The sequence below is a fragment of the Scyliorhinus torazame genome, chromosome 13 (genome assembly GCF_047496885.1).
Source record: "Scyliorhinus torazame isolate Kashiwa2021f chromosome 13, sScyTor2.1, whole genome shotgun sequence".
Lineage (NCBI taxonomy): Eukaryota > Metazoa > Chordata > Chondrichthyes > Carcharhiniformes > Scyliorhinidae > Scyliorhinus > Scyliorhinus torazame.
This window is the reverse complement of record NC_092719.1, coordinates 50,556,974-51,710,406: the sequence shown is the minus strand read 5'-3', so window position 1 is coordinate 51,710,406 and position 1,153,433 is coordinate 50,556,974. Positions and strand designations below refer to the sequence as shown.

Sequence of the window (1,153,433 nt, the reverse complement as noted above, 5' to 3'; positions counted from 1 at the left end):
GGCACCTGCCTCTTTATTGGCCAAAATCGAAGGCAGTGATCGAAGCCTGTCGAATTATGGGTCCAAGTTAAGGACCACCCCAAAGAGCGCAAAATCCCAGACGGATAAGAAGAGACACAGCCATGTATCATAGAAGTATCATAGAATTTACAGTGCAGAAGGAGGCCATTCGGCCCATCGAGTCTGCACCGGCTCTTGGAAAGAGCACCCTACCCAAGGTCAACACATCCACCCTATCCCCATAACCCAGTAACCCCACCCAACACTAAGGGCAATTTTGGACACTAAGGGCAATTTATCACGGCCAATCCACCTAACCTGCACATCTTTTGGGCTGTGGGAGGAAACCGGAGCACCCGGAGGAAACCCACGCACACACGGGGAGGATGTGCAGACTCCGCACAGACAGTGACCCAAGCCGGAATCGAACCTGGGACCCTGGAGCTGTGAAGCAATTGCGCTATCCACAATGCTACCGTGCTGCCCCTGTGTTCGGTCTCTCTTGGATCCGGCCTATGCCAAATCAAGTGCAGCATAACGACCAGACAGACAAGTTCAAGACCAACAATCGCTACCAGATGGATGAGCCCAGCAGAAACAGAGCCACTTCTTCCACCCAGCCACGCAAGATCCAGACAAAGGCCTTATCCATCTGCATAGAGCCAGTTGCCCTGAAGTTAAGTATAGGTTTTGTGGCTCTTGAATGTTATAATGATGCCGGCGATGGAAAGGGAGGCGGAGATAGTGGCGGCGATGGATGCGGAGAAGGCCTTTGATAGGGTGGAGTGGGGGTACCTGTGGGAGATGTTGAAAAGGTTCGGGTTCGGGGAGGGGTTCGTCAGGTGGGTGAGGCTGCTGTATGAGGCCCCGGTGGCGAGTGTGGCCACGAATAGAAGGAGGTCAGAGTAATTCCGGCTACCCCGGGGGATGAGGCAGGGCTGTCCCCTGTCACCCCTGCTCTTTGCATTGGCAATTGAACCCCTGGCCATGGCGTTGAGGGAGTCGAAGAACTGGAGGGGGCTGGTGCGGGGTGAGGAAGAGCATCGGGTGTCGCTCTATGCGGATGATTTGCTGTTATATGTGGCGGACCCGGTGGGGGGAATGCTGGAGGTGATGAGGATCCTTAGGGAGTTTGGAGATTTCTCCGGGTACAAGCTTAATATGGGGAAGGACGAGTTGTTCGTAGTGCACCCAGGAGAGGGGGATTGGTGAGCTCCCGCTAAAAAGGGCGGAGAGGAGTTTCAGATACCTGGGGGTCCAGGTGGCTAGGAGCTGGGGGGGGCGCTACATAAGCTTAACTTCACGAGGCTGGTGGAGCAGATGGAGGAGGAGTTTAAGAGGTGGGACGTGCTGCCACTCTCCCTGGCGGGTAGAGTGCAGTCAGTTAAAATGACGGTGCTCCCGAGGTTTTTGTTCCTGTTCCAATGCCTCCCCATCCTGATCCCTAGGGCCTTCTTCAGGTGGGTTAACAGGAACGTTATGGGGTTTGTATGGGCGCAGAAGACCCCGAGGGTGAGAAGGGTGTTCCTGGAGCGGTGCAGGGATGGGGGGGGGGGGGGGGGGGTGGCGCTGCCTAACCTCTGTGGGTAATATTAGGCCGCCAACGTGGCAATGGTGCGTAAATGGGTGATGGAGGAGGATGAGGTGGCATGGAAGAGGCTGGAGATGGCGCCGCTGCCACTTCCCCCAACGAGGTACACCACAAGCCCGGTGGGGGCAATGGAGACATCACAGGGGGGAGGTGGGGGCCTCGGTGTCGTCCACGATTCGGGGGAACCACCGGTTTGTCCCGGGGAGGATGGACGGAGGGTTTCTGAGCTGGCACAGGGTAGGTATTAGAAGGATGGGGGACCTGTTTGTGGACGGGAAGTTCGCGAGCCTGGGTGAGCTGGAGGAGAAGTTTGTGCTCCCCCCGGGGAACACCTTCAGATATATGCAGGTAAGGGCGTTTGTTCAGCGGCAGGTGGTGGAGTTCCCACTGTTGCCGCCACGCACGGTCCAGGACAGGGTGCTGTCGGGGGGGTGGGTTGGAGAGGGAAGGATCTCGGCAACGTATCAGGTGATGCAGGAGGAGGAGGCCTCGGTGAAGGAGCTAAAGGGTAAGTGGGAGGAGGAGTTGGGTGAGGAGATTGACGAGGGGATGTGGGCGGATGCCCTGGGGAGGGTGAACTCTTCCTCCTCTTGCGCGACACTTAGCCTCATACAATTTAAGGTGCTGCATAGGGCTCACATGACCGGGGCAAGGATAAGCCGGTTCTTTGGGGGTGAGGACAGGTGTGTTAGGTGCTCAGGGAGCCCAGCAAACCACACCCACATTTTCTGGGCTTGCCCAGCGCTGGAAGACTTTTGGAAGGGTGTAGCGAGGACAGTGTCGAGGGTGGTAGGTTCCAGGGTCAAGCCGGGCTGGGGGCTCACAATATTTGGGGTGGCAGAGGAGCCGTGAGTGCAGGAGGCGAAAGAGTCCAGTATTCTGGCCTTTGCGTCCCTGGTAGCCCAGCGAAGGATTCTTCTTCAGTGGAAGGATGCGAGGCCCCAAGCGTGGAATCCAGGATCACCGATATGGCGGGGTTTATTAAATTGGAGAGAGTGAAATTTGCCTTAAGGGGATCGGTACAAGGGTTCTTCAGGCGGTGGCAACCGTTCCTAGTCTTCCTGGCAGAATGTTAGAAGATGGTCAGCAGCAGCAGCAACACGGGGGGGCGGGGGGGGGGGGCTGGTTTGTTTTTCTTGAGGGGCGTGCATATTTGCCTGTGTGTTGATGAAGGCTGTTAATTTATTATTTATGTATATGGGGGGGGTTTGTTCTTTTCTTTCTGTATTTTGTTGTTGATATTTTGTGAAAATTTGGATTAAAATTATTATTTTTTTAAAGTATAGGTTATTGTAGTTTAACTTGTAGTGTTTTGTGTTGCATGTCGAAGTAATCCTTGTGTGTAAATAAACCACCTTTGAACTTGAACTGACTAACTGGTTGTGTGGTCCTTTGATCGATATCCGGTAAAGCCGGATCATTTGGTATCATTTGATACCTGGACACTCTAAAGAGCATCATTATTAATTGGCAACATTATTGGCGACTCCGGTGCCGATTGGCAACAATATTAACATGAATGGTGGAGAATTTACGAAGGGTGGCATTGAATGGTTTGATAGTCATAGCTTATAACATAAGGGTATTGAACTACCTATCCAACACCATAAGTCTGAAACTGCATGGAATCCTAACTGTGCCTCCTTTTGAATACTATGTTCAGACCTGGTTACGGAGCACAAGGGAAACATTCATGCCCGGAACATGGTACAAGATTCTGATGCCCAGTTGTAGATGGTTGCAGAATAATTAATTGTACAGAAAAGGTGGACCAGGAACATGTTTCAAATGAAACCAATCAAACCACATTGTTAAGGTCTTTTGTTACGATGCTAGCTGATGCTACTACTGGCCAAGCCAAATCCCAGGGTGGAACCCGGCTTGATATGTCCTAACTTTGATTTCTTTTTGCTTAGATATGTGGAAGGCGGCTACTAAATAGAGTCACAAGAGTCAGCTGATGAACTTCAAACAAAAGAATAAAATATTGATCAAATAAGAAAAGATGAACTATATATAATACGCTATTCCTTCATCCCACTGTACCTTTACAGATGTATATAGGTTTGAAAGGATAACACAAGTTTCAAGATATATCTTATACTCTAATGTTCTCAGTCAGTACACAGATGATGTAAACCAATAATGAAAATGTGGTCAGACACCCAGTGAAACCGAGTGACAGATGTTACACAAAACAACTTCTATGAATTTCTCAGCAATTCTCCCCTGACACTGGAGCTCTGTTTTTCACATGAAGGTTTCTGATCGCTGCTCTTGAAGAACACGCCTTGGAATTTTCTCCAAAACAGCGCTTTCCCTCAGATGTCTTCACCACGGATCCACCTCCAGGGTTTCGACCCCTCCTTTTGATGTTCCTCCCTTGGATCATCAGGTGCATTCAAGCTTCCTTTCCATACAATCTCTCAGATACCCAGATGTGCCAACAGAACACCACTGCTTCACAGGCCGTATTAAGGTGTCACTAACCTTGGGGTCACCTTGGACCCCTGACTTCTCCCAAGCCCACTTCACTTTCCATCTTCTTTCTACAACTTTGTCTTTTTAACTTGGAGCCTCTCTCTTAACCTCACTGAACAGGGCCGGTTATTGATACCTACCATTGTTCCGTGGACATAGTCTTCCTGGAAACTTCCTTCTCTCCCATTCCTGGTTTGTGGGAATTTTTTATACCCAGTGTTTGCTTTGTGACCATAAGCTTCATTAGAATGCAGACGTTTAAAGAAACCCACAGACTTACAGCAACTTTCAAAAATGAAACTAAAATTTAGAGTTTAAGCTACACCTTATTCCGAACATGCATAACCACAAATAGAAAATACTTTAAACTATGTTCATTTCCTAACAGTGCATGTGTTGGTAATTTTATCTTGCCTTAAGTAACTCCCAGAGCAATAAAGTGAAATAAATTAACATTTTTTTTAAAGTAAAAAGGCTTTGCTGCTGGGGTTTAAAAATTTTTATTTTGCACTCTACAGGTAATAAATACACACACATAGGGCGTGATTGAATGGAAAAGATTCAAAGTCTGGTAGCGAGCGGGAACTGTTGCAAGCTTCCTGATGCTCGACCCGGCGGGCGTCACCAGTATCAAACATTAATTGGTTCACTTTACAAGGCCCCACGGGCTTCACCCAGCTCCAAGCTAACAAGGAGGAACAGCATTTAAACCGATCCTGCAGAGCAAACCCCACACAGTTTACAGCCATGCCACCGAGAAGACAAGCCCCACGATTCAGCCTGGCCAGATTGTTGGGCACGGTCTAGACCAGACGGGATGCACTGTTCCCCCCGAGGGGCTTGGAGGGTGAGCCACAGGGCAGCCAGTGCCGCCTAGGAGGAAGAGGCAGCGACCGTCAGGTCAGGGAGCTTTACCAGGAGGACCGGCACAAAGTGGCATGAGGAGATCAACTACCTCCACCGGGTCGCACGGGTGAGTTGACACCGGCCCCCTGGCACCTCTGGACCAGGTTACCCGGAGCTGATGCAGCTGATAGGATGCGGCAGTGATATTCAGAGGGGGATATCAGTGACACTCCAGCAGGTCCATAGCCGATTGGAGGAGTCCCAGAGGCTATAGCCGCAGGAGATATCGCCGGCTATGCGTGGGACCGAGGCCAACACGGCTCGGGTGGCGACCGCAGTGACGAGCCTGGTGCACAACGTCAGCAGCATGAGTGCAGTGCTCACTGCGTGACCCAGTCAGTGATGGCCATGGCTGAGCGCCATGACAGCATGTCCAGTCGCTGGGGAACATGTCCCAGTCCCACATGGACCTTTCTGAGGCACCGCGGAGCATGACCTAGCCTCAGATGAGTTTGCTGAGGCACTCCAGAGCACGTCGCAGCCGCTGAAGGAGGTGTGCCAGTCACAGGTGGGCATTGCTGGGGCGCTCCAGAGCTTGTCCCAGTCACAGAGCAGCATCATCGAGGGCGTCAGCACCATGCTACAGACATGCTCTATCCAGCTGCCCCTCCATCCCGTGGTGAACCCCAGGGCCCTATGGGTACCAACCGGGAGGACGGGGCGCTAGTTTCCAACCCGGAGCCACCCAACGGTGGCGACAGTAGTCACCAGATCCCCCGAGATCCATCCCCCTCAAAACAGTGTGTTTCGGAGTCAGCCTCAAGAACAGGGTAGCGCGGTGACCTCCAGGGTCCCCAAAGGACACCCGCCAGGGGCATCTAAGGCCACGGGACGTGCTAGACAGCAGGCTGCCTCCACATCTGATGTGCATCATGGGGACACACCTAGACGCAACAGTAGAGCTCGGAAAGCTAAGCAGATTGAGGATCACCGAGAGGGAACTCCGGAGTGTGGGTGGGGGGATGGGGGAGGTGTCTTGAGGGGTGGGGAAGGTGGGGCTGCACCGTTGGGGGTTAGGGGCTGGGGAGGGGGAAGGGAGACGGACGGGGTGGGGGAAGAAGGGGTGAGATGGCTGGGGGGAAAGAGAGGGGAGGGGGAATGGAGAGGAATTCGATGGGGTGAGGGGTTGCGATAACGATCAAGGCCACGTCCTATGTGAAATGGGAAAGGATGAGGGCCTCCCTGACTCTCTGGGCTTGCCGGACCCTCGTCATTGCCGCCTGTCCTCCAGCCTCCTGCTGGTCCCCAGGCACGTCCTCCAGTCCCTCCTGGTCCAGCGCATCCTCAGAAGTTGTCATAGTATACATCAGTACATTATCGTGCAATCACATACACACACTGATGGACATGCAATAGGACCAACCAGCATACATAACACCGCAGCCAATCACCAGTGAGAGCACAAGTACTATAAAGACAGGGGACAGGAGAGTTCCCGTTCATTCTAGCAGCAGCCAGCTCAGAGCACAGAGCTCACAGCCTGCATCACAGACATTCACCATGTGCTGAGTGCCTCACCAAAGCTAATGATAGGAAAGGGTCCACAGTTAAGCTGGTATTGTTATACCCATGTTTACAGTATGTTAGCATAGTTGAACAGTTAATAAAATAGCGTTACACCACTTCCAGCATTGTTGGCTTGTTTGTGAACCAGAACATCCAACACGACATGGTACAAGGAGTGGCTGCAATCTAGCACTTGTGAGACCTACCTGCAACTTCTCAGCATTCCGGCATCCTACAGCATGGAAAACATCAACCCTCCGGCGCGGCTCCGCATCGCTGGCAATCTAGGGATAAATTGGAAGGTATTTAATCAGCGCTTCCAGCTCTTCCTCGAGGCCACGGACAGGGAGAATGCATCGGACACCAGTAAGATAGCCCTTCTTCTCTCCACGGCTGGGCAACATGCCATCCACATCTTTAACTCCCTAACATTCGCGGACGACGAGGACAAGACCAAGTACAAGATGGTGCTCCTCAAATTCGACACACACTTCAGTGTTGAAGTCAACGAAAGCTTCAAAAGGTACCTGTTCCAGCAGCGCTTGCAGGGTAAGGACGAGCCTTTCCAATCCCATTTAACACACCTCCGCATCCTCGCACAATCCTGCGGCTACGGGCCCACCTCCGACTCCATGATATGCGACCAGATTGTTTTTGGGGTCATGGCGGACCACTGCGTCAGCAGCTCCTTAAAGTTAAGCAACTAACCCGAGCGACTGCCATCGAGACCCGTGTCCTGCATGAGAATGCCACCAGCTGGTACTCCTACATACAGGCAGCTGAAACGGCGCGGCAAGGGCCCATGAGGGGGAACGGGTCCAAATGATCCAACACCTCCCGGGCCGCAGTCTGGAGGAGGGCGGCCATTTTGCGCGCTTTCCGAGGCCTCCCGCGCTTGTACGCAGCAAACGAGGGGACGGTGACGTGGAGGAACGCGATGCGCAGGCCCGCACCACGCAAGACCATACCGCGCATGCACGGTGGCGCAACGAACGCAGTGACGTCACGACGTGCGGCAACTGTCGCTCTGCCCACTTAAAGCGGCAATGTCCTGCAAAATCGCGACTGTGCCTACACTGTGGCAGGCTTGGCCACTATGCTGCCTGCTGTTGAGCAGCCCAGCCTGCCAACTCGCAACGATTTAACCAGCCTCGCAGGAATGTTCGGGCAATCCAACCCACCTTCACCGAGTCCGATCCTGACTTCATGGAGACCAGTAACACTGAGGACAGGGAGCCTTTTCGAGTCGCTGTCATAACCAAGAACAGGCTGTTTCCGAATCAAAAGCACCAGCCGCTGTTGGTACACAGCATTGGTCCGGACGACGAGTGGTGTGCCACCCTGATGGTCAACCCGAATTTGTCGCCCACCTCAGAGACTTGATATATGAGCCTTACAATGTTGGACTCAATGCTTTGTTCTTTCATCCTGTTTCAGCATTTCACTAGTTTGTTTATAGCATTCATTATTAGTTTTGTTGTTGGTGTAACACCTTGTTTTTCTTTTCTCTGCACCAGGCACCTTCCTGTGTATATAGACTAGCCTCATGGACATAGTTATGTAAATACTGCACACACATGGTCAGATACACTCATTACACGTTATTTATTCTCACATAGGCACATGTTCTTTGTAAAAAAGGGGGATGTCATAATATACACCAGTATATTATGGTGCAATCACATACACACACTGATGGACATGCAGTAGGACCAACCAGCATACATAACACGCAGCCAATCACCAGTGAGAGCACAAGCACTATAAAGACAGGGGACAGGAGAGTTCCCGCTCATTCTAGCAGCAGCCAGCTCACATTCACCATGTGCTGAGTGGCTCACCATAGCTAGTGATAGGAAAGGGTCCACAGTTATGCTGGTATTGTTTATACCCATGTTTACAGTATGTTAGCATAGTTGAACAGTTAATAAAATAGCGTTACACCACTTCCAGCATTGTTGGCTTGTTTGTGAACCAGAACACCCAACACGACAGAGGTGGCCACATGTTCCTCCCATTCCACCTCCAGCACATCGCCCCACTGCTGTGCTAGGTTGTGGAGGGCACAGCAGACCACCACAAAACGGGCGACCTTCTGGGAGACATCGGAACCTCATTTTGCGTAGTCCGATTCTCTTCCTGTATGTCGTGGCAAGTCGGTGAGGACATGACATAGCTGCTACACCATCTCCTTGTTGAGGCGGAGCCTCCTGCAGCACACGCTGTCCATCATCTGTTCGAAAGACCAGCGATGCATGTACACCTTAGGCCAATTAGCCTAACCTCGGTTGTTGGCAAGATTCTAGAATCCATTGTTAAGGATGAGATTTCTAAATTCTTGGAAGTGCAGGGTCGGATTAGGACAAGTCAGCATGGATTTAGTAAGGGGAGGTCATGCCTGACAAACCTGTTAGAGTTCTTTGAAGAGATAACAAATAGGTTAGACCAAGGAGAGCCAATGGATGGTCTCTATCTTGACTTCCAAAAGGCCTTTGATAAGGTGCCTCACGGGAGACTGCTGAGTAAAATAAGGGCCCATGGTAGTCAAGGCAAGGTACTAACATGGATTGACGATTGGCTGGCAGGCAGAAGGCAGAGAGTTGGGATAAAAGGTTCTTTTTCGGAATGGCAACCGGTGACGAGTGGTGTCCCGCAGGGTTCAGTGTTGGGACCACAGCTGTTCTCTTTATATATTAACGATCTAGATGATGGGACTGGGGGCATTCTGGCTAAGTTTGCCGATGATACGAAGATAGGTGGAGGGGCAGGTAGTATGGAGGAGGTGGGGAGGCTGCAGAAAGATTTAGACAGTTTAGGAGAGTGGTCCAAGAAATGGCTGATGAAATTCAACGTGGGCAAGTGCGAGGTCTTGCACTTAGGAAAAAAGAATAGAGGCGTGGACTATTTTCTAAACGGTGACAAAATTCATAATGCTGAAGTGCAAAGGGACTTGGGAGTCCTAGTCCAGGATTCTCTAAAGGTAAACTTGCAGGTTGAGTCCGTAATTAAGAAAGCAAATGCAATGTTGTCATTCATCTCAAGAGGCTTGGAATATAAAAGCAGGGATGTACTTCTGAAGCTTTATAAAGCATTAGTTAGGCCCCATTTAGAATACTGTGAGCAATTTTGGGCCCCACACCTCAGGAAGGACATACTGGCACTGGAGCGGGTCCAGCGGAGATTCACACGGATGATCCCAGGAATGGTAGGCCTAACATACGATGAACGTCTGAGGATCCTGGGATTATATTCATTGGAGTTTAGGAGGTTGAGGGGAGATTTAATAGAAACTTACAAGATAATGAATGGCTTAGATAGGGTGGATGTAGGGAAGTTGTTTCCATTAGCAGGGGAGACTAGGACCCGGGGGCACAGCCTTAGAATAAAAGGGAGTCACTTTAGAACAGAGATGAGGAGAAATTTCTTCAGCCAGAGAGTGGTGGGTCTGTGGAATTCATTGCCACAGAGGGCGGTGGAGGCCGGGACGTTGAGTGTCTTTAAGACAGAAGTTGATAAATTCTTGATTTCTCGAGGAATTAAGGGCTATGGAGAGAGCGGGTAAATGGAGTTGAAATCAGCCATGATTGAATGGTGGAGTGGACTCGATGGGCCGAATGGCCTTACTTCCACTCCTATGTCTTATGGTCTTATGGGTGCTCTTTCAAAGGGTTGGTGCAGACTCAATGGGCCGAACGGCCTCTGTCATAACCTCTACCGTTATGAGATTGATGCTGCTGGGGATCTCGTATTCCCAGAATCTTTGGGGAAATACGCGCTTCCCTGCTAAGGGGGCGGGGACTTGAGCACTTCCAGTATAAAGCTGCCCAGTCAGTCGGTCGGAGAGCGCCAAGTGCCGTGAAACCAGGGCTCATGAAATAAACCGTTATTATTTCACTCATCTCGGTGTGCTAGCTCCCCTGCTAGCAAATACAAAAGCCTCCTTCTGCACAATAGGGACTCTAAGGTTCTAACCATAGAAATTATTTCCTGTAAGTGTACCAAAATTGAGGAAGAGGAAGGATTAGGCACATTCCTTGTGTTTGGAAGATGAGGGGACAGTATTATTACAACTTACCTGCAACATTTTGACAGATTGCTCTATCTTACCCAACTCAATTCAATCAGATGAAGAAACATTTTACTGCAGTATTACAGAATGTCATAGCCGACATTAGGTTGTCGGTCTTGTGCGATGACCTCATTAAAGAAAATTGTATGAGGTTGGCGAGTAAATGTCTGTGAAGCTGGCCTGACAATGCTGAAATATATGGATAGATATCCTCCCCTGATTATAAATCCCCACTGTTTCAGAATTATGTACCTTCAACGGCAACGTTATAAATGATTTAATTTAATATTGGAAGCCAGGCGATCGCAACAGGAAGATTTTGCAGTCATGTGCCTGTCGTGCATTTTTACAAGCTACACAAATGATTGGATATGCCCCTGTCCAAGTGAATGATGTACTGTACTTAAATTAAAAACAAGTACAATTTGAGGCAGTGGCAGCTCTTGGCAAATTTTAAAAAAACCGTCTCCAGGGAATTAGTTTTAATTTTCTACCATTTCTTGAAGCTTCTCCATGGGAGGTTTTTTTCCTCCGTTGTAGATAATTCTCTGGTTTATCAAAAAAAAGCTGACAAGTGTCTGGAGGGGGTAGTGTTTTGTGAATACCTCAAACTTTGTTGAACATCATTCAATATAATCAGTCTCAGACATCAACCTCGTGAGAAAGCTCCAAGAACAGCAGTCCCCCAGAAGTTCCTTTCAATTATTATCATAATTACTAGAGATCTCCAGAATCTCAATCGGGTTCAATCATAATTGTATCCAAATGTAGGAACTGATACCTTGAAGTAATGTGGAGTGCGCACTGTTTGATCCAAAAAGTGTTAAGATTCAGGTGCCAAAATGTGCTGACAGTGTGAAAATTACTGCGGTAATAAACTGCTGATGCAACTTAAAAATTCAAAAGAAAATGCAAAAGCAAATTTAATCAAACATTGGTCTTTATTAATGAATGCAGTCAAAAGTGCCAAGGCATCACAACGCACTTAAATTGCCAACTGCTGTGTTCTTTTGGTGGAAACTGGGATTTCACAGAATATTTAGTCTTATACTGTCACTTGTTATGTTGCAAACATTGTAGGTTGGAAACTTACGCTCATGAATGCTGAGTATATTTGGATGAATAATTGATATAAATCTGATTAGAAATGCGTAATCAAGGAGTGTAATGAAGACTGAATGCAGGGGGATAGACTTTGTTCAGCAAAATTATACTCATTCAAAGCAGAAAACTACAGAGCAATTAGCTTAGCATCTGTCAGCGGAAAAATGTTAGAATAACACAGCAGGGCGCTGAGAAAAAGCCAGGGTAATCAGGCAGAGTCAACATGGTATTGTGAAAGGGGAGTCATATTTCACCAATTCATTGGAGTTCTTTGAAAAGGTAACATCTGCTGTGGGCGGCACGGTAGCATGGTGGTTAGCACTGTTGCTTCACAGCGCCATGGACCTGGGTTTGATTCCTGGCTTGGGTCACTGTCTGTGCGGAGTCTACATGTAAAATTCTATGACTCAATGATAAAGGGGAACTGGTAGATGTACTGCATTTAGATTTCCACAAAAATCTTTGTGGAAAATAAAAGCTCATGGTACAGGGGTAACATATTGGCATGGATTGAACATTAGCTAACTAACGGGAAACTGAGAGTAGGCAGAAATGGGTCTTTTTCTGGTTGGCAAAATGTAACGAGTGGTGTGCCACAAGGATCAGTACTGGGCCTCAACGTTTACAACATATATAAATTACTTGGATGAAGGGACCGAAGGTATGGTTTTCAAATTTGCTGTGATACAAAGATTGGTAGGATAGTGAGACATGAAGAGGACTTGTGGAGGGTATCAAGGTAGAAAGATCAGTTAAATGCATGTGCAAAGACCCGACAAATAGAGTATACCTTGTAAAAGTGTAAAATTGTTCATTTTATCAGGAAAAATTAAAAAAAGAAGCATATTTTTTAAATGGTGAGAGTTTGCAATGAGATCTACGGGATCCAAGTGCATGATTTTCAAAAGGCGAGTATGCAGACACAGCAAGTAATTAGGAAAGCTAATTGTGGTAAACCACTGTTGTACTTATATTAGAGGATGTACGGTAGAACCTGCACTACAGGTTCGCCTGTGGCCCCTGCCTGCTGGCTCCGCCCAGGAGGCGGGGTATAAATATTCGTGTCCTCCAGTTCTCAGCCATTTCGCCAGCTGCTGTGGGAGGCCACACATCTGATACCAATAAAGCCTCGGTTTGGATTCAACTTTCGTCTTTAGTCAAATTAATCGTGCCTCAATTTATTGGCATCAGATGTGTGGCCTCCCACAGCAGCTGGCGAAATGGATCCCAAACTATGCGGACAAGGCCCGCCCACTCATACCATCCACCCAGTTTCCCCTGATGGCCGAGGCCCAACAGGCCTTCGCCCGGATCAGAGCTGATATTGCCAAGGCCACAATGCACGCTGTAGATAAAATGCCGCCCTTCCAAGTAGAAAGCGACGCATCAGATGTCGCCCTTGCAGCCACCCTCAATCAGGCAGGCAGGCCCGTGGCATTCTTTTCCCTCTGAAATTCGGCACTCATCCATCGAAAAAGAGGCCCATGCTATCGTTGAAGTTGTGCGGCATTGGAGGCATTACCTGGCCGGCAGGAGATTCACTCTCCTCACTGACCAACGGTCGGTAGCCTTTATGTTCAGCAACACACAGCGGGGCAAGATCAAAAATGATAAAATCTTGCGGTGGAGAATCGAGCTCTCCACCTATAATTACGAGATTAGATATCGCCCTGGCAAACTCAACAAGCCCCCAGATGCCTTATCCCGAGGTACATGTGCTCTTTCCAAGGGCCGGACTTGATGGGCCGAATGGCCTCCTTCTGCACTGTAAATTCTATGTGCTAGTGCACAGGTAGACCGACTCCGGACCCTGCACGACAGTCTTTTGTCACCCAGGGGTCACACGGTTGTACCACTTCATCAAGGCACAAAATTTGCCCTACTCCATCGAGGAAGTAAGGACAATCACCAGGGACTGCCAGGTCTGTGTGGAGTGCAAGCCGCACTTCTACCGGCCGGACCGCGCACGCCTGGTGACGGCCTCCCACCCATTTGAACGCCTCAGCATGGACTTCAAAGGCCCCCCTCCCCTCCACCGATCGTCACACATATTTCCTCAGTGTGATCGACGAATACTCCCGGTTCCCCTTCGCCATCTCTTGCCCCGTCATGGCGTCTGCCACCGTCTTTAAAGCCCTCAATTCGATCTTCACTCTGTTCGGTTTCCCTGCCTACATCCACAGTGACAGGGGATCCTCATTCATGAGCGATGAGCTGCGTCAGTTCCTGCTCAGCAGGGGTATCGCCTCCAGCAGAACGACAAGCTACAACTCCCGGGGAAACGGACAGGTAGAAAGGAAGAATGGGACGGTATGGAGGGCCGTCCAGCTGACCCTACGGTCCAGAGATCTCCCGGCCTCCCACTGGCAAGAGGTCCTCCCTGATGCATTACATTCCATTTGCTCGTTACTCTGCACTGCCACTAACAATACACCGCATGAACGTCTTTTTGCCTTCCCCAGGAAGTCCTCATCTGGGGTGTCGCTCCCGACTTGGCTCTGGGAACCGTGCTTTCCGTAAACATGTGCGACTCCACAAGGCGGACCCGTTGGTGGAGAGGGTACACTTGCTCCACGCAAACCCCCAGTGCGCCGGCGTGGCGTTCCCCGACGGCCGCCAGGATACTGTCTCCCTCAGGGACCTGGCACCAGCAGGTTCCACCCTCACACCACCCCCGGCGCCTCCCTCCCCTCCCCGTCGCTCACAACACCCCCCCCCGCCCCCCCCCCCCCCAGGACCGTCAGTCCTCCCCCTGCCCACGCCCATCGATGAAGAGGATTTTGGCACGCTCCCGGAGTCACCTTCGACCAGGTCAGCACCAACATCGCCGTCACCACTTCATCGCTCTCAAAGAACCATCAAGGCCCCGGACAGGCTGAACCTCTGACCAGTCCACCGGATGACAAGAGACATTTGCTTGGCTCTGTAAATATTAAAATCATGATTGTATATAGTTATCCACCACTCCCGCCGGACTCAACTTTAACAGGGGGTGAATGTGGTAAACCACTGTTGTATTAGAGGATGTACGGTAGAACCTGCACTACAGGTTCGCCTGTGGCCCCTGCCTGCTGGCTCTGCCCAGGAGGCGGGGTATAAATATGCGTGTCCTCCAGCTCGCAGCCATTTCGCCAGCTGCTGTGGGAGGCCACACATCTGATACCAATAAAGCCTCAGTTTGGATTCAATTTTCATCTTTAGTCAAATTGATCGTGCCACACTCATTATCATTTATTGCGAGGGGAGCTGAACACACAAGTAGGGAGGGTAGGTTTCAGTTATACAGGACATTGGAGCACAGACCACATCTGGAGCACTGTGTACAGTGCTAGTCTCCTTATTTCAGGAAGTGTATAATGCATTGGGAGCAGTTCGGATAGGTTTTACTCGTCTAATAACTGGAATAGACAAGTTGTCTTACGATAAAAGGTTGGACAGGTTAGGCTTGTATCTGCTGGAGGTTGGAAGAGTAAGGGGCAGCTTGATTGAAACACAAGATCCTGAGGAGTCTTAACAGGGTGGATGTGGAGAGGACGTTTCCTCTTGCGAGAGAATCTAGAACTCAGGCCCACTGTTTAAAATAAGCAGTCACCCATTTAAGGCAGAGATGAGGAGTAATGTTTTCTTTCAGAGAGTTTTGACTTTTTGGAACATTCTTTCAGATGGAAGAATCTGAAAATATTTTAAGGCAGAGATTTTTGATAAACAAGGGGGTGAAAGGTTATCAGGGGTAGGCGGGAAAGTAGAGTTAACGTTACAATTGGATGTATCTTTCATAAAACTTGTTTCTGTTGGTCGTGGATTAAAAGTTTGTCATGTTAAATGGTTAACTGCAATCCTGAGAATAAGAATGCACACTCAATAATCCTTCAGCGGGGCGTTCCTCGCCGAGGCCTAGAAATAAAACAGAGCCCTGTTTAATCGCGGGGTCGTTCTTGGCACTGCCAAATGAAACTCTCGTTAAATCACGTCCCATTTTTCTGCAGTCTCTCTCCATTTAGATGGCATACTGATTTTTTATTCTTACTGCCAAGTGGACAACCTCACATTTTCCCACATTATATTGCACCTGCCAAAGTTTCACTTAACGCGTCTATATCCCTTGGTAGACTCTCTACCTCCTCTTTACAAGTTAACTTCCTACCTATCTTGGTGTCACGGTAGCTCAGTGGTTAGCATTGTTGCTTCACAGCGCCAGGGACCCAGGTTCAATTCCTGGCTTGGGTCACTGTCTGTGTGTATCTGCACGTTCTCCTCGTGTCTGCGTGGGTTTGCTCCGGGTGCTCCGGTTTCCTGCCACGGTCCAAAGATGTGCGGGTTAGGTGGTGGATTGGTCACGTTAAGTTCCCCATAGTGTCCAAAAGTTAGGTGGGGTTGCTGGGTTACAGGGATAGGGTGGAGGTGTGGGCTTAAGTAAGGTGTTCTTTCAGGGTCCGGTGTAGACGTGATGGGCTGAATGGCCTCCTTCTGCACTGTAAATTCTATGATTCATTGGCAAATTTAGCTACTATACATTCAGTCCCTACATCCAAATCATTAATGTTAATTATAAATAGTTGCGGCCCCACTACTGATTCATGTGGCACTCCAATTGTTACAGATTGCCAACCCCAAAAAAAACATTTGTCCCTCCACTCTGCTTCCTGTGAGCTAACCAATCCTTTATCCATACCCCCCTACACCATGTCATCTTAACTTGTGCAGTAAGGAAATCCAAGTACATCATATCCACAGGTTCCCCTTTGTCCACCTTGCTTGTTACTTCTTCAAAAACTCTAATAAATTTGTTAAACACAATTTCCCTTTCACAAAATCACATTGAACCGGCCTCATCAAATTAGGATTTTCTAAGAATCCTTCCATAATCTCCTCAATAATGGATTCCTGCAATTTCCGTATGGCAGATGTCAGGCTAACTGGCCTGCAGTTCCTGCTTTCTGTCTCCCTCCTTTCCTGAATAAAGATGCTCCAATTTTGAGACTAAATGCTGATGCCGGTGTGGAAACAATGGTGTTTTACGACAGCAAAAACGGCGCAACAGGTGCACCGATCCAGCAACTCTAAATGGGCGAGCACCATCACCACGTGGAACGTAACCGGTTCCAAGCGAAATGGCGCCGGATTTGCCGGGTCCGTGATTGGCGCACATGAGACTCACACGCCGCAGCCTCACTTAAATGATTCGTCCCCCCACACACACCGTCCCAGCCAACAAGATGGCTGCAAGGAGAGCAGCGCCGCGGTTCAGGGACGCTGAGCTGGAGACCCTCCTGGATGCCGTGGAGGAGAGGCGGATGACCCTGCACCCCAGCCTGGGTGGAAGGCCACCAGGCACCGCCGTTCGCTGTGCCAGGGGGCAGTTGGCAGACACGGTCAGTGCCGTTGGCGAAGTCGTCCAGACTTGCATCCAGTGCAGGAAGAAATTGCACAACCTCCTCAGGGCGGCCAGGGCGAGTAGGCAGTGCCATGCCCCTGGCACCAAATCCTCCCCCCCCCCCCCCACACACATGTAACCCATACCCGCCCCTCCCCCAAACCCCCGGAGGCACGGCCGAACCCCCACCCTGCCCCACATGCTTGCACCCATGGCAGCCGCAATTGCCGGGTGCTCTGGCCACTGAGGCCATCACCTGTCCGACCCCTGGACTGCATGCGCCGGACTGTCTAACAGTGTCGTTGTTTGTGTTTGCGCCCCCCCCCTCCCCCACTCCAACCCCCAGGAGAAGGCCACGCACAAACGCCGAGTGGGAGAAGACTGGAGGGAGACCACCAGATGTGCAACCGCTCACCCTGCCCGTGCAGAGGATACTGGATGAGGTCGGTGGTCCAGAGGAAAGGGAGGTCACCGATGTGGAGATCGGCACGGGTGAACAAGTGAGACCCCCTGCTTCATTGCGGATCTCCCCCCCGTTCGGCTATCTAACCATACATGTCGTCTTGTGTCTTACAGGACCTGCCGGAGAAGGGCCCAGTCCATCCGGGGCCCCACGTCCCCAGCAGGTGCCCCCTAGCTGGCCGAGCACTGATGGGGAGAACAACTGGAACACCAGCTCTCTTCCCGAGACACAGGATACCCCGAAGTTTGGGTCAGAGGAGGACACGGACTTTGTCACATCTGTCTCCAACACCCTCCACCATCTCAGAGACTATCACGTCGGTTGGGCACACTAGTGAGGAGGCTCCTGGGACAATATCTGATGCGCACCACACAGTTGGTCCGGTACAGCAGGTGGAGGTATGAGCAGCCGAGGGGCTGGATGGTCAGAGGGTAGCCTAGCCCCAGGAACCAGCTGCCGCCCAGACGGGTCCCAGACTCCTGGAACATCCAGTCCCACCCACAGTGGAGATGCAGGCAGAGACACAGGAACTACAGGAGGAGATGACAGCCGGCTACCAGCACCTGTGAGCACAGGTGGAGGAGTCCATCCGCGTGCAAGAGCAGGGTGTGGTGCCAGCCATGCGTGCCACCCAGGCTGACACCGCACAGGTGGTGTCTGCCGTGGAAGCAATGGGGGCGCCGGTGTCGGATATGGGTCAGCGTGTGCAATGCCTGGGGCGTTCTGTGCATGCGGGGGTCGAGGCTCAGGTCAGGGCTGCCTTCTCACACACAGCCATGTGCCAGAGCCACCTGGACATTGCAGCGTCGCTCCTCAGCGTGGCCCAGTCACAGCAGGTCATGGCTGAGAGCGGCGGCGGCATTGCCCAGCTGCTGGCCGGCATGGCGCACACGCTGAGGGACGTCGCCCACACCCAGAGGGACGTGGCCCCGTCACTGGCTGATGTGGCACAGACCCTCAGTGTGGTGGCACAGTCGCAGCGTGATATGGTGCAGTCCCAGTCGGAGAGGTCCACTCCCTGTGCTCCATGGCCGCGAGCACACAAGTCCTTGTCGAGACCAGAGCGGGTCTCCAGGACTTGCAGGTGGCGCGGGGGGGGAGGGGGGGGGCATCGCGGGATGGCTCCGCTCACACCCCCATACTATGGAGTAGCTCGGGGCCATCGGGCACCCCGAGAGGGGATGAGGTGCTGGGGCCCGCGCCAGTGACTCCCGCAGGGGAGGTGCCGGAACATCGCAGCACCTCGGACTCCCCCCTCCTGTCCCTGGTGCATCTGGTGGGCAGCGGACAGAACAGGGCGGCACCACACCCAGGACACCCGAGCAGTGGCCGGGCCCATCCAGGCCGGGACGCCCCAGGATACGTGTGCCAACGGGGACCCTTGTCGCAGGGCAGGAGTCACAGCAGCTGCCTCCACTCCTGCACCATCTAGGGAACCACCTAGACATAGTGTCAGGGCCCGTAAGGCCAGAAAGTTAGACACCAGTTAAGTTCGCACGAGTGCCGAGCACAGTTTAGTTATAGGGGCTAGGCCAGTGTTTTTCAAACTTTTTTTCCGGGGACCCATTTTTACCAACCGGCCAACCTTCTGGCCCCAACCTGGCCAACCTTCGCGACCCACGCCGACCGACCTTCGCGACCCACGCCGGCTGCCCTTCGCGACCCACGCCGGCCGCCCTTCGCGACCCACGCTGGCCGACCTGCGCGACCCACGCCTGCCGACCTGCGTGACCCACCATTTTCTCTTACCTTGTTTGTTGCTGACAGAAATGGAGGAAATGGTTTTGGGTCCCTTTGGCCCCAATGGTCCCTTTGGTCCCTTTGGCCCCCAGAACTTGGAAAAAAAAAGGCTGCAACCATATTAAAAAAATGCGGCTGCACTGCGCATGTGTGCCCGATCATCGGTGTGCATGCACATATTTTTCACGTGCGCACCGATGATCGGGCACACATGCGCAGTGCGGTTTTTTGATCTGCTCCTGGCCATTTTGAAGGCCGCTCGCAGCCGGCATTATTAAAAGCCGGCTGCTGCGGCTGTTGGGCGTGGATTTGCGCGATCGGGAGCGCTGCGACGGATGGCACCGCAACCCACCCGACACCCGCCTGCGATCCACCCGTGGGTCGCGCCCCCGAGTTTGACAATGCCTGGGCTAGGGCACAGACTGTATGTGGTAGTCACCACTGATGTATATATTGTATATATAAGATGTTGATATGGGTGCTTTACGGTAAGGCCCCTGTACTACATGTACGGGGGTAGATCTCTGCCTGCTGGTTCCGCCCAGTAGGCGGAGTATAAATAGGTGTGCTCCCAGTACAGCAGCCATTTTGTCAGCTGCTGTAGGAGGCCACACATCTCGGTGTAATAAAGCCTCGATTACATCCTACTCTTGTCTTTGTGTAATTGATCGTGCATCAATTTATTACACTGAGTTTTTCAGAAGATGGAGCTCCGCATCAAGCCAGATCGCCTGCAGCTGCATCCGCAAGCAGACAACGGCAAAAAGGACTTTGAACATTGGCTAGCCTGTTTTGAAGCGTACATTGGGTCTGCGCCAGACGAAATTCCAGAAACACAGAAGCTCCAGATCCTTTACACGTGGCTGAGCTCCAACGTCTTTCCACTTGTCCAGGACGCGCCGGCCTACGCAGAGGCCATGGCGCTACTGAAGGAAAACTATGCTCAGCGGACTAACACACTCTACACCAGGCACCTCCTCTCCACGCGACATCAACTTCCCGGTGAGTCGGTGGAAGATTTCTGGCGGCCCTGCTCCCCCTAGTTAGAGACAGTGACCGTCAGGCTGTTTCGGCCACAGAACACTCGAATTTGCTAATGAGAGACACACTTGTTACGGGCATAGGGTCTGATTACATCTGCCAGCACCTCTTAGAGGGGGCCACGCTCGACCTCGCGGCGACCAAAAAACTAGCGCTTTCACTTACGGTCACATCACGCAATATCCAGGCCTATGCCCCCGACCGCGCGGCCCACCCCCCTGTGCATCGTGGACTCCGCAGACGGCCGCCCCATCGTGGACCCCATCAGCGACCGCCCTCAGCCAATCACACGCCTGTGCCGCGCGACAGCCAACCAACCCCGGGGGGGCCCAAATGCTACTCCTGTGGGCAGTCAAAACACCCCTGACAGCACTGCCCAGCGCGGAGTGCCCTCTGCAAGGCCTGTGGCAAGAAGGGACATTTCGCTGCATTGTGCCAGGCCTGCTCAATCGCCGCTATTGTCCCGGCACCCCCGACGTGCAGCCAGTGGGCGCCGCCATCTTGCTCGACTCGCAGCACACACGGCCCGTGGGCGCCGCCATCTTGTTCCCCCAGGACCAACAGGCGCCGCCATCTTGCATTCCCCACGACATGTGCGGCCCGTGGGCGCCACCATCTTACCCGACTCAGGACCCATGCCCGTCGGGCACCTCATCCGGCTGCTCTACACCTGCAACCGCCAACGACCAGTCGCGTCTCGCCTCAGTCACGATTGACCAGTCTCGACCACACAACCTCGCCACTGCTTCAACGAAAGTGAAGGGGCACGTGATCTCCTGCCTGCTGGACTCCGGGAGCACTGAGAGCTTCATTCACCCCGATACGGTAAGGCGCTGCTCCCTCGTGGTACACCCCGCTAACCAGAGAATTTCCCTGGCCTCCGGGGGCACTGCATCGCCACTCTCACTGTCCAGGGTGTGGAGTTCAGCGGGTTCCGCCTCTACGTCCTCCCCAACTCTGTGCTGCCTTGCTACTTGGCCTGGACTTGCAGTGCAACCTCCAGAGCCTAACCCTGAAATTCGGCGGGCCCGTACCACCCCTTACTGTGTGCGGCCTCGCGACCCTTAAGGTCGACCCACCTTCCCTTTTTGCAAACCTAACCCCGGATTGCAAACCCGTCACCACCAGGAGCAGACGGTACAGCGCCCAGGACAGGACCTTCATCAAGTCTGAAGTCCAGCGGCTGCTGCGGGAAGGTATCATCGAGGCCAGCAACAGCCCCTGGAGAGCCCAAGTGGTAGTGGTCAAAACTGGGGAGAAAAACAGGATGGTCGTTGACTACAGTCAGACCATCAATCGGTACACGCAGCTCGACGCGTACCCCCTTCCACGCATATCTGATATGGTCAATCAGATTGCACAGTACCGGGTCTTCTCGACAGTAGACCTGAAATCTGCCTACCACCAGCTCCCCATCCACAAGGCGGACCGCTCATACACTGCATTCGAGGCAGACGGCCGCCTTTACCAGTTCCTTAGGGTTCCCTTCGACGTCACCAACGGGGTCTCGGTCTTCCAATGGGAGATGGACCGAATGGTTGACCGGTACGGGCTGCGGGCCACTTTCCCGTACCTGGACAATGTCACCATCTGTGGCCACGATCAGCAGGACCATGACGCCAACCGTGCCAAATCTCTCCACACCGCCACTCTCCTCAACCTCACGTATAACAAGGAGAAGTGCGTGTTCAGCATGAACCGCTTAGCCATCCTCGGCTATGTGGTCAAGAATGGAGTTCTGGGGCCCGATCCCGATCGCATGCACCCCCTCATGGAACTCCCCCTCCCCCACTGCCCCAAGGCTCTCAAATATTGCCTGGGGTTCTTTTCGTATTACGTCCAGTGGGTCCCAAACTATGCGGACAAGGCCCGCCCACTCACTCAATCCACTGTTTTTCCTCCGACGGCCGAGGCTCACCAGGCCTTTAACCGTATCAAGGCCGACATCGCCAAGGCCGCGATGCACGTGGTCGACGAGATGCTCCCCTTCCAAGTCGAGAGCGATGCATCAACGATGGGCAGGCAGGCCCATGGCATTTTTTTCCCTCACCCTCCATGCCTCCAAAATTCGGCACTCCTCCGTCGAAAAAGAGGCCCAAGCCATCATTGAAGCGGTGCGTCATTGGAGGCATTACCTGGCCGGCAGAAGATTCACTCTCCTCACTGACCAATGGTCGGTTGCCTTCATGTTTAATAACACACAGCGGGGCAAGATCAAAAACGATAAAATCTTGAGGTGGAGGATCGAGCTCTCCACCTACAATTACGAGATTTTGTATCACCCCGGTAAACTCAACGAGCCCCCCGATGCCCTATCCCGAGGTACATGTGCCAGCGCACAGGTGGACCGACTCTGGACCCTGCACGACAAGCTCTGTCATCCAGGGGTCACACATTTTTACCATTTCATCAAGGCCCTCAACCTGCCCTACTCCATCGAGGAAGTCAGTGCGATCACCAGACTGCCAGGTCAGTGCGGAGTGTAAACCGCACTCCTACCGTCCTGACCGTGCATGCCTGGTGAAGGCCTCCCGCCCCTTTGAACGCCTCAGCGTGGACTTCAAAGGGCCCCTCCCCTCCACCGACCGCAACACGTACTTTCTCAGTATAGTCGATGAATATTCCCGATTCTCCTTTGCCGTCTTATGCCCCGACATGACGTCTGCCACCGTCACCAAAGCCCTCAACACCATCTTCGCTCTGTTCGGCTTCCCCGCCTACGTCCACAGCGACCGGGGATCATCATTCATGAGCGATGAGCTGCGCCAGTACCTGCTCAACAGGGGCATTGCCTCGAGCAGGACGACCAGCTACAACCCCAGGGGAAATGGGCAGGTGGAGAGGGAGAATGGGACGGTCCGGAGGGCCGTGCAGCTGGCCCTACGGTCCAGAAATCTCCCGCCTCCCGCTGGCAGGAGGTCCTGCCCAACGCACTTCACTCCATTCGGTCGCTCCTGTGCACCGCGACTAATGAAACCTCCCATGAATGTCTCTTTGCCTTCCCAGGGAAGTCCACCTCCGGGGTTTCGCTCCCGTCCTGGCTGGCAGTCCCAGGTCCTGTCCTCCTCCGGAAGCATGCGAGGAGCCATAAATCAGACCCCCTCGTCGAGAAGGTCCTGCTCCTCCATGCCAATCCACAATATGCCTACGTGGCACAACATAACGGGCGACAGGACAGTCTCCCTCCAGGATTTGGCACCTGCAGGTTCCCCAGCGTCCATCACCACCACCCCCGATCCTACACCGTCTCCCTCCACCACTACCCAGCTACTTCAAGGTCTGGCACCTGCAGGCCCACCGGCAGCCATCACCACAACCCCCGCCCACACACTGCCCCCCCTCTCCACCGACTCAACTACTGGGTGAAGAAGAGGACGACATGCTCCCAGACGCGCAGGTCTCGACACCGGTGCCCACACCACAGCCGGGACTGAGGCGATCACGGCGGAAGGTCAAGGACCCCAACAGACTTGATCTTTAAGTCCACTTCACCCCCGCTGGACTCTTTTTTTAAACAGTGGGTGAATGTGATAAACCACTGTATTGTATTGTATTGTTGTACTATTACATGCCTGGGCTTGTTCCTGCTGGGTCCGAACCACTGTAGTATATATGTTGTGGTGAATGTATTATGCCAATAATCCAACATTGTATTTGTATCTGTGCTGTTGCCCTTGTATTTATACCTGTGCTATGCTGTTGCATGTTAGGGCATGTATGGGCTCCGTCCATGGCTCCTCCCCTTGAAGGGAGGTATAAAGAGCAGTCGACCAGTAGGCAGTTCTCAGTATTGGATAAGTCGCAGGCAGGCACTGTTCTAAGTTGTTTAAAGCCACGGTTTACTTTACTCTTGTCTCGAGTGAATAGATGGTTGCAATATGTGTATTGTGGTAAACTGCCACTGTATTATATGTAATGTGGTAAACTACTGCCTGCTGGCTCCACCTCCCTCAGGCTCGGTATAAAGGCGGCTAGTCTCCGCCGCTGCCTCAGTCTGGAATTAGAGGCCAGGAGGCTTTCCGTTTAGTTTATTAAAGCCTCAGTTACGTTCACCACTCGTCGTGTGTTCATTGATGGCATATCAATAATCGGGCGGAGAATCATAGCTGTGCTTCAGAAAAGCTTATGCAGATAAAATGGTGGTGATTTAAGAGCTATGATACCAAACATGGAGAATAACATGTAAAATTAAGAGTTTAATTAAAGAATAGGCCAAATCCAGAGCTGGCAATTATCCATGTCCTTGAAGTACACCAAATGAATTTAAAAGTGCCTAGATTTTCAAAAATGGATCACAATTGTATTGATCTACAAGTTTGTTTCTACCATTAGTCAAATCAGAGGATTTGAGGTCTTTATTTCAGCAAGCACACTGAAACTAGGCAGAATACATTGTTCATATATTTTAGAAATTAATTACAAAACAACCCTTCTGCTGACAATTAATTTTCCGCGAAGAAGTCGACGAACGGTTGCCACCTCCGGGCGAACCCTAACAGTGACCATCTCAAGGCAAACTTGATTTTCTCCAAACAGAGACAGCTAGCCATGTCTGACAGCCAGGTCTCCGACTTCGGGGGCTTTGAGTCCCTCCAAGCTAATACTATCCGTCTCCGGGCTACCAGGGAAGCAAAGGGCAGAACGTCTGCCTCTTTCTCCTCCTGGATTCCCGGGTCTTCCGACACCCCGAAAATCGCCACCTCTGGACTCAGTGCCATCCTTGTTTTTAACACCGTGGACATGACATCTGCAAACCCCTGCCAAAATCCCCTAAGCTTCAGACATGTCCAGAACATGTGGACATGGTTCGCTGGTCCTCCCGCACACTTTGCACACCTGTCTTCCACCCCAAAGAATCTGCTCACCTGGGCCATTATCATGCGAGCCCGATGAACGACCTTGAATCATATCAGGCTGAGCCTGGCACATGTTGCGGATGCGTTGACTCTACTCAACGCGTCCGCCCATAGACCATCCTCTATCTCTCCTCCCAGCTCCTCCTCCCACTAGCGCTTCAGCTCCTCTGACCCTATAAGTTCCTTGTAAATGTCAGAGACGCTCCCTTCTCCTACCCACCCTCTGGAAACTACCCTGTCCTGAATCCCCCTTAGCGGTAGGAGCGGAAAGGTTGACACTTGTTTACGTAGGAAGTCCCGCACCTGCAGATACCTGAATTTGTTTCCCTTCGCCAACCCAAACTTTTCCTCCAGCGCCCTCGTACTTAGAAAGCTCCCCTCTCAATCCCTGCTCTCCGTCATATCCGGAACCTCCCATCCATACTTCCTGGGGCAAACTGGTGATTATTACAGATTGGGGACCAGACCGATGCTCCCACATGTCTCCTCCACTGCCCCCAGATTCTCAGGGCCGCCACCACCACGGGGCTGGTGGAGTACCGTGCCAGCGGGAACAGCAGAGGCGCCGTTACCAACGCCCACTGACTGGTGCCCTTGCATGAAGCTGCCTCCATACGCTCCCATGCCGACCCCTCCCCCACCATCCACTTCCGGATCATGGCTATATTCGCCGCCCAGTAATAATTACTAAAATTTGGCAGCGCCAGCCCGCCCTCTCCCCGACTCCGCTCAAGCATTACTTTCCTTACTCGCGGGGTCTTGCCCGCCCAAACAAAGCCAGTGATCACTTTGTTGACCCGTTTAAAAAAGGGCCACAGAATAAAGATGGGCAGACATTGAAACACGAACAGGAATCTCGGGAGGACCGTCATCTTCACTGTCTGCACCCTCCCAGCCAGTGACAACGGACGAGCGTCCCACCTCCGAAAATCGTCCTTCATTTGGTCTACTAGTCGGGCCAGATTTAATTTATGCAGCGGGTCCCTTTCCCGCGCCACTTGAATGCCTAGATACCTAAAGCTTCCCCTACTAATCTAAACGGCAACTCCCCCAATCGCCTCTCCTGTCCCCACAGCTGGACCGCAAACATCTCACTTTTCCCCATATTTGGCTTATACCCCGAAAACCGGCCAAATTCCCCTAGAATCCTCATGATTTCTTCCATCCCCTCTATTGGGTCCGATACATACAGAAGCAGGTCGTCTGCATAGAGCGAGACTCGGTGCGAGACTCGGTGCTCCACCCCCCCCCCCCCCCCCCAGACCAGCCCCTTGAGACTCTCAGAGCAATTGCCAATGGCTCTATAGCTAGCGCGAACAGTGGGGAGAGGGGGCATCCCTGTCTCGTCCCCGGGTGCAATCTAAAATTGTCCGATGTCCTATTCGTCCGTATGCTTGCCAAAGGAGCCTGATACAGCAACCTGACCCAGTCAATAAAGCCCCGTCCAAAACCGTACCATCCCACAGATAATCCCATTCTACCCGATCAAAAGCCTTTTCTGCATCCATTGCGATCACTACCTTCCGGGGGCATCATGACCATGTTTAACAACCTTCTTACATTGGCCACCAACTGCCGACCATTAACAAACCCAGTCGGGTCCTCCCCAATAACGTCCAGAACACAATCCTCAATCCTGGAGGACAAAAGTTTGGCCAGCAATTTGGCATCCACATTCAACAGGGATATCGGCCTGTAGGACCCACACAGCTCCGGGTTCTTGTCCCGCTTCAGAATCAGCAAAATCGTGGCCTGTGACATCGTCAGGGGCAGCACCCCTCTTTCCCTTGCCTCTTTGAACATCCTCATCAACACTGGCCCCAATATCCCAGAGAACTTTTTATAGAACTCCGCTGGGTACCCATCCGGCCCCGGGGCTTTACCCGACTGCATGGCTTTCAGACCCTCCACTATCTCTTCCAACCCGATCGGGGCCCCCAGCCCTTCTACCAGCACCCCGTCCACCTTTGGGAAATTCAGCCCCTCCAAGAAGAGCCTCATCCCCTCCGGCCCCATAGGGAGGTTCCGACCTATACAACCTACTGTAGAAATCCCTAAACGCCTTATTCACCCCTACTGAATCTCCAACCAGGTTCCCATCTCCGTCATTTACTTTCCCTATCTCCCTCGCTGCCTCCCTCTTTCTAAGCTGCTGTGCAAGCATTCTGCTGGCCTTCTCCCCTTACTCATAAATCGCCCCACTCAGCTGTTCCACTGCCCTCCCTGTGGTCAACAAGCCGAACTCCGCCTGTAGCTTCCGTCGTTCCCTTAAGGCCTGCCTCTGGGGTCCCCCATACCTCCTATCGATCTGTAGTATCTCCTTTACCAGTCGGTCCATCTCTGCCCTGTCCACCTTCTCCCTTTGGGCCCGTATCGAGATCAGCTCCCCTCTGACCACCGCCTTCAGTGGTTCCCAGACCACCGCTGCAGAAATGTCCCCCGTGTAGTTGACCTGCAGGTAGTTCCGAATACATTTCCTCAGCTGCTCGCACACCCCTTCGTCAGCCAAAAGTCCCACATCTAACCTCCAGTGCGGGCGCTGGTTACTGTCTTTACTAACCTGCAGGTCAACCCAGTGCAGAGCATGGTCTGAGATTGTGATCGCCGAGTATGCCGTGTACACCACCCATGCCAGTAAGGCCCTGCTCAAAATAAAGAAATAAATCCGGGAGTACACTTTATGCACGTGTGAGTAGAAGGAGAACCCCTTCGCCCTCGGCTGCCCAAGCCTCCATGGACCCATCCCCCCATCTGCTCCATGAACGCTTTTAGTTCCTTTGCCATTGCTGGCACCCTGCCCGTTTTCGAGCTTGACCGGTCCAAGCCAGGGTCAATAACTGTGTTGAAGTCCCCTCCCATGACGTATCTGTGCGAGTCCAGGTCCGGTATTTTCCCCAGCATCCTCTTTATAAACTCCACATCATCCCAATTTGGTGCGTACACATTTACTAATACCCCCTGCACCCCCTCCAGTTTCCCACTGACCATAATGTACCAACCTCCCACATCCGAGACTATTCTACCCATCTCAAACACCACCCGCTTATTGATCAGGATTGCGACCCCTCTAGTCTTTTAGTCTAGTCCCGAGTCCACCGGCCCGCCCCCAGGCAGCCTCTGCCCCCAACCTCCTCTCTGTCCCATAGCCCAAATCCCTCCCTCGTCAGCAGAACATTTACCTAATAACAACACTCTGTAACACAACCCCTTTAATAAACCGAACACATGCACACCCCCACTGCGCTTCCGTGAGCTAGCCCGCCCAACCATCTTGGTGGCCCCCATCCCTGGCGCTGGATAGTCTCCCACCTATTGTTCCCGCCCCCTCGCTCATACAAACATACTCCAACATCAAACAATCCCCACACAATTGCCCGACAGAAAAACAGCAAGATCTAAACAAGCACACCTCCATCCCCCAACAGTGCAAATGAAAACCTTAACTCACTCAGCTCTGCCACTGGTCCCAAATCAATGCAAAAGGCATTCCAATCAGCTTCCACAAAACAAAAAACGAGAAACTTTTTTTAAAAGAACAGAAAAACAAAACAAAAAAACCCAAAACATGAACGTTGCAGGAAAGTTCAAAAGCTCTCAGTCCACCACCAGTCCTTTCCTTTTCGCCAAGTCCAGTGCGTCCTCAGGCGACTCAAAATAAAAGTGATGTTCCTCGTGCGTGACCCAAGACGGGCCGGATACAACAGTCCGAACTTCACCTTTTTCTTAAAAAGGATTGACCTAATCTGGTTGAAGCCTGCTCTTCTCCTGGCCACCTCCACACTCAGGTCTTGGTAGACCCGCAGGATACTATTGTCCCACTTACAGCTCCGTGTCTGCTTGGCCCACTGTAGAATGCGCTCCTTATCCAAGTACCTGTGGAATCTCACCACCATTGCCCTCGGGGATTCTCCCATTTGCGGCTTCCTCGCGAGTGCTCTGTGAGCCTTGTCCACCTCCATGGGCCGGGAGAATGTCCATCCCCCAGCAGTTTCTCAAACATGTCGGCGATGTATGCCCCAGCGTCTGCTCCTTCGGACCCCTCCAGGAACCCAACGATTCTCAAGTTCTGTCGGCGGGACCTATTCTCTAGGTCTTCCACCTTCTCCAGGAGCTTCTTCTGCTGGTCTCTCAGCATCCCCACCTCCAACTCCACCACAGTTTGATGTTCCTCCTGCTCAGCCAGCGCCTTCTCTACCTTCTGGATCGCCTGATCTTGGGCACCCAATCGAAGCTCCAGCTGCTCAATTGACTCTTTTATCGGGTATAAGCAGTCCCGTTTCTGCTTAGCAAAGCCTTCCTGAATAACTTGCATCAGCTGCTCCGTTGACCGCTGGGTCGACAAACCAGAGGTCCGGTCCTCCGCCATGCTGTCTCCTGATGCAGCTTCAGCCCAGCTTCTCGGTCTTTCTGTTTCTGCCTTTACGAGCACTTCTAGTCCTTCTCTCCATGCACCGATGTGGGAATTCAGTACGCGATTGCCTCGGTCATCAGTTTTACAATTCAAGTCCGGTAGAAAATAGAGGGAAAAGGTCCAAAAGTCCGACCTGAGCGGGAGCCACCAAATGTGCAACTTACTCCTTCATAGCCGCCACCGGAAGTCATCTTTATTTTCTTTTAATGTACTAAATGATCTGTTTGAGATGCTCGCAGAAAAATACTTTTCACTGTACCACGGTGCATGTGACAATAAAGAAATCCAATCCAATATCTGAGAGTTAACTGAGAAATGTTAGAAATCTGTTTTAATGAGCAAAATACAAAAACCTCGAGTGACTTAAAGGAATTACTTCATCAAGCTTGTATTTAAGATATTTATTTGATTCACTATTCAGGTGTAAAGCTGCTCCAATAAACTAACAGGAAATAGTACAGTTCTTTGTCTAGAAGTCAAATGAAACACACTTTCAACAATAAATATGCCCATTCTTGAAAATAACAAGTGTTTAATGACTGAGAAAATACACATAAAATTGGTTTAAAAATAATTTAGTAGCAACTATTTTGCAAGATTAACTAATGTACATCATCATCTGCTCAAGGTTTTTGCAACATTCTGTTTGAATTCAATTGCTGAAGTATTAATTAATGGGGTTCTGATACGATGATTTTTTAAATCTGGAGTTTCCACAATCTCTAATAGGAAAACCTGATCTATTAATTTCTTGATCGTTTGGATACCTATTTATTTTGGAAGAAGTAATCCAAGTATAGTAAATATGGTAAAACAATTGAAATACCAATGTGTGAAAGTTTAACTCTTTTTACTGAGAATATGTTCCGATAGTTCCACTTCCTGCTCTAGAAGGGTGGGAGTGGGGCTTCATCTTGACGCTCAGCCAGTCTTTTCTCATGAATACTGGGTGGCTTCTCTTCCTGCAAACATAGATTTTGCACTGCAAGAATTCTGTCAGCAGTGCAGTAGGGTTGCTGCAACTGTACCAGAGGAGGTGAGGAACACTTTATAAAAAAAAAAGGACAGAATAAACCTAAAGATTAGAATTCAAATCGATGCCAATACTTTAGCCAAGGTCAAGGTCCTAAACAGGTTAAGTAAAGGCAGAAACTATGCATTCCCCTTCCAGCTAGCAACCTCAAGGCCATTCATATCCCAAAGGCTATCAAATAAGTTTTTCCCGGTGGTCCCAGGGTGTGACAGCAAAAGCAAACTTGGGGCAAATGGTTTGAATCTAGGTGCTGTTTCTTACTCGCATTTGCAGGCTGATGCGAGAGGAAGATAGCTGCAATCGCAACAGAAGGGGAAAATTAAGGTCAGGCAGGGAGATGGTAGCAATCAACTTGATTTTCCTGATTTTTCATCTAACTGAGAAAGTGAAACACATAGCATAATGTTCTAAAGCATTTCATTAACTAATTATTTTTTAAATATTATGTAGGGAAATACAGCAGCTAAGTTGCATTCAGCAAGGTTCCAAATTTGGCATTAAGATGGATGACGTGGCTAAGTGTCTGGAGGTGGGGGGACATGTGAAAGAAGAAGGTGAGACAAAAGAGTATCGCAAATAAAATCAGACTATTGGTTTCACTTTAGTATTTTTCATCCAAGGTATTTTGCCTCACCAATTTCTCACTAACAACTAACACTCCCAACACAAGTTACAATTTTACCAAAGGTATTTGGTTTAGAAGCCAAGCAGATTATCAGAAATGGCCTGCTGAACAAATTACTGGAAAAATAGCTTCAACATGAAACATTTTTGAACTGTTTATATCAACAAATCAGGGAATGCTATGTGGGACAAGCATGGAAAACAAATCACACTTTACAAAGACAGTGTGGATGACATCCAAGCCAGTTATTTACATGAGCTCTGTACAATTTAAAAGGATGCCAAAGAAAATACAATGAATTACATATTCATAGGCATGCCAAAATCAACCTCGACAAATATCGTTGAAATAAACAGAAATAAAATAAAATAAAACAAAACATTAATACTTGGTTCAAGGAACAAAGATCTGCACTGCAGAAACCAACTCCACGCAGCTGTACAGAGGACTGACATTCTTACAAGAGGAAAGCAAAATACCGCAGAAAAATGGTGAGTGCTTCCTTCTGTAGTTCAGTTAGATATAATCTATTAGTGCATTAACACTACTACCTACATACAATTCACATAGTGAACACATACTAAGCTAAGCAAAGGTTAGCTTCATGTACTACAACAATAAATATATATTTCTATTTGTTATGTACAAACTCAAATACTTAACAATTCAGTATTATATATATTTTCTCTATTAATAGTTACTAAAATAAAGAATTGTTCTCAAACTATAGCCTGTTTGTATAATTGCTTAGAAAGTACAATCAGATTGCATTGATAAGTTGCAAGGTGCAGTAAATGAAGAAAAAATCTTGTTCAGTTCAAAGAATGCAGTTCCAAGAGCAATTTGGATCCTGTCAGAAAAACAAATTACGAAATCTGCAGTCTAAGTTTTAATAGCAGTCAGTAAATCAGTACTGACACGTACTCCAATTTAAAATGAGGCAAATGGTTACAAGTGGCTTGCTTTTAAACTCTGTTCCATTTTCTAGTTATGCATTTCAAAAAATTATTCTGCTAATTTTCAAAACACAGTTCCTTGCCACAGAGCAATGGTGTTGTTAATCTACCTTTTTTAACCTGAAATACTGCAACTTAAACTCTCCCCTTGTAATGCAAGCCTTAGGTTAAAAATTGACAATTTGAAACCTTGAAACTACACTTTAAATTTGTTTGTTTTTTTGGTTGCTTGTAATGCTTACACTGTGTGTAATAAATATTACTGGCTACAACTAGTAATGTAAATTAATTTAGAATCACAAGATTACAGTAAATTTCAAACTTTAAAATTCCCCATTTTAAACGTTTGACGTAAATGGTTTAAGGAGTCCTGAGATAGCTTGGAAACTGTTTAAACGACATATGAATTTGTAACATCTTTCTGCACAGTAAGTTCTTCGATTCCTCTGACAAAAAGCCTCAACAGCTGGCAGTGAACCCTACAAAGAGAAATCAAATCAAATTAGTTAATAATTTAATATTAAAATATTTATCTTTCAGCACAAATATTTAAGGAACCGGAAAGCAAAAGTGAGAAGAAGTCCATGTGTAGGAGATGTTGGGCTGCAACTTCCTTGGAATGGCAATCAGCTTTGGATTGCCGTTCCATGACCAATTATTTAGGTGATCTTTCTTCAGATCCTGTCTTGCCCAACCTTCTGACTCAGGCCTGGTGAGAGCCAGACAGCACATCGCATCCAAGGGGCCTAGAGCCGAATCCAGCTTTGAAGTGAAGGAGGGCACGCCCGACCACCCCCTTTTTTATGACACTAGCTGCTGAAAACGTGCCAAGTTAAAAGGTCCCACTGAAACTTGGTCCATTAGAGCCCAGCGAGAAGGCAAGTGTCTGACGTACGTGCACAGTATTTGTGAGGAGCAGGGGAGGTGGACTTTGCTGTGGAGGGGTGAGTGGGTGGGGGATAATCCCATGGGGGTGGTTATTTGGGAATGTCCCAAGGGAAGGCAAAGCTCAGGTGGGAGGGATTGTCCCATTGGGGAGAGGAGAGGGGTGTACCCAGAAGTTAGAAGAAATTTTAATTCTTCTAACTTTTTCTGAGTAACTACTGGAACCATCCAAAGTTTGCTATTTAAAATTGTGTTTTTCAGATGGTTCTCAGCGCAGGACAATTACCCAGAAGATGTTTGCATTTCTGAGCAATTGCTGTGCAAACCCTTACCTGTGAAGTTCTGAGCGGGTTCCCCAGCACACCTTGGGGTACCCCCCACAATCCGACGTTGGGGAGCTTGAAAGTTACAGCCCATTGTGACATGGTATTTTAGCCTTCTATATATTACTGAATAAGAGTGAAAATTTATTGAAAGAAATGTTGAAACCAATGTTGGTTTAAATGCATTAGTAAACTTGCTCGATTGACTCAAGATCTATGTCCCAAAACTGTGATACTGCTCCATAAAAGTGTGGTCTCCTGAGAACTGAGTACAAAGTTGCAAATGTGAACAGAGGGACAATGCCAACAAATTATTTGAGGGAAAACACTGATCAAAGCGGTAGAGGCAGATAGATACAACATTGCACTGAAGACTCCCTTCTATGATTTTATTTTTCATTAGTGTTGACTTAACTGTTACTATAACATGGTTGTTATAACGCGACTAATAATACAGCCTTTGATGTGATCTCACTTACTGTTCAGCAATTCATTGTGAAAGCAAACACACAAATCAATTATATCCTCAAAGTGCATTAGCTTCTCATTTCCAAAGATCAATAATGGTGATGTGAGAGATCAAATGTAAGAATATAAATGGGGTCTAATTAAATTACACATTCTATTGAAAGAATGCCAATTTGAAAATGTTTTCTGCTTGAACAGATTTGAACATTGCATTTCCAAAGATGATTTATATTGATAAAGACAACTGGAGTATGTGGAAAGGTTGATTGTGTATATTTGACTTAGGACAGCTTCAATATTAACTGAACATCTTTTAGCAAAGGGAACAATCGCCCAGACCTTCCTCAGAGTGGCAATCTCCTGCGCAATGCCAATTTAAAGGAAGAAAATAAGTTTCAATGCTCTGTGGTTCAGACAATCAGAGGTTCACTGGAAGGGGCAAGGGGAGAAACCAAGAGGGAGAGCTAGGGTTGTGTGTGGTGTTCTGTGAGAGGCTTGGTCTGGGTATTTAGTTACTCTGGAGCTAGAACTGATTTTTATCCTTCTAACTCTTTTGGATAACTATTAGGGTTTTAAAAGTGGCAGAACCATCCAAAGTTAGGGATTTAAATCGCTTCTGTTGGACGGTTCCCAGTCCATCCAGCCCAATTGTCCAGGGGAACTTAGCACTTCTGGGCAATTGCCGGGTAAACCCTTACGTGGGAACTTCCTAGAGGAATTCCCAGCACATCCTTGGGGTACCTGCTCAATGCATTGTTGGGGAACTCAGCGTTATGGACAATATTATTTACTACATATATTTTTGTCTAAATATAGTTTTAACTCTTTATCATGAGAAAACCTACAGTATATCTGTACAAATTGCACATGAAACATTGCGACCTACGTATATAGAACGAACAAACCTCCAAATTTAAAACAGCACTGTAAAATACACAGGTACCGACGGTTACCGTAGTAACATGTATTCTTTGTAATATAGACCCTCACCCACCCTCCCAAAAATCTACAAACAGGACAGCTACCTGGTAGACCTTTTGTTTCAGCCTAGTCATGCCCATCAAACTGATTTTTTCCAAGCTCAAATCGACTTCTTCTCCCCTTATCAGTCTCTTCCTACCTATATCTGCGACTCTTCCAAAGCCCTCCATCACTCTAATGGTTTCCAATTTGCTGGACCTGACTGGCTTTACAACATGGACATTCAAACTCACTACACCTCCAACTCCCACTAGGGCAGTCTGAGGATTCTCTGCTTCTATCTGGAACAGAAATCCAACCAGTTTCCATCCACCATTACCCTCTGACTGCCTGAACTGGTTGAACAACTTTTCCTTTAACTTTTCTCAGTTCCTCTAAATAAAAGAAGCTGATAGGAGTACCTGCATGAGTCCTAGCTATGCTCGGCTTCTGTGGGATATGTGGAACATTCCTGGCTCTTTTTCGTTGATGATTGTGTTGGTGCAGTTCCCTGCTCGCACCCTGAACAAGAATATTGCATCAAGTTTGCTTCCAATTTCCACATTCTCTCACTTTCACATGGCCCATCCCAATCTCTTCCCTTCCCTGACTTCTCGGTCTCCATTTCTGGGGATGGATCATCAACAAATATTTATTATAAACTCATCGAATCCCACAGCAACTGTGACTATCTAGTTCCTGGGAGGATTCCATCACATTCTCCCAGTTTCTCGGTCTCCAATGCACCCACCTTCCACGCCAGCACTTTTGATAGGTCTTCCCAGATGCAGTCTTCCAGACTCAATAATTTCAAGCAAAAATAGCTGCACCTCGCCCTACCACCCCCCTCCCCTCCCGTTTATCCCCTCACTTTTGCTTCCACAAGGCAGCTGTTCATCATTCTGCCATTCAACATCTTCTCTACACATAATACTTCACTTGTCCCATTACCATTCCATTTGGCCCTGCACCACAAACTCTTTGTTTTTTAATTTCTTTCACCTTTTACTCCATCAAACACTCCCTTTCATTCTTTTACCAGCCATTCTTGCCATACTTGCTTAAAACTGATTATATTTCTAACTTTTCCCAGTCCCGATGAAAGGTCAGCGACCTGAAACATTAACACTGTTTCCCCACCCATACATGCACACGGACCTGCTCGGTATTTCTGGCATTTTCTGTTTTTATTATCTCGAACAGTAACAGCTAGATAGTAAGCCAGAAATTGTGGTACACATTGGCACCAATGAAATTGGAATTGTTTATTATCACATGTACCGAAGTACAGTGAAAAGTATATATTTTTTGCGTGCAGCTCAAACAGATCGTTTCGTACATGAAAAGAAAAGAAAATACATAATAGGGCAATACAATGCAAATATATAGACACCGGTATCGGGGAAGCAGACAGGAGTGTAGTATTAATCAGATCAGTCCATAAGAGGGTTGTTTAGGAGTCTGGTAACAGCGGGGAAGAAGCTGTTTTTGAATCTGTTCGTGCTTGTTCTCAGATTTTTGTATCTCCTGCCCAATGGAAGAAGTTGGAAGAGTGAGTAAGCCGGGTGTGAGGGATCGTTGATTATGCTGCTCACTTTCCCAAGGCAGTGGGAGGTGTAGAGTTAATGGATGGGAGGCAGGTTGGTGCGATGGACTGGGCGGTGTTCACGACTCTCTGAAGTTTTTTGCGGTCTTGGGCCGAGCAGTTGTCATACCAGGCTGTGATGCAGCCAGATAGAGTGCTTTCTATGGTGCACCTGTAAAAGTTGGTAAGAGTCAATGTGGACATGCTGAATTTCCTTACTTTCCTGAGGAAGAATAGGCGCTGTTGTGCTTTTTTGGTGGTAGCGTAGACGTGGGTGGACCAGGATAGATTTTCGTCTATCAGTGCATACCTAGGAATTTGAAACTGCTAACCATCTCCACCCCGGCTCCGTTGATGCAGACAGGGGTGTATATAGTACTTTGCTTCCTGAAGTCAATGACCAGCTCTTTAGTTTTGCTGGTATTGAGGGATAGATTGCTGTTGTCACACCACTCCACTAGGTTCTCTATCTCCCTCCTGACTCAGCGTTGTTCGAGATCTGACCCACTACGGCCGTGTCATCAGCAAGCTTGTAGATGGAGTTGGAGTCAAATTGTGCCACGCAGTTGTGTGTTTAGGGAGTATAGTTGAGGGCTAAGTACGCAGCCTTGTGGGGCCCCGATATTGAGGACAATCGTGGAGGAGGCGTTGTTGTTTATTCTCACTGATTGTGGTCTATGGAACAGAAAGTCGAAGATCCAGTTGCAGAGTGAGGAGCTAAGTCCTAGGTTTTGGAACTTTGATACGAGTTTGGGTGGGATTATGGTGTTGAAGGCGGAGCTGCAGTCGATAAATAGGAGTCTGATGTCAGAGTCCTTGGTGTCTAGATGCTCTAGGGATGAGTGTAGGGCCAGGGAGATGGCGTCTGCTGTGGACCGGTTGCGTTGGTATGCGAATTGCAGTGGATCTAGGCATCCTGGGAGTATGGAGTTGATGTGCCTCGTGACTAACCTCTCGATGCACTTCATTACGATCGATGTCAGGGCCACCGGACGGTAGTCATTGAGGTATGTTGCCTGGTTCTTCTTTGGCACCGGAATGATGGTGGTCTTCTTGAAGCAGGTGGGGACCTCGGAACAGAGTAGGGAGAGGTTGAAGATATCTGCGAACACATCTGCCAGCTGGTCCGTGCAGGTTCTGAGTGCACGATCAGGGACTCTGTCCGGCCCAACGCCTTCAGAGGGTTCACTTTCAGGAAGAGTGATCTACGTTGGAAGTTGTGACAGCGGGTTTGGATGTGTTGGGGGCTGCTGGGGCAGTTGACAGCAAATTGATGGTTTCCTGCTTGAACCGAGCATAGAATGCATTGAGTTCATTGGGGAGGGGTGGCTGCTGCCAGAGATACTGCTCGGGTTCGCTTTGTAGCGCGTTATGTTGTTTAGGCCTTGCCACAACCAACGAGAGTCTGTAATGTTAGTCTGTAACTCTAGCTTGGTCTGATATTGTCTCTTGACATCCAGGATGGCCTGTCGTTCTCTGGCTTATCCCTTCAACCTTTCTTAAACAGTGAAATGAAAAGAAAATTGCTTATTGTCACAAGTAGGCTTCAAATGAAGTTATTGTGAAAAGCCCCTAGTGGAACCACATTTGTGGTTCTCCAGTCCTCTGCCACCTCTCCCGTGATCAGAGAAGAATTCAAAATTTGTATCAAGCCGTTGCAATTTCCTCCCTCGCCTCCCACAGCAACCTGGGACACAATTCATCCAGACCTGGAGATATGTCCACTTTTAAACCCGCCAACACCTCGTCTCTCCCTATGACAACTTGCTCAATAACATCACAGTCTCTCTCCTCGATTTCCATATCAGCCTCCTCATTCTCTTGGGTGAAGACAGATATGAAATATTCATTTAACACCCTACCAATGTCCTCTGGCTCCATTCACAGATTCCCCCTTGGTTCCTAATGGGCCCTACTTTTTCCTTAGTTATCCTCTTCCCATTGATACACTTAGAATATCTTGGGATTTTCCCTAATTTCACCACCTAGAGATTTCTCATGTCCCCTCTTTGCTCCCCCAATTGCTTTCTTGAGCTCCATCCTGCACTTTGTGCTCCACTGATGCCTCTGTTGATTTTCTCCCATTGTACTTATTAAAAACCCCTCTCTTCCTTCTCATTGTATCCTGAATATCTCTGGTCATCCATGGTTCTCTGGGCTTGTTACTCCATCCTATTACCCTAGAGGGAACATGTTGGGCCTGTACCCTCCCCATTTCCTCTTTGAAACCCCCAACTGCTCTTCTGTAGATCCTCCCACCAGTAACTTGTTCCAATCTACCTTCAGGGATACAAAGTGTTCACAAATGATATGAAAGGAAATAAACTCAGGTGGGGTGACAATATTGATTAGAGAAGACATTGTGGTGTTAGAAAGAGTGGATTGCCCTGGAAAAGGAAAAGACAGAATCCATTTGGTTAGAGTTGTGAACCAAGAAAGGTATGATCATACTACTTCAAATATTCTATTGCCTCCAAATAGTGAGAAAGAGGAATAGATGAGACATTCGCCAGGGAAATCACAAATGTGCAAGAACCATTGAGTAGCGATATTAGGGGTCTTTAGTTTCCCAAATATTCATTGGGGTAATATTAAGAGTAAATGCAAAGGAGGGGGAGGAATTCCAGAAACAGGCTCAGGACAACTTCCTTGACTAGTATGCTCTTGGTCCAACTTAGGTGGCGGCTTTGTTAGATCTGGTTTTGGGAAATGAGGTGAGCCAAGTGGACCGTGTCTATAATGGAACACTTTTTAAAGAAAATATTTTATTGAAGCATTTATAATTTTCACAGTTTACAGTTTAACACTTTAACATTTCTTAAACCGCACGGGCCGACACACGCAAAAAAACTAAAAACTTTGTCCCCCACTACCCCCGCCCTATTTCCTAATAGGAACTCGCTACCGGAGGAGGTAGTGGAAGCAGGGACGATAGGGACATTTAAGGGGCATCTTGACAAATATATGAATAGGATGGGAATAGAAGGATACGGACCCAGGAAGTGTAGAAGATTGTAGTTTAGTCGGGCAGTATGGTCGGCACGGGCTTAGAGGGCCGAAGGGCCTGTTCCTGTGCTGTACATTTCTTTGTTCTTTGTTCTTTGTACCCGAGTACTAAGTTCCCTGTCCTTGTCTTACACTACCATGCCTCCATTTTCCTCCCGCCCTTACTGCTAACGTTCAATTTTCCTTGAAGAAGTCGATGAACGGCTGCCACCTCTGGGCAAACCCCTGGATTAATCCTCTCAAGGCGAACTTACTCTTTTCCAGCCTGAGAAACCCCGCCATGTCACTGACCCACACTCCTGACTTTGGGGGTTCAGAGTCACTCCATCCCAGCAAAATCCATCTCCGGGCCACTAGGGAGGATAAGGCCAGAACATTGGCCTCCCTCCCCCCACCCCGGCCCCCGGATCTTCCGATACCCCAAATATTGCCAATTCTGGACTCGGAGTTACCCTCCCTTCCAGGGCCTCTGACATAACGTCCACAAAACCCTGACAGAATCCCTTCAACTTGGGACACGCCTAGAACATGTGTACGTGGTTCGTCGGCTTCCCCACAGCGTCCTCACCTATCCTCCACTTCCTCAAAAAACCTGTTCATCCGGGCTACCATCATGTGGGCCCTATGAACCACTTTGAACTGGATCAGGCTAAGTCTGGCACAAGACGAGGATGAATTAACTCTCTTCAGAGCCTTTTCCCATAATTCGATTTCCAACTCTCCTCCCAGCTCCTCTTCCCACTTTCTCTTCACCTCCCCGATAGGGACTCCTTCCCACTCCATCAACTCCTTATATATCTCTGAGACCCTCCCCTCCCCAACCCCCATTTTGACATTACCTTATCCTGTAGTCCCCTCAGGGGAGGTGAGGAAAGCTTGGAACCTGCCTCCGGACAAAGTCTCGTACCTGTAAGTACCTAAACCCATTCCGATCCGGCAACTCAAACTCCTCCTCTAATGCCGCCAGGCTCGGGAAACCCTCCTGAATGAAGAGATCCCAAATTTCTCAATCCCTGCCCGCTGCCACCTCCTAAAGCCCCCATGCAGCCCCCGGAACAAAACGGTGATTGTCACAGATCGGTGCCCACACTCCAATCTCATGTGCTGTCTCCATTTTCCCCAGACCCTCAGGGCTGCCATTACCACTGGGCTTATGGAGTACCGAACCGGCGAGAACGGCAAGAGCGCCGTCAATAAAGCCTCCAAACTCGTACCCTTACAGGATGCCACCTCTACTCACTCCCAAACTGACCCCTCCCCCACTACCTGACCATCGATATGTTGGCCGGCCAGTAATAATTAATAAAACTCGGGAGGGTAAAGCCCCCCTCCCCGCGGCCCCGTTCCAGGAGTGCCTTCTTCGCCCTTGGGGTTTTACCAGCCCACACAAAACCCGAGATCGCTGCATTCATTTTCCTTAAAAAAGGCCTTCGGGACAAAAATCGGGAGACATTGAAAAAAAAAAACAGCAGTCTCGGGAGGAATGTCATCATCACCGTCTGCACCCTCCCCGCCAGTGTCAGCGGGAGCATGTCCCACCTGCGGAAATCCCTTTTCATCTGATCGACCGCTTAATCCAGATTTAACTTGTGGAGCTGTCCCCAATCCTTAGCCACCTGGATCCCCAGATACCTAAAGCTCCTCCCCACTACCTTAAAAGGTAACTTCCTCAGTCTCCTTTCCTGCCCCCGTGCCTGAATCGCAAACACCTCGCTCTTTCCCATGTTTAACGTAGCCTGAGAACCACCCAAATTCTTCCAGTGTCCCCATAATTCCAACCATCCCCCCCAATGGGTGTGATATAAAGCAGTAAATCGTCCGCGTAGAGAGAGACCCTGTGCTCCACCCCCCTCTCTCACTATCCCCTGCCAAACATTCAATGACCTAAGGGCCATTGCCAAGAGCTCTATGACCAGGGCAAATAGTAATGGGGAGAGCAGGCAACCATGTTTTGTCCCCCTACAGAGACTAAAATATTCTGACCGGACCTGGTTGGTTCTTATATTCGCCACCGGAGCCTGGTATAGCAACCGGACCCAATCCACAAATTCCTGCCCAAACCCGAACCTGCCTAAAATGTCCCATAGATACTTCCACTCCACCCAGTCAAAGGCCTGTTTTGCATCAATAGCTACTACCACCTCAACCTTGAGCCCCTCCGCTAGCATCATTATAACATTCAGGAGCCGTCTAATGTTGGACGTCAGGTGCCTGTCCTTCACAAATCCCGTCTGATCCTCCCCGATTACCTCCGGGACATAATCTTCTATACGTGTGGCCAAGATCTTTGCCAGCAATTTAGCGTCTATATTCAAAAGGGAAACCGGCCTGTACAATCCACAGCTCTCCGGTTCTTTGTCCCGCTTCAAGATGAGAGAGATTATAGTGGAACACTTGATCATTATAATCATACGGTTTAGATTAGTGGAGAAGAGCAAGAAATAATCTGAAGTAAATTTTTAAATTGGAAGACAGCAAACTTCAATGGGATAAGTAGTAATCTTTCCAGAGTAAAATTGAATCAAAGACTGACAGGAAAAACAGTAATGGAATAATGGAGGATACGAACATACAAAATAGGCTATTTGGTTCTTTGAGCCTGTTTTGTCATTCAATATCATGGCTGATTTGTTTGTGTGGAGTTCCACATTCCCGTCCACCAATGATAACCTTCGATTCTCTTGCCCAATAAGAACCTATCCACCTCAGTCTCAAAAATATTCAATGACCCCACCTTCTCCACTGCCTTCTGAGGCAGAGCGTTACAAAGTCACACAATCCTCAGAGAAAAAAACTCTGTCCTACAAGGGCGATCCTTAATTTTGAAACACTGCCCTCTAGTCCTGGACTCATCCACAAGAGGAAACATAATTTCCACATCTACCTTGTCAGCACCATTCAGGATCTCATACACTTCAATCAAATTCTTCTAAACACATGGAAACAAACCCAGCCTTTCCAATTCTATCCTCATAAGGCAATTCGCACACCAGGTATCAATCTAGTAAACCTCCTCTGAATTGCCTCCGAAGCATTTACATCCTTCCTTAAATAAGGAGACCAGGACTGCCGATAGTATTCGAGGTGTGGTCTCACCATTGTCCTGTTTAACTGAAGCATAATATCCTTACTTTGTGCATGATTTAAGCCTTTTAACCTCCTTTAGTAACCCTTTATTTTTCATAGCACTCCTCTCTTTCCAATCTTTGCTTACATTTTTCAGGGTTTAGATAAGAGGATGTAGATAAATAGAGTGTGTCCCCGAGGAAAGTATGTCAGAATTTAGAGTGCATAAGGAGGCCATTTGGCCCATTGAGTCTAAACCGGCCCCCGAAAGAGTACCCTACTTAAGCCCACACTTCCACCCCATCCCCGCAACCCCACCTAACCTTTGGACACTAAGAGGCAATTTAGCAAGGCCAATCCATCTAACCTGCACATCTTTGGAATATGGGAGGAAACTGGAGCACCTGGAGGAAACCCATGCAGACACGGCGAGAAAGTGCAAACTCCACACAAGTCACCCGAGACCGGAATTGAACCCGGGTCCCTGGAGCCGTGAGGCTGCAGTGCTAACCACTGTGCCTCCCCAGAAAATATACATTCAATAGCAGGTAAATGCAAACAACTTGTGTGAATTTATCAATGATTTAGCTTGGAAATTAAAAATTTGAGGACAAATGGGTTTCTGCCTGTGTTAGTCAGCATTCATCTAAGAAATGATGCGTCTCTCCATCCCAGGTGCTTTTAAGTTTATATCGCAAAGTCTATGATGAGCGATAGGTCTATGTTGCAAAGTGATTGTACTATTTCACTGGATCGCAGAGCCAATTATATTGAATACACATCAGGCACAAGAGTAAATTAGCTATTTAAACTTCAAAAGGCACATCATTTTTAACCATATGATATGTATGAAAATGTGAAATATCCATTTCATTGCGATTTGTCACTGCATCACACATCAGTGAACAGTGGTAAATTAATTTTTCATGAAGTCAGTGACCCCATAGTCTTGCTGTGTAACTGGTTGACAGACTTGGACAACCTACCAGACAATAAACACCTACCTCACTTCAATGGCTGCATGCTTAATTATCTCTCCATCACAATTCCAACTGCTCTGAAACTGTGCACAGCTGCAGCTGGGATGATCCCGACAGATCTGGCCAAATAGATTTTTACTAACATCCTGGATATCACTATCCTCCTCGTCACAATACTTTGGTGTAAATTTGAATTTCGTCACTCGGTAAACTTCAACAAATGCGAGGTCAAACTGAAAGATATAAAGGACGATGTTGTGAATGTTAACACTTTTGAATACATAGATTTCTCAAAAAGTACTTGAATAAATACTGAATTTGAACACTTATTAAGAAGTTCAATACAGAAGTGTTTCTGCAGTGAGTTTTCTCACACACCATGACTGTACCTTAGCACCATATCAAATTAAAGATGTTACATATTTGATGACTTTTCCCAGTTGTGCGTAATAAGGTTTCATTCTGTTCAGCCACTTTAACAATGAAACATCCTGGTGTTACATTGCTGAGACTAACATGCATCTTCAAGCTATTATTTGATACTACTTTGTGAATAACTTGTTATGCATTCCATTTTTTCCTAAGCCAAAGCCTAAACTAAAACAATTCCATTTTATCCATGCCATTAAACATGATTTCAGATTAGTTCTCTTGGAATTTTAACAGTCATTAGCAGTACAGTGAAGATATTGCAGAAATATGCAGTTTTGGAAGAATACCCAAATATTTTTTTCCAATTTAGCGTGTCCAATCCACCTAACCTGCACATCTTTGGGTTGTGGGGGTGAAACCCACGCAGACACGGGGTGAATGTGCAAACTCCACAGAGACAGTGACCCGGGGCCGGGATCGAACCTGGGTCCTCAGTGGCGTAGGGAGCAGTGCTAACCACTGTGCCACCGGGCCGCCCTGCGGTTTTGCAAGCCTGACCATTTAAAGGCCTAGCAATTGACTATAAATGTGGTCAAACCAAATATCCTCCCAGTTTTGGAGCAACAGCAAACAGAGGGTATTAATTACGCATTGTATTAAATACAAATCCTTTTTAAAAAATTCATTCACATGATGTGGGCATCGTTGGCTAGACCAGCAATTTTTACCCTGAATTGCCCTCGAGATGGTGGAGGTGAGCCAATATCTTGAACCGCTGTAGTCCATGTGTTGTAGGAACACCCACAGTGCGGATAGGGAAGGAAGTTCCAGGGTTTGACCTACTGACAGCAAAGGCACAGTGATATAGTTCCAAGTCAAGATGGTGTGTGGCTTGGAGGGGAGCTTGTAGGTGGTGGTTGGTGATGTTCCATGACATCTGCTGCCTTTGTCCTTCTTGGTGGTAGAGGTCATGGATTAAGAAGGTGCCGTCGATGGGGCCTTGGTGCTTTGCTACAGTGCATCTTGTGGATAGTACACACTGTTGACCCTGTGCATTGGTGGAGGAGGGAGTGGATGTTGGAGGTGGTGGATGTGATGCTAATCTATATACTCAACGTTAGAATGTGTGTATGGTCCCAAAGACAAAAGTAAGTACTCAGTAAACCCGTTTTCTATACACTGCTTCTTTAAACATTTTAAATACAAAATTTGAATCTTTTCACATTTGTGATTTTAATTAAACTCAACTAAATTTCATTTTGCATGTTTACATCAGTGCCGTAGCTTAGTTGGTTAAAGCGCTTGTCTAGTAAACAGGAGGCCCTGAGTTCAAATCTCAGCCCGTTTGGTCAATGATGGGCTTAAATCCAAACCATCCAACATTATCAAAGAGAAGCAAACTGCCTCACAAAAGGATAACAATTGGTTTGACTCATGTTATGGATTACATGATAGCACTGCAAACCAAACAGCTGAATGCTATGTCTACATTGATTTTAAAGAGATGGGCAATGCTGGAAACGCTAAATATCATTAAACATCTGTAAACACACAACTGAGTGCAAAATGCTTCCTCAGAACCCTGATATCTGAAAGATTAACCAATCTTTTCTCTTGATTGTATAGCCTGCTGCATGCTTTTGGTTTTAGGTTCCAGCATTTGCAAGGTTTTAATTTTAGTATCCACTCATCTTGATTTTTTTCCCATAGAATTTACAGTGCAGAAGGAGGCCATTCGGCCCATCGAGTCTGCACTGGCTCTTTGAAAGAGCACCCTACCCAAGCCCACACCTCCACCCTATCCCCATAACCCAACCCAACACTAAGGGCAATTTTGGACACTAAGGGCAATTTATCCTGGCCAATCCACCTAACCTGCACATCTTTGGACTGTGGGAGGAAACCGGAGCACCCGGAGGAAACCCACGCACACACGGGGAGAACGTGCAGACTCCGCACAGACAGCGACCCAAGCCGGGAATCGAACCTGGGACCCTGGAGCTGTGAAGCAATTGTGCTAACCACCATGCTACCGTGCTGCCCTAGTCTCAACTTGCTAATTTTGTCAAATCGTCAACATCTTCCCAATAAGACAACATGAAAGAAAATGCTTTTCCTCAAGTAGAAGATGGACCATTATACAATAATATACATTGCACAGATTGAAAAATTTGTGAAGATATAAGGCTGTTGCTATTTTATATTGCTATGCACATAACATTAAATGAAAAGTCCAATAGATCTATACCTGGTCATCACTGTTTGTATGTCTGATAAGATGCCTCAGGAAACCGAGTCTTGAACATTTGCGGACTAAAATAAGGTCAATGGTTCCATCAGCCAAGTGTGCTGCCGGTGAAAGACCCTTGGGTGACTTTGGACATGCACAACTCATATTTGCTGAATTAATGGCCAGGAACTTTCCTTTAATCACTTTCCACTGTTGTTGCTCTTCTAAAATAAAGAGAAACAAATGTTCACATAATCCAGTGAGGCCCAGATGACAAAATCTTCTATCTGTACCAATATATTAATTTATCATTTTACAGCCTAGACACTAAGGGGAAAGGGGAATAGAAATGGGGAATATCACAGATGGAAATGATGATGCTCTCAATGAATAATTTCAGTCAGTGTCACTGATTCAAATTGGGAGAGCAATAACTATCAATTCTTCTCATATGCTGCACAGTAGTTCTCAAACTGGGTCCAGAGATGTTTCAGGGAATCCGCAAAGTAAGTGAATGAGCAGTAATTAGAGATGTCATGTGATTGGCTGACAATCGCACTGGTCGTTAGCTGTAGGTGCATGAGCCTGTGGGTAATTGCTGGGAATCATGAGCAAACTTGAGAGTTCCCATTGCTCGTAATAGCACTTCCTCAAAGCCATCACTGTACTTGCACAGGACTAATTCAAGTGCTCATGAACGTACTACCAAAAAAAAATCCATTCTTACCTTGCCCATAGGCTGCAGTGGGAATATGCTGTAGCCACCTGGGTTGGTCACTTCCCGACTTAAAATGGAGAACCGCAAAGACTAAAGGGAAATTCAACCAACACAGGCAAAAACGAGCAAGTGCAGAAATCCTGTGTATTGGAACTTGCAAAAACCAGACAGCACTGAAACCAGTAGCCATCTGCATAGTAATGAGCGATTCCCAGGCACAATTGATACACTTCAGGTGAATAAGGCCAAGCCAGACTCCTCGGCGCCAGCAGGAGCCAAGACAAAGGAAGGCCAACGGACACTCAGGGACCACCCAGCGATCAGGGAACGGCTCCAGTAGTGGAGAAATAGATCCAAGTGATAAGAACGTAGTCCAATCACTTGGAACCAGGTACGGGGTCCGCCCCGAAGGGCGGGAAGCCCCTGGGGACTATAAAGTAGAGCCCCAAGTTCAAATCTGTCATCTTGGCAGGGTCACTCAACAACGCAAATCAACCCCTGAGAGTGAACTGCCCAGCTGCTGCACCAACCAAGTAAGTCTCCAGTCAACGCTCGCTACGAGATAGGCGCTCCTAGCTACAAGTCCATACCAGCTTTTGAATCCTGCAGACTCAGGACCTGAATGAAAGGCCATTTGTTCCCCTGGCCTGGTGGGCCAATTCCAAAGTTAAGAATAGGCCTTTTAGTGATAGAAATAGTCTAGAAAGTAGAGTTATATGCATAAGTAGTGACTTACTGTATACAATAAATGTGTTTTGATTTGAATCTTACTAATTGATGTGTTGAGTTATTGATCAGTACTTGAACTTGAACCTCGTGGCGGTATCATAAAGATACCTGGCGACTCTTGAGCAAAGGTTAAACAAACAGAGCAAATTACGAATTAAGAGCCAACTAAAAGTTAGCAACAATGCTATTCCAGCTGCAGCGTGGCTCCAGCAGCGAACTCGTGTCTGAGGCCTAGCAGCGAGATGTATTCTCAAAGGAATGGCCCCATTACCTATTAATATACATCCAGAGAAGCAACTGACCAGATGAGTATCCACAGCTTCCTCGAACATTAAAATGATTACTGAATAGCTACAGTGGCTCTTCCAACTCATATTCCCACTCCGTTCTAGTTCCCCTTCCCCACTCCCCTTCCAATTCCACCCACTCTGACGCCTTCTCCCCTCTCAAATCAGCACATCCGCCACCCCATCAGTTCTGGTGTTCGCAATATTGACAGGATCGAGGAGTCAGGATTGTTGGGAGGCAGCAGGACAGCCAGAGATGGGTAGGAAAAGGAGCACAGGGCCAGTGGAAAGAGCTGCTTGGGAAATCAAGAACATTTATATTGTTAATTTTAACAGTTCACAGGAACATGGCCTTCATCTACCCTACCAGTTTGTTGACTTGCATGTGTGCTTATAACCTTTGCCCAACCTTTTGCATGCAGAAATCTGTGCATGTTAATATCCACATAAATCCTACAGTGCAGGTCATTCAGCCCATCAAATCTGCATCAACCCTCTGAAAGAGCACCCTCCCCAAGCCCACTCCTCCACCCGAATCTGCGCATCTTTGGACACTAAGGTATAATTTAGCATGGCCAATCCATTTAACCTGCACATCATTGGACTGTGGGAGGAAATCGGAGCATCCGGAGGAACCCACACAGATACGGGGTGATAGGGTGGGTTGTGGGCCTAGGTAGGGTGTTCTTGGACTTCGAGTGATGGCAGCCATGGTGTGTGGGCGCACACAGGGCAGCTCCTGCTTGAAGATGTAGAAAAGAGCTACCTTTACCCAAAATCGGGAGTAACCTCGACAGAAAAGCGTAACTGAAGGTCGGAGGTGGTATGTCTGCTGGTTACCAAATCCGGTAGAAGGTGAAGGACGTAGCCAAAGATTTGGAAGGGACCTGACGTGCAGCACCCAGTGGAAGGATGGCGGCGGGGGAAGGGTCAGTGCAAGTAGCAAAGCCCCAGATGGAACTGTTGGTGGCCTTCATCAAGGAAGAGTTCCGCCAGCAGAGGAAGGAGATGCAGGAGGATCGTTCGAAGACCATCGAAGGGGCTGTGGCACCTCTGAACAGATCAATGGAGAGGGTGGAGAAATGCTTGGACGCACAGGGGTCACTGATCTGAGAGATTGAGAGGGTGAATGTGGGACCACAGCAATCGGATGGTGGCACTGGAGGCGGAGGTGGGGCTCTTAGGTGACCTTTACAAGGCATTGAGAGCAAAGGTGGAGGAGCAGGAAAATAGGTTGAGAAGGCAGAATCTGCTAATAGTTGGCCTGTCTAAAGGAGTGAAAGGTGCGAGTGCCACGAGGTACGTTTTGAGGATGCTGGCTGGGTGGTGGTAGAGGGGGTGTTAGACAAGACCCCCAAGGTGAACAGAGAACACAGGTCTCTGAGGCAGAAGTATAGAGCTGGGGAGCCACCGCGGACGGTGATCATGAGGCTCCACAAATTCATGGAGAAAGAGAAGGTTGTGCAGTGGGCCAAGGAGAAACGCAACTGTGAATGGGAGGGGAACAAGGTCTGAATATTGGAGCTGTGATAGTGAGTGGAGTATTAGAAGAGACGCCGATGGTACTGGTGAATGTGTATAAGAACATAAGAACTAGGAGCAGGAGTAGGCCATCTGGCCCCTCGAGCCTGCTCCGCCATTCAATGAGATCATGGCTGATCTTTTGTGGACTCAGCTCCACTTTCCGGCCCGAACACCATAACCCTTAATCCTTTTATTCTTCAAAACATTTAATGAAGGAGCTTCTACTGCTTCACTGGGCAAGGAATTCCATAGATTCACAACCCTTTGGGTGAAGAAGTTCCTCCTAAACTCAGTCCTAAATCTACTTCCCCTTATTTTGAGGCTATGCCCCTTTAGTTCTGCTTTCACCCGCCAGTGGAAACAACCTGCCCTGTACCGAATTGGGCCATGTAGGTTTTACGAGGGGTTGCTGGCAGTGATCCCGGACTTGGCCACGCACCAGTTGGTCATGGGAGGAGATTTTAATTGTCGCCTAGAGTAGATAGGTCGAGCCCCAGGTCAAAGGATAGAATATGAATGGCAAAGGAACTGAACGGGTTTTTGGAAAAGATGGGTATGGTGGACCCGTGGAACTTCAAGACCTCAGGGGGAAGGAAGTATTTGTTTATCTCACCTGTGCATAGAGTGTATTCAGGAATCAACTTTTTTGTGGTGAGCTGGGAGGTTTTGGTTGGGGTGGAGGGGGCAAAATACGTGGGGATAGTATCATAGATCATCATAGAATTTACAGTGCAGAAGGTGGCCATTCGGCCCATCGAGATTGCACCGGCTCTTGGAAAGAGCACCCTACCCAAGGTCAACACCGCCACCCTATCCCCATAACCCAGCAACCCCACCCAACACGAAGGACAATTTTGGACACTAAGGGCAATTTATCATGGCCAATCCACCTAACCTGCACATCTTTGGACTGTGGGAGGAAACCGGAGCACCCGGAGGAAACCCACGCACACACTGGGAGGATGTGCAGACTCCGCACAGACAGTGACCCAAGCCGGAATCGAACCTGGGATCCTGGAGCTGTGAAGCAATTGTGCTATCCACAATGCTACTGTGCTGCCCAATGATAGTAATCTCGGACCGCGCCTCACTGGCTGGAGATTCGGCTTAGATCGGGACGGGAGCAGAGACTGGGGTGGAGGCTCAATTCGGGGTTGTTGGCAGAAAGAGGGTTTTGTGGTAAAGTGCAGGCTGTGATTAAAGATTATGTAGAATTGAACCAAAACGGGGAGGTGTTGGTGGCCACATTTTGGGAAGCACTAAAAGTGGTGATCCGAGGGGAGATTATCTTATTCAAGGCACATGTGGACAGGGAAAGGAGGGAGGAATATGAACTGCGAATGAATAAGGTAGTGGAGATACATAGGGAGGACTCAAGGGCGCCCACCATGGAGGGATTGGTAACGAGGAAAAAATTGCAGGGGCAATTTGAAAGGTTGACGATGGGGAGGGCGGTAGGACAGTTATGTCGGGAAAGAGGGGCGCAGTATGAATACGGGGAGAAGGTGAGTCAAATGTTAGCACATCAGCTACGGAGGCAGGCTGCGTCCAGGGAAATATTGAAGCTACGGACTGGTGTCAGAGACGGGGAAGATAAACGAGGTATTTAGGGATTACCACAAGGAGCTGTACAGGGCGGACCCGGGGGTGAAGAGGAGGGCATGGGACGGTTCTTAGACAAACTGGTGTTTCCACAGTTGGAGGAAGAGAAGAGGCAGACACGAGAGGAGCCCCTGGGTCTGAGGGAGGTATTGGACAGTATAAGGGGTATGAAGTGGGGGAAGGCTCCGGGGCCCAGTCGTTACCCGGCAGAATTCTATAAGGAGTTTGCGACAAACCTGCACCGCATCTCGAGGGCGTTTAATGAGGCGTTGGAGAAGGGGGAGCTGCCGGAGACTATGACGCGGGCAACGATCACATTAATACGAAAGAAGGGGAAGGATCCATTGGAATGTGGGTCGTATAGGCCCATATTGCTGTTAATATAATAATAATCTTTATTAGTGTCACAAGTAAGCTTACATTAACGCTGCAATGTAGTTACTGTGAAAAGCCCCTAGTCGCCACATTCCAGCACCTGTTCGGGTACACAGAGGGAAAATTCAGAATGCCCAAATTACCTAACAGCACGTCTTTCGGGACTTGTGGGAGGAAACCGGAGCACCCAGAGGAAACCCACGCTGACACGGGGAGAACGTGCAGACTCCGCACAGACAGTGACCCAAGCTGGAAATCAAACCTGGGACCCTGGCGCCGTGAAGCGACAGTGCTAACCACCTTGCTACTGAAAGTGCTGGCTAAATTGCTGGCGGGAAGGATGGAACGTTGTGTCCCGGGATGGTTGCGGACGGCCAAGTAGGTTTCGTAAAGGGCAGGCAACGTTCTAGTAATATAAGGTGGCTGTTAAACGTGATCATGATCCCGTCGAGAGCCCAGGTACTGGAGGTAGTGGCGTCCATGGACGCGGAGAAGGCATTGACCAGCTGGAGTGGCGGTACCTGTTTGAGGTCCTGGGAAGGTTTGGGTTGGGTTGAAGTTTGAGACATGAGTGTGCCTGTTATATGATGGCGAGTGTGCGGACCAATGACATGGGTTCATGGAACTTTGAACTGCTTAGGGGAACAAGGCCGGGGTGCCTGCTTTCACTACTGTTGTTTGCGGTAGCTATAGAGCCTCTGGCAATGGCTCTTAGGAGATCGGCAGAGTGGCGAGGGGACGAAGGGAGCATCACGTGTTGCTATATGAAGACAACCTACTATTTTGGACCTGCTGGAGATCATGGAAAGGGCCATGGGCCTGTTAGGGAAGTTTGGGCGTTCTCGGGATACAAGTTAAAAGTAGGAAAGTGTTCCCGGTGAATGAGTCGGGGCAGCAAACCAACCTGGGGAGTGGGGGTGGGTTGCCATTTAAGGTGGCCAGAGACAGGTTTAGATTCTTGGGGATTCAGGTAGTGAGGGAATGGGCGATGCAGTATAAATAGAATCTATCAAAGCTGGTGGAGGAGGTTAGGGAGGATCTGAAGAGGTGGGACACGCTGCACCTGACTCTGGCAGGGAGGGTCCAAGTGGTGAAGATGAATATTCCAGGCACTCCCGATCATTTTACCGAAGGCCTACTTTCGAAAACTGTATCATCTCGGACTTTGTATGGGCAGGGAATGTGCCGGGGTTAAGAGGACCCTGTTACAGAGACAGAGGCAGAAGGGAGGGTTGGTTTTGCCAAACCTGCTACATTATTATTGGGTGACGAACGTGGAGAAGGTGAGGGGGCAGAATGGGTTCATATGGAGGAAGAATCCTGTTGGGGGTCCAGCTTGAGAGCCACGGTGACAGTGGCATTGTCAATGGCGCCAAGGAAATACACGGAGAGCCCGGTGGTGCAGTCCACAGTAAAGGTCTGGAACCAGCTGAGGAGGCATTTCAGGATAGAAGGGATGTCGGTGCTGGCGCCACTGTGTGAAAACCATGGTTTCGAGCTGGGGGGGGTGGAAATAGATGGCATGTATAGGACGTGGAGAGAAGTGGGCTGGTTAAGGTGAGGGATCTGTACCTGGAAGAGGGGTTTGCTCGTATGGAGGAACTGAAAGAGAGGGTAGAGCTCCCAAGAGGAAGTGAGTTTCAGTACCTGCAGGTAAGGGACTTCGCGCTGAACAGGTTCCCCAGGTTGCCGAGGTACACCCAGTTGGAGCAACTGCTGCTTCCGGATGTGGAAGGGGAGGCAGGATCGGTGACATAGATGGGTGGCTGAGAGAACAGGGAGGTGAGCAGGTGGTGAAGATTAAGGAGAAATGGGTGGGGGAGCTGGGAGGGGAGATAAACCGGGGAGTATGGAGTGAGGCGCTACGAAGACTAAATGTGACCTTGTGCGCAAGGATGAGCCTGATACAGTTCAAGATGGTACACAGGGTACATATGACTCGGGCAAGAATGAGTGGGTTCATCCAAGATTTGGCAGGCAAGTGTGAGAAGAGTGGGTGGGGACCAGCGAATCGCACTCATATGTTCTGGGGCTGCGAAAAATTGGAGATTTGCGGGGGGATGAGAGAGAGAGAGAGAGAGAGAGAAAAAGAGAGAGAGAGAGAGAGAGAGAAAGAGAGAAAGAGAGAGAGAGAGAGAGAGAGAGAGAGAGAGAGAGAGAGCGCGCGCATCTGTGGCGCTAACAAGGATATTGGGAGAGGTTGAGCCAGACCCTTTGGTGGCGATATCTGGGGTATCATGAGGTCCGAGCTGATGGAGGGGAGGAAGGCCAACATTGTGGCCTTTGCCTCTCTGATTGCTCAGCGAAGAATTCTGTTGTATTGGAGTGGCGGTCAGCAATGCCACCGGGGGTAGCGGCCTGGCTGGGTGACCTTTATGGCTTTCTTTGTCTGGAAAAGATCAAATACGAATTAAGGGGTTCAGCGGAGGGCTTCAAGGCAATGTGAGGGATGTTCATGGCCATGTTTGAAGAGCTGTTTGTTACGTGGGGGGTGAGGGAGCAGGGAGGAGGGGGTGAAAAAGTGAGAAATTTGTACAAATTGTATAGTTGGAAAGTTTGTTCCCAGAATTGTTTATGTTTTGTAACCTTTTGTATAAGTTTGGAATTAAATACATTTTTTTCCTTCTCACTGTAGTGATTCTGTGATTCAAAACAGAAACCTCTGGCAGCAAAGCATGTGCAAAAAATTACCCATTGACTCAAAATTGCTGGCACAAATGGGGATTCACACCAACAGAGACCAGCACTTCAAAAATAAAAAAAGTCACCCGCTCTCATTAAACACTTGCACTCAGCACACTCAACAAGTTTGACAATAACAATTGGCATAACATTTTCCTCATACATTACATACACTAGACACAAGATTTTTAAACTACATTTTAAATTATTAATCTGACCACAAACATTTCAGATCTCACCATCAATAAATTTGAATTTCCTTTCTCTTTGTGATAGTCTCAACTGTTGTCCACTGCATCTGCAGACATGACACCTGAAACAAGGAATACCCAATATTTGATCAAACAATAACTAAAGGTTTTTCACCAAGTCTGAAGAAAACGCATCACTGGCAAGTTCTGCTGAATACAGACAATCTGAATTTCTGTGGAAGACATATTGAGGTGATCAGTAAGTGAACTGGACAGTAATGAGTGGCTTTCACACATGCATAGTTGTTTGGAAGTCAGAAATTGCTGTCCAGCCTTTAATAACCTGTATCTTGCCAAAAGACATGGCATCATATACACAGAATGGTCTGAAGTTACCCACGAAATAAACTTGGAAAGTTAGGACTTGACAATTCAGGGGCAAATTAACTTTGAAATGGAGATACAAGTCTGACTCCTCCCAAACACCTTCTCTGGCATCAAAAAGTTACTTCTAAAAGTGTGCGGTCACATCCCTTTCAATTTTAATTATTGGAAAGTTACAACAAGAAAAACATTTTTTTAATTTGTCCTTCTTCATCCTGTCTTTCTTTCTCTTATTTTGCTTTCTGTGCATTGTTTGGGATTACTCAAACTGACATTGCCTGGGTTAGACTGTGTCTGCATATGTAGTGCCTGTGGTGTTCGTATCAGGGAGGAATCTTCAACCCGATTGCTTAGCAATACAGTTGTTTCCCTGTTCACACAGGTCCCAGGTCTTCTGTGGAGAGCGTTGCACTGTTTTGACACTCTTAATATCTGCACGTCGCAGCGCAAAAGCGTACAAAGTTAAAGGAGGAATGCATTAACTGAGCGCCGTTTGCCAATTGCAAAATCTGGGACAGTAATATGTACTTACTACTGGCATCAGAAAGCTTTGCTATTAGAACCAGTGAACATGTACAGAATAGCTTGGTTTGATTATTTTTTAAATCGTTAATGCATATTCATGATTTTATAAAGTATATATATTTGTTTTAATGATGGTAAATCATTGTTTTTGATTACACGTATTAATATTTTTGTGCAACTATTAGAATCTCCTGGCAAGTTTGTTAATTAATACAATTTGAATCATGAAAAGAAACAGAGAAAACTGATCAAACTTCGTCAAAATAAATGTGCAATATCCACATTGGTTCAGGAAGGGTTACAATATGCAATGCCAGGGCGTTTACCCAGCTGTACATGGGCTTGTATCTCTTGGACTGCCAGTTGTTTCAGTTGCTGGTAAATAAGAAATTGTTCCCTCATAGCAGTGGTGTGAAAGAAAGGTCTTGAAACCTAAATATAAACAAGGAGACACCAGTGTAAGATAGGACTTTGAGTTGAATACAAGTCAAATTTCATTTTGCTGCACAGATGCTGGGCTTTAACAGTGATGGCAAAAGTGACAATAACTTCCTTTTTAATATAATGCCTCTATTGTAGCAAAGCAATTTATCGAACAAAATTTGACATGGAGCCAAATGAAAGATGGGTGATTAAAGCTTGGCAAAAGAGATAGATTTTAACGGTGTGTCTTAATTGAGGGGAGAGATGCAGAGAGGCAAAGAAGCTTATAGTGTGGGAAATCTAGAACTTAGGGTCTAGGTCGCTAGATGGTGGAGTGAAGAGAATTAGCATGGTGGAAGAGGCAAGTACTGGAGAACCGGAGAAACCAGGCAGGACCCAAGGCCTGGAGGTTATAAAGGCAGGAAAACAAGAAACCATGGAAGGATTTGAAAAATGTTGAAGAGAATTTTTTTTAAAAGACATGGTTCGACCAGGAGCCAATATAGGCCAGAAAGCAGAGGGATGGTGGGTGAACAGGACTTGGTGCGAGTTAGAATATAGGCACCAGTGTTTTGGATGAATTTATGTTTACAGAGAGTGCAAGGCGTTAGGGTAGCCAGGAGAGGATTTGTAATAATAATAATAATCTTTATTATTGTCACAAGTAGGCTTACATTAACACTGCAATGAAGTTACTGTGAAAAGCCCCTAGTCGCCCCAGCGCCTGGTCAGGTACACTGAGGGAGAATTAAGATGTCCAATTCAGCTGCCAAGCCCGTCTTTCGGGACTTTGTGGGAGGAAACCGGAGCACCCGGAGGAATCCCACGCAAACACGGGGAAGAATGTGCAGACTCCTCACAGGCAGTGACCTAAGCCGGGAATTGAACCCGGGTCCCTGGCGCTGTGAAGCAACAGTGCTAACCACTGTGCTACCATGCCACCCATTTGAATAGTTGAATTTAAGAGGTATGGATGAGCTTTTCACCTACAGATGAGGTGAGACAGCAGACCGGGTGATGTTAACTCTCTAATAAATAATAATATGGAGATCCATTTTGTTGTCAGAGTATGTGTTATTCTGGAGACAAACAACTGGACAAAGGCCACTTTCAGTCACAAGGGGAATTATAAGAACAGGAGGACACATATATGCCATTCCTTTCAGAGCTGCACAATTACACAATTTCCATAACTGGGCAAGATCTTATGTCACATCTTAAATGTACAATAATAGATTAAAATTACCTGAAAAATCATATCTCGATGGACCCATCCAACGGTTCTTTTCACTGTCAATCAGTGTATCACCATAAAATCCATACCCTAATAGAGATACTGAATACTTCAAAAACATGTTTTTATGATGAACTGAACTGACGTCAATGGGTTGAGAGTCACCTGAAAAAAAGGGAAAATGACGTTAATGCAACAATTATCTCTTGAAAGAAATGTTACATAATGCTCACCTTCAAAAGAGTAGCGAAGGAATAATTATGTCCATGTTAAATTTTGACATGTCTATATTATTAATATGGTTTAATTTCCTGATAGATCGGGAAATTAAACTTCTTTTTCAAAGATCCTTAGATAGAAACTTTTGATTGGGTGTTAATGGATGATGTGGGACTGCAGGGGTGGAGAGGTGTCATGGGGAGGGGAGGGAAAGAGACAGGTTAAGCTGGAGTCCTTCCGCCAGTCGAGGTCTAATTGCAACCTCCTGTTCATTAATTGCCAGAAACAACATCAGTAGGCATATGGGCAACGTGAAAACAGTAAATGAAGAAAGGCTCTGTAGTCAAATGCATGCAGTATGAATTTATTTTTAAAAAATAGCAAGAGGCACAAATCAATTTAAAGGGTCTGTTGCAGAGAACTGGCTACTGTGTTCAGTTTGGGGCACCAAACCTCAAAGGGTATCTCGGCATTGGAAGTGGTTCAGCACCACTTTAGAATGATTCTGCAGGTCCTGAGGTCAATTAAAGGTTAATCTGTTCTCAGAAATTTGAAGATCAGCAGGTGTTTGTAAATTTTCAATTCCAGGCCTGATGAAACCAGTAAGAGATGACAAGCTGTCTTTTTAAAAGGATGGTTGCTATGTTAGATAATATTCAGTTTTTAATTACTATTGGGAGAATTCTGATAACCACTGATTGAACATTATCATTATAACACAGTCATCAGCCAATTTGCTTTAAAGCTGTATACCGATGTGAAATAGGGTGCACAGGAGGCTCTCTGCAGTGGGGTGCAGGGCTCACTCGTGCCTGACACGGTGTCGACATTCACCCCCTTTGGGGTGCTCTTTTGTTTTTCTGCCTCCGTGGATAGGTCAGGCAGCGTCCTATTAGGCCCTCCCCACCACCCTCCTTTCCCCTCTCTCCCCACCACACTCAGTTCCTTTCCCTTCTGTTGGTACAGAGGCGAGGGTATCTGGTCTCTCCAGTGCAAAGTTTAGTGCTTGTACCGTATGCTTTTCGTACAACTGTGCTGTGAACTGTTTTAATAATCAGAGTATCCTACCCCACCTCCCTGTACGTTGGTACTAAGGGGAGGGTATCCTGTTTCTCCAACACAAAATTAGTGTTTGACCTTGTATAGATTTTTTAACTGTTTTAATAAAAAGAGATGGCCAATCCAAAAAAAACAACAATAATTTTTGAATAAACAAGACCAATGACTCACTTAAGGAGCTTTTAAAGTGCAAATATTTTAAACGATAACCATCTGGCAATTTATTTGCAGTTCAAAGCCCAATAAAACTTTTTAAAATTAGAACTACAATTCCAGATGGGTTGCAACATCTTAGGATAAATAATAATGCTTAAATTGAGATTGCACTATCCATGGTGCGTACACAGGAAAAGGTAGCTGTTGGTGCAAAAACTTACAATTTTTGATCATTCCTCACAATAGTCCAGAAAGGAGACAAAACACAAATAGGGAGACCCAGGGCAAATAGCACTCAAGTGTTGCAGCCAAAGGGTCATTGATGAAAATGAACTGTTCAGATAAGGCAGATTAAAAGTTTCCCCATGTTTAATGGATATAAGTATTTTCAGATTACATTAAATAGTCAAGATACCAACCTACAATAATGTGCAAGGCAGATGTCATTGGATCATTTGCTCCAACTGTTGCATAGCATATACAGTCTGTTGAACCTAGAAGAGATAATTTTTGCTTACAGGATTATTTTCTATTTCTTATATTTTCTTGCAAGAGCAAAGTTCCTATTGATGACAGCAGATTAAATGTGTTAGGCATCTTATATGTTCACTTCCAGTAAAGAAATTGATTACTCCAAGATTACAGTAAAGGGTTGCGAACCTTGCCAGTCATCCATGCAATAATTATGGTTGCACTTCCATCAATTTTCCAGCCATTAAAATTAAAAGGCAGAAAATCATGGGTAACGGTGCACAATGTCTTAAATTGCACAATGGAAAATATTCTTTTGCCAGTGGTAAAAATAAAGTGGAAACATTGGGCTTTCAATGTTTGTAAAAATAATTATTTTTTATACACATGTTTGGACAGACATGTTGCTTACTAGGTGACGATGAATGATGACAATTGTCTTGTTAAATTTATCAATTGACCAGGCCATCAGCCTTGACAAATCTAAGTCGGGTGAGGAGGAGGAAGGCGGTTGTAAGTGAAGAGATACACAAGAGTGCAAAAGATTGCTTGCAATGCCTTTACAAAGGAAAATACATTGCTATTTTACTGAGAAGTTGCTTAGAAATTGAGTTTGGCACTTCTCAGTCAACATACAACATCTGCAGTGCTTCACCTAATTTGCAAGGCAAAATGAAAATGCACATCTTAAAAAAAAACATTTTCCACAATGCTCACAAACATTACCAAAAGTTATACAGTGTCTAATATGTTCTCGAGACATCCTAGGCCTACTCAGAATTATATTCTTGGAAATGCTTAGCCAGTTTTTATTAAAAACAAAGATCTTTAATATTTCCACAGGTGTTTTAAAAAAATTAATTTACGGGATGTGGGTGCCGCTGGTTAGTCCAGCATTTATTGCCCACCCCAGATGCCCTTCAGAAGGTGATGGTGAAGGGCAGCACGGTGGCGCCGTGGGTTAGCCCGGCAGCCTCTCGGCGCCGAGGTTCCAGGTTCGAACCCAACTCTGGGTCACTGTCCATGTGGAGTTTCCACATTCTCCCCGTGTTTGCGTGGGTTTTGGCCCCATAATCCAAAGATGTGCAGGCTAGGTGGATTGGCCACGCTAAATTCCCCCTTAATTGGAAAAAATTAATTGGGTAATCTAAAATTTATTTTAAAAAAAGGTGATGGTGAGCTGCCTTCTTGAACTGCTGTCATCCTCGAGATGTAGGTACACCCACAGTGCTGTTAGGGTGGAAGTTCCAGGACTTTGGCCCAGCGACAATTTAGGAAAGGTGATATATTTCCAAGTCGGGTGGTGAGTGATTTGGAGGGAAACATCCAGGTGGTGGGGTTCCCAGTATATGCTGCTCTTGTCATTCTAGATGTTAGTGGTCTTGGGTTTGGAAGGTGCTGCCAAAGGAACCTTGGTGAGTTACTGCAGTGCATCTTGTAGATGGTACACACAGTTGCTACTGTTCGCCGGTGGTGGAGGGATTGAATGTTTGTGGAAAGGGTAGCAATCAAATGGGCTGTTTTGTCCTGGATGGTGTCGAGCTTCTTGAGCATTTTTGGAGCTGCACTCATCCAGGCAAGTGGAGGGTATTCCATTACACTCCTGACTTGTGCTTTGGGGGCTTTGTTTAGAGCAAACATGATCCTACAAATGTGTAACTTTGTTACTCAATTTGCAATGCAAAGTGGCTTGCTTGGTTAGCTGCATTATTTGAATCTTCAGACTGACTCAAGGTGAATCACAATGCATAACACAGGAAAATGAAATGAAATGAAAATCACTGTCACAAGTAGGCTTCAAATGAAGTTACTGTGAAAAGCCCCTAGTCGCCACATTCAGGCGCCTGTTTAGGGAGGCTGGTACGGGAATTGAACCGTGCTGCTGGCTTGCCTTGGTCTGCTTTCAAAGCCAGTGATTTAGCCCTGTGCTAAACATTTCCCTGATAGAAAAAAAACTTGTCAAAGGTGCAGTATCAAGGAAGTGACACAACAGCAATTTTGGCATTATGCCGTATACAGAGACTCTCTCTACTGTCTTGCAATCTTCTTCAATTTGTAATTATTCTTATGTTAAGATTCATACAATTGGCTCCATTCTATTCCGCAATAGCTGAACTGGCTGGTGGCCAGTTGAAATTTGATAGGTTATTTCTCAGGACTATGCAAATAAAATATACATATTTTTTGTTCTCAGTTGAAAAGGATTTTCAGATTGTGGTAATAAACTATGTTTTATTTTAGCACAGAAACCGTGAATTCTCGCCTGGATTTTACTTTTCTAAAAGTGGCAACAGATAAAATAAGTTTTCTGTAGGTTGAGGTTGATACATAGAAGCACAAAACTGACAAAAGTTGTTTCTTTAATGCAACTTTGTGAAAAATTAGTTTAGAAAGCTTATATAAGCAGTCAGAAACATGTTGGTTGCTGCGTACTTGAGTATTTAAAAATCCATTACAAAGGAGTAGAAAAAGGAACAATGGGGCCTCAGCGACTTCTCAGAGTGTAATCTGAAAAAGGGATTTGCATTAAAGTGTAAATTATCACGCGAGAAATAACACAGCAACTTTTCATGCAATCTACATGTCATTTCATACGTTTAGAATCCCAGTACTCAAATTTAATTAAGCCTATGATATTTTTGAAAATGCCATGATAATTTGTAGGGGTTAACTCTCACGTTAATGAGTGTGTGGCAATACTCCAGCAGGATTGATGAGTTGATAGGAGAACATATTGCAGACATACTAGAATAGGAACCTAATTTTACTTCCAGCATCAGATATAATAAAAGCAGTCCCACTTTATTCATAGAGTTTTCTGGGTCTTCCCAAAATATACAGTGAATATGACTGACCACTTCTCCTAAAATATACAGTGAATATGACTGACCACTTCCAAGAGAACAAATTATCTTATCACTTAGGTATTTTATGACAGCAATTAGGTATATTTAAAGAGCAGCAAACCTCCCCAAGACTTTGGCTAAGAGAGTTTAGAATTGTTTAATCATGATGTGTCAAATTGAATCTTTAAACAAAATATTGTTCCCTGAGGGTTTATTACATTTAAAATTTAAAAGATGCAAATTATACACCAAAGTTTCAATAAACAGTTCAATAACAAGAAACCACCATTGTAGGTAAAGAATCAAAATAAAACAAAATAGGAAAACAGCAGTTGCTGAATGCTAACCTAGAAAAAACACAGACAAGAGGTTCACTTCAACTGAACAGAGAATTTACAAAAATCGGATTCACATAAAATTTCTTGATGCTAGCTTAAAAGTTCCAAAGTACATGCACGGTAGGTGAATTGGCCACGCTAAATTGCCCCTTAATTGGAAAAAAATAATTGGGTGATCTGATTTTTTTTTTTTTTTTTTAAAGTTCCAAAGCAGTGACCATTCACTTTCTGGAATTTTGATCAGAAAATATCTCAGCCAATTTAAGCTGATACTAATTTCCCCGACAATGTATTCACAAATGATGTTTACATTGATGCAATAACATTTTAGACTGATGCTAAACTTCCCGAGTATAAGCTTGTCAAATATACATGGGGCGCAATTCTCCCATCGGGAGACTAAGTCCCGACGCCGGAGTGAAAACCGGAGTGTTTCACTCCGGCGTCGGAGGCTGCTCCCAGCCCCCTATTCTCCCGCCACTGGGGAGCTAGGAGCAGCGCCGCGTCATCTATGCGCGCCGGGCCTTGGCACCGTGTAAAAGCAGCACCGCGTAAATGACGCGGCCGGCGTCACCTGCGCATGCGCGGTTGCCGTCCTCCGGCAGGCCGCCCCACAAGAAGATGTCGGATGGATCTTGCGGGGCGGCGGAGGAAAGGAGGTCCTCCTTCAGAGAGGCCGGCCCGCCGATCAGTGGGCACCGATCGCGGGCCAGACCCCTTTTGAGGCCCCCCTCCTCCCCCCCACAGGCCACCCCCCCAGCGTTCTCACGCTGTTCCCGCCGGCAGCCACCAGGTGTGGACTGCGCCGGCGGGAACCTGTCGTGTTGGGCAGGACGCTCAGCCCATCCGGCTGGAGAATCACTGCTCGCCCATTACAAACGGCGATTCTCCCAACGGCCGTGATTTTCGCCGCGCCAGTTTGGGGGGGGGGGGGGGAGAGAATCACGTGCGAGCGCCGGGGTGGCGTGGCGGGAGGAGAATTCCGCCCATGGAGTGTCACGGTCTGAACAGACACCATTGCAGAGTGGAATAAAGCTACATTTTCTCCCGAAAGCCACACTATACTTCATTTTGGCATCAGGTCAGTCTATGACTACAGATTTAGGCTCTATTAATATGAAAGAGCACCATTAATGAAAAACTGACTGTTTTGCATGAATTCAGCATCATAGCTGCAGTGCGAATGTACCTCGAAACAATGCAAATACACCATTTCTGGAAGCATTCTTTCACCTTCCACATTGGTGCAATCTAAAATGAGTGATTTTCCTTATCGCCTGCAATTCACTTTTCCAGCACTAATTGACTTGCCCATTTCTACCTGAAACACTAAAGGAGCTATTACTGTAAAATAAGAATGACAGGCAGCCTTTTCAGTTTATGAAAAAAGATGCTGAATAGAATGAAATAAAGAAGATTTGTTTTAACCCATTCCCAACTTGAGTTATCCTGATATTGCAATTAATTTTAGAAAACATTTCTTCAAAACAAAGTCAGTTACTATGCACACCTCTAATTTGCAAAATCCAAGAAACCCTACTGCTGCTGAGAAAACCGGAGCGGCCACCCTGAAGTGGGGTTATATTTGTGCAGAATGGGCAGGTTATATGACACAAATATTTTGAAAGGCACATAGTTCCATAAGACGTAGAAGCAGAAACGGTCCATTCGGCCCATCGCGTCTGCTCCGCCATTCAATGAGATCATGACTGATCTGATGTGAGAATCCTCAGATCCACTTTCTCGCCTTATCTTCATAACCCTTGATTCCCTTACTGATTAAAAATCTGTATGTCAATCTTGAACATACTTAAAAACACAGCCTCTATAGCCCTCTGCAGTAAAGAATTCCACAGATTCACTACCCTCAGAAGAAATTCCTCTTCATCTCAGTCTTAAATAGACAACCTTTTATTCTGAGATTATGCCCTCTGGGTCCTTGTCTCTCCTACATTTCCTTATTTTCTACAGTTTATGGCTTGCATTACAGAGCAGTAAATGAAGGTGACAAATAAGGAAGTTAAAATGTCATCTTCAAATTTAACCAACGCAGGTTTAGCAATTACATTCAGCAAGTAGATTTTATAAGTGGAAACATCCGATGTATTTTGTATTTAACTTTTAAAGAACATTTTGACCTTTTCCACTTGCTTTACTTTTGAAGAAATATGCTTCTCACCTGCTGGGATAATTCCAATCCTCAAATCACATGGCACTAGTTCAGCTCTGGGATCATTTTCATCAACACCCAAATTAATTTGTGTCCGGCTAATCAGACCATGCATTACCTCACTGAACATTCCATCTCCACCAACAGAAACAATCCTACCAACAAGAAAATATATAAAAACATGTCAATACTTGGATCAAAATATGGTCAATATAGCAAATAAGTGTTAAATTTATCACACTTTATAACCTCCACCATATAATGCTGTAATACTTAATCCAAACACTGGATGAGATCTACCGGCCACGTCATGGGAGCACAATGTGGCCAGTAGATGCCAGGTGAAGCCTCCAGTGGGCTTCATGGCAGACACTACGCCTCGCGGGATCTACGCAAGTCCCACGAGGCGTCGAGATCAGGAGCTCGCCCACAATGGGAGTGACCAAGCTGCACTCGCAAACCATTAAGGCCTATTCACATGGTATTTACTGACCTCCCGGCTTCTAACAGCCTTCCCAGCCGGGCGCCGTTCAGTACTGATCCCTACAAACGTGGACCGGGTGAAACAGCACACTGGGAGGGGGAGGCCATTGGAGGCCCCTGGGTGGTCAGGGACAGGGCAGGGAGCCCTTCAGCCCTCTTCCTGGAATGTGGGCACCTTGGCACTGCCCTTCTGGCACCTAGGCAATGCTATTCTAGCATTGCCAAGCGCACTGCCAAGTCAGCAGGAGCACTGCCAGGGTGCCAATGCAAGGGTGCCCAGGTGCCACTAAGGATCAGGGCCCGAGGGAGCCATGCCCAGAAAAGGAGAGTAGGAGCCCTGGAAGGGAGGGGTGTGCTGTAAGGGTGCGGGGGCCTCAGGAACCCCATAGCAGAGTGGCTTCACTTGGGGGGGGGGGGGGGGGGGGGGAAAGAGAGAGAGTAGTGCCCATTTGTGTGTGTGGGGAGTGACACATTGCCCATGGGTGGGGGGGACCCACAAGCTCACCGAGAGATCAGGGCACACTTTCAAAATGCTGGCCCAATCTCCGTGTTCAGCACTCCAGTGATGAAATTGTGGGCAAAACGGTGAGAAAATCGCCAGGGTCCATAAAAGTGGCTAAGTGTCATTAAATAGCAGTGGGGAACTCGCCGGCAGAAAAACCCCCAGCAAAACCCGGCACAAATTACACTTCGAAACCTTCTCGTTAGAACCCGCCCACTATTTTCAAAAATCCCATAAACTTGAGCTTCACGACAAGCCATTAAAAGTAGAATACCCAAGGTTCTCAAAAATTGTGCTTTTTTGTTGATAAGCTAGTGCACGTTAAATGTAAGTATTTGGAAATAGAATAAATGAAAAAAAAAATCAACAGGAAATTTTGAACATTAAATTTAGATAAATTCGGTATACATATCAGTTTGCATTACACCAGATTCCAACATGTCATTTGTCAAAAGAGTTTGGTTCATAATAATAAATGAATATATAAAATGTGGTTATTATGCAGGTGCTCGAATAGCAGTTTTCCGAATGCAAAGTAAAGGGATTAAGAAAGAAGAGAAAAAAAACAAACCGCCACAAAAAACACCACACAAGATGGGGCAGAAGTTATGATCTGCTGTTATAGTGTTATTATACATCTTCTTATTTAAATCTATTGCTGAAGTCATCAGCAAGTGCTGTGATGTCATTAGTTGTTGCTGCGGGTGTATATTCGTATTTAACTGCCGTTAGTTCCAATTCTATTCCATCATTGTTATTTTGATGTTTAACTAGTTGCTTCTGTTCTGGAGTCCATACTGTATTTCAAACTTCATTATTTTTATATATTAAAGATTTAACTTTCACAACATGTTTCGACCAACTTTTTGTGGCCAAGTCACCACACCAGCCATTCACAACTGATCTAGACACATCTTTTATTTCTTTACTGCACGCATGACCACTTCTTTTATCCCAGTGAGCCAGAGAAGACACAGCCAGAGTGAGACAGCAAAGAGTGAGTTTGGGAATTTGAAGCTAGGTGGGAATTGAATCCAATCGGTAAGACTGTTCCTTTTTAAATTTCAGGAGTTTAAATTAATCTAGAATTGTGCAGTGAAGGTTAACAAGGGCTGCCCCACCCACTCACATAACTGGTTGGCAGTTAAGTGTCAGTCACCTTGATCTAAAAGCAGGGGGGTGGGGAAGAGAGTCAACTCAGGCCAATTTAAAAGAGCAACTTGTAACTCACTCCCAGTGAGTTCTCCCAGTGAGACAAAGAAGACACAGCCAGAGTGAGACAGCAAAGAGTGAGTTTGGGAATGTGAAGCTAGATGGGAATTTCTTAGCTGGGTGGGGAGGAGGTGTTTTTTAACCCTGGTAAGTGACTGGTAAGTAGTTTTTCTTTTCATTGTCTAATTTATTTATTTATTTTTTCTTTCCTTTTTTGGAATTGTAGCTGTACAAGTTAACCCAAGGTTTAAGACATGGCAGGAGATCCCAGACCCGTGTCATGCTCCACGTATGCGATGTGGGAGCTCAGGGACACGTCCACTGTCCCTGGCTCCTTCACGTGCAAGAAGTGTGTCCAGTTGCAGCTCCTGTTAGACCGCTTGACGTCTCTGGAGCCGCGGATGGACTCACTTTGGAGCATCCGCGATGCTGAGGACGTCGTGGATAACACGTTTATCGAGTTGGTCACACCGCAGGTGAAAGTTACTGAGAGAGATAGAAAATGGGTGACCAAAAGACAGAGCAAGAGTAGGAAGGCAGTGCAGGTGTCCCCAGCGGTCATCTCCCTGCAAAACAGATATACCGCGTTGGATACTGTTGAGGGAGATGGCTCACCAGGGGAAGGCAGCAGCAGCCAGGTTCATGGCACCGTGGCTGGCTCTGCTGCGCAGCAGGGCAGGAAGAATGGCAGGGCTATAGTGATAGGGGACTCAATCGTAAGGTGAATAGACAGGTGGTTCTGCGGACGCAATCGAGACTCCAGGATGGTATGTTGCCTCCCTGGTGCAAGGTCAAGGATGTCTCGGAGCAGCTGCAATACATTCTTGGGAGGGGGCGGGGTGAACAGCCAGCTATCGTGGTGCACATAGGCACCAACGATATAGGTAAAAAACAGGATGAGGTGCTACAAGCTGAATTCGGGGAGTTAGGAGTTAAACTAAAAAGTAGGACCTCAAAAGGTAGTAATCTCAGGATTGCTACCAGTGCCACGAGCTAGTCAGAGTAGGAATGTCAGGGTAGATAGGATGAATGCGTGGCTCGAGAGATGGTGCAAGAGGGAGGGATTCAAATTCCTGGAGCATTGGAACCGGTTCTGGGGGAGATGGGACCAGTACAAACCGGAAGGTCTGCACCTGGGCAGGACTAGAACCAATGTCCTAGAGGGGGTGTTTGCTAGAGCTGTTGGGGAGGGTTTAAACTAATGTGGCAGGGGGATGGGAACCGATGCAGGAGGTCCAAAGGTTGTAAAACAGGGACAGAAACAAAAGGCAGGAAGGGGGAAAGTGTAAGGCAGAGAAGCCATTGTCAAAAATCAAAAAGGGCGACAGTACAAGGTACAGTGACTGAGGGGAGCTCAGTGAATAGGCCCTGTAATACTAAAAGGAATAAAACGGGAAGTAAAAACATAAATGATAAGCGGCATGGCAGGTTGTTACATGGAGATATGGGTTGAACGACAAGGAAAATTAGAAGAAAGGTTAAGAGGAAATATAACTTAGGAGAGGTTACTGATCGAGCTGTTAAGATTCAAAACAGAGGTATAAAAGCCAACATAAGTGTACTTTACCTGAATGCTATGCTCGTAGTATTTGGAATAAGGTAAATGAGTTGATGGCGCAAATCATCGTGAATGACTATGATTTAGTGGCCATTACTGAAACATGGTTAAAGGATGGTCACGACCGGGAGTTAAATATCCGAGGGTATCAAACTATTCGGAAGGACAGAGTGGATGGTAAGGGAGGTGGTGTAGCTCTGTTATTTAAGGATGACATCCAGGCAATAGTAAGGGATGACATCGGTGCTATGGAGGATAAGGTGAATCCATTTGTGTGGAAATCGGTCTTCACAGTGGAAGACACAAATAACATGCCAGTGACTGATAGAAATGAGGCTATGACAGGAGAGGACCTGGAGATGATTGTTATCACTAAGGAGGCAGTGATGGGCAAGCTAATGGGGCTAAAGGTAGACAAGTCTCCTGGCCCTGATGGATTGCATCCCAGAGTGTTAAAAGAGATGGCTAGGGAAATTGCAAATGCACTAGTGATAATTTACCAAAATTCACTAGACTCTGGGGTGGTCCCGGCGGATTGGAAATTAGCAAACGTGACACCACTGTTTAAAAAAGGAGGTAGGCAGAAAGAGGCTCATTATAGGCCAGTGAGCTTAACTTCGGTAGTAGGGAAGATGCTGAAATCTATCATCAAGGAAGAAATAGCAAGGCATCTGGATGGAAATTGTCCCCATTGGGCAGACGCAGCATGGGTTCATAAAGGGCAGGTCTTGCCTAACTAATTTAGTGGAATTTTTTGAGGACATTACCAGTGCGGTAGATAATGGGGAGCCAATGGATGTGGTATATCTGGATTTCCAGAAAGCCTTTGACAAGGTGCCACACAAAAGGTTGCTGCATAAGATAAAGATGCATGGCATTAAGGGGAAAGTAGTAGCATGGACAGAGGATTGGTTAATTAATAGAAAGCAAAGAGTGGGGATTAATGGGTGTTTCTCTGGTTGGCAATCAGTAGCTAGTGGTATCCCTCAGGGATCAGTGTTGGGCCCACAATTGTTCACAATTTACATAGATGATTTGGAGTTGGGGACCAAGGGCAGTGTGTCCAAGTTTGCAGACGACACGAAGATGAGTGGTAAAGCAAAAAGCACAGAGGATACTGGAAGTCTGCAGAGGGATTTGGACAGGTTAAGTGAATGGGCTAGGGTCTGGCAGATGGAATACAATGTTGACAAATGTGAGGTTATCCATTTTGGTAGGAATAACAGCAAAAGGGATTATTATTTAAATGATAAAATATTAAAACATGCTGCTGTGCAGAGAGACCTGGGTGTGCGAGTGCATGAGTCGCAAAAAGTTGGTTTACAAGTGCAACAGGTGATTAAGAAGGCAAATGGAATGTTGTCCTTCATTGCTAGAGGGACGGAGTTTAAGACTAGGGAGTTTATGCTGCAATTGTAGAAGGGGTTAGTGAGGCCACAACTGGAGTATTGTGTTCAGTTTTGGTCTCCTTACCTGAGAAAGAACAGACTGGCGCTGGAGGGTGTGCAGAGGAGATTCACTAGGTTAATCCCAGAGCTGAAGGGGTTGGATTACGAGGAGAGGTTGAGTAGACTGGGACTGTACTCGTTGGAGTTTAGAAGGATGAGGGGGGGGGGGGGGGGAGATCTTATAGAAACATATAAGATTATGAAAGGAATAGATAGGGGCAGGTTGTTTCCACTGGCGGGTGAAAGCAGAACTAGGGGGCATAGCCTCAAAATAAGGGGAAGTAGATTTAAGACTGAGTTTAGGAGGCACTTCTTCACCCAAAGGATTGTGAATCTATGGAATTCCTTGCCCAGCGAAGCAGTTGAGGCTCCTTCATTAAATGCTTTTAAGATAAAGATAGATAGTTTTTTTGAAGAATAAAGGGATTAAGGTTTATGGTGTTTGGGCCACAAAGTGGAGCTGAGTCCACAAAAGATCAGCCATGATCTCATTGAATGGCGGAGCAGGTTCGAGGGGCCAGATGGCCTACTCCTGCTCCTAGTTCTTATGCTCTTATGTTCTTTTGTTTTCTGAATCATTAAAACTTTTGTTATTTAGTCTCTCCTGCCTCCACCCTATTACAGACATTCCCTTCGGTTTCCCCCCACCCCACTCCAGCGCCCAGTCCTTTCACTTCCTCAAAACCTATTACATTTCTCCTTAGTTTTGAAGAAAGGTCATCAACTTGAAATGTTCCCATCTTCACAGATGCAACCTGACCTGCTGAGTATTTCTCGCATTTCCTGTTTTTATTTGAGATTTCCAACAACTGCAGCATTTTACTTTTGCTGAAAGCATTCTTGTCCTTCTCTACCTATTTTCTTAAAAATATAATTTGTCTTTCTTATTTCATCATCTATATTTATATATAAAAATTAACTCAGCTGTTCTAGTTATGAAATAGATGCCATCAGGATATTTCCATTCTTCTCATACAAGAATTTTCAGTGGCTCGGTTCCCTCAGTTCGCCAGCCACTTTATCAAGTTGTCAATACTGAACTTGAGTTCACTCACCTCTGTTGCTCTTATTAGCCTTAGTTTTATTAGCTCTAATTCTGTCACCTTTGCTCACGAGTAACCAGGTATCTTTCTGATACCGCCACGTGGTTCAAGCTCAAGTAATGATTAATAATACAGTACACTGCTTAGTAAATGTTAAATCGACGATCATTTATTATATACAGCAATAAATACTTATACAATAATACTACCTCTAGACTATTACCTCCCACTAAAGGCCAATACTTAACTTTGGTGATGGCCCACCAGGTCAGGGAAACAAATGGCTTATCGAATTGGGTCTGGCCTGCGGGATTCAAAAAGGCTGGTACGGGCCGATAGTCTGGAACACCTATCTGGTAGCGATCGCTGGAGTAAGACTTACTTGTTCCTTCGCCAAAGGGTCTCGAAGGTTGCGAGTACGAGAAGAAGGGTCGATCTGAACTTGGCCCCTATCTTTATAGTTCCCAGGGGCCTCCCGCCTCTCGGGGCGGACCTTGACCCTGGTCCCAAGTGATTGGACTTGGTCCCAATCACTAGGTTCGATATGCTCCAATAATGGGGCGCTTCCTTGATCGGGGGGTGGTCGTTCACCTTTCTTTGTCTCGGCCACTGCTGGCGCCAAGGGGTCTGGATCGGCTTTCAATTGCTAATTTGTAGCAATTGTTCCCGATTAAAATGCAGATGGCTGGGTTGATGTGCTGTTAATGGTTGCAGGTATCAGTCTGGGCCGGCTTCCCCAGAGCCGAATACACTGTTCTGCCTGCAGCTGTCCGTTTGAGTCCTGTTGGCTGATTTTCCCATCAGCCTTTTTAGTTCGCCATTTTACATCGGGGTTTGGCCAAATTAATCGGGAATCAGCTATTTTAGGTGGCTACATTCCCTCCTTGTGATCCTAACGCGAAGCGTGAAGGATCACATAAATTTGTCCTTTCCGTTCCCTGACCCGGGGGGGGGGGGGGGGGGGGCACCTCCTACGTGGCCACTGTTCTGACCCTAGCTATGCACAATTTTTTTTTTTTTTTACCTAAACAACTCTAAGGGCGCTATGTCAGGCAGGGGCATGGATTTACAAAAATAAAAAACTTGGAACCTCTAATTTTACCTAAATATACTATACTCCCTAAACATTGCATTATCCTAGCTTCCTAAAACATACAACAACAATCACAACATTTAATATACTCTTTCCTGGCTTGGCAGTCAAGCTCAGGATCATACATTTTTTGTTCATGAAAAGTTTTGACATCTTTTATTTACAAAAAAAACGCAAGTGCACGTTCTTTATTATTGTGTTATAGGTCACGGGGGTCGAGGGTCTGGTCATAACCGAATATAGGGGATCGGATCCGATATACCGGGGTTCGAGCGCGGTACGCTCTCCTTCTCCATTTGCGGAAGCGCATAGTCTGCACTACACAGCAGAGTATCGCCAACGCTAACAGTGCTCCAATTACGTAGGACAGGGAGTACCAGGTTATGAATCTGGCACACCACGAAGATGCAGTGTCGCTGGTGACTGGGCTTTGGGTACTGCAGGGCAGTGAAACATTAACGGCATGGAGGTTTGGAGTAATGGGGTCCGCGTTCCCGTGCAACCAAATGTTCATAAAAAATATGTTGAGCACAATGAAAGAAGTCCTCATGGCTGTCCTGGCTGTCCGCTTTCCTTTTCCTTCTGGTGTTCTTTTGTTTTCTCCGGTCCTGGAGCCTCTGGAGTTCTGTGAAAACAAGCATAGTATCTGTAACTACCTTGGTTTAATATCCGGTGTGTTAGTGTGTCTGTCCTTTTTGGGGCCAATTATACCCTTATTGATTAATCTAGGACAAAGGTTCGGCACAACATCGTGGGCCGAAGGGCCTGTTCTGTGCTGTATTTTCTATGTTCTATGTGTGACTCCCTCATTTTTTTTCCAAAAACAAATGTTAGGACACGGCCCACTTCCCAATGACGGACCAGTGCTGATTTACCATCCAAATGTTCCAGGATGTAAATAGCATATGGCAGCAACCTAAAGGTCGCCTAAACAAAATAAAACTTTTTGAAATGAAAATGTCAAATGAAGTGCGTATGGGCCGTGACGGGTAGGATTTGGATGGAGTCCCCAGGTAGGACAGCTACCAATGCCGTATCTCCCCCACCCAAGCGTGTTTGACCAGCAGGGGGGGGGGGGAGGGGGGGGGGTCCCAGGCAGTGCGGGTCTCACGCCGTTTCTCCACTGCCTGAGCAACCGACAAGAACGGGCAAAAATGTAGTCATCGGGGTGGGGCTGCTATAGTGATTCTACCCTTGAATCAGAAGAGCAGTTACAATCGGGCGTCTGGTGAGCAGGTATCTGCTGAAGTGTCTGCAGACAAGCAAGTTCCACTGAACAAGCGTCTGGTCTGTTGACCAGGTATCTGTAGACAAGTTGGTACCGCTGAACAAGCGTCTGGCCGCGGTGGGTCTCTGAGGGTAAGAGCTCAGAAGTTTCAGGTGAATGGGTGTGTGTGAGAAACATTCTCCTGTCGGACAAACAACATAAAACAAACGTACGAACAACGTACAACATCCTGCAGGTTCCATCAGGAAGGACAACACTTCTCCCAAGTGTTTCCTTTAAACATCATGTTGACACCTCAGTTCTCTGTTGCGAACAGGGTCGCAAAGGGGTTGGCGGTTTGGGAGTCCAACTCGAGGTCGTCCCCTTCTCCCGGGTGCCAAACTCTGGAGGGAATTAGGGCTGAAAGGGCTGCGTGGTGTGAGTTGGGGTTGCTTTCGTCGTTGCGGACGAGTCTGTAGGAGTTGTCGCGGTGCCAATGAGTTGTGTCGAGTTGTGTGGGGACAAAGTCGGGGTCATCCGTGTGGTTCGGTGGTCGGTGGTGGGATTTGTTTAGAAAAGTGATCATGAAGGGATCACTGGAGTCGAAATCGGAGTCGCTGGGTGTGGGTCCGGTTGTATGGGGATAGTAGGGAGGCGTGCTTTGGCTATCGTCCGAGTCACAGTCGCTGTCTCTGCTGCTGCAGTCTGTGGGCATTCCGGGGCGGAGTGTAGATTTTGGGGGTGGAGTCGAGGGCGAGTCAGTGGCTGGGCTGGGCGTGGTGGGGGTTGGTCAGGTTACGTTGGCTGTGGGCGGGGTGTGGTCGGCTGCGTCAAGCATGACGTGGTGGGCGTGGTTTGACGGTGCTCCATAAGCCTTTAACTAGTTGATATGAAACCACACGGTCTTACCATTTGGGTATTTTATTTTATATACCAATGGGCTTACTTTATCCGTAATGGAGTACGGACCCGAGTATTTTAAAGGCAGGAATGTGCTGGGGTTATATACAGACAACATCACTTGTTGTCCTATATCATACTCCGTTGCATGCACTGCCTTATCAAAACAGGCCTTGCTCTGTTTCCTTTTGGTGCCCAATTTGACTGCGGCTGCTAACTGAGCCGTTTTTACATTCGCAACTAATTGCTCCACGGCTTCCTCGTGGGTGAGGGCCGTAACTTCAGGGCTGGTCAGGTCTAAACCTAACAAGTATTCTGTCCCTTTCATGGGGCGTCCGGTCATAAGAGTGTGTGGGGTGTAACCTGTGGAGGTGGAAACAGTGTTACGCAAAAACATCAGCGCAAAAGGGAGGACTGAGTCCCAAGTGGTGTTGTTCTGCTGGACCATTTTTCGGAGGGTGGTTTTTAGGGTCCGATTCATGCGCTCCACTATACCACTCGACAGTGGGTGGTACACAATGTGGAATTTTTGGGTGATGCCAAATATCGTGAGGACGTTCTGCATGACCTGTCCCGTAAAGTGAGAACCTTGGTCCGATTCAATACTGCGGGGTTGTCCCCAACTTGTAAAGATGTGGTGGGTTAGGATCTTGGCTGTGGTTTTTGCGGTGTTGGTGCGGGCTGGAAATACTTCCACCCAATTCGTAAAAGTGTCTGTGACCACCAGAACATATTTATAGCCATTCCTGCAAGGGGGCAATGGACCTATAAAATCGATCTGGAGGTTAGTCCAGGGGCTGTTAACGGGTCGGGTGTGGCTGAGATGTGCCTTTTTGGCATATCTATCGGGGTTGTTCTGAGCGCAGATGAGGCAATTCTCAATGTAATGGGATACATCCTCGTCGAGATTGGGCCACCAACAAAGCTGTTTGAGGTGGGCTGTGGTGGGATCGATTCCCTGGTGTCCATGACCATCATGGAATAAACAGATTAATTGGTTCCTATCCTGCTCAGGAACTACATAAAGGGTGTCCTTTAACACCACACCATCATGTGTGGTCAGTGTATTTTTGAACCTCTCGTAGGAGTCTGGTAACTTCCCTTTCATGATCTCAGTAAGAGCGCTATCCTGCTTCTGGGCCTCTACTAGATCTTCGATCCTAGTCTGCGTGACCTGAACTGCACTCACTGGCACGCTTTCGGGGGGTTTCCAAAAGTACCCATGCCTGGATCCTGCCTTAGCCAGTGCGTCGGCTTCTACATTTCCGGGGGGGGGGGGGGGGGGGGGGGGAACGATGGTGGCTGCGGACTTTTATAATGCCAAAAGTCCTGTTCTGGGCTTTTTGTAGAATATGGCGGAGTAATGGGGCTGAGGGGAGGGGTTTCCCATCCGCGGAAACAAATCCTCTCGTTTCCCACAGGGGCAGAAATTCGGTGAGGCTATTGCAGAAAAAAAGGCTGTCTGAGTATATGTCTGCTGGGCTGCGGAAGGAATCTGGGTGCTCTACAATGTCTGCGATGGTCACAGGTTCTGCTGCCTGCGCGCCTAAGTGTCTGGGGAGTTTTAATGCTATCTCCTCGAGGGCGCGTCACTGCACGTCCTCAACATAAATCCTGCAACCTGTTATGCGTTGCCCATCTAAGACTGTGGAAGATCCATCCACATAAATCTTAAATGGGGTCACATGTGTCCGGGTGAGGGGGGCTCGGAGATGGATTGGCTAATTTTCTGGGGGGTGTTTTAGCTATAAAGGGGCCTGTGTTGTGGTGTGGGGAGATGATTTCACATTCATGGGGGGTTCCGGGGTACTGTAAACTGTCCGGTAAGTATGTGTGTGTCTTTGTCCGTTTGACTGTGATGTCCCGTCCCTGCAAGAGAAGGGTCCACCTAGCTGCGCGTATTTGGCTGACGGTACCGTCCTTAAGTCGTCTGTCCAGTAAAAGTTGGGTGGGGGTGTGCTTGGTCAGAATGGTGATGGGGTTCAGTCCGGTAATATAGGAAAAGTACTGGACTGCCCAGAAAACTGCGAGCAGGTACCTCTCACAGGTTGAAAATCCCTGCTCCACAGCATCTAAAATTCAGGAGGCATAAGCCACGGGTCTTAGCTGGTTGTGCAGTTCCTGTAGGAGCACGGCTGAAAGGGTGCGGTCTGTGGTCGCTACCTCTATGGCGTAAGGGGAAAGCGGGTCTGGAACTTGTAGTGCGGGGGCTGCTAGGAGTTCCTGTTTTAATGATGCCACAGCATCCGTATGCTGTGGAAGCCATTCCCAGTGGGCTCCTTTCTTTACGAGGTCTGAGAGGGGCGCTGCCTTGCTGGCGAAACCATCGATGTGGTTTCGGCAGTAGCCAACCAGTCCTAAAAATGACCGGAGGGCTGAAACGTTCTGGGGAAGGGGCAATTTAGCGATCGAGTCAATTCTTTTGTGCTCGATCTCGCGTTTGCCGTGTGTGATAATAGTACCCAAATATACCACTTTTTCTTCCAATATCTGGGCCATTTTGGGGTTTACTTTACAGCCAATGGAATGTAACAATTCCAGGAGTTCGGACAGAAGCTCAATGTGCTCTTCCTTTGTGTCTGTCTGCAGTAGTAGATCATCTACATACTGTACCAGACATTCGGGGCGAGAAAATTTTGCTCGTCCATTTGCCAGCTGTCGGTGGAAAATGGAGGGGGAGTTGTGGAAGCCTTGTGGCAGGCATGTCCACGTGTACTGCTGCCCTCTGAAAGTGAAGGCAAATTTATACTGGCACGCTTTTGCCAATGGAATGGACCAGAATCCATTACTGACGTCCAAAACCGTGAAATATCGGGAATTGAGTCCCTGTTTTGCATGGTCTCGGGACTTGTTGCTACGGTGGGGGCTGCTGCGGGGGTGACTTTATTGAGTTCCCGATAATCAATGGTCAAGCGCCACGATCCATCGGGCTTTCTCACTGGCCAAATCGGGGCATTATTAGTAGAGGCTACCGGTCTTAGTACGCCCTGCTCTAATAAGCTCTCTATAACTTTTAGGATTTCTCCCTCTGCTTCTAGGGGGAATCCGTACTGTTTTTGGGGTCTAGGGTCCGGTCCTGTTACTTGTACGGAGTCGGTCATCCGTCCACAGTCGTGTTTGTGGGTTGCGAATGCTGCCCTGTTCTTTTGCAGGACTGCCCTAACCTGTCGGTCCGTGCTGAGTGTGGTGGGGTTGAACCAAAACTCGCCCTCTGTGCTAATTTTGTTCATATAGTCCCCAATGTTGAGCGTTGCGGGGGCTCTAGCGGATTTCGCCATCTTCCAGACACACTGGTTGACTGGATCGAAAGATAGGTGGTGGGAATTCATAAAGTCAATTCCCAGAATGTGTACTGCTGTGTGGGGCAGGTCTACTAAAACTACGGGGTGTTTTGTGGTAATGTTTCCTATTTGAATGGGTACAGGGGCTGTGATGTGTCCCTGCTGTGAGTGGCTTGTAAAGCCGCTGAGGGTGATAGTGGCTGTAGTGGGCCACGTATCCTGACAAAGGGTGGAGGAATTTATGGTGGTGCGGGACCCTCCCGTGTCCCAAAGAAACTCGATAGGCTGTCCCCGAATTTTCGCTGCGACTACGGGTCGTCCTGACCTATCCCAAAGGGTATCGCAGACCCAACAGGGGGAGCCTGTACACAGTCAGTCCGTTCCGGTCAAGTCCGTCCGATCCGAACGGGTGCTAACGCTATGGATGGGCTCTGCCTTTTTCTTACTCAGAGTGCCTGTCTGTTGGGCTCTCGGTGGCTTTTTAGGGGTATTGCACCCATTTGCAAAATGTCCCAACTGTCCGCAGTTGTAACATTCTTGCGGTTTTGTTGGGGGGCTGTTCTTTCCCTCATTTACCCAGGCGGGGTTGTGAGGTGTGGCTTTTACTGCCTGCATGTCTGCGGCGGCTTGCTTTTCCTCTGTGGTTTTAGTGGCAGGTCGATTGTGAACATACTGCTCCCAAACACGGGACAATCTTTTAACCACCCACTTCTCGTTATGAGCCTCCTCCGAGGGATCATAACTATTGCAGGCATTCTGTCCTGCCTCTGTGGCATGGGAGATAAGGGTGCGGGTCCATTTGGCCATATTGTCTGGTGACAAATGGGCACGGTCTACGTCTCCAAAAACGGCTTCGAAGTGAATCCACAAGCGTCCTGCGAACACTGTGGAGTGTTCAGACTTCTTCTGCCTACACTTATTTAGGCCATCTACGGGGTCACCCCGGTTATACCCGATCGCATCCAGGATCGCGGTATGCATTTCTGCAAGGGTGCCTCCTCCTACGTTCTGTGGGTCGGGAAGGGCTGTTTCTACCGATGGATCTAGACTTAGAACCATGAGCTTTACATGCTCTCTCTCATCCAGGCCGTACATGGTCGCCTGATGTTTGACGGTGGCAAAGAAATGGTGTGGGTCTGAAGCGGGGAGGAATGGTGTGATTTTTGCACACACGTCCCGTAATTGGGTCACTGTGGGGGGGGGGGGGGGGGGGGGGGGGCGGTGGAATATAGGAATTCTGCCTCGTCTGATGTGGCTGTGCGGTGGGTTTTTACAGGGTTCATGGGAGCCTGAACTACCTGCTGTGTGGGGGGTGGGGGTGCTTTTCTCCTTTGGGGCTTTCCCTGCACACATGTTCCCTGAACATATCTCTGCGCTGTCTCTTGCAGTTCTTCCCAATCAGGGCCGTCTTCCTGGTCTAAACTTTCCCCAAAGGTTTCTTAAAATCCCTTTTGGACAGAAAACATTGCTTGCAGGTCTGCAAATTGCTTCCGGCACTTCGCATGGTCCATGGTGCTCTGCCTTTGCTCCGTGGTTGCAGCGTGGAGCGCTCTCAAGGCTGCCTTGAGATCACCACATTGCTTCTGTAGCGTCTCCACCTGCTTCTCGGTCTCTTTCTTTACCGGGACTGCACGCTGCGTGTCCTGATGAGCCTTTTCGTACTGGGACTGGAAACTATTCAAATGCGCCAGACAAGACTGGTGACCCCGTTTGGCGTCAGCCACCTCTTCGTCCTTTGCTGCTAATTTCCGCCTTAATTCCAGAATCTCTTTCTCCACCTCGCATACAGCTACTTTACTCATACGATGCATGCCCTATACTTCTTTGCGGAGCGTCCTGACGACCTCCTCCAAGCCTCGCAATTGTGCCAGGCAGGACACAATTGCCATCGGCTTGCGAGCTTTTGTTAAATTCTTTTTGTGAATCTCACTCATGTTCTCCCACCAAGTATGCCCTATACTCCCAGGACCGGAGTCGTCATTATTACAGAAATCATTCCACATGGGCCATCCTTTGCCCTGGAGGTATTTCCGAATTTCCTCTTCCCAAGTGGGGCACTGTCCCACTCTACTGCTGCTGGTCGCTGCGACCGCAAATTCCTCGGGGTTCATGAGGCGTTGCATTGCCTGCATTGCCATCTCTCCTATCTGCTTGCTTCGGTTAAGTTTGGAACTGGGGGCTAAGGTGGTGTCGTAGCTGCGGGTACAGCTTGCGCTAATTTCCGAAAATACAGACTTCCGACAGTTTTGACGCAACAAACATCTATCAGTTTTGCCTTATAGCCCTGTTAGTTTTGCATGCATACACACACTTCCGAATTGTGAATTATTAAATCAGAACCGCTTGAACACTTGTGGGGTTTTTTTCCAATTGGATTCTATTCAAATTTCTTGGGTTCTCCCGGAGTGGTTTTCCACTTCTAGATCGGGTCCCACCAGAGTCGCCAAAATGTTGCTCTTATTAGCCTTAGTTTTATTAGCTCTAATTCTGTCACCTTTGCTCACGAGTCGCCAGGTATCTTTCTGATACCGCCACGTGGTTCAAGCTCAAGTAATGATTAATAATACAGTACACCGCTTAGTAAATGTTAAATCAACGATCATTTATTATATACAGCAACAAATACTTATACAATAATACTACCTCTAGACTATTACCTACCACTAAAGGCCAATACTTAACTTTGGTGATGGCCCACCAGGTCAGGGAAACTAATGGCTTATCGAATTGGGTCTGGCCTGCGGGATTCAAAAAGGCTGGAACGGGTCGATAGTCTCGAACACCTATCTGGTAGCGATCGCTGGAGTAAGACTTACTTGTTCTTTCGCCGAAGGGTCTCGAAGGTTGCAAGTAGGAGAAGAAGGGTCGATCTGAACTTGGCCCCTACCTTTATAGTTCCCAGGGGCCTCCCACCTCTCGGGGCGGACCTTGACCCTGGTCCCAAGTGATTGGACTTGGTCCCAATCACTGGGTTCGATATGCTCCAATAATGGGGCGATTCCTTGATCGGGGGGTGGTCGTTCACCTTTCTTTGTCTCGGCCACTGCTGGCGCTGAGAGGTCTGGATCGGCTTTCAATTGCTAATTTGTAGCAATTGTTCCCGGGGATGGCCGATTAAAATGCAGATGGCTGGGTTGATGTGCTGTTAGTGGTTGCAGGTATCGGTCTGGGCCGACTTCCCCAGAGCCGAATACACTGTTCTGCCTGCAGCTGTCCGTTTTGAGTCCTGTTGGCTTATTTTCCCATCAGCCTTTTTCAGTTCGCCATTTTACACTGGTGTTTGGCCAAATTAATCGGGAATCAGCCATTTTAGGTGGTTACACCTCCCCGATGGCAAGTTGTACCAGCTTTAATATAAATTTGGTTACATAGGATATACACAAGCCAGAACAAGGCCATTTGACCCAGCCATTATGCTGGTGTTTGTGCTCTACCCTTACCTCCTCATCTTTTCTCATCTATATCCTTCTCCCTCGTATGTTTGTCTAGCTTCTGCTTAAATATATCTGTACCATTTACTGTAACCACTTCCTGTAGCAGTGAGTTCCACATTCACACTCTGAGAATTTTGTTTTGCATTATCTTCTTGATTCCTTGGTGACTGTCCTCTGTTGATGACCTCTAGTCATGCTCTTCTCCAAAAGTGGAGGCATTATCTCGCTGTCAAAACTTTTCAGAACTTTAAAAATCTCCAATGATCACGCCTCAGCCTTCTTATTTCAAATTAGAGAAAAAAAAGAGACCTAGCCTCTCTATTCTTTCCCAATTTGTACACCCATAAATTTCTGGTTTCATTTTTGTAAATCTTCCCTGCACCCTTTCTAGCGCCTCTAGGACCTTTTCATAACTTGGCAATCAGAATTGCATACAGTACTCCAAGTATGGTCGAATCAAGGTTCAATACAGGTTTAGCATGACTTTCCTACTTTTCAATTCTATCCTGACTCAGAATTCCACTGAATAAATCAAAAACGTTAAATAAACTGAGTATTTGACCAGTCCCAAAAGAACATTAATTTTAGACTTAATATGAACTGAACATATATTGTTGCAATTTTTGTCATCAATTTACAATGAATAATTACAAGAATTTGCTAATATTTAAAACACAATGTAATCTGATCACCAATACAAGCATGGGTATGTATCAAAGCTTACTATGAACTGGCTTTGAAAGTTCATGATTAAAAATTGAATGGAGCTTCTCGCTTTTGTTACTTGTTAGGTATCAGAGGTCACATTTATTAATCTGTATTAATAATATGCAATTTTTGTCTGTACTTACTTTTCTGACTGATTGATTTGGTGGGTGGAACCTGGTGCATGTGGGACGGGTGGAAGACTGGAGTGCAAGATGCACGAGTGGCTGCCAATGGTTCAGAGCAGGTTGGAGAGATAGGGTGGTGGTGACTGGTATGGGAAGGGGGAGAGGAATTCATAGATGGTAAGGGCAAATGAAGAAGGGAATGGGGATGATATGAAAGGATTGACCGGGATGTGATGTGAAGGATGGCATGGGAAGATTGGAGATTGAAAGAAGTGCTGCTGCATTAAAAATACTAATTTTTCTGCAAATGTTTTGTGGATTTCGGTTAGCATAAGAAATAACATTAGTATTTGCTTTGGTCAATAAATCCTTAAACTGTTGTTCAAATTGGAATAATACGGAGATGATAAAACACTTACCCATCATACTTCTCGAGATCAGCTTCTAACAAATGATCCCTGGCATGATTAGCACGTTCAGTTACTGGAGAAAAAGAAAAACATACTTCAAACAACACCCTCAAATAGGTCTTAAATTACAATCAAGATAACCAAGACTTTTGTTCAAAATTACTTTGACACAAGTTATTACACGTTCTTCCTGAATAACAGGTCAATAATATAGGTCCTATAATCCAATTGTAACATGTGTAAGATAAGAAAAGATTGCTACAAGACGAGAAGGTCATTCATGAAACAGCTGACAATAGTTGGGCCGAAGATGCTTCCCCGAGAAACTCCTGCAGCTGAGATGATTGACCTCCAATGATGACAATTTTACTTTTCAGCAAGTATTGCTCCAGCCCCTGGAGTTCTCCCCTTAAACTCCAGTGACTAAAATTTTACTGGGAATCCATGGCTGCAGCAGTCCAATCTTCTATTCCTTTTAGTCAGTGAGCAGCTTGTTGACACACCTATTAGATGCTCGCAGATCACCAGTTCAATGAGGCCAACGTTGGATTCACCACAAGCCAAAGATACTATCATTTCAAAGCTGTGTTGTCAAAAAAATTGGCTATTAAAAGAAGTTTGATTTCTAGCTTAACTATGTTATTTAGTTCCCTGATTGAATTGCATCACTCTCCTCTACACTAAAATTCTTTGGCAGATTTTCATTTTTGTTTAAATATATGTTTTTTATTGGGTTTTTGAACAAAGTATATTTACCGTTATGTACACAAAATAGAATACACACATATATAAATTGGCAGTATTGTTTTTAGTACATAAGTAGGCATCGGTTTGTTGGGGGGGGGGGGGGGGTACATATACATTTGGAGGCGGGGAAACAATTACAGAACAATTACAGAGGGCAATACGCGAATGGATCTGGTGTTGGTGTTGTCGCTTGTTTCTCCCGGATCGTTTTCGGTGCCGTTGTCATCTCGCAATCACCTCCGCTTCAGCCACTCGTCCCATCTTTCGCCCTTGTAGATGCCAAGTTTGTTATTGTTTCCCGTGCCTTCCTTCCGGCTGTCATTCCCTTGCCCCCCCCCCCCCAACCTCACTGGTTCCCTCTATTGTTCCCCGTCTCCTCCCTCTTCCCCCCCTCCGCCGCCCCTTCTGCCCCCTTCCCTCCCCTCCCCTGCTCCGGTGGTTCATCTTTCTTTTCTTTTAGATTTAGCTGCTATCCCCCGCACCCCCCCTCCCCCCGGGTCTATCCCTCCCTCCCCCGCCTCGGCTACTTTCCCCTGATTCTTGGCTACCTGGCTATTCTTCTGCTTGTTCAATTGGGAACAATTGGGTGAATGGCTCCCACGTTCTGTGGAAGCCATCGTCTGACCCTCGGATGGCGAATTTGATTTTCTCCATTTGGAGAGATTCTGAGAGGTCGGACAGCCAGTCTGCAGCTTTGGGTGGTGCTGCTGGCTGTCCGACCGCTCAGAATCTCTCCAAACAGGAGAACAGGATTCTCCAGCCGAACAGGATTCTACGGCGGGCGATCAGGGAGGCAAAGGCAAGGGCGTCCGCCCTCCTCCCTGTCATGATATTCAAACACACACATCATGATGGACACACTAACAGGCAAATCAGAGTACACAACACCACAACCAATCACAGACAAGAACACCAACCACATAAAAAGCACGAGCACGACACCTGGAAGTCAGTAGGTCTGGGGAGAAGGAAGCATGAAAGAGCTGTTGAAACACCACAAGCAGGGAGCCCCCCACGTGCAGAGTGCAAAGACCAAGTTGTAAATAGTGAGTTTAAATAAACAAGTGTTGTACCATATGCAACTGTGTTGGCTCTTCTGTGTGTTAGAACACCCAACACCACATGGTACAGGAGTGGATCGATACCTGCCTACCAACCTGCCATTCTGGACATGGACCACACCGGCAAACCGCAGCCGATGCAAGTCACGGGGAACCTAGGCACCAACTGGAAGCTCTACAGGCAGCGATTTGACCTGTACATCCGTGCCACCGAAAAACAGAATGTCTCGGATGATTCGAAGATTGCAATGCTCCTCTTCTACGCAGGCCCCCACCCAAATGATGTCTTTAATTCACTGGTGTTCGAGGAAGGCGAAAACCAGGCCAAATATGACACGGTCATCCTCAAAATGGACCAGCACTTTCAAACTGAAGTAAACGAAACTTTCGAAAGATACATCTTTCAGCAACGCCTGCAAGGTAAGGAGGAGCTTTTTCAACCCTTTTTGACGCACCTCCGGATTCTAGCGCAGTCCTGCGGTTACGGCACCACCACAGAGTCCATGATCAGGGACCAGATTGTTTTTGGCGTTGCCTCCAGTGGCCTACGCCAGCAGCTTCTTAAAATAAAGAGCCTCACCTTAGCGTCTGCTGTGGAAGCCTGTGTCCTCCATGAAAATGCGACCTGCCGTTTTGCCCGATTTCAGGCGTCCGAGTTGGCACGGAGGGGGTCCCCAGCCGTCGAATCGGCAAGCCAGGCCGCCCACGACGTTGAACGCATCCAGGCCGTCGATTTCTTCCCGCCCCACGGCCCGGACGACAGCGGCCGCTTCCCGCGCTTTTCGCGGTCTCCCGCGCAGGTGCGCGCCAAGAATAACGGCCACAACGAGGGACGCACTGCGCAGGCGCGCCCACCGCAAGATCGCACTGCGCATGCGCAGTGGCGCAACGAACGCCGTGACGTCATGACGTGCAGCAAGTGTGGAGGTCTACACTTAAAAGGGCAATGTCCTGCAAAATACCAACAGTGCAACAGATGTGCCATGATAGGCCACTACGCAGCCCGCTGTCGTGCGGCTCAACCCATGGATCCGGCGCATCCTCGACAACCTCGCACACGAGTCAGGACCGTCCAGCCCACGCATCAAGACTTCCAGTTAAGTGATGCAGATGACCAGGATGACTTCAGAGTTGCCGTCATTGATGTCAACAAGGTCAATGCCATCAATCCAGACGATGAGTGGTGTGCCACCCTGACGGTCAACCGATCGCGCGTCGCCTTCCATCTGGACACCGGCGCATCCGCCAACCTGATTGCTTACTCTGCAGTCCAGGCCATGAAGGTCAAACCACTCATCACACCATCCCGGCTTAAGATGGTTGACTATAACGGGAACGTTATCCCGTCCGCAGGATCTTGCCAGCTACAGGTGACTCACAAGGGGTACACGGCCACACTCCCCTTCGAAGTTGTGGGCTCATCAAAGGACTCGTTACTGGGCGCACAAGCGTGTAAGGTCCTTCACCTGGTACAGCGCATCATGTCTCTCTCTCCAGATGAGATATCCGACTTCCCGGATGCTGAGTTCCACGCGAATCTCCATTCCCTCCTCGCTCACAACCAGGAGGTTTTTGAAGGCATGGGGACATTGCCACACACGTACAAGATTCGACTCAGACCGGACGCCATCCCTGTCGTTCACGCACCTCGCAGGGTTCCTGCGCCTCTCAAAGACCGCCTCAAGGCACAACTGCAGATTCTTCAGGACCAAGGGGTCCTATCCAAGGTCACGGAGCCCACGCCATGGGTCAGCTCCATGGTCTGTGTAAAGAAGCCCTCTGGCGAGCTCCGTATATGTATAGATCCAAAAGATCTGAACAACAACATCATGCGGGAACACTATCCCATCCCAAAACGAGAAGACCTCACCAGCGAGATGGCGCGAGCCAACATATTCACTAAATTGGATGCGTCCAAAGGATTCTGGCAGATCCAACTGGACCCGGCCAGCCGAAGACTATGCACATTCAACACCCCTTTTGGCAGATTCTGCTACAACCGGATGCCATTCGGCATCATTTCGGCATCTGAAGTATTCCACCGCATTATGGAGCAGATGATGGAAGGCATCGAAGGGGTACGTGTATATGTGGACGATATCATCATTTGGTCCACCACTCCGCAGGAACACATGCATCGTCTTCGACGTGTCTTCACCCGCATACGGCAAAATGGCCTGCGTCTCAACCGTGCGAAGTGTGCTTTCGGCCAGACGGAGCTGAAATTCCTCGGGGACCACATCTCAAGGTCCGGGGTCCGTCCCGATGCAGACAAGGTTAGCGCCATCACAGCCATGCCACGACCGGCTGACAAGAAGGCTGTCTTAAGATTCCTGGGCATGGTCAACTTCCTTGGGAAGTTCATTCCCAACCTGGCTTCTCATACAACAAACATGCGCCATCTCGTAAAAAAATCGACGGAATTCAACTGGCACCAGTCGCATCAGCAGGAATGGGAGGAGCTCAAGCACAAACTGGTCACGGCACCAGTGCTGGCCTTCTTTGACGCGACTCGCCCTACAAAGATCTCAACAGACGCCAGCCAATCTGGTATTGGAGCGGTACTCCTGCAAAAAGACAGCACGTCATCATGGGCCCCGGTTGCGTATGCCTCACGAGCCATGACCCCTACCGAACAGCGCTACGCGCAAATCGAAAAAGAATGCCTGGGCTTGTTAACTGGACTGGACAAGTTCCACGACTATGTGTATGGCCTGCCACGATTCACGGTCGAAACTGACCACCGCCCCCTGGTCAACATCATTAACAAAGACCTGAACGACATGACTCCTCGCCTCCAGCGCATCTTACTCAAACTCAGGAGGTACGATTTTGAACTGATCTACACTCCGGGGAAGGAACTCATAGTGGCGGACACTCTTTCCCGAGCAGTGAGCACACCACCAGATGCGGAGGGGTTCGTGCGTCAAATTGAGGCACACGTGACTCTGACAGCAGCAAATATGCCAGCTGATGATCCTTGTCTGGCCCACATACGCGCAGAGACGGCGACTGACCCTCTGCTGCAGCGAGTGATGCGCCACATGACGGAAGGGTGGCTAAAAGGGCAGTGCCCCCAGTTTTACAATGTGCGAGATGATCTCACCAATATAGACGGGGTCCTTATGAAATCGCATAGGATCGTCATTCCACACAGTGTGCGCCAGATGATTCTTCGTCAACTACACGAAGGCCACCTGGGTGTCGAAAAATGCAGACGAAGGGCCCGGGCGGCGGTATATTGGCCGGGTATTAATGAAGACATAGCCAACATGGTGCTCAACTGCACAACCTGTCAGAGGTTTCAGCCGGCGCAACCTCCGGAAACACTTCTACCACACGAGATGGTGACGTCCCCCTGGGCGAAGGTGGGTGTTGACCTATTTCACGCGCTCGGCAGAGATTACATTGTTATCATAGACTACTTCTCAAACTACCCGGAAGTCATGCCTCTCCATGATCTGACGTCGTCCGCAGTCATTGGGGCCTGCAAGGAAACGTTTGCTCGCCATGGCATTCCAAGGACTGTCATGTCAGACAATGGACCTTGTTTTGCCAGCCGTGAATGGTCGTCCTTTGCCGCAGCATATGGTTTCACTCATGTGACATCCAGCCCTCTGCATCCACAATCGAACGGGAAGGCTGAAAAGGGTGTCCACATCGCAAAGCGGCTCCTGTGCAAGGCGGCTGATGCCGGATCGGACTTTAACCTTGCCTTGCTGGCCTATCGATCGGCCCCGTTATCCACGGGCCTCTCGCCAGCGCAGCTACTAATGGGTCGCTCCCTCAGGACGACGGTACCTTCCGTCCTGGCACCGACAACAGACCATGAGGCGGTTCTTCGGGACATGCAACTGCAGCGTGATCGCCAGAAAGGTCGGTACGACACACGAGCGACGGACCTGCCCCCCCTGTCCTCCGGAGACAAAGTACGCGTCCATCAACCGTATGGTGGCTGGTCAGCACCGGCCGAAGTCCTCCGACAAGTGGCTCCCCGCTCGTTCCTGGTTCGCATGCCGGATGGTTCCGTGCGTCGCCGCAATCGGCGCGCCCTTCGCCGACTTCCACGTTCACAGCCACACAACACGCCAGATCCTCAACAGGCTTCCGAGGATGACTTTGTGGAGCTGCCGCACATCACGCCCTTTCCATCGCCACCCATGGCCATGCCTGCACAGCAGCCGGTGGTTCTTGATCCACCCTTAAGGCGGTCAACCCGAATTCGTCGCAAACCCATTAGAATGGACTTATAATACAGTTCATATGTTTAATAAGTTGGACAATTTTACATGATAACCTGTTGTTGTTTATCGTTCCAGATGTCGTCTGACTGGACAACTGTTCAAAATTTTTTTTCTTCTTCTCTCGTTCGAATTTCTGTTATGTTATGGTACAACTGGATTCATGTGACGCACTCGACATCGCCCCATGTACATAGTTCCGTCATAGACACATGCTGCACACGACACACACACACTCTTAGATGCACTCACGTCACGATCATATTTATTACCACGTAGGCACATATCTTTGTAAAAAGGGGGGATGTCATGATATTCAAACACACACATCATGATGGACACACTAACAGGCAAATCAGAGTACACAACACCACAACCAATCACAGACAAGAACACCAACCACATAAAAAGCACGAGCACGACACCTGGAAGTCAGTAGGTCTGGGGAGAAGGAAGCATGAAAGAGCTGTTGAAACACCACAAGCAGGGAGCCCCCCACGTGCAGAGTGCAAAGACCAAGTTGTAAATAGTGAGTTTAAATAAACAAGTGTTGTACCATATGCAACTGTGTTGGCTCTTCTGTGTGTTAGAACACCCAACACCACACTCCCCAGGAATAGATCTGGCTGGTCTGGTAGCCCGAAGACCGCCACTTTCGGGCATGGCTCCACCCACATCCCCACCACTTTGGACATTGCCTTGAAGAAGGCTGTCCAGTATCCCGCAAGTATGGGGCAAGACCAGAACATGTGGGCGTGGTTGGCCGGGCCTCCTTGGCACCGTTCACATCTTTCCTCCATCCCCGGGAAGAACCTACTCATACGGGTTCTTGTTAAGTGGGCTCTATGTACCACTTTTAGTTGCGTCAGGCTGAGCCTTGCGCACGTGGGGGTGGAGTTGACCCTATGCAGTGCGTCGCTCCAGAGTCCCCACCCTATTTCAATCCCTAGGTCTTCCTCCCATTTCTTTCTTGTTGCGTCCAGTACGGTGTCGGTCCTTTCTACCAGTCGGTCATACATGTCGCTACAGTTCCCTTTATCTAGGGTGCTTGCGTCCAGTAACGTCTGTCGTAGCGGTTGTGGATACGTCCTTGTCTCCTTTCGTAGGAAGTTTTTGAGTTGCAGGTACCTTAGCTCGTTCCCCCTGGCTAGCTGGAATGTCTCTCCCAGTTCGTCCATTGTTGCAATCCTGCTGTCCGTGAATAGGTCCTTGACTGTCAGTGTCCCTCCGTCCTGTCTCCACTTGTTAAAGGTGACGTCAGTCAGTGCTGGTGTGAACCTATGGTTGTTGCAGATGGAAGCTTTGTCCGACATTTTGGTCAGGCCAAATTGCTGCCGCAGTTGGTTCCAGGACTGCAGGGTGGCTATCACCGCCGGGCTGCTGGAGTGTTTTTTGGGTGGAGATGGGAGTGCCGCCGTGGCCAGGGCCCGGAGGGAGGTCCCCTTGCAGGGGGCCTCTTCAGCGTGCACCCACTCAGCTTCTGCCTCCTTCATCCATCCCCTTATTCGCTCGGATGTCGCCGCCCAGTGGTAGAATTGTACATTGGGAGGGCTAGAAGGTTTTTTGTAGAACCTTCTTTGGGATCCTAGCATTCCTCCCCCCACCCCATACGAACACCATGATTAGTTTGTCTAGTGCTGTGAAAAAGGCCTTGGGGATGTAGATCGGGATGGATCTAAGTAGGAAGAGGTACCTGGGCAGCACGTTCATTTTGATCGTCTGGACTCTCCGAGTGAGGGAGAGTGGGAGTGTTCTCCACCTTTGCAGGTCCTTTTTTACTTCCTCTGACAGATTGGTGAGATTCCATTTGTGGATCTCTTTCCAGTCATGGGCTATTTGGATCCCCAGGTAGCGGAATTTGTGTCGGGCTTGTTTAAACGGCAGTCCCGTTAGTGCTGCCCCCCCACTCCTTGTGGGTGTGTCGGGAAGGTCTCGCTTTTGCTCATGTTGTGTTTGTAGCCCGAGAAGGCGCCAAACTCTTTCAGGAGTGCAATGATTCCATCCATGCTGCTTTGTGGGTCCGAAATGTAGAGGAGCAGGTCATCTGCCATGGAAGCGTTGTATAGTAGTTTTACCCAGGAAGTGAACCCTGTTCCAAGCCCGAACCGCTCCAGTACCTCGGAGGTATTTCCATTCGACCCTGTCGAAGGCCTTTTCTGCGTCTAGGGAGACTATCACCTCTGGTGTTCTCCCTCCGGATGGGGTCATTATCACGTTTAGCAGGCACCTGATGTTCAAGGTTAGCTGCCTACCTTTGACAAAATCAGTCTGGTCCTCTGCGACCACTTCTGGTACACCGTCTTCTAGCCTTTTGGCTAGGATTTTGCCCAGTATTTTGGCAACTGCATTCAGCAGTGAGATGGGTCTGTATGACCCGCATTCCGTTGGGTTTTTATCTTTCTTAGGTATCAGCGAGATTGAGGCCTGTGCTAGCATAGGTGCAGTGTGACCCTTGCTAACGAGTCTGTGAACATCTCCCGCAGGTGCGGGGCCAGTGTTGTCGCAAATTTGTTTGTAGAAATCCGACGGGTCCCGGCGCCTTCCCCGCCTGCATGGAGCTAATGCTGTCCAAGATCTCTCCCAGTGCTAGTGGTGCTTCCAGGCCCCGTTTTCTGCCCTCCCCCACTCTGGTGTGTCCAGTCCATCAAAGAACCTTTCATCCCAGACTCCCCCATTGGGGGCTCTAAGGTGTACAGCCCTTGGTAGAAGGCCTTGAAGGTTTTGTTGATCTTTTCTGTTTCTGTTTTTAATGTGCATCTGGTATCCCTGATTTGTGCAATTTCTCTGGTGGCGACCTGTTTTCTCAGCTGGTGTGCCAACAGGCAGCTGGCTTTGTGTCAGTGTTCGTATAGGGTCCCACGTGCCTGGTGGAATTGGTGCACTGCTTTCCTGATGGAGAGCAGATCAAAGTTCCTTTGTAGCTCTTTCCTCTCCGCCAGGAGCTCTACGGTCGGGGCCTCGGAGTATTTACGGTCTACCTCCAGTATGGAGTCGACCAACTGCTGCCTAGCCGCCCTTTCCTCCCTATCTCTTCGAGCTTTGAAAGCGATAATTTCCCCTTTTACTATGGCCTTTAGTGCTTCCCAGAATGTGGAGGGTGAGACCTCCCCGTTTTGATTGTTCTCCGTGTACTCTGCTATGGCCTGTGATATCTTTTTGTTGAAGGCCTCGTCTGCCAGTAGGGCAATGTCCAACCGCCATGTGAGCCGTTGGGCCCTGACCCTTTCCAGCCTCACGTCCATGTAGTGTGGAGCGTGGTCAGATATCACAATAGCGGAGTATTCCACTTTGTCTATCCCTGGAAGCACCGTTTTCCCCACCACAAAGAAGTCAATTCTGGTGTATACGTTGTGCACTGGGGAGAAGAAAGAGAACTCCTTCTTCCCTGGGTGGGTGAACCTCCAGGGGTCCATCGCTCCCATCTGTTCCATAAAGTGACTGAGTTCCCTTGCCATGCTTGACGCTTTCCCTGTTTTGGAACTTGATCTGTCAGTCATTGGGTCCTGTACACAGTTGAAGTCCTCCCGCATAATTAGCCAGTACATCGCTCTGTCAGGGATTTCTACCATGGTCTTTTTGATGAAGCTCGTGTCATCCCTGTTGGATGACTAGTACTACTGGTGCCCCATCCAGGGCCCTGCTGACCATGACGTACCGTCCCCCTGGGTCCGCTTTGCTGCATGCCTCCGGCGCATGCTGCCTGCTAGTGCGGTGGCTCCCCTCTCGGGGATTAATGTCTCGCTTCTCCCTTGCACGACCTCTACGGTTTTCTGCCCGCTCTTCCCGTCCTCCCCTGCTCTCCTCTCGCTTGCTCTCCCTTCTCCACTACTCTTGTTCACTCGTGCTAGGACCTGGTCTCCCACCTGAAGCGGTCCCTCAGTCAGGTAGTGGTTTGCTTTTTGTTCAGGGTGCGCTTGCCGTGGCGGGAGGGACGGGGCCTGGCGTTGCCTCACAGCGGCCCCCCCCCCCCCCCCACGACATGCGGTTGCCCCTTGCCACGGCCCATTATTTCTACCCTTGCTGTCGGCTTTCCAGCCCTTGTTCCTCGACAAACTTGTTTGCTTCGGCGGGGGCTGTGAAGAAGTACTTTCTTTCTTGGTATGTGACCCAGAGTTTCGCTGGGTACAGCATACCAAAACGTATGTCGTTCTTGTGAAGAGCTGCTTTCGCTCTATTGAATTCGGCCCGTCTCCTGGCTAGGTCTGCCCCAATGTCCTCGTAGACTCTAATGAAGTGCCCTTCCCATTTGCAGCTTCTGTTTTGCCTGGCCCAGCGCAAAATTTTTCCCTGTCCTGATACCAAAGCAGTTTAGCTATAACTGCCCTCGGATGACCCCTGCCTTGGGCTTCGGGTGCAGCGACCGGTGTGTTCTGTCCATTTCTGGTGTGTTGGGGAAAGTTTTCCTCCCCATTAAGTTACCCAGCATCTCAGCCATGTATGCCGTGGGGTTTCTACCCTCAAGCCCCTCTGGAAGGCCCACTTTCCTACATTTTGCCGTCTCGAGTGGTTTTCCTGTTCGTCCACTCTGCCCTTCAAGCTCCCCTGCGTTAGGACCAGTGAAATCGGTCCCCGCTGCTGGCTCGGTCCCGGCATTCCCCTGCCTTGCCGGGGGGGGGGGGGGGGGGGGGGGGGGGGGGGGGGGGGTCGGTCCCTGCCGCTGGCTCGGTCCCCGCGTTTTCTCCTGCCGTGCGCGCGGGTGGGGGGGGGGCAGTCCGGCCGGTTTCCGCGGTTTGTTTTTTTGTCTCTCCCCCGGAAACGGGAGGCGACTGTCGGAGCTCCGTTGCCTGCGACCGCTCTCCTCGTTGGCAGATTTTCTAAGCAGACTTGGGGGAATGCTACTGAGAAGTCTATCACACGATATAACAGTTATTTAACCTTTGAAGCATTCAATTCAGTCACCTGATAAGTCTGCAAATCTGCATTATATTGAAGCACAAAATAAGATACTCATATTTATTCTGTCCACGTAACCATGCATCATCACACTGGTGTTATTACTTATACCCATCACGTAAAACATGGAACACTTATCGCTATTTTTTATGGACTGTTGCTTCAGGCAAACCCAATCTACTTCAGAACAATATAATTAGAATGACATCTGGGCAAATAGGTCACAAAGTTATAAGGCAACCCTGCAATAATCCATTCAGCAGCTGTCTGTGTGCGCCTGGTGAAAGACAATTATATTTTTTAAAGCACATAAGCTGAACTGTGAAGGGATGTACATAAAATTATTTTAAATTATAGTATTATCCAACCATTACCCACAGTAGTATATTTGCTATGTTTTATAGGATGCATGGGTTTTATACACGCAGGGAGCATAATTTGGATCTATGGTGCCACTGGAGTGATGCTACAACAACCAGAGACCCTTCAGAAGTGGATTGTACAGCATCTTCAGCCACACCTACGGTGGTACCCTCAGCTGGAAGGGCACTTGAATGGACCCCACCCCCGCCCCAGTATGTGCTGAAAGGCTCTCAAGAAATATTGTCATGCTAAACATTCCTACAGCTGATTTTGGCCTTCCACTTACAAATTTGGACTACGCAGCTCCATTCAATGTCCTTGCTTATCCCTCACTGAACAACATGCTTTCAGCTGCAAGACGGCCTAGCAGTAGCATTATTTAAGGATCAGGCACCCAACTTGTAGATGTGGCAATTTAGAATAACTTCTGGTATTACAAGGTGGTGAGTTTATAGATTTTGTATAAGAGTTGTTGCATCCTCACAGGGAGGGCAGAAAATTTGGTGACCTGTCCACACAAAGACTGTGACGGGCATGGAGGCTGCAGTTTCATTGCCTCGGAGTCTGAGCAGCTCGAGGATTAGCAGAGCAATGAGTAAGAGATGTCGCGTGAAGATGAATTCACTGACCGTGGCCACCCATGAGATCATCAGATTTCTTGTGATACTGCTGCCAGGTTCATAGGGGCCGGACTTCCAAGAATTGACCTTCATGGCTACCTCATGCAGGTGGTCCTTGAAGGTCTCCTGGTCTCTTGTGGAAAAATAGCTCTCTCCTACTGTCCACCTACATCACCAAGGCCTCCAAGTGCCTCATCCATAGATCTGGGTGCCCTTTCTCTACCTAATGTTCTATTTTACTTGTTAATACTGCAATTCTAAATACTCAGCAGCAGCTCCTTCAGTGATTCAGTGCAAGCTCCCCTTTAAGAGGAGATTGCCTGCGCCGCGTGTTCACTGCGAATGCTGTTCAGGCCCCTACCTAGCACTCAGGTAATCAGCAGTGTGGGCCCCCACCAAGTCTGCATGCTGCCTGCCTTAACAGTAATGGCTGTGGGCAAGTCAAAAATTGCATACCGCAAAAATGGCAAGTCCTCAGTAATTCCAAATAAAGCTCTTATAATAATCTTTATTGTCACAAGTAGGCTTACATTAACACTGCAATGACGTTACTGTGAAAATCCCCTAGTCACCAGACTCCGGCGCCTGTTCGGGTACACTGAGGGAGAATTCATAATGCCCAACTCACCGAACAAGCATATCTTTTGGGACCTGTGGGAGGAAATCGGGGCACCTGGAGGAAACCCACGCAGACACGGGGAGAACGTGTAGACTCCGCACAGACAGTAACCCAAGCCGGGAATCGAACCCGGGTCAATGACGCTGAGAAGCAACAGTACGAACCACTGTGCTACCGTGCTGCCCCACTAATGCACACTGCATCAGGACAATTTATCCTGCTTTAATTAATCAAATTCCAAGGTGACTAACATGAAAAAGGCTAAAATTCGACAGCAAGCAATATTCACCTTTTTAACCAGTCTATTTTGCAACATTAAAAAATGCTGAACAATAATCTAATCTGTTTTGTCAATATTACATCCACTTGTATAAGAGAGGTGTATTCAATATATCACTTCATCTGTACAGGCCAGGTTACACTCAGTACACATACACCAGGCTCTGCATGTGCAATAATACACAGTATACAAGTGTGCGTAGCCTGTACAGTCTGTCTTCACAAGTCACATCTGCAAGCAGAACAGAGAACCATGTAGTACTTATAGGGAGACTCCAATTTGTGTACTACATTGCAATGTGAATTTGGAATGATGTAGTTCAACATGTCCCATGTTACAATGGAACCAACACAATTTCGCCGATCGCCACTCTGTCAAGTCTCGATGCAGCACAGTAAATCTAAATAACAATTTCCCCCCAATATTGCACATTATTACAGTTCCAGTTTAGTTCAAAAGTTGTATTATAAAAGGGCAAGACTAGAACAAAATCAGTCAGTCATTTTCTGCATGGATATGGTACCTAGCTCAGCAGCAGCTTTCCGTATAGGTTTACAGTGCAACAGTAATAAGTTGAACAAGTGCCAGACCTGTCAGCACAATACTACTAGGCCTCATTTTCCACTTATACAAACCCTATGATTGCAATGTCTCAGTGAGCTGCACCATGAACTGGAAAACAATAGTATAAATGACATAATTAGCAAAATTGGTATCCATGCTTGCACAGATAAGAAAGGCACCAAATAAAAATGCCAAGTGATGCATTCAATTACACAAACTTTTAGAAAGTTGAAAATTATTCACTTTTACGTCTACCTCAGATCACACTCAAGGTGTTAGATAACTGACGGGATGGTGACAAGAAGCCAGAAATTTACCTCAAAGCCAGCTGAATAAAATAGTGCTGTTAAAATACAGCAAACTGATGAACAGATTAAATGAAACAGAAGAGTGGATAGATGGTAGATATCAAAGCTGATCTAAAGATCTTTTCACTGAAAACTTCCAGAAGAAGCCCCCAATTCAATGTGTTACCTTACTCTCTCTCTTTCTCTCTCTCCCTGCCTCAGAAAGCTACTACTCAATCAGATTGGTCATCAGTTCTGTCATTCTAACAGTAGCCAGGACTGTACTACAAGCCTTCCCCAGATTAAAGTCCTGGAGGGCCAAGGCTAGGTAAGTATCATAGTGGGAGAGGTGAGAATTGAGGCTGGGGAAGGGGGGACCTTGCTGGATCTCCAATGTGAATGGGGACCCTTGAGGGAGGCACCTTCCCTCTCTAATAGGGTTAACAGCATGATGTTGGCCACAAATTACTAATTTTCAGTGTTACAGGGGCCTTGAAACTACAACAGATAACCATTTGCATCAACATTATTTGGAAGGTACATCATGTTTGGTAGGAACAGACTAGCTGACAACACTTAACTTTAACTACTTAAACAGTTACTTTCAGCGGAGTCATGAATCTTTAGGTACAGCACTAAAAAGATACCTCTGGACTCTTACATGTTGATGGTAAATGACTAAACAGCACACCACAAAGTCTCATGTTTGATTTTTTTTCCTTTCAATTTTATAGAAATTTGTGCAATTGAAATCTATCTAAATCATTATAATCAGATTTACTGGATTAAGTTGTAGGCATGTTATTAATTTCCTCACATAAATGTAATTCACTTTACAGTGGCCCTAGATTTAAGCTTCTACCTTTCTATAACAATCATTTGAGCTATAAACATTCTTCAGAATCTGTTCAATCTATAGTTCCTGATGTATACTTTGTACCCCTTACAGTATACTTGGAAGGGAGGTCAAGTTAGATATTTAAAAAGGTATGTAGCTATTAAATGTTCATATATTCAGAGCATTTAAGCATTTCCTTAAAGTTCCTCCATACAAAATAATTTGAATTTAGGAGTTGCACCTAAATTGCTGAAAGCCTGCACCGTTGGGGACACAATTATAGCATATACCATTATTACACTTCAGAAATTTCAGGCAATTATGATGCAAGTTACTTTTGCCATTATGCATGCCATGACATAAATTGTAATGACTGTTGCGTTACTCCAGAGACCTTTATCAAAAATGCTGAGTAACTAATTTCGACAACTCAGCAGCAGCCCCCATCCCTACCAACACCCATCATTAAAATCAATAGCGAGATCAAGTTTGCGGAATTAATGGGTTGGATTCTTTGCCGTCACCCCCGCTGGCGGCGGCAGCTAAGTTAATGCCCCGCGCCAGCAAAATTACCCATTTGCATTCTATTATCAGGCTTGGCAATGGATTTTCCAAGCCCTCGTGAACCTCCGGTCCTCTGGCTGGGATTCACATGGGTGAGAATTGGTGCAGCTTTTTCCCAGCATGGCCCTGGCACAGGGAAGCAACAAAACACGTGAGAGGGGGCACCATCTGCGAAATACTCTCAACTCGGGGGGGGGAATCAATTTTTTGAACTGAACATATTACTCGTTAGAAAAATACCATGTTAAAATTTCAATTGTTAAAGTCAGTCAGGATAAGGGGTGCTTGGAAAATAACCAGTAGATAAGGAAGTCACCTTTTTTCAAAAGTTAAAAACTACGTAATATTTAAGTTTACAGGTCAGCAGACTGTACAACTGTCAATAATGTTTCACTAGTTGCAGTTAGTTGAGTTGTAAAGCAGCCGATGAAAATCTCAAGTAATTCAAGATTATCTTAAGGTGAACACATCACTGAACAAATGCTAACGGCAAGATATTTTGCTTAAGTTTAATCGTTGCTCACTTGGATACAGCAGTGAATTGACAAGTTATAAAAATGACGAAGGTCCCAGATTTGATTCCCAATCTGTGCCGAACCTGTGTGAAGGATACTGCCCTCGGTACCCTGGCTGAAGTGGAAGTTAGCAAGGCCTCTATTGTTGATCATTATTCAATTAAATTAGTTGTTGGCAGTGCAGGTGTGTGGGAAATAGGAAGAAAGTATATAGAACCATAGGATTCCTACAGTGCAGGAGGCCGCCATTCAGCCCATCAAGTATGCACTGACTCTCTGAAAGAACACTTTACCCAGACCCACTCCCCTGATAACCCCACCTAACCTACACATCTTAGGACTGTGGGAGGAAACCGGAGCACCCGGAGGACACCCACAGACACAAGGAGAAAGTGTAAACTCCATTCACACAGTCACCCAAGGTCGGAATGGAACCCGGATCCCTGGTGCTGCGAGGCAGCATTGCTAACCACTGTGCCACCATGCCGTCCCTTGTTTATCTTGTTTAGTGGGATTACCCAGGACTCGTTGGCCCCACTGCAGGAAGTGGTTAATATCCCAAGAGGGAATGAAGGTTAGTGTTGTAACTGGTGGTAGAGGAAATAATTGGATAACGATTGTTAAAATCCATGCAAACCAAGTCACAAACACAAAACGTACCTTCCCAAGAAAACATACATCTATTCCTTTAGCACTAGGCAGTTTAGTCTGAAAGCAGTCATTAATGTTGTTTCCTGCCTTTCACATTGTATGGTCAGACACTGAAATATTAGTTTAATAGCTCACCGATCACTTCAGCAGAAATGCAGGCTAATCGAAACAGAGGGGCGACTTTATCTTCATATATTTGCTTCCCCAATCGTTTCCCTCCAAAAGGATTAATAAATACGATTAAGTGCTTTGGTCGCATAGCTGGAAAAGAAAATAAACCAAACATTTTACCACAACTGAACTTCTCTGGCAAATTAAAGAGGCAAAAAAAAAAGCATTGAGTAATATCCGAGTGTCAGCATGCATGATAATGGAGATTTCAGTTCGCTTAGCACCTTAAACACAATGTGAAATCTTACTATTTCCCTTGCTACGTAACAATGGGCAACAAAATTCTTTACACAACATTTTGAAAAGCACTCCCAGCCATTTGTACCTGTACTTCCTCCCTCAGTTTAACTTCCCTTCTTGAGATGTCTCTTTGCCAGCAACATTTAAGATAGTCAAAGTGGATGTGACCTGCATCTGTGAATGCTGCCCTGTAGCCAACTGTTATCAACAACTATCAGTGATATGGTGCCTTTAACATAGTAAAATGTCCCAAGGTGTTATGGGAGCATTAAGGCTTGCCCAAGTGCAGCCCACCCAATAGTGGAAAAAGCAAATGATCAAAAATTTCAAAGGGGTTGTGGCAGGGGTTAAGCTCCCTGGAATTGAGGCAACTCAATATTCTGAGATTTCCTCAAACTTATACGCTAACAGGGCATTGACATAATTTTCATTGGTCAAATACTTGAGAATTGAGAGAAAATTGCAAAGATAATGTTGAAAATAAAAGTTGATCAAAATTAAGTGCTTTTTAAAAAACAAGTTCCACATTCAATACTTAAGATATATGCAAAGCATAAATGTCTATAATAAAACTACAATATATTCATTCAGCATTTTCCCCAAGAAATTTGCTGATGCAAGAGAAATACACAGGAAATGTATGCAGAAAATAATCCATTTGGAGGTTGTAAACATCTGGGTTCAAATAACTCAATAAAATACTTATACTCGTGTGCTGCACTGCCAGCATTTTGAGGTGTTTCACAATTTCCCATAGAGATGGCATTTTTTTGGCTGAAACCATACTTACCTTTTAAACTCTGAAGAGGTGCTCTGAAAGATGATTTGAGAGTTATTTAGAGTAAGCTTTTTCTTGAACATTATTCGGAGATGTGCTTTAACGTACAGAATACTAAGATTACATTGTAGCCAAACAGATCACCAATGGAATCGGAGACACAAATACTTGAGGGTAACAACATGTGAGCTACAATGTCAGGACCAAGCTTCAGGTCACTGCAATTGTGCATTGTCTGGCTCAGCTCCAGTATGCAGTGTGGGGTGGGTATGGATGGGCCAAAGAATGGAGTTTTGGCAGGAATTAAATTATTTGCAGCATGCCTACAAATTAAAGAGCAATATGTACATAAGAAGGAAAAGCCAAAGATGTGACACAAGAAATGGAAAGGGGAAGTGCTGCTCGAGATCTGTTCGAATTCAGCACAGTGGCATAATGATAGCACTGCTGCCGCAGGACTCAAGCTCAATTCCGGCCTTATGTGACTGTGTGGGTGTTGCACGTTCACCAGTGTCTGCGTGGGTTTTCTCAGAGTGCTCCGATTTCCTCCCACAGTCCAGAGATGTGCAGGTTTGGTGGATAGGATGGGGGAGTCGGCCTAGGGTCGGTGCAAACTCGATGGGACTAATGGTCTCCGCCTGTACTATAGGGATTCTACGCTTTACTGGCTATGCTACAACACACAAAAATGGAAAAAAGGAAGGCGGTAAGGACAAAGGGTGGACTATCATGACAGTTTTTAAGGGAAGAGGAACATTAGTACTTGGAACTACGATGTGGCTATCACAAAAACGTGGTTAATGGAAGGGCAGGATTGGCAGCTGAACATTGGAGGATATAGATGCTTCAGGAGAGATAGAGGGGATGTAAAAGGGGTGGGGGAGTAGCATTACTGATTAAGGAGAATATTATAGCCGTACTGCAGGTGGATACCCCAGAGGACTATGATTACCCCATGAGGCAATCTGGGTAGAGCTAAAGAACAGGAAGGGGGAAAATCACAATGTTGGGCGTTTATCACCAGCCCCCAAATGCCAGCGAGAGATAGAGGAGCAGATAGGTGGAGAGATTTTGGATAGGTGCAAAAGTAACAGGGTTGTTGTGGTAGAGGATTTTAACTTCCCCTTATATTGACTGGGACTCGCTTTGTGCTAGGGGCCTGAATGGGGCAGAGTTTGTAAGGTGTATCCAGGAAGGCTTCTTGATGCAATATGTAAATAGTCCAACTAGGGAAGGGCCAGTATTGGACCTGGTTTTAGGGAATGAGCCTGGACAGGTGGTTGAGGTTTCAGTCGGGGAACATTTTGGGAGTAGTGACCACAATTCTGTAAGTTTTAGGGTACTTTTGGACAGGGATGAGGTACTAAACAAAGGCAAATTACGATAACATTAGACAGGAATTGAAGAATTTGGAGTGGGTACAGCTGTTGGAGGGTAAATCAACATCAGACATGTGGGAGTCTTTCAAGTGACAGTTGATTAGGATTCAGGAAAATTACATTCCTGAGAGATTGAAGGATAAGTATGGGAACTCGAGGGAGCCTTGGAACATGAGGGATATTGCGAACCTCGCCAAAAAGAAAATGGAGGCTTTTGTACGGTCTAGAAATGGAATGGAGGCTTTTGTACGGTCTAGAAGGGTGGGGACAGTCGAAACCCTTGAGGAGTATAAAGAAAGTAGGAAGGTACTTAAGCGGGAAATTAGGAGGGGGGTCATAAAAAGTCCTTAGCAAGTAGGATTAAGGTGAATCCAAAAGCTTTTATTCATATGTAAAAGGCAAGAGGGTGACCAGCGAAAGAATTGGACCACTTAAGGACAATGGGGAGAATTGATGTGTTGAGCCAGAGGAAATGGGCGAGGTACTAAATGAGTACTTTGCATCAGTGTTCATCAAAGAAAAGGACTTTGTGGAAGATGATTCTTGGTTAGGGTGTGAGGATAGTCTGGGTCATGTTGACATCAAAAAGGGGGTGGTATTGGGTGTTTTAAAAGACATTAAGGTAGATAAGTCTCCTGAGCCGGATGGGATTTACCCCAGAATATCAGCAAGGGAGGAAATTGTGGGGCCTTAACTAACATCTTTGTATCCTCATTGGCTACAGGAGAGATCCCAGAGGACTGGAGAATAGCTAATGCACAGACAATTACAATTACAATTTCAGAAATACTCAAGATTGGAGATTCAAGCACCAGGCAATATTGTGGTGAAAGGGGGCTTTGACAACTTGAGTTGGGAGGGTGTTCCCACTTATTGGTCAGTTTTGCACATGTACTCTCAAAGTCAGAGACGCATTTGGGAGACAAGAGCGCACATGAGCTGAGTATAGGCTCATAACATGAAAACCCTGCTGGATAATAGAAAGCACATGGAGTTTATGACTCTTCATATGATGATGCATCTCTTCTTGTACACTATACCTTCAAATTTCAAGAGTACAGACGAGATTGGAGAACAACTCTGCCTCTATCTCATACAACCAAGAATAAACATAGTAAGAAGTTTTACAACACCAGGTTAAAGTCCAACAGGTTTGTTTCGATGTCACTAGCTTTCAGAGCGCTGCTCCTTCCTCAGGTGAATGAAGAGGTATGTTCCAGAAACATATATATATATATATATATATATATAGACAGATTCAAAGGTGCCAGACAATGCTTGGAATGCGAGCATTAGCAGGTGATTAAATCTTTACAGATCCAGAGATCTCCGAATGAGGCTCCGGGAATTCTTCCACAAACCCCAAGAGGCCAACAGCGAACCCAAGCAGACTATCAATGAACCCCAGAACAGCAGAACGAGAGATCTGCGATGCGGCAACCGAAGAGGAAAGAGTCGAATTGGACCCCTCCGGAAGGCCGCTGCCCTAGACTCGACATGTATGCTCAAGCCGTCAGGAGTCGCGTCAATGCCAGATTCATCAGTCGCATTCACAAGACAGCCCCGAACGTCACCCAAGCACAAGGCAATGCCATCCGCGCTCTCAAGACCAACTGCAGCATAGTCATCAAACCAGCAGACAAAGGAGGGGCCACGGTCATACTGAACAGAACGGACTACTGCAAAGAAGTATACCGACAACTGAACAACCAAGAACACTACAGACAGTTACCCGCAGATCCGACCAAGGAACACATATGCCAACTTAACAGACTGATCAAGACCTTGGATCCAGATCTTCAGAGCACCCTACGTGCTCTCATCCCACGCATTGGAGATCTCTACTGCCTACCGAAAATACACAAGGCCAACACACCAGGCCGTCCTATCATTTCAGGCAATGGGACCCTGTGTGAGAATCTCTCTGACTACATCGAGGGCATCTTGAAACCCATCGTACAAGGTACGCCCAGCTTCTGTCGCGACACGATGGACTTCCTACAGAAGCTCAGCACCCATGGACCAGTTGAACTAGGAACATTCCTCGTCACAATGGACGTCTCGGCACTCTATACCAGCATCCCCCATGACGACGGCATTGCTGCAACAGCCTCAGTACTCAACACCGACAACTGCCAATCTCCAGACGCAATTCTGCAACTCATCCGCTTCATTCTGGATCACGTCTTCACCTTCGACAACAAGTTCTTCATCCAGACACACGGAATAGCCATGGGGACCAAATTCGCACCCCAATACGCCAACATCTTCATGCACAAGTTTGAACAAGACCTACTCACTGCACAGGACCTTCAACCGACGTTATACACCAGATACATCGATGACATTTTTTTCCTTTGGACCCACGGCGAAGAATCACTGAAACGACTACACGATGACATCAATAAGTTCCATCCAACCATCAGACTCACCATGGACTACTCTCCAAAATCAGTTGCATTCTTGGACACACTCGTCCCCATCAAGGACGGTCACCTCAGCACTTCGCTTTACCGCAAACCCACGGATAACCTCACGATGCTCCAATTCTCCAGCTTCCACCCTAAACACATTAAAGAAGCCATCCCCTATGGACAAGCGCTCCGTATACACAGGATCTGCTCAGACGAGGAGGAGCGTAACAGACATCTACAGACATTGAAATATGCCCTCGTACGAACGGGATATGGCGCTCGACTCATCAATCGACAGTTCCAACGCGCCACAGCAAAAAACCGCACCGACCTCCTCAGAAGACAAACATGGGACACAACCGGCAGAATACCCTTCGTCGTCCAGTACTTTCCCGGAGCGGAGAAACTACGACATCTTCTTCACAGCCTTCAACACGTCATCGATGAAGATGAACATCTTGCCAAGGTCATCCCCACACCCCCACTACTTGCCTTCAAACAACCGCGCAACCTCAAACAAACCATTGTTTGCAGCAAACTACCCAGCCTTCAGAACAGTGACCACGATACCACACAACCCTGCCATGGCAATCTCTGCAAGACGTGCCAAATCATCGACATGGATACCACCATTACACGTGAGAACACCACCCACCAGGTACGCGGTACATATTCCTGCGACTCGGCCAACGTTGTCTACCTCATACGCTGCAGGAAAGGATGTCCCGAAGCGTGGTACATTGGCGAGACCATGCAGACGCTGTGACAACGGATGAACGGACATCGTGCGACAATCACCAGGCAGGAAAGTTCCCTTCCAGTCGGGAAACACTTCAGCAGTCAAGGGCATTCAGCCTCTGATCTCCGGGTAAGCGTTCTCCAAGGCGGCCTTCAGGACGCGCGACAACGCAGAATCGCCGAGCAGAAGCTTATAGCCACGTTCCGCACACGAGTGCGGCCTCAACCGGGACCTGGGATTCATGTCGCATTACATTCATCCCCCACCATCTGGCCTGCGAAATCCTACCAACTGTCCTGGCTTGACACAATTCACACCTCTTTAACCTGGGGTTACCCCATCTCTGGATCTGTAAAGATTTAATCACCTGCTAATGCTCGCATTCCAAGCATTGTCTGGCATCTTTGAATCTGTCTATATATATGTTTCTGGAACATACCTCTTCGTTCACCTGAGGAAGGAGCAGCGCTCCGAAAGCTAGTGACATCGAAACAAACCTGTTGGACTTTAACCTGGTGTTGTAAAACTTCTTACTGTGCTCACCCCAGTCCAACGCCGACATCTCCACATCAAGAATAAACATGACAGGGCTGTGCAAAACAGGCGAATGGCGTTCCTTCCACAAGCACACTTAACATTGAGGTATCAATGATAGCAAGAACGAACTGAAAAAGGGGCATACACTGTGGTGATGTGGAAACACACTACATAGACGAGAGAAACATGATAGTGACAACTGTGTTAAGTGGGGGAAGGGCCTATGGTATCAGACCGGATTGACAACACACACATCATAAAAAAGAGGCGTAGACAAGAGATATGAAATGGGTTTGATTCTACTTCCATTTGTGAACATCATCTACATGTTATGAACACTCGTGCCACTACTGCGTTCCTTAATATTTTTAGCTTTCCTAAGCCTGAAACTATGCTTGGGTGCATCGCCAACATCGGTAGCAGGGCTGGGGGCAGTCCGCTGACTGCTACGATGACTTTGGCGGGTGATCCAAGGCCGAAACCTGTAGGGCCCTGGTCTGGGTGTCCTGATGTGGGACAGGTGACCCTCCTCAGCCTGTGGAGCGGTAGGTGACGGGGTCACAGCAGCCATTCTGTGAGTGTTGACCTTGGTGTCGTGTTGCAGCTTGTCCTGCAGAAAGACAAATGGAGTATGAACAGGATGCATGTAAGTGCAGATGATAAGGATGCATGGGGAGCGAGTGGAGCTATGAACAGGATGAGGATACAAGCTCCAGAAGAGATTAACCCAGATGAAGATGTGTGTGTGTGTGAGAGAGATGACCCTCAAGTTGGCAGAGTGCGAGATTCCAGTGAATATGTGATGGGGTTGCAAGTGTATGAGTTGACAGTGATGAGATGGTTGACTTACTCTGGTGGCACAGATTCAATCATTCATCCATCCTCTTTCTGCACTGGGTGGCTGACCTCTTCTGTACTTGATAGGCGCTATTCACTGCTGTCACCACCTGCCACGCTATAGTGGCAAGGTTGGTTAGTGGACCTCCTCCAGTCTTCAGAGGGATAGTGAATATTGCGGCAGACCCCGACTGCATACAAGTAGTATTCCAGTGAGGCGTCACAGAATTTTGGAGGAGCATCCCTTTGGGAGCCAAGTCTTCAGTGCAAACTTTTAAGAAAGCTGTGCATTTAAATATGGCACCTTGAGTGAGGAAACAGTGAGTTCACGGCAGGGCGGGCGAATCAGGCTGCTCGCCCTGACTAACGTGTTTCCCTTGCATACATAATTCATTTAGCGGAATGGGGATAATATGCTGCAAAAATCCACCGTTTCAGCCAATGGGTAAAATGCTTGCTGCCATACTCAATGCAATGAGGGGAAAATCCCACCCTTCAAGTGGGTAGACATGTTAGTTTTCACTTCATTTACCTTCTATTACCATCAAGGCAGAGGACCTATGCATTTGTATTAAATTACCTCTTCCTTCTGCACTCCCCATCCCACTCCCATGCTTTGGCCTGGCTTCCCGCCGAAGCTACCTTCTCCACTCCCACAGACTCCTTTTTCTCCACATCCCCTACTGCCACTTCACCCCTGAACATATTCACATCCCTCAGGCCATGGCCCTGCTTCTTCCCCCTACCCCTGCTCCTGCTCCCCCTTTGCCCCTTCGTCCACTACCCCATGGTCTGCCCGCATGCCTCACCCCTGCTTCTCCCCACGCCTGCACTCCAACTCCCCTCCCCCGGCAACCTCACTATATCCACTCCCTTCCCCACTGCCCTGCTCCCGGCCCTCAGCTCCACTCCCCTCCCCAACCTCTGCTCCTTCCTCCATCTACCACAGCTCCCCTTCTGCCCTGGCTCAACTCCTCCCCTTGCGGCCGCTCCAGCAGCATCTCCTCGGCCCCAAACAAATGTTCCTCGAGCAGTTGGTCCCCCTCCTCCTGGTTGTTGGTGGGTAGCGACAGCTCACCCTCAACCACCACTAATTAAATCCTCATTGTAGGGGAAAGGGGAGCTGTCTACCTGGGATGATCAGAGTTCAGGCCCTTGGGGCTCAGACCCCCAAAGGGCAGGGGATGAGACCACAGTCAGCTGGAATCTCCCTCCCTTCAGGGTCAGAGTCTGAAGCTGAGTGGTGGTCTCCAGATGGGTGGGAGCTGAGTTAATCCATCAGTAATACAACCTCAGATTGGACGAGAAGATCCAGCTGTTCTATGCCAGTGTTTCCAACAGTAGAGGCAGCACCATAAAGACAGCCCAGAACAGGAAGATGCTCTGAAGGTTGCATATGGAAGCAGCATCTACTGAGGGCATAATCTCCACATCATGTAATCATAGAATGCAACTGGTTGCAAATTAAATTTAGAGGTGCCGATTGATGGCTCCCCTAGCCTGGGCAGAGATCAGAAGAAAATTAAAAGGATGGAATTTCACCAAATGGCGGCGATTTCTCATCCTGGAAAAAAGGCAGCTGGAAGTTTGTTGAAGAACAGGGTCTGCTAGAACTTTTTTCCTCCAGCGATATGATGGGAGGTGCATGGGCAATGAGGTTGAAGGTGGGTCAAGAGTTGGAAAGAAGGAAATGATGAGCAGTGATCTCACTGATCATCAGAATCTTGTTTCTTGCAGTCACAATGTCAAGTTTCCAGAACCGAAAGAGCCGATTTAGCCCATCAGAGGTGCCCACCAATTCTAACCATGCTTTTGGACTTTACAATCTTCAGTTCCTGTAAATCAGCTGTACAACAACTGAAGCGACTAAATTCTGGTGAAATAAGAAACTTGGAATTCATGTCCTAGCTTGAGGCTATATCAAATAACATGCCCACTCGCTGTGTATTTCACGCAATTTTCCCATATGCATTAAAACATAGACCTGACCGCAACAATTCATCGGAGCTTACATCAGCTAAATTCAGAATACATAACCTCTACAAAAGCAATAATTATATGTATGGTGACAGCTCTTTGATCATATGGGGTGCCTCTCAGAATTAAGAAATCTTGGTTCTGACACCCAAATAGCATAGGGCAGCTAGAAAAATGGTTGCATTTTAGACTTAGAATACTAACCAAAATGATCCCAAGACAGCAATATTTTACACATTTCAATTCCAAGAAAGAATAATAATAATAAACTTATTGTCACAAGTAGGCTTCAATGACGTTACTGTGAAAAGCCCCGAGTGGCCACATTCAGACGCCTATTCGGAGAAGCCGGTACGGGAATTCAACCCGCGCTGCTGGCATTGTTCTGCATTACAAGCCAGCTGTTTAGCCCACTGTGCTAACCAGCCCCCAAGTATGTTGTTGCACCAAAGATATACCCAAAATTAAGTCAACATAGTTTTAGAAAATAATTTGCACATTTTATCCAAATCCTAAATTCTGGCTGAAGGATGATTTCCATAATTACTTGCGACATAACAAAGGTCAATATGCATTCACAGCTTTAGTAATGTAAATCACTTAGTGGATTTAGCCAAATCTACAAATTATTGAACTAGAAGTGGACAATGATAACTTCTGTACTGGGAACATTTTTTTTTTTAATAAATAATTTTTATTAAAGGTTTTCATAAAATATCAATAACAAAATGAAAAAAAGAACCCAACAGGGTTAAGTACAAAACACAATCTAGAAAAGCAACCCCCATACCACCCCCCACCCCCCCACGCCTGTACATAAATAATAAATTAACATTAACACCCCGACTTAACACAACAGGTATATACACCCCCTCAGACCCTTCAGTGTAAATAACAAAAACAAAAATAAAGTAACCCCCCCCCCCCCCGAGCTGCTGCTGCCATTGACCAATGTCTATCATTCTGCCAGGAAGTCTAAGACCAGTTGCCACCGCCTAACGAACCCTTGTACCGACACTCTCAAGGCGAATTTCGCCCTCTCCAATTTAATGAACCCTGCCATATCACTGATCCAGGATTCCACACTTGGGGGCCTTGCATCTTTCCACTGAAGAAGAATCCTTCGCCGGGCTACCAGGGACGCAAAGGCCAGAATTCCGGCCTCTTTCGCCTCCTGCACTCCCAGCTCCTCTGCCACCCCAAATATTGCGAGCCCCCAGCCCGGTTTGACCCTCGATCCTACCACCCTCGACACTGTCCTCGCTACGCCCTTGCAAAATTCCTCCAGTGCTTAGCATGCCCAGAACATATGGGTGTGGTTTGCTGGGCTCCCTGAGCACCTAGCACACCTGCCCTCACCCCCAAAAAACTGGCTCATCCTTGTCCCGGTCATGTGTGCCCTGTGCAGCACCTTAAACTGTATGAGACGGAGCCTCGCGCACGATGAGGAAGAGTTCACCCTCCCCAGGGCATCTGCCCACGTCCCTTCCTCAATTTCCTCTCCCAACTCCTCCTCCCACTTACCTTTTACCTCCACCACCGAGGCCTCCTCCTCCTCCTGCATCACCTGGTAGGTTTCCGAGATCTTCCCCACTCCCACCCACCCCCCGAGAGCACCCTGTCCTGTACTGTGTGTGGCAGTAGCCGCGGGAATTCCACCACCTGCCGTCTGGCAAACGCCCTTACCTGTAAGTACCTGAAGGTGTTCCCCAGGGGGAGCCTGTACTTCTCCTCCAGCTCACCCAGGCTCGCGAACTTCCTATCCACAAACAGATCCCCCAACGTTCATATTCCTGCCCTGTGCCACACCGCAAACCCTCCATCTGTTCTTCCTGGGGCGAACCGGTGGTTCTCCCGTAATGGGTTCCACACCGAGGCCCCAACTTCCCCCCTGTGCCGCCTCCACAGCCCCAACATTTTGAGGGCAGCCACCACCACTGGGCTCGTGCTATACCTCCTTGGAGGGAGCGGCAGTGGCGCTGTTGCCAGCGCCCCCAGACTGGAACATTTATTTTTAATGACACATTTATGAAGAGAAGCAACAATCACAGTTCATCTATCAATTACTGAAAAAGAAGGATTAAGGAACTGGAATTGAAATTAATCCAAAGACCCAACTGGTTTTGTTTTGATTTACTTGGCTAACTGAAGCCTGCCAAATCAACAAAGCTGTCATCAACAGTAACTGACAAAACAAATTCAATCAATGTGCAGGGGCTTGGTATGAAACAGTGCATGAAAAACCTGTACATTAATCCATTGAGCATACAGATAGGTGGTGGGAATCTGGAGCTCATTGCCTGAAAAGGGTGGTAGAGGTGGCAACCCTCAACATTTAAGTAGTTGAGCACATGAAATGTCATAGCACATAAGGCTACAGACAAAGTGCTGGAAAATGGGATTAGAATAGATGGGTGTTTGTTGGCCAACACAGACACAATGGGCCAAAGGGACTCTTTCCGTGCTGTAAAATTCTTGTGTGTTATATCTTCCTGGTGAATGTGCTACAACACAATGGTGCACACATTTTGGCTATCGGGTTGCAGTGAAGGTGGCAGAAAAACAAAAGGTCTGACAAATTTGCCACTGCTAGCCACAAATTCAACCATCATGACAAATCTGTGGTTTAAATGTCTAAGGGACAAATGACAGTGAGAACATCTGAACTGTGGACTCAGTTTGGAGTAGAAGGTAATCTAGCTAATCTAATTCTATAATCTTTCCATGCCAGGCAAAATGCCCAAATAATCAGGTCACTCTGCCAAGAGGAGAACATTGGACTGCTCGGAATTAGACTCCAAAAGAAACACAAGCCCCTTTTGATATCCCACAATCATGAAAGCATTACAAACTAGGTAGCACACAGTGGGTCAAACCGAGGTTGAAGTCAAAACCATTGTGCTTACAATGAAAATGTAGTATTTCAGTTATAATTAGCTTCTGAGAGGCAGAAAGAACAACAAATAATTTTGCACATTGCTTCAGGTAATCTTGGCTTGTAAAATACAGAAACATATAGTACCTTGTAAATCCAACAGTTCCTTAAGTGCTTGTACCCACTGGTTACAGAGTAGATGATCGCTGCAGATAAAGGTCACTTCACTACACCCCCAATGGTGCCCTTTTGATCTCTGCACATAATATACTAAAGATAAAAAAGGAAATAATTATGAAGTAATTTGCAGCACTTCAATTTAAGTTGAAAAAAATTTTGTGCATAAGTACGTACTAATGTGGTTGGATAAGCACTGCAAAAGCGAGTTGATAGCAGACTTCATTTCATCTTATAAAATCTACAAACCTTACAGCAAAATCAAACCTTAGAAGAAACCAGCAATTCTACGTCAAGAAATATGAATCACTGTAAAACTTTGTTGACAGCATGTGAACATTTAGAACATATTTTTTACTGTAATTGGAATGCTACAAAAATAATTCTCAGGGAAAACCTAGGCAGCCTAAATCTGCTTGTATGCATCATGGCCTTGATCGCAAATGTCTTCAAATTGTCCATCGAAGGAACCAAGTGACTGGCACATTTCCAAGAGAATTACCTCCATTCATCATCAAACACTTTCCAAGGCTTTTAGAAGGTTTTTTAAAAAAAACATCTAAACAATTCTTCAGTAACATTGCACAGTTTTATTCTGAAATTGTGCCATTATTCCATTAAGTATATTATAAACTGAGATTTGAATTTCAAATCATTACCAAGCTTAGAATTCATTGCATTCCAGTTGCCTGGTTACAAACTGCATCATGCAGTTCAGAAACGTCTTTATGGTTTGTCTCCATGCTAGCAATAAAATGGAGGTTAATAACACTTGAAACCAATAAGAAAGTATTTTTAATTCTTACTCGCACATGAGCTTACACGGTGATATGATTAATGCATGGGTTTTCTTCAGAACTGGACTCAAAATGAACTGCCGAGCAATGTCCTCTGACTGTGAGATGTGGCAGGTCCGGGAGGCTTCCAGCGTCCCGGATGGCTTCATCTGCAGAAAGTGCACCCAACTGGAGCTCCTCACAGACCGCATGGTTCGGTTGGAGCGGCAATTGGATGCACTTAGGAGCATGCAGGTGGCGGAAAGAATCATAGATCGCAGTTATGTAAATGTGGTCACACCCAAGGTACAGGCAGAGAAATGGGTGACCACCAGAAAGGGCAGGCAGTCAGTGCAGGAATCCCCTGTGGTTGTCCCCCTCTCGAACAGATATACCCCTTTGGATACTGTCGGGGGGGATAGCCTATCAGGGGAAAACAGCAGCAGCCAGAGCAGTGGCACCACGGCTGGCTCTGATGTTCAGAAGGGAGGGTCAAAGCGCAGAAGAGTAATAGTAATAGGGGACTCTATAGTCAGGGGCACAGATAGGCGCTTCTGTGGACGTGAAAGAGACTCCAGGATGGTATGTTGCCTCCCTGGTGCCAGGGTCCAGGATGTCTCCGAACGGGTAGAGGGAATCCTCAAGGGGGAGGGCAAACAGGCAGAGGTCGTTGTACATATTGGTACTAACGACATAGGCAGGAAGGGGCATGAGGTCCTGCAGCAGGAGTTCAGGGAGCTAGGCAGAAAGTCAAAAGACAGGACCTCGAGGGTTGTAATCTCGGGATTACTCCCTGTGCCACGTGCAGGTGAGGCTAGAAATAGGAAGATAGAGCAGCTAAACACGTGGCTAAACAGCTGGTGTAGGAGGGAGGGTTTCCATTGTCTGGACCACTGGGAGCTCTTCCGGGGCAGGTGTGACCTGTATAAGAAGGACGGGTTGCATCTAAACCGGAGAGGCATAAATATCCTGGCCGCGAAGTTTGCTAGTGTCACACGGGAGGGTTTAAACTAGTATGGCAGGGGGGTGGGCATGGGAGCAATAGGTCAGAAGGTGAGAGCATTGAGGGAGAACTAGGGAATAGGGACAGTGTGGCTCTGAGGCAGAGCAGACAGGGAGAAGTTGCTGAACACAGCGGGTCTGGTGGCCTGAAGTGCATGTGTTTTAATGCAAGAAGTATTATGGGTAAGGCAGATGAACTTAGAGCTTGGATTAGTACTTGGAACTATGTTGTTGTTGCCATTACAGAGACCTGGTTGAGGGAAGGGCAGGATTGGCAGCTAAACGTTCCAGGATTTAGATGTTTCAGGCGGGATAGAGGGGGATGTAAAAGGGGAGGAGGAGTTGCGCTACTGGTTCGGGAGAATATCACAGCTGTACTGCGAGAGGACACCTCAGAGGGCAGAGAGGCTATATGGGTAGAGATCAGGAATAAGAAGGGTGCAGTCACAATGTTGGGGGTTTACTACAGGCCTCCCAACAGCCAGAGGGAGATAGAGGAGCAGATAGGTAGACAGATTTTGGAAAAGAGTAAAAACAACAGGGTTGCGGTGATGGGAGACTTCAACTTCCCCAATATTGACTGGGACTCACTTAGTGCCAGGAGCTTAGACGGGGCGGAGTTTGTAAGGAGCATCCAGGAGGGCTTCTTAAAACAATATGTAGACAGTCCAACTAGGGAAGAGGCGGTACTGGACCTGGTATTGGGGAATGAGCCCGGCCAGGTGGTAGATGTTTCAGTAGGGGAGCATTTCGGTAACAGTGACCACAATTCAGTAAGTTTTAAAGTACTGGTGGACAAGGATAAGAGTAGTCCTAGGATGAATGTGCTAAATTGGGGGAAGGCTAATTATAACAATATTAGGCAGGAACTGAAGAACATAGATTGGGGGCGGATGTTTGAGGGCAAATCAACATCTGACATGTGGGAGGCTTTCAAGTGGCAGTTGAAAGGAATTCAGGACCGGCATGTTCCTGTGAGGAAGAAGGATAAATACGACAATTTTCGGGAACCTTGGATGACGAGAGATATTGTAGGCTTCGTCAAAAAGAAAAAGGAGGCATTTGTCAGGGCTAAAAAGCTGGGAACAGACGAAGCCTGCGTGGAATATAAGGAAAGTAGGAAGGAACTTAAGCAAGGAGTCAGGAGGGCTAGAAGGGGTCACGAAAAGTCATTGGCAAATAGGGTTAAGGAAAATCCCAAGGCTTTTTACACGTACATAAAAAGCAAAAGGGTAGCCAGGGAAAGGGTTGGCCCACTGAAGGATAGGCAAGGGAATCTATGTGTGGAGCCAGAGGAAATGGGCGAGGTACTAAATGAATACTTTGCATCAGTATTCACCAAAGAGAAGAAATTGGTAGATGTTGAGTCTGGAAAAGGGCGTGTAGATAGCCTGGGTCACATTGAGATCCAAAAAGAGGTGTTGAAAAATATTACGGTAGATAAGTCCCCAGGGCCTGATGGGATCTACCCCAGAATACTGAAGGAGGCTGGAGAGGAAATTGCTGAGGCCTTGACAGAAATCTTTGGATCCTCGCTGTCTTCAGGGGATGTCCCGGAGGACTGGAGAATAGCCAATGTTGTTCCTCTGTTTAAGAAGGGTAGCAAGGATAATCCAGGGAACTACAGGCCGGTGAGCCTTACTTCAGTGGTAGGGAAATTACTGGAGAGAATTCTTCGAGACAGGATCTACTCCCATTTGGAAGCAAATGGACATATTAGTGAGAGGCAGCACGGTTTTGTGAAGGGGAGGTAGTGTCTCACTAACTTGATAGAGTTTTTCGAGGAGGTCACTAAGATGATTGATGCAGGTAGGGCAGTGGATGTTGTCTATATGGACTTCAGTAAGGCCTTTGACAAGGTCCCTCATGGTAGACTAGTACAAAAGGTGAAGTCACACGGGATCAGGGGTGAGCTGGCAAGGTGGATACAGAACTGGCTAGGCCATAGAAGGCAGAGAGTAGCAATGAAAGGATGCTTTTCTCATTGGAGGGCTGTGACCAGTGGTGTTCCACAGGGATCAGTGCTGGGACCTTTGCTCTTTGTAGTATATATAAATGATTGAGGAAAATGTAACTGGTCTGATTAGTAAGTTTGCAGACGACACAAAGGTTGGTGGAATTGCGGATAGCGATGAGGACTGTCGGAGGATACAGCAGGATTTAGATTGTTTGGAGACTTGGGCGGAGAGATGGCAGATGGAGTTTAATCTGGACAAATGTGAGGTAATGCATTTTGGAAGGTCTAATGCAGGTAGGGAATATACGGTGAATGGTAGAACCCTCAAGAGTATTGAAAGTCAAAGAGATCTAGGAGTACAGGTCCACAGGTCATTGAAAGGGGCAACACAGGTGGAGAAGGTAGTCAAGAAGGCATACGGCATGCTTGCCTTCATTGGCCGGGGCATTGAGTATAAGAATTGGCAAGTCATGTTGCAGCTGTATAGAACCTTAGTTACGCCACACTTGGAGTATAGTGTTCAATTCTGGTCGCCACACTACCAGAAGGATGTGGAGGCTTTAGAGATGGTGCAGAAGAGATTTACCAGAATGTTGCCTGGTATGGAGGGCATTAGCTATGAGGAGCGGTTGAATAAACTCGGTTTGTTCTCACTGGAACGAAGGAGGTTGAGGGGATACCTGATAGAGGTATACAAAATTATGAGGGGCATAGACAGAGTGGATAGTCAGAGGCTTTTCCCCAGGGTAGAGGGGTCAATTACTAGGGGGCAAGGTTTAGAGTAGATGTACGAGGCAAGTTTTTTACACAGAGGGTAGTGGGTGCCTGGAACTCGCTACCGGAGGAGGTGGTGGAAGCAGGGACCATAGTGACATTTAAGGGGCATCTTGACAAATACACGAATAGGATGGGAATAGAGGGATACGGACCCAGGAAGTGTAGAAGATTGTAGTTTAGTCAGGCAGCATGGTCGGCACGGGCTTGGAGGGCCGAAGGGCCTGTTCCTGTGCTGTACATTTCTTTGTTCTTGTTCTTTGTCAACATGTAATCACGCTAAATTAACACTAAAAGAGGATTTAGTTACTTTTTGGCAGCTTTCACATAGTGTTACAAAAATGCTTAATAAAACATTGGTATTCTTCAAAAGCAATTTTAAACAAAACAAAAGGCCTTGAATAATTTTTTTTAAATTCATTAATGGGTTGTGGGCGTCGCTGGTTAGACCGGCATTTATTGCCCATCCCTAGTTACCCATCAGAAGGAAGTAGTGAGTTGCCTTCTTGAACCGCTGTAGTCCTGGAGGTGTAGGTACACCCACTGTGCTGTTAGGGAGTTCCATATGTTGCCTCAGCGACAGTGAAGGAACGCCGATATATTTCCAAGTCAGGGTGGTGAGTGACTTGGGAGGGGAACCTCCAGGTGGTGGGGTTTCCAGCTATCTTCTGGTCTTCTCCTTCTAGGTGGTAGTGGTCGTGGGTTTGGAAGGTGCTGTCTAAGGAACTTTGGTGAGTTACTGCAGTGCATCTTGTAGATGGTACACATAGCTGCCATTGTTTGTTGGTGGTGGAGGGTTTGAATGTTTGTGGAAAGGGAAGCATTCAAGCGGGCTGCTTTATCCTGGATGGTGTAGAGTGTCTTGAGTGTTGTTGGAGCTGCATTCATCCAGTCAAGTGGAAAGTATTCCATTACACTCCTGACTTGTGCTTTGTAGATGGTGGACAGGCTTTGGGGGGGGGGGGGGTCAGGACGCGAGTTCCTCGACGTAGGATTCCTAGTTTGTGACCAGGCACAACTCCAAAGACTTTGCCTCCAGATGCTGACAGTTTGCTTAATACAGGTTTATTCAACAACCACTATACATTCAGGAACGTGCGTCATAGTCCAGGTTAGATTTCCTCCCTTTAAAAGGTATTTATTCAATTTCCTGTACAACTTATAGTACTCTTAGTGTTCTTTAAAAAAACATTTCCATTACCCAAAACCATCAATTGATTTATTCTGACTTCAGAGCAATGTCTGGAAGTGTTTTACATGAATGAGAAACACACAAAAGGGCTACTGAGAGTCTGGTAAAACAAAGCCAAGTATTCTTAATTTGACGTAGAAACGTTAAGTTGCCCAATAGGTGAAGTACAATTTACACTAGTTAGAAGTGGTATCACATTTACAAGAGTTATTTTTAAAAACGGTAGAAGATAATTTTGGAACAAAGCACACTTGAGGTTATAAGCCCTTGCCAAGTTCATAATCACCCCAATGCAACTGCAACCCAGTGTGACATTTAAACAGTTTGCAGTTTAGATTATCTGAGGAATTTTGAAACTTGCTTTTCAATCTTTTTAGTGCAGAGACAATGGTCCCTCAGCTATGTCTCAAAATTAAAATTTAACCAGTATTCAATTGCTAGCTGAAAAACTCCAGGCATGTAGCCAAGTTTATATACCTTTAGCTCTGCAGTCCACGGGCAAAGAGCAATGCAGAAGCCAGCACATTACTCAAGCCTACTGCCCCTGCATCAGTCAGAGGTTGTTGATATCCTAATATACATCACTACAAAAATATGCATTTTATTGTCAGCGCACATGTATTTTAAAATATCCAATATTTGATTAAACAGCACCTGACAAATTAAAGGCTACAGAACACGGGAAAGAACAAGTCAACAGATTAACCTGCGCAGCATGCCTTCAAACCCAAAACTGTTTTTACAGCGAGCTTCCAAAGAATATCAATAATATTATGTATACCAGTTATGAACAACTGAAGTTGGAATTGGTCTCTTTGATGGAGCCAAAGGCAGTGGAAAAAATCCATTAAGGCTTCTCCCATTATTGGGCAGCACAGTGGCGAAGTGCTTAGCACTGCTGTCTCACGGCGCCGAGGACCCAGGTTCGATCCCGGCCCGGTGTCACTGTCCATGGGGAGTTTGCACATTCTCCCAGTGTCTGCATGGGTCTCACCCCCAAAACCCCAAACAATGTGCAGGGTAGGTGGACTGGCCATGCTAAATTGCCCCTTAATTGGGAAAAAAATAATTGGGTACTCCAAATAAAATAAAAAATGGCTTCCCCCCATTGTCAAAGGAAATAAATATTAAGAATTACTTGATAAACTAGGGATTTTCATCCTCAATAATATACTTCTAGACAAGAATCTGAGTGGCAGACAAGAAATTTAGTGGAACAGGTGAAGTAAAAATGAAGTATGTTGAGAAATGCCAGAGCAATAGGACAAGTGGGGGGTGGGGGGTTTAAAAAGATGTTTACCAAAAAATGAATTGGCTACCTGGAAGGTAAATTGAGGTTAGCACATATTTGTTGAACAGTCAGCTGATGTGATGGAAACATTAGTTTTCTGACAATGTGATGAATGGCATTCCACACCCATAGTTATCATATCGTCTTGGAGCCTAAATAGCAATTTCCACATCAGGAACTTTGTTAATCTAGGGAACAAAACAATTTTGGACATAAGGAGGCATGGGCAGGGTGATAAAGGAAAAAAAAAAATCCCACACCAAAGTAGAATACAAAACTATTAGGAGCTAGATACATTTATTTGTGTTAATATAGTAGCATCTGCTCAGAGCCTTGTTTTGTACAATATTTAAATAGCAGGAGTACTAAAGAAAAATACAACTGAAGGCCAATATTAAGCAAACATCTGCCAGGTTTCATTTACAGAACAGAGTTCCTATCTATATAGCTGTCCATATACAAGTGATCACACTGACAGAAACAGTCCATTGACAAAACTGATTTTAAAGAGGTCTCATGGCACTTCCAAATGGCCGATGTACATAAGTATCAGCTGATGGCAGCTCTCTTAGGGGTGGGGCAAACAACTAAGCCAGGAATGGCGAAAATTATATCTGCAAATAAAACTAACATACAAATGATAAAACTCACAGTCTCCAAGCATTTTAAGTTAAAGTAACGCAGCTCAACGTCCCAGATTACTTGGTGAATGAGAGTCATACAGAGCAGGAAACCACCTAATCGTCAGAATATGCTTACTAAGCTGATAGAGATGCCATAACTGACCTCAATAATCCAGAGTTCAGTAGAGGGGGAAATAAAAAAAAAATCAGCCAGGCTTGCTGATTGTTATGACAGGAAAGAAAACTAGTAGGCTAAAAAAAAAATCCTTACAGAATTATGATCTACATAAATATAGCAGAATGAAATTTTAGTAAAAGTATTGGTTGAAATATGAACTGTACCTGTGAACGCATGCGATGTTAGCTCAGTGGAAAATGAGGGCATTTTCTGCCATCTTCCATTTTCTTTGCTAATTCCATCATCTTCAATTTCATGAACAGCAACAATCTCACAGACAGGCACAGAGCTGCTCCCTGCTTGAAAATAAACAGATTTTATTTAATTAAGATTAATTTTATAGGCAACATCATTAGAAAACTAATTATATTAATACATAACTATTATTAAATAATAAATTTTGTTTGAGACCCGGACTAATACCTTTGCTGCAAAAAATCGAAAGTAACAAGCAAAGTTATGGTAGGTTGTACGCTTTGTAAATTGCAAGTTGTACCTGGAGTTTAATTATTTAAACAACGCTTTGAATGAAATTATCCTTTAATGCAATGACTGCATGATGCTTCTGCAGGATTTGAACTTCCTGGGTCCTATATACAACATGTATCTTAAAGTATTGGAAAATGAAAATACATTGTAACCTCTAGTCTGAAATGCTTATAGAATAACAACAGAACGCCTAACCACAAATGCATAGATATAAATATTTACCTGAAATATTATAAAATTATATCTCCAAATACTGTACCTGCCACGTTTCTGCTCCCAAAGTACTGGTCTAAAATGCTGATGGCGTCTGCTCAAAATGTCTTTGGATAACTGATATTTCTGGACAATAGATTTCCAGACTTCATTGGTTACAGTGTATAATATATTAGTAACAAAGTTAAGACTTATTAAGTTTTGCAATTTAAGTAATACATTGGCCACAACGTCTTGGCTCAAAGTTAACCTCCAACTCAGAACCGCAGTAAGCAGAAGAAATTAAATCTGGCCCAAAATTTGAGCTAAGAGATGTAGAAATTGTATTCATCTACCTTCTGGGATCTAGTTAAAAAATCCACCACTTAGTTCAGGAGTAAGCCTTTGTGGCCTACAGGCGTTGGAAAAATTCAAAAAGACAAATCATTTCAGAACAATATGCCACAGATAGCATTTGACAGAACGTGACTCTCCCTGCCCTACAATATAACCTTCTACATACTTTTAGATCATTCTCAAAGCAATAATGATAACCATCACCTCGACTATCTAATCAGTGAATCTCACAGGAAAGGTCATTTAGCCGATTTTGGTGATTCTTTTGAAAGAGCTGTACAATTTATTTCCACAATCCAACTTTTTCCCCTTAACACGTCAAATTACTCCTTTTTCAAGTGTTAAAGTTCCATGGAATCTGATCTGCGTGTGAAGAAACTTCTAATTTTGCAACTGATTATTTTGCTAATTATTTTACAATTTTAACTTCAGTTTAACAACCCATGTGCCAAACTTTCTCTTTATTTGCTTCATTAAAATTCCATAATTTTGAATGCCTCTGTAAGGTCATCCCTCAATTTTCCGCTTCACGAACAATCCCAGGTTTACTAATCTCTCCACAAAACTCCCTTAACCTTGGAACATTCTAGTGAACCTCTTCTGCAACCTCTCCACGTCCTTGCCATCCTTCCTAATGTGTGATCCTCAAAATTATACACAATAATCCAGCTAATCAGAGATTTGGTTTAGTATGTCCTCCTTTTTTTTAATGTTCACAGCCCCTACTTACAAAGCCAGGAATTCCAAATGTTTTCTCAACCACTTATCATAGGAGGGGAATTTCAGTACCAGAGATGAAAGTGGATTACGCCAAGGGATTGGAAATGCAGAGTAAAAACAGAACACTCTGGACGGATGTAGAAAATCTGAAATAAATACAGAAGATGCCGGAAATACTGAAATACTCAGCAGGTCAGGCTCCACCTGCGGAGTGAGAAGCAGAATGGACATATCAGGTTGACAACACTGCATTTCTGCAAACTTGATTAGCCGGTTTGTAGGCTTTGCATCTACTGCCTATGAGGGAAAGCTTGGTGGCTAGGAACAAGGCTGTGAATCTCCATTCAACTGCGTCTATACATTTGTTTTCTCTGGTATCAAATGACACCAGTCTACAGCACTGGAACCTTGAAGTTGTGGAGCACCGTTCATTGATTCCTTTCTCGGTTACACAACACCATAAAAAAGTTAAAAATAGATAACACTCAACAACATATACGAATGGGGTATTTCACAATATACAATAGGCAGGATAATTAAGCAAACATCTTAATAATCTATTGCCTGCAAACAAGTGTACGATATATGGCACTGCTATATTAAATGTCAATTGTGGACACTGCATTAGCTTGCAAATTCAGGACATTGCATGAGAATCTTAACTGCAAATCATAAGATTAGCCAATAAAGGCATGAGAAAGGACAAATAGAATAGGTTCTTCAAAATCAGGGTTACATACTCAGATTATTCCATCAAATATAGTACACATTCCATTCTGATGTGAACATGATCTTCATTACTTACAAGATTCTTAAGGGACTTCACAGGGTCGAAAGGTTGTTTTCACTGACTGGAGAATCTAGAGCACGGGGACAGAGTCTCAGGATAAGGGGGTCAATCTTTTAGGACTGAGATAAGGAGAATTTTTTTCACTCAAAGGATCGTGAATCTTTGGAACTTTATGCCTCAGAAACTTGTGAACGCACCAATATTGGTACATTTCAGGCTGAGATAGATAATTCCTTTGGAGACCAATATTCTAAGGGATATGGGGAGTGGGTGGGAATAGGGGGAGTTGAAGCCCAAGATCAGTCATGATCCATATTGAACGGGAGTGTGTGCATGACAGGCCATATGGACGACTCCTGCTCCTATCTCTTGTTTTCTTGGTGTACAGGAAGATATTTTCAACTTTGATTTACAGAATCAGTGAAATAGCCTGCAATATTCTTTGCTTGGCTTAGCATCTTGGTTAGGCAGGACCCTGGAAAGGACAGATAGAGTTTTAGGTGCATCTCCACATTGCTGTCAGATCTATTAAAAAAATAATATACTATTGATTAGGTCTAGTTAATTGTGTTCAGTAAACAATTTTGTGAAGTACTGGTGTCATGTTAAGCACTGATATTTTTAAAAAGGGGTTGACATACAGATAAGAATACTCAACTAGATATTGGTAATTTCAAACCCCTCCACTTACTTATTGCCTCAATGAGTTGCTTCTTTTGTTAACAATAGAGCATTTTTTAAAAGGAATTTGGATGCAAGCGCCATTTCATGTCCTCGCTTTACTGAACAGTTACCATCCAACTCTGGGGAAAATCACACAACAGATTGCAAACCTTGCTGAAAATGCATGAAAGGTTCATTGTGTGTGACACAATAGTGATTTTTCCTTGCCAAAGAAAAGACTGTTAGCAGCAACAATTTAAAAAGAGATAGGGGTGCATAATCAAAAGAAATGCAAGAATATTAAAACAACTGTAACCATTTAATTAAGTAACAAAGAAGTAACTTAACATCCGATGATACAGTTCAACCTTATGGAACAAAGCTTTTGTTAAAATTGCAGCTAAATACCGTGGACAGAGTGGTCTTCAATCTTTCCAACCTTAATAAAACTTGGCGCAGGCAAGTGGATTTTCTGAAAATCTTTATTTTTCCTTCTCAAAAAAAATATGGCCAATGCAAGTATCTGTATGCATGTATGGGCTGCCACAAATCACCACTTACATACTTGTGCATGCTTGCTAAAGCTCCCCTGCCTTTTCTTCCAGACAAACAAGTGTCAGGGTCAAAGTCAAATAAATTTCTGACCCAGTGGCCCATCCAGATAATTCTGTCCTGTTGAAGATCAGAGAGGTGTGAACTTGTTGTCAAGGTTCAATGGGATCTTTCAATAACTATAATTCTACCAAATTGAATCAATTTTCATCTTGGAACTTGGTAGTTTAATTTTCTAATGTCTAAGACATCACCTGTTCAAAAGTTCTGCTGGAATGCACTGAACTGCAATATTTTGCAGAAAATATTTAAACATTTTTGGAACATATCCTTTGAATAAAGCTGCATTTGGTCATGCCTTCAGCACTCTTCAAAGTCTGCAAACAAGCTTGAAATGTGCATCTCAATCCAGACTGTACAATATCAACAAAACCTCAAAGACTACAGTACAACATTTAATTTCATACCTTTATCTAATATTTAAATGGTATCCTATAGACAAGTACTGAATTTCAAAGCTACTACGGTTCGGTCTCCCTGATCACCAATTATAGACTCTGGCACGGAGTAAAAAGGTTCAAGTGGAAAAAGATGAACTAACTTTAAAGTGAGTTTTCAACTTCTAGTTGCCATTCAGCCTCTTCCTCCCCAAGACATAATACAGATTGATTGGTGATCAAAGATTTTCAAGAGTAAGGGCAAAAAGTGAGAACTGTTTGCGTCCCACCAAAAGTGAGCTTTACCTATCACGCAAGCGGAAAACATGCCAGAGAGAAACATGAATGAGAGATCAGTGCAGAGCGTCAGAATCCACAGGCAAATCAAATATGAACAAAAAATGAAGTTAACAAACCTAAAGAAAGCTCAAGAATATAGCCTTAATTGTTATGCAACAGGGTTGCTCTGCATTCTTATTTAAAGAAAAGTTGTACTTTTTCCAAACTTTGTTCTCCTGCATGCAATCTGTTCAGTAATACAATAGCACAAGACAAGTTCATTGATTATAAGGAAACCAAACAGACTGAGCAATCAATGATGCGCTTACATTGAAGATATTATACAGTACCAACAGAAGCACACATGCTAAAGGCTTCAGGAGACCAAATTTAAAAGAACAAAATCACAAATTTCAAACCTGAATAAGAGATTTTAATTAAAGGAGTAACATTAAGATCTAACCAAAAGTGTGTTTTGATGCAGAATAAAAAGCTTCACATTGCCTTTCGCCACCCGGCCTTATCTCAACTACTGCAGAAACTCTCATCCTAGTTTTGTTTTATTGTTTTGTGATATGTTAGCATTTAATTATCTCAATAGTTGACAATTGCCATGCTCGCTTGGCCAGCCTCCCATTTTGCACCATTTGAAAATCAGCTCCTTCGAAACTGTAGCCTGTACCCTAACTTTCACCAAATGCCCTATATAGCCTTCACTCGAGCTCACTGACCAACATGTTTTGTAAGGGCCACGAAGAATCTAGCACAAGTTAAGGATACAAAGTAATAACATTTATTCACTATAACATATATACATAACAGTAGCAGTAACTTACCTTGCTACATACTCCTTCCTGCTGGTTCCTGAACTGGCCAGCTTTATTTATACTAGGAGTTTACTAGTGGTTTCTCCACCCCCCCTCATTGGGGAAGCTCATACTCCCACAGGATTGTGGGATAGTCATTAGTCCCCAGCCAATGCTAAGTAGGCATGTTATAACATCCCTCCCCCCCCCCAAAGTCCAAGGAATCCACCGAAGACCCTGGCGAAGGAGGGCGTCGGACTCGTTTGGCCGCAGGCGGGACACCATTTGCACGCGGCGCTGGATCAGGCGGCGTGGAACGAGACGGAGACCGGCGCTTCCGTGATGAACGGCGCAACGGTTGTACATCCACGGCCCGTGGACCCGAGGATTCCCCCTCGGATGCATCCTGTGTCTCCATCTCGGAGTCAGAGTCTGCTGCCTCCGTCATGTCAGCGTCTCCATCTCCATTCGGTCCCGTAACAACCTGCACAGACTTCGAGTGAGGCACCAGTGGAAGATTGTGTGGACTACCTTCCCTCGTCTCTGGTCTCTGCGACTGTTGAAATGAGTTCCGGGGGCGGGGAATCTTTTGAGGGGCTAGTCATCTGGACCGAACGTGGTCTACATGTTTTCGCTGGAGACTACCCTGGGCTTGCACTTGGTAAGATATAGGGCCCGTTTGGCGAAAGATTACACCAGGAACCCATTGCGCACCACCAGCAAAATTCCGAATGAACACTGGGTCACCGGGCGCAAACTGCCAAATCGGCCGATGCTGAGAAAATCCCTGTCCCTGCCGTTGTGTGCGGCGTACTTTTGCGCCAATGTCCGGGAAAACTATACTAAAGCGGGTGCGAAGTCTCCGGCCCATTAGGAGTTCTGCGGGAGCTACCCCAGTCACTGCATGGGGGGTGGTCCTGTACGTAAACAAAAAGCGTGCCAGTCTCGTGTCCATTGATCCGGAAGACTGCTTCTTTAGGCCTCTTTTGAATGGCTGCACTGTGCGCTCTGCCAACCCATTTGAAGCCGGGTGGTAAGGGGCAGTGCAGATATGGCGGATGCCGTTCATCTTCGTGAACCTCGCAAACTCCTCACTCATGAATGGAGTGCCGTTATCCGTGACCAGCACCTCGGGGAGGCCATGCGTGCTAAAGGACAAACAAAGCTTTTCAATTGTTGCGCAGGACGTTGTCCCCTGTATCTTATGCACCTCAAGCCATTTGGACTGGGCATCAATTAGTAGAAGGAACATGGATTCTTGAAAAGGGCCTGCGAAATCTGCATGCAAGCGTGCCCAAGGCCGCCCTGGCCATTCCCAGTGATGTAGGGGTGTGGCCAGCGGAAGCTTCTAATGCTCCTGGCAAATGGAGCAGTTTGGGGCCACCTTCTCAATGTCGGTGTCGAGGCCTGGCCACCAGACATAACTCCGGGCCAGCATTTTTCATTTTGGTCACGCCTGGATGCCCATTGTGCAAGTCTGTTAGTATCAGCTCCTGGCCTTTTTCCGGGACAATCACACGCGTCCCCCACAAGAGGATGCAGTCTTCCACGCTGAATTCTGACAGCTTGGAGGAAAATGCCCGCAACTCGCCTGGGAGCTGTCTATGCTGCCCACCATACAGGACTATGTGCCGAACCTTTGACAGGACTGGCTCCGTCTGGGTCCACTCACGGATCTGTGATGCCGTGACAGGCAAGGTGTCCATAAAATTTAGGGTTGCAACCACCTCACCGGTCGTGGGGGGGGGGGGGGGTCGACATGGGGCCGGTCGATAAAGGCAATCGGCTCAGTGCGTCGGCATTTGCTATCTGCGTACCTGGTTTGTGCTCCAGAGAATACTCGTATGCAGCAAGCAACAAAGCCCAGCGCAGGATCCGTGCAGAAATAATGGGCGGTATTGGCTTATCCTCTCTGAAAAGTCCCAGCAGGGGCTTTTGATCAGTCACGATAGTGAAATGGCGGCCGTACACGTACTGGCGGAAGCATTTCACCGCAAAAACCACTGCCAGGTCCTCCTTCTCGATCTGCGCGTACTTTATCTCCGCTGCAGTCAATGTGCGGGAGGCGAAAGCTATCGGTCGCTCGGCCCCGTTCTCCACCTTGTGGGACAGGACGGCCCCAATACCATACGGGGATGCATCACATGACGAGCAAAGGCTTTCCAGGATCATAGTGGGTCAGTAACCCAGACGACGACAATTGTTGCTTTACCCGCCGCAAAGCGGTTTCTTGCGGCTGACCCCAAACCCAGGTGTGATTTTTCTTGAGCAGAAGGTGCAAAGGGGCCAGTGTAGTTGCCAGATTGGGGAGGAACTTACCGTAATAGTTTACGAGACCGAGAAAAGAACGAAGATGCGAAGTGTTAGTCGGGGCGGGGGCATGTTGAATTGCACGCACCTTTCTGCGACGGGGTGCAGACCTTCGCGGTCCACCCGATAACCTAGGTAGACTACTTCCTTTGCCTGAAATACGCACTTTGTGCGACGTAAACGGACTCCAGCCTCCGAAAGGCGTCTAAGGACAGCCTCCAGATTTTCCAAATGTTCCTGCTCTGACGTCCCTGTAATCAAAACGTCATCTAGGTAGACAGCCACACGTGGTAAATCTCTCAAAAAGCCCTCCATAACATGTTGAAAAATTGCGCAGGCAGAGGATACTCCAAAGGGCAACCGTGTATATTCATACAGGCCCCGGTGTGTATTAATCGTTACATATGGTCGGGAGGCAGGGTACAGCTCCAACTGCAGGTAGGCATGACTCATATCTAATTTTGTGAACGAGAGTCCACCTGCAAGTTTCGCGTAGAGATCTTCTATGCGAGGCATTGGATATCGGTTGAGTCGGGAAACCGTATTCACTGTAAGTTTATAGTCGCCACACAAGCGAATTGTGGCATCTGGCTTCAATACAGGTACAATTGGTGCTGCCCAGTCAGCAAAATGGACGGGCCTGATAATACCCAAACTCTCCAAACGAGTGAGCTCCCCTTCTACCTTCTCGAGCAAGGCGTAAGGCACTGGGCGCGCCCGGAAATAGCGCGGCGTGGCTCCTGGTTCAACTTGGATACGGGCTACGGACCCTTTTATCTTCCCTAAACCAGGCTGGAATACATCTGGGTATCATCCTAGCACCTCAGTCAACCCTTCAGAAACTGTTTGGAGGATGTGCTGCCATTGCAACCGCAAATAGCGCAACCAGTCCCGACCCAACAGGCTGGGCCCATGGCCACGCACCACGATAAGTGGGAAACGCTCCTCCTGGCGTCCATAAACAACAGGGGTCATAGTAGTTCTTGCAATGTCCAGTGGTTCCCCCGTGTAGGTGGCCAACCTGGCCTGTGAGTCGGTTAATGTAAGGGTCTGTATACCCTGCTTGATGCGGTCGAATGTCCTCTGGGCGATCACGGAGACCGCTGCGCCAGTATCCAACTCCATCTCAAGCGGGTGGCCATTGACCCGTACTGTCACCTTAATGGGGGCCACACGGGGAGCTGCCACACAATGCAGCTGCAGGCAGTCGTTCTCCGTCTCCACGTCCTCAGGAGTAGTCGCCGCAGGTTCATCCACATGGAAGGTACGGCCTCTGGGCTGGTCCCAGTTTCGGTCAGAACGACGGCGCCTCTGGCGCCCCCAGGACCGCCGCCCGCGACGGGGTCGGCGCCTACAAGTCTGACACGGACATGGCTCCTCATCCATTGGCTCTGGAGAAGGCTCCCTTCGGGGAGGAATGTCCGACGGCCACTGGCGTCGGTCCGGACGTTGCCTCGCCCAAGGTACCGCAGGAGTGCGGGGGGACGTTTTCGGACGGAAGGGGTTGCGCCCCAAGGCATGCACTTCCATTCCCTGTAGCTCCTGTACTCCTCGCTCTGCGCTCTCTCGGGACAATACTATTTGAATGGCCTGTTGAAAAGTCAATGTTGGCTCAGCTAACAACTTTCTCTGGGTGGCCGCATTGTTAATACCGCAAACCAAACAGTCGAGTAACATTTCTGACAAGGTTTCACCATGGTCACAGTACTCCGCAATCCTGCATAGCCTGGATAGAAAATCGGCAAGGGATTCTCCAGGGGTCCTCTCAGCTGTATTAAACCGGTAACGCTGGACTATCGTGGACGGGGTTGGGTTAAAATGTTGCCCCACTGTTGAATCCCAAATTTCTTTTTCCGTCAGTCTGGCCTCAATAAAAGTCGAGATGGATTTGCAGGTATAACATTAGTTATTTTATTCAGCTTGCAAGCTAAACTTAGTCCACAGTGATACAGATAACATGTTGCTCTCTGCAGCTCCGGGAACTAAGTGAATGTCCCAGACAAAGAGATCAGTACTGATACATTCAAATGGCATCAAGTTTCACATACTCGACACCCATAGGTCATCCTATATCCCTCCTGACTTGTTTGATCTATTCTGATTGGCTCACTTCCAATCCCTTTCTCCGGCCCCTATCAATTCAGCATCACTCTCATAGACACACCTCTTCCTGCTTTTTTCCATGCGGTCTAAAATCCTTTGTCTCTACTTGCCAGAATCAAAGTGGCTTATTTCTACATTACATTAACTAATATCTCTAAAGTAACTATTTTATATCACATTCGTCACCACTATATTCACAAGTTCATCAAACGTTTTGGTGTCTGGCGCAGCTGGGTACGTAAGGCTCCTAATCACCCCAAACGTATGCAGGCTGCAGGCTGTGAGCAATATGACCACCTGCCACTCGTTTTCGATGATATTGTTTGCCCGGAAATAGTAACGCATCCGTTGTGTGTACTGGTTCCAGCTTTCCAGCGCAGCATCAAAAACATCCAAACGTCCGTACAGAGGCATGGTATAATAGAAATCAACTTCCAACCTGTATCCAACAAAATTCCAGGGAGGTGGCTTCAGCAGTGTAGACAGCTATTCACTTTAACCTTCGTCGCCAGTTTTGTAAGGGCCACGAAGAATCCAGCACGAGTTTTAAGGATACAAAGTAATAACATTTATTTACTATAACATATATACATAACAGTAGCAGTAACTTCCCTTGCTACATACTCCTTCCTGAACTGGCCAGCTTTATTTATACTAGGAGTTTACTAGTGGTTTCTCCGCCCCCCTCATTGGGGAAGCTCATACTCCCACAGGATTGTGGGATAGTCATTAGTCCCCAGCCAATGGTAAGTAGGCAGGTTATAACACATGGAACCTCAATTTCTGAACAACATCTCAATTTTATTAGTCTCATCCTAGTTTTAAAATTTCACCATGACCGTGCTTTTCAACCCCTTTCTCTGTAACCACATGTAATGTCGTAACCATCAGATATCTGCATTTCTGCAATTCTAGCCTCCGGGCCACCTCCAACTTTCTTTTGCTTTGCTATTGCTAGCCATGCCTTCAGCTTCAAGCTCCTGGAATTCACTCCGTAAATCACTGAACCTCTTGATTGCATTCTCCTCCTTTAGGACAATCTTTACAATCTACCTCCATGATCAAGTTATTGGTCACCTGTCCTAACATCTTGTGTGGCTTGGTATCAAATCTTGTTTTATAGTCGAATGATGACATAGGTTAGGTGGATTGGCCATGATCAATGTGCAGGGTTATGGGGATAGGGCAGGGCAGTGGGCCTAGATAGGGTGCTCTTTTGGAGAATTGATGCACTCGATGGGCCTCCTTCTGCACTGTTGGGATTCTACGTAACATCCCCTATGAAATGCCTTGGGATATCTTACTATGTGAAACGCACTATAGGCACAATATAAATTGAAGTTGCAAGATTATTTTCTGTTTATTCACAGAATATCCTGAACACACTGTCTTGGCTCATATCGATACTGCTAGGTGAGGTAACATGGAACGGTTATCTACCATTAAAACCACCTTCCGACCATCACTTAAATCTTATTCTTGTGAATTGTAGAACAGATTTAAAGCACTTTTCCAAATTCTTGTAGTGCACATATGTATTTTGGAACGGGCATATCTACACCCCAATAAGAAATACAGGATATATTTGATGCAATGTGCATTTATGGTAAAATAACAAAAAAAATGTTTTACATTTCAGAAAAGTATAAAGATTTGGATTTATTTTACTGGACAGGTGCTTCCAACCAGTCACAACAGAACTGCTTTCTGAAATAAACTTGTGGAAAAATCAACAATAACATGGCAACTCCAACAACTGCAAAAACTAATACAATAACACAAATTCCATGCAACATACAAGCCCATTTTGCATGCTGACAGGTCAAACACACCCCCCCATTTCCATTCCTTCCCATGAGAAAAGCTCAAGCTGGTTATACAAGAGCAAAATCACGTATGAAATAACTAAACTAACATTTGGGAAATGATGCCATTTGACTATATAAGTTTTCAAAACTCTGACTTTTTAAACAAAAAAAATTGAAATGTCATAAAAGGTTATTCTTTAAATGCCAAAAAAGATTCTTGCAAAGCTTTTCCCATGCCTATCAAGAAATCAATAAAATGCTGTTTTATTGCCTATTCCATGCATGTTTTATAGAATGATACCTACAGTGTAGAAGGGAGCCATCTGGCCCACCGAGTCTGCACCAACCCTGCGAAAGAGCACCCACCCAGGCTCAATCCCCCACCCTATCCCCAGAACCCCACCTAACCTTTGGGCACTAAGGGGCAATTTATCCTGGCTAATCCACCTAACCTGCACATCTTTGAACTGTGGGATGAAACCGGGGCACCGGGTGGAAATCCATGCGGACACAGGGAGAACATGCAGACTCCACACAGTCACCCAAGATCAGCATCGGACCCAGGTTCCTGGCTGTGAAGCAGCAGTGCTAACCACTGTGCCCTTCTTCTGGGACTTTTCCAAATTGGGGGGGGGGGGGGGGGTTGTAGGGAATAGAGGTGGCACAGTGTTGCAGCCACATAGCACCAGCGGCCTGGGTTCAATTTCGGCCTTGGGTGACTGTTGTGTGTAGAGTTTGCACATGCTCCCGTGTCTTTGTTAGTTTCCTCCGGTTTCATCCCACAGTTCAAGGGTGTGCAGGTTAGGTGGATTGGTCGTACTTAAAAACAAAAATTGCCCGTGTCCAAAGATGAGGTTATGGGGATAGATGGAGTGGGCCTAGGTAGGGTGTTCTTTCAGAGGGTCAGTGCAGACTCAATGGGTCGAATGCCCGCCTTCTGAACCATATGGATTCCACCAGGACCTCTGGGGAATATCACACCTGAAGCAGATTTTCTTCTCACTTGTGGTAGGCAGTGGCATAGTGATATTGCCACTGGGCTAGAGACTCTGAATAATGCTCTGGGGACTTCACTTCGAACCCTGCCACAGCAGATGGTGGCATTTGATGGTACAGAAGAGGCTTACCAGGTTGTTGCCTGGTCTGGAGGTTATTATCTGTGAGGGCAGGTTGGATAAACTTGGATTGTTTTCACTGGAACGACGGTGGTTGAGGGGCGATCTAATAAAAGTTTACAAAATAATGAGTCGATAGTCAGAAGCTTTTTCGCTAAGTGGAAAAGTCAATTACAATGGGATATAGGTCGAAGGTGCAAGGGGGAGAGGAGATGTGCAAGTTTTTTTTTTATACAGAGGGTGGTGAGTGCCTGGAACTCGCTGCCAGGAAAGGTGGTGGAAACAGTTACAATAACAACATTTAATAGGCATCTTGACAAATACATGAATAGGATGCAAATAGAGACATATGAACCCAGGAAGTGCAGACGGTTTTAGTTTAGACAGACATCATGGTTGGCACAGGCTTGGAGGGCCGAAGGACCTGTGCTGTTCTTTGCTCCGTTGATAAGTACACACTTCTTGCAGGAATCGCTTAATAGTGGCCAAGAGTGGAAATCTGTTACCTTTTAGGTCTGAAATGATGATTTCTCAAACTGTTAATCTGAACGACTGAGTGTTCCTTGTTTCATCTTTCAAATAAAACGACTCCATTACCAGTTCTCACTTCCTATTCCCAAACACCAAACTTTACAAAGTTAGAGAAATTCAGAATGACAAAGATTGGATTTCTGTTTTATTGCCCCATCTGCTGTAAAGGCAGAACTTATTACCATTCTGATAATCAAAAGAGGACAAATTACGAGTTTCAGATGTCATTTTTTGCAATCTTCAAAATCAACTGGAGACCTTAAATGTTACTTTCATTGGCAAACAGGTGGATAATAGCATTGAAACGGCTGAGAGTGTGAAATTACAAATCTTGACCTTTTGAGTCGTTTAGTGTATTGCATAAGACAACACAATGTACAACCACCAGCTTCTCAGGGGAATTCGGGATGGACAACAAGTATTCACGTGATGGTTCACTGCACCTTTTAAGCAGCTGGGTAAAAGTCCTTTTCGGTGCTCACTGAGAAAGGTTTTGAATTGTAAATAGCTGCAAAGGAGGTATCATTTTAGGAATACGAGATGATATATTTTAACAGAGAGAAACCCGCAACGAGAGGATAGTTGGAAGTAGATCGACTCGAGAGGTGCAAGTCCGCTTGAGTGAAGTCCATTCAACTTTTCTTTGTGTCTTAACTCCAAATGGAGTGTCGATGCCCGAAAACGGTGTTGCCTCTGGAGCCTGCAGCCAGGCGGGTTCGGGACCCTCAGAACGGAAGGCATCGTCCGTTACAATTTATTAATCCTTTTTTTCGTGATGTGGTTTTTCAAAAGAACACATCCGTCCCCCGTCCCCCCGGGTCCGCTCGCTCACTCACCCCGGCTCCCACTTAGTGACCGTCCATTTCACGGAAGGTGACAGAGGGGCTTGTTAAAAATAAACAACCCCCCCCCCCCCCGCCCGCCAGCCAATACCTGACACTTGCTTCTCTCTCTCCGGGTGAATGAGGAACAGTCACCGAGCGGCCGCACTTGACTCACCTCCTCCGCCTTTCCTTCGACACATCGGCTGCCAGGAGAAAACCGACTCGGTTAAGGTGACTTCGAACGGCTGGTTATTGACCAACAAGCGCGAGAAGAGCAGCGGCGGAGGCCGCTCCATAGCAGGCCCGGAGCTGTGGTGTCGATATTGAATGGGGGGGGCGAAGGTTAAGGGCACCGGCTCGGTTCGACTGTCAGGGCGCGATCATCCCCCAGCAGATCCTGTTCTCCTCCGACTTGCTGAGCGGCTCTCTCGCCGTCCTGCTTTCGTCATCACGCAATGCCGGAGAGGGAGCGCACGTCAGGGCGGATGGGAGCCGCAGGGCAAGCGCCGTTAGCAAGAGGGCGGGGCCGGCACTCAGATTAACTGTCAGCAAGGGGGAGGGGCCATTCTGTCAGCAAGGGGGAGGGGGCACCTCTGTCAGCAAGGGGGGGCGGGGCCGGCCCTCAGCAAGGTGGAAGGACCAACTGTCGGCAAGGGGGGCGGGGATGGCACTGTCAGTAAAGGGGGCGGGGACGGCGCTGTCAACAAGGGGGCGGGGACGGCACTGTCAGTAAAGGGGTGGGGTCAGCGCTGCCAGCAAGGAGGCGGGGTGAATGTTGTCGGTAAAGGGGCGGGGCCGTATGGCAGCAAAGGGGGCGGGGCTAGCGCTGTCAGCAGGGCTGCAGCCAAGGCTTGCCGCGCACTTGCTTCATATTCAACTGACAGCTCACCTGAGGTTCATGTCGATCAGTTATATTTGACGTGAATGAGTGGCGAGAAATGTCATTTAGTCATTCTCAACAATGTTAACTTTTCTTTTCACATTTCACAACCTATGTCTTGTTTATAGTATTGTGGTAACGGGTGGCATGGTGGCACAGTGCTTAGCACTGCTGCCTCACAGCGCCAGGTATCCAGGGTCAATTCTGACTGATAACTATGTGAAGTTTGTACATTAAGGAGCTGGTTTAGCTCAGTGGGCTAGACAGCTGGTTTGTGATACAGAACAAAGCCAAGCAGCGCGGGTTCAATTCCCATACCAGCTTCTGGTATCAGGCACCGGAATGTGGCGACTAGGGGCTTTTCACAGTAACTTCATTGCAGTGTTAATGTAAGCCTACTTGTGACAATAAAGGTCATTCATTCTCCTCGCATCTGCGTGAGTTTTTTCCGGATGCTCCAGTTTCGTCTCAAGAGACAAAGATGTGCAGGTTATTCGGATTGGCCATGCTAAATTGCCGTGTCCAAAGGTTAGGTCAGGTTATGGACATCAGGCTGGGGATTGGGCCTGGGTGGGGTGTTTCAGAGGGTCGTTGTAGTCTTGATGTGCTCCTTCTGCACTGTCGTGATTCTATGTAATTATGGTTGGTTTCCCTCTCCATTGATTCGTTTGCATTGATGCCATTAACCCTTGGCATCTCACCAGTAACTATTCAGGTATAACCCCTGACAGAGATCACTGTTGGTTTGACCACAAGGGTTATCACAGCTGAAGCCTTGATCCTGCCCTTACTAACAGAGAAAAACATTGGCTGCATTTCAACAATAACATGTGAGATGCTTTGGTTTATCTCAAAGGTAGGATGATAGTTCTTCTTGCCTAAGCCTTCTGGGGGAATCAAAATTGCCACTCGCTCTATATCCAGAGTGTTTATTCGCAAACTTCTTATTGTTAATAACATCCTCACCTTGACAGAAACATGGTCCCTGAGTAGTGACTTGATGCCATTTACAAAAGCCTCCCAACTGCCTACGTTTTCCACCACCTGTCTTGCTGTGATGATGACAAGACCCTCCACTTCCCATTTTCTCACTTTCTTCCATCTTTCTCAATTTTCTTTTAAAGTCGTCATTGTTAACTCCCACTCCTCCCATTCCCAGAATCACTTCCTTACTGGAATGTTTTTCTTTTCCCTCCGTTCTCCACCAAGTCACTCCTAATTTAACTTTACCACCCTCCTAACTTCTTCCCCTTCATGTAACCTTCCAATCCATTCCTGTAATCACACTCATCCTCATCATCTTTCATGGCGTTTCTTCACTCAAGACCTTAACCATTGACAAGGTAATCTGTGTTTGTTTTTTTCATCTCCCTTCCCATTTGCATTCCCCAACCCTCATCACATCCCACTTTTCTCAACTGTTTCTCAATATATGTAGTTCTGGTCACCTCATTACAGAAAGGATGTAATTGCATTAAAAAGGGCAGCAAGGTGGCGCAGTGGTAGCACTGCAGTCTCACGGCGCAGAGGTCCCAGGTTCGATTCCGGCTCTGGGTCACTGTCTGTGTGGAGTTTGCACATTCTCCCTGTGTTTGCGTGGGTTTCACCCCCACAACCCAAAGATGTGCAAGGTAGGTGGATTGAACTCGCTAAATTGCTCCTGAAATGGAAAAAATTAATTGGGTACTCTAAATTTATTTTTTAAAAGGGTACAGCAGAGGATTTATAAGGATGTTTCCGGCACTGGTAAAATGCAGCTGTGAGGAAATATTAGATAGGCCGAGGTTGTTATCTTTGGTGCAGAAGGGGCTGAGGTGAGATTTAATTGAGATATGCAAAATTGTGAGATTCCTGCTTAGAGTGGATGGGAATGACCTATTTACCTTAGCAGAGGGGTCAGTGATGAGGGGACGTAGACTTAAAATGATTGGTAGAATGATTAGAGGGGAGATGACAGGGGTGAATTTCAGGGAAACACACGGTCCCTGGCACGGGATGGGGATGAAAATACAGGCTGTCTAATTCAGGCTGTTCACAGCCAATTATTGCAGACGCACCCGAAATTGAAAAGTCAATCCCTAATCTCAACCCATCATAGATAAGGGCAGGACTTATCTGATCTGTTGCAGCTCTCGGTTCTGTCCATGCACTATGGAGACATTCACACCTTCATAACTACATTACTCATGCTGCATGTGACAAAGCATCTGCAGTGAAGAGCGTCAGTATGGAATCAGGGGAGACCCAGCCCTCAGTTCCTGATGGGAACACAGCAGCATTTGGCGCCCAACGTTCAGGAGCTAGAAACAAAGAAAGCACAAGCAGTCCATTTCATCTTCCTCCTTTCACCACTACCCACCCCTCCCCCCATTGCTCCCTCCATCAGCACCCCATCGCCCCTCCTTCACCCACCATCCTCCCTCCTTAACCCCAGCCCCCTTCCTTCACCCATCATTCCCCTTCTGCTTAGATATAGCTCTTGGGGTTAAAGGGATCAAGTGATATGGGGGGAATGCGGGATCAAGGTATTGATCATGATGATCAGCCATGATCATAATGTATGGCGGAGCAGACTCAAAGGGCCAAATGACCGCCTCCTGCTTCTTTTTCTATGTTTCTTCACTCACAAACCATCCATTTTGTTCCCCCCATTCCCCCTCCTTCACCACCAATTCCTCCTTCACCCCCATGGGGATGAAGGAGGTTCCATCTGGCATCTTTGGACTGTGGGAGGAGATTGGAGCACCCGGAGGAAACCCACTGTTAGAACCCGCTCGATTTCCCAACTCACTACCTACCCATAAACAGAAAGGTGTTTTTTAAATTCTGATTTCCCCCTTTATAAATGGTGGCATATGTTCCCAACCCTTCGGGTGGCTGTCAAGGGTCAGGGCACAAGGGGCGCCATGCTCATGAAAGGAGGGTGGAGGGGGGTATGAAGGATGGGAGGGTGCATTGCCAGTAAGAAGGGGCCTTTGGAAGGTTCAGGGGGGTGACGGTTGGGGGTTCTGTAAGGGGGTGTGGGGTGGCCTGAAGAGGGGACAGCCAGGGACGCCATAGCAGAGTGTCTTCACTTAGGGGGGGGGGGGGGGGTTACTACCCATATGTGGGTGGGTGTGGGAAACCCAGAAGCTCACTTAGACATCGGGGCACCATTTCAAAATGGGGGCCTGGTCTCTGAGTCCAGCTCCCCAGTGATGAAAAAAATTCTAAGTGTGGGCTAACCTGGTGTGGAACTCTCTAGGGCCCAGAAAAAGTGACTGAGTGTTGTTTGATAACAGTGGGGAACTCGCGGCAGAGCCGCCGGGAATCTCTCAGCAAATGACCTGCCACAATTGACACTTCAAAACTTTTCCATCAAATCACACTCTGTGTCTGCAAGGACATTGTCTTTGACAGCATTGTAGGTAATTTGGTAGGATTTGAATTTCATCTGCCTAAGGAAGCCTATTTAGTGCAAAAATATTTGATTTCAATTTGCTCTGTTGGAGGTCAGGCATTCCTCACCCTGTATTTTGAAATGGATCTGGGGGCTTTACAGGGTGATGAACACTCGGGTTGAGCATGTACTAAGCAGCTCTGCGTGATGCCTAGGGGAATCCTGGACATCTCACTCTGAGGGTGCCATGCGTTGAAATCATAGGACTGAGCTGCTCTTGTCCTGGTTAGAATCTGCCTGTTCACTTGGGTAGCCTGGGGGTTCAGTTTCTTGGATCCAGGGATTGGGGTTAAACGAAGTGTCAGGAGCATGTGATGCATTGAAGGGCTTTTGGGCGCTTTAAGGGACCCTGGTTCAAGGGCTAGCACAACTGACAGTGGGCCAAGTGGCTACTCACTATGCTGTAAACTTTTCATGTTTCTATGATTCACTCATTAAAAAAATCTCTGAAGTTCCCTGCCAAATTCACACAAAACTTCCTGCACCTTTGGTCCTTCACCTATCACATGATAAGCAAGGTAACCTGTTTAACTGTCTCGCCTCTGACTTTAGTGCCAGTGTATCAACAAATTTTACATCCGACAGGGATGCTCAAGTCGAGGTTTCAGTGTTTGGACTGCTTCGTGGGATTTCCCCACGGAATTATCCAGACAAAGTGTCATGCAGAAAGATCTTGTATTGGAGATAAAGCTGTAATTCCAGTTGTCATCAAACAAGAAAAACCTGTTGGAAGGAGGAAGCACCAGAGGAATGAGGTTCTAGATCAGCACTTTGCAGCCAATGATTCTTCTTCCCAGGCAGTCATTCGGGGTTGGGATGACTTGCTTCCACACTAAAATGAGTTCTCAGGTGACTGAGGAGTCCAATATGTGACCTACAGTCTCTGTCACAGGCGGGGCAGACAGTGGCTGGCAGACTGGGTAGGTTGGGTGCCGGGGTTGCCACGCATTCCTTTTACTCTTGAGGTTTGGCTTCAGCTTGCTATCAGCGATGAAGCCCGAAGTGTTCAGCTCCTTTCTGGTTGCTTGTTCTCCACTTTGGATGGTCCTGGGCCAGGGACTCACAGGTGTAGGGGCTTGCCACTTTCCAGATTTTCACAGTAACTCATTGCAGTGTTAATGTAAGCTTACTTGTGACAATAATAAAGATTATTTTTGTACTTATTTTTGTAAGCATGTGGTAGTCATCACTAACTGCATGTGACTGCATGTTAGATGTAGTAACTGTATATTAGATGTAGTACGGTAAGGCTCCTGTACTACAGGTACGGGGGTAAATCCCTGCCTGCTGGCTCCGCTCAGTAGGCGGTGTATAAATGTGTGTGCACACCGGAGCTGCTCCCATTCTGGGAGCAGCTGCAGGGGGCCACACATCTCAGCTCAATAAAGCCTCGATTATTCTCTACTCTCGTCTTGTAGTAATTGATAGTGCATCAATTTATTAAGCAGAGAGTTTACAGCGATGGAACTTCGTATCAAGCCTGATCGCCTCAGGCAGCCAACGCCATGTCGGCCTTCGACCACTGGCTAGCCTGCTTCGAAAGCTCCCTCCGATCATCGGCTGAACAACCCTCGGACGCACAGAAGCTCCAGGTCCTTTATTCACGGGTGAGCTCTGATATTTATCCCCTTATCCGGGATGCGGCCATTTATACTGAAGCAATGGAGCTCCTAAAAGGACATTACATTCAGCCAGTTAACAAACTCTACGCCAGGCACCTTCTGTCCACGAGACAGCAACACCCCGGTGAGTCCTTAGACGACTTCTGGCGTGCCCTGCACATTCTGGCAAGGAACTGTGACTGCCAGGCAGTTTCGGCAGTCGAGCGTACAGAGCTTTTAATCAGAGATGGTTTTGTTACGGGCATGGGGTCGGCGTACATCCGCCAGCGCTATTGGAAGGGGATATGCTTGACGTTGCGGCAACCAGGCAGCTCGCGAATTCGCTAACAGTAGCCTCCCGTAACGTACAGTTGTACGCCGCCGACTGCACGGCACCCTCATGGACATTGTGGGCCCCACCAGCTACCGCCCCCAGCCCACCTCAAGCCTGCGCCGCGAGGCAGCCAGCCAACCCGGGGGGCCCCAATGCTACTTCTGAGGGCAGACCAAACACCCCCGGCAGCGCTGCCCGGCGTGGAGCGCAACCTGCAAGACCTGCGGAAAGAAGGGACATTTTGCTGCTGTGTGCCAGGCCCGGTCGATCGCTGCTGTTTCTAGGCCCAGCGTTCCTACATCCCCCATGTGCAACCCGTGGGCGCCACCATTTACGTCCCCGCAAACCACGTGCGGCCAGTGGGCGCCGCCATCATCTTCTCTACCGACCACGTGCGGCCCGTGGGCGCTGCCATCTTTAACACTGGCAGACATGTGCGCCCCGTGGGCGCCGCCATCTTCGCCGCCATTTTGGACGGTGCCTCAGGACCCCTGCTCGTCGGGAACTTCGTCTGGCAATTCATCGCCTGCCACCACCGCCGACCAGCCCGGGGCCTACCAGCACCAGCCGCAGCTCGCCTCGATCACCCTCGAAGGTGAAAATCGATTGGCACAAGACTTCCTGCCTTCTTGACTCCGGGACCACGGAAAGCTTCATCCACCCCTCTATGGTAAGGCGCTGCTCCCTCGCGGTACACCCCGTTACCCAGAGAATCTCCCTGGCCTCCAGATTCCATTCCGTGGAAATCCGGGGGTACTGCATCGTGACCCTCACCATCCAGGGCATAGAGTTCAGCAACTTCTGACTCTACGTCCTCCCAATCTCTGCGCTGCCCTGTTACTCGGTCTGGATATCCAGTGCCACCTCCAAAGCTTAACTTTAAAATTCGGTGGCCCCCTATCACCCCTCACCGTATGCGGTCTCACGACCCTTAAGGTCGATCCACCTTCCTTATTTGCAAACCTCACCCTGGATTTCAAACCCGTCGCCACCAGGAGCAGATGGTACAGTGCCCAGGACAGCGGCTGCTGCGGGAAGGCATCATTGAGGCCAGCAACAGCCCCTGGAGAGCCCAAGTGGTAGTGGTAAAGACTGGGGAGAAACACAGGATGGTCATTGACTACAGTCAGACCATCAATCGGTACATGCAGGTCGACGCGTAACCCCTCCGACGCATATCTGATATGGTCAATCAGATTGCACAGTACCGGGTCTTTTCTACAGTGGACCTGAAATCTGCCGACCACCAGCTCCCCATCCGCAAGGCGGACCACCAATACACTGCGTTTGAAGCAGATGGCCACCTCTATCATTTCCTTAGGGTTCCCTTCGGCGTCACTAACGGGGTCTCGGTCTTCCAACATGAGATGGACCGAATGGTTGACCGGTACGGACTGCGGGCCCCCTTCCCGTACCTAGATAACGTCACCATCTGCGGCCACGATCAGCAGGACCATGGCGCTAACCTCAAATTTCACCACACTGCCAAACTCCTTAATCTCACGTACAATAAGGAGAAGTGCATGTTCCGCACCAACCGCTTAGCCATTCTTGGCTATGTTGTGGAAAACGGAGTTTGAGGGCCCGACCCCGACCGCATGCGCCCCCTCATGGAAGTCCCCCTCTCCCACTGCCCCAAGGCCCTGAAACGATGCTTGGGGTTTTTCTCCTATTATGCCCAGTGGGTCCCGAACTATGCGGACAAGGCCTGCCCACTCATTCACTCCACAAATTTCCCCCTGATGGCTGAGGCCCGCCAGGCCTTCAACCGCATCAAGGCAGACATCGCCAAGGCCACGATGCACGCGGTCGACGAGTCCCTCCCCTTTCAGGTCGAGAGCGATGCATCGGACGTCGCTCTGGCCGCCACCCTCAACCAGGCAGGCAGGCCCGTGGCATTCTTTTCCCGCACCCTCCATGCCTCCGATATTCGGCACTCCTCTGTCGAAAAGGTGGCCCAAGCCATCGTGGAAACTGTGCGACATTGGAGGCAATACCTGGCTGGCAGGAGATTCACTCTGCTCACTGATCAATGGTCAGTTGCCTTCATGTTCAATAATACACAGCGGGGCAAGATCAAAAATTATAAAATCTTAATGTGGAGGATCGAGCTCTCCACCTACAATTACGAGATTTCGTATCGCCCCGGGAAGCTCAACGAGCCCCACAATGCCCTCTCCCAAGGTACATGTGCCAGCGCACAAATGGACCGATTCCGGGCCCTACGCAAACGTCTCTGTCACCCAGGGGTCACCCGGTTCTTTCACTTCATAAAGGCCCACAACCTGCCCTACTCCATTGCGGAGGTCAGGGCTGTCACCAGAGACTGGCAGGTCTGCGCGGAGTGCAAACCGCACTTCTACCGGCCAGACCGAGTGCACCTGGTGAAGGCCTCCCGCCCCTTTGAACGCCTCAGCATGGACTTCAAAGGGCCCCTCCCTCCACCGACCGAAACACGTACTTCCTGAACGTGGTCGATGAGTACTCCCGATTTCCCTTCGCCATCCCATGCCCTGATATGACTTCTGCCATGGTCATTAAAGCACTCCACAGCACCTTCGCGCTGTTTGCTTTCCCCGCTTACGTCCACAGCGACCGGGGATCCTCCTTCATGAGTGATGAGCTGCGTCAGTTCCTGCTCAGCAAGGACATTGCCTCAAGCAGGACGACCAGCTACAACCCCCAGGGAAACGGGCAGGTGGAGAGGGAGAATGGGACGGTCTGGAAGGCCGTCTTGCAGGCCCTGCGGTCTAAATTTCTCCCGGTCTCCCGCTGGCAGGATGTCCTCCCCGACGTGCTTCACTCCATCCGACCACTCCTCTGCACTGCAACTAACAAAACCCCCCATGAACGTCTCCTTGCCTTCCCCAGGAAGTCTATCTCTGGGGTTTCGTTCCCAACATGGCTGGCAGCTCCTGGACCCGTCCTCCTTGCAAACACGTGTGGACCCACAAGGCAGACCCGTTGGTCAAAAAAGTACAACTACTGCACGCGAACCCGCAGTACGTCTACGTGGCGCACCCCGTCGGGCGCCAGGACACAGTCTCCCACCAGGACCTGGCACCAGCTGGATCCCCACCCACTGCCCACTACCCGACACCCTCCCTCCGATTGCCCCAGCGCCACTCAGCCTTCCCCCAGCGCACCTCACCACAGGCCCCGCCCCAGGACGATCCGTCCTCCCACTGGTTCCACTCAGGGATGAAGACGAGGACAACATGCTCCCGGAGTCATTGGCGACCAAGTCGGCGCCCACATCACCACCGGGACCGAGGCGATCACAGCGGAGGATCAAGGCACCCGACCGACTGAACCTGTAGATTTTGCCTGAACTTGTCAATTTTGCCTGAACTGTAAATTCTTCCACCACCCCCGCTGGATTCTTTTTTTAGCAGGGGGTGAATGTGGTAGTCACCACTAACTGTATATTAGATGTAGTAACTGTATATTAGATGTAGTACGGTAAGGTAAGTACTTGAGGTACGGAGGTAAATCCCTGCCTGCTGGCACCACCCAGTAGGTGGTGTATAAATGTGTGTGCACACCGGAGCTGCTCCCATTCTGGCAGCAGCTGCAGGCGGCCACACATCTCAGCTCAATAAAGCCTTGATTATTCTCTACTCTCGTCTTGTAGTAATTGATAGTGCATCAAAGCAGAGTGCTTGTTTCAGGAGTCTTATGCGGGCATACAATGACGTGGCCTTTCCAAGGAGCTGACTGAGCCTGGTCAGTGCTTTGATGCTGACCCGAGCAAGAACACTAACCTTGGTGTACCCATCCTGCCAATGGATTTGCAGGATTTTGTGGAGGCAGCGGAAGTCGTACTTCTCCATGTTTTTGAGGTGTCTGCTGTACATAGGCGACGTATCTGATCCATAAAGGAGGTTAAGTATCACTACTCTTTTGTAGAACATGGGTGTTGTAGCCACCTGGGATGGCCACTTCCAACTAGGTACAGAGAAACTCACAAAGCCTGGTGGGTAAAATGGACAAGCCAAGACTCAGACAGGCTCAGAGCCTGAAATGCATATTCGTAAGCAAGAAATCCAGACGGTATCGAAACTCCGACCAATCAGCATTATAATGGGGCCGATTAGTAGCATTTGATGGCCCACCTTCCCCAAAACAAAGGGCTGGTACTCAAGCAACCGGGACAGTCCCAGACATTTTGGCGCCACTCCCTGTTCAAGGGAAACGCAATCAACGGGGTCAGTGACTGCTTGGGCACGCCCAGTCATCTAGATCCCTGCCCACATATTGGTTAAGGAATCGAACGGAGTGATCAGGGATCACCCAATTAGTAAGACCCAAATCGAAGGACCACCCAAATGAGCGCGAAACCCCCCCGAGTATAAGAAGAAGAGTTCGCCATATGTTCGCTCTCTTTTGGTGCCCTCTTGGCCTTGGTACCCCGGTCACGGCCATCGTCAATCGTAACAACACCAGAAGCGAGTCCAAGGTCAACGCCCGCTACCAGACGGATGAGCCCAGCTGAGCAGCAGTTACTCCTTCGAACCCGAGAGATCCAGAATTGAACAGCGGCCACTGTTTTCTGACCTAAGCCGGGTGCCCGAAGCTAAGTACAGGTTGGCTTGGCTGATAGGTGTAGTTAACAATAGTGTTTATGTTGCATGACTAATTGTGTGTAAATATTTTTTAAATTTTTACATTTTTTTTATTTACAAATTTAGTGTGCCCAATTCATTTTTTTCCAGTTAAGGGAGAATTTAGCATGTTCAATCCACCTATCCTGCACATCTTTGGGTTGTGGGAGCGAAACCCATACAAACACGGGGAGAAAGTGCAAACTCCACACGAACAGTGACCCAGAGCCGGGATCGAACATGGGAATCGGCGCCGTGAGGCAGCAGGGCTAACCCACTGCGCCACCATGCTGCCCCTTAATTGTGTGTAAATAAAGTACCCTTGACCTTGAACTAACTAACTGGTGTTTGGCTCTTTGATCGATAGCCGGTTGAAACTTGTGGTGGTATCATTCGATACCTGGCAACTCTAAGCATTAAGACATAGATAACATAGAAAGAAAGACAAACTCACTGACTGCCATAATTGGAACAGAGCCACAGAAAAGACAGAGTAAAAGAAAAAGGCAACAGTTATTGGCGACTCTGATGGGATTCGACCCAGAAGTGACCATGTCACTCCGAGAGAACCCACAAAAGTATTTGAATTAGAATCCAAATTGGCAAAGTAAAAGAAACCACAAGCAAAACCAGTATCGATCAAACCTCCAGAATTCGGAAGTGTGTAATTGCATGCGTACTAACAAAGGGATATACGGTAAACTCGATAGATTTTGTTACGTGAAACTTTCGGGAGTTGTGTAAACCAGAAAATACCCGTGTTTGCACCACCGCTTTATTCCCCCTTGTTCCAAATCTCCGGGAGTCAGAAGTATTTGTAGGGATGGCCATGAAGGCAATGGAACGGCTTATGCACCCACAAGAGCCCGAGGTCGCAGCGACCAATAGATCAGAACAGTGTCCCGTATGGGAAGAAGAGGTTAGGAGATACCTAAAGGGGGTAAGGATGGCTTCTATGATCTGAGCTTTGCGTGAATGAAGAGGCAGGTCCTGGCAGCATAGGACAGACTTGATGGGACAGCCTGACCGAGATCCATAAAAAGAGTTTGACTAAGGTTCGTAAGCCGATGGCAATTGCGTCCTGTCTGGCACAATTGCGAGGCACAGAGGAGGTCGTGAGGATGCTCCGCAAGCAGCTAGAGGAGAAGGAGAAAAGTAGAGAGGGAGATTTAAGTGAAAACGAGAGATTAAATGTACAGCTCTGGGAGCAGTTGGCAGCGAAGGACAAGGAAATGGATGATGACAAGAGGGCTCATCAATCCTGTTTCGCCCACCTTAGCAGCTCCCAATCCAATACGATAAGGCCTACCAGGACACACAACATGCTGTAATGGTAAGTGAAGAGACAGAGAATCAAGTACAGCAGTTAAAGAAACAGTGTGATGATCTAAAAGCAGCCCTCCGAGCACTCCACAGTTCCACCACGGAACAGAGACAGAGTTCGGTGGACCATGCCAAATGCAGGCAGCAAATTGCAAGGTTGCAATCCCTGCTATCAGTTCAAAATGGGTTGAGACACCTTTGGCCCACAGCTAGACCAAGAAGACGGCCCCGATTGGCAGGAACTCAGTGAAACGGCCCAACGGTACGTAAGCGAGACCGAGAATCAAAATAGAGCCCCCCCAGGCCCCAAAAAGAAATGCACCCGCACCACCGACTGCACAGGTAGCACCCAACCCAATGAACCCCATTACCACACAGCGCAGGGTTACCACTGAAGGCCAGCCCGATTTTGTGTACACCACGCCATTAATGATCACCCAGTTACGAGATGCCCACGAGAAGATAGATACTTTCCCCCCCCAAATCGGATCCACATCATTTTTTCGAGTTAGTGAAACAACAAACCCTCATGTATGGTTTAGCCAGAACAGGTTAAGCTCATAGTTATGTCCTTGGACCCCTCAGTTAGTTCAGCCCTTCCCGACCCATTAAATGTAGGAGGAGGTAGCCTCCAAGAAATGAAAACTAAATTTAAACTAAAGATTGGGGGGGAAGGGAAAGTCAGGGAACCAAGAGGTGAAGTAATCAGTGGGAAGCGTAGCTGCTTAGGAATACAAAAAAGCACAAAAAGACAGAACTCAGGAGAGGTTACAATAGTCCCCATCCCACAAAATATGACACAGTGTATGGAAAGGCTCAGTAAACCAAGGTCCACCACACTAAGAAAACAAAAAGGGACGGTCAATAGAGAATTAAAGGTGCTATATTTAAATGCGCGCAGTGTACGGAACAAGGTAGATGAGCTTGTGGCCCAGATTGTGACTGGCAGGTATGATGTGGTAGGCATCACAGAGACATGGTTGCAGGGGGTTCAGGACTGGCATTTAAACATCCAGGGATTCACAACCTATCGAAAAGACAGAGAGGTGGGCAGAGGGGGCGGGGTTGCCTTGTTAATTAGGAATGAAATTAAATCAATAGCACTAAACGACATGGGGTCGGATGATGTGGAGTCTGTGTGGATAGAGTTGAGGAACCACAAAGGCAAAAAAACCATAATGGGAGTTATGTACAGGCCTCCTAACAGTGGTCAGGACCAGGGGCACAAGATGCACCACGAAATAGAAAGTGCATGTCAGAAAGGCAAGGTCACAGTGATCATGGGGGACTTCAATATGCAGGTGGACTGGGTAAATAATACTGCCAGTGGACCCAAGGAAAGGGAATTAATTGAATGTTTACAGGAGGGCTTTTTGGAACAGCTTGTGATGGAGCCCACGCGGGAACAGGCCATTCTGGACTTAGTGTTATGTAATGAGCCAGACTTGATTAAAGATCTTAAAGTAAAGGAGCACTTAGGAGGCAATGATCATAATATGGTCGAATTCAATCTCCAATTTGAAAGAAAGAAGGTAGAATCAGATGTAAAGGTGTTGTAGCGCACAAAGACTCCGAGAGACGAATAGAGTGAAGTCGATGAGGCTTTATTAAGCGTGACTGTTCCCCCGCAGTTCAGTAGTAGACTGCCTGCAGGGGAGGACTCCTGGTACTTATACTCCGCCTTCAGGGCGGAGCTAGAGGTTAACGTCCAACCAGGACCCGGGATCTGTCAGCCAATAGCATCATGGCTTCACAGTCCCACATGACCCCTAATGCATACTACCACATTCACCCCTTGTTAAAAATGAACCCGGCGGGGTGATGCTTCGCATGGTGGTAAGGGTTTACAAGGCTGGTCCTGGGAGGAAAACTTTCGCATGTTATTACAGTATGTACAAGGTTTTTTTTTGTTTCGAACTATTTACAGTAATCGTCAGGAAAAAAAAGACAAAATGTTCTCGTTAAAAGTCCACATACTGTAGTGTTAGATCGACGCCACAAGTCGGTCGGGCGGTCTGGTCGTCCGTGTCGATCGCCTCGGCCCCGGTGGTGGTGGTGTAGCCTCCAAGAAATGAAAATGGCCATTTTAGACGCCATAGGATGTAACAGAGGAGACCTGGTAGACGGACTCAACCGGTGCAGGCAGAAAAAGGGAGAGCATCCAACAGCATTTGCTGGACACCTTTGGATCCATTTTACTGCAGTATTTGGTGAGTTAGCCGGCGCCCATTTATCAGCAGACAATACGGCCAAATGGACCCGTACGTTGATATCCCATGCCACAGAGGCAGGACAGAAGGCATGCGCCAGTTACGACCCCTCAGATCCAGCACACAATGAAGTGTGGGTTCTGAAACGATTGTCCAGAGCTTGGGAACAGTCTGTACAGAAAAAGAAAGAGCATGAGAGATTAGACGCCACAATGAATCCAGTAAGGGCACACCAAGACCACGCATGGGTAAATGAAGGCAGAGGTACAGCGCAGCACCCCAAGACACAGGAATGCTATAATTGTGGACAGAAAGGACATTACGCCCGAGAATGTCAAGCCCCCCCAAAGCAGCAAAGGAATCAGCACCCAAACACCCCCCCCCAGAACCAATACCCGACCCATTCACAGCATTAGCGCCCGACCAGATAATTCGTCCATGAGTAGCACCGATTGACGGTGTTCGGGCTCACCAACTTGGGTCTGCGATACCCTTTGGGATAAGTCCGGAAGACCGGTCGTTGCAGGCACAGTCCGGGGACACCCCGTAGAGTTGCTTTGGGACATAGGAGCTTCCCGAACCACATTAAACTCCTCCACTATGTACCAGAAGGAGATATGGCCCACTATGGCTACCATTGCCCTTAGTGGCTTTGCAGGTCACCTCCAGCATGAACACATCACAGCCCCTGTGGACATACAGCTCGGTAATATTAGGACAAAACATTTGGTTGTTTTAGTAGACTTGCCCCAGGCAGCAGAACACATCCTAGGCATCGATTTCATGAGCGCACACAACCTTTCATTCGACCCAGTCAACCGATGCATATGGAAAATGGCTAGAGCAACGCGAGCCCCCGCCACGCTCACAGTAGGAGATTATGCCCATAGAATCAGCTCAGTAGGAGAGTAGTGGTTTGATCCACAAACCATTACCAAAGACAAAGCGGTTAGAGAGGTCTTGAAAAGACATAAAACAGCATTTGCCCAGAACAAGCACGACTGCGGCAAAATCCCAGGTGTAGTGAACATTACAGGTCCCGATCCCAAGCCCCAGAAACAGTACGGCTTCCCCCAGGAAGCCGAGAGAGAGATAGCCAAGGAAATTCAAAGTTTATTGAATCAAGGCGTGATTCGACCCGTTGCATCGACAAATAATGCCCCAATTTGGCCAGTAAGAAAACCTGATGGATCATGGCGACTGACCATCGACTACAGAGAATTGAACAAAGTGACTCCCCTAACAGACCCCACCATTGCCACAAGTCCCGAGATCATGTTGAGACAGGGACTCCAGTCGAAATTTTTTTCGGTATTAGATATCAGTAATGGCTTTTGGTCCATACCACTGGACAAAGCATGCCAGTATAAATTTGCGTTCACCTTCCAGGGACACTAGTTCATGTGGACGTGCCTTCCACAAGGCTTCCACAACTCCCCCACAACTCCCCCTCCATTTTTCACAGACAATTGGCAAACGGCTTATCTAAATTTTCCCGTCCTGAATGCCTTGTTCAGTATGTGGACGACTTGCTCCTACAGACTGACACCAAGGAAGAGCACATCTCGCTTCTTTCTGAATTACTAGAACTCCTTTCAACAATTAATCCCAAGAAAGCCCAAATCCTTCAGGAAAAAGTCACATATTTAGGTACGGTCATCACACATGGGAAGCGTGAAATAGAACGCAAAAGCATTGATTCCACTGTAAATTTGCCCTTGCCCTGAAACGTTACAGCACTCCGGTCATTTTTAGGACTGGTTGGATATTGTCAGAACCATATAGACGGATTCGCCACAAAAGCAGCTCCACTTTCTGAGCTACTAAAGAAACAGGCCCCATGGAAATGGCTTCCACAGCACACGGATGCCATGGATGCATTGAAACGCGCCCTGAGCACAGCCCCCACTTTGTAAGCTCCAGATCCCCACTCCCCATATGCGATAGAGGTAGCGACCACAGACCAAACCCTTTCGGCCGTACTCCTGCAGGAAAGGCACGATTGTCTAGGACCCGTAGCCTATGCCTCACGAGACTTAGATGAAATGAAATGAAATGAAAATGGAATGAAATGAAATGAAATCCGGTATGGATCCGGTGGAACAAGGATTTTCAGCCTGCGAAAGGCACCTGTTAGCAGATTTCTGGGCGGTACAGTACTTCTCGTACATAACCGGACTCAACCCAGTAACCATTTTGACCAAGCACACCCCAACACAGCTTTTATTGGATGGCAGACTAAAGGACGGCACAGTAAGCCAAATTCGAGCAGCGCAATGGACCCTACTCCTACAGAGATGCGCCATCACTGTAAAACGGACAAAAACACACACGTTTCTGGCCGATAATTTGCAGTATGCAGGAACCCCACATGAGTGCGAGATCATAGCCCTAATGCACAGCACAGGCCCCTTTGTTCCCAAGTCGGTACCAAGAAAGACAGGTATCGGACCCCAGCCCACAGACAAAGCACTGAGAATTTACGTAGATGGCTCCTCCACAGTCCTTGAGGAAAAAAGGATAACAGGCTGTGGTATTTCTGTAGAGAACTTGCAGAGACGCGCTTTACAAGAGATAGCTTTAAAGTTGCCTGGACACTTAGGCAGGCAGCTGAGTTAGCGGCCATTGCTTACATTATCCAGCACCCCGATTCATTCCCGACCCCTGCAGACATATATTCGCACAGTTTGTACGTCTGCAACATCCTAACGGAATTCCTACCCCTGTGGGAATCGAGATCATTTATTTCCACCGACGGAAAAACTCTACCATCATCCCCACTGCTCAAACATATCCTTCAGACAGCTAAAGGCAGGAAATATGGCATTGTCAAAGTAAGAAGCCACCACCGTTCCTCCCCATCCGGTAATGTGAAAGCTGACGCCCGAGCGAAGGCAGGCTCACAACATGGCCACTTTTGGCAGCCCCCCGAGAGTGCCCCGGTACCCGCAGTTCAGGTCTCACAGACCAACATTCAAGACCTAACCCAGGCATAGAAAGAAGAAGAAGCGTTAAAAGATATTTTAAAAGGGAACTAACCAGCTCCCTATGAAATGTTTAGGAATTCTTTGATGGTCCATGAGGGAATCGTTTTAAAAGATGGAATTTATGTAGGCCCACCCAGGATCATTTGTAAGTTCCATGACGGACATGGACACTAAGGGATTGAATCCACCCTTGCCCACCTCAGACCCCTCTGCTGGTGGCCTGATTTGAAAACCCATTATGTCGAAAACTGTTTAATTTGTGCTCAAAACAACCCAGATAGGTATGCGAAAAAAAGCCCAGCTACGCCACACCCGCCCTGTAAATGGCCCATGGACAAACCTTCAATTGGATTATATTGGTCCCCTCCCGCCCCTTCAGAAATGGATACAAATATGTGTTCGTGGTGATAGACGCATTTACGAAATGGGTCGAAGCTTTTCCCTCAAGAACAAACACAGCCAAGTCCACGGTGAAGATCTTAACAGAGCAAATTTTTACAAGATGGGGACTCCCCCGCAGTATTGAGTCGGACCAAGGTTCCCACTTCATGTTGCAGCTGTATAGAACCTTAGTTCATGTTGCAGCTGTATAGAACCTTAGTTCAAGTTGCAGCTGTATAGAACCTTAGTTCATGTTGCAGCTGTATAGAACCTTAGTCATGTTGCAGCTGTATAGAACCTTAGTTAGGCCACACCTGGAGTATAGTGTTCATTTCTGGTCACCACACTACCAGAAGGATGTGGAGGCTTTAGAGAGGGTGCAGAAGAGATTTACCAGAATGTTGCCTGGTATGGAGGGCATTAGCTATGGGGAGCGGTTGAATAAACTCGGTTTGTTCTCACTGGAACGAAGGAGGTTGAGGGGCGACCTGATAGAGGTCTACAAAATTATGAGGGGCATAGACAGAGTGGATAGTCAGAGGCTTTTCCCCGGGGTAGAGGGGTCAATTACTAGGGGGCATAGGTTTAAGGTGAGAGGGGCAAGGTTTAGAGTAGATGTACGAGGCAAGTTTTTTACGCAGAGGATAGTGGGTGCCTGGAACACGCTACCGGAGGAGGTGGTGGAAGCAGGGACGATAGTGACATTTAAGGGGCATCTTGACAAATACATGAATAGGATGGGAATAGAGGAATACGGACCCAGGAAGTGTAGAAGATTGTAGTTTAGTCGGGCAGCATGGCTTGGAGGGCCGAAGGGCCTGTTCCTGTGCTGTACATTTCTTTGTTCTTTGTTCTTTGTTCTTGTTCTTGTCATGAAAAATGTGATGATGATATTAGGTATCAGGCAAAAGTTCCACATTGCCTATCACCCGCAGTCCAGCGGCATTGTGGAGCGCATGAATCGGACACTAAAGGCCCCACTTAGAAAAATGGTGCAGCAGCACAACACGACATGGGACACAGTGCTCCCATTCACACTGATGTTTATTAGGAACACAGTGTCGAGATCAACAGGATATACCCCCCATACCCTCATGACCGGACAATCCATAAAGGGTACCGAATACTTATTTGGATTTGATTTGGCCAGCCCCGCAGTCACCACCCTGACCTATGAGAAAGCAGTCCAGCACATGGTAGAGAATATTAAAGCAGCACAGCTCGCTGCAGCTGTTCAACGAGGCACTAAACAAAAGCAGAGTAAGGCCTGCTTAGAAAAAACAGTACACCCGACAGAGTATACAGTCGGACAGCAAGTAATGATCACCTTATACAACCCTAGCTCATTCCTCACCCCTAAATTTGCAGGACCCTATTCAATCTCGGACAAAGCAAGCCCCTCAGTTCATAAAATCATGTATCCAAACGGAAAATCAGGATGGTTCCATGTAAATCAGCTTAATGTTTATGGAACGCAGTGCAGCCACTCACACCACCTCACATTGGCGATGGCAGACAATGAAGACCCGCCCATTGACAACCCGAGTTCCCCCTCCCCCAGCAGCAGCAGCACATCCACAGACACGACCTTGACCACGCCCCCAGAATCAAATTTCACCCTGACGCTTGATTCGGCTGCTAGCGACAGCGACAGCACTCCTGAAGCCCCTGAGAGACCCGAACGAAGATCCCACGAACCAGGCCCCAGGAACTACAGGCCCAGAGACCCCGACTACGATACGCTCAGCCTCTTTGAAATAATTTATTTGCCCACACCGGAACCTGACCCGCCACCCGACTATAGCGACGGCCCCCTTGCAACCTCCCTATGGAACATGATGCACTGGCACCGTGACAATTCCTGTCGCCTGACGAGGAATGATGAAATGGACCCCACATCGGCACACCCCACATTAGCACCCAAACTCCATGAACGAGTTTGGAACCCGGGAGATGGTGATGACTCCGAGTCTGACTCCCACCATGGTAACCCCTTTGCAAATCTTTTTGAAATGGAATCTTGAGGTGTCCAGATGATGAGAGTCAGGAACCGATGGAGATTTACCGTGTCCTGTACGCTGTTGGAATCTGCCCGCTTTTATGTTTAGTTTGTTTTAAATGTTGTACGTTTTATCTTGTACTATTTTGTGTGTCAGCCTCAGGGACACTTTCTTGATACAGTTTATTCTTTCGGTCGCACACCAAATTTCTTGATGCAGTCATAATTACTCTTCCGACACCACATGGCAGTTAGTGAAACAAGTTTGTCTGGAGCCCATATAGTTACAAATTCTTACCGCTCTTGGAAGGTCACTCAGGCAGTGGAGTAACGGCACTTAACCCCGCCCTTCCTGGGGACCCCCTATACATTTGATCAGCCAAGCTCGGGTAGTGGAGCAACAGCACTGATCACTGCCCTACCCGGGGGCGTGGATCATACGCACCACCCCATTCGGATACTTGCTTTCAAAACTCTTTTGCTGTTCTTTTCTAGTCCTGTGGTTTAAAGAATGCATTTTGCCACAACTTTTGCCCTTTCCGGCAACCCTTCTGTTGCTATCGCCCACATGCTATTTACATGCCAGAAACACTTGATTGGATAAACAAGTTTGCAGAGGACGGAGAAATTGTCTGTCCACTCAGCCCACCGACCACAGGCTGCGGGAGTGCTCGCACTGTGACACAGAATTTTTTTTCCGGATGTCTTGTCTCCACAAATGGTTGTTTAAAAAAGAAATGAGGGAGTCACATATGCTGACGATTATAATGGGAAATTGACGTTAAGGAGAAACAGACAGACATACGAGATGTTAAACAACACGATTATAACAGATACTATGTTTGCTCCCCTCGGAAGGTACGAAGATACTCGACGGCGAAGGAAAGCCTGAATAAGATGAAGACGACCCTGATGATCGGCATCATGATCATCGCTGGAACTGTCCAGTTGCGTGTGTTACCCACCTCTACCCCCCTCACCACACAGGCCCCGAACACGACTACCCAACACAACACCCCCAGCCCGGACACTACACCACACACACACCCAGCCACCGATACCCCCACATGGTGTGAGAACCACGTCAAGTGGTACACAGTGGAAGCCTTACTAGTGATAGCCATATTGTACAGTGTCATTCAGGCAATTAGATTGCTGAAGTGGAGAAGGAGAACCTCCCGCCTTCCAGTATACACATTTAGAGCCCCCTTCCTCGGACTCCAGCAAACCCCACACTCTTTCTGAATCTTTCTCCTTAATAAATTCCGCGGTTGTTGTTTTGTTAATAAAGTTACTTCTCTGTATGTGAATGTTAGTGATAGGAAGAAATGTGATGCTGCTATCGGATTTGTTTTGTATTGTAAGATAAGTTCTTTGATTGTTCAATAGCAGCATGAGTGTAGTCTAGTTAGAGACAGTTAGAGGTTCTCCTTTTTCGGAATGTTAAATGGCCCCTTAGAAATTTTTAGACATGTGTTGTTTAGGGAAAATTAGGTAAATGTTTTTGGACCCATAGGACAGAGTAGAGTAGAACCTGTGCTTGGTTAAGGGTACCCAGCATTTCAGAGAACAAAGAAGACCCAGTATTGTGATCCTTCACGCTTCGTGTTGAGGATCAAGAGGACGGAGTGTAGCCATCTGGGATGGCCACTTCCAACTAGGTACAGAGAAACTCGCAAAGCCTGGCAGGTAAAATGGACAAGCCAAGACTCAGGCAGGCTCAGAGCCTGAAATGCATATTCGTAAGCAAGAAATCCAGACGGTATCGAAACTCCGTCCAATTAGCATCTTAATGGGGCCGATTAGCATTTGATGGCCCACCTTCCCCAAAACAAAGGACTGGTACTCAAGCAACCGGGACAGTCCCAGACATTTCGGTGCCACTCCCTGTCCAAGGGAAACGCAAACAACGGGGTCAGTGGCCGCTTGAGACACGCCCAGCCATCCAGATCCCCGCCCACTTATTGGCTAAGGAATCGAACGGAGTGATCAGGGATCACTTAAGGCCCAAATCGAAGGATCGTCCAAAAGAGCGCGAAAAAACCCCGAGTATAAGAAGAAGAGTTCGCCATATCTCTCTCTTGGCGCCCTCTTGGCCTTGGTACCCTGGTGACGGTCATCGCCAATTGTAGCAACACCAGAAGCAAGTCCAAGTTCAATGCCCGCTACCAGACGGATGAGCCCAGCTGAGCAGCAGTTACTCCTTCGAACCCGAGAGATCCAGAATTGAACAGCGGCCACTGTTTCTCTGACCTAAGCCGGGTGCCCGAAGTTAAGTACAGGTTGTCTTAGGCGATAGGTGTAGTTAACTAGTAGTGTTTCTGTTGCATGACTAATTGTGTGTAAATAAAGTACCCTTGACCTTGAACTAACTAACTGGTGTTTGGCTCTTTGATCGATAGCCGATTGAAACCTGTGGTGGTATCATTCGATACCTGGCGACTCTAAGCATTCGGACATAGATAACATAGATAGAAAGACAAACTCACTGATTGCCCGAATTGGAACAGAGCCACAGAAAAGACAGAGTAAAAGAAAAAGGCAACAGTGTAATTCTCCGGAAAGGTTTCTAAGTGGGGTAGTGAGCTTCCCGGCGCTCGGTCCCGCGAGGCCGGCAACGCAATTCAACTTTAATTAGTCCACTTAATGAGGCCTCACAGGTTTCTCATTGCAAATGAAGGCTCACCAGCTGGTTCGCAAGCACCGTGCTCGCCAGCCTCCGCTAACAAGGTCAAGCAGCACATAAGCTGCACTTGCTCAGCCAACCCCAGCCAGCTCGTAACAATGGTGCTGAGGAGACCAGCCTCAAGATTCAGGGACACGAACCTAGGGAGGCTGCTAGACACCGTGGAGGCCAGGAGGGATGTCCTGATTTCCCGAGAGTCCAGGAGAGTCAGCCACAAGGCAGCTAGTGCTGCCTGGGGTGAGGTGGCAGCAGCTGTCATCTTGGGGAGTATGATCAGGAGGACTGGCCTTCAGTGCTGGAAGAAAGTCAATGACCTACACCGGGCAGCATGAATGAGTAGACACCAATGTCGCGTGCCCCCCCGCCCCCCCCCTCGGCCCCCAAAGGAACCATCCATCTCCCAACTCCCCATGTGACCCCCAGCCCTTCCTCCACTTCCTCCCCCTTCAACCACCCCCCAGCTCCTCCTTCACACCCCCTCTCCCACCACCGTGAACCACGTGTGTGGCTATTGATGACCTCTCTGTGTCTCCTCAGGAGAAGTTCTCCCATACCCACTGGGAGAACGCCCAGACCGGCGCAGGGGTGCCCGACTTAAAAATCCTCACCTTCGAAGGAGCAGACCCTGGAGGTGACCGGGGTGGCCGAGGACAGATCGGTCACCGAGGCAGAGGCTGGCTGACGTCGCAGAGGTGAGGAACCACCGGGCTCCACCTGGAGGACCTGTCAAACGTGAGTTGTTATTACCTTACTGACTGACCCATCCCTCCCACTGACCACAATAAAGGGATTCGGGGATATGGTGTACGGGCCGGAGAGTGGAGCTGAGTCCACAAAGATCAGCCATGATCTCATTGAATGGCGGAGCAGGCTCGAGGGGCCAGATGGCCTACTCCTGTTCCTAGTTCTTATGTTCTTATCAATTCTCCTGCATGTCCTCCAGCTGATGGCGCCGGCCCAGCCTGGTCTGCCCCCTCTCCTGACTCCCTGGAGAACACCTCAGAGGGGAGCCCTGGGATGCCACAGTAATAGACGCGGCACAGTTGTCATCCCCCCCCTCCACCAGCGCAGATACACACATCGGCGGGACATGTTAGTGGACAGGCTTTGGGGCACAATCTGGTGAGCACCACACCGCTGATGATGCACATCAGGTGGAAGCAGGAACCCTCAGGCGAGACAGCAGTCGGAGACCTGCTGGATCCCAGGACCCAACTGGGTCCCAGCCTGATGCTGCGCCTGTGGTGCAGAGTTACCCGGAGCTGATGGAGATGATAGGGAGGAGCCAGGACATTCAGAGAGAGGTGTCGGCATCACTCCAGCAGATCCATAGCCGCTTGGAGGAGTTCCAGAGGCCAGAGGCCAGGGGCACAGGAAATGGCGCCGGCAATGTGGGTGGCACCGAGGCCAACACTGCGAGGGTGGCGACAGCAGTAGAGCGCCTAGTGCACGACGTCGGCACCATGAGTGAAGGTGACTAAGGTGTCGCACAGTCAGTGACAGCCATGGCTGAGGGTCTCAGTAGAATGGGGGATGTCTGCCAGTACCAGGCCGACCTTGATGAGGTACTGCGGGACATGTCCTGCTCTCAGATGGGCATGGCCGAGACGCTGCGGATCTTGTCCCAGTCGCAAGTGGGCATTGCCGAGGAGCTGCAGAGCATGTCCGAGTCACTGAGGAGCATCGCTGGGGATGTCGACGCTATGGTGCGGACAATGGGGTACCGCCAGGGCTGACAAAGTCTGACGATACAGGGGAGCCAGGGCTCAAACCAACTGCCCCTCTGTCCCAAGGTGAACATCAGGGCCCTATGGGCACCAAGCGGGAGAAGGGGGCCACTGAGGACCAACCAGGATTCATCCCATGGAGTGGCGACGGTGGCCACCATCTCCTTCGAGTTCCTCCCCTCTGATGAGGCTGCATCTCAAGGTCAGCACACACGACAGGTCAGCAATACTGTGCATGTGCCGCGGACAAGTCAGCCGGGGTCCTCCGGCCCCAGAGGACGCCTGCCAGGGGCATCGAAGGCCACGGGATGAGGTAGACAACAGGTAGCCTCCACTTCAGATGTGCATCCTGGGGAAATCCCTGGACATAGTGGTAGAGCCAGGAGGACAAAGCATATTGATGATGACTGAGGGCACCAGGGAGCAGTGACGGGGTGGGTGGGGGGGGGGGGTAGTAAGGGCGTGGGGAGGGGGGTGCGGGGGCGGCACCATTGTGAGTGGGGTTTGTACAACACATTAAACACCTTTTCGCACAACCATTATGAGGTCTCTGTCACTTTCTTCCACAATGCAGGCCGACCTCCGGACCCTTTGCCATCTCTCCAGGCATTACATACACCCCGAGTGGCACTCACCCACCCTCTGGCCGTGGACATGTTCCCGGAGTGGTGTCCGATATCCTGGGTGTTTGGATGTTGTGTGTGGTGTTGCCTCCAGCAGTATTCAAGCACAGTGTCCAAGCATCAAGGTGTGATTGGGATGCTAGGCAATGACTCCCAGATGCTACATGGCTGCCCACCCATGGGAATCCACTTGGCTTCTATGAAGTGCCACGATTGCCAACTCTCTATTAGGAATAGCCTTCAGCCGCTTGGTCAGAGGCCTCAGCAGTTGGTGGGGAGTCCGGTTAGTCATTGGGGCAGACAGGCAGGGACAGTGGTTGCCCCTGGAATGGGTAAACACGATCCAGGGATTGGCATGGTGGTGCCGTGAGTGGTTGCCCCCCAGGTTGCTCCCCAGCGCACCCCCGCCACCCTCCCATGGCAGCCCACCCCTGCGGATGGTCCCCAACCTCCAGCTGAGTGTCCCCCACCATTCCACCGAGCACTGGGGTGGCAATCCCAGCACCCCCGGGCTCGTTGCCTGTGAGCAAAGATGGCTACTCACCTCCTGGGCTCGCCAGAGAAGCCCTTCTGCCAGGTTCATATTTTTCAAAGGAGTACTAATTGGCGCTAGTGTGAGCACTTGATGGGGAGGCCGCTGAATGAGGGGAGGCCATTGGATATGGGGTGGCTCTCGTTAATTGTATGGAAATAGGACTTAAGTGGTGATAATTGGTTTCTCGCCATGCTATGGTGAGATCCCGATTTCACCTAGGGGAGCAGGCCGGTTGTATCGCAAACTGTTTGGCGCCTGGTATGGATCTTGTTTTTGGCCTCTCCCGCTATTCACTGACTTCGTTACACTTAAGCGATAGTGTAGCGAGGCCAGACAATCGTGCCCCATGAGTTTGGTGCTGGATCTGAGATCCTTGTCTTAAAACTCTCTCTTCTTCAGGAGACCGAAGGCTGCACTGGCAGACTGATGGCGGTGTTGAAACTCATCATCGATATCTGCCCTTGTTGACAGGAAGCTCCCAAGGTATGGCAAGTGGTCCATGTTCTCCAAGGCATCGTTGTGTATTTTGATTATCAGGGGCCCATGCTGTGTAGTGGGTGTAAGTTGGTAGAGGACCTTTGTCTTATAGGCATTTATTATAAAGCCCATGCTCTTGTATGCCTCCGTGATGTTATTGATGATAGCTTGGAGCTCAGCCTCCGAGCATGCGCAGATGCAAGCATCATCTGCATATTGTAATTCAATGACAGAGAATGGGATGACTTTGGATCTGGCCTGGAGGTGGCAGAAGTTGTTCTGTAGTTTAGTCCACTCCAGCAGGAAGCTTGCTGAGGGTGAGATGGAACATTGAAGCAAAGAAGATCGAGAAGTGCATTGGTGCGATGACACGTCTTGCTTGAATTTGGTCTGTGGTGGATCCACTGGTCATGATCACAACTTGCATGTCATCATGGAACAGGCGGAAGATGGTGACAAACATTTGGGAACATCTGAATGGAGGAGGATACTCCAAAATCCCTCGTAGTCGACAGTATTTGTGAGGTCAAAGAAGGCCATGTACAAGGTTGGTGCTGTTCCCTGCATTTCTCTTGTAGTTGTCGTGCGATGAAGTATATGACCATTGTGGGTGGAATCCGCATTGGGACACTAGGAGGAACTCTTCAGCCACAGGGGGAAGGCAATTAAGGAGGACTCTTGCAATGACCTACCCTATGGCTGACAGCAGGAAATTCCTCTGTATTTACTGCAGTTGGACTTGAAGATGGGTGCAATTATGGCATCTCTGAGATCTCCTCAAATGTTCCCCTCCTTCCAGATAAGGGCAAAGAGGTAATGTAATCACTCCATTAATGCTTCTTCAGTGTTTTAATGCTTTGGCAGGGATTCCATCTGCTCCAGACGCCTTGTTGTTCTTTAGCTGTCAGGTGGCTTTTCCACCACGTGCCAGGTTGGGGCTGTGCTGAGATGTTGGTGGGTAGCATGCTGCAGGATGCTGTAGTGTTTTTCTATTGTACAAAATAATCAGAGGAGATTCAGGCACAGAACGATCAATTATTAGTCAATGAGCTGGGAGAGCACTACCTCAGAGAAGGATCTCTGGAGCTGACTCTACTCAACTTAGAAATCAAGTAATATTTATACGTTGCAGGTCCCGTATCCAAAAGATTATTTACATTTGCACATTGTCTGGTGTTGGGTTCAAACTGTGCTTTAAACAGGTTGCAGATGCGCACCCAGGCAGAGTGAGGATTTTCTACCCTTATCTTTCTATGGCTATTTCCTAATCTCTTTTCTTGTTGTTAGCACTGTTGGATGTGTCTGTGTTTTTAGGTTAAACTCGAAAAACATGTTGTGAGTGTCTCGCAGGTGGTGTCTCAAAAACAAGTTGCTAAGGTCACTAAGAACTAGTTAGACTGGAAAACATGTTGTTGAGGGTCTTACTATATAAAATTCAGTTAGCATCGTTTGTGTCTTTTTGCCACATCAGCATGTTGCTGGTTGGTATCTTTATCCTGACTGTGGAATTTTCCTCTACTGTTCTAATATATTATACTGCACTATATAAGTTACTAAAATGTCCCTAAGACCCCTGTAATATACTATAATTATTAATTGCATGAATAAATCATAGTAAGTAAACCCTATTCATTCACCTCCCTCTTACAAAGTCGACAACACACGCGTTGATGTAAGAGTCTCTGTTTAGGAGATCTTTGAAGTGCTCCTTCCAGTGGGTGCAGATTTATCTCTGTTCTTCATGAGCACCTCTCTGTTCTCAGCCAGCGGTGGGTTGGGGCTTTGGATGCTTGGGCTGTAGGTGGTCCTGACTGCGCTAAAGAAACCTCACATGTCATGGTTGTTAGCTAACTGTTGGATCACCTCTGCTTTCTCCACCCACCATCTGTTCTTCATGTCACAGTTTTTTTGCTGGAACCCAGCCTTCAGACATCTGTGCTGCTGCTTTCATGCTCTCGAGTTGGGTTGCTGTTTCAGGTTCAGGAAAGCCTTGTACTTATCAGCTCCTGGATCTTCTGGTCATTTTCATCAAATCAGTCTTGGTGCTTCCTGATTGTGTGACCAAGTGTCTCTTTCTTTGCAGGTGCTGATTATGGAGGCCTTGAGAGCAGACCAGACATTGTGGACACTCTGCATCTCTGGGTCACCAGAATCATCAGATTGCAATGAGGTGCTGGCTTAATAGATCTCCTATTCGGTCTGAGTGCCTCAGTTGATTTTCCTGCAACATCGTTTCTGTTGCCATCGTTGCTTTGGGGCTTCATTGATTTTGATCACAGAACAGATTAAACAAGAGGTTCCCGACAAGTGTGCCGCGAAACAAGATTCAAAATGATTAAAAGTTAATGTAAATAAACTAAATCTAACCTTTGTTTTAAGCTTTGACAAAGGGTCATCTTGACTCAAAGCGTTAGCACTTTTCTCTCCCGACAGATGCTGCCAGACCTGCTGAGATTTTCCAGCATTTTCTCTTTGGCTTCGTTTCAAGCTCCATGGTTGGCATCACCAAATCCAGATGAATCTCAGTTTTCCCACCCCTGCGCCAGCCGGTAAAGGGTTGCCATACACAGTTTGGATTTTTTACATTGGTCAGGCCCATGCAAATGATCAATATAAAAAATCCAAATGCCGCATGCGTGATTTGGATTTCCAACGTAAAACAATCCAAACTGTGTATAATAATTGTTGTCACAAGTAGGCTTACATTGCAGTGAAGTTACTGTGAAAATCCCCCAGTCGGCACATTCCGGAGCCTGTTCGGGTACACTGAGGGAGAATTCAGAATGTCCAAGTTACCTAACAGCACGTCTTTCCAGACTTGTGGGAGGAAATCGGAGCGCCCGGAGGAAACCCACGTAGACACGGGGAGACACTGTGCAGACTTCGCACACACAGTGACCCAGCCGGGAATCAAATCTGGGACCCTGGCACTGTGAAGCCACAGTGCTAACCACTGTGCTACCATGCCGCCCTTTCCTGGTCAGTGCATGCACCCTTCGGATTAAAAAAGGTAAAACGATCTGAACAACGCATGTGCGGCCCTTCTTTGGCTGGCGCATGCACGGCAGACCCATGTTCCTCAGGTCACGGGGATGCCGACCATGACGACAAAGACCACATGTGCCTGCGCAAAAACCGAAAACACAGGCATGAAAAACTTGGGAGAAACGAGGGAGACACAGAGAAGTTTAAAAAAAAGAACAGGAGCAAAGACAAGGGGAAGTAAAAATACAAAGTTCCCAGTAAGGGAAGAAGACAGGGAGGGGTAGAAAGAGGAACCAATAAAGTTAAGAAAAGCAGAAACAGGCTCCAATTCGAGAAATGGCTTCAAGAAGCAGACCTTAAGTGTGGCGGGCGTGGCAGAAGCCCTCATTGTTGAAGAGATCCCAAAAGAAGCCCCAAAGATCCGAGAAGACAACTGAAGGTTGGTAACTCCATGCTGTGTGGCACTGGAGCCATGGCGTGGCATGGCTGAAGAGCTGAAATTGTGCTTTTAACTTGATGCCTGAGGGCATTTATTGTTTGGTGTGGTATGTTTGACCACAGTTTTACATGGATCAGAATTGAAGAGAAGTGAAGAATTCCACTCTGGTTCAGATGTGGCTGAAAGAACGGAAGCTCAGGAGAAAAAGCTTACTTGGCCTCTGGATTTTCATTCTCTGTCCCAGAATGCTTAATTTGCAGAGAGAAGCTCTTAACTGCTGCAAAGGTACCAAGCAAGTTGAAGGGCCATTTCAATACAAAATACCATTCACTCTCCAGCAAGGATACACAATACTTCAAGCACCTTGGAGAACAAAATGTAAAGTAAAATCAAAGTTTGGAGGAGTGTGTGCAGGTTTCAGATAAAACGCAGGATGTAGTTACCTGGTGGCTGAGCTCATAGCGAAATCAAACTAGCCGCACACCATTGCCAAAATCCTAATTCTGCCGGCATGCAAAGATATTGTGAAAGTAATGTTTTGAGCAAATGTGGCCAAAGAAATCAACAAAGTTCCTCTTTCTGATAGTACAATCAAACGGCGTATTGACAAAATGTCAGTTGATATAGAACAGGTGCTTCAACAGAAATTAAAAATGAGTGGAAATTTGCCTTGCAGATTGATTACTCCACAGATATTAGTGGACACTGTCATTTCTTAGCCAATGTCAGGTATGTTGACGGGGATTCTACCAAAGAGAATTTCTTCTTTTGCAAACAATGGTTTGGTCATGTGGACGGGGAGGAAATTGTTCGTGTCACAACTGCTGATCTGGAGGGAAGCAATCTTAAGTGGACCAAGCGCAATAGCATGTGCGCTGATGGAGCAGCTTTCATGACGGGAGATGTCAAAAGATTCGTGAGTAAGGTGAAAGAACAGAATCCTGACATCCAGATTAACCAGCCTATCCTGCACCGTGACGCCCTTGTTGCCAAAACAATGCCATCTGGGTTAACTGTAATGTTAGACCAAACAGTGAAAATTGTGAATTATTCAAAGTCACGTCCTTTGAAATTGCTCTGGTTTACTATTTTGTGTGAAAAGATGGGAGCCGAGTACCAGGGTTTACTCATGCACACAGAAGTGTGATGGTTCTGGGAAATGTCCTCTCTAATGTTTTGCATCACGTTTTGCGTAATACAGCTAAATGAGTATTCGGCTCTGCATGAATTGCCGCACAAAGATTTCATATATAGTGATTCGTGATGTGCTAAGCTTACATATCTTTCAGGTATATTCAGCCATCTAAATGAACTGAATATTACAATGCAGGGTGTCGTGTTGGGTATTCCGATCCACAAATGAACCAACACGGTTGTAGATGGTACAACTCTGTTTTATTATTCTGTACAATAATAACTATTAACTTCTGGCTGTGGTTCATACTTCACCAGCTAACCTGTGGTCCCAGCCCTAGCACTATCTTAGTGAGGCACTCAGCACATGGTGGATGTCTGAGTGGCACGCTGTGAGCTCTGTTTTCTGAGCTGTCTCCTGGTAGAATGAGCGGGAACTGTGGTGTTCCGTTTTATAGTGCGTGTGCTCTCACTGGTGATTGGCTGTGATGTTGTGTGTGTATTGGTTGGTCCATCTACCTGTCCATCAGTGTGTGTGTGTGATTGCACCATGATATGTTAATGTGGGTATCATGACATCCCCCCTTTTCACAAAGATATGTGCTTACATGGTAATAAATATTGGTGTGTACTGAGTGCAGCTGAGTATGTGTGTGCAATATTTACAACATGTACATGAGGCTAAACTATACACATAGGATGGTGTCAGGTGCAACAGAGCAACGAGGTTGTACCATGAACAAAACGTCTGCATACACCTACCGGACGGTGGCTGGATGGCAACCGCCGAGGTTCTCCACCGCGTGGCTCCCCGTTCATTCCTGGTTCGCATGCCTGATGGCTCCATTCGCCGGCGTAATCGGTGAGCCCTTCGGCTGCTTCCACGCTCGCTACGTGATCATGCACTGGTGCCGCGCCCTCCTGTTGTCCCTGATGTCGACTTCGTGGAGCTTCTTACCACTCTGCCTATTCCTCTTTCACCAGTAGCCAGGCCCATTCCTCAGCCGGTGGATCCTGACCCACCCTTGAGGCGGTCAACCCGAATTCGTCGCCCACCTAATAGACTGGACTTATGAGCCTGTTTGCACATTGGACTCACTGCATTGTTGTGCAATACTGTTAACGTGTTTATTTCTTGTCGTTCCAGGAGTTATCTTTCGATATTTGATGATTGCATTTGTTTTGTTCAGTCCAGTCGATCGAGTTCCTCCCGGTCCGTGATCTGGACGAGGGCGGTCATTTCACGCACTTTCGGAGGCCTCCCGCGCCCTGCCAAAGGTTTCAGCCGGCACAACCCCCTGAGACACTTCAGCCCCATGAGTTGGTAACGTCCCCCTGGGCGATGGTGGGTTTGGATCTCTTTCATGCGCGGCAGGGATTACGTCATAATAATTGACAAATTTTAGAAGGACTGTCTTGTACTTCGTCTTGGCCTCGCCTTCCGTGCATGCGAGGGAGTTGTAGGTGTGGATGGCGTGTTGCCCCGACGTGGAGAGGAGGAGGGCGATCTTCCTGGTGTCCAATGCATTCTCCCTGTCTGTGGCTTCTAGGAAGAGCTGGAAGCGCTGTTTAAACAGCTTCCAGTTGACGCCGAGATTTCCAGCAATTTGGAGCGGCTGCAGTGGGCTGATGGTGTCCATGGCGAAGGATGGCGGATCTCTGAAGGTGCAGGTAGGTCTCACAGTTGTTGGCGAGTTTCCAATCCTGGTATCATGTCATGTTGGGTGTTCCGATACACAAACGAACCAACACGGTTGTAGATGGTACAATTCTGTTTTATTATTCTGTACAATAATAACTATTAACTTCTGGCTGTGGTTCGTACTTTACCAGCTCGCCTGTGGACCCAGCCCTAGCACTATCTTAGTGAGGCACTCAGCACATGGTGTATGTCTGAGTGGCACGCTGTGAGTTCTGTGCTCTCAGCTATCTCCTGGCAGAATGAGCGGGAACTGTGGTGTTCCCTGTTTTATAGTGCGTCTGCTCTCACTGGTGTTTGGCTGTGATGTTGTGTGCGTATTGGTTGGTCCATCTACCTGTCCATCAGTGTGAGTGTGTGATTGCACCATGATATGTTAGTGTGGATATCATGACACAGGGGACAATGAGACATTCTGATTGCTACAGATAAAATTCAAGGCTTCAGGTTCAAATTGGTTTTGTCAGGAAAAAGTGGTCAAGTTGTTCAAACTGGTATCAACAAGTCGTGCAAAACCATACTCAACCTCACCTCCATACATCTTAAAAGACGGCAAGAGAAGTTTGAATGCTACTTCTATACCACGAGTATGGAAGACTTTGACTGGGTACATATCCATTTGATTCAATTTCTCTTGAATCATCAAAGAAATTGTAATCAAAAGAACAAGAGGAACACTGAGCTCAGGACGGATCATACACTGAAAGTGAATTTTGCAGAGATGCCTCTGGATACATGCTTGCGGGACAAGAATGTCCACCTATTTCAGATTGTGTTATCGCAGTACTCTTACTGTTCCCCTCAACTTACCTGCACAAGTTAATGTTCTCAACACTGGCTTATGTAAAAAATAAAAAGCTTTACTGGAGAAAACTGAAGAGAATGGATTGTTAAATATGTTCAAGGCTGAGAATCTCAGATTTTAATCAGTAATGGAATGAAGGGTTATGGGTTAAGGCAGGAAAGTGGAGTTGAAGATCAGTCAGATCTCATTGAATGGAGGAGCAGACTCAATGGGCCGAATGGCCTACTTCTTCCACTCCTGCATCTTATGATCTTATAGGGAGCACCTGTCAGTGGATCAAGGCCTGCGAGTTGCCCTGTCATCAGCTCCTCCCCGAATCAGGAGACTCTGCTCACAGGGGCAGGCCCAGGTACCACATTAACATTGCTTGTAAGGTGCAGCTCACAGTATTTCCTTCATTTATGAACTTACACATTGAGAAATACAGACAAACAAAAACTGAAAACAATTGAAATCTTTAATGGGAAACACTTTTTAAAAATGTCATATTTGACATGCAAATGAAGATAAGTTTAAACTTTTTAAACTAATGAAAATTGTATTGTATGGTGGCTTGACGTGTTTTTAGGTTTTCGAGATAAAAGGCTTTCGAGATAAAAGGGCAGTTCAGTTTGCGAAAATAGGTGGTGTGCCTCTAAAATCTTTTATAGAATAAAGGTGTGCCGTGACAGGTAAAACGTTGGGGACCAATGATCGACATCAGACATTAGCATATAGATTTCCTACAGTGCGGGAGGAGGCCATTTGGCCCATCAAGTCCGCACCCACCCTCTGCTGAGAGGCCATTGAATTTCATTCTACATTGAACCTAGTTTGCTGTCTGCCCTATCGGCCAGATTCACACCACAAGCTAAAATTGGGGCTATATGAGAGCTGGTGGCTTGAATGATGAAGACAATTAAGACCTTATTGAGTTGCACTTGGTGGAAGAGGTGAAAGCTGTAGCACAGGAATTGGGACAGATTCAATTGGGGATCCTGTCTCCTAAGTTGGAGTGATTTCAGAAGCTCTGGTGTCGAAGATAGCAATATCAGAGGAGGTGCAATGGAGATAGTGCAATTGGGAGAAATGAATGCAGTCCTTGCATGGTGTTGTCATGAGTAATTGTTCTTGAAATTGTGGAAGCCACTACGTTTGTAATATATTCCATTCCCAATGATAACAACAAGTACGGGAAGGAAGAATGAGAGATGGCTCACATATGTTTAAGGGACGGGTGGCCAAGTTACTAAAATTTCAGCAGCTCAGGGTGAAGGCAGGCAGCTGTCTCACAATTATTAATGTAAAGAACATCAGTTGCATTGGAAAAACGATTGTATCCTTATTCATGGAATTTTTTTCTTTAACATTGTAATTCTAAAATTCAAAAGCAGATCATTGCAAAAGCAATTATAATTCCAATTATGCAGTGACCATAGATTTCAATGGAACCAATCCTAATGTAATATGATAGCTCAGACATTGGTGGATTCGTACATCTTGTGACAAGCATGGTAACTTTTTTTATATGTTTGTGTCACAAATTATTAGAAATGTGAATTGGTAATGATGCATTGATGTCAATGGGACATCTGGCACCTCACAAATGCTACAGCGCACTCAATAATTAACCTTTAAGATCGAGAATGAAGTAGCACAAAGGAAGAAACAGGGTGAATCAGAGTCAAATTAGATATGGAAAGAAAAGTAGAGTGAGACAGGAGTAGAGTGCAAGAAAAACGAAACATAAAGGAGAAGTAGGGAAAAAAAATCAAATCAAAATATCTTCCAGGAAATATTAACTATCCGAATGAGTGTGACTCCAGCTTCATTGTTCCCTGTCTGGGAACAAGATTAAGTGGCCAGGACCATAAGTAACTAGGTACTTATGATGTGACGCCTTGGTTCAAATATGGACAAAAGAGTTGTATTTAAATGAGTGATTGCCTTTGACCTCAAGGGAGCTATTAACCAAATGTGACATCAAGGAATCCAAGTAAAAACAAAGCCCATGGGAATCGGGATAAACTCACCAGTGGTTGGACCCATGCCAAGCACGTAAGAGAGAGCGTGGTTATTGGAAACCAGTCATTTCAGCCCCAGGATGCAAGAATTCTTCACGATAATGTCCTCGATCCAACCAGCTTTGCTCCTTCATCAATGACCACTGTTCCAACAAAGGTCTGAAATGAGAATGTTCACAAGTCCTCGATACTATAGTATTCTGTACCTGCATACAGCAAGACCCAGACAACATTCAGGCTCGCGCTGATAAGGAGCAAGTAACATTTGTGCCACACAAGTGCCAGGCAATAACCATCTCCAACAAGAGAGAATTTAACCATCTCTCCCTGACATTCAATGGTATTTCCATCACTGATTCCCCTACTATCAACATCTTGGGGGTTGGCATTGACCAGAAACTGAACTGGATCAGCCATATAAATACTGTGGCTACAAGAAAAGGTCAGGGCTGGGAAACTCTGCAGTGTGTAATTCACCTCCTGACTCCCCAAAGCTTGACTGCCATCTACAAGGTACAAGAGTGGAGTGTGATGGAATACTCTCGCTTTGCCTGAATGAGAGGAGCTGCAACAATACAAAAGAAAATCATCAACAAAGGTAGAGCAGCTTGCTTGATCGGCACCCCATCCATCACCTTAAACATTCACTCGCACCATTACTAGTGCATAGAGGTAGCGCTGTATTTCATCTACAAGTCGCACTGCAGCACCTCACTTAGGCTCCTTCAACAGCAACTTCCAAACCCATAACCTCTACTACCTAGAGGGATAAGAGGGACACATGGGAATACCACCTTCTGTAGATTTTCCTCCAAGCCACAAACCATCCTGACTTGGAACTGTATTGCCATTCCTTCAACACCACTGGGTCAAAATCCTGAGACTGCCTCCCAAACAACACTCTGGTGTACCCACACCATATGGATTGCAGTGGTACAAGAGTGGCTCACCACTACCTTCCCAAGGACAATCAGGGCCTAACCAGTGACCTTACCAGTGATGTCCATATCCCAAGAACATATTTTTTTTAAATTGCCATCTCAAAACTGCTGTAGCGAAATGTGACATGTTAATGGCACAAATCCAGTAACTTCATGACTGATAATGGGCAGGTACATGGAGAGATGTCAATTTATTTGGTTTTGACTAGATTTATGGTGGAGTGGGGGAAATTGTCCGGCAACGTGTGGTGAATTAGAATTCAAGGCATAGCTCTTCTATGCTGCAAATTGTTACTGCTTTTTACACATTAATAATAATTGCAGGCCTGGTGAACTTGCTATTATTTTTCTGGCAACTTCTACGCTGATGCTTCATTAAAATCTAATATAATTCGACTTAAAATTTTGCTGCCATTGTTTTTAATCTAAGAAATGTAATACAAGACACACCGTGCATTGTTAACTTGTCATTTTATAAGTTCTGAGTTAATTAAATCAGTCTACTTTATAAATCAAATTATATATTCTTTTCTTTGCTGAAAATGTGGGCAGCACGGTAGCACAGTGGTTAGCATTGTTACTTCACAGCGCCAGGGTCCCAGGTTCGATTCCAGGCTTGGATCACTGTCTGTGTGGAGTCTGCACGTTCACCCCGTGTCTGTGTGGGTTTCCTCCGGGTGCTCCAGTTTCCTCCCACAAGTCCCAAAAGACGTGCTTTTAGGTGAATTGGACATTCTGAATTCCCCATCTGTGTACCCAAACAGACGTCGGAATGCAGCAACTAGGGGCTTTTCACATTGCAGTGTTAATGTAAGCCTACTTGTGACAATAAAGATTATTATTATGTATTGTGAAAGCATATCCATAATTGGGACAAGCAATGTCTCACACTACAATATTTTGTGATAAAGTTTGCAAATCCCTACACATACTGTATGTAGTATGAATGAAAAGTCCCAAAGGCAGTGAAACCTTTTGAGTATTGGGATGAGACATCATTACCCCTTGCTTTCCACGTTTTACAGAGGCAGTCAGCTTCACATGTCATGGTACATAGGTCAAGATTTGAAGAGTGATCGACATGAACATACACTCTAGATCAAACTTTTGTAACGTAACAATATTGTAATTTTTGATTGTTTGATCCAAACTGCTTTGACTTTCTAATTTCCACACTTCTTACTCTTGATTATTTGGTTCTAGAATCCATGTTCAACAAAACACTTTCTCCTTTATTGTTTTGTGAAATGATCTCGACTGCAAATTTCTGAGGGAGAGTGTAGAGGGAGGCAGCAAGAGCTTGGGAACAGATCAGAATCTAGTTTCTATTCTCGATAAGATGGAGGGGAGGGGATATCTCCAGTGGGGTTTGGATTTGGATTTAGGTTTATTGTCATGTGGACCGAGGTACAGTGAAAAGTGTTGTTCTGCGCACAGTCCAGACAGATCATTCCATACATGAAAAACATAGGACATATAATAGATACACCACATAAATACATCAACATCGGATGCAGTACTACTCATTAGAGATGATGCATGGAGAGATCATTTCAGGCCATAAGAGGGTCATTCGGGAGTCTGGTAACAGTTGGGAAGAAGTTGTTTTTGAATCTGTTAATGGGTGTTCTCAGACGTTTGTATCTCCTGCCTGATGGAAGAGGTTGGAAGAGAGACTAACCCGGGTGGGAGGGGTCTTTGATTATGCTGCCCGCTTTCCCAAGGCTGCGGGAGGTGTAGACAGAGTCAATGGATGGGAGGCGGGTTCACGTGATGGACTGGGCTGTGTTCTCTACTCTCTGTAGTTTCTTATGGTCTTGGGCTGAGCACTTGCCATACCAAACTGTGATGCAGCCAGATAGGATACTTTCTTTGATGCATCTGTACAATTTTGGTACAACTATGATTTTAATAGGGTTAATGTTGGGCCCAGGTTTCCTATCTTTTGCGAAAGGTTTTACTTCGATGGAGGTGGGTAGGGTGTGATTGAGGCCCATGAACAAAGAATTGCCTGATGTTTCAGGGATTAGTTTTGCCTTTGCCAGCTTGATTTGCATTATGGTTACCTTTTACAAACCAAATTTTTTTTTCACTTTCTCGTTCTAGATTCAGTTGTTCACTTCCAATTGAACACTTCAGAAACTGACTGTTAGTATTTAGGATGTGAGCTTTTCTGCTGTTGAATATTGTTGTATCACCTTTGGTGGAACTTTAACAGTCATCCAATTGTCTTCAATGTTTGTTTTTGGTTAGGCAATAGGGGTTTACTTGTGGCACCCTGGAGTTATTTTAAAGTATTGTCTATTTAGTTGCTGTTTGTGGGAGCTGGCTAGTGTATTTTTTCAATAAAGCACTAGTTGATAGTTGAAGGTTGGGTAGCAGGCTGTCCTGCAATGATTATGGCATGCACTTTTTTCAATCTGTCATGTTAGATTAATTCTACAGTGTTTCCTACTTGTGCAATACCTTTGGAATCTTGAGATCATGCAATAGTATTACTTATAATCCAACATATTTTTCGATCAACTTAGTGGTTTGTTTAAATTGTTTTCAGACTGCTTTTCTGAGGTTCTTAATTTCTAGTTCAAATCATTGTCCACCTTTTCTTTGCTAATTTCATGAAGTTTAAAATGTGATCAAATCAGCAAAGATAAGAATATTCATTACTTTACACTAAGCAGGTGGATGAGATATGAACACCATAAAGAGTTTCCCACTCATGCTACCTCACTGTCCTTTGAATAGTTGCCATGTATGCCCATTCTGCGCTAGAAAACAGATTGAAACTTATACGTGAAACATTCATTACACTGAAATTATAAAAGGATTTCAACTAAAATATTCCTCCAACAATGTGGCTGTGTGATTCATGTGCTCATAGCCATAGCAGACTGTTTAAATTCACTTGGAGTGTTGTTTTATGTTCTCCTGACATTTTCACTCTCTCAACTTTCCACTGGCAGGACAAATAAAAAGTTACACAAAAGGAAGGGTCCATAATATTAAACACATGAGTGCATTTGGGAGTAATTGGCATGAAGTGGGGGAGAGTGAACTGATGGAACAACTCCACTGCCAGGGCTACACCATCCTTCTCATGATGTCCTTTGACATGTTACACTCAGTAATGACCAGCCAGCCATCGGGTCAAATAAAACAAAACACTGCATTTTTTTTCTTTGTAGGCCATGTAGGTGTTAATGTGTATCATCTAGACAGAATTCTAACACGTTTAAGCTTCACTTAAACCTATGGTTTAAGTGCCTTTTTATTTCTGTTACGATCCCAGTTAATGTTATAATTGGACGGGAAGATTCCAGAATGGAACCCTGGCTCAAAGACCGTAACTTTTACTTTTTTAACTAAAATGTTGAGGAACATAGTCACAGGACCGCTAATTAATTTCAACAAGAAGAAGAAAACATTTATTAAACATTAAAACATTGAATTATAATGCAATTACTCCCCCTTTATCTTAATAATTATTCACAGGTTTTAGGATTAACACAGACTACAAAGAACATCTTACGGTACAATGGTCTTATTAACACAAAAAGTCCATTTTAAGCACACAAGAATACTGTGGTAAAACACACTCGTTCTGAACCCAAGTGAATGTATTCTCATACCGTGAGCCACCTTGTCTCACTGAACTTCGCATCCACACGGGTGCTTTCAAATTCTGCTTTCAAAAGTTGTATTTTCAAATCTTATTTTAAATTAAGGTTTCATTTTCAGATTTTAAACCTCTCCCTTCAGGTGTCCATTGTCTTAAAGGCATTTACACAAACTCTGAGGTCCAGCAACCGATTTCCACAATTATTTCAAATAATGACTTCCAAACTGTAATAATTTCTCATAAACCTTCGCATTACTGCAGATATCTTTCTGGCCTCTCACGATCCAATGCCTTTTCAACTCCCTGTGACTTTATTGAACAGTAATCCGTTCTGGTTCCCAGTTTTCTCTGTTCTGTTAACTCCAAACTTCTTGGAAACTTCTCTTCATTTCTCTAGTTTCCTTAACTAGCTGGACTATAGGTTTTGATTACTCCATAGTATGGCTTTTCTTCTAGCAACGCTGAGAGAGATGTACACTCTTTAGCCTTCTAAAACCAGCTTCTAGCTGAGCTGTGAAAGCTGCCTTCTCTCTCACTACCTATCTCCAACTGCTCTGGCTTCCTGATAAAACTAAAAGAAAAGGCACATCCTTCCCTTTGGAAAGCGGGCTCCTGTTGCTAAGCAACAACTTACTTCTATTTATTCTTCGTACCGTAACTCTCTCTACGCACGTAAGAATCACAGTTGGAATTTAAACCAACCCCCACACATACAAATGCTTCTGTCCAGCATGAATCCAACTATAGGTTTTACCCTTCCAGGCACAGAACATTAAATTAACCCCACTCAAAACTATTCCTTATTTCTAATGTTTACCAATACAAATATAAATGCTTTAAAACTACTTTGTTTTCCCGACACTTCACTCTTTCCTCACTTCCTACAACTTCAGTTTAACATCTCAGCAAAAAGAGGGCATATTCTATTGTACAGCACTCCTTCACTACTGCAATAAAATGCCAGCCAAGATTAGATGCTCAAAATTCTGAAGTGTGAAATTCCGTGACCCATAGATTTTAGTGTGTGACTTAATGGTATTAAAAAAAGAAACAAAACTCCTCAGTGAGTTATTTCTACCTTATTTATAGTCTTTCTTTAAGCAAGAAGAGAAAAAGAATACATTTTAATGAAGAAAGAAATGCTGGCTAAGCATTATTATACAGGCTGCCGAATAAATTGGGATATATTTTGCCAAATCCATAGGGGAAATATTAACTTTAACAACAAGGGCCTGATAATGACCCTTTGTTTATCAAGCTAGGTAGAACCGTATGTTTTATGGCACCTTATGTCCTGTTATGTCCTGTTGGCAATTTCAAAGACTTTATTATTGTAGTGCTGCAATTCTCATTAGTGTATTGTGCGTTCTTGAATCTTTTGGGGAAATAATCTTATTGCTGTTGAAGCAGATGCATGGTGCTGAAATATGGAGGTTGGAATTAAATATATCTGGTGATTGGATTTGTTATTTGTAAGCTTTTCCCTTAACAACATACCATCATCTGTTTTTTAGCTTCCTTATGGTGCTATTTATTTTTACTTCATTCAATGTTTTTTTTTAACGATTTTAATGACAAGTCTCAATGGAGGAAAATATTGGCAATAAAAATTTGTCTTGGACAGTGGCACTAAACCAGTGGGAGATCAAATACCACCTGTTTTGAGCTACCGCCTGAGGTTGCTTCCCATACAATTATTGGTGCTGATAAAATCGCTTTAAAAATGTTTTTCACGGGTGTGGGTGCACTGGCAAAACCAGTATTTGTTGCCCATGCTTAATTATCTTTGAACTGAGTGGCTGGCTAGGTCATTTCAGAGGGCAGTCAAGAGTCTGTGGATCTGGAATCACAGGTAGGCCAGATCAGGTAAAGACACAAACTTCCTTCCCTAAAGGACATGAGTGAACCACCTGCTTTCAATAACAACCGATAATAGTTTCATATTCAGCATTAGAGAAACAAGCTTTCATTCCATTTTTAATTGAATTTAGATTCCACAAGCGGCTACTGTGGGATTTGAACCCATGCATCTCGGGCACTAACCTGAGCCTCTGGATCATTAGTCCAGTAACATGATCATTACACCACCATCTTCCCTCTTGCACCTAAAGAAAACGGCAGCTGGACCCAGAAGCTAAGAATGGGTAAATAGACAGTTTCTGTAGCTATTTCTGTTGCTTGGGTCACTGTCCGTGTGGAGTTTGCACATTCTCCCCATGTCTGCGTGGGTTTCACCCCCACAACCCAAAGATGTGCAGGTTAGGTGGATTGGCCACATTAAATTGCCCCTTAATTGGAAGGAAATATACAATTGGATACTCTAAAAAAACATTTTTTTTTGAAGCTATTTTTGTTGCTTGAAGGTAACATTGGTGGATCTGTGCCATCAAGATGGTCATAAGCAGAGTTGAGGATGTTCTTCAGACATTGCGGATGGTATGATGGCACAGTGGTTCGCGCACTGCCTCACAGTGCTAGGTACCCAGGTTCGATTCTGACCGCGGGTTACTGTCTGGAGTTTGCACATTCTTCCCGTGTCTGAGTGGGTTTCCTCCAGATGCTCTGGTTTTCTCCCACAGTCCAAGGATGTACAGGTTAGGTGGATTGGACATGCTAAAATTACCCTTAAATGTCCAAAGGTTGGGTAGGTTACAGGGCTAAGGTGGGGGATTGGGCCGAGGAAGGGTGGTCTTTCGAAGGGTTGGTGCCGACTCTATGGGCCAAATGGCTTCCTTCTGCACAACCTATGTGCTCTTTGGTGAAGACTGTGGCATGTGAAGCTCGGATTGGATTTGTGCGTTATTATTAGCTGGGAATCGAGCTAAATCCTGAAAGAACAGCTGAAACTCATCATCCGACAGACAGTGTTTTAAAGAACTTTGGGGCTGAGATTGATTAAATGTATGCTGAGTGGGCTGTGGAGTAATTTTGGGAGACCTAGCTTAGTTATATCTGCCATTTATTGTGTAATTTATAATTGACTGCAATTTCCCGGTGAATTTGTGTCTAATTTATGCTGATTTGTGAATTGGTTGTTACAGTACAAGTTTTAACAAGTGAAATCTTGCCCATTGCTTTTTTGTTGAGGTCGTTTGGGAAATTTAGTTCTTTGATTTGTTGGTCTGCACAAGGATCATAATAGTATGTTGGAAATATGAAATAAAAACAGAAAATGCTGGAACCACTCAGTGGGTCAGGCAGTATCTGTGGAGAAACAAACAGAGGATTGGTGATCATGTGTCAGAACTGGGAGAAATTAAGACATGAACCATTTTTTTTTTCTAATATTTTTATTCTCCTCCTTTTTCACATTTTCTCCCACATTTACACCCATCAACAATAAACAATAATCAGCAAGATATGTCAATCCCCATAATAACAACGATCCCATCCGCCCACCAACCCCCAAACATCAGCCCGCATGTTTACATAAACAAATGACAAAACGGAATCAGGGATTACCCGTAGTCACCCTTAATCTACACATCCCCTCCACCCCACCCACCCCCCCCACCCCCCCAACTAATGTTCGATGTTATCCAGTTCTTGAAAGTGCATAATAAATAGTGCCCATGACTTGTAGAACCCCTCCGAGCTTCCCCTCAGTTCGAACTTAACCTTCTCAAGGGTCAAGTATTCCAACAGGTCCCCCCGCCACGCCAGGGCACTGGGTTGAGAGGCTGCTCTCCATCCCAGCAGGATCCATCTTCGGGCGATCAACGAGGCGAAGGCTATGATATCTGCCTCCGCTCCCGTTTCCAACCCTGGCTGGTCCGACACCCCGAATATGGCCTCCTGGGGACCAGGGTCCAGTTTCACACACACCACCTTGGAAATTACCCTAAACACCTCCTTCCAGTACTCCCCTAGCTTTGGACAGGACCAAAACATATGAATGTGATTTGCGGCCCCCCCCCCCCCCCGCAACGCTCACACACATCCACTACTCCTTCAAAAAATCGGCTCATCCTCGCCCTCGTGAGGTGCGCTCTATATACCACCTTCAAATGTATCAGCCCCAACCTCGCACATGAGGTGGAGGCATTCACTCTCCGGAGCACCTCACACCAGACCCCCTCCTCTATAACCTCTCCCAGCTCTTCCTCCCACTTTGCTTTGATCCCTTCCAGTGATGCCTTATCATCTTCCAAAATAGCTCCATACACCACTGACACTGCCCCCTTCTCCAGTCCCCTTGTCGTCAACACCTCCTCCAGCAATGTGGAGGCCGGTTCCTCTGGGAAGCTCTGCATCTCTTTCCTGGCAAAATCCCGAACCTGCATGTACCTAAACACTTCTCCCTGCTCTAGCCCATACTTCGCTTCCAGCTCCCTCAATCCTGCAAACCGACCCCCAAGAAACAAATCTTTTAGCGTCTTAATCCCCTTCTCTTCCCATTTCCGAAAACTTCCATCCCACCTCCCTGGTTCAAATCTGGGTTCCCCCGAATCGGCATTTCCCTTGACCCTAAACCCAACCTGAAGTGTTGGCGAAACTGCCTCCAGATTTTCAATGAAGCTATTATTACTGGACTCCCTGAATATTTCCCCGGAGCTATCGGGAGCAGTGCTGTTGCAAGTGCCTTCAGCCCCGACCCCCTGCACAAACTCTCCTCCATTCTGACCCACTGAGAATCAACCCCTCTGACCCAGCTCCGCACTTTCTCCACGTTCGCTGCCCAGTAGTAGTACAACAGGTTCGGGATACCCAAACCCCCTGCCTGCCTTCCCCTCTGTAGCAGCACCTTTCTCACTCTGGCCACCTTCCCTCCCCATATGAATGAGGTAATCCTTCCCTCAATCTCCCTGAAAAAAGACTTTGGCAGGAAAATCGGTAGGCATTGAAATATAAACAGGAATCGCGGCAACACATTCATTTTAACCGCCTGTACCCGACCCGCCAGTGATAGAGGAAGGCCATCCCACCTTGCCAGATCGGCTTTCACTCTCCCCACCAAACTAGTGATGGTGTACCTGCGAAGCCTCCCCCACTCCCGGGCAACCTGCACGCCCAGATACCTAAAATGAGTCCCTGCTCTACGGACCCCTGTCCCCACCCCCGGCCGAGACACCACAAAGTACTCACTCTTGTCCAGGTTCAACGTGTACCCCGAGAAAGACCCAAATACCCGCAGTAGCTCCAATATTCCTCCTATCGACGCACTCGGCTCCGACACACAGCAGCAAGTCGTCGGCAGAAAAGGACACCCTATGCTCTATCCCCCCCCCCCCCCCCCCCCCCCCGCCCCCGCACTATTCCTTTCCATGCTCCCGAACTGCTCAATGTCTTGGCCAACTGCTCAATCGCAAGTGCAAACAGCAGGGGGGACAAAGGACATCCCTGTCTCGTTCCACGGTGGAGAGAAAAGTATCTCAAACTGATATTATTTGTGCGGACACTCGCCTTCGGTTCCTTATATAATAGCTTTACCCAGTTCACAAACCTTGGTCCAATCCCAAACCGCTCCAGCACTGCCATCAGGTACCCCCATTCTACCCAATCAAACGCCTTCTCGGTGTCCAACGCCACAACTACCTCTGTTTCCTTTCTTTCCGCCGGTGCCATAACAACGTTCAAAACCCTCCTAATGTTCGAAAACAGCTGCCTCCCTTTCACGAACCCCATCTGATCCTCCCCTATCACCTTTGGAAGGCACTCCTCCAGCCTACCTGCCAGTACCTTCGCCAACACTTTTACGTCCACATTCAGAAGTGATATGGGCCGATACGACCCACACTCCGTTGGATCCTTATCTTTTTTTAGTAACAGGGAAATCGTGCCTGCCCCAAGGTTTGCGGCAACACCCCCTTCCCTATCGCCTCCTCAAACATCCTCACCATCAGGGGTGCCAACCTATCCTTAAATTTTTTATAATATTCCACCGGAAACCCATCCGGCCCTGCCACCTTCCCCGACTGCATGCTCCCAATCGCATCCTTTATCTCCTGCTCCACTATTGCTCCTTCCAATGTAGCCCTGTCCCCCTCCCCTAGCCTCGGGTACTCCAACCCATCTAGAAATTCCTGCATCTCACGGTCTCCCCCGAGTGGCTCTGACTTGTACAACCTCTCATAAAACTCCTCAAAAACCTTGTTAATCAGCAGTGGGGCCACCACCAACTTCCCTGCCCTATCCTTCACCTGAAGAATTTCCCTTGCCGCTGCCTGCCTTATCTCCATGTTCATAAACTGCACCCCTTTCTCGTCTCAGTTGGCGCACCGCCTTCCTGGTGGACAGTCGGTCGAAGCTCGCCTGTAGTTCCTTCCTCTTTTCCAGCTTCGCCGGGTCCCCATCCTCTGCATACCTCCTATCTACCTCCAACATCTCATCTATTACCCTCTGCCGCTCCAACCTCTCCTCTTTATCCACCCTGGCCTTAAACAAAATTGCCTCACCTCTCACCACCGCCTTTAGAGTCTCCCAGATGACTGCCTTCGACACCTCACCCGTACAATTGAAACCTACATATTCCTTAATTACCTTTTCAATTTTCTCACAGAATACTTGGTTCCCCAAAAGCCCCACATCCAGTTTCAACCCCGGTCTCTGCGCTGCCCCCTTCTCTAGCACCATATCCACCCAATGTGGAGCGTGATCTGACACTGCAATTGCAGAGTATTCCGACCCCTTGACTCCAGCCAGCAAAGCCTTCCCCACCACAAAAAAGTCGATCCGCGAGTATACCTTATGAACCGCTGAGAAAAACGAATACTCACGTTCCCTTGGGTGCAGGAACCTCCAAGGGTCCACCCCTCCCATTTCCACCATTAGCCCAGCCAGCGCCTTCGCCCCCCCCCTGATGGGACCAGCGAGCGCGGCCGTGATCTGTCCAACCTTGGCTCCTGCACCAAGTTCCAGTCCCCCCCCACAATCAGCTCATGCGTGTTCAAGTCGGGAATAGCCCCAAACATCTTCCTCGTGAATCCCACATCGTCCCAATTGGGACCGTATACACTTAACAGCGCCACTAATCTCCCCTCCAGTGCCCCTGTCACAATCACATATCTACCCCCCTGATCTGCCACCACCTTCTCCATCTGGAAGCGTACCCTTTTGCTGACCAGCACCGCTACCTCTCGAGCCCTTCCATCAAATCCGGAGTGGAACACTTGGCTAACCCAGCCCTTTTTAAGTCTCACCTGGTCCTTCACCCTCAAGTGAGTCTCCTGCAGCATTGCTACATCGGCTTTCAAACTTTTAAGATGTGCAAGCGCCCTTGACCTCTTGACCAGACCTCCTAGCCCTCTCACGTTCCACGTGATTATCCTTACTGGGGGTCTCTCACCCCCCCCACCTTTCTTATCCACCATCACCAGACCACCGAGCCCTGCCCTATAAGCCTGACCCGCCCCTGTCCATTGTTAACATCGAACCCCTTCCTTCCCTCCCAAGAACCGCCCCTACAAAAACATCCATCCCTCCACCCCCTCTTGCTCGCCTCATAGGCCCATTGAAGCCTGCTATCCAGGCTCCAACGTCCGCAGTCCTCCTCTCACCTCACCCCCGTTCACTAACTGACTTTAGTTAGCTAGCGCGGGTGGCTCCCCCCGCCAAGACCTCTCGCCCCCTTCCGCCGTCCCAGAGAAAGAAACACCAAAACAAACCCAACAATCCAACCCCTACAATTCACTAACATAACATTTAACCGTCGCAACACAGAACGCCATTAACCTGAACTCTGTAACAATGCAAAGAGAAGTAAATTTCAATACAAATCAGTAAAAAGAAAGTTGTAACATTTGTACATTTTCCAGCCGCTCAAACACAGTCCACAGTCTCATTTCCAGTTCCGCTCTTCACATCTGTCCCAAGCCTTCTGCCCTCACGAATGCCTCAGCCGCCTCCGCTGTCTCAAAATAAAAGTCTTTGGCTTTATATGTTACTCTCAACTTCGCCGGGTACACCACACCAAATCGCACCCCCTTCTTGTACAAAGCCGCCTTCACTCGCCCAAACGCCGCTCGTCTTTTTGCCAACTCCACCATCCAGTCCTGGTAGATCCGAACCGCAGTACCATCCTACAGCACCTCACGCTCCTGCTTCGCCGAGCTTAATACTTTCTCCTTCATGCAAAACTTATGGAAGCAGATAATTACTGCCCTTGGCGGCTCGTTCACTTTGGGCTTCGGCCTTAATGGCCGATAAGCTCGGTCTAGCTCGGACAGGGTGGGGCTCTCACCCTCCCCCATCAGCTCCGCCAACTTCTTAGCGAAGTATTGCATTGGCCTTGGGCCCTCTGTCCCTTCGGGCAAGCGCACAATTCTCAAATTGTGCCGCCTTGAGCGGTTTTCCAAGTCTTCCAGCTTTGCTCGGAGTCCTCTGTTAACCTCCACCACCCTCCGCAGCTCGTCCCCCATCGAGGTGACCTGGTCGCTGTGTCGTGTCACAGCCTCCTCCACCTCCTTCATCTTCTCGCCCTGCTCTCTCACCTCAGCCAATGCCTTTACCACCTCCACCCTCATCGGGCCGATTGCCTCCTCCAACAATGACCTCAACACGACCGCCATCTCTTTCTTCAGGACCTCCATGTGCCTCACCAAACGTTTTTCCAGCTCCACCACCATTACCTCGGTCATCTTCTCCACCGTAAGTAGTGCGGTCCCGCCTTGCAGTTCGGCTTCCGCCATCCTGTCAACACTTTTGCTTTTGCTCGTCTTCTCCTTCGGCGGCGAACCTGCGTTTCCTCCTTTCTTCGACGCTGCTTTTCGCATCCTTTAGCGGCTTATTGTTTTTTATCTTCTTTCCTTTCTCCTCTCTCCCCCTTCACCCTCCTGCCCTTCATCAATCTGACATTCTTCTTTTTTGAAAAAAAAAACTTTCACCAAACTTCCTTAAATCTTCTTTCTTTCTCCTCGACATTCACCTGGGACCAGGCTTCAACCTTCTTTCTTCTTCCTAGATGGGAGCCATCCAACGTGGAGCACCCTCCCTACATGGCGCCCTGACCTCGGGCCTGCCGCCTCGGCCTCCTTGTAGCTCCGCCCCCCGCTGCTCTGACCTGCCGGGCCCGGCGCTTCAGCTCCCGCCGCCCGACACCCGCGCGGGGTTCTTCGCCGGTTTTGAAACCGGCCCCGCTGGCTGCTCGTGGCGGCCCCAAAGGCCGACGATAGTCGGGGAGTGCGTGAGGACTCGGGGATTTCCCCGAAATCACCGCGAATCGTGGCCACCGGCGGGAGTTCTTGTTATTGCGGCCACCCTGCTCACCCACGCCACCGGAAGTCCAGACATGAACCATTAAAAAAAAAATTTAGAGTACCCAATTATTTTTTTTTCTAATTAAGGGGCAATTTAGCATGGCCAATCCACCTACTCTGCACATCTTTGGGTTTTGGGAGTGAGACCCACGCAGACACAGGGAGAACATACAAACTCCACACGGTCAGTGACCCGGGGCCGGGATCAAACCTGGGTCCTTAGCTCCGTGAGGCAGAAGTGCTAACCACTGCACCTCCGTGCTGCCCCTGGCATGAACCATTTTTAAGTAAGGACAAAGCCAGGGAAATGGAATAGGGTGGGGGTAGGAGCAGGCAAAGAACAAAAGGAAGAGATCTGTTACATGGTGGAGGGCAGGAATGATTAAATAACAAAAATTATGATGGAGAAAGGCAAAAGGAGATGATAACGTATCCAGAGAAAGTATCAATGGTTATGGAATAGCAGAGGGGAAGGAAGCATGGAAAATCTGGTAAAGAGGATAAGGTTACTGTTGCACACAAAACTGCCGGAATTGGTGGTAATGGCAGTGGCTGGTGGAGGAATCAAAGAGGAATTACATCAACCACAAATGACTGATGTCACCAGGATCAATGCAACATCAGATAATTCTCACAATTCTCAAGTCAAAATGCTCAAAGAAATGTCAGATACCACAAAGGACACTGATACTAATAACTTTGAGAATTACTCAAATTATCCACATGAAACAGTCATTGAGCACAACAAGAACAACGACAAAAACTCCAAGAAGCCCGACAAAAACAACAAGAGACACAACAAAAACAATAAGGACAACAACGAAAACAACAAAAACAACAAGAAGCACAACAAAAACAACAAGACGAAGTATAACAAAGACAACAACAGAAACAACAAGCATGACAAAAACAACAAGAACAATAACAAAAACAACAAAAACAGAAACAACAAGCACGATAAAAACAACAAGAACAACAACAAAAACAACAAAAACAGAAACAACAAAAACAACAATGAAACAACGACCTGTACAACATGGTACAACTCTGCACATGAAGGACAATGTAGCAGCACAGTCCAAAACAATGGCAAGAGTACAAACATAACATGGCATGACAACGAATCTCACAAATTCATATCTGCTCCACAAAAAACCAGCAAACCAGCTTTCAAGTTAGATGACATACAGAATCAATGCCACAAGCACAGAAACAAATTCCAGGTCAGACAACAAAGCTGACATACAGAATCAATACCGCAAGCACAGGAAAAGGTCCGTTTCAGACAACAAAGATGACATACAGAATCGATACCGCAAGCACAGGAAAAAGTCCAGGTCAGACAACAAAAGTGATTCAACCATTCAAACTCCTCATGATGACTTGTTGGCTACTTAAACACATGAACACATGAACTCCTCACAGGAACCGCAGATAGTGGCAGGACACAGACAGACAGTTCACATGCAACATTTAGTCTAAGCTCTGGAGAGAGAACGTACTTACTCAATAAAGCATCTGTTTTAACTGGAAGACTACGAGCTTTATTTGGACATAAGAAATAATATACATAACAAGCAACTCCGGTAATCTGTGAGCAGAAAAGGATGTGCGTAGCCACTCAATGGTTGGACTAGAGGTGATGGATGTCATTTTGTGGCCCTCGAGCCACTTTGAGTGCGCATCCAACAAAATGGGGAACATGGAACCCAAGAACGGGCCAGCGAAATTCGTGTGAACGCGGGCCCAGGGGCATCCGGGCCACTGCCATGGAAGCAAAGGCGCTGCTGCTGGAAGCATCGGATTAGCTTGACACACAGGGCTGTGCTGCCCACCAGCTCAATGTCTTCATCGATGCCAGGAGACCTGACCTAATTCCTAGCCAGCAGTTTCATTTGGAAACGCCCGGATGAGCAGCATGATGGTCTTTCAAAACTAATGGTTGGCCTTTCACAGGTATGATGCCTCGTGTACCCCACAGGAGGACCCCATCTTCAACTGTTAGTTCCAACATCTTGGTCGGAAAAATCTTCAACTCCACTGGAAGCTCTGACTGTGGTCCACCAGATAAAACTAAATGTCACACCTTAGCTAACACCAGATCACAGTGTCCAATCGCGTATGCAAGTAGCTGTCACTGGCAAGGTGTCCATGAAATTGAGGAGTGCCATGATCCCTTCAGCCAGGGGCGGATCCACCGAGACAAGTGGCAAAGGGAGTCGACTTAATGCATCGGCATTTGTAATCAACGTTCCTGGAGGGAATTCGAAAGAGTGTTGGTATGCAGCCAATAATAGAGCCAATCTCTGGACGGATCTCCAGACTAACGTAATTAGTGGCACTGCCTATCCTCGCGAAAGAGGACAAGTAATGGCTTATGATCTGATATGATGAAAAAATGGCAGCGTAAACGTATTGGTGGAAGCGTTTAACTCCAAAGACAACCGCCAGACCTTTTTCAATATGGGCATAACTGTGTTCAGCAGCTGTTAATGTCCCAGAGGCAAAAAGCTATTGGGCGGACCTGGCCATCGCCCATGTGATGGGAAAGGACGGCACCAATTCCGCACGGCGATGAATCACAGGTCAAATAAAGGCATTTTGCGGCGCCAAATGAGTGAAGACTTTGGACGAAACCAACGTCCGTTTCACCAAACAAAATGCCGACTCCTGGTCAGCGCCCCAAACCCAGGGTCAGTTTTTCTGCAGAAGAAAATAGAGGGGGGGGGAGGGAGGCAGGATTGTTGTCAAATTCAGCTTAAAACGGCCATAATAATTTATCAGGCACAAGAAAGAGCGAAATGAATAAAAATAAATAAAAATCAAGTTTTTAAAGATCAAGTATCTCCACCAGATCACTGAAGTGAGGACAGAAATGTACAAACTCAAAAGCTTCAATGTCATTCCATACATGTCAGGTAGTTGGACCACATCTCTCAGCCTGCAGCAGTCTCAGTGTGCTCTGCTAGTCTACAACACACAGCATTCTGAATCTAAAATGGAGAGCGGAGGAGTTGTGCACACTCTGCGAGTGTCAGTTCGGAGGTCAAATGTAAATAAATTCTACTGTTTTGGGCATTTTGAGTTTCTGATTGGATGGGAAACATATTTTTCCTCCAAACACACTCTATTGATTGGAAGTCAGGTCCAGGTACAAACCAAAAAAGAATCTCAGTTTCGATAACATCATGTACATTGCTGAAACTATTAAACGGGAATTATAAAGTTTTAATTTTGAAATGATGTTTTCTGCTCGTGCTTCAGTGCTCAGGTCCTCTGACATTCTCTGTTCCAAAGTACCTGCTGTTAGGATCCCATGTTACTGAACTCTATAACTGACTACCATAAGCAATGCCAATGTAGCTCAATTAGTCTGAGGCAAAATCACAAAATTCATACGTGTACTGTATTCAATCAAAATTCTATATAAATCATACAACTATTTCTGACAATGAAATTATACAATCCATTCACATTAAAAACACATACAATTTGATGCCAATTTATAATGTGCACAATATATACCATACACCTAACTGTCATCTTTTTAAGTGATGCTGCTATTCAATTACTTTTGATATCAAACACAAATTGCAACACAAGGTACATGAGAGAGGCCGGCCCGCCGATCGGTGGGCCCCGATCGCGGGCCAGGGCACATCGGAGGGCCCCCCCTCCCGGGGTCGGACCCGCCCCCCCCCACAGGCCACCTCCCGACCCTTCCACGCCAAGCTCCCGCCGGCTGAGAGCAGGTGTGGATGGCGCCGGCAGGATTTGGCGTTTTCACGACGCCGCTCGGCCCATCCCAGGCTGAGAATCAGCCTACGACCATAGTAGGCCGGATCTCGAATAACAACGAGTCCGAATACAGGAGGGAGATTGAGAACCTAGTGGAGTGGTGCAGCGACAACAATCTATCCCTCAATGCCAGCAAAACTAAAGAGCTGGTCATTGACTTCAGGAAGCAAAGTACTGTACACACCCCTGTCAGCATCAACGGGGCAGAGGTGGAGAATACAGTTATAACTGGTTTGTTACAATCATTAGACATAGCTAGATGCCTCGAAAAGCCCCACCAGAGACTAAGGGAGAAACAGAATGAAACCATGAAAACATAGTAAAATGGTGCCCAACCTCCCACGACGCGTCTCCTCTCAATTACCACAAGAGTTCAGGATAACTTTTCTGTACCATGTTTGGGCACGCACCAGTATATATCTCCCTCAACTCTAGCAATACCAAAGGCACAAATGACACACCACAGCATCCACTCCTCGGATACGACACCTGTCTGTACCCATGCAAGAATCAATCATGGATTCTTTATATCCACCCTTTCAAAAGAAAAGCAAACAAAGGAAATATGGGAAAATCACAGTTCTAAAGAGGAGTTACATACATATCGCACAATGCAACTTAACCCCAGTCTCAGGACCAGAACATAACCAACATTATTCCATACATTTGTAACAACATGTTTGGATTATGATCAAGCCTTCAGGGCTTCCCCCAAAAAAACTGAGAGGAAAAAGAGCTAGAGCTACCAGAAATAAATTACAGGATAACAAGGGTCAGGGCCCATATCTGGTTCCATATTTCCCTGGCGCACGCCGATCACCCTCAAATGAGGAAGACAACAAACTGTTCATTCAACCAAGAAAGTGTTCCACCCCCAAGGGGAGCAGCAGATATCAACCAAAATATAGGACTCAGCTCAACCCACACCGATGCACCGAAGAAGCAATACCCAGCCCCTCAAGACGTCCCTAATAGGTGTCTTCAAGAAGGTACAGGCCAAGCTCTAGGGGGCAACAGGATACCAGCCACAGCACCGGACCTGGCCTAGCCCAGCATCTCCCGACACACAGGAATTAATAACCCCAGGGCCTCCAATACACCCACACCCCAGCTAGACCTGAACTCCAATCACATCCGGGGTAGTGCTGAAAATTTATACTGAAAAACAAAAAGATGATTATGCCAGCCCCAGCCAGGGAGACCCCATCACCAAAGAGAAAAAGGGTAATCAAAGACACCCATCAATTGGGCACCCTGGGAGGGGTGGGGGGTGGGGGGGGGGAGCGATTCCCTCCTCCTTGGTACAACCACCCTTAAACAACTGGACCGGACCAGGATTAGTAACGGCACCTTGCTCATCCGGATGAAAAGGGGAAGAAACACCCTAAGGGAAGAACGCCCAAATTGATCTAAAGAAGCCAACTATCACCCAGCATGTCCGCCATCACAGGAAGGATACAAAGAACAATCTCTCTCTTCAAAAGACCAGCCAAAGATTAACCAAATCCACCTCAGTGTGTGCCACCACTTATATCCTCCCATTTTTATAGCCCCCCAAAAATAGACCCAGAGGAAATACTTCAACCTCAAGGAGGAGTCAGAAGGAACCCGTCCTCCCAGGATACATAATCTGCCCAGGCAATTGAAGGAGATAGGTCTGGATTCTTAAATTTCAAATAACAAAAGTCCAAAATAAAAACCCAACATGGTTAGATCAAAGGAGGGGGGGGGGGCTTTCCTCAAACTTAGTGAGGACTTAACTAACCCTATCATCCAACTTCACCAACACCATCTACCCATCACCCAGCAATGGCTCCACTCATCTTCATTATAAGGAGAGTAAAACTGTGCATCAAACACATTTCATATAATCGACTCAGAAAAATGTGATTTTTGTTAGAACAGGTGTGTGCTCGTCCTTGTGCTCGTATCTCACACGCCTGGCAGCCAATCTTGACAGGCAATCGGGAACTCGCCTCCCACTCCCCACCAGGGACTGGGCTCATGGATACACCTTACCCGATCCCTACCTCACGAACCCATCAGGACCAATGACACGCCATGCAGCAGGATCGCAATGTCTCAAAGGCGGGCCCTTACCTGGGAAAGTGCCCTTGCGAATACAAGATCTCTCTTATGCACCTCCACTATTTGTGGTGATGTGCATCGATGTAAATGCATGTAGGCTAGCTAGACACTAGAGGGAGCACCAGTGACATCACACACACACACTCAACCAATAGATCAAGTAGATTGGACACGACCAATAGACATTCACGATACACAAGGAGGTGACACGACCACAGGCGGGCATTACACCAACCCATATATAACACACATGATCTGCCTCTTTCCAGTGGAGACAGTCAGTGAGCACAGAGACAGGGTTGATTCAATATTACACCCACCACGTGGATTGCAGCAGCTGGTTAGTCAGTCTGGGTAGCTATAGTGGGATTAGCAGTAGTGTTGAACCCGAGTAATAGAAGTGTAAATAGTTTAATAAACGTGTTGAAGTTATCTCCACGTCTGAACCTTCCTTTGTCAAGTGCACCACAAGGACGCCGCTTATGTTACACCTACAACATAACAAATCACTATTCTCCCAAGGATACCTGGCAAATCTTCAAAGTGTGGTCTAAAGACCTGTACTATAGAGCCGAGATCTTCATTCAGAATAACATTCTCAATGGCAGCCATCATCTGGATGCACACAGCACCGCCGAGGCAAAAGGCCGCTCCCCAGCAACAATGCTACTGCAAGCTGGGCTTGACCTCACCCTACTTTGACCGCCATAGTCAAACAAGGATTTTCTACAATTTATCTCAGCTCCTCTTCGCAAAAGACCAATCAGGATCCAATTAGACATATATCCTGAGAAAAGACAAATATGAAATGCAGTCCAGAATAAAATTAAGGATTACAAGATGAGCAAAGCCAGAGCTTGCAAAAACGCAGCCGTTCCGTGCTCACATCATGTAACCCCCTCAGACATTTCTTTTTATTATCGGACTCCCGGCCTGCTAATTCATTTGCATTCAAAAATGGGATGACATTGTTTGAAGAGGAGCAGGGAGTTTTCTCAATACTCTGAATCATTCCTGCCTTGTCAACACCACCTAAAATACATCAATTTATCTCATTTATTATTTGTGGAATTTTACTGTGGACAAATAGTTGCCATCTTTGCTGAAATAGCAAACAACAGCTCAAGTAATTCACTGGATATAAAGCACTCTGGGACCTATTAAGGCATAGATAAATACCAGTTTTTTTTCTTACTCAAAGCTTACTTGTGGATTTCCCTTGATGATGGTTACGAGCTACATCAAGATCTCAAGCTCCATTATCCCATCTCATTCCGTTGACATATCACCTGAGCCCTATACATCAATTATTTTTGAATACGTAAGTTAAATTTTCATTCCTGTGGCAGTATTTGGAATTTTCTTTTAGCATCAGACGTGAACTCCTATTCCTGTATTTTTTGAGATGTGTATCCGAAGTATTCAACCAGTATTTTTGGCTACATTTCTGCATCTTTAGCACTTGGTTGATTTTTCATCTTCAGGGGCTTGCAGGGCTGGTTTAGCACACTGGGCTAAATCGCTGGCTTTTAAAGCAGACCAAGGCAGGCCAGCAGCACGGTTCAATTCCTGTACCAGCCTCCCCGAACAGGCGCCGGAATGTGGCAACGAGGGGCTTTTCACAGTAACTTCATTGAAGCCTACTTGTGACAACAAGCGACTTTCATTTCATTTCATTTGTTGTCGTAGGAGCTACATAAAGGGTTAATGTGGAATTAAATACAGTACCAGCCACAAAGTGAGCTAAGAAGGCATATGACCCAGCTCAGGGTCAGTCTCGAAATGGATAAAGACTTAGACTGGAGTCAGCTCCATACCTGCACCTGATACTGTAAATATGTGCAGAGTTATGAGTTGTTAATAAAGACTTGTGTTAACATACTCTAGACTGCGAAGCCTACTTCATGGAATCTGAAGCAGGGTTCTTCATGATGGCAGCATTGGGATCAAAACTCTCATCCTCACGAGAATGCTGAGAAACTACGCAAAAGGACACCTTCAAAGGTTCTGTATTGAATCTAATTCCCAACTGAAGCTACAGATGCCGAGAGAACTCACCAGAGAAAAATAATAAAGAAAAACCTCCAGAGAGATGGAAGAGCCTGGAAGCAAACAAGAAAAGATAGAAGTTTTACTCAAGCAGAAGACTCCATTACATTCTCCTTTGAAGTACAGCTTCAGCAAGCAGAGCTTGCAACCTGCAAGGGTGGGATAAGATTTTTAAATTCCAGGCCAGCTAGCCCCGAACACCCCTTTTAAGTCATTCAGTCAGAAGCACGGTCATGATATTCACGTAAACATCATAGTACAAACATACATACATACTGATGGACAGATCAACGGACCAATCAACACACACACAACACCAGAGCCAATCACAGGCAAGAGCATACACAGTACAAAACAGGGAACACAACACTTCCTGGGGATTCCAGCAGGAGATAGCTCAGGGCACAGAGATCATAGCAAGCCACTCAGACATCCACCATGTGCTGAGTGCCACTACAAGACAGTATTAGGAATAGGTCCACAGATTCTAGGGTTATGATCGAACCTCAGTAACCAGTTTACCACTGTAAATAAATGTTAGTAATAAAACTGCGTTGTACCATTCACAACCGTGTTGGTTCGTCTGTGTAGCAGAGCACCCAACACATCAAGCACCATTTGTAAACAGCCCATCGCTAAACCCAATCCCAGACTCTGAGTCTCAACACATGGCTCCTAATTCTGGCAACAAAAGGAAATAATGAAGAATTGATTTCCTGCATTTCGAGGACTTCGCGATCATCCATGTTTGGAAACAGCAAACCGGTTCTTTTCCAACAGTCTTGACTTGTAATGCAATACCACTGAATGAACTAAGTTGCCAACCAGCTGACCTACACTGCAATTGCAGTCCCATCTTCGTCAGGCAGAAGTGGCCTTTTGAAAAACCCACAAAGAACTTCAAGCACAGGAAGATCCTATGTTCAGCAGTAACCGGCATGGCCATCTTGGAAGCTTGTAATCTCTCAAAGTTCTACCTACACACTTTAAATCATCAAAAATGGATTGCAATTCCACACTTCCAGATCCACTGGGATTCACCCATGGCCCAGACCAGTCTGGGTTAGACTCTTTGGAGTAAACAACGTTTAAGACACAGCATTGCTGCAGGTCTAATTAAAATATCAGAGGCAGAACAAGTTTTTTACTTGATTGGACATGTAGCATGTAGCAGACAACATCATTGCATGATAAACTATTGATGAAGCATCTGCCAAATTTTGTGATGTTTTGAAAACTTTCAATGTCTATTTTAAAATAATATGAGAGGCAAACTCCCATCGGAACCTGCTGATTCCTTCATTAATGATCTCTGTAGGATGACATAAGGATTTGCATAAGGAAATTTAAAGTCTGAGCTCATCTGAAACAGAATCGTGGTGAGTGTTGCAAACAACCCATTCTCTGATATCCGACAAGCTAAAGATGATGTTACCCTTCGCAAGGCTATCCAGCTAGTAAGACTATCGGAGCTGCGTGAACAACACAGGACCATCCTGAGGGGAGAGCACGTCTTGGGGCAGAAACAAACCCTCTCCACCGTGTCAAGTCATAAAAATTCAGGGACCACCCAAGTCAGGGAAAGCAATTCCTGGACATCACAGCAGAGTGACCAATTGCCAGCGCTGTGGTGTGAAGTGCCCTCACAGAAACGATAAGTGTCATGGTGAGTACTGTCCAATGCTTCTACTACAACAGACAGGGACACTTGGTAAATGGTGAAAGTCAAAATCCCAGCACTGCACACCCCAAAGTTCATTCATGAGGTTGAAACCCTAGACCCAGAGATGCACAGCCATTCTTCTTGGGGGATGTCAGAAAATGGGGTTCTTCATTTTGTAATGCTGATATCCTAGTAAATGGTCATATGGAAAATTTTAAATTAGATTCAGGTGTCAGCTTGATTATACTGTCAGATGAGGAACCATGGCTCCAAGGCCTTTGGATTTGAAATACAGACACTCCACTGTATGGAGCAGAGGGAGTCTACCTCCCAATCCTCAACATGATCCTTGAACCACTGAGGTATAGTGTCAAAAAGATCTTTGAGCTGATGTATGTTGTCCTCAATCAACCTTTCTCGCTGCTGAGAGATATCTCCATAACCCTTGATTATCTCCTGCTGGCAGATGTCAGGTCAACCTACCGCACAAGGTTACCATAGCATCTCCGATGGAAATGGTACCGGAGAGGAGCAACAGTCTGAGGAGCCTCTACCTCCATCTAAGATGATACAGTTGGTAGACACACCAACAACTGTGCACTCACATGAACTTCCACCCAGCATGTCAAAACCACAAGAGATGCTGGATCCTGGTAGCATCAACAAAAAGTAGAAGTGAGCATGCTACTGAATCTTCTTTTTGCCATCGAAACGCTCATCCTCAGAGAGCTTCCTGATGGTCGAAGCGCAAGTAAATACACCAAACTGAACACCAATTTTGTCCACCACACAAGAAACAATTGAGAGTAACAATAACCATTCACTGCTAAGCCAGCCAGACTGATCAGGCGTGGTTTAACATCAAACAATGCAAGAAATGAATGAAACCATATTCAAATAGCAGTCCAACCTCCAAGCCAATGACAAGAACAAACAACACCATAGTCGACCACTCTCCTGGCAGAATGGCAAATGAGATGTGAAAGGGTTATAAGGCCTCCTGATCTCCTGAACTTCTGACTTGAAGGAGCTGAAAGGATGAGATGGGGTAATAAGAATATTGTTAATATTAATACTGGAAAAGCAAAAATGTTAGAACAGCATTAAGATTGTATCAATAAGGGTAATGCTGACAATGAAAGATTTGGAGGAAAACTAAAGTAATTCTATATCCAAGGGATAAGGTCTTGGGGGTGGTGTCATCGTAAGGTCTGGTACGTACAGGGTTAATGTGGGACGGAGGAAAGTACCACCCACACAGTGATGTAAGAAGCCACATGACCCAAAGCAATGGTAAGTCCAAAGATGGGTTACAACCTAGGCTGGAATCCACTCCATACCTGTACCCAATACTGTAAACTATGTACATAGTTATGAGTTGTTAATAAAGACTTGCTGTTAACATATTCTAGACTGCAAAGTCTATTTCATGGTGTCTGAAGCACGATTCTTCATTCGTCCCCCCCAGCAAGATGTAAGGCCACCGTGTGGGCATTGACAGAAACAAGAACCTGCATGTTGCTGCCAAGCAATGATAAGAGTATGATGTAGCAGCCCACACAAGCGACAACAATCTTTCCTCCCACGGACAATCCCACATTGGAACGGGCTACCGAAGGTGGAGCTCACAGCCGCCCCAACGCTTAAAATTTTCAATACCAACCCTTTGGATTATTTCCAATTAAAAGTTTTCATCATCAGGACTACAATTTGAGGCCGGGCCTGGTTTGGCTGGTGCTAGCTACCCCTGCAAATGTGGGTGGAATAGAGATGTTGTAACTTTGATTTTCTACGACTTCCCAATATTCATTAACATGGTGTGAATGTGGATGCAGACTGGATGGCCCGAATGGCCTCCTCCTGCACTGCAGGGATTTCTGTGGAGAAGAGGTTGTCAGGTGTCCCGTGACGTCACAGAGCTGGCAAGGCCGCTTTATGCCGTCACGGGCCGTCGCAGGTGGGACATCGAGAGAACGCGGCCTCCGATTGGCGGGGCCGTTACCTCGGCGATCCAAGCCAATCGAAGGGATGGTTGTTGGACGGCAACATGGCGTCGCTCTGCCAGTGAACGGGGAGGCAGGCTGTCGTATGGGGAAGTGAAACCGACTGCTCGGCCTCGGTCCCGGCTGTGATCGGTTCCCGACGCTCGGCGGGAGCGGAGCCGCATTCGGGTGGAAAATGTCCAGCGAAGGGGGCAAGAAGCAGTTTTGGAAGCGGAACGTTTCCAAGGTTCCAGGCAGGTTCGTGACGTGTTTGCTCGGTGCCCCTGCCCGCTTTGTTGATGTTGCCCCCCCCCCCCCCCCCCACCCGGGTCGAACGCGAGCGAGACCAGTGACAGTCAGGCTCAGCCAAACCGGCGGGGTGGGTAGGAGAAGACCATCTGAGAGCAAAGTGGCCGAAGTTTTAAAATTGGAAACTCGTAACCTTTCCGAACGTTTAAAATACTTTTTAAAGCTAAGCTAACATCAAATTATCCCGGCAGTAACATGATTCCAGTGTTTTGTTTTCAATTACTCTTCAAAACCGAAAGGCAGTATTGAAGCCTAAGCATGTTAAGGAAGTATTTCGATAGTGAAAGTTAAAAAACAGGAGTAAGTAAATGGGGAACAAGTTACTTGAAGATGTAACTCGGATGGTGATTGCAGGGCAATAATAGGTTTAACCAGTTTCAATCAGTGCTGTCACAGTCCTGTATTTTGTGCCGTTTTTTTGTGAGTCTTTATGGAGCAACAAAGTGCAATTGTAGTGACTATATATTAGCATAGAGGTGGCCTGTCCAAGCGTTTTCTTTGTGTCAGCTGTATAGGTGCATTCATGAAACTTTAGAAGCCACGATTTAAATTCCAGTTAATTTTCTCTTGTCAAGTTGCTGATTAGCAATCAATTTTGTGATTTTAAATTAGAACAACAACTTGTATTTAAAGAACACAGGATGGGAATAGAGGGATACGGACCCAGGAAGTGTAGAAGATTGTAGTTTAGTCGGGCAACATGGTCGGCACGGGCTTGGAGGGCCGAAGGGCCTGTTCCTGTGCCGTACATTTCTTTGTTCTTTGTTTAATGTTCCTTACAGGAAAATTACAATTTCACCCAAACTGAGTAAGAGGTTGTAGGACCAAAGACCAAATGCTTGATCAGAGATGGATTTTTAAGCAGCATCGTAAAGGAGGAATGAGAGATTTAGGGAGGGGACCTTTGCTTAGCACCTTGGCATGATAGCCAGTGGTGGAGTGATTTTAAATTGGCATGCTGTGAAGACCAGAATTGGAGAAGCAAAGCTATCTCAAGAGATTTGTAGGGTTGACGGAGGTTACAGAGTGATGCATGGAGGGATTTGAAAATAATGTGAATTTTAAAGTCGAGGTGTTACTTGACTGGGAGTCATTGTAGGTCATTGAGCGCATTGCTGGATGAAAAGGACTTGGTGTGAATAAGAACATACTCAGCAGAATTTTGGATGGCCATGTTTGCAGAATGTGGCTAGGAATGCATTGGAATAGTCAAGTCAATGGCGTAAGCAGCAGTTGAGCTGAGGCAGGGATGGAGCTGGATGATGTTGCAGAGGTGGAAATAGCCAGTCTTGGTGATGGTGTCGATATATGGTAAGAACCTTATCTCTGTCGCGTATGTCACTAAGTTAGCAAACCATCTGGTTCAGCTTCATACAGTTTCCAAGGAGAGGGTTGAATCAATGGCTAAGGCATGTAAATTGTGATGGGGATCAAACACATCCTGATATTGAATTGTAGGAAGTTTCTGCTCACCCAGTACTGAATGTCAGACAAGTTGTGTGGCAATTGAGAGACATTGGATGCATTGAGAATTTATCTAACAAAACCTTTGCAGCAACCGGCCTGTGAAATTCATACAAGACAAGGACAAACCAGCGAATACATCAAGCACAAACCAGAAGGATTTAACTTGTGAGGAGAGAACTGAGAAGCTTGTATTGCTCTCCTTAGAAGAGGCGAGGTTAAACAAGATATAATAGAGGTGTTCAAAGTGTTTACAGTCTTAATGCAGTAAATAAAGAGAATCTATTAACAATGGCATGTGGTTAGCTAACGAGAGGGGCGCAAATTTAAGTTAATTGGCAGAGGGGAATTTAGGAGAATTTTCTTTAATGCACATCATGAAATGAATGCACTGACAGAAAGACTGTTGAAACTGCTTCAATAATCAAATTTCAAAAGGTAATTGCTTTTTTCTTGCAAGGAAAATTTGCCAGGCTTGTCTACTTTTTTTAAAGAACTTCTCTCTTATTTGCCTTTACCACCTGCCTCTCATATTTGTGTTTCTCTGCTTCACATGCATCTGCTGTACATTAGAACACACAAGCCAATTGCTTTGCCATTCAATAAAATCATGGCTGAGCTGATTGTGGCCGTAACTCCACTTTCATGCTTGCACTTCGTGACACTTGATTCACTTGTCGATCAAAAATCTAACTCCGCTTTAAATACAAACACTAGTCCTTTCTGTGGAAGAGAATTATGAAACTAACTATCTTCTGAGAGACAAAAATTCCCCTCCTCTGTCTTAAGTGGTTAGCACTGCTGCCTCACAATGCCAGGACCCCAATTTGATTCCATTTCAATGTGGTGCGCAGGGCGCACTTGACTAGGGCACGTTATGAGTGGGTCGAGACAGTTGTGTGACTGTGGGAGTTTGCATGTTTTCCTTGTGCTCGCGTGCTCTGGTTTCTTCCCACAGTCCAAAGATGTGTAGGCTAGGTGGATTGGCCATGCTAAATTACCCCCTTAGTCTCCAAAGGTTAGGTTGGGCTACATAGATATTTAAAAAAAATTTAGTGTACCCAATTCATTTTTTTCCAATTAAGGGGCAATTTAGCGTGTTCAATCCACCTACCTTGCACGTCTTTGGGTTGTGGGGGCAAAACCCACACAAAGACGGGGAGAATGTGCAAACTCTAAACGGACAATGACCCAGAGCCGGGATCGAACCTGGGACCGTGGCATTGTTTACTGCCTCAGGTGACTTTGTGGTGTTTGTACGTTATCCCCTTGTCTAAGTGAGTTTCCTCAGGGTGCTCCGGTTTCCTCCCACAGTCCAAGGATGTGCAGGTCAGGTGGATTGGCCATGCTAAGTTGTCCCTTAGTGTCCAAAAGGTTAGGTGGAGTTACTGGAATGGGGTGAGGACGTGGGCCAGAGGATCGGTACAGACCTGATGAGCCGAATGGCCTCCTGCACTGTAGGGATTCGATTATTCTGTGTGCTTGTGATTCACCAGTAAATATGCACACTTGCCCAGATTCAGCTTGCATCCCGAAAAAGAGCCAAACTTCCTGAGTAACTCCATTATCTCCCCCACATTGGAGAGTGTGTCTGTGATATATATAGTCACAAATCGTTCACAGAAAAGGACACTCGATGCTCCCTCCCCCCATTGCTCTATCCCCCTCCATCTGTTAGATGACCTCAATGCAATCGCCAGCGGCCTGATTGCTGAGGGAAACCAAAGCAGAGACAATGGACACCCTTGCATTGTACCTCTGTTCAGTTGGAAATACCCTGCGCTCAGGGCACTCTAATACATACACTCACGGTGGAGACATTGTACAAAAGCCTAATCCATGAAATTAATTTTGGCCCGAAGCCAAACTACCCCAGGATTTCAAAGGTACCCTCACTCAACCCTTTCGAATGGCTTCTCTGCATCCATCAAAATCATCACCTCTGGCTTGGTCCCAAAGGTGGGTGAGAACACAACATTTAACCCTAATGTTGGCCGACACTGCTGTCCTTGAACAATTGAGTCTGCTCCTCCTAAATCACCCCAGGTAGGCAGGGCTCTAAACGCATTGCCAACTCCTCAGCCAATAACTTAGTGTCAGCAATTAACAACGAAATAGGCCAATACGACCCACATTCCATGGGATCCTGGTCCTTCTTCAGGATCAAGGAAATCGATGCCTGTGCCAGCATGGCTGTCAACACCCGCCCAAGACACTGAATCATTAAACACATCCAGCAGAAGTGGGACCAACGGACCAGCAAACTGCTTGTAAAATTCAGTGGGGAATCTATCTGGACCTGGTTCTCTGCCGGTCTGCATTAACCGCATATAGTTCATGATCTCTCCTGCCTTCTAATCTGCTCTACTTCCGGAAAGGTCAACCCATCCAAAAATTGCTTCATTGATGAACTCCTCCGGGGCTCTGACTCATGTAACCCACAGTAGAAGGCCTCAAACACCTCATTAATTTTCTCTGGGACAGAACCCAGCCCGCCTCCCAAGTCCCTGCACTATCTCCTGGGAGGCAACCTGCTGTCTCAGATGGTGAGCAAACCAACGACTGGCTTTCTTCCCATACCCCTAAAGAGACCCCCTCTAGCGTCTCGCCTGGTTCACCGCCATACCTGTTAGCAAAAACTAGAATCCATTTGCAATTTTTTCTTTCCGCCAGTAACTCTGGTGTTGGGGCGGTGGAGTACTGGCAGTCCACCTCGAGTATAGAGTCCACCAACATCTGCCTCTCCACCAATCCAGATTTATCCCTGTGCGCCTTACTTAAAAGAGATCAGCTTCCCCTCAACCACCGCCTTCAGGACCTCCCAGAGTGGCTGGTGAGACTGCCTCATTCCTGTTGAACTTAACATACACCCAATGGCAGAGGATACATGCTCACAAAAACTCTTTTCCGCAACGCCGTGTCCAGTCTCCAAGGGGGTCGCTGAGAGCGGCCCGGCTGCAACATTAGGTCCACAAAATGTGGAGCATGGTCCAATGCTTTAAAATTTTTTTAATTTTTCCAATTAAGGAGCAATTTCACCTGGCCAATCCACCTACCCTGCACATCTTTGGGTTGTGGTGGTGAGACCCACGTGGACAGGGAGAGAATGTGCAAACTCCACACGGAGAGTGACCTGGGGCCGGGATCGAACCTGAGTCCTCGGTGCCATGAGAGCATGATCCAATATAACAATCGGCTAGTACTCCACCCCCTTCACCCCAGGGAGAAGAGATCACAGATACATCAATGCAGGAGTAAATCCGATGGGCATCGGGAAAAAAAATAAGAAAATTCCTTATCCCTTGGAAATCTAAATCTCTGTGGGCCTGTGCACCCCCCCCCCCCCCCCCAACCCCACACACACACACACACCTGTTCCATGAAATGCAATAACTCCTCTGTCGCCCCTGATGGACCCAGAGACTTGGGCCTTGACCTATCCAACCTGGGACTCAAAACATGAGTCAAGTCTCCCAACCCATAATTTAGCTGATTTGAATCAAGATCTGGGATAGACGACAGCACCTTTATAATGAATGCCCTGTCATCCCAGTTAGGTGCATACATATTGACTAAAACCACCAGTGTGCCTACTGATGGTTATGTACTTCCCACCTGGGTCTGCTAATACATTAACGGCAGAAATAGCCACCCGCTTATTAATCAACACACTGACATCCTGCATGTCTCAATCAAATCCCGAGTGATATACCTGCCCCCCCCCCCCCACCCCTTCAGTAACCGTAGTTTCATCGAATCCCTAAAGTGGAGAAGGAGGCCATTCGGCCTATCGGATCCGCACCAGCCCTTTGAAAAAGCACCCTACCTGGGCTCAATTCCCCATTCTATCCCCATAACCCCAACTAGGGGCAATGTAACACAGCCAATGCACCTAACCTCCACATCTTTGGACTGTGGGAGGAAACCGGAGCACCATGAGGAAATTCACGCAGACACGGGAAGAATGTGTAAACACCACGCAGTCACTGCAGGTTGGAATTGAACCTGGGTCTCTGACACTTTGGTGCCACTGTGCCACCCTAACCTTGCTTGATCCTTGATTCTCAAATGGTTGTCCTGTAGAAAAAGCACATCCGCCTTCAAACGTCTCAGGTGTAGAAACACTCGGGACCTTTTAACTGCGCCATTTAACTTCCTCACATTCTGGACAGGTGGGCCCTGACCCTGTCCCCCCGACCCAGGATCAGCCATATCCACCTTGTGAGTCAATCCAGCAGTGCCCCAACCTGCACCAGCTCCAGGCCCAACCAAGATGGCTGCCACTTCCCCCATCAAGCCAGTCCAAAAACAAAGGAACCATCGCTGTCAATAGTCTATCCCTCCTCCCTCCCAGGCCCACCCCACACAGAACTAAACAAACAACCAACAAAAGAACAAAAGCCCCTCTCCTCTTTCCCCCGCCCCATTCCCAAACCCAGACTGAACAGAAAGAAAAGGTCTAAGCTCATGACCTTAAAATAACAAAAACAAACAATAGGAACAAGCTGCAGATATCGCCCCTTCTCCGCTCCCGTATCGAGCTATGCTGCTATATGGGTGACATTGTACCGGTTAGAAATCAATTTCAGCGAAACGGTACATCAACGATCACTCCCCATGCCTATACAAGACTTAAATATATAACAATAGAGGAAAATCAACACCATACCCTTCTCCGAGAACAAGTCCAACAGTACAATATACAAACCCCAACTTTGCCCAGAAAAGAACACCCACCAACAAGACACCCACCAACAAGCCCAGACACAACTTCAAGCCTCCCCCACATTACAGAAATTCCACAAAAAATACAAATACAAATGAAAATACAGATAAGCATAACAATGAACAAACTCCGTAGTTCTTAAGTGCTTTAGTTTACCCCCAGTCCGTGCTTCATGACAAACTCATTTGCATCCTCCGGCACATCGAAGTAATAGCCTCTGTCCATGAAAGTCACACGAAGATGAGCCGGGTATACAGCAGGCCTTCTCACCAGCTCTCCCCCAACGTTTTGGTATAGCTATCGAAGAAACCTGACTATGAATGCCCGAGGTAGCTCCCCAGATCTGGGCTTCTGCCTTAGTGACTGATGGGCCCGATCCAATTCAGGAGAGGATGGAAAGACCCCCTTCCCCCACCAACTTTCCAAACATCTTGGACATACAGTCTGTGGAGTGTGAGCCCTCCGGCTGCCCAACGATTTTTAAGTTTTGGCGTCTGCAGTGGTTCTCCAGATTGTCAACCATGGCTCTTAGCACTCTGCGCTCCTCGACCAACAACACCATCTCTGTCACCAGGGAGACAATCTGATCATTGGTCAGAGAGCATCACCTCCACCTTCTGCATCATTGCCCCTTGCCTCTATCCGCCAACCCATCTTGTCTATGGCTGCCTGAATTGTGCTCAAAGCCCCCTTCATTGCATTTCCCAGATCCTCAGTGACCGCCTGCCGCTGCTTCTTAAATTTGTTGGTCAGGAAGCTAACCAATGTCTCAGCTTTCCACTGAGGGGCCAACGACACAGCAGAAGCTTCTGCCATGTCCCACCCTGATAAGGATCGAGGAACTTCTGAGTCTAACGACAATTCCGTTGCCTGACTTCTGCGATGTTTTACCAGACATTTACTCGTCCGAGGGAATCTTCTGTATTCAAAGTACATCAATTTCCTCGCAAAAATCCGCCCATAAACTGGGCAAAAAGGGCCCCCCAAAAAATGTACCCTGGCGGGAGCCTGGTACGACTACCCACCACATAAGTGCCTCTGGAAGTCGCATGTTCATATTTTGAGTTTCATCTGGATCCCTCTGTGCTGCAGCATTCTGCAGTCCCAACTTCAATAATATGTTGATTTTTTTCTTCTTTCTGTCAAAGCAGACAATCTCATATTTTCTCACATTATACTCCATCTGACAAATTTTTACCCACTTAACCTATTTATATTCCTTTGCGGACTCTTCACAACTTGCTTTCCTACCCATCTTTGTATCGCCAGCGTGTTTAGCTACAAGACAGTCGCTCCCATCATTCAAGCCATTAATATAGGCGTAAATAGTTGAGACCCAAGATTGATCCTTGTGGCACTCCACTAGTCTGCCAAGTTGAAAATGACGCATTTATCCTAACTCTGTTTTCTGTTAGCCAGCAAATTCATTCCCTATCCATGCTAATATTTAACCCCCAACTCCATGAACTTGTATCTTGTTTTGCAGTCTTTTATGTGGCAACTTTATTGAATGGCTTTAGGAATTGAATGGGATTAGGAAATCCAAGTACACTAAATGCATTAGTTTCCCTTTATGCAGTCTTGTTAGTTCTTCAAAGGCTCTTAATAAATTTAAAACACAATTTCCCTTTCATGAAACCATGTTGACTCTGCACCATGTTGCCTCTGCATCATAGTATTGTGATTTTCTAAATATCCAGCTACTACCTTATTGATAGATTTGGGCATTTTCCCGATGGAAACCAGGTTAACTGGCCAATAGTTTTCTGCTTTCTCCCTCTCTCCATTCTTGAACAAAGGTGTTACATTTGCAGTTTTCCAACCTGTAAGGACCTTTCCCGAATATAGGGAATTTTTAAAGATTGTAACAAATGCATCCACTATCTCTGCTGCCACTTATTTTAAGACCCTAGGATGTAGGCCATCGAGTCCAGCGGATATGACCGCCTTTAGTCCCATTAGTTTTCCCAGTACTTTTTCCCTTGTGATAATTGTTTTAAATTCCTCTTTCCCTTTTGACTCCTGATTTTTTACTATTCTTGGGATGCTTTTTGTGACTTCTACTTTGAAGACAGATGCAAAGTACTTGTTTAATGTTTCTGCCATTTCCTTGTTTCCCATTATCAATTCCCCACTTTTATCTTCTCGGGGACCATCACTTAGTTTAGCTACCCTTTTCCTTTTTATATATTTATACTCATTTTCCCTTCTATTTTTACGTTTAAAATGCCAGTTTTGGACCTACGTTTCTCACACTCAATCTGAATGTGAAATTCAGCATGTTATGATCACTCGGCGCCGAGGACCTGGGTTTGATCCCGGCCCCGGTCACTGTCTTTGTGGAGTTTGCATATTCTTCCCATGCCTGTGTGGGTCTCACACCCACAACCGAAAGAAAAAGAATTGGGTACTCTAATTTTATTTCAAAAATGATCGCTCTTGCCTAGAGGATTCTTCATGATGAGACCATTAATTAATCCTGTCTCATTACACACAACGAAGTCCAAAGTAGCCTGTTTCCTGGTTGTTTCTAGGTAATATGGTTCTAAGAAATTGTCCGAAATACACTTTGTGAACCTTCATCCTCCAGGTTCTCTGCCCTTTTGATTTGTCCAATCTATATGAAGATTAAAATTACCCATGTTTATTTTAGTATGTTGCTTACAAGATCACATTATTTCTTGATTTATACTCATTCCTACTGTTTGGGGGGGGGACTATAAACTACTTCCACCAGTGCCTTCCTTCATTTGCTATTTCCTAACCCAAACTGATTCTTCATCTCGTTCCTCTGAACCAAGCTCATGTCTCACAGATGGCCTGATCTCATGCTTTATTAAATGAGCTACATCACCTCCTTTTCCTTTCTGTCCTTTCAAAATATCAAATATTCATATCCCAGCATTGGCGTCTCTTGTTACGTCTGTTCTATCGTACTGCACGCATTTAGTTCTGTTCGAGTTATCAATTCATCATCATGTTCTGAATGCCACGAGCATTCAAATAAAGAGCTTTTAATGTTTATTTTACCCGTTTCTCTCCATGGACCTTATCTATTGGTGCACTACTCTGTTTGTATGCTTTATGACTTCCTTTCACATCGCTATACTGATTATCTTTAACGATCTCTCTATACTGCACGATTGCCTTATCCTTTATCTTTAACTTTCCAAGGCTCTTCACCCCCGCCCCCCAAGTGCGATTCAGAGCTATATCATGGTCTCCATGATTTGGCTCTTTTTCGGCCCCAATATAGCGATCTCTGTATGTGCATGTACATAAGGGGCTAATGTGTAATCAATAGCACCAGATGATCACTAGAGGGCTGGACTAACAGGGGTATAAATGCAGACCTGGTGCCAGTGTCCCATAAATCAAAATCCACTTTTCCCACATCAATCTTTGAGCCATGCTTTCAAGACTGCCTTATTTACCTTATGCCAATTTGTTCCTGGCTCGATTAGTAATCTAGACATCATTATCTTGATGGTTCAATCTCTAGTTTGCCTCTTTGTATCAACTTTTTGTTCAAGAGAGTTTCCTTGCTTTTACTTTCCGATACTCTTATGTGCATCTGTCTTTCTCGTCATTTCTATTTCTGTATCCTTTTTGCTATATCTGGTACTCTTTCATGCAATTCTTGTTCCACCCATATTTGTGTCTGTTTTCTACTTCCTCTCCTTTCATTCACTTGCAGCAGCCTTGTGGCTAAATGCTGACATAATCCAATCTTCAGGAATTGCAGGAAGAGGGTGTGTTGTCATATTTGCTTAGGAAACCAAGATCTCAATTAGAAGGGAGCATGTGACTGCATTCTAGGGCAGGACTTAAGAGACTAAGGGCTCTGGGATGTAGCTCTGGCTGTTTTAAAATTTTTATTAGTGATGCTGGTGGCATTTTGGGCTGCACATTCAAAAGGATTTGTTTTTTTTTAGAATATTGCTACAATACAGTTTTACTTGTGTGTATTCTAATAGTCTTTCTGATTTCAGAAGGCAATAATTATTAGTCTCTGAGAAGGGCCAAGCCCATGATTTGAAGCAAATCAAAGTAGTTCTGAGGCTATTTCAGTCGTATTTAACTGCATGACTTGAAATCATTATCTTGTTCATGTGATAGAGAGAGGAGGATTGCCTTTATATCTAATGCTTTCCATTAAGAGCAGTAGTGACTTGAATTTATATTGCACCTTCAGTGTTAGTAAAACATCCTAAGGCACTTCACAGACAGATTACAAAGCAACATTTGATAGAGTTTCATGAGGAGGAATTGGGGCAGGTGACTGAGAGCTGGGTCAAAGAGGCATGTTTTAGGCAATGTCTTAAAGAAGGAAAGAGAGATTAAGAAGCTTAAGGGGTTTAGGGAAGAAATTTCAGAGTCTTGGGTATTGGCACTTGAAGGAACGGCCACCAAATGTTGAGTCATCCAAATCAAGAATGCTAAGAGGCTAGAAGCACTACAGATATCTTGGGGTACTGGGCTCGAGGAGATTGGCTATAAGGAAAGGCAAGGACATGGAGGAATTTGAAAACAAGAACAAGACTTTTAAAATTGACATTCCTTTAACTCTTGAGTGAACAGAAGCCAGTGAGCACAGGGATGACTGCTGAACAGCACTCGGTGTGATTAGGGCACAGGCAGCAAAGTTTTGGAAAAGTTTGAGAAAAGCAAAATGTTGAAGACCGGTCAGGAGTGCATTGGAATAGTCCTCTCCAGAGGTAACCATCTATAGTCCAGTGGTCCACAATACCTGTAATTCGCTGGAGTTCAGTACGATTCGCTGGAGTTTAGAATAGTGAGGGGGGAATCTCATCGAAGCATATACATTTCTAACGGGACTAGACACGGTAGGTGCAGGAAGGACGTTCCAATGGTGGGATTCCAGAACCAGGGGTATGGTGTAAACCATTCGGGACTGAAATGAGAGATGTCTTCACTCAGAGAGTAGTGAGCCTTTGGAATTCACTACCACAGAAAGCATTTGAGGCCAAAACATTGTATGTTTTCAAGAAGGAGTTAGATGTAGCTCTTGGGCTCACCGGATCAAAGGATATGGGGGGAAAGCAGGAACAAGTTACTGAGTTGGATGATCAGCCATGATCAGAATGAATTGCAGAACATGCTCGAAGGGTCAAATGGCCTACTCCTGCTCCCATTTTCCATGTTTCTCACTTGACCATTGCCATCAAGCCAGGAAACCTGATTCAATGAGTAGTGATTTAAGAATACGCCAGGAGCAGCACCAGGCATACCTAAAAATGTCAACGTGGTGAAGCGACAAAACTATGTGCATGTTGGATAGCAGAAGCAACATGCTACAGACAAAGCTAAGAGATCCTATAAATGATGGATTAGATCAAGGCTCTGCAGTCATGCTATGTGCAGTTGTGAATAATGGTGATTGTTAATTAAACAAACCAGAGGAGGAGGCTTCACATCCACACCACATCCTCAATGATGGTAGAGCCCAGCAAGTCAGTGCAAAAGATTAGACTGAAATGCTTGGCACTTCTGGCTGAAGATGGCTCCAGATTGATGATCCATCTTGATTATCTCCTGAAGTCCCCACAATCACAAATCCCAGTCGTCAGCCAATTTGATTCACTGCACCTGATATCAAGATATGGCTAAAAAGATAGGATGCATCAAAGACTATGGAGCCTGATAACATCCTGGATGTAGTCCTGAAGAATTAGTGGCACTCCGAGACAAGCTGTTCCAGTATAGCTCCAGCACTATGATCTGCCTGACAATGTGGAAAATTGCAGAGTTATATCCTACCGACAAAAAGCAAGACAAATCCAATCTGACCAACTACGGTTACACCAACCTACTCGCAGTCATCTTCAAAATGCTGAAAGGCGGTAGTAAACAGTGTGATCAAGTGCCACATATTCCACAATAACTGACTCCGTTTGGGTCCTGCTAAAGCAACTGGGCTCCAGACCTCTCAACCATTGGTCCAAACATGAATAAAAGAGCTGATTTTCAGAGATTAGGTGAGGATGACTGCTTTTGTCAGCAAGACAGCATTGGACTGTGTGTGGCATCAAAGAGCCTTCGCAAAATTTAATTTGCTAGGGATCGGGGAAATCTCTCCAATCACTGGTTTGAATCATGCCGAGCACAAAGGAAGATGGTTGTGGTGTTGGAGGTCAATCATCTCAGCCCAGGATATTGTGCAGGAGTTTGTCAGGTTAGTGTCCTCGGCCAAACCATTTTCAGCTGCTTCATCAATGCCTCCCCAAACATGTCGGAGTGGCAGTGTTAGCTGATGGAGGGATTCAATCATGAAATTACAGGAAAAGTGGGCATGGATTTGGATGGCGACAAAACATTCAAGGGCTCTTGAGAGGAAAGGGAGGTAGGCGGTGTGGTGGTTGATTCCAAGGACTCCAGTGTTGAGGGTTGTTTTCTCTTTGTCCTGAGAAGATGGGTGATGACAACAGATTTGAAAGATAGGGGATCAGTACCTGATAAAGGAAAACAGTGAACAATATCAATCAACATGGGGCCAGAAAGGACAGATGGTGGTCAGTTTTGTGGCAATTGGTTTGAGGGCGAGTTGGCTTTCATGGATAAGATGAGCTTGAGAGGGCATGAATGGAGATTGGCGACAAACTAGAGAAGTGTGTGATTTTGAAAGCCGGGCAAGAGAATTGGGGAGGGGGGGCGGGGAAGTGGCAGAGGCAGCTGATTGGATGGTCTCAGTCTTGGTGATAAAGAAGTCAATGCACTCTTCATGCCTTCAAGGTGAGGGTTTAAGAAGACTAGTTTCAATAGAGAAAAGAAGCCAGGGGTTATCTTTGTTTTGTTTTGGCATAATATGGCGTGGTCAGCCAGTTGTGGCAATGAAAAGCTATTTAATTTTCATTCAAGCCTGAATCCCTTGAGTGGAGATGAGGTCTGTACCAGAGGAAACTGCCAAAATGTGAAACAGTGGCAATAGTGAAAATGACTAGAGTAGTACCCATTAATTCTGTCAACATAAATGTAGCATGTGATGTTTCTGGAAAATAACTATGAAGGATATGTAACTGAATTCATGACATATCACGCTTGTTCCCAATCACTGTGGTGAAGTACCTGACAAATGCGGTAATGCTTACCTAGAAAGTTAGTTGTTTAAACCAGAGAAGAACTACCACACTTTTTCTGATCAGTAGTTTTTACTCCTCATCCATTTTTTGAGCAGCAGCAAGATGAAGACTCTGCTACTGTGCCTTCCTTTTCTCACCTTTTTGTGATCCATTCACAATCAATTTTCACTGTATTTGGTCTTTTGCACCCTGTGGAGAAATGGAGTCTGAAAATATAGATGAGCCATGTTCTAATTGAATGGCTGAATAGGGATGTAAAATAACTAGTCCCTTTGATAGATTCAACAAAATGGGTTTTGGGTGTCTTTTTAAAGTAGAAGCAATATATTTGTAGTGTGAAAGAATGTTCTGGGTTTGGGGTAGTTTTTGGGTCAATTTTGTTGTCAAAATGTCTGTCAAATTACTTCAAAGAGTGCATTTGCAGTCTGTAAAAATTACTGTTGTAGATGCTATCTCTTCTGCCACATACCATTGCAATACGTTATTTTGTGTTTTAACAAACTTTATTTTAAGTCTTAATCATCATATTGCACATTCCCCAATTTACAAATTACTTTGGAGTAGGATAGCCTATTCCATACCTTTCAGTATTTTTTTTGTATCTCTTTGCTGATCTTCCACTGCATCGCAATATTCTTACACTTAAAAAATGGCATTATGTTACGGGCCAGGGTTTAGAGAACACCAAAGTGGAGTTCACCTGACCCACAACTTTAAATAGATTTTGGTTATGGGGAGCACAAGGGCCCACTTTACAGGTGTGGTGCAACAGAGAGCTAAAGTATGTTTGAACAAAAACAATGTTTATTCTATGAATCCAGTTAACATTTTTAAACACACACAGTAAACATCTTAGCAACTATCAACTCAAATACTCGCCCCAAAGAATACAGTACTCTATAAGTAACCGTTAATCTTTCCTTGCAACATCCATAAGACAAATACCCTCTCTAACACAGATCAGGTTTAAATTCTCTAATGAGAGCAATTATCACTTCTAAATTAGCAAGTGATTGAAGACATTCCTTTCATACAGAGAGAGACCAGAATTACACCATGTTTCTCTGGCTGCAGCTCCCAATCTGCAAAACGAAACCAAACATACCCTGTAGCTGCCAGCCCAAAGCAAAAGTAAAGCAGACAGACAGCCCAGCTCCACCCACATACTGACATCACTGCAGCTATTTGATAAACCCCATTTCTTAAAGGTACATCCACTACAGCTATTTGATAAACACCCATTTCTTAAATGCATTCTAACATGACCATTAGCTTATTTCCAGGGGCTAACAACTAACTAGAAGTGTGAATGCACTTAATTTCTTCCCTGCACCGGAGTGAGGCAACTAGGGAATTTTCACAGTAACTTCATTGCAGTGTTAATGTAAGCCCACTTGTGACAGTAATAAAGATTATTAAGAGTGATCACATGTTGACTAGTAAGTATTCAACAGTTAATTTATGTGCTGCTATTTTCTGCTGTGGTTTATTGGATACTGCACATGGCTGGTTTAAGACCAGAATCAGGAATGGGAACAGGGAATACTAAAAATATTGTGATCTACCCTGTTTTATTGAACATGATTCCACTATTTTCTGCAATGGAAGAAAACATTTCAATATTATTAGGGATATTAAATTATTGGCCTAATTGTCAAGTTTTTTTGTTTCCTCATCCCAAGAAGAAATATGACGAAAAACATGCTCTTCTCCAGTTTACAGAATCATAGAATCCCTATAGCGCAGAAGGAGGCCATTCGGCCCATTGAGTCTGCACTGCCCCTCTGAAAGAGCACCCTACCGAGGCCCACTCCCCTGCATTACCTCCTTTCCCCCACCTTAACCTGCACATCTTTGGACTGTGGGAGGAAACTGGAGCACCCGAAGGAAATCCACGCAGCCACGGGGAGAAAGTGCAAACTCCACCCAGTCACCCAAGGAATTGAACCAGGGTCTCTGGCGATGAGGTAGCAGTGCTAACCACTGTGCCACCCCCTTGCATTTTCTTTTTAACATTCCTATTTCTAAGGTGCATTTTAGTGAGTGTCAGCGGTCTCTAGTGTCTCACCGATGCTACCACCTTTTGTGCAAGTCTGAACATGAAGTTGATTCTGAAGCAGAGGGGTGAAGCTGATTTTTGTGTACGCTTGTGCACTCCGTAAGGGAGTTAATGAATAATAATTTCCTAGTTTTGATCTGGGCAGTGAGACTAAGTGTAGTGCTTCACTCGGATCAACTAACTCAATACAGACCAATAATTGGACATGGACCACCCTGGGCTCTGGTGCAGCAACATACTACGCAATGTACCTTCATGCAGAACTTTTACAGTTTAGTGCATAATTGAGCCTATAATTTTAACTTCTGTTCTTCCCATCACTGTCTGATTTTTGAAATGTTTATCTATTTTTCTACTGTTGAGTGTAAAATTCAGTTCTTATTGATGTAGAACATTTGATCCTGAGAAAACTGACATCCAAACATTCTTAAGAAGTCTTTACGTGATGCTCACCAATGTTCATGTTGCAATTTGATTACTGTTACATAATGTTGCACTTTATAGTAAGAGCTTTGCAAATCTTTCAGAAACTAACTTTGTTTCTATCGCCTTAGAGCAAATTATTGTCTACATAGGCTGTCTTGCACATCATTTTGACTTATGGGTTAACCATCTGTATGAAAGCACTCATTCAAAGTTCCACCTTTATGCTTCTGCTGCCATTATGTCCCATTGTTACCACTCGTGCATGATTTCCATTGGTAATTAATTGGCTTTCTGTAACTTCAAGATTTTCTGTTTATGCACATGATCTTTTTCTGCTCCACTTAATATATCTCTTTTAAAATCTTTTATCATAAGTAGATTTCATTCATCTCTGGTGTCATCCTTATCAGTGCACAAATCTTTCAAGCAATGATTTCCCTTCCTGTCGGATCGATATATTGAAAATGTCGGTTAACGTTTTGACTATTATCAACTTTGAAAAAGAAGTAACTTCTGGGACAAATGGAAGCTGTCTGAAGTTGTCCTGTGGCTGCTTTCAGTATTCAGGGTTTAAGAAAATAGATTAACTGTTGATAAATGAATAACAAGAGGAAGGGTTTTCATTCATTCACAATGTGTAGAACAAAGCTGTTCTTCGTTGGCTCGATACACACGTCTTGCACTCTTTCATCCGTTGATTGTCAACCACCATTCTGGTGCAGCTTCATCATGAGCTCAAACTGCTTTAAATCTTGTTTTAGCTATTTTTGAGAACAGAATTATTAATATTGCAGTTGGTTCAAGAAAACAATGCAGCTGTATCAATGAAATTAATTTTATAAGCAGAGACACGTACTCTAGAAGGTTTAATATTAACCAATTTTTAAAAAACTATAAACTTCACTTTCATTTTATACCTGTAAAAAAACTTATGTACCCCAAGTGCAATGTCATTCCACATAGAAAATCTAGGCACCCTGACTGAAAGGGGGGCAGGTTTGGAATGTTATGTTACTTTCATACTGAGTTCTCCAAAACTGTTTGCGTCATTTGTTGGTTGTTCAATCATTCTGCAATTAAAGGAAGAATCTTCATTTTTGTCCATAAGCCATGTCTGTCTCATTTTAAAATGACCAACTTCCCATTTCTATTGCATTTGGCTTTGGGTTGATTGTCACGTGTATCGACTGCGCACAGTCCAGACAGATCATTCCATACATGAAAAACATGGGACATACGACAGATACACCATGTAAATACATAGACGCCAGGTGACGCGTACGGAGTGTAGTACTACTCAGAAGAGAAAATGCGTGGAGAGATCAATTCAGCCCATAAGAGGGTCATTCAGGGGTCTGGTAACAGCGGGGAAGAAGCTGTTTTTGAATCTGCTAGTGCGTATTCTGACTTTTGTATCTCCTGCCCGATGGAAGAGGTTGGAAGAGAGACTAACCTGGGTGGGATTGGTCTTTGATTATACTGCCAGCTTTCCCCAGGCAGCGGAAGTGTAGACAGAATCAGTGGATGGGAGGCAGGTTCGTGTGATGTGCTGGGCTGTGTTCACGACTCTCTGCATTTCTTACGGTCTTGGGCCGAGCAGTTGCTGCCAGATAGGATACTTTCTATGATGCATCTACAGAAATTAGTAAGAGTCAATGTGGACATGCCGAATTTCCTTAGTTTCCTGAGGAAGTATAGGCGCTGTTGTGCTTTCTTGGTTGTAGATTGTTGATGTGCACATCTAGGAATTTGAAGCTGTCAACCATCTCCACCTCGGCACCGTTGTTGCAGGCAGGGGTGTGTACTATACTTCGCGTTCTGAAGTCAATGACCAGCTCCTTAGTTTTGCTGATGTTGAGGGAGATATTGTTGTCGTTACACCACACCACTAGGTGCACCATCTCCCTCCTGTACTCTGACTCATGGTTGTTCGAGATCCGACCCACTAAGGTCGTGTCATTGGAAATGGAGTTGGAGGCAAATATTGCCCCACAGTCGTGTGTGTGTATATAGGGAGTATAGTAGGGGGCTAAGTACGCAACCTTGAGGGGCTCCGGTGTTGAGGACTATCATGGAGGCGATCTGATTGTTTACTCTTTCCTGTCTGTGGGTCAGGAAATTAAGGGGCAATTAAGCGTGGCCAATCCGCCTAACCTACACATCTTTTGGGTTGTGGGGGTGAAACCCAAGCAGACACTGGGAGATTGTGCAAACTCCATACAGGCAGTGACCCAGGGCTGGGATTGAACCATGGCCCACAGCGCCCTAGGCAGCAGTACTAACCACTGTGCCACCGTGCCGCCCTCCCAAAGCACTTCATAATGGTAGGTGTCAAGGCCACGGATGTTGGTCGTTGAGGCACGTTGTCTGGTTCTTATTTGGTATGATGGTGATCTTGAAGCAGTTGGGAACCTCGGAACGGAGTAGGGAGAGGTTGAAGATGTCCGTGAACACACTCGCCAGTTGGTCCCCGCAGGATCTTAATGCATGTCTAGGGACTCTGTCAGTACCAGTTGCTTTCCGAAGATAAACTTCGAGAAGGCCAATCTGACTTCATAGGGGCTGGTTTAGCACAGGGCTAAATCGCTGGCTTTGAAAGCAGACCAAGGCAGGCCAGCAGCACGGTTCAATTCCCGTACCAGCCTCCCCGAACAGGCGCTGGAATGTGGCGACTAGGGGCTTTTCACAGTAACTTCATTTGAAGCCTACTTGTGACAATAAGCGATTTTCATTTCATTTCATTTTTCATAGGCTGTGACAGTAAGTATGGGTGTGTCCGATAGGCTGGGGCAGTTGACCGGCATGTTGGTTTCCTGCTCAAAACGAGCATAGACTGCAAGTTCATCGGGAAGAGGTGTGCTGTTGCCAGAGATTATACTCTGCTTTGCTTTGTAGCCTATATTGTTTTTCACCCCTGTGTACACTGACCTGTATTGCTATTTAGCAATGCCTCAAGTTTAAAATTCTTATTTCATTTCACATTTTCCACCATAGTCTTGCCTCCTTAGCTGTGTAACTGCCGCCAGCTCTACAGCATTGAGATTTCTGAGATCCTGCAATTCTAACCTCCGGTGCATCCCTGATGTTATGTCTTTTCTAATACATATTTCAATTTTAGTGATGCTCTGTCTTATTCCTGATAAAATAACATTATGGGTTATGTAATAATTTGCGGCCTGCAAAATATTTTCCATTGTCTCTTTGCTTCTGGTGAACTATAGCATCTCTACATGAAAGAGACGTAGACCTGTATTCCAGTTACTTAGTGGAGAGCAAAACCGAAAGGGACTGGAATAAAGGAAATATACACAAGTTATTAAAAAGAAATGGAGTAAGAATATGTCATACTTCAGCATGTAAATTAATCAGGAGTAACTGACAGTCAGCCTATCGTGTGGGACACTGTACAGGCACTGCCTGGAAAGTGGGTTGTAGCAGAGGTTGGGTACTAATGAATTAGAATTCACTTAACATTCCCTGTTACTACCCCACTGCAGTGAACTCATTTAGCACTTTGATGATCAAGATGTAATACTAAAGCTCTAAGACAGTAACTCTAATATTAGGGGTATAACTTTGGGGATTGTATAATTGATCATGAGATCCATCTTAAATAATTATTGAATAGCCTGTGATGGTGTTTTCTCTGAAAAGGACAGAATATTATCAATGAAGTTGGAATCAAGATGCCAGTATTGGGGCAACATGGTGGCGCAGTGGTACGCACTGTTGCCTCACCACGCCAGGGACTCGGGTTCAATTCTAGTCTTGGGTGACTGTGTGGAGTTTGCCCCCCCCCCCCCCCCCCCCCCAAGATGGTCTAGATGGCGTGCTCTTTCAGAGGGTTGGTGCAGTCTCGATGGGCCGAATGGCTTCCTTCTGCACTGTAGGAATTCTATGATTCTGTTGTCCTTTTTTTTTTCAGACCAGGATGAACAGTGTTGGAAATATCCTTGATGGTTAACTAGTGACGCATGTCTATGTCTGAAATTGCACATGTGCATACATCAAATGAGGGCAGGGCTTGATGACCTTGGTCAAAAACCTTTTTAGTGCAATGTATTTTATTGTTCATACAAGAATAATGGTACTGACAACAAGAGCAACTTTGCACTTTTTTTTGTAGTTCCTTTGTTAGACCTTGCAGAGCCACATCTGATTTGACTGACTCAATCCCTTCAAAAAGGATAGGGCATGCAGATGAAGGAGTATTACAAGTTTTTTTTTCTCTAAGAATATTTAATTCTATTGGTTTAGTTGCATTTTGTCTTTTTAAAATTAAAAAATTTATTTGGCCTGCACCAAATTTCTGCGTTGCTGTGCAAATTAGAGGCAATATTGATGCCAGCATGTAATCCATGGGTAACCAGAATACTTCCTCAAATTGGGTGGGAGGAAAAAAAGCAAAAGGTGTGCTCGGGGCAAGGGGAGTGAAGAGGGAGGAAAAGGAGGCGAGGAAACGGAAAGGTATAAAAATTAAAAGAATGTGAAAAAGCCGGGTGGCATGGTGGAGCATGGGTTAGCACTGCTGCCTCACGGCTCTGAGGACCCGGGTTCGATCCCAGTCCTGGGTCATTGCCTGTGTGGAGTTTGCACATTCACCCCGTGTCTGCGTGGGTCTCACCCCCACACCCCAAAGATATGCAGGGTAGGTGGATTGGCCACGCTAAATTGCCCCTTCATTGGAAAAAAAATAATTGGGTACTCTAAATTTTTTTAAAAAAAGAATGTGAAAAAGCTTCTTGTAAGAAGTTCAAGAGTCTTACGAGCATGTAAATAGCCTATTTAAAAAGTGGAGATTTCAGACCTCTTGTGTCTTGTTTTAATGTTAGTCAACAAGTAAGTACCGTCATGTACATGCTTGAGTAGTGCAGAATTGCTGATTGCTTTTATGTGAATCATTGTGTGCTGTTACTGATTTGTACTTTCCGTTGCAGTATACAACATGTATATGGAGCGCAGCATCCACCATTTGATCCTCTGCTACATGCAAAGTAAGTGTGAAAATTATTATTCCATTTGTATAGATGAAGATTTTTTAAAGTACTATTTGAATGCTGCATTTATAGATCATCCTGCATGAGTTGTGCTGCTGGATACTCAGATTATAGAGGATTGTTTATCATTGTTAGGGTATCATATTTTATTTTAAATTTCCATTGCTGGAAGACTTCAGCTCATTAAGATGAGAATATTATTGCTGGGGCATGCAACATTTGTGTTACTCTTGAGGTATTCTCAGTTATAGAAGGTTTGAAGGGGAGTGAATTTTGCATGAAAGTTTCTCTTTGAACTTTGAAGAGTGCGGGGGAACATGATTATTGCATGGAGATAATATTTTGAACTGTGGGATTTGGATAAAGACTGCATGTATGAGCTGCTGAAGGGGGATAGGGGTGTCTCTGAACTAGGAGATTGTCTTTGTGAACAATGGGATGAAGGAACTTTGGCTTGATAGTACGGAGAAACCCAAAATGACACTTAAGTATATACTTTAAATAAAATAAAAATTGTGAATTGAAATAGATTGTTAAATTAAGCAGAAAGCACTCCTAAAACATTAAAAACAATCAGTTTTGTCTGGAAATGTGGTAAATATTGGCTGGCTGGGGTATTATGATCCCAGAACAGACCCCCCAACAGTGACTCGGATGCTGGACCGAAACCCCCATATTTTAGCTTATTTTGTAACACTGTGCAGAAACAATATTTTGCTTCAGGAGTGATTGCATAAAGAAATAGGGATTTGGTATTTTAAAATTAAACAGTATTATTAACACAATATTAAACTCTTTAACGTCACACCTAAAATAGCTTACAATTACCCCATTATCAATACTACTCAATAGAGTAAACACAATACCCTTAATTCCTATCTCTGTTCCCAATTAAACAAGAAGATAGAAAAAAAACATACAGCTCTCAATCCACTCTACAGCCCAAGAACACAGTAATACTTGCTTTCTAGAACAGATTTACTCCTATTAGACCTCCTGCAGACTCTGGTTGGATGTCTTCAAAAAGCTGTTTCAGCCGGTTTGTTTCAGCTTCCCCCTTGTCTTCAGACAAGTTTGCACTGCTTTAAATACTATTAATCTTTTTCAACTATCCTACTGTGAAAGCAAAAGACTTTGCTTGTGGTCTAAAGGGTAGCTAGATCAAAACTCAACTCAAAAGCATTCTCAAAATCCCGGATTGTCTTAGCCCCACTCAGCAATGACATCATCTCCCCAAGCTGAAAAGAAATTAGCTCACCAGGCTGAAAACGCATCATCTCCCTAGTGACTCTTCTTAGCCCAACAGCAGTGCAGTAGGCCAGGCAGGCTTTTACCATCGTCAATTCCACCTCTGACTCCAAAAAGCTTTCTGGTCTTGAAAAACAAGGTTCTTTTAAAAGCATGGCTACTGCAGTCAAACACACTCTCACCTGTAAATTTCCAAATGTTTATCCAATATATCTAAAATCCTACATTTGACACAGTGGGGAATTGTCAAAATTAGACCTTTTGGAAGGGATGAGTATATTCTGAATTTGCTGTTCACGAACATGAATTTTAAGTGAATATCACTATCCAACCACAACATAATTTAACCCAACCTCAGTTGGGCCGGGCCGTACTACAATTATCCACACCGCCCATAGTTGCAGAATAATTAATTACGTAATCAATAAAAAGCCAGATTAATATGAATCATCCAACAATAAAATGTAATTTGGCCAAGGATTCTTAGTTGTTTATACTTTATCACTTCCACTTCGGATAGAATTCTGTCAAATTTCTTCCGAGTGCTCAAAGGTAATTGAAGAAGCTTTGTGGAATACCTGTATTCTTTGAATAAAACCTACACTCACTTCTTCCAAATTTCTCCTATTTCTCTGCTCCACTATCAGCGCTTTTCAATTTTTCAATCCTGGATTGTTAACCTACACAAAAATATCTCCCTGATAGTAGTCACAGCACAATAGCCATCAAATTTTGAACTACTTTTTGCTTCTGTTTAATAACTACAATGTATGACCTGCAAATCTATAACACAACAAATATTTATCCAGCATTTATTGTTGTGTCTGTTCTACCTATCTGCTGTCCTGGAGCTGTGAGAGAATTGTTTTCTAGTATTGGGATAAAATAAGTTCAGCTTATTTTCAATTCTCTTTATTTTTGGAACCTTTATCAGTGCATTGATCCCTTTGAAGGCTGAGTGTTCAGAACATGGGTCATTGGTGATGGCATCACCAATGACCTACACTAGGTTAATAAAACTTGTTTATGCTTGGAACAGATGGCTTTGAAATGCATACAATATTTGAATAATTTTGTTGATATCGGCTTCAAGCATTGGTTAGTACAAAATACTACTTTCTTCACCTGTTCCAAATTGACACCCTATGTTTCCACATTTTGTCTTTCGTTTCACTGTGCAACACCTTCAGTTTTGCCATGTGAAAATCAAGCTGGGTGGACAAAATGTTGAGAAAGAGCAGAAATCTTCATTTAAATTTTAAATAGATACGAATGAATTTGAAGCAATAGACAATTGAGTTTGTGTGTACGTATGATCTTAGAAATTTTGACCTTTAATCCTTGACTTGGTGTGATGAGATGTTCTTCTAGTTTCACTGGAGCATTGCAGCAGGCCTAGGCTTGAGAGCGAGATGCTAAGTTGAAATTGCAAGCAACCAGGAGATTGGGGTCATGCTTGTGAATGGAGCAAAGGGGTTCTGCAAAGCGGTGAATCCCAACACAAACAGGAAGAACAATACCTTATCTTCTTATTAAGCACGTTACAGCCTTCTACACTCAACATTGAGTTCAGTTACTTTAGACTGTGAACTTTCCTCTCTATCTTGACCCCCCCCCCCTCTTTGAGAGTTTGTTGATTTTCAGTTTCCTTGACCTGCCCCTACATAACACCATCTCTCCCCCGCATGGTCCCCGAACCCTTGTTGTTCAGTTTTCTCCCATTAACACATTCTGCTGTTACCTTTTGCCACTATTATTACTTTACATCCCTTAATGGCACCATTAACACTCCCTTTGTCTTCTGCACATGACACCGTTGTCAACCTGTCCTTTGCCCTGACCTATCCCTGATCTTCTATTCTGCCCATTCCACCCATCTCTCCTCCCAAATCATTTGTTTTATTTGTCCTTTTCTTCAGTTCTGTAGAAGCATCATTTGGACTCTATGTTAACTGTGTTTCCCTATACAGCTGTGCCCAGACCTATTTTCTTTAGTTCATCCAGCATTTTCTATTTTTATTCGAAATAATTCTTCAATGTTGGTCTTGGGTACCAAATTTCAAAATAATAGTTTAAAAGGAAAATAGAAATCTATGCTACCGTGGCCAGCACGGTAGCAGTGGTTAGCACAGTTGCTTCACAGCTCCTGGGTCCCAGGTTCGATTCCTGGCTTGGGTCACTGTCTGTATGGAGTCTGCACGTTCTCTCTCTGTCTACATGGGTTTCCTCCGGATGCTCCGGTTTCCTCCAGCAGTCTAAACATGTGCAGGTTAGGTGAATTGGGCATGCTAAATTGCCCTTGGTGTCTAAAAGAAGGTTGGGTGGGGTTACTGGGTTCCGGGGATAGGTTGGCAGTGTGGGCTTAAGTGGGGCGCTCTTTCCAAGGGCAGGTGCAGACCCGATGGGCCCAATGGCTTCGTTCTGCATTGCAAATTCTATGATCTATGACCTTTTGAAGGGCAATTAGAGTCACTGGAATGGGGGCGGATCACAAAATGAATTGGGAAAGTTTCAAAAGAAAAAAAGTGGCCTGCACAGTGGTTAGCATAGTTGCTTCTCAGCTTCAGGGTCCCAGGTTCGATTCCTGGGTCACCGTCTGTGTGGAGTCTGCACTTTTTCTCCGTGTCTACGTGTGTTTACTCTGGGTGCTCCGGTTTCCTCCCACAGTCCAAAAAGATGTGCAGGTTGGGTGGATTGGCTATGCTAAATTGTCCTTCAGAGTCCAAAAAAGGGTAGGTGGGGTTACTGTGTTATGGGGACAGGGTGGAGGTGTGGTCTTAAATAGGGTGCTCTTTCCAAGATGCAGACTTGATGGGCTGAATGGCGTCCTTCTGCACTGTAAATTCTATGAAATCCATAACACAATACTGAGTAGCCAGATGCCTTTAATCCTGTTGTAAAAATGATGTATCTGAAACCATACTTAATATTAATGAGAACCATTGATTCAGTTTCATTTTGTTTTGACCAACAGCTTACTTAAAGCAAATTCAAAGCCACAATCTGTGTCAATGAGAACAAAGAAGGTTACGAGTTTTCAGGAGTTTGAAAGTATTACAAGTGATGCTTGGGATGTTGGTGATGATGATGATGAACTCTTGGCTATGGCTGCTCAAAACCTGAATACCGATGTTGTTATGGAAACAGCAAATAAAGTACTTCAGATTCATAGCAAACTACAAGAACAGAAACAGCAGGACAAACAAATAGAGACATCACCAGAACAATTGGACCGCTTGGAACAAGTGAACAATAAAACTGACATTACTAGGTCTACTAGTGCAGTCGAACTTAATAGATCAGGTAATTCGAACCATTCAATATCATTTCATCTAACTCTGTTGACACTTTTCTGCTACTTCTGCATTCCAATTGAAACTTTCCAAGCTTGTGAGAGGGGTGTGTTCTTTTTCCTGAAGTTGTTCTTCCTCTTGACCTTTGGAGAAATGTCGAATTGAAGACATTCAAACGCAAAGATGTATTCTTGAAAATGCAGGTTTACCTTTAAGAGTACTACTGGCAAAAATGTGATTGAGCACGTGTGTTGGCTACCCAACCAGTTGCTGGTTTGATTTGCACCATTTCACAGAACACTGAATAATTGATAAAGTACCATGTTGTTCATTCTGCTGACGGTGTGATTCTTGTTCACAATATCCTGGATTCCATTCCCACTGATGATTTGATTTTACTTCGATCTGAAAGAATTTGTGGGACATTTAATCAAATGTTTTTTTTTTTTGGAACTTTGATTTTCTAAATCTCTGTGGGGAAAAAGTTATAATTTTTCTAACTCTAATTTTGGGTCCTGCAGTAATTATTTATATGCCCATGTGATTTACCTGTTTGCATTTGTTATCCATAGATATTTACAATAATTATTATAGTCTTAATTCCCATTGTAACTTTTCAAACTAATTTTATATTTACGGCCAGTTTCTGGAGTTTAGTTAATATTTGTACGGTTGATTCTACTGTTGGAACAGATTTTGAAAATACTTAACTTCTAAATGCTTCTTATCTATTTTTGTTGCTTGTTTATTGACTATAATGTTGTTTTATTTCTCCATGGTTAGTACACCTAAATATTTCAGAAAACCTAACTGGAAGAGGTTGTGTAATACCATTGGTTAGCATTCTGCTGTTTCTCTTCAGGGCTCAAGTTCAAATTTCCTCCTCCTTTGATTGCAAAAATGGCAACATGAAATATGTTTGTAAATACATGCTTGTGTGTGCATGGGCCCTTGTAACAAAATTCAATTCTATATTGCCTGACTTGATTTAATTTGGAATTGTTTTGAATGTTACATTTAACATTTTAAGTGTGCTCATGATTTATGCTGATTGAGAACATGCTCATGACACCTGCAAGGCTTGGAATTGCTGCATTCTATTCACATAGTCTTGTGTAAACAAACCTGTTCAGTCTGTGCTCTGATCCTTGTGAAACCCCACTGGTTACAGACTGCCAACCTGAAAAAGAACCCCTTATCTTCTACTCACTGTTTCCTGTCCATTAGCCAATTCTCTATCCATGCCAATATACCAGCTCCAACACTAGGGCTGGTCCCTAATTTAAAAAAATCTTTATTATTGTCACAAGTAGGCTTACATTAACACTGCAATGAAGTAACTGTGAAAACCCCCTAGTCGCCACACTCCAGCGCCTGTTCAGGAGCACTGAGGGAGAATTCAGCATTTCCAATTCACCTAACTGCAAATCTTTTGAGAACATAATGGTTTCTACACAGCTTCATCATTGGCAAAAGTCATCTAATAATAATCTTTATTAGTGTCACAAGTAAGCTTACATTAACACTGCAATGCTGTTACTGTGAAAATCTCCGAGTCGCCATTCTCCAATGCCTGTTCAGGTACACTGAGGGAGAATTCAGAATGTCCAATTTACCTCACAAGCACGTCTTGTGGGAGGAAACTGAAGCACCCGGAGGAAACCCACGCAGACCCGGGGAGAACGTGCACACGCCGCACAGAAAGTGACCCAAGCCGGGAATCGAACCTGTGACCCTGGCGCTGTGAATTAACAGTGCTAACCACTGTGCTACCGTGCCACCCTTTTGTGAGATACCTTGTTGAACCCATTTTTGGATATCCAAATACAATGCACCTATTGGTTTCCCTCTATCCATTCTGGTTGAGACTTCCTTGAAAAAACTCTCAATTTATTAGTCAGACACGATTTCCCTTTCATGAAGCCACGCTGGCTCTGCTTGCTCAGATTATGATTTCCAAATATGCTGCTATTACTCTCTTAATAATTGATTCCAACATTTTTCCAACAATAGATGTTAGGCTAATTGGCCTATAGTTACCCACTTTTTGAATGGGGGTGTCACGTTGGCAGTTTTCCATATCCTCCAGTACTTGTCCAGAATTTTGGAAAATTACAACCAGTGCATCAACTACCTCTGTTTCATAGAATTATAGATTTCATAGAATTTACAGTGCAGAAGGAGGCCATTCGACCCATCGAGTCTGCACCGGCTCTTGGAAAGAGCACCCTACTTAACCCCACACCTCCACCCCGTCTAACCTAAGGGTAAATTAGCATGGCCAATCACCTAACCTGCACATCTTTGGACTGTGGGGGGAAACCGGAGCACCCGGAGGAAACCCATGCAGACACTGGGAGAACGTGCAGACTCCGCAGACAGTGACCCAAACGGGAATCGAACCTGGGACCCTGGCGCTGTGAAGCCATAGTGCTAACCACTATGCTACCGTGCCCTTTTAGGATGTTGTTCAGTTGCTACTTTTAGGATCCTAGGATGCAAGCCATCAGGGTCAGAGATAAGTTACATCATTTGTTTTTCCGTTTTCTGAACTCCTAAATGTAAGAAGCTTGATTATTGTCACTGTGGAAAAGACACTACAAAATCTTTTGATTGTTGGTTTTTCTTGTGCTGCTTCTTGATGGTGCTTTTCTGTTTGTCTTCAAGAAAGAGAGAAAAATACACAGGTAGCAGCCTATGCATTATTTCAGTTTGTATGCAGAGCAGGAGTGCTTCATAAAGATATATTGCTGCTGTTGCAAGGGGAATTGGATAAACTCTTAAGGAGTAAAAATTGCAGAGATATAGACAAAAAGCAAAAGGTTTTTTTAATATCTAAATGTAGAGTACCCAATTCATTTTTTCCAATTTAGCATGGCCAATCCACCTACCCTGTACATCTTTGGGTTGTGGGGGCAAAACCCACACAAACACTGGGAGAATGTGCAAACCCCACATGGAATGTGACCCAGAGCTGGGATCGAACCTGGGACCTTGGCGCCGTGAGGCAGCAGTGCTAACCCACTGTGCCACCAGTGCTGCCCTTGACAAAAAGCAAAAGTAATATATAAGTGATTAACTATATTCTTTGGAATTGGCACAGACTTGATGGACCAAATACCTCCTCTGTGCTGTGCTATTCTATGTTTCATTGGAACCAACTGAGATCATTTAGCCCCTTGAATCACTTCCGCGATTTAATAAAATCCTGGCTTTTGTATCCTCGGATTACCCACATGCTTTGGTTCTATATCCCATTATACCCCTGGCATGCAAATGTCTGTTGATCTCAGATTGAAAATGAATTGACTTAGCTTTTTGTGGGTGACAGTTCCACAAATCATCCTTTGTGTTGTGTTTCCTGATGTGTCTCCAGAATGGCTGGCTCTGATTTTGAGTTTATGCCCACATGCCATCTACTCCACCAGCAGGAGAGGATGTTTCTATCTTCCCTATTGATTCCACTCCATCAAATCACCCCATAACCTCCTATGTTGTAGGGAATACAAGCCGAGTTTATGTTAAATCTCAGTCTAGCTGTTGGATCCCTGGTAATATTCCAGTGAATATGTACTTACAGGTACTGTATGTAGTACTTCCTATGTGACCTAATCAGGACATAGTGTGGCTGGAGAAAAACCTCCTTTACTCATTATATTGTAGCCCTCTTGTTAGAAAGAATAACTTTCCAATATCCTCTTTATCTTTTGTAACTAACAATTGCATTTTAGTGATTTGCATACAGGAACTGCAGAATCACTTTGGACCTCCACTGTTCCTTCTGTTTCAATAAATCTAGCTTGCCTGGATTGAAATCCACCTGCCACTTTTTCCCCATTCACTTCATCTATCAATCTGATAATGTTATGCACCTGTGTGGACTGCATACAATTCCACCAATCTGTGTTGTCTGCAAACCTGGATATGTGGCTCTCTATTGTGCAAGCTAAGTCATTAATAAATAGTGTGAATCATCCAGCACAAATCCTTGAGGGCCATCAGTTGTCACTTCCTTTGATTACACACCCATTATAACTCTACCACCTCAGCAATCTCCTAACCAGGTCAATAATTAGCTGTCAATCCCAGGAGCTTTAATTCTAGCAAACCATTTCTTTTGTGGAGCCTTATTGTTTTGTGGAGCCTATTCTAGAAACCCATAGACATTCCCCTGTCTACTACTTTAGTTACTTGCTCAAATATAATTATCCTGAGATAATGAAGCGTGCCTTGACCGAATGCAGCAATTACCTGGACTACATTCAAGCTTGGGCTGATATGAGGCACACATGTTATCTGCGAGTTAAATGGTAGCTAATGACTATTTCCAATGAGAGAGATTTTGAAAATCGCTTCTTAATTATTCCTCCGAATCGCCCGCACCATCAACATCCTGGGGCTATTATTGACCAGAAACTTAACTTGATTAGCCACATTAATTCTGTGGCAATGAGAATAGATTAGAGGCGGACTATTTCAGGATTACTAACTTGTTCCCTGATTTCCCCAAAACCTTTCCGCTATTTACAAGGCACAGATCAGGAGCGTGATGGAATACTCTCCACTTGCCTGGATGAGTACAAATCCAATAGCACACCAAGCGCAACACCATCCAGGACAAAGCAACTCACTGGATTGACACCCTGGCTGCTACCTTAAACGTTCATTCTCCAAATCACTGGTGTGTTCCTTGACATGTGTAACATCTACAAGATGTGTTACAACAACTCCCCAAAGTTTCTTTGACAACACTTTTCTAAACCCTCGCCCTGTATCACTGAGAAGAACAATAGCCAAAGGCACATGGGGACATCCTGCTTGCACGTTTCCCTTAAGTTACACACCTTAATGATGTGGAAAGATACCTTTGTTCCTTCATTGGTGCTGGGTCAAAATCTTGGAGCTCCCTTCAGACTAACGACTCTCAGAGAAAAACATTCTCCTCATCTGTCTTAAATGGCAGAACACTAATTTTTAAACTGTGTCCCCCAGTTCTAGACTCCATCGCAATAGGAAATATCCTCTTGGCATCCACCCTGTGGAGTCCCTCAGGATCTTGTGTTACGGACGCCTGGTCAGACCCCAACAGTGGCTAAGATACTGGGCCAGGACCGCAACTTAAAAAAATTTTGTAAGACTGTGCGTAAAGATTGATTCATTCCACGAGTGGTTGCATAAGAAATAGGGTTTGGTTATTTTTAAACCAAAACTGTATTAAAACAAAAGAGAAATAATCTTTAAACTTTTGAACTTCAGACCTAACAAGAACAGCGTACATGTATATTTTAACCCTAACACACCATTTCCCATTAGACAGGAAAAACTCAACTCCACGCAGGCAGGCAACAATGATACTTGCATCTACAGAATACATTCATGGTGTTAGAGTAGCTCCTTCAGACCCCTTTTCGAAAGCCAGTCTCTGTGACAGCTTTTCATGACCTCTCCCGGTGGCTTTCCAAATCCTTCTGCCCCCACCTCCTTTGAACAGGATTCTTTTCTCTCTCTGAGCTCGACCCAGCGCCTCAAAAAATGGTTCTGTCCTGTGGTATCCAGACTTGAAATCATCATTGCTATCTGGGCTTTTGATCGCCCACTACATAAAAGAACAGGGCCATTCTATGAATATGCAATTAACCTCTAATTTACAGACACCATAAGCCATCAGACTCTGTAATAGGCTAGGCCTTTTGGCTAAGATGAGTGTGGGATCAGGTGTAATGCCTGGATCTGGTATGTCTCTCTTGTGGAGACCATGAATTGGATTCAATTTGAATTGTTTCTTGGAGCAGGCAAGGAGCTGGATTAGGGGTTCGTCGCTGTCCACACTCTGACCTCTGGTTATGGATTTTAAAAAAAATAGCTGGTGAGATCAGAGTGTTCCAAAGGACAATGGATCTTGAGTGAATCACTCCAGCTGAACAGGGGTTCATTCTTATTAACAAGTTAAGTCTGAATGGGGGAATGTAACTCTGGTCAGGTGTGGACGCATACCTCCTTACTGAGTGCTAGCAGTTTTACCCTCTGCCTATTAACCCCTAAACTGCCCACTACATCTTCGAACCCATTTCTGGATCCAATTTCCGAACATCTCCCTTTCGTAACATTTGCATGTTTCAACAGGATCACGTCTCATTCCTCAAAGCTTTAAGGGGAATCGCTCCAACCTGCTCAAACTTTCCTCATAAACTAACTTCTTCTTTCCAGGAATCAGTCTAGTAAACCTTCCGTTAACTGCTATTGCAATTATATCCTTCCTTAAGTAAGGAGACCAAAACTGTACACAGTACTCCAGATGTGGTCTCAGTAAGGCCATGTACAGCAATAGCCATACTGCCCTATTTTTATATACAACTCCTCTTGCAATAAATGTCAACATTCCGTTTGCCTTCCTAACCACTTGCTGTACCTGCATACTAATTGTTACAAGGACACCCAGATCCTTCTGGACTGTAGTATCCCTGCAGTTGCTCTGTCTAAATAATAAACTACTTCTCTTCCTGTCAAAATGGACAAGTTCACATTTTGCCGCATTGTGCTCCAACTGGCGAATTGTTTGCTTACTCTCTTAATCAACCTGTATTCCTTTGTATTCTCCTGATATCCTCTTGATGACCTTTTGTAAGGGCCACGAAGAATCCAACACGAGTTTAAGGACACAAAGTATGTGTGTGTGTATGTGTGTGTGTATATATATATATATATATATATATATATATATATTGCTGCACACTTCTTCCTGCTGGTCCCAAACTGGCCAGCTTTATTTATACATGGAGTTTACTAATGGTTTCTCCACCCCCCTCATTGGGGAAGCTCATACTCCCACAGGATTGTGGGATTGTCATTAGTCCCCAGCCAATGGTAAGCAGGCAGGTTATAACATCCCCCCCCCCAAAGTCCAAGGAATCCACCAAAGACCCTGGCGAAGGAGGGCGTTGGACTCGTTTTGCCGCAGGCCGGACACCATTTGCACGCGGCGCTGGATCAGGCGGCGTGTAACGAGACGGAAACCGGCGCTTCCGTGATGAACGGCGTAATGGTTATACATCCACGGCCCTTGGACCCGAGGATTCCCCCTCTGATGTGTCCTGTGTCTCCATCTTGGAGTCAGAGTCTGCTGCCTCTGTCATGTCAGCATCTCTATCTCCATTCGGCTCTGTAACGACCCGCGCAGGCTTTGAGTGAGGCACCAGAGGAAGATTGTGAGGACTACCTTCCATTGTCTCTGGTCTCTGCGGCTGTAGAAATGAGCTCCGGGGGCGGGAAATCTTTGGAGGGGATAGTCCTCTGGACCGAACGTGGTCTACATGTTTGCGCTGGAGACGACCCTGGGCTTGCAGCTGGTAAGATATAGGGCCCATTTGGCGAAAGATTATGCCAGGAACCCACTGGCACCACCAGCAGAATTCCGAACGAACACTGGGTCACCGGGCGCAAACTGCCGAATCGGCTGATGCCGAGAAAATCCCTGTCCCTGCCGTTCTTGTGTGTGGCGTACTTTTGCGCCAATGTCCGGGAAAACCATACTAAGGCGGGTGCGAAGTCTCCGGCCCATTAGGAGTTCTGCGAGAGCTACCCCAGTCACCGCATGGGGGGTGGTCCTATACGTAAACAAAAAGTGAGCCAGTCTCGTCCATTGATCCGGAAGACTGCTTCTTTAGGCCTCTTTTGAATGTCTGCACTGCGCGCTCTGCCAACCTATTTGAAGCCGGGTGGTAAGGGGCAGTGCGGATATGGCGTATGCTGTTCATCTTTATGAACCCCGCAAACTCCTCACTCGTGAATGGAGTGCCGTTATCCGTGACCAGCACCTCGGGGAGGCCATGCGTACTAAAAGACAAACGCATCTTTTCAGTTGTTGCGCAGGACGTTGTCCCCTGCATCTTATGCACCTCTAGCCATTTAGACTGGGTGTCGATTAATAGAAGGAACATGGATCCTTGAAAAGGGCCTGCGAAATCTGCATGCAAGCGCACCCAAGGCCGCCCTGGCCATTCCCAGTGATGTAGTGGCGCGGCTGGCGGAAGCTTCTGATGCTCCTGGCAAATGGAGCAGTTTTGGGCCACCTTCTCAATGTCGGTGTCGAGGCCTGGCCACCAGACATAACTCCGGGCCAACATTTTCATTTTGGTCACACCTGGATGCCCATTGTGCAAGTCTGTTAGTATCAGCTCCTGGCCTTTTTCCGAGACAATCACACGCGTCCCCCACAAGAGGATGCCGTCTTCCACGCTGAATTCTGACAGCTTGGAGGAAAATGCCCGCATTTCACCTGGGAGCTGTCTATGCTGCCCATCATACAGGACTATGTGCCGAACCTTTGACAGTACTGGTTCCGTCTGGGTCCACTCACGGATCTGTGATGCCGTGACAGGCAAGGTGTCCATAAAATTTAGGGTTGCAACCACCTCACCGGTCGTGGGGGTTGACATGGGGCCGGTCGATAAAGGCAATCGGTTCAGTGCATCGGCGTTTGCTATCTGTTCCTTGTTTGTACTCCAGAGAATACTCGTATGCAGCGAGCAACAAAGCCCAGCGCTGGATCCGTGCGGAAGCAATGGGCGGTATTGGCCTATCCTCTCGGAAAAGTCCCAACAGAGGCCTATGATCAGTCACGATAGTGAAATGGCGGCCATACACGTACTGGTGGTAGCGGTTCATCGCAAAAACCACTGCCAGGCCCTCCTTCTCGATCTGCGCGTACTTTTTCTCCGCTGCAGTCAATGTGCAGGAGGCGAAAGCTATCGGTCGCTCGGCCCCGTTCTCCATCTTGTGGGACAGGACGGCCCCAATACCATACGGGGATGCATCACATGTGACGAGCAAAGGCTTCCCAGGATCATAGTGGGTTAGTAACGCAGATGACGACAATTGTTGCTTTACCTGCCGGAAAGCGGTTTCTTGCGGCTGACCCCAAACCCAGGTGTGATTTTTCTTTAGCAGAAGGTGTAACGGGGCCAGCGTAGTTGCCAGATTGGGGAGGAACTTCCCGTAATAGTTTACGAGACTGAGAAAAGAATGAAGATGCGAAGTGTCAGTCGGGGCGGGGGCCTGTTGAATCGCACGCCCCTTCTCTGCGACGGGGTGCAAACCTTCGCGGTCCACCCGATAACCTAGGTAGACTACTTCCTTTGCCTGAAATACGCACTTTGTGCGACGTAAACGGACTCCAGCCTCCGAAAAGCGTCTAAGGACAACCTCCAGATTTTCCAAATGTTCCTGCTCCGACATCCCTGTTATCAAAACGTCATCTAAGTAGACAGCGACACGTGGTAAACCTCTCAAAATGCCGTCCATAACACGTTGAAAAATAGCGCAGGCAGAGGATACTCCAAAGGGCAACTGTGTATATTCATACAGGCCCCGGTGTGTATTAATCGTTACATATGGTCGGGAGGCAAGGTCCAGCTCCAACTGTAGGTAGGTGTGACTCATATCTAATTTTGTGAACGAGAGTCCGCCTGCAAGCTTCGCGTAGAGATCCTCTATGCGCGGCATTGGATATCGGTCGAGTCGGGAAGCCGTATTCACTAAGTTTATAGTCGCCACACAAGCGAACTGTGGCATCTGGCTTCATTACAGGTACAATTGGTGCTACCCAGTCAGCGAAACGGACGGGCCTGATAATACCCAAACTCTCCAAACGAGTGAGCTCCCCTTCTACCTTCTCGAGCAAGGCGTAAGGCACCGGGCGCGCCCGGAAATAGCGCGGCATGGCTCCTGGTACGACTTGGATATGGGCTACGGCCCCTTTTATTTTCCCCAAACCAGGCTGGAATATATCTCTGTATTGTCCTAGCACCTCAGTCAACCCTCCAGAAACTGTTTGGAGGATGCGCTGCCATTGCAACCGCAAATGGCGCAACCAGTCCCGACCCAACAGGCTGGGCCCGTGGCCGCGCACCACGATAAGTGAGAAATTCCCCTCCTGGCGTCCATAAACAACAGGGGTCATTGTAGTTCCTGCAATGTCCAGTGGTTCCCCCGTGTAGGTGGCAAACCCGGTCTGTGAGTTGGTTAATGTAAGGGTCTGTATACTCTGCTTGATGCGGTTGGATGTCCTCTGGGCGATCACGGAGACCGCTGCGCCAGTGTCCAACTCCATCTCAAGCGGGTGACTATTGACCCGTACTGTCACCTTAATGGGGGCCACACGGGGAGCTGCCACACAATGCAGCTGCAGGTAGTCGTCCTCCGTCTCCACGTCCTCAGGAGTAGTCGCCGCAGGTTCATCCACATGGAAGGTACGGCCCCTGGGCCCGTCCCAGTTTCGGTCGGAGCGACGGCGCCTCTGGCGCCCCCAGGACCGGCGCCGGGACGGTTTCCCGCCTACAGGTCTGACACGGACATGGCTCCTCATCCATTGGTCCTGGAGAAGGCTCCCTTTGGGGAGGAATGTCCGGCGGCCACTGGCGTCGGTCCGGACGTCGCCTCGCCCAAGGTACTGCAGGGGTGCGGGGGGACTTTTTCGGACGGAAGGGGTTGCGCCCCAAGGCATGCACTTCCATTCCCTGTAGCTCCTGCACTCCTCGTTTTGCGCTCTCTCGGGACAATACTATTTGAATGGCCTGTTGAAAAGTCAATGTTGGCTCAGCTAACAACTTTCTCTGGGTGACCGCATTGTTAATACCGCAAACCAAACGGTCGCGTAACATTTCTGACAAGGTCTCACCATGGTCACAGTACTCCGCAATCCTGCGTAGCCTGGATAGAAAATCGGCAAGGGGTTCTCCAGGGGTCCTCTCAGCGGTATTAAACCGGTAACGCTGGACTATCGTGGACGAGGTTGGGTTAAAATGTTGCCCCACTATATTCACAAGTTCATCAAACATTTTGGTGTCCGGCGCAGCTGGGTACGTAAGGCTCCTAATCACCCCAAACGTATACGGGCCGCAGGCGGTGATCAATATGACCACCTGCCGCTCGTTTTCGGTGATATTGTTTGCCTGGAAATAGTAACGCATCCGTTGTGCGTACTGGTTCCAGCTTTCCAGCGCAGCATCAAACATCCAAACGTCCATACAGAGGCCTGGTATAATAGAAAACAACTTCCAACCTGTATCCAACAAAAATCCAGGGAGGTGGCTTCAGCAGTGTAGACAGCTATTCACTTTAACCCTTGTCGCCAGTTTTGTAAGGGCCATGAAGAATCCAGCACGAGTTTAAGGACACAAAGTAATAACATTTATTTACAACAATACACATATATATATATCCCTTGCTGCACACTCCTTCCTGCTGGTTCCAAACTGGCCAGCTTTATTTATACATGGAGTTTACTAATGGTTTCTCCGCCCCCCCCCCCTCATTGGGGAAGCTCATACTCCCACAGGATTGTGGGATTGTCATTAGTCCCCAGCCAATGGTAAGCAGGCAGGTTGCAACACAATTATTTTTCTTTCCATTATTGTGTCATCAGCAAATTTAGCCAGCATATAGTTGCTTCTTTCATCCAAGTCTTTAGTACACAGTCTTTAGTAAACAGTTGAAGCCCCACCACTGATTTCTGTGGCATTCCATAATTATGTCGTGGCAACCCGAATATGACCAATTTAACCGTACTCTGTTCTCCAATCTTCTATCACTGCTGTTTCACTGCTAAAATGTTACCATTTCCATCTCGAGCTTTTAACTTTGAAGTAACATTTGATGTGATATCTTATTGAATGCCTTTTGGAACTAGTACAGCATATCCTTATCTTTGCATGTTACTTCCCCAAAGAAACTAATGAATTAGTCAAGCGTGGTTTCCCTTTCACAAAGCCATGCCGACTCTGCCTGGTTGTATTATTATTTTCCAAATGTCTTGTTGCTACCTTCTTCGGAATGGATTCTGGTATTTTCCCTATGACAGATTAGGCTCACTGGCCTGCAGTTTCCAGTAGCTTGCTATTCCCTTTTTGAGGACAGTTGGGGGAGGGCAATAAGAGCTGGTCCTGTCCGTGTCGCCCATGTCCCATGGACGACTGAAGAAAGGTTCATTCGATGTGACCTACCTATTATAAATCCATGTTGGCTTTCTCTAATCAGCTTAAATCCCTTGATGTGCTCAGTCACTCTGGTTATTAGTTGTAAAATCCCATATTTTCCCTTTTGCTGATTTGGACAAACAGGTCTTTCAATCCCTAATTTCTCTTTCTCGTCTTAAATGATGGAGCTTTGTTTGCAATTTTCAAATCTAAAGGAAGGGCTCTGAAAGATTATGGGTAAAGGACCCTCACCGACTTGCTTGAAAACTCTTGGGAAAAATCATAATGGCCTATGAATTTGTTCATCGTTAGTGCCACTATTTTTCTAATGCTGTTTTCTTCCTTGTGTTAATGTTAATGATTTCTAGTCCTTTTATTCATTATTAATTTCCCCTGAATGACCGGATGATTATTCCTCTAGTCTGACCTGATGCAAAATAATGTTTTAAAAAATTCAGTCATTCCTTATTTTCATTTTGAGCTACAGAATCAGAGTTTCCCACCTGCTTTTAAAATGTCTATATTACCTGCAAGTACCCTTTTTGTTTAAGATAATAGACAAAATCTTTGTGTAAATCTTCGTATCCATGGCATGTTTTTTTTTCATATTTCTCGTGCAGCTCTTGGTGTATCTTTTTGTTTCCCACAGCTGCTCTTTATATCTATCCCTGTCCCTTGAATCTGTTCTTTGCAATTCTCACTGTACGGTTTTATTTGCTCTTTCGCATTGGTTTTATTTCACTTCTCACCTGTGTTCACCCTGGCTGTTAAATTTGGTAAATAGTGCTTGTTCACCTTGGGGTACATGTTGGCCTAGTATTAAGCTGCATGTTTTTTGAGAAGTTCCTACAGTATGCTGTCACTTTTATTTTTCTCAACCTGTGAAGGTACCCCTATCTAAATTTAGAGTCCTAGTATGGCATAACTAGTGGAATGCCACAGAAATCAGTGCTGGGGCCTCAACTGTTTACTGTTAGGGTTCAATAGGAGAAATTGAACAGTGAGTTCAGTCATAATATGATTACTGCGAGATAAGTGCTCTCCTCCTGGTAGATTATTAAAAAACCTTGCACGTTACTCATTAATTTTAGTATGGCTTGTCCTCAACATGTCTGGAATTATCTCGAATGCACTCATGAAATACCTTCTCTTCTGAGTTGAACTACGCTGCTTTTAATCTGTGATCGAAAATTATTTTTCCCATTACCTTTTGCTACACGCCTCCGTAATCTCTCAATACATTTTGCCACATGAATGATTGGGAGACCTGTAGAAAACTGACGTTACAGAATCGAGTTCTCTGTCCTTAGTTTTAACCGTAGAGTCTCCACTTATTGCTTTCTTTTAGTTAATCCTTTTTCTTTGCAATTTTACTGTATTTACGTTTGCTTAATATGCCTGGTGAAGAATGCTACTGGGGGGAGGTGAGTGGTTTGTGGTGCCAGGAGATTGGTTTAGCATCAGCCTCCTGTATTGGATTCTGCAATGTGATTGCTGAAGTAATCTTGTGTAGCCTGAGCAGTATGCATGGATGAAAACCAAAATGAAATGGACATGTCTTTGATCATTCCCTGAAACAGTAGTGATTTTCGTTTTAGGAGTGTTGGACTTCATTTAGCTGTAAAGTAATATTAAATACTTTGAGTGAGATGTTGTTACCTGGAATTATTCTTCCTGAACTTGTCAAATAGTTATTCGTGGTTGCAATTCCATGTCGATTCATTGCTCTTGAATCAATCACTTGAAGAAAAGCAAGGGTAAATACTGATCATTACCACCCTGCAATTTCCCCTTATTCCTAATTCAGTTTTAGATGTGATGAAAATTAAAACAAAAAAGCATAGTTGGGCAAATGTTGAGCTCTTCAATATGTTTGGAATTCTTATTGCCTGTGGACTTGAACAGAATTGTGGTACTCGTACAGTGCATCATGGTACAACGAAGTTTTAAAATTTGTGGTATTTATCCTGTATTGTGCTACAGTGTTTGCCCAAGTACATGATCTTGTGACGCCAGTATGCTCAAAACTCTGGGAAATAATGCCAGAGTAACAGAATAAAGTATAATGCTGCCATGATGGGTAGGAAGTGAAATGTGCACCATGTGCAAATAACTAATGTCATACAATATTGCCTTCTTTTATTCAGTGGACTGTCCATTAACACCACTGTCAACCAATGAATTAGAGGAGGAGGTGGCCGTGGCGTGGGTGGGTGCGGTGGTGGTTGGGAGAGTAGTCGGGGGGATGGTTATGTGGATTTGGGAAGATAGATGGGGGATTGGGGTTGTGGGGTGGGGAGGTGGTGGTGGGTAGCAGGGGTTGGTGTTGTCAGTAACAAAGAGTTAGAAGTGGTTTTAATTCTAACTTTTCCTGGGGTAACAACTATCCTGGTAAGAGGGTGGTGTTAGAACCATCCAAAGTCTGCCAATTCAGATGGGGTTTCCAATGGTTTCCAGTATAGGGTAATTCCCAATTAAAGTTTAAACATTGGGAAATTGCCAAGCGATCGTTTCGCCGCCCCTCCGTCTGTTTCGCCGCCCCTCCGTCTGTTTCGCCGCCCCTCCGTCTGTTTCGCCGCCCCTCCGTCTGTTTCGCCGCCCCTCCGTCTGTTTCGCCGCCCCTCCGTCTGTTTCGCCGCCCCTCCGTCTGTTTCGCCGCCCCTCCGTCTGTTTCGCCGCCCCTCCGTCTGTTTCGCCGCCCCTCCGTCTGTTTCGCCGCCCCTCCGTCTGTTTCGCCGCCCCTCCGTCTGTTTCGCCGCCCCTCCGTCTGTTTCGCCGCCCCTCCGTCTGTTTCGCCGCCCCTCCGTCTGTTTCGCCGCCCCTCCGTCTGTTTCGCCGCCCCTCCGTCTGTTTCGCCGCCCCTCCGTCTGTTTCGCCGCCCCTCCGTCTGTTTCGCCGCCCCTCCGTCTGTTTCGCCGCCCCTCCGTCTGTTTCGCCGCCCCTCCGTCTGTTTCGCCGCCCCTCCGTCTGTTTCGCCGCCCCTCCGTCTGTTTCGCCGCCCCTCCGTCTGTTTCGCCGCCCCTCCGTCTGTTTCGCCGCCCCTCCGTCTGTTTCGCCGCCCCTCCGTCTGTTTCGCCGCCCCTCCGTCTGTTTCGCCGCCCCTCCGTCTGTTTCGCCGCCCCTCCGTCTGTTTCGCCGCCCCTCCGTCTGTTTCGCCGCCCCTCCGTCTGTTTCGCCGCCCCTCCGTCTGTTTCGCCGCCCCTCCGTCTGTTTCGCCGCCCCTCCGTCTGTTTCGCCGCCCCTCCGTCTGTTTCGCCGCCCCTCCGTCTGTTTCGCCGCCCCTCCGTCTGTTTCGCCGCCCCTCCGTCTGTTTCGCCGCCCCTCCGTCTGTTTCGCCGCCCCTCCGTCTGTTTCGCCGCCCCTCCGTCTGTTTCGCCGCCCCTCCGTCTGTTTCGCCGCCCCTCCGTCTGTTTCGCCGCCCCTCCGTCTGTTTCGCCGCCCCTCCGTCTGTTTCGCCGCCCCTCCGTCTGTTTCGCCGCCCCTCCGTCTGTTTCGCCGCCCCTCCGTCTGTTTCGCCGCCCCTCCGTCTGTTTCGCCGCCCCTCCGTCTGTTTCGCCGCCCCTCCGTCTGTTTCGCCGCCCCTCCGTCTGTTTCGCCGCCCCTCCGTCTGTTTCGCCGCCCCTCCGTCTGTTTCGCCGCCCCTCCGTCTGTTTCGCCGCCCCTCCGTCTGTTTCGCCGCCCCTCCGTCTGTTTCGCCGCCCCTCCGTCTGTTTCGCCGCCCCTCCGTCTGTTTCGCCGCCCCTCCGTCTGTTTCGCCGCCCCTCCGTCTGTTTCGCCGCCCCTCCGTCTGTTTCGCCGCCCCTCCGTCTGTTTCGCCGCCCCTCCGTCTGTTTCGCCGCCCCTCCGTCTGTTTCGCCGCCCCTCCGTCTGTTTCGCCGCCCCTCCGTCTGTTTCGCCGCCCCTCCGTCTGTTTCGCCGCCCCTCCGTCTGTTTCGCCGCCCCTCCGTCTGTTTCGCCGCCCCTCCGTCTGTTTCGCCGCCCCTCCGTCTGTTTCGCCGCCCCTCCGTCTGTTTCGCCGCCCCTCCGTCTGTTTCGCCGCCCCTCCGTCTGTTTCGCCGCCCCTCCGTCTGTTTCGCCGCCCCTCCGTCTGTTTCGCCGCCCCTCCGTCTGTTTCGCCGCCCCTCCGTCTGTTTCGCCGCCCCTCCGTCTGTTTCGCCGCCCCTCCGTCTGTTTCGCCGCCCCTCCGTCTGTTTCGCCGCCCCTCCGTCTGTTTCGCCGCCCCTCCGTCTGTTTCGCCGCCCCTCCGTCTGTTTCGCCGCCCCTCCGTCTGTTTCGCCGCCCCTCCGTCTGTTTCGCCGCCCCTCCGTCTGTTTCGCCGCCCCTCCGTCTGTTTCGCCGCCCCCCCCGTCTGTTTCGCCGCCCCCCCCGTCTGTTTCGCCGCCCCTCCGTCTGTTTCGCCGCCCCTCCGTCTGTTTCGCCGCCCCTCCGTCTGTTTCGCCGCCCCCCCGTCTGTTTCGCCCCCCCCGTCTGCTTAACTACCCCCCCCGTCTGCTTAACTACCCCCTCCCCCGTCTGCTTAACTACCCCCCCCCCGTCTGCTTAACTACCCCCCCCCGTCTGCTTAACTACCCCCCCCCGTCTGCTTAACTACCCCCCCCCGTCTGCTTAACTATCCCCCCCCCGTCTGCTTAACTATCCCCCCCCCCCCCCGTCTGCTTAACTATCCCCCCCCCCCGTCTGCTTAACTATCCCCCCCCCCCGTCTGCTTAACTACCCCCCCCCCGTCAGCTTAACTACCCCCCCCCCCCGTCTGCTTAACTACCCCCCCCCCCCCCGTCTGCTTAACCACTACCCCCCGTCTGCTTAACCACCCCCTCCATCTCTTTACGGCCCCCCTCCACAATAGAGATCAGAAGTTGATACGGCAATGTTTTTATTTAGAGGCTATTTAAAATTGTCTACAGCATAAAATTCTTGCCTTAAACTGCAGTAACTTCTCTCCATTAAATACAGTTTCTCCAGTAAAACACAGCAAGTGGAGGATAAATACATATAAGTTACAATCTGAATCGCCGAAACAGTGCAGTGTCCAGGTGTTTTTGAAGGCACAATTCTGCTGTAATTTCCATTCTCGCTGGTGTCATTATATACAGTAGTTATTGAGCTGTAATTATTAGAACCATCTTCTTGGGTTGAGTTGAGCACCAGCATGTATGTCGGCTGCCTCTGAAAATCTCACGGCAGATGAAGAATGGGCTGCAAGAGCATTTTTCATACTGGGTTATGAGTGAGAGTCAATGTTTGAATTCCATTTCTATGCGGAGTGCAAAGAAGCTCAGGAATTTTGTTCCAGTCAATGTACATTTTGTGGTGCTGATTTGATAAGGAAGATTATATTTCAAATGTAGTAATTCTGTTTGTAATAATGTACTTTGTGTAATTTGCAGGTTTAGATGATTTTGAGAAGACTCCTCTTCCGAGGCAGCAATCAGTTCCTTCTAGATCAACAATTCCATTGGTTGCAAGAATTGCAGACCAAAATACCTCAGATGCTCCTTTGATGACTGAAAGAGAAATGTTTCGTTTGGAAAAATTCAGACAGCTGCTGGCAGGTCCGAACACTGACTTAGGTAAGCCCCAACTATGGCGAGGTAACAAGGTATTCTGAAGATAGGTAACGTGAAAGAATCCCATTGTGCGATTGGTCAGTTTGCAGTGGTCTTATTATCTGGTGCCTCTTGTTTTTAGAAAGGGCACTGCTTAAAGTGCTGGCTTTATCCATTCAGCCATTATTACCAAGGCAAGGAAAAATAATTGACATTGAATTAAAGCAATTGGAAATGTTTTTCAAAAAAGGGCTACAGTGTGATGCAAGTTTACTGAAAGCAACCAGTGGCCAGGTATCACTGCAGTGGTAGCCTCACAAGGAAATAGATTTGAGAGTGACCATTACTTATGCCCTGAAATTGTTTCGTCAAGAGTTGATCAGTTGTCAATGCGACAAATCAAACTTTAAAAATAAAACATTTTATTCAAATTTTCACAAAATATCAACAACAAACTACAGAAAGAAAAGAGCACCCCCCCCCCCCCCATATACATAAATAATAAATTAACAGCCTTCATCAACACACAGGCAAATATACACGCCCACTCAAGACAAACAAACAAACCCCCCCCCCCAGGTGGTTGCTGCTGCTGACCATCTTCTAACGTTCTGCCAGGAAGTCTAGGAACGGTTGCCACCGCCTGAAGAACCCTTGCACCAACCCCCTTAAGGCAAATTTCACTCTCTCCAATTTAATAAACCCCGCCATATCATTGATCCAGGATTCCACGCTTGGGGGCCTCGCATCCTTCCACTGAAGAAGAATCCTTCGCCGGGCTACCAGGGACGCAAAGGCCAGAATACCGGCCTCTTTCGCCTCCTGCACTCCCGGCTGCTCTGCCACCCCAAATATTGCGAGCCCCCAGCCCGGCTTGACCCTGGAACCTACCACCCTCGACACCATCCTCGCTACACTCTTCCAAAAGTCCTCCAGCGCTGGGCACGCCCAGAACATGTGGGTGTGGTTTGCTGGGCTCCCTGAGCACCTGACACTACCTGTCCTCTCACCCAAAGAACCAGCTTATCCTTGCCCCAGCCGTGTGAGCCCTATGCAGTACCTTAAATTGTATGAGGCTGAGCCTCTCGCAAGAGGAGGAAGAGTTCACCCTCCCCAGGGCATCCGCCCACGTCCCCTCGTCAATCTCCTCACCCAACTCCTCCTCCCACTTACCCTTTAGCTCCTCCACCGAGGCCTCCTCCCTCTGCATCACCTGATACGTTGCCGAGATCCTCCCCTCTCCAACCCACACCCCCGACAGCACCCTGTCCTGGACCGTGCGTGGCGGCAAGAGTGGGAACTCCACCACCTGCCGCCGAACAAACGCCCTTACCTGCATATATCTGAAGGTGTTCCCCGGGGGGAGCCCGAACTTCTCCTCCAGCTCACCCAGGCTCGCGACCTTCCATCCACAGACAGGTCGCCCATCCTTCTAATACCTGCCCTGTGCCAGCTCAGGAACCTCCGTCCATCCTCCCCGGGACAAACCGGTGGTTCCCCCGAATCTGGGACCACACCGAGGCCCCCACCTCCCCCTTGTGATGTCTCCATTGCCCCCAAATTTTGAGGGTAGCCGCCACCACCTGGCTTGTGGTGTACCTCGCTGGAGGAAGCGGAAGCGGCACCGTCCCCAGCGCCTCCAGTCTCGTGCCCACACAGGACGTCATCTCCAGCCTCTTCCATGCCACCTCATCCCCCTCCATCACCCACTTACGCACCATTGCCACGTTGGCGGCCCAATAATACCCACAGAGGTTAGGTAACACCAACCCGCCCCCATCCCTGCACCGCTCCAGGAAAACCCTTCTCACCCTTGGTCTTCTGCACCCACAAAAACCCCATAACGCTCCTGTTAACCTGCCTGAAGAAGGCCTTGGGGATTAGGATGGGGAGGCATTGGAACAGGAACAAAAACCTCGGGAGCACCGTCATTTTAACCGACTGCACCCTACCCGCCAGGGAGAGTGGCAGCACATCCCACCTCCTAAACTCCTGCTCCACCAGCCTCGTGAAGTTAAACTGATGTAGGGCCCCCCAGTTCCTAGCCACCTGGACCCTCAGGTACCTGAAACTCCTCTCTGCCCTTTTTAGCGGGATTCACCAATCCCCCTCTCCTGGTCCCCAGGGTGCACTACGAACAACTCGCTCTTCCCCATATTAAGCTTGTACCCAGAGAAATCTCCAAACTCCCTAAGGATCCTCATCACCTCTGGCATTCCCCCCACCGGGTCCGCCACATATAACAGCAAATCATCCGCATATAGCGACACCCGATGCTCCTCCCTACCCCGCACCAGCCCCCTCCAGTTCCTCGACTCCCTCAACGCCATGTCCAGGGGTTCAATCGCCAATGCAAAGAGCAGGGTGTAGCCGGAAATATTCTGACCTCTTTTTGTTCGTGGCCACGCTCGCCACCGGGGCCTCATATAGCAGTCTCACCCACCTGACGAACCCTTCCCCGAACCCGAACCTTTTCAACACCTCCCAGAGGTACCCCCATTCCACCCTATCAAAGGCCTTCTCCGCATCCATCACCGCCACTATCTCTGCCTCCCCTTCCATCGCCGGCATCATTATAACATTCAAAAGCCTCCGTACATTAGTATTCAACTGCCTCCCTTTCACGAACCCGGTCTGATCCTTGTGTATGACCTGCGGCACACAGTCCTCTATCCTCATGGCCAAAATCTTTGCCAGTAACTTTGCATCTACATTTAGGAGTGAGATCGGCCTATATGATCCTTGTCCAGCTTCGGGATCAGGGAAATCAGCGCTCTAGACACCGTTGGGAGCAGAGCCCCCCCTCCCTTGCCTCGTTGAAGGTCCTTACCAACAGCGGGCCCAGCAGGTCCGAATACTTCTTGTAAAATTCAACCGGGAACCTATCCGGCCCCGGTGCCTTCCCCGCCTGCATGTTCCCTATACCAACTCCTCCAACCCAACCCCGCCACCTGCCCTCCTTCACCCTCGGACACCTCAGCCGATCCAGGAAGCGACCCATCCCTCCCTCCCTCCAGTGGGGGCTCAGACCGGTACAGTTCCTCGTAGAAGTCCCTGAAAACCGCATTGATATCCACCGCACTTCGCACCGTGCTCCATAGCTGCCTCTCGCTTCCGAAGCTGGTGCGCCAGCGTCTGGCTCGCCTTTTCTCCGTATTTATATACCGCCCCATGCGCCTTCCTCCACTGCACCTCCGCCTTCCTGGTGGTCAACAAATTGAACTCTGCCTAGAGGCTATGCCGCTCCCTAAGCAATCCCTCCTCCGGGGCCTCAGCGTACCTCCTGTCCACCCTCACCATCTCCCCCACCAACCTCTCCCTCTCTCTCCTCTGACTGGACCTCCTGCCCGTCCTAAACCTAGAGCGATCCAGGGCCGGGCCCAGCACCGTGTTGAAATCCCCCCCCCCCCCCCCCGGTGCATTGCTCCCCCCATAGCACTCCCGTAAGTCAGCTGACTCCTGCTGACCCCGGCCACTCCCGACGCTCCATCGACACCCCCCACCCCCCGGGTGTGGAACTCTCTTTCCCCCCCCCCCCCCACCCCCTTGCCCACCAGCAGGCTCTCATCCATTCCACTCCCAGCACGGGAGACGAGCCTCTGCTTCCCAGCTCCGGTCCCACCCCTTCAACCTTAAGCGTGGGAAAAAGCCCGCGCTTTCCACTCGCATGGCTCCGCCTCCTCTGGCACAGCTCCCTTTCCAGGCCCGGCCCCACTTCCCCAACTGAGGCACCCCCCCCCCTTGGGGGGGCCCCATCTCCCCTACCGACTATCAACCCCCCAAGCAGTTTACCCCCCCACCCCTCCCACGAGCCCACCCGGCGGACCTAATCAAAACAATGCCCACACAACCCCCGAAAAACAAAGAACCCCCCCTCGAACCACAACGCAACAATCCCCAACCATCCCTCCACCATGACCTCTCGTCCCCGACCCTTAGTCCGAGTCCAGCTTTTCGGCCTGAACAAAGGCCCGCGCCTCCTCCGGGACTCTAAATAATGGTGTCGGTCCTTATAGGTGACCCACAGACGCGTCGGCTGCAGAATACCGAACTTCATCCCCTTCCTGTGCAGCACTGCCTTCGCCTGGTTGTAACCGGCCCTCTTCTTCGCCACCTCCGCGCTCCAATCCTGGTAAATCCGGACCTCTGCATTCTCCCACCTGCTGCTCCGCCCCTTCTTGGCCCACCTTAACACACACTCTCGGTCAGTAAACCGGTGGAACTGCATCAGCACCGCCCGTGGCGGCTCGCTGGGCTTGGGCCTCCTCGCCAGCACTCGGTGGACCCCCTCCAGCTCCAAGGGCCCCTGAAAGGCCCCCGCTCCCATCAGCAAATTCAGCATGATGACCACGTAGGCCCCCACATCCGATCCCTCCAGCCCCTCTGGGAGACCCAGGATCCGCAGGTTCTTCCGCCTCGACCGGTTCTCCATCACTTCGAACCTCGCCTGCCATTTTTTGTGGAGCGCCTCGTGCGCCTCCACCTTCACCGCCAGGCCCAGGAACTCGTCCTCGTTCTCCGAGACCTTCTGCCGGACCTGCCGGATCGCCGCCCCTTGGGCCGTCTGGGTCTCCAGCAGCTTATCGATTGAAGCCTTCATCGGCTCCCGCAGCTCTTCTTTCAGTTCCTTAAAACCGCTGGAGAAGCTCCTGCTGCTCTTGCGCCCACTGCCTCGACACTGCCTGGTCTCCGCCTGCCGCCATCTTGGTCCCCCTCCCTCGTACCTTTCTTTGCTTCAATGCCACTTTTTTAATCGGCCCACTCCTGGTCCAATCCAAACACTATCGGGGGAATGTTGCTGTCCCCTTCCCACACTGAGAAACGTCGAATAAGCGCCGTTACGGGCCCTAAAAAGAGCCCAAATGTCCGTTTTTAGCGGGAGCTGCCGAACGTGCGACTTAACTCCGCATAGCCGCAACCGGAAGTCCAAACTTTTTTTTAATAAGTGTGTGGCAGCTGTAGTCTAGTAATTGATTTTCAAGAACCTGAACAAAGCATGCTTTAGTTATATGGTAACCAATAAATACAAGATCAGTGACTCCTGAACAAGTAATCAATTAGCTGCTCTTGTTGGGTGCTTACAAATATTCAAACCTTCCAAGACAGTTTTATGTTAATTGTGGGGATGAGAGAACTAAAATTAACATTTTGATCTGTTTCAGTCATAAGTATGTATTAAAAAAAAAATAATAATGGTTTCATTTATATGACTAATTTTTAATCCTGATGAAGATGACTGAAACTGGGTTGTATGTAGAAGTTTTGATTTTACGTATTTTCAAAATTTGATGCGTTTGAACTAGGATCTTAGAGTCATTAAACTTCATAGCACGGAAGTAGACCATTTGGCCCATTGTGTCCACGCTGGCTGTCGAGGAGCCATCCATTCTCACTCCACTTTCCAGCTCTTGATCTACAGCCTTGTATGTTATGGGACTTCAAGTACATATCGAGTAGTTTTTTATCTAGTAGTTTTTTCAAATATTATGGGAATTTTGCCTCTACTACCCTTTCGGGTAGCGGGTTCCAGATTCCCAGCAACTGCTGGATACAAATATTTCCCCTTGCATTCCCTCAAATCTCATATCCCTTACTCTAAATCTATGCCTCCTGGTTATGGATCCATCAACCAAAGGGGACAAAGCCTTCCTATCCACTGTACTTGGCCGCCTCAATTTTATGCACGTTGATTAGGTCTCCCTTCATCTGCTAAGAATCCTGCTGATGTTGAATGCAAGAGTGTCCCAAAAGCCGGAAGGGTAACTTGGAACATTGGTTTGTAATGGTGTATATTTTCAATTTGGTATACTGAGAGAAAAATGTGTGAACCAGGGAGGAATGGTCCAGTCATTGTGACAACAAAGAATTTCATTAACTTAAACCAGAAAAACACAAGAAGGACTATAATGCACTACAACACTTAATTACACTGATGACTGTATACATACACGGTATTACTTGAAGTTAGTTCCCAACTACCTACGTTCTCTGAGACGCTCTTTTATTCCCGACTATCATCCAATATTATATAACGCTGAATTAAATCCAGCAGATAGTTACCATGCACAGGTTATTTTCCAAGTTTGAGAAAACTGCCTTGTGTTTCCTCGAAGGTGAAATCCGCTCCTTCTTTTGGGGAGACTGATTCTACAGCTGGATATGGCTGTGATGGTAGCTGTGTCCGTGTTTCTTTCCCCAGTCATTGTGCCCTGAATATATCATTATTTCCATTTGATATCCACCCCGTGGAATCGGCTTTCAGCATATATTTGTCTAGTCCCTTATCTCTTCATTTTGAAGTTACCTCTTCTGTACCCCATTGTTTTCTCCTAGTCACATTGGTAAACACTTGCTTCTCTCACTGATATGCTAAGTCTCATCTCAAAAACCCTTTAGACAGCTTCCCTTATCAATTTGCTGTTTTATTTTATTTTGACCAATTTCATTTTTTAACCATCATTTTCCCCAATTCTTAAACATCGTTCTCCGATTGAAAGAAAGCAACCCTAGTCTATAATCTTTCCTCAAAACTAAAATTCTCCAGTCCAGGCAACATCCTCTTAAATGCCCCTGATTCCTGTCTTCATTTTCCTTCAAGTACATAGCTGAAGTGGAAAAACTAGCTCTTATTTAGGCATCTTTAACAGGAAAACTTTAAGAGAGGCAGGAAGAAGAGAAGAATTTGATGTTGACTTAAGAATTTGTGCAGAATTGGAGAAATTGATTGAGGTCTAATGGCATCAAGTCCGTTGTGGACAAGGAAACCTCATGCTGGATACCACCTACCATCTCCCTTTAGTTGACAACTCAGTACTCCATGTTGAACACCATTTAGTGGAAGCACTTATAGAGGGTGGCAAGTGCACAGAATGTACTCTAGGTTGTGAATCTCCATGTCCGCTGCCAAGAGTAGGTCAGAGCACCAGTACCTACCAAATGGTTGAGTACTAAAGGGCATGGGTGCTAGACTGGGCCAGCCGCAGGTGGTGAGCGAACCAACAACAGGGAAAATCTACTTGACCTCATTTTCACCAATCCAAATGTCGCAGAGGCATCCATCCATGACCATACCAATTGGTCCTGTGGCGATGCAGTCCATTCTTCACATTGAGGTTGCCTCCGACCGTTGTGTGTGGCCCTACCATTAGTGCTAAACGGGATAGATTTTGAACAGAATTGTACATAGCCGCAATCTATTACCTCATGTCCTCGCATATCCCCATCTCTGTCATTACCATCAAGCTGGAGGATCAACTCCTGGTACAATGAAGGGGCAGCACCAGCATACCTAAAGATGAAATGTCGACCTGGTGAAGCTACAACACAGGACTATTTCAATGTCAAACAGTGGAAGCAGCATGCAATTGACAGCGGAAATATTGATCCCATAATCAACGTATCCTATCTAAGCTCTGCAGTCCAGCCGCATCTAGTTGTGAATGGTGGTGGACAATTAAGCAGCTAACTGGAGGGGGAGGCTCCACGCGATCCCCATTCTCCATGATGAGGGATCCCATCACTTCAGTGCAAAAGACAAGACTGCAGAATTTACAGCCATCTTCGGCCGGAAGTGCTGAGTGGATGACCCATCTCGGCCTCTGAAGGTGGTCAGCATCACAGGTGCCAGGCTTCAGCTAATTCAATTCATACCACGTGAAGTCAGGAAATTGCTGAAGGCACTGAATACTGCAAACAGTGTGGGCCCGAAGAACATTCTGGGAATAGTGCTGAAGATTTGTGCTGCAGAGCTAGCTGTGCCCCAAGCCAAGCTGTTCCAGTATAGCTACAACCCTTGCATCTACCCGGCCACGTTGAAACTTTACCAGATATGTCTTGTCTGTAAAAAGCAGGAGTGTTCACTCGTGAGAGGGACGTTGTGGGTATAGAAATCAGGGAGAGGGACTGCAATAAAATTAAAGACATGAACATAGACCGAGAGGAAGTTCTGAGTGGTCAGGCAGGCTTAAAGTTAGACAAAGCTCCAGGGCCAGATGAAATTTAACCCAGGCTATTGAGTGGGGCAAGGGAGGAAATGACAGGGGCGCTGGCAATAATTTTCAATTTCTCTTGAGCCACAGGAGAGGTGATGGAGATTGGAGGATAGCCAATGTGGTACAGTTATTCAAGAAAGAAGGAAGGGATAAACCAGGAAACTACAGGCCAGTCAGTCTAAGTTCCGTGATAGGTAAACTGTTGGAAGCAATTCTGAAAGACAGAATTAATCTGCATTTAGAGAGCAGGGATTAATCAAGAACAGTCAGCATGATTTTGTTAAGGGGAGATCATGGCTGACCAACTTGATTTACTTTTTCGAAGAGGTGACCAGGTGTGTGTAGTTGAGGGAAATACATTTGACGTAGTTTATTTGGACTTAGCAAGGCTTTTGATAAGGTCCCACATGGGAGGTTGATAGGCAAGGTAAGAGCCCATGAGATACGAGTACATTTGGCAAATTGGATCCAAAATTGGCTGAATGGCAGGAAGCAGAGGGTGATGGTCAAGGGGTGTCTTTCTGACTGGAGGCCTGTGTTCAGTGGGGTCCTGCAGGGATCAGTGTTGGGGCCCTTGCTGTTTGTGATTTATATAAAGAATTTAGAACGTAGGAGAGTTGATACAAACCGGGTGGGGTGATAAATAGTGAGGTGGGCCTTAGACTATAGGGAGTTAGAGACATGCTGATCAGTCGCATATGGAATTCAATCCAGATAAGTGTGAGGTGATGCACTTGGGCAGGACAAACAAGGCAAGGGAATGCATAATAAATGACAGGACCCTGGGAAGCACCAAAGATCAGGGGGATTTTGGTGTACATGGACACCGGTCCCTTAAGGACCCGAGCAGATGGATATTAATCGAGGCATAGAGTTTAAGAGCAGGGAAGTTATGCTGGAACAGTATTAAACGTTGGTTAAGGCACAGCTAGAGTATTGTGTGCAGTTCTGGAATCCACATTGCAGGAATGATGTGATAGCACTGGGAAGTGCAGAGGAAATTTACTTGGATGTTGCCTGAGCTGGAGAGTATTATGAAGAGAGATTGGGCCGACTTGAATTTTTTTCTTTGAGCAGAGGAGACCGAGGGGGCACAGGATTGAGATGTATAAAATTATGAGGGGAATAGGTAGAGTAGACAGAAAAACATTTTCTCCTTGGTGGTGGGTCCAATGACTGGGGTATAGATTTAAGGTAAGCGGAAGGAGGTTGAGAAGGGATGTGAGGAAAATTGTTTTTACCACGAGGGTGGTGGGAGTTTGGAAATTGCTGCCTTCAAGGGTGGAGGAGGCCGAGTCCCTCATAACATTTAAGAAGTATTTGGATGAACACTTGTAATTGCAGGACATAAAAGGCTATGGGCCAAGTGCTGGAAAATGGGATTATTATAGTTAGGTGGTTGTTTTTGACTGGCACAGATGCAATGGACTAAAGGGTCTTTTCTGTGCTGCATCATTCTGACTCTATAATCCAACTCTGCTGATTACTGTCTACTTTCATTCATCCGTGAGGTGATGGAACAAATCATTGACAGGGCTATCAAGCGGCCCGTCGGCAATAACCTGCTCCCTGCACTCAGTTTGGGTTCTGCTAGGGTTTCTCAGCTCCTAACCTCATTACAGCCTTCATCGAAACATGGACTAAAAGAACTGAACTCAGCTGTGGCATGAAGGAGCCAGAGTAAAACTGAAGTGAATGAGAATCGGGGAAAATGTGTCTCTGGTTGGCATTATAGCTGGCACAAAGGAAGATGTTTGTGATTGTTGGAGGTCCGTCATCTCTGTCCAGAGGGATCGCTGCAGGAGTCCCTCATAGTGGTATCCTAGGCCCAACCATCTTCAACCTTTTGATTAATGACCTCCACAGTATGGTCAGAAGAGGGGATGTCAGCAGATGATGCCACAATATTCACTATCATCCATGACTCCATAGATACTGAAGCAGTCCATATATAGCAAGACCTGGACAATATTCAGGTTCGGGCTGATAAGTGGCCAGTAACATTCACGCTACACAAGTGCCGGGCAATAGCCATCTCCAACAAGAGAGAATCTAACCAGTGCCCCTTAATGCTCAATGGCATTACCATCGCAGAATCCTCCACTGTAAACATCCTGGGGGTTGCCACTGACCAGAAACTGAACTGGGTCAGCCATATAATTACTGTGGCTACAAAAACAGGTCAGAGGCTGGGAATTCTGCAGTGAATTCATCTCCTGATTTCCCCTTCACTTGTATGCCAACTACAAAGCGCAAGTCTGGAAAGTGATGGAATACTTTCCCCTTGCCTGGATTACTGCAGCTCCAACAACACTCCAGAAGCTTGACATCATCCAGGATAAATCAGCCTGCTTGTTTGGTATTCTATCCAATACCGAAAACGTTCACTCCCTCCACCATCAATGGCACCACTGTGTGCCATCTACAAGATGCAATGCAGCAACTTGCACAGGCTTCTCAACAGCACCTTCTAAACCTGCAACCACTGCATGACAAAGGAAACAGATACATAGAAACACCACCACAATAAGTTCCCCTTTTGGGAAAGCGGGCAGCATAATCCAAGACCTCTCCCACCCGGCTTACTCACTCTTCCCACTTCTTCCATTGGGCAGGAGATATAAAAGTCTGAGAACACGTACAAACAGGTTCAAAAACAGCTTCTTCCCCGCTGTAACCAGACTCCTAAACGACCCTCTTATGGACTGACCTGATTAATACTACACTCCTGTGTGCTTCACCCGATGCCTGTGTCTATGTATTTACATTGTGTAATTTGTGTTGCCCGATTGCGTATTTTATTTTCATGTACTAAATGATCTACTTGAGCTGCACACAGAAAAATACTTTTCACTGTTCTTGTCCTTCTAGATGGTATGGCCATGGGTTTGGAAGGTGCTGTCTAAGGAGTCTTGTTAAGTTACTGCAGTGAATCTTGTCGATGGTACATATGACTACCACTGTTCGTTGGTGGTGTAGGGTTTGAATATTTGTGAAAGGCGGGAACAATCAAGCAGGCTACTTTGTCCTGCATTGTGTCAAGCTTCTTGAGGGTTGTTGGAGCTGCACTCATCCAGGCAAGTGAAGAGTACAGTTCACTTTCTCATCAATGGTAACCCCTAGGATGTTGTGGAGATCCAGCAATAGTAATGCCGTTGAATGTCAAGGGCGGTGGTTAGATTCTCTCTTGTAGGAGATGATCTTCTGGTTTAGCACAGGGCTAAATAGCTGGCTTTTAAAGCGGACCAAGGCAGGCCAGCAGCACGATTCAATTCCCGTACCAGCCTCCCCGAACAGGCCCGAATGTGGCAACTAGGGGCTTTTCACAGTGACTTCATTTGAAGCCTACTTGTGACAATAAGCGATTTTCATTCACTTGTGTGGCACGAATCTCAACCATTATATGTACTCGCACCAAGCAGTTAATTTTCCAATTTTTGTTGAGTATCTCCCATGAAAGACACTCATTATCAAATCACTTTAAATTTTTTACAGAGAACAAAATAAAGCTGGGAATGGTTGAAGCTGGAACTTCATGATCCAATTTCAGTGTTCTTTTAAACTTTTTGCAATTATTTACCAAAAATGTGATTATTGTAAAGGGGACATTTAACAACATACTACACATAAAAATATTATTTAAGGGTCAGATTACTTGTTCAGTATGTAACAACAACCTGGGTTAGTGTGCGGTCAATTCCACCTCCACTTGACCTGGAATCGGAACACAATTGAAATTGAGAACGAGGGAGCATGTCCCACCTTTTAAAGTCCCCCTCCGTCTGCTCTACCAGCCGGGATAAGTTAAGCTTATGCAGGGCATCCCAGTTTCACGCCACCTGTATGCCTAGGTACCAAAAGCTCTTCTCTACCATCTTAAGCGGAAGCTCTCCCAGTCTCTTCTCCTGCCCTTTAGCTTGGATCACAAACATCTCGCTTTTCCCCTCGTTTAATTTGTACCCTGAAAAGTTACCGAAGTCCCTCAGAATCTGCATGACCTCCCCCCATCCCCTCCGGTGGGTCTGAAATATACAAGAGCAGATCATCCGCATGGAGCGAGACCCGATGCCCCCCCCCCCCCCCCCCCCCCCCCCCTCCCCCTTGCCAGTTCTTTGAAGCCCTCAGCACTATGGCCAACGTCTCTATTGCAAGGGCAAATATTAACGGGGAGAGGGGGCACCCCTGCCTCGTCCCTCGGTGAAGCTTAAAATACTCCAACCTCACCCGGTTCATGCATACACTTGCTACGGGGGCCTGATAAAGTAGTTTGATCCACCCTATGAATCCCTCACCGAATCCAAATCTTATTAGCGTTTCCCACAGGTACTCCCATTCCAGCCGGTCGAAGGCTTTCTCTGCATCCATTGCAGCCACTACTTCTGCCTCCCCTCCTTCTGAGGGCATCATAATGTTTAGGAGCCTCCGTACTTTGGTGTTCAGTTGCCTGCCCTTAACAAAACCTGTCTGATCCTCCCCTATCACCCCTGGGACACAATCCTCTATTTTAGTGGCCAAAATCTTGGCCAGCAATTTGGCATCTATGTTCAAAAGCGATATCGGCCTGTAGGACCCACATTGTAGCAGATCTTTCTCCCTTTTGAGAATGAATGAGATCAAGGCCTGTGACATTGTTGGGGGGAGGGTTCCTCTTCTTTAGCCTTGTTAAAGGTCCTTCGCAGGAGTGGGCTCAACAGTTCCGAAAATTTTTTGTAGAATTCTACAGGATAGCCGTCCGGCCCCGGGGCCTTGCCCGACTGCATGCTCTCTGGGCCCTTAACAACCTCCTCCAACTCAATCGGAACCCCCAGTCCCTCCACCAGATCCTCTTCCACCTTTGGAAACCTCAATTGGTCCATGAATTGCTTCATCCCTTCCCCTCCCGCCTGGGGTTCTGAATCGTACAGTTTACAATAAAACTCCTTAAACACTTTGTTCACCTCCTCTGGGTCCAAGACCGTGTTACCTTCCTTATCCCCAAATTTCCCTGGCCACCTCTCTCCTATGAAGTTGGTGCGCCAGCATTCTACTCGCTTTCTCCCCATACTCATAGACTGTCCCTTTTACCTTCCTCAGCTGTGCTGCCGCTTTCCCTGTGGTCAGCAGATCAAACTCCGCCTGCAGTCTCAGCCGCTCCTTCAGTAGCCCCGTCTCGGGGGTCTCCGTGTAACTCCTGTCCACTCTGCGTATCTTCTCTACTAGCCTCTCTCTCTCCGCTCTTTCTTTCTTCTCCCTATGGGATCTGATAGAAATTAACTCCCCTTTGATGACTGCTTTCAGAGCCTCCCAAACCGTAGTCGCTGTTGCCTCTCCTATATTGTTTGTTTCCAAGTAGTTTTGGATGTTCCTATTTATCTGCCCGCAGACTTCGTCATCCGCTAGCAGTCCCACATCTAGCCTCCAGAGTGGGTGTTGCCCTCTCTTTTCCCCGAGTCGCAAGTCCACCCAGCGCGGAGCATGGTCAGAGACGGCAATGGCTGAGTACTCCGTCCCCTCCACCCTTGGGATTAACGCCCTGCTCACAACAAAAAAATCTATACGAGAATAAACTTTGTGAATGTGGGAGAAAAAAGAGAACTCCTTCACCCTCGGCAAAGCAAATCTCCATGGGTCCACCTGTTCCATGAAACCCCTCAGTTCCTTAGCCGCTGCCGGTCGCTTTCCTGACCTGGACTTTGACCGGTCCAATACAGGGTCAATGACTGTGTTAAAGTCACACCCCATGGTCAAATTATGTGACTCTAAGTCTGGGATTTTACCCATCATGCGTCTCATGAATTCCATGTCATCCCAGTTCAGGGCGTAGGTGTTCACTAACACCACCCGGGTCCCCTTCAGCTTCCCACTCACCATTATGTATCTGCCCCCTTTATCAGCCACAATACTCCCTGCCTCGAATGCCACCCGTTTACTGACCAGAATTGCTACCCCTCTAGTCTTTGAATCCAGCCCCTCTGGTCTTTGAATGGAACACCTGGCACACTCACCCCTTTCTCAATCCTGTTTGATTAGTCTCCTGTAGCATGGCTACGTCTGCCTGTAACCCCTTTAGGTGCGGGAGCACGCGAGCCCTCTTGACCGGCCCATTCAGACCCCTTTTTCGGCCAGCCATGAGCCTGCGCCCCCCGCTTACTCGAGCCCTCCCACTGGAGCCCCCCTGCCCCCCAACTCTCTGTCTGTTCCCCAAAGTTGGCTCCTCTTCTGTCCCAAGTAGGAAAACTTAAGGGTAGATAACACTCACTCTGCCTGGGTACGCATAACTTGTTTAATGTAAAGTTTAAAACAGACATCATCTAATGTGATCAATATCCTTCCACACATAACCATATCCTGTATACTTGTCACGTGATTCTGTACGTTGGCAGTGTCGGGTCCGAAGCTGTGCTCTCCCAATGCATTGGTCAATAAACAATCGTTCTGTGCCTGAGCGATCCTTGTTATTTCATGGAAAAGAGAAAAACCACAACATGTTGAGATGAATGGAGGATTTCGGGAATATTGGTGTCTAAATATTGGGACAATTTAAGGATTAAAAGTCTGGGGAGAGGGTGTTTGACTGCAGTAGTCATGTTTTTAAAAGGATTTTGTTTTTCTTCTTGGAAACAGCAGGTAAAATTAACCAGAGGAATGTGGCTTGACTGGGGAAGTCTCTGGGAAGTTAGTGCTTTTGTAGCCTGTAGAGACTTTTTTCAGCGTGGAGAGCTGAGGTCACTGCTGGATGTAGCCCAGAAATGCAGAGAGGCAGTGAGTTTGGAGAAGCTTTCGGAGACGGGAGCTGAATTCTGATCTACCTGAAATGAGTCCACAATTGTCTCTCAGTAGGATAGCTTTAAAAGAGTAATAACATGTAAAGCAGAGCAATCTTGTTTTGGGAGTAGGAAGAAGCTGAAACGTGCCAGGTGAACCAGCTTTTGAAGATATTCAGCCAGAGTCTGAAGAGGTTACAGCAGGAGCCAAATCTATTGTATAAAGCAAGTATTACTCTATGCCCTGCTAATTTTAAGATAGATTGAGAGCTGTCTAATGATTTTCTTGTTGTTTAATGGGGCTGGTTTAGTACAGAGCTAAATCGCTGGCTTTGAAAGCAGACCAAGGCAGGCCAGTAGCACCGTTGAATTCCCGTACCAGCCTCCCCAAACAGGTGCCGGAATGTGGGGACTGGGGGCTTTTCACAGTAACTTCATTTGAAGCCTACTTGTGACAGTGATTTTCATTTCATTTCATTTCAGTTGAGTAATAGTTTTAAGGGATAATTGTAAGCTGTTCTTTTCAGATGTGAAGTGAAAAGGTTTAATGTTGTATTTATAATAAAGCTTTATTTTATAAATACCAAATGCAATGACTCCTGGAGTGACTCACTCTTTCTGTTCAGTCCTGTAAATAAACTAATATATTGGGTTTCGGTTCAGTATCCTAGCCACTGCTGGGGTCTGGTCTGGGATTGTAATAATGCACAAAAATAAGTTTGGGCAAATGTAAGCACAGTTTCAGCATTACATCTGCGCAAATTGCGTTACATACTTGGTACCTTTACACTGTGGCTTTAAAGATGGTGGTGGCAGGCAAAATCGATTTTGTATTGTTAATTTTAAAAGCTTACTCGATTAAAGTGTGTGAAATTTTGCTCTGTTGCTGTAGTTAGACACCTAAAAGCACTGCAGCTATACGGCAATAGCACTTTTTCTGGTCGCAAAAATCACTGCCAATATATGTGCCAACCACAAAAATACTCATTACTTTGTCAGTCACTAGTCTACACGCTGCTTTGTTGGAGGTATTTGACTTTTCAGTAGCTTTGCCAGTGTTGTTTCTAAGGTGCATATGGCTAACCATATCCAAGTAGTTTGTATGGGGAATTCTGAGCACACATGTCTTCAGATATCCCCAATCTAAGGTTACTAAACTTTTTTAAGATCGTTTTGACATTATTTGCAACTAAATTCTAGGAGCCAACAGGATATGTTTAGCTGCTGTCATTTATTAAATGATATGGGAGCAACTGTCTGGCTAGGAAATGTCACATAGATAGTTAATTGGTTTATTGAAAAATCATCACGGCAATGTTCTGAATTGTGACGAGATAAATAAAACTGTAATCATAATTCATAACATCGTCATAAATAATGATTGAAATAAAAATCAACTATAAAATAAGAAAAGGATTGCACAATTATGAACATTTCTGTATACAAATAATACATCACGTTGCAAATACAGGTCTCCTTAATTTGTGGAATAAAAATGAAAGGCCTGACCCACTCTGCATGTACTAAAGTCCATAGATCATGTATTGTCAGCTTGTGTTCATTGCATTCTCAATTATTTGCATACTGTTCATGAGTTTTATAAAGTAGGGGATTGGGCTGTCTTATATGGTCTTGGAAATTGGGAAGTACTACAGTGCTCCTTTTTTACATATTAGAAAAGCTGAACAGATGGGGGAGCTGCAGGTCCATTGATAGTTTAAAATAATTCTCATCTACAGTTTCTCCAGTTTAATATGTGACGCTTCAAAAATGTTAAGATCAGTTCATGTATGTCAATGCAGGTTTTGTAAATGCAATACAGTATTGTCATTTAAAGGAAGACATGCTATGAGTGCAGTTGCAAAATCTAGTTCAAGAATAAATTTCCGATGTCCAGAACATAATGTAAGTAATTTATTTGTCTTTTTGTAGGTAGTGCAGAGAGTTGGGTATTTATCTAATCGCAAATTCCCTTTTGAGATACTGAAGGTTTTGATTTCTTTTGACAAATGCTTCATGAGGAAAGAATGCAACAGACATTTTGATTAGTTTGGACAAGAGCTCTGGTGTTTTTTAAATGCTGTGTGTAGAGAAGATATGTTCCAGCAATGAGCTAAGTTCACAATGAATTGCTATTTCTGTAGGAATGGTAACGAATATTCATGAAAGACAAAAGTACATATTCAAACCTTCAGTGAGAAAATGTTAGAATACAGAACCAATTAATCAGCATTGGAAAAGTAGTTTGTTTGTGCCGAGATCCTTTCGGAACTGACTGGAAAATAAGCAAGCGGCATAGTGGCACAGTGCTTAGCACTGCTGCCTCACAGCACCAGGGACCCGGGTTCGATTCCAGCCTTGGGTGACTGTCTGTGTGGAGTTTGCACTTTTCTCTCCGTGTCCGGTGGGTTTCTTCTGGGTTCTCGGTTTCCTCCCACAGTTCAAAGATGTGCAGGTTTGGTGGATTGGCCATGCTAAATTGCCCCCTAGTGTTAAGATGTGCAGGTTAAGCGGGGTTACGGGATAGGACAGGGGAGTGGGCCTAGATGGGGAACTCTTTTGGAGGGTTGGTGCAGACTTGATGGCCTGAATGGCCTCCTTCTGCACTGTAGCAATTCTATGGTTCTAATCCCCTGACTGATTTGAGGGCTGAGAAGTGCTGAAGAGATACGATCTGAAGTGGGGTGGTGGGGCTACAACAAGAGAAGGACAGCAAAAGCTGTGTGTACTGACTACTGTGCATTCAAGACAATTGGTGAGTTTAAAGGTATATTTGATTGTATATTACGAAGTCTTACAACACCAGGTTAAAGTCCAACAGCAAACCTGTTGGACTTTAACCTGGTGTTGTAAGACTTCGTACTGTGCTCACCCCAGTCCAACACCGGCATCTCCACATCTTGATTGTATATGCCATCGCAAGCACCCAATCCTGGACTTAACAGAAAATAACGCTGGGATCGGGTAGAGTCAATGTGGATTTATGAAAGGGAAATCATGTTTTGCAAATCTGTTGGGAATTTTTCTAAGATGCAACCAGCAGAACAGTTAAGGTGAACCGGTGGTTGCGGTACATTTAGATTTTCAGAAAGCTTTTGATAAGGTCCCACGTTTAGTAAATAAAAATAAAGCCCAGGGGATTTGGGGTAATAGACTGGCATGGATCGAGAACTAGCTGTCGGATAGAAAACAGAGTAGGAATAAATGCAACATTTCAGGTTGACTGACTGTGACTAGTGAGGTACCATAGCATCAGTGCTGAAGTGGGCTCACCTGGTGAAGGAGCTGCGCTCCGAAAGCTAGTGATTCAAAACAAACCTGTTGGCTTTTAACCTGGTGTTGCAAGATTTCTCACTGAACGTCAAAGGGACTTGGGTGTCCTTGTTCACAAGTCACTGAAAGCTAACACGCAGGTACAGCAAGTAATTAAGAATGTTGACCTTTATAACTAGAGGATTTGTGTATTGGAGTAAAGGTGTCTTACTGCGAATATGTAAAGCCTTGGTGACACCACACCTGGAGCATTCTATCCAGCTTTGGTCTCCTTACCCAAGGTAAGACACACTTGCTGTAGAGAGTGCGCAACATACGTGCATGTAATTCCTGGGTTGGAGGGATTCTCCTATGAAGAAAGGTTAAGTAGGCTGGACCTTTATTCTCCCAGAGTTTAGAAGAATGAAAGGTGATCTTATTCAAACATACAAAATTCTTAGAGGGCTCGATAGGGTAGTTGCAAGAAGGATGTTTCCCCTGGATGGGGGTGGGGGCTCTCGAATCAGGGGACAGTACCTTGGAATTAGGGGCAGGCCATTTAGGACTGAGACAAGGAGGAATTTATTCAATCAGAGGGTGATGAATCTTTGAAATTCTTTGCCCCAGAGGCCTGTGGAGGCTCAATCGTTGAGTATGTTCAAGACTGAGATCAATAGATTTCCACACATTAAAAATGCCCTCCTCCTGTTCATATTTATGTTCTTATGATCGCCTCTCACCATTGTTTCTGTCCTGTTGCTATCTGCAGGAGGCTGTGGACAAAGGCCAGCATTGATAAAAGGTAGATAATTAACATCACAGGTGACCAGAGTCATGCTTGTGAATTAAAATGTGGCGCTCAGCAAATTGGTGACACAGTCTGTGCTTGGTCTCCTCAGTGTAGAGCAGACGAAAATGTGAGCAGCGAATGCAGCATAACTAAATTGGAAGAAGTATGTGTAAATCTCTGTTTTAGCGGGAAACTGGCGTTGTTTTAGGGCCTTGCTCAGTGGAGGAGGTCAAAAGCAAGTGTTGCATCTCCACTTACATGAACGTTGGTGTGGGAAGAGAATGGTTTGTTGTGGGTGATTGAGAGGCGGACCAGGATGTTGTGGTGATAACAGTCCCATCACAATGCTGAAAGGGGAGAGAGGAGAGATGTGGTTGGTTATGGCATCTGCTTCCTTCACCATTATGTTTCCATTTTTTCCGCAGCTTTTTGTTCAACTGTCTTGTTTTTCTCTTTCTTTGCTTTTGGACAGCAGCTGTTCATCCTTTTGCCATTCATTTCTTGACACACATTTTGTTTACTTCCTTGTCCCATTTTAACACTCCCTTTTGGTCCTACACCGTTAAACCTTGTCATTTAATCTCTCCTGTCTTCCACTCTCAGACCTTCTCTTTGGTTGTTTCTCCTTCCCTTCACTTGCTTAAAACTTATTACATTTTTAACTTTTCCCAGTTAAAAGGTCATCAACCTGAAACCTGTACTCTGTTTCTCTCTCCCCACAGATACTGCCAGAGTATTTCCACCATTTTTTATTTTCATGTTATGGAGGTAGACTTGGGAGGAGAAACTGTGCCTGAGGCAGCTGAAAGGTTGAGGGTAGATGAGTGCTGTTAAGCCATCCAGGGTGTTGTTTTGAATGTTCAACAAAGAATCTTTTGTACTTTAGGAGAAAACCTGAGTGAAGGTGTGTTTTGGTGTAGTGTAGGAGTGTAGTTTTCTGTTCCAAGACTTGGGAGGAGAAAGAAGTTGGAAGTAGGTTGATAGTTGAAGAGAATTCCATTATATACGGTTCTGAAAGTGGTAGGGGCAGTGCTGAACAGTAGGTTGATGTTGGCTGAAAAGGGGAGTTTGATGGGCAGCTGTCATGCGTTTCCTGAGGGTGTGAAGGAAGATGGGAGGAGAATGCAATGTGGGACAGTCAGATGTCATTGGAAGCGGTTGAAATTGTGCTGGGGTCATGGGGTTGTAGGAGAGCATCGATGTTGAAACCAGGAAAAAGAACCAAGTTAAATAGGTTTTTCCAGCATGGATTTGTGAAAACCAGTAGGTTGGAAGTGAAGATAAAGGCTCGAGTTCCAGTTCTAATCTTGAAAAAAGTGTTGCGAATCTTCATTTCAGCATGAGGGACGAAAGGGTGAATATTTAAAGGATCTTTGAATTTAGGAGAGATTACATCTTCCACAACCTCCGAGTTCCAATGTGCTTCATGCAATGATGCAGTTTAATTTAATATCCAGCTAGTGTTGAAACTGACAGATTATGTAAGATGTTATATGCTAATATAATCTATTCTTTTCAAGTAAAAATATTAACCATCAAAATTATGATTTCCTAGAATAGCTAATTGTGAAGAAAGATGATTCTCAGTAGGCATGCAAGGAAAAGGGATGATGACTACAGAAAGCTACTAACCTTCCATCGGATCACAGTAGGAGAAAACCTATGAGGTGACCAACAGAACGAGGCATTGCTGATATAGGAGAACTTTGAGCAAGAGGAAAAAGAACTTTCTTGTATTGTGATGAACCAGGCCAAGGTTTAGAAGTGGATCCGACTGATTGTTAATTTCACTTGCAGTAATAAACATGCTTTCCTGGAAAATTAGCAGATTGAATGGAAGTTAATCTTATGGTTAGTTGTGCGATGCAGCTCTAATTTGGCTTAAAACACTCCTGACAAGTGCCTTGAATGCAATATTATATTATAGACGTGAAAGAAACATTTAGCGTGGTCAATCCACCTACCCTGCACATCTTTGGGTTGTGGGGGTGAGACCCATGCAGACAGGGGGAGAATGTGCAAACTCCAGAAACGTAAGTTGTTGACTGAACAGGGCACTGGCTAAACCTATTGTTTCTGCATTCTGATCGGTCTCAGACACATATTTCAAACTTAGATCATTTTAGTTTGTATATTTTGAAAACTCACTTTTGGTCTGCCACCTTGGGATACTCATTAACGATAGTTATTGAGGGGATAAGCTGACCACTATCTGCTTCCTGCCTTGTCCAGGTATTGTCATTAATGTTGTTGCTATTAATTAAGCATTGTTACGAGTTTGAAGAAAAATCTTATTCAACTCAAAAAGTTAAATCTGTTTCTCTCTGTACAGTTGCTGCCAGACCTGCTGAATATTTCCAGCACTTTGTGTTTTATCTCGAGCAACCGCGGTATTTTGCTTTTATGGTAGTTTTATTAACTTGGCCAGTGCTAGGTGCAGGAGAAGCCCAAATCTGCTGAACTCCTTATATTTCGTGCTCTCTGCAACAAAAGGATAAGAGAGAGGTAGAGTAAGAAAGTGAGAGAGAGGTACACAGTGAGAGAGAGGGACAGAGAGAGAGGGTTTACATCCTTTCTTAAGGAGATCAAAATGGCACACAATATTCAAGATGTGGTCTCACCAATACCCTGTACAAATGAAGCGTAACATCCTTATTTTTATGTCCAATGCCTTTCGTAATAAAGTAGGAAGTCTCACAACACCAGGTTAACGTCCCAACAGGTTTGTTTCCAATCACTAGCTTTCGGAGCACTGCTCCTTCCTCAGGTGAATGAAGAGGTATGTTCCAGAAACATTCATATATATATATATATATTAAAGTCAAAGCTGCAAGGCAATGCTTTGAATGCATGCATTTGCAGGTAATTAAGTCTTTCCAGATCCAGAGATAGGGGTAACCCCAGGTTGAAGAGGTGTGAATTGTCTCAAGCCAGGACAGTTGGTGTGATTTCGCAAGCCCAGGCCAGATGGTGGGGGATGAATGTAATGCGACATGAATCCAAGGTCCCGGATGAGGCCGTACTCGTGTGCGGAACTTGGCTTTAAGTTTCTGCTCGGCGATTTTGCGTTGTCGCGCGTCCTGAAGGCCGCCTTGGAAAACGCTTACCCGGAGATTAGAGGTTGAATGCCCTTGACTGCTGAAGTGTTACCCTGACTGGAAGGGAACATTCCTGCCTGGCGATTGTCGCACGATGTCCGTTCATCTGTTGTCGCAGCGTCTGCATGGTCTCGCCAATGTACCACGCTTCAGGACATCCTTTCCTGCAGCGTATGAGGTTGACAATGTTGGCCGAGTTGCACGAGTATGTACCGCGTACCTGGTGGGTGATATTCTCACATGTAATGGTGGTCTCCATGTCGATGATCTGGCACGTTTTGCAGAGATTGCCATGGCAGGATTGTGTGGTGTCGTGGTCGCTGTTCTGAAGGCTGGGTTGTTGCTGCAAACAATGGTTTGTTTGAGGTTGCGCGGTTGTTTGAAGGCAAGTGGTGGGGGTGTGGGGATGACCTTGGCAGGATGTTCATCTTCAACAATGACGTGTTGAAGGCTGCGAAGAAGATGTCATAGTTTCTCCGCTCCGGGGAAGTACTGGACGACGAAGGGTACTCTGTCGGTTGTGTCCCGTGTTTGTCTTCTGAGGAGGTCTGTGCAGTTTTTTGCTGTGGCGCGTTGGAACAATCGATCGATGAGTCGAGTGTCATATCCCGTTCGTACAAGGCATCTTTCAGCATCTGTAGATGCCTGTTGCGCTCCTCCTCGTCTGAGCAGATCATGTGTATATGGAGGGCTTGTCCATAGAGGATGGCTTCTTTAATGTGTTAGGGTGGAAGCTGGAGAAGTGGAGCACAGTGAGGCTATCCGTGGGCTTGCGGAAAAGCGAAGTGCTGAGGTGGCCGACCTTGATGGAGGTGAGTGTGTCGAAGAATGCAACCGATTTTGGAGACTAGTCCATGGTGAGTCTGATGGTGGGATGGAACTTATTGATGTCATTGTGTAGTCGTTACAGTGATTCTTAGCCGTGGGTCCAAAGAACAAAAATGTCATCGATGTATCTGGTGTATAACGTCGGTTGAAGGTCCTGTGCAGTGAGGAGGTCTTGTTCAAACTTGTGCATGAAGATGTTGGCATATTGAGGTGCGAATTTGGTCCCCATGGCTGTTCCGTGCGTCTGGATGAAGAACTTGTTGTCGAAGGTGAAGACGTTGTGATCCAGAATGAAGCGGATGAGTTGCAGAATTGCGTCTGGAGATTGGCAGTTGTCGGTGTTGAGTACTGAGGCTGTTGCAGCAATGCCGTCTTCATGGGGGATGCTGGTGTAGAGTGCCGAGACGTCCATTGTGACGAGGAATGTTCCTGGTTCAACTGGTCCATGAGTTTCTGTAGGAAATCCATCGTGTCGCGACAGAAGCTGGGCGTTCCTTGTACAATGGGTTTCAAGATGCCTTTGATGTAGCCAGAGAGGTTCTCACACAGGGTCCCATTGCCTGATACGATAGGAAGGCCTACCGTTTTGGCCTTGTGTATTTTCGGGAGGCAGTAGAGATCTGCAACACTGGGAGTACGTGGGATGAGAGCACGTAGGGTGCTCTGAAGGTCTGGATCTAAGGTCTTGATCAGTCTGTTGAGTTGGCGGGTGTGTTCCTTGGTCGGATCTGCGGGTAACTGTAGTGTTCCTGGTTGTTGAGTTATCGGTACACTTCTTTGCAGTAGTCCGCTCTGATCAGTATGACTGTGGCTCCTTTCGTAATAAAGGATAGCATTCCATTCCATCTGCATGCTGATCTTTTGTGACTCATGCCCTATAACATCTAGATCCCTCTGCACCTCACAATTCTGCAGTTGTTCTCCATTAAGGTACAAACTAGCCATCAGGAACAAACTAGCCATCAGGAAAGCATAATTTACATTATAATTATATGTTCTGTGGGAAATCTTTACTTCAATTGTTTTTCCAGTCTGAGAACATTTGCCTAGTATGCATGCTGAAATTTAGAATCAAAGATTTTAATGTAGGAAATTTTGTTGTTGTTTACTATTCAAGCTGTTTACAATTTGCCCCTCACTTTTGTCCCAATCTTTGAATTATGTACTTGACCTTGGAGGTCAAAAGCTATATATGAATTTTGTGACTTTTGAAGCAGCGTAAATCTAATTTTACAGTTGCCTGCTGTTTAATCTTCTCAAATATTTAGAATTTCTCGGCTTATTTTAGAAATTAAAGCAGACATTTGACTTTTCAGGAAGAACAAATCTTATTGAATGCTATCTCAGGCTGGCAAGCCAAGCTGGTCCAAGTCGAGAAATATTGTTAGTTTACTACATTTAATTTAGAAATACATTACCATTTATGGCAAGTTTTGCTACATGGAACAGATAGGTTGAGCCAGCTCCGCCATTCAGTATTCTCATCGTCGACCTTGGGCTTCAATTCCATTTCCCCACCTGCTCGTCATATTCCTCAATTCCCTGACAGACCCAAAATCTGTTTATCCCAGCCTTAAATGTTTCCTATTTGGAAGTACCTACCAACAAATATTGTCATTGGTATTAAATATTACCCTATTTAATTGCTTATAAATCCACCATTTACTTGGTTTATCAGTAAATCTTAATTTAAGTTCACAGATAAATAAATTCCGATTCTGTTGTTTTGGAGTTTTTAAAGGTAGGTTTTATATCATGTTAGCTGAATTTTGAAGAAGTGCCCAAAGAGTTATTTGGCATCTAAGCTTTACTCCATGTTGCTGATGATGTGATGTTTCTGATTTAGTGTTGAACACCTCTTGCAGTGTTAATTCAAGGAGCCATAATTTATAGCACTGCTTCATTTCTTTGAAGTTTGTGGAGGCATAGCAGCTAACTATTTTCATGTGTCAGCCTTACTTAAACAAACGCACTGAAGTAAGTTTCATAGCGATTGAAAATAATTAAAGCATGTATAAGAAGCCATTTGGTTTATCAGGACTGTGCAGGTGCCAATTCTTAAGCTCACACTACCTGACCTGTCCCCTTATTCTTTTGTATATTGTTTTCCTTTTTCAATTTTAACCCATTTATCTTTTTAATTATATTGTCTCTACCTGTAGCAGTAAAACGTACCCTATCTAATAATGCTGTGTGGGACAAAAAAAGACTGTACACAAATTCAACATTCCTTGTTTGCTTTATACTCGGTTCCCCCAAGTGTGAAACAAGAGCCACGTTTGGTTGAATGTATGTTGCTGCCTGCATCCAACTTAAAAAAAAAAAAAAAAAAAAAATCTGTAAATTTGCAGTCTTAAGTCTGTCTCTTGAAGAATCTTAACATTGATATCATACCCTTTATTGTTCTCTTTATTCTCTCTTCAAATTGTTTGACCTTGTATTGTTTCTCAGTGTTGACCATCTGCAGACCTACTTTGCTAAATGGTCTGATAGCTCCCTCCATTCTCCTTGTTTGCCGTGCCCCTTAATTTGGTAGGGGTGAGTTTGACATCCTATCATATATCTCTCATTCAACACGTTAGTTTAATCTACAGAATTTCCTCAATTATATTAAAATATTCAAGGGTGACCCCTTGAAAATGCATGCTGGTTAGCCCATGCTTTTCTGAATGTTTTTATATAATGCACTCTAAAAGGTTATGTGCAATTCAGACCAACTAACCTTCCATTTTCTGTTTTTTTTTCTTTATTCTTGGGAAGATGCAATGAACATTAGAAGGTATTTAACACTGAACAATTATGGCTAATTTTCCAACTATTACAGGTGACAAATTTAAAAAAAATATATATATTTTCTTAAATATTTCAAACACAATTTTTCCACCTTACAAATCAACAAAAAAGATAACACAACTAATAGATAACATAATTTAAATAAAATAGTGATCTAAAAAAGTAACAAAAAATAGTGCTCCCCCTCCACCCCAACCAGAACAAAACAGGTTGCCCCCCACCCCCCCCGGGCTGCTGCTGACGATCTATTTTCCCTTAACGTTCCGCGAGATAGTCAAGGAACGGTTGCCACCGCCTGGAGAACCCCTGAACTGATCCTCTCAACGCAAACTTAATCCGTTCCAGTTTTATGAACCGTGCCATATCGTTTGTCCAGGCCTCCACACCGGGGGGTTTCGCTTCCTTCTACATGAGTAAGATCCTTCGCCGGGCTACCAGGGACGCAAAGGCCAGAATATCGGCCTCTTTCGCCTCCTGCACTCCCGGCTCATCTGCTACCTCAAATATAGCTAACCCCCAACCTGGCTTGACCCGGACCATCACCACCTTTGAAATCACTCTTGCCACTCCCCTCCAGTACTCATCCAGTGCCGGACACAACCAAAACATATGCGTGTGGTTCGCCGGGCTTCCCAAGCACCTCCCGCACCTGTCCTCCACCCCGAAGAACCTGCTCAGCCTCGCTCCCGTCATGTGTGCTCTGTGTAGAACCTTGAATTGTATCAGGCTCAGCCTGGCACACGAGGAAGAGGAATTTACCCTACTTAGGGCATCAGCCCACAGACCCTCCTCAATCTCCTCCCCCAGCTCTTCTTCCCATTTTCCCTTCAGCTCCTCTACCAGCGCCTCCCCCTCCTCTCTCATCTCCTGATATATTTCGGACACTTTGCCCGCTCTGACCCATACCCCCAAAATCACTCTATCCTGGATCCCCTGCGTCGGGAGCAGCGGAAATTCCCTCACCTGTTGCCTCATAAACGCCCTCACTTGCATGTATCTAAAGATATTCCCCGGGGGCAACTCATACTTTTCCTCCAGCGCTCCCAGGCTCGCAAACATCCCGTCAATAAACAAATCTCCCAATCTCCTAATTCCTGCCCGATGCCAGCTCTGGAACCCTCCGTCCATCCTTCCTGGGACAAACCTATGGTTGTTCCTGATCGGGGACCACACCGAGGCACCCGTCACACCCCTATGTCGCCTCCATTGCCCCCAGATCCTTAACGTTGCCGCCACCACTGGGTTCGTGGTATACCTTTTCGGGGAGAGCGGTAGTGGCGCCGTCACCAGTGCCTTTAGGCTCGTTCCTTTACAGGACGCCATCTCCAGCCTCTTCCACGCCGTCCCCCCCCCTCCCTCCCTCATCCACTTGCGAACCATTGCCACATTGGCGGCCCAGTAATAATCGTCCAGATTCGGCAACGCCAGTCCCCCTCTGACCCTGCTGCGCTGCAGGAACCCCCTCCTTACCCTCGGGGTCTTCCCTGCCCACACGAAACTCATAACACTCCTATCTATTTTCTTAAAAAAGGCCTTAGTGATCAAAATGGGGAGACATTGAAACACAAAAAGAAACCTTGGGAGGACCATCATCTTGACCGCCTGCACTCTGCCCGCCAATGAGAGCGGCAGCATATCCCACCTCTTGAAATCCTCCTCCATCTGCTCCACTAGCCGCGTCAGATTGAGTTTGTGTAAAGTTCCCCAGCTCCTGGCTACCTGAATCCCCAGATATCGGAAGCTCCTTTCCGCTCTCCTTAATGGCAGGCCGTCTATCCCTCTTCCCTGATCCCAGGAGTGTACTACGAAAAGCTCACTCTTCCCCATATTAAGCCTCTATCCCGAAAAATCTCTAAACTCCCTCAATATCTGCATAACCTCTGTCATCTCCTCCACAGGATCCGCCACAGACTGCAGTAGGTCATCTGCGTAGAGTGATACTCGGTGTTCCTCTCTCCCTCTAACCACCCCCCTCCATTTCCTGGAGTCTCTCAACGCTATGGCCAGTGGTTCAATTGCCAGCGCGAACAGTATTGGGGACAGAGGGCACCCCTGCCTCGTTCCCCTGTGTAACCGAAAATACTCCGATCTCTGCCGATTTGTGACTACACTTGCCACTGAGGCCCCATAGAGGAGTTTAATCCAACTGACAAACCCCTCCCCGAACCCAAACCTCCTCAGCACCTCCCATAGATACTCCCACTCTACCCTATCAAATGCCTTCTCTGCATCCATCGCTGCCACTATCTCTGCCTCCCCCTCCGCTGGGGGCATCATTATCACCCCCAACAGCCGTCGCACGTTAACATTCCGTTGTCTCCCCTTTACAAACACTGTCTGGTCTTCATGCACCACCCCCGGTACACAATCTTCGATCCTCATCGCCAGCACTTTTGCCAGCAACTTGGCGTTTACATTCAGGAGCGAGATAGGCCTATATGACCTGCATTGCAGCGGATCTTTATCTCGCTTCAGGATTAATGATATCGTCGCCTCCGACATTGTCGGGGGTAGAGTCCCCCCTTCTCTGGCCCCGTTAAAGGTTCTTGCCAACAGCGGGGCCAACAAGTCCACGTACTTCCTATAAAATTCCACCGGGCACCCGTCTGGTCCCGGGGCCTTCCCTGCCTGCATGTTCCCCAGCCCTTTAGTCACCTCGTCCACCCATATTGGCGCCCCCAGACCTGCCACCTCCTGCTCCTCCACCTTCGGGAACCTTAGTTGGTCCAAAAACTGTTGCATCCCCTCTTTTCCCTCCGGGGGTTGGGACCTATATAGTCGCTCATAAAAGGTCTTAAACACCTCATTTACCTTCCCTGCACTCCGCACCGTAGTTCCCGTTTCATCCCTAACTCCCCCTATTTCCCTCGCCGCTATCCTCTTGCGAAGCTGGTGGGACAGCAGCCGACTCGCCTTTTCCCCATATTTGTATCTCATCCCCTGTGCCTTCCTCCACTGTGCCTCTGCCTTCCCTGTGGTCAGCAGGTCAAACTCCGTCTGAAGTCTTCGCCTCTCCCTATATAGTCCTTCGTCCGGGGCCTCCGCATATCTTTTATCGACACTCAAAATCTCCCCCACTAACCTCTCCCTTTCTTTGCCCTCTTTTTTTCTCCTTGTAAGCCTTAATGGAGATCAACTTTCCCCTAACCACTGCCTTCAGCGCTTCCCATACTACCCCCACCTGGACCTCACCATCATCATTGGCCTCCAGGTACCTTTCAATACATCCCCGCACCCTTCCACAGACTCCCTCATCCGCCAATAGTCCCACATCCAGTCGCCACAGTGGGCACTGTTCCCTCTCCTCTCCTAGTTCCAGATCCACCCAGTGCGGGGCATGATCTGAAATGGCTATGGCCGAGTACTCCGTTCCTTCCACCCTTGCAATCAGTGCCCTACTCAAAACAAAGAAACCTATCCGGGAGTAAGCCTTATGAACATGGGAGAAAAAGGAAAACTCTTTGGCCAATGGCCTAGCAAATCTCCACGGATCCACTCCTCCCCATTTGCTCCATAAACCCCCTGAGCACCTTGGCCGCTGCCGGCCTTCTTCCGGTCCTGGATCTAGACCGATCTAACCCTGGATCCAGCACAGTATTGAAATCCCCCCCCCATTACCAGGCTTCCTACCTCCAGGTCCGGGATACGTCCCAGCATCCGCTTCATAAATCCCGCATCATCCCAGTTCGGTGCATATACATTTACCAGCACGACCTCCATTCCCTGCAACCTACCACTCACCATCACATATCGGCCACCGTTGTCCACAACTATATTCCTAGCCTCGAACGACACCCATTTTCCCACCAATAATTTTTGCGTCCAACCCTGAGTGCAACACCTGTCCCACCCATCCTTTCCTTAACCTAACCTGATCCGCCACCTTCAGATGCGTCTCCTGAAGCATGACCACGTCTGCCTTAAGTCCTTTTAAGTGCGCGAACACTCGAGCCCTCTTAATCGGCGCATACTAGCCATCACCTACTCTAGGCCAGTCCCACGTCCAGGTCCCGCACACCCACCAGTCCCCCAGGCGGCGCACTCCCGTCCCGACCACCTCTTCCCTTACCAGCTCCCTCCCGATCCCAGCAGCAGCAACCCAGTTATTCCCCTCCCACCCGCTAGATCCCCATCTAGCATGGTTACTCCCCCATAATGCTTCCGAAAGTCAGCTGACTCCAGCTGACCCCGGCTTCCCCCGCTCTCTCCTTGATTCCCCCGTGTGTGGAACACTCATCCTCCTTGCGCCTATCTTCCCGCCATCATCTCCCTAGCGCGGGAAAAAACCCACGCTTTCCTAGATCAGCCCCGCCCCCTATGGCGCAGCTCCCCCTACGGCCCCGTTCCCATTCCCCATCCCCCACCTATGTCCCTTTTTCCACCGGCGCCCACATTTCTCCGTGTCCCCCCATCAAAGAAAAAAGGGATTCTTCTCTTCCCTTTCCCCTCCCCATCTTTCGTCCCGATACAGTGAACCTCCCATTCCCCAATTTACATTTCTGTACATCAACATCGTCATCTCCCCCACTGCATCAGTCCCTCAGTTCTGGTCCAATTTCTCTTTTTGGATGAAGGTCCATGCCTCTTCCGACGTTTCAAAATATCTTGGTACGCGACCCACAATCGCGCCGGCTGCAGCATCCCAAACTTTACTTTCTTCTTGTGAAGCGCCGCCTTGGCCCGATTAAAACTCGCTCTCCTTCTTGCCACCTCCGCGCTCCAGACCTGATACACTCGTATCACTGCATTCTCCCACCTGCTACTCCGTACCTTCTTGGCCCAGCTCAAAACAGCCTCTCTGTCGGTGAAGCAGTGAAATCTCACCACTATCGCCCTTGGTGGTTCTCCAGCCTTGGGTCTCCTCGCAAGGACCCGGTGAGCCCCTTCCACCTCCAGGGGGCCCGAGGGGGCCTCAGCTCCCATTAGCGAATGGAGCATCGTGCTCACAAGCCCCAACGTCAGCTCCCTCCACTCCATTTTTACCGCTAGGCCCAGAATCTCATCCTCGTTCTCAGCTGCCTTCTCCTTCACTCCACTGAGCTCTATCGCCTGGGCCTTTTGCGTTTCTTTTAGCCCTTCGATTGCCAACAACATCGGCGCCAGCACCTCCTTCTTTAATTCCTCCACACACCGTCTAAGGAATTCCTGCTGATCCGGCCCCCATGTCGTCTGGTCTCCATCCGTCGCCATCTTGCTTCTTCCTTCTCTTCTCTGCCGCTGCTCCAGAGGATCCTTCGCAATCTGGTCACTACCACCGATCTTCTCCTTACACACTAGGGGGGTCTCCTTACTTCGTCACCCCACACTGGGTTTGGTCCGAAGAAATTTCCGTTGGGGCTCCCAAAAAGAGCCCAAAAGTCCGTTAGAGCGGGAGCTGCCGAAACGTGCAGCTTAGCAGTGCATCGCCGCAACCGGAAGTCCAGATGACAAATTTTATATTTGTACAAATTTCAATAATAGTTTGTGCAGAAATGGAATTGGAAAAAACATCTTAAGAAATCATGAGGTCCTTTTTGTTGCAGAATTGAAGGCAAAAAGGAAGCATGCGGTTGTCTCTCTGGTTGCATCCTACTTAACTTCTCTCTGCTGTGGGAGCGGATATTAAATTAGGTTCACAAAAATGTTTTTAAATGTACCATTTGATGAAAGAAGTAAGGCGAAGAGCTGTTCTTCCACATTTTCTCTGATAGAACAACTGCATTTTAATGAAATTACAACTACAAAGTAGGTAGTGAATAATGGCAGGCACTCTGTCTACAAAATAAATAAATGATATAAAAGCTCCAAAATTACATTTGTCGGTGCAGCTGCACCTAAATGTTTACAAGTCTATACCCAGCAATCAACTGTGTTCTGATTCCGTCTTGAAAGCTACTCATAAATTAGCATTTCACACAATTTCCATGAATTAAACATCAAGTGAGAGTCTTTCTTGTTTTCTCCATAGAGTCTATGCTAGTTGTGTTTTAGATTTCAAGCAACATGATGGGACATACATTTTACATCAATCTGAACGTGCAACATGATTTAGTTGCAGCAGAATAACGGTTCTAAATAAAGCATGTTTTATTTGAAATATTTTTATTTAAGTTTTTCATTTTAACAAATAACGCAACAAAACCGCAGGAATGGTCCAGTGTAGCACCCAACAAAGTCTCAACATACATGGGTACAGAGGAGATCAGGGGATCGGCAAAATAATTGCCTCAGTACAAACATTTGGCTTAATTTGGTATCTTTATACGTACCGCCGGAGAACGAGGGAGGCAATATAATTTCCTCAGTACAAATGTTATGCTTAATTTGGTATCTCTATATGTGCCGCCAGAGAACGAAGGAGAGGAGAATAAAACCATGAAAACAAGGCAAAATGGTGCACACTCCCGCGCAGTGATTGTTCGCAACAACCACAAAGGTTCAGGATAAATTTTTTTTAAGCCATGCTTGGGCGAGCACCACAATATATCTCCCTCTACTCCAACACCAGAGGCACCAATGATTCATTGTAACTCCATCCCTCTGGATGTCAGGCTCGTATGTACCTCTGCAGGAGGCAATCACAGATTCTTAACCTTACCATAACAAAAATAGAAAAATACAAAGAAAATATATGAGAACCCACTTCTAGCAGGATGTTTTACGCACACCACGCCACATAATCCTAACCTTGGCACAGTACATAACGATCATCGTTCCTCATGGATAAGTACGGATTCTCAAAATTCAAAGCAACAACAAAAAAAATGGAAAATGAAAACCCAATACAATTCGCTCTAACTAGGGACTATCTCAATCCAAGTGAGGACTTCTAACCCCACCACACCACCCATCATTCTGCCTTGGCTCCACTCATCTTCTCTATTAACGAGATACGGGTGCCTAAAATGTACTCCCTTCTCATGGATGACAGCACATTTAAAAAGAAGAACAAGACTGTGCACAAACCACCGTTTCACATGTTTTTTTTTGCTGAAACAAGATAATAAGCGACCTTCGCCCTCATATTCAAGCATTGTAAACTCGTTAGGGGAAAAGACAACATGAAAGTTCCATCGAACTAAGCGGGGGGGCCTCCACTCGACTCCAGGCCTTAAAGGCCAGATACAATTTGCTTTGTTGAACCTTCTCTCAAGGATACTTCACAGATCATCAAAGTGAGCACCAAAGCCACTGAGCTGAGATCATCATCCAGAACATCATTCACGATGGTGGTCATCATCTCGAGACATTGGCCCAATCCCCAGCAAAACTGCCACTGCAAGCAGGGCCTCACTCCAGCCTCCAACCGCCCCAATCAAACGAGGATACTCTTAGATTCAACTCTACTCCTCACCACCAAGCTCCGACTAGGGACAATACGGCAAGACACAAATTCCCCCTAAAAAGATAATTGTAGAATATTGTTATGGGCCAGGGTTTAAAGAACCCCAAAGTGTATCATGGAGTTCACCTGACCCACAACTTTTAATAGATTGTGGTGTGGGGAGCACACAGCCCATTCTACAGGTGTGGTACAGCAGAAATGGAAAAGTATTTTTTAAAGCAAAACAATGTTTATTCTATGAACTCAAGTTAATCTTTTTAAAACATACAGTGAACATCTTAGCAACCATTAATTCAAATACAACCCCCAAAGAATACAACACTAAATAACCCTTAAGCTGTCCTTTTAACATCCATAAGACTTAAAAACGAACGTTTAACAGAAGCATATCAGGTTAAAGTCACTACTGAGAGCAGTTATTAGTTTTAAATCACCAAAGGATCGATTTACATTCTTTAGATTACAGAGAGAGAGACTAATACCCCTTCTGACTGTGACTGCAGCTATCCAGCTCTGAAACGAAACTAAAACACACCCTGCAGCAAACAGCCTAAAACGAAAGTAAAAAGCTGACAGCCCAGCTCCACCCACACTCTGACATCACTGATAAACACCCATTTCTTAAAGGTACATTTCTTAAACACCCATTTCTTAAAGGTACTCTCACATGACAATATGTATTAGGATAAAATAAAGGATTAAAAGAAGAGTGGAGCCAGAGCTCGTGAAAATGCAGCCACTCCAGTGCTCACATCACCCTGCCGCAAAAAATTGTTCAAATTTATAGTGAGTGGGACATCTTTGTGTTCTGCTTCTGTGGAGGCCGTAGATGATTTTGAGATCTATAGATGAACTCTGGTAAGTCTTTATTGTGAACTCTCTCCGATTTGTGGAAAAAAGATATACAAAATGATAAATCATTTTTGATTAGAAATAAACCCGTGAAATATCTGCAAACATAGAAATGAAGTTATCAGATGCATATAATTAGATTCTTGGAACATTGTGTCCCAGTTGGCAGTAACTGATGTTTTGCAGAACATCTGTAAATTGTTCCTTCGAAGATTTGGGAAACAAAGTACTGGGGACGTTTTCTTTGAATTTTTGTAGCTGGACTTCCATTCCATCTACAGCACCAATATAGCCCTAGCCCTAAACAAAATAACGAAAACACTGTAGATGCTGGAACTTGAAACAAGACAAGAGGATGCTGGAAAAACTCAGCAGGTCTGCCAGCATCTATCAGGGAAGAAATCAAGCCCCAACCAAAGTCAGTTGTGACATTCTTTGACCTGGATTGTGATGCCTGGGCTTCTGGCAACTTATATAGTTTTTAAAAATATTGTTTTTTAATTAGGGGGCAATTTGGTGTGGCCAATCCACCGATTCTACACATTTTTGGGTTGTGGAGGTGAGACCCCTGCAGACACGTGGAGAATGCTCAAACTCTACACGGATAGTGACCCGCGGCCGGGATCAAACCTGGATCCTCTGTGCCGTGAGGCAGCAGTGCTAACCACTCCGCCATCCTGCAGCCAACTTTTTACATAGTTGACCATATCCTATCTCTAATGGCCACTTCCCTCACTTGCCTCCATTCTTGGAACCAGAGTCTCTCTAGAAATGGCTTCACTTCCATTCATCTTGTAGATAAAGAAAAATATAATATTGATGTAAGTTTGTAGCCTGATCAATGCGAAATGTATTTCCGTGTTATTGACTAACATCGTTATCTAAAGGTTGCCCTGCATGAGCTTCTCAAATATTGTTCCAATAGCGAATACAATATGCACTCGATTTTGTGCAGTGAAACATTGATTGGAAAAAAAATTAGATTGCTTGTCTGATTGGAATTAATGCATTATAAGTTCAAAGTGCAGATGAATGTGAGTTGAGTGTATATTTATGCAGCGAGTCAAAACTTTGCGCAGTTTAACTTGGCTGAATAGCACGATATTTCAGTTTGTTGTAAAATATGATCACTGCTTGCTTATCTTTAGGAGTTAGAACTGGTTTTAATCCTTCTAACTTTTCCCATGTAACTATTCTGCTAGGTAAGCCAGAACTATCTGAAGCCTCTGACTTTAAATTGATGTCTCTGAGGATGTCAGAGGCAGGACCATTGCCCAACAGATGTTAAAACATCCAGGTCAATTTGCATGTCGTCAGTGTGAGGGGGACATTTCGGGGGGGTTCACTAGCACAGCTTCTAGGGTACGTCCTGGGTATGACCATTTGGAGAATGGAGAATCTGGGCCAATTAGTCCATCTGAGCATTTCCGACTGCCATCTTGTAAAGCAGTCAAATTCTTGCTTTAGTTCCGTTATTTTAGATTAGGAGTGTAACTTTATATATCTGAATTACTTGGAAGAAAGGTTAAACTATTTACTTTGCTACATTTACTTTCAAGATTGTTCCATCTGTCACGAACCACGCTGATATCTGCAAGGATGTCCCAACTTGGAACACTGGGTCGTGGGAGTATATAGTTTTGTTTTTGGAATGGTGTGAGGAGTCCCACCGCTGCCAGAAATGTTGGGGCAGCACGGTAGCATTGTGGATAGCACAATTGCTTCACAGCTCCAGGGTCCCAGGTTCGATTCCGGCTTGGGTCACTGTCTGTGCGGAGTCTGCACATCCTCCCCGTGTGTACGTGGGTTTCCTCCGGGTGCTCCGGTCTCCTCCCACAGTCCAAAGATGTGCAGGTTAGGTGGATTGGCCATGATAAATTGCCCTTAGTGTCCAAAATTGCCCTTAGTGTTGGGTTGGGATACTGGGTTATGGGGATAGGGTGGAGGTGTTGACCTTGGGTAGGGTGCTCTTTCCAAGAGCCGGTGCAGACTTGATGGGCCGAATGGCCTCCTTCTGCACTGTAAATTCAATGATAATCTATGATTAATCTAGGACAAAGGTTCGGCACAACATCGTGGGCCGAAGGACCTGTTCTGTGCTGATAATCTAGGAGTGAAGCGACATCCCAGTGAGAATAAGCAGCCCAGTTCTCATAGTAACAATTGTTAAAGACTTATTTATTACATTCAAGAAAAAACAAATACACACTATCAGGACTATTCTACTCTATGACAAGGTTTATGAATTATTGAACACAGTTTATGGAGAATGTATCTCTTTCAAAATATATTTACAATCCCTGAACACCTTAAGACTCTCCTTTTCCCCAAACAACATCAAAATTAAACAGGTCTATTAATTAAGTCAAGCTTATAATTACCGCAGCATACAGGGTTGATGATCAAGTCTGGAAAAGATCTTTTCTTGGTCCAGCAAAGATATTTAAACTTCCTTTACGAAGGCTTCTGCACTGCTTTGGCTCCAAGACTTCGAGGCTGTTAAATGTTGAACTCAATTTGCCAATGACTATAACTTCACACACGTAACTTCTAGCCCACTATACCCGCAGGCAAACGGGAAAGCTGAGACAGGGGTGGGAATTGTGAAGCAGCTTCGCAAAAAAGCTATGGAGGACACAAAGGACATTGACTTAGCACTGTTTGCATACAGGGCTACACCATTGTCATCCCGGCTTTCTCCAGCACAAGTATTGATGGGACGAAAAATACGTACTACGTTACCAACTCTGATAGTTACAAACAAAGATTAACAAGTTGTGCATAAACAAAATGCAGCAACTGAAGAGTAAGCAAATGTGTATTATGATTTTAAAAACTCCAAACCACTGTCTACACTCAAAGAAGGTGATATTGTATGCATTCGTAATCCTGAAGATGGATGGACATTGCAAAAGCACTCACACCAAGATCACACGTGATCTCAACAGAATCTGAAGATTTTTCATATAAACCGAAGAGGCCTCTTGAAACTCAAACAACCTGTTACATTCACAGAATCAGCTACGACGAGTCAACAACTCGTATTTCCTACAAATGACTTTCCAAAAGCTGCATTGTCAAATGTACCTGATAATTCAAATAACACTGTTGTAACATTAAGAAGGTCTACAAGACCTAGGAAACCTTCAAATAGATTAAATCTGTAAATCTGACATTAGTTCTAGCATTGTTGACATGCTGTATAATACTGTGAACAAGAAAATGTATAGGCAACATTTTTCTCAAAGAAAGGGGAATGTGACATTATACAAATGTACAGCTTGTGAAGAGTTATTGTTATAATAAGCCTAGCCACTAGAGGGAGCTAAGGGATAGTACTATAAATTGCATTGGCTCTTAAACTACGGGGAGGAGATTAGACTGGAGCTGGCAAAGATGAGATCCATATACATTGCAGTGTTAGGATATAATACTTATAATTAGTAGATAGAGATAGTGTTAGTGAGTGTAGTTTAATTCTTACATGTATGTTTGCTGTTCAGAATAAGTGTCGAACTCAAATTGAGTGTTTAAAAAAATTAGTTTAGTTCTTCAAGAGAGCTTTGTGATCACTTCCATCCTGGAAACCCGTTACAAAGATAACCGCACCCCTCACCTGCTGCCCCAAAGGCTTGAATCTCTGACTTTATCCCTTTCCATCCTACACGTCTCTTTCCCAGTCCCTGCCATCACCGAGTCTGGTGTTCTGCATTACCCCATGGTGATGTGATTTCAGTCTGAAAAGAATGTGCCCCCCCATTCTTTGACCACAACTTAAACAAACATTTTGAAGATGGAATAAGGCGAGGATTGCAATGTGAGCCAAAGACAGAATGCTTGAGAGAAGGGAAAAATATGTACTGAACATGAAAGACACAAGAGGGAAAGCAATGTGAAGGATGACTGAAGAGGAATAAGCAATATGAACAATGCTGATGACATTTAAGACCTCCGAACATTTAAGAAGTATTTAGACGTGTACTTTGGATGCCAAGGCAGACTAGGCTATTGTCCAAGTGCAAGAAAATGGGATTAGAATAGTTAGACGGTTGTTTTTGACCGGAGCAGAAGCAATGCGCAGAAGGGCCTTTCTGTGCTGTCGACCTCTTTGACTCTAAAATGTGTTGTTGAGTTAAAGTTAAATCAAGATAGATTTTTTAAAATAGACATGTGTGTAGGTGATAGGTTATGTGAGGGGTATACATCTGCTTCTTTAATTGTTAAAGTGTATTCAGCTTATTTTGAAAGTATACTTGAAAGCTGAAACAACTTAATTAGCAATCGTATTTGTATTTTGTTAATAGCTAGCAAATGGAAATATTCTACAGCTTATGTCAGATGGAGTATGGTAGACTCTTGATTTTAATTTGTTTATATAATTTAATTTCAAAAAACCAAAAGCTAGTTATATTTTGAAAGCAGAAAGAGAAGTTTGAGAGTAACCGAAAGCGAGCCAGGATGAGATAACAGCGACATGAAGGCAATATCCGATTAAGAGACAGAGCTCTCCAAGTTGCCATGTGCAATATTAGAAATTGATTAGATGTTTTAAAATTGTAACTAATACTTGGTTTACAATTTCATCACTGACTTTTACTGTTGGCTACCTCAATAATGGCATTCAGCAAGAAAGGTAGTCTTGTGAAAGCTGCATTTTATACCCATGCCAGGCAAAACACACTTTGGATGTGTGATTGCTTGTTTATTTAATGTAGTTGTGGTTTTCTGATAAATCAAACACTGGCCCGATAGAAAGATATAACAATGAAGTGCCTCAAATAAAGGGAGCGTGGAGAGAAACCAAAATGGACGGTCCTGAAGTCCGTTCAAGTGTTCTGAGTTGGGGAGGGTTAATTGAAAAACATCACTTAATGATATTTTGGGAGACAACGATCAGTTAGTTACCCAATTTTTGTCTAGTTACAATCCATGTTTAATTCTCTGCTTGTGGAGATATTGAGCCAGCGAATTGGAAAGGGGGGTGTTGCACCTGCGCTGTGTTTTTGCATCTGTGCACCTGACGGATCATTGACAATTACATAATTACATTACATCATTAGTGTACTCCCTTTTTAAAAACTATTGCAAATAATAATCAGCATAGGCACTTCCACCTCTCCATCATTTCCGTCCAGTTTTGTTTGAAGAATTTTCTTCAGTCAGTGATAATGGCATCCATTGAATTAAGTAGCTGGTAGGAGTTAATGAGCTTATGGTGTAAGGGGCTTTAATTAGCAACAATTGAGATGGCCATTAAACTGTAGTGCTTCAGTGTTTTCTCTTCTCAGCCCTATTTGCTTTTACTTAATTTTTCCTGATGTCATCAATCATTATTGAATATTTTTAAAATAAAAGATGTTGACATAATAAAACTTGAAGTAGAGAAAATGATAATATATTTTGAACCTGCATTTAGTGGTACATTTAAAAAAAAAAAAAAAAAAAAATTTGATTTGCTATTTTGCACTGTCAAACAGCTGTGAACTATACATGGCATCCTTTACCAAAATATGCCGAACATGTTGTTAGGATGCCCGTTATATTGTTGGAGTGGATTATGATGAGTCACTCTATGTTCCATATACAAACATCATGTTAAAAATAACTGACTTCTGTTTGTGGTACAGCCTCCACTGCTTATAATGGATCTGTCTGTGTAAGTGTAATTTGGCTGCTATATGCAGTGGGTAGATTGTACAGAGTAGATGGGGAGAGACTGTTCCTGCTTGTTAAAAGATCAAGAGTTAAGAGGGCACAAATTTAAAGTGATTTGCAAAAGAAACAAATGTAATGTGAGAAAAAACTTTTTAACACAGCGAGTAGTTCATGTCTGGAATGCACTGCGCTGAAGTGGTGGAGGCAGGTTCGATCGAGGCATTTATGAGGACTTTAGGTGACTATTTGAATAGAAATAATGTCCAAGGGTACGGGTAAAAGGAAAGAGAATGGCACCAAGTCGTAATGCCAGTGCAGACATGATAGGCCTTAACGTTTCTGTGATTCTGAAATTCTATTCCACTTCTGCAGCGAGTTACCCGCAGCTCCCCATTTCCAACCTCTTTAATGGACAGAAGATGTTGGTGAAATTCTTTGTGTGCTTTGGTGAGTGGGCGAGTATGGATAATAAATGTTGTCATGTTCAATAAAGGCATGTTATATTCATAAGTTAAAACATGGACTGTATTCCGTATCGAATTTTCTGTACCTGCTATCCTTTTGAAAAGGGATATCAAAAGGCTGCTAAAGTGGCTGCCAGGGGGCAGGAAACGTTAGTTGTTTCTGCATAGACACTGAAGTGTCTTAAATCTCTGGAAAGTCCTAATTGAATTACCATGGGTAGAGTGCCTCCCTTGAATGAACATGTTGAGTCATTTCCATACATTTTAATCCAGTGTAACGAGTCAAAAATGGCATTCGTGCAAGAAAGCTGGTCTTGTGAAAGCCGTCTAGTTGTTTGCTGAAATCCTTTCCACTTCCACCACAGAGGTTGGGGAGCGGCAGGAATTTCATTATTGGAAAAAAGAAAATAAATTAATTTTGGGGAGCGTACCAGTCATTACATTACATTAAGGCTCGATGCACATCACAAATCTTTCTGCAATGCAGTAAAGCTAATGAAGGCTGGCATGTGAAATATCAGATGAAATTAACTTAGCGAGAGAGGAAATTCTATGGACTTTAACATTTTTGAACGTGAATAAATCCCCGGTTCTGGATCAAAAGTATCCTAGTCTGTTAAGGGAAGCAGGAGAAGAAAAGTTTCAGAGGTTCTGACCATTGTTTTTCATTCCTCTGGCTGCAGGCATGGTGCCAGCGAACTGGAGGACAGCTATGGTTTTACCATCATTTAAAATAGGACAACACAGTAGACCAAGTAATTACAGGCCAGTCAGCTAAACCTTGCTGGTGGGAAAATTCTGAGGGACAGAACAAATCTTTATTTAAAAGACAGAATAATGAAAAATGGCATGGATTTAAGATAAGGTCATGTCAGACTAACCTGTTAACATATTTGATGTAGTGTTAGGAAATAGAGCTGGTTTAAACACTTTTTATATTCATATTGTGGGTATTAGAAATAAAGTGTAAGGTTTAATCTTAATGTGTATTTTTGTGCCTTAGTGTTAGAGCCCTTCCTTTTCATTTCACTTTGTTCCCATTTATTTTATTTTATTATTTTTGGTCCGTGGACTCCCAATCGGAATGTGCTTTTAAGCAGTGACTTAAGCTGAGGCAGCCTGCTAGTCAGGACAGTGTGTTCCAGAATTTGTTTTTGGAGAAGAGAATATTGACTCGTCAACGCCGAGAGAGTCTTAAGAACCAGCTATGGAGGAAGTTGGCCCACTCACCAAAGCACACACAAGATTGGCTAGCTGGAACAGTGTTCTGGTTCACAACAATCAGTGATTGGTTCCTGCGGGATGCTTCTGAGAGAACTGGGCAGAAGTGATTTGACCATGTATGAAGGGTAAAGGGCTGTTTTATTGTTCTAAAACCACTGAGTGCCTGCACATCTCTACTATATTGTTGAAATGATCTTGAATTGACAAAGAAAGTAGACAGCCTTGCCGGAAACAAACCTCAAGCATAGAAGGAAGAAGCATCAAAGCAAAAGCTTGAACTCCTGAAGGACTTTAACTGAAAGCCATCATAGTGCATCGGAGATTGAATAGAATTCCTACAGTGCAGAAGGAGACCTTTCGGCCCAACGAGTCTGCACCGACACACTGCAGAGAAAGGCATTTCTGCGGCCGCCAACGGGACTGCAGGATGGTCTGTTGCCTCCCTGGTACCAGGGTCCTGGATGTCTCTGAACGGCTAGGGGGCATCCTGAAACCGGGCAGCACGGTAGCATTGTGGATAGCACAATTGCTTCACAGCTCCAGGGTCCCAGGTTCGATTCCGGCTTGGGTCACTGTCTGCGAAGTCTGCACATCCTCCCCGTGTGTGCGTGGGTTTCCTCCGGGTGCTCCGGTTTCCTCCCACAGTCCAAAGTTGTGCAGGTTAGGTGGATTGGCCATGATAAATTGCCCTTAGTGTCCAAAATTACCCTTAGTGTTGGGTGGGGTTACTGGGTTATGGGGATAGGATGGAGGTGTTGACCTTGGGTAGGGTGCTCTTTCCAAGAGCCGGTGCAGACTCGATGGGCCGAATGGCCTCTTTCTGCACTGTAAATTCTATCTATGACCCTTTGAATGACCTCACTACGTAGGCCCAATCCGCCATCCTATTCCTGCAACCCCATCCTAAGGGGCAATTTGTCATGGCCAATCCACCTAACCTGCACATTTTTGAATTAATAGACCTAGATTGAGGTTCCTCATCAACTCAATCTCCCTGCCAGCCAAAAATTCAAAAAGTTAAAGAACTTGCACTTCTAAAGCACAACACATTTTTAAAAGCCCGGGCACACTATATCTGCATATATATGCTAAAAATTGAAAGATGCACACGCATAGATTAAATAGATTTCCAGTGTCCAATATTCAGTGCAACTGCCACCACTAAAAAAAAATCCAGTTATGAGCAATCACTTATGTCAGCCAAATGATTACAATTTGCATTGAAGTCAAGTTCAAAGTTACAAGTTGTTCTCTACTTATTTCAGGTAGAAACAGCTGTGCTTACTCACCAGTTGCATCTCTTGCATTGAAGTCAAGTTCAAAGTTACTAGTTGTACTCCACTTATTCCTGTGCTTACTCACTAGTTGCAGCTCATCAAATTTCTTTCATTAAGTGTACTTCCATATCGAGGCCTTTCTTCAAATATGGCATTGAGGCCTTTCTTCAAATATGGCATAGAATGGAGTATTGCACTTGTTACAGCCTAAGGATCTTACCCAATCCACAAATTTTACATTCTAGTTATTGGTACCGAAAGGGTCAAGTATTCTTTTCTGGAAACAGCTTTTCCAATTTCTGTTCCTCCATAGAATCATGCAAATTTACAGAATAGAAGGAGGCCATTTTCAGTCTCGTGTCCACGGTGATCAACAAGGAGCGATCCAGCCTAACCCCACATCTAGCATTGTAGGTTCAAGTGCATCTCCCAACTTCTTTAAATGTTGAGGGCTTCTGCTTCAGCCACCCTTTGAGGCAGAGGATTCCAGATCTCCGTCACTCTCTGGATGAACAAAAATCGCTTCTCAACCTCCTACTTCTTACTTTAAAACAATGCACTGGTTAATGACTCTCAGCCTAAAGGAACAGGGACTTTGATCATAATTTGATACACTTCAATTAGATCTTCCCTCAGCCTCCTTTGTTTCAGAGGAAGCAATCCAAGACCATTCAATCTTTCCTCATGAGTAACAATTTCCAGTCCAGGCAACAGCCTCATAAATCTCCTCTTCATCATGTCTACTGCAATCAAATCTATTCCATAGCACCTTGACCAGAATTGCATGACTACCCTAGCTTTGGCCTAATCAGTTTTTCATACAGTTCCAGCATAACCTCTGCTTTTATATTGTGTCTTGACTAATGAAAGCAAATCTCCCATATGCCTTCTTGATTAACTTTACAGATATACAGATTTACAGGTATTACATAAGTTACAAACTTTTTATTATATTCTAATGTCCTCCGTCTATGCATATCCTATAGGCGAAATGTGGTCAGACACACCACACTCTGAAACCAAGTAACAGATGCCACTCAAACAACTTCTGTGGATTTCTCATCATGAAATGCTTGTCACACTAAGAGAACTGGAAACTGAAACTCTGACTTTGACAAGAGGGTTTCCAAACTCCACTCTAAGATGATGGTTAGAATCTTCTCCCAAACCGTGCTTTCTTTCTGATCCAAGGATCCACATCCAAGATTTCAATCTTCACTTCCAGTATTCCTGTGCTCTAGAATATCATGTGCATTTAAGCTTCCACACAATCTCTCAGGTACCCAACCATGCCAACAGAACACCACTGCTCCACAAGTTGTCACTAACCTGAGGATTACTGAAGATGTCTGGCTTCTCACTAGCCAACCTCTCCAAGTACGCAGCTCTGTGTTTACATAGGAACCTCTCTCTGCCTCTTTCTTTAACTTCAGAGAACCGTACCCCTGTTCAGATTATGGTTTTTTTTGTTCCTTTTACTTCAGTCTTCCTGAATCTCCTCCTTCAATCCTTGGTTTCTGACTGTTCTTTAGCTTCTGGGACTTAGTTTCTGACCCTTACTTTATTGTCCTGCCTGCACTGGCAGCTTCTATGAACAGCATCGTGCTTCCTGGGTTATCGGTTCCCAACTGAAAAGAAGAGCTTCTACTATTCAGTATATGTCTCTGGTAGTTACACAACAGCTTAGCTTTTTGTTCACCTCTACCATTGCTTTGATTACTATTCAGACAAGCTTAAAGTGAAACTAAAACCCAAGAACAGGCACCTTTGTTTAACCTGAACGTATCTGAAGTTTTAACCGTTTCTTATGTCACGACCCCTTGGGCAGATGCATAGTCAATTTCAGCCCCACTTGACCTGGAATCGCAACACAAGTGATATTAGATGTTATTTCAAAATCCTGGAGGACCTTGGCTGGGCACATTAAACTGCAGTCACAGCCCCCCCCCCCCCCCCCCCCCCCCCCCCCGAAAAAGTGACTTTGCAGGTAAGTTCTGACCTGATTGGCTGGTAGGGAATCGGCATTAAATTTAAAAAAAAAAGTTGAAAAACAAATTAATTAACTCAGTAGAGGAGTCACTAAACCAGAGGGCGGATATTAGCATATTTAGCATTTCATATTTATGAATGTGAGCCTTGCGTCAGTGGTCGGGAAATTATTGGAGAAGATTCTTAAGGACAGGATTTACTTATATTTGGAAACAAATGGACTTAATGGCGAGAGGCAGCAGCATGGTTTTGTGAAGGGGAGGTTGTGTTTTACTAACTTGATCGAGTATTTTGAGGAAATGACGAAGATGATTGATTAAGGAACGGCAGTGGATGCGACTATATAGACTTCAATAAAACCATTGACAAGGTCCCTCATGGCAGACTGGTACAGAAGGTGAAGTCACACGAGATCAGAGGTGAGCTGGCAAGATGGATATAGCACTGGTTCGGTCATAGAAGACAGAGGGTAGCGATGGGAGGGTGCTTTTCTGAATGGAAGGCTGTGAATAGTGGTGTTGTGCAGGGTTCAGTGCTGAGACCTTTTTTCGTAGTGTATTAAATGATTTGGAGCAAAATGTAGCTGGTCTGATTAGTAAGTTTGCGGACACCACAGATTGGTGGAGTTGCCGATAGTGAAGAGGATTGTCAGAGCAGAATATAGATCGGTTGGAGACTTGGTGGAGAAATGGCAGATGGAGTTTAATCTGGACAAATATGAGGTTATGCATTTTAAAAGGTCCAATACAGATGAGAATTATACAGTAAATGGCAGAACCCTAAGGACTATTGAGAGGCAAAGGGATCTGGGCATACAGTTCAAAGATCACTGAAAGTGGCAATGCAGGTGGCTAAGGTAATCAAGAAGGCATATGGCATGGTTGACTTTATTGTTTGGGGGCATTGAGTATAAAAATTTGCAAGTTATGCTGCAGCTGTACAGAACCTGAGCGAGGCCACATTTGGAATATTGCCAGAAGCAATTTTTGGCGAGATGCCAAAATAGAGCAGAATGCAGAAAAACCAAATTAATTCGCCTTGGGCAAAAATGCAGAACCTGCTGCCATTAGCCCCATCACACCTGTGGTAATGGCCAGAAGAGGACTGGCAGTGGGTACATGTTGATTATGCTGGACCTTTTGAAGGGTGTATATTTCTCATTAAATTTAAGCTCACTTGAAAAGGCCTGAAGTTTGCATCATTAAGACAATATCAGTGGAGAAAACAATTGAGAGATTGGGTGAAAACCTCTGTAGATTTGGTTAACCTGAACAGCATGAGCGATAATGGGCCACAGTTCATTTTGCAAGAGTTTGTACACTACTTGAAGGAGAATGGAATTCAACAGATCTGATCCGCTCCTTATCACCCTGCCACAAATGGGCTGGCAGAACGTTTTGTGCAGATGACTAAACATTTGTTGAAGGTAACTAGAGAACAAACAAGGTTCATTGTCTAAATGCTTGAACCAATTCCTGATCACGTATAGCACGCAACAGTCCAAGTTTCTCTGGTGTTGCTCATGGTTAGATGTCAACTATGCACAGCATTTGATTTGCTAAAACCACCCAAGACACAAGAAATTTTCAGGAAAAAAGCAGCAGGATCAAGTCATGTGGCGGGAGAGCAAGGCAAAATGTGTCTTTTGCCAGGATCAAAAAGTTCTGGCAAGGAACTATATACCACAAGTGAAAAATGGATACTTGCCACCATTTCGTTTTGTGCAAAGCTTAGCGGAATCACTTTGAGTTGTTCTGTGGGTATGTTTGTCTCTTTTAAGGGGATGAATGTTCAATTTTCTTTTTGCCCTCTTCTAATATCATTATTGAGCAAGAAATAAAAGGTAACCTGCATAATTTCCATCAATGATTCTTCGAAGTCCGCAAGAGCAAGCTGGAGATGATCATATTTCCTCCTTCACTCCCAGTGGAAAATGTCTGTCCAGCTTGGTGGAAGCTTCAACATTTGTTCCATTTGTCTACAACACCAACATCTCTGGTTTTTGAAATTCATTTCTCGTTGTAATGGCAGTAATTGGTTTCAATTGTCATTTTGTTCCTTGCTTCCCTTGATTTGAAATCTCATTTCCAATTAAGACAAAATTACACTTGGGGTCTGCTGTAGATTTTGAAGACAAATGACGAGCTATAATTATTAATCCTGTGACTGGGTAGGCCTTCTGTGGCTTAATTTCCAAAGAATGTTTCAGAAATTGGTTCGATCAGGAAGTTGTATTTTGGGATTGATTCTTCGTGCAATGAAGAAACATACAAAATTAATTGTGAAGATTTTGCACTTGTAGCATTTTGTTAATATCCATTTGGCAGCCTCCAAGAACAAACTTTGTTTTGAGATGAGTAATGTTTTGCAAATAATTGCATTTAACACTGTTCCTTAGCTTGTAAATACACATTTTGATGTAGGCAAAATTACAGATTTTCCCACTGAGGTGTTGAAATTGAAGTTGAACAATCTAGGTGTGTTAATTCAATAAGCACAGCATGTCTCATGATGTTGGAACAGCAATCAATCTAATAAAAAGAAGGCTACATAATATTGCTAAGGTAGAGGTGTTAGGATTCCCGTGGAGACCAATATTCCATGTGGAAAAAATATGATGGACAAGATTTCACCTTTGAAAACCTTTACTGTACCAATCAAACTAAAATGAACTTAAACATGAATTAACAGACAAATTGTATTCGGCAAAGACTATAAATTAGACTTTAAATAACCCATACAACAAAGATGGATTGCTCAGATTTCTTAAGTAATCCCTTCAGCGTTAATGGCATTAATCGTAGCTACAGAACTTGGTGTTTCCCCTGTAGAGGTTCAGTTCTTTAATTCACGCAAAGAGTTGAGCATCAAGTCTTATCGAAAAACAGCTTTCTTACACCTGAGTTGTATGGGTACAATGTCTAGCAAAAAGCGCACACCTTTCCCAATCCCGCTCAGCTCTGCTCACGCAATCAGCCTTTTTTTGTCATCTTTCCCAACTGCACCATGATCCCCTTGCTCAGCTGTCCCCCTCGCAGTTTCTCCACAGCTCCTGCTGACCACTGTTCTGGTCACTACTGGAAAAAGAACAAACTTCCAAACCCTATGTTTATTGGCTGAAGTTTGATCCCTCAGTAAAGAGGTTCCCCCCCCCCCCCCCCCCCCCCCCCAAACAACCCCTAGCAACTGAAGACCATGTGCTGATTTCTTAGTAGTCGATGTCACAGTCAGGGATTCAGAATTACGTGCCAACCCCCTTGCTCTTGTTAAGCACTGTCTGAAAAAGACCAGCTTCGAAACCATAGTCCGTGGAGACAACAGCTTGAAAACTAGATTTTATCATGGACATTGGTGAAATGTCAGATTACACCTTATGTTCTGTATCCTTTATTTTTTTTATAAATGTATTTTTATTGGGTTTTTGAACAAATTATATTTACTGTTATGTACACAGAATATATATATATATATATATATATATATAGAAGAGCACAAACAAACCAAAACATAAATAAAATAAAATAACTGGGAGGGAATTATGCATCAGCTCAGCAGCAGCAACTCTGTACAATTGGTAATATTATTTTTAACACATAAGTAGGCATCTGTTTGTGTGTGGTGGGTGGGGGGGGAAGAGAAACTGGGGAGGTAGATATACATTTGGGTGCCGGAGAAACAATTACAGGGGACAATACGTGAATGGGTCTGGTGTTGGTGTTGTCACTTGCTTCTCCCGGACAGATTTCGCTGCTGTTGTCGTCCCGCGTTCACCTCAGCTTCAGCCGTTCGTCCCGTCTTTCGCCCGGATTTTCCTTGTCCTCTGCCCCTGTAGATGCCAAGTTTGTTATCGTTTCCCGTGCCCTCCTTCCAGCTAGGAAGCTTCCCCCCACCTCTCTGGTTCCCCCCCCTTCCCCTTCTCCTGTGGTTCACCTTTCTTTCCTCATTGGTTTAGCTGCCCCCCCCCCCCTTGCCCCCTCATGCTTTGGCTACTTTTCCCTGATTCTTGGCTACCTGGCTCTTCTGCTTGCTTGTTGGCCACAAACAGGTCCCGGAACAATTGGGTGAATGGTTGCCACGTTCTGTGGAGGCCGTTGTCTGACCCTCGGATGGAGAATTTGATTTTCTCCATTTGGAGAGATTCTGGGAGGTCAGACAGCCAGTCTGCACCTTTGGGTTGTGCTACTGACCGCCAGCCGAACAGGATTCTACGGCGGGCTATCAGGGAGGCAAAGGCAAGGGCGTCCTCCCTCCTCCCAGGAATAGATCTGGCTGCTCTGTTACCCCGAAGATACCACTTTCGGGCATGGCTCCACTCTCATCCCCACCACTTTGGACATTGCCTCGAAGAAGGCTGTCCAGTACCCCGCAGGGTTGGGGCAAGACCAGAACATGTGGGCTTGGTTGGCCGGGCCTCCTTGGCACCGTTCACATCTATCCTCCATCCCCGGGAAGAACCTACTCATACGGGCTCTTGTTAAGTGGGCTCTATGTACCACTTTTAGTTGCGTCAGGCTGAGCACGTGGAGGTGGAGTTGACCCTATGCAGTGCTTTACTCCAGAGTCCCCACCCTATTTCAATCCCTAGGTCTTCCTCCCATTTCTTTCTTGTTGCATCCAGTACGGTGTTGGCCTTTTCTACCAGTCGGTCATACATGTGCTACAGTTCTCTTTACCTAGGATGCTTGCGTTCAGTAACTCTTCCAGTAATGTCTGTCGTGGCGGTTGTGGGTAGGTCCTTGTCTCCTTTCGTAGGACGTTTTTGAGTTGCAGGTACCTTAGCTCGTTCCCCCTGGCTAGCTGGAATTTTTCTGTCAGTTCTCCATTGATGCGATCCTGCCATCTGTGTATAGGTCCCTGACTGTCAGTGTCCCTCCGTCCTGTCCCCACTTGTTAAAGGTGACGTCAGTCAGCGCTGGTGTGAACCTATGGTTGTTGCAGATGGGAGCTTTGTCCGACACTTTGGTCAGGCCAAATTGCTGCCCTAGTTGGTTCCAGGACTGGAGGGTGGCTATCACCACCGGGCTGCTGGAGTGTTTTTTGGGTGGAGATGGGAGTGCTGCCGTGGCGATGGCCCGGAGGGAGAGCTGCCGAGGCGAGGGCCCGGAGGGAGGTATCCATGCAAGAGGCCTCTTCCGCGCGCACCCACTCGGCTTCTGCCTCCTTGATCCATCCCCTTATTCGCTCGGCTGTCGCCGCCCAGTGGTAGAATTGTACATTGGGAGGGCTAGCCCCCCCCTGGATTTTGTTTTTTGTAGAACCTTCTTTGGGATCCTAGCATTCCTCCCCCCACCCCATACGAACGCCATGATTAGTTTGTCTAGTGCTTTGAAAAAGGCCTTGGGGATGTAGATCGGGATGGATCTAAGTAGGAAGAGGTACCTGGGCGGTACGTTCATTTTGATCGTCTGGACTCTCCCTGTGAGGGAGAGTGGGAGTGTGTTCCATCTTTGCAGGTCCTTTTTTACTTCCTCTGTCAGAATAGTGAGGTTCCATTTGTGGATCCCTTTCCAGTCATGGGCTATTTGGATTCCCAGGTGGTGAAATTTGTGTTGGGCTTGTTTAAGCGACAGTCCCATAAGTGCTGCCCCCCTCCTTGTGGGTGTACCGGCAAGATCTCGCTTTTGCTCATGTTGAGTTTGTAGCCCGAGCAGGCGCCAGATTCTTTCAGGAGCGCGATGATTCCGGCCATGCTGCTTTGTGGGTCTGAAATGTAGAGGAGCAGGTCATCTGCTTAGAGTGAGACTCTGTGCTCTCTGCCTCCCCTTCGGATCCCCCTCCAGCTTTTTGCTGCTCTGAGCGCGATTGCTAATGGCTCGGTCGCTAGAGCAAACAGCAGCGGGGAGAGAGGGCATCCTTGTCTGGTGCCCCTGTGCAGCTGGAAGTATTGGGAGTTGGTGTTGTTGGTCCGTATGCTCGCCATGGGAACGTTGTATAGGAGTTTTACCCAGGAGGTGAACCCTGTTCCAAGCCCGAACCGCTCCAGTACCTGAGGTATTTCCATTCAACCCTATCGAAGGTCTTTTCTGCGTCTAGGGAGACGATCACCTCTGATATTCTCTCCCGGGATGGGGTCATTATCACGTTCAGCAGGCGCCTGATGTTCGCGGTTAGCTGTCTACCTTTGACAAAGCCCGTCTGGTCCTCTGCGACCACCTCCAGTATGTAGTCTTCTTGCCTTTTGGCTAGGATTTTGGCCAGTATTTTGGCATCTGCGTTCAGCAGTGAGATGGGTCTGTATGACCCGCATTCCGTTGGGTCTTTATCTATCTTAGGTATCAGTGAGATTGAGGCCTGTGCTAGCGTGGGTTGCAGTGTGCCCTAAGCTAGCGAGTATGTGAACATCTCCCGCAGGTGCGGGGCCAGGGCTGTTGCAAATGTTTGTAGAAGTCCGCCGGGAACCTGTCTGGTCCCGGCGTCTTCCCCACCTGCATGGAGCTAATGCTGTCCATGATCTCTCCCCATGCTAGTGGTGCTTCCAGGCCATGTTTTCTGCCCTCCCCCATGACTGGAATGTCCAGTCCATCAAGGAACCGTTTCATCCCGGACTCCCCCATTGGGGGCTCTGAGGTGTACAGCCCTTGGTAGAAGGCCTTGAAGGTTTTGTTGATCTTTTCTGGTTCTGTTTCTAATGGGCCTCTGGTATCCCTGATTTGTGCAATTTCTCTGGTGGCTGCCTGCTTTCTCAGCTGGCGTGTCAACAGACGGCTGGCTTTGTCTCCGTGTACGTATAGGGTCCCACGTGCCTGGTGGAGTTGGTGCACTGCTTTCCTGGTGGACAGCAGAACAAAGTTCCTTTGTAGCTCCTTCCTCTCCGCCAGGAGCTCTACGGTCGGGGCCTCGGAGTATTTACGGTCTACCTCCAGTATGGAGTTGACCAGCTGCTGCCTAGCCACCCTTTCCTCCCTATCTCTTCGAGCTTTGAAAGCGATAATTTCCCCTCTTGCTACGGCCTTTAGCGCTTCCTAGAACGTGGCGGATGAGACCTCCCCGTTCTGGTTGTTCTCTGTGTACTCTGCTATGGCCTGCGATATCTTTTCGTTGAAGGCCTTGTCAGCTAGTAGGGCGATGCCCAACCTCCATGTGGGGCGTTGGGCCCTGCCCGTATCCAGCCTCACGTACATGTAGTGTGGAGCGTGGTCAGATATTACTTTGTCTATCCCCGGAAGCACCGTTTTCCCCAACACGAAGTCAATTCTGGTGTATACGTTGTGTACGGGGGAGAAGGAGAAGAAAATATTCTCCCCTGGATGGGTAAACCTCCAGGGGTCCACCGCTCCCATCTGTTCCATAAAGTGACTGAGTTCCCTTGCCATGCTTGAAGTTTTCCCCGTTTTGGAGCTTGATCTGTCAGTCGTTGGATCCTGTACACAGTTGAAGTACCACCCCCGCCCCCCCCATGATTAGTCGTTGCGACGTTATGTCGGGGATTTCTGCCATGGTCTTTTTGATGAAGCTCGTGTCGACCCAGTTGGGCGTGTACACGTTAACTAGTACTACCGGTGCCCCATCCAGGGCCCCGCTGACCATGACGTACCATCCGTAACCGTCTTCGTCGCCCTAAACATTGTCCTCTTCCTGACCAGTATCGCCACCCCCCTGGCCCTCGTTCCATAGCAGGAATGGTAGGTCTGTCCCACCCAACCCTTTCTTACCCGCAGTCGGTCCTGCTCTCTCAGGTGTGTCTCTTGGAGAAAGACTATGTCGGCCTTCATATTTCTTAGGTGGGTGAGGACTCTGGATCTTTTCACTGGGCCGCTGAGTCCCCTTACCTTCCAGGTGACTATCCTGGTGGGGGGGCTTCTGTACCTTCACTCCTGTGGGATTAACCATACTTACCTGGTGGATGCGCCCCTGCCCTCAGGGGTTTCCGTTTGACAGGGGGCCGTCCAGGATGGCCGCTGTCACTGCTCTCTCCATGCGGTCGGGCCTCTGCACTCTGGGGTTTCCCTTTGCCCAGGGGGCACCTGACATGGCCGCCCACTGTGCGTCCAGCACACGGGTAGTCCCCTGCACTCTGGAGTCTCCCTTCGCCCAGAGACCGTACTGGGTGGATGCTTGCAGCGATTCCTTGTTCCGAGCCCTTGGTTGTGTCACTTTGTAGCCCTGTTGTTATTCCCTTTCTAGCCTTGTTTGTCCTTCCTTCCTTGTCGTCCCCCCCCTCTTCCCCCCCCCCCCCCTCTCCCGTACACCCCTCTTTTGTCCCTCTTTCCCCCGTTTGCTCTCCCGCCTCTGTTGAGTGGACCCCCCCGACCTGGCGCCGTGCCCTCTGTTGGGGGCGCACTGCGGCCCTGCTTTGTTGTCCTGTATCCTTTTTGTCCCGGTGGCACAGAGAAATGGCATGAATAGCCTCTGGGCTGTTATTTATTTTGTTTGAGATGGGAGTATCGTTGGCTATGCATGCGTTTATTGCCCATCTCTAATTGCCCTTGAGAAGGTGGTGAGCCTCTTGAACCACTGCAATCCATGTGGTGGTGGTACAGCATCAGTGCTGTTGGGAAGAGAGTTCCAGAGGTTTTGTCCAGCAACAGTGAAGGAATGGTGATATCATTCCAAGTCAGGATGATTTCTGGTCTGGAGGGGGGTTTCTGGTGATCGTGTGCCCATGTGTCTATGCCTTTGTTTTTCTCGTGGTGTATGGAGTAGGTTTGGCGAAGCCATGGTGCGCTGCAGAAAGCATCTTATGGTTAGATCACATGGCTGCCACTGTGTTAGTGCTGGAGGGAGTGAATATTGAAGGTGGTGGGGAGGGTGTCAACCAATTGGACCATTTTGTTCTGGATGGTGCTTAGCTTCTTCAGTGTTCTTGGAGCTGCACTCATTCAGGCAAGTGTAAGAATTCAGTAACCATTCTGACTTGTAGGTGGCAGAACGGCTTTGGGAAGTCGGGTGTTTGTTGCTGCAGAATTCCCAGCCTCTGATTTGCTCTTGTAGCTACAGTATTTATCTGGCTGGTCCAGTTCAGTTCCTGGCCAATATCAAGTGGTTAGATTCTGTCCTGTGCATTCAAATTCCAGTATTGGGCTTGAGCACAACAATCAAGGCTGACACTCTAATGGGGTGCTGAGGGATATCTGCACTGCTGGGTGCACTCTTTTGAGTGAGACTTCAAACCAAGGGCTCCTCTGAGTTGAACGTAAATGTTCCCATGACGCTATGTCAGAGAAGAGCAGGTTGTCCCCGGTATCCTTGAATATTTATCTCAATCAGTTTCACAAAAAAAGATCAGATTATCACATTGTAGTTTGTAATGACTTGCTCTGTGTAAGTTGACCACACATTTCCCATGTTATAGCACTGACTACTCAGAAGTACTTAATTGGCTAAAAAGCTCTTTGAGATGTCCTGAGGTCATGGGTAAATGTAAGTCTCTCTCTTGGTGGAGGTGGACATTCACTTGCATTTGTGTGGCCCCAGTGTTACTTGCCACATAGCAGCACAAACCTGAAAGTTGTCCAGGTCGTGCTGCATGCAATATCTGAAAGTTACAAATCGAACTGAAGACTGCAATTCTCAGTGAACACACCCTGCAGCAATATCATGTGGTTGAAATGTTTGGTCCCCAAAATACACATTTTCCTCTGTGCTCAGTGGAACAATGGCCAGTTTTCCCCTAATTTCCATTGACTTCAGTTTTGCCAGTGCTTCTTGTTGCTACACTCGGTCAAATGATGACTTGATGTCAAGGGCAGTGATCGGCAACTCTCCTCTGGAAATCACCTCTTTTATCCATGTTTGAACGAAGGCTGTAAATAGGTCTGGAGCCAAGTGACCCCAGTGGAACCCAAACTGAGCATCAATGAAGTGGTTATTACTGATGAAACTGTTTAAAGCACCTTCCATGATTTTATTGATTGAGAATGAACTGAATTACTTGGCCAGATTGGATATGTCCTACTTTCTGTGGACAGGACAGGACAATTTCCCATGTTGCCAAGCAGCTAGAATAGGTTCGTGAGGGACCCAGCTGATTTTGGAGAATGTCATCAACACCACTGTGGGATGTAGTTGGGGCCTTCGGACTTTTGTTGTATTCCATGTGTTCAGCTATTTTGCGATTTAGTGAATCAAATTGACTGAAGACGATGGTCCTGACCTCCAGTGGAGGCCAAGGTGGATCATCAACTCAGTACTTAAGGCTACAGATAATGCAACTACTTCAGCCTTGTCTTGTGTACTGATGTGCTGGGCTCTGCCATCATTAACAATGGGCATGTTCTTAGAGCGTCTTTCTTTTCTAATTATTTGTTTAATTGCCCACCATGGATGTGGAAGGAAAGCAGATCTTTGATCTGATCCATTGACTATGGAATTGTTTCGCTCTGTCTATAGCAAGCACCCATTCCACACGGCGGACCACTTTATGAAATTGTTCTCAATCAAGGGGCCATTGAACAAGTTTCAGAAAGATGAAGTTTGGTCAACATTATACATGGTTTTTAAAGATAAATGGAGGTATGAAAAACAACTTGCTGATTTAAAAGATCAGAGCCATGAGTTGCTAAGAAATTGAGTAATACTGGGTATCAGTGTGAGAGAATACCCAGACTCGGGGCTCACTTCTAGACTCTGGGTGCCCACTGACTCAGTGAGATTTGATGAGATTGCCTGTTGGGTGTGTGTTCAGGGTACATGGGATCCCTGACACTTAAAGTGAGCCAGCCGTGAGCACTCACTCTATTTCCCCCCCCCCGCCCTCCTCACAAGCGTTCCCCTCAATCTCCCTCTCCCCACGTTGACTTCAGCCCCCCCGTCCCCCCCCCCGTCCCCCCGAGGTCACCCTATTGTTGTATCCCATGATGTGCTCTTGCTCTCCACACCCAATACGCTCATGTGCCCTCATCCTTTCGTCCTCGCTCTCCGGGCGCCCGCTCACCCTCCCTCCCCGAGTGCTTGGACAGGTCTTGCTCATTCATAGCTTGTTGATCTTGTCCCCATTAAAATCATTACTTTCTCTCACCTGGTACAGCCCTCATTTCCACTCTCTGAAGTCTAAGAGATAAGACTCAAAACACTAATGGCAGTCAATTGGTTAAGTGAGTAATTACCAGATCTGCTTTGCCACAAAACAGACTCTGGAGCATCCTGGAATGCATAGATAACCCTTGGCTTCTCTACTCCAGTGCAATCTGTCCTCTTGAATCCCTATTCCCTGCTTCTTTTATCCCTGGCCCCAGCAGGGATAGAAGGAATTCATGGACTTCAAGTTTGCTACGATTGAGACCATACATTTGGCTGGTATCCTTCCTTTCCATAGCCTTCTATAAAGCAGACTTCCTGTAAAGTCTCCCGGCCCACCCTAGTCCTGAACTTTCACCTTTCTCCAGTTTCTCTCCTATCCTATCTCATGGCCATTTTTTCCTTTTTGACCCACCTTTTGTTCCCTTGCACATATTCCAGCCAAGCTGCTGACCGCTCAGATTCCCTTCCAGGAGAGATCTACCATATTGCCAGCTCTCTTGACTAAATATTGGGAAGACAAAAGTCGGATGTCCTGTCAGTCACTCTTGTTTCCCTCGTCACTGACGTCATTCCCCTCCTGGTTGTCTGAGACTGAACCAGGCAGCTCACAACCTTGACCCACAGGTGAGTTTCAAATACCCATCCGTTCCATTATCAAAACAGTCTATTTCCATCTCTGTAACTGTCACCTGCCTTTGCTGCTCCTTTAACTCTCATGTTGGAGAAATCATCATCCATTCTTTTATTTCCAAGTCACTTGACTTTTCCTGTACTTCGCTGGCCAATCTTTCATCTTCTACCCTCCATAATCTTGAACTCATCCAAAACACCTGTATCCTAATTCACATCAAGTCAGTTCACACGTTGCCCTTGCGATTATTGACATACATTAACTTCTGGAGGCCTAATGGCGTGATTTTTTTCAGTTTCATCTTTGTTTTCTAATCCTTCCAATGCCTCACCCATTCCTGTGTCTGTAAGCACATCCAAGGTGTGACCTTCCTGACACTGCACTGTTCTAATTCTGGCCTCTTGCACGTCTTCCATTTTAATCGCTGTAACGTTGGTGCCTCTGCTTTCAGCTGCTGATGCCCTTGTCTCTCGAATTTACTCCCTATATCATTGTGCCTCTCTACCTCTGCTCTATGAAGATACTTCTTAAAACCTCCCCCTTTGGCCAAGCTCTTGATGAGCTACCCTACTATCTCCTTACATGGTGTCAAAATGTTGTTTCATAGTGCATCAATCAAGTACCTTGGGATACTTTGTATAAAGGCAAGCCATGATCGGGAGCCTGTGGTTCATTACAGTCAGGGGCCGGGCTAGTTCAGTTGGCTAGGCAGCTGGGTCGTGATTCCGAGCAAGGCCAGCACTGTGGGTTCAATTCCTGTACCGGCTGAGGTTATTCATGAAGGTCCCGCCTTCTCAATCTTGTCCCTCGCCTGAGGTGTGGTGATCCTCCGGTTAAATCACCACCAGTCAATTCTCCCACTAAAAGGCAAAGCAGCCTATGGTTATTTGGGACTATTGTGACTTTACACAGTTGGGATGCACTGGGAAAATGTGCTCACTTTTCCAGTTAGCTAATTTGGGAATTCGGCATGCCTAAACTGCATTGTTGACAGAATTTTATCAGTTTAGAAATCTTCTTTCATCAGCTTTTTGTAAATTCTGTTGTAAGCATAACAATGTGAAATTAACAAAAGATGTGGTAAAAGTGTTACCTTGTGATGTCGACGATGGATGATTTTCCACGCTGAAATACAGTGGCTATTTCAATTGACCACTGACTTGAGGGAAGAAGGCTTGCCTTTTCATTTTAAAAACAACAGTTTTTTAATGTAACAAGTTATTGGAAATAAATAATACAAAAGGCCATCAAAGTTAGCATGAGGTGATAAGTGAATGCCGGGACAGCATTGCCATTAACTTTATGGCTGATAATGGTGAGCATTAATTTAGTTTATTCAAAAAGCACTTGGGGCATTTTCACAAAGCCGCCCCAGTTAATTGTGCTGCTGCCGGAAAGCTCAATTTTTTTTATTGCAACTTGGAATTGTTTCCACTTGTATCCTCTGTAGGTTACTGCAAATAAAAAAAATACTCGTAACAAATAAAATTAATATGAATGAGCACATCAAGGCAGTGAATTCACAGAAATGTAAATATTTTCTGTCTTGCATGGCCGTACTGTTTACAAATGTGAAACAACACTGGACCAAGAGACTGACTTCAGTTTGAATGAGATTTTGATATCCCGACGCACACTTGAGCCATTTGTGGGAGGCTCGTTCCCAGAAATTTAGATTAGTAGCTCTCAATTGTGGTGGATCCTCCTGTGATATAAAACATCTGCACATAGGCATGTGCACACACATCTAAACTCTGCAGTCCTGGCATGTTCAGTCATTTCTGGTAGTGGACAATTAAATAATTGGATGAGAAGAGTCCACAAATATCCCCATTCTTATTAATGGAGGAGCTCAGCACATCAGTGCAGACAAGGCTGAAACATTTTCTTTGGCCAGAAGTGCTGGGTGGATAATCCATCTGACCTCCTGAGGTCCCCAGAATCGTAGATGCCAATTCGATTCACTCCACATGATATAAAGAGGGCACTGGATACTGAAAGGGTTTCAGGCCAGGGAAAACGTTCCAACAATAGTACTGGAGACTTGTGCTTCAGAACTAGCGGCACCCCAAGCCAAGCTGCTCCAGTAACATGGCAACACTGGCATCTATCCAGCGATGTGAAAAATTGTCCAAGTATATCCTGTCCACAAAAAGGACAAATCCAATTCAGCAACTACCGCCTGAAGAACCTACCGTTGATCATTGAAAGGGTTGTCGATTTCTAGTTTGTTCACTTCTCCAGAATGCTTTTTTGATCATTTCAGCAGCCCTGTCCTTCCAGCCCCAAATGCATTGTTGAGCCCATTTCTGCTGATGTTTTGAAATCATCCAACATTTCAAAATATTGTTTTTTCTGTTGTTTTGAACCCTTTGCAACACAAAAAGTCTTTTCGGGAGGGTGAGCTGGGAGAAGGATGCATAGCTGCTTCAGTGTGATTTGGACAAGTTGAGTGAGTGGACAAATGCACGCAGATGCAGTATAATATGGATGGTAGCAGAAACCGAAAGTCGGATTATTATTTGAATGGCTTTGCATTGAGAGAGGGAAATGTAGTAATAATCGCTTATTGTCACAAGTAGGCTTCAATGAAGTTACTGTGAAAAGTCCCTAGTCGCCACATTCCGGCTCCTGTTTGGGGAGGCCGGTACGGGAATTGAACCCGCGCTGCTGGCATTGTTCTGCATTACAAGCCAGCTATTTATCCCACTGTGCTAAACCAGCCCCAAATGTGCAATGAGACCTGCGTGATCTTGTACACCAGTCTCAGAAAGTAAGCATGCAGATGCAACAGGCGATAAAGAAGGATTTGAGTACAGGGGCAGGTGTGTCGGCTGCAGTTTTACAGGGCCTTGGTGAGGCCACACCTGGATTATTGTGTGCAATTTTGATCTCTCTATCTGAGGAAGGATGTTCTTGCTATGGAGGGAGTACAACAAAGGTTTACTAGACTGATTCCTGGGATGGTGGGACTGACGTATGAGGTGAGATTGAGTCGGTTAGGATTATATTTGCTGGAGTTGAGAAGAATGACGGGGAGGGGGGAGGAAATCTCAGATACCTAAAAACAATTCTAACCAGGCTAGACATGATAAATGCAGGAAGGATGTTTCAGATGGTGGGGAGTCCAGAACCAGGGGTCATAATCTTAAGGGCATGGTGACTGAGTTGGATGATCAGCCATGATGAAGAATGGCGGAGCAGGTCAAAGGGCTGAATGACCTCCTCCTGCTCCGATTCTCTATGTTTCGGATTCCATATTCCAATATGAGAGGGAATCCCATGAACAATGAATGTTTTAGATTCTTTGACCGTGACCTAATCTAAAACATTCAACAATGAACATGACATTTTAGATATGTTTGTAGATTCACAATGTTGTACAATAGCCATTGCCACAAAGTTAATAAATGCACTAGAAAACTGTTGATAAATCAATCCACTGTTTTGACAGTGTCCGTAGACATTGTCATTTTTTATGATTCCTTGATCATAATCGTCTTTTGCTCAGCAAGGTGCAACACGCGCACTGCTCACTCGGCTCATTTTGTATACGCTCAGTTGCACTGTATTAAAATTCCGTCCACATCATCCATTTCAGAAACCAAAGTTCCCTCTTACTACTCCGATCCCAAACTCCAACAAATTAACCACATCAGTAACTGTGGATGGAACATGAAAGACATGGAGAGCTAAACAGGATGTTACATCCCTCCTGACCTCATTGCCATGTATTTTTAGTGTTGACAGCATCCCCACTCTTCTCCTAAACCCCTTTGCAGGTAGCTGGTGCATTGACTCACACGAATGCCTCCCACTCTCTCTGACGCTGATTTGTCTTCAAGTCCAAATCTTGGCTGAATGAAATTGACCTTTTCCCAATTGAGGACGTCTAACTCCTGGTCTACTTTTGTTCTGCTAAATCTAACTGTATTTTGACCACAAAAAGGCTCTCTCACTAAAACACCTTCCATATGCCTGGCTTCATTCTTTAAAGCAGCCTGGAGCTTTCCTATTCCATGTTGGATTTTCTACAGACTTTGTGAAAATTCTCTCCTGAAACCTGTGGCTGTATACCTTTTACACTGATTTTTTTCCTGGTTGATTGAAATCCCTTACCATTTCTACCCCATTGATATTGTACTTCTCATAAATTTGCTTGTCTGTTTCCATCTGACTGTTTGGGTGCCTGTTATACTTTCCCAGCAGTTGTGATTGTCTATATTTTTGCTATTCATTTCAATTCTCATTTGATGGTGCTCTAGCATTTCATCGCTGCTCACAGCTGCAAGTATTCCTTTAACTAGTATTATGACCCTACTCCTTTTTCATCCCAGTCTCTATCTCATCTGAACACCCATTTACCAGGAAAATTGAACTCCCTTTTCTGCCCTTACAGCCATGTTTCAGTAATAGGTATAATATCATATTTCCAAATATCCATCTGTGCCCTCAGCATATCTATCTTATTCACTAGACTCATTGCAGTGAAATATATAAAATATTGCGGCTACCTCATTTCTTTATCTATTTTCTAACGTTTACTTCCTCTGCCGTTTGCACTCTTTCATTAATTTTCTTCCTTCCATTTCCAGCTTTGTTTCTCTCCCTTCTGAATTTGTTTGCATCCTCAAGCTTGTGTAAACCCTCCCTAACAACATGAGCAAATCTCATGTGTAAATTGCATGTCACATTTGCAAAGGCATTGTTCATACCAAACGTCTGCCAAGCTTGTTCAATTAATAACGCACTACACTTAATTGTTTATTACTTCAAATTTTCTAGTAGAAATTTTGTTAACACCAAATTCCCATTTCATTGCTTTGGTTTAATTCATTTTTATTTTTAAAAATTTTAGAAATTATGTAAAATTATCAGTAGACTGCCGATCTTCAGCTGATCACAGATTTGTTAAAATACATTCTGGGCGGGATTCTCAGTTTCTGAGACTAAATGTTGACACCAACGCAGAATTCTTGGATTTTCACGACAGAAAAACTGGCGCCACACCTGGACTGATTCCGCTACTATTGAGGGGCTAGCATCGGTTCCGGCTGGAAGATAATCGATACCAATGAAAAATGGTGCGGGATTCGCCGGGTCCATGATTGACACTTGGGAGACTGAGGAGCTGCAGCCGCATATACATATTGCACTCCCCACACACTTATCCCAGCCAACAAGATGGCACTGGTTGTGCTGGAGCTCGCCCGTACAGATGATGGGTCGGCTGGGGCCAGAGGGCACCTAGGGGGGTGCCTTGCGGCAATGGTGTTTTTCCACCCCGACCCCATAGCCCACCTCCTGGCCACACCCCACTCCTCCCCCGGCCTAGCAGAAGCCCCCTGGCCAGCGGCACAACTGTCAGCAAACTATGGCGATGTTGGACACTTTCCGTACCCCCTCTCTCTCCCTCAGCAGCCGCCATGCTGGTTTCACGATTTTTACAAGCACAAGTGACCGGCACCATCGGAGAATACTGGGTAGGGCCCGCTGATGATATGCAAATAGTGTCTTTTGGATGTGTGTTCCGGAACACATTGACGCCGCTGTCGAGGTGCTGGAGCATTGCGATTTGGCGACAAATCGGCACCTGCCGTGATTTTGGCGTCAGAACCAATTCTCTGCCCAATCGTCTTTCCCGACTTCGGCGTCGGCTAATGGAGAATTCTTCCTGAATCGTAAATTCTGAGAATCATGAACAAACGAGTTAAGCAAACCAAACAACACAATGAGTGTTGAATTTCAAATAATTTCTTGGAGATTTGATTTTTCTCAGTCAATCAACCAAATAAATACCTAAAAGTTCAATTTATAAACTTAAAAGTTAATCCAGTGGTTGAGAAATTTATAATTCCAATCTCATTCTGCTGGATTTAGTAAACTATTCCCTGATTGCCTGCCACCAATTGCTCAGTCTGTTACACTTAAAATCCTTCTTGACAATCTGTGGTGTTGCACACATGGCGAGTTTGAATGGGAGTGGTGAGTGGGCTGTGGATTGATGTACTGGAGAAAGGCTGTACTGTGTTTCCAGATCACTATGTCAGCAAGGAAAGCAGAATTTGGGTCAAGATTATGAACTGGTGGGTGAGATCTACCAGGAGAGTTAGAATGTTCAGATGAAGAGCTGGCAAGGGCATGGATGAGGATTTCAGTAATGAATGGGTGAGTGAGGCAGGAGTGGCAGCCAAAATTGTTATGGAAGTACAAGTTGGCCTTTATGATGGAGAGGATATGGAATTGCAAACTTCACTCAAGGTTAAGTAAGATGTGAAGGGAGGGAAAGTCTTGTTCAACCTCAGGCAGCCCAGGAAAGGGGCTGAATTGCCCCACATCCCATCTCTTTCACCCCTCCCCCACCACTGATTTTAATAGTTAATGATTGAGATTTACATGTGGAGTTGATAACATTTCAACCTGCACTGCACATCATGTATTGGGCAATTATTTATTTTATTCCACTCCTGATTATGTTCTTAAAACAATCATTTTTTTCAATACAGAAGAGTTGAGGAAGTTCAGCTGGTCTGGAATCCCAAGACAGGTTCGACCAATTACGTGGAAACTTCTTTCAGTAAGTGTGTTTTCTTCTTAATATCGAGGAAATTTACATAAAAATAAGCAATTTCAAGAAACATGAATTGTTTATGGTTTTTATCTGTGAATCAAATTCTCTCCTCACACCACCCTGATAGTTACTTTGGTTAAGATTCAACACAGGTTTTTTTTTTTTGCATGGCATGGGGAATGCCTGTTAGCGCTTAGATCTGTGTTTAACGTCAGCTCAAAACTGGTGAGATGAAATTATCCTTTGGCTTATAGTTAAATATAGGACAGTTGAAATGATCTTGATTGCCTACATTCATCATCCAGCATAGCTGTTCACCTCTGGGGTTGAACCGGGGAAGCAGGAAGAGTAGTTGCAGAGGGGATGTACTTTGTGTTGAACTTTCAAATTAAGTTAACCTTCTTTGGAAAAGGTTCTGCATCTGCCAGGCAGGCTCTAGAATATTTAAATTGACCAGACAGACTGCTAAAAGTGTTGGGAGACCAGTCATTAGGACCTTGCAAACCAGAGTACTAGGGTAAGCAAGCAGCATGAAGCTAATCAGTGTGTGCTGTTAGGCCGTGTGGTTTTAGATGATTCATCTCCAGCAGCACCTTTGTGCATGTTAAGAGGATTCCCGAGATACGCCTCCGAAAAATCTTAACTTCACACTGCATATATGGCAAACAGAAATACTGGGCGGGATCCTCCGGTCTTGTCCGTGGCAGGACCCATTGTGAGCGAGAACGGAAAAATTGACATTCCAGCCAATACATCATTCGCTGTCAGCTGGCACTGGAAAATCCCAGCCGTACGACCGAGGCTGGAAGATTTTGGCCACCATTTTTCATGTGGATTTGTCAGTGGCTTGATGTCAAGTCCATTAAACATGTTAGATATAATTTTTGGTTAGCCAGGTGACAGACATGCAGATTGGATATGACCCCACGGCATACAACTGCTTTGGATTGCCACACGATTGGCCGTTCTTTTCTGTAGCTGCGAGGGATCGTCTGGAAATTGAAAAACATGTTATTCATGCAGTAGGAAATGTTTTTGAGGTTAACGTATTATTCTTTCCTGCAAGGTCTTGACGTTGATGTTGGGTGCCCGAGATGTGAAATATTCCAGTTTTCAACAGTGACATTTCAAAGTGATTATATGCTATGTTTTTTAGTACATTATTTTAGGTTCAGTAGAGAATTGTGCAAATAACATCAAAGTTGATTTATGCCTAACCAGGTTTTAAACTTTGCAGTACAGAGTACCATTATTTTGTTGTTATGACACCTGTTCATGAAGAACAAAGTTAATAAATTTGACTTTTAACAAAGTCTGGATTGGGTGACTGCTTTCCTTCAAGATTTGAAATTTTTCATGTTTAAACATTATAGAGCCAGTACATTCCCAGTACAAGTTCCTGTCAAATACGCAAGTAAAGGCATTGCATTTAAGGCTTGGCATTGATTGTATCAGGTTGTTGCTATTTAGGCACCTACGAATTTTCTAGAATTTGTCATATATGTTGAGCAATCTGAATTTGATTACTTATTCGAGGTGCTATCCTCTCTTCATTCAAAACTGCTGTCATTCTCACCTCTCCACAAAACAAAAACCCTTTCTGTTGCAAACAGCTGTTCAATTCCAACCTCCTTTCCTCACCAAACTTAAAGTTGCTATCACCACCCAAATCCATGCCCATCTTTCCCTGGACTCCATGTTTGAGTGCCTCAAATTAGGTTTCCGGCTTGCTGACAAAGGTGATCTATTCTTCCTTGTTCTTCCCAACCTGTGATGAGAACAACATCCTCCTCAAGCACATTGCCATTATTGTTCCGTTGGTTGAGGCTGCTGATTCCATTGTATCTAATTGTAGACGGTGTTTTATCTGCAATGACTTCTCTTTCCATTCCCACAATGTCTCAAGAATTTATCCTTGATCCTTGCTTATTTCTCACCTAAATGTTGTTCCTCAACGACAACATCCGAAAACACTGCATCAGGTTTCACATGTACATTGCCGAAGCCCAGCTCTATCTCACCATATCTGCCACCTCTCTCGAGTGTTCTATTAGTGCTTGTCTGAACGAACAGACTTTTTTCCCATTAAATGTTATTTCCTTCTATATTCCTTGGCTAATTACTCCATCTACCTCTCCTAGCCACCTATCCCAGGCTGAATTGGGCTGTTTGCAACCTTGGAGTCTTTTTCAGGGTGGTAGTCGATGACAAGTGGTGAGCCTCAGGGGACGGTCCTGGGACCACAACTTTTCACAATAAACATTAATGATCTGGAACAAGGAACTGAAGGCACTGTCGCTAAGTTTGCAGATAATACAAAGATCTGTAGAGGGACAGGTAGTATTGAGGAAGCAGGGGGGCTGCAGAAGGATTTGGACAGGCTAGGAGAGTGGGCAATGGAGTGGCAGATGGGATACAATGTGGAAACGTGTGAGGTTATGCACTTTGGAAGGAGGAATGGAGGCATAGATTATTTTCTAAATGGGGAAGTGCTTAGGAAATCAGAAGTACAAAGAGACTTGGGAGTCCTTGTTCAAGATTCTCTTAAGGTTAACATGCAGGTTCAGTCGGCAGTTAGGAAGGCAAATGCTATGTAGGCACTCAATGTTGAGAGGGCGAGAGTACAAGACCAGGGATGTACTTCTGAGGCTGTATAAGGCTTTGGTCAGACCCTATTTGGAGTATTGCGAGCAGTTTTGGGCCAAATATCTAAGGAAGAATGTGCTGGCCTTGGAAAGGGTCCAGAGGAGGTTCACAAGAATGACCCCTAGAATGAAGAGATTGTCGTACGAGGAATGGTTGAGGACTCTGGGTCTGTACTCGTTGGAGTTGAGAAGGATGAGGGGGGATCTTACTGAAAATTACAGGGTACTGCGAGGCCTGGATAGAGTGGACGTGAGAGGATGTTTCCACTTGTGGGAAAAACTAGAACCAGAGGACACCATCTCATGCTGAAGGGATGATCCTTCAAAGCAGACATGAGGAGGAATTTCTTTGACCAAAGGGTGGTGAATCTGTGGAACTCGTTGCAGGAGAAGGCTGTGGATGCTAGATCACAAGACCGCGATAAATAGGTTCTTAATTAATAAGGGTATCAGGGGTTATGGGGAGAAGGCAGGAGAATGGGGATGAGATATATCAGGCATGATTGAGTGGTGCAGCAGACTCAGTGGGCCGAGTGGCCTAATTCTGCTCGTATGTCTTGTGGTCTTATGCTCATATTTGACCATGAGGTGAGCTACTGACCAAATATCCACAACATCTCTAAGACCATGTATATCCACCTTCGTGACTGTGTCCAACTTGGCCACTACCTGAGCTCAATTGCTTTTGAAACCCTCATTCATGTCTTTTTCCTTTCAACTTCACCAGAGTGTGGCAAACCAACTGGTTTTATAGAAACTCTGGGGATCCAAATTCGAAGGCTCTCCAGCCAACTTTCCACATTCTATCCTCCCTAAGGATGAGGCCATTTAAATCTCGCCTGCCTGTGTCCTTACCTGCACTAAGTCTTTTTTGCCCGTGAAATCTGTGGTTGCTGACATACATTGGCTTCCGTTCAAACAAAACCTTGGTTTTGAAATTTCCCCATGAATACCCCCCTCCAGATTGTTAATTTCCTCCAGCCTCTCAATCCTCAGAGGTACCTGCACTCCTCTAATTCCGACTGCTTCTACAATCCCAGTTTTAATTAATTGCCTTCAGCTGTCAAAGCCCAAAGGTCTGGAATTTCCTCCTTAAGCCTCTGCAATACTCCACATCTCTTCTTTCAGATGCTCCTTGATATGTACCTCTTTGACCCAACATTTGGACACCTGCCTTAATATTGCCCGAGTTGGTTCTGTATCAAATCATGGTTTCTAATGTTACTGTGAAACACCTTGGAGCATTTTATTACATTAAAGGTGCAAAGTGTTTCACAGGAACATTAGAAACCAAGATTTGATATAGAGACAATTTAGGCAATATTAAGTTGTTTCAGCATCATGACTATGACGCAGTGACATCTGGAGCTACACATTTCTGCCAATATTTGACCATCATAAGTTCAAGAAGTTGTATATCTTTATAGCCATGTCTACAACATTATTATTCAGATGGTCTGAGACTCCGGTCACTGGTGTAGCATTGCTAAATAAAAGCAAAGTATTGTGGATGTTGGAGATCAAAGTGCTGGAAAACCGAGCAGGTCTGGCAGTATTTGTGGAGAGAGAAACACAGTTAACATTTTGAGTCCAATGTGAGGAGCAATTGTTTCACACACAGGGTGGTGAGTGTCTGGAATGAGCTGGCTGCCAGAGGCAGTAGTAGAGGGGGGTACAATTTTGTCTTTTTAAAAGCAATTAGACAATTATATGGGAAAGCTGGGTATATAGGGCTATGGGTCAAATGCGGGTAATTGGGACTGGCTTACAGGTAAAAACTGGGCGGCATGGACAAGTTGGTCCGAAAGGGCTTGTTTTCATGCTGTAAACTTCTATGACTCTGTGTCTACTCTTTAGAACTGAGGAGAAGTGGGATGTGATGCTAATGTTCTTAACTTTCTGTCTCATGAACAACAAATTTTGATCAGTTACCCACCATTTTGTTTAATTCTTTAATATTAAAAATGTGCTGTAACACTGTTGGGTAAAATTAAGGTAAACCACTTTCATCATTTTGAACCATCAGGCTATGCTAATTAATATAAATTGGAGTGAATTTTAAGTCAATTACCAAGCCATGGATTGTGTAGAATTATGCAAGCTTTCTCATTTTATCAGATAGGAATTCTTTCCAATCCAAAGGCAGGAAGCAAGTTTCATGTCTTAGCAGCTCTATTCTTTTCCTAACTGATTTGTTCTACTTTCTATTCCCTGGGCTTTTGAACCACCTGGTTGTTGTGTCTTAAAACCGAGAGGAGAAACAACATAATTATCTCACTATTTCCTGTATGTACTCTCAGGTAAGTTTTTATTCAATCTGCATGAAATTGTAAAGCCTGGCTGGATGGGGGCTTTCGGAGGTGGCAGCGGGCAGCGATCAAGAGATTTGGGGAACTTTCTTGATGAGAGTTTTCTGAATTTGGAGGAGCTAGAGGAGAAGTTTGAGTTGCCAGGTGGGAACGAGTTCTGGTACCTGCAAGTGAGGGATTTTGTAAGGATGCAGATCTCGACCTTTCCACACCTCCAGCAAAAGCGGGGAGTGGGGGCAGGATAAGGTGATGTTGAGAACAGGAGCTGAGGAGTGGGAGGGAGCCCCAATAGGGGAGATGAAGAGAAAGTGGAAAGAAGAGTTGGGAGGGGGAGGGGTGGTGGTTAGTTGGAGGCTGGGTTATGGGAGGAGGGGCCCTGCGGAGAGTTAGTGCGCCCTTGTCGTGTGCCAGGCTCACCCTGATCCGATTCAAGGTGGTCCACAGGGCTCATTTGACTGTGGCCCGGATGAGCAGGTTCTTTGAGGAGGTTAAGGACGGGTGCAGGCGATGTGGGAAGTCCTGTGAATCATGTACACATGTTCTTGGCGTGTCCAAAGCTGAGGGGCTTTTGGCAGGGATTTGCGGACGTCATGTCGGAGGTCCTGCAAGTGAGAGTGGCTCAGAGTCCGGAGGTGGCCATCTTTGGAGTGTCGGAAGACCCGGGAGCCCAGGGTGGCGGCTGCGGGGGACGGGGATGGGGACGTTTTGGCCTTTGCTTCCCTGGTCTTGTATTCTAGCCCTCGACATGAATGCTAACATTGCATTTGCCTTCTTAACTGCCGACTGAACCTGCACGTTAACCTTGAGAGAATCGTGAACAAGGACTCCCAAGTCCTTTTGTGCTTCTGATTATCTAAGCATTTCCACATTTAGAAAATAGTCTGTGCCTAAATTCCTCCTTCCAAAGTGCATAACTTCACACGTTTCCACATTGTATTTCATTTGTCACTTCATTGCCCACTCTCCTAGCCTGTCCAAATCCTTCTGCAGCCCCCTTGCTTCCTCAATACTACCTGTCCCTCTACAGACCTTTGTATCATCTGCAAACTTAGCAACAGTGCCTTCAGTTCCTTCTTCCGATCGTTAATGTATATTGTGAAAAGTTGTGGTCCCAGCACCGACCCCTGAGGCACACCACTAGTCACTGGCTGCCATCCTGAAAAAGACCCCTTTATCCCTACTCTCTGCCTTCTGCCAGTCAGCCAATCCTCTATCCATGCCAGGATCTTACCCTGAACACCATGAGCTCTTAACTTATTTAACAGTGTCCTATGCGACATGACCGGGTTTCTCAGGCTTGAGAAAATTTAATTTGCCTTGAGGGGTTCGCTCGGAGATGGCAGCCCTTCAATGACTTCTTCGAGAAAAAATAGACTGTCAGCTGGGGGATGGGGGGTGGTGGGGGGGGGGGGGGGGGGGGGGGGGTGGCGGGGGGAGAGGGGAGAAGAGAAAAAGGGAAGGCTTGGAAGTGACGAATAAGGGTAGGAAAACCGATGGCGGGAGGGCCGGGAAGGGCTGGAGGTGTGTTTTTATAAGCCATATTGGTTGGCGTTTGTGTTTGGGTTGATGATGATTATTTTGTTGTGGGTTCTATTGGGTTACTGTTGACAAGTGTTAAAATTATAAATGCCTCAATAAAATATTTTCTAAAAAAAATAAATTGTGAAACCTGAAATTATTTGGAATTGAATCTGTGATGTTTGGGGCCTGCTGGGATTCTGTTCCAGGGAGTCCTGTCAAATTTGTTCAGAAGTTTGCTAGTTCGGTTCTTGAGCTTTATATCTGAAACTGTATTTATGTTTCAAATCCAGATACTTACTGCTGAATGGAGTTATGAGAACTACATTCAAAGCTCTCCATGCACCCAAATAGAAAATTTGAGATGTTATTTGAGGTAGCCCACAGCACCAATATTGCACGAGGACTTCTGTAGGTGTCTACAAGAATACTGCATCAGGGTCCCAATAGAATTCCAGAACTTCACCAATATTTGTTTCCAATGTGTGAACCCGTTTTTGGCCATCTGACCTGCTGTATCTGTGCTGACTCTCTGCAAGAACAGCTCAACTTGCCCTTGCCCCGTTCCCCTCCACAATCTTTCTCTTCAGATAATTATCCAAATTTCCTTTTCAAAGCCATGATCAAATCAGCGATCACCAAACTCTCAGGCAGTGCGTTTCCGATCCTGACCACTTGATGCGCAAAGAAGCAATTTTTTATTTTCACGTGACACTGTTTCTTTTTTGCCAATTGCCTTAAATCTGACTCCTCCAGTTCTCAACCCTTCTGCCAACGGTAACTGTTTTTCTCTGTCTACGATGTCTATCAAATCTCCTTTCAATCTTCTCTGGTCAATCCACAACTAAATTTGTGATTCCCTGGAACCGGTCTCATCATTCTTTTTTGGACCCTTCCAAACCTTTCATATCCTGCAGCGATCCCCTCAAGGCAAATTTAATTTTCTCGAGTCTGAGAAAACCCGCCATGTCACGAACCCATACCCCCGACTTAGGGGGTTCCTAGACCCTCCAAACTAATAAGGTCCGTCTCCGGGCCACTAGGGCAGCAAAGGCAAGGACATTGGCCTCTCTCATCCCCTGGGCTCCCTGGTCTTCCGACACACCAAAAATCGCCACCTCTGGACTCGGTACCACCCTCGCTTTTAATGCTTCTGACATGACATCAGCAAACCCCTGCCAGAAACCCACAGCTTCGGACATGCCCAAAACTTATGGACATGGTTCGCAGGACCCCCTGCACAGCGCCCACACCTATCCTCCACCCCCTCAAAGAACCTGCTCATCCAGGTGAAAGACGTGCTGTTAGGTAATTTGGACATTCTGTATTCTCCCTCTGTACACCCGAACAGGCGTCGGAATGTGGCGACTAGGGGCTTTTCACAGTGACTTCATTGCAGTGTTAATGCAAGCCTACTTGTGGCAATAAAAAAGATTATTATTACTATCATGTGTGCCCTGTGGACCGCCTTAAATAAATTGTATCAGGCTGAGCCTGCCACAGGACGAGGATGTATTGACTCGCCTCAGGGTCTCTTCCCATAATCCGGCCTCCGGCTCCCTCCCAATTCATCAGTTCCCTATAGGTCTCTGAAACCTTCCCCTCTCCTACTCCTGTTCTCGACACTACTTTCTCCTGTGGCCCCCGGGACAGCAGGTGCGGGAAGGTTGAAACCCACCTCCACACAAAATCCCTCACTTGCAGATACCAGAACCCATTCCTACCTGGCAACTCAAACTCCTCCTCCAAGCTTGGGAAGCCCCCATCAATAAAAAGATCTCCAAATCTCTCGATCCCCACTAGCTGCCACCTCCGGAATCCCCCCATCCAGCCCCCCCCGGGGCAAACCACATATCGGTGCCCACACCGATGCACCCTTCAACCCCGTGTGCTGTCGCCACTGTCCCCACACCCTCAGGGCTGCCACTATTACTGGGCTTGTGGAGTATCTGGCCGGTGAGAATGGCAGAGGCGCCGTTAACAGTGCCCTCAAACATGTGTCCCTACATGAGGCCGCCTTCACCTACTCCCAAACCGACCCCTTCCCCACTGCCCAATTCCTGACCATCGCTATGTTCGTCATCCAATAATAATTTATAACATTCGGAAGAGCCAGCCCTCCCACCATGCCCCTGCTCCAGCAACACCTTCCACACCTGGGTTTTACCTGCCCAAACAAATCCCGAGATCACCGCATTTGCTTTTTTAAAGGATTGCAAAGACCTCACTCTTGCCCATATTCAATTTATGCCCCGAAAACCGACCAAATTCCTCTAATCCCCCCATAATGCCTCCAACCCCCCCCCACAGAGGGCCTGATATGTACAAAAGTAGATCATCCCCGTCAAGCCAGACCCTGTACTCTTTTTTTTTTTCCCCCCCCCCCCCCCCCCCCCCAAATACTATCCCCTGCCAGAACCTCAACGTTCTCAGTGCCATTGTCAACAGCTCTATAGCCAGGGCAAACATCAGTGGGGAAAGTGGGCCCTTGCCTCATCCCCCGAAGCAACCTAAAATAATCTGAACTCACCCGGTTAGTAGGTATTTCCACTCCACTTGATCAAAGGCCTTCTCTGCGTCCATGGCAACCACAACCTCGACCTCTCGTCTTTCTGGAGGCATCATGATCACATTAAGTAACTTTCTGATGTTAGCCGCCAGATGTCTCCCCTTCACAAACCCCGTCTGGTCCTCCCCTATTACCACAGGCATACAATCCTCGAGGCCAAGATCTTAGCCAATAGTTTGACATCTACATTCAACAGGGAAATCGGTCTATATGACCCATATTGTTCCGGTTCCTTATCCCGCTTTAGAATGAGGGAGATTGACGTCTGCGACAATGTCGGGGGGAGTACTCCCAGCTCCTTTGCCTCATTGAAAGCCCTTGCCAGCAGTGGTCGCAATACCCCTGAGAACTTCTTGTAGAATTCTACCGGACACGGGGCCTTGCCCGATTGCATCCCCTCCAGCTCGTCCACTACTTCAACTTGCCCAATTGGGGCACCCAAGCCCTCCACCAATTCCTTATCTACCTTCAGGAACTCCAGCCTCTCCAGAACCGCCTCATCCCCTCCACCCCGGCTGGGGGTTCCGACTCGCACAGCTTGCTGTAGAAGTCCCTAAACACCCCATTCACCCCTTCAGGGTCCAAGACTGTATTCCAACGTGTGACCTTCACTTTCCCAATCTCCCTCGCCGTCTTCTGCTTACTCAACTGGTGCGCTTGCCTTGCTCGCCTTCTCCCTATACTCATCCACCGTCCCACTCGCCCTTCTCAGCTGCCCCACCGCCTTACCTGTAGATAATAGCCCAAACTCCATCTGCAGCCCCCTCCGCTCCTTTAGCAGCCCCGCCTCAGGGCCATCCGCATATCTCCTGTCCACTTGCAGGATTTCCTCCACTAGCCTTTCTACCTCTACCTGCTCTACTCTCTCCCTCTGTGCCTGAATCAAAATAAGCTCTCCCCGACCACTGCTTTCAGTGCCTCCCAGACCATACCTGCCAAAATCTCCCCCGTATCATTAATCTCCATACATCCCCGAATGGCTTTCCTCACCCTCTCACGCACCTCTTCCTCCGCAAACAGTCACACAACCAGCCTCCATTGCGGGCGCTGGGCCCCCCTTTGCTCACTCGTAGGTCCACCAAGTGCAGGGCGTAGTCCGACACCACTATTGCCGAATACTCAACATCAACCACCCCTACCAACAACGTCTTATCAAACATGAAAAAGCCTATTCGGGAGTACACCTTGTGCACATAAATTCCATCGCCTCCTCTGACATCTCAAAGTACAGTTCCTGGCCTTCATAAGTCACCCACAGAGGTGCTGGGTACAGCAGCCCGAACTTTACCCCCTTCTTGAAGAGGGCCACCGTTGCTTTATCGAAGCTCGCTCTCCTCTTGGCCAGCTCTGAACCAAGGTCCTGATATATTCGAAGTTCACTGCCCTCCTAGGTGCAGCGCCTAATCTGCCTGGCTCATCTCATGATCCACTCCTTGTCCAGGAAATGGTGCAAACACACCACCATCACTCTCGGTGGCTCGTTCCCTTGGGGCTTCCTCATTAGCGCCCTTTGCGTTCAATCCACCTCCAGAGGCCGTGTGAATGCACCCTCTCCTAGCAGCTTCTCCAACATCTTCCCCAGTGTCTGCTCCCTCACTTCCCTTCTGGCAGGCCCATAATGCTAATATTATGCCTGCGTGACGGGTTCTCCAGATCTTCGACTTTCTCCTGGAGCTGCCTCTGCTGATCCTGCATCAGCCCTATCTCCGCTGCCATCGAGGCAAGCTGCTCCTCATGTACCCCCGCCACCTACTCCACCTTCTGGATCGGCTGACCCTGGGCCTCCAGCCTCATCTCCACGCAGTTGATCACCGCCTTAATCAAATCCACCGCCCGGGCCTGGTCCTCCAGATTCCCCTTGTGTTCTGGGTGAACTTCCCGTTCAGGAAGCCCACCAGCTACCCTGTTGACCACTGATCTGGCAGAGCCGCTGCCTGACCCTCAGCCATCTCCACGTGCATCGCAGACACCGCATCAGACTTTGCACTCTGTTCCCCTCTTTTGCGACCGCTTCTGGCCCTCAGCACCATGCACCAGTGGGTCACTCTTCTATTTACTCTCCTGCACCTTTTTACCTCATCACATCCACCCGCTAACTTACGCAAAGGTCCAAATGTGCGACAACTCACCATGGCTGCCACCGGAAGTCCCCAGGTGCCTTTTGACCACTTTCTCAACTTGTGCTGCTACCGTCAGTGATTTATGCACATATACCTTATGTTCTTTCTGCTGCTGCACTCGCTTTAGAATTTTAGGCTTTGTCTTATATTGTCTCTCCTCGTTCATCCTGCCAAAAATGTGTCACTTCACATTTCTCTGCATTTTGTTTCCTCAGACATGGTCACTCCATTCTTTTTTTTTCAAATACAAATACACCCCACACACACACACACCCACACACACACAAATATCCCCCCACACACACATACTCACACACACATACTCACACACACAAACACACATACATAAATACTCACACACACAAATACTCATACACACACAAATACTCACACACAAATACTCACACACACACAGACTCACACAGATAAATACCCCCACATCACAAATACCCCCCACACACATACTCGCACACACAAATAGCTTCACACAAAAAAGACCCCACATAAATACTCACACACACGCGCACATACCCTCACACACAAATACTCACAGACACACAAAAATACCCCCCCCACACACACATTACCCCCCCCCCCCCCACACACAGACACAAATACCCCCAGTAGTCATCTCAGATGGCCACCTGCATAGGACCATGGGAATTATGGCCAACCCAGGACTCAGACAGACTCAGAGCTTGTGTGTGTATTTGCAACCCAGATAGCTAGACGTGATCGAAACCCCTGCTCGTTTGCATTCTAATGGCCCATTTCCCCAGAGCAAAAGAACTGTACTCAGGTAACCGATACAGATACAGACTAATCGGCGCCACTCCCTTTACTCAGGGAGCCCAAACAGCCAAGGTCAATGACCGCTAAAGACACGCCCAACCATCAAGGCACCTGCCCCTTTATTGGCCAAAATCGAAGGCAGTGATCGAAGCCTGTCGAATTATTGGGTCCAAGTTAAGGACCGCCCCAAAGAGCGCGAAATCCCAGAGCAATAAAAAGAGACACAGCCATGTGCTCTGACTCTCTTGGATCCGGCCTATGCCAACCCAAGTGCAGCATAACGAACAGACAGACAAGTTCAAGACCAACGATCGCTACCAGATGGATGAGCCCAGCAGAAACAGAGCCACTTCTTCCACCCAGCCATGCAAGATCCGGACAATGGCCTTGTCCATCTGCATAGAGCCGGTTGCCCTGAAGTTAAGTATAGGTTATTGTAGTTGTTAGGTGTAGTTTAACTTGTAGTGTTTTGTGTTGCATGTCGAAGTAATCCTTGTGTGTAAATAAACCATCTTTGAACTTGAACTGACTAACTGGTTGTGTGGTCCTTTGATCGATATCCGGTAAAGCCTTGTGGTGGTATATACAAATAACAAATACCCCCCTCACACACACACATATCCCCCCACGCACAGAGATAACCCTCCACACACACACACATACACACATGCGCACATACCCACACACACAAATACCCCCCTCATACACACAAATATCCCCCCACACACACCGAGATAACCCCCCACACAATGCGCACATACCCACACACAAATACCCCCCCACACACACACATACCCCCCCACACAAATACTCACACACAAATACCCCCCCACAAACACAAATACTCACACACACACAAATCCCCCCCCACACACACTCACACACACACACCTCCCACACACACACACACCCCCACACGCACAAAATACTCACACACACAAATACCCCCACACGCACACAAATACCCCCACACGCACACAAATACCCCCACACACACACACACACACACACACAAATACACCCCCACACACAAATACTCACATACAAATACCCCTACACGCACAAAATACCCACACACATACAAATACTCACACAAATACCCCCCCACACACACAAATACTCACACATACAAATACCCCCATGCGCAGAAAATACCCACACATACAAATACTCACACTCACAAATACCCCCCACACACCCACAAATATCCACACACATACAAAATACTCACACACACAAATACCCCTGCCACGTGCGCAGGCGCATACTTAAAACCCCCTGCACTCCCACACACAGACACCTCATGCTCACAATGAATTCTACATTCCGTGGGTCAGTCTATCCATCTCTCCGTCTCTTTGCCTGCCCGAGCCCCCACCCTGCAACATTGCTTTGATCTTGGGCCTCACGGTGCTGAGGACCCAGGTTCAATCCCGGCCCCGGGTCATTGTTTGTGTGGAGTTTGCACATTCTTCCTGTGTTTGTGTGGGTCTCACTCCACAGCCCAAAGATGTGCAGGGTAAGTGGATTGGCCACGCTGAATTGTCTCTTAATTGGGGAAAAAAAGAATTGTGGACCACAATTTTTAAAATTGCTCTGATCTCCCCGAAAGACAGCCATATTCTGGCTACCACCTGGGTAACCTCCTGTTTCAGGGTGGGCTCACTGTGGGATCACACACATACTGAGCTTTGAAGACTCACATCAGAAGCTTTGGGACATAGCCGGAGGCTTCCTCACCGCAGGAACTACCAGCTCCGACAAGGATGATTATTTTTTTAACGGTTTAAAATTCTTTCCATGGGATAGGCGTGTCACCGACTGGGCAGAGATAGGGAACGTTGCAGGGGCTAGTGAAGGTTACAGAGATAGTGAGGGTTGTTGGGCTTGGAGGAGGTTACAGAGATAGGAAGGGCTGTAGGGGTTGGAGGAGGTTTCAGGGGTAGCAAGGATTGATGCTCCACCAGTTCGGCTCCCTCAGTGTTGACCCGGCATCCAACATATGTGTCAGGTATGGACGCACCTTTTCCTGAGGCTGTGACGGTGTTATTAATTCTGAAATTACTGCAGACGTCAGAGTTTCAATACACTCTCATGCAATTTAAAAAAGGACCGTGTCACCACACTCGTCATTCGACAGGATCCTTGACTGGATAAAGTTGATCTGGGCTACAATTAACTTCCCACATTGACAGCAGTAATTTCAAAGGATGCCCGTTGTGTGAGAGAGCCGGAGGCATTTCCAAAGAGTCAGAGGGCAGACGAGACGGAGGGAAATATTTAACCAGACAGTGGGTGAGGGAGACGATTGGGGGTGGGAGGGGGGGGGGGGGGCGGTCACTCCATTCTGATGCAATTTTAACACCTACATTTTTCATTTCTTGAATACTTGAAGTATTTAATTTATTCTCTCCAGAGATTCTTTTGCTGCACCAGTCCAGCATTTTCTGTTGGCATTTCAGATTTCCAGCACTTTGTTTTTTTCCATAAATGCTGGATAACTTTCTCTGGTGCTTTTATCCCCTCGCTTTCTCCGCTCCCAGCAACCTAGGTGTGTCTCGTTGCTATAACGACTGAGGAAAGTTTGGATGCAAGGATATACAGGATAACTTGTACTCAGCTTCTCTATCTGGGTTCAGTTATAAAGCCTGTAAACAGAGAGCGGTTAGCACTGCTATCTCACAATGTCGGGGACCTGGAATTTATTCCGGACTTGGGTGACAGTGTGGATTTGCATGTTCTACCTGTGTCTGAGTGGCTTTCCACTGGGTGCTCCGGTTTCCTCCCACAGTTCAAAGATATGCAGGGTAGGTGGATTGGTCATGCTAAATTGCCCATTAATGTCTGAAGATGTGCAGGCTAACGGGTTGTCAACGATCAATGTGCTGTGATAAGGTGGGGGAGTGGCCTGAGGGCGCCTGCCCTTTCGGAGATTCGGTGCAGTCTTGCTGGGCCGAATGGCCTCCTTCTGCACCTTCGGGATTCTGTGGATAACTTTGTGGGTAGCACAGTGGTTAACACTGCTGCCTCACAGTGACAGGGACCTGGGTTCGATACTGGCCTTAGGTGACTCTGGAGTTTGCATGTTATAGAATTTACAGTGCAGAAGGAGGCCATTCGGCCCATCGAGTCTGCACCCGCTCTTGGAATGAGCACCCTACCCAAGGTCAACACCTCCACCCTATCCCCATAACCCAGTAACCCCACCCAACACCAAGGGCAATTTTGGACACGAAGGACAATTTATCCTGGCCAATCCACCTAACCTGCACATCTTTGGACTGTGGGAGGAAACTGGAGCACCCGGAGGAAACCCACGCACACACTGGGAGGATGTGCAGACTCCGCACAGACAGTGACCCAAGCCGGAATCGAACCTGGGACCCTGGAGCTGTGAAGCAATTGTGCTATCCACAATGCTACCGTGCTGTTCTCCCAGTGTCTGCCTGGGATTCCTCCGGGTTCTCTGGTTTCCTCCCATAGTCAAAGATGTGCAGGAGTGGCCATGCTAAATTGTCGCTTGGTGTTCAAAGATGTTCAGTTTAGGTGGGGTTACAAGGATATGGAGAGGAGTGGGCATAGGTAGTGTGTTCTTGGGAGGGTAGGTACAGACTCAATAGGCCAAATGGCCTCCTTCAGCACTGTAGGGATTCTGTGGATGTATTAGGAGCAAACTTTGAAACCATATTTGAGCCAGCGAGGTATATACTAATTTTTTTAATATTTCTACAACAGTACATATAATCTATGCAATTATATTTGATATTTGTTATATATTAAGGTAAAGTCGCCACAGTGCCAGATGACCATTGGCTGCTTTTCCCCTTTGAGGGGAACAGCTGACTGGTGGTGATCTATCCTGAGGATCACCACACCTCAGGCGAGGGGCAAGGTTGAAAAGGCGGGACCTTCATGACTAACCTCAGCCGGTAGCTCTTCACAACATTTGTTGCCACTGTTCAATTACTGAAGATTTCAATAAGAAGTCTTACAACACCAGGTTAAAGTCCAACAGATTTTGTTTCAAACACTAGCTTTCGGAGCACTGCTCCTTCGGACTTTAACCTGGTGTTGTAAGACTTCTTACTGTGCTCACCCCAGTCCAATGCCGGCATCTCCACATCATGAAGATTTCAAATCTGTGTAAGTCTTCGTATTTGGTTTTCAAAATCTATGGTGAGCCAATGCAGATGCAAAAGCTTACCTAAATGCTGTTGAAAGGCACCTTCAAGATGTGAATGTAAAAAATATCTTGCATTTGAAGAGCATGCTAGATGAATGCTCTGTGTGTAGTGTCTTTCAAAGTTTCCTGCCTGCTTCATTTGAATGATGAATTCCTCTAATATATCATGATGTATTACAGTTTATGTAGATGCAGCTGTGAATTTCGATGCAGCAATTAAGTAGCACCTTCTAACTTGTGTTTGAGAGCAATGATAAAGGAAGACAGGTGGGTCTCGGGTGTCATCTGTCAAAGTTGGAATCTGCCTTTATCAAAGGAAACGATAGTGTGCAGATAAATAATCATGTCAGATCCTAATTGGTAAAAGGACTGGGAGAGTTTTAATTTTTTTCAAGCTCTCCATTGAATGAAGCAACCCAGAAGCTACATTAAAAATTTTATACGGTACTATCACCGTTGTTCATTATCTAATTTGTAGATGTCAGCTGTATTTAAAATTTTGAACTTGATTCCCATTGATGGAAATTAGAACATTATTCAAAATTTTCAGAATTGAAATGCTTAATCGCAAGTAATTACTTGAGGGTAACTCAAGTATTAACTTTATACTTAATACAACTGGTGATTTTTCTTTTGAAGTATCCCTACTTTGTTGCAATTTGGATAGTTGGATGCCATATCATTTTCCCTTCACTTTTTAAAAACAAAATGAATCCTGATAAATCAATAATGATGTTCATTATGGAGTGCCTTAATGAGCACTCGAACAATTTTGTATGTTAATGCACAAATTGAACTCATCCTATCATTCAGTGGTTAAGTGCACTATATTTTGTGGTAGTGAGTCATTCAGTTCAATAATGTTACAGTTTTGGTCCCTGATTTGTGCAACATTGATTAATTGCTGGGAAATGGTTGTTGGATGTAAAAGCTAACCTAAGTGTAACTGGAAGGAGAAAATCAAACAGTCTTTGGTGGATTCTTATCTGACCATTGATGATCTCTGCTAGAAATTGTAATTGTATTTGATACCTTATGTGGACAGAATGGTACTTGGCTATGTGCATGCACGAAGCGTGACCATCATCGTGCTGCTGGAGAACGCATGTACCTGCCATCAGGAGAGAAGCCAGTTAACAATTTAAGGACACTTGAAGTATGTTACAAAAATCATCTTTGTTGAATCCTTCTGATAAGCATCACGTAGACTTTATTCGCCTTTGACTGGATCCGCTGCTGATGCTGAAACATTACGTTACCTGCTGCAGAGGATTTTGTGTCTGATGGAGTGCCTACTTTTTTCGGAATTGTATGTTATCGGAGAAGGAAAATAAGAGAGACAGTATCTACGTGCCTTCAAAATACGTAGGTGATAAAATGTAAGTGGGCTATTTAAATTAGCCTGTGGACACGTAAGCAGTGAATGAGTAGACAATTATGGTGCTTCAGACAAGTCTTCAGATTAGAATGATTAAAACAAAAATCAAGATGTGCCAGGAAGACTGACAGATGAAGTGATTTATTTTATTTTAAATTGAGAAGCTAAGACGAATGACCAAGGAACATAATGCAAGGCACCACCTAAAGAGAAAAAGAAAATTAGTTAAATGAGAAATATTGCTTAGTTGAGATCCGGATTAGACTTCAAATGCCTCAAAAGTTTTAGGAGACACCAAAGACGAAGGTCAATGAGAAATTCCGCAAATATAGGTTACTGGAGAAGGATCTGGATTATTCAATTTTTAATTTTAAAAAGGTGGGACTCTGGAAGAGAATTGTGTCAGATAACACCAGTTTAAAAGGAGCAAAAGGACTGTTCAGTCAAGTATTGATCATAGTACTGATGGAGTAGGGAAACATATAAAAATTGTTATGGATTGAAAAGTTGAAAGGCAGAGGTGAAAGAGATCTGTTTAGATAACAAGCTTTTTCTTGTGTCCTCATAAGGAATGCAAGAGGGTTGTTAGGACTTCAATATATGGCAGCAATATTCAAACCTGGGTCAGATAAGGGTGTTATAGAGAAGTAACAGTTTTGGCGAGGTGAATGTACTTCTAAAGCAGCAAAAAAAAAAGTTAACTTAGAAGAATTGAGCGTAGAATCTCTACAGTGCAGAATGAGGCCACTTGGCCCATCGAGACTGCACCGACCCTCTAAAAGAAAGCGGCCTACTCCCCTGTCTATCCCTGTAACCCCACCTAACATGTACATGCCTGGAAAGTAAGGAGCTATTTTATTATGGCCAATCCACCTAACCACATCTTTCGACTGTGAGAAGAAACTGGAGCACCTGGAGGAAACTCAAGTAAACATGAGGAGAAAGTGGGTAGCACAGTGGTTAGCACTGTTACATCACAACTCCAGGATCCCAGGTTTGATTCCCAGCTTGGGTCAATGTCTGGGCGGAGTCTGCAGGTTCTCCCCCTGTCTGTGTGGGTTTCCTCCGGGTGCTCTGGTATCCTCCCACAGTCCAAAGATGTGCAGGATAGGTGGTTTCACCATGCTAAATTGTCCTTAGCATCCAAAAAGGTTAGGAAGGGTTACTGGGTTACGGGGATAGGGTGGAGGTATCGGCTTAAGGACGCTGCTCTTTCTAAGGGCCGGTGCAGATTCGATGGGCTGAATGGCCTCCTTCTGCAATGAAATTCTATGATTCCACACAGACAGTAACCCGAGGCTGGAATTGAAGTGTGTTCCTGGTGCTGAGAGGTAGCAGTGGTAGCCACTGTGCCACCGTGCCACCATGTAAGGAAACAAGGAATTGAAGGCAGCTTTAGCAATGGAAAAGATTTAAGCATTCCATTTGAAGTTATCTAGCAGGGCCAAGAGTGAAACGATTGAAGGTGAGAAATGGTGATTGCTGTTACATTTTGGGAAGGATATGAAGCGACTTGTTTTACAGGATGGTTTGGGGGTGGGAGGAAAGAAATTTAAAAATAAATTAGCCTAATATTTAATTAGCATAGAATAGTGGAGTAGTGTGCATGATGGTTTTTGGGCTGTTACGAAGTTGTAGCTTTCATTCTATAAAATATCTAGATTCTTGCCTGATTTACCTTTTGCATGAAATGTGAAGGAGTTTTATTGAACCCAAATGGATCTATTTGAATCCGTTGCTTGCACATGGATTTGATGGGTTTTGTAATCTTTTCTTGGCATTAGTTTTCTGATATTATTAAAGCTCACTTGGGATTTCTTTTTCAAAAATACCTGTGTACCTTGCAAGGATAATCAAAGGAGGTTATCATGAGCCTTGTAGTTCTTTCTTAGTGAAGCAATTACTGAAGTGTAAGACTCAGCAGTTAGCAATTAATAGTCTTAAGTAAAACCGTGTTGTCTCAATACAGACATAATAGCTGTTAAAACCACATCAAATGGCTTCACTTCAGTAAGGAATCTTTGATTTCATTGGCAAAATCATGTTTGAATCTAAGACGCCAGAATTGTGGGCAATATTATCATTATTTAAGTTGATAAGTTTAATTTGTTTTATGGTTATATGCTTTTTGGTCATTTGGTTATTATTTGATGCTAGGAAATCCACCATCTCCTTTTTGGTTTGCTCAGAGAAAGCTTTTTTTTTGTTTCCGATGAAACAAACGTTTTCGCCATAACTCCAATGTTTATTCTTGAACAGTTGTGTTATTGTCACTCAGATTAGGAACTGAAGGGAGTGATGATTGATTGTATGGTTTTTAATTCTTGCACAGGATATGTAAGTGACTGGCAAGGTCAGCATTTGTTACCCGTCCCTGACTGGTGTTTGTGATAATCCTCACGAGGACCATGGAGGATCGCTGATTTTTCTTTCCGTGGGCTTCGTAGAGTACAAGCTCCCGCGGTGAACAGGTGGAGGCCAGTCCAGCTGGGGCTTGTTAGTGGGTTCTTTAAATGTCGCTCCCAAACCTGGACCGACAGTTCCCGATAGACCTGGGCTGGGACGTTTATTTTGCGTGCCGTGGTCACGGTTTTATTTTCAGTTTAAAATAAAGCAGCTTGACTTGCTACTCTGCGCCTCCTGGAAGTATTAGTGTTCAACAACTCCAGTGAGCTCCAAAGAACAAGAAGTTTGAATTAATATCTTCACCTATTATTTTTTTATTGTTGCTAATACCAGTTTAAAGGTTTATATTTTGCTTATAATATTAGGGAAATAAATTCAATATGCATATTGCCATACATTTTTAAATCTGTGCTACCTGTAGTATCTAAAACATAGAACTTGGTAAAGGCAGCAAAATGGACCAATAACATTGCAAATTAATCGCAAATAGTTAATCTTCAGAAAGTATTTATGCTAAGTGACTGAAAGTGGTAATTAATTAGCACCACTTCAATGCTCAAACATCTGGGGAAAAATGCTTTATACTTTCTGCAGAAGGTATTGCAAACGTGGAACCAAATTTTGCTGCAGAATATATTCTACAACATCAACAAAGAGAGCTTGCATTGAAATATTGGCCTGAATTTTGCAGTTAGCAACGGTTGAATGACTAGTTCTGTCCATTATGCTTACAATGGCCCAGACTTTTGAGTGACAACTTACACCAATTAGTTGCCTGCAGCAGCACACTGCCTTCTCTTGGGGATCTGGGACTGATGAGAACAGGGCAAGCAACAATGGATCACCCAACCCAGTTGAAGAACCCTCATGAAGACATGCAATGTATGTTAGATGTAAATTGGATGATTTTATTCAACGTGAAATCATGTACAGTAAATGAAATGGAGTGAATGACATAATTATAGAATTTACAGTGAAGAAGGAGATCATCTGGCCCATCGAGTATGCACCAGCCCATGAAAAAGCACCCTACCTAAGCCCCCACCCCCATAATGCAGCAACCCCACCTAATCTTTGGACACTACACTGCAATTTAGCGTCACTAATCCACCTAACCCGCACATCTTTGGACTGTGGGAGGAAAATGGAGCACCCGGAGGAAACCAATGCAGACGGGGGAGAATGTGCAGACTCCGCATAGACAGTGACTCAAGCTGGGAATCGAACCGGGTCCCTGGCGCTGTGAAGCAACTGTGCTAATCACTGCTACCATGCCGCCCCAAATGGATTGAACGATGAGACAAAAACATGGAAACTTCAGTTTGTAACTCTCCAACAATAATTGGAATCTGAAGGAATGAGGCACTATCCTTGGACATAAAAAATATAAGTTCAGTACTCGAGGGGTTGTTTAGATGTAATTAAGTCTTATCGCACCATTAAAAAATCATTTTGATTTTAGCGGGCAAGCCCTCTTCTTTTTTCTGGTGAGTTTAGTGGGTAGCCAAAGGGCAAGTAGCAACATCGAGGGCCGAAGGGCCTGTACTGCGCTGTAATGTTCTATGTTCTATGTTTAATTGATTTCAGTGCTTGGCCTAGGGCAAAGTACCAATATAGCGCAACTGTGCAGGAACACTATAGATTGGACAGCAACTTCTGGTTTCAGTGTTTTGCAACAACTTATCTTTATTTGGTGGCTTTAACATAATTAATCATCCCAGGGATCTTAACATGGGATTATTTAGCAAAAATGGCTGAACCACATAAGGAAATGTTATTTCAGATGACTGAAAGCTTACTCCGAGGAAGGTTTGAATGAGTATCTTAAAAGAAAGAAACTGGGGAAGTTTAGGGAGTGAATTCTACAGCTTGGGTCATAGGCAATTGAAATGCAGCACCAATCGGGGATGCTTAGAAGGCCACAATTTGAGGAGTGCCTAAATCTAGGAGGGTGGTGAGGCTGGAGCAAATTGCTGGGATAGGGAGGAGGGTAAGACCATGGAGAGATTTGACAACAAAGATGGGCACTTTCAAATTCAGATCTTGTTTAATGGTGGGCCTGTGGTGCTCAGCAAGCACAAGGCTGATGGATTAATGGGACTTGGTGCAAGTTAAGATATGGGCAGCAGAGTTTTGGAAGACCTCAAGTTCAAGGAGGATAGATTATCGGAGACTAGCCAGGAGTGCATTGGACTAGTTGGGTCTGGAGTTAACAAAGGCATGAATATGCGTTTCAACAGCAGATGGGCTGAGGGAGGGTGAAGTTGGGTGATGTGCAGAGGTTGAAATAGATTGGTCTTATGCTGGTGCAAATATATAGCTGGAAACTCATCCTGGGGTCAAATGTGACACCAGTGTTGCCAACAGACTGCCTTAATCTTAGACTGTTGCCAGGGAGCGTGCAATGGGCTCTGTAGCTATGGGCGATAAAAGATCACTTCAGTTTTCCCAACATTTAATTCAAAAATACTTTTGCTCATCCAGTACTGGATATTGAAAAGGTAGTCTGACAGTTTAGCAACTGAAGGAGTCGAGAAAGGAGGAGCTGTGGTACAGTTTTTTAATGTTGTCACAGAGGGGCAGCATTAGGCTGAGAAATAGGTCAAGGAGCGATCCTTGGGGGACACTGGAGATAATGATTCAGGAGCAGAAGGAGAAACCATTGCAAGTATTTCTCTGGATATGATTAGATAGGTAAGAATATAAGCTGGTGAGAGCACACCCATCAAGCTGGATAATGGCAGAGAGGTGTTTGAGGAGAGATGGTATGGTTTAAAATTATAGACAGGTCGAGAAGGATGAGGTGGGAAAACAGTTTCTGTATTGTGTCGGGGCAGAATCCTGATTGGGGGGCGGGATTCAAACATTGAATTCTGGGAATGGAACAAATTTGGGAGGTGACAACACATTGAAGGAAGAGTGTTTCAGATGAGATGGTTTGCATGGAGGGTGGGGTTTTATCTCTCTTTGAGGAGAGAGGCCATGATGGTAGATTTGGGGGCTGAGGAAAACAGCTGACGAGAGAGAATCATTTACAGTGCTGGCTCATCTGGGAGCCAGAAAGGGAAGTTAAGTGGTCAGAAATTTAGTGGGGATAGGATTGAGCAAACATGAGGGGTCTCATTTACAAGATGAGATCAGAGTGCTTGACAGGAGACAAGAGGGAAACTAAAGGAATATATGATTTCAGGGCGAAAGCATAGGAGAATTAGTGTGCTTGTGGAAGGGAGGGATGTAGCAAAGGCAGCCGATCAAACTGTCTCGATCTTGGAGACAAAGAAGTCCATGAGCTCTTTAAAGTCAGAATGGAGGGGATTGGGAGAAGAGTTTAAGAAGATAGTTTGCAGTAGAGAAAAGATGCATGTAATCTTTGTATTCCAGGATGATCCTGGAATAGTTAACCATTCTGGCAGATGTGGGCAGGATCTGATACGGTTTTAAGTGATCCAGCGAGATCTGGCGGTGGATGACTAAGCCAGTGATTCACCATATCCTTTCAAGTATGTAACCCAAAGACATAAGGAATCATAGAATCCCTTCAATGCAGAAGGCAATTCGGCCTATCGGGTCTGCACCGACCCTCTGAAAGAGCACCCTGTCATGGCTCTCTCCCTCACAACTCCACCTAACTGTTGCACACTAAGGGGCAATTTAGCATGGCCAATCCACTTAACCTGCACATCTTTGGACTCCGGGAGGAAACTGGAGCACCCGGAGGAAACCCACACAGACATGGGGCGAATGCGCAAATACCAGACAGGCAGTTGCCCAAGGTCGGAATTGAACCTGGGTCTTGCCGTTGTGAGGCAGCAATGCTAGCCACTGCCACCGTGTCATGCTGAAGCAAGCAGAGATGAAGGCTATGCCAGGGGAAAAGGCCAGGATGAAAGAGTGATGGGTTTATTAGGATAGGGTATCAAAGGTAGAGGTGAAGGTAAGTTTAAACAAATGAGTAGCTGCAGAAATGGTATGACGAATGGGGGAAACCAGGCACAGAGGGGCAGGAAGTTTTGAGGGGATGGGATGTGAGGTAAAACCTTTTCACCCGGAGCGTGGATAGAATCAGGAACTGACCGTCTGAAAGGGTGGTAGTGGTGGGAACCCTGACAACATTTAAGATATTTAGATGAGCACTTGAAATGCCATAGCCTACAAGGCTATGGGTCAAGTGCTGGAAAATGGGTTTAGAGTTGATAGGTGCTTGATGGCTGGAGGGGACATGTTGGGCTAAAGGCCTCTTCCCTTGGTATTTTGAGTGGAGTTGTATATGAATTGAGGGATAGATTTTTTTCTCCGGGATAGTACAGCATTTTACTGTGAATGTGTAGACACCAGAAGTTGCTTTACATTGTAATAATCTCTTGTGATCCGACCAAGGCTGATAGTCTCAGCATTGTTCTTACCGTAGTAGCTGGGCTGTTGCCTTTAATATAAAGAAACAGGCCAAGATTTAATAATAATCTTAGTGTCACAAGGACGCTTACATTAACACTGCAATTAAGTTACTGTAATGAATATTGCTATAATAAAGAAGGTTACTGAGCTCGGAAGGGAAATATGAGGACCAAAAGTGAATGACAGTCTGGCCAATTAAATGAAACTTTGAGATGTCTTTGAAGCTGGAGTGACAAATGGTGTAGTGGAAAGGTTTAGGGGAGAGTTTGAGTAGTAGTGAGGCAACTACAAGCTCTACCATGAATCAGTGAAGGATGTGCAGAATACTGGATTTGAGCAAATTAGCATTTGAGAGGAATGTCATGCTGGAGGAGGTTATATTAATGGACTTGCTCAAAGACCTTATGTAAAGAGAAGTGGGGATGCTTGCTGACAATTGCACATTGTTAGTATCATTCATTAAAAAAAAAAATTTAGAGTACCCAATTCATTTTTTCCCATTTAGGGGCAATTTAGCGTGGCCAATCCACCTAGACTGCACATCTTTGGGTTGTGGGGGCAAAACCCCACGCAAACACAGGGAGAATGTGCAAACTCCACACGGACAGTGACCCAGAGCCAGGATCAAACCTGGGACCTCGGCACTGTGAGGCAGCAGGGCTTACCCTCTGCGCCACCTTGCTGCCCTGTTAGTATCATTCATAACTCTTCATAAACTGAAGCAATCGGTGTCCATCAGCAGCAAGGCCTGCACAACGCTTGGGCTGATAAGTGATTTTTCTGCCACACAAATTCCAGGCAATGACAACCTCCAACAATCTCACTATCCCCCCATGACATTCAGTGGCATTACCAGCACCGACTCCCCCAACTATCAACATTCTGGGGGTTACTTACTATTTACCAGAAACTGAACTGGATCAGTCTGTGGTCCGTTAAACTCTGTGGCATGAAGAGCAGGTTAGAAGCTGAGAATTCTGCCAAGGTGACGAACCTCCTGACTTCCGAAATCGGTCCACCACCTATAAGGCATAAGTGAAGAATGCGATGGATTATTCTCCACTTGCCTGCATGAGTGTAGCTCCAAGACAGCTCAAGGAGCTCGACACCATTCAGGACAAAGCAGACCAGTTGATCGGCACCCCATTCACCAACCAGAACTTTCACTCTCTCCATCACTGACATGGTGGCAGCAGTGTGTTCCATATATATTATGCACTTCAACTCGCTAGGCATTCAAAGAACAAAGAACAAAGAAATGTACAGCACAGGAACAGGCCCTTCGGCCCTCCAAGCCCGTGCCGACCATACTGCCCGACTAAACTACAATCTTCTACACTTCCTGGGTCCGTATCCCTCTATTCCCATCCCATTCATATATTTGTCAAGATGCCCCTTAAATGTCCCTATCGTCCCTGCTTCCACTACCTCCTCCGGTAGCGAGTTCCAGGTACCCACTACCCTCTGCGTAAAAAACTTGCCTCGTACATCTACTCTAAACCTTGCCCCTCTCACCTTAAACCTATGGCCCCTCGTAATTGACCCCAAAGAACAAAATGAAAATCGCTTATTGTCACAAGTAGGCTTCAAATGAAGCTCCTGTGAAAATCCCCTAGTCGCCACATTCCGGCGTCTGTTCGGGGAGGCTGGTACGGGAATTGAACCGTGCTGCTGGCCTGCCTTGGTCTGCTTTAAAAGCCTGCTCTTTAGCCCTGTGCTAAACCAGCCCTCAGCACCCTCATTCATCCTCAGCACCTTGTGACCTCTACCACCAAGAAGGACAAGGGCAGCAGGCACATAGGAATGCCATTGACTGCAAGTTCCCCATGAAGCTACACACCATCCTGGCTTGGAAACACTGGCCTTGCCAATGATGCCCACATCCCATGAAAGAATAAAAAAAAACACAGGGCAAGGTCATGGAGAGATTTATAGATAAATTTGATGTTGCCAAGCATGGGAGCCCATGTAGGCCAACGGTTGGGTGGGTGTCAGTAGGGTTTTGATGGGAGAGCTAACCTGCCTGCAAACAGATAGGCAGGAACGGAACTCAGTCCTTTTATGCAGCAATATGACCGAATGTAGAAATATATTGAATTACCATGGCTATATGAAGCTGCCATCATCCCTGTTTCGGGCAGGAGACTGCAGAATGCTGAGGACTGTTCTTTTTAACTTGAACCAATCTGTTTTATTGAAGTGGATCGTGTATATTTGAAGGTGAAAATGACTTGATCTGTTGATTACCCCTTTCACCCTTTCTAAATGTACACAAATTTAGAGCAAATGAATTTGTTTGATCTGCAAACAGTTGGGTTGTGCAATTCCAAGTTCAGTTGATGTAAATACACTTGCTCTGTTTTATTTCCAGGGTTACTTACCTGCCAATGCAGAAAGAAGAGAAAGCACACTACAGCGGAAGCGAGCAGAGTACTTTGCTTTTATTGAACAATACTATGACTCCAGAAATGATGAACATCATCAAGATACTTACAGACAGGTATTTGAACTGAAATCCTTAATGTAATAGCTTTGTTGCATCTTTCCCTATTGAAATATCCATCTTGTGTATTAAATTGAAGTCTCCAGTTTTCTCATTCGAAGGCTCCTGCAGTTAAGTATTTTTGCAGTTGCCGATGAATGTGTTAACTCATCAACAACTTGCAATTATGCAATCCTTCAACATATGTAATATTGGTGGACTTGGAGCTAGTACCGGTCACTGAGCCCAGCGATGATGGGTGAACAGACTTGGTATGGGTTTGCATACAGGAGCTGTGTTTTGGATGAGCTCAATCTGATGGAGGGTGTAAAATGGGAGGTAAGCTAGGAGGGTATAACGAGACTGTCATTGTGATTGAAAGAAAGAGATTTGGAAGCTTAAGGCCAAGATTATGAACAGTCTGCACCAATGTGAGCTCTATTTTCATACCTTACAAAGCCCTGTTCCCAACTTGGCAAAGTTGCTGTTATATTTCCATTTGCTACTGATTTTAAGAGATTTTAGATGTATATTGACTGAAAAAAGTAACCACATAACTCAATGGCCGTGGCACAGTCTGACTTTGGAATACATTTAACCAAACATGGAGGGATGCCCTCCAACATTTCGTAACACTTAAGCTTCAGATCATGTGGAGTGTAAAGGATTTTCGAGAAAATCAATGCTTGGTACAGCATCAATATGCCAGGCAAACACTTACTAAGATATACACTATGTATGACAATGGGGAGCATTGTATAATTGCAATAATCCTATTAAAGTAAACATTTAAATTGCTTTGAACTATCAAATCACTAGTGGTTCAATAGGCCCATCACCATACTCCTAATGTTATCATCTCTCGATCAGAATGCACTTGCTTAGAATTTAAAGTTTAAAATAGAACTCCATAATTACCAACAAAGAAGGATGCATTTCTTTGTACTGGGTTTAGTACTCCCTTTTAACTGAAGGCAAATTATATTCCATTTCCTTTATCTTGTGAAATACTATGAACAGGAAAAGTAACTGCATTATTTGAAAAGGTTGCATTAAATTGAGAAAAACAATTTGCCCAGAATGTCCTGCAGGGTGCAATTTGTGAGATAGTGTCATTTCAAACATCCTGTGGCAAACTTCTTCCAAAATGTAAATATTTGTTTCATTTAATAGAGGAAGGACTTAGACTGTAAATTCGTATTTAAAAGCATTGATTTGTTATGGTTTTCAGGGTCAGAAAATGGAAAAATGTTTTAGACAACTTTTTCCTGAAACTTCACTGTTTTTCTAAACCATCAGATTGCCATAGATATACCTCGTATGACTCCTGAGAGTTTAATACTGCAACCAAAAGTAAGAGAGGTAAGAGCTTTGGGAATGACGTAAAATAATATCTTTCCCCTGCCTCATCCATTAGTTCCATAACTGAAGCTCTAGTGAATGGCTATGTAGTTTGTGCAAAGCTGGGTTTGTCATTTGACCAATTGCTATACTTAAAATCCTTACAATATATTTTCTTTAAATTGCTTCATTCAATAATGTTTATGATGCCTTATGATTGTTACATTTACACCAATTTGACGTGTATTAATGATGAAACGTCATTTGAGAGTCATCCACAAAATCAGTAAATGACTGAATATTTGGACTTGATTTGATATGCAAGTTAGTTTTTTATCTACAACCATTTGTGCCTCTATAGACTAAGCTACAGGTGAGAGAGGACAAGCACAAGAACTACATCTCTGCTTCTGCCAACATTAACCCAATTGCCAGTTAGGAATATTGCCATTTATACTAGGAATTGCAGACTTGCAAGCGCATCTTCCACTTTGGTCATTTTGGATTGCTGTAGATGTCCATAGCATGACTATTTCAATTCATGATCGACATTCCCATTGAATCAAGGACACAACCACGGTGAAGCTAGGATTCATACAAACCTTACTACCTTTTAGTTTTCAGGGTTTTGCATGCATTTCAGTTTATGATCTCAGTTGGATGCTTCTAGCTAGAATGCTATTGCAGGCCATGTTTGCTTATGAAGGTTTACTAATACTAGGAAGTGAAGTAAAGATAGCGACTATCTTCCTGTTATGAACCAGCAGAATTTGGGAGCTTTTTAAAGAGGCAAATCTCATTGAATGGAGATTGTGCAGTTTTGGATTTTGTTGCGTTAGCACTGCAACCATTGAAAAATGTATTGAGGGCATTCACTCATGAAACAAGTAGGAAGCTGTGGTTGTATTGTGTCCTTCTGCTGAGGAGTGGGGAAAGCAGTCCTGGAATTATGCAGCTTTCCATCTAGATTTGCAAACTGTTTTCCTCCAGGGTAGGTGGGTCTTCACAATCTGTAGAAACTGGGAGACGATCTCTTGTGCTACCATCGGACTGTTTGCATCCAAGGCTGGTTGCAGAAGATGCAAGAGTAGCTATCTTCAATTTGATCTTGCCCTTTAGGTACTGTGAGCAAAGATACATCTCCAGCAGCAGAACTCTGCTTTTTTAATGCAGTTGACACGTGACACGTGAATTAATGACAGCAAGCTAAAATTTCCACTAGTGTTTAATTATGAAGTAAGTTAGCAAATGTAACTTCTAACTGTCACTTGTACCTTTAATTCCAATAATTGATCAGAAGTGTTTCCTCCTATGAAAGTTTATCATTTAACTTCCCGTACATACACGTGCATATGTGCGTACACATGCACACACACCCACCTATTTTTGTACAAACTGATTGTGTTGTAATGGTGCATTCACCTTGACTAAAATAAATAAATTCCAAACAAACCTCCAGAAAAGAATCCAATATTCAGTGTAAACATTGTGGATTCCAGTCAGAACTAGACTGCTCCTTTGCTTTATTCTTGCCCAACAACTTAATTCCAATGTACATGTATTCCTAGTGTCCATTGACCGAATGAATTAATTTATCCTGAAGATTTTTCTAATTGTGTGACGATCACCAACATATTTGCTCATTATACTATAAACTTTTGAGATGAAATTAATGTTCAATTTGCAAACAAAAGGCTTATGGGTTCATAGACTGCTTAAAAATTTGGAGTTGTGCAGTAAATACAATGTGGATGGTTCTTGAGACCGTTTCATCTCTTAGGTTTCTGTAAAAACTGTAATATGGAAATGGTAGTCAAACTGAAATATCTTTGAAGTATTGGTATTCTTGTTGCACCCAGCTCTGCAAGTACAGCTGGCATGGCCAACGCTCGGATTCAGGTTGTAAAGTTGGTTCTGTTACTAAATGTATTCAAGGGGTACTTAACCTTGAATCGTGACTCCTCAATACATTAAGTATTCTGAAACGAATGACACTGTACTCTGCAGCTGAGAAATCTGGCTTTGAGCCCCAGCTAAATGCAAGCAATCGTCTGACTGGCTGCACCACCAGTAATAATTTGGCCTTTGCTACTGTTTTCTTTCTTTATTTACAGATTCATATTGATATTCCAAGAACTAATCCTCTTATTCCTCTCTTTCAACAAGCTTCTGTGCAAAAGGTGAGAGAACTAATAAATGATTGGCCAGTGGTGCTTGAATAGTGTAATGAGAAAAAACACTGATTTCAATGTATAATTCACTCAGCTTTGGCTGGATGGTAATAAGTTGATGCCTGCACGATTATTTGGCAATTGTTGTTTGCGTTGAGTTACATGGGGAAAGTTGGATTGTGTTAACCTGCCGTGTGCAGTTAAACCCAAGTTGGCGAATCAAGCAGATTTTGCACTTTTTCATGCACTGCTGGTCTATCAAGTTGCCTGATGCACATAATGTCAACTTAAATGAGCATTCTGTAATAAAGTTGGAAGAGTTTTAATGCATTATTGTTTCTAACTACTGGTTGAACCAAATTAGAATTTAAGATAATGTTTTTGGCTTGCATCACTGGACTAATTTGATACTGACACGAAGTAGTTTTGCAGTTAAAAGTAAACCAGTGTCTGTTTTTATGTTTATTCTCTCATTAGTTGTCCTTTCATTTTTTTCTGTTGGGCACTAATGATCATGAAGAGATGTGAAGTGAGACAGTGGCAAAGATGTTCTGTTGAAAATATTCTTTTTTTTTTTTTGGTGCCATATAGAACATAGAACAGTACAGCACAGAACAGGCCCTTCGGCCCTCGATGTTGTGCCGAGCTTTGTCCGAAACCAAGATCAAGCTATCCCACTCCTTGTCATTCTGGTGTGCTCCATGTGCCTATCCAATAACCGCTTTAAAGTTCCTAAAGTGTCCGACTCCACTATCACAGCAGGCAGTCCATTCCACACTCTAACCACTCTCTGAATAAAGAACCTACCTCGGACATCCCTCCTATATCTCCCACCCTGAATCTTATAGTTATGCACCCTTGTAACAGCTACATCCATCCGAGGAAATAGTCTCTGAACGTCCACTCTATCTATCCCCCTCATTATCTTATAAACCTCTATTAAGTTGCCTCTCATCCTCCTCCGCTTCAAAGAGAAAAGCCCTAGCTCCCTCAACCTTTCCTCATAAGACCTACCCTCCAAACCAGGCAGCATTCTGGTAAATCTCCTTTGCACCCTTTCCAATGCTTCCACATCCCTCCTATAGTGAGGTGACCAGAACTGCACACAGTACTCCAAATGTGGTCTCACCAGGGCCCTGTACAGTTGCAGCATAACCCCACGGCTCTTAAACTCAAGCCCCCTGTTAATAAACGCTAACACACTATAGACCTTCTTCACGGCTCTATCCACTTGAGTGGCAACCTTCAGAGATCTATGGACATGAACCCCAAGATCTCTCTGTTCCTCCACATTCCTCCGAACCCTGCTGTTGACCGTGTAATCCGCATTCAAATTTGTCCTACCAAAATGAATCACCTCACACTTATCAGGGTTAAACTCTATCTGCCATTTTCCGGCCCAGCTCTGCATCCTATCAATGTCTCTTTGCAGCCTACAACACCCCTCCACCTCATCCACTACTGCACCAATCTTGGTGTCATCAGCAAATTTACTGACCCACCCTTCAGCCCCCTCCTCCAAGTCATTTATAAAAATCACAAATAGCAGAGGACCCAGCACTGATCCCTGCTGTACACTGCTAGTAACTAGTCTCCAGTCTGAAAATTTTCCATCCACCACCACCCTCTGTCTTCTATGTGATAGCCAGTTACTTATCCAATTGGCCAAATTTCCCTCTATCCCACACCTCCTTACTTTCTTCATGAGCCGACCATGGAAAACCTTATCAAACGCCTTACTGAAATCCGTGTATACGACATCAACTGCTCTACCTTCATCTACACACTTAGTTACCTCCTCAAAGAATTCAATCAAATTTGTGAGGCAAGACTTGCCCTTCACGAATCCGTGTTGACTATCCCGGATTTTGCTGCATCTTTCCAAATGGTCATTAATCCTATCCCTCAGGAGCTTTTCCATTAACGTACCGACCACCGAAGTCAGACTAACCGGCCTATAATTACCAGGGTCATTCCTATTCTCTTTCTTGAACAGAGGAACAACATTCGCCACTCCCCAGTCCTCTGGCACTATCCCCGTGGACACTGAGGCATCAAAGATCAAAGCCAAAGGCTCTGCAATCTCATCCCTTGCCTCCCAAAGAATCCTAGGATATATCCCATCTGGCCCAGGGGACTGGTCGACCCTCAGGTTTTTCAAAATTGCTAATATATCTTCCCTCAGAACATCTATCTCCTCCAGCCTACCCGCCTGTATCACACACTCATCCTCAAAAACATAGCCCCTCTCCTTGGTGAACACTGAAGAAAAGTATTCATTCAACGCCTCTCTTAGCTCTTCTGACTCCATGCGCAAGTTCCCACGACTGTCCTTGACCGGCCCTAACCTCACCCTGGTCATTCTTTTATTTCTCACATAAGAGTAAAAAGTCTTGGGGGTTTTCCTTGATCTGATCCGTCCCTCCTAGCTCCACTAAGCCCTTTTTCTTAGCTCATTCCTTGCTACCTTGTAACCCTCAAGCAGCCCTTGTTTTCTCATCCTTACATACGCTTCCTTTTTTCTCTTGACAAGGCATTCAACCTCTTTTGTGAACCATGGTTCCCTCACACGGCCATTTCCTCACTACCTGACAGGGACATGCCTACCAAGGACACGCAGTATTTGTTCCTTGACAGTTTCTGTTCACATCTTATGCTCCCTAATTCTTACCTAATCGCATCATAATTACCCCTCCCCCAATTATAAACCTTGCCCTGCCGTATGGCCCTAACCCTCTCCATTGCAATAGTGAAAGACACCGAATTGTGGTCACTATCTCCAAAGTGCTCTCCCACAAACTAATCTAACACTTGGCCCGGTTTATCACCCAGTACCAAATCCATTGTGGCCCCACCTCTTGTCGGCCTATCCACATATTGTGTCAGGAAACCCTCCTGCACACACTGTACAAAAACTGCCCCATCCGAACTGTTCGATCTATAGAGGTTCCAATCAATATTTGGAAAGTTGAAGTCTGGACATTATTTTAATCTGCCTTTTTGCTGTGGCAAGAGGCTAATTAGAACAATTTTATTTGAAAGTACATCTGCATTCCAGTAACATTTCTGAGTTAGCTTGAGCAGTGGTTCTAATTAATTGTCTTTCTGCACCGAGTGAAGGTGAGGATTGAGCAAACATGCCTCTTGATACTTTAATGAGACCAAGGAAAGATTCCAAGTTGAAATAATTGTACATCTTTGCATGAAGTTCATTTGGTGTACTTAGGAATTTTTGGCTTGTGTTTGCACCATTCAGAAGTACTGCATTTGAAAAGGGAAAATAATCGTTTAACTTTGAACTGTTGAAACTTGCAACTGCTGAATGCTTGGCCCTCTGTTTGTCATGCTGCTCCTGCAACCGTTGATTTTTCTCAACAACTCCCTTACAGCCATCTTTTATTTATATATTACATTCTTCATTGTCACAGGTAGGCTTACATTAACACTGCAATGAAGTTACTGTGAAAAGCCCCTAGTCGCCACATTCCGGCACCTGTTCGGGTACACGGAGGGAGAATTCAGAATGTCCAAATTGCCTAACAGCACGTCTTTTGGGACTTGTGGGAGGAAACCGGAGCCCCCGGAGGAAACCCACACAGACACGGGGAGAACGTGCAGACTCCACACAGACAGTGACCCAAGCTGGGAATCGAACCCGAGACCCTGGCGCTGTGAAGCACCAGTGATCACCACTGTGCTACTGTGCCGCCCATTATCTCCATTTGTCAGATCTGACAGAAACACTCAAAGTGCTATTTTTTTTTTTTATTCATACATGGTACGACTGTGTTTCTGCAGAGGCAATCATTTATTGCCCATTCCATAATTACCATTGAGAAGGTGGTGGCGAGCTGCCACCTTGAACTGCTGCAGTCAACTTGATGTTATACACCCACAGTAGTTAGGTAGGATTTTGATCCAGTAACGAAAGGATGACAGTAGAATTCCAAGTCAGGATGGTGTGTGACGTGGAGTTGAACCTGCAGGCGGGCCGCCATTGGGCCTCATTCTCCTCTGCCAAGGCTGACCACAGCTGTCGGATTGCCCTGGGGAGGAATGGTAATCCAGAACATCTTTTCTCAATCATCTCAAACCTCCTGTTTCTTAAGTCCTGGAAAAATATTTCTTCCCAAATTCATGCCTACCTTTTGCACAACATCTATGAATCTTCCCAATTACTGCTACAACATTGACATGGCTTTAACCAAAGTCACATGTCATTTACAGTGATCTGTTCAATTTCTGTCAATTTTTGATGCTACTGCAGTGCTTGTCCTCCTTTGTCCACCTCTGCTATTTAAGAAAGATGAGAACAGGAAGCTAGTGAATTATAGACCAACTTGGCTAATATCTATCTGTTGTTGGGAAATTAGGAGAGTCTGTAATAACTTGCCTGATTAACTTGAAGATTTTCAGCTGATCAGAGAAAGCCAGCAATGGTTGGTGAAGCGTCAGTCATGCTTGATGAATCTGATTGGATTTTTTTTTTTTCAATAAGTGACTGAAGTACTGGACAGGGAAATATCTATGCATTGTCATTTACATGGACTTCCAGAAGACAGTGTTAGCTAAAATTGATTTCCAGAATTGAATGTGAACTATTGACATGGTTATTTATTAAGTGTAGAAGATGGAATATAAAGCCCATATCCAAATTTGTTAATGTCACAAATATTTTAAGCAGTGTAGATTGAAGAATAAAGTTACAAAGCAATATAAATTGATTGAGCAAATGGACAAAACAGTGACACATGGATTGTAGTGAATTTAAGTGTGAGGTCATCCACGTCAGGCCTAAGAGGGTAGGTCAGAGAATTTTCTAAATACGCTAGAAACATTGGAGATCCAAAGAGGCCTTATACATATATCATTAAAATATCATGAACTGGTGTGGGAAATAACCAAAAAACTATTGGAATGCTGGCTTTTATACAGAGAATGAGAATTCTGTTTGTTAAAATAAATCTAGAGTATCCAATTTTTTTTTTCCAATTAAGGGGCAATTTCGTGTGGCCAATCCAGTTAACCTGCACATCTTTGGATTGTGGGGGTGAAACTTACGCAGATATGGGGAGCATGTGCAAACTTCACACAGACAGTGACCCGGGGCTGGGGTCGAACCCGGGTCCTCGGAGCCGTAGGCAGCAGTGCTAACTACTGCGCCACCGTGCTGCTCCATGAGAACGAGAATTCAAGGGGATAGAAATTATGCTGCAAATATACAACACCCTTGTTGGATCACAACTGGAGTACTGCGATCCATTCTGGCCACCACATCATATGAAGGTTATTTTGTCCTTGGCGGGAAGTCATTTTAAGTTTATCAGAATGACACATGGCTTTCAAGGGTTAAAGTGAAATAAAAGATTGCATATGGGGATGTATTCCCTAGAATTTAGAAGCTTAAAGGATGATTTTGGTCAACGGTTTCCAGGTATTGAGGGGAATAGATGTGGTGGTTAGAAGCAATTTCAACTGGCTGGAATTAGAAACAGAACATAGAACCCCTGCAGTGCCGAAGGAGGCCATTTGGCATTTCAAGTCTGAAAGAGCACCCCACCTAGGCCCATTCCCCGTCCTATCCCCGTCACCCTATAAGCCCACATAACCTGCCCATCTTTGGACACTTAAGTGGCAATTTTGCATGGCCAATCCACCTAACCACATCTTTGGACTGTGGGAGGAAACCAGAGCCCCCGGAGAAAACCCAAGCAGACAAAGGGAGAATGCCACCCAAGGCTGGAATTGAACCGGGGTCTCTGGTGCTGTGAGGCAGCAGTGCTAACCACTGTGCCACCATGTCGCCTAGGATTCTAGGACTCGGGGACAAAATTTTTTCATAATTTCTCTTAATAATTCTTCCTTTTCTGAGCTCAGTGGTTGATAATTCCACACATGCTGCACTAACCTGGGCGTCATTCTCCGCCGGCGGGAGTCTCCGTTTTTCCGGCGTCCGGGGGTTTCCCGACGGCGTGGGGCTGCCCCACAATGGGAAACCCCATCGACCGGCCGGTGTTACGGAGACTCCTGCCGGCCGGTCGGGGCAGAAATGTGGCGGGGCGGGTAGGAGAATTTCGCCCCTGTTGTTTCAGTGGCACTGTGTTAGTTAAGCACCAGGTTGCTTCCCATCTAAAATTCGATGCTAGGCCTTGCCTGAGGTTCTGCAGAGCATGGCAGTCAGATTATTGATTGTTCTTCAAGAATTTGGAGCTTGAAACCCTGATCCACTATTGCACCACGATTTTAGAAGGGATGATTGAAAACACCTGATCACACGGTAATAGTGCATAAAACAAAATGGATATTAAACTGCATCGTTTCTGGGTTGGGAGGTGGAGGTGGTCATGGGTGGTAGCAGGGAGGGGGGGGTGTGGGGGCAGATAGTTTTTGTTGAGATGTTTGTGGAGTGCGATTCCACTGCATACCGCTGGGGGTGGAGCATGATACACAGAAGCTACTTAGGAATCTACCTTGAAAAGCCAAGTCAAAGAATTGAATAAATTAGAATAGTCACAAAGATTCATAAAATTAGATCACTAAATGAGGCCATTCAGCCCATCATTGCTTTGGTGCTAGATAGTTGATCAGGATTTTCTGCAATAACCTGTAAGGGTCCTTGTTTATTCCCAGTCTATTCCCTTATTTCCCCACTCTTTTTTATTATTTGCCGTCCTTTTTTTTGACCCATGGATGATTTATGTATATGTGCCTTTAAGGCAGCCTGTATCTTTAATTCAAGCAGAAGAAAGCAGTGGCCGGTATAATTAATTCAAGTAGAGGATTTCAGCAGCAGAAGAGATCACTGTTAGTCTGTGTGGGTTCAAATTAGAGCTGTGGACAGTCCGCTACCAATGATTGAGATTGGCTGGACTCTATTTGATTGATTTGGCTGATGGCCAATCAATTGGGCCAAAAGTGGTGCTCTGCCCAGCAACAGGTGATGATCAGATCTGAACCCACTGGAATGTTTCAGGATCACGAGGTTCTGGTTTGGTTTCAGTTCTGATCCTGTCAAAGACTTTGGAGAATTTTATAAGAATTAATGGTTAATACCGATGCTGTGTTGTTTTGTGACTCCGGGACGAGTGGGAATGGAATTTTGCATTTGCCCAGGCTGTAACAAACCCCGTTGCACTTTCTCTAAGTTTCTATAATTCAGCATAACTTTATTGTTTTGAATGTTAGCATCATATAAACAGAACCTGAAATACAATTTATTTCAGCTCCAACATCGGAAGTTCCTTTGCAATGCTTATTCCTCTGCAGTGATTTGATGTCCCTCAATTTAATGTGTATTGATGTATTGAAGGATTGTCTTCATTTCACACTCAATCAGTGCAATTTATAATTATTACAATGCACAGGCTGACATTCTAATTACACAAAACAACTTTCAGGAAGATCAAGGGCTGCTGTGAATAACAAATCACTGCTGACCACTAACTTGCTTTCTCTATCTCCAATGGTGACCATGAAGCAACTCCAACATTGCAGAGAATCCCAATTACTTACTGAGAGATTAGACTAAGAAGGCAATGCCTGGGTGGGAGGGGTCTCTGATAATGCTGTTTGCCTTCCTGAGGCAGCGGGAGGTGTGGACAGAATCAATGTGAGGGTGGTAAGCTTATGTGATGCGTTGGGCTGAGTTCACCACACTCTGCAGTTTCTTGCGATCTTGGACCGAGCAGTTCTAACTCCAATGGTGACCACGAAACTATTGGCTTACATCAAAAATCCAACAAGTTCACTCGTGTTGTTTCGGGAAGGAAAATGACATCCTTACCCAATCTGGTCTATGTGTTAAATCATTTTTTTGGTCTGTGTGTTCTGTAAGCGAGCAGCGATTGGGAGTGACAATTAGTTTACTGGAGGTTGTAACATTTATAAAAGTGTGTTCCAAAGTTTTAATCTGCCAACAAATACTTGTGGGACCCTGTTGGGGGTTTTCAATAGGCCACTTATCAATGCAAGGATCAGTAGATGACAGCAATTAGTCAGAGACATAGTCAGGAGCAGGTGAAGAAGAATATGGCTAGCTCCATACAGCTGAAGTGCTGTTTTTAAACTCTGAGAAGCGGCGTGTTCAGAGAAGCCCCGGGAGCTGTCTCATAGCTCGGTACACTTTGGGGCGGGAAGAGGCCTGTTGAGAGCTGACAAGGTGGCAGAAGGTTCCTGGCTCCAACTTGCTGGACAGTTGGGGCAAAGAAATGTCCATGAGTAGTGTGTTCACAGAGCAGTTAAATAGTTGGAATTTGTTTTGGTGATTAGAAGCTGGAGTGCAGCCTTGTGACTCATGTGGGATGTAGTCTCGGGAGGCAAGCAGCCATTGCGGCAGTCTGGATTGGAGCGGCTTTTAAGGGAAATAAGAGACCAGATCTTCGAAAGAGAACAGCTGAAATCCCCCATGAGGAAGGCAAGAGTTGGAAATATTTATTTTGTCACACTGACACTTGGGGCGGGGGATTGCCGAGAAATTTGTGGGATTTATCTTTATTGTGTCTGCCATTTAATGTGGTGCTTGTGATGTGTTCAACTGCAGTTTACTTGTTAATTCATATTTACCTCCTGTTAATTCTGGATTTAAAAAAATAAAAAATTCTTGAGATATGTGCATCGCTGGCTATGCCAGCATCTATGGTCTATCCCAAGGTGTCCTTGAGAAGGTGATGGTGAGCTGCCTGGAGATGTAAGATAGATGGTATTTACGGTTTGCTTTGTTGATTTGTACATTGTAAAATTTCTTATGTTTGCTTAAAATGATGGAATCTTGTGGCTTTATTCTCTTAGTAAGTAACTGGGATTCTCTGCAATGTTGGACTTGACCCCTCCTTGTGCAGCTGGATCCTTGACTTCCTTACCAACAGACCGCAATCTGTCAGGATAGGCACAGCACCTCCTCCACAATAGTCCGCAACACCGGAGCCCCGCAAGGTTGTGTGCTCAGTCCTCTACTGTACTCCCTATACACAGATGACTGTGTGGCAAGGTTTAACTCCAACTCAATCTATAAGATTGTGGATGATACGACTGTGGTGGGCTGTATCTCAAACAACGACGAATCAGACTACAGGAGGGAGATAAATCACCTGGTTGCATGGTGTATCGAAAACAACCTCTCTCTAAATGTCGGAAAGACCAAGGAACTGATCATCGACTTCAGGAAGCGTAGCACGAACACACTCCTGTCTGCATCAATGGCTCCGAAGTGGAGATGGTCGATAGCTTTATGTTCCTGGGGGTCACCACAACCTGGTCCCCTCATGTTGATGCAACAGTCAAGAAAGCCCAACAACGTCTCTACTTCCTACAGAAACTAAAGAAATTTGGCATGTCTGCATCGACTCTCACAAACTTCTACAGATGTGCGATAGGGAGCATCCTATCCGGCTGCATCACAGCCTGGTATGGCAACTGCTCGGTCCAAGATCGCAAGAAACTGAAGAGTGTGGTGAATTCAGCCCAACGCATCACACACGCTTGCCACTTTCACGTTGATTCTGTATACACCTCCCACTGCCTCAGGAAGGCAGACAGCATTATCAGAGACCCCTCCCACCCAGGCATTGCCTTCTTCCAGACCCTTCCATCAGGCAGAAGTCTGAAGACCCATACATCCAGACATAGGAACAGCTTCTTCCCCACAGCTACAATACTCCTCAACGACTCCCCCTCGGACTGATCTGTTCCCTATAAGAACACTAATCACAACGTCCTATGCTGCTCTTGCTCATATATTTGCTTTGTTTGGTCCCTTGTTCCGCACTCTAACCAATTACTGTTTGTCGATGTACCATTTGTCAATGTACTCTGTTGATTATTCTCTTTTGACTACTGTGTACGTTCCCTCGGACGCAGAAAAATACTTTTCATTATACTTCGGTACATGCGACAATAAATCAAACCAATCAATAAATCAAATCAATCGATTTCAAATTTCATCTACGGTGACGAGAACGTTCCTTCTTCCTAACAGGATCATAATCAAATTTGGATGTTTGGTCTGGGACTGTAACATTTGTATGTTCCAACAAACAACAATCTTTACTCTCTGAATTGGCCCATTTAGACATGGCTGTAACTCGTCAAAAGCTTGGACTAGTAATCCTCAATGTATCAGAAAAGATTTTCTGTATTTTGCACAGCACAAAGCCATTACTGCTGAACAAATCCTAAAATATTAACAGATGTTTTCAGAGGTCTTGGAGGTCTTCCTGGTGAATGTCACTTTTGAGGTAGATGAGTGTGTGCAAGAGAAGAGCTCCAGTTCAAATTCAGCCTGAAAGGCGAGATAGAGGAGTTTGAAAAGAAGGGAGTAATCAAGAAAATGACACCTCCTACAGACTGCATTACCAACATAGTAGCATTGAGACAACCTGGAAAGCTGAGAATGTGCATAGATCCAAAGGTCCTCAATAAAGATTTGAAGAGAACTCCGTACGCCATGTTAACTATTGAAGAAATTTTGCCGCAACATGCCAAGGCAAAGGTCTTTACCAACTTAGACGTGAAGGATGGATTCTGACAAATGGAGCTGAATTAAAGCAGCAGTTTTCTGACTACATTCTGGATGCGATTTGGGGAGTACAGATGACTGTGCATGCTGTTTGGCAATTCTACTGTTCCTGAAGAGTAACAACACTGACAGCATGAGATAGTGTTAGGAAAACAAAGTTAGTTTTAAGGGATTTATATTTGTATTGATAAACATTAGAAATAAGGTATAGTTTGAAATGTATTTAATTTATTGTTCTGTGCCTGGACTGGTAAAACCTATAGTTTGATTCATGTTGCACAAAGGTGAATGTATGTGTGGGGATTGGTTTCAATTCCAAATGTGATTCTATTGTGCTTAGAGGCATGAAGAACAAATAAACCAACAGTGGTTGCTTAGCAGCTGGGGCCTTGTAAGCTAGAGAAGCTTTTAAGTTTTGGTTCAGCTAATTTGATTGCAGTTGGAGAAAGGTAGTTAGAGAGAAGGCAGCTCTTACAGATCTGCTGGAAGCATTGAGTTTAGAAAGCTTGAGTGGGAACATTTCTCAGCTTTGCTAGAAGAAAAGCCATACCATGAAGTAATGGTTAAGAAAACAAGAACAGGGATCTGAAGAGCAGCTAGTCAAGGAAACTAGATAATTAAAGGGAAGTTTCCAATAAATTTGAGCTTAAGGGTACTAGAACAGAGCACTGTTCAGTAAAGACAGACCACGATGAGATGAAGGCTGAGACGCCAGAAAGATACCTGCAGTGATTTTCAGGTTTGTGAGATTTTACTACAGGATGTGGAACGTGAGTTGTAGTAAGTATGGAAATCGGTGGCAGGATCTCTGAGTTTGTGTAAAAGCAGTGAAGACACAAGAAACCTAAAAGGGGATGATGTAAAATCCTGGATTCAGTTCGCTGTTAAAAGTGGAGCTGACATTTTGTTTAAAAGTGTAATTTGGAAACCTTGGTCTGGATTTCAGAATGAAAACCATTCAGGGAAAGCTTTATTATGAGAGAAGATTTTAAACTATATTTTTATGAGTGGAGATTGGAAACCATGTAATAATCACCTGGGGGTTTTTGAGGAGACACCAACAAATAATAATTTTGGGTTCAATTTGCCCACCGTCACCTGATGTGATTAAAAGGGACTGTGTGTTAATGAGACCATTTACCATTGATGTACTTTATAATCAGTGTTAATTGTAGAATCTGTGTAATTGTTCAGATAAAGGGGAAGTAAAGGCGTATTGTATCATAATCCAATTTTATCATGTTTAATATATGTTTTGTTCTTAAAACTAATTAGGGATCTTGTGACTCTGTTTCTTCATGTTTTATTAAAAAAAGTTATGCTCTTTTGAGCCAGGGTCCCATTCTGGGATCATCTTGTCCAGTTATAACATCAACTGGGATCGTAACAATAGTCAATGATCTTCCAGGAGTGGAAGTGATTGTGCATGATCTGCTAGTCCATGGATGTTGAGATTTGATAGAAGAAACCATTGCGGACCATGGGACTGTTAGAGAGCTTGCCAGATGAACTAGGAGCTGAATAAGAAGGAAGTGCAGGTGAGGATGACTGAAGGCAAGTACATCGATCATGTACTGAGAGCAAAAGGAGTTCGCCCTGTTCCTGATAAGGGAGAGCCGTGCCAGAGATGCAGCAACCAACAGACATGAAGGCGGCACAACAGTTTTGTTGAATTTGTGAACTACCTAGCAAAGTTCTTGCCTAGTTTGTCATCGGAGTGCGAACCTCCATGCAAGCTCACTACAAAGAATATTCAATGGTGTTGGGGCACAGACTAAGAAGCAGCTGGTTGCGGACGCTTCAGCCTGGTCTATTGCACTCACGTGCTTGAGTCTGCCATCATTAAGAACAGAGATGTTCCTGCCACCACCACCTCACATTAGCACATTAGTTGCTGAATTATCCACCAGCATTCACCACTGGATGTGGCAGGACTGTAGAGTTTTGATCTAATCTGTTGGTGTGGGATTATTTACCTGTCCAAAACAAGCTACGTTTACTGCTAAGAAAGCATGTTATTCTACGCTGCAGCATTTCCAGGTTACCACCTCATTTTACCTTGGTGCTGCTCTTGGCATGCTCTTCTGCACTCCTCAAGGAACAAACGTTTGTAACCTGGCTTTATGATATTGTGAGGGATAGTCTACTCAGAACAGTAACAGTGCCATCAATACAATGAAGGGTGTCTTCAGTGTTATGGCATGGCTTCCATTGAAGAATCAACAGAATCCCTACAGTGCAGAAGGAGGCCTTTCAGCCTATCGAGTCTGCACCGACCCTCTGAAAGAGCAATCTACCTAGGCCCACACCCTGCCCTATCCCCGATACCCCCGCGCATTGATTATGGCCAATCCACCTAACTTGCACAAATTTCATCTCCACAAGGACTCTGGGGTAGTCCTATCAATGCAGTCATGGACAAATGCATCTGCACGTCATATGTTTGTGAGAATATGGATGATATGTTTGCACAAACATGGACAGAAGAAGGGCTGAATTCCAGAAGTAAGGCAAGGCTGAATACCATTGAGTGCAAGAGGGGGTGGTTAGATTCTCTCTTGGTGGAGCCAACCTTTGCTTGGCAGTTGAGTGACAAGGACGTTACTTAGCACTTGACACACAAGTTTGGATGTTGTCCAAGTCTTCCTGCATGAAGGCAAGGACTTCATTATAAGGAATTGCAATGGAGCTGAATGAACAAATCGCACTCACAGCTGTACTTCTAACCATATGACTGAAGGAAGATTATCAGTGTATCAGCTGAGTATAGTGAGGCTGAAAGCATTGCTGTGAGGAACCCCTACAAAGATGTTCTGATCTGAGATGATGGGCATACAGAGCCGCAGCCATTTTCCTTGATGACTTGCATGACTGCAGCCACTGGAGCTTTATCCTGATCAGTTTTATGAGTGCTTCTTAGTGCCACACGCGGTCAAATGCTGCCTTTGTGTTAGGGGCAGTCAACCTTCCCTCACTTCTGGATCGAAGATTTCTGTGCCCATTTTATGATCAACGCTGTAATGTGGTTTGGGGTCAAGTAATTCTTGGGAAGTGCAAATTGAGCACAGGGGAGCAGGCTGTCGAGAAGTAAGTGCTCCATTGATGTAAGTTGGACCTTGGGAGGAGGCAGAGATGGATCATTCAGTACTTGTGGCTAAAAATGGCACACTTCATTGTCCTGTTTTTGCTCTCGCGTTCTGGCCTCTGCCAGATCTTCGGTGATCACTCGCTAACAATTATGATTGTCCACCTTAGAAACTCAGTGCTACTGGTAATGGGTTCTGTGGGTTCTTGCATGACTGATGAGCCCGATCCTAGAGCCGCATTTGAAAAAAAAAAAAAAAATTTAGAGTACCCAATTCTTTTTTTCCAACTTAGCGTGGCCAATTCTCCCTCCGTGCATATCTTTTTGGTTTGTTGGGGTGAGACCCATGCAGACACAGGTGAATGTGCAAGCTCCATATGAAGAGAGGGCCAGGATCAGACCCGGGTCCTTGGCGCTGTGTGGCAGCAGCGTTATCCACTGCACCACCGTGCTGCCCCTGAGCCGCATCTTCAACTGCAACTTGGCAGGTGTTTCTGGCAGATGGGATTGGTCTTTGGACTCTAGATTGCTGGTAGTCCTTTCAGACTTCTTCAGGCTTCCTCTTGCCGTCGGATGTCCTTGAAAAATTGTCAATCAGGAGGTTCCTCCAAGCCGGTCTCTTCTAAGCAAGGGTCTCCCAGACGTTGACTTGATGTTCCACTTGAGGTAAGCCTTCAGGGTGCCTTTGAAGTGCTTCCCTGGTCGTCCTCTTGACCCAAAGCCTTCCATGAGCTGGACGAAGAAGATTTGCTTTGGAAGTTGGGACTCTGACATCCTAAGCACATGGTCAGCCCAGCAGAGGTGCTGGTTAACTCTGGGTAGATGCCTGGTGCGGGACATCTTTTAATGTGGATATTCTGCTGTGCATCAGCAGACAGAGGGTGAGACCAGTTCCAGTGGCAAGGGAACCTTGGCAACTGGGGATCTCCTTACTGCTACAGCCTTCATCTGCCATTCCGGTCATTGATGCCATACGAGGATCATCCGCCTGATTCATTGTTGTGGACTTGTTTTGGATTGCACTTTGGTTCCTCTCCTCTGACTGTACCATCACAGGTGACCCTGTAAGGAGCTAAAGACTCCCTATTGCTCTTGGGATCAATGGAACATTCAAGCCTCTCTGCCTCAGCAAGGTGGCAAGCCATCAATAAGATGCCGTCAATAAGAATGTGAATATTCACAAAGTCTTTTTTGTTATGCTCAATTGTCCACCATCATTCACAACTGGAATAAGCAGTATTGTAGAGCATTGGTAGTGGAATCACATGGCTCTTTTTATAGAGTACTGCATTCACCATTTGACATTCACATAATCTTTTGATAACAGCTTCACAAGGTTGATGCCTCATTTTCGGGAATGCCTGGTGATGCTGCTCTCTGAATAATCTTCCACTTCTTATTCGACCAGGTTTGGCCATTGAACTTGGGGTAGTTATCAACTTTTGTGGCCTTGTCACCTCAATATATGTTTAATTTCATTTATCACTACAGCTCCCCATTCCACCACCTCTTTCCACATAACTTTGATCTATGCATCCCCATCGTTTGACTGTGGACCCTGCGCTTTGGAATTCCCTCCTTGCCTCTTAAAATCTAATTGTTGAACCGGGTTTTTGGTGACCCCTAATATCTCTTTGTTAGATTTGACATATATTTTACCCTAATTCTATCTCCGTGAAGCAGTTTAGAATGTCTTGTGATGGGAGAGATGCATTACAAATACACCAAGGGCAAGTGCTGCAGGTAAATGGGTGTTGTTTTGATATTGTAAGTCCTTCCCCTTGCTCATCCGATTCATAGGTATGGGATCAGTTTGCACATGCATTCTAATGCCACCTGTCTTTCTTCTGTAACTGTATTGTCAGACTGATTATTAAATTATAGAATCCCAACTGCACAGAATCTGCACTAACCCTCTGAAAGAGCACTCCACCCAAGTCCACTTCCCTGCCCTATCCCAGTAACCCTTCAACCTAACCTACATATCCCTGGATACGAAGGGGCAATTTAAGCATGGTCAATCCACATAACCTGCACAATTTTGGACGGTGGGAGGAAACCGGAGCACCCGGAGGAAACCAACGCAGCCAAGGGGAGAATGTGCAAACTCCACACATACAGTCACCCAAGGCCCGAATTAAACCCAGGGATCTGACGCTGTGAGGCAGCAGTGCTAATCATTGTGCATTCAGTCTTGGCTGAGGTACACTTCCCTCCAGTTAAACATTATTTGACTAAAACTATTAATTATTTCCTAGACAAAGATGAACCCAGTGACGTTTATATTTATTTAAGCTTCTCAAATAATTATCTTAATATCAATCTAATTCTCTAACACAAGAAGCAATACGACACCACTATCCCTGTTTGTGGACTAAATGTTTTTTTCTGACTGGATAATTCTCTGCAACTAGTTGGCAAAGTCTTGAATGTAGCTTGTTTGGGTGCAAAAAAAAAAGCTCTGATCTTGATTTGAGGAAGAGCAATGAGGCTCTTCCAGTGTGTAAGCAGACCTTTATCCTTGAGCCAATACCTTCCCTTCAATCAAAAGCTCCAAAACTGATTGACTGACTGCTGTTTTCTCAAACTTGTTTAGAAATTATATTCCACACGCGCGAAAATAAGAAAACTTAAAAAATTAATTAATCAATTATGAGACACTTTGGGACCTCCTTAAAAAGTCCCCCTTTTGGAGCAAGTGCTTTGACTAGAACTGCTGTATCAGCCTTCCAGATGTTGTTCCTTTTTTGGTTAGCTCGGCAAGCAGAAGCTTGATTTCTTAGTACTATCCCATCCTGGAACATGTTGCCTCACAGTGCTGCCCCACAGCGCCAGGGACCCGGGTTCAATTCCGGCCTTGGATGACCCTCTGTGGAGTTTGCCCGTTCTCCCTGCATCTGTATGGGTTTTGTCCGGGTGCTCTGGTTTCCTCCCACAGTCCACAAATGTGGATGTTAGGTTGGTTTATAGAATTTAATTTTATTTGATTTGATTTCATAGAATTTACAGTGCAGAAGGAGGCCATTTGGCCCATCACGTCTGCACCGCCCTTGGAAAGAGCACCCTACCTAAGCCCACACCTCCGCCCTATTCCTGTAACCCAGTAACCCCCACCTAACCATTTTGGGCACTATGGGCAATATTCGGCACATCTTTGCACATTGATTAACCATGATAAAATTGTTCTTTAGTGTCCAAAGGTTAGGTGGGGTCAAGAGGTTATGAGGGTATAGTGCAGCATGGTGGCACAGTGGTTAGCACTGCTGCCTCAAGGCACCGAGGTCCCAGGTTCGATCCCGGCTCTGGGTCACTGTCCGTGTGGAGTTTGCATATTCTCCCCGTGTTTGCGTGGGTTTCGCCCCCACAACCCAAAGATGTGCAGGGTGGGTGGATTGGCCATGCTAAATTGCCCCTTAATTGGAAAAAATGAATTGGGTGCTCTAAATTTATTTGAAAAAAAAGAGGTTATGGGGGTAGGGCAGGGGAGTGGGTCCTCGGTAGTGTGCTCTTTCAGAGGGGCGGTGCAGGCCCGAAGGGGTTGCTTCTGCATTGTATGGATTCTATGTGGTAGTTGCTGGGAAACTTGTAAATGAGGCATATTTTACATTTTTCATATTTTATTAAACGATTTCTTCAGTAAATTTCTCAGAATCCCTACAGTGTAAAAGGAGACCATTTGGCCCATCAAGTCTACACCAACCCTCTGAAAGAGCACACTAACCAGGCCCACTCCCCAACCTATTTCTGTAACCCCATAACCCCACTTAACCTTTGGACTCTACGGGCAATTAAGCATGACCAATCCACCTAACCTGCACGTCTTTGGACTGTGGGAGCAAACCGGAGAACCCAGAGGAATCCCACGCAGACATGGGCAGAATGTAAAAACTCCACACAGGCAGTCATCCAAGGCCGGAATTCGACACGGGTTCCTGATGCTGTGAGGCAGCACTGCTAACCACTGTGCCACTGTGTCGCCCGGTTTAACCCTAAATTTATCTTGAAATGTATTAAAAATAGCTTTTATTGTCTTTGATCCTTTATAAATGTAAAATTTTAGGATAGCTGGAGCTTATCTGATTGACTCACATTTTTAAATATGTCAATCGTTCAAAATTTCGATATTTGCGAGTTTTCACAGGAACGTAATCACCGATTTTAAAAACAAGGTACCCATAGGTACAAAGGTTGGATCTATCTTGATTGATTAAAGTGATAACATCAGCTACTTTTTTGAAAATTCGAATGGTAATTGACAAGCCAAAATAATTGTAACTTGCAAAATGTAGCACCTGCTTTCTGCAGAAACAGTGCTATGACCTCTTGGCGGGGCGAGGGGGGGGGTTGGAATTCGAAATTTCCGACCATTTATTTCTTGATGTTTGCTTGTCAAGTGAAATTTGGATGTAAAATTTCCTTAAAGCATCATGGCGTTAGTTAACAACTTCAGTCCAACTATTAACTTCAGTTACTATTTTATGGATGTAACATTCAAATGTTTTCCATGTTCTTCCTCTATAGGTCTGCTTTATATTTGGGGGAAAAACTGTTTCTTCCTCTTCTCCCAACCCTTGCCTCCAATAAATTAGTGTTGTGCTCATCAAGGCAAGAAATATAGGGGAGGCAGTGGTGTAGTGGTATTGACACTGGACTAGTAATGCAGAGACCCAGGGTATGCGCTGATGGCATTTGAATTAAAAAAATCAAAACCTGGAATTCGAAGTCTAATGATGACCATGAAACCGTTGTCGATTGTTGTGAAAACCCATCTCGTTCACGAATGTCCTTTAGGGAAGGAAATCTGTCATCCTTACTTGGTCTGGCCTACATGTGACTCCAGACCCATAGCAATGTGGTTGACTCTTAAATGCCCTCTGGGATGGGCAATAAATGCTGGCCCAGCCAGTGACACCCACATCCCATGAGCGAATAAAGAAAAAAAAAAAAATTAAATGCAGTGGAATGTAACATTTGCCATTTCAACATCTGATTCTGGTATTGAGCAAATAGAAGGCAGAAATAACATTGTTCGATACCTGCTAAATTCTCATGTGTCTGCCTGTCGATCTCATAAAAGCAAACCTACTACAATATCCACTGAAGCTCTCTAGTAGCCTTAATCTGCAATTGTGGTTTGTTATTGAATTAGAGCTAGAATTGTAGAATCCTACAGCAATGAAGACGATCATTTAACCCAGTGTGCCTGTGCCGCTTCCTCGAAAGAGCTGTTCATTAGTCCCATTAGTCCTTTGCTCTTTCTCCATTGGCCTAAGTACTTGTCCAATTCCTTTTCAAAGTTATTATATCTGCTTCCCCCGCCATTTCTGGCAGTGTCATGTACCCTCTCTCAGGACTTGATATCGTTCCTAAAGTGTGGTGCACAGAATAAGCCACAGTGGGCATCACGGTGGCACAGTGGGTTAGCCCTATTGCCTCACGGCGCCGAGGTCCCAGGTTCGATCCCGGCTCTGGGTCACTGTCCATGTGGAGTTTGCACATTCTCCCCACGTTTGCGTGGGTTTCGCCCGCACAACCCAAAGATGTGCAGGCTAGGATGATTGGCCACGCGAAATTGCCCCTTAATTGGAAAAACTGAATTGGGTACTCTAAATTTATTTAAAAAAAGAATAAGCCACAGTACTGAACTGAGTTGAACCATCAGTGATTTCATGAATGTTTACTGTAACTTCCTTGCTATTGTGTTCTACTTAGAGACCAAGGATCCATATGCCTTTTCAACAGCCTCATCAATGCCCAGCCACCTGCAAAGACTTGTGTCTGCGGCCCCCTCCCCTCCCCACCAACTCTGTTCCTGCACCTCCTTTAAAATTGTACCATTTAGTTTGTCTTACCTTTCCTCATTCTTATCAAAATGAATTGCTTCACGCTTCTTTGGATTTTAGCAGTCCACATGTGTCGGCCGGTGAAGGGTCACCGTTGTTGGTTACTGTCGAGAGAGCGAACGAGCGGTTGTGCAGCATCTTTTATCCCTGGGATTTTTACACCCTTTTGGGCGGTCCCAGGTGAGCTCCCAATCAATTGATCAAGGCTCGATCACCCTGATTGATTAGGTATAATCAAGACCTGCCACCTTGATGGCGGGGCGTGTCCTTACCGGCCATGTCCGAGGCACATAGGCCTTTCCAAATAAGGAAATAGATGCTACCGAGTCTGCTACATTGTGGTAATTTGTATTTAAGACAATTATCCTGGGATGGCCTCTTGATGGCCTTTTTCCTATGTTATTTGCAAAGTCTGGGCTGCAGCCTTTGTTTATTTGGAGCTGCAGCCTGTTTGTCCCTGAACATGGCCACCTTTCCCAGCGTCCTTTGCCAGACACCATTTTAGATGACCACAGTGATCATCAGCAGGATGCTTCTTTTCCCACGTCATGACTTGACACCATGACACATGGGTATGGAGTCAATGTTGTGCACACACACAGCCAGGCCTTCCTGTCTGTATGTCACTATGCTGCCACATTTGGTAGGTCTATCCTGCTGGTTGGACAGGAAATACCCAGGGATCATGATGGAGTAGTATGGGACATTGTCATTCTGAATCTGATTACTTTAGGTATTTGCTTGGCTAGTCTGTGGACAGCTTTCCCAATTTTCATACAAGTTCATAGATGTTTGTTTGTAAGATTTTGCAGAGTCGACTGTGCTGGAAAGGTCTTGAGTCAATCGCAATTGGCTCATCCATTTTATTTTGTTTGTATTGGTATTTGGATCAGAAGTCATATCAGAACCACAGTCCGAAAGCTGAAAGGACAAACCCATACTCACACCACCCATTCCAATGGTTAATTTAAATAATAAAAGTGGATAAAAGTTGTTCTTGGAGGGCCAAGATTTCATTGCCATTTTTTAAGACTCGAAATTCCAAACCCTTGGTATGGAAAGAGTTAAGTGCTTTGTAAAGTTTCTGATTGAACCTTAAAACATCTGCATTCTGGGTTTCCCAGGTGGCACAAGATAAATAACCAATGTTTGAAACAATAAATCTGTGTGAGTGAAATAATGAGATTAATACGAAACGTTTCTGGTTGGAGCATAATTTATCTTTTTAATTTATTCATGAGAATATAAATCTGCAGTTGCAATTTGTTCACTGTGTGAGCTCTGCGTTTGTTTAAGAATGACAGGAACCCAACTAAATGTTCTATGTTCTAAAATCTTAAATTAAAACAGCAAATGCTAGAAATACATAACAGCTCCATCAGAACCTTGAAAAGTCGAGAGATCAGCATTATTAACCACCTAAATGGATGAGATAGGATAAGATAGCAATTGCACAGGAACACCACCTGCAAGTTTCCCTCAAAAGTCAGACACCATCTTGACTTTGAAATACATTGCTATTCTTTCACAATCAGAGTCTGAAATCTTAGAGCTCCCTCCTGAGCAATAACTGTGCATGTACCTATACTACCATTTACACACCACACCACAGTTCAAGGAGGTGCTTCATCACCATCTTGAGGGCAATTAAGGATGGGAAAAAAATGCTGCACTTGCTGGTAATGCGCACATCTTATCAACAAATTTAAAAAAAAAAAAACAGTTCCCACTACTTAAACAGGTCATGTTTCAATTGGAGGCAATCATTTAAATCAAGCACATAGCACAATTAATTTTCTGTTGCCATTATTACCAATTACAAAGTTACTGTTCATACGGAGTGTTCGGACTGTTTTGGCAAATTGGGGTCCAGTGAGTAGTTGTTGTATGTGATTATCTTATATATCTTAATTACCCATAACTGGCGATGGGTTACAGCTTGCATGACTCAGCACTGACTACAGTATTAAACTTGCTCAGAGTGGTTTTCATCTTTAAGGTGTAATGACTTTGCCCACATTCCCGTCCAAGTGAAAAGGGATTTGGTGAACAATCGTGTTTGCCTTGAAAGAGAAAATTGAATTTTCAGGTGTGGTGGAATCTTGAGGCTTTAATAGTTTAGGCAGACTTTTTTTTATTGTGGCTAAAGTCCTTGTCCAATGCGACAAATCGGTATAAGCACACCTGCTAAAAGTGGATGTTGTACTTATGTGTGTGCTCGTTTGTATGTGAAGTCATTGCATCTGTCTGCCTAGGTATATATATTTTATGATGTGGAGATGCCGGCGTTGGACTGGGGTGAGCACAGTAAGAAGTCTTACAACACCAGGTTAAAGTCCAACAGGTTTGTTTCGATGTCACTAGCTTTCGGAGCGCTGCTCCTTCCTCAGGTGAGGAGCGCTGCTCCTTCCTCCTTCCTCACCTGAGGAAGGAGCAGCGCTCCGAAAGCTAGTGACATCGAAACAAACCTGTTGGACTTTAACCTGGTGTTGTAAGACTTCTTACTATATATTTTATGTTAGCATCTTTCCCACCACCATATGTCTTTCTACTCGTCCACACAATCCCTTGTCAAATTCTCTTTAGCATCCACCACCCTACTTCAGTTTAAGATGCTTAATTGAATCGGGCTTCCAATTGGAATAAAAATAACCAGCCACCAAAGAATTCTGCTGGTCGAGGAGGATCTAATGTTACAAAAAAATGCTGTCAGATTAGTCTCGATCAGTCGGATCTGCTGCTAGGGCTACAGGGTTAGTCTGGGGAATGGGGACCTGTGAATTAGGTTGTGTAGAAGGCAAGTTCCTGTTTAAAAATATGCAGTTGGGAGCAGAGTTAGAGTTGGATGACAGGAGAAGAAAAAACCTAGGCACAGAATTTGCTGGAGTTTGCAATCTGATGGTGGACCCCATTAGACTTTGTTTTGCACCCTTCAGCTTAAAGATGCTCCTCCGACAAAGATGTTTTTGCGGAGCTGTCGGGGCAGCGCAAATTGGCCGCAGCTTGTCTTGATTTTCTATTTGTGAAGTAACTCTCCCTTATCATAAGTTGCCTGTGAATTTGCATATCATTGTTTTCAAATTCTGGACCACTTTTTCAGGCAAAATTGTGTAAGTTTTCAAAAACATAGTAGGCAGCATGTAATGGTCAGCAGTGAAGGAACAGTACTTGTTTCTCATCATTGAGAGCTCCCTCTGACCTTTTGTGGGCTATTGCGCAGCAACATGGAATGGGCAGGCATCTGGACCAGCATGGGCCCTCCACAGGAGATCTGTAGCGCACCTGCGAAAAGGGCAAACATCCTGACAAAGAGAGCCAGATTCTAAACTAAAATGCGTAAACTAGATTTAATTCATATTGAATTATATTTTACACAAGGCAAAATAGAGAGGGAAAGAAAGGTGATATTGCGAGAGAAATGAGAATCCAAGAAAAAGTAAAATCAAATTTTTTTAAACATCTGCAACATCTCTAATTCCGAAGACAAAGTATTTCGAACTGGAAAAATTAAATTTCTTGTTAGAGGTGATTGTTTGGCAGTAATATCACTTATAAAGTGCAAATTCACTTGCACTTGGATGTACCTGTCCTTTTTGTTCTGCTATGTTTAGCAGGTAATTGGTGGGTAGGTATAGCATTTTTGCACCCCTGTATTGATTTCATAAGAACTAGGAGCAGGAGTAGGCCATCTGGCCCCTCGAGCCTGCTCCGCCATTCAATGAGATCATGGCTGATCTTTTGTGGACTTAGCACCACTTTCCGGCCCGAACATCATAACCCTTAATCCCTTTATTCTTCAAAAAACTATCTATCTTTATCTTAAAAACATTTAATGAAGGCGCCTCTACTGCTTCACTGGGCAAGGAATTCCATAGATTCACAACCCTTTGGGTGAAGAAGTTCCTCCTAAACTTAGTCCTAAATCTACTTCTCCTTATTTTGAGGCTATGCCCCCTAGTTCTGCTTTCACCCGCCAGTGGAAACAACCTGCCCGCATCTATCCTATCTATTCCCTTCATAATTTTATATGTTTCTATAAGATCCCCCCTCATCCTTCTAAATTCCAACGAGTACAATCCCAGTCTACTCAACCTCTCCTCATAATCCAACCCCTTCAGCTCTGAGATTAACCTAGTGAATCTCCTCTGCACACCCTCCATTGCCAGTACGTCCTTTCTCAAGTAAGGAGATCAAAACTGAACACAATACTCCAGGTGTGGCCTCACTAACACCTTATACAATTGCAGCATAATCTCCCTAGTCTTAAACTCCATCCCTCTAGCAATGAAGGACAAAATTCCATTTGCCGCCTTAATCACCTGTTGCACCTGTCAACCAACTTTTTGCGACTCATGCACTAGCACACCCAGGTCTCTCTGCACAGCGGCATGTTTTAATATTTTATCATTTAAATAATAATCCCTTTTGCTGTTATTCCTACCAAAATGGATAACCTCACATTTGTCAACATTGTATTCCATCTGCCAGACCCTAGCCTATTCACTTAGCCTATCCAAATCCCTCTGCAGACTTCAATGCTGAATCTATCAACCAGGTAGTATTCTGGCCGAGGCGTGGGAGGAGCAGGGCAACGAGGACAGCAACGTCCTGGTCTCCTTGTTCAGTTGGTCTGTGTAGACTCCAAAGATTTCTGCCCGATGTACACCATAATGACGGTGTGCATTGATGATCTTACCATTATTGGTGTTAGTGCAAATGCAGGCCCAATAATTTAGGATTAGATAAATATAAATATTAAATGTAACTGGTAATATAAAACTACTTTGTCCACATGACCACAGTGACTCTATTTCAAAAGTAATTTAACGGATGTAAGTGCCTTGGAATATCTGTAGATCATAGAGCATAGAACATTACAGCGCAGTACAGGCCCTTCGGCCCTCGATGTTGCGCCGACCTGTGAAACCACTCTAAAGCCCATCTACAGTATTCCCTTATCGTCCATATGTCTATCCAATGACCATTTGAATGCCCTGAGTGTTGGCGAGTCCACTACTATTGCAGGCGGGGCATTCCACGCCCTTACTACTCTCTGAGTAAAGAACCTACCTCTGACATCTGTCCTCTATCTATCTCCCCTCAATTTAAAGCTATGTCCCCTCGGGCTAGACATCACCATCTGAGGAAAAAGGCTCACTGTCCACCCTATCTAAACCTCTGATCATCTTGTATGCCTCAATTAAGTCACCTCTTAACCTTCTTCTCTCTAACGAAAACAGCCTCAAGTCCCTCAGCCTTCCCTCATAAGATCTTCCCTCCATACCAGGCAACATTCTGGTAAATCTCCTCTGCACCCTTTCCAATGCTTCCACACGGGTCTGGTTTAGCACAGGGCTAAATCGCTGACTTTGAAAGCAGACCAAGGCAGGCCAGCAGCACGGTTCAATTCCTGTACCAGCCTCCCCGAACAGGCGCCGGAATGTGGCGACTAGGGTCTTTTCACAGTAACTTCATTTGAAGCCTACTTGTGACAATAAGCGATTTTCATTTCATTTCATGCTTCCTATAATGCGGCAACCAGAATTGCACGCAATACTCCAAATGCGGCCGTACCAGAGTTTTGTACAGCTGCAACATGACCTCATGGCTCCGAAACTCAATCCCTCTACTAATAAAAGCTAACACCGTATGCCTTCTTAACAACCCTCTCAACCTGAGTGGAAACTTTCAGGGATCTATGTACATGGACACCAAGATCTCTCTGCTCATCCACACTACCAAGTATCTTACCATTAGCCCAGTACTCTGTCTTCCTGTTATTCCTTCCAAAATGAATCACCTCACACTTTTCTGCATTAAACTCCATTTGCCACCTCTCAGCCCAGCACTGCAGCTTATCTATGTCCCTCTGTAACTTGTAACATCCTTCCGCACTATCCACAACTTCACCTACTTTAGTGTCATCTGCAAATCTACTCACCCATCCTTCTACACCCTCACCCAGGTCATTTATAAAAATGACAAACAGCAGTGGCCCCAAAACAGATCCTTGTGGTACACTACTAGTAACTGGACTCCAGTCTGAACATTTCCCATCAACCACCACCCTTTGTCTTCCAGCTAGCCAATTTCTGATCTAAACTGCTAAATCACCCTGAGTCCCATGCCTCCGTATTTTCTGCAGTAGCCTACCGTGGGGAACCTCATCAAACGCTTTACTGAAATCCATATACACAACATCAACTGCTTTACCCTCATCCACCTGTTTGGTCACCTTCTCAAAGAACTCAATAAGATTTGTGAGGCACGACCTACCCTTCACAAAACCGTGTTGACTATCTCTAATCAAATTATTCCTTTCCAGATGATTATACATCCTATCTCTTATAAACTGCTCTGTAGTTACCGGGGTTGTCTCTACTCCCCTTCTTGAACAAGGGGACAACATTTGCTATCCTCCAGTGTTCTGGCACTATTCCTGTAGACAAAGATGACTTAAAGATCAAAGCCAAAGGCTCAGCAATCTCCTCCCTAGCTTCCCAGAGAATCCTAGGATAAATCCCATGCGGCCCAGGGGACTTATCTATTTTCACACTTTCCAGAATTGCTAACACCTCCTCCTTATGAACCTCAAGCCCTTCTAGTCTAGTAGACTGAATCTCAGTATTCTCCTCGACAACATTGTCTTTTTCCTGTGTGAATACTGACAAAAAATATTCATTTAGCACCTCTCCTATCTCCTCGGACTCCACGCACAACTTCCCACTACTGTCCTTGACTGGCCCTACTCTTACCTTAGTCATTCTTTTATTCCTGACATATCTATAGAAAGCTTTAGGGTTATCCTTGATCCTACCTGCCATAGACTTCTCATGTCCCCTCCTGGCTCTTCTTAGCTCTCTCTTTAGGTCCTTCCTAGCAAACTTGTAATTCTCGAGCGTCCTAACTGAACCTTCACGTCTCAACTTTACATAAGCCTTCTTCTTCCTCTTGACAAGTGTTTCAACTGCGTTAGTAAACCACGGTTCCCTCGCTCGACTAATTCCTCCCTGCCTGACAGGTACATACTTATCAAGGACATGCAGTAGCTGTTCCTTGAACAAGCTCCACATTTCCATTGTGCCCATCCCCAGCAGTTTTCCTCTCCACCCGATGCATCCTAAGTCTTGCCTCATCGCATCATAATTGCCTTTCCCCCAGATATAACTCTTGCCCTGCGGTATATACCTATCCCTTTCCATCACTAAAGTAAACGTAATCGAATTGTGGTCACTATCACCAAAGTGCTCACCTACCTCCAAATCTAACACCTGTCCTGGTTTATTACCCAGTACCAAATCCAATATGGCCTCGCCTCTCATTGGCCTATCTACATACTGTGTCAGGAAACCCTCCTGCACACATTGGACAAAAACTGACCCATCTAAAGTACTCGAACTATAGCGTTTCCAGTCAATATTTGGAAAATTAAAGTCCCCCATAACAACTACGCTGTTGCTTTCGCTCCTATCCAGAATAATCTTTGCAATCCTTTCCTCTACATCTCTGGAACTTTTCGGATGCCTATAGAAAACCCCTAACAGGGTGACTTCTCCTTTCCTGTTTCTGACCTCGGCCCATACTACCTCAGTAGACGAGTCCTCATCAAACGTCCGTTCTGCCACCGTAATACTGTCCTTGACTAACAATGCCACCCCTCCCCCTCTTTTACCACCTTCCCTGAGCTTACTGAAATATCTAAACCCCGGCACCTGCAACAACCATTCCTGTCCCTGCTCTATCCATGCCTCCGAAATGGGCACAACATTGAAGTCCCAGGTACCAACCCATGGCGCATGTTCACCCACCTTATTCTGGATGCTCCTGGCATTGAAGAAGACACACTTTAAACCACCTTCCTGCCTGCCGGTACACTCCTGCAACTTTGAAACCGTACTCATGACGTCACTACTCTCAACCTCCTGTATACTGGAGCTACAATTCAGGTTCCCAAGCCCCTACTGAACTAGTTTAAACCCTCCCGAAGAGCATTTGCAAATCCCCCCCCTCCCCCCCCCCCCCCAAAGGATATTGGTACCCCTCTGGTCCAGGTGTAGACCATCCCATTTGTAGAGGTCCCACCGACCCCAGAATGAGCCCCAATTATCCAGATATCTGAAACTCTCCCTCCTGCACCATCCCTGTAGCGACGTGTTCAACACCTCCCTCTCCCGATTCCTTGTCTCGCTAGCACGTGGCACGGGTAACAACCCAGAGATAATAACTTTGTTTGTCCTAGATCTAAGTTTCCACCCTAGCTCCATGAATTCCTGCCTTACATCCCTTTTCCTACCTATGTCGTTGGTACCTATGTGGATCACGACTTGGGGCTGCTCCCCCTCCCCCTTAAGGATCCCGAAAACACGATCCGAAACATCACGGATCCTGACACCTGGGAGGCAACACACCAACCGCGAGTCTCTCTCGTTCCCACAGAATCTCCTATCTATCCCCCTAACTATGGAGTCTCCAATGACTAATGCTCTGCTCCTCTCCCCCCTTCCCTTCTGAGAAACAGGGACAGACACTGTGCCAGAGACCTGTACCCCATGGCTTACCCCTGGTAAGTCGTCCCCTCCAAAAGTATCCAAAGCGGTATACTTGTTACTCAGGGGAACGACCACAGGGGATCCCTGTACTGACTGCTTCCTCCCAGCCCCTTTCACTGTCACCCATCTATCTTTATTCTTCGGAGTAACTACATCCCTGAAGCTTCTATCTATGACCACCTCTGCCTCCCGAATGATCTGAAGTTCATTCAGCTCCAGTTCCCTAACGCGGTACGGATGAGATCAGCAGGGACACTGACGGCGTCCCTCACCTCAAACATTCTGCAGGAGGAACATTGCACTACCTTCCCTGCCATCCCCTCTAGATAAAAAGAGAAAGAAAGAGCTTACCTGTTATTCACTCTACCCCTTAGGTTAAAGGAGGTGGAAGAGTGGGGGAACACTACAAGTGTAGTGTCTAGGGTTTAGAAACTGCCCAACTTGAATATAGGTAAAAATAAAACACTTAACCAGCAACCACTGCGCCCCTCACAAAAGCAGCAATCAGCTGTTATTGGCCTGCGCAAACAATTTAAATATTTACTACTTACCCAGCAGTCACTCTGTCCTCACTCTGACCGGATTCAGCTGGAAACTCCCTACAGTAAGTTTAAAAAAAAAAAAGTACTCCCCTTCTCAGCAACCTCTGTGCCCCGCACGATAACACCTGAGGGAAAATAAAAGAAAAACTACAGGTACACCTTCAAGTTCGGGTGGCCACAATGCACGTATGCAGATTTCCCCCGCAACAGCCAATCAGCAGCTCCGCTCTACTGTCCTCTGCTGGATGCTTGTCTTCACTTGAACAGCTAGGGTCTCTTGCACAGGTATACCTTCAATCTATCTATTCAATCTGTTTATTCCATGAACTCAACTTAACATCTTAAATAAACATTGGATCTCTTAACACCCCTTACTTCAAAGATAACTCAGAAAATATTGCAACAGCAAGTAACTCCGTAAAATATTCCTTAAATTTTCAAGAGACTTAACACCTTTAAACGGTATCACATCAGGTTAAAGGATATATATTTTTTCTGTAGAATGGCAAAGATATATTAGCTTGGTTGCCTTCAGCTCCAGCAAAACAGCCTGGCACTTTTAAATTGCTCTCAGCAAAACCAGCCAGGCACTTTCTAAGCTGCAAAACCAAACTGCAAAACTTGCAGCTCTCTTGAAACACACAGACACACAAACACTGCTTTTAAACTGAAACTAAAAACCTGCAAAATGATTGAACTGAGCTGAGCTCCACCCACTCTATGATATCACTGTTTTCTTAAAGGTACATTGCTTAAACATCCATGTCTTAAAGGTACCCTCACATGACACCTCCCCCCCCCCCAAAAAAAAAAACCCCATCAACTTCAAGATTTTTCACTTTTGCACCATCCACTAAGAAATGTACACAGTAAATATCCCTTTTCGTTAAAAAACAACAACACATGCAAACAGGTATAATAATATTGTCCAGTTTTCTTTGTCCTTCTTCCTCCAACCGAAAACCTTCTCAATTGACAGTCTCTTTGAACAAAGTCTCTGTACGATCCATCCATTCCTCTATTCCTAGGCATTTCTCTTTAGAATCTCATAATTTAGTTCAATCTGACCACAGAGTCCCTGGCAATTCTCCAATACAGGATCATTGGTTACCACAGCTTTCAGGCAGTCAAATGCCTGTTGGAAGTCCGCTGTCCATTGACATTTTTAACGTTTCTTCAGCAGTTCCATCAGTGGAGTAATCACGCCACAAAACTTTTGCACAGCTGTTCGATCAAATCCACTCATACTAAGAAATTGCATTATTTCCCTTCGTCTTGAGGGTATCGGAAACTCCGCAAGAAAAGTGATTCGGGGATCTCCAAATTCACTTTCGGCTAGGTTTATCACCAAACCCGCCTCCTGAAGTCGATCGAAGAACTCCATACGATGTTTTAAATGTTTTTTCCATATCTCGAAGTTGAAAATAAAAGTAGATTGTCCCACTTTCTCCATGCAATCCTTCAATGGTGGGACAGGATAAGAGTCCGTTCTTGTAACTGCATTTACCTTTCTATAGTCCACACACAACCGTTGGGTACCGTCTGGTTTAGGTACCATCACCATGGGTGAGCTCCATTTGCTGCAACCCACTTCAATTATGCCGTTCTTCAGCATACACTCAATCTCTGTGTTAACTTGTGCCAATTTTAAAGGATTAAGTCTATATGGATGTTGTTTGTAGAAACAGCATTTCGCACAGCTACATCATGTATAGGCATTTTAGTTCCCAATTTATCTCTACAAACTTGCCCATGTGATAGCAATAACTCTTTCAGGTCAGTTCGTTTTTCCTCTGGAAGATAACTTAACAATTCATCCCAATTTTTAAGAACATCCTCATTTTCCAATTTAATTTGAGATATGTCAAATTCACAGTCATCTGGATTTGGTGCATCACTTTGAGTTAGAATCATTAAAACCTCCTTTTTCTCTCCTTCCCTTTCAAAGTACCCTTTAAGCATATTCACATGACCCACGCGGTTTCCTTCTATCTGGTGTTTTTACCACATAATTCACCTCACTTAATTTCCTTTCAATCTGATACGGTCCACAAAACCTAGCTTTTAAAGGCTCCCCTATCACTGGTAACAACACTAAAAGTCTATTCCCACTGGCAAAACTACGAACTTTGGATTTCTTGTCCGCTCCCCATCTCATCACATTTTGTGCAACTTTCAAATGTTGTCAAGCCAATTCACCTGCTCTATTTAATCGTTCCCTAAAATTTGACACGTAATCCAATAGTGTAATTTCCGATTTCTCACCCACCAATTTTTCCTTAATCAATTTAAGTGGTCCTCTTACCTCATGACCAAAAATTAGTTCAAAAGGACTAAATTTGGTAGACTCATTAGGTGCATCCCTAATTGCAAACAATACGAATGGAATTCCTTTATCCCAATCGTCTGGATAATCTTGACAATACGCCCTCAACATTGTCTTTAATGTCTGATGCCACCTTTCTAACGCTCCCTGCGATTCTGGATGGTATGCAGTTGATTTAAATTGTTTTATTCCTAAGCTATCCATAACTTTTAATAACTTTGAAGTAAAATTTGTTCCTTGATCCAATTGAATTTCTGTGGGTAGTCCATATCTAGTAAAGAATTTAAGTAACTGCTCCACAATCCTTTTAGCTGTAGTGTTACGTATTGGAATGGCCTCTGGAAACCTAGTAGACACATCCATTACAGTCAAAAGATATTGATTCCCACTTTTTGTTTTAGGAAGCGGTCCTACACAATCGATTAGGACCCTTGTAAAAGGTTCCTCAAATGCTGGAATGGGTATTAAGGGTGCTGGTTTTATCACTGCTTGAGGTTTCCCTATCACTTGACATGTGTGACATGATTGACAAAATTTTACTACATCTTTATGTAGTCCAGGCCAATAAGAATGTTTCTGGATTTTAGCTTGAGTTTTCCTTATTCCCAAATGACCTCCCACTGGTACCTCATGTGCAACTCGCAACACCTCCTTTCTATACCCTACCGGCAATACTACTTGATGAACTTCTGCCCACTTTTCATCCGCCTGCATAAGTACAGGTCTCCATTTTCTCATCAAGACATCATTTTTACGGTAATAACACTCTGGTATACGCTCAGATTCCTCTTCCGTATATGCTTTCTGATATATCCGTTTTATTTCTACATCTTTCTGTTGTAACTCCGCCAATTTTCCTGAACTAAAAATATCCGCCTCTTCCTCCACCTGTTCTTGTTCTTTTTCAACCATCTGATCAAAAATCGTTTCTGATAATTGCACTTCAAATTCATCTTCATTCTTTGATTTCTCCTCTTGTCTTAACCTGTGACTTTGCGACCTTGTTACTACACAATCCGGAAAAATCCCAGGATATTCGTCCTTCAACCCTTCAGTTGTCTGATTTTCCACTGGCTTATCAACCACAGCAGGCATCACTCCCACATGCGATCCAGCTATATCGTTACCCAAGATAAACTGTATTCCTGGACAAGATAGTTTATCTATTACTCCTACTACCACATCACCACTCTTCACTGGACTTTCCAACCTTACCTTGTATAATGGAACACTATTCCTCTCACCCTGAATTCCACATATCACCACCTTTTCTGGCAACATTCTTCCCAAACTACATAATTCCTCATCTCTTACCATTAAAGATTGACTAGCCCCTGTATCTTAAAATTGTGACTTCTTTACCTGCTCCTCCTGATACACATGAGTAAACTTTACCCACACAAGTAAATTCTTTAAATACATCTGGCACCTTCTTAACAATTCACTTCTTGAACAGGCTGTACAATCGTTTGCACCTCCTTCGCTTCCCTTGGGGTTTCCTTTACCACTCTAACAAACCCCACTGTCTTATCCTGTTTTACCACATCAGCCTTCTCAGTGCTTTTCTTCACGCACCAACACTGTGACTTTACATGGCCTAATTTATTACAGTGAAAACATCTGAAACTTTTCATTTCTTTTCCACACTCCTGGATTTCTTTTTTAATCTGAGGTACACTCTCTTTATTGTCTCCCATCAGATCACCTTTACCTTTACCACTTGAGTATTTCTCATGTGCCCAGTTTCTATCCCTCACCGGCTGAAACTGATGTCGGAAACCAATCTTTGATTTGTGAACTAATTCATAATCATCTGCCATTTCCACTGCTAATCTCGCAGTTTTAACCCTCTATTCTTCCATATGAGTTCTCACTACATCAGGAATTGAATTTTTAAACTCCTCCAAAATTATAATTTCTCTGAGAGCTTCATCTGTTTGGTCTATTTTTAAAGTCCTTATCCACCTATCAAAATTACTCTGTTTGAGCCTTTCAAACTCCATGTATGTTTGACCAAATTCTTTCCTTAAATTTCTAAACCTTTCATAGATTATCATAGAATTTACAGTGCAGAAGGAGGCCATTCGGCCCATCGAGTCTGCACCGGCTCTTGGAAAGAGCACCCTACCCAAGGTCAACACCTCTACCCTATCCCCATAACCCAGTAACCCCACCCAACACTAAGGGCAATTTTGGACACTCAGGGCAATTTATCATGGCCAATCCACCTAACCTGCACATCTTTGGACTGTGGGAGGAAACCGGAGAACCCGGAGGAAACCCACGCGCACACGGGGAGGATGTGCAGACTCCGCACAGACAGTGACCCAAGCCGGAATCGAACCAGGGACCCTGGAGCTGTGAAGCAATTGTGCTATCCACAATGCTAATGTGCTGGCCTTTGTCTGTAAGCTTCAGGCACTAGCTCATATGCACTTATGAGGAGGTGAAGAAATCCATCTTATGTTCTAGATACCCCCTCCGGTAGTGAGGCAAACACTTCACTAGCTCTATCTACCTGCTTCGTTTGAATCAGTAACACCGACATGTCCTGTGGCCATTTCATTTGTTTAGCTACCTTCTCAAATGAAATGAAAAAGGCTTCCACTTCCTTCTCGTCAAACCTTGGCAATGCTTGGACATATTTAAATATATCCTCACCACATCTTCGACTATGACGTTCTGTCTCATTATCCTCATCCCTATCATCCAACTGTACGTTTCCCTTTACGTCTGCCAATTTTAACTGATTGTCATGTTTCATGGCCATTTTCTGAAGTGCAAACTCCCTCTCTTCATCTTTTTCCCTGATCTATATCTCCCTTTCTTTTTTCTTTTTGTCCTGCTGGGGCTATTCTTTCTTTTCTCCTTTCTTCGCTCTCCTTTTCTTTTTCCTCTCTCTCTCTTTCTCTTTTTCCTCTCTCTCTCACTCATATTCCAGCCACTTTAATTCTTTCTCATGTTCCATTTGTTTAATTTGCAACTGAATTTTTGCCATTTACAATGAGTCAAACTCTATCTCAGGCAACTTTAAATGCGTAACCACTGCCATAATTACCTCACCTGTTCGCATTTTGTCAGGTAATGTTAACTGCAATGTTCTTGCCAAATCTAATAGTCTGCTTTTCGTTTCTGTCCGTAAGGTACTACGTGTAACATTCTCCACCCTCAAAAACTTCTGAGCCTCCGAAAGAGCCATTGTTCACAACACTCTCCCCACTTAAACTAAAATTCCACACCGGAAAAGCAACAATCCTTCACTGTCTTTAAGTTCACAAAAGCCAATCCCCCTCGAGCCCCCAATTGTTATGGGCGAGGCGTTTTCATAACCCCAAAATGTATCATGGAGTTCAACCAACCTCACCCTTTAATGTATTTGTTGCTTTTCCGAGCTCACGGCTTGTTCCCTAGGTGTGGTATTACAATTATGGACACGTGGGTTTTTAAACACAAAACACTGTTTATTCCATGAACTCAACTTAACATCTTAAATAAACATTGGATCTCTTAACACCCCTTACTTCAAAGATAACTCAGAAAATATTGCAACAGTAAATAACTCCTTAAAATGTTCCTTCAAACTTCCAAGAGACTTAACACCTTTAAACAGTATCACATCAGGTTAAAGGATATATATATTTTCTGTAGAATGGCAAAGATATATTAGCTTGGTTGCCTTCAGCTCCAGCAAAACAGCCAGACACTTTTAAACTGCTCTCAGCAAAACCAGCCAGGCACTTTCTCAGCTGCAAAACCAAACTGCAAAACTTGCAGCTCTCTGGAAACACACAGACACACAAACACTGCTTTTAAACTGAAACTAAAAACCTGCAAAATGGCTGAACTGAGCTGAGCTCCACCCACTCTATGACATCACTGTTTTCTTAAAGGTACATTGCTTAAACATCCATGTCTTAAAGGTACCCTCACATGACAAATATGTCTCCATGTTAAACGTTGACATTATCTTTGCAAAGAAAGTGATGACAGGAGGCAAGATTTGGCATTGGAAAATGTACTGTCGTCAGGTCTTTTGGTATCTAGATATTTTACTTTGCTATATATCAGCAGTGCTACTTCACAGTATTTGACGGCAAAGTTGAATCATATGACATTTTATGCTTTTGATCACAAAGTTGAAAATATATTAGTTTAAACAGCTAGTTGTGAAGTATCCTTGAAATAGCAAGCAATTCCTAAAACAAAACATACAATCAAATCCAACATTGATATTGATTTGCCCTAAATTCATTTGTGCAAACGAATCAACTTCCTCATAGGCCAGTGCTTTTGAAGTGACAAAGAAATAGGATTGGCTTTAAAAAATTTATTTTTCGGGTACAGTGATACAATGCCCATATTGCCCTTAAAGCACACTTCATGTTGCCTTTCGTTTTCAAAAATTGAATAATATCCCTGCTACACTTGATAGAATGTCCTTCATTCTAGTTTTTAAAAATTATTTTCCAGATCTTTGAACGCATTCTTTTCATATGGGCGATAAGGCACCCAGCCAGTGGATATGTTCAAGGGATAAATGACCTTGTTACGCCTTTCTTTGTAGTCTTCGTTTTTGAATACATTGGTAAGTCTCAAAAATTGATTATGCCACTGTATTTCTATTTTTAAATGTCTTGGATTGTTACTGTAATGCAGCAGGCAATATATGTCTGATCTTTTCAGTTTGTTAAACAAAAAACCCTTTGTCCATCATAATTTCAGAAGACCATCTTTATGTAATTGTATAATGTAGCTGTATCTATTTGCATATTGTAAAAGCATCTTTTCAAGTATTTTGAAGCATAGATTAAAATTGAGGTGTCTTGTATCAGTCCAATTTCTTTTAAAGCTCCCTGTGCCCTCTTTATCGAGATATCAATGTTTTGTGTTAGAATTAACAGAACAGGACAAGGTGCCCTTGAGTACCTTGGAAGAGGATTTCTCATTTACTGATTTACAGGATGGTGCTTCTTCTCCCTTGTTTCCTTTCATTTTTGACATCGTGGGAGGCCGTAAATTGCTTTGCAACTAATGATAGCTTCTGGCTAATCATCTATTCAGTGGGGAAGGGCCTGACTCTGGAGGACCTCTACATTTCTCACTCCAACTTTCATTTATGCATGGAAATGTTCCTAATGAGTCGACATTAATTGATTCGATGAAGTCGTATTGTACTTGTTGAAATGTAATTAAAAATGTCAAACCATTTAAATTTCATGTAAAAATGGATTTTTAAAATTGGAATGTAAAGGGTGTTTCTATTTAAGATGAAGCAAGTAATACTTACCAGTTCTAATTCATGCCAGTAGTAGTTTGAGATTACCCTCCGTAAAACTGATTTGAACTTCAATGGTTCAGTAATTTCCACGGTGCACATGTCCTTTCTTGCACATTCTGGTTTGTTCAGCTTAAAGCCGAAGTTACATCTAGTTTACAGCACAAAACAAGACCAATCAACTCAAGTGATTTATTTTAATATATGAAAGTATATGAAACTAATTTTTATTTGAGTTTTTAATGTTGCACTGGTGAACTTTTGCATGTGCCATTGAGTACAATCATGTATGAAAGTGGGGTTTGTGAACTGGCGTTGGTATGCTGTTGAGAATGAAGTGAACTTGAAGTATTTAGCCACATAAAGCGAAAGACCATTTGCGTGTAAATTCCAATTGGAGGGGTTGCACCAACCTTTCATGAATGATCCCTATCTGTCACTAGTTTGAAAGATGTAGTCATTGCCATTTTCAGTTTGCATGCAATTATAGATACTTTAAACCAAAAGCTCAGTACTTCTGCATGGAATCGAAATACACAGGATAGGCAGGAGTCTTTGTCCCCATCCTTTTTAAGGGAAAGATTTCAAGTTCAAAATGTATTGGTGACGCTCAGTTATGCAGTACTATGTCTCCCCTTAAAAGAGGTATGCTTACGCTGTTATCCAACCAGCTTACAGCTTTGGTGAGCAGGCAGACAGCAAACATGTGCATAATCATCCAATGTACAAAAAAATAAATGGTGTTTTCACAAGGATTTCCAGCTGATATTGAAGCTTTTGGGGATGGAAATAAACTGGGCTGGTCCCTTATTTTGATCATCCAAAATGGGATCAACTGATAGTGAAGAAGACTGAGCAAAAATATCAAAATCTAAATTTTAAAATATCGGTGCACCATCTGCTGCAGTGCAATCCACACACAACTTCAGTTGTATCAGGCTCTCTCTCTCTTGCACCCCCCCCCCCCCCCCCCCCGCCCCCCAACCCCGAAACAGGGTGTTCCAAGTTGGCTGAGCTTTGCTGTGTTCGTGATTTTTAAAAAAAAAGTGTTGCCCCAATGCTGGACAGCAAATGCTCTTGAGTCAGGAGTGATCTCATTCAACAAGTCATGATATTGTCCATTGTGGTTGCATGAAATTAGTCCAGTATGTCAGAGACTTGAAAGAAAGGCTTGCAGTTATATTGCATATCATTTCTTCCAGGAATAACCCATTGCACTTTGCATTCAAATAATTGCTTTGAAGCATAGGGACTGTTACATTAAGAGAGTAGTTCATGCATTCTCAGTTTGTTACTTCGAATTTTTTTTAGATCTTGGTTCTAAAATAATTGTTTCATTCTAATGCCGTATATCTGTCATTATTTGCATTTAATGTGGACCCTTGCTCATGAGCTGATTTGTCTTGAGGTTCTGGTTTTCTTCAGTTAAATAATTGGCTGACCAATGGTTTATCTTTTTTAATGTTTGTATCATTCTTTGAAATCATTGAAAAAGGTTGCCAATTAAAATGTTACTCAATGTTTACTCAAATGTGGACGTGGAATTTTAGTGTTAGAATTTTAAAGGTTCACTCTGTTATAAAAGTGCCTGTTCAGAAGTAGTGAATTGGGAAGCTTATTGGTGAAGATTGCTTGCTTTGTTTATCAAATGTGAAAATGGAATTAAATCTTACAACACCAGGTTAAAGTCCAACACGTTTGTTTGGAATCACTAGCTTTTGGAGCACAGCTCCTTCATCAGGTGACTCACTGTGCCCACCCCACCCAGACCAACATCGGCATCTCCACATCATGGAATTAAATGATTTTGGATTTAGCATGAATGATGAAAGGATGGTGCTAATATCTAGAGATCATAATATAATTGGATGTTAAATAGTTAGTACACCACTTGAAAAGAAAGATCTGAGAAAGCCTGCCAAGCTTCAGAAGAGGGAATAAAAAGTGAATTGGAAAGGGATAAGTGGAATAATACTTGGGAGATCAAAAGTAGAAAACCTATGGAGAACTGAAATATAGGAACAATGAAATAGAGATCCCTCAAATCACCACGCCATCTGAGCTTTTCAACAGTCCTCCAGTCCCATGACCCACTGCGCCTCTGATTCTGGCCTGCAATCTGTCCTCCTTAATTCCACCATCGTTCTCGAGTTATATTCCTCTTTGTGGAGCTGTCTTGAGAAAATTTGGCCTTTCCACTTGTGTACCCCTCTTTGTAAGAAAAATATTAGTTATCTCAGCAGCCTTGTTTTTCATTCTAGTTCATGATCACTTCCTGTGTTAATTCGCTGGTGCTATTTGTGAAGGAGCTTCATATGTTTTCTGTACTAAAGGAAGTAAATAAATTCAAATTGTTGAATACAGAGAAAGAGCTTGTTTGGGTCCTCACCAAAACTGAAGTAATGAAGAATGTTCTTCCGTGAATCACATGGCTCAACTTTATTAACACCTTACTTGCTCACCTAATATGATTAAAATATTTCCCCAACTCCTTCTCCAAACAGAACAGCACTCAGCCACCACTTTCCCTTGAATTAACTACACAGTTGCCCACATTTCATTCCTCTAACTTGCCTGAATTTCTACAAGATTGCAGCCAATAGATTGCTTCACTTTTCCTCCTCCCACTTTCCTTCTCCCACTTTCCTTCTCCAAACTTGACCCGAAGCTTCTGCATTTCTTTAATCTTCACATGGGCATCATGTTTTTTTCCTGAAACAAAATCACTCACTTGGATATTGTTAATAGCCAGCAAAATATGTAGGAATTGCATGATTTTGCGTTTTCAGTTTTCACTTTCCATCAGGAGATACAGCTGATCTATTGCTTCCTATCATATTGCAGTTCTTGGGAAATTGAACTGTGATGCAGTGCTTTTCCTGTTACCTTGGAATACGGAGAGTAAGTCGACACAGCGGATAAGATAATGCCATTTGTTTGGCTTCAAAATCTCTCACTCGGTGTACAAGTTAACTCCTCCTTTCTGCTAAGAAATGCTATACTTGCATTTGGAGTTGGCATCAATTTGTCACCTCATAAATACATGTTGTTCTCACCTTATAATTTGGTGGATGGGATCAAGCAGGTGATGTCAGTCGCATTGCCAAAATGCTTGCATTTTAAGATACACCCACGTAGACACGGATGGCGACCAACAAACGGAAATGGACCCTCTTGCAAAAATAATGAAGTATACAGCTGGCTTGCTCATTCGTCTAATAACTATGCTGCAGCGAGGGATTTCGGTATTGGTTTAAAACTGGTATGAGAAAGGAAGAAGGAATCCACCCTGAAGAAGATGCATGAGAAAAGGAATCTGCAAGTGGCCTGATTTTGAAGAACATGTATTGGAATGGGTCCTTGGAAATGGTCAGATGGTTGCATTGTCACCAGAAATGCAATACACATATTCGCACTTGTGTGCCAAATCGAACCTTGGGGTCAACAAAGAATCCGGAGCAACAGCTAGTTGGTGTAACCAATTTATAGAACAAAAATGTCTCGTGTTGTGGCAGAAGCCCAAGATAACTTGGAGAGCAAAAGACCTTGTTGCCAAAACTGCCAGTTTCCAGAAATTCCTTTTCAGACAGTGACAAAAACACGGGTACCCATTAAATCACATCTGCAACATGGATGATGCTCTTATACATTACAATATGCCCAGCAACCAAACTATGGAGTGTAAAGGCTTGAAAATGATGGGGCGAGCGAAGACTAAATTCACTCTGGTACTTGCTACTTGGCCGACAGAACAAAATTCAAGCATTTGGTCATTGTCAAACATAAAACCATGCTGAAAATCAGGTTTGCTGAAGGAGCTTTTTGTATGTCCACGATGATGATTGGATAGATAAGAATGGAATGAAGTTATGGATAGATAATAAACCTACACAGTGTTCAGCTTATTCATGTGGGACATGTTCAACTCCCATATAACCAGTGAGATCAAGGTGCGCCTGTGATCAAATATTACATGCATTACAGTTATACCAGAGGGCCAAGTGTCCGTAGTTCAGTCTTTGGAAGTGTGCCTCAACACTCCATCCAAGGATAATGTTGGTGCCGAGTAGAACAGGTGGATAGTTGATGGAGAAGAAAACCTTTGCAAATAGTCGAAATATGCATGCTGCCCTATTTGAAGTTTTGACATCAAATCATGGAATGCTGTTAATGCACAAACTGTCACCAGATCATTCAGAAATTGGATGGAAAAGAATATTTGGAGAAATGTTTCTGAAACTGAAAGTGCCAAATCTGATCCAAAGTGGGAATGATGCCATAGTAAAAATGACTCCGAATGAATTTGACAAATTCTGCCTCAGATGTTGAAGACAATAAATTTGATGGTTTTAAAAACTTTTTGTTATGGTTAGAGGTAGTCTTGTAAACTGCATTACTTCAAAAAATGTGTCACATTGATTTTATTTCCAAATGGCAACCACCTAAATCAGTTCACATTTTATACTCTGCATATAAGCCGATCTCCATTTTATGGAAGGATTTTTTTGAGGCGTCAAATGTTGCCGTATACGTTTTGATGTGCAGTAAATTTTGTAAATCCAAGTCTGCTTTTGGTCCTGAATTTGGATTAATTCAACAAGATTTAGCACTGCTGTCTCAGCATCAGGGGCCCGGGTTCAATTCTGACTTTGGGTGATTATTTGTATGGAGTTTGCACTTTCTCCCAGTGTTTACGTGGGTTCCTCAGGATGCTCCGGTTTCCTCCCACAGTCCAAAGATGTGCAGTTTAGGTGGATTGGTCATGATCAGTTGCCCCTTGATGTGTACAGTTTAAGTTACAGGGATAGGGTGCACTTTCAGAGGGTCAGTGCAGACTCGATGGGCCAAATGGCATCCTTTTGCACGATAGGTATTCTATTCTATGATTCTATTCTATGAAGAGTTTAATTTAGCTTTTATCTTGACTTTCATCTTTATAAGGATGCATAAGTTAGTCGAATTCCAGATGTTAATTTATTTTGAAATTCATGAATTAATTTTAAATCGTGGTATTACAGTAAATTTTCCTGACATTTTTTCAGGTGATCAGACTCTTCACCTCTTGTGCAGAATGCAATTCTTGGTAATTAACATGGGGGCCACAGAGATGCATACAATTCGCACCTGGCTGTAAAAACACCGGCTAGATTTATAATTGACTGCAGTAAAACTAATTCCATCTCAACAGACATCTCCCTAAATAAATATTTCTTCAAGTCTGATTATGGTTTATTTGTTTGGTTGTTTGTACGGAGAAGTTGTCTCTTTTTCTTGCAAGCGAAAATCTTGCATTCCTGGATGAGGAGGATTGACTTGTAGATGAAAGTTTAATAGGAGAAGAGAGACTGACATGAAACTTATGAAGGCAATGGACTGTTGAGGCACACTTCCCAAAAGTTGAACTATGGGCACTTGACCCTCTGGTATATCTGTATTATGTGCATTATTTCTTATCAGGTGCATCTTGATCTCATTGGTTATATTGGTTGTCTAACAATGTGCAAAGAGTGCCAAGCAGCTGAATATTATGCAAATAGCGGTGGATCTATATGTGATGGCAAACAATGTTTGGGTTTGGTGCTTGTGACACAGGCAGGGCAATCGGTCCAAATTACTTGCAGCTTTGAGTCTTGAAGGAAATGGGAGTTGACATAAGTGATACCGTAGTTCTACAATTGGAAATCCACGTTGTCAAAAGAGCTTTATGAAGATTGCAAATGTCTTAACTTGGTTTATTGCTGTCACCAGGGCAGGAGGGCTCCACAGAGATTGGTCGGCATCTATAAAGGGTGCCCCGATCAGCGCAAAGTTTAACTCCCTCACCGGCACAGGGAGGACCCCACCCGAGCACTGGAGACTACAGGTTAAGCAACGGAACTCTCCTCACCCGCCCACCACAGCGCAAGAAATGGGGCTCTCCTCTTCTCTCCTCCATGTTGTACACCACTTGGAGGAAGTACTAAAGGTGGCAAGGGTGTAGAATATACTCTGGGTGGGGGACTTCAATGTCCAGCACCAAGAGTGGCTCGTTGTACCACCACAGACCGAGCTGGCTGGGTCTTCAAGGACATAGCTGCTGGACTGGGACGAGAGCAGATGGTGAGGGAACCAAACAAGAGGGGAAAACATACTTGACCTCATCCTCACCAATCTGCCTGCTGCAGATGCATCTGTCCATTTGTAAAAAAACAATATTTTTATTCTCCTTTTTCACATTTTCAGCCAAATTTATCATCCACGAACAAATAATCAACAATAACAAATACAATGTCAAACCAATGGTCAACAATCCCCTCCTCCCACCAACCCCCAACATTTTAATTACAAACATCAAAGAAAAGGAATCAGGAATCCACCATCCATAGTCAACAACATACACAGTCCAAATCCCCACCCCAAACCCCCCATTGTTCGATGTCATCCAATTCTTGAAAGTCCATCATGAACAAAGCCCATGAATTGTAGAATCCTTCCCCTCAATTCAAAACGTAATCTTCTCGAGTGTTTTAAAAACTCCAACCGATTCCCCCCGCCACGCCAGGGCACAGGGTGGAACGACTGACCCCCACACCAACAGGACCCGCCTTTGGGCGATCAGTGAGGCGAAGGCTAAAACATCTGCCTCCAACCCTTCCATCACTTCCAACCCCGGCCGATTAGATACCCCAAACATGGTCTCCAGAGGGCCAGGCTCAAGTCTCACATGCACCACCTTCGAAATTACCCTGGAAACCTCTCAACTTTGGAGATGCCCCAAACATATGAACGTGTTTTGCGCACCTCCTCAGCCCTGACCCCTGCACAGACTCTCCTGACCCTCTGGGAGTCCCCCCTCAAACCCAGCTCCTCACCACCTTCGCGTTCACCGCTCAGTAATGATATAGCAAATTCGGAAGACCCCCCCCCCCCCCCCCCCCCCCCAAACTGCTGTCCTATCTGCAACAACACCTTCCTAACCCTAGCCAACTTATCCCCCCCCCCCCCCCCCCCCCCCCCCATAAACGAGGCAATTATCTTTTCAACCTCGTTGAAAAATGCCTTTGGCAGAAAGATCAGCCGGCACTGAAAAATAAACAAATCGCGGTAACACGTTCATTTAAATTGCTTGCACCCTTCCTGCCAGCGACACAGTGAGACCATCCCACCTTGCCAAATCCGCTTTCACCCTCTCCACCAAACGAGTAATGTTATACCTATGGAGCCCCCTCCCCAATCCCATGCACCTGCACCCCCACACATCTAAAGTGAGTCCCCACCCTATGGAATAGTAGCCCCCCCCCCCCCCCCCCCATCCCCTGGCCCAGACACCACAAAATATTCACTTTTCTCTAAATTACGTTTATATCCCGAAAAAGACTTAAATACTCAAAGCAACACCAATATGACCCTCATCAACCCAATCGGTTCCAATACATCAACAGCAAGTCGTCCTCATGCAAAGATACCCTATGCTCCACCACCAACCCCCCCCCCCCCCCCCCCCCCCCCCCGCACTTTTCATTCCCACACCTCCGAACTCCTCAGCATGATGACCATCGGCTTAATCGCAACAACAGGGGGGACATGGGGAATCCCTGCCTGGTTCCATGGTGCTGAGCAAAATATCCCAAATTCATGTTATTTGTGTGGCCACTTGCCCTCTGCTCCCTATACGCTAGCCATACCAAATCTACAACTTGTGGCCCAATCCCAAACTACTCCAGAACTGCCATCAAATACCCCCACTCTTCTTGGTCAGTCGCCTTCTTGCTGTCCAATGCCACAACCACCTCTGTCTCACTCCCCTCCGCCGGTGCCATAACCACATTCAATACCCTCCTAATGTTGGAAAAGAGTTGCCTCCCCTTCACAAACCCCCTCTGATCTTCGCCTATCACCTTCGGGATGCAAATCCTGGAACTCCCTCTCTAACTTCACTGTGGGTGTATGTATACCTCCGGGACTGCAGCGGTTCAAGAAGCCAGCTCACCCACCTTCTAAAGAGCAACTGGGGCTGGGCAAAAAATTCTGTCCTAACCAGCGATGCCCACATCTTGTAAATTAATTTTTAAAAAATCACGTTTCCAGAATCTCATAATATATTGCACCTGCATTGCCTTAGTCGCTGGTGGCTAAGGTGGGTGCAAAATCCACCTGCACCACCCCTGCCATGTTATCATTTATTTCAAATATGTAGTTCTTGACTGAACAGTGCTGAAGAAAAAATGAAATATTTAGTTGCTAAAAGCATTTTTGAAATAGCTACTCCACATCAGTCTTTGAATTGAAATGTAAATTCTTTGATCAGTCTCTTGTTGGTACTCCTGTCTTTCTGCTTCCCTGAATGTGCATGTCTTTCAAATGTTGGTTTAACGTTATCATAATTAGGCTGCATAAACACATTACGTTTTGGAACTGTCTTGGAGTTATTTTACCACAAAGCTGTAAAGCTTCACGTTGTGAATTTGGACAGATGTGCAGAACAAGAAGGGGCACTCAAAATGAACTGGAGTGGAGCTGCAAAATTGATCAACCTTTTACTGAAATGAAGGGGCACGTGAGCAGAACAAAATACATCCCATGAATAACCTGGGATAAAATGTATACCATTCTGCACAAACACAAACTCCTCCCGTTCCCTGGGTGTGGTTCTCTGTTTCAGGTTACATGAGAAAAATCAGTCAAAAAGATTTTTGGATGCATCAACCTAGACTGAGTTTGAATGTAAGGGGTGCTCAGAGAGAATTACTCCAGCCTGAGGGTTAGAGTTACAAAATAAGCATGTGACAATCTTGCCTTAAAATTCACCATTCTTCAACTGGAATGAAAATGTATTAGGCTGCAAACTTAAAATTATTCTTTTCGGTTAGATTACAGTGGGATAAAATGTTTCGGAACATAGTGCCTGTAGTTGAATTGTTTGTAGTTGAATCACAGTCACTAATTATTAATATAAACAAATGCACTTCAGTTTATATACATCATTATGACAAGTGAAATGACACATTCAGTGAATAAGTACAACTGCAGTTTTTTAACAACAAGAAGCCTTTGTCTAATTTTCAGGATATAGAATAAAGCAAACTAAGGAAACCAGTCCATTATCTTTGCTCCCTTTGGTCAATCCTCTCATTAAAAGTAACAACCCATATTATCATTTGCTCTCCTTTGAATTGTCTGCAGGGTGTACCAGCTAGAAGGCTCATCAATTGTGGTTGGCCTCCCTGGTCTGTTCACAGTACAAATTATTTCAAGATTTTTGAAAACCTGGCTGAATGGGGGGACAATCTCACTTCAACTTAATGCTGATCAGAGATTATCATCCACATTACGCTGTGCTCGCATTCCTCCTGTCTTCACCACCATCCCATCTTCACTACCATCCCCTCGCCCAGTATTTACATCTGGTCCAACATAGCAAAATATTGTTCCGTTTATTTTTGGACACTTCAAGCTAGTCTGCAATAACTGCATCGGAATAGCAAGCGTTTGAACAAAATAAACTTTTATTTATCAAGATTGGAATGCTAAAACATTTCCAAGTATTTCACAAAATGGAACAGTGTTAAGTAATGGGTGAAGAGACATTCTTAATTCATTTATGTTAAGTATGCAATAATTGACACTGATATGTAAAGGGGCTTCAGGTGGCCTTTGTGTCAAGTGATGTGTAGATAGAGTTTTGTGCAGAGTCTGTTAAAGTGGAATAAAGGTGTTTGTAAAAGGAGCAGAACCTTTGACTCTTTATACAACAGCAGCTAAACGTCGAACAAACCGTGGAGAGGGGCAGTCTCTGGACCATAGAAAGAGAAGTTAGAATGGGTGACCGAAAGCATGACAGTAAATGTGTGTTTTGAGATTGTTTCAAAAGGAAACCAGGTTGAAAGACTCAGCAGGTTCAAAAGGGTAGCTGGAGAGAGGTGGAGATGACCTAAAGCTTTGCTACAGATGGAATGGTGCATGCAAAAGGAATGAACAAAAAGCGTGAACCATAAGATTCAGAGAGGAGGAAAAATGAGACTAAAGGTTGGAAGAGAGCGATGAGATTTTTTTTTTGATAAAGGCAACACAAACTTTGGATCAGCGAGCCAGCATAGGTTAGCAAAGGCAAATTGGTAGATGAATGATGCTTGTTTTTCTTTCATGGGATGTGGGCATCGCTGGCAGGGCCAGCAGTTGCCCACCTTAATTGCCCTTTGAAATGAGGCTGTTAAGATTCAAGCACATTGCTGTGGATCTGGAGTCATATGTCAGCCTGTCCGATTAAGGGTGGCAGATTTATTTCCCTAAGGGAAATTAGTGAACCAGATAGATTATTGCAACAAGTGATGTTCCATGGTCACCATTATTAAGATCAACTTTTCTTCCTATTTTATTAATTTAGTTTAAATTCAGCTGCCATGATGGACTTTGAATGCACATACTCAAAACATTAGCCTGGGTCTCTGGATTACCAGTCCAGTGACATTACCGCTATGCCGCCACCTCTTGTTGTAACATTGTGTAGTTATGTTTCGGAAAGTAGGCATTTTTGAAGGGTGAGATATGGGATCCAAGTAATTAATAATTCAGTCCAGGGATGACAAATATGGGCAGATTGAGGTAGATGCAGGACTTGTTAAAATGCAATAAGCAATCGTGATTGACTTTAACTCATCTTGACCACTGTTTGAGCATGTCAAATCGTGACAAATTTCACTGTGAACAGGTCGGAAACGTATCTGGAATAGCTACTCTTCTTGCTCCTTGTGTGAACTGATATTGTAAACAATTCTCATTCTTCCAAAGTTGTCCATTTCCTTTAAATCTGCTGTCATCACTCCTTTGCATAAAATAAATCCCACTTTATTGACCTCACAAACTACCATCTCATCTTCAACCTCCCTATCATCTCAAGCCCTTAAGTGTTGTTGTGTATTGTTGCACCCAACTTCCCTGAAACTACATGTTTTAATCCCTCCAATCAGGTTTCTGTCTCTCAATCCTAAAAAACGTTCTTCTCAAATTAGAATTGACATCCAAAATGACTGTGAAAAAAGTGAATTTTCCCTCATCCCTTCTTGACTTGTCTTCAGTCTTTGACACAGTTGTTCGCACGATCCTCCTCCACTGCCACCTACCTGGGTGAGACTCTCTCACCTGCTTTTATTCTTATTTAACCATAGCCAGACAATCACGGAACGGCTTCTCTTTTTGCTCCTGCACCATTACCTCTGTCCCCTAAGGACTTCTCCTTGTCCCCCTCATATTTCTCATCTGCATGCTGCTCCTCTGCGACATCATCCAAAAGCATGGCATTGTTTTTATAGGAATGCTGACGACACCCAGCTCTACCTCATCATCACCTCTCTTGATTCCCCCACAGTTGCTAAATTCTTAGACTGCATTTCCAACAGCAGGTTCTGGATGTGCATGAATTCTCACCAGTTCAATATTGGGAAGACTGAAGCGATTATTTTCATTCCCTGCTCTAAACTTCGGTCCCTGTTCCCCAACCTCTGACTCCACCACTTTCTCTGGCAACAGTCGAAGGTTAAGCTAGTCTGTTTGCGAATTTGGGTGTCGTATTCAACCCTAAGATGAACTTACAAACTCTTATTCAAGCTGTCACTAAGACTTATTATTATCACCTCCATAACATAATCTGACTTCACCTTTATCTCCATTCATCTGTAAAAATCTCATTCATGTCTTCATTACCTCTACATTCCACTTTTCCAACACAATCCTGGCTTGTCTCCCACATTGTATCCTCTGTAAGCTTGAGGTATTCCAAAACCCTGCTGTCTATGTTCCAACTCTCATCAAATCCCCTATCATCCCTCAGTTCGCTGATCTCCATTGGCTCCTGGTAAAACAATGTCCTGATTTCAAATTTCTCATTCTTGTTTTCAAATCCCTCCCTGCCCTCACTCTTCCCTATTTCTGTAATCTCCTCCAGCCCCACAACTGCACTCTGAACAACTGGAGCTGGGCAAGTGGATGAAGTTTCAGTGGGGGAGCGTTTTGGAAACAGTTACCATAACTCAGTAGAATCTAAGGTTGTTACGGAAAGGGACAAAGATAGACCGGAATTTAAGGTTCTTAATTGGGGGAAGGGTCAATTTTAATAAATTAAGACAGGATCTATCCAAAGTTAACTGGGAGCAGCTACTTGTCGGAAAATATACATCAGAGTAGTGGGATTCATTCAATGGGGCTAACATGTTCCCATGATAATGAAGGGTGGGAGCAATAAGTCCAGAGAATCCTGGATGTCAAGGGATATCCAGGGTTGGATAAGGAAAAAAAGGGGGGCTTATGGCAGATGCCGAGGTTCAAAACAGCGGAAGCCCGAGAGGAATGTAGAAGTGTGGAGGGTTACTTAAGAAAGAGATTAGGAGAGTGAAGAGGGGTCATGAAAAAGTGCTGGCGGGATAATAAAGGAAAATCCAAATGTTTCATAAGTATATTAAGGCAGGTGGTTGACCAGGGTGAGAGTAGGACCCTTTAGGGATCGACGTGGCAATTTGTGTGTGGAATCAGAAGATATAGGTGAGGTTTTAAATGAGTACTTTGCATCTGTGTTCACTAAGGAGAAGGATGATACAGGTATATAAATCAGAGAGGTGCATTGTGATTTACTTGACAAACTAACAGTTTTAATGGGCCTAAGAGTGGATAAATAACGAGGGCCAGATGAGCTGTATCCCAGGTTTCTGTGGGAGGCAAGGGAGGGTATTGCAGTAGCTCTGGCAAATTTCAAATCTTCTCTGGCCACAGGAGAGGAGGGGTGCTAGAGGACTGGAGGACAGCTATTATTCAAGAAGGGAAGTAGGACAATTCACAAAATTACAGGTCAATGAGTCTAACTTCAGTGGCAGGGAAACAATTGGAAAAGGTTCTGAGCGACAGTGCCCTTAGTGTTGGGTGGGGTTACTGGGTTATAGGGATAGGGTGGAGGTGTAAACCTTGGGTAGGGTGCTCTTTCCAAGAGCCGGTGCAGACTCGATGGGCCGAATGGCCTCCTTCTGCACTGTAGATTCTATGAAATCTATGACAGAATTAATCTCCAGTTGGAGAGGCAAAGCTAAATCCAGGATAGTCGGTATGGTTTTGTCAAAGGGGGATCATGCCTTACAAATTCGATTGAATTTTTTGAGGTGACTAAGTAGACAGATGAGGGTATTGTGGTTGATGTAGTCTACAGGGACTTTAGTAAGACTTTTGACAAGGTCCCACATAGGCTCATGAAGTAGGTAAGAGCCCATGAGATACAGGACAATTTGGCAAACTGGATCCAAAACTGGTTTAGTGATAGGAGGCAGAGGGTGATGGTTGAAGGTTGGTTTAGTGACTGGAAGCCTGTGTCCAGTGGTGTTCCCCAGGGATTGATTGCCTTAGTTAACCGAGGCATTGAATATAAAAGCAGGGAGGTTATGCTGGAGCTGTATAAAACGCTGGTTAGGCCCCAGCTGGAGTACTGTGTGCAGTTCTGGTCACCACACCATAGAAAGGAAGTGATTGCACTGGAATGCAGATATTGCCTGGGCTGGATCATTTGAGCTTTCAAGAGAGACTGGATAGGTTGGGGTTGTTTTTCCTGGAACAGAGAAGGCCGAAGAGCGACCTGATTGAGGTGTGTAAAATTATGAGGCGCATAGATAGGGTGGACAGGAAGGTACTTTTCCTCTTAGCGGACGGGTCAATAACCGGGCTGGCATAAATTTAAGGTAATGGGCCGCAAGTTTAGAGATATGAGGAAAAACCTTTTCACCCAGAGGGTGGTTGGAATCTGGAACTCACCGCCGAAAGGGTGGTAGAGGCGGGAACCCTCACAAGCTTTAAGAAACGTTTAGATGAGCACTTGAAAAGCCGTAGCATACAAGGCTATAGACCAAGAGCTGGAAAATGAGATTAGAATATGTAGGTGCCTGATAGTTAGCATGGATACGATGGGCCGAGGGGCCTATTTCCGTGCTGTAAAACTCTATGACCCTATGGCTCCTCTAGAGCATCTGGAATGTTAATCACTCCACCATTGGTGGCCGTGTCTTTAGTTGCCTGAGCCCCAAGCTCTGGAATACCCTCTCTACGCTCCTCCTCTCTCTCATTTTCTTTTTTTAGGATGCTCCTTAAAACCTACTTTGATCAAACTTTGAGTTGTTTCTGACCTAATATCTTCTTCTTTGGGTTCGGTGTTACATTTTGTTTATAATCCTCTTGTGAAGTGTCTTGAGATGTTTAACTGCATTACAGCTGCTATATAACTATAGGTTGTTGTTGAATCTGAACAGGGGGCTTTGAGAGAGAGCCATGAATCTGGAAATTGGCAACATATTAGCTTATTTTAAGTTCTGAGTTAACTACTGTATTGAGTTTTAAATATGGTCACTGCACTTTTAGAAGGTATTGCATTGGCAAGTGTAAAAAGACAACCAGCAAGAATGCTCTGATGTATAAAGGGTATGAAGTTGTGAACAAAGTTTCGAGAAACTCAAACTTTACGGTATTGTTGCAGGAATATTTGGGAGGTTTAAGACGGGGAAGATGCAGGAAGCTTCTGAGTGTTAGGTGCATTGATAGGAGTCTGGAATATTTAACAAAGTCAGTTTAGAATGGATGACAAATTTCAAACCAGTGTTACGAAGCATTTGTTTATATGAATCATAATATTTGGAACAATTTACCACTAAGCTGGTAGAGGAAGAGAAGAAATTCAAAATGTTTTTTTTTCGACTTCGAGATAGACTATTGGATTGATCCTGACTGATGTTGTACTCGATCTCAATTCCTAATGTGCAATTAGTTGTAAGTATATATCTCCCTTCTGCTTTCAGCACAGAGTATAAAAAGGCAAAGCACACTTAGGAGCAGGTATATAGGGAACTTGTTTTTATAATGTAAGGTAGGGTTGGAGAGGAGTGAGATCCAGGTTTGATGAATTGATGATGCAAATATCAGAATGTCATTTTAATTTGAGTTCAGCACAGTACTGGAGGGCAAAATAAACTGTACAAAATGAACAGGCCTAGCGGAGGGCCTCTGCAGTATAATAGATCTTCCCGTGGGAATGAGATTCAAAGATGGCTGTACTTCTCTGTAGGCTGTGCCAGTCTTCTTTGGTAAATGAGTTACGAAGACGTGAAATTGCATTTATAACGTGCCATGTCACATCTGCAGGACACAATCAAACATTTCATGGCCGTTGAGTTACTTTTGAAGTACAAAGTTATGTTAACTCAGTTGAGGAAGTCTGGAATAATTCTTTTGTCAACATGGGGCCCAAAGCGCAAAGTGGCCTTTGATTTGACATAAATTGGAAATCTCATGCAGGTCACATGCTGTCTGCTGTGAAGTTTCTTCTGTGGGAACTGTGTAAATGTTTAATATCCATTGTTTTAAAATCAAGTCTATTCTGCATGAGATATGCCAAATAGCTACACTTTTGGTTTGCAGTCCAAGTCTTGCATTAATAAATAATTTGCAAATGTACAATAGGGCACTTGGAGGGGTATAGGGGTATTGCATCATATTTATAATCTGTATCTTTAACTGAGGAAAAAAAAATCGGTAACTATCTTTTGCGCACATTCAAACAAATCTATTATCCTGTTGTTAATTTTTAGTTCAGATGCTCTGATTCAACCGAAAATATTGAAAGTGTTGAATTAATTTGAACTATAATCTAAGAATAAAATTGATTTGATTGGCACAGGTTCAGGTATGTGACTTTGTTTCTGGTCCAACTTGCATTACTGTATTTGAGTTCCTAAGTGGAAGTTTGGAACTTCACCACAGGGACAGAGGGGAATCCGTGGGGGCATTCACTTGGCCTCTTACATCTGGATCATTATTACCTGACATTTAGAAGCGAGTTGTCTGTTGGCTGATTAACATTATGCTGCAGAAAAACTTCACAAAGTGATAAATAAAATGGAGATGGGTGTGGAGGTAGTAAGGAAATTCTCCAGGGTTTGGAAGCAACTAACTTGTAAATACATTCCAAAATAAACGTTGCTGTATCATTCGCTTGTTTTGATGGTATGCCTGCAGGTTTTTGCCTGCAGGGAGCGATATTGGGTTTATTTTTACACACACTTCTTTCCTTTATATTAATGAAGAAGCACCTTGTACAAAGCTTGAAAATCAATCCACCTCTGATTTTTGTTCTTTACAGAAGACAATACTCTGGCCTGATTACCCTCCTTGATGCTCTAGTTCCATTATGATTTCCCAGATTGCCAGCAGCTAATACTGACTGTGTCCTCTGCTGCATTGTTTGCTGTAATTTGTCAGGCAGCTGATTGCGAATTTGAGAAAAAAACAGATTTTGCTAACATGGAGTGGAAGCTCATGGCAAAAAGGCACTGAGAGCACTCGGGGCATTATGAACAGCCTGGAGTCTGTTGTCTGAGTGGACTATGGAGGACATGAGTTCAGAAAAGTAGGTGATGATGTATCATTCTCAAACATACTTCCCTCTCAGAACTCTCTTTTTCTTTTCCATTGGCCACTTTTTCTTTTCTGTGGAGTTGTGCATCTATTATACAATTTACAATATTAAACTGCATTGATGAAATGATAGAAAATGCTTTCTTCTCTTCTGTTGTGGGGTGGTTAGAGAATTGTATATCATAAATTGGAGGTGATTAATAGTATGAAGTTAGTTTTTAACTAGGATAGTTCTTGTATATGAAGCCTTGAATTAGTCTCCTTGTTGATCGCTGTATCTTCTCAAGGAAAGGCATATAAGACCATAAGACATAGGAGCGGAAGTAAGGCCATTTGGCCCATCGAGTCCACTCCACTGTTCAATCATGGCTGATTTCAACTCCATTTACCCGCTCTCTCGCCATAGCCCTTAATTCCTCGAGAAATCAAGAATTTATCAACTTCTGTCTTAAAGACACTCAACGGCCCGGCCTTCACCGCCCTCTGTGGCAATGAATTCCACAGACCCACCACTCTCTGGCTGAAGAAATTTATCCTCATCTCTGTTCTAAAGTGACTCCCTTTTATTCTAAGGCTGTGCCCCCGGGTCCTAGTCTCCCCTGCTAAGAACATAAGAACTAGGAGCAGGAGTAGGCCATCTGGCCCCTCGGGCCTGCTCCACCATTCAGTGAGATCATGGCTGATCTTTTGTGGACTCAGCTCCACTTTCCGGCCCGAACACCATAACCCTTAATCCCTTTATTCTTCAAAAAACTATCTATCTTTATCTTAAAAACATTTAATGAAGGAGCCTCTACTGCTTCACTGGGCAAGGAATTCCATAGATTCACAACCCTTTGGGTGAAGAAGTTCCTCCTAAACTCAGTCCTAAATCTACTTCCCCTTATTTTGAGGCTGTGCCCCCTAGTTCTGCTTTCACCCACCAGTGGAAACAGCCTGCCCGCATCTATCCTATCTATTCCCTTCATAATCTTATTTGTTTCTATAAGATCCCCCCTCATCCTTCTAAATTCCAACGAGTACAGTCCCAGTCTACTCAACCTCTCCTCGTAATCCAACCACTTCAGCTCTGGGATTAACCTAGTGAATCTCCTCTGCACACCCTCCAGTGCCAGTACGTCCTTTCTCAAGTAAGGAGACCAAAACTGAACACAATACTCCAGGTGTGGCCTCACTAACACCTTATACAATTGCAGCAGAACCTCCCTAGTCTTAAACTCCATCCCTCTAGCAATGAAGGACAAAATTCCATTTGCCTTCTTAATCACCTGTTGCACCTGAAAACCAACTTTCTGCGACTCATGCACTAGCACACCCAGGTCTCTCTGCACAGCAGCATGTTTTAATATTTTATCATTTAAATATTAATCCCTTCTGCTGTTATTCCTACCAAAATGGATAACCTCACATTTGTCAACATTGTATTCCATCTGCCAGACCCTAGCCCATTCACTTAGCCTATCCAAATCCCTCTGCAGACTTCCAGTTTCTTCTGCACTTTTTGCTTTACCACTTATCTTAGTGTCGTTTGCAAACTTGGACACATTTCCCTTGGTCCCCAACTCCAAATCATCTATGTAAATTGTGAACAATGGTGGGCCCAACACTGATCCCTGAGGGACACCACTAGCGACTGATTGCCAACCAGATTGCCAACTAATGGAAACAACTTCCCTACGTCCACCCTATCTAAGCCATTCATTATCTTGTAAGTTTCTATTAGATCTCCCCTCAACCTCCTAAACTCCAATGAATATAATCCCAGGATCCTCAGACGTTCATCGTATGTTAGGCCTACCATTCCTGGGATCATCCGTGTGTATCTCCGCTGGACCCGCTCCAGTGCCAGTATGTCATTCCTGAGGTGTGGGGCCCAAAATTGCTCACAGTATTCTAAATGGGGCCTAACTAGTGCTTTATAAAGCTTCAGAAGTACATCCCTGCTTTTATATTCCAAGCCTCTTGAGATAAATGACAACATTGCATTTGCTTTCTTAATTACGGACTCAACCTGCAAGTTTACCTTTAGAGAATCCTGGACTAGGACTCCCAAGTCCCTTTGCACTTCAGCATTATGAATTTTGTCACCGTTTAGAAAACAGTCCATGCCTCTATTCTTTTTTCCAAAGTGCAAGACCTCACACTTGCCCACGTTGAATTTCATCAGCCATTTCTTGGACCACTCTCCTAAACTGTCTAAATCTTTCTGCAGCCTCCCCACCTCCTCAATACTACCTGCCCCTCGACCTATCTTTGTATCATCGGCAAACGTAGCCAGAATGCCCCCAGTCCCGTCATCTAGATCGTTAATATCTAAAGAGAACAGCTGTGGCCCCAACACTGAACCCTGCGGGACACCACACGTCACCGGTTGCCATTCTGAAAAAGAACCTTTTATCCCAACTCTCTGCCTTCTGCCTGACAGCCAATCGTCAATCCATGTTAGTACCTTGCCTCGAATACCATGGGCCCTTATTTTACTCCGCAGTCTCCCGTGAGGCACTTTATCAAAGGCCTTTTGGAAGTCAAGATAGATACCATCCATTGGCTCTCCTTGTTCTAACCTATTTGTTATCTCTTCAAAGACCTCTAATAGATTTGTCAGGCACGACCTCCCCTTACTAAATCCATGCTGACTTGTCCTAATCCGACCCTGCACTTCCAAGAATTTAGAAATCTCATCTTTAACGATGCATTCTAGAATCTTGCCAACAGCTGAGGTTAGGCTAATCGGCCTATAATTTTCCATCTTTTTTCTTGTTCCCTTCTTGAACAGGGGGGTTACAACAGCGATTTTCCAATCCTCTGGGACTTTCCCTGACTCCAGTGACTTTTGAAAGATCATAACTAACGCCTCCACTATTTCTTCAGCTATCTCCTTTAGAACTCTAAGATGTAGCCCATCTGGGCCCAGAGATTTATCAATTTTTAGACCTCTTAGTTTCTCTAGCACTTTCTCCTTTGTGATGGCTACCATATTCAACTCTGCCCCCTGACTCTCCTGAATTGTTGGGATATTACTCATGTCTTCTACTGTGAAGACTGACGCAAACTATTTATTTAGTTCCTCAGCTATTTCCTTGTCTCCCATCACTAGATTATCAGCGTCATTTTGGAGCGACCCAATGTCAACTTTTGCCTCCCGTTTGTTTTTAATGTATTTAAAGAAACTTTTACTATTATTCCTAATGTTACTGGCTAGCCTACCTTCATATTTGATCCCCTCCTTCCTTATTTCTCTCTTTGTTATTCTCTGTTTGTTTTTGTAGCCTTCCCAATCTTCTGACTTCCCACTACTCTTTGCTACATTATTGGCTTTCTCTTTTGCTTTGATGTATTCCCTGACTTCCTTTGTCAGTCATGGCTGCCTAATCCCCCTCTGATAACCTTTCTTTTCTTTGGGATGAACCTCTGTATAATTCCTCAAATACTCCCAGAAACTCCTGCCATTGCTGTTCTACTGCCTTTCCCACTAGGCTCTGCACCCAGTCGATTTTCATCAGTTCCTCCCTCATGCCCCTGTAGTTACCTTTATTTAACTGTAACACCTTTACATCTGATTTTACCTTTCTTTCAAATTGCAGACTGAATTCTACCATATTATGATCACTGCCTCCGAAGTGTTCCCTTACTTTAAGAACTTTTATCAAGTCTGGCTCATTACATAACACTAAGTCCAGAATGGCCTGTTCCCTCGTGGGCTCCATCACAAGCTGTTCCAAAAAACCCTCCTGTAAACATTCAATGAATTCCCTTTCTTTGGGTCCACTGGAAACATTATTTACCCAGTCCACCTGCATATTGAAGTCCCCCATGATCACTGTGACCTTGCCTTTCTGACGTGCCCTTTCTATTTCGTGGTGCATTTTGTGCCCCGGGTCCTGACCACTGTTAGGAGGCCTGTACATAACTCCCATTCTGGTTTTTTTACCTTTGTGGTTCCTCAACTCTACCCACACAGACTCCACATCATCTGACCCTATGTCGTTTAGTGCTATTCATTTAATTTCATTCCTAATTAACAAGGCAACCCCACCCCCTCTGCCCACCTCTCTGTCTTTTCGATAGTTTGTGAATCCCTGGATGTTTAAATGCCAGTCCTGAACCCCCTGCAACCACGTCTCTGTGATGCCTACCACATCATACCTGCCAGTCACAATCTGGGCCACAAGCTCATCTACCTTGTTCCGTACACTGCACGCATTTAAATATAGCACCTTTAATTCTCTATTGACCGTCCCTTTTTGTTTTCTTAGTGTGGTGGACCTTGGTTTACTGAGCCTTTCCATACACTTTGTCATATTTTGTGAGATGGGGACTATCGTAACCTCTGAGTTCTGTCTTTTTGTGCTTTTTTGTATTCCTAAGCAGCTACGCTTCCCACTGATTACTTCACCTCTTGGTTCCCTGACTTTCCCTTCCCCTTGTACTTGGAAAATTGGGCGAAAGTCCGAGAACTATACACAACTGAAACTCTTGTAGAAAAGCTACTAGTACTTGCATTTATTAAAGCCTTTAATGTAAAACATGTCTTCAAGTGCTTCACAGTGGTGAAGCAGAAGAGGACCAATACATGACCAAATGAATATTGTAAAAATTATGAGGAGGCTTTTTAAGGCCAAGGGCAAAAAACATTACCATATATACTTAAGTAATGTTTGAGCTCATGTAAAAGTCAATCCCCAATTTTTAGCTAGAGAATCAATATATCGTGTGCAAGTCAACCCCCGATGGTTGGGGGAAAAAGATCCAAAATGTTTGTACATATCACCTGCTTGCAGCTGAAGTCAACCAAGCCTTTGTGCAAACCTACCTATTGAAACAATCAGAAAACACCCCATCGAAGGTGAATAATCAGCTCCTCTTGCCTGTGCATGTCAACACATACTATCAAGGAACCACCTCGCCAGTGCATGCTGCATTCCAGAGTATGCTTGAAAAAGTCAGCAGGTCTGGTAGCATCTATAAGGAGAGAAAGCAGAGTTAACGTTTTGAGTCATTTAGGCTCTTTGTCAGAACTGAAGAGAGGGAGAATGTGTTAGATTTTAAAGTGTAGCTATGAGACATTGCAACAAAATGTAGCAACTTTAAAAACTGAAGACATGGTATAAATTGGTTTGCATTGAGGCAATGTATTTGTGGGATTTTTAAAAAATTCTAGATATTGGCGAAGAAAGTTGGAGATTGGAAAAAGCTTCTCTTTACAACTTAGGCAGATTCTTAAGAATAAATGTGCAAACAGAAAAAAGTGTAACATGTGGCTGCAGCTGGGAAATGAAGTTGCAAATAAGTCAATAAAACTCGCCGGAATGGACACTTGTTTTTTGCGGATCTATCTGAAGCTTCACCCTGAAACAAGAGAGACAAATTAGGCATTGCAGATTACACTAGCCAAGGCTGGCTTTGCACCAGATTTATGATGCAAAACAATTGTGTACTGTGATACAAGACCAAAATTTCACAGCATGTTCCAGAAGAACTTGATGACAGGCTCATTGCATTTCAGCAGTTTATAGTCGAACATCGACAAAAGAATAGATACTGATTGGCCTGTATTGGAAACGTGGATGAGACTCCCATGAATTTGGATATGTCAGCCAGCCAAACAATGAGCAAAGTTGGAGTGACAGCAGTGTGAGTGGAGATGATTGGCCATGCAAGAAAATGAATTAAGTTTTATATATTTGCATTTATTGCTTTTCGGTTCCTTTTGTGCGACACTTTGAGGTGGTGTTGACAGGAACAGCCTCCAAACTGGTAACTCTGACATAGCGGGATTTGGAAGAGGGAGGATTTCAACTCCTTAAATATTACTTGCGTAAAAGTCAATCCCTTATTTTTGGCCAAGATTTAGTGTGAGAAACTGCACTTTTACAAGAGTATACACTGTACACAGATTTTATGAAATGGGTTACAGAGACCATTCAGTGAAAGTGGTGCACAGAAGGCTCGAGTTTGGAGGATTGAGACCGCAGACTGGGCAAAGACTGGAGAATGGTGCACAGGCCTCGTAAACAAAAATGCACCTTTTGTGTTAAGTATTGTGATGAGACGCGAGGACTAGTGGAGGGCAAGCCTAATGGGCAAGAAGGACTTCATGCACAATATGATTTTTGGCCTTTTGAATTTGGAACGGGTGGCACTTAGGTAAGTTCAATCTCAAGCCCAGAAGGACAATGGAGAATTTGAGTTAAAATGTAATAGAATTATAGCTAAGACTTGGGATGGAAAGACCAGCCAGAGTTGAGTTATATTGTAGTATTAAAAGGTATCAATGTTGAAGCTCAGTTCAGATTCAAACAGAGCATTGAGTTTATACACCATCTAGTTCAATCTGAATGGGCAGCTTGGAAGGGAGATAGAATGAGACTTGTTTATGGAACTTTGTGTGGCAGTGAAATGGAATGGCCTTGGCGTACCAGGCTTCTGGGCCTGCTTGGTGTGATAATAAAGGGAGAGTTTTACTTTGTATTGAAACCCATGCTGTGACTGACCTGAGAATATCTGGAACAAAAATACTAAAGATTTAGAGTAGGTCAATCTGCATCTGTGGGAAGAACGAGACAAGTTAAAGTAATTGATGATTGCTGCCTCTAACATTCTGGTTTATTCTAAATGCAGGTGCTTGCAGATTTATATAATTAGGAATTTTAGCATTGAAGACCATCTGGTCTGTTGCTCCAATCACACTTCTTTGTTCTTCATGGTAATGCTTTCCTTCTAAAAGTCGTTTACATGAAAATATCCTAACCTTCCCCATCATTTTCTTGTTGAAATTCAGAGTACAGAGCCAATTAACCCTTTATTCCCTTTTCCCAAACTCTGAAATGATTTAAAATGTCAGTGGTTATATTGTATTTGGTATGAGTGAGACTTCACATGTACTATTGTTTGGACAGTAATATTAAAGTGTGACGGTTATTATTATGTTCTGGGCAGAGGCCAGGCCTCCGTGTACTCATTCCCTGGATGTACCAATCGATGCAACATGTATATGTGTGGCCATGCTATCTATCAGCCCCTGTCCTGTCAGGCATCTGAACCTGCAAGATGATCCTGAACTACCTCTGATTGGATAGCTCTCTTGTTTTGATGTCAGGATGTCATGGCACCAGACAATGTCATGTCAGCATGTCCACACCCAGCAATGAAAATATGGTGACCCTGGGACCCAATTGTCTTGTCTCAGATTGCCCTCTAGGATCTATTTATCTCTGCTCCCGCAGCAAATTGCATGTTTTCATGGACTACTTCTAAAGTTTGTTTTTTGCCATTTGGACCCTTTACCCCTTTCAGGTCAATTAAACATTTGGTCAATGAAGGTGAAAACAATTTCCAGTCTTGGCACCTGTCAACTATTCTTATCCTGTGTGTAATCACAATTAGAATAAAAACAGGATAAGTGTAACAATGAAATTAAAAATAAACACAGCCAGTCATAATGTTTAATCTAGTGTTGGTTAATTAGCATGAAAATAAAAAGGCATCCCCCAGAATTCTTGCAAAATTCAGTTATTATTAGCGCATCAGTGAAAATAATCTCCATTTATTTTCATTAATCTATTCAAAACTATTAGTATTCATGTTAGATTTTCTTTCCCCTTTCTTACTTCAATGAATAAATCAATAAATCCTTGTTTCCTTTAAGTTTTACATCTTTATAAAGAAATTGTAGTGCGATGAGTGCAAATGATATGTACTGCAAGGTTCTTTCACAGCAGTAGAAAACTGGTTTGTTTTCTATTGTAAAGATTTAAAAGTGTTTTCTATATGATGCGAACAAGAGTTCAGCTTTGTTGGAGAGTTTTCCACTTGTAGAACTGAATCAAAAATGGCTGGTGTAAGTCAACGCTGCTACATAGTTGACCACAAAGTGTAGTGAAATTGTATAATATGCACTTGTTAAAATCTCACTTACCGTTTGAAGTTACCATGATGGTTTCCATGAAACATGGTATAGTGTACTTTAGGTTTTGTGTACACCTCTGGTATCTGCACAACAGAGTGAGCTTGAAGATGATTGTTGCCATTGCAGTTTCTTGAAGGTCTTTGATCTTGCAGCTCTTGTTTGCAATTTACTTGTCTGTATAAAAGTACTGGATGTCATATTTGAATTGTCTCAACCTCGAGCCATAGCTACATTATGACGTGAAGTATACCCATCAAGCTAATGACTGGCGTGAAAGTCCATTCTTTATAGAAAAAAGTTCATGGAAAATAAACATTTCTCCCAGTGAATACATTATTAATGTTCATGTATTTGTTTATTATCCTTCTAGTTTTGATTGTACATTTAAAATTTATTTTGGAGCTTTTAATTACTTGAGTCTATTTTTTGATTAAGTGACATAATTGCCCAATCTTCAGATTCTTTGTTTTGCTTCTTTCATTTTCCCCATCTTGGCCTTTAGCATGGGATAAGAAAGAGACTAGGAATGGATAGAATATAGAGTGAAACATGCACTGCATTGTAGTGGATGGTCGTTTGGTGGCTGTTCTGTGTTTTTTATGGATCTCTGATGTTGGTAATAATCACACTTTCAGCTTTGAAGGATGAGAGCTCTTTAGTACTTGCCTTGTGCTTTGTAAGGTTTGAACTGGTTCTATTTCACAGCACATGACTCTGTAGTGCAGCTGTGAAATGATGGTACCCTGGAACCCTTGCACAAAACAATTAATTCCTAGCTAATTAGTTTCTAGCTCTTTACAGATATTTACAGTTAATACATCAAAATATCACAGTGGCATGTATGATTCCAATAAGTGAACATGGAGGCTCATTTGATTGAGGTTGACCATGCAGCATAGACCAACTAACTACCTGTCGGTCGCCTCAGTTTTATGCAACTGCATGCTGAAATTTTCAATAGTTGTAACACTAAGGTAGAATCTGCAGCTTGTAACTTTTTTGTGCCCTTGACATAGGAGCACTTAATAAAGTTTTTGCATTGAATTTGTTATATGGTTTACCTCCCGAATAAGGTTTTGCAATCTAATTGAGTTGTGCTAAATCATCATCTCTGTTCTTCAACCAAGAAACATTTCTTAGATTAAAAACAGAAAAAGCTCAGTTTTTAGCAAGTCGGCATCTGTGCGGAGGGAAACAAAAATGCCATTGACTTGCAATGTTAACTTTGTTTCTCTCTCCAAAGATGCTGTTAAACCTGCTGAGTGTTTCCAGCATTGTTTGTTTTGTTTTAATATCAGATTTCCAGCGCCCCAAGTACTTTGCTCATGTAAACTTTTTCTTAACACTGATTTAGACTAACTTGCATTCCACGGGAGTTTGAAGAAAATCTTGTTCAACTCATTTTAATGTTTCTTCATAAAATTGATTTGTTCACGTATTCTCAGTTCAAGTGTAAATATAAATCAGATAATTTTTCAGCTGTGGATCGGTAGTTTGCAACTTTATCCCTGCCCGTTAAACTAATAACAGGTGTAAAATGACACTAATTACACACAAATCTTGAAGAAAATGACCAACTAGAAAAGAAATTGGTCCCAAGTGTACAATAACAGCAGAAGAATATCATACATTTGAATTTCTAATTGGACTATGCATACTAATTATAAAGTGCTTTAGCTCAAAAAAAGTCATAACAAAAATAGCATATGTTGCCAACAATGAAGATTTTAATGGTCATGACATTAAAGTTGGTGCCTTTGTATATTGTTGCATGCGTATTGGAATTGAAATTTCCAAAAGCTGCAATGCTACCTTTTTAAAAAATAAACTTAGAGTGCCCAATTCATTTTTTTCAATTAAGGGGCAATTTAATGTGGCCAATCCACCTACCGTTCACATCTTTGGATTGCGGGGGCGCAAATGCGGGGAGAATGTGCAAACTCCACACGGACAGTGACCTCGAGCCGGGATCGCCATGAGGCAGCAGTATTATCCACTGCGCCACCGTGCTGCCATGCTACTTTAAATATTTTGTTAAACTACATAAACATAGGGCAGCACTGCTGTCTCACAGCGCCGAGGTCCCAGGTTCGGTCCTGGCTCTGGGACACTGTCCGTGTGGCGTTGGCACATTCTCCCCGTGTTTATGTGGCTTTTACCCCCACAACCCAAAGATGTGCAGGCTAGGTGGATTGGCCATGCTAAATTGCCCCTTAATTGGAAACATTTAATTGGGTAAGCTAAATTTATAAAAAAACACTACATAAACATTTGTGATGGGTAAAGCTTGACACAACTTGGATTATTAGATATATCATAGGAATTTCAGCAATTTCTAATGTTGTATAAATTGTATCTAATTCGATCACACAGTCAACACAGGCTGTTAAAGGTACTAAAAAGTTGAAAAAAGACAGTTTAAAAAAAAATGAATCTGAATATTTTAAGCCACTTTCAGAATATGAAGTTCTCTGCAAACAATTATTCAGTTGTACCCTAGGCTGTTTTTGTCTACCAGTATCAGTCAGACTTTGGCCTAAAAGTGACCAGTCCAGATAAACTAATTTCCATCAGAGCAGCAAGCTAACACATGGGGATAGTAGTAAAATGCCCCTTATCATTATGAAGCAGATTGTCATCCTTTGAGATGCACGAGTTAATCTTTTGGGATTTACTATCCAGCTGTTCATTGTTGATTAAGTGAGGGATGTAGTCAGGAAAGGTTTTTTTAAAAAGGTATGCAACAGAAATATTCTGTTTCATTCAGCAGAACACTTCAAATCAAATAGCAAGATTTTGTTTCAAATGTGCCCACAGATTATGATATGTCATTTCTCATTCTCGGATGTTAGTGATTTACAAGTATTGAGAGATATATAGTTATTCAGTGAATCAATGCTCAAATGGCAGTTTTCTGCCCACTCTATCCTTAACACATCCCCAAATTTATCTACCTACTTACCTCTTGGTAACATTATTGATAAATAGGCTTTTACATGCATGCTGACTAAACCCAACCATACTTCCTCACCTCCTACGAGCTGTTCACTGCCTCTGTTCTGTCAGACTGTTTGTCTGACATTGCTTTTTTGAGCTGCAATTTCCTTCAGCAAAACATTGGAAAGCTTTCAGCTGCTGACTTGAGCTCTCACCAGTAACGCTGTACCTTCGCCATTGATGTCAACTCTCTCCCTGGCCACCTTCTCAGACTGAACCAGTCGTCTGTTGACCAGTGATCTGTCACCAGTGGCTCTGTGGGGCCACTCTCATCTCTGAGTCAGACGTTTGTGGGTTCAAACCTCAATTCAGTGACTTGAGCACAAAGGCTTTATGCTTTCTTGGACAAGATGTTAAATCATCTTCGGTGGATGTAAAATGCTCCCTCAGGTGACGTAAAAGATTCCATTACACAATTTGAAGAAGAGGGAAGTTTCCTCATGGGTATCAGGCTAATAATTGTCCCTTGACTCGCATCACTAAAACAGGTCACCTGGTCAAAGAACAAAGAACAAAGAACAAGAACAAAGAAATGTACAGCACAGGAACAGGCCCTTCGGCCCTCCAAGCCCGTGCCGACCATACTGCCCGACTAAACTACAATCATCTAAAAGAGATGGTCATTATGACCTTGTTGGAACCTTGCTGTGTGTAAATTGGCTGCCATGTTTCTTTGTATCACAACAAAAGTACTTAACTGACTTCATACACTTTGCGGCATCTTGAAGTTGTAAAATATTTAACAGCAAGTTTGTTCCTCCTTTTGAAATGGACTGCTCACAGATTAATGATCTCACTCAGGTGTATTTCTTTATTTATTGATGGGACCATGTATTATGAAGTAGTGCTTCAGTGTTATGATGGTGAAATATTCCTAGATGAAAAGAGCTTGTTTGAAAGTGTTTCATTATTACAACTGACACAAATGCATCAGTTAGACACCAGTTGGAATGATTATAGCTGGTACCTGCTGTTGCTGACTGCTGGTGCATCACAGTTGAACATTTTGTTCCCACTCCAGTGGCTGGTGAAGGAGTGATTCAAATTGGATTATTTTATCTTGGTATTTGGAGAGTAAAGTAGGTTATTCATGAATATTCAGCTTGCAATGTGTTTGTCCAAGGTTGACAGCATCTGTGAGGAGAGAAACAGAGTTAATGTTTCAAGTCCAATATCCTGAAGAACAGCCATATTGGGCTCTGAACGTTGACTTTATTTCTCTCTCCACAGATGCAGCCAGACCGGCTGAGTTTTTCCAGCCTTTGTTTTTATTTCACATCTCCAGCATCAGCATTATTTTGTTTTACGTGGACAGTTTTCAATTATCATGTAGACAGAATCTGAATTTAGAACCTTATTCAATCAATGGAGCCTCTTTTGGTACTGTACTGAGCAACTGTAGAAATGAGATTTGCCTTGCTTGAGGCATTTGATAATGTATTTAGGTTTAAAAATATCAATGACATTTATTTTGAAACAATTACTTATTTCAAGCAGACATTTGCAAAAATGTCCTTCTCCCAAACCTAACCCTTTGAGCAATTGACTTCTAACACAACCAGAAACCCCTGCTTTAGTAGATAATATTCAATGTGGCTCCTGTATAAAAGGTTTGTGCCAATAAAGGAAAATAGAGAGCAGTTGGGTGACTGAAATTACTTTATAACTTCTTTTTGAGTTTGGCACAAAACCTGAACCGTGCAGAGGTGGAGTGGAAGGGGGAATAGAATTCAAACTAAATTGTTACCAAGTTAAATTTAGAATTTCTTGACATCGTGTTCATTGGACAGATTATAAATTCATATTTCAGCTCTCAAGCATAGTTCAAATTTGGTTGAACTTGAAACCTCATATGGAGGAATATTGTGCACTTACAGTGGCCAGTGCTTCAATTAAGAATGAGATGGGAATGGAATAACTACTCGCTTGTGAAAAACAATTATGCTTTTCAAGGTCAGTTGCAAAGAAAAGTTTCTTTATATCATGCGTAGTAAGTGCTTTTAGTGGACCTTAGAAAATTAAGTCTTCTGTAATGTGCTCTGACTCCATTTGCACGTCTATTCCATATGATGACCGGTTTCTGCATACACATTTTCCCGATATTGCGGAGTTGTTGCAGGTGCATCCTTAGATTGCGCATACGACAGATCCAAGTTTCAAATTCTTAATTTATAACAATGGGGCCCTCAGCTGTGCCTGACCTGATGAGGTACAAATAAACAGTGTTTACCAATCAAGTAGAATTAATTAAGAAATATGTTTTCTTGGCAAACATGTACTTGGCAAAATTGCAGCGAAGACAATATGGGAGCTTCTTATCCCCCCAGGCCCAAGGATTCCTCAAGTACTGCCAGCACAAGTGATGTATTTCTTCTGTCTCTGAAGTGATGCTATGTTGAATTGTGTCTCAGAAGAATCATGGCACACAAGCCATGATAAATACGGCAATGGAAACTTTGATTTTCCAACTTTGATCTCTACTTCTGACTATTCCTCTTCCTTTAATTGGAAATAGTCCAAATTAACCTCTGTTATTGACTTAGGGTAAGAGTGATCTGGTTTCACCCCATCTCCATAACCAGAGTCATGTGGACTTGGGGCACATGTTTGTCTTTTATTCCCTGCGCCCCCAGCGGTACAAATGACACATCCTTGCAGATATAGATTAAATGTTACATCCTCTTATCAATAACACAACCTATCATAAACATTCACATCAGCATATTTTAATTAATTCCCATGGATACTAAAGATGAAGAGCAAATGGTAATAACACTTACTGCCATAATGTCAGGAAAAGAAAATGTTTTCCTCTAATACATATCTTTTACCCTACAGATATGGTCACTCAATCACCCCTTAATAATGCATGGTTTTGTTTAAAGATAAGGTGCCTTACTAAATTCAAGCCCTTGCCTATTGGGTATTTCTTCCAAGCTGACAAAGAAGCCCTCAATTGCACAGACTTTTCGGTACCTTTAAATTAATGAGTCATCAACACAGTTCCTCACAAACAGCTCCTATACTGTAAATTGTCCCACTAATAGTAATTCAAACTGAACTGTTTAAAAAGTGGTTAAGATAAAATTCATAAATGTTACTTCAAATCAACATGAAATCCTAAAGAATAGTGATATTGTCTCAATCTTGCACCATTCTCCTCTACTAAACAACCAATCAAAAAGGACTTCAGGCTGGAGACAAAGTGAGAGATTGAATTGTGTCAGCCTCTATCCAGTAAGTTAGAAAAGTGTAAAATGTCAAATTATGTCATTTATGGAAATCCACCATTCTGCAAGGGAATTATTTCTCGGGTGTCCCAGGGAAGTCAACCCATGGATGAAAATGGCAACACGCACCGCAAAAGATCTCCAAGTCTGAATCAAAAGCAACTTGACCTTTAATCACACTGAGGACAAATGAGTCTTTGTAACAGTGAACTCTTAGATCCCCATCACTAATGCAAAGGAATGGATGAAATTGACATTTCATCTGCACACAGGAGCATGTATCTATTATGAAGGTGAAGACTAGAATCAAGTTTGGCTATGCAGCTCAAAATAATACAGGCTGTTGTGATCATCTGTTCCACTTTGAACAATTGAGCATTAGAATAGTTGAAGTGATCTATGGTTATGCCATAGCGACAGGAAAATACCATTTTGTCCTTTGAGTCTATTCCACCACTCAATGAGCTCATGGCTTATCTGTGACCTAACTTCATTTACTTGCCTTTGCCCCATATCCTTTAAAATTTTGGTTTTGAAAATCAACAATCTAAGTTTTAAAATTAACAAGTAATCTTAGATCAATGGCTATTTGTGGAAGAGAGCTCCAATGTTTTCTATGCTTTGTATACAAAATATTTCCTAATTTCACGCGTGAAAAGTTTGGCTTTAATTTTTAGTTTGTGTCTCCTAGTTCTAGACTCCCCAACCAATAGAAATAGTTTTTCGCCATCTAGAAGTGTGAAGTAATGCATTTTGGTAGGAAAAACAAAAGGAGAAGCAATATAAAATAAAGGGCACAAATTTTAACAGGAGCAGAAAGACTGGGTATATATGTGCAAAAATCAGAAGCTGGTAGAGCAATAAAGTAGTTAAATAGGTATAGAGATCATGAGCTTTAGGCAGAGAATAGGAAAAAAAATACGTTTTGTTGAACATTTCTAAAACACTAACTAGTTTGACAACACCTGGAGTATTGTGTCCAATTCTGGGCACGGCACTTTTGGAAGGATGTGAAGGTTTTAGAGAGGGTGCAGAAAAGGTTTACGAGAATGGTTCCAGGGATGAGGAACTTCAATTCCGTAGACAGATTGCAGAAGGTGGGGCTCTGCATTGAAAAGAGAAAGTTGTGAGGAGATTGAATAGAGACGTTCATAATCATTCATCCGAAAGAATGGCTGCAAGTTAAAGCATCACCCAATTACAACATACCTTGGAGTGACTATAGATAGTGCACTGACCTTTTGGGAACACAAAAAGCAACTGCAACCAAGGTCATATCGAGGAACAACTTGATTACCAAACTAGCAGGTTCGACGAGGGTTGTTGGTACCACAGCTTCTGAATCTCAGCACTCGCGCTCTCACATTCGGTAGCTGAATACTGCGCCCCTGATTGATCAAGATGATCTCACACACGCACACATTGACACCCAATTGAGTGCTACCATGTGTATCATTACTGGAACACTACGCTCAACACCCCTCCTTGGCTCCCTCCTGGCAAGTAGCACTCCATATATCCACCGAGTTTTCAAAGCCCTCAATGCCCCCACCTGCCACTTTATGTGGATCTATTCATACAGATTCATGCGGATTTACTCAAGGTACAACTCCCATCAAGAAGGCTGATCTGGGATAACCCTCCCACATAGGATTGCAATGAAAATTTCACCTGGAAAAATGAATGGGAATCATTGGACATGACAAAAAAACAACTGGTCTGAAACCCAGCACAACAAAGAAAGAGTGGTCCACCCTTAACAGGTTCAGGACCAGCCACGGCTCCTGCTTGACCAAACTCCACAGATGGCGCATAGTGTCAGCTCCCTGTGTGTCTATGGGAGAGAGCAATCAATACACCACATCATAGAAGAATGTCCAATTCACAGACTCCGCGGAGGCCTCTCCACACTCAACACAGCAGGACCAGAGGAAATTGCTTGGCTTTGGGACTGTGCATTTGCTCAACAAATAAAAGAACGATGAGCGGTCTAGACTAAGCAGATGAGGAGAAACTGTTCTCATTGGTCGAAGGATAGAGAACCAGAGGATCCTGATTTAAAGTAATTGGCAAAAGAACCAACTGCAACATGAGGGAATAGTTTCTTACAGAGTGAGTGCACAGGATCTGGCATGCACTGCCTGAGATTGTAGTGGTAGATTCAATCCTGGTTTTTGGAAGGGAGTTGGATAAGCACCTGTAGAAAAAACAATTGTAGGAAAGGGCAGGGGAGTGGGGCTAGCTAAGTTGCTCTTGCATAAAGTCAGCTTGGACAAATGGCTGAATGACCTCCTTCTGATTATATATTTTATTTGTTTGCCGTAATACCTTGAAGACCTCAATCAAATCATCCCTTTACTGAGTATAATAGAATATAATAATTTTTGTAATCTTGCATCATAACTTAATCCTTGGAGTTGTGGTATATCTACACTGCACTTCCTCCAAGGCCAGTGTATCCTTCCTAATGTCCGAAGTCCAGATCATCTCCAGGTAAGGTCCAATACACATTTTGTGTAGTGTAGCATAACCTCTACAGCTTTGTGTTCTATTCCTCAAGATAATGACCACCATCTCTTTGGCCGTTTAGTTATTTTCTCTCCACATTCATGATACTTTAATGATTTATGTACCTTGGCCCCCAAATCACCTTGGACTGGTACTTATTCTGGCCATTCACCATTTCAAAGGCACTCTGTTTAATTCTTCTTGGGTCCAAAGTGGATGGCCTCATATCTGCTGACCTTAATTCATTTGGAACCATGTTTTGAAAATTTATTTAATCTATAAAGATCATTTTACACAGCATACGATGCTGCAGCATCGCCAGAAGCAAATTTCCTGGTCATTCATCTCATTGTTGTTTGTGGAGCCCTGCTTTGTGGAAATTGGTTGATGTCTTTCCCTCAGTTGCAACAGTGACTGTACTTCAAATTACTTGGTTGTAATCAGGATCTTTGGGACTTCCCAAGTCAGGGAAAGACTCTTTAAGGTGCAAGTTTTCTCTTTATTTCCAATGACCTATTTATTGACTACAGCTCCGCCTTCAACACCATAATCCCAGCCAAGCTCATATCAAACTCCAAAACCTAGGACTTGGCTCCCCACTCTGCAACTGGATCCTCGATTTTCTGACCAACAGACCACAATCAGTAAGAATGAACAACAACACCTCCTCCACAATAGTCCTCAACACCGGCGCCCCGCAAGGCTGCGTAGTTAGCCCCCTACTCTACTCCCTGTACACACACGACTGCGTGGCAAAACCTGGTTCCAACTCCATCTACACGTTTGCTGACGATACGACCATAGTGGGCCGGATCTCGAATAACGACGAGTCCGAATACAGGAGGGAGATAGAGAACCTAGTGGAGTGGTGTAGCGACAACAATCTCTCCCTCAATGCCAGCAAAACTAAAGAGCTGGTAATTGACTTCAGGAAGCAAAGTACTGTACACACCCCTGTCAGCATCAACGGGGCCGAGGTGGAGATCGTTAGCAGTTTCAAATTCCTAGGGGTGCATATCTTCAAAAATCTGTCCTGGTCCACCCACGTCGACGCTACCACCAAGAAAGCACAAAAGCGCCTATACCTCCTCAGGAAACTAAGGAAATTCGGCATGTCCACATTGACTCTTACCAACTTTTACAGATGCACCATAGAAAGCATCCTATCGGGCTGCATCACAGCCTGCTATGGCAACTGCTCGGCCCAGGACCATAAGAAAGTTCAGAGAGTCGTGAACACCGCCCAGTCCATCACACGAACCTGCCTCCCACCCATTGACTCCATTTACACCTCCCGCTGCCTGGGGAAAGCGGGCAGTATAATCAAAGATCCCTCCCACCCGGCTTACTCACTCTTCCAATTTCTTCCATCGGACAGGAAATACAGAAGCCTGAGAATACGCACGAACAGACTGAAAAACAGCTTCTTCCCCACTGTCACCAGACTCTTAAATGACCCTCTTATGGACTGACTTCATTAACACTACACCCTGTATGCTTCATCCGATGCCAGTGCTTATGTAGCTACATTGTATATGTTGTGTTGCCCTTTTACGTATTTTCTTTTATTCCCTTTTCTTTTCATGTACTTAATGATCTGTTGAGCTGCTCGCAGAAAAATACTTTTCACTGTACCTCGGTACACGTGACAATAAACAAATCCAATCCAATCCAATCTGTGCGAGCTTTTAAACCACTTCCTGTAATGTGGATGTGGAATAATTGAAAAAATGCCCAGCAATTGAGAAAAATATTTTAAAGCATTGATTTTTCTTGGGAAGGGTAGGTGATGAGATTTGTTATAACAGCGAAGGCCGTACAAATGTGCCCACAATGTTTGTACGCTTTTAGTAATAATTATCTTTATTATTGTTAGAAGTAGGTTTACATTAACACTGCAGTGAAGTTACTGTGAAAATCTCCTATTCACCACTTTCCGCGCCTGTTCGGTTACACAGGGAGAATTCAGAATTCACCTAACAAGCACGTCTTTCGGAACTTGGAGGAGGAAACCGGAGAACCCGGAGGAAACCCACGCAGACACGGGGAGAACGTGCAGACCTCGAACCTGGGACCCTAGCGCTGTGAAGCAACAGTGCTAACCACTGTTCTACCGTGGTGTTAGAGTCACTATAACACTGTCTACAGGGAATCTCTGGTACATGTGAGCTGGGCCGGGCAGCAACGTGGCTCTTCAACCAAGCAGATTGAAGTACCCTCATTGGCGCCTTCCCTGGGAATTTATACCAGGACCTATAAATTTGATTTAAATCATGTAGACAAAGTGAAATAAAAATGGAAGGTTCCTGGGAATGTCTAGAAGTAATGTGTACTAAAACAAAAGTTTCCAAACTTCTTCGAACCTGGTCCTGGAACTGTGTTCAGAATACTGGTGTGTGATCTGCAGGACAAAGATGGAATTCAACGTGCCTTGCTTGCACCTTTTGTCATCAGTAACTTGAATATGCTTTTAATATTCTGTTTCATTTCAGGGTGGTGAATTTGTGGAACTCGCTGCCATAGTGAGGTGGAATCTGAATCAATTAAATGGTTTCGAGAAGGAGATAGATATATTTCTGCTTTTTAAAAAATGAGTGGGCAACAGGTGGGGAGGTGGATTTGAGACCAGGAGGAGATCAGCCATGACCTGATTGAATGGCGAAGCAGGCTCATGGGACTGAATTGCCTACGTCTGCTTCTAGTTCCTATGCTGTTCCTGTGTTTATTCTGTGGACTTATGTTGTTTCCACTTTGAATGCTGATGATGTGGAGGAAATGGCTTGGTGGAATCAGTAATCATGATGGCGTGAGACCCGAATTAACATCAGTTAGATGTTCATTAACCTCGGCTGTTTTTGTGATTTTTGTCATTTAAATTGTACATTAATTAACGCTAATGGAGTCCCTGCTGCAAATAAGATTTCCTGATTATCAGAAATCAATTTCTCATGAAGAATATCTCAAACTCCTGTCACTCTCAATTCATGGTTCTGTATTTTAAAAGGGCAAAACTTCCACTTCAATTAATCTTATGTGCATTATCATATTAATTGTGCCAGACTTTAGTGCATGAAACTAATAGTTTTCAATCCCAAAAGAATCTTGGACCTGAAAGCTGCACACATTATTGCTGACAGACACTTTAAGTTTTGCACCCTTTATGCAAGCCTCATCTGTATGCCATCTGTAATTAGGTGTAGTGGCTATGCCAAAGCAGAAGTTCCAGAAGATTTCTACACTTTTAAACACTACCACCTCCGTGTTACTGACATAGCGAGATGAGGATCATTAATTATAACTGGTGTGAGGACTACAGGGAAATGACGGAGAAAGAACACATGCCAGATCTGAAATATGCAGCTCCCTTTAGAGTACATTCTTCCCCCATAATTACATTAATTGCAATTAGCTTTCAACTTCTTCCTAATTCTTCTGGTTTGACACAGAAGGAAATTTTTGGCTGGTATTCAACTATTTGCTGCTACCATCCAATGTCACTCTTACTCACAGCTTCCTTTTTCTTGTGTGCTTCCTTGGCACCGAATCCACCTGAGTCGTTAATCACAAACTTTTAAATATTCCTTTGGACTGTCCTGTACCATCAGGAAGCTAACCAAGAAAGTGTACTTTAAAGATAGTCAGAATTTTTCATTCAAGCCTACGTGCAACATTAAAATGTGGCCACCTTGATTTATTTTGGGAATCCTGATGCTATCAGAACAATGCATGTGATTTTTCAACTTTCAGATATGCTGCATGAAGTCCCAGGATCTGTTTAATAGTATTAGTTTTACCTATCTCCAACTTGTGAAGAAATTAATTGCTTCTGATATTCCATTTGCTAATCTCTGGACTGAATGTTTGGAGCATCCAGTGTTAGGAGGATAGACAAATAGTATTTTTTTTTTTTTTTTTTTTTTGGTTTATCAATTTTTAAAATAACCTTTTCTTTACCTTTTTGCTTTCTCTGGCTGTGTTGGCTCTTATGTAAGAAAAGGAGCAGGGGTAAAACCATTCAGCCTTTTGAACCTGATGCTCCATTCAATGCGACCATGAATGATCATTAAGCTAAATACCCCTTATCCCTTGATTTCCCAAGAGACCAAAAATCAGTTTATCAATAATATTTTAAATGATGGAGTATCCATAACTCTCTGGAAGAGAGAATTCCAATAATTCATAACCTTTGACTGAATAGGTTCTCTGCATCTTGATGCTAAATTATTAGCCCCTTGTACTCAGACTGTGTCCCCCAGTTCTAGACTCCCCGGCCACAAGTCTGGCTGATTTGACACATCCTTGTTTGGACAGAACTCAACTAACTTGTCGTTTTTCTTAAGAAGTAGCTTAAGCTCTTACTATCAAGAGTAATAAAACCTGAGGTTATGGTAACCAGTGGGAATGTGAGTTAAAATGTTTTCTCTGACAAAGAAACAGCGTTCACTGATTGAAGGGGAAATAAATAAAATAAAGATTGGCACATGGGTACAGTTCCTGTCCCTTAAATTATTTCCATGTGTATCACGTTGGAGTACTGCTGAAAAAAGAAGCATGCTCTTGAAACTTTTTGTCTTGCATTCATTAGGACATGCACTCAGCAGGACACAATTGTTCTTGTGAATGTCCTGATGAGCGCAAGATAAAAAGTTTTGATGGCATGTCTCTTTTCTCAGCAATACGGATATCACATTCCTAATTTCATCAGATCTTCATGTTGAGCAGGGATTGATTAAGCTGATGAGCTTAAATTCAGTCCCAACGGGCCAGGTTGATTGAGGAATGAAAAGCAATGTATTTTCTCCAGGCAAAACATAGTTTCACCATCCCCTCCTTGAATCTATGAATGGTACAAGCCTGAAGCAGTCCATTCTTCTAAGAAGGCCGGCGCCCAGATATCTATTCAGACAATTTAAACCAATGTTGCTTTGAACCCAAAGAACAGAACTCCATGCTATTGCAGCTGATAACAATTTATTTGTCCATTTTAACTTTTTGCAATATTGATGTCTCACTATTGCTACTGGTTCAACCTCGAGAGGGTCAGGTGCAATATGTCTTGGGGACTTCTCTCCTGCAATTTTCAGAGGAATAATTTTTGGAAGGAATATTAGGAGATTGCCAATACTTATTCAAAGCTTTCACTCTCAGTGTCTTCTGTATGGAACCTGAAGATGTATTAATCAAACCCTTTTTCTTTAGAGTGCAAAGATGCAGACTGTTGATTAAAAAAGAAATTCTGTGGGACTGCGCCTATGTTGGATTGCACATATATGCTTCAGTATGATGTGGAACCTCTGACAATGTCTCGGGTGCAGATTCCACAGTTGTCCTCTTGATTTAGCAACTCCAGAACATAATCTATCTGACTGGAAATTCAAACAGGATGTATGCCTAACGAATAAAATGTAGAGAGGAGGCTGTTCAGGTTCTCATTGTCTGTCCCAAGCACATTTGTTTGCTCATCTCACGGCTACACATTTGCAGACAGTGCTAGATCAAGCCAGAATTTTCTTTTGTGGCCAACTTGACACTAATTGAGGATCAGTTGTTTGCTATGGCACTGCAAGAGGTGACCGCATTACACACATTAAACTCAACAGCCACAGCCATGTTGAATGGAATTCTGAGGGACCACTGGCTTGTAATTATCCAATTATCTTTTGACAAAAGTAATATAAATATATTAGAAATTTCCTAGATGACAACTAGCTAGGGATATTCCAGACATGGACCACATGATTTGGACACCTGTTCAATGGCTATTAACACGCCCCACACACAATCAAACACTCATCTCATTGCACCTCCTCAGTCATACAGTTTCTTCGGAGAGTTAAAAAAAACCTGAAAAAAAATCTTGTATGCAAATGGTAACAGGGAAAATAAAACGTTGGGAAATTCCCCTTCACTCTGCCTGCATGAGACCGTGGTGACTCTCACTTACCCTTTATCCAACTACGCTCTGCAACTCAAAATATCTTCCTTTTGCGAAAGTCATCCAGCTGGCTTTGGAACACATACAAAAAACCCACACTTATAAACTTCCCATATGAAAAGCTATGCAGTAACTGTCTGTAGTATACTTGGGGCTTTTCGTGATCCATAACTAGGCTGACTGACCCTGCCAAAGCAGACCGCATCCGGAGGTATTCCTTGCTGGCCTCTTTGAACCATTATTACATCCATATGACAGCCATGTCATTACTTTTTGGGAGCCTACCACATATTGTTGGAATCATAGAATGCTTTAGAGCACAGAAAGAGACCATTCGGGCCGTTGTGCCTGTGACAGCACTCTGAGGAACAACTCAGCTCGTCCATTCCCTGCTCTTTCTCGGTAGTCCTGCAAATCTGTTCTCATCAAGTCCTTATTCAAATCCCTTTTGAAAACTGCAATTGCATCTGGTTCCGCCATGCTCTCAGGCAGGTTTTGTGAATTCAGAAGGTGAATTACTTGTCACAGAATTCCCAGCCTTTGAACTGCTCTGGTAGCCACAGCTAAGGTTCTGGTCAATGGTGAACTCCAGGATTCTGCTATGATTCTGAATGGGGAATTCAGCTATGATGATGATGGTGAATGTCAAGGGGAGGTGGTAAATTCTTTCTCGTTGGAAATGGCCATTGTCTGGTAGCATTTGTGGCATAAATGTGATTCTTAGCACTTACCAGTCCAACCCTGAATGTTGTCAATGTCTTCCTGCATGCAGGCACGGGATATTTCAATATGAGGTGTTGTGAATGGAATGGAAGTACAATCAACAGCAAAAATTCTAATTTCTAACCTTATGGAAACAAGGTCATTGATGAAAATGATTGCAACCAGGACACTACACTGAGCAGCACCTAATAATATATTAACCTTTTATTGTCACAAGTATGAAGTTATTGTGAAAAGCCCCTAGTCACCACATTCCAGCGCCTGTTCGGGTAAGCTGGTACGGTAATTAAACCTGCGCTGCTGGCCTGGTTCTGCATCACAAACCAGCTGTCTAGCCCATTGAGCTAAACCAGCCCCCTATTGGTTTCCTGGGGATTTGGGGATTTAATGATTTCCCTCCAGCAACCAGAACTATCTTACTTTATGATAGATGACGGTCAGGCCAGTGGAGAGATTTCTCCTGGATTCCCATTCACTTCAATTTGTCTCAGGCTCCTTAATGTTTGGGTGGCATTGGAAAATTGGAGGTGGTTGTAGAGCTAGGAATGGGACAATGTTGTGGGCAGAGTACATGATTTACAAGCATTTCATATTTGAGGTGTGGGTGAATTGTGAGCCTATGTCGACTATTGACGACATGGAGGGTTGGGCATTTGGGCAAGGTCTGGGATGGAACATGATCCCAAAGGAAACCTTAAATTTTGGAGTTTGTTTTCTCACAATCAGTGGAGCAGTATTGTTGCTTCTGTGCAAAGGGTGAAAGATGCTTGAATAAAGAATAATTATCATAGAGGCCATTGAGCTGTATGCTCAGCACTATTATCACCCCCGACCATCCCTTTAGGCCATGCTCAGATTGGCTTTATTTGGTTATTTATTCGATTGTTTAAAACTTGTTTTCACATTTTTGGATTCAAGCAAGCTCAGAGGTTTGCACTTTGGGGATTTCCGATGTAGGAATTGGGGGATAGATTGAGTTGCATTAGTCATAAGGTCAGTGCAAAATCCACAGACCTGACTTTTCCAGAATCACCAAGTCCTTACTGAGTATGAACATAGAACATTACAGTGCAGTACAGGCCCTTTGGCCCTCTATGTTGCACCGACCTGTGAAACCACTCTAAAGCCCATCTACACTATTCCCTTATCTAGTCCATATGTCTATCCAATGACCATTTGAATGCCCTTAGTGTTGGCGAGTCCACTACTGTTGCAGGCAGGGCATTCCACGCCCTTACTACTCTCTGAATAAAGAACCTACCTCTGACATCTGTCCTCTATCTATCTCCCCTCAATTTAAAGTTATGTCCCCTTGTGCTAGACATCACCATCGGAGGAAAAAGGCTCTCACTGTCCACCCTATCTAATCCTCTGATCATCTTGTATGCCTCAATTAAGTCACCTCTTGGAACCTTCTCTCAAACGAAAACAGCCTCAAGTCCATCAGCCTTCCCTCATAAGATCTTCCCTCCATACCAGGCAACATTCTGGTAAATCTCCTCTGCACCCTTTCCAATGCTTCCATATCCTTCCTATAATGCGGCGATCAGAATTGCACGCAATACTCCAAATGCGGCCGCACCAGAGTTTTGTACAGCTGCAACATGACCTCATGGCTCCGAAACTCAATCCCTCTACCAATAAAAGCTAACACCGTATGCCTTCTTAACAACCCTCTCAACCTGAGTGGAAACTTTCAGGGATCTATGTACATGGACACCAAGATCTCTCTGCTCATCCACGCTACGAAGAATCTTACCATTAGCCCAGTACTCTGTCTTCCTGTTATTCCTTCCAAAATGAATCACCTCACACTTATCTGCATTAAACTCCATTTGCCACCTCTCAGCCCAGCGCTGCAGCTTATCTATGTCCCTCTGTAACTTGTAACATCCTTCCGCACTATCCACAACTTCACCTACTTTAGTGTCATCTGCAAATTTACTCACCCATCCTTCTACGCCCTCGTCCAGGTCATTTATAACAATGACAAACAACAGTGGCTCCAAAACAGATCCTTGTGATACACTGGATTCCAGTCTGAACATTTCCCATCAACCACCACCCTTTGTCTTCTTCCAGCTCGCCAATTTCTGATCCAAACTGCTAAATCACCCTGAATCCCATGGCTCCGTATTTTCTGGGAACTGTTTTTTTCTTTCCACTTTCAGATTGGCTGTTGTTCCACCGAAGGGCCTTCTATAGACCTAATGTCCCATGAATAGTAAACCTTGGCATTTAAATTTCAAACCACTGTTGCCAATTCTAATCTTTCTTTCCTTGTCTGGTCCAGGGTTTGGGTCTAGGAGCAATGGAGATATTGCTGTCTAGGAGGGTTGCTTCTTAATCTAATACGTAATTCTTAAAATCCCTTTGCAGAACTACCCCCTCTCTCAGTTGTCAATTCCCACATGAACCACAGCTTTTTTCTTTACCCTCCCATTCCAGAGCGTTTAGTAATCTCCCCCCTCCCCCCCCCCATTTCCTGACACCTGGAACATTAGGGGGCTCTTTATTACTTCAACAAAGGAAACAATCTGTTCCCTTGATGTACAAACCTACATAACCAACAAACATCTATTCATTTTATCTGTACTGTTTATTCTGTGGGTCGTTGTGGGCTCCCACTGCCTTGTTGTCGCTCATAGTTTCTTTCCTTTGGGCCACGTTTTTGTCCACGTAACTTGTACCCAAACTGTTATACCTAACAGACAATTCTAGCTCACCAGATGATTCGTTGGCTGCCTTTTTTTTCGCTTGCTGCTGAGTTTGACGATGGTCACCCAATTTATTCCACAGCTTATCTCTCATCTAGAAATCTATAGGCTGACCACCCGATAGAATGTATGCTTCAGAAGCTTTTCTCCCTGCTGTGTACAGCAGAGCAATGTCAAGTTATATCTCAATTTATGCAACTTGGCATACCTTACATACATGTGTATTTATCCTGCATGATGTCCCAGTCACAGAATCACAGAATAATGCAACACTGAAGAGGCCCTTTGGCCCATTGAGCCTGCACTGACGCTTGAAAAACACCTGACTTGCCTACTTAATCCCATTTGTCAGCACTCCAGGCAGGTTCGCATCTTGCTTGCTACATGTGAAAGATGATAATTTGCAGGAGATTCAGAGAGAATTTTTCAAAGTTTTGAAGGGTTGAGAGGATAAAGCTTCAAACAAAATATATGCAAATAAATCTGACTGATACAAAATGGTTAAGGAAATACAAGTTTCCAAACCCAATAAAAATAAATTGGTCTTCCAGAATATTTTAGTCTTATCCACAGCCTTCTATGTGTTCAGACTTTAAATCTTCCTGACATGTACAACGTGACTCTGGCAGAGGAGGTGTTGGAGCATGTACGGGAGAGGTTTGAGCCTATTTGCATAACATTGGAAAATCATTAGATGGTATTAATTGGTAATAAATGCCCTAAACTGTTAAATGTCAGTTGAAATATTTTATCAAAGCACTGAAATGAGTTGGATGCTGTGGGCAATATTGCCATTGCGGTAATAGAAAGTTGGCATTAATAATTGAAGTAGGGAGAAAAACGTGAGTCATAGATTCCTCAAAAATTTCCGTGCTTTGTGTTGGGGGACTGGGCGAGTACTTTAGCTGCTGAGAAGGGTGTGGGGTTGGTGTATGTGCAGCAGCAGGTTATAGGGAAGGGCAGGGTGAAGGTAGCAAGAGGCTGTGGAAAATAGAGAGGCCAAGTCGCCCTTCACAATCCATCATTGCTCAGCACATTCCCCTGTCCCCATTCCATTTTATACATTTCTTTCCATCAAAACTTTCTGCTGCTTCCCAAATTATTTTTCGAATGACCTGTGGCCACATTCGGCAAATGTTCTCTCAGCCAAGCACCCCATAAACATCATTGTGTGATAGTTACCTTTCTTTCTATGACTGTTTCACCATACGTGGTGTCTGGATTTAAAAAAAAAAACTTAGAATCAATTATGAAGTTTTACATAAGAACATAAGAACTAGGAGCAGAAGGAGGCCATCTGGCCCCTCGAGCCTGCTCCGCCATTCAGTGAGATCATGGCTGATCTTTGTGGACTCAGCTCCACTCTCCGGCCCGTACACCATATCCCCGAATCCCTTTATTCTTTAGAAAGGCATCTATCTTTTTCTTAAAAACGTTTAAAGAAGGAGCCTCAACTGCTTCACTGGGCAAGGAATTCCAGAGATTCACAACCCTTTGGGTGAAGAAGTTCCCCCTAAACTCGGTCCTAAATCCACTTCCCCTTATTTTGAGGCTATGCCCCCTAGTTCTGCTTTCCCCGACCAGTGGAAACAACCTGCCCACATCTATCCTATCTATTCCCTTCATAATTTTATATGTTTCAATAAGATCCCCCCGCATCCTTCTAAACTCCAATGAGTACAGTGCCAGTCTACTCAACCTCTCGTCATAATCTAATCCCCTCAACTCTGGGATCAACCTAGTGAATCTCCTCCGCACTCCCTCCAGTGCCAATATGTCCTTTCTCAGGTAAGGAGACCAAAACTGAACACAATACTCCAGATGTGGCCTCACCAACCCCTTATACAATTGCAGCATAACCTCCCTAGTCTTGAACTCCATCCCTCTAGCAATGAAAGACAAAACTCGATTAGCCTTCTTAATCACCTGTTGCACCTACACACCAACATTTTGCGACTCATGCACCAGCACACCCAGGTCCCTCTGCACAGCAGCATGTTTTAACATCTTACCGTTTAAATAATAATCCATTCTGCTGTTATTCCTCCCAAAATGGATAGCCTCACACTTGGCAACATTGAATTCCATCTGCCAGACACTAGCCCATTCACCTAACCTATCCAAATCCTTCTGCAGACTTCCGGTATCCTCTGCACTTTTTGCTTTACTACTCATCTTAGTGTCGTCTGCAAACTTTGCCACATTGCTCTTGGTCCCCAACTCCAAATCGTCTCTGTAAATTGTGAACAACTGCGGGCCCAACACTGATCCTTGAGGGACCCCACTAGTTACAGGTTGCCAACCAGAAAAACACCCATTTATCCCCACTCTCTGCTTTCTGTTAGTTAACCAATCCTCTACCCATGCTACCACTTTACCCTCAATGCCATGCATCTTTAGTTTATGCAGCAACCTTTTGTGTGGCACCTTGTCAAAAGCTTTCTGGAAATCCAGATATACCACATCCATTGGCTCCCCGTTATCTACTGCACTGGTAACGTCCTCAAACAATTCTACCAAATTAGTCAGACACGATCTACCCTTTGTGAACCCATGCTGCGTCTGCCCAATGGGTCAATTTCCCTCCAGGTGCCCCGCTATTTCCTTCTTAATGATAGATTCCAGCATTTTCCCTACAACCGAAGTTAAGCTTACCGGCCTATAATTACCCGCTTTCTGCCGACCTTTTTTAAACAGTGGTGTCACGTATTCTACTTTCCAATCCTCTGGGACCACCCCAGAGTCTAGTGAATTTTGATAAATTATCACTCGTGCGTTTACAATTTCCCTAGCCATCTCTTTTAGCACTCTGGGGTGCATCCCATCAGGGCCAGGAGACTCGTCTACCTTTAGCCCCATTAGCTTGCCCAATACTGCCTCCTTAGTGATTACAATCATCTCAAGGTCCTCACCGATCATATCTTTATTTCTATCAGTCATTGGCATGTTATTTGTGTCCTCCACTGTGAAGACTGACCCAAAAAACCTGTTCAGCTCCTCAGCCATTTCCCCGTCTCCTATTATTAAATCTCCCTTCTCATCTTCCAAAGGACCAATATTTACCTTAGCCACTCTTTTTTGTCTTATATATTTGTAGAAGCTTTTACTATCTGCTTTTATATTCCGAGCAAGTTTACTTTCATAGTCTACCTTACTCTTCTTTATAGCTTTTTTAGTAGTTTTCTGTTGTCCCCTAAAGACTTCCCAGTCCTCTAGTCTCCCACTAATATTTGCCATTTTGTATGTTTTTTTCCTTCAATTTGATACTCTCCCTCACCTCCTTAGATATTCACAGTCGATTTTTCCCCTTTCTACCGTCTTTCTTTTTTGTCGGTATGAACCTTTCCTGAACACTGAAAGATCGCTCGGAAGGATCTCCACTGTTCCTCAACTGCTTCACCATGAAGTCTTTGCTCGCAGTCTACTTTAGCTAGTTCTTCTCTCATCCCATTGTAATCGCCTTTGTTTAAGCACAAAACACTAGTGTTTGATTTTACCTTGTCATCCTCCAACTGTATTTTAAATTCCACCATATTGTGGTCGCTCCTTCCAAGAGGATCCCGAACTATGAGATCATTAATCAATCCTGCCTCATTACACAGGACCAGATCTAGGACCGCTTGTTCCCTTGTAGGTTCCATTACATACTGCTCCAGGAAATTATCCCGGACACATTCTATAAACTCCTCCTCAAGGCTGCCTTTACCAACCTGGTTAAACCAATCGCCATGCAGATTAAAATCTCCCATGATAACCGCTGTACCATTTCTACATGCATCCGTTATTTCTTTGCTTATTGCCTGCCCTACCATCCTATTACTATTTGGTGGCCAATAGACTACTCCTATCAGTGACCTTTTTGCCTTACTATTCCTGATTTCCACCCAAATTGATTCAACCTTGTCCTCCATAGCACCAATATCATCCCTTACTATTGCCCGGATGCCATCCTTAAACAACAAAGCTACACCACCACCCTTACCGTCCATTCTATCCTTTCGTATAGTCTGATACCCTTGGATATTTAACTCCCAGTCGTGACCATCTTTTAACCATGTTTCAGTAATGGCCACTAAATCATAGTCATTCACGATGATTTGCGCCATCAACTCATTCACCTTATTCTGTATACTATGAGCATTCAGGTAAAGTACACTTATGCTGTTTTTTATGTCTTTGTTATGAATCCTAACACCTTGATCAGTAACTTTTCGCAAATTATTTTTCCTCTTATCCTTTCTCCTAATTTTCCTTGTCTTTGAACCCATATCTCTACATAACCTGTCACGTAACCTGCTGCCTTGCTCTCCATTAACCATTATACTGTCCATAGCTTTACCCTTCCCTTCCCCCCAACTTGCTAGTTTAAAGTCCTTGTGACCAACCTATTTATCCTATTCGCTAGAACACTAGTCCCAGAATGGTTCAGGTGAAGACCGTCCCAACGGTATAGGTCCCTCCTGCCCCAGTACTGATGCCAATGCCCCATGAAATGGAATCCCTCTTTCCCCCACCACTCCTTTAACCACGTGTTAACTTCCCTAATTTTCTCAACCCTATGCCAATTGGCACGTGGCTCGGGTAGTAATCCAGAGATTATAACCCTGGAGGACCTGTTCTTTAATTTAGTCCCTAGTGTTTGATAATCCCCAAACAGGTCCTCTTTCCTAGTCTTACCTATGTTGTTAGTCCCAACGTGGACCACAACAACTGGATCCTCCCCCTCCCTCTCCAAAATCCTTTCCAGCCGATCAGAGATGTCCCTCACCCTGGCACCGGGCAGGCAACATACCATGCGGGACTCACGATCTGGCTTACAAAGGATGCCATCAATCCCCCTAATTATAGAATCCCCTACAACTACCACTTGTCTTTTTGCTCCCCCCTCTTGAATGGCTTCCTGTACCACGGTGCAGTGGTCAGTCAACGCATCCTCCCTACAGCCATCTTCCTCATCCACACAGGGAGCAAGTACCTCATACCTGTTGGACAAGGTCAAGGGCTGAGGCTCCTCAACTCCTAAACTCAGGATCCCCCTACCTGCCTCCCTTGCAGTCACACCACTCTGTCCCTGACCACTGACCAAATTAACAGTACTTATTCTACCGCGTGTGACTGCCTCCTGAAACAAAGCGTCCAGGTAACTTTCCCCCTCCCTGATGTGCCGCAGTGTGTGCAGCTCGGTCTCCAGCTCATCAATTCTGAGCCGAAGTTCCTCGAGCAGCCAACACTTGCTGCAGATGTGGTCACTGACGGTCTCAATGGGATCCACCAGTTCATACAGCAACAGCACATCACCTGTCCAGCCATATTCAACTAGTTAATTAATTTAAATAATTTTTTTTGTTTTTTAATGGAACCTCAAGGATAAACCCGAACACCAACAAAAACACAGCCCTCTCTCACCACTCACCCGAACTCAGTCACTCACCTAAACTCAGATGCACTCTGTTCCAATCAGCACTCCCATGTCTAAAGGCACTCCTGCCACACCTTTTGCACCCTGCCTGATTTCCATTAAGCCAATAGGCCCGCTCCAGGAAGTGAAGTCTCCAACTGCCACTCGACCTGTAAACTAAGCACTATTAAATATGCACTCACCTCTCCCAGCAACCCTGCAGCCTGTGGCCTGCTCCAGGAACTGAAGTCTCTTTTAAATATGCACTCACCTCTCCCAGCAACCCTGCAGCCTGTGGCCTGCTGCAGGAACTGAAGTCTCTTTTAAATCTGCACTCACCTCTCCCAGCAACCCTGCAGCCTGTGGCCTGCTCCAGGAACTGAAGATTGCTAATCAGGCTGCAGTAATGAAAGTTATACCTATGTCTGGAGATCATCGAAGATTTAAGCTTACATTATTTGAAAGTTTTCAAAAATAATTAGTGTGAAACTCTTCGGGATTGTATTTATTGAAATAAAATCATGAAGATGTAAGTCCTGAGATTATCCTTTGCACCTCGGATAGGATGAACAGTGCAGCTGCCTTTGTTTCCAAATCTGCTTGTTAATACTCTGAGCATTGCCAGTTCTGCAGTAGGGCCTTTTTCCCACCAGCGCCATGCATATTAATCTCTGTCCTGTTGACCGAAGCCCACGGATGAAACTGCTTGAGATGATTGGAGAACAGTTGACATTGCCAACTGCATTAATGGGCCAAGAGCGCTGGATCTCAACCAAGTCTGGAGAACTCTCTCACTGTCATTTCTCTTCCTACTTGTGTCCTTTCACGCTTCAATGTGATCATTCGTTATTAAACAACAGCGCTGTTTATAGTAGCCATTTTTCTATATTTTAGCAGATTAAACTGGTCAGCTCACTGTTTAGTTCCAAAAGGCTGGTTTACTCTATGATGATGCATGTGAATTTTTCTGGAAAGTTTGAGATGTAAAATGTTATAGCGAGATGAGACTTGGTCTTTCGCAACTGATTGTGAATGAACAGCATTCTCTTTCCAGATGCGAATTCATTCTGATCAAAGCTTGTTAATGTCATTGTATGAGCGCTTTTGAATGAGGGGCAGTGACTGGTTTCTGAGATGCTTAGCAAATTGCAGATACTGAGCTGTGGTTTACAATTTTGCACCTCCCCCTGAATGAGATTCCTTACCCTGTCTTCTTTTGCTTCCACCCTCTCTTTGCCCAACATTGGTAGCCTTACCTTCAGCCATCAAGGGCTCTTGGCCTCTGGAACTCCCTTTCCTATTCAATTCATCTCTTTGATTTGAGCTTGGTTAATGTCTATTATTATATGTCCCTGTTTGCAGCACCTTGACCTGTTTTCCGATGCTAAAATATTGTTCATGTGCAGTCTAGAACCGTCATTGTTACAGCATTAGTGGAGAGAGAAAAACAAACTTGACTTTTCAGATTTATGATCTTTCATCAGACTGGAAACGGGTTTTTACTAAGTACAGAGGCAGAAGGAGACGAGGAAATAATAAATAAAAGTGGCCTGTGATGGAGTGGAATGTAGTGGGGAACAAGGTTAAATTTAAAAAGGAATGATGACGCAAGGCTAAAGGAACAAGTAAAGAAGAAAAGATTAATCTAAATGACGTATAGATGGAAACAATAGAATCCTTGCCAACGATCACTATGTGGAAAAATAGGGGCAAGGGATTTAATCTGAAATATTAGGACTCTTTGTTTAGATGGTTGTAAAACGTCTGATTAAAAGATGAAGTGCTGTTCCTCAAGAACCCGTTGAGCTTCATTAGAGCAGTGGAGGAAGCCAAGCAAACCGAGCAAGGCGGGGCAGCCAATTAAAATGGCAGGTGATCAGGGGCGGCACGGTGGCACAGTGGTTATCACTGCTGCCTCACAGCGCCAAGGATCCGGGTTCGATCCCGACCCCGGGTCACTATCTGTGTGGGGCTTGCACATTCTCCCTGTGTCTGCGTGGATCTCACCCCCACAGCCCAAAGATGTGCAGGGAAGGTTGATTGGCCATGCCAAATTGCCCCTTGATTGGAAAACAAAATGACAGGCGACCTGAAGCTCAGGGTCTCACATTTGCAGACTGAATGGAAGTGTTCCGGGAAACAATCACCTCATGTTGCGTTTGGTCTCCCTGGAAGGAGAGGTGACTGCATCGTGGCCAGTGCATACTGTCTATTAAATTGAAAGGAGTACAAGTAAATTGGTCACTGGATAGTGTTTGAGGCCCTTGATGGGGGAAAGGGAGGAGATTAAAGGGCAGATGTTACATTTCATCAATTAGTTATCGTGTTTTTTCATAAGATACAGTTTAATTACTTTTTAGTTCAAATAATTGTATTAATTACTTCACATTAAATGACAACTGAATGGACCTGTAATTTGCTTCTGACCTTTAAGGGCACAATGGTACTGCTGCCAGCAAGCTGTGGAAACCCCTCTGCTCCACTGCTCCTGTGTCATCAAGAATGAATCTTTGACTGCACTCGATCTGTGTTTGGTGCCTCAGGAATATCAATATTTTAATTTAATAGCTATTTCATCATTAACCTTAATTGCCGCATGAACTCTGGATGTAGCGTTTTCCCCTCCAATTTCAGAAATGAAAAATTGAGATGCCTGCTGTGAAAAATGGTTTAGAAAATTCTCAGATGTTTCCATTTTATTTCCCTACTTCTATTCTTTTTATGACCAATTTGTTTTGTCCTCTCTGGTTGTTCTCCCAAATTGATTCTCCTCAATTTCATCCTCATGGACTTTGACATCAGCATTTCTGAAAGTAAATGTGTCATTTCATTGAGGTGCTCCTAACTGTTCTTGGTCGTCAGTCTTGTCCTTCAACTGCTTCTGGGTCTGGACCAGCTTTGCCACCTCGGCCTTGAGTGTAGTGATCTGGTCCCCTTGGTCTATGTTGGCTTTTTTGAGGTCCTGTGTCGTCAATTGGCCTCCAGCCTCCATTCCATTTTGTCCATTGTCTCCCTCGGTGCGGGCTGTTGCGACCTCCACTGCCACCTGAACGGCTGCCAAGAGGTCTTTTTTCATCTACTCCCTGTGTCTCTGGAGCTTGGAGGCGATGATGCTTTTCATTTGTTCCATCAGTGCCTGCTACGTTAGTAAATCTGCGGGGTCGACCCTTGCTGGTTCTGTGCCTCGACGTGTTCTTCACTGTTCCAAGCTGAGGTGAGGTGAGGTGAGGCTGAGGTGTTCTTCCCCGTCGTCCTTGCTGGCTTTTTGGCTGGGCGTCTGGTTCTTTTCCATCTTAGATGACCATGCGGTCGATGGAGGTTTATTTGGGGAATTTTTTATTTGGGAAATTCCAGAGATTCGCCACCCTCTGAGTAAGAAATTCCTCCCCATCTCTGTCTTTTTAAAAAAAAAATTAGAGGGGCTAATTATTTTTCTTTTCCAATTAAGGGGCAATACATCTTTGGGTTGTGGGGGTGAAACCCACGCAGACATGGGGAGAATGTGCAAACTCCACACAGACAGTGACCCAGGGCAGGGATTCGAACCCGGGTCCTCAGTGCCGCAGTCCCAGTGCTAACCACTGCGCCACATGCCACCCCTGATCTCAGTATTAAATGGCCTACTACTTATTCTGAGACCATGTCCCCAAGTTCTGGACTCATTAGCCAGGGAAAATATTCTATCCATATTTACCTTGTAGAATTTTAAACGTTTCAGTGAGATCACCTCTCAGTTTCCTCAATCTCTCCTCATAAGACGATCCTGCCATCCCAGGGATTAGTCTGGGGAACCAGGGCAGGTTAGGTGGGATAGGGCGAGGGAGTGGGTCTAGGTAGGCTGCTCTTTTGGAGGGTCAGTGCAGACTCGATGGGCCAAATGGCCTCCTCCTGCAGTGTGGGGATTCTATTCTGACTTATTCCACATGGTTCTTCATTTTCGAATCCACCCAAGATTACAAATATCTCTGAGATGACCACATTCTCCCCTGGATTGCTGTTCTAGCCTTTCCTCAGAGTCGCATTCAGTGCCGGCCCCGTCACGTGTATAATAATCTTTATTGTCACAAGTAGGCTTACATTAACACGGCAGTGAAGTTATTGTGAAAATCCTCCAGTCGCCACACTCCGGCGCCTTTTCGGGTACACAGGGAGAATTCAGAATATCTAAATCACCCAACAAGCACGTCTTTCAGGACATGTGGGGTGAACCGGAGCGCCCGGAGAAAACCCACACAGACACAGGGAGAACGTGCAGACTCCGCACAGACAGTGAGTGACCCAAGCCCGGAATCGAACCTGGGACCCTGGCGCTGTGAAGTAACAGTGCTAACCACTGTGCTGCCGTGCTGCCAACAGCACATATGCACTCATTGCAAAGCTGTCCTGGTCCACAGTTTAATTTCACTCTTCATATCATCCAACATAAGGGACTTCCGGTGACGGTGGGCGGGAGGCAGCCGCACAATGGAGGGCTCCCGTTCAGGAACGGCATTTTTGGGGCTTTAAGCCCGGTCCCAGGGTCCATGGAGGCGGCAAAAGCAGGGAGAAGGCACAGTGAAGAAACTTGTCGAGGGTGAGCAAATAAACAGCTGTAAAGAAAACAGCTGAAGGTCCGTCGGGGGGTGGAAAGGTCACCGCGGGGTCACCAAGGAAAATGGAGGCTGCAGCACCAGGGGAGGCCGCATTGCTTACGGCTGAAGAAATAACTAAGGTGATGGCTGCGGAATTCGAAAGGCAGTTTACAAAATACATGGAGCCAATGAGGAAGGAGATGAGAGAGGTTTTGAGTGCGCTGGTGGAGGAGGCGATTTCCCCGGTGATGATGGCGGTGGCAAGTGCAGTGGCGGAGGTGCGAGAGCAAGGGGAGGCGCTGAAGGAAGTGGAGGAGACATTATTGCAGCTCGGTGATCAACTTACCTCGATGGGGAAGGAGATGCGGAAGGTGATGGACATTAACAAGGGTCTGCGAGGAAAAATGGAAGACCTGGAAAACAGATCCAGGCAGCAGAATTTGAGGATTGTGGGGCTGCCCGAAGGAGTTGAAGGACTGAGGCCGACTGAGTATTTTGCCGCGATGCTGGCGAAACTGTTGGGGGAGGGGGAGGATCCCTCCCGATATGAACTGTATCGGGCTCATCGGTGGTGGAGGCCTGTACCAAAGGTGAGTGAGCCGCCAAGGGTAGTGACTCTGCTTCCGTAGGTACAGTGTGAAGGAGAAGGTCCTGTGCTGGGCCAAGCAGAAGCGGGTGGTGCAGTGGGCTGGAGCTGGTATACGTGGAAACCAGGACTTAACGGTGGAGCTGGCGAGGATGCGGGCTGCCTTCAACCGGGTGAAGAGGGCACTGTACATTAGCAAGGTGCAGTGTGGCATTGTATATCCAGTGAAGCTGAGGGTGACTTACAAGCTGAAGGACTTTTATTTTGGAACGGCGGAAGCAGCGGAGGAGTTTGCGAAGGCAGAAGGACTGTGGCAGAACTGAGTAATTGAGAAATGGCCATGTGCCGATGTAACCTCATGACTGTATTTTATTCTTTTTTGTTTCACTGCTGCGTGCGGGTGTATGGGCTAAAGGAGTCAATGTTGTATATATTTGGACAAGGGAAGTGATGACTCGAAATGAACTTTGGGGTGTAGGTGGATATGTGGAGTTTGTGTGCTAAAAGGGCATTTCTGGACTTTCCAAGGGCCGGGAAAGGGACCCGGGCAGGGGCCTCCACGCTGGCCGGTTTAAGCTGGCCAGTGAACGGGAGTGAGGTGGGGGGAGGGGCTGCTGCCATCGGAGCCTGGCAGAACAGGGTCCGAGTGGTCTAGCCGGGGTGGAAAGTTGGGGGGAAGGAACAGAGGTTGGGGGGAGGAGTTTTACAAGAGGCAGTGGACGGGAGGAGTTGGAGACTGGCGGGGGGGGGGGGTTACAACTCTTGGGTATCATGTATGGTACCCTTTCAGAGGTTGGATGGCGTTTAGTGTAGGGGGGGGGGGGGAGGGAGAGAGTGGACTCTATAGGTCAATGGTGACCATGGGCAGTCCCGGACTCCTTTTTCTTTTTCTCCTTTGTTTTTTGTTTCCACCGTGGGAGGGTTTGTTTTATTGGATGCATATATTGACAGGTGGGCCGTTTCTTGGGTTGGTGGGAGGATGGGATTGTTAAGGGGATTGATTTTGTATTTGTTACCGTTTACGGTTTGTGGGTGGGGTGTAAATTTTGAAGGAAAATGTGAAAATGGAGAATAAAAACATTTTAAAAAAGAAGTAAAAGGGCAACATTCTATTATTAGTTCAAGGATACGTTCCCTATGAAAATAGTGTTAAGGCATTGTTGCTTTTAGTTTGTTTGTTGCAGTAAAAGTCATAAAACCTGAAATTTTTTTTAAAAAAATCATCCAACATAAAAATTTTATTTTCCTTTTGGGCATTAAGGAATGCAAGTTCCAACAATTCATAGGTACCAACACCCCTATCGATCTATCTTCTCCTTCACTTTCTGACCCCACACTTTTTAAATCCCATCAGTTTTGAAGAAGTCATATCCGACTCAAAATGTTAACTATTTTTCTCTCCACAGATGCTGTCAGACCTGCTGAGTATTTCCAGTGCTGTCTATTTTTATTTCAGTAATGAGCATGTGGCTTCTCCTGAATTAGACTGATAAGAGCACCCTCGTGTGGGCATATTGATTAGTGCAGCACCAAGAATTATGTCACTGGTAGTGGATAAGTACTTGATTGACTTTGATTCCAATAATTGTTTCCCTTGCTGCAAATACACACTGAAGTAATTTTCCTTTTTTAAAAATAAATTTAGTGCACCTAATTCTTTTTTTTCCAATTAAGGGACAATTTAGTGTAACATTTTCAGGCAATGGTTTCTTTCATTTGCTATGCCTAGATGCTCTTTAAACACAAAGAAGCTAATGTCTTGTACGGTTGTGAATTAGAATGGTTTTTAAAAAAAAATCACCATGAATGAACAGCTTATGCAATTAAATATTTTCTGTAAAATTGGGGATTTGAAGAAGAATGAATGAAATGAAAATCGCTTATTGTCACAAGTAGGCTTCAAATGAAGTTACTGTGAAAAGCCCCTAGTCGCCACATTCCGGCGCCTGTTCGGTGAGGCTGGTACGGGAATTGAACCGTGCTGCTGGCCTGCCTTGGTCCGCTTTAATAACCAGCTATGTAGACCTGCGCTAAATGCTTATGTAAGTTGAGGATGATGGCATTTGTCATAATAATATGGGGCGATAGGATGTAGTTATTTGAAGCAATTGCCAAGCATAGATGGCATGTATTTATAATGATGGGAGGGTAAAAATAGGCTGTATGTCTTTGGCATTTCTGTATATCTTTAATATAATTTTCCTGTGATGGCACATGTAACAATCATGCAAGACCCATGAGCAATTCAGTTAATGATTATCTTGTCCTAGTCTGTGAAAGTTATTAGCAAAATAATGCCATTTGGTCCTTTATCCCACCTGAGGTTGCAACCTAGTCCCTCATAATCTATTGTAGTGATTGTTTTATTCTGAAGGATATTGCAATGTTGGGATTGGTCTACAAAAACTTTATCCACCATTACTGTCTCCTGTATGGAAATTATTGTAATGATCTTTTGAGGTCTTTGCCTGTCTGAGATCTGTTTAAACTAGAGTCACTGCACTCCAGGGGGCGGGTAAAGACATAATTACATTTTTAATTTGACAGACAACAAATCATTTCTGTTACATTATGGAATTAATAAACATCCCCAGCAAGGAATACTCACTGCTTTCCTTTTGGACATCAGCTACTGCCTTAACTGAGGTGGGGATTTGCAGGGATGAAATACAGAAAATGCTGGATAAACTCAGCAGGTCTAGCAACAGACCTGAGAGAGAAACAGAGTTAACGTTTTGAATCCCTATGACACTTATTCAATATCGAGAATTTCTGGGCATTGATGCAGTGGCTGTCCCCCGATTCAAGGATGCCATTTACTCAGGGTTGCGAGTTTCTGCCATGAGTCTTCATATGACTGAACAGGTGAGTTCTCACCCACATGTGATGGGCACATGGACAAGACATTCCACCAGGTAATGGAGTCCAAAGTACAGGATTTACTTCCTTTTCTTCTCTACTGCTGCTCTGCCTCATCATTGTGACTCCAAGGGGGGCACAGTGTGATGGACAAGTTGTATGCCTTCTAAATGATTGGTAGCAAGCTGTTACCAGTCATTAATGTTAATATCACCAAGCTTCAAAGGAGAGCTTCAGCGTGTCTTTGAAGCATTTTCTTTTTCCTCCCCTAAAATATTAGTCATTTGAGCGTTGAAAAAACAGAACTGGGCAGGGAAGACATTTTTCGGTCATCCGGATGTAGTCTCCAGTATATAAAAGGGAGATTTTCCTGAATGCCAGTGGAGCTGGCTTCAAGAAGGAGGCAAGCATTTGCTGGACACTCCTCTTATTGAATTTGGAGTTTGCGGTGGAGGCATTAATGATGGAATTTCCTGAGCGCTCTTATGCTGCAGAGTTCAGGTTCCATTGCGTACAGGAATATGATGACAGTAACTGCTCTGTACACTTCAACTTTCGTTGACTTACGAAGGTCTATGTTGTCAAACAATCACTGCAGTAATTTGTAGAAGGCTGAGTTGGCACAGCTGATCAGTGGTGGCATTTTGAGAGAGGTGGCTGCCAAGGTATGGGAAGTGCTCAACATACTCTAGAATCTCTTCATCAACATGTGATGTCGATGAAGTATTTGACTGACCTGGCGTGGATTGATATGCATTTTGTTTGGGAACCATCAAAGACAGGCCACGTTTCTTTTATGTAGAACTGAAGAGATAGTGAGTGGTTTGCAAATCTGGCACAGAATGGGAGATGACACTACAGTCATCCACAAACTGTAGATCATGTACATCTATGGTGGTCTGTTTAGTTTTAGTTTGGAGGTGACTGAGGTTGGAGAATTTTCCATCTGGGCGATATTTAATGCTGACACCAGAGGGCAGTTGATCTTTAAAGAGCTGAATAGCTGCTGTTTGACAGCTTGTAAATAGTATGAGGGCTATCACACAGCCTTGCTTGACATAAGTTTGGATATGAAAGATATCTGTTTTGGATCTCCCATTCAAGACAGTTGCAGTCATCTTGTTAAGAGGCAATTACAGGATTGTGATGAAGTACCTTGGACATCCAAATCTTTGGAGCACATTCCACAGAGCCTTGCAATTTACTGATTCAAATGTTTTGGTCAGATCAATGTAGGCAAGGAAGAGTTCCTGATGTTATGAATATTTTTCTTGCATTTGGCTGGTGACAAAGACCATATCGGACGTTCCTCTGGAAGGACAAAAACCATACTGTCTCTGAGAGGATTTCCTCAGCCATGGGCGGTTTGAGAATAGGTAACAAGGGGGAGGTTCTTTTTTCCTCGTAAATCTGTAAAAATAGGATGAGTGCATGGAGTTTTGATGTGAACAAAAGCACACTAACTTTGAAGACTTCACCTGGAATACCAACGGGGGTGCAGGCTTTATTGTTTTTCATCCATTTGATTACTTGTTGCAGCTCTCCCATCAATGGTGGTCTACCCATGGATTCTACCACAGGGTACCGGAGATAGCCTGGAGTGTATCAGCTGCCTTTGTTTATTCACAGTTGAGGTTCAAAATATTCTTTCCAGCATTGACAGATGGTATTACTATCCTTAAGAAGAGAAACCATAATGTGAACGAAGCAAGCCCAAGTGTTAATTTATTTAGGGGGCCTTGGGTTCCGTCATTGTTCACGTGATTTTGATCAGTTGGTGATCAAGTTTCAGTACTGTATCAACCATGATGACTGGGATCATCATGTGCTGAGTGCTAAATTAGTATTAGAAAAATCTCTTAAGAGTAAGGGTGGTTCTAAATATGCGGCAGCAGTTTCATAAAACTGTCTCTTTAATTCAAGATAATCAGAGAATTCCTACAGTGCAGAAAGAGGCCATTTGGCCCGTTGAGTCTGCACCGGCCCTCTACCCTAGGTCCACTCCCCTGCCCTATCCCCGTAACCCCATAACTCCACCTATCCTGTACAGCTTTGGACACAAAGGGAAAATTTAGCCTGGCCAATCCACCTAACCTGCACATCTTTGGATAATATGGAGGAATGAAGGGGATCTTGTGATCTGTTCTGAATCCTGCTCAACAACAAGCTGGGGTGGCTTGATTGTTAAAAGGTGGGTCCAGGTTGATTTACTGGGAACAAGGTTGCAAATGTAAACACCTGTCGACAATGGCAGGAGCATCTGCTGATTATGGGTAGACTGTTCATTTCCAAGTCTCGCAAGGAGGTGTTAGGAATGTCAGGTTTTATCAAGGATTATACTTTAAACCGTGTGTTTAATGTTGAGATACAATGGAGTGGGGGGTCTAAAGGAAAGCTAATTATCATTCCTAACTGTATATGAGGCCTACTAGATTCACATTGCCATGGAGATAGGCTTCAAGAAGGAAACAGTCAAAAGCAAACCATTGTCTGATCCATTTACAGGGTTTTCTAAGTGTGGCACAGTGGTTAGCACTGCTGCCTCACAGAGCCAGGGACCTGGGTTCAATTCCGGCCTTTGGTGAATATGGAGTTTGCACATTCTCCCCATGTCTTTGTGGGTTTCTTCCGGGTTCTGGGGTTTCCTCCTACAGTCCAATGATGTGCAGGTAAGGTGGATTGCCCATGCTAAAAATTGCCCCTTAGTTTCCAAAGATATGCAGGTTTGGTGGGATTATGAGATAGGGCAGGGGAGTGGGCCTAGGTAGGATCCTCTTTCAGAGAGTCGGTGCAGACTCGATGGGCCGAATGGTCTCCTTATGCACTGTAGTGATTCTATGAGATCACTGAACCAGGAACTGCTTTGTCTGCACAAATCTGAAAGAGCAGAGAGATAGAGGCAACCAGTCTCTAGTGTTCGCCGTGCAGCATGCGGGTAGAAGCTCGTAGTCATGTTGAAGAAATCAAGGTTATGAGGATTTGATCGGGGCTGGAATATTTGGCTAAAAGGAGGAACCTCCAAGGTAATACTCACTGAAAATCAGTTTGGGGATTAGAGGTTATCTAACTGGAAAAGGAAGCAAACCATTGGGAACTGAAAATAATTGTAGATTGGTTCTTGGGGAATGAAGTATCCACTTAATGGACAGAGTAAAGTACAACTATGGAGGGGGATTTTGGGGAAACGTTTCTGTGGTTTGGAGTAAATGTTGCCTACTAAATGGTGTTTTTAGTTTTTGAGAATAAAAGTTTTGAAACTTGAAATCTTGTCTGATCCTTCCAGCTGCTGGAAATTCAAATATCTTAATGTTATCGATCTTTAAGGGGATCATCAGTCCAAAAGTACTCTGGTTTGAATATCAATGATGTAAACAAATTACATTTTCCCATCTTACTGGTTTTATTTCAGTTTTTATGGTAACAGCACATTTTTGTGCTGATCAGTGATCGGCTTATATCTCATTAACAGCTCAAGGAGGAATCAAAACCTTATTTCTTTCATAGTCATTGCTTGATCCAAGTGCAGGAACCTTTTCTTTATGGATCTACATGGTGTGGAGTAATGAGTTATGTCAAGTAATCTTGCTGATTTCTTGTCTGGTTGCTCAATGAATAACAATCCTGAAATTGTACCTTGGGATGCACGTATGTGAAACTTAAGGTACTCATTTGGAATTTCTTCCTGTGCTAAGATATCAACAAAAACCTGTCCAACGTTCATACACTGGTATTCCAAAATGTTAAAGCAAATGCCAAGTGATTGTTTTGGCATTTGCATATATGATTCATTGTTCAAAAGAACGTAGGAGTTACCTCTTTTTAAAAAAAAATTATTATGGCATAATTTGGTGGTTCCCATACTTTTAAGAATGTGCCCTTATTTCCACCAAGGCAGATAATGAATTTTGATTTTAATAAATATCTGGAATTAAAAGTTCAATGATGATCATGAAACTGTTGTCGATTGTTGTAAAAAAACCATCTGGTTCACTGATGTCCTTTAAGGAAGGAAGTTTGCCATCCTTACCTGGTCTGGCCTACAAGTGACTCCAGATCCACAGCAATGTGCAATGTGCTTGACTCTTAGAATGCCCTTAGAAATAGCCTGACAGGCCATTCAGTTCATGGGCAGTTGGGGATGGTCAATTAATGCTGGCCCAGTCAGCCAAGCCCAGCTCCGATGATTGAATTAAAAAAAAGATACAGCACCTTTTGCGTTTTCCTTTAAGCAATTTATTTTGTGTTGACTGTACTCAGTTTGAGGATGACACCTACTTCGGGTGGTAAATTTCTGCCCTGGGTCTGCATTTGATTGAACAGGCTGATTCTCAACCCGAGATCTGTGGGCACAGGGGACAAGGATGCCCCTTGATGTAGTAGGATGCAGACTGCAGGATGTGCTTCCTTGTCTTTCCTTCCGCCACTTTGTTTTGTCTTTAAGGTATTTGGACTCGGAGCGTGATGCAATTTCGAATCATAGAATCTCTACAGTGCCATTCGGCCATCAAGTCTGTACCAACCCTCTGAAAGAGCACCCTACCCAGGCCCATTCTCCCGCAATCCCATAACTACCTAACTGTTGGACACTAAGGGGCAATTTAGCATGGCCACTCCACCTAACTTGCACATCTTTGGATAGTGTGAGGAAACCGGAGCACCCGGAGGAAACCCACTCAGACACGGGGAGAATGTGTAAACTTCACACAGTCACCCATGGTCGGAATTGAACCCGGGTCCCTGGCACTGAGGCAGCAGTGCTAACCACTGTGCCACCATGTTTCCCCTTTGATTGACAAGTTTTCCACCATTTTGAATGATTGGTATTAAGCTCCTCCCAGTCACTAATGCCATTGCTGACCAGCTTCACTGGGAGCACCAGCATTTCTTTGACTTGTTTTCCTAGTCCTCTCCTGGAACACTGGCCATCTGAGAGTTGAGAAAACAGGATCTGGAATGGAAAATGTTTTAAATCCATTTGGGTGAAGTGATCAATCCAGGTGATTTTGCAGGACTTTTGTCTGAATGCTTGTGGACCTGGCTTCAAGAACGATACTAGCATTTGTTCAACTGTCCTCTCATTGAATTTGGAGGATGTGGTGGAGGCATTGCTAATGGACTTTTTCTTGTGCCTTTATGTTATTGAAACACAGTCCAGATCTTGGTGTAGTACAGGTGACGACAGCTGCTTTATACACTAGGACTTTGTTGAATAGACTAAGGAAGGCTGTGCTCTCACTGGTTGCAAAGATGGACGCAGAATGGCAAGGTGGTCCTGGTCTTCATGATTGAACAGGTCACTGAAACTTGACCACCAATTCTGTCAAAATAGTTTTACAGGACAAGGTTGTGAACCTGGGAATTCCCAGTGAAGAATCTGCACACGGGACAGATGCATGAAGGTTGTTGTCTCCTGTGTTGGGACAGAGGTGTCTTTGGGCAGCAGTATCTGTGTCCAAACAGTTGTCTTCAGGATCCCCCTGCCCATCCCAAATGGGAAGGAGGCTAGAAAAGGTGCCCTAAAAATCAACTGTCTCCATTTCTTCTGGCTGTATGATCACATTTTCGTGTTCAAAGAAAGTAAAAATACTTTTGCAACGCGGAATGTTAAAACACCCAAGAGTAGTTCAGGGGCGAGGAAAGCTGCAGAGAGTAACCCATCTCTTGACTCCTCAAAGCCTGACCACTACCTACAAGGCACAGGTCAGGAGTATTCTCCAAATGGAAAACTCTTCACTTGCCTGGATGAGTCCAGTTCCACAGCATTCGAAAAGCTTCACACCATCCAGGACACAGCAGCCCGCTTGATTGACTCTCCAACCATTACTTTAAACATTCACTCCCTCCACCACTGATGCACAGTAGCAGCAGCATGTACCCTCTACAAGATGCACTGCAGCAACCAACCAACCAGGCATCCTTCGACAGTACCTCCTTTGACCTCTTCCAACCAGAAGAACAAGGGTAACAGATGCATGGGAATACCACCCTCTGCAAGTCCCTCTCCAAGCTGCTATCCTGACTTAGAATTAGATTATCACTCCTTCACTGTCACTGGGTCAAAATCCCTAAAATACATTATGGGCGTTCCTACAACACATGGATTGCAATGGTTCAAGAAGACTGCTCACCCACCACCTTCTCGAGGATAATTAGGACTGGGCAATAAAATTGCTGGCCTAGCCAGTGATGCCCACATCGCATAAACAAATATTATTTTGAAATATCTGTAAAGAACTGCAATTGTATTTCTTTAATATCCCTCCAGTGACCACACATTTTGCAAATCATTACAATCACACATTACCGGTAAACATTGATCAATTGTTACCATCTCCGTGGAGTCTGATAACGTTTTAAGTTTCTCGGCCCTGAACCTATTGAGACATTGTTGTACCCCAGGGGTTCATGTATCCTGCTCTGCGAACCGCTGGTGTAATTCATATACATGTGCAGTTTGAGTAAATAAAAATATTTGTTCGATTTACCTTTCTGCTTTCCCTTTTTAAAAAATAAATGTAGAGTACTCAATTATATATTTCCAATTAAGGGGTAATTTAGCATGGCCAATCTACCTACGCTTCACATCTTTAGGTTGTGAGGGCAAGACCCACGCAGATCCGAGGAGAATGTGCAAACTCCACACGGGCTGGGATCGAACCTGGGTCCTCGGTGCTGTGAGGCAGCGGTGCTAGCCACAGTGCCACCCTCCTTTCTGCGTTCTCATGATCTTTTGGAGGTATTTATTTCCAAATAAAATTAAATGAACTCCAGTTCCAGAGTACTTGAGCATCAGCTTGGATTAAAATATTTTTGTTGTACTATTTTGCATCCAATGCCAAGGGCATAAGACAGTATTACAGTTTTCGGTCATTGTAATGCTGTTCAGCAATTGCATATGAGGTCAGCATGATAATTTTTGTAATTACATAGGCTTTACTGATGAGATATGATGGGTAATTAGTGGCAGCACTTGTCATTATATAGCAAGCACCCCAGGGAGATAATTTCTTCCAAGTACAGAGAGGCAACATAGAAACTAATCTAACAGTCAGACTCTATAACAAAGTAAATAAATCATAACATGGATCACATTGTGTCACTTTGCATTTGAATACTTTAATATTTTGAAGCCAAAGCATTCTGAGATGAAAAATATTTTTGAAAACCTTGATGTGAGAATTGGGCATTTAATTGATAGATACAGTTTGGGCTGTGGTATGACTTTTGTTTTTTAAACAAATGGGCTGTTTAAGATATGTGTTTATTATAAACATTGCAAAATATATGAGAATGGTTGCTCTGTTTGCAGGATTTTATATTACTGTCACTTTTGATTCAATAAGTAGCTGCCAGTGTGGAAATGTTGATTTGTCATCCTTTTCATGTACTCCCAAGAAGAATTAAATTTAAAGTTGCTGTTGTTGCGAAGTGTCGCGATCGTAGGCAATTTTGTGTGCATGTTTTCAAATTATTTGAACAGACGATAGGAATTTCATCAAGTTATACTTACTAAAAAGAAAGTCCAGTGTTGAGAGGCTTTTAATCACAAGACATGAAACCAGTTCTGAATTTACATAGAAAAATACATTTATAAAATAGAAGCAGGAGGAAGCAATTCGGTCCTTCAACCCTGCTCTGCCAATCATGATCATGGCTGATCAAGTTCAATACCCTGATCCTCGCCTCAATCCTAAAAGATTTACCCCTTATCCTCAATCTCTTACCCCTAGTTCTGAACTCCCTCACCGTCGGGCATGTTCTTTTTGAATCTATCCTGTATAATCCTGTTAGAATATTGTAAGTTTCTAGGAGAACCCCTTGCTCTTCTAAACTCCATTGAATATAATCCTAACCGGCTTAGTCTCTCCTCGTATGTCAGTCCCGCCATCCCAGGAATCAGCCTGGTAAACCTTTGCTGCACTCCCTCCCTCCATAGCAAGAACATCCTTCCTCAGATAAGAACAACAAAACTTCACACACTGCTCCAGGTGTGGTCTCACCAATGCCCTATTCAATTGCAGTGCCATGATTCAACACGGTTCAGCCAAATAAAATTTTGGACCAAAAACTACATTACTATTGTTTCCTTCACAAAAAAAAGTTGAATTGGAGAAGTATGCTTTTATATTTGGAGTAATTAATAATTATTTTGGATATTTGTAAACTATATTGAGATTGATAGATTTTCAGTTTTCTCATCTGTGATTGGGTATATTGCTGTTCTTCCTCTATTAGTTTTGGATGGAAGGGGGGGAAATCTTATTCAGTATGTCCAGAAGAGTATTCTTGCTGTAGCCTTTGTCATCCATACCTGTGGGGGTAAAAGAGGGGATTGATCTACGGTTTTGAGGATAAACCACACATGGAATAAGACCTGGTGAAAAAAGGAATCTACAAATGAGATTATTTCTCTTGTTGTTGTTGCTCCCAGCTCGAAGAAATACTGTTCCCTCAGGATAAATTAGAAATAATCTAATTTGTAGAATGTTATGTCAATGCGCAAGCTGCAAAAGTGAAGACTGAATTTTATTCATGTGAACTTTAATTTCTGCTGTTCCATATTTTTACAATTTCTGCGATGTTGCTGGATAAGCCAGTATTTGCTGTTGATACGACCGTTGCCAATTAACTAGAATAATCATCTTCCCTGATGTGAAGCAGGATGGTATGGAATAACTTCCTCTACATTTTTAACATCTTGGGATGTAATCACTACTGATGCATGAGCCAAAGTTAAGCCATAATAGCTCCGCAAAGCATTAGTAACCGGCACCTGTATAGGCTGTAGAGATGGTAGAGGAACAAAGAGGAGAGCTGCGGGTATGTGGACTCGACTAGTTTGGAACAGGGTGAGAAGAAAATCGGGCATTGGCAGACTGGAACTCGGTGGGAGAAGAGAGGGAGGGAACGACAGATTGGAACTCAGGCAATTGGGGCTTGGGCATGAGAGAAACAAAGGTCTTGGGGATTGGATAATGCTTTGTGGGCCTGAGGGCACAGTATTCCTTCGAGCTGGGAACGGTGAAAGGAAGCATTGCCAAAGAGTGGACCGGACAGTGAAAAAGTGAGCAAAATCTCGAAGGCCAAGGTTAGATCAGATTTTATGCAGTTCAACTTTTTATAAGCAAGTGTAACTTTATATTGGGTGTGCTTTACAATATTGAATGTAATCATCGCAAGTACCTAATCTTTATTTAAAATGAGATGCGATATCTGACATGCAGCTCCGTCTTATGCAGAGCACTTTACAGTTGACAGAGTTGTGATCCTTAAGTAATTTTCAGTACATCTAATGCCATGGTTAGAAGCTGTGCGTCCACTTCGACAATTTTGTTCTGTGAGAGTGTTGTCAGTGACACAGTGACCCTTCCACAGGCCCATTAGGCACACAGTACAAATCAAGGCAGGGGTCAACAGTCTTTAACAGCAGTTGCATAACTGTTAAATAGAGTGGAGAAAGTAAAGTCTACATTTTGGAAAGATTATTTCGACTAGTGTTGGATCTTGGAGTGAAACCTTTCTGCAGCAGCTGTGATTTTTCTTGCTGTCAGAGACCCTTAATCACACAGATTGTACTTGCACTGTCAGCATTCTTGTGCTCAGTAATTAGGTCCATTCACTTAATATTTTAAGTTTCCGATGATGCATGGTCCACACAGGGTGCGAGTTTGTTTTTAATCATCATCTAAAATCCTAAACTGTGAAATTATTTTGAGATAAAATCAAAATACTGCGGATGCTGAAATCTGAAACCGAGCATTCTGGAAAATCTCTGGTAGCATCTGTTTGGAGAGAAAACAGAGTTAACATTTTGTATGGCCTCTTCAGAACAAAAGAGAAGGACAAAATGTTGGTTTATACACTGCATATACTGTGGACAGCTGGAACAGTGACTAGTGGGAGCTGGGAGAGATTTCAATAAAAATGTAGCAAAACACCAGAAAAGTGATAGATGGCCTCGTGTGGGGGAGATTGGGGTGGGGTGGGGGAGGGGAGTAGAAAGAGAGGGTTTTGGCATAGGAACAAAAAATGTTTGGGGTATAAAAAAGGTTAAGATGCAGGAGAAAGGTCACAGTCTATAGTTGTTGAATTCAATGTTGATTCCTAATGTGCCTAATTGGAAGGTGAGATGCTGATCCTCCAGTTTGCATTGGGTACCACGAAGCATTTCAACGGGCCAAGGGTGGACATGAGTATAAGACCAAGATGCTGCGTTGAATAGAAAGCAACAGGAAGGCTGGGGTCATGCTTGCAGACTGTCCGAAGATGTTCGGCAAGTCTCTCCAGTGTGGAGGAGATTGTATTGGGAGCAGTGAATACAATAAATCAAATTGAAAGACGTGCAAGTGAAATGTTGCTTACCTTGAAAGGAGTGTTTGGGGCCTTGAACAGTGAGGAAGGAGGAGGTAATGGAGCATGTGGTGCAACTTCTGCGCTTGCAAGGGAATGTACGGGGATGAGGGATTGGGCATGATGGAGTGGACATGGCCGAGTGGACCAGGGTGTCACAGAGGGAGTAATCCCTGTGGAATGCTGAAAGGGGTCTGACTGGAAGATGTGTTTAATGGTGGCATCAAGCGCGAGATGGTGGAATTAGCAGAGGATGAATCTTTGAATGCAAAGGCTGGTGGGGTGAAGAGTGAGGACGGGGGATTGGGAGCCCTATCATGGTTCGGGGAGAGAGGGAAAGGGGTGAGGACAGAGGTGCAGGAAATGGGTCAAACTCGTTTGAGCCGCCTGTCAACCATGTGTGGGGCAGGGTGGCATGTGGCGCAGTGGTTAGCACTGGGACTGCAGGGCTGAGGACCTGGGTTCGAATCCCGGCCCTGGGTCACTGTCCATGTGCAGTTTCAACATTCTCCCCATGTCAGCGTGGGTTTCACCCCCACAACCCAATGATGTGCAGGTTAGGTGGCTTGACCATGCTAAATTGCCCCTTAATTGGGGAAAAAAAATAATTGGGTACTCTAAATTTTTAAAAAAATGTGTGGGGTAGGGAGCAAAGGAGAAAGTCCAAAAAACAAAGAAAAAGGTAGACATGTCAGAAGCGTCATTTTTGAAGGTGGTATCTTCAGAAACAGATGCAATGGAGGTGGAGAAACTGGGAGAATGGGATGGAGTCTTTATAGGAAGCAGGGTGTGAGAAACTGTAGTCAACGTAGCTATGGGAGTCGGTAGGCTTGTAATGACTATTGGTGGTCAGTCTATCTCTGATAATAAAGACAGAGAGGTGAGGGAGGGATTGGAAATTAATCAATACATTTTGCCAGGTCCAGACAAAGAGCATAAAGCGACACCGATACAGTCATCGATGTATCAGAAAAAGAGTTCAGGAGCGGGCCTGAGTAGGGAAGAAAAAAGAGCATGTTCCACATAACCCACAAAAAGACAGGCATAACTGGTCCCATGCAGGTATCCATGGCCACACCTTGTGTGCATCGGACTTTGGTGAGATAATATTTGAAATGTGATGCTGAGATTTAGCCTCCAAACAGTCTCCATACCCAAGGAAAGATGTACTTGCCATAGAGTGGGTGTAACAGAGGTTCACTAAATTGATTCCTTAGATGAGAAATTGAGTACAGTGTACCTATGCTCCCTGTAGTTTAGAAGCGCATGAGAGGTGATCTCGTTGAAAGATATAAAAGGTATAAAATTCTGAGGGGTTCGCAGGGCAGATGTTTGCTTTGGCTGGAGAGCCTAAACTTAAAGAGTGTAATTTCAGAATAAAGGGGTCAGCCAATTAAGTAGATTTCTGATTGAAGAGGGAATGTAGGGTTTTGGGGGCAGGCAGGAAAGTGGATTTAAGATTACAATCAGATCAGCATGCACTTATTGAATGTCAGAGCAGGCTTGAGGGGCTGAATGTTAATACATTTAGGACTAATATTAGGAGAAATTCCGTCACTCGGGTGTGAATCTTGAGCATTTTATAGGCATTGACTATATTCAAAGCTGACATTGATAGACTTTTGGACCCCAATAGAATCAAAGGATCAGGCAGGAAAATAGAGTTCAGGTCAAAGATCAGACATGATCACATTGATAATGGAGCATAGGAACGTGCCTAAGGGAATAGGGGTGGGGGAAATGGTGGTAAGAGAACATCCAACCTTATTATTTCTGCATTTGAAAATTCTTGTTCCTTGGCGAAAAATGCTAGAGTAATCTGACTGTTGGAGGGAAGAAATGCTCATCTGCGACCACGTGGTGTTGGTAAAACTTTGTTTATTCCAGAAATGGCTGTGTGCACACAGGAGAACTAGGAGCTACTGCTGCCTTTAGCTAGCATCATCCTGTTCTGAAACTTATAGGGATCATCATGCATATATTTCGCGTTCGCTCACGGTTACAGATAAGCATTGACGTCATCGATTAATTTCATACAATACAATCTGATCAGTAGAGATGAGCCCCTTTAATGGGAAACCAATTTACTCATACAATGGGTTTTACAAGTTGCCAGAATGTTTCCCTCAACCTGAAATAATGCCATTGGTCCTTGATGAGGCATTAATGGATTTTGTGTTCCCTGCTCTGGGTCGAACAATGAATCTCTCGCAGACAAGCTGGGGCCATAGTCTTGTGACATGGGTTCCCAATTATTATTATAATGTCCTGTAAGATGATTAAATTATCCTGAGTGCAGGTTTCTTTAGGCTTCTGGTTGATTCAACAATTTAACCCTTTGCCTACCGGTTTTCCACTCCCCATGTGCTGCTTTTAACCTATGACATCTTTTTATTAATATATATGTTATTTTTCCGCTAACACTGACGATTTATTTAAAAAATTGAGACATACTTAACAAAATATTGAGGATGAAGCAGTGAATTCCAAACCTTAATCACTTGCTACACAGGTAAGTTTTTCTTCATGCAATTTTGTTATTTTGCTAGTCCCCTTAAATCTGTGCCCTCAGATTATCGACCCTTCAACCATTAGAAACAATGACAATGTATTTACCATGTCTAAATCGTTCAAGGTTTTAAACACGTGATCAAATCTTTTTAGCTATTTCTGCTTCAAGAAGAACAATCCCAGGTTGTTTTTGTTTTATATGCTTTCATATAACCCAGGTTTTCAGACATGTTTTATTAACTGCTTTATGTCAACCTATCTTCCACCTTCAAAGACTTGTGTAAGCACAGCCCCTAGGTCCACCCATTTCTGCAGCCCTTCTAGAATTCTATAACTGGATTTAGATTGTCTCTCATTCTTGCTACAAAAATTGATCACTTCATACTTTTCTGCATTTAACTTCACTGCCAGAAAATCTATGTTCTCTTGAAGTTTATTACTGTTGTCTTCTCTGTTACTATACTGCAAAGTTTTATGCCATCTGCAAGGTTCAAAATTTGACCAAAGTCCAATGTATATCAAATACAGCAATAGTCGTGGTACCGAACCAAATGGACCTCTACTCTTTTCATCATAAAACTCTTATATATCCTGTCATCAATTTCCATGCTGCTACTATCTCATTTAATCCATGGGGTTCAATTTTGCTATGTAGGCTAATATGTACCTTATCAAATGCCTTTTGTAAATGTATACACAATCTATTGCTCTCATGAAAAAACTCAACCGGTGAAAAAGACCCCGAGGATGAGAAGGGTGTTTCTGGAGCGGAGTAGGGACAGAGGAGGGTTAGCGTTACCTAATCTGTGTGGGTATTACTGGGCTGCCAATGTGGCGATTATACGCAAGTTGGTAATGGAGAGGGAGGGGGCGGCGTGGAAGAGGCTGGAGATGGCGTCCTGTGTGGGCACGATTCTGGGAGCGCTGGTGACAGCACTGCTGCCGCTCCCGCCGACTAGGTATACCACGTGTCCGGTGATGGCGGGGCCTTTGAAAATTTGGGGACAGTGGAGACGCCACAGGGGTGAGGCAGAGGCTTCGGTTTGGTCCCCGATCCGGGAGAACCATCGGTTCGTCCCGGGGAGAATGGATGGCGGGTTCCTGAGCTGGCACAGGGCAGGAATTCAAAGGATGGGAGACCTGATTTTAGATGGGTCGTTTGCGAGCCTTGGGGCGCTGGAGGAAAAATTTGGGCTTCCCCCCCCCCCCCCGGAAATGCCTTCAGGTACATGCAGGTAAGGGCGTTTGTAAGACGGCAAGTGAGGGAGTTCCTGCTGCTTTCAGCACGCAGGATCCAGGATAGGGTGCTCTCGGGGGTGTCGGTAGGAGAAGGCAGGAGATGCAGGAGGAGGAGCTAAAGGGTAAATGGGAGGAGGAGCTTGGGGAGGAGATAGAAGAGGGTGCGTGGGCGGACGCCCTGGGTAGGGTTAATTCTTCCTCCTCTTGCGCCAGGCTTAGCCTGATACAATTTAAGGTTCTTAAGAGCGCATATGACAGGGGCAAGGCTGAGCAGATTCTTTGGGGTGGAAGACAGGTGTATGAGGTGCTCGGGGAGCCCAGCAAATCACACCCACATGTTCTGGGCCTGCCCGGCGCTGGATGGGTTCTGGAGGGGCATTGCGAGGACGGTGTCTAAGGTGGTGAACACCTGGGTTATGCCGAGCTGGGGGTTAGCACTATTTGGGGTATCGGACGAGCCAGGAGGCAAAAGAGGCCGGTATTCTGGCCTTTGCGTCCCTGGTAGCCTGGCGGAGGATTCTGCTACAATGGAAAGATGCGAGGCCCCCAAGCGTGGAAGCCTGGATCAGCGACATGGCAGGATTCATCAAATTGGAGAGGGTAAAATTTGCCTTGAGAGGGTCTGTGCAAGGGTTCTTCAGGCGGTGGCAACCGTTCCTAGACTTTCTAGCAGAGCGTTAGGAGGTGGTCAGCAGCAGCAGCAACCCGGGGGGGGGGGGTACTTTGTGTTTCCTACTGTGTTTATTATTGCTTAATGGGGGGTTTGTATATTGGGGGAATTCGTGATGTAGTTGTTAGATGTTTATTTATGTGTTCTTTGTTTTTCTTTTTTTTGTAAATAGGGGGGTATTTTGTTGAAAATATGTAAAAATTTGAATAAAAATATTTAAATTTAAAAAAAAAAATGAAAAAACTCAATCAAGTTGACCAAGCATGATTTATCCTTAAAAAGTCCATTCCTGCTCTCCTTTATTAGTCTCTGTTTGTCCAAGGAGTTATAATTTTCTCCCATATATTTAAAAGCTTTCCCACCACCGACGATAATCTGACCAGCCTTTAATTGGCAGATTTATTTATCACTGTTGTGCGATATTTTTGGCATTGATATAATAACTGTAATCATTCCATCCTTTGACACCACATCATAAGACCATAAGACATAGGAGCAGAATTAGGCCACTCGGTCCATCGAGTCTGCTCCGCCATTCAATCATGGCTGATATATTCTCACCCCCATTCTCCTGGCATCTCCCCATAACCCCTGATCCCCTTATTAATCAAGAACCTATCTAACTCTGTCTTAAAGATACTCAGTGTTAAACATCAGTATCTCAGAGGATTGGAAGATTATGGCCTGCACCTCCACGTTTTCTATCCTTGCGTTCCTAAACAACCGAGGATGCATCCCATCCTGATAAACTCGTACTTTTTTTGAACTGTCAAACTTCTTGTCCATCATCCAGTACTGAATGAACAGACATTTTCTCCAACTAAATATTAGGAAGCCAGAAACCATCGTCTTTGGTCCCCACTGCAAACTCTGTCCTCTAACTACTGACCCTACCTGTGAGCAGTGTCTAAGATGAATGAGACTGCTTACTCTTTGGTGTCCTGTTTGACTCTAACATTCGTGGGATTGCTAACAGCTCCTAATTAGAATGCTGTGACATCACCTGACATTGCTCATTTGCTGTTAAATCCTCATGCTTGATTTATTAACTGTAGATTTGCCTGTTCCACCTCTGACCAGCTTGCTCTCTTCCTCCCTCTTTGAACTTAACTGCATACAGAATATTTTTGCCTGTGCCAACTCTCACCAAGTCCTGCCCATCCACCCATCCTTGCGCTTGCTGACTTGCATTGAGTGAGGCCTCAATTAAAAAAAAAAAAAATCCTCCATGTTTTCAAATCTCCTCATAGCCTTGTCCCTCTAAATGGTGGTTGTACCATCAGCTGCTTAGTCCCTCAGCTCTAGAATTCCCTCTGTCTCTCTACCTCTCTCTGCAAATTCACCTTCAAATCTACCTCTTTGTCGAAGCTCTTTTGCGTCCTGTCTCAAATCCTGTTTATGCTCCTTTTGGAGGTGTTGTACTTGCAAAATATGTAGGCTGATAATTTGAAGAAACCTACAATACAATACCAATATAAATGCTGGTACAAAGAACAAAGAAATGTACAGCACAGGAACAGGCCCTTCGGCCCTCCAAGCCCGCGCCGACCATGCTGCCCGACTAAACTACAATCTTCTACACTTCCTGGGTCCATATCCCTCTATTCCCATCCTATTCATGTATTTGTCAAGATGCCCCTTAAATGTCGCTATCGTCCCTGCTTTCCACCACCACCTCCTCCGGTAGCGAGTTCCAGGCACCCACTACCCTCTGTGTAAAAAAAACCTGCCTCGTACATCTACTCTAAACCTTGCCCCTCTCACCTTAAACCTATGCCCCCTAGTAATTGACCCCTCTACCCTGGAGAAACGCCTCTGACTATCCACTCTGTCTATGCCCCTCATAATTTTGTAGACCTCTATCAGGTCGCCCCTCAACCTCCTTCGTTCCAGTGAGAACAAACCGAGTTTATTCAACCGCTCCTCATAGCTAATGCCCTCCATACCAGGCAACATTCTGGTAAATCTCTTCTGCACCCTCTCTAAAGCCTCCACATCCTTCTGGTAGTGTGGCGACCAGAATTGAACACTATACTCCAAGTGTGGCCTAACTAAGGTTCTATACAGCTGCAACATGACTTGCCAATTCTTATACTCAATGCCCCGGCCAATGAATGCAAGCGTGCCGTATGCCTTCTTGACTACCTTCTCCACCTGTGTTGCCCCTTTCAGTGACCTGTGGACCTGTACTCCTAGATCTCTCTGACTTTCAATACTCTTGAGGGTTCTACCATTCACTGTATATTCCCTACCTGCATTAGACCTTCCAAAATGCATTACCTCACATTTGTCCGGATTAAACTCCATCTGTCATCTCTCCGCCCAAGTCTCCAAACAATCTAAATCATGCTGTATCCTCTGACAGCCCTCATCGCTATCCGCAATTCCACCAACCTTTGTGTCGTCTGCAAACTTACTAATCAGACCAGTTACATTTTCCTTCAAATCATTTATATATACTACAAACAGCAAAGGTCCAAGCACTGATCCCTGCGGAACACCACTGGTCACAGCCCTCCAATTAGAAAAGCATCCTTCCATTGCTACTCTCTGCCTTCTATGACCTAGCCAGTTCTGTATCCACCTTGCCAGCTCACCCCTGATCCCGTGTGACTTCATCTTTTGTACTAGTCTACCATGAGGGACCTTGTCAAAGGCCTTACTGAAGTCCATGTAGACAACATCCACTGTCCTACCTGCATCAATCATCTCAAGATTGATAGCAGACCTAATATAATGTAATCCAGATGGTAAGCACTTCAGTAAGTTGAAAAATACTGCAGTTTTGCATGTTATATTGTTCAATTTAGCTGTTTATATATGAGCATTCTTTCAGGAAGTGCCTGTTGAGACTTTGACCGTGACTAGGAATAGTGCAGGAGCAAAGGTAATTGGATAATCACGCACTCAAACTCAAACTAGGATACAGGTACAAAAAGTGATCAAAAAGGCTAATGGAATGTTGGCCTTCATCTCGAGGAGTTTAGAATACAAAGGAAAGGACGTGATGATGCTCCTGTTGAACAGAGACTCACTGTGACCCCATCTGAAACGCTCAGTTTTATTTTGGGCTGAGGATACAATACAGATTCAGCAGTATGATACAAGGGCTTAGAGGGATACATTATGATGACAGATTATGAAAGAAAGACACACACTTGCATTTATATCGCATCTTTCACAACCTCGGGGTGTCCCAAGCGCCATGCAGACAATGAAGCACCATGCAGTAGGTATCAGTAAGCTTAATTGATTGAGCCCTGTAAGTTGTGGAAATATTTTGATCTTTAACCTAGTGCATGAGAATTCATGCTTTGAATTCAAATTCATTTTCAATAAGTTCTAATTGAAAGTAGCTATTCAGGGTGTCAAGAGAATAACTTTTGAGGTAGTTGATGTAATGGAAAATGTATTTGTTTCTGGGAACTCTGTTGCTCGAGAAATTTAATCTTGCATTTAGATGATTGGTAGGAACATGGGAGCGGGGATACACCATTGAGTCCATTTGTCTCCTTTTTGCCCACGTTCCAGGTTCCTATGTCTGCCAAAATACCTTTATTTCTTTTCAGAGAAAGTTGTTAGTTTGTTAATTAGTGTTCCCCTTACGAATGGGGAAGCTTACTTTTGTCACTGTTGCAGGAAACTTGGCTTATGTTCTCCTGAGGTTTAGGAGGTTGAGGGGTGATCTAATTGAGGTATTGAAAATTGTAAAGACATTTTTGAGAAGACCGATTGAGAGAAACAATTTCTCTGGGGTAAGCCAGTGTACGAGCAGACACGCCCTTGATATGAGTGTAGATCAAATGTAGAGTTGAATTTATATTAAAATAAAATAGATATATATGAATAGCCAATTAGTAAAAGGAAAGTAAAAGTTCTGAGCAGCAAGCAACGTTGTGTCTTACATACTGGTCAGGCAACATGTTCTCATTCAGCGTGCCTTTGAGTAAGCAGAGTTCGCACAGACGCAAGTACAATGGGTCAGCAATATGGCAGATTTAGGAGACACCTCGGAGTGATATTTTGATCACTAAAGTTCAAGTATTTGTGTGTGCAGGTGAGGAATTGAATTTTGCAACTGTTCTTATGGACTGAGTGGAGGGGGGGGTGGTCGGGGGTGGTTGATCTCAATACTTTTGCAATCCTTTCTCTTGACTAAGGGACCATTAGATTGTTGAAGCCATAAAAACATATCACACCGTTATTTGTCTGCCTTTTCACCATTTATATGGTATCACTTGAATTCAGTGATTTTGAACTACTGTATTTGACTGTAGAATAATTTTATAAGGAATCTCTCTTGAAGTGGGTGCTTTAATTTCCATGTGCATTATAAAAGTACTTGCAGTACTCCCGAAAATTTGGGTTATGTTCTTTCTGATTTACTTTTTTTTTTACCCACTTGCAGAAGGAGTGGTGGAAAATTTTGATGTGTCCAGTTTGCCTGATGAAGTGCTGCAAAACATTGAAGCTGATAGTTTCTGGTGCATGAGCAAATTGCTTGATGGCATTCAGGTAAATGGATTTCTCCTTTCTGTACTGGTGAAAATAGTTAATTAATTTAATAGTTGAAAACATCTTGGAGATGGCAGGAAATTAATCTGTGTGCAGAAATTGGGAGGTCCCAGCTCCTTGCATTCATTTGACACATTATAACAATGAGCATGATAAATATGTGTTATTCTGTATGGAAATTCATATGGTCATTTTTGTTCAATTGAAACCGAGCAGTGATTTCTGCCTGCTCCCCTGAGATTGTTTGAAATATACACTTTATTTTCCCGAAGAGCCATGTAACCGGTATGGGTAAACATAATTGATTGAGTCCTGTGGATTATGACAATGTTTTAATCTTTGGCCTAGTCTACATGAATTATTTGAGTTCAAATTAATTTTCAATAAACGGAATTGAATGTAGCTGTTCAGGGTGTCAGGAGAGTCAGTTCTGAAGTAGCTGTTTTGATGGAAAATATATTTGTGAGAGAACTCAGCTGCTACAAAAATTCAGTCCTGCATTTAGATGATGTAGAGGGAGAACAAGCATCAGAAATACACCATTTATCCCACTTGTGTTTTTTCCAGGTCTCTGTGCCGACCAAAGTGCTGTTTTGTTAAGAAAAAGTTCAGTTAGAATGTCCTAAAGCACTCTGATTTTGAATGGGGAAGCTTACTTTACATAACATGTTGCAAATTCCTCTGTGTTCCATATTCTGTGAATGTGGGAGATCATTCATGTAGGGTCAATCTTATGGACTAGGAGGAAGAACCTAAGAGACCATGACAAAGGATTCTGCATTTTGGCTAGGTATTATTTCGAGCATGTTGAAATGTGCATAATATTATTTCAACTAAAACGTGTGCAACAGCTTACTATTTGAACCCTGTTCAGAGAGAACTGCTTTGTTGTTGCATGTTTATGCTCTTCTATAGTCATCCTTGACCCAAGATTTAAGGTTACCACCTAACGGGGAGCAGCCCATCTGGGAAATAATGCTCAATGTTTTGATTTTTGGACTATTTGACAGTCCAAAATCCAATGGATCAAATTTTAAGCAGAAATTCCACCCTAGTTTCCTGTGGTTTATTGAAGGTTGATATGATCCTAGTTGATGTTACCACTGGTTGGAAGGTCCCAGGATGGAAGCCCGGCTCAAAAGGCCGTAACGTTTAATTTTTTTTGGAAAACGTGAATGAACAGAGTCACAGGATTGCCGATTGGCTTTTAACAAAGAATAGTATTAAACATGAAAAGTTTGACAATAATACAAATCTCCTTCACTTCGCTTCACAAATGCACACAGATTTAAAGGATAACACAGCTTACCTGGACAATTGAGTCATATCTCTGGCTTTTCACTTGCCAACTTCATCCAATCTACCCTTTTTCAGTTCTGTCTTTAAAGTTAGTGAACAGTACTCTGCTCAAATTCCAGTTTCTTTTTCCTTTTGACTTCAATCTTCATGGAAACGTATCATTTCATTACTAGTTTCTGGAACTAGTGGTGCTTCAGTTTCTGAGGCTTGCTTTTTTGCCCATTACTGCATTGCATGGCTTTCCTGCTTCTAACAGGGCCGTGAGGACTATCTCCTCTCTCACTGATAAGGTCCAACTGCCTTGAATTCAGTTAAACATGATCACAAGGCCTATATTTCCAAAGATGGCCCCTGATTGCTCAGCTACATCTCATTTTTGTCCACGCTCATGCTTACATTTTGTGTCATAAACTGTCTCAGTGCAATACGGAAAGTTTGAACTGAAACCAAAACCTCCCCCATACATGCAAATACCTTTGGTTAACATGAATCTAACTAGCGTTTCTTATGCAGAAATACTAAATTAAACTCAAAATACAAACATAGATCACTTAAAACTACCTCTGCTTCCCGACAGGGTTAAAACTTTGAAACTAAAGAAGGTCCAACAAATTGGTTAATCCAATTTTCTCTCCATTTCCTGAACTTTTGAAGCCCTTGAATATTGCCCTCATGTTTTTGTCTTTCCATAACCCCGTCATTATTAACCTGAAACTGCAACCTTCAAGTTTGTGGTAACCCTCAAGAATAAAAGGGAGATTGAAAAGCAGTATGGAAATCCTCTAGCATCTCCAAGTTTCCTTTCACCTCCATTCAGTTGTTGCATTAGATAGGTTACAATTGCACGATTTGTATTTATGTACAGTGTGATAGATATCAACGGTTACTTGGAATGAGAACGAGTTCTTGTTATATTCTTGAGTAATAGTATTTCTGTGCAGTAAAATGTTAAATCATTTCCTGTCTAATGATTTTTCATGTTGGCTCTCTGAGATGAGCCAGTGGGATTAATTCATGCAGATTTTCACATTACACATAATGAATTAAGTGTACAAACTCTATTCTAAAACTGAGCAGGGGAATGTATCAATGCACAAAGACAGATGCTTCATTTTTTTAATGCAGAGTTTCAGCAGAATGAAATACTTTAGCTTCAGGACTAAGAATTGTGCAAAATACATTTGCTGTGTAAGTAACTTAGTGAAAGAAGAGAAGTCGTCATCCAGAAAAATGCCTGTGATAGAAGAGGTGAATAAAGGGTATGTGCAATGAAGTGAAAATGTTTTGTTGCTCAAGGTGGTCACGGAGAACCTAAAAGCAAGATCTTTTTAGTTACTGACTGACTGGTTCATTGTTAGGTGTCACACATTTTTCAAAGTTTTGCAGTTGGAAGCAGTGTAATAAATGTTCTTTTACTGTTATCAAACCCAATCTAAATGACAAAGACTTGAGTGAGAATGAGCAAGATACTGGAGCAGAGGAGATTTAATGAGAAATTTTGATATTCTGAAAGGTTTTCATACAGTGAGGTGGGGAAAAACTATTTCCAATGGGGATTACTAATTCGAAATATGATGTGGAGATACCGGCGTTAAACTGGAGTGAGCACAGTAAGAAGTCTTACAACACCAGGTTAAAGTCCAACAGGTTTGTTTCGAATCACTAGCTTTCAGAGCACTGCTCCTTAGGTGAATGAAGAGGTAGGTTCCAGAAACATATATATAGACAAAGTGAAAGATGCAAGACGTATACTTTGAATGTGAGTCTTTGCAGGGAATTAAGTATTTACAGGTCAACTGGAGAGAGGGATAATCACAGGTTAAAGAGGTGTGAATTAGGACAGTTGGTAGGATTTGGCAAGCCCAGGCCAGATGGTTGGGGGGGGTGAATATAATGCGACATGAATCCAAGGTCCCGGTTGAGGCCGTACTCGTGTGCGGAACTTGGCAATAAGTTTTTGCTCAGCGATTCTGCGTTGTCGCACGTCATGAATACGCCTTGGAAAACACTTACCCGAAGATCAGAGGCTGAATGTCCTTGACTGCTGAAGTGTTCCCCGACTGGAAGAGAACATTCCTGCCTGGCGATTGTCACGCGATGTCCGTTCATCCGTTGTCGCAGCGTCTGCATGGCCTCGCCAATGTACCACGCTTCGGGACATCCTTTCCTGCAGCGTATGAGATAGACAACAGAGAGTACGTGGGATGAGATTTGAAATAGTCACTGGGTGAGGAAAGAAGACATTTCTTTACGCAACAGATTGGATTATGGAAGCTCAGTTAAGACAGCAGCTGAAGCAGAGACCACGGCATCCTCAAAGAGAAAAAAATGGGTAAATATTTGAAACTCAGAAATGAATAAAAGGATCTCGGAGGAGAATTGACCAGTGATCTGGCTCTTTTGAGCCCGCGCGGATACAGAGGGCCTACTGTTCTGAAAACGTGAATAAATGATGTTTGTATCTTCAAAGTCATCAAACTATACATAGAATGACCTGTTTTCATCATTATAAGGTGATCAAGATATTCCAGGCAGTACTTTTCAGCACGACCTAGAACTTGAAGCAGTTTGTGGTCTGTTTGTGGCAGATGCATACACTTGAATTGTGCTTCAAAGTTAAGTTGCTTCATATTTTGTACAAGTAATTCCATGAAGTAACTATTTGAATCAATTTAATTTCATGACCATGGTTTGGATTTGTTTGCCAATACTGTTGCTCGTACTCTAGCAAGGGCCAAAGAGCAAAAGTGTGTCAATCAATACAGTTATTGTGGCTTAGTTGTGACTGGTCTGTTCTGTTCAATTTGATTTGCCTTTTTTAAATATAATTCTTCATGGGGATTTATAGCTTGTCAGCATTGAAAACACTTGTTACAGTGTGGTTGAAAGCAACTGATGTTGGTACAATACAAAACTGGGACCAGGAGTCCGCCACCTAGGTCATTTGAGTCATCTTTCTTTGTTTTTGTTTGAATAATGTAATGTGCATCACAATCATTGAGCTGCGATGTAGAGTTTCTCTTGCTCTGTTTTTCCCCAAGTATGGGAAGACTTGAAGCTCGTGTAAGTGATGGAAACTATTAGCATTTGATCACTGAGCCATCAGTCATAAATACATATAGGTGTCAGTTTTGGCTCAGTTGGCAGCACATGCTTGGCTTGAGGGTTCCAGCCACTCCAGGGCTTGAGCAGAGCAACAAAGTAGAGGGAACAGTGTACTGTTTTCTGGCGGGACATTAAACCAAGACCCATCAACCTGCTGGCGGTGGGTGTAAAAGATGCCATGGTATTAATTTGAAAATAACAGGAGAGTTATCCCTGGTGCACTGGTCCACATTGATATCACTGATCAACATCACATAGAAACAGATTATCTGGTCATTAAAACATGGCAGTTTGTGGGAGTTCGGCTGAGTGAAATTCTGCTGCCTTGTTTCCCACTGCACAACAATGACTACAGTTCAAAAAAAGTACTTTGTTGGCTGAAAATCAGTTTGAGACTTTTAGTGCTTGTTGAAAAGTGTTCTATAAATTTGCCTATCGGCTTTGCAGTTATCATACTGATAGGTCATGCATTCGGGCAGCACGGTAGCATTGTGGATAGCACAATTGCTTCACGGCTCCAAGGTCCCAGTTTCGATTCTGGCTTGGGTCACTGTCTGTGCGGAGTCTGCACATCCTCCCCGTGTGTGCGTGGGTTTCCTCCGGGTGCTCCGGTTTCCTCCCACAGTCCAAAGATGTGCAGGTTAGGTGGATTGGCCATTCTAAATTGCCCTTAGTGTCCAAAATTGCCCTTAGTGTTGGGTGGGGCTACTGGGTTATGGGGATAGGGTGGAGGTGTGGATCTTGGGTAGGGTGCTCTTTCCAAGAGCCGGTGCAGAGTCGATGGGCTGAATGGCCTCCTTCTGCACTGTAAATTCTGTGATTCTATGAAATCTATTCACAATCTGGCTCCATCTTGAAAGGTTGTGCATTCCATGTACTGAAGGAATATTAATTGCTTGACATATCAGGTTGTCCCTGTCTTAGAATTATTTTGTGATTAATAGCTTCATTTAATTGTAATTAATAGTTGTTTAAACTTACTTTGTCTCAGGCAGACCAAGAGAGAGGAATAGCTTTGGAAGGTGGCAGTGATTCTGCCAACCTTCTATAAAAGCAAAATACTGCAGATGCTGGAAATCTGAAATAAGAACAGCAAATGCTGGAGGAACTCGGCAGAAACTCTGTTTCTCTCTCCATGGATGCTGCCAGACCTGCTGAGTTTTTCCCGCATTTTCTGTTTGTATTTTCCAGCCTCTTCTAGTTCTCGGGGCAGCATTTGACCTTGGGCTAGTAACCTTGTGTAGAATGTGATTTGAATAAAGTTCCCCAAAGTGTATTTATATCGTGCTTTTAATATAGAAATAAACATCCTGAGGTAGAGAAGAAAATAGATGCCAAGCCAAAACAAAAATTACGAACTGAGCAAGAGCTTGGTTGACGAGGTGGGCTTTCAGGAATATCTTGAGAAGTGAGGGAGTGTGATAGGCAGAGGAATTTAGTGAGGGAATTTTATTATTATATTATTATTAGAATGGAGGCCTAAATTGCTATGAGCATGGTAGCCTGTAATAGGTGAAAAGTAATGCACAAGGTTCAGATTAATAAAGAGTTGGGGAGAGTTGGTAGGATTGCCGGATGCTAGAAATGGGTTCAATGACTAAGGGATTTAGAGTATAGCTACTGTAGAATTTAGTTTGTCAGATGGGTTTGTTTCCATTGTTTCAGAAGAAAATATAATGGAGCAAAACATAATTCAGTTCTTTCTAAATGTGTTGTTTATAATGACGTGTTCATGGTTTTAAAGCGTTTCTGGCATTAAAAGGACATAGTTATCTGAAGATAAATCGGGTCCAAACCAAAGAAGAAACATTGCCCAAAATAAGGTGGCCAAGTTCTAACTTTCGAAGGAAAAATGCTGCTATATTCCCCAGTGCTTAAAAGGATGGCAACAAAATATTTTGTATGTTTTATTTGATAACTTTAGCGTACCCAATTCATTTTTTCCAATTAAGGAGCAATTTAGTGTGGTCAATCCATCTGCCCTGCACATCTTTTTTAGGTTGTGGGGGTGAGACCCACGCAAACACGGGGCGAATGTGCAAACTCCACATGGACAGTGACCCGGGGCCGGGATCGAACCCAGGTCCTCGGCGCCGTGAGGCAGGAGTGCTAACCACCATGCTGCCCTTAATATTGTATAAAGTTGATACCAAACCCAATATTGATGGCCTCATCATTGTGTGATTAAGTTTCATTTTCAAAATTAAGACCCATCATTAGTGGAAGAAATGTCCAGAGTAAATCGCATTCAAATTTAGCAAATTATGCTGACCCTGATTTTGAAGATAAATTGAACCAATCTTTGATTTAGCTACATCAGTGGCAGTATTTTCATCTAAACAAATTCAAACCCCACTCCGGAGACTAGAGCATATAAGTTTTATTATTTAAAAATAATATTCAATCAAGGAATGTGGATGCATTGGCAAAGTCTTTGTTTATTATCCATCCCATTACAGGGGCTGGTTTAGCACAGGGCTAAAGAGCTGTCTTTTAAAGCAGACCAAGGCAGGCCAGCAGCACGGTTCAATTCCCGTTCCAGCCTCCCTGAACAGGCGCCGGAATGTGGCGATTAGGGGCTTTTCACAGTAATTTCATTTGAAGCCTACTTGTGACGATAAGCGATTTTCATTTCATTTTTTCATTTCATTTTCATCCCTAATTGTCCTTGAGATGTACCATTTCAGTATTTGGAGTCACAAGTACAAAATTAATAAGCTTGAAGCAAGAATGTCCTGCAGTCTGACACTTAAGTGATTGTTAGAGGTGGAAATATTCACACGAAGGCCTGAGTATAAGTAAAAAAAGCAGTTTATTATGTCAGAATTCTGGGAGGGAAGGTCTCAGACTCCGCAGCCTTTGACAGCACCTTCTCTCACTTGAGTTAAAGCTCACACGGGTTAATATACAGATTCAAGGGGCGGAATTAGTTTGTATTTTCAGTTACATACAATCAATCAACTATATTTGCGCCACACTTATTACATGCAGTCAATCAATTTTCCAAGCATCCCAATTATCACATATAGGGCGTTGTCTTACCCGCACCTTACTTCATACAGAAATCATTCAAAATTAACATAATAATGTGTCCTGTCCACAGCTGTAGACCTTGAGCTTTATCTTGTTCTGCATGTCTTGTTCTGTGAAGTGGTTATCAGCGGCTGTTGGGACACTTCCTATACATAGCCACACTTGGGTCTCATGAGACAGTTTACAGGGAATGTGGCTTTTTCAGCCATTTTATATCACAAAATTGCTAACAGCCATTTTGTGTCCTTTCTGATATTAACAGCATTGTGTATACACTATCTATTTCTACAAATTGCCTCTTCTAAACAGGCATCTAAGCCAATGAGTATCTTGTGTTTCATCAGAACTATTCAAAAGTAATATAGGAGCACAAATGTAGTTACACGGCCACCTATAATTTATATCATAGTCCAGTATCACAAAATGCACTCCAACACTTCCCCCTTTTGGTCATGGAAGATGTTTACAGAAATCCAACTGACCACAATGAAATGATATGAGGGCTGCAGGGTGCGTTTAATACGGCCTTTGGGGCATGCAACCTCCCAGATGTTCCGTACGTACACCGTGCATGTGATTCCATGATCACCCCTCAAACAAACCCATATATGTCACATTTAATGTCTTGATATCAATCATTCCTGTCTCCCTGACTAACTCTGCTGTCTGTCATTAAATGGTGTTATTCAAGGGCAGCACGGTGGCGCAGTGATAGCACTGCAGTTTCATGGCGCCGAGGTCCCATGTTCGATCCCGGCTCTGGGTCACTGCCCGTGTGGAGTTTGCACATTCTCCCTGTGTTTGCGTGGGTTTCGTCCCCACAACCCAAAGATGTGCAGTGTAGGTGGATTGAACACGCTAAATTGCCCCTTAATTGGAAAAAATGAATTGGGTACTCTAAATTTTCTTTTTAAATGATATTCATAGCAGTTCTCAAGTAAGCTCATCTAACAGTCCCAGACCTGCTGCCACTAACTGTCACTCTGAAATAGATCCTCTGTGTTTATTTTTCAAAGTGGTTTTTTTTTCGTTAACTGTTGGTAAAGCTTAGCTGATTGACTGATCTTGAGTCTTCATTCCCTCCGAGTTTCTGCAAGATGTGGGACCATCTCTGACTATTTATACTCCTAACTCAAATGATCCTTGCTAGGTCTATAGTGGTGGGCCTAAGGGGTACAAAAGTTATAGCGATAGGAGGTTACGGTATTTTCCTTTTCTTCCGTAAGCTTAAAATGTATGAGGGCAGGTGTAATCTCTAAGACACAACCATGAGTTCTGATTAACCCACATTCGTCCAACTCTCCCTGTCCCACTGGGTGGGGGCAACGTGAGGGAGATCCCATATATTATCCCTGCATATAGCAGAGGTCTCGATGAGATAGTACCTAAGGGAGGTGTTAGCCTGTCCAATCCAATGTCCTCCAGTTGGTTGTGAGAGTATGGCCCTGAGTCCGGTGTAATGATAGGGATCATCAGGACCATCTGTACCCCCCGTTATCTCATCCATTTTACAGTCTGGGATCGCTGAGTATACTCTGGTTACTTCAGAGTACGGTTGTCCAGCGTCCCTTGTCGTTTGGCTAGCTTAGCCAGTTGCGCGCTGTCTATTCAATCAGGCACCTCCCCCCTTTAGATCAGATCAAGGTTGTGTCTTAGCTACCCCTGTCAGAGCCTTCCGGCTGTCTCCCTTTCTTGGTCGATGAGTTTGTATTTATATCACAGTCCAGTATCACAAAATGCCCTCCAACAGTGATACACTGCCAGACATGTGCTCTTTCAGATGAGATGTTAAACTGCCCGTTCAGCTGGGCACTAAAAGTTGCATAGCATTAGAAAGAAGTTCTACACATGTCCTGGCCTACATTAATCCCTAAATCGCCATCACTTAAAGAAAAAACAGATTATCTAGTCATTTAACTTGGTGATGTTTGTGAGACCTTTGGGTGCAGAAACAGGCGGCTATGTTTCATGCATTACAATGGTAACTAGAATTCAAAAACACTTTACTGATGTGAAATGTTCAGAAATAACTGAAAGGCATGGTATAAATACAAATTCCTGCTTTATTTCACTTCGTTATTCTCTTTCCTACCTGTATCCTTATAACACTCGGGTTCCTCTTTTTCCAAAGGGTTTAAATAATGCAACATGAATTACTTTTGCAAGTTTGCTTAACATCATCATGTGAATTCATGAGGGAGATGTAATCTCAATTCTTGCTTCAGGTTCATTAATTTTGCACATTTGTCTCCTAATTCTGTGCTCCCAGCCCAAATTCAACAACTTTCTGGAATCTATATTATCTATTCCTCTCTATGTTCATTTTGGATCATGACTTGTCTTGATTTTCTCTGGTGAAAACAACTTTAGTTTTGAGAGTATCTTTGTAACTTGGGAATTGTCCTGGGCTCTATGCTCTGAGCTACCTGCAATGCGTTTTTGTAAGGTATGGTGTACACAATGAAGTAGTTCCAACTGGCTAGAATAATATGCTTTTATTTGTGGGTGAATACCTTCGAACACAATCCCAGTACATAATCTGCTTTCTTAATTGTTTTCCTTTTTTTTGCATACTAAATGGACAACTCTTCATTGTTACAACGTGAGTGATTAAATACATGTGTGACTTAAGTCTGAGACTCAAATTGAGAGCAAACCAAAATATGGAATACTTGACTGACCAGGTTCATTCTGAAGACAGCTCAGCAGAGTGACAGACTCTCCCAGTTCTTTCCACCCCCACTGTTTCAGCTGTGTCCACTTCTACTCTTGCAGTAAAACCAATTAAACTAAATTATGTCCATTTGTAGGTGAGCCAATGCTTATCACCTGTCGTTCTGTAATTGCGATACCATGTAATTGCTGATACATTGACAGATTTCCCCTCTTTTCCTTTTCAAATTAAAGCTTTTGAAAAATTCAAGGACATTTTTTCAATCCAAACAAAAGGAAAGGTCATGTTTTTTCACATTACAGATCCTACATTTAGGATTTTTTTGAAGTTGCCATTTCTTTTCGTAAAACAGTCTGATGATTAGTGATTGTGTCAATGCATCATATCTTGGAGATCTTCCTTCTCTCATTTTTTTGATGCTCGCTATGTCTATTCTTAGCCTCTTTCTGGCGACACTTTTCATTGAGTGAATATTGTCCCAAAGAGACTGGTTATCAATGTAGCAGTCTCTCAGAATGCTTTACTGTAGCATGTTTCATCATAGTACTCTGCTCCAACACATCATAACTAGCATCAGCACTAATCTGAGTGCAGAACCTGTTCAACAGCTCAATCAAACTTCTCAATTAGTCTGTTTCTTCCTTGGTCGCAGGATCCTCTTTTTGAGGATCTGATCTGATTATTGGGATGGAATTAACATTTACTAGATCAGCTTGTTGATTAAATGTCACTCCTGACTTCTTTTGTTAAATCTCTAAACCCTATGTATTTAAAGGCCTCTGAAGCCTGACTTCTAACCTGGAGGTCCTTCTTTATTTCATCGATCACCCATTGCTTAAATTCTATTGAACCTCCCAACAGAAAATCATCAAGGGCAGCACGGTGGCGCAGTGGTAGCACTGCAGTCTCACGGCGCCGAGGTCCCAGGTTCGATCCCAGCTCTGGGTCACTGTCCGTATGGAGTTTGCACATTCTCCCCGTGTTTGCGTGGGTTTCGCCCCCACAACACACAGATGTGCAGGGTAGGTGGATTGAACACGCTAAATTGTTTCTTAATTGGAAAAAATTAATTGGGTACTCTAAATTTATTTAGAAAAAGAAAATCATCAACAGAAATGATCTAAATTCCTGCCAGTCAATTCTAGTGATACCAGTAGAACATCGCAGGGTCTGCCTTTAACTTGAAACAACCGTTTTTTCAACAGGACAGATTTTGGAGAAAACATACTCTTGATCCATCATTCAACCGATAGATACACTGATTCAATTTCTACAGCTTCCTTTCTGTATCGCCAGCCGCTTTAGGTGGTTTCAGAAATATTTCCATTTGACATTTCTCACCCTCCATAAATACAGCTTTTATATGAATTCATTGCACTCCCAGGAATGTGTTGCTAAAAGGAATCTTCAAGCTTACTTTCCCTGCAGTAGGGGAGTCCACCCTGAGATTTTGATCACCAAGCCTTTTGTCAAAACCCCAAGCTACTAGTCTAGCTTTAGACTTGTACGTACCGTCAGGAAGCACCTTCTCTGTATTTTGCTACTTGTGTCATGGACTAGCTGTCTCCTGTCTGGTATTTCAATATATACCCCAAATCCTTTCAAACTCTTCTATGTTTAGCTTCCTTATCCGCTATTGTGCCAGTCGATTATCAGTTACTAAAACCTCTATCATGAGTGCCTCTCCTTCTACAGTGGCATTCCTAGCTTGTTCTGTAATCCTTTTCCTTGTCAAGTTACAACCTCTACTCACCGCCTTCTCTTTCTGGACTACTGCTATTTAATCCTTTCCGCATTCAATCGGAGACCTGTTTGTAAGTCTGTGATCGTTTGGTGGTGTCATGACCCTTTTCCTGTCCATGATTAGGACTCATAGTGTTCTTTCTGGTCCTTTATATCTTTAACCTCATTTTGCCAATCTATGGGTCTTTTATCCTGTCTTTCACCCTGCACATTTAACCAATGGTTGTACTTACCAGTTACCTTTCCTGCTCTTCCCATGATGGTGACATCCTTCACACACTGACCCATTCAAGCAGTTGCCCTTTTTGATGAATAGCCTTATCCTGTGCTTCAGTAGTAACTTGTTCATAGTAGATCAATGGTCTATCTACAGTAGTCAGCTTCTCATTACTTCCCAATATGTGTGAATGTGAAGTGCACACACCTCTTCACTTTCCATGTCTTGTTCAGTATGTGAAGGTATAGTCAGTGCTAATTAACCTCAAAGAATGTACCCTTATGGTTTGATTTGAGTGTTGTACAGTTACTACTTTTCCATTACTGCCTATCACTTTGCCAGGGTCTTTTCACTTTTTCTGCCGTTCTCTCTTGCAATAAACCATGAACTGTATTATGATGGTATTATGTGGTGCCATATGGCTTACCAAATTTTCTCCAAAACCTCAGCTTTAATAAAACGTTTTCTGCCTGTATGCAAACATACAGGCGGGCAGAAAAAAGTAGAGTTAATGCTAGTTACCTCTGAAGCAGAGGGAGCATCTGATAGCACTGAAGGCAACTGTGGATTCCTTTTGCATACCAACTGGAGCAGATTGTATCCCCTGACTATTTGCAGAGAGATATTTGCATGTATTGTCCATGCCAGCGACGTTGGCAATTTGCAATCTGGTTGATCGGCCAATGTTTTATGTAACATGTTGTCTATCCCTTCATGGTTTCTCTTGCACAGACCATTACTGAATGGGCTTTCAGGCGCAGTGTGCAGAAATATCACATTCAAATTTTCACATGGCTTGAAAATCCTCCATCACCAATCCTCCACCATTATCTCACAGAAATTTTGTTTGTTTTATTTTCCTTATGGGATGGGTGTCACTGACTAGGTCAGCATTTATTTCCCTTGAGAAGGTGGTGGTGAGCTGCCTTCTTGAACCGGTGCCGTCCACATGGCATAGGTATACGCACACTGCTGTTAAGGAGGAAGTTCCAGGATTTTGCATCGGTGACAGTAAAGGAACAGCAATATATCTCCCAAGTCAGAATGGTGAGTGACTTAGAGGGAACTTCCAGGTGGTGTTCCCATGTGTATGGTGCCTTTGTCCTTATCAATGGTAGCAACCGTGGGTTTGGATTGTGTTATCTCAGGCAGTGTTTTTCAAACTTTTTTTCCCCGGCACCCACTTTTACCAACCGGCAGACCTTAGCGACCCGCGCCGGCCGACCTTGGCGACCCGCGGCAGCCGACCGTGGCGACCCGCGCCGGCCGACCGTGGCGACCCGCGCCGGCCGACCGTGGCGACCCGCGCCGGCCGACCGTGGCGACCCGCGCCGGCCGACCGTGGCGACCCGCGCCGGCCGACCGTGGCGACCCGCGCCGGCCGACCGTGGCGACCCGCGCCGGCCGACCGTGGCGACCCGCGCCGGCCGACCGTGGCGACCCGCGCCGGCCGACCGTGGCGACCCGCGCCGGCCGACCGTGGCGACCCGCGCCGGCCGGCCGTGGCGACCCGCGCCGGCCGACCTGGATACAGTTCACACCACCACTGCTTTGTCCTGATGTGGAGTCTTTCCAGCAGATTCAGTTGTGAGATCCCGGTCTGTGTGTTCCTGGCCCCCTCTTCCTTGTTACAAAATAATCCATCTTCAGTCCTTCACACAGTCCTGTTGCTTGCTTGCTGGCAGCTACAAAATGGAGGAATTTCTCCTCCATGATTTTGCGTCCAAAGCACGGATGTACAGGGCGCGTGGCATCAGTGTATGTGCTGGGCACGTGGCATTCTCTCTACCGCTGCCTCTGGCGGAAAGACTCGATCGTTCATATTTAAACTTGAAACTTTATTTCCAATACCTGATTTTTCTAAGTTTATGACTTTTTACTATTGAAAATTAAAACAATTTCTGTTCAACATGTTCATCCTTACCTTTACACACAAACTTTGTTTTAAATATATTCCCATTTCTTTAGAATTTTAAACAAGTATAGTAAAAAGTACAAGCTTGTTTTACTTTACAAACTATGACTTCAGATGAGATGCAGTAACTTGTCAAACATACACAGTGTCACAATATTTCTTATTGGTTCCACTACATTGCACTATCCAAAGATCCAAATAATCTCTTCCCCCATTTATACCAAAAGCACTTACTTCCTGGTTTCCAGAGAGTGGGGACACAAAGTGATGACAAGGTTTCTTCCACTGTTGACATGTGTCAGCCGTATTGACTGGCCTCATTTGATCAGTATTCCACGCTGACAAACCTGGCCTGGCTTCCCTCTCCCTGTCCAGTAGCTGCATCCACTCAGTCACAGACTACTTCCTGACCAGTACTTCATATCGTGGGAGGGCAAACGAGCCGTTGTGCCGGTCGTTGAACAGCTCAACCATGGAGCCACAGACTACATGCTGCCGGTCATTGGCAGGTGACGAGCCGAGCACCGCGCAGAGCACTAGGACCAGAGTAGAACTCCGAGCTGGGGCCACCGCTGTTAGCATCGTGCGCCCATGTGGATGCTCAGCAGTCGCTGTCTTCCCCACTCCCCACGCGTGCGTGGTGGCCAGCACACAGCCCAGCCTTGCGCCGCCCTGCTCCCTCAAATGCTGCAAACAATCGGAGACTGCCTGCTGCCTGCATTCTTAAAAGCCGGTCCCGGCCGTTGGGGACTTCTTCCTGCGACCGGGAACTCCACAACTGATCGCTCCGCGACTGGGTACGCCACAACTGATCGCTCCACGACCCACCTGCGGGTCGCGACCCTGAGTTTAAAAAGCCCTGGCATAAAGAGCCATGGTAATGTCCTGCAGTGCATCTTGTCGATGGTGCACACTACTGTCACTGCGCATCGGTGGTGGAGGGAATGAATGTTTGTGGAACATGTTTGCGGACTGCTTGACCTGGATAGTGTCGAGCTTCTTGAGCATTATTGGAGCTGGACTCATCCAGGAGAGTATTCCATCACTCTCTTGACTTGTGCCTTGTGGAAAGGCTTTGGGAAGTCGGGAGGTGAGTTGCTTGCCAGAGGATTCCTAGCCTCTGATTTGCATTTTGTAGCCACAGTATTTATATGGCTAGTTCAGTTCCTAATTCTGTTCCCACGCACTTCTCCATAACCCTATCGACAATGATCCCATTGCCCTTGCCATGTGTGACCATGGATAGGCTAAATCTTGTTGCCATATCTATAAAGTGTAACAAAAAAAAACTATCTTTGTCCCATGCTTTTAAGTCCATTGTGTCTGCATCAGTAAATTTCCTGGCTAATGGCAAGCTCACAACAGGAATTGGTGGTGTCTTTCGATATTTAAAACAAATGTCGCACTGAGACGTGCTTGCTCAGTAAGGTTATTTTATTCTTTATCAAGCACTCCATCTCAATTTCATTTTTTGTAGTGTTTGTTGCACCAACCGACTGTGCAACTTCCAAATAATATTTTTTTGCCCCGCCAAATTCTTGTTCCCAGAAGTAAACAAGACTACTTGAACTTTTTAATGAGATATTTCTGGATACCTTAATGGCAGGAAGTAATGGCATGACCTCGTAAAATGTAGATCCACAGTTTTCCCGTACAAGATTCTCTGTAATTCTTCATCTACTCAACAATGGAAGTATTCCACTCAAGACCACATGATGAAAAGACTGGTCCCAGCTATCCTGTGAGGGGGCACTCCTTTTCGGCAGACGTTGGTGTGTTGTCATCTTTAAACCTGAAACACCTAGAGCTTCCTACTCGTTGACCTTCCACCAATCTGCCTTATCAAGAGACTCCAGGTCCACCCCACACATTCTGGAAATGCAACTGCAAATGCAAATTGTTGGGCAGCACGGTAGCACAAGTGGATAGCACTGTGGCTTCACAGCGCCAGGGTCCCAGGTTCGATTCCCGGCTGGGTCACTGTCTGTGCGGAGTCTGCACGTTCTCCACGTGTCTGCGTGGGTTTCCGCTGGCTGCTCCGGTTTCCTCCCACAGTCCAAAGATGAGCAGGTTAGGTGGATTGGCCATGATAAATTGCCCTTAGTGACCAAAAAGGTTAGGAGGGGTTATTGGGTTACGGGGATAGGGTGGAAGTGAGGGCTTAAGTGGGTCGGTGCAGACTCGATGGGCCAAATGGCCTTCTTCTGCACTGTATATTCTATGTTCTATGCTGCCTAACACTGCACAGTTGAATGAATGACCAAAATAGTCATTACTGGATCAAAATCTCAGTGACCAACACAATTGACAGTCACCATCATCTTCGTCAGAATTATCTGTCTCATGCATCATTTCAAAAACAAGGTTCTTTCACAGCAGGCAGTGCATTGAATAATGACACTTGGAATAACATCAGTTAACCATTTCCCATGCATTTCTTGGTTTTAAGCACCTATGGTCGCCATTGTATCTCACAAATTGACTAAAAGTATGACCATCTTCAAACTGCCCATCGGTAAATCAGTCTTTGTACTGGAATCGGCGTTTAATGTTTTGTTGATCTAGAAATTCAGCCACCATCTAATCCCCCAGCCTTTGCCTAAACACACAACAAGTATACAATAGGAAAGTAGCTGGAAATGACTGTCTTCCGAGAAATATTTTTAGGGCAGCAGCTGTTTGGTCGAAGAGCGTTTTTAATTACGGGGTTGAACCCCCACCAGTACTAAAAGTCTATTGGTATGGGAAATGTATGCCCAATCATGTAACTTAAACAGACTCTAGGATTTTGAGTTCAAATCTGTTCAGTCTGTACAACCATTTATCAAAGTACATAATATATTCCTTCCTGGACTGTTTTCTTAAATCTATCACAGGTTTACAATGCTTATGTGCTTCCAATAAATCGTCCTTTTTTGTAAAACGTATCCAAAAACTGTAAAAAGGTCCATTCCCTCTTCAGCAACGCAGTTATATTCTGAAAATACTCTACTAATCTTATTGCTTTCAGGAGACCGTGTCCACATGTCCGTTTCAGTTTTCCATTGCTGATACGGTTTCGCCTCAAATTGCTGGATTGTCAAGGGCTGATGTTTTGCATCGTCCTTCTGCCATTCTGTAATTTAAATTGTCAGTAGCAGTGTGCTTCTTTTCTCCCAAAGGATAGACAAAAAAACGCATTTTACAGCAACCAATCACCAAAGCCTAATGTTCATCCTCTGCTACCATGTTAACTGCAATAATTGGATATGATGGAAGAATGACTCTAAAGTTAGCCTTCTACCTTGAGCAGGTTTATTCTTAAGACAGCTCAGTAGAGTGACAGACTCTCCCAGTTCTTTCCATCCCACTGTTGCAATTGTGTCCATTTCTAGGTGAGCCATTGCTCATCACCTGTCTTTAACAATGCAATTGCTGATATATTGATATGTGGCAGTGACACCCACAGTGTTGTTAGGGAGGGAGTTCCAGCATTTTGATCCAGCAACATTGAAGAAGCAGCAATATGCTTCCAGGTTAGGCAAGTATCTTGCTTGGGGGGAACTTCCAAGTAGTGGTGTTCCCAAGTACCTGCTCCCCTTGCCTTCTAGTTGGTAGGGGTCGCAGATTTGGAAGGTGCTGATGAAGGAGTCTTGGTGAGTTGCTGCAGTGCATCTTGTAGCTTGTACACACTGCTGCTGCTCGGTATTGATGGTGGTGGTTGGGTATCAATCAAACAAGCTGCTTTGTCGTGGATAGTATCAAACTTCATGGGCAGGATTCTCCACCGGCGTGATTCTCCGTATTGCTGGCGCCCAGCGGTTTCCCGACGGTGTGAGGCTGCCCCACAGTGGGAAACCCCATTGACCGTCCGGCGTAACGGAGAATCCCGCCGACGGGTTGGGGCAGAAATATGGTGCGGCGGGGTGGAGAATCCAGCCCCTTGTGTTGTTGGAGCTGCATGCATGCAGGCTGGTGGAGAGTTTTCCACCACGCACCTGACTTGTACTTTGTAGATGCTGGACAGGCTTTGGGGAGTCAGGAGGTTAGTTACTTCCTGCTGAATGCTCAGCATCTGATCTACCCTTGTTGCCATAGTATTTATATGGGTGGTCCAGTTCAGTTTCTGTTTAGTGATAACTCCAAGAATGTTGATAGATTTAGTAGTGCCATTGTGCAGCATCTTGGGATATCTTTCTGAGTTGAAGACATGTGAAATAAATTGTTGTAATTCCATGATGATTTGGATGTTCTGGAACAAAATCATTGGGCGTAATCTTGGAAAAACGTTCCTGATATGCATGCAATTCCCTCAGGTGTATTTCAACAATTATCAGTCATACAGCATTATTACCTTGTTTGGCCCCCACAGGATCATTGGCTTAGATGCTCTAATGTTACGACAGCGACTAGAAGTCCAACACACTATCCGTTGCGCCACAGAGCCACACATTAGATGCTCTAACATAAGTTAAGAGAGACCTAAATCATCAGCAAAGCAAAATAGTCTATTCAGTTGCAGTTGATTACAGCAAGACTGAGCTTAGGAGGAACTTCTTCACTCACAGGATTGTGAATCTATGGAATTCCCTGCCCAGTGAAGCAGTTGAGGCTCCTTCATTAAATGTTTTCGAGATAAAGATGGATAGTTTTTTGAAGAGTGAAGGAATAAAGGGTTATGGTGTTGAGGCGGGAAAGTGGAGCTGAGTCCACAGGAGATCAGCCATGATGTCATTGAGTGGCGGAGTGGGCTTGAGGGGCCGGATGGCCTATTCCTGCTCCTAGTTCTTATGTTCTTGTTCTTATGACCTCACAAATCTTTTCTATCTATGAAATAGTCTCCCAAGGATTGGTTTTAACTTTATTTCAAGTGGTAGACGTTCAGTTGCAGAGCCAGTTTCATGGGACTTCCAACCTCTTTATTATTGCACCAAGCTGTATTTGCTGTCAATGTGCCAAAAAAATGAAGCTTGCATCTGTTGGAAGAATTGGAGATAAAAGTGAATAATGTTGTATTTGTTGTATATTGCTTTAGCTTTCATTAGCTGTCATGAATTAGCAATTGATTCTGGTGTTGTGGAGTAAATCATAGAATTGATAGTTACCTGCATATTATTGTGCAAGGTATTTTTCTTTTATGCAACTCTGGTTAATTTAGAAAACTGCCCCTTCCTGTCACTTTGAAGGTGAATTTTGCTTTTGGAATTAGTTTCAAACAGGTAATCAAGATATAAATGAATTAAATAAAGCTTTAATTGAATATATGATTGAGTGCTTATTGCTTTCTCTCATCCACTCACCCAAGATGTGAGGCAAAGACAAGAAAGAGGATGGAGGAAACAATTTAAGCAGTGGGATATTAATGGGTGAGTGATGGAAAGCGGGTCATTAAATTGACCTCAATTTCCATATAGTGACTTCTAAACCTAAAACAGTTGCAATAAGAAGAAATACACCAGATGCTGAGAATAGGGGAGCTGAAAGAATGATTGCAAAGGAGGATTTTGAGATCTTTGAGGAGATCTCAAAGGTAATGTGGGCAAGGCCGCAGAGAGATTTGGAAAGAAAGAATTTTAATATCAATACTGATGGATATAGTTAACCAGTGACATTCTGGATAGGCTGAGTGTGCTGAGTAGAGGACTTGATCCAGGTTAAAGTTTGAGCTGTGGGTTTCTATTCAATAAGTTGAAACTTGTGGAGGTTTGATGAAAGTAAAGAGAGAACAGCATTGGAGAAGTCAAACCTTTGTGATCTAAACACGAGATCCATTGGCAGAAGGGAGAGATGTAGGTGGAAAAAAGTAATGTGAAGGTAGAGGAAAGCAGTCTCAGAACATAGAACAGTACAGCACAGAACAGGCCCTTCGGCCCTCGATGTTGTGCCGAGCATTGTCCGAAACCAAGATCAAGCTATCCCACTCCTTGTCATTCTGGTGTGCTCCATGTGCCTATCCAATAACCGCTTTAAAGTTCCTAAAGTGTCCGACTCCACTATCACAGCAGGCAGTCCATTCCACACTCTAACCACTCTCTGAATAAAGAACCTACCTCGGACATCCCTCCTATATCTCCCACCCTGAATCTTATAGTTATGCACCCTTGTAACAGCTACATCCATCCGAGGAAATAGTCTCTGAACGTCCACTCTATCTATCCCCCTCATTATCTTATAAACCTCTATTAAGTCGCCTCTCATTCTCCTCCGCTCCAAAGAGAAAAGCCCTACCTCCCTCAACCTTTCCTCATAAGACCTATCCTGCAAACCAGGCAGCATCCTGGTAAATCTCCTTTGCACCCTTTCCAATGCTTCCACATCCTTCCTATAATGAGGTGACCAGAACTGCACACAATACTCCAAATGTTGTCTCACCAGGGTCATGCATAGTTGCAGCATAACCCCGCGGCTCTTAAACTCAAGCCCCCTGTTAATAAACGCTAACACACTATAAGCCGCCTTCACGGCTCTATCCACTTGAGTGGCAACCTTCAGAGATCTGTGGACATGAACCCCAAGATCTCTCTGTTCCTCCACATTCCTCAGAACCATGCCGTTGACCCTGTAATCCGCATTCAAGTTTTTTCTACCAAAATGAATCACCTTGCACTTATCAGGGTTAAACCCCATCTGCCATTTTACGGCCCAGCTCTGCATCCTATCAATGTCTCTTTGCAGCCTACAACAGCCCTCCACCTCATCCACTACTCCACCAATCTTGGTGTCATCAGCAAATTTACTGACCCACCCTTCAGCCCCCTCCTCCAAGTCGTTGATAAAAATCACAAATAGCAAAGGACCCAGCACTGATCCCTGTGGAACACCGCTGGTAACTGGTCTCCAGTCTGAAAATTTTCCATCCACCACCACCCTCTGTCTTCTATGTGATAGCCAGTTACTTATCCAATTGGCCAAATTTCCCTCTATCCCACACCTCCTTACTTTCTTCATGAGTCGACCATGGGGAACCTTATCAAACGCCTTACTAAAATCCATGTATACGACATCAACTGCTCTACCTTCATCTACACACTTAGTTACCTCCTCAAAGAATTCAATCAAATTTGTGATGCAAGACCTACCCTTCACGAATCCGTGTTGACTATCCCGGATTAAGCTGCATCTTTCCAAATGGTCATAAATCCTATCCTTCAGGACCTTTTCCATTATCTTCCCGACCACCGAAGTAAGACTAACTGGCCTATAATTACCAGGGTAATTCCTATTCCCTTTCTTGAACAGAGGAACAACATTTGCCACTCTTCAGTCCTCTGGCACTATCCCCGTGGGCAGCGAGGTTCTAAAGATCAAAGCCAAAGGCTCTGCAAACTCATCCCTTGCCTCCCAAAGAATCCTTGGGTATATCCCATCTGGCCCAGGGGACTTGTCGACCCTCAGGTTTTTCAAAATTGCTAATACATCCTTCCTCAGAACATCTACTTCCTCCATCCTACCCGCCTGAATCACACACTCATCCTCAAAAACATGGCCCCTCTCCTTTGTGAACACTGAAGAAAAGTATTCATTCAACGCCTCTCCTATTTCTTCTGACTCCGTGCACAAGTTCCCACTACTGTCCTTGACCGACCCTACCCTCACCCTCGTCATTCTTTTATTTCTCACATAAGAGTAAAACGCCTTGGGGGTTTTCCTTGATCCGATCCGTCAAGAACTTCTCATGCCCCCTCCTAGCTCTCCTAAGCCCTTTTTTCAGTTCATTCCTTGCTACCTTGTAACCCTCAAGCGACCCTACTGAACCTTGTTTTCTCATCCTTACATACTCTTCCTTTTTCTTCTTGACAAGACATTCAACCTCTTTTGTGAACCATGGTTCCCTCACACGGCCATTTCCTCACTACCTGACAGGGACATGCCTACCAATGACACGCAGTATTTGTTCCTTGAACAAGCTCCACCTTTCATTTGTGCCTTTCCCTGACAGTTTTTGTTCCCATCCTATGTTCCCTAATTCTTGCCTAATCACATCATAATTACCCCTCCCCCAATTATAAACCTTGAACTGCCGTATGGCCCTATCCCTCTCCATTGCAATACTGAAAGACACCGAATTGTGGTCACTATCTCCAAAGTGCTCTCCCACAAACAAATCTAACACTTGGCCCAGTTCATTACCCAGTACCAAATCCAATGTGGCCCCCCCCTCTTGTCGGCCTATCCACATATTGTGTCAGGAAACCCTCCTGCACACACTGCACAAAAACTGACCCATCCGACCTTTTCGACCTATAGAGATTCCAATCAATATTTGGAAAGTTAACGTCACCCATAACAACTACCCTGAGACCTCCACACCTACCATAATCTGTTTTGCAATTTCTTCCTCCACATCTCTCTTACTATTTGGTGGCCTATAGAAAACTCCTAACAATGTGACCGCTCCTTTCCTATTTCTAACTTCGGCCCATATTACCTCAGTAGGCAGATCCCCTTCAAACTGCCTTTCTGCAGCCGTTAAACTATCCTTGATTAACAATGCTACTCCTCCACCTCTTTTACCACCTTCCCTACTCTTACTGAAACATCTATACCCTGGATCTTCCAACAACCATTCCTGTCCCTGTTCTAACCATGTCTCCGTAATGGCCACAACATCGCAGTCCCAAGTACCAATCCACGCTCTAAGTTCACCGACCTTATTCCGGATGCTCCTTGCATTGAAGTAAACACACTTCAACCCACCTTCTTACCTGCCGGTAAACTCCTTCGACCTTGATACCCTCCTCTGGTACCTCACTACTCTCGACACTCGCTTCTGGAACACAGCTTGTTTTCCCAGCCCCCTGACAAATTAGTTTAAACCCCCCCCCCCCCGAAGAGCCGTAGCAAATTTCCCTCCCAGGATATTGGTGCCCCTCTGGTTCAGGTACAAACCGTCCTGTCTGTACAGGTCCCACCTTCCCCAGAATGTGCTCTAATTATCTACATTAGAGACTGGATGTGGAGGAGGAAGCTGATATTGGATTTGAGCAGGATGATCAACCTCTGCACACAAAAACAAAGTACTGTGGATGCAGGAAGTCTTAAAAAGAAACCAAAAATATTGGGAATACTCAATTGGGTCGGATTGTGTCTGAAGAGAGAAATAGAATTGATGTTCAGGATGGTGACCTTTCATCAGTCTTAAATGTTAACTCTGTCACTCTCTTTCTCATTCCAAGGTAAACCTCTACACTTAGTTTGAGTTGATAGCCAGGTTAGTGAATTCAAGGCCAGTCGATGCAGGGATCCACTCCTTGCTCTTGCAGATCTTCTCTGAGGTATCAATAATTGTTTTTTCAATATAAATTGGAAGCAGTTCTGTGCACATGTCATGTTTATGGTTCGCAGGCCATTAAAAATGTATGAAGTTCTGGCCATTGTACTAGATTTAGTCTTAGACAATGCACAGTCTGTAGGAAAAATTAATCTGGAAAATCATAAAATGTGTCTGCGTTGGTTTCCTTCGGGTGCTCGGGTGATTTCCCCCCACAGTCCAAAGATGTGCATGTTAGATGGATTAATAAATTGCTCCTTCGTGTCCAAAGATGTGTAGGTTCGGTTAAGGGGTTATTGGGATAGGACTGGGCAGAGTGCTCTTTCAGAGGGTCAGTACAGGCTTGATGGACCGAATGGCCTCCTTCCGCACTGTAGGGATTCTATAATTCTGACGTGTGAACTTGAGAGAACAGGATCTTACCCCAAGCTGGGTGATTGTCACATTTTAAGTCTTGCTGTTTAAAATGGTAAAAGAAATCACACTTGTCAAAATAATTTTGCAAGGCAAATATAACAAGCAAGTATCTTATAAACACTCATAGCAATGTTATCGGAATATGTTTATATCAACCATGACATTTAGTGTGGGTATTTATAGGAATGAAATCTCATCTCATTTATTTTTTGTCCTTTTATATTTTGGGATGGTTTCATTTAGGCAATGATCTCTTCGTGATGGTGCAGTATAAGGTTGGAAACTCATCCTGGGTTAAAATGTACTGTTTCTGGGGAGTGGGAGGTAGTCGGTAGCTAGGGAATAGAGTTTGCAGCATGTCAGAGAGAGAACACAAGTGAAGCGGGAGTCAGAGGGGGATCTACCATTAAACAATTTTGGCACATAACCCTCATATTGCAATTTGAGAATCGTTGGTGTTGAACATTAATGGGTTTGCTGTTCAGCATTCCTCCAGCATTCAATTCATGTAAAAGAAGAACAATATGATGGGAGAAAAATCAAAGCACTTTTCTAAAAACCTGGACCTGTGGTATAATCTGGATTTCTCTTGGTGGAGTTACATCATGGGTCCTGGAAATCGCATTGAATTTATTCAATAGATCAAGCTTTGCCCTTCGGGAAATATGAGATTCTGAAAAATAAATTAAAAGGAGTATATGCTTAACAACATTAATTTAAAATTTGATTCTTGATTTTAAAATGTACCCTCTGTCTTTCTTGGGTGAGATGACTTGGGTGTTTAATGCTTTATTTAAATCATTTATTGATTTTATCAATGTACATTTTTAAAACCACAAAATACGTTTTTTAAAATAAATTTAGTGTACCCAATTATTATTTTTTCAATTAAGGGGCAATTTAGCGTGGCCATCCTGCACATCTTTGGGTTGTGGGGATGAGACCCATGCAGATACGGGGAGAATGTGTAAATTGCACACGGACAATGACCCAGGGCCGGAATCGAACCTGTGTCCTCAGCGGCGTGAGGCAGCAGTGCTAACCACTAAATTCTAAATCTAATTCTGGGCAGTAGATTATTATTGCAGTGAAATTCACTGGCAAATTATGACCATGATGCTGATGTGCATTTGAAGCATATTTTCCAGCAAGACAATTAAACACTTGATCCTATTTCTTTCTTCCATTGTGTATTTTGACATGTTAAATGATTCCAAATGAACCATTATGCAGGTTTTTACAAACAAAACTATTTATAATGTAACTTTCCCTTTCTGCTTGAATATAATTTCCACAAGATTTTTCTTTTGTAAAATATTGAAATTATTTTGTTATCCGTGTTCTGTTTTCTATTTCTGACTGTGATATATTGACTACAATAGTCTGTTGTGATGCAGTACAAACGTACAATTGCCCATGTACTGAATTGATGATTTCACCCAGCGAAATTGCCAAAGGAGAATTAGGTGCTCCCTTGAAGATTTTTAAAATGCATTCTTGCGATAGAGTTATTGCTACCAAGACCAGCATTTACTGCCCACCTCTTATTGCCCTTGAGCAGGTGGTGGCTGCAATCACCATTTGATAGACTTGCTTATCCTATTGGGCTCGAATTGGTTATTAATCAAATCAATTGAAGGAATCATTGTTTTGCACAAGTTGCTTCATAATTGCACCTTCCCACTTGTACACCTTGAACTTGTCTTTCTAACATAGCACTCAACAATAAGCATCCCCAAGCACTTCACATTGTATCACACAAAGGAGGTGATATTGAACAAGATGGTGAAGATACCTAGAAAGAAAAGGCATCATCAAATACCTTCATATGTTTTCTAATATAGAGCTTCTATTTCCTGAAACTAACCAGTATCCAGGTATGGTTACCTCTAGATACACTTTTAATGCTTTAGGATGTCCTTCTGGCATTTAATTTCTCAATTACATCTTCTTGGTTAAGTCATTTTGCTTGGTGTTAGACTTTATCATAAGCTTTATTTTCGATCTCTGTTCAGATATTAAATAATAAATCTCCAATTGCTGTTTCCCTGGAAGGTGATGCATTTCCCTCTGCAAAAATTACAACAAAGAACTAAACTTTATTGTGCTTGTACCAATTATCACCTTGATTACATTTTTTCCTTGATGGTACCTTTCCACGTCCATGCATAGATGAGGCAAACTTAATTACCAAATTTCAATTTTGAGAGATCCCTTTTTTTATCGTAAGGCAAGCTCTGCTGTTCACTTATCAATTCGCTATTTCATGATATCTGAAGTAACCCCATAAATACCTACTGAACAACTCTGCTTGAGGTGGCCTTTTTCTATTGGGGCATTGTCGTAAACTAAGATACTCAAAGTATTAGCCCAGAATATTGAGCTGATTTTCATCCATATACTGCATAACTACCATATGTCAAGTATCCATGATCTTTAAGAGTACATCAGTAGAAACTTGCATCCAAAAGTGTCCCCACTTACAAAACGGGCTACGTGTTCAGCTCTCAAACGTGAGTTTTGTCCAATTGTGCTTGTTGCACCCAGGTGTTCAGGTGCACAGAACTTATTAATGTCATTCATGTCCAACAAAAGTAGTTTAATGCCATTTATTGTTATTTTGCTTGTGATTTATATTTACCCCACTGGGAGAGTTAATAATGATCAATTGGGCATTCCTTTACTGTATGAATGAATCATATTGCACAGAAGGATACCAATGTGGCCACTGTGCCTGTGCTGAGTCCTTTACAGAGCTATATAATTAGTCCCAAACCCCTGCTCCTTCTGCACGTTCCTACAAATTTTTCCTTCTCAAGTATGTATCTAATTTTCTTCTGAAATTTATTGTTGAATCCACTTTCCTCACCTTTTCAGTTATTGCATTCCCATTCATTATAGATACAATAAATTATAATCTATGCTCCAGTTTGTTGCCATTTATATCAAATCTGTGTCCTTTTGGTTGTCAGTCTTCTTGACAGCATTAACAGTTTCTCACAAGTTCCTCAATTAAAACCCCTCATTATTCTGAAGACCCCTATGAAATCTCCTGTTAACCATCTGTGCTTTTAAGGGGGACAGGCCCTGCAAGTCTGCTGTCTTTAAATTACTGAACACCCTCATTCTAGTATAATTCTGGTAAATTACCTTTGTATTCCCTCTGAGGCCTTGAAATTCTTTCCATGGTGTGACGTCCAGAAATGAGCACACCGTTCCAGCTGAGGCCCATACATTTTTTTGAACAAAGGGTTTAGCATTACTTCCTCATATATTTCAAGTGTAGTCATTGTGGTTTTGGTGAATAAGCATAATATTGTAAGAAGGATGAATACTTTGCATGATCAATGCATTGATTTATTCTGGGCCAATCCTGACATCATGTGCACCTTTATTTAACATTCTCTTTGCCTTATTTTGCAGTGTGCCTCTACCTAACGTTTTGTCATTATAATATTTTTACATGATTACATCTAATACTTCCCTCTATAGTTTGGAGAGAAATTCTCTTTTACTTGTAGCAACTCTTCTGTTGCCCTTGTTAGATCTTAAAGGTCGCATCCTCATCCACATGGGTGTTCATTAACTTTACCTGTTGCCCAGGTAGATGGCAAAGTCTGAGCTGAAGCATTATATCCTTTAGAATTTTCTTTTGCATTCTGATCCAGTGCTCTTGTTTCGCATTGTTCTTGTACATGCATTTTTGCAGATATATTTCGCACCGTCATTATTTTTCATACTTGCAAAAAAACCCCCAAAATTCAGGATATTACAAATTACAAGGATGTTAGGGACTTGTGATCCATTTTAACATTAATGGTACAGCCATACATAGTTAATTGAACCTTTCACAATCAAACTGATGCTTAGTAGCTTTGCAGCAGTCAGGCAATGTGATGCCTAAGCAGTCGGTTGCTACTGATCATTATAACTTTGTGTCAGGATATTATTCTGTGATTCTTTATTTCCTATGTTTCCGCCTCTGATTACAGATCTGTTAAATTTGTTTTTAATTTTAGTATCACTTTAACACATTTGATTGCACCGAGGCATCCCTGGATGATTTTCTTTGATGCGTTCGATTGCTGAAATCTTTACACCTATGGGTCTCATAGCATTACTATTGATTCCAAATACTCAATTGCCCTAAGTTTCAAGTTTAGTCTTTGAACATCTTGAGTATTTTCTGGAAAAACGATCATTCTGTTTCCATTTGGGCCAATCCCATACCATTATGCCAATCATTAGCGCACGAATATGATGCAGGAATTTGCACATAAGTAATAAGTAGCAAAGTGAAGCGGCTAGAAGCAATGAACATGCATAACTTGCAACTTTTAATATTTCCCATTCATGGAATTTTTGTTCCTGGAAAGTTGAGGCACGTAATGTGATAGAATTTACAAATGCAAGATTATTTACTTTACTTTGAAGTAGAAAGCTTGAAATTCTTGATTTTTAATAACTGTATTTAAGTCCTTGAGCTGAAAGCATATATTTTCACAGTAACTTCATTGAAGCCTACTTGTGACAATAAGTGATTTTCATTTCATATAATGCATGAGAATTTATCAACATTCCTTCAATCTTTCATTTAATAACTGGTTAGAACCAGTCTGTGCTGGGACATAATTCAGTGAGTCGGAGGTTTGAAGCTGACTTTGTGCTGTTGAATTTTGTCTTTGTGCAACTAGCAACCAAGCCACTTTGTTGTATTTGTGTGTTGACATATTAAGTGACAGTTTTTGTGGTGGTGGAGTCATCTGTCGGGTCAACCAATTGGATGAATTCAACTGATACAGGTTTGGACATTAGATCAATTAACTTGTTAATATTGATGAGAACAAATTATATGTCTGTATACTTATGAGTAGGATTTCATCAGGGTTTGTGTTTTTCCAATTACAATCCAGGTGAGTTCTTGGCACGGAATAACTATTCAAAATGGGTACTATACAGATGGTATGAACAATATCAGATGATTTGCTCTAAATCTGTCATTTCTAAGATTTCTGTCATGTACTTTTTGTCATGTGCTACAATGGCAGCACATGACGATATCAAGTTACATACATCTCTATTCACACTGGAACGTGCGTTTTTATTATGCCGATATGACATGACAATTTTGCCTGGTTATATATATATTGCACCCTAAGACAGCACGGTGGTGCAGTGGGTTAGCCCTGAAGCCTCATGGCGCCGAGGTCCCAGGTTCGATCCCGGCTCTGCGTCACTGTCCATGTCGAGTTTGCACATTCTTCCCGTGTTTGCGTGGGTTTCGCCCCCAAAACCCACAAGATGTGCTGGCTAGGTGGAGTGGCCATGCTAAATTGCCCCATATTTGGAAAAAATGAATTGGGTACACTACATTTATAAAAAAAAAAAAAAAAATATCGCACCCTAACACTGAGCAGCTGAAACATAGACATATTGACTCAAAATTAGTTAAAGGCCTTGCACAAGCCATTTGCTTTGTTACAAGCAGGAGAGAGTCAAACTGAACTTCTTTCTCCTCTCACCAGCTGTCCATAAGTTAAAGTTTTTTGGGGAGGGCATTAAAACTAGGCTGCGTCAAGTTTCTCCAACCCTCAGTCTGTGAGGTCCAATGTTATAAGTAACTCACAGCAAACTCTGTGATTTACTCAGAAGGTAAGTTTATTCCCATGCAAAGCTGGGTGATTGTAGTGGTGAGGGAGGTGGGGTGGCTGGGAGCGGTGGGGAAGGATAGATGGGGATATGTGTAACTTCACTCACACACTCACTTACTCACTCACTCACACACACACACACACACACACACACACACTAGAGGGATAGTAAAAAAAATGGGAGTTTTACAACTGGGTCGAGTGAGAAGGAGGAATTGAAAGGAAATTAGTATTACTAGAAAAATAGCAATGGAGAAATTAATGGGACTGAAAGCTGATAAATACCCAGGGCCTGATAATATACATCCCAGGGTACTGAAGGAGGTGGCCATGGAAATAGTGAATGCTTTGGTTGTCAGCTTCCAAAATAATGTAGATTCTGGAATAGGCCCAAAGATTGGTGGGTGGCAAATATCGCCCGCTATTTAAAAAAATGAGGGAAGGAGAAAACAGTGAATTAGTTAGTCTAACATCAGCAGTACGGAAAATACTATTGTCTATTATAAAGGATGCGATAACAGGACACTTAGAAAATATCAAAGGGATTAGGTAAAGGGAAAATCTATTTTTGAAAAGTAAATCATGTTTGACAAACCTCCTGGAGTTTTTTGAGGATGTACCTAGTAGAATAGATAAGGGCGAACCAGTGGATGTTCACATGATTTCCAGAATCCGAAAAGTCACAGTATAGAGGGAGTTTCCTTTGTCCCGTAACTCAGTTCAGATGGAGACAGCTGCACAAAAGCCCTTTAAAGTGAATGAGGATGCAGCATAATGAGGCTGAAGTACCTAGTGGCAGGCGATGGTTGGATGCTTTTACAATAAAACCGGCTTCGGGGAATTGAGAAATGTTGGCCAGCTGGGAGCCATGTTGTTGTTATTAATCCGCACAGAGATTTATGAGGTTTGGAACTGTAATACCAAAACTGTCCAAGAGGCTAGAAGCATGGAGTCATGTGCTGTGGACCATTATGACATAATTTCAGCTGTACATGTCGTTTCTGTGCCTCTGGCCAAAATCCATTGCTTCCTTTAGGAGTGAAGTGTTGGCTGTTATGTAAGGGCTCTTCCTGTTCATTCCCTTATTTCCCCGTTCTTTATTTTTGCTGCTATCATTTCGATCCATGGATGCTTAATGGACATGTGTCTTTAAGTTGAGTAGGGGAAGTAAGGAATTCAAACGTTATGAAGAGATGACTGTACTAGCTTTGAACAACAGAACTCTGACTTTTCGGGCACCCGGGAGATGGATGGGACGCGGTTCGATTAGTTGGCTGATGGCTAATGAATTGGCCAAAAGGCCGTATTCCATTCGGTAACTGGTGGTGATTGGGTCCTGCCTGAGTGGGATGATTTTCAGAGAGCCAGGGTAAGTGCAGTTGATATTCTGGACACTGAGGAAAGAAGCTATTTCTCTCCCTCGTGTTTTCTCCAGAAAAGCTACATAACTAGGCACAGAATCTGCATGAATCTACAATGAAAACCTCAAATTGAAAGCCTTAATTGAAGGAAGGAGTGCTATAAGACAATTATCTGGAACAAAGACTCAGATAATGCAGCACGGTAGCATTGTGGATAGCACAATTGCTTCACAGCTCCAGGGTCCCAGGTTCGATTCCGGCTTGGGTCACTGTCTGCGCGGAGTCTGCACATCCTCCCCGTGTGTGCGTGGGTTTCCTCTGGGTGCTCCGGTTTCCTCCCACAGTCAAAAGATGTGCAGGTTAAGTGGATTGGCCATTCTAAATTGCCCTTAGTGTCCAAAATTGCCCATAGTGTTGGGTGGGGTTGCTGGGTTATGGGGATAGGGTGGATGTGTGGACCTTGGGTAGGGTGCTCTTTCCAAGAGCCGGTCAGACTCTATGGGCCGAATGGTCTCCTTCTGCACTGTAAATTCTATGAAATCCCTTTTACTTATTTATCCCCTCCTTCTCCCCTATGTTTGATGTTGTGTGTGTGTGTATAGGTAGAGGGTGGGACGGGTTTAAGTGGCATGGGGTTAGGAATTTAATACTTAACCGTTTGTATATTTAATTATAGTTAATTGATATTAATAAACTTGTGTTTAAATTCACAAACCTTGTGACTGTAGTTATTGGGCAGCTAAGGGCCAAAGACATCGGGTGTTGTTCTAAGAATTATTTATTAATTTCAAGAGTGCTATGACTTGGGGTCAGGTGGGGCTGGAATTGACTGCACCCTAGCCCAGGGGGTTGTAACTGTCCGCACCTCTTCATGTACCGCTTACGGTTATGAAATCCAGTTTAAAGCAGCAGAGAAAAAATAAAGTTTGAGCACAGTTCTGATGACTTTCATGCCTTATTGACATGTCTGTCCTAAATTGCATTAACCTGGCAACCCCTATTTACTTAGCATTCTTCTGTGAATCCTAATGACTAATCCTAATATAAACCATGTTTTGATCTCCGTGGCAGAATATATTCTCATTACACAAAGATATTTTTCTAATCTTGCTTGATGACATAACTGTTTCTGAATGCTTTCTTCAAGGTAGTAATGAGTACTGACTGACTGCAAAATCTGAGATATTGGTCGCGATCTTCCCAAAAGGGAACAAAGTCCCCGAGTGAGCGTGTTTAGCTGCGTGTTTCCCGGCACTCGCAGTGCAGAGAACCACATGGTCACTCAACACGACTCGCGTTCAATAAGGGGCCTAAACGATGAATGCGTGGCTGAGTCCGCACATCGCCCCGTTTTGTACAACGGGGCGATCCGCATGGCAGAACTCACGAGGAGATCGGTGGGGGGGGGAGGGTACTTTTGCCGCTGTCTGGACAGCTCTCTAGCTTCTAACAGGGGCTCCCTTATGGGAGCTTCCAGGCAGAGGTCTCGTTTAATGGGGGGAGGGTGGGGGGCTTCCTGGCCACAGTCTCTCTTAAGGGTGGTTTCCAGGCCGGGATGTGTCTTATTGGGGGCTTCCAGGCAGTGTTCTCTCTTATTGGGGGTTTCCAGGCAGTGTTCTCTCTTATTGGGGGAGGGGGTGGGGGCACCCTGTAATTGGGAAGTCTCTGGCAGGGTTCTCCATAATTTGGGGCAGAGGGTCTGTGCTGGAGGTCTTTGTAATGGGGAGGCAGGATTTGCATTGTGGGAGGATGACCCTCTGATGGACTTTGGGGACAACTCCCTTACCACGAGGTCCACTTTGTCAGGGCTACATTTGTAAATACCTACACCAATTCTCGTCCCCATGATTTCTGGTCCAGAGAACCGTAGTTACATGCAGGCTTCGAGATATGCTGTCCTGTCCAATAATAGAATGCAAACGCCTCCAGCGGGGCACCGTTTTTTGCCCGACCCTGGATTTTTCGGCCAGTCACAAAACTGAGAATCCAGCCCCAGATATACTGATTAAAGTGATCTCAGTGGGACTGACTTACTGCTAGTTCTATTAGCGTGTAATGAGTGCTTTACAACTCCAGAAGGAGTTATGTTTCCTTAAATTAACTATTTGGGTAATGTTCTGAATTATTTTTACCTTCTTATTATATTTACTTATTCCACACACTACTGTAAGCTGGCTGCTAAATCTGTATTTTTAAAAAAGTGATCATCCCAATATATGATGCTGACCACCCTATTGCCTGTTTTAAGGAGGTTTTGTGGTACCGTGGTAACATCCCTAACTCTGGACCAGAAGCTTCGAGTTCAAGTCCAATGCCTGGACTTATTGGCCGCTGAAAGAGCTTTAATAAAACTGTTCAACTGGCTGATAATCAGCTCAGGAATCCTTCCACCACTACCCACTGTTCCCCAAAGGGAAAAAGGTTTTTGCGTGAAGGTACAGCTTAAAAAGAATGTCTGCCTTGGTGGGTCAAGCAGGAGGTCATCATATTGAGTAGTATCTTTAGGTCAATTTTTAAAAATGCATCAAAGCTGCCAGCAAAAAATGGATTAAATTGCCCAGTTCTTCATTGCCATTTGTTTTCATTTGCTCAATACTTTGTCATATCGTCTTTCGTAGCAGTATTTACACAAATACACAAGTATTACTCCATTACTGCTCATTCCTTGTTCCCTCTACTTAACCAGAGTTTAAAAAGTATTTTGCAAATAAACACTCTGTTCTTTGGAATGGTTGAAAGCCACTCTTCCTTGTCATTACCCCATCTTCCTTTAAAAATCACTTACAATTTTGAGCATATTTTGGATTTCTTTCTATATTTCCTGATCGATGTAATAATTTCTCTCTAGTCAAGTGCTTTGAATTGGTCTTCCATGTGATAGAAGCTACAGAAATGCAAGTTTTACTTCGATGAGGGCTTCTACCTCAAGCAAATCATGTCTCTCATTGAATAATTCTTTGTTTTCAAGGATAACTACACTTTTGCACAACCGGGAATTCAGAAGAAGGTAAAAGCATTGCAAGAGCTTGTTAGCCGGATTGATGGTAAGTCTGATCCATTCTTGCGCTCACATTGGGCAGAACAACAATGTGTTAAGACTGCTTGGTTTAAAATACACTGTACAACTGTAATGGCCAGTATCAAGTTGACTACTCACCATGACAGCTTGGTGGCCTTTTGGAGATGAAGTGTCATCCTCAATCAACTTAGAACATTGTGCCCTTTGCAAAATCAGTGTTGTGTGTCATTTAAGGGGAGCTGCCAGAGCATGAGCAAGTTTCATTACTTTTTATTAAAGCAGCATAATCAAACTTCAATGCCAATTTTTTGTTGGAAGAGTAATGGCTGCACAAGGAAACCAGTCAGCATTCAGTTTGAATTAAAGTCAATGATTGTTTTAATTCTGCGGGCAGTCACATTGATTGTTTATGGATGCCCTTCGGCATTTAGCTTTGTGCCATTGCGCATCCCAGTCCTACCATGAGTGCTGAAATCACTTGTGCGATGAATCTGAGTAATTATGGACTCTGGAAAATACTGTGCCATCTTTACAAATTCAGATAAATGCTAATTTGCAGGGCAATTTCAGATTGCCATTGTAGACACTGCAGGGAGCTGTGAGACTGCTTCTCATGTCCTGAAAATAACATCTTCCATAAAATGCTAATTTCCATGGTTCTGTGACTAGCCTTAATTAATTGCTTTACTTCAGATAATACAGTCCATTCAGATATATTCTCCAGATATTTATTGCAGTAAATGAGTGGAACTGTTCATCGGCTGAATTGTCTGATATAATAATGGAGCATATGTCAGTAGTGTTAAAAGCTTTGGAAACTAAAATAAATAAGTTCATTAACGAAACTGATTTGCCTTTTGATAGGTGTCTAGTTTGTAACAATCTTCCCAAATAGACTCAAGCCGTTGTAATCAAAACACTATTGCTCATTTGGCACTAAATTGCCTTTGATTTTGAGGCTGATAGAAAATTCAAAGGTCTTAAATCTCCATTCAACTTCTCACAAACACTTGGCATAAACTAGTTTAAATTTCTACACGCAACGTTAAAATATTAACTGTTGCAATAACTGTAAGAAAAAAGTAAGAAGTTTTACAACACCAGGTTAAAGTCCAACAGGTTTGTTTCGATGTCACTAGCTTTCGGAGCGCTGCTCCTTCCTCAGGTGAATGAAGAGGTATGTTCCAGAAACATATATATAGACAGATTCAAAGATGCCAGACAATGCTTGGAATGCGAGCATTAGCAGGTGATTAAATCTTTACAGATCCAGAGATGGGGTAACCCCAGGTTAAAGAGGTGTGAATTGTGTCAAGCCAGGACAGTTGGTAGGATTTCGCAGGCCAGATGGTGGGGGATGAATGTAATGCGACATGAATCCCAGGTCCCGGTTGAGGCCGCACTCATGTGTGCGGAATGTGGCTATAAGCTTCTGCTCGGCGATTCTGCGTTGTCGCGCGTCCTGAAGGCCGCCTTGGAGAACGCTTACCCGGAGATCAGAGGCTGAATGCCCTTGACTGCTGAAGTGTTCCCCGACTGGAAGGGAACTTTCCTGCCTGGTGATTGTCGCACGATGTCCGTTCATTCGTTGTCGCAGCGTCTGCATGGTCTCGCCAATGTACCACGCTTCGGGACATCCTTTCCTGCAGCGTATGAGGTAGACAACGTGGCCGAGTCGCAGGAGTATGTACCGCGTACCTGGTGGGTGGTGTTCTCACGTGTAATGGTGGTATCCATGTCGATGATTTGGCACGTCTTGCAGAGATTGCCATGGCAGGGTTGTGTGGTATCGTGGTCACTGTTCTGAAGGCTGGGTAGTTTGCTGCAAACAATGGTTTGTTTGAGGTTGCGCGGTTGTTTGAAGGCAAGTAGTGGGGGTGTGGGGATGACCTTGGCAAGATGTTCATCTTCATCGATGACGTGTTGAAGGCTGTGAAGAAGATGTCGTAATTTCTCCGCTCCGGGAAAGTACTGGACGACGAAGGGTATTCTGCCGGTTGTGTCCCATGTTTGTCTTCTGAGGAGGTCGGTGCGGTTTTTTGCTGTGGCGCGTTGGTACTGTCGATTGATGAGTCGAGCGCCATATCCCGTTCGTACGAGGGCATCTTTCAACGTCTGTAGATGTCTGTTACGCTCCTCCTCGTCTGAGCAGATCCTGTGTATACGGAGAGCTTGTCCATCGGGGATGGCTTCTTTAATGTGTTTAGGGTGGAAGCTGGAGAGTGGAGCATCGTGAGGTTATCCGTGGGTCATGACATCCCCTATGGACAACCATATTTTCCTTCTGTAGATCATTTTAATATTCTGTCGTGCAACCTGCAGCAGAACCTTTCTCCTAACATTTCACTGGCTGAATTCTTGTTACTAAAAGACACATTTCTGTTTTTAATAGTATTAGTCCTGTGTTAGCTTTACATCAAAACTGACTCGAGCCAAGGTAGGACAGTTCAAACATACAGTATGAGGAACCATCAACATGAAAATAAAGTTGCAGACTAACAGGAAACATAGAGTTTGAGTGAATGGCCATGTCACCATGTCACAGACTGGTGGTTCCAATTTAAATAATCCCAGCAGCAGGCTGGGAGTTTGAAACTCAAGAAGGTTATTCGATTGTTCCACACTTGCTCCGAGGCTAAAACAAAATGCAATGTCTCGATCAGTTCTTACACACTACCACTCACACAAAGACTAGATACAGATGAAGAAACAAATATGATTACAAGATCTTAGCTTCTCTTTCATGAAGCTTTCTTAGAAAGGTTGATGCTTTTAGTTGAAGTGAAGGTCTTGCAAGAAGTTGTTTCTCAGTGAGCTTCTTCTAGTTGTATTTCCAGGAGGTTGGTTCTCAGGTGAACTTGAAGTTGAAGCAGGTTGGTTCTTCCACTTTCAAAGTATTGCTGTTTATTGCCTTGGCTGCTTAATTGATTGACTGCTGTTAGTTTGATGGCTTTCTAATGGTCTCTGGGCCCCCCTCCACCCCACCCCTAGCCTTCTGTGTAATTTCCGGAGGCGGCTCGACATTGGCAGGTGGCGGGATCTTCTGGTCCTGTTGGTATCAACGGCATTTTGCATTGTTCACCGGCTGCGTTACTGGGGGAACCCTTGGGGAGTTGCCATCTTTGAGACCGGAAGGTCCCTCCAGTGGGAATGGCGGGATAACTAAGCCCTCTGTCTCTTGCTGTTTTAAAAACAAGCCACACAAATGGTGGATTCACCCATGTTATGATAATATGTGCCTGCGTGCCTTATAATGTAACGGTTCTCAGCAGAGCAAGGGTTAACCTGGGACTGGAGAGTACCACCACTCATTGTGTGATGTATGCAGTCACGTGGTAAGTCTAGAAGCCACAGTCAGTAAGCAGATAGCCTGCATTGTGGAACACCATGCATGACCATATTTGAAACTGTAAACAGTTAAAGTCTACCAATCAAAGGTCTTCATGTTTAAGTACACAAGCTTCAAGATCTCATCAATGAGGCACCACTGGAACATAAAGAACCCATATTATGACACATACCTGTTTCAAGTTCCTTTTCAAATAAGGTGACTGGTCAGGTCGATGAACAACCTGTGTTTTCATTTGATACTAGCAATTTGCCCAGTCTAGGTTTGGATGAGGAACATTCAGAATACAATGGGAGGTCAAATGGGACCGCCATCACATTCATCCAGCACACATTGAAGTTTGAAGTGTTTTTTCCTCCATGATGAACCGGATAGACGAGTCGGCTGCAATGCCATAGCCCTTTTGTTGACTCTCCACCCTGAAGCAAAGGGATATATGAATATTTCGGATGGCTGTGAATATCCATATGGGTTTAGGTATTTGCTTAAGTCTCTCTGCTGTGTGGAGCTGATATTGCCTATGGTCACATGTTTGGCCATTTTAACAGACCGTTTTATTCAAAACTTAAAAAGTATTGTCGAAAAGTTCAGAATATACTGAAGCATGACCAGCTGCAACAGCAAACTACTGTAGATGCTGGAAATCGGAAGTAAAAATACAAAATGCTGGAAACACACTGCAGATCAGGCAGTACCTGTGGAGAGAAAAAGAGTTAGCATTTCAGGTTGATGACCTTTCATCAAAATCTGATTTTTCTCTCCATAGATGCTGCCAGACCAGTGTATTTCCAGCATTTTGTATTATTATTTGGGTAAATAGTTGTAGCTTGGATTGGAAATAATGCCCCCCTGGGGTTCCTGTTGGTTCAACTTCTGGTGTTGATTTCGAAACATGACGTGTCTTAGACATAAGAGGAAAATCTTGTAATTTGTTAATGACACAAGTAAAAGATTGCACACAGTGAGGAGGACAGACCTCAGGCAAACATGGTCAGACATGAGGCACATCCAATTTCATGTGAATAAATGCAAGGCAATTGTTTAATGAAACACGAGGAATGGCAGTGCATATACACAATGTGAAGGCTCTGAACCATGTGAATAAAAACAGCAATTGCAAGGTTTCAACTAGCTCTTTCCCGAAATAGTGCACAGGAGTAAAGTCATAATCAAAGCCAAATTACCTTTTGGGTTTTATAAATAGCGCAGCAGAGTAGACGATTTAAATAGGAAATATAGGTTAGAACACAGAGCTTTGGAGCTTTTTGGCCTATCAAAATAGGATATTAAAGCTGTAGCATGCTTCTAGCATAGACTCGCCAAGATGATATTGTGGATCAGAAACTGGAGTTAAGAGAAGCGACTTGAGATACTGGTATTAATTTAATTGGAACAGAGAAAAATAAGAGGAGCCATCACATTTGTTTAAATTATGAAGGATTTTAGTTGATTGAACAGGGAAAGACTATTTGCTGTGGTTGGGAGTCAGTTTCAAGGGATGATCAGCTAGAAGTAATGAAGAAAGAGGTTTGGAGAATTGCACAGCTGCTAGTAGGAGCCTGGAATGCTCCGTTGCAGTGTTTGAAGAAAATGTTGAACAAATACTTGAAACAAAGGAATATCCTGGGCTAAGGAAATATAGTTGCTTTTGTTTTGAATTGCACACTCTGAGAGCTGGCACAAGCAATAGCCTGAAAGGCCGCCTTCAGCTCAAACATGTCATGGTTGGCTGAGGCAATCTGATTTATTTGTGAGTTAAATGATTGTTCTTTGCAGGGTATCCAGTTAGCAGAGCTTTGGCCTGGTGCAGTCTGCTGCTTGTGGGATCATTTAATTCTGTGTAGCCTGTTATGCATGGAGCACCAGGTTAGATAATAATCACAGGTTTCCTTCTCCCTAAAGGGCATCAGTGAACTGGTTCTCTCTGTACTGTTACTGATCCCGTCATTTTATTTCCAAGTATTTTCAACTGAATTAAAATTCTTATTATGTGATTGGGGGGGGGGATTTATACACTGGATCATTTGTCCACTAATATAACCACTGTATGACCTAGGACAGTTTTGACATTCATACAGGAGTTACAAGTCCTTTCAATTATGTCATATATAGTTAAAGTAAGTGGTTGGATACTCACTCCAGCATTTCAGATGAAATTGCACCATCTGTCACAATTCAAAGTTACTCAGTCCAAATTTTTTTATCAAACATTATTGCACCAATTCCCATTTTTCTCTGCTGACTTCATTTATTTTAGTGTGAAAATTACATTGCCTCTGTGTAATAGACTCTGGTCAAATATATTTTCGAAAGATATTCCCCATAGCATTTCAGTATGTTGCAAAAGTTCAGAGCTGTTTAAGTTGTTGAGTTGGAATGCAGGAGCCTGAGTAGACCAGAGGTTAATCATTCCACTTAAAAGGAAATGAGCTGGTTCGTTACAGAATAAAGCCAATCTGATTTTGAAGAAGACATGAGCGTATGTTTTGGTAAACCAAAGGGGAAATATTTGGATTATTTTGAGGTATTTAGTGATCTTAGTTTTATAAGTTGAATGTAACTAAACTTTAGCAGCTGTGCCTCAAGCTGGCAGGTAAAAAGGCGTATCTAATGATATTGCTCGTGCTAAATCAGCGGGTTAAGATTTTGACACTGATGGCAACAGAACTATTTTAAGTTCTATCTAAGAGTTCTTTCGAAGTGAATTACCTGTATCATTTTTTTAATGTTGAATAAAAATGACAATTCCATTGGAATTAGAAATTATTGTACTTCATTAAATTTTGTAAGTCTGATAATTTTGCAGCGATCTCTTATGAGACATCTAAAATTCTAAATTAGGAGCTGACTTAAAAATAATGTATTCTGATTGGTTTAGGAGCAGGCATGAATTCCTAATAGTTATACATTCTCATAAGTTAATTTAAATTTGAAAGTGCATTGAACGATCTGCTAATATTCAAGTTAATTAAAACTTAGATTAATAGTTGACTACTTTTAACCTACAGTACGACACCCTGTCTGCCATAGACTTGTTAAATACATTTTTATCGTACTTTTTACAGAAATTCTTGCAAAACCACTGCAAGCAGATTAGTTAACATGCAAGACTACTCAAGTTTTAATGCAGGATAATTATTGAACCATTTTCTATTGCTAACTTTTGAACCACAAGATTTTTGAACTGCTAAACTAGTCTGACAAAGTCCTCTCACAGACCAATGGCAACCATGAAAAATGATTATTTTTGTCTGTATGTGTCAAGCTACAATTATCATGCAAGAATCAAGATTCATTAATGAACGGAATGTTTCTGGCCAAGATGGATCTTAATAGTTTAGTATCTATTCAGATAACTTTCAAAACATTGGTTAATTTCTAAACATTGGTTAATCTCTAAATATTGGTTAATCTCTAGACTTCACAAACAGTTCACGTAAAATGGCAATTTGTATAATTTTCTTTTAGCATTTTAACGTTTTACAAAACAAAACAAAAACATTGCACCCCCACAAGTGCAATAAACCCTGCACCTCCACCCGCAAAAGTTGACGGTAACTAGCTCTCCAAAATGCAAAATAAACAAACCCCGTCTCTTGTGGTACCCCTCATGTGCCCCTTTAGGCAAAATTTCACCTTCTCAAGATGTAAGAATTCCATTAGATCCCCCAGCCACGCCGAGACACGGTGGAGAAGCTGATCTCCACCCCAACAGAACAGCGTGCGAGCTATCAACGAGGCGAAGGCTAAAACATCTGCCCCCGTTCCCGTCTGCAACTTCGGCAAGTCCATCACCCCGAATATGGACCCCAGGGACCCAGCTCCAAATCCACAAGCAGGATCGCTAAAATGGTTCTGAAAAATGACCCCAAAATTTTCTCCAACTTTGGGCAGGACCAGAATACATGATTAGCCAGGCCCCTCCCACACCGCAAATATCCTCTACCCCCTCAAACAGCGGGTTCATCCTTGACTTCATCAAATACCGTGCAGCATGGTAGCACAAGTGGATAGCACTGTGGCTTCACAGCGCCAGAGTCCCAGGTTCGATTCCCCGCTGGATCACTGTCTGTGCGGAGTCTGCACGTTCTCCCCGTGCCCGCGTGGGTTTCTTCCAGGTGCTCCGGTTTCCTCCACAGTCCAAAGACGTGCAGATTAGGTGGATTGGCCATACTAAATTGCCCTTAGTGACCAAAAAGGTTAGGAGAGGCTATTGGGTTACGGGGATAGGGTGGAAGTGAGGGCTTAAGTGGGTCGGTGCAGACTCGATGGGCCAAATGGCCTCCTTCTGCATTGTATGTTCTATGTTTTAAATACACCCTGTGCACCACCTTCAACTGTATCAACCCCAGCCTCGCGCACGAAGTTGAGGCATTTGACTTCCTCAGCACCTCACACTGTAGTCCCTCCTCCAGCACCACCCCCAACTCCTCCTCCCACTTGGCATAACCCCCTCCATAGCCAGCCTATCCTCTTTCAAAAACCTCCCATAAATCGCCAAGATGACCGCACCCCCAAGCCTGTTACCGACAGTACCTCATCCAACAAGCCCATTTGTATAATCACCCTTTTTTAATCTCTGTCTTGTTTTCTCTCATGTGGTGTTTGGCAGAATAGGTTGACTCCTTACTTGGAGTATAGTTTTGACTACCATAAAATATTGAAGACATAATGTCCATTGTATTGTATATGTCTTGTCATTGACTACCTGGATTTATATCTTCAACATAGAGAATATCTCAAGACACTTCACAAAGGAGACACTGACATTTAGTCTTAGAAAATCAAGGGAAGATAACAGAAGGAGTGATTTGAGGCATTTGAAGGTAGGGAGGCACTAGGGAAGAATGGTTAATAGAGAGCATTCTGAAGAGTGAGCTGAAGGCTTTATTAGTGACCCGGGGGGGGGGGGGGCGGGTGATTGCGGGAGATTGCAGTGGGATACATAATGGGCAGAAGATCAGAATATTAATGCTGGAAGGTATGTGTTGTAATAGGGAGTTACAGATTTTTAGAGGTAGAGTGGGCGGTGTATAAGGAGTGATTAATTTTCCAGGAGCAAACATTTTGAATTTATTGGTATATAGCAAAGCAATGGAATGTGGTGAGCAGTGAGTGAATGGGGCAAAATGTTGGTGCCTGGGTGAGTTGCAGTTTATACAGAGCATTGGAACCTAGAGGCACAGAAATGTTGACAGAAGGCATTGGGAACAGTGAATGCTGACAGCTAAACCACATGCTGTCCTGGGAACTTGGCCTGATAGACCCCTTACCCCATAATTATAACATTATAAAAACAACCTTAACTCATTTGACTGATGGATTGGGGTTGTTTGTGGTTTGTTTGACTTGGTTTTCATGGGATAATCTCGGAATTGTTCTGGAAGGTGGTAATTGCCTGACTGCCCAAATCCCAATGGGGAATTTGGACAGGCTATCACAATGTTTTGCAATTTGTATTTTATTGCAAGGAGGTATTAGCCCGAAAGTCAGGAGTAGGATGTCCAATACTATTGGAGATTTTCCATTTTAAATTAAAACAAAGAACAATACAGCACAGGAACAGGCTCTTTGGCCCTCCAAGCCTGCGCCGATCACGGGTCCCATCTAGACCAACCTCCTGTACCCTTCTATACCCCGTGAGTTCATGTGCCTATCCAGAGAAGTCAAAGGTTGCTAACGTATCCGCCTCAACCACCTCACTTGACAGTGCATTCCATGTCACCACCACCCTCTATGTAAAAAAACACTTACCGCGCACATCTCCACTGAACCTGTCCCCCCTCACCTTGAACTTGTGCCCTCTTGTGATTTTCAATTCCGCCTCCAACGGTTCACCCTATCTGTACCCCTAATAATTTTATAAACTTTTATCAGGTCGCCCCTCAGTCTCCGTCTCTCTAGGGTGAACAATCCCAGTTTATTCAATCTCTCCTCATAGCTAATACCCTTCATACAAGGCAACATTCTGATAAATCTTTTCTGTACTCTCTCCAAAGCCTCCATGGCTTTCTGGTAATGTGGTGACCAGAATTGGACACCGTATTCAAAATGTGGCCGAACCAATGTTCTATATAACTGTAACACAATTTTCAAGCTTTTGCACTCGATACCCCATCCTATGAAGTTAAGCATGCCATATGCTTTCTTTACCACCATTTCCCCTGTGCTGCCACTTTTAAGGATCTGTGGACCTGCACGCCCAGATCCCCCTGTGTGTTTATACTCCTGATGGTTCTGTTATTTATTCTACAGCTCCCACATGAATTGCATTGCCAAGTCATTTATATACCTATATTACAAAGAGGAAAGTTCCTAGTACTGATCCCTGCAGAACACCATCAGTTACAGACCTCCATTCGGAAAAATACCCTTCCACTGCTACCCTCTGTCTTCTATGGCTAAGCCAATTCTGAATCCATGCAGCTAGTTCACCCCTGACCCCATGATTTATCCTTTTGCACCAGCCTGCCATGCGGGACCTTATCAAATGCTTTACAAAAGTCCATGTAGACAACATCCACAGCTCTTCCCTCGTCAATCATTTCTATCACCTCAAAAAATTTAATTAAATTAGTGAGACATGACCTCCCTCGTACAAAATCATGCTGCCTGTCGCTAATAAGACCATTCACTTCAAAATGTGCATAGATCCTATCTCTGAGAATCTTTTCCAACAATCCCATTATCACTGACGTCAAGCTCACTGGACTATAATTACCCCGATTACTCTTGCAACCCTTCTTAAATAACGGTACAACATTGGCTATCCTCTGGGTTCTCACCTTTGGTCAACGAGGACATAGCGATTTCTGTCAGAGGTCCAGCTATTTCATCTCTTGTCTCCCTCAGTAATCTGGGATAGGTGCCACCTGGCCCTGGGGATTTGTCTACCTTAATGCTTTTTAACACGCCTAACACGTCCTTCCTCATAATAACGACCTGTTCTAAAGTGTTTGCACATCCCTCTGAGACACCACCAATCAACGTGTCCCTTTCCTTTGTGAATACCGATGCACAATACTCATTAAAGGACCTCACCTACTTCCTCTGGTTCTACACATAATTTCCCTCCTTTGTCCTTGAGTGGACCAACTCTTTCTCTAGCTAAACATTTAAAATAATTTATTAACAAAAGAAAGGAACACTTAAACACACAAGATTACATTGACACAGTTAAAACTAGTTCTGCAAATGTTTCCCAAAAGGTTTTGGCTGAGTAAACTCACAACTGCACAACCGTTTCAATCAATGGTCCTTCTAGATTCTTAATCAATACAAATTCCAATAATATAACAATAGGTCATTTTCGGGATATTGGATCTGCCGGGGTTGGAAGAGGGTGCCGAGGCAGATATTCTAACCTTTGCCTCGCTGATCGCCCGAAGGCGGAACCTGTTGGGGTGGAGGTCGGTTTCTCCACCCTGTGCCCTGGCATGGTGGGGGGGGGGGATCTGTTGGTGTTTTTAACACTTGAGAAGGTGAATTGAGGGGCAGGATGGAAGGATTCTACAATTCATGGGTTTGTTTATTATGCACTTTCAAGAATTGGATAACATTGAATATTAGGGGGGCGGTTGGACTGTGCATGTTGTTGGTGACTATGTATGGGTGAATGGTGGTTCCTTTTCTTTGATGTTTGTATTTAAAATGTTGAGGGTTGTTTGGGGGTTGGTGGGAGGAAGGAATTGTTGACCAGGGGATTGACATTGTATTTGTTACCGTTGATTGTTTGTTGGTGGGTGTAAATTTGGATGAAAATGTGAACAAGGAGGAGAATAAAAATATTTTAAAATCAAAATATTATCGCAGTAAGTCCACAGTTGCTTCAGGTGGAGTATTTCATGAGGCTTCTCGCCCTCTCAGTTGATAAAGGGAATCCAAGGTTTATAAGAAAACCTTTGTTTTCTGGACCAGACAAACGCCTTTGAGAGTAGCTCATTTTTTTCTCTACCCACAGCACATTTTTCAGAACACCACATGGCCACTCTCCCGAACAGTTTTCAATCTGTTTTAATATGTTTTTTATCTTTCATCTTTAAACCCATTATTGTTAACTTTCTTTGGAAGTTACCTTGCCCAGGATATAAAAATATTTCATGTTGTCTTTATAGCTACTACTTAAGGGAAATTTATGATCTTTGCCAGTTATAAACTTCCACCTTGAAATACAAGAGCAAAACTTCAACTCACCCCCTTCTCTCCTAATCACATTTCTATTCATGTTGTTCCTTGGTATACCCTCTTGGCTTTGCTCATTTCCACTTCAAATGCTTACTTTTACACTGAATCCCTTTTCTGACTTAAATCTTGTAGTCTAACTGTCTTCAGTTCAATTAAGTTAGTCTCTCTCTCACTCTCATTCTCACACTCACTCACTATCTCACTCACTCTCAAGCACCTTGTGCACCTCATTCACTTCACGCACCTCACTCACTCCCCTCACTCACACCTCACGCACTCACTCAACACACGCATCTAACTCGCACCTCACTCACTCACACACCTCACACACACCCCTCACTCACTCACTCACTCACTCCACCTCACGCACCTCCCTCCCTCACGCACCTCCCTCCCTCACGCACCTCCCTCCCTCACGCACCTCCCTCCCTCACGCACCTCCCTCCCTCACGCACCTCCCTCCCTCACGCACCTCCCTCCCTCACGCACCTCCCTCCCTCACGCACCTCCCTCCCTCACGCACCTCCCTCCCTCACGCACCTCCCTCCCTCACGCACCTCCCTCCCTCACGCACTTCCCTCCCTCACGCACCTCCCTCCCTCACGCACCTCCCTCCCTCACGCACCTCCCTCCCTCACGCACCTCCCTCCCTCACGCACCTCCCTCCCTCACGCACCTCCCTCCCTCACGCACCTCCCTCCCTCACGCACCTCCCTCCCTCACGCACCTCCCTCCCTCACGCACCTCCCTCCCTCACGCACCTCCCTCCCTCACGCACCTCCCTCCCTCACGCACCCCCCTCCCTCACGCACCCCCCTCCCTCACGCACCCCCCTCCCTCACGCACCCCCCTCCCTCACGCACCCCCCTCCCTCACGCACCCCCCTCCCTCACGCACCCCCTTCCCTCACGCACCCCCCTCCCTCACGCACCCCCCTCCCTCACGCACCCCCCTCCCTCACGCACCCCCCTCCCTCACGCACCCCCCTCCCTCACGCACCCCCCTCCCTCACGCACCCCCCTCCCTCACGCACCCCCCTCCCTCACGCACCCCCCTCCCTCACGCACCCCCCTCCCTCACGCACCTCCCTCCCTCACGCACCTCCCTCCCTCACGCACCTCCCTCCCTCACGCACCTCCCTCCCTCACGCACCTCCCTCCCTCACGCACCTCCCTCCCTCACGCACCTCCCTCCCTCACGCACCTCCCTCCCTCACGCACCTCCCTCCCTCACGCACCTCCCTCCCTCACGCACCTCCCTCCCTCACGCACCTCCCTCCCTCACGCACCTCCCTCCCTCACGCACCTCCCTCCCTCACGCACCTCCCTCCCTCACGCACCTCCCTCCCTCACGCACCTCCCTCCCTCACGCACCTCCCTCCCTCACGCACCCCCCTCCCTCACGCACCCCCCTCCCTCACGCACCCCCCTCCCTCACGCACCCCCCTCCCTCACGCACCCCCCTCCCTCACGCACCCCCCTCCCTCACGCACCCCCCTCCCTCACGCACCCCCCTCCCTCACGCACCCCCCTCCCTCACGCACCCCCCTCCCTCACGCACCCCCCTCCCTCACGCACCCCCCTCCCTCACGCACCCCCCTCCCTCACGCACCCCCCTCCCTCACGCACCTCCCTCCCTCACGCACCTCCCTCCCTCACGCACCTCCCTCCCTCACGCACCTCCCTCCCTCACGCACCTCCCTCCCTCACGCACCTCCCTCCCTCACGCACCTCCCTCCCTCACGCACCTCCCTCCCTCACGCACCTCCCTCCCTCACGCACCTCCCTCCCTCACGCACCTCCCTCCCTCACGCACCTCCCTCCCTCACGCACCTCCCTCCCTCACGCACCTCCCTCCCTCACGCACCTCCCTCCCTCACGCACCTCCCTCCCTCACGCACCTCCCTCCCTCACGCACCTCCCTCCCTCACGCACCTCCCTCCCTCACGCACCTCCCTCCCTCACGCACCTCCCTCCCTCACGCACCTCCCTCCCTCACGCACCTCCCTCCCTCACGCACCTCCCTCCCTCACGCACCTCCCTCCCTCACGCACCTCCCTCCCTCACGCACCTCCCTCCCTCACGCACCTCCCTCCCTCACGCACCTCCCTCCCTCACGCACCTCCCTCCCTCACGCACCTCCCTCCCTCACGCACCTCCCTCCCTCACGCACCTCCCTCCCTCACGCACCTCCCTCCCTCACGCACCTCCCTCCCTCACGCACCTCCCTCCCTCACGCACCTCCCTCCCTCACGCACCTCCCTCCCTCACGCACCTCCCTCCCTCACGCACCTCCCTCCCTCACGCACCTCCCTCAGTCACGCACCTCACTCAGTCACGCACCTCACTCAGTCACATATCTCTGTTTAGCACACTGGGCTAAATTGCTGGGTTTGAAAGCCGACCAAAGCAGGTCAGTAGCACGGTTCAATTCCTGTAACAGCCTCCCCGAACAGGCGCTGGAATGTGGCGACGAGGGGCTTTTCACAGTAACTTCATTGAAGCCTACTTGTGACAATAAGCGATTTTCATTTCATTTTCATATCTCACTCAGTCACATACCTCACTCACTCACTCACACACCTTACTCACGCAGTTCCCTCACTCACGCAGTTCACTCACACACCACTCACTCACACACCAATCACTCACTCACACACCAATCACTCACTCACACACCACTCACTCACACACCACTCACACCTCACTCACTCACTCACACCACTCACTCACTCACTCACTCACTCACACCACTCACACCTCACTCACTCACTCACACCACTCACTCACACACCTCACTCATTCACACCTCACTCACCTGTTTCACAGTAATGAAAAGTTTAGTGTCTCGTGTTAGGTTATCGGGTCTTCTTTGCTCATAGAATAAGCAGAGTATTCTACTTATCGCCATTGTACAGCTTCATGTATTTTCCTTTAAGTTCTTTGATTTTTGTCTTCACTTCTCATCTCTAGGACGGTTTCCAACGTTTTCCATTGTTTACTTTTCAGTGATAGAGCTTGGTGGTCAGGGTTGTGGATTTCATTTTCATCTCTATCTGTGCAATTGACTGTTAGAAATTGCACTGCCGACCATGATGTTCTCTTCCTTCAGCAGGGACTTCCTGCTGTTTGTTATTCAGTGATTGTGGGATCAATATTTACAAATGTAAACATTCCTCAACTAAATAAAAGTTGACTTTTCATGACATTGTTCGTGGCCAAGGGATTAGGATATTACAGTCGGGATATGTATGCAGCAAAAAGACTTCCGGGTGCGGCGATGACCAGCTGAGTCGCACGTTTCGGCAGCTCCCGGTGGAACGGACTTTTGGGCTCTTAATAAGAGCCCCAACGGCAATTTTAACGGCTAAAAGTACTGTGCGGTGAACCAGAAGGGAATCCCCCTGGATACGGATGAAAAAAGGAGAGGAAGGTGGCCGGATTGCGGTGGATCCTTTAGAGCAGCGGCAAGGAAGGCAAGCAAAAACCAAGATGGCGTCGGAAGGTGGCAGTTTAATATGGGGCCCTGAACAACAAGAGTTCTTGAAACGCTGCGTGGAAGAGCTCAAAAAGGAAATGACGAAGGAACTGTTAGCCCCGATATTACAGGCGATCGAAGGGCTAAAGGAGGAGCAAAAGACCCAGGAGCGGGAGCTTCGGGTCGTGAAGGCAAAGGCTGCCGAGAATGAGGACGACATACAGGGCCTGGTGGTGAAGACGGAGATGCACGAGGCACACCATAAACGATGTGTGGAAAGGCTGGAGGTGCTGGAGAACAACGCAAGGAGGAACAACCTAAGGATTCTTGGTCTTCCTGAAGGTGCGGAGGGAGCGGACGTCGGGGCATATGTGAGCACGATGCTGCACTCGTTAATGGGAGCAGAGGCCCTGGCGGGTCCGCTGGAGGTGGAGGGAGCATACCGAGTGATGGGGCGAGGACCGAGAGCAGGAGAAATTCCTAGAGCCATAGTGGTGAGATTCCTCCGTTTTAAGGACAGAGAGATGGTCCTTAGATGGGCAAAGAAAACTCGGAGCAGTAAGTGGGAGAACGCGGTGATCCGCATATACCAAGACTGGAGTGCGGAGGTGGCGAGAAGGAGGGCGAGCTTTAATCGGGCCAAGGCGGTGCTTCACAAAAAGAAGATAAAATTCGGAATGCTGCAACCGGCAAGACTGTGGGTCACATATCAAGGGAGGCACCACTACTTTGAGACGGCGGATGAGGCGTGGACTTTTATCGTGGAAGAAAAATTGGAATGAGCGGGTTATTTAAAAAAAAAAAAAGAACGTTTGAAACAAAGTGGTGGGGCGAGTATGGGGGGCGAAGAGGGGGGTAAAAAGGGGGGAAAGAGGAGTTTTATGTTATTAATCCTGCGATGTGGTAACTTTTCTCTCTTCCACAGGAGGTGGTGGGGGGAGGAAAGGAGGTGGAGGAGATGGGGCGTTGGCCATTGGGGGCGGGACCAAGGGGGAAGCGCGGGCTTGGTTCCCGCGCTATGATAATCATGGCGGGAATAGGGAAGCAGGAAGGAGGGGGCGTCGCACGGCCAGAGTTTGCTGACTTCTGGGAGCAACATGGAGGGTGTAACTACGCTAGTGGGGGATCTAGCGGGGGGTGTGGGAGGGGGGAATTATTGGGCTGCTGCTGCTTGGGAGAGGGGGGAGCTGGCATGGGGTGGGATGGGCGGGGGGCACCGCCTGGGGGACACACAGCTGTGTGGGAAACGGGTGAGGAGCTGGAAAAAGGGGATGGCTAATCGACAAGGGGGGGGGGGTGTAAAAAGCCCCCCAACCCGGCTGATCACGTGGAACGTGAGAGGGCTGAACGGGCCGATAAAGAGGGCACGGGTACTCGCACACCTTAAGAAACTTAAGGCAGACGTGGTTATGTTACAGGAAACGCACTTGAAACTGATAGACCAGGGGAGACTACGCAAAGGTTGGGTGGGGCAGGTGTTCCATTCGGGGCTAGATGCGAAAAACAGGGGGGTGGCTATATTAGTGGGGAAGCGGGTAATGTTTGAGGCAAAGACTATAGTGGCGGATAGCGGGGGCAGATACGTGATGGTGAGTGGCAAACTACAGGGGGAGACGGTGGTTTTGGTAAACGTATATGCCCCGAACTGGGATGATGCCAATTTTATGAGGCGTATGCTAGGACGCATCCCGGACCTAGAGGTGGGAAAGTTGGTAATGGGGGGAGATTTCAATACGGTGTTGGAACCAGGGCTGGACAGGTCAAGGTCCAGGACTGGAAGGAGGCCGGCAGCAGCCAAGGTGCTTAAAGATTTTATGGAGCAGATGGGAGGAGTAGACCCGTGGAGATTTAGCAGACCTAGGAGTAAGGAGTTTTTGTTTTTCTCCTATGTCCACAAAGTCTATTCGCGAATAGACTTTTTTGTTTTGGGAAGGACGTTGATCCCGAAGGTGAGGGGAACGGAGTATACGGCTATAGCCATTTCGGATCACGCTCCACATTGGGTGGACTTGGAGATAGGGGAGGAAACAGAAAGGCGCCCACCCTGGAGAATGGACATGGGACTAATGGCAGATGAGGGTGTGTGTCTAAGGGTGAGGGGGTGCATTGAAAAGTACTTGGAACTCAATGATAATGGGGAGGTCCAGGTGGGAGTGGTCTGGGAGGCGCTGAAGGCAGTGGTTAGAGGGGAGCTGATATCAATAAGGGCACATAAAGGAAAGCAGGAGAGTAGGGAACGGGAGCGGTTGCTGCAAGAACTTCTGAGAGTGGACAGGCAATATGCGGAGGCACCGGAGGAGGGACTGTACAGGGAAAGGCAAAGGCTACACGTAGAATTTGACTTGCTGACAACGGGTACTGCAGAGGCACAGTGGAGGAAGGCACAGGGTGTACAGTACGAATATGGGGAGAAGGCGAGCAGGTTGCTGGCCCACCAATTGAGGAAAAGGGGAGCAGCGAGGGAAATAGGGGGAGTGAGGGATGAGGAAGGAGAGATGGAGCGGGGAGCGGAGAGAGTGAATGGAGTGTTCAAGGCATTTTATAAAAAATTATACGAAGCTCAACCCCCGGATGGGAGGGAGAGAATGATGGGCTTTCTGGACCGGCTGGAATTTCCCAAGGTGGAGGAGCAGGAAAGGGTGGGACTGGGAGCACGGATTGAAATAGAGGAAGTAGTGAAAGGAATTAGGAGCATGCAGGCGGGGAAGGCTCCGGGACTGGATGGATTCCCAGTTGAATTTTACAGGAAATATGTGGACTTGCTCGCCCCGCTACTGATGAGGACCTTTAATGAGGCAAAGGAAAGGGGACAGCTGCCCCCGACTGTGTCTGAGGCAACGATATCGCTTCTCCTAAAGAAGGAAAAGGACCTGCTGCAATGCGGGTCCTATAGACCTATTTCCCTCCTAAATGTAGACGCTAAGATTCTGGCCAAGGTAATGGCAATGAGGATAGAGGATTGTGTCCCGAGGGTGGTCCATGAGGACCAAACTGGGTTTGTGAAGGGGAGACAGCTGAATACGAATATACGGAGGCTGCTAGGGGTAATGATGATGCCCCCACCAGAGGGGGAAGCGGAGATAGTGGTGGCGATGGATGCCAAGAAAGCATTTGATAGAGTGGAGTGGGATTATCTGTGGGAGGTGCTGAGGAGATTTGGTTTTGGAGATGAGTATGTTGGATGGGTGCAGCTGTTGTATAGGGCCCCAGTGGCGAGTGTGGTCACGAATGGACGGGGATCTGCATACTTTCGGCTCCATAGAGGGACAAGGCAGGGATGCCCTCTGTCCCCATTATTGTTTGCACTGGCAATTGAGCCCCTGGCAATAGCATTGAGGGGTTCCAAGAAGTGGAGGGGAGTACTTAGAGGAGGAGAAGAGCACCGGGTATCTCTGTATGCGGATGATTTGTTATATGTCGCGGACCCGGCGGAGAGGATGCCAGAGATAATGCGGACACTTCGGGAGTTTGGAGAATTCTCAGGATATAAACTGAACATGGGGAAAAGTGAGTTGTTTGTGGTGCATCCAGGGGAGCAGAGCAGAGAAATAGAGGACTTTCCGCTGAGGAAGGTAACAAGGAACTTTCGTTACTTGGGGATCCAGATAGCCAAGAATTGGGGTACATTGCATAGGTTAAATTTAACGCGATTGGTGGAACAAATGGAGGAGGACTTCAAGAGATGGGATATGGTATCCCTGTCACTGGCAGGGAGGGTGCAGGCGGTTAAAATGGTAGTCCTCCCGAGATTCCTCTTTGTGTTTCAGTGCCTCCCGGTGGTGATCAGGAAGGCATTTTTCAAAAGGATCGAAAAGAGTATCATGAGTTTTGTGTGGGCCGGGAAGACCCCGAGAGTGAGGAAGGGATTCTTACAGCGTAGTAGGGATAGGGGGGGGCTGGCACTACCGAGCCTAAGTGAGTACTACTGGGCCGCCAATATCTCAATGGTAAGTAAGTGGATGGGAGAAGAGGAGGGAGCGGCGTGGAAGAGATTGGAGAGGGCATCCTGTAAGGGGACTAGCCTACAAGCTATGGTGACGGCCCCATTGCCGTTCTCACCGAAGAAATACACAAGCCCGGTGGTGGTGGCGACTTTGAAAATTTGGGGACAGTGGAGATGGCATAGGGGAAAGACGGGAGCCTTGGTGGGGTCCCCGATAGGAAATAACCATAGGTTTGCCCCGGGGAGAATGGATGGGGGATTTGGAATATGGCAAAGAGCAGGAGTAACGCAACTGAAAGATCTGTTTGTGGATGGGAAGTTCGCAAGTCTGGGAGCGCTGACCGAGAAATATGGGTTGCCCCAAGGGAATGCATTCCGGTATATGCAACTGAGGGCTTTTGCGAGGCAACAGGTGAGGGAATTCCCGCAGTTCCCGACGCATGAGGTGCAGGACAGAGTGATCTCAAAGACATGGGTGGGGGACGGTAAGGTGTCAGATATATATAGGGAAATGAGGGACGAGGGGGAGATTATGGTAGATGAGCTGAAAGGGAAATGGGAAGAAGAGCTGGGGAGGAGATTGAGGAGGGGCTGTGGGCGGATGCCCTAAGTAGGGTAAACTCATCATCCTCGTGTGCCAGGCTAAGCCTGATTCAATTTAAGGTGTTACACAGGGCGCATATGACTGGAGCATGGCTCAGTAAATTTTTTGGGGTAGAGGATAGGTGTGCGAGATGCTCGAGAAGCCCAGCGAATCACACCCACATGTTTTGGTCATGTCCGGCACTACAGGGGTTCTGGGTGGGGGTGACAAAGGTGAGTTCGAAAGTAGTGGGGGTCCAGGTCGAACCAAGCTGGGGGTTGGCTATATTTGGGGTTGCACAAGAGCCGGGAGTGCAGGAGGCGAGAGAGGCCGATGTTTTGGCCTTTGCGTCCCTAGTAGCCAGGCGCAGGATACTGTTGATGTGGAAGGAAGCCAAGCCCCCGGGGGTGGAGACCTGGATAAATGACATGGCAGGGTTTATAAAGCTGGGACGGATTAAGTTCGTCCTAAGGGGGTCGGCTCAAGGGTTTACCAGGCGGTGGCAACCGTTCGTCGAATACCTCACAGAAAGATAGAGGGAATGGAAAAGAAGAAGGCAGCAGCAGCAGCCCGGGGGGGGGGGGGCGGGGGGGGGAGGAACCAGAAGGACTCTCAGGGTTGTTAATATATATGTATAATATGTATAGGTCGTTGCTATAAATAATTGTATATTGGACTGTTAAATCATATTTTTGGAGAGTGTTTACCTGAGACAAGGCAGTTGCCATTTAGTTTTCGTTTTCGTTATATATTATTTATTCTTTGTTTATAAAACAGGTCATTGTTATTTATACTGTTATATTATTGTGTAAAGGATACACAATGTACTGTGATGGTTGACCAAAAATTTTCAATAAAATATTTTTTTTAAAAAATGTATGCAGCAAAAAAACTAAAAAGAGAGGAATGCTATTGTTTTTAAACACAAAAGCAAAACTGACGAGGAAGGTTTATTTTTACCTTTTTGTGGGTTTGATTGATCCATTATGTCACATACTCATCCATGCTCACTTTAATTCACTAGTGGTATGCAATTTGTAGTATGAACCATGTTGATATAGAATACAGATACACGTTTTTGATTATATAAGTGGCAATGGCTGTTTGATAGAATTGAATATTTCAAGATCAGTAAAATAAAGCATCTCATTTACTTCTCAGTGTTGGACCTTGTAATAATTTAAATACTGCATCTGATTAATTGATACATTATGTTCTCTGATTTTCAAGCACTTACCAATACTCACAACTAATTAGTTTTCAGTTATGTTAAATGGCTCTGCATTCATGTGTAATCATAAAGTTATTTGTGGTCATTCATTGGTTCTGAAATATGTGCAATTAATCATGGTTTTTATTTATTCAGACCTGAAAGGTCAGTTCATACAAAGATGCAAATCTAATTACATTCACCTGGGAAACAAAATTAAATGAAGAGGATGTTGCAGTTGAAATTGTTTGTTCGTAGATTCAATTTGAAGTAAGATTGATTTGTTTAGACAAGAACGTGGTTGTGAATAATTTTAGTGTTGAAGGTATGCAAGATAATGAGTGTGGGTGATCTGACAGGTTCATTTATAGATTACGTTACAAAGGGAACGCGGTGTTTCAGGACTCTGATATATGTGAGTAGTTAGAGGAACATGAACATTTTCAAACAATCATTTATTTTCTTGAATAATTTATGCTTGGAGAACTGTTGATTGGACGTTGCTCCAAGGACCTCAGAATGCTCAGTTTGCACATCTGGATCCTGTAGCAACTTTTAAGAGAAGAATATAAAATAAAAAAAGGAACCTAAGTAGGCCATACAGCTCCTCAAGCCTGCATTGCCATTCAGTAAGCTCATGACTGATCTGACCTTGTCCTCAACCCTACATTCTTGCCTGTTCCCTGTAACCCTCGACTTCCTTGTACATCAAAAATCTGTCCACCTTGTCCTTTAATATATTCAACGACTCACCCTCTATGGTTCCCAGGAGTAGACCACTCCAAAGATTCATGACCCTGGGAGAAGAAATTCATCCGCATCGCTACCTTAAATGGTTAACCACTTATTCTGAAACTATCCCCCTACTTCGAGAGTTCCCCAGACCTTGTGATCCTGGCAAGCTCCCAACCCTCTCTTGAATTTAGATACTTCAATTTGATCACTCTTCACTCTTTAAAAGTATACGCCCAACCTACCTATTCAACTTTTCCCTGTAAGGTAATCCTTTTATTCTTGAAATCAGCCTCGTGAACCTTCTCTAAACTGCCTCCAATGCAAACATATCCCTCCTGAAATAACAAGAACAAAACTGTACCGAATACACAGGGTATAGTTTTGCTATTACCATGTACATTAGTAACGAGGCTTCGCTATTTTTATACTCCATCTCCATTGCAATAACACCAACATTCCATTTGCATTCCTGCATGCTGTTCCATGTATGAGGACACCCTGATTCCTCTGCACTGCATCATTCTGAAGACCCTCTCCAATTAAATTATGTTTTGATTTTCCGTTCGTCTGACCAGAACGGATAATTGCACATTAACATGTATGATACTCCACCTGCTTGATCTTTTTCCACTCGCTTAACTAAGCTATATCCCCCATTTGCCGACCCTTGATATCCTTCCAATAACTTGATTTTCTACCTACCTATATATTAACAAATTTGGCTACAGTATGACCTGACCTTTCTTCCAAATCATTAATATGGATTGTCAATAGCTGAGGTCCCAGAATTGAAACCTGTGGCACTCCCATTAGTCATAGGTTGCCAATCTGAAAACGATTCATTTATCTCAACTCTGTTTCCTGTTAGGTAGCCAATCTCTATACGTGTTAATATATCACCCTCAACATCTTGTTCAGTAACATTTTATGTGGCACCTTATCCAATGTCTTTTGGAAGTTGAAATGTTGAAATGCACTACATCTGGTGGTTCCTCATTACCACCTGCTCATTACATCTTCAAAGGACTCGAAGAAATGGGCCAAAGATGATTTCCCTCTCTCAAAACCATGTTGATTTTGCTTGGTTGTGATTTCCTAAATGTTCTGCTGCTGTTTCTTTCATGACTTCTTTAATTTCCAACATTTTCCCAATGAGAAATAGTGGGCGAAGAGCCAATAGTTGCCTGCTTTCTGTATCCCTCCTTGGAATAGTGGCATTATGTCTGTTTTTCCAATATTCTGAGACCTTCCCTGAATTGATGGAAGTTTGGAAGATTACAACCAAAGCGTCCACTATTTCTGTAGCCATTTAACTTATTACTCTCGGATGCAGGCCATGAGGTCCAGGTACCTGTAAACCATATAATCCTATTAGTTTACTTGCTACTTTTTCTCTTGCGATACTATTTTAAATTCTCTACTCTTTAATTCACTGATTTCCTACTATTTTTGGGATGCTTTTAGTACACTGTTATAAAATATTTGTTCAAATTTTCTACTATTTCCTCGTAGCCTGTTATGAGTTCCTCAGTCTTATCCTCCGAGAGGAAAGTCTGCTTTATCTTCCCACTTCCTTTTTACAATTCAAAAAATAAATTTAAAGTTCCCAATTCTTTTTTCCAATTAAGGGACAATTTAGCATGGCCAATTCACCTGCCCTGCACATCTTTTTGGGTTTTGGGATTGAGACCAATGCAGACAGGAGGAGAATGTGCAAACTCCACATGGTCAGTGACCCTGGGCTGTGATCGAATCCGGGTCCTCAGTGCCGTGAGGCAGCAGTGCTAACCACTGCACCACCGTGCCGCCCCCTAGTCCCTTTTTTTTATATACACATAAAAGCTCTTACTGTTTTTATATTCCTTGTTACTTTCTATTTTTTTCTGTCTTATTTTGGTCCTACGTTGCATGTTTCTAAAATTTCTCAGTCTTGGAATTATAGAATCCCTACAGTGCAGAAGGAGGCCATTCATCCCATCGAGTCTACACTGACCCTCTGAAAGAGTATTCTACCCAAGCTCGCTTCCCCACCCTATCCCCTTAACCTAGCCTACACATATTTTTTGAACACTAAGGGGCAATTTAGCATGGTCAATCCACCTAAACTGCACATATTTGGACTGTGGGAGGAAACCTGAGCACTCGGAAGAAACTCACGCAGACACAGGGAGACTGTGCAAACTCCACACAGACAGTTCCCCAAGACTGGAATTGAACCTGGGTCCCTGGCGCTGTGAAGCAGCAGTGCAAACCACTGTGCCATCGTGTGTGGTCTACCACTAATCCTTTAATCATTGTAAGTCTTTTCTTTCAATTTGATACCATCTTTAATTCTTTCATTAGCCATAGATGATTGATCCTTCCTATTGTGTCTGTCTTCCTTAATGGGCTATGGAATATGAACATTGAGCAATATGCAAATACTGAGTTCAGCATTCCATGAAACTTGGACTGAATATTACTGAAAACGAAGAAACATGTCAAAGCTTTTCATCTTGCACTTATTAGGACACTTCGCAAGAATACCGATATAAGGGGAATGAAAAGAAAGTGCTGATTGCTTGGCACAAAGACTCTTATTGGTAGAGGTGTTGCCATAGAGAGTGCACCAAGTGGCTGACAGTTATCTGCCAATCACTGTTTGAAACTTAAACCAGGCAATTCAATTCTGGTTAGCCAAGGCATTGTCCTGAGGAATGTATCAGTGGATGGCTGAAATGATTCCCTGAAACAGGTTTAATGTTTGTACACGCACACAGTGGTGCATTTATGTGCACTGGAAGCTACATCTGTTAATACACAGGACTCTTCTGTTCTTTTCAGACATAAAGAACATGTACACACGTTACTCCTGTTTCAGCTAAATAAAATAAGTGACAGCCATTCGTTGACTCATTTCTCAGGGCAATGACTTGACCAATTGGTGTCAAACTGCCTGGTTTAAATTTCAAACGCTGCTTGGCAGTCACCTGGTCCATTCTTCATGACAACGGCGCTACCAATCTCCATCTCTTTGCCAACCAATCAGCATATTCTTCTCATGGTACAAGTTGCTGTTTTTCCCTCTTTTATTAGAATACTTGCGAGGTGATCTGATGAGTGCAAGACAAAAAGCTTTGACATGTTGCTTTTCTTCAGCAATACTCAGGTTCAGTACTACCAAATGGCTTGAACATTATATTTAAACAACGACATCCAGGCAACTTAAGCAGAACCTAGCAATGCTAGGTACTGCAATAGCTCATTTACAAAGATGATATTTTTCAAAGCTATAAATTGGCAACCTACATAGATCAGGCCACACAAGGAATAAGAGTTGTGAACTCTCAGTTAACCTACTAAAGGGCAGCACGGTGGCGCAGTGGAGGCACTACAGTCTCACGGCGCCGAGGTCCCAGGTTTGATCCCGGCTCTGGGTCGTGTGGAGTTTGCACAATATCCCCGTGTTTGCATAGGTTTTGCCCACACAACCCAAAGATGTGCAGGGTAGGTGGATTGGCTATGCTAAATTGTCCCTTAACTGGAAAAATGAATTGGGTACTCTAAATTTATTTATTTTTAAAATTTACCTACTAAATACAGGTGAACATCTTATTACTTAGGGAGCAATCTGCTCCAACCTTGTTGCTCCCTCAGCCTATGGCCAAAAATCAACAGCATCCAACAATGTTTTTTGCATACACTGTTAAATGCATCTCCAAGGCAAAGCGCTTAATTTTAATGCCAAAGCGACAATTGCTTTTTTGGTTATGATAGACTGACTTCTAGGTATCAAGTGATTTAACTGTAATTTTATGAATTAGACATGTAATTGAATTGCATTATATGGGCACAACCATTGGGCTAGGCTTAAGCGGGAACCAAATTTACAATGAAAATAGAGAAAAGTGTGAATGTCATTTGGGAGATGAATTAGTTTGATTTCCAACATTATTGATCTGTGGCATATAGGACTTGATTGCATTTACTTGTTTTGGCATTTAATGAGAAAAAGAAATTGCAGCTGTGTAATGCATACTCAAGTGTGAGCAAGGTAGTGGTTTGATGAATTAAATGGGTAGCTTTTATTGTCACTTCTAATTTGTGGTTGGAGGTTGCTTTGATGTATTCCCTTGTTTGAGTTTCTACAGATTTTGACATCACATGCTCAGCAATGTCAGATGGTACAAAAATACTGTTTGGATTTTGCCGCTTAATCAACTGTATTGTGAATCCTACAATTTACATCTGTGAATTTTTCTGTTCATCTTGACCATTACTTTAAGAATTCTGCCCAACAGTAGCAGTGTGGTATGTTACTAGACTTAAGTATTTCCTTCAATTTTGACACCAATGCTAAGTTTTCTTGGATCCTGCAAATGAGCAGTTCACTTGTTGATTTTTGCAGCCATGTTATTTTTATACAACTGAAAGAATCACAAGATTGAAAGAAATTATGGAAAGTGAGTGGGAAAAACAAAGGGCAGCAGATTTATTGGATCAGATATTCTTTTGTTGAGGCTTATTTGCAGCTCAAATAAAATACATTCTTCCCAATTTATAAATATGCAGTTTAGAAGAGTAGGGAAGTCATTATGAACCAGGCTGACAGGTAAGGGAGCAAAAGAGCTGAAATCTGACTCTGTAAAATTCACACCTACTAACATGGGTGCAGCCAAAGTGTTTTGTCCTACTAATGCCGCAAGCTTCTTGTCCAAACGTTTTGTGTGAGGTGCCACATTTCAATTTTCCTGCACAAGGGGCTGAGCATAAAATTTCTAATTCATTTCTTTTATGTCTCATGTACTAGTGCAGGGGTTCCCAAGCTAGGGTCCACGAAGTAAAGCCACCATCATACCCTCACATGACGAGGGGAGGTGCATCAAATCCCTGCATTTGTTAAATTTGCTCAGTTTGAACTTGAATTTCAAAGAAAAAGTAGACACCAGTATAGCCATGCATATCACAACCTTAACAAATCATCGGACTTTCACTCAAAATCACCAGGAATTCAAAGGCTGGACCAATTAGGGCTGCTTCTGGTGCACAGAAACTCCACTTCCAGAAATCAGTAAGTATTCAAACTTCTGTGATTGCACTATGAGGCTCTGTTGATACAGTATATCTTTTCTTTGAGTTTAACCATAATTTTGCTCAGTTTCTTCAAAATTGTTCAGACTTTTGATTGCAATTCTTTAATAAGGCAGGAAGGATCAGGTGAGGCTGCATCCGTGGCATCTGCGGCCACCCCCCAGGTAAACAGTGTCTTTTCACAATTTTGTATTTTGCTAAAAGCCCACAAATGATCTGAATACGTTTTTTCAGCACCTGCTATTTCAAATTTGTTTCATGAATATTCCTTGCCTATACTTGCTCCCCTGTGCTAATAACTGACATAACTGTGATGCTCATCGTTGAAGAATCGGGAAGGAATTGAACATTTTATTTGAAGTGTTCAGGAGGTAGATCCTGGGGAAGAATGAGTAGAGCTTGTTTTAGACAAAACAAGAGTTGGAAGTATGGTTCTTCTCACTTAGATTTGGCATTCACAAAAGTAATCATACAATTCAGCACTGCTCCTTGCACGGCAGCTGCATATGGAATATAAGCACCACCAAGCACAATGAACCTGGACTTAGTTTTCAAAAATAATATTGCATTTTTGAAAGGAGCAGTGCGGAGGTTTGGTACTGAGGAAAATTCAAATGATTTGCAAAATAGTATTGAAAGCGCGATGGATTTAAAACACTTTTTCTTATTTCTGGCGTTAAGTTGTGTGTATGTTTAATCCTGTCCAATGTCAGTACTTTTGTAAACCTGATACGTTAAGATAGATTCTTTTTAGTCACTTTTTAACCTTGATATTCATTCTGGTTAGCATTTTTGGGGAGACCTTCTGAATTTTGTTTTGATATATCTTGTGAAAATATTTAGTATAACTTGATTGGAAACATATGACACGAAGAAAGTTGGTTATGGATTTTGGAGGCCAATCATCTCTTTCCCAGGACAATGCTGCAGGAGTTCCTAGTGTCCTCAGCCAAACCATTTTCTGCTGCTTCATCAATGACAATCTCTCCATCACAAGGTCAGGAGCGGAAATGTGCACTGATGATTATGCAGTGTTCAGTACCATTTGCAACACGGATTCTGAAGCAGTCCGTATCCATGTACAGCAAGACCTGGACAGCATTCAAGCTTGGGCTGAAAAGTGCAAATCACTTGGCCACACAAAAACCAGGCAGTGATAATCTCCAACAAGAGAGAATCTAACCACCTCTTGACATTTGTTTTCAATACCATCACTAAGTTCACCTTATGAACATCCTTGGGGCGATTGACCAGAAATTGAACTGGATCAGCTATATAAATACTGTGGCTACAAGAGCAGGTCAGAGGCTTGGAGTTTTGAGGTGAGTAATTTGCCTCTTGACTCCCCAAAGCCTGTCCACCATCTACAAGGCACAAGTCTGGAGTTTGATGGGGTACTCTCTCTTTGCCTGGATGAGTACAGCCCCAGCAACACTCAAGCTTGACATTACGCAGTAAAAAGCAGTCCATTGGTTGGTACGTTGTCCACCACCTTAAACCTTCCCTCACTCCACCGCCAATGCACAGACAGTGTATGCTTTGTGCAAGATGCACTACAGCAATTCACCAGTGCTCCTTTGACAGTTCCTTCAAATCCAGTGACTTCTACCATCTTGAAAGACCAGGGCAACAGATGCATGGGAACACCACCACCTGCATGTTTCCCTCCAAGCCACACAACATCCTGACTTGGAATTATGTTGTCATTCCTACACGGTTGCTGGGTCAAAATCCTCGAATTCGCTTTCTAACAGTACTCTGGGTGTACCTGCAGAACTGCAGAAGTTAAAGATGGCGGCTCTCCACCACCTTCTGTACAACAGTTTGGGATGGGCAACCGATGTTGGCCTAGCCAGCTACACCCACACCTCATGAAGGAGTGAAACAAAATAACTGAAATAGCAAAGAAAGTAATCTAAAAATTATTTCTCATACGGTGGCCACCTGTAAATGATGAATTTGTTTCTCACTGCTTACCTTTTTTGTCACATCAGCAGTAATACTGCTGAAAAGCTGAAAACATAGTTATGCTTCCATTAACACAGGAAAGAAAAAATAAATGCTAAGCATAAGAATGTTCCTGATGGGTGTTTAGCATGCTAAATGGCTATCAAAGATTTAGCAATTATATTTTCCACACAGTGCATGTGTTTGTCAATTCATATATGCTGTATCTGGAATTTCTCAATTACCCACTCTTTAGCTGTGTTTTATACCATTGAAATATTTATTTCACACGTCATATGAAGATTAAGATAGTGCAGCTATATTTTCTCCTAGGAGTTAAATATCTCCAAGTTGAATTTGTGAGCCATTTTATCTTGATTGCCTGCTTAAAGCAAATCTGCTCCAATATCCTATTTATCACTGATTCAGTTCCTAAATTGGGTTCATTTGTTGATTGAAACACAGAATAGATTGAGAAGCAATTATATTACACTGATTTGGATGTGGGAATAAAAGCATTGTTTATATAATGAGATAATTTGAACTCTAGCATATAAAATAGATTGGTCAAAAATAGGATTCATTTTTCAAAAAACAATTTTGAAAGCAAAATTTTGCATCAAACTTAATTCAAATGTTTTTTGCTCATGTTTTGCAGGATTTAATGCATTTAGATATTTCTGACAAGTGAGACATTTTTTTCCAATCAAAATAGAAAATGTGGTATTTATCCATGTGGATGATTTCTGCTATTGTCTGTAGTCAATAGTGGATACGTTATGAAAATCCCAAGAGTGGACTGACCTGAAAACGATGGCAACAACTTGCTGTCAGCATCATGAGTAGGGTAAAAATTACATCCCACAGCTTTTTGTAATGTTATCCTCTTAATGCTATAAGCATTAAAAATTAATCTGGTATGGGATTGGTGAAGACAGAAGATGATGGGTTTAATGTTGCACATCAATCCTTCGTGGTTTGCTTCAAGCTCCGTTGTAACTGAGGGAATATAAGTGCCCTGGCTTCAATTGGAGGTTTAGGACAGTATTACTTCAACTTTTTAAAACATAATTTCAAGGGGGAAATGAATTCTGATGCAATAACATACCGAGATAATTGGGCTGGGCATTTATACCACCAAAATTAAAGAGAAAAAGAGTGTGAGCTTGTGCGCATTTTTCACCGCAAAACTACAGTCACATATTAGTAAAAGAAAATGGGAAGAAATATTGGGCGGGATCCTCCGTTCCCCCAGCCCCTTGTATCTCAGCGGCGCTGGTGGCGGGATTCTCTCTTCCTGCCGCTTGTCAATGGGATTTCTCATTGAGGTCGCTCCACGCCGCCGGGAAACCAGAATCCCAACGGCCGGAAAATTCCGGCCATTGTTTTTCAACTATTTTACAACACGTGCAAAATAAATTTCATGGCACAGTTTGGTCAGACAAGTTTTTTCCCCCAACAGATATTTGAGGAAAAATGGAAAATGTTGAAAAGCTGGAATATAATCAAAAAATGTTTGACCCTGGCAAGAGATATTAATTGGTTCCACCAGTTTTTCTTTCCAGGTGCTGTGAATTGGCAGTACCTTTTTTTTGCCTTTTCTGCAGTGCATTTTTGGTAATGGAAAGATTAATTTCCAGGTGAATTGCACAGCTCACCTGAATTGGTAGTAACAGTGCTACTTTTGAGCTAACTAAACCAGTCGCCATGGAACATAGTAATTAGGAGCCAGAGCAGGCCAATTGGCCCCTCAAGCCTATTCCATCATTCAATACGTTCATGGCTAATCCTCTATTTCAATACCATACTCCTGTTTTTTCCCCCAAATCTCTTGATGCCTTTAGAGTCTAGAAATAACCCTATTTTCTTCTTGGATATATTCAGTGAGTTGATCTCCAGAAACTTCTGTGATAGAGAATTCCACAGGTTCACCTCTGGCTGAGTGAAGGAATTTCTCCTCATCTCAGTCCTAAGCCCTGCCCTGTGTCCTGAGACCTTGACCTTTCGTTTTAGACTCTTAGTGTGTCCCCCCCACAACCACCACCACTCCCTCTATGGCAAGTATATCCTTTCTTGGGTAAGGAGACCAAAACTGCGCGCACAATGTAACAGTTACCACACCTAAGGCGAGGGGCAAAGTTGAGAACCTCACCCGGCATGGGAATTAACCCGCATTGTTGATGTTGCTCTGCATCTTGAACCAGTCATCCAGCGAACTAAGCTAACCAATCCCCTTCTGCACACAGTTCTCCAGGTGTGGTCTCAGTAAAACCTTGTCCAGCTGCAGTAAGAATCCTCTAGTTTTAAATCAGTGAAAAAAAAGCATTGTACTTAAATTTGTATTATTAGTTTGGAGTGCTTAGTAAAAGCACAGAACTTGAATTACGACTAAAATAGCGTAAAGTCTACTTCTATTAAGCCAATGTTAGTCAAAATACAAAATTTATTCATGATGTAGTTTAATCCTGGAACTAACCAGGTAGATGTGATGCATCATGAAGCTTGGATTCTTTTCTTTTCTAATTTTTCCAATTAAGGGGCCAATTTAGTGTGGTCAATCCACCTACCTTGCATACCTTTGGTTTGTGGGGGTGAGATCCACAGACGGGGGGAAAATGTACAAATTCCATAAGGACAGTGATCCGGGGCCGGAATCGATCCTGGGTCCTCGGTGCCGTGAGGCAGCAGTGCTAACCACTGTGCTGCCCTGAAGCTTGAATTCTGAGCATAATATATTGCATTTGTGAGATGCATGTTGAAAAATGTGCTGTAAAACTACTGTACCTTAACTACCTGATATTTGTTCATTCACTCATGTTCTCAGCATTGGATGTGCTTCAGGTTTTAATTGTCTTCTCTCCAAAGCGCTTAATTACAGTATAATTTTCCCTTTTCTATAATTAACCTGTGGAACACTCAGCCATGTATTATTATACAAATTTCATTGTTACTGGAAGAAAACTTTCAATCTGAATAATGTATTTTGAATAGACATAGCATAGTATGTCATGTCCCAACACCATTCTCGCCATGGTGAAGTTAAATGCAAAGCTAACAGCTCTTTGGAGTTTTACGTTTTGTTTTTCTTTCTTGTTTAAAATGTAGATTAACTTTTATACCCTTCAATAAGTTTACCATAAAGAGTTTTACCATTCCTCGTTCAAGCAAATCTTCTAGATTTGCCTGCAGCATGGAAGCACTGAACTCAGGATGAGGCATCAGGTACAGTCCCAGAAATTAACAAATGAACCTGTCTGGATAGTAATTGTGGTAAAAGCAAATTACTGCGGATGCTGGAATCTGAAACCAAAGAGAAAATGCTGGAAAATCTCAGCAGGTCTGGCAGCATCTGCAGGGAGAGAAAAGAGCTAACATTTCGAGTCCAGATGACCCGTTGTCAAAGCTAATTAAGTGATATTTGAATAAGAAAATTGTTTCACAAGGTTCAGTTTCACAATTAGATGGTGATAATGCAAAAATCTTAAAAGGGGGTCTTGCTAAGGTCCGGAGCCCGTACTGAGTATTAATAACACAAAACAACCTTTATCACTATTTCCACTTCAGGTGGAAAACCTTTATTAACTCATAAACCAGTATTTACTTAGAACACTAGTTTCTTAGTAAGACCTGAAGCAGAAGCTTGTCAGTCCACAGAACACGTTCTTCCACTTCCTGGCTGCAGCAACAATGTCCTTGAGAGCTGTGGCTTTATACCCCTTTCTGACCCTGGTCTTTCATCACATAAGGTAATGTCTTAAATTGAGTCATCCGACTGGATTATCAATCCCAGCATGGCCATTCAAAAACCACGTGTACATAGTAATTTTCTGCTCTCAGCAGTTCTTTCTTGGTACATGCCAACAATGGATATGATTTCTGTATCTTGGTAAGGCAGGAAGAAAGCAATAGCCGAGAAGCCATTTTCTAGATCAGTTTCTGTAGACCGGGTGCTTAGTGGTTAGCCACCGCCCCTGATATGTCTGTGTTTGTGAGTGTGTGTGTGTGTCTCTAGTTAGTTGAGACTGTCTTTATTTTTCAAGAAGTTTATTATCAACCTCGGCGCTTATGTCTTCAGTCAGTCTTCTCCCTTCATCCCAATGTCCTCTGCAATCCATGTTCCTACCACCCAGTGTTAAGCTCTGCACACTGTTCTACATCACAGCTGGTCACATTTTACTTGTAAGGGCCATGTCATTGAGGGAGCCTAATAAATGGAGGGGGGTGGTCCGAGGGAGAGAAGAGCATCGGGTGTCGCTATATGCGGATCACCTGTTGCTGTACGTGGCGGATGCAATGGAGGGGATGGTGGAGGTCATGCAGACTCTAAGGGAGTTTGGGGAGTTTTCGGGCTATAAGCTCAATGTAGGGAAGAGTGAGCTCTTTGTATTACAGGCAGGGGACCAAGAAAGAGAGATAGGGCACCTACCGCTGAGGAGGGCGGAGGGGAGCTTTCGGTATCTGGGGATCCAGATAGCCAGGAGTTGGGGGGCCCTACATAAACTGAATTTGACGAGGTTGGTGGAGCAAATGGAGGAGGATTTTACAAGATGGGACATGTTACCACTCTCGCTGGCGGGTAGAGTGCAGTCGGTCAAAATGGTGGTCCTTCCGAGGTTTTTGTTTGTATTTCAGTGCCTTCCCAATGTGATCACTAAGGCCTTTTTTAAGAGAGTAGGTAGGAGTATTATGGGGTTTGTGTGGGCGAATAAGACCCCGAGGGTAAGGAGAGGGTTCCTGGAACGCAGTAGGGACCGAGGAGGGTTAGCGCTGCCAAACCTGGGGAGCTACTACTGGGCAGCAAATGTGTCGATGATCCGCAAGTAGGTTATGGAAGGAGAGGGGGCGGCATGGAAGAGGATGAAGATGGCGTCCTGTAAAGGAACGAGCCTGGGGGCGTTGGTGATGGCACCGCTGCCGCTCTCGCCGACAAAGTATACCACGAGCCTGGTTGTGGCGGCAACGCTAAGGATCTGGGGCCATGGAGACGGCACAGGCATGCAATGGGAGCATCGGTGTGGTCCCCGATCAGGGGTAACCATCAGTTTGTCCCGGGGAAGATGGACGGAGGGTTCCAGAGCTGGCAGCGGGCGGGGATCAGAAGAATGGGGGACCTGTTCATTGACGGAACGTTTGCGAGCCTAGGGGCACTGGAGGAGAAGTTTGAATTACCCCCGGGAAATGCCTTTGGATATATGCAGGTGAGGGCTTTTGTGAGGCGACAGGTGAGGGAATTCCCGTTGCTCCCGGCACAAGAAATTCAAGACAGAGTGATCTCGGGTGTTTGGGTCGGGGAGGGCAAGGTGTCGGAAATACACCAGGAGTTGAAAGAAGAGGGGGAAGCGCTGGTAGAAGAGTTGAAGGGTAAATGGGAGGAGGAGCTGGGGGAGGAGATCGAGGAAGGTCTGTGTGCGGATGCCCTAGATAGGGTTAATTCCTCCTCCTCGTGTGCCAGGCTCAGCCTGATACAATTTAAGGTGGTTCACAGAGCTCACCTGACGGGGGCGAGGTTGAGCAGGTTCTTTGGGGTAGAGGACAGATGTGGAAGGTGCTCAGGGAGCCCGGCGAACCATGTCCATATGTTTTGGTCATGCCCGGCACTGAACGGGTTCTGGAGAGGAGTGGCGGGAGCAATATCTCAGGCGGTGAAAGTCCGGGTCAAGCCAAGCTGGGGGCTAGCAATATTTGGAGTAGTGGACGAGCCGGGAGTGCAGGGGGCGAAAGAGTCCGGCATTCTGGCCTTTGCGTCCCTAGTAGTCCGGTGAAGGATCTTGCTAATGTGGAAGGAGGCGAAGCCCCCCAGCGTGGAGGCCTGGATAAACGATATGGCTGGGTTTATAAAGTTGGAGAAGATTAAGTTCACCTTGAGAGGGTCTGCGCAGGGGTTCTACAGGCGGTGGCAACCGTTCCTAGACTATCTCGCGGAGCGTTAGAGGAAGATCGGTCAGCAGCAGCAGCAACCTGGGGGGGGGGGGGGGGGGGGGGGGGACTGCCTGGGAGGGTGGATGAGCAAGTGATAACATGAAGGGTTGGGGAAACTGGCATGTATGGGGAGAGCCAGTGTACAAAGACATGTAAATATATCATTTTGCCATGTATATATCTTGCTCTGCGCGATTTCTCGTTATTTTGTTACGGGGGGGGGGGGGTTATTGTTTGTAAGGGAGAAAAATTGTGTTAAAAAACTTTAATAAATATATTTTTTTAAAAAACAAAAAAACATTTTACTTGTAAGGTGCCTTACCGCATTGCAGAAGTACACAAAGTATTAAAATGTCTGACAATGATTAGTTCACGTTGAACGTTGACAAAATTTGAAAGAGACTGGCAGGAAAATAATAGTTGGTACATTTAGTCTGTCCCAATTAGCCATGGGGAATTGCCTTTCCAATCTGAGAAGACAATCAAAAATAAGTTCCTCGAGATGAGACTAATGAGGTACATAACTGACATCATTCTCCTTTAGGAACCTCTTGAATGCTTGCCATGCAATATACACTGTAGGGGCTGGCAAATTATTCTGAAGGCCTGTGAACCTCTGCTCTCACCTAATCTAGCTCCATGATTACGTAATATATCTATGTCCCTTTTTTTTCTCTAATTCAGCTAACTTAGATAATTGGCCCAAATGGACACAGTCAATTGTTTTATCATTTTAAATACTTAAATTAAATCATAAGGATATTTAAAAAATAAAAAAAAATTCTGCCATTTGAGCCTTTCATGATGATACATTTTTAAAGCTGACACTGTGATGAATGTAGAAATTGATATAAATTCTAATTCATATTTGTGGCAGCAATGTTATCAAAACTACAATTTAAAATATATGCCTGCAGTGTGTCTATGTAGGCTGCGATTCGAGACATAAAAGCTTCATTCATTCCAACCACTTGGTTACAGATAAACAGCTAATGGAATCATGTTTTGATTGCTGGAGATTCTCTGGAGTGTAGATCATTTATGAAGGAGTGGTTTTTAGTCCTAGCTAAGTACTTACTGGGATACAGATGATGTAATTAACGGAAGGAGCCAGGTCTATTTGCAGTCTGTTATAGGATATTAAGTTGACCAGCAGTCTTGCCAAATGCTGTTAGGTTGAGCAGAAGGTACTGGATCTGCTCGTGAAAGGAACTCTCTCCAAAAGTCTCAACACAGCTAAGCAAGTGACCTATTTTGTTAACTTTATTTATAACTGGCATTTTAATTGTATTGGGTTGCTTAATTGAAATTAGTGGCAGGTGCAGATAGTACTTTCAAGTTTTTCCTTTTGTTTAGAAACTGTTGAACTAATAATTGTAAAGCTATTTATTTGATGCTAATGTGGTTAATTCTGTGTCAGAATTAATGTTTGTTTTAACATAAAAGATACCTATTGGTCAGAGTGCCCACTAAAACCATTAATAACTCCTCCCTATCAATGTTAATTTGTTCAAGCACATCACAGTCCCCCCTCCCTGATCTCTAGACACACATCATCCTTCTGCACAGTGAACAAAGATGCAAAGTACACATTTAAACCTTACCTACATCTACCTCTACCCGTTCAACACACAGATTGCCATATTGGTCCCAAATGGGCCCTACTCTTTCCCTGGTTTTAAAATACTTATAAAACGCCGTTGAATTTTCTTTCATTTTACCCATCCAAGTTTCTTTCTGACCCCTCTTTGCTCTCCTAATTTTTTTAAGTAACCCCCTGCACTTTCTATACTCCTCTAGGCTGGGGCTTCCAATGTTTTGAGCCTTCGGTATTTGCAATAAGCCTCCCTTTTTCCCCTTTATAAAACCCTTGGCATCCAGGGTTCTCTGAACTTGTTGCTCCCACCCTTCACCTTTACGGGGGTATGTCCGCCCTGTACTCACTGTTTTCTTTTTGAATGAATCCCACTGCTGTCATGTAAATTTTCCTACAAGTAGCTGCTCCCACTGGCCAGATCCAGTCTTCTCCTATTAAAATTCCCCCAATTCAGAACCTTCCACCAATGTGATTGCCCCCCCCCCCCCCTTCTGTTGGGTAAAGAGTGCAAAGAATGGGTAAGATTTAGATCTCATTGAAATGATGAGCTTGGAGAAGGCAGGTGAAGATGGGACAATAAGTGAAATGGTAGGGCTAAGCTGACTGGGAGAATGGAGGCATTCAGGGGATAGAGAAAGAGGAGAGAAAGCTGGCAGCAAAAGCAAGCGTGTTGTCGTCTCAAATTTAGCAATGATTACATCTAGAAGATTGTCGTGCTTGAGGTGGAGATGAGGGTTGGGAAGCCAGGAAATTGTATTTAAAGTGGCTGATCTTGAAGAAAAGAGGGATGTTCTTGTTCTCAATCTAATAGGTTAAAAATCTAATAGAGTTAAACCCAAAGGCAAGACTCATGATAATTTCAATGAATGAAAATGTAATTTGTGAGTTTGTATTTGCAGGCATTAATGTGTGAAGAAAGCGGACTGCTATAGAAGCAATAATGATTGAAGACTAGTAACTGCTTGGGAATGAATGTGCTGAAATTCGAGTTAAGGCAGTCAACAGTCATACTGTTGGTTCAGGCAGAGGGCCAGACGTTTGGGATTTGGGCCATCTTTTTCATCATGGAAGAAAGAGTGTAGTGAGGGTGGCCGAAAGCAGGAGGTTGAGTGGTGGATGTAGTAATGGTGGTCAGAGAAAAGTGATTGACACTTTGGGGGTGAAAATGCTGAGGAGTGGTCATGAATGTGGAGGGAATTAGGATATCTGAATATTGATAGATAGTGAGAACTGGAAGGCCGCAGAGCTGGTTCCCACATTTGGTCCCCGTATATATTGAGAACAGCTAGGGCCTAAGTTCTGATCATTGTGGTACCCCACTCGCCAATGTGACAATGACTCATTTATTCCGACTCTCTTATTCCTGTTTTCTGCCTGTTAACTAATCCTGAATCCATGCAAGTATATTGCCTCCTCTTCCATGTGTTTTTACTTTGCTAATCAACCTCCTGTGGGAGACTTTATCAACAGCCTTCTGAAAATCCAAATATAATATGTTCATCGACTCTCCTTTATCAATTTTGTTAGAAACATCCTTTAAAAAATCCAAGTTTGTCAGACATGATTGCCATTCGTAAAAACATGTTGACGATGACCAATCAGATCATGATTGTCCAAGTATCCATTTATCCTTTATAATAGACTCTAGCATTTTCCTACTGCTGGTGTAAGATTGTCAGGTCTGTGGTTCCCTGTCTTCTCTCCCCCTCCATTCTTAAATAGTGGGGTGAAATTTGCTACCTTCCTATTTTCAGGAGCCATTCCGGAATCTATAGAACTTGGAAGATGATCACCAATCCATCCACTCTCTACATAACCTCTTGTTAATCTCAGGTCCCTGGGGACTTAGCATTCAGTCCCATTAATTTCTCCAATGCAACCTTCTTACTTTTACTAATTTCCTTCAACACTGCATTCTCCCTAGTCCCTTGGATCTATACATTTGGGAGATTTCCTGTATCGTCCTGAGTGAAAACTGACGCAAAGTAATCATTTAACTTCTCTGCCATTTCTCTATTCTCCATTATGAATGCTCCTGACTCTACCTGTAATGGAACCACATATGTCTTAGCCAAACACTTCCTTTTTACACACCAATAGAAGCATTTAATGTCCATTTTTATGTTTTTTGCTAGATTGCATTCATAGTTTGTTCCCCCTTTATCAGTTTCTTGGCCTTACTTTGCTGCATTCTAAATATCTCCCAATTCTCGGGTTTACTATTTCTGGCAACTTTTCTTTTAATCTTATACAATCCTTAACTTTCTTTGTCAGCAGGTGGTGCAAATGTTATTTTCATTCATTTGCACCTCATGAATGCTCATTAAAGCAGCTGCCCGCTGGCAACCTGTCAGGCCTTTCAATCTTTCCCAAGACAGTGGGAATTTAAGTTGACGTCAAACCTGATTGCTAATGAGTGGCGTGCACAAGCGGTCCTCAGTCGCCAGAGACTTTGGGGTGAGTGCAACAACTTTGTGCCATAGTGCTGCGCTGTTCACCATAGGTTCCTGCTTCCATCTCCATGCCGAGCTGGTTTTCATGGACAACAGAGTGCTGCTGGACCCATGGATATTCATGGGACGAATCAGTACTGCAATTGGGGTGGGGAAGTATAGGGATCTTACCTCAGGAGCCACACAGCAGTGTTTTATCTGGACAGGACTGTGCTGCAGGGCTCTTGAATATTTGGGGGCAGTGCGGATGGAGGGCTGTTCGAGGAGGGGGAAGGGCAAGCGCTCACGATGGCATGCAGAAGGGCAAGGGGGTGGATGAATTAGATGAACAATGGAAGGCAGAGAGAAGACTGAGAGGAGGGAAGCTGGACCCCAACAAGACTGTATGAAAAAGCTCACAAACAAGGAGGTCATGGGAATACCACATTGTTTCTTGGAAGGGGATGCAAAAAGACTGAGATGTGGTGGGCAGAGGTCCAAGTGGGGCATGGGCACCTTGCAGGTGATGGGCTCAGGAGAAAGATGGTTAAATGAAGGACAGACTTCTTCTTGAGGCTGCTAGCTTTTTTTCCCTGTGGGCTGCTGACATTCTGCACAGTCTGGTGAAGATAGATACTACTATCCCAGACCGCACCCCAACAGTGGTTCGGATACTGGACTGAAACCCCAATATTTTAGTTTTTTTTTTAATAAACATTTTATTGAAGTATTTATGGTTTTATAACCATAACAGAAGGAAACAGTGTACATACAGATATAAACATAGTGCAAAGGCCGTCATCCTCCCTCACAGGTCCCACCTTTCTTAGCCCTAATCTGAACTAAACTAAACTAAACCCCAACCCCCCCCCCCTTCTGCTGACGGTAAATTTTCCCCAAAGAAGTCGACGAACGGCTGCCACCTCCGGACAAACCCGAACATTGACCCTCTCAGGGCGAACTTGATTTTTTTCTAGACAGAGAAAGCTAGCCATGTCAGTTAGCCAGGTCTCCAACTTCAGGGGCTTTGAGTCCCTCCAAGCTACGAGTATCTGTCTCCGGGCTACCAGGAGGCAAAGGCTAGAACGTCTGCCTCTTTCTCCTCCTGGAATCCTGGATCTTCCGACACTCTGGACTCGGTGCCATCCTTGTTTTTAACACGTTGGACATGACATCCGCAAACCCTGCCAGAATGCCCTAAGCTTCGGGCATGCCCAGAACATGTGAACATGGTTCGCTGGTCCTCCCGCACACCTCCCGCACACCTTGCGCACCTATGTTCTACCCCATAGAACCTACTCATCCGGCCTCTGTCATGTGAGCCTGGTGAACGACCTTAAACTGTATCAGGCTGAGCCTGGCACATGTTGTGGATGCGTTGAATCTACTCAGCGCATCCGCCCAGAGACCATCCTCTATCTCTCCTCCTAATTCCTCTTCCCATTTGTGTTTCAGCTCCTTGTAAATGTCCAAAACCCTCCCTTCTCCCACTCACATTCTGGAAACTACCCTGTCCTGTATCCTCCTTGGTGGTAAGAGCGGGAATGTTGAGACCTGCCTGCGCAGGAAATCTCACGCCTGCAAATACCTGAACTCATTTCCACCCGTCAGTTCGAATTTCTCCTCCAACTTCCTCAGGCTGGGAAACTCCCCTCTATAAACAGATCTCCCACCCTCTCGAACCTGCTCTCCGAAACCCTCGTTCTAGCCTCCCCCGGGGCAAACTGGTGATTATTGCAGATTGGAGACCAGACCGATGCTCCCTCTGCTCCCACATGTTTCCTCCATTGCCCCCAGACTCTCGGTGCCGCCACCACTAAGGGGCTGGTGGAGTACTGTGCCGGCGCCATTACCAATACCCCCCCAGCACCTCCCACAGATAGGTCCATTCCACCCAATTAAATGCCTTCTCTGCATCCATCGTGACCACTACCTCTACATCCCTACCCTCTGGGGGCATCATAGTCACATTCAGCAGCCTTCTAATGTTGGCCGCCAACTGCCTGCCCTTAACGAATCCCGTCTGGTCCTCCCCAATCACATCCGGAAAGCAGTCTCCGATCCTCGAAGACAAGATTTTGGCCAACAGTTTGGCGTCAAAATTAATAAGGAGATCAGTCTGCAGGACCCGCATAGCTCCGGGTCCTTATCCCGCTTCAGGATCAGTGAGATCGTGGCCTGTGACACCGTTGGGGGAAGCACCCCTTGCTCCCATGCCTCATTAAATGTCCTCATCAGCAGCGACCCCAGCATCCCAGAGATCTTTTTATAAAACTCCACTGGGTACCCGTACGGTCCCGGGGCTTTACCCGACTGCATAGCCTTCAGCCCTTCTGCTATTTCTTTCAATCCGATCGGGGCCCCCAGCCCGTCAACAACCCTTCGTCCACCTTCGGGAACCTCAGCCCTCTAAGAATTGCCTCATATCCTCCGGCCCAGTTGGGGGTTCCGACTCATATAGCCTGCTATAAAACTCCTTAAATGTCTTATTAACCCCTGCTGAATCTCCGACTAGGTTCCCATCCCTGTCCCTTACTTCCCCGATCACCCTGGCTGCCTCCTTTCTGAGCTGCTGTGCAAGCATTCTGCTGGCCTTCTCTCCATATTCATATATCGCCCCCCTCGCCTTCCTCTGCTGCTCCACCGCCTTCCCTGTAGTTAACAAGCCAAACTCCGTCTGTAGGCTCTGTCATTCCCTTAAAAGCCCTGCCTCTGGAGTCTCCGAATATCTTCTGTCGATAAGTATTTCCCTTATCAGTCGGTCCGTCTCTGCTCTGTCTACCTTCTCCCTGTGGGCCAGTATCGAGATCGGCTCCCTTCTAACCACCGCCTTCAGCGCCTCCCAGACCATTGCAGCCGAGACTTCCCCCATATCATTAATTTCCAGATAGTCCTGGATACATTTCCTCACCTGCCCGTACACCTCCTCATCCGCTGAAAGTCCGACATCCAATCTCCGGTGCGGTCGTTGGCCACCCTCCTGGCTCACCAGTAGGTCCACCAAGTGCGGGGCATGGTCCGAGACTGTGATCGCTGAATATTCAGTGTCTACTAACCCCGTCAGTAAAGCCCTGTTCAAGATTAAAAAAAGGCAATCCGGGAGTACACTTTATGTACGTGTGAGTAAAAGGAGAACTCCTTCATACTCGGCTGCCCAAATCTCCATGGGTCCCCCCCCCCCCCCCCCCATCTGCTCCATAAACCCCTTTAGCTCCTTTACCATTGCTGGCACCCTGCTTGTCCTTGAGCTCGACCGGTCTAGCCTTGGGTCAATGACTGTGTTGAAGTCCCCCCCCATGACCAACTTATGCGAATCCTGGTCTGGGATCTTCCTCAACATCCTCCTTATGAACTCCACATCATCCCATTTGGCGCGTACACATTTACGAGTACCACCGGCAGCCCTTCCAGCTTCCCACTAACCACGATGTAAAGGTCTCCCACACTTGCAACTCTTCTTCCCGCCTCGAATGACACGCGCTTATTAATCAGGATCGCGACCCCTGTAGTCTTAGGGTCCAGTCCCGAGTGAAAAACCTGTCCGACCCATCCCTTCCATAATCTAATCTGGTCGGTTACTCTAAGGTGCATCTCCTGCAACTTTGCCACGTCCGCCTTCAATCCACTCAAATGCGTGAACACGCATGCCCTTTTAACCGGCCCATTTAGCCCTCTTACGTTCCATGTGATCAGCCTGGTTGGGGGGGCTTCTTCCCCCCCCCCCCCTCCCAGTAACAGCACTGTGCAAACCACCCCCTTCAACAAGGCTAACATCTGCTCACCCCCCACTGCGCATCCGTGAGCCAGCCTGCCCAGCTAGCTTGGCAGCCCCCGGCCATGGCGCCAGACATTTTCACACCTATTATCTCCCCCCCCCCCCCCCCCCCCCCCCCTGGCTCGGACACACATATGCAAAAGAAAACAATCCCAACCCAATTGCCCGAAAGAAACACAAAGAAAATCAAACAGAAAACCCAACATCTAAAATTCATGCCTCCATTCCCCATCAGTGCAAATGCAAACTTCAACTCTCACAAATATGTGGCAGCCCCAGAATCAATACAGAAGGCATTACAGATAAAGTCCAAAAACAAAAACTTTTTTAACATGAACGCTGCAGCAAAGTTCAAACGCGTCAGTCTGCTGCCAGTCCTTTCCTTCTAGCGAAGTCCATCGCTTCCTCAGGCGACTCAAAGTAAAAATGTTGCTCCTCATAAGTGACCCAAAGACGGGCCAGATGCAGCAGTCCAAACTTCACCTACTTCTTGAAAAGGGTTGACTTTATTTGGTTGAACCCTGCCCTTCTACTGGCCACGTCTGTGCTCAGATCTTGATATATACGCAGTATGCTGTTCTCCCACTTACAGCTCTGTGCCTGCCTGACCCAATGTAAAATACACTCCTTGTCCAGGTACCTGTGGAATCTCATCACCATCGCCCTCAGGGGGTGGGGGGGGGGGGGTCCTCCACACGTGGCTTCCTCGTGAGCGCTCTGTGAGCCCTGTCCACCTCCAAGGGTCGGGAAACGTCCCATCCCCCAGTAACTTCTCGAACATGCTCGCTATATATGCCCCTGCGGCCGCTCCTTCGGACCCCTCCGGGAGACCAACGATTCTCAAGTTCTGCCAGCAGGACCTATTCTCTAGATCATCCATCTTCTCCTGGAGCCTTTCTGTTGATCTCTCAACACCCCCACCTCCAACTCCACTGCTGTTTGATGTTCTTCCTGCTCAGTCAGTTCCTTCTCCACTTTCGGGATCGCCCGATCTTGAGCGATCTGTGTGCCAGCCGTGCAATCAATTCCTTAATCGGGTTCAAGCATTCCTGTTTCTGCTTTGCAAAGCCCTCCTGTATGAATTGCATCAACTGCTCGCTCGACCGCTTGGTCGTCGAGGCAGGACTCCGGTTGTCCGCCATGCTTTCTCCCGCAGCAGCCTCAGCCTAAGCCTTCTCTGTTCGCCTATTCCTTCCTTTGCAAACACTCTTGATCCGCCTCTCCATGCACTGATGTAGGATTCCTCTTCACAATTGCGTCCACCATCAATTTTCCGAATCAAATCCGACAAAAAGTTCGGGGAAAAAGGTCCAAAGGTCCGACCCGAGCGGGAGCCACCAAACGTGCAACCTACTCCTTCATAACTGCCACCGGAAGTATATTTTAGTTTATTTTAAGACTGCGGAAAGAATGATTGCTTCAGGAGCAGTTGCATGACAAAGTAGGGCTTTGGTATTTCTAAAACAAAACTTTATCTTCACACCCGAAAAGAGTAGCTTACAATTAACCCTTAACAGAACTATACAATTTCCCACTAAACAACAAGAAAAGAAACATGCAGCTTTTAATCCATCTTAAAATTAGTAGGGCAGAATTCTAGTAATACTCGTTTTATAAAACTCTCTCTCTCTCTCTCTCTCTCTCTCTCTCTCTCTCTCTCCCTCTCTTCCTCTCTTCCTCGCTCTCTCTGTCAAAGCTTCTCCAAAGTCACTGCCTCTGTGCCTTTCTGGGCTCCACCTAGCCATGACTTAATCTCCCCAAACTAAAAAAACATATGTTCTCTGCAGGCTGCAAAGCAATTAACCCCTCCAGGGATCTCCCCAGTCAAACCACAGTCCATTAGCCTGGACTGAAAAACACATTCCTTCATCAATTTCACCTGCTGTTCTCGAGAAGCAAAATAAAATCCTTTTTAAAACCATGGTCACTGCAGAACAGAATTCTTAAGAAAAAAACACTTTCTAATCCCAGGCCTTTGACCCTTAAATTGCCCATATTTATAATCCAATTTTTCTAATATCTTCCCATCATTACACAAATGGGCTGGAGAGAGCAATGTGAGTGCACTGGACTGGTATTTAAATATGGTACTGGAACCTTCGGCGAATTAGCTGCTGGCCAGCCAGGAGAGTAGGAAGAGAACTCACTTGTGCACAATTAATGAGCTTCCGAGCGCAGAATCTGGTGTGGTCAGTGGGACAGGCGCTGCTGGAACCGCCCGTCGGTGCACTTAGTCTCGAACTGGGAGCATGCTGCCCCATGAGAATATATTTTGCAAAGCAGCTAACCACTTTCCAATTCCGATGGTGTTAATCACCTTCTATTGTGATAGAAACAGTTCCAGCTTAGTTGCAAGGTAGCAATTATCCAGAAGAGGTGCACTGGAACAGTTCAAGGCATCAAATCTAGCTGTTCTGTTGCTTTAGTAGTGTAAACTTAAATCAAAAATCAAGCATAGAAACGTTGTAAAGAAAGAGGAAAGCAAAGATTTATGGTTTTGAATTCTGTTTTATCTTGCATTTTGTTCATTTTCAAAAATACATTTTCATGTACTTTACTCCAGTTTTGATCATGGTCAACATGTGTGACAAGTGTGAGGAAAATCTTTGATGTCTTTTGAAGTTTCATTTTGATGCTCACTGATTGTTTTATGTCCTGATTTATTATACAAGCTACCTGGAAATTAGAATGAAATGTTTCTGTGGGTGAATGGAAATCAGGTGGTTATCCCCATTTAAGCCCTTCATGAAACCTTTACTATGACAGAAGAGCATAGATGGGGTGTCGCAAGTACATGATGCAGTACTTGATAAAGCTGAGGCTGCGGCTTGTTAGTACCCCACCAGGTGTAGAGCATACAATTATCATTTGATGTTCTGTGGTTTGCATAAGATTTCTGCATGCACCAAATGCTGTGCTGTGACCAGCTATAAAAAATCTTATCCGCTATTTTTTTTTAAATGTGAGGAGCCATAAAATCTGACTCACATAATATATCACCAATGTAGCAGTAATAAATGCCATGGTTATCCCGATTTTGGTGTAATTTATCGCAATTAAAACCATCACCCAAACGTATGAAATATTTTTTCTGTCAGTTCTCCAAACGCAATGGGGCCCAGGTGTTTCAGAAGAATCATGCTGAATAACAGTGCATTGCCAATGTTCTTTTGTTGATAAGACGCACTTTGGTGCCAACCCGTGCTGTGGTGTTCACAAATTCATTTATCTTTCTGGGAAGATGATGCCAGTAGAATGTTCTATACCCCATATCACTGCATGTTGTACTCCATTTTAAGAACTATAATTTTCTACCCTCAGTGCTATTTATAAATGCTGATTACACCAACAGTGCATAAATTGCATGGTTCACTGATTTCCACTCGTCGTTTTAATTCCAAAACTCCTGCAAATCTGTGCGTCCTTCGTTGTGAAATTGTTCAGGTTTCTAGATTTTGTAATTCGCGTTTCTTGAGAAGAGAAGTGTTTTCTGTCAGATAGCTTCGGAGTGCCATACTGCAATTATGATGGATAATTGTGTAAGCTGATAATTTTAGGTTTGGGAGAGCATTAATATTTTACAGTATTGCTTTACAGGTGAGCGTTTCAAGTGATAATGTAGTACATGAAAACATTTTATATGGCTGAATTTTGTACTCTTCTGAAGTAAAGTAGAATATTTTCATACACTTGAGGTTTGTAAAACTCTTGTTTATTAGATTATAAAGCTTGTTATTTGGGTTATTATGACATTGCTCCAAACATTAAAACATAGTTGTCATGATATGCAGACATGCAGATAATGATATACAGACTGGCACAGACAGGCAGCTAATGAACACAGAGAACAGGACATGAGCAATGAGCAGGCAGGACACTCAGGGGTGGTATCTCACTATAAAAGGCACGAGGCACTCACACTCCACCTCTTTCCACTGATACACCCTCACTCACTCTGTAGATGTTTATGTACAGTATCACACCTCCAGCATGTGGCGAAGAGCTAGTCTGGTTCAGTCAGACTACACTTAGGTTAGCAGAGAGTCGAACTCATAGAGAACTGTGCTACTGGTTCAATACATTAGATTGAACTAGCTTCAAGGTCTGGAGTATCTTTTGGTTAAAGCTGCATCCAGTTGCAGCTTGTGTTATCCCAGAGTTCATAACACATCATGCTACCAGGAGACTGCTTAATCTAGGTAGGTCCATTCCACCAATGACCAGCGAATGCATCCCGGCACCATGGAGAAGATTCAGGCTCCTCAGCAGCTCAAGACCTCCGGCAAACTCAGTGCCAACTGACGGACATTCAAGCAAAAGTTTCTGCTGTACATCAAAGCTTCAGACCTCATGGGTGCGTCTGATGCAAGGAAGATCGCGCCTTCTCCTCTCAACAGCGGGTGATCAAGCCATCAAACTCTTCAACACTTTTCAAGACAAAGTTTCAGACCATCCTGGACAAGTTTGACAGTCACTGTGAAGTGGACACCATTGAAATCTTCGAGCGCTACATATTCAAACAACGTCTACATAGTAAAGATGAATTTTTCAACTCCTTCTTAACTAATCTCCGCCTGCTAGCGTGTCCTGCAACTTTGGTGATATTGCTGGATCCATGATCAGAGACCAAATTGTTTTCGGAGTTCACTCTGATCCTATGAGAGAGCAGCTACTGAAAATCAAGCATGTGACCCTGCCAGTCGGGATTGAAACATGCACAGTGCATGAGCGCGCCAAAAATCGATTTGCTCAGTACAAATCGGCTGAAAATGAGAAAATTGCCTCCCAGGAGGCAGAGAGTATGCAGGCCATCTCCCGGATGCAGCACCTCAACATTGATGAAAGCGGCCATTTTGCACGCTTTTCCCGGGGCCCATCGCATGCGCGATGCGAACGGGATGACGAAGCGGCCGTCACCCGCACTGCGCATGTGCAACGATGCGCGGAGCGTCAGGATGCCAATGTCATGACGTGCTCGAACTGCGGCAACGCCCACTGGAAGAAACACTGCCCTGCAAGAGGCAGGCGATGTTTAAATTGCGGGAAGCCTGGACACTATGCAGCCTTGTGCAGGTCTGCACCACCAGTCAGGGACCAGCGCTCCCAATTCCGACGACGGCACGTTCAGAGTATGCACCAACAATTACAGGATTCTGATCCTGGCAGCACAACGGATCCAGAGGAAGAATGCCTGGACTCCGCCTACTGTGTGGGCATCATTACCAAATGTGAATATGCCACATCCAATTCATCACAAATTCAATCCGTCCTCGCTGTGGATTCTGCGGATGAATGGTGTGCGGTGATGCAGGTCAACCACTGCTTCATCCAGTTTAAGCTGGACACGGGTGCTTCTGCCAACCTCCTCTCACAGGCAGATATCAAACATATCAAGAAGCCCCCCAAGGTCCTTCCAGCAGCCTGAAGGCTCCTGGACTACAACGGAAATGCCATCACGGCACTGGGATCCTGCCATCTACTCGTCTCCAACCGGTGCACCCATGCACGGGTTACGTTTTGAAATTGTCAAGCCAGACAGGGCATCTCTACTTGGCGTGCATGCCTGCAAGCAGCTGAACCTCAGCGGGTTTACACAACGACACCCTCCAATGTGGATCTTCAGGCTGGCATAAACTACATCCTCGCTCAGTATCCGGATGTGTTCGATGGGATGGGCACGCTGCCATATCGATACAAGATTCTGCCAAGCCAGTGGTCCACACACCACGCCGGGTCCCGGCTCCGCTGAGGGAGCGCCTGAAGGCACAGCTCAAGGAGCTGCAGCAGCAGGGGATCATTTCCAAGGTAACCGAACCGACTGACTGGGTCAGCTCGATGGTATGTGTTAGAAAGCCTTCAGGAGACCTGCACATCTGCATTGATCCCAAGGATCTCAATAAGAATATAATGCGTGAACACTACCCCATCCCGAAGCCGGAGGAACTCACCAGTGAGATGGCACACGCACGTTTTTTCACCAAGTTAGATGCGTCACATGGATTTTGGCAAATCCAGCATGATGAGTCCAGCAGAAGGCTCTGCGCCTTCAACACACCGTTTGGCAGATACTGCTATAATCGCATGCCATTTGGCATTGTCTCGGCATCGGAGTTCTTCCATCGCATCATGGAGCAGATGATGGAGGGCATTGAAGGGGTTTGTGTGTACGTGGACGACATCATCATATGGTCCACGACCCCTGAAGAGAATGTTTCCCGTCTCCAGCAGGTATTCTGCCGTGTCCATGCCAATGGCCTGAAGCTGAAGAGGTCCAAATGTTGCTTTGGCATGTCGACACACAAGTTCCTAGGTGACCAGATCTCTCAGCAGGATGTGCGCCCGGACACAGACAAGGTCAAGGCCATCGAAGCCATGAAGGTCCTGAAGACAAGAAGGTGTTGCGCTTCCTGGGCATGGTCAGTCTTCTGGGCAAGTTCATCCCAAACCTGGCCTCACACACCACGGCCCTACGAAACCTGAGGAAAAAGTCCACTGCCTTTGAGTGGAAGGCAGCACATCAGACAGAGTGGTTGGAGCTGAAAGCCAAGCTCACCACTGCACCCGTCTTGGCATTTTTCAACCCAGACAGGGAGACGAAGATCTCGACAGATGCGAGCCAGGATGGCATCGGTGCGGTGCTGCTTCAACGCGATGACACTTCATCCTGGGCACCGGTAGCCTACGCATCGAGGGCCATGACACCCACTGAAACAAGGTTTGTGCAAATAGAGAAGGAATGCCTGGGTCTTCTCACTGGCATTCTCAAGTTTCACGACTATGTCTACGGCCTGCTGACATTCACTGTCGAGACGGATTATAAGCCTCTGATCACATTATCCACAAGGGTCTGAACGGCATGACGCCTCGGTTGCAGCGCATCCTCCTGAAACTCGGAAGGTACGACTTTGACTTAGTGTACACGCCTGGCAAGGAGCTCATCATCGCTGATGCATTGTCCCGCTCCATCACATTGCCTAGTGAACCGCTGGAAATCATCCTGCAGATTGAATCACAGGTGCAGCTGTGTGCTAGCATTCTCCCGGCATCTGATGAGAAGGTGGTTCGTATCTGCGAGGAGACAGCCAAAGACTCCCGTGTCATGCACCACCTCGCCGATGGTTGGCAGAAAGGGCAATGCCCTCAATTTTACATATAAAGGACGACCTGATGGTGATTGATGGTATCCTCCTCAAGCTGGACCGGATTGTCATTCTGCTCAGTCTCCAGAGTTTGGTGCTCCGCCAAATCCATGAGGGACACCTGGGCATCGAGAAGTGCAGACGCAGAGCCAGGCAGGCCGTCTACTGGCCCGGTATTAGCCAGGACATCCCGAACATGGTCCTCAACCGTGCAACCTGTCAATGCTTCCAGCCAGCGCAGAGCAAGGAGACGCTCCAGCAGCATGAAATCGAGACCTCCCCGTGGTCCAAGGTTGGCATCGACCTCTTTCGTGTGAATGGTTGTGACTGCGTGATGATTATTGACTATTTCTCCAATTACCCTGAAGTCATGAAGCTCTCAGACCTCACATCTCGGACCGTCATCAAGGCCTGTAAGGAGATGTTCTCCAGGCATGGTATCCCACTCACTGTCATGAGTTACAATGGCCCGTGCTTCAACAGCCACGAGTGGTCTATTTTTGCCAAGTCATACCATTTCAAACATGTCACTTCCAGCCCACACTATCCGCAATTCAACGGGAAGGTTGAAAAAGGGGTGCACATTGTGAAACAGCTCATCTGCAAGGCAGCGGATTCTGCTTCTGACATCTACCTCGCGCTGCTTGCCTACAGGGCGACCGCACTGTCCACTGGCATGTTGCCAGCTCAACTCCTGGTGAACAGGGACCTGCGGACGACACTTCCAGCCATACACTTGCCCAACCTGGATCACCTCCCGTTGCTGCAGAAGGTGCAGCAACTCCGAAACCAGCAAAAGCAGGGCTATGATGCTCATGCCATCAATTTGCCCGTGTTTTCCCCGGCAGACACTGTCAGGATCAAGATAGTGGATGGTGGCTGGTCTGCTCCAGCTGTCGTTGTTCGACAGGCTGCGCCGCGCTCGTATGTTGTACTTATGGCTGATGGTTCTGTTGTGCGACAAAACAGACGGGCACTGCGCAAAGTTGCCTGCCCGCAACCGCTTTCTTCTCCGCTTCCGTCCGTTGTTTTGCCATCTCCTGATACCTCGAACTACGAGGCCACCAGTCAGGCTTCCATCCCGCCTGTCGAGCGCCGTCGACATGTCTCCGGGACAGAGCTCCGGGGACATGTCCACGTCTAGAAGGTGGGTGAGTGCCACGGGGACGGGGAATACGCTGCCCCCCCCCCCCCCCCCCCCCCCCCCCCGCCCGATGCCTTCTGTGATCCTCTATGTGCTTGGCCCTCGTAGCTCTATCGCTACATCTGGGTGTGTTCCCAGGATGCACATCAGAGGTGGAGGCAACCAGCTGTTTCCCTCATTCCATGGCTCTCGATGCCTTGGTGGGCGTCCTCTGGGGCCAGAGAATCCTGGCTCACTTGGAGGCGCATGCACTGCCGTGCTGCCCTGTCCCTTGTGCTGGCTGTGAGACGCGGTCTCATCAGAGGGGTGGAACTTGGGGGAGCTGGTGGTCATCGCCGCCACTCCATGCGACGCGTCCAGGTTAGCACCTGGCGTCCCCTCCTCATGCTTGGTGCCCATAGGGCCCTGGGATTCACCTTGGGATGGAGGGGCAGCTGGTTCGAGCACCGGCTACCCTTGCATCACCTGGCTCTGCCAGCTCTGCCAATTTTCTTGTATCTGCACCATCTTGGCGATGCACCTCCGTGATTGGGCCATGCTCTGCAACGCCTTGGCAATGTTCACCTGTAACGGGGACAAATGCCTCGGTCATTGCCATCTGAGAGCGGGACGTGTCCCGCAAAACCTCTTGTTCACGTCCCCAGCGAGTTGGACATTCTGCCGAGACCGTCATCCATGGCTGTCACCGACTGCGCGATGCCTTAGACAACTTCCCGAATGGTGCCGACATCGTGTACTAGGCTCTCCGCTGCATTAGGCTCTGTCCCACACAGTGCCGGCATCATCTCATGCGCCCATAATCCCTGGGACCTCCCTCTGAATGTCCCAGCCGCTGCCTAATACCTCGATCAGGTCTGGGATGATCACTTTCACAGGTTCAGCATCAGGCTGGGACCCAGCTGGTTCCTGGGATCTAACAGACCACCAGCTGTCATGCCTGGGGGTTCCTGCCACCATCTGATGTGCATCAGCATCAGTGTGGTACTCACCAGATAGTGCACCACATGCCTGACAACTAACATTTCCCACCGAGGTTTGTGTATCTGTGCTGGTGGAGAGCGGTGACACCTCGATCGTGACTTCCTCGGAGCTCTCCTCTGAGGTGTTCTCCTGGAAAGCTGGAGAGGGGGTCATCCGGGATGGGGTGGCGCCGTCAGCTGGAGAATCTGCGGAGGAATGGACATGGGGTCAGTCAGTAAGGCAACAACAACTTGCGTTTGACAGGTTCTTTGGCTGGAGCCTGGTGTTTCCTCACCTCTGCGGCGTTCGCCAGCCTCCGCGTTGGTGACTGCTCTGTCCTCGGCCACCCCAAACAACTCCAGGGCACGCTCCCCAAAGGTGGTGAGGATTCTTGTGTCCAGCACACCACCACCAGTCTGGGTCTTCTCCTGGCGATTATGGGAGAGTCTTGAGGCGACATAGAGAGGGCATTATTAGCCGCACGGTTGGTTCACAGTCGTGGGAAGGGGTGTGTGAAGGAAGGGTTGTGGAGGTTGAAGGGAGAGTGGGTGGTGTGCAGGAAGGGTTGGAAGGTTGAAGAGCTGGAGAGAGGGGTTGGTGGGAGGGTTGGGGTTGCATGGAGCGTTGCGGGGTGAATGCTTGCATGGGGATGGAAAAGTCGTGTGTGTGGGGGGGGGGGGGGTGTGTGGCATCTGCTCACTCGTGCTGCCCGGTAGGTCATTGACCTTTTTCCTGCACTCGAGGCCAGTTCTCCTGGTCACACACCTGGCACTCACAGTCGCCGTCACTTTATCCCAGGCAGCATTGGCTGCTCTGTGGCTCACCCTCCGAGACCCTCGGGGGAACAGGACACTCTTCCTGGCCTCCCCTGCGTAGGAGCCTCCCCAGATCTGTATCCCCGAATCTGGGGCCTGCCTCCTGGACGGCATTGTTGTGAACTGGCTGGGGTTGGCTGAGTAAGTGCTGCTTAAGTGCTTATCGACCTTGTTAGGGGGGGGCTGGTGAGCGCGGTGCCAGCGAATCAGTAGACGAACCTTCATTTGCAGTGAGAAGCCTGTGAGGCCTTGTCAAATGGACCAATTAACGTTGAAGAGCTTTGCCGGCCCCGCTGGGCCAGGCGCCGGCTGTTCCCGCTCACAACCACACTTAGGGCGCGATTCCCCGGAAAAATGTCTATGTTCTTCAGCCGGAGATTAATTGCCTCTGATTGATTTGCACTCGGAATGGGAGTAGTATCCAGAGATGATTCACTGTCACTTGTCATACAAATTTATGCATGGTGGGGATTTCAATTTATTACATCGCAGATCACCCTATCGGGCTGCCATTTTGAGCTGGCGGCCTGATAACGAGGGGCTGACCTACCTCCCTCCGCAATGTAATTCTGCCAACATGGAGTTTGCTGGGTTAGCCCCCTCCACAGTACGAGGTATTTAATGTGGGTGCCCCCAAAGTCCATCGGAGGACCTCCTCCCACCCACAATACAAATCCGGCCCCCCCTCCCCCCCCCCCTTTCCCACATCAAAACAGAGACACCTGCCTGGAAGTCAGAGAGCAGTCCAAACAGACAGTGAAAAAATATAACTGCCTTAAAACTCACCGTTGCCCTATACCTGCTGTCTCAGGCAGAGAAAGCAGCAGCTGTAAATTCCTGGAAAGCGAAAACCACATCTCTAGGGTGTAAACTCCCTCAGATCTTTGATATGCAAAGCTTTCATTTACATCAATGAGAAATTGTTTGTATTCGGCTGTGATTAACAGCTTCGACACAGCCAGCTGTCTGGATTGTTAAATTTAATTTCCCTTCACGTATGAATGGATTTCAAGTACCCTGCTGTGAAACTAATGGTAATGCTCATAAACATCTAGCTGTGATTGATAGCTCTATCCCACATCAAAAGCAGTAAAGTGCTCTCACTTCCTATTTTTCTCTGCAGAAAGCACTTTACTACTTTTGATGTGGTCTGGTGGGGGGCCCTTTTCTGTGGGGCCTCTGTTCTGGGGTTCTCTGGTGGGGGTCAGGTGGGGTTGGGTGGGCAGGATTTGCTTTGTGGGTGGGAGGCGGCCCTTTGATGCACTTTCGGGGCATCCACATTAAATACATATCCCTTTGGGCCACCAAGCACCAGGGCCACGCTGACAAATATCTGTAGTCCACGTAAGTCCTGGCCCAGAGGACTGCGGAATCACAAATATGTGGAGAATCCGGTGCCCAGCCCGTTAATATAATGCAGAATGGGTCAATTTGATCCATTTGCATCCTGCCACAGATACTGGGTGCGAACCTGGATGCCGATGCCACCAGTGGGGACAGGAGCACAGGCGCCGATACCAGTTTTTGACGACGCTGATACCAGTTTTTGACCACACCAAATTCTCCGCCCGACTTCTGATCTCTCTGACGGTGTCGGGCAGTGGAGAATCCAGCCTACTGTTTTCACTTCATATTATTTTTGTGTTATCTCTATTCAAGCTGCATAATCAAGTACCAAATAAACATCAGCATTAGATTAAAAGTTTTAAATCCTCTGCATTGTGGATGCCGATTATATAATTCATGAAGGTACTAGACACAAGTTATTTCATAAAATTTGCAGATAACTATCTTTCCATCATTAATTATATATATGAACTCACCAAGGAAGTTAGGATTTGGGGCAAATCTATTAACCTTTATTTTATAAACACAGTGAAGTGGATATGCATAGATGTGTATCATGATTGGTTTTACTTGCTTTCTCGAAAACCGGATGAACTACGAGATTTAAACAAGAAAATCAGATTAGAAATGATGTGTTTTACTAAAGTAACATGTTTCAACTATTGTTACAAGTCATATCTTTTTGTAAGTATTTTCTGTTTGACATTGCTGACTCCTCAGATGGGTCTTTTGCTGGATTGTCATCTTTTGTTAACATTATGTCTGATAATTGCAAAGCATGACAATTTTTCAGCCTGTATTTATATTCCTGTTTTGATTATGTAGGTAAGTTGTCAAAAAGCAGTTTTGGCATTTTATTGTACATTCCAGTGCAAATATCTGTCAAGTGTGAATAATTTAATGCACGGTAGTTAAATTACATTTTGGTGGCAGAAATCATGTTGACACATTTTAATTCAAACTTGCAAAGTGTCTGAAGCTCATTAACAAAGTAAGTTTTGCAATGTTTTGTTTTACAGTAAATGCTCCAATTTGACAGTTTAGCAGCCTCCTATGATTCAATCTATATGTTTACAACTATGTTCTGTAATTTGATGTTTGCAAGCTGCTGCTGTGACATTTTGGTGCATGCATTTTAAGGCTGAAAATGACAATTGCAACAGCTTATTTCTGAATCATTATGCACATACTCATCTTTGTTGAGACGGAAAATTTAGATTATAGTCAGCCAGAAATATTGCAAGCCAAATCACTTTTAACAGTACAGCAGCATCTGTTTGTAATTTTTTCTGTAGAAGGTAATTCATCGTGTCAGCATTTTTCTTAACTGGAAATGGAATTCTGAGGCTCATTCTCCACATCAGAGGGTTTATTGTCATGTTGTTATCCCTTTGAACAAGCCGGACAACTTCCTTGAATTGAGGAACAGTAAATAATTCTGAACCAAAAACTGAAAGATATCTCCAATGGATACTTTTCAAGTCTGTTTTTTTTCAAATGAGAATGATTTAGGAGTAAAGCAAACTTATCAAACAGCACAGCTTAATCAACAATGCAAGTCATGTTTTGTTAAAGGATAGACAATAAAATAAACAAGTGGAAATTGGAACACACAATGTTTATATTTAAATCTTGATAAATTATACAGCATTGTGACTGAATCAAGTTCAGAATTGTTGAAAGTTGGATAGTATACACAAAATGGCATATTAAATACAAAAAGAACCATCCAAATTCCAGTAATTTTACATAATAGACTGTGATTACGGATTGCTTCCTCCTGACTACAAGTTGGTCTTCAAAAGTTTCAACTTTATTCTGGTGAAAGTTCCATCAGTTCAGATAATTTACTTCGTGACCCTGGTGTCTGGTTTTACCTGCCAACTGGATCCAATTGGTTTTCTTCACTCTTCCTTCCAGCAACAGTAGTTGCAACAACTGTTGCACGAGCAGCGACAATTGTGCCAAGATTTTCTTAAGGGCAGTAAGATTCATGTTTACTGCAAGTTCCCAGAGCAGTGCGATGCATTTTGAGCCGTTGTCAGTGCCAGTGGCAGTTTCCAATGTATCAGCTTTGTAGCTGCTCCCAAGCTGGTTGGAAAAGATTAATATTGCCAAAAGCAGTTGGCTTTGGATGATTCTTTGAGCCAATACGGCAGGACGCAATATGATTTTCTTGCTTTTCGATGCGATGCTTTGGTCTAAGCAAACATTCCAAAAGTAGCATCAGTTATCCATGCCTTTCCATTAGCCCGGTGGGTTGCAAGCATTAGCAATATCTTGGAAAAATGAAGAGGTAGCGTAACAAATATCGGGAGCATGTTTTATTTGCTCCCGAAGCAATCTGATTGTTCACTTTTTTCTTTGCAATACCTGTCAAACCTCAAGGTGATACTGTGATGGGATTAATGTTGGGCCCACAGTTGTAAATAGTTATTTGGAGTTGGGAATTGGAGTGCAATCTCAAAATTTGCAGATTGCACTAATGGGGAATGTAGTTCATACAGTGGGTGACAAAAGAACATTGATAAACATGCAGGATGGGTGTGTAAAAACAAAATACTATTGATGCTGCTGATCTATCTCTTTCCATCGATGCTGCCAGGCGTGGGTTTTTCCAGCCCTTTGCTTTTTATTTCAGAATGGGTGTGTCACTGGCAATGAATGTCACCATAGTTAAATGTGAGGTGCTACATTTTGGTTGGGATCATGAGGAGATCACACACTCCCTGAAAATTGGGTCAAAATGGAGTAGAGGAGAAGAGGGATTTTGGGGAACAGATACACAAATCTCAGGAAGCAGCAAGGCAGGTGAATTGGACCTGTCGTGTTGGGTGTTCCGATACACAAACGAACCAACGCGGTTGTAGATGGTACAACTCTGTTTTATTGTTCTGTACAATAATAACTATTAACTTCTGGCTGTGGTTCGTACTTCACCAGCTAACCTGTGGACCCAGCCGTTGCACTATCTTAGAGAGGCACTCAGCACATGGTGTATGTCTGAGTGGCACGCTGTGAGCTCTGTGCTCTGAGCTATCTCCTGGTAGAATGAGCGGGAACTGTGGTGTTCCCTGTTTTATAGTGCGTGTGCTCTCACTGGTGATTGGCTGCGATGTGTGTGTGTTGATTGGTCCGTCTACCTGTCCATCAGTGTGTGTGTGTGATTGCACCATGATATGTTAATATGGATATCATGACATCCCCCATTTTCACAAGGATATGTGCCTGCATGGTAATAAATATTGGTGTGTACTGAGTGCATCTGAGTATGTGTGTGCAATATTTACAACTTGTACATGAGGCTAAACTATATACAGAGGAAGGTGTCAGGTGCAACAGAGCAACGAGGTTGTACCACTAACAAAACAAGTGCAATAAGCAAACCTCAAAAGAGAACACCTGGAAAGACAAGAAAGAAACACGTTAACAGTACTGTAAAATAATTCAGTGAGTCCAATGTGCTAAACAGGCTCATAAGTCCAGTCTATCAGGTGGGCGACGAATTCGGGTTGACCGTCTCAAGGGTGGGTCAGGATCCACCGGCTGAGGAATGGGCTTGGCCACGGGCGAGAGAGGAATAGGCAGAGTGGCAGGAAGCTCCACAAAGTCGACATCAGGGACAACGAGGGCGGGGCACCGGTGCATGATCTCGTAGCGAGCACGGAAGCAGCCGAAGGGCTCGCCGATTACGCCGGCGAATGGAGCCATCAGGCATGCGAACCAGGAACGAGCGGGGAGCCACGCGGCGGAGAACCTCGGCGGTTGCCGACCAGCCACCCTCCGGTAGGTGTATGCGGACGTTGTCTCTAGGCGCCGGGTCAGGAAGATCAGTTGCCCGAGCATCATGTGCCACCTTCTGCTGAGCACGCTGCTGTTGCATCCTTTTCAATACTGGAGCATGGTCGGGTTCAGGAACATGAATGGACGGCACAGTGGTCCTGAGGGTGCGGCCCATCAACAGCTGGGCTGGCGAGAGGCCCGTGGACAGTGGGGCCGAGCGATAGGCCAGCAGGGCTAAACAGAAGTCAGATCCGGCATCAGCTGCCTTGCAGAGGAGCCGCTTCACGATATGGACGCCCTTTTCCGTCTTGCCATTCAACTGGGGATGCAAAGGGCTGGACGTCACGTGTGTGAAGTTGTAGGAAGTGGCAAAAAAAGACCTTTCTTGGCTCGCAAAACAGGGCCCGTTGTCAGACATGACGGTGAGCGGAATTCCATGGTGAGCAAAGGTTTCTTTGCATGCTCGGATGACAGCTGATGATGTCATGTCGTGCAGGCGTATAACCTCCGGATAATTAGAAAAATAGTCAATTATAATGACGTAGTCCCTGCCGAGCGCATGAAAGAGGCCCACACCCACCTTTGCCCAGGGGGGCGTTACCAACTCATGGGGCTGAAGTGTCTCAGGGGGTTGCGCCGGCTGAAACGTTTGGCAGGTGGGGCAGTTGAGCACCATGTTAGCGACGTCGTCGCTGATGACCGGCCAGTACACCGCTTCTCGGGGCCCTCCGCCTGCACTTCTCAACTCCGTGGCCTTCATGCAGTTGTTCGAGGACGAGCCGGTGCATGCTGTGCGGGATCACAATCCGGTCCAACTTTAGGAGGACACCATCAATGACGGCCAAGTCGTCCCGGACATTGTAGAATTGTGGGCACTGCCCCTTGAGCCAACCTTCCGTCATGTGGCGCATCACACGCTGTAGAAGGGGGTCAGCCGCAGTCTCACGGCGAATGTGGGCCAGACATGCGTCAGTAGCCGGCAGATTGGCCGATGTGAAGGCTACTTGTGCGTCGACCTGACAAACGAACCCCTCCAATTCGGGCAGTGTGTTCACTGCTGTGGAGAGGGCATCCGCGATGATGAGGTCCTTTCCCGGGGTGTAGACAAGTTGGTAGTCGTACCTCCGGAGCTTGAGCAGAATGCGCTGGAGGCGAGGGGTCATATCGTTGAGGTCCTTCTGAATGACGCTGACCAGGGGGCGATGGTCGGTCTCCACAGTGAACTGTGGACGACCATACACATAATCGTGGAATTTGTCCATGCCTTCCACACCTTGAAGGTTAAACCACCGATTCTGCATAGCGCTGTGGGGGTCATGGCCCACGAGGCATAGGCGACCGGGGCCCATGATGCAGTGTCGTTCCCTTGCAGGAGTACTGCCCCAATGCCCGACTGGCTGGCATCAGTCGAGATCTTTGTGTCCCGAGTGGTGTCGAAGAATGGCAATACCGGGGCGGTGGTGAGCTTGATCTTGAGCTCCTCCCATTCACTCTGGTGTGCGGGCAGCCACTAGAATTCCGTTGTCTTCTTGACCAGGTGGCGAAGAGCTGTTGTGTGCAAGGCAAGGTTGGGAATAAACTTCCCCAGGAAGTTGACCATCCCGAGAAAGCGTAACACTGCCTTCTTGTCTGCCGGCTGCGGCATGACTGCGATGGCTGCCACTTTGTCGGCATCCGGCTGTACCCCTGACCGGGATATGTGGTCCCCCAGAAACTTTAGCTCAGTCTGGCCAAAAGAGCACTTGGCTCGGTTGAGGCGCAGGCCCTGATCTCGTATCCGTGCAAAGACACGCTGGAGACGACTGATGTGCTCCTGTGGTATGGTGGACCAGATGATAACGTCGTTAACATAAATGCGTACCCCTTCGATGCCCTCCATCATCTGTTCCATGATGCGATGGAACACCTCAGATGCCGAGATGATGCCAAACGGCATCCTATTGTAGCAGTATCTGCCAAAGGGAATATTGAAAGTGCACAGCTTCCTGCTGGACTGATCCAGTTGAATCTGCCAAAAACCCTTTGAGGCATCAAGCTTGGTGAATATTTTAGCCCGGGCCATTTCGCTCATGATTTCTTCCTGTTTGGGTATGGGGTAGTGTTCCCTCATGATGTTGTTGTTCAGGTCTTTTGGGTCGATGCAGACCCGGAGCTCGCCGGAGGGCTTTTTTACGCACACCATGGAGCAGACCCATGTGGTTGGCTCAGTGACCCGGGAAAGCACTCCTTGGTCCTGTAGCTGCTGCTTGAGGCGGTCCTTGAGTGGTGCTGGGACTCTACGAGGTGCGTGAATGACCGGGGTGGCGTCCGGTTTGAGCCGTATTCTGTATATGTAGGGCAGTGTGCCCATGCCCTCGAGAACCCCCTGGCTGCGCCCTAAAGTCTGCATCCGGGAAATCAGACGTGCCTTCTGGAGACGGAGTGTGTACCCGCTGAACGAGGTGGAGGATCTTGCACGCCTGTGCGCCTAACAGAGAGTCCTTCGAGGACCAACTATCTCAAAAGACAGTGTGGCTGTATATGAATTGTGTGTAACCTCGAGCTGGCAGGACCCCATGGCCGGGATAACGTTTCCGTTATAATCAACCAGCTGTCACTGGGATGGCAGAATCGGTGGTTTAACCTTCAAGGTGTGGAAGGCTGACCATGCAAGGAGATTGGCGGAGGCACCAGTGTCCAAGCGCAATGTGATTGGTGATCGGTTGACCATTAGGGTGGCAGACCATTCATCGCCCGTATCAATGCTGTGCACTGGCAGTGGCTGGTGGGTCCAACTTGGGGACATCCGGTTCTTGTTTATTACCGCAACGCGGAAGGGTTCCCAGTCGTTGGTGTCCCCGGTCTGCATGTCGTCAGGGTATGACTCAGTGTATGGGGGCTGAATGGCCCGCACGTCCCTGTGAGGATGGGGAATTGCGGAGAGTTGGCAGGTTGATCTGCTCGACAGCAGGCAGCGTAGTGGCCCACCCTGCCACAGCGGAGGCATTGTCGTACTTTGGCCGGACATTGCCGCTTTAAGTGTGCAGATCCACAGTTGCCGCATGTCGTGACGTCATGGCGTTCGTTGCGCCACTGCGCATGCGCGGTGCGGTCCTGCGTAGAGCGCACCTGCGCATCCCATCCCTCTGCGACGACGTCCCCTCTTTTGGCGCGTACAAGCGCGGGAGGCCTTGGAAAGCACGCGAAATGGCCGCCCTCGTCCGAGCCGCGGGCCGGGAGGAACTCAATCGACTGAACCCGCTCGGCCTCGTAGGACCCCTGCCGTGCCAATTCGGCCGCCTGGATTTGGGAGTACCGGCTGGTCGCGTTTTCGTGGAGGACGCAGGTCTCGATGGCGGTGGCTAGGGTGAGGCGCTTTATTTTGAGGAGCTGCTGGCGTAGGGTGTCCGAGGTGACCCCAAAAACTATCCGATCACGAATCATGGAGTCGGAGGTGGCCTCATAGCCGCAGGACTGCGCGAGGATACGGAGGTGTCATATAAGATTGAAAAGGTTCATGCTTACCCTGCAGACGCTGCTGGAAGAGGAAGCTCTCATTAACTTCCACGCTGAAGTGTTCCTCAACTTTTAGAAGGACCGTCTTGTATTTAGTCTTGTCCTCGCCTTCCGCGAATGCCAGGGAGTTGTAGATGTGGATGGCGTGTTGCCCCGCCGTGGAGAGGAGGAGGGCGATCTTCCTGGTGTCCGATGCATTCTCCCTGTCTTTGGCTTCTAGGAAGAGTTGGAAGCTCTGTTTAAACAGCTTCCAGTTGACGCCAAGATTTCCAGTGATCCGGAGCGGCTGCGGCGGGCTGATGGTTTCCATGGTGCTGGATGGCCGGTTTCTGAAGAGGTGCAGGTAGGTCTCACAGCCGCTGGCAAGTTTCCAGGCCTGGTATCATGTCGTGTTGGTGTTCCGGTACACAAACGAACCAACACGGTTGTAGATGGTACAATTCTGTTTTATTATTCTGTACAATAATAACTATTAACTTCTGGCTGTGGTTCGTACTTCACCAGCTAACCTGTGGACCCAGCCTTTGCACTATCCTGGTGAGGCACTCAGCACATGGTGTATGTCTGAGTGGCACGCTGTGAGCTCTGTGCTCTGAGCTATCTCCTGGTAGAATGAGCAGGAACTGTGGTGTTCCCTGTTTTATAGTGCGTGTGCTCTCACTGGTGATTGACTGCGATGTGTGTTAGTTGATTGGTCCAACTACCTGTCCATCAGTGTGTGTGTGTGATTGCACCATGATATGTTAATGTGGATATCATGACAGGACCATTTACAAAAAAAGGCAAACAAAGCACTGAGGTTAATTTACTCTGACCCCCGGCCCTCCCCTCCCCTCCCTGACCACGCCCTCCCCTCCCTTGCCCTTCCCTCCCTCGGCCTTCCCACCATGGCCACTCCCTCCCCTCCCTGGCCTCTCCCTCCCCCTGTCCTCGCCCTCCCCCTGCCCTGTCCATCCACCTCTGCCCCGCCCTCCACTCTGCCCTTGCCCTTCCCCCTCCTCTGCCATTGCCCCTGCCCCCTCTCTGCCCCTGCCCCCTCTCTGCCCCTGCCCCCCTCTGCCCCTGCCCCCTCTGCCCCTGCCCCCCTCTGCCCCTGCCCCCCTCTGCCCCTGCCCCCCCTCTACCCCACCCCCTCTCTGCCCCTGCCCCCTCTCTGCCCCTGCCCCCCTCTGCCCTTGCCCCCCCGCCCCCTCCTCTGCCCTTGCCCCCCCTCTGCCCCTGCCCCCTCCTCTGCCCCCTCTGCCCCTGCCCCACCCCCTCTGCCCCATCCCCTCCTTTGCCCCATCCCCTCCTTTTCCCCATACCACATCTGCCCCACCCCTATGCACCGCCCTACTGCACCCGCCCTCCTCCTACTGCCCCTGCCCTCCTCCTGCCCCCGCCCCCGTACTGCCCCGCCCCCCCCTCCTGCCCCCGCCGCCCTCCTCCTGCCCCCGCCCCCCTCCTCCTGCCCCCGCCCTCCTCCTCCTGCCCCCACCCCCTCCTCCTGCCCCCGCCCTCCTCCTCCTGCCCCCGCCCCCCTACTGCCCCCGCCCTCTTCCTCCTGCTCCCGCCCTCCTCCTCCTGCCCCCGCCCTCCTCCTCCTGCCCCCGCCCTCCTCCTCCTGCCCCCGCCCTCCTCCTCCTGCCCCGCCCTCCTCCTCCTGCCCCGCCCTCCTCCTCCTGCCCCGCCCTCCTCCTCCTGCCCCGCCCTCCTCCTCCTGCCCCCGCCCTCCTGCTTCCCCTGCCCTTCTGCCGCCCCACCCTCCTCCTGCTGCCCTGCCCTCCTCCTCCTGCCCTGCCCTCCTCCTGCTGCCCTGCCCTCCTCCTGCCGCCCTGCCCTCCTCCTGCCGCCCTGCCCTCCTCCTGCCGCCCTGCCCTCCTCCTGCCGCCCTGCCCTCCTCCTGCCGCCCCGCCCTCCTCCTGCCGCCCCCGCCCTGCTCCTCCTGCCCCCGCTGTCCTCCTCCTGCCCCCGCCGCCCTCAGGTGAAGCTGAGGGTACCGTATTCGGGTGGCTACTCCCAGTCCCAGTCATCATCTTGGCTGCCATATTCAGCAGCTTCTTTCCCAGTCAGTGCCATGATTCCTGTCTGATGCACATCTGTGTCCTGACCGCTACATCACACCTGTTTGGTTTTGTCAAGCTGATATTTTAAGTGTTTACTGAGTGCTAAGTAGCTACTGATAATTATAATTGTGCCTTTTTCTTCTTTGTCATTACCCCTTCTGTTTAACCGGAGTATCTTCTAAATCCATCCTTTCTTTCTCATTCTCTGAGTTTCTTATTTTTACCTGTTTAAAGTAAAGTATTGTATATTGATCTTACTGGTGCCCACTCATTCTCATCTAGTCCGGACATGGTTGTACGTATGGGGCCTGCACTCCAGTGGTTCGTACCTGCCTGTCTCGGTGCGATTCTACCTGGCTGTTGCCAAGGGACAGGTCCAAGCTATTTACTGGTAGCCCACGGCTTTCTGCTGCTGCTTCATCAGCCAAGTCACAGGATTGGGTTTGCGTAAACTGTGTTACACGATAGCTGGATTTACACCCTGACTATGAGTGGTAAAATAAAGATAGTCGCCTGCCTGGTGTGTCCAACCAACCAACCAGTTATTCAGTCGCTGGTGGAGACCATGCTCACAGCACCAATTGTTGTGAAGTATCTGAATACACAAGACACAGAGTAGGCAGTAGATGAATCAAGCAGCAGCTTATTCAATATAAGTATGCATGCAGAGGATAGCATCTTCCAATTGCTCTTAAGAGGCTACTCAAAGTTGCACAGGTCTTTCCATATATTTATTCCACCCTCGAGATACTTCATCGTTGACTCACATTGTTCGTCTGCAGTTGCAGATGAAGTCACAAAATAGTCTTGCAATGACCTGACCTTGAACACAACAATACCAGCAGTTGATTCAAAAACACAAACTTGCCTCATCGGCCTGACGGTTTGCTACATTGTCCAATTTTCTGCTTATCTTAACCTGACCCTGAGGTAACATTCCTTACTATGCCCATTCTAGTGATTTCTTTTTACCGCAAACGCTTTCAAATCTTATACCAGCAATTTGATCAAGCCTGAGTATCACATTTGTGACCATCTTCCATCCACCATTAGTCAACAGAAATTGATTTTTTTTTTTTTGTAGTCGTCTCCTCTCTAATCAGACTTGCCTTCACCCTGGTCCAATTCGACCTCCTCTTCCAATCAACTTTTCTTCAGCACTTCCCACAAGCAACGCTGCAGAAGATCAGCAAGCCTAAAGGCGTGTGTTTGAAGCAGCCGACGTTTGTGGAATTGGAACAATCATGATACAGTTAATAGTGGAATATCTTGCTTTTACTCAAGGCATCATCTTGAGCAGAGATAATTGCAGGGATACATTTCAAGCTTGACAGTTTCAGTTCTATTCCCAAAATGACGTTATGCCTACATAGTTGAAGCATCTTTTTACCAGAGTGATCACCGCTGAAGCAGTAGTTAAAGCATTCAACCAAACAGCCGAGCCTGATGGTGAACTTGTCACCTGTAAAATCACATTTTTAGATAAGTTGTGAATGGTTACTTAAAGTTTTCTGTGGGAAATACTTTATGGCCAATTCTCCCATTAGTGTAAACATTTTAATCATTCGTCCTTGGGTGTCATGGTCGGTTTAACAGACTTAAACCAGGATTTTTTCGCCCTTGCTGCCGGTGGGATCTTGCGGTCTCGACGAAAGCAATCTTCCTTTGCGGGTTCCCGGCTGGCGTAACCAGCAAGCAACGCAAATGGCCATTGACTTCGGTGGGATAGGAGATCCCGGCGGCTGCCAATGGTGAGCCATTTCCGCTGCTGGTAAATCCGCCGCAGTGGACTGGAATATCCCAACCATTCTAATTTGATTTCCTTCTGGACTGACAGTAAAGTGGCATTCCTTCATGCAGTACAATTAAGAAACAGTTGAATTATAAAAGTGATCTATAGAACAATGTGCAAAATCTTTTCCAAGTGCACAAATTGAAGTTTGTGTAGCTGGAGGCTGAGTTTCTTTCTTTAGGTAAAATGTATTCCTGCATGAAATAGGTTATTCTTGTATTGAATTGAAAGACAAATGTTGTATGGCTTCAGAATCTCCAGCTAATGTCATACAGTTTTACTGCACAGAAAGAGGCCCTTCGGCTCGTCATATCTGTACTGGCATCTGATGTCTGGTACTCCACACGTAATTGATTGATTGATTGATTTATTGTCACACGGAGCGAAGTACAGTGAAAAGTATTTTTCTGCGGCCGTGGGAACGTACACAATACATACATAGCAGACAAAGAGAATAATCAACACAGAACATTGACAAATGGTACATCGACAAACCGTGATTGGTTACAGTGCGGAGCAAGGGGCCAAACAAAGCAAATACATGAGCAAGAGCAGCATAGGGCGTCGTGAATAGTTTTCTTACAGGGAACAAATCAGTCTCAGGGGGAGTCATTGAAGAGTCTTGTAGCTGTGGAAGAAGCTGTTCCTATGTCTGGATGTGCGGGCCTTCAGACTTCTGTACCTTCTGCCTGATGGAAGGATCAATTGCAAATACTTCAGTGAATGTCCTTTATTCAGGTAGAAGTATTGATGGATCTGAGACTTTGTCAAATGTTTGAATTAGTTTAGACTTCCTATTCTAATTTTAATCATGTATATGGAAACAAGTCAAAAATGTTACTTTTCCCATGTACTGTTTTCTCTTTTGCTACCTGTAAATCTGTAATATTGCACGTGAATTGGTCAAATTCGTAATTAATTGTAAATTCTTTTTTTTTTTTTTTAAACTGCTGACCCACAGTGCCAGGGGCCAGGGTTCGATTCTGACCTCAGGTGACTGTGTGGAGTTGCACTTTCTCCCCATGTCTGCGTGGGTTTACTTCAGGTGCTCCAGTTTCCTCCCACAGTCCAAAGAAATGTGCAGGTTAGGTGGATTGGCCATGCTAAATTACCCCTTGGTGTCCAAAGGTTCGGTGGGATACGGGGGTGGGTTGGGGGGGGGGGGGGGGGGAGGAGAATTGGGCCTAGGTCGGGTTCTCTTTCAAATGGCCTCCTTCTGAACTGTAGGGATTCTACGATGCATCACCCTTTGATCCTGAGGTCTTGATCTCAGTTGGATGCATCAAATTTTCGCTCAATTGCTTTTTGCGATGGAATCCGTGGTTTCAAAGCTTGTATTTTTGAAATGCACTCGAAGTGAAAAGGGAAATTGAAAATGGAAACTGGGAAAGGAAACTGGGCGTTGCAGTTTCTAGGGCACTAAAAACTGAATGAGTGTGGAAACCAAAACTTCTGGGGAGACTGAAACTGGTTAAAGCCTTGTAAAAGGATATCAAACCACCTGAGCTCAGATGATGATCCCAGTGGTGCAGTACAGGTGGGCTGAAGAAGACAGAGGGCTAGATTTAGAAGCGGAGAATCGGTAAATTCACATTGGGTTCATCTGTTTCTGCTCCATGTGGATACCATTGGTGGATCTACGCTACCCAGACTGTCAGAAGCAGAGTTGAGGACGATTTGTAGATGCGTGCCATTTTTGTTGAAGACTGTGCTCATGGAACTCAGGTTAGTTGTGCGTTATCAGCTAGGGATCGGGCTAAATCCTAGAAAAAGAGGAGCTGAAATTCTTCATGAGGAAGACAGAGTTTGGAAGGATTTTGTGACTGAGATTAATGACATAACTGAGTGGATTGCCAAGCCAATTTGTAAGACATTTCTTAGTTGTATCTGCCATTTAATGTGCACCTTATAATTTATATTTGACTGCCTCTTAGTTCATGTATAACTTGTATTGATTCTGAGTATAGGTGGCTACCTAAGATAGTATTTGGTGTTTGCTTTATTTGCTTTCTTGTGCAGTAAAATGTGTTAAACATTGGAATCCTTTGGCTTCATTCTTTCAGGAAGTAACTTAAGATTTTAGACTTTAAAAAAAAAAGTGTTACTGGTCCCGACCAAGATCATAAAATTTATCAGAGAGCCTGCACAGTTTTAATGGAACAAATGACCTCCAGTGCTGTATTTATTACAAAATTTCAACAAGGTTTTCAAGAGATTGAGGAGAACAGTGGGTAGATATTGAGAAACTATTGATGCTAGCTGGTGAGCCTAGGAGTGGAGGTATATCTAAATGCTAGATCAATTGTTCGTTTGAAATCTCAGATCGGTAGATCATTATTCACTAACAATAGTAAGGATATGGGGCAAAATCAGGTGTGTAAAGTTAGATTGCAGATCAGCCGTAATTTAATTACTTCAAAGTATGTTCAGCTTCTTCCTTGTTATTGAGTACCCCCCTTCCACCCATTTTCTTTGCTTTGTGCAGAACTTTGTATTTTTCAGCATCAGATTTCTGCATTAAATTTCCTCTTGTGATTGACTTGCCCACATCGATCACCAGATCGTTGTGGGCAGGTTTCTTTGAGGTCAGCAGTAGGCTCTACAGACAAAGATCTGGCTCGTTTTGTGAGTACTTGGAGAAAGTTATCATTTGGAATTTTATCGTCCACTCAGTTTTGTTTCTTGCATCTTTTATAGTTTTCACCTTTCCAGGTGTGGATTTTTGTGGGTAATTGCAATTCAGATACTAACACTTCTTCAAAGAGATATACAAGACAATCTTGGAGTCCATAATTAAAATTATTATTGTTGGATAATAAGGATATAACTACAATCTAACCAAACTCTTCAGGCACACAGAGAAATGTGAAATGTGGCAGGACATTTGGTTGGTTACTTCACAGGAATCAGTGGTCTAAAATCTTACATGCAGCTTGCTTAAAAGCTGTGCTTATGCATACCCATTAAACATACCATTGAAGTTTGAGTGAATTTAGAACATAGAACTAGAGAAAGGAGTAGGCAATTAAGTATCTTGAGCCTGCTCACCCATTCAATGGCTGATATCATCTTCCCCTCATGTCCACTTTCTTGCCTGCTCCTCATAGCCCTTCATCCCACTTCTAATTTTAAACCCATCTATCTCCTCAAATTTGTTTTGTGTTCTGGTGTTCACTGCACTCTGGGGTAGAGAATTCCACGGATTCACAATCCTTTGAGTGAAGTATTTTCTCCGCATTTCTGCCACCCATTAGTCTAAAATTAGGTATTTCGTCCTCGAATGGCGAACAAGGAGAAACACCCACTTTTGTGTCTACCCTGCCACTCCCCTTTAGCATCTTCAATATATACCTCAATTAGATATCCTCTTTTCTTCTAAACTCTAGCGAGTATTGGCCTAAACTCTTCAATCTCCCAGTATCGGCTTAAACTGCACAATCTCTCTATTTCTAATGGTATGATAAGTCACAATTACTGCGAAACATCCTCTGGAGCATTGACAATTCAATTTTCAGTGTGAAGTCTCATTTCTTTCGATTTTAGTTATTGTTGAAAATTTTAAAAGTAACTTTTTAAAAACTTTTATTACATGATCTAACACTGAATTAAATAGTCTAACTTGCACATCTTGCTTTAGACTCTGCATGCCTCATTGAGGATTCTTCAACCTGGTTGATATGGTGTGGCTTGCTCTGTTCACATAGGTCGTAGAATCCTTGTAGAGGGTGGCGCACTGTTTTGCATGAAAATTCTCTTGAGTAATTATAAGTGTAATGAATGGTGAGTGCTCTCTGATTTCCTCTGACCACAAAATCTGGGGACCAGGAATGGATTATTAGTTGTAAATTGTTGTCAATGGCTGCAATTACAATTGTCGGTACTTATACAGAGCGGCAGGCTTTGGGAGAAGTAAGTTTTGGAAACCTGCATTTGCGTGGGTCCTGCAAGCTGCCAGTGAGTTTCACTTAAACATGGAGAACTGGATATTTTTTGTCAAAGAGTTTTTGAAGCAACGGGCTTGATATTAAGGTTATTCCAACAGAAAGATAAATAAGCAATTACTGGATGCTGAAGTCATTTCAATACTTTTTGGCCTGAAATCGCAAGTAGAAAAATGACTTGTGGCTAATTAGTCATGTGAAATTTTCTAGTTGTGTTCCTGGTCTTTTAGTATCTGGCAGTTTGACGCTGAATGCAATGCACTAAATATCACGCTGATCCTGTTTTATCCAACATGGATGTGAAATTCCAGTCTTCCAGTTAAAAAAAATAACTTCTGTGCAATTTCCATCTTGAAAACCCATCAATATTTTGTTCCATATGCTGGTTGCAAATTATGACCAGATTGGAGCCATGGGCTAATGATCACTGAGAACTGAATTAAAGCTGTGTTAGCTCATATCAGCAGTGAATGTGCAAAGTTCCAGAGTGGCTTCACAGATATGGATTATATAGGTAGGCCACTGTACAGTTAACACTATACACCAATTGTATTAAAATCCTGCAATTTACTTGGAAATCTAAATATGATGCGAAAGGAGAAATAAATGTTAATTGTTTTTTTGGTTTAACTGGATAGAATCAACAGCTGCTTTTATTTTTCCTGTTTACTGACAACTTTGATTTGTGTGGCATTGGTTATGTTCGCACAAGCCCAATCTTCATTGATATAGTTCAGAGAATTAATGTTGTCCATTGAGGTAGAATTTGTGTGACCTCAATTGTTGTGTATTTCACTACGACTGTAATCAGCTGATGGGAGCTTTTGTGGCAGAACACAAGGAGTCTGCATTTTCTGTTGCATGTGGAAGCAGCTGTAGATCTGTGGGGGACTTGACAAAATAAACCAAGTAGCATTCCAAAACCTGCTAATAAGCACAGGTACAAACAGAATCACAGAATGGTAACAGAACAGAAGGAAGCCATTCGCCCCATTGTGTGTCTGCTGACTGTCTAAAGGAGCAATTCACCCTGTGCCACCTCCCTGCTTTTCCCCTCAGCCCAGCAGTTTTTCCTTTTTAAATTATGATCTAGTTCCCTTTTGGAAGCTTCAGTTGACCTTACCTGCACCATACTCTCAGGCAGTGAATTCCAGATCCTAACTGTCATAATATACACACAAGTATATGATGGTGCAGAGACAGACACTGACTGACGCACTGAAAGACCAATCAACACACACAACACAGCAGCCAATCACCAGACAGGACACGGCCACTATATAGCCAGAGGGCACTAGTTTTCCCCCTCATTCGGGATGCAGCCTCTGAGACAGCCGGAGCCCGTGATCAGTAACACAAACATCTACCATGTGCTAGCAGTATAGTCTGGTCAGGTTAGCCTCAGGTCTCCAGTAAACCTAACATCGTGTCAACCCACAGTGCAAGTATGTTTAACAGCTCATAGCTAAATAAAATAGAGTTGTACTTCTACATGTGTTGGTATCCTGTCTCTCTCTCTCTGTTCTGGTAAACACAGTCCTCGCAGGCCCAGCATACCCAACACATCACTAACCACTGACAATGTGATAACATTTTTCCTCATGTCTCCATTGCTTCTTTTGCCAAGTACCTTAAATCTATCGTCTGATTCTCGATCCAATGGGAACAGTTCTTCCCTAGCCACACCAGGCTCGTCAAATGATTTTGAATACCTCTATCAAATCTCTTGACCTTCTCTTCAAGGAGAACAGTTCCAAATTCTCTAATCTTTCTAGGTAACTGAAGTTATCTGCCCATGCTTTTATAAGTACATCATGTAATTCTTCAGCAAATAATTTTAGGCCTTGCAGCCAAAATAAGTCAATGACTCATTATTTTCCCTAATGGTTTGTCGACTAACGACAGTAGCCAATTGATTCTCTTTCTGTGTTGAATGAGCTCATTGTAGCTGGGAGACTAATTGCCACAAATTGAGGAGCGAAATTGTCATCTTCAAATGCTGATTGACCAGGCGTCATTGCGGATGCACACTCGGAGCGCACTGTCAGCCAGTGCATGAGGGATTTCTCCCAATGCAGAAGTCCTTGATGTGCCCCTGTCAGCCGGTGCCATTACTAATGTTTTCCCGTGGTGACGGCATTACACATCTGCAGTTGCCAGTTGCTTTCTCAGCTGCTCTCTTTGGCTCGGGGTAACACTGCACTGAACACTCTGCCTTTTGCTGCCTGCATCCCATGGAGTCATCCAGTCTGCCACTGCCCTGTGTTCTCTGCGGCCTCTCGATGAGACCCATTCCTGAGCCTTCTCCACCCTCAAATCTTTGCCCCTCTCCTGCACTCCTTGCTGAATAGTGCTCCAGTCTGTAACTGTTACCAGCTTGTTTTGCTCTCAGGACTCAGCACTTCCACTCTATAACCCACCAGACCTGCTCTGGAATAAAATTTAATTTTGTTCAGCTGGCCTCAAGAGGACTACTAACATCAGATGTAGTAGAGCTGACATGTTAGATTGGCACCTCCTACTATTTGCAGTGGGATACATGACGGAGGATTGTTTGCAAATTATTCTACTAAATATTCTGATTATGATGTACATTGCATTTTTTCATTACAGTAAGCATCACAATTCAGGGATCACATGAATGATATCTGGCAAAGCTTGCCAGAGAAGATTTCAAATTTGAAGGACATGGATATTATTGTGGAACTGCACGAGTTAATTTGGTGGAGTTAACTTTCCAGTCAATGAAAACTAATGCAGAATTGTTTACAGTTTTTGGCTCAAGGTTTCCTAAATTGTGGGTGGTGAGCCCCCTCTGGAGTTGTGGGATCAGCATTTGGGGTGTTGAGCTCTGAGGCGGCAATGATGGCCTCATTCAGAGAGTGAGATTTGACAGTCCTGGGATTGGCTCCAAGGCCCCATTTAATGTGCCCAATTTGGCTATGGACATGGTGTAACCCAATGATCTCTGAGGCCCAGTCGCTGACATCACGAGAACCTACAAAATGCTAAGTGTCTTAGTTTTTTTCAGTTCGTGTATCCTTGCTATTTGAGCCCTCAGCCCGCTCAACAGCTCTGCCCCTGTGCAAACGCGCCCCCCCCCCCCCCCCCCAAACTAAGTTTTCACTCTTCACATTTGCACCAACTGTGGAGCATTATAATGGGTTCACAGCAGAAAAATGTTTAGAAGCACTGGTTTGAAGTTTTTCCCTTGCTGTGACCGAGTCATCAAATTGCAAAACAGAGCATAATGCAAAGATAACCAAAACTGGTGTTTCTGATAGAGTCCAAATACAGTCACTACTCTCTCCCTGAGTCTCAGCACCTCTCTCTCTAACCTGACAGACCTACTCCATCCCTTTTCCTATCTTTGTTAGACCTGTGCTATCTTTAATACAGGCAGTTGCCCAGAACAACATTGGCTTTGATGTCATGGGCACCAGAACTGCACTTGCGGGAAGTCTTGATCACTATCCAGTGACTCTTGGTGGAAGCTGACCATATAGATGTGGCATTAAAAAGAAGAAAACAAAAAGCAAGACTTGTACCTATAAAGTGCCTTTCACGACCACTGGATATCTCAAATGGCTTTGCAGCCAAAGAAAAGCACGTTTGAAGTGTAGTCACTATTATTATGTGGATGAATTTCTTGCAGAAAATCTGCTTGGAATCAGCCTCACATCTTAAATGATTGGTCATTTGGATGTGGTACCCAGAGAGTTATTGGTGACCATGGAATACTAGAGCAAGGGTGAGGAAAGGATGAAAATTGAAGACAAAAAATAACCAACGAATAAAAGAAAACAAAATACATCATACTTGTTTATAATATAGGCTATAAGAAGCAATTTTTTTGTTTGAAATGTGTTTTAGCATATCATTTAATAGTTATTCTATTAAATTATTCTAAGATGAGTCTTTGGTGTAGAGCATAAAATGTTAACTTTTTTCTCTTCCAGAACAAGTACATAAACACTTACAACAGTCAGAAGTCGAGTACCTGCAGTTTGCTTTTCGGTGGATGAATAACCTGCTGATGAGGGAACTTCCCCTGCGGTGTACCATCAGGTTGTGGGACACATATCAGGTGAGTTCATATTGTCCTTCTGGCAACATTAATTGCACACTCTTGTGAAGACCTGCTGACGCAGGTACAGATCCTTGAAATGCATTAACTCCACTAAGTATGCCACTTCAGAATACTTGTCCATGATTGACTGTATCAAATTTCTCTTTGCTTTGATACTGAGGAAAACATTGATGTGGAATTTAAAGAACATTTTATTGCTATTCACCATGCAGAACATGATGTGTGTGAGATTAACCCTTTCAGGCTGTATTTTGCGCCACTACAAAACATTTTAATTGGTCGTCAACTCAATGAATGGATATATTACCTCTGGTGTAAAATTGGACAGACTGAGTGAGCAATATCACTTTGAGGAAGTAACCCTCAGCTTTGTGCTGGCTGTTTCCTGAGAGTAACTGGTGCAAGCTGAACTTTAAAAAGTTTCCAGTGGGATTGATTCCATATTTAAATTTTACATTGCAGCTGCCATGTGAGCTATTTGCTATCAGTAAAATTTAATCAACCTTTGGATGCTGATGAGCAGCACTTCACTTTCTCTGAGCAGAGAGCGATGTGAAGTGGCATCAGCAGCTCATGCCATCCTAATTACTTCTGCTAAACCACTACTGGTTGTAATACTTTATTGTTGGCTACCATGTCTTCACAGAAAACGTATAGTAACTGAGAAGATAGCATTTTATATTATTGTTTTTCTAAACTTCCAGAAACATCTTTGATGTTTTGCATGTAAGCCTAATGTATAGAGGTCTGAGGAGTGGCCCAAATAGATTATACATTGGTTACTGGTCAGGGGATGCTGTGTCATGCTCTTGAGTATTTATTCCAAAGGCTTAATTCAGGAATGCAATGCAATTGATCAAATTTGACGGATAAAGGAGGAAGGACGGACAAGTTTTTTTGGGGTAGCCAAGGAATTCGAGAAATACCAGGACAAATTTGCACAAAGATAGAATTCTAACAAAGTCAAATAAAGATTAATTAATCTTATTAATTAATAAAAAATTAGAAAGAAGAATGGGAGATGTAATTAATAATGTTAAACTGCTAGAGAAGAAGCTGAAAAGGATCTGATTGTTGGAAGGGATGAAATATTAAGCAGATGGAATATTCAACTGGAGAGAAGGAAACTGCAAATATCAAAAATCCCCAATAAAATGGGTGAAACAGATTAGTAGGCCAGGCAGCACATTTGGCTAAATGTCTTTTTTTGGACCTTTTTAAAAAAAAAAAAAAAAAAAAATCTTTTATTCGTTCAAGGAATGTAGGCATTTATTGTACTGCCCATCCTTAATTGTCCTTAAGAAATTGGTGGTGAGTTGCCTTTCTGAACCGCAATCCAAGTGGTGTAGATGCACCAATAATGCAGTCAGGTAGCATTCCAGTGTTTTGTCCCAAAGAAAGGAACATTGATAAATTTTCACGTCAGAATGGTTTGTGACTTGGAGAGGAACTTGCAAGTTGGCTGCCTTTGTCATAGGCAATGGAAGTCATGTGTTTGGAAGGTGCTCTTGAAGAAACCTTTGTCACTTGTGCATCTTTTCGATGTTTTAAATTACACCCATCTTGTGCCAGTGCTGGATAGTGTGAATGGTTAAGGTTGTGGGTGGAGTGCTAATCAAGTGGATTGGATACCACTGGAGCTGCACTCATCCAGGCAAGTGGACAGTATTTTGTCTCGTGTAGATGGTAGAAAGGCTTGAGGGAAATAGGAAACAAGTTATTCCCAGTCTCTGAAAGTTATTGATGTTTCATCGGAGAATCCCGACAACGCAGAAGAAGGTATTCAGCCCATCAAGTCTGCATGACCCAAGGGCAGCACGGTGGCACAGTGGTTAGCATTGCTGCCTCACACCGCCGAGGTCCCAGGTTCGATCCCGGCTCTGGGTTACTGTCCATGTGGAGTTTGCACATTCTCCCCGTGTTTGCATGGGTTCCCCCCCCATAACCCAAAGATGTGCAGGGTAGGTGGATTGGCCACGCTAAATTGCCCCTTAATTGAAAAAAATGAATTGGGTGCTCTAAATTAATTTTTTTTAAATGTCTGCATGACCCTCCAAAAGAAAAACCAATCTCCCACCCTATCCCCGTAACCTCATCTAACCGGTTGACACTTAGTGGCAATTTAACATGGCCAATCCACCTAACCTGCACATCTCTGGACTGTGGGAGGAAACCAGTGCATCCGGAGGAAACCCACGCAGACGCGGAGAATGTGCAAACTCCACACAGACAGTCACCTAAGGCCGGAATTAAACCCGGGTCCCTGGCGCTGTGAGGTGGCAGTGCTAACCACTTGCCATTGTGCCACCCTTTTTGGTTCTCTTTCGTGTGATAAATGTTATAATGTGTTCTTGTTTGTGTGCGTTCCAGTCGCTAATCAAAGGATGTTACGAAATGCTGAAATATTGATGAACTCCAAAGTAGTGAAGGAGGAAGAATATGTAAGAAATTGCAGACTAGGAAGATGAAATAAACTAGAGAAATTGCAGACTAGGAAGATGAAATAAACTAAACACAGATTATAAACTGAGTGCATATTATTCTTGCAGTTATAAACCTTGATTCTATTAAATATCCTTGCGGTTAAACCAGTGAATGGGCATAAATGGAACCATTTAACTTGTCCAAGCAAATTAGATTGTTGAATTGTGTTAGCTTTGTAGCAACCAATGTAGCATCCTTCAGATGTTACTATACCTTTTGTATAAGTGAACAAATTTCATTTAACAATAAGCCATCTTAATATTTTCCAGCTGCGCTCATGATATGTGTATGTATGTATCTACGATTCTAGATTTTTTTATTTTGATAAGACCATACTTGGAATACAGTGTGCAGTCCTGGTCTGTGTACTGTGAAAAGGAATGACAGAATTGAATGGATGCACCAGTCCGGAAAGATTGAGCAAGCCAGGGTTCTTTCTCTGTAAAGTGAAGAGCAAAAGGAGGCCTGATTGAGATCTTTTGAGCTATGAAGGAATTTGATAGGGTGAATGTGGAGATACTGTATCCGCTTGGATGAATCCAGTACAGTGCAATAAATAGAAATTGCCACTAAGAGACCAAATGAAGAATTTCTGAACAATTTCTTCTCCGTGAGAATACCGAAAGTGTGGCACTAGTTACCACGTTGAGTGGTTGAAGCACACATAATGGGTGCATTTAAATGAAGATTTGATGTACAGATGAAGAGAAGGTGATTGCAGGTATGGGAGTAGGGCAATAAGAGATAATAATGCTGGGAAGAGGTACTTACGAGTTCAATCACTTGCGTGGATTGAGTAAATGTTTCACTGCATGCCACCATGATAGCTAAAGATATATAAAATGTTTTAAAAACTGGAGTGAGCAGACGATACCAACAAAAACTATCATCAATAAAATTGCTCCAAATATTTGCTTAACGCTTGTTTACCAAAATGAGAAATGTAAATTGTATAGGAGACTAAAATACTAAATCTAAAATCACCGATTAAACCTTAACGAGGATTTGTGTCAATCACTTGTGGATGAGTGAAAAATTGCTGAGGGTGAAATGTTATCAGAGACAAGGGAAAAAAGAAGAAGATTGAATCGAGATCAAGTGCAACCTTAAATTTTTCTTAGAATGCTTGCTGAAAATGGAGCCTAATTTATTATCTTGAAGGGATTATTTATTTACTCTAATACTGCCCATTAAGAGTGCAAGGTCAGAGAATTTTTCCTCATCTTAAACATAACGTTCAATTTCCACAGACCTTCGGGAATCAGGTCATTCTTCCGAATGATCTTAGTTGCAATTATGCTCGTTTTAGACAAACATGTTCTAAAGAAGAGAGGATGCAATTTTTTTTTTTTACAGGGACTGTTTTTTCAATAAATTAATTTATGCAATATTTGAACGGTTGTTCTGCAGGAATTTTTAGAACTGTTTTAAAATAATATGATTTATGTAAATGCTCCAAGTGATTCATTGTTGCCTTTTGGATAAATAAGCGATGTGTTACGCTTGCATCAATTTACTGTTATTCTAAGTTATTATTTCACTTCAGTATCTCATTTCTTGAAATGAAATGTATTTTATTTCTCCAAAGTTTCTGTTCAGTTTCAAAAATTCCAGCTCCTCTGTCAGATAATGTCCCTCATTCACCAGCAGCAAAACACTATGCTTTGAATTTAACGCCACATGGAGCCATCTTGGTTAAGTGCTGCTCTTGTCCTAATTGCACGTCGATCTTCCTGACTATGCCAAAGTTCCTTTTCTCCACCTCATTCTGAAGGTGCAGAGCAATTTCATTGATTTGTGAAACAGCTTTTCTTTCTGTAGTGTTGGGAGGATCTTGGGGGAAAAAGGCCAGTTATGGAACATCTATGAAACCTTTGCCAGGACGCCCTGTTTTTCAGAAAAGTTTACAATTTTTACATTGTAGGTCCTGCTGAAATATATTTTCTATTTTTTCAATTTGTGTTGATAGTGAGCACCCTTGGACTGATCCTTGGTTTTGTTGGCGCCTGGACTAAGATCAGCAATGAATGCAGTAGATCATTTTCAGGAGCCAACACCTCCACAAATATTTGTATTCCTAACCTTGCAGAATTGTTAAAACTGCACAGTCTGTTTCAGACTAACATTTTCCACACAAGTGTAAGCTCTCTTAACTACCGACCAAAGGAGATATTGAATTGCATTCTCCAAGAAAAGCAGGTCTTTGAGCCTAAAAGAAATAGACCATTCAAAACGTTGCTGTGGCTACTCTACGTTCTACAAAATCTAAAAAGTTGGAGAGCTAGTTTCAATTAACTCAGGACTCGACTCCAGGGCATTAAGTTGTGGTACTAAAAAAAGTGAAATCTAAATTCATTTCTGGAAGCTCTACAGGGCTACAAATAACTTGGTTGAGTAAATGTTAGTCTATAGTTTACATTTCAGAGTGTAAATTTGACAGCACATTCTAGTTGGGTTTGTCTGAAATTGAATTTTCTTAACTTTAATTCAACTACTCGGCTTAGTTTATGCAGATACAACCATGCATTGGTTATCACGCCATAGCTACAGACAAGGGAATGCGTCAATGGAGTGAACAATGTTATGAATCCATTGCGGTTCACAAAAATCTTAGAAAGTGCAGAAAGAAACTAGTAGACATGGACAGGGTGCTCTTCTAAGGCATTCTGACTTGTTAAATTATCCTGCTATCCTTGCATATGGGTGTATTTTTAGGATTCCTTTCATTGTCTTGTAGGCCATCACACCTGAGATTTCTTTTTGCAAGGATAAAGACCCTCCCCAGTTTATCAAGATATTTTTGTAGCTTCTCACAGTGACATTGTGAATTGGGTTCTTCTCTGCACTAACCCCTTAGAAGGTTTGAAAAACAGAACTGTACATAGTACTGCAGTAACAAAGTAACCAGGGAATTTCACAACTTCAACATGTCTTTTGGGAATTTGAGAAGCACAGATTAGGTAATAAACTCATCCCATTCCCTTTATTGCAAATCACCAATCAATGAACACTCGGGCTGGATTTTATGCCCCCCACCCTGAATATTCGGTGGCGAAGTAAGTAAAATATGAGGGGTGACGAGCCCATCATCTTCCTGCCCAACTCTAATGTGGTCTCCACAATATAGTGAGTAGGCAGACAGAGGTTGACAGCTCACCCTCTATTTTTGACTAAATAATTAACGGACAATTGAACCTGTAACCAAGCTAGTCTTTTTTTTATTCATTAATGGGATGTGGACGTCACGGGCAAGGCTAGCATTTATTAACCATTCCTAGTTGCCCTTCAGAAGGTGGTGGTGAGTTGCTGCCTTGAACCGTTGCAGTCCCTGAGGTGTAGGTACACCCACAGTGCTTTTAGGGAGTTAGTTCCAGGATTTTGACCCAGCAACAGTAAAGGAATAGCTATATATGTCCAAGTTGGGGTGATGAGTGACTTGGAGGAGAACCTCCAGATGGTGGGATTCCCAGTTATCTGCTACTCTTGTACTTCTAGATGGTAGTGGTCGTGGGTTTGGAAGGTGCTGCCTAAGGAACCTTGGCGGGTTCCTGCAGTGCATCTTATAGATGGTACACACAGCTGCCGCTGTTTGTTAGGGGTGGAGGGATTGAATGTTTGTGGAAGGGGTAGCAATCAAGTGGGGTGGCCTTGTCCTGGATGGCGTTGAACTTATTTTTAAAAAAAGATTAGAGTACTCAATTATTTTTTTCCAATTAAGGGGCAATTTTGCGTGGCCAAACCACCTAACTGGCACATCTTTGGGTTGTGGGCGTGAAATCCACTCAAACAGAGGGAGAATGTGCAAACTCCATACAGACAGTGCTCCACGGACCCAGGTCCTCAGCACTGTAGGGAGCAGTGCTAACCACTGCGCCACCATTCCATCCGGTGTTGATCTTCTTGAGTGTTGTTGCCGCTGCACTCATCCAGGCAAGCGGAAAGTATTCCAATACACCCCTGATTGTGCCTTCTAGATGGTGGGCAGGCTTTGGGGGGGGGGGGGTCAGGAAGTGAGTTACTCGCAGTAGGATACTTAGCCTTTGACCTGCTCTGTTAGCTAATATAGCTAGTCTCATTGAGTTTCTGATCAATGGTAACCCCAGGATGTTGATGGTGAGGGTTTTAACGATGGTAATGCATTTGAATTTCAAGGGGCAATGGTTAGATCTGCTCTTTTAGGAGGTGGTCAGTGCCTGGCATTTATGTGGCACAAATTTAACTTGCCACTTGTCAACCCATGCCTCGATATTGTCCAGATCGTGTTGCATTTGGACATGGACGGCTTCATTATTTGAGGAGTGCCAAATGGTGCTGAACATTGTGCAGTCATCTGCAAACATCCCCACTTCTGACCTTATGATGGAAGGGGTGCCACTGAGGAAGCAGCTGAAGAAGGTTGGACCGAGGACACAAGCCTGAGGAACTCCTGCAGTGATGTCCTGGAGCTGAGATGATTGACCTCCAACTACCACAACCATCTTCCTTTGTGCCAGGTATGACTCCAACCAGCGGAGAGTTTCCCCCCTGATGCCCACTGTCACTCTCGCCTCACCTTTGGTATTCAACCAAGGCTGTAAAAAGGTCAGGAGCTGAATGACCCTGGCAGAATCAAATCTGAGCATTTGTGAGCAGGTTATTCATAGAATCCCTACAGTGCACAAGGAGGTCATTGCTGAGTAAGTCGTGCTTGATATTACTGTAGATGACTCTTTTCATCACTTTGATGATGGAGAGTAGACTGATAGGGCGCTAATTGGCTGTGTTAGATTTGTCCTGTTTCTTGTATGCAGGACGCACTTGGAGAATTTTCCACATTGTCGGTGCCAGTGATGTAGCTGTATGGGAATAGCTTGGCTAGTTATTCCATGATTTTGCTTGTCACCCATGTGGTGTCATCTCCTTAAAAAAAGAACTTACAATGTTGATCAGGTGGGTTTAGACTTTATGAAACTGTGTTGGTTACAAGTTATTTTCAAATAGGCACTTTAATTTTAGAACCATAAAATTCCGACAGTGCAGAAGGAGGGCCATCAAGTCTGCACTGACCCTCTGAAAGAGCCACCCTACCTAGTCCCACTCCCCTGCCCTATCCCTGTAGCCCCACCTAACCTGCACATCTTTGGACATAAGAGGCAACTTAGCAAGGCCAATCCACCTAACATGCACATCTTTGGAATGTGGGAGGAAACCCACATAGATGCGGTGTCATGGGAGTGTCCCTTTTAGAAATGTTTTTGTCTTATCACATGGCTTCAGTGATGTGGGTGGAGCTGGGCTGTGGCTCTGGGAGTTGGTTATCGTTTTGTTTTGGTTTTGGGCTTGTTTGTGGCTCTGAGTTTTTTGCTTTTGTTTTCACATTTGGCTGCTGTACTCAGACAGTCAAGTATCTTGCAGTCTCTCTCTATATTCATTTTAAAAGCTGTTTACAGACTGCTTGGTAACTTGAAAAGAGATAACTGCATTCCGGAAGGAATTCAAACCTGCTGTTTGAGAAGGGAAAGTATCAATACCAAGTCTTAAAGGCAGTAAGAGTGCCATTTCCTGGGCTGCACCTTTGAAAAGGGTTTTCTGGTTTCTGGGATCTTGTTATTAAATTGGGACAGCTAAAGGGGGAATTTATTAAGGGATATACATAGAGTACTGTAGCTGTGTGGGGTATTTATGTTGGTAGTTGATAAAAATGCTTACTGTGTGTGTCTATAAAAATGTTAACTAAATTCATAGAATAAACTTTGTTTTTGCTTAAAATTGCTTAAGGCCTGTGTTGAATAACACCTGAAAGGCAGGCCCTTGTGTTCATCATAACCAAAATCAATGAACAATTGTAGGTCAGGTGAACTCCATGATATACTATGGCGTTTTCTGAACCCTGGCCCATAACAATGGGGGAGAAAGTGCAAACTACACACAGACAGTCACCCAAGGTGTGAATTGAACCCAGGTCTCTGATGCTGTGAGGAAGCAGTGCTAACCACTGTTCCATCATTCCTATTCAGTTATTCTATTAATTCCATTAATCTAACAATCAGGTAATGGATTTCTGGTTTCACATGTGGCTTTGTTGCTATCTTTGAAGATGAAAACTATAGTTGCTTCTTTCAGGCATTTATCATACCCCTCAAAATGACATTCAATACTCCTCAAGTTTCCCTTGACTCATTAAGCATTCTGAAGTATTACTGATTCAACCCAAGGCTTTCAGCATATCTTAAACCTCTTATTTCACTCATGTTCAAGTACCAGAGCACAGGAGACCTGTTTTCGACCTTGGATGGTCATTGTTGACGATGTCGCCAATTTTAAAATGATCCATTCAAGAAATAGCTATTTAGCATTTTTACTGTCTCATGCATTCCTCCATATGAGTTCCTTGACCGTGTAACAACCTCCCTGCCTAATTCTTTTTCTTATCTGGTTTGTCTGTTGGATCACCTGATGCTTACTGTATTTTTGCCTTGTGTTGCTTGTATCTATCTGTTTCTGTCTGATCTTATGCATTGGTCAGATCTCCCCAACCCCTCTACTCTTCTCCCTATTTAAAATATGTTGAAAGTCGTCGCACTGTTGCTATCAAAGTTTCTCAAAGCTGCCGTATATTGAGCCCAGGTGTCATTCTTCCTCAGCTGTCTTTATTTGAAAATAATTCAGGTTGTTGACTAACATTACTATGTTCCACTTGTACAATTCTTTTGGCTAGTGATTGACTTTGGCTGTATTCCCGTTTTCCTTGCCCCCCCCCAACCCCCCCCCCCCCCCCCCCCCCCCGGTCTCCCTTTGGACATATACATGAGAAGCTTATTTCCATCAGTCTAGTTCAAACCGATCAGATAAAATGCAAAGAAACTGTCACAACGTGTTCACGCTGGCAGGAACTCGACATCTTGTTTGCGTTTCTTGATAAGCGTATTTTAAGGTCACACGGTCACATGTTCCTTATAATATTCCTATTAAATAAGTTGCTAGCTGTTGAGTCTCGCAGATTTGGGGCCAGTGTTTGCCATTTTTCAACAGATTTCAAATTGGGGTCATATTAATTTCATTTTGCAAATGGCACAACATTTGGGTTGCCGTAATGTGACTCTTCTGCACTCCTTTCAATACATTTTACAAATGGAGTGGACTTTACTTGCAGATCCTTGGTTTTCAGCAAACCTTATTCATAATATTGTTATTAACCCAAATCTTTCCAACCTGGAAGGATTGTGGAATTGATTAATATATATCGGAACAGACTTTCATTGTGATGTACTGTATTGAAGTTGAAGGACCTGGCTTTCGTACAGACTGTATCTCACACATTTTCAAAACCAAGTGCTTTGTGTTTTTGTTTAACATGGAATGTGGCCTGTTCTTCAATATTAATCCAGTTTCTATTGCAAAAAGCTAATTGCTAAATACAGAGGCTATGCCTATAATTACGTCTGTACAGATGTCCAAAAGCAAAATGTTGTGGATGCTGGAAATTTGAAGGAAAAACATGAAATGTTGAAATTACTCATCCGATATGGCAACATCTGTGAAAAGAGAAACCAAGTTAACACTTCAGGCTCATGGCTATTATGTTTTGTTTGCTTTACTTACAATCTATCTTGAACGCAAATATTGTCACCCTAGTAGTTAATGGCCATGTCAGTTATAGTGTAACCCATAAAAATGAGCATACCTCCCATTAATGAGCTTCTCTTTAAGATAACCAGGGCCCTAATTCTTTAATATAATACGATATATCAAAGCAAAATACTGCGAATGCTGGAAATCTGAATAAAAACGGAGAATGCTGAGAAAACTCAGCCAGTCTAGCAATTTCCATGCAGAGACAAAGAGTTGATGTTTCAAGTCTATATGATATCTTCAGAGCTCATTTCTTTAATTTTCATCGTTGGGTGACTGTGGAGTTTGTACATCCTCCCCGTTTCCTCTGGGTTTCCTCTGGATGCTCTGGTTTCCTTCCACAGTCCAAAGGTGTGCAGATTAGGTGGGGTTACTGGATAGAGAGAAGGAGTGGGCCTAGGTAGCGTGCTCTTTCAGAGTGTTGGTGCAGATTTAATGGGCCGAATGGCTTCCTTCTACACTAGGGATTCTGTGGATTCTAAGAATGGCCGTCACTGGATTCATCTACTGCTTTTGCAACTCTGGGATTTGGGTTTGAATCCTTTGATGAAAACAGCACATTTTTTTAAATGACCGACAAAAGATTTTAAATTAAATGTGTCGTGTAAACTTATTTCATATAAATGCTTAATCATTCATATATTAATAGAACTGTCATCAACGTAAAATGGTAAAAACAAAATAAATATTTGAGCTTTGGATGCAGAGGGAGTGCAGGGTTCACAGTCAATGTTGTGTGCAATCGGCATGCCCTTGCTTTACATGCGTCTCACTTCACTCATACTGGTAGGGAAAACTACTATGTGGATGGAAATCAGCAGAATGTAGCAACCCTGCGCATGGGCAACAGTCAAAGGAATGTTTCTTGGGCAGGTCTCGGAACCCAGATGGGCCAGCACTGGTCTAAATCCTTCTTATAAAATGCAGTTTTCACACAGTACTCAAGTGTGGTCTAACTACCTAAGATCCACTCCAGTTTTCGCAGAACTTAGTTATTTTTTAATTCTTCTTTCGTCATTCACGTGTGGCTCTGCCTTGATCCTTGGCTCTTTATCTGCCGATACTGCATCCTGAGCTGTTTCTGTTGGCAGTTTTTTTGTCAGTGGTCATTTGCCGTTGTCTTCCACTCAGACTGGGGAAGAATGCAGGCCCCAGGTCTGCCTCAGCCGGAACAGGAAACAAATCTGCGCTGTTGGTGCTCGTCTGAAGAACATGTTATCCAGCTGAGCTTACCGGCATGCGCAATTCTATCCCTCCAAAAATAAAGCCTAGTGCTTGGTTTGCTTTTCCGATGACCTTGCTGACCTGTGGTGTAACTTTGAGCATTGTCATATTTGTACTTTGATATTGTTCTGAGCCAGGGTTTAGAAACTCCAAAGTGTGTTATGAAGTTCACCTGACCGACAACCTTTATGTTGAATTTAGCTAGGGTGAGCACAAAAGCCTTCACTTCAGGTGTGATTGATCAGACTTCCTAGACACTTAATCATAGCAAGGTTTAGTCTAAGAAAATAGTTGACATATATATATATATATATATATATATATATATATACACAAACACAGCAATAACTTTTATCAATTACAAACCTAAAGACACCACACAGCTACAGTAATTTATGTATAACACTTAATTAATTCCCCCTTAGCTGTTCCAATTCAATAACAAAATCCAATTAAACCAAAACCCCTTTTCAAGGGCATGGCCCAGCACACTGTTCTCACTTGAATGGGACTGGGTCCCGTCCCCGAGACTCTGATCCAGTCTCAACCAGCAGTTTCAAACTCCTTCCGGAAATGAACTACACCTCCAAAGCCACCAAGGCTGTCAGCCACACCCAATGTGCCTCTGCTGGAACAGCCTTTAAAATGAAAACCGAGAAAGACAATAAATACTTTCTGTAGTCCACAGCAGTCATACTGAGACTGAAACCCCACCTCACAGCCACAGCCCAATGTGCTACAAGTCACATGATAAGAGACTAAACCTTTCTTAAAGGGACACTCGCATGACAATATCCCTTTGTTCATCTACCCCATTTCGACTTTACCTTCCAAATAAGTGATTTCCTACTAAAATATACTACACATTTATCTATGTTGAACTTCATTTGCTAATTTTCCTGTTCTGCAAACTTTTTAATGTCCTTACCTAACAGAAATGTACTGATCTCACCCAGAATCAGTTGATTCTGTCAACATTTTGGGGATAAAGTTCAAAATTTTTGCAACCCTTTATTGGAATCTGTCCTTTAATTTCACTCCTACTCTGATTTTAAGTCAATGTCCCCTTGTCTTAGGATACTCCCCACTAGAGGAAATTAATTTTCTCTATCTACCATATCAAATCCCTTTATGACTTAAAATACATTGATTAAATCAACCTTCATCCTCCCAAACTAAAGAAAATATAAATCAAAACTATGCAAACAGTCCACATTATCCAGTTGTTTGCAAAGCAGCATTTAAAACAGGTTTTGAGAAAGACTTTACAGTTGAAGCAACCCCTTTGACAAAAACAACCTGTCTTTCATGAGCTGCCTTTGTGCCCTCATATTAGCTTCTAGCCTTTTTTTTTATCACAGGGCACACATGTCCCTTTGCTTCTTCACAGCTCTGAGTTTATCACCATTGAGAAAATATTTGGATTTGTCTTTGCTGGACCCAAAACAGTTGATCTCCGACTTTCCCACAATGAATTCCACTTGCTGTGGCATTTGTCTACTTGGGCAGTTTGCCTGTGTCCCATTACATCTTTTTTGCTTCATCCAGACAACTTACTATGCCACCTAACTTTAAGTGTTAACTGTGAACCTGAATATACAACCCTGTACCATCATTATGGTGGAAACTCTATTTGCCAATTTTCCCATTCTGCAATCTTTCCCTTGATTCCTACTCTCTGTCCCCTACTTCCCAAGTGAATGGCCAACCTATGTCTCAATGTTTCTTCCACTCATTTGCACATGTATTTTGTGAGTAACCTCTTGTGTAGAACCTCATCAGGTACCACCTGGAAGCCGATACAAACTACATCCATAGATACTTCCCAGTTCACCATCCGACTGACCTCGACACAAATTTCAAAAGATTAGTCAGACCTAACCTAACCATTACAGATCCATACTATCTTGAATCGGCTCATGCTTATCCAAGTGCTCAATCACTTGGTCTCTGATAGATTCTAATAACATCCCCACAGCTTATTTTTTTTTAAAAATGTTAGAGTACCCATTTATTTTTTTTCCAATTAAGGGGCAATTTAGCATGGCCAATCCACCTAACCTGGTGAAACCCACGCAGACACTGGGAGAATGTGTGCAAACTCCACACAGACAGTGACCCAGGGCCAGGATTCGAACCCGGGTCCTCAACGCCGTAGTCCCAGTGCGAACCACTGTGCCACGTGCTGCCCCTCCCACAGCTTATTTTAAGCTGACAGGTCTGTAGGTACCTGGTTTCTCTCTTTCTTTCCTCTCTCCTGAAGTAATGGCGTCTACATTTGCAATTTTGCAATCCAAAAGCATGATTTTTGATTTTGCTGAGTCTTGAAAAAATATGACGAATGTACCTGTAGACATTTGTGGGTTCTATCCATCAGGTCCTGTAGATTTATGTATTTTGAGTGATAATGAAAAGCAGAACAGACTTCCATATTGAAAAATGGCAGATGTTATTCTGTAAAGTAAGAAGCTTAGTAATATTTTACATTTTGCTACAAGTGTGGAAGCTGTCAGCATAATCATGATATTGTTGAAATATGGGTCATGTTTTTTGCAACAGCAATTTGAATGCGTAAGAAACCTTTTTCAAATGAATGCTATTATTGCCATGTTACAGTAATCTACGACTGATGGCAGCTACTTTACTATTGTTTCATGAAGTTTGATTTGAAAAGATAGTTTCAGTAAATGAACACTACCTAGTAGGTGGAATCCATCACTCATTTGTGAGGTGATGTATTATCTTCTTTGATTAATTTAACTGACATAGAACCCGTGATTTAAATTCCCAAATAATGAATGCATCCAGGCTTGTACACTTTCCACATAATTCTAGCAGTGAAAGTTACCTTTTTTATTGTTGATCCTTGGAATTTTAGAGTTGCTGGTGTGGTTTGATGTAGCTGAGTGCTTTGCAAGGCCATTTCAGAGTGCAATTTTAAGTCGACCACTGCTGTAGTTTTGAGTCGCAAAAAAAGATTTGTGTTGCTACCAATGTTATCCAGAGTGGCCTTTTCAATGAATATTTTAGTTATTTTAAAAACAGTTACTGCAGCCTTATGCTGAGCCTTGTAGTTTTCCTTGTTTTCTTGGGAGTCATTCTCTTCTAATTTGTAAAAGTATTTCCATTTCAGTCATGCACACATTCATCAGCCATTCGATAGCCAAACTTGTCCAAATTTCCATGAATGCCTTCAATCTTTATTATGCTGGTTACTTGGCCTTATCACGGCATCATCAGCAACTATTCCATTGCTAAATGTGCCTGCTTCTGCATGTGTCATTAATAGTGTACACAGTAGGGCACTGAAAACATTACCCTGTGCAACTTGGTTAATTTTGGACAGAACTTTGTCCAGATCTCCTAAACCTTGTTTTCTGTTCATAAGCCAATTTTCAATCCTGCCAACTCCTTTCCATTACCTTTGTGAACCTCAACCATTTTATGAACATCCAAGTAAATTATATTTGCTGGATTACCCATGTCTACTAAATAAAGCTTGCTCCACATAACATTGCAGTAGACTTGAGGAATGACCTATTGCTTCTAAATCTATGCTGATTAGATTCCTTATGGCCTCTTCCCTCTTTAGATGAATACTGATGGTCTCCAGTAAAATGCTATCAAGCATTTAGCCCAAGATTGGTGACAGACGAACTGGTCTATCATTCCTCAGTCATGCTTTTATAAAAATATGCAGGTAACATTTACTTCCTTCAATCCTCAAGTGCGCATAAGTCTATATTTATGAAGTTGTTTAAAAAAAAAAGATGCAGATCCATACTCAGTTGCTCACTCCATTATTTTTAGAATTCCAGCATGCAATCCACCTGGTCCAGGTGACCTTGAGGGCATTTGATTCTTAAGGTTTGTTTCAGTATATTTTTAAAATCACCTATTGAATCACTTATTGATTCAAAAGCTACTTCGACTGAACTGATCCACTGCATTTGTCAAGGTTTTGGGAAGAATTAATGTAATGTATCCATATTTTCCTGATGCTCATAACATGTCAATCCAAATCATTCTTTAACAATCCATTCATGTCACGTTACGATTGAACAGCCATGTTGCGCCCGACTCGGTGACGCAACCAGGCTGTTAAGTCCCGAGAGAGGCTTCTCGCGGGATTTGCAATGCTCAAAACGCCTCGCGAGATGTAATGAGATCTCGTGATCTGGATCTCTCCCTCTTTGGGCGAGATCCAGGTTAACATGTTTAAGTGAGCCAGCAGGCTCATTTAAATATGTCGGAGCCCGATTTCCCCCGATGCCTGGGAACGAATGACTGCACCTGGGAGAGCTCACCATGGCGCCATTTAGTACTGATCCACACAAGCGAGGACGGCACCTGGGATGGTTTCCCAGGCCACCGGAGGCCCTCGGGTGGTTGGACTCTGGGCAGTGTGTACCCTGGCACTTCTGCCACCTGGACCCGAGCACCTTGGCATTCTCACACGATCACCCTGCCACTGCTAGGGTCCCCAGGTGGCACTGCCCGGCTGGCAGGCGCACTCAGGCTGGCAGGGGCACCGCCAGGCTGACAATGCCAAGGTGCCCGGGTGCCAGGTTGTCAGTGTCAGGGACCAGACCAGGCGGTCTCCTGCCCTTAAGAAGTGGGGGTAGGGGGCTCGAGGACCCTCTGAGGTAAGTTTGGGCAGTGAGGGGGGAGGGGGTGGTGTCCGAGGGGAGTCGATAGATCAGGGCGCCATTTAAAAATGATCTCACCTGCATTTGTCAGTGCAGGAAATTAGATAAGTGCGGCCTTGGCGGGGCTGAAGGCATAAAGAAACATCCTGATAAATGCGCCCAAAACGGGACTCTCTTTGCGCCTTAAATTGCGCCCAAGTACTTTCATTCCCTTCAATTGTTGTCTGGAGTTTTTTCTGCATTCAACCTATCCGTTCAAATATCAAAATCAAGCAGAAATTACAAAGATAACTTTGCTTTGGTATTTGCATCTTTTATCATTTTTTATCTTTGGACTATTTTTGCCATCTCAATCAACTACCAATTATTCTTGCTGATTGTCTAAGATATATACTTAAAATAACTTGCTATCTTTCTTTTTAGTTTTGATACCTGTGTTCATCCTCCCTGAAACCTTTCTCATTGCCCCAAAATACATTTTTGTATTATTCTTGGCATATTCTTCTGTTTAGCAAGATTGCAGGGATGTACTGCAAGCTAAATGTTTATCCGTTTCCAAGTTATTTTTGGGCTTTTCTATTTACAACTTATCATTGATCACAACATTCTGCTTTAGGTGTTGTAAACGATGTTACAGCCCTTTCGTTACGGTTATCTTGTTGCTCTTATCCTTGAGATAATGGACAGTGGACCGAAGTATTTTGTCCCAATGATTTTTTCACAGCATTCAGTAGAATCCACCACTTCACCGGCTTCATTTCCTTCCCTCTATGGTGCACCTGTAGTCAACTTACTCATTCTACTTCTTGTCTCAATGGACTCAGCATCTCTCCAAGAGTTGGTCTCCTTGTGTGATGATCTTTGGAGTAGCCCAGGATTCCATCCTCCTGATTAACTTGCTGTTCTTAGAAGCAGAATCCACAGGATGGGTCGAGTTTTGATTGTAAAAGACCGGGATTGTCTAGGCTGACGAGAACATTTATCAAGATCACCAGTCTTCTTCTTAACTCTTCATCAAGGAGTTTTCTGGTGGGTCACGGGCGAGTGTTGGGAGGGTCATGGGGCCATTGATTGCGGCATACCCGATGGCGGGAATGTGCCCAATGGCCGCAATCGGCTTTTAAAAATGCCGGCCACGACTGGCTTTCAGACTGCCAGCATACCTGCACATGCATAGCCCCTCAGAGGTACGCAGGCCAGGAGCCCAGCGAAGCAGACCACCTCCTCCTGACGCCAGCGTGCTGATCCAGGAGCAGATTCTTTTTTTAAAAATCGATGGACTCTTCACTCCAGAAGCAGCGGCAGAGAGCAGGTCATGCGCTGACGTCACGCGATCTGGATGCGAGAGAGATTCCTCCATTTTGTAGCTGACCGCAGTGCCGGTGAATAACCCATTAAGAAGAAGCTGAAAACTGGAACAAAGCAGTCTAAAGATGATTTCTTGAGGTATGGGTTTATTAATTGTGCCACTGCAAATCAGGATGTAAAGTTTGTGTGTGTTATATGCAGGGAAGTACTGGCAAATGGAAGTTTAAAACCCTCAAAACTTCAAAGACAGTTGAAAAGTAAGCATGGTGAGTTCGACGGCAAATCTCTTGCTTTTTTTCAACGGATACAGTGAGAACTTAAACCATCAGCTGAAGTCCTTAGCAGAAATGTAACATTGAATGATAAAGCAAGTGAGATCATGAGGACCAAACAGGCTGAACTGTCGCATTAACATTAAGTGAAAATAGTGGGTCGTGAAGTTTGGGCGGCACAGATCGCGAAGGTTGGCTGGTGTGAGTCACTAAGGTTAGCCAGCGTGGGTCCTGAAGGATGGTCCGTTGGTAAAAGTGGGTCCTGGGCAAAAAAGTTTGAAAAACACTGGATTAAGGGATAAATATTGACCAAGCCATTGGGGACAATTCCACAGTCTTTCTTTGAAATGAACATCAAGCAATCTTTACATCCACCTGAACTTGTTTAACGTCTTGACCAAAAGACGGCACACTGACTGTGTTGCATTCGCACAGAACTACGCTAGAATGTCAACCCAGATTTTTTTGCTCTGTAGTGGGACTTGTACCAATGACTTTCTGACTGGAGCCATCTTCGGTCGTGTTAACTAAGCTTGGCTCCTCAAACTATCCAACAATTTGTATTTTTATTCACATTTATATGGCCAATGTATATCATGATCCACAAAAGTTGCTGAGCTCTTCACAAGAGCAAACAATTCTTTATTAATCTTAAGTGCAAGAAGGAACGTTTAAACATAGGGATTGAGTTGCAAATAATTAACGGATTGAGTTCGTCGACAAAATACATAAGTGCTTACAAAGGCTGTTCCGTTATATTACAGTAATTCAATATTTGATACTTGCCAGTTACGCATTTACAGTTGCAATCTGTAAATTGATGTAAATCAGTGATATTTATTTAAGATTGGAATCCTTAGATGGCTGGGATGTTAACGGTATTAGTCTATTGAATAAGTTGTTTAAATTGTAGTTTGCTGCAGTTTGTGATGTTTTCAGGCCTTATATAATTTGATTCTTCTGAACTGATATAGTTAAACTGGTTGCCTCATCTTTCTTTGAAAGAATGGTGTCTGCTTTCTGAAATATCAAAAGTGATCCTCCGTCAGCAATTGTGCAATCCATTCCTCTTGGATCCTTTATTTCTGCATAAACTCATCATCCACGTAAAATGAATGTGTCTGGACTAGCTGACTTAAATCACGTCTACCGTGATCTTGGGGGAACTTGGTCACCATTAACCTGAAATTTTAACTCTGTTACTCTCCATAGATGCTGCCTTACCTGCTGAGTATTTCCAGTATTTTCAGTTTTTATTTCAGGGAAACTTGTACGCCTAAATTATATTCATACATCTGCCGATATGTGATCGATATTTCCAGGCGCACAATCTTAGCTTCTATAAACTTCTCTCTTACAGTGATGAACTTTCCAATTTGCAACCTTCACATTATTTTTAATGTTCAGTTGAACTGGGAGTGTGGTTCACCTACACATGTGGGGATGCCATATACGTTCACATAAATGCCCTGGCCCTTGTAGACAGAAGGAGCATGTCCATGTATTGTGCCTTTTTCAACTAAACTAAAGCTTGGGGGATAGTCAATGCCTTGGCCAATTAGAGTTTATCTGCCTGGTTTGACTTTGAACAAAAGCTTGGCAGTTGACTGATCCCTGGTGCATTCCCCATGGCGATGCCTCCACCAATCTGAGCACACTTGCCAACCAAGCAGCAGTCTTTCCTCATGTAGTACAAATTGTTGTTCCCTTCACTGTATTCTTGTGAACTGTCCTGATGAGTGCAAGATGAAAAGCTTCAACAGCATGTCTCCTTTTTTTCGGCCCCCACCACCGCGGCTGGTTTTCCTACAGTAAATGCGGTGAGCCATTGGCCGCCAGCTGGATCTTCTGGTCCCACCAAGGTCTAGGACCTTTGCATGGATCACCCATCCCACAGCCAGGAAACCTGCTGCAGGGGGTCAAATCCGGGGGTCCAGAAGATCCCGCCAATGGAAAGGGCCGGAAAATCAGTCTTTCTAAGATTGCATGTGCTTCAGAACTTGTGTTCGACTTCCTTACTCAGAGCTACAAGCAATACAATTTGAATTTATCGGCTGCCAAGTAAATAGAATTTGATAGCTGTTGACTGTTGTCCATAACGTAACTTATCAAGCCCATTCACCTTTGTGCTTGCTGACTTAAATTGGCTCTTCATCTGTCAAAGCCTCCGTTTTAAAAATCTTTGCTCTTTTTTCAGCTCCATTAGTGACCTTGCTTCTCCCTATCTCTGTAACTTTACAAGTCTTTGGGCTCTCTGCGCTCCTTTAATTCAGTCATCGTGCGTATTCTCGATTTAAGTGCTTCACCAGTGGTGGTATGCTTCTTGTCTAGGTCCAAAGCTTTTCAGTGTTTATTAACATGTAAACATGACAAATTGTAAGAGTCCTTCTGTTTATTTCTTTTTTTCCCCATTTAAAAAAAAATATTTTTATTATTTTGGTCGGTGGACCCATAATTGGGATGTGCCTTTAAGCAAAATACTCCATTTGAAACAGCCTGCTGGCCAGGACACGGTGTTCTCAGGTTTTGTATTTTGGAGAGTAGAAACCAGACTCCTCAGCACCAAGTGGATCTAAGGCACCAGCTTTGGGAGAGCCAGTTGATTGGCAACCAGTGGAATGGCCAGGACAATGTTCTGCCTGACAATGGTCAGTGATTGGTTCCTGTGTGATGCTCACTGAGAGAACTTAGTAGAAGTGTTTAGTCCTGGGTAATGAAAGGATCTCTCTCTCTCTCTCTCTCTTCCCTGCTTGCTGGAGTGGAAGAACTGCTCTATTGTACTGAAAGCAGTGAATGCCTGGCACATCCTTTGCTGTGAGCCTGAAATGATGCTGAGTCTGAAGCGAAAGGAGACAACCCTGCCAGAGAAAACCATCTTAAGCCGAGAAGGAAGCAATAGCAAAATGAAAGCCTGAACTTCAGAAATACATTAACTGAAAGTCAGCCCAGTGTTTCAAAGACCCTTATTCTTTTAGTTTTATTAATATTGTCTTTCCCTTTCCACCACCCTTTCCCTGGTGTGCGTGTGGTGTGTGTGTGGAGTGAGTTAAGAAGGGGAGGTTGAGAAAGGGATAGTAGATAGTCAGTTACATTTTCTGTCCATTTAATTATAAATCTGTATGTAATAAAAAGGTTACAATGTGTAAAGTTACAAACCTGATAACTAAATACAAGAACTAGGAGCAGGAGTAGGCCACCTGGCCCCTCGAGCCTGCTCCGCCATCTAATAATTTCATGGCTGATTTTTTTTTTTTTGTGGACTCAGCTCCACTTACCTGCCCGCTCACCATAACCTTTTATTCCTTTACTGTTCAAAAATCTATCTACATTTGCCTTAAAAACCTTTAACCAGGTCGCCTCAGCTGCTTCACTGGGCAAGGAACTCTCCAGATTCACGGGTGAAGAAGTTCCTCCTCAACTCAGTCCTAAATCTGCTCCCCCTTATTTTGAGGCTATGCTCCCTAGCTCTAGTTTCACCTGCCAGTGGAAACAACCTCCCTGCTTCTATCTGTTCCCTTCATAATTTTATATAACTCTAAGAATTTCAATGAGTATAGTCCCAGTCTACGTAGTCTTTCCTCATGTACTAATCTGTCAACTCTCCCGTAATCAACCGAGTGAATCTCCTCTGCACATCCTCCATTGCCAGCACATCCATTTTCAAGTAAGGAGACCAAAACTGTACACAGTGCTCCAGATGTGACCTCACCAGCACCCTATACAGCTGCAGCATAACCTCCCTGCTTTTAAACTCCATCCCTCTAGCAATGAGGGACAAAATTCCATTTGCCGCCTTAATTACTTGCTGCAGCTGCGAATCAACTTTTGTGATTCATGCTTCGAGCGGCTAGTCATGAGACGGATCAACGCCAGCCTCCCAGACGATCTCGATCCATTGCAGTTAGCCTATCACTGTAACCGGTCAACAGCAGATGCTATCTCTCTGGCTCTACAATCAACACTCGACCACCTCGACAGCAAGGACACCTATGTGAGACTGCTGTTCATAGACTACAGCTCCGCCTTCAACACCATTATCCCGACAAGATTATAACCAAACTCTGCAATCTTGGACTTGACCCCTCCCTGTGCAGTTGGATCCTTGACTTCCTCACCAACAGACCACAATCTGTCAGGATAGGCAACAGCACCTCCTCCACAATAGTCCTCAACTCTGGGGCCCCGCAAGGATGTGTGCTAAGTCCTCTACTGTACTCCCTATACACGCACTTCTGTGAGGCAAGATTTAACTCCAACTCAATCTATAAGTTTGCAGATAATACGACTGTGGTGGATCGTATCTCAAACAACGACGAATCCGACTACAGGAGAGAGATAAATCACTTGATTGCATGGTGTACTGAAAACAACCTCTCTCTAAATGTCAGAAATACCAAGGAACTGATCATCGACTTCAAGAAGCATAGCATGACACACACTCCTGTCTGCGTCAATGGCTTCCAAGTTGAGATGATTGATAGCTTTAAGTTCCTGGGGGGGGCGGGGGGGGTCACCATCAACAACAACAGTCTGTCCTGGTCCACTCACGTTGATGCAACAGTGAAGCAAGCCCAACAACGTCTCTACTTCCAATGGAAGCTAAAGAAATTTGGCATTCTGCATCTACTCTCACAAACTTCTACAGATATGCCATAGAGACCATCCTCATCCGGCTGCATCACAGCTTGGTATGGTAACTGCTCGGCCCAAGATCGCAGGAAACTGAAGAGTGTGGTGAACTCAGCCCAACGCATCACAAAAGCTTGCCACACGCACATTGATTCTGACGACACATCCCGCTGCCTCAGGAAGGCAGTCAGCATTCTCAGAGACCCCTCCCACGCAGGCTTTGCCTTCTTCCAGACCTTTCCATCAGGCAGAAGATACAGAAGTCTGAAGACCCGCACAACCAAACATAGGAACAGCTTCTTCGCCACAGCTACTAGACTCCTCAACGAATCTCCCTCGGATTGATCTGTTGCCTGTAAGAACACTATTCATGATGTCCTATGCTGCTCTTGCTCATGTATTTGCTTTGTTTGGCCCCTTGTTCCGCACTGTAACCAATCACTGTTTGTCAATGTACTCTGTCGATTATTTTTTTTGTCTGCAATGTACGTACTGTGTACGTTCCCTTGGCCACAGAAAAATACTTTTCACTGTACTTCGGTACATGTGACAATAAATCAAATCAAATTCAAATGCACAAGGATACCCAGGTCCCTCTTCACAGCAGCATACTGCAGATTTTCACCATTTACCGTGTTGCTATTATTCCTACCAAAATGGATGACCTCGCATTTATCAACATTGAACTCTATCTGCCAACTCTTGCCCACTCACTTCAACTATCCATATCCGTCTGCAGACTTTGTGTCCTCTGCACATTTGGCTCCACGGCTCATCTTCTTGTCATCTGCGAACTTTGACACATTACACTTGATCCCCAACTCCAGATCATCTATGTAAATTGTAAACAATTCTAGACCCAACACTGAACCCTGAGGCACACTACTATCCACTGATCACCAACCACAAAAACACCCAATTATCCTGACTCTTTGCTATCTATCAGTTAACCAATCCTCTATCCATGCTGATACATTATCCATAATGCCATGCGCCTTTATCTTATGCAGCATCCTTTTGTGCGGCACCTTGTCGAATGCCCTCTGGAAATCCAGATACACCACATCCACTGGTTCACTGTACTCGCAATGTCCTCAAAGAATTCCACTAAATTAGTCAAACATGACCTGCCTTTCATGAACCCATGCTGCGTCTGCCCAATGGGACAATTTCTATCCAGATGTCTCACTTTTTCTTCCTTAATGACAGTTCAAACATTTTCCCCACTACAGAAGTTAAGCTATAGTTACCTATTTCTGTCTACCTCCTTTTTTAAACAGTGGCTTATATTTGTTGTTTTCCAATCTGCCGGAACCGCCCCAGATTCCAGCGAATTTTAGTAAATTACCACGCGTGCAATTGCTATTTCCCCCTCCACGCCATTTAGTACCCTGGGATGCATTCCATCAGGGCCAGGAAACTTGTGTACCTTTAGCCCTATAAGCTTTCCCAACACTACCTCCTTAGTGATAGTGATCGTTTCTAGGTCCTCACCTGCCGGAGCTTCCTTGCGAACTATTATAGGCATGTTATTTGTGTCTTCCACTGTGAAGACTGACATGAAATACCTGTTATTAAATCCCCCTTCTCATCCTCTAAAGGACCAATGTTTACCTGAGCTACTCTTTTTCGTTTTATATATTTGTAGAAACTTTTGCTATGTTTTGATATTCTGAGCTAGTTTACTCTCATAGTCTACCTTACTTTTCTTTACAGCTTTTTTCGTGGCTTTCTGTTGACAATTAAAGATTTCCCAATCCTATAGTTTCCCACTAATCTTTGCCACTTTGTATGCCTTTTCTTTCAATTTGCTTTATTTTAACCTTTATTTCCTTAGATATCTGTGGCTGATTATCCCTTTTCCTACAGTCCTTCCTTTTCACTGGTATGTACTTTTTCTGAGCACTGTGAAAGTCCTCCACTGTTCAACCATTGTCCCACCACAAAGTCTTTGATCCCAACCTGTCATTAACTGAGCTCAACCAAATACCTTGAGTATTTAAATAAAGTCTCATTTGACTCTTGTTGCGACTGATATTGACTGTGCACTAGTCCAGGGTGTTGTATTAACATATGCCAACAATTCCCTTTTTTGAAAAAATCTCTTAATTGTTTAGCAGCTCTCATTATCTTTTAACTAAATCAGAGATAATTGGGGGCTCAAAAGGGAGACACGATAATGCATGTAGGGTATTACATTATTTGGAAGTAATGAAACATTGATGTGACCATGATCTTGCAATGTTTTGGATTATGTGCTTTACTGCAATTTATCTGCTTTCCCTTGTTTGTTTATAGCTGTAAATAAAGTGACCACGCTAATGAGGGAACTGATCCGTAGTCTTGTTCGGCAGTGTGAAACTGCGGATAATTACTGCATTTAAAATTGTACCATACTCTTTTATTCACCTACTGGGTAACTAGGAGCAGCATAATTTACAGTAGCTTGTAAGTGGCAGAGATTTCTAATCCAATAATTATGGACTCATCAAACATCTTTTAAGTTAGTAGAAATATTTGGGTAACAGTTTTTTTTTCTTTTGCAGTAAGTAAAGTGCATTATAAAGCAGATGAGCTGTAGAAACTCTGACCAGTAGATCTGAAGTAAATACTTGTGATGGATGTTTTTTTACTGAATCAGAAACAAAATCAATTTTGGCTTCAAAATAATTTAAATAACCCTTTACAGCACATTAGATAAGATGTAACCGCATGCAGCATTAACCAGATCAGGTAGGTACTGTACAAAACAAGGCAATGTTTCATGATTTCAGAATCATTTTAGTTCAGGCAGACTATTCTGTAAATTTGAGTTTTTTTTATTTTTGCCACATTTACCAGAATTATTCTAAATATTGGAGTGCCTTTTCATTGAGATTTATTTTAACCATAATCACACCTCCTATCAGTTTCAATGTTACTTCATTTTCATCTTGCGTTTCCTAATCTCCATTCCTATCCCAGTTCTGCAGTAATGTGTCCCAGAGCTATCACATATCAAACTAGCAGATTTTCTTCAAACATTCATCTGCAGAACCAGTGATGATTACCCAACAAGTTATGAGATTAAACTCATTGCTATTCTACCAGTGTGACTCCATATCTTAACAAGGCGATTGAAACCATGCTGTTCAAATGCAGGCTGATGTAATAAATCATAAAATGACTACTGATTGAAGTCAAATAACAGGGCCAGGGCTGAGGCAAGCAATAAGTCCACTGAATGCTAAGAGCTTAATAATGAGATTAGATATTGTTCTTCCTTGAGGGAGAAAACAAGCCAAAGCCTGGCTTATATTGTTAACAAATAACTAGTGTAAAATGCTTGGATCCTATGCCTGATAATTATGTGTTAGCTAGGCCATAAAGTAAACTAATCAATAGATCTAATTTTGTGAAATTGTGAGGTAAATTTGTGTTGCTTTGTTAAGTGATTCATATCTCTGCCATTGTTGATTAAGACTCTTAGCAATCTCCTTTGCTGTGCATTAGAATGTAAAATGCTTTATTATTAATTATGAAATCTGTTGTGCAACAAACTAGGAGTTAACACGTGCTTCATTCGGGCTGAATTGTACTTTATAGCCTCTAAAGATACATCCTGAGACTTCTGTCTTATCAGTACTGAAAGATCCAATCTAATCTCTGCAGCCAGTTAAGCAAACAGTAGATAGCTTCGACAGAACTGAAAGAAGTTGCTTGGACAGTGATTCCTGCAACTTCAGCATTGTGTTCTGTCAGCATCAAAACACTTTCAGAAAATGAACAGCTCACCTCATTGATTAATGTTGTGATGATCTAAAAAGGAGTAATAGCTTACAGAGCAAAAAGGGCGGAATTCTCCCAACCTGCCCATGACGGGTTTGGTAGCAGGTGGACTTAGTGAATCTGGTGGCAATCAAAAATTCGGAGACCCGCCGGTGTAAAATACCATTGCTACCCTCCCAATGGGGTGTCGCTCATTTTGCTGCCAGTTGACACAAACTGTATTTGCATCTCATTAATTCTCATTAAAACAGCTGCCCACCCATGGCCATCCTGTCAGGCCTTTCAATCTTGTGCTCTGCTAGTGGGAACTCAGGAGTGGCGTGCACAAGGTCCTCCGTTCACCAGGTACTTTGGATGAGTGCAACAACTTTGTGCCATAGTGCTGCGCTGTTCCTGATGCACTATTCACCACTTTGCCGGGGCAGACCGGCTTCTGTCTCCACCTCGAAGCTGGTCCTCATGGACAGCACCATGCTGCTGGACCCATGGACCCTCCTTTATCACTGGGTCAGATCAATACTGCATCTGGGGTTGAGGAGTGCAGGTGCAGCTGGTATGATTTTTAGTATTGTTTCACTGTATTTTATGGGGTGTTATGCCCCTACCCCTTGCCAAATAGAACAACAGATGGCAGCGCTATTCAACAGCAAATTGGCTGTTAATAGATTGGAGGTGGGATTATAGTTAGTCTGCCTCAGGGAGCTGCTGGCCAATCAGATAGTGACAGCTCTCCAGTCTCAACAGCACCAGCAATGGTGGCCACTACTTGTATTGCCGTTGGGGCTTGAGAAGGAATTCAGCGCTGAATCAGGACTTGGGCAGTGTTGGAGGTCTTGGTGGCAGCCCCAGCAAGGGACATGGATGGCCAGATTGAGGCACCATGGGAGGAGGGGGACATGGGGGTGGGGGGTGCGTAAGACTTTGTGGTGCTTGGGGAACCCTCTGATGGGTTCAGGGAGGCTGTTGAGGAAAGACTGTTCCCACCGCCAGTCGTGCTTGCTGTTGACTACTTCTGTCACAAGTTAAATCATAATATTAATTGCCCACTTGGAGCCCCCCTCCCCCTCCAGCCTTCAAATCTGTTGGCAGTGGTGTGTAAATTCAAGCTCAGCGTATCAGGCAGTTGTATGACTTCTCTGTGCAACAGCTGTCTTAGTTTTTGTATGATGCCCAGATATTAATGAGATTGAACTTGCCGAGTCAACTGGGCAGGGTAAGCCTTTGTTATGTCCGGGCCATGAGTCAATGCCAGGTGGCCTGCCTGGTTTCTTCGGCTTTTTCGTAGTAGTTTGAGGGAACTGAGCGCCTTTCTCGGCCATTTTAGTGGGTATATAAGAGCCAGCTAGATTGGTGGTGTGGGGAGGAGTTAACGTTTTTTTCTTTTGTTTAAGAACTGTTTTAACTGTTAATTGTAAAGCTGTTACTTTGTTGCTCGTGATTGATTCTGTGTTTAAATTAAAGTTTGTTTTAACATAAAAGCTATCAATTGGTTGGTGTTCTCACTCCTGTGGTGAAGTATCCTTTTCTTATCGTTATACAAATTGCAAATTGTTGACTTCTCGTTCGGGATCCTAACAGCAGGTAATAGCAATGCCTCCTTTTTCTATTTGGTGGTATCCTCTTTCTGTATCTGTAAGGGTTCTTGATATTTACCCATTGGGTCTCTCAAACCCGACCTCCATTGTAAGCATGGCATGGCATGGTTGGACAGTGGTTAGCACTGCTGCCTCATAGCGCCAGGGACCTGGGTTCGATTCCGGCTTTGGGTGACTGTGTAGAGTTTACACGTTCTCCCCGTGTCTGCTTGGGTTTCTCCATGTACTTCGGTTTTCTCCCACAGTACAAAGATGTGCAGGTTAGGTGGATTGGCCGTGATCAATGCGTGGGGTTACGGGCACAGGGTACGGGAGCGGGCCTTGGTAGACTGCTCCTTCGGAGGGTGGATGCAGACTTGATGGGCAGAATGGCCTCTTTCTGCCCCTACCCCATATGGTATTGCATCGCATGTACGTACTATCTTATAAGTGGGGTCAAAATGTACCAATTAAACGTGAAGATTGAAATGCCTGCTTAACTTGGGTAAAAGCCTTTTCCTGTGGAGCTTTCCAATCCCATCTCTGGCGCTTCTTTAATAGCACATGCAATGATGCTAGTAATGTTGATAGATTTTGGAGGAACTGCCCATAATAGTTGACAAATCCCAGAAAAGGTCTGAGGTGTTCCTCTGAGCTGGTGCCTCCTTATTTGCTCTCACTGAGCATTCACCCCATTACCAAGATAAACTACCTTATTTGCTTGTAAGGTCTCTCTTCAAGTGTACTCCCGTCTCCTGAAATTTCTTTGAAACTTTGTCCAAATTGGTCTGATGTTCCTCTTCAGAGGATCCTGTTATCAAAACGGCGTCTAAATAAACAACAACTATGATTCTATATACATGGATAGGAAAGGTTTAGAGGGATATGGGCCAAATGCAGGCAAATGGGGTTAGCTTTGATGGGCTTTTTGGTTGACATGGACCAGTTTGGGCCGAAGAGCCTGTCTCCTTGCTGTAGATTCTATGATTCTAGCTCTGGGCCAACCTTGCAGCAAACTCTCCATCGTTAGCTGGAAGATGGCGCTAGCTGCTGAAACCCCAAAAGGTAAACGCGTATATTGGTATCACACCTTATGAGTGTTTATGGTGACATATCCTCATGATGCGTCGTCCATTTCTAACTGCTGGTAAGCATTGCTCATATCCAACTTAGTATGTGTAAAGCCCACAGCCAACTTGGCATAAACGCCCTCTTATTTGGGGATGGGGTACCTATCTAGTTTTGCAGCCTGACTTACCGTGAGCTTGTAATCTCCGGAAAAACAGACTGTCTTGTCTGACTTGAGTACTGGCACCATGGATGCTGTCCACTCTGCGAACTGTACGGGCCTACTGATGCCCAAATCTTCCAGTCACTTTAGTTCGGTCTCTACATTCTCTACTAATGCATTGCACCCAGATCTTTCTCTAAAAAATCTCGGGGTGGATTCCGGGCCCACATGGATATTTGCTTGCAATCCTTTGATCTTTCCCAGTTCTGTCTGGAGCATATCTTGGTATTTTTTATGACTTTGTGCAGGACCACCTCTTTCAATTTAAATCATTTCCAGCCTGTTCAACTTACAGAATTTACAGTGCAGAAGGAGGCCATTGGGCCCATCGACTCTGCTCTGGCCCCTGGAAAGAGAACCCCACTTGATCATACCCGTAACTTGATCAGTTGGAGCCAGTTGCACTACATTAAACTCGGTCCTTGGCCCGACACCATCAACGATAGATGTGCAGATGGGAGTCATGGTCGCCCCAATTATTTTTATGGCCTCTCTTGTGTATGTAGCTGCAGTACTCTTCAATCCCAGCGGTTGAACCACTTCTTGGAGATACCGGTAAATCTGTTCGCTTGTGACAGTAGCTGACACCCCTTAATCTACCTCCATCTTAGTGGCTGGCTGTTCACTAACAACACCACTGTGATGGCTGCCTTGCTCGGTCTCTCATTCATGAGACCATAGGATATAGGAGCAGAATTAGGCCACGTATCATGGCTTATACATTTCTCACCCCCATTCTCCTGCCTTCTCCCTGTAACTCCTGACTCTCTTGGCCTGACTTGGCCTCCACAGCCTTCTACAACAATGTGTTCCATAGATTCATCACTCTCTGGCTGAAGAAATTCCTCCTGATCTCCGTTTTAAAGGATCGTCCCTTCAGTTCGATGCTGTGCCCTTGGGTTCTAGTCTCTCCTACTAGTGGAAACATCTTCGCCACATCCATTTTATCTAGGCTTCTCTGTGTTTTGGAAGTTTAAATAACATCCCCTCCCCCACCCCCCATCCTTCTAAACTCCATCCATTGAGTGCAGGCGGGGAGTCCTCAACTGCTCCTCATATGACAAGTCATTAATTCTGGGGACATTCTTGTGAATCTCTTCTGAATCCCCTCCAAAGCCAGCGCATCCATCCTTCCCTGGATATGGGGCCCAAGACTGCTCACAATATTCCAAATGGTGTCTGATCAAAGCGTTGTACAGTCTCAGCAGCACATCCCTGCTCCTATATTCCAGCCCTCTCGAAATGAATGCTAACATTGCCTTCCTAACTGCCAACTGAACATGCATGTTAACCTTAAGAGAATCCTGAACTCGGACTCCTAAGTCCCTTTATGCTTCAGATTCAAAGTCTTTCCTCATTTCGAAAATACTCTGTGCCTCTATTCTTCCTACTAAAGTGCATAGCCTCACACTTTTCCACATTGTATTCCATCTGCCACCTCTTTGCTCACTCTCCCAGCGTGTCCAAGTCCTTCTGCAGCCTCCCACTTCCTCAACACTACCTGTTCCTCTATATATCTTTGTATCAACTGCAAGCTTAGCAACAGTGCCTTTAGTTCCTTCCAATGACAAAATGTTCCGTTCACCCGTGGGGCATTCCTCCTTGCTATGCATTGGGCTGGATTATTCACTCTGCTGGTATTAGGCAAGTCCTGCTTGCTTTTACACGTGTGGCTCAAATGTCCTTTTCTTCCACACGTGAAGCACTCTGCTTCTCTACACCTACATATTTCTGGGGAATGACTTTCCCTGCACTGATAGCACTCTATTATTCTTAGGCTATTGTTTAAATCTTCTATCTCAGACGCACACATGTACAGCAAACACATGTCCCTGTCACAGACAGTGTGTCTGAGTTATCACTGAACAGAAGCATTTAGATGAGCAGGAGAAGTCCAAAGATGATCCTTGGGGAGCCATAAAGGTGATTGTGCAGGAGTAAGAATCAAAGCTGTTGGTGCTGTACTGGCTGTGCCAGGCAGTTATGAAATGCTAGCCAACTACTTACAACTGTTCTTATACAATGGCAGAGAGCTGATGCAGGAGGATGATGGTTGGTTGGGATAATGTAATAGCCATAAGAGAGAGAATTTCTGACTTTAGCCCGCTCTGAAGCTGAACTCTTCAAGCAGGAAGTTTGAATGGAAATGGACATGAGTACAGGGGGTGATGTATTTGAAGAATGAGCGAAGTATAGCAGGTGAAGAAATGAGGTAGATGGACAGCAATTGGAGATGGTGCATGTGTGGAGGGTTATTTACAGAAGGATAATTTAATTATGGCAAGATGGTAGAATGTGGGGAACCGGTTCAAGGTTGCAATGGTATAACTGAGGACTGTGTCGAAAGTTATTCCTTCACACGGGTGATGGACCGCTAGAACAGATTTCCTGGAATGATGATTAGGTGCTGAAATGCTGGATTTGTATAAGGAATATGTAGATATTGTAATGAAAGGATAGGGTTATAGGAATTTTGAAAACAAGAAAATAAATCAAGTAAATCGAAATGCCACTTATTGGAACAAAGTGTTTTTAAAATTTAAATGCCAATAACTAGGATTAATTTTGCAGAGACTTGAACCAGTCCGTTAAAATCCATTCGATTCCGGCTTGGGTCACTGTCTGTGCGGAGTCTGCACATCCTCCCCGTGTGTGCGTGGGTTTCCTCTGGGTGCTCCGGTTTCCTCCCACAGTCCAAAGATGTGCAGGTTAGGTGGGTTGGCCATGATAAATTGCCCTTAGTGTCCAAAATTGCCCATAGTGTTGGGTGGGGTTACTGGATTATGGAGATAGGGTGGAGGTGTGGACCTTGGGTAGGGTGCTCTTTCCAAGAGCCGGTGCAGACTCGATGGGCCGAATGGCCTCCTTCTGCACTGTAAATTCTATGATGATGACCATCTATGAAAATGATCTCCCTCCATCCCACTATTTCACAATAAAAAGTCTTACAACACAAAGTTAAAGTCTATCACTCTCCTGATGAAGGAGCTACGCCCCGAAAGCTCGTGATTCCAAATAAACCTGTTGGACTTTAACCTGGTGTAAGACTTCTTACTGTGCCCACCCCAGTCCAACGCCGGCATCTCCACATCATCCCTCTATTTCGATGTAGCTTGTGACTCTGGTGCTGCCACCACCATTGTTCGCTCACTAGATAAATGCTTAGCAGACAAGATAACTCCTATTTTTTTGCCCTCTTTCCCCCTCCCTCTTCTTCAATCAAAAGTTGGATCTTCCACCTCTTGGGTCACAGGTAGCACTTGGATCCAGGGCCTATGAACAGGAGTGCAGTGCCCTATCACTGGAAATATTGGATTGTTTCCTTGTTTGCTTAATTATAATATGACTTTTAATGCATAACTAATTTCCATGATTTGTGAACAGTTCAAAAGAATACAATTTTATATTTATATGATGAATAATTGAAGCTGTTTGTACTGATTTGACTCTAACATGTACATATCAGTTAAAATATTAGTCTTTTCAGCAATAAAATAGCTGAAGGTCAGCAAACTTGCCTAAAATTTATCTTTTATATACTGAACAGATTTCTACATAATCGATTCAGAAGTTAGTTCTTAAAATTTTCTTGGCATGGATTTTTGCTTGAGACATCAAAATGGGTTTAGTGGCTCAAAATGAACTGTTGTCTTGTAGCTCAGCTCGTTTGAAAATGGCTGGCTTCATTATCACTGGAGTCAGCAGCAAACTGGCTGTTCATCAGTTTAATGTAATGCAGTTAGTATTCATCTTCACATGGACATTAATGTGACATGTTCACCATCATCTCCTTTACTGCTTTGAGAATGACCCGCAGTAAGTTACAGACTGCTAAAAATAGTGTTGGATAAAGCAATATTTCGATGCGGTGTGACCATGTTTGCAGCTTTTCTCACTTGTGCAATATGTTGAGTTTCAAGTGGGTTATGTAATACACCAAGGTTTCGGAGTCTCGTCAATCCATAGTAAGACTCACACTTTGGCATTCAACATAAATTGGCCTTTTTGTGAACTCCGAATCTGTCATGATCAATCTTCCACAATATTTGCCCTCATCACAGACGCATCGCTTTGGTGTGCATGCATTTGCTGCCACCATTGTTTGCAACTGGGTCAATCTGGATGGTTTTAACTGCAATAGTTTTTAGTTGAAGACAGCTGTTTATTTAGATTTGTGAGATGACAGAATACTTTAAATGTGAAATCAAGAGTGTTGCCCAATTTTAGTACAATTCAACTGAGTTCATATAAAAAGTGCATATTCAATCATTCTGAATGGTTATTTCACATCTTTGTTTTCCGTATTTCCCAATTCAGTCAGATTAAATTTTTCAGAAAAATCTCTTCAAGCCTTGCAACAATTTATTCAATGTGTGTTGAAGGGCAATATTGTTGAGTAATAAAGGAAAATGTTCACCTGGGTAAATTGGCTACAGCAACTAAGAATAGAAAACAATTCAAGTTGCTGCTTAACAATATTATCTCAAGACTGATCATTGGTTAAATTTCCTTGGTGGTTAGGTTTTCATTGTTCCATATATATCAGAATAAAATGTTAAACTATTAAATTGAACTCATTCAAATGTACCTTAACATCATTGCCTCTGTGGAATCTATTTACTGTTGGGTTTCAGCCATATAATTGAATTACTAACATGTTCTTAATAACTCTAAATAATGTATGAATGTTTCTCTGCCTAGTTTTTCCAATATGTTTCTGGCTTGAAAGTTTAATTATCTTTATTAATGTCACAAGTAGGCTTACATTAATACTGGGACTTCCAGTGGTGGCCATGGCCATGCATTTGGCAGCTCTTGCTCGAGACTGTTTTTTTGGACCTTTTCCCCACTTGTAGGGTGTATGTTTTGGAGAAAAACGGTGTAGGACTGGCTGGAGAAAGGTTTGACTCCACTGTTGGGGCTGGTGGATGGATCCACAACCAGAAGTGGGTCGAGAAGAAGGGAGCAGTTGGATCTGGAGAATTTTGTGCGCCACAGGTCAAGATGGCGGAGGATAACGAGTCTGCCTTGCCTACCCAGTGAGCAACAGAGCAACTGGTGGGCTTTTTAACTGAAAAGTTTAGCCGACAGAGGAGGGAGGCCCAGGAGGACCTAGCCAAGGCGGTGGATCCGTTAAAAGCGGGAATTGACCTTGTGGAGCAGAGGCTGGAGTCCCAGGGCCAGGCTATTGGGAAAGTGGAGGAGGCGGTGGGGGAGCACGAGGAGCAGCTTGCCTCATTGGCGGCCAAGATAGATGTGATGCAGGAGACTCAGCAGCGGTTAAAGGAGAAGGTGGAGGACTTGAAGAACCGCTCCTGGCGGCAGAACCTAAGAATCGTGGGGATGCCTGAAGGCATTGAGGGAGCGGATGCTGGCGCGTATGTGGCCAAGATGTTGGAGAAGCTGATGGAGGAGGGGGCCTTTGACCGGCCCCTGGAGATCGACTGAGCGCACACGGCGCTGATGAGGATGCCGCAGTCGAGTGAGTTACCGAGGGTGATGGGGTGCATCTTCACTGATTCTTGGACAAGAAGATACTAAGATGGGTGAGTCAGACGAGGAGGTGCACCTGGGATGGGAGTGAGCTTCGGGTGTACCAGGAGCTGGGCGCGGACCTGGCGAAGAGCACAGCCTTTTTAATCAGCTGAAGGCTGCCCTCTTTACAAAGGGGGTCAAGTTCAGGATGTTGTACGCGGCCTGCCTCTGGGTGGCTTTTAATAGCCAAGAGCACTATTTTGGAACACCAGAGGAGGCAATGGAATTTTTAAGAGACAATGGATTGACAGGAGAAGAAGGACATTGGAGTGTGGAGGTGGGGTGAGGAGATGGGTGCTTTTTCTGTCTGGTTATTTCCTGCATCTTTGTTTTTGTTAGTTGTTGGAGAACTTTTCCCCAAAGTCTTTTGTTGTGATTGAGGGTGAGTGCACTTTTTTTCTTGTTTCATTATTGCTTGTGAGGTGTGCGAGTGGGAGGGGGGGGGGGGGTGAGAATCAGTGGGGGTTAAGAGGCTAGGCGCCTTGGGCGGGGGGCTGCCAGCCTAGCTGGGTGGGCTAGTTAATGGGAGCGTAGTGGGGGGTGATCACTTAGCTAGTGTAGCAGGGGGGGATGCAGTAGTTTTGTTTAAGGGCAGGGGGAAGGGGTTTGCTGACAAAGGTGTTGTTGCTGTGATGTAGCAAGGGAGGGAGTGGTGACGGTAGGTGGCCTGGAGTGTCACGTGGCATGGGCCGCGGGCTGGCCTAAGAAAGGGTATGGTTGATCGGCAGGGGAGGGGGGGGCGGGATGTCCTCCAACCAGGCTGGTCTCATGGAATGTGAGGGGGCTGAATGGGCCAGTTGAACGGTCTCGTGTTTTCATGCACCTGAGGAACTAGAAGACGGACATGGTCTTTTTACAAGAAACAGACTTGAAGATCGGAGATCAGACATGGCTACAGAAAGGGTGGGTAGGGCTTCCATTCGGAATTAGAAAAGAAGACGCGGGGGTGGTAAATAAGCGGTCGGCGTGGGAAATATAATAGCTGATTCGGGGGAAGGTTCATGATGGTGAGTGGAAAGCTGGAGAGGATGCCTGTTGTCCTGGTAAATGTTTATGCCCCAAATTGGGATGATGTGGAGTTTGAGGCGAGTGCTGGGGAAGATCCCGGGCCTTGACTTGCAGTGACTGATTATGGGAGGGAACTTCAATATGATCAGTGATCCAAGTTTGGACCGGTCGAGCCCGCGATCGGGGAGGGTGTCAGCAGTGGCGAAGGAGCTGTGTTTTTATGGTCAACATTTGTTAAGACTAACGATATTAATCCTTTCTGAATTACTATATCCTATAACTTTTTTTTAAAAAAATATATATTTATTAAAGTTTTTTAACACAATTTTTCTCCCTTACAAACAATAACCCCCCCCACCACCACCCCGTAACAAAAAAAAATGAGAAATCGCGCAGAGCAAGATATATATATACATGGCAAAATGATATATTTACACAGCTTTGTACACTGGCCCTCACCCGTACGTGCCAGTTTCCCCAACCCTTCATGTTATCTCTTGCTCATCCATCCTCCCAGGCAGTGCCCCCTCCCCCCCCCCCTCCCAGGACGTCCCCTCCCCCCCCCCCCCCCCCCCCCCCCAAAGGTTGCTGCTGCTGCTGACCGACCTTCCTCTAACGCTCCGCGAGATAGTCTAGGAACGGTTGCCACCGCCTGTAGAACCCCTGCGCAGACCCTCTCAAGGCAAACTTTATCCTCTCCCAACTTTATGAACCCAGCCATATCATTTATCCAGGCCTCCAGGCTGGGGGGCTTCGCCTCCTGCCACATTAGCAAGATCCTTTGCCGGGCTACTAGGGCGGCAAAGGCCACAATGCCGGCCTCTTACGCCTCCTGCACTCCCGGTTCGTCCACTACTCCAAATATTGCTAGCCCCCAGCTTGGCATGACCCGGACTTTCACCACCTGAGATATTGCTCCCGCCACTCCTCTCCAGAACCCCTCCAGTGCCGCGCACTCCTATAACTTCTTAACTAGTTGGCCACTCTAAGGTCTTCCATCCCTTAGACTCCCTTGCTGATACCAGATGGGAACTCATGTATTTCAAACTATATTTCAAGTTATAATAGGATCCCAAATCTAAAAGGAAGAATTCTAACTCGCTTACCACTCAATGTCCTTTAAGGGTCTGGATCTGTTGTGGATTTATAGGTGAGTCTTATGGGTAAACCACTCTTTCAGGTTTAGATTTTTAATAAACCACTATTTCAGGTTTAAATTTAAAATCACATTTTTATTTTCTTTTACTAAATCTTAACAAATTATTTCGTATTTAAAAGTCTCTTTTAGTTGATCAGACTTCAGGAGCTTTATTTAACGATTTTTCTTTTGTCTTGATAGCTTGTGTTCTTATTCTTCGGCCTGCCAGCGTTTTCCGATTCCCATGGACAGATGAGCTGATTCGAATTGAATCTAAGAATAAATTCGAACCGAATGACTCGGCCTGTCTCTTCCCCTTTCCCTCTCTCTCTTCTGCTCTCTGACTTTTGCAACTGGCGTTCTGAGATTTTATACATTTTAATTAATCTTTCCATCACATGTCAATTACAAAGCATTGTCTCATGTTTAACAAAATAGATGTGTTACATTTAAAACCTCGATTTCGCACCGTGCCCAAGACTGCCATACGTTTCAAAAACACATGGTGCATTCTGCGCAAAGTCTAACAAACCGTTAAGCTGTCTCTATTTCAGCCATTCGCATTTTTAAAAAACTTCCTCTACCATGTGTGCTAGCTTTCAGCCATTTAACACCCTGCTCCAGGCTCTTTTCGTTCAAGCTTGCAATGTCTCCAAAATTACTTGTTCCCCTTTTTCTCAAAGGTTTCAATAAACCGTTACGTGTCTGAAAATAATTGATAGCTATTTCAGTGTCTTCTTGTCGGTTAGATGAGCTGGGTAGACTGTCAGAGTCTTCTTCTGGCGGCTAAAATAATCTGGGTAGACTGTCATAGTCTTTTTGTTGTTCACGTGAGTGTGGTAGACTGTCATAGTCGTCTTGCTGTGCACTTGAGTGTGGCAGACTTGCATCGTCTGCTGCTGGTTGCTCAAAGAAGGTTGCTAGACCTTCATGGTCTTGTTCATGCAAGGACTGCGCTCTGGAGTCTTGCGTTGCTTCAATCGTGCAGTCTGTCAACGAGCTCGCTGTAGAAGCTTGTATCGCTCTCTCTGTGGAGTCTGGCATCGTTAGTTGTGTGGAGTCATGCAGTGGTCTTGCTGTGGAGTCGATCTGTGCGCTCTCAACTGAGTTGTGCAGTGGTCACGCTGTGGAGTCTTTCTGTGTTCTCCGTGGAGACGTGCAATTGTCTCGCTGTGGAGTCTGTCATCGCTTTCTGTGCGGAGTCGGGGACTCTTTGTGGTGCGTGGACCACTCTCTTGGTGTCAGGCCGCACTCTGTGGGCTTGTACCACTCTGTCTCTTGGCGTCAGTCCGCAGCAGAATCCTGTACTCATGGGTCGGGATGTCGTCTATGCTGGGCTGAGGATCCTCAAATCCAAAGAACTCGTCCATGATTGTGTCAAATGCTTCAATGTGCAACACATCTCGTTGCGGTGCGGATTTGGTACTGAGGTCGCCACGTCCAATGATGAAATCATCGTCTGAGTTGTAGTCTTCAAGGACTAACTCATCTCTTAGGGCGGTGCTAACTGCTTGTTGCAGGGTTCTGTGGGTTACTTTCAGCTACTGGTCGAAGTTCATTCATTGTGCTGTTGTTCCAGGTGAAAGAATTGTGTTTTCTGGCGGTAAATTTTTTTCTCACTATTTTCGGACATTTCCCCTTTAAGTGGGCGTGGTCCGGGGCTTCTGACGTCATGACGCTTGTGACGTAGAGCGTAGGAATGGACTGCGCATGCGCAAATCGCTTTTCCTTTGCTGTGCGCTCTTTGCACAACTGCGCATGCCCGTCTTCTCGCGCATGCGCAAAGCACCGGTTTGCCGGATCGTATCTTCTCGGGAACTGTGCATGTGCGGCTCCTTGCGCAAGATGGCTGCCAATCAAAATTGCCGTTTGCTTCTGTTGCTAGCCTACCTTTGCCTCGTGGTGAGTATAGGCGTCAGTTTTACCGATATAGAACATAGTGCAGAAGGAGGCCATTCGGCCCATCGAGTCTACACCGACCCACTTAAGCCCACACTTCCACCCTATCCCTGTAACGCAATAATCCCTCCTAACCTTTTTTGGTCACTAAGGGCAATTTATCATGGCCAATCCACCTAACCTGCACGTCTTTGGACTGTGGGAGGAAACTGGAGCACCCAGAGGAAACCCACGCAGACACTCGGAAAACGTGCAGACTCCGCACAGACAGTGACCCAGCAGGGAATTGAACCTGGGACCCTGGCGCTGTGAAGCCATCACTTGTGCTGCCCTGATTTCTGTTGTGTTCACCTCGCAGTAGTTTTCAAACTTGTGCAGGACTGTCTGAAGTCTCCCTTGTTCTGCCCTTTGGAGTACTTGAAGGAGTTGAAGATTTTTGTTGCACTTTCACCCGCAATGGTGAGCATCAGCCACGCCATCTAGGTCGGATGCTACCATGTCAATCTCAAATGTTTACTTGAATGCATGCCAGTTGGCACTGAGATTGCCGTGGTATCTAAGCTGCTGAGGAACCGGAATCTTGATCACCTTGCCTGGGTGCTGTTGCTGGTAGTCACGGATCTTGCTGAGTTGAACTATATAGATTCAACAGGCACTACTGGTACCATGTTATGTTATGTACTCTGGGATAACACAGGCTGCAACTTGATGCAGCTTTGACCAAAAGATACTCCAGACTTTGAAGTAAGTTCAATGTGATTTATTGAACCATTAGCACGGTTCTCTGAGTTCGACTCTCCTGCTAATCTTGCTATAGTAACTCAGTCTAACTAACCAGTCTGCTCTAAGCCACGTGGTGGGTGTGATGCTTATGATCTGCCCCTGTCCTACGTGCTAAGTGTCGCCTGTGGAAAGAGACAGAGCATGTGTGCCCTGTCTTTGTATATGGGTTGTGTAATGCCCCCTTGTGGTAGTGTCACCTCTGGGTGTCTTGACTGCCCATTGGTCGTGTCCTATTCTATGTGTTCATTAGCTGTATGTCTGCATGTCATGACGTCTCTGGTGCTCCCTCTAGTGTTTACTTAGTTGTAGTGTATTTACATTAACCCCTTGTGTATTTACAGTGATTCATATCACCACAGTATTCGGTGTCCCCAGAGGCAGGATTGTTGAAGGAGAAGCAGAAGCTTCAGGTGGAGTTCGGGCTGGTGTCCACGAGGAAGGCAGTAGGCTAATTGCGGAGGGCCAGAGGGGCAGTGTATGAGTACGGGGGGAAGGCTAGGATGCTGGTCCACCAACTCAGGAAGCAGGAGGTGACGAGGGAGATTGGAAGGGTGAAGGACAGTAGGGGTGGAGTGCTATTGGACCCGGTGGGGGTGAATGAGATACTTCAGGAGTTTTATAGGAGGTTTTATAAATTGGAGCCCCTGCTCGGGGGGTGTATGCGGAAATTCCTGGACAGGCTGGAGTTCCCCAAGGTGGAGGAGGACCTGGTAGAGTGATTCGGAGCACCCATTGGACTGGTGGAGGTTATGGGGGAGCGATGCAGGCAAGGACAAGCCCAGGCCCAGATGGTTTTCCGGTAGAATTTTATGAAATATTTTTGGGTGACCTGCCGCACAAGGGTGCCACATCAGTAATATAGTTTTTGAACTCGTTCTATTTTTGAACAGTCCCAACATGAACGGGCAAGATGCATAGGATGTGCAAATGCTGTCATGCCACTCTGAAAAATACTAAACACTCAATGAATTAACATTAGAATTAATAAAATACATCCACTTGCCTTTTGAAGACAGCTTTGCCATATGTGAAGTCAGCATGGTCAGTGCTCAACATTTTATCAATGGATGCTCGATTTTTGTATCATTCCAGTCTGTTCCTCTGAATTGCGTTGTTTACGAAATAATGCTGACTCAATAAATTGGCAAAATTGTGGATGTGGGCAATGTTGCCATCTGCATGTAATCAGTCAAGTCCCAAAAATTGCTATGAAGAGATGTGCCACAGGATGTAATTTAGTCAATTTAGCACTTTCCAAAGTTTTCAGGATGAGAAAGGGTGCTAATATACCAGGCCCCAGGGAAAATGGTAGAAATTATATGATGGTGATAATTGTATAAGGAGCATATTAGCAGTTGTGCAGTTTCTGCTGTTTTGGAGCATAGGAATGCAAATGAGATCTTTCTGCTTGAGGGATCTTGGTGAAGCTGGACAAATTGCTTCAGGTTATGGGTCAGGCAGTCTCTGCACGAAAATGCTGCGTGCTCCAGGCAGAAGTAAAATAAAGTAGAATGGGGTACATGGAAGTTATAATATTTACCTTTGCATATCAGCTCCCCCAGCAGCCTGATTCCCTATTATCTTAAGATTTTAAAAGGTGAGTAATCCAAAGCATTGCTTCACGTTAAGATCTGGAAACAATTATGGCCTCGGGCAATATTGGATTGGCCAATGATCATACAGTATCCTCAATTTTCAATGGAAAGGAAGATTGGATACGATATATAATGGTGTGCCCACTTGAGATAATCGCCAAAATTACCCCTGTATCAACAGTGCTCTTGGCTTTGAGCATTTTACTGATAAATACAATGCTACGTTTAATTGCATGGAAGCACACTGGTTAACATTGTTGCTTCACAGCGCCAGGGTCCCAGCTTCGATTTTGGCTTGGGTCACTGTCTGTGCGGAGCCTGCACGTCTCCCCATGTCTGCGTGGGTTTCCTCCGGGTGCTCCGGTTTCCTCCCACAAGTCCCAAAAGATGTGTCTGTAAGGTGAATTAGACATTCTGAATTCTGCCTCAGTGTACCCGACTAGGGGTTATTCAGAGTGACTTCATTGCAGTGTTAATGTAAACCTACTTGTGACAATAATAAAGATTATTATTATTTAAAAGTTTTAACTAGGAAAGCCAGCCATCCAAGCGATCCATCAAGAATGTGATATTCCAAATAAGGCACCACTCTTGTGATTTTGAGGCTGGCAACTTAAGCAAGTGCTTTGGCTGACAGAAATGTTTTGTCAGTTTTTCTTTCAATAGTGTGTAGAGATTGATGGCACTGATGGAGCATCATATTTGTGTGCCTCGCCTCAAAACAATGGACAATGATGGCACTCATCACATCACTCATCACAGTAGAAAATATTTCCATCACTGATTGTAAATGTTTTAAAGTAAATAAATCCTGAGGTGTTCTTCAGTTGAAGGCCTTTGTAGTACAATTAAGGTTGACTATTCTATTGAAAATCAGAGTGATATTTGTGCCATTTCTAACCAGACTGGCATAATTGGTTTGCAGCCTATTCCACAGTGACCTGACATATATCCTCAGTGCATTTTCCTGGATGCAATAAGAAAGTAGCTGCATTTTACTTGAAAGTTGCCAGCATTTGCACATTAGAATGGACTTCTTTTGTTCCTCAGATTTGCAAGTTGCTTCACTGAATTATTGCTGAATACAAAACTATCTGTCAATAGATTTTTGAAGAAAGCATTATTGTCGGGTTTTGAAAATCATGTAATATTTGTTAGGAGGGAAAAATGAAGATGTGGTTGACTTAAATAACAGTGCCTTGTCTACATATCCAAACTCCAAAATCATAAATTTAAGTATATTTTCGAAATAACGAACACCAAATGGAGAATAGCTAGTCTAAGACCGAATAGTTTATTGGCATGGGCTTCAGATGAAACCAGAAACCACATCATCATGCTTGAGGCAATTATTGATATGAATCTGTTATGCTGTGGGGGTGGTGTTTCAATAATAGATATGACAAAGCTAGTGGAACCTTTAAACAAAAGGCAAACTGCTACATATAATGGAAATCTGAAAATACAGGAAAATGCTCAGCTGGTCAGGCGGCATCTGTCGAGATAGAAACAGCGTTGACGAGCCGAATTTTTCCATAATTTGTCAGCATGTCACGTTCTGATAGAAAACCATCGTTTGTACCTGCAGATGTACAGCCAAGTTTTCAGACCAGATATTGAGCCACACTGACAAAATAAATCATGGTTAATGCCGCCAGTCTGGTGGGGCAGGGCCTGATCCAAGGAGATCAGGGCACCTTCTTTAAAGAGTGGCCCAATCAGCACTGAAGTTACATTCTCTCCCCGCCTCTCCGACCCCCCCACTCCAGGATCTGGAGGGCCTTCCTCACAGGCACCTGCGACACAGAGTTGTTGAAGGCTCCACCTAACCCCCAACAAGCACACAAGTATTGGGGGCTCTTCCCTCATCACCACCACCATGGTGGTTATGTGAGAACTCTCCTCCTCACAGCAAAATCACCACCTTGGCGCCCCTCCGACAGGATCCCCCTCAACTGAATCCCATCGCCAACATGTGTGCAGCTTAGCAGGTGGATAGTCGACAACCTTTTCTTAAAATCCTGCTTCTTGTCCACAGATGCACCGTGAGAATTTCCAACACTTTCTGTTTTTATTTCTGGTGGAAATAAATTCATTCGGTTTCAGTTCAAACTCTTGGGGTCAGATTTTTCACTTAGAGGTGGGAATTGGAAGGCAGTGAGGTGGCGCAGTGGGTTAGCCCTGCTGCCTCACGGCGCTGAGGTCCCAGGTTCGATCCCGGCTCTGGGTCACTGTCCGTGTGGAGTTTGCACATTCTCCCCATGTTTGCGTGGGTTTCGCCCCCACAACACAAAGATGTGCAAGGTAGGTGGATTGAACATGCTAAATTGTCCGTTAATTGGAAAAAAAACGAATTGGGGTACTCTAAATTTATTTTAAAAAGAAGAGGTGGGAATTGCGAGTCGGGAGATTTCCTGACGTCATGATCCGACCTAATAGTGCCCTCCTGTACTTTATTTCTTGCTGGGGTGGTAGGGACAAGCTGGGGTTGGGGCTGCCATCTCCCACAGCAAGACTGAGGTTGGCTGATGGTGAGTTGGGCAGATTAGAAGATCTTCTTCCATTCACTGGAAAATTGGCATGAGCATACCTTTTAGGCAACCCCTCCCTACTCTTCCTCACCATCCATACCCTATGTCCACTCACCCAGTATCCATTATGAATTGAACTCATGCACCCAATAATAACGTTGGTAAATCTTTGAGATGATCATGAAACTGTCAAACTATCAAGCAGCCATTTAAAAACCTGTTGATAAAGATTCAATCCAGTGAGAAACTCATAAAACTGTCAATTAAAACGAGCGTTACGGTCACCTTGACACCTGTGTGAAGAAAACCAACTGAGCTGAATCTATTACTGAGGTTTGGAGCTCAGCTGTGTGTTCATAATTAGTCACCATTGCACAACTATATGAATAAAGTCCCCAGAACTGAATACTTTAAAGCTTTTGAAATAGTTGAACAGATGGGCAAGGCTGAAGAGATAACTGGGCTGTTAGTCAAAGAGTAAAGCAGAGGGTGCAAATTCCGTGTAAAATTTTGAATCTCAATTCTTCTGAATGCAGAAGTGCACTTGATGCAGTGTGACTGGGGTCTAATGTCACCGAATGCTTTCACATTGCTGGTCAATTTAGTGGTCGTCTACATTTTATATGCAAAATCCTGGGCTGGATTCTCCGCCAGCGGGATGCTCCGTTTTGCTGGCAGTCTGGGGGTTTTCCACAAACGCGGGACTGCCCCACAATGGGAAACCCCATTGACCAGTCGGCGGAACGGAGCATCCCGCCGACAGGGTGAAACAAATGTGGCGCGGCTGGACGGAGAATCCAGCCCCCTATCTTTAATCGCTGCATTTAAAAACATAAATTACCATACAACATTTAATTGTGACATTTGAAGTTGACAGCAACTTTCATAGGCACCTGTCAAAACGTTCCCAACTCCAGAATAGGCGTCCGTGACGGTCACAATCCCTCTGACCTGACATGATTCATGCAGGACTGACATACAGGCCGACCAGGCCTCACTGAAAACTTCAAGCTTCCCGAAAGACTAAATTAAGCCCGACAAGAATATGGCAGTCCTAACTAACATCAATTTTTGTGCACATCAGATCGTGACATTTCCCATGCCAGGCAAAATGGCAGCCAGCAGGAATGAGGCCTCAATTTCAGAATTCTGCCGCGCCCCCCAACTCTTTTTCCCCTCTGCCTGATGAGGGGCTTGTCTCACGTCAGGACTGCAAATCCGGCCCCTAGATTATTTTTGACAACTATGATGATCAGTATAATTTCTGCATAATGTTGACTACGGAAGGATGAAAATTTGTTTTCTAATTTTTGCAAGTTGACAAAATTATGTAGTTAGTTACTTCGAAATAACAGTCTAGCAGAGTCCTCTCAGCAGAAGCCTGTGTGGTTCAATATCATCTGAATCCTGTGAAATGTCACGCTTGGAAACCTGCCCTGATTGTGACAGTCTTTATAATGGTCCAAACTTTGAAATTATCAGCGTTCATCATCATTATTCCTTTGAGACTTGCAGTAACATCTGAAGTCAGGTTATGCCCGGTTCTTGAAATCCAGAAGTTGCTGTTAGTGATTCTACACTTCCTCATCTGGTGTGCTGTTGAAATCCCTCTATAGTGCAGTCAATTAGTAATAATTAAATGACAATAATTTGCCACTGTAAAAACCCTTTGAGGGAAAAGTTACACCTTGTTGACTGAAGTGTAACTGGGTATTTAACAGTGTACTAAATTCATAATTACTGCTGAAAGATCTGGCCTTGGAAATGTGCAAAGTTAAATTTCCCAGTTCCACAGTTTCTGATATTTTTAACGTTTGTTTTCTATTCAACTTCTACATTAATCCTATGTGTATGTCCCAATTATTTAGTTTGCCCTGTAAAATTTGATTAAAATTGAAGTATAATCAGAGCGTTTTACTTCCAGATTTGCTGGCTGTGAGAATTCAATGTGGCAAGGTTGGCACCGTGGTTAGCACAGCTGTCTCACAGCACCAGGGACCCGGGTTCAATTCTGGCCTTGGATGACTGTCTGTGTGCAGTTTGCACTTTCTCCCCATGTCTGCGTAGGTTTCCCCCCGCGGTCCAAAGATGTGTAGGTTAGGTGGATTGGCCATGATCATTTGCCCCTCAGTGTCCAAAAGATTAGGTTAGATGGGGTTACTCGGTTAAGGAGATAGGGCGGGGCTTGACCCAGGTACCCTTTCAGAGAGTCGGTGCAGACTCGATGGATCAAATGGCTTCCTTCTGCACTGTCCTGTAGTCGCTGACTGCTTACCACTGTTGCTGGATACCTGGAGCTCCTTTAGACATGGTACAAATTGAAACCAATGTCAGGAGAGGGAAAATGCCATATAATCAGAGCTCCGTGGCAAGCAGCATCATGTCTCAGACAGAAATCTGGGCCACTATAAACATGTGCAGTTAATGGGATACTTTAATTCTGCTTTAATTTTTTTGAAAATTGCCTGGTATGCATGTTAAGCTGGATTTCAGATTTCCATTGTCTGATTATATAAATGGCTTGAACTGCTGTTTTATTTATTAAGTGACTTGATCTTCAATGATACTTTTATTTTATCAAACATATGGAACCTAACCACGATAAATTGAGAACAGTTTATCAGCATTGATATTCTCATGCATCAATGGCACAGTACATCATCAACTTCTGCCATGGCATCCACCACAAGAAAAACAACAATCCAAAATGGAATGAAAAATTGTTCACAAACACCAGTCCTTTGGCCATTTTTACTTGCCTAAAACTCTTGAACTTTTCTATTTTTTAAAAAGAAATTCCTGTAGTAATTGTAATTGATTCTTCCTTGCAGAAAGCAATCTTAATAATCGGTGCTGGAACATCCACAATGTATTTTCCTTAAACTATCGTTTGACAAAAGTAACCTCAAGAAATTTGGCACTTCTTGAGAAATAAATATTTATTTTGTGAAGAAGCTCTAAACAAATTGCGAGTCTCAAATGTTTTCTCTGAACTCAAATTAATTCATTGCAGCAACCAGTCTGAAAGCTATTGATACAGGAACAACCTATTTTGTTATTTATAGCTGTACCAATCTGTTCAGTTGAGTGAATGTACTTGTAGCCAGTTTCAGATTTGATATACCCTTGTTCTTCTGCTGTTCATTATTGACTTCCGGCAGATATGCACAGCTTCTAAACTGGTTGGATGGATGAATGATAGAGTATTCCTGTCTCAAATGAATTATAGATTTGAGTTATGTTGGAAGTAATTGCATGTAATCCTAGCTGCAACATGGTTTGGCACTGTATTTCATTCAACAGATACTTTATAACAAGTTATATCAACCCAGGGAAATGAGGAATCATTTTAAACAAGTCAGAATATTTCAGTATTCAAGGTTTAGTGATCTCTGTGTTGTGGATTTCACCTTTGCTGAAATAAATTTGCTTCCTGTGCCATCCTATGGGGAATCTCCAAAATCCAGCAACAGTAATGCCATCAAGCAGACGTAGCAAATCATATTGACAAAATTCTCAATGACAGCAAACCAAGAAGTAAAACGTGCTAATTATCCTTCACTTTTTAAACATTAGCGAGGGCATAAAATAAAGCTCACATTGACAGTTCTACTGTAATTCCTACTTAAAATCTCAGCCAATTTTTCACAAAATTGAAAAAAAAATTTTTTTAAACCATTGAAGAACTGCACTACTAGGGGGTTTAAAATCTTAACTCCAAATGCTTTAGTTCAACACAGTGAGGTGTTTGTAGCAGAGTTTGAAGGATAATGTGCTTTTCTACTTCTTTTGTAATATTTCACCATTTCATGTGTCATGTGACATTCAACAGGAAAAAATAGTGGGTGGAATGCTCCGACCCGCTGCACCACATTTCTGCTTCACCCCGCCGGCGGGAAGCTCCGTTAGGCCGACTGGTCAAAGAGGTTTCCCATTGTGGGGCAGCTTCACGCCTTCAGGGAAATCCCCGGGCTGCTGGCAAAGCGAAGCACCCCACCAATGGAGAATCCCGCCCAATGTGGTTCAGAGATATTTTGGAAATAATTTCTGAAGATCAGTGTATTTGAAATAAAGTGTAGCTGTGACAAAAGTCAGCAACAGCAGCATCTTTTGCCACAAATATCCTGGTCAGACACCAGGTAATTTGGAACCATGAATTTAGGAACAGTTTCCTGCACCAACAGGAGATAAACCAGAAGAAGCAACAACAACAGACAATTCTGGAAAAACTCAGCAGGTCTGGCAGCATCTGTCAAGAGAAAAACTGAGTTAATGCTTCATATGAGTTCTATTCAGGGCTAATGAGAGGGAGAAATGTGTTGGATTTTATACTATTCAAGAGGAAGGTGAAGCAAGATAGACGGTCAGGAAAAGGTGGGAGATCAGGAAAGATTGACGAGGATGGCATGGGCACAAGACAAATCGGAAAGTATTGATTAAGCGATACTAAGTTTGAATTTTATAAGTGGGAAGATTACCGGAATGTGTCATGGCACCCTGGGCTAGTGCGCGTTCTATTCCAGCCCCACTTGACCTGAAGTTGCAACAAAGGTGAAATTAGATTTTATTTAAAATACCCGAGGTTCTTGAGTCCAATAAACTACACTCGGTTATGAGGTTTGTAACTTTAAAACACAAGTAATTATGTAGTTTTATAATTAAGTAGACAGAAAATGTAACTGACTATCTACAGCCCCTTTCCCAAGGCCCCTCCCCCTTCCTAACATGCAACATATACGTGCACACACACACACTCAACACAGAAGGGAAAGAAAATATTAATCAAAGTAAAAAGTTAAGGATCTTTAATGCACTGGGATAGCGTCCAGTCAATGTCTTTCTGAAGTTCAGGCTTTCGTTTTGGTGGTACTTCCTTCTCGACGTGAGATGGTTTTCTCTGTTACGGTTGACTGCTTTCTCTGCAGATTTAGCCTCATTTCAGGATTACAGCAAAGGATGTGCCAGGCACTCACTGCTTTCAGAACAATTGAGCAATTCTTTCACTTCAAACAGGAGAGAGAGTTCCTTTCACTTCCAAGTTCTAAACACTTCTGCCACGCTCTTTCAGACAGCAGCACGTATGGACCAATCACTGACCGTTGTCAGGCAGAAGTCTGTCCCTGGCCAATCACCGATTGCCCGTTAACCAATCAAACCTATTCACTTGAAACCTGGTCCTTCATATCCACTCGGTGTCAAGGAGTCTGGCTTCTTCTCTCCAAAATGCACAACCTTGGTACACAGTGTCTTGACAAGCAGGCTGCTTAATTTATGTCTCTTGCTGAAAGGCACATCCTGATTATGGGTCTCCGGACCAAAATAATTAATTAAAATAAATGGGAACAAACAAAATGAACAGGAAGGATTCCTGCAAATGGGAAAGAAAGAATTAGCACCATGTTCGTTTCAGAAATTTTGAGAAAATAAGCCCTAGAACTGAACACATTGGAGATGAAGGGCAATGTGTTTTGAGCTTAGACATAGCAAGTAACAGGAACATAGTTAGAGTGATGTTAACAAATTGAAGAATGGGTAAAATAGAGAGAGGACTTGGTGAGAGAGAAATAGATTGCCGAGTGGGTGAGCTTTCTTTCACCCTTCCCAAAAGTGACATTTATGGTAAAATAGCCTCCTTGGATTTGTACTTGTAACTTTTGGAGATTTAAGAGCAGTTAATGGAGAAATAGATTTTTGGCTTGAAAGAGGAATCCAAGTTTTAGCAAGCAAGAACATGTCAGAGCTGCACCTCAAATTAGAAGGTATGAAGAGGTCAGTAATGTTAATGGTGAGCAGAAAACATTTGAAATAGAGCAGGATTATCAAGGTTCAAGCCAGAGAAACGTCAGCTAAAAGGTTATCAATTTGAAATTCAAAAGTGTTATCAATTTGACTACCATTAAGAGTGCGGGGGAAATGTGACGAAATGTGAACCCATTTTAGCAGTAAAGTTATATTTAGCAGGCTTAATAGTGGATATCCAGAAGTTATGAGCAGGAAGAAGGATGTGTCACATTTGAACCCCTGACAACCACTTGTTGCAACCGTGAATTCATTATTTCTCTTCTTGCTGTTAAGCAAACTACAGATCTGTCAGTGGCTGTGCAAATCCTGACGTTCATTTGTCAGTGCATGTTTAGTCATGTATTTTTCATCTTGAGTGATTAGAATGACTTCTAATACTTGCACTTGTCTTTAAAAGACAGCAGTTGGAATTACATTTGTAACTAAAGGCTGACTGAGAGAATCGTCACATTATTTTGATCAGCAAACACTAATGTGGCACTGGGAGTACAGATTACTACACCTGCTTGCTAATTTCCTGCCTAGCTCCCCAAATGCTAATTGCAGAACCTCATCCCCCTTCCTATCTAAGTCATTGGTGCCAATGAGGACCATGACCTTAGACTGTCCACCCTCCTCCAGAAGAATGTCCAGCAGCTGTTCTGTGACACCCCCATGGATATGTCCTAGCTGCAAATTATTTAATCATCATCTGTGGGTCCTCTCATACCTGAAGATTCTGATGTGGGATTAGCTCAGGTGTCCACAGAACTGACAGTTCATATTGTTGTTGATACAATAATAATCTTTATTGTCACAAATAGGCTTACATTAACATTGCAATGATGTTACTGTGAAAAGCCCCTAGTCGCCACATTCCGGCACCTGTTCGGTTACACAGAGGGACAATTCAGAATGTCGAAATTACCTAACAGCACGTCTTTCGGGATTGGTGGGAGGAAACCGGAGCACCCGGAGGAAACCCGCGCAGACACTGGGAGAACATGCAGACTCCGCACAGACAGTGACCCAGCCAGGAAAGAACCTGGGACCCTGGCACTGTGAAGCCACAGTGCTAACTTCTGTACTACCGTGCTGCCCTTGAGGGGGAACTTTTGCAGTTGCATCTGCCTTCAGACTTTCTGGGCATGTCAGATGTTGTGAGTTTGGCTGCAATGGTCCTTGAAACATGCTAAACCAGGTGTTAGTGCTTGTCTCCACATTGTCTGGTCAGCTGCAATGTTTTCAAGAGAGGTGGAATGCAATGCAGAAGTTTGTATACTTTTTTTTTTAAAGAGTATCCACATAATATTGTACTGATCATTTTGATGATGTTTGCCCTCAGACAGTTCCCCATAGAGGATTTGCTTAAGGTTTCTGTAATCATCCATGTGGAAAACATTGCCTTCCCATCCAAGTTGAATTTTCCAGTGGGTGGGCTCCATGCTGTTGAACCGAGCACGATCGGGGTCAGCTTTGTTTGTGTTTTTGACCTGTCATCACAGTCTCATGACGTCAAGCATCTCTGGTGAAAATGTTCCAGAGCTTTAATGTGGCACTTTAATGTGGCAAACGCAGGATTATACACCATATGGCAGTATGGTATGGACTAGTGGCCTGGAAAAGTTTGATTTTTTTCTTTAACCTAATGCCATGCCTCTTTGCGATCATGGAGTCAGCCGTGGGCAGAACTTTCTTTCTTGCGTGCGCAGATATCTTCATCAATAGTGGCATCCCGAAAGAGCATGCGAACAAGGTCTGAGATTTTTTTTCTACAATCTTGAGACTAGAGTCACCAATGGTCAGTTTTGGTACCTTAGTCTTGTGCTCACTGGTTTAGAGTCAAACGTTTTTGGCAGTACACAAATCTGTTTGCCATATCTGGATGTCTTCCTTATTGTGGACTTGTAGAGCACAGTAATCTACTTATTGAAGCTCCCTTCCTGCCTCTCTGACTTGGTGGGTGCAAATAGTCTGAACAGATTGAAGAACTTCCCTAAATGTAACCTTATGTTGCTGCCCACTGGTAAACTTTGATGTGGTCCTTAAGCATTGTAGCAAAAAAAAGATCGAAGAGTTGGGGAACCGCAGTGCACCCTTCACCACAATGGCATTGGACATCTTGCCACATGTCCAACAATGGCATCATGCAGCAGGTTCAGGATTTTGACCAACCTTTTAGACCATCAGCGCTTGGTGCCATGCACCAGGTTGAGTCTCCCTGTCAAAAGATTGAGTTGGGTCCATGACAATCATGCGCAGATCTTGGATGTTTTCAGATACAAACAATTATTCAGTATTTGTTCTTGCCAGGCAGATTTGGTGATTTCAAATACTTTGGGAATTTGGAATGATTTACCTGTGCCGTATATCTGAAATTGCCATAGTTTGACCTGTGGTATTGGATGTGCTTACTTCCCCAAAAGAGGAATTGATGTATGACTGACTGTTGTGGTACTAAGTGAAATATCCAGTGTCAACGCCTCCTGCACCACACACGCGCGCACCCCCAATGCCCCCGCACACCCCCGTGCCCCCGCACGCCCCCGTGCCCCCGCACGCCCCCGTGCCCCCGCACGCCCCCGTGACCCCGCACGCCCCCGTGCCCCCGCACGCCCGCATGCCCCCGCACGCCCCCGCGCGCCCCCGCGCGCCCCCCACGGCCCCCCGTGCCCCCGCACGCGCCCCCCACGGCCCCCCGTGCCCCCGCACGCGCCCCCAGGCCCCACCTGCCCCAGCTCGCCCCCGCACACCCCAACACCCCCACACATCCCCGCCCCCGCAAACCCCCATGCCTCAACACACACCCGCCCACTCCCACGCCCCCGCAAGCCCGCACACCCCCGCAAACACCTGCATGTTAGACGTTTTAGTTGCTGCGAAATGAAGAGTCTAAAGTTCTTGTTCCTTTTCACCAAACACCATTCATTTCACTTCCACAGCCTCTGCACAAAATTCTTAACAACACACCACCTGACAGAGGCCACCTGAAGCCCCTTTACATATCAGTGTCAATTAATGGATACTTAACATAAATGAGACAACTAATTGCAATGTCGCTTAACCCATTACTTAACAGTCTCCCCTTCCTTGGAGAAAAAAAATAATTAGGTGAAAACAAAATTTCAAGAAACTCAAAAACACACACATGATGCCCCCCCCCCCCCTTTTTTTTTGGTTTGGACGAGAAAGAAAAAAAAAACAGTCACAGAAACAAGCGCCCTTCATTAACAATATCTAAAAGTTTCTGTGAACTCGCCCCTCTTTTCGTAAAACAGTCTGACAGTTGATAGCTCATGTCGACCCATTTAATTTTTGTTATTTCCCCTGTCCAACATCTGCTTCAAACTAGCGATGTCTATCCGTAACCTCTTTTCATTGACACTTTTTGTAGAGTGCACATTTTCCCACAGGGATTTATTGTCAATGTGAAAGTCAATAGGTATATTACCCAAATCCCCTAATCCCAAAATTTCTGTCAATATCATACTTATATAAAAAGCCATATCCACCGCCTCTACAAGGCTTAACGTCTCTGCAGCCAAAGTGCTTTTTACCACTCTCCTTATTTTCTTTGTTTCCCACACAAGCGGGCAACATTTACCATTGTTCCCCAAAAGGAAAATTATAAAACCTCCTACGCTTGAAACCCCATCACATAAATTTGCGTAGGACGCATCACTATAAACTATGAGTTTCAAGTGCTTAAGGTCACCTAAAACCGGGAACTTCAAAACACACTCCTGCATTTTTAGTTTGGCCAACGCTTTATTTGCTCTTATTATGTCTTCCACTTTGGGATCATTCATTATTGTACTCAACTCTAAGACATCAAAACTCACATCCGGTCTAGTCTGTCTACCTAACCAGTTCAGTTGCCCAATTAAACTTCGCAGTTGCTCGTTTTCTATCTTTGAAACCATTGCGTCTTTTTGTGAAACTCGGCCACGACTAATTGCTATTGGGGTGATGCTTTATAAATAAGATTGCTGACGTAAAGTTGCCCCTAACTTAGTCTGTCCAATTTCCAGTCCAATATATTTAAATGCACCGGAAGCCTGACTTCCAACCCTGAATTCTTTCCTCAAATCCGAGATTACAATAGCTTCAAAATCACTAGTCCCTCCCCACAAAAAATCATCGACATGCATCATAAAAATGCCAGAAAGATTTCCTTTATAGTGCCAGTAAAACATTGCAGGATCTGCTTTCAACTGGCAACAGCCTAACTTTAACAAAACTGACCTTACCGAAAAATACCAGACTCTAGATGCATCATTTAATCCATATACACATTTGTTCAACTTCCAGAGTACCCATTCTGTGTTAGCTGCTTCTTTAGGAGGACGGAGAAAAATGTCTCTCTGGAGCTGATGCCTCTGCAAAAAGGCAGCTTTTATATCTATAGATTTGCATTCCCATGCCTTTGTGGCGAATAGAGCCATGAAGATCTTTAAAATAACCTTTCCTGCTGTAGGTGAATCTACCCTTAAATCCTGATCTTCTAAGTTTTCTTCAAATCCCCTTGCCACAAGCCTGGCCTTTGCCTTATAAGTTGCATCCGGAAGAACCTTTTCCGTGCAAATCCATCTGTGGGATAGAGCTCTTTGTCCCCTATCCAGTACTTCCGTGTATACCCCAAATTCACTCCAACTATGCAATTCTGGCTGTTTAGCTTCTTTAATAACTTTTTCATCTAATTTATTTGAAGCCACCAAAATCTCACGTGCATGTTGTCTTCTACTCCTATTAGTATTCATAGTCTTACTCATGTTCTGAGATCTTGACAAACTACGTCCCCTCTCCCGCCTGGTATCTCGTTCTGTACTGCTACTGCTTGATCTTTCCCTTCTGCTGTGGGATGTCTTTTCAATAGTTCTCGACCTTTTCCTGCAGACCTGTTCACTATCCGATGTACTATCTGAACTGGCACTGCGTTTCTGTGCCCTCCATTTTTTAACTTCGTTTTCCCAATCCATTGTCTTGACTCCTTCCCCTGAATGCTGTACATTCAACCAATGTTTATACTTTCCAGTGGCCTTCCCTGCTCTACTAATAATAGTTGCATCCTTCCATTGACTAGACCCTTCAGGCAAGTATGTCACTTTTGTACCAACTTTTGGCAGTTGCCCTTTTGGAAAAATGGCCCGTTTTAATTCACCAGAAGTGTTGAGTTCCTCCACAGAAACCCTGTCTATATCAGTTAATTGGTCCTCATAGTTCTGTAACACATGCGTACCAGATGTCTCTGTTTCCTCGTCATGTCTGTCTGCTCTGTCTAAATTTTAAAATTTGTAATCTGTACCCATTATCCTTGATGAATGGACCCTAACAGTTTGATTACCATGTTGCAAAATAATTGTTTTGCCATCTATGCCTATGATCTTCCCTGGGCCTTTCCATTCATTAGAATTGTCTCTCTTATAGTATCCCATGTCTCCTTGCTGAAAAACAGCATCTGATGGCCATACGTTATGTCTTAAAGCTCTGTCAATTCTTTTAGAGACCTCTGCTTCCAAAAAAGCTTTTCTACTGCTATGTAATGCATTTAAATGTTCAGCAAAACCAGAGCTAATTGTAGTCCCCTCCCAAGCTGGAGGCTCGTCATCAAAAATGGACAGAATTTTAGGATTTCTACCAAACACTAATTGATAAGGATTATAGCCCCCAACCATCTGCAATGAATTCTTTGCATATACTGCCCAAGCTAAAGCTGAATTTAGGCTGCAATTTGGTCGATCTGTTAAAATTTTCCGAAGCATGCCATCGATGACAGCATGAAATCTTTCACAGACACCATTACTAAATGGGCTTTCTGCAGCTGTATTCATAACTCTGATATTCATGTTTTCACACATATCCCTAAACTCATCAATAGCAAATTCTCCCCCATTGTCCGTAAAGAATTTTGCTGGTGGACCCATTCCTGTCCCTATACATTTCTCCACGATTTGATCCAGAATTACTCTCTTTTCTTTACTTCGTACAATCGTTGATTGACTAAATCTGGTTGCTAAACCTACAAAATGCAAAATAAATATATTATTTGCTTTATCCCAGATCTTAAGGTCCATGGCCACAATGTTGTTAAGATCCCTGGCCAAAGGTAGGGTTACTATCGGCCGTGCTGGTGTCCTTCTGTACTTCCTGCAAACTTCACAGCGGTCACTAACCTGTTCTATCAGTTTAGTATAGTCGTCATCCCTTACCCCTGCATCCTTTATTAAATTTTCAGCCTCCGAGGAGACGGATGTGCAAATTGCCTATGCAGTTTTAATACCACAAGCTTTTTATCAGCTAAAGTCCCATTTTCAACTGCCATTAACACATCCTTAACCACTCTACTTGAAAAATTATTTGTCCGTAATGGAATACAATAGTGTCCCGACTGTGTAAATTGTAAGTCCACAGTCTTTCCAAAAACTGTTGCCTTATCCTGTTACATATCCAGTTTCATGTGTGCTTTCTTCATCGATGGTCTGCTCAGAAGTAAAGGTATATCACTTGATACAGCATCCGTGCTAATGAAATGATTCACTCCGGCAATATTGCAAGGGATCACCACTCTTTTCAGCGACTTCAGAGTATTATCATCCCCAAACCTGAAACTTGTGGAACTTTCAAATTCCTTAACCTTGTTATGATTTTCAGCAATCAAAGAGTCCAGGTAACATTTTAACCAGTCAATTCCACACACAGTAGATGTGCAGCCACTGTCCAACACAGCACAGTTGAAGGATTCTACAACCAACACCCTCATTACCGGCGTAAAACTGCTTGTCAATAGGACAATGCCTTCTTTCTGGTCACTATCTTTTTCCTCTTCTGACTCTTCCGTGTCATGTGTCACTTCAAACACTCTATCATAACGAGTTGGACAGTTGAAAGCATAATCATTGATTATCATAGAATTTACAGTGCAGGAGGAGGCCATTCGGCCGATCGAGTCTGCACCGGCTCTTGGAAAGAGCACCCGACCCAAGGTCAACACCTCCACCCTATCCCCACAACCCAGTAACCCCACCCGCACCAAGGGCAATTTTGGACACGAAGGACAATTTATCATGGCCAATCCACCTAACCTGCACATCTTTGGACTGTGGGAGGAAACCGGAGCACCCGGAGGAAACCCACGCGCACACGGGGAGGATGTACAGACTCCGCACAGACAGAGATCCAAGGCGGAATGGAACCTGGGACCCTGGAGCTGTGAAGCAATTGTGCTATCCACAATGCTACTGTGCTGCCCCTAATGGTATTGAGAATCACATCAAAATCATCGATTTATCATGCTCCGTGCATTTCTGGGGTTCATCTTCCTATTGTAGGTTCTAACTGGGTTTCTGTCTTCATAATTTCCTTGTCTCGGTCTCCGTCTATAGTCTTGAGCCCTGTTCGTAGCCATACAATATCACCATCCTGCTACTCGTGTATCTTCCATATTCTGCCTTATTGCAGGCTGACCTATTTGGGTCATCAGAGCCATCGGAATCGAATGTTTCCCCAGAAACCTTTGTAAAGCTTTTGTCATCTGTTCGAATAAGGTATCCTTATCAGTAAACTGAACTCCTGTCAAAACCAGGAGCCTATCCATGCTGTTCCCTCTAGCACAGTCAAGTAATTTAAAGGCCAACACAGACTGTGGAAATTCCAGATTGTGTTTCTGCACCCTTTTATATAGTCTGCCAAATTCCTTTATATAGTCTTCCATGGAGATATCCTCCATTTTCCAGAACTTATCAAAATCCGACCATGCTTCATATGCACTTAACAAGTCATCTTTCTTATAAATCTTATCCATATAATGTAATAAAAGTCTCCAGACCTCCTCCTGAGTCTAACTCTTCCAATTCCAGCGCAGAAAGCACTTTGTTTCGGATTTTACTGCCATATGGTAGAGAAAGAGCCAATGCCATACCTTGTTTTCTCTTTCCCAAAGCAGTTACTTTAGTCCACATAACTACTGCACTTCTCCATTGATCGTACGATTACCTTTCAGAAAATAAGGGAGGATAGTCATATCCAGCCATCTTTATCCTGGGTTCAGCCATGTATCTTTTTTTTTTCCTTCTCACTCACTCCTTGGTTTGATCAGGAAAAGTTGTATCTTTCAAACCTTCACATTTGCACAGCAACCATCCTCTGCTACCATTGTTAGACGTTTTAGTTGCTGTGAAATGAAGAGTCTAAAGTTCTTGTTCCTTTTCACCAAACACCATTTATTTCACTTCCACAGCCTCTGCACAAAACTCTTAACAACACACCACCTGACAGAGGCCACCTGAAGCCCCTTTACATATCAGTGTCAATTAATGGATACTTAACATAAATGAGACAACTAATTGCAATGTCTCTTAACCCATTACTTAACACCGCACACCATCTGCACGTACGCGTACCCCCGCACACCATACGCACGCGTACCCCCGCACACCATCCACACGCACACATACCCCGCGCATACATACCCCACTCGCACGCATACCCCGCGCGCGCGCACACACCACACGCACGCATACCCTGCACACACAACCCACACACCACAAGGGTTGGTTTTTAAAAATGCATGAAAACCTACTGCCTTTTTGTTGTTTGCCCCTCTGTGTTCTCATTGCTGCTTTAGTTATAAGACCTTTTTTCATGTTCAATCAGTCATTTAGTGGAAGCTTTGAATGCCATCTGTTCTGTGACAGCATGAGTTCTCAAGTGTTTCAGGCTGAGGATAAACTGCCTGACGTAAATGCACACTGCCGTGTGCTGAAGATTTTCAGTCATTATAATAGTCATTGTAAAATAATACAAAGTCACAGCTTCTGATCATAATTAGATGAGATTAAGTGTTTTTGCCTCTTTTTGATTAATGAAGATGCAAGCTAATTTTTTTCAAAGTTAATCCCTTCCTGTTCATTATTGCCACCAATTGTGGCAGCTGATATTGTAACAAGTCTTGAACTGAGCTGGTCACGTTGAAGGTAATGAAAGTTTTCTGGGAATTTATTTTTCCATGAATCTTTCCTTCAACTCTCCCCTCTCTAGCAGAAAGTACACGTTCTCAGTCAGTCTCTTCTGTTTCGATGCATTGGTGCAATTAAGGATTCAGTGATGTGGAGGGCATTGGCATTTTTAATGCCAATTAAAGTAGCAGCTCCATGCATTTCTGAGGCGAAAATAGCTATAGTATTCGAGCTATGATGTAGGTTTTGGTTACGGCCGTTAATGTACCTGAACTCTTAACCTTTACATTTTATCCCATAGTAAAAAGTCTTACAACACCAGGTTAAAGTCCAACAGGTTTGTTTGGAATCACTAGCTTTAGGAGCGCAGCTCCATCCTCGGGTTGACTCACGCGATGAAGGAGCTGCGCTCCGAAAGCTAGTGACTCCAAACAAACCTGTTGGACTTTAACCTGGTGTTGTAAGACTTCTTACTGTGCCCACCCCTGTCCAATGCCGGCATCTCCACATCATGGCTTTTATCCCATACATTTTGTTTCGCTCAATTATCTAATGTGTGTGTGTGTGTGTACGCGCGCGTGTTTTTATATGTACAGCATTTTCTATTTTTATTTGATATGATCTATACCTCAAGACTTTAGATGATTAAGGCTTCTAACTAGAGCGAAATATGTCAAGGATTGTTACCTTGCATTCCAAATTTACAAGTCTCATCACCATCCTACAGTTCCCTACAGGTTTACAAAATAGGCTCCAGAAAAAGGACCCATGAGTGCTTAAAGTGTAAAAAAAAAAGCTTTTGCGGATCGTACTCATACTTCAAGTATTTTGCACTATTACCTGCACTTTTTATTGTGCTCGTTAATTAAATTATCCAATTCTATAGAGAACTAACTGAAAAAAATTATTTAGAATCACACAGCTGTCTATTTTAAGGTGTGATGTGGAGATGCCGGCGTTGGACTGGGGTGAGCACAGTAAGAAGTCTTACAACAGCAGGTTAAAGTCCAACAGGTTTGTTTCGAATCACTAGCTTTCGGAGCACAGCTCCTTCCTCAGGTGAATGTAGAGGTGGGTTCCAGAAACACATATATAGACAAAGTCAATGATATAAGATGATACTTGAATGCGAGTCTTTGCGGGTAATTAAGTCTTTACAGGTCCAGACGGAGCAACTGGAGCGCCCCGCTGCAACCAGGTGTCACAGTTAAAGGCGTTCACCGGAATTTTAAGGTGAAGCACAGGATAAGTTCTGCGTTTACTTTAACATATTGGCTCACTTCCAGAGAAGTTGAGAAACTGTAGTTCTTAGATGCCAGGGATTTTGAAGCAAGCACATATGTGCGAAAACTGCTAGTTCAGTTTTTAATGCTAGTATTCGTACCATTTGCAACTCCTCAGGTACTTAAGCAGTGCATGTCCACAAGCAGCCAGAACCAGACAACGTAAGGCTTGGGTAGCAATGACCATCTCCCCATGACATTCAATGGCATTACCATTCAATATCTTGGGGGTTGCCCAGAAACTGACTGGACCAGCAATATAAATATTGCGGCTACAAGAGCAGGTAAGAGGCTGTGAATTCTGTGGCAAGTAACTCGCCTCCTGACACTCCAAAGCTTGTCCATCATAAGGTACAAGTCAGGAGCATTATGGATTACTCTTCATGGATGAGTGCGGCTCCAACAACATTCAGGGAAACTCTACATGATTCAGGACAAAGCAACCTGCTTGATTGTCAGTCCATCCACCAACTTAAACATTCAGTCCCTCCACCATTGACGCACAATGGCAGAAATGTGTACCATATACAAGATGCACTGTTGCAACTCATTAAGACTGCTTTGACAGCACCTTTTAAACCCATGACCTCTACCACCTAGAAAAAAAAAGAGCAACAGAAAATTGGGAGCGCCATCACCTGAACGTTCCCCTCCTAGTGCCACACAGTTTCTGATTTGGAACAATATCACCATTCTGTCACCATCACTGGATCAGAATCTTGGAGCTCCCTTTTAAATAGCACTGTTGGTTTACTTACGCCACAGTTCAAGAAGGTGGCTCTCCATCACCACCTTAATGGCAATTAGGATTGGCAACAAACGTTGGCCAGCAATGCCCACATCCCACAAAAGAATTTTAAAACTTGCCAATCACCAATATGTTTAATTCCTGTTGCTGTTTTTAATTTTCATGTCTTAAGATTTGTACAAATTGAAGCCAATTGGTAATGACAAATCAGGATGGCATGAACTCATTATTTAATTAGCAAACAAATTAAGTGCTTACAGTTCTGTTTCTGGAAGCAAAAATATCAAGTGCTTTAATAAATTTTCAATAAATCTTTAGTTGGTAACCAAACCTATATTTATCAGACCATTGAGTACGCTTAGCTGTAATCAGGGGGATAAAACAGAAAAAAATGTCAACAAAATGCACTTAGTAGAATTATTTAAAGTAAATGTTTAAAAATGTATTTTAAAAGATGGCAAACTTTTTTGTGCACCAAAGCAAAATTCTGTGCATGTCGGAAATCTGAAATAAAAATAAAATTTTGCAAATGCTCAGATAATACTGCACATAATAAAGGTCTAGAGGCATGAGCAGAGAGAGAAACAAAGTTAATATTTCAGGTTGATAGCCTTTTATCATGATCAAGGGTGATCGGCCTGAAACATGGTAATTGGAGATAACCCCATGGTTGGCAGCTGAATAAATTGAGTTTGGATGTAACTTTGAACAAATTCTGGAACATTCTACCACCTTTTTGTAGGCCTTATGTGATAATCTGCTTATTCATATCAACACAACACAGTCTTAAAATCAGGGGGAAAAAAATTAGTAGCAAGTCATGATTATCACTCAAGTCGCAGTGCCGAGGACCCGGGTTCGGTCCTAGCCCTGGGCCACTGTCCGTGTGGTGTTTGCACATTCTCCCTGTGGCTGTATGTGTCTCACTCCCTCAACCCAAAAGATGGGCAGAGTAGGTGGATTGGCCATGCTAAATTGCCCCTTAATTGAAAAAAAAATGATTATGACTCAAGCGTCGTACTCTTGACATCTTCTCCATTTCGAACATTTACATAGCGTTCAACATCGTCAAATATACCATCCTGAAACCGCAGCGCCAGGATAGCAGATAGCCACAAAAGCGATGAACAGATAAGAAAATATTGAGGAAGTGGTCAATTCATTAAGCATTTTTGTGCTGTTTTTCTTCAAATAAAACCAAAAAGTACTTGCAACCCTCAGCATCTCATCCACTTTTTTAAGATTGGATACAAAAAATCTGGGTGAGAACATGCTGGAATGCACTGCCTGGAAGTGTGGTGACAGTAGGGTCTATCGAGGCATTCAAGAGAGCATTAGATTATTTCTATTCAAGTGCTCATGTGCAGGGGTACGAGGAAAAGGCAGGGGAACGGCACTAAGTCATGATGCTCGTTTGGAGAGCCGGCACAGACAAAATGACCTCCTCCTGTGCCGTAACAATTCTGTGATTCCAAGATATAAAGAAAAGATTTTTAAACGTGACTTTTAATGTCGGTATGAAATCCAATAAGAGAAGAGAGGGAAAAATAGGGAAAGGGTAAAGCAGATGGCTTTTAACGAGGAAAACAAATATATTTGTTTTGCAGTCTGAACCAGACGGATTCTCACATTTCCACCTGTACGTTTGTGCTGCCTTCCTTGTCAAATGGAGGAAAGAAATATTGGAAGAAAAAGACTTTCAGGTAAGAATTTGCTTTTCTCATACATTTAACAAACTGCTAAACTGATTGAGATAGTTTATGGTAGAAGTTTTGATATGTGCAATACACTAGTTGTTCACAGGAATGAAAACTCAAGTTTTTGGTTATCATTGAGAATTGTCTTTGTGATGTAGTTACTATTGTGGTAACAGATGCCAAAATGTGCACAGGCATAAAATACAATGCTTTTCATTTTGTTCCTTTGAAGGAATTGATATTTTACATGATGAAGGTTGTATTTTTTTTATTTAAAATTTTCGCACCTAATTTGGTAGAATTGTGGATTCAGTAAAATCTGTGAAAGCTAACCTGAACACCACTGGATAATCAATAAAATCCATGATGCCTTTACGAGAAGGGCACTTGTACCAGTGTTTTTTGTCCACACGCTATTTATACTTAATATCCTCTTTCCACTGTTGGGTTGGGACAATAAACATGATTTTGCCAGTATTCCCGTCATCCTAAAATCAAGTTTAAAAGAAAGACGTGGCCTTGATCAGATGAACCATCAGATTGTCCTCAGCAGATCTGACAGCATCAGTGGAGAGAGAAGGAGAGAGCTAATATTTTGAGTCTGGATGACTCTTTGTCAAAGCTCAGACTGTCCTAATTGGCATTTATGGTGATCGAACACTGATATTGCATTTACATTACCAATAATCGACTGATAAAAAATATACAATTTTTCATAGAGACAGAACTGATGGTCTCACAATCATATCTGGAATTTCAGTTGTCAGTATATGACTTATGTAAGAATAGCAATTTAAATAAACAAAAGCTACCATTTCTACACCAGAATCCTGAGATTGGCATCAAACTCCTGCTGCACACTCCTCCTCCCCGGGACCTTGCTGTATAAAAGCCACTGCGCTTTGTATGAACCATATAAGTGATAGACCTGTATTGGCAGGTTTCCTGAAGAAAGAAATAAGACACATTGTAAGAGTCCTTCCTGTTTATTTCCTTTGTTTATATTTCTCTTATTATTTTAGTCCATGTACCCATAATAAAGATGTGCCTTAAAGCATAAGCTTCAACGTTGAAACAGTTTGCTTGCCAGTACACTCTGTTCCCAGGTTTTGTATTTTAGAATGGAGAAGCCAGACTCTGCACCGAGTGGATCTTAAGAACCAGCTTTGCAGGGAGTTGGTTCGATTAGTTAACTGGCAATTGGTGGGTGGCCAGGGGTAGCGTTCTGCCTGACAACAGTCTATGATTAGTTCCTGCATATGATGCTTTCTGAGAGAGCTTGGCAGAAGTGTTTAGACCTTGGAAGTGAAAGGAACACTGTCTGACTCTGTCCGTCTCTATCTCTGTGTTTCTGTGTCTCTCTGTGTGCCTCTCGTCTGTCTGTCTGTCTGTCTGTCTCTCTCTCGCTCTCTGTCTCGCTCTCTGTCTCGCTCTCTGTCTCTCAGTCTCTCTCTCAGTCTCTCTTTCAGTCTCTGTCTCTCTCTCTGTCTCTCTCTCTCTCTGTCTCTCTCTCTCTCTGTCTTTCTCTCTCTCTCTCTCTCTCTGTCTGTCTCTTTGTCTCTCTCTCTCTCTCTCTCTCTCTGTCTCTGTCTCTGTCTCTGTCTCTGTCTCTGTCTCTCTCTCTCTCTCTCTCTGCCTCTCTCTGTGTCTCTCTCTCTCTGTCTCTCTCTCTGTCTTTGTCTGTCTGTCCCTGTCTGCGTCTCTCTTTCTCTCTCTCTCTCTCTCTCTCTCTCTCTCTCTGTCTGTGTGTGTGTCTCGCTCTCTGTCTGTCCCTCTCTCTCTCTTTCTCTCTGTCCCTCCCTCTCTCTCTGTCTGTCAGTCTGTCTCTCTCTCTCTCTCTGTGTCTCTCTTTGTCCCTTGCTTGTTGAAGCGAAATTACTGCTCTTTTGCTTTGAAAGCATGAGTGCCTGGCAGATCCTTTGCTGTGCACCTAAAATGCTGCTGATTCTGCAGAGAAAGGAAACAACCCTGCCAGAGAAAACCATCTCAAGCCTAGAAGGAAGAAGTACCAAAACGAAAGTTTGGACTTCAGAAGGGTATTGCCAGGAAGTAATTCCAGTGCATCGAAGATCCTTATCCTTGCATTTGCATGAATATTTTCTTTCTCTTTCCGTCACCCTTTCCTGTCTGGTGTTTGCCTGTGTGCGTGTATGTATGTATAGAGAGTGGGGCGAGTTAGATGGGGTTGGGAAAGAGGTTTAGTGGATAGTCAGTTATATTTTCTGTCCATTCAATTATAATACTGCACATAATAAAGATTGCTTGTGTTTTAAAGTTACAAATATGGTGGCTGTAATTATTTGGGCTCAACCAAGGACCTTGGGTATTTTAAATAAAATCTAATTTCACCTGTGTTGCGATTCCAGGTTAAGTGGGGCTGGAATTAAACCTGCACTAGCTCGGGGTGCCATAACAATATAAATGCAAAGTTTACTTATGGCCATGGAAGATGTGGGATTTTCTGACCATAATTTGGTTGTCTTACAAGACTGAAATTTAAATGAATGCTGAATAAATGAGTTCCAGCAGCAGTATTCTTTGTAATATTATGAACCCTGCTGATCAAATGAAAGAGCATCCCAAATCCCAGAATGGAAACTTGGAACCCCAGTTCCTAACAATTTACTTTTGTGATTTGGAACAAATGTGGGATAAGAGATGCACCCCAGTGAGCAAATGGACCGGACGTTGTAAATATTCAAAAAACAAAACGTTTATTAAACTTTGAAACACAACAAGAAAGGCAACAGTAAAGAACAACATTTATAATAACTGCATTCATAGTTACTCAGACAGTATACTTGAAATACTGCCCCAATCTAAATCTATCTACGTTGCTAAACTCTGAGAATGCACCTTCCTCAAAATATGCCATAGGTTTAACACTATTGAGCCCAAAACAATAAATCGTTACCATACAGACACTGTCATTTTATTTTGGGAACCCTTCTTATAGTTTAGAGTAGTATTTCTGGGGTCGAACACAGGCAGTTTCTTCTGCTTTCTGCTCTGTACACCAGCTTGATTCTGTGACAGAGAAAGAAATAAACCTCTGTTTTCAAACTGGGCATGGCTATGATCTAGATCATTAGACTGTTAGATTCCACTTTGCTTAACAAAGTATCAGTTTCACCCTGCTACTAGTCTAACCTGCATCTCCCAAGTCCTCAGTGCAACCACATGCCTATTTTTTTTTTTTTTACAATTCTTCACTTTTCATTTCATTCCAACTTCCTAACAGTAAAAATCTAAACCTTTCCGAAGCAGCACTGGTATAATTTCTTCGGTTCTGAACATATGGCAGGCTTGTTATTGATCATAAAAAGGAACAGAAAACTTTGTAATAATGACTCTAGATGTGTTTACATGTGAAGAATAGGCTTATTCTTGACATGTACTATGAAAGAAAACCTCAGTACTATCATTTAAGGAATCTATTTTATTTTCATGGGCTCTTTAAAGAAAATACTACCTATCTTGATTTTCTCTAGGGTTACTTACTGTTTTAGGTGATGCAGTTGTTATGACCCTGTTAGAGAAAACTATGGCACAAGATTTCATCATTCTATACAATAACATTTGTTTTTAGATATAAAAAGAACCAAACCAAGTAAGCAGTATTATCCTAATATGAAAGCTATGCTTTAAAGTCAGTTTTACTTTTCACTTGCCCAAAGAGTTCCCTTGTACATCAAAATTATCTTGAAGGTTCACTCACTTAATCAGAGATCAATCCAAAGGTATGCTACAGCCCTCAAGAATTCATTTTAATTCTACTCAATGTTCCAGCTATTTTAGGACCATTGTAGATTATTCCTCCAGCTGCAAACAAGGCAAACCTTTTTGCTCATGAAATCCAAACTGAGGTTGAGCCATACCTCCATTTCATGCACTGAACAATGAGATTATTATTTTCTCTGATGGTGGCAGTCTAACTGACAGTCATCTCATGTTGACTCTTATCAACCTAGTGAGATGCAACCGACACCAAATCAAAACTTCAACTGCCTGCTTTCTGAGCAAGCACCCAGATAACCTAAACAAAAGGACCTTATACCCCCCAGCATATCTCCATGACAATGCGGCATGCTTTGTGATGGCCTCAAACAAAAATGTAAACAACTCTCTGATTCTATCGCTCATAGGAATAACTAATATTTCAAATGGATATCATTGCGTCCTCTCCAGACTCCCTATTCCAATCATAGATTCCATCTCTTGAGGAGCAGCAAGCATGGGAGGGAGAGAACCTGTGATTGGAGGAGCGGGAGCTGTGAGCATGGGAAAGACAGAAGCTGTGTTTGGAGGAGCAGCGAGTATGGGACTGTGGGAGGAAACCGGAGTGCCCGGAGGAAACCCAACACCGATACCGGGAGAATGTACAAACTCCACATAGACAATCACCCAAGACCGGAATTGAACCCGGGTCCCTGGCGCTGTGAAGCAGCAATGCTAACCACTGTGTCACCGTGCCGCCCCATAACTTAGTGCGAATAACTCACACCTTACATTATGAAACAAAACAAGACCCATACCATCCACATTAATTAAAATATACAATTTTATAATTGACTCTTCAGTGACATCTGTACCTTACTCTCCATGATCATCCTTGACTTTTCTTCTTCACGTCAAATTCCATTCTAGAGACTTCAGACCATAATTTAGGCGGTCACTTAATGCAGCATTAAAGGAGTGCTATGTTATTGGAGTGTTGCCTTTCACATAAGAAATTAAACTAAACTTGCTCTCTTGTGGAGATAAATAAGACCCCATGGCAATATTTAAAGTAGGCAGTTTTCTTGGGTCCTGACCAATATTTTCAGTCGTCTGACATCATTAAAAATGTTTTTTGCAGGGCTTTGCTCTGGTCAAATTGGCTGCAGCTTTTGTTACATTAGAACCTTGACAACAGTTCAAAAACAGGTACTTTATTGACAGTAAAATGTTTCAAATAATCATGCTATCCCAATGAAATGTATTTCTTTTTGTCTTCATTGCCTAATATCATGCAACCAGGTTTCTGCTCAATCAAAGTTAGATGAGAAAGTCAAAGGTGAGGAGAATGCAAAAAGACATCAGAGGGATACAGGAGAAGGGAAAAAGAACATGATAGATGGGATAATGTGGAGAAATGTGAAATTATTCACTTTGATCTGAAAATAATGAAAGACTGAGAATTGTTGGTAAAATGCTGGTATGTGAATCACAAAGTTGACATGAAAGTAAAGCGAGCATTTTGGAAAACACATGGGCCGGGATTCTCCGCCGGCGTGATTCTCCGTTATGCTGCCAATGGGGTTCCCCGACGGCGTGGGGCTGCCCCACAATGGGAAACCCCATTGACCGGCCGGTGTATCGGAGAATCCCGCCGGCCGGTCGGGGCAGAAATGTGGCGTGCCGCAGCGGGGTGGATAATCCCGCCCATGGTATGTTTGCTTTTATTATAAAGGGATTGGAGTGTAAGAATTGCAAATGTATAGAACCACGGTGACAGCACACCTGGAGTAATGAGCCTAGTTATTGTTTTGTTCCCTCTGGAGGGATATGATTCTCTTTGTTGGAGTGCAACAGAGCTTTGCTAGTTGAGTCCTGGGGATTTTCTTGTGAGTAGACATTCAAGAAGATCGATAGATTTTTGGATATGAAAGGAATTCTTCGGTGACAGTCCCTCAGGATTGAGGGTGATATATTCTACTCCAGTTTGCTGTGTTCTGAGGTGGCTGATAAATCCAATACACGACCTGCAGTCTCTACCACATGCAGAGTAGATAGTGTTTGAAGCGTTGGACGAATAAGGTTGTGCTCTCTCTCCAGTGCCGGATGGATAAGGTTGTGCTCTCTCTCCAGTGCCACTCCCGATGAAGTCTCTTGATGCATTCGGCACCTTCCCAAATGAACCTTGGTTGGTCTCAAGGCAAGGATTCCCATGAGTCAGTGGAGATGTCTGATCTCTTCCGGGATGCTTTGAGGGCATCCCAAAAGTGTTTCTATTGCCCTCACGAACTGCCAGGCCTTAAGAGAATCCAAGGGATGTGAGAAGATGGAAAAGAAGATCATGAACAGCAGAACAGGCTCAAATGCCTACTACTGCTCCTATTTATTATTATTTATTTATAACCATTCCACCCTGTTGATCACTTGCGTGCCACTATTATTCACATGGTTCCATTGCTGTCATACTATAGATATTGTATCATTTCCAACAGATGCTACCACCATGTTTGCTCTGGTATACCCGGGTTTATAACTTTTGCCCTGTCATATATATTGGGATCTTTTGACCGTTTTATAGTAGAAGGTATTCATGCATGTTAAATGAGGAAGGCCTGTGAGATGTTAGAATTTCATGTTGCTTCTTCATAAGCTATAAACAATTTGTTAGCTTGTCTGATAATTGGTAAAATCCTTACACCCATTGTGTTGGGGGACCTGCTGGTTCCAGGGAGGCTTCTGAAGTAGATTTGTTCAGCTGTGCAACCCAGCAAAAAGGTTGGAAGAAAGATGCAGTGCAGGAGAAGTTAAAAGTTAGTTTAAGTTGCAGTTGCTAGAAAGTAGCCTTACTTGGTTTATTTTGTATTATTATGCGAATGCAAATTGTGCCAGTTGAACTAACTGAGCCGGATCATAATTGTTGCTCTGCAAGTTCACTTCCAGTGTAATGTAACAATTTAATGGTTTATATATAGCCTTGTCTTACTAACTGTTGGTTTGATCTGCCTTCCAAATGAGTGAAGAAGTACATTTATAGAAAGACACACATGGCTGGTTCATGTCTCAAAAGGGTTCTGTTCTCGGGATATGCGCGTGTACAAGCATATTTAGAGTAATGACTCAACTCCTGTAGTAAGAGGCTGAAGAGTCCCTACAGAAACAAGTAACAAGCAGACCTTAACTTGTAATGATCCTTTTGGCTGGTCTCAGTGCTGTTTGGGGTGGGGTTTGTGGAACAAAGAGGGAGCAATCGTGCCCCCTCTGGCCCACAAGCAGTTCTGGGAAGGCATTTATCTAATAAGAGGGGACAGGTTCCAATTTTATCTTCACTTTGAACACGCACCCGCTGCCTGTGCTAGTGGTTTAAAATTACCTCATGGAGTCTGATTCCACATACCTGTACACCGCAAATATTCATTCAGCACTGCTGCCTCCCAAGACAATGTTGCTGTCTCTTATTTGGCATTAGTACTTTAATATGTTGTAACTTGCTCAGCTAAATGTCAACAAAACCAAAGCTACAAACACCTACTTGTTTCTGACCTTGACCCTTGAATTTTCCCAGTTGCTGCATCAGACTGAGGGCTGAGCTGAATGCCTGGCAGCTGTTAAACTCTTGGCTCAGCTTTTCCATTTCTAACAAATTCATTACCAAGACTGTTTATCACCACCTCTGATCTATTGTGCACTCTGGCCTTCACTTTCCATTCCCTTTTCCAAAACTGTTATCCACAGCTTTATCAAACTCGATTTGTCAAAGACGGTCTTTGCCTGCTTCCTCCAAACACAAGCTGTAATTCATCCAGAATGCCAAACCTTGCATCTTCAGCCACACACAGCCTTACAGCTCCATCTTCTACAAGCTTTAAGAGCACGCCATACCTCAAATAAATTAATTTGCAGATCCGCATTCTTATCTCACTTCCAACATGACCTCAACCTCACTACTGCATCACGTACTTGCCTGCATGTATCCAATTTCCCCTTGACACTCACTCCCGGGAAAAAGGGCTTAGTCCTTGTTCTTCACTTTCTCCATTTCTTTGACAATGGTCTACGTTTCGTTCATCACTACAACTGATAACTGCACTATAAATTGTTGAACATCTACCAGCTGAAACTTCCCTTCCTCAGCAATTCCCTTATATCACTATATTTGCCGTTAATTCCTTGATTGGTTTCGAAATTATTCCAAAGGCAACTCTCTTTAAATATGTTTTTTTATTGCCCAGGCTTAGCCCCTCCCATTTGCCCTTCCGTTCAGTTCCAGAGCTAATCACTGCACTGCGAAGCATGGAGGCATCTCTTTGCATATGAACACTGTAGAAATGAAATGGGTTGTTTCTTTGCTTACTCTTACAGTTTCATATCCATCAGTAGCAAAGTTATGAAATTTAATATTTTATGAAACATGTTTGAATATTTTTTACTTTCCATATTTTACCAGTTCTTGATCTGTTAAAAAATCTGGAGACGTTGTCACTGATTTTATACATAATCCTCTGAACATGGGTATGATCATTTTAAGGCTGGCACTTCATTGCTAAAATAGAAAATAATGGGCGGGAACGCGCCCCTGGGATTCTCCGTTTTGCAGCCGGCCAATGGGATTTCCCATTGTGGGCAGCCCCACGCCGTCGGGAAATTCACGGGCTGCCGGCGCAATGGAGAATCCCAACAGTGGAGAATCCAGCCCAATATCTTTAAAATATCTGAAAACTCATTTAGATTTGATTTTATTACGTCTGCAATCCCCTTCTAATCCTGTCACACCTGTAAGACACTGAAGCTGTTGATTTAGCCATGCCTGTCATGAATGTCACTTTGGTTTAGGTTTCCAGATAAAATACAAAATCTAGTTTGACGATTCAGTGTGTAACTGAGTGTCACTGGGACAACAGCGGATCATCGCAATTCAGATTCTTTTAAGCATCGTTTCTATTAATTTAAACCCAAGTATTTTGTTCTCAAAACGTGAATTAGTTTTATTGGAAAATCCAAAATGATTATGGAATCATGTACATTATCTAATTTTAAAATATCCTTTAATGGGAATTGGGCATCGATGGTCGGGCCAGCAGTTTGTTTCCCATTCCTAATTGTACTTGAACTAATTGCTCGGCCATTTCAGAAGGCAATTAAGAATCAACCACATTGCTGTGAGTCTGGAGTCACATGTAGACCAGACCAGGTAAGGATGGCAGGTTTCCTTCCCTGAAGAGCATGTGTGAACCAGACTGGTGTTTACTGCAGTGGATAGTAGTTTCATGGCCACCATTACTCAGACTAACTTTTGTTCTAGATATAATTGATTGAACTTAAATTCCAGCAGCTCCCATTTTAAGTTTTGAACCCATGTCCCCAGAGCGTTAGTTGGGCCTCTGAATTGCTAGTGCAGTGATATAACCACTATGCCACCATATCCCCTGACAAAGAACAAAGAAAAGTACAGCACAGGAACAGGCCCTTCGGCCCTCCAAGCCTGTGCCGTCTAAACTAAAATCTTCTACACTTCCTGGGTCCGTAACTCTCTATTCCCATCCTATTCATGTATTTGTCAAGAGGACCCTTAAATGTCACTATCATCCCTGCTTCCACCACCACCTCCGGCAGTGAGTTCCAGGCACCCACTACCCTCTGTGTATAAAAAAAAAAAAAAAAAATTCCTCGTACATCTCCCCTAAACCTTGCCCCTCGCACCTTAAACCTATGCCCCCTAGTAACTGACCCCTCTACCCTGGCCACCTCTGACTATCCACTCTGTCTATGCCCCTCATAATTTTATAGACCTCTATCAGGTCACCCCTCAACCTTCGTCGTTCCAGTGAGAGCAAACCGAGTTTATTCAACCGCTCCTCATAGCTAATGCCCTCCAAACCAGGCAACATTCTGATAAATCTCTTCTGCACACTCTCTAAAACCTCCACATCCTTCTGGTAGTGTGGCGACCAGCATTGAACACTATACAAGCGTGGCCTAACTAAGGTTCTATACAGCTGCAACATGACTTGCCAATCCTTATACTCAATGCCCCGGCCAATGAAGGCAAGCGTGCCATATGCCTTCTTGACTACCTTCTCCTCCTGTGTTGCCCCTTTCAGTGACCTGTGGACCTGTACACCTAGATTTCTCTGACTTTCAATACTCTTGAGGGTTCTTCCATTCACTGTATATTCCCTACCTGCATTAGACCTTCCAAAATGCATTACCTCACATTTGTCCGGATTAAACTCCATCTGCCATCTCTCCGCCCAAGTCTCCAAACAATCTAAATCCTGCTGTATCCTCTGACAGTCCTCATCGCTATCCGCAATTCCACCAACCTTTGTGTCGTCTGCAAACTTACTAATCAGACCAGCTATATTTTCCTCCAAATCATTTATATATACTACGAACAGCAAAGATCCCAGCACTGATCCCTGCAGAACACCACTAGTCACAGCCCTCCAATTAGAAAAAAACCCTTCCATTGCTACTCCCTGCCTTCTCTGACCTAGGCAGTTCTGTATCCATCTTGCCAGCTCACCCCTGATCCCGTGTGACTTCACCTTTTGTACCAGTCTACCATGCCTTAGTCAAAGGCCTTACTGAAGTCCATATAGACAACAACCTGCATCAATCACCTTTGTGACCTTTCGAAAAACTCTATCAAGTTACTGAGGCACGACCTCCCGTTCACAAAACCAAGCTGCCTCTCGCTAATACGTCCATTTGCTTCCAAATGGGAGTAGATCCTGTCTCGAAGAATTCTCTCCAGTAATTTCCCTACCACTGACGTAAGGCTCACCAGCCTGTAGTTCCCTGGATTATCCTTGCTACCCTTCTTAAACAAAGGAACAACATTGACTATTCTCCAGTCCTCTGGGACATCACCTGAAGACAGTGAGGATCCAAAGGATCCTGTCAAGGCCTCAGCAATTTCCTCTCTAGCCTCCTTCAGTATTCTGGGGTAGATCCCATCAGGCCCTGGGGACTTATCTACCGTAATATTTTTCAAGATGCCCAACACCTCATCTTTTTGGATCTCAATGTGACCCAGGCTATCTACACACCCTACTCCAGACTCAACATCCACCAATTCCTTCTCTTTGGTGAATACTGATGCAAAGTATTAATTTAGTACCTCGCCCATTTCCTCTGGCCCCACACATAGATTCCGTTGCCTATCCTTCAGTGGGCCAATCCTTTCCCCGGCTACCCTCTTGCTTTTTATGTACGTGTAGAAAGCCTTGGGATTTTTCTTAACCCTATTTGCCAATGACTTTTCGTGACCCCTTCTAGCCCTCCTGACTCCTTGCTTAAGTTCCTTCCTACTTTCCTTATATTCCACACAGGCTTCGTCTGTTCCCAGCCTTCTCGCCCTGACAAATGCCTCCTTTTTCTTTTTAACGAGGCCTACAATATCTCTTGTTATCCAAGGTTCCCGAAATTTGCCGTATTTATCCTCCTTCTGCACAGGAAAATGCCGGTCCTGAATTCCTTTCAACTGACATTTGAAAGCCTCCCACATGTCAGATGTTGATTTACCCTCAAACATCAGCCCCTGATCTAGGTTCTTCAGTTCCCGCCTAATATTGTTAAAATTAGCCTTCCCCCAATTTAGCACATTCACCCAAGGACCACTCATATCCTTGTCCACCAGCACTTTAAAACTTACTGAGTTGTGGTCACTGTTCCCGAAATGCTCCCCTACTGAAACTTCTACCACCTGGCCGGGCTCATTCCCCAATACCAGGTCCAGAACAGCCCCTTCCCTAGTTGGACTATCTACATATTGTTTTAAGAAGCCCTCCTGGATGCTCCTTACAAACTCTGCCCCGTCTAACCCCCTAGCACGAAGTGAGTCCCATATTGGGGAAGTTGAAGTCTCCCATCACAACAACCCTGTTGTTTTTACTCGTTTCCAAAATCTGTCTACCTATCTGCTCCTCTATTTCCCGCTGGCTGTTGGGAGGCCTGTCGTAAACCCCCAACATTGTGACTGCACCCTTCTTATTCCTGATCTCTACCCATATAGCCTCGCTGCCCTCTGCGGTGTCCTCCCGTAGTACAGCTGTGATATTCTCCCTAACCAGTAGCGCAACTCCGCCACTCCTTTTACACCCCTCTCTATCCCGACTGAAACATCTAAATCCTTGAACGTTTAGCTGCCAATCCTGTCCTTCCCTCAACCAGGTGTCTGTAATGGCATCAACATCATAGTTCCAAGTACTAATCCAAGTTCCAAGTTGATCTGCCTTACCCGTAATACTTCTTGCATTAAAACATATGCACTTCAGGCCACCAGACCCACTGTTTTCAGCAACATCTCCCTGTCTGCTCTTCCTCAGAGCCAAACTGACCCTATTCTCTAGTTCTCCCTCAATGCTTTCACCTTCTGACCTATTGCTCCGGTACCCTGCCATGTTAGTTTAAACCCTCCCGTGTGACACTAGCAAACCTCACGGCCAGGATATTTATGCCTCTCCAGTTTAGATGCAACCCGTCCTTCTTATACAGGTCACACCTGCCCCAGAAGAGCTCCCAGTGGTCCAGATAACGGAAACCCTCCCTCCTACACAGCTGTTTAGCCATTTGTTTAGCTGCTCTATTTTCCTATTTCTAGCCTCACTGACACGTGGCACAGGGAGTAATCCTGAGATTACAACCCTAGAGGTCCTGACATTGGCGACAAATCAGTAGAATGAACAATTTTTGAACAGCTTGTTTCAAAAAGGTACTGCTCTATCTATTGTTACAAAGGCCCAACTTTACAAGATGGTTGTGTTTTAAAACATCTCCTGCAGCGTAAGTCAAACAGAACATTCTGGAAAGGAAAATGGTGAGGTTATCAGAACACCTCTCCTCTGAGACTGGCCCACGTGATCTGGTAGCCATAGTGGAGAAACTTTAAAATCAAGTGACAGTTTTTACAATTTGATAGAGTAACTCTTAATAAACAAACAGGTATTTTTTGAAAACAAAGAGAGCGCAAGAGGTGAGAAAGAAGCTACTGCTATGGAACGCTTGTTTTATTCAAAAGGAAAGGACAGAACCAATGGGATTTTTGGAAATTTAAGGAACACACAGAAGCCGAGCTGAGCCTTGCTGTTCATAGTCTGTTCTGGAAGACCCCGGCTGAGTAGAATGGCATTCAAAGGACACGGAGTTTTCTACTGTGGCAGGGAAAAGCAAGTCTGTCGGAGAGCTAGGAGTAATCTTGGACTTGTTCTTGTAATGCTACGCATCTGCTGGAAATGTAGAAGTGTATTTTCTTTAATTTGGTGTATTAGTTGCCTGTTATGTATGATTTTTATTAATTTTAATTTGTTACAGTAAAAATCTTAATATGTGAAATCTTTTCCTTTGGTAATTTCCATTGGTCACTGAGAAATTAATCTCTTAGTGGTCTCTTGGGAGATTGTAACACTATAATTAAAAATTGCAATGCCCATCCATTCATTCCATCATGCTGCCTTTCAAACATTTTGCAACTGAAGTTTTGCACCTTAGGCATTGCAATTCTGTGAAGGTGGCATCAGTTTAAATGAGGACTTTGTTGCTAAACTAGTAAAGAATTGACTAATTGTGAATGAATTGAGGTTTGAATGATCGGTGAATAACAAAGAGGAACGGATAAACACAGATGACTCGGCAATCATTTTGTTCAGTTCCTTTCGAAGTTATTGATCCAGGATGCATGCATTAATGTTATTTCAGACATTTAATGAAGTTGGTTTGAGTCACCACCTGAAGTTTTCACCCAGATGAAAATTTGCAATGAAGTAACATATATAAATTTTTTAAATGTCAGCTTGGCTCAGTGGTAGCACTTTCTTCTGAGTTAGAATGTTGCGCACTGCAGAACCCTTCCACATAATCTAGTGTGCTGATTTTCAAAGTGGGGGTTGCGGCCTGTGGGTGGGTCGTGGGATGACGTGAAATGGGTCACCAAAAGGTTGCCAAAAATGATCCCCAAAGATCGCCTGACCTTTTTTCCCATTTTCTCACTGGGTAAATTTTCACTGCAGTACAGTGTATGACCACATGAGGCCGATGTAGAAGCTGGTGCCATAGACTTTCATACCTCTCTGAGTCAATTTTACAGTACCGCCACTGACACAGCCTCCAGCAGCCACTTCCGTTTCTGCAGCAGCTGATCGGCCAGGTTAGTCGGCACCTGCACCTACAACTGAAGAATTTAAAAGAAAAAAAAGTCAATTATCTTTCAATTTCTTTCCTGAAGATACTCCTTCTGCACAGAGTTAGTTTCCAGCAGTGCTTTGCGCTCTTTTTTTCCAGGCCTGCATCTCCCACCCAAAACCAAATGACTGCTTACTGGAATATGTTTCTACAAGTACCCCAGTCAGCAACTCCTAGCCGGAGGTCCTCCCATATACAGGATTTAGCAGATAATTCTAGTATATCCTGTGGGGATCTCCCCACTTGTCAATTGGTCCATTGTTACAAAGCTGATTCATGCTTGCCCCATTCTGAACCCTGCTGTGGGGCGACGGGTATGGATTTGGGAACTGCATCCATCCCAGTCAGGCGGAAATGCATCTGTTCAAGTACAGCTCATAGGAAACATGGAGTCAATGATCACACAAAGAGACCGACTTCAAGGTTAACGTTCTGAATCGGATGCATGTTTAATGCCTGCCACTGCTACCATTGTCAATGAACCTTGAATTTCTATTACTGTTAACATTGTCAGAGTTGGTTGAATTTATGCTAAGGTTAATCTTGTTGATGTATGTTCAATTTCTTTTATGCTCAACCTTGTCAATCAGATCTATGTTTAAAGTTGCGCTGTGTGCGCATAAGGGGTTTGATGTATATTTAATGTGGGGAGCCAGTCACCGCTCACTTTCTGAGATCAGTCGCTCTCTCCGTGAGACTGACTTTGTAATCTATGGTGAGCCACCTTCTTTCCCCATCAACCCAAAATCCAGACGTGTTTCCTAGAGTTCCCTCATTCCCCCTTCAAGCACCAGGAGTCTGTGATCAAAGGTCTCGCACACTGATCTGTGCAGAAGATTTTCTGACAAGTTATTTAGATCTTCAAATAACAACAAAAAATAGAAAATATATTTTTATTTACAATTTTTTATATTTAATAATGCAGAAGTGCCAACATTGAATGTGACAATTTAATAAGTAACTCTGGAAAATGTATTGTGAACGTGGCGTGGGTCCCGAGAGTCGGCCATTTTGAAAAAGCGGGTCACCGGAAAGAAAGTTTGAAAAACACTGACCTAGTTGATACTTTAGTGCAGCACTGAGGGAACACTTCTGGTTGAGATGTTAAATATAAGCTCTGTATGGTTGTCCAGATGGATGTAAAAGATCCCATGGTGGTATTTGAAGAAAGGATCAGGATTTCTCCCAGTATGCAAGCCATTAGAAAACCCAGGAAAACCGAATAATTGCTAATAGGTATTTCAGAGATCTGGCTGTGTGCACATTGGCTGTTGACTTATCCAGGAATCAGTCACACCATTTCAAAAGTAATTTGTCGCCTGCACAATACTTTGGAATGTTCTGAAGTTGCAAAAGAAATTGTAGAAAGGGGGGGGGGGAGTGAAAAAGGGGAAAAATCTGTACAGACTGTATATTTGATTGTTGGGATGTTTGTTTCCTGGGATGTTTATTCGCTGTAACCTGTTTTGATACATGTTTGTAATAAAATACATTTTTTTAAAAAGGAATTGCAGAAATACAAAATCTTGTTCTTTCATGAAATCTAAAATTGAACATGTTTCTTAAACTTTAGATTTATTGTTATGGAATTGCAAACTCCTGCAAAGTATTATTTTGGAGAGGTCTATTTGGGTGTCTGTAGTATGATTGACATCTTTGGGCTTTAGATTGTAGCATCAGTTACTGTGTTGAATTTTTCAGATCTTCCCTCCTCTGCAAATGCTTAGGTTCCTGCCAATTGGCTGCGGTTCATGTCACCATGGGAACCCTCCGAATTCTTAATTCTGGTTCCATGCACTGCATCCGCTGACTTGAGATGGTCCAATTCACACATGGTATTCATTTCAATGCCTTAGCCAACCAGAAGTTATTCCAAGCCCACCCTGATGCAAAACTATCAGTGGTCCCAGAATAATTCCCTACTTGTACAGAGAGTCCCGCAGTTTAACACGTCATCAATTATTGCAGAGTTTAGTCATTCTGCTGTACTTGCATGGGATTGGTACTCCAAGTGAAGGAGCTGTTCACCTCTCTTGCCTGCTGAAGTGTTTCTTGGCTTTGTGCCCACTCACTTTAACTTGGTGCTTGCTGTTTTGAATGCGTCCTGCTCAAACACAGATACGTTCTTGTCTGCCTTTCTCTATGTATTTGAATGCTTGTCGACCTGAGTATTTTCCAACCTGGCAAAATACATCAAGAGGAAAAATGCCAAAGCAAAATATTAAATTAGTGCAGTAAGAGAAGAGATAGAAATAAATAAAAATCGAAAGTAGGATGAAAGAAGGAAGAGAGCTTCATTTGTGGCGGGGAGCAAAAATTAAAATGAATAGAAATGGAAGAATAAAGGAGAGACAAAGAAAAATAATTGAGAAAGGAACAGATAAAAGCTTTTGCAACTTAGTGCCATTGTCTTCATATAATGGGACATCAACCCACAGAGATCTGATACCGTCTTTAATGTGATTGCTATTGGAGATATTTATTCTCATACAAGGACATGATGCTTATGTGAGCTGTGAGTGAAGGTGGCTTAAAAATAGGAAAGCATTTTGCTTCAATGAAATTGTATCCATCCCTTGTACCTCCCAAGAGTACGTGTCCACACTCTAAACATGTTTGTGTCCTCCGTCATATTTGGCCTGATCATGATTTAAAACCACTATACAGTTTTTGTTGTGCCTTCTCTTATGAAACTTATTGTGCACAAATATGGTTATTTTGGTGCTGTAGCTCTGTTATGCTTAATGTTCTGGAAAATTTCCTGTCCCATTTGCAGAACTTGCCTCCACTCGTCGGTCTCAAAACCTATTTAATAGGGTTCTGTAGTCGATGACCACTTAGCTCACTCATTATGTAGTTTAGCGAGTATGCTGAAAAGCAAAGCAATGATGCATGCGTTAAGACAAATTGGCATTGCTTGTTTGCTTGTAATTTCCTTCCTGTGAGTGTGCCATAACCTACATGCTACATTGAGTAAATCTTAAATAATGAATCTTATTGAATCCTTGAAGACAACTGATCTGTGATTATGCTGAATTTCTTATGATGTGGATCTGACTAATTATCCTGCACATTGCAGTCAGCTTTTTCAGGTCCTTGAAATAACTGCATTATCTATCTATCTATCAATGAGCCTAAGTTAATGTACATTACTGTTATAAAAGTCCAGATCCAGCTCTGCTTTTCTTGACTAATAAACCGCTTCCTTGCATAAGTTTAAACATTCATTGTATAATGTTTTCCCCTTTGATCCTCCCTTATCTGAGCTAACCTTTTCAGAAGTGAAACTCGATTACCTTAATTTCTTGAGCCCAGCTTTTGGAGTGTAATTGCAAAGTACATTCATTTTATTATCTTTTCGTCGCACTTTGTCCCTTCCTTTGGACCTTTAACACTTTATTCAAATCCCTGCATATTTGTTTGCCACTGTTATCAACTTGCCTTGGGTAAACATTTGTTTGCAGTGTTGCTAAACCCATCAACACATCAAAACCGTTAGTCTCATTAACATAACCAAGCTGTTCCTGCCTTAAGGCAACTTCCGTTCTCCCACAGTTTTTAAAATGTATATCCAACAGAAATATTCCAATTTCTTGCATTTCCCCGATATTCTCACGCCATCACTATTTTCCTGGCAATATTCATGAGGAGTAAAGTTAATGCAAATTGGAACAGTATTAGTCCAGAATAAGAGGACAACTTTTTAAAATCAAAGGTGTCCCTTTTAGGAGAGATAAGAATTTTTTTATCTGAGGATCGTGCGACTTTAGAACTCAGCCTCAGAATGTGGTAGAGGCAGGGTCACTGAATATTTGTAAGGCAGAGGTAGATAGATTCTTGTTAGTCAAAGAAATCAATGCTTATCCGGGCAGATGGGACTCTGAAATTCCAAACACAAAGATCATGTACATAAGTGGCTCATGTCAAACTTTATTTGATAATTTCCCTCTGGAATGCCATGGAATGTTTTACTTGCTAAAGATGCTATATAAATGCTGTTGTACATTTGATAGATCAATATTTGGAAGTCCAATTTTGGTTCGATTTCAGTTACAATAAATGGACAAAAATTGAAGGAGCAATTTAGACTTTAGGTCATAAGTGTTACAATTCTGAGTTTGATGAAGAAAGAACAACTTCCTGCAGCATCTTTATTATTGAAAGAAACAACCCTGCCTCCCAGTGTTTATTAAGATTAAGTATACTCATAACTTTAGAGAAAATAGTGTCTGCTGTTGAGCAGTGAATCTCAGTATGATAAATATTCATCTGCTTGCAGTATTGCACCTTGGTCTCTATTAAATGCAACTTGCTTAATTTAGTCAATGGTGCGTATTATGGAAAACAAATTGACCACCTTTTTGTGCAATGAACCTATTTTGAAAGGTGACTCCAGTTCATATCAGATATATAGTGTTCATATTTGCCTGCTTAGAATATGACTGCTTCTGTTTTTTTAAATTAATTTAAACAGACTGATATTCTTTCATGGAATGTAAGCGAGCAAAGTCAGCATTTGTTGCACATACCTAACTGTCCTTGAGAATGCGGTGGTGAGCACCATCTTAAACCTCAAGTCCACAATTAGGGAGGAAGTTCTAGGATTTTAATCCAGTGAAGGAACGGTGATTCCAGGTCAAGACAGTGTGTAACTTGATGGGAATTTGTTGGTGGTGTGTCTATGCATATGCTACCCTTAGCCTTCTAGGCGGTAGAGATTGTGGGTCTGGAAGGTGCCGTTAAAGAGCTTTGGCAGCTTGCTGAAGAGCATCTTGTATATGATGCAAGCTGTTGCCACTGTGCATCATTGGTGAAGGGAGTGAATGTTTAAGGTGGTGGATGGGGCACCAATCAAGCAGGTGCTTTGTCCTGGATAATGTTGAGCTTCTTGAGTGCTGTTGGAGCCACACATTCAGATAAGCAGAGGGTATGCCGTCAAACTCCTGACTTAATTGTGTCTTGAGCGGACATGCTTTTGGAATTCGAGAGGTGAGTTAATCACCTCAGAATTCAGTCTCTGAATTGCTCTTGTAATCTGAGTATTTTTATGGCTAGTCCAGTTAATTTTCTGATCAATAGTAACCTTCAGGGGACTCCCGGTGGCGACAGGTAGGAGAAGGTCGTACGTAAGGTAGCTCCTACGTGGTCTTTGTTTCTGGGACTTTGTAACCCGATTCCCGTGGATTTTGGTTATCGCATGGGATAAGGAATTTGTCAACAGAAATATGTCAAAATCTATGACGAAAATTGATGTCAAGAAAGATTACGTTGGGTCATCCTTCAATGGAGCCAACAAGCCTGCAAAGCTCAGCAGGAGGGAAGACGACGGACCTGGCCTTGGGTGTGGCTGCTCATATCAGGGTGGAAACGCTGTCTGGGGTGATGATGCATGAGTTTGAAAGAGAGTATGTGAAGCATTTTGAGGGGCAGGGTGATGGTGGAAACGCTTGAAGGTCAATTAAGGAGGCTCTTGGTGCGATTCGGGAGAAGCTGGAAAAATCATTGAGGCGGTGAAGGAGCACGGAGAGGTACTGAAAGGTGTGGATGCGGCCTTGTCGTGGCATGGGGATCGAATCACCTCATTGGAAGCTGAGATGTTCCAGGTGGAGGAGAAGAACAAGACTCTGAGGGCAAAGGTGGATGACTTGGAGAACAGTTCAAGGAGACAGAACCTCAGAATCGAGGGGTTGCCGGAAGGTGTGGACGGCCCGAAGCCGACTGAATACTTTCCTCAGATATTCACCGAGCTTTTGGGAAGGGGGTATGGGCGATTTGTCCCGTCTAGAATTGGATCGGGCCCACCGAGTGCTCCAGCAGAAGCCTCCGGCGAATTAGCTGCCATGGGCGGTGATTATTGGATTCCACAGCTTCCAGGAGAAGGAGCGAGTTCTACAATGGGTGAAAATGAAATGGACGCGAGGTGGGAAGGAAACATTATCAGGATATAATAATGATAATCTTTATTATTGTCACAAGTAGGCTTACACTAACACTGCAATGAAGTCACTGTGAAAATCCCTAGTCGCCACACTCCGACGCCTGTTTGGATACACTGAGGGAGAATTCAGAGTGTTCAATTCATCTTACAACACGTCTTTTGCGACTAATGGGAGCAAACCCACGCAGGCATGAGGAAATCAAGCAGACTCCACACAGACAATGACCCAAGTCGGGAATCGAACCTGGGACCCTGGTGCTGTGAAGCAACAGTGCTAAAATACCAAGATATCAGAGCGGAGTTGGCGAAGTGGATGCGGTTTCTAATAAGGCAAAGTCAGCAGTATTCAAGAGTGGAGTCAGGTTTGGAATGGTGTATTCGGAGCGGCTGAGAGTGAATTTTCGTTCGAAAGATCGTTTTTTTAATAGATCGGAGGAGGCGAAGGCCTTTGTCAAGGAGCATGGACTTGGACTTGATTGAATGGAGTCGATTGGGACTTTAATGGGGACAGTTAATAAGGGGATTAGAGGTTATGGGGAGAATGGGGATGAGAAAAATATCAGCCATGATTGAATGGCGGAGCTGACTCGATGGGCTAATTCTGCTCCTATATCTTATGGTTGCGAGGGGTTGGTTTGAGATGCGTTGTAATTTGTACCTGCTGTATGTTGGGATTGAGGGGCTACGGTTGCTGGGGAGTAGTGGTCAGTGTAACAGTGTGGGGAATATATTGCCCCCTGGGGGGAATTTAAATATTGATAGTGTGTTGGGCTTTGGTTACTCTTCCATAGCTGGGGCGGGCTGGCGAGTGTCATTTTTCTTCGTTCTTTGAGCATACACCCTGGATGGGGGTTACCTTTGTTAGCTGGAATGTTTTAGCTAGTGAGTGGGGGGTGGGGGGGAGGGGCTGAGCATTGTTGGACCTGCTTGGGCAAGGTTAAGTGACCCTAGCTTATTTGTTTCTTGGAGGGAGGTGGGGAGAGAGAGGAGGGTGTTGTTTCCCTGGAGAGCATTTTACAGGTTTATGGGGAGGAGGGGGGGCTGGGAAGGGGTAGGGTGGGAGGGTTAGATATATGACTGGGGATAAGGGCTTTTCCTTGTCTCATCTTAGGGGTGGGGTTGGTGGTTGTCTTGGGTGGGTCCTGGGCCCAGGCCTGCCGGAGGTGATGACCTTTGTCTTCTATCTTTAGGAATTTGTCACAGTCAGTGGGTTGGGGGAGCGGGTGTTTGTGGGATGTTCCTTTTCAAGGGTAGGGGTTTTTATTTGTATGAATGTGTCTATTTTGTGTTTATATACTTTAATAAAAATATTTTTGAAAAAATAATAACCGTCAGAATGTTGACTGTGGGGTATTCGACGATTGTAATGCTATTGAATGTGAAGGGAAGATGGTCAGATTTTCTCTTGTTGGAGATTGTTTCAGTCAGATGAGAAGTGTTAGGTTGGCTTCCTCTCTCATTTCAACCCTCGGTTGGCTGCAACAGGTGTTTTAAAATAATTATTTATTGTACTTTTTTTTCTCTTTTTAAAATAAATTTAGAGTCGCCAATTATTTTTCTTTTCCAATTAAGGGACAATTTAGCATGGCCAATCCACCTAACCGGCACATTTTTGGTTTGTGGGGGTGAAACCCACGCAGACATGGGGAGAATGTGCAAACTCCACACGGACAGTGACCCAGGGCCGGGATTCGAACCCGGGTCCTCAGTGCTGCAGTCCCAGTGCTAACCACTGCGCCACATGCCGCCTATTTATTGTGCTTTACACCTAATCTAAATACAATAATAAAAATGCTTGAACCCTCACTCATACATGAATTCATGAGTTTAATCGCGTGCACACAGAAGTAAGTTACAAAGTGGGAGGGTAGGTTACATTGTTTTCAGTCCAAAAATCTCAATTGTTTATGAATCCTGTAGATTGATGACTTGGATGGTTTCAGACTGGACTGTATGGTCCTTCTGGATTTTGCATTGAGTTGATTTAAAGATGCGGACAGACAATTTCAGTCTTTTCTCATGGAATCAGCAGGTGCTGGGTTGATATTTAAGAAGCTGCTTGTAACTGATCAAAAGATAAGGCAGTGCACAAACTTGCAGGAGGACTGGAGAGAAAGCAAGAATGAGAACTCAGGGCCCATCTGTCTGACTGACTCTCTGACTGACCCGAAATAAAAAATCAGTTTCTTAAAACATAAAAATGGTGAGCTTGCTAGTCAGATGATTTCCTCTCTCAAGCTGGCGAGTTACCTAAATATGGTCATAGCAAGCTGATTCCAGGTACATAGTTTCACAATGATTGGATTATAGTGGCTCTCTATACTCAGCTGAGGTCTATTGTCCAAAGTGATCGAGTCTAATGGCTTGGCCCAACCCAGCTGAATACCACGGGTTATATCTGTATTTTTGTGAAGGGTTCATCAGATGCGGCATTTACACTTGTCTAAGTTCAGGCGGGTGACTTGTATACAGCCTAGCCCCTCGTTCGATGGTTTTGTAATTTGTAGGATGCAGCTATGTGAATGTTAGCCCTTCTTAGGGCCTAATGTCTCAGTCAATTAAAATGCTGTTATTCTATCCTTTAAAACTTACCTAGTTATTTGAGTCCACAAAATAAATGAAGTAATTTTTGCTGTAAAACATGCTTTTATAATAAGATGGCCATTACCTGTGGCACAAATATTATTTGCCACTTTCCAGCCTCAGTCTGAATGTTGTTGCATGTAAGAACTTACTGCTTCAATATATCTATCACAAATAATATTGGATGCTCTGTAATCACCAGCAAACATCTCCACTTCTGACCTTATGATGAAGGAAGGTCATTGATGAAGCAGCTAGAGATGGTTGGGCCTAGGTCGCTACACTGAGAAATTCCTGCAGTGAAGACCTGCAACTGAGATGATTGACCTCCAACAACCATCTTCCTTTGTGCTAGGTATGACTCCAACAAATGAAGAGTTTTCACCCTGATTCCAATTGGCTTTAATTTTGCCAGGGCTCCTTGATGCCACACTTGGTCAGATGTTGTCTCAATGTCAATCACAGTCACTCACCCTTGAAATTAAGTTATTTTATCCATGATTGGACCAAGGCTACAATGAGGTCAGGGGCCGAGTGGCCTTGGCGGAACCCAAACTGAGCATCGGTGAGCACGTTATTCCTGTGTAAGTGCTGCGTTGCAGCATTGTCAAAGATACCTCCCATCACTTTGCTGATGATTGAGTGTAGACTAATGGGACGCAATTGGCTGCATTTGATTTGTCCTTTTGTGTGTATTTTCTATGTGGGCATTTTAGAAGCAAGCTCAACTTTTCCTTTTGCTCGAATTCCCAGTGCTCCCAAATTCACATTAGCATATTAATTGAAGACAGATCAAAGTGGAACAGGAGCACTCTGCCAGTATCTAACTATTCTCTCCAGTTTCAGTCTTGTAACTGAACTGAAAAAACATGTTTGCATCAGCAACCCAGTTTTCTCTCTTTAAATGATAGCAAGACTTTTACAGAGGCATTACCTTTACAATGTATGACTTTTGTTGACTGCTGTAGTACAGATTCTAATAGAGCGCCATCATTTCAGGTCAATTTGTGTTTTATTGCTGGACCAGTACTGTAACTACAAGGCGGGTATTTCACTAGGATCTGTGATTCGTGTTCCTCTGGAAGGCACTCTTGCTACTTTTTCCCTGAGCTTTCTAAAGAGAGGGAAAAGTTCATTTAAAATGTTATATTCTGATTGTCTTTCTAGGCTGACCAAGGAATGGTTCAAAAGGTCTTTGAAGATTGCTCATCCTCAGTCATTTATGTAAACTGCTATTTATACATAACCTCCTTATATTTTTATAGTGTACTGTATTTTTTGATCATTAATTGACTGCACCTATGCTAAAACTTGCAGTCAAAAATACAGCACACTATCAAAATAAAAAGAGAAAATAAGGTCAGGTTTATTGAAGTTTTTTGTCTATTTTATCTTTAGCTGCTGTACTAACCATTCTGGAGTGTTTCGATATTACAACCGTTACATCATCCTGGGCTAGGGTGTGGTCAATTCCAGCCCCTCTTGACCCAGAGTCACAGTACAATTCAATGAACCAATAATTCTTCAAAAAATACCCAAAGTCTTTGGTCCATGGGTGCCCAATAATTACAGTCACCAAATTTGTAAATTTAAACACAATTGCTTTTTATTATAATGAAATATCATAGATCATATCATAGAATTTACAGTGCTGAAGGAGGCCATTCGGCCCATCGAGTCTGCACCGGCTCTTGGAAAGAGCACCCTACCCAAACCCACACCTCCACCCTATCCCCATTACCCAGTTACCCCACCCAACATTAAGGGCAATTTTGGACACTAAGGACAATTTTAGCACGGCCAATCCACCTAACCTGCACATCTTTGGACGGTGGGAGGAAACCGGAGCACCCGGAGGAAACCCACGCACACACGGGGAGAACGTGCAGACTCCGCACAGACAGTGACCCAAGCCGGGAAGCGAACCTGGGACCCTGGAGCTGTGAAGCAATTGTGCTAACCACAATGCTACCGTGCTGCCCCTAATGCAGCAAATACAATTGGTTGCCTATCATATCATTCCTAATCCCCCACTTTAACTTGACACACACACACACACACACACACACACACACACAGAGACAGTGGGGTGAAAAATAATAAGTAAAAGAGTCTTTGTTTCAGATGGTTGTCCCTAACCACACCTTCTTTCAAAGTTACCTTTCAGGTCGTGGTCTCTGTTTGCAGTCTGTAATGGTCTTTACTGTAGATTCATTCATTCAGGTTCTCTGTAGATTCAGGAGGAATGCAGCTGACTGCGTTTCTCGATAGAGAGCGAGAGCTATCGAGAGCAGGCACTCACAGTTCCTTCAGCGTCCAGGACCCAACTGCTTTCCTTGGGTCTCTGAAAATCATTCCACTCGAGTAGGGCGCAATCACCATCGGTTACTGGGCATCATACAGCCTTTTGGCCACTTCATTATAATAATAATAATCTTTATTGTCGCAAGTAGGCTTACATTAACACTGCAATGAACTTACTGTGAAAAGCCACATTTCGGCGCCTGTTCGGGTACACAGAGGGAGAATTCAGAATGTCCAAATTACCTAACAGCACGTCTTTCGGGACTTGTGGGAGGAAACCAGAGCACCCGGAGGAAACCCACGCAGACACAGAGAAGCCGAGAATCGAACCTGGGCACCTGGTGCTGTGAAGCAACAGTGTTACTCATTGTGCTACCAGCCAGCCAATCGAACAGAGCCCCACCCTATCTCTTGCATGCCACAAAGTCTGTGAGTTCTCCTGTTTGAACACTAGCACCAAATACTATGTTACAACTTTTTGAATTCCTCGTTCTCTCTGCTGCTTGACTTAAAGATATGTGTCCATTAATCATCAATCGGTGGCAGCATGTAGGAGAAGGTCGAACACTGGGTAGCTCATGCCAGGGTACTTGTTTTTTTGGTCCTTTTTGCCCGGATCCCAAGGAATTTTGGTGAACAAGGTCGACCCATCTAAAGGTTTAGTGTGCCTGTCGAAGAAAGAATGTCGAAAGTCTCAAAAAAGGCAGGTGGAAAGAAAATTTCGACGGATTTGGGGAGTCCGCCTGGTGGATACAACTCCAGTGGGTGAGGCAGCTCCTATTAGAGTGGATATACTGATGGGGAGACACTGGCCTCAAGAGTATGATAAGCAGTTCAGGAAGCATTTCGAGAAACTAGGGCAGGTGATGATGGAACCCCCAAAAGGTTGACTGAGGAGGCATTTGGTCCGATTCAAGAGAAGGTGGAGAAAACCTCGGAACCTGTGAAGGAGATTGGAGAGGTGTTGAAGGGAGTGGAAGAAACTTTGTCGCGGCACAGCGACCATATCAGCTCGTGAGACTTGAGATATTCGGAATGTCTTGAAAGAAAGATCAGGATTCTTGCGAATCATTTCTAATTAGGGGAAATTGATGGGACTGTGGCTGTGGAGGTACTGGATAAACTTGAATGTGTTCACCTCTGTGATCCGATGGCCAGTCACATCTGCAACGCTGTTTTTTAATGAAAAATAGCCTCTTGTATCAGGTACGAGAGGTCTGCTGGCAACTGAGTCGTAAATCAGCATGGCCTCCAGAAACAAATGAAAATAAATACATTGATGGTGATCTTATTTCCCACCAGCCTATCAGAGGAGACTCTGAAGCTGACCATATGACTTTGGATTTGCCAAAAAACCTAGAGGCACAGCAAGATTAAACTGGCTGATACGGTGAGGGAGCACTAAAAGCTTCTGCAGAGCCACACGTTCCCTGAACAAAAATGTCCTTTTTTTATTATTAAAACCGTCACCAATGCTTTTCGAAAACGATAAACAATTACAAATATGGATGATTTTGCATAGTTTATCATCGGAAGAGCGCTACATTTTATCAACTGCACTTCACTGTACTCCTCATCTAACATTGAAGCATCCAAGATTCCATTTTACAAGTTCCCCTGCTCCCCTGCTGTTCACAAGTGAAATAATATGGCTTCCTAGAATTGGTCCAAATACATCATGTCTGATTTTTAGAGACATGGGGCTAATCATGACTCGGTATCTATATTTCATGCAAGTACTGAAACGAGAAATTGAAGCTTGGGGAGCTGATTATGGAATAAAACTGCAGATGAAGTCCTTTTTATTTCATACTGTACTTAATTCCCTGTTGCAGTGTGCATACTGGTGCACTATTGTTGCTGAATAATACTTGTGTACATAAATATATATCGATTTGCTTTACATGTTTTTACTTCTTAACAACGAAACATTAAAAAGTATCCTCCAGTTTCACCAAGCACACAGAATATACAGTCCTTAATTCCCTGTCTCACAAGTTTATTTTGTATGAAAGTTGGCTGCAGGTATTGTATGCTACAAGGAGTGGTATAGCGTAGCTAACATCTGTTTTAAATTGCAGCTAAGAAGCAATGAATGAAAATACTCATTACGGAACAGCAACAATAAGTTTGAATTTTATTGTAATTGGATATTGCTTTTCATTTCATAGTAAATTTTATACTAAACCAATGACACATTTAATCTCAATCAGGTGTATGTGAAATATTACATGAGGAAAATAAAAATTAAATTTACCAAAGCACTTGTTCTGAATTATCATATCTTGTATAATATTTTTGGGGAATTAATCTATGCAAAGTCGAAATGACCAAATTGAACAGGAGCTCAGCGTTAGAACACCCAGGGCAGAAGAGGGGATTACCTGGGAAGGGGGTGGGGGGGAGAGAAGGTATACCAAGAAAGATGTATATAAATGAGAAATTGTATAAATTGTAAATATTGGACACAAAAGTTGCACTCTATAAAATTGAAAAATGCCAAAAAATTAAAAAAAGAAATTACCAAATTATTCTGTACGTATGTGGTGATGTCTTTGTTTGAAATTCGAATGCTAATTGACAATTCTGCATCATTTCCACCCCATGTTTCAGGCCCGTGCAGTTTAGAGCTCAAGTAGGAATTGTAGAACCATTAGGAGTAGCCTTTGTAATAAATCCCAACTACCAAAGATTAGAATGGAATCTATGGTGGATGCTTAGCAAACTAAATAAATGAAAGTAAAATTAAAGTTGTAGTTCTACCTTGCTACTGAATGTTCAGAAATCTTATCAAATAGCGCCGAGGTTTGAAAGAGGGAAATATTCTGCAATATAGATACATTTGTTGGAAAACAAATTGTTTTATTGGATTATAATTATTGTTAACACATTTCTCCACTGCTTCAGGAGAAGGGAATTTTGTACAACAGAAGTATTTATTATTGAGAAAATGCATTGCTGTTGACATTTAGGATGCCGTGATGGGGTATATTTATTTCTATGATCACTTAATAACTTAATTAAACCTTTTTGATAAAACTGTTGCTAATTATGCAATCTTATTATTATGCTCATTCTGAGAATTATGTAGGTACTGAAGAGCTTGGAAAGTTTATTATTTTAGTGCATGTTAACTTAGAAAATCCTTAGTTTTAGAATTCAGGAAAATAAAAGTGAGTAGAGCAATGAATTCTTATCAATTTTTCCCATTTGTGAAAGGATCAAGAACAAGAGGGCATAAAGTAATTAGTAACAGACGCATAAAATGATATATGAGGAAAAGCTTTTTTCACACAGTAAGTGTTTAGGGGTTTGAATGCACTACCTGGGAGTGTGGTTGAGTTGAGTCAGGTTTAGTTGAAACGTTCAAAAGGGAATTAGATTGTTATGTGCAAAGGAAGAACATGTAGGGTTATGGAGGGCATGCTGGAGAATGGTACTGGGTGATTTGCTCATACACGATTGGCCCCCTTCAGGACCGTAACAATTCTGTGATCTGAATTAATGCCTGTTGAGAGAAAAATAATTAATTTATTTTCCTTCTAAAGATACTGCAATAAATAAACAAAGAAACTCAAAGTTAATGAAACAGTGCGATGAGCTTTGATACAATGAGGATAAAATATCACCTCTATTTTATCTATCCAATGAATTAGTGTTGCTCTTGTGAAATTTCAGACATCAATCTTTTTCAAATCTTGAACAACTTGTTGTCCTTATTTTAAACCTGAAGATGCTTTATGTGCTTAAAATATAATCTAACGCATGACATTTAATGGCAAATCCCATCTGCATATATTATGTAGAATAACAATCTTGGGTTTGCAATAGATTGCTAAACTAGAGATTTCTTCTCACTTATCATTTCAGCCCTTTCGTGTGTTACAAAGGCTGGAGTGAATTATAAGGCAGTCCTCCCATGCAATTGACATTGATGAAATAAAGAAAGCATTACGTTGTAATCAGAATTGTGATAATGTGGCAGTTCTCCATTTCATATACATGTTATCAAGTAACATTCCAATCAACTGTCTTCGTATCATGAAATTTGTTGTGGCAAGCAAGGATCAATTCTAAAATGACTCAATTTTGTTTGGAAAATTGAATGCCTTTTTTAATGCATAATGTGAGGCTTGAGGATTGTGGGAGCATAAATCAAGCTGTTTGCTGAGAAGTTTTATTCATCCTACAGATAACTGAGAGAAAGTTACAAGCTATAAGGTATCCTATTTATCCATGAAACCTTGCGCAAAAGCAAGTATGAAAACTGTACTCTGAAACCGTGGCCTAGCTGGTAGCAGTTTTTAAACATTGCTTATTTATTTATGCTGAACTCCAATAATTGTACAAACTAATCCTCATGATTTGCAGTAGCATGAAAACTAGGTCATCTTAACAGGAAGCATTATTCTTTTCAACTACCACAAGTAATCCTCAATAATATGAAGGGGGAATAATTGGATATTTAGAGTATCTCTGCTTTGCACCTTTGCATCTTGCTTTTAAATGCTGATCAGAATTAATCGAGAGGGGGGGTGTTTTGTCTAGACTTCTTGCTTTTGTGTACTTACAAATTGCTAATACCTGTTTATCCCTGGTGCATTAGTTTTAAGCATATTTACTTTAAAAAGAAGGAAATATTACTGACCTATATTTTTCAATTCCCTGGAAAATCTGTACAACTCCATCTGTTTTCCTATCCCTGTTGCATTGGGTTTTAATTTTCTCATTCGAGTAAGTTTAATTAAAAACATAAATTCTAAAAGTTTGTATTTCAGAAATCATATTTATTACCAAAATGGTCCTCAATTTTAGTACAGTTTTAACTCCCAGCATTGGAAAGTCAAAGATTGGATGCTTTTATAAAAGTACACAAAGCCGGTGGAAGATATGGAGGCTCGTGCGTAACTCTCGCTGAACTACCCAATTTCAAGATTGCCAAGATGGATGTCAGCCAGGATTCAGTTGATAGCTCCTAATTCAGAAGATTGTGGGTTCATGTTTCACCCCAGGAATTGAGCATAAAAATCAAGATGACACTCCACAGCAATGCCAACAGACTGTGGTACTGTTAAAGGTGCAGCCTTATGGATGAGACACCAGAGGTGGGATTCTCCGTCCAACGACGTCGGAATCGGGAAACGCGATCGGGCAGGGAATCGCGCGTCAGCCAAAAATCGAGGCGGGTGCCAGGCACCCGCAGAATGCTGTGCTCCAGTGCCTTGACAGTTGCGTGAATGTGTTCCACGCTGCAGGCCGGTGTGGGCATGCAAATTGGTACATGCCGTTACCGTATCATTAACTGATCTGGCTCGGCAATTTCAGGGCAACCCATGACGCTCTGCCTCCGCCAGGAGAAATTACCGACGGCGAGGTCCACTTGTGGTATTTAAAATTGAGAAACAGGCACCGTGGCTGAGAGGAGGTACGAAAAGTGTCTAACATCTCTGTAGTGTGCTGGCAGTTGAGCTGCTGACAAGGGGCTTCTGCCAGGTCCGGGCCCGGGGAGGTGTGGGGTGAGGGGGGCAGAAGGTGGTCTGTGGGGTCCGGGTAGACGGGCATGGACCACAATTGCTGCAGCCTGCAAGGCAGTCATGCAGCTGCACACGCCGCTGACTGCCCACTGTGAACTTAGCGCTGCGTGTCAGATGGGTGCCTCCCCAGGCCACCCCTTTAGGTAATCTCTGGCCCCAGCTGACCCATCAGTGGGATGGGTGTGCTCCAGCTCGACCAGTGCCGTCTTCTTGGTTGGGAGAAGGATGTGTGAGGAGTGGAGTGGCTATATGCAGCTCCTGCTTGGCAGGCTCGCAAGTGCCAATTTTTATCCCCGGCGAATCACATGCCAGCGTTTGTTGGAATTGCACTAGTTCCACGTGGCGCCTGTGCTAGCCCATTAGGATGTCCTGAATCGCTGTGGGACCGGCGCTGTTTTGGGCCATAGAACAAATACAATTCAGTCCTGCATTAGCACTTAGACTCCGAAACGTAGAATTCTGGTCCATATTTTATTGATTACTAAGCACATCCCCTGGAATGGAAAAGAGGAAGGGTGCAATTCAGCGGTCAAAAGTTAAAGTCCGTTTTGGGCACGTTTGGAGGGGTGTTTCTTTGCGACTCAAGCACGGAGATTCACCCCGCTATTCACCGGCAATTTGCCAGCTTTTAGGGCCTCTGAGTGTATCTCCCTGCCGAGGCCGCACTTTAGTCGATTTCTCGCCAGCAGGGCTGGCTGTTTACAACCTGGTATCTGGGCACCCTGCCCTCCTTGGCAGTGCCCCTTGCATCCTGGCAGTGCCACGCTGGCAGTGTCAAGGTGCCCGGGTCCCGGGAGGTGCCAGAGTACTTCCCTGCCTTTCCCCCCATCACCCAGATTGCTTGCAAGACCCCTCAAGGTGCTTTTACGCCTGGTCGACGTTTGTGGAGACTGGTACGAAATGGCACCCTGGCGAGGTCTCGCATCCGCATATTTAAATTAAGCCTAATGGCTCATATGCAGATATGGATCATGCCCAGCGAGAGTGAGATCCAGATCACACCGGGCGGAACGAGAGTGACTCGTGATCAGCCTGGCGTGAAGCCTGATTTGGGGCTCTTGCGTGATTCACCCATTGCGCCTGGATCCAGTCGCTACATCACGCCCCAAATGTAATGTACTGTAGTCTTCAATTACTATGTGGAGCTTGAGAAGAAAAACTTGCATTTATATTGTGCCTTTCGTGATCACAAGACACCCAAAGTGTTTTACAACCAATGGGTGTAACTTTGATTGATAATTCATACTAACTATAAGCATAACTCTAATGCTTGTTGTAAAATACAATCATCACCTCAAGACACCAGCCAGTGAGAGCATTCGAGGCGAATATTCGTCAGGCTTCAGTTGTGAAGATTTGTGATGCACAAGCTCCATGTATAATTTTACTTTTGAGGATCGCCACCCTTGTACTGCTGGAAATGCAGCAGTCAAATTGAGCACCGCAAGCTTCCAGCAACAGCAATGTGATAATAGCCAGATAATTATTTTGGGAGATATTGATTGAATTAAGTATGTTGGCAGGAACACCAGGGGTAGAGTAACTTCCCCGTTCTTCTTCAAGATAGTGCCATTGGATCTTTTCCGTCCACCTGAAAGGGCAAATTGGGCCTTGGTGTCTCATCTGCAAGACTGCACCTCTAACAGTACAGTGGTCTGTTGGCATTGCTGCCGAGTGTCACCTCTATTTTTGTACTCAATTCCTGGGATGAAACTTGAAACTACAATCTTCTGAATCAGGAGCTACTAACTGAGTCCTGACTGACATCCATCTTGGAAACCTTGAAACTTGGATAGTTCAGCAAGAGAAAGAAACCCAGATATGCACAAGGCTCCATCACGTTCTCCTGCTTTGTGAACTTTTATGCAAGCATCCAGTCTTTGACTTTCTCACCTTGAGGCAGTCTGTTCAGTCCAGAAAGGGTGACAGGATTTTATATGCTAAATTTGACATTTGAAGAATGTTGTGCAACACAACTAAGTATTTGGATAAGCAACAGAAAACCGTGTAAGGCATCTTTCTTACTATCAAAGCTCAATCTTGATAACCATTCCATGATAATGTCACATGAAAATTCCTCTGCAATCAACTTCATCTGTAATGCAGATTTGATGTCGGAACCTAGTAAATATCTACTGACAGCTGAAATAAACTGCTGGTTTTTGCAAGATTTATAGCGGTGACAGGATAGGAAATGCCAAGTCATCTTTACAAGTGTAAATCTATCCTGATAGATGTTGTAACAAATCTCGTTTATCTTCAGTAAAGCTTAAGTGAAATTAGTTTGATAATTGCAAGTCACTGTAATGGGAATTAATCCGCGCCACTAAATTGAAAGCCCCACTTAGGAATGACATAAGAATTGGCTTGTAACAAATTGAAAGTTTACTTTGGTGTAGCAGAGGATGTTATTCAGAAATGGGATAAAGGTTTACCGTTAAGTCGAGATTTATGCTAGCTATACAAAGCACAGAAGTGTTTAATACTGACTTAAATTTAAAAGAAAATGTAAAGGGTATTTCATTTCCGACATCATTATCCTTTATCTGAATTCTAACTAATTTTAGAATGCAAAATAAGACATGAAATCGAAAGGATAATTTTATAGATCGTTGCCAGTATTGTCAAACCTACATTATTAGGACTAAAATAGAAAAGTTTTATGTTGTCTGACGAAGATTAAAGATGAGTGAAAGGAGTATGCTAAAGTGCCAGCAAACTTTGAAAAGCTGATTGCTTTTCTAATTTTTTTTTTTGTAAACATGCTGATAAGAAAATATTTAAGGTTGAAGAAGACACAAATCTAAATTAATAGCTGCTGGGTCAAGTGAATGGATGTCATCAGATAGATAATGAAAATGGTGGAATAGATGCATTTAAATTAATAGCGTGTAAACTTTGTTCAGTCAACCACTGTGTATTGCAGCTGAATTCCATCAGCATGGCACGACTTATTATAGTAATTTTGAAAAGTATACAATACAGCAAAGTGTACTTTAGTTTTTATTTGACAGTGATAATAAAGATAGATCTACATAACTTTAAAAACCTACGGGCGTACACATTTAGGTTATATACCTAGGTGTCTTTTTTGGGTTGCGGCTATGCCTAGGTAGGTCGCACGGTCGGCAGCTCCCGCCGATAACGAACTTTAAGTCCCTTTTACGGAGCTCCGGCAATTCCCAGTGTGGGAAGGAAACAGTGAGGGTCCCCCAACGCTGTATGGGGTGGACCAGGAGTGGTGCGATCAAAAAAGCGGCTTTGCAGAAGAGAGGAGAACGGGTGTGAAAAAACAAGATGGCAGCTGGCGGGGATCAGGCAGCGTTTGCCCAGTGGTCACGGGAGCAGCAGGAGTTTTTGAGAAGCTGCTTGGCGGAGTTAAAGGCGGAGATGTTGGCCCCTATGAAGGCGTCGATTGAGAGGTTGGTGGAGACCCAGAAGATACAGGGGACGGCGATAAAGGAGGTGCAGCAGAAGGCCTCTGATAACGAGGATGGGATTTTAGGCCTGCCGGTTAGAGTGGAGGCACACGAGGCGCTGCACAAAAACTGGCAGGATAAGCTGGAAGACCCGGAGAATAGCGGATGCTTGACTGGGGTGGGGGAGGGGCTGGGATGCTGCTTTGCTGACTGAAGAAGAATCGATTTTAAAGGGGAGAGTCGGGACGGGGAGCCTCCGGCTGGGGGGCTGGAGAGTGCGGGAGGCGTGGGCACGTGGCTGGCCTAAAAACGGAGATGGCTAGTCGGCAGCGGCGGGTGGGGGTAATAACCCCCCGACCAGACTGATCACTTGGAACGTGAGAGGCCTGAATAGGCCGGTCAAGAGGGCCCCTATGTTTTCGCACTTAAGGAGGCTAAAGGCAGACGTAGCCATACTACAAGAAACGCATCTGAAGATTGCTGATCAAACCAGGCTGAGGAAGGGATGGGCGGGGCAGATTTTCCACTCCGGGCTGGATGCGAAGACCAAGGAGGGTCGCAATTTTGGTGAGCAAGCGGGTGGCATTTGAGGTGGCGGGCATTATGGCGGATAAAGGGGGTAGATATATTATGGTGAGTGGCAAGTTGCAGAGGGCCCGGGTGGTGCTAGTGAATGTGTATGCTCCGAACTGGGACGATGCAGGGTTCATGAAGCGGATGTTGAGTAGGATTCCGGATTTGGTAATGGGGTGGGGGGGGGGTCTTCAATACGGTCCTGGACCCGGCACTGGAGCAGTCTAGATTGAGATCGGATAAGAGGCTGGCAGCGGCCAAGGTTCTGAGGGGGTTCATGTACTAGATGGGGGGAGTGGACCCGTGGAGATTTGCCAGGCCAAGGGCGAAGGGGTTTTCTTTCTTCTCCCATGTGCACAAGGCATACTCGCGGATTGATTTCTTCGTGGTAAGTAGTGCGCTAATCCCGAGAATGGAGGGGGTGGAGTATTCGGCCATTGCGATCTCGGACCATGACCCGCACTGGGTGGAGTTGGGGCTAGGGGAGCAGAGAGGCCATTGCCCTCTGTGGAGACTGGACGTGGGACTATTGGCGGATGAGGAGGTCTGTGGGCAGATTCAGTGGTGTATCCAAAGCTATGTGGAGACCAATGATACTGGGGAGGTTTCAGTGAGTGTGGTCTTGGAGGCACTGAAGGCAGTTATCGGGGGGAGCTAATTTCAGTCGGGGCCCACAGGGAGAAGAGGGACAGGATGGAGAGGGAGAGGTGGGTGGACAGGGGGTATGCGGAATCCCCCGAGGAGGGGTTGTTAAAGGAGCACCGGAGTCTGAAGGCGGAGTCTGACCTGCTTACCACGGGGAAGGCTGAGGCTCAGTTGAGGAAGGTACAAAGAGCAGTGTATGAGTGTGGGGAGAAGGCAAGCAGGATTCTGGCGCATCAACTGCGGAAGAGAGAGGCGGCCAGGGAGATTGGGGGAATTAGGGATAGGGGGGGTAACGGTGCTGAGCTCGGCAAGGATGAACGAGGTCTTCAAGGACTTTTATGGCAGATTGTATGAGTCAGAACCCCCGGGGGGGGGGGGGGGATGAAGCAATTGCTGGACCAACTGAGGTTCCCTAAGGTGGAGGAGGGGCGGGTAGAAGGATTGGGGGCCCTGATTGACATGGAGGAATTGGTTTAGGGGTTGGAGGGTATGCAGTCGGGCAAGGCCCCAGGACCGGATGGGTATCCCGTAGAATTTTACAGGAAATTCTCAGAGCTGTTGGGTCCGCTATTGTTGAGAACTTTTAACAAGGCTAAGGTAAAGGGAACCCTTCCCCTGACGATGTCGCAGGCTCTGGCCTCGCTTATCCTTAAGCGAGATAAGGACCTGTTGCAATGTGGCTCCTATAGGCCGATTTCACTCCTTAATGTAGATGCCAAACTGTTGGCCAAGATCTTGGCCACTAGGATAGACGGGGCTTGTGAAGGGCAGACAGTTGAACACGAATGGCTGGTGGATCAGATGGAGGAGGACTTTTAAGAGGTGGAACATGCTGCCGCTTTCCCTGGCGGGCAGGATGCAGTCCGTGAAGATGACGGTCCTCCCCAGGTTCCTGTTCATCTTCCAGTGCCTTCCCATCCTCATCCCCAAGTCCTTTTTCAAGTGGGTAAACAGGATTATTACGGGATTTGTGTGGGCAAACAAGACCCTGCGTGTTAAGAGACTGTTCTTAGAGCGCAGTGGGGGTGGGCTGGCGCTGCCAAACTTTCGCAGCTATTATTGGGCAGCGAATATATCCATGATTCGGAAGTGGGTAGTAGAGGAAGGGGGGCGGCATGGAAGCGGTTGGAGGTGGCGCCTTGCAGGGATACTAGCCTGGGGGCATTGATAACGGCTCTGCTGCCGTTCCCGCCGACACGGTACACCACGAGCCCGGTGGTGGCGGCGACCTTGAGGATCTGGGGTCAGTGGAGACGGCACGGGGGGAGGCAAGGGCTTCAGTCTGGACCCCGATACGGGACAATCACAGGTTTGTTCCAGGTAGAATAGATGGTGAGTTCCTAAGCTGGCACAGAGCGCGTATCAAAAGGATGGGGGACTTGCTTATTGATGGGACTTTTGCTAGTTTGAGGGTGCTGGAGGAGAAATTTGGGTTGCCCCCAGGGAATACCTTTCGGTACATGCAGGTTCGGGCGTTCGTGAAAAAGCAGGTGGGGGAATTTCCATTGTTACCTGCCCGGAGGATACAGGGCAGGGTGGTCTCGGGCGTGTGGGTGGGGATGGCAAGGTATCGGACATATACCAGGAGCTGCAGGAGGCGGAGGAGGCCTCGGTGGAAGAGCTGAAGGGCAAGTGGGAGGAGGAGCTAGATGAGGGCCTGTGGGCTGACGCCCTGGGCAGGGTCAATTCCTCCATCTTGCGCGAGGCTTAGCATGATTCTGTTTAAGGTGGTGCACCGGGCGCATATGACTGGCGAGAATTAGTAAGTTCTTTGGGGTGGAGGACAGGTGTGTGAGGTGTTCGGGGAGCCCAGCAACCATGTCCATATGTTTTGGGCATGCCCAGCATTTTGGAAAGGTTTTTCAAAGTCTATGTCCAAGGTCTTGGACACTTGGGTAAAACCGAGCTGGGGGATAGCGATGTTTGGGGTGTCAGACGATCCCGGAGTGCAGGAGTCGAAAGAGGCCGGTGTTCTGGCCTTTGCCTCCTTGGTAGCCCGGAGGTGGCTCTTGTTCATGTGGAGGGACGTGAAACCCCCAAGTGTAGAGGCTTGGGTCAGTGACATGGCTGGATTTCTCAGGTTGGAGAGGATAAAGTTTGCCTTGTGAGGGTCCTTGCAGGGGTTCTCCAGGCGGTGGCAACCGTTCCTTGACTTCCTCGCGAAACGTTAAGTGGAGGTCAGCAGCAGCAGCAAACGGGAGGGGGGGCGGGGGGGGGTGATATGGGTGGTGGATAGATTTTATTTGTAAAGGGCAGATACCCCACCTTGTTTTGCTAATTTGTTAAGTTGTTTTGTTAATTATTACTATGCTTTTTGTTGTTTTCTTTTTGTAGTGATTCATAAAAATTATTGAAAAAGTTTGAATAAATTTAAAAAAATAAAAAATAAATATATATATATATATACCTAGGTGTAGAAAATCTGTTTGAATATAGAGAGAATGCATTTATAGCATTCCAGATAGAAAGGCGGTACAGGAAGGGAAGAAAATTCTTTCAAATGTATCTATCCTGTGCCATGAAACTAGATAAAGGTGATATAACTGTTCCAGTGAAAAATGAGTGTTGATTTTATTTCTTCTACCAGCAGAGGTCTTTAATCTACAATTAATGACAGCTTTTGTTATATTGCTACTGCTTTGTAAGTCCTTTCTGCACTGCTTCCTGCTCCATTCGAACAATTCTCTGGCAACAATTTCTAATATTCATTTTTTGCTCCACATTTCTGTATAAATTGAAGAACCTGCACAGCTGCTGAAGAAGACAATATGGCAATAGTTTGCTCACAAGATGGTGAAAGATTTTTAAACTTGTCCTTGAAATGCCAACTGGTAAAGCCATAACTGTTTAAGGAGAATGTTGAAGACTTGTTTTGAGCCAAAATAAGAAAATGCCAAGTTCAGTTTGTTCAAAGTGTTAAGTCCAAAATAATAAATATTTTTTGCAAATACATTACTCAGAATCTGAAAGAACAGGTTCATATTTTTGAACAATGCGACAGTTCAACCTGTGTTATCACCAATCTAGTTTCCATAATATTTGCTTTGATCTAGTGTCCTATGAGTGAGATTTAGAAGAAATGCTCCGAGTTAAATCTTCAATTGGCATTATGCAATGACTTTGGCATGTGGAAAATTGTCTATCTGCTCACTTGGGATTGGTAGTGCCAAAATCGCCAAGAGGAAAACCGGTGAGGTAGAAGAGTATTTTGTTTTGTATTTCCAGTAGGGATTGTAGAATTTTAGTGTGAAAATTTGTACATGTATAAATATGTGCTCTGGTGTGGAAGGTGGGGGCTAGGGCGCGGGGAGCAGAAACAGAAAGGGCGAGTGACTTTTTTAAAAAACCAACAAGAGACCAATGTATAGCTAAGGAGATGAAGAAGTTTGAGATAGCATAGTGGTAATGGTGCAAAATTAAGGGAGAATTAAAGGATTCACCCAGTGGACTGTTACTCGTGGAACTGATGTCAGGGCAATTAGCACCCAAGCTAGATATGAAAAGGTTAATGGGGTTGACGGGGTGTAATTCTCTTTTTCCCAGGGGAGTGTTTCTCGGCGGCAGGAGGCAGCCCGCCATTAGCCGGAGGTGGGATCTTCTGACCCCCCCCCCCACTGTCAATGGAATTTCCCATTGAATCAACCCTCCGCCTCTGGGAAAATCGTGGTGGTGGTTCGCTGTCGGAGGGACCAGAAGATCCCACTGACGAGAACGGCCAGACAATCCCCCCAGTGTTTTGCATATGAATTAATTTAATCCATTATCGAGTGAGGCAAATTGACATATTGTTTTGCCAAACTCTAAAAAGGATAAATTAAACAGGAAACAATTTTTGGAACAGCAAATTTATTTGGTGGCTTTCCCAGATGGTTTAATAAAATAGTATATCTTACAAGCTCTGTGTGTGGTTGATTCACATCCTACTTTGCCTTCAGACTCCTCTATCCTAATCACAAGATGTACAGAGTCGTATGGTTCTCAGCACCACCACGCCGTCTGAAACTTGATATATTGTTGTCATGAAATAGAAATAGGAATTGCTGGATATGCTCAGCAGGTTTGGCAGCATCTGTGAAGAGGGGAACAGAATTATCGGTTCAGGTCATGACCTTTGATCAGAATATTGTTTTCCTGTTTGACTTGGAAATTAAAATTTAAATAAGATGAAGTAACTATGAACGTTTAAAAAATTCTCTTGTTCTAATTCAGATTTTAATTGAAGGCTTTGCGCACCCTGGTCCGCTTTGCAGAAACACGCAACTTTCTTTAGCAGTAAAGCAAGTCCGAACTGCCACCTACTGAGCCCGATTCCATTTCAATGCATTTGTGAACAATGCTGGGGAAAGCCAATTAGTTATTAATAAAGTTCTGATGAGAGGCCACATCCAAAATGTCAGAGGTTGTTCTTTCCCAGAAGTGAGTGACCTGTTTGTTTCCAGTATATTTCTTACGTTTTCAAATCTTCACCTTTTGATTTTTAATTATTTTATTTCTTGGCAGTGGAGTAATTGGAAAGAATTTGACCACGTTGGGTGATAGGAATAGTGTTCTCTGTCTTGCACAGGGGTGGAAATGCGATGCTAGATTATACACGAAGCAGAGGCTAAAATGGGTGAACAGGCAGAAACGTAAGGGTGGATTTTACGGTCCCGTCATGATGGGGTAAATGCAGCGAGCCGTTCAAATTGGTGGGACTGGGAAGTCCCACCAACAGAAAGGGCTGTAAAATTTCACCCGGCGGTTCTCATCATTTTGATGGGTGCAAATGGAAAGGAATGAACAAAATTAGCAATAAATGTTTAATTAGCAATGCTGCCTGACAAGCCAGAGATTTCAGCTTTTAATGGTTAGTGTAAGGACCAATTCCTGGTCCTCATAGGTTTTACAGCTTGAATTGACATCTGTGATGCTGTTTTACTGTTTTACCTCTCACCATTAGCAGCGACTGTTCTAAGATCATAACATCCACATGAGATGTAATAATTGGACTGCTATCTATAACAGTGTGTAAATGTGCTTATGTGTGCACAAAACAAATCTACTTAACAGGAATAAGTTATTTTGAGCATGATTCAGTTCACCCTTCTGAAAATAGCTGCAAAAGGTATTATTTATGTACATAGTTGGGATTAGGATCCCCCCCCCCCCCCCAAATTGTGAAGTCTTATCGGGTTTTAAAATGCTGCTAAAGATGACTAAAAAGGTAGACGGATGCACAAAGGCATTTTATTATAATTTCAAATTGGGTGCAAAACCAACCTTGCTAATTAATGTCACTGTCATTACTTTCATTTATTCTGCTAATCATTGGCCAGACCACATTTGTAAAATTGTGTTCAGTTCTGGACACCTTGGGCGGGATTCTCCCCTACCCGGCGGGACGGGGGGTTCCGGTGCCGAGGAGTGGCGTGAACCACTCCGGTGTTGGGCTACCCCAAAAGGTGCGGAATCCTCCGCACCTTCAGGGGCTAGGCCTGCCCCGGAGTGGTTTGCGCCCCGCTGGTCGGCGGGAAAGAGGCTTGGCGCCACGCCGACTGGCGCCGAAGGGCCTCAGCCGGCCGGCGCGAGTTGGCGCATGCACGGGAGCACCAGTGTGTGCTGGTGTCATCCCGGTGCATGCGCGGGAGGGTTCGCCTCCGCATCGGCCATGGCGGAGGACCACAGCGGCCAATGCGGAGGAATAGAATGCCCCCGCGGCACAGGCCCACCCATGGATCGGTGGGCCCCGATCGCGGGCCAGGCCACTGCGGGGGCACCTCCCGGGGCCAGAACCCCCCCGAGAACCCCGGAGGCCGCTCACGGAGCTGGGTCCCGCCGGTAGGGACCAACCTTGATTTACGCCGCGGCGGGACTCTCGTTAAACGGGCGGGACTTATCCCATCGCGGCCCGGAGAATTCAGGCGGCCCGGAGAATTCAGGCGGCCCCTGGGCCCATTGAGTTGCGCCGGTCGCCGCAATTTTCCGAGGCGGGTGGCGTGATTCACGCCGGGGCGATTTTTGGGGAGCCAGAGAATTTGGAGGACGGCAAGTGCGGGATTCACGCCGGGGCGATTTTTGGGGAGCCGGAGAATTTGGAGGACAGTAGGGGCGGGATTCACACCGGGGCGATTTTTGGGGACCCGGAGAATTCGGAGGATGGCAGGGGCGGGATTCACGCCGGGGCGATTTTTGGGGAGCCGGAGAATTCGGAGGATGGCAGGGGCCGGATTCATGCCGACCCCTGGCGATTCTCCGACCTGGTAGGGGGTCGGAGAATCCCGCCCCTTATTTAAGGAAGGATGCTAAATCCCTGGAGAGAGAGCAGAGGAGATTTACTAGAATGACATCAGGAATGAGGAATTTCAGATACAAGGAAAGGTGAGAGAAATTGGGCTTGTTCTCCTTGGAGCAGAGAGGATTAAGAGGTGACTTTATTGAGGTGTTCAAAATGATGAACAATTTTGACAGGGTAAAGAAGGATATTCTGTTTCTGCTAGTTGGTAAGTCAGTGAGTAGGGATTGCAATTTCTAGATGGTCAGCAAGAGAGCTAGGAGTAAGATGAGGAGAAACTTCTTTACTCAAAGTTGTTGGGGTTTGGAATGCGCTGCCTGGGAGAGTGGTGGAGGTGGATTCCATAGGGGCTTTCGAAAGAGAGCTGGATATATATTTGAAAGTGATGAATTTCGAGGGCTGGGGAATAAGACTAGCTGGGTAACTCTTTCGGGAGCCGGTGTGGATACATTAGGCCAAAAGGCCTCCCTCTGCTGTAAGATTCTACGATTCTATTCTATGATTCTAATTGATAATTAAGCTTGGAGGAAATATTTTTGAGAATAAATTTTCCCTTGTTTCCTATAAATTACTACGTAACAAATGCAACTTATTGCCCAGTGAGAAAGGGGAACAGACACAGAGCTGACAAAATTAATCTGTATGTACAAGTAGAAAGTTCTGATCTTCGGTTTGAACCTGTAGAGAATGCTGAGATCCATTTAGAAATACATGTTCAAAATTGCTTTACATTGTTTCTCATGGTTTAGCAAACACACAGGCATTTAATACAAAAGCAAATTCCTGTGGATGCTGGAAATCTGAAAATAAAAGTTGAGAATCTTTGGAGTTGGAAACGGTTAATTTTTCAGGCCGATGATCTTTCATCAGAACTGAATACGGTTTATGCATTATCATTTATTGTCTGAATCAAATTTGGATAAATTTCTATAACTACAGCAGTAAGAAACGAGTGTTGCTCTCAAAATTTCTGACTTGGTGCTGAGATTGCTTCCTTCCATTTAATTACACCAGATTGTTTGAAAGAATATTTTGTTTTCAATCCCAGCTGGGAAAGGAACAACCCAGAGCTCGTTGTTTATCAGCCTTGCTGATTTCAATTTTCCTTTGATGGATTGATTATTCGCTTGTTCATCCTGAGTGTGTTAAACTTTATTCTTAAAAATGCACATGTCCAACAGTTTTTCTTAAAAGCTTCACTGCAAGATTTGATCACTGACACAAGTAGCGATTGTTCCGGCTATTGATTTACTTCACTCGCTAAATCTCTAATATATGAGGTGATTTGTGATCTCAAGCTTTTGTCACATATGAGAAATGAAAAGATCAGAACATAAAGGAGACATTTAGCCCATCACAATTTCCACTGACAGGAGTTTTACTTGGAGCTATCTGCTTCTGTTCCCTGCCCTTTCCTCATACACATCAATATTTTACTTCTGCATTTATCTAACTCCCTTTTCAATGCTGTTATTGATATGGCAGCTATCTATGGCATAGCATTCTATATTTAGTAATTCTTCGTAGAAGATAATTTTTTCTAACTCACTTTCTGTTTCTAAATTAATCTTAAATTTCTGCCTACTTGTTACTCATTAGTAACCAGTGGAAATAATTATTAATTATTTACTCTGTCAAATCATTTCTAGACTTGAACACTGTCACAATTTTCTCTATCCTGGTGAATGTGATCCTGGTATGTGAAATCTCTTATTGCATTTGCATCTTCTTATTTTTGATGTGACCTTAGAAAATCTCAGGTTGTATCTTCCTTTGCTCCTCATTGCCTTTCTATTTAAAAAAAAATATATTTTTATTCTCCTTTTTCACATTTTCTACCAAATTCACACCACCCAACAATAAACAATAAGCAGTAACGAATACAATGTCAATCCCCATATCAACAACAACAATCCCACCCTCCCACCAACCCTCAAACAACTGCCCGCATGTTAACATAAACAGATAACAAAAAGGAATCAGGAATCAACCATAGTCACATACAGTCCCCCTCACCCCCCCTTAATGTTCAATGTTATCTAATTCTTGAACGTGCATAATGAATAAGTCCTATGAATTGTAGAACCCCTCCTTCTCCTCAGTTCAAACTTAACCTTCTCAAGAGTTAAGAATTTCAGCATGACACCCCGCCACGCCAGGGCACAGGGTGGAGAGGTTGATCTCCATCCCAGCAGGATCCACCTTTGGGCGATCAACGAGGCCAAGGCTACAACATCTGCCTCCGCACCTGTTTCCAACCCCGGCTGGTCCGACTCCCTAAATATGGCCTCCCAAGGGCCTGGGTCCAGTTTCATGTGCACCACTTTAGAGATTATGCTAAAAAAAAACCATCCAGTAATCCATCAGGACCAAAACATATGAACGTGATTTGCACCCCCCCACCCCCCGCAACGTTCACACCCATCTTCTACCTCCTCAAAGAACCGGCTCATCCTCGCGCTTTTGAGGTGTGCTCTATATACCGTCTTCAGCTGTATCAGCTCCAACCTCGCACGCGAGATGGAGGCGTTCACTCTCCGGAGCACCTCACACCAGAACCCCTCCTCAATATCCTCTCCCAACTCTTCCTCCCAATTTGCCTTCCTTTCCAGCGGTGCCTTCTCCTCTTCCAAAAGAGCCCCGTAAACCACCGACACTACCCCCTTCTCCAGTCCCCCCTGTCGTCAGCACCTCCTCCAACAATGTGGAGGCCGGCTCCACCGGGAAGCTCTGTAACTCCTTCCTGGCAAAATCTCAAACCTGCATGTATCTAAACATTTCCCTCTGCTCCAGCCCATACTTCGCTTCCAGCTCCTTCAGTCCTGCAAATCGACCCCTAAGAAACAAATCTTTTAGTGCCTTAATCCCCTTCCCCTCCCATCTCCGAAAATTTCCGTCCCACTTCCCTGGCTCAAAACTGTGGTTCCCCCGAATCGCATTTCCCTTGACCCTGCCCCCAACCCGAAGTGTTGGCGAAACTGCCTCCAAATTCTCAATGAAGCTATTATTACCGGACTCCGAGTGTTTCCTCGGAGCCATCGGGAGCGGTGCTGTTACTGGCGCCTATCCTGATCCCGACACAAACTCGTCTCCATTCTGACCCACTGAGAGTCAACCCCTCTTACCCAGCTCCGCACCTTCTCCACATTCGTCGCCCAGTAATAATACATCAGGTTTTGAAGACCCAAACCCCCTGCCTGCCTTCCCCTCTGTAGCAGCACCTTTCTAACTCTGGCCACCTTCCCTCCCCATATGAATGAGATAATCATTCCTTCAATTTCTCAACAAAAAAAAAAGCGCCTTTAGCAGGACAATCGGCAGGCATTGGAAAATAAACAGAAATCATGGCAACATGTTCATTTTAACCGCCTGTACCCGACCTGCCAGTGACAGAGGGAGACGATCCCACCTTGCCAGATCAGCTTTCACCTTCCCCACCAAACTAGAAATGTTGTCCCCCGAGCAACCTGCACCCCAGGTATCTAAAGTGAGTCCCTGCCCTACGGAATGGCAGCCCCCCCACCCCCGGCCGAGACATCACAAAATACTCACTCTTGTCTAGATTTAACTTGTACCCCGAGAAAGATCCAAACACCCAAAGCAGCTTCAATATTCCCCCTATTGACACACTCGGTTCCGACATGTATAACAACAAGTCATCGGCATATAAGGACACTCTATGCTCTGGTCTCCCCACCCCCCCTTAACTATCCCTTTCCATACCCCCCAAACTTCTCAATGCGATGGCCAATGGCTCAATCGCGAGTGTAAACAGCAAGGGGGACATAGGACATCCCTGCCTCATCCCACGGTGGAGAGAAAAGTATCCCAAGCTGATGCTATTTGTGCGGACACTTGCCCTCGATCCCTTATACAGTAGCCTTACCCAGTCCACAAATCGTGGACCAATCCCAAACCGCTGCAGAACTGCCATCAAGTACCCCCATTCTACCTGGTCAAACGCTTTCTCGACGTCCCATGCCACAACCACCTCTGTTTCCTTCCCCTCCCCCGGTGCCATAACCACGTTCAATACCCTCCTAATGTTCGAAAAGAGCTGCCTCCCTCTCACAAACCCCGTCTGATCTTCACCTATCACCTTCGGGAGGCACTCCTCCAGCCTACCTGCCAGTATCTTGGCCAATACCTTTGCGTCTATGTTATGGACCTATACGACCCACACTCCGTCAGATCCATATTTTTTTTAAGCAACAGGAAAATCGATGCCTGCCCCAAAGTGTGTGGTAACATCCCCTTCCCTATCGCCTCCTCAAACATCTCATTTCCTTTCTATAATGCGATAACCAAAACTGTATTCTGACAGTCTTACAATTTTTTTTTCCCAAATTCATCATCCTCTCCTTGCTATTACATTTACTGTGTACATGGTCTTGAATATGTAGCGTAAGTTGGTGAATATTGTTCTTTTCCATGGTTTTCATCACACTTTAGGTGATTCCATTCAGCTAGTCTTTATTGGAAATACAAAATAAGTACGTTAACCATCTCATTAAAATGCCTTGTGAACAAAACTCACTGTCAGTTGTCTAAGTATTTTTCATCAAGCAGTGACGATTTGCACAAATTAGGGGCGGGATTCTCTGGTCCCCCTGCCGCGTGCCGTTCACTGACGCTGGGACTTTCTCCTGCCGCTTGTCAATGGGATTTTTCATTGAAGCCACTCACTCGGCTGGGAAGCTGCGCAGGTGGAGGTGCGGTGCCGTCGAGAAAAGAGAATTCCAACAGCTGGAGAATTCCGGCCCAAATTTTGATTCATCGGCACTCAAAATTAACCATATCTGGGTTCCCTGTGGCGAGCAGCATTGATGGATGAGCAAATTGTCTAGAAATGCCAGAGTTCAGTTGCACACGCACAGTTGACGTTTTATTTATTTTTTAATTTTCCAATTAAGGGGCAATTTAGCATGGCCTATCCACCTACCCTGCACCTTTGGATTGTGGGGGTGAGACCCGCGTGGACAGGGGGAGAATGTACAAATTCCACATGGACAGTGACCCGGGGCCGGGATCGAACCCGGGTCCTCGGCGCTGTGAGATGTTTTCTTTTTTACGCATGTTGTGATGCTGTGTAATTTAGAAACAAGGTTATATCAATGAATGGCACATAATTTTCCATAAACAATTAGGACAAAGGCACAGATATGAGGTTGGAAATTGAAATGCAGCATCTCTTTGTGCAGGTAGTGACAACAGTTTGGGGAACATACTCTCACCAGTTCCAATGTTACAGTGTTATGGACAAGACGCAGGGCTCTGGGACTAAGCATGGTTTCTCTTTCAAAAAGCCAGAACTGGCGATGGACTGAATGGCAGCCTCCTGTGCTGTTAGATTTTAATACTTTTCATTAAATGCCAATTTTTATTTTTGGAGGGAATAATTGTTTCGGAAAATGAACATCTGCATCAGGCCCACCTTTGTTAAAATCTTTGGCATTTTAAAAATTCACATTAACATTTGGTTTTGTGAATCATTGTTTATATGCTGCTGACAGGTTGTAATCTATGAAATAATTTCAAATTAAATGAATATTTATTACATGCAATCCATATTTCTGACTATTAAGACATCAAAAATGCTTAGCGATTCCCTTGCGTCACCTAAAATGTCACAATTCTGTTCCACAGTTACTGCCATCATATTTTTTATTGTACCATACACCATTCAAACCGAAATCCGTTTCAGACTTGTAGCCATGTTACTGTGAGGTATAGGAGGTATACACCCAATGTTGTGGGAGGAAGTACAGCTATTTGGCTAGAATGTACCTCTCACCTGGGTGACCGGACAGAGATTCTTGGAGTTCTAAAAATGGCCTTTATTTCAAGCAGTTTCAGGAGAGTCAGACATCCAACATGTGCCTTGCCAGCTCCCCGAACAAAGGGATTCAGTGGCAATTATACCTTTAAATTCAAGTACAAGCAATTAAAATTTGCCAACCAAAAATGTACATTTACTTTAAGATTATCTAAATCCATTCATAACTAATAATTAGGATTACATTATTATAACATATGAGTATAATCAACCAATTGTAATGTGGTACATCTACTCAATTTTAATATCACCAAGCACATATTTTTCTCTGTTTATCTGCTAACGCCTAGACATGTGTATGATAAGAATATGTTTTGCCTAGTTGCCACCATGTAAACTGAAATATTTTAAAGTTAAAGCAAAATGCAGCTAATTTTGCAACGGAACAATAGAGTTAATGCTGCAATAGTGCAGGCTATAATTAGGCATCCATAATTGTTAACCACTTTTCTCCGCTGACATATCTCTGAGGAGATGGTGTTGCAACTTCGATTTAACCAAGTGGGCATTTGCTGACTTGAGTTGCAGGACCTGTTTTTGTCATTTATGTAGAAACCATTTTGGTTCTTTTCCGTGACAATCGGACCTTACAGAGCTTGTGTTCCTACCTCTTTGACTGCAGAGGTACATCAACAGGAACCACACATTCAGGAAAATCAGCTGTTCAACACTCAGTTGTATAATTCATTGCGTAGCCTATATTTTACATTACTTATTATAAAAATATTGAAATTCTTTACTCATGCACTTCGACTTGCATAAATTTCTGCTGTTGCCCTCCTTGCCCAAAATAACAGTATTATCATAGGTGTTACATGGATGCTAAAATATTACAAACCATGTCCAGTTAAGGGACATCGGTGTGCCGAAGATTTGTGAGCTTTAGATAATATTTTTTACCTTTACGCATTGACTCAATAGATTGGCAAATGTTTATCAACCAATTCCCATCAAAAAAGTATTCTAATATCCGGTGCCCCATGAACAATGGACACTAATAATTCTAGCTACATCTGTCTCAGAAAGTGCAGAAGAAGCCTGAAGATCCCCACCCGCCGAGTCAGATGTGAATACATTTCTTACTTAGTCTCAAATCTTGAAAGAAAACAATTTTCTGGGGCAAGATGAAAAAATCATATTCACTAGTTCAAACAGTTGTTGCTGATCTCAATTTCGTTTCGGGATACTGTAATTTCATTGTGCAATTACAGCATCCTCTGATTGCTTGCTTGAATTTTGAACTTCTAATTTCACTCCAGCAGCAGTTCTGTGCAAATGTTTTCTTTGCAAATTAATGGCCGCGATTCTCCAGTGCCGCTAGCCGCAGGCGGGATTCCCAATGGCCAGGTGAATAGCGCATGTGTGGCAAAATGGGATTCTCACCAGGCGTCAAACCCATTGCGAGTCTCCTGGCCCGTTATGCCTGGCCCGATCAGGTTCTCACCCAGACCGGGCGAGAATCTGATTACAGATGATTAGCATGAATTGAAGTATCGTTACCGGGTAAGAGGCCAGATGCTATCTTTCCCCCCCCCCCCCCCCCCCCCCCCCCCCCCCCCCCCCCCCCAAACTGGAAACCAATCTCTCCTGGTCCTGACAAGCAAGGAGCAGGCACCACGGACTCCATATGAGAGCACGATGGTGAGTACCCTCTCCACAATTGCCTCCATTGTACCAAGGGGTCCTTCAGGGGAGGTGGGCGTTAGGGGAGGCTTGGGCTGGAAGGGCTCAGGTTGGGGGTCCTTCCCGAGATGGGGGTCATGTGGCAGGTCTTCCATCTGTAGCTTTGAAAATCATTAAACTGTCTATCAGCATGTAAAGTTGTAGTTAAAAGTCAAAGAATTTACAGTCCTGAAGGAGGCCATTCGGCCCATTGAGTCTGCACCAGCCCCCGGAAAGAGCACCCTACCCAAGCCCACACCTCCACCCTACCCCCATAACCCAGTAACCCCACCTAACCTTTTGGACACTATGGGGCAATTTAGCATTGTCAATCCACCCAACCTGGGCATATTTGGGCTATGGGAGGAAACAGGAGCAACCAGAAGAAACCCATGCTGAAAAGCCCAAAAGCTTTTAACTGCATTGTTTACATTCAATTTCATGGTCCATTTCCTTTTACAAGCCTCTTGATTGGCAAATCCAGGCTATTTCAAAGGAGGGTTTAACTTTGTTTGTCTTTAATAGCTCTTCACAGTCCATTAACTCTGAAATGCTTCCTCTTTTGAGCAGGTTTTCTTTCTCCTCTGTTCTGAGTTCCTTCCTAGAAAGACTTGATGCTTTGCTATAACTTGTGAGCTATAACTTTGCTCACAAGTTTGTTGTGTGACGCTGTATCAAATGCCTTTTAAAAGTCCATGTCCATCAACCGCAATACCCTCATCGACCCTTTTTGTTGCCGCTTCAAAAAACTCCAAGTTAGTTAAACACGATTTCCCCTTTAGAAGTACTGTCTCTTCTTAATCAACACATTTTTCCATGTGATAACTAATTCTATCCCGAATAATGATTTTTAGAAGCTTGCCCGTCAATGAAGTTAAACTGACTGGCCTATAATTGCTGAGCTTATCCTTACAACATTTTTTGAACAAGTACGTAATGTTTGCAATTCTCCAGTTCTCTGGCACCTCCCCTGAGCCTAGGGAAGACTGAATGATTATGGCCAGCACTGCTGCAATTTCCCATTGATCATGAGCGCCAAACCTATGAGAATATGTTCTAAATATTTTTTTTAAATCCATTAGTTATCATCACACGTCTGAGTTCTGATGAACAGTCATCGAGCTGAAATATTGACTTTCTTTCACAGAGGCTGTCTGCTTGTTGAACACTTCTAGCATTCTCTGTTTTATTTTTGAGCTATGGGCATTGTGGAAAAACCTATCTGGGCAGCTTCTATCATATTGCTATGGTGTAAACATCCAGGAGCAGGGCTGATCTATCAAATGCTTAATCCATATCCTCACACGAGACCTTTGAACAGAGCTATGCCTTCCAAGAGCCTACCCAGCACCAGATAGGTATATGATGGTTAGAGCACATCTTCTTGTGCCGCAGATGCATCTTGCAACTCGCATGCGGAGCAGAGAAGACCCTTCCATTGCATATGTCTGGGTGATCTGTTTTAATGTATCTTGTACATTATGTACGTAACTTGTATTGTGACTTTGTGATGGTTGAAGAAAAGTAGAACACAAAAAGCACTGCCTTGCAGACATTTTGAACATGCTGACGGTCACAACTGTTAGCTCCTCCCAAGTATTGACATGAAGCAGTGTTTTGATGGTGGCTTTTACCCATTTGCTCCCAATCACGTCTAAATCAGCTGGAGTTTTAGAAGCTGCTTTAAACCTTTTAAGTTTGTCACTGTACATCAACCTATCAAATGAAGATAAAAACAGGTGGGAATGTGCTAATTCAGGTTGGTCGACCTTCACATTTAAAATGTGTCAACTCCTACAAAAAAAATCAGGACCTTTATATGATTAACTGAGAAATGTGTGCAGTAGTTTTAATTTACAGATTGTTAATGGACGCCATGTCATAAGATTTGGTTAAGGAATAGTTCTCTTAAAAAGATTAGTTAAAGGCAGCTAACCTCTAAACTCCATTCTGATTCTGATGAAGACGCAGTCTTGCACATTAATAGGGCAGGCTGCTCCTTTTTAAAAACAGCTTTATTGAGTTTCTTATGATTGTGTGATGAGGTAATATGGTATATACAGAGGTAATGACTAATATAATTTATAATCATCTGAGTACAGGATATGCATTCATTAAGATTTGCTTGATCCTTAGAATTGCAATATTTAACAACTGCCAGTTCTTGCAGGTGCTGGTGCAAAGAGCAGAAGGTTATTCCCATATACATGTACACAAGAAATAGTGGTTCAGCAAAACAATCAATACCTATTTTCTGGTCCTCCTGTATCATTTAACAATTAGTGAATTAGTTCACTGTTGATCTGTGTACAGTTGGGGAGGGAGGGGGGGAGAGGCGGTGACTGGTTCCAGCTAGCCTTCAAATTAAACATTGTCATGTCCTCTTTACCTTAATTGTTGTTCCTACTTGCCATACACTTACCACAAAATGGTATGATAAACACAAAACACATTTTCTAATGCAGCTTCTGGATGTGTAACTGAGCAGAGATTTCAAAAGACTGGATCTTTTGATCCTTCCAAGCTTGATAAATAAACCAAAATTAATGATTGTGGTTTTTAACTTATTCGTGACTGCACATTTGAAATAAAGTCTGATAATACACTGCCAAGTAATTGTCGTCAAATGCGTTTGGGGTACGACACGTGTTCTGAGGCAATGATTGGTTAATTGACTTTCGACATGTGAAAAGTGTCAGCTTTGACTGAGTGATAACAATTGTGCTTCTAAGTCAAATGGTTGTGGGTTCAAATGCCGCACAAAGGTCTTGGGCATATAACCCAGGCTGACTCTTCAGTGTGTTGGTGAGGACATTTTAAAATGCCTAAGATGCCATCTTTCAGAAGTGACATTGAAACCAAGACCCTGTTTGTTCTCTCAGGTGGATAGGAAAGATCCTGTGACACTCCTTACAGCAGTTCAGGAAAAACTTCCTGGTATGCTGCGCAATATCCCTCAACCAGCACCGCAAGAAAAATATCTATTTATCACTTTGTCAGAGGTTGCTAATGACTGTATTTGAAAATTATTCTGTTGACAATGAAGCACTTTGGGATGTTCTGAGATTGTGAAAGGTGTTTTATAATTGTGAACTCTTTCTTTGTCTCACCTGGCCAGGTTCATACAATGAACTTTCAAATTGTAGGCCAAACCTTCCCATTTCTCCACCTCTTGTTAGCCCAAAATTCTCCTGTGGCACACATCTAATAATATATTGGCAATCTAATTGCTGAAATGTGATGCTGTTCTTATAGCACCATTACCTGGCTGAATCCTGTGCATATAACAACAACTTGTATTTATGTCACACCTTTTGATGTTGGAAAATGCTGCAAAGCACCTCACAGCGCCAGGGACCCGGGTTCGATTCAGACCTCGGGTGACTGTGTGGAGTTTGCATATTCTCCCCGTGCCTGGGTGGGTTTCCTCCCACAGACCAAACATGTGCAGGTTAGGTGAATTGGTGTGCTAAATTGCCCCTAAGTGTCAAAAGGGTAGATGAGGTTATGGGGATCGGGTGGGAGAGTGCTCGATCGGAGGGTCGGTGCAAACTCGATGAGCCGAATAGCCATCTCATGCACTGTAGGGATTCTATCTATGGGAGTGTTACCAGACAACATTTGACCGTAAGCCACAGAGAGATACTAGAACATGTGACTCAATCTTTGTTCATAGCGGCAGTTTATAAGGAGCAACTTAAAAGAAGCATTGGAGGCAAAGAGGTGCTGAAGGAGTTTAAGTTCACAGTCTATGGCCTAAATGATTTAAGGCACAGACACCAAAAGAGCAAAGGAAAATCGGGGATTAAAGAACAGTGCCAGAAAATGTTTTCCTTTCAAGTTTCTGCAATAGTACACAATATTTTATCCCCACAATAATAGCAAGTCATCATCAATACTTGGAGCTCACTGTCTGCATGTTCCAGTGGTATCTGTGCACTAACTGCATATCAACGTTGCCCAACTAGAATCCTGTCTGTTTGGAGGCCTGAGTAGAAATTTGAACTAATATGTGCAGTATAGCTGCAGCATAAATATCTGGAAGGATAATGCATTTTTCTGGGATTCAAATGTGTACTGCTAGTTAAATGTTTAAGATATTCTCCATGTTAGCCATGGCCCAGTTGATATTATGCTCACCGCTGCAGGATTTGAGCAGAAAAATCTTAGTTGCTGCTCCATTGCAGTTTGAGGTGCTGCCTTTCAGGTGAGATATTAAACTGAGGGCCCCCTGAGGTGGGCGTAAAACCCTGGCATTGCTCATGTCTTGGACAATATTCATCCCTCAGTCAACATGACAAAATCAGATAGTCTAGTCATTGTCATATTCCTTTTTGTGGGAACTTGCTGTGTGGGAATTGGCATTCCTACGTTACAACACTGAACACACTTTTTTTAAAAAAACGTTATTTGCTGCATTTTTTTAGGATAACTGGTGATCACAAAAGATGCATTATGAATTCAAGTCTTCATTTTTCTGAAACAGAAATCAGCATTTAGCTTTAAAATATTCTTTCATTTTATTCCCTCCTGAATCTGATATTGTTTCATGTTTATGGTGATGGTTTATGTATTAATGGTTTATGATGGTTTATGTATTAAAGAAGAACTAGTGAAAATCATGTTTGGGCAATGCATTAAAGTTTAGGAGGCTAAATCTATATTAAAATAATTTCACTGAACAAGTTTGTTATCAGCATGTAGCAGTCAAAACAGTCTGTACCCCAAAGATGATCCCATTTTAAAACTGCAACATAAGCACCTATTACAGAATCTCTGAAGCCATTGAATATATATTCAGGTACCTGCATTTCAGTGAATTTACGTTAATTCTGAGATTCATCTTAACTGGCAGAAAAGTGTTTTATGTGCCACTTGAAAACCTTCTGTTATACCAGAATCGCTTGGGATACCCCTCATATTTTCCTAATACATTTCTGTTTAAGCTAAGTTGAAATATGGGACTAGTCTTGACAATTGGCCCGTTCCTGTCTGTTAATTGTGTTTTGATTGTATGATCACAAAGGTTCTATTTAAAATGTTCCACTTTGAATATTTGGGTAATTTAGAGCATGCTGAAGCACTTGGTGTATTCGCAGGCCTGTCAAAAAGCATGTGGCCAATGTCGAGGAACAGGTCGGAGTCTCGCACCCACTTGACACAGAGCTTGAGCCCCATTCTCTCCAGTGTGGAAGTGGAGGCCAGCTCAAGGGAAGGCCATGATGTCTGATATCTCAGCTTCCATTGCAGCACAGAATATCCAATGTCTGGGTGCTGCAGTGAAAGCTCAGATTGAAGCCATGTAAGCCCAGTTTACTGTCACAAAAGCTCAGTCTGTTACCATTATATCTGTAGATGCCAGCCTTCAAAGGGGCTTGCAGGACATCGTAGTATCCAGCATCATAGCAGCACATAGCTAGGATTGCTTAAGCACTGCTCCAGGAGAGTGGTGGTGGCAATGTAAAGCACAAGCCTGCTGACCTCTCTTAATAGGAGATAGTCTTTCCAGCACTGCACCTAGGCTGGGCAAAATATCAACTGGGCCAAGTGGATGAAGTAGCAGTGGGAACCATTTTGGAGATCGTGACCATAATGTAGTTAAATAAGACATCATTATGGAAAGAACAAAGAGAGAACAGATTTAGATTTATTGTCACGTGTACGGCAGTACAGTGAAAAGTATAGTTCTGTGTCGAATCCAGGCAGATTGTTCCATACATGAAAAATAGAGGACATATGATAACTACACAATGTAAATACATAGACATAGACATCGAGTAAAGCATGCAGAGTATAGTGCTACAACAGTAGAGAAGATACGTAGAGAGATCAGTTCAGTCCACAAGAGGGTCATCCAGGAGTCTGGTAACAGCGGGGAGGAAGCTGTTTTTGTGTCTGTTAGTTGGGAATAAAAGTTCTAAATGGGGGGGGAAGACAAATTTTATAAATCTGAGCGGTGAGCTGGCAAGAAGAGTGGACCAGATATAGCTATTAGAAAGAAAAACTGTGTCAAATCTTTGGGAGACATTAAAAGGTGAGATTCTACAGGCACTTTGTAGACATTGTACCATCTGCAGGATGCACGGCAGGCTCTCACTGAGGCTCCTTAGACAGCACCTTCCAAAACCGCCTTTTCATGGTCAATTAGGAATGGGCAACAAATACTGGCCTTAGCCGGCGATTGCTATGTCCTTTAAATTAATTTTAAAAGATACCCCCACACACAAAATGAGTAGTACTGCCAAATCTAGAGTCCCCGGTTTTCCAATAGCATACAAGCCAAGATAAAGCAGAAAAAGAAAGCTTATGGTGGTCACAAAAGACTTAATACTGTAGAAAGCCTAGAGAAGTATAGAATGTACAGTTGAAGTAAAAATGGAAATTGGGAAAGCAAAGAGGAATAGGAAAAAATATTGGCAGATAAAGTTAAAAACAATCCTAAGATGTTTTACCAATACATTAAGATCAAGCCAACAACTAAGGAAAAGGTAGGGCCTATCAAGCATGTACATGGTAACTTGTGGATTTATTCAGAAGACGGCGACAAGCTTCTCAATGAGTACTTTGTCTTCACTAAGGAGAGGGTTGATGCAGACATTTTCATTAAAGAGGAGGAATGTGAAATATTAGATGCAATAAGCATAGTCGGAGAGGAAGTACCGGAGGCACTGGCATCCTTGAAGGTGGATAATTCACCAGAGCCAGATGGATTGCATTCCAAGCTGTTGAAGGAAGCAAGGGAGGAAATAACAGATGCTCTGACGACCATTTTCCAATCTACACTAGAGGATTGGAGGTCTGCGAATGTTGTACCATTATTTAAAAAGGTTGCGAGAAATAGGCCAGAAAGCTGCAGGCTGGTCAGTCTGCCTTGAGTGATGGGATTAAAATTAGTGGCTTTTTTTGGCTAGCATGCACACAGTGAGCTGAATGGCCTCGTTCTGCACCATACTTTTCTGTGGTTCTATGACCATGTAAATCAGGCCCTTGTATTTAAAAGGACCAATTGGGGATAAGCTCTTCCTCATGCTACCACAAAGTGGGAATTTTTGATTCAGGGATCAGAAGAGAGGTATTTTCAAAAAATCAATTGCTTTGATTCCTTCACAGCTGTGCACCAGTGACATGAAAAAAAAACTTGTTTGAGATATAATTAACACCAGATTGATGAAAGGTGCATGCTTTTGGAACATGCAAGATTTTCCGAGTCACCTGGTTCAGCATTGCCAGTAGTTTGACATAGCAATCATCTACATCAAACAGAATGCTGCGTTTTGTTGGAATTGGGAAAAAATGCAACACCTACATTAGGTTCATCAGGGGCAACTCTGAAACAGAAGCGGTCTTCCGAAAGAGTACTTCTATTAATCATGTTCAAAGTCAAAACAATCCTATCTGAGGATAAATGAACATTCAGAGCAAAGCAGGGCAAAGCAAAAGCAAAATGATATAAAACTGAAAATGCTGGATAAACTCAGCAGGTCTGGCATCACGTGTGGAAAGAGGAACACCTTGGAATAAAAAACATTATCCAGTAATTCAATTCATTGCTGTGTCTAAAATTTTGCATACATAAATGACCAGTTACGACTACATTTCCAAAGTTCTTCATTGGTTGTGAAGTAGTTGTGGAAGTCTTAGGGACACGAGAGTTGAAATAAGTGCACGTGCATTTGTTCTATGTATGTTTTTGTAATAGTTTTAGCATCTGTCTTGTATTTGAGCTTCATTTAGTTGAATTGACCTGCATATCTTTCATTACCATTCTAAGAGGAATTATGTTTAATTTTGGACATGAATCTTCTAAGTAAGCTATTAACATTGAGGTAACAAATCTGGAAAGAGCAGAATGGAAGAATGACTTTGTGCCAGGGTTACATGAGCTGATCATTTATTTTATGATGGTCAAAACAAATTTTGTTTTAATGAATTTGCAGGATATGGGCAGCGCTGGCCAGGCCAGCATTTATTGTCCATCCCTAACTGCCCTTGAGAAGTTTGTGGTGATCTGCCTACTTGAACCGCTGCAGTCCCTGTGGTGTAAGTACAACCACAGTGCTGTTAGGGATGGAGGTCCAGGATTTTGATCCAACAATGGTGAAGGAACGGAGATACATTTCTAAGTCAGGATGGTAAGTAACTCGGAGGGGAATTTCCACTTGGTGGTGTTCCCCATGTGTCTGCTGCCCCTGTCCTTTAGGTGGTAGAGGTGATGGGTTTGGGAGGTGCTGCCTAAGGAGTCTTGAGTTCCTGCAATGCCTCTTGTAGATCGTACCCCTGGCTGCCGCTATTTACTGGGGGTGGAGGGAGTGATTGTTTGTAGAAGGGGTATCTATCAAACGGGGCTTCTTTGTCCTGGGTGGTATCAAGCATCTTGAGCGTTGTCGGAGCTGTATTCATCCAGGCAAGTGGACAGTATTCCATTACGCTCACGACTTGCCTTGTAGATGGTGGACAGGCTTTGGGAAGTCAGGAGGTGAGTTACTCACCGCAGGATTACTCCGCTTTGGCCTGTTTTTGTAGCTACAGTAACCTCAAGATGTTGAGAAGGGGGATTCCGTGATGGTAATGGAATGCAATGGGGGCGATGATTAGATTCTCTCTTGTTGGAGATGGCCATTACCTGGCACTTGTGTGGCACGAATGTTACTTGCTATTTGTCAGCCCAAGCCTGGATATTGTCCTGGCCTTTCTGCATTTGGACATGGACTGCTTCAGTATCTGAGGAGTTGTGAATGGTGCTGAACATTGCATAATTGCCAGCGAACATCCCCATTTCTGATTTAATGATGGAAGGAAGGTCATTGATGAAGCAGCTGAAGATGGTTGGGCCTTGGACATGACCCTGAGGAACTCCTGCAGTGATATCCTGTAACTGAGATGATTGAACTGCAACAACCACAACCATCTTCCTTTGTACAGGAATGACTCCCAACAAGCAAAGGGTTCCCCCTGGTTCCCATTGACTCCAGTTTTGCTCGGGCCCCTTAATGCTACACTTGTTCAAATGTTGCCTTGATATCATGGACAGTCACTCTCTCATCACCTCTGGAATTTAGCTCTTTTGTCCATGTTTGAACCAAGGCTGCAATGAGGTCATGAGCTAAGTGACCTTGGTAGAACCCAAACTGAGTGTCACTGAGCCAGTTATCGCTCAGCAACTGCTACTTGATAAAATTGTTGATGATCTGTTCCATCACTTTACTGATGATTGAGAGTAGAAGACAGCGGGGGGGGGGGGGGGGGGGGGGGGGGTTGTAATTGGCCGAGTTGGATTTGTGCTGCTTTTTATGTATAAGACATACTGAGCAATTTTCCACATTGCTGGGGAGATGCCAGTGTTGTAGCTGCAGTGAAACTGCTTGGCCAGGTGCGCTGCAAGTTCTGGCGCACAAGTCTTCAGGACTGTTGCCAGAATATGGTTCATAGCCTTTGCAGTATCCAGTGCCTTCAGCCATTTCTTGATGTCACGTGGAATGAATTGAATTGGCTGAATGATGCTGGGGACCTCCGGAAGAGGCCAAGTACCACTTCTGGCTGAAGATTGTTGCAAATGCTTCAACCTTTTCTTTTGCACTGATGTGCCAGGCTCTTTAGTCATTGAGGATGGAGATATTTGTGGAGCCTCCTCTTCCAGTTAATTGTTTACTGTCCACCACCATTCATGACTGGATGTGGCAAGGCTGCAGAGCTTAATCTGATCCAGTGGTTGTGAAATCACTTAGCTCTGTCTATTACTTGCTGCTTATGCTGTTTGGCACACAAGTAGCCTTGTGTCGTAGCCTCACCAGCCTGACCCTGCGTTTTTAGGTATCCCTGGTGTTGCTCCTGGTAAGCCTGCCTGCATTCCTTATTGAACCAGAGTTGACCCCCTGGCTTGGTGGCAATGGTAGGGTATGGGATATGCCGGGCCATGAGGTTACAGATTGTGGTTGAGTCCAATTCTGCTGCAGATGACCAACAGCAGCTCAAGGATGCCCAGTCTTGACTTGCTAGATCTGCTCAAAGGCTATCCAATTTAGCATGCTGATAGTGCCATGCAACATGATGGAGGGTATCCTCAATGGGAATTTGAGATTTTGTTGATGGCCACAGCTAAGCTGATGTTGCACTGGAAAAAACATGGAAAAGGTTACATAACATCTTAATTGGCCATGATCTGAGAGTATTCCTTATTTAGTTGGTTTTAGGATCATCGGCCTCATTATTGGAAGAAATGTGTTTTATTCTTTGAAACTTTCTCTTCCGACGTTTTATTATTTAAGTTACAATTGCACAATTGAGTGGCGGAAATTAAAATGGAGAATGTTCTATAATGCGCAGACAATACATAGAATTTGCAGTGCAGAAGGAGGCCATTCAGCCCATTAAGTTTGCACCAGCCCTTGGAAAGAGCACCCTACTTTAGCCCATGCCTCCACCCTATACCTCATAACTCAGTAACCCCACCTAACCTTTTGGACTCTATAACGGTCAATTTCTGCTCTGCTGGTTTACCACCCAAATAGTGAAATTACCTCCAATATGAATTACAATATTGATGGTATTTGACTGGGCAACAAAACTCATGAACTCAAATAGTTTTCACCATCTAGAACTATTGGTCCCTCTGACTCCAGCCCCTTGTGCATTCCCCTTCCATTATCACATCACTCGACGCTCTGCTTCAGCAGTCTAAGCTCCGCACTCTGGAATCTTCTCCCTCAGTCCCTGCAATTCCTTAATTCCCATTCCTCCTTAACCCCCCCCCCCCCCCCTTTGACCAAGCTTTCTGTCACCCTTTTTAGAATGTACTTTGTTTATTACACCTCTCCTATGTCATGTTTTTTTTCTAACATAAAGTGATGTATAACTGGCACACAGTAAATGGCCTGTGAAACAATTGTGGAGAAATGCGTCAATAGAAGGCAGTTGGGCTATTGTCATGCAAGAGTGCCTTTAAGAAATGGATGTGTAAGCAATGTACCTTTAAGAAAACAGTGATGTCAGAGAGTGGGTGGGGCTGGGCTTTAGTCAGCCATTTTGCAGGTTTTTAGTTTCAGTTTTAAAAGCATTGTCTGTGTGTTTCCAGAGAGCTGCAAGTTTTGCAGTTTGGTTTTGCTGAGAGCAGCTAAAAGGTGCCTGGCTGGTTTTGCTGAGAGCAGTTTAAAAGTAGAAAGCCAGTTTTCAACAGTCTCTGCCATTCTACAGAAAATATATATATCCTTTAACCTGATGTGATACTATTTAAAGGTGTTAAGTCTCTTGGAAGTTTGAAGGAACATTTTAAGGAATTATTTACTGTTGCAATATTTTCTGAGTTATCTTTGAAGTAAGGGGTGTTAAGAGATCCAATGTTTATTTCAGATGTTAAGCTGAGTTCATGGAATAAACAGTGTTTTGTGTTTAAAAACCCACGTGTCCCATTACGGGGGAACCACCAGTTCGCCCCAGGAAGAACAGGTGGAGGGTTTTCGGGGTGGCACAGGGCAGGCATACGAAAGTTGGGGGACCTGTTTGTGGGCGGGAAGTTCGCGAGCTTGGGTGAGCTGGAGGAGAAGTACGGGCTCCCGCCGGGGAACACCTTCAGGTACTTACAGGTAAGGACGTTTGCCAGACGGCAGGTGGTGGAATTCCCACGGCTACTGCCACACACAGTACAGGACAGGGTGCTCTCGGTATTGGGGGGGGGGTGGGGGGGGGGAGTGGGGAAGATTTCGGAAACTTACCAGGTGATGCAGGAGGAGGAGGAGGCCTCGGTGGTGGAGTTGAAAGGTAAGTGGGAGGAGGAGTTGGGAGAGGAGATCGAAGAGGGGACGTGGGCAGATGCCCTAGGGAGAGTGAACTCTTCCTCTTCATGCGCGAGGCTCAGCCTCATACAGTTTAAGGTGCTGCACAGGGCACACATGACCGGGACAAGGATGAGCAGGTTCTTTGGGGGTGAGGACAGGTGTGTTAGGTGCTCAGGGAGCCCAGCAAATCGCACCCATATGTTCTGGGCATGCCCAGCGCTGGAGGAATTTTGGAAGGGCGTAGCGAGGACGGTGTCGAGGGTGGTAGGATCCAGGGTCAAACCGGGCTGGGGGCTCGCAATATTTGGGGTGGCAGAGGAGCCGGGAGTGCAGGAGGCGAAAGAGGCGGAATTCTAGCCTTTGCGTCCCTGGTAGCCCGGCGAAGGATTCTTCTTCAGTGGAAAGATACGAGGCCCACAAGCGTGGATTCCTGGATCAGCGATATGGCAGGGTTCATTAAATTGGAGAGGGTGAAATTCGCCTTGAGAGTGTCGGTACAAGGGTTCTTTAGGCGGTGGCAACCGTTCTTAGACTTTCTGGCAGAACGATAGACATTGGTCAATGGCAGCAGCAGCTCGGGGGGGGGGGGGGGGGGGGTTTACTTTATTTTTGTTTATGTTATTTACACTGGAAGGGTCTGAGGGGGTGTATACACCTGTTGTCTTAAGTCGGGGTGTTAATGTTAATTTATTATTTATGTACAGGGGGGTTTGGGGGGTTGCTTTTTTAGATTGTGTTTTGTACTTAACCCTGTTGGATTCTTTTTTCTTTCTCATTTTGTTATTGATATTTTATGAAAACCTTTAATAAAAATTTTTTTTTTTTAAACCCACGTGTCCATAATTGTAATCCCACACCGAGGGAAAAAGCCGTGTGCTCGGAAAAGCAACAAATCCATTAAAGGGAGAGGTTGGTTGAACTCCATGATACATTTTGGGGTTCTGAAAAGCCTCGCCCATAACACCATTGAAATATTTAGGAATAATTTTGGAAAAGTTCATGGCGGTCAGTAGAAATTGTTACTATAGCTAATTTAGTTATTTTATAGTTGAACCTTGTTTTAAGTTATGGTCATCCCCTGTGCTGTTACCATGGTGTGATTCTAACTATACCACCGCTAATTAGATCAATATCAAGAGAACATATACCAGTTTGTCAGAACCGATTGAAAAATAGACATTCTTTCAAACTGTCCCTACCTATTTCTCTCGCTACTATCACCCTGGGCTGTTGACCAATTTTGGATATTGATGGACAGGAGCTATCTGGCTATCGCTGCCTTTCAAGCTACTAACCGGATTGTCAAGACGGAGGTGAAAAACACTCCAGGCAGATGAACTGAAGATACGACATGGGGTCTACCTGACCTTGAGGCTGTGAAATCAAGCCATAATTTTGAAGGAGATAAGTAAGGAGTCAACTTGTTCCATCCACAGTTCAAATTATTAGAGCAGTGGAGAAACTGGTGACATTTAAAAGTGTCTGAGATGCATTGATGGAAACAATCTAGCGAATGTGAAACACCAGAGTGCTATTGAGCTATTGGTTTTGATAAGATAGTGGGGGAAATTGACTTCTGGCCCATTTAGGATGATGAAATGAGTATCTACCACACAGTTTGACAATTGGCCTGTGTGCTGAATGACCTTCTCTCTATATTGTCTGATATTCTGTATTCTCTGATCCATTTTTAAAATTTCAGGAGATGCAATACAGAGGCTTAAAATTGAAGAAATAAAAAATAGCTTGCAACCAATTTAACAAGAAAGTTAATTGAAAAATGCACTACGCAAATAATTTGGGCAGTTCAATCCCTCAGTCCATCGTGATTTGTTTGTTCATTCCAATCATTCCAATCCCGGCTACTGCGTTTTCTCTCATTAGGTATCCAGCCAAATGTCAGCCTTATTTTGAGTTGCTGCTTTCAGATGTATGTTTGCCATCATTTGGTTTTGTGCCCTTAAACAGATTGTTTGCCACGTGATGTACATAAATTCTTCATGTGCCCAAGTGCTCTGACTTGTATGTTCATTTTTTTGATGCTTATTCATGGCTTCAAATCTGTCAGAGTTGGAAAGTTTGGTCTAAAGCATCTTGTCAATTACCAGTTTTCAAATAATCAAATAGCTTATTTATAACGAACACCAATCTCGGCCTTTGAAATAATTTTGCATTGCATCCCTGAATTCCTTCATTTCGTTAAAGGCTGATAGTGTTTTTTGTGAATAAGATGCAAACTCTGTTGTCATTACCGATTATTTTGTTTTAATCAACAATTTCCATGACACAATTTAATTTGGGGTTGTGAGCTAAAAGCACTGCCGTTTTACAGGTTTACATTGATTTTAATGATGGAGATAAAAATTAAAAAGTATTTCATAGAACATAGAACATACAGTGCAGACGGAGGCCATTCGGCCCATCGAGTCTGCACCGACCCACTTAAGCCCCCACTTCCACCCTATCCCCGTAACTCAATAACCCCATCTAACCTTTTTTGGACACTAAGGGCAATTTAGCATGACCAATCCACTTAACCGGCACGTCTTTGAACTGTGGGAGGAAACCTGAGCACCCAGAGGAAACCCACGCAGACACGAGGAGAACGTGCAGACTCCGCACAGACAGTGTTCCAGCGGGGAATCCAACCTGGGACCCTGGCGCTGTGAAGCCACAGAGCTAGCCACTTGTGCTACCGTGCTGCCCCTAGTCCTTTGTAGTTTCTTCCTAGTTACTATTGTTAAAAAAAATTTAATTGCTCCAAACTGAGAAGTAACCTATGGGAATAAAGAAATATTGTGGGCTGAATTTTCACAAAAAATACCCAAGTGCCATTTTGGGCACGGAAATCGGTGCGAAACACACCGGCTGTTCCGGCGCGATTCCGATCGCAATCCTCCCCCACTTAATCATTTTTTGGGAGGGGGTGTGATTTGCACTGACATCAACATTGAGATGGGTGCGGCCTAAACACTCCAGCATGTCCAGCGATCTGCAGTCCCCCACCCCTTCCCCCACCCAGTCACCGGCATTAGGCGCTCGATCGCCAATTTCAGAAGACCCCCCCCTGTCAAAATCATCGCCATTACCCCCTCCTTCCAATCATCAGCATCAGGCAGCGCTGCTAATCACCGGTATCCGTGCCCCCCCCCCTCCAGGTGTCGCTAAACTCTTCTCCTCATGCCCCGTCCCCTGTCAGGTCCAGCCCCCGTCAGGTCCCACTCCTTGGCACTGTCCCTTAGTAATTAGCTGCCAGGGCACTGCTCTGCCATGTCGCTAGCCACCCATGACTTACAATGGCCTCCAAGCCCTCATGTGGTCATCACGTCTGGTCTCTGTTTGTGGAGACTCGTTTTGATTCACAGTGGCATTGCATTGCACCAGCAGTTGGGAGTATTGCAGGAGCTGGGAGAATCTAATTTAAAACAGATCTTGCATATTTGAATTAAGATTAAAATATGCTCAGGGCATGAACCAGATTACATCTGCTGGGAGGGCCCGGGAACATTGCGAACTGCTTTGTGCCTGATGCAAATCCTATTTGGAATCTGCTAAATCAGAGTCGGCCTCAGCTCCAGGGACCCGGGTTCAATTCCTGCCTCAGGTTGGAAAAATAGTCAATTATAATGACGTAGTCCCTGCCGAGTGCATGAAAAAAGTCCAAACCCACCTTTGCCCAGGGGGGCGTTACCAACTTATGGGGCTGAAGCGTCTCAGGGGGTTGCGCCGGCTGAAACCTTTGGCAGGTGGGGCAGTTGATCACCATGTTGCCGATGTCGTCGCAGATGCCCAGCCAGTACACAGCTTCCCGGGCCCTCCGCCTGCACTTTTCAACCCCGAGATGGCCTTCGTGCAATTGTTCGAGGACAAGCCGGTGCATGCTGTGTGGGATCACTATCCGATCCAGCTTTAGGAGGACACCATCAACGACGGCCATGTTGTCCCGGATATTATAGAATTGTGGGCACTGCCCCTTGAGCCACCCTTCCGTCATGTGGCGCATCACACGTTGTAGAAGGGGGTCAGCCGCAGTCTCACGGCGAATGTGGGCCAGACGTGCATCAGTAGCCGGCAGATTGGCCGATGTGAAGGCGTCGACTTGTGCGTCGACCTGACAAACGAACCACCCCGATTTGGGCGGTGTGCTCACTGCTCTGGACAGGGCATCCGTGATGATGAGGTCCTTTCCCGGGGTGTAGACAAGTTGGTAGTCGTACCTCCGGAGCTTGAGCAGAATGCGCTGGAGGCGAGGGGTCATCTCGTTGAGGTCCTTTTGTATGATGCCGACCAGGGGGCGATGGTCGGTCTCCACGGTGAACTGCGGAAGACCATACATATAGTCGTGGAATTTATCGATGCCGGTTAACAAACCCAGGCACTCCTTTTCAATCTGCGCATAGCGCTGTTCTGGGGGGGTCATGGCCCGCGAGGCATAGGCGACCGGGGCCCATGATGCAGTGTCGTCCCGTTGCAGGAGTACCGCCCCAATGCCGGACAGCCGGAGGGGCTGTTTATCACAGGGCTAAATCGCTGGCTTTGAAAGCAGACCAAGGCAGGCCAGCAGCACGGTTCAATTCCCGTACCAGCCTCCCCGAACAGGCGCAGGAATGTGGCGACTAGGTGCTTTCACAGTAACTTCATTTGAAGCCTACTTGTGACAATAAGCGATTTTCATTTCATTTACATTCATTTCATCAGTCGAGATCGTTGTGTCTCGAGTAGTGTCGAAGAACGCCAATCACCGGTGCGGTGGTGAGCTTGATCTTGAGCTCCTCTCATTCCTTCTGGTGTGTGGGCAGCCACTGGAATTCCGTAGTCTTTACCAGGTGGCGAAGAGCCGTTGTGGGAGAGCCAAGGTTGGGAATGAACTTCCCCAGGAAGTTGGCCATCCCGAGAAAGCTTAGCACTGCCTTCTTGTCTGCCGGCTGCAGCATGGCTGCAATAGCTGCCACTTTGTCGGCATCCGGACGCACCCCTGACCGGGATATGTGGTCCCCCAGAAACCTGAGCTCAGTTTGGCCAAAAGAACACTTGGCTCGGTTGAGGCGCAGACCGTGATCTCGTATCCGAGCAAAGACACGCTGGAGATGACTGATGTGCTCCTGTGGTGTGGTGGACCAGATGATGACGTCGTCAACATAGACGTGCACCCCTTCGATGCCCTCCATCATCTGTTCCATGATTCGATGAAACACCTTGGATGCAGAGATGATGCCAAACGGCATCCTATTGTAGCAGTAACTGCCAAAGGGAATGTCGAAAGTGCACAGCTTCCTGCTGGACTGATCCAGCTGGATCTGCCAAAAACCCTTTGAGGCATCAAGCTTGGTAAAAATTTTGGCCCGGGCCATTTCGCTCGTGATCTCTTCCCGTTTGGGTATGGGGTAGTGTTCCCTCATGATGTTATTGTTCAGGTCTTTCGGGTCGATGCAGATCCGGAGCTCGCCGGAGGGCCTTTTTACGCACACCATGGAGCTGACCCATGGCGTAGGCTCCGTGACCCGAGAAAGCACTCCTTGGTCCTGCAGATCCTGCAGCTGCTGCTTGAGGCGGTCCTTGAGTGGTGCAGGGACTCTACGAGGTGCGTGCATTACCGGGGTGGCGTCCGGTTTGAGCCGTATTCTGTAAGTGTAGGACAGTGTGCCCATGCCCTCGAAAACCTCCTGGTTGTGGGCGAGGAGCGAGTGGAGCTGCGCCCTAAAGTCTGCATCCGGGAAATCGGACATGCCTTCTGGAGACAGAGAGTGTACCCGCTGAACGAGGTGGAGGATCTTGCACGCCTGTGCGCCTGGCAGAGAGTCCTTCGAGGATCCAACTATCTCAAAAGACAGTGTGGCTGTGTATGAATCGAGCTGGCAGGACCCCATGGCCGGGATAACATTACCGTTGGAATCGACCAACTGACAGTGGGATGGCCGAATCGGTGGTTTGACCTTCAAGGTGTGGAAGGCTGACCATGCAATGATATTGGCGGAGGCACCAGTGTCTAAGCGGAATGTGATTGGTGATCGGTTGACCGTTAGGGTGGCACACCATTCAGCGCTCGGATTACCGCTAAGCACTGGCATCGGCTGATGGGTCCTACTTGGGGACATCCGATTTCTGTCTATTACCGCAACGCGGAAGGGTTCCTGGTCATCGGTATCACCGGTCTGTATGTCGTCAGGATATGACTCGGTGTATGGAGGCTGAATGGCCCGCACGTCCCTGCGAGGCTGGCGGAATTGCGGAGCGTTGGCAGGTTGAGCTGCTCGATAGCAGGCAGCGTAGTGGCCCATCCTGCCACAGCGGAGGCATTGTCGAGTTTTGGCTGGTCATTGCCGCTTTAAGTGTGCGGATCCACAGTTGCCGCACGTCGTGACGTCATGGCGTTCGTTGCGCCACCGCGCATGTGTGGTGCGGTCCTGCGTAGAGCGCGCCTGCGCATCACGTCCCTCTGCGTCGATGTCCCCTCTTTTGGCGCATTCAAGTGTGGGAGGCCTCGGAAAGCGCGCAAAATGGCCATGCTCGTCCGGGCCGCGGGCCGGGAGGAACTGGATCGACTGGACCTGCTCGGCCTCGTAGGACCCCTGTTGTGCCGATTCGGCCGCCTGGAATTGGGAGTAGCGGCTGGTCGCATTTTCTTGGAGGTCGCAGGTTTCGATGGCGGTGGCTAGGGTGAGGCACTTTATTTTGAGGAGCTGCTGGCGTAGGGTGTCCGAGGTGACCCCAAAAACTATCTGATCCCGAATCATGGAATCGGAGGTGGCCTCATAGCCGCAGGACTGCGCGAGGATACGGAGGTGTGTCAAAAAAGATTGAAAAGGCTCATCCTTACCCTGCAGGCGCTGCTGGAAGAGGTACCTCTCTAAGCTCTCATTCACTTTGACGCTGAAGTTTTGCTCAAATTTTAGAAGGACTGTCTTGTACTTCGTCTTGTCCTCGCCTTCCGCGAATGCCAGGGAGTTGTAGATGTGGATGGCGTGTTGCCCCGCCGTGGAGAGGAGGAGGGCGATCTTACTGGTGTCCGATGCATTCTCCCTATCTGTGGCTTCTAAGAAGAGCTGGAAGCGCTGTTTAAACAGCTTCCAGTTGACGCTTGGACGATTTGGAGCGGCTGCGGCGGGCTGATGGCATCCATGGCGCAGGATGGCGGATCTCTGAAGAGGTGCAGGTAGGTCTCACAGTCGCTGGTGAGTTTCCAGGCCTGGTATCATGTCGTGTTGGGTGTTCCGATACATGAACGAACCAACACGGTTGTAGATGGTTCAACTCTGTTTTATTATTCTGTACAATAACAACTGTTAACTTCTGGCTGTGGTTCATACTTCACCAGTTAACCTGTGGACCCAGCTCTAGCATTATCTTAGAGAGGCACTCAGCACATGGTGTGTGTCTAAGTGGCACGCTGTGAGCTCTATGCTCTGAGCTATCTCCTGGTAGAATGAGCGGGAACTGTGGTGTTCCCTGTTTTATGCTGCGTGTGCTTGGGTGATTGGCTGTGATGTGTGTGTGTTGATTGATCCGTCTACCTGTCCATCAGTGTGTGTGTGATTGCACCATGATATGTTAATATGGATATCATGACACATCCCAGTGTGTCATGTTCTCTAATTCAAGACATTGTGAGAACCTCAATAATTGTCACTGCTCGGTGATTCTGTTCTCTGCATCGTCTCTGAAAACTGAGTTAATTCTCTTTTATTGTTAATTTATATAAATATATGAACATATTTTGCAAAGGCTTTTCAGGATACCAACAAACAGTTTAATTAAACATATCCCAAAAACATTTATTTATTCTTTATTTGCCACAAAAGATTAATTTGTTGAAGATTTACTTGATCAGCAGAAGTAATGCAAGTCTAGTCAGAACATTGATTCCATTGTAGGTTGATAAAATTAAATAACATTGTGCCAGTTTTTTTAAACATCTGTTTATTGAAAACTATTTCATTTATAGCAATACAGCAATATAAATGGATGCTATAAGTTACGATACAAAAGGAACATGTTCAACAGTTAAAAATACATCCAAACCTAACCCCCCCCACCCCCACCCCCCACAACAATTAACTAAACCCTTTCCCAGCAACTACCTCTATAAAAAAGGAAATGAATGGCTTGCCATCTGAAGTAGAAGCCCTGCACCAACCTCCTAATGGTGTACTTGACCTTCTCCAAATATAAAAATCCCGAGGGACTGGGTGGAGAAGGAGATCTCCACCCAAGCACTCGCCTCCGGGCTATTAACAAGACAAAGACGAGGACATCCACCTTCACCCCCATCTGCAGCACCAGTGAGTCAGGTACCCCGCAAATGGTCACCAACGGACAAGGCTCCAGTTCAACATTAAGAATCTCTGATAAAAGGAGACCCCAAAACATAACAACTTGGTGCACAGCCAGAACATATAAGTATGATTAGCTGGCCCCCGAGAACACCGCTCGCAACTGTCATTAACCCCCGAAAAAAAGTCCACTCATCCTCGCCTTAGTCAGATGAGCCTTGTGCACCACCTTGAACTGGATCAAACTGAGCCGACCACAGAAGGACGTGGAGTTTACCCTGTTGTATCCCGCAGTGTTGCGAGCCAGGTAGATCCCAGAAGCAGGGTCTCCCGGCTTTTGTCGGCCACGCTGTGCCATGACAAACTGCTTTTCGGGTGCAGCGTGGCCATTGGATCTCGCCCTATATTTAATGGAAGGCAGTACTGGAATCAAACACGTAGAATAGCACCATTGGCTGCTTGATTCCTGTAAAAAAAAAAAAAAATTCATAAAATGTAAGGGTCACTGGCAAGGCCAAAGTTTGTTGCCCATCTGTAATATTCCTTGAGAAGGTGCTGAACTACCTCCTTGTATCACTGCATCATGCTGTTAGGGAGGGACTTCCTAGTATCTGGCTCAGTGACAGTGGGGGAACAGCGATATTGCTCAAAGTCAGGATGGTGTGTGACTTGAGAGGGGAATTTGCAGGTCCCGCAACGTATTAGGCTGCTTTCTGGGATGGCGGGATTGTCATATGAGACGGTTATGTTCATTGGAGTACAGAAGAGTGAGGGGATTTCATAGAAACTTAAATATTCTAACAGAATTTGTTGGGAGATTCAGAAAGAATGTTCTCAATGGTGGGGGAGTCAAGAACTAGGGGTCATAGATGGAGGATAAGGGGTAACTCTTTTAGGATTGAGGTGAGGAGAAATTTGTTCATCCCCGAGAATGGTGAATCTGTGGAATTCATTACCACAGAAAGTAGTTGAGGCCAAAACGTATTATTTCAAGAAGGAATTGGATATAGCACTTGGGGATAAAGGAATATGGGGGTGAAGGTGGGATCAGGATATTGAACTTGATGATCATCCATGGTAATGAATGGCGGAGGAGGCTCAAAGGGCTGAATGGCCTCCTACTTCTGTTTCCTATGTATCTTCTATCTACCCTTGTCCTTCTAGGTTTGAAAGGTGGTGTCAAAGGAGGCATGATCAGTTGCTGCACTGCATCTTGTATACAGAACACCCATCTGCTACCAAATGCCTGTGGTCGAGGGAGTGGGTCAAGCGGGGGCTGCTTTCTCCTGAAGGATGTCAATCTCCTTGAGTATTGTTGGAGCTGCACTCATCCAAGCAATTGGAGAGTATTCCATCACATACCTGACTATGCCTTGTAAATGATGAACAGGCTTTGGACGATCCAGACCTGAGTTACTTGTTGCAGAATTCCAAGTCTTTGACCTGCTATTGTCACTGTTTATATGGCAGATCCAGTTAAGTTTTTGGTCGGTGGCAACCTACAGGATATTGATATACAAATTATGAGATGTTATATTACTATTTTGTAAAAAAGTATTACTCTTTTTGTCTTGCCGAGTTGTGTTGAATTCTGATGAGAAATAGTCAAAGTCTTCCAGATGATGACAAAATGTTTCTTGAGTAATATATAATAAACAAGTGAGTTATTTCACTTCAATACTAAACTAGTAAAACAAATAAGTAAGTTTATATTAAATTAACAATTATAATAATACACTGCACTCTGATCTGATCACGTCCTCACTCTAGCTGTTCTCAGCACACACTCCTTAAGAAAAGAGTGGGAAACTCCTTTTTTAGGTCCTGTTAGTGTTGCCATCTAGTGATCATCTGTCTCTACTGACTTGACATTGCTTGAACTTGTATTAACACATACAGAGATCACTACATGAGCTAACATCTATTCTGTGCCGTGACTGATCACAGCTTACTGCATAGCACCGTCAAACTACAGTCAGCTTTTTTCAGGCATTCAACAGACAAGCCAGCGGCCTTCAAGGGGGCTGCCACTCAAAGTAACCTTTTTAGGTTTTTCTGCATATGTTTCACTTTGTTGTTTGTAAAATCATTACCCTCTGATTGAACCTTTAAAATTTTTCTGTTCACATTGCTGTTTAAAACATTTAATTCTGAGTGTTTTAACCTGTTTACAAGTACTTGAGAAGAAGAATGCCATTGAAATTGAAATTTTTTGACTTATTTTTTTAATACATTTTACATGACTTTCTCCTTGTGCAAAACTTTTGCAAAGGCTTTTCAGGATACCTGTGTTTGTAAAAGCAAGGTACATGACACTCTGGTGCCCAAGTGCAGTATCCCGATGTTGCAGTTGATTGGCTATTTATTTTAAACCTTCATCTGTAATTATGTTAGTATCACACATTCATGTGTGCAACATGAATAAAGTTCCCTGCAGTTTTGTAATTCCATCTGCTTCAAACTAGTGGGTCAGAGACCATTATACTTGAGTTGTTCATTTCTTTTGTAAACGTTAAAGCACTTAACTGTATTTTTATCTTTATTTGCAGGGATTACAAAAGTAACTCGGGACTGTAATCTCTTCACAACTTTGCAGTTATTACTGTCAATGGTTCTCAGGAAGATTGAAAAATAGTCTTTGGAAAAACTCAAAAGAGAATATTAAATCTGGAATGACCAGGGCAATGATGTTAGAGCTGTTGGACTACTTCAGAGTCATGAAGCAATTGCTTAAATAGGCAACTGAGCAAGTTATTTCTCGCAGCTAAAATGCATTTCAGTTATCTAAAAGGCTGACTGATGATCCATCACGCGTGCATAAGAGTCCTTCCTATTTATTTCCTTTGTTCCCATTTCTTTTATTTCATTATTTTGGCCCATGGACCATGATTGGGATGTGCCTTTAAGCAGAAGATTCAAAGTTGCAACAGCCTGCTTGCCAGGACATTGTGTTCCCAGCTTTAATATTTTGTACAGAAGAAGCCAAACTCCTCGGCACCAAGTGGACCTTAGGAACTAGCTTTGGAGAGAGTTGTTCAATTGGTTAACTGGTAACCGGTTTGTTGGCCAGGTACAGTGTTCTGTCTGACAATGGTCAGTGATTGGTTCCTGCATGATTCTTTCTGTGGGAACTTAGCAGAAATGTTGAGACTTAGGACGTAAAAGGATCTCTCTCTCTCCCTCTCGTTGAAGTGGAATAACGGCTCAATTGTTCTGAAAGCAGTGAGTGCCTGGCACATCTTTATTGTAAACCTGAAATTATGCTGAGTCCGAAGCCTAAGTAGACAACCTTGCAAGAGAAAATCATCTCAAGCCTAGAAAGGAGTAGTACCAAAACAAAAGCCTGAACTTCAGAAAGACATTGACTGGAAGTAATCCCTCAGACATCCTTATCCTTTTATTTTTATTTATATTTTCTTTCTCTTTCCACCCTTTCCTGTATGTCTATAGAGAGTGGGGTGAGTTAGGAAGGGGCTTGTGAAAGGGGTAGTAGTTAGTCCGTTATGTTTTCTGTCCATTTAATTATAATACTGTACATAATAAAGGGTTACCTGTGTTTTAAAGTTACAAACCTGGTGACTGGTGATTTATTGGGCTCAACCAAGGATCTTTGGTATTTGAAATAAAATCTAATTTCACCTGTGTTGCGATTCTGGGTCAAGAGGGGCTGGAATGGATTGTGCACTAGCCCAGGGTGGAATAACAAGTGAACAAGGGCAATAGCCATATTGGTACATTGAAGTTAGTTGTACAGCTTGGTCAGTTATTGAGTCAAATGGGGTATTTGATGTCTGGTGTGTGCTTTCCTAGCTGATTTCAGCTGGGGGAGTATTGGTGGTACTGTAATTGTTCACATTCCTCGGTTGGGTGGCGAACAGCCAGCCCAGGCTTCCTCTTCTGATCTGTCTCCATAACCCATCCTGGAAAATTGTGGGTGAAGGCAAAGTTTTGCTAAGCCGTGGCGACCTCTGTGGATTTAGAGGTGGCATGGCGGCACAGTGGTTAGCACTGCTGCCTCACGCCGACGGAGACCCAAGTTCAATTCCGGCATTGGGTGACTGTGTGGAGTTTGCATGGTCTCCCCGTGTCTGCATGGGCTTCCTTTGGGTGCTCTGAATTCCTCCCACAGTCCAAAGATGTGCAGGTTAGGTGGATTGACCATGCTAAATGGTCCCTTCGTGCTCAAAGTTTAGGTGGAGTTACGGGTTTACGGGGGAGTAGGCCTAGGTAGGGTGCTCTTTCAGAGAGTTAGTGCAGAGTCGATGGGCCAAATGGCCTCCTTCTGCACAGTAGGGATTCTATGATAGACTCACTGTGTTGGCTCATACTAAAGGATGGTCATTTTGAAGGAAATGACGAAAGCTTTCTGGCACTTTTGAAACCACTGTCAAAGTAAATTTGATTTCAACCTTTATTTAAAACTCTTCCAAGAAAAGCCCTGTTTTAAATAAAGATCAAAATCAAGACAGTAAATTATTTTGCACAATACAACAATGTGACAAGCGTGGAGCTTTGATTTATCCATTAATTTTGGGAATGCTTCACTGTCAGTAGCTAAAGCCATATCTATAAAGATGCAATATAAATGTAACTTGTTCTTGTTCTAATTAAAGTTCAAACACTTTTCCTGGGTTTCTTTGATTAAAACCATCAACTGTGTAAATTTGCTCCTCTGATTAGAAAATAGCCCTTTTTGTGAAAGTTTAAAAATAGCTCAGCAGGTTCTGTACCAAAGGAAATATAAATTAAGGTTTTTTGTACACTTTGTCAAAATGCGTTGTCAGTCTTTTGAACGAGAAAGCCCCGTTGCCCTTTTAAAAGTTGATTCACGAAGTGATGTCCTATTTCTGAAATTTAAATTGATGGATTGCATCGGGAAGGATTTTGGTTCGGAGAATAACTTCAGTGCAAATATGGGCTAATTGGCAGCTCCACAGCCAGGGTCCTACCAAAAACGTACATATGAACCTGAATATATTGTTGTATTGTGCTTCAAACAGCCGACCATTACCAATTGTTTAAAGTTCTGTTGCACTGTGATCTATTCAGCTGAAATGGCTGTTTTGGTTTGAAATCCATGGAAACGTTTTAATTAAACCATGCTTCCATTTTCAGAATGGTGCATATATTGATGCAGTATTTTCCTAATGAAGGAACTTGTCACATACAGTATTGAATAATCATGCCTTTTCCATGAATTTGAACCATTTACTTAAAAGAGCAGAATGGCCATTTTGTCTGATCTTTTTATTTTGCGTGGCAGAGGGCTAAAGGGCACTTAGGGATGGGCAACAAAACTAAACTCTGATACAGATATATAGTATGCACAATGTACACAGGTGAAGTGAAAAATATTCCCTGTTCCTTGTTCTATTTCGGTCTTTCCATATGCAGCCTCTTTGATTTCTTTGCGGTGTTTTCTCAGCCAAGAACATTCCACAGCCATGTGACAATGCTGACACTCTGCTTCACTGGTCCTCTCCATTAAAGTCTTCCAATTGTATCATACTATGTTCCTGTCACATTGTTTCTTCACTTTAAACTGAAGGTACACAAGATAAAATAACAATGTGTCTGAATGGATCTCTGCGCAGCCACAAACAGCATGCTAAATTTGTTGGAGGGATTATTTTCTACATCGCATTCATTATAATCTTCGCAGGCGATAGGAATATCCAAGAGGGTGACCTGCAACAAAGAGAAATAATTTCCTCGGTAACAATTATGTTGTTCCCCACTTAGAGCCTTGCTTTGGAAGAAAGTGTTACATCATTAGGCGATGCCATGTGTATTGCAACATCTGTTTTGTAACTGGTTTCTGTTGTGCCTAGTTTAGCAGCTAATTTTACATAGTGTCATGTAATTTCAGAGACTTGCCAAGTAAAATAATGGCCTTGTAAATGTGCTCACATGATAAAAAAAATGAGTGCAGGAAAATTAGGCAGCAGCCTAGTCTCGTGAATTAGTTGCTCTGTTATGCTGATTGTAATTAAATACATTGGACATCATTCATTATTTCGCTCAGCTCCCACACAAAATACTTAACTCATCGTTGTACTGCATTAATATTAATGGTGGGTTTTAATGAGATCCACTGTAACTTGAACTGCATCTAAGCTCTCAAGTGATGATTTGCTGCTATCTTGAAATTTCTTAGTAGTGATTAAATATTAAATACACAGGTCCAGATCCAACTAGATACAGCACTGAATCACAAAACTAGTATATCATCTCATGATCTTATAGCATTAAGGTAGAATAGTAAATACAGATGATCTACCTCAGATGACATAATTCCTACCATTCTGTATTTATAATCATCCTGACCCATTGTGCATCCTTACGCAACAGTGCACTCCTCCAATGTTGCAGGTTACATGTGTGCTTTATGGATCTCACTGACACCTTGGACATTGTCAGTTGCACCTGCCCTTAAAACTGTGGAAATTCTCCAGTAGAAATTTCTCCCACAAAAAGGTTGTGTGCATTTGTTATATATTTGTTGTTGCTGCAAAGAGAAAAAGAAGTAGAGGTGCCATGCTTTAAGTTTGTAAAAACATAGTGCAGGGTTTATTAAGAGATGTTGCTTCTACAGGGTAAGATGGTGAACTGCCCAAAGCCCGCAAAACGTTCCGCCGATGTCACTGCATAACACATGACAATTCACCAGCCAATAGTGTTACTTAAATACATAAGACCCTTCCCGCTTTACTCCTTTAGTGCCAAAGACACTTAAACAACAGATCCAACACAGTATTCATTACATTCCATCATCATGTTATTAATACATTTTTATCAGTAAGAAAGTCTCTTTGGCGGACGTCTGTCTCGTTTAGGTAATATCCAATGTTCAGGAATTTGGCTCTTTGCTATCATGGAAGTACCTTTCTATTCACTTGTTAGTTACTTGTGAAACTAATTCAGCATCTGATTTGATCATTACTGCAGCAATGGATCTGAGTTCTGTCGTATCACTGTCCGTGTACTCCGATGTGAATATTTCTGGTGAAGACTGTGCTTTCACTTCGTGAAGCTAATAACTGGTCAGCGTGCTGGTGCCAAACTTGATCATGATCTGTTTGAACTGTGTAGGATACCGGACCTGTTTTGTCTAGAATGGTGGCTGAAGTCCATTTTTCACTCGTGGCACAATTTCAAGCTAAAACCCATTCATTACAGTTAAAAGCTGTTCCAACCTTTAATAATTCTCAGAAGACCCATGAGGATGACCCAATTGATCTCCCCCTGGGGCTCATGTAATATATAGAAACGTACATAGAAAATAGAAGCAAGAGGAGATTATTCGGCCCTTTAAGCCTGCTCCACCGTTCACTATGATCATGGCTGATAATACGAGCTGCCCATCAGATGGGGCACTCAACCTTTAGAAGCTAGCCCGGTCTGGGACCGGCATGATCGGTAGTACCGGTTGAGATTTATGTGCTGTATGCCGCATTGCAACCTTTTCTTTTGATTATCAATAAACCTCCATTTGGATCACCTTCTTGGATCTACTGAGTGTTTAAATAACAATTTTTTGTTCGATGCTGTCGCCTGACAATTTTCAAAGTTGTAGATGGTGTGAAGCGATCGCATTGCATTCTCAATTTCCTCTTGATTAGTAGCATCACTGGTGAACTTTGCCTGGTTGAGTGCACAAAATTTCGATATGACATTAGAAAGTTGTTAACACGTTTTCTTTTAAATGTATTTTATTACAAACATGTATCAAAACGGGTTACAGCAAATAAACACCCCGGGAAATATACCTCCCAGCAATCAACTATAGTCTGTACAAACTTTTTCTCCTTTTCACCCTCTTTCCCCCCCCTCCTCCTGCGACGAACAGCTCCTCCAACACGGTCATAAACATCGCCCACCTTTTCTCAACCCCCCCCTTAACTCATACCTTATCTTCTCCAACCGCAGGAAGTCGTACAGGTCCCCCAACCAAGCCGCTACCTCGGTGGCAATGCCGACCGCCACTCCAGCAAAATTCGCCGCCATGCAATCAGAGAGGGCAAAGGCCACGATACTGCCTTCCTCCTCTCCATGAGCTCCGGCTTCTCTGAAACCCCAAATATCGTCACCAAAGGGTCCGTGTCCACTTCCTCCTCCACTGTCTTGGCTAAGACCGCAAACATTCCCGCCTAGAATCTTTCCAATTTTTCGGAACCCCAAGTTGTTAACACCTAGGTAGAGAACCTTAATCTCTCAATACCTTTACTCCATGTTTGAGCGATTGCACAAAGCGATCGGCCAACCTGTTGGTTGATGAGTGATATGGACAGATTTAATATGGTGGATAACAATCCCCTTCAAGTAATCTTGGAACACTGAGTCCCCTTATCACTCACAAGTTGCTCTGACTTTCTGAACACCTCATCTAGTCTCTCAGCTGTCTGTTTGGTTGTTGTGGACGTCATGATTGCGACTTCTGGCCATTTTGAGTGTGCGTCAACCATCACTAGGAACATATCCCCTCAATTGGGCTAGCATAGTCAATATGAATTCTCTGCCATGACTGTGTGGGCCATTCTCATGATGCAAAGGTTTCAGGAGTAGGGTATTGCTTAATATATTGCAGAATTAGTGTAGCCCCACTTTCTCCTCAACTTGGGCATCTACTCCCGGCCAACAGAAGTAGCTGCATGCCAACTCCTTCTTCCTAAACAAACCAGGATTCCTTCATGTAGGTGTTCAAGGATTCTGTTTCGTAGAAACAGCAGAATGATCACTCTTAATACCCCACAGCAGAACTCCACTCTGAACTGTGAACTCAAGACATCCAGTGATGTCGGGCTTGAGGTCTGGATTCCTTCAGTGCACATTTGTTAAAGTGCCTTTTTGGATCATATCCATAACCTTCCCCATCACAGGATCGATTCTTATCCACCTTTGCACTTGAGATGGAGTTATCGCTACATTTTCAACATGAGAGAGATAAGATATTTACAAAATTTTATAAAATTCTTGTTTGACGTCATGATCTTGTTTCACTTGTACTGGCAGTCTAGATGAAGTGTTCCCATTTGCATACTTTTCTGACTTCCGATATTGGATGTCATAATCGTATACTGACAAGATCAAAGACCATCTTTGCAATCGACTAGTTGCTAAATAAGGAATACACTTATAGGGCCCAAAGATTGTAGTTAAAGGGTGATGGTCAGTCAAAAGTGTAAAATACCGTTCATAAAGGTAATGGTAGAACCTTATGCCAAAAATGATGCTCAAAGCTTATATTTCTAGCTGGGCATTGCTCGACAGTGCAAGTTAATATTCTGGAGGCAAATGCTTTTGGCCACTCCTCCTGAGGGCATTATGTTAGAGACAACTGTGCCAATCCCATGGGTTGCAAGCAAGCTGTAACCTCAGCTTTGTTGCAGACCAATAACTCCGACTTCTTTAAAACTACTTGGACATTTTGATAATCATCTTCACATTCTTTGGTCCAGTGCCAAGCTTGTTTGACACAAAGCAAAGTATCATTGCCTCATTGCTGAGATAGGAATGAATTTGCCATAATAATTAAGCAAACCTAAAAATTACCTCAACTGCGTCACATCTTGTCCACATGGAGCTTCTAGGATCTCGGCCATCTTCGTTGGTTCTTTATGTAAACCTTCTTTATAAATGATGCAATCGAAATAATTGTTAGAAGACTTAAATTCACACTTTCTTGACTCTAAGATTGTGATTTTGCAAATGTGCAAAAATAGCTTACAAATTCCTTGCATGTTCTTAATCATTCAAACCTGTAATAAGAATGTCATTTAGGTGACTTTGCACACACCAGGTAGTCCACTCAGAATTTGAGCCATGTATATATGCTTGATAAAGATTTACATTTACATTTTTTTTTTAATGAAAGTCTCCGCTAATTAAAGGGACTCTCATGTGTCACTATAGTAAATAAGGGTTACCGCTCTGCAGCCACATTCATCAGTAGATATGCTTGAGAAAGACCTATTTTGCTACATTTCTGGACTCCTGAGAGTTCAACGAATAAGTCTTCGATAAGCGGTAGAGGACAATGGTCATCACCCAATACAGGGCGGCATGGTAGCACAGTGGTTAGCACTGTTGCTTCACAGCACCAGGGTCCCAGGTTCGATTCCTGGCTTGGGTCACTGACTGTGGCGTCTGCAGGTTCTCCGTCTGCGTGGGTTTCCTCCACGTGCTCCGGTTTCCTCCTACAAGTCCCAAAAGACGTGCTGTTAGGTAATTTGGAATTCTTTGCCATGTACCTGAAGAGGTACTGGAGTGTGATGACTAGGGGATTTTCGCAGTAACTTCATTGCAGTGTTAATGTAAGCCTACTTGTGACACTAATAAAGATTATATACTGGGTTTTGAAATCCTCACATTTTGTTACTGAACCATCTCTCTTTAGCACAGGATTGATTGGTGTTGTCCAATCACTAGTGGCACCAGGCTCAATGACTCCTTAATTAACCTTTCAAGTTCTTCCATGTTTGGCAAGATGGCATAGGGTACGGTATGTTCTTTAAGATGCTTAGGCACACTGCCTTAATCTTGAGTTTCACTTCCACTTCAGTCCTGGATCCAAGTGCCTCTTTAAAAACCGAAACATATTTCTTCAATGGTGTTTGTAGATCATTCGTAGAATCACTGAGTTGGTTCACAATGGTCCAGTTGAACTTTGTCCTCCTCAACCACGATCTACCAAACAATGTTGTAAAGTTTCCTTGAACAATGTGGAGAGGCAACTCTGCCTTTTGACCGTTAATTTCCTCATTCACATTGATACATCCTTTCAGTGGCATGATCTCTTCGGTGTATGTTCTCAGGACAACCAACTGATGGTTGTAACGATAGATGTTTTAGTTTCTGACTGTATATGGTCTCGGGTATGAGTGATGTCGCAGTGCCCATATCCACTTCCATCTCAAGTGTTTCCAATAAGTTTTGGATAACCCCAAAAGCGTTGCTGATCTCCTTTAACTGGTAATAAACCAAGCTTGAATTCTTTAAGATGACTTGACACATGTCCCCCAGTAAGTATTTAGTTCCTTCATTTAACTGATGAACTCGACCAGCAGACTTCACTGTGTTTCTCTTGGTACAAGTCTTTTTGGGTTGTGGGGCAAAACCCACGCAAACACGGGGAGAATGTGCAAACTCCACAAGGACAGTGACCCAGAGCCGGGATCGAACCTGGGACCTCGGCGCCGTGAGGCAGCAGGGCTAACACACTGCGACACCGTGCTGCCACGTATAAGGAATCTTTTTTATCAGTAACCGTTCCAATTGTGTCTTGTAGCATATCAGACACTGAAAAACCTGCATGCTGTGACTTTTGTTTGCTTGGTTGGCGATCTAACCCTATCTAACTCGAGTGCCGTTTTATAGCATTGTGCTTCTCGGCTCTGCGAGTGCCAGGAAACACGTGGCTAAATGCGCTCACTATAGGATTTTGTTCCCATTTAGTTAAATCCCACCCAAAAACAGCAAATTCTGGAAAAACACAGCAAGTAGAGCAGCATCTGAGAAGAGAGAAGCAGAATTAAGCAGGTTGATGACTTTTCAGCAGAAGATTGATTCTGGTCAAAGGTCATGGACGTGAAACAAAATTCCCTTTTCCTCTCCACTGATGCTGCCTGATCTACTGAGTATTTCGGGTATTTTCTGTGTTTATTTCAGATTTCCGCATACACAGTATTTTGCTTTTATTTTCGCATTACAGAAAATTGCAAAGTCAACTTTTCCGAATGGAATGCATCCTAAGTTGCTCCAATAAGAGAATATAGAGGGATGTAGCAGAGCCATCCACATTGAATGCAGGACTAGTATCTGAGGACTGAAGGGTTGCTCATGTTTTAGCCCTATTCAAGAAAGGGGAGAGAGATAAACCAGTAAACTACAGCCAGCCTAACATCGATGGTGGAGAAATTCATGGAAACTATTATCAAGGCAAAATAAATTTCAATTTGGAAAGGCATTGGTTAATCAAAGAAAGCCAGCATGAATCTGTTAAAGGCAAATCATGCCTGACAAATATGATTCAATTATTTTGCGTTAACAGAGAAATTTAATCAAGGTAGAATATTGGATGTTGAATTGGAAGACATTCAAAAAAGTGGCACATAGGAGACGTTTTAAGGCGATGAGATGGAAGCCCATGGAATTAAAAGACAAATGGTGGTATGGTAAAGAATTGGCTGAGTGACAGGAAGTAGAGGACAGTGCTGGATGGATGGTACTTTACAGTGAAAGGTCAATTTTTGAGTCGGTCCATTGCACTTTGCAGTTCTTACGAACGACCTAGACTCTGGTGTCGGGAGCAGCATTGGTAGAGATTTGGGGAGCAGGAAGATGTGTAGGGCATCACAATGGAAAAACATGCAGAATAACCTTTTTCCTAATAGTATAGATGATATGAAGGCAGGAAATTTTGCAACAAGGGAGAAATTAAAGACTCGAGGTAAAGGACGTGTCGACTATAGTGCAGCAAGTTTTTTTTCTTGTATTCTGTCCAGAAATGTAAAGGTGGGTTCTCAAAGAACCATCCTGAAAAGAGCAGTAAATCTAAATGATAACTAGCTTGGGCTTTATAAAATGTTAAGAGTTACTGTAGGCAAAGCGAAGATTTGGCATGAAAGGAGTTCTTGGAAGCAGCTTTCACTGTGAAGATTTGAAAGCACCAGTTAAGGTTAGAGGATATGGTCAGTTTAAGAATGCTGATCAGGTAAGGAAATACAGGGATGGAGACATCAAAGGAGGTGTAGCCATTGTTTATATTTGTGAATCTAGCCATTGCAGCACCCGACTGTAAAACTGATTGTTTTAAATTTCCATGAACAGATACTTTCCAGCTGAATTTTTTGCATATATAAATCCTATTCTCTCTTCCCGCCCACCCCAACCCCTGTTGCATCCATACTATTTGAGGGGTGGGGGGGGCGACATGAACTGTATTGTGATGATCAGTGTCATCAATATCCTGAAAAAATATTGATCAAAAAACATGAACTATTCAGTTTACACTTGGTTTGGTATTCTGAATTGATCCATTGAAGCACATGGACCACTGAGCTTACATGTCTGGGATGTACAAAACATTGACAGATTAATAGATTTGACACCTTTGCTGCAAGTTTATTGAAAAATAATGGCCAGGATTTTGATGCTAGCCACAAAGTGGGACCGCTGACCTGGAAGAAAGCGCCCACAAAGATCTGGCGACCTCAGTGGTATGGATTTCATTTTTTCTGACGTGAATTTGTTCTTGGTGCCGATTGTAAGGAATCTCCTACTTCCAACTGCTGCACTAAATAGAGTTAGCAGTCAATCGCAAGAAAAATTCTGAGGACATACTAGGAAGTAAAATGCTCTGACTATCCTTCACCTTTTAATTATTTAACAATGAATTATTAAAGATTGGGACATACACACATAGCATTAAGGTAGAGGCTAAAATACTGCATCATAATAAACCTGAAAAAATCACTTTATTTTATTGCAAATCAGTGAAGATTTTTTTTTTATCAGAATGGAGATATTTCACATTCCACAAAGAAAGATTATCTTTTCAGGGCCAGAGAGGCTCTTCAGTACTTATTAAAAACAATTGAAAACCCAGTTGCACTTCATTCAGCAAAGTGTTAATGTTAGCCTACTTGTGACAATAATAAAGATTATTATTAAAGGGAAATTTCGGAATAATTAGAATACGTATATTCCTACTGTGAAGAAAATATCTAATGGGAGGTCCCAACATCTGTGGTTAACTAAAAGACATTGGGGAAAGCATCAAATTTAAGGAAAACGCATATAATTGCTCAAAGACGAGTGACCGATCAGATGATTGGTCAGTCTACAAAGAACAGCAGAGATTGACAAAGGTTAATCAAGAAAAGTAAGAGAGGAAATTAACTAGAAATGTAAAAATGGATAGAAAGAGTTTCTACAGGATTTAAACAGGAAAAAAGTAGTTAAAGTGAGTGTTTGTCCACTGGAGAGTGAGAATAAGGAAATGGCAGATGGAATTAACAAGTATCTTGCTTTGGTCTTCATTGCAGAGGATACAAGATACATTCCAATAATAACTAAATCAGGAGGTGGAGGGGAGTTCCTGGTGGAATTATAATCATTGGGAAGCGGTACTGGGCAAACCGTTGGAGCTGTGGGCTCACAAGTCTCTGGGTCCAGATGGACTTCATCATTAAAAGAGCTGGCTAATGAGATAATAGATGCGTTGGTATTAATTTTCCTAAATGCCGGAATTCACGGAGGGAGTCAGGAAACCAGAAACTATAGGTCAGCTAGCTTTGATCATTAGATTTGATGCTTAAGGTGGTTATAGCTGGACACTTGAGAAAAACTCAAAGTAATCCAGAATAGTCAGCATGGTTTGTGAAAGTAAAATCATGTTTACCAATTTATTAGAGTTAATTAATGGATATTACGGAGCCTGTAGATATACAGTTCTTGGATTTTCAGAAGACATTTGATCCGGTGCCACATCAGGTTGTTGCAGAAAATAAAAACTCGGTGTCAGGGTAACAGATTAGCTTTGATAGAAAATTGGTTGGCTGGCCGAAAACAGAGAGTATGCATAAATGGGTCTTTGTGTGATTAGCAGGATGTGACAAGTGAAGTACCGCAGGAGTCTGTGCTGGGGCCTCAACCTTTTACAATTTACATCAATTGCTTAGATGAGGGAAGCGAAGACATGGTAGCTACATTTGCAGATGGTATAAATATAGGTAGGAAAGTATGTTGTGAAGAATACATACGGAGTTTGCAGACTGATCTAGATGGGCTGGGTGAGTGGGCAAAAATCTGGCAGATGGGGTTGCACGATGGAGCAGTGGTTAGCACTGCTGCCTCACGACGCCGAGGTCTCGGGTTCGATCCCGGCTCTGGGTCACAGTCCATGTGGAGTTTGCATATTCCCCCGTGTCTGCGTGGGTCTCACCCCCACGACCCAAAGATGTGCAGGGTAGGTGGATTGGCCACGCTAAATTGCCCTTAATTGGGGGAAAAATCTGGCAGATGGAGTATAAGTGGGAAAATGTGAACTTGTTCACTTTGGCAGGGAGAATAAAAAAGCATTACTTAAATGGAGAATAACTGCAGAGTTCCGAGTGCAGCGGGATCTCGGTGTTCTCGCGCATGAATCACTGAAAGTTAGTATGCAGGTACAGCATGTAATCAAGAAGGTTAATGGAATGTTATATTTTATTACCTGATGAGTTGAACATAAAAGTTAGGATGTTATGCTTCAGTTACACAGGGCATTGGTGAGACTGTATCTTGATACTGTGTGCAGATTTCATCTCCTTATTTCAGGAAGGATCTAAATGCGTTGGAGGCATTTCAGAGGAGGTTTACGAGATTTATACTTGGAATGAGAGGGTTGTCTTTTGAGGGTAAGTTGGATAGGCTGGACTTGTTTCCACGAGAGTTTCGAAACTAAGGGGTGACTTGATTAAAATGTATATGATCCTGAATGGTCTTGACAAGGTGGATGTGGAAGGGATGTTTCCTGTCGTGGGTGAGTCCAGGACTGGGGGGGGGGCTCTGTTTTAAAATTAGGGGTTGCCCTTATTGTACAGAGATGAAAAGAAGTTGTTTCTCTGAGAGTTGAGTGACTTTGGAACACTCTGCCTCAGAAGGCAGGAGAGGCAGGCTCATTGAATATTTTTAAGGCAGTGGTTGATAGATTCTTGCGAGGCAAGGATTGGATTGGATTCGATTCGATTGGATTTGTTTATTGTCACGTGTACTGAGGTACAGTGAAAAGTATTTTTCTGCGTGCAGCTCAACAGATCATTAAGTACATGAGAAGAAAAGGGAATAAAAGAAAATACATAATAGGGCAACACAACATGTACAATGTAACTACATAAGCACGGGCATCGGATGAAGCATACAGGGTGTAGTGTTAATGAGGTCAGTCCATAAGAGGGTCATTTAGGAGTCTGGTGACAGTGGGGAAGAAGCTGTTTTTCAGTCTGTTCGTGCGTGTTCTCAGGCTTCTGTATCTCCTGCCCGATGGAAGAAGTTGGAAGAGTGAGTAAGCCGGGTGGGAGGGATCTTTGATTATGCTGCCCGCTTTCCCCACGCAGTGGGAGGTGTAGATGGAGTCAATGGATGGGAGGCAGGTTTGTGTGATGGACTGGGCGGTGTTCACGACTCTCTGAAGTTTCTTACTGTCCTGGGCCGAGCAGTTGCCATACCAGGCTGTGATGCAGCCCGATAGGATGCTTTCTATGGTGCACCTGTAAAGGTTGGTAAGGGTCAATGTGGACATGCCAAATTTCCTTAGTTTCCTTTGGAAGTATAGGCGCTGTTGTGCTTTCTTGGTGGTAGCGTCGACGTGGGGTGGACCAAGACAGATTTTTGGAGATGTGCACCCCTAGGAATTTGAAACTGCTAACCATCTCCACCTCGGCCCCGTTGATGCTGACAGGGGTGTGTACAGTACTTTGCTTCCTGAAGTCAATTACCAGCTCTTTAGTTTTGCTGGCATTGAGGGAGAGATTGTTGTCGCCACACCACTCCACTAGATTCTCTATCTCCCTCCTGTATTCGGACTCGTCGTTATTCGAGATCCGGCCCACTATGGTCGTATCGTCAGCAAACTTGTAGATGGAATTGGAACCAAGTTTTGCCACGCAGTCGTGTGTGTACAGGGAGTAGAGTAGGGTGCTAAGTACGCAGCCTTGCGGGGTGCCGGTGTTGAGGACTATTGTGGAGGAGGTGTTGTTGTTCATTCTTACTGATTGTGGTCTGTTGGTCAGAAAATCGAGGATCCAGTTGCAGAGTGGGGAGCCAAGTCCTAGGTTTTGGATCTTTGATATGAGCTTGGCTGGGATTATGGTGTTGAAGGCGGAGCTGTAGTCAATAAATAGGAGTCTGATGTAGGAGTCCTTGTTTTCGAGATGCTCTAGGGATGAGTGTAGGGCCAGGGAAATGGTATCTGATGTGGACCAGTTGCAGCGTTTTGCGAATTGCAGTGGATCAAGGCGTTCTGGGAGTATGGAGGTGATGCGCTTCATGATCAACCTCTCGAAGCACTTCATTACGACTGGAGTCAGGGCCACTGGTCGGTAGTCATTGAAGTACGTTGCCTGGTTCTTCTTTGGTACCGGTATGATGGTGGTCTTCTTGAAGCAGGTGGGGACCTCGGAGTGGAGTAGGGACAGGTTAAAAATGTCCGCGAATACCTCTGCCAGCTGGTCTGCGCAGGCTCTGAGTGCACGACCAGGGATCCCGTCCGGGTCCGTCGCCTTCCGAGGGTTCACTTTCAGGAAGGCCAATCTGACTTCGGAAGCTGTGATGGTGGGTATGGGTGAATTATGGGCTGCCAAAGGTTATCTGAGGTCAATGGGAATATAGAACAGAAACAGACCAGCTGTGATATTGAATGGCGGAGCATGCTCGAGGTGCCAAATGACTTCTACTTTGGATGTTCGTATATCATCACACTTTAGCAATACCCTGTGCATCGGCACCCTATGTCTGCCACTGCATTTACTGCCAGAAACAAATCCAAAACAGGTTAAGATATTTATCTACCTTAACTCCACTACATGATTTATTGGGTAAAAAACTTGATTTTAAGGAAGCAAAATTAGCTTGCTATTTTCATATGCTTATTCACAAGCACGCAAATATTCTATTCCCATTCTCTTAATGGAAAATGCCAGATGCTAATTTGTAAGATTGCAGTTTGTACATCTAGAAAAACTGTTGGCTGGTGAGGATGAGCTTCAATATCTTCAAATTGAATGAAAAAGCTCTCCGTGTTTGCATGGTGGGCAGGACACATTTCTATTGGATTAGTGTGACACAGTGATGGGTTATATATGTTCCAACCTGTGCTGCTCGTCCAATAAGTTCCTGTTATTAGCTTGACCAACAAAGCAGAATGAAGGCACAGAGAAGAAGGATTGGAAATTTAGAGACTATGTCCGCCTCCTGGCTGTCAGCTGTTTGATTAACTTTGGCTCAGGCCTGGAGATGGGTTGCTGTCAACCTCGTCATCCTAGGAATTGCACATGGCAGTCGGTCCTGAATACCAGAAAGAAAAGAGACAAATTAAATAAATGTGCATCAGCCAGTCCAGTCTTTTTGCAAATCAGAAAAAAAGAACTGAAGAACTCTGGTACTTGTCAATCAGGACTCTATTCCCAAATCAACACAAGAGTATTTGTTCATATCATAACACTGAACACTTTCACCAATGTTCACTTGTATAGTTTAAGATCAAATTGTCAAAATTTGATGAGTTTGTAGGCTCAAAAATGTTAATGCCACATTAAAATCCTAAATATCTGTTGTCATCTTGTGCTTTCCCCAGAAAATGTATATTTATGGAACTGATGGGAATGATGCTATGTAGTTTTGTAGATTCTCCGAAGATTTTATAACAAATATAGTTTGAATGCTCACTATTTCTGCTTGCTGAGGGACTTTTATTTTTTAAAAAGCTTAAATTCATAATTATGTAATGCAATTTCAAAAGGTTTTGTTTTATAAATTTGGAGTACCCAATTCATTTTTTCCAATTAAGGTGCAGTTTAGCGTGGCCAATCCACCGACCCTGCACAGCTTTGGGTTGTGGGGACGAAACCCACGCAAACACGGGGAGAATGTGCAAACTCCACACGGGCAGTGACCCAGAGCCGGGATCTAACCTGGGGCCTCGGTGCCGTGAGGCAGCAGTGCTAACCATTGCGCCACCGTGCATCCCTTGCAATTTCAAAAGTTGATGCATTAGGAGCCTTGTTCAGTAAACTGAAATGCTATTGCTATGTAGTGGATTCAGTACTACTTACTGCAGACATTTCATTAATAACACTCAATTCTGTTCGCTGCATGAAGGTGGGGATTGAGACAGCACTGCTGGAGTTGCTGAACCTGGTCATTTTGTACAAACTATTTTTAAGAGAAATTTATGATACGCTGTAGGACCATTACTGCAGTGTTACATTTGTTCGATGTACTGGATATTGAAGTGGATACTCATTTTGATTTCTGTCCGTACAACTGGTATTGGTGTTTGTTAAATTTAGGCAATTTATACGTTTTGCTATCATTGCAATGGAAAGATAATGTGTAACATAATGGAGACTTGCAGATTGCACGTTTGTAGTTAATCGATTAGCATTTTGTAGCTTGTTCAATTAGATTTTGCTGTACAGCCAGTACACTCACTTTGTCATTGAGGACGTTTGAATTAAAGAGACCAAATATTTTGTGCCTCTCGTTACACAATCTTGTGATATCCAGAGGGATTTGTCCTTGATTGACATGCCTTGGTTATATATTGAATTTTGCTGTCCTTGATCCTTTATGTTTCAGTAGCAAATGTGCCGACAGCTAGTGATGGCATTTATTACAAAAGGATATAGTTGTGTATCTATTCAGGTATACATTGGGAAAATGCAATATATTTTTGTATTTAATCAATTTTAATCTGTTATATCATTAGGATATCTGCTCTCGGCAGTAGTGCTGTAGTTGTAGCTCGCTTTGCTAACATTGAAAATTCAAGAACAATAGTGGATTTGTGCAGGTACACTATGGTGCTTTTTATTTTTACATGATTGCAATTGTTTTATACACTCTCAAAATTTCTTTTAAAGGATTTCCCTACGATATAGCCAGTTTCTTTCCTTGAATATTTTATTACCCATCCTGTAATTTGAAAAATTACTTGCTCTTATTGTATTTGTCCTCAAAGTGGTTGTCTCTGAGATCAGTGCTGAGACATGACATTTCAATTCCTAGAGTCGGTCCCTCGGCAGCACTCTTGCTTCACCAGCAACGGAACATGTTTAACCCACAGAGACGGACTCAAATGTTTTTGAAGCGGTTTTCGTGTTTTATGGATGGATTGGTTTATTGTCACTTGTATCAACGTACAGTGAAAAGTATTTTTCTGCAAGCAACTCAATAGATCATTCAGTACATGAAAAGAAAATACATAACAGGGCAACACGAGGTACACAATGTAACTACCTAAACACTGGCATTTGGTGAAGCATACAAGGGTATAGTGTTAATGAGGTCAGTCCATAGGGTTGTTTAGGAGTCTGGTAACAGTGGGGAAGAAGCTGTTTTTGAGTCTGTTCGTGTGTGTTCTCAGACTTTTGTATCTCTTGCCCGATGGAAGAAGTTGGAAGAGTGAGTAAGCCAGGTGGGAGGGGTCTTTGATTATGCTGCCCGCTTTCCCCACGCAGTGGGAGGTGTAGATGGAGTCAATGGATGGGAGGCAGGTTTGTGTGATGGACTGGGCTGTGTTCATGACTCTGAAGTTTCTTGCAGTCTTGGGCCGAACAGTTGCCATACCAGGCTGTGATGCAGCCAGATAGGATGCTTTCTATGGTGCATCTGTAAAAGTTGGTCAGAGTTAATGTGGGCATGCCAAATTTCCTTAGTTTTCTGAGGAAGTACAGGCGCTGTTATGCTTTCTTGGTGGTAGTGTCGACGTGGGTGGACCAGGACAGATTTTTTGTTGATGTATACCACTAGGAATTTGAATCTGCCAACAATCTCCACCTGACAAGGGTGTGTACAGTACAATGACCAGCTCTTTAGTTTTGCTGGCAGTGAGGGATAGATTGTTGTGGCTGCACCACTCCACTAGGTTCTCTCTCTTCCTCCCTCCTGTATTCTGACTCGTCGTTATTCGAGAGCCGGCCCATTATGGTCGTATCGTCAGCAAACCTGTAGATGGAGTTGGAACCAAATTTTGCCAAGCAGTCGTGTGTGTACAGGGAGTATAGTAGGGGGCCAAGTACGCAGCCTTGCGGGGTCCCGGTATTGAGGTCTATTGTAGAGGAGGTGTTGTTGTTTATTCTTACTGATTGTGGTCTGTGGATCAGAAAGTCGAGGATCCAGTTGCAGAGTGGGGAGCCAAGTCCTAGGTTTTGGAGCTTTGATATGAGCTTGGCTGGGATTATGGTGTTGAAGGCAGATCTGTAGCCAATACATAGGAGTCTAATGTAGGAGTCCTTGTTGTCGAGATGCTCTAGGAATGAGTGTAGGGCCAGGGAGATGCCATCTCCTGTGGACCGGTTGCGGTCGATGCGAATTGCAGTGGATCAAGGCGTTCTGGGAGTATGAAGTTCTTGTTAATGTATTAGTTTCTCACCTCAGCAGAGCCATCTCTATCATGAAGATTTTAGAAGTTTGATTTAAAATAAAAGAGGGAGAGACGTATCGAAATTGCACTTTATTTTGTAACCGTGTTCCTTCAAAATAATGACATCCCGTTTGTGTATGCATAGCCTGTTCATCATCCATGTTGCAAAGCATTAATCAGGCTGAGGACGAGGATGTGAGGGGATTTATATCGAAGTAATTGGGCAAAATGTTTTTTGGGGAAATTTTTGAAGACATTTCCTTCTGAGGAAGGATAATGGCAAATAATCGAAAATCAGACACCAAATATTCTAGTGATGTTTTTAAGGCTCAGAGTAAGATCAAGCCTGTAGGGCCAGACGATAAGTCAGCAGGCAGTGGGAAGCGCAATCCCCCAATGAATAAGACCACTGCAGCTAGCTGTGTGGAGTCGGTCAGGGAAGCTAAATCCAAAGTTGCTGGACCCAAGAAGTCTGTCAGACAGAAAGCGACCACTGACCCTCGCATGGAACATTTGGAAGCGATGTTCCTGGAGCCACAATGGCAGGAAGCAAGCAGTTGAAAATAAGTTGTGTGTGCCAATAACAGTGCAGTAATGGCAGCACCACTGGGAGGGAAAGTGGAGTTAATTGGTCATATCAGACAGGAAAAAGGTCACCGCACTTGAGCAGATCTGTATGAAGACTTGGCTGATAGTGAGCAATACTTGGACTTAATCAGCTATGATGCTTATGCTGAACAGGAACAAGGGAGCACTGATTGGGTATGATATAAACATATTCATCAAATGTAACAGTAGTTCCAAATCCAGATTCTGATAAACCACCCAAGACTGTTCTGGCTATCCCAGTACTGCTCTGGTCAAAGGTGATCCACTCATGGGAAACCAATCGGTTGGTTTTGCATCCAGATTTTCTGAGGAGGTAGAGTGCAGGAAGTGCAAAGTTTCTTCTAACAAGTTCTCTTGAGGCGAAGTACATGTTAGAAACATGCCAGAAATACCTTAAGCTAGGTAATTGCAATTTGACAGCCCCTTGATTTGGGAAAACTTGAATCACTCGGTCCACAGTTTGGACATGTAGTGCCTGAAGTGCCTAAGACCTCTTGTGAAGGGGCTCTTCTTGAAATCTACAAGTGATGGCAGCCTTAGTGAAACTGAACATGATGTTATTGCTCTGCCAGCTTTGAGCTGACTCAGCTCAAGAAAGAACTAATAGAACTAATAGGGACTCATAGAACCTTATCTCAACTCAATAGAACATTACAGTGCAGTACAGGCCCTACGGCCCTCGATGTTGAGCCAACCTGTGAAACCAATCTCAAGCCCATCTACGCTATTCCGTTATCATCCATATGTTCATCCAATGACCATTTAAATGCCCTTAATGTTGGCGAGTTGACTACTGTTGCAGGCAAGGCATTCCACGCCCCTACTACTCTGAGTAAAGAACCTACCTCTGACATCTTGTCCTATATCTATCCCTCCTCAATTTTAATTAAATTAATTTAAATTCAAGATGCACACATCTGTGCAAAGCGAGTTTAAAGCCAACACAGTGGCTGTTTGGAGATGATCTCCATAAGACTGGGCGATATAGATGATGAACAAAAGACAGCAGGTGTGTTGGGAATTCACAACCAGTTTTGAGCACGCTACAACCCACATCTCAGGCAATGCAAGCAGCTCGTTTCCTCATCAGAAAAGCAAGATGCAGATGGTTGCCATCCAAGGGAAAATGACCTCAGCCTCATTTAGAATTCAAGGATCGTTTCAACTATCCACAGTATCAGCTGAACAGGAATGGATTGGGTCAAAGACTCCCAGGGCACAAGTGTGAGGAACTACCCACTATTCATGAGCTGTCAGACAGACGCCAGCTAAGGCCAAATTAGGAAACCTTTCATGCTCAACAGCCTTTACTAATGCATCTCATGTAAGCAAAAAGTGTACAGCATTATTTTCATGTCTCGACTAAAAATGAGAATATTGGAAACCAATTGCACAGCCATAAAGATGCTTGGAAAGGTATTACATCGGAGCAAACAATTATAAACATTGTCTCGGGATGTGAGTTTGAATTCAATAACCCAGCCAAGCAAGTTTTTATACCTCAGCCATACAAGTTGAACATTGAGGAAATTAAAGCTGTTGATGAGGAAGTTTTTACTTGGACATAAAGGTGTAATTGAAAAGACTATGGCTGAATGTAGTTGGCCGTTCCCACCAGCAGGACCTTCCGATCTGGTCAACGGCGAATCCCAGCTGCGGCTTCCCTGGCGGCAGGGGTGCGTACAACGGGAAACTCCATTGACAGTGGCGGGACCAGAATGTCCCGTCACTGGCTAATGGCAGGCTGCTCCCACCGCTGCAAAACACACCACGGGCACAAGGAAAATCCCACCCTGTGCCTGAGCATGGAGACTTTGAAATATTTTTGCTTGAATGAAAAAAGATGGTGAATGTGATTCTAGATCTATCAAATCTGAGCAAACATTTAAAATACCTCAATTTTAAAATGGACACTTTAGATGTTGCCGTACAATTCCTCAACAAGGCCTGTTTTTATGGCCTCAATAGACCTCAAAGATGCATTGTATAGTGTCCCAAGTGCAAGACTATACAGAAAATACCTAAAGTTCAGATGGAAAGGGGTACCAAGGTAGTTCAGAGCATTACCAACTGGGCTGAACTCAGGACCTTGTGTTCACAAGTCGTTGAAACCACCATTTGCAACTGAAGAGCAATGGTCACACTGTCGTGGCATATGTAAATGATACCTTACTTGTTACGAAAACAAAGCAAGGAGCACTGGATGCAGTCAGAGAAATTGTGCAAAAAGGTTTTTAGCATTGGTTTTGTCATACACCCAGACAAATCCATCCTTGGCCCAGTAGACAAAATTACCTTTCTATTATTCATGCTGAACTCCCCCACAATAGAAGCAGCCTCATTGAAGCAAAATCAGGCAAAATATGTTGTCTCAGCAGATGTTTGTTGGCCTCACATTCACCAGTAATATAATTTGCTTCATCTGTCATTGGCAAATTAGTAGCTGCTTTCCCTGGTGTACAATATGGGCCATTGGATTACAGAGAGCTTGAAAGGAAACAACAACAGGGTTTGAAAGAAAACAAAAGGGCATTTTGGCAGAAAAATGATTTTCTCTTGCAGCTCGCAATGAACTTGTGTAGTGGGTTGACAATATGTTAACCGCAGTTAATAACGTTGATAGGGGGACAACAATACACAACACAAGTGATGCCTCAGGATTAGGATGGGGTGCATCCTGTGTGTTGCGCACATTGGAGAACAATGAAATACTGAAGAGACAGCACGAGCAGAAATTAATTATTTAGAATTGAAGGTTGCTTTCTTTGCCGTACAGAGTTTTCTATACACATAACAATCATGTACATATTGCTATTGCGGTGAAACAAATTAAAGAAAAGACTCGAGTTTAAGCCGTGGTTCGGGAACTACAGTATCTGATGGACCTTGGGACTTCTGCGTTTGCGCCTGCTGGGCAAGGGCCACAATTGTGCAGTTCATTCATTTTTGCATCTTCAGGCCAGGAACCAGCCCTATGTATGTGCGTGGAAGAAAAAGAGTGAAACAGCATGCCAGGGGATCTGAAGAGGTGCACCATTGCAAAGAAGATTTCCCAGAGAGCAAGATATGGAGAGGGGAGCAGGGAGAGATCCCAAACCAGGGAGTGGGACAGAAGTAAATTCCATAAGATATTCCTAGGTAAAGGACATGGATGGAGATCAGAAATAGTTACTGTTAAAGTCGAGGGGAAGGAGCAGAGCAACTGACTCCAAATTAAAGGGAGAGAGCTGCAGGGAGCAGATTTGAAGTAAAGTGAACTCGAGAGGAGGCTCGAAGACCCAAGAGGGCATCCAAAGGGTGGTGCTTCCATGCTTTGTGTCATGAGGACAAATGTACCCTTTTGAGGCAGTGGTGTTAGGGTGAAGATCTGTAATTGTGCTTGGAAGGTGAAGCTTGAGTGTACATGGAGATCCAGGAGAAAGGAATCTCAGAAGGCCAGATTGAAACTGTGGAGGTGAATCCTGTTTGAAACCATCCAAGTAAGACCGATGTGTAGAGGGGGAGAATTCCGAGGCAAGTTTCAAATGTGAAGATTTTAAACCCTCGTGAGAGACGGAGTTTCAGTGAGACTGGGTGGCTCACATTGCAACAAGCATCCGATTGGATTGATGAGAAATCTGTTTTGGTCGCATCTGTCATTCTTTGGAGTGTGGTGTGTCTGTCCACAGTTCGCCAGTTGATTCACATGTACTATATACTGACCCGGAACATTAGAGGATAAGACAGTTATGGTAAATTATTTTATCTTTCGGAATTTGCTTGTATCTGTAAAGATATAGCTGGGGTGAAGGAATCATGAATATTTTAATCATTTCCTTGTGTTTTTATCAAGATCTTTTCAACTTTTTTGTCTGGTGTAATATAGTTCATTTTTCTTGTTGAATAAATATTTTATATTTGTTAAAAATTTATCGGCAGACTCCTGCGAATTTGTTCAGTAAGTAACCTCCATGGTTTCCTAAAAAAAAACAGCAGTTAGCTTCTGTGAAGCGAGATTTCACTCTGAGATCTGACTTGTCCAGTAGAAACATTAGCTGGGATTGTTACACTATGCAAGTATATGCCACTGCAGTTGTGTTGTTATGAATTATATGGTGGGAACAAAATCACAGGCATGTAATGAACTTGCCAAGATTTTCTGGAAATGGTGCATATCTAAAGACACTTTGGATCAGTACAAAACATTTGTCTGGTGTAATGGAAGCTCAACGGGATGGTTTTTCTTCAGCTCTGTAAGTTGTATGCGGAATGAGATGCTGATCTTTTTTCCACCACATTTAAATGTATAGGGAGAAAAGTATGTTTCCTGGCCACCAGATCCAGATGCTATGGCAAAATATGCCCTTTTAATCACTTTGCAATGCCATTTTTTTCTCTGCATTTGCTTGATAAGTGCTCATAGAAAATTCACAGGGGGGAAGCTGATGGTTTTATGATAGCACTGAGATGGCTGACATAGTCATTGTTCGGAAGCTTGTTGAATTTACCAGTGCAAGAACCAGCGATACTCCCAACAATTAAACATTTAATTTCTCATGCTACTTCAAAAGTATGCTGCCTGCTTTACGAGCATCTTAACCATATGTCGTGCTGGTTCAGGATAAACAGACAAGAGAAGGACCTTACAGCAGAAATCATCCTGTCTGCCTGGAAGCCATCAAACAGGAAGCAGTACACTACTTATATCAAGAATGGGTGTTTTTTTTTTCAATCGCCAAAAAATTAATTCACTGCAAACATCTAACTCCCATTATTTCACAGACCGGACTACAGTGCCATCAATACAGAAAAGTCCGACTTCCTTTATTCTGTTGCCAATGGAGGCAGGGTAGGAGGGGGGGGGGGGGGTGGCAATGTGGGCTCACATCCACTGGTCACTCGCTTTGTGAGCGATGTGTATTACCTCAAACCACTTTGTGGGATGTGAAGATTGTGCTAGACTACCTCTGAGAGCTTTCACCTGTTTTGTCTCTTCGTCTTCAACAATTGTCAATGAAGACATGTATGTTCATTGTTTTGCTGTCTGCACAGCATCAACAGACCTTACTGGACACAGCCAATGTGCAAAAAAACTCCGACATCCTTATATTTCAAGTGAATGATCTTTTGGAGCAAAGCACATCAGGGAAAACTGGTTGCAGACTTGTGCTGAGATCATACCCATCAGATCCATGTGTTACGAGAATATTTTCCTCGTACCAAACACCTTTGAAACAATGAGAGAAATACCTTTTTTGTGAGGTTCGGAAGACCGTACAAAAGTGTGACCGCAGACACTACAGCTATGTGGATACATCACACAGTGACCAAATATTCACACCTAATTCTAAAGGCTCTGCAGCTGCATCTAAAGCCAATTTTGCCATGATCTCATGGAGCAATAAAAAAGCTTTTCAAACACTTTGCAACAAGGCCATAAAGGACAATGCAAATACATTTGCAATGGCACTTTTGCAGGGCAGGAAAGTAAGCTAATCCTTGCTTTAAAGAAGGGGAGTGGGGACAACCCCGGTAACTACAGACCAGTGAGCCTTACTTTTGTTGTGGGCAAAATCTTGGAAACGTTTATAAGAGATAGGGTGTATAATCATCTGGAAAGGAATAATTTGATTAGAGATAGTCAACACGGTTTTGTGAAGGGTAGGTCGTGCCTCACAAACCTTATTGAGTTCTTTGAGAAGGTGACCAAACAGGTGGATGAGGGTAAAGTAGTTGATGTGGTGTATATGATTTCAGTAAAGCGTTTGATAAGGTTCCCCACGGTAGGCTACTGCAGAAAATACAGAAGCATGGGATTCAGGGAGATTTAGCAATTTGGATCAGAAATTGGCTAGCTGGAAGAAGACAAAGGGTGGGGTTTGATGGGAAATGTTCAGACTGGAGTCCAGTTACTAATGGTGTACCACAAGGATCTGTTTTGGGGCCATTGCTGTTTGTCGTTTTTATGAATGACCTGGAGTAGGGCGTAGAAGCATGGGTGAGTAAAGTTGCAGATGACATTAAAGTCGGTGGAGTTGTGGACAGTGCGCGGAAGGGTGTTACAAGTTACAGAGGGACATATATAAGCTGCAGCACTGGGCTGAGAGGTGGCAAATGGAGTTTAATGCAGAAAAGTGTGAGGTGATTCATTCTGGAAGGAATAACAGGAAGACAGAGTACTGGGCTAATGGTAAGACTCTTGGTAGTGTGGATGAGCAGAGAGATCTCGGTGTCCATGTACATAGATCCCTGAAAGTTGCCACTCAGGTTGAGAGGTTTGTTAAGAAGGCGTACGGTGTGTTAGCTTTTATTGGTAGAGGGATTGAGTTTCGGAGCCATGAGGTCATGTTGCAGCTGTACAAAACTCTGGTGCGGCCGCATTTGGAGTATTGCGTGCAATTCTGGCCGCCGCATTATAGGAAAGATGTGGAAGCATTGGAAAGGGGGCAGAGGAGATTTACCAGGATGTTGACTGGCATGGAGGGAAGAACCTATGAGGAAAGGCTGAGGGACTTGAGGCTGTTTTCATTAGCGAGAAGAAGGTTAACAGGTGACTTAATTGAGGCATACAAGATGATCAGAGGATTGGAAATGGTGGACAGTGAGAGCCTTTTTCCTCGGATGGTGATGTCTAGCACAAGGGGACATAGCTTTAAATTGAGGGGAGATAGATATAAGACAGATGTCAGAGGTAGGTTCTTTACTCCGAGAGAAGTAAGGGCGTGGAATGCCCTGCCTGCAACAGTAGTGGACTCGCCAACACTAAGGGCATTCAAATGGTCATTGGATAGACATATGGACAATAAGGGAATAGTGTAGATGGGCTTTAGAGTGGTTTCACAGGTCGGCGCAACATCGAGGGCCGAAGGGCCTGTACTGCGCTGTTATGTTCTATGTTCTATATGTTTGTAAGAATGGTGCTGTTTCAGAATTAATGACTTGAAGTGTTTTCTTTGGTTTTTTGAATTGGAAACAACGTGATTCTAAGGAAAGGAAAAGTCCCCGAGAGAATATGTATTTCTTTTCTACATGGATTTGCAACACGCAAACAAGTGAAGCACAATGTTGGGCATGGTACCCTCTGTTTTCTTACATGGCCATGGTTACATTCTTGTTTGATTTGCATTAACAGTTTTACAGAAACCGTGAATTCAACTAGAGATGTTATTGACTGAGCTGGCATTGCGAAGTCAAGAGTTTTGCTTTGAAAATCTCAAATTTCAAACAAACATAATTGCAAAGTAAAATGGAAAGATTAAACAAGAACTTCCCTGTTTGATGTTTGATCTTCAGTTATGAGGTAGATGGGGTGAGAGATGGTGTATCTGATTTGTTATGTTGTAGGTGTAACATAAGCAGCTTCCTTGTGGTGCACTTGACAAAGGAAGGTTCAGACGTGGTGATAACTTCAATACGTTTATTAAACTATTTACACTTCTATTACTCGGGTTCGACACTACTGCTAATCCTACTATAGCTACCCAGACTGACTAACCAGTTGCTGCAATCCACGTGGTGGGAGTGATATTGAATCAACCCTGTGTCTGTACTCACTGACTGTCTCCACTGGAAAGAGGCAGATCATGTGTGTGGTGTCCTTTATATATGGGTTAGTGTAATGCCCTCTTGTGGTCGTGTCACCTCTGTGTGTATCGTGAATGTCCATTGGTCGTGTCCTATCTAAATTATCTATTGGTTGAGTGTGTGTGTGTGAGATGTCCCTGGTGCGCTCTCTAGTGTCTAGCTAGCCTACATGCATTTACATTGATGCACATCACCACAGTATCCTTCACGACAGAATATGTTTGTACATACACTTTCTTACTGATTACATGTGCCACTCTTCACTGTCGAGTACAAATACGGAATTGCTGTCATTGGCAATATTTATAATCCCTCCCCTCCCTTTCAAAACTGGCTGCGGCGTGAGCGGGAGATCACATCATTGGCAGGAAGGGGAGGTTACGACATGAGAGGAATGGTTGGGGGAGCTCCAGGGAGTTGGGGGGGGGGGGGAGGAATCCTGTAACTGGGCTAGTAGTGGGGTGGGTGCAGTCTCCTGTGGGGGGAATCTCCCATTGGGGGGGAATGTTTCGGGGCGGGGTGGGGTGGGTTCCGTGAGAGTGGTAATCGTGGGGTGGGTGGTGTCCCCTGCAGGATTGGGAGTTGGGGGGTGGGGGGGGGGGAGAGAGTCCCGTTGAGGTCGAAGAAGTCCCCATGTGGTTAGAGGCAGTGCCATGGGAGATTAGTGTGGGTCTGTGCAATAGTTACCCAGAAGCTCCCACCCCTCCCGGAAACAGCGGCGCGCGATTCGCACCGGGCTGCTTGGAGAACTGGCGAGCGGCGATTCTCCGGCCGGATGGGCCGAGCGGCTGTGCAACACGAAAGGTTCCCACCGGCACCGTCCACCCCTGGTCGCTGCCGGCGGGAACTCTGCGGGAACGCTGGGGGGGCGGCCTGTGGGGTGGGGGGAGGGTGCTCCTTCACCGGGGTGGCCTCCGATGGGGTCTGGCCCGCGATGGGGGCCCATCTATCAGCGGGCCGGCCTCTCCTCTTTCCCCCCCCCCCCCCCCCCCCCCCCCAGGCCTACCTCTTTCCGCGTGCGGCCCCAGAACACCGGCTTCATGGTGGTGAGGGGCCGGCGTGCTTAAGACGTTCCCTGCGCATTCGCAGGATGGCACGGCCCAACTGCGCAGGCGCAGGATTGGGCTACCCCAACTGCGCATGCGTGGATTGGCGCGGCGCCCATTTGGTGCCGCGTAAGGATGCTGGAGCGGCGTGAACCGCTCCAGCGGCGTGCTGACCCCCTGTGGGGGCCAGACTAGGTCGTGTCCGGACCCTGTTTGCGCCGTCGTGAAACGCGACGGCGTTCACGATGGCGCGAACACTTGGCCTCAATATCGGAGAATGGCTCCCAAAGTTCTTGTTATGTTTGAAGTTTAAAAATGGTTTTTCTTCTATTAGAATAAAGTTTTGTTTGTAACAATAACAAGTCCTATTTCTCATGCAATCACTCCTGGAGCGAATCCGTCTTTCTGTGCAGTCTTAAAAATAAAAGAAGTTGCAGTTCTGGTCCAGTATCTTAGCCATTGTCACGGATGCTGGACCAGATCCCAACAATGAGGAAGAAAGCAATAGAAGGTTATGCTGGAAGGACTAAATTAATAGGATGTTAAGAGATTAATACAAAGCCTAAATACTGGCAGGGACCAAGTGAGCTAAGTAGCCTATTTCTGTGCTATGAAATACTATGTAACAAGAGTATTTGATTGAGATAGATTGAAATATTAATTATAACTCTCAGAAAAGTTAATCGCTCTGAACTGCCGATTGTGATACTGCCGATTATGATGCTGCCGGGAGATGTCCCAATTCATTGTATGTCTAACTCCTAACCGAAGCACATATACTGCATAGAAATATTTCTCATTTAAGTTAGCGTTGAAAACATTGGGTGTTTTCTGTTCCAGAAAATCTGCTGACCAGTATTTGTTCATTAAGGCTTCTCTATGAAGATGTGGATCAACACATTGATGTAGCAGGCTCAATGGGCCCAATGGTCTTGTGCTGTTATTATTTCTTATCATTGCAAAGCAGGGATGTTTATATTCGTTGTTACTTGGTTTAATATTTGACTGAATGGCATTTGGCCATAATTGGTTTTGTCACCAGAATCAAAGAGTGAAGTATTATGCTTTTCAACATCTTAATGTGGACTTAAAGTTCCTGAACAAGAACATTACTTACAGGGAAATGATAACATTGAATTTAGTTGGTATTTTATTGATCATTCTGTTTAAAAAAAAACACATGGTGCTGAAGGTTTAAATCAGGCTAGCACACCAATATAAATGGTTCTGGTTCACAAAATAAACACTTGAATTTTCATTTGTACTGTTCATAAAATATCATTATAAACTCAAATATTTTCAGGTTTTTGTTTTGATCTGCAATCTGTGGATGTAGTTTTCTTAGTTCTAAACATCTGATTTATTCTTCTGATTATGCTTTTGTTTCATTTTGCACCCATTGATGATTTTGAGATTCACAGTGCCACTTGTTCAGCTCCATTTATAAGCTTTCCCAAACCATTTCTGCTGCAACACCTTATCTGAATTTCAGAGCGAGGGAAGATTTTCACGGTTCATGACTCTATTATTCATTCTCTGTTGCAGGGACTGATGATTCTGCTACAGAATTTACCCACGATGCACTGGGGAAACGAGGAGATCAGCGTTCTTCTGGCAGAGGCCTACAGACTAAAATACGCATTTGCGGATGCACCAAATCACTACAAACGATGAAACCAAATAAGAGAAGTCTAAATGTGAAAGCTCTAATTTTTCATCTGCATCTCAGTTTTTTGTCACAACTTTTAAAGTAACCCCGTTCATTTGGACTTGGCATGTTGTACTTAATACAATAATTGAGTTATCTTGCTGACTTGGAAACAGAAGGCGAAAGTTCATTTAATGTAAATTTACCACAGTGGTTACACCAGGCTCAAATTTAAGTAAACTGCACAAGTGCTAATGGGTAAGATTACGGTGAAGGGATGGATAAGTCCCTTCGCTTAAGAATTGGATATTTTGAACATAATGGTATTGGAGGCTTTCCCAGTATCCTTCTGAGGATTGGCTTTATTTTTATCTGCCTCTGCTTATTTTTAATCACGGTGCTTTGGAGTACTGTGTTCACTCAAGATTCTGCCAGAGCACAAGCCGCAGCAAATATAATTGTGCCACACAATGTAGGCAATTGAAAAAGCCCTTTTGGGTTTTCAGAATTCTCGGAAAAGTCCCCATTTAGGAGGTGACGTCAACTGTGCCCTTCCAAATAGCTGTCTTTTCTGGATTCAGATAAGTTAACTTGAGCAGTATGGTTACAGAATCACTGATTTCCTACAGCCGTTTACAGAAGTTAAAATAGTGCCTGATATCAAATGAAATGTACCCATAAGTGAACTATTTATGATCTCTATTAAAGTCGGCTATTGCTATAAATATCTGAAATGTTTGTCTTCAAATGAAAAGTTTTATGATCAATTATGTGATTTCTTTTCATGGTATCAGATTAAAAATTAATTGGTTTTCCAACTGATTGTTTCTTTCCAGGTAGTGGTCCCTAGTCACTCTACCATGCTCTAATATACCAAAGATTCTACCATAGCGCTTACTGTCTGTTGTTGTCACACATACAGGAATTGTAACACAAACTCTTTTTCACACTACGATTTTCTTTGCGGACCACCTCAGAGAGACTTACAAATCTGTCTTCTGCTGAGGCAATTGTCATAAATAACAGATATTTGCCTCTTGCAGTGGAACGTTTGTACTTCAGTTTAGAAATTGTGCAGTGCAGCCTATTTATGTATATGCTACTTACAATATTGTAAATAGAAATGTGACCTGTAACTGAAATAAATTACAAAATAAGAAACATTGTGTTTAAAAATGGTGGATTAACCTTTCAAGTGAATTGATTTGCTTTTGACGTAGGTTCTAAAACTCCATATTGGACAAAAACATGTTGCAACACATTTGGTGGAATAACTTGCAATCAATTAACAAATGTTGAAATTAGATATCCACCAAAATAATTGACACTGGAGCCAAATTTCCTCACTATGTTTACACATGAGAGGCATATAAATGTCACAGGATTTTTTTTAGACAGAAATGTTGGATACAAGCAGTTTCCCTCCATTTTCCAACATTGAAGTCATGGACTGATGGATGGACGGACGTTCACAGTATGGAAACAGGCCCATTGGCCCTGCTGGTCCATGCCACCCAGTTGCTATCACTAAATTAGTCCCACTTGCCTGCAGTTGGCCCATATCCCTCTATAACCACCCCTGCCCATGTAACTGTCTAACTGTTTTTTACAGGGAAATATTATACCCGCCTCTACCACTGCCTCTGGCAGCCCGTTCCAGATGCTCACCACCCTCTGTGAAGAAATTTCCCTTCTGGTCTCTTTTGTATCTCTCTCCTCAAACCTATGCCCTCTAGTTCAAGACTCCTCTACCTTTGGGAAAAGATGGCGACTATCTACGTTATCGATAAGCTCACCCCTAAGCCTCCTATGCTCCAAGGAAAAAAGTCCCAGCCTATCCAGCCTCTCCTTATAACTCAGACCATCAAGTCCTGTAGCATCCTCGTAAATCTCTTCTGCATTCTTTCTCGTTTAACAATTTCCTTCCTATAATACGGTGAGCAGAACTGAACACAGTATTCCATGTGTGGTCTTGCCAAAGTCCTGTACAACTTCAACAAGACGTCGCAACTCCTGTATTCAATATTCTGACCAATAAAATCTAGCATGCCGAGTGCCTTCTTCACCATCCTGTCCACCTGTGACTCCACCTTCAAGGAACTATGAACCTGTATTCCTAAATCTCTTTGTTCTGTAACTGTCCCCAAATCCCTACCATTAACTGATTTGATCTGCCAAAATGCATCACCTCACATTTATCCAAATTAAACTCCATCTGCCATTCATCGGCCTATTAGTGCTTTACCCTAAGCTCTATTGTGATTTTGTGCTTTCCCATGGTTCACCTCATGAAAGAAAATCAGTGACTGAATTGATTAAGGGTGCCACAAAATCTTATCTGTGGGTGTTTAATTCCGAATCTTCAGAAAGACCCTTTGATTATCGTTGCAACCTCCCACTCTAAAACCCCTTTCAAATTGATGGAAAAAGTCAACCAAATATTTTTGTTCAACAAATCAGCAAAATTTCACCCAATTTCTTGACGTAATCCCGATGCACCCACCACTATTTAAAGTAATGGTTTATCGAGGTTGCTGTGTGTCTTTAGTATGCGGTAATTGCTGGTTTCTGAAATACGTTTGAAAATCTTGCAGGCTTATAAAGTGCACAGCCTAAATTAGCACCAAGATTTATATATTTAAAATGCTGAGCAAGCACACAGCAGTGCTTAAAGACCATTTCCTCCTTATTATTTTTAATCAATCAAAATTAGTTTTGTTTTAAATGAAAACATGTTTGCTGAAAGGCTGTGCTAAGGTGATTGCTTTTATTGTCACACAGTGAAAGTAACAAATAGAAATTTCCATTCCAGGAACAGAGTGTAGGAATATTTACCCACTAGGGACCATCCCTACAGTGCAGAAGGAGGCCATTCGGCCCATTGAGCCTGCACCGACCCTCTGAACGAGTACCCCAACGTAGGCCCAATCCTCCCCCACCCTATCCCATTAATCCCGCCTCGGGACAATTTAGTGTATCCAATCCAGCTAACCTGCACATCTTTGGACTGTGGGAGGAAACCGGAGCATCTGGAGGATACCCACGCGGAGACGGGCAAAATGTGCAAACTCCACACAATCGCCCAAGGTCGGAATCTAACCCAGGTCCCTGATGCTGAGGCAGCAGTGCTAACCAGTGTGCCACCATGCCGCCCTTCATGATGGTTTTGGGATTCTGTCGTAGGAGCATGCCATCCTTTTAAACAATTTAAATGTTCAAAGCATTTCAACGGGTATTTGTTTTTTATAGTGCTTCAGATACTGCAGTTGGAAATAGTAAGAGAATCTGATGTGTTCTGGTTGGCCTGTGACGTGCTTCAATTCAGTATCTGCTGGAGTACAAATACTGTGCAGATACAAATGTGCCTGCTGCAATAAAAGCAACTGCCAGTTATATTTTGCAACGTAAAAGTGAAATTCTAAAGCACAAAATAGCAAGTGCTTAATCCCTTCCAAAATTGAATGTGCATAATAGCAAACATCTGGAACTCTCAACCAACCTCCAACCCAGCAGGACTCGTCCCGAGCGATCAGCGAGGCAAAGGCGAAAACATCTGCCCCCACACCCGGCCACAGCGCCGGCAAGTCTGACACCTCCAATATGGGACAGGATTCCATGTCGATGTTCAGAATCACCAACATGGTATTGAAAAAGGAGTCCCAAAAACCTAGAAGTTGGGACAGGACCAAAACATGTGCATGTGGTTAGCTGGCCCCATCGAACAGTGCTCGCACCTGCCCTCAACACCTGCAAAAGAACATCTCATTCTTGCACTGATCAGGCACGCCCTCAAAACAACTTTAAGCTGGATTAAGCTCAGCCTCGCACATGAGGATCTGGAGTTCACCCTGCAAAGGGCCTCATTCCACACTTTATCCTCCAAAATAGGCCCCAGCTGCTCCTCCCACTTGGCTTTCACCCCCTCCACCGAGCTCTACACCAAGACCGAGCTCTCCACCAGAACCTGCCCATATATGTACCAGATGTACTGCCCACCTCCGACCCTGCGCCCAAAAGGATCCTCTCTATCCAAGAGGATGGTGGTGCCTCTGGGAATGCCGGGAATGTTCATCGAACAAAATTTCATAAAGCAAGGTACCTAAATGAATCCGGGTGCGAGAGCCAAAATTTCTCTTTCAGTTCCTCCAGGCTGGCAAACCGCCTCCCCAGGATAAGGTCACAATCTCTCCAGCCCCTTCCACACTATAAATGTGGCATCCAACCTCAGTGGCTCGAACAGGTGGTTAGCACAAAGTGGGGGCCAGCCTTGATACTGACCCCAGTTTACAATGTCGACAGAGTTGCCTCAAAGTGGAGACCACCACCAGGTTCGATGAGTACTTTGCCCGTGCGAACGGAAGAGAAGCCGTTACCCGTACACCCAAACTGGACCCCCAGCACGGCCCAGATTCCATCTGCACCCAGGTAGACCCCTGGTACGCACACCATCCAACACCTTCTCTGCATCAGCAGCCCAGTAATAAAATATCAGGTTCGGCAGCGCAGACCTTCCGACAGTCTATCCCTCTGTAGAACAACCCTCCGAATCCCCCCAAATGAATGCCGATATTAACCATTCCACCCCCCAAAAGAATTATTTGGGAAGAAAGACTCCAAGATGCTGAAATGGGAACTGAAATCTTGGCAAAATGTTCATCTTAATTGACTGGACCCTACCTGCCAGGAAGATTGTCCCACCTTTGTAGGTCAGATTTGACCTTATTCACCAGGCTGGTGTAAGTCCGCTTACAGAGTCGAGCCCAATCTCGAGCCACCAAACTCCCAGATATCGGAAACCGGACCTGACCAAGTGGAAAGGAAGTACCCTCAGACAGACATTCCATGGGGTGCTGACCGGAAAATACTCGCTCGTCTCCAGATTTAATTTGTATCTGGAAAATGACCCAAAGCTCTTCAGTATCCTGATTATTTGCTGTACAGAACTCTGGTACGGCCGCATTTGGAGTATTGCGTACAGTTCTGGTCACCGCATTATAGGAAGGATGTGGAGGCTTTGGAGCGGGTGCAGAGGAGATTTACCAGGATGTTGCCTGGTATGGAGGGAAAATCTTATGAGGAAAGGCTGATGGACTTGAGGTTGTTTTCGTTGGAGAGAAGAAGGTTAAGAGGAGACTTAATAGAGGCATACAAAATGATCAGGGGGTTGGATAGGGTGAACAGTGAGAGCCTTCTCCCGCGGATGGATATGGCTGGCACGAGGGGACATAACTTTAAACTGAGGGGTAATAGATATGGGACAGAGGTCAGAGGTAGGTTCTTTACGCAAAGAGTAGTGAGGCCGTGGAATGCCCTACCTGCTACAGTAGTGAACTCACCAACATTGAGGGCATTTAAAAGTTTATTGGATAAACATATGGATGATAATGGCATAGTGTAGGTTAGATGGCTTTTGTTTCGGTGCAACATCGTGGGCCGAAGGGCCTGTACTGCGCTGTATTGTTCTATGTTCTATGTTCTATGTTCCCCATGGTGGGCATTGGATCCTTCACACATAACAAAAGATCATCGGCATACATCTTCCATTCCACCCTAACTATCCCTCTCCAGGGGCTGTTTAGCACAGGGCTAAATCGCTGGCTTTGAAAGCAGACCCAAGGCAGCCCAGCAGCACGGTTCAATTCCCGTAACAGCCTCCCCGAACAGGCGCCGGAATGTGGCGACTAGGGGCTTTTCACAGTAACTTCATTTGAAGCCTACTTGTGACAATAAGCGATTTTCATTTTCATTTTTTCATTTGTCTGAAGCCAATGGCTCAATCATTAATTCAGACAGGAGGGGAGACATAGGGCATCCCTGCCTCGTCTCCCTGTGCAACTGAATAAACCGCAAACTCGTGTGGCTGGATTTTCGTTCCTGAAAGTACAGGTTGACGCCGGGGCAGGATTCGTGGACTTCCACGACAGCAAAACTGGATCAATTTAATGACCATCGAGGGGATGGCATCGGCGCCACATGGAGCACAATCGATTCCATTGAGAAATGGTGCCGGTTTTGCGATTGACACAGGAGGCCGACAAGCTGCAGACACAAAGCCACACTTCACTCTCCATACACCATCCCAGCCAACACAATGGTATTGGTTGTGTTGGAGCGTGCCCATACGGCTGATGGGTCGGCTGGGGCCAGAGAGCATCTAAGGTGGTGGCTTGGGGGGACTCCCATACGACCCATGGCTCTAGGTTCACAGTGGGCAGTCAGCAATGTGCGCAGCTGCATGGCTGCCTTGACAGCTGCGGCAATGATGGTCTGTGCCCGTCCACGCCAGCCCCGCTACTCCCCCCCCCCCCCCCCCCCCCCCCCCCCGGCCCTGGCAGAACTCCCTTGGCTAGCAAAACACAACTGTCAGAAAACTATGGTGATGTTGGACACTTTCCGTTAACCCTCCCCCACCTCTCACAGCATCCACGGCGCCTGTTTCATGATTTTTAACAGCACAAGTGAACCTTGCCATCGGGAATTCGGCCCATTGGAGGTGGCGAATCGCTGAGACCCTGGAGAATACCAGGTAGGTCCCGCTAACGATATGCCAAAGGCGTTTACTGTCCGTGTGTTGTGGAATGCATTGATGCCACTGTTGAGGCGGTTGAGAATTGCGATTTGATGTGAAATCGACGGCCGCCGCAACATTGGCCAAAGTAGCCTTGTACAGCAGACATTCCCACGATACAAACGTAAGGCCCAACCCAAACTTCTCCAAAACTCCAAAGAGGTACCTCCACTCCACCTTATCAAACACCTTTTCTGCATCTAATGACAAAATTGTCTCCGAGCCAGCTTCTGGGGTAAGAACCAAATTCAGCAGTCGCTGCACATAGGACAACAAATTTCAACCCTTTACAAATCCCATTTTGTCCTCCCCAACTACCTCCGGGAGACAGGGTTTCAACCTCAATGCCAGAACCTTAGCTAACAGCTTAGCGTCTACATTAAATAGTGAAATAGGATGGTATAACCTGCATTCTGCAGGATCCTTGTCCTTTTTCAAGAGAAGGGAGATGAATGCCTCCCCAGGCATGGCAGGAAGGGAACCCCGGGGCAAAGAATCATTGAACATACCCTCAGTGATGGAACCTGCTACTCTGCAAATTTCTCGTAAAATTCCACATGGAACTTGTCAGGCTACGGTGCGTTCCCTGCTTGCATCTGTCCTATTACTGTTCGAACCTCCAGCAGACCCAACAGTGCCTCCAACCCTTCCCGCAATTCCTACCCCCACCACGGGGGAACTCCCAAGTTTTTAATATTCAACTTATTAAGCCCAATTATATAGTTAATATCTGTATAACTTAAAATTTATTATTAAATATCAACAAGTTCTTTCTGTTTAATGGTTTGAACAATATAAGGAGGTATTAAAGTGTAAGTGTGCAGGGGATAGCGCAGGGAGACAGTACACGTTGCAAGGGAGAAGCCCAGGCTACTGAAGAAATGCTGTGTGCTCTGTGTAGCCAGCCAACAAGCTTGCAAACCGAGTGGGGGAGCGGTGGGGGAGGATGTTGGCGGTAACATTAGATTTGTCCTCACTACATTCAAGGAATCATAGAATTTACAGTGCAGAAGGATGCCATTCAGCCCATCGAGTCTGCACCAGCCCTTAGAAAGAGCACTCGACCCAAGCCCACACCTCCACCCTATCCCAGCAACCACACCTAACCTTTTTGGACACTAAGGGCAATTCAGCATGGCCAATCCACCTAACCTGCACATCTTTAGACTGTGGGAGGAAACCGGAGCACCCGGAGGGAAACCCACACAGACACAGGAAGAAAGTGCAACTCTGCACAGTCAGTGACCCGAGCCGGGAATCAAACCTGGGACCCTGGAGCTGTGAAGCAACTGTGCTAACCACTGTGCTACTGTGCCCCCTCCCCATAGTTCGTTCTTTTTAAATTTTGCATTTAGAATTTTACATTTATAGGAGAAACCTAGCGCTAGGAGGCATCTGGTTAACTAACATATTTTAATTTAATAAGTATTTTTTAATTAATTTATTAATTAGTTCTACTTATGAGATGTGGGGGGTGCGTGAAGCTTCCAGCATTCCGGACAACTACATCTGCAGGAAGTGCACCCAATTGCAGCCCCTCACAAACCGCATGGACCGGTTGGAGCTGCAGTTGGATGCAATTTAGAGCCTGCAGGTGGCAGAATGGGCCATAGACAGGAGTTTTAGTGATGTGGTTACACCCAAGGTGCAGGAATGTAGATGGGTGACGGCTAGAAGGGTCAGGCAGTCAGTGTAGGAAATTCCCTGTGGCTGTCCCCCTCTCTAACAAGTATACCTTTTTGGATACTGTTGGGCGGGGAGGCCTATCGGGGAAAACAGCAGCAGCCAGAGCTGTGGCACCATGGCTGGGTCTGTTCAGCAGGGTGGGACAAAGCGCAGAAGAACAATAGCTATAGAGGACTCTATAGTTAGAGGCTGAGATAAACGCTTCTGTGGACGTGAAAGAGACTCCAGGGTGGCATGTTGCCTCCCTGGTGCCAGGGTCCAGGATGTCTCTGAACGGGCAGGGGGCACTCTGAAGAGGGAGGGGGAGCAACCAGAGGTCGTGGTACATATTGATACTAATGACACAGGGAGGAAGATTGACGAGGCCTGCAGCAGGAGTTTTTAGGGAGTTAGGTAGAAAGTTAAAAATCAGGACCTCTCTGGTTGTAATCTCGGGATTACGCCCTGTGTCAGTGAGGCTAGAAATAGGAAGATAGTACAGCTAAACATGTGGCTAAACAGCTGGTGTAGGAGCGGGGGGTTCGGATATCTGGACTATTGGGATCCCTCTCGGGGCAGGTGGGCATGTACAAGAAGGACGGGTTGCATCTAAACTGGAGGGACATCAATATCCTGGCTGCGAGGTTTTCTAGTGTCACTTGGGTGGGCTTAAACTAGTGTCACGGGGGGAGTGGGAACTAGAGCAATGGGTCCGAAGCTGAAATAACTGGGGGGGAACTAGAGAATAGGGCAGTAAGACTCCGAGGAAGAGCAGGCAGGGAGATGTTGCAAAACACAGCGGGACTGGTTGTCTGAAGTGCATTTTCATAGAATTTACAGTGCAGAAGGAGGCCATTCAGCTCATCGAGTCTGCACCGACTCTTGGAAAGAGCACCCTATCCCCATAACCCAGTAACCCCACCCAACACTAAGGGCAATTTTGGACACTAAGGGCAATTTAGCATGGCCAATACACCTAACCTGGACTGTGCGAGGAAACCCACGCAGACACCGGGAGAATGTACAGACTCCGCACAGACTGTGACCCAAGCCGGGAATCGAACCTGGGACCCTGGAGCTGTGAAGCAATTGTGCTAACCACTATGCTACCGTGCTGCCCACTTTGTTTCAATGCGAGAAGTATAACAGGTACGACAGATGAGCTTGGATTCGTACTTGGAACTATGATGTTGCCATTACAGAGACTTGATTGAGAAAGGGACTGAATTGGCATCTAAATGTTCCAGGATTTAGATGTTTTAGGCGGGATAGAGGGAGATGTAAAAGGGGTGGGGGAGTTGCACTACAGGTTAAGGAGAATATCACAGCTGTACTGGTTTAGGGGCTGGTTTAGCTGGCTTGCAATGCAGAACAACGCCAGCAGCGTGGGTTAAATTCCCGTACCAGCCTCCCTGAATGGGCGCCAGAATGTGGTGACTAGGGGCTTTTCACAGTCACTTCATTGAAACCTACGGTTATTATTATTATTACTGCTGGAGGACACCTCCGAGGGCTCATGCAGCGAGGCAATATGGGTAGAGCTCAGGAATAGGAAGGGTGCAGTCACAATGTTGGTGGTTTATTACAGGCCACCCAACAGCCAGCAGGAGAAAGAGGTACAGATATGTAGGCAGATTTTGGAAGGTGTAAAAGAACATAGAAAATACAGCACAGAACAGGCCCTTTGGCCCACGATGTTGTGCCGAACTTTTGTCCTAGATTAAGAACAAATTAAGCTACACCCCATCATTCTACTGTAAAAGCAACAGGGTTGTTGTGGTAGTGATTTTAACTCCCCGCATATTGACTGGGACTCATTTAGTGCTAGGATGGGACAGAGTTAATAAGGAGCATCTTATTATTCTTCAAACAATATGTAGATATGATGTGGAGATGCCGGCGTTGGACTAGGATGAGCACAGTAAGAAGTCTTACAACAAGTGTTGTAAGACTTCTTAATATGTAGATAGTCCAACTAGGGAAGGGGCTGTACTGGGTCTGGTATTGGAGAATGAGCCCAGCTAGGTGGTCGAAGTTTCTGTAGGGGAGCATTTCAGGAACAGTGACCATAATTGAGTAAGTTTTATGGTAATGCTGGATGAAGCTAAGAGTAGTCCTCGGGTGAAGGTGCTAAATTGAGGGGAAGGCTAATTATAACAATATTCGTCAGGAACCGAAGAATCTAGATTGGGGCAGAGATTTGAGGTTAAATCAACATCTGACATGTGGGAGGCTTTCAAATCTCAATTGATAGGAAATCAGGATCAGCATGTTCCTGTGAGGAAGAAGGATAAGTATGGCAAGTTTTGGGAACCTTGGATAATGAGGGATATTGTGAGCCTAGTGCAAAAGAAAATGAAGTATTTGTAAGGGCTAGAAGGCTGGGAACAGTTGAAACACATGAGGAATATAAGGGAAGTAGGAAGGAACTTGAGCAACGAGCCATGAGGGCTTAAAGGGGTCGCAAAAAATCATTGGCAAACAGGATTAAGGAAAGTCCCAAAGATTTTTACATGTATATAAAGAGCTAGAGGGCACCCAGGGAAAGGATTGGTCCACTCAAGGAAGGGGAGGGAATCTATTCGTGGAGCCAGAGGAAATGGGCGAGGTATTGAATGAATACTTTGCATCAGTATTCACCAAAGAGAAGGACTTGGTGGATGATGAGTCTGGGGAAGGTGTGTAGATAGTCTGGGTCACATTGAGATCAAAAAGGAGGAGGTGTTGGACATCATGAAAAACATTAAGGTAGATAAGTCCCCAGGACCTGAATGGGATCTACCCCAGAATACTGAGGGAGACAAGGGAGGAAATTGCTGGGACCTTGACAGAAATCCTTGTATCCTCACTGATCCCAGAGGACTGGAGAATAGCCAATGTTGTTCCTTTGTTTAAGAAGGGTAGCAAGAGCAATCCAGGAAACTACAGGCCAGTGAGGCTTAAGTCAGTGGTAGGGACATTATTGGAGAGAATCCTTCGAGGCAGGATTTTCTCCCATTTGGAAGCAAATGACACTATTCGCGAGAGGCAGCGCGGTTTTGTGAAGGAGCAGTCGTGTCTCACAAACTTGATTTGAGCTTTTCGAGAAAGTGACAAAGATGATTGATGAAGGTAGGCAGTGGATGTTGTCTACATGGACTTCAGTAAGGCCTTTGACAAGGTCCCTCATGGCAGACTGGAACAAAAGGTGAAGTCATACGAGATCAGAGGTTAGCTAGCAAGATGGATACGGAACTGACTCGGTCATAGAACACAGAGGGTAACAGTGGAAGGGTGCTTTTTTGAATGCAGGGCTGTGACGTGGTGTTCCACAGGGACCTTTGCTGTTTGTGGTATTTAGAAATGATTTGGAGGAAACTGGCCTGATTACTGACGACACAAAGGTTGATGGAATTGCAGATAGTGATGAGGACTGTCAGAGGATACAGCAGGATATAGATCGGTTGGAGACTTGGGCGGAGAGATGGCAGATGGAGTTTAATCCTGCCAGGCTCAATTTTGCGGTTAGCATCCTGTTGCTCCTTGGACGGGGGTTCCTGCCATGGGGGAGTCCGGTGTAGGTAGGTCCAGATCCGGAGAGGTGAAGTTTGGGGAAGAGTCTGAATGCCGTGTCCAGAAATTAGCATTATTCACCTAGGGAGTCAATTGGCCAGTTCTCGTCTACTCATAGTTTCTTAGGAGGTGGGTTGTGGATCCAAGGGATTAGTTCTGACTGTTATTATTCTTCACTTTTCCTCTGACTTCGAGAGATTTTTGAGGGCAGTCCTTCTACTTCTCCCGTAGTAAAGATGCATGCGCGGGCTGGCTGTGGTGCTTTTGGATGTGGAGTCTTGATGCATTGAACATTCAGTCACTCATCTATGTTTGCCTTTGGGTGGCTGAATCCTTCCTTTAGAATGGTCCTGATTCTGGGCGAAGGGGGACTCATGTTTTTAGGAGGGGCAGGTCGGATCTACCTCACAGGGCACTCCCCTCTATGGGGGTTGCGCTGACGACCCTCCCATCCTGGAGTGGATGTGGGATTTGGCCCCACGATATCCAGTTGCCCTCTCAAGGGCGGGACCGGAGCTGGTGGTGCGTTGATCAGTTTTGCCCTTTCATGAGGGGATGGTGGAATTGCGGATTCTTGCTCTTGGTTCCTGTGTTTGCTCTTTTCCACTTCTATGGATAACCCTCGACTGAGTATTTAGGCCCTCTCGTTCTCTTTGTTTTTGTCATTTTACCACCTCGAAGGTGTAGGGCGGTTGCCTCTTCTGGTCTGGATCTGGAGAAGAGTTTAAACTCTGCTGTGAGAGTTAGTCGATTCCCCCTTAGCACTGGGGTTCTCAGGGTATTGTTTTATTCTCTGTCATTTTGTTTTGTAGCTATGGGTGAGATGTAGGTCACTAATGTTGCTTGTGAATGTACGGCAGAGCTGCAGAGGTCTTGATGAAAACATCATATTGAACAAGATCGTGCGCATAGATCTTGCACATGGTCCTCATTGTTGAAGACCAGAATAACAAAAAACGATTTCAAAAATGGGCGGGGGGAGGTGTTTATCATTGAAAGACAATTAGCTTAACATGAATAGTACATAGTGGGGAATCAGGACAACATTTTGACAAAATCCAGTCTTCTAACTGAGCTGAATTTGTATCGCAGCGTACACAAAAAAAGAATGAGGTTTTGCACCTTGTAAACCTGTAATACTGCATCATTTGTTATGTCATTGAAAAAGTTCCATCTGGATCCCGCTCCTTTATATATCTGTTTGCAGATGCATGATCACGGTACGTTGTAAATTACAAACTGATTTTAGACAAAATGTAACAAATTGCAGCAATTAATTTCAATGGTGTTCTGTAAGAGCATAATTTACAGTTACTGCCTCAGCCTGCACACTATACAGTAAATCTAAACACCCTTAATCTTGAGTTTTCAGAGCAAAATTAGTATTCACAACAATCTAAATGCTTGCACATTGCATCCATTATGGTGTACTTCGCTTGCCGAATAGTACCACATAATGGATTGAATATGTATGTGCGAACACTGCCATTTAACAAAAGTACAGATCACATGCTGATTTCTTAAAAGCTATGCAGCCACAACCACGGGCTGAGTAATCCATTCCGGTGCAGAATGTGGGCTGCGCATCAGGATGCGGCCAACGTTCAGACTTCCATGCCCGCCTCCTAAAGATACCAAATAACATGTCAGCCGAGCCAATTAAGAGTGCTGGGTGGGTTCCGGGTTGCAGACTGAGCATTGCTTCACAGCGCCAGGGTCCCAGGTTCGATTCCCGGCTTGGGTCACTGTCTGTGCGGAGTCTGCACGTTCTCCCCGTGTCTGCGCGGGTTTCCTCCGGGTGCTCCGGTTTCCTCCCACAAGTCCCGAAAGATGTGCTTGTTAGGTGAATTTGATATTTTGAATTCTCCCTCAGTGTACCCGAACAGGCGCTGGAGTGTGGCGACCAGGGGATTTTCACAGTATCTTCATTGCAGTGTAAGCCTACTTATGACACTAATAAAGATTCTTATTATTATATCCTGCCCAATCGGCAGCATGGAATATCCAGCGTTGGAGCTCGCTGGCCAGGAAACAGACCGAGGTCTGTCATTTGAAGGGCCGTTCTGGCCGCTTTAGCTGAGCAATGCAGAAATCAACCTCTTTGCATGAGGTTTCAGGTTCATAAATCATAATTTTTTTAAGCCAGTATACATCTACTTTTTCCATGAAGTACTTCCAGCAGCCAAAGAACACTGAACAGCCAAGATTTAACTCCGCCCTCAGACAACCCACCATTATAACCAACCTGATGAAAAAAATGGAAATATGACTGGTGTGAATCTCATTCTGAAAGGCTTTTATTCCATTCTACCCATACTACAGCAGTCGATTACTTTTTTTTTAATAAGCAAAACTAGCTTTTTACCTTCAATTTCCATAGTAACAAGCAGGGTCCTGATTTCCAGGTCCTAACTATTCTCCCAGACTGGCATGATAATGCCAGGAGAACGAGACCTGATGCCTTTGTGGCCGATGACATGTTGGCGCATGCACTTTTCGCTCCTTATTTCAGAGTGTATTGTTCAGGCCCAAGTCAATTGCGGGACGAGTCGGTCAGACTTCTCACTCCTGATGGCTTTCCAGGGACCACGACTGAAAGATGGATGTCAGCAAGGTGTGCTGTGGTGCTTTGGGATGTTTTACTCTGTTAATGGAAGTTGATTTATTGAGAAGACCTTGACTATGAAATTCTACACAGTTCAATCGTCTGCCAAGCAGAGTTGCCGAGGTTCACACTTGGAAAAGTGCTCCAATTCTTGGCACTAATTTCCATAAGACACGCAGTTTACCAAAACATAATATGGAAATAATGACTGTGACCTAACTGGTAAAAGCTCTTTCTAATTCATCAAAAACACTGCCAGCAGTTAACAGCCGTAACAGCAAGTAACTACTTGCAGTGTAAGATACATCTGTTCAGCTTACTGCAGAAAGCCTAGGATTCTTAGTAATTAATATTGCAGCTGCAAAACCTCAAAATATCCTCTCTGTTTGAGCATTTTAGGACAAAAGCGTAATCTTTTTTAGCTATTTACATTTGGAGACGCTCCTGTGCTTCAGCAGCTTTACTTTCTAAAACTACAGCCTTCAATATTCAATTTGGCGTTCCTGGGGAGAAAATCCAGTTTTCAGTATATATACGACAGATTATATTGAATTATATTGTTTCAATACCATTTAATTCATTTCCTAGTGTTTGGATTCTATTCACCTTTTCCTTGCTCACATTTTCTTCCATTTGCTTCCCCTTTCCGTGTCACCTGAATGTGTTAGCGTGGCAGACCAGGGGAGAATGTGAAAATTCCACACGGACAGTGACCTGGGGCCAGGACTGAACCCGGGTTCTCGGTGCTGAGAGGCAGCAGTGCTAACCACTGTGCCACCGTGCCACCCCTTAGATATGTACATCTAAGAAGGGTCACTCGATAGTGATTGGATGTGGGAGCCCTAACAAATTTTTCGATCCCTAAATGAATATGGCAAATGAGCATTTATTAACCCGCACACACTTTCAGGAATCCCTCAGGAAGTATTTGCCCCCAGTATGTTTCCCACCTTTGTCAAAGTCATTGAGGATACCATTAATGGTCACCATTTTGTTAATTTTTCTTGCGCAAAACAAAATCTCCTGTGTCACAGTTATATAATTGGTGTTTGCTTATGATGAAAGATAGCAGCCCTATTTCATGGGCATGGGATATATTCAAACCTAAATCTAGTGCAAGCAAAAGCCATTAAGCCAGGTTTATGGCTAAATTTTAGATGCATCATTTTATACGACACTCTCTGCAGCTCGTGTCGTGTTTATCCATTAGTGCCACATGAAATGGTGGCGCTCAAAATGCGTCGGAAACTTCAGTGTTCGCAGCAGTCCCAAATGTAAATTTTATGAAACACCCGAGCTTGTTCGAATAGCCCCTTGTTACATTCTGTTGCTGTGCCATCAACTTAGAAAGTGAGAGAATGTCAAGTGTGAAATTAAAATGAGTGGATATTGATAGCTCAGTATTCTTTAGGTGGTCTACTTAACGGTTGTGATTATTTTCAAACTTGTGAAAGTCACAGAGTTTTACAGCACAGAAAGAGGCTAATTGAAAATATTATTTTTTCCTACAGCTTTATGCCTTCACTGATTTCTCAATTGTCAGCAATGTCACTGTTTAACAAACATGTTATCTGGCTTTAAGGTTAGTTTTGCATTTGTACAGGCTGAGACTGCGAAGGGTAGGATTAGCACCACTGTAAAGGTCCTGAACCACCTTTTTTAATCCTCTACATTCCAAGAACAGGAAGTTAATATATTGATTTAAGATTTATTCCTGACTAACACAAACATGGCCCCCAGACTACCCTAATTCTGGTCTCCCATTGATGTAAACATCTCTGTCTACCCAATCGAACCCTTTGATAATCTTAAAGGCCTCTATCATATTGCCCTTCAATCTGTTCTTTTGTAGATAAAACAGCATCGGCCTGTTTGATATTTCCTGATAACTTTTCATTTCTGGTATCATTCCAGTAAATCTTTTTTCAACCTTCTCCCGTATCTCCATATCTTTTTTTATAATGGTAATATGGTTTAATCAAGGCACGTTCGCCACATCTAGAATACTGTGTGCCAGCACCAGAAAGGGTGCAGAGGTGATTCACCAGGATGTTGCTGGGCTAGAACGTTTCAGCTATGAAGAGAGGCTGGTTAGGCCGGGATTGTTTTCCTGAGAGCAGAGCAGACTTGAGGAGGGACCTGATCGACATGCAGAAGATTATGGGGAACAAATGTAGGGTAGTTAAGAAGGTACTTTCCCCTGAGGAGAGGGGTCAATAACCAGGGAGCGTAGATTTAAGGTAAGGGACAAGAGATTTAGAGGGGATTTAAGGAAAAACATTTTCACCAAGAGGGTGGTGGGAATCTGGAACTCGTCGTCTGAAAGGGTGGTAGAGGCGGGAACCCTCACAACATTTAAGAAGCATTTAGATGAGCACTTGAAATGTCCCAGCTCACAATTTTATGGACCAAGTGCTAGAAAATGAGATTAGGATAGGTACTTAATGGCTGACGCAGGCACGATGGGCCAAAGGGCCTCTTTCTGTGCTGTAAAACTATGACTTTCACAAGTTTACTTCTCGGCTTTTAAATTCAGACATCAACAGCCGATCACTACTTTTAGTGATTCATGTATCCATCCCCTGATTCCTCTGTTCCTCTATCACACATATGTGGAGGCTGTGACTTAGTGATATTATCACTGGACGGACAATCCAGAGACCCAGTAACACTTGGGGACCCGGGTTCAAATCCCACCACGATGGATGGTGAAATTTGAATTCAATAAAAACCTGGAATTAAAAGTCGAATGATGAGCATGAAACCATGTTGTTTGGTGTAAAAACCCGTCTGGTTCACTAATGTCCTTTAGGGAAAGAAATCTGCAATTCTTACCTGGTCTGACCTACATGTAAGGTTCGGTTTCAGTCTTGGGTCAACATCTGTGTGGAGTTTGCACATTCTCCCCGTGTCTGCATGGGTTTCCTCCTAGGGCTACAGTTCCCTCTCACGGCCCAAAGATATGCAAGTTAGGTGAATTGGCCACGCTAAATTGTCCCTTAGTGGCATAAGATGTGCAGGTTAGGTGGGGTGATGGGGATAGGGCAGGGGAGCGGACCTGGGTAGGGTGCTCTTTCAGAGGGTTGGTGCAGACTCTATGGGCCAAATGGACTCCTGCACTGTCGGGATTCTATGGATTCTTTCTGAGATAATCTACAGCTCATTGCAACTGCTCAACCTCAGGGTAGCAGAACCATCTGTTTCAGTGCCACGGAATATACAGTTAACGCCAAGTCAATGGCATATGGGAGAACTGTGATTCAACAGCTGGGAACAAACCAAATCAGAGGGACACGAAGGGAATGTGTTTGCAGTTTCTACAGCTCTAGCCATTCTTTTATTGCTGTTTCACTGCATCAATCCTGCTGCCCATCTCGACTTAATGGAAAACTAGCTCTTTGGGTAGTCAGCATCTTGATTTGTCCACTTGTGGCTTCATGTGCTCTGGTAGTGTCACCAGCCTGTAATATTGTGGCCTTATCCTTTCCAATCAATGTTTTTTTGTAATTCATGGTGTGAAGGCCTTCAAATGAGCTGATCTATCAGTCTTTCATCTGTGTCGTTGGATTTACATTTTCGGGCTGCATTTTTCAATCTTGTTCAGAAATTGTCAACAGGCTCACCTGGTTTCTGCCTCAGGCTTTGAAAGTTTTGGCTTGAGATGGGTGCTTAATTGGTCAGAAATTTTGACTGGGTTTTTACGATCATCCTCACTAATCTCCCAGCTAATAAGACATTTAATCCTTTTTCAGCTGTCTATTGAGCTGACCCTTTCCTCTTCACTGGAAAGCTGTCATTTAGAAAGCTGTTGAATGTCGGTTTGCACTTTAAAAAAAAAAAAAAAAAAATTCAAATACATATATATATTTATTTTTAAATATAGGGTGGGAATCTCCTAGAGACTTATAAAATTCTACCAGGACTAGACAGGGTCGATGCAGGGAAGATGTTACCAATGATGGGTGTGTCCAGAACCAAGGGTCACAGTCTGAGGATTCAGGGTAAACCATTTCGGACAGAGATGAGGAGACATTTCTTCACCCAAAGAGTGGTGAGCCTGTGGAATTCATTACCACAGGAAGTAGTTGATGCTAAAACATTGAATATATTCAAGAGGCAGCTGGATATAGCACTTGGGGAGAATGGGATCAAAGGCTATGGGGAGAAAGCAGGATTAGACTATTGAGTTGGATGATCAGCCATGATCGTGATGAATGGCGGGGCAGGCTCGAAGGGCCAAAAGGCGGCCTCCTTCTCCTATCTACCATGTATCTATGACATCTTCAGTTTCCCAATTCATCAAGTGGCTTCTCCATCAATGCATCGTGCTGCTGCACCTCTCCACTGACTTCGCCGATGGACCCATGCCGCAGCAGCCTGGGGAACAAGTTCCTGCTGCCATCTACAACCAAGGTAGGGTGGTACTTCTTCACACAGTCAACAATGAACATCTCCACTTTGCTGCTGACCACAAGTCTATGAAGATACGTCTTAGTTCCTATAATTGCACCATGGTATACTGTTGTATGAATGTCAGACAAGAGTCAAAATATTTCTCGGGACGCCTACCCACTTGAATCAATTAAACACAGGTGCTAAAATAATGGAGAGAGATATTTCAAATAAACATTTGTACAATAAAATCCAATCTCATATTTAAAGACCATAAGGTTTACATTTTGGGGTGCACCTTGTTGGTTCCAAATATTGCTGACACGCTTGCAGGGCAGCAAGGTAGCATAGTGGTTAGCCTTGTGGCTTCACAGCGCCAGGGTCCCAGGTTCGATTCCTTACTGGGTCAGTGGCTGTGCAGAGTCTGCACATTCTCCCCGTGTCTGCGTGGGTTTCCTCCGGGTGCTACGCTTCCTCCCACAGTCCAAAGACATGCAGGTTAGGTGGATTGGCCATGCTAAATTGCCCTAAGTGTCCAAAAAGGTTAGGAGGGGTTATTGGGTTAAGGGGATAGGATTGAAGTGAGGGCGTAAGTGGGTCGGTGCAGACTCGATGGGCCGAATGGCCTCCTTCTGCACTGTATGTTCTATGTTCTTCCGTAATCAGAACAGTCATTCAAATGTTTTAGAAGTAAAGCGATTGAGTAAAAGGTACTAGCAGCTCAAGAAAAATATTTCAATGTGCACCTGACTGAACAACACTGAAATTATGTACATCAGCCAAGTTCAGACTGCACGTTCCAACTTCAATACCAAGTCATAACTCCAGACAATAAATATAATGCCGAAAATTAGGATTTTGGAGAAGTCTCAGGTTTTTAAGTAAAACTGTCAATATAGGAAAGGACAAACACAGAAGATAAGTCAGGGATTAAATTTAACCAGCCTATTGAGAAAGGTAGAAACTTTTTGGTATTTTCAATTTTATTTGAAAATGTATTCAGGAAATCAGAAATTTCAGTTGCAGCAACAGAAATAGGTATTGGACAGCCATTTTCACCCAGACATTTTGAATGATTTACATGAAACTGGTGGTTCGAATTCTCCATTCAGAATTCTTTACTCATAGTATGATATAGCAGTGTTGTGCATCGCAGCAACATCTTTAACGTTGAAAACACCTATTACAGTGTGACTTCTAGGAATAATGAGTCTTGCAAATACTTAATAATGTGTTTCCAATTAAAGGCACGTCCCACATTCTCAATTCAAATATGCATCAGTGTAGTGTTAATTGTTAAGTATGTAATTGCAGCCATTTTGAGCATAATAAAACACCTCAGATGAGATGAATCCGAATTTAATCTAATTTTATTAACAATTGTTTGAAGGGCACCAGGACTGGTTCGTTGCCTTCTTCAAATACTCCCATCAGATCTGAGCGTGCACTTCACCATTCAACCTGGGCCTCTGTTTTTAATTCCTTATCTAAGGATGAGAATTCCTTCAATAGTGCAGTGGTGTGTCAGTCTAAATTGCACATTCAAGTCCTTCAACAGAGCTCGAGTCCACAGCCTCGTGTCTTAAAGCACAGAAAACCATCAATTAAGCGAAGCTGTCACGATTTCAGAGTTAGCATAGCTGTTTCGATGGAACTCTCGCTTGTGATTTACCAAGTTCGATCTAGCCAGGCAATAAAATGACATCCATTAACATGGAGGGCAGTGACCACATCCTTATTATTTTTCACAACTTTAGAAATGTACTGGAATTACACTGATAAGTGTCAAAGCAGCGTGTAGCAGTTGCTTATCCTCTCATTAGCTATATTACCAATTTCACAGAAGTATGCACTTTGAAAAATGTCATCAGAATCGTCTCCCAATTAGATTCCTGATGATCCTCTGGATAGAAATTTGGAGACATAACTATTAAAATGGTGGACTGCAAGATCCAGTGATGCACTGTGCTCTAGTATGTAGGCTACTAAATTTTCAAAGCAAATAAATTCTGAAGCAGAAAGGAAAAGGGCTTGAAATTTTAGAATGTCACAGACTCAAAGCATTGATCTCCCTTGGCAAATCTGCAAACTTGGTTGAATAACAGAAAATCAAGGAAATGTTTTAGTAGCAGTGTTTGAAGTAGTCAGTGCTGCACCCAACACAACTAACCATTTTTCGCCAGGAGGCAAGAGAACAAAGTAGCTGTCCATTGGAATATGGTGTCCTTTTGTGCTTTGTCATGTGTTATGATATAAAGGCACTAATGTCTTAGAAGGGATTATGCAAATACATTGTGGGTTCATTTATTTAGACTAGGCACATGGGAACGTTTATACAGCGGAGTAAAGCTTGAAGACGCTAACAGCAGAGATGTCTATGTATGCTCTGCTCTAAAGCACAAGTGAAACAATTGGGGTTGCATTACGTACTGCCCTTCGAATGATGTCCTGCTGCAATACCTTGATGGCATATTACAACATCCTCTATTTTAAAGATATTTACCTCCCACTTCCAAAGAAGTATAATTATTTACAATATATGTTCATGTTTAGTTGCCATTACATATGTTACAAGCTGATGAATTTCTGAGTTTCTAAAGTGTAAAACTAATCTGTTGGTATGTCCAGATCTGGTACGGGTAATGTTGCCTAGAGGTGTCTTTGATTGTTCAGTGACCTTTGATTGTTCAGTGGCCTTTGATTGTCATTCTTGGATGTTGCTGCTGGTTTAATTTGGGATCTTGTCCTAGATGCACGAGGATTGTACGGTGGTTGAGGAGCTGGAATTGATCTGATTTGTCCTCCGTTATTCCTCACTGTTGCACCTCTGTGTAATGATTTTGTAGGACCTTGGTTCTGAACAAATCCTTGTCACCTCAGCTGTGGGATCCTGGGTGCAAAGTTCTTTTCCCAACTTTAAATTGGAAATTCTGCACTTGTACCCGTATTTTTATTGTGATCGTCACTTGCAGTTTTAAAAGTTGCTCTTTAGTTTCTGAGAGAGTAGAATGCGTAAGAGAAGGTACTTTGGTATACGCTGTTCTGCTGAACATGAGCTCTGCCAGCGATGGAATCATTGCACTTCAAGGTGCCGCTCTCAGATGCAACATTACAACATGTAGGTTTTGCTTGGGTCTGTCTACCTTTGAGAATTAGGGCGTTCACCATGAAAATCATTCATTCAGCTAGGTTGTTAGATCTAGAATAATGAGGTAAAGTGGTGTGCTCTATACTCCACTTCTCACACCAGCCTGAAATGTTTTCCCAATAAATTGCGGACCATTATCAATAATGATCTCTCCAGATACATCGAATAAACTAAAAACGGCACTTGGAGTGTGCACAATAGCTGTGCTTGTGTGCACACTGTTGATGTATTGGGCAATTATTGAATAACGGAATACTTAAAATAGTCGACAATGAAGTCAGTGATATGGACATGAAAATGGTCAGGTGCAATTTTGGACCAAGGATGGGTAGGAGCTTTATGGTTCTTTGTGCTGACTTGGAATTTGATCTTGTCATGCCTCACACTCTTGATGGTGACTTCAATGGCATCTTTCATATCCGGTCAATAGGCTTTCTGTCTTGCGGGTTCTTCTCATCAATCTATGTCCATTTGTGGATGTTAACATTGGTGAAAAATATTAGGTTGCAAAGACTCCGGTATGATGACCTGCCTGCCTGTAAAAATGACTTGCTTGATGATGTCCAGCTCCTCTTGATAATACCAAAATGATCTAATGTTTGTGAACATGCTGAATTGAATGAGGCCATCCATCAATGATAGTCCCCATGGTTTCTGTAGTACCTTTCACTGTATCTTGTAGCTGCCGGCATTTGTGTTGTGCAAAATGTATCAGATCAATTTGGAGAACATCTCCCAAGTTCGATATCAATGAAGTCAATTTGTAGATCTAAGGATACAGCTTCTGTTTACACTGGGTTAAGGCAATCTGCTAAGTGTATCTGATGTGACCATAAAGTTACCAAGCTTGTACCTAATCTCACAGGGTAACTTTGAACCTTAATCAAGGGATTTTGCAATCTTGGCGGCTCACTGATCAATGGGTTTTACTAAATCATCTCCAGTCACTTCTGGTCAGACTCTATCACAAAATCTTTGCAAAATAGATCGGTATGAAATTGCATGATTCCAAACAGTAAAGCTGGTGTTTCCTGCTCGATGTTGGAGCAGTTGGATTTTGAAGCAAATGCAGTCGCTACCTTTCTGATGATAGAACACATAAACAAAAGAGTCAAAAACATGACCAGTATGGTTGGAGTTTAAAGTGTCTTTCCTATTTGATTAAGGCAGTAATTAGCAACAACTTGTGGCACAGTAGTTAGCATTGCTGCCTCACAACACCAGGCCAAGTGGCCGCCTTCTGCACTGTAAATTCTATGAACACCAGAGACCCGGGTTCAATTCCAGCCTTGGGCATTTGGACGTTCTCCCCGTATCTGCGTGCAATTTTCCGGGTGCTCTGGTTTCATCCCACAGTCCAAAGATGTGCAAGTTAGGTGGATTTGCCATGCTAAATTGCACCTTAGTGTCCAGGGATACATGGGGTTACGGGGCTAGGGGGGAGTGGGCATGGGTAGAGTGCTCATTCAAATGGTCAGTACGGACTCAATGGACCAAATAGCCTCCTTCTGTACTGTCAGGATTCTATGAACTTGCATTTATAAAGCTCTGCTAACAATGAAAGATTGCCTTTGGGGTGCATTGCAAAGGAATTCAGACAGAAGGGAAACTTAGTCAAAGAGGTATGTTGAGGAGAAAGAAAACCTTTGATCCAAGAGGTGACTTTTAAGGTGGATATGAAAAGAAGTAGAGAAAAAAGGGGTTGTGGAGGAGATTCTATTGAGCCCAAGTAACTCAGTGGGAAAGAAAATCACAGGATGTCAAACAGACTGTTAATTCACCTGTTTTATATACCCATGCAAAGACAAAATTATCTTGAGTTCAAATCTTACGAATTTGAGAAATCAAATTTCAAGTAATTGGAAATAAATCGCTGTTGTTTATAAAAAAAACGATCTTGCATCTTTTGGGCTGTTGTAAAATATCCACCTGCAATCTTCACCTGCTCTGGTCTGGCTCGTGTGTAACTCCAGGCCCACGCCAATGTGATTGACTCCACTGCCCCTTGAGGTGTTTCAAACCATTCTTCAGGAAGTAGGCCCACCACCATCCCTAGGCAACTAGGAATGGACAATAAATACTTGCCTTGCCTGAGGACCTTACAACCTGATGCTAAATTTAAAAAAACTTAAGTGCCAATGGCTTCCTTCAGTTCTGAAGATTGTATCAGTGACACCTCTGTGATGCTATTTGATTTCATTAAACTCCTATTGACAGAAGTGCCAAATGGCTGCTTGTGCTCTTCATGGAAGATGTGCTCAGGAAGCATTGAACAATGGAGAACAGTGGGCATCAACTGTTTTTTCCAAATTCCTTTATTTGTAGTTGTCTGTATGCATTTACCAAGTGCGTTGAAATCAGCTATGTCTACATGGGACAATTTACTTCTACCTTTCAAAGCAAAGGGTATATAACATATGATGGCAATTAACTGCTCAAGATCGTCACCGTGTCTTAACATCTCCATTGGAAAAGCCCTCCAAAATTTGAACCCCAGTTCAATTCAGGGCCATCCAGGATCTCCACTCGGCATTGTTTAGGGGGCCATCGTCAATCGATAATTCTTCTACAATTTCTTTGTTAGTGCTTTATGCTTCCTGTCCAACTCATTATTTAAATATCATGTGGTGTCTGTATCTGTACTGCTATTTCCTTCAAGCATAGGCCATGGTTTAGAGAACCCCAAAGTGTATCATTGGAGTTCACCTGACCCACAACTTTTACTAGATTGTGGTATGGGGAGCACACAGCCCACTCTACAGGTGTAGTAGAGCAGAAATGGAGAAGTATTTTTTAAGCAAAACAATGTTTATTCTATGAACTCAAGTTAACCTTTTTAAAACATACAGTGAACATCTTCGCAACCATTAATTCAAGTACAACCGCCAAAGAATACAACACTAAGTAATCCTTTAAGCTTTCCTTTTAATATCTATAAAACTTAAAACACCTTTTACCAGAAGCACATCAGGTTAAAGTCACTACTGTTATTAGTTTTAAATCACCAGGATCGATTTACAGTCTTTAGATTACAGAGAGAGACTCTAATACACCTTCTGGCTGTGACTGCAGGTATCCAGCTCTGAAAACGAAACTAAAACACACCCTGCAGCAAACAGCCTAAAACAAAAGTAAAAAGCTGACAGACAGCCCAGCTCCACCCACTCTCTGACATCACTGCAGTAATAAACACCCATTTCTTAAAGGTACTCTCACTTCAGATATTTATATGCATACCCATTTATAAACACACATTTCTTAAAGGTACTCGCACATGACAATGGGGGACTGTAATTTTCATAAAGATTGGGAAGAGCCAAGTGGCTCAAGTCAGAAAGTTAATGATTTTCTTGAGTGCATTCGAGATTGTTTTCTGGAGCAAATTGTTTTAGAACCAACAAAAAGGAACATGCTGCACTAGCTTTAATAATGAGCAATGAACCAGACTTAGTTAATCTAACCAGAAGGGAACAGTTATATAACACTGGTCACAATATAGACCATAAGGTATAGGCTCCATTCGGCGCATCGTGTCTGCTCCACCATTCAATGAGTCATGATTGACCTAATGTGATAATCCTCAACTCCACTTTCTAGCCTTATCCCATACCCCTTGATTCCCATACTGATTAAAAACTGTCTATCTCAGCTTCCAACATATTTAACAATCCAGTCTCGACAGCATTCTGCAGATTTACTACCCCCTGAGGGAAGAAATTCCTCCTAATCTCTTAAATGGGCGACCCCTTACTCTGAGATTATGCTCCATGGTCCTGGACTCTCATGCAAGGGGAATCGACCTCTACCCTGTCAAGCCCCTAAGAATCCTACATGTCTCAATAATGTTGTGTATCATTCTTCTGAACTCCAATGAGTATGGGTCCAACCTACTCAACCGCCATAACCAGGATCAACCGAGTGAATCTTCTCTGGATTGCCTCCTATGCCAGTATATATTTCCTTGGATAAGGGGACCAACTTCACTGTACTGCCTGGACTGCTCTTCAACTTTCAGGCAGGGGCGTCTAATGAAAGTCTCTGATGGGGGTCTCTAATCAGTGTCTTTAATGGGGTCCCTGATGGGAGTGGCTGATGGGGGTCTGATTGGGGTGACTGATGAGGGATTCTGATGGGGTGATCTGATGGGGATATGTTGGGGGGGTCTGATAAGGGTAACTAATGGGGGGTCTGGTTTAGCACAGTGGGTTAAACAGCTGGCTTGTAAAGCAGAACAAGGCCAGCAGCGCGGGTTCAATTCCCATACCAGCCTCCCCGCACAGGCGCCGGAATGTGGCGACTAGGGGCTTTTCACAGTAACGTCATAAACCTACTCGTGACAATAAGCGATTTTCATTTCGTTTCAGTATTCCAAGTGTGGCCTAACTACCGTTGTGAATAGTTATAGCAGGACTTCCTTATTTTTCTACTTCATTCCCTTTGAAATAAAGGTCATCATTCCATTTGCCTTCCCAATTACCTGCTGAATTTGCATGCTGGGTTTTGTGTAAAACATAGCCCACCACATAGATCCTAAAGTTGTCATGATCAGGTACAGAAAATAAGCAGAAAGACCATTGGAAAGCTGGCCTTTATATCTAGAGGAGTAAAATACAGAATGGTACAAATTATGCTACAACTGTTCAAAGCCCTGGTTCGATCACACCTCAAATAGTGTGAGCAGTTCTACTATCACACCCAGGAAGGATATATTGGCCTTTGAGGGAGTTGTGCAGGGTATTTGAAAGGAAAAGTTTGGAGAAACTTGTGGGTCCGGTAGAGGTAGAATCCGTTGAAGCTATGGACAATGGAGACCCTCAGATGGTCTGAGACACCCTGGTTCTGGCATTCTGACAGTGCCAGTATGCCCTGGTGTCAAGTTGGCACTCAGGGATCGGGCCCGGTGGGTGGGGGAGGGGACCTTACCAGGTAGAGGGTAGTGAGGTGCGATTCCAGGGGGCCTCCCCAATGTTGGAGGGGAAGGGGTGGGGGTTGAAAATGGGAGGTTCTGAAAGGGGGTGGGGGAAGATTGGGACAGCTTTCCAATATGGCGCCCTGAGACCGCCAGCAGGAAATCCCTCTGAGTGTGTCCTTGGTGGAGAGAAGCTTCCTGAGGCCCCCCAAAAAATGGCAAAAGTGCCGTTGAATAGTGAGTGGTTTCTCAGCACTGCAGTCACCGAGAAACCCCCCGTAAAACACACCTGAAACTAAACATTGAAATTTTGTAGGTGAATATACTAATGACTTAAATGGGGGGATTGAGTGCAGCATATGCAATGTTACTGATGATAGAAAGTTAGGTGGTGAGGATGTTGCAAAGAGGCTGCAGAGGAATTTGGACAGTTTGGTTGAATCAGCAAGAACATGATGGATGGGATGCAACATGGCCAAGTTTCAACTTACCCACTTTGGGTAGGAAAGATAAAGCTGAATATGTTTTGAACAGTGAGACACTAAGAAATGTTTACATTCAGAGGGACCTGCTATACTTGTTCGTGAATCTCACAGTTAACATGTAGGCACAGCAAACATTACGGAAGGTAAACGTCATAAACGGATTGCAGTATAGGACTAAATTACTACAATTATTCCAGGGCATTGGAGCAGTATGCGCAGTTTTAGTCTCTTTACCCAAAGAAAGAACTTTCTGCCTCGAGAGAATTCAGTGGTTTCTGGTGAGGGGATTGTCCAAAGGGAATTGACAGGTATGAGGATTGTGCAGGAAGGGGGAATTGAGGTCAAAGATCAACCATAATCTGACAGAATGGCAAAGCAGACCCGAAGGACTGAATAACATCTGTTCCTATTTCTTAGGCTATTGAATAGATCAGGATGTCACAGACAGAGGGAGTGGTCTCTGCAGAATGCTGACAGAGGGATTGAGTGGAAGATATGTTTTGTGGTAGCACCGTGTTGAAGTTGGCGGAAGCTGAACTTTTGAATGCGGAGGCTCGTGGGGTAGAAAGTGTCATCATTCCACAGGAACCCTCCCGCCGTGAGATCCTGCTCCACTCCTCCATTGCACCCACTCCCCTTCCCATCGCACCTTCCGCTGCAATCACAGAAGGTGCAACACCTCCTCCTTTACCTCCACCCTCTCACCATTCAAGGTCCCAAACGGTCTTTTCAGGTTAAGCAATGTTTCCCTTGCGCCTCCCTCAATTTAGTTTATTGTATTCGCTGCTCCCAATGAAGTCTCCTCTACATTGGGGAGACTAAAAGCTGACTGGGTGACCACTTTGTAGAACACCGTCGCTCCATCCGCAAGCATGAGTCCAACCTTCCCATCCATTGCCATATTACCTCAGCACCTTGCTGTTAGCCCATAACTTTGGAGTATCGGCAGGAAGACATGGCCCGCTGACACAGAGAGAAAAGTGCACACTTACCCATGCTCAGAAATCGTGGCGAATTTTCTGGCTCCAGTGGCATCCATGGACCTGTGGCGGGACACCCTGCGCAGGCTCCAGGCAGTGTGGTTTGAATGTAGCCAAACAGACAACAAGTTTTATAAATGTTTTGAAGGTATGTTGAAGTTTTTTATAAGTTCCTTTTTTCTCTTTTATACAGGCATTGCTATTGTTACCGTAATTTTTTATTTTATTTTTTATGATTAAAGGCATTTATTTATTTATAAGAGAACATAGGTTTTGTTGTTTGTTTTAAATCTGTGAAATTATTTAAATCTGCACTATATTATATAACTTTGCATTGTGGCCTGCTTAAAAGTGTTCATATCTTTTAATTTGGAGTATGGCAACTGAAAATTTAATTGGGAAGAAGAGAAGCCAGAACTTCAGACCATTAACAATGGAGATTCTTGAAGCAGGACGAAATGTAAATAGCACCGTCTCCTTATAGTCCTGCAGAAGAGGTCATAAAATGCTGTTACAACATGGTTCTGAGCTGGTCAAAGGTCACACATTGGCACACATCTCCTCTGATATCATTTCATATGATGTCCTTTGCCTGAAGGGTCACAATTCTTTCAGAATACCCGATGGCAAGAGGAGGCCCAGAAAAGGAGCCTGAGAAAGGAATACCCGTGACCTACAGTCCAAAGACCGATCCCACCTTTTGGAAACTCCTGCCAAGTGAAGATGTGGCTCAGGCTCATCAGCCACGCAAGGACCCACCGAATCTATGACCTGCAACACGGAATTTCTTAGGTGGACAAGCATACACATTAGTGAGTGATCGCTGAAGATTACTGCAGCACAATCAATCACTCATGAGACGAGATGAGAAGGAGTCAATCGATGGCTTTATTACGCAGACTTGTTCCCCAGCAGCACAGTTACAGAATGCGGGAGAACCCGGGCTCTTATACTCCGCCTTACTGGGTGGAGCCAGTAGGCGGCTGATCCAATCGGGACCCAGCGTCTATACACCAATAGCCTCTCGGCATCACAGGGTACCGTAATACCCCTAATACATACCACCACATTCACCCCTTGTTAAAAAAGAACCCGGCGGGGGTAGTGGGCCGTATGGTTGTAGGGGTTTACAGAGTCGGTACCTAGGACGCCGCTAACATGGCGGCTATGCTCCGATATCCACTACCAGTACTATTTACAATGCCACTTTTACTGGGCAACTGAATTATTTACAGAGGCATTTCTTGCTTTGTTATACGGATTTGATGAGTTGAATGGGTGCCCTGGTCGTCCTCGCCGATCGTCTCAGCCCCGGTGGTGATGCAGGTGCTGGTTCGGGCACCGTCGTCTCTGGGAGCGTAGCGATTTCTCTTCCTGCTCCACTACCTCTAGGCGGGGCCGGGGGAAGGACCGATCCACCCGGGAAGAGGGCGGCTGTAGGGTGCGCCGCTGGGAGGGAGGGGGTGACTGGTGTTTGGGGGGGGGGGTGTGGAACTCCGGAGGGGGCAGCTGTGCGGTGTGCCGGTGGGAGGAAGGGGGTGATTGGTGTTGGGGGGGGGGTGTGGGGGGGTGGAGCTCCGGCGGGCGCCAGGTCCCGCAGGGAGACCGTGTCCTGTCGGCCGTCGGGGTACGCCACGTAGGCGTATTGAGGGTTCGCGTGGAGGAGATGGACCCTCTTGACCAACGGGTCCGATTTGTGCGTCCGCACATGCTTTCGGAGCAGGATGGGTCCCGGGGCTGCCAGCCAGGTCGGAAGTGACGTTCCGGAGGAGGACCTTCTAGGGAAGACAAGGAGGCGTTCGTGAGGTATTTGATTCGTTGTTGTACAGAGCAGCGACCGGATGGAGTGGAGGGCGTCCGGGAGGACTTTCTGCCAGCAGGAAACTGGGAGACTTCTGGACCGTAGGGCCAGCAGGACGGTCTCCCAGACCGTTCCGTTCTCCCTCTCTACCTGACCATTCCCCCGGGGGTTGTAACTGGTCGTTCTGCTCCAAGCAATGCCTTTGCTGAGCAGGAATTGACGCAGTTTGTCGCTCATGAAGGAGGACCCCCTATCGCTATGTATGTAGGTGGGGAAACCGAAAAGTGTAAAGATCTTTCTTTCACTTTATGCACATTTTAAACATATTTATAAAAACTAAACACTGAGAAAATGATCTCCGATGTCTCCTGCATCTCCAGCTGATGATTCTGGACCAAAATAAAAATGCAAATAAAAAAACGTAAGAATTTACCTAACGTCAGGGCAAGCCGGCTGAGTTAGCTCTGTCCCCGGGTTTTCGTGCAGCCCGTTCAGCGCATCAAGGAAAGCAGGTGAAAAAATGAATTGGTAGTTTAAGCGTGGTGTGCTTTCAAGGTGCATGCCCGCGCGTCGGGGCTTCCGCATCGTCCCGATGTGCGTGTGTGACGGAGAATCTCCGCAAACGAAAAAAGGGAACCGAAGTTGTCGCCCGTTATCAAAAAGGTTAATGGAATGTTAGCCTTAATAATTATATAAATTGGGGAACTTCTAGTAGGAGTAGGTTGCACGTTGGATGGCTCCTGCTCGAGGCTTGATTTTTTAGAATTTAGTGCCCAGTCTCGGGAGATTTTTGGTTAAACAAGTGCAGGAAAACATAAGAAAGAAGGATGTGCAAAACCCAAAGGATAGGGGGCGAATGAAGGTTCACCGTTGAGTGGAAGGGTCGGCTCGGCAACTGGAAGGATGGTGGGGCCGCACTGTTCACGGCAGAAAAGATGACTGAGGTGATGGTTGTGGAACTTGAAAAACAGTTCGCAAAGCACATGGAGGTGATGAGAAAGGAAATGATGGCGGTATTGAAGGTGCTGGTGAAGGCAGCAGTGTCGAGGACATCGGCCAAAGTGCGGAAGCAGGGTGAGAAACTGAAGAGAGTGGAAGAGGCCTTGTTGCAACACAGTGATCAACTCCCTAAATGGATAAGGAGCTGCAGAGGGTGATGGAGGCCAACAAGTGTCTGCGAGCCAAAGTGGAGGACCTGGAAAACAGATCTAGGTGACAAAATCTGAGGATCGTAGGCCTGCCCGAAGGGGTGGAGAGCCCAAGGCCGACGGAGTATTTTGCCAAGATGTTGGAGGAGCTGTTTGGGGAGGGGGACGATCCCTCTCGGTACGAACTGGATCGGGCTCATTGGGCGTGGAGGCCTATACCAAAGGCGAATGAGCCACCAAGAGCAGTGACTATTTGGTTCTGTAGGTACCGGTGAAGGAGAGGTTCCTGTGTTGGGCAAAGCAGAAGCGAGAGGTTCAGTGGGCTGGAGCTGGTATAGGTATATACCAGGACTTTACTGTGGAGTTGGCGAGGAGGCGGGCGGCCTTCGGCCGAGTGAAGATGGCATTGTATAATAGCAGGGTGTGGTTTGGCACAGTGCACCCAGCTAAGTTGAGGGTGACCGGAGGGGGGTCCTGTTGGGTGGCGGTCAGCTTCTCCATCCTGTGATAAGGCTTGGCGGGGCGACGTACTTGAATTTCTTTGACTCTCGGGAAGGTGGAGTTTCAGCTGAAGGGGATGAAGGAAGGGTTTCACAATTCATGGGAGCTGTTTATTATGCACTTCCGAGAATTGGGTGCCATTGAATATTAGGAAGGAGGGAAGGGGAGGTTGGCAGTATTGTTGCCTTTGGTTACACTGTTTACGGATTGTTGATTTGTGTTTTTTTTACCTGAAATGTACGGGTGGATGTTTTGGTCTATATATTGAGCGGGGGGCAATTTGTGTGTGGGGGACTGTTACTGTTGTTTCTGTTTGTTTTTTCTTTGGTTGTTTATTGATGAAAATGTTGAAAATGAGGAGAATAAAAAGATTTTATTTTTTTTAAAGTGGAGGAATTTTTTTTACAACTACAAAAAGTCCCAATGAGGCCATATTGGTAGTATTGTTTACAGTTGGGGTTACTGCACCTTTAAAAGAACAATGTTGGTCTTTGAAGGAGTGCCGCGCAGATTCACCAGAATGTTAACAGGGCTCCAAGGGTTTAATTACACATAAACTAGGCTTGTATTCCCTGGAAAATACAAGGTTAAGGGAGGATCTGATTGAGGTTTTAAGGATCTTGAAAGTAATCGTTAGATAAATAGAAAACTCCTCTGCTCATGGGGGAGTTCAGGACAAGGCGATATAATCTCAAATCCAGAACCAGGCCATTAAGGAGAAATTTTAGGAAACACTTCTTCACAAAGAAGATGATTGAAGCATGACATGCTCTCCGACAAAAAAACACAACTAACACTTTGAAATGTGAGACCAGTAATATTGAAATTATGGAGTGAAGTGGATGAATTAAATTATAACTCAAATTAACCATGATCTTACTGAATGACGGAATAAGCTCGAGGGGTTAGCTGGCCTCTGCCTGTTTCCATCCATTTAACAAAGTTTGCAGTCATAGTCAGTTAACCTTTTTGTGAGGATCCAATACTTATTGCACTCTCCTGCTTCCTTTTGAGAGCATTTTTTTTTCTCTTCAAATTGTGGATTGGGGAATTGGGAGGGATATGGACAGGGGTATGGGGTGGTGCAGGTGCAAGGATTATTTTGTCACTGAAATCCCGTTGCTTCTTTGTGATAGTCAGAAGCAGCACTTCATGTCAAATTAACAGAGTAATCCTACACTCGGAAACCCAGTTATTTTTGTCTCTGTGCGAAGTGGTACTTCAGCATGTCATCTAAATATGTCCTTCAGGGCCATAATCAGCCCTTTGCTGTTACCTTCACTGTAGTTAGTCTAGCTGTCAGCTGTGGTTCAGTGGCAGGACTCTGGCATCTAAGTCAGAAAGTTGTTAGTTCAAGCTACACTCCAGAGACTTGAACACAGAATCAAGAAGACACACAGTGCTGTACTATAGGAAGTGCTGCACTGTCAGAGGTGCTTAATGAGATGCCAAATTAAAATTATTTTCTCTCAGATGGACATATAAGGTTCCATTGCACTGCTGGAAGAGCAACGGGGCTGTGGTGGCTCAAGAACCACCCTAGAGGCTTCCAGTAGTAACAAAGAGGGTTTATTAACGAAAAGCAAAGGCTGGTATATGTGCAGGCACAGAACGCTAAAGAATTAGTCTTAGCTCTCCAGCTCCAGGCGTCCGCACTGCTCAGCCCTATGCCGACTTGCTATTGGCCGGTGTTCACACGCTCCCGTATGATTGGCCCTGAACCAGTCACTTGGGCTGCCAGGTCCGCCCCCTTAAAGTCCTTAACAGCCCCCCCCCCCCCCCCCCCCCCCACACACACACACACACCTCCTGAAGTCCCTTATTACATTTTACACAATAGCTATGTACAGGTTCTATATATTTGGTAAAAGACATTGGGGAGAGAGAGTTCATCAAAGAGTCAGTCCTTAGTCCTCCCACTGATGTAACAACCTCCGAGGTAGTCACGCTGTCAGCGGCAGATGACCGTTCAGGCTGTGCCGTCTCCTCAGTAGAGCAACTGGTCTCTCCGGCTCCCATCTGCATAGCTGGCTGGGTTGACTCAGCTTCATCTGCTCAGGAATATTCACAGGAGTGTAGACAACATTGGTGGGAGCTGGCAGTTCTGGAAAGGGGGGGGGGGGGGAGTTGCCGCCCCTCCGACTGCTCAAATGGTTAATGTGCCTTTTGAAGGCCCTGCCATTCACATTCACCACGTACGGCATGGCCCCCAAAGGTGCTCAAGAGGAGGAACTGAGATATTTTGAAGGTTTGTAGAGGAGATTACGGAGATGCAGAGGGGTGAGGTCATAGAGGCTAGAGTGGGGTGAGCAAGCACATGATTTGGTGTGAGTACGAACATGGGCAGCAGAGTTTTGGATGACCAAGTCGAAGGACGGTGGAATCTGAAAGGCCACACAGGAGTCAAGTTTAGAGGTAACAAGACATGGATGAGGACTTCAACAGCCAAAGACCTGAGGTAGAAGTAGAATCAGGCGATGTTTTAGTGGTGGAAATAGGCAATTTTGGTGACACTGGATATCTGATTTAAAGCATTTTGGGATCAAGCATGATACCAAAGTTGTGAACACTCTGGTTCAGCCATTGGTCAATGAGACGGATTGGGTCGATGGCAAGGGAACGGAGTTTATGATGGGAACCAATGAAAATGGCTTCAGTCTTCCCAATATATAATTGAAAGAAATCTTTGCTCTCCAGTACTGGGTGTCAGACAATTGGTCAGACAGTTTAGAGACAATAGAAGGATCAGGGAAGGTGGCGATAAGGTTAAAACTGGGTGTCATAACCATACATGCGGAAACTCGTATTGTGTTTTCAGATGATGTCGCCAAGGCGTAGCATGTCGATGAGAGATGGGACGGTACCAGATATAAACATAACCAAACTACTGTATATCCATGTCAAAAGTCCCCTTCATAAATTAAACGACATTTATTAAGCCATAATGAAAAGCTTTCCGTTTTAACTTTAGTATTTAAATATTCCAAAATGCTGTATCATTACTTTAAATTAGAAGTGAATTAATAATTAAAAAATAATTGAGTGAGAAATAGTAATAAAGCTTCATAAAAATTGTATAAGTATGAATAAATTAAACAGAAAATTAGATCATTTAAATGTAAATACATTAATTGATCAATCGAAGTTTAATTTAAGCTAAAGACTTCTAAATTTACTTTAACAAAAATCATAGAATTTAATTTGTCTTATATTATTTTCTGCCACTGAACTGAGTTGTTCTGCAAAAATAGCAACTATCTTTTGGATCTCCAACAGTAATGAAACTTAATATGGCTTCCTGCTAAAATGGCGTAGAAAAGGAAATAAAAATTGTGATTTGGAAATTACTCAGCTGTATGTGTGATAACCGGAAGACTCATATTTGTCAAAGAATCTCCTCACCTAACTCATTCCAAGGTAGATTTTCTCAGACCTGCCAAGCGACAAAGTGATCTTACATATATTCAAAATGGATGAAGGGTCTCAAGCACAATTTTCTGTGCATTCATGTGTTGTGCAAGGGCTGGGGAAATAAATTCTTTCTATTAGGGTGTTTTGTTAATTTTTTGATTTCTCTCCATATTTATGAATTATGTAAGCAACCCCTTCAGTTCCCTGCCTGAAGGCAGGTCGGACCCACAGCACCTTGTCCTCCGCCATGAGTAGGGCAAGGGGCCAGGTCCCGAATCTACCCCAGCTGAAATGGGAATTGAACCCTGTGCTGTTGGCACCGATATGATGCACCCAGGCTGTCCACCAACTAAGCCAACTGGTTCCCCAAGGAGTCCATGCTGCTGTGGCAACATGCACTTTCACCTGCATGTTGCAGTCTGGTGCTCTGAATCTTGATGATAAAGGCTCCAATTTTTTTTCTATCACATATCTGACCAGGAATCTCTCCCACTGTCACCGTCTGGCATATGTTGGAAGGATTTACAGGTTGATAATCAACTTGTTCAGCTGCATTATGAACATTCTTGTCCAGGGAGTCTTGGTAGACACGCTCTCCACTGGACTGTTAGACCTCCTATGCAAGTAACTAATCAGGGGTTTCTGCTCAAACAGCAGCATTCAGTGAATCTGTGCATTTTAGCCTCAGTGGCAATGACTGGGCCTAGCTGCTGAATTTCTCTCCTTAATTAGTTTATTGTATTTTGATTTCCCTGCAAATGAATTCATTTAATTTTAACTGCTTAACTCTCTTAACTGTTTATTTGGTCTCTGGTTTTCAACTAGTTTCAGCCAGTAATAATTTAATAGATTATCTACAAAAGTGATCGGTTTAGTTATTATTTCATAGGCTATTTTCTACCTGTGTCATTTAGAATATTGTACAACAATGCTTAAAATGAATGATTTGTTTTAGTTGTGAGTGACTTGTGAAGTGGAAAGAGCTGAGAGATGTGGAGTTCTGCTTTGCAGGAAATTCGATCTTAAGGCAGTGTTAATCGAATATTATTCTTTGGGGAATTCAAGTTGAGGATGGTTTAATTTAGTTTGTGGGGATCGCTGAAACCTGTGACGTGCATATCTGCATGTTGGTTGAGGCCCTAAGAGCTTGCAGCACCTGTGAAAGCTTGTGTTAAACCTTTACACGTCTGAATGCTAGGTTTAACTACTGATACACTTTTGCACACAGGAACGTGCCAATGTCAGAGTGAGTTGTTGAGGAAGGGCAGTGGATGAGCAAATATCAGAGCAGGAAGTGGATTAACAAGGCATGTATGGATCCCCCGAAGATGCTGAATTGGTAACTACGAATTTAGTGCTGAATACCTATGAGAGTGATATTGGTTGTGATAAATGATGGACAGGGCACCTGAGTTCTCCGGATTGTTGAATAGTGCCATGGAATATTTTTTGTTCACCTGAACAGGCAGATAGGACCTCAGTTTGACATTGAATCCAAAAGATGACATTTCTGGCAATGCAGTGCTCCTTCAATGTTGTATTAAAGTGTCAGCTTAAATGATGTGGAACTGCATTTGAACCATAACCTTCCCCACAGAAGCGGGAGCGCTACCACTGATTGAAGGTTAACACTCAAAAACTGAAAACATGAGTAGCGAGACGACGATTGCAGGCTGGAGATGGCAAGAGCAGTACACATCCGGAAAAAGTAAAGGAATACTTAAAGGGTGCAGTTGTAAAAAGCAAATCTCATGGAGATTAATGGGAGAGTGGTGAAGATGCATATCAGTGTCTTGCCTCGATTCTCGCGTGTGGGACTTGAACAATAGGGCCGGGGTTCTCAGTTCCGAGTCCGCCCCACCATCGCTGCCAGCGAGAATGGAGAATTTGGCACTCAGTCCAAACTCCATTCACCACAGCGGGACCAGAGAATCCTGCCAGGGTGAATGGACAGAGAATTCCAGCCTAGGAATCTGACTAATTGTGAAGCGGGCTCCAAGTGACTTTAATGGAATAGGTAAAGGTAAAGTCGTCATAGTCTCAAGTGACCATGGGCTGCTTTACCCTTTGAGGGGGAGAGCAGACTGGTGCTGGTTTCACCTGAGGATCACCTCAGGCGAGGGGCAAGTTTGAGATGAACAACCTTCATGAACAACCTCAGCCAGTACGGGAATTGAACCAGTGCTGCTGACCTCGCTCTGCATCACGAGTCAGTTGTCTTGCCAACTGAGCGAAATTGGCTCCCAGGTTGATAGGTGGGATAGGTAAACATCACTGTAATTTGGAGAAATATACGGTGATAAATACTTGGATGAAAAGATCATGAGAGGACTTACGGGAAATATTTTTAAAAGGAATAAAGAAGAAGTGAGCTTTAAGGGTTTAATATGCAAATCAAGTATTAGGACAAGTTGATAAAGCTATCTAAAAAATATTGGGCGGGATTCTCCGACCCCCGCGCCGGGTCGGAAAATCGGCGGGGGGTGGGGGGGGAGGACGCGAATCACATGACTCCGCTCCGACGCCGGTCCGCCAATTCTCCGATCGACGCCAATGGCGACAGCGCGGTCACCGTGGAGCCGGTCGGGGGCCTATCAACGCGGCCCCCCCCCTCCGATTCTCCGCGCTCGACGGGCCGAATGCTCACCGGGTTCGGCTGAGTCCCGCCGGCGCCATTTGCGTGTGGTCCTACCCAGCGGGACCTCTGCGTTTATGCTGTGGGGGCCATCCTGGTGTGGGGGAGGGGGGATCCGACTCCAAGGGGGGCCTCCACAGTGGCATGGCCTGCGATCGGGGCCTACCAATCGGCATGTGGGTTTATCGCGGGGGGGGGGCCTTTGTTCCTCCGCGCCAGGCCCCTGTAGGGCTCCACCATGTTGCCCGGGGGGGCGGCGCAGAGAAGGAAACCCGTGCGCATGCGCTAACTCGCACTGGCCGTGGCGTGCATGCACAGACTCGCAGCAGTCGTGGCTCACATGCGCGTACACGCGCCGCCCGTGCTGGCACCCGTATCGGCAGCTGGAGCTGCGTGAAGTGCTCCAGTGCCGTGCTGTCCCCCTGTGCGGCGCAGGATCGCTAATCCTAGGGGCCAGATGATGCCATCGTAAAACGCTCCGGCGTTTACGACGCCGTCAACATTTAGCCGCAGGATCGGAGAATCCCACTCATTATAAATAGAAGCATAAAGTATAAAGACAAAAGCCTGTATAAATCTTTGTTTAGGTATTGGTTATAATACTGCATCCAGTTTTGAGCAGACTGCTTTCCGAAGGATGCCAAGGCCAGGAAGAAGATGCAGAAGAGATTCACCAAGCTGATTAAGGATAACGTGTTTTGACTGCAAAGGGATTCCATTCAGTATTGCATGAGTTACAAAGATACCTGTCAGGTGTATTCAAACTTGTGAAGAATTTCGATGAAGCCTATCGGGAAACACAATTTATTGCCACTGGTTGATGAATCAGCGACACAAAGGTGTCAATTTAAGATCAACAAAGAATGAACAGAGAAAGTAGAAGGTTTTTAAGTTTTCATTTTACAAAGGACTATTGTGACACAAACTGCCTTACCTGAAATAGGGGGAACATAACTCACACCAGTGGTTAAAAATGGATGGGACAAAATGCTTGAGAAAGAACATTTTAAAAGGTTAGCTCATTCAGAGAACTGGTTTGTTCCAGAGAACACAATGCACCACAAGGCCCATTTCTGTGCTAAATTTCTCCAGTTGTATAAAATCTACTCCAACTGTTTATTAACCCTGACTTTTGCTGTTATTTAATCGATTACTTTGTTTTCCTCACTATTGAAGATGTTATTTGTAAGAGCAATGAAAGATTGAATTTTATCTGATATGTTTGATTCCTCCTTCACCGTTTTTGCTTTATTGCCTTTTCTCAGTGAGGTAACTGAAGGCGTGTCACTTTTCTTTGCGTTTCTTTTGAACAATAAAGTGTGGTGAAAATCATTCATGAAATGATCTGAGCCAGGCTTAGTCTTCTCTCTTGAGCAGTCGAATGATGGATTAGACAGATCGTAACATCTAAGAGATGTAATGTGAAACTGAGGTTCGTATAAGCACCCAATGTGCATTAGTGGGGAAGTTCAACAATGTACCACAATACATGATCTCTGAATTCACACACGCTTATCAACTGAAGCTCTGATTCAGGAATGAGCATTAATGTGATTTTGAATCATCTATTTGGCTGCACAACAAAGGGCCAAATGGCCTATAGTGCCTCTGCCAGTTGTAACTTTTCAACTTGAGCTGTCTGTTCTAATCCCATTTCGTTTTCGTCTAATCCCATTTCCCATTTGATCAAGTCAAAGACAAATATCAATGACCAGCTAATCAGTTTACTTCACTTCATGAAGTAAAGAGCTGTACAAAACGATTTAACAGATTCAAATCTCCAAGTATTAAATGTAGCACAGAAAAGGGAAGATTTGTGTCAAACACAGCCGTCGCTCTGATAACAGGCTGCAGTAACCCTAACAAACCTTGAAAAGATAGATAGAGCAAAATATTTGAATGCAATATTGACGCAGTGACCTGGAAAATGATATGACTCTCTACACATATCGCAACTTTAAAATTGATGCATTACAAAATATTGCATCAGCCTTATCTGGCACCAGGCAGATTGAAAAGAACAAGGGTGATGATCAAGGATAAATATGAGTGATGTTCTCGAGCTGAAACAGGCTGAAAAAGTGTGAGTCGAAAGGAATATTGCCAGTTCCTCTAAGTTGTCACTTTTAGGTATTCCAAATGATCTCAAGAGGGCAGACTTTCTTCCTGCCCTCTTGCTAACTATTTCAGAATTTAGCAACTGCAAGAAGCTTGCCATGATCCAGGACAAAGCAGCCCCATTTAATCAGCACTCCATTCACCACCTTGTATTTTCACTCCCTCCACCACCAACTCATAATGGCAACAGTGTGTACCATTTACAAGATGCACTGCAGCAACTCACCAAGGCTCCTTTGACAACGCCTTCCAAAACCGTGATCTCTACCACCTAGAAGAACAAGTGCAACAGCTGCATGGGAACACCACCACCTGCATGCTCCCCTCCAAACCACACACAGACTTGGGACTATATTGCCTTTCCTTCACTCTTGATGGTACAAAATCCTGGCAAACCCTTCCTGATAACACACATGGACTGCAGAAGTTCAATATGGTGGTCCCAATACCTTCTCCAGGGCAATTAGGGGTGGGCAATAAATGCTGGCCAAACCAGTGATGCTGACAATCCAATATTGAGTTTTTAAAAATCAAAATTATAGATAGGGGCTTTTTTTCTCCAAATAAATTTGATAATGATGACAGGAATTTTAACATAAGACACTTTTCATCGTCTAAAGGTTCCTGTCTGTACTCTGGATATCGACAACACACAAAACCTTGGACAAGGTTTAAACCACTCAGCAATAGTGTGATGAATTTAGGAAATGTTTACATAGATTGTATTATATATATCTGTTGTAGTAATGTTATTAAAAGATGGGTTAAGGTATTTACATCTGTTGCAGTAATATTTTAAAACAAAATCCTGGTTTAACATACAGGCAGGTGGTGTGTCTGCTAAGGCTGCAATTAAGATGTTGTAAAAGTGGGATAATCATTAATTACAACCATGTTCTTGTTTACAAAGAGATGTCTAATGGAACTTTGTTATGATTACTGGAGATTTCCTGGAGAGTAAATAATTTGAGACATTGTGTTTAGACTTAGCTAAGCAGGACATCGAATAGGAGTGGGATAGAAATTATGTAATAGGTCTGTAGCAAACAGCTTGGTCTCCCTCTCTCCCTCCAAGCAGCCTTTCTGAGAAAGCTGTACACAAGAGTACAGCAAGTATCTGTGTATTTGCTAACTTTATTTACCAGTGGCTTTTGACATGTAATGGGCCTTGCTTAATTGGAGAGAGTGAAGGTATAAGATGGTAGTTAAAGTGTTTCCTTTAATTTATAAAAAAAAAAGTTTAACTTGTTAATTATCATAGAATTATAGAATTTACAATGTAGAAGGAGGCCATTCTGCCCATTGAGTCTACACCGGCCTTTGGAAAGAGCACCCCACTTAAGCCCACGCCTCCACCCCATCCCCATAACCCAGTAACCCCACCTAACCTTTTGGACACTAAGGGTAATTTATCATGGCCAATCCGCCTAACCTGCACATCTTTGGACTGTGAGAGGAAACCGAAGCACCCAGAGGAAACCCACGCAGACATGGGGAGAACGTGCAGACTCCGCACAGACAGTGATGAAACCGGAATCGAACCTGAGACCTTGGAGCTGTGAAGCAACTGTGTCAACCACTGTGCTATCGTGCTGCCCATAAAACTGATTGAAAAACTATTTTCTGTGATAATGTAGCTACTCCTGTGCTAATAATAAAGTTTGTTTGAAGTTCAAAGATCCCTATCTGTCAGTGAATCACTCCTGGAGCAAAGTGTCCTTTCCTCACAGTCTACAAATTGAAAAATTGTTTCTCGCCCAGTTTCCAAATATAACTTGGGGTCTGGTCCAGTTCCATAACAATAATACAAACAACAATACCAGTTGCTTAACTTCCCTACATGCCAGAGTCCACTTTGGCAGCCAGTCCAATGATGAATTGTCAATTGAGTGACTGACCAAATCACTCGAACCCACTGCAGCGAAGATGTTTTTGTGGACTCACGTATGCCTTTCTTTGCTATGGCCCTGTGCCATATAAGCCAATGAGTTGTTTTTACCCCACTTAATTGATTTTTAATTGCTTCATTGACTTTTCTGTTTTAATGTCCTGGGCCTCTCACAAGGGCATGCTTGAAGGAATAGAGCCAGCCTGACTCTGCTGTGTTAACTCTTACACGATGTGGAGATGCCGGCGTTGGACTGGGGTGAGCACAGTACGAAGTCTTACAACACCAGGTTAAAGTCCAACAGGTTTGTTTCGATGTCACTAGCTTTCGGAGCGCTGCTCCTTCCTCAGGTGAATGAAGAGGTATGTTCCAGAAACATGTATATAGACAAATTCAAAGATGCCAGACAATGCTTGGAATGCGACCATTGGCAGGTGATTAAATCTTTACAGATCCAGAGTTGGGGTAACCCCAGGTTAAAGAGGTGTGAATTGTGTCAAGCCAGGACAGTTTGTAAGATTTTGCAGGCCAGATGGTGGGGGATGAATGTAATGCGACATGAATCCCAGGTCCCGGTTGAGGCCACACTCGTGTGCGGAACTTGGCTATAAGTTTCTGCTCGGTGATTCTGCGTTGTCGCGCGTCCTGAAGGCCGCCTTGGAGAACGCTTACCCAGAGATCAGAGGCTGAATGCCCTTGACTGCTGAAGTGTTCCCTGACTGGAAGGGAACATTCCTGCCTGGTGATTGTCGCGCGATGTCCGTTCATTCGTTGTCGCAGTGTCTGCATGGTCTCGCCAATGTACCACGCTTCGGGACATCCTTTCCTGCAGCATTTGAGGTAGACAACGTTGGCCGAGTCGCACGAGTATGTACCGCATACCTGGTGGGTGGTGTTCTCACGTGTAATAGTGGTATCCATGTCGATGATCTGGCACGTCTTGCAGAGATTGCTATGGCAGGGTTGTGTGGTGTCGTGGTCACTGTTCTGAAGGCTGGGTAGTTTGCTGCAAACAATGGTTTGTTTGAGGTTACGCGGTTGTTTGAAGGCAAGTAGTGGGGGTGTGGGGATGACCTTGGCAAGATGTTCATCTTCATCAATGACGTGTTGAAGGCTGTGAAGAAGATGACATAGTTTCTCTGCTCCGGGGAAGTACTGGATGACGAAGGGTATTCTGTCGGTTGTGTCCCATGTTTGTCTTCGGAGGAGGTTGGTGCGGTTTTTCGCTGTGGCGCGTTGGATCTGTCGATCGATGAGTCGAGTGCCATATCCCGTTCGTACGAGGGCATCTTTCAACGTCTGTAGATGTCTGTTACGCTCCTCCTCGTCTGAGCAGATCCTGTGTATACGGAGAGCTTGTCCATAGGGGATGGCTTCTTCAATGTGTTTAGGGTGGAAGCTGGAGAAGTGGAGCATCGTGGGTTTGCGGTAAAGCGAAGTGCTGAGATGACCGTCCTTGATGGAGACGAGTGTGTCCAAGAATGCAACTGATTTTGGAGAGTAGTCCATGGTGAGTCTGATGGTTGGATGGAACTTATTAATGTCATCGTGTAGTCGTTTCAGTGATTCTTCGCCGTGGGTCCAAAGGAAAAGAATGTCATCGATGTATCTGGTGTATAACGTTGGTTGAAGGTCCTGTGCGGTGAGTAGGTCCTGTTCAAACTTGTGCATGAAGTTGTTGGCGTATTGGGGTGCGGATTTGGTCCCCATGGCTGTTCCGTGTGTCTGGATGAAGAACTTATTGTCGAAGGTGAAGACGTTGTGATCCAGAATGAAGCGGATAAGTTGCAGAATTGCGTCTGGAGATTGGCAGTTGTCGGTGTTGAGTACTGAGGCTGTTGCAGCAATGCCGTCGTCATGGGGGATGCTGGTGTAGAGTGCCGAGACCTCCATTGTGACGAGGAATGTTCCTGGTTCAACTGGTCCATGGTTGCTGAGTTTCTGTAGGAAGTCCGTCGTGTTGCGACAGAAGCTGGGTGTACCTTGTACGATGGGTTTCAAGATGCCCTCGATATAGCCAGAGAGGTTCTCACACAGGGTCCCATTGCCTGAAACGACAGGGCAGCCTGGTGTGTTGGCCTTATGTATTTTCGGGAGGCAGTAGAGATCTCCAATGGGGTACGTGGGATGAGAGCACGTAGGGTGCTCTGAAGATCTGGATCCAAGGTCATCAGTCTGTTATGTTGGCGGATGTGTTCCTTGGTCGGATCTGCGAGTAACTGTCTGTAGTGTTCTTCGTTGTTCAGTTGTCGGTATACTTCTTTGCAGTAGTCCGTTCTGCTCAGTACGACAGTGGCCCCTCCTTTGTCTGCTGGTTTGATGACGATGCTGCGGTTGGTCTTGAGAGAGCGGATGGCATTGCATTGTGCTTGGGTGACGTTCGGGGCTGTCTTGTGAATGCGACTGATGAATCTGGCATTGACGCGACTCCTGACGGCTTGCGCATACATGTCGAGTCTAAGGCAGCGGCCTTCCGGAGGGGTCCAATTCGACTCTTTCCTCTTCGGTTGCCGCACCGCAGACCTCTCGGTCTGCTGTTCTGGTTCATTGGTAGTCTGCTTGGGTTCGCTGTTGGCCTCTTGGGGTCTGTGGAAGAATTCCCGGAGCCTCATTCGCCTGATGAATTCCTCCGTGTCTGCCGCAAGACTGATGGGGTCCATTTTGGTGGTGGTGCAGAAATTGAGCCCTCTGCTGAGGACTTCGATTTCGTCTCGTTGAAGGGTGTAGTCTGACAAGTTGACAATAGATTTCCCTGTATTGTTTTCTACTGTGGCACCGGGGGTGGCTTGGTTGCTGCCGGTGGTGATGCCAAGTTTCTCAAGCTTTCTGTTCTTGGTGTGCATATAGGTGGCATAGTATTGTTGTCTCATCTGTTTGGCGGTGTTCCGCAGCTGGTCTGCTGCATCCTGAGCGCAAGTTGAGAATGTGGCCTCTATCTTGGTTTCCAGGTTGCGTCGTCTGCTGTAGAGTTGGCGGACGGGGTGGTTGAGGAGTGTGAGAGAGGTGCGACGGCAGAGTCTCTCAGCGTAGTCTGTGTTGTAGGTCGACTTGAGTGGGTTTGTGGGCTTCCACCCTAAACACATTAATGAAGCCATCCCCCATGGACAAGCTCTCCGTATACACAGGATCTGCTCAGCCGAGGAGGAGCGTAACAGACATCTACAGACGTTGAAAGATGCCCTCGTACGAACGGGATATGGTACTCGACTCATCGATCGACAGTTCCAACGCGCCACAGCGATAAACCGCACCGACCTCCTCAGAAGACAAACATGGGACACAACCGACAGAATACCCTTCGTCGTCCAGTACTTCCCCGGAGCGGAGAAACTATGTCATCTTCTTCACAGCCTTCAACACGTCATTGATGAATATGAACATCTTGCCAAGGTCACCCCCACACCCCCACTACTTGCCTTCAAAGAACTGCGCAACCTCAAACAAACCATTGTTTGCAGAAAACTACCCAGTCTTCAGAACAGTGACCGCGACACCACACAACCCTGCCATGACAATCTCTGCAAGACGTGCCAGATCATAGACATGGATACCCCCATTACACGTGAGAACACCACCCACCAGGTATGCGGTACATACTCATGCGACTCGGCCAACGTTGTCTACCTCATACGCTGCAGGAAAGGATGTCCTGAAGCGTGGTACATTGGCAAGACCATGCAGACGCTGCGACAACGAATGAACGGACATCGCGCGACAATCACCAGGCAGGAATGTTCCCTTCCAGTCGGGGAACACTTCAGCAGTCAAGGGCATTCAGCCTCTGATCTCCGGGTAAGCGTCTCCAAGGCGGCCTTCAGGACGCACGACTACGCAGAATCGCCGAGCAGAAACTTATAGCCAAGTTCCGCACACATGAGTGCGGCCTCAACCGGGACCTGGGATTCATGTGGCATTACATTCATCCCCCACCATCTGGCCTGCAAAATCCTACCAACTGTCCTGGCTTGACACAATTCACACCTCTTTAACCTGGGGTTGCCCCATCTCTGGATGTGTCAAGATTTAATCACCTGCTAATGCTCGCATTCCAAGCATTGTCGGGCGTCTTTGAATCTGTCTATATATGTGTTTCTGGAACAGACCTCTTCATTCACCTGAGGAAGGAGCAGCGCTCCGAAAGCTAGTGACATCGAAACAAGACTTCGTACTGAACTCTTACACAGTTATCAATCTCCAGACTGGTACAGACAGGCATCTTTATTACCTCTAAGGAGCACAAAAGGGGTCTCTTTCTCAAAGTTCGAGGCCTGTTCTCCTGTACATTTTTAATTCATTTTGCAGATCTTGCTAATTCTAGCAAGGTCGTGTCCTTACTAAATTAACCATCATACTTCGCATTTTGAACCCACACTGCAGTTCAGTACAGCGCTTCAGATATCTTCAGCCTGCGTTCTTCACTCTCCTCTATCTCGATATTCCATGTTAGCACCATGAGACAGACTCCATAAACAAGGTTACATCACACCTGGGACAGAATTTTACCCTCCCCTAAGGCAGGTTCTTTGTTGGTGGTGGGGGGATGTAAAATTGAATGGTGACTCTTCTTCCGCGTTTGAAAGAATCAATAAAAGTTAGTCTTTGAGCCAGCGTTCCATTCTGGGATCTTCCCGTCCAGTTACAACATCAACTTTGATCATAACAGGGATGAGAGGTGACCTTATCAAAACATATAGGACCCTGAGGGGACTTGCTAGGATAGATACCCGAAGGATGTTTCCCCTTGTGGGGGTGGGGGCAACTAAAACCAGGGGACATATTTAAAACATAAGAGATCTCCCTTTTAAGGAAGAGGGTAATTGGTGTGTGGAGTTCTCTTCACCAGAAAGATTCAAGATTTTGGTTCGGCAAGTTTAGGGGGGCAGAGAGGAAAGTGGAGCTAAGAGCACAACCATATCAGCTGTGATATTATTGAATGGTGGAGCAGGCTCAAATGGCCCAATTGTCCAATCCTGCTCCTATGTTCCTACGGTCTTCCATTCCTGGACACTCCAGGCTCATCCTAGAGACTTGGCAAACCCACATCTGTCTCCAGCTCCCTCGGTGTTAACTTGGTGGGAAAGCTATAATTGCCTTCTTTTGGCTTGTCTGCCCGGTTAATACAGCTCCCAATGACCTCATCTGTACCCATTCTTTAGTTTAATCTAACATCGTGTTAACCCACAGTGAAAGTATGTTCAACAGTTCTAACTTAATAAAATAGTGTTGGACTATTTTAAGTGTTGGTGGCCTGTATGTGTTCCATGGATCCAGAGAACCCAACACATCACAACCCAAAGATGTGCAGGTTAGGTGGACTGGCCACGCTAAATTGCCCCTTAATTGGAAAAAATAATAATTGGGTACTCTAAATTTATAATTTTTTTAAAAATTGTTTGGGATTGTTGGGTCCTTGGCAGAATGGATTAGAAGTTGGCTAAGAGATAGGAAACAGAGGGTAGGTATCAATGGCCATTCCTCAGACTGGAGATGAGTTTGAAAGTGGTGCTCCCCCGGACACTGAAATGAAATGAAAATCGCTTATCGTCACAAGTAGGCTTCAATGTAGTTACTGTGAAAAGTCCCTAGTCGCCACATTCCGGCGCATGTTCGGGGAGGCTAGTACGGGAATCGAACCGTTCTGCTGGCCTGCCTTGGTCTGGTTTAAAAGCCAGCGATTTAGCCGAGTGTGCTAAACCAGCCCTGTGTTGGGACCCTTGCTTTTTCTAATTTATATAAATGATTTAAAAGTGGATGTTGAGGGCAAAATCTCTAAATTTGCAGATGATACTAAGCTAAGGAAAACAGTGAATTGTGAAGATGACGCTGAGTGACTTCAGAGGGACATTGACAAGTTGGCCAAATGATCAAACACCTGGCAGATGAACTTCAATGCAGCGAAATGTGAGGTAATGCATTTTGGTGGAAGAAACATGAGAGACAATATAGGCTCATTGGTACTTTGAGGGGTTTACAGAAGCAGAGGGACCTGGGGGTCAAGTGTATAATTCTCTGAATGTGGCGAGGCAAGTTGAAACCATTGTTAAGAAGGCTTATAGGATCCTTAAGTTTATAAATGGGCGGCATGGTAGCACTGTCACTTCACAGCTCCAGAGTCCCAGGTTCGATTCCCGGCTTGGGTCACTGTGTGGAATCTGCACGTTCTCCCACTGCGTGGATTTCCTCCGGGTGCTCCGGTTTACACCCACGCGTTCAGAAAGACGTGCTGTTAGGTAATTTGGACTTTCTGAATTCTCCCTCTGTGTACCCGAACATGCGCCGGAGTGTGGCGACTCGGGGATTTTCACAGTAACTTCATTGCAGTGTTAATGCAATAACACTGTGACAACTACTTGTGACAATAAACATTATTATAAATAGTATAAAAAGGAGGAAGTAATGCTACACCTATACAAATCATTGGTCATACCACATGGATATTGTGTTCAGTTCTGGGCATCCTATTTAAGGAAGGATGCCAAATCCCTAGAGAGAGAGAGCAGAAGAGATTTACAAGAATGACATCAGGAATGAGTAATTTTAGATACAAGGAAAAATTCTAGAAATTGGGCTTGTTGAGGTGTTCAAAATTATGAACAATTTTGACAGGGTAAAAAAAGATGTGATGTGTTGGGTGTTCTGGATCACAAACAGGTCACCAACACTGGAAGTGGTGCAGCTCTATTTTATTATAAGGTTAACTATATTAACATACTTGAACTGTGGGTAAATGCAATACCAGCTTTAACTGTTGACCCTTGCCTAGTCCTAACCAGGTGATGCACTCAGCACATGGTGAATGTCTGTGTTGCAGGCTATGAGCTCTGTGCTCCGAGCTGGCTGCTACTAGAATGAGTGGGAACTCTCCCGTTCCCTGTCTTTATAGTGCGTGTGCTCTCACTGGTGATTGGCTGCGGTGTTGTGTATGCTGATTGGTCCCACTGCATGTCCATCAGTGTGTGTGTGTGTGTCTGCACCATAATATACTGGTGTATATTAGACAGGATGTTCTGTTTACCAGTTGGTAAATCAATGACTAGGGATCACAGTTTCAAGATGGTCAGCAAGAGAGCTAGGAGTGAAACGAGGAGAAACTTCTTTACTCAGGAGTTGGAATGTGCTGCCTGGGAGAGTGGTGGAGGTGGGTTCCATGGGAGGTTTCAAAGAGAGCTGGATACATATTTGAAAGTGATTAATTTAGAGGGCTACAGAGATAGGGCTGGAGAATGGGACGAGCTGGATAGCTCATTCGGGAGCCGGTGCAGACACGATGGGCCGAATGGTCTCCTGTGCTGTGAATAACAAAAAAATACATGTAAAACTATTTTCATTCTTTATGCATCCTTTCTTACAGCGTGGGGAGGCATACGTTGTGTGAATCACACTGACAACTCCTTACACTCTGTTAGTCTGGGAACCTTTGTGCCAATCCATTTGGGAACCACCAACCAGCGCCCCCCACCCTGACACTGCTTTAGCTAACAGCAGTAGCTGCTTTAGGAAAAGCATCATCTGTAAGATCAAACTTTTCGGTGAAGTTGAAGTTTTCAGGTAGTAGTGTTTCTAAAACTGTTCAAGGTACAAAACAAACAATTATAGACACATCGAGTTATGTTATTCTAATGAATAACGTTTCTATTATCTTTCAGCTTTTGTCAACTTTGGATGTTTGATCTGATATGTTAGGCAGGTCGGTCCGGTGTGGACTGCACTTGATGCAGCGATGCGAGAAACAGACCTCTAACACTGTAGAAGATCCAACACAGTTTTATTGAACGATAGAACTAACATCCATATTTAACTGTGGGTCGACACTATACTGAACTGACTGGAGACCTCTTACTAGCCTGACCAGACTTACTAGCTACCACATGGTGTTTGTACTGTGCTAGCTCGTGGACTCTGACTGTCTCAGTGGCTGGGTCCCGAGAGAGCGGGAAACCTAGTGCCCTCTGACTTTATAGTGGTGGTGTCCTGTCTGGTGATTGGCTGCACTGTGCTGTGTGCTTACTGGTCATCCTGTGTGTCAATCACTGCCTGTCTGCACTTCATTATATACATGCGTGGATATTATGACATCTCCCCCCCCCCCCACCCTTTCTAAAAAAAATAAATACTAAGGTGTAGATGCTTATAAATAAATATATTATATATATATATATATATATATATATATAATATATATATATATATGTGCCTGACTATATACAGAAAGATGTCTAAACGAACGTATATACATAGGAAGGTTGCGAAGGTGCAGATACATGGCAAACAAAACGATATTTACCGAGGTCCAATCGGTGAAGTCACAAAAATGTACAAAAACTCAGTCTACAGATTTAGTCTTTGTGGGGGGCGACAAATTCTTGTTGATCACCGCAGAGGCGGATTAGGAGCCGCCTGCATTTGGAGAGGTGGGATCGCTGGCATCGCGGTGGGCGCGTGGACCGGCAGGATTGCTGGTAGATCGGTGGCCTCGTGGTCGGGTACGTCCGGAGGAGGCATCGTAGGCGGCGGGGCACACCGGTCAGGTAGCGGGCGTGGAACTCTTCGCAGTGCCCGTCTGTTGCGCCGTAGCAGGGAGCCATCAGCCATGCGGACAAGGAATGATCTTGGGGCCACTTGTTTGAGCACAACAGCTGTGGCTGACCAGCCACCGTCAGGCAACTGTACGCGAACATGATCAGTTGGGGCCAGCTCGGGCAGATCCGTGGCATGGGCATCGTACATGGCTTTCTGTTGGGCCCGTGACTGCTGAATTTTCTGTAGGACCGTGAGGTGGTCAAGGTCGGGAACGTGGATGGCTGGAACTGTGGTCCTCAGAGTGCGATTCATGAGCATCTGGGCTGGAGACAATCCAGTGGACAGTGGGGTCGCCCTGTATGCCAGCATCGCCAGGTTAAAATCGGAGCCTGAATCTGCAGCTTTGCACAGCAGCCGCTTTACAATGTGGACCCCTTTTTCGGCCTTCCCGTTTGTCTGCGGGTAGTGGGGACTGGAGGTATCATGATGGAAGTTGTAGGACTGTGCAAAGTCAGACCATTCCTGGCTGTAAAAGCAAGGACCGTTGTCGCTCATTACCGTGAGCGGTATCCCATGCCTGGCGAACGTTTCTTTGTAGGCTTTGATTACCCCCTTTGACGTGAGATCGGACAGTTTCACTACTTCTGGGTAACTGGAGAAGTAGTGGACCAGGAGTACGTAGTCACGCCCCTTGGCGTGGAAAATGTCTACACCGACTTTGGACCACAGAGAGGTCACAATCTCGTGCTGCTGCAATGTTCCTTTGGGTTGAGCTGGCTGAAACTTCTGACAGGTATGGCAATTGAGGGCTGTGTCGGCAATGTCCTGGCTGATGCCCGGCCAATAGACCGCCTCCCGAGCTCTGTGTCGGCATTTCTCGACCCCAAGGTGACCCTCATGGAGTTGGCCCAGCACCATAGCACGCATACTCTGAGGAATTACGATCCTGTCGAGTTTTTGAAGGATTCCCTCCACCACCGTCAGGTCATCTTTTACGTTATAGAACTGGGGACATTGTCCCTTCTGCCAGCCATTGCTGAGGTGCTGCATCACGCGCTGCAGCAAAGGATCCTTGGCTGTCTCCTCACGGATTTGGCCCACCCGTTCGTCGGAGGCCGGAAGGTTCGAGGCACACAACTGCACTTGGGCTTCTATGTGGCAGATGAAGTCACTTTGTTCATGCGGTGTGGTAATGGACCTAGACAGGGCATCTGCAACAATCAGCTCTTTACCTGGCGTGTAGACCAGTTTGAAGTCGCAGCAGCGTAGCTTCAGAAGAATACGCTGTAACCGAGGTGTCATATCGTTTAAATCCATCTGGATTATGGGACTAGAGGCCTGTGGTCCGCCTCTATCGTGAATTTTGGCAGGCCATAAACATAGTCGTGGAACTTGACTATCCCTGTTAGGAGGCCCAGACACTCCTTCGCAACCTGAGCGTACCATTGCTCAGTGGGCGTCATGGCTCAGTGGGAGGCATATGCTACTGGAGCCCAGGACGCGGAGTCATCCCGCTGAAGGAGCACCGCCCCATTGCCGTCCTGGCTTGCATCAGTTGATATTTTGGTTTCCTTGGTTGGGTCGAAGAACGCTAGGACCGGGGCTGTCGTGAGTTTTGCTTTCAGCTCGCGCCATTCCTCTTCATGCGTGGGCAGCCACTGGAATTCCGTCGACTTTTTGACGAGGTGGCGGAGGGCCGTGGTGTGGGATGCTACATTGGGAATGAACTCCCGAGGACATTGACCAATCCGAGAAGGCGAAGGACCGCCTTTTTGTCCTTCATGGTGTTGATCGCTGAGACCTTGTCGGCGTCTGGCCGTACGCCCTGCTGCGAGATGTGGTCACCTAGGAATTTGATCGCCGATTGACCAAATGAGCACTTGGCCCTGTTGAGCTGAAGACCATGTTCATGGATTCTTTGGAATACCTCCTTGAGGCGAGCGATGTGTTCCTGGGGAGTTGTGGACCAGATAATGACATCGTCAATGTACACTCGCACCCCTTCGATGCCCTCCATCATCTGTTCATGATGCGATGAAATACTTCGGAGGCAGATATGATGCCAAAGGGCATCCGGTTGTAGCAGTAACGACCAAACGGGGTGTTGAACGTGCACAACTTGCGACTGGACGCGTCCAGTTGTATTTGCCAAAAACCCTTGCAGGCAGACATCCGGGTGCGGCTATGCAGAGCTAGGTCACATATTCGGCAGCTCCTGCTTGGAACGGGCTTTTGGGCTCTTTTACAGGGCCCCCACGGCATTTGTTTGACATTTCCCGGTGTGGGAAGAAGGCTGCAATATTCCCCCGACAGTGTCCCCCAGGAAGGGTATGTCTCTTGGTTGCCAGACACACGCAGAAACAGTAAAAGATTTGGCTGCAACTGCAGGATAAACAGGGCCTCTTCCAGCATGCAGGCGGGGGAAGGGCAAGCTTAAAGCTGCAAGCTGACCTGAGGGCCTGTATCAAAAGTGAATTCTAGCAGCAGAGGGAACAACTGTGAAAAGACCTCATCAAGGCCACTGAAGGGACTTCCGGTTGCGGTGATGCCTAGCTAGCCGCACGCTTCGGCGGCTCCAGCTCCGACGGACCTTCGGGCTCTTTTAAGAGCCCCAACGGGGAATTTTTCGACGACGCAACCCGGTGTGGGGCGTGTGAGAAGGGAGTCCCCCCCCAAACGAAGGAGGAAAAAACCGGCGGCGGCGGCTGCAGCGCGAGGAATCGTCGACCAAAGGGTCAGAAAGAGAGAAGTACAAGATAGCGGCGGAGAAAGCGCAGGCGACATGGGGGCCTGAGCATGAAATTGTGAGACGGTGCGTGGAGCTGCTGAAGAGTGAGGTGCTGACCCCGTTGCTACAGGCAATTGAGGGGCTCAAGGAGACATTAAAGACCCAGGAGACAGAGCTCCGTGTGGTGGAGCAGAAGGTGACAGATATTGAGGACGAGATCCTGGGCCTGGCGGTTAAGACACAGACGCACGAGGCACTTCATAAAAAGTGTACTGAAAGGATCGAAGCCCTAGAAAATGGAGCGCGAAGGAAGAACCTTCGGATACTGGGTCTCCCTGAGGGTGTGGAAGGAGTGGACTGTGGAGCGTACGCAAGTACGATGCTGAGCTCACTGATGGGTGCTGAGGCCCCTACGGGCCCCTTGGAGGTGGAGTGGGCAAATCGGATTCCGGCGAGAAGACCAAAAGCGGGAGAACCACCCAGGGCGATAATCGTGCGATTTTACCGCCTTAAGGATAGAGAAGAGGTCCTGAGATGGGCTAAAAAGGTGCGGAGTAGCAGATGGGAGAATGCAGTGGTACGGGTATACCAGGATTGGAGTGCGGAGGTGACGAGAAGGAGGGCGAGCTTCAACCGAGCCAAAGAGGTGTTGCATAAAAGGAAGGTGAAGTTCGGGATGCTGCAGCCGGCAAGACTATGGGTCACGTATCAGGAGAGACACCATTATTTCGAGACGGCGGAGGAAGCATGGACCTTCATCAAAGAAGAGAAATTGGATCGGAACTGAGGGACTGATGCTGCAGGAAATGTTATTGTTAATGTTACGGTGGAAGTTAATTGAGAAGTAAACAGGGAAGGGGGGAGACATTGGGGAAATGTGGGCGCCGGTGAGGGGGGAAAGACGGGACATAGTTGGAGAATGGGGAAGGGGAGGGGGAGGGGAAAGGGAGCTGCGCCATAAGAGGCGGGTCAGGTAAAGGGATGTTCCCGCAACAGAAAGAATAAGGCGGGAAGACAGGCGCAAGGCGGATGGGAGTTCCCCACATGGGGGGGGTCGAGGAGTGAGCAGGAGTAGCCGGGGTCAGTTGAAGTCAGCTGACTTACGGAAGTAATATGGGGGGAGCAATCATGCTAGAAAGAGATCTAGCGGGGAGGGGGGGAGGGAGGGGGAGGGGGGGGGGACAACTGGGTTGCTGCTGCGGAAATCCAAAAGGAAATGGCTAAAGAGTGGGTGGGCGGGGATGGTGTGCGACGCTGGGGGAGCGAGCGGGAGCGCGGAGGCGGGATATGGGACTGGCCTAGAGAAGGTAATGGCTAGTCGACACGGGAGGGGGGCAGGTAGCCCCCTAGTGAGGCTGATCACGTGGAACGTGAGAGGCCTGAACGGACCGATAAAAAGGGCCAGAGTGCTCGCGCATTTGAAAGGACTAAGGGCAGACGTGGTTATGCTCCAAGAGACGCACCTAAAGGTGGCGGACCAAGTTAGGCTAAGGAAAGGATGGGTGGGACAGGTGTTCCACTCAGGACTGGACGCAAAGAATAGAGGGGTGGCCATTTTGGTGGGGAAACAGGTCGCATTTGAAGCAAAGAACATCGTAGCAGATAGCGGAGGTAGATATGTAATGGTGAGTGGCAGGCTGGAGGGAATGGAGGTCGTGTTGGTTAACGTGTATGCCCCAAACTGGGACGATGCGGGATTTATGAGACGGATGCTGGGGCGTATACCGGACCTGGAGGTAGGAAACTTGATTTTAGGAGGGGACTTTAATACGGTGCTGGACCGGGGGCTAGATAGATCCAGCTCAAGGACCGGAAGAAGGCCGGCAGCGGCCAAGGTACTTAAGGGGTTTATGGACCAAATGGGGGGAGTGGATCCATGGCGATTTCTTAGACCTCGGGCTAGGGAGTTTTCCTTCTTCTCCCATGTCCATAAAGTGTACTCCCGGATAGATTTTTTTGTTTTGGGAAGGTCGTTGATCTCTAGGGTGGAAGAAGCTGAGTACTCAGCCATAGCGGTTTCGGATCATGCCCCACATTGGGTGGACCTGGAATTAGGAGAGGAAAGGGAGCAGAGAACACTCTGGTGATTAGATGTGGGACTGATGGCGGATGAGGGAGTGTGTGCAAGAGTGCGGGGGTGTATTGAGAGATATCTGGAGGTCAATGACGATGGCGAGGTCCCTGTGGGAGTGGTATGGGAAGCACTAAAAGCGGTGGTCAGAGGAGAGCTGATCTCCATTGGGGCCCACAAAAGGAAAACAGAGGCCAAGGAAAGGGAAAGATTACTGGGGGAGATTTTAAGGGTGGATAGGGAATTTGCAGAGACCCCGGAGGAGGAATTGTACAGGGAGAGGAGACGACTCCAGACGGAATTTGACCTGACCACCAGAAAGGCGGAGGTACTGTGGAGGAAGGCACAGGGGAGGAGGTATGAATATGGGGAAAAGGCGAGTCGCCTGTTGGCTCATCAATTGCGAAAGAGGGCAGCAGCGAGGGAGATAGGAGGAATTAGAGACGAAAGGGGAGACACGGTGCGAAGGGCAGGAAAGATAAATGAGGTGTTCAAAACCTTCTATGAGGAACTGTTTAGGTCTCAACCCCCAGAGGGAGAGGAGGGGATGCGGCAGTTCCTGGACCAATTGAGGTTCCCGAAAGTGGAGGAGCGGGGGGTGGTAGGCCTGGGGGCACCGATTGGGGTGGACGAGGTTATTAAGGGACTGGGAAGCATGCAAGCAGGGCAGGCCCCAGGACCAGACGGGTTCCCGGTGGAGTATTACAGAAAATATATGGACTTGTTGGCCCCGCTAATGGTGAGGACGTTCAATGAGGCCAGGAAAGGGGGGACTCTACCCCCGACGATGTCGGAGGCGACGATATCGTTAATTTTGAAGAGGGATAAAGATCCGTTGCAGTGCGGGTCCTATAGACCCATTTCATTGTTGAACGTGGACGCCAAATTGTTGGCAAAGGTACTGGCATCGAGGATAGAGGACTGTGTCCCGGGGGTGGTGCACGAAGACCAGACAGGGTTCGTAAAAGGGAGACAACTGAATGTTAACGTGCGACGACTATTAGGGGTGATAATGATGCCCCCAGTGGAGGGGGAGGCAGAGATAGTGGCGGCAATGGACGCAGAGAAGGCATTTGATAGGGTGGAGTGGGAGTATTTATGGGAAGTGTTAAGGAGGTTTGGGTTTGGGAACGGGTTTATTAGCTGGGTTAGACTTCTTTATGTGGCTCCAACGGCAAGCGTAGTTACAGGTCGACATAGATTGGAGTATTTCCGACTATATAGGGGAACAAGACAGGGATGCCCGCTGTCTCCATTGTTGTTCGCGTTGGCAATTGAACCTCTGGCCATGGCGTTGAGAGACTCCAGGAAATGGAGAGGGGTGATTAGAGGGGGAGAAGAACACCGAGTCTCGTTATATGCGGATGACCTATTGTTATACGTGTCGGACCCAGCGGGGGGAATGATAGAGGTTATGCGAATTTTGAGGGGGTTCGGGGATTTCTCGGGGTATAGGCTAAACATGGGGAAGAGTGAATTATTTGTGATACATCCAGGGGACCAGAGTAGAGAGATAGAAGGCTTGCCTCTAAGGAAAGTGGAAATAAACTTCCGATACCTGGGGATTCAGATCGCTAGGAGCTGGGGAACCTTGCACAGACTTAATCTGACACGGTTGGTAGAACAAATGGAGGACTTCAAGAGGTGGGACATGCAGCCTCTATCGCTGGCGGGCAGGGTGCAAGCAATTAAGATGATGGTCCTCCCGAGGTTCTTATTTGTATTTCAATGTCTCCCTATACTAATCACTAAGACCTTTTTTAATAAAATAGACAGGAGCATCACGAGCTTCGTGTGGGCAGGGAAAGTTCCGAGAGTAAGGAGGGGGTTCCTTCAGCGTAGTAGGGACAGAGGAGGATTGGCACTACCGAACTTGGGCGATTACTATTGGGCCGCCAATGTGGCAATGATACGTAAATGGATGATGGAGGGTGAGGGAGCAGCGTGGGAAAGACTGGAGAGAAAGTCCTGTAAAGGGACGAGTTTAGAGGCGCTGGTGACGGCGCCGCTACCGATCTCACCTAAAAAGTTTACCACGAACCCGGTGGTGGCGGCAACATTGAATATCTGGGGACAGTGGAGGCGACAGAGAGGGGTGCGGGGAGCACTGGTGGGGTCCCCAATCAGGAACAACCATAGGTTCGCCCCAGGAAGAATGGATGGAGGATTTCAGAGCTGGTTCCAGTTGGGAATTAGGAGGGTGGGAGATTTATTTATAGATGGGACTTTTGCGAGCTTGGGAGCATTGGAGGAAAAGTATAAGTTGCCCCGGGGAAATTTCTTGAGATATATGCAGGTGAGGGCATTTACTAGACAACAGGTGAGGGAATTTCCGTTGCTCCCGACACAGGGGATACAGGACAGGGTGCTTTCAGGGGTGTGGGTCGGAGAGGGCAAGGTGTCAGAGATTTACTGAGAGATGAGGGAAGAGGGGGAGGAGTCGGTGGGCGAACTAAAAGGAAAGTGGGAAGAAGAACTAGGGGAGGAGATAGAGGAGGGTATGTGGGCTGATGCCCTAAGCAGGGTAAATTCCTCTTCCTCATGCGCCAGGCTTAGCCTGATTCAATTTAAGGTGCTACATAGAGCACACATAACGGGAGCAAGATTGAGCAGGTTCTTTGGAGTGGAGGACAAATGTGGGAGGTGTGGCGGGAGCCTGGCAAACCACGCACATATGTTTTGGGCATGCCCGGCACTGGAAGGGTATTGGAAGGGAGTGACGGGAGTGATTTCGCGGGTGGTGAAGGCCCGGGTCAAACCAGGCTGGGGGTTAGCTCTATTTGGAGTTGCGGAAGAGCCGGGAGTGCAGGAGGCGAAAGAGGCCGACGTTGTGGCCTTTGCGTCCCTAGTAGCCCGGCGCAGGATCCTACTCATGTGGAAGGAGGCGAAACCCCCTGGACTGGAGGCATGGGTAAATGATATGGCGGGGTTCATTAAACTGGAGCAGATAAAGTTTGCCCTGAGAGGATCGGCTCAAGGGTTCACCAGGCGGTGGCAGCCATTTCTCGACTACCTAGGGGAACGTTAGAGGGAAGACAGATGACCAGCAGCAGCAACCCAGGGGGAGGGGGGGAGGGGGGGGGGGGGTTTAGTTTAGGTCAAAGATAAAGGGGTTTTGTTACTTGTGTATTGTTTAAAATTTCTGTATTGTTATTGTTGCGTTTGCTTTGCAAGAGGGGAAAAATTGTTGTTTGGGAAAAAATTTTCAATAAAACATTTATAAAAAAAAAAAACCCTTGCAGGCGTCGAGCTTAGTAAAGAATTTGGCATGAGCCATCTCACTTGTCAACTCATCTCGTTTTGGTATCAGGTAATGCTCCCTCACGATGTTTTGGTTTAGATGCTTAGGGTCAATGCAAATGCGAAGCTCCACTGACGGCTTCCTGACGCAGACCATGGAGCTGACCCAGTGTGTGGGCTCTGTAACCTTTGATATGATGCCCTGGTCTTGGAGGTCCTGTAATTGCTTCTTCAGACGATACTTGAAGGGCGCCAGCACCCGGTGAGGTGCATGAATTACAGGGGTGACATTCGGCTTGAGCAGGATTTTCTATCGGTATGGGAGCATGCCCATTCCGTCGAACACGCTGTGGTACTGCGTGATGATGTCATCTATGTCGGCTTGCAAGTTTCTATCAGGCGAGGCCATCGCCGGTGATGATGACATGGTGTGGACGCGTTGAACAAGGTTCAGGAGCTGGCAGGCACGAGCACCGAGCAGAGATGCTCTGTCAAGCCCGACGATTTCAAACCGCAGCGTCGCCTTGTTCGCCTTATTGGATACCCCCAGTTGACACGAGCCACTAGCAGCTATGGCGTTGCCATTGTAGTCAAGGAGCTGCAGGACGGTGGAAGAATGCTTGGTTTGACGCGGATGGTGTCGAGGTCAGATTTCGAGATGAGGTTCGCCCATGCGCAGTCCGAACCGGATGCGGGCCTTGTTAACTGTGAGGACAGCAGACCACTCGTCATCGGGATCCACACTGAGGATCGAGAGGCGTTGCGTAGGTGTGGTGGAAGGCAGCGCATGTGTAGTTATGATGCCCACCCCAGTATGGGGACTTGAGGCACTCAGCACCAGGGTTCGTTGGGCTGTCGGGATCGTAATCTGGTATGCCTTGTTGTATTGAGCAGACACTTCTGTGCCACAGCTGGGATCGCTGGCTGCTGAGCGGTGGAGCAGATCTGCAAAGGGCTGCGTAGTGGCCAAGCTTGCCACACTAGACACCGGTGTCCTTTTGCCGGACATTGCCGCTTTATGTGGGCGGAGTCACAATTCGGACACATCATGACGCCGATGTCAGCGCATTCCGTGCACTATCGCGAATGCGCAGTGCGGTCAGTCGACGTATGCACCTGCGCAGTCGGGTTGTCGGACTCGTCGTCCACTCAGTCGTGGCGCGCATGCGCAGGGACCCGGGAAAAGCGTGAGAAACGGCCGCTCTCCTCGATGCTCAGGCCCTGCATTTGTGCAATGGCCTGCACCTGTTCCGCCTCGTGGGAGGCCAGCTTTGCAGTTTCTGCCGCCCTGATGTGGGAGTAACGATTCTTCGCATGCTCATGGACAACGCACGTCTCGATAGTGACAGAGAGGGTCAACTGTTTGACTTTCAGGACCTGCTGTCGAAGGGAGTCGGAGTGGACCCCGAAAACGATCTGATCCCGGATCATGGAATCAGCCGTCGAGTCATAGTTACATGACTGCGCTAGGATGCGGAGATGGGTGACGAAGGACTGAAAAGTTTCATCCTTACCCTGAAGCCTCTGCTGGAAAACGTACCGTTCAAAGCTCTCATTCTCCTCAATGTCGCAGTGGCTGTCAAACTTCAGCAGGACTGTTTTGAATTTTGTTTTGTCTTCACCGTCAGCGAACGTGAGGGAGTTGTAGATGTGGATGGCGTGGTCCCCTGCGGTGGAGAGAAATAGCGCGATCTTCCTGGCATCCCATACTGCTTCGAGGTCGGAGCCCTTGATGTATCAGAGGAACCTTTGCTTGAAGAACTTCCAATTTGCGCCGAGGTTGCCGGAGATGCGGAGCTGTGGAGGAGGCTGGATGTTTTCCATGTCACCGGATGGCTGCTTGCTGGTCAGTGCTGATTCACTCGAGGTAGGTCCGTCAATTTTCAGTATCACTCCGTGGTACCATGATGTGTTAGGTAGGTCGGTTCGGTGTGGACTGCATTTGATGCAGTGATGCGAGTAACAGACCTCTAACACTGTAGAAGATCCAACACGGTTTTATTGAACGATAGAACTAACATCCATATTTAACTGTGGGTCGACACTATACTGAACTGACTGGAGACCTCTTACTAGCCTGACCAGACTTACGAGCTACCGCATGGTGTTTGCACTGTTCTAGCTCGTGGACTCTGACTGTCTCAGTAGCTGGGTCCAGAGAGAGCGGGAAACCTAGTGCCCTCTGGCTTTATAGTGGTGGTGTCCTGTCTGGTGATTGGCTGCACTGTGCTGTGTGCTTACTGGTCATCCTGTGTGTCAATCACTGCCTGTCTGCACTTCATTATACACATGCGTGGATATTATGATATGATCTTGAAAAAAGAAAAAACATCTTGAGCAACAATGCAAACTGGCTGTTAATTTTATGCCATTGTGACATTATGACATTGACACTACTCTTTCCTGCAATTTTTCAATGTTATCAAAAAGAATTGGCAAAAGCAAAAAGAAAGTTACGATGTATCATGCGCTTGAAAAAAGAATAAAGATGTTACTTGTTTTACGATCCCAGACCAGACTCCCAGATTTTGTTAGGATCCAGTTAGGGGCCAGTAATGATTTGTTTAATGCAGATGAAATTTCAAATTGCAATTACTTAGACAGAGAATGAAGCCACAAAATTCCACCGTTTTAAACAAGCAGAATAAATTTGCTACACACGTGTCAACAAAGCAAACCGTCAATACTATCTATCCTATAATCTAACATATTTCTATCATTCTAATGTATAGAATTAACAAGAGGTAAACATGAAAGAACAGACAAACTGTGGTTGACCACATTAAATGACAGACCCAACCAATATGGTTCCCCTAAATTTCTCAGCCTGCCACCCAGACGTCAGTCGTCACTTTGAGTCACCAAAATTCCTTTAAAGCTGTATTCCTGACTTCCGGGTGCGGCTATGCCTAGGTAGGTCGCACGTTCGGCAGCTCCCGTCGGGAACTGACTTTTGGGCTCTTCAGAGGGGCCCAAATGGCAATTGTTCGACTGCTTCCAGTGTGGGAAGGTGACAGCAAGGTTCCCCCGACATTATATGGATTGGACCAGGAGTGGAGCGGTGAAAAAGGTGATCTTGGGGTAGCGAAAAGTGCGAGGGAGGAAAAGCAAGATGGCGGCGGGTGGAGACCAAGCAGCATGGGCGCGGTGGTCGCAGGAGCAGCAGGAGTTTCTTAAACGCTGCTTTGAGGAGCTGAGGACAGAAATGCTGGCGCCAATGAAGGCGGCGATTGAGAAGCTTGTGGAAACCCAGAAGGCCCAAGGGGCGGCAATCCGGGAGGTGCGGCAAAAAGCCTCGGCGAACGAGGACGAGATCTTGGGCCTGGTGGTGAAGGTGGAGGAGCACGAGGTGCTGCACAAGAGGTGGGCGGAAAAATTCGAGGACCTGGAGAATAGGTCGAGGAGGAAGAATCTTCGGATTCTGGGTCTCCCTGAAGGAGTGGAGGGGCCCGATGCCGGGGCATATATGAGCACGATGCTCAATTCGCTGATGGGCGCGGGAGCTTTCCCGAGGCCCCTGGAGCTGGATGGGGCTCATCGGGTCCTGGCAAGGAGACCCAAAGCCAACGAGCCGCCAAGGGCTGTAGTGGTGAGGTTCCACCGCTTTATGGACAGAGAGTATGTCCTAGATGGGCCAAAAAAGAGCGGAGCAGCAGGTGGGAGAACACGGAGATCTGAATTTACCAGGACTGGAGTGTGGAGGTGGCTAAGAAGAGGGCTGGTTTTAACCGGGCTAAGGCGGTTCTCCATCGGAAGGGGGTGAAGTTCGGTATGTTGCAGCCAGCGCGATTGTGGGTCACGTTCCAAGATCGGCACCACTATTTTGAAAGGCCTGATGAGGCATGGAACTTTATACAGACTGAAAAGTTGGACTCAAATTGAGGGTTTGTCGTAGGGGGATGTTTACTGTGTTTATTCCGTTTGGGGAATGTTCTTTTGGTTTGAGTGCTGGGTGGGGATGGGTGAATGGATTTGATGTGCGGGCTGTGGGAGAGTGTGGGCGTCGGTGTTGGAGGGGCAGGCCCCCACGGAGGAAGAGGGGGGAGTGGAGGCCCGGGGATGGGGAGTTGGGGTAAGGCCGCAAAAAGGAGCTGCGCCAGAGGGGGCGGGGCCGGCTCAGGAAATCGCGGGCTTTTTCCCGCATTAGGGAAGGATGGGGATGGGGCCGGGGGGGGGGGGGGGGGGGGGCAGTGCTGGAGAGGAGCGCACACTGACTGCCAAGGGGAGGGGGGATTCTCACACTGGGGGGTCGATGGAATGGCGGGACAGGCCGGGGTCAGCAGGAGTCAGCTGACTTACGGGAGTGTCATGGGGGGAGCAAAATGGCTAGATGAGGATCTAGCGGGGGGAGGGAGGAGGGGGGGAACAGGGTTGCTGCTGCATTGGCCAAAGGGGAGCTGGAAGTAGGAGAGGTACTCGGGGCGGGGGTCCGCCGCCTGGGGAACTGGAGGGTGCGGGAGGCACGGGCACGTGGCTGGCCTAGAAAAGAAGATAGCTAGTCGGCAGGTGGGGGGGGGGGGGGGGGGTGGCGAGTGGCCCCCCAATCCGGCTGATAACTTGGAATGTGAGGGTCCTGAACGGGCCGTGCCGGTCAAGAGGGCCCGGGTGTTCGCGCACTTAAAGGGACTGAAGGCAGATGTGGTTATGCTCCAGGAGACACATTTGAAGGTGGCAGATCAGGTTAGGCTGAGAAAGGGATGGGTAGGGCAGGTCTTCCATTCAGGACTGGATGCGAAGAACAGAGGGGTTGCAATACTGGTGGGGAAGTGTGTGTCATTTGAGGCAATGAATATTGTAGTGGATAATGGAGGTCGATATGTGATGGTGAGTGGTAGGTTGCAGGGGGTGCTGGTGAACGTATATGCCCCGAATTGGGATGATGCCGGATTTATGAAACGCATGCTGGGTCGGATTCCAGATCTGGAGGTAGGAAGCTTGATAATGGGGGGGGGGACTTCAACACTGTGCTGGACCCAGCACTGGACCGTTCTAGGTCCAGGACGGGTAAGAGGCCGGCTCCGGCCAAGGTGCTCGGGGTTTATGGACCAGATGGGGGGAGTGGATCCATGGAGGTTTGTCAGGCCGCTGGCCAGGGAATTTTCCTTCTTTTCCCACATCCATAGAGCCTACTCCCGGATAGATTTTTTCAAATTGAGTCGGGCGCCAATCCCGAAAGTGGAGGGAATGGAATATTCGGCCATAGCCATCTCGGACCACGCCCCGCATTGGGTGGAGCTGGAGTTGGGGGAGGAGAGGGACCAGCGCCCGCTGTGGCGCCTTGATGTGGGACTATTGGCGGATGAGGAGGTGTGCGGGCGGGTGCGGGGGTGCATTGAAAGATATTTGGAGGCCAACGACAACGGGGAGATGGGAGTAGTCTGGGAGGCGTTGAAGGCGGTGGTCAGGGGAGAGCTAATCTCCATTCGGGCCCACGGAGAAGAGAGAGGAGAGGGAGAGGTTGGTGGGGGAGATTTTAAGGGTGGACAGGAGGTATGCAGAGGCCCCCGAGGAGAGGCTACTTAGGAAGCGACGGAATCTCCAGACGGAGTTCGACCTGTTGACCACAGGGAAAGCAGAGGCACAGTGGAGGAAAGCGCAGGGGGCGACGTACGAGTATGGGGAGAAGGCGAGTCGGATGCTGGCACACCAGCTTCGTAAGAGGGAGGCAGCGAGGGAGATTGGTGGAGTTAAGGATAGAGGGGGGAATACGGTGTGGAGTGCAGTGAGAATAAATGAGGTATTTAGGGACTTCTATGGGGATCTGTACAGGTCTGAGTTCCCAGCGGGGGAGGAGGGGATGCAACGATTCTTAGATCAGCTGAGGTTCCCGAGGGTGGAGGACGAGGAGGTGGCTGGTTTGGGGCGCCGATTGGGCTGGAGGAGCTGGTTAAAGGATTGGGGATCATGCAGACTGGCAAGGCCCCGGGACCGGATGGGTTCCCGGTTGAATTCTACAGGAAATATGTGGACCTGCTGGGCCCGTTGCTAGTGAGGACTTTCAATAAGGCGAGGGAGGGGGGGACCTTGCCCCCGACAATGTCTAGGTCGCTGATTTCTTTGATCCTGAAGCGGGACAAGGATCCATTGCAATGTGGGTCGTTTAGACCGATCTCGCTCCTCAATGTTGATGCTAAGTTGCTGGCGAAGGTGCTGGCTATGGGAATTGAGGACTGTGTCCCGGGGGTGATTCATGAGGACCAGACGGGATTTGTGAAGGGTAGGCAATTAAATACAAATGTGCGGAGGCTCCTCACTGCCCTCGGTGGAGGGGGAAGCGGAGGTAATGGCAGCTATGGACGCGGAGAAGGCCTTTGACCGGGTGGAGTGGGAGTATCTTTGGGAAGTGTTGCGGAGGTTTGAGTTCGAGGAGGGGTTCATCAGCTGGGTCAGGCTGCTATATAGAGCCCCGGTGGCGAGTGTGGCTACGAATCGGCGGAGGTCGGAGTACTTTCGGCTGTACCGGGGGACGAGGCAGGGGTGCCCCCTGTCCCCCTTGTTGTTTGCACTGGCAATTGAGCCTCTGGCCATGGCACTAAGGGAGTCCAGGAAATGGAGGGGACTGGTCCGGGGGGAGAGGAACACCGGGTGTTGTTATATGCTGACGACCTGTTGCTGTATGTGGCAGATCCAGTGGAGGGGATGGCGGAGGTCATGCGGATCCTCAGGGAGTTTGGGGACTATTCGGGGTATAAACTCAACGTAGGGAAGAGTGAGCTCTTTGTCGTGCATTCAGGGGGGACCAGGGAAGGGGGATAGACGAGCTACCACTGAAGAGGGCAGAAAGGAGCTTTCGGTACCTAGGGATCCAAGTAGCTAGGATTTGGGGGGCCCTGCACAAGCTCAATTTGACACGGTTGGTGGAGCAGGTAGAGGAGGATTTTAAAAGATGAGATATGCTGCCACTCTCACTAGCGGGTAGGATGCAGTCGGTCAAAATGACGGTCCTCCCGAGGTTTCTCTTTGTGTTCCAGTGCCTTCCCATTATGATCCCCAAGGCCTTTTTCAAACGGGTAAGCAGGAGCATCATGGGTTTTGTGTGGGCGAATAAGACCCCGAGGGTGAAGAGAGTGTTTCTGGAGCGTAGCAGGGACAGGGGGGGGCTGGCGCTGCCGAATTTATGCGGCTATTATTGGGCAGTCAATGTAGCGATGATCCGTAAGTGGGTAATGCAGGGAGAGGGGGCGGCATGAAAGAGGCTAGAGATGGCGTCCTGTGTGGGCACGAGCCTGAGGGCGCTGGTGACGGCACCGCTGCCGCTCTCGCCGACAAGGTACACCACGAGTCCGGTGGTGGCGGCGACGTTGAAGACCTGGGGGCAGTGGAGGCAACACAGGGGCGAGGTGGGAGCCTCGGTTTGGTCCCCGATTCGGGAGAATCATCGGTTCGTCCCGGGAAGGATGGATGGGGGGTTTCGGAGCTGACATCGGGCAGGGATGAGAAGAATGGGGGACCTGTTCATCGATGGGACATTTGCGAGCGTAGGGGCGCTGGAGGAAAAGTTTGGGTTACCCCCGGGAAACACTTTCAGCTACATGCAAGTGAGGGCGTTTGTGAGGCGGCAGGTGAGGGAATTCCCGCTGCTCCCGGCACACGGGATTCAGGACAGGGTGATTTCGGGTATATGGATTGGAGAAAGCAAAGTTTTGGCGATTCACCAGGAGCTGAAGGAAGAGGAGGAGGCCTCATGGAGGAGTTAAAGGGCAGATGGGAGGAGGAGCTTGGGGAGGAGATAGATGAGGGTCTGTGGGCTGATGCCCTGAGTAGGGTTATTTCTTCCTCCTCTTGCGCCAGGCTCAGCCTAATACAGTTCAAAGTTACTCACAGAGCGCATATGACAGGGGCGAGGTTGAGTAGGTTCTTTGGGGTGGAGGACAGATGTGGGAGGTGCTCGGGAAGCCCGGCAAATCACGTCCATATGTTCTGGTCATGCCCTTCACTGGATGGGTTTTGGAGGGGTTTTGCGAGGACTAGGTCCAAGGTGGTGAAAGCCCGGATCAAGCCGAGCTGGGGGTTGGCATTATTTGGGGTAACGGACAAGTCGGGAGTGCAGGAGGCGAAAGAGGCCGGTATTCTGGCCTTTGCGTCCCTGGTAGCCAGGCGGAGGATTTTGCTATTATGGAAAGATGCGAAGCCCCCTAATGTGGAAGCTTGGATCAATGACATGGCAGGGTTCATCAAGCTGGAGAGGATAAAGTTTGCCTTGTGAGGGTCTGTGCAGGGGTTCCTCAGGCGGTGGCAACCGTTCCCAGACTATCTCGCAGAGCGTTAGGAGGAGGTCAGCAGCAGCAGCCCAGGGGTGGGGGGGGGGTTCTTTTGGGGGGGGTGTTTGGGTTGGGGGGGGGGGGCTTCCCTATTGGTGCTTTTAAGTGTCATATGGGGGGTTATTGTATATGGGGGAAATCCAATGTATAATTTTTCTATAATTTTTGATTGTTGTGTTCTTGTTTCTTTCTTTTTGTTGGGGGGGGGCGGGGTCTGTTGAAAATCTGTTGAAAAATTTGAATAAATATATATATTTTTTAAAAGCTGTATTCCTAATGAGGTATTTCAACTCCTCTCCCTGAAAGTACTAGCCTGATCCCTATTTGACAGTAACTCTACTCCACCTGAGTTCCATAGGTACAATCCTCACCCAAGACGCACATGAATCCAGATCTCACTCAAAGCTGTTCCTAGGTCCAATGTTCTTGCTCTTCTTTTCCAGCTAAGCTGACCTAATACCGAGACCACATCCCCCTGTGTTAACCAGCCTACACTCTAGTGTCAAAACACAGGCATGGTTCCAGCTTCTCAGCCATGCAGTTGTGAACAACTGCGTCTGGACTTCCTTCAGCCCCAACTTTCAATATCACAGAGCAAATACTGCACTGAGACTTTCCTGAGCCCCAACTCTTCGCAGCATCAAGCAACCAACAGTGCCCAGGCCCTCTCTGAGCCCTATTCCCCCTCAGCAGCGTGGGGGATAATGACAGCACTTCAGGTACGTGGAGCCCATTCTCCTCTTCACCTGCTCCTGACTCCTTGTCACATGGGCTTGTTTTACGCACTGTAAAGCCTTGATAAAGTAGTTGGGTTCACATGCAATCTTTTGTGCATGCGCACTGCTGTTAGGGCGGCTGAGCCGTTCTGATCACCACCAAAACTGAACGCAATGTAAACCAGGCTCTCGGCTTGAAGCAAAAAATAAATGCTTCAAGCCATTCTCGAGTCTCTGTCAAGGAAAAACTGAAAAGGGCATTTCCGTCCCATCCCAATGCTGATCCTAGTCCTGATGGTAATTGTAGTCCTTAGCCTCTCCTTGGAAAACCATTTGGGAAGACAATTTCCCTCATTGATAAAGTTGAGGGATTTTAATTGTATGCTATTGAATTACTGCCAATGTTTGTTGTGACATTACTGTCTGCTAGGATAATTTAAAAATAATACATAACAAAGGCTGTGACTGTGCAGCAAGATACAAAAAATTCAATCCCTGCTCTGCTGATCCATGACGAGGGCATAATAACTGCCATACTACTGTTGTTATGCTAATACAGCTTCCAGAAAACGAGTTCCGAAACATCTATACATAACATTTCTCTCCATTGGGTACCTATCTGCTTGCATTATATGATTTTTCCACGCGACCACTCAGATGCAAAATAGGACATTCATTTATTATGTGCTAAGATGTCTGTTCTGATGCCCTACAGGCACACCTTGACACATCCCAAACCAAAGAGTATGAGTGCATTTAGCCAAAACTGTCCTCGTGCAGAGATCATAGAAAGTTAACATGCAGGTACCTCAAGCAACTCCGAAGGCAAATAGTGCATTAGGCATTAATGAATGCGGATTGGACTATGCAGTAAGGAAGTATGGCTGCATATGTATCGAGCTTTGCTGAGAGCACACCTGGAGTATAGTTTGTAGTTTTGTTCGCCTTGCCTCGAGAAAGAAATGCTTAGCTTGGAGACGGTGCAACGCAGCTTCAGTAGATTGATTCCTGGGATGAGAGAGCTGCCCAATGTTCTCTGGAGTTTAATGAATGAAAGATGATCTCATTGAAATGTATGTGGACAGGGTAATTGCTGAGAACTTGCTTCGCCTGGCTGCAGATTCGGGAACTAACAGTTATAGCCTCAGACTTAACAGGTAAGCCATTCAGGATTGAAATGTGGAGAAATTTCTTCACACGGATAATTGTGAAGTTGTGGATTTCTCTACCCTGAAGCTGCCAAGTCCGTGAGTATCTTCAAGACTGAGACTGAGATTTGACGCTAAAGGTATCAAGGGATATAGGGACAGGACAGGAAAGTGCAGTTCAGCCATGATCTTATTGCATGATGGAACAGGCTTGAGGGTCTTTGTGGCTTGCAGTCTCTCCTATTTCTTATATTCTACAAAAATGACCAATCAACAGATGGCTTCAGATTGCCCATTGGGCTAAACTTGAATCTTGAGATCTGACATCTGTAAAAAGGTAAAGTTCTGGCATCTTGGCGGCAGGCAAATTCAATTTTTCCGGTCACCAATCAATGATAACTTTTCATGCAGTTTTTTTTTCAGTGCAGTGATAACATGAAATAGATATTTTCTGGCAACAAGGGTCATCTTGATGTTTGTCTACGACATGCTTCATTTAAATCTCCTCTTGAATGGAGGGGATGGTGTATCAAGTTGGGCCTTCTAAAACTCTAAACATCCTGCATTGTCCCTCCTCAGTTCTCATGTTTCAAGAGAGCTGAAGAAGATTTGATGAGTGCCAAATGGAACATGCTGGAAATGATTGGAGGTAGTAATTACATATAGATCAATCAGTGTTGACGTGTACCCTATAAAAGACATCAGTTTTCTTAAGCTGCACATATAACTGAAAGAGCAGTGTTATTGAAACGAGGAGTACTCCAGGTGGAGACAGTTCATTTCTTCAAAAGAGCGATTCAGTGTAATCTCTGCAGGTAGACTCTTGCAATGGTGGTAATGTGGCAGGTTGTACTCGAGCTTCATCCAAGAATAAGGTGGTGCCTCCATGTTCTAATTTTAACTGTCGCAGCATGATGCACAAAGTTGCTGGTTGGCCTACTTTTACCAAGGTGAAAAGCAATGATCGTGGTCTTTAGTGAACTAATTTTGAACACCTTTCCCAAATTCTGTATGATTGTTTGCAGATCTGCACATAGCACTTTGTTCGTTCCATGCCTCGCTAGTGCTAGGCTGATGAGCATGACAATTTTTTTAGAACGTTATGAGAACACTTGGGCTCACTTGAAATGAAATGAAATGAAAATCACGTATTGTCACAAATAGGCTACAAATGACGTTACTGTGAAAAGCCCCTAGTCGCCACATTCCGGCGCCTGTTCGGGGAGGCTGGTACGGGAATTGAACCCGTGCTGTTGGCCTGCCTTGGTCTGCTTTACAAGCCAGCTATTTAGCCCACTGTGCTAAACCAGCCCCTACTTACCATATTCCCTACAGCCAAATCACCCATGAACGTTAATTGTGCAGGCTCACAGATGGAGTTATGACCACCACCTCTGCGGTCGAACTATAAATCAGCATGATTCACTGCTAACAGGAAAAATGCAGGAAGGGGTGGGGAGAAATCAGAGGGAAAGGAAATCGTTTTTTTTTTTTTAAGATTACTTATCATCCAGATGGAATTGCTACTCACTCTTTAATAGCAGCCAGAGTAGCTTAAAATATCTACTTATCACATAAATACATACAAGAGATTCATGTCCTGCTGGTGAAAAAGAAAAATAGATTTCAGCGCAAGGTTAGTTATTCTGTACCCAAGATCTGCCAGTCGTTTGTGCATCCTTTTCCTGTTAGAACATGGATCACAAATAAGCGTTTGTAATTACTTGCTCTGATACTTTAGTTATAAAAGATCAGGATATCAAATATAATTTATAGAAAATGCGATTTCAGAAAACATTGAAATGGATTGGTCGGTCTTACCTTGGGAGGGATTGGGTGATGCACCATGTGAAAATAATCCAACATGTTACAATGTTTTTATTAGTAGGGTATGAATTTCCTTTTTTACTTTGCCTGTGCATTTTGAATTTATTTTGAATTCACTTAAGTAATAATTAGTATTACTCCGAGCACATTTGATGAAGTCATTCACAAAGTTGTACAAAGAAACTTTCATACTCCATTTATTTGACCAATTATTGGTTCACCACCTCTTCCCTCCTCAACTGGAACATGGTGTAACCTGCCATGTTCTTAGAAACATAAAATCACGACAATGCAGAAGGAGGCCATTCGGCCCATCGGGTTTGCACCTACTCTCTGAAAGAGCACCCTAACCAGGCTTCTGCACACCCCTGTATACTAAGGGGCAATTTAGCATGGCCAATCCACCTAACCTGCACATCTTTGGACTGTGGGAGGAAATTGGAGCACCCGGAGGAAACACACGGGGAGAATGTGCAAACTCCCTGGCGCTGTGAGGCAGCAGTGCCAACCATTGTGTCACCGTGCCGCCTCTTGTTGATGGCCAGAAAATAATGTTCAGAGATTGACTGTCAGAAAGTCTTCCTTTGGGAGGACGTTGGGGGAGCAAGATTGGCTCATTTTGTCCTTTCCTTCACAGCATCTGCAATGCTCAGACTCATGTGAAAACTAAACTGAGCTTTTGATTTATTTTGGGGCATTGAACTTTGATGTGCTTTTCCTTGGACCACAAGGCTGCCTGGAGAATCTGATTAATTAGTTGATTTAATTGCTTAATTTGTCACCTCATCCATTTCAGGCATGATGTATAATTACTCCCAATAATTTATCTATTAAAATATTTAAGTACAAGATATTGCACATTGGGAATAAATGGCCAACGTGTGTACTCTATGAATCTTAGCTAATAGTAAAGCTAAAACAGACCTTAAAATATTGTCGACTCAGTAATTAGTGTGCTGAGCCATTGGCAAGTAGCAATCAAATCAAATATTGAACTAAATTGATAAATCAGCAAAGCAGAATAAGTTCGAGAATATCGAGCTGGAATTGTGGAGTGTTGTGATCATAATCCAGCTTGCGCATTGTGTTTTCTTCACTGTTCCCATAGGAACCAGACAAGCCCCAGAGGCAGTAAAGAGAAGAATAAGGTTTATCTCGGGTGCTGGAGGAATATATTATTGAAAAGCATAAGAGGCGACAGTGGCGCAGTGGTATTGCAATTGGGCTTATGATCCAGAGACTCAAGGTCATACTCTGGGGACCTGGGTTCAAATCCTGTCATTGCAGATGGTGGAAATTGAATCCAATAAATATCTGGAATTGAAAGTCTAATGCTGACCATGAAACTATTATCGATTGTTATAATGCCAAAGTTGGGAGAGCTGTCTCACAGACAAGTTAAGCAATAGCCTGACATAGTCGTACTCACAGAATCATACCTTACAGATAACATCCCAGACACCACTGTTAGCATCCCTGGGTATGTTCTGTCCCACCGGCAGGACAGACCCAGCACAGGTGGTGGCACAGTTGGGAAGGAGATGCCCTGGAAGTCCTTAAAATCGACCCTGAACTGTGGTCAAGTTGGGACACAGACAGTACACAGCCCCTGTGTATTGGGCAAAGGAAAACCAGACCGAACTGAAACTCGCACCTGTTAAAGGTCAATCACTGATTTCCCCAGAACAATAGACTCAAATAAAGGAATAGCAACAGTAGCAGACTCACCGGCGCCGCTCCCCCTTATTTGGAAAGGCATACGTACTTGGGACAATGGTAACAGGACCCGTCCAGCCATCGAGGGACCCACCCCTAATTGGCCTGAATCGATTAGGGTGATCGAGACCTTATCGATCCATTGGATCCTGAGTTAGCACTGCTCAAAAGGGCACGAAAGAGAAGAAGGATAAGAGGCACTGCACCACTCGAGATTGGTCTCTTTTGGGACCGGCCTGTGCCCACACCAACTGCAGCATAATGACCAGCCAAGTTCATGTCCCGTGATCGCTCCTGAGAGAGATGAGCTGCAGCCGAGACACACCTGACGACTTCCAGCCGACACACGTGGGAACTCAGATAAAGGCCTTATCTATCCGCACAGAGCCGGTCATCCAGAAGTTAAGTAAAGGTCACCTTAGTTGATAGGTGTAGTTTAATGCGTAGCCGCGTGTATCATTGCACTTAAAGATAAGTCTTGTGTTTAATAATAAACTGTCTTTTGAACTAACATACTGGTTGTGTGGTCATTAGGTCAATACAAGAAACATATTTGGAGCTTGTGTGGTTATTATTAGCAACAATATCAACATCCTGGGGGTTACCATTGACCAGAAACTGAACTGAACTAGCCATACAAATACTGTGGTTACAAGAACAGATCAGAGGCTAGGAATCCTGTGGCAAGTACCTCACCTCCTTACTCTCCAAAGCCTGTCTATCACCTACAAGGCCCAAGTCAGGATGGAATACTCCCCACTTGCCTGAATGAGCGCAGCTCCAACAACATTGAAAAATCTCAACATCATCCAGGACAAAGCAGCCCACTTGATTGGCACCTATTTAACAAAATCACTCCCCATCCTGACTTGGGAATATATTGCCGTTCCTTCACTGTTGCTGGGTCAAAATCCTGGAAATCCCTCCCTGGCAGCACTGTGGGTGTACCTACACCACATGGACTGCAGCGGTTCAAGAAGGCAGCTCACTGCCACCATCTCAAGGGCAATTCGGGATGGGCATCAAATGCTGGCCCAGTCAGTGAAGCCCACAACACGTAAAAAAATTATTTTTAAAAAATCCACAGAATAGTGGGCTCCATAGTCTTGAGAGGAGACTAGGAATTTTGAAAAGGTATGAAATGGAGTCAACATCAGCAAAAGCAAATTTGGAGTATGATTTTGAGGTGAACAAAACGTGTAGATTCAAACTGGTGAAGAGCATTTTGTATTAATCAGAAAATTCTTCATGCACCGAATGATCAAAATATTGCATGAACGTTTAAAAGGAGTGGTTAAAGCAAATGACTTGAACTGATTTAGCAGATACTCTGATGTGTGGATGACCTTCATTATAGGTATGTGTGAGGTGGCACATTTTGGTGGGAAGGATACAGCATCGAAATGGGGTAGACGAAAGTAGAATTACAGGGTTCAGATACACAAATCACGGTAACAGAGCGACAAATCTCAATAAGGCCATAAGAACTGCAAACAAAATATTGGGGTTCATTTCTAGAGGCAGTGAAATGAAAAGTAGGGGAGTTATGTTAAACTTGTCGAGAGCACAATTGGAATGAAGAGGTGGTGAAGACGGTGCCAAAAAAGGAATGACTGAGGTTCTTTCCTCGAAAAGAAAAAAACTTAGAGGTCATCAATATTATGGAAAGGTTTGAAAGAATAGACATGAAAAAGACAGCTCCACTTATGGGTGAGAGCAGAACTAGGGGCTACAAATATAAAATAATCACTGATAGATCCACCAGTCTTTACCCAGAGAGTGGGTGGAATATGGTACTCACTTAAACAAGGAGTACTTGAAGCAACCAGCAGCAATACATTCAAGGGGAAACTAGATAAGCACCCAGTAAAATGGGACGGAAGGTTATGACGATGGTCTCGGATGAAGAGAGCGGGAGGAGACTCTTATCAAACATAAAAACTGGCAGGGACGTGTTGGGTCGAATAGTCTATATCTGTGGTGTAAAATTATGTAATCCTTTGTACGATTCCAAGTTTTCTGGATTGATCCTCCACAGTAGGCCGAGCGGGTGCCTGCATCTGCATTTACCCGTGCTCTTAAAATTGTGTATGGCACGGTGGCACAGTGGTTAGCACTGCTGCCTCCCAGCTCTGGTGACCCGGGTTCAATTCAGGCCTCTGGTGACTGTCTGTGTTGAGTTTGCACTTTCTTCCCGTGTTTGCGTGGGTTTCCTCCTGGTGCTCCGTTTTCCACCCACAATCCAAAGATGTGCAGGTTAGGTGGATTGGCCATGATCAATTGCCCGTTAGTGTCCAAAAAGGGTAGGTGGGGTTACTGGGTTACGGGGATAGGGTCAAGGCATGGGCTTCAGCTTAAGTGGGGTGCTCATTGCAAGGGCCGTTGCATACCCGATGGACCAAATGGCCTCCTTATGAACTGTAGGGATTCTATCACACATGCACAAGATCCCTTTGAGTTCAACCTTCAGAGCAATTTGTATTGGTCCTTTTTGACATGTTGAGCTACCGTGGAAACTTTGAAATGGATCTCCAGTCAAATTCCTTTTTTTGAAATTGCTTTATTTTCTCCTTCTACGGTGCTTATCAGGTTAATTTTTTTATTCGTTGTTATCAATGACAAATATTTGATTCCAAAATAGATATGATTGGAGTCAGAAAAGATATTTGGGAAAAATAATCCAATATCTTGCTTCACTATTGGGTAAATGTCATGTCATTGCATTTTTAATAATCATTTTCAATGTTTACCTCTTTTAATGTTTCATTAAATAAAGCATGATTGTCATAAAAACAGCAATAACTCAAGAGGCTATACAGTTATTTAAGCTTATATTAATTAGAAGGTATCAGTTGACTTGTATCTTCTCTAATGTTGCATGGTCTGTTTAATCTTATTTTCTTAATTTCTCTGTGACTAACATTGATTTGACCTTTTGAAGTACGACTATGTTCCCCGAGGCTTGACAGTGAGCATTTATCTCCAACATGATCATGCATTATTCATTATTTTTGTTATTTCTGAGCCTCATTCTTTTTCTTAATATAAATTAGAAGCTACAATCCACATGGATTTTTGTAATCCTTTCAGTTGGAAATTGTGTTTATCTGTTTTGCTTGAGGAAACCAGGATCTTTGGGTGCAACTGGTTTATAATTCTTGTCCTTGACATCAAACAGCCACAGAGTAAGTACTCAGCCAATCTCGGGAACAGGAAGCTTATGATGCAGCGTTTGAGGCCGCTTGTTCAGTTAAGCAGGATCAATTTAAAAGAAAATTTGCACCAGTGTTTGATAAACAATCTTAAAAGGAAAGTTCAAGTTTCAGGAGCACCACATTTGGGGATTTATTTTTCAGGAGAATCTGCCCTTGTCAAGTTTGAGCGGGCTGTAAATGTTAATGCTGCATGACTATCACAATATTTAGGTGTTGAAAAGGAGGAGGATGGGAAAAAGTAACTGGTAAATCATCCTGCTTGCTCATTTCTATCAAACTGATTTTTAAAAAATAAATCTTTTTATTCTCCTCATTTTCAACATTTTCATCAAATAAATAACTAAAGAAAAACAAACAAAACCAAATACAATACCAATCCCCCAAACAGCATCCCATTCAGTGTACAGAGTAAAACATCACCCGTACATTCCAAGTTGTAGCCACCTGAAATGGCCACCTGCAAAGGACCATGGGAATTATGGCCAACCCAGGGCTCAGACAGATACAGAGCTTATGTGTATCTGAAACACAGGTAGCTAGACCTGATCGAAACCCCCGCTCGTTTGCATTTTAATGGCCCATTTCCCCAGAACTATAGGACTCCAATCAAGAAACCGGTACAGCCACAGACTGATCGGCGCCACTCCTTTTACTGAGAGCCCAACCGCCAAGGTCAATGACCGCTAAGGACCCGCCCAGCCACCAAGGCACCCGCCCCTTTATTGGCTGAAATCGAAGCCTGTCGAATTATTGGGTCCAAGATTAAGGACCGCCTCAAAGAGCGAGAAACCCTAGAGGGATAAAAAGAGACAAAGCCATGTGTTCAGCCTCTTTTGGATCTGGCCTGTGCCAGTCCAACTGTAGCAGGAACAGCCAGCCAAGTTCAAGACCAACGATCGCTATCTGACGGATGAGTCCACCAGAGACAGAGCCACTTCTTCAAACCAGCCACGTGAGACCAAGATAAAGGCCTTATCCACTTGCACAGTGCCGGTCATCCTGAAGTTAAGTCCAGGTTATTGTAGCTGATAGGTGTAGTTTAACTTGTAGTATATTGTGCTTGCATGTCGAAGTAACCCTTGTGTGTAAATAAACCATCTTTGAACTTGAACTGACTAACTGGTTGTGTGGTCATTTGACCGATATACGGGAAAGCCTTGTGGTTCAGTAAGAGAAATAGAAACACCCACAGTATTGCCGACGCTGTAGGGATATAACATCATATTGGCGACTTTAAAGAGCAACATAATTTAAAAAAAGAAGAAAATTGACAGTCAATAAGTAAATAGTGTAACCGAGAACAACAATGACCCCAGCCCCCCTCCCCCCATAATATTCCATGGCAACCAGTTCTTGAAAATGCACGATAAATGATCCCCGTGAATTGTAGAACCCTTCCTTCATCCCCCTCAGCTCAAACTTCACCTTCTCGAGGGTCAGAAATTCCAGTAGGTCCCCCCGCTAAGCCGGGGCACAGGGTGGAGAAGCTGACCTCCACCCCAACAGGACATGCCTCCGGGCAATAAGCAAGGCGAAGGCTAAAACATCAGCCCCGCACCCGCCTGCAGCCCTGGCTGATCCGATACCCCGAAAATGGCTTCTAGGGGCCCTGGTTCCAAGTTCACATACACTACCCCCGAAATGACACTGAAAACCTCCCTCCAATACTTCTCCAGCTTCGGGCAGGACCAAAACATATGTACATGGTTTGTGGGGCTCCTCCCACATTGCTCACAAACATCCTCCACTCCCTCAAAGAGCCAGCTCATCCTCACCCTCATAATAATAATCTTTTAATAATCTTTATTGTCACAAGTAGGCTTACATTAACACTGCAATGATGTTACTGTGAAAAGCCCCTAGTCGCCACATTCCGGCGCCTGTTTGGGTACACTGAGGGAGAATTCAGAATGTCCAAATTACATAACCAAAATACACAACCTTCATATGTATCAGCCCCAGCCTCGCGGTTGAGGTGTTTACCCTCTGGAGCACCTAAAACCACAAACCATCTTCCATAACCTCCCCCAACTCTTCCTCCCACATGGCTTTGATCCCCTCCATGGACACCCCATCCTCCCCTACAGTCCTTCTGTAGATCGCTGACACCACCCACTTCACCATTCCTCCTGCCATCAATACCTCTTCCAACAATGAAGGGGTTGGCATTATCGGGAAGCTCTGAACTTCCTTCCTAACAACGTCCCGGAGCTGCAGGTAACTAAATCCTTCCCCTTGCCCCAGTCTTTCTCCACCAACTCTTCCAACCTCGCAAAACGTCCCTCCATGAACAGATCTTTTAATACCCTGATCCTCCTCTCCTCCCATCTCCGAAACCTCCCGTCCAGCTTCCCAATCAAACTGATTTAAACCGATCCAACTCCAAGACAGATTTGACCTGGAAACCTCTTGGTTCTTCATCGAGTTGTGACATGGGACCTGCAATATCTAAACAGAGATTTGGATCAGGCAGAAAGAGACCTTCCTTAACACCTCATCTAAAAAGTGTCACTTCCAAAAAAACAGCACTCACTCAGTACTGCACTCAAATGGCAGCGACGGTGCAATGTTCAAATCTTAGAGTGGGGGTATGAGCCCACCATGTTCTCATGCATATCACCAACTCAGCTAAGTTGCCATTTCAAAAAAGAATGTTCTGGCCTTAGATGATACATACACTAAAGGGATTACACTTTGAAGTAAACTCGTTTAATTTGGTTTAAATTCGATGAAGATGAGGACGTTAAAGTGGAATGTAATTTTGTTTAAAAATATGATGAGAATCAACAGATGGATAACACTTAATTCTTCCACCTCAAAAAATAATTTCAATCAACAGCATTTCATTTAAAATTCAAACATGGCAAATTAAATGTAAATCCAAGAATAGCTTCCCCAAGTGGCCAATGCCCCACGCTCACACGGTCAAGACTGTCCCAAATTAATTTGAACATCAACAAAAACAAAAAACGCTGGAAAATCTCAGCAGACCTGCCAGCATCTGTGGAGAAAGAAGAAGCTAATATTTTGAGTGTGGACGACTCTTTGTCAGAGCTAGAGAGAACTGGAAATAGAATGAGATTTATACTGTAGTGGGGGGACTGTGGGGGTGGGGAAGGTGGTGGTGGAGCAGTAAGGGCTGGATAGAGGGCCAGAGACGGGTGGATGCTGGGGAGAAATTGACAGAGATGTCATGGACAAAAAAGCAAAGGGAATGTAAATGGTGGTGATCCGCAAAGGACTCATTTAGATAATAAGGGTTGCCTTCCCATTTTTCCGACCAAATGCATGACCCCACACTTATCCACGTTAAACTCCATCTGCCACGTTTTGGTCTACTCTCCTAACCAACTATATCCATTTGTAAGGTTCCTTATTGCAATTTACTATCCCACCTATTCTTGTGTCATCTGCAAATTTGGCTATAGAATCTCTATCCCTGTATCCAAGTAATTTAAGTAGATTATGAATAGCTGGGGTCCAAGGACGGAACACTGTAGCACCCCACTAGTTACATCTTACCATCCAGAGAAAACCCATTTATCCCGACTCTCTTCAGTCCGTCAGCCAGTCTTCTATCCAAGCTAATTCATTCCCCTAAACCATGTGATCTAACCTTGCAAATTAACTTTCTGTGCGGCACCTTATCAAGTGCCTTCCGGGAGTCCAGATATACTACATCTACAGGATCCCCATTATCCTCTTTGCTGGTTACATCCCCAAAGAACTCTAGCAAATTAGTCAAACATGATTTGCCCTTCATAAAACCATGCTGACTCTGATGGATAACATTTTGACTTTCCAAATGTCCTGATATTACTTCCTTGATATTTGATTCTAACGATTTCCCCAAAACAGATGTTAAACTAACTGGTCTGTAATTTCTCACATTCTGCCTCCCTCCCTTTTTGAATAAGGGTATTAAGTTGGCATTTTTACAATTCACTGGAAACTTTCCCGTCTCCAGGAAATTTTGGAATATCATAACCAATGGATCCACTATCTCTGCTGCTACTTCCTTTACTACCCTAGGATGTAGCTTCAGGCATGGGAGACTTGTCTGCCCTTAGGTCCAATAGTTTGTTGAGTACCGTTTCTCTATTGATGTTGATAGCTCTAAGTTCCTCCCTTTCTATTACCTCTGAATTGCCCGTTCCTATAGGAATGGCACTCGTGTCCGCCACCATGAAAACTGCAACAAAGTATTGATTTAACATCTAGGCCATTTCTGTGTTCCCCACTATTAACTCTCCGGTTTCATCTTCACAGGGGCCAACATTCACCTTAGCGACTCTCTTCCCCTTTATGTACCTATAGGAGCTTTTGCTATCCTTTTTGATATTTTGCGCTAGTTTTCTTTCGTAATTTCTCTTAGCTCTTTTTATTATTTTTTTAGTATCCCTTTGTTTATGTTTATGTTTTCCAATCTTCCAGTCTGCCACTGGCCTTTGCAATATGATATGCCTTTGTTTTGCCTTTATATTGGCCATGACCTCCTTGTTTAGCCATAGGTGTTTTTTTACCCCTCTTACCATCTTTCTTCCTCACTGGGATATATTTTGGTTGTGAGGAATTGAGTACCTCCTTAAACAACTGCCAGTGCTCATCAGCTGCCCTCCCTTTTAGCCATCCTGCCCAGTCTATACGGGCCAAATCTGTCCTCAACCCTATGCAATTTCTTTTATTTAATTCCAGAACACTAGAGTAGGACTCCATTTTCTCACTCCCAGACTGAATCTTGATTCTACCATACTATGGTCACTCCTCCCTAGAGGATCCTTAACAATGAGGTCATTAAATAATCCCTCCACATTACAGAATACCAAACTGAGAGTTGCCTCCTCCCTGGTTGGTTCCCAACGTACTGTCCAAGAAACAATCTCCAATACATTCACTGAACTCTGCCTCCAGGCTACCCTTGCCTATTTCGTTCCTCCAGTCTATGTGCATATTAAAATCACCCGTGATTATTGCCGTACCTTTCTTACAAGCCCCAGTATTTGCTGGGTTATACTGTGTCCTACTGTTTGGGGATCTATAGATTGCTCCCATCAAAGACTTCTTCCCTTTGTTATTTCTTACTTCTACCCAGACTGTCATTTCTCATCACTGTTCCCATTCCTCATCAGGAGGGCTACGCCACCTCCTTTTCCTTTCAGTCTAGCTTTCCGAAATACTGCGTGCCCTTGGATATTCAATTCCCAGACCTGGGGCGGGATTCTCCGACCCCCCCCCCCAGCTGGTGCGGGGGGAGCGGGGAGATCCGGCCCTGGGGGGAGCCCCACGTGGCCTGGCCCACGGTCGGGACCCACCGATCTATGGGTGGGCCTGTGCCGTGGGGGCACTCCTTCCTTCCGCGCCGGCCCCTGGAGGGCTCTGCCATGGCCGGCGCAGAGAAGACACCCCCCTGCGCAAGCGCAAGAATATGCCGGCCGGTCTGCGCATGCGTGGAACCATGTCGGCAGTTCTGCGCATGCGCTAACTCGCGCCGGATCTTCGGTGCCGGTTGGCGCGGCGCCAACCCCTCCGCCACCACCTAGCCCCCAGAAGTGCGGAGGATTCCGTAACTTCCGGTAGACCCGACGCTGGAGTGGTTCGCGCTGCTTTTTATGCCGGTGTTGGTCCATCGCGGGGATTCGGGAGCATCCAGCCCCTGGTCTCCCTGCAAACATGTTTCAGTAATCGCCACTAAATCATAACCTGTTGTTTCTACTTGTACCGTTAACTCATTAAGTTTGATCCGAATGCTTCCTGCGTTTAGGTACTGATGCGACCATCAATTAACTGAGAGACACATTGAGAAGTAAACCGTGGTTTTAATCAGCTTACAACTGAGCCTGCCTGTGACCGGTACAACAATGAATGCGGCCCCGCAGGTCAGCTGCCTTTATACTTCCTGTACGGGGTGGAGCCATGGGCAAGCCCGTACATGCCCCGACATATCCCCCTGTGGGTGAAGCCGTACAAGGACCCATAAGTGGAGCCCACAGGGTTAAACATATAACGTAACACGATACAGCAGTAACATGATATCACAGTGCACTGGTGAATTAACAGTAGTTCCATTCACCACAGGTACAAAGCTTTTAAATTTGTTCCACTGTTAAATTTCCCTTCCCTTTCATAATTTCTTGGTGCATAAAGACATTCACCCGTTCTGTCCCTCACCTTTATTTTCTGACACCTCATCTTCCAAACAAGCATGGTACAGCCTGTGGTAGTATGTATTAGGGGTCATGTGGGACTGTGAAGCCGTGATGCTATTGGCTGACAGATCCCGGGTCCTGGTTGGCTGTTGACTCCTGGCTCCGCCCTGAAGGCGGAGTATAAGAAGCCGAGCTTCTCCCCGCCGCTCCATTCTGTTGCTGAACTGCTGGGGACAAGTCTCGCTTAATAAAGCCTCATCGACTTCATCTCTACTCGTCTCTCTCGTAAGTCATTGTGCGCTACAATTTATTAAGCGAGACTTGTGGAAATTTTCATATTACGCCCAGTGGGTCCCCCAGTATGCAGACAAGGCCCGCCCGCTAATACAGACCACTACCTTCCCCCTGTCGACAGAGGCTCGCCAGGCCTTCAGCCGCATCAAAGCGGATATCGCAAAGGCCACAATGCGCGCCATCGACGAGTCCCTCCCCTTCCAGGTCGAGAGCGACGCCTCCGACATAGCTCTGGCGGCCACCCTTAACCAAGCGGGCAGACCCGTGGCCTTTTTCTCCCGAACCCTCCACGCCTCAGAAATCCGCCACTCCTCAGTGGAAAAGGAAGCCCAAGCCATAGTGGAAGCTATGCGACATTGGAGGCATTACCTGGCCGGCAGGAGATTCACTCTCCTCACCGACCAATGGTCGGTAGCCTTCATGTTCGATAATGCACAGCGGGGCAAAATTAAAAATGACAAGATCTTAAGGTGGAGGATCGAGCTCTCCACCTTCAACTACGAGATCTTGTACCGTCCCGGAAAGCTGAACGAGCCGTCCGATGCCCTATCCCGCGGCACATGTGCCAACGCACAAATAGACCGTCTCCAATCCCTCCACGAGGACCTCTGCCACCCGGGGGTCACTCGGTTATACCATTTTATAAAGTCCCGCAACCTCCCCTACTCTGTGGAGGAGGTCCGTACAATCACCAGGAACTGCCACATCTGCGCGGAGTGCAAACTGCACTTTTTCAGGCCGGATAGAGCGCACCTGATCAAGGCTTCCCGCCCCTTTGAACGCCTCAGTCTGGATTTCAAAGGGCCCCTCCTCTCCACCGACCGCAACACATACTTCCTGAACGTGGTGGACGTGTACTCCCGTTTCCCCTTCGCCATCCCCTACCCCGACATGACAGCGGCCACAGTCATTAAAGCCCTTGGCACCATATTCACACTGTTCGGTTGCCCCGCATATATCCATAGCGACAGGGGGTCCTCCTTCATGAGTGACGAGCTGCGCCAGTTCCTGCTCAGCAAGGGCATAGCCTCGAGCAGGATGACCAGCTACAACCCCCGGGGGAACGGGCAAGTAGAGAGGGAGAACGGCACGGTCTGGAAGACCGTCCTACTGGCCCTACGGTCCAGGGATCTCCCAGTTTCCCGGTGGCAGGAGGTCCTCCCGGACGCTCTCCACTCCATCCGGTCGCTGCTGTGAACCACCACTAACCAAACGCCTCATGAGCACCTCCTTGTCTTCCCCAGGAAGTCCTCCTCCGGAACGTCGCTGCCGACCTGGCTGGCGGCCCCAGGACCCATCTTGCTCCGGAAACATGTGCAGGCGCACAAGTCGGACCCGTTGGTCGAGAGGGTTCACCACCTCCACGCGAACCCGCAGTACGCCTACGTGGCGTACCCCGACGGCCGACAGGACACGGTCTCCCTGCGTGACCTGGTGCCCGCCGGCAACACACACCCCCCCGACACCGATCATCCCCTCCCTGCCACCGGCGCACCCCGCGACCGCCCCCTTCCCGGGAGGATCGGTCCTCCTCCCGTGTCCGCCCAGGAGTGAAACAGGAACAAACACCGAAACGCTCCCGGAGATGACAACGCCGGAACAAGCACCTGCACCACCACCGGGGCTGAGGCGATTGACGAGGAAGACCAGACCGCCCGCTCGACTCGTGGCCTCGGCGTGACACCAAGAATGTTGTTGGACTGTAACAAAATTTTTTTCTCTTACTAAAACTGTAATGACATGCCCGAAATTTTCCTCCCAGGACCAGCCTTGTAAACCCCTACCACCATGCGAAACTCCACCCCGCCGGGTTCATTTTTAACAAGGGGTAAATGTGGTAGTATGTATTAGGGGTCATGTGGGACTGTGAAGCCGTGATGCTATTGGCTGACAGATCCCGGGTCCTGGTTGGCTGTTGACTCCTGGCTCCGCCCTGAAGGCGGAGTATAAGAACCCGAGCTTCTCCCCGCCGCTCCATTCTGTTGCTGAACTGCTGGGGACAAGTCTCGCTTAATAAAGCCTCATCGACTTCATCTCTACTCGTCTCTCTCGTAAGTCAATGTGCGCTACACAGCCTTCCGGACTTAACAATGAATTCAGACTGTGAACTCTCTCCTGCACCTTCACCCCATTTTTATTTCTATTAATTTATTTTGATTTTGTCGTTTGATTCATTTTTCCAACCCGCTTTTCATCTTGGTTTCCCTTACCACCATCTCCCCTCCCCCCACCCGACTTGGGCCATGTGTTTCCTGTTCCAGGTTGTCCTTTGCCATACTGCTTACCTCTGTTCTGCCATTAACACATTCTAATCTCTTAATGAGTGCAGCTCCAACAACACACAAAAAGCTCGACACCATCCAGGACAAAGCAGCCCCCTTCCACAAATATTCAAACCCTCCACCACTGATGAACAGTGGCAGCCGTGTACCATCTGCAAGATGAACTGCAGTAACTCACCATGGTTCCTTCGACAGCAACTGCCAAACCCACAACCACTACCATCTAGAAGGCCAAGATCAGCAGATACCTGGGAACTCCACCACCTGGTGGTTCCCCTCCAAGTCACTCACCACCACGACTTGAGAATATATCGCCATGCCTTCACTGTCGCTGGGGCAACATGGAACTCCCTCCCTAAAAGCACAGTGGATGTACCTACACCTCAAGAACTGCAGCGGTTCAAGAAAGCAACTCACCACAACCTTCTGAAGGGCAACTAGGGATGGAAAATAAATGCTGGCCTAACCAGCAAAGCTCACACCCTGTAAACAAATTAAAAATAATAATAATGTGCCACTATCAGCACCCTTAGCCATGATCACCACCATTTACATTCCATTTGTCTTTTTGTCCATGATACCTTTGTCAATCTCTCACCCAGCCCTTACTGCTCCCCCCTCCCCCCGCACAATAGTATAAATCTCATCCTATTTCCAGTTCTCCCTGGACGATGAGTCATCCAGACTCGAAATGATGGCTCCGTTCTCTCTTCACAGATACTGTCAGACCAGCTGAGATTTTCCAGCAGTTTCTCTTCTTATCTCAGATTCCAGCATTGGCAGTAATTTGCTTTAATCTTAATTTGAACCAAACCTTTACCAGTGGACGTCAGAAACTTTAATTCCTTCAGTTTGCGCTACATTTAAATTTGAAAGATATTCCACATTGCACGAAGGATCTCAAATTCACTTGATGTCACCAAGCCAAATGCTGTGCTCTGTGAAATGTTAAAGTTACATTTTTAACCTGGAAGCCCATGAACCATTTAAACCAGCTATAGTAGTGCAAATAGACTCAGCAATCATTATATAAAATTCCCCATCAATTTCTTTTCAGTTTTCATGTTAGCTATGTTCTCTACAGACCCAAATGAAAGATAGCACCTCGCCTTGTAGAGTTATGTCCTCAGTTCTACATACCTGCATTTCTCTTATGTATTTGAAAAATGATAATATGTACATCAAGCACTTTGCCTAATGTTATCCTTCTTACACGTGAACGGTGCCATATTAGCAACAATGTACCGGGTCGAATTATTTGCCAGTCTGAAATATTCCATCGTCTGATTTTCAATGACCAGTATTAAACCAGAATTTTCAAGGTGTATAAAAAATTCAAGTTTAGTGGGTGCAGGACACAGTTTTAATATTTAGTTAATTCCTCCTCCCAACCAAGGTGATCAACTGCCTTTTCCTAAGGAAAATTATCTGAATGGTGCTTCGATTTTATGATCAATGATGTTCTATTGGTAACCACTGAATGACACAATGGGAAGTGTATCTTGATACATTTGGTTGGATTTGGCTGTGTTCTTTGGGTCTCCAATGTTGGGGACTAAATGGAGTCTCCACCTACTGGCAACGAGACTGACTCAACAATCGTCCAGGAGCTACCCCCCTAATTGGCTAACTCCACATTCAGCCTCCTATTAAGGAAGGTGTGCCGGTCCCATTTGTTTCAAAATAATTGCCTATGAATATTTGAATTTTTCGAAAGAAATCTTAGCTACAGAGCTAACCTTGGTTAGTCGAATTGAAATCTGTGACTATTAACAAAAATGTGCACTTTAAAAGTATGTTGCAGACAGTAAAACATGCAAGGGGGAAAATTAATAATTTTGATTCATAATTCTATGCTGACAGCAGATTTTAATCAGTTCCTCAAGTCAGGAAATAATGCTTGGGTAGGCTTCTATTGTTATTAGATAGCACAAGATATCTTAAATATTAAAAAGATCCGGGACACGATTTAATGGCCTCTGGGACAAGACCGTTCTCGTGAGATTGAACTGGACCTCGTGAGACATGATGATCTGGATCTCGCCCTTGCTGGGCAAGATCCAAATCAGCATACTTAAATGATCCATTCGACTCATTTAAATACCCGGACATCAGATTATCCCAGGACTTAATGGCCGCATCTGGGAGACATTGGCAGGATGCCATTTAGTACAGATCCGCACAAACTTGGGGAGGGGGTCTCCTTGGCCATTGGTGACCCCAGTGTTCGGGGACAGGACAGGGTGGCACTGCCAGGGTGCCTGTGTGGCACTGTCAGACTGGCCAGGATGCCAGACTGGCAGTGCCAAGAATCCTGGGTGACAGGGTGGTACTGCCAAGGGTTGGGCCTGAGGAGGGTCAGGCCCATTAAAACGGGGATGACGGGGATTATGAAAGGTGTGGGGGGATGAAGAGCAGATATGAAGGGGTCTCTACGTTTGGGTAGGGTGAAGAGTGGGGGTCCTGAATGGTTGGGGGGGTGGCAAAAGGGGAGGTGTGGGGGCCTGGAAAGTGGGGGGGGAGGGGCCCTCAGCGATCCTATAATGGGGTGTTCTCACTTGTGGGCGGGGGTAGTAATGTCCATGTGTGGGGAGGGGGTGCGGGAATCCTGAAGCTCACTTCGAGATCGGGACACCTTTTCAAAATGACGGCCCGATCTCTGAGGAGCCTGTTTTGCCGGTGAGTTCAGCTCCCCTGAGCTGAAACAATTTCGAAGTTTGAGCTAGACCGTGGAGAAACTCCCCAAGGACAAAAAAAAATGATTACGCTTGGGTCGATATACTGGTATGAAGCTCACTCAAAAAGCCGGCAGGAAGCACCCACACAAACTCGCCCAAAATAACTTAAAATTTTTTCAGTTGAATTCCACCCTTGGTTTATCTCACCTTCACGTACTTTTAAAGAAATCTAGTGTGGGACTTCCGGTAGCGGCCATGACCTGCTAGGTCAAGTGAACGGCAGCTCCCGCCGGGATCGGTGTTTTGGGCCGCTAAAAGGTGGCAATTGACAGGAGGGACCGGCGCGGGAACGGACGTGGGAAAGGCTCCCCCCGGTGGTGCATGGAGAGGACCAGGAGCGGGAACACGGGGAAGAAGGTCGAGAAGGTCCGGGAGGACAAAATGGCGGCCGGACGAGAATGGGAGGTGTGGGCCAGAGAACAGCAGGAGCTCCTTAAAAACTGCTTCATGGAGCTGAAAACGGAGATGCTGGCCTCCATGGAAAGAATTGTGGTGACCCAGAAGGCGCAGGAGAAGGAGATCAAGGAGGTGAGGAGGAAGGTGGCGGAGAACGAAGACGAGATCCTGGGCTTGGCGGTGAAAGTGGAGGTGCACGAGGCGCTCCATAAGAGATGGCAGGAGAGGCTGGATGACCTTGAGTGTAGGTCTCGGAGCCACAATCTGCGGATCCTGGGCCTTCCTGAAGGAGCGGAGGAGCGGAGGCGAGCACATACGTGGCCACAATGCTGGGGTCGCTGATGGGCGTGGGGGCCTTCCCGCGGCCCTTGGAACTGGATGGGGTGCACAGGGTTCTCACCAGAAAGCCGAGGGTAAACGAGCCACCGAGGGCGATGGTGATACGGTTTCAGCGCTTGGCAGACCGGGAGCGAGTCCTGCGGTGGGCAAAGAAAGAGCGGAGCAGTAAGTGGGAGAATGGCGAGATCCGAATTTACCAGGACCTGGGAGCTGAGCTGGCGAGGAGGCGTGCAGGTTTTAACCAGGCGAAGGTGGTCCTCCACGGTAAAGGGGTGAAGTTTGGGCTCCTGCACCTGGCGAGACTGTGGGTAACATACCAGGACAGGCACCACTATTTTGATACGCCAGATGAGGGGTGGTCATTCATCAGGCAGGAGAAGCTGGACCTGAACTAAGGGGCAGTTGTATGGGGGTGAAGTGTGCGGGTGGGGAGGGACCGAGGGGAGGACGGCGGGTAAAGCATACGTTTATGGGCATGTCTGCCCTAGTTTAGCTGGGGATTTTGTTGTTTGTTTTGCTTGTTTTCCAGGTGTTTTGTTTTCCAGGTGTTCGGTGCGAGGGGGCGGGAAACGCCCGGGACGGGCTGTCCGGCGCATGGGGAGGTCCCAGATGGTGCTTGCCCATCTACCCTGCGGGGGAGAGGGGGTAGGGTGGCCCGAAGGAGGCAAGAGGTTAAGGGTTGGTATATGGAGGCGGGAGCGGCCGGGGTCAGCATGGGTGAGCTGACTTACGGAAGCACAATGGGGGGGAAACCAGAGCTAAGCGGATGCTTGGCGGGGGGAGGGGGGTGCGTGCGGGTGTTGGGGGGGGGAGGGGTGCTGCTTTGCTGACTGAAGGGGAGCCAGGTGAGGGGTATGGATGGAGAGTCGGGCAAGGGGGCCGCCGGGGGGAGAGCTGGAGGAGGGAGGCGGGGGCACGCGGCTGGCCGAAAAAGGGAGATGGCTAGTCGTGGGGATGGGTGGCTGGTCAACCCCCTGACCAGGCTGATCACGTGAAACGTGAGGGGCCTGAATGGGCTGGTCAAGCGGTCCCGCGTGTTCTCGCATTTGAAGGGGTTGAAGGCAGACGTCGCCATGTTGCAAGAGACGCACTTAAAGCTCGCGGACCAGACGAGGCTAAGGAAAGGATGGGTGGGACAGGTGTTTCACTTGGGGTTAGACTCCAAGACCAGAGGGATGGCCATTCTGGTCAGTAAACGAGTGGCGTTTGAGGCAGGGAGCATCGTGGCGGACAAGGGGGGCAGGTATATAATGGTGAGTAAGCTACGGGGTGCCCGGGTGGTGTTAGTGAATGTATATGCCCCGAACTGGGACGATGGGGACTTTATGAGGCGTGTGTTGGATAGGATCCCGGACTTGGAGATAAGTCACCTGATAACGGGAGGGGACTTTAATACGGTCTTGGATCCGAGCTTGGATCGTTCCAAGTCCAGGTCGGGAAAGAGGCCGGTGGCGGCCATGGCCTTGTGGGAGTTCATGGGCCAGATAGGGGAAGTGGACCCCTGGAGGTTTACGCGGCCAAGGACGAAGGAGTTTTCCTTTTTCTCCCATGTCCATAAAGTCTATTCACGAATAGACTTCTTTGTGTTGAGTAGGGCGTTAATCCCGAGGGTGGAGGGTTAGAATACTCGGCCATTGTGGTCTCGGACCATGCCCCGCACTGGGTGGACCTGCGACTGGGAGTGGAATGGGGTCAGCGCTCTCTCTGGCGACTGGATGTGAGGCTGCTGGCGGACAAAGAGGTGTGCGGGCGGATAAGGAGTATTGAGAATTATGTGGAAGCGAATGACACAGGAGAGGTGTCGATGGCAGTGGTGTGGGAGCCTCTGAAGGCGGTCATTCGGGGAGAGTTAATCTCCATTAGGTCCCATGGAGAGAAGAAGGAGAGGGAGAGACTGGTGGGAAAGATACTCAGGGTAGATAGGAGGTACGCGGAGGCCCCAGAGGGGGGGCTGTTGAACGAGCGCCGGAAATTACAGACGGAGTTTGACTTGCTGGCCACGGGGAAGGCGGAGGCGCAGCTGAGAAAAGCGAAGGGGACAGTTTATGAGTATGGGGAGAAGGCGAGTAGGATGCTGGCGCACCAGCTGCGCAGGAGGGAGGGGGCCAGAGAGATTTGGGGAGTGCGGGATAGGGAAGGTAAAATGGTGCTGAGCCCAGAGAGGGTTAATGAAGTCTTCAGGGAGTTCTACGGGAGGTTATACGAGTCGGAACCCCCCAGGGAGGGGGAAGGGATGAGGAGGTTCATGGACCGGTTGAGGTTCCCAAGGGGGGAAGCAGAGCGGGTGGAGGGACTGGGGGCCCCGGTTGAGTTGGAGGAGGTAGTCAGGGGGCTGGCAGGTATGCAGACGGGCAAAGCCCCGGGCCCGGATGGCTTGCCCGTAGAGTTTTATAAGAGGTTCTCGGAGCTGCTGAGCCCGCTCCTGAAGAGAACCTTCAATGAGGCGAAGGAGAAAGGGACCCTCCCTCCGACAATGTCGCAGGCATTGATCTTGCTTATCCTGAAGAAGGAGAAGGATCCGCTTCAGTGTAGGTCCTACAGGCCGATATCGCTGCTGAACGTGGATGCCAAGCTGTTGGCAAAAATCCTGGCCGCCAGAATAGAGGACTGTGTCCCGGGAGTGATTGGGGAGGACCAGACGGGTTTTGTTAAGGGCAGGCAGCTGCACACGAACGTGAGGAGGCTCCTGAATATTATCATGATGCCCTCGGAGGGGGAGGGCGGGGGGGGGGGCGGGGGGAGGGTGGCTGCGATGGATGCGGAGAAGGCCTTTGACAGGGTGGAGTGGGAGTATCTGTGGGAGGCGCTAGGCAGGTTTGGATTTGGGGAGGGATTTACAGGGTGGGTCAAGCTGCTGTATCAGGCCCCTGTAGCGAGTGTGTCGATGAACCGGCTACGGTCGGAGTATTTCAGGCTGCACCGGGGGACGAGGCAGGAGTGTCCCCTGTCCCTGTTGCTGTTGCCCTGGCAATTGAGCTATTGGCCATTGCGCTCAGGACTTCGGGGCATTGGAGGGGCTGGTGCGCGGAGGGGAGGAGCACTGGGTCTCCCTCTACACGAATGACCTGCTGTTGTATATTCCGGAACCCGTTAGAGGGGATGGGAGAGGTCATGCGGATCCTGGGGGACTTCGGGAGGTTCTTGGGGTATACATTGAACGTGGGGAAGAGTGAGCTGTTCGTGGTCCACGCTAGGCGCCAGGAGGAGAGACTGAGGGAGCTCCCGCTCAAGATGGTGGAGAGGAGCTTTCGGTACTTGGGGATACAAGTGGCCAGGAACTGGGATGCCCTGCACAGGCTCAACTTAACCCGGCTAGTGGATCAGATGGAGGGAGAGTTTAAAAGGTGGGATATGCTCCCCCTTTCCTTGGCGGGACGGGTGCAGACTTGGAAGATGACGGTTCTCCCCAGGTTCCTCTTCGTATTTCAGTGCCTCCCCATTTTCATCCCCAAGTCCTTCTTTAAGCGGGTGAATAGGTTTGTGGTTTGTTACGGGATTTGTGTGGGCAAATAAAACCCCGTGCGTCAAAAGGGTATTCTGGGGGGGGGGGGGGGGGGGGGGGAGGAGGAGGAGGACTGGCTCTGCCGATCTTGTGCAGTTATTACTGGGCGGCCAATGTGGCCATGATCAGGAAATGGATGATGGAGGAGGGGGCGGCGTGGGGGCGGTTGGAGGCGTCGTCGTGTAGAGGCACCAGTCTAGGGGCACTTGTTACGGCTCTGCTGCCGTTCTCGCCAGCGCGATACACCACTATTCCAGTGGTGACAGCGGCACTGAGGATCTGGGGGCAGTGGAGGAGACACAGGGGCGAGGAGTGGGCCTCGGTGTGGACCCCGATATGGAATAACCACAGATTCTATCCGGGTAGGTTGGATGGGAGGTACGAAGGCTGGTATAGGGCAGGTATTAGGAGGATATCCAGACATGCAGATAATGATTTACAGACAGGCACAGACAGACAGCAGCCAATGAACACAGAGAACAGAACATGACCAATGAGCAGGCAGGACATTCAGGGGTGGTATCTCACTATAAAAGACACGAGGCACTCACACTCCGCCTCTTTCCACTGATGAACATCTACAGAGTGAGTCAGGGTATATGGACAGTATCACACCTCCAGCATGGGACTAAACACCCCAGCTCTTCAGTGTCTCTGAGCTTTTCACACAGCTTTCAAAGTTTTAAACCATTTTAGCCAGCTTGCATAGTACCTTCCAAGAGCTGCTGTCTCCTTTTCTGTGAAACAGAAGCACTGACTTCTTCCGGAAAATGATGCTTCTTCTCATCACATTAACCTCTGCATTCCTCTTTCTGTGTATGGCTACTTTCTCTTTGTGTCTGCACCTGTGCGCTGATTGCCACTGTCCAGCTCCTCTGCACGTAGCTCTCCATTATGTATGCCAGTCACATTGCTTTTTTAATAACATCCTTCCTGTGAATGTTACTTCCAGGCCAAGGGTCACAAGGTCACATGGACCATATATGTTATCATTCAAGAAAATTACAATTGAGCTCTTTATAATTGACGTACATTCTTAAAAATCCTTTTCAAACATTTTTTAAAACAATTAGATTCCACAGACATTTTAAAGAAATTGCAATTTTTTTTCTCAGTCCTGTTTCTGCTTCAAAGCTCATCACATTAGATATCAGCAATATTTTGCTAATGGTTCATATACCTGAGGTGGAAATGTATTGACATTGCAAATTGTGAGAAAAGTCCCCCTGATTGATTTTACTGCTTGTACGAGCAGATGCATGTAACATTAATTTTTATCTCTTTATTTGCATATTCTTACGTTTGGAATACCACTGCTTGAATGATAGGTTTCCTGGTTTTTGAGCACTAAATTAACTTAATGCAGTACATTACCTTGGTGTAATATATTACATTGGTACAGCATATTTATCTTGGTGCAATATATTGCCGAGGTACAGTATGTTATATTGTGATACTATATCACCTTGTTGCACTATACTGACCCGGGACGCCACAAGGTCTCCTGGCATCAGGTCAAACATGGGCAAAGAAATCTCGTGCTGATTACCCCCTCCACCCCACCCATGCTCCGCTCTCGTCCCCGTCAGCTGATGAATCGGCACTTGTCCATGTTGAACATCACTTGGAGTCAGCGCTGAAGGTAGCATGGGCACAGAATGTGCTCTGGGTACGGGACCTCAATGTCCATCACCAAAAGTGGATTGGTAGCACCACTACTGACCGAGATGGCTGAATCCTTAAGGACATAGCGGCATAACTGAGGCTGTGCCAAATGGTGAGCAACTAACAAGAGGGAAATCCTACTTGACCTCGTCTTCATCAATCTACCTGTCACAGGTGCACTGCAGTATTGGTGAGAGTGATCACCACACAATCCTTGTGGAGATGAAGTCCCAAATTCACATTGAGAATGCCCTCATATTGTGCTGTGTGGCATTACCACTGTACTAAACGGGACAGATTTCACACAACACAAGACTGCACACTCACAAGTCGCTGTGGGCAATCAGCAGCAGCCAAATTATATTCAACCAGTCTGTAACATATTGGCCCGTCATATCCCCCACTCTATAATTACCACGATGCCAGGGAATCAACATTAGTTGAATGACGAATGAAAGAGTATGCCAGGAACAGCACCAGGCATACCGAAAAATGAGGTGTCAACCTCATGAAGCTACAACCCGGGGCTATTTGCATGCCAAGTAGTAGGAGCAGCAAGCGATAGAGAGAGCTAAGTAGTTCCACAACTATTGGATCAAATCTAAGCTCTGCAGTCCTGCCGCATCCAATCGTGAATGGTGGTGGACAATTAAACAGCTCACTGGAGGAGGAGGCTCCACAAATATCCCTATCCTCAGTGATGGGGTGACCCAGCACCTCAATGCAAAAGACAAGGCTGAAGCATTTGCAACAATCTTCAGCCAGAAGCGCCGAGTGAATTATCCATCTCGGCCTCCTCTGGAGATCTCCAGCATCACAGATGCCAATCTTCAACCAATTCAATTCGCTCCACATGATACCAAGGAATGGCTAAAGGCACTCAATACTGCAAAGGCCATGGGCTCTAACAAAATCTGACAATAGTCCTGAAGGCTTGTTCTCCAGAACTAGCTGTGCCCTGAGGCAAGCTGTTTTAATGCAGCTACAATGCTGGCATCAACCCGGAAATATGGAAAATTGCCCGAGTATGTACAGTCCACAAAAAGCAGGACAAATCCAAGCTTGCCAATTATTAACATAAACAGAAAATATTGGACAATATCAGCAGGTCTGACAGCATCTGTTGGGAGAAAAGGAAGCTAACGTTTTGAGTCTGGATGACCTTGTCAGTATATTACTTTGGTATGTTGTACCACCTTGTATTATCTGTGTATTATCTTGTCAGTATAATATATTGGTATGGTATGATACCTTAATGCAGTATATTACCTTGTCAATATATTACATAGATATGGCATATTGTCTTCATGTAGTATAATACCATGTCAGTTTATTATGTCTGTATGGTATATTACACCAATGTCATATATTACATTGTAAATATATTATACTGGTATAGTATATCACCTCATCAACATAATATAGTGGTATGGTATATCATAGAATTTACAGTGCTGAAGGAGGCCATTCGGCCCATCGAGTCTGCACCAGCCCTTGGAAAGACCACCCCACCCAAGCCCACACCTCCACCCTATCCCCTTAACCCCACTTAACCTTTTTGGACATTAAGGGCAATTTAGCATGGCCAATCCACCTAACACGCACATCTTTGGACTGGGGGAGGAAACCGGAGCACCCGGAGGAAACCCACGCAGACATGGAGAGAACGTGCAGATTCTGCACAGACGGTGACCCAAGCCGGTATTCGAACCAGGGACCCTGGAGCTATGAAGCAACTGTGCTAACCACTATGCTACCGTGCTGTCAGTAACACCTCAATGTAATACATTACCTCATCAATATAGTATATTGGCATGGTATATTGCCTCCATGTAGTATATCCCATCAATATAGTATAGTGGTGTGGTATATCACATCATTGTAGTATATTACCTTGAAATGTAGTATAATGGTATGATATATTGCATCATTGTAGTTTATTACCTCACCAGCATAGTATAGTGGTATGGTATATCGCCTCATTGCAGTATATTACCTCGCCAATATAGTTTAGTAATATGGTATATTGCATTATTGTAGTTTATTACCTCACCAGCATAATATAGTGGTGTGGTATATCACATCATTATAGTACATTACCTCACCAGTATAGTGTCGTGGTATTGTATATTGCATCAATGTAGTATATTACCTTGCCAGAATAATATAGTGGTATGGTATGTTGCATCTTTGTAGTATCTCACCTCATCAGCATAGTATAGTAGTATGGTATATTGCATCAATGTAGTATATTACCTTGCCAGAATAATATAGTGGTATGGTATGTTGCATCTTTGTAGTATCTCACCTCATCAATATAGTATAGTGGTATGTTATATTACATCAATGTAGTATATTACCTCGCCAGAATAGTATAGTGTTTTGGTATATTGCATCATTGTAGTCTATCACCTCATCAAGATAGTATAGTGGTGCGGTTCAATTCCCGGCTTGGGTCACTGACTGTGCGGAGTCTGCACGTTCTCCCTGTGCCTGCAAGGGTTTCCTCCGGGTGCTCTGGTTTCCTCCCACAAGTCCTGAAAAACGTGCTATTAGGTAATTTGGACATTCTGAATTCTGTGTACCCGAACTGGCGGCGGAATGTGGCGACTAGGGGCTTTTCACAGTAACTTCATTGCAGTGTTAATGTAAGCCTACTTGTGACAATAAAGATTATTATTATAATTATGACCGTGTCAGTTTAGTATAGTGGTATGGTATATCACATCAATGTAGAATATCACCTCATCCATATTGTATAGTGGTCTGGTATATCGCATCATTGTCGTATATTACCGTGCCAGTATACAGTGGTATGCTATATCGCCTTGGTGTAGTATATTACCTCATTAATAGATGATATTTATGTGGTATATAACCTCAATTTATTTATATTACTACTTTGCAGTATTTTACTTTGTTGGAGGGCATTGCTCTATTGCTTTCCTTGTCACTCTGCAGCTATTTACCTTCTGATTTGAAAATTAAATTCCTGCAAGAACTATTTCTATTCCTGGGCCACTTAAATGATTGGGATTGTTTGTTGATTGCACAATATTTTTGACTTCAGTGTTAATTAGAAATCATGAGCTGGAAATTTGATTTTGCTGGGAAATGGTCAAAACGGGCAAGGCGCAGGACTCACACACTTGCTTTCTTGGGACAGGGGCAATGTGAAATTGGTGCCGCCAGTTGATTGTCGCATTCAGCCAGCACTTCCCACTCTATTTATTTGAGGCCGCAGGAATCATCACTGCCACTTGATGGCAACAAGCACTTCTTAATGGACCACACTGGCTGCAGACAGCAGAGAAAGCTTCTGAAGGAAGAAATGGCTGCAGGGTCAGAACCCAAGCATCTTTAATACACATTAGGAAAGCTAGCTGAGAGGGGCCAGCGAGCAAACAACCCTCTGAGAATTAACTCTGTCGCCAATGGGAAGCGGGTATCGTGGGCAATAATGCCAGCTGCTTCGATCAGAAATCCTGCTGATAATACGGGCACAAATAAAATGAACTCACCAGATTTGTCACGGTTATGTTCCTAATTCTTAGTTCTTTGGCTCTCTGCTCATGTTTTCACACCTGTGACATCTCATGAATGCCACTCACAGTGTCAACCTATAGCCAGCCTATGACCTGACCATCTGGTTTTCAGTAAAGTTGCCACAAAGGATTCGCACAAAATCACAGCTGGAAAAGGGAATATTGCATTGCTTGTGGTCACCTGAATATTGGAGATTGACGGGCTGCAACCCACTTGTATTCAGGAAAATGCCAGGCTGCTGATGAGCATGCAATTCACTATGGATGCAGTCAGTGGCACCTTAGAGCCTGGGGTGAAGCTTAATGCCCAATGTGGATGAAACTTAATGCCCTCTTGTCCTGCTTATCACAGTGTTTTGGGAAAGTAAAGTGGGTGTTCACCCTGCTGTAGTACACCTCGGTCACTTCACTGTTAAAACAATAAAACAACAGTTGTTGCCTAGAACAACCATTGGGCATAAACGTCGAAGACCCCAGTGACTTTGCCCTGGTTTGAGTTGTGGCTGACATCACTCAATGAGTCTCTGTGGCGAATCACGGGAGTTTTGGACATTGCTCCATGCTGAAGCTGAGGAATAAGAAATACTCCCTGAAGACCTTGCTATGGATCTATTTCACTGTGCAGAGTACTCCTCCTCCCCCCTCATCTCCCAGATATTCCTGCTCTCTCCTGTCTTCTTGATGCTCCCCCCACTCATCCTCCAGGACCAAAGCTATCTCTCAGGACCACCTCCAGCCAAACGGCTTTGAAACCAGGCACAAAATTCCAGCGTCAGCAGAAAATTATTAGCAGAGGTCATCAATCAGTTGTAGAAGGTGGAAAAGAGGGAAGAAGTGCCCAGAAAGATGAACAACAGCCTAAAAGGACAAGCTTACAGCTAACCTGTCTGACATGATGAACTTTTTCAACAGCATTACAGCAGGGTCCTTCCTGTCTGATAGTAGCATGAGTTGTTGAGTGAGTTCATCCAATGATGATAAGGATCCTACATTAAACATAACCACACTCACCTAAATATTATAGGGGAGCTTTATAATACTCCAGTATGTGCTCCTAAGACCAAGGTGCAGGCAGGAACTGTCTCCGGCCAGCATTAAAGTCAGTAAAAATAGAATGCAGTCGCATGCTTCCATCAATTGTTGTGATATCTCTATTTTGATGAATGTAAGTGCGACTGAGGTAAGTGCACAGCTTTTAGAACTTTAATAAGTCATAACTGGACTAGCAGACAGAAAGCTCAAATACTGTTCGACAGCTGAATGCGATTACCTCTGCAAAATTTATGGAACTATTGTGAAGCTGTAAGTGCCAGAGTCACTTCTGTGGGTTTTCTTTGTGCAGCTGTGGCCTCTAAATTGATTTCAGCGAATTTTCCCCAGCGTGAAGGTTGATTAAATCCATTTCTGATTATTTTTATACGAATACAAGTGAGTCATTTTGCAATCGGATTAACAATGAAAAGAGCGTAAAAATGTCGTTTTTTCTTGTGAGAGTTCTTCCCCGTCTCCTGGGATTTCAGATACAACACGGCATTGCTGACACTCGTGCACATCGCAGCATGTCTCCAATTTTGGTTTTCAACAGATATTTGACAAAGTGAAGGTCGGTGCCAGCAGGTGGGGGTAGTGAGTGGTGAGACATGTCAACAAGTCACAGCAGACAGAGGCAGGACAAGCTGCATCTGGCAAGGAAGGTCAATGGGTAGCAGTAGCTTGTGAGTTGAGGCCTGCGTTATCGAATAATAGGTAGGAAGCACATTGTACGACATGGAGCAGCAGAGAAAGGTCACCTTGTGGTGTTGAAATATGGAGAGTGTTGCAAAATCTGAGCGGGACTAACTTAAAATCTAAAACAAACCACACGCAAGGGAATTGAAAGGTTTCCGATTTGACATCAAGGTTTTAAAAATGTTATGAAAGGTAATCTAGTGAATTATAAACCTGTTAACTTGACACACATGATGGCAAAGGTATTTGTTTTTTGAGTAAGAAATACAGAGTGCCCCTCAACAACAAATCTGTGCTGATGCGTGTTAAGGATGACCAGCTGTGCTGAGTATTTTTATTGAAAAATCTTGGGATGATGTGAAAAAATTAGAGTGTAAACACATATATATTTCACAGTTTAGGAAACACTTCCTTACAGAAAATAAAGCTGATGTGATTCATGTTGTAGTTTGGGTTACTGGTTAGATAGCAGGAAACTGAGACTATGAGCTGAATTTTCCTCATGTCGTGGAGACGGAGTTGGGATAATAGATGCCGGGATGGCACCCTGACACATTCCCTCCTCTGGGGGCTTTCCCAGACACAGGTTGGGAACCAGATCAACTGCGCCCTCCACAGAGAGAAGTTAATTAGCGCAGTTAAGGCCCCACTTTGGAGCCATTGACCAAAGGTGTTGTGTTTTCCCATCAATGGAGCAGCCCACTGCCAAGTGCGGAGGCCGCCGTACCTGGCAAGGGCTGGGTTGCCATCGGAGCCAGGGGCTCTGCCCAATGACAAGACCGCAGGGATCAAAGGTCACAAGCATGTCCATCACTGCTCCTGCGGAGGAGTTACTCCTCCGTTCTGATGCCCCTACTGACCTCAGACCTCTTTATTTGATTATGTAAATTTGTGCAACAAAGGGCACCACCAAACTGAGGCTCCCTCACACTCACCTACCTGCATCAACAGTGCCCACCTCTCAGGGTGAGGTTGCCGATATGACATTGCTTTGGGCCCTCTGATTGGACCTCTTGCCTCAGGAGTATCCCCAGTGCCCTTAAAAGGACTGTGTATGGAGGCAGTCAATTAGGAACCAGTTGCTGGAATGTTGCACCAGCTGATGATACGGAGGGCTTGGGACCCCCGTATGGATCTGATGCTGAATTTTGCAATTATGACTGATTTGATAAGATTATTTAAAACTGGCGAACATTGAGACCCTGAAATGACGTCATGAAATAATCAGACATTGAATGGAATAACTGAAGTTCCTTCCTCCATTCATTTCAGGAGGTTGGTTAACACCTCCACTGAATACTGACCAATATCAGACAAACACGTTTAGGGTTGATACACTCATGCCCCGTGTGCACTTACTGTTACTAGGCAGAACACAGCCAAAGGCATTCAGAAATTTCCTATATTTTAGTGTTAAAAGTAACAAATATGGTATAGAATGAAGGGCATGTCATCAAGGAAATTGAAGCAGGAATAAGATTTCAGTATTTTCCTTAACTAGACAGAATGTTGAGCTCACAGCATGCATTTTGGCCGTGGAAACAATGTGTTGCAGTGCTGACCTGGTTGGTTCAATCAGCATCCTTCAAAAGAATTATTGGTAAAAGGCTTCTTTTTCTCTTTAGAATTTTAGTTACTTTTTTGGTGCATTTCGCTCAATCTGTTTGGTTTACTGGGTAGCCCACCATACTTGTTTTCTTTCCTCCCTGAATTACCTTTATCATTGTTGCTTGCTACTGCTATCATTCAAATCACACAGCAGAGAATATGTATTATTTTGGCGATTTGATGTGCTGCATGATTTAAACGTGGAAGAGGAGCTTGAGAGGCAGCGACATTCGGAGGTGCATTGACACCTGAGACATTTGGTCTTTACCCATCACTGTGATGGAAGCTGTGTTTGTGGTTTCCCCCCTCCAAAGTTACCCATCCGAACGAGTTAGACGTGACCCGATTCCATCACCTCTGCTTCACTGGAGTAGCTGACAGAATCTTTTCACCATCTGCTGTAACATAACCCACAGAAAGCGTCTGGAAAAGAGTCAGCACTTCCCTTGGAAGGGAAGTTGGCCAAAGCACAAATCCATCCTTACCTCTGCATCTTTCCAATCCACCACATGGGATCGGTGCCACTGCAGTGCACAGCTGTATCAGATAATTGAAAGTGCCATCTTTACAGCAGGTGGCACCTTTGTCATTTTGATTTTGGAAAACAAACATCAATGGTGATATAGCTTTGATAGGATAACAGAATTATTTTGAGTGTGGGGCATTATTGGTTGCGCTCATGTGGGCATCAGTGTTCTTCATATAAATAGCCTAAATGGACACATAAGCTTTACCCTCAATTAGGGGAAATTGCACTTATCAGTGGCCATTTGCAAGAATCAGTCATTATGTCTTTATTTTACAGTACTCACCAAAGCCACTGTTATTTCAGGAAGCAACAACACTTTTAATAGAATGAAGCTTCTCTCTGCATCCATAGATCATAGAATTTACAGTGCAGAAGGAGGCCATTCAGCCCATCGAGCTTGCACCGGCCCTTGGAAAGAGCATCCCACTTAAGGCCACATCTCCACCGTATCCCCGTAACCCAGTAACCCCACCTCACCTTTTAGGACACTAAGGGCAATTTATCATGGCCAATCCACCTAACCTGCACATCTTTGGACTGTGGGAGGAAACCGGAGCACCCGGAGGAAACCCACGCAGACATGGGGAGAACGTGCAGACTCCATACAGACAGTGACCCAAGCCAGGAATCGAACCTGGGACCCTGGAGCAGTGAAACAACTGTGCTAACCACTGTGCTACCGTGCTGCCCCATGACTAGTGATCCCACGGAACAACCTCAAACAGCCAAGGATCACCTCTGTCTGGATACCTCCGTGTGTCTCACTATTAATCTTCCAGAAACGTATATCTTTTGGCTTTGTTGAAATGAAAGAGTGCGCAATAGGGTAGAGGTTGTGCATAATGCTCTAATGGTGCCTCTCCAAACTTTCTATGTTGCCACCATTGATGGTCCCAGAAGAAATATCAGCAAATTGAGAAAAAAAAGGACAAAATGGCATCTGTACAGGACTTTTCACAATTACCAGTGGTAACAATGTGCTTTATAGCCAATGAAATATTTTCAAAGTGCAGTCACTGTTGTAATGTAGAAAAACGTGACAGTCTATCTGTGCACAGCAAAATCCCACAACTACCATGTAATCATGACTAGATATTTTGTAAAGTTGCTTGAGGGATAAATACTGGCCAGGATGCATGGGATAGCTCCCCTTCTCTTTTTCAAAACAGTATAATTGGATCTCCACACTGCCCCGAGCAGGCAAAATGGGCCTCAGTTTAAAACGTAACCTGAAATGCAGCACTTCTGACAGTACAGCACTACCTCAGTACTGCACTGGAGTGCCAGCCTTAACTTTTGTGCTCAAGTTCTGGAGTGGACCTTGAACCAAGAACTTTGTCAACCAGAGGTGTGAGTGCTCCCAAAGGCCACTTTCTTCGATGCACCTCCTGCAGTTGGACATATAAACTTTTAGCATCAAAATATGACATATCCATGAAATAGAAGGATGGGATTATAATGAGTAGTATAACTATCCTATAGTCCTAATGTTTTGAGCTCTCTGCTGACTATGAAATGTCAATAGGGGCAAGGATGAACTACAAAATCAGGCATGCAGGTTAGTGTACCTCATTCCTAGTGTCACGACCAAAACCAAATTCCTCTCATTTCCACTCCTGAGGTTGGTTATAACAAATATAGAATTTTTAAACTTTTGGAATTTTTGAATCCCATATGTACCCAAGTGAAGAAACAAGCCAGCCAGATCTCTTTAAGTTAACAAGTAAGGAGTTAAAAGCTCATACAGGTAAAAGTATAAGCCTTTGAGGAAGTGACAGAGTTAATTGGTGAGGGAAGGGCTGTAGGTGTCACATACATGGACTTCAGTAAGGCGTTTGATAAAGTTCCCCATGGCAGGTTGATGGAAAAAGTGAAGTCGTATGGGGTTCAGGGTGTACTAGCTAGATGGATAAAGAACTGGCTGGGCAACAGGAGACAGAGCGTAGTGGTGGAAGGGAGTGTCTCAAAATGGAGTAAGGTGACTAGTGGTGTTCCACAGGGATCCGTGCTCAGACCACTGTTGTTTGTGATATACATATATGATCTGGACGAAGGTATAGGTGGTCTGATTAGCAAGTTTGCAGATGATACTAAGATTGGTGGAGTTGCAGATAGCGAGTAGGACTGTCTGAGAATACTGCAAAATATAGATAGATTGGAGAGTTGGGCAGAGAAATGGCAGTGGAGTTCAATCCAGGCAAATGTGAGGTGATGCATTTTGGAAGATCTAATTCAAGAGGTGACTATACGGTCAATTGAAGAGTCCTGGGGAAAATTGATGTACAGAGAGATCTGGGAGTTCAGGTCCATTGTACCCTGAAGGTGGCAACGCAGGTCGATAGAGTGCTCAAGAAGGCATACAGCATGCTTGCCTTCATCGGACGGGGTATTGAGTACAAGAGTCGGCAGATCATGTTACAGTTGTATAGGACTTTGGTTAGGCCACATTTGGAATACTGTGTGCAGTTCTGGTCGCCACATTACCAGAAGGATGTGGATGCTTTAGAGATGGTGCAGAGGAGGTTCACCAGGATGTTGCCTGGTATGGAGGGTGCTAGCTGTGAAGAAAGGTTGAGTAGATTAGGATTGTTTTCGTTGGAAAGACGGAGGTTGAGGGGGGACCTGATTGAGGTCTACAAAATTGAGAGGTATGGACAGGGTGGATAGCAACAAGCTTTTTCCAAGAGTGGGGGTGTCAATTACAAGGGATCACGATTTCAAGGTGAGAGGGGGAAAGTTTAAGGGAGATGTGCGTGGAAAGTTTTTTACGCAGAGGGTGGTGGGTGCCTGGAACGCTTTGTCAGCGGAGGTGGTAGAGGCGGGCACGATAGCATAATTCAAGATGCATCTAGACAGATATATGAACGGGCGGGGAACAGAGGGAAGTAGATCCTTGGAAAATAGGCGACAGGTTTAGATAAAGGATCTGGATCGGCGCAGGCTGGGAGGGCTGAAGGTCCTGTTCCTGTGCTGTAATTTTCTTTGTCCTTTGTTCTTATTACAAAGGTGAAAACGTGTCTTGAATCCTGCGATATGTGCACACACGTGAACATGCAGAACAGAAGGGGGTGGAACTGATAAGAGTTAAAGTCTATTGGAAAAAAAGTATACATTCCAACATTCCTTTGGTACTGAAATTTCAGGAATGTTGTGGCTGATGTTTTACTGGAGACGGTCTTTTTAAAACTATATTCAGCCCCTTTCCAAAGAGGATGCTGCGACACTTGACGTTGCTTTCAATTAAAATTCTCTGCGATGTAATCCAAGATGCAATGGGGTTAGGGTCTGAACTTGAGAATATCAGAGATAGAGAGATGAAGTTACAGTCTCCTTCTGGGTGTTACTGGTGCCTTCTGCTGTTAGCTGGCAGTCCTGCCAAAACTGGCAACCTGCAGACATGACTAATTTGGTGATTAGCGGGCAGGTTCACCCACAGCGTTCGGTCGCATACTCATAGTTGATGCTTTTCTTTTCATTTTCTTTTCATTCACCTTTTAGTGAGGCATGACTGCCCCCTATCTCCACCATAACTCGGGTTGCAGCCTGCGGTTAAATGTATTCCTGGAGGTGACATCACATGAATTGCCCCCACACTCCAGTCATTAGTCAGCCAACACTTCCAACATTGTAACGCACTGCCTTCCTACTCCAATTGGAAAGCAAAAAGAGTCATCACCGAAGTGGATCATGCTTGACTATCAGCCAGACAGACCCCCCCCCCCCCCCCCCCTCCCCCACCCTGCTACTTTTAATGTTTTTAAATCTGGTAAAGAGACATGTTCAAAGAAAAAAAACAATCTGTTTAATGTCCCAATGATTTTTCTTGTCCGGGATTGCACATGGCAGTATCCTGGAGATTGTTCTTCAATTCCTGGAGACTCCGGGCCAATTCTGGAGGACAGGCAACCCGAACCTGAACGAGTACTGTATGAAAAGGCTGACATAGATAAAGGTTAAAATAATATTTGCCCCCATGTGTAACTGCTTACCTTTAAGCACATGCCTTGAAGTTTGAGCTGGGAGTTAGATTTTCTACATGCCCTATTAAATTAAATGCCAATAAAAGCCGGAGCTAGGCTGGGTGCTCATGCTAATTACTCTAATGAGTTGATGCTGCAGAATTTCTGGCAGTAACTGTGGCGCATTAATTTTTAGTGTTGTCCCAGTTGCTAAACTTTTTCCCCCATAAAACTGTGGACGCTGCAAAAGTGCAGCTGATATGCTGTTCCTTTTACTCAAATTGTAAACATTGGTGTGTGCAAGTAGATGAAACTATTAACCCAAGTCTCCTCTTGTAATGCGATGAGCACTGTTGCATTTTGTATCTTCAGGCTTCTGAACGGAAGGTTGACGACTCAAATTGAGAGAGACATAGATATCTATATTCCTTTGAATACCCATTTCCAACCGGGAAGTAATTATTCTCGAGGCTCTTGAGCTGGACCAACAATCAGACTTTAAAATGTCAGATTAGCATTTGGACCACATTATAATTTTACGAGGAGCAGTGACTGACCTAGAAAAGGTGCAGCCGTTTATGATTGCATTATCCCACACAACATAGAAAGTGCAAAGGTTTACAGAGTTGGTAAATTGATTTTTCAAAGCTTGCTCCAGCACTAAATATTCCAAAGGGGAAATGGGGTTAAATGCAATTTACCCTGATGAGCCATCCTGGCACACCATATTAACTCCGCATCTGTGGTACCAGCAAAGTATATATACTGAAGCAGTTTTGATGAAAGGTCACAGGCCTGAAATTTTATATCTGTTTCTTTCTCCATTGATGCTGCCAGACCTGCTGAATATTTCCAGCAGGTCTGTTTTTATTTAAATCAGTATACAATACCAAATGTCCTTTTTTTTGCGCGATGTCGTTAAACAAAATCACTTAGAAGTGACTTATCCTCATTGAAACTTTCTACTCATACTATAAACATCGTTATGAAAAAAAGGAATATGATTTTTTTATCCATTTATAGGGAAATTATTAAAGCTTTATGCTAAACTTGCATAATTAATTTCACCATTCCTGTAGTTCATGTTGGAATAAATCCATAAACCGATTCAGTTAAGACAAAACATCTGGGTGTGGTTAACTATATAAAAGACAAATAACAATACATCACAGGAAGCATAAACAGACTTCTCATTACATTCAGGATCAAAACTGGTGCCAACAACACAAATCTTGGGACAAGGACTGCACAGTGGTTTGCACTGTTGCTTCACAGCTCCAGGGTCCCAGGTTCGATTCCCGGCTTGGGTCACTGTCTGTACGGAGTCTGCATGTTCTCCCTATGTCTGCGTGGGTTTCCTCCGGGAGCTCCACTTTCCTCCCACAGTCCAACTTTGTGCTGGTTAGGTGGATTGGCCATGCTAAATTGCCCCTTAGTGTCCCCCCAAAAAAGGTTAGATGGGATTACTGGGATACGGGGATAGGGTGGAGGTGTGGGCTTAAGTGGAGTGGGTGCTCTTTCCAAGGGCTGGTGCAGACTCAATGTGCTGAATGGCCTCCTTCTGCACTGTAATTTCTATGATTCACTGCTGCCTCACAGCGCCAGGGACCCGGGTTAAATTCTCGCCTTGGGCGACTGTCTGTATGGAGTTTGCACATTCTCCCTGTGCCGATGTAGGTCTCCTCCGGGTGCTCCGGTTTCATCCCACAGTCCAAAGATGTGCAGGTTCAGTGGGGTTGCGGGTTTAGGGCGGGGGAGTGGGCCGAGGGTTGGTGCAGACTCAATGGGCCAAATGGCCTCCTTCTGCACTATATGGATTCTATGGTTCTAAGGGGGTCATTATGAAGTGATTTTATTCACCAGTGGATCCCTTAAGATTATCAAAAGCATAAGGAGTTCTTGCCCATAATTGGGCTGTAGAGAAGTGGAGAACTTATCTGGAAGAGTTGGTCTTTATTACATTAACAGATAACTTTCTGGGAAAATGTTTGTTCAGCAATCCAAGATCTTCCCGATATCCAGGAAGATGAAGTATTACATTGTTAGAGTTTCCCAGGGAGGTTGAACACTGTAAAGAGCAGAGTAATCAGATGTCTGATGGTATCTCAAGAGTGCCAAGCAAAGGCAGGTGCCAAACTATTGCTGTACCACAAGGGAAAATGAGCAACATAAATCTGTCTGGTTGGTTGGTTAGCGGATTTGTAGCAAACTGCAGAGTTGCAGGAACATGTGAAATTAGACTTTCAGTTGGAGATAGTGTGCAAGGGGGGAGCTTTCCACAGGGAAAGATGATAGAGAGACTGAAAGCTACATCTGCTGTGATTGATAATTGTGTCAAAAGATTTAACTTAACTGAATTTGTTAATGTAAGCTCTATGGATAGTGTTAAGTATATTATTCCTCTTCTTTTAAAGTAGGCTCTGGAATTGTCACACCCTGCTTTGTTGTTAGACTGGTAAGCTACACACTTGTTTGAAAGGCCAGGTTCAAGTTGAATGCATAAGGATTGGGAAAATCAGAGCCTAAAATATCCCATTCCCAGATTTACTTCCTTTATCAATATGTCATCGTAGAAAAATCACACATGTAGACACGACAATGGGAATGACATTGAATATCTGTTCTCGCGTTTTCACAGAAAGTAATACCTAATAAAGAAATATGACCCTGAAATGCTGCAGGATTTATTTGGTCTCTTGTTGGTCGGAAAGTGGCAGAATCCCCAGTAAACAGCATCACGTATTGAACATGTAAATCCCCCATAGTGTTAAGTATATTACTCTCTTTTCTCCTGCTTCGCTAAAAGTTCAGGGACTTTGCCATTCAGCTCAAGTTATGGTGCGGGTTCATAGAATCCATAGAATTCCTACAGTGCAAAAGGAGGCCATTTGGCACATCGAATCTGCAGAGAACCTCTGAAAGAGCACCCTACCTAGACCCACTCTCCTTCTGTATCCCCGTGACCTTGGACACTAAGGGGCAATTTAGCTTGGCCAATCCACCTAATCCCCAAGTTGTTGGATTGTGGGAGGAAACCGGAGCACCCAGAGAAAACCTATGCAGACACGGAGAGAATGCACTAACTCCACACGGACAGTTACCCAAGGCTGGAATTGAACCCGGGTCCCTGGTGCTGTGAGGCAGCAGTGTTAACCAATGTGCCACCCTGCCGCCATGAGGTTAAATCTTCATGTAAATTGAGGGTTAATGTTGTTCTCTTGCTGTCTTCCTTTCTGGTCTGAGATTGGTCATATTCCCGAAATAGGAGTAACTGCATACGGAGGTTTAAATTCCTACTTAAAAGTGAGGATGAGACACCGGAATGTGTACTGTTACTTAAGTATAAAGGGGAACAAACATGTAGGCCAGGATTCTCCATTTGGGAGATTAACTGCTGATGCCGGGACTGATTCACAGAGGTTCTACGTTGACGAAGGTGATGCTGGTCTCCAACTAGGGAAGGGGCGGTACTGGACCTGGTATTGGGGAATGAGCCCGGCCAGGTGGTAGAAGTTTCAGTAGGGGAGCATTTCGGGAACAGTGACCACAATTCAGTAAGTTTTAAAGTGCTGGTGGACAAGGATAAGAGTGGTCCTAGGGTGAATGCCCTAAATTGGGGGAAGGCTAATTATAACAATATTAGGCGGGAACTGAAGAACCTAGATTGGGGGTGGATGTTTGAGGGCAAATCAACATCTGACATGTGGGAGGCTTTCAAGTGTCAGTTGAAAGGAATTCAGGACCGGCATGTTCCTGTGAGGAAGAAGGATAAATACGGCAATTTTCGGGAACCTTGGATAACGAGAGATATTGTAGGCCTCGTCAAAAAGTAAAAGGAGGCATTTGTCAGGGCTAAAAGGCTGGGAACAGACAAAGCCTGTGTGGAATATAAGGAAAGTAGGAAGGAACTTAAGCAAGGAGTCAGGAGGGCTAGAAGGGGTCACGAAAAGTCATTGGCAAATAGGGTTAAGGAAAATCCCAAGGCTTTTTACACGTACATAAAAAGCAAGAGGGTAGCCAGGGAAAGGGTTGGCCCACTGAAGGATAGGCAAGGGAATCTATGTGTGGAGCCAGAGGAAATGGGCGAGGTACTAAATGAATACTTTGCATCAGTATTCACCAAAGAGAAGGAATTGGTAGATGTTGAGTCTGGAGAAGGATGTGTAGAGAGCGTGGGTCACATTGAGATCCAAAAAGACGAGGTGTTGGGCGTCTTAAAAAATATTAAGGTAGATAAGTCCCCAGGGCCTGATGGGATCTACCCCAGAATACTGAAGGAGTTTGGAGAGGAAATTGCTGAGGCCTTGACAGAAATCTTTGGATCCTCACTGTCTTCAGGTGATGTCCCGGAGGACTGGAGAATAGCCACTGTTGTTCCTCTGTTTAAGAAGGGAAGCAAGGATAATCCAGGGAACTACAGGCCGGTGAGCCTTACTTCAGTGGTAGGGAAATTACTGGAGAGAATTCTTCGAGACAGGATCTACTCCCATTTGGAAGCAAATGGACGTATTAGTGAGAGGCAGCATGGTTTTGTGAAGGGGATGTCGTGTCTCACTAACTTGATAGAGTTTTTCGAGGAGGTCACAAAGATGATTGATGCAGGTAGGGTAGTGGATGTTGTCTATATGGACTTCAGTAAGGCCTTTGACAAGGTCCCTCATGGTAGACTAGTACAAAAGGTGAAGTCACACGGGATCAGGGGTGAGCTGGCAAGGTGGATACAGAACTGGCTAGGTCATAGAAGGCAGAGAGTAGCAATGGAAGGATGCTTTTCTAATTGGAGGTCTGTGACCAGTGGTGTTCCGCAGGGATCAGTGCTGGGGCCTTTGCTGTTTGTAGTATATATAAATGATTTGGAGGAAAATGTAACTGGTCTGATTAGTAAGTTTGCAGACGACACAAAGGTTGGTGGAATTGCGGATAGCAATGAGGACTGTCAGAGGATACAGCAGGATTTAGATTGTTTGGAGACATGGGCGGAGAGATGGCAGATGGAGTTTAATCCGGACAAATGTGAGGTAATGCATTTTGGAAGGTCTAATGCAGGTAGGGAATATACAGTGAATGGTAGAACCCTTGAGTATTGAAAGTCAGAGAGATCGAGGAGTACAGGTCCACAGGTCACTGAAAGGGGCAACATAGGTGGAGAAGGTAGTCAAGAAGGCATACGGCATGCTTGCCTTCATTGGCCGGGGCATTGAGTATAAGAATTGGCAAGTCATGTTGCAGCTGTATAGAACCTTAGTTAGGCCACGCTTGAGTATAGTGTTCAATTCTGGTCGCCACACTACCAGAAGGATGTGGAGGCTTTAGAGAGGGTGCAGAAGAGATTTACCAGAATGTTGCCTGGTATGGAGGGCATTAGCTATGAGGAGCGGTTGAATAAACTCGGTTCGTTCTCACTGGAACGACGGAGGTTGAGGGGCGACTTGATAGAGGTCTACAAAATTATGAGGGGCATAGACAGAGTGGATAGTCAGAGGCTTTTCCTCAGGTAGAGGGGTCATTTACTAAGGTTTGGAGTAGATGTACGAGGCAGGTTTTTTACACAGAGGGTAGTGGGTGCCTGGAACTCGCTGCCGGAGGAGGTGGTGGAAGCAGGGACGATAGGGACATTTAAGGGGCATCTTGACAAATATATGAATAGGATGGGAATAGAGGGATACGGACCCAGGAAGTGTAGAAGATTGTAGTTTAGTCGGGCAGTATGGTCGGCACGGGCTTGGAGGGCCGAAGGGCCTGTTCCTGTGCTGTACATTTCTTTGTTCTTTGTTTGTTCTTTGACTCATGATACGTTAATGGGATGACACCGTTGCCACGTGAAACAAGTGCAATTCCAGCAAACACCGGCGTCTGATTTTTAAAAAAAAATCTTTATTATCGTCACAGGTGGGCTTACATTAACACTGCACTGGGGTTACTGTGAAAAGTCCCTAGTCGCTACATTCCGGCACCTGTTCAGGTATGCGGAGAATTCAGAATGTCCAATTCACTTAACAGCATGTCTTTTGGGACTTGTGGGAGGAAACTGGAGCACCCGGAGGAAACCCACGCAAGCACGGGGAGAAGGTGCAGACTCCACATTGACAGCGACCCAAGCCGGGATTTGAAACTGGAACCCTGGCATTGTGAAGCAACATTGCTAACTACTGTCGCTCAAATAAAAGTGGAGAATGTGGGCTGAGGTCGGGATTGACTCAGGAGAGCCTGACAAGCTGCATCCACATATGAACACCCCACTCCCCCCACAAACTCCAGCCAAGATGATGTCAACCAGAAGAGTGACCCCGAGGTTCGCAGATGCAGAGGCCAGACACCCTGTTCCCTGGGATGGGAAGGAGGCTGCCACCCATGGATGTAAACCAGGCCTGGGCACAGGTGGCAGAGGCAGTGAGCGCCATGGGCTCCATGGGAAGGACCAGATAGCAGTGCAGGAAGAAGTTGCATGACCCCAAGATGGCCCGGGGGAGTAATCACCTCCGTGCCCCCTCACACACCCCCTCCCCCATGTGGCCCCACCAGGCGGTCCATTAGGCGGCACTGGGTGAGGGTGAGCAACCCCCCAAGCCAACCAGGGTGAGCCACCTCCATCACCATGTGCCTGGCACCAACCTCCATCCCACACATCCGTAGGCCCCCCCTTAGCGGGCGATCGAACCCTACCTGCACCAACCCATGCGCATCCCACCCTGCACCACTTGCCAACACCCATATCACCCACCATGGCTGGGTGCCATGCACACACAGGCCACCAGCTGCAGACCCTCTGTGCTGCCCACCTCTGAGTGTCTTTCACTGCTGCCCTGGCAACTTGGTGGGCTCGGTCCATATTATGCTTGATGTATTGCGCCGCCTGGACATACATGTCCGCCGTAATGGCATGGATGCACCTGTACATGGAGGTCTGTGAGATCCCAGACAGGTCCTCACTCAGTGCCTGGAAGGACACCTCCGCGTAGAAGTTCAGGGCAACTGGAGAGGGTGTCCACCCCCATATGCGTGCAGTTCCAGGTGTACCATGATGTGACAGATACATCGTACGGTCCCTTTGCTCAGCTGGAGTCTTCGGCAGCACGCTCGATCTCGCAGGTCCTCAAATGACAGGTGCTGCCGGAACGACATGAGGCCTCATGCGGCATCGCTTTCCCACCAGCTGGCCCCTCCTCCTCTGGGGGAGGCTCCTGTTCTGCAGGGTCCTCCCTAAGGAACCCCTGCCTGTACAGCCTCATGGCATCTGCCAGGGCTTCGGCAGCTAGGCAGATGCCAACCATTCCTGGTTGGATACCGAAATTCATTCTCTGTCGGGAGAATGTTAGCATGGTGGTTACCCCCGTGCCCAACCAGGTCCAATGGGCTACACGGTGGCCCTGTCCTGCACTGCAGCCCCTGCCCCTATGTTGAGAATGCTGGCTTGTAAACCGTTGTTCTTCAAGCTGTCCATTTTATCCCAAGGTAAAAGAGAGTTCAGCTCTCCAGGATATCTAATCAGCATCTCTATCTGGATATGAGGCCCATCTGATTCACATTGCCATAGTGAAGGGCGTGGGAAGGGTGCGGAGGAACCATTGTGATATTGGGTTGGACGGGTTTGTATGCTCAGGTCAGGGAGAGAAAGAGAGTAGCCAGAGGCCAAATGTCAGTATAGTTTACCACTCCGGAGTGCGGGTAGAAGCTTGTGCTCAGATTGGAAAGAGTTAAAAATAAAGCTGTAAGATTCACCTAGCTTGCAAGAGAGTGAGGCTCTCCAGTCAAACTCTCACCATGAATGTCAGTCCTGGGATTACAAGTTAGCAGGCTGAGAAAGGAAAAGAACAGAGGTAAACCCATGGGAGCTAAGAATCATTTTGGACTGATGTTGAGAAAATTCAATGTATCCTTAAAGGAGATGAAATATATACCCGATAGTGTTTTTCTTCAGTTGTGCTCAAAGTTTTCTTCCATGATTTAAAGTTGAAGTTACCTACAAAAATACTGTTCAGTCAATAATACTTTTAAGCCTTTGATTGAAGTAAAAGTCTTAAGACATGAAATCTTCTTGTATCATCCTTCTAGCTGGAAGTTCGAATTTCGTTTTAAAAGTTATCAGTCTCTGTGGAGTCCATAACAATTCAGACACCATGATGTTGTACATCAGCCATGAAATGGATGTGTAATTATATGGACCATGGAGTGACTTAAATCAAGCTTTTCACGATTGTTCCACAGATTTCAAAAGTACCATCGTAGGAAATGGAACTCACACAGGGCACTAAAGCAGCTTTAGCTGTGCAAATTTGTTGTTGGCATCAAGTCTAAAACTCTGATCATGGATTCTCACATTCAACTGTTTGCCTAGGGTTCTTTCTATTGGAGTTACTGGAATACAACTATTTTGCAAAGCAGCACGAGCTAGCAGCTCAAAACTAGGCAACTATGAGGTGTTATATGATATGGACCACCAGCAGCAGATTTGTACTCCTCCGCAATCTGGAACCTCATGGCTCAGCATATCCCTCACTCTTCCAACACCGTCAAGCCAAGTGACCAACTCTAGATTAATGAGGAGAATATATAAACATGTTGAAAGTAACACCAATTATTCCTGAACATGTGGTGTCTACTTTGTGAATCTACAGCATATCATGCAGACTAAAGAGCAACAGCAGCATGAGCTAAGCAAGCTCACATCAAACAGATTAGGCCAAGACTCTACACTTCTGCCACACACACAGCTGTAAATGCTGGTGGAAAATTCAGCAACGAATGAATGAAGGAGGCTCTCTAGACATCCTCATCTTCAATTATGGCGGAGCCTCGCATGTGAGTGCAAAGGGCAGTGCAATTTGCAGTCCTCTTCAACCAGAACTGTCTAGTGGGTGACCTTAGTTTCCCCCTGAGGTCCTCATCATTACAGATACCAGTCTTCACCTACTTCTATTTGCTACACATAATTCCCAGGGAGGGGTAAGTGGTTTAGTGATAATGTAACTAGACTAGTAATCCAGAGATCTAGACTAGTCTAGTCTCCATCATCAGCAAAGTGATAGAAGGAGTCATCAACAGTGCTATCAGGCAGCATGTACTTGGCAATAACCTGCTCATGGATGGTCAGCTTAGGTTCCGCCAGGGTCACTCATCCCCTGAGCTCATTACAGCCTTGGTTCAAGCATGGACAAAAGAGCTGAATGCCAGAGGTGAGATGAGAGTGATTGCCCTTGACATCAAGGCAGCCTTGGATATGGCATCAAGGAGCCCTAGGTAAACTGGAGTCAATAGGAATCAGGAGGAGAACTCTCTGCTGGTTGGAGTCATACCTGGCACAAAGGAAGATGGTTGTGCTGGTTGGACGTCAATCATCTGAGCTCCAGGACATCACTGAAGGAGTTCCTCAGGTAGTGTCCTGGGCCCAACCATCTTCAGCTGCTTCATCAATGATCTCCCTTCCATCATAAGGTCAGATGTGGGATGTTTGAGGATGACTGCACAATGTTTAGCATCACTCCTGAGTCCTCAGATAATGAAACAGTCCATGTCCAATTGCAACAAGACCTGGACAATATCCAGGCTTGGGCTGACAAGTGACAAGTTACATTCACCCCATTCAAGTGACAGGCAATGATCATCTTCTAAAAGAGAGAATCTAACCACCACCCCTTGTCATTCAATGGCATTACCATCGCTGAATCCCCCACAATCAACAATCAACATCCTGGGGGTTGCCATTGGTCAGAAACTGAACTGGACTAGCCATATTAATACTGTGGCTACCAGGGCAGGTCAAAGGCTAGGGATGCTGCGGCGAGTAATTCACCTCCTGATCCCCCAAAGTCCGTCCACCAAGTGGTCCGCTTGATTTTTACTCGTTCCACAAACATTCAAACCCTCCACCACCGACGAACAGTGGCAGCCATGTGTACCGTCTACAAGATGCACTGCATCTTGGTTCCTCAGACAGCAGCTGCTAAACCCACAACCACTACCATCCTGAAGGACAAGAGCAGCAGATACCTGGGAACCCCACCATCTGGAGGTTCCACTCCAAGTCACTCACCACCCTGACTTGGAAAAATATCACCGTTCCTTCACTGTCGCTAGGACAACATCCCGGAACTCCCTCCCTAACAGCACAGTGGATGCACCTACACCTCAACGACTGCATAAAGTGCATAAGTTCAAGAAGGCAACTCACCAACACATCTGAAGGACAATTAGGGATGGGCAATAAATGCTGGTCTAGATGCCCTCTTCCCGTAAATGAATTAAAAAAAAAAAATCTGACATGGAGGCTGAAGATGATGTCCAGGAGGATCCGGGCGTGCAGCTGGGGCTGGCAGGGTAGTTTTCCCACATGTGATCCAGGGCTGCTGCACATGAGACAACATCATCACCTCCCGCTTTACCAACTAGGATGCCAGGCGAGAGACAGCTTCACAGCCCTGTCCCACCTCTCTCCACCCCCCCCCCCCCAGTTGCAATCACATGCTTGAGTGATTGGAATGCACTTGCCTCTCTTTGAGGTGGTTGATGTTTGTAAACATTGCAGTTTCAGCACTCAGAATCACTTAGCCAGAAGGGAGATGACTGAATCAAGACTGCAACTGTTTTATGGAAGCTGTCATTCACAGCTCCCTACTCAAAATGAATGAATGTTTTGCAGCTAATGGATCTGAGGGGTTGAAACACTGGTCACAGCTGCTCCCCTTCCAAGAATGGAAATGTGGAGCACCCAGGTAAGTGTTACAACTGTAATATTTCTACTGCCCTGTCTGGACAGCTCTCTAAATTCCAGACAGAAACATAGAATCTTTACGGTGCAGATGGAGGCCATTCGGCCATCGGGTCTGCACCAGCCCACCAAAAGAGCACTCTACCTAGGCCCACGCACCCACCTCATCCCCGTAACCTAATAACCCCATCTAACCTTTTTTGGCACTAAGTAGCAATTTACCATGGCCAATCCAGCTAATCTGCACATATTTGGAATGTGGAACAGGCATCTCTTTTTCTGTGGATGGGGGTGGGGGGGTCCTTTAGTCATGGGGACCCTGTGGGGGGCTGCTTTAGTTATGAAGTCCCTGTGGGGGCGGGGTTCCTTTGGTTAGGGGTTCTTTGTGGGTATCCCTCTAGTTAGGTTTCTGTGGGGGATTCTTAAGGGCATCTTGCAGGGGGGGGTTCCCTATTTATGGGGTCCCTAGAGGGGGTCACCCTATTAAAGGGACCCTTGGGGGACTCCTTACTCGGGTGGGCTAGGGGATTCTCTTGCAGGGGGAGTGTCCCTATTCATGGGATCCCTGGGGGTCTCCCTATTCATTGGGACCCGGGAAGGGGGGGCTCCCTATTCATGGGGTTCCGGGGGGGGGGGGTCTTCCTATTCATGGGGTCACTGGGGGGTCTCCCTATTCATGGGGCCCCTGGGGGCGGGGGTAGTCACCCTATTCATGGTGTCCGGGGACCCTGTTTAGCTCAGTTGGCAGGGCAACTGGTTTGTGATGAAGAGCGATGCCTCACAGCTTGAGTTCAATTCCTGTACTGGTTGAGGTTATTCATGAAGATCCTGCCTTCCCAATCTTGCCCATTGCTGGAGGTGTGGTGACCCTCAAGTTAAATCAGCACAAGTCAGCTCTCCCCCTCAAAGTGGAAAACAGCCTCTGGGACCATGATGACTTTACTTTACATTATCAACATTTACCTAACAATGTGGAAAATTGTCCAGCTGTCAAGGAAAATCCAATCTGGCAATTACTGATCATTAACCTATTTCCAATCATCATGATAAATGGGAAGTAATCTTCATGCAACAAATGTGTTAGGCAATGTCCATTATCAACAAGAGAGAGCATAACTATTTGCCCTCGGAACTCAATGGCCTTACCATAAACAAATTTCTCACCATGGACATTCTTGGAGATACCATTGACCAGAAACTGTGGAGCCACCACAGAAATGCCATGGTTACAGCAGGTCAGAGGACAGGTATTCCATCAGTGCACCATGGCTTGAATGTGTACTATCTACAGGACACACTGCGATAACTCGCCAAGGCTCTTTGGATGTGCCTCCTAAACCTGCAACCTCCACCACCAAGGAGGATAAGGACAGCCAGTGCAAGGGAAGATTGTTGTTGTGTATCAAGCGATACTCATCACCGAGATGGCAACGGTCCATACAAGACAAAAACTTTATTTTACCTGTATGCTTATGGGGATACAGCTCAAGAGAGATTGTTCAATGAATGAAGTTTGCTGTACATACTTACACACTTTACCATGTGTTTGTTGCTCAAGTGTCCAGTTTGTCACTTCACCACAGAGATTACTAGACAATACCTCGTTAGAAGACTCAGCCAGTCGCAGTTGAAATGAACACTTTCTTTCTAAAGCTAATCACTCCCATGTCTTGTGAATGCAAATAAAATTCCTAGTCATAGCAATCATCTCTCTATAAGTCTGAACGAGTTTCTAGTTTACATACATTATCGTGGTTATGCCTTTTTGTGTAGTTAAATTCCTCTGGGTCATACCAGATATGTTTTCAACTCTTTGAATGTCTCAGACTTGTGTCACTGTTACACTAAGCTTCCAGCCTACTGTGTACCTATATACCCTTCTACATATCTGCCTAATAGTCTAATTACTTTCTCATCCTCGTTCATGTAATGTTGACCTTGGAAACAAATATAATGTCAAGTGTTTTTAAAGTAATGTACATCTGCAACTGTTAATATTGGGAGGGACTAAGGTCCATCTTTGAGGAAATGCAAAATGGGGTTATTGACAATAGGGTTGGGAGCTTTATCTAAAATTGGGGGGAGACTAGGGGTGAGAGGGATAGGGGAGATGATACAGAACGTGAGGATTTATAATGAGGTGGGTGGGGCGTTGAGATAGATAATGGAGTGTTAATTCACAGGCGGGACGGGTATTTGCACGAGAGGAGATAAATGCAAGGGAGAACTAAATTGCTTCAACACTCCTCTCTGTGCTTATTTCCATCCCTGAAATATTAAGCTACAGAGAGGTTATACACTTGTTTAAATATAATTAAATTATTTTAAATCCTCCCCCAGGCATCCTTGCTTGAATATTAAAGAAGTAAAACATTGAACATGTGATTACATATAATGGTAAATCTCCTAAATTATTTGTAGGAATAGTAGCATTCTTTACACCATAAAAAAAACCCAAATCCACTTCTGGTATTTAAAATGTACTCAATAATTCAAAGACTAGCAATAAATAAATCTGGATTAAATACAATTTAACTCTGTCATGAGTTGATATTTGGTCTTGTATGCATTCCTTTGGTTTGAAGCATTCAGCTGAATTTCTATAAGAAGGGAGCTGGGTTATCTTGAATATTCAACGTGAGGATTCGAGAAGCAATCATGAGAAATTAAGGATTAAGCTTTTCCCTCCCTTCCTGTCTATTAAGGGTTTGTTTCAGGGCAAGTGCTGTGCTATACACATCTGGCTATATTTGGGTAGCATATTCCAATGGGTTGTTAATAAAATAATTATGCCTTATTTTCTTTCAACAGGGAATTGGGAACATCATTACAATTGAGCACTGCTAAACATGTGAAAAGCACTTGTTACATTTCTAATGGCTTACAATCTGAGCGTAATCAATTGTAAGGCGGCCAATTGGACATGTCTTGCATACCACATTTATAATTTAATAAACTACCGCAAAGACAGATAACCAGAGTTCCTCGTGCAAAAGGAGGTTTTGCCACAGACCTCAAAAGGAAATGTACTTTTAAAAATAATTTTCTGACTAACCTTATGAAGAAAATGATCCACCACAAAAGACAGTGATTGCTAGTGATATATGTGGAAGACGAGTAAGTCTAGAGTGAGCAACCAGTGCAGTTCTGTTTTGTCACTCACCAGTCTAATCCCCCCAAAAAGTCTATTGACAAAATCATGCAAGTGCAAAAATTGAGTGCAGTTTTGTTCTTCACATATTGAAACCAATGACCCTGATTGAAATGATATCCTATCCACGGGAAACCATCTTGACATCGGATTACATATCAATTAGGGATGCACTGATTATGCAGACAAATTGTGGAACAGTTGTATCTACTCTGGTGTGAGACAGGGATCATCTTTAGCTCTTCTACGAATGTGTTATCTGTGATCCATCATCGGAGGATATTGTAGTGTCTTCTTCCTATTCGGAGAATGAATAGATTTTTCACCCATGTCACAGAAAGGCAGTCCATATAATACCAATTCTTAAGGGAATTACAGTATACAATATTTTCTTGCTGACGTCGCCTATGGAATTCAAAGACTAAGGGCTGGATTCTTCTGCCCTGCCCTACGAAAGAATGCCATGGGCAGGGTGCGGATCATGTCAGGGTCCATTGACATCGGGCAGGAATTTCCGGTCGTCGGGCGGGTGTGGCTGGAGAATCCTGCCCTAACTCCAATTACTAGGAACACAAGTGATGAGTACTTTTCCTTTTGCCCCAATTTAAGCATTCTTAGATTTAAGTATTCAGTATAGCATGTGAGAGGTGTGACATTATACGAATGTACAGCATGTGAAGAGTTAATGTTATGTTAAAACTAACCACTAGAGGGAGCTAAGGGACAGTACTATAAATTGCACTGACTCTTCGATTTCTGGGAGAGTGAGCTGGAGAGGGTAGATCAGAGTTGGAGGAGACTGGAGTAGAGTGCATTGTAGAGCTAGAGAAGACAGAATATAATTGTGGTTAGAATATAGCGATAGTGTTAGTGAGTGTGGTTTAATAATAGATTTGTTTACCATAGGAATAAGTGTTGAACTCTAAATCAAGTAGTGCAAATAACATGAGTTTAGTTCATGAAAAGAGCTTCAGCTGTCTTTGTGATCACTACCCTTTCCATCCTGAAGTCAACCTCACAAAGATCACCACAATAGGAAGAAGCCAGATTGTGGATACACACATATTGTGGAGGTTCCACTCAAATAAGAGACTAATGATCACAGGAGGAACAAAACTCAGTGTCTGACACAACTTTTCCAGCAGTTCATCTAATGGGATATAGTCATTCACAGCAGACCAAGCCACATGAATTGAACATTACATTTCAAACTTGCACATTGGCTCTCAGGACCTCTTTGGGCACATAAAAGTATGATGTGGAGATGCCGGCGTTGGACTGGGGTGAGCACAGTACGAAGTCTTACAACACCAGGTTAAAGTCCAACAGGTTTGTTTCGATGTCACTAGGAAAGGATGTCCCGAAGCGTGGTACATTGGCGAGACCATGCAGACGCTGCGACAATGAATGAACGGGCATCGCGCGACAATCACCAGGCAGGAATGTTCCCTTCCAGTCGGGGAACACTTCAGCAGTCAAGGGCATTCAGCCTCTGATCTCCGGGTAAGCGTTCTCCAAGGCGGCCTTCAGGACCCGCGACAACGCAGAATCGCCGAGCAGAAACTTATAGCCAAGTTCCGCACACATGAGTGCGGCCTCAACCGGGACCTGGGATTCATGTTGCATTACATTCATCCCCCACCATCTGGCCTGCGAAATCCTACCAACTGTCCTGGCTTGAGACAATTCACACCTCTTTAACCTGGGGTTACCCCATCTCTGGATCTGTAAAGATTTAATCACCTGCTAATGCTCGCATTCCTAGCATTGTTTGGCATCTTTGAATCTGTCTATATATGTGTTTCTGGAACAGACCTCTTCATTCACCTGAGGAAGGAGCAGCACTCCGAAAGCTAGAGACATCGAAAAAACCTGTTGGACTTTAACCTGGTGTTGTAAGACTTCGTACATAAAAGTATGACAGAGAAAACCTGACAGACGGCAAAATGATTAGGGAATATGTGAAGGCATCGATTTAGAAGGTAGAAATAACATTTTATTGTGCCAACTAAGATCGTAACAAAGCCCAGAGAGTTATTTCAGCCACTAATTAGAAAAGTGAAAAGAAAAGAGTATTTGCTGATACCCTTGTGTACAAACAAAGGAAGCTACTTTGCTAAATCTGATGAGCGGCACTCTCCTTGTTGTTTTAAATGTGCACTAAATGTAACTCAATGCAGTAACATTTAGCTTCCATGCGAATGAAAAAATAACGAATACGTTGAGCAATTGGTTTTCTTCAGGCCCCCAGAGGATTAAATAGCAGCCTTTGTAGCTGTTGACAAACTGAACACATTACAGAGGGGAACAAATGTAAACATACAGAGGGAGACCCACTGGAAATGCACTGAAATATTTAGTGCGCAGTTTTACTGAAAGAGATAAATAGTAATGTTTTGATTTCTACCGAAGGAAATAAAGAGATCTGTTGCAAGAAGAGATTTGGCTGGCTGCCATTCAATGTTTGCTGCAGCTATTCTAGTACTCTAAAACATCAATATCATCAAAAAATTTGAGGTAGAAATGTTTCCTCAAGTGTTATATCATGTAAGATAAATTACTGCTACAGGTTAAAGTTGAAAATAGTGATTGATTTTCAAGTAGATCAATGACAATGGTAAAGGATTAAGCTTAATAGTTATCTATCTGAAATTGGAAAGATTATAAGGTATGGGAGCCAGGAATAGGCCCCATATGGCCCATTCAACCCTGTTCTGCCATTTAATAAGATCATGGCAGATCTGACTGTGGCATTACACAGTCAGATCTCCTCTAACCTTTGGCTCTACTGTCAGTCAAAAATCAGTCTAATCCAGTTTTGAATATACTCAATGACCAGGCTTCACTGCTCTCTGAGGAAGAGAATTTGAAAGACCAATGATCCTCTGAGAGAAGAGACCTTTCTCTCATGTGGGGCGGCACGGTGACACAGTGGTTAGCACTGCTGCCTCACAGCACCAGGGATCCGGGTTTGATTCTGACCTCGGGTGACTGTCTGTATGGAGTTTGCATATTGTACCCTTGTCTGCGTGGGTTTCCTCCGGGTGCTCCGGTTTCCTCCCACAGTCCAAAGATGTGCAGGTTAGGTGGATTGGCCATGCTAAAAGGTTAACTGGGTTGTAGGGTTACGGGGATGGGGCCAGGAATTGGGCATCGGTAATAATAATAATACTCACTCAGTGTCACAAATAGGCTTCAATGAAGTTACCGTGAAAAGCCCCTAGTCGCCACATTCCGGCACCTGTTCGGGGAGGCTGATACAGGAATTGAACCCGCGCTGCTGGTCTTGTTCTGCATTACAAGCCAGCTGTTTAGCCCACTGTGCTAAACCAGCCCCATAGGGTATTCTTTCGGAGGTTGGTGCAGACTCTATGGGCTGAATGGCCTATTTCTGCACTGGAGATATTCTATGATTCTATATCCATCTTAAATGAGAGACTCCGTATTTTAATCTGTGCCCCTCGTTCTGGGTTCCCCACACAAGAGGAAATATCCCCTCAGCATTAGCGCTGTTCAAACCCCCTCAGGATTTTATATGTTTCAGAAAGATCACCTCCCATTCTTTTAAGTGCCAATGAATATAGGCCCCACCTGTTCAACCTTTCCTCATAAGACAACGCTTTGTCTGAACTCACACCAATGGAAGTAGATGCTTCCTTAAGTAAGGAGACTAAAACAGTATGCAGTAATCCAGGTGTGGTCTCACCAATATCCTGTACAGTTGTAGAAAGGTTTCTCTACTTTTATACATCCCTTATACTGATAGCTGCAGAATCTGTTCCAGCCAGCTAGTAGCTTGTTTCTACTCTATGGTCCCTAATGAATTGAATTCTCATGGTCAAATCAGAGCTCTGCTCATTTTAAAAATTCAAATTTATTGAAAGAAAAGCTGAATTTTTTTTTTGACCACTTGTAGCTGTTTGCAAAGGATCTCCACAGACTAAAAAGCAGTTTTGACACTGTACTGGAATTATGGTCCATGCACTGTGAGTGTACCTCTTCCTCTGTATCTCTCATACTTGAATCTGTAGTCAGATTGCAAAGTCATTCGAGAGTACACCAGAACTTGTAATGTGGTGAAATAGAACTGTATCAACAATTCTTAGAATGTTTGCAGGGTATCACCACAAAGAATGGAGAGGCATTTTAAATATAGCACCGGGGTAGAAAAGGTAGAATTTCAGGTGTTCAGAGAACCATTTCCTCTCTCCAGAAATCCACAGTTTAAGTTGGAAACTGCACCTTTTCAACCATTTGCTGTTAAAAGAGGTGTGAATGATGTCTTTTTCAGTTACATGCTGAAGAAATCTCCCGGAGTGACCCATGTCGTCACACTGATGGTGGTCTGGGAGGGGCTAATCGAGCCAGGGTGCTGGGACAGTGCTGTGTGCCGGGGGGCAGTGCTGGGGTACTGCCCAGCCATGTCCCTCTCCCCCCAGGGACTATCTTTGTACTCTCGGCGGGTTTCCTTAGTGTTACGTTTTGGGGGTTTTACTTTTATTCACAGTATAAACAAAGGATAATCAGGTTGCCACACCAGAGAGTCTTTTAGGTGGACATCGGTTCCACTTAGGCGGAATCCATCGTTCAGGAGTCTTTGCTTTCACACTCTCGATAGTCTGTTCCACACTTGACTCAGGCACATCATCGAATCAAGCTGGTTCTTCTTCAGCTTCTACAGATGCTGTTGGTTCAACTGGTGTAGAATCTGACTTCAACTCAGTCGTAATCATACGTCCAGGAAGTTCCCAACCTTGAGTGTGAGATGTTGGCCTTTCAGCTACCAACTCTAAAAATTCTCTTTTTGAAGCGAGAATTTGATCTGTGTGTCTCCTCTAAACTTTCTCATCATCATTTTGTACCATATAAGAAATAGACCCCATCTTTGCAAGTATTGTGGCAGGTACCCACTTCTCACTTTCCCCTTGCTCAAAACCTCTTGGTTTTGATGTTGGTTCACAGCGAGTAACTTGGTTTTGCTAAATAGATAGCACACGCGCCCTACGCTGTCGGGCACTCGGCTCATCGGGGGCGGAGCGTCGCAAAAACGACGCCGGCCCCGGTTTCTGCGCTTTTGCGATGCTCCACCCCCGATTTCGGTGGCAACGGGGATTCTCTGGCCAATTGCCGAACGTGATTTCGGCATCGGAAACCGGGGAATCCCGTCCTGTGTCTTTCAAGTAATTCTTGGGTGTTGTGGAAGCCACCCTCCTACAAGCAAGTGGAAAATATTCCATCAGACTCCTGACTTCTGCCTTGTCGATGGACAGGCTTTGCTCATTCAGCAGGTGAGTCACTCCCAACCTGGTGCAGAATTCCCAACCTCTGATCTGTTCTTGTAGCCACACTATTTATATGTCCAGTTAAATTTCTGGTCAATAGTAATCCCTCAGATGTTTATGTTTCAGGTGTTGGCCATTTCTGTCACAGCCTGCACAGTGCCCCAGCGTGGTAGCGAGTGTGTGTCTTGTGTATGTTAGCCATGATGTGGAGATGCCGGCGTTGGACTGGGGTGGGCGCAGAAAGATGTCTTACAACACCAGGTTAAAGTCCAACAGGTCTGTTTGGAATCACTAGCTTTCAGAGAGCAGCTCCTTCGTCACTCACCTGAGGAAGGAGCTGCGCTCCAAAAGCTAGTGATTCCAAACAAACCTGTTGGACTTTAACCTGGAGTTGTAAGACTTCTTATTGTGTATGTTAGGAAGATCATGATGTCAGACAGCCTTTCAGAACGATGCAGGTCCAGTGCATATTCTGTGCCCTCCCCCCTCACCAATGCTATTTAAATACCTAGCCTTCCAACTTCCAAGTGAAGTGCTTTTGACTTCTTTTATCTCTTGCAAAACTTGTGTGTACCAGTATATATTTTCCAAGGTAAACATTTGGGTTGTTGAATTTTGGAAGGGATTGTTATTGCATCCAAAAAGGGATGGCAGAAGAATTTTATGTGTAAACTGTTTTGTGATTCCAGTTGATGTCACTACTGGACGGGATGGTCCCAGAATTGAACCCTGGCTCAAAGGACCATCACTTTTTTGTAGAAAATGTGGATGAACAGTCACAGGACTGCCAATTAGCTTTTTACACCAGAAAAAGAAACATTTATTAGACATGAAAAGTTTTGACGGTAATACAATACTTCTTCGCTCCCACCTATCTTCACAAATGTACACAGATTTTAAGGATGACACAGATTACAAAATATATCTTGTGCTATAATATTCTCAGTAAATACACTGTCTCTGTAAACCAACAGGCTAACTGTGGTCAGATACATCCCATTCTGAAACTGAGTGGCTGATGTCACCCACTGAAACTTAGACATAGAGGCATACAGTGCAGAAAAGGCTCTTTAACATCTGCGCCGGTCAGAAGCAACCACCTAACTATTCTAATCCCATTTTCCAGCACTTGGCCCATAGCCTTGTATGTCCTGGGATCACAAGTGCACATCGAAATACTTATTAAATGTTATGAGGGCCTCTGCCTCCTTTTCAGGCAGCGAGTTCCAGATTCCCACCACCCTCTGAGTAAAAATGTTTTTCCTCACATCCCCTTTAAATTCCTTGCCCCTTACCTTGAATACATGCCCCTTGGTCATTGATCCCTCAACCAAAGGGAAAGGTTCCTTCCTGTCTACTCTCCAGCCCAGGTAACATCCTGGTAAACCTCCTCTGCACCCTTTCCAGTGCTTTCACATCCCTCCCATAATGTGGATTCCAGAATTGCACACAATACTCTAGCTGTGCCCTAACCAACATTGTATATGCCTCCAGCATCACCTCACTGCTCTTAAACTCTATGCCTCGGCTAATAAGGGCAAGTATATAATATGGCTTCTTAACCACTGTATCCATCTGCGCTAATACTTTAAGGGACCAGGGTACATACACACCAAGGTCCCTCTGACCCACGGTGCTTCCCAGGGTACTGCTATTTGTCATGTAATCCCTTGCCTTGGTTGTCCTGCACAAATGCATCACCTCACACTTATCTGGATTGAATTCCATTTGAAATGAAATGAAAATCGCTTATTGTCACAAATAGGCTTCAAATGAAGTTACTGTGAAAAGTCCCTGGTCGCCATATTTCGGCGCCTGTTCGGGGAGGCTGATACAGGAATTGAAGCGTGCTGCTGGCCTGCCTTAGTCTGCTTTCAAAGCCAGCGATTTAGCCCTGTGCATTTGCCACTGATCAGCCCATCTGACCAGTCAATCTATATCTTCCTGTAATCGAAGACTATTTTCCTCACCATTTACCATCCCACCGATTTTCGTATGATCCACAATCTTACTGATCAACCCTCCTACATTCATGTCTAAATAATAATCTTTATCATTGTCACAAGTAGGCTTACATTAACTAATGAAGTTACTGTGAAAATCCCCTAGTCGCCACACTCCGGCACCTGTTCAGGTACACAGAGGGTGAATTCACAATGTCCAATTCACCTGACAGCACGTCTTTCAGGACTTGTGGGAGGAAACCGGAGCACCCGGAGGAAACCCACGCAGCCACGGGGAGAACGTGCAGACTCTGCACAGACAATGACCCAAGCAGGAATTGAACCCGGGGCCCTGGTGTCTGTGAAGCAACAGTGCTAACCACTGTGCCACCATGTGCCCTATATAAATCATTATATAAACCACAAACAGCAAGGGCTAACCCCTGCTGGACCCCACTGGACACAGGCTTCCAGTCAGAAAAACACCCCTCGACCATCATTTGCTTCCTGCCACTCAGCCAATTTTGGATCCAATTAGCCAAATGTCCTCGTATCCAACAGGCTCTTAACTCCGCTATCAGCCTCCCATGTGGGACCTTATCAAAAGCCTTGCTGAAGTCCAAGTCAACTACGTCAAATGCAGTTCCCTCATTTACACACCTGGTCACCTCTTTGATAAAGTCAATCAAGTTTGTCAGGCATTACCTCCCCTTAACAAAACCATGCTATCTGATCTTGGTTAATCCCTGCCTCTCCAAATGCAGATTCAATCTGTCTCAGAATTGCTTCCAATTGTTTCCCTACCACTGAGGTTAGACTGACTGGCCTGTAGTTTCCTGGTTTATCTCTTCCTCCCATCTTGAATGATGGTACATTGGCTGTCCTCCAGTACCTCTCCTGTGGCCTGAGGAATGAAAATTATTGCCTGTGCCCCTGCTATTTCGCCCTTTGCCTCACTCAACAGCCTGGGATACATTTCATCTGGCCCTGGATATTTGCCTACTTATAAGCCACTCAGAATCTCTTCTCTATGTTAATCGCTTTAATTTAATTACAGCCCTTCTCCCTGATTTCTATACCCACACTGTCTCCCTCACGAGTGAACACTGACACAAAGTATGCATTTAAACCCCTACCTGCATCTTCCGGTACCACACACAAATGACCACTGTGGTCCTTAATGGATCCTACACTTTCCCTAGGTATCCTTTTTCCCTTCATGTGCTTGTTAAAACAACTTAGGATTTTCCTTTGTTTTACCTGCTCGTACCCATTTGTGTCCCCTTTCTGCTCTCTTAACTTCCCTCTTGCTCATTCTATACATCTCTCGTGCTTCTGCTGTTTTGAGCCCTTGATATCTGCCATAAGCCTGCCTTTTTCTCCTGATTCAATGCTGTATATCCCTCGATATCTGGCGTTCACTGGATTTGTTGGTCCCACCCTTTTTCTTGATTGGAACATGTAGGGCCTGTATTCTCCCTATTTCATTCTTGAATGCGTCCACTGTTCTGTCTTAGATTTACCTAAAAGTGCCTGCTCCCAGTCCACTCTGGCCAAATCATATCTGATCTCATTAAAATCTTCCTTCCCCCAGTTTAGAACTTTAATCTCAGGCCCACCCTTGTCCTTTTCTATAACAATCTTGAATCTAACGGAGTTATGATTGTTGTTTGCAAAATCCTCCCCAATTGATACTTTGACTACTTGCCTGGCTTCTTCACCAAAAATTAAGTCGAGGGACCACTCCCTCTCTCTCCTTTTATGTACTGGTTTCAAAGGTTCTCCTGGATATATATTAGTTATTCCGCCCACTCGAAACCTTTCACACCATGGCTACCACAGTTAATATTGCGAAAGTTGAAATCCCCCATTATCATTATCCTATTACTTTAACACTTCTGTGAATTTCTCCTCAAATCCCTCCAGATGGTGACTACACTGTGAACCAACTGGCCTCACTGCACTCCACTCTTGAAAAAACATGGGCGGGATTCTTCGGAAACCGGCGGGGCGGGCACCTCCGGCGCGAAAGAGTGGCGTGAACCAATCCGGCGTCGGGCCGCCCTGACGGTGCGGAATCCTCCACACCTTCAGGGGCTAGGCGAGCGCTGGAGTGGTTTGCGCCGCGCCGGCCGGCACGGAAGGGGCTTTGCGCCACGCCAACTGGCGCCGAAGGGCCTCCGCGGCTGGCACGAGTTGGCGCATGCGTGGGAGCACCAGCGTGTGCTGACGTCATCCCAACGCATGCGCAGGGGGGGTGGTTCATCTCCACGCCGGCCATCACGGACCGGTCCAGCGGCTTGCGCGGAGGAATTGAGTGCCCCCATGGCACAGGCCCGCCCGCCCACGGATTGGTGGGCTCCGATCGCAGGCCAGGCCACCTTGTGGTCACCCCCCGGGGCCAGATCCCCCCGTGCCCCCCGAGGACCCTGGAGGCCGCCCACAGAGCCAGATCCCGCCGGTAAGTACCTGTCGTAACATACCAGCCGAAAACGGGCGGTCACTTGGCCCATCGCGGGCCAGAGAATCGCCGGGGGGGGGGGGGGGGCGCTGCCAGCGGGCGCCGTTGGCGCGGTGCGATTCCCGCCCCCGCCAAATCTCCGGTGATGGAGAATTCGGCAGCCGGCCGGGGCGGGATTCACACTGCCCCCCCTCCGGCGATTCTCCGACCCGGCGGGGGGTCGGAGAATCCCGCCCCACATCTTTGACTTTCCTTGGATGTTTTCAGCACGGATTCAATTCAAGGATATCCAACTCTCCTTTCAGTATTCCTCTGCCTTGAATTGCAATGTACATTCAAGCTTCCACACAGTCTCCCAGATACTCAGCTACGTCAAGAGAACACCACTCCTTCACAAGCTGTAGTAAGATATCACCAAACATTTGATTTACATCTGTTTGGTTCCTCACTATACGTCTGGTTCTTGCAGCTGTCTCTTTAACTCCGAACACTTTCTCTGCCTTTTACTTGAATTCCAATGAAGAATACCTTGTTCAAATTCCAGTTCCCTTTATCCCTTTAACTTCAATCTTCCTGTGACCTCTCTTCTCATTTCCTGGTTTCTAGAGTTGTCTGTTTTTAGTTTCAGGGACTTGCTTTCTACCAATTACTTCATTGTCCTGCTTATGCTTCCCGCTGTGAAAGCTGTTCCTCTCCAACTGATAAGCTGTTATTGCCTCGGGTCAGGTTAAAACTAAACTCAAAAGGTCTTTCTAACTTAAAGGTTGGTTGCTCAGCAACTGTCCAGTCCTTCTCTCAACTCTGTTTGCTTTTCATGTCGTAAATTCTCAAATCACAATGCCGACATAGTTTGAAATTAAACCAAAAACCTGATGCAGGCAAACACCTTTCTTCATCTGGATCCAACGAGAGTTTTAACCCTTTCTTACACAGAGACACTAAATTAAACTCTATACCTTATTTTTGCTATCCAACAATACATACATAAATTATTTCTTACCACCGCTGTTTCCTGACATCTGTTGTGCAATGTCAGTGGTTCAGCGACCAGACAATACATTTTAGACAAGAAGACACTTGATGCAGTGGTATTAGAACAATATATTAAGCAACAAAACTTATACTGAACAAAGGCAGTTAATATACTAGTTTAGATTTTTTTTTCTTCCCCCCTATGTTCGCGGCATGAACTTCTTCCCTCTTCTCCTTTTCTCCTGCCTGAAATCTGTGGGACAAATCTCTTTTTGTGCCCATTTATTATTCTCTGCTAGGGAAGCCAAGGCTTTTTCTGTGTTTCAGTATTGTTGTCAGATCTCTAAATTTGTCAATGTTCACAGATCCATGATCCCATCCCAAGCAGGATATCCTCAACACCCAAACAGCCCAGCGTCCGCTTTTCCCTATCTAACTATTTGCCAGACTTACTAACCCTCATGCTCATTTATTTATAGCTCTCCATGATCTGTATGTTTCAAAGCATGTCCTTTGATCATAGCTGGTAGCCTAGTTGGACATCTATCCCTCCTTTCCTCCTTGCATTTATATCATTAGAAATCCATAGAATCCCCACAGTGCAGAAGGCCCATTGAGTCTGCATGGACCTCTGAAAGAACACTCCATCTAGGCCCCCGCCACCCCCCCCCCCCCCCCCCTGCCCTACCTCCATAACACTGCGCATTTATCATGGCCGATCCACTTAACCTGCACAACTTTGGATTGTGGGAGGAAACTGGAGCACCCGGAGGAAACGCACGCACACACGGGAGACTTTGCAAACTCCACACAGTCACCCAAGGCCGGAATCAAACCCAGACCCTTGGCACTGAGGCAGTAGTGCTAACCACTGTGCCACTGTGCTGCCCTATAAATTATAAGTTAACGTAATGTAAGTTAACTGAGGTTGCAGAGAAAGAGGGTGCTCTAAATAGAAGGAGGATGAGGAGGGTTCTGTACAGAAGACCCTTGGCTTCAAATAATAATAATAATCTTTATTAGTGTCACAAGTAGGCTTACATTAACACTGCAATGAGGTTACTGTGAAAATCCCCTAGTAGTCACGCTACAGGTACACTGAAGGAGAATTCAGAATGACCAATTTGCCTAACGGCACGTCTTTCGGGACTTGTGGGAGGAAACCGGAGCACCCGGAGGAAACCCGCACAGACACGGGCAGAAGGTGTCAACTCCGCACAGACAGTGACCCAAGCCAAGAATTGAATCCGGGTCCCTGGCGCTGTGAAGCAACGGAGCTAACCACTGTGCTACCGTGCCGTCCCTATTTTCAGGGAGCACTTCTACTACCTTCACCTTAGTGAGGAGCTGTGATTGTTGTGTCTCAGATTCAGCAAGGAGATGATCTCTGAAGTGTGCCCCTTCTTATAATGGCCTCACAGCAGAAATAACCCCTTCACTACCATGGCTCCACTATTCCCATACATCTGGAATGCCACTTCACAGCATCCCCATGGCCAAGATCTTGCAAACATAAACACCAACAAATGTATTCCTGTAACATCTTTCTCTCTCTACAGATGTTGCCAGATGTGTTGAGTATTTCCAGCACTTTGATTCATTTCAGATTCCCAGTATTCCCAGTATTTCACTTTTACGCTAAGTGTCATGGTTTGCATGCCTGTAAGCATTCTGCTGTCGGCCACCCCATTGAAGTCCCAATCTCAGCCCTCAGTAGCAGAACTCTTCTGTAGCCGCGCACCTTGGGAAACTGACACTCAAACGACTTTATCCTCCGGCCCGCTTGCCACCCTTTGTGCTCATTGACTTGCCACTTGCTGAATATCTGCTCAGCAGTTATCACTAGCAAATCTTCCTCGCCTGTGAGTAGGGGAGGCAAGACAATGACACAAACTTCATCAGAACAAGAGCTACAAGTAAAGGTGATTGTACATTGTTTTACCATATCACAATTTTTCAGATCTGTTTCATGTTGTTGATTGATCATTTTCCTGGGTAATCTCGCTGTACCAGCTTAGATTTATTGTACCTACTGATAACTGATGAGCCAATACACAACAAAGGCTTCAAATTAGCCTTCGATGGGTAATCCAAAGCAGAAAGGAATGAGCCCACCTCTCCTGTCATGATATAATCTCTTAGATAACTTATATATTTTTTGCTTGATAGATTGCACCACATGTTGTTTGTCGACCATATTATGTGCAGAGGTCATGGTGCAAGTTGAACGACATGACATTCATGCTTGACTGCAGTCTCGAAGGGCAGGTTTGTCCCACAGGCCTCAGGACCCTGACTTCAGGGCCAGATGGGAGTCTTGAAAGTGCATTTGCCAGGAGCCAAACTGGGGAGCTATTTCCCATTGGTAGCCTCTTAATTGGTCACCTGCGTGTTTGTTGTCCTATTAAAAATGATGAATGGTCCAATAGCATCGGAAACCTAATCAGGTATTGCTGAGGTAGGTTGGCGAATACAAGGGTGACTCAAAGTGGAGGCACCTCCTGAACTGTCAAAATAAATAATTATTCTACAGGGAGTAGCTGGTGGGGCCTTCCAATTGGCTGGAAAACCTCTCTGCTTGGGTTGTTGGGGTCAATGGAGGCTATCTTTCCTCCTGGCAATCCCCTCATTGGGGGATGGAGTTTCTCTACCTGTGTCTTATGTAAACTTGTGATTAATTAAGACAAATTTTCCTTCACTAGGTATAACAAGAGCCCTCAGTTGGTATGTATTCTCGTGTATTTGTGTGACATATTTACCTGTTCTTTTTTTAAAAATATTTTTTTATTCTCCTTTTTCACATTTTCTCCCAAATTTACACCCAACAATAAACAATAATCAGTAACGAATGTAATGTCAATGCCCATATCAATAACAACGATCCCATTCTCTCACCAAACCCCCAAACATTAGCCCGCATGTTAACATAAACAAACCATAGTCACCATTAACATATACACTCCGCCTCCCCCCAACCCTCCCAGCCCCCAACCCCCCTAATGTTCGCTATGATCCATTTCTTGAAAGTGCATAATGAATAACACCTTGGATTGTAGAATCCCTCCATCCTTCCCCTCAGTTTAAATTTGACCATTTCAAGCATCAAGAATTCCAGCACCAGGGCACAGGGTGGAGAGGTTGATCTCCACCCTAACAGGATCCACCTTTGGGCGATCAACGGGCGAAGGCTATAACATCTGACTCCGTGCCCATTTCCAACCCCGGCTGGTCCGACACCCCGAATATGGCCTCCTGAGGGTTCACATGCACCACTTTAGAGATTACTCTAAACACCTCCTTCCAATAATCCTCCAGCTTTGGACAGGACCAAAACATATGAACGTGGTTTGCGGGGACCCCCCCACAACGTTCACATACATCTTCTACCCCCTCAAAGAACCGGCTCATCCTCGCCCTTGTAAGGTGTGTCCTATAGACCACCTTCAGCTGTATCAGCTCCAACATCGCACACGAGGTGGTAGCGTTCATCCTCCGGAGCACCTCGCACCAGATCCTCTCCTCCATACCCTCTCCCAACTCTCCCTCCCACTTTGCCTTGAATCCTTCTAGCGGCTCCTTCTCCTCCTTCAAAATAGCCCCGTAAACCGCCGATATTACCCCCTTCTCCAGTCCCCCTGTCGTCAGCTCCTGGCTCTACCGGGAAGCTTGTATCTCCTTTCTGGCAAAGTCTCAAACCTGCATGTATCGAAATATTTCCCCCTTCTCCAGCCCACACTTCGCTCCCAGCTCCTTCAATCCCGCAAAACGACCCCCAAGAAACAAATCTTTTAGTGTCCTAATTCCTTTCTCCTCAGATCTCCGAAAATGTCCATCCCACTTCCCTGGCTATATGTTCTAGAGATAATACTAATGGTGCCGGTGTTACTTGGCATATATCTGTTGTGAGGTTTGATGTTATTACCCCCAAATTTTGAACTCAAAATACCTTTACTCAGGATGACATATGGAGGGGTTAGCTCAACTCAACGACCAAGTGGATAGCTATTTAGAAAACATGTACGTGTAACAATGAGCAGACATTCTCCTAACTTTTACATGTATGTTTTTTCTAGTTGCAAGTGATATCCCACAACATAATTCTTGGGTCATTCACTTGGCTCTTTGTTTGTTAATTTAAATTTAAAACTGTGGAACATTGGTTAGCACTGCTGCTGCATAGCACCTGGGACCCGGGTTCAATTCTGACTTTGGGACACTGTCTGTGTGGAGTTTACACTTTCTCCCTGTGTTTGCGTGGGTTTCCTTCGGGTGTTCCGCTTTGCTCCCACAGTCCAAAGATGTGCGGGTGCTTGTCGTATGAGGAATGGTTGAGGACTCTGCGTCTGTACTCGTTGGAGTTTAGAAGGATGAGGGGGGATTTTATTGAAACTTACAGGATACTGTGTGGCCTGGATAGAGTGGACATGGAAAGAATGTTTCCACTTGTCGGAAAAACTGGAAGCAGAGGATACAATCTCAGACTAAAGGGACGATCCTTTAAAACAGAGATGAGGAGGAATTTCTTCAGCCAGAGGGTGGTGAATCTGTGGAACTTTTTGCCGCAAAAGGCTGTGGAGGCCAAATCACTGAGTTTCTTTAAAACAGAGATAGATCGGTTTTTGACCTATCTAAGGGGATCAGGGGTTATGGGGAGAAGGCAGGAGAATGGGGATGAGAAAAATATCAGCCATGATTGAATGGCGGACCAGACTCGATGGGCTGAGTGGCCTAATTTTGCTCCTATGTCTTATGGTCTTATGGATTAGGTGGTTTGGCCATGCTAAACTACCCTTCGTGTCCAGGGATGCGCAGATTATGTTATGGGGTTACAGGGATACGGGGGGGGGGGGGGGGGGGTGGTGGATGCGGGAGTGTAAATGGGTAACTCATTCGAAGGGTCGATGCAGACTCAATGGGCTGGATGGCCTCCTTCTGCACTCAAGGGATTCTATTGTATGAAAAGCATTTGTAAAACACTCAGAAGGTCAGGCATCGTTTACAGAAAGAGAAACAGTTCATGTTACAGGTCAATGACCTTTTAATAGAACTGGAAGATTTAAAGTGGTGTGATAAACCTGCTTGTGTAATTCATGTGATAAGTTAACTATTTTTTTTGCACTTTTTTTTCCCAATTAAGGGGCAATTTAGCATGGCCAATCCACCTACCCTGCACATCTTTGGGTTGTGGGGGTGAGACCCACGCAGAAATGGGGAGAATGTGCAAACTCCACATGGACAGTGACCTGGGGCTGGGATCGAGCCCGGGTCCTCGGCACCGTGAGGCAGCACTGCTAACCACTGCACCACCATGCTGCCCTTTCACTTAACTATTTCAATGCTGTACCACCGAATGGAGGTTGGTCACTCCTGAGGCAGATTGTCCAGTGACAATCTGTGACATTCTTGCCGGTCACCTACCAGTTAATGGCATTTACAATGGATTACAGTACTTTCTGCAGGAAAAAAAGCAGAATGGGAAGTCACAAAAATATAAGAGCAAGGAAATAGAAATGCAAAGGTTTCTGATCTCCCTGCATCTCTCCTAATTGTGGATGTGAGCAGCAATATGCTCCTGTTTGTTTGCCTTTGCTGATCTGTAAACAGCCACTGGGAATGTATCAGAGGAGGAGGTTCCCAGGCTCCCGAAGATGGCACTCTGAGCTTGAACGTTCAACTTGCTGGAATTTGCAAACATTAAACCTGCATCTTGCTACATTCTGGTGCAATATGCTGCTGCTCCAACGCACTGTGCAACCCCAGCAATATAAAAAATATTTCAATATCAATCTCCAATATAATTATTGCAGAGCTATTTTTGCATCTTGTTTTAATAAGAATTCTTATGAAATATATTATATACATTTTATTCTTTCCAGCGCTACTATTAGTTTTATTTCATGAATTCTAAGAAGTTGCAGAACATTTCAGAGGCAAATGTAATCATCTGATGTCTTGAATTAAAATGAGGATTAAATCAACCTGGATGGAAGCTGTGATTAATCTAGCCGAAACATCATATTAAAATTTAATTTTGGAGGTAGATTTTCATTTGTGATTGAAGACCTTGACAGACTTTTGTTTGTTTATGGCATGACTTTCTTGTTGAGTTAGCTTTGTATCAACTTTATGCATTAACACTTATTATACATTCTCACAGATATACTTATGTAGCATAACACCCTGTCTTGGAGACCAAAGACGTGGGTTTAACTCCAGGTTGGAAATATTTTAACTCCCAGGCCTCATTAGCATTTGAAGGATGAAGTTGCCTTTCTAATTTCCTCTAAAATAAGGCAATCAGCCGACAGAATCCACACTGAGAATTCATGTCCAGCGCCCTTGGTTTTGCTGCCATGTCCAAGAATGGCCAAAACATCTATATTATGGAGTTAAATGCAGTTGGAGCAGGTTTAGCATCACTGGAGGACAACTTGACTTTTTAATGAAAGACTCCATTTACCTGGGGTGGACTCTGAATACACAGCCCTAACCAGGTCTGTTAAAATGGGATGTGAATGGTGCTGGAAGGCTGCTAACGACTGTTTCAAGTTTAATGACAGCAGAACATCGTCAGTGTCTCTTTCAGTGTGAACGGCTTTATCGAACTGATCAGAAATGGCAGCATTCAGTGTCACATGACAATAGCAAGTCAAACTGATTACATCTCACGACCCAAACATCCCACTTCCCATATCAAGCAAAAGATACAAATATCCCCCTTTCCTCATTTAACAATCTCAGCCGATGTTATAATTGGACGGGAAGAATGGAACCCTGGCTCAAAAGACCGTAACTTTTATTTTAAAAAAAAGTAAAACATGGAGGAAAAGAGTCACAGGATTGCGAATTAGTTTTAACAACAAGAAAAAAAACATTTATTAAACATGGAAAGCTAGATTATTATACAATACTCCCTTATCTTAACAATTACACACAGGTTTTAGGATTAATACAGATTACAAAATTCACCTTAATCTACAATGGTCTCATTAACACAAAGTTCCTTTAAAGCACGCAAGATGACTGTGAGCAATACTCCCTCCACTTTCAACCCAAGTTGTGGCTTTAGAAGGATGAGGGGGGATTTTATTGAAACTTACAGGATACTGCGTGGCCTGGATAGAGTGGACATGGAGAGAATGTTTCCACTTGTCGGAAAAACTAGAAGCAGAGGACACAATCTCAGACTAAAGGGACGATCCTTTAAAACAGAGATGAGGAGGAATTTCTTCAGCCAGAGGGTGGTGAATCTGTGGAACTCTTTGCCGCAGAAGACTGTAGAGGCCAAATCACTGAGTGGCTTTAAAACAGAGGTAGATAGGTGTTTGATCAATAAGGGGATCGGGGTTATGGGGGGAAAGCAGGAGAATGGGGCAGAAACAGGAGTTTCCACACTTCACTCCCAAGAACGTGATTTTTAATCCCTTAGCTATTTGCATTCTGAAATCCAGAACATATTTTCAAATGGCACTTTCAATAAAAGCTTCCATTGCACTTTTAACAGCGAATCCAGTCAAGGATCTCACACCAATCCTTTTAGGATTTTTTGGTCTTGACTGCTGTGCAAACTGCACACAATTCTGAAGTCTGCTGTGACACTGTACATCTAGTTAATGCTTGTCTCTTGAACTCAGAATATTTTGTTTACTCTTCCTTCTTCTGAACAATGTCGTGGCCTCTGTTCTCTTAACTTTAGTCATCTTAAACATTCTTCCTGCCCCAAATCCGTGGTTATCTGGACTGTAACTTGTACTCTAGGAAGCCTGCAGCTAGGAAGCTTGCAACTCTCAAACTGTTCAGTCTTTCTTCTGGCGAGCTGAGAGATGATTCTTCCCCAAGGCCCGGCCTCCAAATGCAATCAAATTTCCTAAACTAAAACATTAACACTTCTCTACCTTACAAGGCCTCAGCTGTTAAGCAACACATACATGCCTTTGTGTGTTACTTATTCTTCACATGGTAGCCCTCTAAGCACAATAGAAGGACAGTTGGAACTTCACCAATCCCCACACATAACAACACCTTTGTCCAGCATGAACCTAACTATAGGCTTTACCCTTCCAGGCACAGAAACATTAAATTAAACCCACTTAAAACTCTACCTTATTTCTAATGTTTGCCAACACAAATCTAATTCCCTTAATCTACGTTTGGTTCCCCAACACTAGTGAACAAAAGACACATTTGCATGCACGATCCTGTGTGACTGTGAGGTTGCCCATGTTACCCACCATACATCCATTGTTCTCATGAATTAACAACTGTTTATTCTACAAGTCAGTCTCTGCCCATACATTCCATAGGTAGCCTTTAAATCATGCAGTCTCTTCATGGTACAATGGTAGACAGGGCTAAGCGATTTCACAACCAAAGCATCAGATCGAAGCCCTGCAATCCTGCCACATCCAGTCAACCTGGTGTTGCCATGTAAAATGGCTGCGTTCCGTTTAATCTGGCCAAAACCCAGTTTAAAATGGCTAACCCGAAAGACTGCTGGGAAAAGCAGCCAAGAAGACACAAGCAGGCAGCTGCAGACAGGTTTGCATATTCGGCTCTGGGAAGGTAGCCCAGATCGATACTCAGGGCTATCAACAGCCCTTCAACCCAAGTATCCGCAGTTGCATTCAGGACTGTTTACACCTAATCAACTCAGACATCCACAGTTAAATCGGCTATCCCCGGGAACAATTGCAACATATTAGCAATTGAATACCGGGCCAGACCTGTCGGCGCCTGCAGTGGCCGAAACAAAGACAGGTGAGCGACCACCCCCCGATAGAGGAATCGCCTCACCATTGGACACATCGACCCCAGAGACTGGGGACAGAATCCAATCACTTGGGACTCAGGGTCAAGGGCCGCCCCGGGAGGCGGGAAGCCCCTGGGCCCTATAAAAGTGAAGGTCCAAGTTCAGATCTCTCTCTCTCTCCTCTTCGCCTGCTCGAGACCTTCACAAGACCAGCCACCGGCAAGTGTAAGTTTGAATCCAACGATCGGTATCCGGTAGAGACACCTAGCCACCGACCTGTAGCAGCCTTTTGAATCCCGCGGGCCAGATTTGATTGGACAAGCCATTCGTTTCCCTGACCTGGTGGGCTCTTCCTAAGTTAAGTATTGGCCAGTAGTGATAGGTTTGTTATAGAGAAAGTAGTATTAGGGTATTAATATTGCTTGTTGTATATAATAAATGACCGTTGTTTTAATCCTTACTAAGCGGTGTGCTGTGTTATTAATCATAACCTAAACTTGAACCACGTGGCGGTATCATAAAGATACCTGGTGACTCATGAGCAAAGGTGACCTAAACAGAGCAAATAGACTAAAGCTAGAAAGAGCAACACTGGTGACCCTACAACACAGGATGACTTGCATGCCAAACAACATAAGCAGCAAGTGAAAATCAGAGCTAAGTGATCCCACAAGCAATGGATCAGATCTAAGCTCTGCAGTCCTGTCGCATCCAATCACGAATGGTGGCGGACAATTAATTCACTGGAGGAGGAGGCTCCACAAATATCCCCATCATCAATGATGGAGGAGCCCAGCAACTGTGTGTAAGAGACCAGGCTGAGACATTCGCAACAATCGTCAGTCAGAAGTGCCGAGTGGATGATCCATCACGGTCTCCTCCAGACATTACAAATGTCAGTCTTCAGCCAATACGATTCACTCCACGTGATGCCAAGAAATGACTAAAGGCACTGCATACTGCAAAGGCTTTGGATCCTGATAATATTCCAGCAATATGACAGAAGACTTGTGCTCCAGAACTTGCCGCACACCTAGCCAGGCTGTTCCAGTGCAGCTACAACACTAGCATCTACCCGGCATTGTGGAAAATTGCCCAGATGTGTCCTGTACACAAGAAAGAGGACAAATCCAACTCAGCCAGTTACTGCCCTATCAGTCTACTCTCCATCATCGGCAAAGTGATAGAAGGAGTCATCAGCAGTGCTATCAAGCAGCATTCACTCGGCAATAACCTGCTCACGGACGCTCAGTTAGGGTTCCACCAGGGTCGCTCAGCTCCTGACCTCATTACAAACTTGGTTCAAACGTGGACAAAAGAGCTGAATGCCAGAAGTGAGGTGAGAGTGACTGCCCTTAACAACAATGCAGCATTTGACTGAGTATGGCATCAATGAGCCCGAGCTAAACTGGAGTCAATGGGGATCAGGGGGAAACTCTACGCTGGTTGTGCCAGGTATGTGGCACAAAGGAAGATAGTTGTAGTGGTTGGAGGTCAATCATCTCTGCTACGGGACATCACTGCAGGAGTTCCTCAGGGTAGTGTCCTAGGCCCAACCATCTTCAGCTGCTTCATCAATGACCTGCCTTCCATCATAAGGTCAGAAGTGGGGATGTTTGCAGAAGACTGTACAATGTTCAGCATCATTTGCGACTCCTCAGGTAATGAAGCAGACCATGTCATAATGCAGTAAGACCTGGACAATATCCAGGCTTGGACTGACAAGTGGCAAGTTGCATTCGTGCCACACAAGTGCCAGGCAATGACCATCTCCTACAAGAGACAATTTACCCATTGCTCCCTGACATTCAATAATAATAATAATCGCTTATTGTCACACGTAGGCTTCAATGAAGTTACTGTGAAAAGCCCCTAGCTTTTCAAATTGCTGAATGCCCCACAATCAACACCCTGGGGTAACCATTGATCAGAAACTGAACTGGACTAGCCATATTAATACTGTGGCTACCAGGGCAGGTCAAAGGCTAGGAATCCTACGGTGAGTAACTCACCACCTGACCCCCCAAAGCCAGTCCACCAACTATAAGGCACAAGTCAGGACTGCAATGGAATACTGTCCACTTACCTGGATGAGTGCAGCTCTAACAACACTCAAGAAGCTTAATACCATCCAGGACAAAGCAGCCCGCTTGATTGTTCCTCCTTCCACAAACATTCAAACCCTCCACCACTGACGAACAGTGACAGCCGTGTGTACCATCTACAAGATGCACTGCAGTAACTCACCAAGGTTCCTTAGACAGCACCTTCCAAACCCACGGTCAGTACCATCTAGAAAGACAAGAGCAGCAGATGCCTGAGAACCCCACCACCTGGTGGTTCCCCTCTAAGTCACTCACCACCCCGACTTGGAAATATGTCTCCATTCCTGCACAGTCGTTGGGGCAAAATTCTGGAACTCATTCCCTAACAGCATAGTGGATGTACTTACACCTGAAGGATTGCAGCGGTTCAAGAAGGCACTATCACCTTCTGAAGGGCAACTAGGGATGGTCCATAAATGCTGGCCTAACCAGCGACACCCACATCCCGTAAATTAATTTTTAAAAATGTGCATTGACGTGTTCATCTGGTTGATGTTACTTGTCCAGAATGTGTTGTTCCTGTGGCCCTTGTTGACTTGGTGGCTGCCATTGTTTTACTATCGCTATTGTGGTCATGTGGGCCTCTGGGATTGATGGTAGTTCTAGACTCAGTACAGCTGGTAAGATCCCTTCTTCCCAACCAGCCAATTGCTTTGAAGGAACTGCTTTGCTAATTGTTCAGATATGTTGCGGTGCTCTGGTATATTTGGTTGTTCAGTTCTACTGTGTGCGATACCCTGATTGGTCCCTCATGTTTTTCCATGGCTGCATATAGATTTTTCAAGGGGTCCTTCAAGGTTGCAGCTTCATGTGTGTGCCTTTCCTGCCTGCTGTTTTAACATAGAACAAAGAACATACAGTGCAGAAGGAGGCCATTCGGCCCATCAATTCTGCACCGACCCACTTAAGCCCTCACTTCCACCCTATCCCCGTAACCCAATATCCTACCTAACCTTTTTTTTGGACACTAAGGGCAATTTGTCATGACCAATCCACCTAACCTGCACATCTTTGGACTGGCGGAGGAAACTGGAGCACCCGGAGGAAACCCATGCAGACCTGGGGAGAACGTGCAGACTCCGCACAGACAGTGACCCAGCGGGGAACCGAACCTGGGATCCTGGCACTGAGAAGCCACAGTGCAATCCACTGTGCTACCGTGCTGCCCTAAGTTTTGGGTGTCTATGTCTGGTTGTGTTTCTTCAACTCCTGCTTTGAGTTTCTAGCTGCTGAATTGAGGGTCATTATTTCCTCCCTGACATGGAATTAAAAATGTGTAGGCATGAAAAACCATGAGGAGCCAGTCAGGGTACAAACCGTAATCACTCTCAACAGTAGTCAGCTCACGTGTAAACTTAGTTTACAGGAAACCAGAAAGGCAATCCATCCATCAAAGGAACAATAATGCCACACACACATAATATCCTTGAATTAACTGGATTCCATATCTATCTACATTTCTAAACTCTGAGAAATGTCCCTTGTCCTAAATCAACGTCGCACACAGTTTAACTATATCAGGTAAATCTCGCAAAATAGTTACCACACCCGAGTTGCATCTTTAATTTTGGGAAGCCTTTCTTCTGATTCAGCATAGACTTCCTGAAGTTTTCAAACAGCAGCTTCTAACACAGAATCCTGCTTTCTGGAGAGCTTCTCTTTCCAGCTGGGGCGGCCATGATGTTAACAGCTCAACAACTGCTTCTTCTACAGTAAAGAGCTAACCCTGCTACCGATAAAGCATTTTGCCCTTTTGATCGCATCCTCTCTAAACAACTCACCTTAGAAGACACGCTATTAGCGTGTAAGGGTGACATGCATTCTTATGCCTCCACTTTGAACTCCTATCCTGTGTGTAGTTTTAACATTTACTCTATTAGTCCCCACTTCAGGTAAGTAACTGTTTACCCTGCTGCTGATCTAGTTTGCATATCAACCCTCCCCCCCCTCCCCCCCAAGGAGCTGCACTTTCATCAATTCCCTTTTATCCAATTCTTTAAACTTTATTTTATCAAACCTTCTTTAATCTCTATTTTTATCGAATTCTTAACTCTTCATTTCATTCAAGCTTCTTGACATCATTGGGAGACTCTATCGAACTGATCAGAAATGGCAGCTTACAGTGAGCTTGCCTCATGATAGACGCATAACAAGTTAGATGTGACCTCAGACTGATTACAGTTCACAGCCCAAACAATAACCACAGATGTAAGTTCAACCACTCATCTCTTCAGCCATAATGCACAGCCATAGGTTGTTTTCTGATACCAGATCGAATTAAGCAGCCAAGTGCCAGTTACGATAAATTATAACACATTATCAAACCAATTCTCTCAAAATCCATATACAGAGAATATTTAATAGAAAAATGAACTAAAATCTCCTGGTGATCAAATAATTCTGATGTCAATTAATCACTAACCAGGACATCATCTTAAGTGTTCTTACTTAATTAAGCTTGGAATGTTTCCAAATGACTTTTGAGTTTAGTTAATATTGTACACAGTATTTAAGAAATATTCTACTATCTAATTTTGTGGCTTTGCTTTAAGACAACAATTTTGTAAAATTGTGCTACTTAATTTTTTACCATTTAATAGACATGCCCAATATTACAAATCAATATACTTTTGCATAATATTTATTGAAAATCTACTCATTTCATTTTCAGCCAGATTTGCTTATAATGCTCTCAAGCATTATGTTGTTAACAGGGAGTTATACCTGACAGGATGCTTCAGAATTTTAACAAAATATCATTCTACGCGATGTGGGCATCAGTGGCTGGGTTAACACATTTTGCCCATCCCTAACTGCCCTCCATTTCAGAGGGCATTTGAGAATCAACCACATTGCTATGGGTCTGGAGTCACATGCAGGCCAAACTAGGTAAGGACAGCAGATTTCCTTCCCTAAAGGACGCTAGTGAATCAGATGATAAACAATGGTGTTATGGTCATTATTAAACTTTTAACGCCAGGTGTTTTATTGAATTCAAATTTCACCATCAGCCTTGGTAGGGTTGAACCCTGGTTCCTAGATCTTCCCCTGGGTCTCTGTATTACAGTCCATTGACCATACCACTGTGCCACTACCTCTCCCTATGCAGCATAGTATTGTTCCTGTTATCCAGGGAGCATCTAAGATGCTTTCACTTTTCAGAAGTCCACAGTTACTGAAATGTTTCAGGAAGTTGGGTAGCACTAAGTTAAGTTATGGTTGGATGTTAGGTAGTTAGTTATTTCCCCAGGGAATAGCGGAACTGTGCAATAGGTCGGTGCCTCATTTATTGAATACTGATTGCCTCCATACTTTCACGCATGAGCTGATTATATTTCTGGCTGGCGTAGGGTTCACCCTGGTGAAACAGGGTAGGTATCCTAACATGAAAATAATTGAAAATATTTTGTCCATGGTTCATTATCATTTAGAAGTGATGCTTAATTCTGGGAAGATTACTGTTGGAAAGGCGAAGGAATTAAAATATTGGACTTCGCTGATTGCTGGAGTGCTGAATGAAATTCGGCGGGATTCTCCATCTCGGCAGCATTGTTTTCCGGTGCAGCGCGTCCTCGCCAACAGTGGGATTCTCCGTTCCAGCAGCCGGCCAATGGGATTTCCCTTGTGGCCATCCCACATGTCGGGAAACCCGCAGGCGTGGGTGTGACGCTGGCGAAGCGGAGGATCCCGCCGTGGGAGAATCCCACAGATTGTATTTCAAACAGTTGCCCACCTTGATTTAACAGAATCAGAATAGACTATATGAAGCTGTAAAATACCAGGTAGCCATATTTAGTTGGATTATTTAGTGGGCAGCACTGTAGCATAGTGATTAGCACAATTGCTTCACAGCTCCGGGGTCCCAGGTTCGATTCCCGGCTTGGGTCACTGTCTGTGCGGAGTCTGCACGTTCTCCCTGTGTGTGCGTGGGTTTCCTCCGGGTGCTCCGGTTTCCTCCCACGGTCCAAAGATGTGCAGGTTAGGTGGACTGGCCATGCTAAATTGCCCTTAGTGTCCAAAATTGCTCTTTCCAAGAGTTGGTGCAGACTCGATGGGCCGAATGGCCTCCTTCTGCACTGTAAATTCTATGAATCTATGATAAATTGTAAATAAGACCATACCATAAGATATAAGAGCAGAATTAGGCCACTCGGCCCATCGGGTCAGCTCCACCATTCAATCATGGCTGATATTTTCTCATCCCCATTCTCCTGCCTTCTCCCCATAATCCCTGATCCCCTTATGAGGGATAATTAGCTTAAAGATCGGTTGGAGGATACAACAGTGCAGGCTGCATCATGACGAGATGTGTACAGCTTAGGAAGGCTCTCTGATTTCAATTTATCTTTGTGTTGTTTGGGAGGGAGTTTTTAGTTGCAGCTTGGGCCTTGTGTGGCTTGCTGTGCACTAAGAGGGGTTAGCCAAAATCAATGGCAGTTTGACAGACTGCACAATAAGCATAATAACTTTATCACTGGTGGCTGAGTCGGTAATCTCAGTTTGAATCTTGTGAGGAACAGAAGCTGGAAGATTTCCTCATTTGAAGCCAATGGGGGAATCTAGAGTAGGCCTTGCAGAGTCTTATTGTACAAGGAAGAAGCTGCAAGATTAACTTGGAAGTAGTGAAAAGTAACCAGAACAGGTTTTACCTCTGAGAATAGCTGGGACTGAGGAAGATTCTCTAGGGGACGGTAGCGTACTTATGGCTGGGTCCCTACTGAAGTAAATAACATTAAAATTGATGTGTTTTATATAAGAGAATTCCTGGGGGAAGTCAGAGTAAACTTTTGCACATAATATATAGTTATAAATCATATTGATTAAAAATTAATCTTGCAGCATAATTACACTGAGATATTCAGATTTAACAAAACAACTGTGAATGGTCCTAATGGGATCATAACAATTTTCCATTTATTTTCCCCCTCCTCATTGAACTGTGTTTTTACCTTTGCCTCACTCAGGTTATTGCATGGTACCAGGTGGTTGGAGACTTCATATGTTGTGATCCATTAAGAATCAACACACTGTGGAACAAGCTAAAAGAATAAATGGGTCTTTTTGTATCTGTTGTGTTCATTTGTTCACAGTTTCACATGTTCAGGTCATCTAGAGGAGAGTAAATAAGAGATGAAGGGCTACTGCGAGTGAGCTGAAATGAAGACAGGCAGATTGGTGCAGAACACATGGCTGAGGCCTGCTCCCAGTAATGGATACATTTTGCCAATGATCAACTCTGCTTTTCCAAAGAACGTCCGCCTATTGTTGTCCAAAATCGTGCCGTAATCACCTCCACGTCATGTGAAATACAATTTTTCTAACCTCCAAATACTAACTTCCCATCCATGGCCCTACCCAACAAACAATCCCTGTACAAAGCAGAAGTTAATTGTTAGTAATTTAATGATATTCACCTTGCTATTTTGCCTTTACACTGTGATTCCCCTTGGTGGTCCCATATGGTGAGCTTGATCATGTTCTGAATCTCGGGCTGAAGCCTTTCTGATTGGGAGGAGCAATTTGGCTGGTGCAGTGTTGGTCATGGCATTGAACATCCGCTGACACATCCAGCATTCATCTGTTCATAATCCTTTAAGAGGCCCGGCTGGGCATGAGTTTTATAGTTACCATAATGGGACTTTGTCTCACTGGACTCTTCTCCTGCTGTACCTCCAATGTGAAATTGTCACTGTTCTTTTTAACTGATTTCCCAGTCTGTTAAATTGCCAAGTGCCCAATTCTTATAACTGATTGTCCAATGTTTCCAGACTCTCAGGGATGTTCCAGAGCAGGGAGGTTATGCTGGAGCTGTATACAGCGCTTGTTAGGCCCCAGCTGGAGTATAGAATCATAGAAGTTTACAGCATGGAAACAGGCCCTTCGGCCCAACCAGTCCATGCCGCCCAGTTTTTACCATTAAGCTAGTCCCAGTTGCCCGCACTTGGCCCATAACCCTCTATACCCATTTTACCCATGTAACTATCTAAATGCTTTTTAAAAGACACAATTGTACCCGCCTCTACTACTACCTCTGGCAGCCCATTCCAGACACTCACTACCCTCTGAGTGAAGAAATTGCCCCTCTGGGCCCTTCTGAATCTCTCCCCTCTCACCTTAAACCTATGCCCTCTAGTTTTAGACTCCCCTACCTTTGGGAAAAGATGTTGACTATCTACCTTATCTATGCCCCTCATTATTTTATAGACCTCTATAAGATCACCCCTAAGCCTCCTACACTCCAGGGAAAAAGGTCCCAGTCTATCCAGCCTCTCCTTATAACTCAAACCATCAAGTCCCGGCAACATCCTAGTAAATCTTTTCTGCACTCTTTCTAGTTTAATAATATCCTTTCTATAATGGGATGACCAGAACTGCACACAGTATTCCAAGTGTGGCCGTACCAATGTCTTGTACAACTTCAACAAGACGTCCCAACTCCTGTATTCAATGTTCTGACCAATGAAACCAAGCATGCCGAATGCCTTCTTCACCACCCTGTCCACCTGCGACTCCACCTTCAAGGAGCTATGAACCTGAAATCCTAGATCTCTTTGTTCTATAACTCTCCCCAACGCCATACCATTAACTGAGTAGGTCCTGGCCTGATTCGATCTGCCAAAATGCATCACCTCACATTTATCTAAATTAAACTCCATCTGCCATTCGTCGGCCCACTGGCCTAAGTGATCAAGATCCCGTTGCAATCCTAGATAACCTTCTTCACTATCCACTGTGCCACCAATCTTGGTGTCATCTGCAAACTTACTAACCATACCTCCTAAATTCTCATCCAAATCATTAATATAAATCACAAATAACAGTGGACCCAGCACCGATCCCTGAGGCACACCACTGGTCACAGGCCATCAGTTTGAAAAACAACCCTCTACAACCACCCTCTGCCTTCTGTCGTCCAGCCAATTTTGAATCCAATTGGCCACCTCACCCTGGATCCCATGAGCTTTAACCTTCTGCAACAACCTACCATGTGGTACCTTGTCAAAGGCTTTGCTAAAGTCCATGTAGACAACGTCTACTGCACTGCCCTCATCTACCTTCTTGGTCACCCCCTCAAAAAACTCAATCAAATTTATGAGACATGATTTTCCACGCACAAAGCCATGCTGACTGCCCCGAATCAGTCCTTGCCTCTCTAAATGCTTGTAGATCCTGTCTCTCAGAATACCTTCTAGCAACTTACCTACTACAGACGTTAGGCTCACCGGTCTGTAGTTCCCAGGCTTTTCCCTGCTGCCCTTCTTAAACAAGGGCACAACATTCGCCACTCTCCAATCTTCAGGCACCTCACCTGTGGCTGCCGATGATTCAAATATCTCTGTTAGGGGACCCGCAATTTCCTCCCTAGCCTCCCACAACATCCTGGGATACATTTTATCAGGTCCCGGGGATTTATCTACCTTGATGCGCTTTAAGACTTCCAGCACCTCCTCCTCTGTAATATGCACACTTCTCAAGACATCACTATTTATTTCCCTTAGTTTCCTAACATCCATGCCTTTCTCCACCGTGAATACCGATGAGAAATATTCATTCAGGATCTCACCCAACTCTTGTGGCTCTGCACATAGATGTCCTTGTTGGTCCTTAAGAGGCCCTACTCTGTCCCTAGTTACTCTTTTCCCCTTTATGTATCTGTAGAATCTCTTTGGATTCTCCCTTGCATTATTTGCCAAAGCAATTTCATGTCCCTTTTTGCCCTCCTGATTTCCCTCTTAACTCTATTTACTGCTGCAGTTCTGGTCACCACACTATCGAAAGGAAGTGATTGCACTGAAGGGGGTGCAGAGGAGATTCACCAGGATGTTGTCTGGGCTGGATTGTTTCAGTTATGAAGAGAGATTGTATAGGCTGGAGTTGTTTTCCTTGGAACAGAGAAGACTGAGGGGGGGACCTGATTGAGGTGTATAAAATTCTGAGGGACATACATAGCGTGGATAGGAAGGAACTTTTCTCCTTAGCTGAGGGGTCAATAATCAGAGGGCACAGATTTAAGGGAATGGGCAGGAGGTTTATAGGAAATGTGAGGGGAAACCTTTTCACCAAAAGGATGGTGGGAATCTGGAACTCACTGTCTGAAATGGGGAGGGGGGGGGCGGGGGAGAGGTGGGAACCCTCACAACATTTAAGAAGTATTTAAATGAGCACTTGAAATACCATAGCATGTAAGGCCAAGTGCTGAACAATGGGATTTGAATTAATCGGTGCTTGATGGCTGATGCTGAAGGGCCTCTTTCTGTGCTGTAAAAATCTCTATGACTTCAACTCTAATCACAGCATTCAGAAGTGTATGTCGATTGGCTCTTGAGCTCTCCAAGCATTGTGGTTCTCTTGCAGATAACTTGTATTTGTGTAAACCCCTTCCACATGGCTGCCCTCATATTGGTGGTGCATTTCTGCCTGTTTTACGATAACTGCTGCACAGTTCCCTGTAAACGCAAAGGATATTGCAAAAACACTAGCTTGGCCTTTCTTAATTTTGCGAAGAACTGAAACTTGCCATACACCAGCCAGCCATGGCATCTGCGTAAAATCTTTCTACATCTAGTTTACAGTTGTTTTGAAAATGTGACACTTGCTGGGAGGATTTAGAAATGGAGTCAATGCCTCAAGATCCAAAGAGAATGCTTGTTTTGTGGTGCAACTCTGTGGTTCAGTGTAGCCTTGCCAATGTTCTGAACAAGTTTATCACCCAACACAGCAGGAATTATCACAAGGTGAGCTTTAACTTGTGACGACTGGGAGACTTTAAGAATATTGGGTTCTAGATATTGGGCAATTAAAGGGTTAAGCACTTGTGGTTAGAGTGCGTTTGACTGCAATGATCATGGTTTTTAAAAACATAATTCTGTTTTGCAGGGCCAGTGTGCTCTTAGCAGCCAGAAGATGAAATTGACAAAGCAATGTATTTTTCAGTCTGGGCTAATGGACTGAGGTTTGACTGGGAACATCCCTGGAGAGTTAATGTGCTTTGCAACCTACATCCTGTGGACATGAGGTTATTGCTGGGTGGAACCAAGGAATTCAGAGAGACAATTTTGTGGAGAAACTTTGAAGAGAGGAATTTAATTCTGATCTGCCTGACACTGAGTCCACAATTCTCCAACAGTAAGATAGATTGTGAGCTGTATGTTTCTTTTCAAGATGTTTAATGGTAAATGGAGTAGTAGTGTTTTAGGAATAATTGTAAGCTGTTCTTTTGGGGTGTGAAGTTAAAAGGTTTAATGCAGTATCCTTAACAAAGTTTTGTATTAAAAATATTTAAGCTCTATTTTCACATGCAATAACTCCTGGAGGGAACCATTCTTTCTGCACAGTATTACAAATAAATTAAAACATTGGGGTTTCAGTCCAGTACCTATGGTATGGAGATATAGAGGAAAGGGCTTGGTCTTCAGGACCTTTAAAGGTTCTCAGAAGAGAAATATCAGCCTGGGCTTTCCCCAGCCTTTCATGCAGATCTTTAAACTTCCACAGGCCTGGTTGGAGAGAATGCTTGCAGCATTTAAATCAGGAATCAAACCTTCACAGGCCAGGTGGAGAGCGTTTAAAAATCGCCAGCCTCAGCTGAGAGAACTTATTCTTCCTAAGGTGTTAAGCAGTACTGATTTAAAATGGAGCCAGCACTTCTTTGTTCCAGATACCTCTGGGGCGCTCCATTAATCACAATTGAGAATAGAGTATTTCCCGGAATTCCAGAAGAGTCGATTGGCTACGAGCCAAGTCCATAAAAATGACATAACAGGACTATGACACACAACACACTGCATGGAGTGGAATCCCCTTCTAATTCCAGCCAATTCAAAAAACATCTTGCAGCTGGGAGGGGAGGGGGGTTCAATAGTGTGTAGTTTAACAGCAGCCAGCAAAAAGCAGCCAGCAAGACAGGTTAAAAAGGACACAAGGGTCAGACAAGGATTTAAAAGAGGTTCCTTACACCTGCCCGTACTCTTTGTGAGAGGCTGGTGAAATGATTTGTGTATGGTACTGTTATGACACTCTGGGCTAGGGAGTGGGCAGTTAGAGCCCCTCTTGACTCAGAGTCTCAACACAATTGAATTAACTAATAATTCTTCGAAAAATACCTGACATCTTTGGCCCGTACTTGCACAATAATTTTGGTCACCAGGTTTGTAAATGTAATCCCTATTAACTTTATTAACAGCAAGAATTATGCAGCAAATACAACTAGTTATCTTTCATCTACTTCATAATCTCCCACTTTAACTTGTCCTCTCTCTCTCTTTTATATATAAAAAATATGTTTATTTATATACATGCATCTGTATGTATGTATATATATACACACACAGACAATCATAAGACAGACAAACACAGAGGGAGGAGGGGGTAAATACAAGAGTCCTTGTTTCAGATGGTTGTTGCTAGTACACCTTCTTTCAAACCAGGCTTTCATGTTGAAGATTCTGTGTTCCAATGCAGTTTCAGAAATACAGCAGATTGTCTGGAGCAAACATGAGAGAGAGAGAGCAGCACCTTTTCCCTGAGTGTCCAGGATTCAAACTGTGCTTTCTTTAGGTCTCTGGAAATCAGTACACTACCTATGGTATGGAGAGAGAGAGAGAAAAGGGCTTGGTCTTCAGGACCTTTTAAGGTTCTCAGGAGAGAAATATCAGCCTTGGCTTTTCCCAGCCCAGGTCTCCCACTCAGGTAACATTCAATCACCACCTGTTACCAGGAAGAATACATTGGCCACCAGCCAACCAATTTAACTGAGTCCCACCCCATCTCTTGGGTGCCACAAAGTCTGAATCCTGTTGTCCAAAGCTGGCACTATGTTGTAACTTTTGAATCCCGTATTCTCTCTGCTGCCTGAAAGATACATGTTCATTAAGCATCCATGGTTCAAAAATGAAGAAAGGGGAAATAAGGGAATCGTCAGAAGGGCCCTTACATACTATTGCCCATCATTCCAAATGTTCAATGGAGTTTCTGCTGAATTTTCCTTGTGAGAAATGGACCAATGGTGTTTGCACATTTTTACAGTCAAGTTGTAAATGGCAACTTACATTTGGACCATGTACTGAATTAATTAAAAGTATGCATGATCTACATGTCACCTTGGTACTTCTGATTGCCCAGAGATTTTTACTTTATTTATTTCAGTTGTAGCAGACCTGAAAGGCTTTGGTTTGAACTTTCAATCCCAAGTTGGGAGCATAGAGTCAGGAAAATGATTGGCTCTGCAGACCCGACTCAGGAGAAAGTGCACTGGATGGTCTGATATTCGCTTCAGGGAGGGCAGTGGGTTTGGATGCTAACCGGAGTTGTGCTGGGTCCGCTGCCCCAAGAAACAGTTCAGAGGTAGCCACAGCAGCTGCCAGATGCAGAGGCCAGCTGTGCAAAAGGCCCTCCCCGGTGATCCAGAACATAATTCTAGCTTAAAATCAACCATAAATAAGCACTCCAGTCCTTATCTCTCACACCTCCTCACAGCTCCACAGACCTTATCCATGCCAAATTATGCAACCTCATGGTTCCATACACCACCATGGTCATCATGCCCTCATTGGCAACATAACCCCTTCCTGGCCCTTTATAGCTCCAAATGGCAAGTCCATGCCAACTCATGTCCCCACTCATCACCATTTGCCATTTCACGCTGCATGCCAACACACAATAAGTGTTTAATGCAGACGTTATTTAAATGAAAAATACTCTCATTCATAAGAACCCATCACTACATTTATATTCCTTCAACTATATAATTCATTATAAAAACAAGCTTTTAATTAAGTGTGTTAACACCTATAAAACAAACATTTGTATTCATAGACCCACATCAAAGACTTTGTAGCTATTTGATGCTGTGAGTCAATCTATGAACTGGCAGATACCTCACTGTGATAATGATAGGTTGTGAAATTAGTCATCCTGCACAAATCCTAGAGTGGTAGAACTCGGGCTTATAGAACAGATAGAGTGAAATAGCAAGCACTGCTTTTTTGTGGTTTAGGAGAACTAATGCCTTGTAAGCTTGATAGTTCACTTCATAGTTTGACAGGTCCCTTCACAGCTTGACAGTTCCTTTGCCACCTTGACAGTCTAATCAGTTTGACAGTTGCCTTGAATGATTGACAGTTTCAATGTGTTCATCCACTCTTTATGCACATTCATTTTATTTTTCAGAACGCCAAAGGGCACCTGACCCTCTCCCAGGAGTTTGAAAAGGAGTTTGAGCCAGATTTGGGGATAGCATATCCAGAATTGGATCTCTGGTATCATTTTGGCTTTACCAGATAATTCTCTCCATCTTTATGCAAATTCAAGCTTTGTTTACTCAACTTCCATTCCTGCAGCTTTCACTTGGGATTGTACAGTTGTTAGCCCTTCAGCACCAAACAAGGCCACCTTCCTTCCCTAGGTACCCAGCTATTACAACCTCTAAAGATTGATCTCTAAAGACAAGAATCTCCAGCACTGCTCTGCCTGTGCGCACGTTGTTCCAAGATGGCTGTTCTCTTCAGTAAGAAACTTCAGGCTGCTCTTCTCTGAGGACACGCAGACTAGATGCCAGTTCATGTATGTTTCTGATGAGCAGCCAACCAATTTTGAAACCTGAAACCTTATGCATTTTTGCCATGTCCAGTGTGTTCCTTTGTTTGAAGGGGAGCAGTTTGCCTCTCCGTAAATGGGGCCAGTTTAGTTCACTTGGCTGGACAAACAATTGAGCGAGGCCAGTAGTGTTCAATTCCCGTACCTTATTCATGAAGGCCCTGCCTTCTCAACCTTGCCTGAGGTGTGGTGAACCTCAGGTTAAATTACCACCCATCAACTCCCCCCTCAAAGGGGAAAAGCAGCCTACGCTATGGTGGCTTTTACCTTACTATGATGAGGCCAGCCTTACCAATTGTCAGTGCGGGAAAGCAAAGCCTCGGTTAAATGCAACTGCAATTTTGTGGCAACTTGAGTTTGCATGTTTGATAATGCTTTCAAATAATTAAAAAGGCTGAAGTGACATAAAAAATGCTGGGTTAAACCGTTATGTTATATTTCCAAATGACGCAGTGCCTTTAGAATTTAGAGGGAAGTTAAATATTAATTCCTTATAAAAAATGAAGTGACCATACACGGTGCACATTTATTTGTGGTTACCTTGGAAATATTGGCGAAGCACACAGTGTTGTGATGACTTGTAAGTTCCATTTATGTGATTTAAATTTAAATTGTGATTTACTCTCCATAAATAAAGTGGAAATAGCTTAGCGAGAAATCTCATCACTTAATTACCACCTAAAATATCAAGCAAAACAATCCATGGCAAAATTATACTGTACGGTGAAAGCATCCACTCTAATTACGGTGGTTTCATAAGCATAACATTATCTAGGAGGAGCAGAACCAATCTTAACATTGCAGAAATGCCTAATCTCGCCTCATCACTGGATTGTAGAATATGCTGTTTATTGGCATTTTTCATGGAAAATGAAATTAATTTCAAAGAAACCTTTATATATTTCTTAGCACTTCACAAATTCGGGACAAGAGAGCCCAATACGTATTCAATGTCATGCTTTATCGTAGTATTGCACATTAATCTGCATTTTGTGACTGCCGTTATTTTCATGCTGATGGGCCGCCCGTTTGTGCCAAATAATGTCAATCAGGAAATCTAAGCACCTGAACTGATGTCCTTTCTCAATGCTTTTAAACGTATAACAAATCTGAATGTCAACATTTCTTTCTCAATTGCCGAGCAGCTCATTGCAAATCACTTGTTTGGAAAACTAACATTCTGTGTTATTTTTCCCAATTAAAAAAAATCCTGGAAAGCTCAACCGCTGGTGCTTCCTCTGGTAGAGCTGCGGGGTTTAACCAGCACAGGGTCTGCCCTGTATTTTTAAAAAATGTGTTCGTGGGCTGTAGGTGTCGCTGGCTGGGGCAGCATTTATTGCCCATCCCTGAGGGCATTTAAGAGTCAAGCACATTACAGCAAGTCTGGAGTCACATGTAGGCCAGACCACGTAAGGACGACAGATTTCCTTCCCTAAAGGGGATTAGTGAACCAGATGTGTTTTTCCGACAATAGTTTTCCATGGTCACCTTTAAAATTTTCCTTTTCAGATTTTTATTGAATTCAAAATGGTGGGATTCGAATCCGGGTCCGCAGAGCGTGACTCTGGGTTTCTGGATTACTAGTCCAGTGACAATACCATGATGCCACTGCCTCCCCCCATTATCTGTGGTACACAGCTGGTCTGGCACAATTGCTCAATGTGAATCCCTCCCCTTAATCCAAGCTGATTCCCAACACAGGAACAGTTTCCCCAGAGACTCTGGCCTTTCGCCTACGTGACTTGGGAAATCTGGCGAAGCCATAGCTACCCTTCAAAGTGGAATTTGCGTGAGGACAAAGAACACATGGAAACTGGTCACGGTGGAGACATGTAATAAACACTCATCTGTCTAATGATGAAAGGTTTGAGATCCTCCTCCAGGAAGTGAGCACTTTTTCTGATTGAGAGACATTCCCGTCTTTAGACCCTGGTTGCAATTGAGGAATAGGGTTGCTTGTACCGGGAAGAAGCTGAAGGTCGGTGTGGCATTCATTTGTGTGCGCATTCTTTTGCGATTGAAGCATAGTGCAAACCTAAAACAAGAGCACCCAACATTCAAGCATTATGTTGCCCTTTTGCACACTCTCCTTGTGGAAAATACTGTTCTTATTAGTCAATGTGTTGCTGTGGAACAGCAAACTAATGTTGAAGCCTCCAACCCTAGTGTTTTTCAGCAGCCATGGATGCAGAAAGACTGCCTGATTTTCTAAAAGTCGGTGTTTTGTATCAGTCTAACTTGATCGGATAATTTGTCTCTGAATCAGAGTCGTAAGTCCAAACGCCATTCCCAAATTCACATGATTTAGTGCAGTACCGTGGCAGTGCTGCGTTGTGAGAAGTGCTTTCATTTGGCCTTGCCTGTCTGTTCAGACGGATGAAAAATATCCAATTGCACTTTCTGAAGCATAACAGGGAGTTTTCCCAGTATCCTGGTCAACCTTCATGCCTCAGCTAGCACCAGAAACAACAGATTACTTGATTATTCATCTCATTATGGGACCTTGTGGTGCATAAAGTGGTTCTCCATTCATCAACAAACCTCAGCAACGGGGCCTCCAAAAACAATAATTGATTTGCTGTGGAAATACTTGAGTACACACTGAGGAAATTATATGTAATGCATGTTTTTCGTCACTTCTTCCAAAATTACAGACAACACAAACCAGCGTTCCCTCTAAGTTTTCATTTGTTTATTCTACAGCATGGTGTATAGCTCCTGCACAGGAGAGAGAACATTGCGCTGGACTGTTACTTACTGATAATAATACTCGCTTATTGTCACAAGTAGGCTTCAATGAATTACTGTGAAAATTACAATGGCTTTCTGCATGATGATCACCGACATGCATAATTATATTTATGTACCCAGATACTACCTGCACGTTGACAGGATACAAACTGTGTGTGAAGATTGATGTGAGGGATCATAAATACATACAATCTACAATATCTTCCATTAGAAGGAAATCCACCATTTATTGACAATGCAATGTTCTGCCCTGCTAATGCCCATTTCTGTAGGTGAAGCGCTAAAAGTATTTCCTCTTGCAAACACAGCAAGAGCCATAATAGGTTTTCGGCAGATGCAGTAACCCGCTGATTGCTCCCTTGGGAGAGAGAGGGTTATTTTACTATCAGAACTTACTCCGTCAGGGCACATGAGAAAATCTAGTCATGTTTATGTGATATATGTCACTCATTCAGCTATTCTTTTCTAAATCTGGGTGCTTTACTGCACTTCACTATCCCAGAACTGAAAATCTAGGATAAAATATGAACCAATACGAAAGGAATGAAAGGTGCAGAAAATAAATGGTCAAAATTTAGTACTGATTATGATTCAGGGTTACTCTCATCTCTTCCTATTCTACATCTAATGGTTACTCGATATTCACAGAATAACTGACCTCTTAAAAGCCTACACATATCGGGAAGATTACTGTAGGGATGTTTAACTAGAAATGGTTATTATATGAACTCCCACTTACTAGGCAAGACAGCAGATTAGAACTTGGTGAAGATTTGCACGCAGTGGGTATTTGCTTTTAAACCATTTCTAAAGAAGTGAATTTCACTGTAATGCAACGGGGGTGATTTGCCGGCGCAGATTTTGCTATGTCGGGAAAGTACTGGGAGCACCTTGAACCGGAATTTGCGCCAGAAGATGTTCCCAAGCCCTTCCAGCAAACGTAATCTGGTAGGACGTGTACCTGTTTACCATGAATTTAAATAGATTTCAATATGCAAAGACAGCATGACGCTGAATCTTTCGGTACCCACCTATCGGCGTGACGTGGCGCCAGCGGGAATCACTACTGGTCTCCACAAACTGAGATCTGATGTGATGGCCATGCGGAAGGGGGGGTGGGGCTCGGAGGCCATTGTAGCCTCTGGGTGTTCGGAACTATGGTGGGCACTGCTTCCTGGCACCCTGGCACTGACAACGTGGCACTGCCGACTTGAAGAGGTGAGGCCTGAAGGGGCGGGGCCTGAAGGGAGCAGAGCCTGAAGGGGTGGGGCCTGATGGGGCAGGACCTGAAGGCAGGCTGAAAGGGAGGGCATGAGGTGGGTGGGGCATGAAGAGTGAACCATTGAGAGGGCCCCGATGCTGGTGATCCATGTGTGGCGGTGGGAGGTGGGGGTTCTACATGCCAGTAATGAGGAGTGGTCCCAATGTCTATGCAGGGTCTTTGATTTCGCTTTGGGTCAGTTTTGGTCACCCTTTCTGAGCCCTGTGTGAAGCCAGACTTATCAGCATGGTTGAGCCTCACCCTTCCCAATACTGGTGCAAAACACGCTCCTCTTCAAAAAAAGTAGCAAAGGGTGGGAAGATCTCTTCAGGAAACTTGTCTGTTTCTCTGGGAGAAACACTCCGGTTTTCAGACCGAACCTGCCACTTTACCATTTTCAATTTCAGAAATTCCACCCGATGTTCTGATTTTAGTGAGTAGGTATGAAATTATTTATAATGTTAATGTGTGTTGATTATACCTGGAAAGTGCTTGGTATTCTGATGCAATGAATTATGGGCAGCTGATTTTGTGTTTTAGATTAGAGAGTGATTGATATTACTGACTAGAATGTGTATTAATCCTGTACCATTGCTAAATCAATCAATCAACCAATCAATCGAGATGTTTTGAATAAAATTAAGTCCAAGTTCTGTCAATTACTTACGTTGAATTCAAGTTAGGAGAAAAAACAGTGTTGGCACAAAATGTATCAGGTGGTAACAGGTTATGACAGGTTGTGATTAAAAAAAAGTCCTGGAATCTAATTGTCAGAACCAGGAATGGTGACAATCCATTATTGGAATCCCCTGATGAATATACTGAAGAGAGACTGGTCAATGTTCGCATATATTCAAGTGTTGTTTACAAGATTTGGAATTTTTGAGTATTTGGTCCAGGAAGATAGATCAGCGTCCAGTGTGGTGCAGATTTTTGCTGGAAGCTTTGATGGGGGGGAATGTTGTTCGAGTTAAGGGCAGGTTGAGACAGATTATTTAGTATTCAATACACAAAGTCCCAGAAAAGGCATAGTGACTCAATCGAAGGAGACGGGTTTGACAGTCAATGCCACCAAAGCTACCCCACAAACAGCAAAACCATGATCACAAATGGTGAAAAGCAGTAGACAGTCAGCCAAAGTGAGTGAAGGCATGAGCAAACACGCGAAGCATGAACTATATGTGTAAATAAAAAAACGGCCGAGGAAGTTTTTGTGCGCAGGGTACCTCACAGGCATACACATTCCACTGTTTTTCACGCCAGTTCCAGGAGACCAGAAATGGTAATGTTTGCTCTAGAAGATTGCAATTGAAAGAATGATCACTATTTTTGTCTGTGGGCACCTGTGCGAAATTGCATTTTGATTTACGAAGTAGCTGTTCTAAAACTTGATTTTGTTTACAAAGGGAAAGGTTGCCCAGAATCAGTGACAAAGAAGTGCCGTGGCTGGCGGAATGACAACCATTAAACGCTTAAGTGAATATGAAGAGGAAGCTCAACAGCTGCTTCGCAGGCATGCCAGGGAAACGGCGGGAGATGGATAGCTTCAGGCTTATAATGGGAAGGAGCAACTTACAGTATTGTGAGCGGTTACAGTCTGCGGAAATGCTGATTACGTTTTCCTTTCACTCCTTCTGAAGCACAGGCAAAGACTGCACATTCACCCGGGTTGAGTGCCAAAAGCTGGCAATATTCACCGACAGCTAATGGAGGCAAGCACAGCTTTCCTGGGCACTGCCTAATGGAGAAATCCATATGGAACTTCCTTTGGTGCCCCTGCTAGAGTCTTGCTGAATGTTGCAGGCCTCCAGCCACTCTGTTCCACTTCCTCATTCTCATCATTCTCTTCAGAGCACAGTCGCAGTGGAATTCAAAAATGGAAATCCATTTATTAATTCATAGTGTTTCTCTGACAAGAAATTATTTCACAATAGCACCAGTTATTCTTAAACCCTGATGACATTGCATTGGGTGTCAGTGGAAGTCACTTTTGGCCCTCTCAGTCCTGTAGGAATGCTGAATACAGTAACCACTACTTACATCTGGACGGTGCATAGGGGATGTGTGGAAGCCGAGGAAAACACCAAGATGATTAAGACATGCCCTCAGATCTCACCTATGTACAAAAGGGCGGCCTCAGGATGGGTGGATGGCAGTCCTATCTCAGGAAAATAATCAAGGTCAATTTTTAGGAGATGTCATGACAGCCATCCGCATCTCATTTCCTTTACCAAATCACCATTGTAGAGCCCATATTCAGGTGAACTTTGTTGTGTTATGCTTCTTCATGTAGCATAAGCTGCTTCCTTGATGTATACTCTGACAAGGGAAGGTTCAGACTTGGAGATAGGTTTAACACATTTATTGAACAGTTAACAATTCTCCTACTTGAGTTCGACTCTCCTGCTAATCTTGCTGTAGTAACTCAATCTAACTAACCAGTCTGCTCTAATCCATGTGTGGGTGTGATGCTTCTGATCTGCCCCTGTGTCGCCTGTGGAACGAAAAAGAGCATGTGTGCCCTGTCTTTTTATATGGGGAGCCCCCTTGTGGTAGTGTCACCTCTGGATGTCTTGATTGCCCATTGGTCATGTCCTGTCTTACTGATCTATTGATTGAATGTCTGTGCGTCATGATGTCTCTGGTGCTCCCTCTAGTGTTTACTTGGTCCTAATGTATCTACATTAACCCCTTGTGTATTTACAGCGATGCACAGCACCACGAACTTTGCCAAGAAAATCTAGGCCAGGGAGTCCGGAGGGATCCAAGAAGGAACACACACTGAGCGAGGGAGGCTCCTGCTTAAGCCGACCAGTTTACGAGAAGTTACTTGTTCTAAAAAAGTATTTGGTATGCTAGCAGGACTATTGTGATGTATGTTATTTTCTTTGTTACAAGCAGCATAGATTAAAATTCATTGTAATACTGCACTGTTCATTCACATATGAGGGCAGACTTTAACTCTGCCCCAAGGGCCGGGTGGAGCAGCAGCAGCCTGAAAACTACTTCCCCAAACTTGCCTTCCAATATTGGTTACAGTACGTTTACAAGGACTATCTGGGTGCCAGCCTGAATCAAGCAGTTGTGTCATTGAATTATACAAATTGGCTTTCTATGACCATACATGGACATCGAGTGCAATTTGGAGGTAAAAGAAGGCAGTGCGTTTATCGCTCCTAATCCATCCATTTATATTGGTCTGTAAACAGCCTAACCAATGGACTCCAAAGAAGCCATTAAACTCCACTCAGAAAATGGGCAAGAAAAATTAAATTTCATTTTTGATGATGCTTTGAGGAGCAGGAAAAAGCTGCACTGGACCCACAAAAACATTCATGATGATATCTGATTCATACAACATGGGGCAAAATGTTGTGAGTGATGGTGACCCCACTTTGGCTGGGAGTGGAACCCGGGGTGGTATATTGATAGTGGCAGCCAAGAAGAGGCACCGGGGACACCATCCAATTTAGGATGGCAATGTGACCTCAAGAGTTTCTGGCCTAATCAGACGGCTGGCAGCTCAGCAGTGCTACTGCAATTGGTGGCCATTACTTAGGCTGCAAACCCAAGGAGAGGATGCCTCAAGGGCAGGGTGCCTTTGAAGAGCAATAAGTGTGATTGAGAGAAGCTAGGGCCAGGCAGGTAAATCCTGAGAACAAATGAGGTGAAGGGAGGTTGATGAGCACCAACTGCTGCAAGGACAACTCTGGTAGGGGGTAGGGGGGGCGGGCATGGAGTGCCCATAAAGAAGGTCCCACCCTGTTCAGAGATCCCTGGGTAGTCTTGGTCTTTCCATGCAGTGGTGGGCCCTCCTGACACGGTCAAAATGTCCACAGAGATGGAAAGTGGCCCTTAATTAGCTTATATAGCCATGAATTGTCCACTTAGTGGACAGGAATCCTCAATTTGCTGCCCCTGACAGTATGGCATAACAACAGGAACAACTCGGGCTCCCCTCACAACACCTCTCTCAGTCATTTTGTCAGCCTTCCTGCTTCCCAGCCCATCACCAATGGGCTGGACAATTCAGCCCATGAGGTTTGATTGTTCCACTCGGTTGTCTGACTAGGTATTGGGCAGTAAAGATAAACTCCTGATTGTTAGGGATGCTAGCAGCAGTGCCTGGTGATACTGAACCTGAAACAATATCTAATGCAATCTCAAAATTTATAAAATCCACCCAAAAGCCCAATTATGTTGTGCTCCGATGATCAAAGAAGCCAAAACCATTTCAGACATATTCATTGATCTCTTCCTCTTTTATTCAGATTTTGGAACTCCCACTGGGGCTATCACTCACGTATGCCATTTGATTGACCTTTTATATGCTGCACAGTGCACAAACCAGCCATCTGGAAACAGCAGCACTGCTAATAGTGAAGACTTCCTCTGTGCAATGCGTGCAGCAAAATCATAAATTAATTTATAAAGAGCATGTTTAGACTTTTGTTATATGTGTCTAACAAAGGACATATTCCCCGGTGGTATATTTAGACTCAGCTTTTAAAAAAATATATATATTTCTTCACAGGATGTGGGTATCACAGCCAGACCAGTATTTAGGGACAGCATGGTGGTACAGTGGTTAGCACTGCTGCCTCAAGGCACAAGGGACCTGGTTCAATTCCGGCCTTGGGTGCCTGTCCGTGTGGAGTTTGCGCATTCTCCCGTGTCTGCGTGTGTTTCCTCTAGGTGCTCTGATTTCCTCTCACAGTCCAAAGATGAGATTGGCCATGCTAAATTGCCCCTTAGTGTCCTAAAGGTTAGGTGCGGTTCCGGGGATAGGGTCGGGGCATGGGCATGGGCATGGGCATGGGCCTGGGCCCTCTCTCCAAGGGTCATAGATTATCATAGAATTTACAGTGCAGAAGGAGGCCATTCGGCCCATCGAGTCTGCACCGGCTCTTGGAAAGAGCACCCTATCCAATGTCAACACCTCCACCCTATCCCCATAACCCAGTAACCCCACCCACCACTAAGGGAAATTTTGGACACTAAGGGCAATTTATTATGGCCAATCCACCTAACCTGCACATCTTTGGACTGTGGGAGGAAACCGGAGCACCCGGAGGAAACCCACGCACACACGGGGAGGATGTGCAGACTCCGCACAGACAGTGACCCAAGCCGGAATCGAACCTGGGACCCTGGAGCTGTGAAGCAATTGTGCTACCCACAATGCTACCATGGTGCCCCGTCAGTGCAGACTAGATGGGCTGAATGACCTCCTTCCGTACTGTCGAGGTTCTATGATTTCATTTATTTCCCATCCCTAATTGCCACCCTAAAGGGTGGTAGTGAGTTGTCTTCTTGAACCCTGCAGTCCATGTGGTGTCGATACACCCACAGTACTGTTAGGAAGGATGTTCCAGGATTTTGATCCAGTGACAGTGAAGGAACATAGAACATAGAACATTACAGCGCAGTACAGGCCCTTCGGCCCTCAATGTTGCGCCGACCTGTGAAACCACTCTAAAGCCCATCTACACTATTCCCTTATCGTCCATATGTCTATCCAATGACCATTTGAATGCCCTTAGTGTTGGCGAGTCCACTACTGTTGCAGGCAGGGCATGCCACGCCCTTACTACTCTCGGAGTAAAGAACCTACCTCTGACATCTGTCTTATATCTATCTCCCCTCAATTTAAAGCTATGTCCCCTTGTGCTGGACATCACCATCCGAGGAAAAAGGCTCTCACTGTCCACCCTATCCAATCCTCTGATCATCTTGTATGCCTCAATTAAGTCACCTCTTAACCTTCTTCTCTCTAACGAAAACAGCCTCAAGTCCCTCAGCCTTTCCTCATAAGATCTTCCCTCCATACGAGGCAACATTCTGGTAAATCTTCTCTGCACCCTTTCAATGCTTCCACATCCTTCCAATAATGCGGCGACCAGAATTGCATGCAATACTCCAAATGCGGCCACACCAGAGTTTTGTACAGCTGCAACATGACCTCATGGCTCCGAAATTCAATCCCTCTGCCAATAAAAGCTAACACACCATACACCTTCTTAACTACCCTCTCAACCTGGGTGGCAACTTTCAGAGATCTATGAACATCGACACCGAGATCTCTCTGCTCATCCACACTGCCAAGAATCTTACCATTAGCCCAGTACTCTGTCTTCCTGTTATTCCTTCCAAAATGAATCACCTCACACTTTTCTGCATTAAACTCCATTTGCTACCTCTCAGCCCAGCGCTGCAGCTTATCTATGTCCTTCTGTAACTTGTAACATCCTTCCGCACCATCCACAACTCCACCAACTTTAGTGTCATCTGCAAATTTACTCACACATCCTTCTACGCCCTCCTCCAGGTCATTTATAAAAATTACAAACAGCAGTGGCCCCAAAACAGATCCTTGTGGTACACCATTAGTAACTGGACTCCAGTCTGAACATTTCCCATCAACCAACCACCACCCTTTGTCTTCTTCCAGCTTGCCAATTTCTGATCCAAACTGCTAAATCACCCTGAATCCCATGCCTCCGTATTTTCTGCAGTAGCCTGCCGTGGGGAACCTTGGCAAACGCTTTACTGAAATCCATATACACCCCATCAACTGCTTTACCCTCAGCCACCTGTTTGGTCACCTTCTCAAAGAACTCAATAAGGTTTGTGAGGCACGACCTACCCTTCACAAAACCGTGTTGACTATCTCTAATCAAATTATCCCTTTCCAGATGATTATACATCCTATCCCTTATAAACCTTTCCAAGATTTTGCCCACAACAGAAGTCAGGCTCACTGGTCTATAGTTACCGGGGTTGTCTCTACTTATCTTCTTGAACAAGGGGACAACATTTGCTATCCTCCAGTCTTCTGGCACTATTCCTGTAGACAAAGATGACTTAAAGATCAAAGCCAAAGGCTCAGCAATCTCCTCCCTAGCTTCCCAGAGAATCCTAGGATAAATCCCATCCAGCCCAGGGGACTTATCTATTTTCACACTTTCCAGAATTGCTAACATCTCCTCCTTATGAACCTCAAGCCTTTCTAGTCTAGTAGCCTGAATCTCAGTATTCTCCTCGACAACATTATCTTTTTCCTGTGTGAATACTGACGAAAAATATTCATTTAGCACCTCTCCTATCTCCTCGGACTCCACGCACAACGTCCTGCTACTGTCCTTGACTGGCCCTACTCTTACCCTAGTCATTCTTTTATTCCTGACATATCTATAGAAAGCTTTAGGGATATCCTTGATCCTACCTGCCAAAGTCTTCTCATGTCCCCTTCTGGCTCTTCTTAGCTCTCTCTTTAGGTCCTTCCTAGCTAACTTGTAACTCTCGAGTGCCCTAACTGAACCTTCATGTCGCATCTTTTCATAAGCCTCCTTCTTCCTCTTGACAAGTGTTTCGACTGCTTTAGTAAACCACGGTTCCCTTGCTCGACCACTTCCTCCCTGCCTGACAGGTACATACTTATCAAGGACACGCAGTAGCTGTTCCTTGAACAAGCTCCACATTTCCATTGTGCCCATCCCCTGCAGTTTTCCTCTCCATCTAATGCATCCGAAATCTTGCCTCATCGCATCATAATTGCCTTTCCCCCAGATATAACTCTTGCCCTGCGGTATATACCTATCCCTTTCCATCACTAAAGTCAACGTAATCAAATTTTGGTCACTATCACCAAAGTTCTCACCTACCTCCAAATCTAACACCTGTCCTGGTTTATTACCCAGTACCAAATCCAAAATGGCCTCGCCTCTAGTTGGCCTAACTACATACTGTGTCAGGAAACCCTCCTGCACATGTTGGACAAAAACAGACCCATCTAAAGTACTCGAACTATAGCGTTTCCAGTCAATATTTGGAAAGTTAAAGTCCCCCATAACAACTACCCTGTTGTTTCGCTCCTAACCTATCCTATTGCAGTCCTTTCCTCTACATCTCTGGAACTTTTCGGAGGCCTATAGAAAACCCCGAACAGGGTGACCTCTCCTTTCCTGTTTCTAACCGCAGCCCATACTCCCTCAGTAGACGAGTCCTCATCAAACGTCCTTTCTGCCACCATAATACTGTCTTTGACTAACAATGCCACGCCTCCCCCTCTTTTACCACCTTCCCTGAGCTTACTGAAATATCTAAACCCCGGCACCTGCAACAACCATTCCTGTCCCTGCTCTATCCATTTCTCCGAAATGGCCACAACATCGAAGTCCCATGTACCAACCCATGCCGCAAGTTCACCCACCTTATTCCGGATGCTCCTGGCATTGAAGAAGACACACTTTAAACTACCTTCCTGCCTGCAGGTACACTCCTGCAACTTTGAAACGTTACTCATGACCTCACTACTCTCAACCTCCTGTATACTGGAGCTACAATTCAGGTTCCCAAGCCCCTGCTGAACTAGTTTAAACCCTCCCGAAGAGCATTAGCAAATTTCCCCCCCCAGGATATTGGTACCCCTCTGGTCCAGGTGTAGACCATCCCGTTTGTAGAGGTCCCACCGACCCCAGAATGAGCCCCAATTATCCAGAAATCTGAAATCCTCCCTCCTGCACCATCCCTGTAGCCACGTGTTCAACTCCTCTCTCTCCCTATTCCTTGTCTCGCTATCACGTGGCACGGGTAACAACCCAGAGATAATAACTCTGTTTGTCCTAGATCTAAGTTTCCACCCTAGCTCCCTGAATTCCTGCCTTACATCCCTATCTCTTTTCCTACCTATGTCGTTGGTACCTATGTGGACCACGACTTGGGGCTGCTCTCCCTTAAGGATCCCGAAAACACGATCCGAAACATCACGGATCCTGGCACCTGGGAGGCAACACACCAACCGCGAGTCTCTCTCATTCCCACAGAATCTCCTATCTATCCCCCTAACTATGGAGTCTCCAATGACTAATGCTCTGCTCCTCTCCCCCCTGCCCTTCTGAGCAACAGGGACAGACTCTGTGCCAGAGACCTGTACCCCGTGGCTTACCCCTGGTAAGTCGTCCCCAAAGCGGTCTGCTTGTTACTACGGGGAATGACCACAGGGGATCCCTGTACTGACTGCTTCCTCCCAGCCCCTCTCACCGTCACCCATCTATCTTTATTCTTCGGAGTAACTACATCCCTGAAGCTTCTATCTATGAACACCTCTGCCTCCTGAATGATCCGAAGTTCATCCAGCTCCAGCTCCAGTTCCCTAATGCGGTTTCTGAGGAGCTGGAGATGGGTGCACTTCCCACAGATGAAATCAACAGGGACACTGACGGCGTCCCTCACCTCAAACATTCTGCAGGAGGAACATTGCACTACCTTCCCTGCCATCCCCTCTAGATAAGAAAGAAAAAGAAAGAAAGAGCTTACCTGTTATTCACTCTCCTTCTCAGCAAGCACTCACTCAGCAACCTCTGCGCCCTGCATGATAACACCTGAGGGAACGGTGTTATATTTCCAGTCAGGACGATGTGTGGCTTGGAGGGGAACTTGCAGGTGGTGGTGTTCCCATGTATCTGCTGCCCTTGTCCTTCTTGGTGGCGGTAGAGGTTTGGGAGGTGCTGTCAAAGGAGCCTTGATGGGTTTTGTTACCATGAACCTTATGGATGGTACACAAGACTGTGCATTGGAGATGGGAGTGAATGTTTAAATATTCTTAAAAATTACTCCGTGATCCCTTCAGCTCTAAGCACCTTTTCTAGAATCTGGACAAAAACAATCTCCACAAAAACTTTGAACAGGGACATTTAACTATGTGAGCAGTGTCTACATATTTGGTTCTCGCTACTTCATGTTTTAGAATCATTTTTTATTACTTTGCTTTGATCTTGCAATCATCTATATTTCTATACATATAAATGCTGCTTATCTATTGGGGTAAGGAATCAACCTGCTTTCCAGTCATTAGTGGGTATGTTTTCTTCCATCCATTCATGTTCACAGAAAGTTCTGCCTGAATATAAAGAGACACTGCAGTTTATATTTATTTAAACCTGCTTGCTAATGTTAGCAGATGGAGGAAACTCCTTCATGTTTCCTAATCCTCAATTACTGGACTTCTTTTTCCTGACATGACAAATTCAACAACACATTTTTTAAAGAAAGAATTGAAATGGGAGAGATGGCCTGTTTTTGTTTTTAGCACAGTCCTATTACAAATGGGAGATGTTTTTCAGCACAATTCTGCCCTCCTCGCTATTCAACAACAACTTGTATCTTTATAGCACATTTAACGCAAGACAGCACCGCAAAGCACAATTTGACAGCAAGCCACATGAGATGATACAAGGGCAGATGGACAAAAGCTTAGTCAAAGAAGTAGGTTTTAAGGAGACGCTTAACGGGAGAGAGGGAAAGGTGGAGCGGTTCGACATGCTAATTACAGAGCTTAGGTTGCCCCGTCATGCAACATTTCTGCCTTCAACATTAAGTTACACTATTTGAACAGCATTCTGTAATTGTCTTCAGAGCAAATGAAGCAGAAAGTGAACATAAATCAGCTCAGCAAACTTAAAACGCAGAGCATTGATCTTCGGTTCTTTCCATTGATTTCCCTCCCTGAGCTGAATCAACCTATTTTACCCCTTGCTATTCAGGAGGATCTGTCGACATCCAAAACAAAAGGCTTGTAACACCTACAAAACTTACGTGAAACTACATAGTTCAAATTATCCTTGTTATTCCAAGCCAATACTTTTATTCACAAAGTGTGGTAGTCTGTGTCGAGGTATTACGGTACCTAGTAATGCTGGAACACCATTGGTAGATATTGTATGTTTCCCGTTGGTCAAGCTGTATGGTAGCTCTGCCCTGCAAGGCGGGGTATAAGAGCCTGTGCCGCCCCAGCAGCCTTCTTTCTGCACCTGAGCTGCTGGGGGAAACATCTAGCTTATTAAAGCCTTCAGTTGGACTACAACCTCGCTTTAGTAGTCATTGATCGTGTATCACAAAGTAATTACTGTTGTTCTGGACTCACAAAACAGATGAACATGTGACGTTGAAGCATGTGGGGTTGAATGAAAATACCAACACGGGTTTATTAAATAACTATTAACTGTACAAAGGTGTAGGGCGCGATTTTCCGGAAAAATTTCTAAATGTCATAGTGAGCAGGAATTGTCGCGGGTTTCCCAGCATCTGGCCCAGCGAGACCGGCAACGCTGCCCAACGTTAATCGGTCCACTTAACAAGGCCTCACGGGCTTCCCGCCCTGAATGCCGGCTCACCAGCTGATTCTCCGGTGCCGCGCCTGCCAGCCCCCTTGCTAACAAGGTCGAGTAGCACTTAAGCTGTACTTTCTCAGCTAACCCCAGCCAGCTCGCAATAATGCCGCCCAGGAGACCAGCCCCAAGATTCTGGGATGCTGGCCTGCGGAGGCCCCGATACGCAGTGGAAGCCAGGAGGGATGTCCTGTTCTCCCGGGGGACCCGGAGGGTGAGCCACAAAGCAGCCAGTGCTGCCTGGGATGAGGTGGCGGCAGCTGTGAGCTTGGGGTGTCTGATCAGGAGGACTGCTGTCCAGTGTAAGAAGAAAGTCAGCGACCTACACCGGGTAGCATGAGCGAGTAGACACCAATGTTCTCTCCGCCCCCCCCCCCTCCCAAGGGCGCATCCACCCCACGAGACCCACAACCAACCCTCCAGCCCCCTTCCCCTTCAGCACCGTCCACCCACCCCTTCAACCCTCCCTCCACCCCAACCCTCCCTTCACACACACCCCTCCCTCACATCTGTGAACCACGCATGTGGCTAATGATGCCCTCTGTAAGTCTCCTCAGGAAAAGCTCTCCCATAATCGGCGGGAGAGGACCCAGACTGGCGTTGGGGTGCCGGACTAGAGAATCCTCACCTCCTTCGAAGAGCGGGCTTTGGAGGTGACTGGTGGGCCGAAGACAGGGCGGTCACTAACGCGGATGCTGGTGGACGCCGTAGAGGTGAGGAACCACCGGGCTCCACCCAGAGAACCTGTCAAACGTGAGTAGTGATTGCCATACTGACTGATCCATCCCTGCCACTGAGCAGAACATCTCGGAGGAAAGCTCCGAAGATGAAACTGTTATAGTCGCGGTACAGCTGTCATCCCCACCCTCCAACAGCGCAGATACACACACCTCGATGGGAAATGTGAGTGTACAGGCTTCTGGGGCACAATCTGCTGAGTACCACACTGCTGATAATGCACATCGGGTGGAGGCAGGAACCCCCAGGTGAGACAACAGTTTGAGTTCTGCTCAATTCCTGGATCCAGCTGGGTCCCAGTTAGATTCTGAGCCTCTGGAACAGGGTTACACGGAGCTGATGGAGATGATAGGGAGCGGCCGGGACATTCAGAGGCAGATGTCAGTATCACTCCAGCAGATCCATATCAGCTTGGAGGAGTATCAGAGGCTATGGGCGCAGAGATGGTGCCGCCAATGAGTGGCACCGAAACCAACACTGCTGGTGTGGCGACCACAGTGGAGACCCTGGTCCACGACTTCTGCACCATAAGTGCAGGTGTCCAAGGAGTTGCGCAGTTGGAGACGGCCATGGCTGAAGGTGTCGGCAGTATGTCTGCCACGCTGGGGGATGTCATCCAGTACCAGGCCAACCTTGATGAGGTTCTGCGGGTCATGTCCCGCTCTCAGATGCTGTGCCAAGTTCTGGAGGACACAGCAGACCATAACAAAGCAGGCGACCCTCTGGGCAGTGAACTGCAGTGCACCACTGGAGCGGTCGAGGCATCGGAACTGCATCTTCAGGAGTCCGATGCACCGCTTGATCACAGCCCAGGTGGCTGCAATGGCCTTGTTGTACCGGGTCTCTGCTTCGGTCTCCAGCCCCCGTACTGACGTCATGAGCCACGTCCTCAGCGGATATCCCTTATCCCCAAGAGCCAACCGACCATCCTAGAGTTGGACCTCGAAGAGACCGGGGATGACCGACTGCCTCAGGATGTAGCTTTTGTGCACACTCCCCAGGAAGTGTGCACACACTGCATTATCTTCATTTGGTGGTTGCACACAAGCTCCATGTTGAGGGAGTGGAACCCCTTTCGGTTAACATAGGGCACCCCAGATGGCTCGGTGAGTGCAGGGCAATGTGCGTCACATCTCTGGCTCCCAGGACCTGGGGCATCCTGGAGATGATGGATCACTATCGCCACCTGCTGGTTGGAGGTCATATCGATAACTATATCCATTAATAGATAACTATATACATTACTGTGCATATGCATATCACCACAACTACTAGTTTGCAATTTACTCAAAACCCATTTTCACCTCTTGACTGGAGTTTGTACTCAAACACACAGTACAACCTCATTATTCATGCATTATTTCCTGTGTGTACTATATCAGGACGTTATTCTGAATCTTGATTGATAATCATCACCTGGACCTTCAACTTGTGCTGGATTCTGGAAGAAGATTTAACCTATCTTGGAAAATATTGAGCATGATGACTTGGGATTGTAAAGCACCACCTAGAAATTGTATCATGCCTGGATTGGAGTTTGATCCTGGTGCCGCACACTTAATAAGGTTCCCAACCTTGGTAGGATTGAACCAACAGCTGACAATGTCATTTGTGGCCCAAGAGGCAATTTGCGTCTGAGTGGGTGAAAGCGGCAAAGTTGGCCTGCTCAGAATCTGACAGCGAGCTTCAGGTGGGCCCTGGGTTGCTGTGCCTGGGGCTGGGTGGTGGAAGGAGAGGCATTTGGAGTTGGGATGGGGAAAGCTGAACAGCAGTGTCTGGTGGCTTTAATGTGGAGTCATAATGAGTGTTGCTGGCTTTGCAGCTGAGGGCCCGAACCAACTGGCTACAACAGGCATGGTCAATTTCTCAAAGGTTCGTCAAAGAGGTGAGATAGGCTCCCGATTTCCATATGCATTGGGTCAAATGCTGGTTTCAGGTGAGTGCTGTGCATGGTCACTGAGTATGCCGATCCAATGTGGACAACAATACACTTCTGGCTGGTATACTGAACGTTCAAGTAACCATTTTAATTTTGTAATGAAGGCACTTTGCAACTCAGTTCCTAGACCATTACTAGTAAATTGCTGTCCATTGATATATAGCTGGAATTGTATATTGACCAAGCTGTATCTGGATATAGTGTCCGGTAGAACTGAGTGACCAATAAGCTCAGATTTATTGGGATAAGGATGGCTTCTAACCACATAGGCCTCCAAAAGTCTTATTATGAATTCACGTCACCAATTACTAATTGGATAGAAATTATTCAATCTGAAGTAGATCACGATCATGTTTTTTCCCGACTTGAAGGTGGTAAACCTAACTGATTTTTTTCCCAGTGTTTCTGTAATTGTAGATGTTTCAGCATAAAATAAGATTGCAGATTCCTGTTTTGTTGTGGTTACTCGCAATTAGCTTCTTGGGGTCTGGTGTCATTCTCTGCTTTGATAATAAAAGGCTAATTAAGGCTGTCTAATTTGTAGTCTCTGTCCTATTCCTGATACTCTTTCTAGATGGCTGTTTCAATTACAAGACTCTCCTTGTTTTCCACAACACCTATCTCATCTATCTTGCAGTTTTGTTTTTATTTTATATAGATGTGACATCTGTGGAGCCAATTCCGTTTTCTTAACCTACAATATTGGAATATACTCCAACAGGGAAATGACACTGAACCATGCTACTGATTGTTTAGCACCCGGATCTGAGCTACATATTTAACAAACCCGAGATCGAAAAAGAAGCATGGTAAAATATGCCAACAGATACAGAACGAGAACAACTCAAAAAAATCCAGAAAGGTCACATTTGAAATTAGGGAAACTTAAAATGGAAGAAACAATTTACAAATCGATTCATATCTTCTGGCTGATTTGTTTTAGAGCCTGGCACTCAACACAATGTTTTGATCTTAGTACAGACCAGTAATGTTTTTCTTAAACAGAAAATGGACAAAATTCCTGGTTCTTTACTAAAATAAATAAGCCACAAGATCTATGGTTTAGTATGGAAGAAGTTTTACTGTACATGAATCAACAAAGAAAACACTAAATAGTATCTATCCCATACTCTAACATCCAGAGTTAACATGAATTAAACACGAATTAACAGGCAAATTGCAGTTGACTAAATCTATAAATTACACATTAAATGGCTGATACAATCAAGACAAATCCTTTGAATTTGCTCAGCAATCCACTCCGATTTTATTAATAATAAAAATAATAACGTTTTATTGTCACAAGTATGAAGTTACTGTGAAAAGCCCCTAGTCGCCACATTCTGCCGCCTGTTCGGGTAAGCTGGTACAGGAATTGAACCCACGCTGCTGGCCTTGTTCTGCATCACAAACCACCTGTCTAGCCCACTGGGCCTACCACTGAGCCATTAATAAGACTTGGCCATCAAATCCTTCAAACTCAGACTTCCTCATGAGGAATTTCAGCTCCAGTCCTTCTCGCAGCTAGTCTAATCCCTAGCATTCAACTTACCCGAGTTCCATGGACATGGGGCTGGATTCTCCGCCGCCCCACAATGGGAAACCCCATTGACCAGCCGACGAAGTGGAGCATCCCGCCGGCGTGCTGAACTGGAAATCTGGCGCGGCGGGAATCACTCGTCGATCTTCCTGTGCGGCTTGTGGAGTACCGGTTCCCATCGTAACGGTTGGATGTCCACTCAGCGGGTCCCTTTACCAAGCCCAGACACGGACCGGGTGTGTTAGTTCCGGGCCACGACACTTGAATTGTGCACCATGGATGCGGCTTTACTTTTGAGTTTCGAATCTGTTGAAATCTTCTTGTCTCCTGGATTTCCTGGGCGGGATCCATCGCAGGCAAGGCAGAAAACATGGAGAGGCAGCCAAATGCCCATTGACTATTGACTTTAGGCAGTGGGACCATAGAATATGGCCAATGTTTCTGTCTTTTTCCATCATGTTTCCTCCTTTTTACATTATTTACTGATGAATATAGATATGAGCACAGGGCAGTTTTTCAATTATGGAGCTTATAGATAGCACAAAATATTTGTCGCTGATGGATAAAGGATAAATTTCCCCACTGGTGGTGGGGAGTTTCACCTGCAGAGAGTGCATTTTACAAATTTGCTTGTACATTGCTCATCATTTTCCAACCTTTGAAAATAATTGTGTGTTGGCTGTACTCAAATTCTTGATAGATGATTCTGATGGGGCAATTCATATCACTACCAGCGTGAGGCTGAAAACTTAACCAAGGTTCTCTATAAACTTCCTCTTATACTTTTACCGCAACAATAACTTGCAGCAAAGTTGATTGGGTTTTGGATTGTCTCCCCTATTTGCCATTTATATCAAAATTGTAAACGTGATTGTCAGGGATACATTTGAACAGAGCTACAAATATATCAAACTGAGGTTTAAGTCTCCATTTGCCTTAGTAAACTCACAGATGTTCGTGGTACGTTGTTGCCATGTAAAATGGCTGCGTTCCGATTAATCTGGCCAAAACCCAGTTTAAAACGGCTAACCCAAAAGACTGCTGGGAAAAGCAGCCAAGAAGACACAAGCAGGCAGCTGCAGACAGTTTTGCATATTCGGCTCTGGGAAGGTAGCCCAGATCGATACTCAGGGCTATCAACAGCCCATCAACCCAGGTATTCGCAGTTTCATTCAGGACTGTTTGCAGCCCATCTATTCAGACATCCACAGTTAAATCGGCTATCCCCGGGAACAATTGCAACATATTAGCAATTGAATACCGGGCCAGACCTGTCGGCGCCTGCAGTGGCCGAAACAAAGACAGGTGAGCGACCACCCCCCGATCGCGGAATCGCCTCACCATTGGACACATCGACCCCAGAGATTGGGGACAGACCCAATCACTTGGGACTCAGGGTCAAGGGCCGCCCCGGGAGGCGGGAAGCCCCTGGGCCCTATAAAAGTGAGGGTCCAAGTTCAGATCTCTCTCTCTCTCATCTTCGCCTGCTCGAGACCTTCACAAGACCAGCCACTGGCAATAGTAAGTTTGAATCCAGCGATCGCTATCCGGTAGAGACACCTAGCCACCGACCTGTAGCAGGCTTTTGAATCCCGCGGGCCAGATTTGATTGGACAAGCCATTCGTTTCCCTGACCTGGTGGGCTCTTCCTAAGTTAAGTATTGGCCAGTAGTGATAGGTTTATTATATAGATAGTAGTATTAGTGTATTAATATTGCTTGTTGTATATAATAAATGACCGTTGTTTTAATCCTTACTAAGCGGTGTGCTGTATGATTAATCATAACCTGAACTTGAACCATGTGGCGGTATCATAAAGATACCTGGCGACTCATGAGCAAAGGTGACGTAAACAGAGCAAATAGACTAAGGTTAAAAAGAGCAACAACGTGAATGTGAATTTATTTTGATAATTGGAAAATGCTGTGTACAATTTTACATTGACTCTGGACCCTTCATTTTGGTCGGCAGCAATAACCTGTAAAATTCCCCAGAGCAGTCCTCCATATCATAACATGTGATGCAAGGTAATACGCTCTCGAACTGTGTTAATCATTTATTTTTGTCTCCACACTACATACCGGAGGTGATACAATTAGTGATGTATGACTTCTGATGCAACCATTTCGATCACTGAAAAAAATTAACGTAATTATTTTCTGCCTTTTCAATCTGACATGTTATGTTAAACAAGCTGCAGGATAATCGAAAATACTGAGCCAGGACATAATGTCCTGCCATGTATTTTTTAAACCCCTTCAAGTCAATGCTTAAAGCAAATATTAATTAATTGAAATGTTGCTCATTGTGCTTTTCCTATTTATACAGTTTCCTAGTTCTTGCTACTGAATTGATTGGTTCACTGAGCTCTATAAATAAAATATTAAGTGCACGTAATTTACATGTTGTGGTGATTGTCACTTTAAGACCAGCCTTACTGAGCAAGGAGCAACTGGAGCCTCTGGGGACATCAAATTTCTTATAAGATTGTAGGTTGAAAGCTTCGACCCATTATTAGATTAACCTTCTGTTTATCCTCTCCCATTATTTTGTTTGCTGTCAAGAAAGAATGGAGCCTCTCAATATACTGCCTCAGTCTTCAGCCCCCTGATCGAATGGGTCAAGGTTCCCAATCATAGGAAGCACGGTAGTACAGTGGTTAGCACAGTTGCTTCATAGCTCCAGGATCCGAGGTTCAATTCCCGGCTTCGGTCACTGTCTGTGCGGAGTCTGCACGTTCTTCCTGTGTTTGCGTGGGTTTCCTCCAGGTGCTCCGGTTTCCTCCCACATCCAAAGATGTGCAGGTTAGGTGAATTGGCCATGCTAAATTGCCCTTAGTGTCCGAAAAGGTTACGGGGATAGGGTGGAGGTGTGGGCTTAGGTAGGGTGATCTTCCCAAGGGTCGGTGCAGACTCAATGGGTCGAATGGCCTCCTCCTGCACTGTAAATTCTATGATTCTATGGACATTTTTCACTCACTGTTCTATGATGCCTTTGATGCTTTTCAACAAACCATCCCCAATTACATTATCCTTTCTGGAAATTTGTACAATTTTGACATTGAACTGTTGTAATAATAAACCCCCATGGAAAAAACCTTGTGTTCCAGGTTTAAAACTTCACTACAAGTGTAAGTGGATTATGGTCTGTATAAACTAAGCTTTGTGTTTGTCATGGCAGACATATATTTCAAAGTGCTGAAGAACTAGTAGCACCTCCCCTACCTCCAGGCTTCTGGCATCTGTGGCCGCCTTAAATTGTCTGAAAAGTCCGGGTGGGGGCAGCAGCTGTTTGTCGAATAATATGACCTTTAATCTCTCAAACACAGTGTTTTCTCTCCTATCCTCAACATATCTAACACATACTTTTTCCAGTCTCCAACTGAACCAGTTGCCGTGGTTCAGGAGAGACGAATATGGCTTTATTGGTTCAGAGTTTCTTATGTCTATATAATGATTAGTTAACAGAGTGTCCCCTGGTGTTTCCCTACAACTCTGGCTATACTCTTTCAGCATCTTTATTATATCTTCTCTCTGTTCTTCTTCTGTTGATAAGTTTGTATATTTGGTTTTTGAACTCCCTCTGATATCTTTCAACAGTATCTTTTTTTCACTCTCGTCTTCAAAATCAAAGACAACGTGCTTCCCTTGGTCAGGTTTCTGACTGTCCAAATTAGCGAGGACCCTGAATGAGTATCTTCTTCATTTCTGTCTCTTTCATAGATTATCATAGAATTTACAGTGCAGAAGGAGGCCATTCGGCCCATCGAGTCTGCACCGGCTCTTGGAAAGAGCACTGTACCCAAGGTCAACACCTCCACCCTATCCCCATAACCCAGTAACCCCACCTAACACTAAGTGCAATTTTGGACACTAAGGGCAATTTAATCATGGCCAATCCACCTAACCTGCACATCTTTGGACTGTGGGAGGAAACCGGAGCACCCGGAGGAAACCCACGCACACACGGGGAGGATTTGCAGACCCCGCACAGACAGTGACCCAAGCTGGTATCGAACCTGGGACCCTGGAGCTGTGAAGCAATTGTGCTATCCACAATGCTACCGTGCTGCCCTTTGTCTCTCGTGTAAGTAGCCAGCCTCTTCCGATTGTCCAATGAATGTATATCCAAATTTTGAGGATCTTCTACAAGTATTGTCAATATTTGGTTCATTTTTTTTTTGATTACACAATTATTTTTTCCAATTAAGGGGCAATTTAGCGTGGCCATTCCACCTACTCTGCCTCATTCATCACACTACTCCCACAGCAGTGTTTGCCACAGGTCTCCTAAGTCCAGTTAAAGCTGCAGTCTGCCCTGTCGTATTCTTCACTTTTGTTCCCTTTTTGGAATCCTCCTTACGAACTCCCACCAGTCCCTTGGGCTTTCCTTGCAGCTTCCAACATGCTGAACGAACACGTCCTGCTTGTTACAATGGTAACACATAGGCTTTTGAGTCTCACTTTTACCCTCAGTACGTTCCTTCCTGTTCTGAGGGGGCGATCACTGAGCGTTCACAGTTATCTATTCTTTATCTTGCCTACCTGCCTTCCTTTTGCTCTCCCACTTCCGATCATTTTCAAAATTGTGGGACTGATGGAACAAATTTTAAATTAATGGATTAGCTCATAATCGTGAGCCATAATTGCTGCCTGTTCAGCAGCCTTCATCCTCTGGTCTTCAACATGGGTTCTTATCTTAGAAGGTGGGTGAAGTGTTGGCTACTCTGATACACAGACGAGCCAACACGGTGGCGAATGGTACAACGCAGTTTTATTTCAATGAACTATTAACATATTAAACTCTGGTATTCAGCACATGGTGAACCTCTGAGTGGCTGGCAATGAGGTGTGTGCCCTGAGCCCTCTCCTGCTCGAGTGCCCAGAAAGTGTCGTGTTCCCTGCTTTGTACTGTGTATGCTCTTGTCCGTGATTGGCTGTCGTGTTTTGTGTGTTGATTGGTCCGTTGATCTGTCCATCATTATGTGTGTATGTATGTGCTGTGATGTTCACCTGAATATCATGACATCCCCCCTTTTTTTACAGGATTATGTGCCTACGTGTTTATAAATAGAGATGTGTACTGAGTGTAGCTAAATGTGTGTGTGTGCAATATTTACAGCATGTACATGGGGCTTAACTATATACAAGGGGCAATGTCGGGTGTGACATAACAATGAGGTTGTACCATAAACAAAGAACGGGGAAATGTTGAACGATAAAACAAATTCCTGTAACGATAAGAACATAAACATATTAACAAAGTGGTAGTATGAGTTCAATGTACAAGCAGTTTCATAAGTCCAGTCTAGTAGGTGGGTGACGAATTCGGGTTGACCGCCTCAAGGGTAGGTCTTGGACCATCGGCTGAGGAACGGGCCTGGCCACGGGCGACGATGGAAGGGGCATGGTAGCAGGCAGCTCCACGAAGTCGAAATCAGGAACAACAGGAGGGCACGGTGTCGGTGTAAGGTCTCGTAGCGAGCGTGGAAGCAGGCAAAGAGCCCGGCGATTGCGCCTATGAATGGATCCATCAGGCATGCGAACCAGGAACGAGCAGGGAGCCACGCGTCGGAGAACTTCGGCAGGTGCTGACCAGCCACCTTCTGGTAGGTGGATGCGGACTTCATCTCCAGGGGCCAGGGCGGGAAGATCAGTTGCCCGTGTGTCATATGACCTCTTCTGGCGACTGCGCTGCAGTTGCATCCTGTGCAGTACCGGAGCATGGTCGATCGTGGGCGCCAGGATGGAAGGTACAGTAGTCCTGAGGGCGCGACCCATCAACAGCTGGGCAGGTGAGAGACCAGTGGCTAGTGGGGCCGAGCGATAGGCCAGCAGGGCAAGGCAGAAATCAGATCCGGCAGCAGAAGCCTTACATAGGAGTCGCTTGACAATGTGAACGCCCTTCTCCGCCTTTCCGTTGGACTGGGGGTGCAGAGGGCTAGACGTCACGTGTGTGAAGCCATACGAGGCAGCAAACGATGACCATTCCTGACTAGCGAAACAGGGCCCATTGTCCGACATGACCATCATCGGAATGCCGTGGCGAGCGAAGGTGTCTTCGCAGGCCCTTATGACAGCGGACGACGTCAAATCGCGCAGGCGTATGACCTCTGGGTAGTTGGAGAAGTAGTCAACGACGATGACATAGTCCCTGCTGAGCACGTGAAAGAGGTCCACACCCACCTTCGCCCAGGGGGACGTCACCAGCTTGTGGGGCAGAAGCGTTTCAGGAGGTTGCGCCGGCTGAAACCTTGGGCAGGTTGGGCAGTTGAGCACCATATTGGCAATATCATCACTGATGCCCGGCCAGTATACCACCTCTCGGACCCTCCTTCTGCACTTCTCGACCCCCAGGTGGCCTTTGTGTAGTTGGTCGAGGACCAGCTTGTGCATGCTGTACGGAATCACAATTCGGTCCAGCTTTAGGAGGACACCATCAATGACAGCCAAGTCGTCTCGGACATTGTAGAACTGCGGGCACTGCCCTTTGAGCCACCCTCCCGTCATGTGGCGCATCACACGTTGTAGAAGGGGGTCGGCCGCAGTCTCTCGGCGAATACGGGCCAGATTGGAGTCGTCAGCTGGCAGTATTGCCGATGTGAAGGCCACCTGCGCCTCGACCTGACATACGAACCCCTCCGAATCTGGTGGGGTGCTCACTGCTCTCGATAGGGCATCCGCAATGATAAGGTCCTTCCCTGGGGTGCAGACCAGTTGGAAGTCATACCTCCTGAGTTTAAGTAGGATGCGCTGGAGGCGAGGCGTCAACTCGTTCAGGTCCTTGTTTATGATGCTGACCAAGGGGCGGTGGTCAGTTTCAACAGTGAACCGGGGAAGACCATACACATAATCATGGAACTTGTCTAAACCGGTTAGCAAGCCCAGGCACTCCTTTTTGATCTGCGCGTAGCGCTGCTCTGTGGGGGTCATGGCCCGCGAGGCATAGGCGACCGGGGCCCATGATGCAGTGTCATCCCGCTGTAGGAGCACTGCCCCAATGCCGGACTGGCTGGCATTAGTCGAGATTTTAGTAGCACGAGACGTGTCGAAAAACGTCAGGACCGGGGCAGTGGTGAGCTTGAGTTTGAGCTCCTCCCATTCCTGCTGGTGTGTGTGCTGCCACTGGAACTCCGTGGACTTTTTGACGAGGTGGCGCAGAGCTGTCGTGTGGGAGGCAAGGTTGGGAATGAACTTCCCCAGGAAGTTGACCATGCCTAGGAAGCGTAGCACTGCTTTCTTGTCTGCCGGATGCAGCATGGCTGTGATGGCGCTCACCTTGTCTGCATCCGGACGGACCCCCGACCGGGAAATGTGGTCCCCCAGGAACTTCAGCTCGGTTTGGCTGAAAGAACACTTGGCTCGGTTGAGGCGCAGGCCGTTTTCACGCATGCGTGCAAAGACGCGTTGGAGACGATAGATGTGCTCCTGTGCTGTGGTGGACCAGATGATGACGTCGTCCACGTAGACCCGCACTCCTTCGATGCCCTCCATCATCTGCTCCATGATCCTATGAAAGACCTCGGATGCCGAGATGGTGCCAAATGGCATTCGGTTGTAGCAGAACCTGCCGAAAGGGGTGTTGAAAGTGCACAGCTTTCGGCTGGACGGATCCAGTTGGATCTGCCAAAAGCCTTTAGAGGCATCCAGTTTGGTAAATATTTTCGCCTGGGCCATTTCACTCATGATCTCTTCCCGTTTGGTTATGGGGTAATGTTCCCTCATAATATTGTTATTGAGGTCTTTTGGATCAATACAGATCCGGAGCTCGCCGGAGGGCTTCTTGACACACACCATGGAGCTGACCCACGGCGTGGGCTCCGTGACCCTGGATAGGATCCCTTGGTCCTGGAGATCATGCAGCTGCTGCTTGAGGCGGTCTTTGAGTGGCGCAGGGACCCTGCGAGGTGCGTGAATGACCGGGGTGGCGTCTGGTTTGAGCCGAATTCTATAGGTGTATGGCAGTGTTCCCATACCCTCGAATGCCTCCTGGTTGTGGGCGAGGAGCGATTGGAACTGTGTGTTAAACTCTGCATCCGGGAAGTCAGACGTTCCGTCTGGAGAGAGAGAGTGGACGCGTTGCACGAGGTGGCGAGCCTTGCATGCCTGTGCGCCTAGCAGGGAGTCCTTCGATGAGCCGACTATCTCGAACGAGAGTGTGGCCGTGTCTGTGTTGTGTGTCACCTGGAGCTGGCAGGATCCCATAGCCGGGATAACGTTCCCGTTGTAGTCGACCATCCTGCACCGGGACGGCCGAATTGGTGGTCTGACCTTCATGGCGTAGAAGGCTGACCATGCTATGAGATTGGCGGATGCACCAGTGTCCAGGCGGAAAGTTATCGGCGATCGGTTGACTATCAGGGTGGCACACCATTCATCACCCGGATTGATCGTGTTGACTCGGTTCCCATCAATGACCGCAACACGGAAGGCGTCTCGGTCATCTGTGTCACCGGTCTGGATGTCGTCTGGGCAAGATTCGTAATGGGGAGGCTGAATGGTCCGCACGTCTCTGCGAGGTTGTCGGAGTTGTGGAAGATTGACAGGTTGAGCTGCTCGACAGTAAGCAGCGTAGTGGCCCACCTTGCCACAGCGTAGGCATTGTCGGGTTCTTGCGGGACATTGCCGCTTTAAATGTGCAGCTCCACAGTTGCCGCATGTCGTGACGTCATGACGTTCGTTGCACCACTGCGCATGCGCAGTTCGGTCTTGCGTCGGGCGTGCCTGCGCATCACGTCCCTCAGTGTTGCCGTAGGTTTTGACGCGCACAAGCGCGGGATGCCCCGAAAAGCACGCTAAATGGCCGACGTCGTTCGGGCCGCAGGCTGGGAGGAACTCGATCGCCTGGACCCGTTCGGCCTCGTGGGGCACCTGGATCGCCGATCTGGCCGCGTAGGACCCCCACCGCGCCGATTCGGTCACCTGAAATTGTGCATAGCAGCTAGTCGCGTTTTCGTGCAGGACATAGGCTTCGATTGCGGAGGCTAAGGTGAGGCCTTTTATTTTTAAAAGCTGCTGGCGTAAGGTGCCCGAGGCGACCCCAAAAACGATCTGGTTCCGAATCATGGAGTCTGAGGTGGTGTCGTAACCGCAGGACTGCGCGAGGATGTGGAGATGGGTAAGGAATGACTGAAAGAGCTCATCCTTACCTTGCAGGCGCTGCTGGAAGACATATCTCTCGAAGCTTTGTGGGTAGGTGTCAAATCACTGCTGGTATCATGAAGTGTTGGGTACTCTGATACACAGACGAGCCAACACGGTTGCGAATGGTACAACGCAGTTTTATTTCAATGAACTATTAACATATTAAACTCTGGTATTCAGCACATGGTGAACCTCTGAGTGGCTGGCAATGAGGTGTGTGCCCTGAGCCCTCTCCTGCTCGTGTGCCCAGGAAGTGTCGTGTTCCCTGCTTTGTACTGTGTATGCTCTTGTCTGTGATTGGCTGTCGTGTTTTGTGTGTTGATTGGTCCGTTGATCTGTCAATTATGTGTGTATGTATGTGCTGTGATGTTCACCTGAATATCATGACAGTGGGGGATTCTTAAATTCCTCGAAGAGAATGACCTTTCTCAGAACCTCATAGTTAGTTGCAACTCCCAGTGCTCGTACCCATCTATCAAACATTTTCTGCTTAAACATTTTGAACCCAGAATAATCTTTTTTACCTCGCCATAATTCTTAGACATCCCCTTTGACAGGGAAGCATAAACTTCCTGTGCCCACCCCATCAATTTACTCTGCATGGGTAATGTCCACCTTTTTTCAAAAGTCCTAAAGAAAGGTTTCTACCTCCTTCTCATCCAATTATAGAAGAGCCTGTATAAATTTAAACATACCTCCACTGGGTTCCGTTCTAAGTTTAAGTTCCCCTTTAATTTCCGGTGCCTTAAGCAGGAAGTCTCTCTCTTTTTGCCTTTACCTCCCTCTCTAATTCCAACCTCCTCATTTCCATCTCTATTTCCTTTTCTTTTTGCCTCAGCTATATTTCTTTTTGCTGCATCTCTCTTTCTTTTTCTATTCTTTTTCATTTCCTCTCATGCTAAAACTGCAACCAAATTCTCTCCAGCTCAATTTTCCCCACTAGAAAATGTCCTTGATGCTACACACCTCTCTGTGGGCTCTCCTGTGTTCCTAGCACCTCTTTCAAATTTAAATGCTGAGCAACCGTATCAGTTATCTCCACCTTCCCAGCTCTAGCTGGTACCTCCATTTCGTATTCCCCTGCCAATTTGACTCGCTTGTCTTCTTGAAGCTCTTTTAAATAAACCAGAGATAAGTTGTCCATCTGAAGGAAAATCTGAGCAGCTTCCAGAGCCATCCTGTATTGCTAGAAACCTTAACGTTGCAAATTTAATGTTCCAAAGATTTCGGACCCAGGCCCCAAAATTATGTAACGACACCCTGTGCTCGTGTGCGGTCAATTCCCCCTCACTTGACCTAGAGAAACAACACAAGTGAATTAACCAATAATTCTTAGAAAAATACTCAAAGCTATTGGCCCTTGGCTGCCAATAATTACAATCTCCAGGTGTGTGAGTTTAAACGCAATTATGGTTTATTTATAACACACACTATTTTTAAATCTGCAGCAAATACAACTGGTTAACTATTATCAAATTCCTAATTCCCCACTTTATCTTGCCCTCTACATCCACACACAAGACAGAGAAACACAGAGGGGAAGAAAGGGGTAAAATAAAACATAAATAAAAAATAAAAAATAGTCTTTGTTTCAGGTGGGAGTTTCCAGCACTTTATTCCTGTTCAAACTTTGCTTTCAGTTCGAGGTTTTTACTCGAGATTCATTCAGGCCTCCGTAGCTTCAGAACTGTATCATTCACAACCTTTCTGGAGAGAGAGAGAGACAGAGAGAGTCCTGATATTTGTTTGCAGCCTGCAATGGTTTCCATTAGATTCATTCATTCAGGTTCTCTGCAGTTTCAGGAATGCAACACTCACAGCTTTTCTGGATAAGGAGAAAAAATAGATTCTTTCTTTCAGTGTCCAGGATTCAAATTGGAGCTCCTTTGGACTCTGGAAATCATTCCACGGGATAGAATCCAATTAACACCTGCTACTGAACAGAGTACGGACTTTTGGGCCAATTCTTTGGCCCCCAGCCAATCAATCAAACCGAGCCCCAACCCATCTCTCTCTCTCTGGTGCGTAAAAGTGTGAAGCTCCTGTTTGGACTAGCAGAATGTTCACTCCTGTAACTTCTCAAGTTATCATTCTCTCTGCTGCTTGACTTAAAGATACATGTCCATTAAACACTCATGGATCAAAAATGATAACGGCAAAATAAAAGAAAGGGGAAATAAGGGAATAACAGAAAGGATCCTTACAATAATTTCTCAGATTTTTATAGTGTTTTATATCCACCAGTATGAATTAATTTTGGAAATAAGGATTGTAAAAGAGAGTCAAAGGTGGAGGAATGTGGTGATTCTCACTTAAAGACTAGTCTTACTGAGTAAGGGTCACATGGTCTGAACTACCAAGCAACATCTCGCATGGGCAATCTCTCTAAGGGGAGGAGTTTTCCTAGTTAGAAAGAGTGTACTATGGACTAACTCAAAGCATGCTGCTAAAGACTCTGGGCCAAGTGCTGGCAAATTAACGGCAGGTCAGGTATTTTTCATGCATCAAGGCAGACTTGATGGGCCGAATGCCCTCTTCTGCGCTGTTTATTCTGTGATTCTGTAATGAAGCAATCTTGCAAATAAAGTTTTTTTTTGTTCAACTTAAGCATCCGGAAGGACACTTTCACAGGTGTTTTTAAATTTTAACATGCCAGAGAGTTACGGCTGGTTAATCCAAGAAATATCTGCCACAGAATGGCCTGTTTGACAGAAATTACACACTAGCAATGTAACATTGAAACTTCAAGGGAAAATTAATTCATATAATAGACGTGTACAGAAAATAGTTTGTACTCTAATAGTTAATGATATGTATTAAGAAAGCAATCAATCTCAAGTATAGATATGAAAGAGATAAGAGGCCATTTATTGTTATATTCAGTGTTACTATTTGGCTGAGAAAATCATCTTGGTGAATAAAAACTACATACAAAGGCATGCCAATGGACAAATTATTTTTTTAAACATTTCACATCAGCAAATATTCTCATTAGACTTGTGTGTTTCTTCATTGAATCATAGAATCCCTACGGTGCAGAACGAGGCCATTCGGACCAGTGAGTCTGCACCGACCCTTGGAAAGAGCATCCTGTCCCCATAACCCAGTAACCCCACCTAACCTTTTTAATACTAAGGGGCAATTTAGCATGACCAACCCTCACATCTTTGGACTGTGGGAGGAAACCGGAACTCCCAGAGGAAACCCACGCAGGCACGGGGAAAAAGTCCAAACTCCACACAGACAGTGACTGAAATTGAATCCCGGTCCCTGGGGCTGTGAGGCAGTGGTGCTAACCACTGTGACACCGTGCCACCCTTTTATAATTGTTTTGCTAAACGTTTTATTGAGGTATTTTTGGTATAGTGCCAACAACAAAATAAGCAATATACATGAAACCATAAACATAGAGCAACAGCCATTTACCTCTAGTACAGGTCCCACCCTTATTGACCCACTGCTCTAATCTAAACTACTACCCACCACCCCATCTGCTGACGATTAATTTCCCGCAAAGAAGTCGACGAACGGTTGTCGCCTCTGGGCGAACCCTAACAGTGACCCTCTCAAGGCGAACTTGATTTTCTCCACACAGAGAAAGCTAGCCATGTCCGGTAGGCAGGTCTCTGACTTTGGGCGCTTTGAGTCCCTCCAAGCTAATAGTATCCGTCTCCGGGCTACCAGGGAAGCAAAGGCCAGAACATCTGCCTCTTTCTCCTCCTGGATTCCCGGGTCTTCTGACACCACGAAAATCGCCACATCTGGACTCAGCGCCACCCTTGCTTTTAACACCGTGGACATGATGTCCGCAAACCCCAGAAAAAATCCCCTAAGCTTTGGACATGTCCAAAACATGTGGACATGGTTCGCCGGTCCTCCCCCACATTTTGCACACCTGTCCTCCACCCCAAAGAATCTGCTCATCCGGGCCACTGTCATGTGAGCCCGGTGAACAACCTTAAATTGTATCAGGCTGAGCCTGGCACATGTTGCAGACGCGTTGACTCTACTCAACGCATCTGCCCATAGACCATTCTCTATCTCACCTCCCAACTCCTCCTCCCACTTGCGCTTTAGCTCCTCGGTCTGCGTCTCCTCCGACCCCATAAGCTCCTTATAAATGTCCGAGATGCTCCCTTCTCCTCCCCACGCTCTGGAAACTACCCTGTCCTGAATCCCCCTTAGCAGTAGGAGCGAGAAGGTTGACACCTGTTTACGAAGGAAGTCCCCTCGCCAACCCAACCTTTCCTCCAACGCCCTCATACTCGGAAAGCTCCCCTCTATGAACATATCCCCCATCCTCTCAATCCCCGCTCTCCGCCATAACCGGAATTCCCCGTCCATACTCTCCGGGGCAAACCGGTGATTATCACAAATTGCGGCCCAGATCGATGCTCCCACTGCTCCCACATGCCGCCTCCACTGGCCCCAAACTCTCAGGGCCGCCACCACCACTGGACTGGTGGAGAACTGTGCCGGCAGAGACGCAGTTACCAACGCCCCCAAACTGGTGCCCTTACATGAAGCCGCCTCCATGCCGACCCCTCCCCCACTTCCTGATCATGGCTATATTAGCCGCCCAGTAATAGTTGCTAAAATTTGGCAGCGCTAGCGGGCCCTCTCCCCGGCTCCGCTCAAGCATTACCTTCCTTACCCGCGGGGTCTTGCCCGCCCAGACGAAGCCCGTGATCACTCTGTTGACCCGCTTAAAAAAGGACCGTGGAATAAAGATGGGGAGACACTGAAATACAAATAGGAATCTCGGGAGGACCGTCATCTTCATCGTTTGCACCTTCCCAGCCAGAGACAACGGAAGCGGGTCCCATCTCCGAAAATCATCCTTCATTTGGTCCACCAGCTGGGCCAGATTCAATTTATGCAGCCGTTTCCATTCCCGCGCTACTTGGATGCCTAGGTACCATAAATTCCCTTTACTAACCTAAACGCAGCTCTCCCAGTCGCCTCGCCTGTTGCCTCACCTGGACCACAAACATCTCACTCTTTCCTATGTTAAGCATATACCCTGAAAACGGGCCAAATTCCTCTTGAGTCCTCATGATTTCTTCCATCCCCTCTATTGTGTCCGAAACTTACAGAAGCAGGTCATCCGCATAGAGAAAAACCCTGTGCTCCAAACCCCCCCCCGGACCAGTCCTCTCCAGCCCCTCGAGGCTCTCAGAGCAATTGCCAACGGCTCTATAGCCATCGCAAACAACAGTGGGGAGAGGGGGCATCCCTGTCTCGTCCCCCGGTGCAGTCTAAAATACTCCGATGTTGTCCTATTCGTCCGTACACTTGCCACAGGAGCCTGATACAGTAATGTGCTGCCCTTTTAATTGGCAATTTTCTAATCGAACAATTCACTGCTAAATTAACTTAAAGCTAGATTTTACACTTTGGTGAGCAATCCATATGATGTAAGCTTGTCGGTTTTTGTGCCCATCTCTGCTGCTTAACCTGGCATGTTTTCTGTGATCAGTTGATCATTCTCACCTGAGCTGAAGAACCTGTGTGACGAATAGTTCTTGCAGGCCACAGCTACCTGTCATTTTATAAATTCTTTCATGGGATGTGAGCTTTGCTAGCCACACAATAGATAATAATCCATAGTCCACAAAAGACTGTAGGCATGTCTCTTCATTAGAGAGAGGCAATTGGTTATATCGAGCTTGAGGGACTCCCCTCCACAAGTGTGGGACAGTCAGGAGTGATTATTGTGCACTGCTGTTAAAGTAGCAGCAGCTGGACTCGCTTGAATTTTAGTTTCTTGCAGTGAAACTAAGTCCTGATGAAGGGTCATCGACTTGAAACGTTAAATTTGTTTCTCTCCACAGACACTGGACTGCCTGACTGCCTGCGTATTTCTGTTTTTATTTTACATTTTCAGCGTCTGCGGTGTTTTGCTTTTGGAATCTTCAGTATTCAGATCGTCAGCCTAAAATTACAGTAGGCCAGTGATAACATTTCTCATTATTTGATCTTTATTCAGAAAGTCATTTTTCTTTTATTAAGAGAAGTAACGGATGATTTTCAATTGGTATTGAACCAACCTAAATACATTGCGAGGGAAATGGTACCTTTGGCTGTCATCATTCATTTTTCCACTTGACATAAATCACTGAGGAAGCTCTTTGAGGCACCTTTCAGAATTCATTTTTCCCATCATTGGCCTTGTATAGGCAGTGGTTTGCTCAGTTGGCTGGAGTGCGGTGTAGAATGATGCCAACGGCATGAATGTTAGCTGTGGTTGTTAACAGAGGCCTGCCTTCCTCGTCTTTCCCAATGCTTGCGGGGTGATGTCCCCTCAAGTTATGTCTAACCAGTTGTCTCTCTCTAATGGAGAGAGATGTCCATAATCCTTCAAGGCCGATGGCCAATTACCTATTCATTAGAAGCAAATCCCAATCATTCAAAGGAACAATAAAAAGACAACCTACACTTTTTATACACTTCTAGTTAGGATAATATTACTATGCATGCTGCAATAAATGAAGAACCACTCTCCTCTCCCTTCATCCACAAGGTAAAAGGGAGTCACAATGAATCTACTTTTCTCTTTAGCATTTAAAGAACAATTGAAAACAATCCTTCCTCTACCCTTCCCGTGTCAAAGACGATGAGCACAGAGAAATGATTTGATTGTGGAGTCATAAATAAATTTTCATTCGAGAGAATAGAGCCATTGCACGAGCGCTAGACCATTATCTGTTGAAACCATTCATGCATAGAAAGGCTTCATCACTGTATTGTGACATGAAATCAATACACTCCAAGTGCTTCAGATGAGTCTATGGAGATACATTAGGTTTCTCCAAAACACTTAACTAGAATAAGGCCAAAGATCGTCCAACAATTTATTCAGAAATGTCTTACAAAACTTGGCTGTGTAATTTGTTTTCTCTGTTGCCTTTGGTAGACTTTGCTTAAATTTTTATTTGATGACATCAAAATATTTTTTTAAACTTATCTATAGAGTTTTTAGTCAAGATTAATTCTTATGAAGTATTCACGGTCAACAGTTCTAAAAGTCACTAATCATTTAAATATTAGGAACTGATTTTGTGCCGTGCATGGGAGGTTATCTAACTATTTAAATACAGAAATCTGTTTCAATACATGTTTAACACAGTATTTGTTTTTTGAAAAACACTTTATTGAAGGTATTTTTAATAAATACATGGTCACAAAAATACAAAATCGAACTGCGGCAACAGGTTAACAGGCTCCTGTCCTCTGCATTCCCCCAACCACCGACTCAATCACTCACCCATATCCCCCCGCCGCCCCATCTTTGGCGGCTCCGAATCACGCCAGCCCAACAAAATCCGTCTCTGGGTTATCGGGGAGACAAAGGCCAAGACATTGGCCTCTCTCTCCACCTGAACTCCCGCATCCTTCAACACTCCAAATATCGCCACCTTCTGACTCGGAGCTGCCTGTACCCCCAGCATCTTTGACATTACGTCTGAAAATCCCTGCCAGAACTCCCTCAACCTTGGACACGCCCAAAACATGTGCACGTGTACCCCCCCCCCCCCCCCCCACTCCTGCGCACTGCCCACATCTATCCTCCACCCCAAAAAAGAACTGACTCATCCTGGACACCCCCATGTGGGCCCTATGCACCATTTTAAGTTGGATGAGACTTAACCTAGCACACGACGAGGATGCATCCACCACTGCACAGCTTCCCTCCACACTCCAGCTCCCAACTCCTCCTCCCACTTGCGCCTAACCTTCTCCATGGGAACACACTCCCTCTTGATCAGCTCCCCATACACGTCTGCATCCCCGCCCTCCCCAATGTCATCCTCAGCACCGGGGGCGGCAGCGCCTGGAACGACAGCACCTCCTTCCTAACAAAGTCCCTACCCTGCATATACCTGACCTGTTCCCCTTTGGTAGCTCCATATGTCTCTTTGAGCTCTTCCAGGTCTGCAAACCTTTCTCCCATGAACAAATCCCTGAAGTACTCTATCCCCACTTGCTGCCACCTCTTGACACTTGCATCCAACTCCCCCGGCGCAACTTATATTCCAATCCAATGTGCTGTCTACATAGGTTCCAAACCCTCAGAGCTTATATCACCACCGGGCCCGTGGAGTACCAAACTGGCAGGAACTGAAGGGGGTGCCAACAAGCTGGCCCACATACACGAGGCTGCCTCCATCCGCCCCCAAATCAACCTCTCCTCTACTACCCATTTCCTAGCCATTACGATGTTTGCTGCCCAATAGTAATTTAGCAAGCTCATCAATGCCAACCGTCGGCCCCACCTCGATCCATCTCCTAGATGGATCGCCCACACAAACGTCAAAATTAACCCATTCACCTTCCCAAAAAAGGACTTAGGAACAAAAAGCATTCAAAAAAGGGTTCTGAAATACCAACAAAAACTTCGGCAGCACTGTCATCTTCACCGTCTGCATGCACCCCACCAAAGACAATGGCAGCACATCCCACCTCTTTAAGTCCGCCTTCATCCCCTCCACCAGCCGTGCCAAGTTCAGCTTGTGCAGCTGAGCCCAACTCTGCGCCACCTGTATACCAAGATAGCGAAAGCTCGTCCCCACCACCTTTAATGGCAATTCCCCCAACCTCCGTTCCTGTCCCCGTGCATTAATTGGGAACACCTCACTTTTCCCCATATTCAGCTTATACCCCGAAAAGTCACCCAGATTCCCCATGATCTTATCAAAGCTCCCAACCAGGTCCGAAATGTACAACAGGAGTTCATCTGCATACAGAGAAATCCTGTGCTCGCTCGCTCCCCCCTCCACCCCGCTCAATCCCCCTCCACTCCTTCGACCCCTTAAGCACCCTTGCCAATGGTTCTATCTCTGGGGCACAGAGCAGCTGGGAGAGCGGGTACCCTTGCCTCATCCCCCAGTGTAGCCCAAAGTAATCTGAACTAATCTTGTTTGTCCGGACACAAGCCTTAGGTGCCTTGTACAACAGCCAAACCCAATCCACAAGCCCCTGTCCAAACCTGAACTGACCCAACACCTCAAACAGATACGCCCTTTCAACCTGACCGAACGCCTTCTCTGTGCCCCTTGCCACCACCACTTCCACTTCTGGAAACAGGTGCCATGTCTGATGAAGGAGAGAGAGGGGATACGGAAAGTGTCCAATATCGCAACTGTAAGCTAACAGTTGTGCCGCAGGCTGGGGGGCTTCTGTCAGGGCCGGGGGAGTAGTGGGGTGGGGGTGGACAGGCACGGAACACCATTGCCGCAGCCTGCAAGGCAGCCTTGTGGCTGTGCATGCTGCCCACTGCCCACTTAGTGCCATGGGTTGTATGTGTCCCCCCCCCAGGCCATCCCCCTAAGTGCCCTCTGGCTCCAGCCGACCCATCAACGTGATGGGCGTGCTCCAGCGCAACCAGTGCCGTCTTGTTGGCTGGGCTGAGTGCGTGTGAGGAGTGGAGTGCTGATATGTGGCTACAGCTTGTCTGCCTCTGGAGTGCCAATCCTGGAACCGGTGAATCCTACACTTTCTCATTGGAACCGATTGTGTTCCATGTGACGCCGGTATTAGCCCATTAACAGCCGGTGAATGGTCACGGTATGGCACCAGTCGTAGAAGTCCACTACTCCTACCCCAGCGTCAACACTTAGTCTCAGGAATGGAGAATCCAGCAGTGGATTCTTGATGCTTGTATTCTGTGCAAAGGTTTTGGATTAATAATGTATCTGGAGTAGGCGTAGCAGCTTTGTCTTTCTGTCATTTGTGCAATTTATGGGAAATAGAGATAGTTTAAGTAATTTATATTTCTGTTTGTGTTTATTAAAATAAAGATTTAAGTTTAAGCTTCATTCGAGTTCTGTATTTGCTAAAATACGGGTTAAAACTTTAGTTTAGCTCCATGTTAAAAAAAAGTGCCTACAAATCTATGGTTTACTTTCATTTTAAAGTTTGCCTAAATTGTAATTAACGATTTAATAGTATAAGCAATTACAGGCTTTTAAAAACAAAACATAGCTGTTGCTTAGCCGCCAGAGGTTGACACTGTAAAACAGGAACATTTGAGTTCAGTTGGAACCAGGAAACCCAAAAAGCAAGGAAGCTTTTAATAGAAACTGCCAGTAGAGTCAAGAAAATAAAGTAAAGGCAGAAGGCATGTTTGAAAGCTGAAGAACAGAAAGTTCCAAAACCGAGGAATGAAAAGAGAAGTTCCGGGAAGATTGAATAAAGACCCGGAATTGAAGCTAGAGAAAGGGGCAGAGAGAGGCTCCCAGTTAAGGGTAGAGCTCCAAGGTTCAGACCTGGAGAAGTCGGCAATCAAGAAGCCAGGCATCTGAAGTAATCCTAGGTTGGTGACTCGTAAAGACAGTCTGTGAAGTGGTACTGTTCTGCTTGCATGGCTGGATACCTGAGAGATTGTGTGGAAACTTGAATGCATGTGGTGTTCCAGGACAGAGCAATACTGTAAGGAGAGGATGTGGATCCTTGGTGAAGGCATCAGAGAGAAAGCGTTGTTTGGGAGAAGATTCTAAGCGTGTTCTTCGAGACTGGAGTTTGGAAACCCTTGTGTGTGAAAGCCAGAGTTCCAGTGAGACTAGTTGGTCCACAGTTTGACAAGCGTTTGAGGGGATTTTATGCGAAATCCACAGAATTTGTTTTGGTTGGTATCTGTCGCTCGGTTTCAGAGTGTGGTGTGTCTGACCACATTTTGCCTATTGCTTTACATGGACTGTGTACTTACTGAGAACATTAGCGTACAAGTTATATTTTGTAACATCTGTTATCCTTATAAATCTGTGTATATCTGTAAAGATACAGCTGGGGTGAAGGAGTAGTGTATTATAGTTAACATTTTCTTCTATAGTAAATGTTTTATTCTTTTGTTAAAAGTTAATCGGCAGACCTGTGACCCTGTTCATCTATGCCTCTAAATAAAATATAAATTTACGATCTACCGAGCTGGAATTGGAACAATTTCTTTTATTTTTGAAGTACTTTAGGATGACATTCAATATATTACTATCCTTTAACCTCAACGGGTGGAATGTAATGCTCCCGTCGGACGCAAGACGCATATAACAGGCAGCGATGTGCGGAGTGGAGATTCTCACCTTCCTGACTCCCCGCCATTAAGTACAGAGTGGGAAGGATTGAGGACTCTCTTAGTTGGACAGCCTGTGCCAAAGGATTGGCTGGCAGTAAGGGCTGACCATATGTAAAGACCCCTCCCTGCCTTTTAAACTACCCCTTCACTGGGGCTTCCCTATGATCCTGCCTCACCTACCTGCCCTCTGAGGCTCCAGCAATGATCTTTAGCCTTGGGCCGACTATCAGTACTGGAGCCTTGTCAACCTCAGATTGGTCAGCAGCTCTCAGATGTGGAACATCTATCCTGTGAACACTGAGGACCCTGCCTCCAACCAGGTGAGTGTCTGATTAGCGGTAAATTGGGTTGCGGGAGTCTAAAATGACTGTGGGTAGGTTGCCGTTGGCTCACCCGCCAGTGGACATGCCCTGTACCATGACAGGGCAGCACGTTAGTATTGTGGTTAGCACAATTGCTTCACAGCTCCAGGGTCCCAGGTTCGATTCCTGGCTTGGGTCACTATCTGTGCCGAGTCTGCACATTCTCCCCGTGTGTGCGTGGGTTTCCTCCGGGTGCTCCGGTTTCCTCCCACAGTCCAAAGATGTGCAAGTCAGATGGATTGGCCAGGCTAAATTGCCCTTAGTGTCCAAAATTGCCCTTAGTGTTGGGTGGGGTTACTGGGTTAAGGGGATAGGATGGAGGTGTGGACCTTGGGTAGGGTGCTCTTTCCAAGAGCCGGTGCAGACTCGAGGGGCCGAATGGCCTCCTTCTGCACTGTAAATTCTATGAGATTCTACGACAGTTAATTTCCGCACTTTAATTTGAATCTACAGGGATCGGCTGGCAGAGATGCTGCTGCTTTCTGGGATGCTGGGTGTAAAGAGTTTGCCTGCCTCAATCTAGTTCAACAGATATGAGCTGCCAGCACAAAATTACTCAAATTCAGCACGGGTGGCATGGTGGCACAGTGGTTAGCACTGCTGCCTCACAGCAGCGAGGACTGGGTTCCATTCCGGCCTTGGATGATTGTCTGTTTGGAGTCTGCACGTTCTCCCCGTGTCTGCGTGGGCTTTCTCCGGGTGCTCCGGTTTCCTCCCACAGTCCAAACATGTGCAGGTTAGGTGGATTGGTCATACCAAATTGCGCCATAGTGTCCAAGGATTTGTAGGTTAGGTGGGGTTATGGGTATAGGATGGGGGAGTGGACCTGGGTAGGGTGCTCTTTCAGAGGGTCAGTGCAGACTCAATGGGCCGAATGGCATCCCTCTGCACTGTAGGGTTTTTTTCATTAGTCTATGAAAATAACATTACTAGATTGAGGTGACCAAGCATGTGGATGAAGGTAAAGCAGTGGATGTAGTGTACATGGATTTTAGTAAGGCATTTGATAAAGTTCCCCATGGTAGGCTTCTGCACAAAGTAAGGAGGCATGGGATAGTGGGACATTTGGCCAGTTGGATAACGAACTGGCTAACCGATAGAAGTCAGAGAGTGGTGGTGGATGGCAAATATTCAGCCTGGATCCCAGTTACCAGTGGTGTACCGCAGGGATCAGTTCTGGGTCCTCTGCTGTTTGTGATTTTCATTAATGACTTGGATGAGGGAGTTGAAGGGTGGGTCAGTAAATTTGCAGACGATACGAAGATTGGTGGAGTTGTGGATAGTAAGGAGGGCTGTTGTCGGCTGCAAAGAGACATAGATAGGATGCAGAGCTGGGCTGAGAAGTGGCAGATGGAGTTTAACCCTGAAAAGTGTGAAGTTGTCCATTTTGGAAGGACAAATATGAATGCGGAATACAGGGTTAATGGTAGAGTTCTTGGCATTGTGGAGGAGCAGAGAGACCTTGGGGTCTATGTTCATACATCTTTGAAAGTTGCCACTCAAGTGGATAGAGCTGTGAAGAAGGCCTATGGTGTGCTCGCGTTCATTAACAGAGGGATTGAATTTAAGAGCCGTGAGGTGATGATGCAGCTGTACAAAACTTTGGTAAGGCCACATTTGGAGTACTGTGTACAGTTCTGGTCGCCTCATTTTAGGAAGGATGTGGAAGCTCTGGAAAAGGTGCAAAGAAGATTTACCAGGATGTTGCCTGGAATGGAGAGTAGGTCTTACGAGGAAAGGTTGAGGGAGCTAGGCCTTTTCTCATTAGAGCGGAGAAGGATGAGGGGCGACTTGATAGAGGTTTATAAGATGATCAGGGGAATAGATAGAGTAGACAGTCAGAGACTTTTTCCCCTGGTGGAACACACCATTACAAGGGGACATAAATTTAAGGTGAAAGGTGGAAGATATAGGAGGGATATCAGAGGTAGGTTCTTTACCCAGAGAGTAGTGGGGGCATGGAATGTACTGCCTGTGGAAGTAGTTGAGTCTGAAACATTAGGGACCTTCAAGCAGCTGTTGGATAGGTACATGGATTACGGGAAAATGATATAGTGTAGATTTATTTGTTCTTAAGGGCAGCACGGTAGCATTGTGGATAGCACAATTGCTTCACAGATCCATGGTCCCAGGTTCGATTCCGGCTTGGGTCATTGTCTGTGCGGAGTCTGCACGTCCTCCCCGTGTCTGTGTGGGTTTCCTCCGGGTGCTCCGGTTTCCTCCCACAGTCCAAAGATGTGCGGGTTAGGTGAATTGGCCAATGATAAATTGCCCTTAATGTCCAAATTGCCCTTGGTGTTGGGTGGAGGTGTTGAGTTTGGGTAGGGTGCTCTTTCCAAGAGCTGGTGCAGACTCAAAGGGCCGAATGGCCTCCTTCTGCACTGTAAATTCAATGATAATCTATGATTAATCTAGGACAAAGGTTCGGCACAACATCGTGGGCCGAAGGGCCTGTTCTGTGCTGTATTTTCTATGTTTCTATGGATCAATTTTAGCCACAGAGAAAATATAAAGTATTACGCCAATGCAATAAGGAACAGTCTTCCTCAGTGGAGATATACGTATATTGTTCTTTCCCATGGCCTACCCTTTTCTCTTCCCATCCCACCCTATTCTTCCTCCTCCTCTCTTCCCCTCTCCTCACCTTGCTTGTTCCTTGCCTCCCTCTCCCATAATCTTTTATTTCCAAGTAGTCCCTCTAAATCCATGATAAGCATAAACTATGGATGCGATTTAATGCGCAAAGGAAAAAGTCCCATTTTGGGAGTGTATCGTGTGGGGGTGTTTCTTATGCAGGGCTGATAATGACCCCACTATCAAACAGAACTCTGTCATGGCCACACTTACCGACTTTGTATACTGCCTGGCAGTGCAGGAAAAATCTGGACGCCATTTGTAAATGCCGCCGCGATCTCTTGACCCCGACCCTCGGATACACCACTGCGGCCTCCAGACCGCCCCCAATGCCCCAATCTACTTCTTAACCTCACCCTACCTCTAAAGGGCAGGGTACCCAGGGGGTCTGATCCTTGGCATGGGCAACCTGGCACCTGAGCATCTGCCAGGCTGACAACGGCAAGGTGCACGAGTGCTAGCGGGTGTGCCACGGTACCACCCTACCCAGAGCCCGACCATCTGGGGGCCTAGAAAGCCTGGGACGCTCCCCCCCCCCCTCCCACCCCCAGTGCCGTTGCACCTAGTTCATTATTGAGTGGACCAGTGCTAAACAGCACCATGATGAGGTCTCCAAGGCGTGGCTTTAGTTAATGGCTCATTTAAGAATGTTAATCTGGATCTCGCTATGTGAGGGTGAGATCCAGGTCGCAGTGACTTGTGAGATCTCGATAGGTCTCACGAGGGATTCCGAGTGTCGCAAATCTCAGGAGAGGCCTCGCGTGAGGCTTAACAGCCTCGATGCATCACTGATGTGTGGCTAGGCCAATCGATTGAGTCTTATACTTCTGATTAATTTTCCACATGCAATATGACACGGAACTCATAAGTTGATAAAAATATTGTGATGTATGTTTCTCGATTGCTTTCTGTTACATCCAAATATATATGTACCTTTAAATAACTAACTTGCTTAATGCTATTTTTATAATTATTATAAGCTACTAAATTCTGGATTGTGTTTGCTTTACACATGGTACAATATTGGTTTCTTGCAGTGTGCAATTTTCCTGCCTGATATGCATCATTTCTAATGTGCCTTGAACTGACCACAGCATTCCGGGTGTAGTCTAACCAGGGCTTTGCATACTGGGGTAAAGTCTGGCCTGGTGTCATTGTCAACAATCAGAGTTCCACTCGGCAGAAGTGGTCCTGTGAAGCGGTGTGGACAGGATTCTGCACATAATTTCTCGATGGATCCAGAACATTGAACTGTAGCCACAGCAACTTGTGTATTTCTGATAAAAAAAACATGGATCTCTGGCATAAATGCCAGCGACTCATGTAATGCTGCTTCAGTCATAATCCCTGAGGATTGGCAGCCTGGCCACGTTTCTCTGATGTTGGAGAGGTGTGCTCTGGCAGGGAGTATATCATGCTCATTAGATTTACTGTTTTGCCTGCCTTGGACCGAGTCCAGAAAAAAGAGATTGATTTTCTCTGCAGCTTGCCACGCAGGACAGCAACATTAATGGGTGGATATTTGCTTTGTAGAATACTGCAGCTGCTGATTGTGACAAAGAGGATTGAGTTTTCTTGGGAATTGCCAATGTTTTGCCAGCTATTTCAGACTGGTTTGCAGTTTAACAGCAACAAGATGCTGGGAGCTCGCGATTTAACACCTTTGATCTTGAGTTAGAGAAAGATGTACTGGAACAGGCGGAAGGAGACAGGGTGGGAATGATAAAAAACAGCTAGATTGATACAAAGCTAAGTATCACAAAATTGTTACGGTGCAGATGGAGGCCATTTGGCCCATTGTGTCTGCTCTCCAAACGAGCATTATGACTTAGTGCCATTCTCCTGCCTTTCCACCACGTCCCTACATCTGGTTTCCAAACAATCTTCTCATGCCTCTTGACAGCCACGATTGAACTTGCCTCCACCACTATTCCAGGCAGGGCGTTCCAGATAGGAACAACTCAGCGTCTGAAAATTTATTTACCACATCACATGTGCTTCTTTTGCACTTTTACTCTGTCCCCTCCTGTTCTCGGTCCTTTTATGCACAGTGAATGTTTTTTTCCCTACCTACTTTGTCCAGCCCCACATGATCTTGAACACCTCTATCAAATCTTCTCTTAGCCTTCTTCTCTACATGGAGAGCAGTCCCAACTCTTCACTCTACCCTCAATTAAAGTTTCTCATCTTCACCTCCTTGCCCTTGTACTCTATGTCCCTATTAATAATGTCCAGAATACTGTATGCTTCATATACTACTCTCTCCTGCTGCGGTCTTGCTACCTTCAATGATCTTTGCATATTTACACCCAGATCCCTCTGCTCTTACACCCCCTTAAAAATTGCATCCCTTATTTTATATCATCCGTCCATGTTCTTCCTTACAAAATGCATCACCTCATACTTTTCCACACTGAACTTAATTTACCATCCATTTAGGAGGTTTTGATCGATAGTAGAGCATCACCTTGCTCGAGTAGTCCGAACAATAGAATCATTGCTTTGCTTACCTACAGTGTGCATCAAAATAGCTCAGGAAGTGGGATAGGCCTCCGATTGTTTGATAATCGTGGAGTTTTTTTTATTAGTATCTAACTCCAAATCTTGAGGTGGGCAGGAGAGGAAGGTTGGGTTTTGGGCCATCCTGCCAGATGTCTGCCGCTTTCAGAAGTTCTCACCAGAAATGATTGGTAGGCATTCCATATATCCACCCAAACAACTAAATGACTTGCAAATGACCTATAAATAGAATAAAACCTGTTTCCTATCTTCTGCTCCATAGTAACACTGGACACTATGAACTGCATATATTTCTGATGCATTATGTTGCTGCATATTTTGGAAAAGGGGGAGATTTTGAATGGGAATCAGTAGAGTGCTGGGCAATGGCTCTAGGTCCCTCGGCCAACAATTCAAAGTTTCTCTTCCCCTGCTTCTGAGGTAACTGGTCTTCTACGCTGTGCTGGAGGCTCAAGTTCTGCCACAGCGACTTCCCCACCACTCTTATCGTGCTCTCACCTCACTGCCACAGCACCCCCCACCCCGACACCGTTCCTGCTAGGCGCTCGATCAAAGGTGCAATGTCCAGAAAATCCACTGGGGTTAGGGGGTGGTGGCTGTCTCACTTTGTTGGATTTTCTGTCGAGCAGGAATATCAGGCCCACTCTGTTACTTACATAACTGGGCTGGAATTTCTTTGGTCGTCTATGTAGGCCATTATATCCCGTGCTACATGTGGACTTTCAGACTCGTGTAACAGTGAATATTCCATTCATCCTGTTAACATTGATGACATTTAGCCAAATTAATTGAGGTATGTCCTGGTAGAGTGGAAATGATATTACCCACCCCCCTCCCCTCATATAAATATTGATATCACTGGCAAATGCAACCTCCCATGGGCACTCTGCTTGATTCCTGCCAGCAGACCTGCCCTGATTTCTGCTGGTAGGGCTGACTCGGTCTCACCTTTGCTGGCACTTTCCGAATCTGAAATGTGTCAAGTATTTAATAATCTTCCTGATCCAACAGCAGAGCTGCCACTTTTGTTCAGCTGAATAAGACTGAACAATCTCTGCAACTATTCCAACTTCCAGTTTGAATATATGCGCATTGGAAACAGCGGTGATCACCAGATATTAAAACTCCAGTGGTGACAGGTCTCTGATGTTTATATCTGCAGTTTAAATGTGGCAGCGGTTTTTTCATTGTGGCAGTCTGCATTTTGCATATTTTACTTCTATTAGTTTGCTGAAACAGCTGCACGAAAGGGAAAGCATTGCTAAATTGACAGCTTGTTTCTTAGATCTATTTCGCCAATGGCTCAATGTTTAATTACACAAGGTAAAGAATTGTCAAGTGCTTACGATTTCTTCTATTGATACTTTAAAGTTCTGGCTGATTGACACTTTTATAGAGTTGCAGTAAGTTTTCAAAGAAAGGTATGAATGGTTTTTTAAAGCATTTTTAATGTTCCATTGTTACTATCGGGTCCATTGGTTCTGTCCAGAGTGTATACTAGGTAAATGGACATAGAAATGTTGTGAGGATATGAAGGGAGATTTAACTTAGGTTGCGGGCAAGGGTTGGCATGGAGTGTATGAGGGCCACTGGGGGTGCATGGAGGGGCCTAGGATATCATGGAGGGTGTGAGAGGTGGCGGAAGATGGGGAATGAATTGGTATTGATGGGGAATGGCGAGTGGATGGGAGAGTAACGGGATGGGAGGGTGAGAGTTCAATGTCTAACAAAGTGCTAAACAACTTAGAAAAAGTCCCAAAGAAGCAAGGAGGACCTTTTAACCTGCCCACCTTGGCACTCCGCATCCACTGTGGTCTCCTCTAAACCTTTTTCTGCAGTGGCAGGCCCAACCCCAGCACGTACCCAACCACCCAAAATGAAAATTGCACATTTTAAAGCACGTTTCCCTGAGGTGAATACGCCAAGCCGAAGAATTTCCCAACTCTGGCTACCTGCCTCGAGTCCTTGCATTCTGTTGAGGATATATTTGAGGGATGCTGTTGTAAAGAAACAGATGAATTTAATAAACAATATATTAATTTACTCTAAATAAACAAACTGAAGTTATTCAGTCAACTAATCTGGCTCAGCAGGAAGGAAACTTAATATGACATGACAAGACTATTGCAGACACACTGATCTATGAATTCCCGGGTCGAAACCCCTCTGACATGCACATCAAGCTAAGGACCATGGAAATTACAGTGAGGCATTGGGGTACGAAAAGAGAAAAGCAAATAAACTGGAGGCCTAATTTTATGGAATTGCTAATTTCTGTGGCTTTCTTTTCAATCCTTTCTGAGTTGCCTCAGTTTAAAGGGGGCGGGATGGTTGTCATTATTATTGTCAAATCAATTTGGCAATGTGCAAGGCAAGTTTCAACCTGTCAGGGTGGGTGGGTTACTGTGCGGGCAGGTGGTTGAATGCCTGAAAATTCTAAGTGTTAAGCCGGCAATAACCCACTGACCTTCACCTTTAACTGTGGGTGTACCAATGCCACTTGGGCAGCAGTGATCCAAGAAGGTGTCTCGCCATCACCTTCTCACAGGCAATTCAGGATGGGTAACAAATGTTGGCCTAGCCTGCAACGCCAACATCCCCTGAAAGAATAGGAATAAACTTGAGTGCCTTCTTCCGTATAGGGAGCCCCCTCTGGGACAAGAGGACCCCCGATTTAAATGTTCAGTAACTGCTGTTCTAACCTAACTTTCTGACTTGAACTCCCTGCACATGTGTCGCCCAGGCTTCCTGGAACCCACCAGATAAAACAAGGACAATGGGATTTGAGAGTGCTGAACAGAATGGCTTCCCGACTGGGGAAAGTGTAGCAATTAAATGTATCCTGTGGAACTGGGAGCAGTGGAAATAGGGTTCCTACTGCCAATTCGGGATTTAACACCTGTGAGGTCCTGGAGATCGCCAGTTTTGGTGGTGTCTGTCGGGCCACCCACCCCCTTTATTTAATTCTGCCCCATCTGTGCATCTACCATAACACTTCTTCAATGCTTCAATTCTGATCCTTGCCAGGTCCTGTTAAATAGAAGGGCTGAAACAGCCTGCTGTGAGTTGTCACCCAGAGGTTAGATGCAAATGCAGAGGCTGTGTTAGAAAGCCACTGACATAGGTGCTGCTGGAACCTCTGGATTGCTGACATGCTGCTGGCTTCTTCCGCGATCCGGTCTGGAAGTTAAAACTCAGCCAGTGGGTCTTTGTCTTTACTCCACACAGAGTCAAAATAGTAAAGCAATTCTTGCAAATAATTCACAAAGGTCATCGTCCCCTTTCTGAATCTATTTTGGATGCAGATTTGTTTCTGATTAATTACTTTCTAGGGTATCATTATAAGAGGAAATCTTGTCTTTTTGAAGGAAAATCGTCCTTTGAGGCACTCTGGTAAAAGGGAACAATATCACTGCTGCCGTAGCACACACATGCCTGAGAATACTTGAGGTATTATAATGCACATAAGCAAACCAAGAAATGTTTCACTTCGAAAAAATTGACTTTTGAGAAGGAACATTTTGAAATATCTTCTACGTATCTGCACAATTGTTAGAATTTAATCCCTTGACAGTGTTGTGACAATTAGTTTCTGATATGTAGCCAAGTGAACAAAGGATAAACACAATTACTCTCACTAATTTGACGGAAGTTAATGTCTTAAAATTTAAAGAGGGAGATGGCTCCACCACCAAAGTTAAACTTACACTGACCTTGCAATATTTCTGTCACCTTCTATAGTACGGAAGGAATTTGCTTTATTGATGTTAGTTGCTTTAGGCCTTTTATTATATATAATCTTTACTACTCTATGACCATTCCAGGATTAAACAATAAATTCCATCATAATGGCTCCATTAAACGTTCGTGTAAAATTGACATGTTCCCTAGTGCCTATTTTCTGACATTGTATTGTCCATAAATTGTTGAATTCATTTCAGTATGGTGTGTGTGGACAACATTAAAGTGCAAGATTACAACTAAGTGTAAGGAAGGCAGACTCTGAGGAGTACTATCTAAACATGCCTTGAAGAACAATACACAGTCAAATATTTTTTTTAAAAGGCTGTTTGTCTTTTTGAAAAATGAATTTCTTCTGCCTGTAGCTTTCTCCAAAGAATAAAACCTCCACATTGTGGACTAAATGAGACCAATTCTTCTCTGTTTAATGCCCTGTGTGCAGCAGTCCTCAGCATGTTAGCAAGACGAAGGATAGACTTGAAATGCTACATCTCTGCCCTGTATGTGTGTGCTCGTTGTGCATTCACCTGACACATGTGGGAAAAAGCCCTCCCTCAGTTGAATTGCACCCACGTGATGTCTTTGCAATTTTGGTACAACAAAAATGGAGGCTATTCTGCCATTTTTTTTCTCTCTCAACAGGCCAAAGGCTCTGTCTGCCACGGAAACGCATGCCTTCTGGAAGTTTACTCATGTTCAGTTTGTGGTGATATACCTCACTGTAAATACACAAGAGGTTAATGTAGATATACTAGGGCACTGTAACTAACACTAGAGGGAGCACCAGAGACATCATGACACACAGACATTCAACCAATAGGTCAGTAAGATAGAACACGACCAATGGGCAGTCAAGACATCCAGAGGTGACACTACCACAGGGGGCTACCCATATAAAAGGACAGGGCACACATGCTCTCTCTCTTTCCATAGGCGACACTCAGAAGGACAGGGGCAGATCAGAACAACAAAGATAAAACCTTCTTCCCTTACTCAGTCTGTATCCCTTTATTTCCTCCCTATTCATGTACCCATCCAGATGCCGCTTAAATGTCCCTAATGTGCCGACTTCCACTACATCCTCTGGCAGCGCGTTCCAGGCACCCACCACTCCATGTGAAAAACTTATCCTGCCCATCTCCCTTAAACTTTCCCCCTCTTACCTTGAACCTGTGCCCTCTTGTAATTGACACTTCCACCCTTGGAAAAAGCCTCTGACTATCCACCCTGTCTATGCCTCTCATAATTTTGTAGAGCTCGATCAGGTTTCCCCTCAGCCTCCGTCTTTCCAATGCAAACAATCCTAGTTTATTCAACCTCTCCTCATAGCCAACACACTCAAGAGCAGGCAACATCCTGGTGAACCTTTTTTGCACTCTCTCCAAAGCTTCCAGGTCCTTCTGATAATGTGGTGACCAGAACTGCACGTAATAGTCCAAATGCGGCCTAACCAAGGTTTTATATAGCTGCAACATGTTATCCCAACTCCTGTACTCAATGTCCTGGCTAATGAAAGCATGCATATCATTTGTCTTCTTAATTACTTTGGTCGCCTGTGTTGCCACTTTTAAGCATCTGTGGACCCGCACGCCTAGATCCCTCTGTATGTTAATGTTCCTAAGGGTTCTGCCATTTACAGTATAATTCATACCTAGGTTTGATCCTCCAAAATGCACCACCTTGCATTTATCCAGATTAAGCTCCATCTGCCATTTCTGTGCCCAAATCTCCAATCTATGTATATCCTGTTGCATCCTCTGACAATCCTCACCACTATCAGCCACTCTGCGAATCTTTGTGTCATCCGCAAACTTACTAATCAGACAGCCCACATTTTTCATCCAAGTCATTTATATATACTACAAACAACAGAGGTCCCAGCACTGATCCCTGTGGAACGGCACTAGCTACAGCTCTCTAGTCTGAAAAACATCCTTCCACCGCTGCTCTCTGTCTTCTGTAGACAAGTCAGCTCTGCATCCATCTCGCCAGCTCACCCTGAATTCCATGTGATTTTAGTTTTGTACCAGTCTGCCATTGTCAAATGCCTTCCTAAAGTCCATATAAACTACATCCACAGCTCTTCCCTCATCGATTTTCTTTGTTGCCGCTTCAAAAAACTCATTCAAGTTGGTGAGACATGACCTTGCCCATACAAAACCATGCTGCCTGTCACTAACTAGTCCATTTTACTCCAATGTGCATATATCCTGTCCCTCAGTATCTTTTCCAAAAGCTTCCCCGCCACTGATGTCAGGCTCACATAATTTGCTGGATTATCCCTGCTTCCTTTCTTAAACAAGGGAACAACATTGGCTATTCTCCAGTCCTGCATGTGGTCAAAGAGGATGTGAAGATATCTGTTAAGGTCCCAAATATTTCTCCCCTTGTCTCCTGCAGTAACCTGGGATAGATCCTATCTGGCCCCGAGGACTTGTCTATCTTAATGCAAGTAAGGAAACTCAACACTTCCTCTTTTGATATATTGACGTTCTCAAGAGCGTTCACACGCCTATCCCTGACCTCAACATCTGTCATGTCCTTCTCCCTGGTGAATACCAATACAAAGTACTCATTAAGGCTTTCACCCACTTCCTGTGGTTTCACGCACATTTTCTCCATTGTCCTTGAGTGAGCCTACTCTTTCTGGTGCCGCTCCAGTTCAGGTGCAACCCTTCCTTCTTGTACCTTCCCCAGAAGACATCCCAATGATCCATATGTCCAATATAGGAAACGCAGCAGCCAATTTATACACAATAAACTCCCACAAACAGCAATGTGATAATGACTTAATAATCTGTTTTATGACGTTGATTGAGCAATAGGTATCAGCTAGGACATGGGAATACTCCCCTTCAAAATAGTGCCATGGATCTCTTATGTCCACTTGAGAAAACAGACAGGACCTCTTTTTTAATGGTTTGTCTGAAAGATAGTATTTCTGACAGTGCAGCACTGCCTCGGTGCTGCACTGGCATATCAGTCTTGATTTGGAGGAAGTGAAAAAGTAACAGCACATCACTAATGGAGAGGAAGCATCACTTGATCTGACACTGTCAGCCATGATCTCCAATACTTGCACTGCACATCTTTGGAGGTAGATGTAGAGTTGGAATCTGCATGCGGTGAGTCACTGAGTAGGAGTGGCTGCAGCCAGGCCAGAGAGTGAGGATGGTTTATTTGCCAGCTCACTGGTTACAGATGAATTCTGCTGCAGAGGAGCCAGATGTGGGACAATATACAGCGAGTGCTGATGAATATGTACACTGAGATGCAAAATGCATTGGATGGCCTGCCAGACAGCCCCTGGTCATTGGAGGAAATTGTAGCTGAGGGAATTGCGCAAAGCTCGCTCTCTCTGCAGTCAACAGCTCCATCTCCCTGTCATAGAGCAAATCCAGTGACATTGTCAATGCCGCCCCTTTAACTGTTGGTCTTTGTGTTGGCAGGTCTCTTGTCGTCCCTGTGAGGATGCCGCAAACACCCCCCTGGCAAATTCAGGAACTCACCACAACATCACCAAAAACAATCCAGAGTACTTCCAGAGATAGTACATCAGCAGACTTTTGTAAAAATGACCTTCCATGGAATTTGGATGCCTGGCCCTTTAAAAATGCTGGTGCAGGTCCCATCCTGCAGCGTGGAGTTCGTTATTTGTAGCTTGACACAATAATTCATTATGTGGTCCAAATTAGATATCCTGGTGTTGCCTCACCGAGTTCACCCCAGAGAAATGGTACTAGGCCAGTGGCAATACAGAAATGAAATTCTCTTCTTACATTTGTCACAAAGAACTTTGCAGATTGCTTTGAAATGTAGTCTAGTATGTGGATGAAATAAATAGAAAAAAATGTTGATTGACACGATAGAATCTCTCAAAGTGTCAGACTAAATTGCACCTGAGCATTCTCAGAAGGCACCAAAGTATGTATACTTATCTGCACAATATTTCAGCATAATACGTCCCAATCTTTGCTTATTAACAATTTCAATCTCGCCACCGTGGGGACAATAATACAGCGGTGCAGGGATCATTGCACATCAATGCTACACCAAACTTGGATGCAGAAAACCAACATGCAAGATTTGTTTTTAAGTGGCGATTTTAGCATGGCCAATCCACCTACCTTGCACATATTTGGGTTGTGGGGGTGAGACCCACGTAGACACGGGGAGAATGTTCAAACTCCACACGGACAGTGACCCAGGGTTGGGATTGAACTCAGGTCCTCAGTGCCTTGAGGCAGCAGTGCTAACCACTGTGCCACCAAGCCACCCAACTGACATGTAAGATATTGCAGGATCGGATAATTGACTTATTTTCAAAGTCTTCCAAACACTTGCATCACATTTTGAGGTTGGGCTGGAATTTCCTGTGCTTCCTGCTTTTAAAAAGACCTTAAAACTGTGCTCCTTTCTTGGCAGAAGAATCATTGGGGATGAATGGTATTTTCAACATTCAGGCTTTGGAGATTCTGCAGCAACTGAGAAGTTCTCCCTGCAATAAAGAGAATCATTAAAACAGCACAAATGGAGCAGGTTGCCAAGTTAAGTCTGGAAACAATGGGCTAGATACCAATATGTTGCCTTGAGGTACCTTCTTGGTTACTCTTCGCTGTAAACTTTGTCCACCGTCGGAGGGGGGAGATTTTTCTAATCTTTGCCAAATGTACGTTCTTCTAAATGCATACATCTGCTCTCATTGTACAGCACTACTGTTGTGTTTCCTCCATTAAAAATGGCAAGTAACAAGCATGGAGCATTATGTCAGCATAAATTTCCTTAATGGTATATTTTCATACACTTCATACTTTCATATACCTTTCATACGCAAAATGGCCACCTGTGACACACGTGTGTCACATTCCTCCTTGTGACCTATGTTCCTTTTACATCTATTGTCAAGAGAAGAGTTACACCCAATGGGGGAAAGTCAACAAAGCAATGCCTTTGACTTCTAATGAAGACAGGGCGAGCAACATTACAGATGTAATGGCAGTAATGGGAGTGGGGTAGGGTGAAGGGGAGGCTTTTGATTTTCCCATTCATTCAGTCTTTCAATCACACACAAGCAGACCTCAGTAGTGCTGTATAATGAGAGCAGATGTATGCAATATAGAAGAACCGTACATTTGGCAAAGATTAGAAAAGTCTCCCCCCCTCCGACGGTGGACAAAGTTTACAGCGAAGAGTAACCAAGAAGGTACCTCAAGGCAACCTATTGGTATCCTAACAGAGCAAAACCTCAGTTTAACACAGTAGAATGTCTTGCCAAGTGCAGCAATGATTCAGTGATTGAAAGAATTGTGAAGATATTCTATTTCTCTTCCTCTGAGTATAGGCTGCAATGCAAAAACATTGGACCACCAACTGATGGTGTAAGGATATATTTGAATATGACATACCAAGATGCAAATGACACCATATTTTACATACTTCCTCTCATCCTCCTCTTGAATCCATAATCGGAGAAGTGTGTTCATTGTTGCTTCTAAATAATTTTGTCCCACAAAACCAAAATGGTATGGAATAATCGATTACGAAATGATGCAATACGAACAACAATGTATTGCTGAAAAGACAGGAATGTTGCTGAAGCTTTTCAATCTTACACTCATTAGGACAAATACAAGAATGTCAAATTTCAAATAATCACAACCACTTACATGACAGGAAAAAAGGGTGCTTGATTGTTTGTCATGTCAACTCTGATTCCCATGGAGAAAGCAATGCCGAACAATATATTTTTTAAAAATTAAGAGTGCCCAATTCATTTTTTCCAATTAAGGGGAAATTTAATGTGGCCAGTCCACCTAGCCTGCACATCTTTGGGTTCTGGGGGCGAAATCCACGCAAACAGGGGTGTTGTGTTATGTACACTGGTACAACACTGGCTGCAACTGGATGCAGCATAGATCAAAAAGATACTCCAGACCTTGAAGTTAGTTCAATCAGGTTTATTGAACTGATAGCAGTTAGCACAGTTCTCTGTGAGTTTGACTCTCTGCTAACTTAAGTGTGGTTACTCTGACTGAACCAGACTAGCTCTTAGCCACGTGGTGGAGGTGTGAGATTGTAACAACACCCTTGAGTGACTCTCTAGATGTTCATCAGTGGAAAGAGGCGGAGTGTGAGTGCCTTGTGTCTTTTATAGTCAGGTCCCACCCCTGAGCGTCCTGCCTGCTTATTGGTCATGTCCTGTTCTCTGTGTCCATGAGCTGCTTGTCTGTATATCATTATGTGTGTGTCTGCATATCATAGTACGAAGTCTTACAACACCAGGTTAAAGTCCAACAGGTCTGTTTCGATGTCACTAGCTTTCGGAGTGCTAACAAGTTTCGGAATGCTGACAAGTTTGAACAGGACCTACTCACCGCACAGGACCTTCAACCGACGTTATACACCAGATACATCGATGACATTTTTTTCCTTTGGACCCACGGCGAAGAATCACTGAAACGACTACACGATGACATTAATAAGTTCCATCCAACCATCAGACTCACCATGGACTACTCTCCAAAATCAGTTGCATTCTTGGACACACTGGTCTCCATCAAGGACGGTCACCTCAGCACTTCGCTTTACCGCAAACCCACGGATAACCTCACGATGCTCCACTTCTCCAGCTTCCACCCTAAACACATTAAAGAAGCCATCCCCTATGGACAAGCGCTCCGTATACACAGGATCTGCTCAGATGAGGAGGAGCGTAACAGACATCTACAGACGTTGAAAGATGCCCTCGTACGAACGGGATATGACACTCGACTCATCGATCGACAGTTCCAACGCGCCACAGCGAAAAACCGCACCCACCTCCTCCGAAGACAAACATGGGACACAACCGACAGAATACCCTTCGTCGTCCAGTACTTCCCCGGAGTGGAGAAACTACGTCATCTTCTTCACAGCCTTCAACACGTCATTGATGACGATGAATATTTTGCCAAGGTCATCCCCACACCCCCACTACTTGCCTTCAAACAACCGCGCAACCTCAAACAAACCATTGTTTGCAGCAAACTACCCAGTCTTCAGAACAGTGACCACGACACCACATAACCCTGCCATGGCAATCTCTGCAAGACGTGCCAGATCATCGACATGGATACCACTATTACACGTGAGAACACCACCCACCAGGTACGCGGTACATACTCGTGCGACTCGGCCAAGGATGTCTACCTCATACGCTGCAGGAAAGGATGTCCCAAAGCGTGGTACATTGGCGAGACCATGCAGACGCTGCGACAACGAATGAATGGACATCGTGCGACAATCACCAGGCAGGAAAGTTCCCTTCCAGTCGGGGAACACTTCAGCAGTCAAGGGTATTCAGCCTCTGATCTCCGGGTAAGCGTTCTCCAAGGCGGCCTTCAGGACGCGCGACAACGCAGAATTGCCGAGCAGAAACTTATAGCCAAGTTCCGCACACATGAGTGCGGCCTCAACCGGGACCTGGGATTCATGTTGCATTACATTCATCCCCCACCATCTGGCCTGCGAAATCCTACCAACTGTCCTGGCTTGACACAATTCACACCTCTTTAACCTGGGGTTACCCCATCTCTGGATCTGTAAAGATTTAATCACCTGCTAATGGTCGCATTCCAAGCATTGTTTGGCATCTTTGAATCTGTCTATATATGTGTTTCTGGAACATACCTCTTCATTCACCTGAGGAAGGAGCAGCGCTCCGAAAGCTAGTGACATCGAAACAGACCTGTTGGACTTTAACCTGGTGTTGTAATACTTCGTACTGTGCTCACCCCAGTCCAACGCCGGCATCTCCACATCATCTGCATATCATGACAAGGGGGAGAATGTGCAAACTCCAAACGGACAGTGACCCAGAGCCAGGATTGAACCTGGGATCTCGGCACCGTGAGGCAACAGTGCTATCCACTGACCAACGTGCTGCCCCAATGCCGAACAATATGCTGCCCGACCTTCTGGGTAATTCAAAACTCATAGCACGGGGGCAGCAAGTGGAACAGTGGTTAGCACTGCTGCCTCACAACGCCAGGGACCCGGGTTCAATTCCGACCTCGGGTGACTGTCTGTGGAGTTTGCAAATTCTCTCCATGTCTGTGTGGGCTTCCTCTGGGTGCTCGGAATTCCTCCCGCAGTCCAAAGAGGTGCAGGTTAGGTGGATTGGCCATGCTAAATTTCCCCTCAGTGTCCAAAGGTTATTTGGGGTTACAGGGATAGGGTGGGGGTTGGGTCTGTGTAGGGTACTCTTTCAAATGGCCGGTGCAAACTTGATGGGCTGAATGGCTTCCTTTTGCACTGTAGGGATTCTATGATATTACTTTTTAAGTTCATTTAGAATAATCAGTCGAACTCACAACATGGCTTGTTTACACATCTAGAAGCAAGATACATTCATGTGCAGACCTATTCGCTCCAAAGAAAAAGGAATATATTTAAGCTTTACACCTTTTTTTTGAGTTACCTGTGAGTTTAGGACCCTGTGATTTCCTGTTGCTTTCACCATGGTAACGTCTTGACTGATCAGAGTTGGCCTGCCAACAAATTGGCATCCTTTTTTCCTGTGGTATAAGTTGTCATGATATTTTGAAATTCATCATTCTTGCTTTTGTCCCTGTTCTGTTACTTGGGAGTAATATATGTTACTCATTTGTTATGCCGAGTTAAATGTAACTTTGATGATGAACACTCAAAGTCTTCCAGTGATGACAAATTATTTATTGAGTAACAAATTAATATACTTGTGAGCTCTTTTCTTTAATACATTTACTAGTAGTCGAATTAACTAAGATTGAATTAAATTAACAATGAATATAATACTCTACACTCTTGAGCTTGTTACACTTCTGTTCTCTAGCTATGACATACACGAAGAGAGCAGGAAAACAGTTTGAGCTTGCTTATATACTCCCTGTTAGTGTTGCCCTCTAGTGATCATCTGACTGTACTGACTACACATTAACCAATCATGTATTTACATATACAGAGATCTCTACAGTCCTGATGAGTGCAAGATGAAAATCTTCAGCAACATGTCTCTCCTTTCAGCAATATTCAAGTTCTGTGCTACTAAGCAACTATTGATGTATCTTTTGCAACAAAGATCCAACCGAAAGGAATGAGCCTGTCCTGCTTTTAAGTGGCTGTTCAGCGTATCAGTTGTAGCTGAGGACTCTCAATCACATTACGTGGAAGAATTTTGATTTCAATGAAATTAAATGTTTCCCAAGGGTGCTCAACCTCACTAACACCACTAACACAAGAAATTTGTATATTTCCAATACCTTTAATTTGCCTATTAATCATAGTGTTTCAATCCGTTATGAGTAAATTGATGTCGGGAAATCTCCAAACATTTCAAGGGAAAAGTCATTATGCAATTTTGTTCTGGTCCATGAAGATTTACAATCTTGAATCTCATTCAGACCCAAAGCATTTCAAATAATTTAAAAATTCCAAGTTAGCTTGCTGAGTTCATTTTATGCCACAAAACTGAAAGTCAATAATCTTTTTATTTGTAAATTATTAATAATTTATAGTGTAACACCTTGGGATGGCCTGATTTCAGAGTTGCACACAACAGCAAAACACTCTGAAAGTTAATGGGACACCAAAGCTTCAAAATAATGGCTGCTTAAAAATAATCTAAGAAATTACATTTCCATTCATGTACCCCGCTGCATGGTGAATGGGCCAGTTTTGATGAAAACATTTAGAGTCTGAATGATTTATGCTGTAGTTAATGCACAAATTGACGAGCAACTCAGCGCGATAGAGATACCCTGTGAATTGTGAATTGCCACAAGTTGCTAGTTGATTTGCATTTACCTCCCCATGATTTTCTGAAGTTGCTGTCTTTGCACATTAATTGCTCATTAAACTCACCACGGAAACCTAAGCCTCATAATTAACAGTGTAAATATATTTTCAATGACAATATTTCTGTTAATGGCTGTTAATAAACCTCTACAGCATTGAGAGAAAAAAATATATAAATGTGGAATCTCATTCCTTCAAGTTGTGAGCTGTTTTCAATGATTTTAAAAATGTCATTTAAAAAAAAGTTTTTCTTCTTTTTCTTCCCATCTCTCATTCTTCTTCTTAATCCAAACTTGATTCGCCCTCAATTTATTTCTGTCTGTACTTGATTTGACATTGAGTTTACTCATCCTCCTTCGTCCTTCTTCTCGCTCCTTATTCTATTTATTTCTCCATTCTTTAATCTAACTGGATAAGGAGATACTTTGTTTGTCCCAGGTATCTTATTCTCGCTGCACTGTTAGCAGTTCACCCTTCCAGTAATTTTGTAGGTTAGAAATTTAAAAATTCAAACGTCCACAAACAGGTCTAACTGGTAGGGCATGCCGCGTGATCGTCCAGCAAAATCTGGCCCATTATCCCATTGTCGTAGCTCTTAGATTGGTTCTGAGTGTCTGCTTCACTGCTATGCTTACTGTAGCATAGGCTAATTAGAAATTTGGAGTGGTTTAGCAATGACAAGATTAGGGTACCAGAAGGGAGGTTTAACAGTGCATGCCCCTCAATAAATTCAAAGGAAAATCTGGGCCATATAGTGTCTGTTCACAAAACCTCACCACCAAAGTCACGACATGATATCTTGTGTGGTGCTGCTCATTTGCTGTCTGTCTCCAGATGGTTGTAATTGTTTTTGGCAGTGCACGGGATAATATATAACAGCGGTTCTGCACTAGCCAGCAGCTTCATCATCCCACAAGTCCACTGTCAAGGCCTTGATGCTTAAAGCTCCCTCTTTGTAGATGCCGAGGGCTCTAATTTGGTAACTGTTACTTTTTAAATTCTGAATGCATTGTCTGACTGCCATGTCAGTCTGCTACACAGCTCCTCTGCAATCATACATAACCCTGTACCATTGCCATCAGGTTGTTAGCTTCTGCATGCAATTTTACTCCTTAAATTATTAATGTCAGTACTTTCAGTGACTACAACTATTTAGCCTTGCACCTATGTCGTCTGACGTTTTGCATCATGTGTGTGTAAAAGATTTCTTCATTATCTTCATATTATCCTTTGTTGCATTAATTTCTTCACATGCCACATTGCTTGCTTGTGCGCTCGCTTTGCTTTTCCTACTGAGGCATATATTTCTGCCACTGACAACTTCTTGCCATGCCTATGCTTGAATTACTTAGGACATTCGCATAAATATTCACAGCTTATCTTTGAACTTTGCTCCGGGTCATGGAGACTCTTCTGACGTCAGTCCGAGTCTCGTGCATCAGCGAAACTAAATTCATCATTGTGACCTCTTCCATTGCCTCATGGCGCCCTTGGATTATTTCTGGTGCTTCTCTTTCACCCTCAGGAGGTTTATTTCGTACTCCAGCACTTCATTAATAAGAGTCTGCGGGGCCTCCTCTGAGAAAGGGACTTTGTGGTTTGAGTCCACTCATCAACTATGACCAAATTTACATACTTTGCAGACGAATTTTTAAAAAATGCCTTCACATGTGCCTTAGCAAATCTCCAAGAAACATCAAATGCAACAAATTGCTTCAAAATGTGGTTAGTGCCGGCCTAAGGGACAAAAATGCTTCTCCTATGAACTCAGTGCTTTATTAATGTATTACATAGAGCCTCCACAATATTGTCTCAGGTATACTTTGACTGGCTAATCAGTGACACTGAATCCAAGCTATACTTCTTCCAACAGATTCGTAATCAAAATGGACAAACACATTTGCATCAAGTTAATTAATTTTTGCATCGAAAGTAGGAATTTTACCTCTTGTGCGTTGGGCATTTTATTACTTTGCAGACGTTTTCCTCAATGAGGAGTTTGAAAATTCTCAATTATGGTGATGGCCCAAAAGTCCAAACTGACTTTGTTACAATTTTGGAGCATTAAAAATAACTACAAATGGATTTACAGTACATTCCAAATGTTATTGAATGTGCCCCGAGAAATGTCATGTGATCTGCCCTTCTTTATTAAACCACAAAGGATATTTGCATATTAAACAGATTGGAAGAGGAAAACTTCCTGGATCATCTTATGAGGTCACCATATCCGTTATATATAGAAATGTATAAAAATTGAGAATGACGGAAATACTCAGCAGGTCAGGCAGCGACTGTGGGGAAGGACACAAAAGTGTTATTGACCAGAAAAATTGGGTCTGATTTTTAACTCCCCAAGTGAACGGATTTTGAATGAGGTAAAATATGACCTAATTTTAATTTTATTTTGCTCTCCACAGCTTACGTCTCGCTTGCTGAAATTTTCACCTGTTTTATGTTTTTATTTCAGATTTTCAGCATCCACAGTATTTTGCTTTTGTGTAGCAATGTGTTTGTTTTATGAGGCATTAAAGGTAAAGTCACCATTGTCCCAGATGACCACAGGCCGCTTTCCCCTTTGAGGGGGAGAGCTGACTGGTGGTGATTTAACCTGAGGATCACCACACCTCAGGCAAAGGGCAATGTTGTGAAGGCGTTCATGAATGACCTCAGCTGGTACAGGAATTGAACTCGCGGTGCTGACCTCGCTCTGCATCGTGAACCAGCAGTCTAGCCAAGTGAGCTAAACTGGTTCCTGAAAACCAGCTTCAGGAGGCTACATGGGTGGGGTCCTGTGGGGAAAATCTACAGCAATTGGGAGGGAAGCAGCTTTAGTTCAGGGCTTGCGAGTCCGGCGATGGAGGGGTAGAGAGCTTCAATCGTGAGGGAGCAGCAAATCGTGGTGGGGAATACAGAATCTGCAATTGTCACAGTGGAAAATGAATCTTCCTCAAGAGGCCAGGGAGTGGCAGCTGTTCTCCTCCTGCTGCTAATACAGATGGAATTGTGAACAAGGGATTTACCGTCAGGAGATGGGAATTCTCACCTCCTTTCCAGAACCTGGGAGACCCACCTGGCAGCAGTTACATTTAAAATCAAACCCTTAGTCATGCTGTGGAAGCTTGATTTAGGGAGGTTCATGACATGTCCCTCCTTTCCTGGCGGAATGTGGCGACTTGGGACTTTTCACAGTAACTTTATTGCAGTGTTAATGTAAGCCTACCTGTGACAATAAAGATTATTATTATTATTAAATCTGCAAGTGTAAAAATGGAAACTTGGGGAGGGATTTCATTTCAACGTGCACCTCTTAACCACTGACTTCATTCCCAGTCCGATGTACATCAAGCTCTTTTTAAAATGTTTATCACCACACTCCCCATTCTGATACACGTATTCACTAACTTGGGGGATAAGAAATTGTTCTTGTCTCACATGGAACTGGTAAAGTAACTGGTGAATTTAAAACTGACCTTGGTAGTAGAGGTATTACGGTACCTGGTAATGCTGGAACATCATTGGTAGAAACTGTATGCTTTTAAACAGAGTTTAAAAATTACCGGCTCTACGTCCTTCCCCAACTCTGCACGGCCACACTCCTAGGTTTAGACTTCCAGTGTAATCTCCAAAGACTAACGATCAAATTCGGCGGCCCTATACCCCCCTCACTGTTTGCGGCCTCACGACCCTCAGGATCAACCAGCCTTCCCTGTTTGCGAACATCACCCCGGATTGCAAACACGTCGCCACCAGGGGCAGACGGTACAGTGCCCACGACCAGATCTTTATTAGGTCAGAGGTCCAAAGGCTACTGAGGGAAGGAGTCATTGAAGCTAGCAACAGACCCTGGAGAGCTCAAGTAGCGGTGGCATAGGATGGTCATCGACTACAGTCAGACCATCAACAGGTTTACACAGCTGGACGCGTACCCTCTCCCCCGCATATCCGACCTGGTAAACAGGATTGCGCAATACAAGGTCTTCTCCACGGTGGATCTCAAGTCCGCCTACCACCAGCTCCCCATCCGCACTAGTGACCGCAAATACACTGCCTTCGAGGCAGATGGGCGGCGCTATCACTTCTTAAGTGTTCCCTTCGGTGTCACCAACGGGGTCTCGGTCTTCCAGCGCGAGATGGACCGAATGGTTGACCGGTACGGTTTACGGGCAACATTCCCGTATCTCGATAATGTCACCATCTGCGGCCACGACGAGCAGGACCATGACACCAACCTCCAAAAATTCCTCCAGACCGCAAAGATCCTTAACCTTACAAACAACAAGGATAAATGCGTGTTTAGCACCGACCGCCTCGTCATCCTCAGCTATGTAGTGCGAAACGGAGTTATAGGCCCCGATCCTGAACGCATGCGCCCCCTTATGGAGTTCCCCCTCCTTCACTGCTCCAAGGCCCTGAAGCGCTGCCTCGGGTTTTTCAGTTACTACGCCCAGTGGTTTCCCAACTATGGGGACAAGGCCTGCACCCTGATCCAATCCACAACTTTTCCCCTGTCGATAAAGGCCCGCCAGGCCTTCAGCCGCACCAAAGCGGACATTGCAAAGGCCACGCTGCACGCCATCGACGAGTCCCTCCCCTTCCAGGTCGAGAGCGATGTGTCTAACGTAACTCTGGTGGCCACCCTCAACCAAACGGGCTGGCCCGTGGCCATCTTCTCACGTGCCCTTCATGCTTCCGAAATCCGCCACTCCTCAGTCGAAAAGGAGGCCCAAGCCATAGTAGAGGCTGTGCGACATTGAAGGCATTACCTGGCCGGCAGGAGATTCACTCTCCTCACTGGCCAATGGTCGGTTGGTTTCATGTTCGGTAATGCGCAGCAGGGCAAGATAAAAAACGATAAGATCTTCGGTGGAGGATCGAACTCTCCACCTACAACTACGAGATCTTGTATCGTCCCGGGAAGCTAAACGAGCCTCCTGACGCCCTGCCCTGCGGCACATGTGCCACCACACAAGTGGACCGCCTCAGAGCCCTCCACGAGGACCTCTGCCACCCGGGGGGTCACTCGCTTTTTCCACTTTATCAAGACCCGCAACCTGCCCTACTCCATCGAGGAGGTCAGGACAGCCACTAGGGACTGCCAAATCTGCGCGGAGTGCAAACCGCACTTCTACCGGCCAGAGAAAGCGCACCTGATAAAGGTTTCCTGTCCCTTTGAACGCCTCAGCATGGACTTCAAAGGCCCCCTCCCCTCCACCGACGGCAACACTTACTTCCTGAACGTGATTGACGAGTACTCCCGGTTCCCATTCGCCATACCCTGCCCTGACATGACCGCAACCATCGTCATCAAGGCCCTCCATAGCATCTTAGCACTGTTCGGGTTCCCCGCTTACATACACAGTGATAGGGGGTCCTCCTTTATGAGCGACGAACTGCGTCAATTCCTGTTTAGCAAGGGCATCACCTCAAGCAGGACGACCAGTTACAACCCCCGGGGTAATGGACAGGTAGAGAGGGAGAACGGAACTGTCTGGAAGACCGTCCTACTGGCCCTATGGTCCAGGAATCACCCTGTCTCCCGCTGGCAGGAAGTCATCCCGGATGCCCTCCACTCCATCCGGTCACTGCTTTGTACCGCAACCAACCAGACACCTCACGAACGTCTCCTTGTCTTCCCAAGGAAGTCCTCCTCTGGGACCTCGCTCCTGACCTGGCTAGCAGCTCCCGGACCCATCCTGCTCCAAAAACACGTGTGGGTGCACAAGTCTGACCTGTTGGTCGAGAGGGTCCATCTTCTCCACGCTAACCCCAAGTACACCTCCGTGGCGTACCCCGACGGCTGACAAGATACGGTCTCCCTATGAGACCTGGCGCCCGCCGGAGCCCCACGCATGCACCAGCCACCAGTCCCACCCTCCCCGCCACCAGGGCACCTTACAGGAGGATCGGTCCTTTCACCGGCCCTGTCTAGGCCCTCCCACCCACTGACGCACCCTGCAGGCGCTCCCTTCCCAGGTCACCCGTTTTCCCCACCAGCGCCGTCTAGGGGTATCGAAGCTGCCATAGAGATCGAGGACACGCACCCGGAGTCACAAACACCCGAGCCTCCACCGGAGTCACCACCGAAGCTCCGACGATCACAGAGGACAATCAGGGCCCCCGATCGATTGATTGCTTCATTTTAAATTGTAAATTTAGATCATAATTTGTAAATAGTTACTAGAATTGTAAATAGTTACAAAACGCGGTACGGAGGTATTACGGTACCTCCATAACTAATTCTTGCCATGTTTGTAGTATCAGGCCACCACCCCCGCCGGACTCTTTTTTAACAGGGGGTGAGTGTGGTAGTAAGGTATTACGGTACCTGGTAATGCTGGAACATCATTGGTAGAAACTGTATGCTTCCTATTGGTCAAGCTGTATGGCAGCTCCGCCCTGCTAGGCGGGGTATAAGAGCCCGTGCCGCCCCAGCAGCCTTCATTCTGTGCCTGAGCTGCTGGGGGAAACATCTAGCTTATTAAAGCCTTCAGTTGGACTACAACCTCGCTTTAGTGGTCATTGATCGTGCAATGGTCTTTTTTTTGGTCTTTTATTTTGTCTTCTTTTTACCTGTTACTCTTTCTCCGTGTCCCATGTATCTATGTCGAAGCACGGTTAGCACTGCTGCCTCACGGCGCTGAGGTCCCAGGTTTGATCCCGGCTCTGGGTCACTGTCTGTGTGAAGTTTGCACATTCTCCCCGTGTTTGCGTGGGTTTTGCCCCCACAACCCAAAGATGTGCTGGTTATATGGATTGGCCAGGCAAATGTATCTGTGTCGGTTCCATTTCTTCTTTGTTTCAGGAAAGGCTTGACCAGCTTCCTCAACTACAGCAACATTGAGGAACAGGGGCTGTACTGTTAATGTGGCTGAAGGTTTAAGATAAAGGAAAGAAGTTCAGATGCTGATCCTCTATCTCGTATTTCATGATCCCGCTGAAGTTGGAGGTTTGCCCCCCCACCATGATGCCACTTGTGTTATGTTACACAAGTGACATTAATTGTGCAATTTTAGCTTCTAGTCAGCGATACCTTAAGAAGAGGGGCTGGTTTAGCACAGTGGGCTAAACAGCTGGCTTGTAAGACAGAACAAGCGCGGGTTCAATTCCTGTACTGGCCTCCCCCAACAGACGCCGGAATGTGGCGATTAGGGGCTTTTCACAGTAACTTCATTGAAGCCTATTTGTGACAATTATTATTATTATTTATTATTATTAGAAGGGGTATAAGCCGTTAAAAAATACATATTATGCTATGAAAGTAGTAGTACTTGGGTGTGGATGGGATGATATTTTATGAAACTTTATTATGTTTTAAAACCCTATCCAGCCGACGTCCCCATCCTACCCTGGTAACCCAGTAACCCCAACTAAGGATCACTAAGGGGCAATTAAGCATGACCAATTCACCTAACCTGCACATCTTTGGACTGTGGGAGGAAATTGGAGCACCCGGAGGAAACCCATGCAGACACGGGGAGAACATACAAACTCCACACAGTGACACAAGGCTGGAATTGAACCAGGGTCCTTGAAGCTATGAGACAGCACTGCTAACCACTGAAGCACCATGCCACCCCGGAATAAGTTCAGTCTCAGTCTTGGTAAGCTATACATTTATTATAAAAAGTTTGAGACTCTTACTCAATTGCTATTTTCAGTTTGAAGAAGCATGGAGCTGCGACTGCTGTCTCCTTAATTAATTATTTGGCATTAATTTTTGTAAATCATTGTGAAGGATCATGTCAGATTGTTCTGCCTTTCCGGAAGATTTTACCTCCGGTGCAACTGTAATTCTATAAATTTTTAAGTGTCGGCCTCAAATCGTATGACATGTCTTTATTTAGATTGAAGAGCAAGTAGAAAACAACAAATGTTGGTAAGAAAATGAGAGAGGAAGGCAAAGTACAAAACCCAATATCGCAATCTCCTCATGAATTTCTAATAATCAATTGTAATCAGTCGGTGTTACACCTGTTCAATCTGCTTTGATGAAGGCAGCTTTACAGTAAGGCCTGAGCTGTGCAGTAGATACCCTTGTTACAGGCGTCAACACATTCACAGCAATGACATATGAGTCAGAGCTTTAAAGTCATTATTTTCAGGCTGAATGCACTTTGACGTGAAAAATTATATCAAAAAACTATTAGCATATTTCAACAAATATGGAATGAATTACACCAACATCTAATTTAGTCTGCAATCTGAGTGCCTGGCTGTCACATCTATGACCACTTTCATTATGCATAATGTAATTAAGTAGAACTGTGCCAGAATGGGGACAATGTGAAATGATTCTCTTAATTTAGTCAGTTGCATTCTTTTTTCTATATCACTGAATTTGTTCATATTTCATCTGTCTTATTTAAAACATTAGCTCTAGACCTGCAGTAAAACCTAAGAGCAAAAAATATATATGAAATATGCAAACCAAGCGAGAACATTCGAACATAAATAGCCATTGGTCTAAATTGGCTTCACTCAACTCATTTTAAGCAGATATAGTTCTCAGTTAACCTCTTTCCATTAGCATTATTGCATTTGAATGATTCATTTCAAACTCAGTTTTAGGATTAAATTTTTAAAAATCAACATTAGAAATTACAGTCACTGTTTAACTGTAGCCAGTTCATAGAATCAGAAACGCGACTTCGAGTAAGGACATTCAGTCCATTCCGTCTGTTCTGACTGGATGAAAGAGCTATGCAATTAGTCCCACTCCTCTTGTCTTCCCCATAGCATTGCAAATTTCTCCTCTTGAAGTATATATTAAATTCCATTTGAAATAATTAAATCTGCTTCTACCATCCTCTCTGGCAGTATATCTCAGATAATAACTTGCTGTTTAAAAAAAAAAATCTCTCCATAAACCCCCTGGAAATGTTGCCAATTATCTTAAATCTGTGCCCTCTGGTTATTGATCCTCCTGCCGATGGTAACGTTTCTCACTTCTACTCTGTCAAAACTCCTCACAGTGTGAACACCACCATCAAATCTTTCATTAACCTCCTCTGCTCTAAGGAAAAATATTCCAGCTTCTCCAGTCTCATTAAATAAATGAAATTCCTTACCCCCTCATACTATTCTTCTAAATCGCTCCTAATTCTTTCCAAGGTCTTCAGGTCCTTCCTAAAATGTGATGTCCAGAATTGGATACAATACCTTTGTTGAGGCCAACTGGTGATTTATAAATGTTTTATAAAGCTCCCTTTCTCTTGTACTCTGTGACTCCCTTAGAGGATACCTCATGATTTATCATTGCGTTGTTCTGCCACCATCAATGATTTGTGTACGTGAGCCACAAGTCTCTCTGTTTAGCACCTCCTTTAAAATTACATAATTTAGTTTAATTGCCTCTCCTTATTCATCCTTCTAAAATGCATCACTTCACACTTTTCTGCATTAAATTTAATCTCTCATGTGTCAGGGCATTTCACCACTAGTTTAGGGTTTCCTGAAGATCGCCACTATCCTTCTCACTGTTTGCCACATCTCCAAGTTTTATATCACACGAAAACTTTAAAATGGTACGATTTATGTTCAAGTCCAGGCATGTAATACATATCAAAAGGAGAAGTAGCCCTAATGCTGAGGCATGGTGGGCTGGGCAGAGTAGACGGGGAGAAACAGTTCCTGTTCCTAAAAGGATTGAGAATGAGAGGGCACAGATTTAAAGTGATTTGAAGAGCTGGTGAGAAAAGTCTTATTGACACAACAAGTGGTTCAGATCTGGCAGTGTGGTGGAGGCAGGTTCAATTGAAGCATGAGATGATTACTTGAATAGAAACAATATGCAGGGGTGTGGGGAAAAGGCAGGGGAATGGCACTAAGATATGGTGCTCGTTTGGAGACACGATGGAGACACGATGGGCCAAATGGCCTCCTTCAGTGCTGTAATGATTCTGTGGTGTATTCCTTGCTCCAATTACAAAAGCTTCCTGTGAGAAATATGGATTTTCTACTGGGATCACATTATATTAATTATATCTACCTTTATTAATGTATGGTGCCAAAGAAGAACCAGGCAACGTGCCTCAACGACTACCATCCGGTGGCCTTGACATCTATATTATGAAGTGCTTTAGAGGTTGGTCATGAGACACATCTACTCCATACTCCCAGAATGCCTTGATCCACTGCAATTCGCATACTGCCACAACCGGTCCACAGCAGAAGCTATCTCCCTGGCCCTGTACTCATCCCTGGAGCATCTCAATAACAAGGACTCCAACGTCAGTCTCCTATCCATTGACTACAGCTCCACCCTCAGCACCATAATCCCAGCCAAGCTCATAGCAAAGCTCCAAAATCTAGGACTTGGCTCCTCCCTCTGTAACTGGATCCTCAACTTCCTGACCTGCGTATGTAGCCCCCTATGATACTCTCTATACACACATGACTGTGTGGCAAAATTTGGCTCCAACTCCATCTACAAGTTTGCTGATGATACGACCTTCATGGGTTGGATGTCGAACAACGATGAGTCAGAATATAGGAGGGAGATAGAGAACTAGTGGAGTGGTGTAATGACAACAATCTCTCCCTCAACAAAACTAAGGAGCTAGTCATTGACTTCAGGAAGAGAAGTATCGTACACACCCCTGCTTGCATCAATGGTGCTGAGGTGGAGGTAGTTGACAGCTTCAACTCCCTATGTGTGCACATCAGCAACAATCTGTCCTGGTCCACCCATGTCGCACTATGACCAACAGTGCCTATACTTCCTCGGAAAACTAAGGATATTTGGCATATCCACATTGACTCTTACCAATTTTTATAGATGCACCATAAAAAGCATCCTATCAGGCTGCATCACAGCCTGGCCTGGCAACTGCTCGGCCAAAGACCGTAAGAAACTACAGTCTTGAACACATCCCAGCCGAGCACACAAACCTGCCTGCCATCCATTGATTCTGTCTACACCTCCCGCTGCCTTGGGAAAGCGGGCAGCATAATCAAAGAGCCCTTCCACCAGGATTATTCTCTCTTCTAACCTCTTCCATCGAGCAGGATGTACAAAAGTCTGAGAACACACACTAACAGATTCAAAAACAGCTTCTTCCCCACTGCTACCAGACTCCTGAATGGACTCTTATGGACTGAACTGATCTCTCTACGCATCTTCTCTACAGTTGTAGCACGATACTCCGAATGCTTCACCCGATGCCTATGTCTATGTATTTATTTTGTGTATTTATCGCATGTCGTATGTTTTTCATGAATGGAATGATCTGTCGGGACTGTTCGCAGAACAATACTTTTCACTGTACCTCGGTACACGTGACAATAAACCTAAATCCAATCCAATCCAGTATGTTTGATTGACTTTATGGAAAATTGTTTTAAATGTAACATAAATATCAACTCCCAGCTGGGTGATGGGGCCATTTATGAGATACACATCAACAGTGAGGTCCTCACCTGACAGGACAGATGACAACTTGAGCCACAAAACATCACAGCCAGATTTTGATGGCATTAAGACAGGAAACCCTGTGGCCCTTTCAAATAAGGCTGTTGGATACTTGAATGCACAATAGTTAAACTTTGTGTTTGACTACCCAGAGAGTCCAGGCGAAATTGACAAAATAAATAAACTAAATCCTTTAGTAAAATAGAGGGGAAGTTGTTATTATTAAGAACATGTCAATGTTGAAACTTTATCAGTTGGTAAAAGCTGTGAGATGTTCTCCAGAAGACTGTCAGTTTATCAATGGGAGATATTGCCTTGAACAGAGTTAATTGCACTGAGCTGAAAAGAATTGTAATTGAACAAGCAAGTCACCTTTTTATTGGTTGCTTTGCACTCTTGGGGGTGATGAAGCCTGGGTGATTGAACGGTGGCACTGTGGGACTTCAGGTAGAAAATGAGAAACAAATGGTCTCCTTTGACAAAGGGGCACCCAGACTCAAAATATTAGCTCCCTTCTCTCTCCACAGATGCTGTCAGACATGCTGTGATTGTCCAGTATTTTCTGGTATTGAATTCAGATTCCAGCATCCACAATAATATACATTTATTAACAAATGGTCAGGTCTGGTGGAATTGTGCAGTGCAATATTACAGCAATGACCTTCATTTATGTATCATTCCTCATGGAGGGAAAACTATCTCAGCACCTTTCATGTCTCCAATATATCACAAAGTACTCTTCCATTTTTCTTTTGAAATTTTGTCGCGGGTGTTATGTAGGCAAACATGACAACCAATTTGTATACATGAAAGGTGAAAAACATGAAAACAATTTTTTCTTTATTATTTTATGGGATGTGGACGTCACTGGCAAGGCCAGCATTTGTTACTCATCCCTAATTTCCCAGGAACTGGGTGCCTTGCTGGGCCATTTCAGAGGGCAGTTAAGAGTCAACCACATTGTTGTGTGCCCGAAGTCACATTTAGACCAGACTGGGGAAGGATGGCGGCACTGCTGCCTCACAGCACCAGGGACCCGGGTTTGATTTAGACTTTGGGCGACTCTCTACGTGGAGTTTGCACATTCTTCCTGTGTCTGCATGGGTTTCCTCCGGGTGCTCCGGTTTCCTCCCACAGTCCAAAAATGTGTAGGTGAGGTGGATTGGATATACAAACATCTCTGAATAAAACCTCTCATTGTATTTGAAAGAGATCCAGAGTGTGGGCACATCTTTTCTCATTGCGACAAACATAGTGATAAAACAAAATAGAAAACTGGCGATGAGGATTGAGGCAAGAAAACAAACTGCTGGAAGAAGAAAATTGTTGACTAAACAGTGGAAACAGTATCAAGAGCACAAGAAGATTCTCGGGACTGGCTCCGCATACACACGTCAGGCGAAGCAAGTTGCTGATGCTGAAGATTAAAAATAAAACTGAACACAACTGGGAGTGAGAAGAACAGTTCAAAAACTTGCTAAGGGGAATGGGAATTCAGATGTCTTCTGACTTCGTATAGACCACTACTCGAGAAAAAGTCAAAGCAGTCAGGCAAAAAGAAAATAAATTCTGAGATGCATTGTGGTTAAAGGGAGGCTATTTGTTCCATACACCCTAAAGAATTGCAAGGGAGGAAGTTGGTTAAGCATAGACTGTGGGACCTGTATCTGGAATGCGGAGGAAATGGGCACCTTGGATGCATTTGATGAAACTGTGAGACTTAGAACTCATATGAGGAAACATTTGAATTATATCTCATATCAAATAAAACACCAGAGGACCTAAAGGTTGCAACATTTCACTTCAATAGGGTGTAAAACGTTTTTGCTGCTACAAAATTTAGTTCATCCAGCAAAGCTGGTAGATAGGTTCTATAGCGAAATAATAATGATTTGAGAAGGGCATTTCTCACCTAGACTTTTGTCAATTGCAGAAAAGTTTTGGTTCCACTGCCATTGTCAGGAAGAAGTGAATCATTTGACAGTTCATAACTGCTTTAATAAGGTTAGCAAAATACTGTGACTTTGGTGCAATACTTAATGACACTCTTCATGATAGGCTGGTTTGTGGACTCGATGAAGCTATTCAGATGAAGCTCCTTACTATAAGTGATTTAACTCTAAAGGCTGCTGCAGAAGTTGCCACATCTATGGAGTGAGCAACAAAAGAAACTTCACAGATAGGGGCTGGAGTGAAGATCCACAAAATGGATACCAAAAGGTACAAGGCTGCAAGGGGACAACCGATGTACACAGGGTGGACACTCAGCGGGGGAATGCTGAAGTAAAAAAAATAAATGCAAGAACTTGTCAAAAAGGGCCATATTGCCAAGGCGTGTTGGACTCCGAAAACCTCTCCAACACCAAGAATGTGAAAGAAAAATAACACATCTAAGCAGACTAGTCATCTCTTTAAATTAGTGGACAAAGTTCATGCTGAAGGCAATGCCTCTGAGCAAATGCAGGAGCTGATAATATGGGTCTTGTCTGTGTTGGGCGATCAAAAATGTTTCTGGGCGTACCCAAAACACGAGGGTCAGAAAATTTAAATGAAAGTGGATCCGGCTCAGCTGTATCATTAATACCTGAGACAATTTATATTCAAAAGTTGAAGCATCAGCCTTTAAAACTGTCAAATGTGATCCTAAGGATGTACACAGAAGAGGTTGCATCATTAAAAGGGTTCATTACGGATAAAGCAGAAGCACCATGACCTCAAAATGTGACACAAGTAAGGTTGTTTTTCAGATTGATCAATTATTATGGTAAATGTATGCCGAACTTAGCAACACGATTGAAGCTTTTACACTTGTTATGTGCCAAACAAACATGCCACTGGTCAGAAGAATGCAAAAGTATATACAACGAGGTAAAAGATGCCTTACAGAAGTCACAGCTGTTGGTTCACTATCATGGCAAGCTGTGCTACAACTTGCTGCCGATGCATCATCCTAAAGGGTTGGGGCAGTGCAGTCACACATAATGCCTTCAGGAGATAATGGCCGATGGCATTTGCTTCACAAAATTTTACGCAGAAACAAATTATGCTCAGCTAGAAAAAGAGGCTTTGAGCCTCATTTACAGGGTGTCATTTTACTCTTTTGATGAGTCAATCTTTGGGCCACTTAAAGGTATTCCTTCTTTAGCAGCTAGTAGATTACAGAGATATGGGCGCAATTCTCCCATCGGGAGTCTAAGTGCCGACGCTGGAATGAAAACCGGAGTGTTTCACTCTGGCGCCGGAGCCCGCTCCCAGCCCCCTATTCTCCCGCCCCCGGGGAGCTAGGAGCGGCGTTGCGTCATTTACGCGCGGCAGGCCTTGGCGCCGCGTAAAAGCGGCGCCACGTAAATGACGGTTTCTCGCCCGCGCCAACCTGCGCAATAGTGGTTGCCGTCCTCCCCAAGGCCGCCCCGCAAAAAGATGTCGGATGGATCTTGCGGGGCGGCAGAGGAAAGGAGGTCCTCCTTCAGAGAGGCCGGCCCGCTGATCGGTTCGCACCGATCGGCGGGCCAGACCCCATTTGAGGCCCCCCCCGCTGGTGCAGGAACCCCCCCTCCCCCCCCCCCCCAAGCCGCCACCCCAGCGTTCCTGCGCTGTTCCCGCCGGCAGCGACCAGGTGTGGACGGCGCCGGCGGGAACCCGTCGTATTGGCCAGGCCGCTCGGCCCATTCGGGCCGCAGAATCGGCGCTTGCCCGTTGCAACGGGCGAGCGGCGATTCTCCCAGCGGCCAGCCGTGATTCTCGCCGCGCCGGTTTGGGGGGGGTGGGAGAATCGCGTGCAGGTGTCGGGGCGGCGTGGCGGGACACGCGTGGCGCCCCGGCGATTCTCCCACCCGGGGGGCAGAATTCCGTCCATGGTCTTTGATATTATTAGCACACACGTACAATATCCAATATCGCAAGTCAGAGCCTCATGCAAATGCTGAAGCTTTGTCACACTTGTGGTTACAGGTCAAGCACGAACCTGAAGAATATTTTTTCAACAGCCTACATTTCTCACTCGTGGATAATGTACCTGTGACTTCATCTCAAGTTCAGAGATACACAAGAACCTATGTAGTGATGGGGAAGGTGATGGACTTGATCCAAAAAGGAATGTTGTCAGATGTACATCTTAAAAATCCTGTCCTCAAGTCCTATAACATACAAAGACTTGAGCTGGCAGTTCAGAATGGAGTTTTATTATGGGAAATCTGAGTGATTATTCCTCCTTGCTTGCTTAGTAGAGTCCTTGACCAACTAGATAAGGGACATCCTGGTGTAGTTAGGATGAAGGAATTGGCACACGGTTATTTTTGGTGGCCAGGATTAGATGCTCAAACTGAAGAGAAAGTGGGGCAATATCAATCCTGTGCAAAACTAATAAATACTCACCATTACAACCATTGCATCCGTGGGAATGGCCGACACAGCCATGACAGAGAACACACATAGTTGAAGGTCACATGTTCCTAGTGGTTGTGGATGCACACTCAAAATGGCTGGAAGATATCATGAAATCCACAACAACAGAACAGAATATTAAGAAACTGGATGAAATATTCGCAAGATTTCATAAGTGACAATGTATCAGTTCACTTCGAAGGAGTTTGAGGGCTACCTGAAGGGAAATGTTATACACCACCTTAAGTCAGCTCTGTCCCCATTCTGCAATAAGTGGATCGCCTGAACATTTCATTGAATCATTGAAGCGTTCCATCAAAGTATCGAAGGACCAAGGGACACCGACAAGAAGAGTGAACAAAGTCTTGATATCTTACTGGAATACCGTATACTCAACAGCACAGAGTTCACCAGCAATGCTGTTGTTCAAAAGGAAACGGCGAACACAGTTTGATATATTGATTCCACCTGATACTTCAGAGATACTCAAATGACAACAGGCACAGATTGCTCTAAAAAGTGAGTATTCAATCAAGGAGAGTGAGTGCTAGCAAGGAGCTACACCACCAGCGAGAAATGGGTACTTGTTGTGATCCAAGAAATGTCAGGTTCAATATCATACACCATACAGATGGATGATGAAAGAGCTTGGCGACGTCATACTGATCAGTTACTAGCTTCACAAAGTGAAATCACTGAAACTTCTCAAGAAGTACTTCCTTTGGAAAATCTAGATAGTGATACTTCAGAACAAAGACCAAACAAAGGTAAAAGTTCAGATTCAGTTTCGGAGAACTTTCCAATACTTATAGAGACGGACACTGGAGTAATTTCCCAGGAAGTACCACTTACTGAAGGAACAGAGGACACTTACAAGGTCTTGAGTAGCCAGGTTCCAGAACATTAATTTCAACCCAAAAGGAATTGACGTCCACATGAGAGACTGTCTTATTGAGCTGTGTGCAGAGATAATACATAAGTGGGTCTGTTGTGTAAATGTTAAGCTGTTGTCGTACTAAAGAAGCAAAGGAGGAAGGGTGTTATATAGACATATAACCCAGGAGGTCAATGACCAACAATACAAATCTTCTGAATTTTCATTTATCACAATATATTGTTTGATTGCCTACATTTTCCATATTTCCATTTCAAATGCAAGACAACAGTTTTACACATTAAAATCCAAGCGCCTTTAACTAGCCGATTTGAATTTTTGTCTGCTAAAAATTCCCCTCATGCTTACTACCTGGTCATGTAGCTCAGTGTCAATTTTATCATTGTACAGTAAGTAGTCTCCAGAACAAACATCTGTGGAATGGACTAATCACTGATCATAATTAGAGCTTTTCCTTTTTATTATCACCCTTTTCATTCTAACCCAGTTGTCAAACCAAATCGATAATTTCCATTAACTTCATGTGCTTTAATCTGCTGTGAAAAATTGAGATCCTAGCATGCTAAGAAACGTCATCTGAAATCCCCGTTGATCATTTGCACTGGACTGCCCTTCTCGGACAATTTAGTTACTATTTTGAAGAATTGTCGTATATTAGTTAAACATAACTTGATGCTTCTAAAATCAGACTTTGAGAACCCGTAATGTACTATTAATTTGCTGTAATGATATCTATATTTTTTCTTGGCGGCAAGGTAGCACAGTGGTTAGCACTGTCGCTGCGCAGCTCCAGGGTCCCAAGTTCAATTCCAGGCTTGGGTCACTGTCTGTGTGGAATCTGCATGTTCTTCCCGTGTCTGCGTGGGGTTCCTCCGGGTGCTCCGGTTTCCTCCCACAATCCAAAGCTGTGCAGGTTAGGTGGATTGGCCATGCTAAATTTACCTTAGTGTCCAGAAAAAAAGGTTAGATGGGGTTTACTGGGTTATGGGGATAGGGTGGAGGTATGAGCTTAAGTGGGATGCTCTTTACAAGGGCCGGTGCAGACTCGATGGGCCGAATGGCCTCCTTCTGCACTGTAAATTCTACGATCTATGAGTTTTTTTGCAGAAGGGAAATACATATTTGCTCACTTTCTTTGCTTTATCTTTACACAAGTCATTTTTCTAGTAATGTTTTGGATTTGCGGCAACTGTTATTTAAATTTACATTGCATGAGGAGAAAGGTGACTGCAATGGTGAGTATGGTTAGGTACAGAGTCCATCCTGTAATCATCACTATCTCGAGCATTAGAGGGTTCTTTGCCACCCTTTACGTTCTTTAGCTATACTTTAGAACATCTTTTCTGTGATCAGTTTCACTTTATCAAAGCCAAATATACCCATTAAGAACAAGTCTCTCAGCATCTATGTCCCCATCACAATTCACTGTCTGTAAACATGTGACAGTTGCACCCAATGACTTTTATAGAAAATGATTATGGATGATGGCATTGCACATGTCCCTTGTAGCCATGTAATCTTGTTATTGTGCACCCCTTGGGTCATTTGCCTCCACCATTCATCTGTCACCATTGCCCTCTGATCGGCCAACAGTATCACACAAGTGCATTTAAAGGTCATTTTAAAAACATTGAAAGAAAACATATACTTATGAGAAAAGGAGAGCAATTCAGGTAGTCAGGGTTAAGTAAAGAGAACAAAAAAGATATTTTGAAAAACTTACATAAATATAAAGTTGTGAGGACTGGTAATCTTACAAAGTTAAATTGAGCACATTGAAAATAAATATGGGGAGAGGTAAAAATACAATTTGTATTTGTTACACTCTGTTTTCTTTCATGGCTGTAAGTTTTTTATTGTCCTGGTCAGAAAAATGCCTCAGCCAGCCAAAAAGCTGAATCATCTTTCTCTTGTTTTAATTCCAAGGGAATAGCTTAAAAGATCACACACCAACTTTTACTGTAATAAAGAAACAAAAACCAACACTGGCTAACCATCATTTTTGTAGACAACTTATACTTTAAAGTACATACCAGAACTTCCCCTTTTTAACATTTAAAACGGCCAAAAACCTTTCACTCCACAGATATAGGGTGGGCCTTATCAAAAAATAGGAAAGTGTCAGTTCCAATAAGAAAAATGAGACATCTTGGTACAGGACATGCACTCCGTGGCAGGGATGTCGCTACATGGTGCAGCTCATGATCTCCATGGCTGAGGGTATAGGCTCCATGGTGTAGAGCGTCAACAGCATGGTGCAGGCACTGGTGGGAATCCACCAGGGTCTGCGCCAGAGGATGGCGGTGCTTTCGGATCTCACTCCAGCTGAACCTCTAGCCCATGGAGGAGCACAGGGGCCCCTGGGCACCCAACGGGAAGAGAATCGGCAGGAGTGCAGCCCGGCACCTCCACCCAGGGGACTCCGAGGGTGTCCAGCCCATCTGACATGCCCCCCCCAACTCCGTGAGCGACACACCTCCAGCCACAAACACTAAGGAGTGTAGCACAGCAACACTGGTACTGCCCAAAGGTACGCACAGACCCTCAAGGTGCAGGCCCCCCAGGGGACGCCCGCCAAAGTCATCTCAGGCAACAGGACATGAAAGGCAGTAGACCACTTGGACCTCAGCTGTGGATTCTGGGGAAACACCTCGGCACAGTTGGAGGATTAGGAAGAGTGAAAAACTGTAGGTTCCTAATGGGATCAGGTTAACATAGGGACTAGTTAAGATAAATATCACATTATTTGCCTTGTCATTTCATGGCACCATGCTTTGCGAACCTCCACGCAAACCCAGTGCTTCATTCCTGTGCAATGTGAGAGTAGCAGCGCTATGTCTCTGTAACCTCCCACACTGAAGAATTAGCGAAGATGCGCTACTGCTGGCAGGCCCCCACACTGTCGCACAGCGAATATTCCATGAGGGGGCATGTCTGGAGAGAGTACTCGTTAATCACATGCGAATGTAGTAAAATGATGTTCCCGGGTTTCTGTGCCGTGATTCGTACTACTCCACCAGAAGGGGTTGTGGGGGGGTGGGCGTTGAAAATTGCATATCCCAATCACGCCAGAGAGAATTGAATCTCTTTTCTCGCAGATGAAGAGTGCAGTCTCAAGATGCTTACACCATTCCTTAAATTGACTTGCAGTTGTCCCGGAACTGTCCAAAGTGATTCTTAGCCCCAAAGTGTTTACCTCAATTCTTTTCAACCTGGTGACTGTTAACTCCCGAATTGTTTTTCACGGTGAGTCTTTCCCGGGAGATCTACCCTCCAGCTGAAGCAAAGAAAACCTTCCAGCCTCATCTTAAATGTCCCTCAGACTAATCAAGCAACAGCCTGACATAGTCATACTCAGGGAATCATATCTTACAGATAATGTCCCAGATACCATCATCACCATTCCTGGGTATGTCCTGTCCCATTGGCAGGACAGACTCAGTAGAGGTGGTGTCACAGTGGTCTGCAGTTGAGAGGGAGTTGCCCTGGGAGTGCTCAACATCAACTCTGGACCCCATGAAGACACATGGCACCAGGTCAAACATGGGCAAGGAACCTTCCTGTTGATTACTATGTACTGTCCCCCCTCAGCTGGCGAATCAGTTCTCCTGCATGTTGAACACCACTTGGAGGAAGCACTGAAGGTGGCAGGTACACGGAATGTACTCTGGGTGGGGACCCCAATGTCCATCACCAAACGTGGCTCAGTAGTAACACCGCAGACCAAGCTGTCCGGATCCTAAAGCTCTTTGCTGCTAGACTGGATGGTGGCATAGAACATAGAACATAGAACAATACAGCGCAGTACAGGCCCTTCGGCCCATGATGTTGCACCGAAACAAAAGCCATCTAACCTACACTATGCCATTATCATCCATATGTTTATCCAATAAACTTTTAAATGCCCTCAATGTTGGCGAGTTCACTACTGTAGCAGGTAGGGCATTCCACGGCCTCACTACTCTTTGCGTAAAGAACCTACCTTTGACCTCTGTCCTATATCTATTACCCCTCAGTTTAAAGTTATGTCTCCTCATGCCAGCCATTTCCATCCGCGGGAGAAGGCTCTCACTGTCCACCCTATCCAACCCCCTGATCATTTTGTATGCCTCTATTAAATCTCCTCTTAACCTTCTTCTCGCCAACGAAAACAACCTCAAGTCCATCAGCCTTTCCTCATAAGATTTTCCCTCCATACCAGGCAACATCCTGGTAAATCTCCTCTGCACCCTCTCCAAAGCCTCCACGTCCTTCCTATAATGCGGTGACCAGAACTGTACGCAATACTCCAAATGCGGCCGTACCAGAGTTCTGTACAGCTGCAACATGACCTCCTGACTCCGGAAATCAATCCCTCTACCAATAAAGGCCAACACTCCATAGGCCTTCTTCACAACCCTATCAACCTGGGTGGCAACTTTCAGGGATCTATGTACATGGACACCTAGATCCCTCTGCTCATCCACACTTTCAAGAACTTTACCATTAGCCAAATATTCCGCATTCCTGTTATTCCTTCCAAAGTGAATCACCTCACACTTCTCTACATTAAACTCCATTTGCCACCTCTCAGCCCAGCTCTGCAGCTTATCTATATCCCTCTGTAACCTGCTGCATCCTTCCACACTATCGACAACACCAGCGACTTTAGTATCGTCTGCAAATTTACTCACCCACCCTTCTGCGCCTTCCTCTAGGTCATTGATAAAAATGACAAACAGCAACGGCCCCAGAACAGATCCTTGTGGTACTCCACTTGTGACTGTACTCCATTCTGAACATTTCCCATCAACCACCACCCTCTGTCTTCTTTCAGCTAGCCAATTTCTGATCCACATCTCTAAATCACCCTCAATCCCCAGCCTCCGTATTTTCTGCAATAGCCTACCGTGGGGAACCTTATCAAACGCTTTGCTGAAATCCATATACACCACATCAACTGCTCTACCCTCATCTACCTGTTCAGTCAGCTTCTCAAAGAACTCAATAAGGTTTGTGAGGCATGACCTACCCTTCACAAAGCCATGCTGACTATCCCTGATCATATTATTCCTATCTAGATGATTATAAATCTTGTCTCTTATAATCCCCTCCAAGACTTTACCCACTACAGACGTGAGGCTCACCGGTCTATAGTTGCCGGGGTTGTCTCTGCTCCCCTTTTTGAACAAGGTGGTGAGCGAACCAGCAAGAAGGGAAAACATACTTGGATTGGAATTTGAAAGAATGAGGGGAGACCTGATAGAAACATATAAAATTCTGAAGGGACTATTTAAGATAGAAGCAGGGAGGTTGTTTCCACTGATGGGTGAAACTAAAACTAGGGGGCATAGCCTCAAAATAAGGAGAGCAAATTTAGGACTGAGTTGAGGAGGAACTTCTTCACTCAAAGGGTTATAAATCTGTGGAATGATGGTGAGCGAGTAGGTAAGTGGAGCTGAGTCCACAAAAAGATCAGCCATGATCTTATTGAATGGCGGAGCAGGGGCAAGGGGCCAGATGGCCTACTCCTGCTCCCAGTTCTTATGTTCTTATGACCTTGTCCTCAGCAACCTGGCTGGCGCAGATGCATCTGTCCACGATAGTATCATAGGAGTGACCACCGCACATCCTTGTAGAGACAAATCTTCACGTCGAGGGCACCTCCATCATGTGACACTACTGTCATGCCAAATGGGATAGGTTCCAAACAGATCTAACAACTCAACACTGGGCATCCATGATGCATTGTGGGCCATCAGCAGGAGCAGAATTGTACTCAACTACAATCTGTAACCTCATGGCCCAGCTTATCCTCCACTCTACCATTATCGCCAAGACAGTGGGTCAACCTTGGTTTAATGAAGAGCGCAGGAGAGCATGCCAGGAGCAACATCAGGTATACTTAAAAATGACATGTCGACCTGGTGAAGCTACAACATAGGACTATTTGCATGCCAAACTGCATCAGCTGCAATAATAGACAGAGCGAAGCGATCCCACAACCAACGGTCAGATCTAAACTCTGCAGTCCTGCCACATCCTGTCGTGAATGGTGGTGGACAATTAAACAACTCACCGGAGGCGAAGGCTCCACAAATATCCTCATCCTCAATGATGGAGGAGCCCAGCACATCAGTGTACAAGACAAGGCTGAAGCATTTGCAACAATCTGCAGCCAGAAGTGCCGAGTGGATGATCCATCTCGGTCACCTCTAGAGGTCCCCAGCATCACAGATTTCAGTCTTCAGGGAATTTGATTTACTCCACGTGATATCAAGAAATGGCTGTTGGCATTGTATACTGCAAAGGCTATGAGCTCTGACAATATTCCGGCAATATTACTGAAGACTTGTGCCCCAGAACTTGCCGCACCCCTAGCCAAGCTGTTCCAGTACAGCTACAACATTGGCATCTATCCGGTAATGTGGAAAATTGCCCACGTGTGTCCTGTACAAAAGAAACAGGACAAATCCAATGCAGTCAATTACTGCTCCATTAGTCTACTCTTGATCATCAGTGAAGTGATGGAACGAGTCATCAACAGTGTTATCATGCAGCACTTACTCAGCAATAACCTGCTCACAGATGTTCAGTTTGCATTCCGCCAGGGTCACTCAGCTCCTGACCTCATCACAGCTTTGCTTCAAACATGGACAAAAGAGCTGAGCACCAGAGGTGTGGTGAGAGTGAGTGCCCTTGACATCAAGACAGTGTTTGACCGAGTGTGAAATTAAGGAGCCTGAGCAAAACTGAAGTCAATGGGAATCGGGGAAAAAACCCTCCGCAGGTTGGAGTCATATCGAGCACAAAGGAAGATGGTTGTGGTGGTTGGAGATCAATCATCTCATCTCGAGGACATCACTGCAGGAGTTCCTCAGGGTAGTGTCCAGTCCAAGGCCCAACCATCTCCAGCTGCTTCATCACCACCCTCCCAAGGGCAACTACGGAGGGGCAATAAATGCTGGCACATTCAGCGATGCCCACATCCCATAAATTAATTTTAAAAACTATTGTATCTTGGTACTAAATGAATAGTTTAACCAACCATTTCTCCACACCTCCCAGTGACTTTGGAGACTAACAGTCCATTGTCAGCACAGATGCTTCTGCCATTGTCTACAAGTGTAAATCATTTTTTCTCTTCTTCCCAGTATATCAACCTGGGCCCCGCTTTGACCTTTAACAATCAAAATATCCAGTTTTGCTGCCAACCAAATTCAGAATAGGTCACGTGAGTCCATTCATTCCTCCATTTTACCCTAAATTAAAGCAAAGTCCAAAACATTACAATCGATTTGTATTTATAACAGTATTTTTTTGAGTTTAACATCAAATAAATCATGATTTTGTTGTTGTAGTAAATGGCTCCGCAAAGGAAAGGTTGAAGGTGATAAAATGGCAGTTTTGAGGAATGGATATTACATAGAACATAGAACATAGAACAATACAGCGCAGTACAGGCCCTTCAGCCCACGATGTTGCACCGAAACAAAAGCCATCTAACCTACACTATACCATTATCATCCATATGTTTATCCAATAAACTTTTAAATGCCCTCAATGTTGGCGAGTTCACTACTGTAGCAGGTAGGGCATTCCACGGCCTCACTACTCTTTGCGTAAAGAACCTACCTCTGACCTCTGTCCTATATCTATTACCCCTCAGTTTAAAGTTATGTCCCCTCGTGCCAGCCATTTCCATCCGCGGGAGAAGGCTCTCACTGTCCACCCTATCCAACCCCCTAATCATTTTGTATGCCTCTATTAAGTCTCCTCTTAACCTTCTTCTCTCCAACGAAAACAACCTCAAGTCCATCAGGCTTTCCTCATAAGATTTTCCCTCCATACCAGGCAACATCCTGGTAAATCTCCTCTGCACCCGCTCCAAAGCCTCCAAGTCCTTCCTATAATGCGGTGACCAGAACTGTACGCAATACTCCAAATGCGGCCGTACCAGAGTTCTGTACAGCTGCAACATGACCTCCTGACTCCGGAACTCAATCCCTCTACCAATAAAGGCCAACACTCCATAGGCCTTCTTCACAACCCTATCAACCTGGGTGGCAACTTTCAGGGATCTATGTACATGGACACCTAGATCCCTCTGCTCATCCACACTTTCAAGAATTTTTCCATTAGCCAAATATTCCACATTCCTGTTATTCCTTCCAAAGTGAATCACCGCACACTTCTCTACATTAAACTCCATTTGCCACCTCTCAGCCCAGCTCTGCAGCTTATCTACATCCTTCTGTAACCTGCTACTTCCTTCCACACTATCGACAACACCACCGATTTTAGTATCGTCTGCAAATTTACTCACCCACCCTTCTGCGCCTTCCTCTAGGTCATTGATAAAAATGACAAACAGCAAATTACACATTATTTTTTGTCGGAAAGTTTATTCTTTCAAGTAGAAGGGGGAGAAAGGACTAGAACAATATGAGGATAAGGCATTATGAAGTAAATAGAATGGGAGGCATTTCATGATGAGCATAAACACTGGGCAAGTGGCTTGTTTCTGAATTTTAAGCAAAGTAAAAGTATCTTCCTAAATTATGACCAGACAAATCCTGGATGCAATTACTTTGTTGCAAAAACCTACAGCACAAGTATATAAAACTAAAGACCCTGTTATAAGGGAACTTAAAGAATTAAATATTTACAAGGTCCAAGCGTGGTGAGTAGGAGATGGGTGGTTAATATTTTAGAAGATTATAGATGATATTTGAGAGGCACATGATACCAAATAGCCTAATATTTCAAAAAATAAACGAGACGTGATATTGGAACTTTTAGATCAATTAACTTAAGATTTATAGTGGCGGAAAGTGAAAACATTGCTGTAATATTATCAATATATATCTAAAGAGCACAGGGGATATAAAGGTTCAGGATAAAAGGTCATTATTCTGCCATTCACACCTCCTCTAAACAAACCTTTTATTTATTTGCTTGTCCCTTTGGCCTGGTAACAATTCTTTTCTCATATAATCGCTCCTGTCACAGGCCTTGCCTTTTGGTCATTTTTCCTTCCACTTGCAAAAAGTCTATTACATTTTCCCAGTTCGGATGAGAAGTTAAAACGCACAGTGGTTAGCACAGTTGCTTACCAGCTCCAGGGCCCTAAATTCGACTCCCGGCTTGGGTCACTGTCTGTGTGGAGTCTGCACGTTCTCCCATGTCTGCGTGGGTTTCCTCCGGGTGCTCCGATTTCCACCCACAGTCCAAAGATGTGCAGGTTAGGTGGATTGGTCATGATAAATTGCCCTTAGTGTCCAAAAAGGTTGGGTGGGGTTACTGGGTTACAGGGATATGGTGGAGGCGGGGCTTACGTGGGGTGTACTTTCCAAGAGCCGGTGCAGACACGATTTGCCGAATGGCCTACTTCTGCACTGTAAATTAGATGAAGTATTGGGCAGCAACTCCTTGCAGCTTGGGTGGTGGGCTGGGAGATAGATCAAATGGCAAACAATGGGAGAATTGAATGGTTCCTGAAGCCTGTTGTGTTCACATTGCTTGGGAACTCTGCTGGGGTAGGCAGGCTGATGCATGGAGATTCTGCTTCTAGGAGTTGGGCAGTCAATTGAGCCGAGTCAGGAGCCAGTTAACAACTATTTTATACAGGAATTGGAATCGTATTGGAGGCTGTCATCTGATTAACATAATAGGGCCATTTTATAGGGCAACCTCCCCCTTCACTGTGTGGAGATGCTGCCAACTTTTTTAAAAATTCGTTCACCAGACGTGGGCATTGCAGGCTGTGCCAGCATTTATTGCCCATCCCTAATTGCCCTTGAGGAGCAGTTAAGAGTCAACCACATTGCTGTGGGTCTGGAGTCACATACAGTCCAGACCAGGTAAGGAATTTTAGGTTTCCTTCCCAAAAGGATATTAGCGAACTAGATGGGTTTTAATGGAAGTGAACCCCCTCCGTCAGCTCAGGGCATTGGAGCAGAGGTTAATGGCCCAAAGAGACAAGGAATGAAAACCCCTTGGCCCACACATTTTTTTCATTAAACTTAACCTTTCTGAGCTCTTGAGGTGTCCTGTTTGCCTTATCTGTACCGCCTGTGCGGTGGTGCATTGGGCTGCATATGCAGTCTAGGACAGACCAGATGTAGAGAGGCAGGCCAACATTGGGTATCCATTTATGGCTGCCCTGAGAATTTCTTCGGGTCCCATAGAAGGGTGAAGGATGCATAGAAGGACATGGCCATTGACAAAGTGTCCCTGATATATGTGGCAATACCATTTCCTTTCCTGAGGCTATAACCCTGTAAGGGGATCAGGGTTATGGGGAGAAGGCAGGAGAATGGGGATGAGAAAAATATCAGCCATGATTGCATGGTGGAGCAGCCGAGTGGCCTAATTCTGCTCTATGTCTTATGGTCTTATGTTGTACTTGGTTCCAATCTCTGCAATCAACTATGTTTTTGACATTCCCACTTCATTATTTTTCCATGTTGCCATTTTATTTTTCATTCGTTAATGTATATGCACCTTGTTGCAGATATAAGAACATAAGAACTAGGAGCAGGAGTAGGCCATCTGGCCCCTCGAGCCTGCTCCGCCATTCAATGAGATCATGGCTGATCTTTTGTGGACTCAGCTCCACTTTCCGGCCCGAACACCATAACCCTTAATCCCTTTATTCTTCAAAAAAATATCTGTCTTTATCTTAAAAACATTTAATGAAGGAGCCTCTACTGCTTCACTGGGCAAGGAATTCCATAGATTCACAACCCTTTGGGTGAAGAAGTTCCTCCTACACTCCGTCCTAAACCTACTTCCCCTTATTTTGAGGCTATGCCCCCTAGTTCTGCTTTCACCCGCCAGTGGAAACAACCTGCCCGCATCTAACCTATCTATTCCCTTCATAATCTTATATGTTTCTATAAGATCCCCCCTCATCCTTCTAAATTCCAAAAAGTACTGTCCCAGTCTACTCAACCTCTCCTCTTAATCCAACCCCTTCAGCTCTGGGATTAACCTAGTGAATCTCCTCTGCACACCCTCCAGTGCCAGTACGTCCTTTCTCAAGTAAGGAGACCAAAACTGAACACAATACTCCAGGTGTGGCCTCACTAACACCTTATACAATTGTAGCATAACCTCCCTAGTCTTAAACTCCATCCCTCTAGCAATGAAGGACAAAATTCCATTTGCCTTCTTAATCACCTTCTTCTCCCCCAAATGCCTGTGACAGGTTGTGGGTATGAAATGAAATGAAATGAAATGAAAATGAATGAAAATCGCATATTGTCACAAGTAGGCTTCAAATGAAGTTACTGTGAATAGCCCCTCGTCGCCACATTCCGGCACCTGTTTGGGGAGGCTGGTACGGGTATTCCATTGGTAGGGCACGATGGTGGGGTGTAGATTGTTTAAATTTAGGGACATCAAAGGTATGTTCTCAATGTCTAAGATAGAATGAGAGAATCTTAATGTACTCGGATTTTTGTAACGCTTGGATATGACAATAATACCCCCTTGCGATCTCAAATGAATATTTATTTCTATCACATGTGCATTACTATGTGCTTCTTCAATCTTTTCAAACAGACAGAGCAGTTGGTAAGATGATAACAAATATGAATCAATAAGAGATCAGTAATTTTTTTGTTTAAAGTAGACAATGTTAGAATTCCCAGTTATCTGGGCGGCATGGGAGGACAATGGTTAGCACTGCTGCCTCGCAGCTCCAGGGGCCTGGGTTCAGTTCCGACCTTGGGTGACAGTCTGTTTGGAGTTTGCATGTTCTTCCCGTGTCTGTGTGGGTTTCTTCCATGTCCTCTGGTTTCCTCCCACATTCCAAAGATGTGCAGGTTAGGTGGATTGGCCATGCTAAATTGCCCCTTAGTGTCCAAAAGATTAGGTGAGGTTACAGGGATAGAGGCGTGAGTTTAAGTAGGAAGCTATTTCCGAGGGCCGGTGCAGACTCGATGGGTCAAATGGCCTCCTTCTGCACTGTAAAATTCTATGATCTCCTCAGAGAATAAAGCCAGAAGGTTCCACAATTTTAAACAAACAAGATAAATTTTCCTGTACCAAGTCACAAAAGCATCTATCTTGTACTCTAACATTCACAATTAACATGAGGTAAATACGAATTAAGAGGCAAGCTATGGTTCAACACACCATGCTGCATTAAATGACGGATGTGACAAAGACATCTCTCTCAGCAACCCAACCAGACGTCAGTGACCACTGTGAGTTAAAAATCTTGTTAAAACTCTGTCTCCCTCATGAGGGCTTTCATCTCTTCACTTTCAAAGATCTAGCTTCAGAATTCCCTCGAAAGTCATTTTGACTCAGTCTACCTCAATGACTGCATTCCATAGGTTCATAAAGCTGACCTCCTGCCTCAGGGGATGGTTTAGCACAGTGGGCTAAATAACTGGCTTGCTTTTCACAGTAACTTCATTTGAAGCCTACTTGTGACAATAAGCGATTTTCATAATTACAGGTACACCTCCAACTCTTTCACTGACCACTTGCCTCACTAAGCTGGCATTGCCACTGGGATTCTCTGAACTTCAGTCTCCCAGCTGCACCAAGCTGCAAATAACTCCCAGGGCTTCCTCTGGGCCCTAACCTTTCCAGCATGGTACCAGTGAACTTCCACCACCTTAAGTTGAGGGGAGATAGATATAAGACAGATGTCAGAGGTAGGTTCTTTACTCAGAGAGTAGTAAGGGCGTGGAATGCCCTGCCTGCAACAGTAGTGGATTCGCCAACACTAAGGGCATTCAAATGGTCATTGGATAGACATATGGACGATAAGGGAATAGTGTAGATGGGCTTCAGAGTGGTTTCACAGGTCGGCGCAACATTGTGGGCTGAAGGGCCTGTACTGCGCTGTAATGTTCTATGTTCTATGTTCTCAGCTCCTCAGGCCTTCTGCTGAGTCCTGAATGCACTGAATAGCTCCCGGGGCTTCTTTGAATCCTTGCTGCTTGGAGCTTGCTAACCATAGCACCCTTTGGGTTTAACTTCTCCCTCTGCCATATAACTCTCATGAATTGAAACCAGAGAATCTTCTTCAGCTCCAACCATCTCCACGACGACACGGCCTTTTGGAGTTCACTGAATGCATTTGAACAAATTTAGCTTTAACTCCCAAAACAGAAATATCTCTCTGGACTGCACTTCTTTTCGAGCAGTGTAGACATTCTCCAGCTACGTAAACCCAATTGCTGTTGTTGGATCTAACCATTTTAGCTATTAACCCAATAAGTCAACAGGGCCCCAAACTTTTAAGCTGTTAAATTGTATTTATCTCCTTTTCTATAGTTAAACTTTAATCTTCCAGAATTAAAGATTACTTCTAAAATATTAATGTGAACCATGAACTAGGCATTCGTCACATCTGGTTTACTGCACCGAAAATAAACATACAGAGCAACAGTTATGATTGAATTTGCATAATTCAATCTGTGCAACTTGTCTTCACGCCTTAATACATAATAATGAATCTGTATTGATTTTTGCCACATCATTGTCTGACTTAAAACAGAATTACTTCCAACTGCTCTCTTGCATTCTAACTGTCTGAGCCAGGCAAAAACAAGTTCTGTTTCTATGTGTGACTGTTCATCGGCACTTGTTTTTAATCTCCCTATGGTTATAGTCTGAGGGGAGCAGTATGTCATATAACCATTGGCAAACACTTGTGAGCAAGAGAATTGCCCAACACGGTGAGTGCGGGATGTTTATTGATTACCCTAGATGGCCCTTATTATCTTAAAATCTCTGTGGTGGTGGTGGTGGTGGGGGGGGGGGGGGGGGGGGGGGGGGGGGGGGGCGGTGGAGATGATAGTGTCATGCTGACTTCACAGGCATTTTAGTCAACTTTCATAGAATCATAGAATCACTGCAGTGCAGAAGTTCTTCAGCTTATCGAGTCTGCACGAACCCTCCGAGAGAGCACCCCACCGAGGCCCAGGTCCCCACCCCAATCTGTAACCCCACCGAATCTTTTGGACACTAAGGGGCAATTTAGCATGGCCAATCCACCTAACCAGCACATCTTTTGACTGTGGGAGAAAATCGGAGCACCAGGAGGCTTCCACAGAGACAGTCGCTCAAGGTCGGAATTAAACCCGAGTTCCCTGGCGCTGTGAGGCAGCGGTGCTAACCACAGTGCCACCATGCTGCCCTTGCATCTCCGTGCAATTTTGAAACCCAACATCTAAATGTAACTTTTATCCAAATGTTTTCTGTGGAGACATGGGGCTGGATGCTCCGATTTGGAGACTATGTCCCCACGCCGGCGTAGGAATGGTGGCATTTTACGCCAGGAAAACTGGCGCAAGATGGCCACCGATTCCCAATTTTGCTGGGGACTAGCAGGAAGGCAGCACAGAGCACCCGGCTCTAGCTGCCGATATGCTCTGGAGAATTACCGGGTCCATGGCAGCACATGCACACGGCAGCGGCCTGTGTGCTTCATGGTGGTGGCCTGTGTGCTTCATGGCGGTGGCCTGTGTGCTTCATGGCGGTGGCTTGTGTGCTTCATGGCGGTGGCCTGTGTGCTTCATGGTGGTGGCCTGTGTGCTTCATGGCGGTGGCCTGTGTGCTTCATGGCGGATGCAGTCCACAGACCCAGCCCGCAAAATAGTCCTCCACCTTCGGCCGGCTCGTGCGCCCCGAACCAACTCCCCATACTGCCCCCAGCCCCGAATAATGTCCCCCCCTACCTGCGGAGCGGCCCTCCCCAACTGTGGTGGCGCTGGACTGAGTCCGAAGCCGCCACGCTGAGTTCCCGACGGGTGAGACAGTGAGAGACCCACACCATCGGGAATTCGGCCGGTCGGGGGCGAAGCATCAGACGGTGGGCCTCAGGCAATGTCCTGAGGCCGTGGATATGCTGCTTTGGAAGGGGTGGAGCATCCTGAAAATGGCGCCACCCCTGATTCTGTCGGGAATTTGGATTCTCCGGCCCGTCGCCGAACGCGATTTCAGCGTCGTCGACCGAAGAATCCAGCTCCAGGTCAGAAATCTGGAAACATGTGAGCCTAACTGTTATTAATATATGATTCCCCGTATATCTTTCTGGATTATGTATTCCTACTTATCTGCTGTCTATCTCAGTCAGTCCCATTTCAATATCAATATTAGAAATGTTGTGTTTTGTAGGTACTCTCGAAATGTACTCAGTTCCTATGGGTGATGTCATTCATTGGCTTTTTGTCTGCAATTCCTGATAATTCCTTACTCACACTGTGCCTGTTAGTGATAGAACATGGGTCAGGACCTGTCATTCCATACAGGGAGCTGTAAATTCCAGATGTGTCACTTAATTAGTACCAAGTGGAGGACATGCACTGCACCAGAGGAAGCAACAAATCCCTTTGTAACTGCCTTAAAGAATTATTTCCAAATACATGCCTTTGCAAAGAATCCCAGCTTGTCAAAACTCTGGGAAATAAATCATATTGGAGTTGGCACATTGGTTCTGTACCGCCTCTGACCATGGACTGCCCTAGTGATTGCAGTACAGACAAAATAGTTCAACTACGTGCCACTGCAAGCAATAGTTTTGTTGTCAACTATTTGATTACTAATTCCGTTAAGCTACAGGACCAGATATTTCATATAGCCATTTCACTGGTTCCATCGGTACAGAGGTAGACTCTTCCTCTAATGTTTCCGCTCCAGCTCGGCAGAAAAAGCGCTCAGAAATATTAACTTACTGTGGTATTTCATTATAGGTCTTCTGATGCTTCAAGAAAATTACATCCAGAAGTTTGTTAGCACCTATTAATTGAATTGTTTAGTTAACTGATAACCTGTTCTGCCCAAACTTCCTTTAGCTCAGCAGTGAGAGGAGAGAGAAGAATGCTAAATCCCAATTCTGTCAACATTTCAAGCTGGCCATTTAGACATTATCAGGCTGCATGTCCCAAAGCTCTTTGTAGGTCAACAAAGTTATTTTGAAGAGTCGCCACTGCTGCATAGAACATACAGTGCAGAAGGAAGCCAATCGGCCCTTCGAGTCTGCACCGACCCACTTAAGCCCTCACTTCCACCCTATCCCCGTAACCCAATAACCCCTCCTCACCTTTTTGGTCACTAAGGGCAATTTATCACGGCCAATCCACCTAATCTGCACGTCTTTGGACTGTAGGAGGAAACCGCAGCACCCGGAGGAAACCCACGCAGACACGGGGAGAACGTGCAGACTCCGCACTACCTGGACCCTAGCCCGAAAGGACATTAATGAATTGGTTGGGTATGTATGGCAATCAAATCTTTCACCAATCCCGTTTTTAAAAAAAATTGTTTTCTAACAGAATAAAATTCTGAAATTGCCATTTAAACTCAGTTAAATAACCGTTACACTGCTGTTTCCCAAGGGATATTTATGCAAAGCCCCCTCAAATGGGAAGAGTCCGTTGGTTAAAATTTACTTGGTATACTAAAAGTGTAGTCGTAACGTATTAAAGGTGCTTCCTTATTCCATAATGGCTTCACATTGTGACATTGTCTTATTTTGGAGTGTACAACAATCAAACAAAGGGTTGGCTGTGATCTTTCCCTTGTAAAATATGAAGATCTGAATCCAAATGTGCACACTGTAACTTATGTTACTGCAAGCTCTAAGATCCCTCTGTTTGGAATGGGTCTGTGTTTCAAGGCGTGATTTTAGTGTCACACGCACAGCTTTAGATTATAGTCTCTGTCACTTATCAAGGACAGAATCACATTAATTAAAAATAACAGAAGCAAAAAGAAGGCGGCTTAGTTAAAACAAAAATGGGCATAAAACATAAGAAATGAGATCCAAAGTTTACTGCCTCAAGTTATTTAGCAGCTAACTTGTGTTTAATTATTTTTCAGTAATCCTCCTGACTCATCCAGAATTGGCAAGGATAAGTGAGTCATTTGGGCTGCTAGAAAAATAGGTACACATATCTCTAATTGTATTGTTCATATATAGTAGCTGAACATTTAAAAAAAACCAAATACATTTACTTTTGGTTTAATTATACATGTTTGGAGCATGTGGGTGGAGGATTTACTTGGTATATTGGAGAACTCAAGTTTTGGTTCTCCGCTGCTACTGTTGTGAAGCAGATGTAGTGAGGAATTTTCCTGAGCAAAGATTTGAGAAATACCTTCATGACGAACTACAGCTGTAATTACTCCATCCATTGTTTGGACAAGAACTTCATTTATGTAACACGGTAGCACGGTGGTTAGCACTGCTGCCTCACAGCTCCAAGAACGCGGGTTCAATTACGGCCTCGGGTGACTGTCTCTGTGGAGTTTGCATGTTCTCCCATGTCTGCGTGGGTTTCCTCCCGCAGTCAAAAGATGTGCCGGTTAGGTGGACTGGCCATGCTAAATTGCTCCTTAGTGTCCAATAGGTTAGGTAGTGCTATAGGGTGGAGGCATGGACTTAAGTAGAGTGCTCTTTCCATTGGCCGGTGCAGACTTGATGAGCCAAATGGCCCCCTTCTGCACTGTAAGGATTCTATGTAACGCATCAGTAAGATATCCCAAAGCAGCTTGTTAGGACATCGGGTAATGCTCAGAAATTGATGCTAGTTGCTGCAAGTTTGATAATACAGGTATATTTTGAATATGTTTGAGAAGGTGGTGAGGGTGGTGATGGATTCACAGAACAGAGCGTTCTCTGTTATGCTTAGTGAGTGAAGATTGGAGGTAGGAGACACCCTGAGGGGCTTCAATAATAAGGACAAGGATCTTAAAAGAGAAAACAGTTTGTTTCTGATTAATTTTATTGTCTTATGTCATTACCAGTGTCACTTCATTTAAAAAAAAAAAATTTTGAGTTCCCAATTATTTTTTTCCAACTAAGGGGCAAGTTGGCATGGCCAATCCAACTTGCCTGCACATCTTTGCGTTGTGGGGGTGAGACCCACGCAAACACAGGGAGAATGTGCAAACTCCGGGATCGAACCCGGGTCCTCGACACGTGAAGCAGCAGTGCTAACCATTGCACCACCGTGCCGTCCACTTCAGTGTCATTTCATAAGTCCACTCAGTACAAATTTTGAAATTTACCGCATGATCAGGTTAATCAATCAAACTAATCTAACACCTCTACATCTTGAGCTGTTCCTCAGTGTAAGAAACAGACAAATTTCAGTATAATTAACATTATGAGGTTGTCAGAACAACATTAGCTGTCAGAGATTAAGATCATGTGCTGTCGTTTACAACATTCTGGAATGCAGTGAATGATATGAAAAGAGAACAATTTTAGACAATGTTTCTGTTAATTAATGTCTTTATCGTGTTAAATGCCTCATGTACCTTGGTGCAAAATATGTCAGTTCTAACCAAATTGTCACCCTACAAAACTACTTTGAATTACAGGCACAACGCATTTTATACTGTAATACAAGTGGTAATAAATGGACTTACCAACTTATAGAATCATATTTCAGGAAAGGCAGAGGATTTGGTCACCTGCACACACCCTCAAGGTTTGAATGTTGCAACACAACCAACAAATGGATCAGAAGGTACAGAAGGGAAGCTCTGTGCAGTGAGGAGGAAGAGAACGCTCGATAGAAAGCCCGACCTACCATAGGTTTATATCGAGCATGTCACACACCACTGCCTCATAATGGATATTCAACAGGAGATGGTTATAGAAATGTGCATGCACCTTCAAGAGTACCTGCAGCCTAATATCAAGGCAAGGATGGCTCTCCTACTGACTGGAAAGGTCACAGTCGTGTTAAACTTCTATCCGAGAAAATCACTTCAGACACAGGCTGGTAATATATTTTTTATTCTTTCATGAGGTGTGACCATTTCTGGCTAGGCCAGCATTTAGTGCCCGTTCATAATTGTCCTTAAGCAGGTGATGGTGAGTCACCTTCTTGAACAGTTGCAGTCCATGTGGTGTGGATACACTCACAGTGCTGTTAGGTAGGGAGTTCCAGGATTGTGACCCAGCAACAGGTAAGGAACGGTGATATATTTCCAGGATGGTGTATGACTTAGAGGAGAACTTGCTTGTGGTGGTGTTCCCATGTATCTGCTGCCCTTGTTTTTCTAGAGATCATGGGTTTGAGAGGTGCCATTGAATGAAGCTTGGCAAGTTGCTGCAGTGCATCTTATAGACGGTACGCACTGCTGCCACTGTGAATTAGTAGTCAACGGACTAAGTGTTTTCAGGTGGTGGATGTGGCATCAAACAAGCAAGTTGCTTTATCCTGGATGCTGTCGTACTTCTGGAGTGTTGTTTGAGCTGCACTCATCCAGGCAAGTCGCGAGTATTCCATCACACATCTGACTTGTGCCCTCTGGATGGTTGACAGACTTTGGCGAATTAGGAGTTGAGTTACTCACTGTCGAATCCCCAACCTCTGAGCTGCTCTTGTCACCACTGCAATTCTATGCCTGCTTGCAAATAGCCAAAAACTGCCACCTGACTAGCAGCAGCAGCCTCAGGAGTTTGCACAAGAGCAACACCACCCCACAGATGAACAAACGCCATCACTTGATCTGATACTCACAGCCACCAGCTCAGATACAGGCACTGCGTATGAGTGTGGATTCGGGACGTGTATGTGATGAGTGGGTTCCAGGCTGTAACCAGTCAGGAGAAAAGGATAGCTCAGATGACAGCTTAATGGAGGGTGAGGTTTCAGAGTTTTGCTATGGGGCTTGTATTATGATCCCAGACAAGACCCCAACAGTTGCTAGGATACCAGACTGAAACCCCAATATTTTAGTTAATTTGTAAGACTGTGAGAAATGGATACTTCACTCCAGGTAAATACTACATGGTTGGAATTAATGATCTCATTTTTACGATGCTTTAATTATCCCTTCTGTAGTCCGAGTGTCTGTATGTCTTTTAAACCAGGATCTAAAAAACCCTGACTGCAGTAGATACATATACACTCTAACCCAGGCTTTTTAATCATTGCTGCACCAGATGCATGTAATAGAATATATATCTGAAATTTTTACATTTATCACACCTCCCCCTTAACAAAAAATGAACCAGCAATATGAAACGATGGCTTCATTTTACAAAGCCTTTCAACTGGAAACAATTCATTACTGAACACCACTAATACTCTATAAGATACATATCTTAGTATATTTAAGCATGAGTATAGTCCATTCCAGTCTTTCTTTTCGATCTTCGAATGTTCCTGTCTTTTCACTCTTCAAAGTAAAGCATCTGCAATCACGTTTTCCCTTCCTGCTACATGAATAACTTTTAAGTTAAACTGTTGTAGCAATAAACTCCATCTGAACAGCCTTGTATTTTGATCCTGAACCTTCTCCAAAAACTTTAAAGGATTATGGTGTGTGTATATAATTGTCTCTGATGAATTGTTAGCAACATGAATGTCAAATTGTTGCAACGCCAATACCAAACTCAATGTCTACTTCTCGATGATGTAATATTTCTTTTGATGAATATTTAGTTTCTGAGAAAAATAACCAACAGGCCTTTCTATTCTTTTGTTGCCTTCCTGTAACAGTGCAGCACCAACGCACATATCACCCACATCAATTGCCACCTTACATTGCTTGGCATATTTGGTGTCGCCAACACTGGTGCGGTGGTTAACATAGTTTTCAGATTGTCAAATGTCTCCCGACATTTTGACGTCCGCTGAAATTTCCTGTGCTTTATCAGAAGTTCAATCAGTAGGGCAACCACCCTGCTAAAATGTGGCAAGAATTTTCGGTAGAAACCATTCATGCCCAGAAACCTTAGAACCTCCCTTCTCGTTGATGGTATTGGGAACTCTCCAATAGATTTTGTTTTCACATTGCGTGGGGCCACCTGACTATGTCTTATTGTATGGCCTAAGAATGTGACTTGCGCTTTGGCAAATTCACTTTTAGCCAACAGGCCTTTTTCTTCTTTTGTCGTCTTCCTGTAACAGTACAGCACAATCTTTAGACTTTGGGAGGAAATCAGAGCACATGGAGGAAACCCACTCAGACACAAGGAGAATGTACAAACTCCACACAGACAGTGATCCAAGGCAGGAATTGAACCCAGGTCCGTGTCGCTGTGGGGCAGCAGTGCACACCACTGTGCCACCATGCTGCCCACCTATTGCTCTATGTAACTGTAATAACTCTCTCAGGTCACTTTCATTTGCCACGGAAGGTAACACAATAATTTATCTCAATTTCTAATCACTTGCACGTTGTCCAATCTAATTTGAGGAATATCAAATTCAGAATCATCTAGAAATTCAGAATTAACTCTTCTCGCTGAGTTAGAACAACTAACACCTCCTCCTTCTTTCCTTCTCTATCAAAATAACTTTTGAACATATTAACATGACACACTCCTGAGTTTTCCTTCTATATGGCATTCTTATAAAATAATGTATCTCACTTAATTTCCTTTAAATTTTATACGGCCGACTAAATCTTGCTTTTAGTGGTTCATCTACCACTGGTAATAATACTAATACTTTCTCCCCACTGACAAAACTATGAATTTTGAATTTCTTATCTGCCTCTTTTTCATCACATGCTGTGACAATTTTAAATGCTTTCTAACCAACTCACCAGCCCTAGTTAATCTCCTTATGTGGCTCAGCTTTGTTTTATAAAACTCCTAAGAAGCACCTCTGGATGTTTCATTATGGCGCTACATAAATATAAGTGGTTTGTAATGTTATGCTACCATTTACATTAGGTATTCATACTAAAATGCCACTGACCCAAAACTTGGAAGTATTGTGAAGTTTGAGGAGGGTAGTGAAAGACTTCAAGAGGACATAGACTGGCTAGTGGACACGTGACAAAGACTGGCTAGTGGACACGTGACAAAGACTGGCTAGTGGACACGTGACAAATAAAATAAAGTGCACAGTAGGGCAAAGTTACATATTGTGGTAGAAAGAATGAGGAGAAGCAATAAAAAAAACAGAAGGTACAATTCTATAATGAGTGCAGGAAAAGAGGGACCTGGGAGTTTATGTCCACAAATCATGAAGGTAGCAGTGCAGATTGAGAAAGTGATTAAAAAGACATATGGGACTCTGGGATTAATAAACAGCGGCATGGAGTACCAAAGGAAGGAAATTATGATGAAACCTTATAAAACACGGATTTGGCCTCAACTGGAGTTTGGATCCAATTGTGTGTGTTGCACTTTAAGGAGTATGTGAAGGGTGCAGAGACGATTCACAGGAATAGGTCCAAGCATGAGGCACTTCAGTTACGCAGATAGATTGGAGAAGTTGGGGTCATTCTCCTTAGAGAAGGGAAACTAGAGAGGAGATTAATGGCGGTATTCAAAATCATGAGAAGTTTAAGCAGAGTAGATTGAAAATGCAAAATCTACGGATTGTGGGCCAGTCGGAGGGGGTGGAGGGAACGAAGGCCATGGCCTCCATTTCCAAGTGGTTGGCGAAGTTGGTGGATGTGGTCTGTGTAAAGCCCCAGAGGTGGACCAGGCACGAAGGCAGAGGCTGAGAACAGTTATAGTGACCGTTTTCAGGTAAAGGAACAGATCCTGAGGTGGGTGAGGATGACAAAAGATTATACGCGGAGGGCCAGTGGATTCGAATATATCAGGACATTGGGGCCGACCTGGCCAAGTGACGAGCTGGCCTTAATCGAGCCAAGCGATTCTTTTTCATAACAAGGTTCACTTTGGCGTATTGTATCCGGCCAAACTTTGGGTGACATTTAAGGGGAAGGATCATTATTTCACCTCGCTTGAAGAGGCACAGGATTTCATTATGGAGCACGGTTAGAGGAAGGTTGATTGGGAAAGTTGTTTGGGGTTTTTGGGATCATTTTAAAATGTTTGTGTAAACCAAATTCTCATTCTATTTATACATGTTGACCACTTTTGGGGGTTCTACTTTTTTTTATATGTTTGCATTATAGTTACCATTGTTTAGTCATATTTACATATGTTTGCCTTGTTGTTGATGTGTTAAAATGGTTGACGGGAGATGGGTTGGAGTTTCAGGTGTCTCCTGTGGGTCGGGAGAGCGGGAAGAACTATTTGTGAGGGAGGTTTGAGGCGGGGACTCCTCCGAAAGTTGGAGGTGGACAGGTAGCGAGGGGTATGGGCAGTCTGGGTGATATGGGTGGGGTCCTTTGTTTTGATCTTCATGTGGGAATTACCACGCTGGCAAATATGCTGATGAACGGAAGGAATGTGGGGCAGGGGCTGCGACGGGTAGTCAGATTGGGATGGGGGTAAAGGGGGATGTGACCAGGTGGAAATGGGGGTCAGAGGAGGGAGGGAGCGATCGGTGGGGAGGGGGGAACGGTGGGGACGGGGGCAATTGGGGGAGAGGGGTCAGAAGAGTGGAGGAAGTGGGTAAGACGGTGGATAGTTTATTGGGTGAGGATGGGGCAGGGTGGAATGGAAAGCCAATTTGTGTGTGCTTGGATGGGAACAGATTGAGATGGCGGATTTAAATAAGGTGTTGGGGGCAGGAGATCTGGTGAGAAGAGTAACATGGGATGTACGGGATCTAAACGGACTGGTGAAATGCTTCAGGGTATTTGTGCATTTGAATAGCTTGATGGCGGAAGTGGTATTTGTCCAGGAGATGCATTTGCTGATTAAAGACCAGGTTAGGTTACAAATGGAATGGAAGGGGCAGACATTCCATTTGGGATTTGACTGTAAATCGAGTTGGTGGGGGGGGGGGAGGGGGGGGGGGGGGGGGGGGGGCTATTCTATTTAGTAAGAAGGTAGGTCATTTGTGCTGGCCAGGGAAGTGCAGGATCCGGGGAATTGGGTTTATAATGGTTAGTGGGGTCTAGGAGGGGGCTCCAGTGGTGCTGGTAAGCATTTATGTGCCAAATTGGGACATTGGGGAATTTGTTAAGCGGATGGCGGCTGACATCCTGGACCTGGACTCACACAGATTGATCATGGGTGGCGACTTTAACTGTTTGATGGATCCTCAACTGGATCATCATGTCCAAGGACACTTGTCAAGTCTGGAATGGCGAAGGAGCTGGGGGTGTTTATGGTCCAGGTGCAGGGGGGGGGGGGGGGTGGATCCTTGGAGCTTTTGGAATTTTAGCTTTTTAGGGGTGGAATATAGGACGATTGTGGTCCCGGACCATTTGATGGATATAAGGTGGAGAGTAGGACAGTCTCAGGGATTCTCAAAGAGGATGGGCTCGGCGCTACTGGTGGATGAAAACTTTTGGGGAAAGATGGCTTTGGTGATCAAGGAGTACATCTGGTTCAATCAGAATGGACAGTTCTCACCCTCCACGTCGGGGAGGCATTGAAGGCGGTGGTACGGGTGGAAGTGATTGCATTTAGAGTGCATGGCAGCAATATGGACAGGGCAGAGAGGCAGCGATTAATTGGTGCAATTCTGGAGGTAGATCAGCGATAGTCTGTAGCTCCTACCAGGGAACACTTGGCGGAACGAAAGAAGCTGCAAGGGGAGTTTGATTTGATGATAGGGAATGTGGTGGGCCAGCTTCATAGGGCAAGGGGTACTTTATATAAGTATGGAGAGAAGGCTAGCTGCCTACTAGTGCACCAACTGCGGCGATGAGCTGCAGGGTGCGGAGGTTGTGGTGGTTATGGATGCGGAGAAGGCTTTTGGTTGGGTGGAGTGGAGTTATTACCTGGAGATGTTGGGTAGGTTTGGATTCGGACCCACATTTATCTCATGGGTGAGGTTGTTGTATGTGGCCCTCACAGCTAGTGTTAGGATGAAGCTGGTTACCTCAAGATATTTCCGGCTATATGGCGACACGAGGCAGGGCTGCCTGTTGTCCCCAATTCTGATTGCATTAGCGATAGAATCTCTGGCTATTGCACTCCAGGCTTCTCGGGAGTGGTCAGGTATTATGAGAAGGGGTAGGGAGCACAGAGTTTTGCTATATGCGGGGCTGGTTTAGAACATTGGGCTAAACAGCTGGCTTTTAAAGCAGACCAAGGCAGGCTAGCAGCACGGTTCAATTCCCGTACCAGCCTCCCCGAACAGGCACCGGAATGTGGCGACTAGGGGCTTTTCACAGTAACTTCATTTGAAGCCTACTTGTGACAATAAGCGATTTTCATTTCATTTCAAAGTTATTGTATATATCTAATCCACTAGGGTGTATGGATGAGATTGTGAGTATATTAAAGAAATCTGGCACCTGCTCGGGCTATAAATTGAATACGGCCAAAAGTGAAATGTTTCCAGTAAATGCCCTGGGGAGAGGGGCAGATTTGAGTACCCTTCCATTCAGGCTGGCCAGAAATAGATTCAGCAACTTAGGTGGCTCATGACTGGGCCATGATGTATAATGGAACATGGCGGGCCTGGTGGAGGGGGTGAAAGAAGATCTAAAATGTTAGAACGCCATTTCACTTTCATTAGCTGGGTGGGTGCAAGCGGTCATGATGAACGTCCTGCCAATGTTTATGTTTGTGTTTCAGTCCCTCCCGATATTCCTGCCAAAGTATGGTTAAAATTATTTAAAATTTCACATGCTCCGCTAAGACGCTGCGGGTTCAGTGGGTGCTTTTACAAAGGAAGCAGCGGCTGGGTGGCGGGGGAGGTGCTTCCTAATCCTTTGTATTACTATTGGGTGGCAATTGCAGAGAAGGTTCAGCAATGGTGACTGATGTGTTGGGTAAGCTGGGTCTGCGAGGACTGCATTTACTATAGCAGAGAGAGAGACAGGCTTCCAACACTTGAACAAATGCAACTCTATTTTATTAAACTATTAACTATTAAACATGCTTTAACTGTGGGTTGACACTATGCTAAGTTGACTGGAGACCTGAGGTTAACCTGACCAGACTATCTTACTACCACATGGTGGATGTTCTAGTTGTTGCTCACAGGCTCTGACTGTCTCAGAGGCTGCATCCCGAGAGAGAGTGGGAAAACTAGCGCCCCCTGGTTATATAGTGGCCGTGTCCTGTCTGGTGATTGGCTGCTGTGTTCTGTATGTTCATTGGTCATCCTTTGTGTCACTCACTGTCTGTCTGTGCACCATCATTTACTTGTGTGTATATTGTGACATCTCCCCCATTTCAAAAAATGTGTTTACGTGTCAATAAATAGTGGGTGTGTGTATGAACCTGACTATGTACAAAGCATGTGAGCGTATTTACATGAGTAGGAGCTGAACTATATACAAAATACGTGAACGTATTTACATGGGAAGGTGTCCAGTGCATATAGAGTGCATACAACAAATTAGGAAGAAACAATATGTACAGATGTGTAAACGAAGCACAAGGCAATGCAACATTCAGTCTATAAGGTCAGTCTCTGTGGCGGGCGATGAATTCTGGGTGACCGCCTCAAGGGTGGGTCAGCGGCCATCTGCACTGGAATGGGCGGAGCTGCATCCAACGTAGACGGTGGCAAAAGAAGCGGCAGATCGGTGACCTCTTGGAAAGGTGTGTCCTGAGGATTCGGCAGGCGAGGCGGGACATCACGTTCAGGTGGCGAGCGTGGAAGCAGTCGCAGTGCCCGCCTATTACAGTGAAGAAAAGAGCCATCATGCATGCGAACGAGAAATGATCTGGGGCCACTCGTTTGACCACCACAGCTGTGGCAGACCAGCCACCGTCAGGTAGCTGAACATGAACTCGATCAGCAGGGACCAGAGCAGGGAGATCTGTGGTGTGGGCATCATACGCCGACTTGCTTTGGGCCCGAGACAGTTGCATTCTTTGCAGGATCGGAAAATTGTCAAGGTCCGGGACGTGGATAGCTGGCACCGTCGTCCGTAGTGTGCGGTTCATTAGCAGCTGTGCTGGGGACAGGCCAGCAGACAAAGGAGTCGCCCTGTAGGCTAGCAGTGCCAGGTGAAAATCTGAGCCCGAATCAGCAGCTTTACACAACAGTCGTTTTACAATGTGTACCCCTTTTTCTGCTTTCCCATTTGACTGGGGGTAGTGGGGGCTTGAAGTGATGTGCGTGAAATTGTACCGTCGGGCAAAATTCATCCACTCCTGACTGAAGAAGCACGGGCCATTATCTGTCATGACCGTAAGTGGATGTGGCGTGGGCATCATATCGTTGAGGTCCTTCTGTATGATGTGAACCAGTGGCCTGTGGTCCGTTTCGACCATAAACTTGGGGAGTCCATACATGTAATCATGGAATTTGTCAATCCCCGTGTGGAGGCCCAGGAACTCTTTCTCGATTTGAGCATATCGCTGCTCAGTAGGGGTCATGGCTCTAGATGCATATGCGACTGGGGCCCAGGAGGAGGATTCGTCGCGCTGGGGGAGTACTGCCCCAATGCCAGCCTGGCTCGTGTCGGTGGAGATCTTCGTCTCCTTGGCAGGGTCGAAAATCGCCAAGACCGGGGCCTTGGTGAGTTTCGGCCTGAGCTCACGCCACTCTCGCTCATGAGCGGGGAGCCACTTGAAATCGGTGTTTTTTTTTTACAAGATTACGGAGAGCTGTGGTGTGATATGCGATAAACTTCCCAAGACAGTTGACCATCCCTAGGAAGCGGAGGACCGCCTTCTTGGCCTCCGGTGTCTTTGTAACATTGATCGCCGACACCTTAACTGCGTCTGGCTGCACACTGAACTGCGAAATATGGTCGCCGAGGAACTTTATTTCTGCTTGACCGAACGAGCTCTTGGCTCTGTTGAGTTGGAGGCCATGCTCGTGGATCCTATGGAACACTCGCTTGAGGCGATCGATGTGTTCCTGAGGAGTTGTGGACCAGACAATGATGTCATCGACGTGCACTCGCACCCCCTCGATGCCCTCCATCATTTGCTCCATTATTCGGTGGAACACCTTCGAGGCAGAGATGATGCCAAAGGGCATCCGGTTGTAACAGTAACGACCAAATGGGGTGTTAAAAGTGCAGAGCTTTCGACTGGATGTATCTAGGTGTATCTGCCAAAACCCCTTGGAGGCATCCAGCTTCGTAAATAACTTGGCGTGAGCCATTTCGCTAGTTAGCTCTTCTCGCTTAGGGATGGGGTAATGTCCCCTCATGATGTTACGATTCAAATCTTTGGGGTCGATGCAAATGCGAAGTTCCCCTGACCATAGAGCTAACCCAGTCCGTGGGTTCCGTGACCTTCGATATGACGCCCGGGTCCTGGAGGTCTTGCAGCTGTTGCTTGAGGCAGTCCTTAAGGGGTGCCGGCACCCGACACGGTGCATGAACCATGGGTATGGCATTCGGTTTCAGAAGTATCTTGTATGTGTAGGGGAGTGTGCCCATACCCTCGAAGACGCTGAGGTATCGTGCTACGATGTCATCTAATTGAGTTTGAAAGTTGGCATCTGGCGAGGCTGATGCCTCAGCGGGCGACATGGAGTGAACCCGCTGCACAAGATCCAGGATTTTGCAGGCCTGAGCACCGAGCTTGCCACACTGGAGACAGCGTCGAGATTTCGCGGGACATTGCCAGTTTAATTGGCGGAGCCACAGTTGTTGCACGTCATGACGCCGACGGCAGGACGCTCCGTGCGCCACCGCGTATGCGCGGTCGAAAGATGTGCGCACATGCGCAGTTCGATCCTCGGCCTGGCCGTCCCCTCGGTCGTTGTGCGCATGCGTAGGAGCCCGGGAAAAGCATGCAAAATGGCTGCCCTCATCCAGACTCAGGCCCTGGAGCTGTTTTACGGCCTGCACCCGCACCACATCGTGAGGGCCTTGCCGCGTCGTCTCTGCCGCCTTGATAAGGGAGTACCGGTCATTAGCATGCTCATGTAGGATGCAGGTTTCGATGGCGATGGTGAGGGTGAGCTGCTTAACTTTGAGGAGTTGCTGGCGAAGGGGATCGGAATGGACCCCGAAAACGATCTGGTTGCGGATCATGGATTCGGAAGTGGAGCCGTAGTTGCAGGATTGCGCGAGGATACGGAGATGGGTTAAGAAGGACTGAAAAGGTTCATCCTTACCCTGAAGCCTCTGCTGGAACACATAGCGTTCAAAACTCTCGTTGACTTTGATGTCACAGTGGCTGTCGAACTTCAGCAGGACTGTTTTGAACTTTGTCTTGTTCTCACCTTCAGCAAAGGTGAGGGAGTTAAAAATGTGGATAGCGTGGTCCCCGGCTGCAGAGAGAAAGAGAGCAATCTTTCTGCTATCCGATGCGGCCTCGAGGTCGATGGCTTCAAGATACAGCTGAAACTTCTGCTTAAAAAACTTCCAGTTCGCACCGAGGTTACCGGCGATGCGTAGCGGTGGGGGAGGGCGGACGCTGTCCATGTTACCGGATGGCGGATCGCTGGTCAAAGGCAGACTATCTCAAGGTGGGCCCATCAAACTCAAACATAACTCACTGGTACCATGATGTGTTGGGGAAGCTGGGTCTGCGAGGACTGTGTTTACTGCAGCAGAGAGAGACAGGCTTCCAACACTGGAAGAAATGCAACTCTATTTTATTAAACTCTTAACTATTAAACATGCTTGAACTGTGGGTTGACACTATGCTGAGTTGACTGGAGACCTGAGGCTAACCTGACCAGACTATCTTACTACCACATGGTGGATGTTCTAGTTGTTGCTCACAGGCTCTGACTGTCTCAGAGGCTGCATCCTGAGAGAGCGGGAAAACTAGTGCCCCCTGGTTATATAGTGGCCGTGTCCTGTCTGGTGATTGGCTGCTGTGTTCTGTATGTTCATTGGTCATCCTTTGTGTCACTCACTGTCTGTGCACCATCATATACTTGTGCGTATATTATGACAGTGGGGAGGGGAAGAGGTGGAATGGGTACAGGTGGAGGAGGCATCGTGTAAGGGGGCTAGCTTGAGGGCTATGGTATATGGGAAGTCTGGTGGTGGCATCATCCTTAAAGATCTAGAGCTAGCTGAGGTGACATTTTGATTTGGGGGATATGCCGTTGCTGAATGATGGTGGGGCGGGGGAGGGGATTTAGGGGAGAAAAAGGGGAAAAGTGTCAAATTCGGGGGATTGTATCTAGCAGTGAGCTGGCACAAGCTCAATGGGCCAAATGGTCTCCTGTGTTGTAACCATTCAATGATTCTGTCTTAGCATCATCTCTAACTTTGGATATGCAGTTATCTGTCTCATCAGCGATTGATGAATACAGCGAATAGTTAAGGCCTTAAAACCAATCCTTGTGAGACAGTACTATCATCACTTGCTGATTAGAGTACATGTACATTATCCCTACTCACTACCTCCCACCGTTCGGCCAATTTTCTAACCTGCTCAATAATTTGTCTTCAGTTCATGAACTTCAACTTTTACCAACAGATATTTATGAGGGACTTTATCAAATGCTGTCTCGAAGTCCATCGAAATTACATCCAGATACATCACTTCCCATATCTACTTCTTTAGTCACCTCTTAAAAAATGTGGCATGATCTACTCTTTACAAATTAATGCTGCTCTCTCTCATCAACACATTTTCAAGTGTTGAGTCATCTTATCTTCAATTATAGATCTAACAATTTCCTGAAGGCAGATGTTAGGCTAGTGGGTCAATAAATCTGGTTTCTCTCACCTTTCTTAAATCGTGCGATTTTCCAATTTAAAAGAAGTTTTTAGATGAAAAGATTGTTGCAAGCAAGATAATTAAATGTTCTCAGCTGATTTCAATGATTATTGAGAATACTCAGCCAAGAAGAAGAAAAATGAGAATAAATTATTGATGATAAAACCCAGTCTGTCAGTAAATAATGAGGAGAAATGTTCCACCCGGTAATGATGATGCCCTTTATTTAATTCTTTCTGTGCAATTTTCTCCAATTATTGCCCAAGTGTGCAACAGCTTTCTGATGAGCATCATCTACACCCAAGGTACTCAACCTTGCACTCACCAGCAAAGATCAAAGCACAAAATGAATGAAGTTTTGGTAGAATTTTCTTCTTGTTCACAGTCACGACACCGAAAATCTATCCTGTATTTACAGATATTGTGAAGTTAATAGCTGTCATAATATCCACTCATGTATACAATGGAGTGCAGACAGGCAGTGATTCACACACAGGATGACCAGTAAGCGCACAGCACAGTGCAGCCAATCACCAGACAGGACACCACCACTATAAAGCCAGAGGGCACTAGGCTCTCTCTGGACCCAGCCACTGAGACAGTCAGAGTCCATGAGCTCGCACAGTGCAAATAAGTCTGGTCAGGCTAGTACAAGGTCTCCAGTCAGTTCAGTATAGTGTCGACCCACAGCTAAATATGTATGTTAGTTCTCTCGTTCAATAAAACCGTGTTGGATCTTCTACAGTGTTAGAGGTCTGTTACTCGCATCACTGCATCAAGTGCAGTCCACACCGAACCAACCTGCCTAACACATCATGGTACCACGGAGTGATACTGAAAATTGACGGACGTACCTCGAGTGAATCAGCATTGACCAGCAAGCAGCCATCCGGTGACATGAAAAACATCCAGCCTCCTCCGCAGCTCCGCATCTCCGGCAACCTCGGCGCAAAGTGGAAGCTCTTCAAGCAAAAGTTCCTCTGGTACATCGAGGCCTCCGACCCCAAAGCAGCAACGGATGCCAGGAAGATTGCGCTATTTCTCTCCACCGTGGGGGACCACACCATCCACATCTACAACTCCCTCACGTTCGCTGACGGCGAAGACAAAACAAAATTCAAAACAGTCCTGCTGAAGTTTGACAGCCACTGTGACATTGAGGTAAATGAGAGCTTTGAACGGTACATTTTACAGCAGAGTCTTCAGGGTAAGGATGAACCTTTTCAGTCCTTCGTCACCCATCTCCGCATCCTAGCGCAGTCATGTAACTATGACACGACGGCTGATTCCATGATCCGGGATCAGATCGTTTTCGGGGTCCATTCCGACTCTCTTCGGCAGCAGCTCCTGATAGTCAAACAGTTGACCCTCTCTGTCACTATCGAGACGTGCGTTGTCCATGAGCATGCTAAGAATCGTTACTCCCACATCAGGGCAGCAGAAACTGCGAAGCTGGCCTCCCACGAGGCGGAACGGGTGCAGGCCATCGCACAATTGCAGGGCCTGAGCATCGAGGAGAGTGGCCCTTTCGCTCGCATTTCCCGGGTCCCTGCGCATGAGCGCCACGACCGAGTGGACGACGAACCCGACAACCCGACTGAGCAGGTGCATATGTTGACCGACCGCACTGCGCATGCGCGATGTCGCACGGAACGCGCTGACGTCGGCGTCATGACATGTCCTAATTGTGGCTCCGCCCATTTAAAGCGGCTATGTCTGGCAAAAGGACGCCGGTGTCTACGGTGTGGCAAGCTTGGCCACTACGCAGCCCTTTGCAGATCTGCTCCACCGCTCAGCAGCCAGCGATCCCAGCTGAGGCACAGAAGTGTCCGCTCAATACAACAAGGCATACCAGATTACGATCCCGACAGCGCAATGGACCCTGATGCTGAGTGCCTCAAGTCCCCATACTGGGGTGGGCATCATAACTATACATGCGCTGCCTTCCACCACACCTACGCAACGCCTCTCGATTCTCAGTGTGGGTCCTGACGACGAGTGGTCTGCTGTCCTCACAGTGAACAAGGCCCGCATCCGGTTCAGACTGGACACCGGCGCATTGGCGAACCTCATCTCGATATCCGACCTCGACACCATCTGCTCCAAACCAAGCATTCTTCCACCGGCCTGCCAGCTCCTTGCCTACAATGGCAACGCCATAGCTGCCAGTGGCTCGTGTCAACTGGGGGTACCCAATAAGGCGATCAAGGCGACGCTGCGGTTTGAAATCGTCGGGCTTGACAGAGCATCTCTGCTCGGTGCTCGTGCCTGCAAACTCCTGAACCTTGTTCAACGCGTCCACACCATGTCATCATCACCGGCGATGGCCTCGCCTGATAGAAACTTGCAAGCCGACATAGATGACATCATCACGCAGTACCCCAGCGTGTTCGACGGAATGGGCACGCTCCCATACCGATACAAAATCCTGCTCAAGCCGAACGCCATCCCTGTAATTCATGCAGCACCTCGCCGGGTGCCAGCCCCCCTCAAGGATCGTCTGAAGAAGCAATTACAGGACCTCCAAGACCAGGGCATCATATCAAGGGTCACAGAGCCTACAGACTGGTTCAGCTCCATGGTCTGCGTCAAGAAGCCGTCAGGAGAGCTTCGCATTTGCATTGACCCGAAGGATCTAAACCGAAACATCATGAGGGAGCATTACCCGATACCAAAATGAGAAGAGTTGACAAGTGAGATGGCTCATGCCAAATTCGAGGTACGTCCTTCATGCTAAGCTCGACGCCTCCAAGGGTTTTTGTCAAATGCAACTGGACGCGTCCAGTCGCAAGTTGTGCACGTTCAACACCCTGTTTGGTCGTTGCTGCTACAACCGGATGCCCTTTGGCATCATATCTGCCTCCAAAGTATTTAATCGCATCATGGAACAGATGATGAAGGGCATCGAGGGAGTGCGAGTGTACGTTGACGATGTCATTATCTGGTCCACAATGCCCCAGGAACACATCGCTCGCCTCAAGGAGGTATTCCAAAGAATCCATGAACATGGTCTTCAGCTCAACAGGGCCAAGTGCTCATTTGGTCAATCGGCGATCAAATTCCAAGGTGACCACATCTCGCAGCAGGGCGTACGGCCAGACGCCGACAAGGTCTCAGCGATCAACGCCATGAAGACCCCGGAGGACAAATGGGCGGTCCTCCGCCTTATCGGAATGGTCAATTTCCTCGAGAAATTCATTCCCAATATGGCATCCCACACTACAGCCCCCCGCCATCTTGTCAAAAAGTCGACGGAATTCCAGTGGCTGCCCACACATGAAGAGGAATGGCGCGAACTGAAAGCAAAACTCACGACAGCCCCTGTCCTAGCGTTCTTCGACCTAACCAAGGAAACCAAGACGTCAACTGATGCAAGCCAGGACGGCATTGGGGCGGTGCTCCTTCAGTGGGACGACTCCGCGTCCTGGGCTCCAGTGGCGTATGCCTCCAGGGCCATGACGCCCACTGAGCAACGGTACGCTCCGATTGAGAAGGAGTGTCTGGGCCTCCTAACAGGGATAGTCAAGTTCCACGACTATGTTTATGGCCTGCCGATATTCACGGTAGAGATGGACCACAGGCCTCTAGTCCACATAATCCAGAAGGATTTAAACGACATGACACCTCAGTTACAGTGTATTCTTCTAAAGCTACGCCGCTACGACTTCGAACTGGTCTACACGCCAGGTAAAGAGCTGATCGTTGCAGATGCCCTGTCCAGGTCCATTACCACAGCGCATGAACAAAGTGACTTCATCTGCCACATAGAAGCCCAAGTGCAGTTGTGTGCCTCGAACCTTCCAGCCTCCGACGAATGGGTGGTCCAAATCCGTGAGGAGACAGCCAAGGATCCTTTGCTGCAGCGCGTGATGCAGCACCTCAGCAATGGCTAGCAGAAGGGACAATGTCCCCAGTTCTATAACGTAAAAGACGACCTGACGGTGGTGGGGGGAATCCTTCTGAAACTCGACAGGATCGTAATTCCTCAGAGTATGCGTGCTATGGTGCTGGGCCAACTCCATGAGGGTCACCTTGGGGGTCAAGAAATGCCGACGCAGCGCTCAGGAGGCAGTCTATTGGCTGGGCATCAGCCAGGACATTGCCGACACAGTCCTCAATTGCCTTACCTGTCAGAAGTTTCAGCCAGCTCAAACCAAAGAAACGTTGCAGCAACACGAGATTGTGACCTCTCCGTGGTCCAAAGTCGGTGTAGACCTTTTCCACGCCAAGGGGCGTGACTACGCACTCCTGGTCCACTACTTCTCCAGTTACCCAGAAGTAGTGAAACTGTCCGACCTCACGTCGAAGGCGGTAATCAAAGCCTGCAAAGAAACGTTCGCCAGGCATGGGATACCGCTCACGGTAATGAGCGACAACGGTCCTTGCTGTTACAGCCAGGAATGGTCTGACTTCGCACAGTCCTACAACTTCTGTCACATTACCTCCAGTCCCCACTACCCTCAGTCATACGGGAAGGCGGAAAAAGGGGTCTACATTGTAAAGCGGCTGCTGTACAAAGCTGCAGATTCAGGCTCTGACTTCAAACTGGCAATGCTGCATACAGGGCAACCCCACTATCCACTGGGTAGTCTCCAGCCCAGATGCTCATGAATCGCACTCTGAGGACCACAGTTCCAGCCATCCACGTTCCCGACCTTGACCACCTCACGGTCCTACAGAAAATGCAGCAGTCACGGGCCCAACAGAAAGCCACTTACGATGATCATGCCACGGATCTGCCTGAGCTGGCCCCAACTGATCATGTTCGCGTACAGTTGCCTGAGGACGGCTGGTCAGCCACAGCTGTTGTGCTCAAACAAGTGGTCCCAAGATCATTCCTTGTCTGCATGGCTGATGGCTCCCTGCTACGGTGCAACAGACGGGCACTGCGAAGGGTTCCACGCCCGCTACCTGACCGGCGTGCCGCGCCGCCTACGATGCCTCCTCCGGACGTACCCAACCACGAGGCCACCGATCTACCAGCAATCCTGCCGGTCCACGCGCCCACCGCGATGCTAGCGATCACACCGCTCCAAGCGCAAGCTGCTCCTAATCTGCCTGGGCGGCGATCAACAAGAATTCGTCGCCCACCACAAAAAATAAATCTATAGACTGAGCTTTTGTACATTTTTGTGACTTCACCAATTGGACCTCGGTAAATATCGTTTTGTTTGCCATGTATCTGCACCTTCGCAACCTTCCTATGTATATACGTTCATTTAGGTATCTTTCTGTATATAGTCAGGCACATATATATATATATATATATATATATTTATAAGCATCCACACCTTAGTATTTATTTATTTTTAAAAAAGGGGGGGAGATATCATAATATCCACGCATGTGTATAATGAAGTGCAGACAGGCAGTGATTGACTCACAGGATGACCAGTAAGCGCACAGCACAGTGCAGCCAATCACCAGACAGGACACCACCACTATAAAACCAGAGGGCACTAGGTTTCCCGCTCTCTCTGGACCCAGCCACTGAGACAGTCAAGAGTCCACGATATGCACAGTGCAAACACCACGCGGTAGCTAGTAAGTCTGGTCAGGCTAGTACAAGGTCTCCAGTCAGTTCAGTGTAGTGTCGACCCACAGTTAAATATGTATGTTAGTTCTCTCGTTCAATAAAACCGTGTTGGATTTTCTACAGAGTGAGAGGTCTGTTACTCGCATCGCTGCATCAAGTGCAGTCCACACCGAACCGACCTACCTAACACATCAATAGCCTGGATGTTTTGATACATTTTCAACTTAATATTTTGCTGAACTTTTGGATAGTGGAAGAAGATCATATGATCTGGTTTTAGAGCCTCCTCCGTAAATACCTAAAACTGAAAGCAAGCGCACAGGTACAACAGGCAGTAAAGAAGGCAAATGTTTTGTTGACCTTCATAGCAAGAGGATTTGAGTATCGGAATAGGAATGTTTTACTGCAATTGTTTAGGGCTTTGTTGAGGCTACACCTTGTGTATTGTATGCAGTTTTGGTGTCCTTATCTGAGGAAGGGCGTTCTTGCTATGGAGGGAGTGCAGCAAAGGTTTGACAGGATGATTCCTGGGATGGTGGGACTTTCATATGAGGAGAGACTAAATCGGTTTGGATTATTTTCATTGGTGCTTAGAAGAGTGGGAGGGGTTCTCATAGAAACCTAAAATATTTGAACAGGATTAGACAGGGTAGATTCAGAAAGAATGTTCCCTATGGTGGAGAGTGCAGAACTAGAGGTCAGAGTTTGAGGATAAGGGGTAAACCTTTCAGGACTGAGGTGAGGAGAAATTTCTTCACCCAAAGAGTGGAAAATCTGTGGACTTCACTACCACAAAAATTCAAAACATTGTGTAATTCCAAGAAGAAATTATATATAGCTCTTGGAGCTAAAGGGATCAAGAGATTTGGGGGAAGGGGGAATCAGGGTATCGAACTTGATGATCAGCTGTGATCATAATGAATGATGGAGCAGGCTCGAAGGGCTGAATGGCCTTCTCCTGCTTCTACTTTCAATGTATATTTCTATGTATGTTTCTATGTAGGTCAGATGTCACGATTAGAGGTTGAAGGAATCACATTGAGCTAACTACAAGGCACTTGCTTGCAAGTTCCTGCTTCAATGTGAGAGACCAAGTTCAAGTGATGAGAATAGAAACGTTTGTGATTTGCACATCCGAGTCCGGGAGTCAATCACATTGAAGCTCTGGGGAACCCAGCAGTACATGGCAGAACATTCTTGCTGCTTCACTAACTGTTTTAGAAGAGTGCATCAGTCACCATTTACATATAGCTGTCTTGTCTAATGCTAATACTCCAGGTGATTGAAGTGACCCAGTAGCAAAATAGTTGAAGATTGCTGTGCTAAGATGTGCCCTTTGAATGATTGAGGACACTCTCAATTTATGTGCTACCCTTCTACTAAGCCTGTTTTTTAGTTCCTTCTAGAGAATCTTACTTTTTTTATATCTATCTTTTTTGTTAGGCTTAGGTAAAATTCTTTGATCCAGTGAATCTTTTCCAAGGGATGTTAGGGATAATTTTCTGACTCTGTGCTCCCCCCTTGAGAAGTTTGATTGTCAAGGGGCGGCGCGGCAGTACACCGGGTAGCACTGCTGCCTCACAGCGCCAAGGGCCCGGGTTCATTTTCGGCCTCGGATTACTGTTTGTGTGGAGTTGCACCTTCTCCCTGTGTCTGCGTGGGTTTCCTCCGGGTGCTCCGGTTTCCTCACACAGTCCAAAGGCATGCAGGTTAGGTGGATTGGCCATGTTAAATTGCCCCTTAGTGTCCAAGATGTGTAGGTTAGGTTAAAATGTTATTGGGATAGGGTGGGGGGAGTGGGCCTCAGTGGGGTGCTCTTTCAGAGGGTCGGTGCAGACACAATGGACTGAATGGTCTCCTGCATTGTCGGGGTTCTATCATTTCTATGAATACAGATAGGAAACTTTCCATGCACATTTCAACCATTGAATGATATTGACAATTTGGAAAAGTGTCTGTATTGCCTTCTCTTGGTATAATGCTGTTTGTGTATTTGCATAATCTGTTCTATTCTGTCACCAGGAGGAGAGTGACTACCATGGTGAAAACAGATGGCATGCGTCAATCCATTTGCTGCTTTTTAAATAACTGTTCTAGCTTATGTATCCTGTTTAGTCTGTGCTTATGTGTATGCGTCACAAACGTGAAGGCAATTGGATCTTCCCGCTCAGCAATAAGCTTAATTGCTATATATAACTCGCTGCTCAAAAAGCTTTATCGCTATTTCTAAATCTCCGGTGGGAGAAGAGGGAACCAGCATTAAAACTGCACAAATATGTTTGGCCCAAATTTCTTTGATTGCTGCAATAGACTCCCAGCATTTTTTAAATATTGTCCCTCTGTCAAGCAAGTTGAAAGAGACTCACAGAGGTTTCTTGCAGTAAGGAAGGGGTGGGAGAAATGTGGACATCCCCTATACAGGTTGGCAGCAAGACACCTGGGATACCAGCAGATTGGGGTTGGCGGGCTCCATGAAGTGTCCAGGGTGGTGTAAGGCTTCCCCTGGCCCCAGGCAAATGATATGTCTTCCCGTTGATCCTGTAAAATCCAATGGGGTTACTGCAGGGATTCCATAGATGTTGACGCCTTTTATCCCTCCAAAACATTTGCCACATGGTGGTAAATTGTAAAAAAAAATGATGGTTAGAAAAATGTCACCCCATTGGCTTTAACTTGTTAGCGAAAATAGTGCGGATGTAAATGTAAAATCACTTGTTAAATAAATGCTCTCAATATGTGAGGTACTTTTTCTTTTATTCTACAGCTACCTATATAAAACATGATTACGAACACTTCTTATGAAATATCTGAGTTTTAATTATTCTCTGTTTCTTTCCTGTGCCCATTGGCACATGAGGCAGACAAAGCATGTGCTTATGTCTGTTTCCATGGCTACCGTTTCCTGGAACAGATTAGGCCTGTCGCTGTGGACGAATTCTTGAGGGGTGCTGCTCCACATCAAACATGGCTGACGAGAAGATTGGCCTGCTCTCACCGCCTGACACAGGTGAACTCGAATGGGTGTAGGAGTTGATGATCAATCTATTTGGCCGCATTGTGAACGCACCTTACGTGGCCGTCAGTTCCTGGAGTGAGACTCGAAACTGGAGCTTCTGGGCTCAGAATCAGGGATGCTACCCATTGCGCCACAAGACCAGGTACCCCACCCAAATTTCTATTGGAAGTTCTCAGAGAATGACATAACAGCTGAGCACTTTTCGAATTTTCAATATGAAATATTGGTCACGATTTAATGGCCTCATCACGCCCGACTTTGTGATGCGACGAGGCTGTTGAATCTCGCGAGAGGCCTCTTGTTTCGCTCAAAACGCCGCGATCATGATCTCATCCTTGCTGGGCGAGATCCAAATTATCTTATTTAAGTGAGCCATTAGGGTCATTAGGGGGCTTTCCACCCCCACAATGATTCTGTGTACACCTCCCGCTGCCTCAGGAAGGCAGACAGCATTATCAGAGACCCCTCCCACCCAGGCATTGCCTTCTTCCAGACCCTTCCATCAGGCAGAAGGTACAGAAGTCTGAAGACCCAGGCATCCAGACATAGGAACAGCTTCTTCCCCACAGCTACAAGACTCCTCAACGACTCCCCCTTATACTGATCTGTTCCCTGTAAGAACACTATTCCCTGTAAGAACACTGAGCTCTTGCTCATGTATTTGCTTTGTTTGGCCCCTTGTTCTGCACTGTAACCAATCACTGTTTGTCGATGTACCATTTGTGAATGTTCTCTGTTGATTATTCTCTTTGTCTACTGTGTACGTACTGTGTACGCTCTCTCGGCCGCAGAAAAATACTTTTCACTGTACTTCGGTACATGTGACAATAAATCAAATCAAAAACGTCTGCACAGTACTCACCTGCTGCCCGGGAACGAACGGCCTTGCCTGGGAGACTTCGCCAGGGTGCCATTTTGCACTGGTTCTCACAAATCTGAACCATGTGTAACAGCACATGAGGGGTGGGGGGTTGCTGCAAGGCCGTAAAAGACCCCCGAGTAGTCGGGCTCTTGGCAGGGTGGGATCCTTCCACTCCCACTGACACCTAGGCACATTGGCACTGTCAGCCTGGCACTTTGATGTTGCCACCCAGGCACCCTGGCAGTGCCGGTGGGACTGCAAGGGTGCCTGAGTGGCATGGCCAGGCTGGCAGGGTTACTGACAGGGTGCCTGAGGGGCACTGCCAGGCTTTCAGGGGCACTTCTAGGGTGCCAGGCTGGCAGTGGCAAAGTGCTCAGGTATCGGGTCCGGGGATGCCTTGCTCTTAAGAAGTGGGATGAGGGGAGGCTCAAGCACCTGTGAAGAGGTAAGTTGGATGCAGTGGGGGGGGGGGGGGGGGATCCTGATGCAACGCTAGAGTGGCTGGCGAGTCGAAACATTGGGGCGGCATTTAAAAATGGTGTCCTGATCCGTGAGTCGTCTTCCTGCACAGACAATTTGAGCTCGTCAGTGCAGGAAATTAGGTAAGTGTCATGAGATTCAGATAAACATCATGGTGCAAACACACATACACACTGATGGACAATCAACACACACGCAACATCACAGCCAATCACAAGCAAGGGCACACGCACTATAAAACGGGGAACACCACAGTTCCCGCTCATTCCAGCAGGAGACAGCTCAGGGCACAGAGCTCACAGCAAGCCACTCAGACATTCACCATGTGCTGAGTGCCTCTCCAAGGTAGTGTTAGGGCTGGGTCCACAGGTTAAAGGGTAATGAACGAACCACAGTAACAAGTTTACAGATGTTGTTATTGATAGTAATAAAACAGAGTTGTACCATCTGCAACCGTGTTGGTTCGTCTGTGTAGCAGAGCACCCAACACAACAGTAAATACGGGCTTGGTGGGGCTTTGCTCGCTGAGGGCGTCCCGTTAAATAGTGGCGTCGTTCGCAATACTGTAGGCGCCAAGAAACAACCTGCTAAACGCGCCCAAATGGGACTCCGTTTTGGTCGGATTAAATTGTGCCCATTACCTCAATAACCTTGACCACACTCTAAGATTTGAAATTATGTCTTACCTGAATACTGTCAGTGTTTGAAGCACCAGACCTCAGGAGTACTCAGTGAAATGATGAGGCAATAAGTGGGACAGAGCCTCACCACTGGCTTGGTCTCGGTTCTTTCGCATTTTCGTCAGATAAAAATTGCAGGGTGGCTGCAGGTGAATTACAAGAAGGATCTGATCAAAGAGTTCAGGTAATATTATAAAGTGAAAGAGTAAAGTTTGAGTGATTTGCTCATCGGTTGAACCTGGAGATCGATGTCCTGCCTATAATTCACAGCATTGTTGCTATTATATGGAGATTAGGGAATTTAAAGAAAAATGACAACTACAGCTGTTAAATTCGACAATACCAGTTTCTGATGTACAAGATATGTTTTATTTTACCATCTACAAGGCTCAAGTCAGGAGTGTAATGGAATAATTTCCCCTTGCTTGGATGAGTGCAACAACTCAAGAAGCTTGACGCCATCCAGGACAAAACTGCCCATTAGATTGACACCCCATCCACCACTTTCAACATTCACTCCCTCCACTATCGACGAACAGTGGCAGCAGTGTGTACCATCTACACGATGCCCTGCAGCAACTCACCAAGACTCCTTCGACAGAACCTTTGAAACCTACGACCTCCACCACTTCGAAGGGTAAAGGCAGCAAATATAGAACATAGAACATACAGTGCAGAAGGAGGCCATTCGGCCCATCGAGTCTCCACTGATCCACTTAAGCCCTCACTTCCACCCTATCCCCGTAACCCAATAACCCCTCTTAACCTTTTTTGGTCACTAAAGGCAATTTAGCATGGCCAATCCACTTAACCTGCACGTCGTTGGACTGTGGGAGGAAAACGGAGCACCCAGACACGGGGAGAACGTGCAGACTCCACACAGACAGTGACCCAGTGGGGAATCGAACCTGGGACCCTGGCGCTCTGAAGCCACAGTGCTATCCACTTGTGCTATCATGCTGCCCATATAAATATATATGGAAACACCACACACCTTCATGTCCCCTCCAAGCCACTCACCACCCTGCCATGGAAATGTATCACTGTTCCTTCACTGTCACTGTGCTAAAATCCTGGAACACCCTCCCTTACAGCACTGTGGCTGTACCTACATCACACTGACTGCAGCGGTTCAAGAAGGCAGCTCAGCATTGCCTCCTCAAGGGCAATTAGGCATGGACAATAAATGTTGCCCTAGCCAGCGATGTCCACTTACTTAAAAAAAATAAAAAATTGAAGCCATAAATTGTTACAATTAGGCTTCCCCCAATTTAGCGCATTCACCCTAGGACCACTCTTATCCTTGTCCACAAGCACTTTAAAACTGACTGAATTGCGGTCACTGTTCCCAAAATGCTCACCTACTGAAACCTCTACCACCTGGCCAGGCTCATTCCCCAATACCAGGTCCAATATAGACCTTTCTCTAGTTGGACTGTCTACATATTGTTTTAAGAAGCCCTCCTGGATGGCCCTTACAAACTCTGCCCCGTCCAAGCCCCTAGCACTAAGTGAGTCCCAGTCAATAATGGGGGAGTTAAAGTCTCCCATCACAACAGCCCTGTTGCTTTTAGTCCTTACCAAAATCTGTCTACCTATCTGCTCCTCCATCTCCCGCTGGCTGTTGGGTAGCCTGTAGTAAACCCCCAACATTGTGACTGCACCCTTCTTATTCCGGATCTCTACCCATATAGCCTCGCTGCCCTCTGAAGTGTCCTCCCGCAGTACAGCTGTGATATTCTCCCTAACCAGTAGTGCAACTCCTCCACCCCTTTTACTTCCCCCTCTATCCCACCTGAAACATCTAAATCCTGAAATGTTTAGCTGCCAATCCTGTCCTTCCCTCAACCAAGTCTCTGTAATGGCAACAACATCATAGTTCCAAGTACTAATCCAAGCTCTAAGCTCATCAACGCACATATATACGCACAGACAATAGATTAACATGTAAGGGACATGGGTAAGAATGTTATTATGGACAATGTCGCGTCAGCCATGATTCAGATGATTATAACCTGCTCAAGCCTTGCTCCTGTCCAGATGGCATTAGTTGAATGTCTCCATGCTGCGAGTGAACATTTGCTGGACTCATTGGCAAATAGGGTTAAGGAAAGTCCCAAGGCTTTTTACATGTACATAAAAAGCAAGAGGGTAGCCAGGGAAAGGGTTGGCCCACTGAAGGACAAACGAGAGAATCTATGTATGGAGCAAGCGGAAATGGGCGAGGTACTAAATGAATACTTTGCTTCAGTATTTACCAAAGAGAAGGAATTGGTAGATGTTGAGTCTGGAGAAGGGTGTGTAGATAGCCTGGGTCTACACACATTGAGATCCAAAAAGACGAGGTGTTGGGCGTCTTGAAAAATATTAAGGTAGATAAGTCCCCAGGGCCTGATGGGATCTACCCCAGGATACTGAAGGAGGCTAGAGAGGAAATTGCTGAGGCCTTGACAGAAAACTTTGGATCCTCACTGTCTTCAGGTGATGTCCCTGAGGACTGGAGAAAAGTCAATGTTGTTCCTTTGTTTAAGAAGGTTGCAGAGATAATCCAGGGAACTACAGGCCGGTTAGCCTTACGTCAGTGGTAGGGAAATTACTGGAGAGAATTCTTCGAGACAAGATCTACTCCCATTTGGAAGCAAATGGACGTATTGGCGAGAGGCAGCATGGTTTTACGAAGGGGAGGTCATGTCTCACTAACTTGATAGAGTTTTTCGAGGAGGTCACAAAGATGATTGATGCAGGTAGGACAGTGAATGTTGTCTATATGGACTTCAGTAAGGCCTTTGACACGGTCCCTCATGGCAGACTGGTACAAAAGGTGAAGTCACACGGGATCAGGGGTGAGCTAGCAAGGTGGATACATAACTAGCTAGGTCATAGAAGGCAGAGAGTAGCAATGGAAGGGTGCTTTTCTGATTGGAGGGCTGTGACTAGTGGTGTTCCGCAGGGATCAGTGCTGGGACCTTTGCTGTTCGTAGTATATATAATAAATGATTTGGAGGAAAATGTAACTGGTCTGATTAGTAAGTTTGCAGACGACACAAAGGTTGGTGGAATTGCAGATAGCGATGAGGACTATCAGAGGATACAGCAGGATTTAGATTGTTTGGAGACTTGGGCGGAGAGATGGCAGATGGAGTTTAATCCGGACAAATGTGAAGTAATGCATTTTGGAAGGTCTAATGCAGGTAGGGACTATCCAGTGAATGGTAGAACCCTCAAGAGTATTGACAGTCAGAGAGGTCTAGGTGTACAGGTCCACAGGTCACTGAAAGGGGCAACACAGGTGGAGAAGGTAGTCAAGAAGGCATACGGCATGCTTGCCTTCATTGGCCGGGGCATTGAGTATAAGAATTGGCAAGTCATGTTGCAGCTGTATAGAACCTTAATTAGGCCACACTTGGAGTACAGTGTTTGATGTGTTGGGGGCTCTGGATCCGTGGAACACATACAGGCCACCAACACTTAAAATAGTCCAACACTATTTTATTAAGTTAGAAACTGTTGAACATACTTTCACTGTGGGTTAACACGATGTTAGATTAAACTAAAGAACTATGCCTGTCCGAACCAGTCTATGCACTCAGCACATGGTGAGGATCTGTGCTGTAAGCTGTAAGCTCTGTCCTTGTAGCTCTGATGCCCTCTGTCTTTATAGTGAGTTTGCTCTAACTGGTGATTGGCTGCGGTGTTGTGTGTGTTGATTGGTCCTGCTGTGTGTCCATCAGTGTGTGTGTATCTGCACCATGATATACTGGTGTATATTATGACAGTGTTCAATTCTGGGGCGAAATTCTCCCCCAACGGCGGGATGCCCGCCGACTGGCGCCAAAGCCGGCGCCAATCAGACGGGCATCGCGCCGGCCCAAAGGTGCGGACGTCTCCGCATCTTTGGCGGCCTAGCCCCAACATTGAGGGGCTAGGCCGACGCCGGAGGGATTTTCGCCCCGCCAGCTGGCGGAAATGGCGTTTGTTGCCCCGCCAGCTGGCGCGGAAATGCGGCGCATGCGCGGGAGCGTCAGCGGCCGCTGTCAGTTTCCCAGCGCATGCGCGGGAGCGTCAGCGGCCGCTGTCAGTTTCCCGCGCATGCGCAGTGGACAGAGTCTCTTCCGCCTCCGCCATGGTGGAGGCCGTAGCGGAGGCAGAAGGGAAAGAGTGCCCCCACGGCACAGGCCCGCCCGCGAATCGGTGGGCCCCGATCGCGGGCCAGGCCACCGTGGGGGCACCCCCCAGGGTCAGATCGCCCCGCGCCCCCCCCAGGACCCCGGAGCCCGCCCACGCCTCCTGGTCCCGCCGGTAAATACCAGGTTTGATTTACGTCGGCGGGACAGGCAATTCCTGGGCGGGACTTCGGCCCATCCGGGCCGGAGAATCCAGCGGGGGGTCCCGCCAACCGGCGCGGCCGGATTCCTGCCCCCGCCCAATCTCCGGGAGCGGAGACTTCGGCGGGGGCGGGGGCGGGATTCACGGCGGCCAACGGCCATTCTCCGACCCGGCGGGGGGTCGGAGAATGACGCCCCTGGTCGCCACACTACCAGAAGGATGTGGAGGCTTTAGAGAGTGTGCAGAAGAGATTTACCAGTTTGTTGCCTGGTTTGGAGGGCATTAACTATGAGGAGAGGTTGAATAAACTTGGTTTGTTCTCACTGGAACGATGGAGGTTGAGGGGCGACCTGATAGAGGTCTACAAAATTATGAGGGGCATAGACAGAATGGATAGTCAGAGGCTTTTTCCCAGGGTAGAGGGGTCAATTACTAAGGGGCATAGATTTAAGGTGCAAGGAGCAAGGTTTAGAGGAGATGTACGAGGCAAGTTTTTTACACAGAGGGTACTGGGTGCCTGGAACGCGCTGGTGGAGGCATGGTGGAAGCATGGACAATAGTGATGTTTAAAGGGCATCTTGACAAATACATGAATAGGATGGGAATAGAGGGATATGGACCCTGGAAGTGTAGAAGATTTTAGTTTGGACGAGCATGCTTGGAGGGCCGAATGGCCTGTTCCTGTGCTGTACTTTTCTTTGTTCTTTGTATATGAAAATCATTTCCCAATAATTAAGCTGAGTGACAATTTTCTTGATCACAACTATAATTTTGTGATGTATTTCAAGCAATTTAAAGATAATGCTGTATCTCGCATAGAGAAGTCTGCACTTTTACTTGAAGCTTCAGGGAAATAACCATACTTATACCCGTTCTACACAGAGCGAGTGATTTGATGCAATTTGACAACCCTGACAAATCTTGCAGATTTTTACACTGAGCCCATGGAACGGGATATACTGCTGGAGTACAACAAATTTGCATTACGTTTATTGTGGCCAATGGAAATGCTGGCTGCTGAGTGGATCGAGATAACAAACTATTTGCCCTATAAATCATTTTCTGTTAATATGCGTGGATGTCAGGAGCACTGGCAAATTATAAGATTAGCAAGGTTTCAGGCACTCCACAAGCTCTATTTTGAATAATGAAACTTTTGGCCTGGTAAAGAGTATTGTTTTTTGATAGATGAATATATTATAATTCATACCAATAGCTGGTATACTCATTTTGTGTTCATTTATTATAACTCCCCTCCCACAGACGAAGCAGGAGGAAATAATAAATATTATGCTTGAATTTGATAGAACAAGTTATGCCAGGGACCAATTATGGAATCAATTGTTCGGAGCTCTAATGCATCAATGATAAGTTTAGGCATGGTGCCAGGGCTTTGATTTGATACGGTGACATTTGCTACATGATTTATATTGGAAGGGAAAAGACAGTGCACAGCCCAGCATTTTCAGTGTCTTTCCCAGTTACTTGAAAAAACATTAGAGGAGCTTTTATTTTCTGCAGCCAGTGTCTTATAGCAGTGAAGGGACTACTGAAGGGGGAGATTCACTGCACTGAATGATTGGATTGGATTGGATTTGTTTATTGTCACGTGTACCGAGGTACAGTGAAAAGTATTCTTCTGCGAGCAGCTCAACAGATCATTAAGTACATGGGAAGAAAAGGGAATAAAAGAAAATACATAATAGGGCAACACAACATATACAATGTAACTACATAAGCACTGGCATCGGATGAAGCATACAGGGTGTAGTGTTAATGAGGTCAGTCCATAAGAGGGTATTTAAGAATCTGGTGACTGTGGGGAAGAAGCTGTTTTTGAGTCTGTTCGTGCGTGTTCTCAGACTTCTGTATCTCCTGCCCGATGGAAGAAGTTGGAAGAGTAAGTAAGCCGGGTGGGAGGGATCTTTGATTATGCTGCCCGCTTTCCCCAGGCAGCGGGAGGTATAGATGGAGTCAATGGATGTGAGGCAGGTTCGTGTGATGGACTGGGCGGTGTTCACGACTCTCTGAAGTTTCTTGCGGTCCTGGGCCGAGCAGTTGCCATACCAGGCTGTGATGCAGCCCGATAGGATGCTTTAGAACATAGAACATAGAACATACAGTGCAGAAGGAGGCCATTCGGCCCATCGAGTCTGCACCGACCCACTTAAGCCCTCACCTCCACCCTATCCCCATAACCCAATAACCCCTCCTAACCTTTTTGGTCACTAAGGGCAATTTAGCATGGCCAATCTACGGCCAATCTACCTAACCTGCATGTCTTTGGACTGTGGGAGGAAACCGGAGCACCCGGAGGAAACCCACGCAGACACGGGGAGGACGTGCAGACTCCGCACAGACAGTGACCCAAGCCGGGAATCGAACCTGGGACCCTGGCGCTGTGAAGCCACAGTGCTATCCACTTGTGCTACCGTGCTGCCCTTTCTATGGTGCATCTGTAAAGGTTGGTAAGGGTTAATGTGGACATGCCAAATTTCCTTAGTTTCCTGAGGAAGTATAGGCGCTGATGTGCTATCTTGGTGGTAGCGTCGACGTGGGTGGACCAGGACAGATTTTTGGAGATGTGCACCCCTAGGAATTTGAAACTGCTAACCATCTCCACCTCGGCCCCGTTGATGCTGACAGGGGTGTGTACAGTACTTTGCTTCCTGAAGTCAATGACCAGCTCTTTAGTTTTGCTGGCATTGAGGGAGAGATTGTTGTCACTACACCACTCCACTAGGTTCTCTATCTCCCGCCTGTATTCGGACTCGTTGTTATTCAAGATCCGGCCCACTATGGTCGTATCTTCAGCAAACTTGCAGATGGAGTTGGAACCAAGTTTTGCCACACAGTCGTGTGTGTACAGGGAGCAGAGTAGGAGGCTAAGTATGCAGCCTTGCGGGGCGCCGGTGTTGAGGACTATTGTGGAGGAAGTGTTGTTGTTCATTCTTACTGATTGTGGTCTGTTGGTCAGAAAATCGAGGATCCAGTTGCAGATTTGGGAGCATAGTGAAGAATGACCCCCTCCCCCCACACCCACAGTCTTGTCTGGTAGAAGGGAATTTAGCAATTTTAATGAGCATCATGACATTGAATTACTACTGTCACAATAATTTTTATTTTTTTAAATAAATTTACAGTAGCCAATTATTTTTTTCTTTTCCTATTAAGGGGCAATTTAGCGTGGCCAATCCACCTAACCAGCACATCTTTGGGTTGTGGGGGTGAAACCCTCGCAGACATGGGGAGAATGTGCAAACTCCACACGGACAGTGACCCAGGGCCGGGATTCGAACCCGGGTCCTCAGCGCCGCAGTCCCAGTGCTAACCACTGCATCACATGCCGCCCTACTACTGTCACAATAATGGGGAATATCTGAGAGGCTCACTTCTTGGGACAGTTAATACATTTTACTGAAGCCCATTAAGATCATGGCACAAACTAAGCAGGTATTTTGTTTCATTTTCTGGTGTACAATTAATTCTAGATGCATTTCGAGGCATCTCAGTGACTTGGACATAAATCTGAATTATTTTTCACAACAATCCAGACATCTGCAGCAAAGGGCACGATGATCTGCCAAAGATCAAATGGTTTCAGCAACTTGAACTTTGCAATAACGGTTATCAGACGTTTTACTAGCTAGCATCCATGTGAGAAGCTAAACACAAAAATTACTGATGTGCTTTTGAGCAAGAGGAAACAACTATTCAAAACAGTATTGATTACCCAGTCCAATGTTTGACTCCTCAGTTTTCCTGTCAAAGCGAATTGCGGTCATTGGTTAATAACCGGATTTTCCTCGCAAGAATGCTGACTGATATTTAGAGTTGGTTTATTTGCAGAGTTGTTGGCCACTGTGCTTCTGAAAACAAATATTGAGGCAAAGAACTTTATGAGGAAATAAGTTGCTGCTTCTGGTAACTTTATTTATATATAGGGCGTGATTCAGCAGGCTGAAGTTAAAATCCACTGACCGAGCACGTCCAGCGGGGTGTTTCTCCTTGGCTGCAGTGCCGAGAAACATCTCAATATCCAATGGCACTTTGCTGGTTTTTTAGGCCTCGGGGAGTTTCTACCCGCTGAGGCCGCACTTAGAGGGGTTTCCTGCTGGTGTAGCCATGTAAAATGGCTGACTCCCGATTAGAATGGCCAAACCCCGATTTAAAACGGCGAACGGAAGAGGCTGATGGGAAAATCAGCCAACAGGACTCAAACAGACAGCTGCAGGTAAAACAGTGTATTCGCCTCTGGGGAAGCCAGACCGAATCGATACCTGCAGCCATCAACACAACAACACCCCAGCCATCTGCATATAAAGTAGCAATCCCGGGAACAATATGCTACAAATTAGTAACACAAAGCCGACCCAGACCTTTCGGCGCCAGCAGGAGCTGACACAAAGAGAGGTAAACGATCACCCCCCCGATCAAGGAATCGCTCCAGCATTGGAGAATATCGAACCAAGTGATTGGGACCAAATCCAATCACTTGGAACCAGGTACAAGGTCCGCCCCGAGAGGCGGGAAGCCCCTGGGGACTATAAGGCTAGGGGCCAAGTTCAAATCGACCCTTCTTCCCTTCGTCTCCTCTCCGCACCCTTCGAGACCCTTCTGCAGAAAACGTAAGTCTTACTCCAACGCTCGCTACGAGATAGGCACTCCTGACTGTTGACCTGTATCAGCTTTGAATCCCGCAGGCTCAGAACCCATACGAAAGGCCATTTGTTTCCCTGACCTGGTGGGCCATTTCTAAAGTTAAGTATTGGCCTGTTAGTTGTAGGAAGTAGCTTAGAAGTAGAATTAATGTATAAGTATTAATTGCTGTATATAATAAATGAGCGTTGATTTAACTCTTACTAAGCGGTGTGTTGGATTATTAATCATTACTCGGACTTGAACCATGTGGCGGTATCAGAAAGATACCTGGCGACTCAAGAGCAAAGGTGACAGAATAAGAGCAATTAAATTACTTGGCCTTGAACCACGTGGCGGTATCAGAAAGATACCTGGCGACTCAAGAGCAAAGCTGACAGGATAAGAGCAATTAAATTAAGGCTATAACGAGCTATATTGGCGAACTGAAGTCTCCTCGCAGATCGTGGTGCCATTCTGTCTGGCAACCCTGATTACCCCCCCCCCCCACCCACGCTTTCAGCTCTCCCCTACTCCTTTGACTCCCTCCTTATCCTCCCCAGCCTCGGGGAGGCCCCCTGGAAACACCCCCGTTGTCCCCCCTCTACTTGGCAAGGCCCCCCTCCCCAGGCCTGACCCATGGAAGTGCCAACCTGGCTCCTTGCCACTGTCAGATTGGCACCCTGGCAGTGCCACCCGGACACACTGGCAAGGTGCCTGTCCTGCCCCTGACTACCTGGGGCTCTCCAATGGCCTAAGAAACCCTCCCAGGTGCCGTAATGACTGGTCAATGTGTGTGTGGACCTGTAGTAAAAGGTGACCTGGCGGGTTCTCCCAGGCTCGGCCGGTGGATCCTGAGTGAATCTGGCGTCCGGGTATTTAAAGACTTAAAAAAAATTATTTAAAAAAATAAATTTAGAGTACCCAATTTATTTTTTTCCCAATTACGGGTCAATTTAGCATCGCCAATTCACCAACACCTGGGCAGCATGGTAGTACAGTGGCTAGCACTGTGGCTATACAGCGCCAGGATTCCAGGTTCGATTCCCCTCTGCGTCACTGTCTGTGCGGAGTTTGCACGTTCTCCATGTCTGCGTGCGTTGCGTACAGGTGCTCCAGTTTCCTCCCACAGTCCAAAGACTTGCAGGTTAGGTGGATTGGCCATGCTAAATTGCCCTTCGTGTCCAAAAAGGTTACGAGGTGTTATTGGGTTATGGGGATAGGGTGGAAGTGAGCACTTAAGTTGGTCGGTGCAGACTTGATGGGCTGAATGGCCTCCTTCTGCACTTGTATGTTCTATGTTCTACGCTGCACATCATTGTGTTGTGGGGGTGAGACCCACACAGACATGGGGAACATCGGGTATTTAAATAAGTCGTAAGGCTCAGTTAAAGGCCCAGCGAGGGTGAGATCCAGATTGCGTCGGGAGGACAGAGTCGGGTGACTCGTGATCGGCATGGTATGGAGACCGAGTTGGGCCTCGTGCCGATTCAACTGTTGCGCACAGATCCGCGACGGGCTTATCGAGGCCGCTGAATCATGCCCATCGTAAGAATTTATTTAATGAAGATTCTTTTGATTAGAACGATGGGAGATGACAATTTTGTGCTCCAATAGGTTGTATTTTCATTGTAGTCCAAAGGTCTGGAGGAGAGGTAAACTTATGCGGCTGTATTCTCCATTTTTGAGACTATGTCCCCACATCGGCGTAAAAATGGTGGAGCTTTACTCCTGAAATTCCTGTAAAAAAGTTAAACGAATTCCCAGCCCTGCAGGGGGCTAGCAGGGACCCGGAGTGAATCTTGCAGCTTTCGCTGCAGATATGGGCCCCGCATTTCTGGTCAGAGGCCGCGCATGAGCACGGCGGCGGCCTCAAGCGGCTGCGCCGTGTTCCATGGCGGACTCGGACCGAGGCGCCAGACCAAAGAAAGAGTCTTCCTCCATCGACTGCATGCCCGAGCCTCAATCCTCGCACATTGAACCCCTGGCCGCCTATAAGGCCCCCCCTCGTCTCCGAACCACCCGCCCCGACCAGGGCCGCCGCGGACTGAGTCCGCAGTCGCCACACGAGCATCCCGACCGGCAATAGGTGGTTAGTTCCATGCCATCGGGAACTCGGCCAGTCGGGAGCAGAGGATTGCTGAGCGGGTCTTTGGCAATGGCCCCCCATCCGCACGTCGGATTCCATGGCGACGCTGATTTTTCGTCCCCAGAGAATCGCCGAACTGGTGGCAGGTCCAATTACAGTGTAAAACTGGAATCTCCGCCCCGGCGCCAGCCATGATTTTGCGTAGGGCTGTGGAGAATGCAGCCCATGACATGTGGGGATCCATCTTAAATTGAAGAGACACTATTATTGATTAAGCATTTCCATAATGAAAATGTAGATACATTCGTATTTTAGTCTTGTTCCTTCAAGGATCGAAAGACTTCAGATCGGGACTGAATATCGAAAGTACTTTACCAAGAACTAGTAATGAGAAAAATAACACCATTAAGAGGCTAACCATGAAAACAATTGGTTCGTATTTTATGCTGTTTTTAGAATCAAATCAACCTAGCCAGAACAAGGAAACATATTTTTGATCTACTTAAGAACAATGCTGGACAGGAAAAGAATCTCTTGTCCATTGAACTTTGTGCACCATAATATATACACGGAAACAATGTAATCTCCTGAGAGAGATGTAAAAATGCTTTAAAAACCTTGGCCAGAATGGGGATAAATATCTGGAACTATCTCTCCAAACTCTTCCCCCCCACCCCCTCCCTACCCACCAGGGCAAGAAAACGAGTCCAGGAGATCATTCTTTCCCTGATAATTCCATTTTTTACAGCCAGAAGCAGAAGCACTATTCTCTGGGAAAGAGCCACCTCCTGGCATCAATCTGAATGCAATCTATTCCCTTCATCATTTTACAAACCTCGATCACCCCAAATTCTATGCTTCTTTGGAGTGTTACAGTCCCAGCTCTTTTCGCAAAAAATCTTTAAAATGGGACATTGGCCTACTGATCCTCTTCTGCATCCTTTCCAACACATCAAAGCAGGCATGAGGTGGCTGAAACTGCAAGCAGTATGCCAACTGAGACCTGGTCAAGGTCTTAGTGCAGGGATAAAATAGTAGACAATTGTCTTACAAATGGTTGCCAACTCACTGCTCATGCTTGCAATCGCTTTATAGCTTTGTTCATGACCATAGAGTCTTAGGGCTGGCTTTAATGCAGTTTATCATGGCGGGAAACAGACATGTTTAATTGTGGGGAAAGTCCCCCATCAGTCTCCTGAGAGCAGCAAAACATGCCCGATTAAATTAGAGGGTGGAAGGGGCTGAGCCAGAATTCCTGACCACTGGCAGCGGGATGTCAATTTGGCTCATTAATGAGCCAATTGGCCCTCAACATTCCTGAGCCCAAGGCAATTTACTGGCTTTATTCTGTCCTTGGAGGGCTGCTCAGAAAATGCTATTGGTTTGCCAGTGCCGTCCCGGAAGAGATCCCTCGCTATCTGCATCCGGCTTCATTCGCCTTTGATCAGGGCTCCCACAATGATTGGACCTCAGGTAGTCGCAGTGCACCCAGTAGCCACTGCTCCCGCTGGATGACGGAATGAGAAGTTGCCAGCCTGTGATTAGATGATGGTGGGTAGTTCTTTCACTGCCTGGGGCCTCAATCACAGGGAAGGCCTGATGGTGGCTACTTAAGTGCCCGAAGATTCTGAAGAGTTGCCTGCTGTGTCTTTATCTGGTGCACGAAACCATTAACAGCCCTACAGAATCCCCATATTTCTTTCCTTCTCCACCTTCTTTAACATTTTTCCTTGAAAAGACTGTGCGTATCAAACATTCAGCCAATCCATATGCATGACGCTGCACTTTCCGAAACGGAATATTATTTGCCAGTTATGAGATTATAATCGCCCAATCTGAAGTAGTAACATACTACGAATGGCCTAATCTGCAAGGTAGCTATGGTTGAGAGGAGTTAGGTTGATTTTAATATTTGTTACAGGGGCACATATCTTGTCAGAAAGGTACAGCGATAGTCATGAAGAATCTTAACCTGCGCATTATAGAATCCCTATATGAAAATAAAAATCGCTTATTGTCACAAGTAGGCTTCAAATGAAGTTACTGTGAAAAGCACCTAGTCACCACATTCCGGCGCCTGTTCGGGGAGGCTGGTACGGGAATTGAACCATGCTGCTGGCTTGCCTTGGTCTGCTTTCAAAGCCAGCTCTTTAGCCCTGTGCTAAACAGACCCTAGTACAGAAAGAGGTTATTCAGCCCATTGAGTCTGCACCAATCCTTTGAAAAACTATCCCACCTAGGCCCAATCCCTTGCCTGTGACCTCACCCTGAGGGGCAATTTTACATGGCCAATCCACCTAACCTGCACATCTTTGGACTGTGGGAGTAAACTGGAGCATCCAGAGGAAATCCACACAGACACGTGGAGAACGTGCAAACTCCACACAGACAGTCACTCAAGGTGGGAATCAAACCTGAGTCTCTGGTGCTGTGATTGGAATATTGATTGGAAATATCGATTGGATAAATCAGATAGTCAAGGATAGTGCAAATGAACAATTCATACAATGTTTTTGGGATAGTTTCTTAGAACAGGGTGATCTGGAGCCAACCAGAGCGCAGGCTATACTAAAACTGGTATTGTGTAGTGAGATAGGCTAATTGATAACTTCATATGAAGGCACCCCTGGATAGCAGCAATCATAATATGATTGAATTTTATACTCAGTTTGAGCACAAAAAGAATGTGTCCAAGACTAGTATTATAAACTTAAATACGGCAATTATGAGGGCATGAAAGCACAGCTAGCTAAAGTGAACTGGCAAATGGGCTTAAGTGATAGATCAACAGATGTTTAGTGGCAGACATTGAAGGGGATATTTCAGAATGCACAGAATAGACATATTCCAATGAGAGAGAGAGAAATTCCAAGGGGAGGGCCCATCATCTGTGGTTAAATAAAAAAGTTTAAGACAGTGTTAAACCTAAAGAAAAGGACGACTGACAGGTCAGAAGATTGGAATGAATGACTGAAAGGTTGATAAGGAAAGAAAAAGCTAGAGTATGAGAGAAAGCTAGCTGGTAACATAAAGATGGACAGTAAGAATTTTGATAGATACTTAAGTAAGTAAAGAGTTGACAAAGTGAGCATTGGTCCTCTGGAAAGTGCATCTGGTGAACTAATAATTGAAAACAGAGCTATGGCGGTTGAATTAAACAAAGAAGGTTTACTAGACGAATACCAGGAATGGGTGGGTCTTCTTATGAGGAAAGGTTCGTGAGGTTAGGTTTGTATCCACTAGAGTTAAGAGAAAGAGGCGACTTTATCGAAACCTTTAAGATCCTCTGCCCTACAGGAGGCCAGCAGTGCACTGGGACAACCCACGCCGCTCCATCTGCCGATACCAGCATCAAATGGGCACCACGGGTCTGCGCACGTGCGCTGCGACCGGCGCTAATGTGCGCATGCGCGGTAGCTTCCTTCTCCACGCCGACCCCGACACAACATGGCGTAGGCTATCGGGGCCGGCGACCTCGACACAACATGGCGTAGGTTATCGGGGCCGGCGCAGACCAAAGGTAGCCCCACCACGAGAGGCCAGCCCGCTGATCGGCAGGCCCCGCTCGCGGGCCAGGCCACGGTGGAGGCCCCCCCTGGGGGTCGGACCTCTCTTTCTTCCCCCCCCCCCCCCCCACCCCCCACCACCAGGCTGCCCCCGACAGAATGGATGCCGAGATCCCGATCGGGTAAGACCAATGCGAATGGCGCCGGCGGGACTCGGGCTTTTTTGGGCAGCCACTCGGCCCATCCCGGGCAGAGAAGCGCCGGGGGGGGGGGCGTTACCGGCACCGCGCCGGTGCCAATGGCGCTGATTCTCCGGTGACCGGAGAATTGGCGGACTGGCATCAGGGTGACATCGAATTGTGGCCGGCCCGGCGATTCTCCCACCCGGCGTGGGCTGAGAGAATCCCGCCCACCATGTCAGGTCATTGCGTTGATGATTCTGAAAGGGGAATATGCCCCTCCCCTGACCAGTCTCCTACTGGTCAGATCCCTGATGAAGCCAAAGGAGCCGTTGCAGTAGCAGCTGAATTGAAGCCCTGAGGAGAATTTGTGCTGTAAAGAGGATTAAAACTAGATTTACATCAACCCTTTGTATGGTAAGAAAATAATTTCCACACAGTAAAATTTAGAATGACTACTTAAGAAGCTCTCGAAAACTGCCCCGATTTTCTTAAAGAACATCACTCCGCAAAACATGGATCAAATTGCAGCGAACAGAATTTCAGAGCATCAAGTGCAGAAATCAGTTGTATATCACTTCTGGGTGTGAATTACATTGGTATCTAAAAATAAACCACGGAAAGGTCAGAAGAAATAAAAGGATTAGCTGAAAAGGTCAGTTTTAATCGTACACTAATGGAACAATTTTTTTCCATATTCTTACTTACAGACCCACAAATGCTTCAACAAGCTGTGAAAAGGGTTAAGAACTGATCTGGATCCGTGTTGAAGGCTGTAACCTCAAATAAATCTGTTTCCATTATGACAACAATATTACTGTGACATCCTGGATCACTTGGAATATATCTACGATCTGCTTCCTATCCCTTGACTCAAAGTAAATAAGTCTTGTGCTGCTACTTGTAGAAAAGCTGGGCACTCAGTCAGCAATCCCAATCTCCTCAATTATAGTCCTGAGATATCTGGCCTTTCCATCCTTCTATAGCTATCCTATTAACCTGTAAATGGACAGGCTTCAATACCTAGCAAGTGTGTCCAATCTTTCACATCCACCCCGACTATATAATGATCATCAAATGGACTGCTGCCCTCTACATGAACCCTTTGAGGACTGAACGGTTGTTCAGTTCCTGAGGAGTAAATATGTTTTTCGCAATCCAGTTATTTTGTGTGATACTGAATATTACATAATTTGGAGAGATATGTGAAGCTTTGCATGTTGAAATTAGATTTAATATTATCTGCAGGAGAATACCCTAACTTCGCAATACTTTTGAACATTGTCCATCAATAAGGTAAAGACAAAAATATTTCTTTATTGTTATCTTGAAAATTATATTCATCTTAAGCTATTTCTGCTGGATTTGCACTGAAGGAATGAAAGCTGGTATGCTTGTGTAGCCGACCAGGCAAAATGTGAGTCTGGCAAAATGGTTGAATACAGTTTATACTGCCTTTGCATACTGGTTGGATGCCATTACCATGAAGAGTGCGATTATGTGGACTTTATCTACGTAAAATAAGCTGCCTTTTGCTATTCAGGAACAAAGTTCTTAAAGCTTTACTTATTTTCCCTTCTTTCACAAGATGTGGGCAACCCACGGTGCTATTAGGAAGAGAGTTCCAGGATTTGGGCCCAGCAACAGTGAAGGAGCGATGATATAGTTCCAAGACAGGATGGTGTGTCACTTGGAGGGGAACTTGCAGGTCGTGATGTTCCCATGCATCTGCTGTCCTTGTCCTTCTGGGTGGTAGAGGTCATGGCTTTGGAAGGTGCTGTTGAAGGAGCCTTGGTAACTTCCTGCAGTGCATCTTGCATATGGTACACACCGCTGGCACTGTGTAACAGTGGTGGAGAGGGTGAATGTTTGTGGATGTGAGTGCCAATCCAGTGGACTGCTTTGTCCTAGATGGTGTTGAGCTTCTTGTTATGTTGGAGCTGCACTTATCCAGACAGTAGGTGAGCATTCCATCATTCTCTGGACTTGTGCCATGTAGATGCTGAACAGGCTTTTGGGAAGTCAGGAAGTGAATTACTCACTGCAGGATTCCTAGCCTCTGACGTGCTCTTGTAGCCACAGTATTTGTATAGCTAGTCCAGTTTAATTTCTGGTCAATGGTAACAATCAGGATGTTGAAAGTAGGGGATTCAGTGATGGCAATGCCATTGAATGTCTAGGGGCGATGGTTCGATTCTCTCTTGTCGGAGACTTGTTCATCCTTGCCTGGCACTTGTGTGATGCAAATATTACCTGTCAGCCCAAGCTAACAAGTGCCACTTGATAGCGTTATTGATAAATCTTTCCATCACTTTACTGGTGATTGAAAATACACTGAAGGGGTGGTAATTGGTCAGGTTGGATTTGTCCTGTTGCTTGGGTACAGGACATACCTGTGCAACTTTCCACATTGCCATGTAGGTGCCAGTGTTACAACCATAGAACATAGAACATAGAAAATACAGCACAGAACAGGCCCTTCGGCCCATGATGTTGTGCCGAACCTTTGTCCTAGATTAATCATAGATTATCATTGAATTTACAGTGCAGAAGGAGGCCATTCGGCCCTTTGAGTCTGTACCGGCTCTTGGAAAGAGCACCCTACCCAAACTCAACACCTCCACCCAACACCAAGGGCAATTTGGACATTAAGGGCAATTTATCATTGGCCAATTCACCTAACCCGCACATCTTTGGACTGTGGGAGGAAACCGGAGCACCCGGAGGAAACCCACGCAGACACGGGGAGGACGTGCAGACTCCGCACAGACAATGACCCAAGCCGGAAATCGAACCTGGGACCCTGGAGCTGTGAAGCAATTGTGCTATCCACAATGCTACCGTGCTGCCCTTAAGAACAAATAAATCTACACTATATAATTTTACCGTAATCCATGTACCTATCCAATAGCTGCTCGAAGGTCCCTAATGTTTCCGACTCAACTACTTCCACAGGCAGTGCATTCCATACCCCCACTACTCTCTGGGTAAAGAACCTACCTCTGATATCCCTCCTATATCTTCCACCTTTCACCTTAAATTTATGTCCCCTTGTAATGGTTTGTTCCACCCGGGGAAAAAGTCTCTGACTGTCTACTCTATCTATTCCCCTGATCATCTTATAAACCTCTATCAAGTCGCCCCTCATCCTTCTCCGCTCTAATGAGAAAAGGCCTAGCACCCTCAACCTTTCCTCGTAAGACCTACTCTCCATTCCAGGCAACATCCTGATAAATCTTCTTTGCACCTTTTCCAGAGCTTCCACATCCTTCCTAAAATGAGGCGACCAGAACTGTACACAGTACTCCAAATGTGGCCTTACCAAAGTTTTGTACAGCTGCATCATCACCTCACGGCTCTTAAATTCAATCCCTCTGTTAATGAACGCGAGCACACCATAGGCCTTCTTCACAGCTCTATCCACTTGAGTGGCAACTTTCAAAGATGTATGAACATAGACCCCAAGATCTCTCTGCTCCTCCACATTGCCAAGAACTCTACCGTTAACCCTGTATTCCGCATTCATATTTGTCCTTCCAAAATGGACAACCTCACACTTTTCAGGGTTAAACTCCATCTGCCACTTCTCAGCCCAGCTCTGCATCCTATCTATGTCTCTTTGCAGCCGACAACAGTCCTCCTTACTATCCACAACTCCACCAATCTTCGTATCGTCTGCAAATTTACTGACCCACCCTTCAACTCCCTCATCCAAGTCATTAATGAAAATCACAAACAGCAGAGGACCCAGAACTGATCCCTGCGGTACACCACTGGTAACTGGGATCCAGGCTGAATATTTGCCATCCACCACCACTCTCTGACTTCTATCGGTTAGCCAGTTCGTTATCCAACTGGCCAAATTTCCCACTATCCCATGCCTCCTTACTTTCTGCATAAGCCTACCATGGGGAACTTTATCAAATGCCTTACCAAAATCCATGTACACTACATCCACTGCTTTACCTTCATCCACATGCTTGGTCACCTCCTCAAAGAATTCAATAAGATTTGTAAGGCAAGACCTACCCCTCACAAATCCGTGCTGACTATCCCTAATCAAGCAGTGTCTTTCCAGATGCTCAGAAATCCTATCCTTCAGTACCCTTTCCATTACTTTGCCGACCACCGAAGTAAGACTAACTGGCCTGTAATTCCCAGGGTTATCCCTAGTTCCTTTTTTGAACAGGGGCACGACATTCGCCACTCTCCAATCCCCTGGTACCACCCCTGTTGACAGTGAGGACGAAAAGATAATTGCCAACGGCTCTGCAATTTCATCTCTTGCTTCCCATAGAATCCATGGATATATCCCGTCAGGCCCGGGGGACTTGTCTATCCTCAAGTTTTTCAAAATGCCCAACACATCTTCCTTCCTAACAAGTATTTCCTCGAGCTTACCAATCTGTTTCACACTGTCCTCTCCAACAATATCGCCCCTCTCATTTGTAAATACAGAAGAAAAGTACTCGTTCAAGACCTCTCATATCTCTTCAGACTCAATACACAATCTCCCGCTACTGTCCTTGATCGGACCTACCCTCGCTCTAGTCATTCTCATATTTCTCACATATGTGTAAAAGGCCTTGGGGTTTTCCTTGATCCTACCCGCCAAAGATTGTTCATGTCCTCTCTTAGCTCTCCTAATCCCTTTCTTCAGTTCCCTCCTGGCTATCTTGTATCCCTCCAATGCCCTGTCTGAACCTTGTTTCCTCAGCCTTACATAAGTCACCTTTTTCCTCTTAACAAGACATTCAACCTCTCTTGTCAACCATGGTTCCCTCACTCGACCATCTCTTCCCTGCCTGACAGGGACATACATATCAAGGACACGTAGCACCTGTTCCTTGAACAAGTTCCACATTTCACTTGTGTCCTTCCCTGCCAGCCTATGTTCCCAACTTATGCACTTCAATTCTTGTCTGACAACATCGTATTTACCCTTCCCCCAATTGTAAACCTTGCCCTGTTGCATGTACCTATCCCTCTCCATTACTGAAGTGAAAGTCACAGAATTGTGGTCACTATCTCCAAAATGCTCCCCCACTAACAAATCTATCACTTGCCCTGGTTCATTACCCAGTACTAAATCCAATATTGCCCCTCCTCTGGTCGGACAATCTACATACTGTGTTAGAAAAGCTTCCTGGACACACTGCACAAACACCACCCCATCCAAACTATTTGATCTAAAGAGTTTCCACTCAATATTTGGGAAGTTAAAGTCGCCCATGACTACTACCTTATGACTTCTGCACCTTTCCAAAATCTGTTTCCCAATCTGTTCCTCCACATCTCTGTTACTATTGGGGGGCCTATAGAAAACTCCTAACAAGGTGACTGCTCCTTTCCTATTTCTGACTTCAACCCATACTACCTCAATAGGGTGATACTCCTCGAACTGCCTTTCTGCAGCTGTTATACTATCTCTAATTAATAATGCCACCCCCCACCTCTTTTACCACCCTCCCTAATCTTATTGAAACATCTATAACCAGGGACCTCCAACAACCATTTCTGCCCCTCTTCTATCCAAGTTTCCGTGATGGCCACCACATCGTAGTCCCAAGTACCGATCCATGCCTTAAGTTCACCCACCTTATTCCTGATGCTTCTTGCGTTGAAGTATACACACTTCAACCCATCTCCGTGCCTGCAAGTACTCTCCTTTGTCAGTGTTCCCTTCCCCACTGCTTCATTACATGCTTTGGCGTCCTGAATATCGGCTACCTTAGTTGCTGGACTACAAATCCGGTTCCCATTCCCCTGCCAAATTAGTTTAAACCCTCCCGAAGAGTACTAGAAAACCTCCCTCCCAGGATATTGGTGCCCCTCTGGTTCAGATGCAATCCGTCCTGCTTGTACAGGTCCCACCTTCCCCAGAATGCGCTCCAATTATCCAAATACCTGAAGCCCTCCCTCCTATACCATTCCTGCAGCCACGTGTTCAACTGCACTCTCTCCCTATTCCTAGCCTCGCTATCACGTGGCACCGGCAACAAACCAGAGATGACAACTCTCTGTCCTGGCTTTCAACTTCCAGCCTAACTCCCTAAACTTGTTTATTACCTCCACACCCCTTTTCCTACCTATGTCGTTGGTACCAATGTGCACCACGACTTCTGGCTGCTCACCCTCCCCCTTAAGGATCCTGAAGACACGATCCGAGACATCCCTGGCCCTGGCACCCGGAAGCCAACATACCTTCCGGGAGTCTCGCTCGCGACCACAGAATCTCCTATCTATTCCCCTAACCATTGAATCTCCTACAACTATTGCTTTTCTATTCTCCCCCCTTCCTTTCTGAGCCCCAGAGCCAGACTCAGTGCCAGAGACCTGGCCGCTAGGGCCTTCCCCCGGTAGGTCAGCCCCCCCCAACAGCATCCAAAACGGTATACTTGTTTTGAAGGGGAACGGCTACGAGGGATCCCTGCACTGTCTGCCTGTTTGTTTTTTTCCCCCTGACTGTAACCCAGCTATTCTTGCCCTGTACCTTGGGTGTGGTTACCTCCCTGTAACTCTTCTCCATCACCCCCTCTGCCTCCCGGATGATCCGAAGTTCATCCAGCTTCAGCTCCAGTTCCTTAACACGGTCTTTGAGGAGCTGAAGTTGGGTGCACTTCCCGCAGGTATAGTCAGTGGGGACACTGGTGGTATCCCTCACCACCCACATCCTACAGGAGGAGCATGTAACTGGCCTAGCCTCCATCCCCTCTTACCTTACAGAATATAGCTGCCGTGTGGACTAACTAGATCTCCGCCCTCCGACTCTGCTCCCAGTCAGCTACACTTCCTGTAAACTCCTGGCTCTCTTCGCACTCTTTGCGCAAATGTCGGAAACAAAATGAAAGGAGCACCTTACTCCCTCCTCACCTAACTCCCTCGGTCACCAAACTCTCTCTATCGCACTCAAAAAGCACCAAATTTAGCACTCAGTGGAACAGTTTGGCTAAGGCAAGGTCTACAGTATTATTGCTGGAATGTTGTCAGGGCCTAAAGACTTTGTAGTATTGTGGTAGTCACCACTGTTGTCTATACCACATACGAGATGTAATACGGTAAGGCTCCTGTGCTACAGGTACGGGGGTAGATCCCTGCCTGCTGGCTCCACCCAGTAGGCGGAGTATAAATGTGTGTGCTCACTGAGCGGCAGCCATTTCGGCAGCAGCTGCAGGAGGCTACACATCTCTGCTCAATAAAGCCTTGATTACACTCCACTCTCGTCTCGTCATAATTGATAGTGCATCAAGTATCTAGTATCTTCGACCATTTCTTGATGTAACATGGAGTGAATCAAATTGATTGATGACTGGCGTCTGTGATTCTGGGAACCTCTGGAAGAGGCTGAGATAGATCATCCATTTAGCACATCTGGTTGATGATTGTTGCAAATGTCAGCCTTCTCTTTTGCACTGATATGCGAGCCCCCCCCCCCCCTCTTCCACACACACACATACACACACACACAAAGAATAACTGGAGCCTCCTCCTCCATTTAGTTGTTTAATTGTCAACCACCATTCATGACTGAATATGACAAGACTGCAGAGCTTAGGGCTGTGGGATCGCTTAGCCCTATCACAAGCTGCTTTCGTTATTTTGCATGCAAATGTTTCCTGCATTGTAGCTTCACCAGGTTGATGCCTCATTTTTAGGTCTGCCTGGTATTGCTCCTGACATGCCATCCTGCACTCTTCATTGAACCAGGATTGATCCCTCAGTTTCATGGTGATGGTAGAATGGATAATATGTCAGGCCATAAGGTTGCAGATTGTTGTTGAGTACAATTCTGCTGCTGCTGATGGCCCACAATGACTCTTGGGTGCTCAGTTTTGAGTTAATAATAATAAGCTTTTATTGTCACAAGTATGAAGTTCCTGTGAAAAGCCCCGAGTCGCCACACTCCGGCGCCTGTTAGGGTAAGCTGGTACGGGAATTGATCACGCGCTGCTGGCCATGCTCTGCATCACAAACCAGCTGTATAGCCCGATGAGCTAAACCAGCCTAGAGTTGGAATAGCTTCTCATTCTGATCCTGCAACTCCAGTTACTTCAAGTATCCCCATGACGACCCTTGGCCCGATAATGTTTCTTATCAACAACATTATCTGAAAATAGTGCATCTGTTTCCGTATATACACTGTTGGCACCCAGCTCGGCCTCCCCACTACCTCTCTTAACCCTCTTCCCTGTCTCTAAAATTGTCAAATTGCTTCCACCGTCCAGTGCAGAACGAGTAGAAATTTCCTCCTGCCATATATTAGGAAGACAGAAGTCATTGTGTTTAGTTCCTGCCACAAATTCTGTTCCCTTGCCTCCTGCAGCATTGTTCTGCCTGCAGCCATCTCCAGCTGAACCAGACTGTTTACGGCCTTAGCGTATTTAACCCCGAGATGAACTTCTGACTATATATCCATGTCGTCTCTAAGACCATCTATTTCCACCAACATACCATTATCTGCAGCCAAGATCCTTGTCTGTGCCTTTGTTACCTCCAGACCTCGCTACTGTAATGCCACTCCAGGCTGGTTACCCACTATAAATCTGAGATCATTAAAACTCTCCTGTCAAATGTTTCAGTTCAAACCAAATCTAATTCGCCCATCCTCCTTGTGCCTGCGAACATATATTGGCACTTGGTTAAGGGCTGGTGCTTTTGGTCGATGGGCCAAATGGCCCCCTTCTGTATTGTAGGAATCCTATGAATCTTGTCATAATATCATGTTGTAATTCACCAACTGACCACTCGGAGTCTCATTAGTATTTAAGTGAATGTTCGAGTCAGGTGATATCAGACTGACTGGGGAGCTGAGAGAGAGATTGCTTGTACATGTTCATACTGTTATTCATCTGTAGTTTTGTATATATTTGACCCACAGTTAATGTTAATAAATTGTTTATAACTTTAGCTACAAGTGTTCTTGTAATATAAATCAGGCCATCCGACAAGAACATTACATGGTACCAGGGTTGGAAAACTATCAGCCTGCCACGAGGTCCACAGAGATTTGAAGATTTCTCAGACTGCAAGAATTAACAACATGGAGTCGTTGAAGCCACCAATGAGTCTCAGTTTTCATGGCAATGTGGACAGCAACTGGAATGTGTTTAAACAACAATTTAATCTGTTTCTTACTGCAACAAATTTAGGAGATCAATCAGATTTGTGTAAGGTAACGATCCTCCTAACAGTTAAAGTTAAAGCTAAGACTTGTAATTTTTCTGCGGTGGAATCATCCATGATTCAGGACCAAATTGTGTTTGGTGTGAAATAAAATAAGGTAAGGGAACTGGGGCTGAGCTTGGAACAAACAGTTTAGATTTGTCAGGCTCACAAGCTAGCAGCACAGCATTCAAAAATGTTTCGCAGTAATGGCGGCATCTTCCTGGAGGAAAACACTCCGATTGCTATTTTTCCAAAAAGGCAGGAAACTTCTGAAAAAAGGTGGGAAAGTTCCTGCAGTTCCTCGCACACCAACATACAGGTTAAAGATCAGAACAAAGTATTTCTGTGCAAAAGGTATGGTCAAAAGCACACGTTAAGGCAGTGTGCAGCATTTGGCAAGTTGTGTTCCAAATGCAAAGTAAAAAATCACTTTGGTCAGAATTGTTACTCTAAGTTCAACCCCAGAGCAGTCAGCAAAGTGGAAGACAGTCTCCAGTGATGAAACATCATTGTTTGTTGGAGTAGTAACAGAGAAAAAGAATTTTTTGGCGATATCAAAAAACTCTCCAGCACTTAAAAAAATGCAACTGATGGTCCATTTAAAATAAATGCGGTTGATGAGGACAAATGGCTGCTACCACTTGAAGTGAACGGTTCAGTGGTCCAATTAAAGTTCATCACTGGTGCCAAAGCCAATTTAATCAGCATGGCGGATTTTAAAAGTCTGAAAATTCAGCCGATTAGAAGAAATCGCAAAATATGTCTGAGAGATTATAATGGTTCAAGCATTAAATATTATGGTGCTTGTGACCTGAGTCACAAGCACCATAACAAGCTTGTGACCTGAGAACACTTTATTCTGTCCCTTCTGTATTGTATCAGAGGCCTTGGATTCATTATTAGGTGATCAGTCCTGTGCAAAATTGAGTCTAGTGCAGTTGGTATATAGCGTCCACAAAGGATTGGATCAACACTCCAATGATTCTGAGAACATTATCAGCAAATTCAGCGATGTGTTCACTGATTTCAGTGCACTACTATTTGCCAACAAGGTACAATTTAAAGAATATGCAGTATCTAAAGCACCGATACAAAATATTAGTAGTGAAATTGCTGAAGGTGCAGATCTGCATGTCAATCTCATTTCTACCCTACCACCTGTATCAGATAGAAACCACAAGTTATCAAGAAGATTGGCGAACCTACCAAGGGGGTAAATTCCATTGTATGTGTGAAACAAAAAAATGGTGATGCTCATATAGGCATGGATCCCAAAGACCTTAACGAGAAAAGTGTACATATTGTAAAACAATCATTACAGAAAGCAATGGACAGCCAATCTGATTCATATCTCGCTAAATCATGTTACAATGCGTTACCATTTTCACATGGTAGATGGCCAGCTGAGTTACTCATGAATAGAAGATTTGTACCATTCTTTCAAACTTGGAAAAGGAGGAGAATGCAGTAGTACTGCAGGAAATGCAAACCATTAAAGCAAAACAAAAGCAGTTCTATGATAGAGTGTCTAGAACCTTACCACCTGAGTACTGATGACATTGTGTGGATAGAAGATTCAAGGGCGGCATGTGACTCAGTGGTTAGCACTGGGACTGCAGCGCTGAGGACCCGTGTTCGAATCCTGGCCCTGGGTCACTGTCCGTGTGCAGTTTGCACATTCTCCACATGTCTGCGTGGGTTTCACACCCACAACCCAAAGATGTGCAAGGTAGGTGGACTGGCCACGCTAAATTGCCCCTTAATTGGAAAAATAATTATTGGTTACTCTAAATTTATATTTTAAAAAAAGAATAGAAGGTTCAGGAACTTGGTCGAGAAAACCTATTATACTTGAAGAAGTAGCACCTCATTCCTACAATGTACCGAAAGAGGAAGGGTTGGTTTTAAGAAGAAATCGTCGTGCAAGGTTTGGATTTAAGATGAAATTGTTGCACACTGTTGAAAACCAGGTGAGACTTTCACAACAACGTGATGGATAATGAATCCGGGTCAGCTGCAGTGTCAGATATTCAGCAGTTCCGGAGCATGATAATGTCATGGAGAACATTGAACCTACAAGTTCTGAGCAGCAAGGTCAAACTGTGAGAAGATCAACCAGAGTCGGAAGGAAACCTGATCGACTCAATTTGTAGATTTGGACTATTTGTACATACTATGCTTGCTGTTCTTGTGTCTATACATATATTTGTTAAACTAGTTTTAAAAATTAAAAAATAATAATACTATTAGACACACAAGCTGATGATATCACATGTAAATATACTGATGATAATGTATTAATTTATTCCTTCCAAGGGACGGGGATGTAGTGACATCATGATTGTGTTGTCATTCACTGACTGACCACTAGGAGTCTTATTAGTATATAAGTGAATGTTAGAGTCAGGTGATATCAGACTGACTAGGGAGCTGGGAGAGAGGTTGCTTGTGCATGTTCATAATGTTATTCATCTGTAGTTTTGTATATATTTGACCCACTGTTAATGTTAATAAATTGTTTATATCTTTAGCTACAAGTGTTCTTGTAATATAAATCAGGCCATCCGACAAGAACATTACAGTTCTAAGCCACCCTTAACAGGAGCATTGTAACAAAAGCAAAATTTCAATGGAAACTTATCAAGTCAATGTGACGGGAGATAATGTACTCGAGACTCTGCGACAGCCACCGTTTGCACTCGGCCTCAAGCATACTGATGGACACCACATGTTCCCTCCCCAAGGACATCGGGTGTGAACCTAGTCAGGGAATAGGGCAGGCATTTGAGTCCAATGACCCGTCCATGGCCTGCTGCCCTAGACTTGATCATGGCCACCTTGGATAGGCAGTCCCTCTTTATAAGCTTTTAAAAATAAACAATAAACTGATAAAATAAGCTAATTACCAAAGTCTTAAAAGAGGTACTATAACAAAAATAAACTTTCAAAAGAAAACTTACTGAATTAAATTAAAAGGTAATTCCAGGGTCGGACAATGCATCCCAGCCCCTTTGACACCCACCAGTCTAGGAAGGCTTCAAGCATATTGGTGGACATCACATGCTCCCTCTCCAGGGACACCTGGGTGCAAACATCGTCGCGGAATAGGGCAGGCAGTTGGGTATAATGACCCACCTCTATGACCTATAACTGTCCACCTTGGCTGCGTAGTTTGTTTTTCTATGGTCTTTAAAAAAAAACCATAAATTAATTAAATAAACAAATAAAAAGGGGGTGACACCTAATGGGAGACTATCACAAAAACAAAACTTTAAAGGAAACTCACCTAATTAAATTAAAATGTCATTCCCAGGGTGGCTGACGCTCTACAGTCCCTGCGGTGCCCACTGGTCACGGAAAACCTTGTGCATAACAGCGGACATCACAGGGACACTCAGCTATGGGCAAGGCCATGGAAGAGGAGCAGACAATCGGACCAGACCACCCTTCAGCCGTCTGCTGCCTGGACCAGTTAATGGTCAACTCAGCCAGGCAGTCCCTCTTTATACTCTCTTGAGAAAACAAATTAACTATTAACAAATGAAACAAAACAACAAATGAAGGGGTAGTCCATTGCAACAAGTCTTAAATGAAACTTAGCAAATCAAATTAAGATGTGGTTCTGGGGATCTTTATCATCCCTTATAAAAAAACAGAAGGTCAAAACAATTTAACTAAAGAATAGGGGTGACAGCCCCTAGTGTTGCAGTCCCTCTTCATAGCCTTTATGAGAAAACAATCAGTAAATGAGACAAACAATATCGGGGTGGCAGCTTCTGGTGGGGCACTGCAACTAAAATACAACATTGAAAGGAAACTGAATAAATTAAATCAAAATCTCATTCCTGAAGATGATGGTACACCCCAGACAGCTTGGGAGTTCTTCTTTATATATCTTCAAGATACTTGATTAATGGACTTTGGCTGGTGGCAATGTGCTGAACAGTCGCACAAAAAATGGCTCTCCCTTGGGAACTTCGAATTAGGTCCTATTAACCCGGAAATTGGACACCGAAGCAACTAACTATCTTAAACTAACAACCACCTGAGGAAATGCCCTCAAACCAGTCACAGAACCGGAAAATCGGTAAAAGAAGCCAGAGTCGGGAGAGGAAGATCCAGACCCATGGAGCAAAGCATAGCAGGATATGGCAGACTGAGAGAGATCGCCAGCGTGAACGCTGGCCCACCGACCGACAGGGCTGTGGATGGAGTTCCTTATACAGGCTGGAAGATCAGGAGAATAGGTCTCACTGCCAAAGCTTAAGAACTGTCGGACTACCCGAGGGCACAGAGGGCAGAAAACCGCTGGAGTATGTTGCCCAGATGCTTGGAAAGCTGGTCGGGGAGGGGGGGGGGGGAACCTCCCCAAGCCCCCAGAAGTAGATTGGGTCCACAGGTCACTCCAGCAAAGGCCCAAAGCAGGAGAACGTCCACAGGCGATTATTGCCAAGCTCCACAAATATCAGGACAAGAACCGAATTCTAAACTGGGCGAGAAGCATGCAGTCCTGTGGATGGGAGAGGCATACAATTCGAATCTATCAGGACATTGGGGCTGACTTGTCAGGCACCAGGCTGAATATAATGGGGTCAAGGAAGCTTTATTTAAGAACAAGGTGAAGGTCGGAATGCTGTATCCGTACAGACTCTGGGTAACGTACAGAAATGACGAACATCATTCGCCAGAGGATGCTGACGAATTCATCCAGAAGAACAGGCTGGGAAGACAACAATAACAGACTTGCATGGATCATGAACTTTGTGTCTTCGATCGCCAAGCTGAACACTTGCCTGACCTGGGGGTGTTGGGTGGGGGGGCGGGGGGGGGGGGGGGGGCAGTGAGGGTGGGAGAAGGTAGAGTAGAGATACACCAAAATGTTGGGGCCGGGGGGGAACAGGCATAGGGTAGGGGGGGCTGCTCCCAGTAGAGAGCCACCATGCTGGTCAATATGCTAGTGCGCGGAGGTGAGGTTGTGGGCCACAGCAAAACTCCTGAAAGGGAGGGAGTGCCTGGCAGAAAGGGGGGGGGGCTAATCAGGGGGAAGGGGGGGGAGAGACAAGGGGTACAGGGTAGGTAGAAGGGTAAGGGGGGAGGCAAGGGGTACAGGGTAGGGAGAAGGGTAAGTGGGGAGGCAAGGTGTACAGGGTAGGAGGAAACGGCAAGGGCAGATGGGTGCGGGGGGGGGGGATCAGGGACTAGGTGGGTGGAGGGGAGGGGGGGTAGAATGCTGGCTACAACAGGTGGCCCAAAACAAAGGGAAACCCTGGTGTGCTGGGGCACTTCCACGTGGTGAGAATGACTGACTGGTTCCCCCCCGCCCCTGCCCCCCGGAACTAGGTACATAAGCCTCCTACCAGAATATTCACCTGGAATGTCAGGGGACTGAACGGCCCAGTGCAAAGATCCAGAGTCTTCGCTCATCTGAAAAGCCTGAGGGCCGATATAATCTTCCTCCAAGAACAAAGAACAAAGAAATGTACAGCACAGGAACAGGCCCTTCGGCCCTCCAAGCCCGTGCCGACCATACTGCCCGACTAAACTACAATCTTCTACACTTCCTGGGTCCGTATCCTTCTATTCCCATCCTATTCATATATTTGTCAAGATGCCCCTTAAATGTCCCTATCGTCCCTGCCTCCACTACCTCCTCCGGTAGTGAGTTCCAGGCACCCACTACCCTCTGCGTAAAAAACTTGCCTCGTACATCTACTCTAAACTTTGCCCCTCTCACCTTAAACCTATGCCCCCTAGTAATTGACCCCTCTACCCTGGGGAAAAGCCTCTGACTATCCACTCTGTCTATGCCCCTCATAATTTTGTATACCTCTATCAGGTCGCCCCTCAACCTCCTTCGTTCCAGTGAGAACAAACCGAGTTTATTCAATCGCTCCTCATAGCTTATGCCCTCCATACCAGGCAACATTCTGGTAAATCTCTTCTGCACCCTCTCTAAAGCCTCCACATCCTTCTGGTAGTGTGGCGACCAGAATTGAACACTATACTCCAAGTGTGGCCTAACTAAGGTTCTATACAGCAAGGGAACTGAACACCTTTAAGGAGCTAATACTGAAGGAGGCTGGAGAGGAAATTGCTGAGGCCTTGACAGAAATCTTTGGATCCTCGCTGTCTTCAGGGGATGTCCCGGAGGACTGGAGAATAGCCAATGTTGTTCCTCTGTTTAAGAAGGGTAGCAAGGATAATCCCGGGAACTACAGGCCGGTGAGCCTTACTTCAGTGGTAGGGAAATTACTGGAGAGAATTCTTCGAGACAGGATCTACTCCCATTTGGAAGCAAATGAACGTATTAGTGAGAGGCAGCACGGTTTTGTGAAGGGGAGGTCGTGTCTCACTAACTTGATAGAGCTTTTCGAGGAGGTCACTAAGATGATTGATGCAGGTAGGGCAGTGGATGTTGTCTATATGGACTTCAGTAAGGCCTTTGACAAGGTCCCTCATGGTAGACTAGTACAAAAGGTGAAGTCACACGGGATCAGGGGTGAGCTGGCAAGGTGGATACAGAACTGGCTAGGCCATGGAAGGCAGAGAGTAGCAATGGAAGGATGCTTTTCTCATTGGAGGGCTGTGACCAGTGGTGTTCCACAGGGATCAGTGCTGGGACCTTTGCTGTTTGTAGTATATATCAATGATTTGGAGGAAAATGTAACTGGTCTGATTAGTAAGTTTGCAGACGACACAAAGGTTGGTGGAATTGCGGATAGCGATGAGGACTATCAGAGGATACAGCAGGATTTAGATTGTTTGGAGACTTGGGCGGAGAGATGGCAGATGGAGTTTAATCCGGACAAATGTGAGGTAATGCATTTTGGAAGGTCTAATGCAGGTAGGGAATATACAGTGAATGGTAGAACCCTCAAGAGTATTGAAAGTCAAAGAGATCCAGGAGTACAGGTCCACAGGTCATTGAAAGGGGCAACACAGGTGGAGAAGGTAGTCAAGAAGGCATACGGCATGCTTGCCTTCATTGGCCGGGGCATTAAGTATAAGAATTGGCAAGTCATGTTGCAGCTGTATAGAACCTTAGTTAGGCCACACTTGGAGTATAGTGTTCAATTCTGGTCGCCACACTATCAGAAGGATGTGGAGGCTTTAGAGAGGGTGCAGAAGAGATTTACCAGAATGTTGCCTGGTATGGAGGGCATTAGCTATGAGGAGCGGTTGAATAAACTCGGTTTGTTTTCACTGGAACGAAGGAGGTTGAGGGGAGACCTGATAGAGGTATACTAAATTATGAGGGGCATAGACAGAGTGGATGGTCAGAGGCTTTTCCCCAGGGTAGAGGGGTCAATTACTAGGAGGCATAGGTTTAAGGTGAGAGGGGCAAGGTTTAGAGTAGATGTACGAGGCAAGTTTTTTACGCAGAGGGTAGTGGGTGCCTGGAACTCGATACCGGAGGAGGTGGTGGATGCAGGGACGATAGTAACATTTAAGGGGCATCTTGACAAATGCATGAATAGGATGGGAATAGAGGGATGCGGACCCAGGAAGTGTAGAAGATTGTAGTTTAGTTGGGCAGCATGGTCGGCACGGGCTTGGAGGGCCGAAGGGCCTGTTCCTGTGCTGTACATTTCTTTGTTCTTTGTTCTTTGAGCAGATGGGTGGGTGCTGGTGGTGGACCTGTGGAGGTTTCACCACCCGAGGGAGAAGGAGTTCTCCACCTTCTCCCAAGTTCACAAAGTATACTCCCGCATCAACTTCTTTGTAGTGAGCAAATTGATGCTTCCACAGGTAGTAGGCACGGAATACTCCGCAATAGTGATTTCCGACCATGCATGACACTATGTGGAACTACTGGCGGAGAAGAAAATGTTATAAATGGAATTTGGCCTGCTCTGCACTGAGAAAGCATTGCACCACCTCCACCAGACACGGGGGAACTTCTACGAACACGGAGACAAGGCCAGCCACCTGCTGGCTCACCAGCTGAGAAGTATGAAGGGTCTGGCACATCCAAACCTTCTATTCTATCACTGGGCAGCCACCGCAGAAATACTATGGTGATGAGTCACAGAACCGGGAGCTGAAGGGGTAAAAATTGAAGAGAGCTCCTGCATGGGGACAACCCTCTGAGCATTGGCCATGGCTCCACTTCCATCCCCCCAAGTCAAGTACTCAAGAAGCCCCGTGGTGGTGGTCACACTGAGAACATGGAACCAACTCAGGCACCACTTTGGGCTGGTCGTAATATTCACCATGGCCCCAGCTGCAATAACCATAGATTTACCCTTTGACGATAGACGCCTCCTTTAAAAGGTGGAGGCAGGACGAAGGGGTACTGATGGTAGGGGACTTATATATAGAAGGCAGAGTAGCGACACTGCTTGAACTGATGGACAAGCTCCAGCTCCCGAAAGGGAACAAGCTAAGATATATACAGGTAAGGAACTTCCTCCACCAGGAGGCAGCAATGTTCTCCCAGCTACCAGGACACTCCATACTGGATAGGCTTATGACTGCAGATGGACTAGGGAACAGCAACTGCGCTGACATTTACAGACGACTACTGGAAGAGGGATGGTCGCCGCTGGACAAGACACGGAAGAAGTGGAAGGATGAGATGGGCATGGAGACAGGGGGAGGACTCTGGACCGAAGCGCTGCATAGGGTAAACTCCTCCTCCTTATGTGCAGGGCTGAGCCTAATGCAGCTAAAGGTAGTGCATAGGGCATCCATGACCAGAATACGCATGAGTGGGTTCTTCCCGAAGGTGGGCAACTGTTGTGATCTGTGCAGGGAGACCAGGGCAACTACACTTACATGTTCTGGTCCTGTCCCAGACTGCTTGGGTTCTGGACTGCCATTTTCGAAGCCATGTCCAAGGGGGTGAGGGTGAGGGTGATGCCATGCCCGCTTGCAGTGGTCTTCGGCCCGCTTGCAGTGGTCTTCGGGTATCAGAACAGCCAGAACTCTTTACGGGGAGAGGAGCAGACACCCTAGCTCTTGCCTCCCTGATTACCTGCCGGAGATTCCTGCTCAGCTGGAGATCAGTTGCGCCACCTGTCATAATATGCACCCATGCACATCATGAGGTGTTATAACCTGCCTTCTTACCATTGGCTGGGGACTAATGACACTCCCACAATCCTGTGGGAGTATGAGCTTCCCCAATGAAAGGGGCGGAGAAACCATTAGTAAACTCCAAGTATAAATAAAGCTGGCCAGTTTGGAACCAGCAGGAAGGAGAGTGCAGCAAGGGAAGTTGTTGCTGCTGTTATATATATATATATATATATATATATATGTGTGTATATATATATATATATGTTATTGTAAATAAATGTTATTACTTTGTATCCTTAAAACTCGTGCTGGATTCTTCGTGGCCCTCACAAAATGAGGTAAAAGCAGGCAGTGACAGACACCGAGGTGAGCCAATCAATGTACAGAACAGAACACGACCAATCACAAGACAGGACACCAGAGGGGGACTTACACTTATAAAACACACGAGGCATCAGCACTCGGCCTCTTTTCCACTGGTGATCGCTATAGTGATAGGGTGTACAAATCATTCAACAGCTCCAACACGTGGATCAGAGCTAGCCTGGTCTAGATAGTTAGCTTTAGTTTACTTAGGATGGTAGAGAGTCAACCCACAGGCAGCTGTGTGTTTTGTTGCTAGAGTTCAATAAATCTTTTATTGAACCAACGCCTTTGTTTGGTTATACTTGATCAGTTAATTGCATTGTGTGCAATTAGTGTTATATCATAGCATTTACAGTGCAGAAGGAGGCCATTTGGCTCATCGAGTCTGCACCGGCTCTTGGAAATAGCATTCTACCCAAGGTCAACACCTCCATCCTATCCCCATAACCCAGTAACCCCACCCAACACTAAGGGCAATTTTGGACACTAAGGGCAATTTAGCATGGCCAATCCACCTAACCTGCACATCTTTGGACTGTGGGAGGAAACTGGAGCACCCGGAGGAAACCCACGCACACACGGGGAGGATGTGCAGACTCCGCACAGACAGTGACACAAACCAGAATCGAACCTGGGACCCTGGAGCTGTGAAGCAATTGTGCTATCCACAATGCTACCGTGCTGCCCTGTCACCGTGTTACCCCAAGGTGAATAACACAACACCATAAAAGGCACTAAACTGGCTGTCCAACTCTGCGGAATTCCTTAAATTGGACAGGATAAAATTTTCCATTTGGGGATCGGAGGGAGACTTTCACCACATGTGGAAGCAATTCACCAACCTGCTCCAAGATCCGTTTGTGATCAGCAACAAATAAGGGTGAGGGGTGGGGTCGGCCATGACAAAAACAGATAATGGAGTTAGAATAGAGGGGGGCAGGAGATAGCGAGCTGGCTGGGACACTAACCAGGATACAGAGCAGGCAAGACAGAAGAGCCAGGGGGGATGAAGGGCAAGGAAACGGGCAGTCACATCAACGGCAACAAAGTATGCCCAGGTAGCACCAAACTTACCTGTGGTACGTTTTGATACCAGGAGGCAACATGTATAATGTTAATACGGCTATAGTAACCGATCATTGGGGCCCCTGCATCTGTACACACATTACCTTTATGTACATCCTTGTTTACATTCCTAATTTCTTTCCTTTATTTCTGCTTCATTTACCCACTCTGTAAATACCTCGCTATTACTGTGTAATGTACCTTGCAATATTATTATATTATAAATGCAAAACGAATAAAAATATATTTTTTAAAAAGATACTTGATTAATCAACATCCTCGACCTGTTTATCCATAAACTTAACAATACAATTAACATAACATTAACCGCTCTTTCAGACACAAAAAAATCTACTTTTGGTTATCTGCCTTAACATCATTCTATGAAGCTTGTGGTCCTATTTAGTTCGATATGGTTTCTGTGAAGGGCCTTGGAATGTTTTACTTTGTTTAAGGTGCGATATAAACACAAGTTGTTTGATTTTTCATTGTTGGAATGTAAATTTTTCTGCTTCTACAGTTCTTTTGAAGAGGCAAAAGGAGGATGAGTGATTGTTCAGCAGGTTTGCAGGTACCGAAGGTGGATTGTACCCACCCGTCCAACTGTTTCTTCAAACCCACGGCATACCTACCTGGGGAATATTCAAGGGCAGCTGTTTTTGTCAGGTGTGCTTCACTAACGAGACACTGACAAACTTCAAACTGATCTACAGACAACCTCCATCACAGGGAAACATTTGCCGCAAGCGTTCATGATAACCACTCTTATTGCTCAGGCTCACTCCAAACAACCTCAGGGGGCCTCATTAGTATCAGCCAACCTGCAGTTCAAAGATGCATCAATTGCGATGTGCTGTTTGTCAGAGCAAATTTCTCCATCATTTTCCTTATTCGAAACTGGTCGCAGAGTAAGAGAGTTCCGCAATTTTCTGTACTTGATTCCTCAAAAGCCCAGGACATTATTGATGACTTCTGGGCCCGTGCACACAATCCCATGGCCTTCGTGAACTGTAAAGGTTTCCGCTCCATATGTGCAACACTGTTGTTTTTCGGATGAATACCCGTTTCCCAAGCTGCAGTCGTGCCTTCTGCATTTTCAGGCAATTTTCTATGCTTGAATGATTGAAAGGAGGAGGTAGATTGGAGTGGATCCTTTAACACCCCTGGAACAGTCAGGAACACCAAGATATTGCAGATACTTAGAGGCCTGTACAGTTACCAAGATCAGCTTGAAACTGAGCTTTCATTACGTGATTGCTCAGGGGTCTCCAGAATCACCTTTGCCTGTTGCTTGCTTTAATAAACCTCACAAGACCCATGGGGACACCTCAAATGATCTCCCGTGGGACTCGTGGTATACAGGCTCCACTGTTCATGGGCAGAAGCCCGCCTAGCTAGGGCTCGTAAATTTGCCCTATAAAAGCTGGCCCAGAAAGAGACCAGCACTTCCTATAGTCCCAAATGGGATCTTTGAGCTGTAAGCCCCTGATGCACGATCAATTACACAAAGACGAGAGTAGGATGTAATCGAGGCTTTATTACACTGAGATGTGTGGCCTCCTACAGCAGCTGACGAAATGGCTGCTGTACTGGGAGCACACATATTTATACTCCGCCTACTGGGCGGAGCCAGCAGGCAGGGATCTACCCCCGTACCTGTAGTACAGGGGCCTTACCGTAAAGCACCTGTATCAACATCCTACATATACAATATATACATCAGTGGTGACTACCACAGCCCTATTGCGGCCTTTACTTTAAGTTGACTTATTAAATGCTGTTCAATTTACCTTCTCATGCCTCCTGATCTTTTATACATGCTCCAAGACTTTGTCACCGAGCGAGATATAACCGTGGCGCAGGCAGGGACAGAGGTCTCCCTGCAATCAAAGGCAGATCAAGGTGAGAGTTTTGGTGAATTCTTGTGGAAACGCAAGCCGCAGGAATGATATATCGGGCTCTCGTCGATCAGACCACCTAAAGGCCTGAGCAATACCATGCACTATGCAGTGGTCAAATATACCGTTGCCAGTATTGTCCTCTGCACTTATTTGACGATCATGGATATCTGTCGTTTGATTTGCTGTTTCCTTATTCAGCATTATCACAATGCCTCGCAAGATTCAACACAATGGGCGGATTCACTTTTTGGCAAATCTGCATATTAGAGCGAGGCAGCAAGTCTTACTCTAATGTGCAGATTCCCGAGATTCAATCCCTTTGCCTCGGGCGTGCTCCGCTTGGGACTGGTCCCCACAAACAGGGACCAGACGGAACGGCACTCGTGGTGGTCTCCAAGGAGATCGGAGGCCCCCAGCTGCATGCCCTTTGGACAGGGTGGTTCCCTAGCCTTGCTGTTGCCACCCGGGTGCCCTCCCATTGCTAGCCTGGCACCCTCGCTGCGCCACCTTGATGCCAGCCTGGCACTCCCAAGGTGCTCCAGGTGGCATTTCCAGCTGGCAGGGGCATTGCCAGGGTGCCAAGTTGGCACTGCCAAGGTGCCAGGCTGGCACTGTTTGTGCGTGTGGGAGATCAGGCCATGGTTGCTGGCGTTGGTGTTGGGGGGTGCGTGGTGGGGCCAGTGGACCCTCCCATATTACTTACAGGCTGGAGGGGGAGGTCGGGGATTCTTTTGGGGGCCTCCGAGGTTGCGACACCATTTTAAAATTGCGTCCCGATCTCTCGCTACAACGAGGAGTTCTGGCGAGCGGAACTCCCTAGTGTAAAGAATGGGGCTGTGTGTGGCCTCGACCACACGTTCCACATTCAGGCCCCTTATTCAACACGGGTTGCGCCGAATAGCCATGTGTTTCTTGGCACTGCGACTGTCGGGAAACATGCGGCTAAATGCGCTCACTCGGGCGGCTGGATTCTCCACTTTTGGGACTACGTCCCCACGCCGTCGTGAAAACTGTGGTCTTTTATGCCAGGAAAACTAGCGTCAAAAAGCACAGATTCACCGTCTTGCAGGGGACTATCAGGTAGCTGTCGTAGAGCTTGCAGCTCTAGCTGTTGTTACAGCCCCCCCCCGCACTCCGGGTCAGAGGTCACGCATGTCCACAGTGGCGGCCTCCAGCGGTTGCGGCCTCCATGGCGGACTCAGACCGCGAACCTGGACGGCCGAAATAGCGCCCCGCATCGGCCGCTCGCCCGTCCCAGGCCGCCCGCACACATAGCCCCCAGTCCCGAATGAAGCCCCCCCTGCCCTCTGATCGGCCCTTCCCTAACTGTGACAGCCCCGGACTGAGTCCGCAGCCGCCACGCAACGATTCCGAACGGCAGGACCAGATTTGAACCACGCTATCGTGAATTTGGCCGGTCGGGGACAGAGAATAGTGGCAATAGCCTGAGGCGGTGGATACTCGGTGCGACGTACTCCCCAAGTACGCCGCTTTTCGGGGGTTGAAGAATAACAGAGCTGGTGCCTGTCCCGATTTTGTGTGGGAAAACGGATTCTCCGCCCCGTCACCGAACGCAAAACTCCAGCCCGGGATCTTTGTTCATTTTCGGAAAGATCACGTTATACGTTTAAACTTCAACCCTAACAATAACAGATTATTTGTAATTTTATAACCCCCAACCCATGAATTTCCATTAAACAGCACATCAAAGGAACATGTAGCTCACATTACACTTACACAGGGAGGCAAATGTGATACTTGCATTTACAAAGCAATTTCTCTTCTGTTATTAAAGTTCTTTCAGAACCCTTTTCGAAAGCCTGTCTCTGGAACAACTTTTCATGACCTCTCCCTGTTGGCTTTTCAAATCCTTCTCCCTCCACCTGTTCAAACAGGATTATTTCTCTCTCTCTCTCTCTGAGCTCCGCCCAGCCCTTCAAACAAAGTTCCTTTCCTGGGTGTCCAGACTTAAACCCATTATCGTTATCTTGGCTGTCTGCTTATACAAAAAACACAGCCATGCTATTGATATGCATCTAACCTCCTATTTATGGACAAAACTGGCCATTAGACTCTCTAATGAGCTAATGGCTGGTCAAAAAAGAATGTCCCGAAGGACAATGGATTTTGAGCGGATCACCTTGCTGAACACTGGTATCCTCTGTATTCCCACAAATGAGTATATATCTGAATGGGACAATATAACCCAGGCCAGGTGTGGGCCTATCCCTCTAACTCCATGCTAGCAGTCTTTCTCTCAGTCTGTTCACCCCTAAATTGCCTACCACATCTTCAATCCCATTTCTGGCCCAAGTTCCTAATATCTCCCGCTTGTAACACTCTGTACAGTTTTTCTTATTAATAAATATATGCTGTGTTTCAAAAGAAGTCTGCAATGTGCATCATTACACTTGGTGACAAGAATAAGATGGATTATGATGATTATGTTGGACTCTGGTCCAACACGTCTGAGTATCCTGTTTTAGTCAATGTCTGAAGAAAGAAATACTCATCCGAATATCCGAATATTTAGGCAAGTAGATCCGTTTCAGATGTTGAAACATTGCCAGACCCTGAGAGACGGTCGTGGAGCGGACCTGAATTGGCTGGTGCAGTCAGAAGTTTAGAAAAATATAGAGAAATAAATGAAGAGAGAATTACCTTCAGAAGCAAGAATGGTGACTTTCAGGTTGAAAAAAAAGGAACTCCAGTTAAGAGAAAACAAGGTGTTGCTGCAAAGTTTTTTTTTAAAGAAAGGAAAATCGTGGAGAGCACAGAGGTCAGCAGTTCAGGTGACTGAAGAAAGGTGCCCCAACTGCGGAAACTGTGGATGCTGAGACTTCGGGGCTGCTGGGTGGAGCAGAGACTGTGGGGGTTGCCCCTGCACTGAGGGACTGCAGGCAGCCAGGTTCTTAATCTTTTGAAAGAGAAGTCCTCAACCTGTTTTAAAAACAAAGAAGGTAAAAACAGTTTTTGAAACGGCCCCTTGGATCTGGAGAGTGCGGGGCCTTGCAGTGACATCTACAAAAGAAACGGGCACATCAAAATCAGAGGGGAATTGGAGCATTACAAACGGCCAGGAGGGAAAAACAAACGGCAGAGGTTGCGAGAAGGGATTTCTACCAGTACAGTGTAAATGTACAATTTTAAAAGTAAAAAAAATGTTCAAGCAAGAACAGCCAGGTTCGCGCCAAGGCTCCAAAAGCTTGGGAAAAACAGAGAAAACCAGCAGCTGCTGATTTGCATAATGACAGTCTGAAAGCGGCAATGCATTTAAAGTGATGATACATTTAGTGTGGTAATCCACTTAAAGCGGCAACCACAAGAAGAAATAAATGGCAATTGACAGGAAAATTGGAGAAGACCCCAAATGGAGGGCAACTCTCAAAAAAGGTCCAAAAGCAACAAAGGCCTCAAGGAAGACGCAACGGAAGACCCCTGTTGGAGGGCACTGAAGGATGCAGGTTGGAGGGCACCAAAATATCCCAGTTGGAGGGCACTGAAAAACTCCCAAAAGGAGGGCACTGAAAGACCCTGGGTGGAGGGCACTGAAAACCCCTAAAGAAGGAAACAGAAAAATACTGGTTGGAAGGCACTGAAAAACCCCGGTTGGACGGCACTGAAAGACCCTGGTTGGAGGGCACTGAAAAAGACACTGAAGGGAAGACACTGAAAGACCCTGGTTGGAGGGCACTGAAAAAGACACTGAAGGGAAGACACTGAAAGACCCTGGTTGGAGGGCACTGAAAAATTCCAAAAGCAGGACACTGAAAAACCCTGGTTGGAGGGTATGGAAGAACCCAAAAGCAGGACACTGAAAGACCCTGAAAAGGAGGACACTGAAAGACCCTGAAAGGAGGGCACTAAAAGACCCTGAAAGGACGGCACTGAAAAACCCTGAAAGGAGAGCACTGAACGACCCTGAAAGGAGGGCATTGAAAGACCGTGAAAGGAGGGCACTGAAAGGAGGGCACTGAACGATCCTGAAAGGAGGGCACTGAAAGACCCTGAAAGGAGGGCACTGAACGATCCGGAAAGGAGGGCACTGAAAGACCCCGCAAGAAGGGCACTGAAAGGCCCTAAAAGGAGGACCGTGAAAGACCCTGAAAGGAGGAGCATGGAAGACTCTGAAAAGAGGACACTGAAAAATGTTATGGGCCAGGGTTTAGAGAACCCCAAAGTGTATCATGGAGTTCACCTGACCCACAACTTTTACTAGATTGTGGTATGGGGAGCACACGGCCCACTCTACAGGTGTGGTACAGCAGAAATGGAAAAGTATTTTGTAAAGCAAAACAATGTTTATTCTATGAACTCAAGTTAACCTTTTTAAGACATACAGTGAACATCTTAGCAACCATTAATTCAAATACAACAACACTAAGTAAACCTTTAAGCTTTCCTTTTTAACATCCATATGACTTAAAAACAAAACATTTATCAGAAGCACATCAAGTTAAAGAAACTACTGAAAACATTTATAATTCTGAATTTGCCAAATGATCAAGAGATAGTCTTTTGATGGCAGAGAGAACAGCAGTATACCTGCTTGGTCTGGCTTCAGCTCCAACACGGAAAACGAAACTTAAACACACCCTGCAGCCTGCTCAAAAACGAAAGTAAAAAGCTAACAGACAGCCCAGCTCCACCCATTCTTTGACATCACTGCAGTAGTAAACACCCATTTCTTAAAGGTACTCTCGCTGCAGATATTTATATACACACCCATTTATAAACACCCATTTCTTAAAGGTACTCTCACATGACAAAGACCCTGAAGGGAGGGCACTGAAAGACCCTGAAAAGGAGGACCGTGAAGGATCTGTATGAAGGGCACTGAAAGACCCAGGAGGGGAATGAAAGATGCTAAAAGGAGGGCGACAACAAAAGATCCCAAAAGGAGGGAAATGTAAGACAATGAATGACCAAATGAAAGGCAATGATAGAATTGTAGAATGGAAACAAGTCAACATTCATCAGAGATAGACCTGATCAACAGTGAAGCCAAAATGGTTTTAGCTGAAGTTAAATCAAGTTGAAACAAAGGTTTCATTTGTGAAATGAATATGTCCAATAAGGAACGGGAATATGTGCGGCAATGGGGCAGGATTCTTCTGGTGTGGCATGGCCGCCCCAGCAGCAGGATTCTCCGTCCCACCAGCCAGTGGGGTTTCCCATTGTGGGCAGCCCCATGCTGTCGGGAAATCCCCGGGTGTGGGTGAGGTGCCAGCGTAATGGAGAATCCCGACAGCGGGGAATCCAGCCCATAATGTATTTTCCTCGGAACAACACAGAAATTAAGGACTTTGAATTGAACATAAAGAGGAATCAGCAAAAAGAATTAAAGCTGTAGAGAAGACATTAAAACAACAAGATTAAATGACTGACAGCAAACCTAAAAGAAAGTTGCAGAAATTGACAAAATGAAGTTAAGAACACTGACATTTGCACAAATATTCGATCAAATCCACTCATGCCAAGAAATCGCATTATTTCCCTTTGTTTCAAGGGTATTGAAAACTCCCGGTAACTGTTGGTTTCACATCCCGTGTGACTATTCAACCCTGTCCGATTGTATGGCCAAGGAAAGTGACCTGTGCTTTTCCAAATTCACTTTTGGCTAGGTTTACCACCAAACCCGCCTCCTGAAGTCGATTGAATAACTCCATCAGATGTTTTAAATGTTCTTTCCATGTCTGGCTGAAAATTACCAGATCGTCGATGTATACCTCACAATTGGGTAATCCTGAAACAACTTTGTTAGTTAACCGTTGAAATGTGGCTGGGGTGTTTTTCATGCCAAATGGCATAACCTTGAATTGGTATATAACATCTGGAGTCACAAAAGCTGAAATCTCCTTCACCCTTTCGGATAAAGGTACCTGCCAGTAACCTTTAAGTAAATTCAGTTTGGAAATAAAAGCGGATTGTCCCACTTTCTCAATGCAATCCTCCAAATGTGGGATAGGATAGGAGTCCATTCTTGTAACTGCATTAACCTTTCCATAGTCCACTCACAACTATTGGGTACCGTCTGGTTTTGGTACCATCACTATGGGTGAGCTCCATTGTCTGTAACCCAGTTCAATTATGCCATTTTTAAGCATACTCTCAATCTCTTTGTTAACCTGTGCCAATTTTAAAGGGTTAAGTCTGTATGGATGTTGTTTGATTGGAACAGCATTTCCCACATCTACATCATGTATAGCCATTTTAGTACTTTCCAATTTACCTCTACAAACTTGCCCACGTGATATCAATACCTCTTTCAGGTCAGTTTGTTTGTCCTCTGGTAAGTAACTCAACAATTTATCCCAGTTTTTAAGAATATCCTCATTTTCCATTTTAATTTGAGGTATGTGAAATTTACAGTCATCTGGATTTGGTTCGTTACTGAGTTGGAATCATTAAAACGTCCTCCTTTTTCTCTCCTTCCCATTCAAAGTACCTTTTAAGCATATTCACATGACACACTCGGTGAGTCTTCCTTCTATCTGGTGTTTTTACCACATAATTCACCTCACTTAATTTCCTTTCAATCTGATAAGGTCCACAAAACCTAGCTTTTAAAGGGTCATCTACCACTAGTAACAATACTAAAACTTTATCTCCACAGGCAAAACTACGAACTTTGGATTTCTTGTCCGCTATCCGTTTCATCACATTTTGTGCAACTTTTAAATGTTGTCTAGCCAATTCACCTGCTCGATTTAATTGTTCCCGAAAATTTGACACGTAATCCAATAATGCAAGTTCTGATTTCTCACTCACCAATTTTTCCTTAATCAATTTAAGTGGTCCTCTTACCTCATGACCAAAAATTAGTTCAAAAGAACTAAATTTGGTTGACTCATTAGGAGCATCCCTAATTGCAAACAGTACGAATGGAATTCCTTTATCCCAATCCTCTGGGTAATCATGACAATAAGCCCTCAACATTGTCTTTAATGTCTGATGCCACCTTTCTAACGCTCCCTGCGATTCTGGATGGTAGGCAGTTGATTTAAATGGTTTTATTCCAAAGCTATCCATAACTTCTTTGAATAACCTGGAGGTAAAATTTAATCCTTGATCCGATTGTATTTCTGTGGGTAGTCCATATCTATTAAAGAATTTAAATAATTCCTCCACAATCTTTTTAGTTGTAATATTACATACTGGAATGGCCTCTGTAAACCTAGTAGACACATCCATTATAGTCAAAAGATATTGATTCCCACTTTTCGTTTTAGGAAGCGGTCCTACGCAATCAATTAGGACTGTGTAAAAGGTTCCTCAAATGCTGGAATGGGTATTAAGGGTGCTGGTTTTATCACTGCTTGAGGTTTCCCTATCACTTGACATGTGTGACAGGATTGACATAATTTAACTACATCTTTATGTAGTCCAGGCCAATAAAAATGTTTCTGGATTTTAGCTTGAATTTTCCTTATTCGCAAATGACCTCCCACTGGTACCTCATGTGCAACTCGCAACACCTCCTTTTTATACCCTACCGGCAATACTACTTGATGAACGTCTGCCCACTTTTCATCTGCCTGCTTATGTAAACAGAGAACAAAGAAAATTACAGCCCAGGAACAGGTCCTTCGGCCCTCCCAGCCTGCGCCGATCCAGATCCTTTATCTAAACCTGTCACCTATTTTCCAAGGATCTACTTCCCTCTGTTCCCCGCCTGTTCATATATCTGTCTAGATGCATCTTAAGTGATGCTATTGTGCCCGCCGCTACCACCTCTACTGGAAAAGCGTTCCAGGCACCCACCACCCTCTGCGTAAAAAACTTTCCACGCACATCTCCCTCAAACTTTCCCCCTCTCACCTTGAAATCGTGATCCCTTGTAATTGACACCCCCACTCTTGGAAAAAGCTTGTTGCTATCCACCCTGTCCATATCTCTCATAATTTTGTAGACCGCAATCAGGTCCCCCCTCAATCTCCGTCTTTCCAACAAAAATAATCCTAATCTACTCAACCTTTCTTCATAGCTAGCACCCTCCATACCAGGCAAAATCCTGGTGAACCTCCTCTGCACCCTCTCTAAAGCATCCACATCCTTCTGGTAATGTGGCGACCAGAACTGCACGTAGTATTCCAAATGTGGCCTAACCAAAGTCCTATACAATTGTAACATGACCTGCCGACTCTTGTACTCAATACCCTGTCCGATGAAGGCAAGCATGCTGTATGCCTTCTTGACCACTCTATTGACCTGCGTTGCCACCTTCAGGGTACAATGGATCTGAACTCCCAGATCTCTCTGTACATCAATTTTCCCCAGGACTCTTCCATTGACCATATAGTCCGCTCTTGAATTAGATCTTCCACGATGCATCACCTCGCATTTGCCTGGATTGAACTCCATCTGCCATTTCTCTGCCCAACTCTCCAATCTATTTGTATTTTGATGTATTGTCTGACAGTCCTCCTCGCTATCTGCAAGTCCACCAATCTTAGTATCATCTGCAAACTTGCTAATCAGACCACCTATACCTTCGTCCAGATCATTTATGTATATCACAAACAACAGTGGTCTGAGCACGGATCCCTGTGGAACACCACTAGTCACGTTTCTCCATTTTGAGACACTCCCTTCCACCACTACTCTCTGTCTCCTGTTGCCCAACCAGTTCTTTATCCATCTAGCTAGTACACCCTGAACCCCATACGACTTCACTTTTTCCATTAACCTGCTATGGGAAACTTTATCAAACGCCTTACTGAAGTCCATGTATATGACATCTACAGCCCTTCCCTCATCAATTATCATTGTCCCTTCCTCAAAGAATTCTATTAGGTTTGTAAGACATGACCTTCCCTGCACAAACCATGCAGCCTATCACTGATAAGTATTTTTTCTTCCAAATATGAAGGTCTCCATTTTCTCATGAAGACATTACTTTTACAGTAATAACACATTGGTATACTCTCAGATTCCTCTTCCTTGTATGCTTTCTGAAACATCCGTTTTATTTCTACATCTTTCTGTTGTAACTCTGCCAATTTTCCTGAACTAAAAATATCCGCCTCATCCTCCACCTGTTCTTGTTCTTTTTCAACCATCTGGTCAAAAATCGTTTCTGATAATTGCACTTCAAATTCATCTTCGCCCTTAGATTTCTCCTCTTGTCTTAACCTGTGACTTTGCGACCTTGTTACTACACAATCCGGAAAAATCCCAGGATATTCGTCCTTCAACACTTCAGTTGTCTGATTGTCCACTGGCTTATCAACCACAGTAGGCATCACTGCCACCTGCGATCCAACAAGAACAAAGAAAAGTACAGCACAGGAACAGGCCCTTCGGCCCTCCAAGCCCGTGCCGACCATGCTGCCCGACTAAACTACAATCTTCTACACTTCCTGGGTCCGTATCCCTCTATTCCCATCCTATTCATGTATTTGTCAAGATGCCCCTTAAATGTCACTATCGTCCCTGCTTCCACCACCTCCTCCGGTAGCGAGTTCCAGGCACCCACTACCCTCTGTGTAAAGAAATTGCCTCATACATCTACACTAACCTTGCCCCTCGCACCTTAAACCTATGCCACCTAGTAATTGACCCCTCTACCCTGTGGAAAAGCCTCTGACTATCCACTCTGTCTATGCCCCTCATAATTTTGTAGACCTCTATCAGGTCGCCCCTCAACCTCCGTCGTTCCAGTGAGAACAAACCGAGTTTATGCAACCTCTCCTCATAGCTAATGCCCTCCATACCAGGCAACATTCTGGTAAATCTCTTCTGCACCCTCTCTAAAGCCTCCACATCCTTCTGGTAGTGTGGCGACCAGAATTGAACACTATACTCCAAGTGTGGCGTAACTAAGGTTCTATACAGCTGCAACATGACTTGCCAATTCTTATACTCAATGCCCCGGCCAATGAAGGCAAGCATGCCGTATGCCTTCTTGACTACCTTCTCCACCTGTGTTGCCCCTTTCAGTGACCTGTGGACCTGTACACCTAGATATCTCTGACTTTCAATACTCTTGAGGGTTCGATCTTTCACTGTATATTCCCTACCTGCATTAAACCTTCCAAAATGCATTACCTCACATTTGTCCGGATTAAACTCCATCTGCCATCTCTGTGCCCATGTCTCCAAACAATCTAAATCCTGCTGTATCCTCTGACAGTCCTCATCGCTATCCGCAATTCCACCAACCTTTGTGTCGTCTGCAAACTTACTAATCAGACGAGTTACATTTTCCTCCAAATCATTTATATATACTACAAAGAGCAAAGGTCCCAGCACTGATCCCTGCGGAACACCACTAATCACAGCCCTCCAATTAGAAAAGCATCCTTCCATTGCTACTCTCTGCCTTCTATGACCTAGCCAGTTCTGTATCCACCTTGCCAGCTCCCCCCTGATCCCGTGTGACTTCACCTTTTGTACTAGTCTACCATGAGGGACCTTGTCAAAGGCCTTACTGAAGTCCAGATAGACAACATCCACTGCCCTGCCTGCAGCAATCATCTTTGTGATCTCTTCGAAAAACTCTATCAAGTTAGTGAGACACGACCTCCCCTTCACAAAACCATGCTGCCTCTCACTAATACGTTCATTTGCTTCCAAATGGGAGTAGATCCTGTCTCGAAGAATTCTCTCCAGTAATTTCCCTACCACTGACGTAAGGCTCACCGGCCTGTAGTTCCCTGGATTATCCTTGCTACCCTTCTTAAACAAAGGAACAACATTGGCTATTCTCCAGTCCTCCGGGACATTACCTGAAGACAGTGAGGATCCAAAGATTTCTGTCAAGGCCTCAGCAATTTCCTCTCTAGCCTCCTTCAGTATTCTGGGGTAGATCCCATCAGGCCCTGGGGACTTAGCTACCTTAATATTTTTTAAGACACCCAACACCTCGTCTTTTTGGATCTCAATGTGACCCAGGCTATCTACACACCCTTCTCCAGACTCAACATCTACCAATTCCTTCTCTTTGGTGAATACTGATGCAAAGTATTCATTTAGTACCTCGCCCATTTCCTCTGGCTCCACACATAGATTCCCTTGCCTATCCTTCAGTGGGCCAACCCTTTCCCTGGCTATCCTCTTGCTTTTTATGTACGTGTAAAAAGCCTTGGGATTTTCCTTAACCCTATTTGCCAATGACTTTTTGTGACCCCTTCTAGCCGTCCTGACTCCTTGCTTCAGTTCCTTCCTACCCTCCTGACTCCTTGCTTCAGTTCCTTCCAACTTTCCTTTTATTCCACACAGGCTTTGTCTGTTCCCTGCCTTTTAGCCCTGACAAAAGCCTCCTTTTTCTTTTTGATGAGGCCTACAATATCTCTCGTTATCCAAGGTTCCCGAAAATTGCCGTATTTATCCTTCTTCCTCCCAGGAACATGTTGGTCCTGAATTCCTTTCAACTGACACTTGAAAGCCTCCCACATGTCAGATTTCGATTTACCCTCAAACATCTGCCCCCAATCTAGGTTCTTCAGTTCCCGCCTAATATTGTTATAATTAGCCTTCCCCCAATTTAGCACATTCACCCTAGGACCACTCTTATCCTTGTCCACCAGCACTTTAAACCTTACTAAATTGTGGTCACTGTTCCTGAAATGCTCCCCTACTGAAACTTTTACCACCTGGCCGGGCTCATTCCCCAATACCAGGTCCAGTACAGCCCCTTCCCTAGTTGGACTGTCTACATATTGTTTTAAGAAGCCCTCCTGGATTCTCCTTACAAACTCTGCCCCGTCTAAGGTCCTGGCACTAAGTGCGTCCCAGTCAATATTGGGGAAGTTGAAGTCTCCCATCACAACAACACTGTTGTTTTTACTCTTCTCCAAAATATGTCTCCCTATCTGCTCCTCTATCTCCTCTGGCTGTTGGGAGGCCTATAGTAAACCCCCAACATTGTGACTGCACCCTTCCTATTCCTGATCTCTACCCATATAGCCTCACTGCCCTCTGAGGTGTCCTCCCTTAGTACAGCTGAGATATTCTCCCTAACCAGTAGCGCAACTCCGCCACCCCTTTTACATCCACATCTATCCCGCCTGAAACATCTAAATCCTGGAACATTTAGCTGCCAATCCCGCCCTTCCGTCAACCAGGTCTCTGTAATGGCAACAACATCATAGTTCCAAGTACTAATCCAAGCTCTAGGTTCATCTGCCTTACCCGTAATACTTCTTGCATTAAAACATATGCATTTCAGGCCACCAGACCCGCTGTGTTCAGCAACTTCACCCGGTCTGTTCTGCCTCAGAGCCATACTGGCCCTATTCCCTAGTTCTCCCTCAATGCTCTCACCTTCTGACCTATTGCTCCCGTGCCCACCCCCCTGCCATACTAGTATAGATCCAGCTATATCATTACCCAAAATAAACTGTACTACTGTATTCCTGGACAAGATAGTTTCTCTAGTACTCCTACTACCACTTCACTACTCTTCACTGGACTTTCCAACCTTACCTTATATAATTGAACACGACTCCTCTCATCCTGAATTCCACATATTACCACTTTTTCTGGCAACATTCTTCCCGAACTACATAACTCCTCATTTCTTAACATTAAAGATTGACTAGCTCCCGTATCTCTTAAAATTGTGACTTCTTTACCTGCTCCTCCTGATACACATGAGTAAACTTTACCCACACAAGTAAATTCTTTAAAGAGATCTGGCACCTTCTTATCAATCACCTCTTGATCAGGCTGTACAATCTTTTGCACTTCCTTCGCTTCACTTGGGCTTTCCTTTACCACTCTAACAAATCCCATTGTCTTATCCTGTTTTACCACATCAGCCTTCCCAGTGCTTTTCTTCAACCACCAACACTGTGACTTTACATGGCCTAGCTTATTACAGTGAAAACATTTGAAACTTTTCATGTCACTTCCACCTTCCTGGATTTCTTTTTTAATCTGAGGTACACTCTCTTTATTATCTCCCATCAGATCACCTTTATCTTTATCACTTGAGTATTTCTCATGTCCCCAGTTTCTATCCCTCAGGCTGAAACTGATGTTGAAAACCAAGCTTTGATTTATGAACTAATTCATAATCATTTCTGCTGCTAATCTCGCAGTTTTAACCCTCTGCTCTTCCATATGAATTCTCACTCCATCAGGAATTGAATTTTTAAACTCCTCCAAAAGTAAAATTTCTCTGAGAGCTTCATACGTTTGGTCTATTTTCAAAGCCCTTATCCACCTATCAAAATTACTCTGTTTGATCCTTTCAATCTCCATGAATGTTTGACCAAATTCTTTCCTTAAATTTCTAAACCTTTGTAAGCTTCAGGCACTAGTTCATATGCATCTAAGATGGATTTTTTCACCTCCTCATGCGTCCTAGATACTTCCTCTGGATGTGATGCAAACACTTCACTAGCCCTACTTATCAGCTTTGTTTGAATCAGTAATACCCACATGTCCTGTGGCCATTTCATTTGTTTAGCTACCTTCTCAAATCAAATGAAAAAGGCTTCCACTTCCTTCTCGTCAAATCTTGGCAATGCTTGGACATATTTAAATAGATCCGCAGCAAGCCTTCGACTATGACGCTCTTTCTCACTATCTTCATCACTATCATTCAACTGCACCTTTCCCTTTACGCCTGCCAAATTTAATTGACTGTCAAGTTTCATTTTCTGAAGTTCAAACTCTCTCTCTTTATCCTTTTCCCTGATCTGTATCTCCCTTACTCTTTCTTTTTGTCCAGCTAGGGCGATTATTTCTGTTTTCCTTTATTCTCTCTCTTTCTTTTTCCTCTCTCTCTCTTTCGTATTCAAGCTGCTTGAATTCTTTTTCATGTTCCATTTGTTTAGTTCATAACTGAATTTTTTGCCATTTCCAATGAGTCAAACTATATCTCAGGCAACTTTAAATGCTTAGCCACCGCCATAATTTTCTCATCCTTTCTCATTTTGTCAGGTAATGTTAACTGCAATGTTTTTGCCAAATCTAACAGTCTGCTTTTAGACTCTGTCCGTGAGATACTGCGTGTGACCGTCTCCACCGCCAAAAACCTCAGAGCCTCTGAAAGAGCCATTGTCCACAACACACACCCTACTTAAGCTAAAATACCACACCTGAAAAGCAACCACAATATGCTCACCACTCACGGTCTTTAAGTTCACAAAGCCAATTCAATAGATAGACTTTATCCCGGAGGAGCCCCCAACTTTATCCCGGATGAGCCCCCAATTTGTTATGGGCCAGGGTTTAGAGAACCCCAAAGTGTATCATGGAGTTCACCTGACCCACAACTTTTACTAGATTGTGGTATGGGGAGCACACGGCCCACTCTACAGGTGTGGTACAGCAGAAATGGAAAGGTATTTTGTAAAGCAAAACAATGTTTATTCTATGAACTCAAGTTAACCTTTTTAAAACATACTGTAAACATCTTAGCAACCATTAATTCAAATACATCCCCCAAAGACTACAACACTAAGTAATCCTTTAAGCTTTCCTTTTTAACATTCATACGACTTAAAAACAAAACCTTTATCAGAAGCACATCAAGTTAAAGAAACTACTGAAAACATTTATAATTCTGAATTTGCCAAATGATCAAGGATAGTCTTTTGATGGCAGAGAGAACAGCAGTACACCTGCTTGGTCTGGCTTCAGCTCCAACACTGAAAACAAAACTAAAACACACCCTGCAGCCTGCTCAAAAACAAAAGTAAAAAGCTGTCAGACAGCCCAGCTCCACCCACTCTTTGACATCACTGCAGTAGTAAACACCCATTTCTTAAACACCCATTTCTTAAATGTACTCTCACTACAGATATTTATATACACACCCATTTCTTAAAGGTACTCTCACATGACAAAGACCCTGAAGGGAGGGCACTGAAAGACCCTGAAAAGGAGGACAGTGAAGGATCTGTATGAAAGGCACTGAAAGACCCAGGAGGGGAATGAAAGACGCTAAAAGGAGGGCGACAACAAAAGATCCCAGAAGGAGGGAAATGTAAGACAATGAATGACCAAATGAAAGGCAATGAAAGAATTGTAGAATGGAAACAAGTCAACACTCATCAGAGATAGACCTGATCAACAGTGAAGCCAAAAAGGTTTTGGCTGAAGTTAAGTCAAGTTGAAACAAAGGTTCCATTTGTGAAATGAGTATGTCCAATAAGGAGCGGGAATGTGGCAGGATTCTACTAGTGTGGCTTGGCCCCGCCAGCAGCGGGATTCTCCGTCCTGCCAGCCAGTGGGGTTTCCCATTGTGGGCAGCCCCACGCTGTCGTGAAATCCCCGGGTGTGGGTGAGGTGCCAGCTTAACGGAGAATCCTGACAGCGGGGAATCCAGCCCATAATGTATTTCCCTCGGAGCAATGCAGAAATTAAAGACTTTGAATTGAACATAAAGAGGAATCAGCAAAAAGAATTAAAGCTGTAGAGAAGACATTAAAACAACAAGATTAAATGACTGACAGCAATCCTAAAAGAAAGTTGCCGAAATTGACAAAATGAAGTTAAGAACAGTGAAAACCTTGTCTGAATAAGCTGATCTCCATGAAAATGCAACTAGAAAATGAGACCAAGTCCAGTGAGGAATTGTATCAGGAGGATAAGATCTTTTAGAAGGAAACTTGACAATGAGTAAAAACATTGAAATTTACAACAGAATCTAAAATTCAGACAGAGAAAGGAACTGAGACGATGTGCCAGAACAAGTTTGCTGAAATGGTCACTTGAATGGAAAAGCAGAAAGCCTGTATGGAACAGCTCCATAATAATAATCTTTATTATTGTCACAAGTAGGCTTACATTAACACTGCAATGAAGTTACTGTGAAAAGCCCTTCGTCGCCACACTCCGGCGCCTGTTCGGGTACACAGAGGGAGAATTCAGAATGCCCAATTCACCTAACAGCACATCTTTTGGGACTTGTGGGAGGAAACCGGAGTACACAGAGGAAACCCACGCAGACAAGGGGAGAATGTGCAGACTCTGGACAGACAGTGACCCAAGTCGGTATTTGAACCCAGGTCCCTGGCGCTGTGAAGCAACAGTGCTAACCACTTCACTAACAGTACTAACCATGCAAGACTATGTTTGGAACTGTACATAATAAAAGCCTATCATTAAAAGTGTTTATGTTTAAACACCCAAGCTTTAAGATCTCATCAATGAGCCATCACCACAGCGACAATAAAAATTCTATATAAAGTTAAAAACCCATGTTTAGTTAGAATTTAGGACTGAGTAACTTAGTTATTGAAGATTGTATAAAGGGGTTAAAAGGGGAGGGATGTGGTGATTTGAGGTGATCATCCTTTTAAGGGCAACACAGCAGAAGAGGGTCAGCTGTCTTGAGGGACCACTTGGGACCTAGAGTGGGTAATCACCCCGGGGGTGGAGTCCCCTCGAAGGTAGAAGACATGTAGAAGTCATGTCGGGACTAGGACAACCAGTGGCTGTTCTAGGGCAGCTGGGGGCCTGCTGGTCTCCGTACAGTTTTTCTTATTAATAAATACCAGTTGTGCTTCTAAAGACGTCTGCAACGTGCATCATTACAATACCCAACTGTGATTCTTGCTATTATTCCTCCTTAGTGACTGTGTATAATCTATGGATCTATCGAGCCCTCATCCTAAATACTGCCCATGTAATAACATGTATGTCGGCAAACTGCTGTATGTGACAGAGTATTTGGGATGGATGTGCTGCATTAAGTTAAAGTCCAGCAGTTGGTGTGCCAGGAGCGGGGTGGTGAGTTTCTGGTCTTGCCCACCTACTGGCACATCTGCTTGTTAAAGATTTTGGAGATGAGTGGACATGAGAGGCCGAAGCTTCAACTGTGCTGACCTCATTAGTGTAGTGGGGGGTTGGGTGGTCACATGGGGGGGGGCAGTTGGGAATGTTGGGAGGGTGGGGTGGTCAGGTAGTCAGTGGAGGGCTTGGAGGCTGGATGGTTGGGGGTGGTAGTTAGTGGGGAGTTGTGGTCAGTGAGGAGGTCCCATGGGGGCGGGGGGGGGGGGGGGGGGGTAATCAGGGTAGAGTAGCACCAATGGGGGGGGGGGGAAGGGGGTTTGTACTCTAGTTACATGTGTTATGGGTCTGGGTTTACAGAACCCCAAAGTGTTTCATGGAGTTCAACCGACCCACAATTTTGAATAGATTATGGTGTGGGAAGCACACGGCGTACTCTCAAGGTGTGATACAGCAGAAATGGATAAGTAGTTTTTAAAACAAAACAATGTTTATTCTATGAACTCAAGTTAACCTTTTAAAAACAAACATTGAATATCTTAACATCCATTACTTCAAAGATAACCCCAAAAGACTATAACACTAAATAATCCTTCAAACTGTTCCTTTAAACATCCAAAAGACTTCAAACCTTCAAAATCAAGAACACATTAGGTTACATTCAATATATTTAAAGTCTTTTGATTGCAGACATCAACAGACCAGCTCTGTGTTTCTTCCTGCAGCTCACGGCAAAACACACAGACACTCCCAGCTGCCTTCTCAAACTGAAACTCAAAAAAGCAGAAGCGAGCTCTGCTCCCCCCACCCTCTGAGATCACTTCAGTAATATGATCAGCTCCATTTCTTAAAGGTACATTGCTTAAATATCCATTTCTTAAAGGTACTCTCACAAGACACATGGGAGTTAAAAGTGATTTTAAATCCTACTAACTTTTCCTGGTAACTATTATTTAAGACAGTCAGAATCATTCAAAATTTTGAATTTAAATCATACTTTCAGATGGTTCGGAGTGCAGGGCAATGGATGTTCAAACTTCTCAGATAATTGCCGGCCAGTCCTTACCTGGGAACGCCTCAGAAGGGGACATTGTTCCCAGCGCAACTTTGGGGTACCCCCTGTAGCCACCTAAAATGGCTGATTCCCTATTAATTTGGCCAAAACCCGATTTAAAATGGCTAACCGAAAAGGCTGATGTGAAAAGCAGCCAACAGGACACAAACGGACAGCTGCAGACAGAATAGCGTATTCGGCTCTGGGGAAGTCGGCCCAGATCGATACTCAAGACCATTAGCAGCACATCAACCCAGACATCTACAGTTTAATCGGCTATCCCCGGGAACAATTGCAACATATTAGCAATTGAATGCCGGGCCAGACCTGTCGGCACCTGCAGTGGCCGAAACAAAGACAGGTGAACGACCACCCCCCGATCGAGGAATCGCCCCGTTATTGGACATATCGAACCCAGTGATTGGGAACAAGTCCAATCACTTTGGACTCAGGGTCAAGGGCCACCTCGAGAGGCGGGAAGCCCCTGGGCCCTATAAAGTGAGGGGCCAAGTTCAGATCTCTCTCTCTCTCCCTTCTTCTCCTGCTCGAGACCTTCGCAAGAACATCAACCAGAAACTGTAAGTTTGACTCCAGCGATCGCTACCTGACAGAGACTCCTAGCCATCGACCCGTATCAGCCTTTTTGAATCCCGCGGGCCAGATCCGATTCGATAAGCCATTCGTTTCCCTGACCTGGTGGGCCCTTCCTAAAGTGAAGTGTTGGCCAGTAGTGGTGGGTTTCTATATAGATAGTAGGATTATTGTGTAAGCATTACTTGTTGTATATAATAAATGACCGTTGATTTCAATCTTACTAAGTGGCGTGCTGACTTATTAATCATAACTCGAGCTTGAACCACGTGGCGGTATCAGAAAGATACCTGGCGACTCGTGAGCAAAGGTGACATAATCAGAGGTAATAAAACTAAGGCTAAAAAGAGCAACACCCCCAGTTATGACGGCTGGATACTCGGAATCTGTGGGCTGTGTTTCTTGGTCTGAGACGCTGGCAATGTGAGGAGGGCTGGATGCTGTGAGGTTCTTTCTTCTTATTGGCCAGTGTAAATTCTGACTGAGATAGGCGGGACTCCTTTGAAATTAAAGCGGACCATAATTTAGGAAGATGACTGCAGAAAAGTTGTGGTGATTGTCCCTTTAAGAGCTACACAGCAGAGTAAGGGACACCTATCCTGGGTGACCAATCGGGACTTAGAATGAGGAATCACCCTGGGGGGTAGGAGTTCTTCCTGGCAGAGGTATTTGAGAATTAACTGCAAATATGCTGTAGCTGTTGAAGATTACTAAAGAAAATCCTCTTTTTCCCCATCAATGAAGCCTCTGAAAGTGCATCATTACGACAATCCTTCCGATATTCCTTTATCTGATCATGTACTATGCGGCAGGGAATAAATGTCTCTGTGAGAATGAGTGAAGGCATGAGATAAAAAGAAGAAGAAGAATTAGAAGTCATAGCCCTGGGATTGGGGATAATTCTTCTGGCTTCATATTTTCCCATTCTCTCTATGATGTTGAGCAACAACATTTCCAGGTTGGCCTCAAAGGTATTTATGGGAGAGAAAGTTCCCAGGCCCTGTTGTCCTTTCTGCCTTTGCACAGTTCTGTTGTGTGTTACTGTGTCTTGCAACACAAGAAAGCAATTCGAAAATGCTGGATATTTGAAGAGAACACACATATGTGACCAAGTATCATCCCTGTGATCAGGCATGAGTAAATGAATGAAGATGCATCATTCAGGTGAGTTTTCCTGCAAGGTTTGGCTTTGTCAACTCACTTTCACAGACGGTGCAATAATAATGCCATTTTGAAGTTGAGTTAGAATGTTTGTTCTTCTGTTTATGTAATTAAGAAAGAGGTAATGTCAGGTTGCGTTGGTGCTTTGCATGCATAATAAATTGATAGGAAACTCATACTGTATAATTTTAACTCCAGCTCGTTTTCTGAGACTGCCAAACTGTGTCCTCAACTGCAGCCAGATCCTCAAAAATGGAACATGGTGCTGATTCATTAATTCCCCGAATATCTCGTACAGTTTGAATGCATTCTTTTGGAAAAGGTGCCCGTCAGTGTTGGAGAAGGTAACCTGCTGTTGGTTAAGAATCTGTGGACAGAGTAACAGCGTTAATGTTTTGAATCCACTAGGATACTTCTTCGACACTGAGTTTGGATCTGTTTATTTCTGTACAAACACAACCAAATCCTGATGCCAGACAATATTATTAAAAAAGGGGGACAACAGGATACATGCAGAGAAAAAGTTACAATAACTTATTTCAAGGAACGCGATTTAAAATAATTGGAGAAAAATGTTTGAATTGGTTTTGTACCTTCAAGTGCTCCCTTAGGTTTGGCGCTCATTTATGCTCACTGCTGATCTTTACACTGAGTATATCCAGGATGCTGTCATAAACAATGGAAAATTGCACATCTTCCAATTCAAGTACTTGCAGAAGCTGTGTGAGGGAAATCGCTGCAGCCATTAAGCCTGAATGGAAAATGGCATGAGGCAGGTTTCCATCAAAATCCCAGTGGGATTGCATGACACTGAATTTCTTAGCCCTTTTCAGTCTAAACTGTCTCCGTGGGGAACAATCCTGTTGGTCAGAAAATATCCATGTGTATATGATGGAACATTATTTCCCACAATGTCAAAAGTTCCCCTTCTTCTCATATTTGGCACCTAAAACCCTGTGAGATTGAAGTCTGCTGTGATGTATGTATATGTGGAAATAGTTGATATTGCGTTAATTTGTGTGTGGGAGTGATAATTAGCAATTAAAGTTGAGTGTTTCAGTGATATGACAACATAATGTCACGGAGTTCAGGAATCACAAACACAGATGATTTGAGCGAAGTTTTGTTTTGTGAAAGAACACAAATAATTTTCACGAGAGTAACTCTTAGTTGTGGCAGCAGTCAATGAAACCAGGGCAGTTCTTCCTGGTTTCTTGGCCAATATTTATCCCTCAAACCACATCACTGGACGAAACAGATGATCTTGTCATTGTCACTTTGCTGTGTGTGGGAGCTTGCTGTGTGTAATTGGCTTTCCAACGGTGCCTGACATTACAATACTCCAAAAGTACTTCATGGCTGTAAAGTTAAATCCTACGGTCACGGAAAGAACCATAGAAATGCAAGTTTTTATTTTCTTACAGGTGGCCTGTTGGAGACTGTTGTGTTACATGTGTGGTCGATAACACATGTTACTCAATCCTTGGTTGATGGTGAGGTCCTCTGTATCTTGAAGAAGACTCAAACTCGTCATGTAACAACAAAGATTTATTGAGTAACTATAAATGCATGAGTTCTTTACCTTAACATGCAAACTAGGAATTGGTTAACAAGATTTAACAATAATAACTAAACGTAACTCCACTAACCACCTGTGATTCTGATGTTACCCTGTTCACAGTACACCCACGAGAGAGAGGGAGAGAGACCCCATGTGGCTGCTTTTATACCCCTGTTGGTCCAGCCCTCTAGTGATCATGTGGTGCTGCTTTTACCCATTAACCCCTTGTGTGCATGCACCTACAGAGATCACTACATCTCCCCCTTTTTAATGTGTTACAGATTTTCTGTATGGTGTAACAAAAATTGAACAAACATAATGAATTAAGTCAACTGGGAACCGATAAAACAAGTAATGCTGTGTACAGAATGTGATGGTAATAATGACTGTACAAAGTCAATCACAACAAAAAGTTTTGTGAGTCCAGACCAGTGTTCTTCAAACTTTTTTTCCGGGGACCCATTTTTATCAACCGGCCAACCTTCGGGATGTAACCCGGCCGACCTTCGCAACCCACGCCTGCTGACCTGCGCGACCCACCATTTTCTCTTACCTGGTTTGCTGCTGACAAAAATGGAGGAGATGGTTTCGGATCCCTTTGGCCCTCGTACACGCTCCTCCAATGGAACATGTTGGATGAAGGTGAAGCCTTCTGGTGTCGGAAAGTACGGAGTCTCCCTCTGTCCAAAGTTCTGAATTTTCTTCCTGAAAAATGTTATCAAATAAACCCCTCCCCCGAACTTCCTGAAAAAAAATGAGTAAAATAAATGAAACAAAAATGAATAAAACACCCCTTAACTTGTAAAACAAATAAAATGAAATGAAAAAAATAAAAATGAAATGAATAAAATAAATGAATAAAAACCACTACAGAACTTGTAAAACAAAAAGCTGCAACCGTTAAAAAAAATAGCGGCCGCACTGCGCATGCATGCCAATCATCGAGCGTGCATGCGCAATGCGGCCAAATTAAAATAAAAAAACATGTTATGAAAAGCCGGCTGCTGCGCGGGGATTTGCGCGATCGGGAGCGCCACGGACAACAGCTCCGTGACCCTCCCAACACCTGCCCGTGACACACCCGCCGGTCGCGCCCCTGACTTTGAAGAACACTGGTCCAGACTGTATGAGTTTGATCAGGTGGTTTGATCTTGTTGCCTGTCGTTGAGGTGGCAGTGTTGATGTCATGTCGTTGTGACCACCGTCAGTGTTTCTGTGTGTACGTGAGGATATCGAGACATCGGAATGTTTGAATCACTTTGTTGTCTGATTTATACTTTTTTTTTATGCTTGTGGTAGCGATTCTGTGTTGCATCTTTCTTGAAAGCTGGTTTGTTGTGAAGCAAATGAAAATTTGTGAGATTTGTTGCCATGCCACAGCATGTTTATACTCTTGTTGCGCTCAATGTGTGTTCCATGTGAATAATTGTCACGGTTATTGGTGTCAATTACATTGAGAGTTTCCTTTTGAGAACTGTGAGAATGATCTGATGTTGTATTGATGTTGGTGACATCAGTCATTTGTGGTGGATTTGATAGTTCTTCTTTGCTGCCTCGGTGCTCCTCTGATGGAGACATTTCCGGTACATTTGAATCATCTGTGATCTCTTTATGTTTCTCTTCAGGAGTTAAAATCTTCAAGATTTCAATTGACGTGGTCTCACTGGACCCAAGAGTAGTCCTACTCTGTGCTTCTGTACAGATGAGCTGAGATCTGTCAGTCTCGCTGTGATTCTGCACACTCTATGTCGAGTGTGATCACTTTGTCACTGTTTTCCCATACAGTGGGTAGACATTCAGTGTCTTCTTGCCGATTCATGGCTGTCGCTCCGGAGTCGTTGCTTGCGGCCATTCTGGAGCCTGTCAATGAGCTCGCTATGGAGGCCGGTATCACTCCCTCAGTGGAGTCAATCTGTGCTCTCTGCGTGGCGTCGCCTTCTGCTATGTGACATGTGGTTGTCATCCATTTTGTCGACGAGCTGCCATGTCATCATGGTACTGGATTCTCACCATGAGACTTGTATGGAACTTGGCACCCATGTTGCTGCTGCAATGACCATCAGATCCAGAGAACTGATCCATGGCTGAGTGGCATTCGTCAGCGAGCAAATCATCGCTTCTCAAGGATGTGTCATGGTGCTCTATTTGTCCAATGAGGAACTCATCTCCTGAGTAATCATCGTCAATGAACAAATCTTTTGCTATGGATTTGTCATTGTGCTCTTCTCTTTGGGTGTTGCAAACTGCTTGTTTCAGGGTGTTGTGAAAGTTATTTTTAACTACTGGTGTAAGTTCGGGCATTGTCCTGTATTTTGAGGTACAAAAATTGGGTTTTGCAGTTTTAAATTTCTTTTTGTTCATTTTCGTGCATTTCCCTTTAAGTGGGCGTGGTCCTGGTCCTCTGACATCATGGCGCTCGTGACATCATGCGTAGGATTCTATTGCGCATGCGCACTCCGAGTTTCCTGTACTGTGTGCCCTATTCGCAACTGCGCATGCGCGGCTTCTCGCTGTTTTGCCGGTTTGCGTCTTTTAGGGAAGTGCGCATGTGTGGCCCCTTTCTCAAGATGGCTGCCAATCAAAAAGAGCTGTTGCATCGAGTGAGATCCTGCCTCTGCCTCGTGGTAAGTTTTGGTGCTGTTTTTTCTTTGGATAAATTGAAGGTACTGATTTATTTTCTGATCATGCACTATGCACTGTTTAATCGCGATTTCTAGAGTTAGATACTGTTGTTGTGAAAGTTTTTTCGTTAAATTTTTATCAGATAGTCCATAAATTAATTGATCTATTATCATAGCATCTCTGAAATCAGCATAATTACAACCTTGTGCTAGTACCTGGAGGTCTGCAATAAAATCAGTGATTGACTCTCAGAATCTCTGGCACCTATTACGAAATCTAAGGCTTCCCAGCGTCTCACCAGAATGATTTTTACAGTGTTGTTCAAATTTTGTGATAATTACTTTAAATTTAGTTTTGTATTCACCTTCCAAGAAATTGAATGAATTATATATCTCCATGGCCTGTTTCCCCACTGCCAATAAGAGGTAGGCTATTTTTTTAGAATCTGGCGCAGCGGTTGTGTCCTTAATTTCCAGAAATAGATTAAAGTGTTGAAGGAAAATTTTCCAATTATACTGGAGATTACCCGAGGTTCTGAGGGATTCTGGAGCTGGAAGTGAGTCCATCTTACCGGTTCTTTCTTGCCCGAGAGGTCCGACTGCTGTGATGCCTTCCGTGATCAAATATCTATCTAAATTCTTTCTTTTTCTGGTCTGTCAAACCTAATCTAGCTAGTTCCTGTTTTTGTTGTTAAGGCCAACACTCCTTGGTACCATGTTGTGTTACCTGCGTGGTCGATAACACGTGTTACTCAATCCTTGGTTGATGGTGAGGTCCTCTGAATCTTGTTGAAGACTCAAACTCGTCCAGTAACAAAGATTTATTGAGTAACTATAACTATTAATGCAAGAGTTCTTTACCCTAACATGAGGAATTGAACAAACAAATGTGATATAAAATAGTTAGTTCAAATATTTGTTACAATAATGTAGATGTGAGCCAGTCTGATAGTAGTGAGTTCACAAACAAAGGACAAAGGGATTCAGAAAGCATGGCAAGGAGGGGGAAAAGGATGCTGGGTAACAAGAGGCCCAGGGTTAAGGAATGTGAAGTGAGCCAATCAGGATATGTGGCCAGGTCAGGAGGGGTATAGGATGACCTATGGGAATCTTGTATGTGAAACTTGATGCCATTTGAATGAGATTTGTAAAGATTTTTGTCTCCGATAGCACTCGGTTCTGGAGCTCCAGGAGACCGCTTGTGTGTTCTGAATCTCTGTGGAGCGAGTCAGCCTTGCAAGTTGGTTAAAAATAAATAATACTATACCTACAAATCCATCTCGAGTTTTATTGAGGCCAGACTGGCGGGTAAAGAATTCAATATTGTCAAACATGGAAACTAGGAATTGGTTAACAAGATTTAACAATAATAACTAAATGTAACTCCACTAACTATCTATGTGATTCTGATGTTACCCTGTTCACAGTGCACCCATGAGATGGAGGGAGAGAGACCCGTGTGGCTGCTTTTATACCCCTGTTGGTCCAGCCCTCCAGTGATCATGTGGTGCCGCTATTTACCCATTAACCCCTTGTGTGCATGCACCTACAGAGATCACGACAGAGACATATCATTGTTATGCGGCATTATCCAGCTTCATCCATTCTTAACAGTGCATTGACTAGGTATTTTTTTTCTTCTCTTCTATAACAATTACGTGAACATGTCGTTGACCAAATATTTCTGTCAGATGCAAGGTACAAAATAATATTTTACTGATATCAACTGTATCCAGTTATGGTTATTGGGCGCCACGGTGGCACAGTGGTTAGCACTGCTGCTTCACCGCTCCAGGGTTCTGGGTTCAATTCCGGCATTGGGTGACTGTCTGTGTGGAGTGCACTTCCTCCCAGTCTCTGCGTGGGTTTCCTCTGGGTGCTCCAGTTTCCTCCCACAGTCCAATGATGTGCAGGGTAGGTGGCTTGGCCATGATAAATTGCTCCTTAGTGTCCAAAAGGTTAGGTCGGGTTACTGGGTTGCAGGGATGGGATGGAGGACGGGCTGAAGTAGGGTGGTCTTTCCAAGGGCCGGTACAGACTCGATGGGCCGAATAGTCTCCTGCTGCACTGTAAATTCTATGATTATATGATTATTTTGGCTGACAGGCATAAAAATAAGGTTGGAATTCAACACCTTGCATAGAGGTTGTGCTAGTATATGCTAATAACATCAGCATACCCTGGGTGGAATCACCCAAAGTAGCACAAAAAATTGGACCTTATGCCTCATTTTAAAAATCACCCATGTTCACATTTTATGTGAACTTTCACACCAGTGCAAGAGTAAATTCTTCTAAATCTGGCCCCACTGATGAACAAAGCCACGACCTTCCTAGCTAAAACTGTGAGATACCACTGATTGCACTAGTTCAGGAAGGATCTTTAATTGCGCTCATTTTCTTAAGTGTACAGACACTAGAAGTCATGTTTTAGAGCGTTTATTTATCTCAGAAACGATTGCACCTATTGAGAAACTGATATGCGTACACAAATTTAGCTATTCAATGTTTCAGCTTTGTTATTAAAGTCACTTTTAGTGGAGGATTGGATCCTCTTACCAAAACTGCTTACATTATCGATCAACCCATTTTCAGCTGCATTAATAGAAATACATTAAGGAATACATTTTTTATGGAAAGGGGAAAAACAATTTTGCTATATTTTGTGCTGGTTCACGAAGGATTTTATACTTGCCGTTATACAAATGGATTTTTTCCTGCAACTTGAAATGTAAAACAGACCAATGCAATTTCAAGTGCATTTTACGTGCAATTTCATAATTGCGCCCAAAGTGGAAATTCTATCATGTGACTAATGTTGGACTGGGAGGGTCTCAAGTGAATTAGGATTGAGGAGTGTGGACTTCGCAGAACAAGGATGCCCATAATGTAATATGAATGTACTTGGCTTGGTGCCTTTCCTATGCTGGCGGAAGTCTAGCCTGCGAATACCTTAAGTAATAAGCATGAAAGGAGCCAGGGGATGTGTGGACGAACAGCAATGGACATGGTGTCACATTGAGCGCTACCACCCCTCAGTAAGATGCAGGAAGGCCAGTCCATTTGGGAAACACACGTGTATTCTTCCCAATGTTCCCAAGCCTATCTGGTGGGGCCTGAGAACTTTGCCAACTATGGGAATGCATGCATATGTATGTGAGTGGATAACTAAACACACAATGAAGGGTAAATTCTAAACATTGCACACTCAGTTGCTTCACCTCCAACTCTATGCTTCTTGTAAGAAATCTCACCGACCGGTAGAATATGTCAGAAATTCTGGCACATGCTGCGCACAGTTAAAATGACAGGCAGCGTGCGATAGAATTGCCCATTTGCACGCTTAGAACACAAAGCTCCATGCTGGGATTACAGAACCAAACAATTTCTGCTGTCACGAAGATGTGCTTTATGCCAAATAAAGATTTATAATCCACCGGCTGGAAACACGAATTGAACTTTTAAAAACAGACTTTTTAAAACACAGACTAAAGTGATTTGAACTGAATAATACTGAACATTTCACATTCCAGCCCCATTAAGATGGAGGCGGCATATATGCAAAAACTCAGACAATCACCTCCGAGGAATGAGAACAAACCACGTTTTCTATTCCACACCAACGTCCAGACACTCAACCGGGTGGAGTCAAACCATAACACCTCATCACTTGAACAATGGGACCCCGGCCAAGAGGAGGAATTCCCAAATCTAACCAAGGTACAATTGGAATACGCGATTAGATTTGAATTACTGGTCAGTTGGTCCCTGGCACTGTGAGGCAGCAGTGCTAACCACTGTGCCACTCTTTATATGCTTTGAGCATGTTTTCACAGCAGACCAGGGGACAAGCAGTTGAGGGAGATCCCCCCCTCCTCTCAGTTTGTCTCCACTTAACTTGTAAGCTTTTGGGCCCTGTCTTCCATTGTTTGATTCTCTCTCATGTGCAGCAGATGGATTTTTAAAAAATAACTCAATTCCACAGCTGTGTCTCCAGAAGGGCAGATAGATCATCCACCTACAGTTTCAAAGACGACAATCAGGTGAGTGCAGCAAGGCCACTGGATTCAGCCTGAAGCAGCTGCATCGCTGAACTTTTATGATTAATTTTACCATCCTATCCTTCTTCACTCTGTAACCTGCATGTGTGTGTGTGAGAGAAAGTTGGTGCAAATTATATTTAGATCAATTGAAGTATAATAAAGCTTATTCCTTTCTTGCACACAAGAATGTTAAATAGGTGAATATCCATTTACCGAATTAAGCAGCAGAAGTCAGCCTGATGATTCACAATTGCTTTGTTGCACTACCATAGTTCAGTACATTGGGTTCTACTCTACCCTTCTGGATGCTCTCCCTGTCCAGATCACAGAATTTATAGGGCAGAAGGAGGCCATTCGGCCCATCAAGTCTGCACCAGCCCTTGGAAAGAGCACCTCAAGCCAACACTTCCACCCTATACCCGCAACCCCACCTCACCTGTTTTTTTTGGACCTTAAGGGCATTTTAGCATGGCCAAACTAGCTCACCTTCACATCCTTGGGTTGTGGGATAGAAACCAGAGCACTGGAGGAAACCCACGCAGGCACGGGGAGAACGTGCCGACTCCGCACAGACAGTGACCCAAGCCAGGAATCAAACCTGGGACCCTGGAGCTGTGAAGCAATATGCTACCATGCCACCCACAAGCAACTCCCTACTGGGGAAAAACACAACTCTTAAGTACAGGATTCAATGAACATCACGTGCTCTCAATTCACTCTGAAGCACTTTACTCTTTACTCTTTACAATTTACTCTTCGAGGGGCCTGCATTTCTAACATTGACGTAGAAAATCTGTTAGTTATTTTATGACCACTGCATAAACAGTTAAGTACTCACTTAATAGGCAAGTGAGGCACTTTTCAAGCAAAAAAAAATACCTGTCCTTGTTAAACTTGGAGTGGGCAAAGGTGAGAGCTATTTGACACCTCATCACCTGGTCATAACATTGTTTAAATGTGACACGATTCTTTACCAGTTTGTTGGTTCAAATGTGAATGTTAAATTTTTATCCAGTTTTTGCCAATCAATTCCTTAAATATGTGAAATACAGGTCTCCAAGAATCCCTACAATTATCAAAACATCAAAGCATTTCTTTTCTGTGTACTTTTCAATTTGAGCTGTAAATCTGTAATTGTCTGTAGACCAAAGCAATGTGAATCAATTTACTTCAAATATAATTTCTACCATTTACTGGGATGTATAACATTTGGTGGAAATTTTGCCTGCACTGTCTACATCATTCCTGAATATATCATAGTTTGAATTACACATTTGTTTAAGTGTTTTTAAGAAAATACTATATGTACACTGTCTGGGAGGCTGTATTGTTAATTAACAATTTCCAAATTGTAATGTAAGGAGCAAACCACAAATTATATTTCATAAAGAAATGACAGTTTTAGACTTTCCTCAGTTTAATTTTTGTTTAATGCCTGTAACCCTCAATATCTTCAAGCTTGATGAGATAATCATCACCTTGTTCCCAAAGTAAACTATGGAAGACATTGGTGATGTCATAGCATTTTCACAGAATTTACAGTGCAGAAGGAGGCCATCGGGCCACACCGGCACCCGGAAAGAGCACTCCACCCAAACCCACGCCCCCACCCCATCTCCGTAACCCAGTAACCCCACCTAACCTTTTGGAAACTAAGGAGCAATTTAGCATGGCCAATTCACTTAACCTGCACATCTTTGGACTGTGTGAGGAAACCGGAGCATCCGAAGGAAATCCACGCAGACGTGGGGAGAAAGTGCAAACTCCACACTCACCCAAGGGGGGAATTTGAACCCGGGTCCCTGGAGCTCGGAGGCAGCAGTGCCAACCACTGTGCCACCCGATAAGTCATCAGTTGGAGCTTTGTGTGGTGCCACTTTCCAACAGGTAGCCGTTTATTGACACCTTTGCCATACTCACTCGCTTCTTCTTCCTTGGAATACACTGGCTAAGGCAATGCTGTCCATGTGGGACTGGCATAGCCTATCCAAATCGGGACATTGGTAGGTACTGCTGTTATTGCTAGATTAATGCAGGACTGAATCATGTTCATTTCAATGGATGGAGTTTGTTTTTGTTGATGTTAAAAATCCTAGAACTGAGCTGGAGTTTACTGTTTTGACTTGCTTAAAATCTATCGGTGATCCACTTCTTAAATTTCCAAATCATGTACAAGTATGGGAGTTGGTATAATGGAAATGATGAGTTGGCTGGCTCTGTAATGCATGGGTGATCTTTTCTGAGAGTTTTCTGCTGAAATAGCGAGGGTGGAAATTACCCTGAGTGACTCCCATTACCACAACCTTCTTAGTCAATGCTGCAGCTATTTGCTACGTTTAATTGCAAACATAAAGCAAAAATAATAATTATGCAGAAAGGCAGGATGAGAGGACCAAATGAAATATTATAAAATAATCAATTCCAAATACTCCAAATTTAATTTGAAAAGAAGCCACACAATAGCTAACCTTTAAGGGGCCCTGCTTGATCAGGTCTCATTTATTGTACTCATTTATTGTATTCACTGATCAGACTAATACTAATACTGTCTTATCCAAAGTAAAAAATTTGACATAGGGCACACAATCTAACCCGTACAAGCTTATTTCAAGCCCCCCACATGTCAGGAATGCAGTTTCACTTTTAGTCACCAAACTCTGGTTGTGAAATAAGCTGTGCTCCCTTGTGTGTGGATCCTTATGCTAACCGAGCACTCCAAAGTTGGACCTTAAACATCTCGTGATGAACAAAAATAATTAAAAGAAAATTCGGGTTCGAATGCTGAAAGACTCAAACTCAATTTTCAAATGGTAGGAAGCAAAATGTCCAGATCTGTACCTGTCCAAACAATGTTTCCATCGCTGCCTATATATCTCAGTTCTATTGGACCACATCAAAGTTTTAAATCTCTCTTTGCCTTGCCTTATGGAATTGATAGTTTTCATTCCTTACTCGTCCTGCTTGCTTACTTATTATCAAAGAAAAAACTGACTTTAACTTTTTCAAATCAGTCACGCAGAAAGTCAGTCTTGTAAGCCAGCACCTGAACTTTCAAAAACCATAAACAATGTTTTTAACTTCTTCAAAAGATACAGATGAATGTTATGTTCATACACCTTGGAAATTTAAAAAAAGTCAATTATACAACAGCACACTCCCTCCATAGCCACTTCATCTTTTGAACACTACTCCCACCTATAGAGGTTCCTGAGGGAAAGTACTTTAAAATTTCACTCCAACTCCCAAAGGTAGTTGAGTACAATATCTATCTCCTCTTACACTGCCATTATTCAAGCTTGGTCAGTTGCTTTCCAAAGATGACATTTCTGTGGTCACAGCATCAGTTAAGATCAGGATTGAAGGTTGCAAGGATAAGTATAGACATTGATGATCAAACATTCTATGAGCACTATGCTTTCAGTCCTGCTGGGACCATGGAAATGTCATCTCTGGAATACAAGCAGTCAGGGTTGACTAATGTACATTGTGATGTTAGATTGATGTACTTGGGTTTTTGCTTGATTACCTCCAAAGGTCAGGGAGAAGTTTCACAGATGTTTATCCTTTTGGAAGTTTTAGCTATTATTATTCACTTCCTGCCAGAGATTAAACAGATCAGAAAGAATCTGTTAAGGGGGCAACACTATTGAACCAAAGGGTCTTTAGCTGTTTTCAGTAAGTAGCACTGGAATTTTGGCTCCAAATTTTAAAAAATAATTGATCTTGGGATTTGAGCATCACTGGCAAGGCTATCATTTGTTGCTCATCCATCCTTGAGAAGATGATGGTTAGGCGTTCTCTCAAACTGCTGCAGTCTATGTGCTGTATACATACCCACAGTGCTGTTAATAAGGGAGTTTCAGGATTTTGATCCAGTGCCAGTGAAATGGTGATATAGTTTAAAGTCAGGATGGTGAACGATTTGGAGGGAAACTTGCAAATGGTGGTATTCTCATGTGCCTGCGGCCCCTGTTCTTCTGGATGGTAGAGGTGTGGATGTTGCTGTTCAAGGAGATTTGGCAAATGCTGCAGTGCATCCTGTGGATGGTACACACTGCTGCCATTGTCTGCTGGTGGTGGCGGGGATGAATGCTTATTGTGGTGGATGGGTGTCCATGAGAGTTTTGGAACTACACTTAACCGAACAAATGAAGAGTATTCCATCACCTTCCTGACTTGCACCTTGAAGGTAGTAGACTGGCTTCGGGTAGTCAACTTTCTGTAGACCTCCCCACCTCTGAGCTGTTTGTTTAGCCACATGGCTGGTCCGGTTACATTTCTTTTTTTTTTAATAAACAATTTTAATGAGGTAATTTTGGCATTACAAACAGTAACAGTATAGAATCAATGTACAAAGAACAATAGACATAGTGCAATCACCGACTCCCACCCCGCTAAGACCCGCCTAATTGACACAATATTCTACGCTACGCTACCCCCCCCCCGCTGACAATTAATTATCCGCGAAGAAGTCAATTAATGGTTGCCACCTCCGGGCAAACCCTAACAGTGACCCTCTCAAGGCGAACTTAATCTTCTCTAGGCCGAGAAAGCTCGCCATGCCAGTTAGCCAGGTCTCCGACTTCAGGGGCTTCGAGTCCCTCCAAGCTAGCAGTAGCCGTCTCCAGGCTACCAGGGAAACAAAGGCCAGAACACCTGCCTCTTCCTCCTCCTGGATTCCCGGGTCTTCCGACACCCCGAAAATCGCCACCTCTGGACTCATTGCCACCCTTGTTTTCAATACTCTTGACATGATGTCCGCAAACCCCTGCCAATATCCCCCAAGTTTTGGACACGCCCAGAACATGTGAACATGGTTCACTGGTCCTCCCGCACATTTTACACACCTGTCCTCCACCCCAAAGAATCTACTCATCCGGGCCAGTGTCATGTGGGCCCGGTGGACCACCTTGAATTGGATCAAGCTGAACCTGGCGCATGTTACGGTCGCGTTGACTCTGCTCAATGCGTCCGCCCATAAGCCATCCTCCATCTCACCACCAAGCTCCTCCTCCCACTAACGCTTCAGCTCCTCGGTCTGTGTCTCCTCCGCCCCCATGAGTTCTTTGTAGATGTCCGTGACGCTCCCCTCTCCCACCCAACCCCTAGACACGACCCTATCCTGGATCCCCCTTCGTGGCAGGAGTGGGAAGGATGATACCTGCCTACGCAGAAAGTCCCACACCTGTAAATATCTGAAGTAGTTCCCCCTTGCCAACCCAAACTTCTCCTCCAGCACCCTCAAGCTAGGGAAGCTCCCCTCTAAAAACAAGTCCCCCATCTTCTCAATTCACGCCCTTCACCATACTCGGAACCCCCCGTCCAAGCTCCCCGGGGCAAACCGGTGATTGTCACATATTGGGGACCAGACCGATGCTCCCACTGCTCCAGCGTACCTCCTCTACTGACCCCAAATTCTCAGGGCTGCCACCACTACGGGGCTGGTGGAGTACCTCACCAGCGGGAACAGCAGAGGTGCCGTTATCAACGCCCCCAGGCTGGTGCCCCTACACAAAGCTGCCTCCATCCGCTCCCAAGCCGTCCCCGCCCCCACCATCCACTTCCTTATCATGGTTATGTTAGCCACCCAGTAATAATTACTAAAATTCGGCAGCACAAGCCCCCCCTCCTCCCGATTCTACTCGAGCATCACCTTCTTCACTTGCGGGGACTTACCCGCCCAGACAAAGCCCAGGATGATTTTATTAACCTTCTTAAAAAAGGACCGCAGGATGAAAATTGGGAGACATTGAAATACGAACAGAAATCTCGGTAGGACTGTCATTTTGACCGTCTGCACTCTCCCAGCTAACGACAGAGGGAGTGCATCCCATCTCCGGAACTCGCTCCTTATCTGTTCAACCAACCGGGACAAGTTCAACTTGTGTAACCAGCCCCAGTCGCGCCACTTGTATCCCTAAGTACCTGAAACTGTCCCCTACTAACCTAAACGGCAGCTCCCTCAGACGACCCTCCTGACCCCTCGCCTGGACTACAAACACCTCACTCTTTGTCATATTCAGTTTATACCCCGAAAACCGGCCAGATTCCCCCAAAATTGCCATAATTTCGCCCATCCCTGCCCGTGGATCCGATACGTATAAGAGCAGGTCGTCTGCATACAGCGAGACTACGTTCCCCCCCCCCCCCCCTCCCCTTCCAGCCCCTTCCAGCCCCTTGAAGCTCACAGGGCAATTGGCTCTATAGCTAACGCAAACAACAGTGTGAAGAGGGGGCACCCCTGGTACAGTCTAAAATAGTCCGAGGTCGTCCTATTCGTCCTTACACTAGCCTCCGGGGTCTGGTACAACAGCCTGACCCAGTCGATAAGCCCTTACCAAACACAAATTGGCCCAGCACCTCCCATAGATAGTCCCACTCCACCCGGTCGAACGCCTTTTCCGCATCCATTGCCACAACTACCTCAACATCCCCACTCTCCGGGGGCATCATGATCACATTGAGCAGCCTTTTTACATTGGCCACCGACTGCCTGCCCTTGACAAACCCGGTTTGAATCATAGAATCATAGAATTTACAGTGCAGAAGGAGGCCATTCGGCCCATCGAGTCTGCACCGGCTCTTGGAAAGAGCACCCTACCCAAGGTCAACACCTCCACCCTACCCCCATAACCCAGTAACCCCACCCAACACTAAGGGCAATTTTGCACACTAAGGGCAATTTATCATTGCCAATCCACCTAACCTGCACATCTTTGGACTGTGGGAGGAAACCGGAGCACCCGGAGGAAACCCACGCACACACGTGGAGAATGTGCAGACTCCGCACAGACAGTGACCCAAGCCGGAATCGAACCTCGGACCCTGGAGCTGTGAAGCAATTGTGCTATCCACAATGCTACCGTGGTGCCCACGATAGCATTGTGGATCCTCCATAACCACATCCGGCACACAATCCTCAATCCTGGAGGCCAGAATTTTGGCCAGCAACTTGGCATCCACATTAAGCAGTGAGATTGGCCTATATGACCCGCATAGCTCCGGGTTCTTGTCCCGCTTCAATATCAACGAAATAGTGGCCTGCGACATCGTTGGGTACAGCAGCCCTCTGTCCTGTGCCCCATTGAAAACCTTGACCAGCAACGGCCCTAAAATCCCCGAGAACTTTTTATAGAACTCAACCAGGTATCCGTCTGGCCCCGGGGCTTTACCCGACTGCACTGCCTTCAAGCTCTCAACTATTTCTTCGACCTTAATCGGGGCCCCTAGCCCATCTACCAGATCCCTACCCACCCTTGGGAAGGTCAGTCCATCCAAAAAGCGTCTCATCACCTCCGGCCCCGTGGGGGGTTCCGAGCAATAGAGCCTACTGTAAAAGTCCCTGAACGCCCTGTTTAGCCCTGCTGAGTCTCCTACCAAGTTTCCATCCCCATCAACCACCCTCTCCATTTCCCTGGCCACTTCCCTCTTCCTAAGCTGCTGTGCAAGCATTCTGCTGGCCTTCTCCCCATGTTCGTAAAATGCACCCCTCGCCTTTCTAAGCTGCTCCACTTCCTTACCTTTGGACAACACCCCAAACGCAGCCTGCAGTCTCTGACGTTCCCTTAAGAGCTCCAACCCCGGGGTCACCGCATACCTCCTGTCTATCTGTAAGATCTCCTTAACCAGTCGGTCCATTTCTGCCCTATCCGTCCTGTCCTTATGAGCCCGGGTCGAAATCAGCTCCCCTCTCACCACTGCCTCCAGCGCCTCCCAGACCACCGCTGCTGAGACTTCCCCCGTGTCATTATCCTGCAGGTAATTCTGCATGTGCTTCCTCAGCCTCTCGCACACCGCCTCACCTGCCAACAACCCCACCTCTAACCTCCATTGCGGGCGCTGGAAGCTCTCCTCACTAACCTTCAGTTCCACCCAGTGTGGGGCATGATCCGAAATAGTGATGGCCGAATACCCTGGGCGCGATTCTCCACTCCCACGCCGGTTGGGAGAATCGCCTGGGCCGACAAAATTTCGGGGGACGCCGGTCCGACGCCCTCCCGCAATTCTCCCAAGCGGTGGGAACGGCCCGGTCGAGTTTTGCGGGCCGCAGGCCGGAGAATCGCTGGAGACACCCAAAATGGCGATTCTCCGGCACCCCCGCTATTCTGAGGCCCGGATGGGCCGAGCGGCCAGGCCAAAACGGTGGGTTCCCCCGGCGCCGTCCACACCTGGTCGCTGCAGTCGTGGGCGGTGCGTGAACGCTGGGGGGGGGGGGCGGCCTGTGGGGGGCCGAGGGGGGATCCTGCACCGGGCTTCACCTGCAATGTGGGGTGGCCCGCGTTCGGTGCCCACCGATCGTCGGGCCATCCTCTCTGAAGGAGGACCTCCTTCCTTCCGCGGCCCCGCAAGATCCGTCCCCCATCTTCTTGCGGGGCGGATTTGGACAGGACGGCAACCACGCATGCGCGGATGGCGTCCGTTATGCGGCGCCGCCCACGTCATCTATGCTGCGCTGCTTTTACGCGGGCGACAAGGCCTGGCGCGAGATGACGCGGCCCCGATACTGGCCCATTGTCAGGGCCTGAGTCGGTCGGGACCGGGGCCGTTCCGCGCCGTCGTGAACCTCGACGGCGTTCACGACAGCGCGGCCACTTCGGCATGGGGGGGAGAATCACGCCCAACGGGATGGGGGACGGATCTTGCGGGGCCGCGGAAGGAAGGAGGCCCTCCTTCAGAGAGGACGTCCCGATGATCGGTGGGCACCGATCGCGGGCCACCCCACATTTAAGGAACCCCCCGGTGCAGGATCCCCCCTCGCCCCCCCACAGGACGCCCACCCAGCGTTCACGCACCGCCCACGACTGTAGCGACCAGGTGTGGACGGCGCTGGGGGGCACCCGCCGTTTTGGCCTGGCCGCTCGGCCCATCCGGGCCTGAGAATAGCGGGGGTGCTGGAGAATCGCCATTTTCGGTGTCTCCGGCGATTCTCCGGCCTGCGGCCCGCAAAAGTCGACCGGCCGTTCCCGCCGCTTGGAAGAATCGCGGGAGGGCGTCGGACCGGCGTCCCCGGAAATTTTGTCGGCCCAGGCGATTCTCCCAACCGGCGTGGGAGTGGAAAATCGCGCCCCCTGTGTCCACCACCCCTGCCAGTAAATCCCTGCTCAAAATGAAAAAGAGTCTATCCGGGAATAAACCTTGTGGACATGCAAATAAAAAGAAAGCTCCTTCCCTGTCGGCTGCCTAAACCTCCATGGGTCAACCCCGCCCCCCCCATCTGCTCCATGAACCCTATCAGTTCCTTTGCCATTGCTGGCACCCTCCCCGTTTTTGAACACGACCGGTCCAGGCCGGGGTCGATGACTGTATTAAAATCCCCTCCCAGAACCAGCTTGTGCAAGTCCAGGTAAGGTATCTTCCCCGGCAACCTCTTTATAAATTCCACGTCATCCCAATTTGGCGCGTACACATTAACCAAGACTACCTTCCTCCCCACCAGCTTACCACTAACCATGACATAATGACCCCCGCCCATCCGAGACTATACTGCCCACCTGAAATTGCACCCTCTTGTTGATCAAAATTGCAACCCCTCTAGTCTTGGTGTCCAGCCCCGAATGAAAGACCTGACTGACCCAACCCTTCCTTAGCCTGACTTGATCTGCCACTGTCAGGTGTGTCTCCTGCAACATTACCATGTCCTCCTTCAGAGCCCTCAGATGCGTGAACACACGTGTCCTCTTGACCGGCCCGTTCAACTCTCTAACATTCCAGGTGACCAGCCTAGCTGGGGGGGCACCGTGCCCACCGCCTCCGCCGATCAACCATTCCCTTTCCTTGTCCCGCCACCAGCCCATCGGCCAGCCCCCACATCCGACCTCCATTCTGTCCAGAAACCTCAGTCCCTCCCTCATCAGCAGAGTAACTCCCCCCTCCCTCCCTCCAGCAACACCACTTTGAAACCTAACCCCTGCCATAGATTAATCATATGCACACCCCCCACTTTGCTTCCATAGACTAGCTCACCCAGCTAGCCTGGTCGCTCTCGCCTCCGGCACCAAGAAGTCTCCTACCTATTGTTCCTTCACTCCCCTCCTGCCCGCCCATCGAAACCACTTCCCTCATCAAACCGACCCTAAACAATCGCGCAATTAACGTAAGAGACAACCCAAAAAGAAAAACACACAGAAAACCCCCCCAATAGTGTAAATCAAAGTAATCCAAAGTAAAAAGCCCCACCAGCCACCCCCACCAAAACACCGAAAACCCGCAGAAACTGAATAACTTTGACTTTTGTCATGAGAATGTCGCTTTAAGAAATGTTTGGCTGCTCATATTACTGCAGTGATGTCAGAGTGTGGGTGGAGCTGGGCTGTCCTATCAGCTTTTTACTTTCGTTTTTGAGCAGGCTGCAGGGTGTGTTTTTAGTTTTGTTTTCAGATCTGGATAGCTGCAATCACAGCCAGAAGGTGTATGAGTTTCTCTCTGTAATCTAAAGACTGTAAATCGATCCTGGTGATTTAAAACTAAGACTTTAACCTAATGTGCTTCTGTTGAAAGGTGTTTCTTCTGTCTTCTGGATGTTGTTTGGGAAGTTATTAAACATTACTTAGTGTTGTATTTTTTGGGGGTGCTATTTGAATTGATGGTTGCTAAGATATTCACTGTATATTTTAAAAAGGTTAACTTGAGTTCATAGATTAAACATTGTTTTGTTTTAAAAAATACTTTTCCATTTCTGCTGTACCACACCTGTAGAGTGGGCCGTGTGCTCCCCATACCACAATCTATTAAAAGTTGTGGGTCAGGTGAACTCTATGATACACTTCGGGGTTCTCTAAACCCTGGCCCATAACAATTTCTCCTTCTTCAACCAAACTCAAGTACAGAAGAGAAACGACAATAGAAACATATAAACACCACTCCAAAAGTTGCACCTTAAAACAAAAAATTCTCAGTTCAGCACCAGCCCTTTCCTCTTGGCAAAGTCCATCGCGTCTTCGGGCGACTCAAAATAATGGTGCTGGTCCTCGTGCGTAACCCAAAGACGCGCCGGGCATAACAGTCAAAATTTCACCCGCTTCTTGAACAGGATCGCCTTAGCTTGGTTAAAGCCTGCCCTCCTTCTGGCCACCTCCACGCTCAGATCCTGGTAAACACGCAAAATGCTGTTGTCCCATTTGCAGCTCCGTGTACACTTGGCCCACTGGAGAACACACGCCTTGTCCAGGAACCTGTGGAATCGGACCACCATCACCCTTGGGGGGTCCCCGACCGCGGCTTCCTTGCCAACGCTCTGTATGCCCTATCCACCTCCAACGGTTGGGGAAAAGCCCCCTCCCCCAGAAGCTTCTGAAACATACTCGCCACAAACGCCAGCATCAGCCCCATCAGCCCCCTCCGGGAGACCGGCAATACTTAAGTTCTGCCGGCGAGCTCTATTCTCCCGGTCTTCTACCTTCTCGAGCAGCCTTTTTTGCTGATCCTTCAGCATCCCCACCGCCAGCTCAACCACGGTTCGGTGCTCCTCCTGGTCCGCCAGCGCTTTCTCCAGCTTCTGAATCGTCCGATCCTGGGCATCCAGCCTGCGCTCCAGCCGATCGATCGATTCCTTTATCGGATCAAGACAGTCCCGTTTCTGCCAACGAAGCCCTCTTGAATGACCCACATCAACTCCTCCATCGATGGTTGGGCCGTCACAGCAGGGGCCCGAACATCAGCCATATTGTCTTCTGCCGCAAACTCCACCCAGCCCTTGCTTGTCTTTTTATTTCTCCCTTTTCGATCCCTTGGGGTTCTTCGTTCCATACACCAATGTGTGGAACCAGTGCCAGATTGACTTTGCCTTCAAAGCCAGCGCTCAAAAACGCAAAAAAGTTGGGGGGAAAGGTCCAAACGTCCGGCCGGATCGAGAGCCACCAAATGCGCGACTTACTCCCTCATAGCCGCCACCGGAAGTCGTCGGGTTACATTTCTAATCAATGGTACGCCTCCGGGATATTGATAGTGGAGAATTCAGTGAAGGTAACACCATAGAACATCATGGGGAGGTGTTTTGATCTCTCTTGTTAGTGGTAGCCATGGCCTGGCACTTGTGTGACATGAGTGTCGCTTACCACTTCTCAGCACAAGCCTGAATGTTATCCAGATCATGTGGCACATGAGCATGAAGGACTTTAATATCTGAGGAGTTGTGAATGGCTGCTTTGGAGTACAGAACCTGCGTATTTCTGCAAAAGGAGATGATGGATGGGATCGTCTGTGCCCCCTCTGGCTTGTTTTGCGACAATTGACTGGTGCCTGCCGCTGGCAATCGGGTGTCCCGTTCTATGCACCCCCCCCGTACCAGGAAGCCCATAGAGGGGGTTCGTCATTGGCAGGATCAGAAGATGCCACTGAAGAGAACGGCCAGAGAATTCCAGCCATACTAACAATTTTTCATTTTACATTCATCAGGACAGATGCAAGAATGCCAAATTTCAAAGCAAGCAACAATTTATACTACATGAGAAAAGGGTGTTGGCAAATGGACTCTGGTTGACATGTTACCATTGAGGATACACCAAGCAATTATTGTTCCCCAAACTTTTGGTTAATTCAAAAAAGGCACACTATCTTGACATGTCCCTTTGGCCTGCAGTGAGCAGGTCCTTGTAGATGAATATATAGCTTCTAGCATGTGTAGGTGAGCCACATTGTGAGCTTGACTGATAATCTTAAACTGGTTGCTCGTGTAATTCTTCACACACTCAGGATTGTTCAGCACGTGCTGTTTATTTATGGAATCATAGCTAATGTAATGCATTATGTTCTGAGATTTGGAAGCAGAGGCAGTTTGAGTATGGTCAGTAGTCTGTCTATTGCAAACAGCTGAACGGATGTGCTGTTTGATACAATCCGCCAGTTGTTGGGATATACAACCTTCGTACCTGCCACCATACCAGCGTCGAAGTTCATACACCACATGGCTTATTGGTGTGGCAGGCAGAATATATTTTAGCCACGACAGCAGCAATTTGTTAGTGAAAAATACCAGTCACATTACTATTACTTAGTAGCAGGGTGAAATGGCTAGATTTACCTGTTCTCAAATTTTTGATGAGATGTCTTAGGTTGTCACTTTCCAATCTTAAAAGTTCCCAGTCAACCTCAAATTACCCTGAAAGGTATGGAATCTCAAACATTTGAACCTTGCTAACCAAAAAGCACCCTTTACTGATACAGCATCAATTGTTACTTTCTTTAAAATTTGGCATTCTAGTGTGTGTCCTGATGAATGCAAGATGAAAAGCTTCAACAGCCTGTTACTTTTTTCAACAATACTTGAGTTGTGAATAGTTGATCAGTGAATAGCATTGTGCAATGATCAGTGAATAGCCCCTCTTCTGATCTTGTGTTGGAGGGAAGGTGATTAATGAAGAAGTGGGCCGATGGGCACCGACTGGGAGGAGGTGCCAACCCCCATTCGTGGGTTTAGGTATGATGCTCTTTCAAAGGGCTGGTCGGTGCAAACTCGATGGGCCAAATAGCCTCCTTCTGGACTTTGATTCTATTCTATGATTCTATGAACAGGGTGGCACGGCAGGGCATGTGCGGCTGGCATGTACTCCGGAGCCCTCTGGCCCCAGAGCCTCCAGCGGACAGCAGCGAGGATCATCGAAGGCCACGGGATGTGATAGGCAGCAGGCTGCCTTCACCTCTGATGTGCATCCTGAGGATACACCTAGACGCAGCAGTAGAGATGAATGGCTAAGCAGGTTGAAGATCACTGAGAGGGAACTGGGGGGGGGGGGGGGGGGGGGGGGGGGGGGGGGGGGGGGTGCATTGTGGGGAGGGTCTGGGAGGGGTGGGAAGAATGGGGCAGCATCACCCTGTGTAAATTAGTAAGAATTTGTTGACCTCGACCAATATGATGCCTCTGGCACTTAATTCCGCAATGCGGGCCGAGCACCAATCCCATGCCCCATCTCCCCAGACATGGAGGTCTTGGATGCCTCTTTCCCCCACCTGCAACCCCCCCCCCCCCCCCCGTCCCCCGTCCCCGTCCCCACCTTACTTGCAGGCTTTTTATTGGTTATTTTGGTTGCTATTGCTGTGTGGCAGAATGATTGGAGAGGGACATTTTGGAGGTGTAGGTATAAGTTTGAATGATATGTGCCAATCTCATTGTGCCAGTGCCTCCCCCATGGGCCTGTATCCCAGCATCTCCATTGCTCTGAGTGAGAATGGAGTACAGGAGTGCTGTGACACTTTACAAGCTTCTACTTGTGCTCATCTCATGCATTGAAAGTCAGAAGGAGTGCTGGAACCTGAAGGCGTGAAAGCAGCAGTCTGAACTTCCATTAGAACTGGCATCAGAGACTTCACAACTCATAGTTGGAGGTAAACACTCGCGTCATGATTAACTGAATTGTTTCTATCATCTCCGCAAAATCCTTACACATGATAGAGCTGGACCTCTGCGTGACATTGTATGCAGATCTTATGACAGGTAATCAAATGCACTCTGCAGTGGTGCACTGCCACCTGTCTTCTACTATAGCCTGAGTCCTTGGAGCGATGTGTTGGGTGTTCTGGATCACAAACAGGTCACCAACACTTGAAGTGGTGCAACTCTATTTCATTACAAGGTTAACTATTTAAACATACTCGAACTGTGGATAAATACGATACCAGCTTTAACTATAGACCTTTGCCTTGTCCTAACCAGTTGATGCACTCAGCACATGGTGAATGTCTGTGTTGCAGGCTGCGAGCACTGCGCTCCTTGCTGGCTGCTACTCCCAAGAGCGGGAACTCTGATGCCCCCTGTCTTTATAGTGCATGTGCTCTCACTGGTGATTGGCTGCGGTGTTGTGTATGTTGATTGGTCCCACTGTGTGTCCATAAGTGTGTGTCTGCACCATGATATACTGGTGTATATTATGACATGGAGTTCCCTCCCAGCAGAGGCAGGTTAGATGCTGAACCTTCCATGAGTTGCTCCCCAGGGTGTTCTATTTCTCTTGACCTTGCTGATATGGCTGCATCCAACTGGCCTCTGAACTGTATGGGTTGACGATTTGTAGGTTTTTGCCTGTGAGAGTAAACTCGAGCCATGGAATGCATTCCTCTTTTTCCTCTGCATTTGGCCTGGTGGACCTGCAAAATGGAGAATTAGATGGCATCGGCTAGCAGCGGCAAACCAGTGAGAAAATTAATGTCAACGCAGCACCTGTTCTTCATGCAGAGTGTATGACAGAAAGAGTTCAGTGAAAAAAAGAGGCCGGCACGGTGACATAGTGGTTAGCACTGCTGCCTCACAGCACATTATAAGGATAATGGCACATGTGCCAGTAACAGCAGAAGGTGGTTCAGAGATGTGCTGGCGTGATTGGTGGAAAGTGATGGGAAGAACTGGAGGAGCTCATTCAAGGTTGACATCTTATCTTGGCAGCCCTGCTCAGATCATTGAACTTCTTATGGCATTGTAGCCAGCTCCTTGATGCAATGCTTCTTGCGTTGCTGCAGTTCGAAATGCCATTTTCCCTCACAGCGCTGACTCAGCTAAGCAAAGGCAAATTGTACCTCCCCTTCAAGAGGAGCAAGTCGCCTTTGAACAGCATTACTAACACCCAATCTTCTGCACGCCTCACCCCCCCCTGCCCCCATTGGCGAGCTGCCAATATGGAGAACAAGTAGCTGTTAGTTTGCCAACCTTAAGCAGGGCACTCTTCAATTTCATGCATGCCTCCCCCTGATGTCATCCGGTGTGCATTCCAATTGCACCGCCCATTTCACAGTAATTTCTTGTGCTAATTTAATTTCTTGTCCGTGGAGTTGAACATAGGACGTGAAGCCCAAAATAATGTGCCGTTGAAATGAACGAAACAGAACAAAAGCTTTGACAACGGGGACGCAGACCGAATCCTCTGATGATGCCTCTTGATCCATATTAACAAAAATAATATTTGAAGCCTTTGTTCGCTGGATGTCTTGCTCAGCTTTATAAGTATACATGTGCTGTCATATGCCTTGTCAAACATAATTGTCTGTGCGTTCGTGATACTGATTATCGTAAACTGCAATTTGGAGAAAAAGGTACTGTCATGGCTGAGAAACGGGGAGTAATTGTGAGCTTCACCGCCTGGGCAGTAATGTGACAGACTGGAGTGCTTGCCCATTACAGACCTCGTCAATTTTCATTCCGTTGAAATTGGGCGAATGTCTCTGCCGCATTACCACCTGGGCGATGAAAACGTAAATTACCCCAAAGGTTCATTTGATTGGCTGAATGAGGTATCATCCTTTTTGTTGCTTTTTATTTTAATGCTTAAAATATCTAAACAAAGCATGTGCCAAAAATGAATCCAATGTAGACCAAATTCACTTAATGAATTGACTGATTGTTATTCATAAACTTCAGAACAATGTATTCTGTTATTTATACCTCACACAGTCTCTTCGGTAATACTGAAGGTGTCAGCAGCAAATGCTGTACTGAAGGGAAGATGCCTTATGTTCATTGTCTCAGGACTATCTCATATTTACAAACTGTCATGAGTTGCTAACGGGTAAAAATAAAATGATCTCTCTCTTGCAACTCCCTCTTAATCTAACCTACTTTCCAACACTTTCTCTTTTGTTTCGGTTTAAAACACTTTTTTTTCTCTCTCTCTCTTCTCTGTATCTGTCACTTACCTTTTCCATTATGTTGTCAATCTTTTGATTTGTATCTGATGTCATGGGTATAAGAGTCCGATTTTCTATAAATATTCGCCATGTGCCCTTAACTGAGGAAAGGACTCCAACTGCAAGGGTACTAAGTGCTTTGCAGCAGGCCCACATCTTAGAATTCAGCTCCAGATACTGTGGGAGCTGTGAATCTTGAAAGCAAAGTAACCACTTTGAACACTTGAAAACTGATTGCTGCATCATGGTTGGGAGTATAACTGTCGGCCTTGGCTCAAAATTAGACTGAGTAAAATTTGTGGGAGTTACTGTATATTTTTCAGATCTGTGCAGAGGTGACACTAATCTCTCTGTGTGTAACAGGGTTTATTCAAAGCACGGTAGCACAAGTGGATAGCACTGTGGCTTTACAGCGCCAGGGTCCCAGGTTCGATTCCCTGCTGGGTCACTGTCTGTGCGGAGTTTGCACGTTCTCCCCGTGTCTGCGTGGGTTTCCTCCGGGTGCTCCGGTTTCCTCCCACAGTCCAAAGACGTGCAGGTTGGGTGGATTGGCCATGATAAAATTGCCCTTAGTGACCAAAAAAAAAGGTTAGAAGGGGTAGGTGGGTTACGGGGATGGGGTGGAAGTGAGGGCTTAAGTGGGTCGGTGCAGACTCGATGGGCCAAATGGCCTCCTTCTGCACTGTATGTTCTATGTCTATGTTACTCTAAAATGTCTACCCCATGCTTCAGCTCAGGCTTCCAGCTCTTTCTTTAGCTGGTTTACTTTTCTCCGAGTCCACATCCAGGCATACCCAATCATGCACAGTAAGCATCTGTCATAAACAGACTCACATAATGGGCAAAGGTATCCATTCACGAGACCAGGTGCGGTGGCAAGTGTTCGCTGGCCAGAATGCCAGGAACTCATTCCCAATTCCACACTTGGAAGCTCATTAATTATGCACAGGTGAGTAACGGACCAAATCACCTTGTGGGTCGAGAATGTCTGTCTGCTGTCAGCTGACGGGGTGGCAGATCCAGGTGCCATATTAAACTTCCAGCCCAACACATACATCCCACTCTCTCCAGATCAGCTGTGCTCAGGAGACTGTCACAGATGTCTGGCGACTAGAAGAACAAGGCTTGCAGCCTCAAGTAGAAGGCTGCGCCCTGCTTCCCCATTAGGCCCTCGAGGCCTTGACCAGAGAAGTGTGGATGCATCGGCCTGTCCTGTATTCCAGGAATGGCTCCAGGAAGCACACCAGCCACATGCCTCTGGCCTGGGCAGCCATCGCAGAGCAGGTCAGCCTGGCTGGAAAACATGTCTGAAACACCATTCAGTGCAGGAAGAAGCTGAATGATCTCATCCGCTCCACCAGGGTAAGTCCTCTCTCAACTCCCACCAATATCAAACCCTCATCATGGCATCATGTACTCAAATGGCTGCTCTCTTCAGGGATATCACACAGCCATTAGCTGGAGACATATATCAGCTCTCATTCTCTTACAGAGACTTTCACATCACCACCATCCCCTCCCCTTCTGGAGAGTGCTCACCCCAAACAGGATATGAGCATTTCACTCAACCTCTGCTGTATCCCTTTTCATCACATACTTTTCTTTTGTCTTCATACAGCCCAAGCTGGCTCACAACTGGTGCGGAAAGTTCACAGTCTGGGGGAGGGATGGCCAATATAATTTCTCTCACTGAGTTCAAGGAGGCAGCAGCTGAGCTGGCTGGAGAGGTCACTCTTGTGGGGAATGGGAGATCGGCCTCTCCCAGCAACCTAACACGGATCACAGCTCCATCTCTTCAAATCCTGACAATCACAGTGAGTCATGTGCAGTCTTATATTGGTTATGCTCATTCAACTGAAACCCTATTCTCTATTTTCTAGGCACCATCAGATTGAGGCCCACAAGGCAGTGAGGCGCCAGTCCAAGCTCCTCGACCACGCCTGAAGAGGAAGTTCTGGAAGAACCTTCACAACGCTCACCCACACCCTCCACCAGCATGGAGACACAAGCCTCGGTGGGCACAGCCCTAGATTAAGCTTGGGCTCACTGTTTGGAGAACTCCTCCCTGATGCACCCCTGTAGCAGTAGGAGGCAAGGACAGCCCAGGTCTCCGATACTTGGAGGGCTGCTGGAGACCAGCCACCCTCTCAGTCTGAATCAGATGATGAGCTCTGGAAGTGGCTGCCTACCCAATACTGGAGGTGCAACAACAGGTGTGGAACATCAGGCAGATATTCGACAGTCACTCAGCAAACTGGAGTGAAATATGGAAGAGTCTGTTTGTGTTCTGTCCGATTTTGTGGCTCTACCATAGGAACGTTGTTTTTTCCTGCCTGACTTGCATGGCGGCTGGTGCTACAGTTAAGGTGCCAACAATGAGTAATAAACAACACACATAAAATTAAAATGAGTTTGCATTTAACCTTGCCTTAGTGGATTTGTCTTCTGAGTGAACTGATATCCGACTTGCGCACGCCACTCATTTTCAAAACAGGTTTGAGGCCAATGTAATTTCCCGCTGGCATGATGTAAGATTGGAAAGCCTGATGTGATTCCTGCGAGCAGCTGTTCTAATGAGCATTCATGAGATGCCAACGAATGTAAATGGCGTGCACGCCTCTCGGCAGCTGGATAACCGACCTGCCATTAATCCGCCATCAGGAGAATTGCAAACTGTTTTTATGCTGCCGGGTTTCCGCTTTTTTGTCTGCCGCTGTATTCTCCGCTCTCGCCCGCCACAAATCCTAGTGCGGGTGGAATGGGAAAGATTCCACTATTATATTCTAGCCAATAAGATTTCAGGAGATATTAAGCTCCCTGCTTTCCTGGAAGCAAAACTTTCAATTTGTTAAGAAATTTGGTTCAGCCCAAGAAACCTGGTGATAAAAAGTATCAAGGATTGTTTAAAATATTAGAAAAGCATTATTCACCACAGCAATTAATTATCTCAGAGAGGTTTGGATTTAATTAGTTATAAGGGGAAAATATTGCGCAGTTCGTTGCAACCCTCAAACGCCTTGCAGAGTTTTGTGAATTTGTCGACTCATTTGGGCGATCCATTTAGAATTAATTTGGTTTGTGGTTTGAGAAATGAATGAGGCCATTCAGAGAAGATTATTAACAGAACAAAATCTAAGTCTGAAATCAGCACTCGATATTGTCGATTCAGTGGAACTCGCGGCTATGGAGGCTTCTCAGCTTGGAGCAGTCACGAGGATCCATAAAATGGCTGCCACCCAGAGGAGGTCCACCCAGCAACAGGCATGTTATCACTGTGCAAAAATGAACCATTCACAGGCTGATTGCTGGAGCCAGGTCAGCCAATGTAAAAATTATGGTAGACAGGTAGACAGAAAGAGCTTGCTGGAGTAAAATAGATCTTCCAGAGAAGAATACTCAAAAGGAAGACACAGAACTAATTTAAAGGAAGAAACTAAACATATTCAATTAAGAAAATTCACAATGTGAAGAAAAGAACAAGAATTACAATGAAGCCATAGCACTTCTTTCTGATGAAGAATTGAAGCTGAATGTGCTCTCAGTCCAGGGTGGTTCACAGTGTTTTTGGGTAGTCCCAAAACTAAATGGACAACCTATTAAAATAGAGGTTGATACGGAGTGTTGCACACAGTGTGTCTTTAAACTGTATGTGGTGGACAAATGACTGCGAGTCGGCTTAGTTTTAAATCAATAGTCTTTATTCACACGCACAATGTTAGCATCAATCAATCATACTCATCACTTTAAGTTATACTACAGAATGCTGAAGTGCAATACCAAATCTTGACTTAACTTTGAGTGACTGGTAAGTACTCAAACAGATATTGGCCTTTATCCGTGATCTGCTTTCTGTCGTCCTCGATATTTGCTCTGAGACTCTGGCCGGGATTTTCCGACCTGGCACCGGGTCAAAGAATCCCCGGTTCTCACGCCCTGCCGTCAGCTTCCCAATTCTCCAGCGCCATTTTTCGGGCACCCGTGGGATCGCCGCCATGCCGGTCGGGGGCTGTTGACAGCGCCCCCCCCCCCCCCCCGGTGATTCTCCGGGCCCCGATGGGCCGAGTGGCCAACGGGTTTGGCCCAGTCTTGCCAGCGTGGATTACTCACCTCCCACACGGCGGGACATGGAAGGTGAGTGTGCGGGGGCCGTCCTGGAAGGGGGGGGGGGTGGGGGGGTGGGGGGGGGGCCCACGGTGGCCTGGTCCATGATCGGGGCCTACCGATCGGCGGGCAGGCTGGTTTCGTGGGGGTCTACTTTACTCCGCGCCGGACCCCTGCAGGGCTCTGCCATATTGCCCGGGGGCCGGCGCAGAGAAGGGAACCCCCGCGCATGCGCGGAAATATGCAGGCCGTTCTGCGCATGCGCGGGAATACGCCGGCGTCCGCGCATGGGTGGACTCGCGCGGGCCATTCCCCGCCGGCTATAGCTGCAGGAACGACTCCGGCGGCAACCTAGGACCCTAGAAAGGTGAGAATTACTCACTTTTGGGGGCCGTTGACGCCGGAGTCGTTGGCGCCGGATTTCACGCCGGCGTGGGGACATAGCCCCATTTTTAGAGAATCCCGTCCTCTGGCTCTGGTCTTCCTTCTACTGGTGGTGTGATGGTCCTCCTCGTGAAGGCCGGTGAAGATCACTGTTGTTGTGTCCCCGTTCTTGGCTGCTGCAGAGAGAGATTCTAAGATAGTGCGGCACCTTTTAACCTTCCTGGATTTCGTGCCCTTTTGGGCGGTCCCTGGGTCATTGCCAATCAATTGATCAGAGCTCAGTCACCCTGATCAATTAGGACCACTCAGGGGGTGCCCCACCAATTTAGGGGTGGGCCCTTAACGGCCATGCCTGCAGATATTGGGGGCATGTAGGCTTTCGAAATAAGGAGTATAGGTGCCGCTGTGTCAGGCAGACATTTGTGATTGTCAGTGTATTTCTATTGAATGGCTTGGAGATGGCCTTTTTCCTGTGTATTGCGATGTCCAGGCTGCAGCCTGCTCATCAATATTCATTCAGATTGTAGCCTGCTTGTTCTGTACTTGGCTAAATTTCTCAGTGTCCTTTGCTGGAAGCCATCTTAGGTGGCCGTTCGACCACATATCCCTCCTCTTGATCCTGAACGTGAAGCGTGGTGGATCACAGATTCAGGACCAATATCTGTCAGGCACTCCCCAGTCACCCAGCAGTCAAGCAAGGCCTAGGTATTGACCTAGTATTTATATATAGTGATCACAAGTTCTTATAATGTATTTACAAAAAAGGGGTCAACATTCTAAGGCTAGTTTTAACATTTCAAACAATTAAACAATAAACATTTGCGAGTCTGAAGTATATTCCGGTATTGTTGTCCATTAATGCAAATAGCCATTTTGGTGGGTTGGCTGTCTTTATTGGATTAGAGGGGTCCGCAATTTGAGTGTGGGTCCTGATGCGCAATCAATTACTCTCGAGACAAGGTGAGTCATAACTAATAGGCTTTAATCTGCTAGAACTGTTCCCCAGCAGCTTCGATTCAGAAAGTGAAGGCTGCTGGGATGGCATTGGTTCTTATACTCCGCCTCTCAGGGCGGAGCTATGTGCATCAGCCAATGGTAGACTCCTGGGTCTAGCCAATGGTCTTCCACCTCTCAGGTACCGCAATACCTGGTATTACCACAGGTCCTACATTTTGCCGCTGCGTAACCTTTGCTTTACATCGGCAGAATTTGACTGTGAGGATGATAAGGTATATCAGGGTAAACAAGATCAGTAATATGTCCAGGTATGACATCAGGCGAATAAATGGATGCATTTGGATGTTTGAGCCTCAGTTCCACAAATCATCCCACCAGGTGGTGGCCTTAATTTCTTTAATTTGTCCTCTTTTTCTTGGGTCTGCTGTATTACCTTAGTGAAGGTTCTGTGGGCAGCAGCCAATTTTATCCCAATCTGGTGTAATTCCTCTGGTAGAGGTTTAGGTCTTTGTCATATTCCGTATAGTCCCTGAGCCCTAGTTCTAATCCTTTTTCTGGGCTGTTCACCAGACATCCAATTTCGGGACACCCATTGTTTGAAAATCCCCACCAATCCCCTGCTATGGTGACACTTGGATAGCATTCAGTTGAGCTACCTTTTGGGTTTATGTATATGAGCCACTGATTGTTACACCCAAACATTATACTTTTATTAGGGTGTATCCATAACACAACATCTTTACATTCCACTCCGTTAGGTGGAGCAAACCACAGGTATTCAGGGTATAAAACGTTCATGTTGCTTGAGATGTCCTGTGTGTTGATCCTGATGATGAATGCGATGAGGTAGATTCTACATTGCATCTTCGCCGTTGTCCGTCGTTGTCCTGAAGAGATCAATGTAATTCCTGTTGGTATCTTGTCCAATATTTGATGTATCATGTATCTATAGTTACTGTATGCACGACCCCCCCCCCCCCCCCCCCCCCCCCCCCCCCCCGTCATTGACCAGGAAATGAATGGTGTTGCAGACCCAGGTTGGAGAGGCCGGGCACCATCAAATCTAGGGACAGGCGAGTAAACCCTCCCAGTGTGCATAGCGAGGCTGGGACCTTCTAGTGGCTGTGTGCTGTTCTCTTTTGTATCTAGGGGCTGGCCTAACTGGTGGGCTGGTGGTCCTGGTTGTCTCGGGGGCCGTGTATATGGTGGTGGGGGTCTCCTACAATCTAGAGCAAAGCGTCCTGACTATCCGCAATTGAAACATATTCCTCTATCTCTTCCCGGGGTTGCGTATGGTGGAGCTGGGGTCTCTCTAATATTGGTGATCCCCTCTACCCTCATTTCTCCATACCGGACTCTGGTTAGCCTTCATTGGACGCATTGTGGTTTCCCTATTGAATCATGATGGTGGGTGTTCCTGAACTGCCTGCTCCCAGACTCTAGCTAACCATCAGAGGATTTTTCACAGGCATAGCAGGAGGTCAGAAGTTCAGTAAGATTTATCTGTGCAGGCCTACCTGAAAATGAATGCGGCAGCTGCATCTCTACACCTGCTCGCCACCATCACACACAAGGGCCTATTCTGCTATGAAGATTGCCTTTTTGAATAATGTCAGCAGCAGCTTTATTTCAATGATCCATGGACCAGATCCTTTGTGGCTTACAGGGGCTATGGTGTTACCTTGTGAGATATTGATAACCAGCACCAATGAACAAGGCACTTACAAACACTGAAACGCCTTCAGATGCATGGTCATCATGTCAGGAAAGATAAATAAGATTTCTTTCAGACATCCATTCAGCATTTAGGATATGTCATCGATAATAAGGCATCTACACAAGGCATCTAAGAAGATGGGAGGTCTAATGGAGGCTCCATGACCAACGAATGTAACTCAACTAAGGTCATTTCTTGGGTTAATCAACTACGATGGAACATTTGTCAAGAATCTGGCAACACTACGTAAACCGTTGCATATCTTGTTGCGTGCAAAGTAAACATGGAAATGGAGATCAGATTGTGGAAATACATGCCAATTTGCTAAAGAAACACTTATGAAGATAGACGTGTTGGTACATTTCAACTCAAAGTTACCATTAAAATTTGCCTGTGATGCTTCATCGTACAGTGTTGGAGCGGCGGTGCCATATACACTACCTTCAGAGGAAGAAAGACAAATAGCATTTGCATCTCGTAAGTTAATAAGTCCAGAATCTAACTACACCCTGCTGGAGAAGGAGGTCTGAGTATTATTTTTGGCGCACAGAAATTTCATTAATATCTGTATAGTTGTCAGATCACAGACCCTTAATGGCTATTTTTGGGCTACACAAAGGTATTCCTTCATTGGCAGCAAGTAGTTTCCAATGATGGTCTTTAATATTATCTGCACATTCATACGAGATCAAATGATGTCAGTCAGAGAGCCATGCCAATGCTGATGCATTGTCATGTTTGCCTTTGCTTGCTGGTCAGATACCACACCGAGTCCTGATAATATTTTTTATTGTCCACAGATGGGGAACGTTCCAGTAACTGCAGCTCAAGTCCAAAGACATATCAGAAATTATCCCGTGCTGGGGAAAGTACTGGAAATGGTATTAAAGGGGAGAATCGCAGGAAAACATCCTGAAATAAAACCATGGGCTGGATTCTCCGCACCCCGACCCTGAAATTGCGGCCGGCGCCGGGGTGGGGAATCCAGTTTGACACAGAAATCGGGACCGCCGCTGGTTCGCTGATTCTTCGGGCACTGAAAAGCGGTGTCACCGGAAGTACGCCAAGCCACCTGGGGCCATTTCCAGAGGTCCGCTATGACATCCGCCGCCCCTGACTGGCTGAAGGCCCGATGGCGCAGATTTAACCTGATCCTGCCGATCGGGATACTCGTATGGCAGCTGCGACTCATTCCACGGCTGCCCTGATCGGGGGCGGGCGGATCGGAGGCCGGGGCGGGGGCCTTATAGGCGGCCAGGGAATGTTTGTGCGGGGGTTGAGGGTCGGGCGCGCGGCCGATCAGGGTCTACCTCCGCGGTCTGAGTCCGCCATGGAGCACGGCATGGCTGCTGGAGGCCGCCGGCGTGTGCATGCGCGGCTTCTGACCTGGAAGTGCGGGTGCCTGTATCTGCAGCAAAAGTTGTGAGATTTACTCCGAGTCCCTGCTAGCCCCCTGCAGAGTTCTGAATATGTGGTCCTTTAATCTAGATTTTCAGGAGTAAAACTCCACCGTTTTGACGCTGGCATCAGGACATCCCAATAATGGAGAATCCAGCCTCATACATTTCCAGGAAACTCTAATTGACAGGACAGGGCGGATGTCTTTTTTACATAGAATTTACAGTGCAGAAGGAGGCCATTCGGCCCATCGTGTCTGCACCGGCTCTTGGAAAGAGCACCCTACCCAAGGTCCACATCTCCACCCTATCCCCATAACCCAGTAACCCCACCTAATCCCCATAACCCAGTAACCCCACCCAACACTAAGGGCAATTTTGGACACTATGGGCAATTTAGCACGGCCAATCCACCTAACCTGCACATCTTTGGACTGTGGGAGGAAACCAGAGCACCCGGAGGAAACGCACGCACACACGGGGAGAACGTGCAGACTCCACACAGACAGTGACCCGAGGCTGGAATTGAACCTGGGACCCTGGAGCTGTGAAGCAATTGTGCTATCCACAATGCTACCGTGCTGCCCACCGTGCTGTGGGGATGAGTGTAATATTTCCTCCAACTCTGCGACATAATGTATTGAAACAACTATATGAAGGTCACCCAGGTACAGTTCAAATGAAGGAACTAACATGGAGCTACTTCTGGTGGGCAGGAATTGATGCCCATGCAGAAGAAAAAGCAGGACTGTGCCAGTCAAGCACACAGGTAAGGAATGCACCGCCGTGGTCCCCATCGGATCCATGGGAGTGGCCTAAAATGCCATGGCAACATCTGCACATTGACTTTGTTGATTGACCATTCGAGGCGCTCATGGTCATCATAGATGCGCACTCAAAGTGGCCTGAGGTCAACCACTAAAGTCAACCACTGCAGATCAACCCACTGAGAAACTCGACAAGGTTTATGCGAGATTCAGGAAACCAGAACAGATCGTGAGCAGTAATAGGACACAGTTTACAGCCTAAGTGTTTGAAGACACTTAAATATGAGTGGTGTCCAACATATAAAATCAACACCTTACCACCCATCCATGAATGGTTTAGCCAAAAGATTTGTCCAGTCCTTGAAGCAGACACTGAAATCCTCCAAGGACCAAGGTTCACTACATCACTGCGTGAACAAGTTTTTACCAACACACTGAAATGCAACAAATGTCACTGCACAAATTTTCCAACTTTGCTATTGATGAAAAGAAAGCGAAGGACTATCTTTGATTTACTCTTGCCAGAGACATCTGATATAGTAGAGCAAAACCAACAGTCACAGATCTTGAGATGAGAAAATAACTCATGAAACGCTTGTTTCAGCAAGGTGAACAAGTTTTGGCGTGCAGCTACACCACGAGCAAGAAGTGGGTTCCTGCAACTGTATTGGCTCAGATCGGTCCAGTTTCCTACATGGTCCAAATGACAGATGAACATGTGTGGAAATGCCATATGGGTCAATTGTTGTCAACACGCGTTAGTTTGCCAGTGCCCGAACTCCCTCAGCAGGTAATGGTCTCCGTTCTAACTGACTGTGGAACTTCCAGTCCATTTGCAGAAGCAGAGATTGTGGCAGATGTACCACCACTACTAGTCTTCCCTCAGAAAAAGAGACCATAACACCTTCCAGGTGGAAACATCTACTGGAGAACCTGAAAATACTTCTAAGGTTGAGAATAACAAAGTCCCAAAGTGCGCATGCAACCAATGAGAACTAGAAGCCCTCTTGATAGTCTATCTTATTAACTGTATTATTGCAATGTAATAATTTAATGCCTCCCTTATATATATGTAACTGACTATGTTAAAATCCTATTTATTAATTGTGTTGAAATAAAGAGGGAGGGCTGTTATATATGTGGGTTATTGCAGTTGTGTGCAATGCCACTTTAAGAGTCGAGTCACGTGACAGTCCCTACCGTCATAAGCAACTTCGCCGGCTTTTGCCCTTAGTCTAGTCCCGACCGTTGTACAGTAAACATGCATCTAATAAGCCTCTGATTATTTCATTCAACCCAAGTGCATCTGCAATCCTTTTTTAAAAAAATATATTTTATTCAAGATTTTTTGGCCAGACATAACAGTACGTAGTGTTTCTTTTAAACAACAATAAAGCAATATAAATAACAGTGGCCAGTTTTAAACAAATAAATAAATAATATATGAACAGAAACAAAAACCAAACTAAATGGCAACTGCCTGGTCAAAAATAAATACGCTCCAAAGATACAATCCAACAGTCCAATATACATTACCTAAAACAAGTGCCTGTACATATACAATAACATCCCTGAGAGTACGTCCGATTCCTCCCGCCCCCCCCTCCCCCTCCTCCCCCTCCCCCCCCCCCCCCCCCCCCCCCCCCCGGGTTGCTGCTGTTGTCTTCTTCTTTTCCATTCCCTCTATCTTTCTGTGAGGTAGTCGATGAACGGTTGCCACCGCCTGGTGACCCCTTGAGCCGAACCCCTTAGTACGAACTTAATCCGTTCTAACTTTATAAACTCTGCCATGTCGTTTATCCAGGTCTCCACACCCGGGAGTTTGGCTTCCTTCCACATTAACAATATCCTGCGCCGGGCTACTAGGGACGCAAAGGCCAAAACATCAGTCTCTCTCGCCTCCTGCACTCCCGGCTCTTCTGCAACCCCAAATATAGCCAACCCCCAGCTTGGTTCGACCTGGACCCCCACCACCTTCGAAAGCACCTTTGCCACCCCCACCCAAAACCCCTGTAGTGCCGGGCATGACCAGAACATGTGGGTGTTATTCGCTGGGCTTCTCGAGCATCTCGCACACCTATCCTCTATCCCAAAAAATTTACTGAGCCGTGCTCCAGTCATATGCGCCCTGTGTAACACCTTAAATTGTATCAGGCTTAGCCTGGCACACGAGGACGATGAGTTTACCCTACGTAGGGCATCAGCCCACAGCCCCTCCTCAATCTTCTCCCCCAGCTCTTCTTCCCATTTCCCTTTCAGCTCATCTACCATGATCTCCCCCTCGTCCCTCATTTCCCTATATATGTCCGACACCTTACCATCCCCCACCCATGTCTCTGAGATCACTCTATCCTGCACCTCCTGCGTCGGGAGCTGCGGGAATTCCCTCACCTGTTGCCTCGCAAAAGCCCTCAGTTGCATATACCGAAATGCATTCCCTTGGGGCAACCCATATTTTTCCGTCAGCGCTCCCAGACTCGCAAACGTCCCATCTACGAACAGATCTCTCAGTTGTGCTACCCCTGCTCTTTGCCATGCTCCAAATCCCCCATCCATTCTCCCCGGAACAAACCTATGGTTATTTCTTATCGGGGACCGCACCGAGGCTCCCGTCTTTCCCCTATGCCGTCACCACTGCCCCCAAATTTTCAATGTAGCCACCACCACCGGGCTTGTGGTGTATTTCTTCGGTGAGAACGGCAACGGTGCCATCACCATAGCTTGTAGGCTAGTCCCCCTGCAGGACGCCCTCTCCAATCTCTTCCACGCCGCTCCCTCCTCTTCTCCCATCCACTTACACACCATTGAAACATTGGCGGCCCAGTAGTTCTCACTTAGGCTCGGTAGTGCCAGCACCCTCCTGTCCCTACTGCGCTGCAAAAATCCCCTCTTCACTCTCGGGGTCTTCCCGGCCCACACAAAACTCATAATACTCTTCTCGATTCTTTTGAAAAATGCCTTCGTGACCACCACCGGGAGGCACTGAAACACAAAAAGGAATCTCGGGAGGACCACCATTTTAACCGCCTGCACCCTACCTGCCAGTGACAGGGACACCATGTCCCATCTCTTAAACTCCTCCTCCATCTGTTCCACCAACCGCGTTAAATTAAGCCTATGTAATGTACCCCAATTCTTGGCTATCTGGATCCCCAAGTACCGAAAGTCCCTTGTTACCTTCCTCAACGGTAAATCCTCTATTTCTCTGCTCTGCTCCCCTGGATGCACCACAAACAACTCACTTTTCCCCATGTTCAATTTATACCCTGCAAAATCCCCAAACTCCCCAAGTATCCGCATTATCTCTGGCATCCCCTCCGCTGGATCCGCCACATATAGCAACAAATCATCCGCATACAGAGATACCCGGTGTTCTTCTCCTCCCCTGAGTACTCCCCTCCACTTCCTGGAACCCCTCAATGCTATGGCCAGGGGCTCAATCGCCAGTGCAAACAATAACGGGGACAGAGGACATCCCTGCCTCGTCCCTCTATGGAGCCGAAAATAATCAGACCCCCGTCCATTCGTGACCACGCTCGCCATCGGAGCCCTATACAGCAACTGTACCCATCTGATATACCCATCTCCAAAGCCAAATCTCCTCAGCACCTCCCACAAATAATCCCACTCCACTCTATCAAATGCTTTCTCGGCATTCATCGCCACCACTATCTCCGCTTCCCCCTCTGGTGGGGGCATCATCATTACCCCTAGCAGCCTCCGTATATTTGTATTCAGCTGTCTCCCCTTCACAAACCCAGTTTGGTCCTCATGAACCACCCCCGGGACACAATCCTCTATCCTCGTTGCCATTACCTTGGCCAGAATCTTAGCGTCCACATTCAGGAGGGAAATAGGCCTATCGGACCCGCATTGCAGCGGGTCTTTTTCCTTCTTTAGGAGGAGCGATATCGTTGCCTCTGACATAGTCGGGGGCAGCTGCCCCCTTTCCCTCGCCTCGTTAAAGGTTCTCATCAGTAGCGGGGCCAGCAAGTCCATATATTTCCTATAGAATTCAACTGGGAATCCGTCTGGTCCCGGGGCCTTCCCCACCTGCATGCTCCCAATCCCTTTCACTACTTCCTCCGTCTCAATCTGTGCTCCCAATCCTGCCCTCTCCTGCTCCTCCACCTTAGGAAATTCCAGCTGATCCAGAAAGCACATCATTCTCTCCTTCCCATCCGGGGGCTGAGCTTCATATAATCTTTCATAAAATGCCTTGAACACTCCATTCACTCTCTCCGCTCCCCGCTCCATCTCTCCCTCCTCATCTCTCACCCCCCCTATCTCCCTCGCTGCTCCCCTTTTCCTCAGTTGGTGGGCCAGCAATCTGCTCGCCTTCTCCCCATATTCGTACTGTACACCCTGTGCCTTCCTCCATTGTGCCTCTGCATTACCCGTAGTCAACAAGTCAAATTCTACATGTAGCCTTTGCCTTTCCCTGTACAGTCCCTCCTCCGGTGCCTCCGCATATTGTCTGTCCACCCTCAGAAGTTCTTTCAACAACCGCTCCCTTTCCCTACCCTCCTGCTTTCCTTTATGTGCCCTAATAGATATCAGCTCCCCTCTAACCACAGCCTTCAACGCCTCCCAGACCACTCCAACCTGGACCTCCCCATTATCATTGAGTTCCAAGTACCTTTCAATACACCCCCTCACCCTTAAACACACACCCTCATCTGCCAATAATCCCATGTCCATTCTCCAGGGTGGACGCTGTTCTTTTTCCTCCCCAATCTCCAGGTCCACCCAATGTGGAGCGTGATCCGAAATAGCTATAGCCGTGTACTCCGTCCCCGTCACCTTCGGGATCAGTGCCCTTCCCAAAACAAAAAAGTCTATCCGTGAATAAACTTTGTGGACATAGGAGAAAAACAGAAACTCCTTACTCCAAGTCTACTAAATCTCCAGGGGTCTACTCCTCCCATCTGCTCCATAAAGTCCTTAAGCACCCTAGCTGCAGCCGGCCTCCTTCCGGTCCTGGACCTTGATCTGTCCAGCCCTGGGTCCAGCACCGTATTAAAATCTCCACCCATTACCAACTTCCCCACCTCTAGGTCCGGGATACATCCTAACATACGCCTCATAAAGTTGGCATCATCCCAGTTCGGGGCATATACGTTCACTAAGACCACCGCCTCCCCTTGCAATTTGCCACTCACCATCATGTATCTGCCCCCACTATCCGCCACTATGGTCTTTGCCTCAAACATTACCCGCTTCCCCACTAGTATAGCCACCCCCTATTTTTTGCGTCTAGCCCCGAATGAAACACCTGCCCCACCCATCCTTTGCGTAGTCTGACCTGGTCTATCAGTTTCAGATGCGTCTCCTGCAGCATAACCACATCTGCCTTAAGTTTCTTTAGGTGTGCGAGTACCCGTGCCCTCTTTATCGGCTCGTTCAGCCCTCTCACATTCCACGTGATCAGCCGGGTTGGGGGGCTCTTTACCCCCCCTACCCCCCCCCCCCCCCCTTGTCGACTAGCCATCTCCTTTTTCAATCCAGCTCCTCACCCGGTTCCCACGTAGCCGTATCTCCCCCCAACGGCGCCCTCCCGCCCCGACCACCCCACCCCACCCCATACCAGCTCCCCCTTCTCCCCAGCAGCAGCAACCCAGTTAACCCCCCCCCCACCCCCCCCCCCCCCCCCGCTAGATCCCTCACTAGCGTAATTGCACCCCCCATGTTGCTCCCAGAAGTCAGCAAACTCTGGCCGACCTCGGCTTCCCCCCGTGACCTCGGCTCCCACTGTGCGAGGCCCCCTCCTTCCTGCTTCCCTGTTCCCGCCATGATTACCATAGCGCGGGAACAAAGCTCGCGCTTCCCATTTGGCCCCGCCCCCAATGGCCGGCGCCCCCAGCTCCTCATCCTCCCCCCCCCTCCCCACGACATGGGGAAGAGAGAAAAGTTACAGGGTCGCAGGATTAACAACTTGGGAAATCATCTCTTCCCCCTTTCCCCCCCTCTTCACCCCACATATTCGCCCCACCACTTTGTCCCAAACGTTCTTTTTCTAGCCCGCTTATTCCAGTTTCTCCTCGACAATAAATGTCCACGTCTCTTCTTCCGTTTCAAAGTAGTGGTGTTTCCCTTGATGTGTGACCCACAGTCTTGCCGGCTGCAGCATTCCAAATTTGACCTTCCTTTTGTGCAGCACCGCCTTGGCCCGATTAAAGCTTGCCCTCCTGCTCGCCACCTCCGCACTCCAATCTTGATATACGCGGATCACCGCGTTCTCCCACCTACTGCTCCGAGTTTTCTTTGCCCATCTGAGGACCATCTCTCTGTCCTTATAATCGGAGAAATCTCACCACTAAGACTCGAGGAATTTCTCCAGCCCTCGGTCTTCGCGCCATAACTCGATAGGCTCCCTCCACCTCCAACGGGCCCGTCGGGGCCTCCGATCCCATTAACGAGTGCAGCATCGTGCTCACATATGCCCCGACGTCCGCCCCTTCTGCACCTTCGGGAAGACCAAGAATCCTTAAATTTTCCTCCTCGCATTATTCTCCAGCACCTCCAGCCTTTCCGCACACCTTTTGTGTTGTGCCTCGTGCATCTCTGTCTTCACCACCAGGTCCTGTATGTCGTCCTCATTCTCAGCAGCCTTTGCCTTCACGACCCGAAGATCCTGCTCCTGGGTCTTTTGCTCCTCCTTTAGCCCTTCAATCGCCTGTAACATCGGGGCCAACAGCTCCTTCTTCATCTCCTTTTTAAGTTCTTCCACGCAATGCCGCAGGAACTCTTGTTGGTCAGGGCCCCATAGTAAACTGCCTCCTTCCGACGCCATCTTGCTTTGTGCTTGCCTTCCTTGCCACTGCTCTAGAGGATCCACCGCAATCCGGCCACTTTCCTCTCCTTTTTCCATCCGTGTACAGGGGGATTCCCTTCTGGTTTACCGCACAGTGTTTTTAGCCGTTAGAATTGCCGTTGGGGCTCCTATTCAGAGCCCAAAAGTCCTTTCCACCGGGAGCTGCTGAAACGTGCGACTTAGCTGGTCATTGCCGCACCCGGAAGTCCGCATCTGCGATCCTATTCATTAATGCTGTTAGTACAAAGATACAAAAACTTTTACATCGCTTTTGATGCGCAATCAATTGCACAAAGACGCAGATTGGGTACAACAGTGGTTTCCTGCTGCAGCTGGCGAAAATGGCAGGGCAATGGACGTCATGCATATTTATACAGCTCTTAGTGGGCGGAGCCAGCCGGCAGGGGCTACCGGCGAACCTGTAGTGCAGGTCCCACCTTACATCCCCTAATACAGTGGTTCACCACATTCCCCCCCCTCTTAAAAATGAGTCCGGCGGGGGTGATGTGAAACTATATACAATTAGTGCAATTATGTACAGTGGTAGGGAAAGAAAAGTCCATGTTGACGGTCCGGAGTCCGCCAAAGGTTCAGCCGACCCGGTTTTTGGTGCTTTGTTGGGAGCGACGTAACAGTGGTGGCGAAGTCGGTGGTGGAACCGATGGCGGTGGTGGCGCTGCTGATGCTGGCCAGTCATCGTGGAATTCTGGGAGCATGCCGAAGTCCTCTTCGTCCTCTTGTGCGGAAAGGGAGGGGGGGGGGCGGGGGTGGTCTGGTGGGAGGAGGGGGGGCGCATGGGTGGGGGGTGTGTTGGGATTGAACCTGACGGTGCCAAGTCCCTGAGTGAGACAGTATCTTGGCGGCCGTCGGGGAACTCAACTTAGGCATATTGAGGGTTGGCGTGGAGCAGGTGAACCCTGTCCACCAAGGGGTCCGCCTTGTGGAGTCGGACGTGTCTACGGAGAAGGACCGGTCCTGGAGCTGCGAGCCAAGCCGGGAGCGACACCCCGGATGTGGACTTCCTGGGGAAGATAAAAACACGTTCATGGGGTGTGTTATTAGTGGCGGTGCACAATAGTGACCGGATGGAGTGTAGGGCGAAAGGGAGGACCTCCTGCCAGTGAGAGACTGGGAGGTTCCTGGACCGTAGGGCCAGCTGAACGGCCCTCCAAACCGTCCCATTCTCCCGTTCTACTTGCCCGTTTCCCCGGGGGTTGTAGCTGGTCGTCCTTCTGCAGGCTATACCCCTGCTGAGCAGGAACTGACGCAGCTCATCGCTCATGAATGAGGATCCCCTGTCACTGTGGATGTAAGCGGGGAAACCGAACAGAGTGAAGATGGTGTTGAGGGCCTTGATGATGGTGGCAGACGTCATATCGGGGCATGGGATGGCGAGCGTGTGCGGTTCCGGTCTCGGGATGTCCGGAGACCCTGTGGGGGACAAGATGGCGGCGCCCATGGTGCGCACGTGGCCGAAGGGGGACAAGATGACGGCTCCCATTGTGCGTTTGGCGTGGGGGAGGGAGCGATTGCAGCGACTGAACGGGCCTGGCACACAGCCGCGAAGTGGCCCTTTTTACTGCAGGATTTACAAACGGCAGTGCAGGCCGGGCAGTTTTGGCGGGGGTGCTTCTGCTGACCGCAGAAGTAGCAGCGGGGACCCCCGGGGTGCGCGGATCGGCGTGCGGCGCAGACGTATTGGGAAGGCAGGACCCAAGCTGAGGAGGTCGTCGGCGGGGTCCAGGAGGGGTAGAAGGGTGGCAGTGTGGCGGGAGAGGTAAGATTGTACATTACGGGATGCGACCGTCATGGAGAGCGCCAAGGCTTTCGTCTCCGCCAGTTCGAGCGTGGCCCCTTTCAGTAATAGTTCTCGGATGAGGTCCGACGCGATCCCCGTCACGAAAGCATCGCGCATGAAGAGGTTTGTGTGTTCAACGGCCGTGACGGCCTGACAGTCACAGTCCCGGGTGAGTGGAATTAGGGCGCGCCAGAAGGCTTCGATGAACTCACCAGGTAGTTGCGAGTGGGTGGCGAGTACATGCCTGGCGAAGAGCATGTTCGCCTTCTGAGCATAGTGTTCTTTAAGGAGTTCCATTGCTTTCGTGTAATTTGTGGCATCTTGGATCAACAGGAACACGCTGGAGCTCAGTCTGGGGTACAGGACGTTTATCTTCTGAGCCTCCATTGGCGCGGGGTCTGCAGCGTTGATGTAGGCCTCAAAACATGCTAGCCAGTGAACAAAGTCTTTTCTGGCATCGGGCGAGTGCGGATCCAGCTGCAGGCGATCGGGTTTGATTCTGATATCCATTCTGGGGAACAATCTTACTGTGATAAATTGATGCGCCATCAATTGCACAAAGACGCAGATTGGGTACAACAGTGGCTTCCTGCTGCAGCTGGCGAAAATAGCAGGGCAATGGAGGTCATGCATATTTATACAGTTCTTAGTGGGCGGAGCCAGCCGCAGGGGCTACTGGCGAACCTGTAGTGCAGGTCCCACCTTACATCCCCTAATACAGTGGTTCACCACAGCTTTAACTTCTGAATTCACTGATGACCTTCATATAGTGAGACTGAAAGGAACTAATAAAATGTAATGTGAATTTAAGCTTTACAAATAAACTAAATAATGCCCAAGTTAAAACATTTTATGTAACATTATAAATAAAAGAATACTGCAACATTAAAGAAATACCAATCTAATTTATCTTGAATTTACCTTAATCATTTTAGCAGTCCCTTGTTGTTGTATGTTGTAGAACTGCTGGCTTCTGATGCAGTGCCATTAAACCTGAGCTTCCTTATATTTGTTATATAATTAGCATCTAAATTGAGTTCTTAAATAATAACATAATTTACCTCAGGATGTTTGCCTAACAATCAGATTATAGTTTAAAAATGTTAACAGCATCAATTTCTGTAATTTTCTGCAACTCTGAAAGGGAAAAACAGCTTATTTGCAGCTTTTATTGTGCCTTCTATCTTTCTGTTCCACGTGCCAGACATTGAAGAAAGATTATCTGGCTGAATTCTAATCGGGTCACCACCTCACACACCTTTCAACAGAAAACAGTCAGCATCTATGCATAACAGGAAAATGTGTTATTTTTGAAACGTGTCTTCATTATTGACTTGTATTCTGTGCCTTCATACCCAAGTGCTGAGGTGCTACAGTTCAAGTGCCACCAATGAGTAATAAACAACACACATAAAATTGAAATCAGCTTGCATTTAACCTTGCCTCAGTGGATTTGACTTCTGAGTGAATGGAAATCGTTGACTCACTGCCAGACACCATCGAGTGCCATTGTTACTAAACAAGAGAAATTTCAGAAAAAGACTGGGGACACAATTAATTTTTGACTTGGTTCACCTATGCTGCCTTCCTCCTGTTTTTTTCTGGCATACACTCTCACAGAAAATGTTCTTTTAAAAAATATGTTGTTGATTCAGGTGCCTAAATGACGACTTACTGACAATGGCTTCAGAAACAGTCTCACAGAAACCAACTTTCCAAATTTATTATTTTAAAAGGCAAATTATACGCAGCGTTATAAACAATAAAATCAATTCCCATTTTCTTGCCACTGGAAAGCAATATCTGCTGTTGCCTAGGTTTCTTTTTGATTGTCCCAGAGGAGGGTTTTTGTTACAATAGGAGTCAAGGGGTTTTGATGGGCAAACGAGAATCTGCCTTTCCAATTAATGTCACTTGGTATCTCAGAGAGCAGATGTGATGAACGGTTACTGCCTTATCATCATGTAAGGTGATGTCCCCTTTAAGACCAGGCTTGGAACCCTGGGGACTCCGCCTCTGGCTCCGCCCATCTGGGAGCCATACATAAAGGCCTGCCTCATGGTCTGTATAGCAGTCAGCCCTCGTCCAAATCTGTAGCATAGTTATTAGCCTAATAAAGCCTTCTTTACAGTTTAATCTCTAAGCATCATTATTGAGGGTACCTCAATTTATTAGACTAAACTAGATTCAGGATGGACGCAGGCCTAAAACCAGAGAAGCTCAATCTGGAAGCACGAACGCCGGAGGCAAAGGAAATTTTTAAATACTGGCTGCGGTGCTTCGAGGCCTACCTGGACTCTGCAGAGACTCCCATCCTGGGGCCACGCAAGCTGTGTCTACTCCACGCCCGGGTGAGTCACAGAATCTCCGCCACGCTCGAAAAGGCGACGATTTATGAGGAAGCGATTGAGTTGCTCCGCAAGCGGTTTGCCAAACCCGTCAATGAGGTGCACGCCCGGCATCTGCTCTCTACCTGCCGGCAGCGCTCGGGGGAATCGCTCAACGAGTTTGTTGAGAAACTCACCGCGCTGGCCAGGGACTGTGACCATCAGGATGTGACAGGGGAAGTCCATATGAACCTGCACATCAGAGATTCTTTCGTGTCCGGCATCCGCTCGACCTACACCTGGCAGCGACTGCTCGAAAACGGGGCAAAAGACCTCCAGGAGACGCTAACACTCGCCTCCTCGCTGGAGGTGGCCCGACATAACTTGGGTACGTACCACGCGGACTCGGCCAGCCCCCTCCGGACTTCCTCAGACTCGCCCGTATTACAGGCCTGCGCCACGCGGCGACCCGCTCACCATGGGGGCACACCTTGCTATTTCTGCGGGCAGGGCCAGCACCCACGCCCACGCTGCCCAGCCCGCTCCGCGATCTGCAGCGACTGCGGGAAGAAAGGGCACTTTGCGAGGGTCTGCCTGGCCAGACCCAGGGGCCAGAAAAACAAAGAACAGCCGGCCCGAAAATCAGGCTCTCAGGCCCGAAGGCCTCGCAATGCTGCTGCGCACCGACCCGACACGTCCTCTTCTGACGCGTCATCAGCCTCGTGCGAATCATGGGAGCGGCCATCTGGTCGGCGGCCATCTTCTCAACCCGACACGGGCGACCAGCGGCAGCGGCCATTTTACGACTCCGACTACCCGCGACTGGGTGCGATCACCCTCGATCAAACTCGGCCAAAACACCTGCAGAACTCCATGATGCAGGTCCAGGTCAACGGGCACGACACTGCATGCCTCTTCGACTCCGGGAGCACGGAGAGCTTTATCCACCCTGAAACGGTAAGGTGCTGCTCCCTACGCACCCATCCCACATCCCAAACCGTAGCCCTCGCATCTGGGTCTCACTCGGTACAAATCACGGGGTACTGTATTGCGGATCTCTCAATCCAGGGTGCCAAATACACCCGTTTCAAATTTTATATCCTCCCTCACCTCTGTGCCCCCCTGCTGCTCGGACTGGATTTCCAGTGCAGCCGCCGAAGCCTGACACTGAAGTTCGGCGGACCCTTGCCCCCCCTCACGGTGTGCTGCCTTGCGACACTGAAAGTCGCACCCCCCTCGCTATTCGCTAACCTCACTCCCGACTGTAAGCCCGTCGCCACCAGGAGCCGGCGCTACAGTGCCCAAGATATGGCTTTTATCATGTCAGAGGTCCAGCGTTTACTGGGAGAGGGGGTCATCGAGGCTAGCAACAGCCCTTGGAGAGCGCAAGTGGTGGTAGTCCGGTCCGGGGAGAAGAAACGGATGGTCGTGGATTATAGCCAGACCATAAACCGATTCACGCAGCTTGATGCGTACCCCCTTCCTCGCATCGCGGAAATGGTAAATCGGATCGCCCAATACAGAGTCTTTTCCACGGTCGACCTCAAATCTGCCTACCACCAGCTCCCCATCCGACCAAAAGACCGCCCCTATACTGCCTTTGAAGCAGCCGGCCGGCTCTTCCACTTCCTCAGGGTCCCCTTTGGTGTCACAAATGGGGTCTCCGTCTTTCAAAGGGCGATGGACCAAATGGTGGATCAGTACGGTTTGCGGGCTACATACCCAAACTTGGACAATGTCACCATCTGTGGCCATGACCAGCAGGACCATGACGCTAACCCCGAAAGGTTCCTCCAGTCCGCCCGAGCCCTTAACCTGACCTATAACGAGGGCAAATGCGTTTTCCACACCACCCGGCTGGCCATCCTCGGCTATGTCGTGGAAGACGGGGTCCTAGGTCCCGACCCCGACCGCATGCGCCCCCTTAAGGAACTCCCTCTCCCCCGCAGCCTCAAGGCCCTCAAACGGTGCTTGGGACTTTTCTCCTATTACGCCCAGTGGGTCCCCAAGTATGCGGACAAAGCCCACCCACTCCTGAAGACCACCACTTTTCCCCTCTCGGCTGAGGCTCAATTGGCCTTCAACCGCATCAAGGCCGACATCATCAAGGCAGCCATGCACGCGGTGGACGAAACCATCCCTTTCCAGGTAGAGAGCGATGCATCAGACATCGCCCTGGCTGCTACCCTCAATCAAGGAGGCAGACCAGTAGCGTTCTTCTCCCGAACCCTCACCGCCTCCGAGATTCGACACTCTGCAGTCGAAAAGGAGGCACAAGCCATTGTGGAGGCTGTGCGGCGCTGGAGACACTACCTCGCCGGTAGGAGGTTTACCCTCGTCACCGACCAACGGTCGGTCGCCTATATGTTCGATAACACGCAACGGGGCAAAATAAAAAACGATAAAATTTTGAGGTGGAGGATCGAACTCTCCACCTACTCGTACGATATCAAGTATCATCCAGGGGAGCTCAACGAGCCCCCAGATGCCCTGTCCCGCGGCACATGCGCCAACGCGCAGGAGGACCGCCTGCAAGCCATCCACAATGACCTCTGCCACCCGGGGGTTACCCGGCTCGTCCATTTCATCAAGTCCCGCAACCTACCTTACTCAACCAAGGAGGTCAAGGCCATGGTCAGGGCCTTCCAGGTCTGTGCGGAGTGCAAACCGCACTTCTATCGGCCAGACAAGGTTCGGCTCGTGAAGGCCTCGGGCCCCTTTGAGCGACTGAGCGTGGACTTCAAGGGGCCCCTCCCGTCCACCAACCGTTATGCCTATTTCCTCACCGTGATCGATGAGTTCTCCCGTTTCCCATTCGCCATTCCCTGCACCGACATGACCTCAGCCACGGTGATTAAGGCACTGCACAGCATCTTCACCCTGTTCGGTTTCCCTGCTTATATCCACAGCGACCGGGGTACATCGTTCATGAGCGATGAACTGCGTCAGTATCTGCTCAGCAAAGGCATCGCCTCGAGCAGAACGGCCAGCTATAACCCACGGGGAAACGGGCAGGTGGAGAGGGAGAACGCGACCGTGTGGAAGGCTGTCCTTCTGGCCCTGCGGTCGAGAAATCTCCCAACCACCCGCTGGCAGGAGGTCCTACCCGATGCCCTACACTCCATTAGGTCACTCCTCTGCACGGCCACAAATGAGACCCCTCATGAGCGATTGTTTCTCTTCCCCAGGAAGTCTACCTCCGGGGTCTCGCTTCCACCTTGGCTGACGGCTCCGGGACCTGTTCTTCTCCGGAGGCACGCGAGGAGCTATAAAACGGACCCCCTAGTTGAAAAGGTCCGACTGCTCCACGCCAACCCCAGTTATGCCTACGTGGAGTACTCCGACAGCAGGCAAGATACGGTTTCCCTCCGGGAACTGGCGCCCACTGGATCCTCCACCACAGACGCCCCTTCCCGCGCTGCTCCCCTGCAGGACCCGTCGCCCCCTACAACACACCCCCTTCCGGCCCTACCACCCGTTGGTGAGCTCCTACCGTGCGCCCCCCCTTGCGCCCCCCCTTTACACACCCCGCTGGCGCCGGCTCCGCTACCCCCGGCCCTGCCTAGTTCCTCTGCCCCGACCCGGGCCGAAGCTCCGACCGCTGTGCTCCCGGATGTGCCCTCAACCGGGTCATCCGTGCCCGCCGCACCACCGCCCGAAGTGAGGAGATCGAGGAGGACGATCCAGCCGCCGAGACGGATGGACCTATGATGGCACTTCACCCCCGCCGGACTCCTTTTTAAACAGGTGGTGAATGTGATGAACGGTTACTGCCTTATCATCATGTAAGGTGATGTCCCCTTTAAGACCAGGCTTGGAACCCTGGGGACTCCGCCTCTGGCTCCGCCCATCTGGGAGCCATACATAAAGGCCTGCCTCATGGTCTGTATAGCAGTCAGCTCTCGTCCAAATCTGTAGCATAGTTATTCGCCTAATAAAGCCTTCTTTACAGTTTAATCTCTAAGCATCATTATTGAGGGTACCTCAGCAGACTTCTTCAAAGTATATAAAGTATTAAAGTATATAAAGGGGCTGCACAGTGGGTAGCACTACTGCCCCAGGGACCCGGGTTCAATGCTGGCCTGGGGTCACTGTCTGTGTGGAGTTTGCATTTTCTCCCCATGTCAGCTTGCGTTTCCTCTGGTGCTCCGGTTTCCTCTCACAGTCCAAAGATGTGCAGGTTAGGTGGATTGGCTATGACAAAATTGCCCCTTAGTGTCCAGGGATGTACAGGTTAGGTGGGGTTATGGGGATAGGGTGGGGGAGTGGGCCGTGGTAGAGTGCTCTTTCAGAGGATTGGTGCTGACTTGAGCCCAGTGACCTTCTTCTGCACTGTAGAGATTCTACGATCCTACCTGTCTCCCCCCCAACACACACACAAACACCGATCAGATGTTTTAGCACCTGGGCAATTTAGGGATCAGTTTCGGAATCAATGAAACTGTTGCATGTTCTGGTTACTTTGACAATTTAAATTTGGAAGAATTACTCGGTGAGCATGTTTCTTATGTGACGAACACAAGGAATACCGGTAGGCCATTCAGTCCCATGAGCCTGCTCGATTCGATACATTGTGGTTGACTTTTACTCTTGGCCATACATGCAATGAAATGAAAATCGCTTATTGTCACAAGTAGGCTTCAAATGAAGTTACTGTGAAAAGCCCCTAGTCACCACATTCCAGCGCCTGTTCAGGGAGGCTGGTACGGGAATTGAACCATGTTGCTGGCCTGCCTTGGTCTGCTTTCAAAGCCAGCGATTTAGCCCTGTGCTAAACAGCCCCTGATATCCATAGTATTTAAAAAATGTGTCATTCTCTGACCTGAATATGGATATCTTCACTTTACCTGAAATCGCCTATTCATTTTCTTCATGTTTTCTGTCAACATGGGTTTCTTCGATTCTGTAGTCAGAAATGGTTTAACATCTCATATTTACTGCAAAAACAAAATTAAATATGACAGTTAACAGCAGAAACAAACTGAAGCTAAAATTGTTTTGTTGGTTCAGATAACACTTTTATTTGATGAATTGGACTGTATCGAAAGTTTTAGTCATAAGGGGTTCAGCTCACTCAGATTTCATTCTCAGGTGAAATGGCAGTCATAGATTGAAGAAAAGTTAAGGAATAAAGTTCAAAAATAATGTAATGGGGCAACACATGAATGTAGACTTTAACAGGTCCTTCCTTTAACAGGCTTGTGAAGTACTTTTGCTACATTTGAGAGAAAATGTTGTCTAAAGTCTGGTGTAAGATCGGTTGCACACGGTTCTTTTAACCATTCTCACTGCTGAAGCAGACAAGGTCATTAAACGACTGAACATGATCAACAAGGGCACCCGGAGAAGGTAAATGTTAACTTTAACTCCTTGGGTTTGCCATATCCCTCCAAGGGCAACAAGAGGCTGTGATGAAGGATACAACGATGACATGACAGACTACACCCATCAGGTACTTTGCATCTAATTTGTTTCCTTGGTTGTATCTGTGAATTTCTTTCAACATTTGTGCTGTTACCAGGATACCCTCTGCTGCCCCCGTGTTCATCCCGTGCAAACACTACGTGATGAACACTACCTGCATTAAAGCCAGTGACACACTTGTGTAGGTTTACACTGAAAAATGTGGGTTCAGCACAATCAAAGTAATCCGATAGTATTGTAACCGAGATTCCTGGAGATGCTGGTGATCCCCTTCACAGTTTTATTTTGTTGCTTTTTTCTTACTAAGACCTGGGTTGGATTCTCCGTTTTTGGGACTATCGTCATAAAAGATTTGGGGCTGGATTCTCCGCACCCCGACGCCGAAATCGCGTTCAGCGATGGGGCGGAGAATCCAGTTCCCCGCATGAAATCGGGCCTGGCGCCGGTTCCGCGATTCTCTGTCCCCCGATAAGCGGAGTACTCGGGCCCGCCGATTATCCACCACCTGAGGCCATTGCCTGAGGCCCGCCCCGCTATTCTCCGTCCCCGACTGGCTGAATTCCCGACGGCGTGGACCACTCATGGTCCCACCGTCCGTGATACCCGCGTGGTGGCTGCGGACTCGGTCCATGGCCGCCACAGTCGGGGGAGGGCAGATCGGAGGGCAGGGGGGCCTTCATTCAGGACTGTAATTTTTCTGTGCAGGCGGTCCAGGTCGGGCGCGCGGCTGATTGGGGGCACTATTTCCGTGGTCCAGGTCCGCAGTCTGAGTCCGTCATGGAGCGCCGCCGTGTGCTTGCGTGGCCTCTGACCCGGAAGTGCGGAGGGCCGTATCGGCAGCTGGAGCTGTGAGCTCCATGACAGCTGCCTGCCAGCCCCCTGTAAGGCAGTGAACCTGTGGCCTTTTGACGCCGTATTTTCTGGTCCAATTTTGCTGTAAATGGGTTAGAGGAAATTGTGGGCCAATAAAATCAATCAGTTGTAGAGGTGGTATTATAAAAGCATTATTGTAGTATTTAATTGTTCAACTTTTGTTTATGTATTCCTGCTGACTCTGTTCTGTGCTGTTATTCAAGCTTGGGGGTGACTACTGAGAAAGAGAAGTGAAAGTAAGTTGGAAGCTTGCACTGCAGACATCTGAAAGCCTTGAATAAATCTCCTTCCCAGACAAATCAGGCGAGATTCACTGACCAGTCTGCCACGTGTTTTTCGGCGGCCGAGGCAGCCCGCTGTTGTCAATTGGATTTCCCGGTGACAGTACCCCTCATCGCCGGGAAACCTGTGTGCTGGCGTGGCACAGGTGTGGGACCGGAATTTCCCGCTGGCGTGAACAGTCGGTAAATCCCGTCCAGAGACTGGTGTTATCTCTGCACATCTGCAAGGCATAAATCACAACAATTACTTTTCTTCACAAGTTAATTTGATTAATTTGCCCAGTATGGGATCCATTGAGCTGGATTCGCTGTGCCACATTTCTGTCTCGACCCGCCGGCGGGATTCTCCGTTATGCCAGCCGGTTAATGGGGTTCCCCATTGTGGGGCAGCCCCACGGTGTCGGGAAACCCCTGGGTGCCGGCAAAACGGGGAATCCCGCCGGCGGAGGACGCTGCCCATTAACTCTGAATAACATACGGTTCCCCCTGGTTATGGATCCATAGAGGAATGTATTCACTTATCAGAATGCAGCTGTGTTATTTTTCTCTAACAACCATGTTAACATTGCATGCGGCCAGTTGAAAATAAGCTCACCTGGGGAATGACTAATACAGTGCTACTTGGTTCTTGTTGATGCACAAGTTGATTGTTTGTTTATATTAGTTCAGCTAAAAGTATACTTCTCTCTAATTATTTTTATTGAATGATTCATTGCATTGTGTTATGTTGCACCAAATTTTAAGAATGTAATTTATAAATGAATATCAGTGCCATTAGCCGTCATACTGCTTGCTTTCATCTTAAGAGGCAGAGTGATGGAACAAAATGTTGCACCAAGATGCTGGGAGAATGTTTTCATTGAAGAGAGGGTTAGACGAGTGGCTTTGCTTTTGATCTCCTGCGTGCATTGAACAGTTTATATTTACAATTATTGAATCACTTGTTGCAGAGAGCCTGTAAATCTGAGTGAGTTCCAAGTGTGCCAACTATGGATTTATTTGTTTCACACTATGGATGTAGTTTTAGACTTGAATTTGAATTAAAGCCTGCTGAGTTAAAGGGGCTAACCGTCATTGCCTTCAATTTACACCTATGCCTGTCGCACAACAGCAACGACTGTGCTTAGATTATGCATTTATCTAAAAAAACACCCTTTCAAACCAAGGAAAGTGTCGCGCTGCAATACTGGAGGCCATTTTCACTGTGATTATCCTGTCCAGAATGGGACTGATCCTTGCCTCTTATCTCGGTCAGTGTCATCTCTGTCCTCACAACAATCTGTGCCATTTCTGTCATCATACGTCATTTAAAAATATCTGTATCAGGAAAAGAAATGTTTGTGAATATACTCTTGCAACTTCTAAATTGGTGTTATAAGTGACAACAGTGCTAGTTAGATTAAGTTTATATTTAAATTGCACATATTGTCACTCGCTCTTCTATCAGCATAACACTGCTTGCCCAGGATCACCAACATCTGAACTTGTTAGAACATGTGGGACTCCACATCTAAGAAAGGAAGTATTTCTCTTGCTTATACTCCAGCCTGATGTTTAGAGATGGAAACACTTCAAACATTTCGATTTAACAGAATACTTGATACAAACCATTTTGAATAAATAACTGAAAGGGATCCCTCATCCATCTATAATATTTTTAAAGGCTTTTGGTCTGTAAAATGTAGGAATGTATGCCTGCAAAATTGAGGATTGTGGTGTTCCTTTCATCAATTGCATCCCAAAATCAGTCATATCCCAGAGAATACTATCCCTTCAAACTTCTCATCCAACTTATCAGATCCCGTAACTACCTCAGTGTCTGAATACTTCACATTATACCAAAACATGAAATCTGTGGTAGACAACCACCAAGATAGTTGGCTATCCTCCATCTGTGAAATTCCCATGCAATTGTACTCCGCACCTCCTCCGAACTTTGCTCCCCAAGGTTGCTTGATGAGAGGGAGACAGTATAATACTATATTGTAGAAGGATCTGAAAGTTGTTACGGTCCCCATATAGTTCTCTAACTTCTAAAAAGTATTTGAATTCCCAGTGACTGGCTCAAAGGATCACATAACAAGATTTTGCATTTTAAAACTTTTACTGCAAAAAAACACAAAAAGTAACATCAACTAAACATTACTTAGGTGGGCACCTAATACACAAAACTACAGAGAAGCTTAATTTCCGAACAGGACAGAATACTCTATGCCATATTTATACATTACACTACACTCGCCACAGAATCATGGGCTGGAGTTTTCCAGCACAACCATGCCGGGACCTAAGGCAGGAGATAAAAGAACAAAGAACAATACAGCACAGGACAGGCCCTCCGGCACTCCAAGCTTGCGCCGATCATGTGGCCTATCGAGACCAACTGCCTGTATCCTTCTATGCCCCGTCTGTTCATGTGCCTATCCAGATAAGTCTTAAAGATTGCTACTTATCTGCCTCAACCACTTCACTTGGCAGTGCATTCCAGGCCACCACCACCCTCTGTGTAAAAAAAACCTCCCCCGCACATCTCCACTGAACCTTTCTCCCCTCACCTTGAACCTATGCCCCCTTGTAATTGTCATTTCCACCCTGGGAAAAGCCTCCAACTGTTCACCCTATCGATACCCCTGATAATTTTATACACTTCTATCAGGTCGCCCCTTGGCCTCCGTCTCTCTAGGGAGAACAATCCCAGTTTATTCAATCTCTCCATATAGCTAATACCCTCCATACCAGGCAACATCCTGGTAAACCTTTCTGCACTCTCTCCAAAGCCTCCATGTTCTTCTGGTAGTGCGGTGACCAGAATGTGGCCTAACCAACGTTCTATATAAGAGTTACATAAGTTTTGAGCTTTTATACCCGATACCCCGTTCAATGAAGGCAAGCATGTTATGGGCCTTCTGGGAGGTGAGTATTTACTTTAAAAACCCTTACCTTTGCAGGAGCAGCCCTTTGGATTTCGGCGGGAGCGGTGCGCAAGGGCCTTCTGGGAGGTGAGTATTTACTTTAAAAACCCTTCCCTGGTCCCGTTTCTGTTCTTCTTTTCTGTTTTTTTTTTTTAAATATAAGGCGGGAACCGGAAGTTGGACCCGCGGACTTCTGGGAAGGCCCCCCCCCCCCCAAACCAATACATTCTGGTGGAGAGGAAACCCGAGACACTACACGTGTAGTGTCTCCCACCCACCCTCCTCCTCTAACCTAATAATAAGACCCATTGGTGTGAGGTAAGTGCCATATTATATTATTATTATATTTTTTAAATTTAAAAAAAAATTATTTATTAACCAGATCTTGGTTAGAAGTTAGAGGGATGGCAGGGAAGGGAGTGCAATGTTCCTCCTGCAGGATGTTTGAGGTGAGGGATGCCGTTAGTGTCCCTGCTGATTTTATCTGCAGGAAGTGCAGCCACCTCCAGCTCCTCCAAGACCGAGTTAGGGAACTGGAGCTGGAGTTGGATGAACTTCGGATCATTTGGGAGGCAGAGGGGGGTCATAGATAGCAGCTTCAGGGAATTAGTTACACCAAAGATTGGAGATAGATGGGTAACTGTAAGAGGGACTGGGAAGAAGCAGTCAGTGCAGGGATCCCCTGCGGTCGTTCCCCTGAGTAACAAGTATACCGCTTTGGATACTTGTGGAGGGGGGGGGGACTTACCAGGGGTAAGCCGTGGGGTACGGGCCTCTGGCACGGAGGCTGTCCCTGTTGCTCAGAAGGGAAGGAGGGGAGAGGAGCAGAGCATTAGTAATTGCGGACTCGATAGTCAGGTGCACAGATAGGAGATTTTGTGGGAGCGAGAGAGACTCACGTTTGGTATGTTGCCTCCCAGGTGCAAGGGTACGTGATGTCTCGGATCATGTTTTCCGGGTCCTTAAGGGGGAGGGGGAGCAGCCCCAAGTCGTGGTCCACATTGGCACTAACGACATAGGTAGGAAAGGGGTCAAGGATGTCAGGCAGGCTTTCAGGGAGCTAGGATGGAAGCTCAGAACGAGAACAAACAGAGTTGTTATCTCTGGGTTGTTGCCCGTGCCACGTGATAATGAGATGAGGAATAGGGAGAGAGAGCAATTAAACACGTGGCTACAGGGATGGTGCAGGCGGGAGGGATTCAGATTTCTGGATAACTGGGGCTCTTTCTGGGGAAGGTGGGACCTCTACAGACAGGATGGTCTACATCTGAACCTGAGGGGCACAAATATCCTGGGGGGGAGATTAGTTAGTGCTCTTTGGGGAGGGTTTAAACTAATGCAGCAGGGGCATGGGAACCTGGATTGTAGTTTTAGGGTACGACAGATTGAGAGTATAGAGGTCAGGAGCACGGATTTGACTTCGCAGGAGGGGGCCAGTGTTCAGGTAGGTGGTTTGAAGTGTGTCTACTTCAATGCCAGGAGTATACGAAATAAGGTAGGGGAACTGGAAGCATGGGTTGGTACCTGGGACTTCGATGTTGTGGCCATTTCGGAGACATGGATAGAGCAGGGACAGGAATGGTTGTTGCAGGTTCCGGAGTTTAGGTGTTTTAGTAAGCTCAGAGAAGGAGGCAAAAGAGGGGGATGTGTGGCGCTGCTAGTCAAAAACAGTATTACGGTGGCGGAGAGGATGCTAGATGGGGACTCTTCTTCCGAGGTAGTATGGGCTGAGGTTAGAAACAGGAAAGGAGAGGTCACCCTGTTGGGAGTTTTCTATAGGCCTCCAAATAGTTCTAGGGATGTAGAGGAAAGGATGTCGAAGATGATTCTGGATAAGAGCGAAAGTAACAGGGTAGTTATTATTGGGGACTTTAACTTTCCAAATATTGACTGGAAAAGATATAGTTCGAGTACATTAGATGGGTCGTTTTTTGTGCAATGTGTGCAGGAGGGTTTCCTGACACAATATGTTGACAGGCCAACAAGAGGAGAGGCCACATTGGATTTGGTTTTGGGTAATGAACCAGGCCAGGTGTTAGATTTGGAGGTAGGTGACCACAATTCGGTGATGTTTACGTTAGTGATGGAAAGGGATAAGTATACCCCGCAGGGCAAGAGTTATAGCTGGGGGAAGGGCAATTATGATGCCATTAGACATGACTTGGGGGTGATAGGTTGGAGAAGTAGGCTGCAAGTGTTGGGCACACTGGATATGTGGAGCTTGTTTAAGGAACAGCTACTGCGTGTTCTTGATAAGTACGTACCGGTCAGGCAGGGTGGAAGGCGTCGAGTGAGGGAACCGTGGTTTACCAAAGAAGTGGAATCTCTTGTTGCGAGGAAGAAGGAGGCCTATGTGAAGATGAGGTGTGACGTTTCAGTTGGGGCGCTTGATAGTTACAAGGTAGCGAGGAAGGATCTAAAGAGAGAGCTAAGACGAGCAAGGAGGGGACATGAGAAGTATTTGGCAGGTAGGATCAAGGAAAACCCAAAAGCTTTCTATAGGTATGTGAGGAATAATAGAATGACTAGGGTAAGAGTAGGGCCAGTCAAGGACAGGGATGGGAAGTTGTGTGTGGAGTCTGAAGAGATAGGCGAGATACTAAATTAATATTTTTCGTCAGTATTCACTCAGGAAAAGGAGAATGTTGTGGAGGAGAATGCTGAGACCCAGGCTATTAGAATAGATGGCATTGAGGTACGTAGGGAAGAGGTGTTGGCAATTCTGGACAGGCTGAAAATAGATAAGTCCCTGGGGCCTGATGGGATTTATCCTAGAATTCTCTGGGAAGCCAGGGAAGAGATTGCTGGGCCATTGGCTTTGATTTTTATGTCATCATTGGCTACAGGAATAGTGCCAGAGGACTGGAGGATAGCAAATGTGGTCCCTTTGTTCAAGAAGGGGAGTAGAGACAACCCCGGGAACTATAGACCGGTGAGCCTCACGTCTGTTGTGGGTAAAGTCTTGGAGGGGATTATAAGAGACAAGATTTATAATTATCTAGATAGGAATAATATGATTAGGGATAGTCAGCATGGCTTTGTGAAGGGTAGGTCATGCCTCACAAACCTTATTGAGTTCTTTGAGAAGGTGACTGAACAGGTAGACGAGGGTAGAGCAGTTGATGTGGTGTATATGGATTTCAGTAAAGCGTTTGATAAGGTTCCCCACGGTAGGCTATTGCAGAAAATAAGGCGTCTGGGGATTGAGGGTGATCTAGAGATGTGGATCAGAAATTGGCTAGCTGAAAGAAGACAGAGGGTGGTGGTTGATGGGGAATGTTCAGAATGGAGTTCAGTTACAAGTGGCGTACCACAAGGATCTGTTCTGGGGCCGTTGCTGTTTGTCATTTTTATCAATGACCTAGAGGAGGGAGCAGAAGGGTGGGTGAGTAAATTTGCAGACGACACTAAAGTCGGTGGTGTTGTCGACAGTGCGGAAAGATGTAGCAGGTTACAGAGGGACATCGATAAGCTGCAGAGCTGGGCTGAGAGGTGGCAAATGGAGTTTAATGTAGAGAAGTGTGAGGTGATTCACTTTGGAAGGAATAACAGGAAAGCGGAATATTTGGCTAATGGTAAAGTTCTTGGAAGTGTGGATGAGCAGAGGGATCTAGTTGTCCATGTACATAGATCCCTGAAAGTTTCCACCCAGGTTGATAGGGTTGTGAAGAAGGCCTATGGAGTGTTCGCCTTTATTGGTAGAGGGATTGAGTTCCGGAGTCATAAGGTCATGTTGCAGCTGTACAAAACTCTGGTACGGCCGCATTTGGAGTATTGCGTACCGTTCTGGTCACCGCATTATAGGAAGGACGTGGAAGCTTTGGAGCGGGTGCAGAGGAGATTTACCAGGATGTTGCCTGGTATGGAGGGAAAATCTTATGAGGAAAGGCTGATGGACTTGAGGTTGTTTTCATTGGAGAGAAGAAGGTTAAGAGGAGACTTAATAGAGGCATACAAAATGATCAGGGGGTTAGATAGGGTGGACAGTGAGAGCCTTCTCCCGCGGATGGAAATGGCTAGCACGAGGGGACATAGCCTTAAACTGAGGGGTAATAGATATAGGATAGAGGTCAGAGGTAGGTTCTTTACGCAAAGAGTAGTGAGGCCGTGGAATGCCCTACCTGCAACAGTAGTGAACTCGCCAACATTGAGGGCATTTAAAAGTATATTGGATAAGCATATGGATGATAATGGCATAGTGTAGGTTAGATGGCTTTTGTTTTTTGACTTCCCATGTCGGTGCAACATCGTGGACCGAAGGGCCTGTACTGCGCTGTATCGTTCTATGTTCTATGCTTTCTTTACCACCATTTCCATCTGTGCTGCCACTTTTAAGGATCTGTGGACCCGCATGCCCTGTGTCTCTCTGCCCCTGATAGTTCTGCCATTTACTTTATAGCTCCAACCTGAATTGGATCTACCAAAATGCATCACTGTTCATTTGTCCGGGTTAAATTCCATCTGTCATTTCTCTGCCCAGTTTTGCAGCCTATCTATAGCCTTGTGTATTCTCTGCCAATTTTCATCACTGTCCGCAACTCCTGCAATCTTAGTATCATCCCTAAACTTGCTAATCAGACCTGCTACATTTTCTTCCAAGTCATTTATAAATATTAGAAAGAGCAGAGATCCCAGAACTGATCCCTGCGGAACACCACTAGTTACAGACCTCCATTCGGAAAAACACCCTTCCACTGCTACCCTCTGTCTTCTGTGGCCAAGCCAGTTCTGGATCCATCCAAGTTCACCCCTGACCCCATGTGATCTAATCTTTTGCACCAGCCTGCCATGAGGGACTTTATCAAATGCTTTGCTAAAGTCCATGTAGACAACATCCACAGCAGCCCTTCTCTTGTCAATCATTTTTGTCACCTCCTCAAAGAATTCAAACAAATTAGTGAGACATGACCTCCCTCATCCAAAACCATGCAGTCTGTCGCTAATAAGTCCATTCAATTCCAAATGTGCATAGATCCTGGGTGGGATTCTCCGCTCCCGCGCCGAAGTGCCCACTCCGTCGTGAACGCCGCCGAGGTTCACGACGGCGCGAAACGGCCCCTATCCCGACCGATTCAGGGCCCGATAATGGGCTAGGAGCGGGGCCGCGTCATTTATACGCGCCAGGCCTTGTCGCCACGTAAAGGCGGCGCCGCATACATGACGCGGCTGGCGCCGCATAACTGGCGTCACCCGCGCATGTGTGGTTGCCGTCCTCTCCGAGTCCACCCCGCAAGAAGATGTCTGACGGATCTTGCAGGGCTGCGGAAGAAACGAGGTCCTCCTTCAGAGAGGACGGCCCGACGATTGGTGGGCACCGATCGCGGGCCAGACCCCATTTGAGGCTCCCCCCGGTGCAGGATCCCCCTTCCCCCACCACCCGCAGGCCCCCCCCCAGCGTTCCCGCGCTGTTCCCGCTGGCAGCGACCAGGTGTGGACGGCGCCGGGGGGAACCCGCCATTTTGGTCTGGCCGCTTGGCCCATCCGGGCCTGAGAAAAGCAGGGGTGCCGGAGAATCGCCATTTTGGGTGTCTCGGGCGATTCTCCGGCCTGCGCAGCGCGGAACTTGACGGGGCCGTTCTCGCCGCTTGGGAGAATCGCGGGAGGGCGTCGGACCGGCGTCGAGGGAAATTTTGGCGACCCAGGCGATTCTCCCAACCGGCGCGGGAGCGGAGAATCCCACCCCCTATTTCTGGGAATCTTTTCCAAAAATTTCACTATCACTGACGTCAAGCTCACTGGCCTATAATTACCCGGATTATCCTTGCAACCCTTCTTAAATAACGGTACAACATTGGCTATCCTCCAATCCTCCGGGATCTCACCTGTGGCCAATGAGGACACAAAGATGCGAATGGCCAGCCTAAAGTTCATTGACTTTCAGTGAGACTGCGACATCCTGTAGATAGTCAGGGCCACAAACGCATGGCCGGCCATAGACTTTACAGGAGCCAGTCCAAAGTTACTCCCTACTTCCAGACTTGCGTCTACAGATTTTGCGGAGCCATAATGTCCAGTGTCCATCAAAAGCTATTTCTCTCATTCTTCTGAGAAACTCTTAACTGATTTCTAGGATTAAGGCCACATCTGGTGACTCCTTCTTCTGATCACACCAGGACAAATCACAGAATTTACAGTGCAGAAGGAGGCCATTCGGCCCATCAAGTCTGCACCAGCCCTTACAAAGTGCAACCCACTCAAGCCCACGTATCTACCCTATCCCCACAACCCCAAGTTAACCTTTTTGGACACTAAGGGCAATTTAGCATGGCCAATCCACCTAACCCTCACATCTTTGGACTGTGGGAGGAAACCCACGCACACACGGGGAGAACGTGCAGACTCCACACAGACAGTGACCCAGCCGGGAATCGAACCTGGGACCCTGGAGCTGTGAAGCAATTGTGCTAACCACTATGCTACCGCACTGCCCACTGTCTTCCACTGTCTTTAAGTTTCTACCAATTCCATTTCTTTGCCCAGAGACTATGCTACCACCTGGATTCGACCTGGTGGTTAACAGAGAAAAATCTTTCATCTGCTGTTGGAGAAGCAGTTATTTTTCTCTCTCTCTCTCTCTAAAACATAACCAATTTATAAAACTTTGCATTTGTAACAGTGTCCTTGCACATAAATCACAAAAAGTAGCATACAGGTACAACAAATAATTAGGAGGGCAAATGGAGTGCTGGTCTTTATTGCAAGGGGATGCAGTATAAAAGTAGGGAAGTTTTGCTTCAATTGTACAGGGCATTCTGTACATAGAGTCAGTGCACAGTCTTGGTTTCCTTACTTAAGGCGGGATACACCTCCACTGGAAGCAGTTCAGAGAAGGTTTTGTGTAAAACAAAACATTCTTATAATTGTTCACTTTGTTCAGTGACCTGCACCTTTCTGGCTGATATATTCCTTGAATTGTATTTACAGGGCTGAAATCAAGGTCAACCAGGATCGAAAAAAGAATATTGTGGACTGGCAGTGGGCATTGCGGCATACGTGGGGAAAAAAACAAGAGTGCAGTATTTCGTACTCTATCTCTCAGACTAAGGTTCATTTCAGCTCTACCTGGAGGGAAGGTCTGGAGGATTGATTATTTTGGCCTACATGCTACTGTAAAAGCGAGGGAATGCACTGTTGTCTGCTTAAAGAATGGCAAGTGTCCAAAAGACAGTCTGGTACATTTAACTTTTATTCAGCACAAAACCAGAACATTTTAAGAGGTATTATCTGGTTATACTATCTCTGCTGTAACAAGTTGGATTTTCAATTCAGATAATTTTATGCTAATATTTGAAAACATTTATTGTAAATCAAATCAGTGACATTGCTCAAAATTGTTTTATGTATTCAATTTAATGTCTTAAAGTTTTATTTTTAAAACATGTATTGAGTATGTCTATTGTATATTAAACTAAGTACACAGGGAATACATTTCATTAAAACTTCAATGTTAATCTTGCTTTTACCGCCTGATAGTACTGTAGGAGCAATTGATACGTGATAGATTTATATATGAAAGATTGTCAAATCTTGCCTGCCACAAATACACACAGGTTTGGTGTTTCACACAGAATCCAGTCAAGAATGGCAGGGGACAATGAAACAAGTGACTGGAGGAGGAGGCTCCAGATGTATCCCCATCTTCAATGATGGGGATGCCCCGCACATCAGGGTAATAGGCAAGAGTGGAGAATTTGGAACTCTCTTCAGGCAGAAGTGCCATGTAGATTATCCATCTGAGCTTCTTCCTGAGGTCCCAAGCATCACAAAGGCCAGTTGTCAGCCAATTCAATATACTTCAATGCCAACTAACTGCTGAAGCCACTGGATACTGCAAAGGCTATGGACTCTGATAGCAAACCGGTGGTAGCACGGAAGACTTGTGCTCCAGAATTAGCTATGTCCCTAGCCAAGCTGTTCCAGTATGGCTACAACACTGATATCCACCTGACAGTGTGGAACAATATCTGAGCACATCCACAAAAAGCAAGACAAATTCAATCCAGCCAATTATTGCCCCATCAGTCCACTCTTGGTCATCAGCAAAGTGAGGGGAAATTAACTGTGCTCTCAAGGAGCACTTATGCAGTAATAACCTGCTCACTGACATTCAGTTTGGGTTCCATTAGGACCACTCAGCTCCTGAACTCATTACAACCTTGATCCAAATATGGAGAAAAGGGTTGAACTCAAGATGTGAGGTATATGTGATTGCCCCTGACATCAAGGAAGATGGAAGCTGCAGCTGTTCATGAACCACCTTCTCAAGGGTATTTAAGGATGTGCAATAAATGCTGGCTGAGCTGGAATGTGTACATCCCATGGATGAATAATAAACGTAGCTGTTAATTCCACAGTGTTGACCTTCAAAAACAACAACCATCTTCCTTTGAGATAGGTATGATTGCAACCAGAGAAGAGTGCACCTCACCAACCCACCGACTGCGGTTAGTTTCTGCTGGTTAAATGGAAAGGTTTTTGGCTGGCTGCTAGTGCTCAGTTTTAATTAATGAGGACTAACTTATTTCACATTGTTAATGTGAGTTTATTTATTTGTTGATACATTAAGTAAAGTTTGCGTTTGTTCTCCAAATTTATGTAGTGTCAGTATTTTAAAAAAAGTTTTCAATGTTTTGATAATTACATATTTACAGAATTAAAATTCATATTTCAATAGTTCTCCTTTGATTCAAATGTAATAAAACAGTTGTTTTTTAATTTGTTTCTCCCACTTTTCAAGCATTTTTGTGACCCAATTTATACTTAGTATGATATACAGTTGTGATAGTACAGTTGTGACCAAGGTGGTTAAGTAAAAAGTTAATTTTATCACCATGGGTACAAATGGTCTATTTCTGTTTGTGATGACTGGAGGTTAATTTTGCAATCATTTTTTGAGGTTATTATCAGATTTTCTTTCATATTTAAAGATTTGGTTTATAATTAATGTTTATTAAAATGGGGCTTGGTGTCATAGTCATAGAGTCATAGATTTGAACAGCATGGAAACAGGCCCTTCGGCCCAGCTTGTCCATGCTGCCCAGTTTCTATCACTAAGCTGGTCCCACTTGCCGTATTTGCCTCATATCCCTCTATACCCACCCTGCCCATGTAGCTGTCTAACTGCTTTTTAAAGGACAAAATCGTACCCACCTCTACCACTGCCTCTGGCATCCCGTTCCAGATGCTCACCACCCGCTGTGTGAAGAAATTTCCCCTCTGATCTCTCTTGTATCTCTCCCCTCTCACCTTAAACCTATGTCCTTGAGGAAGAAGTCTTACAACACCAGGTTAAAGTCCAACGGGTTTGTTTCAAATCACTAGCTTTCGGAGCACTGCTCCTTCCTCAGGTGAATGAATAGGTATGTTCCAGAAACACATATACAGACAAAGTCAAAGAAGCAAAACAATGCTTTGAATGCAAGCATTTGCAGGTACTTAAGTCTTTACAGATCCAGAGATAGGGGCAACCCCAGGTTAAAGAGGTGTAAATTGTCTCAAGCCAGGACAGTTGGTAGGATTTTGCAAGCCAGGCCAGATGGTGGGGGATGAATGTAATGCGACATGAATCCCAGGTCCCGGTTGAGGCCGCACTCATGTGTGCGGAACTTGGCTATAAGTTTCTGCTCGGCGATTCTGCGTTGTCGTGCGTCCTGAAGGCTGCCTTGGAGAACGCTTACCCGGAGATCAGAGGCTGAATGCCCTTGACTGCTGAAGTGTTCCCCGACTGGAAGGGAACATTCCTGCCTGGCGATTGTCGCGCGATGTCCGTTCATCCATTGTCGCAGCATCTGCATGGTCTCGCCAATATACCACGCTTCGGAACATCCTTTCCTGCAGCGTATGAGGTCGACAATGTTGGCTGAGTCGCACAAGTATGTACCGCAGACCTAGTGGGTGGTGTTCTCACATGTAATGGTGGTACCCATGTCGATGATCTGGCACGTCTTGCAGAGATTGCCATGGCAGGGTTGTGAGGTGTCGTGGTCGCTGTTCTGAAGGCTGGGTAGTTTGCTGCAAACAATGGTTTGTTTGAGGTTGCGCGGTTGTTTGACGACTTTTTCCTGTGCTCACCCCAGCCCAGCCGGCATCTCCAAACTATGTCCTCGAGTTCTGGACTCCTCTACCTTTGGGAAAACATGTCGCCTATCTAACTTATCTATACTCCTCATTATTTTATCAACCTCAATTCAATTGGTTCATTCGATGAACTTTTCCTTTCTATCCAAGCTTTACAAAAGAAAACGGTGACCGGCAGTTGCCGGGCAGATCCCATAGTTTTGGTTCTACTTGCAAAACCCACTTCTGAACAAATGCACTAAATTTGCATGGTCTCAATATTTGTTAAAAATTGCTCTTTTGCATGTCTTAGCATAGATTTATGGAAATTAAATTCTGTTTTAAATTTTTTTTTTTTTTTTAAAAGATGAGTAGAAAATAAATGGCTTTGTTTTAACATTCCCCTGTTACCTTTTTATCTTTTGTTTTCTTAATTGATGCTTTTGCTGGTTGAGCTGAGAAAATGAAAATTTAACCTCAGTGCTGAGTTATCTTTGCACACGTTGGCTCAAGTGTACCCCATGCTCTAACCCTACATTGCCCCCAAACTGCATTTGACCTTGATTCAGCCTCCCTGTCACCTTTTCAATATTAAAAGTTCACATTGTGAGCCATGCAGTGGCAGCAATTAAAGTAAGAATATGTCACCTTGTGATACATTGTGCAGTCTGGCATGTCCACAAATAGCTTTCTGATTTTCTTCATCCATTTTCCCACATTAAAGGAAATTTCTGGTGCCAGAATTACCATGAAATATTATATATGCAGTGGCCCATATATAAGTCGTTAGCACTTCTGCCTCACCACACCGAGGACCCGGGTTTGATCCTGGCCCCGGGTCACTGTCTGTGTGGAGTTTGCACATTCTCCCCATGTCTGCGTGGGTTTCACCCTCACAACCCAAAGATGTGCAGGGTAGGTCGATTGGTCACACTAAATTGCCCCTTAATTAGAAAAAAAATAATTGGGTATTCTAAATTTATTTCAAAAAATAAAATGGCAGACTGGATGTGGGGACCATTGGTCAGGACCAGCATGAATTTGGTTGTCTTGCTTGTCTGTTGCTCCACGTGGGTGTTCATTATTTCCATGTCCATGGAGGTGGACTTGAAAGCATAGGCCTGAGACATCCTGCCAGTAATTTCAGAGAGGTACTGTTCTAAACTACCTCTTGTACAACGTATCTGGCAAATGCTGACAGAACTTTTCACATTTTCTTCTGAAGTTCCAGAATAATCTACTTTCCAGGTAACACCCGCGGCTCAGCATTTGTATGCAGGTGAGAGGGCCTGGAGTGGTCCTGCCTACTCTGAAGGGGACTCTCCACTTCGGTCCCTGTCTCCGGCACACCCTCATACTCACTTCTGATGTGTTGCTCACCATGTGACAACCTAATAACTGCCTTGGAGGACCCATCGGGTTTTTGGCACAGGGTGTGCACGATTTCTGTGACGGTGTTTCCTCAAAGAGGATGATGCCCTCTGAGGACTCCTGGGCCTCCTTTTATACCATATTCTGCGTCATGCGTGACAAATGTGAGAAATTTTCATATTTTAAAATTTGTCTTGAATATTATTGCTGTGATTACAAAGGAAGAGAATCATTGATCTTGCAGGGGCAATGTAACCTTTTGTAGCAAGACACAAGAATGCGTTGCATGTTGCATTTTTACCAGTAGGGGCCAGGTTTGTCAGTTGCTTATGGAACATCAAGCTGGCAAGATGGAGTTCAGTTTGGTTCCAAAGAAGTCTCTCTTTAAAAGGCTCTGCACCAATATAACCAAGAAAAACCCTGGTTGACGAACTTTATCCATGACTGGTATTCAAAATAGGTTGGTTTGCTCAGTTGGAAAATATAGAGACAGGGTTAGAAAGTAAGTAAGATGTTATAACTGTTAAATGTAAGTTGTTTCTTTGTTGTTTAGTTCTGTATTTAAGTTAAAGTTTGTTCCATCCATAAAAGCTTCCAGCTGGTGGGCGAAATTCTCCGGTATCGGCGCGATGTCCGCCGACCGGCACCCAAAACGGCGCAAATCAGTCGGGCATTGCGCCTCCCCAAAGGTGCGGAATCCTCCGCATCTTGGGGGGCCAAGCCCCAACCTTAAGGGGCTAGGCCTGCGCCGGACTAATTTCCGCCCCGCCAGCTGGCGGAAAAGGCCTTTGGTGCCCTGCTAGCTGGCGCGGAAATGACATCTCCGGGCGGCACATGCGTGGGAGCGTCAGCGGCCGCTCACGCCATCCCTGCGCATGCGCTGTGGAGGGAGTCTCTTCCGCCTCCGCCATGGTGGAGACCGTGGCGAAGGCAGAAGGAAAAGAGTGCCCCCATGGCACAGGCCCGCCCGCGGATCGGTGGGCCCCGATCGCGGGCCAGGCCACCGTGGGGGCACCCCCCGGGGCCAGATCACCCCGCGCCTCCCCCAGGACCCCGGAGCCTGCCCGCGCCGCCTTGTCCCGCCGGTAAGGTAGGTGGTTTAATCTATGCCGGCGGGACAGACATTCTAGCAGCGGGACTTCGGCCCATCTGGGCCGGAGAATCGCGGGGGGGGGGGGCCTGCCAACCGGCGCGGCGCGATTCCCGCCCCCGCCGAATATCTGGTGCCGGAGAATTCGGCAACCGCCGGGACGGGATTCACGCCAGCCCCCGGCGATTCTCCGACCCGGCGGGGGGGGTCGAAGAATCTCGCCCGGTGTTACTGGGCTAGGGAGCGGTCAATTCCAGTCCTCCTTGACCCAGAGTCGGAAAACAATTGAATTACCGAATAACTCTTAGAAAAATACTTTAAGCATTTGATCATTACCAGGTTTGTAAATTTATATACAATTAAGTTTATTAATAACAATAACTATGATTAAATATGCAGCTATTATCAAATTCCTAATCCCCACTTTATCTTGGCCCCCATCCTTTACACACACACACACATGACAAACAAATACAGAAGGGAAGAGAGGGGTGAAAATAATAAGTAAAAGTAAAAGATAAGGGGCTGGATTCTCCGAGCCTCCGCGCTGAAATCGCAGGGGCAGAGAATGGTCGTCAAGCCATAAATGGGGACTGGCGCCATTCTCATGATTCTCCGGTAGTGCTAGGGAGTCTCTTGCGCGCGAACTAAGCGACGCGGGTAGGGGGCCATTGACAGAGGCCCCATCCCCCCCGTTATTCTCCGTGCAAAACTGGCCGGGTTCCCGACGTCTTGGTTCTAACCACCTATTGGCCATTGGGAACGTCGGGTGGTGGCTGCGGACTCAGTCCGTGGCCGCCTGGTGAGGGGCGGGGGGATCGATCACCGGGGAGGAGTGGCCTCATGGATGGGCAGGGGAGCAATCGGGCATCATGGACCCACGGGCGCGCGCGATCTCGGGGGGCCCTACATTTTGTCGCACGGTGCGATCACTGCAGGCCGCTGCCGTGCGCAAGTACGGACTCCCGACCAGAAGTGCAGGGCCCCGTATCCGCAGCCAGAGCTGCGAGGAGCATTTCGGGGCCCTGTCAACACCCTGCAGGTAAGAGAATCGCTCAGGACTTTCTTAAGGAAAGTCCAGAGTGAAAGCCCAGCATTTTTACGGTGGCATGGCGACATAGCCCCAATATTGGAGAATCCAGCCCCAAGAGTCTTCATTTCAGATGGTTGTTTCTAGCACACTGTCCTTCAAACCAAGCTTTCAGTTTGAGATTTCTGTTTCCAGTCTGTAATGGTTTTCACTGTAGATTCATTCCACCCTCTGCAGTCTCAGAAATACAACAGCTTTCCTGGAGAAAACATGAGAGAGAGCAGGTCCTTTCCCCTTGAGTGTCCAGGGACCTGACTCTGTTTTCCTTAAGTCTCTGAAAATCATCCCACTCAGACAGGATCCAATCACCACCTGTTACTGGGCAGAATACAGCTTTTTGGCCAATTCATTAGCCAGAAGCCAACCAATTGAATCGAGTCCCACCCCCTCTCTTGGATGCTGAAAAGTCTGAGTTCTGCTGTCCAAAGCTGGCAGAGTGTTTTCTTTTGTAACTTTTGAATTCCTAATTTCCCCTGCTTGACTTAATGATATACGTCCATTAAGCATCCATGGGTCAAAATGATAATGGCAAGAAATAAATAAGGGGAAAATAAGGGTATCAACAGGAAAGGCTCGTACACTGATCAGTGTTATCATTCCTGTGGCGCAGTGACATTTTCCCACAATTTTCCAAATTTAAATGCTGGGTTCTCGCCTGGAATCCCATATCACAGGCTTGAAGGACCTGTGGGAGATGAAAGACAGAAATTAAAAATGAAGTGGGGAAAGGGTTCAAGGTCAACATTGTGCAAAGGTTCATGGCTGGGATTTCGCATTTCAGGGCTATGTCCCATAATGGTGGCAATAGGGGCTAGTTTAGCACAGGGCTAAATTGCTGGCTTTGAAAGCAGACCAAGGCAGGCTAGCAGCACAGTTCAATTCCCGTACCAGCCTCCCCGAACAGGCGCCGGAATGTGGCGACTAGGGGCTTTCCACAGTAACTTCATTTGAAGCCCACTTGTGACAATAAGCGATTTTCATTTCATTTTCATTTAATTTCATTTCAAAAACGTGGAATGTTTCCCGCTGCTTGAGAAAACCTCCCTGTCCCGTGGAAATTCGCACAAACTTGGCCTCAATAAATATGCATTGAGGAGTGTTTGCGATGTTTCTCATGGCAGGCCGTGCGGGCTGGGTGGACTGCCATTTTTACAAGGCTCCTGGACATAACCGACCTACCTTTGAAGAAGGAAGGTGAACATTCTGAGGAAAGAAGATGGGCCTCCTGAAGAAAAGAAATTGACCTCCAGGAAAACTCTGAGGCTGGAAAGTGAACCTCCTCAAAGACACTGTAACTGGAAAATCCACCTGACAGGTACTCTACCCACCCATTACTGGGTGCACGGTGTAAGGAGGCCTCCAGACTGAATTCCAAAGGCAGCCCCGGCCTCCTTCAGTAAAGTGGTGATGTGTGCACTCCACATTGGTCCAGATCTGTTCTGGACTGGCATGGTTTCGCGCTGGAATCACAGATGATCTCATTAGTCAGATGCAAATTGGTTTCATGCCAGCCTGTGGTGGGAATTAACACCCGTCATAATGGACAGGAGCACAAGACCCCGCTGCCATTTGCCCTGCATGAAACACAATTTTATGAGTTCCCGCTATATTAGTTCACCCCCTCCCCCACCTGCCATTAAACTCGTTGCGGGGGGCGGTGGGGGAGGAAAATGTCATCCCGTATTAAAGTGAGTGGTGACGGCAAATCACCATGACTAATTGTTCGGGGTAGAGATGGGTTTGGAAGGTGCTGTTGAAGGAGCCGTGATGAGTTGCTGCGTTGTATCTTCTGGATGGCACACATTTTTGGTGGAGTGTGTCCTTGAGATGATGGATGGAATAACAATCAAACCGACTGCATTGCCCTGGATAGTGTTGAGCCTCTCAAACATGTTGGAGCTGCACTCATCCAGGCAAGTGGAAAATATTCCATCATACTCCTGACCTGTGCTTGTGGATGCTCAACAGACCTTTGGAAGTCAGGAGATGAGTTGCACATTGCAGAATTCCCAGCCTCTGATTTTCTCTTGCAGGCCCAATATTGGTAGAGGGATTGAGTTTCGGAGCCATGAGGTCATGTTGCAGCTGTACAAAACTCTGGTGCGGCCGCATTTGGAGTATTGCGTGCAATTCTGGTCGCTGCATTATAGGAAGGATGTGGAAGCATTGGAAAGGGTGCAGAGGAGATTTACCAGAATGTTGCCTGGTATGGAGGAAAGATCTTATGAGGAAAGGCTGAGGGACATGAGGCTGTTTTCGTTAGAGAGATGAAGGTTAAGAGGTGACTGAATTGAGGCATACAAGATGATCAGAGGATTGGATAGGATGGACAGAGAGCCTTTTTCCTCGGATGGTGATGTCTAGCACGAGGGGACATAGCTTTAAATTGAGGGGAGAAAGATAGAGGACTGATGTCAGAGGTATGTTCTTTACTCAGAGTAGTAAGGGCGTGGAATGCCCTGCCTGCAACAGTAGTGGACTCGCCAACACTATGGGCATTCAAATGGTCATTGGATAGACATATGGATGATAAGGGAATAGTGTAGATGGGCTTTTGAGTGGCTTCACAGGTCGGCGCAACATCGAGGGCCGAAGGGCCTGTACTGTGCTGTAATGTTCTACGTTCTATGTTCTATATGGCTGATCCAGTTAGGATTCTGATCAATGGATTCTCCACTGGAGATTTGGTGATGAGAATGCCACTGAACATCGAGGACAGAAGGTTAGATTCTGTCCTGGTGAGAGGACCATTTCCTGCCACCTCTGAGGTATGAATGTTACTTGCTAATTATGGTATGTTGGTTTTTGGCCTGAGGAATGATGTGCAGGAGAATGCTGGGGAATTCAGAATGTGGGATTTGATACTTCAACATGAATAGCTACTAATATTTCCTGCCTGAATGATGTTATTGAACCTTTTTCACCAGTATCCAGCTGTGAGATACCACACCCCTGTTGTTCATTCTTTAACTATTTTGAGCCACATCTGTTTTGCTGAGGATCTTCCTCTCATCCACAGGGCAAAATGTTTCTCTTTAGGCACTCATCGCCCACAGGCATGAGCTCTAATGGAAGCATCAGGAAACCAGCTTTGGGGCTATGGGCGCAGGGGTGGAGGTGTGGGATAGCCTTCCCTTATTCTGCATCCATTTTAATCCTTTCCCGATCTTCAGCGACAAATTTGTAATGAAGCCACTCTGACCTATCACACCAGGATCCTTTTAAATAGAGATCCTTCAGTTAACACGTGTGGGTCATTATCATGCTCACCACACTCTGATTGGTCTGGAACCCTGAAGTAAGACAGTAATGCTGTGGCTAAGCTAAATAACCATGGCAAAAAGCTCCATGAATGAATGGTTACCAACCAGCTCCTGCATCCCCCACCCCCACCCCACCCCATCCCATCCAACCAGCCCCACCTCGCTCCATGAGTAAATATTCTGCCTGCAGGGTCAAAACCAGAAAAGGGGATATAAATACTATTTAATTCCGATGCAGAAAGTGAAATCAAGGTTAGGACATGCAAATAGGATGAGGGAAAATAAATGAAAGAGACAAACAGAAAAGGTAAAAGAGGTGTTTTGAAGTTTTTGCTGCTTAAAAATGAACAACTTCTTTCCTGAGATTTGACGCTTGCAAAATTAATTTGCCTGGGCTGGAGAAGCAGTTCAACAGTAATTTTAACTGAGTACATCGTCAAAAATGCACTCCTTAATGTATTAGTCCCAAATGTATGGAACTGGTGGGAGAACACCACAGTTTCATGACATTGAAGTGATTTCCCGGCTGACTGTATCAGCGAAGACTGCGTAAGCTCACACTGTGGAGGAGCTGGGCATCTTTAACAGAAACTTCTAGAATTTCATGATTGAGAGGCTGAGAATTGGCAGTAAGGAGTGACTGTAAAGCATGGGGAAAAAATCTGAAAAAAGTAAGTCAAGTGTATAATTATCTGATAATTAGGTTTAGTGCTTAATTAACTAATCAGATCCAGGAGGAAAAAATTAAAATGAATTAAATAGAGAATACTCACATCAAAGGGTTTCAAATTTTTATTAAATTCAAATCTGCCATACGTCAATAATAAGAGTTAAGAAACGAATAAACAAAATCAAGGAACAGAGCGGAGGAATGTAGGTTCACATTACACATGTATTTCAATGTACTTCGCAGTGTGTGGGTTCAGAATCAGTGGGGTGGATTAAAACAGCTTTCAGTTCTGCTGAGCAGGATGCTTCGTAAAAGGATGAGAAGCTAGGAAATAGGAGGGAATTACTCATCCGTGTCCTAAGAGTTTGGGCCACTGTTTAAAGTAATGAAGTCATGCTTGGCTTGGAATCATTGGGAAAGTTTGATGAACATGAGTGTACCTTCTTGTTCTGATGTTATCTGAAGTCATCATTTGATACTATGGAATTTGAATATTGCTGAAAGCAAGATACACTTTTTGCCGGAACCTTTGGCCTTGCACTTGTCAGGACATTTGCAAGAATACCAAGGATACCAATACCAAGAATACCATGTTTATACTGAGTGAGAAGAGAGTGCTGATCGGATGTATTCTTCCAAATTTTCTGATGAGTGCAAGAAAAAAGACTTTGACAAAAAATGTCTCCTTCAGAAGCTCTCTGAAATCTGCATTTTGTCTCTTTTCACCTATTGTTGTTTACTTGCCAGAGCTCCAGACAGGGGCAGGGGCAGATGTCTTAGCCTCTGCCTCGCTGGTGGCGGGGAGGCGGATCCTATTGGGTTGGAGGTCAGTTGCTCCACCCCGTGCATCAATATGGCTGGGAGACTTAATGAAGTTTCTAAGCCTAGAGAAGGTTAAATTTAGCTTAAGTGGGAATGAGGAGGGGTTTCACAAGAGATGACGTCCGTCCATATCTCTCATTAAGGATTTAGCCTTAGTCAGTAGTTAAAACGGGGGTGGGGGGGGTGGGGGTGGTAGTTAGTCCATGAATTGTTTTCGGGTTGAGGGAGGGATTGTGAAATGTTAGTTAAAGATGTGTAAAGTCCAAGCCTGGATATTGTCCAGGTCTTGCTGCATTTGGACATGGACTGCTTCAGTATCTGAGGAGTCGTGAATGGTGCTGAACATTGTGCAGTCATCTGCAAACATCCCCACTTCTGACCTTAAGATGGAAAGGAGGTGATTGATGAAACAGCTGAAGATGGTTGGGGGCCTAGGACACTACCTGAGGAACTCCTGCAGTGATGTCCTGGAGCTGAAATGATTGACCTTCAGCCACCACAGCCATCTTCCTTTGTGCCAAATATGACTCCAGCCAGTGGAGAGATTTCTCCCTGATTCCCATTGACTCCAGTTTAGCTCGGACTCCTTGATGCCTCACTTGATCAAATACTGCCTTGATGTCAAGGGCAGTCACTCTCACCTCACCTCTGGCATTCAGCTCTTTTGTCCATGTTTGAACCAAGGCTGCAATGCGGTCAGGAGCTGAATAACCCTGGCAGAACCCAAGTTGAGCATTTGTGAGCAGGTTATTGCTGAGTAAGTGCCTCTTGATAACACTGTTGATGACTCCTTCCATCACTTTGTTGATGATGGAGGAGTAGGCTGATAGCGAGGTAATTGGCTGGGTTGGATTTGTCCTGTTTCTTGTGTACAGGACACACCTGGGCAATTTTCCACATTGCCGGGTAGATGCCAGTGTTATAGCTATACTGGAACAGTTTGGCTAGGGATGCGGCAAGTTCTGGAGTACAAGTCTCCAGTACTATTGCCGTGATATTGTCAGGGCCCATAGCCTTTGTTGTCATATAGAAATGTAGAAACTTAGAAAATTGAAGAAGAAAAGGGCCATTTGGCCCTTCTCAGCCATTCATTATGATCATGGCTGATCATCAAGTTCAATACCTTGATCCCGCCTTTCCCCTATATCCCTTGATCCCTTTAGCCCCTAGAGCTATATCTAATTCCTTCTTGAAATTACACAGCCTTTTAACCTCAACTACTTTCAGTGACAGTGAATTACACAGATTCACCACTCCCTGGGTGAAGACATTTCTCCTCACCTCAGTCCTAAAAGATTTATCCCTTAACCTCAACCTATGGCTCCTAGTTATAGGGAACATTCTTTCTGAATCTATCCTGTCTAATCCTGTTGGAAGTTTCTATGAGATCCCCTCTCACACTTGTAAACTCCAATGAATATAATCCTAACTGATTTAGTCTCTCCTCATATCACAGGCCCACCATCCCAGCAATCAGACTGGTAAACCTTCGCTGCACTCCTTCTATTGTGGGAACACCCTTCCTCAGATAAGGACACCAAATCTGTACTCAATAATTCAGTTGTGGCTTCAGAAATGCCCTATACAATTGTACTGTGACTAATTTGACTCACGCAATCTATATGCAGATTAAAGTCAGCCATAGTCACACATCTTCATTTATCACATGCATCTCTGATTTTCTGTCTCATTCTCAACATTACCACTGCGTTTTGGTGGCTTGCATACCATCCCTTGATGAACTCAACATTAAAGAATCATGTAAATACAATTGTTTGTATGATTTGAATGAGTACTCTTGTTGGATTGAGTGACATAAACTTGTTCAGGGAAGAGATGTAATTCTATGATGTTACAACTGATATTTGTGTTTAAGTGACGAAAGAAAATTGAGCAGAAATATGCAGGGCAGAGTAAAGGAATAGTGTGGTAACCTACACTAGACCCACAGGGCCAGGCCGATTAGGCTCCCTACGAGTCTCCTGGAACATGAGCTTCCCTGCCAAGCGGATAGAGCCCCCTCATCAGCGGGAGAACAAACTGGAATATAAAAACCCTGGCCCGGGTGTGGGCTTGGCACGGGTAGTGCCTTCTGGGACCAGTGTGTATCGAGTCTTCGTTATTCTGTAAATAAATCTTTCATTCCTAACGCTTCCTGTGTGGCCACATCTGTGAACTCAACAAATAGGAATCGGATGGATTAAAAATGAATTTTAGGAACAAAATGCAAAATGGATGACAGTGCAGATAGTGTGCCGTAGATGAATTATTACCACTGAGAGAAATAAATCGATTTAATCTAGGGGGGATTAGAGAGCCATGGTTGCAAGTGACCAGTGTTAGGGACTGATTGGGATACAAAATGGAGAGGACAACTTTGAAAATAAAGGATGGGATAGAGTAGAGATTAACGATCTGAGTTCGGAAACTCAAGGTGTGTAGAATCAGTTTGAATGAAGCTGAGAAACTGCTGAAGTGGAAAAAAACACTGGTGGGAATAATGGGCACCTCAGCAGAAGTTGTAGTGTAAGAGAATACTTAAGTCAGGAAATTAGACAGGCAAAGGTACTTCAGTAACCAAGGGGGACTTTAATCTTCACATAGACTGGACAAACCAAATTTGCAGTGACAGTCTGGGAGATAAGTTCATGGAATGTATACAAGATAGTTTTCTAGATCAGCATGTTGCTGAACCAACTAAGGAACTCAATTTTTTACATCCAGTGTTGTGCAATGGGAATAGGTTAATTTATAATATTGTAGTAAAGGAGCCTCTAAGGAAGAATGATCATTCCATTGGACAGCATGGCAGCACATGTGGCTAGCACTGTGACTTCACAGTGCTAGGGTCCCAGTTTCGATTCCCTACTGGTCACTGTCTGTGCAGGGTCTGCACATTCCCCCATGTCTGCGTGGGTGTCCTCCGGGTGCTCCGGTTTCCTCCCACAGTCCAAAGGCGTGCAGGTTAGATGGATTGGCGATGCAAAATTGCCCTTAGTGCCCAAAAAGGTTAGGAGGGGTTATTGGGTTATGGGGATAGGGTGGAAGTGAGGGCTTAAGTGGGTCGGTGCAGACTCGATGGGCCGAATTGCCTCCTTCTGCACTGTATGTTCTATGTATGTATCTATGTATCATTCCAATCCTCTTCCTCCAGCTATTGGTGCACTGAGGCAGACATGTGTCTGTTTCCATAGCTAGCAATTCCTGGAACGGGTCGCTAGTCTGTCATCAGGGGCTGAGAGGTTGAGGGGCACCAACCTACGTCAAGCATGGCTGACCAAAAGGCTCTTCTGCTCTTACTGCGAGCCAAAGGCGTGTTTGGAAGGATTTGCAGATTGATATTCAACCTGTTTTGGCCGCATTATGAATGCAACTTCCTTAGCCATATAGTCCTGGGATGGGACTCGAACCTGGAGCTTCTGACTCAGAGGCATGGGCATTACCCACTGCGCCACAGGACCTCCTAAAAATTATCATAATATGATGACATTTCACATTTAGTTTGACAGTGGCTTAGCTGAGGCCAAAATCAGGATCTTATATCTGACCAAAGCAAATCCATATGAGGGATGAGTTGGCTAAGTTAGATAAGGAAACAAAGTTCAGAGATATAAAGGTAAATAATCAATGGCAAATCTTTAATGAATTAATTCAAAATGTGCAACGAATTATATTCCCTTCAAGACGAAAGATCCCACAGGAAAAGTGGTACAACTGTGGCTAGCAAGAGAAGTTAAGGATAGTATTAGTTCAAAGGAAAAGGTTTATTATATTGCCAATAAGAGTTGTAAGACTGAGCACTGGGATGTATTTGGAATTCAGCAAATGATGACTAAAAATTGATTAAGAGAAAATAGAACAGGGGAATGAATTAGCAAGAGATACAGTGCTCAAATCTATTACGAGAGATGTGGTAACAGGGCACTTAGAAACTCAGGATGTGATTAGGCAGAGTCAATATAAGAACACAACAGGTGGAACAGAATGTGGGAAAGTGTGAATTTATCCACTTTGGAAAGGAAAGGCAGAATATATTTTTTAATGGTGAGAAGCTATGAAATGTTGCCATTCTGAGGTACTTGAATGTTCTTGAACACCAATTCACAGAAAATTAATTTGCAGAAGCAGCAAGAAATTGGCAAAATAAAGATTATGTTAGTCTTCTTTAAAAAGGCTTGGAAAATCCTACTAACTGTCCTGGCTTGAGAAAAGTCACACCTCTTTAACCTGTGATTATCCCTCTCTCCAGTCGCACCGTCTGGACCTGTAAAGACTTAATTACCTCCAAACACTCGCATTGAAAGTATCATCTTGTATCATTGACTTTGTCTATATATGTGTTTGTGGAACCCATCTCATCACTCACCTGATGAAGGAGCTGCACTCCGAAAGCTAGTGATTTGAAACAAACCTGTTGGACTTCAATCTGGTGTTGTAAGACTTCTTACTGTGCCCACCCCAGTCCAACGCTGGCATCTCCACATCATGGCTTTTTTACAAAAGGATTTGAGTCTAACTGTAAAGAGGTTTTATTACATGATTAGAGGGATGAGACCATACCTTTATGGCCATATTTTGTCTCTTTAACTGAGAAAAGATTATTCATCTCTTAGAGTTTACTGGACTGGAGAAGGGTTGTGTGAATCAGGTCCATATTCCTGACCATTTCAAAGAGGTGATCTCTTTGAGATATGTAAAGTTCTTAAGGACTTTGACAGGGTATACACTGGAAGGACGTTTTCCCTAGATCGCTGGTTGAACTAGGAGTCTCAGGGTGGAATTTCCCCATTGCCCTGCGACTGTTGCAATGGTGGTGGTGGTGGTGGTTGGGGGGGGGGTTCGGGAGAGGGGGGAATGGGAAAGAATTTGGCATGATATACATCACGCTAATGGGAATGCAAATACAAATTAAGGGCTGACTGGAATCTTACACCTACGCTCGGTTCTCCGCGACACCAGCATGAAAGCACGCTGGTCCTGAACATTTCTGAAATAATCTGGCGTGTAGAAGTCCGGAATCACCTTAAAAATGCATGGGGCTGCCTTTGGAGTTCTGGATGGGGGCCGCCAGCAACCTTTCACCCCGGAACACCACAGCAGTGGGTGGGCAGGAGCATCTACAGGTGGATCTTCCAGATTAAGTGTCATCCAGGAGGTCCATCTTCCAGCCTCAAGAGTGTTGAGGTTTCTTTTCTTTTCCAAGAGGTCCATGTTCCAGCCTCTGGCTGTTCCTGGAGGCCCATCTTCTTTCTAAGGAGGTCCATATTTTTTCTTCAATGGTGGGTCAGTGATGTTGGCCGTCTTTTCAATATGGTACCCAGAAGGAAAAATGGAGTTTGGACCATTATTCTCATTTCCCGTTTGACTGGTGTTCTGTTTTAAAGCATACAAGATCATTTCAGGCCAGTATTGCTATTTCCTCATTTTACTGTTTTTCATTCTGGGTAGGTTGGTAGGACTCATGCCCGCCCTGCCTCGGAATATGGTGCTAAACTCCTGAGTGCCTAACTAATGGAGTTGGTGGTGGAAGATCTGGCATGGTTTCCTGCCACTGTGTCTCCAGCAGGAAACACTCTCCGCTCCCTCCCCCACCATGGGACTTAGTCCCCAGGTTGGAGAATTCCATCCACAGCCTCGTAATAAGAGATTGACCATTAGGAAAATAGTTGAGATAGAAGATCAGTGATGATTACATTGAATGGGAGGCTCAAAGGACGGAAAGGTTTACTACCGCTCTTACTTCTTATGTTCTTATGTGAGGACACAGCAGGTTTTTGTCCATTTTATCCCCCGCCCCCCCCCATTGTGCATGACATTTGGGGTGTAAAGTCTAAAAAACCTTTCAATGTGATCAAGTAGAATATTTAAAAATCTGCTGACCTTTGGAGCAGTGTTTCATTAAATTACCTTGTCAAGAATTAAAATATTGTTACCCCTCAAATGGTTCAGTGAAAAAACAAGATGAAAGACTGTCCTTTTCCTCCTAAATTAATAAACGTCCTGATGCAAGTATCTTAATTTACCCAAAGTTTTACCTTCATTATAGTCATAAAAATCCCTGGTAATTTCTTACCCCATCAGTTCCATATATCTCATATTTATATATTTTTTATTATCTCAACCAACTTTAATTATAAAACAAGAATAACATTCATACAGAAACCCAAGACGTAAGTACTAACACATGCAAAGCAATAAGCAGTCTCTTATAAATCATGAGGAGATGATTAAGAAATATTGCATCTACGTTTTAATTATGATCATTAACTAAAGTAATTTAATAATTGAGGACTTTTTCACAGCCACATACGTGGGTTTATTTTTAAAACAAATTCTTTCATTAACATTATTTGGCTTAATTACCTCAGCAAGTACAGCAGTTGATGCATTTTTATGAGTTCCTATGTGTGCTGCCAACATTGCTGCCTCTAAAAATCTGGGATAACGACTACTTTGAAGCAGCAAACATTTATACGACCAAGTTAACCAATGCGAGTCCGATGGAAATCAGACCTTTGTAGGTGAATGTAGAAGACAGGGAATGTGCCATTCTATTCATCAGAAGACATAATAATCACAATGTTCAGGCTTCCGCCCAACATCTTTAACTTTTGCTCAAAAAGCAAGGCAGTTGTTAGAAGCAGATGAACACCCCGATGGACCAGAGAGTATAGCAAGACATGGGCCTCTTCTGCCCATTTTGAAGAGTGGCCCAAACCACACTATCAAATCTTTATGCTCATATTTGAACTAATGCATGTGCATTTTTGACGCTGCAGATGCCATTTTGGTTACGAAATGGCGTCAGCATTGTGCACCCACGCTCTGGGCATGACCCTGACTGAACACCGTTTTGGTTATTCAGGTGTTACAAACATGCACCAGCAGTTTGCCGAGTGGACAAATCATGATGCCAGCGCTGCCATATCCAAACGCACCACTCTAGCTTATGCCCTCTCTTTTCTGCAAAATGCTGAACCTGCGTTCAGCCACAGGAAAGACCCTTGCCCGCAAGTGCTATTTAAAGGTAACTACTTTCAGTCGTTGCGGATTCATTTTTGCTGGCTGTCTGAATTTGTAGAAATTTTGTGAGCTTCCTGCTGCTATTTAGAACTGGTGAAGTTACAGGGACTGGTGTTGGCATTTGGTGAAGGCCTTGGTTCTGACTTTGAGGGTTCCAGTCAGACCACAGTTACGGGTGCTGTGGTTATCATCCCTCCTTGGCCTGTAGATGGCGCTGTCAGTCGCTGTCAAGGTGATCGTCATCATAAACATCTTTGCATCAGGGGCGTCATTCTCCGACCCCCCAGAGGTTGCCGAAGTCTCCGAAGGGAGAAAAGTCGGCGGGGCGTTAATGTCGCCGCTGCCGTCGGAGAATGGCACGGGTCTGCGCAAGGCAGCCGATTTTCGGCCTGCCGATATTCTCCATTCCGGATGGGCCGAAGTCCCGTCGACGTGATGACCGTTCACGTAGACGTAAATTAAACCTCCTTTTCATCGGCGTGACCCTGTGCTCCAGGTTCACGCCGACCAGCGTGGAGGTGAGTGACGGCCTGGGGGGTTGGCACTGGGCAGGCGATGGCGTGGCCGCAGTCGGAATGTGTGGGGCGAGGTGTGTCTCGGGATGTGTGTGTGTGTGTGTGCGGCGGGGGGGGGTGGTTAGAGTGGGCTGGGCTCCGGGGGAGTGCCGGGAGGGGGGTCCGTGCCGGGGAGGAGGTTGGGGGGGTCCGTGCCGGGGAGGGGGATGGGGGGGGTCCATGCCGGGGAGGAGGTTGGGGGGGGTCTGTGCTGGGGAGGGGGATGGGGGGTCCGTGCCGGGGAGGAGGATGGGGGTCCGTGCCGGGGAGGAGGTTGGGGGGGTTCCGTGCCGGGGAGGGGGATGGGGGGTCCGTGCCGGGGAGGAGGATGGGGGGTCCGTGCTGGGGAGGAGGTTGGGGGGGGGGTCCGTGCCGGGGAGGGGGATGGGGGGTCCGTGCCGGGGAGGAGGTTGGGGTCCGTGCCGGGGAGGAGGTTGGGGGGGTCCGTGCCGGGGAGGGGGATGGGGGGTCCGTGCCGGGGAGGAGGTTGGGGTCCGTGCCGGGGAGGAGGTTGGGGGGGTCCGTGCCGGGGAGGGGGGTGGGGGGTCCGTGCCGGGGAGGGGGATGGGGGAGGTCCGTGCCGGGGAGGAGGCTGGGGGGGGGGTCCGTGCCAGGAGGGGGATGGGGGGTCCGTGCCGGGGAGGAGGTTGGGGTCCGTGCCGGGGAGGGGGATGCGAGGGCAAGTGAGTTGGTCCACCTGGCCAGGTGCCAGCCTCCAACAGTTGGACCCATGCAGTCCATGCCACCTGGCTGGGGGGAGGAGGGGATATGGGCAATGATGACATGTCGTTGTTCCCCTCCCCCCCACCAGGCCGTCGTGTTTTCCGATCATCCAGCGATGTTGGCCGCCGTGGCGGCAGCCGCTAATGTCTATATTGCCCTGGATGAGGAGGAGGAGGAGGACGTCGCGGCCCCACGGCAACGGAGGCACCCGAGGGCACCCCGTGTGTACCGGCCCCGGCAGTCATACCAGGACCTCACGGACCGGGAATGCAGGAGGAGACTCCGGATGAGGCGGGAAACCGTGGCACACATCTGCCACCTGCTGGCACACCTGTCACCGCGTGGCACTGGCGGGGGACACCCTCTCCCCGTGTCCGTCAAGGTTACGGTGGCCCTGAACTTTTATGCAACGGGGTCATTCCAGGCACCGAGTGGGGACCTGTCCGGCATATCGCAGACATCGGTGCATCGGTGCATCGGGGCAGTGACAGATGCCCTATATGCCATGGCGCACCGCTACATCCGCTTCCCTGTGGACCGGGCCAGCCAAGATGCCCGGGCCGTGGGCTTCTCTGCCGTGGCTGGGTTCCCCATGGTCCAGGGCGCGATTGATGGGATGCACGTCGCCGTGCGGCCACCTGCAGATAACAGGGCCGTGTTCACCAATAGGAAGGGGACCTATTCGATTAACATACAGGTGGTCTGCGACCACCGCATGATGATCCTGCACGTCTGCACCCATTACCCAGGCAGTGTACACGACTCATACGTGTTGTCGCGGTCATCCATCCCCGGCATGTACGAGGGACGCCATCCCCGGCTGAGTGGCTGGTTACTGGGTGACAGGGGCTACCCATTGCGATCGTGACTGATGACACCTATACGGAGGCCACGCAATGAGGCGGAGAACCGCTACAATGATGCCCATGTAGCGACAAGGGGAGCGATAGAGAGGTGCTTTGGCGTGCTGAAGCTGCGTTTCAGGTGCCTGGACCTCTCTGGGGGCGCCCTCCAGTATCGGTCAGATAGGGTCGGCTGCATCATTGTGGTGTGCTGCGTCCTGCACAACATAGCCCAGCAGAGGGGCGATGTGCCGCAGGCAGAGGAGGGCGGGGTGGAGGAGCAGCAGGAAGAGGCACAGTCCTCCCCAGATGAGGGGGATGGGGGTAATGGTCAGGGCAGACGGGGTAGACACAGGCGGGTGGCTGTCCACCGTTACCGGCTGGCCCAGCGGGCACGGGACAGACTGACAGCCGCCCGCTTCACTGACTAGATGGGCGTGGGAATCGGGTAGTATGGCCACAGACCGCACACCATGGCAACAGCCGACCACCCACACCCCCCACCCATCCACCCACCCAGCACCCTCACCCCCCTCCCCAACCCCACCCACCCCACCCGCATGCACACCACCCCCCCCCCCCCCCCATTGCCGATCCACCTGCGGCACAACGGGCCGGGCTCACACAGTTGCGGGTGGACGCGTGTCTATTGCAGGCCATGGAGGATGATGACAACCCGCCCTGCGGTGAGCTCCTGGCTCCACATCGTTGGACTATGTCTGACCCATGGCCACAGTACCACCATCCACCCGGACCATCCCTGCATGCGGCTGTGACACTGCAGCGCACGGTCCCGTCCTCTGCCCGGGGGGATGTTGATGGCGGCCCAGGGGGAACGGGGCAGACTCACCTGGGGCTGAGGTAAGACCACCCCTCACACACACACTTGCGCTCAACGTACATGACACCCCCGCACGCTTTGGACAGAGCACAAAGGCAGCTTCGGTAGGTGTAACATTGACTTTAATAACGAAAGGAGTTCATGCACGTGCCCTAGCCCCTAAAACTCATCTGTGCCCTGCACCCGTGCCAACTTACTCAGTGTCTAATTGTTTGGCCTTACGGGCACTTTGACTACATCTACGTGGTTCCCCAGACGGTACAGCAGAACTGGAGGTGGACTCCTGTGATTCCTGCCCTGTGACACTGGATCCCTTTGGCGGCCATTTCCTGGGGCGTCCTGGCCTAGATGGGCCAGGCTGTGGCCCGGGCGACTGGGATGGCGAGCTGCCAGCCTGTCCTGCCCGTTGCCCACCCGATGCACCTGGGACGGAAGGGGGGGGGGGAGTCCGAGGTGTCGCGGTGTTCCCGGACCTCCCCTACAGGGGACCCGGAACGGACCACACCACCTCCTCCTCCCTCGGGGTGCCCGATGGCCCCCAGGCCTCTACATGGGTGGGGGATGCGAACGGACTGGCCATCCGACGCCCCCCCCCGGCATCTGGCGCTGCCAGTCCTGGAGGCCCGTGCTGGTATCGACAGGGGTCTGCAGGTTTGCAGCTATGGAGCCCAGGGGGTTGGCAAACCCTGTCTGTGACAGTGCGACGCCGGCTCGCACATGGCCACTGGCGCCGATGCCCTCAGCGATGGCCTGCAGAGACTGGGCCATGGCCTGCAGAGACTGGGCCATGGCCTGCTGAGACTGGGCTGTGGCCTGCTGAGACTGGGCTATGGTGTTGAGCGCCTCTGCCATCTGGCGCTGGCACTGGCTCATGGCCACCTGTGAGAGGGCAGCCATGTCCTGGGCCACAGATGCCGCCTGCACGGAAAGCCCCAGGCCTCACAAACCGTTCCCCGTGTCTGACACCGTCGCACCCATTGCCTCCACCGCGGACGCCACCCGTGCGGTGTCGGCCTGGGTGGCACGCATGACCGGCACCACTTCCAGCTCCTGGACGCGGGTGGACTTCTCCACCTGCGACTGCAGCCGCCGCAAGCCGGCCGTCACCCTCTTCGCTCGTCTCCGGGTCGTTGGTTGCATCGGATCTATGTGTGGGTGTGGTAACTCCAGGAACCCGGGATCCATCTGGGCGGCAGATGTTCGCTTGGGCTGGGCTGCCCTCCGACCGCCCGGCCCCTCTGCTGCTCCTACCTCCACCTGCTGTACCGGGACGGCTGTGTTGTGCGCACCAGTGAGTGTAGCAGACGCCTCATCACTAAAGTGCCCAACCGAGGTGAGTGTTTCTGCGATGGTGGAGGGTGTTGGTGACAGCAGTGGCGTTGTGTCATGCTCTTCGTCCCACTCTGAGTCCATGGCACTTTGGGGTGGGGGTTCGTCTCCACCCATCCACTCTGAGTCACTGTCCGGTATTTTGTCTTCCTGGGTAGTGCTGTCCCTGGTAGGGGTGTCCTGGGCAGGGGTGTCCTGGGCAGTGCTGTCCCGGGTAGTGGTGTCCTGGGTAGTGGTGTCCTGGTTAGTGGTGTCCTGGGTCGTGGTGTCCTGGCTCGGATGTGACGGGGGCCTGTGGCTGACCCCCTCGTCGCTGGGTGGTCGCTCCCGCACGTGACGGGGGTGTCGTCTCCCTGTTGCTCCAGGTCTCTCCGTCTCCCGTGGTGTGCGAGGGGCATCCTGCGGGCGTCGCATGCTGGAGGGTCCGGGTCTCTCTGTCTCCCGTGGTGTGCGAGGGGCATCCTGCGGGCGTCGCATGCTGGAGGGTCCGGGTCTCTCTGTCTCCCGTGGCCTCCGAGGGGCATCCTGCTGGCGTCGCATGCTGGAGGGTCCGGGTCTCTCCGTCTCCCGTGGCCTCCGAGGGGCATCCTGCGGGCGGTCTGCATCTGCGGGGATGGGTGCCTGGACGTTTGGTCCTGCGATACACAATGAAGCATGCATGGTTAGACACGCAGGCAGTGATCAGGTGATATGGGGGAGGGGGATATAGGGGAGGGGGGATATGGGGACGGGCTGTCGGTGGCTCACTTGCTAGTATGCCCCCGACCTCAGCATCAGCAACCTCCCGGTCCTCAGGTCCGCCAGCCAGTTCCAGGGCCCTTTCCTCGTGTTCGGTCAGTGGCCTCTCATCAGCGGGGCCTCCTCCAGTCCTCACATGCTCCCTATTGTTGTGTGCGCGCTTCTCCTGTGGGGGTGGGGGGGTGGGGGGGGGGGTGGCAGGGGTAAAAGGCAACACTCTTAGGCAGGTATATGAATGCACGCCATCGGTTGTGCGTGCTTTGCAGAGGTTAAGGTTAGTGCTGGATTCACTTGGGGATATGGGGGAGGGGGGATATGGGGAGGGGGGATATGGGGGAGGGGGGATATGGGGGAGGGGGGATATGGGGGAGGGGGATATGGGGGAGGGGGGGATATGGGGGAGGGGGGATATGGGGGAGGGGGGATATGGGGGAGGGGGGATATGGGGGAGGCTCACCCTGCCTGCTCTGACGAGGTCGTTCACCTTCTTGTGGCACTGGGTGCCTGTCCATGGTGTCAGGGCCGCAGCGGTGACGGCCTCTGCCACTTCCCTCCACAGACGCCGGCTGTGGCGTGGGGCAACTCTGCGGCCGTGCCCGGGATACAGGGCGTCCCTCCTCTGCTCCACTGCGTCCAGGAGCGCCTCCACATCGCGTGACTCGAACCTCGGGGCTGAGCGACGGCCAGCCATCCAGTCGGGTGTTGCGGTCGGGTGGGGGGGAGCAGCGCGGCCTTATAACCACGTGCGCAAGCGCGGATCCCGTTACGTCGCTGCCAGCCCATTTCGGGCCGGAGACATTCGACCCATTTTTCCGACGTGACGCAAGTCGGATTTGCGCCGTTTTTTGCGCCGATCGGCGGACTTTGCGCCGATAACGGACAATTTCGCCCCAGGATCCTTCCAGACTAGAGCAGGCAACACCTCTATCATCACCCAGTTGGATCCCCAGTGCTGCCTCAGGCAGGTGGTTAATGCTCTTTACGTCAGGTGAGCGGAAATGCTTAGCTATCTCTCTTTCCAGAGAAAATTAGCTGGCAGTGTGTGCAAGCTGTGAGATGTGGGTGAGGCTTGTAGCTGTGCTAAGTGTATGAGGGCGAGGTGAAGCTGTGAATGTGAGTTATGAGCCATGGTTGATGGAGATTATTGGTAAGGGAGTGAATGGGATATGGTGAATTGAGCAATGTCTGAGGCTAAAGTGGTTTATTTGTAAAGAAATGGGTTGGGAGTTCTCCAGCCATTGGGATTCCCCTTTCTCGGCGGCAGCGCGTCCCTGCCGAAAGGTTTCCCATCCGACGTGGGATGGCTTTGAAGGGAAATCCCATCGACAAGCGGCGGGAGGAGAGAATCCCGCCGCCAGGGAATGGCGCGCTGCCGAAGAACCCGCAGCCGTGAGACTGGAGAACCCACCCACGGTCTTTGAAGATGCACTCACTGACCTTGATCACTCGTGCGAGGTCACTGAATTTGTTGCACCACTGCCTCGAGGTCCTCCGAGCCGCTGACATTGATTGCCATGGCTTTCTGGTCTCACCGTCTTCGCTGTGTCTCGAGGGCTATCTGGTCCGCTGCGGATTGAAAACCTGCACCAAGGTCTCGAGAGTTGCTTCTGGGAGCACAGTTTCTGCTGCGCTGCGTTATTAGTCAGTGTTCATCCCACTCAGAATGTCTTCTCCGGTCACTTTGAGCACCTGCTGCATCCTGATTGCACTTTCCTTTAAAAGGCACGGGCTGTCTTTGAAGTAATGCAGGTGAGCTTTGGCTGCGTACTGAGATGTTCAGTCATTCAACAGTGCATTTAACTGCATGCTACTATGATTCCAATTAGCAAGCAGCAGAAGCGTTGAGTGCTGCCCGCATCAGAAGGAATGGGCACGGTTTAATCATGCATCGCAACCTCCAAACCTGTTTGCTGGCCCGATCTAATCCCCCCCCCCCCCCACCACTATTGTCTTTGCCTTAATTATTCGAGTACAGTCAAAGAATATTTATATTATCCATCTTTTTCTTCTTATCTGCAGAAGATCTCGTCTTTTTGAAATTTTTCTATCTCAGTATGTGTTATCAGACCAAATTCAATGGTGCCATCTGCTTTGGCATCATGTGCAAATCCAACAAATTTGCTTTAAGTTCCTGAATTGGGGGAACTTTAATGGAGCCCACAAGAGCAGAAGTGATATGTGGGTGACTTAGTTAGGTGGGATGTGGAATTTGCATTTCCTGATGGCAGGTTGAGATGCAGCAATAGAATCAGCAGCATGCTGGTGGCATTTCAAAAATTATCCCGCCTGTGGTAGGTTTGCACTTGCTTGTATTTGCAATGCATGAATATTCATTCATGTGAAAGGGTTTTCAATAAAATCCTTTCTTTGGGATAAAGAATCTTGTGGCACTTGAGTCACGTTTGCTTAAAGGTGGTGGTACCAATTGGTTTCCGTGGCACAGTGGTGGGCAGTGAAAGGTTGGTGCTCGGAGGGAAGGGAGGGTGGACAGAGTTGCTGTTCAGTGCAAACAGCAGAGTTGAAGGAAGGGTCTAGCATCCTGGGTCTAATGGTCATGCAAGGGGTTGGCAGTGAGCTGTTTAAGCAGGGATTCAAAGGTGGATAAAGAGCCTAAAGGGTTGTGTGAATGCGAACAGTGGTGGGATCCTGAGGGGTGAATTGAGGATGTTGGGTAGCAAAGGGGGTAGTCGCACTCACAGGAGGGTGTTCTACGCGGTATGGGGGCAGGTGCAGAGTCAGGGTGGACTTTTCAATGTCTCGAGGGATGGGACAATTTCAAATGTAAACATGGAGGTGGATAACGGGGGTATTCAGGGTCAGAATGGGCATTGCGATGGTTGCAGGCATAGGCATGAGCGGGGAAGAGATGGTATGTGTAGGGAAATGGTAATAGGGTACAGCGGAATATGGGTGGTTCAAAGGTAACAAAGGAGAGGAAAAATTAGGTTAGGTGTGATGCTCTTTGTGCAATTGATCGTGCATCAATTTATTGCTCTAAGATGTGTGGCCTCCCACAGCAGCTGGCGAAATGGCTGCAGCATGGAGGACACACATATTTATACTCCACCTACTGGCCGGAGCCAGCAGGCAGGAACTACCAACGTACCTGTAGTACAGGTCCTACCATACATCACCGAATAGAGGTGCAACTTTTACCACAAGGTGGGTCAAGGGTATGGGAGGAGGGTAAACGCGAGGTTGATGAAATGATCATCACAGAAGTACCAATTAACTTGTACGTTCAATCACGAATGCACGAAAATGCAACACACCTCATTGAAGAATAATGTCCTTATACCTGTCTCCTCTCCAGCCATTACCTTGTGAGAAAAATGGGACAAGCCTCAAAATGTCTCCACCATCATTGCAAACAAATTATATTGTGTGTATTTTAACAAGTGAGGCAGACATGGGAAACGTACCTGCGTCACCATCACACCTTTGTGCTCATTGTTTTACAATTTTATTTTTCTACCACTATGTCCAGGTGCAGCCCTGACATTAACAGCTGGGGTGGAGGCTGTCTGCTCGTGCCATTTCCCATTGCCTTGAATGACCATGACGGGGGTCTGGAATCCGGGCTGCTGAGGGTAACCTGTACTGGAGCAGGGGCATCCCCCTAAACCTGGAGCTGTTGGGATCAATGGCGGAAGGGATGAGATGAAGGCCCTAGGGCAGCGAGCACACACTCTTCCTGTCCCTGCCTCCCTGAAGGAATGAGAGTCCTGGAGGGCACTGAAATGCAGGTCAGAGGGCATGTGGATTGAATGTTTGACCTGGCTCTCCATGGTGGTTGCCATCCTCTCCATGGATGAAGCAATGCACTGAAATGCCTGGAGCATGGCAGAACATGGCAGCACTTGGAGTATAGTGTTCAATTCTGGTCGCCACACTACCAGAAGGATGTGGAGGCTTTAGAGAGGGTGCAGAAGAGATTTACCAGAATGTTGCCTGGTATGGAGGGCATTAGCTATGAGGAGCGGTTGAATAAACTCGGTTTGTTCTCACTGGAACGAAGGAGGTTGAGGGGAGACCTGATAGAGGTCTACAAAATTATGAGGGGCATAGACAGAGTGGATAGTCAGAGGCTTTTCCCCAGGGTAGATGGGTCAATTACTAGGGGGCATAGGTTTAAGGTGAGAGGGGCAAGGTTTAGAGTAGATGTACGAGGCAAGTTTTTTACGCAGAGGGTAGTGGGTGCCTGGAACTCGCTACCGGAGGAGGTGGTGGAAGCAGGGACGATAGTGACATTTAAGGGGCATCTTGACAAATACATGAATAGGATGGGAATAGAGGGATACGGACCCAGGAAGTGTAGAAGATTGTAGTTTAGTCGGGCAGCATGGTCGGCACGGGCTTGGAGGGCCGAAGGGCCTGTTCCTGTGCTGTACATTTCTTTGTTCTTTGTTCTTTGTAACTCATGGCTAGCATGGACCCCTCCATATTCCACGCAAAGCTGCGCGCAGTCCCTGACATTTTTCCATATTTCCCCTTAGACTCTACTGGCTGTCCAGCAGGCTTCTTCTGGGCATGACCAGAGGCCCTTTTCAGGTTGGGGCTCAGTCGGGGCCTCTAGCAACCTCTGATTACCTGGGAATCTGGCTCTCGCATCTTTTCTCAGCTGCTGGGACATTTCTGTCTTCACCAGGTTGTGCTCATGAATCCAACAGCAAACCATCCGCGGACCGTGTGATTATAACTGCCCTGGTGTGCGGTGGATGCTGAGGCAGATGACAATGCATCCTCGATGGCACTGGTTGCTTTGTCTCCAGCAGTGGAGTTTTTGGCCCTTCCCTTTTGGCCTGATTCTTGGATGATGCTACTGCCAAGGAGAACAAAACAAATCACTTTAGAAATCATCACAGTTTGAGTGCTTCACATTTGATCACATCCATCCTATGTGCCATATTCCACCAAAAGGATGGGTACCTCATTCTCCTTTATCCTGGCCTTCAGCCTCCCAGTCTGCCACCCCATTATCTCTTCACCAGTCATCTCCATTGTCGCCTCCTAAGCACCAATGAGGAGCCTCAGCATTGGAACGCCTCTTATGCATCTCCTATTTCAGGAATTGTGGGTCTGCTTTTTGTGCATGACAAAGTGCAGAGTTAGTGACATGTCAAGTGACACAGAACCCTCTTGTCTGCATGCGTCACCATCACACATACTGACATGTCATTTACATGTTGCATTCAAGTGCACACAAAAGGCAAATTTTCAGACACTTTGGCCTTCATTGCATTGCGACTCTACAGGCTGATCACAGATTCCCTTTCCTGGCGTAATCACAGATAGATTATTGACCGTACGAGGTACTCCTGTTGAAGTGACATTCGCACTTACCCTTGTGGATTAGAGAAGGTTATTGACACGTTTGCTGCACTGGACCCAGGTTCAGCAGGTGACCCTGTGGTTGGTCAAATCTTCACCCAGCTTTTTCCTCGCTGCCTTCACCCAGCAGGAGAGCCTTCTTATACCATCTTCAGGGAAGAACACCTCCCGCATTTCCCTGACAGCCTGGAGCAGAATGTGCAGGGAGGCGTCACTGAACCGTGGGACTGCTCTTGAGCAGCAGATGTTCCTGGTAGCAATGCATAGCCTCCCTGATTGCATCAGAGGCTGGTTATTAGACTGCACAGAAATGCAACATTGTTCAGTGATAGTGGGTTTTGCCAATTAAAAACCTCCTCTGCCACTAAATTGTGTGTGGTTTTGCATTCATGCTGCTGCCACTTAGAATTTTAGTTATAATCATGTGGAAAAAGTCAGGATGAGCGAAATGGAAGTAGTGTCCAGTTACAACATCGGGAAAGACAAGTTGTTGGTAAAACCCTGGCCATTGATGTAAATTAGCAACCTTCTGCTGCATTCCATGATCCGGTCTTGCAATGAATCTACAGAACTGCTGGTGACTTAGCCAGAACTAGGATGTATTAATGTACACGTGATAAAGTAATGACCAGATACAGATCAAGTTATCGTAGAGTTACATTGGACCCTCCTGGAACTACCCTTAGGTGCGACTGTCCCCATGTACGCCTTACAACTTTCTGCATGTAGCCGGAAGTGATCTGACTTGTATCGAATGCCACCTGCTGGTGGGAGGTCACCCTGCTGAGTACATGGCCACCTGCTGGTGGTAGGTCACACTGCTGAGTACAAGTAATATTACCTGCAGGCATATCACCACATCTTTGTGATCCAAACATCGATTCCTAGGGTCCCCCACTCAACAGACAGGATTCTCCATGACTAATTCGGCCCACTACCGCTGCTAGCGAGGGCAGAGAATTTGTCCGTGCCATTCGCTGGTGGAAGGATTCTCTACTCATGCCACTTGTCAATGGGACTGCTCATTGAAGCTACCCCACGCTGCCAGGAATCCCGCTGGTGGGGATGCACTGCCGGTGGGGCCAGGAACTCCCAAACAACATTGTCCAAAACCTGCTTTCTCTCCTTCAACCACCACTACCGTTGCGAGCGAGGATGGAAAATTCGGCGCTAAGCCAAATTTCCAATTTACTGCACCGGGACTGGAGAAACCTGCTGCCAGGAACAGAGAGAGAATCACGCTGCCATGAACAGAGAGAGAATCCCGCTGCCATGAACAGAGAGAGAAACCGGCTGCCAGGAACAGCGAGAGAATCCCGATGCCAGGAACAGAGAGAGAATCCCGCTGCCATGAGCAGACAGAGAATCCCGCTGCCATGAACAGAGAGAGAAACCGGCTGCCAGGAACAGCGAGAGAATCCCGATGCCAGGAACAGAGAGAGAATCCCGCTGCCAGGAACAGCGAGAGAATCCCGATGCCAGGAACAGAGAGAGAATCCCGCTGCCAGGAAGAGAGAGAGAATCCCGCTGCCATGAACAGACAGAGAATCTCGCTGCCAGGAACAGACAGAGAATCCCGCTGCCAGGATCAGACAAAGAATCCCGCTGCCAGGAACAGACAGAGAATCCCGCTGCCAGGAATAGAGAGAGAATCCCTCAAACAGGAACAGAGAGAGAATCCCACTGCCAGGAACAGACAGAGAATCCTGCTGCCAGGATCAGACAAAGAATCCCGCTGCCAGGAACAGACAGAGAATCCCGCTGCCAGGAACAGAGAGAGAATCCCTCTAACAGGAACAGAGAGAGAATCCCGCTGACAGGAACAGAGAGAGATTCCCGCTGACTGGAACAGAGAGAGAATCCCGCTGCCAGGAACAGACAGAGAATCCCGTTGCCAGGAACAGACAAAGAATCCCGCTGCCAGGAACAGAGAGAGAATCCCGATGCCAGGAACAGCGAGAGAATCCCGCTGCCAGGAACAGAGAGAGAATCCCGCTGCCATGAGCAGAGAGAGAATCCCGCTGCCAGGAAGAGAGAGAGAATCCCGCTGCCAGGAACAGACAGAGAATCCCACTGCCAGGAACAGACAGAGAATCCCGCTAACAGGAACAGAGAGAGAATCCCGCTGCCTTAAAAAGAGAGAGAATCCCGCTGACAGGAACAGAGAGAGATTCCCGTTGACAGGAACAGAGAGAGAATCCCGCTGCCAGGAACAGACAGAGAATCCCGCTGCCAGGAACAGACAAAGAATCCCGCTGCCAGGAACAGAGAGCGAATCCCGCTGCCAGGATCAGACAGAGAATTCCGCTGCTAGGAACAGACAGAGAATCCCCCTGCCAGGAACAGACAGAGAATCCCGCTGCCATTAACAGACATAGAATCCCGCTGCCATTAACAGACAGAGAATCCCACTGCCAGGAACAGAGAGAGAATCCCGATGCCAGGAACAGAGAGAGAATCCCGCTGCCATGAGCTGAGAGAGAATCCCGCTGCCAGGAAGAGAGAGAGAAACCCGCTAATAGGAACAGACAGAGAATCCCACTGCCAGGAACAGACAGAGAATCCCGCTGCCAGGAACAGAGAGAGAATCCCGCTGCCAGGAACAGAGAGAGAATCCCGATGCCAGGAACAGAGAGAGAATCCCGCTGCCATGAGCTGAGAGAGAATCCCGCTGCCAGGAAGAGAGAGAGAAACCCGCTAACAGGAACAGACAGAGAATCCCACTGCCAGGAACAGACAGAGAATCCCGTTGCCAGGAACAGACAACGAATCCCGCTGCCAGGAACAGACCGAGATTCCCGCTGCCATGAACAGACAGAGAATCCCGCTGCCAGGAATAGACAAAGAATCCCGCTGCCAGGAACAGACAGAGAATCCCGCTAACAGGAACAGAGAGAGAATCCCGCTGCCATGAACAGAGAGAGAATCCCGCTGACAGGAACAGAGAGAGAATCTCGCTGCCAGGAACAGAGAGAGAATCCCGCTGACAGGAACAGAGAGAGAATCCCCCTGCCAGGAACAGACAGAGAATCCCGTTGCCAGGAACAGACAAAGAATCCCGCTGCCAGGAACAGACAGAGAATCCCGCTGCCAGGACCAGAGAGAGAATCCCGCTGCCATTAACAGACAGAGAATCCCGCTGCCATGAACAGACAGAGAATCCAGCTGCCAGGAACAGACAGCGAATCCCGCTGCCAGCATCAGACAGAGAATTCCGCTGCCAGGAACAGACAGAGAATCCCGCTGCCAGGAACAGACAGAGAATCCCGCTGCCAGGATCAGACAAAGAATCCCGCTGCCAGGAACAGACAGAGAATCCCGCTGCCAGGAATAGAGAGAGAATCCCTCTAACAGGAACAGAGAGAGAATCACGCTGCCAGGAACAGAGAGAGAATCCCGCTGCCAGGAACAGAGAGAGAATCCCGATGCCAGGAACAGAGAGAGAATCACGCTGCCATGAACAGAGAGAGAATCCCGCTGCCATGAACAGAGAGAGAAACCGGCTGCCAGGAACAGCGAGAGAATCCCGATGCCAGGAACAGAGAGAGAATCCCGCTGCCATGAGCAGACAGAGAATCCCGCTGCCATGAACAGAGAGAGAAACCGGCTGCCAGGAACAGCGAGAGAATCCCGATGCCAGGAACAGAGAGAGAATCCCGCTGCCAGGAACAGCGAGAGAATCCCGATGCCAGGAACAGAGAGAGAATCCCGCTGCCAGGAAGAGAGAGAGAATCCCGCTGCCATGAACAGACAGAGAATCTCGCTGCCAGGAACAGACAGAGAATCCCGCTGCCAGGATCAGACAAAGAATCCCGCTGCCAGGAACAGACAGAGAATCCCGCTGCCAGGAATAGAGAGAGAATCCCTCAAACAGGAACAGAGAGAGAATCCCACTGCCAGGAACAGACAGAGAATCCTGCTGCCAGGATCAGACAAAGAATCCCGCTGCCAGGAACAGACAGAGAATCCCGCTGCCAGGAATAGAGAGAGAATCCCTCTAACAGGAACAGAGAGAGAATCCCGCTGACAGGAACAGAGAGAGATTCCCGCTGACTGGAACAGAGAGAGAATCCCGCTGCCAGGAACAGACAGAGAATCCCGTTGCCAGGAACAGACAAAGAATCCCGCTGCCAGGAACAGAGAGAGAATCCCGATGCCAGGAACAGCGAGAGAATCCCGCTGCCAGGAACAGAGAGAGAATCCCGCTGCCATGAGCAGAGAGAGAATCCCGCTGCCAGGAAGAGAGAGAGAATCCCGCTGCCAGGAACAGACAGAGAATCCCACTGCCAGGAACAGACAGAGAATCCCGCTAACAGGAACAGAGAGAGAATCCCGCTGCCTTAAAAAGAGAGAGAATCCCGCTGACAGGAACAGAGAGAGATTCCCGTTGACAGGAACAGAGAGAGAATCCCGCTGCCAGGAACAGACAGAGAATCCCGCTGCCAGGAACAGACAAAGAATCCCGCTGCCAGGAACAGAGAGCGAATCCCGCTGCCAGGATCAGACAGAGAATTCCGCTGCTAGGAACAGACAGAGAATCCCCCTGCCAGGAACAGACAGAGAATCCTGCTGCCATTAACAGACATAGAATCCCGCTGCCATTAACAGACAGAGAATCCCACTGCCAGGAACAGAGAGAGAATCCCGATGCCAGGAACAGAGAGAGAATCCCGCTGCCATGAGCTGAGAGAGAATCCCGCTGCCAGGAAGAGAGAGAGAAACCCGCTAATAGGAACAGACAGAGAATCCCACTGCCAGGAACAGACAGAGAATCCCGCTGCCAGGAACAGAGAGAGAATCCCGCTGCCAGGAACAGAGAGAGAATCCCGATGCCAGGAACAGAGAGAGAATCCCGCTGCCATGAGCTGAGAGAGAATCCCGCTGCCAGGAAGAGAGAGAGAAACCCGCTAACAGGAACAGACAGAGAATCCCACTGCCAGGAACAGACAGAGAATCCCGTTGCCAGGAACAGACAACGAATCCCGCTGCCAGGAACAGACCGAGATTCCCGCTGCCATGAACAGACAGAGAATCCCGCTGCCAGGAATAGACAAAGAATCCCGCTGCCAGGAACAGACAGAGAATCCCGCTAACAGGAACAGAGAGAGAATCCCGCTGCCATGAACAGAGAGAGAATCCCGCTGACAGGAACAGAGAGAGAATCTCGCTGCCAGGAACAGAGAGAGAATCCCGCTGACAGGAACAGAGAGAGAATCCCCCTGCCAGGAACAGACAGAGAATCCCGTTGCCAGGAACAGACAAAGAATCCCGCTGCCAGGAACAGACAGAGAATCCCGCTGCCAGGACCAGAGAGAGAATCCCGCTGCCATTAACAGACAGAGAATCCCACTGCCATGAACAGACAGAGAATCCAGCTGCCAGGAACAGACAGCGAATCCCGCTGCCAGCATCAGACAGAGAATTCCGCTGCCAGGAACAGACAGAGAATCCCGCTGCCAGGAACAGACAGAGAATCCCGCTGCCAGGATCAGACAAAGAATCCCGCTGCCAGGAACAGACAGAGAATCCCGCTGCCAGGAATAGAGAGAGAATCCCTCTAACAGGAACAGAGAGAGAATCACGCTGCCAGGAACAGAGAGAGAATCCCGCTGCCAGGAACAGAGAGAGAATCCCGATGCCAGGAACAGAGAGAGAATCCCGCTGCCATGAGCTGAGAGAGAATCCCGCTGCCAGGAAGAGAGAGAGAAACCCGCTAACAGGAACAGACAGAGAATCCCACTGCCAGGAACAGACAGAGAATCCCGTTGCCAGGAACAGACAACGAATCCCGCTGCCAGGAACAGACCGAGATTCCCGCTGCCATGAACAGACAGAGAATCCCGCTGCCAGGAACAGACAAAGAATCACGCTGCCAGGAATAGAGAGAGAATCCCGCTAACAGGAACAGAGAGAGAATCCCGCTGCCATGAACAGAGAGAGAATCCCGCTGACAGGAACAGAGAGAAAATCCCGCTGCCAGAAACAGACAGAGAATCCCACTGACAGGAACAGAGAGAGAATCCCGCTGCCAGGAACAGACAGAGAATCCCGTTGCCAGGAACAGACAAAGAATCCCGCTGCCAGGAACAGACAGAGAATCCCACTGCCAGGACCAGAGAGAGAATCCCGTTGACAGGAACAGAGAGAGAATCCCACTGCCAGGAACAGACAGAGAATCCAGCTGCCAGGAACAGAGAGCGAATCCCGCTGCCAGCATCAGACAGAGAATTCCGCTGCCAGGAACAGACAGAGAATCCCGCTGCCAGGAACAGACAGAGAATCCCGCTGCCATTAACAGACAGAGAATCCCACTGCCAGGAACAGAGAGAGAATCCCGCTGCCAGGAACAGCGAGAGAATCCCGATGCCAGGAACAGAGAGAGAATCACGCTGCCATGAGCAGACAGAGAATCCCGCTGCCATGAACAGAGAGAGAAACCGGCTGCCAGGAACAGCGAGAGAATCCCGATGCCAGGAACAGAGAGAGAATCCCGCTGCCAGGAACAGCGAGAGAATCCCGATGCCAGGAACAGAGAGAGTATCCCGCTGCCAGGAACAGAGAGAGAATCCCGCTGCCATGAGCAGAGAGAGAATCCCGCTGCCAGGAAGAGAGAGAGAATCCTGCTGCCATGAACAGACGGAGAATCCCGCTGCCAGGAACAGACAGAGAATCCCGCTGCCAGGATCAGACAAAGAATCCCGCTGCCAGGAACAGACAGAGAATCCCGCTGCCAGGAATAGAGAGAGAATCCCTCTAACAGGAACAGAGAGAGAATCCCACTGCCAGGAACAGACAGAGAATCCCGCTGCCAGGATCAGACAAAGAATCCCGCTGCCAGGAACAGACAGAGAATCCCGCTGCCAGGAATAGAGAGAGAATCCCTCTAACAGGAACAGAGAGAGAATCCCGCTGACAGGAACAGAGAGAGATTCCCGCTGACTGGAACAGAGAGAGAATCCCGCTGCCAGGAACAGACAGAGAATCCCGTTGCCAGGAACAGACAAAGAATCCCGCTGCCAGGAACAGAGAGAGAATCCCAATGCCAGGAACAGAGAGAGAATCCCGCTGCCAGGAACAGAGAGAGAATCCCGCTGCCATGAGCAGAGAGAGAATCCCGCTGCCAGGAACAGAGAGAGAATCCCGCTGCCATGAACAGAGAGAGAATCCCGCTGACAGGAACAGAGAGAGAATCTCGCTGCCAGGAACAGAGAGAGAATCCCGCTGACAGGAACAGAGAGAGAATCCCCCTGCCAGGAACAGACAGAGAATCCCGTTGCCAGGAACAGACAAAGAATCCCGCTGCCAGGAACAGACAGAGAATCCCGCTGCCAGGACCAGAGAGAGAATCCCGCTGCCATTAACAGACAGAGAATCCAGCTGCCATGAACAGAGAGAGAATCCCGCTGCCAGGAACAGACAGAGAATCCCGCTGCCAGGATCAGACAAAGAATCCCGCTGCCCGGAACAGACAGAGAATCCCGCTGCCAGGAATAGAGAGAGAATCCCTCTAACAGGAACAGAGAGAGAATCCCGCTGCCAGGAACAGAGAGAGAATCCCGATGCCAGGAACAGAGAGAGAATCCCGCTGCCATGAGCTGAGAGAGAATCCCGCTGCCAGGAAGAGAGAGAGAAACCCGCTAACAGGAACAGACAGAGAATCCCACTGCCAGGAACAGACAGAGAATCCCGTTGCCAGGAACAGACAACGAATCCCGCTGCCAGGAACAGACCGAGATTCCCGCTGCCATGAACAGACAGAGAATCCCGTTGCCAGGAACAGACAAAGAATCCCGCTGCCAGGAACAGACAGAGAATCCCGCTGCCAGGACCAGAGAGAGAATCCCGTTGACAGGAACAGAGAGAGAATCCCACTGCCAGGAACAGACAGAGAATCCAGCTGCCAGGAACAGAGAGCGAATCCCGCTGCCAGCATCAGACAGAGAATTCCGCTGCCAGGAACAGACAGAGAATCCCGCTGCCAGGAACAGACAGAGTCTCCCGCTGCCATTAACAGACAGAGAATCCCACTGCCAGGAACAGAGAGAGAATCCCGCTGCCAGGAACAGCGAGAGAATCCCGATGCCAGGAACAGAGAGAGAATCCCGCTGCCATGAGCAGACAGAGAATCCCGCTGCCATGAACAGAGAGAGAAACCGGCTGCCAGGAACAGCGAGAGAATCCCGATGCCAGGAACAGAGAGAGAATCCCGCTGCCAGGAACAGCGAGAGAATCCCGATGCCAGGAACAGAGAGAGAATCCCGCTGCCAGGAACAGAGAGAGAATCCCGCTGCCATGAGCAGAGAGAGAATCCCGCTGCCAGGAAGAGAGAGAGAATCCTGCTGCCATGAACAGACGGAGAATCCCGCTGCCAGGAACAGACAGAGAATCCCGCTGCCAGGATCAGACAAAGAATCCCGCTGCCAGGAACAGACAGAGAATCCCGCTGCCAGGAATAGAGAGAGAATCCCTCTAACAGGAACAGAGAGAGAATCCCACTGCCAGGAACAGACAGAGAATCCCGCTGCCAGGATCAGACAAAGAATCCCGCTGCCAGGAACAGACAGAGAATCCCGCTGCCAGGAATAGAGAGAGAATCCCTCTAACAGGAACAGAGAGAGAATCCCGCTGACAGGAACAGAGAGAGATTCCCGCTGACTGGAACAGAGAGAGAATCCCGCAGCCAGGAACAGACAGAGAATCCCGTTGCCAGGAACAGACAAAGAATCCCGCTGCCAGGAACAGAGAGAGAATCCCGATGCCAGGAACAGAGAGAGAATCCCGCTGCCAGGAACAGACAGAGAATCCCGCTAACAGGAACAGAGAGAGAATCCCGCTGCCTTAAAAAGAGAGAGAATCCCGCTGACAGGAAAAGAGAGAGATTCCCGTTGACAGGAACAGAGAGAGAATCCCGCTGCCATGAACAGACAGAGAAACCCGCTGCCATGAACAGACAGAGAATCATGCTGCCAGGAACAGACAGAGAATCCCGCTGCCAGGAACAGAAAGAGAATCCCGCTGCCATGAACAGACAGAGAATCCCGCTGCCATGAGCAGACAGTGAATCCCGTTGCCAGGGACAGAGAGAGAATCTCGTTGCCAGGAACAGGCAGACAATCCCGCTGCCATGACGGACAGAGAATGCCACTGCCAGCAACTGACAGAGAATCCCGCTGCCAGGAACAGACAGAGAATCCCGCTGCCAGGAACAGAGAGAGAATCCCGCTGCCAGAAACAGAGAGAGAATCCTGCTGCCAGGAACAGATTGAGAATCCCGCTGCCATGAACAGAGAGAGAATCCCGCTGCCAGGAACAGACAGAGAATCCCGCTGCCAGGAACAGACTGAGAATCCCGCTGCCAGGAACAGACAGAGAATCCTGATTCCAGGAACAGAGAGAGAATCCCGCTGCCAGGAACAGAGAGTGAATCCCGCTGCCATTAACAGACAGAGAATCCCACTGCCAGGAACAGACAGAGAACCCACTGCCAGGAACAGACAGAGTATCCCGCTGCCAGGAACAGAGAGAGAATCCCGCTGCCAGGAACAGACAGAGAATCCCGCTGCCAGGAACAGAGAGAGAATCCCGCTGCCAGGAACAATCAGAGAATCCCGCTGCCAGGAACAGACAGAGAATCCCGCTGCCAGGAACAAAGAGAATCCCGCTGCCATGAACAGAGACAGAATCCCGCTGCCAGGAACAGTCAGAGAATCCCACTGCCAGGAACAGAGAGAGAATCCCGCTTACAGGAACAGAGAGCGAATCCTGCTGCCATGAACAGACAGTGAATCTCGCTGCCAGGAACAGAGAGAGAATCCCACTGCCAGGAACAGAGAGAGAATCCCGCTGCCATGAACAGAGAGAGAATCCCGCTGCCAGGAACAGACAGAGAATCCCGCTGCCAGGAACAGAGAGAGAATCCCACTGCCAGGAACAGAGAGAGAATCCCACTGCCAGGAACAGACAGAGAATCCCGCTGCCATGAACAGACAGAGAATCCCCCTGCCATGAACAGACAGAGAATCCCGCTTCCAGGAACAGACAGAGAATCCCGCTGCCTGGAACAGAAAGAGAATCCCGCTGCCATGAACAGACAGAGAAACCCGCTGCCATGAACAGACAGAGAATCATGCTGCCAGGAACAGACAGAGAATCCCGCTGCCAGGAACAGAAAGAGAATCCCGCTGCCAGGAACAGAGAGAGAATCCCGCTGCCAGGAACAGACAGAGAATCCCGCTGCCATGAACAGACAGTGAATCCCGTTGCCAGGGACAGAGAGAGAATCCCGTTGCCAGGAACAGGCAGACAATCCCGCTGCCATGACGGACAGAGAATGCCACTGCCAGCAACTGACAGAGAATCCCGCTGCCAGGAACAGACAGAGAATCCCGCTGCCAGGAACAGAGAGAGAATCCCGCTGCCAGAAACAGAGAGAGAATCCTGCTGCCAGGAACAGATTGAGAATCCCGCTGCCATGAACAGAGAGAGAATCCCGCTGCCAGGAACAGACAGAGAATCCCGCTGCCAGGAACAGACTGAGAATCCCGCTGCCAGGAACAGACAGAGAATCCCGCTGCCAGGAACAGACAAAGAATCCCGCTGCCAGGAACAGAGAGCGAATCCCGCTGCCAGGATCAGACAGAGAATTCCGCTGCTAGGAACAGACAGAGAATCCCCCTTCCAGGAACAGACAGAGAATCCCGCTGCCATTAACAGACATAGAATCCCGCTGCCATTAACAGACAGAGAATCCCACTGCCAGGAACAGAGAGAGAATCCCGATGCCAGGAACAGAGAGAGAATCCCGCTGCCATGAGCTGAGAGAGAATCCCGCTGCCAGGAAGAGAGAGAGAAACCCGCTAATAGGAACAGACAGAGAATCCCACTGCCAGGAACAGACAGAGAATCCCGCTGCCAGGAACAGAGAGAGAATCCCGCTGCCAGGAACAGAGAGAGAATCCCGATGCCAGGAACAGAGAGAGAATCCCGCTGCCATGAGCTGAGAGAGAATCCCGCTGCCAGGAAGAGAGAGAGAAACCCGCTAACAGGAACAGACAGAGAATCCCACTGCCAGGAACAGACAGAGAATCCCGTTGCCAGGAACAGACAACGAATCCCGCTGCCAGGAACAGACCGAGATTCCCGCTGCCATGAACAGACAGAGAATCCCGCTGCCAGGAATAGACAAAGAATCCCGCTGCCAGGAACAGACAGAGAATCCCGCTAACAGGAACAGAGAGAGAATCGCGCTGCCATGAACAGAGAGAGAATCCCGCTGACAGGAACAGAGAGAGAATCTCGCTGCCAGGAACAGAGAGAGAATCCCGCTGACAGGAACAGAGAGAGAATCCCCCTGCCAGGAACAGACAGAGAATCCCGTTGCCAGGAACAGACAAAGAATCCCGCTGCCAGGAACAGACAGAGAATCCCGCTGCCAGGACCAGAGAGAGAATCCCGCTGCCATTAACAGACAGAGAATCCCGCTGCCATGAACAGACAGAGAATCCAGCTGCCAGGAACAGACAGCGAATCCCGCTGCCAGCATCAGACAGAGAATTCCGCTGCCAGGAACAGACAGAGAATCCCGCTGCCAGGAACAGACAGAGAATCCCGCTGCCAGGATCAGACAAAGAATCCCGCTGCCAGGAACAGACAGAGAATCCCGCTGCCAGGAATAGAGAGAGAATCCCTCTAACAGGAACAGAGAGAGAATCACGCTGCCAGGAACAGAGAGAGAATCCCGCTGCCAGGAACAGAGAGAGAATCCCGATGCCAGGAACAGAGAGAGAATCCCGCTGCCATGAGCTGAGAGAGAATCCCGCTGCCAGGAAGAGAGAGAGAAACCCGCTAACAGGAACAGACAGAGAATCCCACTGCCAGGAACAGACAGAGAATCCCGTTGCCAGGAACAGACAACGAATCCCGCTGCCAGGAACAGACCGAGATTCCCGCTGCCATGAACAGACAGAGAATCCCGCTGCCAGGAACAGACAAAGAATCCCGCTGCCAGGAATAGAGAGAGAATCCCGCTAACAGGAACAGAGAGAGAATCCCGCTGCCATGAACAGAGAGAGAATCCCGCTGACAGGAACAGAGAGAAAATCCCGCTGCCAGAAACAGACAGAGAATCCCACTGACAGGAACAGAGAGAGAATCCCGCTGCCAGGAACAGACAGAGAATCCCGTTGCCAGGAACAGACAAAGAATCCCGCTGCCAGGAACAGACAGAGAATCCCACTGCCAGGACCAGAGAGAGAATCCCGTTGACAGGAACAGAGAGAGAATCCCACTGCCAGGAACAGACAGAGAATCCAGCTGCCAGGAACAGAGAGCGAATCCCGCTGCCAGCATCAGACAGAGAATTCCGCTGCCAGGAACAGACAGAGAATCCCGCTGCCAGGAACAGACAGAGAATCCCGCTGCCATTAACAGACAGAGAATCCCACTGCCAGGAACAGAGAGAGAATCCCGCTGCCAGGAACAGCGAGAGAATCCCGATGCCAGGAACAGAGAGAGAATCACGCTGCCATGAGCAGACAGAGAATCCCGCTGCCATGAACAGAGAGAGAAACCGGCTGCCAGGAACAGCGAGAGAATCCCGATGCCAGGAACAGAGAGAGAATCCCGCTGCCAGGAACAGCGAGAGAATCCCGATGCCAGGAACAGAGAGAGAATCCCGCTGCCAGGAACAGAGAGAGAATCCCGCTGCCATGAGCAGAGAGAGAATCCCGCTGCCAGGAAGAGAGAGAGAATCCTGCTGCCATGAACAGACGGAGAATCCCGCTGCCAGGAACAGACAGAGAATCCCGCTGCCAGGATCAGACAAAGAATCCCGCTGCCAGGAACAGACAGAGAATCCCGCTGCCAGGAATAGAGAGAGAATCCCTCTAACAGGAACAGAGAGAGAATCCCACTGCCAGGAACAGACAGAGAATCCCGCTGCCAGGATCAGACAAAGAATCCCGCTGCCAGGAACAGACAGAGAATCCCGCTGCCAGGAATAGAGAGAGAATCCCTCTAACAGGAACAGAGAGAGAATCCCGCTGACAGGAACAGAGAGAGATTCCCGCTGACTGGAACAGAGAGAGAATCCCGCTGCCAGGAACAGACAGAGAATCCCGTTGCCAGGAACAGACAAAGAATCCCGCTGCCAGGAACAGACAGAGAATCCCGCTGCCAGGAATAGAGAGAGAATCCCTCTAACAGGAACAGAGAGAGAATCACGCTGCCAGGAACAGAGAGAGAATCCCGCTGCCAGGAACAGAGAGAGAATCCCGATGCCAGGAACAGAGAGAGAATCCCGCTGCCATGAGCTGAGAGAGAATCCCGCTGCCAGGAAGAGAGAGAGAAACCCGCTAACAGGAACAGACAGAGAATCCCACTGCCAGGAACAGACAGAGAATCCCGTTGCCAGGAACAGACAACGAATCCCGCTGCCAGGAACAGACCGAGATTCCCGCTGCCATGAACAGACAGAGAATCCCGCTGCCAGGAACAGACAAAGAATCCCGCTGCCAGGAATAGAGAGAGAATCCCGCTAACAGGAACAGAGAGAGAATCCCGCTGCCATGAACAGAGAGAGAATCCCGCTGACAGGAACAGAGAGAAAATCCCGCTGCCAGAAACAGACAGAGAATCCCACTGACAGGAACAGAGAGAGAATCCCGCTGCCAGGAACAGACAGAGAATCCCGTTGCCAGGAACAGACAAAGAATCCCGCTGCCAGGAACAGACAGAGAATCCCACTGCCAGGACCAGAGAGAGAATCCCGTTGACAGGAACAGAGAGAGAATCCCACTGCCAGGAACAGACAGAGAATCCAGCTGCCAGGAACAGAGAGCGAATCCCGCTGCCAGCATCAGACAGAGAATTCCGCTGCCAGGAACAGACAGAGAATCCCGCTGCCAGGAACAGACAGAGAATCCCGCTGCCATTAACAGACAGAGAATCCCACTGCCAGGAACAGAGAGAGAATCCCGCTGCCAGGAACAGCGAGAGAATCCCGATGCCAGGAACAGAGAGAGAATCACGCTGCCATGAGCAGACAGAGAATCCCGCTGCCATGAACAGAGAGAGAAACCGGCTGCCAGGAACAGCGAGAGAATCCCGATGCCAGGAACAGAGAGAGAATCCCGCTGCCAGGAACAGCGAGAGAATCCCGATGCCAGGAACAGAGAGAGAATCCCGCTGCCAGGAACAGAGAGAGAATCCCGCTGCCATGAGCAGAGAGAGAATCCCGCTGCCAGGAAGAGAGAGAGAATCCTGCTGCCATGAACAGACGGAGAATCCCGCTGCCAGGAACAGACAGAGAATCCCGCTGCCAGGATCAGACAAAGAATCCCGCTGCCAGGAACAGACAGAGAATCCCGCTGCCAGGAATAGAGAGAGAATCCCTCTAACAGGAACAGAGAGAGAATCCCACTGCCAGGAACAGACAGAGAATCCCGCTGCCAGGATCAGACAAAGAATCCCGCTGCCAGGAACAGACAGAGAATCCCGCTGCCAGGAATAGAGAGAGAATCCCTCTAACAGGAACAGAGAGAGAATCCCGCTGACAGGAACAGAGAGAGATTCCCGCTGACTGGAACAGAGAGAGAATCCCGCTGCCAGGAACAGACAGAGAATCCCGTTGCCAGGAACAGACAAAGAATCCCGCTGCCAGGAACAGAGAGAGAATCCCAATGCCAGGAACAGAGAGAGAATCCCGCTGCCAGGAACAGAGAGAGAATCCCGCTGCCATGAGCAGAGAGAGAATCCCGCTGCCAGGAACAGAGAGAGAATCCCGCTGCCATGAACAGAGAGAGAATCCCGCTGACAGGAACAGAGAGAGAATCTCGCTGCCAGGAACAGAGAGAGAATCCCGCTGACAGGAACAGAGAGAGAATCCCCCTGCCAGGAACAGACAGAGAATCCCGTTGCCAGGAACAGACAAAGAATCCCGCTGCCAGGAACAGACAGAGAATCCCGCTGCCAGGACCAGAGAGAGAATCCCGCTGCCATTAACAGACAGAGAATCCAGCTGCCATGAACAGAGAGCGAATTCCGCTGCCAGCATCAGACAGAGAATTCCGCTGCCAGGAACAGACAGAGAATCCCGCTGCCAGGAACAGACAGAGAATCCCGCTGCCAGGATCAGACCAAGAATCCCGCTGCCCGGAACAGACAGAGAATCCCGCTGCCAGGAATAGAGAGAGAATCCCTCTAACAGGAACAGAGAGAGAATCCCGCTGCCAGGAACAGAGAGAGAATCCCGCTGCCAGGAACAGAGAGAGAATCCCGATGCCAGGAACAGAGAGAGAATCCCGCTGCCATGAGCTGAGAGAGAATCCCGCTGCCAGGAAGAGAGAGAGAAACCCGCTAACAGGAACAGACAGAGAATCCCACTGCCAGGAACAGACAGAGAATCCCGTTGCCAGGAACAGACAACGAATCCCGCTGCCAGGAACAGACCGAGATTCCCGCTGCCATGAACAGACAGAGAATCCCGCTGCCAGGAACAGACAAAGAATCCCGCTGCCAGGAATAGAGAGAGAATCCCGCTAACAGGAACAGAGAGAGAATCCCGCTGCCATGAACAGAGAGAGAATCCCGCTGACAGGAACAGAGAGAAAATCCCGCTGCCAGAAACAGACAGAAAATCCCACTGACAGGAACAGAGAGAGAATCCCACTGCCAGGAACAGACAGAGAATCCCGTTGCCAGGAACAGACAAAGAATCCCGCTGCCAGGAACAGACAGAGAATCCCGCTGCCAGGACCAGAGAGAGAATCCCGTTGACAGGAACAGAGAGAGAATCCCACTGCCAGGAACAGACAGAGAATCCAGCTGCCAGGAACAGAGAGCGAATCCCGCTGCCAGCATCAGACAGAGAATTCCGCTGCCAGGAACAGACAGAGAATCCCGCTGCCAGGAACAGACAGAGAATCCCGCTGCCATTAACAGACAGAGAATCCCACTGCCAGGAACAGAGAGAGAATCCCGCTGCCAGGAACAGCGAGAGAATCCCGATGCCAGGAACAGAGAGAGAATCCCGCTGCCATGAGCAGACAGAGAATCCCGCTGCCATGAACAGAGAGAGAAACCGGCTGCCAGGAACAGCGAGAGAATCCCGATGCCAGGAACAGAGAGAGAATCCCGCTGCCAGGAACAGCGAGAGAATCCCGATGCCAGGAACAGAGAGAGAATCCCGCTGCCAGGAACAGAGAGAGAATCCCGCTGCCATGAGCAGAGAGAGAATCCCGCTGCCAGGAAGAGAGAGAGAATCCTGCTGCCATGAACAGACGGAGAATCCCGCTGCCAGGAACAGACAGAGAATCCCGCTGCCAGGATCAGACAAAGAATCCCGCTGCCAGGAACAGACAGAGAATCCCGCTGCCAGGAATAGAGAGAGAATCCCTCTAACAGGAACAGAGAGAGAATCCCACTGCCAGGAACAGACAGAGAATCCCGCTGCCAGGATCAGACAAAGAATCCCGCTGCCAGGAACAGACAGAGAATCCCGCTGCCAGGAATAGAGAGAGAATCCCTCTAACAGGAACAGAGAGAGAATCCCGCTGACAGGAACAGAGAGAGATTCCCGCTGACTGGAACAGAGAGAGAATCCCGCAGCCAGGAACAGACAGAGAATCCCGTTGCCAGGAACAGACAAAGAATCCCGCTGCCAGGAACAGAGAGAGAATCCCGATGCCAGGAACAGAGAGAGAATCCCGCTGCCAGGAACAGACAGAGAATCCCGCTAACAGGAACAGAGAGAGAATCCCGCTGCCTTAAAAAGAGAGAGAATCCCGCTGACAGGAAAAGAGAGAGATTCCCGTTGACAGGAACAGAGAGAGAATCCCGCTGCCATGAACAGACAGAGAAACCCGCTGCCATGAACAGACAGAGAATCATGCTGCCAGGAACAGACAGAGAATCCCGCTGCCAGGAACAGAAAGAGAATCCCGCTGCCATGAACAGACAGAGAATCCCGCTGCCATGAACAGACAGTGAATCCCGCTGCCAGGGACAGAGAGAGAATCTCGTTGCCAGGAACAGGCAGACAATCCCGCTGCCATGACGGACAGAGAATGCCACTGCCAGCAACTGACAGAGAATCCCGCTGCCAGGAACAGACAGAGAATCCCGCTGCCAGGAACAGAGAGAGAATCCCGCTGCCAGAAACAGAGAGAGAATCCTGCTGCCAGGAACAGATTGAGAATCCCGCTGCCATGAACAGAGAGAGAATCCCGCTGCCAGGAACAGACAGAGAATCCCGCTGCCAGGAACAGACTGAGAATCCCGCTGCCAGGAACAGACAGAGAATCCTGATTCCAGGAACAGAGAGAGAATCCCGCTGCCAGGAACAGAGAGTGAATCCCGCTGCCATTAACAGACAGAGAATCCCACTGCCAGGAACAGACAGAGAACCCGCTGCCAGGAACAGACAGAGTATCCCGCTGCCAGGAACAGAGAGAGAATCCCGCTGCCAGGAACAGACAGAGAATCCCGCTGCCAGGAACAGAGAGAGAATCCCGCTGCCAGGAACAATCAGAGAATCCCGCTGCCAGGAACAGACAGAGAATCCCGCTGCCAGGAACAAAGAGAATCCCGCTGCCATGAACAGAGACAGAATCCCGCTGCCAGGAACAGTCAGAGAATCCCACTGCCAGGAACAGAGAGAGAATCCCGCTTACAGGAACAGAGAGCGAATCCTGCTGCCATGAACAGACAGTGAATCTCGCTGCCAGGAACAGAGAGAGAATCCCACTGCCAGGAACAGAGAGAGAATCCCGCTGCCATGAACAGAGAGAGAATCCCGCTGCCAGGAACAGACAGAGAATCCCGCTGCCAGGAACAGAGAGAGAATCCCACTGCCAGGAACAGAGAGAGAATCCCACTGCCAGGAACAGACAGAGAATCCCGCTGCCATGAACAGACAGAGAATCCCCCTGCCATGAACAGACAGAGAATCCCGCTTCCAGGAACAGACAGAGAATCCCGCTGCCTGGAACAGAAAGAGAATCCCGCTGCCATGAACAGACAGAGAAACCCGCTGCCATGAACAGACAGAGAACCATGCTGCCAGGAACAGACAGAGAATCCCGCTGCCAGGAACAGAAAGAGAATCCCGCTGCCAGGAACAGAGAGAGAATCCCGCTGCCAGGAACAGACAGAGAATCCCGCTGCCATGAACAGACAGTGAATCCCGCTGCCAGGGACAGAGAGAGAATCCCGTTGCCAGAACAGGCAGACAATCCCGCTGCCATGACGGACAGAGAATGCCACTGCCAGCAACTGACAGAGAATCCCGCTGCCAGGAACAGACAGAGAATCCCGCTGCCAGGAACAGAGAGAGAATCCCGCTGCCAGGAACAGACAGAGAATCCCGCTGCCAGGAACAGACTGAGAATCCCGCTGCCAGGAACAGACAGAGAATCCTGATTCCAGGAACAGAGAGAGAATCCCGCTGCCAGGAACAGAGAGAGAATCCCGCTGCCATTAACAGACAGAGAATCCCACTGCCAGGAACAGACAGAGAACCCGCTGCCAGGAACAGACAGAGTATTCCGCTGCCACGAACAGAGAGAGAATCCCGCTGCCAGGAACAGACAGAGAATCCCGCTGCCAGGAACAAAGAGAATCCCGCTGCCATGAACAGAGAGAGAATCCCGCTGCCAGGAACAGACAGAGAATCCCACTGCCAGGAACAGAGAGAGAATCCCGCTTACAGGAACAGAGAGCGAATCCTGCTGCCAGGAACAGCGAGAGAATCCTGCTGCCAGGACCAGGGAGAGAATCCCGCTGCCATGAACAGCGAGAGAATCCCGCTGCCAGGACCAGAGAGAGAATCCCGCTGCCATGAACAGACAGAGAATCCCGCTGCCATGAACAGACAGTGAATCCCGCTGCCAGGAACAGACAGAGAATCCCGCTGCCATGAGCTGAGAGAGAATCCCGCTGCCAGGAACAGACAGAGAATCCCGCTGCCATGAACAGACAGTGAATCCCGCTGCCAGGAACAGAGAGAGAACCCCGCTGCCATGAACAGACAGAGAATCCCGCTGCCATGAACAGACAGTGAATCCCGCTCCCAGGAACAGAGAGAGAATACCACTGCTAGGAACAGAGAGAGAATCCCGCTGCCAGGACTAGGGAGAGAATCCCGCTGCCATGAACAGCGAGAGAATCCCGCTGCCAGGACCAGAGAGAGAATCCCGCTGCCATGAACAGACAGAGAATCCCGCTGCCATGAACAGACAGTGAATCCCGCTGCCAGGAACAGACAGAGAATCCCGCTGCCATGAGCTGAGAGAGAATCCCGCTGCCAGGAACAGACAGAGAATCCCGCTGCCAGGAACAGAGAGAGAATCCCACTGCCAGGAACAGAGAGAGAATCCCGCTGCCATGAAGAGACAGAGAATCCCGCTGCCAGGAACAGAGAGAGAATACCACTGCTAGGAACAGAGAGAGAATCCCGCTGCCATGAACAGACAGAGAATCCCGCTGCCAGGAACAGAGAGAGAATTCCGCTGCCAGGAACAGAGAGAGAATCCCGCTGCCAGGAACAGATTGAGAATCCCGCTGCCATGAACAGAGAGAGAATCCCGCTGCCAGGAACAGACAGAGAATCCCGCTGCCAGGAACAGACTGAGAATCCCGCTGCCAGGAACAGACAGAGAATCCTGATTCCAGGAACAGAGAGAGAATCCCGCTGCCAGGAACAGAGAGAGAATCCCGCTGCCATTAACAGACAGAGAATCCCACTGCCAGGAACAGACAGAGAACCCGCTGCCAGGAACAGACAGAGTATCCCGCTGCCAGGAACAGAGAGAGAATCCCGCTGCCAGGAACAGACAGAGAATCCCGCTGCCAGGAACAGAGAGAGAATCCCGCTGCCAGGAACAATCAGAGAATCCCGCTGCCAGGAACAGACAGAGAATCACGCAGCCAGGAACAAAGAGAATCCCGCTGCCATGAACAGAGAGAGAATCCCGCTGCCAGGAACAGACAGAGAATCCCACTGCCAGGAATAGAGAGAGAATCCCGCTTACAGGAACAGAGAGCGAATCCTGCTGCCAGGAACAGCGAGAGAATCCTGCTGCCAGGACCAGAGAGAGAATCCCGCTGCCATGAACAGCGAGAGAATCCCGCTGCCAGGACCAGAGAGAGAATCCCGCTGCCATGAACAGACAGAGAATCCCGCTGCCTTGAACAGACAGTGAATCCCGCTGCCAGGAACAGACAGAGAATCCCGCTGCCAGGAACAGACAGAGAATCCCGAATCCATGAGCTGAGAGAGAATCCCGCTGCCAGGAACAGACAGTGAATCCCGCTGCCAGGAACAGACAGAGAATCCCGCTGCCATGAGCTGAGAGAGAATCCCGCTGCCAGGAACAGACAGAGAATCCCGCTGCCATGAACAGACAGTGAATCCCGCTGCCAGGAACAGAGAGAGAATCCCACTGCCAGGAACAGAGAGAGAATCCCGCTGCCATGAACAGACAGAGAATCCCGCTGCAAGGAACAGAGAGAGAATCCCACTGCTAGGAACAGAGAGAGAATCCCGCTGCCATGAACAGGCAGTGAATCCCGCTGCCAGGAAAAGAGAGAGAATCCCGTTGCCAGGAACAGGCAGACAATCCCGCTGCCATGACGGACAGAGAATGCCACTGCCAGCAACTGACAGAGAATCCCGCTGCCAGGAACAGACAGAGAATCCCGCTGCCAGGAACAGAGAGAGAATCCCGCTGCCAGAAACAGAGAGAGAATCCCACTGCCTTGAACAGACAGTGAATCCCGCTGCCAGGAACAGACAGAGAATCCCGCTGCCATGAGCTGAGAGAGAATCCCGCTGCCAGGAACAGACAGAGAATCCCGCTGCCATGAACAGACAGTGAATCCCGCTGCCAGGAACAGAGAGAGAACCCCGCTGCCATGAACAGACAGAGAATCCCGCTGCCATGAACAGACAGTGAATCCCGCTGCCAGGAACAGAGCGAGAATCCCACTGCCAGGAACAGAGAGAGAATCCCGCTGCCATGAACAGACAGAGAATCCCGCTGCCAGGAACAGAGAGAGAATCCCACTGCCAGGAACAGACAGACAATCCCGCTGCCATGAACAGACAGTGAATCCCGCTGCCAGGAACAGAGAGAGAATCCCGTTGCCAGGAACAGGCAGACAATCCCGCTGCCATGACGGACAGAGAATGCCACTGCCAGCAACTGACAGAGAATCCCGCTGCCAGGAACAGACAGAGAATCCCGCTGCCAGGAACAGAGAGAGAATACCGCTGCCAGAAACAGAGAGAGAATCCTGCTGCCAGGAACAGATTGCGAATCCCGCTGCCATGAACAGAGAGAGAATCCCGCTGCCAGGAACAGACAGAGAATCCCGCTGCCAGGAACAGACTGAGAATCCCGCTGCCAGGAACAGACAGAGAATCCTGATTCCAGGAACAGAGAGAGAATCCCGCTGCCAGGAACAGAGAGAGAATCCCGCTGCCATTAACAGACAGAGAATCCCACTGCCAGGAACAGACAGAGAACCCGCTGCCAGGAACAGACAGAGTATCCCGCTGCCAGGAACAGAGAGAGAATCCCGCTGCCAGGAACAGACAGAGAATCCCGCTGCCAGGAACAGAGAGAGAATCCCGCTGCCAGGAACAATCAGAGAATCCCGCTGCCAGGAACAGACAGAGAATCCCGCTGCCAGGAACAAAGAGAATCCCGCTGCCATGAACAGAGAGAGAATCCCGCTGCCAGGAACAGACAGAGAATCCCACTGCCAGGAACAGAGAGAGAATCCCGCTTACAGGAACAGAGAGCGAATCCTGCTGCCAGGAACAGCGAGAGAATCCTGCTGCCAGGACCAGAGAGAGAATCCCGCTGCCATGAACAGCGAGAGAATCCCGCTGCCAGGACCAGAGAGAGAATCCCGCTGCCATGAACAGACAGAGAATCCCGCTGCCATGAACAGACAGTGAATCCCGCTGCCAGGAACAGACAGAGAATCCCGCTGCCATGAGCTGAGAGAGAATCCCGCTGCCAGGAACAGACAGAGAATCCCGCTGCCATGAACAGACAGTGAATCCCGCTGCCAGGAACAGAGAGAGAACCCCGCTGCCATGAACAGACAGAGAATCCCGCTGCCATGAACAGACAGTGAATCCCGCTGCCAGGAACAGAGAGAGAATCCCACTGCTAGGAACAGAGAGAGAATCCCGCTGCCATGAACAGACAGAGAATCCCGCTGCCAGGAACAGAGAGAGAATCCCGCTGCCAGGAACAGAGAGAGAATCCCGCTGCCAGGAACAGATTGAGAATCCCGCTGCCATGAACAGAGAGAGAATCCCGCTGCCAGTAACAGACTGAGAATCCCGCTGCCAGGAACAGACAGAGAATCCTGATTCCAGGAACAGAGAGAGAATCCCGCTGCCAGGAACAGAGAGAGAATCCCGCTGCCATTAACAGACAGAGAATCCCACTGCCAGGAACAGACAGAGAACCCGCTGCCAGGAACAGACAGAGTATCCCGCTGCCAGGAACAGAGAGAGAATCCCGCTGCCAGGAACAGACAGAGAATCCCGCTGCCAGGAACAGAGAGAGAATCCCGCTGCCAGGAACAATCAGAGAATCCCGCTGCCAGGAACAGACAGAGAATCCCGCTGCCAGGAACAAAGAGAATCCCGCTGCCAGGAACAGAGAGAGAATCCCGCTGCCAGGAACAGAGAGAGAATCCCACTGCCTTGAACAGACAGTGAATCCCGCTGCCAGGAACAGACAGAGAATCCCGCTGCCATGAGCTGAGAGAGAATCCCGCTGCCAGGAACAGACAGAGAATCCCGCTGCCATGAACAGACAGTGAATCCCGCTGCCAGGAACAGAGAGAGAACCCCGCTGCCATGAACAGACAGAGAATCCCGCTGCCATGAACAGACAGTGAATCCCGCTGCCAGGAACAGAGCGAGAATCCCACTGCCAGGAACAGAGAGAGAATCCCGCTGCCATGAACAGACAGAGAATCCCGCTGCCAGGAACAGAGAGAGAATCCCACTGCCAGGAACAGACAGACAATCCCGCTGCCATGAACAGACAGTGAATCCCGCTGCCAGGAACAGAGAGAGAATCCCGTTGCCAGGAACAGGCAGACAATCCCGCTGCCATGACGGACAGAGAATGCCACTGCCAGCAACTGACAGAGAATCCCGCTGCCAGGAACAGACAGAGAATCCCGCTGCCAGGAACAGAGAGAGAATACCGCTGCCAGAAACAGAGAGAGAATCCTGCTGCCAGGAACAGATTGCGAATCCCGCTGCCATGAACAGAGAGAGAATCCCGCTGCCAGGAACAGACAGAGAATCCCGCTGCCAGGAACAGACTGAGAATCCCGCTGCCAGGAACAGACAGAGAATCCTGATTCCAGGAACAGAGAGAGAATCCCGCTGCCAGGAACAGAGAGAGAATCCCGCTGCCATTAACAGACAGAGAATCCCACTGCCAGGAACAGACAGAGAACCCGCTGCCAGGAACAGACAGAGTATCCCGCTGCCAGGAACAGAGAGAGAATCCCGCTGCCAGGAACAGACAGAGAATCCCGCTGCCAGGAACAGAGAGAGAATCCCGCTGCCAGGAACAATCAGAGAATCCCGCTGCCAGGAACAGACAGAGAATCCCGCTGCCAGGAACAAAGAGAATCCCGCTGCCATGAACAGAGAGAGAATCCCGCTGCCAGGAACAGACAGAGAATCCCACTGCCAGGAACAGAGAGAGAATCCCGCTTACAGGAACAGAGAGCGAATCCTGCTGCCAGGAACAGCGAGAGAATCCTGCTGCCAGGACCAGAGAGAGAATCCCGCTGCCATGAACAGCGAGAGAATCCCGCTGCCAGGACCAGAGAGAGAATCCCGCTGCCATGAACAGACAGAGAATCCCGCTGCCATGAACAGACAGTGAATCCCGCTGCCAGGAACAGACAGAGAATCCCGCTGCCATGAGCTGAGAGAGAATCCCGCTGCCAGGAACAGACAGAGAATCCCGCTGCCATGAACAGACAGTGAATCCCGCTGCCAGGAACAGAGAGAGAACCCCGCTGCCATGAACAGACAGAGAATCCCGCTGCCATGAACAGACAGTGAATCCCGCTGCCAGGAACAGAGAGAGAATCCCACTGCTAGGAACAGAGAGAGAATCCCGCTGCCATGAACAGACAGAGAATCCCGCTGCCAGGAACAGAGAGAGAATCCCGCTGCCAGGAACAGAGAGAGAATCCCGCTGCCAGGAACAGATTGAGAATCCCGCTGCCATGAACAGAGAGAGAATCCCGCTGCCAGTAACAGACTGAGAATCCCGCTGCCAGGAACAGACAGAGAATCCTGATTCCAGGAACAGAGAGAGAATCCCGCTGCCAGGAACAGAGAGAGAATCCCGCTGCCATTAACAGACAGAGAATCCCACTGCCAGGAACAGACAGAGAACCCGCTGCCAGGAACAGACAGAGTATCCCGCTGCCAGGAACAGAGAGAGAATCCCGCTGCCAGGAACAGACAGAGAATCCCGCTGCCAGGAACAGAGAGAGAATCCCGCTGCCAGGAACAGAGAGAGAATCCCGCTGCCAGGAACAATCAGAGAATCCCGCTGCCAGGAACAGACAGAGAATCCCGCTGCCAGGAACAAAGAGAATCCCGCTGCCAAGAACAGAGAGAGAATCCCGCTGCCAGGAACAGACAGAGAATCCCACTGCCAGGAACAGAGAGAGAATCCCGCTGCCAGGAACAGATAGAAAATCCCGCTGCCATGAACAGCGAGAGAATCCCGCTGCCAGGACCAGAGAGAGAATCCCGCTGCCATGAACAGACAGAGAATCCCGCTGCCTTGAACAGACAGTGAATCCCGCTGCCAGGAACAGACAGAGAATCCCGCTGCCAGGAACAGACAGAGAATCCCGAATCCATGAGCTGAGAGAGAATCCCGCTGCCAGGAACAGACAGTGAATCCCGCTGCCAGGAACAGACAGAGAATCCCGCTGCCATGAGCTGAGAGAGAATCCCGCTGCCAGGAACAGACAGAGAATCCCGCTGCCATGAACAGACAGTGAATCCCGCTGCCAGGAACAGAGAGAGAATCCCACTGCCAGGAACAGAGAGAGAATCCCACTGCCAGGAACAGAGAGAGAATCCCGCTGCCATGAACAGACAGAGAATCCCGCTGCAAGGAACAGAGAGAGAATCCCACTGCTAGGAACAGAGAGAGAATCCCGCTGCCATGAACAGGCAGTGAATCCCGCTGCCAGGAAAAGAGAGAGAATCCCGTTGCCAGGAACAGGCAGACAATCCCGCTGCCATGACGGACAGAGAATGCCACTGCCAGCAACTGACAGAGAATCCCGCTGCCAGGAACAGACAGAGAATCCCGCTGCCAGGAACAGAGAGAGAATCCCGCTGCCAGAAACAGAGAGAGAATCCCACTGCCTTGAACAGACAGTGAATCCCGCTGCCAGGAACAGACAGAGAATCCCGCTGCCATGAGCTGAGAGAGAATCCCGCTGCCAGGAACAGACAGAGAATCCCGCTGCCATGAACAGACAGTGAATCCCGCTGCCAGGAACAGAGAGAGAACCCCGCTGCCATGAACAGACAGAGAATCCCGCTGCCATGAACAGACAGTGAATCCCGCTGCCAGGAACAGAGCGAGAATCCCACTGCCAGGAACAGAGAGAGAATCCCGCTGCCATGAACAGACAGAGAATCCCGCTGCCAGGAACAGAGAGAGAATCCCACTGCCAGGAACAGACAGACAATCCCGCTGCCATGAACAGACAGTGAATCCCGCTGCCAGGAACAGAGAGAGAATCCCGTTGCCAGGAACAGGCAGACAATCCCGCTGCCATGACGGACAGAGAATGCCACTGCCAGCAACTGACAGAGAATCCCGCTGCCAGGAACAGACAGAGAATCCCGCTGCCAGGAACAGAGAGAGAATACCGCTGCCAGAAACAGAGAGAGAATCCTGCTGCCAGGAACAGATTGCGAATCCCGCTGCCATGAACAGAGAGAGAATCCCGCTGCCAGGAACAGACAGAGAATCCCGCTGCCAGGAACAGACTGAGAATCCCGCTGCCAGGAACAGACAGAGAATCCTGATTCCAGGAACAGAGAGAGAATCCCGCTGCCAGGAACAGAGAGAGAATCCCGCTGCCATTAACAGACAGAGAATCCCACTGCCAGGAACAGACAGAGAACCCGCTGCCAGGAACAGACAGAGTATCCCGCTGCCAGGAACAGAGAGAGAATCCCGCTGCCAGGAACAGACAGAGAATCCCGCTGCCAGGAACAGAGAGAGAATCCCGCTGCCAGGAACAATCAGAGAATCCCGCTGCCAGGAACAGACAGAGAATCCCGCTGCCAGGAACAAAGAGAATCCCGCTGCCATGAACAGAGAGAGAATCCCGCTGCCAGGAACAGACAGAGAATCCCACTGCCAGGAACAGAGAGAGAATCCCGCTTACAGGAACAGAGAGCGAATCCTGCTGCCAGGAACAGCGAGAGAATCCTGCTGCCAGGACCAGAGAGAGAATCCCGCTGCCATGAACAGCGAGAGAATCCCGCTGCCAGGACCAGAGAGAGAATCCCGCTGCCATGAACAGACAGAGAATCCCGCTGCCATGAACAGACAGTGAATCCCGCTGCCAGGAACAGACAGAGAATCCCGCTGCCATGAGCTGAGAGAGAATCCCGCTGCCAGGAACAGACAGAGAATCCCGCTGCCATGAACAGACAGTGAATCCCGCTGCCAGGAACAGAGAGAGAACCCCGCTGCCATGAACAGACAGAGAATCCCGCTGCCATGAACAGACAGTGAATCCCGCTGCCAGGAACAGAGAGAGAATCCCACTGCTAGGAACAGAGAGAGAATCCCGCTGCCATGAACAGACAGAGAATCCCGCTGCCAGGAACAGAGAGAGAATCCCGCTGCCAGGAACAGAGAGAGAATCCCGCTGCCAGGAACAGATTGAGAATCCCGCTGCCATGAACAGAGAGAGAATCCCGCTGCCAGTAACAGACTGAGAATCCCGCTGCCAGGAACAGACAGAGAATCCTGATTCCAGGAACAGAGAGAGAATCCCGCTGCCAGGAACAGAGAGAGAATCCCGCTGCCATTAACAGACAGAGAATCCCACTGCCAGGAACAGACAGAGAACCCGCTGCCAGGAACAGACAGAGTATCCCGCTGCCAGGAACAGAGAGAGAATCCCGCTGCCAGGAACAGACAGAGAATCCCGCTGCCAGGAACAGAGAGAGAATCCCGCTGCCAGGAACAATCAGAGAATCCCGCTGCCAGGAACAGACAGAGAATCCCGCTGCCAGGAACAAAGAGAATCCCGCTGCCAAGAACAGAGAGAGAATCCCGCTGCCAGGAACAGACAGAGAATCCCACTGCCAGGAACAGAGAGAGAATCCCGCTGCCAGGAACAGATAGAAAATCCCGCTGCCATGAACAGACAGAGAATCCCGCTGCCATGAACAGACAGTGAATCCCGCTGCCAGGAACAGAGAGAGAATCCCACTGCCAGGAACAGAGAGAGAATCCCGCTGCCATGAACAGAGAGAGAATCCCGCTGCCAGGAACAGACAGAGAATCCCGCTGCCAGGAACAGAGAGAGAATCCCACTGCCAGGAACAGGGAGAGAATCCCACTGCCAGGAACAGACAGAGAATCCGGCTGCCATGAACAGACAGAGAATCCCCCTGCCATGAACAGACAGAGAATCCCGCTTCCAGGAACAGACAGAGAATCCCGCTGCCTGGAACAGAGAGAGAATCCCGCTGCCATGAACAGACAGAGAATCCCGCTGCCATGAACAGACAGAGAATCCCGCTGCCAGGAACAATCAGAGAATCCCGCTGCCAGGAACAGACAGAGAATCCCGCTGCCAGGAACAAAGAGAATCCCGCTGCCATGAACAGAGAGAGAATCCCGCTGCCAGGAACAGACAGAGAATCCCGCTGCCATGAACAGAGAGAGAATCCCGCTGCCAGGAACAGACAGAGAATCCCGCTGCCAGGAACAGACTGAGAATCCCGCTGCCAGGAACAGACAGAGAATCCTGATTCCAGGAACAGAGAGAGAATCCCACTGCCAGGAACAGAGAGAGAATCCCGCTGCCATTAACAGACAGAGAATCCCACTGCAAGGAACAGACAGAGAACCCGCTGCCAGGAACAGACAGAGTATCCCGCTGCCAGGAACAGAGAGAGAATCCCGCTGCCAGGAACAGACAGAGAATCCCGCTGCCAGGAACAGAGAGAGAATCCCGCTGCCAGGAACAATCAGAGAATCCCGCTGCCAGGAACAGGCAGAGAATCCCGCTGCCAGGAACAAAGAGAATCCCGCTGCCATGAACAGAGAGAGAATCCCGCTGCCATGAACAGACAGAGAATCCCGCTGCCATGAACAGACAGTGAATCCCGCTGCCAGGAAAAGAGAGAGAATCCCACTGCCAGGAACAGAGAGAGAATCCCGCTGCCATGAACAGAGAGAGAATCCCGCTGCCAGGAACAGACAGAGAATCCCGCTGCCAGGAACAGAGAGAGAATCCCACTGCCAGGAACAGAGAGAGAATCCCATTGCCAGGAACAGACAGAGAATCCCGCTGCCATGAACAGACAGAGAATCCCCCTGCCATGAACAGACAGAGAATCCCGCTTCCAGGAACAGACAGAGAATCCCGCTGCCTGGAACAGAGAGCGAATCCCGCTGCCATGAACAGACAGAGAGTCCCGCTGCCATGAACAGACAGAGAATCATGCTGCCAGGAACAGACAGAGAATCCCGCTGCCAGGAACAGAAAGAGAATCCAGCTGCCAGGAACAGACAGAGAATCCCGCTGCCAGGAACAGAGAGAGAATCCCGCTGCCAGGGACACAGAGAGAATCCCGCTGCCAGGAACAGACAGAGAATCCCGCTGCCAGGTTCAGACAGACAATCCCGCTGCCATGAACAGACAGTGAATCCCGCTGCCAGGAACAGAGAGAGAATCCCGTTGCCAGGAACAGGCAGACAATCCCGCTGCCATGACGGACAGAGAATGCCACTGCCAGCAACTGACAGAGAATCCCGCTGCCAGGAACAGACAGAGAATCCCGCTGCCAGGAACAGAGAGAGAATCCCGCTGCCAGAAACAGAGAGAGAATCCCGCTGCCAGGAACAGATTGAGAATCCCGCTGCCAGGAACAGAGAGAGAATCCCGCTGCCATGAACAGAGAGAGAATCCCGCTGCCAGGAACAGACAGAGAATCCCACTGCCAGGAACAGAGAGAGAATCCCGCTTACAGGAACAGAGAGTGAATCCTGCTGCCAGGAACAGCAAGAGAATCCTGCTGCCTGGACCAGAGAGAGAATCCCGCTGCCATGAACAGCGAGAGAATCCCGCTGCCAGGACCAGAGAGAGAATCCCGCTGCCATGAACAGACAGAGAATCCCGCTGCAATGAACAGACAGTGAATCCCGCTGCCAGGAACAGACAGAGAATCCCGCTGCCATGAGCTGAGAGAGAATCCCGCTGCCAGGAACAGACAGAGAATCCCGCTGCCATGAACAGACAGTGAATCCCGCTGCCAGGAACAGAGAGAGAACCCCGCTGCCATGAACAGACAGAGAATCCCGCTGCCATGAACAGACAGTGAATCCCGCTGCCAGGAACAGAGAGAGAATCCCACTGCCAGGAACAGAGAGAGAAACCCGCTGCCATGAACAGACAGAGAATCCCGCTGCCAGGAACAGAGAGAGAATCGCACTGCTAGGAACAGAGAGAGAATCCCGCTGCCATGAACAGACAGAGAATCCCGCTGCCAGGAACAGAGAGAGAATCCTGCTGCCAGGAACAGAGAGAGAATCCCGCTGCCAGGAACAGATTGAGAATCCCGCTGCCATGAACAGAGAGAGAATCCCGCTGCGAGGAACAGACAGAGAATCCCGCTGCCAGGAACAGACTGAGAATCCCGCTGCCAGGAACAGACAGAGAATCCTGATTCCAGGAACAGAGAGAGAATCCCGCTGCCAGGAACAGAGAGAGAATCCCGCTGCCATTAACAGACAGAGAATCCCACTGCCAGGAACAGACAGAGAACCCGCTGCCAGGAACAGACAGAGTATCCCGCTGCCAGGAACAGAGAGAGAATCCCGCTGCCAGGAACAGACAGAGAATCCCGCTGCCAGGAACAGAGAGAGAATCCCGCTGCCAGGAACAATCAGAGAATCCCGCTGCCAGGAACAGACAGAGAATCCCGCTGCCAGGAACAAAGAGAATCCCGCTGCCATGAACAGAGAGAGAATCCCGCTGCCATGAACAGACAGTGAATTCCGCTGCCAGGAACAGAGAGAGAACCCCGCTGCCATGAACAGACAGAGAATCCCACTGCCAGGAACAGACAGAGAATCCCACTTACAGGAACAGAGAGAGAATCCCACTGCCAGGAACAGAGAGAGAATCCCGCTGCCATGAACAGACAGTGAATCCCGCTGCCAGGAACAGAGAGAGAATCCCACTGCCAGGAACAGAGAGAGAATCCCGCTGCCATGAACAGACAGAGAATCCCGCTGCCAGGAACAGAGAGAGAATCCCACTGCCAGGAACAGACAGACAATCCCGCTGCCATGAACAGACAGTGAATCCCGCTGCCAGGAACAGAGAGAGAATCCCGTTGCCAGGAACAGGCAGACAACAGGGAAACACGTGGCTAAACAGCTGGTGTAGGAGGGAGGGTTTCGGTTATCTGGACCACTGGGAGCTCTTCCGGGGCAGGTGTGACCTGTATAAGATGGACGGGTTGCATCTAAACCGGAGAGGCATAAATATCCTGGCCGCGAGATTTGCTAGTGTCACACGGGAGGGTTTAAACTAGTATGGCAGGGGGGTGGGCACGGGAGCAATAGGTCAGAAGGTGAGAGCGTTGAGGGAGAACTAGGGAATATGGACAGTGTGGCTCTGAGGCAGAGCAGACGGGGAGAAGTTGCTGAACACAGCGGGTCTGGTGGCCTGAAGTGCATATGTTTTAATGCAAGGAGCATTACGGGTAAGGCAGATGAACTTAGAGCTTGGATTACTACTTGGAACTATGATGTTGTTGCCATTACAGAGACCTGGTTGAGGGAAGGGCAGGATTGGCAGCTAAACGTTCCAGGTTTTAGATGTTTCAGGCGGGATAGAGGGGGATGTAAAAGGGGAGGCGGAGTTGCGCTACTTGTTCAGGAGAGTATCACAGCTATACAGCGAGAGGACACCTCAGAGGGCAGTGAGGCTATATGGGTAGAGATCAGGAATAA

The 1,153,433-nt window shown here is 45.7% G+C and overlaps 2 protein-coding genes across 9 annotated transcripts; one reads left to right on the top strand and one right to left on the bottom strand.

Moving 5' to 3' along the window:
- Positions 1 to 29,928: 29,928 nt before the first annotated feature.
- cerk (ceramide kinase) lies at positions 29,929 to 131,960 on the bottom strand. 2 transcript variants are annotated; one of them, XM_072471466.1, is made up of 13 exons: positions 131,680 to 131,960; positions 117,693 to 117,827; positions 109,706 to 109,828; positions 97,747 to 97,872; positions 81,378 to 81,441; positions 63,974 to 64,119; positions 58,559 to 58,633; positions 56,718 to 56,870; positions 55,375 to 55,480; positions 54,188 to 54,261; positions 46,050 to 46,255; positions 43,454 to 43,662; positions 29,929 to 32,635 (listed from the first exon to the last, which is right to left on the bottom strand). In XM_072471466.1, the coding sequence occupies exons 1-13, from the start codon at positions 131,798 to 131,800 to the stop codon at positions 32,548 to 32,550; spliced, it is 1,626 nt and encodes a 541-aa protein (XP_072327567.1). In that variant the 5' UTR covers positions 131,801 to 131,960; the 3' UTR covers positions 29,929 to 32,547. The 2 variants fall into 2 exon arrangements, with proteins under 2 accessions (XP_072327567.1, XP_072327568.1); XM_072471467.1 differs by having other exon boundaries at positions 117,693 to 117,824; positions 131,680 to 131,959.
- A 59,766-nt stretch (positions 131,961 to 191,726) lies between these two features.
- tbc1d22a (TBC1 domain family, member 22a) lies at positions 191,727 to 708,934 on the top strand. 7 transcript variants are annotated; one of them, XM_072471462.1, is made up of 15 exons: positions 191,728 to 191,967; positions 212,731 to 212,787; positions 217,013 to 217,341; positions 234,691 to 234,873; positions 297,226 to 297,296; positions 323,977 to 324,105; positions 325,387 to 325,449; positions 327,543 to 327,608; positions 362,928 to 363,042; positions 438,757 to 438,863; positions 472,497 to 472,572; positions 545,189 to 545,316; positions 606,992 to 607,087; positions 611,940 to 612,007; positions 707,671 to 707,819. In XM_072471462.1, exons 1-14 carry the CDS (start codon positions 191,906 to 191,908, stop codon positions 611,988 to 611,990), a joined length of 1,533 nt encoding a protein of 510 aa, XP_072327563.1. In that variant the 5' UTR covers positions 191,728 to 191,905; the 3' UTR covers positions 611,991 to 612,007; positions 707,671 to 707,819. The 7 variants fall into 7 exon arrangements, with proteins under 7 accessions (XP_072327566.1, XP_072327563.1, XP_072327564.1 ...); XM_072471463.1 differs by lacking the exons at positions 611,940 to 612,007; positions 707,671 to 707,819 and adding an exon at positions 678,333 to 678,490 and having other exon boundaries at positions 191,729 to 191,967; XM_072471459.1 differs by lacking the exon at positions 611,940 to 612,007 and having other exon boundaries at positions 191,731 to 191,967; positions 707,671 to 708,934.
- Positions 708,935 to 1,153,433: the final 444,499 nt, after the last annotated feature.

Bases quoted from the DNA above. Each gene is read 5' to 3' on its own strand.
- cerk (XM_072471466.1), bottom strand. From the start codon at position 131,800: ATGGAGCGGCCTCCGCCGCTGCTCTTCTCGCGCTTGTTGGTCAATAAC. The intron at 56,871-58,558 runs GTTGGTATCTTG...CCTTTTTTTCAG, and splicing joins TGCCTTGCACATTATTGTAG to GTGACTCTCAACCCATTGAC. The intron at 32,636-43,453 runs GTAGGTGTTTAT...TTCTCTTTGTAG, and splicing joins CATGCAGCCATTGAAGTGAG to GGTTCACTGCCAGCTGTTGA.
- tbc1d22a (XM_072471459.1), top strand. From the start codon at position 191,906: ATGTCCAGCGAAGGGGGCAAGAAGCAGTTTTGGAAGCGGAACGTTTCC. The intron at 191,968-212,730 runs GTTCGTGACGTG...TTTCCGTTGCAG, and splicing joins GTTTCCAAGGTTCCAGGCAG to TATACAACATGTATATGGAG. The intron at 327,609-362,927 runs GTGAGAGAACTA...ATTATTTTCCAG, and splicing joins AACAAGCTTCTGTGCAAAAG to ATCTTTGAACGCATTCTTTT.